General features: G+C 37.5%; 3 protein-coding genes and 1 long non-coding RNA gene across 5 annotated transcripts; 2 read left to right on the forward strand and 2 right to left on the reverse strand.

Moving 5' to 3' along the window:
- Nucleotides 1-13,136: 13,136 nt before the first annotated feature.
- Nucleotides 13,137-385,925, forward strand: LOC150085527 (glutamate receptor 1-like). Its single transcript, XM_090374097.1, has 16 exons — nt 13,137-13,335; nt 82,749-82,901; nt 199,324-199,572; nt 295,851-296,101; nt 298,394-298,558; nt 304,646-304,846; nt 311,521-311,628; nt 312,772-312,882; nt 322,108-322,323; nt 366,289-366,644; nt 373,430-373,628; nt 374,389-374,633; nt 378,518-378,626; nt 379,009-379,146; nt 383,421-383,519; nt 385,223-385,925. The coding sequence occupies exons 1-15, from the start codon at nt 13,248-13,250 to the stop codon at nt 383,514-383,516; spliced, it is 2,685 nt and encodes an 894-aa protein (XP_090230223.1). The 5' UTR covers nt 13,137-13,247; the 3' UTR covers nt 383,517-383,519; nt 385,223-385,925.
- On the reverse strand, nt 378,528-526,080 carry LOC150085528 (uncharacterized). The gene is made up of 3 exons (XR_016546971.1): nt 525,950-526,080; nt 433,922-434,000; nt 378,528-378,649 (listed from the first exon to the last, which is right to left on the reverse strand). It is a non-coding gene; the product is annotated as an uncharacterized LOC150085528 (long non-coding RNA).
- Nucleotides 526,081-526,791: 711 nt separating this feature from the next.
- LOC150085529 (gamma-aminobutyric acid receptor subunit beta-like) lies at nt 526,792-923,896 on the forward strand. 2 transcript variants are annotated; one of them, XM_090374099.1, is made up of 10 exons: nt 526,792-527,311; nt 528,870-528,952; nt 575,233-575,300; nt 604,563-604,789; nt 746,362-746,444; nt 815,474-815,611; nt 834,157-834,629; nt 847,124-847,204; nt 894,504-894,518; nt 920,219-923,896. In XM_090374099.1, the coding sequence occupies exons 1-10, from the start codon at nt 527,211-527,213 to the stop codon at nt 920,480-920,482; spliced, it is 1,533 nt and encodes a 510-aa protein (XP_090230225.1). In that variant the 5' UTR covers nt 526,792-527,210; the 3' UTR covers nt 920,483-923,896. The 2 variants fall into 2 exon arrangements, with proteins under 2 accessions (XP_090230225.1, XP_090230226.1); XM_090374100.1 differs by lacking the exon at nt 847,124-847,204.
- Nucleotides 923,897-990,298: 66,402 nt separating this feature from the next.
- On the reverse strand, nt 990,299-1,044,464 carry LOC150085530 (gamma-aminobutyric acid receptor subunit beta-like). Its single transcript, XM_090373315.1, has 9 exons — nt 1,044,338-1,044,464; nt 1,044,091-1,044,194; nt 1,030,010-1,030,077; nt 1,029,486-1,029,706; nt 1,010,119-1,010,201; nt 1,003,276-1,003,407; nt 997,396-997,548; nt 995,465-995,688; nt 990,299-991,227 (listed from the first exon to the last, which is right to left on the reverse strand). Exons 1-9 carry the CDS (start codon nt 1,044,391-1,044,393, stop codon nt 990,859-990,861), a joined length of 1,410 nt encoding a protein of 469 aa, XP_090229441.1. The 5' UTR covers nt 1,044,394-1,044,464; the 3' UTR covers nt 990,299-990,858.
- Between the last annotated feature and the right edge of the window lie 16,941 nt (nt 1,044,465-1,061,405).

The raw sequence follows: 1,061,405 nt of genomic DNA on the forward strand, positions 1-1,061,405 counted from the left end.
ACATGATTTTTAATAAAAGAATAGTTAGTTCTGTGATAGCTATTCTATACTTATATGTATTAATTAAATCTGAGCTATCTTGAAGTTTGTCGCAGATATCCCTGGAAACCTGAAGATCCACTTCCTGAGAAGGTGTAGGGCTTTCCCGAAATTTTTAGTTTTTTATCTTGCAAACAGATAAACCTGTCTTAGAATGCACTCCGTTTATTGAACATGATACATTTATATCCATAGCTTCTATTCTTTTCGAGCTAATCCAAAAGATCCCCAGTGTTTACCACCCTGTTCCTCTCAGTTCTAATTTGCTTAATTAAAAACTGCTTCTTGTTTTTCGAGCTCCTTCTAGCGGCATCTGGTGTTCATACTCCAATGGCGTTCATCTCCATCAATGTATGAAAACTAAGATGTTCGATTTCCCTTAACTGAATTCTTGTCTCATATTCAAAGGCTACCTCGAAGACTAAGAAAATCCCTTCAAGTATACAACTACCTCCAAGAATATCTCTTCTAGTTGTTGTCAGATTCATTAATGGCAATGTAAACAGAACCGATCATTAAAGAATTGTTATCGCTTTAATAGCTTACAGATGCATCTCACGCTGTTTCTGTATGACTTCGCTGCAATTTGTAGAAATTGCAATCACGAGACTGGTCTACGGCTAATTGCTTTAATCGGCTTTACTACTAGTTTATCTTTTCGCCTATCCGAGTGACATGATCTAATCTCGTACCTGCGTGACGTGATGGTGCAAAGGGTGTAGTGCAAGAGTTGCTAGGCAGGCTCTTCGCAGTTAGGTAATGGGGTATTTTCTTCCTAGAAGGTAAGAACGCTATTACCTTATAATAATAAGCCGGCCTTCCCGCTGTACGTCCTGTTCAGCAAGCTCGCTAATCTCGTGCTGTGTGTTCCCCATAATGCACCGAGTCAATAGCTACACCAGTAAAGGAATTCCAGAACAAGTTAATAATTAATTCCTCTAGAGCAGGTGGAGGAACTGTTTTAATGCACGCTACCATTGTGAAGGTTTCGCAGATCGATAGCTAGGTACGGCGTAGGTCGAAGGGGGCCCGCAGCTAGCACGAGAGGTAGCGGAGATACGTTGGGATGCCTGATTTACTCCACTGTTATCTTGCCGTGCATAGAGAAGCCAAGAAAATAAAGAAAATGGATGGAAGAGAATATGGTGTTTGTAAATAAGGGCTTCAGAATTAATGAACATCCTTGTAAGAGGGTCGAGTTTCCAAAGGAATAACTAAACTAGATTTACTGTAGCTTATATACAGGTGTAAAGCTAACGTTGATAAGTTCTCTGATAATCATGATATGCTGGCTGCTTTTAGTTACGGCAAGCGTTTATCATATTAGCAAGAGATTATTTTCAAGTGACAAAGAGGTGTCGTCAGGCCTGTTGCAAGATAACTCACGTGGTGAGAAACCACACCATGTAGACCAAATCGATGATTTACATTCAGTTATTGACACACTGAAGAATGTCAACTGTTTCTTCGACAAACGGTTTATCATCGACAAACGCAGTTGTACGTGTTTTTCGACAATTAACATTCCAATGTACTGTGCACATGTTTTTGAATTTTTCTTCGTTTAATTTCTTCAGAAATTGAATGACATTTTGATACTCAGGGGTTGATACTCTCTGGCAGAGTGGCTTCCATATTGAAAAGTGACGATCAGCGCCAGTATTGACAATTTTATATCGAAGAAACTATGTATATTATCTTCTAAAAAGTATCGGGTATCCCTATTTTCATAGTCCACTGGACCCTCCCGGATAGAAAAAATGTGATTCATACCGGTATATCAAGAAGGCATATAAGCCACAAAAGTTAGTTGTGTTTCTGGTAGAGCAGCTGATTGATTTCTAGAGGGGTGTTGTTGAAAACCTACATTATTCAACTTAGATTGATTGACGGTGTTCTCATGGAAAAAATGGCGCAACGGTACCACCACCACCAGCAACGCACAGAAGACCACCCAAGCTCATTCCACGTGACCAGAGTGTTCATAATGGACACTATAAGGAATGGATAAGGGTTTAGAAGCTCCACAGCTTCGGTTTTCATGGATTCCAGATGATGCCTGGACAACTTCCGCTACCCTAGTACATTGTGCCAAAAATGAAGTTCGGAGGATGTGAGGTTATGGTGAGAAGCTGTTTCTCATCGTATGGCTTAGGACCTTTGGTGGTAATGCGGGGAACCGTGAACGCGTACGATGCTGCAGTTTTTTTGCTACAGACCATGTTTATTTCAACAGGATAATGCCCCATTTCATACAGCCAATGCTGTCCGTGAATGGTTCATAGACATGAATATACAAATGTTACAATTTCGGTCCAGAATACGGATTTGAACCCTAAGGAGGAAATGGAATGACGGTCGAGGACCAGATCTCGGTAGTTCAACTATCAAGATTTGGTAATTGTTCTGCGAGAGGAATGAAAGATTATACCCACTTCAATCTATTGTTCATTGGTGGTAAGGCCTACCATAGAAGAGGGAAGTGTGTCATAGCAGCCAGATTTGCATGGACACTATTGAACTGAGTAGCAGTGACGTCAGTGTGAAACTCAGGAGTGTACATGTTTAGGGAATTCAATAATCAAGGTATGCGGTTCAAGATGTCTGGCTACGAACGTTAATAAAAATGAAATTTCACTCTGTTTATCAACTCGACTTCCTTTTTTAGCTTTCATTCATTCTGAAATTTATGCAATTTTCAAGTTTTATTCCGAAAATTGTCTGGCCATTTATTATCAACAGCAGTCTTATTTTAATATAGTAACTCACTGGGAAATCGAACACTAAATCGCTTACAATTTTTGGCACAGGAGTTCCTGTTCTGTGCTTAGAAAGATTTCTTAACATTTTATTCCTTTCAGTATTCTCGCATTTCCTTCTAAAGAGCTTAAACACTTTTCCAGAAAAGTGTATTAAAACACTCCGAACAATTCTCTATTATTCGTTCCATCAATTCCCAGCCGTATTAAAATTAAACCTGGTATTTACAGGTTTCACAAAATATTTAATAACGACTCAAGAAGACTGTCGTCGTACTATTCTAGGACGTTAACACGTGAGGTGCACTGCGGAAAAGAGGGGACGTTCACTTCAATCAACTATTGATGGGATTAAACCGATTTTCTGCACGAGGACTTCTAATTAAGATTAAACACTAGTGGTCTCCTTGGCGATGAAGCAAAGGACACTGAATGTGTTTTTGATTCAAAAACAACTGGGTTTCGAAAACAATTTCTCAGTTGTAAATGTATTTAAAGACGATGTATGGTGTGATAGGCTTCACATTTTCTTGTTTCCCTCCAGCATTTAGGAAAGAACCTTAATTAAACCCATGCGTGGAATAAATACTGATGGCGGTTTTAAACCCTCTTCGCCCCCCTCTGTGTTTTTGAACTAAAAGCTTTGAACTAAACTACCAGTTTATTTCTAACACGCAGATAAAAAACATTTATGGAAGAAAATGATCAAACATTGCAGTAACGGGGTCAGGGAATGTAATGTACAGCTAACAAAGATTGATAAATTCATTGAGCGATTTGTAATTTATTATTAATCGTGGTTAACAAGATAATATAATTCTAAAAGTCGTAATTATCTGTTTTTCCAGGAGTAGGTGCCAAATAAAAAACTATTTGGAAAAATTAGAGCTATGGATGACCGAGTTGATAACACTGTCCTTTCTTGCTGATCAGGAAACCAGACATGTTTCACTTCTGTCTTTCCTTCTGGTGAGTTTTTAAATTAATAATTTAATTAACTAAATTATTAATTCATAGATCGTAAGATACACTGAGTGGCCCTTTATTAGATACACCTACCTAATAATGGGTAGGTCGACATTTTGCCTTCAGAGCAACCTGGGTGCACCGTGGCATGGGCTCAACAAAGTGTCGAAAGTGTGCCAGAGGGATGCTGGTCCATGTTGACTCAACTGCTTCCCACAGTTATTGCACAATGGATGGTTGCCGAACTCCACTCCGAAGAGCTCGTTCCACATCATCCCACTTGTGCTCAGTTCAATTGAAATATACTGATCGGAAAGTAAGTTGAGTTAACTTTAATGTTCCTGGAAACCAGTTCTGTACAATTCTGGCATTGTAAATGACTCTGCATTGAGGTATTATTTCACAGTGAACACTCTTCTTTTCCGAATACCTTGCATTGCGAATGCGCATTCGTAGTTTTACAGGTTGCCGACAGATGGCGTCACAACGCACAGAATTAAGAATGTTACTCGTTAATATCGTGTCTCTAGCACTGTTTTACTCAGTCATTTTCATGGGGGGTTGTCATTTGAAATAATCGACCTGTAGCTGTAAGGTTAAGAAAATAGATGCCTCAATGCTGACAGGATAATACCATATGTTCCACAGAATGACCCACAACTGGGTCATTCTGTGGAGCAGCTGTTGCTTGGATAGCCAGCGAGAAATCTTCAATGAAGGTATATAAAAAAATAACATTTTAAAGTTACGGGATACTCGAGCGATAGCTTATGCACCCAAAGACATTTGTTTAGTTGGAGAAAAAAAATACCGAGCGTCCGGGAATAAAAACTTTGTTACCATCGCCCAAGACCGACTAACTCAGGCACAGGTGGATAAGTATATAAAATCTCTTTGCATTATTAATGGAATTCGAACCCAGGTCTTTTCACATGGTGTGGAAGAACGAGGATTATAATCTCAGATGGTACCTTAGTGAAGCTCTTACGAAAGAGTGGATTCCCCGCTGGTCACTCGTTTGGAAAGTCTGGTCTGTTGGATGACTGGAAGAATTTTTTCATTCGGGACTGCATTTGGCCGATCTCAGAGGCGTAGAGCTCTCTCATGAGATATTCCATGAGAGGATCCCTCGCTTTTCACCCATCAAAATGATGGATGAAAAGAAAGGGGCTTACAGACACGATCATGTGAAACTCGCATTTACTCGTACTCATGATTGGTAGCGTACATCGCTCTATTTGGGGGGGGGGTGTCATATAAACAAATGTATTCGATAATGGAAGAATTTGGAAAAGGTTTTATCAGAGTTAAGACCTATTTTGACAAAGGGATTTTATAGAATAGAATCTTTAATTGTAGTATGACCTACATACAATTATTCCCGTCATGGCATGGTGGTGCCAGTGGTTTACGATACATATTTACACATACAGAGATACCCATACATAAGAGATACACGTAAGAAATACACACGTTACATAATATACATCGAGACAATTGTAGGCAAAATCACAGTTATAAATTAGCGAAGATTCCCTTTGTGTATTTTTTTGTTGTTCACTACTATGGGGGTCACCGTCGATCGCTTGTAGTGAGGGCACCATTTGCTTTAGGAGGAATCTGTCGGTAAGCACTAGACGATTATGGTCTGCTAGCAGTTATGCTGAAGACCGGAGATGAGGGGAAGGAATGAGCCAAGAGCAGTAATCCCAGAAATTCGGCTGTGTAATTTTTCTGGTGGCCATCTTAATTGTGAACAACCTTATTTCTCCTACGTATGATCAAAGACCTCGCAGTTGAATGGCATCTGCTAACTGTGTTGTTCTGAGAGCTGGAGAAAGATGGAGTTCGGTGTTGGCCCATTTTGATAGCTAGAATTCGGCAGCAAATATCCTTTTAAGGTTGGATTCGGCAGCCGAGCTCCATATCTCTGAGGCATATAGTACTGTCGAGTAGATATTTGATATGATGTACCATTTTACTAGGTGTGGATCATTCTGTGGAGCAGCTGTTGCTTGGAAATTCAGCGTAGTGAAGTCGTCCTCAAATGTATGAGGTTAATGTGCTCGGTGAAGGATAGCTTGGAGTCGAAAACAACTCCCAGATCTTTGTGCGTTTGAACACTTGGAACTGAGGAGCCATTGAGCACACGCTTCAGCACTGTTGGACTGCCCTTTAGTGAAAAGATATGAGGGTTTATTTGGAGGTTGAATGCGTTGGGATAGTTAGCCATGTCCTATAGTTCCCTGTCGATTTGATGCATGGCTTCGGCTGCCGAGTGGGATGGCGATATCATAATAAACAGCTTGACATCTCCAGCACATGTGATCCAATTGCACTTGTTGGTCGCAAAGGGCACAATGATTGCCGTGAAGAGAACGCCGGACAGGAACCTCCCTTGAGACACACCAGCAGTTACTGTATGTTTATAAACGACAATCAGATGGTGAAGCTTTATTTTGTAAGAACAACGAAGAAGTATTAGTAGATGTTGCTGTAATTTTTGTAAGGCTGGACATTGATTTTTATATTGTTTCCTTAATTTTAACTCCTTGCATACTAAACCGCAGAAATTGTTACGGACAGCAGATTGCAGAAGTTTTACCCACAATAGATTACAACCGTTTTCTGAGATACATCGCATTTTAAAGACTATAAATTTTTGCCCCGAAATCACATAATTATTCCAAAAAAAAATTAACCTCGAATGGAATATAATTCCGATTTTATTTACCAATTTTATTCCATTTCTTTTATCTTATTTAATGCAATCTCCCTATTGTTTGGAAGAATTTAAGCAATAGGAATTTCGAAATTTGAATTCTTATTTCGCTAGCAAACGTGAACAAAGTTTACTAGAGAGAGAGAGAGAGAGCGCGTCTTAATTTTTATTTCGTTCATTTTATTTGTTATCACTGTCTGGTCCAATTCTTTGACAAAACAAACGTATTTTTGTACTGCTCATAAAGCCACCGTTTTAATGACAAGACTACATCGAAAACTCTTTCATGCATGGATTTTATGTTCTCGATATCCAATTCTATCTTGCTTTTGTTAACTGCCTAGTTTATACTAGTTGCAATTGCAAAAAGTGAAAGAGGAAAGTAATTATATAAGGAAAGACAGGCTGATATAATTTAAAATCTGTTGCGTTGGAAATCACTGAAAATATCTACGTATACGAACTACGTTCTTGTTGGCAATGGTCAAACTCATCTACTTTTGGTATACTGTGGATGTTTATGGCAGTTGGAAAGGGCCTCTTCGGTCTGAATTTTAATGAAGTTGGATTTTGAACAGAGCTTAATGGGGGCAGTTGCTTTTTCTGATTATATCCGAAATTAGCTTTTGGTCTATCAAATACCCAACGAACTTTATGGGGCCAATGTCAACATTAACGTTCGTGATCTCCAAACAACACAGATGGCAAAAACGAGAACACCGAGATTGTAACACGTGAATTGCCACGATAACTGCAATATTTAGAACATATTCGCAGCGAGACAGCGGCAGGAGACGAAAAACTTTCCTCGTAACTACCATCTGGTTGTTAGAGAGAAAGGCGTGAACGGGAATTTCCTAAAGCGAACTCACATCGAGGCAGAAGTGTTTGCTTGTGGTTATTACGTTATCGAGGCCGTTATCGGGCAGATCCCAGTCGTTATGATGGGGTCAGAATTGGCCGTGTGAGATCCGTCGGTGACCTCGAACCTGTGCGAAGAGTTTCGCTACGACGCACTGGCGACCTATTAGGGTGAAATGCGTCGGTATTAACAGTGGATGCATAGTAATAAAGTGTCAGAAGGGAGGAGCTTTATGTAGCCACGAGCAAGAGGATGGAAGATGTTATTGATTCCAAACATCCGCCGAGACAACAATTCTACAGAGAGCGGAGCATCTTTGTTGTTAATCCTTGCTTGTTAGCTCTGAAAACACGAGGATGATTGGCAGTGATTAGTAATGCAAATGTAGCCAGTCGCTTAGTTCTTGTTTTTAATTTAAGTTGCACAATGAAAGAAGCAAAATTAAAATCGCTTGTTATTGTTCTGTCTTAACTTTTTTTTGGATTAACATTCCAAGAGACTACGAGACTTATTTTACACGAAAGTTGCCAAAATCTTGAAATACGAGTGTCCTTCATCAGGTTCGTGTTTTGTTAACGGTAGCCCAACACAGCTTTACAATGAATTACTCGAAATAGTTGTTGTAATAGTATACCCTGGAGGAAATCAAGAATCACAACTCCCTTAGCGTCCCAGGAAATCGCTGCCATGGTTTTGCTTATATAGGAACTAACACGAAGTTTCCATGCGAACGATATTTTGTCGTTTAGTGGCTAAATCAAAGTGATGGACTTACGTTTGATCCATGGTGATAACCGTAGATAAAATCTCCAGGAAAGGTCTTCTAGGAATTATTCATTTCTGACGTTGAATTGCTTTCATCAATATAAAAGTCATTCATTAGAAAACCATGAAATTTAGCTTAAAAAGCTTAGAAGAGATTTTAATTCCATAGAAGACAAAATACGATAATTTTGATCGATCTTTTAACTAGCAAAGAAAACGCTACGAATTACCATTAGAAGTTCTTTCTGGCTTGTTGCCACACATTACCATAACTACATACTGGTTACACGGACATTAAGCTCGTTATAATAAAGATTCATTTGTGATTCTTGTTTGCTTTAACTCACTGACCTTCTCCTACTTAAATGTGACGTGTAAAAATGATTAATCTGCACAGGGTACACAATTGGATTATTGGACCGGTGCTGCCTTCGTGAAATCCTATTATCATGCATGAGAAATACCACGCGTTGTCACTTTCACCCTTGAGCCCAGGGGATTTCCAGATTATCGATTAACGGACGTTATACCACGTGGTTAAACTTCATCCCGCACTCATAACGTTGTACATTTAACATTACTTTGATTTAAGTTCCGATTATTAAGGCCACAATGTAGCAACCAGGAAACAGCAACTTTCATCGTGGGAAATATAAAAATCCCACTTTCTTAGCAGAGCGGTCCTTGCACCTTCATACATCATTTTCCAGCTATTTGTCTTCCTTGACACTTTGTGTTCTTTTTCTGTACCGTGTTTAATTTTGACACGCAAGCGTGAGATTTGCCAGACAGCAGACATACATCTTTATCACCAAAATAAAATTCAAATCGAACTTGTATAAACAGGGTGACTTGGAAAAAAAAATAGCAATAAAAATAATCCTGGACGAGGATGAAAAGGGGGGTAGAATAGTAGTTCAAACATGGTTTTGCATTATGGATAATCTATAGAATCTCAAACGTTGGGGGAAAAAAGCTGCGTGCCATCTGTTTAAGGTACGCTCCCTTCCACCGTCCTGGGAACGATGGATGTATTACGGCTGCAGCATCTTTAGTGTCGGCAAAGTCCGGAGAGGATAGCTGGGATTGCGAGTGCATCACGGTGTACGAGATAACGAACGCATATTTTATGCTTGGTTTCAGTTCGAAGTGCCTCGTACCAAATGTTTCTCATGGAGGATTCGGATAATATCCATACAGTACTGTGTGTTATTTGCAGAAACATGCCACTTTCATAACATCGTGCGATTTTCATCTGAAAAAATAACCGAAATCATCTTTTGCTTTAATTAATGTTTAGTTTAATCATTTAAATAGTTATTATTGCATAAAACAATCTATTGAGTGCAATGTTTCTTATTTGACGTATCTCATTTCCCCTCCGAATTCTTGGATAGATCGACAAAGGTTCCATGAAAGACAGCATTTCTAGGAAGCTCTGTTTCGTTTCTCACGATCCCGGGCATTCGTCCACATGCAGCTTAAATTTCCACTTTTCTTCACTTTTTGTAGCAATCTTTGCAGATGTTGTTTCTTTGAAATTTATCTCCTGTTGAGTTATTAATAGCAATAATAATCTCTGGACAGGCTCGTTTGTTTTAAATCATTTCAACTCAAATGCGTCGCATATTAACATTTATTATTATTCTTGTTATTTGGTTTTCGGCATTTTAATGTTTTCTTCAGTTTTCATGCATTTTGATTTCCCGCTTTATAAATCACTCAGATGAACGTTTTAAATAATTGCTAAATTATTTTGGAGTTAAAAGACGTCTCGGACAGGAAGAGAACGCCACATTTCATATAATAAATGTAGGTTTCCAAAGAAACCCAGGGAGTTCAACACATGAAAAACGAAGTTTCTGAAGATATATATTCACTGATAACTGGTTCAAGTAAAGCTATGTCTGGTAGACAATCGATTTCTTCACTGATATCAGTACCATTTATAGAGTATTCGACAAATCAGCTGTGTGATCAAACTAAACAGGTAACTGACCCATTTTTCTATTCGCATTGCTGCCGATAGTTACATCTAGTTTTGGACTAGATGTACGCGATACAGTCATAATCAGTTTAAGAATTGGCCATGTATAAGCGTTCCTTTTACACTGTTAAATTTGAAAGCTAACTAGTTACACCAAAATGTGTCTGTGTTCTTATATATATGGCGCCTCCGTAGCCAGGTGGGAAGGAGCAGCAGTGCATAGCACACGTTTCTTGATTAGACCGGGGTTCAAGCCCGTGATCACCAGATACGGAGGATGCGGAAAGGTCAGGGAATGACCACCGCATATCCCGGAGCAATATGGCCTTAGTTGCTAATGCTCCTAAAAACCAAATAACAAACAGTGTTCTTATATGCTCACTGATTGGCATAAGGGTACTCGATAGAAGAGGGATCCCTGTTGTTCATATGAAGTGATCTGTCTGGCCAGGAGGAGGCGATCACCCCATGACTCAAGTAAATTGTAACAAATACTGCGTGTTTTAAAAAAAACTGGTTAAAAATTCAAGGTAAATTTGAACTTAAATTTCAATTACATATTATCATCATCTTTGTATTGCCCGCTCATAAAAAAACAATCGGGATTCGTCACTGAAGATAGTTGTGTTGAAGACCACTGTTCCTTGATGAAATTTGACAAACAAGGAGAAGGCTCGACTGTGTGCTCCGGATGCTTAGAGTTTTTATGAAATTATCTTTAAACCTGCCAAACATAATGCAACTACATGCGGAAATAACAACTAAAATGTTCAAACCTATAGAAATAAATTGCATCAATAAGATTCATCGGCTTCTACCTTTGTCATAAATAATTTGATTTCCTCTGCCAATAATTAATCCAAATATAAATATTATCTGACGCCAACATAAATTTTAATGAAACGTTTTCTGTGCTTTGAATCCAATTTTGTGTTGGATTATTTAGTCTTAAGGGCCCTCATAGTGGGTATTGCGCTGTCCTTCCACGCCGTATATAAAAGTCCTGGATTCGAATCCTATCTGGATGGAAGGAATTTTCAGTCTCGAATGACGATCATGGTTTATCCCCATCAATTTTTCATTCAGTAAATAAGCAAACTGACCATAGAATGTATGCCGTTTACAAACATTACGATGTCACTTCATAGTATGTTTCCTCTGCGCAAACAAACTACACAAACTAGTTGTAATGTCATTGTTATTTCTGGATTTGTTATACTAGAATTTATACCCACCAAACCTGGTTTATTCAGGGATAATAATGTTAATATGTAGTATATAAATAAAGTCACTTTGGTAATCACCATCTTCCCCACACAGGCCTTAGGCAATGGTAGTACGTTTTTTAACAACCAGAAATTAGGATTTTTCATCCCATAAACAGGCAACGGGAACATATACCATTATTATATATAACTACTGCCAGAGTGTATATTACGATTTATGCAGTTGGATCCAAAATAAATTTGCAGTATAAGTAACAAAATCTATAGTAACCTGACATAGGTTGGGGAGATTTCAATCCATTTTGTTTTATTATGATTATCGCTCAAATTATAAGCACCATCTGTTTAGAATTCATACAATAGTGGTAATAGCAGGGTTTTAGCTGCATCTGAGATGGTCTAAGTCGCAGATGCAGCTAAAATCCTACTATTATATGAATTCTAAACAGATGGTGCTTATAATTTTGAGGGATAACCATAATAAAACAAGATGGATTGAAATCTGCCCTACCTATGTCTGGTTACTATAGATTTGGTTACTTATACTGCAAATTTATTTTGGATCCAATTGCATAAATCGTAATATACAAAATTTATTGTGCATATACCTACACGGACATGATTTCATGACCTCCCTTTCCTTTCTGAAATAGTCTAAGAATCATTATAAATATTTAGACGTCTGTTTGGGATTAGGCGTGTGTGTGTGTGTGTTAACCGCTAATGTTATGAGGAATCGATATATTGTGTCTGTGATTGCGTGTGTTCTTAGATCGTTTTTCTGAAAGAAGACCCCGAGTTTCAGGGGAAAAAAAAGCATGCAACACTCGCCTGAGACCGACTAACTCAGCTAAGTTGTGAAAAAAAGCTCATAAAAATTCTTCGCATTATCGAAGAATTGTATGAAGCAACGAATGTAGGTTCGTAAGAATTGGTACCAACAAACGCTTTTTCTACCCGGATTGAGGAGGAAGGTCATTATAACCACTGCGCTACCGCCAGAGTGTAGATGTAGGAACAAATCATCATTATATTAAGTGATACAACGGTTTTTTTCAGTAATCTGTAATTATGAAAGGATATAGAAACCATACTGTTCCTTGATGATTGTTAATATATCTTTAGAAAATCAGAGGCTTCAAAGCTTGTAGCATTCTTGATTTTTTTCCCACTTTTTTTCATTCAAACGTGCGCTGACGTTTCCATATTGATAGCAGAATTGAGTTGGGAAAGATGGGATGAAGGTATTCGAGATATCGTTGGGTGAAACGATTTAATTAAATAGTCCCACCATGTTTACACGCTTCTAATTTGAAGAGTAAATGTTCAATGAGATTCGGGCAGGTATTTCCTCTCTCGTGCATGTGTTGTGCACATCTGTCGAGCCGTTATCACTTTTCCGCTTGTGGAGACCGTAGTTACCTACCGGTGTGTAGAAGGAGCGCGAGCCGAGCGACAGAAAGAGCAGTAACATCTCCCACACTGTCGGCCTTTCGTTCGCATCCTCCAATGGCGCTTTCGTTCGGCAGCGACGTCTGTAACGGGCCTAAAAGATTCTCGCGGTGTGTTGCTGGGGCTCGTGCGGCGGGGCCAGCACTATAGTGATACCACCATCGGTAAACAAGGATGGTGGAAGCAGACAGTCACTCCATAAATCAAGAATGAGACCTCCCATCAACTTGCGCAACGTTGACAGAAGCTACAACTAGTGACTTTCTGATGAGCATCAATGGAGCATGCGCACAAACCACCATGGTCGCAGATCTCCGGCGGCTTTACTAGAAATTCACAACAGAAATGTCAAGTTAAGGTGGCGGATGCTTTTCGTGGAATTTTCCGTTGGGAGAAGGGAAAAAAAAACCCCATCCCTTTCAGATGAGGTGTCTTGTGTACAAATAGAGCTTCGATATATATCCTTATAATGGAAAGGATGCTTTTAAGGAATGTGCTGTTCCTTGCCTCCTGTATTTTCAGGCTGGCGCACCCCGTACCAGAGAAAATCCCTATTGGTAAGTAGCTTACTCATTAAGCGTAGTCTTTTCTGTTACCCAAGCTTGTAACACCAAGTAGCGTATGTGAGAAGCCAGAGTATCTAAGCGATGCCCGTGTGTATCTCTGCATTTCAAACAAATGCCGGCATAGTCTTCGAACTCGATAGGGCTGTCAAGGAAAGCCACGTGCTTCGGATGGTGTGCTTAACCCAGGTTTGTGAAAGTACGGGCGATAGCTGGGTTGTAGGTCAACTTGATGTATTGACCATTTTGGCTAAACATCGCGTGCTATTTGTTACCATGTCACCGGCGAGGTAGTACTTTATGATACGCTACGAATTTGTGCGTTTTCCGTCAGCCTCTCCGCAACTGGTGTCAACCGGGTCACGCAGCCACATGCGCTTGCTCTAGTTATCTTAGCATCATTCGCATTCGACCGTGATGGACAGCACCGAATTTTAAACGACCACCGAGTTTCTGTTGCAGGAATGTTGCGCATTTGCATTTTATTTCAAATATTTTTGTATTAAGCGGTTCTTATAACATAAAGAGAACATAATTAGAAGTTGTTTCTCCAGAAATTTGCATCCGTGGCGTTTCTTCGTTCAGCAAAGGCGAATATGGGCTGGCACGTCTTACTATTACTAATAGTGCATCATTGTACTAATAAATGGTGTCCATTCATTTTTAAACCCTTCTTTATATACTCGATGCTTTTCAAGAGAAGTGGGTTGGACCAAACTGGGGTTTAACTCATCCGTGTGCCCTTTTATTGGGAAGCATTTGCACTGTATAAGATAGATATTCGTTTCAACCAGCAATATGTTGATTTTAACTTCAAAATAGTTTTTAATATTAAAAAAAAAAACAAGTGAAGAGATTTTTTAATGATACGTTTAATCTACTCCTCCCTAAATACATTTTTCATTTCTCTCTGTGAATTTAATTTCTATATTTTTACTACAGTTTTACGTTTTTAAATAACGAAAGGTTTCATATAATTGAACAAAACTCAGTTACTGTATTTTCTTTTTGGTTGGAAAGATGCACCATTTGTAGCTAATCCTAGTTCTTGCATTAATCACTGAATTAAGCACAATTAAATAGATATAGATATTAAATCAAGCGCGAAAATTAATGGGATAAACAGCACTCAGTATTCACCTGTATACTGCCATCTTCTGTGTTGTCCGAAGAACACAATTGAGGTCCTGTTAGTTCCTCTAGTAATTTTATCCTCTACTTTCTACCAATAGGAACATAATGAATTTATGCTACTATTACTTGAAAGAATCTTTCAATCCCTAATTAATTGTAATACTATCGCTTCTCTCTCGATCGCAGTCAAGTCACTGCGCCTCTGATATCGGTTTTCTAGTCGATTATGGTGATCTGCAAAATTATGTTCTGTAGAGTAATTGAAATTCTGTCATTGTGAATTCAAATGATGCGTAATTTTAGGTAGTATGAAGGAGAAATTGGCTTTGTTACTCCCTCTCTAAATGAATAGGAAACAACAGAAATCTTGACTATTAGTTTCATAACTAATATCGAAGATTTCGAGCTGAATTTGCACGTAACTGGAATAATCTAACATAAATAAAGAAGGCAGTTCTGCATGATTTCTTCTCAAGTTAGAATAGAGTTTGAGTTGGTCTCGTTCTTTTTTTTAGTTTCGTTTCTTTTAAGAATAGCGGATGTTCACTACGTAGAAACGATTGATGTTCTCAAACGAAGTAGATAATATCGTGATTCTTATAAATAACAGAACACGCAGGCACATATGTTGAATGGGAATTGCTTAAATCAGTCTCCAACGAAAAGAAATCAAAGAAGTTCTTTCTCTGACTCATTTATTTGAAGTCCACATAGAAAAATATAAAGAGAAAGTTATGGAGTGGTTCATATAGCAAATGGAACTATCCAGTTAGAAAACAAATTGTAATTTTAAAATAAATTCTTTTAATTTTGAAATCAAAATTTTGCTGACTTCGCCCATTTGGAGGTGAAATATATGATGATGTTAAAAATGGAGGTACCCTGTTGTTCAGAGTATCACCATACACAGAATATCATCTTAATCACTTGTGTAATTCCTTAAAAAGGTCATTTTAATTGCCCTCCATGACAGTGTAGCGACTATTCTTCTTTTGGTAACATTATATTCGAGATCATTGAAAGGACAGAAGTGAATTTTACCTGTTAGAGACAACTCTACACCTACGTCAAAGACTGGCGAAGGAAACCTGGAAGTGTCCAGTTTGGAAGAGGACTGGCGAAGAGTCCAGTCGTCTTCCAAACAATTAGTTTGTTGTTTATTCTGTATAACGATAAACCTTAAGCCTGAAGAAATTGGTCCGTTCTATGGCTTGGGATTGCGGTCTTCTAGCTGCAATGAGCAGGAAAGTTGGGTTCAGAGGTGATCCTGATCCCTAACTTATGTGAAAAGTATCTCTTTTCAGTTTCGGTTGGAAGATGGGGTAGACAGAGGTCAAGATACCAAAGCTTGGCTTGGACATGTGAAATATTGCTGCTTGAGTATCCACCTGAGTCTCCAGAATTTAATTTACCGGTAACCTGTCTGTGAAAATGACAAGAGTGTCTGGTAAAATATCTGTTATTATGCCAAATCAATGGACAGCATTGATCACTGTTTCACTTATTACAGATTGCACCATGGTGAAATTGCGTTTGAGTGGGAATGTTAACTGCCTCGACTTCGCTTGATTAATGCAGAGACCTAATTCAGAAGGTTAGGCCGCCATCCTAGAATTTTTACTGAATCCTGCCATTGATGTCTGAGCTACTGTTACTAGAGCTGATAGTAGTGACAATTTTATATCGTCACAATAATATCACTCTGGGCTGTCACAAATGGAATAAGAATACTGAACATGTTCTTTGCGGATAGCACAAAGGTTATAATCACTGTTTTACAGCTGATGGAAAAGTCCTAAGTTCGAATCCTGTCAATGATGCGAGAAATTTTTATTGCTTTTTTTCACAACTTGCATAGTCGGTGTTAAGTAAGGATAGCATAGCTTTTGTTCCTGGAAACTCTAGTTTATATTCCACCAAACACCAAACCGACTAAAGAATACATACACAATTACAACAAATACGCTGCCATCTCATAGTCTGTTTCATTGTTATTTACACATTCATATATATATAACAGACATTGGATTGATACTGGACAGGACTGGCGGGACTCTGGCTGTAATTTTCCATTTCCAACCCAAAGTCTGATATTTATGTTCTGAAGCAACGTCTGAATGAACCACAGCTCGTCGTCACAAGTGGTGGTACTTCCATTGTAGGTTGGCAATATATTGGACGGATATAGCAGTCAATAAGCCTAGACATCGATGTATGTTACTATGATTTCATAACCATTCCCAAAGGCCTTAAGTTGGGATTCTGTTGATAGGATTTTAACGGTTCCATGTTCTATTTTAACTCTGATGCATTTAGAGACAATGGCTCAGTCTTCTTTAGCTTCTCAAGAGTATGTGGGGGATTAGAGGCGTACGAGATGTTTCATTGATGCATGGAGATGGTTAAGCAGCAAATTTGGGAATTCGTCTCGTGGCTGGATATAGACAATATAAATGTCAACGAAAGGTTTCTTGTTCTTCATGTGATCTAATGGATCGGAGTGATTTGATATTGAATGTTAAAGAGGAAATATTTGATCCATAGAAAAGACTACTGCTCCTGTCCTCTCCCTTTTCTGTTTTCTCTTGTAGTGCGCACCATCTGACACCTCACATATATGTGCTGATTGTTTCCCAGTTGAAGGCTAGCCAAATTTCTGTAATGCAGACAGTTCCATTGTTTTCTACTACATGGGCTACTTGATTTAAAGTTTATTCCCCATGGACCCTGAAATTTGAAAAAGGAACTTGGAACAATATTATTCTCCATATCATCGTAAGCGTTAACATTAGTTCTTATTCGCCTGGTATGCCTCTCCAGTCTTCCGTTGATTGAGATCAATGATTTACAATTCTATCCGTTTCATTCATTCCTATAGGTCCTTTTTCTATAGATTTGTTACCGTCCATATATATTTGATTTTTCCATATAAATTCAAAATGTTTCTGTTACGGGTTCGTTCCTTTTAGAGTGGTTAGACTGTTGGTTGGGCAAGGAAGGTCATCAGCTAGTCAAGATCTGTATTGCTATGGTTGCGGACTCAAAGGCCGTTACTTTGTTCTTTTTGTGAGCGTCATAAAATGGCCTGACGAATGAACATTGGGGGCCATTCAGAGCACGTACATATCCTTTCAAACTGATGAACAAGATTTTCTGAGTAAAGGCTTGACAAGCACCTGTCAGATCCCTGGGAAAAGATTTGGCTTTAAGGCATCCTGCAAAACTAACCGCCGACCAAGAAAAAGAAGACTCGGTGAGTGAAGGAGAATTATTACTCCCAGTCGAGTCTAGACAAGCATGGTACGCTGTATATTATGCTCAGCAGGAGATGCCCTTCTAACACGAACCTGTTGTCTTATATAACTCTCATCATTTGGGGCTGTTCGTTGGACTATAATAATTCAGTTTACACGTGCCGAAATACTTTTGTCTTGAGGTATTTTGAACTGAGCCGGACTGAACAGAAAAGGGATGGAACTTTGGTCTTTAAAATTATTTGTGATTGTTTATATTCCTTCGAATGCAAAGTTCAATGTTGAGTTTAACTGGATGCCTGCACAGGCGATTTTAATATTTAACATTTAGTTTTGAACTAGCTTTACATTCAGAGAGCCTAATACATATATCTTACAAGAGAAAACGAGCATTTTTTATATTCAGTCAGATGATTGGTTCACTGCCAGTCCTTATGTTATCATTGTGCTCAACATTTTAGTTCATCAGTGCTCAGAATCGTGATCAATCAATTTGAAATCTGATAATCTATTTAGTGAGACCTCGCAGAAAATAAATATTTACACCTCGATTCGAGCTTAATTTATAATTCCACTAAAGGCCATTACGTCTGCAGATAGAGATCTTTTTTTCTTGTGATTTTAAGTTTGTTTTGGAAGTAGAAAACAAGGTAGCCGGCCATGTTATTGGGTGATTACAGATAATGGGAAAGAATCTGTTTATATAGAGTATTTCTGTTGAATACGAATCTCAATCTTAATACGGGTACTAAATCTTACCCAAAGATTTAGTAGTAGTACTTGCGAGCAAGCATCTAGGGTGTTAAGATGGAGACTGAAATAAGAAATTCTGCCTTATAAAATTTATCAGTTAGAACAGTTCATAATTGTGGTAGTTTTAAATGGTACTATCATGGTAAATTTTTCAATCATTCCGAATCTCGGCGATAATTTTGCTTAATGAATTAAGTACTGTATAGATGGTTTGTAAGTGATCTAAATTAATCGTGTTTTTACTGGGTTTTCCAGAACGAAATGGTGGTTTCACTTCCAGCGTTTCAGGTTCTTCCATCACCGATGAATTTTAATTCAGACCTTCCCAAGAAGATAACCAGACTCGACCTCACCAGAAAGGAACCTAATTAGATATTAATATAAAAATTTTATCTGTATGCAATACGAATAATAATAAAATATTCGTATTTATACATTTTAAAGCTATGAACACACTACAGATATTATCTCGAGTTTCCCCAGTTGGAGATTCGTGTTTTCCCATATATATGCGAAGTATTCTTCGAGTTATCTGAACAATTTCGAGTTAACGCGAAATTGAAATCGCCCCACTAGCATGATGTTTAAAGAAATTTTTAGTGAAATTTCTTTAAATGAAATTCCTTTTAATGAAAGCAAGTAAGATTAATCCTTCACCATCTAGATTATCTGGTTTTCTGTCATTAGAACGACAACGAAGATTTGTTTGTAAATATATTTTAAATAAAATTCTATTTATCATTGAAATTTAGGATGTTATTTAGACTCTGAAGATTATTTCTATTAAGATTATTTTATTGATAATCTTATTATAAGATTACTTTCTGTTAAAATTATATGAAATTGAAGCTGGGGTAGAATATTTGAGTTTACCAACAGAGGGAAAAGGTAGTGTACCTCTTTACATTTTTGATTTGCGAGTTTATGTATGGAGGACGTTGGAGATTGGAAAGTAAGGAATTAATTCGATAAATTTTGAAAATATGGATATGCATTTAATTTATATCTTATATAAACTTCTCCCACCGTTCATTTCTCTAAATGATGCAAATATCAGAACTGTAACAGTCGGGATGTTAATGAAGTTTACCAGAATCGCCCCACCGAAATGAATTTTTGTGTCTTGAACAACACCACTGTGGATACTTCACCTTGCGGGAAAGACAGTGACATTCCTTAATTTAAAACGTGTAGCTACAGTTAACAGACACCACCACCACTGGTGAAAGAAGAGAATTTTTGAAGAATTTCAATTAAGAGTGATGGCAAAGACGAGCTGGTTATTCATGGCTAACAGCAAAGCATTATAACGGGATTGAAAGTTAAAACAAATTCTCCTATTACTGCTTAAGGCATTCTTAGTTGTAGAATGAGAGAAAACCAGCTCACTGTATTTTTATCTTCGTAGTAATCGAATATATTTGCAAATTATGTCGCGAATTTCACTGTTCGCAGCTGCCACTAGTCTCTTTAAAATAAGACACAAACAGGCTTATCCCCTTCACTTTCCTTTTTACAGTCTGACTATGAAGGAGAGAAGAAATGGCAGCTGTGGTACTAAGCTAATCAAGAGATCAGCAAAGTAGGCTAAACCAGGAGGAAATGAAAGCGGATTGCTTTGTCACCATCTGCACCCAAAGCGCCAAAATACAAGTAAGGCGTTGTGGCAAATTGAGGTGATGAAAACACTCCTTAAGGAAAAACTGTAATTCTTTGTAGTGATGTTAAATTTCGGGCTTTATCAGGGGGAAGAAGGTTCTTTTAGAATAATGGTTTCCTCCTGTTTTTTTTATCAGTTTTTTTTTCTCCTCTTTGCAGTGAAGGTGACAACTAAATATCAAATAAAGTCGAACAACTACACATGATGGTTACGGGTCTGCTGGCAGGTCCGAAACCTTTGGGATTTATGCAAGCTACATGCTTGGTTCCCCATTTTCTTCCATGTCTGTATGTATGAGTCTCTAGATGCGTGGCTACAGACCCGTAAATACGAGAAAGGAGAAAAAAACACTGACAGGGAGTCGCTCGGGACGTTAATGATGATCGCAAGCCCTCGCGGGTACCATAATGGATATAATCGTCGTCCTCCCACACAGGTTAAAAAGGTTCGAATCCCCTCAGTGATGCAAGGAATTTTTATGGACCTTTTTCACAATGTGACTGAGTTAGTCGGTAACAGGCGAAGGTTACACACACACACACACACACACACACACACACAGGGTGATCCAGGAGGAATAATAAATATTTTGGGAGGTTATAGTATCGATTATTCATACATGTGACATGTGTCTAATTCTCAATGGATAGAGAGATACAGCTGTTTGAAACTGGCACGCACAGCTTCCTGAATCATATGTGACCAAGAAGCAGTTATAATCTGACGCTGTTTGGTGTTAGAAGTATTGTTAAGAATGCCGCACATCTTCACATATGGTGTTTGTCCACGGTTTTTGTGGTGGAAGTGCTACTGCTGCTTGTAGAGAACACCGTCTACGTTTTCCTAATGTGTTCCTGTAGTGTTTACACCAAACTGCGTGAGACTGGTACAATTCCCGACGCTCATATTTATTCTGAACGTGCAAATGGACAAAGAATTTTTACGTGTATCGGTGTTCCTCAGACAAGAGTATGGCGAACATTACGGCATTTACCCACCGATTGGAATTTTGTCGGTGGGTAAATGCTAATCGCCGATTAATTCCATTAATACTGTTCAGCGATGAAGCTACTTTCACCCGTGACGGTATCAACAACGCCCGTAACTGTCATAGGTGGTCAGACGAAATCCACATACCACCGTAGAAACAAATTTTCAACATCGCTTCTCTGTGGTGCAGTATCATCGACAATCAGTTGATTGGGCCTGTTGTGTTACAAAATCGTCTTAAAAGGCCCATATCCCTAGAATTCCTGCAAAACGAACTTTCACTACTATTGGTGATGTTCTGTTGGCTACAAGAATTGGTATATACTTTCAGCATGACGGAGCTCCTGCACATTATATCTGGTGATGCAATATCTAAATCGAACTTTCCTTCAACGATGGCTCTGCAGAAGTGGTCCCCTTCATTGCTCACCAACGTCTCCAGACTTCACTCCGTTAGATGTTAGGATATATAGTGTGTTCGTGTCTAACGGCACCAGGGGTTTCTCCCATCTCCTCCTTGCTTTCATTGTAGGTGTAACCACTGTAAAGGCCAGAGATTTAAGTGTATGGATTTTGTAAGTGTAGTGTTATGCCATTTAGCCGCTAGACCCCTGTTGGGGCCCAACGTTGTACACACTATGCCTCGTGGAGGCAGACCAGGTACCCAGTAATTTTCACTCTGGCAGGTCCTGCCACCTAATTTCCTGATATTTCAGTGGTTAGGACCTTAAAAATGTGGAGGAAAACGCTGATTTAGGTAAGGCCGAAAGAGGTTTATATTAATGCGGTTTAATTTTGGACGTTTTTAAATTTTCACATTGAGTGGGGTGTACGCTGACAGTTTAGTCAAAGCCGAGATGAGAGACTGAAGACTGGGGGGGGGGGGTAAAACAGAAGTATGAGAACGATAGAGAAGGCGACCCTAAAAAGTCACTAGGGGTGGCCCAGGCCCCACCAGGAGAAGGGGTAGGCAGGGGAGGGGGAGACAGAAACGCTTGTCTTCCTCCCCCGGCCTAGAGAGGGAGATTTAAAGGGAACTAGGTTAGGCACCTAATTCAAATCACCAGATGGCGCTTGATGGGGTTTGAGTGTGTCAGTTTTTAGTTTCCTTATCTTCCGCGGTGCGTTAATGGAGACTTCTGTCTCCCTCAGTCGAGGCTCCAGTCAGTGATTGAAAGCTGCATCGTGAGTTGTGGGTAGTACTGTACAGTTTTCAAGTTTGTGTTCGTGGACGCGCCCTACGTCGGGTGAACAATTCTTGAGCAAAGTTTGTGAAGGGCAATGTAATCTAAGGCGTTATCAAGGACGTGCTGTTCCCAGTCTTTTGGAAGATAATGGATTTTGGTGAAGAGTCCTCACAGAGCTCACAATCATACATTAAGTGTAAGTGACTCCAGCTTTCCGGGAAACCACAGTGGCATAGAGGGTCATCAATAATGCCTAGTACTTGTAATTTCCCTTTGATAGGCCCATGGCCGGTTAAAAAGAACTTTGACATGGAGGCCAGGGGAGAGGGAGAACCATTTCGGCATTTCCGGATAAACTGTAGTAGTGTCGGGAATGAACTTTCTCGTAATCTCTCCTTTAGCGGAGTTGGTCCATCTGGATTGCCAGGTTTATTGTAGGTAGTGGACTAGGCGTTTTTTCTCTACTTTAGCTGGGTCTATTGTGTAATCCATGAGTGATAATGCTTTGCCCTTAGAGAGGTGGTATAGGTATGTTGAGGGTCTAACGGCTCCTGGAATTTCTTCCATCTCCGCGTATGTTCTATGTATCGAGTGACAGTACCCTGTCAAGGCCAGAGATTTTAAAAGTGTATGGATCATGCGATATGTAGTGTGTTGCGCAGAGAGGTGATATAGCAACCCGCATTCAACAACCTCAAGGTCCTGGGGTAGCACACCGGGCAGAGGCGCCTTCGTAGCCAGGTGGGAAGGAGCAGCAGTGCGTAGCACACGCTTCTTGATTAGACCGGGGTTCGAGCCCGTCACCACCAAATACGGAGGATGCGGAAAGGTCAGCGAATGACCACTGCATATCCCGGAGCAATATGGCCCTAGTTGCTAATGCTCCAAATAACAAACAAACAAACAACACCGGGCAGCACCTGAATGGCGTGGATGTTGACCGTGCATACCGCCCTGGTGATGGCCAGTAGCATTGCTCGTTGTATTGTTTCAAACTTTCTGTAATTGACTGCTGTTATGGCCTTTGTGTACCAAATTCCTGCTGCGTATGTGATTATTGGTATGCAGATGGCTCTGTAGTATATGGAAAGTGTTCGTTTCTTCAATGCCCAATCGCGGCGAGAAACTGTTTACTAGTGCGGTGTAGTTTTCGGATGCTTACCAAAATGTAAGCATCCGAAAGGACTGATGGACTACAGGCCGATCGCCATCAGCTGTGGATTCCTGAAGCTCTTCGAGAAGGTCATTAACCCTGCACTTACAGTACATTGCTTCAACCACAGGCAACCCTACCTCCACACAGTAATCAAAGGTAGGTCTACTCGTACCAACCTGTTTGACACACAAGCGTACAAAGAACCCTGAGCGGCAGAGCGCAACTTGATGTCGTCTTCTTCGATGCAAAAGCAGCATATGACTGTGTCAGTATTGCTCCATTCTGACATATCTTGGAGAACTATTTCTACGTGACTGGTAATGCTCTACAAATTTTACAAGCAATTCCAAAACCCAGACAGCTTCTAGTCAGTCATCAAGACTATCAATACGGGTGCCTGGTCACTAGAGTAGTACCACAGGGAAGGATTCTTTTCCCCTTACTGTTCACTGCAGCCCTTGAACCCTTCCTTGCATCACAGCAGGACTTCGTCTTATGCCGACGACTTTAAATTCTACATAACATCATCAATCCTAATCAAGCAGCTACCATCAATCAACTGTCCAATCAAAAAATACAACTAGAAATGTATCTAGATTCAATCAGTCTAGAACTTAATCATGCTAAATCAGCTCAAATGACATTTACAAAAAAAAATGTAGGATGAGGGCCTCACATTTCAGACCACATTTATTGGGTGAATAAACTGACTTAATAATAATAGTTACGGATCTTTTTACGTATATACGTCAGATGAGGGGTAAATGATAGGTTCTTGTCCAGGATGATTCCTAGATACTTCATTTCGGTGGCAAGCTTGACAGTTCTGCCCTGTATTTTTAGTTGTGGAGGTCTCGGGATATCTAGCGTTCCTTTAAGAAGTATGAACAGGTTTTGTCCGGTGAGATCTGGAGGCTCTGCTCATTAGCCCAATTCTGTATGGTAGCAAGCGCTCATTTCCTATATCTTCAAGCTGTGCTCTGTTATCGGCTTCCGGGGTAAGAACCAGGTCATCTATGTACGCCTGAGTATTGACGTTTGCTTGGTTGGTAGAGAGGAATTCGTCTAGGACGATGTTCGAGATGGATGAATAGCGCAGTATATAAAGAAAAGATGAATACAATAGACGAATTGCTCACTCGCATTTTGGATACTACTGCCCTCATAAAGGAACGCAAAGACTATCTCAGAAGAACAACCCGTCATATTACCACAAGAGTTGCAAAGTGCATTGAGGTTGGCGGTGGGATTTTCGAACTTTTGCTGTGAACTGTAAAAAAAAAAAAATTGTCAATTATTATTTGTATCATTCAGAAAGTCAATAAATACAAACAATAAGTCATTTATCGTTCTTTAATGCCTCTCATAATGGCTTTGTGCACGCCAGTTTCAAACAGCTGTATCTCCGTATCCATTGAGAATTGGACATTCGTTTATATGAACTTTTTTACTCAGAATAATGGATACTATAACCTCCCAAAATATTTACTATTCCTCCTTAATCACCGTGTGTGTGTGTGTGTGTATTTTTTTTATACTGGAATGATCATACTTATTATGTAGAATTCAAACTTGCTTTAATATATTAAACTTGATATACACTATCATTTCGAAAGTATTCAATCGCCAATAATGTTGAAAAAATTAATAACAGATAAGTCCACCTATGACTACATTCAACCTTCATGGAAGATTTTAGATCAGTTCACGCACTTGTAAACAATCCTGTTGATATTGAGATGGCCGATATCAAGTTTTGTAGAGACATCTTTGGGAATGATGGAACGATAGTCGTCAGCTTCGGATCCTATTTTCACTATTGTGTCACTATCGGTCTTCCATCATTTAAAAATTTGGTAGCCTCTTGCAATTCTCTGGAGCAAGCATGCGCGAACAGTCATCGACACTGTCTGACACCCGTACATCATTTTGAACACCTTAATTTCTGCAATTCATACTCGCTGATACATACATACGTTGTTTCCTGGGCACCTTTATTTTTGCTACATATTTGAATACGTCTCATTCTCCTTGTTTAATTTGAATATCCGAATACTTGAGTGGTCAGTTAACCTGTGCTTCGTATAGCCACAGAACACAAAGGTGAGTGAAATGAGTGTAAAAGGGCAAGCAAGAAAGTTTTTAGATTTTTTTTAACCACTCTAAAATATCTGACGAAATTCCTTATTTCTTCTACTGGGTAATTTATTTTTTCCTAAGTCTTAACAAATTGGTCTCTCCCACCCCCACTAATACTTCTGAAACAACCAGAAAGATAGGCTGCTTTGCATTCGAATGGTATAGGACAAAAAGATTAATCTTTAAACTGGTCTTTGTGCCATTAATTTTATATAAAACTCTTGGATTCTTTTAAGTTAATCTTAAATAATGGAATGCAAGTTTACTTCCCAAATTTATTCATCCATCCCGTTTTTCTTTTAGGGCGCTTAAGCCAAAATTGCAAGCATTACAAATATGAATCCCAAAACCTGGAAGATTATCTGTCAGAATCTTTCAAGACTCAAACGTCATATGGCACCACCACCATTACAAGAAAAATTTTCTGAGTAATAAAATGTTTCCTGTCATTTCGATAATAATTTCGGCTAGGTAGGTGGGTGGTGGAGATTTAGAATTATGGAAATTGACAGATTTTAACTATTTCTATATTGGCCAGTGTCTACAAATAATTGATTGACCTCTTGAAAGTTAGATAGAAACGGAAAACAGATATTCATTTTTAGCGAAATTGGAAAGGGAGCAGTTGAAATACAACAGACAATCCAGCATGTCGGTAGCTACAAGGACATAATTTCAAATATGTAAAAAAAGTGACTCAAATGTAGATATGGTAGCTTATTTCATTGTTCAGAAGATGACCAAAGATCTGGACACGAAGATAGGGTATGCCATTGTGGTGCCGAATAATCTTATCGAGAAAACAGGAAAAGAAAGATTTGTTCAGACATTTCAGAAATGATTCTGTAAGAGCGTGGCATTTTTAGAAAACAGTTCCAATTGGTGACGAGCTTTGGACCCTCCACGATGACCGGAAATAAAACGATATAAAGCCTTGAAGATTTCCTAGACGAAAAAAAAAATTGACATTTGCTTTTGTAAACGTTCCCAAACATGGAAAAGACGTTGGGATTTGTGGAAATCAGAAAGAGTCCTTCATGAAGGTGGTCACCTTCACTTAAAGTTAAGCGATAATATACATATCTTACTCTGTTAATCAGATTACCTTTCTAGACTTGGTAAATGCTTACCTACGACATGCCACGATACTGATTATGGCTTTTTGTAGTTTGCCAAGTATCTCGTTTAACACAGAAAACGTTCAGAAGTAAAGCGAGTTACTTTTTATACTCCGACAAGCAAGGGGCAAGAGAAGTTCTCTGTTCACCTGAAGGAGAGAAGAAAAATTCGTCCTATAGATCTTAATTACCGATAACTACGAAGAGTTATTATTAGAAACTGAAGGAATGTACGCTTCATTCCTAGACGAACGTTCATAGCCTAATTTTTGGCTGCGGCCAACTTTACACACGACGGCCATTGATAAAAGTCAGGCCGAATAATTAATGTTTTAATTACCGACGTCTGGTTAGTTTTCTTCTCGTATAACGTCGCCACAAACTATACCAGATAGCAATCTGTCCAGTTCGTGTCGATCGATAGTTTGTAATAATCGCCAGCTTGGAACATGTAATAAATATAAAGAGAGGTTTAATCATGATTGTAGTCCCCAAATAAAAGGCTAATGACTAGTTTGGGCTGATATCATTGCTCATCATCTGGTCTGCTGTCACCTGCTTGAACTGAGTCTTACCAACCTTAAGCACTCTAGTTTATTGTATTAAAAGAATCGGCTAATACTTATTCATTACATAAAATATCTTGCGTAACGTTTATATTCATATTTTCGATGTTACTGTGTACAAAAAAACCCCTGTCATATTAGGGCCGCTGGAAAATGAATTCTTCTGCCAATGTGCAATATAACCATAAATCACGTACCCGAATGTTCTTTCTATTAAAAATATTCGGGTAGGTGATCTATTCAGTCTCTTACCTCAACGTTTCATGATCTGTTCTCCCTCCATCATCTAAGTTTGTCATCCTGAATAGTTTATGGTAGTTCCTTATTAGTTCAAATACAATGCCCACTTAGTTCTGTAGTCATACCCCGGTATGCTGTATTATTTTTACTTGTACTGTATAAGTATGTCATTCCTGCATGTTACTGTGCAGTGTCATCAACTTCCCACAAGTGGTGTTGCAGTAGCAGTCGTTTAACATGGCTGCCTTCACGAATGACCGTCAGAATACAGACATTCGTGGAATGAATGTAGTTGCCAAAGAAGTTGCACATCGACAAGCGAGCTTGGTTCAGTGACAAACTATGTTGTGGTCGACAGCATCAATTTCAAAGCTGCTTATGAATGTTTCTAATAGTCTTCTTTTGAAACACTAAGAATTATATATGAGCATGTGCTTTCCGACTGTCATTCTTGGAGGCAGCCATGTTTGTGATGACAATACCATCAGCATAATATGAAGTTGGAGGATGTGTCTACAGCGTTCAAATAACAATGCTTTAGAATAAAAATAGGCTTTATAAAAATTGTAGAAATCACTTTTATAGTGACCATTATACTCGGTTTAAAGGCAGAGTTGTATATTGGTCATGGGCCTAGCAGTTAAAACAGTGATTATAACAGCGTCATAATCCCTGTCGTGGGTAGAATGCCTGGGTTCGATTCCTGTTGAGAATAAAATAATTTTTTATTAACTCTCCACTTTCCCCCGAAACATGACAGAGTGAGTCTGTCTTTGGCAAGAAACACATGGTTTTCTCTAATTGCTTGGAAGAGAGGGTGAACTTGAATTGATAGACACTACGTCATTAAATCTTCACGGGCTAGATTAAGTAATTTATTATCGAAGTGATACGATTCAAAGGAATTGAATCACTTCAATGCTAAAAACAGTTAAACTATTTATGGCTACGTGATCTGGGAGTGGAGTCCGGGTGAGGAAGACTGAGCCAAGTCTTCCAAAAAAGAGGATTCAACTCCCGGATCATGTTAACAGGGTTGAAGGCGGGAACACTGAGTTCCCGAAAGTTACGTAGCTGTAAATAGTTTGTGTTGATATTGAGGTGGTTCAATTCCTTGTACCATTTCGATAAGAAATGACTTTAACCTACCACGCCAAGTACAATAAAAAAAATAATAATAAATAAAAAGATTTGGATGGGTTAATTTTTATCACTACCTGATTGAGCTGTCTATAGCTGACACAGGATTATATTACTTAGGTTACGAGTGACAGTAAACAGACTTCATCTTGTGGTGATCCGGTTGTCACCTTTTGCTCCCATGTATCCCCTGAGGTTTAAGGGGGGGGGATTATACAATCCTGGAGAGACATGAGGATTTATAAAGGTAAATAAAAATCGTACAATTAAAATGTACACCATATCAAATAATCTATTAAAACTCATATTGGCATCACCTCAATTATAGATGTTCTGTTGCAATGAGTAAACGACATATGGTAAATTATGACGTACATATAGATCTAAAACGTGTAGCAATTGTCGTAATTACATCTAATCAGCACTTGATTTATCCGTAATCACTCCTGAATATTATTTTAGACAGCTGGATTTCGGACGATTATTAAGGGAACATTTAATTTAATATGAAAATTATTTATTATTCTGTATTACGTTCTTGCAATGAATATTTTACAATGCGAATACGTGTCTTCTAGTCCTCTGGAACGGTTTAGTGGTTTCGTCACTTCTCACTCATTTGAAGAAGTCTGGGTTCGAGTCCCATCGATGACTGAAGGAGCTTCTAAACTTCTATTGAGGACATAGCCGATCTTAGGTGGAGGAAGTAGGGGATTTTCTCTGTGAGTTACCCTGGATTTTTCAGCCCGCACGACAAGCAAATCGGCTCGTGAAGACACGCTGCAAAAGACAATATTCATTGGCACAATATAGTCTGTTTCTGATGTTTCTAGAACACAATTGTCTTTTAGTTGGTATACAAACCGAACTAGCAAATTCAAGACTGAGATACTGTTAAACCTATAAAGTCAAGAGTTTGCCTTGAGCTATTCAAAGATAATGCAAATCGTTTTTAGATCCCACTTTCACCATGCTTTGTTTATTATTTCGGTTACGTGGGGAACGTTGAAACAATTAGTTGCAAATGTTAGGTCGAATACCGAATTATTATTATTTGCATTTATATGAAATTGTTTTTCTAGGGTCGCAAAGAGATTTCTGCAGTCATACACAGTCAGAGTTTTGCAGGACACAATTGATTTTATGTCATCTGCATAAAATAAAATCTTTCCAAGCCTTTCACGTAAATAGCAGCATCTCCAACGATGAGTTTTGTGGGATCAGTAAAATATGAATCTCTTTAGAAGTGTTACCACGCGATTGCAATTTAATTTTTAGCAAATTACGAAATCAATCAAATTTAATTGACGAGCCCATGTAAAGAAATCTGTCCAGAAATTTGGAGAAATTCCTTGTGAATTAAAACTATCAAAAAACCACAGAACAATGATGCGAGAAAGTTTTATGGGCCTTTTCCATAGGGTGGTTGAGTTAGTCGGTCTCAGATGCGGGTAGCGTGGTTTTTTTTTTTCTTCTGGAAACTCTGTTTTCGTCCAGCAAACAGCAAACCGACCAGAACATACGCAATTTACAGAAATATTATATATGGCGCAATATGGCATAAGTTGCTGATGCCCCTAAAACCATTCAACAACCTAGAACCATGACTTCTTCTTTTGAACCCTGAAATGATTCCTAGAATTTAAAATTAATTTTGAACGATAATATAAGAATATTCTCTTTTAACGGTTTGTTGAAATTGAATGCTGAACGTGCTGAGATTCTGTTAATGTTAATTTCTGAAATTATATTCCTTCCTTGTATGGTGAAAAAGTAAATCTGATCTGTATTTACATAATTTACATTTATAATTCGATGCGTTATTTTCACAAATGGAATTAATTTCTTCAAAACAATTTTCAAATATGCTGAATAAAAGTTCAGTATATTATTATTAAGGCTTAAGTGAGGTAAATTTTCGAGCTACTAAGTCTGGAAGTATTAACTAATTTGAAAAATGAGAATTATTATTTCTCACTAGACTATCAGTTAATTGAAAATGCATAATTATTTCGGAAGTGAGTTGACAAATGCTTCACTGTTTTTGTTAATATAATTAATATTTTTATGGAAGATGGTATATTCCATACCATCTCTACGAAACAGTTTCCCTGTTTACTTTTTCTTTTTTTTTCATATTACGTATTTTAATTAATAATTACATCAAATTAGGGTATTTAATGAGGATTTATTTACCATATATGTCGGGTATGCAGTTAAAAGAGATATTAGTATAAATGGAATACTTAGTTCTCAACCCAACTTAAATATAAAGTTATAGAACGTTTTTATAGCAATTGACTACGATTCGATTTCTCTGATATGTTGGGTCATCCTGAATCATTTTTAGATCTACAGAAGTTTTGATTTAAAAAAATTAAACATCGTTTTACAATAAGAAAATTGTTGCAGATTGCAACAGGTAGTTCTGAGGAGGTGCAAGCTACTACATGAATACTAGAATAAAAAATCCAACTTCAAAAACACCTAACAAAAACCTAAATAATAAATAAAAAAAAAATTATCAAAAGAAACAAAGGCCTGCATCACCCAGAAAATCACAGTAGTAGGGTATTCAACAAACAGTATTAGTGTAACTACTACCTGGATTCATCCAAGGAAACTTACTTACGGCATCAGTCCTGTGGGCGAATTCAGATACGTACAAATATACACAAATAACAAGGATAGCTTTGGGGATCACAGTGACTTATTCATCAAGGAGGCATTGGCCATGTGAAAACTCCCAAACGCTATGAAACGATGGGTAAAGAAATTATTAATCGGTCCAAACTAGATTTTGAACAGGTTAAGAGTAGAAAACTTTCTTGTCCATATGATAGTCAAACATTTTGGTCTTTTGCCGAAGCTGTTGGCCGCAAATTTTACCCATATGTACTCCCACCTCCGTTAAAACCTAATGGTTCTGCTACCACCTTAGCTAAAGATAAAGCCAACCTGCTAGCGTCCTACTTTGTTGTAACTCTTGTATTGATGAGTTTGATAAAACATCTCCTACAAGTTCCAGCGCATTCCAATACCGACTGTGGTCTTCTTTCAAAAATGTCAGAAGAACTTTGAACAATCTTGATGCCAAGAAAGCTTCAGGTCCTGATGGTATTTTTCCACATGTTCTCAAAGCTTGTGCATTTGTGTCGCCATTTTACTCTTTTTTTTATTTTTTTATTCAACTGGTGTTTTTCCTTCTGCTTGGAAATTTGCTCATATCCAGCCAGTACTTAAAAATAATGACAAATCCCTTCCATCCAATTATCGTGCTATTGCATTTACTTCTACTCTTTTTCAAGAAGTGAAGAAATTCATTAACCACCAACTCCTAAACTGTCTAGAAAACCTTCCCTCTGATCAATTATCCCGAATATGGATTCCGCGGTATCGCTTCACTGGTTATATACAGGTTTATGTTACCCATCTATTAATAAATTCAGTGGAAAAGTTTGAAACTGAACCAGTTGCCTCTAATATTTCAAAGGCTTTTGATCGTATTTGGCATCAAGGTCTTCTAAATAAGCTTCCATCTTATCGATTGCCAACTGTTTTGTAATTGAATATCTAGTTTTTTCTCTGACCGCGTTTTGCAGGTGTTGGTAGACGGCTCTCTGTCTACTGCCTTTTCCACTAAAGCTGGTATTTCCCAAGGTTCAGTTCTTTATCTCACTCGTCCTGATGTGTATTAATGATCTTACTTTATTGACCAGAAATCCTATCCATAGCTGATGATAGACATTGCATTCCGCCTTCCATTTTGAGAAACCATGCCCTACACAAACAGCTTTAATTTCTCGAATATTCACTACCAATTCCTTAAATGCTGATCTTCAAGTAAATCTACAGTGGAACAAAGATAACTTAGTTAAAATCAATCCTTCTAAAACTCAGTCTTATCTTATATCTCACAAAAAGGATTCTTCTGCGCCTATACTTATCTTCGACGAGACTCAGATTTACAGACAAGATCACAAATCTTTATTAGGGATTACCCCTACTTCTAATCTCTCTTGGCATAAGCATATCACAAATATTGCGTCCTCTGCATATAAAAAACTGGGTATTCACTTTCGCTGTTGGCGTTACTTTTCTAATAAACAACTACTGACTCTGTACAAATCTCATATCGGCTCTACCATGGAATATTGTTCCAATTTCTGGGGTGGTGTCCCTATAACCTATCGCTTCTTGGCCTTTAGGCTAAGATCAAAGTGTAGTATCAAAGTGTGTCCCTATAACCTCTCTCAGGCTTTTAGATAAAATTCAGAAGGTAGTTAGGTCATTAATTGACCTATCTCTTACCACGTCTCTATTCGCTGTCTCATAGACGTCTGTTTTTGCTGCATGCCTTTTCTGTTGATGCCTCCATGGGCACCGTTCTTCTTAATTGGCTTCTGTAATTCTCTCTTTTAGAACCCACTCAGAACACGTACCACAACCATCAGCATCCTTTTACTGCCCATCTTCAAACTCACAAAAACAACTTTTTTTCTTCTTCATTTATTCCTTGAACTTCTGTCTTCTGGAACAACCATCCTTCTTGTATTTCCTAACAATTACACTCTACAGAAATTCATGTCTAATGTGTTAACAAGTACATTCTTTCATCCTTCACCCAATGCACGATACTAAGTGCTACATGTTCTAATACCTTTCTTTTTTGGGGACTTCATAAAAAAAAAATAATTCTGTCATTGCTTTGTTGGGCAGAAAAACGATAAAAATAAATTATATTTATAATATAGTCAAGTTTTATTTTATTTTTTTTTTAGATTAAATAATTATTGTTTTTAATTCTAGTATACATAACTATTCATGTTCGTTCATAATGGTTAAGAGGGTAAAGATTATTATTCCTTCTCGTTACAAATTCATCTAACATTTTCAAATAGGTAACAATTTCATTAATTGTTACTAGGAATGATCAAATAACAGTTTATGGGCCTCTTGTATTGAAGAACACACACCAAGATTAAGCAGATTAATTTTTATAATATTATTATTATTTCAGACAGTTTAGTTAAATTTGATGTAGTTTTGTACAGGCGTTCACCGTCTTCAAGGAGGATTGCACAGTTATGGAGGTTTCCTGAACTGTAGAACCTCTAAGACAAGGACTGGTGCAGGTACAATTTGATAATTTGGAAGGTCGTTTTCTCGCTGATATTTTTCACAATCCTAACATCTACGGTCTTCCGTGTTTCAGAGTTGTTTACGTGAAATTGCAAGGATCTTTTTGTGCGCACCACTTCTTAAAAAACTAATGTATGACCTTGACATATTATAGTAATTTCTACATAGCAGAAATGGTGCAATTTGTTAGAATCGAAAGCAGAGGTACGTATTGAAAGAGAGCTATTTTTCCAGTGCTGATATCTTTAGCTGCAACATCTAGTTCCTCTCATTTTTTAACAATTTCTGACAAATATTCTTTTGCAGGTAATTTCACTCATTTCTTTAGAATAGTTTTCGTTATGCTGCAAGTTTTAACACTCATTTAAAACTCATTAAAATTCCATAAACTCTTCTTCTTAATAAACAGTTTTGTGGAAAAACTTCATCTCCAGCGCCTCATTGTTTAATGCTTAATGATCAAACATATTTAAATACAATTACAACAGTGCGAGTTTATCTTCATTACTTATTCATGAACATTTTCTTGCAAAGTAAAACTATTAAACATATATACAAATAATAAATTTGAATACTCAATGAATTTTTTTAAAACTTAGTGCTAAAGTGACTAATCAAACCTCCACAAGAATTAATAATTCAGACTCTATGGATTGCTGGTCACTGTTCTTAATGATAAACGTATCTGTCATTCCGTTTCTGTGGAAATACAAGATGATTGGCTTGATTTGGGGTTAGAGATCTTTATTCTCATCTTATAATTGGAGCAGGATGCTAGGTTGCTGTAATACAATATGGAAGAAGGATCAGGAATAATGTTGTAGTACCCGAATATTCGGATAAACTTATTTCCTAATTATACCGGCTTTAGTATCGTTTGCTTTTCGTTGAGTGTCCTTGTAATGACTCCTTGCGCACGGACAGGCCATCGACGCACCACTTGCTGATGGTCTCGCTGATCTTGAAACAATATTGCATTTAACATGCATTGAATCCTCTCTAAACTACCACTGACAGAGGATTCGTTATTGTTTAACGAATCCTCAAATACACGAAATAGTAACAAATAGCAATAGTTTAAGATGGGAAAACCTTTTTATTATGCTATCTTCGTCTGTTTATAATTCTGTTTTGTTTTTTCTTTTAACATTCCCGCTTTCTTTTTTGATTTTAACTTTGCAAAAGTTTTCTCCATTTCCGCCATAAGTTTTGCATTTTTTAGCCTTTCCACTAACTGAGGGGTGTATTTTCTTCCCCACTCGTCCTACTTACTTTGCCCCTGCACTTTCAGTAAAGAAGGACGAGTATGAATTGTCGAAGGAGCCGAATTTAAATTCTACCCTTCCAAAAACGATGATAGATCGCCACATCATCGTTTTTCATCGGGGTTTTCATCTTTCAGCGGACACTACGGTAGGGCAAGGTTGACCTCGGAGAGAGAGAGAGAGTGTTATTGAAATGAGGGTATCGACTTTTAAAGTTGGCTGCAGAACGTTAAGCAGTTAGCCATTATTTGACTTAGAAGTTTCTGTCGTTGTCTCTTCTTACATATAATATAAAAAGCGCATTGTGTCTGTTAGTTCAAATACCGTCCTCTCAATAGCAGACAGTCAAGTATATTTTGCTTTTATATGTGGAACTTGAAGGGCAAAGCAACCTTTAGATAAAAGTTGGCTGATACTCCCCTCCAGCCCTACTACCAACACAAAATGTGCGTTAAATATTTCCAAGAAGATTGCTAACTACGAACACAGTTCGTAGAATACAGTTATTTAGGTGGTGTTGAAGAACTCTTCAAAATATTTCTCAAGCTTTCTCCTCTCTTTATCAGCCATCCCATTTTTGATAGGTTTCCGTTTTTCTTTTCATCTGTTAATAAATAGTAGCTCGGTATGTTTTTCATAAGCAATATGTCTCGAAAGATGCACGCATGTGCACTTGGAACGATGCCAGTGTTTGGGATAAACATAACAGCAGGTAACTACAGTTTGAAGAATGATGTTGGGTATGCGAGTGCGTATTTCTTTCTGGTTGTTGATTTAGCAGGTTTCTGTTGCAGTAACGATATAATATTTGCAAGATAAGAAGCAGTCTACTTCTGATGTAAAGCAAGTTGATACACGACGGCACCTTGTACCATCGGTTGAGGTAATTTCTTAACTTCCTGTGAGACGGAAGAAAAACTTGGATAAGACATTTTCAATATTCTTCCTTTCCATGGCTCGCCTTCATAGAGGTTTCTTCTCAACTCCCGAGTAGAAAAGTTATGCGAAAAGTTCCTCAAAATGGCAATTTTCCTTTGAGATAACATTTCTTCAAGTAGTACATGTGTAGACTTTTTTGAAATTGTACATCAGCGTGCTTTTAAGGCAGAATATTCTTGCTATATCTACAATTGCTCCGACGTATATGCACTGTAAAGATTATGAAAAAAATGAAGAAAACAACTTTTGTCTCCTGTTACATAAATATGTGGTGTAGTAGAGGATGGATGTATTATTCAGGATCATCCATATGGGGGCGGTATGGTTGCAAACTACGTTAAACAATTAGTATATAAAAGAGGCAGTGGCATCAAAGAAAGAAACGAATGTTGTTAAAAAAAAAGTAAGTGAACATATTTGGAATAAGATGGTGGAAAGCACACTAGCTTGAGGTCATCTCTAGAAAAAGTCACTTTAACTTACATGTCTTCTTTGGGTGGGGGTGGCAAGCGAGAATAGTGTCAGCGAGAAGAGTCAGCCAAAACACAAATAAATAAATAAAATAACAATATGGCTGCTATTAAAATTTCCTCAAGTTGTCGGGCTCAAATACACCAAATATTATTAACTTAGTTTGAATTTATACCACCTCTTGTTTTAATGTCATTTAATACCACGAAAATTCATTCATTTTACTATCCATTTTGGCAGCCCTATAAAAATCAAATATCTATCCTTTAAGCTAACCCTACTTGCAACTCTGTAACCCACATATTCGGGGTCTCTCTCCCCATAAAGACGTCACTTTGCCGAGCCCCTCCAGAATTTTCTTATGCGACGTTTTCATTATTGAGTTCAACTTGATTAGAGCTGAAATTCTTGTTGAGAATTTGCAAGGGTTTTGTGCGACTTCCTTTTATCTCTTAAATCAAATACAACTTGTTTTTCTGCTTGTAAAAATATCCACAGACTTGTGAAAAAAATTCTCGCGAAAATATATCTTTAAATGATTGTAGAGTCTTTCCAAAAGTTTTAAATTCATACTTTCACCAAAAGACATGGTACACTTCAAATCTGCAGATTTTGGCAGTCATCCGAAAATATTTTCAATATCTTCACCAACGTCACCCAAACATTTTCCGTTGCGATATTTAGAAATGTTCCTGACAGCGAGCTTGTTAAAACAGCAGAATTATTTTTCAAAAATGCAGAAATGGACACTTTTACATCTTTTCCAACAGTCCCATTTTTTTGATAATTCTCCCAACCGAAGCTGTTAAGAATGATTATTTTATTTATTTATTTTTTTGCAAATTTTTCCTGGACTTTACAATAGTTTCATGAAGATCAACTGGGCTCTCCAAAGAATGTTGAATTCAAAAAACCAAACAAATTGACGTAGGTCGTGTACATATATGGGCATTTTGACAAGTGCAGTGGAAAAATTCATTTCTTTATAATAATATAGCAATCTCTGCTTTATAACCAGATTATTGGCTCAGTGCTTATTCTAAAAGACGAAAGTTCGAATAAAGATTGCTTGAATAATAAGCCCAAACAGGGAAATTAATAAAGTAAGAACGAGGTCATCTTTAGAACACGTTAAATCCTCTTAAAATATTTTAGCCCTTTCTGTCTGCCTCTCTTGAATTAGAGAACAAAGTAGTATAAATCGACCAGTGCTTTTTTGTATGTATGTTTTGGGAGAATTCAATAAAATTACCCAGCGAAGTCTTGGAACGTGTGATGGTGACAAATAGAATTTCAAAACTCAACAATAGCAAGCGAATACAACAGAACCTTAATGTCAAGTGTCAGCCATCTGTAACGTGACTAGCATTCGTATAATATTCTATGGTGCAGCCATAGAAACTGCTGATTGCTTTTTGTAAATTCTGCGTACACCTCTGCGCTTAATGCAGAATGCCAAACTGTCACTGCAGAAGTTAAGGAAAAGCTATACTTAAAAGGTCGGATTGAAATACAAATCGATCAATTTTTCGTCTCTCTTTGACGTTACTGTCTAAACGGTTTTATGTTTGCGTGAAATGGCCATTAGAGGATCTTATATATTTCCTCAGCTGAAGATAAGCTCAAAGGTCTGCGTTGTTAAGAATAGGTTAGCAAATTCTTAAAGCGACTTTCTCAGAAAATATTAGCAACCAACTTATTTGAGCACGAGAGCAAATCTTTACTTTTCTTGAAAAATATTTTATGTGGCGTAAGCATCTGGTGAACTTCAGACAGTATTGGCTTGGCGCCGGCGTGTTTCCACATTAATCATCCGAAATCACCATGCTGGGGGTGTCTATTACTTTCTACACACTGTCAAAACATTCAATAGGGCTCAGATTGCTGTCAAATCTGTGCTACTGTAATCACACTGTACGTTGAAGTCATTTATCAGCGTTCAGATAACATACAGAAGCTTCGCTCGGCTATTTCCTTCTTTAGAAGTAGCCCAGCATTGAAAAAGAAAGTCAGAAATAAACAATTGTACGCTGCATTCCCACTTGGCTAACAACATGAATCCAGTCAACAATAATGGGTCAGATTTAATGATATCTAGCAGCTCTGGGAGGCGAGCGAATCCAGTTGATTTTTCCTTGCCTCTAAATAATTCCACGCTTGTTCTTTAGCGAGGGGGGTTTCGCTTCATTAACAGTACCGCTGCAGGGTGTCGCACATATCAACACGCGATGTTTGTGTCACTGGTTGGCTTTCCTTAACATATTTCTTCTTTTCTTTTTTTTTGTTTTTAATACAAGCATCTTACACCGGAACTAATTATCATGCTCGACATCAGTCACCGCTTACGTACAAGCAAACAACTGGTATTCAAGACACACCACCGTGCCACGTAGATCTATACACCGCATAGAAATGTAAATGAATTTTTTTTTGATATATCCACCACAGTTTTCAGCTAATTAAAACCACGCTGGCTATCAGAGGACACGATGAATGACGTAATTAAAAACAAACTGAAAATAGCATTTACGCAATTATTAATCATTTCTATTTTAATTATATGAACTTTGTACGATAATAAGTTCAGCAATTAAATTTTAGTTTCGTATCTTTATTATTTTATACGCTTTTTATCTGTTCTATTGCGTCATCTATTTCGAATTCACGCTGTTTGAATTTGGACGTGCGAACATTAATATCTCAATAATCCACTCTGTGTTCCTTCACTGTTGTATTTTCATAGAAATGGCAGCTGTTATTTCTCTGATAGACTTCCTGTTTCATATGGACATTTTATACCATCGTATTTACAGTGTTTGCTGTATACTGACGGACGCTGTTTATATTGCTGCTGTAGGCGGAGGTCACTGACCTGTTGCTCACAGCGTAGCGCCGCTATAAACAGGTAGCAGAGTTAAAAGAACGAAGAGAATATTTCAAACAGCTGGTCGTTTATAATTTGCGAATGTTGATGTAGATTATATTCAGAAGCTGCGCATTGTCGAACTCTTTTGAATATGTTTGGTCCTTTCTGTAATTGCTAAATCCTTGTTGGTTACTGCTGGTTAGAAATTGTGAAATCGTGAATTATTTTACAATGTAGATCTTTAATAATTCTATAAAATTTCAGGATTGTATGATTTTTTTTTACCAAGGACCACGTAACAGTTCATTGCATGATTTATTACATCCATTTTTGTTATTTTAATTTATACTGATTTTCAACACTAGAAGAGAATGTGTAATAGGAGCGTATTTGTATCGATTTTTGTCTTCCTTGAAATTGGAAAAAATAAGAAAGTATTTGGGTATGGACATGTGACAGTTGAATTCCTTCACTTCACATAATACTTCGTTTCGAAAGTTTTTCTTTTGAAGATACGTTATTCTAATGAATATAAAGTGATATGCAGATAAAGAAGAATGATGAGTTGAAGTTCGTGAGTTTTTCCAAATAAAACCCATAACGGGGTCTGTTTTTCGTTCAGGGGATGCTGTTAATAGTGAAAAATCCCACGTGAAACTGTTTCATACGAACATAAAACTAAAAACCTTAAAGACTCTTCTGATATTGAAAATAGGCGATTTTGCTTCTCGTGTGCATCAGATTTGTAGATTATTGCGTGCACTACTGAGTTGCCGTGGATAGTGTCATTGGTCTTTCATACCGTGCGGAAAAGAGCTAAATTTAAATCCTGTTGCTTGGAGGGGGGGGGGGTTCGAATCTACCCTTTCTTTTCTTTTTTTCACATCGTGGCCAACTTGGTCTTTGAGAAAGGATGCATAGTTTTGTCTTCTGGAAACTCCAGTTTTCATTGGGAAAGGAAGAGGAAACAAACCAGAGAAACACCAAATTTTCGGATACAACGCCCGTGATTCACTACTATAACATTTCTCGTGCTGAGGTGAAGCAGTTATGCTAGTTTATTATCCAGACATGGTAATCTGGGACATGCTATAAAAAGAGATTCGGATGTTTGTGTTCAAGGTGTAGTTCTATACGAAGCTGTAACATTCTACAGCAAGTCCCTCCATCAACTCAGCTAACAGATGTTCGACCGTCTTTCATGTACCTTGGACTTGAAGTCTAGTGAATTCCAAGTTTTATTACTGGAAACTGTAAAGTAATTTGCCAATAAATAGGTTACAGAAATATGGCGGTGTCAGAAGCAACCAAAAGATTTTAACTTTCGGAGTACATAAATTTTAAATGGTGGGTATGTAGGATAGGTTGCAAATGACAACGGAAGATTACTTTGAGAAATGTATCTGTGGTCAGTAAGTCAAGAAAAGTTTTCATTCGGCTCAATTCATAATGATAGCTCTCCATACACTGGAAATATTACGTCCTTACCCTCTAGTTGAATTGTAAAAAAAAAAGTTTTAGTGACATTTATTAATGTAGAGATTCTCACTAAAACGGAGGAGCAGAACCCAAATAATTACATATTCGAGATATAGAAAAATAATTAATCTTATTGTTGCTAAGAAAGGTATAGTGTTTTTAGGGTCTAACGGCACCAGGGGTTTCCCCCATCTCCGCGTAATATACATTGTGGTGTGATACAGAACACTGTAGAGGCCAGAGGTTTAAAAGTGTATGGATATTGTAGTGTGTAATGTTTTTTACCGTTGTTCATCTGGTCTTTTAGCCGTTGGGTCTCAAATGAGACCCACCGTTGCCCACACTATACCTCGTGGAGGCAGACCAGGTACACCAGTATTTTAGAAATTTACTATTTACTCTGGCAGGTCCTGCCACCTAATTTCCTGAGATTTCAGTGGCTAGGACCTAAAAAAAAAAAAAAAAAAAGTGGAGGGGGGGGGGAGAAACGCTAGAAATTGGGTCAGACCGAAAGAGAGATAAGTTATACGGGTTATAGTTCATTTTTTATTATTTTTTTATTTTTTAAATTTTTGTGTGGGGCTTGTGTAGTTTTGGCAAGGGTCAAACGCTAGTCGCAAGATAGCTAGAGAGGGAAGGGAGACTGAAGACTGGGGGGTGAAAGACAGAAATATGGAGTCAATAGTGAAGATAACCCCAAAAGTCGGCGGGGCAGGCCCATGCCTCACCAGGTGAAGATAGGGGATGGCAGGGGGAGGGTACAGAGTAACCGTCCCCTGCCAAGGGAAGGGAAAGATATAGGTAGCGTAAAGTACTAAAAATAATTTCACTCATGGCTAATGGTCAGGAGTATTAAATTTATACACGAATGGTAAATGTGATTAATGACGCATACACAATTAAAAAGTAATACACGCTTAAAACAGCACTTATTTATAGATTGTAATTGGAAACTATAACAGTGATTATCGCCCTCAGTGTCATAACAAGGTCATGGTGGTAAAATATAACTAAAACATAAAGCACAAATAGAACAATATTTGCATCGTTATCTAGATTATAATTTAAAAAATATATTGTAATGACTATGGAATGATTCAACATCAGAAAGGTGTTATTCCATCCGGGAATTCTGATATTGAACAAAGTTATTGATTCAAGAGTCATCAGATGATAAACGATTGATTTTCTCAATTACTTAACATAACTTTTAGATGCAGTTTTACAGGACGTTGTATGACTGAATTATTTATAAGGTATTTCTCCAATGTTTTTACCTCGAATTTAGCACGAGGTATTCCGGCTATACTGATGTGATATTCTCAAAGAGCTTAAGACCATATTTCTTTTCAGTGGTCATTCTTTGCAAGCCATTCTAAGTCGCAGGAGTGCCTGTGCTGTTTGGAAGTGCTTGAGAAAGTAAGAAACCATCATATTGTTTCAGACGGTTGTGTTTCAAAATAAGTTTGGTGTTATACCTCAAGGAATGCGATAGGTTGTTCCACTGACAGATATCTCAGATGTTCGGAACGTTTATCGTGTACATGGTCTTTTGGGGCATTCCCTTCCATTTGTTACTAATTGGGACGGGGGTCTCAACTGAAAGTTGAATCATGGTTGCTGGCTGCATGAGTGAGCATGTCATTATTGCAGATTTATTTAAGTTAAGATTTTATTCGAAGTGCTGTATGCATGCGGCAAGTTCACTGTCAAGTTGTTACTGATTGAAGAAGCTATTGCCATTGGATTTGTTGTAGGAGGGATTATGATTAGTAAATTTACATAGGGAGTTTATAATATTTGTAAGTGGCTCTCTAGTGATAGAAAGGATAAGAGAGCTGATTAGTGGGAGCAAGCTCAAAACGTTTGAGGAATGATTTTCTATGAGCAGAGTTGGGTTTAAATCAATCCGACAATGTGGTCCATCCAGTTAGTGGAATTTCAAGAAAATCGGCTACTGCATGGACCACAGTGCCATTTTCTAAACCAAAGGGAATTGAGGAAAATGCGCTGTCTGATAGAATACCTGCTTCTGGATAAAGTAACGTTTCGATATCTCTCTCTATTGCTAACACTTTGTGTTAGTTGAAGATAGTTCTTTTTCTGGAATGCAGGATCTGCCTTGCGCAGTGTCATAGATAGTGCCATTTCCTGTGAATGGCTGCTCATTGTGCAGTCTGTACCATAAATACGAGACCCAACATACCCTAGTTTTCGGAGAAATGCGAACAGTTTATTCGACGCCCACAGAGTAATTAAATGTATCCATCTCATGATGAGATAAACTGCTAGGATTGAGTCTCATCCTTCTATAACGTCCCACGGAATGAACTTGGCTGCCTCTAAGCACTTATTGGGGTTGGGGAATGTCGAAGAATTTAAATCTTTCTCCACGGTGTTAGGTATATTGAAGTTAGGCATAGGCAGTAAGAGGTGTTATAAGTTTATTAAGTGGAAATCTGCTGTACACAAATGGAAACAGTGAAAGGAGCGAAGGTGGAGTTGGTTTCCTGGTCCATAAAGATATAAAAAAAAAAACATTTTGGAATTCAAAAGTACATCACCAAGGGTGCCAAGACTACTACTCAGGATTTCTAAGAGGTACAAGCTAAAGGTTATAATGATTTATGCACCAACATCGAGCCATGATGATGAATAGGTTGAAGAAATGTACACCGAAAGTGAGTCTTCTAGATGAATAGAAAACTCATTACACTATTATTATGGGGGACTTCAATACTGAGGTTGGAAAGAGACAAAACAGCGCAGAAAGGGGAACTATAGGAAATTTTGGAATTGGTGAAAGAAATGAAAAAGGTGAAAGACTTGTGGAATATGCAGAATTTCGAAGAATATCAGTAATGAACACTTTTTTCAAAAAAAAGGGTGAACAGAAAGTGGACATGGAAGAGCCCAAATGGATTAACAACTAATGAAATCGACTTCATCCTCACTAACACAAGATATATCGTGAATGATGTTACTGTCCTGAACAAGGTAAATGTTGGAAGTGCTCACAGAATGGTAAGATGCGCACTTCATATAGATATAAGAAAAGAAAGGAAAAGCGCCTCGACCAAATTCAAGATTGCGTAGATGTGGAAGGTTAAAATTGCTACAGATTGAATCAGTAGCAACAGGTTGGGTGTAGCGCAGTGTAATTTACTAGTTATGCGATCCAGTGCCCTCATCGATGGTAGTGATATCTGACGTAGGAGGGATGTACATTGCTGCTGCTGCATCAACTAAACTGGCACTGAGTTTTATTTTAGCGAGTGCTGCCTCGTAGAATGAGGAGTTACTAGATATGATATCAAGAAATTAATCCCGGTGAGTTTTATGACAATGAATACTCTGCCGGCTCTGGAATTAGATCTTGCTCTTTAGAACGGCGTATATCCAGCAGTGGGAGCACAGGCTAGTGACTCTTGTTCAGGTTCGGACATGTTTTTAGATAGGCATCCGGACATTTTTGGTAGAAAACTCTCAGTGCAGTGTGATATAGCAATTTGGTTAGCTGAGTTATTGATTTTGGGCAATTGGTCAGTTTTGTAGCCTGATGGAAATTATACTCTGAACTCGTAGTGATTAAGAGGCAGGGTTATGACGTATTATATTAAGTTATTAGCAGTTTTCAGTGCAGGAGTGTGATTAAAGCTGTACAATGGTTTGCGACGGACACAACAATTGGGTTGTTTCATAGTCAGTCATTAGTTCGTTTCGATGATGAAAACGGATGAATTTTGTCTCTTCGGATCCATAATATGCTATGATTAGTGTACTAGTTGGCAGATTAATGCGTATGCAAATGTTCTGACGTCTTGATTATTGCATTCCGCTCTAAAAGAAGTATGATTTCCCAGGAACTGTGTGAGCGGGTGATAACCGTTTTGGCCAAAGATTTCTTGTTCTGGACAAGTTGGCAAGCGTTGTCTGGATTCTTTCGGATGTTGTTTGTTCTGTGGATTTTCGGCTAGAGAGAGATTTTGCTTGACATGGAAGTTCCATACGCATGCACAGAATGGGTTACTGGGGGGGGGGGCTGATATTGGAAATAGGTAGGTCGCCTCTTGCGGATTATGCGCAGTTTAGGAGTTTGACATGAGGTCATGACTGGGGCCCACTGATTGCTACATTAGGAAGATGAGGTTCATTTATAAAGTGATTAACCTTTGAGTATTTGGTTAATTAGCTGCTGATGAAGCAGCTAATTAACCAAATAATCAGGATCAGTATTAGTGAAAATTGCTGGATCAATAGATTGGATGGTAAATTGATGGTTGTTGCTGTTGACTGGTTCAGTTAGTTTGGATGACTCTTAATTGTTGAAATATCCATCTTTGATTCGCATACTAGTAAAAAGGTCGTTTAGAGCAGATGCCACTTGATCAGTTAATATGGGTAATAATGCTTTATATCTCGTCTGCAGTAGACATATATTGAGGTCATAAGAGATTATTGGCTCCGTGTTCTCCTGCATGGATGATGTAGCAGATGGCAGTATTTCTGGTAAAGTAATATCAACTTGGATTGCAGCATTGTTTGTGATCTGGGTCTGCTACATAATCAGTTTATCGTTAGCATAAGGTATTTGTGACGAGTGTAGAGATTAAATTATTATATCATCCCAGATTGTTAATGATTTCTATGGATGTTTCTTCACGACCACTGCGAAGATTTTTTGTAGGAAGATCCGTTCGATTTATCTTTATTATTATCGGTAATGACATCCGATGGTATATAGTTATGGGAAAATATTGAAAAATCTATTGCATGTATCACTGGGAATAATTCTATATTGGGAATGTGAGTCAATATTGGGAGCTGGGAAAAAGCCGTGTTTGTATAGCAATTAGTTTCATTTATCTAATGCTACAAAAAGTGTTTTAAGTAAACCAAAAGGAAGGTTCAAGTTCCCTTATTTCATTTCTAACTGTCTGGCTCAAGGACATTACAAGCTTTGTAGTGTCCTTGGTTTGTGGAATTTTATTAGGCTGGACTTTGTCGATTGTTATTAAAAAATATTTCATTAAAGCGTGATCAGTTTTGATATCCCATTTTAATTTTTTCTAGAAAGAAACAGGAACATTGCGTGAAAAGATGTATGCAAATGCCTATGTCCTTTTAGTTATCATTTAAAATTTTTAGAATTACATATTTTTTTCTCTTTACTTCATTAAAACTTTTTCCGTGTGCTCTTTCTATATCCGAACCCGCCACCTATGTACCTCCATCAATCTATTCTATTAATATAATACACTCGGTTTAATTACTTCTAGAAGGCACTTAATAAATTTTCTCTGTTGTTACTTACTAGCCTGTAATTTATTAAAAATACGGGTGATAGTTTACGATAGATGTAGTCAAAGACTTTTCTGCTTCACTTGAACGTTCTGCTTCTTTTAATCAATTAATAATATTTTCAGCTCTGTTGGCTACCTTTCCAATATGCGCATAAAATGTGTCAAATATATTTTTGAGGAAATAGCGTCTAATGAAAGAAGAAGATGAGGAAATACCAACAACAAGAGCCTCAGCTCGCCCAGAATCTTGGTATTGTTTGAGTGAAGAGTGGTATGGCTCTCATATTTTCTGACAACTCGAAACTGTCTGTTAAGCCTAATGTTTTACTCTGTCCATTTGTGTGACTTAGATGGATGGTAATGATAATAATTAAATCTTCTTGAGTAATGTTAGTATGATACCAATTAAATTTAACGGTTCATGATGCCGTGTGGTAACTTTTCTTAAATTGAATCAATTAAATTAAGATGAATTACTAGCGTGTTATGCCTGCCTCTTTTATATGCATGTAATGCTGTGATAGCCTGAAAGGAAATGGAAAAACAAATAAATCCATTCGATATTTGTGCTGTGGAGAAGTATTTTAAAAAAAGGAGGACCACGAAAAGGGAGTAAATAGATCTATGCAGGACAGGCCATGTGAAGTTGTTGCAAATATAATCAAGATGATAATAGAGGGTACTGATAGATACTTATCTGGGCTTAGTTCCTTCATCTAAGCGGAATTTATGGGATGATCATAATCGCTGTGTTGATCACGATGGCACTATTATTCAAGGTGGAAAACTGGTTTTCTGGTTCCCTCGTTTTTGCCCAACTTTCCATCTTCTCTTTAGACTCAATCGTAGACGCTACACGACTTCATAATAATTATTTGTAGCATGACCCGGTCATGTTTATCTGTTTGTTTAATTTAAGTCAAATAAAGTCTTTAGCTTCATTGAATATTAGCATCGAAGTCACGCAATTTTTCATTCCGCTGCTTTATGCGAGATATGTTATTTGCATATTCTATTATTGTTTGTAGGTTGTATTATAATATCATCGCTAATTTTTATCCCTCATGGATAGCACAGTTGGTAGAATCGCCGTCCTCCCCCACACAGGGTGGAAAAGACCCGAGTTCGAGTCTGGCCTATGACGTGAGGGTTTTTATGGGCCTTTTTCAAAGCGTGGCTCAGTTAATCGGTCTCAGGCGAGTGTAGCATGGTTTTTTTTCCCGGAAACTGGGTTTTTCGCGTAGCAAACAGCAAATCGACCTCAGAACACAATTTTTAGACAATGTACAGTATACGGAGCAATATGGCCTTAGTTGCCCGATGCTCCTAAAATCCTACAAAAACAGCACTTAATTTTACGATGTTGTTATTATTCCACATCGGTCTTGGTTTTTAATATCTTACCTTGTGAATGGTGCTATTATCGTTTTCTGCGGATGTGGGTAACACATATACAGGTAGCAGTTTACCGAAGGAATCTTAATGTTGAAAATTTATGCAAATTAATTTCTTTCCAGTTACCTAACGCTTTGCCACTATTTATTCTTTTGTCATCACCTTATATTTCACTCTTTATGGCTATTTTTAAGAAATCTCTATTGCAATAATAATAATAATGATGATATTACAATTTGATACATTGCAATGTTGCCCTTCACGGCCACCAGGCCAGGGGTTAACAGTAATAATACAATATAATAATAAATAGAGAGCATTGATATATCAAACCTAAGGAAATGCATACGTGGACGTGCAGCTCAAAACTCCAAGTATAATACAGTTATTTACAGTGCAATATATAAAGAAGATATTGGCGGAAACAACTAATTTCATATACATATAGTAATACAAACAGGCAACATTCTTTGTACTGAACAGAAGTAGTTAGTTCATCATTACTCACTGTCATACTGAAAAGTTAGTGTGCCATCTTCACATCAGGTGGTTTTGTTGGCTTGCGGCATTAAGACGAGATTCGAGAAGGATCAAGGACAGGGAAGTACAATTCAAGGATACTACGTCCCTGTCAGAAGCGAACTTATTAAAGTCAGCATCGAAGGACTGGGCACATGAAACTAGTTGAAAAGGTGGAGACGGCTGAGATGTGGGCATAGAGTTGGAGTCGCTCTGAGAGACTCTCCATGAGCACAGGTGGCAGAATAATGGTGCCGAAATCTCGCCAACCATCATTTGGATAGTGTTAAGATGTTTCACTCTAATCAGCGTGGGGAGCCTGTGAATTTGAATCAAACTGGCCATTTCAGTTGTCCTTAGCTGTGGAGGAAGTTTGCTTGTTTATGGCCCATTTTAAGAGCCAAAACTCAGCAGAAAAAAGTGGCCTGATTGTGCTAGTGGCAGCTGATGCCCATACCTCTACAGCATATAAAAGTGGAGAGTATACTGTGGTTTTTATATATTTTCTAGTAGTTGTGACTTCATTAATATAATGTAAATGCTGTTTGGCAATCCATTGGAGTCGAGCTGCCAAGGTTGTCTATGTGGTAACTGAAGCAGAGCTTAGAATCAAACACAACCCCTAGATCAGTATGCTTATTGACGATGGGTATAGGAGAATTACACAGAATTGGCTGAATAAAGAAGGCGTTTTCTTTAAAGAGAATATCATAAATTCAGATGTTTCGGGGTTTATTTTTAATCCGAACTGGTTGAGGTAGTTTTGTATTTCCGTGAGTGTATTATTAATTGATCCTGTTATCACGAAAAGATCATCGTATGGAGAAATCGGTGTGAGGAGCTTTATATCATCTGCATAACATAAAGTATCATACTGGACTCAAGTGGAGAGATAAGTGCTGTAAACAAGAGCCCAGATAAGACACCACTCTGGCACTCCTGAAGAGATACTTCGCTCGTATATGTGCCCATGGACAGTAAGCTGGATCATTCTGTTTTGAAGGAGTGACGTGAGGAAATGTAGAGTGTCTCACTTGGTCCGATAGTGGTCTCAAAGTAGCTTCAGCATTGCAGGAACGTTTATAGAGTCAAAAGCTGCTTCAAGATCTACATAGGTGACTGCAAGCGCTGCTTGAGATTCAAACGCAGAGTATAGAGCTAGTGGGTGGCTAAGAAGTTAGTTACAGTGGATCTATGCGAAAGGGAGTGATGGATTTGAGGAGGCTGATGTTGAAGAAGTTTAGTTAGAACTGGGAGAAGTACCTTCTCAAGGAGCTTTAGAAGACTTGAGGCATTGGAGATTGGCCAGTTTTCTCTAGAAGAAAACAAATTTTCACAGTGAAGTGAAATGTGAAAATATATAATGCTTTTGTAAATTATACAGAGAGAGAGAATTTGGTCTTCGGTGTTGCTGATTAGTTTTTCTGTCCAATTGTTTAAGTGTTTTATATTTCCAGATCGTTCTATTAAATTATCTTCCAATTCTGCGTCCCTGCGATTAATACAGTAGTTACGATCGCCCTCCTTCCACACCGTGTGGCCTGTTCGAGTCTCATTGAGTTCGATGCTTTTTGTGCACTCCATTGTCGAATTATAATTGGTCTTGGGTGAGGATTTCATGTTTTTTTTCACCCAAAGGCTGGGATTTTTCATCTCGCAAAGAGTAAATTTATCGTAGAATGTGTCTCATGGCCTTAATTTTCTTAGCGAAAATATGGAGTCTGATGGCAACAAATGGTTGACCGATTAGTCCACTTTTAGCTTTCCATAGTTCATATGAAATACTGTATATGTTAAACGTGTAAAATGTAAACCTATCTAATATATCACGTAACGATTCCTTACGCATCCCTCTAGCAGGTGAATTTTTGGTGAACAATAGAAACTGATTTAATATTTACTGCACAAATACTATTTTAGCATATTAAATAATGACAAGGATGTAATAATTAAAGTTTTAATTGACTTACAAACATTCTTAATCATTAACCTGCTTTTTATTTTCACTTTCTAGACCTAATATACTTACAAAGTCATACGTTTAAGTTCTTATTAATCCAATTTCAACTGACTAATAGTGAATGATTTTGATAGGACTAAAATATGTGGTCTTCCATCCTTTTTCTCTTATCCTATAGGCATCTGTGGAAAACTATTTAATTTTGGGATAAATTCGAGAGAGTTTGGGAAATACACTGGTTTGTAAACTAATTTGACACAACCGCACGAAACTTTTCTGTGTAAGGTCTACACAGAAACTGATGGCATCTAGATATTGCTCTCTCTTACAACTGATCCTCCTTGCGAAACCTTCATATCGTAAAGAGCGCTGCTGTCTCAAGTCATCTGAAAACTTTAATTGCATCCGCTCACTCATAAAAGTAGAATCCACACAGCGATATCAGTAATTGCAAACCTTTTGCACAGAAAGAAGTCCTGGAAAGATTAATGATTGTCAGACTGAGAGAATTTCGAACAAATATTAAATATTTTAATATCATCCATCGGTCTGCGCAGGATTATGCAGTGCTATTGCTGGTTAAAATTTCAGAGGCCCACGTTATTTGCTAAATAAACTTCACGAATTTTATGAATTTATGTACATTTTCTGTTTCCGTCTTATTTTGTCTCTTTCGATAAGTTTCTTAAAATTTGTCTCGGCTATCTTTCCTAATATTAGCAGAAATAAATCTTCGTTATTCAGTGCCTTTGTGATTAAGTTCATCTAGACAATTTCTTTGATTTTTCAAAAGAATTCAGCTACCTTGATTATGTAGGTGTGCACAACAGTCGTAAGCTTCAAGAACTAAATAAATTTTAAAGGCCTTTGGCATTTTTTTGCTAATTTGCTCTGTCTCTAGCATATTTTAACTTTTCATTCACACTGGGCATTAAATTACGCCCATTTCGTAGAAATAGCCACAGAGCTGCAGTAGTGTAACTTTTTTTTTGGACATCTGGACATAGTGCAATTGAGAGTACCAGTCCTGATAGTATTCGAAGGGTTGTACTGCACTATAACTATTTTGAAAACAATGTCTATAAACTGCGTGTACTCTACGGTCGTTTTGCATGTTTTCTGGATGAAAAACCATGTAAACCTTCTCTAAAGACCGAATAACTCGACCCGGTTTAAAAAGAACAAACCATAATTCCTCAGGTTTAGAGTAGTTTCGAACCCATTCTTTTTTCATGCAGCGTGGAAGGCCAGTTTGATTATTAACACTTACAAAAGAGTTTGGCGATTCATTCATTCTGGGTTGAATATTTTTCTTACGGTTTCTTTGAAAACTAAGCTCTTCTGAGGCAAACAACAATGATCAGAAATCCTAAAACGGATTGAATATTTAAACTGGCATCCCGAGAACCATTTTTTTCTGTCCAGTATTCAGGATATAAATATCAAAAAAACTTTTGTCGTTACTATGTAACTGGCAGAGACAGAGAGATGGATCCATAGAATTGTATTTTGTGCAATCGATTCTGTGCATTTGTTACCAGTTAAATCAGACATCAGCGCGATGTTATATCTGCACCAAAGCAGATTTTCAAACTTTCATGTATTTCTGAATAAGTTAGAATGAACGGAAGGAGTGCACGCACAAACTCCCCCTCCATCTCCCCTTGTCTGTATGCATGCAGTTTTTCGGTCTGAATCTTCTATTCTGCTGCATGTCTTGTTTGTTATGAATAAATGTCTTTTTATGATTAATGATGTGGTGCGGGCTTGTAGCATAATACCCGAAGCGAATAAATGATCTTCTTTGGAGCTCTGCTTGACAAACCGTAGCTTTCTACATTTGCTTTTTATAAATTAATTGAACTTTAATAGAAGGCAACCGCACAATGAAACTTTCTCCGGTGTCGTTATTGTTGGATGATCAGGTAATGACCTTCACGCTCTGTTGCTGGCACTTTTGCTTCTGCCTCAATTTATTTCGTTTAAGCTTGGAGTCTTCAAATAAGTAAAGAATGGGCATCCATGTTACGTCGAGCAATATGTCAGCTTGTTTATATAAAGAGCTATTTTTATGTATTTTTTCCCGAAAAGCAAAAAAGTAAAAATATGCAGATGAGATAACCAAATGAGTTAGTCCAAAGTGGAAGATAGGTTGATGGGCAGAATCAGCAGGAAGCGGATTGCAATTCCACACGTAAACTAAACCTCCAATGGTTGTCGGCTACCGAGTAAACGCGGTGCATTTGACAGGCTAACGATTCAATTCCCATGGGTATCAATTAACATCGGAGTTACTACACTAATGAGGGCAGGAAACGTGATAGGTTGTAGAGTTCGCGATAAGAGGGGGGATATCCGGACATCGTGCAATTGAGAGTACCATTCGCGTTCGTGATAGTGGATTCGAAGGGTTATACTGCAAGTGTATTGCACCTTTATGTATACTAACGAGCCACGCGTGTTCCAGGCCACTTTCGAAGGGATATTCTTGCTGTGTGACCTTTTGAGTTGGACCTTGGCTATCTTATGAAATATTCAGTTAGCTAGGTTTATCGGATTTTATGTATTTAAAAAAAAATCCTATTTTCTGAAACTATTGCATACATAGGATATTTATCAGTTTAATACAAAATATTCATCCCTGGAAAGCAATTTTGGTAGAAGAGTGTTTCTTACAGCTTTGCCAGTATGCAATATATCTTTTAAATAATGTCCATAATTAACATTATTTGCTTCTAAACTGATTCCTCTCTCTCAATCATAACACAATATTGTTTCCTGCAGGTGTATCCATCTGTTGGGAAATTAATTGATGCAGCATATTTAGGTTCCTCGAGACTACGATGTACTTCCATGGTGTAGTATCAAATGTGGTATAGAGGCCTGATTTTGATGTCGTGGGAGGATTGTTTAAACGCCGATTCACACTTTTCATCATCCAGTATAAAATGTATTTTTAAGGTCACTGAAGTGATAAATGAAGCTGAGATTCTTGTCCCAGGTCACTCCCAGATCCTTAAGCACCTTGTGGATTTTATTGAGCAAGAGCGGCGATTGTCTCCAGAAACGCATTTTCAGTACTTGTGAATAGTCAAGCGTTAAATTCATATTTCCACAAAATATTGTTAATTAGTACTCGTACTACAGCATAGCAAAATGAAGTTGACAATCTGTATAATTCTCCTAAACTGTCCATCAGATAGCTGATGTTAAAAAGGAACTCAATACATGAAATAAGAATAGCTTATAAATATTACGTTGTGACGAAACTCTGAGAAATGCAGTAAAGTCAAACTTCAGTCCAAATTAGCCATTTGCAATGACTAATTTCCACCATTCATTCTTTTGTAATAAAATGTAGAAACTGTTTCTTAAATCAAATTATATGCATTCGGATTATTTCGGGTTTTTTTTAAATTACTCCCTTTATATAAAATTGTTGAACATTTCGAGTTATAGGAACTGAACTCACGTGTATAATCCTTGTTTCCTTGGATTTATAATTTTTTTTTGTGAATGTTAGACTCAAACTTAAAGTATATGAAAAATGATCAAGCCCCTTTCATTACTGAATGAGTGAGCGTTTATTGAAGATTCTGTTCTCGTTTATATTAACTAACTGTTGAAAGAAACTGTCTTTTTATGCTACAAAGCAGAAAAATCAAAAATGGAAAGAAACGCATTGATCCCTCATGGCCTTTATTCGCTTCGGAAAAATTAAAAAATTGAGAGCGATATTGAGTGTCTAGAAATATTTGATGACTCAGCTGATAAAAATAAGGGCTCGTGCTCTTATTTTTGATAAATAAAATATAAATCAGAGCTCGTGATTTTTACCAAAAGAGCTCGTGCGGTTTTTAGGATAAAATTAAAACATTATGAAACAGATTAAGATATCAAAAAAAAAAATCCAGTTTTTACGGATTATGTTGAAATATTTGTTAAAATATTAACAAATTATTCGAAAGATTTCGAAGGGTCGATAACGACTTACACAAATTTTTGTCGAAATATTTACCTTGAAAAATCTGCAGGAACTTTTTTAGTCACCTAATATTTAATAGGGGAATATATGAACTTTCCCCCACTGCATCATTCTGTATATGTATTGTGGAAATGATCACTAATGTGGCAATTCTAATATGGATTGGAATATTCAAACTCTCACTATTGTAATATCATTTATAACTTTACTCTGTAATGAGAAACCGAATTCTCATATTTAAATTCTCTCTCTCTCTCTCTCTCGCTCTAAAAGAGTTCTGATATAAATCTTATTTTCGATCTTACAAACAAGCGTACCACAATCTGTACTTACGTACATACGGTGAGGGTGAACCTGAAATAATAACTTCGTGATTTATTTAGAATGACAAAGAGAAGATCAAATAACATAGGCTGTTATTAAATGATCGAGAACAAGCCACAGCCTCATTAATATCGAACGGAACATTCGCTTATCAAATGACAAGTGAAAAGACGTTCCTTTTAATGAGGTCTGCCCATGGAAGATACGAAAAGAAAGAGATGAGAGTGCCATCTTACGGATAATTACTGTGCACTCTTGAGTTTTCTTGGCGAATCATAATACATAGGCGTTTTCAGATTAAAGAAATGGATGTTTCAAGAATGATGACTATTTGCTGCGGGGGTAAAAAGACAGAAAAAATGATGCTGAGCGTGGTATCGATTATTTCTTCGGTCGTTCGTTTACCTCCTGCTTTTAATCGTATCAGTGCTCCATCAGACCAAATAATATGCAATGTAACGTTTCAGATCCAAATTTAAAATATGCTTTAATAAACAAATTCGTATTTTAAGTAGGCCGAGAAAGGAGTGGGCCATTATGCTGGACATAATAGCCCAGTCCTTTCTCTTTGACTATGGGCGTGTCACCAGTGACAGGCCCATAGTCAAAGAGCTCTGAGCCTGTCCAAAATGCTGTTGAAGCTGATATTCTGGTCACACGTGTGAGATTCTTGTGCCGAATTTCAAAAACGTATGGATTTTCTTCTTCAACGAAATCTACTGCTTAGATCTCCATTGGTAATACTCACGTGAAAAGGCCCCAAGGCATTAAAAATACTTGGTATACCCAAGGAGACCTTTTAGGTGTGAGGCGACGTAGGCAGTGTGATACAATCAATTGTCTTGCTTATTGGAAGCTTGAAGTTGCCAAGACTCTAGTGTTGCAGTCTTTCCGGTATCCTCTATTACTTATGTTGTGAGCGATGCCTTGTGAGCTTATGACTGGCATCGTAGCAATAGTAAACTTTTAAGAAGCGTTACTGCTTTTTTCGCGAATAATTTTAAATAAATATTCATATTTTTATGAGTCTTTCTTTTAAGCAGATTATATATTTTACTTGTGTAGTAAAAGTAATCTCTTCTGTGCTTGACATCTTCATTTGCATTCATTTTAATTTGTAGACTCATTTTCGTTTCCATCCAGCTATCAGTTTTTTCAATGCTATTCATTAATTACAATGAATATCTATGGGATCTTCGAGGGTATTTGAATAAAATTAGCAAGCGGTCACAGTTCTCTCCCCACCTCTAGTTGTCCATCTACTACAAAAGTCTGAATCTTTAACCTTCGTGGCATTCTGAGTTTCAAAAAAAAAGTTTTACTTCTGCAATTGCCATTGCGTTTTACTTTTACATTATTAGACACTAGAATGATTTGAAATATCTACAATAATACATTACTATACAAGGATCTTCACAAAATACGCTTATTTTGGATGCGTTTATTTTTAAGCTAGTTGAATCGTTACATGTATAACCAAATTTCGTTGTTACTGCGTATGATGATAGAGGCTGTTTAATCTCTGTCTGGCTTTTGTCACTTCTTTGCCAGAAATTTGGATGGAAAATGCGTTCAACTAAGATTCCAAGTATTTCATCCATAAAACACGGAGTTTCCTTCAAGAAAATTTAAGATTTCTGTTTATCAGAAAGGTTTTTCTACTACCGGTGGTTGCAGTATTCTCCAGTTCCTGGCCCTTGTATTTGCTTTCTGATAATATCTGAAAACAACATTGCAGTGATCTATGTATCATTCAGAAATGGAAATTGATGCTGTGATTGAAGAATTCATGAGGACATGTTGGTTACAACAAATGATCTCATATGCAAAGTTTTTGGCGTAATAAGATACTTTATAAAGGTGCAGTTATTTTGAAATACATTCTGTTATACCCAGCCTCTTATTAGGCACTTTAAGCTGGAAACAAATAACAAAGTTTGTCTTTTATAAAGTCGCCGTTGCTGCTTTTACATTCAAAAACCTCTTTGCACTTGAGGTGAATGGAATGCCGTGTCAAAAAGCAAAATAATAATAGAACGAGAATCCAGAGAAGTTTGGTACTCCAGAGGTGGTATGAAAAGCTTTTATTGTGTCAGACCGATATATAAAACACATCTTGGGTGTAACGAGAATACAAATTCTGTTGCGTAGTTTCCAGATTAAATAGTCTGTTTGCGTGAGCAACAAGTCTCCTGGAGACACTGGAAATGAATTCGATAATTCCCCCTTCTGAATAAGTGCGTGCATCGTCACTTCCTGCTGTCTACTTATCACTCGTAAGGCGGAAAAAGGACCACGGTAGTGTGTTGAGAAGGACATGCTATTAAATTTGAACGTGGTTAAAAATGGGATTATGGAATAGATTCGTTTGAATAATTCTGGCCGTCTTGCATGTATGTGTGCGTTCTAAAGATTAGTGTGTTTTGGGTATAAGAGAAATGGTAATGATTTGGATAATATGGATAACGATTCATTAATGCCTCCCACATCAAGCATTTAAAACTTTGCTTGTTACAATTAAAACATATTTGCAGCTCTTTTGATAACTCTCTCTCTACCTCTCTCTCATCTTGTCACTTGTTAGTTCCTCCTTCATTTAGTGATAGCTAATACTGCGTGCCAGCAGCTGGAGTGTTATGAAGCACGCGCCAATATTACGAGGACAGTGGTGGATGAAACAGCTGCTTCGCTGTGCCACACACACATACACTACAGAAAACGCCCTGACTATCGTGATGCGCCAGGTGTCGATGGCACGGCAGGTGAATCGCTAGAAAGGAGATTGGGAGCAGAATAGGCGGGTGATGGGTGAAATTTCCGTTTCACAAGCGTTTATATCCCGCTTTACAGTTTGATAACCACACATATTTTTGCAGAGGATTAGAATGTTACCATTTGATATATATTCCCACCCTGGGGATATACGGTTTTTCTGAGGGTGGGGAGTTGTTTGTTGCGCGGTATCTTTCTTTCTTCGGCTCGTGTTATCCCTTTCAAGTCCAGTCATTCAGCAAGGTATATTGATGAGATTAAAGAAAAATGATTCAGATTATTTTAGGTTTTCTTTAATAATAGCGAGACTTTTAAACAATATGTTCAGTTTTTTTTTAAGATATTTTCCTTTTATGTATTCCCCTATGTATTTGAGAGTTCTTAACATAGCGTTCAATGATTTTTCTGCATGGACTTGGACTGACAGACAAGTAGGAATACAGCAAAATTCTAGGCAGAAACTACCATTTTATTCTTTTAAATTGTGAAATAGAACAATAAACAGGAAATGAACGTGGTGGCTGAATAGGTTAAAATCAAAAGAAAATCCACAGCAAGCGCGGCAAGACCATAAATCAAAAACGGAAGGACCACTAGCTACCTGGACCATTGACATGAGTGAGAGGAACGCTTACAAATAATATTCATTAAAATATGGGGTGAGAAAAAAATTACTTAGTTATAGAAAGGTTATTATTTTTAAATTGATCGTTATAGCAGCTTAAGAATTACTTCAAGTCTATCCTGAAAAATGCGGTTGATTAATATAAACAGACATCCACTGGCAATTTTAGTACCAGTGGTCAGGTTTCACCAGTGCTACGACTAGCTCTTAAAACAATATTGAGATATTTAAGTTAAATATTGAAGTTTAACATTGACAAATGCAGAGTGTGCTGCATGTGGGTAGAAGTAACCCCAGAGGAACGTACCAACTGTGTGCTACTACACTTAAGGTGGTAGAAAATGAAAAAGACCTGAGAGTAATTGTGCAGTCAGCTATGAAGTTTTCTGATCAATGCAAACAGGCTGCAAGAGCAGGTCATGGGGTTTTGTCAGTGATATATAGTTGTATAAGGCAATGGTCAGGCCATGCCTTAAGTACTGCGTACAGGTCTCGAGGCCTCATTTTAGGAAGGATGTAGATTTACTTGAGCGTGTACAGAGAAGGGCAACAAGATTGGTGAGGGGAATGAAGGGATCCTCTTACCAAGAGAGGCTTAAGTGCTGCAAATTGCAGCGGCTGGAGACTAGGCACCTGCGACGTGATCTGATTGAGGTGTGTAAGGCCTTGAATGGGTTGAGCACGCTGATTTCTGATGGGATTCTTCCGCTTGCTTAGATTACGAACCTAAGGGGACATAAATGAAAATTGAAGAAAGACAGTTGTAGAATAGATGTGCGGAAATTTGCCTTTAGTAAGCTGGTGGTAACTGCTGGAACAAACTTCCATCTGATGTTGTGGAAGTTTGATAGCTTAAAAAGTTCAAGGTCGATCTGGACAAATATTTAGAGGGAATGGTTGTGTGAATTTTTTTTGGCTGATTCTACATAAGTTCATACGCTTGCATCACGTACCTCTATTACTATTTACAGACAAATATACACGGATCAATATGGCCTTAGTCTCTAATGCTCATAAAACCCTACAGCAACAACAACACTACGGCGACTTGGAGCTCACTGCTGATTTTAAAAGCAAATAAGAAACGACAAGCGTTATGGAAGATTTTATCGCTCGATTAATTCATATTTGCTAATTTTTTTCCCTTTTAAGTAGCAAAACCTTTTAATACGAACTAATAGGTTTACTACAATGGGTTTAGAAATACTATTAAGTCTATTATTATAATAGATTTAGATAGAAAAAAGACAGCATGGGAAAGTTACAGAGCGGTGGAAAGTACCGAAGCCCACAACAGCTGCAGCTTGATTAGTATTAGTATCACAGATAAGGTTAGGGAGGCCAAGGCTGAGTATGAGAAAGCGCTGACTAAGAGAGAAAACAATGGGGATATGCAGTTTTCACAGAATATGATCAACAGTTGTTATTATTTTTTTCGAAATTAGTTATAACAATGTAAGGTTTAATTTAAAAATAAACACAGTAGAAAGCATTTAGGACTTTGTATTCAGCATTGAAAAATTTGCAGCAAAAGTATTGAAATGATTAATATTAATGACTATACTGAATTTTCATCAAAATATTCTCCACAAGATTTTATCACTGTCTTACACAGACTCGTCATTCTAGCGATTAATTGTATAATAGTGTCTTGATTAAATTATTTCACGTAACCTTTAGGGTTCTCCCTAAATTTTGTGAAGATGGGCCGACTTCACAGCCTGAATGATCCCATAAAAGCCCTATTTGGGTTTGTCAGGAGATTGAGATGGCCACACCATAATTGCAGTATTACTCCTGTTGCTTAGTTGCTAGAAAGTCCCTGCAGAGCTTATTGCTGTGCTTGGGGTAATTGTCTTGTTGTAATATCATTTATTCCATAAGGTCGAAGTCTAGAGGATATTGAATTATATTCAAGAATGTTTTTATAGCCTTCTTTTCTTAAAATTCCTTCAATTCTGATGGCGTTATCCACTTCAGAAAAACACAAGCAACCTCAGATCACGATGGAACCACCACCACCGTGCTTGGCTATAGGTACTAAACAATGTGGCACCATTTTTAATGGTGCCACATTGTTTGAAGGATGAATCCAAATTTAAAATTTGGATTCATCCTTCAATAGTACATTCTTTAATTGTGCAATGTTGATGCCTCTTAGCCAAAGCCCACTGTTTCTTTCGATTTTTTTTTGTTTTTAAATGGGTTTTCGCACCACTACACGACCATGAAATCCTGCTTGTTTAAGAGGAGCTTTTACAGTGAATGTTGATACCGGAGTTTCTGTTCCTATTGAACTCAGCTCGGATTTCAGGTGCAGTAATTGCTGGTTACGTTTACAAATCATTATTATGGTCTTATCTTGTGCTTCCGTTGTTACTCGTGGTCGTCCTGATCATGTTTGTCCTTTAACCTGCCAGTCTTATTGAATCGTTAAATGGTAGTTTGTACTCCTTTAAATAAAACACTTAGTTTTTTTTGCCAACTTCCTAATGAATAACTTTCTTTATACAGAGTTATAATAGCACTTCTGTTTTTCAGCACCCAATTCTTTATTCCTTGCCAAGTTTATCACATAACACACACAACTTACAGACACTCTTTCTGAATGACGGGAGTTCAATTTTATAAGTTACGGCTCTTACTGCTCAATTTAACTTATAGCAAAACACTCTAGAATCATTTAAAATCTTCTATAATATTGAAACAATATTTCCACTTTCTGGAATATTCTAGAATAATCTAAAACGGTCAGGAATATTTTACCATTATTCAGGAGTCTTCGCCTTTCTGGAATATTCTCAAATGTTCTCGGATTTTTGGTAAATATATTTTAAGTTTTTGATTTTTATTTTATAATAGAAAATATTTTAATAAAAACTGGTAAAACAGTGATCCTATTTTAATAAAAATTTTGAAAATTACCAAAATTTTGAAAATTATTTAATAAAAATTTTGAAAAAACCGATACTTTGGGGTTCCCAAAGTATCGGTTCTTGGACCATTGTCGTTTCTGATTCTCATAAAAGACAGCGATGAAGAGCGCGATGTCAAAATTTGCAGACAAGGTAAATATTGGGAGAATCTTTATTGATAAATGCTAAGCGCCATCAGGAAGGAGGCTTCAAGAATGGTCAGAAATGTGGCAGCTATGTTTTAATGCAGCAAAATTCAAGGTATTGCACTTGGGAAATAGCAATTCTAAAATAACTTACACACTTGGTGGATCAAATTAAAAGAAGGAAAGGGACCTAGGAGTTATGATACGGGAAGATATAAAGTTCTCCGAGTAGTGTCAACAGGGGTTCAGGAAAGCCCGTGGTGTCCTATCGAAGATTAATCGAACGTAATCCTGCGGAGAGAGGGAGGTCAATTGTAGGACTGCATTTGGGATACTGTATCCAAATATAGAGACCTTATCTGAAAAATGATATTCAGCTTCTTCAAAGGGTCAAAAGTAGGACAACTTGCATTGTTCAGATCGGCAAAAGGGCGAACGTATGAGGAAAGACTTCGATTATGTGGGTTACAGAGCTTGGAAAGTCAGGCACCTTAGTGGGGATCTGATTGAGGTTTATATGGATCTGAGAATGGTTAGTAAAATGAACAAAGGCTGAATTTTCACTGTAATAAAGAATTCCAGAACTAGGTACGATAAATTAAAATTACAGGAGAAAAGGTATAGACTAGATTGCAGGAAGTTTTCTTTTAGCCAGCGAGTTGTTGGAAAAAGCTGCCTTCGGAGGTAGTCGAGGCTTACAGTTGTAAGTAATTTGGACAGTTTATCTATGTGAGGAAGGAAGGGCATAATTTGTACTTTCTTGTCTAAAGCCTGTAGCTTCCTTGCACTATATGGTTAATACTAATTTATAAGAACTGTTAGGTTTGTTATAAAAATAAATTTATTTTTAATTCCCAACAATCATGTAATAATCTGTAGAATTTGTACTTGAAGAGGTCGGGCTCCAAGTTTCTAAGGTTCCAAGTCTCTAAGTTATTAAAGACTGATAAAGGACATATGCTAAATAGTGATAAAAATGCATGCGTATTTCTTTCGGTAATAATTATTTATACGGAAATGCTCACTGGGGAAACTGTTCCCCCTTACGCTATTCGCATTTTTGCTTCCTTGGATATAACGTTTGTAAACTTTGTAAATCAGATGCATTGCGCTTTTGTGACATCGCATCCTGCGTCTAAAAAAGATCTGGAGTTTTCCTTGACACCAGCTTGCGAACTGTCAATCACTCCCAACTTTTATATAATGCCAACAGAAACTTACAAATTTTACGCATATTCGAAGTTCTAAAGTATTGTGTGTGTGAGAGAGAGAGAATATGCTGAGAATGAGAACGTCAATTCAGAGTATTGTTTTATATCAACATCACGAATCTGTATGCCATGGAACTATTACTTTCTTTTCGATGGTAGGTTTGGTACAGAACCAATAGAAAAACAGGAACAGGCAAACATTGAGTAAGAGAACACACACGCACAGTTGAAGTATTACTCCAACCAGTCTGATTAGAAATCTCTTCTGTTATTTGCTTAACAGAGCGCCCATAGCTTCTGCACACACATCAGAAAGCGCATGGTTAATTCAGAGATGTTTTTCTCCTTTTTACTCTAATGATATTTCTATGTTTTTCTAGGAATCTTCCACCGCTTTCTTTTTTTTTATTTTCATAAAGAAAAAAAATCTAATTTGAGTTGAACACTCCATAATGTTATGGGTTTCTGTTTGAGTAGAAGAGCCAGAGTTCATTTACTTCTTTTAGTGTGTTTAGGTACGTCTTGTTAAAGATTTAGAGCACTTTCAAGCCTTGGAAAGTACTTGTGAGAGAAACACAGATGGAACAGCTGAACAAAATGACCACAATAAATTTATTACTCTCGCCGTCCTTCCTTCCTTCTGATTACCAGACATCACCCTTGTTCGTGATGCTCTATTCGTTCATTCATTGTTCTTAAGATAGTAACTGTGCGAGCGCGGATAAGAAAAGATGAAGATTCGAACGATAAGACAAAGTAGTGAGTAGGAAGATAAAGACAATGCGAATTACAGAATCAGAAATATATAGGAAGAAAAACAAGAGAGAGAAACACTAATGTATTAATCGAGTGTTGTGTAATGATTCTGAATTCACTAGTGCTTTAGTACAACTACAAACAACCTCGCTAGTCTCGGGTGCACATTCAGACGTGTCTGCTATTTGTACGATCAGTTGCAACTGGTCGTACGAATGCCGCGTTGAGGTCAACGTGTGACTGGTTGTTTGATAGATAGCATCCACGCCTTCAGAGCTCATAGGGATGTATCGTGGTGAGCTTTATTTCTTGAAAGATGACGGCTGCAAAAGTCGTTATGATTTATCACCTCCGACTCCCCGCTCTTCACCTGCGGCGACCGTACATGACAGCTTGAAATTAGCTGCCAACCACGCTAGCGGGTTGGGTGTGTCCGAAGTCGCGTGGATACATATCACACACATTTATCGATGCCTATTGGCAATCCAGGAATGGTTTCTATCCCCATTGTTGATCCCACGGAACTAGAAATACGATCATTTTTTTTTGGTTCCCCTTCTTTGGGGTCAGTTGACCCAAAAATTTCAAAGAACTGTTATAAGAAATATCATAACTCTTTCAAGAGTTATAGGATTTACTCGACTAGTAAAATCCAACTGCCCTTCCTCATTGTTCGAAGATCTCTACACTGATAAAGAATAGTTTCATCATACTAGTATAAATTTGTGCAATATTATCTGTAGGATCCTCAGTTATAAACATGCGTATACTGTTGTAATTTCTTTTTATTAACCGTATTCTTGGCTTAAAATATTAGGAAATTGAATGGCAAGTAATTCTTCAGTTAACGGGCAAGTTTTGACAATCTTTCGATGATCGACTTAAGTTCTTGACCTTTTAAGAACTTAAAATTTTCGATCACCTTGGAAAGGGAAAAGAAAGGATGGGGCCATCCATAAATTTACATTTGGCTGCGAATAATCTAAATGATTATCAGGTTATCGGACTTGTTCCAAAATTTACGTTGTTTAGAAAATGCGTACTATAGATTTAACTGAGAATCTACTATACCATTTAGACATTTCTTGTTCTATCTCTCTCTCTCTCCACGATCGTAGAAAGTTTAATGGTTCAAAAACAAGCATTATCACGTAATTTACACAAACTGCAGACGAAGGCAGAGGGCGGCCTTTGGGAAATAAGAATTGATTTCCAGTTTTACACCAAGCTCATCAATCGACTAGACCTGTCTTGGCCAGTTTTAGCAGCATTCAAGGTCGCGAAAACATAAAGAAAGCGTTACAAATTGGAGTGTCACACAAATACTTTTCTACCATTACAGTCCAACTCATTTTGTATCGTATTTTTGTTTTATTTTCGGTAGAACATAAACAATTAAAACATGACCATAACAGTACGCGTAAATGCATTGAACGTATTAATATGTTAACGTTATTAATTTTTAATACGAATGTTCCAAACACACAAATTAGAAAATGAGATATGGCGGTATGCGAGGTAAATTGAATGCAACAGTAATGCGGTTGCTCATTCACATTGATCTGTTGTACCCAATGAACTCTGGCTTGGCACGCTGTGAATAAAATAAATCATCATTATTGCTTGTTAGATAATTATAGTTGGACAAATGAACTAACTACTTCAGTCATTTGACAGTGAAATGTAGTACTTTATCCTTCCCAGTTGTTAGTGAGACACGTTCATTGTTTCTCAGTGAGCAAGGTTGTCTGTTTCTCAGGATTCTCTCAGGGAAAAATTCATACAATCAGGGGCCTCATTAGGGGAAGGAAGGAAGGTAGCGACAGTTCTTCAACATTTGTAGAATTTCCGGGAATTTTGCAGAGCAATTCATTCAACTTTCTGCTGGTTTCAATAGACACTTTTGGTCTGATGCTAAGCAGAGCAAGGTTTATCTTTCAAATGTCTCTTTATGGCTTGTGACTCAGGTCTATTCAAATTTGCCTATGATCTTGAATACTGTCAAGAACTGTAGAAATTGCCTCCGCCGTTTGTGAAGGGTTAATTTTGTTTTACAAAAAAAATCTTTCAAATCAGTAGTCCACCAGGCCCTCAATCAAGATGAGAAAGGAAAATGCACCATAGGCGTCATCCATCTGGCGATTAGATTAGGAGTTCGAGTCATTGTTCTTTCTACGGTCCACTATCAACTCGACGTATTTATTGGAATTAAGAGATCCCATCTATTATCATTTTCATTTGTAACCAAACTTTAGGATCGGAAGTGGGAGAGGACGACAAACAGTGTTTGCATCTATGAATGCTGGTATTCCTAATTGATTACTTTTGATTCAATCGGTACGAGATTTCTTAAGGATTATCTTTAAAAAATTCTGTTTCTTTCTCAGTTAGAGATTGAGCCCAAACCTTTTCTACAAGGTATGAAAGAGTAATGGCTTTATCCAATACGCTACTGACTGTGACATCCTTGAAATATTTTCTTTTGAAATCTAAAAACAATGATTAGTTTTTTTTTTTTTTTTTTTTTTTAATTTTAGCTATATACAAACTCGGCTAAGGTTTCTTCTTTAGAATTACTTCTATATCTCTGCAGCTTTAGTTATTGACGATTTTTTCGATATTCAATAATGGGAGATTGGGATTTATATTTCTTAAGACTCATATTTCAATCGAAAATGTCAGCTGCCATTTATTTAAGCCATTTTATCAGAGGGGGTCAGAAAATCTTAAAACTCTTTTGTTCAATTAATTTCGTATTTCGCTGTAAAACTCCGAATGATCGGCAAAGAATTTTACGTGGATTGAATGAAGGACGACATTTAGCAATTCATTGACGAACGTCAGCAGCAGCAGGGGATCTAAGATCTTCCTCCTTCCCTGCGGTATCCAGCTATTGACTGGACAAACACCAAAGAATTCATTATTAATGACCATTTCTGCCAGATTTGTCAGGAAGACAGAAATCCATTGAAACAAATATTTCATGGAAGTTAGAGGGACGAACTGCATCAAATGCTTTTCTCATATAATGCTTGAAATTCGAAATTCTAACATTTAAACTTGGAGAAATAGCTTTGCTATTAAATTATTTATTTAATAACTCAATTTAATTGAATGGGCATGTTTTATTTATATAACCATGTTTATGCTGTCTGGAAACAATCAGAAAAAAATATATAGTTTTTTTGCTGATTATTTAAAATATTTTGAAAACGTGGAGTCTGATGTGTATCCCAAATATTTTGAAATATTCTGAACCGTATCACTTGACTCAAATTGGAGTTATTTTCGAAGTCAGTGAAATGCACGCAAATGTCCCAAATTGGGAAAAAAACAGTTCACCTATATAATCTCTTAAATATACGTGACGTAATATGTAGCAATGAATTGACAAATTTCTCCATCGACCTTTTTCCATTTCGCTATTTTCTTATATAAATAGCATCCTCAAAGCGACTAACCTTTGTCTCATCCTTTGCGGCTAGCATACCGACTTACTCTTAATTCCCTCGAGATGGAGAAGAACGTTCTCAAGCATTGTTCATCTGTGGAAGAGTTATTCCTTATGGGTGAGTAATGTATGGTTTTTCTCTGGTTTCTGGGCGCATTTGCAAATGCATGAAGTGCCTAGTGTCTTAACCATGTCCATCGGTCTGCATGTAACAGTTTGACTCCCATTAAATTGATTTTAATAAAATTTTACGTCTGGGTTTGACATATCCCCAATTTCATTAAAAGAGAGCTAATAGAAATTCAGTGTTTTTTCGTGAAATCTCAAGTTGTCTGCACATAAATGGTGGTAAGATGTTTGGATGGATATTACTCGACAAGGAGAAGTTAAATCGACATAAAATGTAGAGAATATATTTTGTTTGATCCTGGGAAACTTTTAGTGGAGTTATGATTCTTATCCCCTACCACAATTCCTTCTCCCCTACAGAAACTATGTATAAAGGGAAGTAGGTTTCAGCTGCTACTTCAAAACAAAAAAATTTAATCAACAACAAATTTTAAGCACATGTTTTTTCCTCCTCGGGAAGGTTTCAGGTAGTACAATTCAGACTTCATAGATCCCTTCAGATTACCTCTTCAGGAAAATTCCCATAAATTTCGAACAGTAGCTGCAGTCTTCTGTTTATAATGTTATTAGAAACCTTTTGTTAAATTAGATATCACTAGATTAAGCCATTTTCTTTTCCTACCATAATCCCACTTCCCTGCTACCTGGTGAAGTTTTGGTAAACATTCTTCAGCACAATATAGAATTTCTCGGTAATTGAACGCGCCTGAAATGTAAATCAATGAGTACATTACTTAACTTGGTTTACTTCGCAGTCGAGAATTCATGTGCTATTTCTATGGTTTTAGTTGCCTTGGGGCTCAATGTAAACAGCTTGGGGAACAGCTAAAACTGGCCGAGTATATGTGGAAGCATGTTTAAAATCCTTTGCAGTGCGAAGAGGTCCCGAAAATTTATTTTTGTTTCCTGTATCTGCTTAAGACCAAAGATTAGTGATCACTGGTCTATATATTGAAGTATAAACTTGCCTTCCAGGAAGTTTCATTACTTGGATGCTATCTTTAAATAAGACGTGTTCTAAGTGGATTATTTTCATTATGAGCTATCTTCCATTAATAATAATGTAAAGTACTCCACGATAAACAAATTTATTCTAAAAGCACGATGTTCCAGAATGTTTAAATATAATCAATATCATGGTAATATGATCGGCATCGGTTGTCTTACGTGATCAAGGAACCTGTGTAGGTTCTTGAACATTATTCTCGTATAATAGATTAGTTTATCATAGAGTACGTTGCATTATAATGAAAGACAGCTCTTAATAGCCATAATTAGATCTCGCCTTTAATAATTTATCATTTCTTCTGTCTTTATAGTCGCTGAAGAAGTGGTACAAGAAGTACCACGTAACGTCTGAGAATTACACTCCACGCAGGTTGAAGTGGTCATTATTTCACCAATTTCCAAAATTTAACCGTCATTATAAATAAATGAATGTATTATAACGCACTTAAATTGCTCTGGATATCTTCAGAACATCTTCATACCTGTATACTGAAGATTACGAATTACCACAGTCCTGTGGACAAAAATGCTGTTACTTAACTGAGCTTCTCTTCTCATCAGATTTGACTTTACTTTTTTGATCAACAGTAGCTAGTGCACTACAGAAAGAAACCCAAGACAAACAGGTCTGCCGGGCTCTGACTATTGAATCAAAATTTATAATATATATCTTCAATAAAATCTACAGGAACACAGTGTAGATCCTACTTCCATCTTCTACTAGTTGTCTTGTCACCATTACGTCTGCAACTGGAGAAAATGGTTCCTGGTACACTTGAATTTTAGGCAACTTAATTGACTGCCTTATTTGTCTATTTTTTTTTTTTTTCGTTTGACCTGTAATTTTTCCCAGTGCCAAATATAATGAGAAAGAAACTTTGTCTTTGGTTGCAGAATGTCCCCTTTAGTAAAGATACTTGAGGTCATGGAAACGATACGAAGCATTTGGAAATACTGCTTCTTTCAGTTATAAAGTGTTGAAGCTGATATTAGTCGAAGTAGTTCTACTCGTAACTTTATTATCAGTTGAAATATCTTCAGGCTGGGCGAGCTTTTGGCATCTCTCGAGAAAATGCATCACCTGTGAGATGAATTCGCATGTATCGTTAGGCTGAATAGTTTCTAAATGTATGAATCGGTCTTGAAGCAGACCTGTACTCAATTGGTTCCTTGTAAAATGACTGGCAGTGTTTGCCGAAAGTTAGTTTATTTTGTTATGTCGAAGGTCTTGAATAGTGAATTAAAAGCTTTTAAGAACTTTGAGATCGTATATACTCATCTCAGATAATGAACTTTTTTGCTTTACCAGATCTTGGGTCCCATCGATGATGGGAGGAATTTTTTCACAACGTGGCTGAGCCTTTTTCACAACGTGGCTGAGTTAGTCGGTCTCAGGCGAGGGTAGCATGGTTGTTCGTCCAGCAAAACAGAAAATCGACCTCAAAACACACGAAATTTACAGAAAATATACACAGAGCAATATGGCCTTAGTGCCGATGCTCTTAAAACCCAACGACAACAGTCAGACCTTGAAAATAATTTAAAGGCAGATTTAAAGGCAACTTTTAAAATTGAATGAGTTTTATTTCTTCACATAGGGGTGACAGCATCCAATAAAGTTTTGAAGTAATCAGTTCAAAAAGGAAATCCATATAAAGCGGTTTTCTAGTGTGGGGGGGGGATTTATTGTTTTTATTATATGTAGAAAATCCTAGGCTGAAAGGGGACCCCAATTATATTATATTATGTTATATTTTTTATATCCCCCTTATTTTAACCCCTCCCACTTTAACACCTGACTTGATTGATTTCAGAAAATTCCCAGACTCACGGGGACCCCTAATATATTAAGGTATTCTTCCACTGGACTGGCTGAGTTTAGAAATGACAGACACACACACAAGAATGTAGAATATACAATTTGTTTTTTATTGTCATATTATATATAAGAAAATTACAATAACCTTTAACAGAATACAGTATTTAGTTTGACACTTGTTATTTTACTAATTTTTAAATGTGTATATATCTTGTAATTTACAGTCAACCTTGTTATCAAAAGAACTACTAAATCCTAATACTTATATATATCTACATATATATATATATATATATATATATATATATATATATATATATCACTGTGTCTCTTCATGTTGCTCTACAAAGATTTCAGTAGGTCCGGGCATTTATTACCCCTCACAACGCACAATCTGTCTCTTTGCTCCTTAACAGTCCATGTAAGTCAATAAACCACCATCAGCCAATGAACAGACAAAATATAATTTCATAAGTGCTCGTTTCCCAACTTATTAGGAAATACATATATATTCATTCCAGAATCCTTACTTGCAAACATGTCAACAGTCAACAATATCCAACCAATTTACTTAGTTACCTTTCCGTTCAATTAATCCACTATTTCACAATTAGGGCTAGATGCTCATTTAATTGTTTACCTGTTTAATCATTTTCTACCCCAAATAAGTCATACTCACAGCAATTTAACATTCACAATAATTCAAGGACAAAATTTTTACTTCCTACTACAGATTAACTTACTCTTAAATTGCATTACTCTGATCTCTATACTAAATTAAATTATCACTCCTTAAGTATTACACTCGTTCAAATATATATGAATATATATTTAGTACTTTGACATTCTCTCTTAAAACTTATAGCGTCCTCCTAGAGTCCTTTTTATTATTAAATTAGTTCCCCTTTTTTTACAAATTATATTCTCAGTACTTATTCTAACACTTACGCAATGGTCTGGTATTCCTCCCTGCTCGGTCTCTCTTCCTATCTGCTCGGGGTGAGGACTGGAAAACGAAAGGTTGCTCATCCGGGGAACACAGTAATCTATCCTGGATTCTCTACCGGGTACTGCACGGCTGAAAATAATACCGAATCTTATCTCCTTTCTTCCTCCATCTGCGTTGCGTCCGAGGACTGGGATACCTTCCGGGTCGACTAGTCACTCAACTGCTCAATCGAGAAATTTGCCTCTATGGCGTTTCACCATTCTTCCTCCATTGACTGCATTAACTTCTTCAAGGGAACGATACTTCCGACTCTAGACTTTCACAAAAAAAATTCTTATAATCAATTCTCCCACTACAGCTTCCATCTCCCCAGGACTGCTTCCACCACAAAAACTCCTCTCCGAATGAACCCAGTATCAATTTTTTCTTCCCTTCTCTCCTTTCTCTCAAATTTCCCACCGCTTTCTTACTGGCCAATCGTTGACTTCCACATCCTTTCATTCGTGATCCTATTCGTCTCCCTTCAATTCCGTGGGCGTGCTTTCTTTTTCCTAGTGTGATCGAACTTCCGATAGACTGGAAATTACTGGATATTTCTAGAATTTAAACGTAAGTTCCGGTCAGCTAAGAGAGTTTCAGGCTTTCTTTGTGACCTCACCCCCATATCCATTTCTAGTCGCCCACACCTGCTAGAGGTCGAACCGTGAAATCTATAATAGGGCCACTTCCGCACTCAGTGCCCTTTCTATAGAGTATATGCTCCTGTCTTAAGTGGGATTTGTTTCGGTCCATTATGATTGCTTTTACTGACTCGCTTAAGGAATTTTTCCAACCGAGATTTGGAGTGTTTGGACTAACCTTCGAATTTCAGTGTTTCTTAACAAATGATACTTAACTGAAACTAACTATATTCGCCACAATTAATTCTTCCAATATTTAACAACCTTTATTAAATTATTGTAAGGCTGGGTCCTTACATTGCATCCCTCTCCCCCTAAAATTTATATCCCATATATATAAATTTTATACATGTCCTCAGGCGGATGTGCCTTCTTCCAGGGCCTACTTATTAATTACAATCTATCTCCCCTTCTAAATTTTCTATATACAATTATATACATGTACATTAATTAATTGCATAAATTTTTTTTTTTTTTTTTTTTTTCCACTAAACTATTCCCATCCTATGTTTTCATTAAATACTGCTCCTAAATACATTTGTTGTAGCCTGTTTGTCTCTTTCAACTTGAGGGCCCTTTCCCCATAGGAAGTTTCAGCTCTGTGGTTCCATGGCCATTCGATTCTTTTCGGCTCTGTTGATTCATCTACCAAGTTGTCTTTCTTTTCACCTCCACTTTCTTCCACTTTATTTAACAGTTCGCTGTCTTCACGTTTCTCTTCCCTTCGAGACGTTTTCTTTCCAGATTTTCTATTGACCCTTTCTCTCATTTCCAAAACTCCCACGTGTAGCATCCTTCCACTTTCTCGACACTTTCTCTCATTATTCTTATTAGTTTTGTTGTTCTTCTTCAATTCCCTTAATTCTTCTTGTGCCACCAGAACTTTATTAACAGTGTTTGCCTTACACCCTTCTAATTGTTTCACACTCGTTCCCTTTGAAGATTCCCCTCTCTCTGGCTCATACTGGGCTCTGCCGCCAGCATTTTGCCTTCTGCCTACTTTATTACTCACAGGGGTATCATTATCGAAGTTAATGCAGCCACTCCCCACATCTACCTTGGCTCTTAATTTCTTTAGTAGGTCCGTGCCTAGTATTGCGTCATGTCGACGACTGTTTACTCTATTTGCCACTAAGTATGAATGGGGCACCATGTTTTCACATCCCTGTAATCTTATCTTGTCTCTGACTATATAGTTGGTGTGAATTTCTTCAGCACCTACCCCTTTCACAAGAAATTCGCGGCAACATCTCACATCTCCCTTATTTGACCCTTTGCAGTATCTGATGAGGTAATCCCACATTAATATTGACCTCGAGGCTCCTGTGTCTACAAGAAATTTACCTGGTACCCCTCCTAAGCTTCCCTTTACATATAACAGGTCGTTCCCCCTTCCGTTATCACTTACAGCGCCTAAAGATATGTTTTTTCTTTTGGCTGTGTTTATGTGTAATGCTTGTTCACTCCTCCCAGGGTTTTGCTCCTGGCTGTAGTTACTACCTCCGCGGTATCCCCTTTGGCTATTCCTGTGTGGACAATATCTAGCGAGATGTTCCTTGCCCCCACATATGTAACACCTCCTCTGTCCATTTCGCCTATCTTCTCTGACTTCCCCCTTCCACCCCTCTGTGTTGTTGTACTTGCCTCTTGTGCTCTGCCCTGTTTGTGGTCTTTCGCCCCCCTGCCTATTATTTTCATCTAGTGCATTATTTTTTGTGTTTAATTGCTCTAATAATTTATTTAACTTTATTTCCATTCCCGCTATCTGTTTCTCTAGCCCTTCTAGCTTAATTTCGCCTTCCCTTTCTTTATTACCTTTCGGTTTTGTCCCTTCTCCAGTTGATACTATATTTATGTCCCCTCTTGTTGCCCCCCGACCTTGGAGATCTAGCTTTTCCTCATCAGTGGCTAGTTTCATGGCCTCAGCTAATGAATTGGGTTTTCTCCTAAGGATTTCTCGCTTATATTTATCTCTGACCCCCATCAAAAACTGTCCCATCAGGATTTTGTCAAAGGCACTTTTTTCTTTTTCTGATACTTCAGTATTTAATTTTACTGTTAAAAATCTTTTGTAATAGTCCTCTATGCTTTCGCGATTATTTTGACTGTAATTATTTAATATCCCGATCCCTTCCAGAAACGTGATCTTTGGGGAAAATAACTTCTTTAATATCTTTTCAAAATTATCTAATGTTTCTATTTCCATCCCTTGGGTTTCCTCTAAATACCTAGTCTGGGCCCTGCCTTCCAGTTTGAATTCCGCCATCATGACTATTTCTAGTTCCGTTAATTCTTCCTTTTCCTTAATCATTTTCAGTTTTCTCAGAAAATGTTCCACATTTTCTGATGGTTCCCCTTTAAATACTTTTAAAAATTTGCTTAACTTAATTGGGCCCCTATTATCATTCCCTATACTAACAATTGTTTCTCCTGATGTCTCCTGTCCGTTGATATTTTCCTCCCTTTCTCTATCCCTACTGCTGTTCGCTCTCCTTGTAGCCATGACTTATCTTTCGAGGTGGGGTTTATTCTAATTAACTAGCTATTTTCTATCAATACCTTTCTTATTCTATAACTTAATTCACCTAATTCTAAACACAAGGAAATTCTATTTCAGTACCCACTTTAACTACTTACTTTTTCACTTTTCACTTTCTGGCTCGCCAGCTGAATTTTTTCTATCAGTTTCAGCAACTGGATTACATATATATATACATGTATATATATTTTCCTGTCGTTCTGAACTCAGCCTTCCGTTGTGCAGAATTATCCTGGCTTACGCTCGCCAATTGTGGGGGGGGGGGATTTATTGTTTTTATTATATGTAGAAAATCCTAGGCTGAAAGGGGACCCCAATTATATTATATTATGTTATATTTTTTTATATCCCCCTTATTTTAACCCCTCCCACTTTAACACCTGACTTGATTGATTTCAGAAAATTCCCAGACTCACGGGGACCCCTAATATATTAAGGTATTCTTCCACTGGACTGGCTGAGTTTAGAAATGACAGACACACACACAAGAATGTAGAATATACAATTTGTTTTTTATTGTCATATTATATATAAGAAAATTACAATAACCTTTAACAGAATACAGTATTTAGTTTGACACTTGTTATTTTACTAATTTTTAAATGTGTATATATCTTGTAATTTACAGTCAACCTTGTTATCAAAAGAACTACTAAATCCTAATACTTATATATATCTACATATATATATATATATATATATATATATATATATCACTGTGTCTCTTCATGTTGCTCTACAAAGATTTCAGTAGGTCCGGGCATTTATTACCCCTCACAACGCACAATCTGTCTCTTTGCTCCTTAACAGTCCATGTAAGTCAATAAACCACCATCAGCCAATGAACAGACAAAATATAATTTCATAAGTGCTCGTTTCCCAACTTATTAGGAAATACATATATATTCATTCCAGAATCCTTACTTGCAAACATGTCAACAGTCAACAATATCCAACCAATTTACTTAGTTACCTTTCCGTTCAATTAATCCACTATTTCACAATTAGGGCTAGATGCTCATTTAATTGTTTACCTGTTTAATCATTTTCTACCCCAAATAAGTCATACTCACAGCAATTTAACATTCACAATAATTCAAGGACAAAATTTTTACTTCCTACTACAGATTAACTTACTCTTAAATTGCATTACTCTGATCTCTATACTAAATTAAATTATCACTCCTTAAGTATTACACTCGTTCAAATATATATGAATATATATTTAGTACTTTGACATTCTCTCTTAAAACTTATAGCGTCCTCCTAGAGTCCTTTTTATTATTAAATTAGTTCCCCTTTTTTTACAAATTATATTCTCAGTACTTATTCTAACACTTACGCAATGGTCTGGTATTCCTCCCTGCTCGGTCTCTCTTCCTATCTGCTCGGGGTGAGGACTGGAAAACGAAAGGTTGCTCATCCGGGGAACACAGTAATCTATCCTGGATTCTCTACCGGGTACTGCACGGCTGAAAATAATACCGAATCTTATCTCCTTTCTTCCTCCATCTGCGTTGCGTCCGAGGACTGGGATACCTTCCGGGTCGACTAGTCACTCAACTGCTCAATCGAGAAATTTGCCTCTATGGCGTTTCACCATTCTTCCTCCATTGACTGCATTAACTTCTTCAAGGGAACGATACTTCCGACTCTAGACTTTCACAAAAAAAATTCTTATAATCAATTCTCCCACTACAGCTTCCATCTCCCCAGGACTGCTTCCACCACAAAAACTCCTCTCCGAATGAACCCAGTATCAATTTTTTCTTCCCTTCTCTCCTTTCTCTCAAATTTCCCACCGCTTTCTTACTGGCCAATCGTTGACTTCCACATCCTTTCATTCGTGATCCTATTCGTCTCCCTTCAATTCCGTGGGCGTGCTTTCTTTTTCCTAGTGTGATCGAACTTCCGATAGACTGGAAATTACTGGATATTTCTAGAATTTAAACGTAAGTTCCGGTCAGCTAAGAGAGTTTCAGGCTTTCTTTGTGACCTCACCCCCATATCCATTTCTAGTCGCCCACACCTGCTAGAGGTCGAACCGTGAAATCTATAATAGGGCCACTTCCGCACTCAGTGCCCTTTCTATAGAGTATATGCTCCTGTCTTAAGTGGGATTTGTTTCGGTCCATTATGATTGCTTTTACTGACTCGCTTAAGGAATTTTTCCAACCGAGATTTGGAGTGTTTGGACTAACCTTCGAATTTCAGTGTTTCTTAACAAATGATACTTAACTGAAACTAACTATATTCGCCACAATTAATTCTTCCAATATTTAACAACCTTTATTAAATTATTGTAAGGCTGGGTCCTTACACTAGTACTATTTGGAGCATCTGGGAAGAGAACTGGTAGTGTCCATTTGAAACAGCTCCAATAATTTTTTTATAGACTTTAGTTTGGTCTACGACAAGACTTTTCTCTTGGCTCATTTTCTTTTATATATATATTCGAGTATATATACTGTATGTGCATGTATTCAGTTAGCTAGATGCATACGTAAAAGGTGCTATAGTTGGTACTTAAAACTCTGAACAGTTACTTTCCTCTTGGAGAATCCGTATAAATATTTGCAGCAGAATGGCTAAATGATGTAAGGAAGCAGGCTTTTTTTTCCTACATCTACCACAAAATACAGTGTCATTCATTCTTTCTCCATCGCAAAAAATGTGTTAATCGAAGTCCTCTTTGAAATTTAAGAAATTCTTCGCCTTGGTCACATTGGTCATAGTTTAGTCCAGTAATCTACAACATGCTGTTTTGCAATTCAAACAGATTTTCTTCCTTAGTGTGAAATAACATTGACGCAACTATGTTTAGCCTACTGTGTGTTGTTGCTCATGAAGTAGATCTGCAGAAATTTAGGTTCTTCACTTGGTAATAGTTGCAAACAGCTAACTCGATGTAACTTAAACCCAAGATCTGCACTTCAAATGTGGTTACGTAGTCAGATTATGTGATCTCTTCTTTTCCCTCAATTGCATATCAGTGGCTGGAGTTAACAATGAGCCACTTGCAATTAATGGGTCGGATCTGTACCAATTGTAAGAAATTGCTGACTTTTATTTTGATAGTTTCTTTTTGGCAAGTTGCCTATTTTTAGTAGATGGGAGTCATCATTAACCTGGAAATAAGGTCAATGATAACTCCAATAATGATAACTCGTATTTAAAATAAGCATTTTATTTTAAATACCTGAATAAGCCAATTTGGTAAACAGCGGAAGCCCTATTTGAAACACTGGTATTCCAATGAGCACAACTGCTAGATTTGCTGGTTATCAAATTAACTTTATATAGAAATAAAATTATTATTGTTGTTATATTATTTCTCAGTGACGTGTACTGGTACCAAGTGCGCAAGGTGGTTGTTATGCCTAGTGTTACTCTTGACTATCCTATAAGTGTTTAGGATTGCGACTTTTTGGAGTTCCTTCTGTGTTCTCTGGGAGAACTATTGCTACTAGACTGTTATATATGGTCTTTCACACCATACTGGCGATTGAGACGATTACCAGGATGGTCTTTACTTGTTGCATATGCCACATCTGTATGGTTTCCTTCTTAGGTCCGTCTACTTCCTGATCTTTTCCTCATGGGTTTTTTGGAGATTGCCAGTGTTGGGTACCGCTATGTAAACCATATAGGTAGCCCTTCTTGTCGACAAGGGTTATGTCCAGCTGTTGTGCGAGGTTGTGTTGTCCGTTATTATGTCGGTCCCACCTCGGTTTACCGCCTGGGTTTCGTACTTGTAATACGGTGCACTTTCTTTGATGAACTGGTATTTCCTTGCTAGCTTCTGATGTATTATCGTGTCTACGAGTATACCCCGTCTGTGTGATCACCTCGCATCCTGCGGTGATGGGTTGGATCGTTTCTGAGACCAGGTGGCATCGTCGACATGTCACTCCGAGCTCCTTGGCGATGTATTTTCTATAGTTCCTGTTGTTCATTACCTGGTCATGGATGGTGAGCACAAATCCGTCAGTCTCGGGGAAGAGCGTCCCGCTCGTGAGCCATACATTGGAAGCCATTTTATTTATGTGGTATTGATGGAAGTCATGGCAGTGTTTACCATGGAGTGTCTTCTTTTCCCATCTTTCTAGCTTCGTTTGTTCCTTCTGGGTGGGAATGGACTCCTCGATTAGGTTGAATGGGATATACCACTTGTCTGTCTTCTTTATTGCCTGGTAGAGTGCGGCTGTGTTTTTCTGGAAATAATCCTTCAGGTTAGCTATTACCGTCTTCTGTTGCTCGATGAGGTCTATCAGGCCCCTTTCCCCTTTTTTCCGAGCTATTGACAGTCTCGCCACGGCTGACTTCGGGTGTTGTTAGCGGCTCTTGGTCATCATTGTCCTTCTCATGATATCCTTCAACTTGGTGTTAGACCAGTTTATGATCCCGAAGGAGTATGTTAGCACTGGGACTGCATATGTTTTTATGGCTTTAACTGTGTTCACTCTATTTAGCTTTGCTCTGAATAGGCATCTTGAGTCTCTTATCGCATTTTTCGGGCAGGTAGGCAGGCCTTGATCTTTTGCTCTAACTGCTAAGCCTGCACCATGCCCAAGTAATTGTGGGTCTCTCCCTCTGTCATGGCTTCGATCTCTTTACCGGTCTGCAGCTGGTAGTTTCTGCCGACTAAATTCCCCTGATGCAATCCGCGGGTTTTGCATTTGTCTATACAAAATTCCATCCTGATATCATTGCTGAATTCGTCATCTCATCGAATCCCATCAATGACGTAAGGAATTTTAATGGGTTAATTAACTACATAATTTCGGTGTAGATATATCATACTTTACCCATAAATTTGAACTACGTATGTAATGTAAAGGCATCGTTTTAATTGTATCTCACATTGTGGGTGCCTTCACAACAAGATAGCTGGTATTGCGCTACTTAAGAAATTCAAATTAAGAAAAGAAAGATGTAGAATAGATGTGCGGAAATTTGCCTTTAGCCAGCGGGTGGTTAATTGCTGGAACAAACTTCCATCTGTCGTTGTGGAAGTTGATAGGTTGAATAAATTTAAGGAGGAACTGGACAGGCATTTGGAGGGAAAGGTGTGGATTTTTTTTTTTTTTTTTGGCTGATGCTGCATAAGCTCATACACTTGCTTTCTTGCATCACATGCCACTGCTACTGCTACTTTGAATAAATAACGCTTCTCTAGTAAAGAAGACTACTGTTGTTTATTTTCAGTGAATGCCACCACCCAGACGATCGTTTCGAAGCTAGTTGGATTCATCGTCGGTGGATGGGCAGGTACCCTGGTAATGCAACATGCCAGGTATATATAAAAAAATTATGGGTGGCCCTAATATGTTTTTTTTTTGTTGTTGTTGAGCATGGTATATAGCGGATTTAGTGCTAGTCAGAACCACAGGGGCTCAGGTCATCTCCCTGAAAGATTACTCTCCTGATGGAATCGGCCTGGTTGTGATGTTCTCGAATTTGATGGTGGTACTCTATTCTGCCATGGTGTTGCTTCTAGCATGTTAGTCACTGTCAGATTGACTTTGTAGATCTTCAGCGTCAGTCGAAGGCCTTTCAGTAATCGATATAGGCCGTGTACATGGTTGCGGATCTTGTAGGCTTGCTCTATAACTGTGCCATTGAGCAAACTGTGGCAATGAGCAAAGAACAATTAACAATGGTTAATTGTTCTTTGCTCATTCGCTTGCACCCATTGTACTTTCCGGCTACGATGTTCTGGCTCTCAAGTGACCTGATATCTTCTTGGTTATGCAGCTGGCCAGGATGGTCAGAATCTTGTACATTGTTGGGAGACAGGTGCTCAGTCTGTATTTCGCCTGGTTTCTTGAACCTTGGTCTTTAGCCTTTGGATATGTGATTCCTTGGGTGAGAAATTCTGGGCCACTTATCATTCGGGTGTACTGCTCTGCTAGGTGCTTGTGTGGGCAAGTGAGCTTCTTGTACCAGTACAAGCATGGACGTTATCTGGCTTTTCGCCAGCTGTGGGATTTGCTGATCGACTGTTGTAATTTTTTCTCCCGAATCTCTCATCTCTTGTACGTCCTTGGGTTTCTTCCGTTCTAGTTATATCGAGAGGGCTCGGTTTATATCTCAATTCACTGCCATATGTTGCCACAGAATCGTCTTCAATCGTCTTCTGCTCGGGTGGTCCGTTTCCGTCTTTCCCGTCTTGTCCGATACTCTTTTAGAAGGCTCTTTGGTTTTCATTGAAGGTTCGGTTGTTTATTTTCCTCTGTGAGCTCTCTTTGTATAGCGTAGCCTCTTGCTGAATGCGAGGAGGCTCTGCTTCAGTGTGTCCAAGTATTCTCCTATTCTCTGATTTTTGATCTCTTGTTTACTGTGGACGTGGTCTCTTTCTTGAAGATGCTCTTCACTTTATCAATCAATTTCATACTTCTATTATCCCATTTCTACTGGGTCATTTGACCTCTCTTGATTCTTCTATCTTCTGCTGTCTTCTTTTATGCTGACGATTCCTTGTTTTTTCGTTTCTTCTGCTGCTGGTAACTCGTTTCTTTTCCATTAATCCTAGTGGCTGCTAATGTGTGGATGGCCTCCTGTGTTGTACCGTTGTTGGCGTTGAGGTAATGTGGTATTATCTGCGGAGTGAGGTGGTCTGTGATTAAATGGTTATCAAATTAACTTTAAATAGAAATAAAATTATTATTATATGAAGTTAGATGGCAGCCAATCCTCAAGAGGGCATAAAATAAAGAGAAACTAAACACTAGACGATTATCGCTGATGGTATTTGCCAGAAAGAGTTTTTTTATAACCTTGATGTACAATATTCTGTAGACTTAATATTAAGTCGTTTTTGCTAAAAGCTTCGAATGATAATCGAAAAGGTTAAGGTAAGCGACCCGGTAGTGAAGAACGAAGAGCATTGAATGAGCCCCGGGAACCAGCGGAGTGTGACTTTCTGGCAAGGACTTAACGAGCACCTGCACAAGTGTCGAGGCATACAGAATAAGACTCTGCTATCTCCTTCCTGTTCCGAATTGCAGTTGTTTTGAAAGTTGAGAACAGTGGCTAATTAAGCAAGACCATCTGCTAAGAAGAAAGTGGTATTTGGTAAGAGATAGATGGGATGTCGCGAATTTATTGCTCAATTTGGAAGTTAGGAGGAACTTGCGCAAATAAATATAGGCATCCAAAGAGATATCAAGTCGGAGATGGCGGAGTTTTCAATAAAACAAAATAACGCAGAACAGAAAACGAAGCAAACGCTGATGTCTAATTAAAGCTGAGTTTTGTAGGCAGAGAAAGCCAGATTTCAAACGGAGTGAGGCTTTATGTTAGCCAATCTCAGCGAGTGTGAAGGAAGTCGAGTTCCCTCAGTGAGTTACTGCGGGTTTTTCAGCCTACACAACAAGCAAATTGGTCCATAAAAGTATATTTATATAGGCATAATACAAGATAAACTGGGGCGTTATGACTAACGTGATCGATTAGCCTAAAAATTTACGAACAGCAGGAAACGAAGAGGAATAAAGCAACGAAAAAAAAACAAAACTCCACATTCTTTGCCTGATCATCGCTTGTTCAATTATCGAAAATTATACAAAATTAGTATGGAAACTGGGAGGATATCCTTTAGAGTAAATTAAACGAATTTATTAAAATAACTGGTCTTATTTGCAAATTAACATTTTTCTGATTCTTCGATATCTGGTTCGCATTTGGATCACCCGGCGGCTTTACTCTATTCACAATTTCAAATCTTTGTCAGCACTGGAGCCAGTATTGTACGGTATTGTCCACAGCCACAGTTTTTTTTTGCTTGAGTCCGTCCTGAATCAGTGGCTTAACATAACCTTTTTCGACTAAACGTAAATGGATTCTATTAAAAAAAACACACTTCCATAACCATCGCAACTTGGCCTTTCTCGCATTCAACAAAAAATCTGGAAATTACTCACAGGATTAAGTTTTCCAATCACGGTGAATCGGTGGGTTGAGCTAGACCTGCCAATAATTTGTAGTCGCAAAGATTCACTGGATTGCACCTCATGTTCTAAAGATTAATTCTTTTTATAATTTATGTAAATGATATTGCCAATACATTTGACGAAACCGGAACGATGTTCCAGTGGGCTCCAGTCCATTCCGAACCCTTGCACTTATCTAATTATTGTTCAGAATACAACAGGACTAAGATCTGAACCAAGACCAAACCGTGCTACTTATTTCATATGACACCTTCAACCGTATCGTTATTTGCTATGAGTAAATACGTTAGCATATGATCACGTAACCGGCAAATAGTCCATTTGCCTGCTTACTAAATCTTAATTTTAAAAGGGCTTGCAGGCGGTTGAAAATGTGTATAGTTTCACCCTGTCTAAAAAATAATAAAAGCAATTTATACTCAGGCGAGTCGACTGTCGTACAAGTACTTATCTTATAATTTGCGTATTTCAATTAACACACGAGGCAAAGACCAAAATGAAACCTGATTATGCCCATAGAGGTGATTTAAAGTCCATTTTGTATTCACAACGAGGCAGTAATTATGCATGCTATCGTTCCTATGGTAGGATATTAATTACAGTCATCAGTAAGTAATTCACTAGCTGCTAGAGACCAGCCCTAATATCATTCTAATGTCATTACACGAGCTCTTCTACCTTGTCCGCTCAAAATGTCGTATTAGGATTAACAAGATGAAATACCGCTGCATCAAGACTTCCCGGCTCTTCTCCATCCCCCCCCCCTCCCCCATCTTGAACAAATCCATTACACGCAACAAAGAAGTGTACCGTGAAAAATACCATTAAGAGGCAGTCCCGACAAACGCTGTTGTAATATACTACGTCATGCTTGTCCATGGAAATGATGCAGACATCAGAGATTTGAGAATCCCTTTTGTTTAGACGGGATTAACTTGTTACGTCCATAACGTAAATTCGGATTTACATACGAAGAGAGCTTATTAAATAATCAATGATTAACTCATTAGATATTTATGAATACTTTCAGTAATTATTGTTGTGCGGAAGATTACAATGGAATTTCTGTTTGCAGTCTTCAGCCACGGATTCATTTATCTGAGACCTGGTCTTTCTTCGAAAAATGATTTCTGAAATATAACCAATGGCAGAGTTATTTAAGGAAATCAGCTAAAGGTTCTAATCGTAAAATTCCAATGCTATAAGCTGTAAACTAGTTAAATTAAGCCGACATCATCATCATTACAAAGAGTTATTGGATTGGATGACCGATTCCTGTCATAATCAAGGATGCCCATCTTCTCTCTAAAACGCGATAATTTATAAATTATTTCCAATAAAAAGAATCTACAGTTCATTATTTTGTGCCCTTTTCATCAACCATATAGAAATTTCAAAGAATGACATACAGTTATTAATATTATCGAATTCAATTTACAAATCTTTTATTAATTATTGTATTTTCAGGTGCCATTTTTATATCCGGAACGGAGGAACTACAAACAGCCTTAAAGTACACCTTCCATCTTCACAATACCAACGACACTCAAGCTAGGTTTAAGGTCGAACCCGTTATAGAGGTAATAGACACTGAAGATCCTTTTAAAATAGCAAGAACGTGTAAGTATTGAATGCGACATTTATTCAACCCAATTTTAGAAATTTATGACAGATCTAACAATTGAATTTGATATTCGCTATTCCTCAGGTGTACACTAGTTCTTTTTTACTTCTCAAATATTATTTAATACAGATTTAAAAATAAGTTTTTTTTTTTTTTTCAATGGCTCATCGAGCCTTTTAATGCTTCTTTTCATCTCAAGACCTGAAAAGGTTTATTATTATAATCAGAGCTCCATAAGTATGGTAGTCCAACTTGTGAATATAAAATCCACTTGTCAGAAAAGAACTCCAGCTTTCAAATTACAATCCTTTGTTTAAAGTCGCCTTTTCACGGGGGGGTCTCATTTTCTGAGAGGCTTGTTATCGCTGCGAGACGTGGCTTGCTTTGCGCTAATTTCCACTTCTTGAAACGCAGATCCTTTCACGTAGTATCGGACTAAGCTCAATAAACAGATTACAATTCCAACAAAACGTGTTCCACTTTGCTTGGGTAAATAGACTGACAAAACGGTATTGTGTTCCAAGTAACGTTCTCTTTCGTTGGATAGCCAGGCAAGCGTAAAACTACAAAGGGAATTTACCAGTGATCGTAAATCCACGTGTTCTTTCATGTGTAATTACCAGCGTTTGCAAATAACGTTAACTGATCATTATTGTGCGATGAAAATGCCAAATAGTTTGTCGCTAAATAAGTAGCTTCATTCTGGTCGATTTATAAGTGTGTGATCCGTTGTCCGTTGGTTTACATAATTCGGGTTGGTTATTATAGAAGAATGGACACGAGTGGGTAAACTGCCAGAAAATGACTACTCTCGGTAATTTAATTACTTTGATTTCTTGAAATCCGTCGTGTATATTATAGGAGATTTGTGTAAAATGTCTAGTGTTGTAGATTGGATACATTCCGTGTTTTATTAATTTTAAAAATATATGTATTATGCAAAGAATTCTCTTTAGATAATTTAGGAACTTTTGAGGTCGTCGTCATACGTCAGAACAGTTAATAAAAGTTTTTTTTTTTTTTTTTTTTTTTTAAATTAGATTTAGAGCTGGAATAATTGGGAATGCAGCTTGGCTGAGTCGAAAGTGTTGAGACATAAGAATCGTCTTATTTAGTTAATGATAGGGCGAGCCTTGTTTTGGCGTTATCCTCGGAGTGGGCAATTACCCTTAATGTGGTGGTGATAAGATCAAGGTGCTGTCAGACCCATATTGAAGGCCATTTCGCCGATTAATTTGCACTGCGTATTGTAAAACGTGAGAGTATCGCGTTGTTTTCTGTCTTATATTTCGATATAATTGGAGCCGTTTCCACGTGGTGTGAATGACCTTGGATGTGTTAAAGGAAAGGCGTTTTTTCACGGGAATACAGTCGCAGTGGAATCGCTAAACAAATTTAAATCAAGTTTGCACAAAATTGCATTATGTGGCAAGTTTTCAAGTAGGCGCGGTGCATTTATGGAGATCAAAATGATCTGCTTTGTTGGCGAGAATCTTCTGTTTCGTTTCTCTATTGGCATCTCAGTAGTTTGTGGGGGGGGGTTTGTATTTTTATTTTATATTTATTTTGTTACTATGTCCTCTGTTTAAACAACTCCCCTTTATAGTATATATCCCCTTTATAATATTTCACCCCACAAGCGTATCTGACTTTACTTCTCAGAAAATTCTAAGTTCATAGGGGAGAAACTCTTATACATGTTTAATTCCCATTAGTTAGGCTTGTGTCCAGTACAACAATTAATTACACAAATGTTATACAAAAAAAAAACAAGTTTATTATGCATATTTACAGTTAAATCATAACAAATCTCATTAAGAATAGAATTTCACTGTTTCAACACCAAGGTACTTACAACATATACAGTCTCTTCCTATCTAACAGGCTCCTTTACAGACTTGACCTTTTCTTTTTTTTATCTCACCTTTCTCATTACGCATACACAGGTTAAATAGTTACACTCTTTATATGCTCACCTTATTTCTGCTCCTATTACAACACAATCAAATCATACCTCATAGGTGTCAATAACATTTTTTTTTTCATTAAAGTTAAATATATCATTGATCATATTACTTTTATGTATCATCATAACAACCAATTTATTCTTTAATTCCCTATTCCTCTTTCTTATGTATTTCTTTAACCATTGCCAGTTACAGAACTTTATCACCAAAATACAATATTACATTCAAACACACCTTTAAGGGTTGGCAATGTACATAAATTTTATCTCCACACATTTAATATTTCTATTTTTACTACAATTCCTTCCGTTCACTTTCTCATCTACATTACTATCCTCCTTATTCCAAATTACTGCTTAAACCAACCATAATTGCCTTAGAGTAGAATTTACTCCTATTTGGTTCACCCATCTAATCTTATCTTTATCATTAAATTCCCCAATATCGTATTACAGTCCTTTCATTAGTATTTAACTTACAGTATTTTCAAAATAACTTTCTCTTATCATTGAATTCCCCAAATATCGCTCTACAGTCCTTTCTCTAGCAGTTAACTTACAGTATTCTCAAATTAACTTTCACTTACTTAATTTCTGTGATCAGGTGTCTTCATAAGGGCCTTCTATCCTATCCTTATCCAGAGCTGCTTTCTTCTGCTATCCAGGGCAATATCTTACAGCTTCCAGGGCATTATCATACGGCATTCGCAACTGCTACTCCGCTTTCAGGATCTGCTACTTTTCCTGTCAGGACGGCTACCTTCTGTTCCAGGGTTGTTACTTTGCCTTTCAAGACTATATCAGGATATTATCGCCTTCCTCGGTGGACTGGGTCTTCTAAGGGAATCTTCTTCTCTCATTCTCACTGTTTGCAGAACTTCCTTTAACTACCCCTTTCCCGTTCATCTCCTAATTTCTCACTCACTACATTACTGATAACCCCACTTCGACTTTTTTCGTCGGCTATTTCTTCATCATCTTTCAAGCAACTCTTCCCGACTCACCCTTCCACTGGCACCGCTCAAAAAAAAATCTCCCCTCTCCTTCTCTTCCTTTTTCACTCTCCCTCCTCTTCTGTCCTTATCCATCCACAATTTTCTCCCCGGAGTTTTCCACGCCTCCCCACAGTGTTTTCTTCCAATCACCCTTTCTTTTTCATTTTTTTCTCTTTTCATTTGTTGGAAAGCCTAGTTCAGCCTGCCCCGTAGCACGTGATTCTCTATACCACTTTCTTTACAACCTGTTGACATCCGTTGTGTTCTTTGATGTCGGCCGAATACTTCAAAACAACTCTTTCTGTCTCATAACAGCTTGTCTCTATTGCACTCAAAAAAAAAACCACAAAACGTGACACTGGCTACCATAGCGTCTATTTTTAGAAACTAGTGTGTGTTGTTCAGAATACGTTTCCGGTGTGTGACCCCCTCATAAACCTTAAGTTGTTTTTGTAGCGCCGGACCCCCTGCTGGGTTTGTCATAGTATTCTCCATCAGTTTCCAGTTTTAACAGAAGTAAAGCTAATGGCTCTGTTTTCGTTCCTACTATCTTTTAATTTTTATACCTCCTTCCAGAATAATTCTTATTTCTGAAACTGCATATATTACCCTTTTATCCTATTAACGGCAAGAATCAAAAGAAAACTAACTTTCAAAGTCTTAATAAAAAATATTTTATTTTTGTAAGATTTTCAAATCTTACAAGTTTCAACGCGATTATTATTATTTCGTATGGCAAAAAATGAGGATACATTTGTAACAATGTCAAAAAAAAAATAAATAAATTACAATAAGCCTAAAAACAATATTTACAGAAAAAAATTATAAGTAACATTTGATGAATTAAAATGTAATGTCCAGTTTATTCAGCCACTTAATAGCATCATCAGTAACACTATGTAGATCTTGGATGGAGCCTTCAAATCTCCTCTTTGGGCACTCCGAGATGACATGCTGGATGGTCTGGGGCACGTTGTCACAGTCGCAGAATGGGTTTTCAGTTTTTCCCCACTTATGCAGCCAAAACTTGCATCTTCCGTGATTTGTTCGGATTCTGTTCAGGGATGTCCATTTCGTTCCTACTACCTTTTAATTTTTATACCTTAATATTATAATATTATAATATTATATTTTAATATTAATATTATAACCTTTTAATATTATAACGCGATTATGGAACCACAGTACAAAGGGCATAACACAACGCGCTAGAGTTATTTCAGTACTCCCAAGGGTTAGTGTTAGTAAGGCAAAATGACACAAGGAAGAGGACTTTTGTTCAGCCAAAAATAAAACAATATTCAGACTATTCCTATTACCCCCAACTTAACCATCCATTTCTGCTTTGACCTTAACCAAAATCACTGCCCCTGCCACATTTGGGAGGTAACTCATTACTGAATACTATTTGACAACCGGTAGCCCATAAGATTCCTTATCTCACCTAAGAGAGACAACAGACCTTCCTCGTTCATTTTATTCAAACCTTTCCGCGCTTTAGACGTATTAACCAGATCTTCCCCTTTATATGTCTAGTTGTTACACTTTGCAGTTCACAGTATTCCAAATACGGTCTAAATGTTGTGTTATATATAGAAGGATAATGACGTCCTTCTTCCTATTAGCAAATGTCCTATAAATAACGGATAGGGAGGACACCAGGTGCATTTGTAGATCTCTGTTTACACCACACGAGAAATTTCATATCAGACTGAATCATAACGCCTAAGTCTTTTTTGTCTTGAACAACTTTTAGCTTCTCTTCTTCCTGGCATTATTTCTGATTCCCGAACCTTACAATTAAAATAATTAAACTTTAATTGCCGTTTTTCAGACCATACATGCATCCGATTCAAATCTTTCTGAAGCAATATGGGCTAGCTGAAATTGTAAGCCATCCCTCCTGCTTTCAAATCATCAGTAAACTTTCACAGCTTAACTTGATCAATATCATTTATGAAAATTAGAAATAGAACGGGACCCGTCACCGGGTCCTGAAGGACACCACTTGCAATGTTACACCCTGAAGACTATGCACGTAATAAATGAATTATATGAATAATCCGGAAAGATCACTTTGGACTGGAAAAGTGCTATTATGTACATACGTACATAATAAATGAATACGTACAATCTTCCCCCTCTCCAAGAGCTTTGCTATCCTTTATCATCAATACAATTTTTTAACAAACGTTTCTCGGAGATAATATTACTTTTTGACAGCAATATGATTCTTTAACTCCTCAGCCTTTTGAGCTTGAGTTCGACTGTAAGCAGCGTTCAGAAATATCTGTTCCACTAATTTGTCGTTTCTGCTGGGCTTCCTATAGACCTACCCGCTCTAGAGACTTATTTGATTTACTCTTTTCTTTTTTTGTATTCCCATATGAAAACTCCCTGTTCTCTTTCCTAGTTAATGCTTTCTCGTAAAGAGCATTCTCCCGTCTTACATCAACAGTGGCTTTCTTGCATAATCTCTTAAAATGCTCATAAAAATCGCAATGGTGTAACCCCACGCTTGTTTCTTTTTTCCTAATTAAACCATTACTGCATTGCCATAAATAGGCTTGTGGATTCGAGGATAAATCTCTTAGATATTTTCTGCAGCATATTTTTAACCCACAGCATACAGCAGCCTCTCCGATTAAATAATCCCACCACGTAGTTTTTTTTTTTTTTTAAATAAAACTCGGTTTTCTGGTTGTTTTGATCACTAATCTCTATTGATTCTCTCAAAATCAAGTTTTTTTTGATATAGTTAAGCCCTTGTAAGATGTAGATCTTACAAATTAAAAAAGAAATTTGTTTTTCTAAAATAAATACAGGTAGGGCGATGGAAAGGGAGTATTAAATTAAAGATAGTAAGTAATTAAGATTGGATATTTACTTTTAATGTAAATAAGGTTTAAGTTAGGAGAAACACTGGATTTGGGGATGGGAAAGTTATAGACGTATATATTAAATAAGTTAAATGGAAACAAGTAATTTTGAGTAATATAAAAGAGCAAACAGGTACAGCAGTCAGCACTAAAGGGGTGCCATTTGAGAACAGGCATGAAAAGGTTGCTGACGGCAAGAACAACAGGACCGCGAAAGTGGATTATGATGCATCTCTTTTGATCTAAGCCACCGTTGGAAGGTAAACAGGAAATGGGTGGACGTCCAGTGTTCGCGTAAAAAGAAAACGGCGTCAGGGCGACTGATATTTTGGTAAGTTGGCCATATTTAGAGAGAAAGTGTGAACACAAAAATGAGTTTTGGAGGTTATTTGGCAAACATGAAAGGGCCATACTGCCGTGTGAAAAAAAATAAGAAATTTCTAGAGAAGGGTTGGTTTGTGCGCTAGGGAGACAGCTGGGGTGAGTTGTTTTAGCAAATAGAAAGGAAGAAAAAAATTAAACAGTATGGAGATTGGTTGGAGTTCTTGGGGGGAGACGTTCCAAACTTGAGGAAAAAAGAAAGGTTCGGGGGAGTAATTGAGCATGTGTCCACTCTGTATCTGACTTCTCTGTGGTCTAGGAGAAAGTCTTGAGTTGCAGGTTGAAGTGAAGTAGATTTTTTGGTGGTCAGAGTTCACATTTCGTGGTAGAGAAAAAAAAAAAAAAACGTGAGAGAAAAAAGCCTGGTCCGGCAGTGAAGGCGGTGGTTAAGGTAAATGTGTAAGAAAGAAAGCCTGGTCCGGCATCGGAAGGCAGTGTCCAAGAAATGGAAGAAGGCCCGTCTGCCACGAAGGAAGCCTGAATGCAAGTAAATTGGAAGTAGTGGCCATTTTGGAACGTAAGTCTGTTCCTGTTTTTTTATTGAACCCCGAAATCAAGGACTCATAATCTAGCTCTGTAAATAATTGAGTGATAGTCCTTTAAAAAAAAAGAACATTCCTGTTGTATTATACAAGTTAGTTAGTAAGGTTGAGATAATTTGTTATAAATGTAAATGATTTTGAAATAACGTAAGGGTGGTAAAGGGGATGACTGAGATCATGATTACAGAGTAATTAAGGTAAAATTGGCGATCTATAGTGAATATTATTGAGGGTAATACAGTTATAATTATATTTCATGTGTTAAAGGCTATAAACAAGTGCAATGTACAAAAGGAGTACATTACATTTGTAATGTACAAAAGGAGTAATAAGAACTGAAATGAGTTTGATGTAAGTGATAAAAATTGGTAATGTAAGAGAATGATTGAGTAATCACCGAGGATTCTTAATACAAACTTATGTTAATAATTTGCAAATTGAGAATAATTGATACAGAGAGATAGTGTATTGTAGTATTGTACTGTAGTATGGTTCAAATATATAGAAATTAGTATGCTTGTATATAATTATTTGTTTCTTTTATGTAAATGCTGTATATAATGTTCATTAAAGGTTGTAAATTTTTTTTTTGTAAATAAATGTGCGCCTTTAATGTTCTGCTAACACCTGCCTTACACACCCTAGAATCCAAAATTTTCTGTGAATTGCAGTTAGATTTGTGTAATGTGGGGTGGGTTTGAGACATCAGTAGGATTCAAATTAAATCAAACAAAATAGAACCCCCACACACACCCTTTAGTGAGAACCATGTGCTGGATCTTAGAGAACATTTGTACCATCCCGGACTGGAGTAATCATCTAGTTGTTAAAATACCTGCCATATAGTCTAATTCCGATCCACGTATTCCAGTTTGTAAGATTGTAGGATGACTTCGCCCATGAGGTAATTTCAATTTTCCCGAAGAGATTTTTGGCACACTACTCAGAAGCCTGTGAATGTATCCACACTTTCATCTTCCCACAAGTCATTTCATATCACATCGAGACAACATCCACGTTATCTTATCTGACTCGGGGAATATTCTTGTCGTCGTCAGGCAATTATTGATCAGAAGTGTTACTCCTCCCTGTCTCCCCGAACACACGATATTCGCCGATATGAAATTCTTCATCTCGTATCTCCGAATGGACACGACTCAGCCCAACTACATCAGAATTTGTTTGTCCGGTGAAAAGCGCAAATTCATTTAATTCGTTTACAGTACCCCTGGAACTACTATATAGACAAATTACTTTGCATTCTGGTTAAGTATATCTTGTACGAAACCCTGAAATAACCTTGAAAAGCCACTGAAGGCTGGGGGTACTTCAACCATGTTATTCATATATTTGAATATCTGGTTTAAAACTGAATTTAATAATAAACTATAGTGAATACATAAAATAAATTCCATTAATACTATTCTTTAAGGAGTAATATTAATACGGATATGACCTTTACCTCGTATTTTGAGTTTACCGTTAGTTATCCAGCGTGATGAATTTGGACTCAGTGCTATCCATAATTACCTTACCATTTCTGAATTCCAAATCAGGAAAATTGTCCGTGATCCCTCATGGGTAGCAGAGTCGGTATAATCACCGTCCTCTCCACACAGGGTGGAATCGACCTGAGGTCGAATCCCGTCAATGACGAGAGGAATTTTTATGGGCCTTTTTCACAACGTGGCCGAGATAGTCGGTCTCGAAGGTATGTGAGGGTAGCACGGTTTATTCTCACAGAACTAGGGTTTTTCGTCCAGCAAACAGCAAATCGACCACAGAATACACGTAATTTACAGACATATTGCAGTATATACTTTCTAAGTTGCTGACACGCCAACAACACGAAAATTGTACCACCGTATAACTTTTCTGCCTTACAGGGAAACGTGATTGTCGGATATTCTAAGATACGAAGGCATAGGGAATGATGTTCGTCCAAAGAATGCATTTAACTCTAGCATGTTTTAATAGCATACGGTGTCGAGTTTATTGGTGTTATTGTTAATTTTATGCAGTTTATTCTGGGATTAAATCGACTGAGTATTTAGTGTGGATATGCGAAACGTAAGCGTCTTTATGTAAGGGAGCTTAATAAGCTCTCTTATATAAAGTTAAGGAAAAAACTTTTCCTTACATAAAATTAAGGAAAAATGTTTCCTTCATTTTGATTCATTATCATTTTAAAAGACGAATGTAATTTTTTCTATTTATACTTCTAGATGTCCGCATAGAGCCAGAAGTGTTTACAAGATAGAGTACAAGAACATCATTATGTATGTTACTATTCTTTGCAACTGCGAGGTTCATTCAAACCCTAATCTGTGTTATACAAATACTGTTTCCGGGCTTCAGAAAATGGGTTCTCAGGAAGAGAACCCATTTTCTTCTTTTCCTCAAGGGACAAACATATTCTACTCCATGAGGAAGTGGGCTAAGAAAATTTGGCGATTTTCTGAATATCAATATCGCCAAGACTAGCCTGTTGCATTGGACATTGACGTCACTATTTTTGAATCACTTTAACTGCTGGCCAAGTCAATAGGCCTTCGTGATTTTGTAGTGGTTTCACTACTCAATATTTGTTTGGAGGGAGAGATATAGATTCGAATCACTTCATAAAGGCCTGTTTACTCGAGGCTATATTTAGCCAATCTTAGGCGAAGCGAGTAGGATTTCCCCGTGAGTTATTCTGGGGTTTTCAGCCAGCACAACATGCAAATCGACCTCTAAACACGCTTGCACGCAATTGCAGACATTACACACAATGGCGCTGTATGATCTAAGATGTTGATACTCCTAAAACAGAACAAGAAAAACTCGACAAACCGTCTGAACTGGAGTGTCATAATCACAAGCGAACATATTTTCAGGAGAGAGTCAAACACCACCACGGAAAATGATAACATTACAATGGTACGCCAAGTGTTTACCATAGATACTATTGTGGAAAAGAAAAGGTCTGAACGACCTACAACTATGACAGGAATAAGATACCCTTCGGTCCAAAGAATAATCACTTTTCAAAAGCTTATCGAAACGATGAGGAGAATGCAAGCGATGGTCAATCTTCGATTGGAAACCTTCAAGCTTATCTGTCACCAAGTTTATTTGCTAAAGGAAGTAAAGCAATATCATGGCGAGTGTGCTATTTATCGGAGTGCAGATAACAAAAGCTTTGTTTGATGTACAGGGCGAGCATAAATTTATTACACAAGAACTATGCTGTATCCATTGTAGCGATTGGAGTGCTACCTAGATCGTCCACAGATTGTGCAACTGTACAGTCCAAAAAAACTCTAAGCATTGTCCTCCGTTATGATACAAGGTGCAAGTTTCTATCTAGCATAGTTTAAGTTATAATTTTTCTTAATCAGGGAAAGATTTTATGCTCACCCTGAATAACCTCCCTATTGTGAAGTGAGGGGGGTGTATGATGGTGTGAATGGCAGCATCTTTTCTTCGTTTCTTGTGCCCATATATTTTTTTCACAGATCCGTGAACCAGAACTCGTATTTTGACTATCATGGACTGATTGCTTCTGTAACCGGAAAGTAAAAATTTCCTTGGCCATCTTCCAAGAGGCTACAGTGTATCATTATTCTGCCTGGGTCCGTGAATATCTACATAATGTGTTTCGGTATATGTGTATCAGTCGAAGTTTTGCAACGTTGCGAGGTTTGATCTTTATTGACGACTTCCTAAGGAGATTTGTAAAGAACGTGTCTCAAAGAAACACACCCGACAAGTTGAAAAAGTCTGGTGGTGTTTATGCTAACTTTCTGAACATGTGAGAAGCATCTTTGAATAAGAGTATATCTGCAATACGATATCCCAATCTCATTTCTCTTAGTATGTTTGCCTATTGTATCTGCCTACCCTGTATAACGAAATGCTGACAGTAACGGATTAATGATAAGCGCGATTTTGCTTATTTTATTGATAATAAATCTTAACATTACAAGATCCACTGAAAGAAGATGCAAAAAAAATTAACTAAACATTAATGGACATAAACAGTAATCTCTCTTTAGCGCTATACCATTGAGTTGTTTTTATTAAAATAAATCTTGGCTGACAAATTGACCCGTCTTTTGTATATACGATGCAGGTTGTATTTATTTAAATATATTTTGGTAGATGTTGAATAAGTTCGCCTACTTGCATCATTAATCTATAATAATACTGTTATTACCAATTCTTATTAACTCCAGTTTCGCCTTCCAATCTCAGTATTTGTTTTATAGTTATTTTCCCAGAGCAGTTATTTGCGTGCTAGATATCAATTACAACCTTCTCAGTGTAAAATTCAAACTATTTTATCGTTTGTTTGTTCTATTCAGGATAAGGAAAAACTTTATCTGATCGCGTGATTACAGCGTGTTTATAATATTAGACAATATACATGTTCGCTGCATTTCCAGCAGTTATGTTAACACGGATCTTACTGCAATTTGTTTGCAGGAACATGTTGGAACAACCTAGGTACAATGGTCACCGGAAATTCTGGAACTGATTGAAATATACTGTTTGTATGTAGCCTGTTTTCGTAAATTTTAGGCAGAATGATAACACTGGTCAACCTGTACCTAACTGAGGTGAACAAATGTTTGTGTGCGTGTGGTGATTGTATTCGTGTCCAACATGGTTTATATTAATTGTCATGATCGATTCTCGCCAGTAATGTCAGGAACTTCCAAAGGGTTTTTCATTGAGCAAACGGATCATAGAATACATGAATTGTGTGAGCGCATCAACTGGGTCAGTGTTAAGTTTCAGAGTTTAAAGCTGCAGTAATTCGTAAAATTCTATGCGTGTTTAAATAATATTAATGTTTAATACTTTCACTTGCTGCACTATCCAGTTGATCAAAACTTTCAGCGAATTTGCAGCGATTTCTTTTAAAATTTCAAAAAAGTCTTCTGTCATCGAAGACTGCTGTTGTCTACGAAGGCTCACCATTCAAGCATAAATCAAGATCACCGTTCATCACGTCCTAAACTCAGCAGGAAACTTGACTCCTGCCCGAGGCTAATTACCAGTGAAGGTGTCATCACTTGTAAGCACAGTACTTTTGTCTTTCTATTCTAAGCGCCCTTATTTACGTAGTGACACATCCTGCCTGCCTGAAATATAACAAATGCCAGTCGAAACTGGTATCTGCAATATTTACTTGAAATCAGTCCTAATCTGGATAGCATAGCCTGTAGAAGCGCCTGGAAACAGTTCTTTTTTTGTAGAATTTAGTAATCTCAAATGTCTGATCTCCTCAAATCGCTTGAAATGGAAGTGTATTATTTTCAACAAATCCAAGACTATCGCAGCAAATCTCAATCCTCACGGCATCCCTACTTGACCAGCCCCCCCTCCCCAAACTCTTTTAATCTCCTCATGTCTTCTCCATCCCCCTTCCTCAAGTCACGAATTCCCGGACTTGCCTCAATACTAGTGTTAATCTTACAGATTAACACTAGTATTCAAACGGAGCTCTTCCCCCCCCTTCTGTACTTCTTGCCAGATGATAGAGGTTTCTTTCCCTACACTTGAACAACTCATTAGAAAGATGCACAGTGAGAACACTGAGCTTGAGGAACATATACTTGAGCTTGAGGATGGTCAAGTCCTTACACTTGCTTTTTTCCCTAAAGTTCAATCTTGATAGCCTTGTTTCTTTGTCCCCACTCAGCGCAATCAATTTCGGATTTCTCTTCTCCCCACTTAGAAACTTATCCCTACAAGCAAGTCATCTACTTCTCAATCTCAGCACTGTTTCTCTCAACATACTTTGAACCACACCCCACTGCCCCAAACCAACCCCATTGCAACTTGTCTTCCTCTCCTCCTCATCCTGGCATCTATCTTACACATCACTAAATTTCTACTTTGTCAGACCACATACTTCCTCCCCTTACAATAACTGCTTTCCCTCTCACTCACAAAATCCTCCTAGTTAGCATCCACAAAAATTTTAAAAATAGGAAGCCCAAAGCCAACAACCAAGTTAGCATTATCGTAACTAGCAGTCAGTCTACTCATTTGAAAAGCTCTTACCCAAGGCAATGCAACAAGGAATAACACATGCAGCATTTTTATTAGTCGCCTTGAACCAGAAAATACTAAAAGTAAAATTGGACACGTTAACATAGTTAAATATAACAGGAAAAATCACTAAAAATAAAACCACTCACCCAACATATGCCCCATTCCCGATTGAAATTTCCATCAGAGATATCCAACAATACCTCAGCCCAGAGCTCTGGCCAGCAGGAATGCTTGTCATGCCTTACTATTGCCCCAAGATACTCAGAGTAACAGTTACTTTGGCAGGAATGCCGGAAGATCCTTTATATGCATAGCTACAAATTCACCAGCCAATATAAGAACATCCTGTATCTTCTAATGTGCACCAAAAGGTCAAACCTAATATAGAAGTATCTGCACCAATCTTAAAACCTTCAACCTTTATGTACAAAATTTACGAATCCTTAACATAAATTCTCTACACTCCTGGAATTGCTTGATTGATTCAGACAGTCATATCATCTATCTTATCGAAATTTGAACAAATCCTGAGCTCGAGGATACTCTATTTCTACCCCATCAACTCAACTGCTCTGTTTCTAACATCAATAAGAAGGCTTTCTCCAAATTAACTACTCCTTCTCTCGATCCCGTTGAAGTCACTTGTTGGACCAGTCTACCATTCAACAAATAATCAACTCCCTGTAAGCAAGACACATCTAGCGCAGTCGGCATATCAACCTTTGTTATTAAAGCTGCTAGCTCTTACATCACCGCATTGTTTTTCCTAAAGAGATGCAGCAGTCAAACATACTTGTCTAGAATTTGGAGAACCTACAAAATCATTCCCAAGGCAGGGCACTGACGGGAGACAGCCAACAGATCTATTTTACTTGTTGCCTGGACAATCCCAAAAATAATCGAAAAAAGCTCTCCTTCCATACCTGAACAATCTTATTCACGGATGCAGTTCCACCAATAACCATCTTGGTTCAGCGGGTATGTTCATCATTACTAATCTGGCTGATACACTTCGGATACAATCAACATTTCAAGAAAAAGGCCCAGTGTGACATCCTCTACTCAGATATTAAATCAGAATAATTGCAAGATAAACACTGCAGTAGCCAACTATCTCTTATATAGCTTCAACCACATATTCCTCATGTTCAAATTTAGCTCCAAGCATGTCGCTATATGCGCAGGTATACCTCAAGGAAGAGAAGTTCCATCAACGATTATCTTCGCAGGCTCACTGCAGCCACTACTTCAAATCACACCCAACATCACCTCATACGCTGATAATTGAAAAATCTTTATTACCTTCAGACCCAGTGATGACATACAAAAAATTAATCAGAATGAATTGGTGGTAACGCTCGTCGTGTACTTCCAAACCCTCAACTTAACCATCAACGTAAAGAAATCTTCCGAAATTACTTGCATTTTCCAAAGAAGCCTAAGTCAGTAGATATTCTCATTCAAGGCACTTTAGTACCAAAAGTGAACTCTCACAAAGAGCTGGGCATAATCTTTGATAAAAATCTCCTTTTCCTGCCACCAAGCATATCTGGAGAAAAAACTTCAGAGAGCCAAATGGCTAATCAACCAAGAAACAATTACAATACTCAGCAGAGCAATTATTACCAAGCATGCATAGCGGTGCGTCTACTCGGTCCTCACAGCACAAATATGGTCAGGAGCCTCAAAATCCTCTTGAATACTGGATCTTCAGATGTCTAAACCGGAAATTAGGATTTCCATTCACAATATCAAGACAGCAACTGTATAAAAACCTCAAGCTCAGTCCCTTCCTACTAATAATTCTATTCATAAAAAAGACCAATATATTTCTGCCGTGCAAATTCTTCTCAGAGGTGGTAGTTTATCCCAACATCACGGCCAGAGAACCGTCATGGCCGAACACGCCGACGAGGCGACTGTACATCTCTAAACTGAACAGGCTCCAACAAATGGAGATGCACTTCAACTAATTTATCAAATCAGAATCAATTATCACAATTTGTCTCTAGCAAATTCTAGCGAAAAGAAATATCCGAACTGATCAAAAACGTTGAAGGCTTCACCACCCCAATAAATCCCAGAGAAGTGTCTTTTTTCGGAATTTACTAGAATGGTGAAGCCTTCAGCGTCTTCAAATACAACCAAGAATTGGTGACAAAGTTTTTTCCCCATTTGTAATTAATCTCTTTTTATGGCATTAGTAAATTTTGTTAATTCCGTCCCAATAACCATACTCAAAAGTCCGTGATGGACATTCCTGTATATTTTGGCAATAAATGATTATTTATTTATACAGTTTACAGATACCACACACGTACTAATGCATCGTGGTTACTTATCCCATACAATCAATCGTTCTGGAGAATGCTGCCAAATTAAGGTTGGCAAAGCTCATTTTAGGGCACTTAGAATTAAAGAGATTAAAGATTTATCATTTCTACTTGATACTAATTTAAACTAAAATGGAGTCTCTTAATATGGAATTATGGGTTTGTTATTGAATGTGTTGCAATGGACTTCAATCTTTAGACGCGAACATGTAGTTTCACTTTAGAAGAAAATAAATCCCTGTGGTTTTCAAATGGCTTTTCGGTAAACTATAACCTACCCTCGAGGTAAGATTTTGCAGGAATCAATTCCAACCTAATCTGCCGTATGTTTGTTTACATAGTCTTCTACTTTATTATTCTATAGACAGAAAATATTACTAAAAAGAAAGCCTTCTTTTCGAAGGAAAGGGTCATATTGATTTAGGTAGCCTAAAGCCAGTGTAACCTTTTGTGCTTTGGCGAGTGGTTTCAGTGTTTTCTGACAGCATTTTAGATTCAGAAATACTGAAACCTCTTAAGAGCCTTCCACAATTTTCTCTGAAGTCCGAGAGCCTTGTTATTGAAGTGATAATTGAATATGAATAAGAAAGACGCGAAGCTTCTCTGGAGGCACATCAGATTACTTTTTTCCTTTAGAGAAGGTGAAGTTCTTGGAATCTGCATTAAAAGCTTTTGTATGGTGTAGTGGCGATTGTTCGCACGTTTATGCGAATTCCATTAACAGCAACGAGATTTTTGCCTCTTACTATGATGGATTTCCTAATGCATTATCTCTAAAGTCGATCTCTGTCGAAAGCTTTAGTAAAACACGGGATCTTTGTTTACCCCTTCTTGTCAGGAGATGAAAACACTTCTGTTTATAGCACTAAAGAGAAAGAGAGGCTAGATTTTACTACAGGAGTCTTTTCTTGTTATCTTGTGTTAACTATACTTGAAAACCCGTTGTCGTCTAACCATCAACATTCCACAGAGAACCAGATATTATTAAAATAACGAATATTTTGCTATTTGTCTTACAAAAAAGTTATCATCGGCTTCTTCATTTTTTTAAAGCATGGACTTTGATTTAAATCATCAAATAGCACTTTATTCTGAACTGCTATAAGTGGTAATTTATTGGAAATAAATCAAGAAGTTGATCCAGATTGCTGATGATCCGCTATGTACAATTAACTTTTGGATATTTCAAAACCTTGCCCAAAGTCGATTTGATGAAATATTCTTAAATTCATGCCCACAGAGTTGATAAATTTTAGCTGGAACGTTATGAACCTTGGTGGAAGAAGGGATAAATCTGCTTATCCAGATTAAGTATTAAAGAAGCGCATTAATCATACACGTTCCAGAAAACCCAAAGAAGATTAAAATCACCATTACATCATCAACTTACACTGTTTCCATTTGATGCGAGGTACTCCGGTTAATTTCTTTTATGGAATGTAATCTCAGTTATTAATAGAATTTAACCATCTTATCCTTGGTGTTTATTTAGGCCTCCTTCTTAGTTCATTAGCTGAGGTCAAACATAAACTTATTGATGTTCATCGCTGTTTTGAAATTCCTAATTAAATTTTATTTTTTGCTCCACGAAAAATTATGCAAAAAATCAACACCCAGTTTCCTTTTGAGATGATGGAAAAATCCTTACAATCACCTATCTTCCATTCTTTGTTCTTTTAGGTATCATAAAGAAGATTAACAGGTAAAACGGATAGTAATTAGACAGCTATGTATTGGAATGAGAATTGTTACGTTTAGGGTTTCTTTATAAAGAAACATTAGGTTGAAGCAATAAATTTTAGATTATTTTTAATAGAATTTAAAACAATTCCTTCTATAGAACTTTAGGAATATTTTTGAGTATTGATGTCAGTCAAACTGTGTAAGGGTTGCTGTTAATGGTTGCTGTTAAAAAGAGAGATTGGTAAACAGATATCTATGTCTGGTTATGCGAGAAACGTCCCACCAAAAGGATGGATAGAATTAGTAAGGCAATAGATAAGAGTTTTTCTTTTACAAATTACAGAAGAACGGGATACACTATATGTTTAAAGAACCCTAAACGTTACTATAAATACATAATTTACAAGTGTCGTAGTAAAGAAAATTTGTCCCTCAGGTCATTATTGGTAGCTGGGAGATATCAGATGAGGATGAACAGAAAAAAACCCGTTCCTTAGAGATACAGCATCAAAGGGTCGAGATTGGTGTCTCTCAGGAATATCTGACTGACATGACAACGGTTTCGATCTCTGAAAGATAGATGATAGATACCTTTACACGTTTCTGGATGTTGATAACTTGTCCACTGATTACTTGTGGTTGTCGGCTGTGTTGCTGGTTTAGACGCTTCCAGGATGCATTGTCTGCTTTCATAGCTTTAACCCAGTTAAGCGTTGCGTTTACTATGCTTTTATTTTACCTGGCTTCGTGGCTTTGTCCACCCAAAAAGGAAAAAAGTTGCGTAGAAACACAGGCAGCGGTAGTATTAATGGCAACTATCATTAATCATGCAGGCAGTTACAGAAATGCCAGAAAACAAGCGCACCGACTTCATCAGCAGCAATGTTCACTGAGCGACAATGAGGATGACTTTATAAATGAACAGGCTATAATTAGGTGTCCTCTGTTCGTTATTTAAGAGTGAAAGAACCCCAAAGCGCAGTTTTGCCTGGGGAAATTTTATTGAAAAGTTATAAGCGTATAATTTAATAAATGATTGTACGTGTTTGTTATAAAACAATTTTACGTGGAAGGATGTTCTAAGCAATATTTTTCAAGGGAATTTCTTCGGCCCTCGAGTAGCTAAATAGTTTCAACTCTGTGCATGCAGGGACATGTATATATACTCAATCATTGATTGTTTCGAGCATGCGTTTTGGTTAGTTTGTGGAAACAAGGAATGATAGTGCTGCATTTATTATTATTTGTGTATCGAGTTGTGTGTTTTTGCTTCTCTTGAGAAGAAAAATCCATTTCAAAATATAAAACGACAATTGCTGTGAAGAAATAAGCTGTGAACTTAACAAATTAGTGAACATAGTGTTATTGTTAAGCGGTTCCTGTGGTATCCTCATTAAGCACTGTGTGATACTGCGTAGCTTTGTAATCCACCCCCAAGGTGAGTGAAGCAGCAGGAACCTAAAGGAGGCGAGGATCTTTTAGAAGAGTAGATAGAATGTAGTGCCCCTCAGAGGGCTGAAGGAATAGATAAAGATGAGAAAGTGAGTGTCAGGGTTAGCTGTGAGTGCATTCAACTTGCAGAGAATGATTCCACGCTGTGAGGAAAATATCCCAGCATCCCCGGAAATCCCACTTCTGAACATGCGGGAGTCAGCAAAGGTACTCCATGGTGAGAAGCTTCACGCCATCGGCAAAAGAGAGAAGTAGATCCACCGTACAGTACCATTCCACGCTGGAGAAGTAGTAGTGTCTGAATAACTGCTACAATAGGAAGTTAAGTTCCACGACTGAAACATCCAGGCATAGAGCGCACCCAGATCAGTAAGAGAGAGTTAAGGAGCGTATGTTCTTGGATATGTAAATTCCAATCGGCGAAGCGGGGCGGTCTCCGTCAGTAGATTGATTAACTTAACTTAGCCATCCAAACCTTTGAAAAAAGTCTTTCAATATAACTCCTTGCTTATCAGATATAAGCAAGGAGTTATACTGATAATATTTTAAGGTCAATTTAAATTAGTTCATTCTTGACACAAATGATATGTAGTTTGTTATTAACTATAAACAAATGAAGATTTTCATTTTTTTTTGGAAGATGATAAGCAGAGTTGTTTACTATCCCGCACTAATTATTCTTTGATGGTGGCTGCCTTCCTGACACCATCCGAAGGCTAGTCATGTAAATTGGCCTGGTATAATTTACATGCGTTATCATCTGTGAATTAGTGATGGCTAGTGAGTGAGGTGGTCCGAGTCATCCAGCTGACTGGAGTCATTGATCAGGCGTTAGCCACCTAATTGTCACTCCAGTGATACGACAGCCGTTGTATGTGGTCAGTTACTGGAGTTTCAGATCATCAAATGGAGCTACGTACATCATCTCAATATCCAATATATACGAAAAAATCATTTTATTGTTGCAAACAGTCCAATTTTCAAATAAAATGTTTGTCTCAAACGAGTAGCAGGAGATGGTAGACGGACTACCATTTTCCCTGAAGAAAAATGAGTCAACGAGACATTGTCCGGATTTTTTTCATTTGTTTTGGCCCTTTCAAGTGCAATAAACGTTATGCACTTGAAAAGCAGTTGCCCAGGTTAGGTCAAACGCTCAACGCACCTTTATAATGCGATCGTTGGTAGTTGAAATTCTTATTCCAAAAAGTATTTTTGCCCATTACTAGTCTGAATACAGTGTATAGAATGGCTAACAAGTGACACACGTCTGTTTCTAAAACAAACTTGTGAAGTATTTCACATGACTAAACGCGAGATATTTTCTTATTCCGCATTTTGTGAAAACCACAATTTGTTGGGTATTTAATACTTCCAGCAATATTTGAGTCATCACACACGCACGAGCAACCAAGAAGATTACGCGTCAATCTTAGATGAGGCTGGTGATTAATGGTCGAATTTAACTGCCAACTTAAAAATGATTAAACCGTCAAAATTGCGCTCGAATGATTTTAAGTTATTGAAACCATAATCGGTGTTACGACATGTCTTTTTCTGAAACATCCTAAATTGCTGTACAAGCTTGTATTCCACGCGACATAACCAAACTGAATAGAAAAGACTGCTTCTCTTATGACAAGTCGCTCGTAAACTCAGCAGGTCTTGTTCTACACTATTCGATTCATCAGATACTGTAGCAGATGGCGCTGATGAACGGTTTGAATTGATTCTCTCTCTCTCTCTCTCGTTTGCTCCTTCCTTTCTTTTATGCATCACTGACTTCAGTTATTATTAAAATACGTAGATTCTGAGGAATGACAGGTGGAAAGCTCGATGTAATTTTTGCTAATGAAAATGTATGTGCCCGAAAAGATTGGTTTCCAGTAGCACGGTCTCGGTGGTGATATACAATGTCTTCGGTGTTTCCTCACTCACTCAGTTTCTTTAATTGGAAAATCCATCTGAGACATCGGCGTACGTGGAGAGAGAGCATAGAATGTGTGGAGGCACAACGGAAGACATTAACACCTAATGATAAGGAAAGAATGCGTTGGAAGAGGTAGGGAGGGTTGGCCATATATTAGTTTCTCAGCTTGCTGCAGAACTTTACGCGTAGCTATTGAGAAGGTGGATCGTCAGAGGTGACTGCGGTCCTGACACTTTGCAAACTCGCCAAATATGAAGAGAGTGATGGATCAGGTGGCTTATTTCTCTCGTTTATGGATGGGTAATGATGCGCCTTCGCTTACACATTTCTCAAGGGATGCATCTGGCATAAATCGGTTTATTAATCCAGTCAAGCTCGTACGTGGCTATTTTTATCCAGTTGAACGAACGTTAATGTACGCGTATTTAAATAAATTATCCGTTTCGGTTTATGCTTAAAATGTACGCGTGTAAGAAATGTTTTTCTTTTCTCTTTCTGAAGTATGGGCGCATATGGAATAACGACTGTTTGAACATTTGTTTTTTAATATAAAGTAAACGTGGTCTGTAACGTAAGTCATGGACAATTAAGCGATGTTTAATAGCTTAAATAAATACTACTGTAGCTCTGGAGGTTTTGTTGTATCGTGATGATTTAAGAAAATGGTTTAAAAACTAGCTGGAGTTTACTTTTAGCTTTGCTTCTTCTACTGTCTTAGTTTTTTTTCCGCCAGTCAATGATAAGTCGCACTTAAGGTGTGAAGAAATGGATTTGTAAGATGTAGATCTTACAAATTAAAATAGATATATTTGTTTTGCTAAATTAAATCCAGGTAGGGCAATGGAAAGTGAGAATTGGCATTAATTCCAGAGTATTAATTAAAGAAAGTAAATGTTAAGATTGGATATTTAGTTTTAATGCAAATAAGGCTAAAGTTTGAAGAACGCTGGAATTAGTAAAGGACAGTTTTAGCGTAGGAATTAAAATAGTGGCAAAAAGGTAAAAGTAATTTAAATAATACAGGCGATCAGACAGCGCAATGACTAGAGAAGGGGTGCCATTTGAGAACAGGCGTGAAAGGGTTGCTGAGGGAAAGAACAATAGGACGTGAAACGGGATTATACGAAGCGTCTCTTTTGATCTAAGCCACTGTTAGAAAGTAAACAGGAAATGAGTGTAAAAAGAAAACGGCGTCAGGATGACTGATATTTGGGTGTTTCGATATATTTAGAGAGAAAAGTGTGAAAACGAAAATTAGTGTTTTGGAGGTTACCGGAAAACATAAAAGGGTGACACTACCGTGTGAAAAAAATAAGAAATTTCTAGGGAAGGGTTGGTTGTGCGCTAGGGAGACGGCTGAGCAGAATTTTTTGGCAAATAGGAAGGAATGGAAAATTAAACAGAATATGGGGATTGGTTGGAGTCCTTGGGGGAGGCGTTCCAAACATGAGGGAAAGAGTAAAGTTCGGGAGGAGAAAAAAAGGAGAGAAGTACATTCTGTATCTGATTTCTATGTAGTGTGGTCTAAGGGGAGAAGGTCGTGAGTTGCTTGGTGAAGTAGCGGTAGGCGAGTTTGGTAATGTAGGACTTGTAGAAAAAGCCTGAAGAGTAGCTCAAGAAAGGAACCGCTCATGTGTTCCAGCTCCCACTCGTAGAGAATGAGCCAAGAGTGTACACATGTGCCTATATAGCCTACCTGAGATGGTGCATCCTGTCCTCCACCAAGGAACGCAGAGTGCCCAAGAAATGGAGAGAGCCACATAACTGAAGTAAGCCTGAACGCAAGGAATGTGGATCAGCGGCCATTTTTCGGAACGTAAGCCGTTGTTTTTTATTGAACCCCGAACTCTTGGACTTATAATCTGAACTCCTGTAAGAAATTGATTGATGGTTCATTCTAACGAAGTTAAATTTGAAATAGGCAAGTTAGTTACTAAGGTTGAAACAGTTTGTTATGAAGGTAAATGATTATGAAATAACATAAGAGTGGTAAAGGGGACGACTAAGCTGATAACTAAAGAGTAATTAAGGTAGAATGAGGGATTTATAGTGAATATTACTGATGTAAGAGGATACCAGTTAAAAAAAAATCATTTCATATGTTAAAAGCTAAGAGATCTAAGTGGCTGTCTCGAAATATAGATAGAAACATCTTTCTCTACATCACCTGAGGAAGAGCTTATTAATTACATTTATTAAAAACATCAGTGTTATTCTTTTCACGTAGCTGGGAATAAAAAAATATTTATTTCACACGCTAAGTCAACATTTGCTAATCCAAGCCTATGAATGTTAAAAGTTAACAAGGTATCTTAAAACTTTAGTTTGTGGAGAAAAGCGCCTTACTAAAAGTAAACTTAGAAGGAGAATTTTTAATTCTTTGAGCGAGGCAATCTAAATTTCCGCTTTAAAAATAAAAAAAGGGAGAATACTGTAGTTCGTCTAGAAACAAATAACACCGTTATTTAACCAAGAAGAAGAAAGGAGTGGATTCTCCTTTCTAAAAAGGATACTTACTTATAATAACATTTGTTTGCATTGAATCAAATATCTGCCAGATGATAGCAACTCCCTCTACAGTAAATGATATATTTATGCTGCATTGACCTTTCACAGTCAAGCGGATTACTACAAGTTCTGTTAGATCACCGCGCACCCAAAGTATTCCAATCTGTTTGGGATTACTACCGAAAACATTTCTACACAAACGAACACAGTTGCGTAAATAACTTACAGAATACAGTGTCACAGTAAAGGGAAAGCGATTTAAAATAAACTTCTTTTTGAATAGAAGAACGGTCCTAAGCCGTAATTGCTTCCACGAGCTCTCTAACAAGACTTTACGTAGTCGAGGGAAACCAGTGTCAGTTCTACGTTAAAATTAATGTTTGCGTTCGCTGCTTTGTTTTTCTAGGTTGGCGGCGTCCAAATTTCTCTCTGATTGCATTACGATGTGTTGACAGTACACTGATCTGCCGGATACACACGAATTCGTTGCCTCTATCATTCCGTCATTAACCGATTCTCATCTTTATCTCCGTATCCCCCGTCTGACTTGATATGGTCCCTGATAGGATGCAATTATTAAATTAGGGCAAAAACTGTAATTTAACGGAGCATATTTGCCCGTCATTAGGATAATTAGTGTTATCTCCCTGTGGATAACCGACTAGGAGTCAATTAACTGGAGGTGCGAAGCAGTCTTGGAGCGTGACACTGGTAGGATGGCAGTCACGGGACAAGTTAAGTGGCATCGACCGGCTAAAAGTAGCTTGTGTCACCTCGTTTACAATACAACCACGGAGAAAGAAAGAAAAAAAACCCATTCCTCCTCCTTTACGGTAACTACAGTGAGACAGCCGATTGGCTTGCGAGTGTCCACTGATTGGAAGTCTGGATGAAAATCTGACATGTTCTAGCTATAAATATTAAATACCTTTTTAGCTAGTTATTATATACAATGTGGAAATAGATGAACAAATAAGTTGTTCCGGTTTTGTCTCTTTTAAGAAAGTAACTAATTTAGACGGATTTTATTTTAAAAATTAAACCTTCCATAATTTGTACGTCCAATTTAAATGCCTCCTTCAAAGTAATCGTCTTGGGAGGCTGTGTATTTCATCCACCGATGCTACCATTGATTATAATAGTTGGGAACTCCCCCTTCTGGAATTTATTTCGTTGTCTGTATCCGTTATTTTCAGAATCTTCAGTGGTGGTAAATTTTCGTCCTTTGGAGTTTGATTTGAATTTTTAAAATACCGAATAAAATGGGTAGTCAAGCTGCTTAATTCCATTTTTGTCTAAAACTGTTTCACAGCTAGCAAATCTGTCAGATTGTGCCCTGTATGATGAAGAAGCCAACCACCGCGTCACATTTTCATTCGTTAGGAATGGTAAAGAACATCTCAATCCAGAATTTCTAAATAAGAAGCCGATTGGAAAATTACCTTTCAATTAGAATTCATTTAACTTCTTTGATGTCAAAGAAATATTTATAATAAATAGGATTAAGGGATATGTAGCTTCTTGATGATACGGAACCATATCTGTTCAGCACTTTAAATGCTTGACACAATCTTTATAAAAACTTCTCTCATTTGCAAGTCCCGAAGCAGCCACTTTCAATTCCCGAAGTAGCCACTTTCAGCCCTCGCTGGCGTCACACTGATTTCATCATGTTCTTCCACAAATGGGAAAGGCCAGGGTTCGATTCCTATTAAGAAGAATGAATTTTTGAGCTGTTTTCACATCGTGGCCGAGTTAGGCGGCCTCAGGCCAAACTCTGCTGAATTTTTAATTCAGCAAAACAAGAAAACCAGCCACGGAATATACACGCAATTTACAGGCACAATACAGTGGTGTCTCAGGGCCTTACTTGCTTTGGAGAAAAAAAAAGTCTGTTTATTCAACTAATTTAATTATTTAGACGTTCTTTTAAGTAATCATCTGTCAGAATTTTGCGAAATTCTCACTAGTTTCTGTGGGCTATTTGAATGACCAGCTCATATAGCAACAGTAGCCAGGTGGGCAGGAGCAGCAGTGCGTAGCACATGCTTCTGGATGAGACCGGGGTTCGAGCCCGTCACCACCAAATACGGAGGATGCGGAAAGGTCAGGGAATGACCACCGCATATCCCGGAGCAATATGGCCTTAGTTGCTAATGCTCCTAAAAACCAAAACAACAACAACATATAGCAACATGTATATCTTTCCTAACTTCTTTAAATCATTTTCGCCAACGATAAACTCAAGCTTTTAACATCCCTCCATCCCATAGGATTCTATTAGCAAATCGGGTCTCTCTTGCAGATTTACGTTCACAAAATTTAACGTTAATGCATTGGTCTAAATAGGTATCTGTGAGTTTTATAAGATAGAGCTGCTACTGCAAATGGAAACCGCGCCGATATATTTTTGCTCTGTATCTCCTTCCCCAGGAACTAAATTCAGTCCCACTACTTTACAATCGGATGTCATTAAAACGATTCTAATGAAAGTTATTGTAAGAAATCGGAATGTCACAAGGATGGCAATTTTTCTATTATAATCTAACCGTGAATGCTCGATGGATTATAATAAATTAGTATGAGATAATTGCGCACAAGTCACCTTTGAAATTAAATCCTTAAGAAGGAAATCTCTTAAAGTGAGAAAACAGGATGAATAGTTTTTTTTTTACATACGGTAACATTGTGGAGATGTTTTCAATGGCGGAACGTTAAAAGTAATGAACGCCATCACCAGAGCAGAAGGCAACACGCCAATACACACATAAACATCTAACGCCGAGGTACTGCGTAGCCTCTTCTTTGCGACAGCTTGCAAACTGCCAACGGCTACAAACTTACAAATTGAAAGAACGAGTTGTTTACCTTCCAAGAGCGCTCAACAACACGGCTCCTCCAACTACCTCCGACGTTTGTAGAGGCAAGGTAAAAGACGCGTGTGCCGTATTTAAAAGGTGCTTTTGATATGCAAAGAAATTTCTATTTTAAAGAAGGAATACCTGGGGCGAATACTCCTTAAATGCGCCAAGTTTGGTGGGGATTTTTGTGTTAAAGTTCTCGAAGAGAAAAACGATTTCAACCGAGATGACGACATAAAACAGTTCGTAAATGCACGCACGAGCCAAACACACATGCATACATAGAAACTTATGCTTTTTCTCAGTTGTTTTCATATTTCTTTGTAGGTATCAAGAATCCTTTCCCCCCTCCCCCACGGTGATGCATCTTAAAGTTCTTTGACTTTTGTACAGACCATGAACATCAACATTGACTGAAAACTTTAGAATTCAACTTTGGTGATAGTTTTATTAACGAATTTAAGATATTTCTTTTCTCCTTCTCGGCTCATTTATTACTTATATTTTTAAGGGAACGATAACTTAGCGTGGTTTGGATGTATGTAAATTTTATCTAATCAAAGCTGTAAAAGAGAGAAATAAGTATTCACTAGATTGAAGGGTTGAAATCCTCCGCTGTTTAAGAAGTTGGGGAAAAGTTGTAGCATTTTCGAAGCTTAAAGTAAGAGATATCAGTTGAATGGTTTGGACAGGACAGGAATGCAATCAGACAGAAACTTTGAACAGTTTCCTTCGATGATTTCCAAAGAATGGTGATATGCATCCATTTTTAGCATCTCAGATTTCATCTACCTCTCAGAAGCCTGTTTTGTGATATGGTATAAAAGTCCTGGTATAAAGTTTTTATCACATATTTTGTGGAGGCGCATGTTATTATAAGATCAACTGCCTTCGTGGGTAGCACAGTTGGTAGGATAGCCGTCCTTTCCACACCGGGTGGAAAAGACCTGAGTTTGAGTCCCGTCGATAAACTCTCAGAACGAATTATCATTTCAAGAATGACGATTTTTTCTTTCAAGACATTGGCCTTTTTATGGTACAAATTTTAGTGTTTCGGTTTAAGAACATTTTTCAGTCATAATAAGATTTTTTAAACTTTATTTGACGTGTTTGTAACCTGTCACGACCTTGTACTTGAGTGTGGATCTGTTTGAACAATGACTACAACTGGATTTACCAAGGATAGGAAATGTTCTATGGTCCAGTTCTAATTCACGTGTTATAAATCTTCTTCCCAGTTGGAAAATGCGGATCCTGCTTTAAAATAGTGCTGACTTCTTTATTATTTGTGTCCACTGTTATCCTATTTGAGGTTAAAATCAGAGGTGAAGCTGCAGTTCAATCCAGATTTGAATATATAATGGAGTTTGGTTTGCCGATGATTAACTATTACTAAAGCTCTTATGTATCTACTGTTCTCTTCTTTCCTGTTTGAATTGCTGAACGTCGGCGTCAGGTTATTGTAGCAGATTAAATCTTGTTTGTCTGCGCTCATCGCTACCGCGAAGTTTATCATCAGACTACATCAGATAGTGATGAGCCAAAAACTAGCGTTGGTAACAGATGCCATCGAACATTCTTTTCTCTTCTTTTGACTGTCATTAAGCGTTACACGTTTCATGAGTCAATATGTCTATGCCACATAACGTTGACATGGCGACATCATCCGAAACTTCTCACTGGTCGGGATAAGTCTGTCAGCTACAGCCTTTCATTAGTTTCCTCGCAGGCAGACATTTTTGGCTGATTTGTTATTAAGTGAGTGAGTGAGTGAAAGAAAGAAAAGAAATGTGCGGTTGTATACGTACTAATCAAAACTAATAAACATGCAGTGATAATGTTTAATAAGAGCTTTAACAGAGCAAAGGAGGAGCATTGTTTACTGTGCAAATGACTTCAAATTTAGAGAATGGGTTGACTCAGATTAAGCTTCTTTAGTTTTAATTTTTTTTTTTAAATCTTGATTGCAAATGTAAAAGTAAAAAAGTGTTTACTGTCATGAAATGTGTTCATTTATGTGTTAGACTCATTCTCACTGTAGCTGTTATTACTAGAATTTCTTAACAAATGAATTTCATTTGGCAGCTTATCAAATTTCTTCAAACAGTGTCCAAAAACCTTTAATGCAATGTTTTTCTCCATGATTTGCCAAAGATTATCAACCATCTCTTTGTGTGAAATTGAAAGGAAAGCAATATTTATACTCCACTTTCATTAGAATCATTCTTTACTCTTGGAATTCATCTTATTAGACTTCAAGGATGTCTTGTTCTTGAATCTCTAGCATAACGAACAGCTATTATTTTAATAAACTCAAGTTTTATTAAAATATACATATCTGATAATCACCACTGTGTGTCCCCTTTTAAGAAAGTTGGCACTACGCTTTTGGCCCATGGTTCTTTAGATGGAAATAAGTAAAAGTAAACCCCTCTATTGGGGAGGTGTTACTTATCCAAAGTGCAAGAGTAGACAACTTTTAAAGGGCTTTTAGAAGTATCAGATGTATGATGATACCGGTCTCTGCAAATTTCATTTGCTTATATAATTTAGCTACGTACAAAAGGATGCAGTACTTTTAGTCGTACGTTAGCCATTTCCTAAATGATTGCTTACCATAATGGACTTGCAGTTAATGTCGATAAATATTTCATGGTACCATTTATCAATGTTTCTAAATGTCATTAATTTTAAATATATGATTGATAGAAGAGAAGTGGCGAGAGTTCTAGTTAACGCTCCTAGCTGCTGTCAAGACTATGAAGTTGATATTGTAACAAAAGTAGTATTATGATGTATCATATTACCTGACACAAAGGCATTTTTAGACTTTCTTTGTCCCAAAACAAAGCCATCATTCGGATGACTTATCTATAATTGCGTTGTCATTTCTGTATTGCGATGCTACTGATAAGAAGATCAATAGTTTATATAACATCGAAGATCAAGTTGAATCCTCTGAACTGTTAGCTAAACCGAACTTTCATTGTTCCTTGCATATCTCACGTTGGTCCGCACCATTTCGTATATCGAAATTTTTAATGCAAAAACACATATACTGGCCGAAAATACTTGAGAGAATAAATTCAAATAAAACTGTTGTGGATGATGATGTGTTGCCTTACTGAGTATAAAGATTGCACAGGCTGATCGACTGCAATAATATGAAGAATGGGAGAAAAAGCGTGATCTATCAGACGTTGAAAAATGTCTTATCGTGGTGCACGTTTAGCAGGAGCCACGGTCCAAGAAGCGAAAGACATAACTAGTTTTTTGAAAGCATGCATCTCGTTTTTAATGAATGGAAAGCAAGCGGCCCTTCCACATCTGAAAGGTGTAAATGTGGCAGAAAAACAGTACTTTAAGAGCGAAGCAGTCGTACTCTAAGAAGAACTGTATAGAAAAATAGGGCATCTAGTATTCAGCAAATAAAATCTGAATTCAACCAAGCCGTGAGCTGCCCTATTTCGACCAGTACCATGCGCAGGAGATTGAATAAATTGGATAGTGGAAGTCGCCTGCCTATTTGGAAGCCATTTGGTTCAGAGAAAAACAGAACAATCCGCTTACAGTATTGTCGAGAACGTCGTGATTGGACAGAAGAGTGGAAGAAAGTCATGTGGTCAGACGAATCGCGATGTACTTTGTTTGCGCTGATAGTAGGCAGAGAGTGTGGCGAGAACCGCACGAAACGATGTCCTCTGCTTGCTTTGTTAAGACAACCCAAGCATCTGGAGGTGATATCATAGTATGGGAATGTTTTATTGGAACGGACTAGGTCCGTTCGTAACTTTAACTGTTTTCTGATATACACACACACTAGCGAAAAAAATACGAATCTATATTCAGTGTCGAACCAGGCAGCCTTTATTTCAGCAATAAAGGCTGCCTGGAATGGATTCTATAAGGTGTTTTCAGTGCATTTTGGCCAAATTGTAACCATTCTTTAAGCAAAATATCGATGTAGCTGGGCCAAAGTTGAAGGAAGAGAACTTCGTTGCCAAATTGCTCTCTCGAGCATATCCCACACATTCTCAATAAGATTGAGATCAGTGAATGCGGGGAGAAGAGAATATAGTGGAAATCCCTGTCATATTCTTCGAACCATTCTTGCACGATTTATGGATGACACTGCAAGAGTGTCACAATGAACCGCGCAAGAATGGTTCGAAGAATATGACACGGATTTCCACTATCTTCTCTGCTACCCACATTCACTGATCCACATTGAGAATGTGTGGGATATGCTCGAGAGAGCTATTTGGCAACGAAGTTCTCTTCCTTCAACTTTGGCCCAGTTATGCGATATTTTGCTTAAGAATGGTTACAATTTGGCCAAAATGCACTGAAAGCACCTTATAGAATCCATTTCGCGCCACGCACTGTCTGAAAAAAAAAGGCTGCCTGGTTCGATACTCGTGGGTAGCACAGTTGGTAGGATAGCAGTCCTCCGCACACCGGGTGGAAAAGACCCGAGTTCTAGTCCCGTCAATGACGTTAGCCTTTTTCAGAACGTGGCTGAGTTAATCGATCTCAGACGAGGGTAGATGGTTTTTTCTCCCGGAAACTCGGGTATTTCGTCCAGCATACACGCGTAGTTTACAATCAGTATTACATGGAACAATATGGACTTAGTCGTTGATGCTCCTGAAACGCTATAAGAACAGAGACGCTTTTCCTTTAATTATTCCTTGATTCTTTTAACCGAGCGATATAAACGAAAGACCTTATATGATCTTTATAACACTTCCACGGCATTCTGTAATCACGTGGATCAGAAATATCCCACCTTTGGGTAAAGTTAAATAGCTACTTTTATTTGCTTACGTGTTCTAGAAGAAAAATAAATGTGTAAATCTTCTAAGTCTTCTGAATGCAGTCACATTTTAAAAATCATTTAGTAAAAATAAAATCATCACAAGGCAATATCTTAAATCTTACCCGGAGGTATTGATAAGAAATTGTTCCTTGAAACAACACCTACACCTAACTGAATCTTGGGCATGACAGTTACTATGCGGATAAATTTCTGATTTTAAACCAGAGAAGATTTGAATGCAAATCTTTAATAAAATATAGTGTCAGTCATTTCAAAAATAACTGAATGTATGATATCATCAAATATAAGTCCCATTTTAAATTTATATAGACAAATAAAATTATGCACATATATATGTGGACATTCGTGTGTTTCGCTGGGCATTCGTTTAGCTTCCCCTAATAGAAGTTAAACCTTTGACGAAGAAACCGTGACAGTGGCAGCCATTGTGTTCTTTTTTATTGAGATAATTTTGTTTCCTCGTTTAATCTTCTTTCTGCTGCCATCATTGCCTGTCAGAATGTTTCAGCCCTCTGCTTTTAGAATTCCAGTGCGAATAAACCAAGCATCGTTCGATCTGTCACGACTGTCTTAGTCCCAGTACACCCTAATTAATTAACGACAATTGCGGATGAATTGGAAACGTTCTTTCTTTCATTCGGTAGCAAACTGTTAACTCAGCTGAAATTCTCGTTTGACATGTTAATATGCATTCCCAGCTGGCGAACTGGGTTTCTAAGAGAAAGCTATAAAGTAAAACCAAATCACCTAGACTGTCTCACCATCTCTTTTACATATCATTGAATTGTATAACTTCAATTCCGATGTGCTTTTTTATATTATTGCAGATGCGGAGGATATTCAATGGAATCTCGTCATCTCTTATTAGATTTATTATTGAAGATAGTATGGTATAGTAATTTGTAAATTTTCGTAGTTGGATTCGAATCCAATCGCGCAGCATACCAAATTACTTTAATATAAACCACCATGCTAGGCATTTCATTCGAAAACATGTTCTGAAGGTGACATTAATATATGATTTCCAAGCTGCGATATCTTAATATGAAAGTTGAAAATAGGGACTCAGTTGATCAGTCTTCATGGATCAAGCGCCACACGAAGATATTGAGATAAAGGAGATAAAGAAAGATGTACCAGAATTGTTAACATAAACAGAAGTAGGACACGTGCATTGGGTTTCAAAGAATTTTTATTATACTTCGAACATCATAGACCGAACTTTTACGTCATAAATATAACAGAAATTTAGATTAAACAGTGTGAGATCCCATTATAAGATAAGGAAAACTATATATGTATTTTGTTCTAATTTTTTATTCATAGGAATTGGCAAGCACGCATCCTTAGCATTTTCTATAAATGGAATTAAAGCTTTTAACTCAGTGAAGTACAGTCTGTTGTTGCATAAATCAGTGAAACTTGGTTTTATTTATTAAACGATATTTGTTATTTTTACGTGGTATTATGTGATAGTAACAAATTATGTCAAGAGCAACTACAGTACCTATTTCCAAGCATTTCTAATTGCTCTGTGCTTTTCAACGATTAAATCGGAATTTTATGAGTTGCTTATGTCATCCTCCATCCTCCTTTATCCCAATTTAAGCATTATCTACCGCAAAAGAAATAACATCACCTTAACTGAAGACTTCGTGGTGGTCAGAAAATCTTCCACTTCTTCTAACCTACCAAACGAGAAAAAAAAAACAAAAAATGCCATTGATTTCTTCGGCGAGAACAGAGTTTTCCACCATGTCTAAGTAAACTTTACTGTTAATTGTCCTTTCCACGAAGAAGGAACCGATGCTTTAGTCACACGAGATACCCCACAACGCATTAAGCGTATAGCTATTAGGAACAGGTTGAATCAGAGCAAGAGGATTTTCGGAATTAAAATTCTGAAACAGGCATTAAAAGGCTTCCAAAAAGGTTACAGGACTATAAAATGAATCATCAGAACAAAAAGAAAAAATTAAAGGTGGCGCAGGGAAGATTGTAGTTAACATGAGTGTTGAACTAGTAAAGTTATTTTAAAAATGTTTAGGTATTTGCTGATTCTCCATGGAATATAACAGTTAAGTAACTTCACTATTTTGGAGAGGTCTGGGTTCAAATCACGTTGGAGACTGGAGAAATTTTTAAAGGCCTCTTAAATGAGGGCTGTAGTAGAGGATATTAAACGGACGAAGATGGTGGTTTTTAGCAGCACAACATACATTTCGTAATCTAAATACAGACCTCGAAGAGACATAATACACCAATGATGCGAACTTGTATCTTTAGAACTGATATCTATGGCTTGATTTGTTGATGCTTCAAAAATTCCGAAGTGCAAGTGTCCAATCGGAGGAAGCCTGAACCTACCAGTTTTCCTTGCGCGTATGGTTCTGATGTAACCTTTATTTCTACCCGTGCAACAGTTGTGTATTTTGTAAACGTTTCCATTTGTTTTACGGAGTAGTATCATCTAAGGTCATATAGGGATGCGTAATATGTATTTAGAAATGTGTGTGTTCACTGGGCGATTTGCACGTTATGCAGGCCGAAAAACGCAGAATAACTATGCGGATAAAACCTTCGCACGAGATGAGCTAACTACAGTTGCATCTCAAGAGACCTCTAAAATTTTTGCCAGTTTCTAGCAGGATTCGAGCCCGGATATCTTTAAATGAGTGACGAAACCACAATCAAGGAAGACAACAGATATAACGATAAATTCTTTTTTTTTATAATTGCCATATATTTACGGATATGTGCATTATAAACGTGAACAACTCCAGTTTTTTTTTTTTTGCTCTAAATAAAAAAAAATCCAAGTCAAACTGAGTGTAGCAATAATTTTGTACAATATTGCTGCTAACTCTCCTTGAACAAACTAGAATGATGCTACTCTGTAGAGCACCTGAGTAATGCGGTAAAGCCAACATGTGCACAGGAAGCAGAAAACAGCCCTGCAGTAAAAATTAAAAAAAAAAAAAGAAAAATGAAACGAAAAGGGGTAACACTTAAATTACAGAGCCCCTACAATTTCGCTGACATTGTACGTGATTAACCTTGTCCTTTGAAGCTTTTATGAATTCCATTTTTTCTTTAACCTCACATTAATACATCTTACCAATTTTAATTCTTCTTTTGAATTATGGTATGTTGCTTTTTAACATTCAAACTGACCAAGCTTTATATAAATTTTAGTACTTCATTTGATTTTTATGTGGATGTACACAAAGGTCGTAGCATTTTGATTAATATAACGCTTCTTGAACTATGATGCACCCAAGAGGAATATAAAATTTAAACGTTTGATTTTTAAAACCAGCAAGACATACTCTTAACTGACAAGTCCCAGAAAAACAGTTATGGAATATGATTGGGTAAGTGTGTGTTGATGTGGACATCAATCCTTCAGTAGTCGCTAACAATAGTCAACCATGAATTTTAAATTGTTGCTAATAAACGATAATTGCACTTGAAACTCTGCAACTCGCGCTACCTTTCTATCTTGAGCTAATTTATTGTTTCTGTATGAATCAAGGTCAGCTGCGTTACTGGCCTGGAGGACAGTACGTGACTAACCATGTTACAATTCTACTCTCCATTTTGCAGTCCTTTTATTCTGTCCTTGTTACGATTTCAGTTTTCGCTTAGATTTTTGAGTGCCGGGGCCTCGTTTGCTCTTATTTTATTTGTGTACGCAGATTTTGCCATATAATATTCTAAAAGAAGAGTAAAATAGGGGATTAGCTAAGAGTGAAGCACAATTATTACAGCGGATAAATCGGTGTTTATATACAGTAAATATTTACAGAAATATTCTGTATATTTATTCTAATAAAATAATTTTTAAAAGAAACGTTTCCTCAAAATATATAGTATACATATCATGGAAGCCAATATCTTTATTCTGTGTTTTACGCACATGCAATACTAAGACATAATCTTAGTATTGGACAACATATTATTTCATTAGCACAACCTTCTATAAATAATAATCTACTGATTGATACAATAATCATAATCGATACAAATATTCACTATTTCTATCATCGTTGATAAAATATTCACCAAAGATGCTCGATACAAATATTCTATTAATATTAAACATTAGATGATTATTTATATCCATACTTTTCTTTCAGTAACTTAAAACCAGTTTTATATCTCTGAATAAATCAATACGAAAATTTATTATGAAATTACAAAGCGACGTTTTTATTTGGAGGACAAGAGTCATCCATGCGACTAAAAGTTTTACGAAAGGTCACGCGACTGCTGAAGGGTTGAAATACATTATAACTGTGGATCTGATACTGAGATAAGAGTAGACGACCAGAAAACAACTTTAAAAGAACAAGCACTGCATCAGCTTCCACTTTCATTGCAACATGCATTCCGGTCAGTTATGATGAAGGTGGATATTTGCTTCAGGATGAGAGAAATATCCCCAGAAATCCTTAAGTGCGTAGAAGAGGAGGAAGATGAATTTTCTGTTCACTGATGTATTATACTTTTCGTGCAATGAATTCAGTTTCTATCTGCACACAATTTGGTATATATATATAAATATTTTTTTAAATCTCGAGTCTGAAATATTAAAACATTGAAAACATGAAAATAATGTCGCTGAATATATAAGTTAGTCAAAACATAAAATATTGCCTATTACAATAACTGGGATTCACATACCAAGTTTGTTTCCTGAAATAACGCTTCTTGTTAGATCTCAATAAACTTTGCGATAGTAATCATTTTCTTTTGGAGTTATTGAGTTTCCAATTTCGTTATTAAAGATTCAGCGCAGTTTTCTAGAATATTTTCCCACGAATATGTCAGCGTGGATTTTATTCCTGGCATTCTTTGAGATTTTTAGGAGCACTGCATAGTACAGCACACGATTAATGACCGCCCAGATTCGATCAAATTCATAAAGCTTGAAACAACACCATGCAGTTCTCGAAAAAAATTATTCGCATCAGACAATGTACTACTTTAACACAAATCTTAATTGATGTGGCTTTTAATATAAAGATGCCTAATGTGCCATTCAAATGGGACTTAAAATAGCAAACAGAGGAAATTGTTTTACTCCTTTTCTCTACTGAAGTTTGTTAACTCAATTAAAGAACCATTTATGTTAACTAGAAAAAAACTTATTATATATTGGACCGAAATACTTTTATTAAAGGATTATGTTTGTATTCATATTTTTTAATTTGTATCTGTTATCCGTTATATATGACATTCACACACTTTTCTTAGATTATATGTATTGATGAAGTAAATATACAGTATAAGAGTTCATATTGCCGTGCTTGATTCGAATTTCAGAATTTAGGGGTCGAAAAACACTGCGCTGTATTCTTCGGGTATCTGTTAACTCCACTTTTCATAGTAATCTGTGTAGCTCTCCAATAATAGGGAACGATCAATTTCTAGTTCATCTCTTCGATCGTTTCTTTATTAATTTCTTCAAAGGAACATTAGACTTGAATGGACTGAATAACACTTCAGAAATTATGCGCTTCGGTGCTCGTCTTGTAACAAAATTTATCTGTTCTGCCCTTCCTGGCTTGCTTTGTACAGTTTGTTCAGTAAGCGACAAATTACAGGATGGAGCACGGCGTTTTGGACCCCTCAATATTTGGAGGGGAGTTCGACACATCAGTAATTCAGCAAAATAATTTTTTTAAAAATTATACGGTATTTACTACAAATATTAGATTACATCTTCAGAATTAAATTTGGTACTTCAGTATTCTCGACAGTAATCAGTCTACTAAAATGAGTCTGAATTGTAGAACTTTGGAGAGCTAAATTCAGAAACTTCACACCCACACGCACTTTTACTCAACTCCTGCAGTTTATTGGATTCTCTGGTGTGGTGTTGTAACTAGGAGTACGGGTAGGGCTCACTTCTCTAGAGATGAAATTCCCGGAAGTAATTTGTGCAACGTTACTGATGTGAATTGCAGACGTTTTATTTATTAAACAACTCTTAAGTAATCGGTGCAAGTATTATTAAAATGTTTTTTATATACAATAGTATATAAAAAAAGTAGCGTAGAAAGAGAGAGCAAAATATATTAAATTTCTTTGCACATTCCTTTATTATTTATGTACTCCAATAAATAACATCCATCAGTTTGTTTTTTACGAGCGTGTAAATTTAATTGTATTCATATTCCAAAAGTATCCTGGGATTTGGAAAAAAAATAAGTAAAAAGAAAACGCCTTCGCTCTAGGGAGATCAAAAAAATGCAGAAGATGAATTGAAGCGTTGAGCTTAGCGACTTCCAACGGGGCGTCACCACAGGATGCCTTATTAGTAATTAATTTGTTCTTGCCATTTCAGCAAAATACTTAACATCCTATGATGGTTGTTGGTTGATGGATGTAATTTATAGAGGAGAAATGTTCAATATACTGAAAAAATTGAGAGAAAGATAATGGAGGACGCTGATTTATTTATTTACATACAGACTTCTCATACACGGGGCGCACAGATCCTAAATAATGGTGAGAACGATCAGAGTTAGAATCAATACAAAACTAAATTAAAATATATACAAAATTTAGATTAACAGAACAGAGAGCGGAGAAGATTCTTGTACTTAGATGGATTAAATGTAAAATCAATGTTGTTGTAATTCTTCAGTACCTGAAGAAAACGAAACTGAGGACTACCAAATAAGTGTCCATCTTGGTAGTCTCATCTGATGAGAACAGATGGCCAAGATTCCATCCGCCCTCATCAAATACTGTCAACCATGAGTTCAGAGAGGTCACAGGAGCTGACATTAATACAAGGTCGATATTTAGGGGGATTTATAGTATCGGAATTTACGAAAGAGCTGCAGCGCACAAACCAAACAAAATATCACTGTATATAATGCACAGCGTGGATTTGCTTGGCACACCAAGAAAGTTGAAGCTTACTCGATGTGCACCAAACAACTGCAGTGAGTTGATTCCCACCAATTCACAACTCATTGTAATGTTCTCGAAAAGATTAAAAGCAGAGTTACGGATTGGCGAATAAAAGTACATGGTTTGATAATCTCATGGCTGCGTTTAGGTCAGGTGGATGTCCTTACCAACTGGGAAGCTCGATGATGAAGCTTTCACCGTCTGGGGGTTTTCATATGTTTGTACTACTGATTGTCATTCTTGGAACAGTGAATGCGACGCACTGTGTTAACATTGAGGATAATTCTGCTTTTCCTACACTGTGGCAACAATATGGTGAGTGGCCCTCTTTCATTTAAGCATGACAGTGCATCATATTATACTGCACAATCTTTAATGACTTGGATCGAAGATATGAGCGTACAAAAGCGTCATTATTCTGCTCAGAGCTGCGACCTTAATAAATTTGTACACCCGAGGTGAAGTTGAACATCATCTTCTGGCCAGACCAATACACCGGCAATCAGTAGCTGAACTGAACACTGTGTTGAAGGAAGAATGGACCAAAATGAGGACTGTGTGTAATTGATATCAAAGGTAAATAATGTATTAGTAAAATTTTCTTTGGAACATGCAGGTGTCCGGTTACTTTTTTCAATATTTGGATTAATGTGCGTACACTACCACATTAATCCAAATTAATGTGGTAGTGTACGCACAGGAATATACGCATATTCATTAAAATACGTTTCATTTCAGGCATTTAGGTTACGTGCTTTAAGCGGAATTCCACTTTGACTGACAGCCCATACGTTCGAATTTTGCTTGAATGCACTTAATTCTAACATGAAATCAAGATCGTTTCTGAACCAGAAAATTTGTGATCAAAGTGAGGATTGTGAGTTGTTTTTTTTAATGTCTGTTTTCTTTAGAAAAGACTTTATTTAAATTCGCCCTACTCTCTGTTTACTTTTACTGTTAAAATTTCTCTTCGGTCCTTTCTCTCATTCTGCTTCTGCCCTCTCTTCGTCTGCACATCTTCTTGTATTCATTCATCCGCCCTGTAACTTGGAACGAGATATTTATCTGGCCACTGAAGGTTCACAAGGTAATGAATAACTTCGAACTGGTATACAGAGGTACAGATGCAGTCACGCAACAAGAATACACTCATCAGCCACACTGCAGTAATTTCAAAGGGTGCTCGGTAAAACTATTGTGGAACATCTCGTCGTTCAAACAGCTGTTGGTGCCCCATGCGCTCATTGTTACTGTAGCTCACTAATGCAAACTACTCTACAAAAGCGGGCATGTCACAAAGAAGAGGGACAGATTATATTAAGACTTCTCGGAAGATTATAGTCGTTGAGGAATCGAAGGATAACAACAGTTCAAAGTTTGCTGCCTAAGAATACGTAAAGGTTTACCACAGTTCTCGAGTTAAGTCCATCGCTGAAGTTAATTGGATTTTATGGATACAATTTGCAGAAAAGGACTCTGAGGTGATGATTACAAAACTCATTTTACTTACGAAGTGAAATTTGAATACCAGTGGCTCCAATTGCTCTCGTGAGTTTGGGATACTAAATGAGCTGATATCTGAGGGATAATGTATTGAATGGAAGTATTTAGCTTTCAGTCGTGGATTGTGTATCCTGCAGATTGCAATGCTTTTTGTTTTCTTTTTTAACAGCAAATTAAAATTGTTTTCTTGGTCCTTTTATTGCTGTACTACAGAGAAAAGGTCTGTTGCGTTGCAAAATGTTGAATTTATCCTTTTTTTAATGCTTAGCAGTTTAAATTAATTTTATTTTTTTAGTAAGGATTGTTCTGACATTTCAAATAGGGAATGTTTGTAGCGCTACATTTTTCTCCAGCAACGTGTATTGTATAGATCATGGGTTTATAGATTTTATTATAATTTGAAAATCCTGAAACATATTGCAGTTTCCACTCGATGTTTTCCAACTACAACACGAACGACAGACCATTTATACATAGTGGACGTAGATAAGGACCTGTAGGAGAACTCTATTGGGACACTGCAAAAGGAATTGAAGATTTGTCAGAGGTCCTTTGAGCTCACGCTCAAAGACCTCTGATAAGAACTCAAAGACCTCAAAGAACTCTATTGGGACACTGCAAAAGCAATCGAAAATTTGTCAGAGGTCTTTGAGCTCACGCTCAAAGACCTCTGATCTTAGTAATCGTCGTTTATCAGAGGTCTTTGAGCTCACGCTCAAAGACCTCTGATAAACGACGATTACTAAGTAGCTGTTCAATGCGTTTGATGGGAAATTCATGACAAAAGAATTTTTCTTGTTCTTAAATTCTGTTATCACTTCATTCTAAATAGATTCGTTATAAAATCAAATGCGTGTTTTTTGCATTTGCTTTTACAAATGAATTCTCTCTTCTCTAGCCTATTAAGCCACCCATGAACAAGTCAGCGTGGGGTTTCCTAATAGAAGCACTCTGCGCGTGCGTATTATCTTTCTAATCTGTATGGGGTGCGGTTTACGAAACGCAGCTCTTGGTGATAACAAGTCTTTCTCTCTCTCTTGGCGCAAATGAGAAAGTTCAACATACCATTACTAAAGTACAAGAACTTGGCAACAAATATGTTTGTAGAATAATGCCAATATAATATAGGCATTATTTAAAAACATTTCCTTCCGTTTTGTATTTTATTTTCCTTTTAAATCGAGCGGTTTTTTTTTAAAGTGCACAACTCGTTGTACACAGGATTCTAAAGTGAATTCAAGGTTGAAGACCTCAATAAAGAATCCTCGCTATAAACAGCTATTATTACTACAAGAAATAATGCCCACTTTCCTATTACACACAGTGAGGATAAGAATTTCTTTATTGTAAGAAAATCTCCATCTACCATGAAGTGTAGATGTTGGTTTATTCGTTACTGCCAATGAAAAAGATCACAATAAGGGCAAAGAGAAATAACAAATACATCTTCTTCTGTGGTGTTCAATAGGCCATTTCTTTTCCACAGACGCACGTCTTTTTTATTTGTCTGGAATGCAGAAAAATGAATACAGTCCTAACAGAAAAGTAATCAAGAAGTGGATGTTAACGCACGCCGAGCTGTTTTCTCACCCTTAGTCTCGGAGATGTTTATAGAAAGTTTACATATAAATATGAATATTAAGTATCGGTTGGTTCATAAAAATTCGCGAATTTCATGAATATTTTGCATGTGAAATTTTCTGCTGCAAGCTTCACTTCATGGGCCCTGAAAAACACACAATTTTATGTATTCATCAGTTCCTTGCATTGCATACCATTACCCGCGACGGGTCGCAGGTTATATTTATTGCTATGTAAATAAGAAGGGTTTATTGTCCGAGGAAAAGGGCATTTGGTGTTATTTCAGACTCACCAAGAAGGTACGAGCCACAACCAACTGTATAATTGAAACCTAGATAGCCTTTGGTAAGTATCTGAACATCTTCAGAAAAATCCGGGACTTCTCTTTTATAAAATGGAGTTTTTAAAGAGATTATTCCATCAGAATGTTTTTCATAGAAAAACAATAAGGTAAAATATTTATTATTCATGAAACACTAGTGGAAGATATTAATAAATTTTTCACGATTACCTTTATTATTAAAAGATTTTAGGTGGGACACGTTGGAGGTGCCTTATTTGGACTATACGTACAGTAATAATCAGCGGCGCTCTCGTTGTAAGAAAGTGTTTTAATTCAGAATTCCATTTGCACTTATCGGGCGTGATCGACGAGGGGCTACTTCATAAATATCTCCAAGAAAGAGGGGAGCCTACTTTATCGGAAACTGATTACAAAGATGTAGGCAACAAAGCAGACCTTTTGTTCCTCTTAGAAACAGTGGTTTAGATCAATACTTTGCATTTAATTTCTAAACTCACCCACTCACCAAATTCCGATTTCTACAACCGCCCGCGAAGAATGATTACATAGGATAGAAAATTATATTCCGGCTATTGAAAATATTCTTTTCTGCATTATCAAAAATGCGCGCTGTTTATATTCATAAAAATCCATTTGTAACAATCCAAGTTATTTCTACTTGTATAGAGATTTTTAGAAATGGTTGCGCTAGTAGACGATCGAAACTGGAAGTTGCACATAATTCTACAATTTTCCTCTCTAGTGGAATTATAATCCTACTATATTTCAAATAGAACTAGTTTCTTTAAACGGAAAGCTTTTTCTCATTTAACGTACGAGCTAAAATTTATTTTCATCGATCTATTGATTAAAAATCTATTACCTTAGTGATATTTTTTTCTAGAAAAATATCTTATATTCACCATTAGCACTCCATACAGTTGATTTTGCTCAATGCGTTATTATATTCGAGGGAATTCAATTTATTCCAAGTTTGCGCCATTTCAATGACGTTTTACTAAAACCGGACGTGAATGAAAGCATAAAGTTCTCTTTTAGCAAAATGGGTGATAAATTAACCAGGCACGAGGTATCACCGGTTCATGCTGGTACGTGCGTAGGTTCTGCCAGCCAAGAACCTTACATAAAGAGTGATGATGGCACGCGGTTTAAACACGTAGAGAAAGAAGTAATGCTATCAATATTGTTGCGTGACTGCAGCGACAAAATGGTGTACTCTTGTAATTACCTTTGGATAATCTGCAGTAGCTGATACACTCGCTGTATAAGGTTCACTTTCCTTCCCTCCCCTCCCCTTAGAAGAGCGAGTTAAAATTATCTATTTTTTATGCCGTAATTACAACTTGGGTGCATTATTTAAACATAAATAGTATCATTTATTATATGAGTTTTATCTTCAGCAGTCACTCGATAATTATTGTTTTGCTACCAAAAATAAACCGCTTTTGATAAGTTTTACTTTATTAAAATGAATAAGTTAGCCGAACAAAAGTAGATTTCTCTTTGATGAAGCGTAAATATTTTTTTTTAAGTTCGATGGCGCTAATGGGTTTATATAAGAGTATACACCGTGATAATTATTAAGGGCATTGGGGTCTAGACGCTTACAGATCAGAAAAGTAGATACGCAGCTTGCGATGCTTTTATTATTTTAACATGGTGGCGTTCAGTATCTTCAACGAATCCAATGGACGTCATTGAGTATATACAACTGACATTTCCACCAACAAGGTTTTGTTTTTCCACGAAAATACAACTGACGCAGCCTCAGTTTAAGCCAATTTATGGCGTATTCATTGTGTCGAAAAATTTAGATATTCGCCAGTAAAATAAGACATAAAATTGCCTATTACGGTGGATATTCAATTCTTCGTGCGCCGTATATTTCTTGTTATTTTCTGTCTAAGGTTCTTTTTCGTGTTTCGAGTGGAACAGGATTGTGATGTAATCTTTTTCGACTGTCTTTTGCAGACTTTTTTTTGTATCCCCTTTTGTCCGTTGATCCTTGTTACTGCCAAGAGACTAAATTTCGCGATGTCGCTTGCTTTCTTCCAGGAAGGATTTTTTTTTACTCTCCTTTTCTTGATTTGTCTGGATCATCTGCCTCGTTATTCCAAGGAGCTGCTGTAATGGACGATTTGAATAATATCACAAGTGGAAGGTCGTTCGTTCGTTGGATTTCGAATAGTGAGCGTTCTCTCTGTGTTCTCTTTCGTTTTTATTGTGTGAAAAATAGGTTTATATCTGCTTTATATTAGATTTGCTCACTGCATGTAGTGAAATCTTATTTTGGGAAAGAAAATTGGCCATCTTTCGATGAACCTCTGGATCAGCATGGCCATCTGTTCTAGACAGACAGGGATCCATGTGAACTTCATTGTTTATATGTGTGAACATTATTAATTCAACTGTGGATTCACTTAAATTGGAACTTTTAATGCTTTTGAAGGTTGCACGCAGCAAATGCGGCGCTGAAGTAGGGAAATAAAGTTATATTATTAGTTTGTTATGAACAGAATAAAATATACATGTAGTTGAATATTTGGGGAAGACCATCCTGTTTCTTTTAGGTACTTGAATCGACTGCGGTACCATTTCCTGATAGATTATAGTTAGAGCGTGCCACTTTGGATGTCTGCAGATGGAAAATGGAGATTAAAAAAGAAAGATGCCTTTGCAGAATTTAGTTAAAATCAGTTATTACCATAAAACCAAATTTAGGAATTTATGTAAACAAATGTAGTATCGATGTTATTGTAAGAAGGACGAAGCTAGAAAGTTTACGAAAGAAACGACCATAAAACACCTTCTTAATATTAAGGATTAAGTGAAATGGAAAATAGTCCTTTCCAATGGTGCTTTGCGAAGACAGGTGTATCAAACCAAAAAGCCGATAAACATGAAAAGGAAATGGATAGAACTATTGAGACAACAAATTCGTTTGACCCTGGATACATTGAATTGGAAGGAATCCACCGGGGAACAGTAGATGATCAGGGATGACAAGGTTGAAGGAAACGCTACTCTAATAAGAAAAAAAAGAGTTGAAAGAAAGTTAGAGATGGCCATGAATACTCATATATTCACGCAGATCCTTTACTCTGAATTGGATATGATTTTAGTCATAAGGATTGTTTACTCCGTACTTTTATAGCTGTTTTTGTAAGCTTCTTAGGTTTATTCAAGTTAAGATGACAGAATATTTAACAGCCCCTACCACAATTCAAGAGAGCGTCACATAAGGGAAAACTGGAAACGCGGTTTTCTTTGCCGAAGCCCTCGTGGGTAGCACAGTTGGTAGAATCGCCGTCCTCCCCATACTTGGTGGAAAAGAATTGAGTTCGAGTCCCGTCGATTACGTGAGGAATTTTTATTGACTTTTTCAACAACGTGGATGAGTTGGGACGAGGCGAGGGTAGCATGGTTTTTTTCTCTCGGAAACTGTGATATTTCGTCCAGCAATAGAAAATCGACCACAGAACATACAATTTACAGGTAATGCTCCTAAAACCCAACAACTTTGCTGAAACAAATAAAACCCAGTTAATATGTATACTTTGTCTTCTTGCGGTAGTCATGTACATAGCCCGCCGATGTAGGCTGTCTGCCACACAAAAAGTTTCTTAAAGGTTTTCAATCAGCGATGGAGCTTATGGGATTTCGTCAGAAGTTCAATTTATTAAAATACTGGTAGGTAATTGCTAATACATATCATTATTTTTTCATCTAGTTTGTTGGCTGGCTAATTTTTGGAAGCCGTTAGTGTTGGCTTGATTAGCAAAACCGTCTGAAGGATCATTAAAGTTCTTTGCTATTATTCATTGATTTTTTTTTCACGAAAACAAAAAGTCACATGTCAATAAAAAACAGTTAAAAGAGCAATTAACTTTATGGAAGGAAATAAGAAATGCATTTCTGTGGAACGTACAGCTTAAAACAATCTAAGATTGATTACGACTGTCTACTTCATCCACTAACAGAACCTAATATTAAAAAAAAAAGCCATTGCTCATTTTTTACTCTATATTAAAATCCATGTAAAATGATTTTTATAAAGATTTCCATTTTACTTATAGCCAAGGGGAGAAATTCTAAAATTGTGGAAATCTGAAATTTGTTTTTGATGCAGAAACATCCCATTGGTTTTATTGGAGAGTGAATACTCACTTGGCTAGAAGAGAACTTGGTTAAGGATTTTGAATCATTTGAAATAACTCAATGGATAACTTCACTCGAATTGTATTCGGTATGTACTGCGATTAGTTAAGCCGGGGCGAAGTCACATTAAAGAACTTAAAAGTGACAACAGATTTTCTACGTTGTTTACAATGGCCAGTTGCAATGTTTTTATTAACACCACAATTGCAGAGTTTTCAACGCTTAAATGAAATGAGGCTTTGTTTAAATATTGAGGTTCCGGTTTTAAATTTAAGGTTTGCTCCACTCTAGTCATATATTGTTACTTGCAAGCAATAAAGACGATTAAGTTTGGTCTTGATTACTCTTTCGGCAGTTAAAAAATAAACCCAAAAGACTTAACCTGGTGATTGATGAAATGCAACATCGTTTGTCTGAATCTTGCTTAAATGCCGATATTTGCGAAAGCGATTTGCCAATGGACGTTTATACTGTTGTTAGGGGAAGGGGGGGGGGGAGAGCCCAGAAGAGAGGTAAAATTTTTTTCATCTGAAGCAGTTTCAGAGTGGAATTGGATGATGCAATGAATACGCATGGGCTCCAAGAATTTCAATTACGTTGTGACTAGGCGAATCTCTGAAAGAATCATTGCGTGTAAGATAGCATTTCAGGACCACTTAACTTTTAGCATTAACGATAGTGATAATTTTTTTTTATCCTAACTTTAATTATTAATTCTCTCTCTCTCTCGCTTGCCCTTCGCGATTTGATGTACACAACAGAAATAGCAGAACTGGCTATTGATGGAGAAAGGAAGGGCAATCAGCAGTCATATCTCATTCTGATCAGAGGAATGTTTAAATTTTGTATCTCAGAATAACTTCAACGACTCTCATATTAATATGATATTTTGAGTCAGCTTCATCCTTTGAAGTCAATCCGCAAACCAGTGTTCATAATTAAGAATCACATTGCGTATCGTATTAAATTAATTAATAGGTATTCTAGTAACTATTGTGAGGATAGGCTCGCGACTTAAAGGCTTCACGTGGCACGAAAGAATACAGTGTTATTTAAGTTTCACTATTAACTGTATCTGACGCGAAATGAAGTGGCCCCACACCTTTGCTATGAATGAATTCTCACCTCAAATAGTTGAGCTAGAAATTTACAGTTTTCGGAAAATTTGGAATTAAGTTGTTCTCTCTTCCCTCCCCCCAAAAAAATTAATACTGAAGTTGTATTTAGACCCATCGGAGACATAAGAGTATTGATTGGTTGAAATCCTTTTTTTTTTTTTCAATAGACATTTATGAGAATGGATAAGCTTTGTCTCATTTTGCATAATAATCGGCAAACAGTTCTATTACTTATATATGGTCGAACACTTTTCTAATAACTTTTTAAGTGACTTATAATTATCTTGGGTTTTTTCAGCAATTTTCCCAAATAACGATTGGGAGTGTAACCTTTTTTCCTGTCCCTGTCGACTTTTAACACATCACCCTTATCAAAAAAATTTGAATGATAGCAGTATCTTTTTGAAGAAAATAATTTTGTAAAAAAATATTTTATAATTGGCATAGGTCAAAGTTTTTATCCATCGCTGATATAAAAAAAATAAAAACAATATAACAGAATTCTGTGATCTAAATTTAACTGCAGATACTTGCATATATAGTAATTGTTCAAACAAGATTTCAATGTATACAAAGGAATATTATTCGTGAATGCCCGCAGGATTCAGTGCAGGGTCCCTGTTTTTGGAACCCGGATTCAGTGCTGGACGCGTTCCTGGAGGTAGACACAGGCCAAGTGGACAAGCTTGCCTTTGCAGTTGCTGTTGTTCTCCTGGTAAACAGTAACACCAGAAGAGCCTATGAACAACCATGCAAACATCATCCTGAACCTTCCTCAATACTGAGCAAAAATCCAAGGTTTTGCCCTCGCTAGTCTTTCTCCTAGAAAGCAGTCTTCCCGAGTCGGTGGACGGAAACGCGGGGTTCTACTAGGGTCCCCTGGCACCTAAATGCGGAAGGAACAACAGACCAAAGTAACTCAACTATTTTTGATTATGACTTGTATTTAGCAGACTCTTTGACGCATTGTACAAAAATGTTTAATTTGACACATCATTGGTTTATTACACCAAATTTAATTCCTATTCTGATTTAATGTCAAGATTTTTTCATCCAGAAATCGGATTTTTAATCCCAAAAATTAAACAAGCCTTTGAACACAGTTTACAGATGTGAAAACGTTGATGGCTTGTATCCTTAGAACTAATTGCAAACAATTCGGGACTAGCACGTTTATATTTGACCTTGTATAATGCTCCGATAATCTAATCATAGAAATATACACACTGTTATTTAATTATACTTAACTATTATAAGTAATACATGCATAAATTAAGAATGGACAACGATAAGGGAGAAGGGCACTTAGAAATCTTCAAGTTTAAAATAATCGCTGGAGATAGAAGGATCATTTTGCGATATTCTTATTCTTAGTACTAAGAGGAAGAAAATTAGTTACTTTTGCGAAGGGAGAACGAAGGAATGGGCCAACTTCCTCGCTCAGCAATTTCTATTCCATTAATTATTTTTCTTGCTTGTCGTAATAACTGAAATCAGCGGCATATTATGCCGCCGTGTGCGATACAACTGCGTCCATTACTCGTGTTTATTGTCTCATCAAGACTCGAGAACCTTTTTCCAGAACAACAGAAAATCCATTCTTGATTTTATTAGTACATTCTGTGTGCGCACTCATTAGAGCAGAAAGCTTTGGGCCAAAGCCCTCTGCTTTGCAACCAGAGACAATTATCAGTTGTAATTAAACAGGATAACAGAGTAATTGGATTACAGAAATAACAAAGGACGCTGGAGCGAATGTCCATACCGTAATTACTAATATTACGAAAGGTAATTACCTTCCGTAATATTAGCGTGGCTTAACAGCAGTTGCAGCAAACCTGGATGGAAATCCGAACAGATTCTGCGGACGACCGAAACACCTCATCCACGAGGGACGATAGCGGGTCCATGCAAATATGAAACATCAGGCAGAGATATTATAGCAGATTAGATCTGTTGGCTCGCGTAAATAGAAATCGCTCTAATAGACTCGTCCACTTCATCGCAAACCTCATACGTTACATAATTACTCCCGTAACAGACTCATTACAGCCGATGGGAGGCTGTGATTGCTTTACAATTGGCTACTTTGGCGCCTTGTGCTGCACCTCTTGCTTCAGCGGCGACATCCTCAGATCCGTTTAAACATTTTGCCCTTTACGACGTTACGCAAATCATTCCAGTAGCAATAAACTTCCCGTGCAGGCGTATACAATGTTTTAATCAGCAGAATGTTTTCTTTTTTCCATAATAGGAATAATATTTATCCCCAATTGTAACGTAAAACTCAAGGTATTCGATTCTTCCCAGAATGGTTAGTTTTTCGCTTTATCTATAACCATTCCTATGAAGAGAAAATAGATTTTCAGAAATTGGACCTCTTCAAGAGGACACAGATTTATTTAAGTTTGTTAGGGTTAAATTCAAAGGTATTCAAAAGCGTATTACTTTATACAGTTGTAGAGGTTTTGCAATAGTTCAGCCTGGTCTATTCTTCAGAAAATTGAGCCATCATAGGGTATCAAAGGCTCCAGAAAAATCACTCGAAATAGTTAGCATGTACAGTAGTTCTCCTGAGTGATTTGTGCTGCTGTCATCAGTTTGTTCATTACATCCTCAGCCGAACAAACCAGGCTTGAAGACAAACTGTCTGTCCGACTGAAGGTTTGCATTTAGGTGCTGTGCTTCGAAGCGACACAGTATTAATCTTTCTAAAACTTGCCCAGTACTGGTAACAAGCCTATTTTTCTGTTTGATTGGGATCGTTCTGGATTTTTTAAAATTAATCGGAGGTTTGCCAATTTTCATGAAGTAGGAATGTATCTTTTTGTAGGCAGTTATTGTACAGCTGTAGCAAAAGCTGTGGTAGGCATTTTGCAATGCACTTTACCATCTCTGGCTCTGTTAAGTCATGTCTTGGGCTTTCTTTTCTCTAGTTCTATTGAGTGAAGAGATTAGTTCCTCTATTGTAAATTGTGGTTCTATTTAAATGGGTGCAGTTATCTCATTTTCATTGCATACATTGGTTTATTCAGTGGTGCGAACTTTGTAATTGTTTGGAAAGAGAGACAAAGTTATTAACTGTTCCTTCCCATGTGTAGATTTATTATCTAGTCACTGTGTCCATGGTGTGTACAAGATCACGTTTGAGTAGTTTGTCGGTAACTATGAGGTAAACAACGCCCCAAGGGTCTCCATTACAGGAAGTACCAACAAGGGCCCTCCATGACTCCTTTACTTCAGCCTTATCAGTTGGATGTAAGTACTTCTTAGGGAGTGGTATGCCTTCCTTCGAGCTTCAACCTCTGCTAGTGGCCAGCCAGGTCTAGATCTCTGAAAATGCATTCGCGTTTGGTGAACCATTTCCGGATAGCTGCCAGTTCAGGGCACAACCTTGAACTGATTAGAATCATAATCAGGTCTCAAAACTCGCTAAACTAGTTCTAAAAGCTATCCAAACGACATTCAGAAAGAGAAAAATCAGGATGCAAGCGATCATTATTATTAGGAGAGATTTGTTGAAATGTGGAATTTTAATACGTCTATATTTTTGTTCCAATCAGTAGCCATTGTGACGTCAATTGCATTCCCATGCAACGTAGAACTGTATCTTGCAAGATTTTGTGACTGATTTAGGTTTCTGATTTGTAAGAGGCTATGAACTGCTCGAGATTTCGCCCGTTTTGAGTGCTCGCTCTGATATGCTCCGTGCGGCTACTTAAAAGTGGTGACTGTACCATAAATGTGACCTATATTTGCATATAGGGATGCCAGAATTTTATTTCTAGTTAAGGTTGTTATGGCAGTATGTAAATACTTTAGGAACGAGTCTATATCTTGTCCTGGTTTGCAATATAATGAGATTATGTGAATACTTCCCAGAGGGAAAGTAATTTGGGCACATGTTGATGTTGGCGTACAGACGATACTGGTTACTGTAAAGGTGGTATTTCTTATTGTTAAGGCAGCCCATATAGTATCAGTGGTAGCCGCGATAATGCTGTAAGATTTCGGACAGCCTTGGACCCTATCCCGCATGGGTGCAGGGCTCTTAGATGCAGGCTATGTTTATTTCTTTTTCTTTCATAATTAGTTTGAGCTGGTCTACAATTGCTCGAGCTCTTTGGGCATTGAGCTGTAAGAATTTCACTGCATGGTTATTATACTAATTATTAAGCGTGCCCATAATTTATTTTTTGTTTCAGCTGGTTGACAGCTCATATATACAGGTCATTTTGGGTCTCTAAATGAAAGATTGTATGAGAGCCCAGCAATTTCACAGTTGGCACATTTGACTTTTTGTTTTTTGGTAGTCTTTGTATTCATGGCCCTTACAGCACAGTGGCCACAAGTGCTTTCTTTTTGGGTGCAGGTATGAAATGTATACCCAAATCTCAGACATCTGTAGCAATTAGGTACTGGGAAATGTTCCTGTTTGCCAAAAGTTCTTGGTGACAATTCCGCTATCCAATTACATGTGTGCTTGGACTTTTTTTAGTATTGTATTTTAGTTGTGATTGGACAGCTCTTCCATAGTCAAGTAGCCCTGGAATTTTTTGTCATATATTTCCCCCAACAACTCTTTCTTAGACTTCTTTGGGTCTAAATCAAAGATAATTATGTTAGGCCCTCTGGTTTTGGGTCTGTAAATTGAGTCCCATGTCAGACACCATTGTATTTTGTCTGATTTTGTCAGCTTCTTTGTTAGCTGTTTGTACAGACAAAACCTGCCTGTCTAGTTTTTCCGATTTATTGTATTTTAGCATTTTAAACCGATTTTGCAGCTTGGTTGTAAAGACCTACTTCACCTGAATCAATTTTTTTATGCCTCTGTTGGTGTAACTATGAGAATGTTGTCCTCTTATGCTGCTCGTTCAGGTTTCTTTGTATTATTCAAAGGTTTGTTGGCTTTCAAGACCTGTGCACAGGCCTGATTTTGATTTCTTTGTTTCAATTTCGGTTTCGTTTCCTAATTTGGTAGGCGCCTCCGTAGCCAGGTGGGAAGGAGCAGCAGTGCGTAGCACATGCTTCTTGATTAGACCGGGGTTCGAGCCCGTCACCACCAAATACGGAGGATGTGGAAAGGTCAGGGAATGACCACCGCATATCCCGGAGCAATATGGCCTTAGTTGCTAATGCTCCTAAAACCAAATAACTAACTAACTAACCTAATTTGGTTTTTAGTATTTGATTTTCCAGGTATAGGTCTGTAACTGTTCTCTATAGGATAATCCAGTAACCTACAAAGTCCTTGCCACAGCAGCTGTGATCCTGCCTGTTTGCTTCTCTATTAGTGCCTGTAATTTCAGTCTCACTTGGACTTGTTTTGTCCAGGGCAGAACCAGCTGCCTGGATGGCGGCTGTTATGCCCTCTGTAGTTAGTTCTAGGTTGTCAATTTCCTCGTTTTAAGCGATTCAGTTCGGGGTCTTAGTTTCTTACTTTTTCATTTTGTTAAGGCAGGTTCAGGCTTATTATTTTCATCCCATCATGGTCTATTTTGGTTCTTGTTCGTGCTCTGATAATTTGATTCAGAATCTGCAGTTATTTTCTCTGTAATCCTAATGTTCTGGCTTTTTTACATTTGTAGCCATTTTATTTGATTTTCCAAAAGTTGCTCAATTAAGTCAGGGGACAGTTATGAAGTAGCTGTCTTCGCTTAGATGTACTATCACAGTGGGGGAGGGAATCGTATTTCCCTCCGATATTCTTTCGTGCATAGTCTCGTCAAATATAGAGAAGTATGAATTACATTTATATATGCTGCACGCATTACAGTCAGTTTCATAAGGAACAGGATCAACTACAACTTTAAAATTGAGTCCTAGTGTGATATGGGCATGGAATGAGGTGCAAGCAAGAAACTCTTACACCGCAAAATTGTGCCCAAAACGATGGTTCCATTTTTCCACTTTAAAAGCTTTGAATGCCCAGATCTCAGTAGAGTCGAATAAAAAGATACATAACTGTTCTTACGTGATGTAGCTTACCGGAATGCATCTAAGTGGTCTTCGGAATCCATATTTATCAGACAAAATAGTCTGAAAATGTCGCGAAAACAAACAGCGGTTTCTGATTCCTCTGTCGTCCCGGCTCTTGGGTTTCAGATGTATACGATCAAGCGGAGCTAGCAAGTGTGCAACCGTTCACTTCGGCGTACAATAGTGATCTTCCCCCATTCAAGCATATTCTATTTAATAGAATCACCGGGAAATTTACTTCATCTGCCCATGTGTATTGTGTCTGTTAATTGCGCATGTTCTCTAGTCGATTTGCTTGTTTTGCTGGACGAAAAATTCCGGAACTAGGGGTTTTTCGTCAAGCAAAACCGGGGTCTTTTCCACCCGGGGTGGAGAGCAGGGTGACGTTACCACTGTGCTACCGGTGCAGACCCCATGCAAGCATAGCGACATGGAATCTTGCAAATACACGATGTGGGCTAACTCAATTAGAACAGACTGCTATCTGGCTCTAACAGTCTTGCTGTTTTCTAACAGCAAGACTGAACTCGACGATGTTCTGCCATCGACTGTCTTTTGAGATTTCTGAGGCCACAGGTGAAAACATTTCCAACCGGGCTGTGTTAAGAAGGTTCAATTCAAGTGGACTCTATGCAAGAAAGCCAGTGGTTTGTATCCTATTTACCGCAAACTGCTGCAAAGCTTGTCGAAACTGCTGCCATGAACATTTGACTTGGAACCCTGAAAAATGCAGTACAATTGTGTTTTCTGATGAGTCCCGTTTTTGTCTACAAACAGATTCTTGACGTTATTTCATCTGAAGACAATGTGACAGCATCCCTAGAACATTAGAGAAAGGGACACTTATGGTAGAAGTGTTTTCGTGTGGGCCGGAATAATGATCAACGGCAGCGCCACCCCTCTTTATATTTTTGTTAGAGCTGCGCAGAGGCATCGAGAACAGATCCTCGAACCCTATGTGCGACTTTTTAGGGGGGGGCACGGTTGGCCCAGACATTCATGACAACGCCACTACACACACAGCTGAATTGGTGGAGGAATATCTTGAAACTGACGATATCCAACGACTTCCGTGGCCAGCACCAACAGCAAACTTAAATCCGATCGAGCATGTGTGGGACTCCCTTGGGCGTCCCATTGCATGCCGACGGCCAATTCCACGGTCACTTGGTGAGCTAAGGTTTGCGCTAGTGGAAGAGTGTGATTTGTTATCACAAGATGTTATAGACACCCTTATATCGACCGTAGTTCAAAGCTGTCAGGTTGTTTTTTTAGCCGTTGGAGGGAATCCTAAACCGTACTGATGTTATCTGACCATGTTTTCGAGCATCTTGTATCGACTTCTGTAATGTAACCTTTTTTGGTAATTTTTTATACAACCCCTATAAATGTCCCTTATACATTGACAAAAATCTTTCATTTAATTCTCATTATGTATATGTTGCTAAAAAAATTCAAAAATCAAGATGGCTGATCAAGCAAGAAACAGCGGCGATTCAAGATAGAAAAACAGTCATTAACCATGTTCAGAGATGCATTTTTCCCATTCTGTCTTATGCCTCCGAAATCTGGTCTGGCGCTCCTCAAGTTACCGTAAAAAAATTCCTTTCCCTAGAGTATTGGGTTCTTAGATGGCTGAACAATAAACTTCGTTTTCCCCGTACAATATCCAGGCAACAGCTTTACAAAAACTTAAAAACAAAGCCTCTGCAACAGATGATCAACGAGTCTGGAGTCATGCTTCTTGCTAAGTTAATTACTTCTGCATCCAGTTCACCAAACCTGGCCAACATAATAGCTCCCACCAACAGAGAAAACTCAAGAAACCAACAACAATTCAAATCCAAACTCTCCAGACTAAAACAAATGGACAGGATGTTCCCCAATGCATCCCTTCACCTCATAAATTATCACAACATTGATTGTAAGAGGTTGCTCAACTCTGAAGCCTACAGGAGTCTCATTTCCAAACAAATTATGAGAAATACAAACAGCTGCCTACCTACAACCCAGTAACTACATCCAGAGCCAAATGTGATGTTCTGCAATATATATTTTTGATCATTATAATTCATATCGTTGTTAATGTATATATAGAATATGCTATGTAATTTTATATATATATATTTGTCTCCTTTGTACTGAATTAATGCCCCTAGCCTAGTGCTGTGATGGGCTTGCTGTAGTTGCAATTTATTTATTTATTTATTATCTCCGAAGTTTCTCGCTGTGATACACCATGTTTCCGAAGTTTCTCGCTGTGTACCTTGCTTCATCGCAAGGTACACGAGTTGCACCACATTTTCTGCGTGTTCTGCTAATTTTGTCGATCGTTGTATAAGTAAAACTGTTGCTGGAAATAACCCTCACTATGAGAAGAAAAATAACACAGAAGAAACGTTTGTGGAGCCACAGTGACGATTATGCAATAACAATAATGCGAATTCCGAATTCGCATTATTGTTATTGCTTGTTTATTACCAGCGAACTGATTATGGATTTCCCAATGCGAACGATACAGACAGATTGAACCGAGTTTGTCAGTTGTATCTCTTAAAGTTACATAGTTAAGTTATTCTTCTTTTTTTTTTTTTTTGTAATAAATAACTCAACTTATATACACTGCCCTACCATTTATATCCGGACACTTGCCTTTAGACAAAAAAAAAAAGCTTTTATTGCGTAATTTAATATTTTGTGTTGAAACCTTTTGCTTTTATGATGTCCTTAAATCTTCGCGGCATACTCTCAACCAATCACATTTTTATAAATGTCAGGTGATGTGTTCTTCCACTCGGCCTTTAACGCAGCCACCACTTCGGCCTTGTTCTTTGGGCGATCTCGATGTGTAAGTACCGGACGATCCAGTACATCCCAAAGATGCTCGATAGGGTTCAGATCAGTCCTCTGGGCTGGCCAATCCAACTTTTCCTCACCCATGTCTTCAAACCACTCTGTTACAACCCAAGAAGTATGGCATGGCGCGTTGTCTTACTGATACAGGTAAGGGCCTTCCCCGAAGCATTGCCATACTGCTTGGGTTTTATGGTTTTGTCGATAACGACTAATGGGGCCCAAGCGAAACCATGCAAGGAGCCATATACCATGGTGCTGCCTTCACGAAACTTCATTATTGGGCGGATAGACTCAGGAAGGAACTGCTTCCCTGGAATTCACCACACCCAGGAACGGTCATCAGACTGCTAGAGCGTGAACCTCGACTCGTCTGTCCATAGGACTGTTTTCCACTGCTCTACAGTCCAGGATTCGCGCTGCTTACGCCATGTTAATCGGCGTCTAGCATTTGTTGAGGTAATCAATTCTGTTGAATGTGTCATTCTGCATGCTCACATTTGCAATTATCTGTTCGAAGCCCAGGGTGCATATTTATAGCAGGTTTTGTGACGTGACACATGCATAGGACCTGTTACCCCATCCATGAAGGGATGTCCGGATATTAATGGTAGGGCAGTGTATGCAATGTTTTTGGAATTATGGTACAAAAGATATTACTTTTTGACCAAACCCCATGTATTCTAAAAATAGCGTCTAATATTCAAGAAACCAATGACACTTTACCACGATATCATGGGCTACAGTTACTGTTTGCATATCAGATGTCGACACCCACGAATGAGAACGAAGTTATTCGGAAAAAAAAAAAAAAAAACCGGGATTATCTAAGAAGACATCTTTGTTTCAAGCGATATCATTCAGAACAGTAAGTGCTTATATAACTGGAGAGGCAAAAATGGTTTTGAAAATCGTTAGTATGAATTTCATTTAATGGTTATTAGCGTGTCAATAACTAATGGCACACGAGAGGTAGAAAGGGGGTCAACCCATTAATATTAATACACCAAAGTAGATATCATGCGAGATACGAAATGAACTGCCTAATGGGCCACCCAAATATTAATTATAGTTTCCTAATGATGCTCCTGCACGAAATTTTAACCTCCATTTGCTATACCTACTTATATATACGTACCGTGCACAGAAAATGACTTGCACCTGCTCTGTCTCGCGTCTAAAAATAAGAATGGAATATCCAAACTTCGATTTTAACATAAGAAAAAGAACTGAAAGAAAATAGAGGAATAATTTCTTTATTTAAACACGCAGAGTATCGTGTGGCATCCTCAACTCCTCTTAGCGGCTGTGGTTTAAAGATATTATCACTTTGGAGAAACCTCAAACGATTTTCCTCCATTGCTATTCACAAGAATTGTCCACTTTACAAAGTATCTAAGTTTATACGGGAAGCACTTTTGTCTTCTGTCCCTCTACTTTCGCAGACATCGTGATCGGTGTGCGGAACAGAGGAAATAATTGTCCGACCTGCCTCCGACAGCTTGTTTCTGTCCGCGGTGATCGATGCGGGAGTCACCTTAGCTGTTTCCAGAGGAGAAAAATCGAGCAATTTTACGCAGAATATAACCCTGTTCGAGGAAGTTGACGACAACTTTAACATTCGCAATTTTAGGCCACCCTAGCGTTGCCCAGTGATGGGCGACTGACCCGGAATGTCACAACACAAATTGAGTGTGCGGTGTTTACGGGCGGAAGGAACGCGAAAAGTGGACGTGCTAGAAATTGTACATTAAATGCCAGGAGAAAGTACCCGTCACTTGGAAATGGTGATGCTCTAGTTTCAGGTGTCTAGGCTCTTTGTAGTGCGCGCACCAAGAAAAGGACCAGTCTCAAGTTGGCTGTCTCTTAAGATGGACGTTTAACGGATGAGGAACATTAAACATGCGTCGTTAGAAGAGGAAATAAGTTAAAAGATGGTACAGTTTTCTATTGAAAATGTTTATACGCTTAGTGATTCAACATTGCATATTTAAGGTTCACTAACCGCTATGTCAACATGAAGTAACTAACACTCGCTCAAGTCCAAGGTGGCGTGGTTGATACGCCATCCTGATATCAGCTTGAAAACAGCTCAAGATGAGACGCACGGATTCCCTGTTAATATGAACACATTTTTGGGAGGTTTCACGACTTCTTTATTAAGTAGCAATGTACAAGTTAAAACATTATAAATTTGTAGTTTAGTAATGCTTTTCAATACGGTTCTTGTGAGAGGTTATTGTATAAATCAGATCAGGGAAGATGAGGATCACAGGTAAGATCCATCAGTGGATTAAGAGTTAGTTGGAAGGACAGGAGAGAAAGACTGGTCATAAATGGGTATTCTTCAGAGTGGACTGGAATACACTACCCTTGTAATGGGTATTCTTCAGTCCACTCTGAAGAATACCCATTTATGACCAGTCTCTGTCTCCTGTCCTTCAACTAACTCAATCCACCGATGAATTTGTTGATCAGAGTAACTTGTTGAGTTTGTTTGTCACTTGGTCTCCTCGTCGGATTTTGACTTCCACCGTATCTGTGTTATTTAGAATATTTGGAGAAAGTAACAAACAATGTAGTAATGCTACCTTTCTGATCGATCAATCCTGACATATTTAAATAAACTGTGGCGGCTAGCGCAGTACGCGCTAGCCGCCACAATTTATTTAAATAAGAACGTGTAAGAACATTCACCAAAGAATTCCCATACTTATTTAAAATAAAGGTAGCTTATAATCTGGCTAGATCGCGCTGTCTCTTCAGATTGCATTTCTGGAATCAATTCAGGAATTTTTCATCTTTAATTTTCTGTTAAGTGACTTTGGACCATTTGGAGAAAAAGTGATGGCGTTGCAGTTTTGAATGGTAACAGGATATCTGCAGAATTAGGCTGAAGACTCACCACAACGGGTTGACCAGTGTACTATGCGGGCAATAGGTGGGAGTAAAATTTTAAAGCACTAAAGTAGGAGGGAATTGAGTGGGATGATTGTTTCAGCCCCTTGCGCTACACCAAACCGTCTGTTCATCCGGAAGTAAGTGGTGGTCTAATCCTGTGTTGATTACATGGAATAAGTTAAATGATTGCCGTGATTATAGGGTACAAAGCCCTCCATTAATCTCCTCTTCCGCTGGTACAATTACCGAGCACGTGGAGTTAACAACAGTTGGGTTAAGCTATAAATTATCTGTTTCGTATCGAAAGGAAGAAATCTGTGTGTTTAAGGAGCTCGTTAACAAGTGTTTACAATCCCAAATATAAGTACGCTTTAGTTCATGGAAAGGAGCGGAAAACTTTTAAAATTGGAGTGTATTCCTTCTAAAAAATGTACGTATTTTTCAATCTGTGGTAAAAAAATATTATGAAACGATCCACGTTTGTAGGGAAAGGAACAACAGAAACGGTGCTAAGATGGCAGCAATTCCATTAGGTAGCATAACCAAGTCGTCGCTTGCACGTTTGGGTGTCTCGTCTTATAATTATCGATCTTTAATAGTGCGGAGGAGATGTCACCGGGCGAACTTTTAACATGAATTTTTACTTTAGATGTCAATTTGAATATCTCGCAGTCTGACTTCTTTAAATCTTTTATAGAAGAAACTGTCTCAATGATCCTCCATTTTGTCCTTACAAGGATCGTTGAGCAGTGACTGACAATTCATAAAAATTCGTTCTTTGAGTTATAGTTCAATTTTCCTTTAATGATGTCTACATCTGTGGATGACGATAGTAAAGAGTGGACAAAAGGTTCCAGACGAGGCGGCAGACGGCACATCCCATTGCCAAAGTATGAACCGACGCTGAAGAAGCTCATAAAAGATATCGTTAAACGCGAAGTGCAGTATATTTCCAAATAATTCATTGCTATACTCACTGTAATAAGAACATGACGCAATGTACAGTCAACTGTGGTAGGTTACGATAACATTAAAACTCAGTTAATTTGAAATGGTTAGTGTGTAAAACTCTTTGCCTTCTTTTTTATGTATCTCCCTCAAGAAAGAATGACAAATATTTAAGTCATTTCTCTTTTATCACGCTTCAGAGTATATTTACATTTTCGTGAGTGCAGACTGGACGATGCCAAGCTTTATAAACATAATGCACTGAAATGTGATCAGAAAAATGGCCTGGATACCTCAATCAGATTGTAAACAATTAGGTTAAATTTTATTTATCGAGTCTGCTAGAAATACTAATTTTCTAGACAGTGCAAATGATCTAAAGTATTACCCATAGCTATTTTCTGCAGAGAATAAGGGACGTGAACAAAAATAAAAGGAAAGAGTTGAAGTAGCGGCTGCATTCGACTCTTTGGTCAGAGAGAAACTAAGGGCCTAAACATCTAAAGAAATTTATGGTGTTATGTAAAGCTTGACACATCTAAGTACTTAAATGTCCCCTTCTGAAATGCCAATACGATACATATAATGCTGTTAAATAAAGGATTTACTTCTATGAGATGAAATAGTGCATTAATTGTATTAATTAAACATCATTAATACAATTGACTGACAGTAAAATAAACTTAAAATAGGCCAACTTAGTTCACGCACTTATTAGTGGTATTTATTGGTATTAAAATGGCATCGTAATACAAGAAACTGAACGTATTCTGCATCCACCAATAAAAAAAAAATCATTGTTCCCATCGTCAAAAATATCCATCGAATTCCTCTCTTAATTGTGAAAACTCTACGCCTCGGCCACCCTTATAGGCAGCTTATTCGAACGAACCACAACACACTGCCCGAAGGTAAACTTCATAAGACGAAGTCTAAAGGGTTTTCAGATATCTTAAGATTTTACAGTTGTGTCCTGTGGTTCTTGTGTCACTCACTAGTGAGAATATTCCTCCATCATTCATTTTACTAATCTTCCTCGGGGACCTACACTTCAATCAAATCTGCCCAGTTGATAAGCTCTGCAGACCATATCTTCCACAGGGATAATGCTTAGCACTCTTCACTAATCTGGGCAGTCTTCTTTGCACTTTCACTAAACCTGGAGCCGACCGGGCTAGCCGAGTGGGTAAAGTACCTGCCCGGCAACCCAAGGTCGCGGGTTCGATTCTCGCCTCGGGCTTGGATCAAAGTACTGCAAAAACCTTGGGAGGTGCAATATGGCCATAGAAGCCGATGCGCCAACAACTACCAAATCAAAAAAAAAAAAAAAAAAAAAATCAAAATCACTAAACCTGGATACAATATTCCAGGTGTCATCACTCCATCTTCTTATAGAGATATAATGATTACACTCTCTCTCTCTCTCTGATAAATCAAAGCTAGAACACCATGTGTCCCTCTTGCCACCGGTTTTCACTGTATATCAATCCCCCCCCCTCCATCTAATAAATTACTCCTAGGTTTCCATTCCCTAAGTGCAGTATCTTACCTTTGGTAGCATTAAACTTCAGCTGACATTTTTCAAACCATTTGCAATCTGTTCGAATCCTTTTAATGCGGGATAAGCTGGTTACGATCGTTCTCACCATCCCAATCTTCAAAAAGCATCATTATTTCCTCCGGAAACTGGTTTTTCGTTGCAAACAACAAAACCGACCGAAAAAAACAGGCAATATACTGACGTTTCATAGCTTTACTCGTTTTTGATACTTAATATACACAAACCTAACATCGAATATTAAATTCAGAGGATGAAACCATTACTGCAGCCGGTTAGTAATGGCAATTTAAAATCTTTCCACGTTGTCTTAGAATAAATAATTCTAATCTCTCTCTCCCTCAGTGCCATCAGCAATGATTAAACCCAACTGAAACGAATGTGAAAAAACTTTGAGAGGATAAACTATTCGTACGGCTTTGCGAATGGCGCCGGTACTTGATACAGTCTTCAGGTACCCAGAACCTGTATTGGGTCTCAAAGTTTGAAATTTAAAGTTTGGTTTATATTTGAAATAGCTCTAAATCACTATTCCTTTTGCGTGATGCGCCTCGGCTTCACCTCTCTATCTTTCTATCTATCTCTCATTTTTCTTCCTTCCACCTACCCTATTCTTCCACGTGCAGCGTCTGACATCCTGCCTCGTATAGCCACCCGCTGTTTTCTGCATTCCCTCCTCGTAAGGCGAGAGCCGTAACTGTTCATTTTTCATGAGACGACGGACCACCTAGAGCTGGTGCGAGAAGTGGGTTGGGAATGCTACTGCGGAATAATCTCAGAAGGGATTTTGTTGCCTTGGTAACCACCCCAGGTGGTCGCTGTTCGCTGTCACCATACCATCTGGCACGGTTTCCCTGGGATCTTCAATATGCTTGTTGGTGTGTGTTCCTTTGCACCTTCAACAACCTGAATGATCATTTGTGGAGGTTTATAGCCTGGTAGGTGGCTTAAATTCTATTTCGCGCTGCTAACTGAACATTACGAAGCTGCCGAAGGTAATTGGAAAAGGGCAGGAGTTGGTTAAATTGGAAAAGTAGGAGCTGGTAATATTGAATTACTGCACATAAAATCTATTAAAGTTTCATTATTTTCTGCTGCGCTCATTCTGTAACATTCCAACAAATGTTTTTTTAGGGGGCATTCAAAAGTTTCCAGAAGAGGGCCTGGTATGTCAGAGAAGACTGATGCATTGGAATCAGACAAAGAAACGAATGGTTTTTGTTGAATCTCATTTCTCGAATGTCAGTATTTTACGAGTTGGGAATTTGCGAACGAGAAGGAGCTTACTCCAAGAACATGGAAGCATTTTCTTCGTCAAATGTGGATTTCTTTCGACGGCTGTACTTTGACGCAATATCGTGTTATGTTAAACATTTCTTTGCGTTGGGATTAAGTGAGGAATTTGCACTCTGTGTCAACCAACCTTCATCATTGAAGAAACTCTGGTTTACAGAATTTGTTCACGAATGGCTTGAAAATTTCCATCGCAATTTTTATGTGGTGGATCCTTAAACACTTTTAAAGGGAAATCGACTGAATTCGAAAAGAAATCAATGCATTCAATGGATATCGTTCCATTTGGCTGTTTCTGATTTCTTTTTGTTATACATAATATCAAACTGTTGTTATGAATATAGTGATGCCCAAAAGCTAAGGAATAAAAGGAAAGACGTAAATAATTCAAAGATACTTTTATTAGATTATGATATTTAAAACTTTAGTTAGATTTTCGTTTTAATGTGAATTAATAATGTAAAAGATTGGGAAATTTTTTAAAATAATGCATCAGCGATCGAAAAAGAAAACAAGGTGTGTGATCTCTGTCGATATGGGCGTGACATCGACTCCTCATGCTAAGAATAAGCTTGTTAATTAGTGTTGGAGGTATTAACTCCCATTATTGCATAAAGACTGATGCCCGTTCAGTGAGGTGTGTATGAGATTGGCATCCTGCTCTCCTATGGTATCAGCTGTACTGAATTGAGATTGTTTTGGAATCTAGTTGGCCTTTCCCTTCTTGTTATATTTTTCCTCTGAAGGTATCTGTTCACCAGGAAAGCTCTGCGAGAACATGCATTATCATCCATTAAAAGAAAGTCTGGACTAATTGTTTCTGCAAAAGGTGAACATAAGGATCTAATTTCGATGTTATACAACCATGAAAGTTTCTCGTTTGAAAATATGGTGGTCTGTACGTCGACTGGGTGATTTCAGCCCACGCCATTAAGCAACCAGTTACCTCTAGGCGCCTATTTTTCTACATATTAGAGGGTTGGAATTCTGGCGCTTCGAGAATCCGATTGAAAACTATCTAGAATCATTAGTGAAGAACGGGCGTAAATATATGCACCATGACTCATTGCTGCTGTGTCTAATCGACGTGCTGTGGGCGTTCAAGCAAGTTGCCTGCTAGAAAATCTCTGGCGTGTCGGATTGAGGGCCAGATAACGACCATTTTGTGCGAACATGACACGAACATCGCCTCAGAAAATTAATCAAGAGACATTTAGTGTGTTTTGGAACTGGTGTCAGTCTTCCCTATAACGCTGCAAATCACTTTCAACTTCGGATTAACTTTTTCTTCCTCAATTCTCCCTTCCCACCTCAAAAAGAATCATCGAAATGATGTTTTAGCCACATTTTCACAGTGATGGCTGTTTTTAAATCTGTGGTGACAACTGCTGATGCAAAATATAGATTTCGAAAAACGGGCTGTTTTTATCTGGTTACCTAATTTGCACGTTGGAGTTAAGCCGACCCCCCCCCCCCTTTTTTTTTAAAGAATGGATTGGCTGTATTTATAAATGTATTCGCATTTTTGTATTTTTTTTTTTTAATTTAGTAGCCTCGATGTATATCAAAATTACAATCAACTTTTTTTTCAGAATGTGGCTGAGATGACTTAACAAAAGACAGCGATGTGTGTGTGTGTAGCTAACAAGGTCTTGCACAGTTTCTTTACCCGGCTGTAGCATCATGTCCCTTGACAGGGCCAGAGGGAAAATATTTAATCCTGGTGGCTCACTGGTTGGGGGATTAGTAGTTGATTCTTTTCATACTCTCATAGTGGTGCCTTTAGTTTGGTGTTTGATGTTTTTTTTTAAATATTTTTATCGGTTGATATTGTTCTTCGCTTCGAGAAAGCTGAGTGGCTCTGAAAGAGTAGACGATACCACTACGTTACTCCATTTTGTCAGGCCAAGTACAGTTCGTGGTGTAGTGAGCATCACGTCATCACAATGGCATGTTTTTCCACATAGTTTACCACTTTCCAACGTGAGAATTATCACGGCTAATTAGGGGAAATTCCAGTATAGTTTGTGGTTACGAATATTAATCAGATTATCCCAGTGCATTTGCATTCCAGGAAAGTGTCATAAAAGTATTGCAACTGCATTCACCCATGAGGAATTTCTGATTTGTAAGAGTTATCCTTCGGCTAATTCTTAAAAATCTTATTTCCTGCCAATACCCTAGAAATATTCCGCAAATTAAGCATAAATCCGGATAAACTCTGCGAAGATGAGCCTTACAGAAAGAAAGCCCTAGAGAACTCTTATCAGTTGATGAATCTGTGAAAGACACTTTCATCTCTTAAGCGAATGCTTTTCTGCAAATAATTTGTAAAACTTCAGAGCATTTATATAATTTTTAAAAATTTTATATAGTTTCAACTTTCTGTATATAAGCGAACTCCTTGGTAAATTTCTCGGATCGAGCCCGCATGTGCTCTACACGTAACCCGTTGTACTTGTGGCACCACGCATTTAAGATTGTAAATAACAGACCCTCTTGGCAAATAGCCGTCCCAGGGTGGTCCGCATTTCATGGATAAATAAACAGATAATAATAAAAATGCTTTAAAATCAAGGCTCATAAGGGGTTTATCAGTAAATGGTTAGATAGATTCAGCACACAAGAATACAGAATAATCCATGTCTTAAGCAGGTTCAGTCATGTTTATATAGTATAAAAATTAGCTAAGAAATACCAGTATTTTGAGTTCGAATACATTATTCTTAGGCCAGTTATTGCTTATGAACTTCCTGACAGTTTAGAGCGGTTTAAGCGTTGGATTTGCCATCTCATAAAATTTTATTCGCGATAAAAAAATCCTCCAACGATATCTCTGATTCTGAAAGTTCAATGCCCAAACATTTTAATGCAGAATGGCTGTTTGGCCTCGTTTGAAAATAATAATTGGACCAATTGCCTTTTCGCAATCTGAAAAGGCAAGCTTTTCGAAAGCCTTTACAAATTACAGACGCAGTCAGCCTGTTTAGAAGCTAATGACCCATTTCTGCATATAAGGAAACATACACGACAAATCAATACAGATATGTAATTTTAACTCTTACTAGTTGCCACGTACAGTATAACCAAGAGGCTTCTAATGATAAACTGTTGAATATCGAAATTAACTTGGATGAAGCAGAACTCAGATAATTGGATTGAAATTAGCGTCAAGTCCAATTATTTGAAATTTCAAATACAGATGCAAATTTCAAAAACTTCTAAACAGCCATCTAGCTCCGTTTTTCTTTTCTGAATGCATCATTCATGGACGGAGCTAGATGGCTTGCTAGAAGTTTTTCAGTTCAATAAACAAATCGCATTCTTGAGTGTAAATAGATAGGTGAAACTCTGTATGAACAACGCTGAGAACAACACCTCCACTGGTGATTTTCAGTGAATAGTTCAATGATAATTCAATTTCATATTTGACAAAGATTTACTACAAAATTTACACTCGCTAAATCCTGCTTGCATTTTATAATTCTTTCTTAATTTATGATAACATAAAAGTGCCTGTTTTTGTTGATTAGTATTAGTTGTGGCAAACGATGCAAGAAAGCAAGCTTATACAGTATCAGCAATAAAAAAATACCACTTTCCATCTCACCCATCTACTTCATCCAACAGTTTGTTTACTTCTTCCTTGAATTTATTTAATCTATCAACTTCCACAACAACAGATGGAAGTTTGTTCCAGCAATAAACCGCCCAAACACCAAAGCAGTACATTTCACCCTGACATATTCACATTCGGGCATTCGACTTTTACCTTAAAAACTGGGGAAAGTCAGATACTTCATCGTTTGTCTACCTGCAGTTCTATTCAGCACACCGAGGTGAACTGACTTCTCGCCAGTTTACACCGACGGCTCGAAGTTGGAATCATATGTAGGATCTGCAGCTATCTTTTCAGACACCACTATATCAGAGCAAATTCTCCCTGAATGCAGCATATTTACTGCAGAGCTGCACGCTATTGAGTTAGCCTTGAATCACATTAGTGAATGCCAGTACCAACGGTTCATTTTATATACTGATTCCTTGAGCATCTTACACGCTTCATTATTGGTGAGACCTAATGATCACCCAGTTCTGTCTCAAGTTCAGCAGAAGATCCACTCTCTCCATGAACGTGAATACGATATCCCCTTCTGCTGAATTCCCAACCACATTGGGGTTATGTGAAATGATTTGGCTGACACGGCAATCAAATCAATCAGCAATTCCCACTAATAACTGCTGCCTGTCAGTCCCCTATACAGACTACAGGCAAATAATACGCCAGAAGATACTCTCAATGGCAGGATTCGTGGAATAGACAGACTACAAATAAATTTCATCATATAATGCCTGTAATTGAACCGTGGCAGTCCAGTCTGCGCAGAAATCGTAAAAAGGAAGTTGTTCTTGCCTGTACCCGCATAGGACACAGTCTTCTGACACATTCGTACTTGCTGAGGACTGATGACCTTTCTATGTCTGAGTCCTGAGACATATTTTAATCGAGTCCCCAGATTTTAACGATACGCGGTTTATCGCTTTTAACCATCTGATTGAGCGTTGTATACTCAATAAGATTCTATTAGACAATGACAAGGTATCAGCTGTTTTTACTTTTTTACAACATACTAATTTATATACTTATATATAAAATAAGCTTTCTATTTTTAGAATATATATCGACTTTTTAACATACAGTGGCGAACAAAAAACTGCGGCACTTGGGAATTTTGCAAATAATGTGTTTTGCGCCGCATTGTGGGTGCAGAAATGTTCGAAATTCATTTGTTAGGTGGGACAGATATCTCTGCGAATGAAATCCAATAAAAAGACTCCACCTGATATATCTAATTGCCATAAATATCTTCCCAAAGGGTAAAATGCGTAATTAATGGAAATATGAGAAATCAGGCAAATGGCAATCGTGACAACCAAACATCCATTTTATTTCATTTAAGTGTACAAACTGAAATGACAAGTTAACGTAATAGTATTATGTACTGTAAATCAGCAAAATAAGTCCTCAATATTTTGTTCTTCCTCCTCGAGCTGCAATTACAACCTTGCAACGATCTGGCATAGAGTTAATCAACTTCTGGATATACGGTTGCCCAATTTCGTGGTACCACACCCTTACAATGCTCTCCTGCAGCTGAATCGTACTTGTTGGCTTCTTCTGAGCAATTTTAGACGACATTATGTACCAGCAATTTTCAATAGGACCTTAAGGGAGAAAAACGAGGGAAAACATTGGTGTAAGTATGTTTTGAGACAAGAAGACAAACTCATCATTAAATCTAAATAGCATAAAACTTACCAATTTTGCTGTTGGCAAAGTGCTGAGTCCTGTTGAAAAATGCAGTTTTGGACGTCTGTGTGGTGATCCCTAATAACGGGTTTCAGGCACTCCAAGTTATCAGTGTAGGTTTCTGCATTCACGGTTCCGTTAATAAACTAAATTCGCCCCACCCTTTGCTTGTTATGCATCCCCCAGACCATCTGTCTTGCGGGGAACTTCACAGTCGATGTTATGCAGTCAGGATGATATACCTCCGATTTTCGTCTTCTGACATATTGCTTCCCATGCGAGCCATGCAGGTTGAATTTTAACAAGATTACTTGCTTTGTTTACTTTGAAAACCTCAACGTATCATTTGTTTACCTCAATATGTTGAGGTTAATCTTGTGTATAGTATTAAATTTTTGTATAGTTGTTAAGATACTTTTTTTTTAACAATTTTTGGATAAGAGTCTTTGGCTTGAACTTTGTTGGGCTCTTGGCGTCTCTCTCTTCTGCTGTTGCTGCTTGCTGGTAGACCCTAAAAAGTATTGCTAGTGTGTAAGAGACCAATCCACAAGTTGCACTCACTATCTGGAAAGTTAATTCCGTGTTATCCCCCAAGTGCTAAAACTATGTAAAGAGAGCACATGGCGGCACTTTATAATTGGTTATTAAAGTTATTTGTTGGTTGGTTGTTGTAGGGTTTTAGGCACATCAGAAACTTAGGCAATATTCCGCCCTATATAATTATTGTTTTGACATTTATATGGAACCATTATTCATTTACATGTCAAGACGTAAGCAAGATTAAACATAATGTCTGTAAATTGTGGTCTGTTTGCTGGACGAAAAACCTGAGTTTCCGGGAGAAAACCATACTACTCTCGCCTGAGACCAATTATCTCAACTATGTCGTAAAAAGAGGCCATAAAATTCCTCGCGTCATTGACGCGAGGAATTTTGTGGCTGTATAACTATATACAAACAAACAAACTTTATTTCTAGTAATATACAAAGTGTAATCTTCTGGAGAAATTAATCTCCTTCAGAAACGATAGGATGACCAAATTATAATCCAAGACATTGAAATTGCAACACCATTAAGGAACAGGAATACAGAGGGAATTCTTGAAGTTATGGTAACCGAGGAGTTGAGAAACATTTGATAAAAGTTTCAGACGCTAATGTATGTGTATTTAGTAACATAAAATTATGCTTACAATGGACAGATCAATATGATGTAAATACTCTACGGTTGTTGATACATTGAGCTGTGTGTCTCAGTATTGAGTCGTACAGGTGTCGAATATCCTCCTGCGATATTTCACACAAGCTTCTTGCACCTATTCCCTCAGAACGTCTGTGCTGGCTGCGGATGGCGGTTGTCCTGCTGATAAATGTCATCAAGTATCTCCATAAGAAAGAGAAGATCGACGGGTTCCACAAGCTGCGAGCAGTAAGACGACTGCCATTGACGACACCAATGAGGACCGGCTATCAAAACTGATCGCACACCACAATATCAACAGCGCGTATAGTATAGCATTCAACAAACAATGTCTCCAGGATCACCGCGTTCATCATGTCCTCGCCATACATATGTGGCCGCCGCCACTCGATCAACGGGCCCCAAACAAAAGCGGCATTCATCGCTGAAGACCACTTAACGCTATTCTGTATCCCAGGTGGTCCGTGCGCGGTACCATTCTAGACACTTTTGAAGATGGCAGTGGTCAGGGGAAATCGACGGAATGGCCGTTGTGCACGGTGGTTCCCTTCTACCATTTGGCGTAGAATGGCCCAGCCAGAAGGCTGACGTCACAGCTCGATGAATGGTAGCCACCATGGCTTCAAATCAGTAGGCGGGTAAGACGAGTCTTCCGTTCTATAGTCTTACTCCACTACCCAGTCGACGAATAGTGATACCTACCCGTAGCCACTGTTAAAAACATCTGTGTACTGTGGTATTGTCACGATCAACACATTCTACTACACGACGAAGCGATCATCCAGCCTCTCGATGGCCGATAACCTGCCCTCTGTCGAAGATGCTGATATTGGTGTAGAAAGTGATGTAACGGCACTCTGTTCAATCTCCTTGGAACCTCAGAGAATTTTCCTTGCATTTTCCTTTCTCTGCTTCAGAGAATTCTCATTGCGACTTCAGAGAAGTCGGTTCCTGCGAGAGAGAAGCCCATTAACTGTATATACACGCGTTGCTTTGAACTCTATGATCTCTACGTTCGTTTTTATATCAGCCGAAGCTTCTGCCCGATTGGTCCCATATTTTAATCATTTGTATATCTCGGCGCAAGTCATCCGCATGCTGTTTGCATGCACTTCTGATCATTCCTTCTGGGTGCTGCAATTTCAGTGCCACAGAGTGTCCATGAAATATTAATATATCTAAGCGGAGATGGGAGAAACCCCAGGTGCCGTTAGACACGAACACACTATTAATATATCTGCAGATGAAACTCCCAACGTAATTCTCCTGGACAGTGACGTTTCCTCTATCTGTCTTCCAAATACCAAAGGCAAGATCAGTTCAAACTACCTTTCCTGTAGATAATCTTTGTAACTTCTCTGGTCACTGTTTTGTTCACTAGTTTTACTCAACTGTGTTACGGTTTCACTAATTTATAAAGCAAATCAATTTAAGGATTTTTACATAAAAATTTAAAGTTTATTTGCTTTTTAAAAACCTTTCTTAATAATTTACTTTTTCCATGCAGCTTCACCGAATCAATCACACCTAAGCATATCAATAAATTGTTTTATCAGGCTTAGTTCAGTCTCGACCAAATTCCATTCTTAAATTAATCATTAGACTAACTTCAACAAAATCTGTTAAATATTAATATCCTTTTGTGCTATTTCTAATAGTTCCTGGTAATAATTCCAGTTCTGACATACTTCAGTAATACAAGATATCAGTTATATAAATATGATACACGTTTTATTTCTATCCACAATCTAATACCCGCTGATCTGTGATAAATAAAAGATCTTTGGACTTTGGGAAGTTAAATATATTTCTGCGGTCAGATTCTGGCATCTCTCCCTCTGCTGCATAACAAAAAAAAGTGTTAATTGGGTTTTGTATGGAGCTAACAGCATTGGGCGCCTGTCAAACTAGAGCTGAGACGTTCTCCACAACCAGCGAATATTTGTAGACAGCACGCGTTAATTGCGAGTACTCCTCTACTTATCACTTGGACTTCCTGTGAAAAGTCGCACTCTACTGAAAGTTGCAGTATGCCTCTTTCCTCAAACTTGTCTTTTCCCTATCAAAGGCACCTTGATTGGATTTCTGAAATCCTGACTTTTCATCCCAGTTACCAGGCAGGCAAACCAACCGTCGTCACCAATCTAATAAGTAAAATGATCTCCAATGTGGCGCAAAATGTGGAACGATTTGTGTTAGCTTTAAATAAATAAAAGTTACAACTGCTAGTTGGTCCTTTAGAACAGCCGACTTTGATCTGTCTATCACTCCAAGTCTTCTCTATCGCATTATAAACTTCCATAAGGATTTAGGAGTCGCATTCGTTTAAAGATTCAAGTTCAATGATTATATTATCACTCTCGTATATAGAATGAACTATAATAGACGGAAACAAAAATGGGTTAAATATTAACGATTCAAGAACCAAAAGAAAACACATCCAGATAATAGTCTATCCAACCATCCTTTATACTACAGAATTAGGAATATCACTTAAAAAAAAAAAAAAAACTAATTTTTGTAATGGAATATTGCTTTCTAAAACTGGCTGTCTAACACATTGATAGCGGCCTGATATGAGGACAACGCAGATGGCTAAACGTGTTGAGGTTATAATGAGCCGTCTAGTGGAAACCACGATATCCATCGGAGGTGTAATTTCTCCTCCAAACATTGACGACCTTTGCCTCCGTCATATACTTTTTCCAGACTTAAGAATAGCCCCTGTTCTCCAACTACCAAACAGCTCAAGCTTGTCAATAAATTCATGTCATTTTAGGCATTTCCCATGGTATGGAATTTGACAGCACAAGCTTAATCTCCAAAATAAGCCGCACAAATTCTGGATCTATTTGCTCTTGAACCCGAGGAATAGCGACTTAATACTGCGGACCAAAAACCAATTTCGCCCTTTTCACAGTGGTATTTCTGCAATGTCCATCAAGTTAAAGACCTATCTGTTGCTTGGTGTGTGATGAGTCAAGCGCTACTCAGAGATCGCTTCATCTGCGATACACTTTGAGCATAACGTAAGGTACTGAATTAATAAAATTACAAAACCAAAATGTGTGTACTTGATTTAGTTTTTCCTAATGAAGAAGTATTTTGCCTTTGCTGAACATTAAGTACAGTGATTAAAATAATGATTATTTTATGTATCTATCTATTGGGGGGAACATTCACGGTCCTCACCTTATGATTCAACTGATAAATTTTCTGTGTCCAAGATAAACTCCTCGAATGGATCCCGCTTTGAATTAAATGAAGACATTCAGAGCAACGTGGTGACATTAGAAGAACTTCCAAAAAACGATTTCCAGGCTGTTTACCCGTATGGTCAGAGATGCGCATATAAAGGTAAATTGAAACGCTTATCGTTATACTCAGCTTCAGAAATCATGCAACAATCAGATCCTATTTTGGATTACTTCTGGGGCGACATCAGCTATCCAGTTTGGCATTATGACATAAGCAGCTCTAATATCAACAACAAAAATGCAATTGCTCATCTCCTCCCTCCGTCCCTATTATTTTTCAAAAAGTAAGGATCAGGAGTTAATATCAAGATAAATGCAACTTTTGAAAACACACACCCCCCAGTTTTAATCATAAATCATGAATTTATTCTGTACGAATAAGTGCAGAACATGGTAGCTGTGATTTCGTTATTGAAATATGAATTCGTCGATAACAAGACAGATAAGATGGAAAGTTCATTCAAGGTGGAAACTGTAATACGGTTATGGAGACGCAACTATGATCAACATTCTTCAAGCTGACATTGAAAATGTCTGGGGGTTTTCGTATTTCCTTCTTATTCTGGTTGTGGGGAAAAGCATCCTCTTTAATCTCGTTTTCCACTCTTTTATAGCTACAAATTTTAATCGAATTTCGATTCGCTCACCTGGTTTGTGCGTATTTGATTTGCACTTGTACACAGTTTTATTTATCATTACAGAGAACCACGATGGAGATGAACTAACGTTTAGGGGGCCCCCTTACATAAGACAACACATGTCCACATGATCTTAGTTGATCTTAAGCAATTAGATTTTTAAGTTTGCATTGGATATTTGCTGAGATATCTCCATCTAAATATGTATATTCAAGGTGTCCGTTCATTAGCCCCCCCTCTTGTGCTCTGCCTATAAAGATTACTGTCCAAATAAAATATTCTCCCTTATTATTTGCTTATCAGTTCATCTTCGTCATATTTTCTGAATTTCTTCTTCCATTATTTTAAATGTGAAAAAAATATATTCAAACTGGAGTGAAACAGCTTGTCTTATGCAAAGGGTGCTTCTGTTGCATCGCATACCTATCGTATGATACGGAACATGTCATCATCGTATCATTAACATGAAAGTACAGGCAATGTTAAGTTTGAGGATTATTTCCACTATGTTTTCACGATGGTTGGTTGGTTGGTTTTAGGCACATGATCTTGGCTTATGCTACTCATGATTGGTTGGCTTCATCAGTAACTCAGGCCATATCGAGCTGTATATTAATCTGTCTATAATTTTTATCGGAAACTCGGGTGAAAAACCCGAGTTTCCGATAAAAATTCCGCGACTCATTGACGGGATTCGACTAATTATACCAACTATACTACCAACGAGGGTTTTCATCATGGAAGTAATCCTTAGAGCCCAAGCAAGAACCGTTGTGACAGACAAATGTCCCAAAGCAGTGCGATTTTTTTTATTTATAGCTATAGCACTGAACGAAGTTTTTGTGTTTCTCAGCATTTATCAATGTAGTCTTCGTGGGTAGCGCGCGGTTATAATTGCCATCCTCCTCCTTTCCATATCGGGTAAAAAGTCCGGAGTTTGAATTCAGTCAATGATGAGAGGAATTTTCATAGACTTTTCACCGGGTTGCTGAATTAGACTGTCGGGCGAGGGGCGAAGATTTTTCTCTAGAAAACAGGTTTTTCATCCAACATTACCAACAGAAGGATACATACGAAATCTGTTGACACGTCTTAGTCACGTTGGTGCAGAACACACACACGTAACTTAAGTATACGCGTCCACACGTTACTCCGGGATGATAGCCAGCCCAACTGCAATGGACTGGGGGTTGGTTAGGCAGAGATTAACAGGATAGACTGACCTTCACAGAATTCATTGCAAGAGGACAAGATGATAATTCAGGACTCTTATCTCGGAGAGTAGGAATTCCATCATCATTAATTAGTATCTTCCTTTTTAGCATGATCGTGTGTATTAGTATCACTTCGTAATGAAGTCGGTGAACTTATTAATAATTTATTTATTTTTATAAATTACTATTAAATTATTTAATAGTAATTTATAAGTTTTAATAATTGATATTTTTATTATTATTTTTAATAAATGTTTTAATTTATTTTAAATAAATTATAAAAACCTATTCTTGTTTCTGATCCTTGAGTCAAAATAAATCACAAAACCCTTGAGTTTTCCTTCTACAAAATAAATCATATATGACACCAAAAATTCTCCAGCAGAACCAAGTTTATGATAGTAACCAGAATTTTATGAGTTGATTTTTAAATGAGAAATAGAAGTACAACGGTATCCATCATCATTATTATATAGAGTCATTATAGTCCACCCGATGTTGTGACTACACTTTTTTAATCCATATCTCATACGGATTCTAACCAAGGATCTAAGAGTCAGCGCTTCATAAAATGTGGCATCTTCCCAGTAGTGTCTTGCAATTGCTAAGCTATTATCCTGCCTATGCCGATTTCGTCCAGATGTTTCGTCAAACCTCTTGGGATGGCGTCCAGTGCTCCAGTCACTACTGGGATAACTGTTGCTTTCTTCTCCCAGAGACGCCGGACTTCAGTTTGTAGATCTGATGTTTTGTGATATTCTCTGCTTATTTTTTTATTTCAATTCTGCTGTCTCCCGGGCTTGCCACATCGATCAGTGTTACCTGTTTGCTTTCAACCACAATGGTATCTGTGGCTGAGAGTAAGCAAGTGATATCTGTGGTTGAGGGCCAACTAAGCCATCAGTTATTTCATAAATTCCCTTGAATAGAAAATATATAACAGATCCATTAGCAATCGCGAATCCTTTTGCGAACTATCTTAAATCACTTCAGACTACTTCTGTTAAATGAATATGATGTATTCACATTTCCCTTAAATACGATGATTTTTTTTAGACGGATACAAAAACCGATATATACTGAACAACAAAGAAAGGTTATTCTAAAAGTCCAGATCAAATTTCACACGTATTTTGCTTTAAAATTTAATAGTTTTTAACTTATCCGTTTCAGCGGTATTTATTCCTCTGTTTTTTAAATCTTGTTTTATCTTTCCCATTCATAAATGTAAATATAGGCCGATCACCTTACTAAACTTCCTGGCATTTGTACCATTCATTAATATGGTCATGTCTAGATTACGGTTCTGCATCTACAGCTTTGCTAGACCAAACTCTTTACGTTGGCTTGATCCCGTAGACCACAGTTTTCTTCGTCTTGCATTAGGGGCATACCGAAGATCGCCACTTCAGAGCTTATATGCCGAACAAATGAAACCTCCTTGCATCTATGCAGACAAATTCTTTTAACTAAAAAACAAAACTCAAAGGGCAACCGAAGAACCTCACATGGAATGGACTTTTCTCCCTTAAATAAGAAAACCTTTTATAGAGCTTATCCATCTATAACCCCACACTAACCGGGATACATCTTCGCTCACTGCAGGCTGACTGGAAACTTGATCTTAGTAAGATATAGCCTACTGCCTTTCTTCCAGTCCCACCTTGGACGTATCATATTCCTCTGTGCGACTTTTCATTCATAGCTTGGAGAAAACACATCTTATCCCAACGAAACATACTGCAAATTCCTGTCGAATTCAGAACCCAGCGTGCACAATAGACGCCAATCTATAAGGATGGATCTAAAACTGACACTCGTGTTGGTGCAGCAACATTATTTCCCAACGTTACCATAGCCAAAAAACTCCCTATTGAATTTAGCAGCTATACTGCAGAACTCTGTTCTATCCGCATAGCTTTAATTTTATATTCTCAACAAACATATTGCACAATGTTATTTATACAGATTCCATTAGTACTATCCAAGCTATATGGCAGAATACAAATAATGATAACCCCTTACTCATACAGATTTGGAATACCATGACGAAATTAAATAAGAACGAACAACAAGTTCTTTTATGTTGGATCTCTGGTCACGTTGGAATTGCTGGAAATGAGCGTTCCAACCTAACTGCTACAGACGCTATAGACAAGTCCTTTAGTATGCAGGTCTCAGATTTCAAGCTAATTATAAAGAAGCGATGTCTTGAACAATTTCAACACATCGGACAAAGTCAAGTTGGTACCAAGCTACTCCATATAAAGAAAAAGATCTCAAACCGTGGATATCCAGTATACGTGAGAACAGTCAAGAAGTCCGACTACGAATAGACAACACAAACTTAACACCTCTTTATATGCTTGCAGGCACTGATCCACATGAGTGCACAAACTGCAACACCCAACTCACTGTCCAACATGTACTCATTGATTTCACGAAATACAATAGTGACTATTAAACTGTTTACCTCATTTCCAACGACGAACATCGCCTTCGGTATTGCTGACATCCTAGCAGATACGCCACACGTGGCCAGAATTTTTACTTTTCTCAAACGAATGCGACTCTTCAACCCAGTGGAAACTTTAACGACACTAATACAGATAAAACTATGTACTGTATTTAACATTACCATAGTTAGACGTATTATGACATTATTGCCCCCTGCGCCGTAAAGCCTACAAACAAACATCTTAGTCAGAGCAATACTTTGTTCCCCTCACCAATCTCGCTGCCCTTCTCTGTACATGGCTTTTTTTCCCTCCCGGAAACTCAGTTTTTTGTCCAGCAAACAGAAAATCGACCTCAGAGCACACGCAATTTACAGAATTTGCACGCACGGAGCAGCATGGCCTTAGTTGCCGATGTTCCTAAAACCCAACAACAGCATCTGGTTCCATTGCCATTGCATCATAGTATCCAATCAAATTGGTCAGAGAAGATTTCCCCTTAACAAACCCCATGCTGTCTGAAATATGGACTATTTTTAGTCCATACTTTTACTATTTTGTTAATCACGCGAAATTTATAGATATAATACACATTGAGGTGTCAATATAGTTCTTGGGTGGCCTCAATATGACAATTGTTTTTATTAGTGTGGATTTTAAAATACACAATATTTTAACATTTTTGTTTTCGACATTTTTAAGGCTTATGTTTCCACTAGTAATAATTTTAATACAACATTACAGTAACATTAGTATTAGTTCTCCTGATGGGAGTTTTCCATCCCGTGATGGGTACTGGTACCATGTGCACGGGGTAGTTATGTCCGGCTGTTACTGGTCGAGGACCATTGATTATCCTACGGGTGTTCAGGATTGAGACTTTCTGGAGTTCCTTGTATGTGTTCTCTGGTAGGCTTATTGCTGCTAGGGTTTTACGTAGGTTGTTTGGTTCTATGCCGGTGGTTGAAACGGTGATCGCAAGTCGTTACTTGTTCCATATGCCACATCTACTTGATCTGTCTGTCTTAGGTCTGAGTACTTCTTGATCTTTTCCTCGTAGGTTTTCTGAAGGTTTTCAGTGTTGGGCACCGCTATGTCGATCAGATAGGTAGCGTTTTCCTTTTTGCCGACGAGGGTTATGTCCAGTCTAGGATCGTCTTGTCCGTTTATTTCGTGGTCCCTGTACAACTTGTGAGTTGGGGTCTCTAGTACTGCCCAGGGTCCGGGCTTGTAATACGATACACTTTCTTTGATCAGGTATTTCGTTGCTGGATTCTAATGTATTATTCTGGCGATCTGATCATGTGATGACTCTGTATCCTGCGATGAAGTGTTGGATCGTTTCCGGTGCCAGGTGACTCGTCAACATGAATCATCTGTCAGTCTGTGTCGTTGGCAATGTATTTTCTTTATTATAAACCTTTTCTCCTTTTATGGGATATTTTCCGCCCCGTGCGCGTAGTACTGGTACCAAGTGCATGTGACAGTTGGTTGTGCTCAGTTACTATTATTATTGTTGCTGTTAGTCGAGGAACTCTCTCTTACTGTCCTACAGGTGTTCAGGATTGCAGCTTTCTGGAGTTCCATGTAAAAGTTCTCCGGGAGGCCTATTGTTGCTAGATTCTTATGGAGGCTCTTTGGCACCATGCGGGTGGTTCACACGATGATCGCTATGTTCATTACTTATTCCATATGCTACATACCTTTGACTTCTGTCTTAAGTCTGTGTACTTCCCAACCTTTACCTCTTATGTTTGCTGGAGCAATATGGCCATAGTTGCCGATGTGCCTAAGTAATCCGTAAACCAACAACTCGTTTGTTTTCTGGAAGTTGCTGGTGTTGGGCACAGCTATGTCGATCAGATAGGTAGCCTTTTCCTTCTTGTCGATGAGGGTTTTTTCTGGTCTGTTGTGCGGGATCGTCTTGATCGTCATTTTTGCATGGCCCCAGTATAGTTTTTATACACGTGAGTTCGAATGTGAATGAGTGCTACCTTGTGAGTATTAATATATGATGTTATTTAGGTGTGTGTTTTTTTTCTGGGTGGGAAAATAAGTCCATTTAACCTGCAAAAGAAAAAAAAAAAATCTGATTGCTGTTCACGGTTCTGTACTGATGAGATAAACGTGTTTAAATGGCGAATGAATGAGAATTTCGGTGAATGTTAAACTTGTTGTACCCTGGATTTATAATTATATAAAAAAAATTTTTTTTTTTTCCATCTACCTTGCTGGGTAAGTTTTGTAAATGAGAGTGAATGTCATTGTCACCTGTGTAAACTATGTAGCAACTGAGTAAATGTTGGTGAATAGTTTAAAAAAGTGCTGTCTGGATCAGCGTTTATTAAACGTCTTCGTCAACGAGCCAATATTGAGAAAAGCAGTTAGATAGAAATTGAGTGGGCTGTATATCGGATTAATGCAGTGATATTGCTACCATCCTAGCATGGAAGAATGGTTGGAAAGAGAAGGATATGCTGGTGAATCTTGTTATCGCGACTGTGATGGTTTGGATTTTCACGGTATTTTTCCGATCAACTAATTATTTTCTGCGAACTAATCTACAACTATATGCCCAGTTCTCTTCGCTTTCCCGATACTTGGAATCAGTCACCAAGATTCGGTTAAAAAGAAATATTTGCGCAAATGTTTCTTTCCAATTAATACAAAATGCACAGGACTTTCACAAAACGTCCTGCTCATTTTGTATTTATTGGTTTCCACTGTAGTTAGCCCACAAGTCTTATGATTCTATAAAATTCAACAAAGATGTTCTTCACATTTATTCATAAAATAAAAACGGTCGCGGACTGTACTTTGTGAATCATTGATCTAGGTAGTTGTCATATTTAGGTGGCAACACTTACGTACTGTCCGAATGTGGGAGTGAGAGTTGTGCTATATCTTCTAGTCTGCCCCTAAATATGTTAAAGAAAAAAATCTCTTGTGTAAGTGGAAGCGTGGCGGCTGTGCATTTGGGTTGAGTGCATGAAGTATGTGTTGTTGTAGTTGCTCTTCCCCAAATCTAGACAGCAGTGAGGGCAAACTACAAGGAAGTCCCTCATGCCTTGCTTACGGTATGCCACTTCAAGGTGGCATGAAGTGGGATTAGCTGGTCTGGCCGGTGTGGGATCACAAAATACAATCCCTGCTTCCTCTACCTCCTATCCCAAATTCTTCGCCTGGTGGACCCATCACCACAAACCTTATTACTGATATTGTCATCGCCTCCACAGGGGATGCCTCTCTATCGCTTTACCTTCAAATTTTCAGATGGATGGTCTTCCTATGACCCACTCCCCTTTTACATTCATCCCTTCTTTCTCCAACACTTGAACTATTGCCCATGCGCTCTCTTTCCAATAAAAATTTCCGGATTTTTTTTTTTTTGGCTCCTCTCTAGTAAGCTCACGCACAGACCAATTTCACCTGAGTCTGTACCTGGCTGCACTTCGTGGTGGACAGCCAACTTGGGATCCCCCTAGTGACCCCGCTACTAAATTCCTGAGAAAAACAGACCAACACTACCCAGACTAACATCAAAACTCTCACTATCTCTGAAGTTTTAAGAGTGTGTACTGCGACACCGAGTATACAAACGGGGAGAACACTGGTGCTGCTTGACAATCAGCACTATACATTAGAAGTATCTCGTGCTACAAAATGTCAAGGGTTTGCAACTTTTCTTGACTAGCAATAAAAGTTGAAAGCTAGTAATGTTTCGTGCATTACTTTCATGTGTATTTTATTATCGTGTATACGTAATAAAATCCAGATGTCAGCATTTTTTCCCCAAATGTGATCACTCAGTATATATATACACACACACACACACACACTTTTGAAAAGCATATCATTGGAAAGGAAATTTACTTAATAAATACGCAAATACAGGACGCTAAACTAAAACCTTATTTCTGACCTTCATAACCATCTTCACGGAATTCTGAAACCCATTTAGATTACAACTAACAGAGAGATCGATCACAGAATCCGATAATACCTTCGGGTAAAGTAAACTATTTTTCAATGCATCGCAGAAGAATATTAAACGCAAATGTATCAATTAATTAACTCTTAGAATTTAATTACATGCAATCGACTTTTCAAAAAATATTTACAAGTATTAGTTGTATTACCAAATTAAATCATAAAAAGCGGTAATTTAAATCTTACCCGCAGATATCCAGATCAATTTGCTTGTGTACATTTTTACATCACCTCTCATCCTTACAAAATATTAACACAGAAAGAGATATTTCCAAGTTTAGTTTTCTACTGTTTTAACTTAACCTTTGGGAAAGAACGTATGTAATGTTGTTTTGGCCCCTTCGCAACGAATATGGTAAATCCAGAAGGAAAATGTCTTCTCTTTTTGATTTCCAACCTATATTGACAATTTTGGTACTCTGGGGCCTTCTATAGCCAAACATCCACACACAACAATCTCTTAAACAACCTCTTACTCCATTATTCCTAATCCATTACCCACTAAAGGCTTCAGCCAGCGTAGCAGAAAATCGAGTGCACTGCCTTAATTACATCGAGATGTTGCAAACTCAAGTTTACAGTGCTGTGGTTGTGTACTTTATGAAAGTGTTAGGAAAGCTTTTATTTAAGCTCCTATTATTGCCATTCTATTTCCTTATCTCTGTTTCTTGGTGAACGTACGTTTTCGCTCGATCAATATGCTCGAAAACAATGGAAGTTTCTTCTTTGAGGAAACAGCTTGGAAAGGTTTCCCACACTTTATCTACAGCAAAGATAACACCATCGTTGCTTCCAAACACCGTTTTTATGGTTTCATCTTCATTTTATTGACATTTCTCAATATCCTACTGCACGTTAAAAGAGAGTTACAGACAAATGTGTTTGTCTTGTATTTGCAGTATTGGTTCCGCACAAGCATTTTCTGTGATTAGTATCCCCAGGACCTATTTCTGCTCGATTTTATGTTTCTTTCTGTCCACAGACATTTCTGTCTGCAGTCCAATAATTTAATTTTTTCCCATCTTGTTTTCTTGCGTTTCTATCCTCTTGTTTTCTATCATCTCGTTTAACTGTTCCTTCTTTTAAATAATCTTCAGGTATTTCCAAAGCTTTCGACGACATAGGAAAACCACCCTTATTTTGAATCCTCCTCAAAGGCATTACTACATGTTACTCATTTCAAAGCATATTCGTACCTTGTGTCCTTAGAAACATTTTGGTACCTGTAACTATATTTTTGTAACCATATCCTTGAAATAAACCTAGGTCAGTCAATTTTCATTTCATTTTTCAAATACTTGAAAGTTGCAAGACGTTGTAGTGGGGTTTCAGGAGCATCAGCAGCTAAGTCCATATTGCTCCGTGTATACTGTCTGTAAATTGCGCGTTCTGTGGTCGATTTTCTGTTTGCTGGACGAAAAACAAGAGTTTCCGGGATGAAAAACCATACTATCCTCGTTTGAGGCCGATTAAGTCAACTACGCTGTGAAAAAGGCCCATTAATTCCTTACGTCATCGACAGAACTCAGGTCTTTTCACTCAGTGTGGGAGGGCGGCGATTCTTCTAAGTGGGTTGCCCACGAGGGACAAGACAACTTCTCTGGGCAGAATAGTTAGGGTTTCGATGCTCTCCAGCAGAAATCAGTAGCACCATAAGGGAAGAACGATCCTTTCCTCTTACAGCCTTCTGTATGATAACTTGGCATTTCTTCTAATTATATTAGACCAATCAACTAACATTTGTTACCAGTTAACGTCTGGCAGAAACATTTTACATTACATATTTCTGAGATCAGAAAATTCAAAAATACATCTTTTATCGCTTGCTGTTCGGATCGCTACTTCTTTGAATGACAATGATTTGTTCAGAGTTACTGGATGATGGGTGAGCGTGTGGTCAGCTTCCATTGTATTTGGATAATACGGTAATGGAAGACAATAACAGGAAACAGTGGTAATGGCAAAGAAATGCTTGACCATAAAATAGTATCCAATTTTCGTATATAGTCTGTTTTAAGATGCAAATGTGGACTATAAAGCACGAATAACTCGGCTCCGCTTTGAAAAACTCCCTTACATCGATGTCATTTGATACCGGAATTTTCCAAAAAGGTTTGCTTTTCAATGAAGTTCCAAAATATTTTGGCAAATCGAAAATTTTAATTGAGTTTTCCGAAACAGAATTGTTTTTGGAAATATTCATTATTTCTAAGGAAATCAATTAGCTGCAGTTGGTAGTTTTAAGACTGAAACAGCTTTTACAAAGATTTCATCACTTGAGAAAAACTGAAAGAAATAATCAGACAGATAAATTTTAAGTATGCAATTTAAATATGGATTGATTTTGTTAGCTAAATATGGAAAAATTGAAATAAAACTTCGACGGAGAGCTACATAGATACAAATTTATCGATTTAACAAACAGCAAACAACAGCGAGTTAAAGAAAAGGGGTCACGCAATGTCGAAAATGCAAATTTTTAACATTTGAAAAAGTATGTTGGAAATGGCCATTTCTTCGAAGAAAATTGGTATTAATTCTGTTTCATTAACTTTTGTGAAAACCCCTTTATTCAAACATAAATATCATAAAGACAATGGAAACAGATTAAGTCTTAGGAGTTACTTTTCAATCAAAAAAAGTAAAGGTCGAGCGGAAAATAATGCTCGATAGAAGGGTGTCTATAAGATTCTGTGGCAACATCCCATCCTTCCATCAGCGCAGACCTTAGCCCACCAAGTGACCGAGAAGTTTGCTGCCGGCGTGCAATGCGAAACCCAAGGGCGTCCCACAGATGTTCGATCGGATTTAAGTCTGGTGATCGTACTGTCCCCAACATTCGTTGGATGTCTTCAGTTTAAAGAAGTTCCTCCATCACTCTATGTGCAGTCGCGTAAATTGTGATGAAAATAAAATCTGGGCACTTTTTAGGGATTCCAACCGCACCCGTATCAAAAATATGGAGAGTGCAGCCGTTGAGCATTATTCCGCCTCACAAGCACACCGTCTCCACTTGAAATGTCCCTTTCTCTGATGTTGGATGGATGGTACCGCATTCCTCGTTGGCTCCAGATGAAATAACGTCTAGAATCTGCTTGAGGGCTAAGACGGGACTCACGAGAGAACAGGACTGTACCCCATTTGTCAGGACTCCAAGTTTAATGTCCATGGCACCAGTTTTAAGTTTTTGGTTACCTCGCAGTGTTTTGTTGACCGTTGTCTGGGGGGCACCTATTTTTGGTGGCCCCCCCAGACAACAATCCATCTCCACCAATAATTCTGTGATGATATACAGAAATCTGTAAAATGGGGTTAATGGAGGTACAAAATACTGGCTTCCTTTCGTATAGTGCACTTGAATCGAACGTTCTTAACACAGTCCGCTTGGAAATGTTTCCACCTGTGGCCGTAGCAATCTCAAGAGACGGTTGACGATAGGACATCGTAGAGTTCCGTTTTTGCAGTTAGAACCAGATGGCAGTCTTTTCTGGTTTACGAAGCCCTCGGGCAACCTTTGCCAGCTCTTTTTGTAACAGTTCCTGTCTCCTGACAGGGATTCCATAGGGCTGATAGGACACCTGACTCATTAAGCCAACGTGTCACCTTTGCTTGCGATTCTTGGTTTCAAGTCATCCAAGAACCCTCCATCTCAAAGAATCATCTAAACGATGATGGCTTGCCATCCTGAGTAGCGGAGATGTGGCTATTCCACCGAGCAAGCCAAAAAAGGAATGAAGTGATTTGGTCACAACCCATGTTTTTATAGGCATCAATAATTTACATAATGTGCAGCTCTGTAAGGTGCCCCTTACAGAGCTGCACATTATGATCAATTTACATTGGGCCTTTGGTCAGGCGCAACATCGAACTTTTTAAAAGGATATCCGTGAATAAATAAAGACTGGGAAAATAAAGAGATTTTCGTGAGTCGATTGAGAGGGATTAATGTGGAGGTCAGAAGAAAGAAAGGCTTTTCACCTGATGGGAAATATTGAACAGATAGTTCTTAGAGATTGCTTCTATGACGATCTAGATATTGCTCATATCATTTAATTGCAAGCATAGGAAAACAAAGGAACGTTAAGAATAAGGGCAGAAGACAAACCAACGTTTGGAATCCCAGAGAAAATTGTAAATTGTTCTTTCCAAAATGGTGTAATTTTATTGTACAAGAGTCGGAATAAAGAGAGAAACATCAATGAATATCAGTTGATTTTAAGTTCACTTAAGAGATGAATAAATGAGAAAAGAGATTTAAAAATGACGTCAAAAGTTGAAGCACCATTAATAAGGACCATTTTAATAAAAATCAAATTCGGCTTTCAGATTGAGAGCCTTAGCATTCAGTGGGTTGATGATTGGAGTATCGCCTTCATCCTATAGTGGATATGGGAGAAATGTGCTGGTACAACGTGAGAAATCATCGAAGAAGGGGATAGAAGGTCATATTCTTATTTTATTCAATATAGAGCTACAAACGTGGCTCCTGAACGACACACGCAGACCAGAAGTGTGGTTCTTATTAAGACATGCGTTTTATAGAAGTTATCTAATCAATGCTACTTCTTTATTTTGGCATAATTTATTTTAGTTATCATTTTATTATTCTGTTTATAACGCAAGCTTCAGAAAGAAACTGCAATAAGTCTCTCAACCAATGGGAGAGTGAATGGTCCCCATTTTATAACAGTCCTAGTTGTTCACTTAATGGCTGACGAATACTGCAAACTGGTTGGAACTCTCTTCTCCCATAAGAAGGTTAGGCTTCAATTATATCCATCAATATTTAATTTACGAAAACGGCAAGGGGATGTGACAAAGTTTTCTTCCACTAATCCTATGAAACACTTAAACAATCCTACGTTAAAGGCTACAAATAAGTAAACACAATGGAATGACGCTACCTCACCTGAACCATTTATTCATTTCCCAAGGAGGCTATTCTAAAAGTACAAGTAATGAATATTGTTCTCCTTAACGTTTCTTTTTTTCCCTTTTCCTTCCCCCCGTAGATAAAAGAGAATTTTAAAGAAGTGAGGCGCAACTTTTGCAGAAGGAGACGGTGGAACGGACTTTTGTTACAACAAAAAGCTCGATGATGTCCCTAGAGGCCACTGTGCACGTTCTATAAGAACTGCTTCTTGCTCCCAATCCATTACCTTTCCTTGTAGCAAAGAGAGATAGCTCGTGCACCATGATTCTCAGAGATGACTGCAGGAAAGTCATTAGCTCTACACTACGGCTAAAACCATGTCTGGCGACAAGATGAAAATAAATAGTTCCTTGGTGTCTCCCCTGGGGGAGGAAGAAAACTTTAAGAAATAGGTGAGATAGAAGGCGTAAGTGGTGGGATGCGCTCTTATTGACTCTGATTTTAGGTTACCAACCATTACGGCGGTGTGATTACAATGCACTGTGGATACAGATGGGTTTAGCTGTTTATGCCCATGTGTCCTTGCTGATTTTTCACTTTTCAGCTAATGTGATTATCGGTTTGTTAACATCGTTAATTTTATTCGTTTCTTGCATTTGTGGAAAAGCACTCGTTTTAAAAATAAGTGCACGCAACTTGTCCAGCAAGATGTGGAAAGGTTACACTTGTAATTTCTGTTTGCCCTTGGTTCCTGCTGCTCCTTTTAATTCAAAATTAAAAATGTTAAGAGTAAAGCGTCAATGTATCCGATCCTTCCTCATTCTTCACAAGCGCATTATTGACATCCTAGGATTACTAGATCCTGATGCGAAGCTTTAAACACAGTCATAGAACTAACAGTAACGGTCATCTGTGGTCCGCTCCAAACACCACAGGAAGTGACCACAGCACATCCGCAGAACGAAAATGGGTAACCTTGAATAGGCCTTGTGAGCTGCAGACATGAAGTTCTCTCGTTGAGGCAATTTGATCAGTTTTTGGTGCTCTTTCTGTGCTAGAATTGAATAATAGAGAAGGAATCAGCCAAGATTTGTGTTGTTATTTTTTATCAAAGCATATTTTACTTAGGTGGATTTCTAAGGTGTCGCAGTAGTTGGTTAAAGGGAAACGTATGAAATATATATTAGATTTCGAAATGAACTTCTGTAAATGGCCGACTTGAAATCGTTGTCCCCTCTTCTCTTCCTGCTGCATACGATAAAGTTGTCAATGTTGAGGATAATTAGAGTGCGTCCACGCAGCTTCCTAAGTGTTATAATGTTCCATGTAACAACGAGATGTTTCCACGATGTGTTGTTAAGTTTCCAAAATAGTACCGCCTTGGAGATCGTGAAGGGCTTCCTTGTGGCTCAGCTCAACTATTGTAAGTACCAGTATTCTAGCCCAAGATGGCGTTTTAGATGAGAGAGAAGGGCGAATTACCAAATCACGGATGCTAATATGAATGACAGGTACCAATCTTTGAACATACTGGACCATCAGACTTGATTGACAAAAGCCGGTGAGCTCCTGTTTAATGGCACACATGACAGAGAAATATTTGCTTCTGGCGTAATTGAAGTGAAGGATGAAAGTGAGGTTCTGGTCCCGTGTTAGGCAGAGATCCTTGAGGTAAAAAGCTTTCTCAATTTCGGACCAAATGTAGAAGACGTAAGGTTGTTCTTTATTTTCTTTGCTTTTAATTTTGAAAATTTAAAATGTAATAAACTTCAAGTCTACTTAAACAACAAATTCTAAGTTTTAATTATTTTTTTAAAAACATGTAAAGCAAGCTAGCAAGCATAATTCAAGTACAACTATAGGTCCATACAGCTTTCGGTATCTTGCGAATTTGAATAACTTGAATGTCATGTATTTCACTGGTGGATTTCTTGACCCGCTACTAAAGCGGCATCTTGGACAGTGATCCTAAAACTTCTAGAGAAATCCTCGAACCTGTTCAAAACAGCAGTCATCATTAATTAGCGATTTCTCTCATAAATTCCCTCCACCTTGTATGAAACCTTTCAGTGGCAGTGGCCGATGCGAAGATCGATACATGCTACTCATTCGAAGAGGTTCGGTTCAAATTCATCGGACACCTGAAGAATTCTTAGTCCTCTCTAAGTGTGATCGGCTCGTGAGTCGATCTCATGCAGAAGAAGTAGGATTTTCTGTTTGAATTACTGTATTTATTGGAAAATTAAGATTTTCTGGATGATAAAGTCAGTATAGTTCACAATAGAAAGACACCGAGTGATTACTGAATTCTGGCTACTTACCTAATCCGTACAAACGGTGGCCCAACCGTGTTGGGCATGCTGTTAATTGTAATGCGGCTCCAGGGGTTCCCCCCAAATCCGCGTCAGGCAATGTGATGAATATAAAACTCTGTTCAGATTTATGCATTAGTGAGTGTTCGTGTAGGATTGTGTTGTTCATCCAACCTCAGCCTAAAGGCCTGTGTTTCCACGCAAAAACATCTAGTTTACCATCCAGCGCCACGAGGAGGCGGGTCGGGTAGTAGAGAGTGTAAAGAACTGGCGGGGCGAATCCTGTGATTGCCATGGCTACAGGACAGGGAGAGCCCAGTAAAAAAAAATAAAATTTGAGGGTGGGGGTAGTTGTAAAGACGCCCGCCTGGTTGAAAAGAGGGACAGAAGAAGGTCCCCCGGGGATGGGAGTTGACAGATGGCAATGGGGTTACCCACCAGGTGAATGGGGGAGGGGAGGCCACCCAGGTTTCCTCAACTAAAATTGATCAGGATACAAAAATATTTGTAATGATCGGTAGCAAAGAAGCATTTGAAAATCCGACTTCAATTACAGTCAGTGTTCTTTTGGTTCAACAAGTTTAATTTCTTTAAGCACGCCGTTCGTTGCATTGACACTTACTCACACACACGTATGATTTTTCCTAACCACCGAATTTATTTTACTACTCGACAGACCTTTTCCGGATTCTTCAATGAACATTCTAGAAAGAAGAAAAACAGCTACAGTCATCTTTTTCATATACCGTGCACAGAGCTTAAGATTGATAAAAGTTTTCATTTTAATAGATAAAAATGACACAAACGAATTAATCTCTCGCTATGAGTGATATCTGCTGGCTGCCGTTACTATATGTCGACTTTTGAAGGTTTACTTTGTTGAAGACGGACGCTCATTCTCAATAATTCTAGCCCTCAGAAAGCATTAAACACGCTTGTTGGATCACCAAAAATATATGCCACTTTCTGATTTATAAAGGATACTACATCATTTTGAGACTTTACTCGACTTCCTTGGATGCTACAGACTATAAGTGAGTTTATTTGAGATCTGCCAGCCACAGATGATGTGTGGAAACATAACTAACTTTGATGTTTATTTGCCTGAAAATTGTAAGTATAAAATATTGGGATTTTATGTTCGCGAGAGGATAACTCGAGAGATTCCAGAAAAATTATAGGCAGTATTGTTGTTAGGCTTTAAGAGCATTAGCGACTATGCCATATTTCTCCATGTATACTATTTGTAAATTGCGTGCGTCCTCTGGTCGATTTTCTGGACGAAAAATCCTAGTTTCCGGGAGGAAAAACTATGATACTCTCGCATGAGACCGGTTAACTTAGCCATGTTGCAAAAAAGGACCATAAAAATTACTCACGGTATCGAAGGGACTCGAACTCGAGTGTCTTCCACCCGGTGTGTAGAGAACACCGATATTATAGGCGACTGGGACCACAAGAATGGTAAGGTAAAAGGGAATTCCTTCAAACTAGTAACGGGAGTAATATGACGCCGGTTACTACATATTAAACCAGCGCAATTATGCTGGTTATTGAATCAATCAACACCCCATCGCCATAAAAATAAAATCCGCATGCCTTCATTAAAATATAAAAATGGATTTTGGATTTAGTTTCGCATTTTTTGTTTGAACTCAGTTTTATAATATTTGAATGATCCGATTAGGTGAATACTCCGATAGTTAAACCTTTTGAGGTTGAACCTCGGGAAAGCATTTGGTTTCATAAATTGCTAAATCTCGGATTAATTGGTGAAGTGGTTAAAATGTTCCGCTATCACTGCTGATCTTAACGCTTAAAAATGTCGTTGTTTCTTGAAGGGGTAAGATGATGTGATTGAAGGAATAGGAATAAGATACATGTTAGGGAAAGCAGTTGCTGGAAACATCCGGGGACAAAAATAAAATTTTAGAGCCACTTGTACACGTTTGATAGATAATAAAATAAATTATTTTTCACTTTTATCGTCCTGCTGCTGCTCTCAAGGACTTTTATGGACAAGACTACAGCGTGCAGCTGTTGTAGTGGAGAATGTTTATAACTAAGTATTAATGTTTGTCATTATTGTAAAATTGATTTATCAATAATATTAGTGTTCGTAACCGGAACAGAAATTATAGAAAACTTTGCTATTTAATAATTTTCATCGAGATCCAGACCAAATGTCTGTTCTTTTCTTTTATTTAAGTGTTTTTTTCTGTAAGCTGAGATGGATCTTCATGCGCATCTTTGCACATGATATGTATACCCAAAAGTATCCTTAAACATACAGACAAGAAGCTGTGTACGAGCACTGCATTTTTCAGCGACTCTTTTAAAAGTTTCGAAAGTTTAGATTCTTCTACATAAGCTGATTTACGTTATTTTAGCCGATATATAACACTGTGTTATTTACAGGCACGAAATGCTTGTTATATAGGAGCAGATCTTGGAAAAGAGCTCCGACAGATTTTCAGATGCAGAAGAGAAAGTTGCACTTACCGTGGCATTGCCATTACAGCAATAGGACAATTGGAAGGCTTAGAGCGACAATCTTAAGCCATGCAAACAACGCGACCTTCAAGCTTATTGCGAAGTGAACTCTTGCATCCTACTCCAAGCAGTACATCTTAAAACAATCCATGGTTTACGATGTTCTGAACCTGATCTGTATTAGACTAAAGTTAAACAGATAGATGAAAGAGATACAATTATAAATCTACTGTCGTCGCATGATGGCGTTATTATACTGGTATCTCTTAATTTCGTGGGTGGTTTCATATTAAATTTAGGCTCAAATAAAGACCCAGATTAAGAGCATCAAAGGGAAAAAAAGGTTCAAATTTCGGGAATACTTTAGCCTGGGAGGGAATCTCCTCCGATGGTAGTTCTCTAACGAATCAAGGCTTTATACACCCCTCTGGTATTGGTTTTTAGTAGTGGAGCTTTGCTAGGACGGACATACATTGTCGTTCACTAAAAGAAAGTTTGCGTGAGTTGTTCAGGCCTTATGGCGATATAAAGATCAAGGTCTTCATCTCGACACTTTACTTTACACTCTCCAGAGTCCTGCACATAGAAATCTGTACGGTCATTGAGATTCCAGCCCCCACCATTTTTAAACGTGTCTTTTTTAGCGAGGTTAAGGGGACGGAATCTAGTTTTCCGTTCTCTCCAGAAAAAAAATATACCTCGAGAATCCTCCAATTGAAGGTTATACTGGTCAGTGAAGAACATCACGTTCTGGGTCGACCTTCTGTCGGCACCAATTCAAATAAATGTGATCTTTGGTGTGTAAGGTCAAGGAATACAGAGAAGTCCTAAGCCCAGATGCAGGCCCTCCAGTTTCTCCTGCAAGTTGCCATGCTGTGAATGCTCTATGACATTTCGCAGGTAGGGCCAGGCAACAGTAATCTTGCGTGGAAATGGAAAACGACAAGAAGACTGTTTCCAACACATCTTAAAGAAACAATTCGCGTATTTTGGAACTGGTTCTGGAGCTTACATCGTTGCAAGCCATATTCTGTTAACTGGCCATTTCAGCTTGGGATTGTCCTTTATTCTTCCTAGTGCTCTTCATCTCAAAAATAATCCAATCGGTTTTTACGATATTCTCATAGTGATGGCTATCTTGAAATCGATAGTGCCAGCTATCAGCACGAAATACAAAGGTTGGAAAACGAGCTGTTTCTATCTAGATGTCAGATTTGATGTTGTGACATGTGGATTACAATAAAACAGATTTAATATCTATCGAGAAGGCTCCAGTTGCTTTCGTTTAGAGTACTGGTCGGTAGAATCCAAAATGAAATATTTCTATTCTCTTTTAAAATCAGATCATTAACTGTTTTTGAAATATTTTGTGAAGAAGACTTTCTGTACTGTAATCTGCTGTTTATTAATGTCTAGTAAAATAACTACAAAATTGTGCTCAGCTTCGCGCTGCCTTAGAGTGCTTAAATGAGCCGTGATGGCTGCTATTTCAGAGGTAAGCTATTATATATTATTCAATATTTCATATAATGCCTTCCTGGGTAGCACACACATAATAATAATAATAGTCCTCTCCACACTGGGTGGAAAAGACCTGAGTTCGAATCCCGTCAATGATGCAATGAATATTCATGGGTTTTTTCCACAACGTGGCTGAGTTATTCATTCTCACGCAAGGGTAGCATGGCTTTTTCTTCTGGAAGCTCGGTTTTTGTCCAACAAACAGAAAATCTACCACAGAGCACACGCAATTTACAGACATTACATACGGCGCAATATGGCTGAAGTTGCTGATACGACAAAAAATCCTACAACAGCAAACCAACAAACATTTCTTGTAGTATATAAATATACTATACAAAAATGTTAATAAACTAACGAATTAAATGATGACATTAAAATGTATTCTCTGTCACGTTATTTGGAATGGCCTTGGATGCAGAGTTTTGACTCCTATAAAACAGTTAATTTGGGCAAGGTTTAATTGATTACAAATAACAAATTGGTTAGCTGGTAAGCAGGGAATTTATAGATAAAGAATCGGATTTCTTATAATTCCGACTGCAAATAAACCTTTTGCTTTCATTGATAGCGTTATGTCTGCCCGATGTGGTTGTTGGCCAAAGACCATGTAAGAAGCTGCAACTGTGATCGAACAGTTCTTTGTAGTGAAGCTTACTGTCAGTTAAATTTATTGTACGATGGCGAACTTCTTGTACTAGGTTAGCGTGACTGTAAGTCTTTAAAGAACCATGCTCTTGGTCTCAATAGCATCCCATGATCCCCCGCTTGTACATAAGCCTGGAATAAATGCAGCTGGCGAACCATGGAAATCAATTTAAGAGTTTCTCAAATTTTTATTCGTTCCGACGCCGAGATCTTTGATGTTTCAGACGTGTAAAATTCGGCGTTCTTCAAACGGATAGCTACGGAATGTGCATTTCGATAAATGAATGGTTTGCAGAATATTTGCACATCACAGATAATAAAGACAATAGCTTGGGACATTGTACACATTTTTGTCTTTAGCAAATGGAGATTTCAGAGAATGAATAGATAATGAAAATATAGCTTATTATAAAATCCCACGCCCTCGAGGTAGCACAGTTGGGATAATCATCATCTTCCCCACACCGGGTGGAAAAGACCTGAGCTCGAATCGCATCAGTGACGCGAGGAATTTTTATGGGGCTTTTTCACAACATAATTGAGTTAGTAGGTAGTGAGAGTAACATGAAAACTCTGGTTTTTCCTCCAGGAATAGGAAATCGACCTCAGAACACACGCAATTTGACACAATATATACGGAGCAACATACCCCAGTTGCCGATACTCCAAAACCCAATAACAACCAGCGTAGCATCTCACATAAACTTACCAAGGTTTTGATTTACGTATCTTGTGAAACCTTGACGTCAGTAAGAGACCTGCATCTTTCTTTTTTATACCTATTGAGGAAATAGAGGACTGTTTCCAACCCCCGTCTACAATTCAGTGCATATGAAAGAACAAAGCTAGCAATTTTATATTCTAGATAACTCTTTATGTAGCATAAATTAACTCCAATAATATTGGACCGTGACTTCCATTAGCAAGAGATGTTATCAACTTTCATTTACACGTGACAGCATTTAACTCAAGAAGCACAGGGCTGTGAGATATCTTTCATTCGCACGCAAACTGTTGCAACTTTTTCAAAAGTTGCATAACTTTAATATAGCACGCATCATGTAACAACTTATGTGCTGTTATGTAATTTCCAATCACGCCAACATAGACCAACGGTTTTTCAGACCACGATTATTGTGCATTTCCCAATATTTTAGTCTTCCAGTGTTAAGGTTTTTCAGTTCGAAATTCATTTCCTAAGATCCTAAAGAGAAGTGTAGGATATCGAGCATTCTCATTGTGAGATAATAACTACGAAAGCCCCGGATACAAATAAACAAATAATCGACAGGCGAAGCATAATGCTGTTTATTGTATTCGTAATTCGTATCAGCAGATAGACGGACGTTTCAAGGATTATTGTCTTTTCGTCTAAGAAAGGATAAACACTAAGTGCAGCACTTATCCAGTTATGATGTTTTTATTTTTATGAAACACAGTCAGTCATCTAAAAGTGAACTTTTTGATGATTGGCTGTTATTTTGAGGGTGTCTATGGCAGATAATAACTACGTCCACCGTCCTCCTACAAATTCAAACAATTTTCATTTATAAAGTCTATAAAATAAACACGCCTATAATTGATACGAGAATTGTTTGGGCCGAATTTATAAAATGGAACTATAAAGGGTTTTCTCAGCATTCCTGGAACATAAACTTTTAAAATTAACTCGAATAATGCTTTCTTTAATATTAGGGAAAAGAATTCTTAAACGATTAAGGAAGACTGTCCGATCATGATGGACGGTTAGGTCTGTCTAAAGCGCTTAATAAAAATCTCTGATAAAGTATTTAGAACACCTTGATAGGACAGAGGAAAATCAAGTTTAATATCAATCCAAAGAACCAACCCAGCATAATTAATTAGTTGGCTTCTGCGCATCTCCACATTACTGTTAACCACATGATATCATCATAATTAATCCGGGAGAGGTCAAAAGAAGAAAGAAAACTCAATAAAAATGGTATATATGAAGTTAAATGTTTTTGGTTTTGTACTTTTAATGGCGAATTGTTCTCTAGTATTTGTGCTACTTTGAAAAAGGAAAACGGCAACTTAGTATTCTCCGATGCTGATTCAATCAACCAACAAAGGTTATTTGTTAACCACCGGAACAAAAAAACTTTCCATTGGAAAGAGGAATACATCAATCTTCAATCAAGTAATCCCTACTCAAAGATTTAATCGGCAACTAAAAGTAGGTGAACTATCGGCATTAGAAAATGCCGTTCTCAAGAAGTCAAAATATTTCTGCACATAATGGATGAAATGAGCGTTATTTTATTCTTTGTTTTATGTGGAGCGACATTGGAAATACAGTTCATGAAATGGTATTCGGTATCAGAGCACCAAGAAAGCAATATTTCATTCCAGTAGTTACGGGGAATAATGCGCTTCAATCGATTGTTCCGGTGATTTTAAAAGACACTAAACTCCTCTCAGAAATCTTTACTGACTCGGCAGATGTCATCAGAATGAAAAATGTTATGGTCGTAATTAAGATAGAACGGAAGGTGCCAAAAATCATCCGGGGCATTAATCATTTGCTGAAATGAAATGGAGTATGACGTCACTCTTCAAATTCGTCCGCTTATTACTCGTTTCTGATGTACGCAAAAAAATGTGTGGAAATTGAAAAGCGCCGAATGTTTAGTGCAACTGAGTTTACGATAATTCATCCGTCTTAGTTTTTGTCTGTGTTTATCTGTATTTAGTGTTGTTCTTTCAGTCCCTTTATTGTTGCTTGACTCAGTTAATATTTCGGATGCGTAAAGTTTATCTTTGGATTCAATGGGTTCCAAGATAAATTCATCTTTATTAGTGTATGACTCTGTTCTTTCAAAGCCAGATTAAAATTCATTCATTTCCATAATGGTTTGCATTTATTCAATCCAAATTTAAATCTTTTGGTGCTGCTCGCAACGTACTAAATCATATACAAGCACTGGTCAAAAAATACGACCCTTTTGTATTAAGGCAGCCTCAGACAAAAAGAAATGCGCATAGATACAAAGAAAATTGTGATGTGGTTGATGACGTCTTGTTGGATATAAAGGCTGTTCGACTCCACTAATCTGAAGCCATAATGGGAAAAACACGTGGTCTATCAGACTTTAAAAAAGATCTTATCGTGTGTGCAAGTTTAGCAGGAGCCACGTTTCAAGGAACGAAAGACATAACTGACTTCTCAAAAGAATCCACCTCAAAGGTTTTTAATGACTGGAAAACAAGCAGGTCTACCCCATCTCAAAGGCGTAAATCTTGAAAACTTCAAAAGTGAAGCCGTCGTCATCCAATGTGCAGCAAATAACATGAATTCAACCAATCCCTGAACTGGTCTATTTCAACCCGTACCATGCGCAGGGAATTGAATGAATTGGGTATTGACTGTCGTTTGCCTATTTGGAAGCCACTTGTTTCAGCGAAAATTAGAAAAATCCGCTTGCAGTGGTGCCGATAACGTCATGATTGGACAGTGAAACAACGGAAGAAAGTCGTGTCGGACGAATCACGATAAACTTTGTTTTGTTGACGATGGGCAGAGAGCGTGGCGGGAACTTCACGAAGCGATGGACCCTGTCGTCTCGTTAAGACAACCCAAGTATCTGGAGGTGGTATCATGGTATTGGGAATGTTTTGTTGGCGCGGACTGGGTTCGTTGATACCGTTCATGATCGAATGTCATCCAGACAGTACCTGAAATTTGTATCAGAGCTACTGCACCCTGCAATGTCACGCTTTTATAACGAAGGCGATTGCTAGTTAATGGATGGCAATGCAACAGTGCGTTTTGCCAGAATCGAGCAATAATGGCTCGGAGAACATGACACGGATTTCCGTCATTTTTCCATTCATCTGATCTCAGTCCTGTTGAGAATGTTTGGGATGTGCTAGAGAGAACTATTCGGCAAAGCAATGTCCTCTTCCTTCAAATTCGTCGCAGCTACGCAATAATTTGCTGAAATTTGAATGGTTACAATTGGATCAAAAAGCTCTAAAGCACCTTACAGAATCCATGCTGTACCTCACTCACACTTGCTGTTATTCGAAACAAAGGGGGGCACGATTGGATACTGAGTAAAGGTTTTTTTTTTTTTTTGTCCAACGTATGTATTACGCTCCATAACGATTGGTCAGCATCGAGCAAGCACAATCGTACCAGCTGTGTGTCACGTGCAAAGTTAATACTTGTAAGGTCTATTGCTTACGATTCGTTCGCGTTACTGTTTCCTACACAATATAAAGATTTCCTTCAATGATATCTTAACTGAACCAATTTAGGACAAAAATCAGTATATTTCTCGCTGTTCTTTCGATTCTTGTGTACAGTGGAATTACAGAGAATGCACAGGACTGACAGTGCACCATCCCGTCCTCACAGGGTTCCTTCAAAAAGAACCTTCTCTCTCTCTCTCGGTAATTGAAAAGAGTGAAATAGTCATGAAACCATTAGAACGCTAATCAGAGCCTGCCATGGTCGTATGGTTAGCATGGCTGGCCACAGCTGAGTAAGTTGGAAAATTTGGCCGCCCTTAATTCGGTGTGTCACAATGAATATGTGAACTTTTCTTGCACCATCCCGAGAATATATATATCTACATTACTGCATAATATATAATTTTACATATCTACATTACTGCATAATATATAATTTTACATATCTACAATACTGTAGAGTTATATTATCCAACTACGTCATCATTTCTATAACAGCGATTCCAAAGTCACGAAGCTTGGACAAACCTGTTAACTCTTTCCTAAAAGAAATCAACAGTACAGCACGGAACTTCGGTGTATACTTCGCTGAGATTTTGTGAATTTTTTTCCTTCCTCTTTTTACCGAGGTGAATTCCCAACCTCTGTAAGAGGATTTGGCAAAGCTGCTGCAGTCTTTGTTACCACAGATCAGTTATATGGATGCCACCCAGTCTACTAGAACTTCAACCTCACTTCCTGGTGTCGCTAACTTTGATTGTGTTGCATTTTTATCTTCTCAAATCACGCTGCTGCGTTTCCTTGTACAGCTGAGACACCCACTTTTTGGAAAGTGGGTGAAAACAATTCACTGAGAAATAACCGTGAAATTGAGTGAGTTTTTGGTAATTCATTTTGACATTACTTTAATATACTTGATTCTTACGTGTCTAGATTACTGGTCAGAATATTGGTTCCGGCCTGATTTAGGCGATTTTTAAACATCACCTCTCAAAGTCCATCGGTTATGACTGTGGGATGTACGATTGATAGCGTATAACTTCAAACTAATCAAGATTTGTTGTTTTTATTTCTTAAAGACTGTGTTTGTTGATTCACAGCAGATAAGAAAGATTGTCTTACTGTTTTAAGAAGTAAAAATCATGATATATTTCGACCTGAGTGATGTTGTTCTTTCGCTAAATAACTTAAGTTCTTAAGTTAAATGGCAATAAAGGAATCTGTTTCGCTCCTTACTTGATATTTCTCGCTTTATCATTAATTGTTGCTGCAAATATATCAAAGGCAATTTCATAACAAATCATTATTGGTTTCAAATTTTGCAATAAACCAAAATATGCATTTCTTACTATATTCTTACTGGTTCTGGAACGTTTTCTGTTATCGTAAGTCAATGAATGTATGCAGCTTTAAACAGTTTCTTAAAAGTGCTGTATTTGAGCAAATACGCATTTTTAAAGTTGTTGTCAGGAACAAAATCCGGGAAGCCATTTTGTGCCTTTAGAACGATAGTTGCAGCAGCTTGAATTTCGTCAGCATCTTTGAAGTGACAAACTTTCAACTGCTCTTTCACTTTTATAAAAGAATAAATTGTTTGAAGCTACATCTGCTGAGAAAGGTGGGTGCCCCAATGTTATTCCATGTTTAATGTGGTAATGTTTATCCAAAATAGACCTGTTGCATAGACTTTTCTATAAAACAAGATTCGATCCAATTTCTTTAGTCTTTCTTCTTCGGATCGAATTTCTCCGATTACGAGAACTTCAATGTACAGCGCTTGATCCACAGCACGGCCTTTTCAGCTTCTTCTTAGCTCTTCTGTATTAGAAGTAAAATGGTGATATATTTTTTTTGTGATTAAAAAGAAAAGTTTTTCCTCTTATCTCCTTATGGAATTTCTTGGCTCGAGATGATGCGGGCGGCTTTCATTCTAGCGTGTTTATGTAACTTGTGGATCATACAAAATCAAATCAAGAGTCTCATCTGTGATAATTTTATCTAAAACGCCATCTATCTTCTCTGCACCATCATACACACGTGAAAACCTAAATGAAACACTTCATCTTGCTCACTTGAACTGCAACTTCAAGCCACTCAACTTTTGAACATGCCAGAAGTTGTATATTACCGCCAGATAAGTTTGTCAAACATAATATGACACGCTTCTTCCTTTACCATATCCGGAAGATTAAACATGATATATTTCAGGGAAGATTTCCAATGTACCTTGTAGTTAATATGCTTTTGTATTAGCTTGTTCGAAGCTGTCTTGAATATGAAGGCGTGGTTAAAGAGATATCACTTCCTTGTCCAGGTTGGTGTGGCTGTCAGAACGTTTCAAATACATTCACAAAAACTGATCGATTGACGACAATTATACCACTTGATTTACTTCACATTCATATTTTTCAATATGATTTGCTTCTTCCCACAATTCTCTTCGCATGACGCTCTGCTCTTACGATGAGAATTGAGTTATTCAAATCGTTTTCCGAGCTCCAAGTTAAGTAAGATAAAGTTAGATCCATACACTTGGTATTAGTCACATTGCGCAACTGCTCTATGAAGAGATTAGTGTGCTGATGCTAAGCAGATGGTACTGCTCCTTCACCGCAGAGACGCTTCTTCGTGAATGTCAAAGGTAAAGACCGGTTCACGCTCTGAGTAGAAACAACATCCCTCATTAGTGGAATTAAGCGCAGATAAAGCTACTTAGTTGGCTAAATATACTTTGTTATTCTTGGAACAGAAAAGTTGAGGCCTCAGCACGCTCTTGCTGGGAGTTATCTGGAAGCATTCACCTAACGACGTGATAAGATGGGCAAGAGGTGTTTGCTGCCAAGGGACCTCCAACTTACGCGCTGATCGTACACTTAGGGTGGTTATGAGGCTATTCATGAAGCGCAATAAACTTAACTGCAATTAAAATAATGAAGCGTTGACCACCTGTTCGCGAGCAATTTGCGTGTAAATGAACCCGCACTCCATGTTCTTCAATCGTCTAAAAGCGGAGAAAATTACACCAAAGATTACTGTTGCCATGGTTACTATAATTACTGCGGTTGATAAGGCAATACGGGAAATAATATTAAAATCTCTCGCTGTCTTTCTCTCTGCACACTGTCGATTTTTCTCGCTTTTCTTTTCGTTCTGTGGACTGTTTTTGTCCGTAATTTTAAGTTCATATTCTTATAAATGTACGAAATATTATTATAACTATACCTAATATACATCCTAATCAACTGTTTTGTGGAAAATGACATCACTGCAGTTTGATATTATAAAGCCAACTGGCGGTTCATACTTTAAGCTTCAATAATAACCATAAGCTCGTTGTCCCTCACAGAATGGGTGGGTTTCACGAAATCGTAGGCTCGTTGCCCGACACTTCCATTCACCTAGAGTTTCCCACCACCCTGACATGTTTCAGTATTATTTTGTCTATGTAGAGTTCATCTTGATCAGCTATCAGAGGCCTTCGAAAAAAATAAAGATAAGAAAGACACCAAAAAGAAAAACTTGTCTTTTTTTATGCACAGTACCGATATTATCATATCACTGTCAGATATTTTACTCATTTCCAGATAAAACTGGTAATTAAGATTAAATTACCAGTTTAAATTACCTTGTGATGAGTGATGTTTTTATTATTATAAAAGGCCACTATTTAGAAGTGAAGACAAGAGTGATAATACTCGGTGAGAGCGAATTGTGGAAGTATTTATGATAGTTATCTTATGCATAATTGATAGTTAATAAACTACTGAATTTAGAATCGTAGACCACTGGTTTCATCAAATAATACGCTTGTAATCTTTGGTCAGATGCCTGGTTACAAGGCAATTGAATTTATCTCAGCAGCCTTTGTGAGATTTTCTAACTTTTCGCTCCTCTTCTCCGATACGTATATTCCACATCTTATTTTTCCAACGCTCTCTTTCTCTGCACATCTTCCTGTTGCGTGTGCGTTGTTCATCCTTAGCTGCAGTGAAACTCCGTAATCCCCGTACGTAAACTGTGAAATGCGACCCTTTCTTGCTCCTTGTTTACAATTTCTGCAGCTGCAACTACTAGTTAGGTCCTCTCCAATTACAGGTATGGAATGTTAATGCTGCTCCACAGTCTTACACGAAATATATTTATCGATCGATTTTTACACTGGATGCTGCTTCAGTTCGAGCGAGTCGTCTGGGACTTCGTTTATAACAAAACAGTAAATAGGTTGGAATTTTAGGAAGCACGAAAGTAAAAATACAGCAAATGATGTTCTCCAATTTCCTGCAGTACCGATTTCTTTTAATGATCGTAAATTTGGCATTCCAATTAGTTATTAAATTTGCTTCTCATCTAAAGGCTTCTGTAGAATAAAAGAATAATGGAAGGAAAGCTTGGAGGGATATTTTAAATATTCTGCTTCCTGTTATTATTTGAACTATTATTATTCCGATTTATGGAATGGTATATTTATATTTTGTAGCATATTTTGGTTTATTAAACTGTATTTTTTTTATTCATTGGAATGCTGAAATAATATTACATTTTGCTAATAATTTTATCTTCGGTAGCTATTATTGTTTTTATATATGATACTGGTAAAGTGCCTATAGAAGTTCAAAGAGATTTTAAATTACCATTTCGATATTCAAATACATTTTTGAAACTAAAAATGTTTCCAAAAGCTTTATAAGCGATCTCACAGGTGTGTAGCTGGTAAAGACATTATAAGATTAAAAATTTTATGCATCCTGACACTCTGATATTCACTTCGTTAAGCAATCCAAGTTCCTACAATGAAATCTGTATGAATTTTAATGCCCGTTTGTTGGCACAATCTCCATCAAAATAAGATTGTCAATACAAAACGGGACATTAAAATATAATACGATTTATGTAGGAACTTGGATTGCTTAACCCGAAGTGAATATCAGTGTGTCAGTTATGAAGTTTTTATTTCCAAAAAAGTAGATTTAAAAGGTTTCATAAAGAGAATTGCTATTGACGTGAAACAATTTCTCCCACTGCTGACTTCAATCATTTTCCACGCGAACTGGAATCCAACGCTTTCCACAAAAGTGTTGGGTTCCAATACTCCTTAAGGTGTGAGAAGCTTTATGGACTTCTTTAGACATCGTGGTGGAGCTAGTTGTCCTCGAACAATGACCATACTAGGTTTTTCATTCAGTAGCTCAGTTTAGTCTAATACAATACACTGACACCAAAGGGCCTCATTTGCTTTTCCGTAAACTGAATAACGATGTGAGAATGATTAGTTTGAAAATCTGTTCGAATCTACGAGACATGATGAATTCTCATACACACACCGATTGCGAAAACCGTCGTTCTCCCCTATGTCTAAATACAAACACTAATCGCCAAGGGTCAGCATGATGAGGAGGACTATCTCTAGCAGAGCGTCTTCGATTCCACCTTCTTCAAGAAAACCTTTAAAACTGTAATAACTGAAGAATGGATAAGAGCGTAAGAGTTCTCTGACAGTGTATTTTTAACCGAACCTTATGCTAGGATGGCTACATCCTAGCATAAGGTTCGGTTGCTATGCTAGGATGGCTACATCATTCGAACACCAAAAGATGCAATCCAATTCTTTTCAATATCGAAGAAACTAATTGGAGCTTTTGAGTGAGGGTTGTCGGTTTCACGTAGAAGTGCACGGTGTCTCAAGGTTTCTCCCCTTGTTTTCAGTTTTTAACAAACCAGCCTTGGAAACAAGGAAATTTTAAAATGACTCGACTCTAGGCAAGACAGTACGCCCTGGCTTTTTGATGTCATTAGTGTTGTTGAAAAGATGATAAAAGATATTTTACATCTTCGTATTAAAGGCTGTTGTCCTCACTTTATAAAGTCCATAACTCAAACTGTACAGATCACTAATTAATTTTCATTTGAGTTTGAAGGCATATTTGCATGGAGCTTTCTTCGGTTTACTATTCCAACAAACTGGAGTTTTAAATAACAGTGGACAAAAATTACTGTTAGCTTTATTAGAGAAAGTTCTGGAATCCTTTAAATGCACTTTTTTCCTGCTCGATCCTTTTATTTTTAATTTATCAGGAACCGGTTCAGTTGACAGAGAATCGCCATAGATTCTTAATAAACTAGAAAATGAAATCTCACATAAGCGTAGAACTTAAAAATCGTCAAATTAAATATGTGCGCATTCAATTAATGCGAAAAATGTGCTGCGGAACAAACTTCAAAGCTTCCATAATTTTTTTTTTTTTTTCTTTTTGGTCGTGTCTTCAGACATTCCTCGCAGTTCAGAACCGTAGTTCAGGCGGCATTCTTTATAGTTTAGATCAAGGAAAGAAAGTTTAGTACCGCGAGACAGATAGAATGAGGTTGTAAATAGTTGCTGAAGCAGAAAGAGTTTTCTCTGCTCATATTGGACACGGAATTGCACTGCTGGTATTAAACGAAAAACGAGAAAATTATGATTCATTTCATTAAACTGGAGATTAAGAAAAATTGAAAGTATAGCTAGTGAGAAAATTGATAATTTTTGTCTTGTTTTGGGAACAGTATGTCTGCCTTAGTTTTGTTTGTTTATTCCATTTATTATATTCAAAACAAACCTGTTGAATTCTTTTTAGAGCCAGTGACAAACTGCTATCAAAAATTTGATTTTTTAATCATTTTTTTCTACAAATTCTCTCCGGTTTACGTGGAAGGAATTATTAAAATTTAAAATCATAAAACGGATAAAAACATTGTTAGTTTTACGATTCGATTCAAGCTGCAAGACATCTTGTGAAGTAAACGAAGTGTAAGAACCAGTTCGAGAAATGGAAGGTAGAATTTATGTTGTATTTCACAATTCAAAGTCTATTAGAAAAGATTTCTTATTCTTGAGTATAACAGAGTGCATTCGAAATTGTTTTAAAGGATACAAATACGCTTAATATTTCGTTCAAAGTTCCCTAAACCCTAAATGGATTCGAATTTTCTTTGCACTCAAGTAAAAAGAACATTTTCATATTTTTAGGCACGTTCACATGTATATGCATATGCGCATATTGTCTTCGTCTTGTCTGTCCGTCGATCCGTTCGCAAGTAGCAACTCTACTATTAGTAGACAGATTTTCATAAAATTTTAATACAGTGTTGGTAGTTTTAGACAGTCTGTGCACGATTCGGATGTAGTGCTATGTAAGACTCGTGAACATGGTGTCGCTTGTGAAGTGATACATATATACAGGGTGATATTGACTTAAAGTGTACGGGAGAAGAGTAATAAATATTATACAGTTGCAATTAAAGTAAATAAGATGTTAATCACCTTGTTCTTAACAGCTAACATTTAGCATCATACATTTTAAAATATCTTTCGATAAAGTAAAAGGCGTTTCAAAAATAATTTGTTGCTAAAGATATGAATAATATAAAAGTCAAAAATTAGGTTCACATTTAACGTTCAGTAGTTAGTTTATTTAATCAGTAAATTCCTTTCCTGTGGCATGTTTTTTTCACTTATATATCTCATTTATTTCATTTCCTTCAATTTTTCTGTCCTGGTACACAGTTCTCGAATGGTTTATCTTTGTAGATGCAAATCTCGAAGCCAATATCGTGAACAAACATTATGAAGAACGGGTTTGATGATGTACAACGGATCATTAAAATAGTTCATAAATATATACTTTTCTGTCAGATTTCATGGGACAGTATAGAATTTCGCGATTATGGACAAAACGTGTATTTATTCAAATAAATGAATTGCTCCACCTCTGATCGTAATGACTGCTTCAATTGATCCATGGAAGATTCTACTAATTTTTAGCAGAATCCCGTAGTGCTGTGCTCCATTGTTTCTTTAAAGAATTCGTTGTATGCTAATAAAGGTAGCTGTCTTGGATTTTCCCTAATTCTGCGTTCCATTTAATCCTACAGAGGTTCATTGTATATCTGTAGTCTGGTAGATTTGCGAAATGTAGCATTGTCGTGTTGGAAATCATAAGGGTGGCTTCCATAATATTGCCACTGCAGGGCACACAGATTTGTCCAGAACAGATTTGTAGGACATTGCTCATGCACAGTGATTGAGTCAATCCCAAATAAACATCCTAGACCGTAGCACCTCCTCCTCTCTCTCAACTTTGCAGTTAGGAAAAACATTCCAGGGCTCATACTCAAACACGTCCCTCACACGGATAGAGTGTGCATCATGAATCGTGTTTCAGAGGATCGATTTACATTGATTCTCAGTCCAAGTTCGGTGTGTTTTACGCCATTCCAGTGGACAGTAAGCAAGGCAAACCGAATTAACGGTGTTCAAATTAACGACATGCAGCTCTCAACTTGACATAGAAGAACCTACTGGTTTTCTGGTGGCTATTCCCGACTACCAACAGATTCCCTAAGGTTCGATGACTACACGAGATAAAACAGCTATCTCACTGGCTCGTGTCAATCAGTATTTTACGCCCACTAGGTCGCAAAATACCTGCGCGTTTATCTGGTACCTTAAAGCCACTGCCACTATGGACTTCGATTTCTTCAGCGTGTTGTTAGCTCTTTCCATATGCTCGACGTTTGGCATACACGTTTTAGCGTTAGAACCCGCTGGCTACGCTAGTTATATTGTGCAACTAGGCCATATAAACAAAGCAAGACTTTTGGAAAACCGTTATTTATTTAAGTTCAAAACAACCCACATTTATTTCACGTTGAATAGAATGATGTAACCTTAAAAAAGATTAGACACAGCAACATTTCAGTTATCCGAGATTATGCTTAAAAACAATTTGAAGTTTTTTTCCCTAATTTCACTCAAATAATTGAAACATTTAATCTGAAGAAAAATAACTGTCACATTAATATAATAAAATTATGATTTAAATTATAAAACATTAAAAACAAAACTAAAAGTTCAAAATTGCACAAATTACGGCAAATAAGAAGCTTGTGATATTTAATTATTCATCCTAAGGTTCGATGACTGAATAATTAAATATGAAAAATTTGGACGCATTCTTTGCTTTAGATTTTTATTTGTATAGGTCGATTTAACTTTCTTAAGTAGGAATTTTATCGGTATTATTCGATGAACAGTATAATAAATCCTTTGTACTCGTACGTATTAACATTAATGAGCAAAACGATTGAAAAGCCAAATCGGTACTAGATGGGCTCTATCTGAAGAATATAATGAGAACCAATTTGGTTGTTGGGAATCCCTCGTGGATAGCACAGTTGGGAGGATCGCCGTCCTCCCCACACTGGGTGGAGAAGACTTGAGTTCGAATCCCGTCAATGAAGAGAGGAATTTTTATGGGCCTTTTGCACAACGTGGTTGAGTTAGTCGGTCTCAAGCGAGGGTTGCATGGTTTTTCATCCATCAAACAGAAAATCGATCTCGGAATACTCGCAATTTACACACAGTATAATAAGACAATAAGTGTCCTATGTTGTTGTTGGTAAGATAATACATGTAGAATATTTTGGGACAAACTTTGGATGACCTTTATAGAATTAATAAGTATGCTTATTTAACAAAAAATCCATTCAAAATTAAATACTCACATTCCTAAATGATGGTATTAAGTAAAAATAGTTTAAGATGAAAAATTCGTATTGACTTACAGTAATTGTCGCTGTCCAGAACAAGCTCAAAACAAATAACTTTCAAGGCAGGTTTGCAAGAAATATACAGTAGTTTGTTTTCATGAAAAACAACGAATAAACAAATGTGAGGTTGAGAAAGCCGAATGTAAGAGCGATATACCAGGAGATAAAGTACGTTAGTTAGTTAGTTATTTTGGTTTTTAGGAGCATTAGCAACTAAGGCCATATTGCTCCGGGATATGCGGTGGTCATTCCCTGACCTTTCCGCACCCTCCATATTTGGTGGTGACGGGCTCGAACCCCGGTCTAATCAAGAAGCGTGTGCTACGCACTGCTGCTCCTTCCCACCTGGCTACGGAGGCGCCTGATAAAGTACGAAATACCCAGCTGAAAGAATGATTTTAGCTGAGATTTATGGACAACTGGTTACCTTCGGGGTTTACGACGGCTTTGTTTGTTCTGATGGACCTCGATGACCAACCTTCCGATCACCTGAAGTCGCAGTCCATCAGAAAAACTCAAATTGCTTTTATTGGACGTTTTCTAGATGTACATCGCGACAGCGCTGTCGTCCTGAAAGGAGCGCTGCCACGGAGGTACGCTGTCATAATTCGCCTGCGGGCGAAGAGAAAGGACGCATTATCCATCACTTTTCGAATGTCAAACCAGGCTGTCAATGCTCGCCACCTTCGCCTGTATTTCCGTCCCTAACGTTGCCGCGCGCTTTCACATAGATGGCGTCTATCCTGTTCCTGCAGTGGAATAAAAAAGGGGATGGGGGAAAGCAGTTAGAGAGCTATCTCGGTATGGCATGAATCTCCTACAGGTAAAAATACGAACTTTCTTAATGCGACTTAAAGAACATTCTAACAGTTAGCAACTGGCGTTAGGTTGAGAAATGTTATGATTCCTAAAAAAACTCGATTTGAATAGGTATTCGTAATCGCACTTTACATGCTTGAGTACTCTTTATTGAAGGCTATTAGGCTTAGTACGTAATCCCTAAAGAGGGAAAAAAAACCTTAAGAAAGCAGATGTTATGTCGATTGCTATTATATGGGAAAAAACTGGAGCTTCGATGGAAGAAACGTGGGCTCACTTATAGATCGCCGGGGACTACTTGTGGAGTTAACCAAATACAAGCCATTCGACCTCATCTTAGTGTTCGCATGCATGTTTAATGACAGTACTCTGGAGTGCATGCTACGGCTTCTACTTATAATAGCATTTCTTAAGAGTTCAATATACGGTAATGGGTTCGTTTATGATCGAATCATGGTGCGTAATTCACATAAGCACGCGTCCATGGTGTTTCTGAAATAGTCGGATAAAATGCGATTACGGAATAAATTATTTGAAATATTCATTCTTTTTCCAAATAGTTAACATAACGAGAAGTCTCAAATCTTCAGGTAGTTTGAAGCAGAGAAAGATTTTCTATTCTTAATTTCCCCATTTCTTTTTAGCCTTCATAAAATGTTGCAACCGTTTTAAATATACTTCTTTTTCGTGTTAGAGGGCTGTATGCATAACAAAAACAGCAAAACTTTATCATAGTTTTTGTTATCATGCAAAAATTATGCAATATCGGGTATGGTGTTTGTAGAATGAGGTCAGCACAGTCCTCCACTATTGCGGACATGTTTTCAACAATTTCTTCCGTGACAGCTTCAGTTCTCCCACTCGACTCTTGAATGGTATTTAGATTCCATCAGTAGACACGGTCTCTTCAGCTTCTTTACAGAAACGAAGGTCTTCCAAATGCGGTGGTCGCTTCAAACCCAACCCCAAAGCCTTCTTTAAAGCGATTCAACAATATACGGTTACTGAAATCTTTGTGAAGGAAATCCAGTACTACATCCAATATGTGGTGACGTGTAGTTTTTGAAAAATTGACAAATAAAATCTATCCAAATTTTCTGATCCTCAAAGAACGGTGATGACGTCATTGGAAGAAGCTGTAATCCTTGATGTCTGCAAAGAAGAGAATAATAGACGTTGGAGCACAGGCTTCATTGAAAGAATTTTTACATAACAAATATACCTGAAGAATTCTGCTTCCTTTGGTCGAATAAGCCACCGTGACTTTAATCATTTAAGAAATAAAGATTTAAGACTTTTATATCCTTGATTTTTGGATTGATATCCAGAAATTATATATTCTAAACTTCAAATTTGTAGCATTTGCTCATACGTTCATTGGAGATAGTTGCTTGTTTTTTTTTTTTTACCATCATTAGAACATCATCCTACAGAAATGTAAGCAAATTTGTCTTTACTCTATTGAAAGCAAAATTGAAGAGATTGTTTGAGGGAAAAAATCGTGTTTGATTTATTAGAAAAAAAACCCCGCATTTTAAATCTCATTATGCTCCTTCCGGTCTCTTCTAAAAGCACTTCAGACTGAACGAGTGTCTTAAAGAAATTTGTTTAAGGATATAATTCATTTGATAATGACTTCGTTGAAATACGATAGCTTCTGTCTCTTGCTTAAGACACACTCGAAGATGCTTTTTTCTTTGCTGAATTATGCATCGAAGAAACAAATAGATATTTGAAATATGGGATAAAGATGTAATAATTGGCGTATTAAAAAAACTGGACAGCTGGAAAGCCATTTTTCATATAATTTTGAATTGTCTATTATTCGCAGCTTTTCTTAAGAATTTTTACGAACTCTGTTAGAATAAACAGATTATCCAGAAATAGTTTTACTTTGTATCTAGAGAAAGTGATTTTGTTTTTATTATAATAAGCTAAAGAGATGATTCATATTTCCAGTTTATAAGATACTACATCCCACATCGCACCATGCTTTCATTTAAACAGCTGTCGGATTAAAACTGAGCTAGAAACAATAGGAGATAGAGAAGGGTGACATAATTAACATCGAGAGGATAATATGGTTTGTATCTGATATGCAAATGATGCATTCAGCTTTCACCAGTTTCAATAACGTACATTGATCCATGTTTATTAGTTTATTACAAGCACAGTAGCTCCATTAAATAAACTAGCCTTACATAAACTAACAAGAGGAAAATCTGGAATGAATTTTAATTAAACATTTTGATATTCTCATTCGAAGGATTTAATCTTTTGGGTATTAAAATGTTTCGCAAATACCATTTGTTCTCTTTTAACTGCTCTTTTATAATTGTCTTATTTATGGAACTTAGTTTTAGTTTTCGTGTGTTTTAATTAATACCGATCAATAGTAAGGACAACGAATGGTAAAGGAGCAAACCGGAGGTGTCTTCCTCCTCGAAGTGCAAGACATAGGAATGTTCATTTAGCGAAATGAGATCGAGGGTATTTAATGCCTCCGAGTTCCAGTTTCCAGACAGCGCGTAGACTACACGAGAATCCTGTGGGAGACATTAAACGTCACTACGATAGATACCTTTTGCCGTGTAGGTAGATTGCTTCTGAGGTCGTGACGTTTAGGAAGACAAATATCAAATCTAGTGGGCGCTCACAGTTGAAAGCCGGCAGAAAAACAAACTATTATTCATTGCAGACGAATCCATAGCTGGGCACAAATACAGAGGACTGTTCATTTGTAAAATGAACAAATTCTGAATTTAATATTGGAAAAAATAAGCAACAAAGTCATGCTGCACGCGTGCAAGTCCATCTGGAGATTTCAGTTGATCATGCAATCTGTGCGAACAGATCTTATTTCGGTTCCTCTTCGGGAAGAACAGAAATTAAGCTAATTAAAGGCTGCAACTGATTTAACTGATCTAGTACAGAGATACAAATTTCCACTCTGAATTTTTTTGTTTATTTTTGTGTTGGATTTTCATTTCAAACAAAAACTAGCCTTAGAACATACGCGGTTTACAGACACCTCCTGTTCTGTGGTCCGAGTTCTGGCTGCACTAATACAAGACATCCGGCTTAGTAAATCTGCACATAGTTGTGTACTTTTCAGCGAAACATTAGTTCTCAACACGTGATGGAGCTTATCAAATTGAAATACAGCGATACGTGCTTGGTGAATTGGTATTCGTGAGTCACCATCTTGCGCATTTTTTGACATAGGGTAATAACTATACATTATAGTTACGTGCTATTGCCAAACAGGAAATTCCCCACTTTTATCATTAATAACTAATGCTTGCCAGTTAGAATCCAAAATGATGGAAACTTCAATATTCAGATATACGGTGGAAAATATTAAATATTCAGTTAGTCGACGTCTGGAGATCGTGCAAGCCATATCTATGAATATTTGAACTGTCTGTTAGATCATGATGAAAACATCAGTGAATAATATAGTCTGTTTCAATTTTGTTTCAGGACAGCAGATCAAAATAAAAATTCCTCTTAGAATTGCCTTATTCATGTACCACAGTATTGGTATAGATCGGACTGTCAGTGTTTTTGGTTTTACCTCTCTTTGGTTTCTAAAAAAAATTATATGAAGATGTAACCTTCCTTCTGAAATATCAACAACCTTTTTTTTTTTTGAGATGGAAAAAGAAAAACCAGCTAACGAATGTAAGACAGTCTACCTTGCTGAGGGTTATGTAAGTCATTAAATCTGGCGATAACTAGGCAGTAAGATTCAATGATGCAACTTAAAGACAAGCAAAAAAATGCATTAACTGACAACGTTAATAAACGTAAATGAAAGAGATGAATGAAAAAAAAAAAAAAACAATTTTAACCACAGAAAAGCATTAAAACGAAACTAATTCCCACAGCCAAGCAAAAACTAATCAAAAAGAACCTAAATGATTAAATTTCTTCAAAATCGCCTGAAGCATTGATGAGCCCTTTACGACACTTGCCGTTTTCAGAAAACGGATTCAGTGATTGTGTTCGATGTGTTCAGAATGCTTTTAGAGAATGCGTTTTAAATCAGCTGATGCAGTAATTTTTTTCAAATATACTGCTTGTTCAAATAGTTAAAGTGAACTTATTTCTAGTGCACCACTTCGTATTAGTGGCCTTGTGAAGCATTTCCTCGGGGGGAGGGATTACGATGGCCAATCTTTTTCCTTATTTATAATATACCAAACAAATGTAAAGTTCGCGAGATCAATAAAAGCGAAATGGTCACGCAGTAAGATAAAACAAATAACACAAACCACGTAAAATAAAACAGATAACATTAGATTAATTAAATGACACTGACAGAGGTGAATCATAGTGAGTTATAAAAACATTGGTACCTACAAGAGACAAAATGCTGAAGCTGCGTTTTGAGAATATGAATGCTTGAATAACCTTCGTCGTGGTTAATGTTCAAGTAAAGCTGTAAGAAATTTAATGAAATAAGTTAATTAGCTACCACAGGTTGCAAGTAGGGTAGTTCGCTTAAAAGCTGCCCTTTTGCAAGTCTGTTTGGAAACTGTCCTGAAACCTTTGTTGTGGTGGAGGAGCAGAAATCCAAAAAGTACCACTGTTTGGCTCAGTTAAAGTAGCCCGCACTTGATAAGTTCTGTATAACATTGCCCAAGTTGACGCTTCTCAAACAGATAAATGCGTTAGGCTTCCGGATTTCGACATTAGATTTCTTGCCAAGTTAGAAGAGAATTTGAACAATCAGATAACATCCTACAGAAAGATGAAACATTCTGCTGGCTGTTGAGTTGTCATTTGGCCAAACACATCATGACAGCGCCTAATACAGGTGTTATTCAACCAAGTCATACACACTCTGCAATAACGACAGGTATACAATATCATGTCCCACTGGCCGACGTGTCAAGAATCTCCTTGAATTTGTCGGCTTGTTGTTTCTGACATGATAATTTTCAGTCACCTTCCGTTAACGTGGTCTTCCCGTTAGTTAGCGATAACACCAGCAGGTTTGTGGTTATGGAAATATTTAGAGGTCAGAGCTCAAGGGCCTCCACAAGATTAGCTAAGATTCCACAAGATATGCTTTCATCAGATGTAATCGATGATCAGCCGGTATGTTAGTAGTGGCCAATATGGAAGGACTTCTGGAAAGTTTGAAAAATGTTTTCTGAATGCAATTTTGATATTTATTTGTCCTAATGAATAGTGTTCACGAGAGTAATGCAATGGTTATAAGTCTTATCCTCTCCGCACCGTGCTGAATCAATTCAGCCATGGAATGTATCCATGTTTTAGACTCAGCCTTTGCAAGTTAGGCTGAGTTAGCCAGTCTCAGTAAGTGAGTCTTCTCTTTATGCCTTAAACACATACTAGCTTTAAAATCCAGAATATACTGTACAGAGAATCATATAAATAACGTCCTATTGTCTGAATGTCTGTGTCAACTGTCAGAACGTTCGTTTAGTGGTTGGGTAATTATGCATTTATCACACTCCATTATCGGGAAATAGTTTTAAAATTAGGCCTGCACCATTTCCAAATCGTTCAAACCAAATTTTAAAAAAAGTACCTTTAATATTCGTTTGACAAAGACTGCCCCTACAAGCGACTCTTCAGCTTTTTCATTTTGGACATTTTACTTTATATATTTTCGGTTAATGCGGTTAACTATTTTTAAAGTATAAAAGACAATCACAGACTGACGAGCAAAATAATATTTTCTACAATATTTAATTAAAAGATTTCTAGGCTTGTTTTGAAAAAATACTGCATACTATTCCGTTATTTAGCCGTTACAGCACGCACAATCTTCAAACTCGTGGCCACTTTCCTATAACTATTTTTTCGTATCCTTCGTTTTCAATTGCTCTCTTTGCACTCTGATGCACGCACACCAAAACTGGAGTCTCTGAAAAATTCTGTTGCTTCTTTTAGCTTCCTGAAAAGAATCAACACGCCATAATCTAAAATTTTCCTATAAAGAAACGATTTTTAATTGGACTCTGCTTTTACTACAGACATTAATGAGGTCATTGAGTGAACTACTGGGCGGAAGAGATTTGGAATTCTTCCGAAATATATCTGTAATCAAAGGCCTGGAGATCGGTTCCTTTCGGGACTCGTAACTTTCCCTCGGTGAGTGGTACCAACTGATGGAAGTTAATTTGATTTTCTTCATGGCATGGTACTGCTGACGAAGATTATTTCAATTTTATTATTAAAAATGAATTTATACGAAATACAAAAAGATTTTTGGATGGCTCAATCGATCTTGATTACCAATTAAAGAAGGTTTTAGCCATATAAACGGTATCCAACTTTATCTTCGATTACTGATATGCCCTGACAAAAGAGCATTCATAGGCTTCGTTGCGCTAATGCTGGCAGACATTTTAAAGATTTCTCCTTACATGTTCGTTGATAAAGTGATTATTAACGGTGCCCATTTGTGGCAGCCTCCTGTTGCTGACATTAATGACATATTCTGCTTCAAAAGAGACGCTTACCTTATGAGAGAAGCCATTCCGGTGACAGCGCCACATGTTAGAAGCAGATCTCAAGAACGTTGCTTTTGTTGTTGGGAACATCTAGTTAAGGATTCGTTCGTTGGTGACTTATGGTTGCGTTGGACGCTAAAATATTGCTCGGCCTGCTATCGCACTGGACTGTGAACATTTTGATTCGGTTTTTTTTTTTTTAGTATGAAGAATTACAATGCTAATCCTTAAGCCATTCTATTTCATAATAAATTTTTTTGTTCTTTTACAACAAAGAGATTGTGTTAATGCAGGAAATATTAATTCGCATTACTGATTCATGTAATATTCGATAAAATCGTGGAGAAGTACTACTTCACGCATCAAATGTGAAGTTGAATCATGCAGGAAGTATCAATTTTCGCAACAATACTCAAATTAAATCATTACAGTGTTAATCCATGCAACAATGTGCGCTAAAAATCATGCATGAAGTATTGTTATTTTTCCAAGAGCAACAGACAGATCCTTGTACGCATGCCATGATCATTATCGGGACAAAATAATCCCAAAATCATCCACCGGATAATGTAATCATGCAGTTTACGAAGGTTTTCCGTTAGTAACATAAATTCAATTTAATTAAATTCATTGAGAACAATATATATGAACAGAATATATTAGGTATTTTGCTCTTTTTTTGAACAGATCTCTAATAGCTACCCTTGATTGATACGAATGAATAGGCAATCACTCTTTTTATGTGCTGCTTCTAGAAAGATTGTTAATCTAATATCAGGGTGGTTTTAAGTTTATGGTTTTCTATCGATTCTTATTATATCCAGCGGGAGATGTTGGAAATCTTGAATTCAGAGAAAATTTAACCAATTTCATTCGTTTCGTGTTTCCTTACTAGCTCCTTTATACCCATGAGTTGTCGCGAGGAACCCGTAATCAATGTCAGAATGATGTAGATACCGCCTTTTTAGTTGTTCTCCGGGTCTTAAACGGTACAAATAAATCAAATGCTTCTCAGCTCTCTGGAAGTGTATTACTGCGCAAGCCGGCCATTGATCATCCGTGTTCAACAACACCGGCACAAATATTTCGTTTCCGAGACTGAAATATTTGTTATTCGCATTAAATAATAAATGTATACGAACACCAAGATCGAGGGTATCTCTTAAGAATAGTCGGAATTCTTTCACAAATAGATATTGTGTTACAGGCTTAGAAGAGAAACGGTAAATAGTTCAAACGAACTGGGTAACAGTACCTTACAATTTGGTATAATATACACTCTGCTCGCCTGTGTATGTATGTGGCCAAAAACAAGGAGAAATGGTCGATATTTTTTTGCGATTGTTGGTTAGGTACATCTTGTGCTACTGCCAATCTGATTTCCGTTGCCCCCCACGATGCAGTGATTCATTCATGAAGTACAAATTCAATTTTATTTTCATCTTCGTTCGTACACACAAAGAACAGTTGGTTGAGCCTTTGATTTTTTTTATTTATTTATTTATTTCGAACTCCTTGCCGGCATACACAAAAATCTAAAATGGCTTTGAATAAGAAAGTTTAAAAAAAAAAAAAAAACCTTAGAAACAGTGAAATATAAAAAGAAGAAACGAAAATTCCAATTGTTTTGTATTTAATATGAACTACTACCAATTTCGATTTATCAAAATTGGATTAAAAGCCTTCCGAGGAACGTAGAATACTTTAAGAGATTAAAAAGTCAATAGTTTTTTTCATAAAATGAGTAAGAACTCCTATTTTAAGTTTTAATTATGGGGCAGTTATATAGGCTTAATTATACGCAGTTATAAGTGTATCAGTCTTAGGCTCGTGTTAATCCTTTATAACTCGGTCTATTTTCATATCATGGCTGATTGGATGATCTCAGCTGAGGATGGCATGCATTAATCTATTGGAAACTCGAGTTTTTCATCCAGAAAACAGACAAAACTGAAAAGTATACGTTGTTACAGACACGCACTTCAGCCTCATAGCCTTAGTTGCTGTGGAGTTTAGCGCGCACACACAAATCTTATTTTCCTTTGAGTTTTATTTAACTTTTGCTTTAAAATAATAATCCTATTTGAAAGAAATCGGTCTTCGAGAGCATCTTTCGAAAACAAATCTCTTAAGATACCAACTATATCTTTTGAAAAATTAATAAAGACAAAATAACATAAAAATTCTTCCTGAAAACGAAACAGAATCTCAACTTTTCGTTTTGTAGACTTCGACAAGCGTGAGCACTGTCAGCGTCTCGTTACTTATGAAAACATCATAAATGACGTATATGGGAGGAGAGAGAGAGAGAAAGAGACACGGTGAAAGGAAGGAATATTTTAATCTGGGGACAATATTTTATGTTCCCTGCAGTGTTTCTCTCTCTCGCGTGCGATGGGTAGGGTGTCTGGGTAAGTCGCGCGTTGCAAAAGGTATGCCAATAACTGCTGAATCACTCAAGCGCAGTCATGTCCACTCCGCATGAATGCACGTGCTCGGTGACCTGCGTTTGCCGGAACGCTATCTGACGCCGATGCTAGAGAGCTTATGACGGTGTCATCCCAACTTCATTATTCCGGGATCGCAGGCAATAGTCAGCTGTCACTGATGACGTGGGGGGCCCAGCGGTTAAAACTCTGAACATCATGAAGAGAGAGAGAGAGAGAGAGGGATATAGAAAACGGGCGTTCCAACTTACTCAATAGACGCGAGAATGGGGTGCGGAGGACGAAAGAGAGCTTTTATATGCACATTCCATTCAGATGTTGACTGTCTGAGGTAAACAAGTAGTGATGGCTGCAAAGTCGTGTGACTAATGCGCAAATGGGTGTTTTGGACAGAAAGTGGTTTGCTGCTCACTGGTCTGGTTGCACTGTCCGAAAGGTGGGGGAGAAGTGAAGGGAGGGAGAGTATGAACGAAGCCATTGTGTTATGGTGAGAGTAAATATAGTCGAGCCTCTCTATATGCTAAGAGACTGATTAAAGGAAGGTTTTACTTTTGCGACTAGAAAGGTGTATATCTAATAACATCCCCTAAGAACTCTCCTCGAACTCCAAACCCTTAACTCATCTACATAAAGTTAAATGTAATTCCTAAGAAAGTTGGCTTCACTCGTACATGACTATGGATCATGTGTTCTCTTGGAGTCAACTTCTACAACAAAATGAAATTTCTTTTTCCATTTATTCTGTTCTCGCAAGGGAATTTATCAGTGTTCTACTGGGTTCCTTGACCATTAACATACCATCAAAACCAGCTTTTTTTTTACAGACTGGAAGCATATTATTCTCAAAGATGACGATGGTTCAAAATCGAACGTCCGTTGTGGTCTTTCTCATGATTGAGCAAAATATTAAACTACAGCCCTTCATATGCAATATGAAGAGCTTATTACTTAGTGATTTTCCATCTCCAGTGGTATTACATATGTAATACCACTGGAGATGGAAAATGCCATATGTGACATTGCTGGATGTCAAAGGCCTGAGGGAACCGAGAGCGCACCATTCTACTTTAAGAAGGGCCGATAAATTTAAGAATATTTTAACTTTAAAACTTCTATCGATTTATGGTACTGTATTGAAATAACAAAAACCTTCAGCAATTCTTCTCTTGTCAGTTCGCAATAATAGAATACATTACCAACCATACAATTGCCTATTACATACAAGAAAAGTATAATCTTTCGATGAAACTATCATGTTGTTTATTTTTTTAATAAGATAATTCCTATATTCTTAAAGGTATGTTTACTGCATCCATTGAGTTCACGATAATCTTGTTTTATTTATGATAACTTACATTTATTTGATAATTCACATTTCCGAGTATTGAGTCTTACAGTTTTCTTTCTAGTGTGTAACCAGATGAATCGCGGTATTTTCACCTTAGTGGCTCCTACCAGTGAACCTTCGTACGACACGCTGGCCTCTTACAGCAACACATTCCAGATTCCTTTCTTTAGTCCAGCTTTCCCAGAAGCCAGTACGGATAGACCAGCAAATTTTGGACTCAGTATGAGACCTCATTATCTTCGAGCTATCCTTGATGTCATCAAGCACTATCACTGGAAGGCCATCTACTATCTGTACGACACTGACAACGGTAAGTTTTTATATGTTTTTTTTCTTTATTTTGGATATTTAAAATCAAGAAAATGCTATAGTCCAAGACGGTCTTCAAGGGCCACTGACACATAGACATTGGAATTAAGTGAGCACATGCTTGGATATTTAGAAAAGAGCTACTTAACCTTTTCATATCACTCGCAAATGGTTTTTCTTTTGTTAGCATGAAATGTTGTTGGAAGTCTTGTTAGAGAAACAGAGGACTGATGTTACAGAAAAGAAACAACCCAACATATTCCTGGTATTGTCAAAGCCGTTACAAGACGGTTGACAACATCCTTTTGTTTACTTGGACATTTGCCAAATGCTTAGGTGACCACGTGAACATGAACTTCCTTGGCTGTCTTCAGTCAAGAACTTTCTTTCCATTGTAAGGGCACTTGTTCTAGAATTGTTTAGCCACTTTTCTCTTCTTGGAAGAATTTATTCTTCCGAGAGGGTAAAAAAGAATTTATTGCATCTTTTTTTTTTTACTTCTGTCGGTCTCTATTTAATGCCTTTGTTTGTTGATGACTTGTTGATTTACTTGGGATGACAGCCCTGCCGTTTTATTGCTATTGAGAATCGATAGGGTATTTTTTTCTTTTCACCTACTTGGTTAAACCATTCGCACGTGATATATGTGAATGTTATGCCAAGAGCTTATTTTCTAGGTCGTCAATCATGGAAGTAAAAAAAAAAAAAACAATCTTTTATCACTGTACTGTTTTGATTCGTGTCTTAAACCGGAAAAAATTAAGTTTTAATATACCTCCCTCTTTGTGCTTTTCTCATCAATCAATTCATTTTTTTTTTTTGTTTTTAGATCTTAGATAACGAATACGAAAATCTGGCTGCTTTTTTCACTAAATAGGAATTTAAATTGAGATGTGGAACGCAACCCAAATTCATCCATTAATACTTATGAAGATAGCTTGTTCGCTTAACGTTCTATCGCTTTTAATCTTTAATAATGACGCTTTACAGCATCCAGCGCCACCTAGTAATGGAACATCACTTCTTATGCATTCATATCGGTAGCCAAAAGCAGACAGCAAATCATTTTAATGCTTTCTATTAAGTCAACTTCGTCTTTAAAATATTGCTTTAATCCTCTGATAAACTTCCAGTGTCTCTTTTGCCTCCTGGCTCTAGTGTGCAGCGCTTGCACGTGAAAAGAGTATAGCTAAGGTGCATTCGAGAAAGAGAGAGAGAGAGAGAAGATAAACGCAGAAGGGCAACGTACACAAAGGTAATGGGCGAAGGAGATTTATGTTCTCTTGGCTCTCCCAAGAAAGAATCAAAGCAGGCACATTACAGACCTGTGGTTCTTTATGATGATCCTAAGAGTTAGACAGAGTAACCGTATTTATGACTTTGTTTTATTAGCGTTTAAGGACTGCTGTCTGCCTTATGATCAATATATATAGTACGTTTATGCAGTAAAGTAGACGATTTACACCTTTTGTTAGGAACACGTACTCAAACAACAGGGATTTTCTGTTTGAAATATTCACAATGTAGAGATGTATTTCATATTAATGTCTAGAACGTGCCCTCCATCTTTCATTCATGACTGGCTCCTAGCCGAAGTGCTCGAAACCCTTAATACATATGGTCCTCAATGTTTCTGCCACGAATTTCCTCAGAATAAAAGTTTACTGGGATGGAAGTGGCGAAATACAATTTGGTTTTTCAATAATTTTAAGGGGTTAGTACTTTGAACCTTGGAATTTTTTCCTACCTACTCTTACTACTTATTTCAGATTTATAAAATTCGCCATTAATATGATTATACAAGCTCTGAGGATGGATGTCGTTCCGATTGTTACAGAGCTCATTTGCTTCATTAAGAGATTGAGATAAAACTTTTTCTTAATTTGCTTTTAATACCTCTTAATTATCTTTCTTTCTTATAACTGATTTCCATTCCATATTCTGTTCCTTTTCTGACGAAACATAAGCAGTGAAAGTGTCGAGGATGGATGTTCAAATACGAAATTAAAAAGGTTGTGGGTTACTTTAAAAACTTGCCCAGCTCTGTCTAATATAAAGTTTTTTATACAAATTGTTAAGCACAAAGATAGTTGTGGCCTTTCCAGTTTCTTTTTACAGTATAAAGAATGATGTCTGAAGTCCTTTGGATTGGCCGTGAATAACTTTTCTGGTTACGCTGGCAGCCCTCACCCAAATAGCATTTTGCATTTTCATTTTCTTTAGGGGACAGGAGGTGAGAAATTTTCGCACCACGCAGAATAATGCTTGTATTTGAAGGATTCAAGCTAGAGTCATTTTTTTTTGTTTCATTTATCCATCTGCTCTTAATGTTTTCTCCTATCCTGTATAAAAAAAAGTATAAACTGCAGCCATTATTAATCCACTGCAGGATGGAAGTCTCCTCGACAATTCATGATAAGAGAAATGGCGACCGTATTTAGCAATCAGGAGTCGAACCCCGGTCTACTCAATGAGAGTGTGCTACTGCACTCCTGCTCCTGACCACTCGCCTACGGATACTTCCTTAACCTGAAGAAAATATATAATCATTTTTATGTTCATTTGTCAGTCGTCTTTTCAAAACGTACCTTTAGTTGTTTGATCATTAGATGCCCAATTTCAAGATGCCTTCGTAGATTTGGACAATCTTTAGTTCAAATCCCGCCGGTGAAAGCTTGGGCCTGAATCTCTTGACAAGAAGAACTTTCAAATGGTGCTCAACTAGCAAATATCAGATTTGTAGCAGAAGGTACAGGCTTTATTCTCAGACATTTTCAGTCTCAAAAGTTTGCATCTGGTTCACCATATCGGTTGTTTATGGTCCGGGTTTGCCTTTAGTCTAAATCGAAAACTCCATTTCTTGTACCACTGTAATCCATAAAGCTGCTTTAACGCTATCCCATGATAATTGAATCACTGGAACAGTACTTAGTCATTTTCTTGCACTGAATCCTAAAACGGTAACTGTGATTTTTTAAGTTAAACCGTGTTAATATTTGTTTTTATCAATTGGCAGTGTACTTTTGAATTAAATCATTTTAGCATATTATTCTCGTACTTCATGCAACAAATTTGTATCGCAGTACGCTTCTAGTCACATGATTTGGTGTCATATTGCGATTCGGTAGCCCTACATGCATAAATTTTTATAGCGTGTTTAACTTCGAACTGTGGAGTCTTGTCAAACATAGCTGGGCCTACTTAAACTTCGAAATAAGAATTTCACCAGATAACTTCAACTTCATTTCCCGAAACGACCGTCATTTTTCTTGGATATTTCGGTCTCTTCTTTTTTTTATAGTCTTCTCTCGTGATAATCGGTCATCCATCATGTTCCTTCTACTCACTGTTCCCCAGGAGCTGCTGAAGCCATTCGATTTATAATATCATCATAGCGAAGGCTGAGAAGTGGTAGAGGAAAGTTTCCGCATTTTAACACACACCCACACACACAGTGTGTGTTCCAACCCAGACATCATTATCATTTATTCATTAAGGGCTATATTTTTGTTTTTTTTTTTTTATTTAATAACAGAATTGAACATGGCCATGTGAAGATCAACTTCTAAAACGACTAGACGTGGTGTCCTTCTAGTGTTAAATCCCTTCCATGCGTCGCTTTAAATTGCTGACATCATTCTCGCTTAGAGTCGAGTTCATATAGCTTAGATCCATTCTGTTTGTCAAGCTGACGTCAAGGACTCACGGATGTATTTTAATTACAGCATTTAGCAGGGAGGCACGTCTTGTAACACAGCATCAGAATATATTAGAGTATGTTGAAACTCAGTTACTATGGTATCGCCACGCCATTCCGGTCTTAGTAAATAAACATAAGGATGTCCAAGACAGGTGCGTGAAAGCACCTTCGGGAGTCATCTATTGTATTCGTAATTAAATTATCCTTTTGATATTGTTTGCTCACATGTTTAAGATTTTGTCCATTATTTTTGATTCTTTGTCATCATCTTAAATTAAACTACTCGTACTTAATTTTTAATTTGAAGTAAAGTGCAGATCATTCCCTCTTCCCTTGGCCTACGAATCCATCTACCAAGGTCTTGCGAAATTATTTATATTCGTAGATTTTTGCTATACGCATGCCAGACCACAAAATCCAGTTTTCATCGAATACTAAAATTAGATGACCAATTAGGGGGAAAAAATAAATGATCAAGCAAATGGAGTCCAGGGGATTTGGAATACAATGACTAGACTCCATAGTGAACCGTCTCTGATAAATTTATCAAATATTTCCTTTAATTTAAATGCTATACTTCAGTGACAACAGAAGGGCAATAGCGAATTTGAAATTTTGTTGGCTTACGGGGGGGGGGGCGACCTTTTAATCCGATTAAAGGAGATGCAACTGCAAACACAAAAGTAAAAGAAATTCTCTTTGAAAGACGGTGTTTCAACAAGTAAAAAAAAAAACTCGATTGAGAAAACAAATAATAAAATCAGCAAATTTTATCGCCTGACAGAATAATCCTGTGATGAGTTTTTTTGGTTTTCGTTATTCTGAGTTCATCGTTTGAGAGTTGATGTCCGCGACTGAGAGATGCATTCATTTTGCTTTGATAGTCCTTCTATACATAAGGAAGTAACCCAGAAGAGGCCGACGTTTCTGGATTAGTTCTTATATAAATAAGATGTGCGGAGATTAAAGATTCTTAAGCTTGCCTAAACGACAAAAGAAATTGCTAAGCCTACGTGGGCGTCAAAATTGTAAGCCCATGCAATGGCTGGGAAAGGATCAATTCCAATTCCAGCCAGCAAAAGAAAATAAAGTCAATAAAACACAGTTATTGGCATCGACCCATCTTCTCCAGAAGGGTCAAAGGCTACGCTGAAAGAAGATCGGAGAACAGAACTTGCAGACGACTTTCTTGTTTCCCTGCAGAAAATTGTGAACAATAATAAATGGCGCGGTGATGGTATTCCAGGAAAAGGTAATAGATGAGAAAAGTGATTAATTTCGTCTTGTTTATATTCGACACTAGCGCTTTATCACACTTTGATTTCTTTTAATGAAATGCAAATACAAATTGTCAGCTAACCCTTATAGGTCTACAGCAGTTTTTTTTTGTTGTTTTTTTTTTTTTTTTTTTTTTAAATCGCTGGGTTGCCTCATTACCCCTCCCCCCGGTAGGTGGTATCTCGAGCAATAAGTTACATGGTTGTAATGTACCATAATAATACATTAAAAAAAAGAAAAGAGTAAACCTGTTATTGAGTTAGGGCATCTCATAAAGGATTTTGGTTTGATTCAAAAAGGATCATCAGAAGTAGAAGTCTGAGGAACACTGGTACAGAGGAATTTACAGGAGGTACTTGATGGAAAACATTATTTTGATGGTACTGTCCGCACCATTCTTAAGAGTGGTAAGTAACTGTAAGAGCAAATACACTGATAGGCTTTCATTATCTTCCTGAATGAAGATGTTAAGGGAATTTTTACATCGACTCAAGGACGATGTAGGCTTTGCTTCATTGGTTTGAAATAAGCGCTGTGGTTCTGGTCTTATTAGCAACACGAGCACTGTTACTAGTCAGCTAACAACAGTCTAAATCAATATTTCTACAAGTCATATTGAACCGCAAACGAATTCTGTTCGATATTGGAGTGGTTCTGGTGATTGCACAAATTTCCGATGAGAAGTAATTTTAAAATCCTCACATGCGCAAATAGTATATTGAAATGCCAAGCACAAGATCCACTAATAAACACAGATTCGCAGTTCTCCAAAAGTTATGTCAGCTTCGTAGTTTACAAACTCATGGAAGAATACAATTTGTTCAATTTATCCTCTTGAATTGACAAATTGAGAGACCGCGCACCATGATAGAGTAGTCACGCTATTGTGATTCGCGGTTGTCGCCATTTAAATAACTTTTCAACAGATGAATCATTTTATTTAAAAGAGTGAATCACACCGCTTTTACTCCAGCCATCTTAGACCTACTTTGGCTTTTATTCTTTTATTCTTCCACCGTAGAAATCGGTTCCATGATTATAACGTACTTAAAGTCAATTAAAATAACATTATCATAAATTAACGCTTCAAGTGAAAAGATAGTTGAGTGGCAGTTGCCAATCTGGCCAATGGAGTAGCTGGAGGTTCCACTTGATCTTCATTTTATATTCCACTTGAATATAAAATGTAGTGGGTTCCATTAAAAGTGGGTTCCCATAAGGGAAAGTGTGGTTCCCTTTAGCAGAGAAACTGACAACCATAAGAGTTACAAGCTGCATATTTTGGCTCCTTTTGAGCAGTAGGGCTCTCTTTTTGAGGCAGTTTTCATTCCACGAATTTTCCATAGGAGTCGACATTGTAGACCCGTTTGAGGACAATAATTAGTCTTCAAGTATAGTTTATTACCTGCTTGTTTGGTATTTAGTGAGAGCGTTTTGTCTTTAATACTATTCCTTCCATTTCAACTTTAAAAGACACTTTGCTGTTTTCGAAATAAAATGTGTGATTCGTGAATACTTGTTCATTACTGCAAGAGGCCGCTACCTGAAGAAATTTAATTAGATTTTGTTAGCTACTTCTTCTTTGTCAGGAGCTTTATTAAGAAAGATCCACGCCCTCATTGAAACGAGTTGTTTTCTTCTGAAAAAGAAAAAAAAATCTATATAACAGTAGCTTTTGAAAACGTCTTTCATCTCTCTACCAGATCGCCGTTTTGTTAACAAAAAACATGCTCCGAGAGCACGCTCTTTCCATAATGCTCAACTTTTTTTTATTTGAGAAACTAAAGAAATATTTTTAAAAAATCTAACGCTCATCACTTTCATAAACAATTTTTTACCATGGCAGCAACCGAGGTAAATATAATACACACTTAACAACAGGTTCATAGTTGACTGTGAGATCGCGCACCATGGGCTGTCAAGCACGCCTGCTCATTTCTTCGTTCTTCCATAATAATGTAGGAAGTGGCTCGAAGCAAGAAAGATGCGCGCAACAGAAATTAGTTAACAAATTGTGCGCCGGTTTGCAACGAAGTGATTGTATCCAGAAAGAGTTTTTCATACAGATAAGTTTTTTTATTATATTTTTTTAATTGTTGTGAGAAGAAAAATTAATTGAAATTGTGCGCGTTTGCTATACTTTTATACTTCGTGTATTTTGAAATGCACTGATGCACCACGTTATAATGGATTTTAAGGGAAAGAGAGAGATTTAGGTAAGCTGGTTTGGGAAAAATACAGCTGGGAGCAATTTACCAAAGAAGCATTTATTTCTTTTACAAGCTTACAGAACACAGTAATTTAATATTGCTGCAGAAACAATATCGTTATGTTTAGAGTACGATTTGGGGGCAGATATAGCGAAATATGACATTTGTAGAGGTGGTATCCATGCAGAAGAAATAAATGCTGGGAATAATAGGAATCCTGCGTTATTGTATGTGCTGTAACCAGGGACCTGCTGCAGTTAGGTGATTTATTATTTTAGCTACAACGAGTGGGTTTTTTATCCATTAATTTATTATAAGCTATTTGTTGGTTGTGTGCTTCGAAAAGCAACTTCATATGCTTGTTACAAGAGATTGCCGCGATACCAATAACAACAAAATTCATTCATAAATACTTTCCTTTTCAGTTAAGTTACTAAGCCGGAATAAAATGTTTGTTATACGCTTATAGTTGCATTTCTGTACTGGAAGTTTTATCAAAAGAACCAGACAACCCACGCTTTCAGAAGTCTGCAGTAGCATTGGCTGCCATATAGATGAACGACTTGAACACCTTTTTCTTCGTAGCATTCTTTGGAAAGCTTCTACTTTTTTTCCCAAATCTGAAGGAATCTCATAAAGACGGAATCTTTTGTTTGGCCACATGTCTGCTCTGAACCCGTTGATATCCTTCAATCAAAAATCTATGTAAAAAGAAGGCTCGCTAGGAATAGTGACGGTGGCTTCTCTTTTGAAACAACCGTCAACCAATCAATAATTCGGGGGGCGGACCTTGATGAAACATAAAAGGAAAATTTACAGCTTAAAAATATATGAAAAAAATTTGGGGGAACTGTCACTGCGTTTGTTTAAGTTTGTGGAGAGTTGGAGTTCAAAGTGGACCAAATATGAGAATGATATAGGCATTTCCAAGTCATGAGCTGGACCGGAGCCATGGACCTAAGTACTTATTGGATTAAGAGTCCTTTTCAATCTAACATAACATCAGTGAAGCTCGATTGCGTTTTTTTAATGTTAAATCTATTTTTAACAACTAGTTAGTAATTCAGTTCTTTTTAAATTTCTGAAAGTCTGAGTTGAGGTTGTCCAAACATCCTTAATTTCTTGTCCAGTCATCGATCACGCCTCCGACTTTATGATTTATTGCTGCTATTTTCCGCTCTTGACTAACCAATCTGTTCTGGGCACTCGCAGAATATATTTTAACGTAGACAACCTATTCATTCTCTGGCTTGTGTTTGAAGTGATGCGTAAAACCCTCAGAATGGTTAAACAGAAAGGAAATACTTGAGGTACTTTACAGGATATAATAATAGACATTCCATTTGTTTCTGCGTCATTAAATTGACTGTAGTAGTGATTCTAAAACATTTCCTAATCGTGACTGATATTTCATTTGCTATTTTCTTTTGCTCTGGGCCTGAGAAGTGCTGCCTCCTACCGATACTTCCTAGACCAGAAAATAATGATCCTTTTTGTGGAAGGAGAACTTAGAGCGAGAGATAAAATTTACCTTATTTTGATAGGCTTATTCAGTGGTTAATTTTCCCGAGATAGCCAATTATATGGTTTGACCACTCATTTCAAATTGACTCATAATTTTTCCAACTGCGCTCCATCTAAAATCACAGTTCGTTGTAATTCAACAAAATCTCATGATTGCAGTAATTTCTTTGATCAGATTCAAATGAAATAAGCTTTTCTCTTACGTTTTCGCAATTTCTGGGCGCCTATTTTCTTTCCACTTCGCAGAAAGATCTTACATCCGTGTGGATGGTCTTCAAAAATCGCTTTATTTCGTTTCCATTGCGAACAAAATGTTTATTAGATATTTTGAAAGAACATTCTTTCCGATTGCTTCCATTCTTTAAGATTGCTGGCGTAGTTTGATTATTTTATGGTCTATCATTTAGATCTTTGTTATCGGCATACTGATCTATTTATTTCCTTCAGAAATACTTCGTTTTTGTGCGAAGTATTTCTGAAAAGCGCTGAAAAATTTATCTAGAAAGAGTTGATGAGACATCCATCAGTTCAAGGAAGTGTTGCATTTTTTCCCGAATGTGCTTTTTCGAGAAATATCATTGCTAAAGGGTGATATTATTATTTATGAATTAAATAATTGAAGTTTTCTGAATTCCACAGTCCCGGGATAAATGTTCTAATGCTTGTATTTCTCCACTTACGCGCTTAGTTGAATTTGATTGTGTTAGAAAAATTAACACCGAATTAGCCCTACCTGTTATAGCTATCATTTTGTTAAAACATACAGTACTTAGAGATTAAAATTTACAACATTACAGTTGGATTTGGATTGTCCAAAGTAAGGGAGGAATGACCAGTTCATATAATGGAACGTTCTTGATCTGCTAATTAATTTCAGATAAACGTCCCTCATTTTTATTTTTTATTAATTGGCACTGCTTTCATTTACAGTCCTAAATGTGATTTTTAAACTATACTCCTACCTAAGTTCGTCCACACCTAGTTTTATTCCTATACGCAATTTATACTTTATTGTTTATTAATAAACATTATTTAAAATTTACATCTTAGAAACCTGTAACAGCTTAAATCAATTAAACCTTGTGATCACCACCCCTGCCACCAGGAGGCGAGCTTTCACTGTCTATTTAAGACTATTTTCATCGATGAATATTTCATCAAAATGTATTATACCACAACAGACAATGTTAGTAATACAGGCCCGACTGTTTGTGCCAGGGACGGGCACCAGGGTGCATCAGCTCTGGTGGTGGCTGCTCTCTGGTGGCAGAGAGGCCTGGCAGACGTTGCACATCACACATACACTTACATTTCAGGCCGTAATATGGGATTCTGTGCATACAGAATCTGTGCCTATATAACCACTTTTTCCTGGCTTTCGCATTAGTTCTGCATTCCATCACAGAGGCAGATGTGGGAAACCACAGGTGGCGCTAACCCTAAACACTATTACTACTACTATGTATTGATATAATCAACCTCCAACTGCATCTCTATTTTAACTATTTCTGGTGGTAAACGGTGGTAACTTATTCTCTCCTTATCTGAACTGTCCGATTTGCCTTGCCATATATCACTTAAACAAAACTGCCATACTGTTGCTGACTATTTGATAAGCCTTGATTCCAAAAATTTCTACTGACCAACTTGGCTTTGTTGCAAGTTCTAGATATTTTTTCATCACAACCAAATCTGTGAGCTCTCTTCCACTTTATCCTTGCAAGGCATCATTTAAGATAGTCTGCAGGCTACAGTTACTCGGATAAGAGGAAATCTTTGTGATATCAAATTGCCTTACCATAGCACCGTTTCCCAAGGCGTACGTCATCATGGACAGAAATATTCAGTTGTAAAGCAGATCTAGAGCCTTTCCCTTCACTCTCCAGTGTATTCTTACTAGTTTTTAATCTTGGAATATATTTGTTCATTTTATTTTAATCTCAGTTTTTTCTCTTCCATATATTTCACATTAGTATTTAGCATTACTAGTGCTAAATGTAGTGGTTTTCTATTGTCCGACAATACCATACCCTACTTAGACGCCCTTGTCCGACACAAGGGCACGCGCTCGAAGTCAACTGTCTATCGTAAACCAATGTTTGCTGGCCAATTTACCAACTTCCGGTCAACACACGCGCGCAGCCATCTTCTTGCCACTGCACGAATCTTGTTAACCCGTGCCTGGATCCACTCTAGTTCTGTAGATGAGAGGCGCACCGAGATTGCTAAAGTCAAGGCGGATCTTGCGAGGTGTGGCTATCCCACCAGTACCCTTGACAGATGTGATCTACAGACACATGACTACGTAGCGACCAACAGGAACATCCAAGGTAATGACGCGAGCGCCTTTGTCCCATACTACCCAAACCTATCACAACAGGTTTCTAGGGTCCTAAAATCACATGGGATCAAATGCGTACAACTCCCAGGCAGAAAGTTACGATCCCTCATCCCTAAAGTGAAAATACCGGTTCCCACCTTATTACAATGTGGTCTAGTCTACCGCATCTCTTGCCGTGACTACACTGGCTGCTACAGTGGGGGAAACTGGAAGACTGCTCGGAAAACATCTTTCAGAACACGAAAGAGCCATCCTCTCGGACATAGAACACTTGGCCATTGCCGAACACTTCTGGTCAACCCACCACGACATTCACCCACACCGCGATGTCGTGATTACCGGCGACGTGCCTGGTTGGAGTCTTTGAACATCACATGCTCTAATACCTCCAGTGAACAGGAGCAGTGGATGTCGTGTCCATCCTATCATTAAAGCAACCATTTTGATGAATGAGAAACGTTGGCAACTTTCACATGCGCCACAGGGTTCAACATCCAATAATTAACCATCACATCACGCACTTCATGTACATGACTGGGGTACAAGCCCTCATGTTCCACACTCTTAACTGTCAGTTTGACTGATGAAGGTTAACGAACTAACCGAAAGCTTTTGTATGTATCTGATTTAATATATATGTGTTTTCCATTTAATATTAAACTTGCCATTATTTATTCTGTCTTCATTTCGCTCTGTGTCACGCAAATAATCTACAATGATAATATTAAACATTATGCCTTCATCAATATCATTGATAAATACTGAAAACAACAATGGGCCTAACGCCGAAACCTGGGGACTCTTCTGATAACATTAGTCCACGAAGAGAGTAATGATCATATTGGTCAGAGAAATTTCTCCTTAATAAACCGATGCTGTGATTGTAGTATAATTGCGCGGCCTTGTGTAGATGATCCTGCATTATTTATTTTACCAGTGACTCCGTTATTTTCCTTGGAATAGAAGTTAAACTAACAGGTCTGTAATTATTCGTGTCACCCTTTAACCCCATTTGTCAATTGGGGATAGGTTCGCATATCTCCAGTCCGCGGGGATCTCCCATGAATCCAAGAATCCTCTCATAATTTTGGCTTTCTAGAGTTTAATAAACGTCTGGCATTCCCCTCCCTAAAGAATTCCTCTTGTATGAATATAGATGCAGTGGAAGGAGGGGCACTCTTTCAGCTAACATAATACCGAGATACTTGTCTTTTCAGTATTCGTTTAATCCCAATACCGTTCCGTTATTATATGGAAGGTTCCCTCCGTTAAATAACAATTATATACATGTACAGTTATGTAAGACCATTTCTCACCAAACAATTTCAAGGACCACTTCTATGACGTCCCTTTCAGGGAATTTTCCTCCTTTAGTTTGTCACAAAGCTTCTTTCAATTGGCCAATATTAAACTCTGGTGCATTAGATTTGACAACATGTTCTTTATTTTCTCTTCGTATTTCTCTGCTCATCGATATCATTCTCTGTCATCCTCTTTAAAAATAGTACCCAAAATTGTCATTACTGCATCTCGTAAATCTGTTGCTCAATAGATCTGTAGGCCTCTACCGTATGAAATACAGTATCTTGTTCACCTTATCCATTTGTAATCCGTTAGGATAATACCCAAACCTTTTCTGTAACCTGCACCTTCACCAAGAGGTCGCATTATCATTCTGTATTTTATTAATATATTTTATTTATTTATTGATAAAAATTCTCCTTCAGTCTCTCTGATTAGTCAACTCTTCCGGATCTTTGAAACTTCTCGGCATATATCGCATCAGTTTTTAATTTGATCATCATCGTGATATTTAAAACAACTTTTAAGCGTTTCCTGAGCAATAAAGCTCATTCTTTTCTGACCTCTTACCCCTTTCACAACTTGATAAATCAAATATTTGTCGAATGGCAGAGTTACTGCCCCTGCCATTGGTAGGCGGGTCTCTACTTGAACTAATGTTTATCTCTTTTGCAAAGTTCACTGTTAAGGATCTGAACTGAAGAATTACTATTTTAAACTATTTGCACTATATATACCAATTCTAAATAAATACATAAAATCCTTTTGCATTTTAAGTATCAATAAAACTTGGAATATATATATTGAGCCATAGTAGCTCTTAGTTTCATATTTATTAAATTATATAAAACTGATATAATTTTCTAAGTTCTGAAAAATCGAATGCAGATCCATGCTCGATAGCGTCCCCACCTGTCTAAATAATTCCATTCAGAGATCCCTTTAAATCTTACAGAGCAATATTATGTGTTCCTCCAACTACAGGTTTCCTTTATATAAGGCGAAAAGATCTCAACCTTTTAAATTTTGTTTGTTTTAAGCTTATTTCTGGCCATCGTCTAATTGGCCATCCTCATATCTATCCTGCCAGATCTTTTCCAGTTCTTGTTGAAACCGTTTATACTCTGTTTTCACATAAATTTTAGCGCAGGCGCTTTATACTTCGGGCAGACCCTCACTGCAAACGTTTCCATGGAGTGATTTCTTTTAGTCACGTACTCTAAACTCTTTTTCATGACTATTAAATCTAATGGTTTTGTCCTGAAATGGTCTGCAGAGCGTCATTTGAGACTGTCCTTCAGCCTAGTGTTACGCTTAAAGGGCAGATCAGTATGCAGCTGTAAGATGCTTCCTCGTAACATTCTTTGCTTTCATATCCTGACCACACGGTCATAATCCTTCTATTGCTCATTTAATATTTCATCCGAAACACAATTCCATGCAAGATATTTAAGACTAAGTCTTGTGTTTTACCTGTAGTGACTTTACTTCTCACCTCTGTCTATTTAGTGGACATGACCACTTCTCCGTCAGAAAAGTAACGTTTTATAAGCTTATATAAATTCATTGGGGACAATCAACCTTCCTAACCCTCCTCAGTCCCACCAGAATCGATAATCCACCGAAAGTCAATAAATAATCCTATGGCATACTTTCCTAATGACTGATTTACTTATTTAAAATAGCAAATAAGGCATCCTCAGTCAACCTCCTACTTAAAATCTACATGTCTGGCTGGTGCCACACACTTATCTTCATAAATCGTGTTCAGTTTCTTAACCATCATTCATTCCAGCACTTTAACAAGAACTGACAAAAGCCCTTTACGATGTAGTAGCTATCGAATCTTTATCTTCGCCCTTTGGTATCACTTTAATAAAGCTATCTTTCATTCATCAGAAAAACTGTCTCGTTTAAGTGTCCGAGCTTAATATCAGGGTACACAATGTTGCTCAATCACCAGAGCAGCTACTTCTACCTATGCATGCACGAACACTGTCATGCAACTTCTATTAGCAAGTGGGGAAAGACTACTCCTCCAAATTCTGTCTACCAAATAGTGTGTTGCCTAATATGCCGAATACTCTACTTTTTGACTATCTTCACTGATGGCTCGAGGTCAGATTTATCTGTTCGGTCTGGCGCCATCTTCCCAAATAATATTATATCTGAGAACATGCCCGACGAACGCAGCCTATACTCAGCTGAGTTGTATGCTATTAAATTAGCCTTGGACCACATCCACATTAAAGTCTATATGAACCAAAGATGTATAGTGTATGCAGACTCTTTAAGTATACTACAGGCTTTTTCATAATTCTCATTCATTCTTCACCTGGGCCCAGCAGATGTTACTTTCTCTTTTTGAATGATCTTTTGACGTAGTAGTAGTAATCGAGGCATGTGATGCAAGAAAGCAAGCTTATGTAGCATCGCAGCCCAAAAGAGAAACACATTTCACACATCAATTCCATCTAAACATTTGTCCAGTTCCTCCTTGAATTTATTTAAGCTATCAACTTCCACAACGACAGATGGAAGTTTGTTCCAGCAATTAACAACCCGCTGGCTAAAGGAAAATTTCGGCACATCTATTCTATAACTGTCTTTTCTCAATTTGAATTTATGCCCCTTCAAGTTCGTAATCTGAGCAAGCGGAAGAATTCCATCAAAATTTAGCCTGCTGAACCCATTCAAGGCCTTATACACCTCAATCAGATTACCTTGCAGGTGCCTAGCCTCCAGCCGCCGCAATTTGCAGACTTAAGCCTTTCTTCGTAAGACCACCCTTTCGTTCCCCTCACCAATCTTGTTGCCCTTCTCTGCACTCGCTCAAGCAACTCTACATCCTTCCTAAAATGAGGCCTTCAGACCTGTACGCAGTACTCAAGGCGTAGCCTGACCATTGCCTTATACAGAGGGACAATCACCTCCTTCTCCCTGTTAGTAATATTCCTGCACATCATTGACAATATTCCATGACCTGCTCTGGCAGCCTGTCTGCACTTCTCAGAAAATTTTATATCTGACTGTAGAATTACTCCCAGATTTTTTTATTTTACACCACCCTAAGTGTAGTACCAAACAGTTGGTAAGTTCGTCTGGGGTTACTTCTACCCATAGGCAATACTTTGCATTTGTGAATGTTAAACTTCAGTTACCACTTCTCAGCTCACCTGTCCAAATGTTCTAGATCCTGTTGCTGTAACACACTACCATTACTGTCATTAGCAACCCTACCTTGAAAGACCGAAATGTGTGGCGAACTTAATTTGGAACTATTAAATTTTGACCTGTGGGTATACGCTGACGAGCAGATAGAGAGGGAAAGGAGACTGAAGACTGGGGAGAGAGAAAGACAGAAGAAATGGGATGAATAGAGGAGACGACCCCATTATAAGTCAGTGGGGCTTGCCCATGCCCCACCAGGAGGAAATCTGGGTATGAGGTATGAGGTATATTGAGGGTCTAGCGGCTCCTGGGATTTCTCCCATCTCCGCGAATGTTCTATGTATCGGTGACAGTACCCTGTCAAAGCCAGAGATTTAGAAGTGTGTGGGTCATGAGTAGTATTATATGTTGTGCCCATTGTTTATCCGGCTTATTGGCCGCCAGGCCCCTAATGGGACCAGACGTTGTCCATACCTCGCCACGTGGAGGCTAGCCGGGTGTTACCATTGAGTCAATTGTACTCTGGCAGGTCCTGCCACTTACTTTCCTGGGATTTTAGTGGCTAGGACCTAAAATAAAATTGGAACGACCGCGGTTGATTTTAAATCACTTACATTAAAGCACTAATATGGGGTTTGACGCTGAAAGCCTGTTTCTGAAGTGCCTAAAAGGTTGGGCGAAATTTTTTGGTGTATTTAAATTTGGACGTGTAGGTTGGCGAGTAGGGGAGGAGGCAGGGGGGACAGCCTCTTGCCTCCTCCCCTACCTGAGAACATGCCCGACAGCCTCCTCCCCTACCGCCGAGGGAGGGGGAAAGAAAGATGGGTCCAGCAAGAGCGCCGGCACCGATCGCCATTATGGCTGGCATATGCAGAAAGCTCTGCGGTCTCATTGGGCTGGTTGGAATTCAGCTGAGTAGAAAGTCACTCATGAGGCTGCGTCCCGTCCGGGGGAGGTCCACATATCGGGTGTACACTTTTCGTGGGCTAGGTCCGGTTCGTGTGATCCTCTTATTATGGTTTTTTTTTTTTTCTTTTTCTTCTGAGGCAGTTAGTTGTTGGTTTGTATTGTTTGCTGTCATAGGTTATTCAATACATGGTTGTTGCTGTTGTGGTGGTGGATGCGGGAGAGTCCGCCTTCTTGTGAAGAGGTCTTGCGCATATTGAGTGAAGGCACTATAAGTATCTTTTTCAGTTGGTATCAGATATTCCTGGTCTCGTAGCATTATTTGGGTGGTGGTTATAAATCGGCAGCGGAGATCCTCGTAGAGTGGGCAGTCGTACATTAAGTGCCCCCATGTCTCGCGTAGACCGCAGTGGCATAGGGGGGGGGTCACTCGATCCGAATCCATGGAGTTTTACCTTGATATAGTGACCAAATTCCTTATATCACTGAAATATTAACCGTCCTCTTTTATATGACCTGGTTTTGAAGCATTATCGCCTTAGTTGCTGATGCGCCAATAAAACCGAAAACAATAGAAACAACAACATTGAATATCAATTATCCACTTTCACACAAAAAACTTTACAATTCCAAGGTCTGTTCCATCTGTATCAGAAACCTGATTTATTATCAATTGTATTTCTTCTTTTAAGCCAGCCAGGGTAAATTCTTCCATGTTGTTCTCAGTAAAATATACTACCTTTTAAAAGTATTCTCCTTTGCTCTTCATTTTTTTGTCCTGCACGTCCTTCACGAGTAATTGCTGTAAGATCTCATTAATGGCATCTATGCAGAAATACGTTTCTTATATACTTTCCTCCCATACTGTACATTAGGTTGTATTAATCATCAGCTTATCCATTATAATTTTGTACGGAATAGCCAAGGATCCAAATTACTCTGGAATTCTACAAAATCATGCCATGATTTTCTTTTATCCTTTTTATGAACATCATATACCTCCTCTTAATAGCTATATACCCTTCTTAAGTTCATGTATTGAGGAATGTTTTATATAATCTAGCTCTTGGAAAACATCCGGCTAGGTTACTTCATTCCTCAAATTAGAAATTTCATGGTTCCACCAAAGAACAGAGAACTTAAGTCGCTGACACCGTCTCATGGATCTACAAGAGGCTCTTTGTAAAAATTTCCTCAATATCCGCACTGGTCAACTGCCATTCCAAATAATTTCATCTGCAGGTATTAATTCCCCTCGAAAATTATCTTTTTCACAACGTGGCTGACTAACTCAGCCACGTTGTGAAAAAGGCCCATAAAAATTCCTGGCATCATTGACGGAATTCGAATTCAGATGTTTTCCACGCGGTGTGGGAGTGACTGTGATTCCACCAACTGCGCTACCCACGAGGGATTTATAAAGACAAAATATTGTAAAATCTGAAATGAATTCATATTTCGTGAATTTCACGAAATACTTTGAAGATGCGCTTTATTTTGGCAGATGTACAGATGACAGGGTATTCTTATAGGCCGAGATTTGACAGTGATGTTAAATGTGCGTGCGAACTCTATAATTTAAAAGGTGACTGCGTAGATATCTAGCGTGGTAAAAGCATCTTCTTGTTCGGGTTCTTCGAAGCACTTAAAGCCATTCATCTGTTGCTGTAACATTCACGGGCGCCCATGTTTTTCCCGCATCTCTTCTGAAGAATGTTATAACGATAAAAACAGGGAGCCGGTATACCTGTCCGCCAAAACTTGATTTCTACAGCTATTCCCTTAGATTGTTTACTTTCGTTTAGCCCATCTAACCGTGCTTCGAGTAATGGGGGTTGGATGGAAGGGGAGGGAAACACTGGTTTGGTATCCCAGGTTGCACAATGAAGAATCGCCGTCGAACGTATCCAGGTATTAGAAGCGACATGACCTCTTTCATATTGAAGTTGTTACTTTGGAATGAGTAGCTTCCATTCCTGCAACTCAATCCCCCTTTCCCCCCGCTTCGTATGTGAAACTACGGAGACGAGACGCCAGCGAACATGATACTCTCTGTACGTTGCCTTCAGAAACATTGGAAGGCCTGTATCGATTTTTAATTTCTGACTTTCTTCGCCTCTCTGATGTTTAAAGCGCCCCCAACTATCTCATGCTTGCTCGACCTATTATCTAATCTCCTGCATGGCACTGTGCTAGCTTCCACTCGCGGTCACTATGCTCTGCTATTTTCCGCCGAGAATAGTCGTTGGAAAAACAGAATTGTTTTGAGTTGTTTCCACCATTCTTTCGTCCATTATTGGAGTCTGTTTTACCAATATCAAATCCGTCTAATTCCTTCAGTTGGTTTTGCGAATTTCCGTATTTTTTCGTAATATTCAGTAAACATTTTGGAATGTATGTTATATGACGCAAAATTAGTTAATTTTTTTTTAATAAGTTCTGCATTACATCTGTCCCTTTTCTATACCTTTCTTTCTCTTTATCGAGTTCCAATTTGCTTCTGCGAAGATATTTTTTATCCAGTTTTTCAAAATAGCGATACTTTCTGTCGTTTATTGTCATACTTAAAATGATAAATTTTGCGCATAGAGTTTTTCTGTTGTTGTTTGTATCGGCACGGTTTAATATTTCAATCAATTTATTTCATATTTTTTACGCATCTCTTTGCTGGTTAACGGAATCTCTATCTGGAAAATTACTGCGAAGTATAACAAACAAATCCACTAAAATTACGCTTCTTTGCATAGGCATCCATTATTGCAACGCCATCTGCAGATATAAATTTTTAATCTGTATACCCACGAGTATTTATGTATTTGCTTAATTCATATTACCGGCGCTTTAAGTAATTATTCCATGTTTGTTGGCTTCCTCCCAACGTCCAAAAAATCGATACCGCTTATGTAGTTTTAGTAACAAATTCAAATTACGTGTAGATGGATAATTCTTTATTTTTGAGGCCATAAATTTTAAGTGTTTTTAATGTTTTTAAACCGAGCCACGCAGCATACACATTTTTATTCAGTGTTACCCTTCTGATTCTGTTGTGAAGGTACTGTGGGATCCAATTATTCAACTATTAAAACTGTTTTAAAATCCTCACAGTTATTGTCTCTGCATAACGTTTATATTTAAAATAATTATGCATATGCCTTTTGAATTTAACTCCTTGATAAATTATTGTAATTATTACTGACATTCTCTTCGTATTAATTAAATTTCATCAGTTCTTTAAGTAGAAAGAGTTCAACCTAAGAGTAATTATCTGCTATGATTCATTCGACTTTTATTTCTTAAACTGGATTTTTTCTTTTTCGCTTTCTTAATGTAACTTATTTATTACTTTCTGGATTTTAATAATAATTGAAATATACCGCGTGGTTTATGTTTCTGCTGTAATTAATATAATAAGCAATAGTAGTAATTCAGGATTTATGTATTATTAATCTGATAACAAAAGACAAGCAAAAAACCAACCACTTTTATATGCCAACAGAAAATATTTCATCTGCACATCCGCCATATTGTTCATTTATCCATCCAACCAGCTTATGGCAAGAAAGATAATATCCTGTATGATATGAATAAAAAAAGAAATAACTGTCGGATTCCTGCTGGGCCAATTTTAATGAAAATTGGTCCAACAGGAATTGTTGGGTTTACTGAGTTAGTTTAATGAATGAAATTCGACTTATTCCTCTTCAATGACATCGGCCGTGGATAAATTACACTGCCCTGTCTTCCAGTGGCTTTACTAACAAGCTCTTTTAAGAAAAAGTTGCACGTACGTGTGGAAGCATGGTTGGAGAGTTTCAACTGTAACATTTTTACACATTTGCTCCTCTTCTCTGATTAGTAAAAGTTAATCCACAACTGGTTTAAAGTGTTCAGTTAATTGCTTGCCGAACATCGCTAATGACTCCATAAGCAAACGTCGAGGAGATCAAACTCGCTCTACCTTGTGCACTGCAAACACACATCTCACGATAACAGGGCTTTTCTGCAATGACATTCTAATCAGAAGCAGTCATCCCGACAGAAGAGTCTCCAACACATTCTTGATCTTTGACACGCCCACCAACCCACATTCCATTCCTCTCCTATTTTTGTTTTGGTACCGGTGTGACTTCCGCGCACTTTACGCCCCGGCGGCAGGGACGGAAGGAAAGGAGGAGGTACGTGTCATTAACTCTGGTGTAATGAAGCAGACACGGAGGAAGTGCTTCGGGTTATGTAGTGATAGTTACGATTACTCAGCGCTCGCATATAACAATTTTCATCTTTCTTTCTCTGAAACAGATCGAAATTCATGTGTCAGTTCGTAAAGTGCCATAATCCTGTCAACATAGCACGGATACGTCTTGATGGTACGCAGTAGCTTTGTCCAAGGAAGCTGCATCAACCAAATACGAAATCTTATTAATCCTAGATAATTAATGCATTTGAGTGTTTGTAATTGGACAAATGTCTTTACACCGCTTTATTAAAATCTTCGAGTCTGATTGAGATGAGAGGAAATAGTTGCCTAGCAACCTAATGAAATATTAACAGGAGGAGGCAACTGTATGAAGGTGTACCAATGACTAGTGTGTACGCGAGTGTATATTAATTCGCGATAATGCGATCTGTTGATTATGCAAATACTGCAAAGGCGGTGCTTAGATAGGAGGGTTTTCCAGATATACATTCCATAACGGATCTTGAACATGGGCAGGTGGTGGGTTATAGGTTAGGACGTAGCGAATTGCACTGTCATGAAATGTTGCTTCAAAATTTGACAAGTTTCTCATGATATGCTACAAATTAAAAGAACAACTGTCAGTGCAAGTACGAAGAACACTGCAAGAACTGGTTTCGTCTGCTCATAAATATTTTTGTTACGGTGGCTGGCGCAATGTTGCCATACTGAGGAACTGGCTCCTGGAGAAGGGGAACTTTTCTGGAACGATGAATCTCAAATAAGCCAACCGTTCAGCAGATGGAAGAAACTTAGTGTGACACTAAGCTGGAGTTTTTCAACAGGATCCTCTTCCCAATTCGTAAATTGTTTTACGAATTGGGAAGAGAGTCCTGTTTGGAGAATGTTAATATTACAGTTAGAGTTCATAGAGATTCATCGGATTTTTCGGAATAAATTCCATTTATTGTCTGAAATGAACGTTTTGCATTAAACCGTTATCCTATTTCAAAGATCAGCAGTAATTTTCCACCATGTTTATGTTGTCTTCTCTGGTATCTGCTTTCCATCTCTTTTATATTTTGATGGACTAATTCAGGATTCCATATTTTTTAATAGAGGTCTACTTGGGCTGGCACCTTCAGTTCCTAATGACAAAAATTTATTGACCATATTTTCAATATTGCTTTCAAAATTGGCATCTTTCATGTTCCTTAAGAAGTGAACATTTTTGAAGCAAATCCATGCTTCTTTATCATGTCATCGTTACCCGTAAATTGCCCATTTGAAGGTACCTTCTTATGTCGTCCAATAAAAATGCTTACTTTGGGGGTGCACATAATAAGATTGGAAACTGATTACCAAGTTACTTAAAGAAATTACAATAATTATCTAAAGCTTTGATAAATTGCTTAGTAAACCATAATTTAACAAGAAATGGAGAAGATAGATCTTTTTTTAAGTTCAACAAAATTTCAAGTTCAATAAGGAACAAATACACTGATACATCATGGAGTAAGTCCTAAATTTATTGAAGTCTTATCACATTACTCTTACATTCTGCTGAATGACGTCTTCAGGTCTCTAAACTGAGCTGGGTTACTGGAACAGAAAGAGACAGGTGCAGACATGGAGTCTGTTCATGTATCAGTAACCCAGCTGTTTTGAAAGACCCGAAGATTGATATTCAGCAGACCCTTGAAAACTTGCAAACTACTAACTATAGATTAATCTGATAACATTGGTCTTAAAAACTACTCACGCGGTGTAACAGTATATTTATTTCATTTAACTTCTAATGACTAACTACGTATTGCCCTCTCCCCATTCAGAAAATTTCACGTTCAATACATTTTTTTAGAACATGGTACAAAGCTATTCAAAATATGAGACATGACATTGTACTGTAAACTAACTGCAGACTCAACACTTGTACAATCTTTAATTCCTCACAAAGTAGTCAGTCCAGTTATGTTCTTCGTATTCAACGTTATCAAAAAAAAGTTGAAGGTTTTGTTATGTCTCCTAAGTGACCCAAATGTGTAATTGGAACAGAAGTGTAAACGTTCCTCTTAATAAGGGAGAACATATTTTTGAGTGAGGAATCAATGGACAATCTGCACTCGCATGGTCCATATTATGGAACTTTTGAGGCAGTCATCAATCCAGAAATATTTCTGCAAAAGGAAGTGAATTTTTTTAAGAAATATATGGAATGAACTCCTCCTCAAGAGGACGATACCATTCTTCCCATTGAGACGGAATTTGAACCCAAGTAATTTTCCACAAGATAGGAAGGAAAATAATCATAATTGTGCTACCGAAAGGTAAGGGTAGGCACTTTACATCTTGATTAGAAATACCTACTTGTTGATCACGGCCTCCATTTCAAATATTGCAGCATTACTTAAGAAGTTTACGTAATTATCATCTTCATGGGCGAAGGATATTAGTCCTGCAGGAAGTTGGTCATCCACACTGGAATACTTGCGCTATTGCTTCTTTACTATGTGATGAACTTTAATAGTAGACAATCGTTTGCTTCATCTGACTAGAAAATCTTTCCAACAGATCCATTTGGTGTCAGGCAAGACGGGGAACGAAATCTAAATTCGCGCTTTCACAAGACTCAATTCTGTATCATTGAATACTAGAATTTCCAGTATCACTAACACTTCTTTTGCGGTACACAAAGAATAACATCTCTTTCGCCAGCCCGTTCGAATTCACAGAGTTTCCAGTTATTTTCAACAGTAGTTCCAAGCATTTCAAATACTAGAAAGTTCCAAAATTGTGACTAACTTTCGTTTAGGTGCGTGTCAATGTGTAGTAAGATTTTCTGGGACACCATTTAGCTCTCAGTTTCAATAGAGTTCATCTGTATGTGTTACAACGTATGAAATGGCTCCATAAAGATTAATTTATGTGGATTAGATTGATTGGAAGGATTTACTTCAGAACTGAAAAACTATTCGAGATTGAAAATAATTTGTCTTCATTTATTATGTATAATTATTAAAAATAAGTACAAGTAACTCGCTCTTAATTACTGTACACCGCTTAATGATTTGCCCCGCATTTAACTTTAATTAATAAAAAGTCATAGTGTTGCTTTAAGGTAAACCTAATCTTTTCTAAATTTAATTAACGTATCGGAAAACCAATTTTGTGCATTCTGAAAATGATGTCGCGAATAAGCGTGTAATTATGCAAACCTTTTAGTAATTACTTAATAGCGGGGTTAATTTACTCTATTAGATGATAAAAAGGACATTTTTGAAGTAACTGTCATTTAGAACGTATCGAATAACTGATTTGATGCATTATAGATCATTCTTTGATTTCATTTTTCCCATTTATATAACCAGAAGTATAACCAGAAATCGAAAATTTGGTTTAAGTTAATCTGGAAAATATTAAAAAAAAGAGAGAGAGAAAAAGAAAGGGCCATCATATCATAAAATGCGAGCTGAAACTATTGCTATGTTTAAGGTACATTATAAATGGCGTAATAATGCCCCTTCCACACAAATTGGAAAGAGACCGTTCGATTTATTATTGTTTTTATCATAGTTTGTTCGAGAAATACTTGGTTGAAATGAGACGTTTTTGACCGTTTATTACACTGACGAAAATGAAAATCAATACAAGTAATAGTGTTGAAGAATCGACCAAGCCATGTAGTCAATTTAAACTGTATAAAAAATCAAAGTGGATAGTCAACGATCGGAAAGAATGTTGAGACTAAAGTAGCGCATAAAGATTTAAAGTTTGTGTTTTCTAAAACCAGTTATGTTTGTAATGCACAAATGGTTTAATATATCGAGCATTTATATATGTCGTCTGCTTGCTGGTAAGCATACGCCAACGGTTAAACGACGTCATAAAAGTTATAAAAAGGGCCTAAGTACGATTCGTGAGGAACTGCGCAAAATGAACACAGCAATATAACACTCGCTTTGTCATTTTACAATCTCACGAGACCACGTGGATGGATAATTCAAGATTGAATCCGTTAAAGGTTTTAACGTTCCATAATTGAACTTTTTAACCAACAGTTGATCTGTCGATGACTTTTGTTCGCCTCTTTTTGTGATGCTATGATGATTATGGTAAGTGGTCCACCTGAAGATTCTTAATTCCGTAGATTTAAACAGAATATATGCAGCAGTTTTCCCAAAATGCCTTCCGCATCTCTTGTAGCTTCATGTGTTCAGGGTTTTCTTCGGAGAGAAAGTAACGCCGAAATAACGCAAGGGAAAAAGCTCCGAACCTCCACTTGAGACCGGCTAAGTCAGAGGTACAAAGATACAAAACTTACTATATAGTACTCTCAATTATTAAACTTTTTTCAGGCTTCTCCATTAACTTGGAGGAGAAATGAACTGTTAAATAGCCTCTCAATACGAGCTATATGGAAAAATGTAGAGGAAACTATTTTTAATAGTGCATTTAAGTATTCAGCTCATGGAAATTAAATTTTGCTTCATTCCGGTTGATTGTATATGCCCAAGTTTATAAACTATGTTCCTTCAGTTCCCAACCTTTATACTACTAATTTTCCCTTTGTACAGGCCTGCTTTGTCTGATTTGGACACTCTTTAATAATTAATATTTTACAGACTCAAAATACAGGAGTTCCCCAATTCAGAACTCCATTTATGGTCTACTTGAATAAAAGGTATCACACGAACAAGAGAGAGCATTGTTTAATTTAAATATTAAATATTTCAGAAGCGGCCATTTTTCTTGTCGATTAGCGTTATTAATAAACTGTGATTATTAACATCTGATAAGATGATGTTGTCCTGGTATAGTCCTAATATTCTAAAGCTTTTGTAAATCTACGCATTCAGAAAAATAAATATAAATGCGGGTGATAAATTTACCGCGAGAAGATTTGACTTTGGATGCGCAGCATTAAACAAAATAAACTTGTATGAATAGAAATTTTCTTCGCTAACTTCCTTCACGTTTCTTTCCCTTGACTTTGCGACAGCGAGGACCTAATATTCTCAAGTAAAGAAAGGACTTTGATTATCAGAGGAGATTCTGTTTTGTAATTATTTCCACCGACAATATCCCACCGAGATAATGGGGGAAGGGAGAGTAACACGGTCACCATATACTTTAGAAAGTTCAGTAATTTCTTTGCTTCAGAAAGTGTGCAACAAAAGGCAATTCTAAGACATGACTCGTGAAAAAGCCTTTCTGTAGAACAATTTAAAGGGAGCGTCGGAATTCAACTGCCGTAAAAAGAGGCTCGGAAGAGGTAGTTTAAACGTTCATCAGTAATTTTTTATCTTTCGTAGAGAGAAAGGATGTTCCCTGAGGTTGTATACAACGAGAATAGCTATAAAAAGGAATGAATTATTCGGGGTATGGAAGATGGGAGAAATGGTAGTAACCCCCACCCTAAAGTGTAGGAAACTTCTCCCAGGTTGCGAAGATGCATGACCGTGATAGATCAGCACAATTTCATTTAATTCCCTCTTAACTGCTAAAATGTAAGCGGCTAAATGGAAATTCTTTGGATAAAAGGGATGCTCTTGCGGATGATTTTGATAATAGATCGCAGTCATCAAAGAGCGCGAACAGCTTGTATAAGTAAATGTCCAAGCGGTAGCACAGTAGGTATAATCCCCGGTCTCCCCACATCTGGTGGATAAGGCCCTGGTTCGAATCCTGTTAACGAGGCGAGGAATGTTTATGGTATTTTTTATTCACTCCGTGGCTGAGTTAGTTGGTCTCAGGCGTGGACAGCAAAGTTGTTTTTTCTCCCAAAAATCTGGTTTTTCTTCCAGCAGAACATACAAACCAACCAATGAATACCCAATACGTGGGATGGGCAGATGAGTTCGGCTGTCCTGATAAGACTGGTAGAAATGAAAGAAAAAAAAGTTAAATTATTCAACTTTTTTTCTTTCTGCATATTCATCTTGAACATGCAGAGTAATTTTTTGGACGATATGTGGGACAATAATCATATTCGAAAATTATGGGGTTTTGAAATTCTGTTGCAGTGCAAATGGGTCTCATTAGTTCATAGTATATTATAAAGCTAATTACCAACCTCCAGCCATGAGCTCTAGAGAAAAGTTTACATTTTTGGGAATCAGAGTACCAGTTTCTCTACCATGCAGGTCTTCTGTTGGTACCAGGGCAACGTACGTTAGCACTTGACGAACAGACTTCTCATAGAATGTCACGATTTTATGGGCAACGCTCAAGAAATACGGGACACGGTTCAGTTGTTTTCTGTACCGTGGAGTACCTGATTTGGAGACTTAGTGTAGAGGACCATTTGGTTCTGATGTCACTTTTTGAAACAAATCAATTTTATTATTTCAGTTTTTATCTTTTATTTGCGCATGGTTTAAATATTGCCTTTCCTGGACTTCAGCTCTGTTCATTAAATGAACAGAGCTGGACTTCAGGATTAATTATCACCACCCTCTATTTTAGTAACAAATTATGAACTTCATACAGGGTAAGTTAAAATTAGCTTACATTTTCCATCTATTGTATATTTCGAATGGTGGAACTAATTGTGAAATAAAGAACAAGTTGAATGGATATGCTTAAAATTTTTATTCAGAATGTGGGCGCAGTAACCTTGTAGCTAGCACAGTGGTTACAAACATTGACTCCGTCCATGCCGTATGTAAAGGCTTAAATTCCAACCCCGTTGAGTTAGGAGGACATTTCTATGAAAATTTTCACACCATGGCTGAATTACTTGATCGCTAACGAAAGTTACACTGATTTTCATCCAGCAAAACAGGAAAGCATACCGGACAAAAGAAATAGTTTATAAACGAAGTACTTTGGCGCCTCATATCTTTGATTTATTTAGCACCATAAAAAAATAAAAATAAATAAAATAAAATAATAATAAGATTGATAATGCAACCATTATCAATCCACTGCAGGATGGAAACCTCCTCAACGATTTATGTTGAGGGAAATGGACCATAATCTGCCAAGCTGGTCCAGTGCGGATTGGCAAATCAACCGTCTTTAGCAGTCAAGGGCTTGAACCCCGGTCTACTCAAAGAGTGTGTGCTACTGCATCCCCCGCTCCTAATCAGTCGACTACGGAGGCCGCTCAGGTAATAAAATGATTGAAAAATTGTCTAGTTAGAAGCAGAAATTAACACAAATATGAGAATCAATTCTCGTGTCACTCATCGTGGTTACATAAGGATACTGTGCTCATTCGTTGAGTTCGCTACATAATTCTGTATCCTTCAGAAAATGCTAGTTTATGTTCTATTTGATAGATGGTGCTGTTCATCAATACTGGGTAATCCAGTTCACGTTGCATGCTACAGTAAGTAGTGTCATCTCCCAGAATACTGTAGTCGGTTTGTTACACTTGCCATATCCAAGCGGTGCCCATTTACAGAGAACTATCCGTGTGTGGAGTTTGACTGCCGGTTTCCTGTTACCGTCGGACCTAAATGATTGTTATGGTTACTGCTGATCGTTAATAACGATATTCGGAATTCTGTGGACATATTCAGTCCATCCATCAGTCGATAACTCTTCTCTAAACTTAAATCCCAGTTGGTTAAATGCAGTTTCTGTTATATTTAGTTCTGATGGAGAATGGAAAGCGAACAGGGTTGCCGTTCAAATATTTATGTTAAAGACCGTAGTTTCGATGGCCATAGATAAAACATTTAAAGATCCGTGACTTATCCCGTGTTTAGTAGCAGAAACGCAAGTACGTGAATTATTAATTGCGTTAAATTCAGGATAGCATAAAATATTAAAAGAGAACATTCATTTGTTTGTTTTCTGCTTCATTTTCCATTCAACGCAAAGAAATATGCTGGGTCATTTGTCCAAAGGGTGATTTCTACGGTCTTAAAGGGCCTCTGGCGGTAAAAAAGTCAACTGTTTCACCACAGAACAGCACGTTGGAGTGGATCTCATCTATCAATACGGCACTAGTTAGCGAAGTTATCGTAGGGAAATACCTTAGACCCAGTGGCTGGAGTGATAGATGGCATACCGAGTAGTTATGGTGCTTTGTAAGTGATGTTGTTCTCCTTGGGTGAGATCATCTCTTATTATGTCCATCCATTCTGCCATCTGGGAATTCCTATAGCTACCGTCATAGTTTTTTAATCAAAGGGCCGGATAGCAGGAACAAAAGAAAGGAACTGTCATTTAATATTGATCTTTGGCTTTCACTATTATGATGCTCAAACGAAGAAAGAAAAAAAAATAATAGAAGAAGAGAGAGAAACCACATTAAGGCTTGCAACAAAGCAGTTGTACAATAAAGCTTCGAATGTAGGAACTGAGAAATATTGGATGTTTGTCAGCTTATTGTAAGGTCTTATACAGAATCGCACGTTCAGTTCTAGGGATATTGAATACCGATTCGCGGGGAAATGGAACAGAAAAAAAAAATGCTTGGAAAGAAGAAAGTGGGAACTGAAGAAATTAAGAGATTTTTTGAGGATGTCTACTTGAGAAAAATCGGCACATGCCACTGTACTAAAAGTTTGCTGTCGGTAGTCGCAGTGATCATTTGCTCGCTGCTGCTGAAAGAAAACGTTTAATTATCAGATGGAATGTAGAATAAATAAATTCAGAAAGAAAACTGTAGATGAACCAAGGTTCATCTTAAAATAGACCACGACTCAAATTTCTTGAAACTTCCATTGTAGCTGTTATGTTCTTTTAAATGAAGTCCATATTTTAATTCACCAGAGAGAGAGGATGGGAAAGAAAACAGCTAAAGAGAAGACAAAGGAAAATTAAAAAAAATGATTTTAAATATCTATGGGAATTAGGGACGAACTTAGTAGGAAGATAAGGAGAGAATTTAAAAATTGAAATAAAAATTCAACCTCTTAATTGTCCGTATTTAAATCTCCTTAAAGTATATCAGTATTCTGAAAAACAACGCAAAGATTGCTCCCTTTCTGAAACTTACTTTCAAATTAGAGACAATCAGATATCATCACTTTTTTTTAGAAGCGTAAGTCAATCTTTATCTTATCTTTTTTTCTTTTCCTTGTTCCCGAAGGATACACATCTGTTTTTGAACCACTAGAGGCATTTCTTCACTCTCAAAACCTTCGATCATTTTGTTCATCGTTCAAAGTGTCAAAGAATTGAGCTTTTTTTTTTTCCCCTTTTGCTAATCTCTTGAGGGAATGTTTTGTTCCATATGAAAAGATTTGCATTTTTATAAGTTCGCCAGAATTGCCGGTGTGTTTGCATTAAAAAAGATTTCTTTTATTTCTGGATAATTTTGCAGGCTGCAACAAACCTAAAGGTACATGAACATAAGCGAAAAGTAAAATAAATCGCGTCATTCTACATTCCTTCTGTAAAGGAATTTTATTTAGAAATTATAAACGCCAACAGCAAATCCCGTATAAATCATTAGAAGAGTGATATAACTTTGTTGCTTTTTTAATTAAAAAATATGTCTCGGGGGAATGGAACGCGAATGCACATAATCGCATTTAAGCTAAAATTCGATTACCCATTCAGTTTCCTCCTGTCTGTGGTTTTCGTTATTTTAAAACCATTTTCAGCGACGAAAATTATGATTTGTTAATTATGTGCATATTTTTTAAACCTTTCTTTACTTCGATGCTATGTTTGTGTTCCTACGTAGCTCAAGTTTTCTTCCAAATAAAGAGTTTGCAATTTTTACCAATTAATATATAACATACCTCAACTATTTTGAATTTTATTAAAAATGCAATAATTCTAATCAAATTTATGAGACTAAATAATCTTAATTAAAACACATATGAATCTTGGGGACGTTTTGCGTAATTTTATAATTTTTAGAGAAATTCTAAATGTACTCCAAAAAGAAAGACCGAATTTTATTTATGGATAAGACCAAACGGAGTTTGTCTGATTATTTCCATTTCATGCTTTGAAAATCACAACGTTTGCGACAAACCTCAAGTTAATTAAGAAACTGAGCCTTTTTGTGACCATCTACCAGGAAAGACGTGCTTTCCTGATAATTGCCAACTCCAGCCGACAACTCGATATTATTATGTAAATCTACCATATAAATGAAGATAATATTATTGATGAAAACGATAAAAAGGAGACTAGATCCTTTTTCCTTACGCAATAATCTGTACGGGCGGGTTGTTTGGTTTGTTTTAGGGATTCAGGTCCATCAGCAGCCTAGGCCATATTGCACCAAATGTAATATGTCACTAAACTAACTGTGTTCAAAAGTCGATTTGATCTTTGGTGGACAAAAAACCCGAGTTTCAAGGGGTAAAAAAACAACCTTCGCCCGAAACCGACTCTCAGCCATTCTGTGAAAAAGGCTCATAACAATTCCTCACATCATTGACCGGATTTGAACTTAGGTCTTTTCCACACAGTGTGAGAAGGACGGTGATTACACCAACTGTGAGATCCACGACAGTGCACGGACAGGCAGCACAGACAGTGGTTATAAACACCATTCTCTCTACACCGGGTATGGTTCTAATCCTGTCAATGACGCAAGGAACTTTTATGAGCTTTCTTTCTTTCCATGGTTGAATTAGTTAATCTCAAATGTCGATAAGAAAGGTTGTCCCCCGGTAACTTGGGTTTTTCGTCCAGCAAAATAGGCAAATCGCCAACTGTTGGGATCATATGGGTATGACTGGTGAGTGCCACATGTCTTTGATTTGATATTCGGTGTGCTGTCTTATTGAATGCATTTTCCTGGTCCAGAACAGAAGCATCAGTTATTCTGTCAATGGAGTATACCAGGTGGCAGATGTTCCCCCCCCCCCTTTAGTTGAATAAAAGTGAGCAGACCACGCCTGGATTCACGTTGATTCTTGTTTAATAACATATTCATTAAATTATTATTCGCCAAATAATAATTTGACATTAGTTAATATTATGATTGCTGCATATCTAGGACTCTGAGCTGGCGGGTTTAGACACAAGATATATTGCCGCCTTATGACCTTGGTTATCTTGGCGCGTACTTTAAACAACCAGGTCAAGAACATTTGGAGAAAAATGCATTAAGAGAGGAGGGCGTACGGTGATGAATCTTTCAGAAAAGATTCCTCCTACGCTCTCATGAAAGGAGAACTATTAACAGGAACTTAGGTATTGTCGTGTACTTAAACATTAAAAAAAAGAAAATTAACCAGGATATTTACCATAGAAAAGCAGTCTCTTTTCCCTTCACTTGCATCCATCTTACATCCGAACATTAACATCACTTGTATTTCAAGAAGCAACATACTTAACGCAATGGTGGTAGCTCGGTGATCCACCAATAGGGTCATTATTCTTCAATTTCAATGTTTTTGAATGTTTATGGTCTATTTTCGAACCTAGGCATCGCGTATGTTGAACGTATTCAGTATAACGCAGGGTAAGTGTTCTCTATCTTTAACTTTCCAAAGTATCGGGCATTTAAATCAGTACTTTTTTGCGTGGAAATTTTTATTGCGTGTCACGCAACAGGTGAACGTGGATTCCCTTCTAGAGAAGTAATTTGCATTCTGCGCACAGATCATAATCTGTTAAATCGGTGGATGTTCGCAAGTCTCGTACGCAGGTTCCTGTAGACTGCAGCCGTGACGCTGTAAATATATTTGTTAATGTGCAGTGATAATAATGGCAGATAATTTAAATTAACACATGCCCTTTTTTGGTTAAAATTGAATTGAGTATCACTTTATTTTCAGAGAGATGTAGTATTTCTAGCACGTATTTTGGAGCGGTTGCGCATTTTTAATATCCCTTAAGGTGTCCCTGATTTGAAATGAATAGTTTCATACGTGCATGTATTTTGTTCAGACTGTTTTGCTGTACGATATTTTGATATTCTTAAAAGTGATTTGCTTATAAAATCCCTTTTGCGCGACACTACATATAATGATGGGGTTTTAATCTGAATCACACGTCTATGTTTGTCTACAACAAATGCCGAATAAATAATTTTACGAAAGGTTAATTCTGTTATCCAGTTGTCTTGCGATCCATCCAACCCATGCGGCAGCTGGATAAAGAACAAGTGCAGACCGGAAGGCACCGCTATTAAAGTGATTAGTAGATGATTCGCAATCAGACCGCCACCAATTTTCTGATAGACTGCCGACTGTGTACTCAGGAAGCAGCACTCTCTTATTATTGCGAGTTAAATTCTCCTAACCTCTATAACTGCACGAGGCCTATTCCCACACTCATTGCGTCAGTCTACCTATCAGTTTGGGTCTAAATCAATTTCCAGCGAATTTTATTAAAATTTAAAATTAATATGGACAGATGGACTCCCGGTGGACGGATTTTTATGAAATTTTATATCTAGTTCTTTTAGAAAGTTTTATCAAGCCATCCCAAATTTCATTAATATCGGACAAATAGAATTCTGGAAATATGGAAAAAGAAATTCATAGATTAAATGTAGTTTATTTGAATGCAGTATTTTTTTTAACTTTAAATAGTCTGTGCACACTTCGCATGTCTTGTTATGTAAGACTTATGAAAAGAGACTTAAGACTACAGAGGAATCTTAGTTTATGCAGGTTTTATAATGAATTTCAGTGGGATGCGTTTCAGGCGTACAAAAATGGAGACTTTTTTTCATAAAACAATACAAAACTTTTAATATTTAATTTAACATAAACATTATACGCATGCATTTAAATCATATTTATTCAGTATTAAAATATAATTAAGTAGGAATTACTGACGAGAGGAAAGCGCTAGTTGTGAATCGTCAAGGTCGACTGGATCATATTTTGCTGTCTGAATCAGTTGGGGGCTCTTCAGTTCGTTTTAAAATAAGAAAAAAGAGTTGTTTGTATTACATTGATGCCACCTTTCCTGCAAAACATGGTAGTAAGGCTGTAACAGTGAACTCATTCCTAATCTAATAGAACACTCCGTTCACAGTCAGGATCCACGTCGCCTGACTTCTGCAGGTACCTATCAATCCCAGCCAGAATTTCTAGCGAGTCCTACCTCCTGAGCAATTGCGGTGATTTCATTTGCAATCTGTGACACTTCTTCAAATCCCCTGAAATCTAATGCATACTCGGGCCACACTCCATTCATACAGCCCTCGTGGGTAGCACAGTTCGTAGAATCTTTGTCCTCCCCAAGTTGGGTGGAAAAGACCCAAGTTCGAGTTCTGTCAATGGCGCGAGGACTTTTATGGGCATTTTTCACAACGTGGCTGAGTTAATCGATCTCAGGTGAGGGTAGCATGTTTCCCTCCCGGAAACACGTTGTTTTTTGTCCAGCAAACAGAAAATCGACCACAGAATACACGCAATTTACAGACATATTATATGCGGCGCAATATGGTATTAGTTGCTGATGCCTCTAAAACCCCTCCAACAATCAACCATTCATACAAGTTGATGTGACCTCTTTCCAAGCAGCATCGATGTTGTTGATGCCCTTCGGGATATTATAGGACCTCCAATACTCTTTGACAGACATTGCAGTTGTCCATTTCCAGTAATATCTCCATAAATGTTTGCCGAATGTAGTAGACTTTAAAAATTTCTCTGACGCTTTGGTCCATTGGTTATAAAAATGGAAGTAGCATTTGGCGGCAGATATTCAACATTTACATCTCCACAGTCGTCCTTATCTCTCCAATGTTTGGTGGATTCCTAGGACGTTATTCAACAACTGCAGTGCCTTTGTTGGGTAATTATTGTCGTCACAGTAGCGATGTATCGTTGGATAGAAATTATCTGTATAGTAGTTTGTGAAGATTCCGTGTGCCATCCAAGCCCTTCTGTTTGAATTTCAAATGATTGGCAAATTTGCTTTAATGAGCCTCTAAATCGCCATTTGTGTTTCAGAGTGATAGACGGGCAATAGCTTCAGTTTTGTACTTCATGAAAAATGTCCACCAAGAAGAAGGTTTAAATTCAGAAGCATATTCCTCTTCACGCGAGATGAAAGTTCTGAAGACATCTTCTTTCACTAAACCTCATCCACATTGAAAATAAGATCAGGTGGATACTTACCTCCTTCTACGAGTCGCTTGAAGTGCTCAGAATACGCGAGTTAATTTTATAGTACAAATTTAAGTTCGCTAATTGAAATTTGCGAAATAGGCAGTGCTTGCTATGAAGGTTTTATCACTGCCTTCCTTTTCTTTTATCTCATCAAACAAACTCTTCGCTTTATCACAAATAACACTTTATGTAAGAGGAATGTTTCTTTCATTTAACTCCTAACCTCACAATGAGTGTAATTGTTCCATTTTCCCAATCACAGTACCACGTGAGTATCTAAAAGTTACAGCAGTTTTCCTTCTTGCATTTTCCATTGCCTTTTAAATTTTATCAGCATTTTTCACGATTCTTGTTACAGTGGAGGGGTTGATATGTAGCTCCCTACAAACAGGAAGTTATTGCCCACTCACCATTCTTCTAATAACTTCCATCTTTGAACACAGTATTCAAATCGAGTTTTGTGAAGTTGCAAAACTGTAGAGGTTCATTAAGTGTTCTATAAAGTTAAAGTTTAGTAATTAATTGATAAGATGACCATATTTACTTTTCACTTCGGTTAATCCAAAAAATTAAAAAGAAATAAATTGAGTTTAAGAAAAAAAAAGATAGAATGCGCCTGAAATGCAATACACTGCATACATTACCTAATTTGTAATGTATGTTATCGGATGTTTAGACATTCATTAAGAAAATGTTCAATCGATATCACATTTCAGCGTATGTTTCGTTGGTCCCTGGAAAGATTTTAAGATCAATCAGAGCCTCCCATGGCTACCCCTCAACTGCAGAAATACTTTAATATAAACGAAAATAAATGTCGCTTGTTATTCTAGAACAAAGAGTCAGATCGAGGCTAAATTTTCAACTCCTGTTCTGTTAGGAAAATTTCAGTATGTTTTTGCGTTAATCGACAAGAAAAATGTGAATTGCCACTAAATTTTCAACGTGTATTCTGCCGGCCTTTGGGATGGTTTTCTTTTCGATTTCACAGCAATCCCTCACTCTGTTTCTTTTACAGAAATATTACTATAAATTTGGAACAGGATCTATGATACATTTCAAAATTTGGTGTATTACTTAGAATCTTTGAAACTAATTTTCATGTCGATCGATTCATTTATTCATTTTGTTGTAAATCACGAATTATTCCTATTTGCTAACGCTCTTGAAATGGGCAACACGCATCTGAATCAAATCTAATTTTGTAGCTGCAAAATATTTTTATTATCTTCGAAACCAAGGTTCTTTGATGTAAAAATGCAATTTTAGATATAACGCTTCAGAAGGGACCTTAAATTATGACTACCCATAACGCATTTTTAATACCTGTGTAATATATCGTTACGGTTAATAATTTCCATAATCCACGATCACATTTTGTATTACGGCTTTTCAAACGTGATTACAAAGAAAATTGCCATTAATAATGCTTGCCGTTGGACTTAATATCAGATTTTAGAAGCGAAGTCATGATCAATTTCTCACATAGTAAAAACATTATGAAACACAGAGTTCAGTTCTCATCAACAAGGACTCCTAGCTGTAGCACAGCGTACATAAACACTGTCCTTCCCACACCGATTAAAAAAGACATCAGTTCGAATCCCATCAATGACCCTAGGAAGTTTTATGGGTGGTTTTTTGCAACATGGCTAAATTAGTTGGTCTCATGATTCTCCCTCCCAGAAACTTTGGTTTTTTTTGTCCAGCAACCAGGTTAGACCACAGAACGTCTGCAAATTACAGACATAATATATACGCGCAATATGTCAACAGGAAGAACTTATTCTTAAGTTATGGGCTCTTTTCACGCGCAGACCTCAGTAGTTCTCGAATGACTGTTGCCCCATAAGCTCAGGTTTTTCATCCAGTAGGTTTTTAATGTCTGACAGACTTTAGCAAACAAAAGTTTATTTGGATAAGGGCGAATAATCATCATAGGATTCGTGATTTCATTAAACTTTTCTGCTGAAATAAAATGTCTAATATTAGTTTAATAGATATACTTACGTTAGGAGTTACATAAGCGTACCATTTACTTCATCCCCATCGGGTCAGCTGGCTAGAACTGTGATGTTCCTATTCAAGCGATTTTGACAGTTTCTTCGTGTATTTGAATACGTCATACAGAAATATTTATCTCACTATTTATACTAAAGTTAAACTATTGGGATGCTTTTGAATTATCTATCAAACTTGTTTTTATGTTGCAGAATTTGTTTCAAATGAAAAATGCTTTAGGGCCTCTTTCTAAATCATTTGATATGTTATTGCAACCCACCTATTCATTATTTGGCATCATGGGTTAACTATCCGACCAATATTATTGGTGTTGCAAAGTCACGAGGATTAATGAAAGTGGATGAAAACCCAGAGGAATAAGCTTTGGGTGAGGGCAAACACCTGAAGAAGATGGATAGTTTCCTTTCCACCCTGATTCATTCCAGTTAAAAGCATCATCGGATATAAAAAATAAATAAAAAAACCATAACCGCTATTGGTAGAAATAAAAATGTCCCATTTGTAATCACTCATGTTTCTCTCGAGTTGCGCGAAGTTCGAGTTTAAAAACCAGATGGTTACCATGGAAACAGTATAAGCGGATAGAGGATGTTTAAAGTTCCTCCACGATTGTATTTTTTTTTTTTTTTATTTGTTCGCTTGATTTTCTGATTTATGTACAGTAGTCAGAAATCCATTATATGAAAGGATGGAAATGGAACAGGGTTGACAATGAAATCACAAATATTACTGTTTGCGTGCTGTGAATCTCCTGATATTTTTGTATAATGCTTTTGTTTGAGACCAGTAAGGTCTGGCATTCTCTTAAGAACAAAGAATGCAAACTTTTCTAAAGTTATCCTTTTGCACGCTGATCTTGATGGTATTGTTTCACTCTGATATGTGTATTATTATATGTTTTTACAGCCGAATAGGAACACTGTCGCTTGATTGGAAAAGTCCAATTTCAGTTAATAAACAACTAAGGTTCAATTTTAATTAGTCTCGTCATTAACTATGTTATTATCACTGCTAAATCATCCTTAATGTATAACATCGTCGGACATTTGTTTCTGATTTGGCACATTTTGAGTTGGTATGGGACACATAAGAAATTGATGGAAAGGCTATGAAAATAATCTGCATTTCTTGTTGGTGACGAAGGTGATCAATTACCGCATTTTAATTGACCTTGCTTGGGAAATGCAGTGATCCTCTGATAGCCTTGTGATAGTTCTTAAGGATTTAAACCAATGTCTCCAATGTAGATAAAAATTAGCTTTTATCCGAACGAGCCAAGGAAAATTAATCACGCAGGGACTGATACATCAGGAATTTTAAACCCTAGGTCTGCAGTAGTTTTTGAATATCCCAATGATCATGGATGCAACATTGTCTCTTAGGTAAATAACGCGCTCGTTTATATATATATATATATATATATATAGTGAGTATTTGCTCACTTGAGGAACTAATTACATGTCACCTTCTGATACCTTTCGAATAGTACATAACTTAAACAGATTTGTGGGGGTGAGTTTTTGTTTATTGTGGGGGTGTTGTGTTTTGGGTATTATTGTTTTTCTTGGTTGCCCTAATTTTCTTTATTTTAATTATTATAATTTATCCCCTTTTTATATGTATATCCCCGTAGTCCAATCCTCCCACTTAGCATCTGACTTGTTTGTTCTCAGAAGATTACCTGACTCGTAGGGGACCTTAATTATTTTAAGTATTTCTCCACAGGATTGGCTGAGTTTCGGAATGACAGACTCCAACACATGAATGTAAAATAAAACAATGTTTATTAACATATCATACAGAAATTAGCAATAGTATTTGGTCAAACTATATTTGGCTGGTGACTTGTTAATTCATTAACCTTTATATGTGTAAATATCTTGTTCAAACTCAATTGTTTCATCATCTGATATCCTATTCTAATACACATTATTATTCATTATGACATGGTGTCTCTTCATGTTCTTTACAGGGACTTCAATAGGTCGTGTCATACACATTACATAGATTCTTCCCACTCTTCTCCTGAACAGTCTGTATAATAAACCAACAACTACCAGCCAATGAACTGGCTCACAAAAACCTTCAGAGTTCGTGTCTCAATTTGTGAGAAAATTTCATTTATTCAATCAGACACCCTTTCTGCAATCAGGTCAACAGGAAATATCAATCAATTTAATTTAACATTACCCTTCAGAACAGTTAATCCTCTATACCTTTATATATCACTTATCAATTAGCCCCTACTCAAATCAGAAATACTCTCCACCAATCAACTCATAATAAATTGAAATTTCAACCTTCAATTTCATACATATTATAAAAACCTTTCCCAACTTTAAACAATTCTTAGTTATCTATTATACCCTCTCCTTCCAGCAAGCATTAATATGAGGAGCTTCGCTTCAGATTATAGGCTACGTCCGTCTTAAATACCTAACACTTTTATTCATATATTCATTACTTAAACCTCCCTCCTTAACCATATATGTCTAGTTATCTTAAAGTCCTCTCCTTAATAAATTAAGTACACCTATGTTGGTAAACTCTCTAGCACTTACGTGTTAGGCCTGGAACTTCCCTCTCTGCTCGGCTTCCTTTCATATCGGTCATTCAGGTACTGGAATGCGGGGGCGCTCATTTGGGGACCTCGGTGATTATGGTGCTTCCCTACCGGGTACTGCACGGCTGGAATCAATCAGTGTTGCATACTCTTTACAGGTCAGCATTTCTTCTTCCGTGGATAGAGGGGTTTTCGAGTAGGTCAATGGTTCGACCACTCATTCGACTGGCTTTGCCTATATAATTCTCAGGGTGTGATTCTTCCTTCTTCCTCACTACGGCTTCCATGTTTACAGGTGAACATTCCTACTGGCTGTCGGGATATGCAGAATTTCTATCACTGCTTCCATCTACCTCAGGTCTGCAGCTATCACCCAAACTAGACTGCTGCTCTGCTTTGTATCGTTCTCCAACTCCTTCAAATCATCCTCCAGACCGCTCCGAAAACTTCTTCCGACTCTCACGAAAACTTTTCCAGAATGCCACGAAAACCTTTTCAGAATCTCCCTCTCAAAATTCCCTCTATTTTCTTCCTGGCCAATAGGAGATCTGCACATCCTTTTTCCTGTGTTCTCATTTGTCTCCTCTCCTCTTCCGTGGGCGGGTCTTCTTTATTCTTTGTGCCCCAACTTCCGTGGACCTCGAACATACCAGAACAATCCAGAAAGAGAAGCGGAAGTTCAGGTCAACTGAGAAGCGCCACAGCTCCTCCCGTGACCTCACGCGCGCACACCTGGTGACGTCGCCCACCTCTAATAGCGTTTCACCGTGAAATCTTTAAGAGGGCCAGCTTAAGCACTCTTGGCCCTTACTATGGTGCATCTGCCTCTGTCTTAATGGGGGATTTGTCATGGTATATTACTTTCACTCACTCGTCAAAGAACTTCTATACAAACAAGCTACTACTAAACAGAGAGTGACTGGAAGGTATTTTTGAATTCCAGTGTTTCTTAATCCATGTTGTTTGTACCAGAAAACCACTATTCGTACTACAGTTAAATTCTCATAATATTTAACCATTTTTATTAATTAATGTAAGGACGGGTCCTTACAGATTACTCTTCCATCGGTTGCGTTTTAGAGTGTAATTTAGTAATTGTTGATTAGACTTTATACATTCCATCAAGTTTAAAATGAAATTTGTCTAACCCAGCAAAGTATTGCATTAAAAATACAAAATACTGAAAGTTTACATTTGATTTTTGCAATTGTGGACGGCACTTCCAATTTATTTGCGACCCCGATTTAATCTCTCCATTTCTTCTGAGTTCGTGAGCACTGATAGAGTAGTTCAAACAATGCGCATCATCACCTGTCGCGGATAGAGGACCAAAACGTGTGTCTTGGGTCATCGTCGTGGTCACCATTGTGTAACTACATAGCTCGCGGATATCGAGCGAGTTCGCGCCTAGTAGGTCGTCAGCCGGAATCCAAATTTGCACGTGCAGTTGCTCGAACGGTAAACAAAGGCTGAAGCTACCGTACCTTTCTCTTAATTATCCAGTATGGACGTTGGGATGGACAATAGTTTCCTTTAAAATAACTGGATCTATTCTGTGACTCGGATCGAGACTATTCGGCCGTTTTTGTTGTCCACATTATTTTTGTTTTTTTTTGATAATACTTAGCTGTAATCCATCACCTCACCTCTGTTTATTTTTCTTGTCTACCATTGCGAATTGCAGTTGGGGTTTTTCGATTTATCTTGTATTGCTGTCGAGTTTTATTTTCATCTTAATTTTATTTCCGTTAAATAATAGTTGAATTACAAACTCTTATAGCATAAAGAAAGATGAATATTTGTTAAAGTGTTGAATGCCTTTTTTCATGCAAACTGCTCTCCTAAATCAAAGAGACCACAACTAAAAAAAAAACCAGAGAGAAAGAGAGCTCAAGTGTATTTTCTTATTGACTGTTTCAATAAAGGTGAATAGGACCTTAGCAATTCGATTAAGTGAAACCACTTCTTAATCTACCAACTAAGTATTTTTTTCTTCTTCAATAGTTTCCTGTATTATGAGACTATTTGTTCGTCGTGGGCAATGGTGTGCAAAATTCCCTCGAAAGTGAATGGTAATTTGAACGTTGTAAAAATGAATACATCGAAGGCAATAATTAAGTTTCCATGGTTACATTCATTCGAACTGTACGCTTTGTACGAGAGAGGGGCCGGCGCCGAAGTAACAGAGTTAATGAGCATATCCCATTACTCAGAAAATTCGCGCATTAAAATTAACAAACACCGGGGGATGGGAAAGGAATTGAGATAAAACACAGCGGGACTAATACGGAATGTTTGATGGCGGAAATTATTGGGAAATAAGCACGCAGGGGTTACAAGGCTCGTGGTCTAAACGATGCAGAACAACGACTTCACGGATGCCAAGACTGCGTCTCACAAGAGTTTAGTCAATAAGAATTAATTTTGTTTCATTGCCCGCATCTATTAAAGGAGGGCATTGGGAGCGTGTCCGTGCCACGTGAAGGGCTAATAAAATTCCTACCGACTTTCTCGTACTTTGCCCATAAAATTTAATATACCACTAATGCAATTTTGTTCGGAGTGACGTTAGATCGTGCCAAGTTCCCCGGGGCTAATTAGTGAAACGCTTTCTGCAGCGTTAGTCTTCATTGTAAACAACTTACCACAGAGCTACTTTTAGAATTTCGAGATCCGACGGATTCGTCCGTTGATAATTTCGTTTTTCTTACGTTTTCAATTATAAAGTGCACATTGCGCGAAGGCGGCTTGCCGTGAGTACCAGTCTACTGTGTCTTTCTTGTATTTTCGTCTTTAAAAGAGTCCATCACTTGGTGTTATGTACTGCGAATATCCTTTGCGTGTGTGGAAGTTTAGCCGTTACAGGATTCGAAAATGAAATGAATGTACCAAGGAGGACTTTCGTAGTCTTTTATAGAAACTGTAAATATGAAAATTCTTTCTAAGAGGAAGGAAAATGTCTAGAATAATAAAAATATCAGTAAGATTTTGTTGGCTCTTTGACAGTTGTCATTTTCTTCCGAGCTGGGTGATGATTTTTATCTTGAAAATGGCGAAGTGACCGCAATAAGCGTTATCATACAATATTCTGCCATTACTGTTCAGCCAGAATTTTGTAAAAATACCAAAATAGTTGGGGAAGGAACGTTACGTTGTTTCTTTCCATTAAGAGTATTACTATATTTAATTCCACTCATATACCACGTGAAATTAATAATATAGTTTATTAAGCTATTCGTCTAAACTAATATATATTAAGGTGACGCTTCAGGCATCTTGCCGATACCCGTCATCAGACCATGCTGCTGACAGACAGTATGCACATCAGGTTTCTGGGAGCATCGGCAAGAGGAGTCAGTCAGCAGCATGGTCTGATGATGGGTATCGGTAAGATGCCTGAAACGTCACCTTAAATGTATAGTGGTTTGGGTTATAAGCTCAATAAACTATATTATTAATTTCACGTAGTATTAATTATAGTAATAACCTTAAATACCAGAATGTTATGCCTCAAGTTACTGGACAAACGATGAGATGCTTTATTTCTTCATGCTGGAGCACCGTCACTGTTATTGATCTTATTATGGGCAAAACATGTTTAATCAATGAAACGAGTAACTGTTCGCCAACCTCTGGTAGTGGTATTAATTTCTTCTTCTTCTTCTGGGGTTTTCTGATAGAAAACTGGTGTTACTGTGCCCTAATCCTTTTGTCTAATGTATTCGTGATCTATACTATCGAAAAATGCAGTCTTGGCATTTCCCTAATTCCATGTTTCAGTTTGGCTGCGGTTCACTCAGGCTGTGGTCGGGGCACATGCTCCGACAACAATTCGAGTTCTTTTCTTTTCTCTATTCTCTTCAAACTATGGGATCGCAATCCTTGTTCTGTGGCATGGAGCGCTGGTGTGAAAAGTGTAAGAACCGCCTTCTTATATAATGCATCAATGCTGCATCCTGCACTGAGACCATCAGTGTAGGATGCAGCATTGATGGTGTACCACGCTGTGGCCAGTGGTAATACTTTACACTATCACAGCTTTTCTACTCCCACTTTCACAGTTAGGACAACATAATTAAGCAGTGAGCGTTCTCCAAATATACTCCATACCCAAACACGCCCATCAGACGAGAAGACCATGTAGTGTGACTCTTCGTTCTGCAACACCCGTTTTCGTTGATTTACAGTCCAGGTCCCGTGTGCCTTTTGTTTTTGTAATGAAAATCTTATGGGCTTCATGAACTGTTTCCATGATGTGCAAAAATCTGCATGACGAATTCATCGTTCAGCTTTCTAAGTGCCGTGGAAACAGTTTCCTGTGGCTAGTCGGGAAGTCAAAACTCCGATTCTCCAGGATCTGATGGCGAGGTGTCAACAGTCTTAAAACATATTGGTTCCTGTCAGTAATTTACGCCTGTGTGGTGTGTACCTGAACTGTGGACTTAAGGATTGTTTAATTCCTAAGGAATGACACTTGTAGTCATTTTTTACCATGCGACATCCATCATTCCCCTTCTGAAACTCTGTTAACACTTCTCTTTTGCTTATTTCTGCCTACACGTTTCAAATGAATTCGAGACTAAATGCTGATCACTCGTAGGGAAAATATTTATATACTTCGTAGTCACGATTTAATGCAATCAGAAGGGCAGTCCTTCACTTTGGTAGGATAGTATCTATATACCTATAATATGGATGTATTCTACAAACACACACGACTGTAATGAGGTCACTTACTGGATATAAAAACAGAGCAAAGGATAGGATCATTTGCGACAAACTTTAGTAATTTGTAAATTGATTTGTGAAGAAAATCTAATACAGGGTGAGCATAAAATAACTCCCGTGATGAAGTAATATTTTATAAAGTTTTTATTACCGAAAAGCAAGTTTGGTGTAAAGTACCCGGTTCAAGTGTTCCAAAAGTGGTTGCCTTTATTTTCAATCATTAAGGCTACTCTAAAAGCAATTGCTCATACAGCTGGTTTTACTGATCCAGAGCACTTTGCTCTGCAATAATATGGTGAACTGAATCAATAAAAAATCGTCATAAATCTGCACTCTACACGGTACTTATTTTAACTTAAGCATTGAGGGGTTGTTTGTCCAAACGGGAGATGTGTGAATAAGCCTTCAGAACGCACAAGATAGCCAATTCGAGTTTTTTGCGTAATATTGATAAACAAATATTAGAAAATTTAATCCTACTCACTTGATTCATGGGAGTTATTGATTGAACATATGATCTTCCACGGGCATAAGCTAGATGTTTGCCTCGTGCGTTTTAAAAGCATTTTCTGCAGAATATCCAAGTGTAAGGCAACATCCTGGAACTGGAAATGCCTAAACATCACGTTGAAGCAATTTATTTATTACGGTGATTAGTTTATATGAAATTACAGAATTAAGTCTCAAAGGGAATTTATCTTTCGCTGTCATCCTGTATACACTCCATAATGTTGTCAGTTTATCTTACATTAACGAAAAACATTAACATTGAGTTGAGACAGTATTAGATACCCCAGCCGAAGTTGCAGATGAACTCAACAGTTACTTTGCATCGATATTTACAGAAGATGTAAATGATGTTGAAATTTCACACGTTAATTTAATGAAAAAACGTTCGAGTCTACAGGCTAATAAAGCTCCTGGGGTTGGTGGCATATACCCTATAATCTTAAGGGAGGCGGAAAGTGAGTGCGTTGAACCATTGAGGCGAATTATGAGAGCATCACCGGACTCGGGAGCGATTCCGTTGGATTGGAAAAGTGCCAAGGTATCTTCAAAACATAAGGGCGGTTCGAAGAGGTGAATAGGACCTTAGCAATGCTGATCATTTTTTTTTGATTTTCATAAATGGGAAATTACCGGCCGGTCAGTCAAACTTCAGTAGTAGAGAAAATCATGGAGACAATGATTAAGGCTGAAAATCAGGATCATTTAGATAGAAATGGAATTCTGAAGGATAATCATCATGGTTTTGAAAAGAGAAAATCATGTTTAACTAATCTGATTAGCAATTTTGACAGGGTCACTCAAGAGCTGGACTTAGGGAATAATTTCTATATAGTTTATTTGGATTTCAGCAAACCATTTGACTTTGTCCGTCCCTCATGAGCAGTTACTTTATAAGCTGTAACAGGTTGTAATCACAGGGAAAATCTTTGAATGGCTTCAGGGCAGGAGGCAGAGGGTTGTGATAAATGGTTATTCCTCAGATTGGGTTGATTAGAAGTGGAATTCTCCAAGGATCAGTATTAGGGCCACTGTTGTTTTTGATTTTCATAAATGACACCGATGAAGGGATAGAGGGCGTGATGTTTAAATTTGCAGATGATGTAACGATTGGTAGAGTAATTAATGATCACCGCCAAGCAGAGCTTCTTCAGAAGGATCTAGTTAGACTTCAGGCATGTTCAGAAAAATGGCAGCTATGCTTTAATCCAGCAAAGTGTAAGGTATTGCACCAGGGGAACAGTAACCCTAAAATAACTTATACACTTTTCAAAGTTGAATTAAAGCCGGTAGTGGAGGAAAGGAACTGGGGTGTTATGATACGGTCAGGCATGAAGTTCTCAGAGCATTGTAGACTGGGTTGCAAGGAATAGGATTTGCGCTGGTAGTACGGTGGTATCATCACCGTCCTCCCCACACCCGGTGGGGCTTTTTTCACTCCGTGGCTGAGTTAGTCGGTCTCAGGCGTAGATAGCAAGGTTTTTCCCCCAGAACTGGGATTTTTTCGTCCAGCAAAACAGGCAAATCGACCAGAAAACGCACACAATTTACAGACAAAAAAAAAAAATATATATATATATATATATGGGTAGTAAAATATATATATAGTAGATGTAATCATTTACGGGTGATCCTAATATCATAATTTGGTTGCAAGGAAGGACCATGGTGTCCTATTGATGATTTATCAAACAATTGCTAGTAGAGATAAGGACGCCATAATCCCATTGTATAAGGCTTATGTTAGACCACACTTGGAATACGGTGTTCAAGTATGGAGACCGCACCTAAAGAAAGACATTGTTCTTCTTGAAAGGGTGCAAAGAAGGGTAACTCGCCTGGTGAGATCGATAAAAAGGGCGTCCATATGAGGAAAGACTTCGAATATGTGATTTGCAGAGCTTGGGAACTAGGCACCTTAGAGGAGACTTGATTGAGGTGTTAAAGGCCATGAGAGACGTAAGCAAAATGAATGAAGAAGGACGAAATTTTCACGGTTATAAATGATTCTAGAACTAGGGACCATAATTTCAAGTTACGGGGGGGGGAAGAAGTTTAGATTGGATTTCAGGAAGTTTTATTTTAGCCAGCGAGTTATAAATTACTGGAATAATTGCCTACATGGGTGGTAGAGGCTGACAGTTTGGGGAAATTCAAAGGTCAGCTGGATAATTACCTACGGGTGGGGGGGGAAACGCTTAGGTGTCCATTTCCTTTTCCCTTGTTAATTATTATTATTTTTTAATTTTCTTCCTATTATTATTTTATTTTATTATTAATTTATTATTTTATTTTTATTTTTTTTTTTTTTGGCTGGTGCAGCATAAGCCATAGGCTTCCTTGCACCATGTGGCCATTGCTAATACTAACACTCGAATAATATTGATGCCGAATTTTAGTCGACTTAGATTTTGATAATTGAACGTAACTGAAAATTGAAGGATTTCGCTGATAGGTGTAGCTAATTAGCCAATAGGTTCAGTATTTTCAGACATGTTAAGTACAATCACTAATTACTATCCCTGGCGTTCTTCAGGGAGCTAATCTCGTTTTCCTGTTTCTCATTGCCCTATGTCAATAGCGATGCCAGATGGTATATAGATGAATTTGAATCTTTGAGCTAAACTGTCTTCTACTGATTACAATCAGCCTAAGTCTTAACTCTTTATGATGTTGTTCACAAACTCATCTACTTATTTTGTCTCAATTTTCCATACTTTCTATTGAGAAATGAAAGCAAAATGGAAATTTCTTCAATTACAATTTAAATTGCACCTACGTATAGGATCACAAAACCTTGTAGTTAATTTTAGGCAACAGTATCATTTAAGAACGACATCATCACTTCAATGTACAGTCTTACAGAGCTCATTAAGAAGCACATTGCATAATTAAAGTCGGTCCAAGCTCCTTGCGCTCTGGTTAAAATTTTTCCCATATGGAAATACGCTTTGGCTTAAACCCTTTCGACACGAAATATATTTAATTAAAATTTTACACACGGTGGCGGCTGACTCAGTTGGCTGTCTGTGGAAGATTACAAAATTCTTTTTTTTCCTCGTGAAAATTCGACACAGAATGTGCGGATCCTCATCTGACTTGCCTTTCAGCTTATTTTAAAGAACCACAGATGTAAATATATACATTAAAACCGTACATGCTGTAGACCTTATAGAATGAAGCCTGGAGACCATCTGCTACTTAATTTCCAGATCAGCAACCTAACCTGTCAATCGTAGATATCTCATAAGAAATGCACGTTGTACTCTGTGTTTTAAAATTCTGCCCTAACTTCGGATAGGTTGGCACGCATTCAGCAGTTCATACTTATTGGACTTCTTCCAATCAGTATGCGTACTTCAGGGATTCGTAGAATAATCCTTCTGGAATTTTAACGGTCAAAACTCGTCACATAAATGATAACCGAATTAAAATGATACGTCATATTTTCAACTTCCCTGTTGTCTTCATTTGTCTGTTCCAACTTTACTGCTGGTAATGTCAGAGTGTGAAGATTCCATTTATGGATTTTTACTTCAACTAACCACACATCTCTCCGTGTGATTTCGTATTTGGACTGCGTGTAAAGATACAGTTTGTATCCACTCAAATAATCCTGTATAATACCACAAAAACTAGGTTTCCTTGCTAATTAAGCTTCGTGTTGTTGTTCAGCGTTGCGCATTAAACCACTTGAATGTCATTTTCGATGCTTGGAAGTTAATCCTTTAATCTTTGTGTAAACCAAACGCGTGTGTTGTACATTAGTATTATAATATTTTATTTTAATACTAATTAGGACTTCAAGTAAATTTCCTTTCTCTCTCACTCTCTGCATTTATCGAAAATTTTATACTGGGCTCTAGCAAAACATAAAGCTAATTGAAAGAGAATTTCCATTAAAGCGTATCTCTGCAGTCCTCATAATTATGTCATATAAGCAGGTACGAGGGGCGGTTAATAAGTATTTACCCTTCCCTAGAAATATTTGATTTGAAAGTTGGCAGGAAATTTCATCCTCTTATAAGTTGTCTTTTAGAGCTACGTATTTTTCCAATCTATGGATAGGCTCTTTCACGCTTCTTGATTAGAACTCCTTATACTGATCAGACAACCAGGCTCCTACTTCATTAATTATCCCTTAATCAGTCCGAAATCTGTGGCCCCGTAATGATTTCTTCAATTTAGGGAAGCTGGAGAATAAGGTGGTTACTGCAGATTTTCAAAGCAACGTCTGATTTCAAACCCCAATGTCGGCTAGAATACAAACACCTTTGGGTAGCTTCCTAGGCCTCTTGACTTTGCTAGCCTCTCTTAACTTTCCAAGGTTTACGTAACACTCTCTCGAGTGCTGTTGCTTTTTAGTAGGTAATCTGTAAGGATGATGATACCTTTTAGAGTCCTAGAAACTGACAGCACGAATAGACAAACCCTGCCTTTTTTGGAGGGTTAGTGAAGATTAACTTTATCGTTGTTTGCTCATCTGTTGTTCGTCTGTACCCAGCGTTGGTCCATTGTCATAATTTAATCAAAAATCATAAACATTCTCCCTAAAAAAGCCCCAACAACTTGTGCGGAACATTCTTTCCTGTGGAGCTTTTGAGGAGGTGTCAACAATCTCGGCAGCCATCTCAGACATGTGTAGGAACTCATGCATTATGGTGCAAAGAGATCCATGGCTAATGCTAGCTTCATTTGCTATAAAATTTATAGTCAGACGTCTGTCTTCAAGGACTAACTGTTCCCCTTTAGCCACAATGACAGGACTTGTGGCTGAGATGGGTCTTCCTTCTCTTGGGTCGTCATGCATAATACTTTGTCCACACCTTAACTGTCTTTTTAAGTTTTCACAGCCTCATACGATGGGAAATCCTTCCATATATAGAGACCATCTCCTCGTGGATTTTTGCTTTTCTTCTTGGAAACGAATCTGACTCCAACCTTCTTCAGCGTACTCTCTCTTGCTGTATTTATGGCTCTATTTCATTAACCGGCTGATCTGGGAAAACAAATAAATATACATTAACTTATGTGACTTAAGTGTGTACGTGTATATATATATATAGAAGCTTCACTTCATGGGAGCCTTTTAAAAGGTATTAAAGAAAATTATTAATCGGAATTTAGCGAAAAATAGTTTTGCGGGGCCTCTGTTTTGTTTCTTAACTAACTTAATCATCAACTTAATCATAATGCTGTTATGACAGAGAAAATGTTTGTTTATTTAATATTAATTCTTTCTTTATATTAATACTAACGACGAGGTACGTACGTCATACCTACATTTTAATGGAGCGTATGGTTTCAGACTGTCTTTGCTTGTCTCCAGCTTGTCATATGTTGTCTATTCATTGCCAGGTGAGCAAGCAGCGTGGCTAACAGGGAATGACATAGTTACAGTTCGTCAGGCATGACGACATGCTTGTCTAGCTCTCATGGTCCTTTTATGGACAAAGACAGTGCGGTGCAGACAGCAAACAGAAATATCCGATGACAGTAACAGAACTGCTGCGTCGTACAAATAAAGATGGATGATGGTGGTTTACATCTTATTACGTAATGCAAAGAATTACTGACATGTGCTCTAGAAATTATGCTGTGTGAAAACTACCAGAATTTCTTGATAAACATTCAAGGTTGGTTTTTATTTTCTACAGCTTTCCAATATGTATTCTGTTAATACTGAGATTTGTACATTGTCTTTCGATTATTACTCGAGAATGGACGTGCACGTAGAATAATTCTTTTTTGAAATCCTGAAGAGCGAAGAGCCGTGTTATGTTTTGTTTGTTTAGTCTTTGATTTTTGGAGTAGAAGAAAGAGACACAAAATTGAAGATAGCTTTTCAGAAGTACGGTATTAGCTTGTTTCTAAATAACGGAAGGAATCTCATCAAATTTGAATCGTGAGAGTTTCAAACGCTGTGGAAAACGTTTATGGAGAAAAAGTTACTTCCAACAACAATTTTCGTGTCCCTTAGAGGGAATTTTTTGAGCTATAAATATTTCTTCTGCTTCTATCTTTGAAACGTAGGTACCAAATTTGAATATCAGTTCTTCGGGTGAGTAGGGGGTTTCAGAGAGAGTATGACTTTAAACGTAATCACTCCGTATATTTACAAAGAAACGGCAGACTTAAATAGAATAATGACAGAATAAATGTAAATTAATTATGAAAAAAAGACCTTTCAAGATTTTGCTTAATGGCCCAGAAAAAGGGAAGAGATCCTTAAGTTAATAACTTTTAAGAACTGATAATTAAGTGTCAGTTATGTCTTTGTTTTCAATTTTATCCAAGTTTTTCTTTGATACTCCTTCGCATTTTGTAGTTTATATTAGCCACTGTTTTGAATTTCCCAAGCATTTAGCCTTTCCTGATTCATAGTGCACCTTAAAAATGTTTTTATTCTTTTTAATGTCGAATGGCAGCGTTCGGGCTCTAAAGTAGCCATCGGATTGGTCAAAAGAACTTTTATGAGTTTTGCAAGTTCGCCAAGAACTTCAGCTAGATTATTTTCTGAGATAAATTTCAGCAAGCCAGTTAATTTTCAATAATTGTGTAGATCATGTCTGCTATATAAATTCCGTAAGAAGTTTTTCTCTTTCAATCATGGGATATGCCTCGGTAGTCTCCCGTACCTCTTCCATGGGCATTTTTGTACGAAAAATAAGAGTTCTCCTTGTTAAACAATTTAACAGCAATTAATTGCTTTGTAAAAGAATATCTCTCGCCTATGTCAACACTTATATAGTCACATACTTCCTTCGCTTCAATCATGAGTGTTTTTGAAGGATTTTCACAGTACACTGAATTCCTGATTTTTAGAATGGTATTCTTAAGTTTCCTATATATTCGTGTATTTTAACTGCCTCAATTTCTCGAGATTGCATTTGATTATAAATAACTTCCACGTGAGGCATTATCTGATGGAAAAGTTCTAACCAGAACTCGAATTTTTCATTACTCAAGATGTGCAAAATTCCAGTTGCTTCTGAAATTGTCTTATCTGCGTTTGCTGTCGCTTGTAGTATCTCAATGCACATTTTAAGGATTCAAAATTTTCATAAACGCTGTTCACTGTGCGTATATTGAAGTTCCAATCTTGTAGGGGAAGGACGGGCAAACACGGTTGTCCATATGCTTTCTGAGAACAGAGAGATGCTGTGGTGATCTCGAGAAAAATATTGGTATCGACATGACTTTCGAAAAGAATATTCTTGAATCTCGGGTACTACTTGCTGCATTTCTCATCATCAGATTCAGTTGGTGTGCATAGCAGTGAATAAAACGTACACTTCTTTTATTTTAGCTTGAAACCCCCCTCCCTTTCTTGCCTTTCATCACACTTGCGCCATAAAGTGTCTAGGCAACCAGTTTTGAATATTTACTTCGAGGATTATGTCTAACTGATCTGGAATAGATCACTTAGATATAAGTTAAATATAATTTTTTTCTTATATAGAAATAGAGAGATGTCATATTGCCTGTATTAGTACTTAGCATACTCTCATTCGTTTTTCTAACAGATTTTATTTTCCCTATCTTGTAGTTAATGCCTTCATCATTATTTTCGTCGATTCTGAAATAGTTACAAAGAATTCGGTCACATTTTTGCAAGCGTATGTTTGGTTGTGCGTCCTGCGGTACATTTACGGGGAAACCAGATGTTGAAATGTTTTCCATAAATTACACTATCGATTTTGAATAGTAGTTGTTTAAAATACACTGGTGTTCATCAAAGGAAGCCAAACTGAAGTTTACATAATCTTAGTTCAAACTTCCAGTTCTGAACAAGCGCTGGCAGTGTCAATATTCATTGTATTCACAAAGGCAAGCTGTCATTGTCTTTCAGATGTTTAAACATTCATTTCTAACTTGAGTAGACGTTGAGTTTTATGAATTCTGTAAAGATTTTCTCCAGTATTTTGTGCCTCTTCAAAGAAACACGCAAGAAACTCTTAGTTTTTTTAAAACATTACTGGTTTTCCAATAGGCAATCTTCATATTTCCATTGGGAGTGCCTCTTTCGCCCAGTTCATATGTTAACAAGAAACACATCACATTTTTTGTTAACCCCAGAATGGAAAGTGAGGGGAAAAGTCCGTGAAATATTATCACCACTTATTTCTGATTTACTGATTCTTTTGTGCAAAGTTTTTTTTATTTTTGAGTTTGTTTAATTTGAGATGGAAAATTTTCCAAGCTGCAATCAATGCTGGTTGCAGCTTGGAAAGTTCGTAATGATTTTAATGCCTAACTGGTGTTCATGAACAACGATCGATAAAGCTGGATTTCTTGGCTTGGTTTTGTACTCAATCCAGCGATATATATGAAGTTCAGAGGAATTTAAAAAATTCATTTAAAATGCTTTCTGCCATAAGCATATGAGTCCAGAATAAAAAAGCCTTGGAACCGTTGTCGAAGGGAAATAAATAAAGATCTGGATTTCTCCTGGAGTAATGATCGGAAAGCAAGAAAAATTGTGCGAGAGGCTCAGATATATGTTGTGCACATACCACAGCTTAGGTAATTTTCTTGAGGTAAAATGTTCGCGGCTACTTTTAATTAACAGAAAGGTTTCTCTTGGAAGAACTCGAGCAGTGTAGCGTTTGATTTCTCTTTTTGGCGAGGATGAAGTTTAATGTAATCAATATTTGGTCAAGCGTAACAATTTACAGTGCCTGGCAGAAAAACACACGCACACACAAAAAAGGAAAAATTAAGGAATCTGTTGAGAGAATGGTTACAAAAGGAAAGAACCAGGTGAGAAAAGTGATGAAACCAAGAGCAAAACTTTGGAGAGGGTGCTATCTTTCCAAGCGTCCTTGTTCGTGCATTATAGCCACAGTTGCTGTTGCACCAACAAACTCAACAACTTCCTTGTTCAAAAATCAACGCTCAAGTTTGGGTTTGTTTAGGTACAGATTTACATCAGAAACCGTAGCAGTATAATCATCAAAAAGCATTACTGCTTTTTGATGATTTAATTTAGTAACGAATGTTTTTACAAAGTCAATTGTATTCAAAGATATTTGTGATACAAGAGGATCGAAGAATCCCGATAGAGATGTTCCGTGTTTAGTTTATTTAATCGGCAAATTCCTACTCCTTGAAATGCTTTTCTGTTTTTATTCCCATTTATATCTCTTAGCTCTAATTTTGTCAAAGGAATCGAGAAATAGGTAGGAAAAAAACTGCCTCTGAATTTGAACTGGATTGTCGTTAATTGTTTGATTAAGTTACATCCTTGGGTAGTTGAGGCAGACTGCATGGGCAAATTCAGAAGTCAATTGTATAGTTTCCTACGTGAAGAGATAAACACATTGGTGGTGTACTTTATTTTAATTTTGGAATATTTTTGATAATTTAGGTTGTAGCTCTTCTTGACTTGAAGTTGAGTCGTACCAAACTCCCGCTACTTTTTGAGCGAGTGGAATAGTCAGACTAAATTTATGATGGAAAGATTTGAACATTCTACGCTGCACTGTACGCTCGTAAATTGCGCGAGGCAGACAGGTTTAAATCTGTAGCCATCACCCGAATGCTTGCATCCCAGCATTCGATAGTAGTCTTTCTGGTAAGCTTCAGTAATTCACAGCTAACATATGCGCCATTATTTTTCAGTGGAGAATGTATTAGCTGTTAGAAGCTGATTTAAAAGGCTGTGCTGCAAGCACCAGACCTATCATGTTTCAGTAAATCCAACGGCCTAGTTTCCAATCTTATAGACTTATGGAAGACGTTATTTAGATTACAATTTACAGACTCAATACCCTAGGAGTTTAACTTTGTAATTTCCTTTCACCGAGCTAAATAGGCTAATTGAAGAATCCGAATTTGATGCTATATTTGCTTCTTAATATCGGTATGGTTTTTTTTTTCAGGGGAAGGGCAACAGAATACATTTACTTAAGGGATAAAACAAAGCAATGGAGATTTAACTTAGATGAACATTTGGAAATATTTTGGAGAATTAATAAGAAGGCAAACTTTGATGAAGACTACAACTGGAAGGCTCTCGGCACATGCTCTAATATCTCACAGACTTTGCCCAATCGGAACGCTAAATGCTGGAATAGACAGAGTCCATTTTGTAGGACACCGAGCCTGAATCGTGAACATTTGAATGCATATCAGTCATTTGGCAGCTATTAAATACTGTTCAATCAAGCAGTCGATTACCCCAGCATGTATAACACGCTGAATATCTACGTGTGTGTGCAGCTAATTAAGCTTCATTTGCACGCTACTGTATCGGGTAGCGAGGATGGCTAGAGTTGTAACGTATTCATCTGAATCTAATCATACAAATTAACTGACTGGCCTAGATATTAGTGTGGCAAATGCGCATTGCATTTTTAGGATAATTTTGGGCCACTGTGGTATCCCGCATCGTTTGGGAAACTCGTTAAAATATCGTTTGGAGTTATAACCATCCATACGATGTCATTTTCGAAGTACATTAAACTGGAATTGTCTGCGTCTTTATATTTATAAATTATTTGAACTTAAACATTAAGCACACTTTCTAAGATCGAATTTTTAAATGATTCTACCCATCTTTGGTATGAATTTCTGCACTAATAGGCAAAGAATTATCGTTACCTTAAATCAATTGGAATTTCACTGTACAGTTGTAGTTAGAAATGTCGGATTTTCCATTACACTGGAATGACCTGCCCCAATGGTTTTCAAATTACACCACGGACCAATGGTCAGTGGTCCTCTGAAACAACGGTTACATCATAGTCACAATAATAGAGAACTCATCTGCATTAATATAATATTAATTGCACTATAACCACCCAAACCTCCTGGGTAAGCTTTCTGAATAGACTGTAGTGGCTACAGTCCTCTCTGCAGGATAGTGACCGGTTGAACTACCGATATGGAGCATGTTGATCTGCCCCTCACGCTAAGTTATATTTGTCTTATAGGCATCATTGTTGGGTTCGAATTAAGATTCTGACTCGGGCTGTTCCATCTTTCGTACATTCGTGTCCATGGATAATTCTCAAACAGTACTGGCGATATGGATGTGGTCATCACTCTGTTGAAAAAAAAAACATGAGTCTGAACAAAAGAACTGTCTCAGGAACTGTCCAAACTTTTAAGGTTGGCTTCAGCATTCATGACTCTCCGCATAACCACAGAAGATCCTAGGCCATTCCAGGGAAACAGCTTCACACTATAATCCTCCTAGTTCCTTCGAACATCATTGTTAACACAATGGACTCCGGTAGCAGACATTCTTCAGGCATATTCCACATCTGCACATCTATTCTGATTAGGGTGTAACGAGATGTCTCCATAGAACCCATCTTCACTGCTCTATGAACTAATTAGTGTTCATTGCACAATTCAAGGTGATATTTCTAATTGCCGTTGGTGTTTTACTCATGCGTACTTGCTCTCCAATGAAAACCCAGGCTGTGGAGCTCCGCGCGTATCGCGTTCTTACAGATTTCAATCCCCCCCCATGGTGTCTTGAACTCTTGGTTGATGTATTTCGAGTATGTCTAACAAGACTTCGTACTGTCGTTCCCCGAGTACCCTCTATTCATGTAGAGTGAATTTTCATGGTCTTCCTCTACGTTGCTGGACGATGGTGGTACCTCCATGCATCTGTATGATGATAATATCGTCGACGGATTTGGATGGTTATAGGCTGTCAGCAATATGCCATCTGACAGTATGCCTTCCAGAAATCAGTCAGCTCAGCTCTGCTTGCTATGATGAGAGTAACCAACTTGTATGGTTCATACGACTTCTTTATATACCAGTCGGGGTTGCTTTTTTTATCCGGGAAGGTCCAGTGGACTAAGAAAGTTGTGTTCAGATATTTTATGGAGGACAGTGTACAGTTAATGAATTTAAATGCAAAAATACAATTAAAATGAATGGTTTTGATTTTTAAAGGGGTCTGCTATGAACTCTTAGAATCAAGTATATTCTGGCAAAATAAAAATTAAAGAATTCCATCCGAAAAATTTAGCGAGTGCCACATTATTCATAACAGTGCTAATTTCAAGGATCTGAAGATAAAAAAAAATACACGCGCTCTTCTTCACTCATATTTCGTCTTTTATCCTCGTAGTTCATCGTACCAATAACCAACATTACAAACGTCGCGTTCTCATTACGTTGCTAGGCAACTGTTGGTCCCAATCTCTCGCGCAGAAACTTGAAAATTTTAATATAGCACTGTAGATATTAAGAGAGGCTGACTACGGAGTAGATCTTAACTTTTTTATTTGGATTTTGTAACTAAATTAGAAAAAAAACCGAGGTTTTTCTAATTAAGCTACCTTTTAAATTTGATTTCAGAATGTACTTGACAATGTGTTTGCAGAGTTAATCCTAAGATTCAGTCATTTTAAAATAAAAAGTTTATATAAAAATCTCCTGCAGATATATTTAGTTGTCGAGGTCTATTGCACAGCTGTGAGTCAGAATAGGATGGATACATCTTTGAACTTATATGAATAGTAACATTTTGTTCTTATACGTATTAATAAGCTCTTGATGCATTGAATATGTTTTTTAAAGATCCTTAATCCATGAAAAATGTCTCGTAAAACGTACGTTTTTATCTCTCTTTCTGATTCATATTTTTTGAGAATTAGTTGAGCAGTACGACTATGTTGGGTTGTCCTAGTTTGGTGATAATAGACATTGTTGAGGTGTTTAAAATGTAGATAATAACACAGGACTGAAGCATAGAGATTTTCAGGATTCCTTAAAATAGGCATGGCTTGGCGTTAAATCAAAGATGGCGTATTTAAAGCAGTTGGCTTGGCTTTAAATCAAAGATGGCGTATTGTATATTATTATACTAAGATTTTACATTTCTACCGAACTGCTTCATCAAAGTAACTTGGCGAATTCTGAGTTTAAATTTCTTCCATCTTTCTGTGGATTGAAACGTTCGGAAACAATTGCAGGGATGCGTCAGCCTTGCAAATCTTATTTTGTGAAAAATGATTCCTCGTACTGGCAGCGGATATAAAGCAGATAGCGAAATAAATTCCATAAATGAACCCATTTCGTTGATATGTTCGATCATAGTCATCGAGGGTCAGTTCTGTTTTATTGCGTGTTCGTCTTGGAAAGGTTTCAGCCATTAGAATAAATGCGCGTTCTGCGGAAGTCAATTCGTTGTTCGTAAATTCTCGGCGTGCGGACATTCCTGTCCCTCCTTCAACCGGCGGAGTTCTTGTGCCCGCTATAAATTTAGAATTGCTTTCCAACTAGATAGGCAGAGTGGACTCAGATTGCCTCAATGCAGACGGTGATTCGAGCTACCTTCAGATAAATAACGCCAATAATGGCAACTAACGGTATTCGCTGTGAGGGAGCCTTTTTGACCAATGCCTTGATATATTACTCTCCATTCTGACCGGCCGGATTCACTACATTCTTATCTCAAAGAAAATTGTCGCTAAATGTGGAAGGTGCTGATTACCTGTGACCGGATGATTCGTCGAAATGTCTAGTATTTCACGTAACTTACAAAGATGTCCACATTCTCCTTCTATACTCGCTCTCATGAAATGAAAAAAAGAAATCCAGTATGCCTTTAATCCCAAACGTTATAAGCTGTCTTGAAAGACGCTTTTTTCCAGTAATAGAAAGTTCGATGCTGTCATAAAATTCCTTGACTCAAACGATGAAAATGTTTTATTGCTGGGATGGACAAAAATTCCAGTCTTCCATATTGTATAAAGTGCTGTTCGTATAGTAAAATTATTCACAATATTCGCTTAAGGACAATTTTATATCTAGTACACTACCCAGTCAAGATATTGGGAAATGCAGCAAAGATGACAGTTGAAAGAACAGTCCACTCGTGGCATCTGCTCTTCAGGTCTCCTATATTCTTCGGAAGCTGTTATTGCTTCTGATGAGTCTCTCCAAATGAATTCGGAGGATGTATTAGGTTCAAATCCGAGTACTGTGGGAGCTAAAGAAGACCCTATATGTATTTTTGACTTTAAGTAGCTCATGTGCTCGTCGACTCGCTCCAAAATCTGCACCGATACATGTCACAAACACTGTGGCCCTTAGGATGGTCCCTATGCACGGACACCGACATGAATACCTCTCGTGATTAAAGCATTAATGACACACTGAGCTGTCTACAGTTCCTAGAGGAGGTGCTCACATAGAATGTTCTATTTCCTAGTATTTTGGAGGGCAGTGCATATACACCACTGTTATTTTAATTGAGGACATGAATTGTATCCAGATGGTTCCATCTTATGATTGATTTAAGACATCTTTTCAAAATTCGTTTTATAATCTGACGTTTTAGTAAAAAATCCATCTATCGATCTTGTTTTTAAATATCAATTTCTTTTAGTTGAACATTTTTTTAGCATCTTTCATTTAAAAGCTTTTCTCTGTATATTGGCTCCAATGATATTAGAGCGTATTAGCTCATTTTCCACGGGACCGAAATATATTTAAAATTTAAATGTTACCGCCTGATTAAATAAATAAAAAAATAATAATTTAAAAGTCTCACACGAGTGATCTCGGCCAGTTGCTTTTGTCGTGCACTTAATTGTTTCGAAGTGATACGGACGTTGATGGAAACAGGCTTGCACACACCCGTGCAATAACTTTTAATTATAGTTAGCATTTCGTGTTAACTATGAAAAATCCGAAACTGTTTTATTGTTCCTTTCTGGGCAGACAAGAAAATCATGAGTGCGCGAATTGCGTTTACTGACAGGGTTGACAAAGAATGAAAGAACTTGGCTCCTACATCATTTCACAGTTCGTTAGCAGCCTCTCCATTAGTCAGTTTCCCGTCAAGAGAAACTGACGGTACTTTCTGAGCCTTCCTATTTCCTGACCGAAAAAAAAGGAGTTACTTCCTGCTACATACTTGCAGGAGAAACTACCTTTGAAGTTAAATTGGTTGAATGCCATTCGCTCTTTCCTTTCCACAGTTGAATCTCAAAGTTTGTCTAACAGATCAGAAATAATTAGAGAAGTCTAGTGGCTAATTCGTAGCACGTGGATGCGGTGAATGAAAGAAAAAACTATTTCAAAAAAATAAAAATTAAATTGTGAACACAGACAACTATAGTTATAATTTTGGATGTTCTTTACCACACACCTGTGCAATAAAATGGTCCTATATTTCATTAGTTTTCTTCTCATCTAGCACGCCATGTCTCTTCCATAGGAGTTTAAAAACGCATAACATCAAATTATGAAAATCCATCCAATAGGAACTACTTAATACATGCGGACGGATGGACAGACAAGATAGGACTATAAGTGTGTGTATATGCATAAAGCGCCTATTCTCTTCTCCATATCCATCCGTCCATCCGCATGTATAAACTTGGTTTCCAATGAACGGATTTTCATAAAATTTTATATTTTAGGAAGATTTAATGGGACATCCCAAATTTAATTAAAATTCGACCAATAGAAATCTGACAATTATGTATTTTTCATACATATATTGTAGCTGAAGCATTGGATATTTTGTTTGTTTCTGTGCAATGAATGGGCAATATAGCGCAATCTAGAAATTTTTTGGGTTAGTGCATAAAACTGATTTTTTTTTAATAAGCGCATTTTTTGTTATCCGTTTATTAAATATATAAATAGTGAATTTTTACTATTTGCTTATACTTCTATTAATCACAATAGAAACGTGAACTGCATGTTATATTTCAATTTCTATAAAATCCAGGAAGAAATAAGTAAAGTGCATTACGAAAGTGTTGACCGTTTCTACGATCTGATTTATATGGAGCTATTTAATTTATTAAATAATGTATTGTTAGTTAATCAATAAAAAACTGGCACAAGTTAATTAGTTTACTTTTCGCTTCTCTTAGTCACGAGAACTTGGGTTTTCATCATGAAAAAAAAAGCAAACCAGATCATTATAACACGCAATTATACTAAATCATCACCGGTGAAATTGCCTAGATCTTAATTCTGGAAGAACCAGAGGCATTCATTAACATCTAAAAAGTGCTGCTCTTGAAGGGGCAAAGAAGTGCCCAAATAAATTTATTTTTAGCAAATATTAGAACTAAAAGACAACTAGTGAATTTTAGAAAAATCTTATTTCATCATTTATATATTTTAATAAAATCTTGTTCTCTATAAATATTAAACGTAGCAAACTATTAGGCGTGCCAAAACCGCACCCAGACACGTACGACAATTTTTCTTTTTCTCTCAACCTGTTCTTTTGAAAATATTTCAACGCCATCAAAATACACTATGCCATTTTCTTTCCATCACTGTGAATACCTACATCTTAATCTTCCAAAGAAAATCCCACGCTAGGATATCTATTCTACTCTTTTATAATAAAATCCAAGATACTTTCTAACATATCTTGAGCAATTCACCAAGCTTGGGGCGCAGCAGAGGCATTCAAATTGCGTTCGGAAACCAAACGTAAGAAAAATATCTGAAAGCGGCGTCTTCTGAAAAACAATGTTAGCAAAACGATCAGTATTCATTCAAGGAGAAGAAATTTATTTCTGGGTGGGTTGCGAAAACAATTGATTCCCAGATATTTCTTCGAACAATAAAATTTCACAAAACATTGAACTTACAAAAAACATTGCTTGTCTGTCAGTGTGTCATGTTGACCGCTTAACATATATTGTTTTCGGACTTATATGTCTATTATAAATAATTATGATTTATTCGCGAATTATACAAATTAGTTTTAATGAGAGAGAGAGAAAAAACAGTTAAACATTAGCAGACTGAAATACAGTTGACAGATCATTATTGTAAACAAAGAACAAAAATGGGCCTAAGGGTGAGCCTTGAGGAACATCTCGTTAAACAACGAAGTACTTTCGTTTATTACAAATAAGCAGTGAATCAAGCAGTTCTAGTAAAGGAGTCGTAAATCATAATATAAACGCTTGAAGAGAAGATCGATGTGGACAGAGCCAAATTAATGAAAAATATCAAGAAATAGGGAATCTATTTGATTTCCTTTGTTCAAATTAATTCCCAGGAAATGAGAATCCAGGAGAAGATTTGAAACAGTGAATTTTCTGAAAAAAAAAAAAACATATTGATGATTACTGATAAAGGATGAAGGTAGTACCTAAGATGTAGAGTACGTAGGAGGTCAAAAAGTTTAGCAGTTTTGGTGTGCCGAATATTGGACTTCTCTGAAATGATCTCCGGCTAACATTAATCGATTCAAAATTTTGGAAGGTGATTCAATCAGTGTTGGCCAGAGACCATTTTAGCGAAGTCCAGTGAGTATTCCCAAAGCTTAAGAAGGAATTAATTTCTATAAATAGGTTTTATTAATATCCATAAACTGTGAAATATTTGAAGAGGAATCCTTCAAAATGGAAGTAGCATGAGTCTTAATAAGATTTCATCACTTGAACAATTTGTTGGACAATTATTCCGAGAAAGGAGGAAGAATTCAATCAGCATTTAGTTAACTCAATCCATTGAAAACCTTAAATACTTCAATCAGGTCTCCTTTCAGTATCTAGTGTCCAGACACCGCAATTTGCAGAACCCAAGTCTTTCTTTCTTAAGTTCCTTTTGTTGTTTTTGTTGGTATGTTGTTTCACGGCGCCAAGGCCATATTGTGCCTGGTTCTTAAAACTCAGAACCCTTGGGAATTCCACATTTGGAAACGGTGGGCATTTCTTTCTTAATGTTTTCTTAAATGAGATTACTATTACAAATAAAAGTAACTGTGGCTAGCTGAAGAAACAAAGGCTGTTGAGAAGACGCTGGGAGGGTGTCCTGAAGAGAAATACACGGGACATAATGAATAAACTTGGACTGCGAGTGATCAAAACCGACTGAATGCTTTCGATAATCAGTCGTTTGTGAGTTCATGGAATTTGTGAAGTGAATGAAAGAATTTCAAAACCTATTTATAAAGAACAGACTTCGGATGTAGTTCAATGTATTAACTGCTTTCAGAAAAACGTTTCTATAGGTCATCATTCAGCTCAGAAAATATGGCAACTACTATTGCGAACATATCGTTTTTTAGGTTGAAGGAGCTATCGACAGCATCCCTTTGAATCTTAGCCGAGTTTATAAAATTTATCGGCAGCGGTCATGTTTCTTCGCTATCTGGAAAGTACACAAGTGGCGAGATGTAGCCACTCGAACTGCGGAACCACTTACACGATAAGCCTGACACGATCCGGGAATGAAACGTTGCAGTTGTGGAGTGTATCAGGTGCAGCTGTCTCCTCTTAATGTAGTCGGTAGTGAAATCGAACTAGAAGAAAATTTCTTATCAGATTTTTCCTTTTTTTAATTGACTGATGGCCTAAATGATTATAGAGGGTGTGAAATAACCCACGATAATTTGAAATTGGGGTTTCCTCTGGTATAAAAGTAGCCATCTTTGTTTTCAAATTTTGCACATTGTTAGGCCCGTCAAAAAGGTTTTATATCTCTTAGTGTGATCCATAGAATTCTTTGAGATATCTTCCAGGATCATAAAAGGTTTCTTGGATAAGAGATGACAAGCCATCATTACCTAGACTTATTATGGTGCCTAACAAGCACTGAATGAATACCAGGCTGAAGTTTATTCAAAGAAAACACTGGAGAAACGCAGTTCTTTACGAACTAAATATGACTTGGAGTCGAAGAAACCTGTGTGGAGAGAGAGAGAGAGAGAGAGAGAGAGAGAGAGAGAGAGAGATTTTCAAGGAGTAGGAGAAAGGATTATACTGATACGCACTAGAGATAACGATTGCAGGTCATGGAGATGCTAATGAAGCTAATAGTCTGGATGAGATATTGTGCAGTTCATCCTTGAAGATCATAAATATCTAGGCCTCACCCTCTATCTACCCCGGGAACCCTATCATTAATTGTTGGAAAATAATCTGAGTAATTTTTGCAACATTATTTTCAATATATTTTTAATCCCATCTTACGAGGACCACATAAAACAAATTAATTCCATTTTTTATATCCAAAATTACTGATATTCGTACTCTACACTGAGTTGCAGAACTGGTACTATTAATATATATCAAATCAAATTTGCAATTAAATAACCGTTTATGCAGTATAATGGGTAGAACAATGTTATGGAGGTTGCTAAGCGACTAATATAAGTAGCGGATTACAGTACCGTGAGGCCCAGACAATATATTTGTAAATAACTCAAAAGAACTGAATGAGAATATATATTGTTTTATCAAAAATATTTGAGTATCATATGGTGTATAAAATATTGGCTATGTTTATGATATAGAGGGCGTTATAATAATACATGCGTGAAGAATGAATCTCATTGGATTTCAACCGAAATGGCTAGTGTGAAGAGCTCAACTAGTTCCAATAGTAGTTGGTTGCCGCATTGTTAGACTTGACGTTTGACAGGTTTGGAGTCTTAAGTTCCAAATGATCAATCATACGAAAGTGCAGGACGAAAGGAGAATGCAAAAATTGAATAGTGAAACAGCCGATCCCAATATTTTGGTAGTGTCCTCGAAAAGATAAAAAAATCAAACGTGTTTCCAAAGAAGATCGCTACTACAGCTGCAGCAGAATAACTCAGGAGATCCAGGAGTTTAAAAAGAGCCTTATTGACATGATTAATTTGTTCATTACATTGCATGAGAATCATTTTTATGACGAGTTGCAGCACACAAACGTTGACCACAAAATTCAGTGATTTGCTGTGCTCACAAAAACTGGAGTTGTCTCTTACTGAAAATATTTACAAGGATCAGCCTGATTTCTTTGACTAGTTAAGCCTGATCTCTTTCGAGACATTAACTAGTTAATATGTCTCGAAAGAGGGTGGCGTGTTTTTGTTTGGTTAAGTTAAGGTCATTGATTTTTTTTTTTTTTATTAATTTGCTTCAAATGAGTGGGTATATATATACTCACCCTGGTGAATTTTCATTTTGGACTGTGATTGCGGTCTAGAATTGTTAGAAACATTGCTTCCTATGGTTGGAGGAGTTAATACTCCAGTCGATTTATAACTTCAGAAAGTTTAAGAATTAGAAGAGCCCAAAATCTGATGGTCACCCTGGAAGCGCCACATACATATAGCACCGGCAAGTTTGTATAACATCCTGTAAAATAACATACTTGATATATCGGCTTTTTTGATAAAGCCTTTATAGCTTTTTGCTTAAACTGAAGGATCTACATTACAACCTTTATCCAGATATTCATTTCTCTATAGAAAATTTTTCACTTTGTGTATGAGGTTGATGTAACTGCTTTTCTCGACGGTCATTTCATTAGATCATCTCAGATGGATCATTAGATTAGGAATGAAGATTATAAGTTATTATCACATAACAATATCGTATATAAGAATCCATTTAAATGATAATGAAGTTTATCCGAGGCAGGTGAAGCCTTGTTCCATGAATTTGAACACTGCATTGGATGTTGATCTACAATGCACGATAAACCATCGTCATACTCTAAGAAAAAGACTCGTTATTCGTTGACAAACACTTGTTTTAGATATTCGCTAATCATTGATAGTTAATATCTGCCAGAAGTATAGGAAAACCATTTTTATAATAGCTTTATGTATGCGTCTCCCTTGTTTTTCATTGCCATAATGTCACAAATCATTTTTATGTTATTTCAACATCTGGTTAATTGAATGTATTTAGACAATCCAATGAGCAAATTATTTTATTTAGAAACCCATCATTAATGTCACGAAACTGTTTTAGTTGTATAGGAAAGACTCGAAAACCAGGCCCAGTTGAAAGTCTTTCAGCGTTCGCATGCTAATACACTACCCACAGTGATGTATTAACATAGGACAATTTCTGACAGTGACGAAGAAGATGTACTTTCTTCTTCCATCGGTTTTTCTATACGTAATGGCATTTTATGTCTTTTAAATTGTTATTTTATGCAACGAGGTCATAGTACAATTCTTCTCTAACCCCGACATTTGTTTGCTGCTCCAAAATGTGTTCCGTCATATCTCAGATGTAAAGCACTTCAAACGATATTAATAATGCTCCAACAAAATTCTCCAGTAATGCAAACAAATGCTTCCTGACACGGAATACATTACAGTGCTTCTGAAATAAGCACTAGACACCACACATTCTAATAATAGTCGAATGCCAATTAAAGGAGACAATCTATTCCAAATCCAGAAGTTCCAGTGATTCTAATTACTATTGTTGAACGAAAATGAGCGCAATTTTCATAATTAGGTCGTTATCTTTCAAATGAAATGCTTTGTTTACGTCTTCAAGACTTCTCAGTACTGAATAATTTCTTTTTGTTTCTGAGGAGTTCGCTCTAAGCTACATCACATGAAATGCTCTTATTATCCCGGATAATGGCTGAGAGCAGTAGGTTAACGCATGTTTGCAGAGTTCATGAATCTTATCTTTCAACTAACTCAACCTTTCATTTACGTATTTCGGTGAAGGATTGGTGCTTTCGGTGAGTGAGGGAGAATATTCGAACTGGAAAGGAAATAGCGGATAGACTTGTTCAATGTTAATATGAATAATTGATCCACTTACAGTCAAACGGAAAAAAAATGAAGAAGGTCGACAGATGGAACTAACGAGCTGGTTTAAGAGAACAGATTTTGTATTAATTAGTTTGTTTTTTTATCTTTGTGAGAAATTATTTTTAATTCTGAAATTAACCATTTATTTTCTCTAAAATACTAACTGGTACATGAGAGCAGAATTATTTAGAATTTTCTCCAAGGCGAATAAAGTCAGAAAGTTTCAGGTTTATTTATTTTACCAGATGGGAAACACGAATGTTTTTTTTTTTTATTTAGAGACCATAACTTTCGGACAACTGTTTGAAATCGTGGCCCATTAAACCGGTCTTGTTTGAGGATTGCTGGTTGCCCCACCCTCTGAGATACTCGGTTTTTGAATTGCGAAAATTAACAATTAGAAGAAATAATAAGCACTCCAACTCTGTGCAAATTTGTCTGAACACAAATTCTAGAACAATCAAAGTTAATTTCGCTAATCTACTTATGAATCCAGCAAAAGTCAGAATTGTGTTTTTGCATTATGAATGAGAGAATTCTACAGTCTCATGTTACAGCTAGAGGACTTTCTTATCTTCTTTTTCTTAGAAAAAGAAACCGGACGCCTTTATCTCTTAAGAAGACTCTTCTTTTTGTCAAGATAATTTCAATAAATTAAGATTCAAAAGTTTTGCAATCCTGTGCAGTTAACTATTTTGATTATAAAAGAATGCAACAAATTGCTCACAAAAGATATAACAGCATTAATTAATCCATTGAGAGCATTTATACGAAAATTAATAAAGCTGCTTATACTCGGAGGACAACCTTAAGGCTATGAGGTTTTATGCAATTTTATTTTACAATTTTTTGTGAAATCGGCATGGTAGCTATACCGCGTTACCCCTGTGTATTGCCGTGAAGCGTCATTAACGGTTTCAAAGATTCTTTCTTAGCTGTGGCGCAATATATCATTCCTTTCATGGTTTGTGAGTTTCATTCTGTATATGCCTCTCTCACTTTTCATATCATGAAGCCCCAGGAACCCCTAAGGAGACCTTCATTACGAAGTGCATTGATAATACAATGAGGGACTTCGACACTTTTAAATCCTCGCGTACTTTAAAAGAGTAATCAAATTCTAAATATGTCAGACATTAATGTTGTCATCTAAGCGCTTTCAAGATAAGTGAATTGACAATATCAGCCCTCTGACGAGACATTAAATATACTTAGAAGTGCTTCAGTTTAAAAATGCGTTTTTTACTTAGTGAATAAGTGAAATTATTTTTAAAAGAAATTTTGTCGCTTTGTGCAGTTCGATTAGACGAAACCTTCCTTGAGAAATCAAGGACTCCATATACTTTAAATGGTTATCCCGGAAAACAAGAATTCTATATAAACTACAGTCAGAAATGAAATTGATTTTACAATATCTTTTTCGATTTGTGCAGTTTATTATAGTAGTTTTCTCTGCGCGTTATAACATGCTTTGAAATTTATGATTCAATTTCTCAGACATGCGGAAATACTTCAAAGTCTGCATTGAGAGAATGCCTCCCTCTAAAACTACGGGTAAACTGCCAAAGTAGACTTCATAATGTCAAAATTACGCTCTCCAACCCCACTATTTGGAACATTTATCTTTCCCTTTACATAATATAATATATAGCGATTTTTTATTACCATGACATCTGAACTCAAGTATTGATGTACCTACCCATAATGCGAATGTCTGGTAAATTGAACACATCTTTTATTTTTTGCACGCATTCCAACATTTCGTATTACTGAGAAAGGAATTTTAATATTGTATACAAGTTTTCCATTACATAGCTATATATTTTAATGAACGATGTCTCTTTGGTGACGTTAAGCACCTAATTCCAATGCAGTAATCGCTGAAAGTATTATTTTGATATTCAAGTTTTATTCATTTGTATTTTAAAGATATAATAAATATTAAGAATAATATTTATTAAGAATAATAAATATTAAGAATGTTTTTTTAATTATTGTTGACCATGTATTATTTTGTTTCGAAATTAAATGGAAAAATATTTCTAGCATCTCTCTTTGCCTAGAAATATGGGAACATTCCAAGAATTTCTGGAGCGATGATATTATCCTCAGAAATCTCGAAATTTTGTGCAGAAAGATAAACTTAACTTAATGGACAAGAGTGTCAAAATTCTTGTTAGGAACTATTAATAGGGTGGAGGGGATGTTGATGGATTTTAAAATAACATTATACATTTTGTGAATACTCTGTACGTTCAGTAATAAAAAAATGGTAATTCTCGTGCGAAATGTGCAGCTCTGCATGTGTTGTAAGAATAGAGAATTTCCAAATTTTACAAAACGTATGGAAATATTGGATGGTAGTACTCAGAAATATGTGTTACAGCTGATCAAGGTTAGAATGAAGTGGTACTGAAGAATTGTTTCATGGTGGCTCTTTTGATGACTATGCCTGACGGATAGAAACTGTGTTTTTAGTTTTGCTAAGCTGAAATACATCTTTTCTGATTATAATTAAGTTTCATGGTATAATGCAGACGTGTTGTTAATTATTACTGCAGTTTAATTTAGCTAGTTAAATTATTTTCTCTAGACTTTAATGGATGAACGCATCCCCGGGGGGAACCCCTATTCTCATGCCATAATTTTGTCCTTTGTGAACCCACGAAGTTCTGTTTGTTTTACCACAGAATCCTTTGCTAGATAAAAAGCTCGATTAGAGAAACTTTGAGACTGTTTTTATTTATATATTCAATCTTTCTCTTGAGAGAATTAAGGAGCAGTTAGGAGGGAAAAAGACATCTACGTCTAGATTTGATTACGCATACCTGAAGTAATAAAACTACTAGTTCAACTGCTTTCTTTATATTGGTAATATCCTGATTTACAATGTCAGAAAATCCATTGGAAAAACCCTCCTAAGACGCCGATGGGCTCAAGCCCTACAACAAACAGACACAAACAACATGAACAAGCATCCTTGTGGCACGCTTTGGACACCTGTTAGGTCCATGCCAGGAAGAATCGAAGCTGTTCTGAGAACTAAAGACCTACCGTGTCTCTATAAGGTGGTTCCCCCTGTGGGGGGGGGGGAAATAAATGTTTATACTTATATTTTTTTTATCTTATTTATATTATTATATCTTTTGTAATAAACCCCTCCCCACTTGCGCATCTGACTATTATTTTACAGAAAATTCCAAGTTCAAGGGGAAAGCTCCTTAATGTGTTTAATTCCCTTTGGATAGACTTTTACTCAGAACAACAAAGAAACCACACAAATGTTGTATATACAAATCAGTTTATTAAACATATTTACATGAGCATAATGAAAACCAAATATTAATTGAATTTATACACATGACAACATGATTAGGTCTCACCTACATGTGTATATATATATATCATGTTCATACATTAGTAAAAATCATTTACAAGCTAATATCAATCCCATTCCATTCTAGAAATACTTAATGCTGCCTCAATTAAACAAGAAATATCATAATCCTTTCCATTCCTTCCTACATATACTTAATACTGCATTCTTTAAACACTATTAACAAGGGTTATCAATTCCATTTGCCTTTCATCCTACATATATTTAATACTGCATCAATTAAACAAGAAATATCAATTCTATTCCATTCCTTCTTACCTATATTTGATACTGCATCAATTAAACAAGAAATATCAATTCCATTCCATTCACTCCTTTCATATACTAATAACTCTTTTAGGAAATTTTGTTAATGTTACACCTTCAATACCAATCATTCTTACTCTGAAGATCAATTTGAGTGTCTATACTCGTATCCTCTGATTTATATAATACTTTCTTCTTGCCTAGAGATATAATTGACAGACTTTCTCTAATCAAAGTTAACTTATACAATTGAAATTATCTTTCAAACTAGCGTTTGTCCATTTGGTCATGACAACAACAACGTTAGGTCATTAAACTCTTACTGGACCCTTACATTACAACAGGGCCTACATACAGTAATATAATTATTCCTAATGTCTCTCCTATTCTTCCCTTCCAAAATTTCTTTAATTATACATCATCTAAAACAATACGATTATCATACAAAATTTGTATATCTATCTATTCCCTTTTGTTTAACGTCTTCCAACACTAATTCTTCACTAACCTATCCTTACATTATGTACTTTGTATATTTCTCACATTATCTTTCTTAAATTTCTTTTAATTCATTATCAGTGTCCTTACAGTCCTTTATATATGTATGAGGGTACTAATATAATCTAGCCACTTACTTATTGAACTCGGCGTGACGTTGCCCTATGTCTTTCCGTCTTTCCCGTCAGGTTCTGCTTATCTTTTTCTATCAGGGGCGACGTCTTACTTTTCTCGAAGAATTAGGCACTGGTAATTGTGCTGCGAGGTGGTTCCAGCTCCATTTTATTCGGCCCGCTTGATGCTCCTCTCCTGTTTCGGAATGGCTTTATCTCCTTACTCTTCCTAACACTCAGAAACTCAGGTGCTGCTACACATAATTTCCAAGACGACGTAACCCTCAATTTTTAACTGTTGCTCACTTCTTTTATTTACCCTGACCAAAATCTTAACTGCTGTGTCCGCTGACTATTTCCATTTCTAAAAAAACATCACAAAAACAACCCACACAACCACATAGCTCCACACAGGTCTCTCCTCGTCCTTCTCCTTTTTCCCAACACTAATCTTTACTACAACTCCTCAACTTACTCACACTGACTCACTATCTCATCTTCAACTGGTCAGCACTTGCTCAACTCTGACCGACTAAAACATTTCTCCCCTTCTTCCTCACACCGACAAAATTTTTACTTTTTCTTAGACCATTTTAGTTCACACCGCCAAAACTCAACTTAGTGTCTTAAACCATGTTTTCTCACCCCACAAAAAAATCTCAACTTTTTGTCTCTTCCCACACTTTCACTGCCTTTTTCCTACATCTTAGTGCCGATTTTGTCACGCCCATTTCCTAGTGACTTCACCAATCTAACATTTACTTTCGCTTTCATCTCATTTCATTTGTTGAAAAAAACCCCTTATTCCGCCGGCCCAGTAGCACGTGATTCACAATACCCCTCTCCTTTTTTATTTCTTTGTTGACATCCGTTGAGCTCTTTCATGTAGGCCGAATGTATCAAAACAACTCCTCCTGTGTCATCACAGCTTGTCTCTATAGCACTTCAGAAAAACCACAAAATGTGACACTGCGTCTATTTTTAGAAACTACTGTGTGCGTTTTGCCGAATGCGTTTCCGGTGCGTGACCTCTCATAAACCTAAGTTGATTGTCGCACCGTACCCCCTGCTGGGTATTGCCATAGTATTTTCTGACAGTTCTCAGTTTTAACGGATGTAAAGCTAATTTTTCTGTTTACATTCCTACTACCTTTTAATTTTACAATTCTTAATGAATAATTCTTGTTATTGAAACTGATGCTATTACCATATTATTCTACCAACGGCAAGAATCCAAAAAGGAAAACTGACTTCCAAGGTCTAAAAAAATATTTTATTTTTGTAAGATTTTCAGATCTTACACCCCTAATAAAACGGCTACTGGATGTATATTAAAATGTTTGCCTCTGTTATAAATTCAAAACTTGCCATACAGATGCCTCGTGACGCCAATGAATGTTTTTGGGCATTAGATTACCTCTTATAGAAAAATCATCTGATCGGGAACAGCTTCGAGTGAGTAAAATGTTTTCCCACCAGGGATGTAATGAGTCCTTTATAGACCGTTATTACCAGCGCATCTAATTTAAGAACTTGGACAAGTGAGCGAATAATGAACTGATGCTACAGAATGTTATCTTCACCTCCTAACGTCATTGGCGCCCGCCAAGTAGCGATGTCGACATGTGGTGGTGTATGCAACGAAGCAAACACCATTCCCTCGTTAACCTTGTATCATTAGGCAAATGAGTTTGGCGGTGTTTTTCATGAACTTAAAACACCGAGCGGCCATCATGATTTAGAAGCAGTTAAGAGCCTTGTGGATAGGGATCGTTACCGAATAAATTTGCCGGTTAAAATGTACCCATCTGTTTCTTTAAATATTGGATTTTGGTGGCTGGAACTTTGCTGTATAAGGCATCAACGCCCTCTGTTGTTTAGAAATTTATACTACGATTTTGGTGTTCCTCCTTCACTCTTCTATTTTTTGATTTTCATATTTATAAATGGATGTTTCATTTTATGTTTTTTTGATGGTATTTTAAAAATGTTTGCTGTACGTGTATTACATGAACAGTAAGTTTTCTTAGTGACATGGGCAAGTTAGAAAGACACGCATTGTTGTGCTTTCTTTTAGGAGTATAGTTATCATAGTTTTGTGAAGAGGGTAACAAGCAGATGAGTTGGCAGAATTTGCATATTTTCATCATACACTTAATGCGGGCTTCTCCTCCATCCTATTATATGAAGGCTTCATTATATTTGTGTATTCCTTACCGTTACTCTTGCTTTCAGATAAAAAGTGATGCATCAGAAAGTTTTATCTCTTCTCTGGTATCTTCATCAGAGCAATACTATTTGTCTTTTTTCCAGAATATTACTGAACCCATAGAGGGTCCCAAGGCACCATACTGATGTGGTTACATTCCTGAGTAGATGATCTCAATACTGCTGAGAGCTCTGTTTATGACTGCTTCGCCATCTCCTGGAGACAGGATTGCTTCCGTTAGCTTGCACGTGAATATGCTGGGCCTCCCTACCCCTACCCCCAGTTGTCTGTTCCGTGTGCTACGCAGCGCCGAAAATAATGGTCAGTCGTTTGCGATGTGATGCCTATCCACCCGGCTGGCTGTCATGGGGAATGTCAGAAGAAGACTCTGGGAAGTAGAAATTGCACAAGTTTTTATGGTCACATATCAAACTTCTTATTTTTCCAATCACCTTACATGATCGAAGTTCCAGTTGATGTCGACATCCAGGTTGATCGATTAAGAATGCGGCGAATTTCGAGCTAATAATACTCTGTTTTATTAGCAGTTTATTAAATAGATTGCTGCGCCAAAATGAATAACACGGGTTTCGGTTATTCAGTTTAGAAGAGAAGTGGGACAAGTCTTTGTAGGGAGCATGATAAGTTAGAGCACTTATGTTCCATACACGTCATCTAGCTTCTCTAGTCATAGTTGATATGTACTAGTAATATTATTAAGGCTGGTCTTCGTTAATTCTCCTTCTGAAGAAATTACAATCTGAAATTGTCAGATAATTCTTTTACATTGATTTAATCGCTACCAGAAACTATCTGAACAGATGGTTCAACAATAATATATGGAGTAATATAGCTGAAATTTAGACCACAAAATGAAATGCCTGAATGTCAATGCAGTGAAAAACGTTTTCTGTGCTTCAATTGACCTCGAACAGCCCAAATTGAATCTCGATTAATTCTGAACAGTCCAAAACCTATATGTAGCAGCAAATGAATCTTCACTCGGCCTCAGAAGAAATTTGTTATTACACAAATATTTAACAAAAATGCAAAATCTTCTTCTTTATCCAATCTCGCCATACCTCTTTCAACTCATATAATAATTAATCAATTGATTGTCAGATCAGTTGAGTAATTATTATATGAGTAAGCCGAATGAAAATAGCCGCGCTGGAATTCGATTTCAGGACTTGATGAACAACTAGAGGAAACAGATGTCTACTCTTCCATGATCCACATATACGCTCTGTGATGGCCATTTTCAGTAATTACAGACGGATGCATTGAGCCCGCTCATTTGTCAATCGCCAGTGTTATCAAATATACACAGATGGTTCAAAGCAGTTAAAGCAGTAGTGGTATCTCCTGACTTGTCCATCTTTGTATCTCTAAGGACCAACTCTATGCAATCACGTTAGCCTTAGAAAACAGCAACTTGCTTCTAATTCTCAAACCATAATATATATTGATTCCACGCATGCACCAATTATATCACTAAACAAATTTCCATTCTCTCGCTCCAACATCAAATTAGTAAATCCCCCCCCTCCCTTGAGGAAACAATCCTTTCTTTTCAAGGGGAAATTCCCACCCAATACGTGTACTGTCTTTCAATGCTCACAGTATAGCACTTTCTGTTTGAATCTAGTCATTTCCAATTTGAGAGGACCCAAACCTGAAATTTCTCTTTAACTTGCACGAGGAGTTCTGTTAACTCTATCTCCTCTCTTAGAGGAGGGTCCAAACTTACCAGAATTATTTCTATGCCTGAAGCGAATTCTGCTAAACACATAATTAGCTGTAATATAACATACGACAAGGCGCAATTTGGCCCTGGCAGACCTTGTGCTTTTAAACTCCCATACCATCAACGCCACATCACGTGGTAGGCGCTGTCGGCTCAATATGTTTTCGCTCTTGTCCCTCTCCTTTCCACGGATGCTGTTAGCGATAACGCCTTTTCAGATATCGTTTTATGCGAGGTTCGTGTTCCAGACAGTTATTCGAATGCGCACTTAAAATGCATGGAAGTGCGCCCGTGAGTAGGACAAAATGGGGTGTCCATTTTTCTTTCCGTCGATGTGCTCCAAGCACGTCACTGGGAAACACCGCAGCGACAGAAACTCGTTGTGTGTGTGTGCCTGCCTCTTGGGCACGATATCATGCACAGGGAGCAGTCGACAAACATTTCTGCAGCACGCGCACGCACGCACATCCACTGGGTTTCTGCACAGCGACGACAGGCAGACCTTTGTGCCTTGCTCGTAATCAGCGTCTTTAATCACATTGTCACATTATTTAACGAAACCGTAACAAATTAGACGCTCTGAACTTGACATCTCGGGGTTGGTCGCCGAAGGAGAGGTTGAGCCTCGTGCCGTAGCTTCCATGGTTACGATAAGGACGCAGATAAATATTGCCAGTAATCCCCACGGAATGTACATTGTCACATTGCGAAGAGCAAACGAAGGACCGCGAGATGGCGACTAGCAAAAGCCAAGGATCGATGGCTTCATCGCGCCATTTACTTCGCGGGGGAGTGAGGAGGGAGGGGGGGATTCCTCAGGCGGAGCGCGCGCTTTGAAGAGGCCTTGCCCCGTGCTTCCTATTTCCTCGTCTCTCCCGTGTCGATGCGAATCGAAACACCTTTTCTCTCGCGTTCTGCAGCGAGGATTAAATGTGGCACTTTTATCTCGACATGTATCAACACGGACACGGCCATCAACTCGACAATTAATCCAGCTTGCGTTCTTCACCAATGAATACGAATCGCGTGAAGTGGTTACCCTTAATTTTATTAGAGACAATTTCTCTCTCATCAGATGGAGTGTTTTCCGGACAGTTTAATAATGTCAATAGTCTTTGGTTACCAAAACGCAAATTTTAATGTTTCGTTGTGGAATACAATAAGAAGCTAATTGGTTAGGGATTGGTAACAGCGCACGTGAGGAGAATACTTTACACTTGAGAGGGATTATTAATAACAAGCCATTGCGTTCTCCAGCAAGAAAGAAGAAATTAAAACTGTAGGCAAATAAATTAGGTTGAATATAAAGGAAAAAAAAAACTTATTGGAATTTGCAATGAAAATCTCTAAGAGAAAAGTTATTCCAGAAATTAACGGGTTTTTTTTTACCTTTACCACTCTATTACAAGTTACGATGACAACGAAAAGCTGGAAAAACAGCGATTATACCTGAAGCACGTTTTATGTTATCCAAAAAGGTGATCTCAAAAGTTCAAACTTTCTTGTCCTTCACTGATTTGATAAATTGGTCAATGGCATCCGCTGCCTGTCATCCTTCACTGAAGAGCAGGGATATTCAGTCAAAGGAAGTCAGTTTTTCGCTCATTGTAAAACTGGCAACCTTTATAAAATGCCATAAAATGACCACGGAAAACAAGACATCGAAGGAAATCATTCATAATAGTAGAAAAACCAGGGTAAATTCATTGAAGATCGTTAGGAATTTCGTACTGGACTGTTATTAAACTAATAATGTCCTCACGAGTTACTTTTTCCCTGCTGTGTGAAAAAAAACTTCAATCCGCTTCCGTTCTCTTACTTGAAGTTGAGGAATACTTAGGCAGAACGTGCGGAAGAGTCTCTAAAGGTGAAGTAGATACGAAACCCAGTTTTTCTCTTGAAAAAAAAAAGGTCTGAGAGTTCTATTCTTCTCACAGCTTCTCTAGAATCAGTATAAACTTCAATCGGAGCTGTAATTAGCCGGCCCTTGGCAAGGCGTGTGGGTTTTTTGTCTCCTGCATATAGGAGAACCTTAAGTATACAGTGTACAGATAAATACACTAACACCTCATATCCTTAGTGGCTTCATGCCTCAGAATAGAAGATTGTTTCTTTCACGATACCATTCTTTATTTCGTCCTAGTAAGCATTGCAATAGTCGCTCCCGGAAAGAGTCGGCTGATTAGTTTTGCCAGATCTATTCCTTTGGGAGAAAGTTAGAGGTGGATGTCATCAGGTCTCGTGACCAAACGTCAGATATTTTCTTCCAAAAGCATTGTTTTTTCACCATCTGGAGCAGAAGGCTTAAGAAAAGAAAATGGCTGAGACACGATGGTGCATTAAGAAAAGGTGGGCTTATATTCGTGAATGGAAAATGGGGAAAACACTTTCTTAAAGATAGTTATTAAGAAATTAGGAGTGAAATACGAAGGGTCTCTGTTGCGAATGAAGCAAATATTAGTGGAAGCGATAGCCATGATGTTTAATTCGCTTATAAAGTAGAAAAAATTAGGAGAAGAGAAGCAGCTCAAGAAATAACTGTCTGTACGTTTTTGAGTGATGACAAGAAATTAATTGACCAGTAGTAATGCAGATTTTGTTGTGTAGAATCTTTATCACGGCAAGTTTCCAGATTTTTATAAAGTAAACAGATATTTCGTAGAAAAAAATGGTACTCGTATAAAACAAAATACGTAATATGAAAAAACAAAATATCACAAACAACAAAATAACAACCACGGGAAGGTACAAAATAATGAAGTTGTCTACGAGGAAAGAATTAATAGTCCTATGGAGCACTGCGGCAGATGCAGGTAGTCGAGCTCGAGATTATGGCAGTTATCCATCCACAGCTGGAGTTGGCGCTGAAGCTGGATGCAAAGTGGCAAGTGTTCAATGGTTTACTTCACTCGGTTGTGAAGACGAGTCACCTGGCAAGCTTGTCGAAAGAAGCACATGGCACCTATAAATTCCATTCGTGGCAAAGAGATGGGGGTCACATAGAGTTCTTGGATTCCGTCACGCATCTGATTCGGTAGGAAACGGTTCGATAAGGCAAGTCTGTTGGAATGGAATTCAAAATTGGTGTTGGCTTTGATCGGCATGAACATGTGTCCCATATATTGAGCTCCGATGTAATGCTGGTGACCATTTTAGCAGTGAATGCAAGTTGTAAGATGTAGATCTTACAAATTAAAATAGAAACATTTGTTTTGCTAGAATAAATCCAGGAAGCGCGATGGAAATTGAAAATTAGTATTAATTCCCGAGAATTAATTTAAAGATAGTAAATATTAAGATAGAATATTTAGGTTGAATGTAAAAAAGGTTCAAGTTGGAAGAACACTGGATTTAGTAATGGACAGTTTTAGGTATGGGAATTAAAATAGTGGCTAAATGGAGACAAATTTCGAGTAATGCAGGAGAGCTAACAGGGACAGCAGGATAGTAGAGGATGCCATTTGAGGACAGGTGTGAAAGGGTTGCTGAGGGCAAGAACAATAGGACCGTTAAACGGGATTAAAAGCGTCTCCTTTGATCTAAGCCACCGTTAGGAAGTAAACAGGAAATTAGTGGACATCCAGTGTTCGCGTCTAAAGAAAACTCTGTTAGGGTGGCTGATATTTGGGTTAAGTTCGATATATTTAGCAGAGAAAGTGTGAACACGAAAAATGAGTGCTTTGGAGGTGACCGGGAAACATGAAAAGGTCATCCTGGCGTGTGGTAAAAATAAGATTCTAGAGAAGGGTTGGTTTGTGCGCTAGGGAGACAGCTGGGTTGAGTTGTTTTAGCAAATAGGAAGGAATGAAAAATTAAGCAGAGTATGAGGATTGATTAAGAGTCCTTCGGGGAGGCGTTCCAAACTTGAGGGAAAAAGAAAAGTTCGGGGAGGGGAGTAATTTGAGATAGTGTCGACTCTATCTGACTTTACTGTGGTCTAAAGGTAGAAAGTCGTGAGTTGCGGGCTGAAGTAGATTTTTTGGTGGTAAGAGTTCACATCTCGTGGTAGCAAGATAAAGGGAAAAAATGTGAGAGAAAGAAAGCAAGCCTTTGCGGCATGTGAAGGCGGTGGTTAAGGTAAAGTGAAAGACAGCGGAGGGCAGTGATAATGGCCAGTTGTGCAGATAAGTGAGGCAAGAAGAGAAAGAAAGCCTGGTCCGGCATCGGAAGGCAGTGTGCCCAAAAAATGGGAAAAAGCCTGTCCGCCACTAAGGAAGGTGTGCCCAAGAAATGGAAGAAATCCTGTCCACCACTAAGGAAACCAGAATGCCCAAGAAGTAGAAGAAAGCCTGTCTGCTACGAAGGAACACTGAACGCAAGGGAATTGGAAGTAGCGGCCATTTCGGAACGTAAGTCTCTTCCTATTTTTTTTTATTGAACCCCGAACTCATAATCTAACTCTGTATGAAATTGATTGATAGTTCTTTCTAACGAAAATGATTTAATCCGTTGCGGAACCTGTGAAGTGTTTTCCAAGGTCGACCTGGTGACTAATCATAGCTCACCTGGGGATTATTTTCTTTGGAATCGATGTAAGGAGTGCACCGATCTTAAATTACAATTTAGTGCACTGATAGAACAATTTGAGTCACTGAAAAAATGAGTGTTTGCCCTCGAAAATAATGCATCTAGGAGCTCGTCGGGGACTCAAGACTCCAGCAATCTACTAAGTGATGCACTCCCGATTCGGGCCTCAAAACAGAAAAACCAAGTGCAAACTACTCTGGTTAAAAAGGACTTTGTTTTATTAGGAGGCTCTATTGTCAGGGAAACGGGGAATATTTTTTGTAATAAGGATAGGTAGACTAGAACCAGGGTATGTCTGCCGGGAGCAACTATTAATGATGTCACCAACAGATTGTCAGATTTTAAGGGGGGTAAAGAGAATATTATTATTCATGTGGGGACAAATGACATTAAACGTACACGATCTGACGATTTGTTGGAAAAATACAGGACCATGCTGAGGAAATGTCGCGAGCTAGGCCACAATGTCTGTGTCTGCAATTCTGCCCAGACACGATAGGAGGGATTATATGTTAAAAGCTTTGTGGATTAACTCAAGACTTGAAGGACTCTGCAAGGCTTTAGGGGGAGGGAGGAAAATTTCTATCAGCATGGCCCACACTTGTAGGCAGAAGGAATTTGTTTTGTCGAGACGGGATACACTTAAACAAAGGTGGTGCAAGAGTTTTTGCCAATATTATTGAGGATACATTTGAAGTTTCAGGGAAACTGCTAGTTAGGGGGGATGTAGGTAATACTGACACGCGTTTATTTGATAATATTGGTCAAAGTAACTCTTGCACATACTTCGAGAGTTCTTATCTGCTACCCCAACTAGACGTATTATCTAGATATTCTGGGGGCAGAAACGTTTCAAGAGAGCCGGTAGCTAATGCCAGGGAGAGAGCCTAAAAAACTTCAAGGGCTGTGTTAAGCTTGTTAAATATAAAAGACAGTAAATCTTAATTGTTTATACAGTAACGTTAGAAGTGTCGTCAATAAAATGAGCGAATTCGAACTGCTGGTTAAAACAAGTAACGCGGACATAATAGGGCTTACAGAGACGTGGTGCCACCCGGAAATTGGGGATGATGAGTTTAAGTACGGCTTGTATTTCTATTTAGGAAAGATAGGGTAGATAGAATGGAGGATGGGGTAATGCTTCTTATCAGAAGCAGCCTAAATGCGACGATAGCTTTCCCGGATTCAGACATTTCACATGCTAGTATAGAGTCTGTATGGTGTGAGATAGTTGGAAACAAAGGTATAATGCGAGTAGGAGTAATCTACAGACCAGGTGATTGTGAAGATTAGGACAAAAGCCTCTACATGCAAATGGAATGGGCAAGTAAGCGTCAATGCCTTATTATGGGTGATTTCCCTTTGCCTCTAATTGATTGGAGTAAATGGGAAGGAAACTCGACAGGGGGAACAAAATTTTTAAATCAACTAGATGACTGTTATTTGTATCAACATGTCAGGGAAAGTACTAGAGAAAAGAATATCCTAGGCCTCATCATCACCCATGAATCAGATGACATAACAGAGCTGACCGAAGAGGAACCAGTAGCAGGAAGTGATCACGGAGTTCTACGGTGGATGATGACGAGAGAGGTAGCAGAAGTAAAAGGCAAAGGAATGGGTTTTAATTTCAGAAAAGGAAACTACAATGCTTTAAGGTACTACATGGCCTCTATTAACGGGGTAGATATCGCGCAGAGAACGAATACAATTGAACTGTGGTATGCTTTTAAAAAAACATTAACCACAGACGTATTTTAATGGTAAATACGCCTTGAATGCGTATTTACCATTAAAAAATACTCCACGAGGAGGGTTCCAAGTTGGATGAATAGTGAAATTGCCACATTGCTTGAGCAGAAAAAGGTGGCATACAAAGGTTACAGAGCAATAAAAAGTACTCAAACCTATAACAGCTACAAATGATCTGTAATAGAGCCACAGAAAAGGTTCGTCAGGCAAAGGCAGTTTATGATGAGTACAAAGAATTCTTCACGTATATAAATGCTAAGAAGAGCAGGACAAACCAGATCGGACTCTTACGTAAGGGAAAGGGGATAGCTGCCGTTGTAGATGAACTCAACATTTACTTGGCTTCGATATTTACAGCAGAAAAACCCTGTGTCGATGAGAAATTATGGGAGTGGAGTTGAAAAATATGTAATTAATGATATTGAAATTTCGCAAGATTATTTAATGAAAAAACTTTCGAGCCTACAGGCCAGTAAGGCTCCTGGAGTTGATGGAATATACCCTATAATCTTAAGGGAGGCGGCAAGTGAATGCATCAAACCATTGAAGCTAATTATGCGAGCATCACTAGACTATGGGGAGATTCCGTTGGATTGGAAAAGGGTGGTTCTAAGAGTGAAGTGGGAAATTATTGACCTGTCAGTCTGACTTCAGTGGTAGGAAAAATCATTGAGGCAATGATCAAGTGTGGAATTCAGGATCATTTGGATAGAATTGAAATTCTCAAGGATAATCAACATGGTTTTGTAAAGCGAAAATCTTGTTTAACAAATCTGGTTCGCTATTTTGAAAGGGTCACTCATGAGCTGGATTTAGGGAATAATTTCGACATTGTTTATTTAAATTTCAGCAAAGCTTTTGACTCAGTCCCCCACATGAACGGTTGCTTTATAAGCTGGAACAGGTTGGAATTACTGGGAAAATCCTTAGATGGATAGAAGGATGGCTTCAGGGCAGGAGGCAGAGGTTTGTGATAAATGGCTATTCCTCAGATTGGGTTGATGTAAGAAGTGGGGTTCCCCAAGGATCAGTATTAGGACCACTGTTGTTTTTAATTTTCATAAACGACATCAATGAAGGGATAGAGGGCGTGATGTCTAAATTTGCAGATGATGTAAAGATTGGTAGAGTAGTTAATGATCACTGTCAAGCTGAGCTTCTTCAGAGAGACCTAGATAGACTTCAGGAATGGTCAGGAAAATGGCAGGCTATGCTTTAATCCAACGAAGTGTAACGCATTGTACCTGGGAAACAGTAATCCCAAAATAACTTATTCACTTGGTGGAGTTCAACTAAACCCAGTACTGGAGGAAAGGGACTTGGGTGTTACGATACGGTCAGATATGAAATTCTCTGAGCATTGTAAACAGGTTGCAAGGAAGGCCCATGGTATCCTATCGAACTTTTGCAAGTAGAGATAGGGACGTGATAATCCCATTATATAAGGCTTATGTTAGACCACACATGGAATACTGTGTTCAAGTATGGAGACCGCACCTAAAGAAAGACATCGAGCTTCTTGAAAGGGTGCAAAGACGGGTAACTCACCTGGTGAGATCGGCAAAAGGGCATCCTTATGAAGAAAGACTTCGAATATGTGGGTTGCAGAGTTTGGAAACTAGACACCTTAGAGGAGATTTGATTGAGGTGTTTAAGGCTCTGAGAGGCATCAGTAAAATGAATGAGGACGAAAGTTTCAAGATTATAAATGATGCTAGAACTAGGAGACATAAATTCAAGTTACGGGGGGGGGAAATGTTTAGGTTGGACTGCAGGAAGTTTTATTTTAGCCAGCGAGTTATAAATTACTGGAATAAGTTGCCTTACATGGGTGATAGAGGCTGACAGTTTGGGGAAATTCAAAGGTCATCTGGATAGTACCTTCGGGTCAGGGAAGCGCATAGGATGATAGGTTCAATTTCCTTTTCTTTTATTAATTATTCGGTTTTTTTTTTTTGCTGGTACAGCATGAGGCATAGGCTTTCTTGCATTAGTATTATTTGAATTTTTAGTATTAGTAATGTGGCCATTACTAATACTAAAAATTAAATTTCAATTAGGAAAGTTAGTTAGTAAGGTTGAAATAATTTGTTATGAATGTAAATGATTATGAAATAACGAAAGTGTGGTAAAAGGGTAAATAAAGGGATTATATTTATAGGGGTAGTATAATTATATTTATAGGGATTGTAAGGATATGTTAACCTATATCATTAAATTAGGCCAGGTGCCAACACAAGGTGTAAAGAGAAAGAAATTTTATTGATAGAGAAACCTCATGAGTTAAGAGGGATGACTGCTGGGAGCCATTGCGGTACAAGTAAACACATGGGTTGTGTTAGGGTAGCTAAGAATAGAAACAGGTGCAGGTATACTTGCGTGTACACCAATGCTAGGAGTTTAGTAAATAAATTTGATGAATTTGAGGTATTGCTCAAATCATCAAAGGCAGATATTGTTGGGATATCAGAGACGTGGTGTCACACAGAAATAAGGGATGCAGAACTGGAATTTGGGGAGTACAACGTCTACAGAAAGGATAGGAAGGGGGGAGGGGTTATGCTATTAGTTAAGAAACACATAAAAACCAAGGAAGTGAAGCCAGTCGACATCGCTGGACAGTGCAGTGTTGAGTCAGTTTGGTGTGACATAAGCATTGGGAGCTCAAAATTGAGAGTAGGAGTGTGCTATAGGCCTAATGACTCTGATGAGTATAATAAGAAACTGTACAGGGAAATAGAGTGGGCCAGTAAATAAGAGAGTCTTATAATGGGAGATTTTAATTTCCCAGATATTGACTGGAATTTGGGGCTGGTTACTCACACACTAGCAGGGCTTTTGTGGATTTATTGGATGATTGTTTTCTACATCAGCATGTTCGGGAGGCAACTAGAGGGAGTAATACTCTTGATTTGATTATCAGCAGTGATTCTTCATGCATTAAGAATCTGCAGATAAATGAACCACTAGGTGGCAGTGATCACAGTGTGCTGAAGTGGGATTTACTGAAAGAGGTAACTACCATTAGGGGTAAAGGGAAGGGTTATTGCTTCCGTAAAGGCGACTACGATGGACTGAGACAGTATTTAAATTCTATACAGTGGGACCAACTGATGATGTTACCAACAGCAAATTCAAAATGGGAAGCATTCAAAGAACTTATCGTGGAAGCTACTAGGCTTTACATACCAACTAAAAAATATTGTTCAAGGTTTAGGCCTAAATGGATGTCAGATGAACTAATGAGGCATATGGCAGAGAAGAAAAATGCATGGGATACTTACAAATTAACACATGACACAGAAGCCTATGATAGATACAAGTTGATATGCAACCAAGTTACAAAGGAGGTTAGGCAGGCGAAGGCAGATTACGAGAAATCCTTGGCAAGGGATGCAAAGAAAAACAGCAAAGAGTTCTTTACTTATGTAAACTCTAGAAGGAAGGGGATGAATCAGATTGGTCCACTTGATATCGATGGGTCAACTGTTGATGATCCTGCTCAGGTAGCTAACAAACTAAATGAATATTTTGCATCAGCATTCACACATGAGGAGTTATTTAGCGAGGGGAAAGCCAGAGGTGTATTCAACTCTAGCAGTAAGCTACAGAATCTTGAAATAACTGGGAGTAAAGTGGAGGAGAAACTGTTGAAGATAAACACAAGAAAGGCACCCGGGGTGGATGGGATCTATCCAGTTATATTAAAGGAGGCAGCAAAGGAAGTAAGCAAACCCTTAGCCATAATTATGAGAGCTTCCTTGGACTCAGGGGAGGTACCCATAGACTGGAAATGTGCAAATGTTACCCCAATTCACAAAGGAGGATCGAAGGCTGACACAAGTAATTAAAGACCTGTGAGCTTAACTTCTGTTCCAGGAAAATTAATGGAGGCACTGGTTAAAGAAGCACTGCACGATCATCTAGACAAGACTTCAGTTATAGCTCAGACACAGCATGGTTTTGTTAAGGGGAAGTCTTGCCTGACCAACTTGATTGGATACTATGATGCAGTCACAAAAGAACTGGATGCAGGGAATAACTTTGATATTATATACTTGGATCTTAGAAAGGCTTTTGATACTGTTGCACATGGAAGACTGCTACACAAATTGGAGCAGTGTAACATTGGAGGCAAATTGCTGCTATGGATAAAGGGGTGGTTGAGGGGGAGAAGACAGAGAGTGGTAATCAATGGACACTGCTCATCGTGGACTAATGTTATTAGTGGAGTCCCTCAGGGCTCAGTGTTGGGTCCATTATTGTTTTCTGTATTTATAAATGATATTGATGATGGTATATCAAGCTTAATGTCCAAGTTTGCAGACGATACAAAGGTTGGCAGGGTTGTCAAGGACACTACTGACACTATGCTGCTGCAACAGCATCTGGAAAGGTTGAGCAGATGGGCTGAGAGGTGGCAAATGAAGTTTAACATTGACAAATGTAAAGTACTACACATGGGAAACAGCAACCCCAGAGCAACGTATCAGTTCTGTGGTACTACACTGACAGTGGTAGAGAATGAAAGGGACTTGGGGGTGGTTGTGCAGGCAGATATGAAGTTCTCTGAGCAGTGCAGACGGGCTGCAAGAGTAGCTCATGGAGTATTGTCAATGATATACAGGAATTTTTCCAGCAGGGATAAGGAGGTGATTATTCCATTGTATAAGGCAATGGTCAGGCCACACCTATAGTACTGTATACAGATCTGGAGGCCTCATTTCAAGAAGGATGTAGAGCTGCTGGAACGAGTACAGAGAAGGGCAACGAGATTAGTGAATGGAAAAAAGGGGTGCTCTTACGAAGAAAGGCTTAAGTTTTGCAAATTACTGTCTGGAGACTAGGCACCAGCGAGGTGATCTGATAGAGGTGTATAAGGCTTTGAATGGTTTGAGCATGCTCAATGCTGATGGGATTCTTCCTCTCGCTCAGAAAAATTACCTGAGAGGGCATAAATTCAAATTGAGGAAAGACAGATGTAGGATAGACGTGCGGAAATTTTCCTTTAGCCAGCGGGTGGTTGGTTGGTGGAACAGACTTCCATCCCTTGTGATGGAGGTTGATAGCCTAAATAAGTTTAAGGCTCAGCTGGACAGGTATTTTGAACGAACAGAGGGGTGAAGTGGAAGTGGGTTTTTTTTTTTTTTTTTGGCTGATGCTGCATAAGCTTGCTTTCTTGCATCAAATGCCTCTACTAATGCTAATGACTAAGATGGTAACTAGAGAGTAATTAAGGCAGAATGGGTGATCTATAGTGAATGTTGTTGAGGTAAGAGGATACCAATTGTAATACACTTCATGTGTTAAAGGCTAGAAACAAATATACAAAAAGAGTAATAAGAGCTGAAATGAGTTTACTGATGTAAGTGATAAAAATTGGTAACGGAAGCGAATGATTGAGTAATCATCAAGGATTCATATTAAAAAGATAACTGATACAAACTGATGTTAAAGTTTGTAAATTGAGAAGAGTTGATGAGAGAGAGGTAGTGTAGTATGGTTCAAATATATGGAAATTGGTATGCATGTATATATGTAGATTGTTTTTTTTTTATGTAAATGCTGTGTATTATGTTTATTAAAGGTTTGTAAATAAATGTGTATTTAATGTTCTGCTAATACCCGCTTTTCACACCCTAGAATCTACAATTTTCTGTGAATTGCAGTCAGATTTGTCTCTTTGTGGACTGTTTGAGAGCTCAGTAGGGTTCAAATTCAAATTAAAGCAAAACAAAAGAAACCCCCACTAAGTCTTCTATCTTCTACCAGATTTGGTAGCCTCCTTAGCACCTGTTCTTTTGCCATTGCTGTTGTCTGTTGGGCAGGGGGACGATTTAATTTGTGGGTAGCCAATTTTACCAACCAGTATTCTTCGGCATAAATGCGCTTCACGTTAATGTGGGCACCTTATTAACGTGGTCTCACCCGATGCTGAGATGCCAGCTCCACAGCATTCCAGCCAGGAAGGTGATTATGTATTTGCAAACTAGCACAAGTTCACAGAAGTAAAGGAGGTGGCACCTAGCCAACCACACAATCTGACGGAATTTAGCAAGTATTTTTCCGTGTGATTGTGAAATCGTAACGTAGGATCGAACTCTGTGCCTAAGTCGGTGCGCATGGGCACGTTAAGTACCTGGGATCTCCAATAGTATCCACGTCCTGTGTTGGATTATTTTTCAGTGAGAAAATAATCTGGGTTGATTTTGATGGGTCGATGGAGAGCTTGAAGTATTTGAGATGGTTTTCGAGGTCACTAAGACTTGCACTAATGGTAGCGTTTATATCTGTCACATAACTCCCGAAATTTCCTACCATTGTTTCGCACATAATGGCCTTTAGCTGCTGTTGCACCGTAAACCCACCACCAACAACAACATCAACTATCTGCCATCTTGTCTCCTGATTGTTTCAGGTTAATATCTTTAAATCGTCAGCATAACATATAACGTTGGTTGTGTTCTCAACACACGGATGATGCCTGTGAATAAAATTCATTCCAGAAAGTAGGCCCATCCTCCCTTTGTGGTACCCTTGAGGTAGCGGTTCTTGAGATCCTACGATCGTTAGCCTGGAGGATTGTGGTTCTGTTGCGAAGAAGGACACGGAATCATTATGCACCCATATTTCAGAGGTGTATATACGTAGTTCTGACTTTATCCTAATAGACTATTTTGTTATTCTATATAGGTATCACCTAATGGATTACCCTCGCTGTTCTCCGGAATCGCGGGTAAAAGGCCTAGATTGGAATCCTGTTGATACGCCAAACATTTTATGTGCCTTTTTCCCATTATGGCCAAATTAGTCTCGGGTTAGAGGGCGCGTGATTTTTTTTTTTTTTTTTTTTTTTTTTTTCCCCCCCGAAACCTTGGGTTTTCATTTTACAAAATCGGTAAATTGACCACAGAATACACGAAATTTATGAACGCAATATAATGATGCTTCACGGTCTTAAATTTCCTTTACTTAAATAGCAAGTTTAATAAAGACAATAATTGTAGCCTCATGGAACAGTGCTCCGAAGAGCGCAGTCATCAACCTGTTAGAAGTATCCTTTTTAATTTCCAGGTCTTACTATTTAGAAACGCCGGGTATGTTCTGTAGAAAGCGAGGAGGTTATTCCCAGTTTTATTGCATAGAAATGGAGTCTGATTTAAAAAAAAACGTTGCTAAATATATCCTTAAAGAACATAAATCACGCCGATCTGTAGTTGACATCGAGAGATTGGAGTCAGTTATCCACGCTTCTGTCGAGATGCGCATCTAAAGATGTTTAATAAAGAAACGGATACATTTGGATTACTAGCAAGATCCTACGTAAGATTACTAATAAGGTTTTAAAGATAAGAGGGCTTGTCATAAATGGTCAGTCTTCCGATTTCACCAATGTAACAAGTGGAGTCTCTCATGGTTCGGTGTTGGTTCCTCCTGTTTCTAATTTTCATAAATGATATTGACGAGGGTATATAAGGGAAGCTGTTTAAGTTTGCTGATAACTTGAAGTTGGGAAGAGTGGTGAATCAATTTGAACCAGACCACTTGCTTCAAAAAGACTTGAATCGCTTGCATATGGTCTGAAAAATGGCAATTAAAGTTTAATGCTTCTAAATGTAAAGTTATACATTTGGGAAGCAGAAACCTTGGAGGCACGTACAAGAAAGGGGTGAGGTAAGAGTGGTTCAAGAGGAAAAATCTTAGATATTACCCTTCAGACTGTCATGAAATCTTCTATACATTGTAAAATGGCGGCTAGGAAGACACATGATATCCTGTCCATGATTTATAGAACTTTTGCTAGTAGGGAGGAGAACGTGATTATCATCTATACAAGATGATAATTATACAGAATTTAGAACATTGTGTTCAGGTCTTGGGACAGCACCTAAAAAGAGATATATAGAATTTCTGGATAGGGTTTAGAGAACTAGCGAGTGAAAAATTAATGAGTATTTTACGTAAAGAACTGCTTAGAAGGAGTAGATTGCACAATTTTGACAGCTAGACATCTAACAGATGGGGCGGAATCTGATTGGCGTGTACAATGCTCTGAAAGGGTTGAGAAAAAGTTAATGAGGAAAGTCTATGCTCCATTTCAGGTGTGACAAGACACTATGAACCACAAACATCAAATCTCGTGGCATACCAGAAGCTGGATCTAGCGAATTTTTCACCTATGCGTATGGGTTGTCGAACACGGGAATGATTCCTTCCAGTATGGCAGGGGCAGTAACTCCTGACTGAATTCAAAGCACAATTGATGGTTACCTTTTGGAAAACGATCTTAGAGACTTAGCTTGGTCCGTCGCCAATTCTTTCTACTACAGGGCGAAAAGTATTAATATTATTATGTTTCATTTTATTTTATTGTTGAAGTTAGAAAGGCGTCTAGGGCGATGGGATCTATCTATAAGAAAGGCGCATAGGGCGGATTGAATCTATCAAGTTATATTACGGAAGGAAGCTAAGGAGGTGAGCAAACCCTTAGCCATAATGATGAGAGCATCCCTGGATTAAAGGGCGATCCCCGCGGGCTGGAGATATGCGAATGCATCTCCAATTCACAAAGGGGGATCAAAGGGTGACACGTGTAATTACAGACCTGTTGGTTTAACTTCTGTTCTGATGAAAATAATGGAGTCACTGGTAAAGTAAGTAATGCAGGATCACTTAGACAAGGCCGCAATTATACTTCAGACATAGCATGGATTTGTTAAGAGGAAATCTTGTCACAAAGGAACTGAATGCAAAACATAATTTTGATATCATATACTTAGATTTCAGGAAAGCTTTTGATGGGCATGCACATGGAAGACTGCTGTACAAATTGGAGCAGTGTGGCATTAAGGGAAAGTTGCTAATGAATAAAAGTGTGGTTGAGTGGGAGAAGACAGAGTGGCAATCAATGGACACTGCTCTTCGTGGATTATTGGAGTCCTAGGGTTCGGTGTTGGGCCCATTATTGTTTTCTATATTTATAAATGATATTGATGAAGGTATATCAGGCTTAATGTCCAAGTTTGCAGATGATACAACGGTTGGCAGGGTGTTAATGACAGTAATCAAGGTAGGTTGCTGCAATATGACCTAGAAAAATTAGGCAGATGGGCTTGAGAATGGCAATTGAAGTTTAACATTGATAAATGCAAAGTACTACATAGGTAGCAATAATCTGAGTAACGTATCAACTGTATTTCAGAGTAACGTACCAACTACACTCAGGGTAGTGGAAAATGAAAAATAGCTGGGCTATTCGTGAGGGAGACAAATGGGTCCTCTTAGCAAGAAAGCTTCATCTCTGCAGCTTTCAGCGTTTGGAGATTGGGCATCTGCGTGGTGATCTGATTGAGGTGTTTAAGTCTTTGAATAGGTTCCTCAAGCTCAATGCTGAGCTTGAGGGGAGGGGGGGCATGAGCACGAATTAAATTTGAGGAAGAACAGTTACGGAATAGATGGATGGCGCGTTGTTCATTAAAATTCACGTGTTGTTTTGGAAGTTGATAGTTTAAATAAATTAAAGAAATAACTAGACGAACCATTGGAGGGAATGAATAGGTGAAACAGGAGAATTTTTTTCCTTTGGCTGTTGCTGTTATGCTTGCTTTCTTGCATCATACGCCATTATTAATGCTAACGTTATTATTTTCATTTTATATAAGAAACAAATTTCTTTGTTTCTTATATAAAAAAAAAAGAGAGAAGAGATTAGATTATTCTTCAATGAATAATCTAAAGAAAACTGTTTTAAACAAAGGAGAAAACGATATGTAACATCAAACATTGATTGCGAGAATTATGAAATAGAGGGGGGAAAATACAGAAGAAACAAATTGGTTAATGTACGCAGTGCATTTAAGTTTAGGCATGTTAGAAAATAGTAATAATTCATGATTTAAAACAAAAAAGAGCAAAAAAATCAGTGATTTTGATGCGTCTAAAACCGAAAGCAATATTTTTTTCATCCACTAGGAATAGTTATTACATGCGGACGGACAGCCATCCATTGCGAAGACAGTAGGCGTTTTACGCATGTATCCTAACGTGTCTAAAAGGAGGGGGGAAGGAACCAAAGAGACAGAAGTTGAAATAAATGATGTAAGGTTTTGCACTAACAGTCTGTCGTGGTTCTTTATGAAGCTTGTATATAGAAATGCGTACATTAACTCTTTGAGTATTTTACGATTTCAGTCACTGACGCTTATTTTCTATGCATTAATTAACAACACCCGCATCGCGTCTTTAAACAGGAATTTTCTTTACACTGCCAAAGTGCACGCGGATTTCTGCCAGGCGGCTCCATCTAGTGACTATCCGAGTAATTTTATGGTCGACACTTCAACCGATTATTCTCGCTTTCAGTAACTTGAAGAGTATAAACGCGATGGAGTCTTAGTTGCCAAAGAGATCCGATCAATTTTTATTTCTACAAGAGAGTTGGTTTGTTGAGAAATTTAATTCTTTTGTTTGGGGAGGTACCAAATAGTTAAGAGGGACGAAGAGCGAGTTAAAACTTCGCTTCTGTACAGATTAATTTAGAACCTATCAAATTTCGTGAGTGTTTATTTTTGGGAGGGGGGCATAAAGACATTTTCTTAAGAGATCCGGTCCAGTCTGGTCTCGTTGGGTCCGAAAATTTTGGAGTACTCGAGACTTTTATTTAATTAGTATTTCTTTAGTATTCTTCCATAATATCACATCTGTTTTCAGTATTTTCATTTATCTTATTGTTTTTTTTTTTAATTCTTTGCTTATAGATAAGTTGTTTCCACCCTTGGTTCTCTTTTTATTTATGCTTCTCTTATTTCTTCCAACTCCCTCTGTAATTCTATTTTGTATTAGTCCCAAAATTCTCACCATTAACTATCACTTATTAATTTATCTCTTTAATTTTTCCACATAATTGGATCACTGGCTCTGTAATTAAGATAACATAAACCAACTCTTATATATGCCATTTCCAGTCGCTGTGAATATTATGAAACTACAAAACCCGTTGTTTGTTTTTATCAGACCTCTAAAAACGGGTCGATGAAGTGAAAACTTGGTACATTTTTTTCCTTTTAGCTGCAGCCAATGATGTACGATGCATTTCAATAGAGAAAAGTAATTTAATTTTCACAGGAAGTCCATATTTCACGTACTCGCTTTTTAAACTTAGCACTAACAGAAAACTAATGGAACCTAACTTCCACTTGCGCGCCCCCTTTGGAGAATTATGATTTATAAATAATAAAATAACGCGAGAAACATCGCGCGACCAAGTCGAGGACAACAATAAGCGCATCACATGAGGCGCTGCGCATGACAAAGAGTAAAGTAAACTTGAACTCAACTGGCAATTAAAGTGACTTTCCAAGTGAATTATGAATCTCAGGATTATCACAAATAGTACAAACTACAAATGCCTAGAAAGGAATGAGATTGCTAACCCACCTCGATGAGGATTAGTATTCGATGTGTAAACCATTCTAAATATCAATCTTGATAATGTCATCCGTGTTTGTCAACTCGAAAATTCCTCCACTACATTATAATTGTAAATTAGTATCGCGGACTAATTGAGTTTGCATTATTAGCCCGCTCTCATATAATTGCTTGTGTATTAAAATTCTTATCGAATACCGAGGGATTAAGTTATAGATTTAGAATCCGATTCGGCATCCTAATAATTTAATTATCTCCGAATAGATTAGAACATCTGGAAAATTGTTAAAATATTTGAAAACAGTGTGCTGGTACTGAAGATGTAGAGAAAATTGCTTTTACTTAAATAAGAATGATTTAGAAGGTTTCTACTATTTTATTCCATCTGTTTAAAGGGATGGAGGTATCTGCATTGCCAGTATCGTATTTCGATATGTTGTGAAGGACTCATTAAGCAACTGAAATGACTCTAATCGGATGGTAACTGTTGCTTAAGTTCATTGACCTCCCGTTAAAGTGCGGCTGTAAATGCGAGTATTACACTACCATCAATAAGAGGTTTGCAGTTTGGTGATCTTTGAGGTAAATGATAACTACGGGTTACTTAAATTTTGGTTTCAGAATGAAGGAACCAAGTACAAGCATTTATTACCGTATTTTTTGGACTATAAGACGTGTAGCAATTTTTAAAAGTAAAATCGAGGAAAAATGCTTAACTAAAAATACTTCATAATATATTCTTAGTACAGAGCACATAAAGAAATTTGGAACCCACTCATATAGAGGCAAAATTTTGAATTTTTTGATAAGGACATTACTGGAAAGACCCGGGTTTTTTAGTGTAACCAAAATGGTTCGAATGAAACATCTGAAATTTATTAATGGTACGAGTAGCGGTTAGGAAGTTAATTTTAGCCAATTTTTGAAAAGAGTGCATCGTATATGCTAAAAAATACGGTAGAAAAATGTGCCTCGTATATGCTAAAAAATACGGTATATACAGATTTTTTTATTTAACTTCTTATATTAATCACACGTGGTCGATTAAAGGTTTATAAATATTTTTTAATTGATGGTGAAAGAATCTTAATCTTACCTGCGCTGTTTCAAGGATTTCTGTTCAATGCATAGTTCATTAATCGTATCTGACTTATGTGTGAATAGACCTGCTGTCATCTGACACTGTTATTCTCATTCATGAGGATCGGGTCGATGCTCATTCTAAGCTCGTCATCTAAAAGTTGTTGATTACATTTTAAAAAAAAAACGGATCTCTCTTTTGTGCCTTATTCAGCGTCATTTGTTGTGATGGATATTAATTATTGGGAGTGGTGTGTCGTCAAGAGAGTGACAAAGTTCACGCTTTTAATGTCTCCGAAAACAATTAGCGGTCTTGTGCTTGGGAAAAGAGCGATTGGTAGTCATCTCTTGGGATCAAGTTGCTTTTCATGTACACGGGAAACATTTCGATCCATTTAGACGACATCGGAGTGTAATTACGATGAATAATCCTTTTCGCACTCAGCCTTTCTCAGGGAGAACTTTGTTGTCACTCTCTTATCACAAAGTAATTGACACAGAGAATATTTTTAATATTTCTCTTCACGATTCTTGAAAAATCCAGTTATGCTGATGTACGTAATTGACTTGCCAGATTACGCCTAACGTTTCGTAATAAACCAGGAGACAACTAGATAAATATACGCGCACAAAATATGGAAATTGATAAGAGAATGGATGCTGCTATAAATTGTAACTTTGCTTTAAAGAAATACTTTTATTCTGGACTTATAATGCCATCGTGAATAATAAAGCCGTGGAGAGGTTGTTGTAAAGAGTAGGATAGCGATAAATTCCCATTGCTTACGCAAAGCCTACCGGCTGTGGGTAGGTTCTAAGGCTGGTTTATTTATGGGAGTGAAAGAACAAGACTTTTTCTCTCTGTTCAGCATCTGCATTCATGTGTTCGTTAATAGCCAAATGGTTCACTCCATTTATGTTCAAGCACTGATAGTTGATAATTAAAATGTTTAATTATTTGCGACTACCTTTGCCAGTATTGTACTCTCCTTTGATGGGTCTACCAGCGTGAGGACCACTTGTGCTCGATGCATAGTTATCTCTACAACGAATTTTTGCTTGAATGAAGTATTAGGATTTGAAGAAGGGGGTTGCTCATTAGGTTGCACTCTCAGATGTCGTCAGATGAATAAATATTGCAAGTATCTGGAGCCAATTAGCCGTTCTTATAGACTAAGATGCTAATTATCTACGTTAAGTTTAGCTACACGGAGGATTTTCGAATTGTTTTAATTAAAGGCAATTAATGAAGGATGGTTTTTTTTTTCCATTGATTTTCTTTACCACCTCTTTCCCCTCCCCCAGCTTTTCTCTGTTTGATGGCCTGTCATTTCAGTAGAAGTTATACTCAGAAATTACATGTAGCCAGAAATCTTTCACTTCGTTTTGAGTGCATGCAAATCTTATATGCTGTGAGCAATATTATCAAACAGAATCTGTTGCTGACAAAAACATGGGGTAGCCAAGAAGACGTTCTTATTTTTTTCCATATTTTATAATGTGGTGTACAGGCGTTAGATGAGGTATGTATTAAGCGTTAAAGCAATTAAGACTAGGCGTTAGTATACTGTGTTTGTAATTGCGTGTATTATTCGGTTGGTTTGATGGATGAAAGCCGTTTTGCTGTTGGAGGGGACCATGCAACCCTCCCGTGAGACCGACTAACTCAGCCACGTTGTAAAAATGCACAAATTCTCGGATAACTGACGGGATTCGAACCAGGGCTTTTCTCCATTGTCTTACCCTTGAGGGCCGTGATGTATAGGGTTCTCTTTTCTGTTAAAGTTATCCTCATTGCCGTTTCGAAATTAAGGAGTAATTGTGACGAAAAGGGAGGTATTGTGAGGGTATTCATCCATCGGCTTTACAATTACGAGTGTTAATGCCACTGAGAATTTCCTTTTTAATGTAAAAAGAACTTTGAGTTCCTGTAAGCCTTGGAGAATAACCGTCATAGGAAGAATCGCCCTACAATGTCTCAGATTTCCTGTCAAGAATCCATTCAAATTTATGGGCTGGGGGTTGTGTGTCAAGCGGCGAAGTCGGAGAACTTCATGTTGGCTAAGGAAATGTAAAAAGCAAAATTTGAATAAAAATATTGGAAAGAAAATTTATGTCCACAGCCAGCGATCTTTTTAAAGATGAAGTATGGATTTTTTACATCAGTCTCTTGTCACTACCCGAAGATTTTTTTTTTTGGATGTGGATGACAAGTTAAACGACTGCAAGGTTGGAGCAAGTGGTCTGGAAAGTCTGTTATATTTAGAAAATTTTAAGGAAAAATATTCTTCCTTCCTGATTCGTTTTCATACATGGGATAAAGCCATGAGCTACAGTCAATTCATAAAGCAGCTAGTAGACTGCATTATGAATAAAACTCTGAAGGAGAATATTTATTTGCAAAGATGTCGCCACCGTTATAACTATTTAAACAGTGTGGCTTCCTCATCAAGAATGGCTTCTGAAGACTTTTCACACCGTGAAGATTAAGAAGTAAGTGCGTTTTGTGGATACTAAGGCTAGTAAACTGTTAAATTCAAATGCATTCCAGTTTTTTTTCCTATACAAAGATAATACAATGATATATTTAATTTTTTTTCCTGGAGAGCTTCTTCTTACCAAAACGGACGTCTATACAAGATGTCCTTTTTGGTAAGAAGAAGAAGGAAGAAGAAAGTAAGAATATACTACTGCAAAAACTGAAATATTCTGAGAATATTTCAGTTTTTGCACTAGTCGCTCTCACTGCTATTGATTGTTCACATTGCACTTGATAAGGATAAAGTCTTGATGTTAGACAAGACTTTAATGGAAAAGAAATTTATCCGAAAAAATCTCAGGTTGAGCACCTCCCCAATTAAGATTTTGCAAGGGTGAGCTGGCCAGTTAATTCTTCTTAAGACGTAATCTTCAAAGTGTAATTATAGAAGGTTCGTCAGAAACCGTGATAGCATTTTATTTACATTTTTTTTTAAGGCAGATTTTTTTTCCCTTTCCGAATAAGCTCTGTTAAAGGCGACTTTAACAAGAAGTGGACACTTCAACAGCGAGCACTTACTGTCAAAAAGGGATGCTTAATTGTAGAAGCTTAGCGATACATTTTTAACAAAAGCTTGGAGTAAGAACGGCTCCAGCTTAGAAAACTATATAGAGAAGGGCACCGAAAACTTAGAAATTGGCAGAGTGTAGACTCATAACAATCAGACCGTCCAGGATGGGCAATTGCGATTTTAATTTACGTTTAATCTTCTCCTGGATTTTGATCGACATGGAATTTTGTTGCTGTGTGAATTAGTGTGTTGTGAGTTGGAGTATTAATACAATAACCATGTTCCTTTTTTTACAGGACTCCTGAAACTTCAACATATCTTCCGGTTAACCACGGACACTCACAAGTTAGAGGTAAAGGTGGTGAAGAGAATTAGTAACGCAACGGATGCAAATGATTTTCTTCATAACCTGGAAAGTAAGAACCGGGAAGGGTTGAAATACGTCGTGTTGGACTGTAGTGCGGAAGTAGCGAGGACAGTCATCGTGAATCACGTGAGAGATATCTACATGGGACGCAGGAACTACCATTTCCTCCTCACTAGTCTGGTGAGTATTTATGCGCAATATTAGATTGTTTGTTTCCTTATAGAATCATAGGGGAAAGGCGTAAAGAATATCTTAAATTATCTATTGAAGTATAGCACTGTAAATTTTGTTGACCAACTTCTATTCGATAAGGTCTTCACAAACAATAATATCCTGAGCAGAAATTAAATAATCATGATGACATTGCGCAACGATGAACAGTGTCGTAAACATTAGAGATGTGATAGTTGTCATGGTAACCATCATTCTGTGTCACAGATCTTTCTAGATGATGTAATTCCACTTCTTCGAGAGGCGCACAATTAGGAGGAATCGTTTATTATTATTATTATTTTGTTTTCGCTATAGAACAGTGTACGTAAACCTATACACCAAACATGCTGTTCAATTTTCTTCAGAAATATTTCGTACCAGTGCATTGCTGCGCTTTCCACAAAAAATGGCTGAGTTTTTCACGATCTTCGCATTCATCTGACTGTAATCCCTGTGATTACGTTCTGTAGGGATTTCTAAAAGACTGCCTACTGCAGCAGTTCGTAGACCAAAACTCAAGAATCAATTCAAATAATTTCTTACAAGGGCGGCAGCAGACATCGGATGGTTCCATATTGAAATGTTTTTATACAGGGGAAAACTCCCTAACATGTTGCTTCCCTTGATTATACATACATCATTGTACAGAAGAAATAGAACTATGGTCTCTCGGTTGAAGATCCTTATTTTGCAATTTTTTTTTTGATATTTTGCGCAAAGGGCTAAGCGGACATGTTATTAAGCGTTGAAGATTCAGATTTTGGTAATTCTAAACCAATAACCAGAAGAAGGAATACCCATCTAATATGTTTGTTTATCATTATGCTGTTTTATGGCAAAGTTGCCTGATTTCCCAGCAAACTCTTTGATGGTCCACCTATATTATATTCCAGTGATAAGATACTTCTAAGTTTTAGTTGAAGAAGGTAGCATTTGCTATCCAAAGCTTCGGATGCTTTGTCTGTTTTTATATTTTATTTCATAGTTTGTATTATTTTGTTTATTTTATAACTTTTTGATAATTTTAGTCGTAGTCAATTTATTAGGATGTTCTTTATATTCGAAAAGAGCGAAATTAATGATGAAGAGTTTCAGAAGGTGGTTTTGTTTGTCATGGATTTGGGTTGACGGGCCAAATATGATTACTACAGCCGGTTCTCCACTCTGTTGGACAACTTGTCAACCTATTAAAACTGCACAGATGTCAAAGCGTGAAAATAGTTTAAACTAAGAGCAAAAACTTAGTTTGCGGATATTTTTGAAATGTTTCAGGTCCTGTCAGGTTGTTATATTTCTTATTACTCACCTAGTTCTGCAGTATAATTGCTACACCGTGTATTTTTTCCATGATTATCATCCTTTAGCTGTCACCACCCTATAAAGACAGGCCAGTACACAAAAGTAAACGTAAAATTCGTTGTTTCTTGCAGAAAAACATCCAATATGAAGAAACACAATTTCTTTTTTCTGTTTTTCTTCAGTACATTATCTGAAAGATTTGTCATTTCCACATATTCTGATTTTAATTATCGTTTCAAAGAAAACCATTACTATTAAAGCCTCGAGGGATATAAACAAAATGATATCTGTGATTTTAATATCTTTTTTTCAGATGTATCGGCCTCCCTTTTTTTCTGAATCTTGTCCACAAAATACTGGCACTCATGTATTTTCATAAGTTCTTTCATGCGAGCAAAAACAACGCGGTTATTTGATTATTATCCTTTCTTCTGAGTTTTTTAATGACTTTCGACATCCCTCCTTTGAAAGAAACGTTCACTTTTTTTTTCTCTCTCATTTTTATTATAATCTGACCGGCATAAAAATTTCTGAGTTTTCATCCGATGAATGTTTGCATAGCTGCAGTAACTGGCTGAATATAAACACGCAGGATTGTTTGGAAGTTTCTAATTAAAAAGCAGAATTTTAAGAAATATGTTTATGGAAATTCACGATTAACATAACACATGACGAGGGTGGTGAAAAGCTGTAATTTATTCATGAATTTTAAATCATAAAGGATAAAACTACACGTTTATTTGTTTTTAATTTCATCTAACCGTACATGACAGCAACCAGAAAAAAATATGTACGTTGGCAGTGTCTTGTCCCACTGTAAATGATTCTACTCCCAAATTTGATGGGACCATTTCCGAATTTCTTAAAATTGTGTTGGAACCAATACGCAGTTGTTTAAATTGTTTTTACCTAATTAAGTAGATATCTCTGATGAATTTTTTCGCTTAAATATTTTTATAGGTAATGGATGAACTGTGGAATAGCCAGGTATTAGAATTTGGTGCTATTAATGTCACTGGGTTCAGGATCCTACAACCAACCAGCCCAGACTTCCGCCCGTTTCATGCAATATGGTCACAGCTGGACCCATTTCGATGGCCTGGAGCAGGAACGAAGCATGTGTCAGTGAGTACAACTCTTATTTTTACTCTTTTTGTAGTTAACATTCTTAAACAAAAATAATAATAATTCATGATCGTGGTTTGTTACTAATAAATTCATAAATTTAATTTCATTGTCGTTCTATAATAATTATATGTTCTTCTTGGCAATAAAATTATTTATTTATTTTAATGCCTCGAAATAAGACACCTGCATTTATATACTGACTATCCTACCAAAGTATTCGGATATCCTTTACGAAGCATTAAGGGGAAGGGGGCTTAATCGGATGCTGTATCAGCTGTTCGTTGCTGAGTACGATAGCGACACATTTGAACATTGCATTTGAACATAAGTCAACTATAGACGAGGTAATGAAAAGACAAAAGAAATAGATCTGAATGTGCAAAAATAGGTAGGTAGGCCATAAATTGATGGACAAGAATCACCAATTCCTGAAACAAGTTGTACAAGCGAGCCGTTTGAATCCTTGGAAAACTGTAGGCCAGAGATGTGGATGTCTTTGGAGATACACAATGTTTTAATCGGAGCGGCTGCACATAAGCCTCTCATCACGCAAAGAACGCTGCATATCGTTTAGAGAGATGCATAATCCGTTCCTTTTTGAACAGTGGATGCAGTCTTCAACATCTAGGTTTGGCCAACTAGGTCCAGAAACATCTGATCTGAAGTTAGTAGAGACGAATTAGGCTCCTCCATAAGGCCCCTCTTCCACAGTTGAATTGGCAACCGCGACTGGAGGCAGAGGAATGGACATAAATTCTTTACTTCCACTAGGAACTTGTAAATATCCGTGATGAGTCAACGGTTGGCCTACGCTTTATTTTATCCATTAAATCTTTTGTTTTTCCAAACGTGGTGTCCGAATACTTTTAATAAAGGGAGAATATATGCGTATTTATTTAATTTTTTTTACAATTCTGTGTGCTTTCTGTACCATATTTATTCACTATGCAGAATTTTACTTTTAGAATCATTTTTGCCATTTGGTAAACGGAAGAACTGTGTGTATTCCTTTCCTAGTACTGATCTGATTCTTTGCTAGAACTGTATCAAAGAAATATTGTGTTATTACTTTTAAGTTTATTCTTTATGTATACGAATGCAAGAATAATGCTCTGTTGTGCACATTAACTAACGTACATTGCATTTAATAATAATAATAGGAAAGGACAAGACTATCCAGCCCAACCAATGGAAGTGCTTCCTGTGTAACTGCACTAGTGACCACCCAGGAAGGAAGGAAACGCCAACGCATGAAGTGGGGAATCGAAATGAATACTTTCATCATGCGAATATACTACGAAGTAACAAACCTAGAGACGAATATGACAATGTACAGAACGAGACTACATACCAAGTATTATAATGATTCCAGGATGTTCAGGTCACCGAATAGCAGATCAGAGAAGAACCGTCGTCACTAAGAACAAGATACCTCTCGCAATCTTGGAAAAAATCAAGCAGGACATGGGCGATTAACTGACCAGAACAAAGAATATGGAGAACATGGAACCAGACGAGGAACAGCAAGAAGACATACAACACAGGGCAGCTGAAGTGGAAGCAGATGAGGTCATGACATCTAGAAAAGAAGAGTGGAAGAAAGCCCTAACAGAATTTGTGGGAATTGACTCCACAAAGACTAAGCCATACCGAAACAGAAACCTAATGGAATTCCGTGGCAAATCAGAGTACCTCAATCAGCAAACAATACCACATTACCCCGACAACAACGCTGGAGGCCATCCACACAGCCGTATACTGTGCTGCCGTAACAGCCATTAAGATCAATGGAAGAGAAACGGGAGACAAGAAGAAACAAAAAAAAAAAAAAAAAAAAAAACTCAAGGACCAGCCCGCTTGGGTAAAGAAGGCTTCGATAGAAGAATTATGAATCAAGATAGGCCAATTGACCCAATATCAAAGCGGTAATAGGAGTAAAAATTGATTAGAAAAGTGAAGAGCATTCCAAGAGAAATAACGTCCACAACAAACACGAGACTGAAAATCAGATAATAGGAGAATACTTAGACACGCTAAACGAGAACCGCTTCGCACTCAGCAAGAAACTACGTCGATACAAAGAAAGCTCTCAGGGGGAAAGTCCTCGTAAGTAGCGCAGATCGCTGTCCTCCCCACACCAGGTTGAAAAGACCTGAGTTCGAGTCTTGTCGATGAGGGGAGGAATTTGAAGCTTTCACAACTTGGCCGAGTTAGTCGGTCTCAGTCAAAAGTAGCTCAGTTTTTTTCTTGGGGTTTTCATCCAACAAACAGAATCTACCTCAAAACACACCAAATTTATAGACAATTATACACGGACCAATATAGCCATAGTCGCGCTGATGCTTCTAAAACCCTACTACAAAAATAACAACTCAGAGGAAAATAAACAAGCGTCTTCCCTGCTCCATATTGTGCCCTAGAGTTTTGGGGCAACATATTGAGCAGGTAAGCAAGATATAAACCCCTGGATAGGAATAGAACGGAAGAAAATGGAGGATGTACAGGAGATGACAGAATGGGAGATTCGGGAGAAAGAAGTACAACAGTCGATCAGGAAGTCCCAGTACTGAAGAACTCCAGGAATAGATAACATCCACCACAACTACTGGTACCAGAACTCACCTGCGCGCGCACACAAGAACACAGCAGAGTAGTTCACCGGGTGATAAGTCATCCAGAAACAATCCTGAGTTTCTCACTCAAGGAATCATATGTGTGAAGGCTAAGGACCAAGATACAAGAAACCTGGCGAAATACAGGCAGATTACCTGTCTTCCAACGAGGTACAAAATCCTAACCAGCTACATAACTAAGAAGATATCAGGCCATTTGAAGAGCCAGAACATCATGGCCGAACAGCAGAAGGAATGCAAGTGGGTGAGCAAAAGATGCAAGGAGCAATTAACAATTGATGCCAGAGTTATAGAGCAAGCCTACAAGATGCACTACCACCCGCACATGGCCTACATTGATTATCGCAAGGCTTTAGAGCCGGTTAACAGAGACGCTGAAGATCTACAAAGTCAATCCGATATTGACAAATCGCATAGAAGTAGCCATGGCGAAATGGAGTGCCACTATCAATGGGAGAACATCACAACCATCAGGAGAAGAACTTTTAGGGAAATTCCCTGAGCTCACCGTGGTTCTCGCTAGCACTCAACTCGCTACCAACCATGCTCAATAAGAGCAAGTATGGATATACCCTCAAAGAAGCCAGAAAACTCTGTATACGTTCTCCCACCTGAAGTATACGGATGACATCAAGCTCTGCGAGGCAACTGAGAATCAACTTCAGTAGCCATTCAGGATCACTGATGATTTCCCAACGTGGCTGCGTTAGCCAGTCTCAGGCCAGGGTAGGATGTTTTTTTTTTTCCTCCTGGAAGTTCAGGTTTTTCGTCCAGCAAACAAAAAATCGATCTCAGAACACACGAAATTTACAGACAATATATATGAAGTAATATGGCTTTAGTCGCTGATGCTACTAAGACCCAAGAACAACCCACGGATTGCATGAATGAAAATCAATCAGCCGAAACTACGAGCTGCAGACTGGTAAAGAGATCGAAGGGGAAGAGAACTGCCCCTAACAATCATCCCGCTCAGGGGTGCGCCCTGGGCCAGCAGTAAGATTGGGTTGGGAGCCTGATTTTCAGTTTCAAGTCTGTAGGACAGTCAGTTTCTCGATCAACAGTAACACCGGACATAAGAACCATCCTGTACACTTGGTACCATACACATCACTGGGTGGAACGCCCATCAGGGAGCAATAATATAATAACAACAACAATAATAAAACCATCCAGCATATCATCGCTGATCACTCAGATGCAGTACACTTACAGGCACGTGCAGATAGTCTTCTATTACATCAGAAGCTATGGAAGAAATGCCAGTTGATCAAATAAAGTATACCGTGTTACAAGAATGAACCTCAGGCCGTATTGGAGACCACACAGGCTATAGTGGGACAATGTCATAAGAACGGATGATTGTTGCTCTCCTCTGAACAAACAGATCTTTTGTCTCTAAAATTCCCCCCTCATTTGCAGGGTGGTCCCATCGAATAGTAATCAGTCAGGTTGAAATAAAATCTCTACTTACTTATATAGTCTTACTATATTTATACAGTCTTGAGATAATGTGAAAAAACAGTTAAATATACACCTACATGGTGTTTTTACTTAAAGAAAATTGTTCACCCGCGTGAGAGGAAAGATGTTCCTCATTTTCTCATAAAATTTGGTAATTCCTCAGGAATCACCCTTGAGCTGCTATTTTATGAATTTTTTAACGATTTTTATGGTTGATTTACCCAGGTTCTGGAATGATTCGAAATCATCTTCTCTCGCATATGTAGACAGTATGAAATCATTGATTCAATCATTGACTCGACCGAATCAACGATATTGGAATCATTGATATTGGAAAAATATGCGAATATTTGCATATTTTTCCAATTTAGAAACTTGAGTACAGTACTCGCCTGTTGTCACTGAAACTTAATCTTATTAGCACACTTTAGAAACTTGCACTTTATTAACATGATGTTTAGAGAATTCAGTGATCTCGTATATTTTTCATAAACAGATTCCGTTTTCGCAATTTTACACCATTCACGTACTTTTTAACAACGTGCAGAACTCTTGCTAGATTTCGAAAGTTCATTTATTTGTTCATCGTCTTTAGTTTCTTCCCACTGCAAGTAATGAAACATTACCAGTATTTTTGACCGAGTTTACCCCTGGATCTGTAGATAATCCTAACACACTATCCAAAAATAAACTTCAATTTCCCTTCGCATCCTCCAAGGAACGTAGTCTTAAATACATTTTTTTGAAAGATTTACAAGAATTTTTTCCCTCCACATGAGCCTTGTAATTCCTTTAGTAGTTTCACATTTAATGGTTGTAAGTTAAAATAGTAATCGTCATGCTCTAGTCATGTTTTGATTGCATTTTGCTTACTTGTATTGAAGGTTTTAGAAACATCAGCCATATTGTCTGTAAATTGTGTTCTGAGATCAATTTTCTGTTTGCTGGACGAAAAACTTGAGTTCCAGGAGAAAAGGCCATGCTATCCTCACCTGAGACTGACTAACTTTACCACTTTGTGAAAAAGCCCATAAAAATTCCTCCCAGACATAACTCGAACTGAGGTCTTTTCAGCCAGATTTGGGAAGGACGTTGATCCTACCAACTGTGCCACCCACGAGGTCTATATTGAAGATTAGCGTGTTTTGTGGTACATAAAATCTCCAATATTTCTGACTCTCAACAAAGTAATCAACCAGATTCCTCTTCAGAGCCTTATCCAGCTTGTCTTCAATAACATCTACTGCTATATAAAGTAGGGTTATGTTTTCTAATTATGGCCCAAGTTATAAACACCGTCAGGTGTATAGAACTGTGCATTATACAAGTACTTTATTACTGTTGTAAAATATCTGTATTCTTTTATGCTATGATTGGAACACAAATGGATTAGTTAATTCCCTTACCGTGGCTGGTTAAGCGTTGGATCTGGTCAAGAGAAATCAGCCATAACAAACTGACTGGTTTGTTATGACTGCCATATAGTCCTTACTTATGCGCGTGGGTGGACATTGACTGTGTGAGGCGTGTGTCGAATGCCATCAATTTCCAGCTGATTGCTTCTCTGACCACCAGATCGTAAGACATAATGAATAGCAATAAAAGTGGACACTCTCGTGCAAAATTGCTGATCACCATGAACAGATTACCAGGACTCATTCTTTTATAGTTTACTGCCACAACCGTTAATGCAGTGCAGCAGGTTTTATTCGCAATTATCTCTTTGTTATTTGGTTCCTTAATATTGGGCAGCATCCAAAATATTCAAAGAAAGTTCTACGTGAGCATCGTTTATTATCCGCATCTCATGGTATATTGGCCAATTTGCCGCTGCTCGAGAGCCAAGCACAGTTCTCCGTAATTCAGAATAATCCTATAAATGGGAGCGTTTTTGCTTTAACAAGACACTTGAGAAACCTTTCGAAGAAGTCTTTTCTACTAAACGTTACTAAACTGCTCTTTTTTCCTCCCCTCTTCTTTCCTGCAGGCGGACGCTGCCTTGATGTACGATGTGGCCAAGGTTATTCTCGATTCCTACAGCCGGCTATTAAAGAAGAAACCGGATATCTTTCGCAACAACTTCCGTCGAGGCGAGGTCTACAATAATGGCACCAGGGGAATCGACTGCCGACGAGTCCCGGTGATACCCTGGGAACATGGAGAGCGGATAGCACGCTTCTTCAAGAAGGTCTGGAAACGGTATAACTAGCCTAGGTCACTAATGAATCTCAAGTTTCCTTTCTTGTTTGTTCTTTATTTCTGTAGTAAAGATCAAATTCTCGGTTCCTGTATATCAACAGTACCTTATTGAACGTTTCCAATACAACTGTTGCTCTAAAATTTCGTAGTTACTGTAACAAACTGGCTTTTTATCTCGAGGTAATGTCTCTTCGTCTATATTTAGACGGAAAGTTGAGTTATCGTGAAAAGAAAAAGACAAGAACTTGTTATCAAAATTACTGCACATTTTCTCTTATAATGGCCGCCCGGAGGAATGACTCTATTGGTTGTTTTTATTGCGTTTTGAACTTATCTAGAAAGTGGAATAATATTTATAACTATTGCCCATTACCATCGTGTTATCTACATTAGGGAAGCCATCTCCACGTGAGAAAAACGCGGTTGGTTCTTAAAATTTCATTAAAGTTCTAAGAAAAACGAAATATATTAAGTTTATTTATTTTTTTGGCATGTTTATGACATGCTATACCTACAAAATTAATAAACTCATCTATAAAATTAATGAAAAATATAATTTTAAAGTTCATTCGCCTGTCACGTTTTTGACATGTATATGTCCTGTCCCTTGATGTCAACAATACTTATAAATGCAGAAACTTTTAATATCGACGAGCCTGTATATATTGATCAGCTAAAATATGTTATTAATTTCTTTATCTATTTTTCTCTGGTATCTTTTGTTATCTAATTCTAATTCTATTAATGTTTGCAGTGTTTTTTATTATTACAATTTTTTTCAGACATCAAATATGACTCTAAAGAGTGGTGTTTCAATTTCTCTTTAGAAATGTTTCAAGTATTCTAAAGAGGAATTGAAAGACTTCTTTTTGGATTTGATCAGTAATTTTAGGCTCAACTTTATTTCAGTTAAAAGGTCACTGAAAATTTAAGTATTTTAACAGCACAGGACCTTTATTTCACGGGCAGATGGCTAATTGATGTATGCTTTTTATCTTGTAAAAGTTAAAACAATAAGGTGGCAAATAAGTGCAGATTGTAAGGTACAATCTAAAGAATTGGAAAAAATAATAAATTCTTACATTTAGTTTGGAGGAATCGCAGATGAGCATTGTGCGTTTGTCATCTTCATCACACACGAGATGGAAGGACTTCTTGGGTGTCATTTTGGAGTAATAATAAATGATTGCGTGAAAAGGAATCGTAGAAAAGAACATTTCTCCTTAATCAAATGCAGTAACCCACCTCGATATCTTAGAATGTGTTGGTTTGGATTGGGCAAGGTCTATTCCACAGTGTGTCAATCAATTCCTTACACTTGAGAGGCACAAACCCCATGGGGGAACTTGTCCACTGTACAATTAATGATATACAATGAAACTGGCTAATGTTTCAAGGTAATTAGCCAGCTGGTAACTCTTGGCCATAATAACTCTATTTGGACCGTTATTAATGATGTAGCAGATTCTACCATTTCTAAAAGATATTTTGTAGGGTGTTGCAGATTGAATTCAAACTGCATCCCTCCCAGAAAGTTTTACTTCGCCAGTGGATGGCAACATACCTTTGAAATTTTACATTTGAGACTCCACTTGGATTGTGAGACCAGAACTTTTATTATGGTTGGAGCTCTCTGCTGTCGAATAATGGGGAAGTACATCATTGAAGCATTATCTGACTGGACTAGACTCTGTCTTCTCATTCTGTAAAAGAAAGGCTTTGAATATCTGAACACATATCCAGCGATTTTTCATACTATTTAAAAATACGGTCAAGTTAGAGGTTGTTAGACACGGCTACATAAATCATGACTCGGATAGTGTCAATATCCTTTTAATTTTATGTTCAAAAATAAATATTTCTTGATCGGCAGCCAAAATTGCTCAATTATCCCTAATGATAACATTTTGTTAAAACTTTTTGCCTGTTCTGAATCATTATCAATCACTTATTTCACTGCAGATGAAGGAAAATGTCCAAGTCTAAAATTCCTTAAGTTGTTTGGAGAATGAGCGTATTATGTCAATGACTAATATGTAGCCATTGTAGGAAGCACTCTATGTTCGGCTGATTATCTGAATCATCAATTTGTCGAAGTTTTAAATTGCATCACTCAAATAACTAGCAGTATCAGTGCGATGAATTTTAACTGAGTTCAGGAAGGCAGATGGATGCTTAGGACGTAGGGATGCTTTTTTTAGGAGAATATCTGAACGTTGCATGGTAGTCGGCGCTAGATGGGTCGATTTTCAATCTCAGGAACTGCAATTCTGCTGGGGTTTTACATACGGCTCTCTGGGGTACATCACAATTGGGCCAAGGCCAAATAACGTCCACCAAGCACTGCTCCAGTGGTTGGAAACAGCTTATTGATGCGAGTGGCTAACGAAGCTAGCAAGATTGTGCAGAATGAACCAAGAGCTATAGTCAGTTAAATAACAAGCCCGTGCGACAGTGGTAAAAAAGAGGCATTTTAAATTGCATAACTCGTCGAAGTTAAAAAGGCAAGGCAATAAGGTAAGGTTACAATGGACTCAGAAACCAGTGGAGGATTGGAAAACGTTGCCTAATGTGACGAATCCAAGTTTTTGCTCTTGATACTGATGGGAGGACCACAATATGGTGAAAACACGAATCCGTGGACCCATCCTTCCAGGTATCAAAACTGAAGGCCGGTTGAGGCGGTGTATAGAGTGTGGGGGGCGTTTTCGTGGTGGTCAGGTTTCTTGATACGTGGAGAAACTTTCGGATGTCACAAGTTACCTGGATATTGTTACCGACCAGACACGTCCATTTATTGTTGCAGTATATCCATCTATAAATGGGTTCTTCTTCCAGCGGAATAATGGGCCATGTCATAGGACAGAAAATGTAGAGAATTGGTTCCAGTAATGAGAAAGAATTCAGGTTACTGCGACGGTAGTAACCTGAACTCATTTTCAGTCACAAGACCTCAATCTAATTGAGCACCTGTGGGATGAGGTGAAATGAGACTTGCAACCACCCAGTTTGCAACAATTGAATCAACATGAGCAGCACACTTTTGTCACTTCGTTTAGTTCATGCCACAACAAATTCATTTTAGTCTTAATAGCCAGAAGGTCTTTAGAGGACCGTCTGGCTATTAAGTTAGTATATCTAATAAAGTGGACACTCAGTACGTATATCTGCGCTTTTATCCAATTCGGTTATGTTTCTTCCTATTTAAAATTTTTATTTGGAACAAATATTATAAGCTTCTAGAGAAAATCTTGTATACATTGGCATGAACGGCACCCATAACCATACGTATTTAGCGTAAAGTTTGAATCTAAACAAATCAGCTGATGTTACGTAGTCTCCTTCATTAAAGAAATCCAAGTAGCATTGGGTGTCTGTAATGAAGGGGACTACCGTTCCACGCCTTGTGGAAAAGGCCAGTGATCTCTATACGAGAGAATTTTTTTAGCACCATGATTGAATTAATAGATCTCAGGCAAGGGTTGTATTTTATCTCCTCCTCTCAGAGATTTGGTCTTTTCGTCCAGAACGCCAAACAGTTTACAGAATCAAAATACTAATGCCTCAATTTCCCGGAACAAAAATCTAACAAGAGTTAAGGTCTCCTGTTCTGTAGACTGTTAAAATCTTAATGGACATACTATGCTTTAAAGGAATTGTCTGGTGTGACTGTAGTGAAGAATCGACAAAGTTGTCGCGAGCATCATTTTGGAGTGCTGTCGCCATTCGTGAGGAACAACGTCATCGTGTATATACACACAACCGGCGAGAATATACTCTCATAAGGGAATAATGTTGGGCAATTCTCATATGGAGATAAAGTTTGATGCAGACCCTGGTCCCTGACCTCTTGAACAGCGTTATCATCGTGAATAAGACAAGGCTACAGGGGCATAACTACAAATGCGGGGACCACAGGAAGAGATTTATTAAAGGAACTTTCTGAACTTTATCGTCAGGATCTTTGATTCCGATGGTGACACACCTGTTGTGGTATTTTCTCACCGTTGTACTACGCTTAAGATCCGCTAATCACAGTGCCAAGTCCGTGTATCGGAAATCTTAATTTTCACCAAGATTTAAACCAAAGAACTAGCTTTGATATGTTTGGTATTCAAAGTACTGTTTCCCACGAAATTGTTTGGCATTGATCCAAAATGGAAAATCCATAAGCAAACCTTTACAGAAACATGTACTGTTGATTCCGAGATCGATATCTATTGGGAGTTCTCGAAGCTGTGACGAGCAAAGACTTGGTTGGTCGCTTCTTGTTAAGTATTTGGAAAAACGCCATCTATTCTTGTGCTATCCACCCTCACCTTGCTTTTGATAATTTCTTCTTATATTACAAAAGTAAAATAAATGTGGCGCTAGGATAATCTGGAATATTAATTCAACTACCAAAGTGTATTAAGTTTGCGAATTGCGTGTTTCTCTGGTCGATTTGCTTGTTTTTCTAGACGACAAATCCGAGTTTCCGGGAGGAAAAACCTCACCATCTACGCCTGAGACAAACTGCTCATCCACAGACTGAAAAAAAGCCCATGAAAGTTCGAGTCGCTGACGGAATTCGAACCCTGGACTTTTCAATCCGGTGTGGGGAGGACAGTGGCGATGCCAGTGTGCTGTCCGTACAGACTATTACAAAAAAAAAATATTATATTAGGGTCACCTAGAAAGTCATTTCAACTACCCATGTGCATTGTGTCTGTAAATTGCATGTGTTCTCGGTCGATTTGCCAGCTTTGCTGGCGAAAAACCTCAGCAGTTTTCCAGGGGGAAAAAACCTTTCTATCAACGCCTGAGACCGACTAACTCAGCTACAGAGTGAACATAAAACTATTATAAAAGTAAAAGCAAACCTAAAGAAAAAGCTGTCCAACTCAGTTGGACAGCTTAGACCCTATTTGCGCCTATATAATATCTCTCTAAATATCCGTGTGTTCACTGGTCAATTTGCTATTTTTCTGGATGATAAACCAGAGCTTCTTGGAGAATAAACTATGCTACCATCGCCTGAGACCGACTAATTCGGCCATGTGAAAATTTTCCATCATTAAGAGGATTTGAAGTCAGATCTTCTCCACCTAGTGCATGGAAGGATGGCGATCTGCTACTCTTGAGGGCGTTCAACTCAGTAGAAGGGATGCTGCGATGATGGCACTTAAGGCGATCGCAGAAGGTTTTCAAGAATGCTGTCAGCAATGGCATGCTTGATTTTATATCTGCCAAATTTATGTTTAACTCACATAGTGTAAGGTTTTAGCTTAAATGACCCCTTAGTTTTTTCAGGCGAGATTTTAGGCAATGTTTATTCTTCCATAAAGAAACATAGGCCAGGAAGCATACGCGCCCCTTAAAATGTGCAAGCGTCGATCTATTTTACCATCTGAATGCTTAGGTACAACGTCAGTACTTCATTAGGCCAACTAACAACGCTCTTATTGATTGCTCCATGCACCACGAAAACAGGAAATACGATAAATTTCTCTCCAGTTATTATCAGTGATAACACGTGCACTTCAGGCAACAAGATGCGAATACATTTTGGATCGCGTGAAACTCAAAGAAAAAAAAAAGAACACTTTGTTTCTTATTCTCATGGGATTGGAGAGGACGAGTAGTCACGTTCCTTTTGACATCTTTCTAAGATTCGATATTTTCCAACGCAATGCATATATTCATGTTTTTTTAACGATATTAAGGCACTGCTGGGATAGTTTTATCATATTTTAAACATCCAGCACATCCACCGTGTCCGCCTTTCTCCGATGGTCTACAATAAAATGCATAATCCATGTTCCGAGCGAGGATCCTTCCCCCACCCCCCGTATCTTTAAAGATACTGAAGCGGAGTTTAAGAAACATAGTCGTATCCGTAGAAAACAAGTGTTAAGGATCTGGGGGCGCATTTAAGAGATTGGCAGCGTTGTCAGTGCTCTAGCCGAGATAGTGAGTCGCATCAGCGGAACTACGAGCAACGTGTGCAACTCTTGGGAATTTTGTTATGCGCATTAATAAGTGCACTGACTCGAAGAGAGAAAAGTGGATGGAAAACGTGGATATGTGAAGTCTTGGAGCTTCCTTGAAAGAAATTTCTCCATTTGCAACTCTGATAGGTGTTTGTGTCCTCTGAACGATGATTGTTCTTTTAGCCTTTAAATTATTATTAAAAGACAGGAATGCTTTTTATTCAAGTGAGCATCTGTTTTAAGTGTTCCACAGAATTGTTTGTAATTAAATTGTTGTTTTCTTCGTTTTAAATGATAAACAAAAACTCATAAATATGATTTTAAAAAATTTCAGATCATACCACAAAAAAGTAGTTTTCATCATAAACTATGCCATATTTATTGTATTATAAATTTACTTATAGCAGAGTCCGATCCGATCTCAAATGGTGTTACAATCTTTCGACCGTATTTCTTACGAAGAAAATGTTATAACGAATTTTTCTTTTAATTTATAAAAAAAATTATCTTTAAAAATTAATCTTTAAATTTTTTTAAATATTTCTTAATTAAAAGAAAATCCATAAGCAAAAACACAACTGTTTAACTTTTACAGTATATAAGTTTTTCCTTTTTTTTTTTTTTTTACAAACTGATGTTATTTGAACAAAAATATAATTATATTTTGTATGATTATAATGAACTTCTACAGACAGAAATTCAAGGACTGACTGGCAATATATCTTTTGATGAATTTGGATTTCGGAGCAACTTTACCATCGATGTAGTCGAAATGACAGTGAATAGCGAAATGGTGAAGGTAAGTGATAATAGATGTCGCCACCAGTATGGGCAGTATTTGTGTGTAGTATGGTTGTGTATTGCTTGGCTTAAGGTTATAATCCCTCGAAATGTGAAAAAAAAATAATAATAAAATAAAAAAATAAAATAATAATGATAATGAATTTCTTAAAATATTAGCTTACTTTTTTACTTCACACAAACATCTCTCTTGAATAATTTACGAGTCCATGCATTTAAATAATCGTTTGTTAATTATTTTAGGAACATCAATGTATAATGAACAAATATGATTATCTGGGTTGTAATTATCAAGGTATAAAAATATTTAATCTCTTTGAAATATTGACACTATAATAAAAAATTAGACAGTTGTCATTATGCCATATTTACTCTAGGGGAAAAGCCATTTAGTATAATCTTATGACGCCGTTTATTATTTGCAGAATTAGGAGACGATTTCATTCAGGATATCTTTCAAGATGTTCTGAAAGATAAATGTAATGTATAGGAACAGGATGCAGACTACATAGTGAAAATTGGGTTTAAAACGACTTCGATATTTAAAATCTGTGACCTTATTTGAAGTTTCACACATCAATCTCATGTTATGAAGCGAGTCACCACGGATTGCCTCAGATTGTTCACTTCAAATAAACAGCACTGCTCACTAAACAGTATATACGTTGATATTTATTTGTAATGGATGTCATCTAATCATATATTATCAATGGAGGAGTTGATACCCCGAAATATTTCCACAATATGGGAGATGACAACTGGCGTGTTTCAAAACTCGAGTCACTTTAGAGTAAAGGCTTCAGGCGTACGAAAACTGTATAACATTATCGGACAAAAACTATATAACATTGCCGGACATGCCAAATTCTTCAGAGAAAATCTATGTAGAAAATATTAAACTGAGTTTTCTACAAAATACACTAAGTCGTGATGATACACCAAGTCCTATCTCAATATGAGATCGATGCATTTTATAGCAATCTTAGTTTGCTAAATACGTAATTGAGACTTCTGCTAATTTGTGTATAACAAAGTTTTATAGCGTATACTCGAATCCCCCTTCCCAATTTGCTCGAGTAATTGAATAATGGCGTTTGTTAGTAATTGTTCATTAAAAGAAACAGAAATGATTACCTTGCAGATGGCGGAATGGTCGGATACCCGAGGATTACAACTGTTCCCCCCACGTTACACAAGGGTACATCAGACAACCATCTTCGAGAACAAGACCTATATCGTAACTAGCATCTTGGTAAGTATCCATTAGTTATGCATATACAGTAGTTTTAAATAATTACCTTCATTATTACACCTGAATACCAAAATTATTTCTATACCATTATTAAAGCTAAAGAGGCTCCATGTTTCCTTATCATTAACGCTCGCAAAAACGCCATCTGTTGTCATTTTGCTAAAGTTCTGATTCGTTTTTAACAACACTCGTACTTTTCTTTTACAGTTAACCACAGATAGAAAAACAAAATACAAAACTTGTGTTCTTTTTTCTTCATATGTGTTTGTGCGGTGAAAATAGGTCTTAGATGCGTGCTAGCATTAAATCTGCAATCTGAATTCATAATTCACTTCTGGTGGACTATGCGTGTTAATTATTACACAGGTCAAAAGGAACCACCTCTGTAAATTATCTTTCTCCATTAAACTTTGTGTTCTACATCAAGTTTTGACCCGCTTTTAACTTTTATTTTTCTCCTTTATTTCTTTCCATTTCCTCTCGTTTATTCATTTGGGGCGAGTCCTAGTTAACGACCAAATCGATTTTACGGCTATATAACACAGGCAGCTATGTTGCTTCCTGTGTTGTTATAGACTGATTAAAGAACTTTTGCGCATGCCACTTCAGAAAACAGAATCCCAAAGGGTACATTATACATTTGTACGCAATGTTTTTCTTGCGCTGTCATTCAAGGTCATGTAATAACATTTGTCAGAATTAATAGTGAAATTGTAAGCCTTGCTACACTATTGCAAATTATTAATATTTTGTCGAGTTAAAGATGAATATTCCTGACAATACAGAATAGATTCGAACCGTCCGCTTTTACTTCGAAGGATTCGAATTGAAGATGACTTTGATGAATAGATGCAAAGATGGACAAATTTAGTCCATAAAGAGAAACTGTTAATCTTACAAGGGGGACAGGACGAGGGCCATTTTAGTAACTCTCTGTAAACATAACGTCCTGACTTATGGACGAGTGACGATGGTCAACAGTAAATAGCTTCGACAGCGCAGTCCTGTCTAATGTATCAATGATAAGTCCTCATGGTACTATGAAATGAGTTGTGGTTGGGCAGGAAAGCCATGCTGATGGCTTTGCTGCTCAACCACATCCACACAAGATAAGAACAGAGATATGTCTGTGATCACTAGACTCGCATAAGTCTCCTTTCTATTGAATTGTGTTAATTTATGGAAATATAGTCCCAATTGAGGATATTAGTAAATCGTAAGAAGGGGGGGGGATTCCTTGAAGTTTTTAGAAAGAATGATGGCCATTCCATGAGGGGCCAAAAAAGGTTAATTTTCGAGTACTGTCTAGCCATGACCATTGAGTGAATATCATGAACTACAAAAATGCTTAGAGAACAGAACAGTGCCTCTCGTGATTGAAATTACTCCGAGATAGGAATAGATTTTATGTGCTTTCCACACTTCAGAGAAGAGAGAAGAGATTGTCTGGGGTGAAGGTCATATTGTTTTTCTCACACAGGTTTTTTATCCGAAAAAACAGGCAAATTGACTAAACAACTAACTAACCAACAGAGGGGAACTGAATTCGGGAGATGCTGATTAATTGACAAAGGGGCTTACATGGTTATTCATCATACGAATATGAAATACAGTATGCAATATTAAGATACTGGCTAAAGATTCAGCTGTGTGTTTTGAAAACATTACAAAGTTCGTCAACCAGAACATCGGCCATGGATCTCGCATTGCACGCCTACAGCCAGTTGGTCCTCGGTCAATTGATGAGCTAAGGTCTGTGCTGGTAGAAGAATGATATTTGTTACCATAGAATCTTATAGACATCCTTATATCGAACATGGTTCACCGCTGTCAGGCATGTTTAAACGTTGGAGAGGATCATGCGCCGTATACTCATGCCATGCGACCATATTTTCGAGCATCTTGTATCGACTTCTGTAATGTAACGTTTTTTGGTAATTCTTATACAACCCCCTTATATATACAATGTCCCTTATTCCTGTCCGAAGTTTCTCTCTGTCTCCTCATTTCATTGCTATTGTATGGTACATCACCATACCAAATTTTGTCGCGCTTCATCGCAAGCTGCACGAGTTACCACGTTTTCTACGAGTTCTGTTAATTTTGTTGAGCAGTGTAATTGCCGAAATTAAAATGAATTAGATGTAATATAATCACATTAATTATACAATATAATATTACAATAATTGCGTTAATATAACTAATTACTGAAATCATTGAGTTACAAGGGTATTGGTAAAACAGGAAGGATGTAACTTGTGGTGACCAGTGAGATTAAATCTGGATATAGAGTTACTGGCAAGGGTTATGAAATGGAAGGTTAGAGATTGTGGGAAATAGATTAAGAGCAAGGAGTGGAACCAGCTGAAGAGAGGAAACTAGAATTCTGATGTTTTAGACAAGACGGAAGTTGCTAATTGAGACTTTTATGGAGCGAATAGAATTGCGGTTCTGGTTTAAGGGAGTTGAAACCTGAGCTGGTCATAGTATGGAGACTTCTTGTATGTTTCTATTCTCTGGAAACGATTTTAAATAGTTGAGACTATTATGGTGTAATCTCCTAAAGGCATTAGTTCTCAAAAATTGATTATGCCTTCAACCAGAGTGGTTTGTAGGAGTTTCAAAGTTGACCCAGTGATTGCTGCTTTTAATCTTAGGTAGTAAATAACAGTACCGCATAACTAAACGTTTAATTAGATTTGTGCTATTCTCCTTGTATCCGTGACTGTCGTGAGAATGGCGTCATTTCTCACGGTCAGTGGAATATGAAGGATGTTGAACATTGATGAGGTGCCAGCGTATCCTAAACAGACGTTAACAGTAAACAATTGCAGTAATTATTATTAATTACCGTGATTTCCTGATGTTTCAAAGGGCAGTAACTATTCACTGATTAGATACACAAGCTGTTCAGGTAATCCGTGTATTGACAAAAGGAAGTAATTTATGCTGTAGGTCTATAACTCCAAAACATCCTTAAAGATTCACTATACATAGAGAAACTGCAGGATGCCAGACTACGTTGTGTTAGACTCGCTAATTATTCCTAGAGTAAATTGATGCAGAGATCAAAAGGCTACAAATTATGGCAATCCGTAAGTGCAAATGTCTAGGTGTTCAATTAGTATTTCGGTGAATAATTTAGTCTTATAACCCGGTTCATTTCCTCTTCAAGATCTCAGTTTTCGACAAAACGAAATATCTGAAATTAAAATATCTTATCCTCTTAATAAAACTTCTATCTTGTAATTTTTATTGAACTCGTCGAGTTCTGATTACTTATTAAAGTTTATTTACTTTGATCTCCGAATCTGAAGGTCGTCCAGTGGATCAATGATTTCAAGAAGGGGGCAGTTAACAAAGGTACTTCTGAGTTTGTTGATAAAATAATTTTTTGGCAGTTTTTTCTTTTTCGTAAAATAACTGCGGTATAATTACGTTGAAGACTGACTGATCCGTTGCTTCTAACCAAACTGCGATCGCGTGGGAACTTCAGGAAAGCTGTCAAGAGAAGAAATAAACGGAAACTGGAATAATGAAGATGCTGCCGAGAGTGAACAGGAAAGGAAGAGAAAAAGTGTGGGCATGTTCCATGCGAAGGAGGTCACCAAAGTCGTCTAGCCGAGAGAAATAACCGAGCTGTTGAACGAATGTATTGCTGTGTGAGATAATGAAAGGAAAAAAGGAAGAGACAGTGGTGTGACGAACTTATTGTATCCAAGGCGGAAGATCGTTGATCCGGATGTAGCTTCCATGACCAGGAACGGCTTCCGATCAGAAGACTGCGCTAAAAGAAATACCAGAAAATACGTGTAGCTTTCTGAGCTCTAGAAAATGTGTCCTTTATATACGGGCTTTAATCTTCAAGTAACACTGTGGGAATCTATACAACCCACTGCCATTGTCAAGTGATTTGGCCTTTTTACTTGAGCTTTGTACACTGATAACGAGATGGCATTGTTGATGGTATCCTGGATTTGCACCGTCATTGATTGATTTTAATTGTTTCGCTATAACTGCAGGGGTTTTGTGTGAGCCATGTCAACAGTTTGTGAGAGAATTTCATAATGACTCCAATTTGAGGAATATTAATTTGTTCTTTAGTATATATGAGTTTTTGAAATATTCAAAAGCTCTTCTCATCTTAAAATTCTAAGATATGAGTAAATAATCCTAATGAAGAAAGAGGATATTTTCTTTTAAGCGAACTTTTCATATAGTGGAACTTTTGATTGAAAAATAAGTTTACGAAGTCCATAAACAGACATAACTTTATTAAGATCGTCCTGCAATTTTGAGATTATATATATTTAAATAGCATACGGGCGTGTGTATGAAGTCATTCCACAAATACTTTCGTCCTGGGTTTCCCTCCCATCTTCACACACAACAGATTCTTCTTATCTGGTAGGTCCAAGAGAATCCATTCCACTGTTGTGTTCCACACAATAGCATTTAATGTATTCTAAAATTTGACAAGAGGCATGCACTATTGAGACAGAATAACATTAGCATTAGTAGAGGCATATGATGCAAGAAAGCAAGCTTATTCAGCATCAGCCAAAAAAAAAAAAAAACACACACACCACTCCCATTTCACCCCTCCGTTCGTTCGAAATACCTGTCCAGTTGAGCTTTAAATTTGTTTAGGCTATCAACTTCAACATCAAGTGATGGAAGTCGGTTCCACCAACCAACCACCTACTGGCCAAAGGCAAATTTCCGCACATCTATCCGACATCCGTCCTTCCTCAATTTGAATTTATGCCCTCTGAGCTGATTATTCTGAGCAAGATGAAGAATCCCATTGGCATTGAGCATGCTCAAACCATTCAAAGCCTTATACACCTCTATAAGATCACCTCGCCGGTGCCTAGTCTCCAGACTCTGTAATTTGCAAAACTTAAGCCTTTCTTCGTAAGAGCAACCCTTTGTTCCATTCACTAATCTTGTTGCCCTTCTCTGTACCCGTTCCAGCAGCTCTACATCCTTCTTGAAATGAGGCCTCCAGACCTGTATACAATACTCAAGATGTGGCCTAACCATTGCCTTATACAAGGGAATAATCACCTCCTTATCCCTGCTAGAAAAATTCCTGTATATCATTGACAAGACACCATGAGCTACTCTTGCAGCTCGTCTGCACTGCTCAGAGAACTTCATATCTGCCTGCACAATTACCCCGAGGTCATTTTCATTCTCCACCACTGTCAGTGTAGTACCACAGAGTTGATACGTTGCTCTGGGGTTACTGTTTCCCATATGTAGTACTTTACATTTGTCAATGTTAAACTTCATTTGCCACCTCGAAGCCTATCTGTTCAACCTTTCCAGATCCTGTTGTAGCAGCATAGTGTCAGTAGTGTCCTTAACAACCCTGCCAACCTTTGTGTCATCTGCAAACTTGGACATTAAACTTGATATCCCATCATCAATATCATTCATAAACACCGAAAACAACAACGGACCCAACACTGAACCCTGAGGAACTCCACTAATAACATTAGTCCACGTTGAGCAGTGTCCATTGATTACCACTCTCTGTCTTCTGCCACTCAACCATCCCCTTATCCATAGCAGCAATTTGCCTCCAATGCCACACTGCTCCAATTTGTGCAGCAGTCTTCCATGTGCAACAGTATCAAAAGCCTTTCTAAGATCCAAATATATAATATCAAAGTTATTCCCTGCATCCAGTTCTTTTGTGACTACATCATAGTATCCAATCAAATTGGTCAGGCAAGACCTGCCCTTAACAAAACCGTGCTGCGTCTGAGCTATAACTGAATTCTTGTCTAGATGATCCTGCAGTCGCCGACCGGGTAAAGTACCTGCCCGGCAACCCAAAGGTCGCGGGTTCGATTCCCGCCTCGGGCTTGGATCAAAGTACTGCAAAAACCTTGGGAGGTGTAATATGGCCACAGAAGCCGATGCGCCAACAACTACCAAATCAAAAAAAAAAAAAAAAAAAAGATCCTGCAGTGCTTCTTTAACCAGTGCCTCCATTAATTTACCTGGAACAGAAGTTAAACTTACAGGTCTATAATTACTTGTGTCAGCCTTTGATCCTCCTTTGTGAATTGGGGCTACATTTGCACATCTCCAGTCTATGGGTACCTCCCCTGAGTCCAAAGAAGCTCTCATAATTATGGCTAGGGGTTTGCTTACTTCCTTTGCTGCCTCCTTTAATATAACTGGATAGATCCCATCCACCCCAAGTTCCTTTTTTATGTTTATCCTCAACAATCTCTCCTCCACTTTCCTCTCAGTTATTACAAAATCATCCAGCTCACTGCCAATGTTTACTTTACCTACATCATTCTCCTTCCTGAATAACTCCTCATGCATGAATGTAGATGCAAAATTCTCGTTTAGATTGTTAGCTACCTGAGCAGGATCCTCAACTGTTGAACCATCAATATCCAGTGGACCAATCTGATTCATCCCTTTCCTTCTTGAGTTTAAATATGTAAAGAACTCTTTTCTGTTTTTCTTTGCATCCTTTGCCAAGGATTTTTCGTAGTCTGCCTTTGCCTGCCTAATCTTCTTTGTGACTTGGTTACAGACCAACTTATATCTATCATAGGCTTCCATGTCACCCATTAATTTGTATGTATCCCATGCATTTTTCTTCTCTGCCACATGTCTCATTAGTTCATCTGACATCCATTTTGGCCTAAACCTTGAACAATATTTCTTAGTTGGTATGTAAAGTCTGGTAGCCTCCAAGATTAGTTCCTTGAATGCTTCCCATTTTGAGTTTGCTGTTGGTAACATCGTCAGTTGGTCCCACTGTATAGAATTTAAATACTGTCTCATACCATCATAGTCGCCTTTACGAAAGCAAAAACCCTTCCCTTTACCTCTGATGGTAGTTACCTCCTTGAGTAAATCCCACTTCAACACACTGTGATTACTGCCACCTAGTGGTTCATTTATCTGTAGATTCTTAATGCATGAAGAATCGCTACTGATAATCAGATCAAGAGTATTGCTCCCTCTTGTTGTCTCACGAACATGCTGATGTAGAAAACAATCATCCAATAAATCCACAAAAGCCTTGCTAGTGTGCGAGTGACCAACCCACAAATTCCAGTCAATATCTGGGAAATTAAAATCCCCCATTATAAGACTCTCTGATTTACTGGCCCACTCTATTTCCCTGTACAGTTCCTTATTATACTCATCAGAGTCATTAGGTCTATAGCACACTCCTACTCTCAATTTTGATCTCCCAATGCTTATGTCACACCAAACTGACTCGACACTGCCCTGTCCATCGATGTCGACTGGCTTCACTTCCTTGGTTTTTATGTGTTTCTTAACTAATGGCATAACCCCTCCCCCCTTCCTATCCTGTCTATCCTTTCTGTAGACGTTGTACTCCCCAAATTCCAGTTCTGCATCCCTTATATCTGTGTGACACCACGTCTCTGATATCCCAACAATATCCGCCTTTGATGCTTTGAGCAATACCTCAAATTCATCAAATTTATTTTCCAAACTCCTAGCATTGGTGTACACGCAGGTATACATGCACCTGTTTCTATTCTTAGCTACCCTAACACAACCCATGTGTTTACTTGTACCCCAATGACTCCCAGCAGTCTCTGAAATATCCTGCATCTTGTTTTTCAGGCTTCTGCTCATTTCAATAGAAGCAGTGCAAGAATCACTTCCACCTCTGCCAGTGGCTACTGTTAATCTATTAGTCCTTGTATCCGCCCCAACTAGCAGTTTTCCGACCCACCTAACACTGCCTCGACAGCATCAGCAAAAATTCTTGCACCCTTTCTATTTAAGTGTATCCCATCCCTGTAAAAGCAATCTCTCCTGTTAACAAGTACAGTCCAGGCTGAAAAAAATTCTACCCCTTGAGCCTTGCACAATCCCTCCAGGGCCGAATTGATCGACAAGGCTCTAAAATACTAAAAACTCTAACATACTAAAAGTGATTTCACAAGGGCGAGGAATTTTCCATTCTGAAAGATATCCTTTGAAAATAAATCCGAATGATTCCACCTGTTCAAGTCCGAGTTTATAGAGGATGTACTAGTTATGATCTACTGTTGAAATATACGACTTCGGTATTACTAAGCACCCTAGAAATCAAAATAAATTTATTTACATCTTAGATTCTGTGTAAATAACATGAGCAATGACTTACAAAGTGCAATGTCCAAGAATGAACTCCAATTATTATTATCAATTATAAAATGGATATTAAGAATCGTGGTGCTATCTCTCATAATTAAAACGAGGTTCCGAACGAACAGTAGTTGTTTAACAAAATAGATTGCTTCATTCATCAAAGCTCTTACAACCGACAAAAGCGTATTCAATCGGTCGAATTTATCCCCGATAACATTGGCACATTTTTCCACGAACTCCTCTCGTTCCATTAAACAGAATGAATGGACGAGATTAGCTAACGAATAGAACCATTAGGCAAAACTAAATCATTTGTTAGCCATCCCTGTCCGTAATTAGCAATCTTATCGAATCGGATACCGTAAATCAAGATAGGGCCAATTATTTCGTGAGTTGACTCTGTACTTAGGTAAAAAAAAATCAGGGAGAGATAATAGTCGAAACTATAGCTTGTTAAAATGGACTAAGAGATGCACACTGGCTGGTGATATCTGACTTCTAAGGTGCTCCTTAACAAAGGACCTTCCGCCATCGCTTGATGAACAATTTGAAGTGCCTATTGAGGAAAGAGTCATCGTGAATACAAAAGTCGTCGTCGAAGTATCTTACACTGCCACAAATTCGCTTTCTAACGAGGAAGGGAGAGATAAACAGTAACTTATTGTTTGATTAGCGTGTTTCTGAGTACTCTTAAATGTGCTCCAAGGGACATAGAACTAAATGATGGTAAGATCTAAATAAAATAGGAATTTTACATTTAGACTCAGTTAAAAATAGTAACTCGCTTTCTATGCTGTACCAGAAACCTTCTAGAAGGGAGAAAATTTAGTACTTCGGATATTGAGGTGGCAGAGTTCCTTGAGCGTGGGCTTTACGTGATTCCACAAAACAGGAAAACCGTCATAGAAAGCACATACAACTTAAACACTGACGCCTCATATTCTTAGTTGCTTTAGTGCGAAAATAACGATAAGTGAAAACATTAAAAAAATTTTTTGTTTGAATCTCGTTTAAAGTATAGTGTTGAGTATCAACTGAATTATAATTTTAGATAACTTTTTCTTTTTCTGTCAGGAGGAGCCATATTTAATGTACAAAAAGGCTGAACCTGGGCAGTCACTCGATGGAAATGAGGTGTTCGAAGGCTATTGCAAAGATCTGGCAGACCTTATTGCGGACAATTTGAAATTTAGCTACGTTATGAAGCTGGTGAACGACTCCAATTACGGTGGACAGGATCCGAATTCCCCAGCAGGTTGGAATGGTATGGTTGGAGAATTGATTAGGAAGGTGAGCATTTTACTGTATTTTATTTATTTTACATTTCTTATTCACCGAAGTTGCAACCCAATTTGCAATATAATAAATAAATGTAATTAAAATAGTTGCAGAATGTGCTTTTTTTTTTCTCTATTTTGTAGAGATTTAGTGGGTCCCATAAGTTAGGCTTCAGGTGGATCCAGCTTATGCATTCAAGATGAGTGAGGACAAGTATATTGCATAGCTTAATTGATCAAAGCATCAAGGAACTCTTTGATGTCTTGCGAATAAAGAGTTCAGTATGCTCTTTGATGAAACCAATAAAAAAGTTGTTCATATGATTGGTGTGAACGAAGAAACACTGAATCTTGGTCAATTCACGATTGTCTTCTCTCAGTATCCTGAAATGAATCTTTGTTTTATGGCTCTGAACAGTTCTATCGTACTGATCCCGGTCTTCTTATGCTATGTCCAGAAAGTAAAGTTGAGTCGAGTGTTTGTGTGTTGTCTGTCTCCGTAATGGATGCTCAGGAACTCATCTGATAGGAATGCTATATCTGTGAACGTCGTTACAGATCACGAGCTACAGTAGCAACATCAAAGATGAACTTTTAATATCAATAGGAGGCCGTCATCAGGTGGTGAATGATGAGATCCCTGCCGTCTTACGGAACATCACAGCAAATGGCAGACTGCTTAGATATCATTTGACTCCGAACTTAAATTCATTTATTTTTATAATAATCCTCTCAAGTAAGATTAATAAAGCAATGAAGCCAAGTTGCGCTTGATGCTGTTTATGTTAATCTTTGTACATCTCTGTGTTTTCTTCTTTAAATTTGCTTCAATTGGCAAAGGTCGTTACGTTCAAAGACTCCACGATTTCATTTAAGAAATCATTGTCACTTATTCCTTAAAATATAAAATATTAAGCAAGCTACTTAAAACCAGTTATAGAATTCTTCTGTTACTAGATGCAATAGGGCGACAACTTAAGTCAAAATTTAATTAATGACATTTTAACCTAGTCATGTGATTGAACTTCCCACCTTCACTCGTGTAAAATTCTTAAAATGGATTTCTGTTCAACAAAACACAGGAGGGGGCTCCTATAAACCGACGCCCGTTATTTTTACACTCATTTTCGACTCGCGTGCGATGGCGCCATTGCACCACGCGATAATAGGGCAGCGAAAGCTTTATAACGTATACATTAAAAGTTTTCATCTCCCGCTTGTTATCTGTATACACAAAAATTATTCCTGTTAGCTATTCATCAAGCAGAGCTCTATAAATTACTGTTATTGCGGAGAAAGAAAGCATCACGTGAGAATTTAGGGCCCGGTAAGAACAGGACATCAATGGATCTTTTTTTTCTTTTTCTGGAGAAGACTGGTACGTTGTCATTAGAGGAAGGTAAAAGCATCTTAAAGATTGATCAGACAAGAATAGAGATTGGAAATACGCGTTGCAATCCTTTTCATTTACTCCACACGGCTATGACATTATCATAAACATCTGCATTGATCACCGGCGTGTGCCAATTTATTTTTAACCCTCATTTCCACCCAACTCCTTTCCCTCCCTTCCTCCCTCTCTCTCCACCCAACAAATGCGCGTAACATAATCAGAATAAGATGCGAGAATGGTATTTTCTTATTAAAATCGTGGCTCTTTGACAGAGTCGAGTAAAGCCTGGGATTGCTAATGCTAGAATTGTGAGCCAGTATTAGCCCTTCTCCGTTGTCATGACTTCTGCTGTCACTGCTGGTTCTGGCCATCATTAACCTTCCTCGCTGTGATGAATCTGAAAAGACGCGGATGACGAGCGGAAGTAGGCTATTCCTACTTATCTATTCATTTCCCGAGCAGTCGACAGAGGCCTCACAATACTCAGTGACCTGCCGCCCTGTGACAGCTAGAGAGCAAGCGAGGTAAGTAAATAAAGGTCTAAAACTGGAATCTCGCCGCCCCTTTGCGTTCTATCACATCCAGGAATTCAAAAAGGCCAATTTTAATCGATAAATTAAAAATCGTTAAGCCAGATGAACTAATTCTTCTTCATTTTATACAGTTCCCTTCAGACCCGTTTCAAAGAAGAGCATTCTTTTTTAAGTCACCAAAGGATAGCTACAGATGAATTGAGGGACTTTGTTGAGACCAAGAATCCAGCAATTAAAGCGCAATCAGCGAGACTTAAGTTAACTCGAGTTAGCTTTAGCGTACGTTGTTTAATGAATGTACATTTAAAACATCCCAACGGTTAAAAATACCGCGTGACAGTAACAAGAGAGTTAAAATCGAGTGACTTTCTGTAGCTGCATGCTAATGAGATCACCCACTTTGTCCCAACTTACTGCGTCAGCATAATTTTTGTTATCGATTTCCAATAATCTGTTTTTATCTCTCTGCTAACGTGGCAGGTTTAAAAAAAAGTGTGGGATTGTGGTGGACAGACGCTAAAGAAAAGCTTACATCAGTTAATGAAAATTATTAATCGATTTTCAAACGTGGCAGAGCTTTTGGCTCGAATTGCGTCATTTTCTGGCCGATGGTAGTTTGGTGCTAATTTTTTATCCATTAAGGATTTTAATGGTTTGCGTTCTGATTATGATAGTATATCGCGCTTGGATGGATTATCTTCCTTTTAATGGAGCGGCTGCTATCTTTACTAATATTTTGGACTATCGGAAACTGTTTCCTCCTCCCACCACCTCTATGTTTGAAAACAGATTTTTATACCTTGGAATTGTTTGGAATTGAGTTTTCATTTAATAATTTTCCAGTTGTGAATTTCTTAACTTAAGTTTCTTCGTTTTTCAATTATTTTTCCTGATTTTTTTTTTTCAATTTTCTCATTTTTTATAGTTTTTGTATTTTTATTTTTTAGTTTTCCAATTTCTCCTCTTATGACTTTTTTCTAAATTTCAATTTGACCGATTTTTTTGTATTTTTAATTTCCTTAGTTTTCCAGTTTATTCATGTTTTTTTTTTTTTTCAATGTTTTATTATTTTTTCTTCTAATTTCCCCATGTTTATAATTTATTTTTGTTCCATCTCTGTTCCTAATTTCCTCGTTTTTATAATATTTTTCCTTATTCATTTGTTTTTCCAATTTTTTCTTATTCATTTATTTTTCCAATATTTCCTTATTCATTTGTTTTTCCTTATTCATTTATTTTTCCACTTTTTCCTTATTTATTTTTCCAATTTTTCCTTATTCATTTTCCAATTTTTTCTTATTCCTTTGTTTTTCCAAGTTTTCCTTATTTATTTTTCCAAGTTTTCCTTATTCATTTATTTTTCCAAGTTTTCCTTATTCATTTATTTTCCCAATTTTTCTTTTTATTCTAATTTCCTCATTTTTTATTATTTTATCTTTATTTTCTCCTTTTTTTGTTCCAGTTTCTTCATTTATGATATTTTGTCTTCAGTTTCTTCCAATTTTCTTCTCATTTAATTATTTTTTTCCCGAATTTTCGCACTCATTTTCATTTTCCTCAACTTCCTAATTTCTTAATTTTCCCTATTTCTTCTAAATTTTCCTAATTTTATACCCTTCATTTTTTTTTCAAATTTTTCCATTTATTTTTCACGCTTTCCAATAATTAAAACTGTTTCCAACTATTTATAATCCATTCAAATCGGGCTCACGAGGCGTTTTATATCACTTGTTGAAGATACTTCTGGATGCTCCCGCAATCTCGAATTATATCTGAACTCAGTTAAGGATGTATCCACCTCAAAGAACAACCCTTAGTCTCTAAATGATTAGAAAAATTATCTAACAAAAAACACCCCACAAAGTGCCTTATTCATTGAGCACCCAAACATTAGAAAGCGAGCGTCTTAATTCAAATCTGTTTTCTTACAAGACACTTTACTCGAATGAAGACGCTTTAAATACGATAACCGATCGCGTTCGTCTTCTACGAGAGAAATGCGCGCATATTTATCTGTTCCGCAGATGTCGCCATCCCCCTCAGCAGTGGTCCATCACCGCTTCATTCATTGTGGCTTTAATTGTAGACCGCCCACGGATGGTCGTAGCTAGTTCATTATATCCTCACTCGGTGGCACCTATCAGTTTTCCCCGCAAACTGCTGGCTGGCAACAGGCTAATTAATCACTGAACTTCACTGGGGAGCTTCAACGACCTGACAAGAAAGAATCAAATTAGCTTACAGTCCCTATTGGAGACCGATATCTGGGAAGAGATGGCCAAACAGTGAACGGTTCACCAGGCGAATGAACATCAGTCAGTGTCAGATGAAACGGTCTGTACACATACATTTCAGTGACGTCATCCTTTTCCTTCTAGGTACACTAATCAATTTAAATTGCTCGTCGATGGATCTAAGAACGCGCGAGCTGTGGATGTAAATAGATGCTTTCCTAGAATTCACAGATTGATCATCGCTGGGCGTTTTTTTTTTTGTCTCGATTAAAAGATTTAACGTATTTTTTGGTGAAACAATGCGTTCTTCACTTGATTTGGAATGTACAGATAACAGGGGTTAAAATGAAATCCGTTTCAAAGGGAAGAGATCGCGCCAGTGGAATCCAACCAAAATTACGTTTTCTGTCTAGACGGGGACTGATATTTATTTGAGATCTTAATGTCTGTGTGGTGTCTGTTATCGGAATGAAACACGGAACTTACCCAGTGGAAAATCCCAGTCAGCCCTTCACTTTCTCCATTTGGCACGCACAAGTCGTTACCGACTAACCTGTGGAGACCCCGTGGCGCCATCCTCTGTGTATTTATGTTCATAGTACATCAGATTCGGAAGCGAGCTTGTCGCTCCACGACAAAATGATTGAGGTATTTGTCATTGGGGCGTGGTATTTATACATCATTGTTTCCGTATATGGCGAAATTTTTCTACCATTAACCCTTTGATTATCAACGTTCTTTTCAACCTATCGAACTTGGCCGTTAGTATTTTAATGCGATCTTCTTTATGATGCATAACAGAAAAAACCCGACTTGAATCCCATGATGGAACTTAGTGGATCTGTTGAAGTGGGAATGAGTTAGATAAAATAACTGATGCTCTTATTATTGTTTATATACTAATCAATTATTATAATTTATAAGAGTGATAACAATAAATTGGATAATCAATTATATTAACCGGTGATTAATAAGAGCAGTAATATAATAATGTAGTAATTTATTTGATGTATTTTTTGGGCATTGAATATGTGACTTTTATTTTAAATTTAGATTTGATTACGCGCCACCAGGATGCGTCGACTGGAAGTTATTTTCGGTTGATGTACGAGCATCGGTCAACAGATGGTAGATTTATAAAATATTTTAACAAGCAACTCCATTCCGTAAATTAACTCCCGACTGTCACCTGGATTTTATGTCAAGACAATCAACCCTTTCTAATTTGACATTTTTTTTCTGGTTTTTGTCCTAAACCTCATCGATTAAGGTATGAAGTACTGTTCTTATTTGATATCTACAATGCTTTCGAAAGAGTTAATCATGCTGTACTACTCAACCAATTTCGTTCTTATGGAATCCTCCCACCACTTTCTAATACTCGCATCATCCCATGAATGATGCGAAGAATTTTTATGGGCTTTTTTTCCATAGAATGGCTGAGTTGGTCGTCTTGGGCGAAGGCTGTGTGGTTTTTCCTCCCGGAAACTTGAGGATACTACACCTTGTATACTGTCCAGCAAATTAACCACACCACACTCGTGTAATTGTCTTTGTTTCTGCAATCTATATTAAGTCTACGTATGTTGTGATGTTTTTACCACGAAGAGATCTTTGTTTAATTGATATCTATTTCCAAGTTCCATATGTATAAAAGAGTATTTGGGAGAAGAGTAATAATCATCCTGGCGATTAATTTTATAATAGTGTCTTGATTAACATGTTTCCAAGCGATCTGCAAGGTTTAAAATAATTTTTGTGAATATAGGCAGATTGTATAGTTTAGATGAGCCCATAAAAGCTCTATTGGGTTTAAATCATGCGATTGGGATGGCGACATCATAATGTGCGATACCCACTTCTGTTGTTTAGTTGCTAGAAATTCCCTACACAGCTTAGAGCTGTGTTTCGTGTCAGTGTCTTGTTGTTGTATAACATTACTTCCACCAAGTCGAAGTCCAAAGGATACTGCATTATGTTCAAGAATGGTTTCATAATTTTTTCTTAAAATTCTTTCTATTCTGACGATGTTACACACTCCATGACAACAAAAGAAACCCAAGATCATGATGGAACCACCATCGTATTTGACTGTAGGCAATAAACAATGTGGCACCATGTTTGATTCAGTTGGTCGCTTCACGTAAACTCTACGCTTGGATCCAAAAGTTTTTCAAATTTGGCTTCATCCATGAACAATACGCTTTTCCGCCCTGCAATTGTCCAATGTTAATGCCTGGTAGCCCAAGCCAACTGCTTCTTTTGATTTTCAGGCTATATGTTCTGCTCAAGACCATTTTAGTTCTTTAGTTTTGATAAGAATGTCCTTTTTTGTGTTGGCCACCTAATCCATGTCTTTCTCTTCTTATCCAACAGTCTGATTCCTAATATAATTCCTTCCATTCTTCGCTGTATAGTTCTCAGTTTTGCATTCCTTTGGTGAGTGTCCAAGTTTCCCTTCCATAAGTCATGGTAGGGAGTATACATTGGTTCATTATTTTACGTTTCAGACAAATTGGGATATTGCTCTTCAGTATGTGACTATACAGGGTGTCTCAAAAATTTTGGTACAAACGTTTAGGGGAGATAGGTAACATCTAAAGGAATGTGAATCGCATAGGAACCCATAACAGGAAACGTCACGGGAAAGTAGTAGCAGAGGCACAAGAAGCAGAAATGACACAAGACAGTAATTAGTGGAAAACATTTATTTGACATAATATTAACAATGGAGTACGAGATGGATGCATTTCATGATGTTACGACAGATGCTCGAAGGTTCCACCATGAGACGCGATGCATGTAAAAGTGTAAAGTGTGTTTAGGGTCTAACGGCACCATGGGTTTCCCCCATCTCCGTGTAGTCTACATTGTCGTGTGTTACAGAACACTGTAAAGGCCAGAGATTTAAAAGTGTATGGATATTGTTGGATGTAGTGTCGTGTACCGTTGTTCATCTGGCCATTTAGCCGCTGGACCCCTACTGAGGCCCAACGTTGCCCACACTTAGCCCCGTGGAGGCAAGCCAGGTACACCAGTATTTTTAAATAAGTACTCTGGCAGGTCCTGCCACCTAATTTCCTAGGATTTCAGTGGCTAGAACCCGAAGGAAAAAAAAAAAAAAATGGGGGGGTGCGCTAGAGTTTGGGTCAGGCCAAAGGAGTTTTAAGTTATACAGTGTTGGAATTAAGAATTTTGGGTGTAGGGCTAGGATAATTTTGACATGGGATGAACGCTAGTTGGAAAGCTAGAGGGGGAGGGGAGACTAAAGACTGGGGGGGTGAGAGACAGAAGTATAGGGTCGATAGAGTAGATGACCCCAAAATCAGTGAGGCAAGCCCATGCCACACCAGAAGGAAAGAGGGGGCGGCGGGGAGGAGACAAGGGAACCTTCACCTCCTCCCTGCCAGGCAGGGGAGAAACAGGGCCGTGCAAGGGAGCACGGGTTCAGGATCGCCACATGGCATTGGCAGCAATGCTGCGTGAAGTCATAGTTGGCAGAGTCCGGTCCGAGAAGGTCAAATTCAAGTAGTGCAAACCTGGGACAGACAGGTCCCATCCAGGTGGTGAAGTCATTTCAGTATTGAGTTAACTTGGTGGGAGGCGAAGCCGGTAGATGTTGGTGTTGTTGAGACTGCATTGTAAAGGCACAAATTATTGTGCAGGTTGAAAGTCTTCACGGGGATTTCAGTATGCTGAAGCCAGTAGAGGTCTTGACACATGGCTGATTAGGCCGTTTCATTGTCTGGTTGGGTCTGATTCTGTGGTTGTGGTAGGGTTTTCCGCCTCGTGAAGAGGCCCTGAGCAAAGTTCGAAAAGGCTGTGTAGGTATGGTGGTCTTCCAGGAGATGTTGCTCCTGATCTCTCGGGATGAAATGAATTTGTGTGATGAGAGAAGATCTGAGGTCATCATATAGTAGGCAGTCATGCATCAAGTGGTCCCAGGTTTCCTGGGCACCACAAGTGCAAAGGGGGTTGTCGGAAAGTCCAAGAAGGTTCAGTTTGCTGCGAAAGGCACCATGCCCTGTTAGGAGGTATGTGGTTAGAAGGCCTGGGGAGAACCAGGATGGTGATTTGAGATATATTTTGCATATGTCCGGTATAAATTTGCGGGTGATGGCCCCTTTGGTGGATTCAGATCATCTAGCTTGCCAGATCTGTTGTAAGTAGGTTAGGAGTCTGCTTTTTTCACTGGAATAAGTGTTAGCAGGATCCGTGGTAAAATTAATAAAGGTGGTAGACTTTCCTCTGCTGAGCTGATACAGCATCCCCACATGGGCCACCTCAAGGTCTAGGGGCAGTACACCGGCGAGGACCTGTAGAGCGTGCGTGCTGGAGGTGCAACATGCTCTGGTTATCGTAAGGAGAATTGGCCGTTGAATGATGTTCAGGTTTCTTCGTCCTACCACAGTGGAGGCTTTGGGGAACCATATGCCAGAACCGTAGGTGATAGCTGGTATGAATATAGCTTTATACAGTAAGGCTAGAGTGCGTTTTTTGAGCCCCCAATCTCGGCGGGTCACCCTGGCAACCAGTGCAATGTAGTTTCTTATTTTCTTCTGTAGATAGTTGATGTGGGAGAAATGTTAGTTTGCTGTCGATGATAATGCCTAGGAGTTTCAGCTGAGTAACAAGCTTGATGGTTGTGCCCTGTATCTTGATTTGACGTGGCCTCCGCGGATCAAGATAGCCCTTCAGGAGAATGGATTGGGTTTTTGTGGATGAGATGCTCAGATGGTTTTTCCGGACCCACTCTTGCAGGGTGGTAAGAGCTCTGTTGGCAGATACTTCAAGTTGAGCCCTGGAGTCCCCTGCCAGGATCAAGGAGAGATCATCAGCATATGCCAAGGTCTGGACATCGCCTAAGTCAGTACTGAGAAGCTCGTCAAGTACAGAGTTCCAGAAAAGTGGGCCCAGGACAGAGCCCTGAGGGCAACCTCGGTGGACACGACGTTCCACACTGGAGAAGGGAGCCTGAACCACAATGCTCCTGTTACTGAGATAGCTGGCAATACAGTTGTAAAGATTTCCTGGAAGCTCAGCACGTCTCAGCCGTCCGAGGACGCTAGGCCACCATAAGGTGTCGAACGCCCCAGCAAAGTCGATCGAGATGACGAGGAGGTACTTCTGGGTGCAGTTCCTGGCAGCATTTGTAATGGTCTCCAGTGCATCGACCGTCGACATGCCCGGTTTGAATCCAAATTGATTTCGTGCTGGTAGCTGTTCAGTATTGTAGTGGTTTTCCAGTCTGTCTAAGGAGTTGCTGAAAGACCTTACTCAGCACAGAAAGGAGAGCAATAGGTCTGTAAGAGTCAGGGCGATCGTGCGGTTTAGTTGGATTTTTGAGTATGAGCCGAATGGATGCAGTTTTCCAATCAGTTGGGAACCATCCCTTTAGCAGGCAATAGTTGAAGAGGTTTAGCAGGGTTTCTGGAGCGAATTCGGCAACTTTTTTAATTATTTCGGGCTCGAGCATGTCCAGGCCTGGTGACTTGTTATTTTTCAGTCTCCCAACGGCCATAGAGAGATCCTCGACGTTGAAAGGCTCTTCCACGAGTGTTCAGTTATAGTTGCTATTGTCGAGGCAAAGCTGCTGTTGTTCTGGTGAGTTGTCATCTGGTGGCTGTTTGAAAGAGTGATCAAGTATGTTTGAAATTGAATGCTGCCAGGTGGAGGTCATGTGGCCTTGTGGGGTGATTGTGGAGCGAATAACTTCACCTCTTGACAGTTTATTTGTTGTTACCTTGAACACGACACCCCAGGGGTCAGAGTTACCAACTGTTGATACCAAGTGCTCCCAGGACAGTCTTTTACGCTGCCTGATCATCGCGTTGTAGGCGTTTCGAGTTTCTCTGTACTCCTGCCGGAGGTATTCAATTTCTGCCGGGGAATGCACGCCTCGTTTGGTTTACTTCACGTCTGAGGGCCTGAAGCTCCTCTGACCACCAGGGGACCGCCCCAAGGATGGGATTTTTCCGTTTTATTGCTGTATTTGCAGCGTTCGTAATTATGTCCGTGACCTTGCGCTGATGGGAGTCTGAACTTGCACATTCTCGGTTTGTAAGTGATGCATGCATGATACTGACGTAGCATGGATTGGCGGACACGGTCGAACATACCTGGAGTTTCTTTGACAGTAGCAGCAGGCAGACGAGTCTCGCCACGAGATCCATTTCCGTCTCCACGGGCGATTCATACACGATAGATTTGAGGGGCCTCCACAGAAAGAAATCAAGGCTCGATAAAACAGGTGAGCGTGGGGACCAGGCAACGGGTCCACCACAGTCAATCCATCGACGCCAAAAACGCTTGTTCAAATGGTCACGAACACACCTTCCATAATGGGCAGGCGCCCCGTCATGTTGAAACCAAATGTTGCGTCTCACATTTGCTGGAACAGCGTCAAGTAACCCTAGTAGAACTTGTTCAAGAAAGATCCGATATTTAGCGAAGTTCATATGGGATGGTAACAGGTAGGGGTCGACTAAGCAGTCACCGACCATACCTACCCACACATTTATTGCCAAGCGATGTTGTGCCACAGTTGTGCCGCTCACGAGCATTGTGCTGATTGAATAAGCCTCATCCGTGACCAAAACAGGCTGGAAAATTCAAATCTTGAACACTTTCTTGGAGAAACCACTGCGCAAAAGCCATACGTGCAGGATGATCTTGGGGAAGCAGTAACTGAACCCTTTGGAGATGAAAGGGGTGTAAGGAATCGTCGTGCCAGACACGCTGTACACTGCAACGAGACACTCCTAAGGCAGAGGCAACGGTACGTGTGCTGATAATAAGATTATTCTGGACGGCATTCAACACACTTTCTTCCATGACGGGAGTTCGCGTCGAACGTGGTCTGCCCACACTACTCCTGTTACTTCTAAATGACCCATAATCGCACAAATTTTGATGCACACTCGCAAACAAACGGTTGTCCGGTACACGTCTGTCTGTGAAGCGTTCTCCATAAATTCGTTGAGTGGCTCGTCCATTGCCCTCTGCTAATCCATACACTAGCTGCATGTCTGCCAGCTCCCAGTTCGTATATCGATGCATGCTCTTCGTGCGGCGACTACTGCTTGAATGAGTAAACCAGAAATTTTCCCTCTCGCGAACTGATGAACAGCTCCGTGTACCGACTTATGGTGACGTTTCCGGTTATGGGTTCCTATGCGATTCACATTCCTTTAGATGTAACCTAGCTCCCCTAAACGTTTGTACCAATATTTTTGAGACACCCTGTATTTCCTGAATGCTATCCATCCAAAATTTATTCTTCTCTTGACTTCCAGCCATTTATCATTATTACAGCTAATAACTTGTCCCAGATAAGTATATGACTCCACCTTTTCAATTACTGCTCCTTCAATCATTATTTCCCTTTCCTTGGCATACTTGTTCATCATTTCTTTTGTTTTAGCCATATTTATCTTGAGACTAAAATCCTTACTAACTCTGCATAACTGATTAAAATTTTTCTCTAATTCTTGGGGATCGTGGCCTATGACCACAATGTCATCTGTACTCTCTATTCACATTGACTCCTTTCTGCGACCAGTCTAATCTTCTGAAAGCTTCCTCAAGGGTAGCAGTAAACAGCTTCAGAGATATTGTGTCTCCTTGTCGAACTCCTTTCTCGATTTTAAATTTGCTACTGTCTTTGTCTAGTCTAATAAAGGGAGGTAGCGTTCTCATGTATTTTCTTCAAAATCATAATATATGGGGTATCTATGTCTGAAACATTGCCTTATGCTGTATGGAGTCAAATGCCTTTTCATAATCCACAAATGCCAGGCATAATGGTGTTTTATATTCATTTGCTTTCTCCATTAGCTGTGATATTACGTGAAGGTGATCCATAGTTGAGAATCCTGTCCTAAAGCCAGCTTGCTCTTTCGGTTGATTCTCATCAAGTATTCTTTCTAATCTGTTAGTAATGACCCTTGTGAACAACTTGTAGATATGGGATAACAAGCTAATTGGTCTATAATTTCCAATTTCTGATTTATCTCCTTTCTTATGCAGCAAAACTATGATTGCATTATTACCTTAGGCGTCATGTTTTCTAATGCATTTTGTGAAGAGCCTTGCCAGTTTCTGTATCATGTCTCTTCCTCCCAATTTTAACAGCTCTACAGTAACTTCGTCTTCCCCCGGGGCTTTCTGATTCTTCATTTTCTTCAATGCATGTTCTACGTCATCAGGAAGGATATTGGGTATGTGTTGCTAATTTGTGGCAAATCTTCCCAACTGCTGGCATCATTCACTCGCTCCTAGTATAATTCGTACAGCTCTTACTCGTCGATTTATATTTTAAAACACGCTGCAAAATTTTCCACCACATTCAGTAGTTTCCTGCATATTTCTGGAATATTCTAGAATATTCTTGAAATTTCTTAAATATTATTTAAATGTTTTAGATTTTTATATATAAGAGAAAATATTGTAATAAAAATTGATAGTTTTATTAAATGCGTATAAAGTTTTAATCTTAGTAATTAAATGAAAGGAAGATAACTACTTTAACTAACTCTCCTTCCCCCCTCCATTCCTCAAACAGAAAACGACCTGTCAGAGAAAAATCACTATTTCTAGGAGATATTCTCTTAAGATAACCTCACGTGGGAAAAACAACTACCCTGTTCACATATACAGGGTCATTCACTACCAGTGCGACAAACTTGCAAGAGGTGTAGGGGGCACAAAGACGAATCGGAATCACATATCATTGCAGGGCCCGAAATGCCTTCGTCATGCGATAGAGGACGTTGAACGGGAGGTCGCGTGAACAGCGATCCCGCTAGAAGTCAGCATTTGCGAACCGGCTCCCGAGGCAGTAGGATGGACGAGTATTCAAACGTTGAACTGGCCGACATGCACCTCACGTATGGAGCTGCGGACTGTAACGGGCGCGCCGCTCTGCGCTTGTACCAGGAACGTTTCCCGCACAAGCGTGCTCCTCATCATACGATTTTCGCACGTGTGCACAGAAGGTTACGTGAGACTGGTTGTTTCACGAGAGGTACCATGAATCGAGAGCGAACGACGAGGACGCCAGACAATGAGGAGAATGTCCTACGTCTTGCAAAAGACAGTACGAGTACTCGAGCGATAGGCCAACGATTGGGTATTTCCCAATCCACTGTATGGAGGATACTGTCAACCAACCAAATGAGTTCATACCATCTGCAACGAAACCAATCATTGGAGCCTGCGGATTATCCACTCCGGAGGACTTTTGCTACTTGGTTTCTTCAACAGAAATGGTTCGCAAATGCTGACTTCCAGCAGGATCGCTATTCACATGACCTCCCGTTCAACGTCCTCTACCGCATGATGAAGGCATTTCGGACCCTGCAATGCTATGCGAGTCCGATTCGTCTTTGTGTCCCCTACACCTCCTGCAAGTTTGTCGCACTGGTAGTGAATCACCCTGTATACACGCACGCACAAGGACAGCTTAAGATCTTATATGTAGTACACTGTGCTGCCACTTTATTAGGTACACCTACCTAGTACCATGTTGAGCCTTCAAAACAGCCTGAATTCGTCAAGGCATGGATTGAACAAGATGCTGAAAACGTTGTGCAGGAATGGAGTTCAAACGATGCAGACATGGGTGTGTCACGCAGTTCCTTGAGATTCGACGGAGGTGTAGGCCTGCAGCGAACAGCCCTTTCCAGCTCATCCCAAAGATGTTCAATAGGATTGAGATCCGCGAACTGAGCGAGCCACTACAGCAAAAAAAAGTCATTATCATGTTCTTGGAACCATTCCATGATTCAGGCTTTGTGCACCGGCACATTATCCTGCTGGAAGTAACCATCCGACTGAGGATAAACTGTCAAAATGAACGGATGCATTTGGTCAGCAACGATGTTTAGGTAAGATGTGGCATTCAGACTTTAATCTATGGGTATCAGTGGACCCAACATGTGCCAAGAGAACATTCTCCACACCATAACACTGTCCCCCACCACCTTGCACAGTAGTCGTCAGACATGACGGGTCCATGAATTCATGTCGTTTTCGCCAAATTCTCAGCCCTCCATCAACATGATTCACCAGGAACTTCGACTTGTCAGACCAAGAACTGTTTTCCAATCCTCGATAGTCCAGTGATGGTGTTGTTGTGCCCACAGGAGGTGTGCTCTCTTGTTCTTCATTGATAACAAAGGTATGCGATGTGACTGTTGTAGCCCATGCGCGACTAGTAGTCCGTTGCGATATTTTGTTCTTGCTTGCACAATTCTAGCCATCCTCCTCTGACCTCTCTCATCAACAAGCGATTTTCTTCCACATGAGTTCCGCTGAGAGGATGTTTTCAGTTCGTTACACCATTCTCGATACATCCTTGAAACTGTTGTGCGTGAAAAGTTCAGGAGAACTGCCGTTTCAGAGATGCTTTGTCCAGCACGTCTTGCACCTACTACCATGCCACGTTCGAAGTGATGCCACGTTCCAGTAGATCACTCCTCTTCCCCATTCTTGCTACTGTTTGTACGCTTAACTGATACTAGAAAGTTGTTCTGCTGAATTTATATCCACAACTGTGGTCACGTGACTTGCAACGTTGTGTGACAAACCATTTGTGTGCACAGCAGGGGTGTACTTAATAAAGTGGCAGCGCCGTGTATATAGAGTATGCTGTACCTTATTAGCCTTAAATACAAACAGGTGTGTTGAAAGGAAGCAATAAGCATCTGCGTTTATCGGTGTAATAATAATGGTTAATTTGCAAATTACATAAAAAGAAGTTTGACTCAATAGTACGACAAATGGCCTTTATTTGATACATTGGTAAGCAATGAAGATTTATTATTTTTCAGTCAGCAGTTATAAGAAAATTTGGTGCAAAACCAAGTTTTAAATTCATTCTCTCAGTTCTATAGCTTGACCAGCTACCCATCGTGCCAACTGCTGAAATTGCCAAAGCGAAAACGCTTTGAGTATACACTGTCTTACCCAAATTATTCGGTAAACTTCTGACTGCAGTAAATTGTGTACAATGTACATAAGGGTGGTCAATGGTTAACCAAATTACGTCCCAGGCATTTATGCCGATTAATCAGCGTACAAAAAGAGTTAGAGTTTCAGAGAGAGAAATTTAATCTCATGCTGGGAAAATATCTGAGAGTGCTATTGCCCATAAATTAAACATTACCAAGTTGTCAGCTGGAAGAATATTGAAGAGTTGGAAGTCCAGTCCAAAATGAACTCAAAAAACGACCAGCTAGGCCTAAAATATTGGTGTACCGGTGCCTACGACCTTGAGTTGCTGGATATCTCATCTTCCACCACACCCTAATCTGAGTTTGGAGCGGCCACGGGCAACCTTTCAGAACCACCAACCATCTACCAGAAGTTAGCACGGATTAGTCTTCCACAGCCATTTAAACGGCCAAGGGTGAGTGAGCACGATATTATTTTAGAATAAATACATTTTGTTCCTTACTAAAAGTGCACAGTTCTAGTAGGACAGAGTATCACATACAAGTTTCATGGATTTATTTAAATACGCTAGGATCTTAAACTAACAAAAAGAGTTCCCTAACTGAGGAGGTCGTGTAATTTCTCTTATCAGCATGCCAACCTCCTCGAAATCTCTTGACTAATCATTTCTACCATTCTCTTTAATGTAAGATAAAACTAGCGGTACTGGAAAGTGTGATAATGGGAAACTGGACCTTGAGTTCGGAGTGTATGCTGTGACATTTAACGCACCCTTCCCTAGCTAACACTTTCGGAGCACAACACGCGTCTGTGTCCCTTCTTTATGTGCACTTCTTGTTTCGTTCACAACATGTGAGGACAGCTTCTATAATTATGTACAAGTTCACGTCACGGCTGTCACATCATCGTCCTTAATTACGTGACCATCCACTCCAAGGTGCTAACTGTAACCTGTTCTGACTAATGGATGGATTCGCTTCCTGACAGGAAATGCAGCGCGGAAGAAAGTTAAATGACAGCTGTGCGTCACTCGAGTTTAGAAAAAGCTGTCACTTTGTCCCTGCAAAGGAAGTTAATGAACGTCTTCGGCCTTTTGCAGAAAAGTGATGTCAGAAAGTCGGAGAAATCTCTGGGCACCCCACGTCACCGGTTGCTTTTAAAAGGAAAGAACAGTGGTCCCTCAACTGATGGGTAATCCGTTTTATTTTTCGGGCAACATTTGAATAACTCGCCGCGTGAAGTTGTTTGTAGCCACGTGGACATGTCAGTGTTTGCAGACTGCGGAAAATTAAATCGCAAATAAGACGAAGAAGATAATGAACGCGTTTTAAACTGGCATCGAGTTTAAAGGTGCTTATTTGCCACGAGAACTTAACTCTCATTCTGGACTAGCCAACCCAAAACCGCGCAGTCAACACTTACAAACCGAAATCAATTTAAGGCGCTCTGATATTTTGGCAAGTAGCGTATATTGCCACATTGCTGCAAAAGTCTAATGAAGAGATTAAGGAGGAAATTGAATTATGTAGAATAACTTCGGAAAATTTCTCCTCGTTATTCTGTAGTTTTTCGTTTACAGCAGTTCCTGTGATGGACTAAGGAGATGTGTGTTTCTGGATGCCAAACACAAACGCTAACGAAGATAGTGGCAGGGAATGAACTTGGGGGGAGGGAAGGCGGAAAGAGCGTGAGAAGAACAGCAGGAAGTCCTTTTGTATCAGCGTGACTTCATTATTTTCGGATAGCATGAACGTAGAGCGAGCTTACCGCCCGGCTTGTTTCTGGCGTTTCGTAATCCATTAGTGCGCCATTTGTAGCAAGGCGTTCCTGGAGTTTCCATATTCAGCACTCCATGATGCATGGTTGTGAGTTGCTCCTTTCAAATTTATCACCGTCACTTGTCTACGGTAAATCAGATTATCCCGTAGTGTAATTGGGCACACTGCGAGGATACTGTTGCACTTGGCTTGATGAGATTCCAATCGGATTTGATGCTCCATTCGTCAGCGTCATGGTCTGAATCTGCTGTGGAGTGGGAATAAAAGCGTTTTCGAGGAAATTCACGGAACAAGTAAGATGCTTTCATTTTCCCCTTATTTCTCCAACTCACCTGGTTTTTCCCCACTGCCTCCCTGTTTGTCAGAAATGGCCGCGGTCCACCGAACGCACCTAGACTGACCTTGTCATCCATCTCATTCATTCATCAAATATGGTTTCCTAATACGGATCTGCCCTTGGGCCAATCTCCTAATGGCAGACTTTTTTAAGGCTCTGACCAGCTCAATTACTCGTAGCTGAAATATGGTTGTACTTTGGCTAAGAGTACTAGAATTAACGCGTGTCCTTTAGCACGAGCAAGCACATGCTCTCCCCCTCATTCAGAAACAGTCGAGTGACATCAAAAATACTTAACGAATTGATTTGCCGTCTTTATCGAGTGTTGGCCGATATAAATTACTTAAAATTAACCGAAAGCAGCGAAGCATACCCGTTCAATTTCTTCTACAACACTGTCTATTTTTTACTTACTGGTTGAAGTTAAAGCGCTTGCCATCAGTGGTTTGCAACTTGTCACTTTTTCAAGAGTTCTGAGTCCGAATTTCGTCGGAGATTGGAGGAATTCTTAAAGGTCTTTTCATTTAGGGGCTGTAGTTAGCCGATCTCAGGCGGAAATAATAGACCTTGTCCTGTGAGTTATCGTGTAAATCCAGCCCTCACAATATGCAAATCACCTGTGAACACACCCTTGTACAAAGTGACGCACACATACGAAAAATAAAAACACTTCCCATTTTCATGCACATTAACAGGTGAGTTTGCCAAGAGTAGGACACGACAATGCAAGAGATTTCATTGAATACATGCTGTAATCAAACTTAACCTTTGATTCTTCCTAGAAGAAAAATAAAAACCCCTTAAAAGAATTTTAGAAAAACAGTGTCTTATATAACTTCTCCGAAGCATCATATATTTATATATATATAACCATCTTTAAAAAACAGCAAAAAATAGTGTAATTTAAAAACTGCTTTTTAAATTACACTATTTTAAATTAGTTTAATTAGACAACATAGATAATATTTACTACGTTTTAAAAGTTTATTAAAGTAATTTACGTTTCAGAGGTATGTGCATCTCCATCATCAGTGTGTAAAGTGTAAAGTGTGTTCGTGTCAAACGGCACCAGGGGTTTCCCCCATCTCCGCGTGGTTTTCTTTGTGGGTGTAACAGATCACTGTTAAGGCCAGAGATTTAAAACGTGTATGTGATTTGGAAGTATTGTGTTGTGTATCGTTGTTCCTCTGGCCATTTAGCCGCTAGACCCCTGCTGGGGCCCAACGTTGCCCACATTCAGCCCCGTGGAGGCAGACCAGGTACACCCAGGATAATTATTTACTCTGGCAGGCCCTGCCACCTAATTTCCTGAGATTTCAGTGGCTAGGGCCTAAAAAAAAAAAAAAAAAAAAAAAAAAAAAATAGTAATAATAAATAAAAATAATAATAATAACGCGATTTTAGGGGGTGGTTCGCTAATGAGGTTAAGTTTCGGAATTGATGCACGATTTGGCTGTTATAATTTGGAAGTTTAAGTTTTTGTCGTGTGGGGCGTACACTGTGATGTATAGAGAGAGAGAGTGGGGGAAAGACTGAAGACTGGAGGGGAAAGACAGAAGTATGAGGCCAATAGGGTAGACGACCCCAGATATCAGTGTGGCATGCCCATGCCGCACCAGGAGAAGTAAACGGGGGAGACGGGGGAGGGGACGGTCCCGGCCCCTCCCACCGCCAGGATATGGAGAGAAAGTGGGCCAGACTAGGTGTCCAACCCAGATCGCCAAAAGGCGAGGCAACAGCGTAGCTGCAGTCACAGTCATGGTTTTTGGATGTTCAGTTCAGAGTTGCTTCAGGTGGGTCACAGTCTTGGTTCAGTCTCACTTGTCTCGTGTTCATCTTATGGGATCAGGAAGAGGAGTGATGACTCTGGTCAGTTTGTAGTACTGCTTTGATGTCAATTCAGGTAGTCATATTCGTTGAGAGCATCAGTCCTGGCCATTTGCACCAGGTCATGAATGGAGAGTTATCTTTGTTGGTAATTTCTTCTGATCGGTTGTAGTCATGCGGTATGTTCATGCTGTAGTCTTGAATGTCTCCTCCTTGGTTAGTTTCAATGGAGTTCTTCTATTCAGATGTTTCCATATTGTTGCGGATAGCGATTTCTGTTCTCCTTCTGTTAAAGATGTCCTGGGCGTAGCGGCTGAACGCGGTGTACTCGTCTTCCGAATCCAGGAGGTGATGCTCATTGTCTTTTGGTACAAATTTTATACTGGTGATGAGTACTGATCTTTGTTCCTCATAGCATTCACATTTGTGCATGATATGTTGCCACGTCTCCATATTGCCACAGGTGCAAGTTGGGTCCTCGGTCAGTCCGAATGAATTCAGTTTTGCGTTAAAGGGCCCATGGCCCGTCAGGAGGAAGGTGGTGTTCAGTCCTGGGTAGAACCATTTGGGGGCTTTTGGATAGGTCTTGTCTACGTAGGGTATAAATTTCCGTGTGACTTCACCCTTGGTCGTCTCTTGCCATCTCCTCTGCCAAGTTTCTTTCAGGTGTTCCATGATTTTCTGTTTTTCCATTCGGTGGTTGTTTGTAGGGTCCAGTGTAAAAGTGTCAAACGTGGTCGGTGTTCCCTTTGCCAGGTAGTACATCAACCCACATCTCGCCACCTCCAGGTCCAGAGGGAGAGTTCCCGCCAGGACCTGCAACGCACAGGTACTCACCGTGTTACACGCCCTGGTGATGGTGAGGAGTATTTTTCGCTGTATTGTATCGAGGATTCTTTTATTTACTGCAGTTCTTGCTTTGACGTACCATATTGGGGCTCCATAAGTAATTGCTGGGACGAAAATTGCTTTATAGTAGAGGGATAATGTTCTTTTGTTTAGTCCCCAGTCTCTGCGTGTTACTCTGACTACTAGTGCTGCGTATTTTCTCAGCTTCTCCTTCAGATATAAGAAGTGTTGTTTAAAGGACAGGTTGGAATCTAGGATAATGCCTAGGTATTTCATCTGTTTTGCCAGTTTGATTGTGCTTCCCCTTACTTTTATCTGGGGCGGCCGTCTGATGTTGAGTGTTCCTCTCAGTAGAATTGAGTTCGTTTTGGTCGGGGAAATCTCCAGTGTATGCAGGTTTGCCCAGTCCTGGAGCACTTGCAGTGCATGGTTTGCACGGGCTTCTAACTGTGATCTAGAGCTCGCTGCCACCGTTAGGACGAGATCATCCGCGAAAGCTTGTGCGTTGACATCACCCAAGTCGAGTGCCAGGAATTCATCAAAAACAATGTTCCACAGGAGCGGCCCCAGGACAGATCCCTGCGGGCAGCCCCTGCGGACCGATCTTGTCAGGCTCCGGAACGGTGCCATTACCCTGATTTTTCTATCTGAGAGGTAGGATCTAATGCAATTATATAAATTCATGGGGATTTTTGCCTTGCGGAGTCTGCCCAGGACACTCGGCCACCAGAGGGTGTCGAACGCCCCAGAGAAGTCGACCGCAATTACCAGGAAGTACTTTTCATTACATTGTGCTGCGCTTTCTAGGAGGTTCCGAATTGCTTCAATCGTGGAGAGTCCGGGTTTGAACCCATATTGTCTGGGTGACTCTAGGTCAGCTTCTTTGTAGTGGCTGAGTATTCTTCGATGTAGTATTCTCTCCAGGAGTTTACTTAGTGTTGATAGCAGCGCTATAGGACGGTAAGAGTTTGGTTGTTCAGGTGGTTTAGTTGGGTTTTTCAGGATGAGCTTGAGATGTGCTGTTTTCCAGCTAGTTGGGAAATGGCCCACTCTGAGGCAGCAGTTGAATAGGTGCAGCAGGGGTTCCGGTATGTGCTCCACCGCCCTCTTAACGAGTTCTGGGTCCAAGAGGTCAGGGCCAGGGCATTTCTTGTTGCGCATTTGTGTTGCAGCTTCCTGCAGCTCATCCATGGTAATTGGCGGCTCCATCTGTTGGGTGTTATAGGTCTCGTTTGCCTGTATGATAGCTTGTTGGTCTTCCGTGAGTATATTCGGTGGGTCTTTTATAATGGTGTTCAAAATGTTGGCCACCGAGTCGTCCCATGTTGTGGTTGAGGGTGCGTTGCGGCGTTATAGTTGCTGTGGTTATTTCCCCCCTGGGGAGTTTATTTGTTGTGATCTTGTAGACCACTCCCCAGGGATTCTCATTACCTTTAGTTGAGACCAGTCGTTCCCAGGAGGACTTTTTACTTTTCTTTATACTCTCGGTATAAGTATTTCTCAGTACTGTATATTGGCGGCGCAGGTAAGTGACCTCAGCGGGTGGCCACGACCTCCGTGCTCTCTGATATTCCTTCCTTTTTTGTTGGACTAATCTCCTTTGTCGTTGCAGCTCTGGGGTCCACCAGGGCATGGTCTTGCTCGAAAGCGTTTTTCTTTTTATGGCAACTTCAGCTGCCTTGGTTATGATGTTTGTTATTATTTGTTGCAGTTCGTCTGGGTCCTCTCTTATTTCTTGGCCATACTGTCTGGTTTGCCCAATTCTATCATGTTGGGCTCTACTAATAAGCTGTTCTCGGTAGAGTTCCCAATTGGCTTTGGAGATTGCAAATCTGTTTAGCATCGTCCTTTCTGTTGCGATTCTTGCTGTGGTTCTCTGTATCCGGTAGGTGATGGTACGGTGATCCGACGTGGTCCAAGCATTTTGCACCGTCCAGTCGGTCACGTGGGAATCGATATTTCTTGTGATTAGGGTGATGTCAATGGTCGCCTCCCAAAGTGTATTACAGAAGGTTGGGAGGCAGAAAGGTTGATTTTTAACCGTCAATATTGAGTTAGCCAGGAACTCTTCCAGTCTTTGGCCGTTTCTGGTGCCTTGCCGGTCCGGCGTGGCGCTGTGCCAGACTGGGGATCGGCAGTTGACGTCGGCACCTATTATGATCCTCTGTCCTGCTAGGGTAGTTTGGACATCCTGGAGATATGTAATGGCGAAGTCAATCTCGACGCCAGGTCTGCAGTAGAGAGAGACTGCATATAGGTAGCCGACAGAGCTGATTATATGTGCACATGCTGCCCATGGCGTGCATAACTGTGGGATCTTGGTTACTGTTATTTCTGGGTTGCGGACTATAATTGCTGCCCACGGTGTATTTTCGTCACTCTGTACTATTTTAAACCTGAGCGGGTATCCCCTAACCTTCTTCATGTGAGTGTAGGGCTCTTGAATAAGGATGAGATCAGCATTGTCTTCTTCTGCTTTTAGGCATACTTGGGCGACCACTGCTTTCGCACGTTGCGCATTTATTTGGTGAATTTTTAGCACTCCATCGTTATATTTTTTACGTTGCGTACCCATAATCGGTTCTGAGTTGATATATACACTTGAACTTTTGATATGTCGGACATTTTGGATCTCTTATGGAATGCGTATGATCTAGCCTTAGTAGCTTGCAGTTGACGCATACAGGGTCTTTTGCTTTGTTTGGGCAGCTACTGAAGTTGTGCCCCTTTTCGGAGCAGTGGCCGCAGGTTGGTTCCATTTGATTACATGTGTGTGTCGTGTGCCCATATTTGCAGCACCTAAAACACTTTACTATAGCCACGTGTTCTCTGTACCTGTGGCTACTCCACTCTATATAAATTGATCGCTGTTCCCGAAGGACTTGCCAGGCCTCTGGGGCCAGCTCCACTACCCAGTTACAGTTTCCGCTGCTTCTGGCCCTTGTTTTATACTTGGGCATTACCATTAGCTTTTCATCCCTCTGTGGTAGTCCTCTCTGTAGGTTTTTCCTTTAGATTTCCCCGGTTAGAGTCTCGGGGGTGATGTCTTGGTCCACGTCAAATATTATGACAGATGGCCCTTTTCTTCTTAGGGTTTCCGCAGTAAGGCCCAAGGTTGGGATCTTTGCATTGGACATGATTATTTCCGCTTCTTCCCTGGTCTCCGTTTCTATTACAATCCCTGGGTTTCTTATTTTCCTTATAGCTTTAATTCGGGTAGCTTCGAGGTCTTTCCGCAGGTTTTCCATTACCACCTTCTTTATTTCTTCGCTTGTATGTTCATCTTGTCCTGTTGACTTTAGGATGACTATGTTGGGTGTTGGTAGGAGTGTTCTTCTCGAGGACACTCTTGCAGGTTTGGCAGCAGGTTCATTTATGTTTGCAGTGGTGGTTTTGCTCCTCAGCGCTTCTGAGAAGGTCGGGGCACGCTGTGGCATTTCTCTTGCCCCGCCTTGCAGGTATGCCTCTAATGTGGCGTTTATTTTTTCGTTCTCTATGTGGGTTTTGTACAGGATAGTTTCCAGTTTTGTCCACAGTGAGACAATGTCTGCTCGAATCGTTGTTGTAACTCGATTGTTCTGCTTTGCAAAAATTTCCTCCAGTGCAGACCTGAGTATGAGAATCTGGTCTGGTACTGGGCCCCCTGGTAAGGTGGGGTCTAGGGTTTGCGTTTCTTCAGTCATCTCAGTCAGTTGGTTTTGTTGTTCCAAATTACTTTTGCTCAGGTCAGATTGCGACCTGGTTTCCCGTTCGAATTTCGGGACGCCCGGTTTCTTGTTCCTTTTTTTGAAAGTGGGGTCGGTTTTTGTTCCTCGGTGTCGTCCCTATTGCCATCAATCAGGATGGGTTCTGGTTCTTTTCCGATGTTTTCTTCGGTTTGGTTGGGGTTTTCCGAAGGCATTTCTGGCCAGATCGGAAAATCGGAGTATTCGGATTAGCGGGGTCCTGTTTATATATTCTTGTAGCTGATTTAAAAAGACGAAGTTTGGTGGGTCACACAAGTTCGTGCGTTGTATGGTTGTCACACAATACCCTGGCAACGATTTCAGCTATCCCCAAGGTCAAATCATTTGGGGGGGGGGGAGTCAAGTGTTAAAATGCCCCTAGAGCAGTGGGATTACCTCCGCATGGGGTTTCCTGTGACATCTAAAATATTGAAATAGGCACGTGAGAGAAGATTCCACAACATCATGGAAGTTTATGGCGGGGGGGGAGTCACTAAAAACATTATTCACTGTCTTTTAAAACAGTTGTAAGCACAGCTTGTTAGAGCAGCTTTTGCTCTGGATATATCACAGATCGTGGCACCCTCCCCAGTCAAGTACAAGGTACCAACGTGGCTTCCGCGTTAAAATCGGTGCCTCTCTATATCCCTGCTGCCAGCCACATGGTGACCAGTGTAGGTCTGGCAAACAAAGGAAACAGATAAAAAACGCTGGTAACTTGCAAAATTCCAGTTAAATACTCAAAAGTTCCTCACCTATAGAGTCCACTGTAGTTTATAAATCACTGGACATACTTTTCCTGAAATAAAAGCACTAAGAACTCATAATTTAATCCATAAATCGCAGAGCGCTGTTTCAGCGTGGCAGTAACAACGGCAGCCATATTGGCGATCTCCATCATCAGTGTCTGGTATTAACACTTTGGACAGTATAAACAGTGCTTAGGATTTGACATCACTTGTTCGTGCAACTAACTAATGATGCAGTCCGCGCTGGTAGCAGAGTTGGTTATAATAATCCCCTTCCATCCACCCGGTGGAAGAGGCCCGGGTTCCATCCACCTGGTGGCCCCTTCCACCAGGTGGATGGAAGGGGAAAAGAACCCATGATAGTTCTTCGCGAAGAACTTATGGGCTCTTTACACTCTGTGGCTGAGTAATTCGGACACAGACATGGACAAGTTTTTTTTGACCATGAAACTGGAACGTTCCGTCCAGCAAGCAGGAAAATCGACCCAAACCCACGTGCAATTTATGGACGTTATACGTATGGGCAGATGAATTAATTTTCAGATGGCCCTAACATAACGGTTTTTTTACAGAAGTAAGACACAATTCACCTCGTGTTCTTGTCTCGGAATCTCTTCTTGAACCGATTCTGAGACCAGTCCACTTCCGAGACCACTTCTTGAGTCTGAAGAAGTCTGTTCTGAACTAAAGTCACATGGAGTGACAGGTGTAACAAGAAATTCGTGCGTAGTGATGGGAATCTGGTTCCCACTGGGAATGTCGTCATCCTTACTTTTAGCTCACCAGCGTTTCCTAATTCAGTCACAGCTGAAGGTACCTGCACTGTCCTGTAAGGCCATACCGTGCCTGACCCGTTACGCTGTTTTAAGTGTCAGAAATACTTGCAAATTTCCTATCGTGGTGTCTACATGCGCTCGATATGGCGCAAAGGACCATGAAATCGCTTTTTGTTCAGCTCCCAACCCACGTGTATCAACTTCCAAGGTTGTTATTGAGTTTTTAGGAGCATTAGCGACTGAGGCCATATTGCTCTGTACATACTGTGTATAAATTTCTTGTGTTCTGTAGTCAATTTTCTGTTTGCTGGGCGAAAAAATAGAATTTACGGGAGAAAAACCATGCTACCCATGTCTGATACCCCATAAAAATTCCTCACGTTATCGACGGGACTCGAACTCAGGTCGTTTCCACCTGGTTAGGGATGTTCCAACGATATCACATTGCAGTCACCAATCTCCTAGTCTTTAAACGCGTGCCCAAACACATTGTTTAACGTAGAGACAAACGAATCATAGATTCAGTTTATTAAGTCCATCGTAGCTCAACTTCATTTTTCCGATTTTGCCCCAGATCAAAGGCATGTAGGGAAAATACCCATCACACCCTTCACTGAGCCAGGAATATAAAGGATGCGCTACTGCAGGTTCAAATGAAATAATAATCCTCTTTAAGAAATATTTACTAACATTGCAGCAACGTCTTATTCTCCAGAGTTTCTGCTCCTGAAAAAGAAAGTGAAAAGCGGACTTTAAGATATTAGATCCATAAAATACATCATTAATAATGCGCGAGCTAAATAAATTACTCTGGCTTTCTCAGGCAGATACCGTAGGACAACAGACATCTATTATGAGTTGATTAAACATCTCTTCTCCCCAAAATCGATGAACCACCTCGTTTTCCTATTTAATGGAAACTTCCTTGAAGAGTAGTTTCCAGGCTCAGGAAGCAAGGCAACTCTCTTGCTGTTGCCGTGCCAGAAAAGGATACAAAAGTTTCAACTCACTTGAGTTCTGCTCTGACTAGCTATTTATGAAAAAATCCTCGAAAGAAGTAGTTGCCTTTCATGGTATTTGGAAGCAAATAACATCCTTCGCAGCGAGTAATGTGACTTCCGAAGGAAAAGGTCCACACTGGACATTTAATTCGACTCTACACATCCATCAAAGATGCTTTCCTGAAATTTGAGCACCCGGTCAGCTTTATTTGACACGCAAAAAACAAGAAGACATAAAATGATATGGGGTTAAAACGAAATGACAAATACATATACGATTTAGAGTAGTGGCTATCGTCCTCGCAGTTCATGGGAGGGAGCAGCAAGAGCACTGTCAGGCTCGTTTCCCGTTATGCTCACTAATTAATTCACAGGGGTCTCCAACCGGGATAGCTTCACTTCCGTCTAGACGGTTGCGATGGGTTGCAAGGCTTTGTCAAGAGTTGGTGGCGCCACGTCCACTGTGGTCGCCATATCCTGTATTAGTTAAGGGATTTGGTGATTGGCACAGATGCAGCTGACAGTTCGCGGTCTATGGAGTGTGTTGGGCCGAGTATCTATATCGTCGGTTGACGGCTTTTTTGTTAAGGTCGGCGTCGATGTTCTGGATTCGTTCGAGCTTCTGGTATTTTTTCATCAATGAGAGAGGCAGCTTGGGTATTCCCAGGGCCTGGGCCATTTCAGTTGTATGAACATGGGGTGGTAACTTGTGGTTTTAGGTTACCCATTTGAGGAGTCAATGTTCCGCTGCCCAGATGGGTTTTCTGATCGTAGATGCTGCTGACGCCCAGACTTCAGCTTCATAAAGTAGTGGGGATAGTGTGCATAGTGTTAGGGTCAGGCGCCACCTGTGATTTCTCACATCTGCGCCATATGTACACTGTGAAGAATACAGAACTACTGTAAATGCCAGAAAAGTGTTGTCTGTTGTATATGACATATTGCGTTAGGTTCTGTTGGGTGTCCTGGCATTTGGCCGCAGGGCCCCTGGTGGGACCTCACGTTGCCCGCACACACCGCTAGGAGGTAGCCAGGCTGCCCATTATTCTCTGGCTGGTCTCCGCCAGGGTCGCCTGAGCGTCCTGGACGAAGACCAAGTTAAAAAAAAAAAAAAAAAAAAAAAAAAAAGAAAGAGAAGAGAAGAGAAGGCCTGGGGAACAAGAGGAAGGGGGGTCTGAATGTGAGGAACAAGCTAAAGTGGACAGATAGAGAAGGCAGTCCACCCGAGTAAGGAGAAATAGGGGATGGGTAGAGGGATCAAAAGTCACAGGGGCAGGCGCCACTGTGCGAGTGCCAAAGGCCAAGCACTCTCTGGGAGTCAGCTTTTCAAGGAGTGCCAACCATGATGATGCCAGCATAGTATTTTAATCTTCAGTCTTACTCTTTTATCAGTTTGGGAAAATGCTATCCGACCCCAGTTGTGTTTGCACTTCAAGGTCGTTGTTCTGAGAAGCTCTAAGTTCAGCAAACTTTGCCCGTCTGATGGTAAAGACAGCTTGTGCGTAACTCGTTAAGGCTTTGTATGTCGTTTCAATCTGAAGCAGGTATGTTTCATGATTACGAGGGTTCTCCTGGATTTCAGTTAAAAATTTGAGCCTACAATCATCGTAAGCAGGGCACTCATACATGAGATGCCCCCATGACTCCTCTTCGCCACAGTGGCAGAATGGATTGCTTTCAATTCCCATTGCTGTCAATTTTTGTTGAAAGGGCCCATGTCCTGTGATCAGGAATGTAACTTGCAGACCAGGTGAAAACCAGGAAGGAGACTTCGGGAAAGTCATGTCAATGGATGGGAGAAATCTTCTGGTAATTTCTCCTTTGGGCGTGGTTTCCCATGAAAGATACGTTTTCTTTCTTGTTTCAGGTCATTGGTAAGCTGCAGTTGAAGATTTAACAACTGTGTCGGAATTCCCTTCTTTAATCGATGGTAAAGTCCCCTTTTAATCACCTCAAGATAGAGTGGCAAGCATCCAGTAATAACCTGTAGGGCAGGGGTGCTGACAGTGCGACATGCCCTGCAGATAGATAACATCATGAATCTTTGTATTGAGTCAAGTTTACGCTTGTTCTTTTCCAGGATAGCCTTTGTACACCAAACTGAGGCTCCAAAACACACAATTGGGAGAAATGCCGCTTTATAGATGAGAGACAAAGCTTTATGCTTCAAACCCCAGTCCGCTCTGCTGACTCTTCTTATCATAGCCGTATACTTTCGGATTTTTGTGGATAAGTACTTCAGATGAGAGTGAAAGGTAAGACCGGTGTCAATGTAGATTCCCAGGTATTTGACTTCTGTGTAGAGACGTATAGGGATGTTATTTAACTTCATTGTTGGAGGCCTGCGTATTTGTAGCTTTCCTTTGAGGAGAATCGATTTTGTTTTCTCACCAGAAATTGAGAGGTTGTGGAGTGCTGCCCAGTTTTGGAGCTTTTCTAGAGCTGTATTTGCTTTTGCTTCCAGTGCCGCTCTTGTGTCACCTTGCACCACCAGAACAAGATCATCAGCGAAGGCTAAGGGTCTGGCTCCACCCAGGTCAAACCCCAGGAACTCGTCCAGAACAATGGACCAGAGGAATGGCCCAAGCACAGAGCCCTGGGGGCAACCCCGGTGAACGCATCTTGTCATAGTCTGGTATTTGTTTACAACTTGTAATTTTCTATTGCTGAGATAGGATTTTAGACTATTGTATAGGTTTTTGGACGTGTTTGCCTGCCGAAGCCTCCGAAGGACACTGGGCCACCACAGTCGATCGAAGGCACCAGCAAAGTCCACCATGATGGCTAGAGTATACTTTGAAGTTGTATGTGTGGCCTGGGTAATCAAGTTGTGTATAGCGTCTTCAGTGCTGGAGCCTGTCTTGAATCCAAACTGACATGGTGAGGTGAGTTGCTTATCGGTATAGCAGATGGAAAGGCGATACAGCAGAAGTCGTTCTAGAAGCTTGGCCAAAACGGAGAGCAGTGCAATTGGTCGGTAGGAAGCAGGAAGTTGGGGCGGTTTATCTGGATTTTTCAGGATCAGCTTGAGAGTAGCAGTCTTCCAGGGTACAGGGAAAGTTCCTTCAGCAAGGCACCTGTTGAGGAGGCTCAAGAGTGTGGTGGGATAGACTTCAGCGAATTTCTTAACTACGTCGACTTCGAGTAAGTCAGCACCTGGCGTTTTGCCATCTTTCATTTTAGCCAGAGCCATATTCATCTCTAACATAGTGAAGGGCGGTTCCGTAGCCATTGGCTGATAAGCTTGATTACTGTCGATGAACTGCTGTTGCTCCAGTGACATCGCTGTAAATTCAGTAGGGTAAATGGAATCAAGAATATTGTTTATTGAGTCAGACCAGGTAAAGGTTGAAGAGCCATCCGGTTTGAGAGTTGTACTAAGAACCTCACCTCTAGGCAGCCTATTGGTGACGATGCGGAACACGATGCCCCATGGGTCTTCATTGCCAATAGTAGAGACCAGGGTGTGCCATGATTCCTTCTTACACTTACGAATTTCCTTGGTGTACATGTTTCTAACTACCCGATATGCCTCCCGGGCAGCTTCAACCTCATGTGGGGGAAGATGGGCACGTGCACGTTGGTAAGTTTTCCTGGCTTGTTGTGCCCTCTTTCTTAAGTCCCGAAGGTCTGTATTCCACCAGGAGACAGCATAGCGGTATGGCCTCCTACGCGGAATGGACAGATCACAGGCACTTTTGATGATGGCAGTAATATTGCGTACACAGTGATCTGGCGAGAGTGAAGCCGGTAGAGGAACATCATCCGGTAGCCTTCTGGACAGTTCCACAAAGAAGCGTTGCCAATCCGCTTTTTTGGTGTTATAACGCACAATGTCCTTTGGAATCGATGCGACGCGTTCCACCGAGCGAACAAGGGAGAATGTGATCGCTCTGTGGTCTGAAGTGGTCCAGGACTCCTGGACCGTCCAGCCGGAAAGTTTGTTGGCTAAGTCAGGCGTAGCCATTGTGATATCAATTTCGCTCTCCCAGAGTGGGCCACTGTAAGTGGGTAGATGTCCTGGGCGGTTTAAAATTTGTAAGCCTGATGTGAGGATAAGGTCCTCCAGTCTTGAGCCATTTCCTAGGGCATTCCTATCTGGTGCCTGACTGTGCCAGAGTGGCGAGCGACAGTTTGAGTCCATGCCTATCAGTAGATGCCCACCCGGGAGGAGCTGGAGTGCCATTTCAATCAGAGAGATAGCAGCAGTGATGTCTTCACCTGGATGGCTGTAGAGAGAGAGGATGAACAGTGATCCAAGAGATGTCATGATTTGGGCACAGGCACTGATAGAAGTGCATAGTGGTGTGATCTTGGTTGCTGTGATATCAGGGTTTCTGATGACAATCGCAGCCCATGGTTGGTCATTTGTACAGTGGATAATTTTATATGATGAGGGGTAGCCCATAACCACCCCAGAGCGAACATAGGGCTCCTGGAGCAGGATTAGATCTATTTGTTTTTCCTCAGCCTTTATCTTCAGCTGGTCTGCAACAACTCTTGCTCTCTGTGCATTTAATTGTACAATTCTTATCTCTAGTTGGTAATTGGGAGAAAGAATTCTATCCATAATTTATTCGCATTTGGTAAAGACTCTTTACTTTTAGATAGACAGGGCAGTTGGTATCTCGGATGGAATGTTGGTGTGGAGCCTTTGCAGCCTTGCAATTTGCGCAGCTTGGCGGCTGATCTCTGACAGGACAATCCTTATAGCCGTGTCCCTTTTGGGCACAGTGGCCACATGTGGATTCACGCTGATTGCAAGTATGTGAGGTATGGCCAAAGCGGAGACACCTGTAACATCTGCGGACAGGAATATATTCTTTGAATCTATGGCTGCCCCATCCAATGAATATTCTGTTTTGAGCTCCCAGAATTTGCCATGCTCTGGTTGATAGTTCGATTACCCAGTTTACGTTTGTAGGTGACTTGGTCTTCGTTTTGTATTTCGGAATAATATCATCCACGCTAGCCTCATCTTGCAGGTATATACTTAGATTTTTATTAAAGATCTCGGCTTTGAGCTCCTCTGGTGTTAAGCTCTCGTCCACATCAAAGATCACAACTGAAGGCCCTTTTTTTCTTTGGGGCTTCTGCCCTAAGCCCGAAATTTGTCATGTCGGCATTATTCAGGATGGTTTGTGCCTCCTCCCTGGTGTCTGTTTCTATTAAGACTCCTGGATGCCTGGTCTTTCTAATACTCTTTATTTTTACAGTTTTCATCTGCTCCTTGAAGTTTTTTGTGAGTGCTTCCTTGACCGCTTCACTGGTATCTAAATGTGCGTCTTCCACTGGTTTAACCAAAATAACATGTGATTCAGGCTTTCTTACCGCCTTTCGGTTTTGTACTTTTCCTGGTTGGTTAGGCACATATTGAGCTGCATTCCTCAACGCCTCTGAAAAGGAGTGGGGGCGTTGTTGCATTTGTTTTTCCCCCTCCTGTGTGAGAACTTCGATTTTTGCTTTCAGCCTCTCGTGGTCGACGTGCAATTTTTGGACCACTGTCTCCATTTTACTGAAGATCTCTATCACGTCAGTTCTAATGGCAGCAGTAATTCTACTTGATTGCCTAGCCATGTATTTTTCTAGGGTTCCTCTAACGGCAATAATCTGTTCCACTGGAGTCCCAGTCAACGGGGGTTCCTGACTCTTTTTTCCTTCATGCTCAGTTTCCTGACTCTTTTGTTCTTCATGGTCAGATTCGCTGAATGATTCAGTGGCAGCCTCTTCAGAGACTTCCTTCGTTGTTGGGACGTCTGTAGCAGACCTTCTTCTACCCTTCTCTTTCTTCTTGGCCTTGGTCTTTGTAGGTTTATTCATACCTTCCCCAGTTGCCGGGGCCTCATTCCTTGAGCGGATTGGGTAATCCGTCTGTCCCTTAACTATCAGTTCAACTTCAGCGTCGCTCATGTTGTTTTAGTGGGTATCTGGATTAACGAGAGGAATACGGATAAACGATTTTCTACTCGTAGTAAGTTGAAGCAGAGCTCGTTGTAATTGCCAAAAAACCACAAGTAAGTGGTCAAATAGGGGCTGAACTATTTTTTGGAGGCTGACTTCAATGTTTTAGAAAAATATATTTACATACATTGAAAATAAATGATCAAGTAGGGTAAATTTGTAAGCTCTGTAGATAAATTACCTTATTGTATAGCTTGCCCTTCTTAAGTTCAAACAAGTAAACAACAAACACGGTGCACTATTAGCTACTTTCTATTTCCTGAGAAACAAAAGGCAGAGGTTTGGAGCCTTGTTGCTCGAGGCAGGGATTAGCCTAATTGCGAGTACGTGCAGCAGGGTGGCATTCGCTCTAAGTGCTATGATACACGTGCATCCGGTCACTACTGCTAAAGCATATAATTATGTCTATCTAAAATTATCAAAAGTAAGTTTACCTCAAAAATTCGGGGCCGATAGTTGGAACTTTTGTATAGATGACATCTTTAGCTTTCAGGATATCCGAAATAATCTACACTTGGTTGCATAATTGCACTTGAAATTAAAGGAAATGTAAGAGCACTAAATCACTAGACTGACACACTCACCGCCCGATTGTCAAATGAAAGTAGTGGGGAGTATATAATGGTCCTGACATATTTTGTTCCTGTAACCCTGTCTGAGACGTAATGCAGGTGTTGTTTCGCTCTCCATTTTAGGTGCGCTGCACGACTGATGAGTTTGTCAATGTGCTTGTTGAATCTGAGTTTTATGTCAAAGACAACCCCCAAATCTAAATGATATGGAAACTCCACTGACGTTCGGCGAGATGATTGGTTTTTTTTTTTTTTTTTTTTCTTTCTTCAGGGAGTAGAGCATGCACTTAGACTTCGTTGGGTTAATGTTAAGGCTAAATTGTTTAAGGTAGCCCGCTAGTGCGAGGAGGACACTGTTAATTTCCTCTGTGATCCTAGAGGGGTCTGTGTTTCCTTGGATGGTGGTCAGTATTTTTAAATCAGCCGCATAAGACAATACATCTGGTCTCTGGCTTATGAAAGGGAAGATACTGCAGTAAAGAGGAGACCAGAGAGGACTTTCCCCTTGTGGTACTCCTGTAAATATTTGCTTGGTATAGGTTTTTTTTTTTTTTTTTGAATGATGGAGTATGATAGTAGGGTGTAGAAGGAGTCATGAGACGAAGTGCAATGAATCCCCGCCTATAGAGCAGTGGTCTTCAGACAGTTGTAGGAGGGCAGGTACCTGAACAGCATCAAAAGCTGCTTCGGTGTCGAGGATGTTATGAGCAGTTCTTTTCTCTCAAATGCTGTAAGGATGCTTTGGGTGTTGGCAAGGAGATAGGTCCACCATTACGAAATTGGTAATGAAGAATGAATTTGTGGTGGAGCATCTGGAAGTTGAGTTATTAGATTTGGAAGGAGGGCTCTTTCTAGTAGTTTCAGGAGACATGAGGAATTGGAGATGGATATGAAATGCTTTTCCAATGACGGCATTCTTATTTTCAGGTGTGGCCTTCCTTACCAAATATACATTTCCATTGATGGGGAAGATGGCATTGAATTGAAGCACTGGTCAGCATTACATTGAAGATACTAACAAGGGGCTGGATGATATATGGTCCCAGGCATCTCAACTTGAACTGCGGTGTTCCATCAGCACCCACAGCTGTAGAGGGCGGGGTTGAATTCAAAGTTGTAAAGATTTGGTGCTTTTATATGGTGATAGTTGTCAGAGAGTCATGTTTGTCATGATTGAATATGTGGTCGAGGTTACTGCTGTATGCCTCGACGTCTTCAAATCTGGTTATGAAATCAATCCATCTCTGGGGGTCGAGTTGCTCTGGGAAACTGGTGGTTTCTTCGGTGTATGGTATCTTACCTATTGCTAGCAAACGATCAAACTAGCTCTTGATAGCCTGGGATGGATTTTTTGCTGTTGAAAATCGCTTTTGCCCTTGAAAAGGCTGTTCTGTCATAAATTTCACCAAACTGCTTCCATTGCTTATTGAGTTCCTGCTTTAGTTGAAAGCTGAAGTATAGATGTGGGAACCGCCATGTTCTAGAGTAGGGAGTGATAGTGATTGTCTTTGAAGCAGTGTATTGCGCTACCGTAATAATCCATTGGGTTAACACGTTGACTGCTAGTAGGATTCAAGGACATACGATGGGATGACAGATGCTGCTGTAATGCATCTGGAAACATCCAGATATTTTCGACTATAGATTGTTTCTGGTGTAGGATTGGGAGTTATGTAAATGACAACGATTTCAATGGAAATGGACCTCATTTTTAGCAATGCGTAGAGCGCCTTGTAATCATCTGAGTTACTGGAGATGCTGTTCTCAAGGGTGAGTATGGATTGACTGTAGAATAATGACGTTACTCCTACCCTCCTTGTATATCTGGATGTGAGTACAGAGCCATAGCCGCTTGGAGTCGTAGCTGCAATGTAATGCTCACTGGGTTCTAGCCAGGTCTCGGTGAGGCAAAGCGTATTAAACTGTTTCGATAACAAAATTTTATCCATGGCTTCAATTTTATTCCTTGCACTGCAGATGTTCTGATACAGTAGTGTGACCATCGTTTCTTAGGGATTTTTAATTGTTCGGACTCTCGTCGATTTGTTCTTTCGAGGACAAGCTGTTTCCCTTAATGTGATCCTGGTAGTGATAGGCATCTCAATTTGGTGCATTACGTTTTGACGTTTTATTTCCAGAGGCCCTACAGGGAGGCAACTCGGGTTGGAAGGTGAGCGTGTACTGAAGTAGCAGCTGCCATTTGGATGGATTGATCGCTACTGTGACTAGGCGAGTCAGCTGTCTTTGCTTCTGGGGAAATTTTCGTTTCCCAGCGTGTCATTAAGGCGTGTGGCTATCCTGTAAAAGGGCGTATGATGGTTCCTACTGGTCATATAGATGTACTTTTTACGTTGTGATACCGTTCGCAGTCGCGTTCGAATTTGAAGGAGGCATAGCTCCAGTGCTTGGCTGGGAGTTGTTTCACTGCGACATCGTTGCCACTCATCTCTCAAGGCTGTCGAAATTTGATCAGCCGTGGTCTGAGGGGAGAGTCGAGAGACGTATATTCTGCTTTTCTCCTTTCCCATAGTGCTTACTGTTCGGAGCTGTGAGGCGGTGGATGTTCCTATAGCATAAGATCGGCTTGTTCTTTGTCTGGACGGGGAGCTCTGTTTTGGCTGCTTCTTTTTTGCCGAATGCATTCCAGTTGTCTACTGTGTCGTCACGATCAAGGCCCAGGTCGTAGGCTAGTATTGCAAGAGTGATCTGTTGATTGGCATATTAAGGGTGTTGTCACATTCATTAGAATGAGACCCTGTGGGTTGGGCAGGTGGTATATTCCGTTTGGGCTGATCAATAGATGAGTTGTGGGCTAGTTGCAATTGTGTGGCATCTTTCTGAGCTGCATGAATATGCTGCATGATTGGTGTTTTAGTCAGATTCGACTCGACTAGACTAGACTAGTGAGGATTTCTTTTCCTTCTAACTGGCGATCTGTATGACCGGAAAGGTTTCAAGAGGAAATTTGAATGGTAGTCGGGTGCACAGGTTTATATTGTGACCATTCACTAGGTATGTCCGATGAGGAACGAAGTGTAAGTCATTCGGGGAAGCTGTTGCTGCTCTGAGAAGAATGGGAGCTGGTTATCAGACAGCAGAATTCAATCATTTTCTTTTCAATAATTTGGATTATGGATACTTTAAAGATGTCGAGTATTGCATATAATTGGACTGGCTGCTCGGCGTCTTGTACTGCCAATAGCTGTGGATGTCCGGCGTTTATGGCAGGAACGGGGTTCATAGCCATATCGGTTTACGACTCGACCCATGTTCGACTGGGAATCCTGTGTTGTTGCATCCTTGATATCTCGTAATCTTGTCGTCGACGCTATTCTTCCTTTAGTGGCATCCTTTGAGCTGGCTGATGCATATCTCCCTTTGTGTTGTTTTTATCGTGTGTATCTTGAGGGATAGATAGTACATGGGGTTTTGCGGCGAGTTATTGGGGTACATACGAGAGGGTGGTGGAGGCTCGGTCAGGTGATGCGTTAACTAGAGCAGGCACAGCATTCTTAAAATGACCGCAGGCGTATGCCGCCCGGGAGGCGCTAGTCAGCTTTGAGACTTTTACTTTGCTACATTTTTTCGCAAAGGAACCGTGCGCAGGGACCATTACCCACCACTATAAATAAATAATAAATAAATTTTCATTTATTGCAACTACAGCAAGCCCATCACAGCACTAGGATAGGGGCATAAATTCAGTACAAAGGAGACAAATATATTAAAAAAAATACATAGGATATTCTATATATACATTAACAACGAATATGAATTATATTGATCAAAAATATATATTGCAGAACATCACATTTGGCTCTCGGATGCAGTTACTGGGTTGCAGGCAGGCAGCTGTTTGTATTTCTCATAATTTGTTTGCAAATGAGACTCCTGTAGGCTTCAGAGTTGAGCAACCTCTTACAATCAATGTTGTGATAATTTATGAGGTGAAGGGATGCATTGGGGAACATCCTGTCCATTTGTTTTAGTCTGGAGAGTTTGGATTTGAATTGCTGTTGGTTTCTTGAGTTTTCTCTGTTGGTGGGAGCTATTATGTTGGCTAAGTTTGGTGAATTGGTTGCAGAAGTAATTAACTTTGCAAGAAGCATGACTCCAGACTCCTTGATCATCTGTTGCAGAGGCTTTGTTTTTAAGTTTTTATAAAGCTGTTGCCTGGATATTGTACGGGGAAAACGAAGTTTATTGTTCAGCCATCTAAGAACCCTCTAGGGCAAGGAATTTTTTTACGGTAACTCGAGGAGCGCCAGACCAGATTTCGGAGGCATAAGACAGAATGGGAAAAATGCATCTCTGAACATGGTTTATGACTGTTTTTCTATCTTGAATTGCTGCTGTTTCTTGCTTGATCGGCCATTTCAATAGTGAGAATTAAATGAAAAATTTTTGTCAAAAACAACTCCTAGGTCTTTGTGAGCATATACGTTTGGAACTGAAACATCTGCAATTTTAATTTCTATGTGGTTTGGTTGTTTCTGTAAGGAATAAGTTATTTGAGCAGATTTGTTTGTATTTATAGTCAGATTGAGATTCTTCAGATACTTGATGAATCCGCACGTCTGTAAATTCGCATCATGGCTAACCTTGGAAATGTCATCACAGAATTTGGAAATAATAAACAACTTTAAATCATCGGCATAAGCTAGCAGATTTGTATTTTCTTGTAGAAGTGGTTGTAGAGATGCTGAAAATATAACACTGGAGAGAACACCTCCTTGAGGAATGCTTGTTGTGGTTGTGACGAGAATATTATCAGTATTAGTGGGGAAGATGAGAATTCTGTGATTTCGGCTGTACTGAAGACAGATGAGGAAATAAATAATCAATGAGGAAATAATTTTTCAGTATTTCAATGGGTTTCTAGTGATCAATGTTGTCGAAAACACCTTTGATGTCTAAGTAAAAGACATCGCATTGTGCTTTATCCTGAAACGCAGTTCGGATGCGCACAATGGTATCAGCTAGGCTTGTTGTTGCGGAGCGCCCTGTCTGACCAAAATGCATGTTGACAGGTGCATTAGCGAAGATCGCATCCTGAAGGTGTGGCAGCATGATCTTATCAATAATTTTAGCGATTATTGACGGTACAGCAATTGGACGATAGCTTATATGGTTATTACTACTAGCCTGTTTTGGAATCAGGGTAATTCTAAAAGTCTTCCATAGTCTTGGAAGGAATGGTTGGGAGATGCAACTGGAAATAATATGAACTAAAGAATCAATGATGGATGCACTGGACATCTTAATAATAAAACTAGGGATGCCGTCAGGGCCTTCACTACTATCAATTCGTAATTGGTTAATATTTTTCTGAACTGTATTGTGTATGCCTTTCCGAAAACAGCTCTGGCAGGTTTATTTAGCGTGAGTGGGTGGCATCCTGGAATTTTCTTAAAAAAAAGGTCTTTTCACAGTCTGGCAGTACAGTTGCTGAAAGATTATTTCAGTCTGAGTTACTTTGCTATTCTAAATAAGTATACATCACCTGGTTTATTCAGTTGAGGTGATGCAGCTGAGTTTGTAATATTAGTCACCCAGATGATGATGGTGTGCAGCCATCTTCGAAATGTGAACGCATTTAATAAACCATTTCAAGATGTTGGACTAGTGTGTATTATTTATTTTATTTGAGAAGTTAAGTGCCACGTATATGTGCATACATCCGAAAGGAAACCATTCAGGTAGCAACCCGAGAAGCAATTTGAAAGATAAAAGAAGTAGCAAATAACCCTTAACAATAAATGCAAAAGTTAATGAATCAAATGCGCAGATTGACTGCTTTGAAGTCGTTTATCCTTCTTGATAAATGTTAACACATTCGCTTGTTATACGAAAAGGACAGATGCATTGAATAAAATACGAGAATTTATTTTTAACAAATTTTATAATATATCTGGCTCTCACCATCTACATTATATTCGATATTTTTCTTTTCGTCTTCTCTTGTGCATCTCTTTTCTTTTGGATCTCTGTTTCATAATTTGCATTCGATTTTTATCTCTCTCTCACACACGCACACACGACTGATGACTATCTTTCGGGATACTGACGGCAAAATTAATGGAGTTTTGAAAATTATATCCTGGCCGTCATTACTAGGCAATTAAATATGACTCGATCCTTTAATGATGATGACCAGCTATCCATAATGACACCGCGACTCTTGCCATTAATTTGTCTTACTTTAGGAGCACCACTTTTCCCTTCGAACAGATGATGTATGTATTGGGATAATTGCGCGATATTTAATTTTGGGAATAAAACAGCCGAGTCGTATTTTTATTTACAACTCTGCATTTGTTGTTTTCCTGTTGTGCCATTACTTTTTTTTGTTTTTACTACATTACTTTTTTTGTTTTTTAACTTGTAAAAATGTTAGTTATTAAATTATTCAGAAAGTAACTTCAGAGAAGGACTGGTTTCCCAGTTATTAAGCGGGCGTAAATTTTAAAAATAGATTGTAAATGAAGTTTATAATTTGGGGGATTTATAACTAGAGCCCCAAGAGGATTTGGTAAGAAACCGCTTCAGGATCTAAAAAAATTCCCATTTTAAGTTCTCCCTTGCTAACTTATCACTGAGTTAGTCAGCAGATTCGGATCATGACTCATGAGTTAGTCAGCAGATTAGGATCGTGACCCATGAGTTAGCCTGCAGTTAGGATCGTGACCCCTGCAGATTTGTCTGACTCTGAATTAGCCTGCATATTTGACTGACTCTGAATTAGCCTGTATATTTGACTGACTCATGAGTTAGCCTGTAGATTCGACTAATGACTCACGAATTAGCCTGGGGTTTTGACTCACCAGTTGTCCTTGGGAGAAATTTGCTTATGTTTTCGGATTTTTCATCCCTATGATAGATAACTGACCAATAAATACATGCAATTTATAGACTATGAATTGACGCTTTGTGGCTTTTTATATGCAGTTATAATTTTACGAATAAAGTTAAGTGTTTGTCAGTAATTTGGAATATGTTGTATCTAAAAATGAATATATAAACTCGAAATACCCACCTGTGAATATATAATATGTAATCGAAGTTCTTCATATTGCCAGAATTTTAATGGTACTGACGAAGAATCAAATCGATAAAACATTATCCAAAATTATGTAATTTTTATTGTTTATGATGGTTAGCATCTATAAGTACTGAACAAAGAATGTATTTTGTTTCGCGCTGATGCAGCAAATCGTACATTTTTAATATACGCAGAATTGTTAATCGGGAATTTCTGTAAAATTTAATTGATAACTTTCAAAACCATATAGTTGAGGCGATTCTAACCACTTTACACAACGTAGTTGAGAGTAATTTTAAAATTACTCTTTTAAAATAATTAACCTAATTGTACTTAATTATATTAAGTATTCTGGATTGATTATTTTTAATTATATATCACATAATTGGTAATATTTCTAAAGCTGTAGAGAACGTAAAGGCTCTTATCATTTATCTGTAAATGTTGTTTACATTAAACACATTATATTTCGGTTACTATCCTACAGGTGTTCCTGTATATGGGCTTATTTGCTGTTAGGTTATTATGGAGGCTCTTTGGTACCATGCCGGTGGTTGACAAGATGGTCATTACTTGTTCCATATGCCACATTTATTTCACTTCCTGGGTTTCTGATGTTGGCCACCGCTTTTTCAATCAAGTAGGTCATCACCGTGTGTAATTCAGTCTTGTGACTGGTCAGTTCCTCTGAGTTGTCGCCATCGTTGTCTCTCCTGTGCCGTTTGTTTTAGTTCCTCAAAGTTTTGAAGTCCTGCTTCATCCAGCAACATTCCGATGGTCGTTTTTTGATCTACACTTGGGCGTTTTTCCTCCAACGTCCCCTACATTGGTAGGTAGGTAGCCATTATTATTATTATTTTCTGATAACTGTGTGAGAATATCAGGATTCAATTATAGTCACTAAAAGCATTTTTCCGCATTTTTTACCTAATACTTAGCCGTATTCAGTCATTAACGAAAGGAAGGGGTGGGGGTATGAACGAACGGTAGAAGGACTCCTTAATATAGCATCTTAGTAGAAAAGTTGTTTTAAACTTTTGAAACACGCAAAGCATTTTATTTGTTATTAAATAAAAATGTTTATTTCGGCGTTGCCATGCTTATTCTAATGACGTGCACGAACTCTTTTGGTATGTATTTAGGTAGCTTACTTCATGATCATCTCCAACTTGCTGACACGTTCTTTGCTGTGTTCCGCATTAGGAGAAAGAGAGATGACGTGACATGACGTCTTTCTTTGCTCCAGGCAGTTATTGTAGTAACTAAATGTTAAGCTACGTCCCCTTTCACGTACTTGTCACTTTCCATTTGAGTACCTTTTACACTCACGTGAAGACCTTAATCCCCTGTGGAATTTTCGCAACATCTTTCAAGATCCAATTTCTTGTTCTTAGATTCGCTTTTATTCCCCGAGCTAAGGAGCCTCAGGTTTTATGTTATTTACTCAGCTCAGCTCTAGAGCTCTCATGAAAAATCTTGTTCGAGAGGACTGTCCTTAATAGTGTGTTGGGGAAGGTTTTTCCTTAACCTCCTGTCTGCTTCCGCTCTTTTTCTAGTTATTTGTGTGATCTTCCTCGTTCATATACGTGACATGGAACGAGGAGAAAACTCGGATGTGTGTTTATTACGTTAAAAGAGTATTTTTTCACAGGTATTCTTTTCAGAAGAATGTTTAGGTTCTTCAACGTTCACGTGAAAATATTCGATGCGCGAATGCAAGTTTGAAATAAAAATGAACGAGTATTTGATCCGTTTTAGTACACATCACATGCTTCAAAGCATCTCACAAATTCTCCTTGTAATAATTATTATGATATGGTCATTCTTAGAGTATTTTTTTAGATTTGCGGAACTAAAATAATCAACTTGATGAATCTGTACTAAAAATTATTAATACACATTGTTTTAACCTTATGATCAAAAATCTAATTTTATTAGAAAATATGGTGCCCTTTTCTCTGAAATTTATCCTTGGGAGGAAAACAATTGTTTAACATAGCATCCTGGATTTAGAAGCATCATATAATGATAATGGATCTTTATTTTCGAGGTGCCATTATCTTTTTATTATTGTTAAGGTTTCAACAAGTGTGAGGTTAATATAATAATTATAAGCATTGCCAAGGACCGCAGAGTGATAGACAACACGTCGACGGTGCCACCTTGCTCCAGAAACCATTCAGCACTTCACCATAGTGTGTAGAGTAAACACCCAGACGGAGTACACCCACTGGCGCGACCAGATCATCTTCTAATATATCAGAAGCTAACGAAGAAATACTATTTGAATAAAAGAGATTATATCGTACTACAACTAAGAACCTCAGGCCGTACAAGACACCACTACCTACAATCTGTACTGAGACTTCCTCATCAAAACGGACAAGATGATCTCTCACAACAGGCTGGTTATAATCCTCACTAACAAGAAAAAAAAGAAGACCTACCTGATCGACATAGCAGTGCACAACATCAAAAACTTCCAGAAAACCAACAAGGTAAAGATGAGGAAGAACTCAGACCTTAGGGGGAAGTCAAAGATATGTGGAAGAACTAACGACTGTCCCCATCACCGTGTCAACCGCAGGAATGGAACCAAAGATCCTAGTAGTAATAGGCCTCCGAGAGAACACTTAGATGGAACTCCAGAAAGCCACGATTTTAACACCTATAAGATAGAACAGTGTTCCTTGATCAATAATAACAGTCGGACGTACCATCCCATGCACCTGTCGTTGGATGGAAAAATACCCATAAGGAGAAGAAAGAAGATAATAATAAATTATTTGGTGTGGAAGTTACTGTTGCGTTTTAGTCATAAATAATGTTTCATTTTTCGATTTTTCTGCACTTAGCTTTTGTCTCAAATATACTTTTATTTCGAATTTCTGTGGTTTTTAGTTCTTTATTTGGCTAAGTCGTTATAAATACCAAAGATTGTTGGTAGAAAATGTTATTCTTTATTTCCTGTACGATTTACTCATCATGCAGGTAGTCCTGCATGACTTCACAAAATTTGTTCATGCGTGATTGTATAAGTAGTAAAATTTCTGGGTATAGCCATAGCCACTCCACAAAGGTCCATAATACAAGAATTTCAACTCATTAATGTATTTTTTTTATTCAAACCTATGCAGTTTACCCTATAACTTATACAACTCTCGCATAGCCTAACATTTATTAGTTCTAAATTATTCTGAATTTGCATGTCAACAACTTTCAGCAGTTCCCTTATCGAGGTACTACTCATCACTGGGCTGGTCAAGGTCTGCTGATGGGTGCTAATTAATTGTAGTTGAAAGAACAATCATCCTGAAACGGCTGTCTCGGTAATGTCATGAATTACGAATAAAAAATTAATATGCAGTACTTTTCCCATAGTTAGCAGGGCCATTTATTTATAATGTACGGCTATGGCAACTAGGGGTGATTTGTTTACAGCGAGAGATGTATTGTACCTTTTTTGCTTTTACTTCGTTCCGCGAATATGGTTGTAATTCTTAGTATCTGCATTATGTGTATATACACTGAGTTCGCTTGGCGTCAGAAACTCTTACCTGATACCTCGTGGAGCTGCTTCTTGCCTGTAATACAGCCAGTACACGTCTTGACATTGACTGCACAAGATGTTCCAGGGTGTTCTGTGGTAGTGCTACCCAAGCGTTGCATAACGTGTCCAGTAATGGCCGCACATTATCAGGTCACAGAATTGAGTCCTTTGCCAGTAAGTCCCAAAGATGCTCAGTTGGGTTGGAATCGTTTCAGTTTGACGGCCAGGAGGACGGAAAATTTCATGTTGGAGTTGTCAAGCTTTCCCATCGGCCTGTTGATTAACGGTGATCAGAGGACCCAGGGCATGCCACAAAAACAGTCCCATAACGCCTGCAGCCTGCCCAACGTCAACAGTATATCCAGGTGCCATGGCCTCATGTCGGTTTTGCACTCAAAAACTGATCGTCACGTGTACGAACTACTCATCTTACATCAGCTATTCCTGACTTTGTGCTTTCACCAGCATCACCCAGCAGTCCATTCCCATACAAGGGAGTATAGCTAATGCAAAACCAACTCTTGTATGTGTGTTTTATTTTTTGTGGATATAGTTTAGATTATTTTTGTGGATATAGTTAATTTAATAGTGTTGGGTTGCTTTAGTGATAGATGAATATATATATGATTTTCTATGATATGAAAACAATATATATGAATATATATTGTTTTCCTTGTGTTTTTGTCTCGCTACAGGAGGCTGACATGGCAATTGCTCCATTAACTATCACTTCCGCTCGAGAAAGGGTAATCGACTTCACCAAACCGTTCATGTCTTTAGGCATCAGCATTATGATTAAAAAACCCATGAAGAAGAAACCCGGAGTGTTTTCTTTCATGAATCCTCTATCGAAGGAAATCTGGATGTGTATCATCTTTGCTTATGTAGGGGTTTCCGTAGTGCTCTTTCTCGTCAGCAGGTTTTCTCCCCACGAGTGGAGATATCAGGATACTTTTGGAGGACCAGCGATATCAAATGACTTTTCCCTTTACAACAGCCTGTGGTTCTCTTTAGGAGCTTTCATGCAGCAGGGATGCGACATCTGCCCAAGGTAGGTTTTCATACTGAAGAGAATTGAAATATCCATAATGAATTTGCCATTAATATCCATAATATTAATGGCAGATTCATTTTATAGATTTTCAGCAAAAATTACAAAATAAATTCGATGTTTAATATTGAAAGATATTATTTAAAGTATTAGTTCAACAAATCTAGCCATTCTTCTACAAAATATACTCAGAATATTTCAGAAAGGTTAATCTATAAAGGGATTCGTATTTCGAAGTCTTTGTGGGGGCGGGGGTGCACGATACTATCAATTATTTTCGTCTTGTTGCCATGGAAATGCCCACATCCATTATAAAGACAGATGGTTTACCCTTTAACTTTCTTTGCTAAATAATAATTTTCACTGAAGCTGCTCTCCTACATGAATAGCCAAAGAATATATTTTTTCAGTTTGCATGGCGTATTTACCAAATCCTGTCATCCTTTCTGTTGAAAGCTCCTACTATGTTTATAACCCGTATAATTTATAACGTGTAGTCACTGTGAGTTCCCTGACGACCCACTGAACCTAACCGACTGTCTTCTAGGCAACACCGGTCATTTAGATGAAGATGATAAAGCCAAGAATCCTCAGAAACTGCACACTCAGCCAATGGGTAGAGATGTAGTTGGAATCACCGATCGCTCGTGCGCTCTCACTACATCACTTTTCTAAAGACAGACCAATGCTTTAAAAGACGGAAAGTGCAGTTTGTTTAAATGCCGGGGGATTTGTGTAGTTTTTTTTCTGTCAGCACCTCGCAAAACCCTTGAGCGTTTGTTCCAAAAAAAAAACTTTTTCAGTTGTTTTGTGTATTTACAGCTTGCTGTCTGATTTACGGTGGAAATAGCCTACATTTTTGCAACGTTTAGTGCGTTACGGGTATTGATTCCCAAAAAAAAATTCCCTAAAACAACATCTACCACAGCGTAATTAGCATCGACTTGATTTCAATTTCAATTAACCACTTCATGAACTGACAGATAGCAAGAAATATACTTCAACTTCATTTGGTAAAATAAGAAAACGTTTCTATCTTTCAGATTCCATTGACTTTTTGTCACGTACCATGAATATTATTGGCTAGAGATGTGATTGGCAGCTGTCACTCAACTAACTTAACAGTTCATTAAATACACGCGCCTGCTTCTGATAGCACGAGTTGGTTTTACCATTCTTTTGCCCTGAAGTCTGTTAGAGTTGTTATAACGTATAATCGTAGAACATTGTCTTGCAGTTGAAATAACCACTTTAAATTCTTTATAAGACTACTTTTTATCTGTTTTATATTGGATTATCTCCATTGCAACGAGAATAACTTCGCGTAAGGTCAAATTTAAATTGAACACAATCTCTGACAATTGAGTTAAATGCCACTAGGTTACTAGAATATTTATTTTTATTGCTTTTCGAAGTAGATGGAGCTCTTATTTGATTATTTTCCAAATTTTTATTGTCCTATTGCGTGTTGAGTGGTTAAACACGAGGTTACAGCGGTACATGTGCTTTGGTTGACGATAGTTCAAGCCCTTTGACTGTAAATCCGGTTCTGTTGTATTCCCTCTATCTCTTAAACTCCTGACTCGTTTTTGGCTGTCTGGTGTATAAACATTTTTTTTCTACACCCAGAGAAGGCGCTGATATATAAAATTTCTATGTCCATTGTCTTGCACGCTGATATGGAAATTTCACAGACTTTAGATGATTATAAATTCTTCAGGATGCTATTCCAAGAAAGTTCTCATCTCATATTGGCCAAAAGTTTCTCGACTTCGTTAAAAACAATTCAAAAATATCGAAGTTCTGACGCATCTTACTACTGCGAGAGAAATGTTCCAATAAATATTCATCTGCGCATTGTGGAATAATTGAGCCATCCCTGGTGTAATAACACCTCGGTGTCATTTCTTCCTGTCTCTGTTATTACGCACGGCTTGCCAACTGCATGACAATGTATCAGAAAATGTCCCCAGCAGATACCATCTTCGAGCAGTTGCGCCAAGATTAGTGGCGACCATGAACGATTAATAATTGACTAGACTGTCTCACATGCTTCTTTAAGTATCCAGGGACTCGTGTCTTGGCAGACATAATGCATACACTTAGAATATGCGTGAAACACACCCAGCACTGTCTGTATATTGAAGCAGAAAAATCTATAAAGTGGTATTTTCATCCTATCTTGAATTTAGCCTTTTTTTTCTTTCTTTTTATCCTAGGAACTGTGCGTTCTACCTTGAATAACTCGCGAGGATATTCGTAGAATTTATAAGATGATAACCAGCATATTATATTTCCTGTTTGTTAAGAACAAACAACTTGTTTAGTTCATATGAGAAAATATTTTATATTCACTTATGGATAATTTTAAAAGGATTTGAATTCCTGCTGTCCAAAGGAAGTCTTTTATGATATTCTGTAATATGACCTCATTGTTATTAAAATAGGACTTAAATCGCTTCATTTGCAGTTTCTCTTTGTGCTCGGATGTAATTTATTTCATCAAATCTCAGATTTATATGAATTACTTCTAATTTTCAACGTTTAGTTTGAAAAAGGAACCCATAATTACTAAAAGAGAAACAGAATCATCGTGGATGATTCAGTTTCTTGTTGGCAAACTCAGGTATTACTACATTACAATAAAACAAAATTCAAAAAGTGACACATAGCTTGGATACTTAAGAAATGGGTTCTCGGGTAGTCATGGGCCTGGTCTTTCTAAGTAGTAGGGGACAAGGGTGGTTAGAATTCGCCACTGATCTTCATCGACTAATGTGATAAGCGGGGTACCAGATTGGTTGGTGTTGGGCGCCTTACTGTATGGCAGAGTGGTTAATGACATTAATCAGGGTGTACTACGTCAACGAGACCTGGATAAATTAGGCACAAAGGTCAAATCTGAAACATTATGGTGTTTCATATTCAAACTTTGACATTATAAGGTTAACTGTCAATAATCCCCAGCCCAACAATCAAATTCACACCACATTCTTTTTAATTGACAGCACACCGTACCAATGAACGAACGATGCATTTTATTTGGGCAACTCGCTGTCGCATCCCTTAATATTTCTTATTTCCACGTTTATTAATAATATAATGCCGAAAATTCAATGAACAAAAAAGTGGAAATTCTCTTTTGTCTAGAAAACCCACATAGTTCTGTCGGAGTACGTAGAACTAAAACACGACATTCTATAAATAGGAAATAATAATTATCATTAAAAAAAGTGTTGCAGAAATAGATTATGTTGGAAAATACATGTTGGAATTTGCGTCAATTATCAATCATCTTATGGTGGGTGGGCGAGTGAAAAAATACGCATTTATTTTTAAGTTATCAGTCGCCTATCGCAAATGGAAGTCAGCAGGGTCACCCATAATAATCCGGTATGCTCAGCGCACAGAATTCTTGCATCCTAATATACGACAATTCGGACAGCGCTGTGGAAAACATTTGTGGAATGTTTGAAATGTTTCTCTTTTTTTTTCTCTTTAAATTCGTTGTTTTAATGGATGAAATATCGAACAGAATTCGTCCTTAACATCGCATTACCGTTGGTATCTTGGCAGAACGTGCTTGCACGCGGAATTCTGACTTCCATTTGGACATTTTCGGGCTCTTGTTTTCCCATATAATTACTCGCGTTTCTTGTTAACATTTCCTCAGTCGACTATCCACGTTATTTAATTAATGTCAGAGTACAACTAATTGTCAGACTATTTCTGTTTGCACTCTCTCTCTCTCTGCCCTATTTCTGGTAACGGAGTGGTAGTTTTCGTTTCGGATCGAAATAAGAGGAACAGAATTAGTGGGAGATGGCAATAAACGGTATTTGAGGACGAATTCGTGCTTTGAATAGTCTTTTTATGGATACTTCCAGCGAAAATATAAAGAACGATGTCTGCCTCATCTATCAAGGGGTTTCAGTAATTTAGACAATAGAACTTTCAAATGTATTAATGCAATGAAGATGCATTCGAGAGCTGAATGTCATTCGCCCATTCTCCAAAGAGAATTAATACATTGAACTTAATTTAGACGCATGCGCTTTCTGTCATTAGAGTGCAGGACATTTATTATGAATGTTAAATTCAGTTTAGTTTGGAAATTGTTTTTAAATAAGACTTCGATAAAATATTTCCCATTATCATCCTAGAGATAAGGAGGCCAGTTTGAAACAGCATCTTCCACTTTGATATCTTAATACGTATCTTTGCGAAATACTCGGACATATTATGAATTAACCCCCGCCTTCTTCGATGACAGACTACCCTCCGAGCTACATATTACTCATTATACGAGTGAGGAAATTTTTGTGGAAAGAATGTCTTCATAAATGAGATTGTTGATAGTAACCTGGCAACGGATTGATGATCCTAAGAAATAAGGTCGTATATTTTAGCCTTTTTTTCCCCTTTATACACCAATTAGCTTCCGTTAATTGGAAGCACTGGGTAGAATGTAATTAATTTCCACAACAGTTATCGCGTTTGCATATTATTAAGTGCTCGAGATGAAGGGGGAAAATATTCTGGCTTTGACTCCTGTGGAGCGTCTTCACAAAGGACACAGTCACTTAAATCTACGATTATTTTCCCGGTATGGTGGCTTTTGCTTTTAACGTCCATGTGCACGAGCTAGATATATGAGCTGTGATATACACTGATGAACACAATTAGAGGATCACAATTTTTTGTACAAAGATGAAGACATATGTAACGCAGGAGCTGAGGCCATAAAGTTCCCGGATTGGTGTTTTTGCAGTCATGATCGATGAGTTTGAAAATAAACTGAAGTGATATGTTGTACTTCAACTTTCCTTCAACAGATGATGGTTCAGAGAGTGTCCAGTAGGCTGACAGGTTTGCAAGTAACAATCAGAACAATGTATCAGTTCAAAGACCTCTCGAAATGCGGACAGAGTTGTAAAAGTTCTTGAAACTTTGGCAAGACATGAATTTATCATTCGAAGACTTTATCCAGACTTGTCAAGACAACCCTCGTAGTTTCCTCGACTGCGTTGTCACTGTACGACCCATAGACGAAGAATGCAGTGAACTTCAAAATCATCACCAAGGCCAAAAAGTTTCATTTACAGAAGTCCATAATCAAGAGAAGATGCTGATCATCTTTTCTGACAAATAGGATATGATTCACAAGGAGTTTTTACCTGAAGAGGAGAGAGCCAATGCTTATTCTACTTACAGCTGTTTCAAATACAACTTAATGGCTTTTCTCGGGTAAAGCCACAATTTTGAAAGATAGGCAGCTGGTTCGCGTTGTTGAATGAGAAAGTCTTCGCCCAATTCATATTTGTTGTTAAGATATTTCTGACGAAACAACGCATTGTTACAGATTAACCATCCATCCTACTCTCCAAGGAAAGAATCCGGCATAACCTGGAGCAAAAATCAATTCTATTGGGTACCAGCAGATTCCGTATCACTGGAGCCCAAACCGGTGCTACCAGCAGAAAAAAGTAAATAAATAAAACAAGAAGAGCATTGCTGCAAACTTCTTAAATCTTTGTAGATGGGTGTAGTGTGCAGAGAACACTTAGGTATTTGTTTGTACACTAAAGTAAATGACTTTCCTTGATATTTTATCATTGGACGCCTGGCATAATTTAGTCTTCCCTTAAAGATCATAATTTTTGTTTTTGTCACTGATACTGTAAGCTTATTTTGAGTTGCCCAATCAGATAGTCTGCAGAGAAAATTGTTTGCAGAAGTTTCTAAATCCCTTCTGGAGTTGCCGTGAACAAGAGTCGGCAAGTCATCGACGTAAGCTATTATTTGTATATTTGTCAGAGAATATTTGCAGAGAAGCCGACGCTAAATAACCCTCACCTATGTTTGGCGAAGGACACCGAACTAGAATCATTTCCACTCTGAGAAAAGAACGATGCCATCCACAGCGCCACCCACAAGATCACAGCAAACCGATCATAGAACAAACACAATTTTCAAACGCACTCTGATGCCGAATGTCCTTTTTGCCTTGACGAATAAACAAACAAAAGAATAGCAACGCAAAATGGATACAAAACACTCGTGAACATAAATAAGACAATGACGTATTTAGTCACGTCATTCCGGTCCACTGTAACACAGTTGCCCACTCTGTCTGCAGTTTTTCTTGTTTGATGCTATTTCGAAGTCTCCGTTCTTGGGTTAAAGGCTAATCCCCTAAAGTAAAAAAATAAATAAATAAGCGAGTCCTCCATCAGATTAATGCCTTGATTCTTTTCTCTCTCAACTTCCTGCAGAGGGCGTCAAGTTCACGTCAATCTTGCTCACGATATCCTAGGAGACAAAATATCTGCCAGGTAATTAGATAACTGCCAGACGCTCGTGTGAAAGTTTTTCCTTGTCTGCTGCTTTCAAGCGATGTCAAGCCACCAAAGTCTTTCTTAAGTAATTTAGACAGAGAAATGCGCTGCGGACTCTAATCCTCCGTGGTTCTTTTTTAACCCTCTTGTCGATCCTGTTATATTTAGGACACGTAAAGACGAAAAGCCGTTAGAATAAGGGGACAGAGAGGAAGGGGAAAATATAAGAGGCAGAACTCTCACTTAAGACGTGCCAGAGCGCGAATCTCTTAAATCCTTGTTTGTTAAAAGAAAAGATCGACCGTTTCTTTTTTTTTTAGAATCTCAGGTGCCCGTTCGCCACTAGCGACTAGAAATAATAATTAGGCCGAGATCTCTATGATATTACTTAGATTTAATGGGTCATATATCACGGTATTTACGTTACCCTTGTATTTTGTATTATAGGTCAATCTCCGGACGGATCGTTGGAAGTGTGTGGTGGTTCTTCACTCTCATCATCATATCATCCTACACAGCTAACCTGGCTGCTTTCTTAACGGTAGAGAGGATGGTTACACCGATCAACTCGGCTGATGACCTGGCGAAGCAGACGGAGGTCGAATACGGTACTTTGATGTATTCATCGACGCAAGAATTCTTTAGGGTAGGTAACCTCTGGATGATATTGTCTTTGCAGTTATTTTTATTAGGAACAAAAATCGATTTCAGTTATCCCATTGTTCCAATGTATCCAAATGCTTCATATCGTGAATCTTCTACAGAAATAGTGGCTCCTTGATCTTCTTCAGTCTTTAATAGCAAATATTGCATCGCTAAAATGTTGAATTCAAGAAGATAATTGGATTTAAAAGGAAACATATGTTAGACAGATTAACACCAAAAAGAACAGTGGGGAGATTATTAGCACTGCTTCTTGAGGCGGAATGATCTATTCATCTTCTAATGTTTCTTTTCTATTTTTTTCCTGAAAAATCATAAAATAAAAAAAATCTTGAACAGTTGTTCTGAAAAGATTTTTAGATCCTTGGACCGTTGTCTAATTTAGGCAGTAGCGAATATTTAGGCAGCCGGAACTTGTTGGATGATGTTATATCAAGAGATGATACTTTTAGCATTAAAATATACTCTCCACACGACTACCAACAATCATATACCTCTTTGGAACTCCATTAAGTCCTTACCGGGACTCGTAATGGCCGCTTTTTGACACCTGTGGTGCTATCCTCACGCTAGTTTATTGTTTTTCTTATCGGCACTCTTTCAAATGGCATCGACCACTACTTCTGAAGAAATAGTCGAATAATTTTCAAAGTACAGTGTATTTAGTGAATGACTTTTGTAACCAAAAATACATAAGACGCACACCCGTATAGAAGATTCATTTTTCCCTTTTTCTTTGTTAGCGATCCAAAATTACAGTGTACGCCCGGATGTGGGAGTTCATGAATTCACGGAAGCACGTGTTCGTTTCGTCTTACGAAGAAGGGATCCGTCGAGTGAGGGAATCAAAAGGAAAATACGCCTTCCTTATTGAGTCAACGAAAAATGATTATATCAACGAGAGGCAGCCGTGCGATACCATGAAGGTCGGTCGTAATTTAGATGCTAAAGGTTACGGAGTGGCCACCCCTCTTGGATCTAATCTCAGGTAATAATATGGAATACATTTTTTAACAAATCTGTTGTTGTAGAATAATTTTATGTATAATCTACAAAGTTGGGCCTACGTGTACAGTAAGATCCGGTGTCCCCAGTGTGAAATCTTTCTCCTTGATTGTTCAATTGCAGATGGCGATGCCAATCTAGGCTCCACATGTCATTAGCCGTCGGGGTTGCAGCCTACAGATTCCTCGAAATGAAATGCAGTTCTGAATTGAAGATAATTTTCTTATTTATTGATTGATAGCCGCTGTTTTACAGATTAAATGCATTTTGCGCAGGACCCCTTTTAGCGCTGATCACAGTAAACGTAACTACACATTTTCCTAAATCAAATTCTAGAAATTTTTTTACCGAATTAATTATTCAACTAAATCTCTTCGAGCATTTCCTTTACTAGTAATAAGAACATATTCTTCAAATCGCTAAAAGGAATCTTTGGCTACGTCATTTGGACCGAAGGAAATTTCCCTGCCTTAATGAGGTGCCGCACATACTTAAGGAGTGTACAAAACGAAATTGCTTTCGCAATTTCTTTCACTTAATGGTTTTATCTCCTTTTGCAAATATAAAGCAATCACATCGCAGAGATGTTGGTCCTCGTAAGATATTTCATTACAGGAAACTTGAGTTTTAAAATCCTCTTGCCTAAATCAATAGCCAGTTACAAAAGGTTTCTGTTATTTAATTGTAAAATGCGTTGGAAAGTGTAATTAACTCTTAAAAAATCGGATCCAACGGAAGTGTACCGGGACTGTTGCTCTGCTGGTCCACTATAAATGTAAATTAATGAAATCGGTCCATTATCTAGAAAGACAAAGCTTCGACTTAGGCAAAAAGATTAAGAATTGAGTAATGGCCGACGACAATGTGCGGTCAGAAATGAAATTTCAGCAAAATCTTGCTAATTTGCATTCGCCCATGGGTGATTCAACCAATGAACTGTCAATAACAGTCTTAAAAAGACCTGCCGTTTTTAGATGCAAAAACGAAGTCGTTTATTGCATACTTAAAGACATTTATGGTGGGTGAATGAGCTGGCTGAGAGGGAATTCGTATAAATCACATGTATCCTGTTAAATTATACTCCATGTGCGTATTTTTTGCCTTTTTTCTGTTGTTTTATTAAATATCTCGCCTTCACTTTGAAGTGTTCATAGCAACTAAGTTTCAAAGAGGAAAAGGCAACGGTTTTTTATCCTTCCAAAATGCTTCAGTTGCCCCTCACGTAATGCTACTTTTTAGCTGGTTTTATAAAAACCTGCTATCGAAATTGAGTTTTGGTGTGGCTCTGTATTATTACCTCAGTTTCAGCACTTTTAGCCTCGCAGTGACGTTTCTAACAATGGGATTTAATTAAAGAGAGAAAGAACGTGTTGTTGACTACAAAACTGGAAAATGTGGTCTGCTTCTCATCTGGTTCTAATGGAAGATGGCGGAGCTGTTGTTTGCTTTAATATACTGTTATATCTATCGCTTCTCTTCCCTCCTTCTGAAAGCCTTATTGCTTTTTTTTTTTTCGAGACTACGATCTTATTTTTACCACTATTCAAGAAAAGACAAGGAGTTATTTTTAAAAGTAATCTATGAACCATATTTTTTTGAAATTTCTTTAGTGCATTAGTTAATAACTCAATCCAGTGTTTATGTCAATATTTGCACATTTGATACATTTTTAATCTAATGTGCTGCACACTACCGTTCGTGGTATTAAGTTTAAAGGAGAAATATGAGATATTAGTGAGAGTTAAGGCGAATATTTGGATATTCAGCGAAAACTACCCATGCAGAGCCCTCAACCACTTTCCCTTCGGTGGAGTCTATGAACTTAGTTGATTAAATGAATAAATCTGATGGTACCGAGAATTTCTGCTTCGTGCTAGTGGTGGTGATGGTCACGACAATCAGGTGCTATGGCAACCATCGCAATAAAGAACGTGTTTGTGTTTTTCTCAGTACTTTCCAAACTGAATTTCACCTGCTGTTGTCCCGACTGATGTTTCCATTTTTACTGCACTCTGTGTCACTTGCTATCTAGTTCAATGAGATTCAAGAAGCCATTTCCTTTCTTTTCATATAAAGTTAGGTGCTGCAGACGCAATCAGTCCCATTCTCAAATGTCGTTATTTATCGTTAAGAAAGTTGAGAACCTACTTTGTGCTGATCTTCATGCACCCCAGTTGTGTCCTGGATTTAGTTTGAAGTTTCTCAATAGGGAAGTATTCTCAGTTTTGGTGAGGGATACCCCTTAGATCCGTGTGATCTTTGAATACAGGGATGAAGGTCCTTGACAGCTACCGGTGGGTCTGCTGCAATGCTAGTTTAAGAGAATTAATCTGTTTGTAGTTGGAAAACTCATGAATCATCTCAGACTCCATAACCATGCCATCAAATGCGCTGCGCTAGTTTCGACGTACCCTTCACCTTTAACGCCATATTATATTTTATGCTACCCACACACTATAACCAATGTGCTCTATTGTTCGGTATAACCATTAGTGTATTTTCAATGGTTCTCTGGGACTCGAATCGAAAGAAATAAGCTGGTTGTCGTGGCAAGCATTCCTGTGTATTTCTCAGAGTCAGGTTGGTAAATAACCATATGGAATATAACAAAATAACCTTTATCGTACGAAGAAAGAAACATTAAAAAACCATAGGATACAGTTGTAATAGTGCAACCATATTGCTGATCTTCATTACTCACTTTGAGGGCGGATATTTCTTTGTTAAATTCTATCGATAGTGGTGATGTGTTATGTGGTGATTATACACTCTATATCATTGACGATCTGCTGTTTAAAAAATTCGGTGGAGACCAACAGACTTGAGTAATGGAATGACTTCAGACTAAGTGACTTTAGTCTGAAGATTCTCAATAGGGAAATAATCTCAGTTTTGGTGAGGGATACCCGCTAGATCCATGTGATCTTTGAATACAGGGATGAAGGTCCTTGACAGGTGGGTCTGCTGCAATGCTAGTGTAAGAGAATTAATCTGTTTGTAGTTGGATTAACATGCAACAAAAGTGGAGCCAGCCTGATCTTGGAACAAAAGAATTTTCTTTGTTGTTTTCAAACAGTTATCTTGGGAATTTCTTATTAGTATCCAAGATATTGTCTGTTAGATTGAGATTGATGAACATTGTGTGTTTGTTTCTGGATAAGTCTTAAACGATCGGGATAATATCGAAAGTCATAATGCCGAGATGACTCTTCCTTGCCATATACTAGCTTTCAGGATACGTCTGTCCCTCAGACGAAATTGCACGGCCGTGTGAGTAAGTTGGACTTGGGGAGCAGTATGAGCGTGTTTTGAAATTGGTTATTGGCTTATTAAGAAGTCAAAGGGGACATATCACTTCTCGATGGGAGGGCTATTTGGCATTAGTGTGCTAAAATCGTACTTCTGCCATAGATTAAGGAGCAGAGACCGTGTGTACTGTAGAAATTTTATAATTAGCGTAGATTTGACTGGAAAATAGTGTAGCATTAAATACCTTGGTCAGCTTAATCACTTAGAATTGGTTTAGCTTGATTTAATTAAGCACATAGCCCAGGCAAAATAAGGCAATTAATATAAAGGCACACAATTTTTATTACTGCAACACCTGTGGAATCGGGTACCTTATTTAGTATATTTCTGGCCTTAATTAATGGTTGATTGTGATTGAAATATTTCAGTATAAAGGGCTGCGATGGAAATCACGCTCGCTCAGCTGAATGAGTGAAATGTTGTTGGTGTTTGAAAGATGGACGAAATAAAATACTAAATTCATACTTTTTAAATTTTTATTTTGATACAATAATACAAAAGCACGAATACACATCTAAATCCACCGAATAAAAATATAAATCTGTTTTGAATTTTCAGGGATCAGCTCAATCTTGCAGTTCTGTGGTTGAAGGAGAAGGGGGATTTGGCGAGGTTGGAAAATAAATGGTGGTACGACAGGAGCGAGTGCAGAAACGGAGACAGCAAGGTAAGTGTTGGGATTCCATCTATCTGAAAAACAAAACAAATCAAAGTGGTTAGTAAACGGGATAAAATGCATGGCTCACGAGCCTGACTCCAGCTAGTTCATTCTTATTAAAAGTCCAATTCAAGTGTTATAAATAAATATAAATGTTTTTCAACTAAATCATAAGCATCATTCCAGTTGCTAATGATAATCTTTGCAACTGACAAACAATACCAATTGGATATTTCATTTCTTCCTTTAGTATCTTGTTCAAACTTTCTACCTATACTACGACGAGTACAGTCTAAATATATAATTTCTCATTAGGTTGCCAATATGTTCTTAGCTTCTGTGTATTCGATGGAAAATCGATATTTTTTAAGTATTCACCATTCACTTTCAGGAATCATCGCAGAATGAGCTTACACTGAGCAATGTCGCTGGCTGCTTCTACATCCTTATTGGTGGGCTGGTGTTGGCCATGGTGGTAGCTCTCCTGGAGTTCTGCTATAAGGCTCGACTGGAAGCAACAAGATCAAAAGTAAGTAAAGAAGTAAGCAAGGCACGAACATCCCCCATCCATTCTACAGACTTTTGTTTATACGTTGTAGGACGGGTGGAGTTTGAAGTTTTTTGCCTTCTAGAAAAATAAAGGTCAAAGACTATTAGTGTTTTATTAGTATTAGATAAATTAGCATTTATTTTAATACTGGATAATGAGTTCACGTCTAAGAGTATACCCAGCATAATGATTATCTCCCAATCAGATGGGCAGGTTTGAATTTTTTTTTTTTCTAGAGAGAATTCATGATTTCTTGTCATATTTTTCTCCTTGCTTTTGGAAATTGTTTCATCCGCGATAACGAAATTCTAAAGAAACATATCCTTCATAATTGTGGTGATATAAGCTAGTCTTGATAACTTGTGCAGGTATTCTCTTCAACTTCTATTAACTACTTTTTGGATCCATCTGCCGCGCACCTTCCAGTACCATAGCTTATCCACTAAGGTATGGACTACCAAGCAACTAGCATTCAATTTATCAAAAACTTCAGGCGGGTTAATGCGTCTATCCTGTGAAAATCCATCAAGACGTTGAACTATGTCGATTGATGATGTTTTAACTTACCTGCGAAGCTGTTGTGCATATGGCACAATTGGGAGACCTTTTTGACCAAAAGGTCTCCCAATTGTGCCATATGTATTATTATTATTATTATTATTATTATTAAAATCAGTTTATTTCCCAAGAAACCTTGGGTCACCCCGGGACGGCTCTGTGCCAGAAGGGTGTGAATACAGACTAAGGTGCGAGGAACACAATGTACAATAAACAAGGGTACATTCGTGCTCGACCCGAGACTTTTACAGGGTTAAATAAACAATAATGTACAATATACAGTAATATACATGATTACATGAAAACAGAAAGTCTTTGCCATATACAAATAGGCAAGTTAAAAAAAAAAAAAAAAAAAAAAAGTCTGTCCAGGAGAAGGGGAGTATTATAAGTTCATAATCTGGTAACAGTTCTTGAGGGTTTCCTTCCTGTAGGGCTTGTCCTCACAGAACCTATCAGGGTGGATCCTAAATTTATTGAAGATCCGAAGACAATTGGCTGGAAACATGTTCCTCAGGGAATCAATGTTTGACAGAGTAAGACGTAGAGGGAGACAGGAGTCGGGGTGCTTCCCTCTTGTCCTCCTCGGGCCAGAGATTAATGCGGATACTGATGGAGCATCAATTCGCCTCGTTATAAGCCGTGCAAGCGTGAGAACATTTTTTGTCATGATGATATGTCTCCAAGGAGTGGTGCCTAGATTTGCTTGTAGGATAGATCTGGAGATAGTTAGGGGGTGGCCTACCACCCTGTTCATCCATCTAAGCAACCAGTACTCTAAACTAAGATACTTCTGAAGGTATGAGGCAGGGGCAGATGACCAAATTTCCGAAGCATAGAGAGGAATCGGCGTAATACACCTCAGGATGTGCCGAACAAGCAGCGCTGGCTGATGCACACCAACGAGCTCTTGACGTACTGCCCAAAGAGCAGCGTACGTCTTCTGCCTCATCCTGGCAAAGTGAGACTGAAATGTGAGCCCAACGTCCCAGGTGAGGCCAAGATCAGTATGAGAGGTCACCTTTTGCACCGGTTCCCCACTCACAAAGATTTGGATATCATTTTTGGCTCTCTTCTTGGTTATTGTCAGTTGTGCTGATTTGGAAGGGCTCAGATGCAGCCCTATTGTGGCAAGATAACTTTCCAAGCTCAATATCTGCCTAGAAGCTTGCTGGTTGATATCATGAATCTGATGATTATGGTCTGAGCTCACGTAGAACTTCAGATCGTCGGCATAGGAAACAAAGTTTGGATTCTGAGCAAGGAAAGGCTCCAAAACTGCTGCAAACAGTATAGCTGACAGTACACTTCCTTGTGGGATGCCTCTTGAGACGTCAATAGTTTCTTGAAAGTCATTGTGGGTCACAGACAGATGTCTAGGAAGTAAAATAGACTTCAAAATTTGAAGTAAGGTTTCCGCCAGGCCGAAGTAGTGTTTCAGAATGGTAAAAAGAGCTGGGAGGTGTATTCTGTCATAAGCCGATTTTATGTCGAGGAATATGATATCAATCTGTGATTTGTTGTTAAGGGTGTGCTGAATTCTGAAGAGGGTATCAAGAAGATTGGTAGTTGTCGATCTCCTTTGTAGAACGGTATGGAGGTACTCGGGCCTGTGTGCAAAGCAATGCTGGGCAATTGTTGGCTGAATTACTTTTTCGAAAATTTTGAGTAAAGAACAGCTGATGGATATTGGTCTCAGGTCTTTAGGAGATTTGGGTTTCTTGATCTTTGGAATGGGCTTAACATGGTAAGTTTTCCAAATTGAAGGAACTATTCCAGATTGCAGGATTTGTCTGAAAAGGTGAAGGAGAAGGTCGACTATATATGGGCTGCAAATTTTGATAATAAAGAGTGGGAAACCATCCGGACCTACAGTGGCTTTGTTGGGTAGTTTATTGATGACATCAATTAGGGTCTCTCTAGTTATTTCTATTTCAGACAAGTGTGCCCTAGGTAACCAGTTCTCCTGCGAGAGAAAGGAATCAGAGTCAGGAAAATCTGCCTGCTGTAAGCTGAACTGTGCCCATTCCTGGACAAGCTTTTTGTCAATGGCTAGGTGATGATGATGATTCGAAAGGATCCTTCTACCACTCTTCAACCTATTGAGAACAGCTTGGTTAAGGACCAGCCTTTTTTTTTTTTCAAGAAGCAAGCTCTTTCTTTCTTAAAGATGGAATGGTCTGAGGGAAGTTGAGTTTTCTGCCATTTCCGGTAGGCCTTCTGCTTCTTGATGAAAGCCATCTTAGTTTCCTTATTGAAACCCCGATTCGACCTGTTACCACTCCTGGTGATTCTGGCTGCACCATGTAGTGCAATTAACTTCAGTTGTTCCGACAAGAGCATAATGGCATCCTCCAACGGCTCAGAATAGAGACGCCCCCAGTCAAACCCAATCAAGCATTGGAGAATGATCTCTGGCTTCAGATATTTGGTAGAGAAGGCTATCCTAGGTAATTCAGCAGAGTACTCGTCAGGTAACCCAAGGGAATTGTTCTGTAAGGATAGTTTACATGTAATTGGCGAGTGATCAGATTGGAATCGAATGTACAACCGAGAAAAAGTTTATTTAATGATTCCTCTTATACGAATATTCCCAAGTTTGTCTAAGACTCCTGGCTGCAATAAACGTAATTGAAAGCCAAGTTCGAATATATACCAGTGTAGACTTTTTTTTTTTAATATAAAGCAAAAGGGAATTTGATCAAGCACTGACTGAGATATGCTAATGGCTTCAAATGACAGAACTGCTATTTAATAATTATGATATCGGTTTCAAACAAATTTTACAGTAGCAGCAACTGACAAATAATCCTCAGTTAAAGGTTTTACTGAAATTAGTTGGATACCACATGAGAGCAACCATGTCTTAACCTTTACCTCATTGAATCCGTCGAAATAATTGCATCCCTTAAACCGTACTCAAGAGAATGTATGGAATGAGCCTTAATGCGCGATGAGCCATAGTTTAAATTTCCTTTGTCTTCGCATAAAAACAAATAAACAAAACTCTCATATTAGGACAACCCGAGAACCAACTCATCTGTCCATAAATTGCATGTGTTCTCTGGTCGATTTACCTGTTTTGATGGATAAAATACTAGAGTTTCCAGGGGAAAGGGACCATGCTATCCCCGCCCGAGACCAAATAACTCAGTTATGGAGTGAAAAAAAGTCCATAAAAGTTTCCCCACTTCGTTGAAGGGATTGGTACCTGGGTCTTTTCCACCCAATGTGGGGAGCGTAGACGATCTTCAAATAAGAGTGAAATGTTCTCCTGAACAATGGATGTACCATGATTGAGTTGAGATTTAGCCATCAGTATGAATTCTTAGGCTCAGTTCTGTAGAGAATAAAAGAGACCAGACCAGAAGCACTGAGTCGTGAGCAAATATTTCCAATTTCAATGGATTTACCTAATTAAAATGATTTATTTGAATCTTTTCTAATAATCAGCTAATAGAACTGAAATTTCTTTTGACCATTTTTTGTGTGCCAATGTACCATCAAAACTTTGGTATGTCTCGTAAAGTTTCTTAACGTGTAGGCTACATACGCTCATATTTAGACACTTATTGCTTTTAAATTTTTAAATCAGTGTTTAAGAAACAGTGCTAAATAACCTGAGTATCTTTCATATATTCTTTTTCAAATTTTCTGCAATGTGTGAAATCATATGTTCAACCTTTTTCTTATAGATGACCATCTGTGAAGCTATGAAAGCTAAAGTGCTCATGTCTATCACTGGCGGACCTAATGCAGATCGAGGAAGGGTACGGACAGGCTCTGTATAATTGGTATACACCATTGATAACGTCTTCCTCTTTACTTATTATCTAGGATATAGCAAAATGCTACAGCTGGCACGCTTACAAAAACATCCCTTTAAGGACATTTACAACTAAATCATAAATATCACATATTCTTCCAAAATGTTCGATCAGAAATCACATTAAATCAGTAATGAACTTAGACTATTAATCATTCCGCGTGCTGTCTCTCTCTCATAAGAAATTGTGCAGCTTGTTTTGCGATTTGCAATAATCCAGCATTCAGAGATTAGAAATTTTAAGTTAACTTCGTTGCAGACCCCAGAACAGCTATTAAATTTTTTGATTTATTATGGATTCGTACAATTAATCACGAAATTCTTTTGAAATCGTTTGAAAAAGGATCATTAATATTAGCACTTGCCTGTGTTTTCAGGTTGGAATCTCCTCGTAGTGCTTCTTGAATTCTCTACGATAATAGAACACCTGAAAGCGACTGAATTGGCTGCTAAATTTTGCCACTTAAAGAAACTAACCAGAATCAGCCATACAGCAGTTAAAGCTGTCTTTGTTTATGTTAGTTCCATAGAACATAACCAAAGAAATCGTAGTATAATTTCTTGCATAATTGTAAATCTTAAGGAGTTGATTTTAAATGAACCATTTTTAATCATACCTGATACACCAAGAAATTCTTCGATCATGATATAGTTCGAATAGAATTTAGAATTATAAACTCGTATATTTTTGATACCTAATGTGTATTTTTTTTGGTATTTATATAACAAGTGATTTCAGACCAGTAATATTATTCAACTTCAAGCCAGTGTGTTCATTCCGTGCGTGTTGATTTTAACTGAGTCAAGTACTCAGTAACAATACGAAATTCTACCTTAAGTAAAATCCTAGTTTCTCGTCTAGGGATTTACGTAGTAGAAACCGAGCTGAAAGTTTTCCCACTTTTAAAAGGCCTCGCCAATGTGTATCCATTGCACAGTCTAAAAATCCCTTGAGACCAATGATTGCCGATGTTGCGGTGGATGACACTTTAAATACATGACTTTCCTTGGATTTAAGTGCTCTGTATTGCTGTCTTTCTTAAGTGTGTCTTGAATCTAGGCATTATTCCACATTCTTCTGGGAGAAAGTTCCTGTTTATTCAGTAAATCTCAAGAGGAACCTTAGATGGTGAATAAAAACGTATTAATACCATAAGTTTTTGGTTGAGTGAAATCTTTCAATGGTGCTGTTGCAGTTGTTACATAGTAGTTACAAAGTTGTCGGCTATTTCGATTTGTGGTAATTGAGAGAAGAGTATTAAAATGTCATTTAGGACAGAGATCGACCAGGCTCTGCATTTCATCCAATTATACACATTAAAACTTTGGATCATTAGCGATAGGTAAGTTGAATAGGTGGATTCACTTGGTAATCATGGCAACAACTTCGACCTCTGAAGATACCACTCTGTTTAATTTCGAAATAATGTTCAGAATGTGGTACCAGCCTCCAAGTTGCAGAATTGCTCTGCCACCTTTGTCACACTAAATCATTGTTTAAGCCAAAATTTTTACACGTCGAGCGGGATCATAGTATCTTTGTTTTTGAGCTTCGGTAACTTAGATAAATGCTAAGCAACGCCCAAAGACAAACTTCAGTAAATACTGGCTTGAAGTTTGAGCGCACGAAATTTTAATTATTTTAATTTGTGTTTTTGTCTTTTTTGCTAGTTTTATGTATCTGCTTCTAACCTGATCACCGTGGATGGCCTAGCAGATTTTTTGAATTCAAACCTCCATACTCAAGTTTAACGAGAAGAAAAGAAGAGGACTAATTTCCATTTATTTCCAGAAAGATTTTTTCAGTGGGAGCTGCGTGCTTTTGTATGTGATAATAAAGGACGACGACGCAATAAAGATAATAACTTTTAATTTGTTTTTATGAGAACCAGGAAAGGCCCATCCTTAATTTTGGTTACTGCTTTAGTTTGTGCAGGATTTATTTTTAGGAATATTACATAAGGGAATGTTGACTTCAACTGGCTCTAAACGAGGAATGATAAAGTTATGTGCCAAAATGAGCCAATCTTCCTTTAGTGTTTAATGAACCATAGAAAAGCCACGATTATTAAAGGTATACAGATGTATTTCCTTGTTTTACCAACGCAACCCAACTTTTTAGATATACCTGTGATGTACTTCGAAACATTGAGTTAGTGTAGCAGATAAGTTCCCAATGTATAGAAATAAAGGATCATATTGGTTGCAGGAAACGAATCTTAAAATCTCTGAGGACCTTGGTGTAAGATGACTGGGCCTTAGAAACGGCATGTAAAATGTCGAAGATGAATTTCAAGAGAACTTCAACTTCGGAAGGAAAGAAAGCAGCCCATTAGCTTGCGTCTGCCATCGCCGTAGGTCCGGCTAGTCATTTGAATTCGTTCGAAAATTTGAACAGTATTTTATCTACATGTTGGCTATAGTCTAAGATCGTTCATCGCCCAATACAGAATGGAAAAACATTTCATTGAGAATATGTATGATTATTATCTTACCATTTTTTATATATCCGTGGAGATAAAAGAACTTTCTGTATACTGGCGTGCCATAGAATACTTGTACTGTATGCTTTTTCTTCCACACAAACACACTACCCTGTACAAGTGCCCAATTCATGTCAGCGAGAATTATGAGCAACTAGGAATAGCATAATTATAGTAGCTAAAGGTAAATTTAACGATATTAATTTTGTTAGCAGTTAATTAACTATATTATCTGTAATTGAAGAAGGGTGTCATTTTAAAGTTTACTAATAGTCTAGTATTAATTGTTTGACTCAATTCAGTTCTGAAATATTAGTTTATGTATGGTTGCTTATACATAATGATGAATTCTTTGCTATGAGAAACATTTTGCATTTATGACATAGTGATACGTGTGTACCATCTCGGCGAGGTTGATATTGATAATCGATTCTTTTGCTGCGAAGATAATTGTATATTGTTTTTTGATGATCGATTTTATTAATACATTCTGTCCCAGACAGCGCTTCATTCGGACGATTTAACTTGTGCAAAGTATCTTCATGGAAGGAACCTCAATTAATTCATTGGTTCCTTCAGATATACACAGAAAATACGTGACATCTTTCCACTTAAGGGAACAATGATGGCCATCAAGGTCAATTTAAGTAAAATAACTCAGCGAGCCAGTATTTATCGCATGGCATAATTTTGATCGTAGCAAAGAATTTACTATAAGTAGAATTATTTTCATATAATATCCACACTTAAAATCTTTCTTGAAAATTGAATTTTGGTAATGAAAACATCTGTTAATAGATAAAATAATTATTCATCCATAATTGACAGTAATTGGTCGCTTTATATTGCAGCGAGCTGGATTTCAAGACTTGGTCGTTTGTGCGACTCCCATTACCAAATCTGATTGCTCAATATTTTATAACGAATTACTACCTAACGAACTGTCACATAGGTACAAATTAGAAGAGAGTTTTCTAAGTCGATGTAGTAATTCTAAATTGATCTTCATGGAGTGGTAGGTCCTATATATTCAAGTATCCTGCTGGTCTGGTTCTGTATTCTAAATAGAAACCGCTTTGAGTCCCGTCCTGCGATTAGCAGTCAAATATTTTAAACGGTAATTTAGACAAGTGCCACAGCTCCTTAATAAGTAGGATAATAAGTTTATATTAAACATCCGGAAACCGTTCTTTGTTAGTTTTCAGCTCTCATCTCCTCTACTTCACTTTCTGATAGAATCCTTGAATGGAGATTGTGTGTGGATGGAGTGGTTTGAATCCATACGTGTTAAGAAGTAGTAGAAGAATTTACTATTACTACATTTCATCAAGTGTTGGCTAGTTATTATTTTTCTTATTTAGAATACTACTTGATTAATTCCTAGAAGAGAAAGTTTTTAACACTTAAAATGCTGTTGTAATTTGATTAAAAAAGGAATATTTTTGAAAAGCGCAAGTCTTTCCATTCATCATTTTCTTCCTTCAGAAGAACGACACAGCTGACCACTCCCTATTTCCAGTTTACACAAGGATACACGGAGTCTGTAATTGGATATTTTCAGCGAAAAATATTAAATTGGATAATCATCAGCACATGTTGTTATTTACCGAGCTGTTATAAACACTACGAATAATTTATTTCTTATTTTAGTTCTATAATTACAAGAAAGAAATATTTTAAAGAGATCCGTTTATTTAAGAGAATAAAAATGCGTGCACACAACCATCCGGTACACAATTATTTCAATAGATAGTTACGTTATTTATGTTAAAATTAAGTTATTTAAATTCTGTCAATGGATTTGATTAATTTCTTTCTTACATTATTCGGTTTAGGAAATTTCTTAATTATTAGGGGAGAATAAACAGCTGGGAAAATGATTAATTAGAATTGTTTATTCCATTTTTGAGCTCATATGCGTACTTGGTCTGATTGCTCCCAGTGCAAGAAAGCATCGACAAACACTCATACAAAAGATGGTATGGCCAAAGCTAAACCCAGAATTACGAAGACTATTTTGATAGACTAAAGTAAATGTGCAATTTCAATTTTAAGACTGAAGAAGTATTATTTTTCACATTGTTTAACCCGCTGAGCACGATTCATGTGCCTTGGTTCTTGCCAGCAGTGAAATCTTTAGCTGCGGGCATGGTGCTTTTCTGTGCCACATATCAAGGAGTTGGATGCAGGACACTCAATGAGTGATGTACTCATAACGTCATCCTTAACCAACACCTGTAGATAGCCACCAGCAGTAGATCACTCCTTTCTGTTCGAGGATAATGTTCCGTTGATTTAGCACCACTCTGATAGACGCTGAAGACATCCACCTCTTTTACACTGCACTGTGCCAAAGTAGATTTAGGACTTTAGTGATACTTTGTGTATGTAGATATTATTTATATCTGCCTGGATGACAATTCCAATAAAGTCTTTGTATTCTTCCAAAGGTGGTGAGGAAAGAAATATTTATACTCAGATGAATTCTATCCGTCAGTGACGATGGAACTCGTCTTTAACTGTATATATTTTTCACCTTTTTTCTGCATATGTCATTGCTCATAATATGCTATTGTACAAATAAAAAGAGAAATATATCTAATTTCGGTTACAGTAGTGTATGTATGGCATAGATTAAAACTGTTAGCTGTAAATAATGCAAAGTTTTTTGGTTTGTTGGCTGATTGTTGATTGATTGTTTGGTTTGGTTGAGTGGATGGTTAACTGTTGGTTGTTTGCAATATCTTACCTTCATGGATATCGGCAGAACGTTGGATGAACATTTGGTATCTAAAAGAAGTCTGTCAATTGTTGAATCAATTACTGTTGTTAACTGCATGCATTTTAGATCAAGTTTTTCGTTAATAAAATGTCAATTATATCTTGGGTATTGGTGTAATTATTCGCACAGTATCACAGAACAACAAGATTTTTGAAAGAAGAACTTTATTTCACCTACAACCCATGCTCATCTCTTCCAAATATAATATTCACTTGATTTGATTACTCCATTGCTATGTTTATTTCAATTTTTTGAATAAATCCAGCATTGGAGCAATCATATATAAACAACTTTTTCAACAAAGTATATTTATACTTTGTTCTTTTACTCTGGTATATTTTTTCACAACCCATTTTTGTGTCAAAAGATAAAATCTTTTGCAACAAAAATGGGTTACAAATGAACACCAGCCACAAAAAATGGTTCACCAAAAATTTTACCCAAAATCATAAAAAGATTCGTCTGCAACAAAAATATCTTGCAACAGAACACTCCATAAAAATCTTTTGCAGCAAAAAAAATTCAAAACCGCTGTATAAAAAGGCAAATTAAAAACGGATCCTTCAGAGCTGTTCTCAGAGACAAAGAAATTTGGATTTAGCTTTTTACTGGAAACAACCCACCTCGCTATTGATATACTTTTCAGCTTCGATGTAAGTCAGTGAAGACTAGTTTTCCACTTTTCCATACGACTGATCCTTGCAAACCTAAGTTAACCGCAGTACTCCTTATAGTTATATGGTTAAAATCATGCTACTTTAGGGGGGAATAAAATATTCTAATTGACCTTAATTTTATTAAAAAAAAAAAGCTTATCTCTATACTCTAAACAGGTAATGTTAAAGTTAATTTGTTCATAAATATAAATGACTACAAATTACTATAATCTTACCCTAATTGGAACACATTTCGAATTCTCTTTATCTCTGAATCTTCATCCAAAGTAGGTACGAAACTGCATCCAGTTAGGGCAAGTTTATCTCGTTATTTGAAACTTATTTCTTAGGCATTGTACTATAATTAGAAATCAATAAACTAAAATTTGGTCTGTGCAGCATATGGAGTTTTATAAACTTTAGGTCATTATCTATCGATACAACCTTTCACACAAAACATCCTAAGCTGAAGTAATAGTTTACTTTCTAATTCTTTCAGCAGGGCGAATAACACAGCTTATTTAAATGTTTTTAGATGGTAGATCGAAGTATAAGCATTTCAGTCAGATACACAATAACCATTGACTCATCAAATCCAACATTGTGGTGTACCCCCCAGAATAGTTTGAAAATGTCATTGAAAATATCTAAAAATATGGAAAGATCTTCTTAATGGTCAGAATGTATATTTTTTGTCACCTAAGGGATCCTTGAGTTACCACAATGACGCTCTCCATGGAACTCTTCACTTTTCGTAAATTTGTTTTGCAACAGACAGTAAGCAGAGTAAAAATATAATTTGAGAGAGAGGGATGTGATCTAATAAGCTCGCTTTCCTTTCGGAAGTTGGCCGAAAATACGAGGTGTGGGAATAAAGTTCCCAGACTGGTACTGTTGCGGTCATGTTCAATGAGTTTTAAAATAAACGGAGGTGGTATGGTTGTAGTTCAAAGGTCCTCCAACAGATGGTAGTTCAGAGATTATCCAATAGACTGACAGGTTGAAAGTAACCAGTTTCATTGTTAGTGATAACGTTCTGTGTCGTTGCAATGGAGCAACGAACAAATATCAAATTTTGCGTTAAACTGGGAAAATCTTCAACAGAAGCCGACGAAGTGTTAAAAACTGTTTATGGTGATGAAAACGTTAACTCATACCTGTTTGTTGCAATGGTATAAGCGATTCAAAGACGGATATGAGGATGTTCGCGATTGCCCAAGGTGTGAGCGCCCGTCAACCTCTCGAAATGAGGATAAAGTTGCAAGATTTCTGGTAAATTGTGGCAAGAGTTCGTCTTGTGACAATTAGAATGGTGGCTGATGAGTTGGATATGAATAAGGAAACAATTCGTCAAATTCTACATGAACATTTAGGGAAAAGGAAGGTATGTGCTGTTGTAATATAAAATATGGTATTTGAAAATTTTGTTGACCTACAGTGCTCATTTCCAATAATAGAACTGTGAACACCAATGTCGAATAGTATTCTTTCATTCTGGAAAACAAATAACTTAAGTATGAATACATGCATTTTACAGACACAATGTACTACTTCATTGGATTCTTGATTTCAAAAAATTGATAACACCGATGGTCTTAAAATTGAACATTTCGGTTAACAAATTCTTTTACATTGTGTAGTATTATATGATATTGTGGTCTGGATGGCAATATCTAGTACCATTGTCTGAAATCTTTTATTTTTATGTCTCGTGATTTCTGCAGGGTTCGGTTATTGTCTGTTAGAAAATTCACCTCTGTGTGATTGATCTCTTTTTCTTCTGCATTCCTCCAGAGGAATGAAGTAGTTTAAATATTATTATTATTAAAATCAGTTTATTTCCCAAGAAACCTTGGGTCACCCAGAAATCTTTGCCAGAAGGGTGTGAATATTTACAGACTAAGGTTCGAGGAATACATGTACAATAAACAAGAGTACATGCGTGCTCGACCCGAGAAATTTACAGGATTAAATATACAATTACAGGGAGACAAAAAGTCTTTGTCAAATACAAATAGGCAAATATTAAAAAAAATAGCAGTCAGTCATGTCCAGGAGCAGGTGGAACTCATAGATTCATTATCTGGTAGTAGTTCTTGAAGATTTCCTTCCTGTAGAGCTTGTCTTCACAGAATCTATCAGGGTAGATCCTAAATTTATTGAAGATCCAAAGACATTTGGTTGGAATCATGTTCCTCAGGGAATCAATGCTTGACATCGTAAGACGCAAAGGGGGACAGGAGTGGGGGTGCTCCTCTCTTGCCCTCTTCGGGCCAGAGATTAATGTGAATACCGATGGAGCATCAATTCGCCCAGTTATAAGCCGTGCAAGCTTGAGGACATTTTTTGTCATGATATGTCACCAAGGATTGGTGCCCAGATTTGCTTGTAGGATCGACTTGGAGATAATTATGGGATGGCCTACCATCCTGTTCATCCATCTAAGCAACCAGTACTCTAATCTGAGATACTTGTTAAGGTATAAGGTAGGGGCATATGACCAAATTTCTGATGCAGAGAGAGGGATCAAAGTAATACACCTCAGGATGTTCCGAACAAGCAGCGCTGACTGATGCACACCAACGCTCCTTACGCACTGTCCAAAGAGCCGCGTACGTCTTCTGCCTCATCCTGACAAAGTGAGGCTGAAAAGTGAGCTCAACATCCCAGGTGAGGCCACGTTTTGCACCGGCTCCCCACTAACAAAGATTTGGATATCAATTTTGACTCTCTTCTTGGTTATCGGCAGATCGCTGATTTGGAAGGGCTCAGATGCAGCCCAATTGTGGCAAGATAATTTTCCAAGCTCAATATCTGCCTAGAAGCTTGTTTGATATCATGAATCTGGTTATTATGATCTGAGCTCACGTAGAACTTCAGATCCTCGGCGTAAGAGACAAAGTTAGGAATCTGAGCTAGGAAATGCTCCAAAACTGCTGAAAACAATAGTTGACAGCACGCATTCCTTGCAGAATGCTTCTTGAGACGTCAATGGTTACCTGGAAGTCGTTGTGGGTCACAGACAGGTGTCTAGGAAATAAAATTGACTTCAAAATTTGAAGTAAGGTATCTGCCAGGCCGAAGTAGTGTTTCAGAATGGTAAAAAGTGCTGGAAGATGTATTCTGTCATAAGCCGATTTAATGTCCTGGAATATGATATCAATCTGCGATTTGCTGTTAAGGGTCCGCAATTCTGAAGAGGGTATCAAGAAGATTGGTAGTTGTCGATCTCCTGTGCAGAATGGTATGCAGGTACTCGGGCCTCTGTCCAAAGCAATGCTGGGAAATGGCTGACTGAATTACTTTTTCAAAAATTGAGTAAAGAACAACTGATGGAGATTAGTCGCTGGTCTTTAGGAGATTTGGGTTTCTTTATCTTTGGAATGGGCTTAACATGGTAAGTTCTCCAAATTGAAGGAACTATTCCAGATTGCAGGATTTGTCTGAAGTGAAGGAGAAGATCAACTATACATGTGCTGCAAATTTTGATAACAAAGAGTGGGAAACCATCCGGACCCACAGTAGCTTTGTTGGGTAGTTTATTTATGACATCAATTAGGGTATCTCAAGTTATTTCAATATCAATCAAGTGTGTCCTAGGTAACCAGTCCTGTGAGAGAGAGAGAGAGAGAGAGAGAGAGAGAGGAATCAGGATCAGGAAAATATGCCTGCAGAAAGCTGAACTGTGCCCATTCCTGGAAAAGCTTTTGGTCAATGGCTAGATGATGATGATGCGAAAGAATCCTTCTACCCCTCTTCAACCTGTCCAGACCAGCTTGGTTAAAGAGTTGCCTTTTCTTTTTCAAGAAGCATGCTCTTTCTTTCTTAAAGATGTAAAGGTCTGAGGGTAGTTGGGTTTTCTGCTATTTTCAGTAAGCCTTCTGCTTCCTGATTAAAACCATTTTTGTCCCAATGAACTTGATAGTTCTGTTGTATCGTCGCTAATTAGCAACCACTTTAATTCTGGCATCAATATTCATAGTAACTCACCTCCTGCTACACCAAATTCCACTCAATGCCTTCCATCGACTATTGACACGAGGATTTTAGAAAAAAATTCTAAATAATCTTGATGCCAAGATTATTACGGGTCCTAATAACATTTGTCCATTTTTTTTACTCAAAAATTTGTACTCCGGAGGCAATTTTATGTCGCTAATTTTTATACCCACTTATTCCATTGGTGATTTTCCTTCTACAAGGAAATTTGCTCATATTCAATCAGTTCCTAAACAAGAGTGGAAGATCCTTTCCTTCTAGTTATTGCCCTATTGCATTTACGTCTACTATTCTTTCCAAAGTAATGGATAATTCCGTTAACCGCCAATTCTTATACTGCACTGAAATAATCCATATGATCAGCAATCGCTGTTCTGACGCTGGATTCCGTTCGAATATTCATGGCCAATTCTTTCATGACGGTCTTCAGTAATTCTTTATTTTGGAGAAAGAAACTTATGGCATATATGACAGAGATTTGTGTTTATGTAACCTATTGTGATTATTTGAGTAGGTGTTGGACATTGCACCATCAGCTTTCGATAATTATTCCACATTTATTTCTCATTTCGGACCGGTACTGTTCATGTTCAGACTGATCGAGAAATAACAGTGAGCACGTGGAATTGATAGACAATAAAACTGATATCAATGCCTCTGTGGTTCACTGACCGCATTATCAATTTTGGTGTTGTTGATGTGCTTCTTTCTTGTTAGATATAATACTGTTCACCACAGAATTCCAATATGGCGCACTGCCATATTTATCATCGAAAGTACATTTTTCCATGTCACGTAATTCAACTAAATCAAAGTTATAAATATATTTCTGTTAAGATGCGCGTTTTTATCAGTGGTGACGAATACCTTCAAATTTCGTCACGTATCTCAGATAAAAACGCTGTTGGTTTATTCTGTAAGGAAGACGTGCCATTGCCTCCTTTCCAGCAACTTCCCCAAAGGATAATTCTATACCTTAAATCGGATGAAGTCTAATACTTGAAGGTTATCATACCTGTCAATGTCTCTTCAAGTTTGATAAAAAATATAAGCTGTTATTAGTAATGATATCCCTAAAGAAATGTTAAGTTCGTTGTGTTCCAATATCCTCTCCTATCCAATATATTCTTATCTCCCTGGTGAACAACACGTATACTTATTAAAGAAGATCCTCCTTGGCTTTCTGCTCGGCAAAATGTTTCTGTAAAGAAGCGAAATTTCAAATTCTAAGTGAAATAGTGCAGCCATGTATGGCAACTAAAGATCCATAAGCGTGAACTATCGTTCGCTTCACCTATACAGTTATGAAACTTTTCTTGTTGAATCTATTTCAATAAGTTCATTAATTATTTGGGTTATTTGACAAAGTTAGAAAATGTGACCTTTAGCGATCGTTCTTGAAAGGCAAAGGTTAATACATCTAATTTTGCAAAGCTCTTTTCAAAATAGTCGAGTACATAAGATGATGCAGTCTTCAAATATTACACTGAATGTGACGTTTATCTATTTCTTCAGCGCATCTATACAAGATAAGTTTGTCTCGAGAAGGAGTTGTATAGTTTCTATAATTACCAACCTCAGGTTTTTCATCCTAAAATCAGAAACCGATTACAAGAGAAGACAGTTTACAAAAATCGTATTCAGTGTACCGAATCTACATTCTGGATTTGAATTCGGGCCTCTCCAAAGGAGTGATCAAGAGTAAACTCACCATACTGTCATGGAGGCTGAAAGGCCATCTCAGGTAGCTCAATGGTTATAATTGCTTACTTCTCACACCGGCTAGATAACTTCTGATTTCAGAGCTCGTCAATGAGGCGAGGAACTTTTATTGGCTTTTCCCAACGTGGCTGAGTTAGTCTGTCGCAGGCAAAGGGTTGCATGTTTTCTTCCCGGAAGAAACGTGTCTTTGGTCTAGGGAACCGTTTCACGCAAATACAGATACAATACTGATAGCCTTTCATGCCTTAGCGCTTAATGTACACCTGATCTAATGTCCTGCAGTTTTGGTTGTTGTAGTTAGGTTTTAGGAGCATCAGCGACTAAGGCCATATTGTTCCTTGTATATTGGCTGTAAATTGCGTGTGTTCTGCTATCGATTTTCTGTTTCTGGACGACAAACCATGCTGTCCTCGCTTGAGACCGACTAACTCAGTCATGTTGTGAAAAAGGCCCATAAAAATTCCCCCGTCATCGACGGAACTGGAACTAATGTCTTTTCCAACCGGTGTGGGGATTACGGAGATCTAAACAACTGTGCTACCCACGAGGGCCGCAGTTTTGGTTACTTCTAAAGATGACAATTGAATATGCCAATATTGTGGAACAGATGGTTCACTAGTTAAAATTTCGTTTTAAGATTGAAAGTAGTATTGAAGATCAGTAATCTAATCTAATGCAAGCTATTAGGCAATGACTGCTTCTAGTCCTTGCCTAACATTAGGTTCGCCATCACCAGGCATTTAGCTTATTTATGAATCCCAGTAGTTGCTGATCGTGCTGTCATCTGTTTGACATAAAAATATGCACCTGAAAATAAGTTCGTGTGGCATTTCAAACAAGCCTGTAAAATGTCTTTAGGTAGTTTTTAGACATAGAGTTTATATACAGGAACGTCAGATTTAATATTATTAACTTCCACCACAGAATGGAATGAAATGGGGGCAGTGCTTAAAGCAAAATTCCCCATTACCTTAAGATCGTGTTGACGAAAATACAAAGGAAACCCTAGAATCTTTTCAAGCGGCCACGGGCTTAGTGATCGTATCTGCAACGGATTATGTCCATGATCCTTTCTCTGGCCAAAACGGAGTAGTAGCAAAACATACCAGTATGTTGATTCCCGAAGGACGATATTTTATTCATTCTACAGAAGGAAATCTGACATTTGCGATATAAATCTTCATATATAATTCGCACGAACACATTTAAACAGTTTCTTTTATATAAACGACGAATCTGAGGTAGTCACCTTTATTGCGTGCAGTTTTTAGCTATTCTACGTCATATTTGGAAATTCTACTTGAGTGGATTCGAAGAGAATATACCAAACAACGTTTTGTATCCAGTCAAAAGTTTAAGATCAATTTGCACGTTTTCTGGCAGATTTGCGTTTATCCCACCTTCCTTGCAGTTATTGGTTTTGTGACCATTGCGAAATACAATGCATACTACAGTAGATTTTCACTGCGCGAATGAAAGAAGACACCAGTCTGGCAAAAGATTCAACCAAAGAAAGAAAGATTCAATAAAATTTTTCTTAAGCTGTCAAAGTGAAAATTTCAATAGTAATCAACTAATAGAAATCGATAAAAAATTAGACTACTAAGGGAATAGACTCGTTTGAAACAATAATAGAATAAAAGGTTTAAAAAAATAATAACGCATTCAAAATAATGATTTTAAATATGGATCACAGAAATGAGGATGGGTAAATGAAGCATGTAATCGTGGTCAATACATACACCGTATTTTAATAGGTTACGTCCAAAGAGCAATATACTCGTAGTACCAAAGGAATCTTAGAAGTATGAATTTTAAATTTATAAATATGAAAATGATCTGAATATTCAAATATAAACGAGACGCAGTTGCAATGGCATATAATAAGCACATAATAGTTTCCTTTAAAAGTATCTGGAGATACTAAAAACTAGAAAGTCATATGGTATATTTGTTGTAGAATTGTTATATACATACATTTTTCTGTCATCTCTGGCAAATTCAAATTAATAATAAACTGTCGCAGATTAAAAAAGAGCCACAACTGGGAGAGAATTCTCCTCGGTGTTTCTTTTTCGCACCTAACAGTAAAACATATTCTCATTGAATGTTTCAAACTTTCATCTGTCCGAAAATCCAGCTTTAGCATCCAACTTGCAGGATTCCTTAACCTTATCACATATTTTTGGTAATGAAGCAGATTTGGAGGAACTGTTTCAATATTTAAAGCGCATAAATTTGTATAATAGTATCTAGTCATAATCATGAACTGGTGCAATGTGGCCCAAGAGGTCCCTGAGCCAAAAAACCTCAAATACAACAACCATACCAACATTTGCGAGTGGAAACATTGACCACGTTGGTGTTTTAGCAATCTGCCGTTCCTCCCTACCTCCCCTCGGTGGCAGACGTGCCGCCATGAGAAAGTGTAAATGTGATACTGGAAGGTCGTGGCATGAAGTCCAAAAAAGTGCTTGATCGACTTAGGCAAGCGCCGTGATCGAATTTCGAAAAGGGTATGATTGTCGGGTGAAGGGTCGCAGAACGCCTTAACCACAGCACTCTTCGCGGAGTGCTATGGTTAGGGTGTTCCCAGAGTGGACGAATAGTGGACAGAACAGCAGTTGTTGGGCCAATGAATCCACTCAATCCTCATTGAATAGTCGTGGTAAACATAGATCCCGCTTTGTAAGCGCTACCGTGGTCTTGGAAACACCACTGGTTTCCTTGGGGACGACCAACAGTGTTCCCAAGACCATGATCTAACGAACCTTACCCGTATTTGCCTTTGGAGTGGGCGCCCGGTCAAGGTACCCATGCATACGGCTACCCATCAGCGCACAAAGTTGTTTGCATGTGAACGGTATTATTGGACCATTGACGACCGGAAAAGAAGTTGCCTCTTCCAGTGAATCAATTTTCCTGCTATGCTATGTAGATGGTAGACGGAGAGTACAGCAACAAACTGTGGAGAGGAATAATTCCGATGTCCTGTTCTATCAGAAACAGGCAGGTATCAGCAGTGTTTGGGAATATGGATGTTTTCCTGGGAATCAGTTGGGGCCCTCATACCCCTACTCTGAATACTAAAATCTACCTCTCTATGATGGCTGGTCAGGTACACTCATTCACGGTGACTGTCTTCCCGGTTGGGACAGTTGTGTTCCACTACGATAATGCGCCCTGCCAAGTTGCCAGTATTGTTCGAATGTGGTTCGGCGAACACAAACACCTGGTCCGCCGAATTCGTCCGATAGGACATCTATGGGATTACGTGGATCAACTGGGTCCTCCATCGCTAAACATTGACATTTGCTTATTGGTACTTGGATCCTCCACCTGCCGGCTATCGCAGATCTACAGGACCCTTCCTGTAGATCTGCGATAGCCAGCGGTGGAGGATCCAAAAATAGTGAGTATGTCCTCCTCCACCGGAGGAGGACATACCCACTATTAGATGATTGCTCAAAATGTTTTGACTCGACAGGGTATATATTTATTGGCACAATATTCATTATTGAATATTATTAACTATTATTCGTACAAAATCGATCTTTTTTTCCAATAATGGTAATCGATTTAAAAAAAATAATAATGTTGGAAATTCCTAATCTAGAAAATACTCATATTACAAAATTTTTGATAGATATATAAAAAAAATATCAAGATGGAACAGAATAATAGAATCATGAGTAGTTTCCTAACACACAAGAGTCCTGTTGTGATATAACGCCATTTGAAAGTAAAGGGAAAAAAATTAAAAACTTCTTGAAGTCACCTTCTGTTTATCTCTGAAGGTATGGCCCAGTATTCATCATTAACAAAATCTTAGATGTGGTATACATAAAACATGATTATCGTATCCATCCAATTTATCAACTCCATTACTCAGCGATGCATCACTTTTATCTGAAGCTCTCATCATAGTTGTCATCATCTATGGCCATTCACCCCAGCTAATTTCGTTAATGTCGTCTGGAGAAAGGCCTTCTATTGTCCTAATATTAAACATTAATGGATGTCTAGGAGACATTCTGCAGATGAGAATTTGCTGACAACACCCAGATAGTGGACATGACTTGGTTAAATTTTTAGTTCGACAAGATATAGCAAGAGTTTGAAAACAGAAAAGAGCGAAGTACTAGTTCGTTTCTGATTTTAAGCCACACTAAGTAAATTCCCTGCAACCCATCCCAGTAAACACATCAAACTTTTATACAAACTGTGTTCCTCTACCCAAACAGGAGAAATCTGCAGAACGAAGCAATACCGAAGGAAGGCGTATTAAAATAAGTGGTCTGAAAACCCAGAGACCAGCAAACACGCTAAATTTTTATCCTTCGCGAGAGAAAGTCAATGCCAAATACAAGATAGCCACTCGGAGGTAATGATGTTTCTCCAGCGCAACTGGTGGAAAGATTGATGTCACCCAATAACGCGGTCGTTTATTGGATAAAGTTCGGAGATGGTTCTATTTTTATCGAAGTATTATTTCAGTTTAAAGATGGAAGAGAATTACTGAAAAATTTATAAATAAATGAAAGAATAATAAAAATCTCTGATTATCTGAGAAGTTATTTTTCAGTGATGACTGAACCATTCAATATTAGATGGATGCAGAAAAATAGCCACAGTTATTCTCAAAGATCATCGACACCAGTTCTAATATAGAAAGTCTATAACTAGTCTATAGGACTTATAAAGAAAAGTCTTTTATTTTTAATTTCAAGTCCTGAATTCAAAAAAGTTGTATGAATAAGGAAATATGGACAAAATCAGTTACCGTGTAGTCATCCAATATTTGGGTAAAAAGGCACTCCAAAGGCAATTCATGAGGAAATGCTCATTGAGGGAACATTGGGAGAGGATGTCTTTTCCTATTCCTTGGTTAAAAAGTGGATAGCAGAATTTAAACGAGAGAGGGAGAGCCTAGAAGATGAGCCAGTAACGTCCCTCACTCTAGAAGTTGCTGACGGTGTGCATGATCTAGTGTTTAGTGATCGACAAGTGACAGTTAAGTACATTGCCAGCATCTTGAGAATCTCATCTGAATGTACATACCACATAGTAACAAAGTTTTTCTCGATAAAATTAGTGTCAGAACGATGGCTTCAAAAGTTTTTGACAGGAGATCAAATATGCACAAGTGTTGTCAAATAAAGTGAACATTTTCACAATTTTCAAGCAGATCCAGCAAATTCCCTTGCAAAGTTTGTGACCATGCAGGAGACATCAATCCATCACTTTCATACAGAGATAAAGGGGCAGTTCAAAGAGTAGAAACGCAGCTCGTCTCCCCCACCTGTTCCAAAGAAAGGCATGTAGATTTCTTTTACTGGCAAGGTGATGCGATCGGTTTTTTTGGGCTGTTGATGGAGTGTTACTAGCGAATTACATGTAAAAAGGCCAGACAGTCACAAGAGAATATTAGGCAGACTTTGTGAGACATTTTCGTGAAAATATCAAGCAAAGACAAATGCCGAGAAACTGAGCAATGGAGACTTGTTCCACCAGGACAACGTGCCTGCTCACAAGTCGGTCATTTCCATGGCTGCAATGCATGGGGCAGCTTTGAAATTGTGTCCCATATTCATCAGATCTAGCATCATCGGAGTTTCACCTATTTTCTAATTTCAAAAAATACCTGGCTGACATCCATTTCCCACCGACAACGACGTCATTACTATAATGAATGCATCCCTGGAAGCCCAAGAGAAAACTTTCTTCGCGCCTGGGACGAATGCATTAAAGCACCAGTGTTAAAGGCGTATTGACTCCAAAGAGAACTGTGTTGAAAAAAAAAGATATTATCAGACTCCTGAAATAAATCCTTCATACTCAAACCAAAGACTTTTCAAAGGGGGAAATGAGCTGCGTTTCCACTGTTTAGATTGCTCCTTTGTCTCTTGCTGAAAGTGATGGACCTATGTCTCATCCAAGGTCAAAAACCTTGCTAGGAAATTTGCTTCACCTGCTTGAAAATGACGCAAATGTTCACTTGACTTTACACCTCATGTGTGTTTTTGATCTGCTGTCAACAACTTTGGGACCATTCTGCTGACACATCTATCATAGCGAAAACCTCTGTTATTAAGTGATACACACGTTGAAATGAGATACGCGAGGTGCTGGCAATGTGCCGAACTTTCACTCGTCCTTCACTCATTGCTAGATCATGCACATTGTTAACAACTGGAGTGCTAGACGCGTAGGTCTTCCACAGGATGTGTAATCTTCCAGGCTCTCCCTCCCTCGTTTAAACTATGATGCTTACTTCTTAACCATGGAAATGGAAGGGGCATCCTCTCCTAAAGACAATTCATAAGGATCCATATTCTTATGAATTGTTTTTAGTCTTACTTTCCGTTTTTTTCCCATAAATATCAGATGACTCCACGGCGACTGATTTTGTCCATCTTTCCATGTTTGCACACACTTTTGTTTATTTCAGACCTGCAATTAAAAAATACTTTATTGAAACTGCACAAAACTTGGAGGGTTACTATTTGAAGTGTTATACATTAAATACAGAAATTTTTAACATTGCACAACTATTCTTGTCGAGCCACGAACTTTTCAAAAGTTTCATTGAGCTAATGGCTCAGATAAATTCGACAGAAATTGAAAATTTAAAGTCCTGTGAGTTTTATAGTGCAGGCAGTCTTTGTACGGTTAAAAGGGAGTGAAAATGCATACATTGTGGAGGATTTTCATCCACTAGAAGAGAGAGAAATGAATGTGACTAATCCGAGTCTGGGAAGGTTTCGTAACACGATGGGAACGGGGAATCTGCATTGTAGAGCAGTTACTGCACTCAAGGTCTCTATGTAAATTTTGATCTAGGAGGATTCCGAAAAGCATTGATATGATCTGCGGCACTTCTGGCATTTACAGAGTTTTGTCTACTTTACAAGAGTACTAATGGTACAGTTGTGGGAGATCACCGGTGGCGCTTTACCCCTAAACACCATGCCACTATGTTCCAAAAGAAGAAGGAGTCACTGAGGTGTTAACGCTTTAGATCAACATAAACCTCCCTTCATAACTCTTTCCCCCAAACCAATTTGGTGATTGTGTCAGACAATTCCCGCATTTTGGATAGAGTCTCGGAAATTACCTTTAGAGATAATATAACCCAAATATACTCTTGCACTCAACGATAATGCAAAAACCTAAATAAATGACAAAACATTACTGCGAAATTTGATTAAACGAATATCTCACATTAAGGAAATCTGTCCCGTCTTCGTGCATTCTTAAGAAACATTTTTAATGTTTTTTTTTTTAATAATACACAAAGGCTGGACAGATTTCGAATTGAACAGAATTATGAGAAGGAATTTATTAGCGACTAAAATGGACCGTCGGTGATCCGTGAAAAAACATGCCTTAAGGATAACTGTGATCTATGCAGGTGGCAATGCAGGTGTGACACTAATTAATGGTCTCATTATCCACCTGCTGAGAACAAAATTGTTAATTAGTGCTAGAGGTATCAATTCCTTTTCTTGCGTTACTGCACAGCAAGCTAGGTAAAGTTTCTTGGTAACCATCCTGTCTGGAGCATGCCAGGCATGCTCTATCGGATTGAGTTCTGGGATTATGGCTAGCCGGTTCATACAAGTTACTTTTCCTCTAAAGATATTAGTTCATTAGGAGCTCTTTAAGGACACGCATTATCGTCCATTAAAAGAAGTCCAATTCCACTGCTTCTGCAAAACTTGAAGCGTTGGGTTCAATGATCTCACTTCAATGCCTTATAGCTATGAGGGTTCCTCGCGGCAACGAATGAGATCCGTGTAGCCATTAACATTAATTCCAGCCAACACCATTTCCAAATGTGTCTGTTTGCTCGATATGAGTGGAATGGTTCAGTTTTCGCTTGCAGAATCAATGGAAATTGTTGAAAAAGTGATGAATGTTTGTATTTAATACGTATTTATGTTTTTTTTTTTTTTTGTTTGTTTGTTTGTTTGTAACCTTTTTAGCGCCAGTGCTTATACAAATAAAGCTCTTCTTTTAATAACAGCCCTGTTATTGCTATTTTTTGAATAACCCTCGTAAGTTTGTACGAATCAATCAAGTAACTCCTGTTTCTATCTTCCTTAATGACACTGACGAGAGAACATAGGGAAAGTTGTCATGTTTGCTGATGATTTAAAACGGAAGTTGGTTGATGATTTAAAGATATGAAGGATAGTCGAAGACGCCCGGAACCGGGTCACGTTGCGTCGAAATGAGTTGAGCCTATTTTATTAAAAGATATTGAAAGCAGAGAAAGGACATTTTCCTTTGTAAGATGATGGTGAGATTGCATTTGGAATATTGAGTTCAGGTCTGGAGGGTGCACCTCAAAAACGACAGAGGTGTGGGGAGGACGGCGATTCTACCAACTGTGCTACTCACCAAGGCAACTGAAATGACATATGCGAAATTGGATCCACAGTTTTCTCCAGCAGTTAGCACTGACAGCCCTAGTATGAAATACAATTTTATTAAAGTGCTGACAGCGTTAATTTCTTTAATAGCGATTCGTTACTAAGAACAGCTTGACAAATAAACTGAATTTTCTATTAGATATCGTACTATTTGTTTCAAGAATAGTTTTCAGCAGCAACTTATACAAATGTCTGATATGTATAACACTTTCCTTCGTTTTCTTTTTCTCTCTCTCTCTCTCTCTCTCTCTCTCTCTCTCTCTCTCTCTCTGGCAGAGCCTTCATACTGCAGAATGAGCACTTAAAACAAAATTCGTGTGTTAACGTAATCGAATTTCAGGTGAAGAAAAACCGTAATGCATTTTACAGCTGCCAGCGAATAAGAAACGCGATTCCCAATCTTCCTTATCATTTCTTCCGAAGTAAAATATTACATTCATTGATACATGTGGCTCAATAGAAAAGCTGCTGCAGCGTGTGTTTTAGTAGCTCGAATATTTTGAATGAAAATCTGTCAGACGCTGTTAACAAGGCAAACAAAGTGATGTTGTTTATGCTGGTTCAACTTAACGAACGATGGGCCCTCATTTTAAGAAATGGCCCCTACTAATGACCTTCCTTCAGCGATTTTCTTACTTTTTTTTTTCTCATGCGTCATCGCTGTTTTTCATGTGTCATTGATGTTATCCAGAAGGTTTAAAATACCAGCCAACACCCTGTCAGATGTGGAGTATGCGCAGTCACTGAACTGGGAGATAAATGTGATTGTTGCAGGTTGGAATTCGGCTTTTGGATTGCTATTCTAGAGAAACTTTATTACAGTTTCGGGAAGTATGATGGCCGGGACAATACCCATTAGAGTGCTCAACTGGGGAGTGAAAAACACGCCTTTATATTTGTGACACAATAAAAATTTGCTTGTAAGGAAATTTTTTTAAATGTGGGCCATTCCTGTCTTGTGGCTTTTTTATTTTGCATTTTTAAAGAACTTTGGGAACAATCCTCTTCCAAATTTATTCTGAAATAGACACAGTTCAACGAACAGAAATTAGATTTTAATGGTAATTACATTCAAAATAGTTAAATCATTTTTACTATATTTCAGTTGTTTTTCAAAAAGTGGTTATTCAATGTCTCATCTTAATCTACAGGATTCCCTTAAAGGTTTAGATAGAGTTAAGGATCGTAAATATCACCTCATTCCAAGCGGTTATCCGATAATGATAAAACTATTGCAAACAGCATGAAGAGAAGAGAAGAGAAGAGAAGAGAAGAGAAGAGAAGACCACAATTCCAAATCGACCATTTACAGAAGCATACTTCAAAATCTAAAATGAATCTCATACACGTTTCCCTCCAACACCATCAATTTCTTCAACATCCTAGAATTCGACCTCTTGGCTGATACCTTCTCCATAATTCAATCCTAACATAGAAAGAAGCACCAAAAACTGACTTCATTGTAGCACAAAGAGAAGGCCTGTTCAAGATGAACTCTTCTTGCTATTTATTTTTTGTACGTTAGTTATATTAATTTATTCTTATTATTTTATATTTATTATAAATTCTTATTACGTTTATTTATTTATAGAATAAAGCTTATTAGAGAAATATATAAATAAATAAAGTTATTGGGGCCTATTTCGAATAACAAGAACACTATTGTATTCACTGTAAAATGCCATGCACATTGGTTATAAAAGTCAAAAATAAGGTTTCAGTTAACCGTTCAGTGGCGTGCTTTATTTAATCTGCAAATTTCTTTCGGGTGGCGCATTTTTATTTTATTTATATATCTTATTAATTCCACTCCATTCGAATTTTCCGTAAAAAGAATCAATAATAATTAGGAAAAATACCTACATCTGGGTTTGATCACGTGTACCCGATTATTAAAACATATATGAAACTCTTTTATCTATTAAACTACTGGCTCAACCAATATTGTGCTTATATCATCCTGATTTACAAGTCAATTTGATATTTGCGCAAGCGCATCAGTTACTTAATTTCGTATTTAAAAATTAACTTATTAAATTGTGTTTAATGTAATAAACTAATTCCTGGTTGAGTCTTTTCAAATAATATGATTTATTTTTGTAGCTGAAAAGCTCAGTATCGTGCATAAACATATACTGAAGAACGGTTTAGATAATGTATAATAGATTAAAATAAAGCGCATGCGCACTGAGATACGTGCTACAACTTTCCGATTATTCTCTTGTAGGTCATATTATATACTCGATTACTGCGAACACAAAATTCAATTATAATGATAATGAAATGTATAATATAAGATATTTAATATACATATTAAATGCGCAATAAATTGTAAGTGGCGCTTGTGTAAATAGAAATTGTTAATAAATATATATGTATATATTTTCTAAACTAAATAATTTATTAACAACAAATAATATAAGTTGAAAAATAACGACATTAAATTATAAATTAATAATCACTTTTTAAAAGTCTTAAAAACAAACAAACAGAAATATACCTAATAACTGATTTTATAACTGGAAATAAATATTTCAATAGTTGCGTTTTTATAAGTTTGATTCTTTCAACGTTTTCTAAGTATTCATTCATTTACCAATACAATAAAACTAAAAAAAAAGTTCGAAAATCTGCACTAAATTGAATCACCTAGTGAAACACGTATTGTCCTCTCTAATTTGAATTCTTGGACGCGTTTCCAGTATCAAATGCGCCTCACATTAAATCCCAGAATGACTTCATATTAAATGCCGAATGCTTTGACAATGGAAACGTGATTGGTATCGACAAGGCATCTGTTATTGTCAGTAATTCTAACCAACGTTCCATTTAACTAAACATGTGAGGTGAATGCTCTTCCATTCCAGTAGAGTTCGGTTTCATCCAGTTAACCTGACCGGCACGAAGCTAGCAGTCGCCCAAGATACAGCGCAATACGAGTGGGTGGGTTTCCATGGCAAAATGCTGAAAGGAAAGATGAAAGAGCAGCAAGAGAGGATCAAAGCTCTCTTCTCGGGTTTAGCGAAATTAAGATTGTCGTGCAGGGAGCGAAAATGCACAGCCATTAGGAATGCATATTTTGTGATTTTTTTAAAGCGCTGTCACTTTCTTTATACGTCTAGATAGCTTTTTACCATCCGACATCTGGTCTGTCTTAATGGAAGTATCGAATCTCTGGAGACTGAGGTAGAGTGAACACAATGCAGTCGCGAACTGCAAATGTGACATGTGACATGCGATGCAGTCCATATATTAATCCTCTCTAATCTCGCTCTTTGTCTCTCTCTCTCTCTTTTCAGCCAGCTCCTCCTACATTTCATATCCGATCTCAATGAGCAACTTATTCGAAGGCTGTTAAGCTTTAATATGCAACAAAAGGTTAGTTATTTTAAATTAAAATACGCAAAAATAAGTTTGCAAAGAGGTTAACTCCGTATTATGAGAAGCGGATGTATAATATTTTAATTATAAAGTTCCAAATTGTGTCGATATAGCTGGTAACTTTCGGTTTTACACATCCATTCTTAATATATTAGTAAATATTTAGCGAGATGTTAAAGAATATCAAAGGAAATGGATTGGGAATATTTCCAAGCTCTACTTAACAACTGTGGCCGAATTTATAATTTCATCAATTCTTCATCATTCAGCCTTCAATTTCATTTATGTTGTTTTAGCTATTTAATTTGCCAGCGTTCGAGCTCTATGAATGACGCGAGGAACTTTTATGGGTTTTTTTTTTTCACTCCGTGGCTGAGTTAGTCGGCCACAGAAGTTGATAATAAAGTGTCATTATTAGTCATTCTACAGTAACCGGGCTCCCCTGGGATTTTCGAAACATGATGGCAGTATTTATCCCAATTTTTTTGGGAAAATACTGCCTTTCACGTGTCAAGAGCTAGAAGTTACAAAAGGTGAGTTGAGGCATTGAGTCTGCCGATTTCCAACAGGGGGAGCCATCATAAAATGTCATATTAGCAATGAATCAGTGCATGCTGTTTAAGTGCTACGTTATGTTATGTTATGCGCTAAAATAACTAAGGCTATGAGGTGCCAGTATTATGTGTCTGTGATTGCGTTTTTTTTTCAATTGGTTTGACCTTTACCGAACGAAAAACCAGAGTTTTCGGGAAAAAACCGTGAAACCCTCACCTGAGCCCGACTAATTCAGCCACGTTGCGAAAACAGTCTATAAAAATTCTCCGAGTTTTCTACCTGGTGTGGGAAAACTACTATACCCTAGATCAACGTCGACATGATCTCCAAATGCAAATATCCTGATGCTACTTAACCAGGAAACGTTTGGATAGTCTAGAGAAATTGATGGAAAGAGACCAGAGGGGATCACAAAGATAGCTTGTAGATTCCATCAGTCCTCATTGAATACTGTCAAACAGGAGTTGATGGAAGCCACAAGAATGGATATTAGAATACCTATGGAGTTACCTTATATCGGAATTTATGGAAGACCTATAGTACACAAGCCAAACGTGATGTTCGGCTTGTGTACTATAGCATGAAATTCATAAAGTCGACTTACCCGGTGCACAATCCATCGTAATTGGTCCTGGAACCTTGGAGAATTGTGTTCTGGAGTAACGAATCACGGTATACTGTTTCCCACCCGGTGGCCATTTTGGAAATTCTTGTAAAACGTTAAGAACCATACATTACATTTACATTTATTTACATATATACATAGATACAAACACTTTCTGTTTTCAATCATTTGATTCTGTGCAATAAACTCCTTCCAATTATAAAGCTTCACTTACAAACTATGGAAAGCAATATTTATGAATAAAATAAAACAATTAATTACTTAATTTAAAACGATTCATTTAATTTTTTACGCCATATATAACAAAATGAGACTGTTAATGCACGAAATAGCCAACATAAATAAAGAAATAATTAAGCGAATATGCCTAAACTCACTTTAATACTTAAATTACTTAAGTGAATAATATAAAGTAACTTTAAATGTTCATTTACGAATGCCTAGAATACCACTAGTTATAAATCTATACTGAAGCAAAAATATTACCTAAGTGATGACAGAGAGAGATGATTCGGACCGGCAACCGGAGTTTGTGTACTCAAATTTGTTATTTTAGTCTCGCGATATCTTCAAATGACAATTTTTTTTTGCTTCGATGCGGCTATAAATTATTAAAATATTCATAACATCGACTTTCGGTGTGATTTATGTGATGAAATACTATTAGGCTTACTTGTAGACGATTACCAGATGGAGAGAGAGAGAGAAGGAGGAGAGAAAATGTTATTTATGCGAGACATTGTGTTGCCACATTAAGTCACACAACAGCTTGAGAAGGGAGATTTATAGAACACGGGTCTGACATTTAGTGAAGAGGTAATATTATGGTTATTGCAAAGTTACCATCGCCTGACCGCCCTCTCAACAATAATTTTAAATGTGGCAAAGCGGGATTGTAACCAATATTTCCTAAAAATAAATATACGATGCTCGGTAGAAGTTGGAAAATGTCACACAATATTGCGTTTCCCTCGCTATTTTCTTGTACTTTGAATTATTGTTTCGAACGTATGTGAGCTTCCTTTAGAAAAGCTAACTTTAGAATTTACATATGCATGATGCATGGCATGGGCGAAGTGATATATGCTGTACGGAACACGCTTGCCTATTCATTGCAATGATTTGCGCGTGGTCAGATGACAGTGGCATTTATCGTGAGGTATATAAAAGCCGAATGAACATCCTGAAGAATAGTTTGGAGTACAACGAAGGAATCGATGCTGTAGTTAATCAAACTAGTTTTTACTCTTAATTTTTTATAATTCACGACATTAGGAAATAGTTTGTAAAAGAATACGTAGTATAAAAAAAACCTTGATGTACTTTGTACGCACGAAAGGTTTGATTTTATGCGAAAAAGTCCTCAGTTTGGAAGAGGTTAGCGAAATCCAAGCCAATAGCTTAATTAGCCATTTGACTGTAGCCATTTTTCCAATAATATGATTGCAACAATACAAGTATTTATTATATGACTGCAACAATACAAGTATTTGTTTTATAACTGCAAAAATGCAAGTATTTGTTATACGACTGCAACAATACAAATATTTGTCAACAATTTATTTCGTCTCGCATTTTCGTTGCATTCCATCGTTAGGCGCCGATATAGATATTTTCACATAAAAAGAACTGTCGCTTGAAAAACTATATCGGACACAAGATAATTTTGGCGATGTAACCGCCTTCTGTTTTTCGTATGGACAACTATTATTCTTCGCATGTTTGTGGGGGAAAATAATTAATTAAATAGTTAATAGTTACCTCCAATGGAGCTTAATGGCATTAGGGCAAAGGTTAGTACCTGTTCTAAGGTCTTCCTTTAGTCCCATACGTCAGCCACAGAACACGCGTGAAGTGTAGGGCAAATAATGACTTCTGCTTTATGTCTAATTTAACGTGCGAAGGAGCACTGGCCCGTGTTCGTTGACGCATATGTGCACTGTCAACGTACTCAATTTTTACCGCCTAATATATCGCTTCGGCCGAAAATTTAGGATAAAAATTGTCTGACCACAGTGTTTCCGTTGATTAAGTAGTGGGTTTTGCATGAAGACGTCGTTATTTTTAGCCCATAGCCAGGGTGGAGTAAGGCGGCAGAGCTATTAGCTTTCATCTGACAAGGGAAACGTCATTAATCATAGCAGCGTCTTGGAGGACTGCATCCCTCTCTCCAACTGTCAGCCCTATTACGAACGATGTTATAGCAAATGCAAGCAAACTAAATTATTACGAAGCTCCGATGTTTTTACGCCCTCTGTGCTTGCATTTTTATTGTTTGGTGACTGTCAGGAAACGTAAGGATTAAGGTTCAAGATCGATTTTAGAGGTCGAGTTTCTTAATGCACTGTGAAATGTGTAAAAAGGACACGCTGCTGCTCTCACTGCCAATGGAAGAGCAAACATTTAGCAAATAACAAGGGTTGTCAGAAAAAACTGTTTACTTATTAGTAATTATATAATACTCGTAGTACGGATGAACAATAAAATTATAGCTTATTCACTAAATAAGAAGAATAGAATACTTTTGATTGTCACTGGCACCTGCCTAACGAACTAACCTATCTGTAACAATATCTTGAACTCCTTTTTTTATATTCTGTTAATTGTTAACAGTATCTCGAACTATTTTTTATCTTCTGCTAATTTTAATTGTTAACAGTATCTCGAACTATTTTTTATCTTATGCCAGTTCTAATTGTTAACAGTATCTTGAACTCTATTTTATCGTTTGCCAGTTCTAATTGTTAACAGTATCTTGAACTCTATTTTATGGTTTGCCATTTCTAATTGTTAAGATAACGCGGTGTCTTCTGTTTATTGTAACTTTTATTCAAAAGACTTTTTGGGCGTTTTGTATTGTTATTATTAACGACATTAAGTCGTTTTTTGCAACTAAAGAGGGAGAAAGGGGAAGGTATCATCACGAGGAAGTAATATCTGTAGGAAGGAAAGCAGACACCTCCGATATACCACAAAACACTATCCTGCACTACATTATGGCCCGAAGTTCAACAATACTTTGAAATGTTGGTTGCCATGGAAGCTGTAACAAACGTTGGCTGCATGCGGTCGAAATCGATAAGTATAAAATAATAATTACAGGGTGTAACAGCAAATAGATACCGCACGTGCGTTTATTACCATGCCCAACCATAGTTTATCTCTTCTGTGGTGACGATTGGTTGATAAGACCCCCCCCTTGGTTGTTCCGACATTTTTGACATTTAAATTGCTTTTAATTAAATATTTCTACACAACTGATGGAAAAGAACAATTATTTTAATCAGCCAATGCCTGCTTGTCATCACCTAAAGAACACTGAAGTCGAAGTGCGGCATCCTTAGCAGAAAATGTAACAACCCCCCGCCATTTAGTCTTTCGCCACCTCTCTCTGCTAATGAAGATGACACTCAGAAGTCATTAATCACCGACCCAATTTTATTGCCAGTTAATATGTCTGTTCCCTGACTTCCTTAATGAACGTTTTTAGATTATTTTTATCCTACGATTTTTTAATGTTCCCATTTAAATGTAAATAACGGGTTATGAAGTTCTTCAGACAAAGCAGAACACTGGATTGTACATTAAAAACGTTCAATTTCTTTATTTCAAAGTTGATTGCTTGATTTAAAAACCATTAAAATTTCCTCATAAAGACGCACTTCAAACAGGGATGTGCCACAAGTGACAGATGCTGAAAATCATTTCTCTTTAAGTAGTTTAGAAATGTGGAGAGTTTAGAAAAGTCTTTCAGATAGGCAAAATATACTGTAAACTTTGGAGAAATGTGAGACTTGGCAGTGTCATGTACTGAAAACAACCTGCACAAGAAGGAAATTGATCTATCTGCCAGAGATTGGAATATATTCAAACAGAAGAGCGCCATTATAGTTGCTGTTAGGTGTGTTCATGCGTGTTAACCACCAAAGCAGCTACACCTATGAGGCGTCACTCTACTGTGTCTGTAACTGTGCATATTTTGCGGTTGCTGTTTGCTAGGCCAAAATCCTGATTTCTTGGATGAAAAAAACATGAAACCTTCATCTAAGACCAACGAACTCAGCCATTGTGAAAAACGTCCATGCCAAAAGTCCATGCCAATTGACGGGATTGGAACTCAAGCCTTTTTCAGCCCTATGTGCAGGACATGATTATAAGTTGTCTTGTAACGTACAATTCCAATGTAGTCGAAGGTAGAGGATTCTTTGAACGATCTCAGACGTTGAGAGTTTGCACAAGAGAAGATGCTGTACTTTGCCATTATCTTCTTCGAAACCATTTGTGAATACATCGAGTGTGACGAACAGAGGCACTGTCTCCAACAATGATTATTGAGGGTAGAGTGTATGTAGTCCTTTACGATTGTGAGATGCTCTCTGGAACATTGACCTTATTTGTTTTTATGGCACCTTTTGTTTTCATCCCACACTTAGTGAACTCTACACAATGGTAGCCAGCCTGAAAAATAAATTATATTTTAAAATTCTTATTCTTTCGAAAATCTAAGACTGATTCCTTAAGAGTTTTAAATAGTACGTAGGTTATGTTCCTCCTCCTTAACTCCTTTTGACGTAATGTGGGGCCCAATTTTTTTTGTTTAAAAAAATGGGCCCCTCTTTTCTGTGTTTTGTGATAAGGTAGTTAAGCCACTGATCACTGTGATCCTTTTTCTAATTACAAGAGCACAGATGGGCAACCGGCTATCTGCAATGGGCAATCGCAGTTTTTCTTTAACTGTGCATGAAAATATGCTGTCGACCGACACTAAGTTGATTGAAGAGATTCGATAATGGCAATAACTACACGCATGTTTTCGCTTGATGATCTGCAGGTTTTGCTGGATGAAAAACTGGAATAACTTTTTTTTTTTTTTTTTTTTATGTGAACCCCAAACACGAGAGGTATTAGAACCTATAGTACTTAGAACCGTGCTTGGGTTGGAGGTTGAGAAGACGAAAGAAGATATTTGTTGATATTGGACTTGAACTTCTGTAGATTGTAATTTTCAGGAAATACGTATGAAGGAAGGTTGTTTCAGAAAACGGCAGTTGAATGAATAAATGAGGAAGATGAAAAGTTGGTTCTGTGGGTTTGAAGTTGGACAGTAAATGGATGTTGGCTGGTGGCGGCACGTGTTCGGACTGTTTTGAAAGAGAGAGCGGGAATTATAGAAGCCAATTCAGAAGAACAGTGCCCATGGAAGTATCTGTAGAAGAGGCATGCAGCAGAAACAGTACGTCTATGAGACAGCGAGTGGAGAGACTCTGTTACAGATGACCCATTAATTAACCTAACTGCCCTCTTCTGAATGGAATCTAGAAGCCTGAGAGAGGTTTTGGGGGCACCACCCCAGATGTGGGAACAATATTCCATGGTAGGGCGGATTTTCGATTTTTACAGAGTGAACAGCTGTTTGAAAGAAAAGTAACGCCGAAAGCGAAAGAGAAAACCAAGTTTTTTAGATGCAGAGGAAGCAATATTTGTAATGTGCTTGTGACAAGAGAGATTAGAAGTCAGGGTAATCCCCAAAAGAGATATATCATTTTGCCTAGAAATTGGAGTGTCACCAAAAATAAACATAAGAGCAGAAGAATCCTTTTTGCGAGATATAAGGCAGGACTGAGTTTTAGAAGGATTTAAATCAACTAAGTTGTCTTTGTCCCTCTGGAGAATTACCTGAAGATCGGAATTTAAGGAATTGGTAGCAGATTTTCGAAAAGATGAAACTGATTGAGCAGGACAAGGTTTCTCAAAATGGAAAATTGAATGCAATGTGCTATCATCGGCAAAACTATGGATAGGATTTCCAGTCAATGGAAGAAGGTCATAGATATACAAGAGGAAAAGAGTGGGGGAAAGAACTGAACCTTGGGGGACACAGGCATTAGTGGAGAAGTTAGAAGACAGAGAGCCATCTACCATCACCCTCAGTGAGCGATCAGAGAGAAAACTGGATAACCAATTACTAAAAACAGTTGGCAAACCATAAGATGGAAGCTTGTTTAGAAGACTGACGGAATCCATACTGGCGATCGTTGATCAGACGAAAGGTTTCTAGGTAGTTTAAAAGTTGGCGGTTAATTGATTTCTCCATTACTTTAGAAAGAGTAGAAGTAATTGCAATGGGACGATAATTGGATGGGAGGGATTTGTCACCCTTTTTAGGAACTGGCTAGATATGAGCAAATTTCCAAGCAGAAGGAAAAACGGAAAAACACCTTTGGAATAAGAAAGTGAAAAAAAGGCGGCAAAGAATAGGAGTAAGTTCAGGAGCACAGGTTTTGAGAACAAGTGGAGAAACACCATCAGGACCTGGAGCTTTTTTAGCACCAAGATTCGTCAAAATCTTTCTGATATCCTTTTGACGGAAGACCACAGGAGGCATTGAATGGAGCGTGTTGGGAATGGTGGGAGGTGTTTTACCAAGATCATTAATACATGAGCTGGAAGAAAAATGGGATGCTAGCAGGTCAGCTTTTTCCTTGGCTGAAGTGACAACAGAACCATCTGGTTTTGACAGAGGTGGGAGCAGAGATGGGCAAAATTTGCGGCCGATAGCTTTGGCAAGAGACCAGAATGCTCGGCTACCATTAGGGCAAGAAGCAAGTTTTCTACTCTTAGCCTGTTCAAACTCTAGTTTGGACTGATTAATAACTGCTTTACAATTGTTGCGAGCTTTGGTGTAGGCAGAATATGAAACTGAAGAATTAGAAACAAGCCAATTACGATATGCAACATACTTCTCTTGGACAGCCTTAGCACATTTATTGGAAAACCAAGGTTTAGATAAAGGACGAGACTTTAAAGTGGAGTGTGGGATAAAGGATTCCATTCCTGCAAGAATAATTTCACTGACACGATCTGAGCAAACATTGACATCAGAAGTTTTGAAACAGTAATCGGACCAAGGAAAAGAAGAAAAGAAGTCTCGCAGGTAATCCCATTTTGCATTCTTGTAATGCCAAACAACACGAGGTTGGGAATAGCCATGAGATAAAGGTTCCATTGGAGAAGAGACAATCACCAAGTTGTGATCTGAAGTGCCTAAAGGACCTCTCACTTCGACCGTGTACTTAGAAGAGTTGTTTATGAGAAAAAGATCAAGCATATTGGCTGTATGATTAGGATTGTCCGGTATTCTTATAGGTAAATGAACAATCTGTGCTAGGTCATTAGTAAATGCAAAAGCCTCAGCATCTCGACCTGCTGGGTCGGTGTGACTAGAAAACGGAAGCCAGCTGGAGTTGTGAACATTAAAATCACCAAGGAAAATTACCTCAATGTTAGGAAAGTTGGACTGGAGAAAGTCAAGTTGCAAAAAGAGGAAGTCAAAGAGCTCCAAGTGATTAGTGGAGTTGGGAGAACGGTAGAGACAACAGATGAATTTTACACAATGAGGTAGAGAGATTTTAAGCCAGAGAAGATCAAAGAGAGGAGATTCCAAATTGCCAAGTCTCTGACAGGGAATATCAGAACGGACATATGCACAAGTACCACCTTTGAGGCGAAAGGAATCATACAGCGAATAATTTTGGCATTTGAGATGAGCAGTAGTTGAATCAACCGATAACTGAGATTCTGTCAGAAAAAGTACATGGGGTTTGGCAGACTGCAAGTGGAAATGGACATCGTTGAGGTTAGAATTGAGACCACGTATATTTGTGAAATGAATAAGGAAGTCCTTGGGACGTTTAGATCTTTTCGCAGATAAGCTTGCTCTATTAGTAAAACATTATTTCTTCTACTGTGGGAGGAGCTGCAGCATACAGGAAGATCTGCTACGAAGTATACAGCTCTCTAATTCTTCGATCTTTTTGCGAAAGCCGTCGATCTTTACCAGAATTTTATTCTGGCAAAGATCGATGGAAAATGTCCAAATTTTTCATCTGAAAATTTTGAACATTCCATCTAAGTACAGCGTACAAAATTGTTGTCCCAGATATCAATGAACTAACCATTAACATTCCCCACCCCGATCAGAATTTAGTTACATAGTTCGTTCCCTTTCCACCACCTTGCAATTGCGTGTGTCTGCACTCCAGGTTCTTTCACCAGTGCCAGACGTGTACTTAATTTGAACCTTACTTATTCGTACGCTGCTCTTGTTTCGCATATACTTTGAGAGTGTCATGGACTGTTTCCACCAATACTTCTGTCATCCGTTCAACGATCTCCATTAGGAGATATGATATTATTAGTGATCTACCCACGATTTTTAATTCATGAATTACAAGGCTATTTTACCAGAAATCCTAAACGGAATAAAACACAACCTTCTTCGATCGCGTGCTCGAATTCCCTTAAACCTGCAATATCATAAGAGGGTGAATGAAATATTCAACAATTTTATCCCTTTCGTGTCTCTTCATGCAAAAAGTAACGCAATAAATTGCTAAATAAGAAAACTTTGAGCCAGCGGGAATTTATAGACAATACTTAAACCCACCAAGTGAAAGAATGTATATTGCGTGTAGACTCTCTCTAATCGTTCCACAGTCGGTTAGTGTTTAAGAAAAGATCTGGTAAGGGTGTATTTCCCAAAGATTCTGTTAAATTCACTGCGGCCTTTCACAAACTATTAAAGCGGTCCGAGTTTCCTGTTCCCAGAAGTCGGCTATTGATTTCTTAGGTGTTGTCAAGCAATTTGAATGAGGCGTTTCGCTTCAAGAGTTGCCAAGATTTAATTATAACTCTCTAGATTTTATTCTCAGTGATTGCTGACCATTGAAAGTTTCTAAAACAGAGTTCTAAATATCATTAAAAGTACCTTTAATGATATTTCGAAATCATTACTAAATTTAAAGTGTTTGAAGAGAATTATTTTGTTAAATGGATAACAATACCTTTGATTCCAGAAAATAAAATCGCATATATGATTGTTCTTTTTAACGCAGGGTTTATTCTTCAGTCATTAATGCGAATTTATGTATTTGGGGATCCCTAAGTGAAATCAATGGAATTACAATTTGCATGTATTCAAATGGATGCAAAATTGTAAGGATTTTCCGATGAATTTTTAAAAATATATCATCCCAAAGGTATATAATTAAAAATAAATGCTTTTACCGGCTCAATAAAGTCCTGTTTTATTAATACCAAGTCCTGAAAATATTTCTGCCGTTGCACTAAAGATTGTAATAACAGACCAGCGAAATTCTGACTTTAACACAAAATGAGGAGTCTTTAAAAAAAAAACAAGAAAAACTGCAGATATGTTGTAAAACATCGACTTATTGCTATATTCATAAGTAACGATGGTAACCGCATCCAGTACAAATAGAAGAGCATCTCACCCCACCGAAACATATTAAAGATGACGATGCTGGTCCTTAATGGCTATCATTTGCCATTGCCAATATCGGAGAAGTCCTATACTCCAAATATGATGATTAGAGGTTTCCATGACAACTGTTAGTCACAAGTGCCATCCTTACTTTTTCATTTTGTAGTGTTCGGCGAAACTTAAAAGATTTCTTCTTCTTAATTCCGAATTTTCTAGGAATCCTTCAAACCAAGAGAATAGTTGTCCGATTACATATTAATACGTATGGATTATTATTGTTATATTTTCAGAATTCAGCGGTTAACGTAGTTGCCAATAACCCTCTAAAGAATTGCTGACGAGCATTATCACAGAACAGTAGCGATATGCAAGTTAGTAAGAAGCATTTCATGATTATGTTGGTGATATGAAATATTTATCCCAAGAGCAGTTTTTGTTTAAACGCATTAAGCTACGAATAAAGAAGTTTCTTGCCGTCCTAAGATGCAATAACGATTTCTTCAATGTCGTTATAATCATAAGATGCTACCAAAACAAAATATTTTAACATTACATAAATTCTCTCTCTTTCTCTTCCTCAAGTGGTATAAATTCCTAAACACATTTGTTATGCGCTAAATAATTTGGAAATAATACATCTCCAGATTCCAAGTAACGCAACTCCCTCTGTTCGATTTGGCAAAATTTAACAACGCATTTATGCCGTTTCTATGACAACCACTTCTGTTTATGATCTAATAGTATACAGTACCGTATTCTATATGGCGATCACCCCAACCCTGCCACGGTACTGTCTTATGATTGCTTATAAAACGCACGCGAATTTTCTCCTTAGCAACTTTGAAGCGTTTTCAGAAGGTAAGGGTAGCAATTAACTAGGGATGGTATTGGAACACGTTAAGCCATGCACACGAAAAGTGGATATGTGATTATTAAAACTTTCCAGATGATTGCCCTCAAAATAATGAACGTACTTATATTTGCAATTCGCTGTGCGTTGAATCTTAGAAATTAAACTTCTTTGGGATTCGAAAATTACTTCCATAATGGATTATTATCATACAGTATAGAATTTGCTAAAATGTGCAGGAAAAGTATATCAGTGAAAAAAATTCTAATAACAGATTTGATTATAATTAGTCTAGTACTTGTATTCTGAGAGAAGATCAGTGGAAAGATAGATATATATATTTTTTTTCCCTTCTTTGAATTTGTTCCTTTCTCCGATTATATTTGTACATTAGCATTGCGATATTTCACTCCTGAAAGTAACTTTTAAAGGAATAAATTCAGCGATTAATAATTTGAAATATATATCAAATAATTAGGTTAATGCGATAATTGAAAATTCAAACACCGCAATGTATAATGGGAAAACATCCTTCCATCACCCTTTCCAAACAAGCAGAGATTCACCTAAAACAGCAGGTGCCAACGGACATCCCTCGAATTTTATTATACTCAGAAAAACAGTCACAATTTTATCAGGCAGAACATCGAAACGAAAATTCTCAGGTACTACCTAAGATGTAAAGGATTTAGTTCTTAAACTACCTGGGCTAGAATGGTGAATAAGGAAGTAAAAAATCCCTTCTCTATAGCTTAGTTGGCAAATAATCCTCTTAAACTAAACTGAAAGTGGCAGTATCCTTCCACCATGGGTATCCATTACCAGAAAGGATTAAATTCTCTATCAGCGGTGCTGTTAGAGAATTTGATTTTATCCCCCTCCACCCAACCACCCATCCACCCAAAGAATGCCTGTATAAGTTGTACTTTGCTGTTGAAAAACAGTAATTTGCCTTTTTCGGATCAAATAATTTATATTGATAGCCAGATTCTACTTATTAAACTCTTTAAGTTACTTCAAGATTTTAATATGACAGTCAGGTGCAAACTTTAATAACAGGTGTATAGTAATTACTCAATTTTATTTCTATATTACAGCTTTGAAACTTTGAGCTGTTGATCAAGAAGAATTATGAAATTTAAATATTTAAATGCATTTAAGAACTTAATTGGGAAATTCTTTGACCAATACTGCAATTTTTCCAAGCACATCGATCTCAGCTTATCTTTTATTCAGTTTTGGACATTTTTAAGCGAGACTTGTTCAATTTGTTAATTAATAATACGCTCTCTTTCATTTATTCCATTGGAATTAATTAATATCAAAATTTGTGATATTAGCTAAAGAAAATAAATATTTCGTTTAAATTGGCAACAATAAAATACAATGCACGTATTTCATTTATTTGAGAGAAACTTCTTCACGAGATCTCACAACCGATAGCGCCCTCTTATGGAAAGTTACTAATCAGTATTATAAATATTAATAACTCGAGAAATAATTAAAGAAAATTAATGAAAGAATTCAAGGTGATCTTAAGGGAACCCTTAGGGTTCACAAGAAGTAAGTGTTTGCGATTTACGGTCTGCTGTGGTAATAGTTCAAATCAGACACACACACGGGCATTTTTATTATTATAACTGCATTTTAATAAGTTGAAAAGTCTGTAGTTTCGCTAACTCCAAAGACTTTTAAACTTATTAAAATGTAAGCAAGGCGCTTTTTATATAAAATGTGACTGAAGGTTAAAAAAAGGAACTTTCCCAATGCGAGGCATTCTGACTGAGTATCGTTAAAGAAATATCTCAAATTCGATTTTTTCCTCAAAGAAACAGACTTGTGTGGAATTGCAATAGACAAATACCCAAAGCGGCTAAGTAATACGTATTGTGTGCATACCAATAAACTCTAGCAATCAATAAAGAATTTCCATTAGTCCGATTTTAATGCTGATCTGTCGATCTATTCATCGTTGAAAGAATCTTTCGCATTGCTGTTTCTCACGGCTCTTCCACTATCCTCTCCATTCCCGTGCATCTTGTTAGAATTCAGCTGGTGTTGCGTTATTTTTCAAGCGTAGTTTGTTTTTTTTTTTCTTTCTGTTTTTCGCAATCATTTCTCCTATGATAAGAGCAAGATTTACCGTCCTTTTCTTTTATCCCATTTGTCGATTTTCAAAATACCCTTTTGATACACTTTAGATTGAACGTGGAGTCAGCGAAGAAAATAAAACATTGACAGAAACTTTCCTATGGAATAGTAAACGATAAATCGGATAACAGTGTCTTATTCGCAGTCTCTCGGAGTGCCGGGAGAGGCTGACGAATTGTCCATACGTCGATTGTAATGCTGCGTGAATCGTGAGCGGATGTGAACCATTTTTTTTTTGCGCTAAGATATTTCCCTCTTTGCGCTTGTAAAATATGCCTGTTTTTGTTTCTTATAGATAGTACTTGCTTATTACTTAATGCAGAGTAAGATTGCTACTTATTATTTTTTTTATTTTGCTCAAATTTTAATTTGTACGAATCACTAATTACTGAGAGATGGTAATGGAGTACAATTAAGGACAAAAGGTATTGGTACACTTCGAAAAGTAGTTCAAATTTCAAATAAATTAGAGGGAATAAAATTGTGGGAAAATTAGTTATAGAACACGGTCCTTAACGGTGCTGGAAGAATATTACAGTCCAATACGAATATTAATGCAAACACTGCACAGAAATGGGAAGCAAAGATTTTCTACCATTAGACGAGATCTCCATTGGCCATCCTGTAGTAGGGTTAGTTGGGTAAGTAGAGATGATGACATTAGCAAGATGCGATCCAAGCATTCGTTATATTTATAATTAATACCTCTAAAACAGCTTCATGGAGCAGGAATGAAAGAATAGATTTGACCGAATCTATTGACAGCGCTCTAGGAAGTTTCCACTTCAGTTAGGGAACAATCTCGTTGTCGTTACTCGCTCAGCTTATGACTAGAAGGTTGTTGTTTTTTGGGTATTTTTATTTGTTTTCATGAAGCTTTAAAGTATTCTGTCTGAAAATTGGTTACTTTGTTTCATCGACTCTCCTGATTTGAGGTGGGAAAACCTAAAGTTTTCAGACGATAAAGCAACGCAACTCTCGCTTAAGACCGAATAACTCGGCCACGACGTGAAAACAAAATGTGATTCGATACGCTGTGGAAGAATGTGAGAGCAATCCCTTCCATCTCTTCCTCGCTAGCCACAAACGGGTGATTTGGGGGGTTCCATAGCAGTGACGTGTTCGCGGGCATATAACAGCCATTCCAGACTTTAGCAAAGGCTGCTATATACTTCCCCCTGCGCAAGACGTAACAAATGTTTCACCACATCAATTTTATACTCTCCTAAGGTCCATCAAGTTGATCTGATATTCCGCTTCAGCTATTCTCTGTTCCAGGCGCTGCTCTTTTCGAAATCACAACCGTATCAAATGGGATAATCTGAACGGTTTCTCTTTCTCTTTTGATTTGTTTGACTACTGTTTTAAACGTTCTTAGATAATAAGATCTGCTTCTATTTCATCATTGAAATTATTCTTGCAAGGCTGAAAGCTTTGCTCTTCATCCTAGACTCTCGTCCATTATCCGAATATTGAGTTTTCAATGAATCGTTTAATTCTTTTCAAGAGAAGAGCGAAGCAATACGCTTGCACTAAAATCTCCATTTTCTCTTTCTTTCAATATTAAAACTCCTAACAGTTTGATGCAAGTTATTAATAAATCCAAAATTGGAGCTGGAAACTCCAAAAATATAAAAAAGGAATTGACTCCTTCTACAAACAAGAATGTGGCTTTTCGTGATTAGCCACACAACTTACAAAAAACAACAACTCTGTTGTTGTTTTTGTAGGAGGAAGATGGCTTAGTACAAACACCACAACAGAGTTGTTGTTGTTTTTGTAGGATTTTGGGCGTATCAACGACTAAGGCTATATTACGCTGTACATATTATGTCTGTAAATTGCGTGTGTTCTGTGGTCGATTTTCTGTTTTGCTCGACGAAAAACCTAAATTTTCGGGAGATAAATTAAGCTACCATCGCCTGAGATCAACTAATTCAGCACATTCTGAAAAAGGCCTCGCGTCATCGAGGGAATCGAACTCAGGTCTTTTCCACCCGATGTAGGGAGGACGACGATTCTACCAACTCTGCTACCCAACACGGAAATATGGATGTTACATAAAGGCTACCAATTGGCTTCACCGAATAGCACTGCTACACATTTATGCAAGAAGTATAAAATGCACTCTGATGTAGCATTTTTGCTGTTGGAGAATCACTTCATACAATTTAACGACAACATTCAACCTCAAAGCGTATTCTTATATTTATATAATAAACTATGCTTTGTAAAACGCATGCAATATTTTCGAATTGTTTGTCATTGTAAGATTCAGCGAGAAAGTCAACTTTGCAGTGATTCAATTCCATCTCACATAATATCCTTAAAAGCGCCTTAGGCGCTTATTGAACATCCCTAGCCCATAGCTTATGTGGAAACGCGTGTGAACCAACTTCCATTATCTCTTAGGAGAAAGATGCTTACCACTTACTTATGTAGCCAAACTTGGAAGGCTTCCATTTCATCCTATTTCACCTTACCTTTTCAGAAATTTAAATAAAAGTAATGAAAGCAAGTGTAGAATCAGATTGTAGAAACTAGTACAGAACCGAAATGTCACTCTGGAAAAATCCCCCCCCCCCAAATTGGAAACAATGTAGCCCCAATGGTCTCTATACAAGCCATTTTGGTTTTGCCCAAAGGGGGGAACACTCCCTGGAAACCATGAAATATCCTCTAGCCATATGCAGTTTATAAATCAGCAAATATTCATACTGGTTTAATTTATACTTTACTGACAATTTCAAAACTGATACTACTGTGATGCTGTTGTGGCCTTGCCCTTTTGCACTGTCTGAGCTCCTCATTCACTTGTTTGCAGTGTCCACACTTCGGGCCCCAAGTTGAGCAGTTGGCATTATAACGGTGCGTATCTGATGGAAACCGCACGAAGCTATGCACCCGTCGTGTTGGCAAGGAACTGTTCAGGCAGGTAGACCGTCGGTAATGGTATGGGACGTATTCAACTGGCACACGTTGGGACCTGAGGTACGTCTAAACGCATCTCTGAACGGTCCAGGTTACGTGTCCATCCTTGGAGACCATCTGCATCCCTTCATGGCCATCGTGCACCCACAGGGAAATGGACTCTTCCAGCAGGACAATGCGCCTCCCCACAGAGCCGTGGTGACCGGAACATGGTTCTAAGAGCATTCCGCAGATTTTATCACCATAGAATGGCCTCCCCATTCACCGGACATAAACCCTGTGGAGCATTTTTGGGATGCTGTGGAATGGTGCGTTCCAACTTTGGATCCTCCACCCAGGAATGCGACGGAATTATGGATAGCGGTGCAGCAAGCATGGGTGGAAATACTTATGGACTACTTTCGTGAACTAGTGGGCTCAATGCTTCGCCGTGTGACTGCCCTTATCCGGGCGAAAAGTGGGCCTAACCGTTACTAGGTAGATATCCCATGATTTATGTTCAATCAGTGTTGTTACACAAATTGTTATCAATGATATTAAGAAGAAGTGATCTGAAAATTTATTTAACAGGCGTAGGATAATGCTGAGAAAAAGCTACCAGTTACTATTAGATTTGAATTTGTCCAGACATGATTGTAGGGAGAACATGATGAGAACTTTTTTAATCAATTTGGCTATGTAGAGATTGTTCAAGACTCATAGAATTGAATATTTACGAACGTGGTCTGTGCTTGTTAAAAGAAGCTGTAACAAGCACAGACCGTGTTTTTAAGGGATGAAATACGCTTATATAGAAAGTGCCCTTTCTATATCAAGGGCACTAAAATGTCACTGCGGAAAATATCCCTCCCCCGAAATGGAAACGATCTAGCTCCAATGGTCTTTATACAAACCGTTTTTTTTTTCCCAAAGGGGGAAATTTGTGCCCTTTCTTTGAGCCACGTGTGCTCTTTCTATAGAAAGGACACAAGACTTGCTGATGACATCGAGGCAGTAATAGGTGTGGGCAGAAAACTGTTAATTTGGAGGGGGAAGTACTCAGACTAATATTTTGACGGTAGCTGCAAGAAGGGGAGAAATTAATTCTTGCGCTGCTTCTGTTGGCACATGCAGCAGCCTAAAAAGCAAGACATTGGGGTCTTCATGGGCTAAACAAATATATGGGCTTTGTGAGGATTACTAAGACAAAAACAGATGCATATTAAATACTTGCTGAAACACTAATTCTAGAGGTATAATAAACAAGCTTGAGGAATTTGAAGGACCGTTAAAGTTATCAAATGCGGACATCGTAGGGATGTAGTTGGCATGGTGACACTCAGGCATAAGGCACTCAGAACTGGCTTATGGTGAGTGCAATATCTGCAGAAAGGGCGGCAGGAAGGATGGCAGAAGTTATACTCTTGGTAAGAAGTAGATTCTAAGACACATCGAATCAGCATAAGATTAAAATAGTTTGGTGTGACACAAATTCTGAGAAAGCAAAAATAAGAGTTGGAGTGTGTTATAGGCCAAATAACTGTGACGTGTATAATGAACAACTACACAGACAAATAGAGTGGGCCAGTAAAACAGAATGTCTTATCAAATGGAAATTTTAACTTTCTTGATATTGGCCTAAACTTGCGTATGGCTCACCACATAGTTGTACAAATTGGAGCAGTGTAGCATCTGGGGCACGTTACTGCTGTGGACATGGGGATAGTTGAGTGACAGAAGGTAGAGAATGGTTATTTAATGTGAACTGCTCTTCTTGGACTAATGTGATTAGAGGAACCCCTAGAATAGGGGGGTTCGTCTAGAATCCTAGAATAACATGCTTATTCGGTGGTCCTGCACGCATGGTAGTGGATGCGTGCAGGACCATGCATCCACTCAGCTTACCATAACATCTCTGCTCTACAACAGCCTGGAATATATTTTAGGACAAATCTATAATAATACAGTATAAGCATAAAATTAGGAATATAAAAATATACAGAGAGACAACCTAGAGAATAAAAATAAAATTAGAAGCACAAATTAAAGATATTTCATTCTTTTGGATTGAATTGTGGGGCTCTGCAACAGTTAAAACACTGAAAGCACTATACGTTACAGAACATTAAGTCTTGAAGTGGATGACTTGGAGGAGTCACCTTTTCCAGCAACCTACAATAATATAGCAAAATAATTGGGACTAATGAGATTACTAGAAATTAGTATGCGAGTACGTCTGTACAATCGAAATGGTAAACTGGAAGAATTTCAACGTCTTACACTTGGGTCTTTGTGTGCTGGAGTTGGGGAGACAAATATCCTTCGCTCTACTCCAAAATTTGCTCAAACAAGTGATGATTTGATTTATCGAATTGTTTCCTTTCCATTGTAATGCTTATCCTCGCTGAAAACATAGAAGCTGACTTTAACAAATTTACAATTTGTTTTATACTGTACTCATAGGCAGGTGGCGCAACGGTTCTCAGAGTCATTGGATCGTGTTTCTTTGTGGAATTCGCTTTGTCTCTTTTAATTTAGTGTTATAATTAGCATTATATGATAAAATGTGTGTTATTTAACTCAATGTTTTAGGATACTAAAGGTTTTTGACCATTCTAACAGTATAATAGTGTTTTTATTCTGGATTTTATTTCAACATGTCAAGTTTCGCTTGTGTGACTACGACTTGAATGCTTATCGATGAATACCGAACTGCAATGTGGTGTCCAAATGTCGGTAAGTTTGAGTAATAGTTTTAATTTTGACTTCATTTCATCCAGAGTTTCGTATTCGTTTGTAGTTACCCTGTAATGTTGGAACTTACCTGCTTTAATTTAATACGGAGGCCTTTTAAATTATTAATATGAAGAATGTATTAATATTCCAGCTTTGTAACTTACAGATAGACGTATTTTAACTTGTTTTTATGCAAAACGGGAAGAGATGAATAGTAGCAAAGAGCAAGACAATTTGAAACAAGAAAACAGAACATAATTAGGTATGTGTTTGCATATTGGTTAAAAATACCACCAAGCCAACCTTCTCCCCCTATTTCTACAGACGGGCAGTCTTTGGATGAACCTATTTTATTTACAGGTTTCCTGTTTCTTCATATAATTAACTGAAAGCCATCAGACAGAGGAATGACTGATAGAGGTCACATTTGAAAGTGTGTATAATTTTCTAAAGGACTCAACCTATAGTATAAGTTAAAACAACGCCAGACTTTCATCTTAATATCTGCATAAGCATTGGCTAACCCTCCCCCTCTTCAGAATTTCACATTTAGGTAGACTTTACTCTTTCGTGAGTTACTCTGTCGAAGTATAGAACGAAATTGCATACCTTGTAAGCCGAGGGGGTGCTCATTTGTTGAAGTTGGTGATGGATATTACTTCGTAAATTAACTTAAACATTATCTGTATCCATGTCAAGTGTTAACATGGATGCAGGTACGACTCGCATTTGGCAATTTTTGATCCGTTTCTGCCTGGTGTACACTGCCAATTATTCACCCAAAAGTGCTCTACTTCGGTGCAGATTTGAATACGTAGATTAAATTCGGACAGGAACCGCGGCTTGTTAAAACCATGTGGTGCATTTATTTAAATAAATTAAATACCAAGTTCGTGTAATCAATGAATCAGGAATCATGCTGAGAGAAATTGTAGGCGTTAATGTTTTAAGTCGGTGAAAGTTAATTAATAGAAAAGATCCTGTGCAAAATGCAGTTTCCGTGCAGTTATTCAGTCTTGGCGCACGCTGGATTAATATAGGGGGATATACGTATTTTTTTGGAATATTTTCCAAACTTTAAAACGGAAATTTGAGGACACTGTTAAATAATACACCTTGTTCACAAAGACCTGGCTTTCAGATAGAGTAGCATCTTATTTTACATAATCAATAAATATTATGTTCATATAAAAATGATCTTATACAGTGCCTTGCCAGTAGCATACGAACATCCCCACAAACTTCATCGCCATTCTCATATTTTAACAGATGTCCGTATATTTTTGGTATGACGCTGTAAGTGCGACTTTAGATAAAGAATATGGACTTATTCTGATGGGAAGAAAAAGGACCGTTTTTGCTTGAATTTACGTAAATTATTTGGCAACTGAGAACGGTTTTAAAACTCTATAGAAATGGTAAACTGCAGAGAAGATGGAGTTGAGAAGAAGAGATATCTGAAGCCGACAAAGACAAGAATCCTCGGTATTAGGAAGCCGGGACACTGAAATTTATGGGGATGAAGAATGAAGTCAGTCTCTCCTTTAACGGTGTCATTTCTTTGCTAGAAATCGGATAGGCTGCCATCTCAGTGGGTCAAATCCAAATTATGGTGTGAGCTTTTTCACGGTTAGACCGATGAAAGAAGAATTGGTGCTAGGGTCTCCCAGGCAAGATGTTCACGTAAAGGTTTTTGATTGAATAAAGACATATTTTCACTCTCAGCCACCGGAGATGTAAGAAGCGTGCTATCACAGAACTCGGAAACTTTTCATGCTTCACCGAGTAGTCGGGTTGCATAAAGAACGACTACTGTTAAGGATAGCGAAGGATAAGGATCGGATGAATGAATAGGATAAGGAAATTGTGCGCAATAAAGGATTAAGGAACTTATCTCAGAGACATTCAATATGTTCAGTCAATCAACATCGCTTGGAAATAAACAAAATATTCTTTAAAATAACTGCTGCTGAAACAGCAATTATGTCTGCTGTTAATAATAAATCTTGTTATTATCAACGGGGTACTGACAGCACACCCGTTTATATAAACGCTTGACCAACTTCAGTGACCTTCGCGTGTAGTCCGAATGTAGGGTATCAAACTGTCTGGATTCAGACATGATTATAGTGTGTTAGAGACTGAGGCTTCATCTTAAGGGATACACAGTAATTTGAAAATATTTTGGTGTTATTCTTGCCTACTAATTATGATGACATGAAATTTCATCCCTGGTTCCTCCATGCTTTGAGATTCGGTTGGTGTACACCACAGCAATTCATGGAATCTATTTGATATTAGGATTTCTGAGATGATCAATGATCGTACTATTTTTATTTGAGATGTTATTTGTAGTCCTGAGGCGCTCTCGAGGTCACTTATAGGAGGTCGAATTCTCATCAAGGTCCTTCAGCTTGTTTACTTGAAAAGTTGACCTGACAGTGGCGCCATCTGAGAGAAGCGCGGTTGACACCAGAAGTCGGTTAAATGTTTGATCGCTACACAATTTTTCGTGCCGCCTTTTCTCCACGTGAGATTTGAGAAGCACTTATTAAATTGTTGATGCGTCATTATCAAAACTCTCACTTTGTGGTACTGTTGTTGTTAAATTAATTTATGAAAGAGTTCGTTTCAAATTTTAGTTCAAATTGGGAATGAAATTTCCTGCTGAATTTTCGATATCCAAAATAATTCCACGTGTAGTATCCAATTTCTTTGTATACGTTAACTTTTTTTTATCATCCACTGAATCATCACTTGGATTATAACCGACGCCTCCATCTTATTTTTTCACATCCCATGAGAAATGATTTCGTTCCAGTTTTATTGCATTGGATTTCGGTGGTTGTTGTTATGGTTTCATTAAATGACATTTTTATGTTTCACTCCTTTGGACACATCGATGGAGGGAGAAGTTTATTTACCTTGAGCTATTTAATAATTTTTTTAGTTTCTCATAACCAATGCAAGAGTTGGTTTAATACTGGATTACATGATGTGCAATAGAATCTCGTCAGAGATCGTCCAGGAAGGATGCTGTTCTGTGATTTATTTATGTTTCATCTATTGAGATTGGTTTCTCTGTTTACGATGAAAAAGAGCCATAAAATTAATAATTTAAAGAGGATTTTGCAACTAGATTGCAGGGATCTTTAGGTTTGTAGAATTTCATCTAGTAGTGTTGAATATAAACATAAGGATGGGTGATTTGAGATTTGGTACTCTATACACTAAGGGATGAAAAGGCAGAATAATGAAGACTGAAGGAAGCAGGTTGAGAGAGTATTTTAAAAGGGTGACCGCATCTTATTCAAAATAAATAGCGTAATAATTCTCAGAATATTTCTTTGTTGTGCAACATTGAGATAACTCGTATTGATAACTTCAGAAAATGAGATATCTTGTCTTTTTCCATTGTGTAAAGTCTGTCTTTTTATATCAGTATAAAGTTTATTAAATTTACGATCTGTTATGTTAACCTTTTTTCCTACTGAATTAGTAGAGCTAATATGCATTACCAATTTAAATAATGATTTTTGAGCTGTTTTAATTTATCGTTTTAATAAGAGTTAGTGAAGTTTAAAAATATATTTTAAATGTACATAAGCTTTTAAAATGAATGCTGTCTCATGCGGTTAGAGAAAATTATAGTTACGTAATCAGAGATAGAACTTAACTGCGTGTCTAAAGGTGATCCTTATTCTATTTCAAGTTAGTAATATAATACAGCAGTGAGGGTGGTCTCGTCTATAATTGTATGAATGGGCGGTCTTTGACATAAAGATAACAAAGAATAGGAGAGGACTAATTCGACAAATTCTCACGATAGTGGTAATCAATGGGTGCTGCTCTTCGTGGACTAATGTTATTAGTGGAGTCCCACAGGGTTCGGCGTTGGGCCCATTGTTGTTTTGTATATTTATCAATAATATTGATGAAGCTATGTCAAGCTTAATGTCCTAGGTTATAGATGATACAAAGGTTGGCAGGGTTGTTAATGGCAGTGTGCTACTGTAACAGGATCTAGAAAAGTCGGGCAGATGGGCTGAGAAGTGGCAACTGAAGTTTAACATTGACAAATGCAAAGTATTGCATGTGGGTAGAAGTAACCCCAGAGAGTGCTGTACTATGGAAGAATATTAGATTGCCTTAACTGCAAAATATTCATATCTGAGTACCTGTTTGCAATTCTCATTCCATGGGCGATATACATACCCCTTTGAGTAACATAAATCAGATAGAAATACCCAGCCAACCAACTTCTGCTAGCGATGAGTTTTCTTTACAAGCAGTCGGGAGACTTTTGAAAGTCATGTCAGTCAGTAAACACATTTAAGTAGAAGGATTCTAATCCCATTACATAAGAGTTGCGCTAAATATATCGACAATTGCTATGCCATGATTTGTAACAAAATAATCAGGTGCAACAACGATGTAATTTTTTTTTCGTGGAGTTCTTGATTGCTGTCTTATACAGTGGTGTTTATAATTATTCTTTAATACTTCTTTTAAGACAGTAATAACGGACGACTACTGATAAATTAGAAGGAATATGAAATACTATTTTACGGCCTATGATTCAAACCCTTTTGTGAATTATTTATTGCTGTATTTAGAGCACTTTTGGCCAAATAAGGCATAATACTTCAAATTCATAATACTAATTTTTCATTGGATGAATTTTATGGCTAAGAGGTGTCTCGCTTTCTTCCCATGTCAACGAAAGCCTGCAGAATCCATTTGAAAAACTGTGTAGAAGATATCGAACCGTTTAATTTTGCAGATACGAACTCGGACTTTCCAAAGATATCTGATCCAATGTACCTCTTAAGCAAGAGTCAGCATCATTTCTCACAATATAGACTTCTTTAAAAATAAGCAGTCTTAATATCGGTTTATCACAATTATTATACAAATTTTTCCTCTGTTGTAAACAAAATACGCCAGTTGTAGAATTTATTATAATAAATAGTAGATTGTAATTTGAACTAGACTTAAATCGGGCTAGAAATTCATGAGATTCTGAAAATGGTGTTCTCTAGTTATTCTGTTGCGATCGAATAAAATATGGTTTGTGATCGTCCATTTTCAGTCTCTTGATTTAAAGGATAAATTAATTCCTGTTTTGAAATTTCTAATGATAAAGCTCTTCTTCAGTGCGACCTTTGAAGTCACCGCTGCGTCTTAGCTATCTGAAGCTGTAATATGCGCACCACGATATTTAAAGCCATAATCGAGTAAGGACATTTAAATTGTTCGTTTCATCCCTACAATATAGGAAAGAGCTTCCGTTTTATAGCTTCTCAACAATTTACATACAAAGAATTGCTGTATGAAGTTCCAGAACCCGTTGCTAATCATGAAGCACTACGTCCTTCCAAGTAATGTTCATGAACTAGAAGAATCTTTGCGGACCTAGTTGGGGGACCAATGGCAGCCCTCTTTTACTCGCTTTTAGTTCCATCCCAGAATGATGGTGGATGACGATTCGAAGCTAACAAAACTTTTGTCGGCTTTACTCTCGAGCTGCCTATTGACACTACATCCAAGTCATGACGGATTATGGAATCCGAGCAGTTCATGGCTGCCAGACACACACACGGACGCACGCACCAGCCCTTCACGTGAAAGTGCGAGCCAGGCGCGCGCACACAGAGGAAAGTCATTTCCTTCGAATGCCAACCCCACTCCGGCAGTGAGCGACAAACCTTGGAAGACATTCATCACGTCAACCAATTACAACACCGAAGAAAATAGTGATGGGGGTGCGGGAGCCGACGTCTTGTTGCGGCCGAGACGTGTTTGCCTACAGAGTGCAGCAGTGGCGGCACTAACAAGACGGACGGCTGTTTGCTGTTGTCAGGGCCCATAAAATATGGCGGAAGTGGTGTGTTAGCTGGATGGACTGGTGTGTTTGACAGATAACCTATAAATGGTGTGCGTGTGGCTTACGATCTTCTCTCTCTCTCTCTCGCAGATTGAGGGAGGGAGGGAGAGGATGCACGAGGCCGGAGAGGATGTTTCATCGCACTTGCCATGCAGATTGAAAATTTAATGGCGCCTTTGATTTTGTGTACAGATTTGCTATCTGAGAAAATGTGGAATGTATGCATACGTGGTCATCCATTGCGGCACAGTATATTCACGCTGTATCGCAGCGGGAGGACTCATCTAATCACTTAGTGAATTTTTTTTGTATTCTGGGATTCTGGGAGTTTTATTAAACTCCCCGAGTGTGAAAAACATCAATGTTAAAAACCCTTAAAGATAGAAAACAAAACGCTTGCAAATTAAATATTTGGACACGTCAGTTGTAGCAATTTTAATTCTTGCCTTTTAGGCAGGAGAAGTTTAATCAGCAACCCTTCGGCATTAACAAGTCATGTAATGAGAGTGGGGATAATGATTGAGTGAAAGACATTTACAGAGGTTAAGAACTATCTCTTCTTAAATGATGTGCAATGTACAGTTGTATTATTCCGCACTATCAGATTAGTTCCTGCTTTTTATCACTGATAAATGATACAATTACTTATTCATTTTATAATACAGTCACTTTACAAGTAAGATAGAAATACTTGTAAAAGACTAACGCAACGTTTTGCGATTATAGATACAAAATAGAAATGCGGTTAAAATATCAAAGGGAGTGTTTTTATTACTGACCCATTAAGGTTCGCTTTATCTTCCTCACAATCTTAAGTTGCGAAGAAATTCAAGTGATACCTGTGGGTGGAGAAAGCAGCTTTTAGGTATAGCAGACACAGTAAGAGTAGCTTAATCGGTACTCGGTGGCCTAACTGAAAGGAAAATGCCAAATTCTGTTGCGCAGACAATTTTTATAAATTTTTTCTAGAACATAAATAATAAACACGAATTTTAACAAGTTCCATGCTAGGCGAAGAATATCTGTAAATTGTGGGATGCAAAAGGTTCCATCTTCATTGAATTTTGAAGATTGTTAATATAATTAATATTACAAGCTTAAATATTACAAGATGTTTAACTGACTGTTCATAATATTTATTTAAAAAAGTAGAAGTCAACAGTCCAAAGGTACTGTTCCACTAAAACAATCCAGACCTCAAATATACGCAGTATACCGAAGGATCTGAGATGGGAGGCGATTTTTCCATTGTCGCTCTCTATTTATTTATTTAAAATTTTGAGCAGTGTTCCATTCCAAATATATTTATTTTTCAACTATTGCAAAAACTCTTAAGTATTATGAAGGTAGAAATCGTAGAGAAAACATTGCTAACTGAAACATAATAACTAATCGCGGTGGTATAAGATGAAAGTAAAGGTTTATGTCTGTGTTTGAAAATGAAAACAATTAACACCACGAAAATGTAATTTTCAGTTTTTCAATTTCTAATTATCCCGCAGAAAATCTCTAAAAAAAGTTTCATCTTGAATATCCACTTCAAAGAACGCCGTGAACTTTTAAAGGTAGATTGAGATTGAAACAAAGTAAGAAAAGGATGCTACGTTTATTATCTTCCCTCATCAGAAGTGTGGGCAATGCTAAGATAAAGATTGAAACAAGATAATATACATCACAGCACTAATAGATAAGGGTCTTTTTATGGCGCAAATTTTTAATTAACTTTAGCAGTGTGAAGAGAAAAGCTTAAGTTTCATTAGTGGTAACGAGGCCATTAATAATTATAGAACGGTTACGTCTAGGGAAGTGGGATGCATAAAAAAAGAGACCCTTCACCTCATTACCTGTAACCTATTGATCGCGTAACATTAATGAAGTATGGAGGATTATTAGACTTCACGTAAAAATTTACCTCAAGAATTGCTGGAGAGACAACGGAGATGACTTCACTTACATTTCCAAGTACTTGAACCAGTGCTGGCTTTGATGAGCTGAAAGACAAATTAACTCTAATGAGTGAGACGTCTTCACCTCACAGTTGCTCTAAAACAGTATCCAAGAGGTGAGAATTTCTAAGTGTTGTGTAGTTTATTTTTTATGGGAAGAACACGAAAGACACCAAGGAAAAGAAATATATATATATTTTACATTTTAGAAATTCAAGATATGGAATTTCCTAATTCGATGCTCTCCACTTCGAGTATCAAAATGAGTATTTTTAAATAAAATTCCATTTTATCAGAAAAAAAATCAAATTACAAGGATTAGTTTGTTTTATTTTACAAATTGGGTGTGATCAAAGTGTTCCCGATTACATTAAAAAAGTTCTCATTAAATTAAATTTAGATTCATTTAAAGATAAGAAAGAATATCTTTCTAGAAATGTGATTCCGAATTTCATTAAAATCAGACCAATATAATAACCCGACTCCTAGTGGATATATTTATGGTTAGATCTTTCAGACATATTTGTGACCAATAATATTAATAATTGTTTTCCTACCGTTCTTAGATAACTAACAAAAATTCATTCATGTTTTCAATATTCCCTCTATGGTTGTGCGATCAGTTTGACGGTTACTCTTCCTTCGGAAAGTTGTTTGGACTAGTTGAAATTTCGACATATAAGACCCATCAGAAAATGCTTATAACGATTCTAAATTTCGACCGAGATTTCCTTAATTTAACCACCAAAAATCTCACGTCCATAAGCTGTTCCTTATATTTTATCCTTAATTTATTTTTCGTTCTGAAGAAAAGCAGTTTAAATTAAGTTTATTATTATGAGATAAATGATAAACACACAACTTACAACCTCTGTTAGGAGAAGAAACACGATACAACATACACTAGCAACTTTTTCGCTTGTCGTTGCTACTTCTAAAGGTTTATAGACAAACTTCGTCTACATTCCGCTAAAAAGAACATATAAGAAGTAAAAAACTATAAAATGGAACTGAACAGGCGATGATAAAGAAACGTAAACTTCTGATATTAGATGTGAGCATCGTCAACAGGGCGGCTCCTTAATCTCAAACATTCTCAGTGTCTAGTTTGTACCTTTTGCAAAAATAAAATCTTTTACAGCATAATCTCTACAATCATACATAGTTTCCATAGTGAAGTCAACAGTTGGACACCTGGTGAGGAACACATTGAATATATGACATCTATAATTTTGTAGAGATGGTCACAGCATTTGTCTCATGTAGACTAAGGTCTTAAGCTCATCTTTCTGTTATAGCAAATGGATGGAATCCCTATTTACCATTGATCTTGATCTTCCACGCTATTTCGATCTAACAGGTGATCCCATGTATGCCAATGACAGTACTAAATGCAAAGTCCACCGACTGAATCAGAATGATTTTCGTCTGAAGGGAGTAGCGTTGGTAGTTCTCCACAATTACCTAAATATACAAGGATGTGCAGCCAACATATTAAACCAACATGCGCTGAATATGGGAGAACATGGAATGCTGAGCTGATTCAGTCGGTGGACTTTGCATTTAGTACTGTCATTGGCGTACATGGGATCACCTGTTAGATCGAAATAGCGTGGACGATCAATGGTAAATAGGGATTCTATCCAATAAGCACCGTGTAGATGCAAGTTATTTTAATTAGAAATAACTTGTATCTAAACGAAGAATATGTACGATATACAAGATGCTATATTGACTCTTAAGTATCCCGCTGAACTTCCCACAAAAAAGCCGTAAAAATCAGAAGGAAGAATAGGGATATTGAAATTGAGAGAAGCAGTATATAAGGACTAAATAAAGATGAAGAGAAATGTTCTAAAATCAAAATAGCTAAATTCGCCGAAGAAGAAATGAATGAAAACAATCTTAATTTCTGAAGCGAATAAAATACATAACGAACACAAAATTATCCTAAGAAGGATGAGCAATGAATCAAAGAAAAAACATTGGTCATAATAAGAATTTTAGAATAAAGGAAACTATTATAATTATCAACTGTATTATATTAGTATAGAAAGTGACAATGAATGAGTTGTGACTGACTGTAAGAATTTTGGCTTCCTTTTGTGTTTTGTTCATCAAAATGTAATTAAATAGAAAAGTATGTGTTTTCCCTTCCTCCTAAAATAGATGATTGGATTTTGCAATAATCGAAACTTTTGCGTACCAGGTATTGGAGAAACAGAATATTCGGAAAAGATCTATTGCAAACTAAAATACAATGCTCGAAAGAGATTACAATAAAATGTTGAAGAGAATCCTCAAGAGTCACCAGAAGATGACATTCAGATGCAGTTTTCCATTTTTGGATCCAAGTGGAGTGCAAATTGACTATGGGAAAGTTTCTGATACGCAACACGATGTAGTACAAAATGTTAATGAAGTTTGTCTCGCTGTTCACATCGCTACAATAGATGAATCTATTTTAAATAACTTTAAGACCACTGTTTCGAAAACATTTCGCATCAAAAGCCAAGAGATTGTAAACTTAACTTCGAATCAGTGTTCTTCGACAAACACGTCGTTCAACAATTTTTGAGGAAGTGAGCGCTATCTGAAAAACAAGGTTCTGCTCGGTTCTGATGAAAGGCTCACATGCTGGGGGAAAAAGATCAAAATATCGTCGCCCAGTCATGGACCCCTTATCCGAAATTCTTCGTCTTATGGTTTTGGGAATTCGCTTCAACGTTTAAGTACAGTTGTGTTATTTTATCTAAACACAAAATGCAATGAGGACTTTCAGAATTAGCCTGAAGATGCTAGAAAGTGCAGTTCAAAGTGATACTTATCTCACGCCATTGGAGTAGTTGCAATAAATTCGACATCGGGATCTAAAATGTTCTTTTTTTTTTTTTTTTTTGGTGCATTTAGCTTACACAGTTTTTGCAGTGAAGTTTTTTTTTTTTAATTTTTGTTAAGAGCAACTATACAGATTCACCAGTACAGTAGCTCTTTTGTTTCAAATTGAACGATCATAGATGAATGCGTCCTCATAAACGAACCATTTCTACAAAAGGAAACGCATATTATTACAATTCATTACTTTTAAGAATGAAAACATTAAGGGAATTTAAGAGTCGAAATAGTGTCTGAAAGTTACCCGCAATTTAGCCAGTTTCTTCACCGTATAACATCTCAGTTACACAGAGAAGCTATTGTTGCAGGGGAAAGAAGAAATTCCGTTAGGTACTGTACAATAAAATGAAAATGCAAGGAAACGAACTCATTCTGCACCTGTCAAAAAATAAAGAACAACCCTGTCATTGTTCTCATAGTCAACGGTGCTTTGCACACAGAATGGGAAGCAGCTTCTTGTTTTATTTATTTAGCGAAACAGCTGCTACAGTACGGAGAACAGATAGAAAATGTCAAGAAAATAAATTAACAACATAAATACTAATATTAAATCATAGATATTAAATAATAGAACTTTATGTTCATAAGAAATAAATGGCATTTTACAAATAGTAATAAAAGTATGACTTTGAAAATTAAAATCTATTTTAAAATTTACATTATATTTATAACTGACTCCCCTGCAATTTAACGCGTTTCTTCGCCGTATAACACTTCTTTATGCAGTTAAGCTACTGTTGCAGGGAAATTAGCAAACTCCTTGTTATTAGCAATGGCCACATGATGCAATGAAACCTATGGCTTAGCCTTATGGCATATAATAAAATAATAATAATAAAATTTTTAAAAATAGTTAATAAGAGAAAAGGAAATAGACAACGTATGCGTTTCCCTCCTCTCTTAGGTAATTATCCAGTTGATCTATGAATTTCCCAAAACTGGCAGCGTGAACCACCCATGTAGGTAATTTCAATGTAGATTATTCCAGTAATTTAACTCGCTGGCTAAAATAAAACTTCCTGCAATCCAGTCTAAAATCTCTCCTCCCCGTAACTATTGTCCCTAGTTATGGAAATCATTTATAATCGTGAAAATTCGTCCTCATTCATTTTACTTCTGCCTCTTAGAGCCTTATCAAGTCTCCTCTAAGGTGCCTAGTCTCCAAGCTCCATAATCCCCCCCCCCCCCATATTTGAAGTCTTTCCTCATATGGATGCCGTTTTTCCGATATCACCAGGCGAGTTACCCGTCTTTGGACCCTTTCTTTAAGAGTGATCTCCATACATAAACACAATATTCCAAGTGTTGTCTAACAATAGCTTCATATAATCGGATTATGACGTCCTTATTTCTACTAGTAATCGTTCGATAAAGCATCGATAGGACAAGCGTACATTCCAGGTTAGATTTTAAACTTCACTGTCCCAAGTACCTTTTACAAGAAGCTCTCAGGGCTCTGTACTCATTGCTACACTTTTTATAATTGCAATAAACACTATTGATAAAGCACTGTTTGTAGAGGACTTCAGTATTTGGTGTCATGGAAAAAAACATTAATACTGTTGAGAGACAGTTGCAAATAGTATAGTGTAGTGTATAGTGTGTTCGTGTCTAACGGCACCAGGGGTTTCCCCCATCTCCGCGTTGCTTTCATTGTAGGTGTACCAGTTCACTGGGAAGGCCAGAGATTTAAAAGTGTATGGATTTTGTAAGTGTAGTGTTGTTTATTGTTGTTCTTCTGGCCATTTAGCCGCTAGACCCCTGCTGGGGCCCAACGTTGTCCACACTATGCCTCGTGGAGGCAGGCCAGGTACCCAGTAATTTTAAGTTTTCACTCTGGCAGGTCCTGCCACCTAATTTCCTGAGATTTCAGTGGCAAGGGCCTAAAAAAAAAAATAAAATAAAATAATAATAATAAAAATAATAATAAATAAAAAATAATAATAATAATAAATAAATAAAATAATATAAAAAAATAAAAATAAATAAATAAAATAATTTAATAGTATTGGGAAGTAATCACTGAAAGGTAGGCCGAAAGGGGTTTTCGTATGCATTTGGAATTTTGACAATTTTTTTTTTTTTTTTTTTAATTTTGACATCGTATGGGGCATTCGTTAGTGTTTAGGCAGAGTAGGGGGAAGACTGAAGACAGGGGGGAGTCAGAAATATGGAGCCAATAGGGAAGGCGACCCCAGGTCAAAGTTTTAAATTTAGACTATGTGGGGTTACGCTGTGAAAGTGAACAGAGTAGGGAAGAGACTGAAGGCTAGGGGGAGGAAATAGGAAGTAAGGGGTCGATAGAGGAGGTGACCCCTGTGGTCAGTGGGGCAGGCCCATGTCCCACCAGGAAGAAAAGGAGGGCGAGGAGGGGAAGAGACAGTGAAACCATCTCCTTCCCTCCCCAGGGAAGTGGAAAGAAAGTACCGTGCAAGAGAGCACAGGTATAGCCTGTGGCGTTGGCAGCAGAGCTGCAATGAGGTCAAGTCCATGGTAGGTCTTCTATTTGAGTTCTACTTCTTCTAAAGAGATGTCAACTTCTAGGGTTGTAGGTCATTCCTGGGACAAGTCCTGTATTTGCAGTTCAGGTTGTTGAGGTTGTGCTTGCATCAAGTCTATCATCAAGTTTTTCGGATTTAATCTTCTTTCATTTAAAGAGGAGACAGTTGCAAAGGGTAATAACTAATGTCTGTTCATCGGCACAAACTAATGGCTTTCAACTTTGGCCGCAAAAAACATTGTACATCCATGTTTGCCGCCAACGTAAACTTCACCCAATTCGGAACTACAACTGCATCGCCAACCAACAGCAGTTCATCCCAACGTACGGTTCTTAGGAATCACGTTAGATCATAAACTCACATTTCTAGAGCATATGAAAAGACTAAGAACATCCTGCCAACAAAAACTAAATATCATCCGAATTCTCTCAGCAACAATGGGGAGTTGATAGCCTTACTTTGTTAGAGTTATATAGAGCCTTAATAAGATCGACGCTTGACTACGGAGCACCAATATATAACTCAGCAAGACCTAGTGTCCTTCGCCAGCTTGACCCTATCCATTATAGCGCAATATGCATTGCCTTAGGAGCATATCGCACGACTCCAATACATATTTTATATGCTGAAGCACATGCACCCCTCTCTCTCTCTCTCTCTCTCTCTCTCTCTCTCTCTCTCTCTCTCTCTCTCTCTCTCTCTCTCTCTCTCTCTCTCTCTCTCTCTCAGACAACTAATACTACGCTATGCATATAAAATTAGATCTATACCAGAACATCCAAACTGGCAGATACATCTCATAGCACAGCAGGTTATACCAAACCGCCGTATTGCTAACCGTCCTTTGGGTATGAGAATAAAATACCTCTTAGAACTAAATTTAACTTTAGACATGTGGCGCATACCCTCCAATTCTCTCTTGCTGCTTGGAACATCACTCCACCATCTTGAACGAAATAAATCTATATTACATTGAAAAAAACTTCTTGCAACGATACCATGCAGTAGTGTACCAATTTCCCGATTTAATCATAGTATATACTGATGACCCAAAGAATGATGCCTACGTTCGAATCGCCACAGTTTTTCCAAACATCACATTAGCCTATCAGTTGTCATGCGAGTTCAGTATATTCTCCGCCGAACTAATAGCAATTCAGATTGCACTGAATTGCTTTGATTCCTCTGATATTAACAACAGCATAATTTTCACACATTCTTTACTCTAAATGCACTTAAAGCACTAAAACACACCATGAACATCACCCACCCAGTAGTGAAAGGAATAATCACCTCTTTGGCATTCGTAGAACTTGGGAGAAAAATATACTTCTGCTGGGTCCCAGAACAAATGGAAATTCCTGGGAATGAATTAGCGGACAATGCTGCTAAATCGGCTCACCTAATACCCGACAAAAAGTGGAAAGCAGCTCATCAAGACTAACAATAATCCATGAAAAATGCATGTGCATGCCAAAAGCGGTTATCATAAATATCAACCTAACAGTAAGCTTCGAAGTATCAAGCCAAACCTCAGTTCAATTCGACAACAGGAGTAAATTTTGGCTCATCTACGAATAGGTCACACAAATATCACTCATGGATATCTTTTAAGAGGGGAGATACGCCCCCAGTGTCATCACTGTTACACTGTGCTTTCAGTGAAGCATATTCTTGTCGAATGCACAAAATATACAAGATAATGCCAGAATCTTTACACTCCAGCCGCAACAGAAGAGTCTCTTACACTTACTTCACTTTTGAATAATAAAACAAATGTCCCAAGCAGTTTACCTTTCTAAAAATGATTCATATGTATAACCTCCTTTAGCTAGTTAAAAACTAACTCTCCGGTACTATCTTTTGCGATTATCTCTATCTGACAAGAAATAGCATACATATCTACCATACGTATGGCCATAGTTGCCGATGTGCCTAACAAATCCCCAAACAAACAACCGAAAGGACATCATGGACCATTCTTGAAACCTGCCTACAATGCTCGGATAATTTAATGTCTGACTGTATTGTAACACCCAAGTCCCTTTCCTTCCTCCACTAATGGCTTTAGTTCAACTCCACCAAGTGTATAATACTGAGTCTTGGTTAACTCCACTTCTTATATCAATCCAATCTGAGGAATAACCATTTATCACAACCCTCTACCTTCTGGCCTGAAGCCATACAGCTATCCATCTAAGGATTTTCCCTGTGATGTCAACCTGTTGCAGCTTATAAAGTAACCGCTCATGTGGGACTGAGTCAAATGCTTTGCTGAAATCCAAATAACCAATGTCGAAATTATTCCCTAAATCCAGCTCTTGAGTGACCCTGTCAAAATAGCTAACCAGATTAGTTAAATATGATTTTCCTTTTACAAAACCGTGCTGTGAGTATCCATCACAATTTCTATTTAAATGATCCTGAATTTCCACACTTGGTCACTATCTCCATGATTTTCCCTACTACTGAAGTTAGACTGATCGGCCGCTAATTTCCCACTTCACTTTTAGAACCGCCCTTATGTATTGGAGATACATTGGCACATTTATAATCTAACGGAACCACTTCCGAGTCCAGTGATGCTCTCATAATTAGCCTCAGTGGTTCAATGTATTCACTTGCTGCCTCCCTTAAGATTACAGTGTATATGGCAACAAACCCAGGAGCCTTGCTGGCCTGTAGGCTCGAAAGTTTTTCCATTAAATAAACATGCGAAATTTCACCATCATTAATTACACTTTTTTTTTAAACTTCGCCCATAATTTCTCATTGATGCAAAGTAACTGTTGAGTTCATCTCAACTCGGGTATCCAATACTATTCCACGTCCATTACATAAGGGTCAATCTGGTTTGTACTTCTCTTCTTTGCATTCATATATATGTGAAGAATTCCTTACCCACCCTCTTTGCCAGTGAATGTTTTCTTCTGTGTAGTCCTATCACCTGTGCAACCGATTTTAATGGATTGGACTTTGTAATATATTTCTTCAAGTAGCCATATTACACAAAACTGTCAACATCACTTTGAAAAAGAAAACAAAATATTCGTATATACCGTAGTCAAAAAGTGTTACGATATCTCAAGCAAGATTTGGTGTTATCTTTCATCACTCTCTCTTTAGTGAACTAAAATAAATCTCCTCCCAATGGTTGGCTATGAGTTATAGTGCATTTTATAGGTCTTAGTGGGATAATTCTTTCGAGGAATTAATGAAAGTGGTATCCTTGGCGTGGATGTGTTTCCACAAAGTAGCTTTGCTCCTCTTTCTGGAGAAAATCAGGGATATTCTTCGTCTCTAAAAGTGCCTTTTCATGGTTTCCACCACTCAACTGTCGAGTGACAAATTAGGATCTCCAATTGTGTTTTCATTTGGAAGATTACAGTGATGTTTCTGAAGATAATTGCTCTAAATTCTATTACCACATATCAGCAGAAATACTCCTGATCACGCGAGTCATAAAACATGTTTTTTATAAACATAAAACTCAATTTCTTTGCTAAAACAGAAGCGCCACCTCGACTACAGTGGTACTGGAAGAAGAGAAGAAATGATGGAGAGGTGTAAATTCAAGTAGTTGTGTCTTAGTATTTCACATCCACATATTCTAAAATAGAAAACTAATCAAATTGACCAACAGACTATTACCATTTTCTACCAGATAGTTTCTTTGAACTCGATAAGTTAAATAGAGAAACATTTGCTTTCTTATGGAAAAACTGGTCCATAATTTGCATTTTTTTCTATTAATGCTTTGATATTTCTCTCATATATTCCATATTTCAGTATTTTTCTATTAATTTTATATTATTTTTTTTACTTTCCTTTGCATTTTATTTATCTCCATCATTTTCTTGAACCTCTTAATGCAAATGTTTCTCCTTCTCGATATGAAAAACTAGTCTTCCTGCATTTTAAGTAAAAATTCAAATTTCACAAGTTTATATAATTTCTTTCGTTGATTTCTGTATATTTAATATTTGACTGATTCAAAAACAAACTTTCAATCAAAATAAGATTCTTTTCCAGTGGAAATATATTCTCAAAAGATAGAGATGTCAAGTATCACGTTTGGATATTTTGTCCTCTAAATCTGTACTGGAAAATCCGAATGTGGTATTTAGAAGAAAAAAATAAAAGTTAAAACTGGAACGACAGTTGCACCAGGCGAAATAATTGAAGTTTAAATGCTTCTCCAGCGGAATTAACTTTAAATGATTTTACATCCGAGAAATCGAATTAAGAATGACCTCTGTGTTTCGCTGCTGAGTAGTTGTAACTTTCTAAGTTTTCTAGATATTTGATTTAAGAGCGAAATGATCGCGAAATATCCAAGGAGCAAAAACAGTCATGAATAAGATCGCCTCCCCCCCACGATCTTGACAAGGATCTGTATGAATTCAGTAACAGAGCAATTTACATTCGTGTAATGATTACGGCTTAGCGTCATTACCATAGCTACTGCATCGGTGAGCGAGCAGAAATTAGGTTCGGGGAGCGGGCCATTGGGAAAGAAGGCAAAGAGAAATCTAGCCCAATTATCCACACTTGCCCTTTTCTGTGACAGCTTAATGAGAAACTGCTGTTTTTGAAATGGTGAACTGATTGCGCTCATTTTTGAACGCTAACTTTCTCAAACAGCGATTAATTTTTAATAGCAGGGATCCCTTGAATTGTTCACCAGCAGAGAAGCGAAATATGTGGACGTTACATTTAAGAGTAATTTAGTGTTTTCACCGGTGAAAAATGTTTCGAAATAAATCCGAGAGTTCCCTTCTAATTTATGACGTCAGACTACAAGAGTGCCAACTCCATCTTAGGAAGTTAAACGGAGAGTGATCATTTGCATTTCTTGGTATCGTACATGTCTTAAGAGTTTGACAGGAAACCTTAAGTTAACAAACATTAATTAGATAAACAAGAACATCATTCCAATGAAAATAAGATTATGTACACATCACTCTTGCAGGAGCTATTAGGGGATGAAGAAAATGGGCCAATCAGCTTTGAAACAAATATTTTGGTTGTAAAATAATTTACTAACAAAGCATATGTTTGATGTGAAACTATTTCTAATACATCTGTTCCTAGCAGTTCAGGCAATTTCTATAACTTGTGTTTTGTTTCTGGCAAGGCTAATAAATATTAATCGGTTAAATAATGTACGTGATAATTCAGGCTAAGATGTCACAGATGGCGCATTTAAACTTTTCTATTAATAGAAAGGTTACCAGTGTACCGAAGAAGAGGTTTGGACTACACCATCAATGCACCTTTCATCCATAGCACTGGAATCAATATTAGGTGTTCTATGGCTGCGTGTGACGTGGCTTTGAACCGTACCATACCGATACTTGCCCTGATGTTATTTCCATAAAAAACATATTACAAATTCCCGATGGATTTCTCTGGGTGTGTTCAGTTTGGAAAGTAAATCCGGGATAACACTTGCTCATCGATGATTTTTCTTCGTTCCTATCATGGCTGCTTTATACTCACGCAGACGAAAATGTATACAATTGCAAGTAATGTGGCTCACTTGACCAGTTGTTATTCTCTCTAACAGTATAGTGGTTTCGCCATTGATTTGGAGATATCTGGATTCGAATCGCATCAGAGACTGGAGTATTAAGACTGTGATTTGGTTAGCCGATATCAGGCACAGTTCCTCAGTAAGCACAGCATGTAGATCGGCCCATGAACACTTATCCAGATATAAAAAAGCATAATGCAATATGACCTTAGATTGCAATGCGCTATATAAATAATAATAATAATAATGCTCGCCATTTAAGACTTGGCAATTAACACCAGAAACTAAAGAAAATGCAAAGCGAAAGAACGGAACCCGGAGTAGTAGTAGCATGTGATGCAAGAAAGCAAGTGTATGAGTTTATGCAACATCAGCCATAAAAAATTTCACACTATTCCCTCCAAATGCCTGTCCAGTTCCTCCTTAAATTTATTTAACCTATCAATTTCCACAACGACAGATGGAAGTTTGTTCCAGAAATTAACCACCTGGGCTAAAGGCAAATTCCCACACATCTATTCTACATCTGTCCTTCCTCAATTTCAATTTATGCTCCCTTAGGTTCGTAATCTGAAAAGGTGTAAGAATCCCATCAGAATTCAGCCTGCTCAACCCATTCAAGGCCTTATACACCTCAATCAGATCACCTCGCTGGTGTCTAGTCTGCAGCTGCTGCAATTTGCAGAACTTAAGCCTCTTCTGGTAAGAGGATCCCATCATTCCCCTCACCAACTTTGTTGCTCTTCTCTGTACACGCTCAAGCAAATCTACATCCTTCCTAAAATGAGACCTCCAGACCTACACGCAATACTCCAGGCGTGGCCTGACCATTGCCTTATACAGAGGAACAATCACCTCCTTTCCCCTGCTAGCAAAATTCCTGTATATCATTGACAACATCCCATGATCTGGCCTGGCAGCCTGTCTGCATTTCTCAGAAAACTTCATATCTGACTGCACAATTACTCCCAGGTCTTTTTCATTTTCTACCACATCAAGTGGTACGTTTCTTTGGGGTTACTTCTACCCATATGCAGTACTTTGCATTTGTCAATGTTAAACTTCAGTTTCCACTTCTCAGCCCATCTGCTCAAATTTTCTAGACCCTGTTGCAGTAGCACACTGCCATTGCTGTTATTAACAACCCTGACAACCTTTGTATCATCTGCAAACTTCGACACTAAGCCTGATATACCTTCATCAATATCATTGATAAATATACAAAACAACAGTGGACCCAACCCTGTGGGACTCCACTAATAACATTAGTCCACAAGAGCAGCACCCATTGATTACCACCCTCTGTCTTCTCCCACTCAACCATCCTTTTATCCATTCTAGCAACTTTCCCTTAATACCATTCTGTTGCAATCTGTACAGTAGTCTTCCATGGGCAACAGTGTCAAAAGCTTTCCTGAAATCCAAATATATGATATCAAAATTATTTTTACATCCAGTTCCTTTGTAACCACATCATAATAACCAATCAAATTTGTCAGACAAGACTTTCCCTTAACAAACCCATGCTGTGTCTGAATTATTGCTGCAATCTTGTCTAGATTATCCTGCAATGCATCTTTAACCAGTGACTCCATTATTTTCCACCGAGCAGAAGTTAAACTAACTGGTCTGTAATTACTCGTGTCACCCTTCGATCCCCCTTTGTGAATTGGGGATACATTTGCACATCTCCAGTCCGTGGGGACCTCCCCTGATTCCAAGGTTGCTCTCATAATTATGTCTAAGGGTTTGCTTACAGTCAGATGACACATGTCAACAATGCCACCTGGCCTCAGAAACGACCCAAAACATCATAGCGGGATGCAAGGACCGGACAAAGCCCTTGTCGAAAAGAAGGAAAAGGCTACCTATCTGATTGACACAGCGGTGCCCAACGCTGGCAACCTCCAGAAAACCCATCAGGAGGAAATAAGGAAGTACACGAATCTAAGACTGAAGATGAAAGAGATGTAGCATATGCAACAAGTAAACAGATAAGGGTCAAAATCCAGATTGTGAGTCTCAATATCAGTGGGGGAAGGGGAATGGAATAGTTTTCAACGTGGAATTCCAAGTAATCACATAAGTAGAAAACGAACATAAAATGAATAATGTATGTACATTAAATAGAATATAATACGCGCATTTCCAATAGTACGGATTGTCAGAACATTTTATTAATGATGTTCTAACATAATCTAAGTATTGAAATTCTCTTGTAGAATATAGGTTCTAGGTACATCAGAGTTATGATGCCCGATGTACAAAATATAAATATTTATACCCTAAAGGCACATCTCCAGTCCGAAGAAAAAATATTAGCATACTGTTTGAGGGATTCTTTTGCCACTGGACTGCTTTTGCTATTGTACGCCGATAAATTTGATTTTAGTGAGTAAATGCACGATAGTGGATTTTGTCTGTTTTAGTGTATTCATTTGTAAATTCTAATGTTGTGTGTGGGTGACCCTATTTTCTACCTGAATTATAACAACTACCGCTTCGCCTGACAGGCCTTCAAGAACTGCTGTAGTCTCCGATATCATTCCAAACCAGACCTCTCCAAACGAATTAAAAGTAGTCCAGCTACTGTATTAAAAGTACTTGTAAATTATCGGCAATAGTTAAACCGAATTTCAGGTGAATTACAAGGAATATTACAATTTCTAAACCAAACCACGAAATATCCAAGGATAAACCAAGCTGTATAATTAATTTTTATAACCTTCCTACAACACAACTTAAAAATGCTCCCAACAGAACTGTATTCAATAAATTTGACAGGTGAAGATTGTTCACGTAACTTAGACGCAGAAAAATAGTCTTCGTCTGTCTGACAACGGATGCCCAAATAATCGGAAACTCATCGCAAAATTAGATATCCTAACGGATTTTGAACATTTCATTTCAATGTTTGTGTTTTTTGATTCGCAAGTCGGCTTTTAAGCTCCAAGATAGGGTACACATTTTATTTCATTATTATTAATGATTAGTTTAGTTCTCGGTATCGCAACTTCTCAGCAAAGCTGGAATACTTCACAATTCTCTTCTTTCACTAGATTTTAGTCTTATGTGCGCTATATAACTCTGCCAACACTAAACTAGATTCTGATTTCCACCTCAACACTGCAAAGTATTGTAGTGAAGCAACATTTACAGGGGTTATGTTTAGAAGGAACCAACGAAGTTTATTCACTAATTCGCAAAGATAAAAAGGGATTTGTGTTAATATTTATGGACTGATAAATAATAAACTATTCATTCAATACCTATTGTGGGACCAGTTTATATTATAGAGGGTGTATTACTAACTAATAATGAAGTATTCTTGCCGATATTCAAATCATCAAATTTTTTATAAATAAGTAACATAAATATCAAAACGAGCGAATTAAACTTATTCAGGTTCTACATAAAAAAAAAAGTTCTTAATCAACAGATAACGAGGGTTTTTCCCCCAGTAAAGCTAAGAGAGACGAAGGTGTATGTCTGAATAGTACGTATTGATATTCTTGCCCTCTTAAGCCTAATTTTAAATAGACATTCAAGGACAGCATTTTTCCTCAAGAAGGAACTCACTCTACATTTAATATGCTCTTTTCTAAAACAATGCCAAGACAGCGTATACTAACATTATGAAAGTTTCCAAATTGTTTTGAAGAAAATTCTTTAAAATTGTCCATTTGCTTTTGCAACGTAAAAAGTCGTTAAAATATGAAATGAAGGAAGAAAGAAAAAATGTCTGCGCTCTCAGTTTTCGGCGACTTCAGAGCGAATGCCAGAAATGAATGCACAAATGTCTAAAACAAGAATCAAGCGTAACGGGCAGTGTTAAGAATCTTGCAAGGAAGTGGAAGAACATATACTTTCTGCACTACGATTATTCAAAAAACCTATTTACTCTGCTTAAGGTAAGGTAATTTGAATCTGGTCGATTAGCACACAAAGGTTTTTTAGCTGGCCATTATTTTAATACATTCTGTTGCACGACTTGGGAAGCTAATTTGAGAGGTAATTTCACAGCTTTCTTTTCGTGACTTAGAGAACAAACGATTAGGAATAAAAAAGGAAGAAACGTTGTTTATTTCCTCGCCTTGATTGTTTTCCAACGAGAGATTTACATGGTTGGAAAGATGATACTTTTCTTATCTTGCTTTACAGAAGAATACCTTTTACAAACGAAAAAAAACTTGGCGATCTTCTTGAAGAGAACCACATCCTTGGCTTGGGTTAAAATTTTAACCGAAGACAAACAAAGAGTAACGAAAAATTGTTCAAAAATTAAAAATGAAACATTCATGATTTAACTATATATCGGTATAATTAAAAATGTCGTTTTATTGATACATAATTAATTTTATTTTCATAAATGGAGATATTTCATACCAAGCGATAATTTGACACTTTTATTCTTATAATTGTGATTAGCATCGTTTTCTCTATTAATTTAATATTAATTACCTTTTATTTATAACATTTATAACTTAAAATTCTCCATCAATTTCTGTTTTAATGGAAAACAGAGAAAAGTCCTAAAGAATTATAAAATAAGAAGTTAAATAAAATCAGGGTTGGTGTTGCTCTATTTTAACTCCTCCTGAATTGAACATGTGGGCTTATAGCTTCAAGATTATCAAGAATTGTGGCTTTCTTTCTTGAATCCTCCATTGTATTTTTGTATAAAACAAATACTCTCCCCTTGAAACACCTGGAAGAGCATCTCTGAATTTCTGATCTTTATTAGACAGAAGCGTGGGAACATATCAAGTGGGAAAAAAGAATTCTGAGATATTTTTAATAGAATGGAAAAGACTGGCTGAAATCTGTCTGAAGTTTGTTAATGCACACAACAACTTAAAGGAATATATTTTTGATCCAATCGAGCAATAGAAGATCGAGAAAAGAACATCAGTTAAAATATTTCAAAAGGATTTAAATATCACAGAATTCCCAACTTAGATCTGTTTCCAAGTTCCGGAAACAGCATTTGACAAATTGTATTTGTGCTCGCAATGTCAACATAGTTTATAATTCTGCCATTACCATGCGACTAATGAGATTGTTTCAGTACTCCCAAGTTGTATACGTTTTCTCTGAATTCTATTGGAACCCTGACTTAGGTTAATCTGAAATATTTCTTTTCAATTCATTTATTCAAATGAATTAAGTATTCAAACAACACTTTTTATTCTTGGCTCTATCGGCCTTATATTTTTCCTTCAAATATTATGCAGTAAATAGGTTTTCATCCATAATTTTTGACTTATGAATAAATGTAAACTTGGATAGTTCGTATTTGTTTGGAAAGCTGATTATACTCGTATATATCAAGGTATTTGTTTACTTTAGTTCCTCTACAGGATTAAAAATATAAAGCGATGTTCCTACGAGCGCAGTTCCGTGTTTGCATAGGATGCTATTCTATGTGAATTCATTTATTTGAGCGTGGAAATAGAAATTGCGGAGGGATAGAACAACCATAGTGAATCTGAAATTAAATTTTGATGAAAAACTTAAACATAATTCAAAAATCTTAATCGAATTCAGGACTGTGGTTCTGCCATAGAACAAACTTAGCCCATTCTGTTAGACAAACATACTGAAATAGTTTGTTTATTGTTAGACTTTAATTAGATTAACGTTTATTGGACATTTTAATTTCTACGTATCGAAAAAAAGAATTACATCCTTCAAACAGAGATATTCATTTAAGCGGATTTCTTATATAATTCCAGTTATTTTGAGAGGCATTAAAATATTTGCGTTAAATGCGGGCAGAGCACTCAGTTCATTTATCAGATTTAAGTATTCTTACGAGCGAGAGAGGAATTATTTCAAAATTATGTAACGTCTTATTTAAAATGTCAAATATTTGAGATTATTGAATTTTTACAGCAGACATGCTCTAATTGCAAAGATGCTCGGACTGAAGTTCTTTTTTATTCTTTTCAAAATATGCAAAATCCAGAATGAAAATCCTGGTTTTCGTTCTGGATACTTGGGGCTCTCATAATTCTTTAGACAATTTTGTATCTCTAAGTATATCGATTCTATACGATTGCCCTCGCGTGTATCAATGCGGTTATAATCACCATCCTTCCACACCAAGTGGTAAACGCCTAAATTCGATTTCCGTCAATGACGCGAAGAATTATGGTTTTATTTTTTCACATCGTTGCTGAGTTAGGCTGTCTCAGGAGGGGATTGCATGATTCCCCCCCCCCCGAAAGCTTTCAGTTCTTCAAACAGGAAACCAACGGAAAAATACAAACATTACAGACAATATCCTGATTCCTCACAACCTTAGTTGCTTTGGAACTTAACACATACCTATCCTCTAACCTTTTCTCTCATTAAATGTCCTTAAGCTTATCACAGTTCGGTTTACTAAGCCATCTGTATTTGCCAAGGAGAATTCTAGAGCATTTATCCTCTTAATGTCGTTTTAGTTTTTGCCATTTTGTTTGGTTTCTCTGCTCAACTGATTACTTTACATCTTCCACATGTCATTTATGACTGATGATTCAGTTTGTTCGTTACTACGTTTTACTAGCGTCTTTAGTTTTATTTCTTGTACTTTAAGTTGAAGGCTTGAGGTTTATGTGAAAAATTTTCTCGACCTAGTGTTCAGTTTTTTGGATAACTCATGTAAACAGACTCAAATAAATGTGATTTCTAATACCCGTATTCCTAGTTAAACAAACTTAACTCTTGGACTCTTAAATTCTCTAAGATCCTGAAATTTCATTGTACCGTTCCACACTTCATACACCTTTTTGTTTTCTGTGAATTTGGTTTAAACGCTGCGGAGAACCGTGGCTTAGAGAACTGCTTAGCATTAATCAGCTTTGATACTACTTTGCTAAGCCAGACAGATTAAACCTTTTAGTAATTTGATTGTCTTATAAAGTTCCACATATTTCTTAATATTGCTATGATAACGTCGTCTTCAACTCACTTCCCTGAAGATACTCATTTCAAGTATTGATATTTTTTTGTTCTATTGCCACGTCGCACACAATGTTTTAATAACCACACTTAAAGCTGCTTTAATCTGAAATGAGATTCCTTAGTTTCTACTATTGAAAAAACATGAGAGAGCAGATCTAGCATACCTATTATAGTGTCTCGTTGGGGTTCTTACTTCTTGTCTAAGGTGCAGGAGTGACAGATTCCTTTCGAGTTGGATCATCTCAGCATCTGTACCAGACCCGGGCGTATTAAAGTAACCTTTATCATACATCAAGTAAATTGTATTATATTGTTAACAATCCCAGTTTACAGTTCAATAGAAATAAATTTTAATCTTAATACTTATTGAAGTTCCTCGCGTCATCGCCGTGTTCTCCCTCTGCTTTGGTAAGGCAGTAAATAAGAATTACTCGCAACTTTCGTGGCTTCATATGAAACAGTTGGCGTTCTCAGCTTCACAGTTATTCAAATTACTTTTTCGAATTTACCTTTTCCATAATTTAGAAATGAAATTCATATATTAAATATAATAACTACTGCTTCACCTTCTGCTGAAATTCTAGAATCAGCTGTGCCATTAAATGTATTGTACAAAAGCTTATTTAGATCATCGTTATTGAAAAGACAAGTCTCGTTAAGGCAAATGAAGTCACGATAATTAGCTAGTATCATCGCCTGCAATGTGTATGGTTGATTATATGGACTCCTGACATTTCGTGCAAAAGTATCGATTCGCTTTTGTCCCATTTTTCTTTCTTTTAATTTTAGTTGCTGTGCTGCCTCACCCCTGTTTTGTTTTAAATTCTGTTTCCTGCTCCAGCAGTCTTGTTTTTATTCCTCTTCCTTTCAGAACCTTTTTATACATAACCCCATTCAAAGCTGTTTTGAATTTTGCTAAACAAAATAGAGATTATCCATAATATTTACATCTATCTTTAGTACACTGTTAAGAATATTTTCTTTTAAAATATCGATCTTATTATTAACTTTATTCTACTGAAAGAAAAGTGACTTAGTGAAGCTACGTATTTATTTTAATTTTGAAAACCTGGTTGGCAGACAATACAGTAAACCAGCCTATACGTTAGTTTACAGTTCATGCAAATAGTTTCTTTCCAATTATCTCTTATGCTTCGCTTATTTCTTTGAAAGGATCCAAAGGATATCAGTTCAAATGTAGAGCATTTTTATGTACATGCATCTTAGTAAAGCACTGACATTCGAGACTAATTTTTGCACATCTTAATCTGCCTTTCAGCGTTTTCAGGAGTTTCAGCGTTTACGTGTGGATAGATTTATTTTTAAGTCAGAGTGAAACCTAGCAGATTTGAGAGGTTACGCAAAAAAACATCTTTAAAAGGAGAGTTATCATAATCAATACCATTTGCATTTCATTATAAATATGCACCCCGAGTCTTAAGCAAACAAATGAAAAAAAAAGTGAATTTAAGTAAGTTAAACGAAAAAAATATTCAGGCAGAAGTTGTGGATTACTTAATTCCATAGAAAAATATTATCTTTACATTACTAATCGAACAAAGAAAATATTTGCGTTGTATGAATACAGAAGGGACAAAATATTGTTCGCAGGAACAGCGTGTCAGAGAATGAAACTTTTCAAGAATTGAATAATAAGTCATTCTTCCCTCCTGTATACATAATTCTCTTTGTGTATTATTTTTATCTGTGTAATGTTTTTGATTTTTTTTAAATCTTCAGCTAATCAAATAAGCCGTAATATTTATTTGAGTTTTGGGAGATGGAAAACACTCTACCCGAGATCAAACTTTTCACCTTGCATAGAAGTCTGCACAGCTTAAAGTCAAAATTTAACGCTTGGCTTAATTAACTGACTACATTAATTGAAACTGGTTCTTTCTGGCTGATAATTTAATGAAATTCTCGTTTGTACAACCGTATGTTATCTATCCAATGACGTATTAAAAAAAAGAATAAACCAGGTATATATTTATGCACTTGGATTCCAAGCATTCATTGCTGGCTCCTCTCGATATCCGCATTCAAAAGTATTATCGCAATTCATCTTTAATTGATCTTTAATTAATCTTTAATTCATCTTACATCTAGTTGGAAACATCTTACAAAAACATCGTTTGTAAGATGTTTCCAACTATTGACATCTATCGAAGGCAACATATATAAACGATTAGGTTTATTTAAAGAAATAATTCAATACAGCTAAAGGTGGTAAAAAGAATATATTTTTAAAATTATATTTCCGAGCGTTCTGTTAACGCCACTTGAAGATCTGGTATTTGATGTTAAGAAACTTTTCGGTTGAGATGAGTAGCAAACCTGGAAGTCTCAATTACACACTTTTAGACCCCACCAGAGAGAGAAACCTCAACGTCTTGAGTCACAAACCTTAGATGACAAAGTCTGGTTGCCCTTACGTGGCCCTGCAGAAGACTGCTATGATCCTCTTGGTGTTAATTCTGTGTGAACATAAGTTGCCCATTCCAGGACTCCGTTGACAAAAAGCAGCCATCCAGGAGGACCTCAGTATTATGTTTCAGATTATTTGAATAAGGAATCAGTGCGGACTTGATGGAATTCAGCTCAAGCATGTAGACTTTATAAAAAGGCGCTTATTTCCATATGTGTGCGAGATATATATATGGTGTCTCGACTCTCTTGAGAGATGAAGAAAAATCACAAGCATATACTTCATTCTGTTTAAAAGGAAAGAACTCGGATTGTCGGGTGAGTCTTATCATAAAGCCATCTAATCGTTGTTGGGTTTTTTTTGAGCGAAATCATTGTTGGTCAGATCCTTGAGATTTGGATTACTCTACAAGCCAGATGCAAAAATGTTATCAAACTGGTGCACTTTGATTCGGCAATCTCAAAAACAAAAATTTTATAATTCGCTTCCAACCAATTAACTAGCAATCGAATGGTGGCAGTGCAACTTGCAAAGTAAATATTACGTTGGATAGAAAATACATTGTTTTTAAACAAAAGAAAAGTACAAAGTTCTCTATGGCCTTAATATATATATATATATATAAAATTTTATGATTGGTTATTCAACATATTACTGTATAAATTTCTACTATGTTGGTTGCCTACATATGCCTTTTATGTCTATTTTCCTCAATCACTCTATCGTTTAGCACAAGGATCACTGTTGGCTGTTTTTCCTCTCCAGTAATTGCTATCCATTTCATGAACATAATAAGGCTGGGGAAATTTAATACTGTATCTTGTTGAATCGTTTTCGAGATTGTTAGTCTCAGGTGGAGAGAGAGATTCCAGGAATTTTTCACTCCACTAACAGACAAATGGGTCTTGGCATCCAGCTTACAAACAGAACACCCTGGTTATTCATGACCTCAACACATCTTAATTCTCTCAATTTTTTTATTCTCCTCTCAGTTATTTGAGGTCTTTTCCGCCTCATGCTCTTCATTTATACTGGAAGTTGAAAAAAATTACCTTGCATCCTTTGCTGCTTCGTATTATTGATCACTCTTCTCTTTCTCTCTCTCTCCATCCCCATCCTCTCTCCCTCCATCCCCATCCTCTCTCGTTTCTTCTCTCTCTCCGTAATGTTTTAAAAATACTTAAAACTGCTCCATCTGCTGACTCGTTATCCTCTGTGAAATATCAGGTCTTGCTATTAGAGGGGCCATTTTCTTGTTCATTTTGTCTTGGCGAAGGTATTTTCTTTGAAAAGAATCTCCCACCCTCCCATATCTTTTCCGATAGCTGTCATTAAAGTTGGTTTAATCCGTAGGCCTTCTTGGATAGCAAAACCATCTTGTTATCGATGACGCAATTTTTCCTCTTCGCATTCTCCTCGCAACGTCAAAACAAAAACCCAGTTTCGAATGCAGGTCCAGTTTAGTGACTAATGTTTTTGTCTCGGATGGCGCCAAAAGGGGCAGCTACAGGAAAAGAACTGCAAAGAGCGACAGAGCGGAAGACCGGACATCACGGGTTCTTGAAATCTACGGAGGATACGTTTATCTCCGTAATGGGATCTCGGACGATAGCAGAAAAACACCCGTCAACATGGATACCAATGAAATGTTTCTCTTAACTCTGGCAAGACGCTGCTGGTCACGTGAAGGGACCGAAATGGACCGCACGTGCTGCATTAGGCTGATTTCGATGCATTAAGGAGGACAGTGGCGCCCCCATTTGTAGGTTATCCTCGGCGCCACTCGGGATTTTATAGGGCTGTTAGGAAGTGGCCGAATTTGGAACGTCATATCGGTCAGGTTGTTAGTCTGATTGCTTCCTTCGGCTATAAAACTGGTCAGCACTGCCTCCGAATGGACACACTACGGCAGGAGACACTTTTGGGCACACTTACAGATATAGGGAAGGATTGTGCACTTTCGCAGGCATCGACAGAGAATAAAATTTTTACTCCAAAGAAAGGAGTTCTTAAAATGTTGAGGAATTTTAATATTTAAGAAGCTGTTTTCAGATAGAATATGGTACGAACTAAGAGTTGTCTTAAATAAAGTTATTTCATCTCGTATATGCTTTTTAATGCTTTTGGAATAAATATTGGTTCAATCTTATAATGAAAAAAAAAAAAGCATTAGCAGCATTAAGATAAAAAAACAAGCTTCATACTTAGGAAAATAAATCTTTGACATTTTAAGAGAAGTGGTTTCGATCTTAGAATGAAACTGTGCACTACAGAATTAGAAAAAATAAGTTTCAATCTCAGAGTTTTGAAATAGGTTTCAGATCTTGGAATTTGTTTTAGAAACTTCGAAGGGTTTCATTATTCCAATCATTATCTTAACATGTGAAAAAAAATCGAGGATCTACTCTAATTTCCTACAAGAAAGTTCATAAATTATTGTATATTATACGCGGGAAATCGAAGCAAGTTTAAAAACCCGAAAGGCCCCAAGAACTATTGGAGAGTAATCTTTTTTTTTTTCCAAAATTTACAGTGGTAAAAATTTCCAACTTCTAAAAGTCCCAAAATTTCGAATCTGAAAGTAGTTCAAACGACTACAAATTGCTGCATTCTTTCAATTAAGACCCTCACGTAAGCTCTTAAATTTTTGATCCGCTTAAAAGTTTCCAACTCGGTCTTACACGTTAACAATGCGATGGTGGTTAAAAAGAAGAGCTTCAATGACGCGATCGGATAATGGCCCTTTTGCGTGACTCGTCGACCACCCCTTATCCCTTTAGATCATATATTCCCCATCGCACAGTTTTTGTCCCACTAAACACCTACTACTGGTTTCAGACAGCAGTTCCACACACGCTCACCCACTTCATGGGCATGACACTCTTTGTGATACGTGAAAGGGAAATATTCGCAAGCATTCGATTGACAAAATATCTAATTATCGCTTTTATGTTAAAAGCGATAATTAGAAATTCCAAAGGTTGCAAGAAACAGGATAACTGCTGGAGATATTTTAGTGATTACACGAAAACAAATTATCTAAAACAATCTGCTTTATATAACTTTCGAGAATAATTCCTGATGGAATATTTAGTAAGATGGATTGTGAATGAATTGTGCCTTTGCTATGGTTATCGTCGCTCTGGGAAATATAACCAATCTACATCAGAATTAGTTTCATGAAAGGTTTAAGAATTCGTAAAAATAATTTTTATTTTGATAACCCCTAGTTCTTGTTTCTGCCACCAACAAGAATATACCTGCCTTGTTCATTTTACTGATGTACTTCAGAGCCTTCTATACATCAATTAGGTCTCCTCTTGAGTTATGTTTGCCAAGCTCTACAGTCCGCAACGTTTAAGCCATTTTCATAGCAATATTGCTTAGCAGTTCTCACCAATCTGGTTGTTCTCTTAATCCTTTCTAAAAGTTCTGTCTTTCTTCAAGTGGAGCCTACATAGCTGAGCACAATATTCTAAATGTGGTCATACCATCGTCTTATACAAACAGATGACATATTGCCGAAGGCCTTTTTCGAATGAATCTTTTGTGCAAAGGATCTAGGTAATATTGAAGAAAAATAGCCAAATTATTCTCAAACCACCTTTCTACCTCCGAATCATCAGAAGACTCTGACAGTTTACTTTTAACTCTCCTCTCAATATCATTAAGGATTATGAACACGAAAAGTGGCTTCAATATCCATCCCTGAGAGACTCCATTTCTACATTCGTCTGCCTGAGGAAAGTTCATTTATGTTTGCACTCTGTCTTTTATTCAACTTTTAATTCAATAAAGGATCTTACCAGTAATCTCAATCACTATCGAAGTTGAACTTACTGGTCCACGACGTCTTTCGCAACTGCTTGGTGGATTGGGAATGTATTGCTGTTGATAAAGCCTTAAATCGTCATACTAATGAGTTTGAGACTCATTACTTTTAAATGATATGCAATCGAGATAGCCGAAGTCAGATTTGTGTAACTCTATAATTCGAGTTTGTTTTGTCATCTGTAAATTGACTGTTACTAGGACAAATAAAGAAACTGCTGACAAAATTACTATCACAGAGAGTATTTATGTACGAACTTTACAAAATCCCTTCTATATGATCTCTTGAATATGGATGATCATTGATGAAATAACTGATTAAATTATTTTGTCTAGATTGGTTTTTGCTTCCTTCCTCTCTATAAAATTTTGACTTTAATTTATTTTCCTAACAGAAATCATCCTCTGGTGTTACGTCCCGAGAACGTAGAAGCCAGACGTACAGAAATTACCTGTACAGGTAGAATTTCCTTTAGGATCTCCTTGACTTGTCGGCCAATGTAAGGTGGAAGTGGATTATCTTTGTTCATGAACATAACATTTCCTATTGCTCTTATACATCTGGACAGATAAAAATATATGGTACCGCACATGCCATAATAGTGTATACTTTTAGTCATTGTGCCATTAAATTCTGAAAAACGACTGACTAAAGAATGAAGTGAGCTTACAATAATATGCTAATGTTACTAAAATAGTTTCTAAAAATATTCTAACGAAGAGGAGTTTGATGAGCGTAACCTGGATTTCATTCTAACCAATTGACACAATTTCTTATGCTCCAACCATCTGGCTCAGTGAAGCAGGCATCTGTCAGAGTTGATAAAATTAACCAAACACATAGAAAACGTGATGTAACTCGTGAAACTTGCGATGAAGCGGGAAAAGTTTGTTATGGTAGTGTACCATAGAATAACCACGAAATAAGGAGACAGCGAGAAACTTTGGTCAGGTATAAGAGACATTTATAGGAGTTGTACAAGAATTACCAAACAAAAGTCACAGAAATCGACACAAGATACTAAAAAATATGGTCACGTGACATCAGTACGGCGCATGATCACCTCCAATGGCTAAACAGCCCTGACAGCGGTTGTTTAACCGTTGGAATCATGCTCGATATAAACGTGTCTATAAGATTCTATGGCAACGAATCTCATTCTTCTACTAGCGCATACCTTAGCTCACCAAGTAACCGAGGAGTTGGCTATCGGCGTGCAATGCAACGCCCAAGGTCGTCTCACATGTTCGACTGGATTTCTGTGCTGGCCACAGCAGTCGTTGGGTATCTTCGGTTTCAAGATATTCCTCTACCACTTGCGCAGATGTGTCGCTGCGTTATCGTGCATAAAAAGAAAATCTGGTCCAACCGCACCCCTAAAAAAGTCGCACATAGGGTTGCAGGATCTGTTCTCGGTACCTCTGCGCAATTACTGATGTTGGAGGGATGGAACTGTATTCCCCGTTTTTTTTCAGTTGAAATAACACCTAGATTATGTTTGTAGGCTAAAGGGGGACTCATCAGGGAACAGAACTATACCTGATTTGTCAGAGCTCCAAGTCACATGTTCATGGCACCAGCTTCAACGAGCTGCGGTGGTTTGGGGTTAGTGGGATTCAAACCACTGGCTTCCTTGCGTAGAGTTCTCTTGAATTCCTGTTAACCCCTGGCCTGGTGGCCATGAAGGACATATTGGAATGAATCGATTCGTATTATTATTACAATAAATATTTATATTTTTAAAAAGTCCGATTGGAAATGTTTTCACCAGTGACCGCAGCAGCCTCAAGAGACAATTTATAACAGGACATGGTAGGATACCGTCTTGTTCTTAGATCCAAATAACGCCTGTTCTGGTTGACATATCCTTCAAGCGACCTTGGCCAGCTCTTCTTGTAACGGTTCCTATCTCCTGAAATTGCTTTCATTGTGCCGAGACGGTACTGCGTGACACATTAAGCCAAGGTGCCACCCCGCCTACGACTGGCCGGCTTCAGGTCGTCCAACAGCCCACTATCTCATAGAAGCATCTAAACGACGATGACTTGCCATCCTCAGTACTGGCGATGTGGATATCCCTCTGAGAAAGCAAAAAAAAAAAAAACAAAAAACTGAAATGAAGTGATTCATGTCTATAAAAACACGGTTGCACCGTGTTTTTATTGACATGAATAATTTGCAAAATGTGCGGCTCTGTAAGGTGGTAGATCGATTTATATTGGATACTAGGAATTTGCATGCCAAGATTCCTCCTTATATCAAATATTCGTTGTCGGCTACACTGTTCACAATAAAATATTCATGATAAACATCTTGTTCTATTCATTTTGTCGAGAAGTGTATTATAGCCATTCCTCATCAATTTACAACTTGGTGAAAAACTTGAATGCAAAATCAAGATGAGTTGTGTCGTTATCTGTTTAAAGAGCTTGTACGTCGCTGATCTTGTAAGGAAACATGCTAAGTGTTTTACGAAGAGTTTTCCACGGATACAGTGGCTTTCAGCTGACGATAACCCGGCCCTAGTGACATCCTTTTGATTTTTGCTCTGCTCTTCTCTTCTCTTTGTACACATCGAGATTTGAGTAATGCAGTTTCAGAATTTCAACAACGCTTACTAACTAGCCAAGGGTGTCATACGTTCCAGTGAGCAAGGATTCAGAATCTCTTGATAATTTATGATAATTTTATGCGCGAATTTCTTCTCAGACAATAAGGTTTTCAATTCTTTGGATATACAGAATGATATACTCGATTAATGAGCTCTTTTTTTAAACTATATCAAGTTCAGTACTTAGTATAAACCTTCACAGTGCATTCTACTATACAGTACTATCTAACGGATTGGTGCTATCTAACGGTACTGTCTAAACGAACACTAGGCGTTCATTTGTATCACCACATGTGGGATCCAGAAACCTTAAATCAATCCCAAGAAAGTTAACTTAAAAAAAAAAAAAAAAACTATCGGATTTCCTAAATGAATACGAAAATAAAGTCCTTTTGCAGCTTCGTATTTCCAGAAATTAAACCCGAATAATAGAAAAGTTTCTTGTTTGCTACAACAGCTGATATTAGTTTAAAATGCGCCATTTTGTAATTTCATTTGTATTATAACACCAGAAGTATGGAACACAATTGATGATTTGAGGACAATAATTCCTACATATTAATATGAATATTAATTATTCCATTTTGTATGAACATGCACAGAATGAATTCTAGTTGCCACGAATTAATCTTCACATCTTGTACAAAGGATTAATTGTCGTATTTAATAAATTCCAAAACCAGACTTCACCGCAGAACACTTCTGATGTACAGAGAAGCGACATTTACAGGACAGAGCCATTTGTGGTGTTAGTGAAATAAAAATCCATGGCGCTTAACGAAGGTAAGTCGCCAGAATATGTTCATATTCTGGCGATGAATATTACCTCATCCGAAAAAAAGACATTGAGCCTCTTGAAAGAGTCCAAAATAGGCAATTAGCATGGTAAGATCGGTCAAAGGATGACCATACGAGTAAAGATTTTGTGGGCTACAGAGGTTGGTATCAGGCACACTAGAAGGGAGCTGAATGAGGTTTACTACGGATTGAGAGCCTAGTAAAATGAATGAAGGCGGAATTTTCTTTGTTATAAATTCCAGAGCTACGGTTCATAAATTCACATTGCAGGGGTTTAGATTAGATTGTAGGAAGTTTTATTTTAGGCAGCGAGTCGTTGATTGCTGGAACAGATTACAACGCAGGAAGTTGAGGCTGACAGTTTGAATAAATTCAAAGGTGAACTGAATATTTGCCCCCTAAGGAAGGAAGCAAATAATTCGTATCTACTTATCTATTCATTTTCAGCTTGTGCAGAAAAACATGTCTTCCGTGCACTATATGGCTGATACTAACACTGATTATTATAATAATTGGCGTCGATGGAAATAAATATATCATAAATGTATAGTACATATATTACACAATTTCAGTGTAATCCAGAATCGGTGATTAACGTTTTTAGAATTAATAAGTGAGGAGGAAATTTCAATGTTAGTGTGCTTAATCAAGACCAGCATCTTTCAGACACAAGTCTAGTGTTGATATGCACGGAGATTATATTATAATGATGATCATGTTAACAGTATCAATATGATGATGATACTTGTGAAAGTGTATTAACATTCTGTGGATTTATTTTTCGAAAGGGATATAGCTTAAATTGCAGCAGAATCCTCAAACTTGGGGAAACAATCAGAGCGTATGCTGGAAGTATCAAAGTTCTGAGGTTTAGCTGTAATTGATACATCTTCACTGTGAACGACAGGATGAATAGCTATTAATAGATTGATATATTGCTCATTGAAAAATAACAATCCAATTTTCAATCTTTGGTTACAAATAGAGACCGCACTAAGCACACAAAATGCGAGAGACTCATCTTCCATTAAGCCATAGTAACAGAAGTACTGCGGGACCCATAATTTGCCATAGTCACCAATTCTGATACAAAACAAGGATAACACGCTACCTTGTAAAACTCGATGATTCTTTGTCTCCTATTCTTGATGCAAAATGTCCATTTGCAGCTGCCAATAAACATTTTGCAAAGTACATTTTGTGCTGACCACGATTTAGTCTGATTTATTTTTATTGGGAATTTTAAGATAAGAAATAATCGTAAAATTGATGTTTTAATAAAGTTAATTTGAATCTTTTCTTTCTTCAATGGCGAAATTACCCTAGGAAACGAACCTACTCGTTAACTTAATTATCCCCTGGGACTCTCTAGGAAGTTGGAAACTTCTCAGAATATGGAAATTAAAACAGAAATAATTATAAAAAAACACAAATTGTGTAGGACTTGGAAAATTTTAACAAGTATTCGTTGCCACTCTATTGCTCCCAGCCAGTTGGGAGTTAGAGGCAATAGAAGTGGAGAATAATTAGGAAAATATTTAGCGATGTTCGTTTTATTAGGGTAATTAAAATTCACGCGATTGACTGTTACAAGAAGTGGTTCAATTATCGTTGAAAAGAGAGGTTGGAGAAGATAAGAAAACATTACTGAGAAGATGTAAGGAGTCTGAACATTAACAGATAGGTAGGGACACGCAACACGACATCTATCGATTGTATATGATTGATGAAGTGCTTGGTGAAAAATTAGACATTGATAAAAGAGATAGTGCAAAGACCACCACCACATTATTGTCGCATTCTTGAACAATGTAAGAATTTTGAGCCATAAAAACCTTATAAGAAGATGATATAGCTACCCACGGTAATGCTCTCAACATTTTAAAATTTAAGGATGAAAAGAGAGAATGGAAATAAACAATTGATTGTAGGTGTATCCTACTCGTTAATTGAAGACAGTGTAGAAAAAGTATCATCAAGCTTATAATTATTTTAATTAAAATTTATAAATTCTTAAAATAATCTATTACTATTTTGAGCACGATTTTTTTAAAAATGTCTGTTCCTGACTGATGCAGTTTTTTTAGACAATACTTTTAACTCAGTTTTGACGTCTTTTAATTTTTCACCAAATCAATTTGGATTGGTGGGTGTTACTCAAATTATTGTCAAAATGATTCGCCACAACTTTAGCTGGATAATAGCCAGATTTTTAATGAGGGCAATAACTTTGAAACTAGTATAAAATCGTCCAAAGTTTCCTTGTGTGGTTTTTGAATTTTCCTCACCCAAATGATTTGCGTGTGAGGGTGGCAGCTTGCGAGATGATTAATGATGTTCCTTAGCCACGTGGCCCGAATATGCCCCAGACACTGCCTTAGCGAATCACAGTCAAGATTGTAAAATTCTGAAAGAGTAAAAACTGAACAAAACGTGCTACAACTGCCTAACAGAGAATTCGTCGATTCTCTACAATATGACAATCACCAAGTAAATTGATGGAGTCGGAAAAATAGATTTCAAAATGGCCGCATCCAGTGGACACGTTTCTATTTTGTTTTTATTTCCACAACACAGTACAACTCAATGTTTTGTCGGATAAACATTTCCACGTATGATTAAGGCTCGACCTGTATCTATACAAAAACAGCAGAGCCTTTCCCATAAACAATAAAAACATGTGGTCTGTTAATTACAATTTTCCACTGTTAAGTAGAATAGCAGTTGAACAGAAGCCAAACGACAGAGGAAATTGACTTTTACAACAATGAGTCCGCGTGAGGCTTTCTGCTTATATCTTCGCGTTCTATTGTTGCAATTCTGGCGCACGCGACAACGAACCACGGACTGAAGTTTTAAGAGCAATTTGGAGCAACTGGCATTTTATAGTTCCTGTTGCTGGAGTTAATGGAAAACATGGTTTCTGCGAAACAGGAAACATAACTGCAAACGAATAAAGAACAAGTTTGTGCTTAATTTTACACGCGATCTGTACACACTGCTTATTGCTGTTTCACATTTCAGATGAAAACAGCCGGCTGGGAAACTACCTGTATTTGATGAAGTAGTGCATGATTTGGGGTTTCAGAGATAGTATTTCATTCTTTGTCACGCACCTCACCGTTTTACCACATACTTAGCAAGAATTACCATTGGCATATCATGCAATCTCCCCCCTGCTAATGAGAAACAAATGCTTTCTTACTCACTCCGATCTCTTTAAGTGTTTGATTTTCTCTTTTTAACTCCCTCCCTCCCTCTCTCTTTCTCCCCCCACTAGCTGTTATTGATTAATCATAACGCTACCTACAAAGTTTAAACTTCATGCACAGTATTTAAGTATCAGAAGACCATGAAAATAACGGCAGACGACAATAATCCTGTCGTGACTGTCGTCAATAATTGGAAAATAGCTTCATTATCGTCTGCGAATAGAATTAAATCAAATTACATTGGCTACGATTTTTTTGTGCATTATTTATTTGGTTAAAGATTGACAAGCGACAGTTTTATCGTCTGCCTTCCATTAAACTCGTATTAATGTCAGAAAGGTGCGCTGGCGTATAGTTACGCTATATTTATAAGTCACAGTCGCTGTTAGTGACAGTTCTTGTTCGGTTGAGAGAAAATTATGGGCTTTAAATTTGGAAACATCGGAGGAGATGTAAATTCCAAACGATTTGTTACAATTTAAATCACGAGAATCTTTCTGTTTAACTAATTAAGGGTATAATGTTTCCAGTTATGTTAATTACAGCAATTCTGGCCTGTTTATCATTTCTTAGGATTAAAAGTACACTCAATTTATTAATGTGTGGAAGTAAAGTTAGCAGAACCATAATGATGGCTTAATTGTAGCGGTAATAAATTGAAATACGAGTCAGTAATAAATAGCGCGAAAAGGAAACTCGTAACAAGCTGTCTAATACGTTAAAGGTAGTAATTAACCATGAGGGAACTGAAAATATCCCGTTAGTAACACTAAATGCCAGAAGTTAAATGTTTCGGAGATTCATGGTTTATCTGTTGTGAATACACAGCGGGATAAACAAATTGTAAACTGCTTCTTCATTGGGATGCACGCTCGATTGAAATCACCAAAAGTAGCTAAAGAACAAATTCGTGTTCTCGTGGCTAGCGCGCTGATTATTATAATAAAATCAGAGGCGACTAAGGCTCTGAGGTGTCACATGGTGTGTGCAAACTATGTATTCTATGATCGGTTTCCTGGCGACAGATTCCGGAAGCAGGGTACATTCGCTTTCTCCATTAATCCATCAGTCTTTTGAACATTGAAACCTCATCAGAATCCATCTACTTGTAACCGAATCAGTAAACAAATACTGATAAACCTACGCCCGTTGCTAACGCGGAAGTTGTTCTAGAGTTATTCGATATCCACATCTTTTGCGATGTTCTGTGTGATCATTGTACGGTTTCCTAGCAACAGAAAAGCATCATCAAGCTTCATCAATATATCAAACTTCTATTACGGCCTGCTTTCGCTGATGGCAAACGAATAGACAGCCATAACGTTATGAAACTTATAAAAATAACTCGCCGTCCATAAAAACTGGCCAGTTTCTTTGCTTTTATTTTTTTACGCAGTGTACTAGAAAAATAGCATTTGCTTTTCTCAAGGCGATTACGGCTACCGTAGAAAAATGAAAACATTTTGGTTGTCCTATAGCTTTCTCGATATATTTGTCCCGATACGAGAAAGACAGATAAGAGTACTTATAACAGAGTACCTTAACGTGTATTTACACTTGCAATAACTTAGCAAAACGTTGCTTATTTTTCTTTTACAGCATTCCTCCTCTGCGAAATGAATTGGCTGCTATAAAACAACTCCCGGTAAACAAGAGACCAAAAATCAACTAGCAATTGGAACCTGTAAAAGTTTTACTACTGAACTCTTCTTTGCGGGTTAATATGTTTACTTCTTTTCCTCAATCTTTATAATTTCTGATGATCGCTGTTAAATCTACCTTCCTCTTTCTAAATGTGAGTTCTCATCCGATCGATTTTATATTCTTCCATGATGTACGAGTCTAAATAAAATGGCAGCGACTGGCTTTATTGTATCTTTGCCAATATTCAGCTCGAGAACATTCAGAGAACGTTCAGCTCGAGACAGCAGATCAAGGTTGGCATTTATTTGTTTGCTTCTGTTATTCTTAAATAATAAAACACTGTTGGATTGTTCATAAAAATAGTGAGTTATTTGGCAGAAAAAGAACAGAATTTTCACATTGTTTTTGTTACTGTAATCGAGATCATAATCTTTTACTAGAAAGGGAAAAGTAGCCAGCATTTTTATAATAGGATAATGATGGGTACCGGGAGAAAGACCATTTATGAACAATCTGTTTTTGAATTGATGTAAAATGATGATTTGAATTGAATTTCAAGATAAAATAACACGAATACCTCTTCCCCACAATAAATTTGTTAACAAGGCATTAATAATAAAGGATTATTTTGTGAACTTTTATTTCTATTCTCCATGCATCTCGCGCGACTTTTCCTTTGATCTAATATGCTGTAAGAGCACCTAAAATCATGTGACCCCACGTTTTACTGTTTTATTGTCATGACGCCTAAAGTACTAGGATGTGGTGTTACGAGTAAAACAAATATATTAGGACAACCTGTCCTATTCTCTGGTGTGTCATTTCTGCTAACAGACGCATCAGTCTTCTCTACTTGCCCGACCTGATCGTAAAATCGACTCTGATAAACATTGCGCCAGTTCACTTATCCCGCTGGCCCAGACCGTCATCAAACAGTAGAGTTTCTCGCTAATGTTCACATACGGGACTTAGAGGAAGTCATTTATAAGAAACGAGATCCTTAGCAAACCTTGGGAACGCTAGTCTGTTGTAAGAAAACGGGAGCAAAGTGCACCCTATATTAGAGGAGAAAAATAATTTGTGTCATAAAAAGAGCAAATACAGAAGCCAAACCACTTCACCCGTTGAGCAGAATCTCTTTTGAGGAAATTATTTTAAGCTGCTCAGCTATTTTTGTTTTTTATGTATAAGGGATTGGGGGATGTCCATCAATCTGAGGATAGTTTTAAGGCTGGAGACAGACACTGGTTCAATATAACTTTGCCACTACTGAGGCTTACCTGGATTCTAGACCCCAAAAATCTCCTTTCTGATCACCAATATGGCTTCCGTAAAACAGGTCCACTCTCCATTTACTTGTAAAATTTCAATCCAACATTCGTGACGCCTTTGTCAGGAAACATCTAGCGATGGTCAACCTTGGATATTCATGTAGCATTAAAGATATGCGTTGAGGTGAGGCTACCTCCCTTTAAAAATTCAGAACTTTTTCACATTCAAGAAGAGGATGAGTCGAACCCTATTTGCGATTAGGGTCAACAATATATTGGAAGGTTTTCCAAAAACGGTTGAAGTATACATGTATGCCGACGACCTCATCATATGCTGCCAATCGCCAAGTATGAGTACTATCGAAAGACAGCTACAAATTGCTCTAACCAGAATTCATTCCTGGACCTTACGCAATGGATATTATCAAATCACAGAAATCCACTATCACTAATTTCTGCAAACTTCGGTCACTTCATCCTGATCCAGAGCTAAAGATAAATAACGTGCCAGTTCCTCTTGCTCACACTGTCCGATTTCTTGTCCTGATACTAGATAGGAAACTGAACTTTCAAGCTTATGTGGTCTATCTTCGAACTATCTGTTTGAAGAAGTTGAATATCCTCCGGTGTGTGTCATTCTTGTCATAGGGCGCTGATCGACATACCCTTATCCATCTTTATAGAGCTGTCATCAGGTCTCGTTTGGACTATGGTTCTCCAGTGTATGACTCTGCGAGAAAAAAGTACTTTAGAGCGATTAAACACCATCCAGCACAGTGCTCTGAGAGTTACTCTAATGACTTCCAGAACCTCCCAAGTTCAGAGTCTTTACATCGAAGCCCATGAATCCCCCTAACATCTTCGCAGAAAAACATTACTTCTGCTGTATGGCGCAAAAATTCGCAGTCTTCCCTCTCACCCTAGTTGTAGATGTGTGTATAAAACCGAATGGGAGTCATTTTACAATAGTAAATCAAATGAAAACCGACCTGCTCCACTTAGATTTAAGCAAATGACTCAATCATGGAATATAAAAATCGGGAATATATTTCAGGACATGACACCACCAGATCCACCCTGGACAAATATCTGTGCAATATATGATGACTATTTTCAACAGTGGGGAAAGAAAACCTTATCGCCCTCCAGTATCGCACAGTTACATGCAGTTTACTCCTCATTCACAGGCCAGTGAAATCTACACAGGCGGATCCAAAACCGAGACCCAAGTAGGTGCTGCGGTAATATTCCCGTCATTCACCACTTCTCTTTCATTGCCAGTAGAATGCAGTATCTTCACTGCTGAGCTCTATGCTATAAACTTAGCTCTGGATCACAGTATTGATCCAGAGTTTACATTCTAAATTACTTGCGTCTAATGAGTCAGACACAAACTGAGACATTCTGCTAGATCCCAGGGCATTATGGGATAGCAGGAAATGTAAAAGCAGATCTTGCAGCCCAAACAACCAGATACTTCTATTTTACAGACTTGTCAAGTTCCATATACCGATTTAAAATCCATCATCCTTAAAGCATGTTACAATAACTGGTCAATAATCTGGAGAGCTTATCCAGGGAACAAACTTTACTGAATAAAACCAGATCCAAAGCTGTGGCTGTCCAGTTTCCGGAAAAGCAGATGAGAAGTAATTCTAGGAAGGCTAAGAATTGGGCATACTTGCCTCACACACCTTTATCTATTAATGAATGACAGCGTTCCTCAATGCACATAATGTCATGTGCTACTGATTATTCATCATGTATTAGTGGACTGTCCTCACCTTCTCAATATCCACTTAAACACAATATGTCCCTAACAGCCTATGTGTCGTTGAATCCGAACAGAAGAAGACGACGACGAGATTTTACCTTGGATACCTTCGTGAATATTATTTATGAAAATGATAAATAAGAAGGGACCCAACACTGATCTGCGAGGGACACCACTTGCTATGCTGGTCCACCTTAAAGACTGACCATTTATGATAACTCTCCTTCCTATATTTTAGCCAGCGCCTGCAACCCAGTGTACAATCTTACCAGTAACTCCAACTTCTTCAAATTTAAATAGCAGTATCCTATGAGGGGAAACCCCCCTATATAAACTTTGCAATACTTTGAAAATAATGTTTTGTAAATAAATGCAAGAACTCGAATATGTCTTCATATGTTTAAAGGTTTAATTTGGTATTTTATAATAAATAACTGATACCGATTGCTATTTTATTGAAATATTCCAAACCTGTCTTATTTGATTATGGGCTTTTCTTCCCGAAATTCTGAAATTTAAGGGCAATATGATCTTAGTCGCTGATGCCCCTATTACAACAACGACTGTGTATCTAAAAATTCGTCACGCAAGTGTGGCCAACCTCTGACCCCTTTATTAAAATCTCCAACGCTTTTCATTTAGCAGCGAAGGGTTGAGTGATGGAAGAAAGTTGAAACAGTATTTCGCGTTTAGAAATAAAGTAGAGGTCAAGAGCCCCCTCGTTCTCTTTCAACATGTATCAACGGTTAAGTGAAATGCTTTGTGCCTCGAAGATAAACTCTCAGTTGCTCTGCTTGAAATGCTGGACATCGCTCAAATTTCGTGTAATACTAACAGGAAGCCATTTTTCTGTCGGGTATCCGACATGGATTTATAAGAGAACGAGCCACTTATATATAACCATCGTATTAAATATTAATTGCAGGAAATAATTACCATCGTGCTATTCTGGTTCCACTCTGTCATCTGCGTATTCCTTGAAGTGATCCAGTTTCGTCTGCGCTTAAAATAACACGATAGCATAATGACAGGAAATGAATGGGCCTCCACAACCAGACAAAGCTCGCCTTCCGAGAAATTTAAATGTAATTCGTGTAATTATAGCCAAACAATGTAATTGGACAACAATATAATTGGAGCGCAACAATATACTTTCTGCAGAAGAATATACGGCACGAGAAAATTTGCGTAACAATAGAACTATTATTAAGAGCCTTTTGGAAAGAGTTACAACCGATACATATCAATTAATTGTTACGTTTTGAAACTTAAAGGAAGTCCCGAACTTGTGAGGCCCTGCAGCGGTGAAATAATTTTTTTATACTAATTATATTATTATTTGTAGTAATATTAAGTTCATTATATGAATATTACTGGACAAAGTGTATTAAATTAAATATAGTTTACGATAGCAAAATTGAAAAGAAAATATAGATATAAACAAATTTGAATTGTATTAAATAAAATTATATAATCTTTTATAATGAAAATTGAGAAAGATATGATCTGTAATCCGATTTTTGAATGCAGAATGAATAAAACCTGCTGAAACTTATCGTATGATGTTGACTGATGTGGTGAAGCAAGAGAATTCAAGAGTCGGAGGGTAGTTAGGGGGTGGGTGAATAAATTTAAGAACCGTAATGAAAGTGTTGAGCATTCTCCTCAATCTTCCACACCATGGCACTGTATTCGAGAGGTCGCATTACTATTGAATACAGTGCCATGGCGTGGAAGATTAGGTTCAGTCATCGCATACTCTCGTTGGCGAGTAGATTCACTTTCGAAAAAAAGCGGGTGCTCAATGGATTCTTCAACGTTTAACCCCAAAATTAAAGTAACGACGACTTATTGCATGAAGGACACATTTTACGATATATAGAGATGGATCCGGGAGCACAATTACACACCAGAAAACTAACGAAAGGTCAGATTGGAGCCATACAGGCTAACCTAGGCTGAAGAGAGTCCATATCCAAGTATCACTGTATTGTGATACCATAAAAAGAGTGCTTCTGGAACATTTTCTGGAGAGATGAGAAACATTGAAATGCAAAAATTACGGCGACGTGTTTCTAACCCAATTAAAGCAGACGGTTCGAAAGAAACATCGTGGTTTGCTTTCCACAGATGGACCAGCATCATTACCTGCTCAGTTTGTAGCGTAGTGAATCCAATTCATTAGATGAAGTTTGAATTATTATCTCATCTATATTTTTACCAGACTTGGCTCGATGTGATTATCATCGTTTGGACCACTCGAAAATGGACTAGGAGGATAATAACAGACAATATCAGATATCTAAGCAAACGAGTACTCCATATTTGAGTTTAGACGAAACTGTGACATATTTGAATGAAGAAAACCTTTTATTACACGCAGTTGTTAACTGGGAAGTGTCCCAAATTGAATTAATATTAACAATTAATTGTAAATAATTGCAATGTCATGCAAAGCTAGTTTTTGGGACTATGCCAAGGAGGGATTAGTACTAATTCATCGAGTTGTTCTGGATGGGCCCGTATTGTGCTATCGCAAAGGCTGACGGGAGACAGTTACCACAATTTTTGGAGCAAGCGCATTCAGTAATACTGCAGACAAACGGATCGGATTCTCTTTCATCACAAAAGGCTGTGAATACTTAGGGATCGTGGGAATCCTCATGAGCTTTGTTTGCGTACCACAGGGGGAGTTAATCTATTATGGGAGAAAGCTGGATATCGTTTTCTCTTTCAGAAACTCCAGTTTTTCATCCCGAAAAACAGAAAATTCGAGAACTGAACACTCAGTTTAGAGCAACGATATTCCGACGCCTCGTGGCCTTCAGTCCATGGGCGAAATGCGAAACAGTCCAACCCTTCCAGTGGTTGCTGAATTGATACTTTAGTCCACACAGATGGACTAAAGTATCAAGATTTCAGAGATATTTATCTTGGAGAAGGCGAGTTATTATAGAGGATTGTGTGGGAGAGGTGAAGAACTGGTAAAACCTAAGTCGTTTTTATCTATGTATGTTATGAGATTTCTTATGCATCCGTCTTGTGCGACGTCTTGATTTCAAAGGAATCGATGGTAAGGGATCGTACCTACTGTGCTACTCGCCAGGGTAATGTCAGAAAAGCAAGGTAAAATATTCTAAGTTGTAACTCGGATCAACTGTTGCATCGTGAGGATAACAGCGCATAAGTGCTGCTCATCCACGACTAAGACCATCACACACTCAACAGAAATGCTTTTAAGAAAACATGAAATCTACTTAAAGTCCAGTTTAAGATCTTTTCAGCGAATTTAAAATGCGTCTCATCCTGAAAATTCAACCAGAGCTCCACGGGGAGTCGATTTATATGCATCACACATCGACTGGCTCGCTCGAGTTTTGTTGTTAGGAAAATCACGTGGCACAAGAACGCACGTTCCAAACTCCCCACAGATTAAAGACAAAAAGCAAACAATGCCAGATCTGTGAGGTACAGTTTATCGGGTTATATGCGTCTACCTTCCACCAATGCAAATATCATAAAAACAACATTCTTACAAGGATTAGAAGAATGAGATAGAAATATTAAAGATACAAGATATAGAAATTGTAGGTGATGATTATTATTATGAAGTTATTTTGAATTCGGGCACAATTCAAGATAACTTCTTACTATATTGCGCAGAATACAACGAAAGGTATTAAATGCGCGTTATAAGCGCCAAACTCTGCCATGGTTCTTTCTGATGATACAAAACTCTCTAAAATGGACAGAAATGAGTATACTTCCATGTTTGTGTTCAGTTGTTGCTGACCACTTTGCTACAAGGAAGGCTGCTACCTAGTATTCATCCACTCCACGAGGAAGCCAGCTACAATTGTGCACGTAAGTTTACAGACAACCAGCCTCGAACGGGTTTCTCTTGAATATGACTCAAACATACACTTCCTGGCCACCTTATTAAGACCTTCAGCTAATAGCATGTTGAACCGCCGCTGGCACGAAGCACTGCTCCAACACTGTGGCATGGAGTTTACGATGTGTTGTTCACGAAGAATGTTCAAGTAATAGAACTACCTCAATTCTTGAATGATGTTTGCAGAGGATTGTATTGGCGAACACGCATTTCCATTCCATTCTACAGTTTCTCAAGGCCCCCGGTGCCAAGCGTATTTTGAGACCAAGCGATATTCTTGTGATTTATAGAATGCTCTTGATAAGTGATTGAAGTTATTCCTTTTTAAGTTCCTACATTTCCATCAATAGTCTTTCTTTTAAACCAGTTCTATACTTGAAAGCCACAAGCTAGAGCACAAAAAAGGAAACACACCTTTCTTTATTTTTTCTAGTTCTACTAATCAACTAACACTTCAACCGTTTGGCCTCCGAGTAGCACTGCTCTTCCCCGTGGCGGGGCCGGTAACCTGGGGAAAAGTTATTTTCCAGGGCTAAAAGGAGTAACCATGGATTCAAACGAGTATCCACCTCTAGAGATCTCAAGCTCCAGACCAGATACATCCACTGATGATGACTCCAATCAACTGAAAAGGCTTCGAAGGGAAGCGCGGTGCAACGATATGCCAAATTTTCTCGTAATACATTCCCTCTCCACCCAGCCTGTGGGCAAATTGTCACCATTTGTAATACAGAGCTATTTGGATTCCATTGCTGGAACACCAAAAATGGTTAAACGATTGCAATCCGGAGATCTCCTTATTGAAACAGCCAACTCCAAACATTCCGAGTGGCTGCTCAAAATGGCAGCCCACCGAATGTCGTTGTTCTGCCAGTATCTATTACCCCACACAGCACCTTAAATTCCTCGAATGGAGTCATAACAAAATGGGACCTACTTACAGTATCTGAAGAGGAATTAGTTCAAGAATTGAGTAATCAAAAAGTAATCAGCGCCAAACGCACAATGGCTAAAAAAATGGAAATCTCGTCCGAACTAGATCCATAATTTTAACTTTCAGTACCCCCGATTTGCCATCTTCAGTAAAAGCTGGCTATTTAAACTGCCAAATTCGGGCTTATATTCATAATCCCATTCGTTGTTTTAAGTGCCAAAAATATGGACATTCCCAGCAGGCATATATAGGTGATGCCATTGGTCCTATTTTTGGTTTACCTAGCCTTTTCTAAATCTTACGAAATGTGGTAAACAGATAAGATATTTCAAAAATATAAAATAGAACATAAAGTAACATATCCTGAGGCATGCAGACAAGTTACGTTGACCATGCCCAGTCGTTCTCGTGCATCTCACACTCGAAGCACCCATTCAACAGCAGCTCAAACGGATGTATCAATATCCCCTAGCACATCTCTAGCTAACTGGATTAAAACAACACTATCAAACTCTGGAAAGTACACACCTCAAACTAAAACCAGTGAAGCAACCAAACCTCCAATTAGCATTCCAGCTGGCACTCCAACGGTCTCGCATGACAGTGAAAAATTGAAACCTAAAGACAGCAAGAAAACCACGAACAGTAAGGAAGTAGATGTACCCTCAGATTATGAGGAACTCATACTAGAATTTCATTCGAATGACACTATGGATACTGGACGCCCCACCTTCTCAGAAAAAAGAACGAAAAAATGCTCCTCATACAAAAAACAGTCAGAAGAGCCATCCTCAGTTAAACCAAAATTCCATCATACAATGGAATTGCAGAGGACTAGCCAGTCATTCTGATGACGTAAAGGATTTATTGCTCAATTCATCGCCATTCAATGCGTACAGGAAACTTTCTTGTCACCGTATGTTTCGCCAAAACTTTCAAATTATATCATGTACGGACAAGATAGAATCTCTGAGTCTTCTGCCCGTGGAGGAGTAGTCATTCTTATTAGTTCTAACACACATCCAATTACAAACCACTCTAGAAGCTGTGGCAGTTTGTATTGCAGTTGGTGTTTCAGTTACCCTTGTTTCCATTTATATTCCACCATCAATACCATTTCCCCATTCAGAACTGGACAACCTCATTAAACAACCCCCAACGCCAATTTGTCTTTTAGATGATTTTAATGGCCACCATCAATTATGGGGATCCACTACAATGGACGCAAGGGGTGAATTGATTGAAGAATTTTTGAACAATAACGATCTAAATTTACTAAACTCTGGTTCTTCCTGATATATACACCTACCTACAGGATTTACTTCTGAAATTGACTTATTAATCTGTTCACAGTCCATCTTTCCATTCATGACATGGCCAGTGTTAACCGATCCCTTTAATAGCGATCATTTTCCTATTATTTGCACACATTACAAACAGGGGTAATTCCAAATCCTGATCAATGATCCACTTGGAAGTTTAAAAAGACGAATTGGGACAGCTATTCCGCTCAGATATCTCTAGACAGGCTTTATGTTGAAAAACAGTCGATTGATGATGTAACCACTTACATCACCAATCAGATTCTAACTGCAGCCCATGCTTATATTCCGAAATCCAAACCGTATCGCATTTACCGAAATCACTGGTGGAATGCGTCTTGCTTTCGTGCTTGGAATAATTTACGCAAATATCCTACCACCAGTAACCTAATTACTTATAAAAGACTTAAAGCTAAAGAGACAAATTATACGGAAATCAAAACGTGATACGTGGATTGCTTTTGTCTCAACCATCACAAAAGACACTGACACATGTATCATCTGGAGAAGAATACAGGCCCTAAATGGCAAATTTGAAAACGATAATGCGTTAGCAGAATCGTTTGCCACAATTTCTTCCTCTGCTTCTTATGCATCCTCCTTCCAGTCCATCAAAGAAGATGCAGAACGATACAAAATCAACTTCTCCACGCACCGCTCATTCTCGTACAACCAAACTTTTACATTAACAGAACTCGAAGAATCGTTAAATAGATCATCCAACAGTGCCACAGTCCCAGATGGTATTCATTACATTATGATGAAGCATTTACTTGAGAAGGACCTGTGTACCTTGCTGATTTTATACAATCGGATCTTCTCCGAAAATGCCTATCCTTCTTCCTGGCGGCATTCTTTCATTATCGCGATACCAAAACCAGGCAAAGATCCTTCCCTGGTTCAGAATTATAGACTTATATCTCATACGAGCTGCTTGGGAAAATCTTTCGAAAGGATGGTACGTTCAAGACTCACTTGGATTCTGGAGTCACAGAATCTTCTGCTAGATCATCAGTATGGCTTTCGGAAAAAACAGATCAACCCTAGACGTACTCATCAAGGCCGAATCTCATACCCGTAATGCTTTTCTCAGGAAACAACATCTAGTCATGGTCAACTTAGACCTTGAAAAGGCATTTGACACTATCTGGTGTCACGGTATTATTATGGATCTTTACCATCTGGGACTTAGGGGCCATTTGTCTAAAATAGTTCAAAATTTTCTGCAGTTGGGCTCTTTACAGGTACGATATAAAAACGTACTCTCTGCTTCTCATATTCAGGAAGGAGGAGTCCCGCAGGGATCAATACTTAGTTCAACACTTTTTTTGCACTCCGAGTTAGCAGCATGACAAAAGATCCCAAAAACTGTTGAAACCTACCTGTATGCAGACGACCTTACCATTTCCTGTAAGTATCCAATACCGTCGAACAGTAGCTCCAACTTGCCATAACTAAAATAGAATCCTGGACTTTACGGAATGGTTACCGGCTATCAGAAAAGAAATGTACTGCCACTCACTTTTGCAAGCGTCGGGCCCTCCATCCTGATCCTGAATTGCAAATAAACCATGCTCCAATACCGCGTGTTACCACTGTTAGATTTCTTGGACTGATATTAGATAGCAAGCTTAATTTCCAAGCTCTCATCACTCATTTACGAAATATTTGTCTAAAGCATTTGAATATACTTCGGTCGATCTCATCCATGTCTTGGGGGGTTGATCGGTATACTTCACTACATCTTTACAGAACTTTAATCCGTTCACGCCTAGACTGTGGTTGTCCAGTTTATGACTCTGCCAGAAGCACTACTTTTGCAACGGCTGAATGTCATCCAGCACAGTGTTCTAAGGACTGCGCGCTTGGAGCTTTCAGGACTTCTCCGATCCAAAGTCTTCACATTGAAGCGCATAATCCCCCATTACATCTTCGTAGAAAAGCACTACGGCTCCATTGTGTGCTAAGATTCAGAGTCATCCATCGCACCCCAGTTGGGAGTTTCTTTATAATACTAGATGGGTTTCCTTTTATGAGAGTAAGGCAAATGAGAATCGACCGGCCTCACTCAGGATTAGAGAGCTTGTCCAGAGTTGGGACAGCGACTTAAATGATATTTTTCAGGACACAAGTGCACCTGTTCCTCCTTGGACGTACGTCTCTGCCTCTTGCGATGTGCATCTTCTTTGATGGGGAAAGAACGTCATACCTCCCTGCAATATCAGGCAGTTGCACTCAACTCACTCTACTCTAAACTCGCATGTCTGTAAAATCCATACTGACGGATCAAAAACTGCAGCTACGGTAGGTGCTGCAGCAGTTTTTCCTTCAGTTACAGCCTCACTACTACTAGCCTGCAGCGTCTTCAGCGCTGAATTATTCGCCATAAAGCACTTAGTAAGATTATATAGCTTTCCATATCATCTGCTATAATTTACGCTGACTTCCTAGTACTGTCTCTGCTATAAGAAAGAACTTCTCATCCTACATTGAAACACATTCACTCTCGGCTATTCTCTTGCAGTGTGTTCAATCAGTTTATGCTGGATCCCTGGCCGTTCTGGAATTCCCGGGAAATAAAAGTGCTGACTTTGCCGCTAAACATCCCCAATCGGCTCTCTTACAACATCCTCAGGTTCCATACACTGACTATAAATCTGTCATACGCAAAGCGAGCTGCGATAAATGGTTACAGATCTGGAAAAGTAACACCAGCAATAAACTTTATCAGATAAAGCAAGAACCAAAGCTGTGGCTCTCTGGCTTCCGACGAAACAGACGAGAGGAAGTGGTATTCCTCATAATTGGACACACTCATCATAGTCATCTCTTCCTATTATTGGGAGAAAATCCATCCACCGCAGTGCTCATACTATCAAAGACAACTTACGGTTAGTCATTTTTTGGTTGATTGTCCCTTACATTCAACCATCCGATCACCGACCTTTCAGTCACATCACATTCTACGTTGAATATCTGACACGATGCATCTCATTTTATAGGAAATGAAGGAGCAAATATAGACGAACTTTTGACATATTTAAAATGTATTGGCCTGTACAGGAGGATATAATTTAACATCATACAATATGTTGTCTCTATATAAACTATGAACAGACACAACAGTCCTTGTGTCGTTAAACCCAATAGCAACAACAATTTCTCAAGGGGATTAATATTGAAGGATTTGGTTGGGCAGGTAGATGCTTGAATTCTCCCTCGTATTCAAACCACCCCTTCACATATCTCAAGTGGTGAATGGTTGTATTCATCACGCAAGTATCTCTGTTCGTAGAAATAAACACGCAGTAAATAAACACGCTGTGTAAAAGAACTATTTACATAGTTCTTTTACACAGATTATTGCATGTAGCCCAAACTTTCGTGGCGCCCCTAATAAAGTTCCAGATAGTGTATATACCAAACATAAATAATATTTTATTTCACTAATTTTATGTACAGTATTTCGCAACGTTCAAGTTATTTCAAGTTTTCATTCAAATTGCCCCTGAAATCCAATCCAAATAATTTATCTCCAGTTGATCGTGTTGAAACATTTGATTCATCTTCAACTTCATTGGAGATATAAATCTAAGATTAAAACGAATCTGTTAGAGATCATGGGTTTTCCATAGAGAAAAACCCATGGAAGGAATAAATTGAATGTTTCTTTACTTAAAAAAAACAAACACACACACTGATAGTTGCTATGGAAACGACAAATGATTAGTCATCTGGGCATTCAACTACCGTCAAATTTAGAGCTGTTTTTTTAAATGTACGACGGAATGTAGATGCACTGACTGAAAGCTTGCGAGAGCTTCTTCCCAATCTGTTCTAATGGATGTTTGCAGCAAAGGGCGTCGGCTGTACGTGCGACAGAAAAGTGCACCCAAACATGGCTATAACGAATGTACCTGTCACCTCTTCTACAGTAGTTACCATGCTTTGGACATGTTTCATTTAGACTCATTACAATAATTTCCGCTGACAACACCCGAGTATTTGTCTCACAGCTTATATGGAACTAAAAAAAGTGGTGGGAAATCCCAACAGCTTTGCATTTCTAAAGGGTTTTCTAAAAGATGAGGATTATCTGTCATAAACTTCGAAATAAATAATCTTCAACGAAATTTCTGGATGAAAATCGGTCCTTTTTACCACAAACAAATCTTTGGAAAATGATTGGTTTTCAGATTATTGATTTAATCCAATCAAATTCTTTTTTTCCAAAAAGCCTTTTGGAGAAATAAAACTAATTCAGATGGTTTTGATATTTCTGAATCGCAGCAAGTTTTTTTTTGGAAAATAAATGCCAAATGTCGAAATCATTCAACTTTTTGGTGAAAAACTCTTCCTTCGGATCTTTATTAAAATTCTAAACCTGGAGTGGAGTCGATTTTTGTCCATTTCTAATAATAAAGCAATATTGCGTTATATTTCGAAGAATTTAAAGCAACTGTCAATATTTGGGCAGCGTACTCTTAATTCAAATCCCCCAAGAAAGACCACGAGCACGTCTATTAGATGAGAAATTGTAACATGTTTTGCTGGAAAGCGACACATTTTTCGGAGAATATGTAACTACATTTCTAAATGTCTCCTGCAGCTTGCCAAGTAGCCTCTTGAAATGTGTCACCGACAAGAAAAGCACGCAAAGTACAAGCAAGAAGGAAAAAGAGAAGCGATTTTGACATTTCCAGAGAATAAAAAGTAGTCGACAACAGAGGACTCCACCCTGCCCTTGTGTGAGTGTGAAGAAAGTCCGATGTTATCCATCATATCGATCATGTCACGCTGAAAGTTATTCATGACCGCTGGCATATTTCCAGACAGGACGACAGCTGTTGCCTAGTGTTTCTAGTGACGACTTAACCCTGCTTGGTGAATTCCGATGAAAACATTAAAACGAACAAAGACTCTTAATGGCTAAAAGTTGTCCGAGTATAGATAAAATGTTATTTCTCTCAGCACTCCTGTTTACTTCCACAAAAGACGCCGAATGGGTATTCTAAGAAGCGGTGGTTGGCCAGCGAAAAGCTGCGAATCTTCGGGATGAAAAACAACAGTTTCTGGTAATAATACCTTATGGCATGAGCGTTTATTTCTTATAGGTTGAACATAATGCTGAAAAAGACAAGAAAAATTACATCGATTGATATGAAAAGGAAAGAGAAACCTCAATTGACACTTTGGTTGTTGGCCACCTTAATTTTTAACTCAGAAATTAAAATACAATCGAAGTGGTATTCTATTGACAAATTTTGGAGTAGTTTCTGTTTATTATGACTTTTTTTAATTTTAATTTTCATATCTGCATGTTCTTTTGAATTTTTTCGATTGGAAGGTGGTGTCCATGACGTACTTCGTTTCGTTATTCTTCTTAATGGAGAAGTGTTGCAATAGTAAAAGATTTCTACAATGGATAGAGATGGTTAATTCACAGGCAACAAACGGTGGTTAGGAATGGACTGGGATCACGACTTGTGGTCCTACGAAGTTCGTTAATCGATCCCTAATTGTTTGTGAAATTCATTATCGACAGGAAGTGTATAAAAAAGTTTCTTGTTAAAGTTTGCTGATGATTGAAATTTCACGATATTAAATTTTAAAAGAAAGCAGAAATCGAATTTAAAAAGTAGCGTGGTTCTTAATGCAGATTTTATTGTAATGCATCGCTATGCAAGATAAGAAAGACGACTATAAAAAAGGAAGTAGACTTATACTCCAGAAAATATGCTATTTTAGGATTTTTTTTATAATTTTCATAACTGCGATCTTAATTAGTCTGATAATATCCACGTAAATTACGTTGCAAAAAAGGGCTGAATAAACTTAAAGGAAATTAAGGGCAATTACGTGTATTCTGGTTGCCTTTAATCTTTTTCGGAAAGAACTCACCCCCCACCGAAACTGACTAACTCAGCCATCTCATAAAATGTTCCTTTTAATAAATAAATATCAACGATAACTTTTCCAGAGATTTTACATGCTCACCTTTCAAGGAAATTTTAAAGGTTTCATTGAGTAAACGGGAACCAACGAGACAAAATCAATAGGGCATAATGCATTTTCATTGAAGTATTCCAAACAGCTAACCTAATGGTTTAATTAATTTCGATGCTCTTCATGGGTTTTTCGAAATGTGCGTGGAATAAGTATGGAGATGCATTCCGAAGTAATTTTTTTGCCGAGCCATCCTTCAGAAATAAGAGAGAGGAAGATCGAATTCTGTGTGACAAAAATAAAAAGCTCTAATAGCAGAAGGCATACAAGAAGGCTCTACTGATATCCTTGGTCGTCTATTGATATTCGATGTTACCTAAGCTCGAAATAGCTCGGCCGAGTTAGTCGATTAGTATCGGCCCTCATTATTGAAGCAGATCACGCGCGTATATTCACGAAACAAACCCTAGGAAAAAGTACGGAACCAGCCTATTGAAGCGAGGCGTAGATTTTGTGGAGACCATTTCGCCTATCTTCAAGAGAAATTGTAATTGGCTGTACATCGATCACATTTTGGTGCCAGTACTTCGTTAAGCCTTGGCTTTATCTAAAGAGAGTGGTTGTTAAAGGATCTAGATGGCCTGCAATGCGATGCCCAATGAAATATGTTTTTCCCTGTATATTGGTATTGATTATTTTATTATTTTTTAATTTATTTTAAATATTGGTATTGATGTAGCTCATATATGAGTGAACATTTTCACAAGGAAACACAGGCTACGTTACCTCCAAGTTATAATTTAATCTGAGAGGTGTCTTCGAAAATAATATCCTTTCTTAGTCTAATTTGAAACTTATACATTCTCTAAGCATGTTCTTTAATCACAGATCCCCGAGTAAGGGTAAAATTACAGGCTTGCATATGTATTGCATTAATAAATGATGAATTTATAATCATGGTACAAACTCTTAACGATTAAAATGGCTTCAAATAGTCGACAAATGTTTCAGAAACTTAGAGATGAGTAATAATTATCTTTTAATATTTAAAAACGAGAAGTTAGGTGGAAAAGCACATTATTTCTTGGTATTTTTTATTTATTCAACTTGAAATAGTAATTTAAAGAAACACGAGTCTAAATAAATTGTGTGTATTCAGTGAATCGCAGATTACATCCCCGGAAGAAGGATGAAAGATGAGGCAAACATTTCATTTTCTTAAATTCACTATTGCACATTTTGGTCTGTCTCATTATAAATGCCAGTTCTGTGTGCTTTCTCAAAATATAGCAGTTCACAGTTTTTATCAAATCCTACTGAAAAACAGACAACATCCCTTCTGAACATAGATACAGATTCTCATCTGATCAAGGAATGAACTAATACTATCGAAGATCCATTTAGTAACAGATTTCTCCAAAAACGCATTTGGATATTGCTGTTTGGATTGAGTAATTTACTTATACAAAGAGGCTGGATGATAAAGTCGTGTCTTTATCTATATATGTACTTGAGATAGAATTTAAATTCCTTTACAAAGTATTCTTTGTATAATACTGCCTAAGGGAATTGTTTCCGATAATATTTTGGAGATTTATTTACGCATTTGTCAAGTTTTGTTAGGTGTAGCGATTGTTTTGTCGACTACTGTATATGAAAACAGCTAATATCAGTGAGATCCACAGAAGCATCGAGAGAGAGAGAGAGAGAGAGAGAGATGAAACTCACAAACGCATCAATAACGCGAAGATTTCCAGTAACTTTTCTGAATCACTTTAACCTCAATATTTGGAAGATTCGCTTTCTCTTTCGTCTCTTGTGACCTGCCGGCGTATGGATTTAAAAACTTTACAGTACGTCTCGCATCACCAAACACAACCGAAAACCATTAAGAAAAATCCCACAAGAATGTGGGGTTTTTGATTCATCCTGCAAAAAGATTTAAAGCTATAAATATTTCTGCCTTTGTGTTTCTCGCTGAGGTCATTTGACGAAATTCCAGGGATCTTAGTAAAGACAAGTGAGCCTTTTTCAGCCGCATGAACTCGATGTTAGATGAAGCGGGCGGAACCGGCGTGAAGATGGACAAGATTTAAACAGTTCTCTTATCAAAAACATGCCCAAATGCATAAAGATAAAGAAAAGCGTATAAAAATAGCTATCATTCATCACTAAGCGAAACACAAAAGTGATTTTATTAATAGCATCTTCTCTATATAATGAAATGATAAATAGAACAATAGAGGAACATTTAATAAATCAAACTTTCAAGGCACTCTTATGTATCTGAAGCCAATTTTAATTTTTAAATCAAAGGTACATGATTTCTGAATTGATTTCAACTCATCTGGTTTAAATCTGGATCTGAATCGATTTCGTTTGGAATGTTAAACAAATTAAGGCAATAAAAACTAGATTAGATTGATTACAGAAAACGTTTTGCACAATATATAAACCTTAGACTGATTTCAGTTGATCTGACTTTATATGATTTGAAAGTAAATAACTCCGAAATTTCTTGGAAAAAATTGAAAAGGAAAGGAACATTTCTAACGTTGAGTTATTTTAGAAAAAAAATCATTGAAAAACATAATAAATTCTGGTAATAGTAATACTTCGATTCCTGCATCTTTAGCAAGCTCTAAATATAGGCATGTGACTTCTTAGGTTGTTCTACTGAACGTTCTAAAGAGTTACATTTCTCTTCCGCTCTGTCTACTTCAATATCATCAGATCATTTTACCCTTCATTTCTTTCTCCATCTGTCTCTTCGTCTTATGAGGTCGATAAAGAAAGGTTCATATTTCCTTGTACCGTTTGCTACACGACTTTCATAGAGGATACGTAATGATATAAAATCCAGAGGTAGTTTGTTGCCATAGTGATCATCGAGTAGGAAAGTGGGGGTAGATGAAAAACAAAATCTACAGTTGATCACTAAAACCAATGATCTGTAAACATGGTTTGTTTTCTTTGCAACTCACTTGTAACATTTGGACTTCATTGTCGATTTCTGTAGATGTGATTTGAATTATTGGGCTGATTTGCTATCGGTAGATGTATATCTCAGAAGTGGTTCTTACATAAATGTCCACTGAATGGCTGAAAGGTAAAAAATTGAGTTAAACAATATTACCAGAGTCAAAGCGTCGGAGAAGAAGCTGGCTTATACAGAGGGAGAAGCTCATTCCTTAGATTATGTTCTGTTCGATGAAGATTTTATTTTAAACGTTCAATAATTATCCAGAATAAAATTGTAAGCTTTCACACCCCGCTAATTCATGTAAACCAAATGTATTTTCAATAAATTTTAAGATTTCCTCTAAACAACGTACATCTTACTTACCAGTTCGCTACACTGTTGAAGCAAAGCAGTATATATTTTGGATATATGAAAAAAAAGGAATATAAGAAAAGAAACAGACCCCGCACCCTTAAATTGTACTTCCCTGATCCTTCTCCTTGAACCTCGCCTTAATACCGCAAGCCAGCACTACCATATGACATGAAGATGGCTTACTAACTCATTTTCTATCTATATATTCTTTGTACATTGTGGTGTATATAAATGTATTACACCTTGAGTTTGAGCTGTATTCCTTTTTATTCGTCTACATATAATTTATCAATGTTCTTTCTCTTACATATTGTACTGTTACCCTCTGGCCTTGTGGTTCTGAAGAGCAATATTGTATTATATAAAATTGTATTATTATTATTGCAATAAAGATTTCTTCTTCAAAAGTATTAGCTTCAAAGCTTCGGATAAAATTAATATTCGGAGAAGGAAATATTGATTTATAAAACAGTACAGACTGTTGTATGATCATGAGTACTGTACGATTTAAAACAATTTGGAATTTACAGCAGAGATCGCTCTAAAAATAAATCCCCACACCTTTTATTTTTCCCTTTGATTTTCAGTAAATTGCGTTTTATTAGTGTGCACGTTCAAAATGAACAATAGAACAATCGATGACCTGTTGAATATTTTGTATTTTAAACTCAGATTTTGCAAAATTTCTAGTGGTGCCATCTGTCGGCACATTTTACGTCTATTGTTGTTTCTTCAATTTGGTGACGTATGCTTTTAACATATTTGAATAAAAATAACATTAATATACGATTGAAGTGTCAAATTAACATTTAGTTTAAGGATAGTCGAATATTCTTATATATTATCTTAAAATTTCATATAATGAAATCGAGCGCACAATTGACAGTAGGATTTGACTTCATTCCTGTAACTGAAAGAATAATTTGATATAACACTTATTCCTTCTTTTCATGGTCCTGCTATTAAATGCGATATAACAATAGATCTCATAATATGCTAATTAATATTCATCATCTTAAGACAGGAGCGGTTAATAAGTCTATAGTATTTTCAGTATTGTGGGAGGTTACGTGGATTCAGAAGACTACGAACTTGTTGTCAATAAACTTTAATATCTGAAGAATGCTTTCTGGGGACAGGCGGAGAAGGGATTAGTAAAGAGGGAAACGTTATTTTGTCGAGTTTTAAGTTCAGCGACCAATGGATGTTTTCAGGAGACCGCACACGTTCTAAAACATTTATTAAAAAAGTGGGAGAATTTCTAATGCTGTTTCGACTGAATGTTCATTTTATGAGAAATAAAGTGAGCCAGTTAGGGAGAGTTTATCTGTTATATTGCGGGGTATTACTGCGAATTGTCCCAGTTGTGCCATTCATTCGTAAGGAGCGCCATCATGTTGATGGCCAATTCAATGGTTATTGTCCTCTCATTGATTGCCAAATAGGCATTCATCAGTGCAGTAATTGACAACCTTATTTCAGTAGATTCGACGGATCCTTAGCGTACATTCAGAATGTACGATAACGGTCTAGGCAATGACGAATTTGAACAGCCAACATATAAAGTACTATTCTCAGAAAATCTGTGGATAGGATTCGCGGCCGCCAATGGAAAATGACTAACACTTCGGATTCTATATAAAAAGAAATAGATCTGTTACTGTTTGGTTAACACAGTCATTATCGACTTTGCTCATGGTGCTGGGTCATCTAGGGCCTCCTGTGATTCTTTGTGCTCCTTGGGTGTAATCTGGAGTGTATTCTCGCATCGTGTTCGTGTATATTGTTCCTTTGTGTGGCCCCTTGTGCTAATAGTGGTGTTTCTGTATGGATTTGGTGCTTCAGGAAATATCTGCTCATATTGCTCTTCAAGAAATCACTGTTCACTCTACCCGTGTTTTGGAAAATCTGTTACTTGACACTTGTTTTGGACTTGAGAGCTGATTATGACTGTGTGTAGGAGTAAATTGTAAATATATTGTTGTAAATATAAGGTAGGGTTGTCAAAGTTGGGCTGCGACCGCCTAGTACAATAAAAAATGCCATTATGGATTGAAAAATAAATACTCCATTATTCTTGTAAAGAAAAGATTAATTTGATCTGATAAACAACACTCCTCTTAAGTGGTGTTCAACATGTCTCTCAGTTGCTAAACGGGCATTAATAAAAGCCGGCGCACACAGGATGACAAAAATTGAACCGTTTTTTAACTAATAAAATTAAATTTGGCCTTTATTTTTAGTGCCTACACAGATGGACAAAGAACTACCCGTTTAATATACCCTTGATACCCTTGATATGAGCTCCGCGACTAGCCCTGTATACGTTGATTTGATGATACATTTCTTCTCAGACCTTTATCATTATCTGCGACAGTTCTCACTGCCTCAATGTTTGAGTTTCAGTTCAATAAAGTCTGTTGACAGTGGTAAAACAAATGCCACATCTTACATAGTCCCATAACAAAGAAATCACACAGTTTTAAGTCCAGAGACCCTGAGGGGAAGGAATACAATAGGATCTCTTCGGGTCTTCACTGAAGTAGTGTGCTACTGAGATGTCGCATGCCCACGTGAAAGTGAGTAGATGCATCGTCTTCTTGGAAGATGAAATCAGAGGAATTTTCCTGAAGTTAAGGTGCGTGCCAGTTGTAAATTCATCCATTGATCGTAGTATATTCAATGAAAGAGGAAAGGACCGAGAATCATATTATATAGATTGCCAACAAACACTCTTAATAAGTTCCCTTTCATGCTCGATGAAGATTTCAGTGCCTCTGACCTGATATAATAGCGGTTGACCGTCCAGCTCAAAATAGCTTAGTCACTAAAAACAAGTCAGGGTACTGTGCTATTCTTTTACATTTTCTGCTGAAAGTTACTGTAAAGCTCATTTCATGGCATTTGAGGTATGTTCAATTTACAGCTATATCTGTAACTCTACTTTTGTGGGCTTCATTGAGCGGAGGTAACCCAAGCCCTTGCAGTAGAGCCTTGATTTTGAAATTGCTTAAACCTTGAAAGAGGAAAGGGCCATGAATCATATTATATAATATGATTCATGGTTATTTCCTCTTACATAATAGTTACTGAAGTTTTATTTGAAACTAGATAGCACAGAATTAGTTTTTGCCGTGAGAAAGTCATTTTAATAACATGTTCTCCCGCTATGGAAATGTGACGTAAATTAAATTTCCTGTGAGAATTATAAAAAAGGAAAAATCTCAGAGTTTATTTGTAGCCTGTAATTTGAAAATACATGCATGTATCTTAATATCCGAAGATGTTTCTGTTTAATAAAACATTTCGATTAATCCTTAATACTAAAGGGCTATGGCAGCCTCCTGATCAAGAGACCCCTACTCACAAACTGTACTGAGACTGTGCCATAATAACGAACAAGACTATCCCGCTCAACAGACCAGACATAATCTCATCGACAAGAAGGAAAGGGCTACCTACCTGATTGCCCAACACAAACAACCTCCAGAAACATGCGAGGAAAAGATTAGAAAGTACTCAGACCTAAGACAGGAAACCAAAGAAATATGGAATAAATAACGACCATCAAGATCACTGCGTGAATCATCGAAATGGTGCCAAAGAGCCTCCAAAGAATCTAGACGCATTAGGCCTCCCAGAGAACACGTACAAGGGGAACAGCCGCAATACTTGAACACCTGTAGGATAATCAGAGTTCCTCGACCAATAATAATAGCTGGACATAACAACCACCCCACGCATGTACTACCAGTAACCCTCGCGAGATGTAAAAACACCATAAAGAGAACGAAAGAATCATAATAATACATATTAATTATGCTTCTTAAAAGAAGTATAAAAACACTAACAAAAGAAGAATAAATTTTAAGAAATAAATGTGCATAGTTACTTATTTCTTCAGAACTACATTTAGTTAGTTCAATTCTAGAGACTCCTGTTGCAACTTACAACAGTAGTCAACTATTATACCGATGTTCCGCCTTTCCTGATGCCTCCCTCCTCTATGTAATACTTTGATGAAATCTTTGCTCTTGTTCTTCGCTAGCGTCTCAGATTTTCAGAGAAGCAGTCCAAATATGAGTGTAAGAAAAAGTTTCAAGCTCATATTACAACACAAATCTTTGAATTCGGCCTGCTGTTAACAATATGTTGGTAATTTGATCTTTGTTATTACTAAAGGCTTTCCACGCTTGTTTTCAATAATCTTGATGTTCTTTCAAACTGTTCATCCGGTAAGTTTTATTATTTTAAGATTCACGAAATTTCTTTTGTAAGTTTTACGGCTGAAAAAAGTAAGGAATTTACTAGATATCTACTTGAAAGAGTCCATTTTTATTTTAAGGTTTGTCAAGTCCAATTTTACATGAAGGGTAGAGGTAATAGGACTTTTGTTTTTGGTAATCATGCTGATTGTACATACAAGTGCTTCTTTAGTGAAAGTTAGCTTTTTATTAATTTAAAAAATATATATTGCTGCTACAATAAATCAGTGAACTATTTTGAGAAAAACATGGGATGAACTCTATCTCGCGATTCCTACTCTACTCAAGTTTAACTCGAAATTTAGACATCGGAATGTCCTAGGAATCTTATGGAAGACCGAAATCTCTCACCAAATCGTTAAGTTCACTTTGTGTCCAAAGTTGGGATAGCCACACGTGTAAGGATGAAAATTCATATGATTTCTGTTGCCACCAGATTCATAGCACATATAACCGTATTAAGATTCATTCGTGCCGTTGAAATAAATGCCTCCCATCCGTAAGCAACGAGTCTTTGAGAAAACTAGGAACTTCATTATGAAATTACATTTTCATTTGTATTTTTTCTCTAATAAACTAAAGAGTGATATTTATTATATCGTAGAGCTTGAAAAATATATAAATCCATCACCTTACCCTATTACCCTTGAGATCACTGATTATATCGACAGTCATACCATATTTACGAAAATAATCCGCTTGTAAATACAGAAGGTTGCTAAATACAAGAAGGTAAATTTGTATCAATGCAAAACACTCAGGTTTGTTCCAACCTAACGTTGGAACAAACTAAGAAATAATATAAAAACATTCACAGTATTGTTCATTATGCTTCACGTTAAATGAATATGTTCTCTGATAGAAAATTCGCATTAAATTGATCATTAATTTAATCTGTATATTACATACAATAAGGTTTAATTATCTACCATTTATAGCAAAATAAATCAAATATTGAACTAACTATACTTTGTCAGCAATAATTGTATTTTCCAACGAATTAACCTATTTTTACTTGATTTATGTTGTGTTGTTGTTATGACAACAACTTCGTTACCATAGCAAACACGGTCATATTTTATGATAAAACGAATGTTTCCATTATCCTAGTAACTATTAAAACACGAACTATTGGAAAGGAATATGGACCTTGTATGTATTACATGAATTGGTGTATAATACGCAGTTCGATGCATAAACTTTAATCAAATAATCAATATTACAATGCAATAAACACTCATTATTATTATAAAATAACTTAATTTATATAATTTTTAATTTAAATTATGCTTTAGTTTATATATAAAAACGAGTATCTGAAATTATGAAATTGTTCTCGGTTATAGGAAGAAATGGCAGCATTGTGACCATGATTTAGACAAGAAATCATTCGTAATTCAGAATGGCGAAATAAAAGGGGGTAAAAAATACTAAACGTCACTCCACGTGATTAATGCTGCTTCTAATTTTAGAAATCAAGCTGACTGAAAGAATAAGGGAAAAAAAAAAAGGAATATTTGTCTAGCTGCGTACTCCTGCCATCATACCAGGGAACTGACCATCCGGACTGGCGAGGAAATGAAATATGTTTTCCAGCGAGTTCGGAAGGACGCAGATTTCCGTCACGATTGTGAAAGTTTACAGAAAGAGCAAAGCCCATTTTGGCGTAAAGCAATCAGCTTTTAAGAACCTCCCCCCCCCCCCTTGCACGCCACCGTAGGTGTATAAGACGTGAGTAAAGTGGTCATCAGTCACCAGTAACTCCCCACCCCCACATTTTTTTTTACATCTTCCAATGTTATAAAGTGCGCAGGAGAAAAAGATGTCGTGATAGGGCATGAAAACACGGTCAGTGGTTACCTAAATATAAGGATTTGATTGATCTGTATCGATGAGAGCAACAAACTTCGTGGTGTGACTTTTTCAGATTTTTTTCTAGAGCTAGAAATTACCATTTTTGATTAATCGTCTTCAGAATCACCTTTTTTATTAAGAAATCTCGATGGGGAGTTGACCAACGGTTTGGAATAATGACTTAGAAGGAGTTGAAGGCTGAACGCAGTGGGTGCCAGATTGTAGCAGTACCAAAATACCCATAATTGGATTACTATCCGGATTTTTGATAGAATAGCTTTTTAAACATGCATTCCGACCACACCCCTTCATATTTTCAGTGCAGTCTAGTAGCGAGTCATGTATTACTTTTGAGATTTATATTAATTTGACCTTGCAATTCAATTAAGTCATTACTTTGTAGCAGATATTAAAATACTTGCAGAATTATTATAAAAAGAAATAACTCAAATATAAAAAAACTCCAAAAAGGATTTTTTCCTTTATATCTTTCATTCTCCCATTAAACATTTTTTATTTCATTTCCACACCATTATTTGAAAATGATCATTCAGTTTAATATATAGTTTACAAAATCCTTTCATACTTTCGAGGGGTAACCCGCAGCAAGTCAACGCATCTAGTGTTTCCACTGTGCTTTATGCTATTTATTTCGGTCAGATTTTTAGTGCATCGCATATATGCCACTTTACCATTAATAACCGCACGCACTCCCATTCGTTGATATTCACGTCTACCCAAGCAGCACGTGTCTGATGCAATCATAATTATTCTCGTAGGCCTTTGATGAGTGTATTGAATGTAACATGCCGCGATCGACGGATCTAATAGATTTCAGCGCGAAATGAAAGGTGCCACATAAGAAATTGATCTGTACGTGTCTTTTCAATAGCACTGAAGATTCATAGGTCGTGATTGGTGATATAATCTGAATATGGAATCTGGCTGGTCAGGAACCGTCGCGCAACGACTCAGAAAATTCCGAAGCTGATGGAAAGAGACAGGACTTCCCTACAGAGAATCGTCAGCTCAAAACGCAGGTAGATGTTGCCACAGCACACCTAGTCCCTCACTGTGATAATTGGTGCACGTGGCAGCATCAGTACAGTGCGCAGAATGCTGCATGATATCGGTTACTACGGCCCTGCAACCGTCCACAAGCCAGTAATCGCCCTGACTAATGCCAGACATTTAGGATGGTGTAAGGCCCCCTGTTCAGCGTGTTACACCAGGTATTTGGTCTCATTCGACCAGTACACTCATTTCCAATCCTCCAGTGTCCACAGCATTCGCAGTCGACAATGATCAACGGTGAGGAGAGGAGGGGTGTCTCTTGGGTTGTCTGCTGTGGAATCCCATACTCCTGAGTATGGGGCGCATCGTCATTTTGGATATTGTTTTTGATTCCCCATACTGTATTTCAATGTCAGTTGTTCACAGTGATTTGCAGTTGAGCCCATACAACGCGCTGCACCCTTTATAGTTCTGTCGGCGGGAGGTCGTTTGATCCGTTGTACGCCATTCTTTGTACATCTTAACCATAGTGGGCCGTGAGAAACCGACAAGACGTGCCGTTTCTGATATGGAAGCACCCGGCGCACGAGCTCCCACAATCATGCCGTCTTGAAACTCCATATCTTTACTATAACTGCTAATTTATCACGTCTTGCACCAGCACATGCAAATTACTATTGTTCTAGCGTAGAAAGCTGTTAGACTTTTTATACTGCGAGCTATGCGGCATGGTCCTTATGGATGGGGTGTTCATAATTCAGTGATCACTGAATGTACGTATAAATTAATATAATATCGGTGTGTAGATACACCATAGACAACTCCTAAGAAACTACAAAGTAGTTGTTGTGGGCATCATTTGCTCTTTCTCATATTGTGCTCTGCCTTCACGACGAGTTGCCATGATATTGCACTACCTCGAATAAGTAACGCTTCACTAATAGAGAAGACTATTGTCACTTATTCTAAGTGAGTACCACCACACAGACATGTTTCAAGGCTATTGGCCTATCATCAGTGGGTGGGCATATTGTGTGATTATCTTCGCAACTGGGTCGTCATGTCTGCAATACCAGGGTACCTGCCCACCCACTGATGATAGGCCAATAGCTTTGAAACATGTCTGGGTGGTGGTACTCACTGAGAATAAGCAACAATAGTCTTCTCGATTAGTGAAGCGTTACTTATTCGAGGTAGTGCAATATCATGGCAACTCGTCGTGAAGGCAGAGCACAATATGAGAAAGAGCAAATGATGCCTACAACAACTACTTTGTAGTTTCTTAGGAGTTGTCTATGGTGTATCTACACACCGATATTATATAGATATTAAACTCTTAATGTATTGTGCCTTGTGCATTTAGTTATTTTAAATTTAAGTATAAATTAACAGAACGAATCTAGAGATAACTTAACTTGCTTTTTAGTCATAACAAAAAAAAACCTTATCATACGAATAGTGCAGGCTGTTGGATAATAGAATTGGCACGCACTTGTGTATATGTCACAAGTATGTAAAATTAAATTGCCGTTATAATAGAGAAAAATTAATGACTTCGTTGGATTCAGAACACAAAATACATAGAATAAACAGTTAAATAGAGTAATGAGCGAGAGAAAAAAAGAATTTAATCCTTGAAATACCCGTATCTTTCGAAGAATATTATTCCACACCAGCCTTGCGTCTAAAGAGACAATTGGTTGGCATCAAAGTTTATAATTCATTTTTTTTTAATTGACCGATGCAGGAGGAAACAAATCCAAACCAACAAAGCTTTCTCATTACTTTAAAGATGCATCTACACTGTTGTCATGGTTACTTTGGAGGAAAAAAAATTAGTAAAACTCGAAGCTGATTAGATGGAATGAAGTCCATAATCTCGCTAATTAAACCCAGCAAGCTAATTGAATGGTAATTTACAGGATGGAATTTACCTCCTTTCTCTCGACAGCATCATTCGCTTTCCAATCACCGTAAATGGTAACTGGGGAGTCTTAACACCCCACCTGGGTTTTAAAAAAAGCAGGCTGACATAGGAATACTAATCATTCACGAAGAAACTATAAGTTTAAGTAAATTTAAAATCAAAGAGAATCTTAAAGACGTATATCATCAAAAAGATAAGAGTACACCTTTAAGTATGCATGTACTGGAATCAGATAAATTCCAAATTGATTTAAAGCAAGCAGATTTTTCATTTTCATAAGATAAGTATGTTTGCGAACTCTTGTTATTATGCTCCAATTGATGACATCGCTGTAAAGCTCCATCAACTGTAAACTCAGTAATTTGCACCTCTAGAATTATGCTTTGATCAAAAGAGATTCTGCCGGTGAATTTGTTTGATATTATTTTCTTAAGACCTGACTTAAACACTCATAAAGAATGCTTTTGTCTAGGATATCGTAATAAAAGGTAGACAACTATTAGAATACCTTTTCTATCACTTGTAATCCTCCTTCGGTTTGCAGTACTGATTAAATCTTGTTTTAAAAAATCAGCTTCGTTCATTGAAGAATGAAATGAGAGAGAGATGTACTATAAATAGCTGAAATTGAGTATTATTACTTTAATTGTAAAGGTGGAGAAGAATAATATTTTAAAGTGCAAAAATGTAGAAGTCCAATTTCTTTAATAACCAATCGAAAATCTTTTTTTAATCGCTGCAGTTAATCTGTTTATCTGATTAACATATTAGCAACAAATTCCCCAGTACTAATTACATTTTAGTATTACGTCTTCCGTTATATACACGCATCTGAAGTCACCAACTCTCTCTCTCTCTTAGATAACTATAGCGTTTAATAAGCGTTGGCATGACAACGCAAAATACAGGTCAAACTATTTGGGTATATGCAGATTCTGAATCGATACTGAACTTGCCTTATTCAAGAACACCGGTGAGGTTCAACGTGATGTTATAAGATGCTCTAGGGTTTTCAATTATTGGTTAGCTCTCTGAATAGAAGGAGTTGTCTCTTAAGGCTACTCAGATTATAAAAAAATCAAGAAAAACTATTTAATAGTCGCATGGGAATATGAATTTTCTTTTACGTATTCTGTCACAAGAAGTTGCTCGTTATTCCATTAACGCCAACGTCAGTGATAAGTGGAAAGCGCATTTAGTTCATTGAATGAAAGAATAGCAAAAAAAAAAAAAAAAAAAAACAAACGTAAACGCCTGACAGAATCGCTAACGAATAAAGTATAGCTCTTAGGAAATTGTTTTCTCAATGAGATCATAATTTAATAATGAATTTACGTATCTCGCAGTTCAAAGCGAAGAAATGCAAGTGAGAGACAAGACATCTCTTGGTTCATTAAACAGGAGGGATACAGACATCCTTGACAGCAATTACAGAAAGAATCCTTGACCGAGAAACACGCCCCAACTGAACGACAGTAAACAGTGGCTTTAATTGACATCAGAGTAATACCACGTTCGTTAAGGGATAAAACTGATAAGGTGTCGTGTGTTTTGGCTACCAGGAAATAAAACTGTAAGACTGGGGAAACGTTAGAGACAAAATTTTAGTGAAAGCCATCTTGGACAACTATTTTCAGATCATAACTTATGTGTTTAATTGCTTATTATGGTAAGAGAAGGAGGGTATCTGAAAAGGGTTAGCATGCCTCATTCTCTGTGTACTTCTTCCTACCTAAGGTTGGCACAAATTATATTGCTGGGCAAGTGAAGTCCCTATCTCGGGGACGATGCTACAGATAAGTCTATATACATATAGGAAAAAGCCAATCAAGTGTTACTCCAGCCAATCAATTGATAAGCTGGATTGCAATAGTGGAATATCTTGTAAGATTCTCCAAGGTTGGTACGAATTATATTGCTGGGCAAGCGAAGTCCCTATCTCGGACTTGTTGAGTATCTTGTATGATACTTCACCAATTGGTGAAATATCTTGTAAGCTGGCAGCACCAACTGTGTATCTTTGAAAGATAGCAAAAATTCCAACTGCGAAGATGGAGGTCATCAGCGGTTTTGTAAAAATTTGCAATCATTATTCCTGAAATCGCACAGCTCACCTTACGTTTTCTATATATATCATCAATCCAACGCCTATAGTATTATTCCCAAGATTCAAGTTGATAAATCACCTTTCCCTGGATGGTGGCTTTACTTACCAACTTGCATGAGAGTAACCAAATGGAAATGATTAAAATCACGATCCAAAGGTTTAGAACAATGTTGGTTTCTCTAATTTTCAGTTAAAAATATGTTTCAGTGAATGAAAAGTGAAATAGCGCTGTCTTTTGTTTTATTTCGAGCTTCATGAAGAAGTGTACTCTTATGTAGGATTTGTGAAGTTCTTTTGCTCTTAAGCCAAGCGTACACAGAAGAATGGTGAGACTGATTAACCTTTTTTTAAAATAGTTATATTCAGACTGTCGCTGAAAGCTCATCCGCTTTAAGTAATATCGAGTCATTCTTTTGAAATAATATTATTTAAAATTAAATTTTAAATAAGAAACGCAATATACGCTCTCTCTTTTTTTTCTGGAGAGAACGAAGAAAGTAAATCCTATGCCGAGTTTACAAAGAAAATTGTTTTCTAGTGCTTTGAAATAAAAAAGATGGCGCAGAAAAGAATATAATGTAAGCTTTAGTAATAGAAGCTGGCAGAGATGTTTTGATTTTGCGAGTGGCACAAATAAAGGGAATGCCAAAAGAAAGGGGCAAACAAAATAGGGTAGAATAAAACTCATTCTTACAATTAAACATTTTTTGGACTGTATTTTCTTCAGTGAAAAGAGTGACCTGCAAAACCTACACCAATATATTACTGACATGTGAATTTAATGAATAAGGGCTCTCACTAGTCTTATCCTTAAATGTTCTCAAAATAAATTAACAGAACAATGAAACAATCTTTTCCTAAAAATAAATAAATAAGTCCCTGGAATGTATAAAAAAGAATAATCCTTTCTATAACGGTGAAAATTTCTTGGTGTTTTAAAATGGAAGGTTCTCCTGCATCTTAATTGTTGGCGTGTTTTACATAGCTAATTAGGTGTAATCCCGGGTTAATATTTCCCTCGTTGTCCAGCATATCTCTCACTTTTCGTACTCAATTCCGCCTAATGCGAAAGGGCAAAGCGACTAAATGATGCTGGGATTTAATACCTCACCTTCTCATTCAGAACATCTGTCGCTGCTAAATGCAGCTATGTACGACGGGAGCAGGCGCGTGGTAAGTCCGCATGTTAAAGGACGGGAGAAATATACGTGTTAATCTCGGTGTGCACGAGACACAAAACCCTGCCGGGTATTACGTGAAGTGGATCCTTACAGCTATCTATAACACCACCAAACAAATTCCGCACGTAAACACAAGTTTTAGTGGGATCGCTGAAGTTCGCTGCCTCCCATCAGATATTCAGCTGGGAACGGCTATTCACGGAATAATGTAAAGATCGGATGGCCTTGTTTTTTTTTTATTCCGAAAAAACACGGAGAAAAAAATATTAAAAATGAAGTTTCCTCTAAATGCACGCGTTCATTATACAAAGCTGTGCACATAATGCACGGTTATCCTTCAATGAACTGAATTAATGCATATCAATGAACTAGCGTTATATCAGATATCGATTGAATGGTAAAACTACTGAATTAACAAATCAGCATCACTGTACCAATTCGTTATAGATTTGTGTAAAGTGATTGCTATCAAAGCTTTATTCGACAATTAACACTAACCTATTGTTATCATAATATACATTTAAATGAAAACTAAAAGTATAAAATAATTATTACTTGGGCTTATATTAACAATCACCACTAATTCATTGTTATGAAAGACTTATTCAACAATTAAAGTTAAATGATTGTCATCAAAAGGCTTATGTTAACAATGAGCATTAAATGATTGTTACCAAAAAAAGGTTTATGTTAACAATGAGCATTATTGTTGCCAAAATTATTATCCAATAAACAGTGTTAAATAACTGTTACTAAAGCCTTACTTTTTGTCATAAACATTAATTCATTGTTGAAGAATTCATGATCAATGTTAAACGGTTGCTTACTTTTTCAATAAACATTAATTGATTGTATTGCCATTTTTTTTTCTACTATAACCTTTTCTCACAGTTTACTGTTACAACCCTAAAAGTGTAAGAAACGATCCATGTAATTTATCTGTTACGAAAACGATAGGATTATTAACATTGTGAATCTTAATTATTTAAAGCAAATCAATAATGATTTTTAATTTACTGTTTCGCTGTTATTGTTTCCTCATTATGAGGAAACTGTAATAGCTGTAGTTCGCTATAGCTACAGTAATATGTTGATTTTGTAGTTGGATAATTCCAGTCGGGTTAAAACTAATCAATCAGTTGTAATGATCTAACGATTCTTTCGTGTGTAACAGCAGCATTAAACCATACCATCTGATCGATTTCTTAAGTGTTACCTCAATAATTCAAACTCAGCCAAACGTGCGCGAGAAACACACAGAGGTGAGAAGCTTTGAAGCAATTAATTCTCTTGTTGAGGAGTCAAACATCCTGCAATTAAGTGTAATTAATTTGCAACAACGGAGGCGTGCATGTATTATTGACCTTTTCGTACAAATATCGCCAGCAGTGGGTAGAATGCAAAACTGAAGCACAAAAACCATTGGTGCTAACATGTAATAGGGATCGGACTATTAGATTTTGTTATTTGGCTTGCAGTTGCTATTTCGTAGACTTAAATATGTGGGTAAGATGCAAAAATAATAATAATAATAATAAATAAATAAATAAAATATTACTGATTTTAAGATATCTTTTCAAAGAATCTTAACCAAAGTAAAATAATTTACAAATTCTCATTGTTGTACTGGTGTATAGATAATTATCAGTACACCAACCTTCTACGAATTATAATTCGTACAAGGCTGCTTAGCATATTTTTACTCGATTCGTATTTGTTCCAAATCATGACCTTTATATGACCTTCATCTGAAATGCAACCAGCGATGAACCGGCAGGAATTCAACGTTGATTTTAGTAGTATTTAGTGGAGCTATTTGAGCCGAAATTTCTGGCTAAATAGAATTAACAAAGGACCTGAAGACACACTTAATACAATAATAAAATGTTGTCCACTCAAGAGTACTTAACTTCTTTAATGAAGAATTCCGCTTGCACTTTATTCCAGTGCTCTACCGCGCTATTCCCTCGTGCCCTAATTTTCAGATGGCCATTGCGTGTCCCACTGATGGGTAGGGATTATAAAGTACAGCGGCTAACTGCGATTAAGTACTCCCTTTATCAATCACTTTTATCCACCCCATCACGCATCTCAGAAGAAAACATTTCCAGCAAACACAAGACAATTACAAAAGGCTTTTCTAAACAGTGTTTTATGGGTCATTTGTTTCTAAATTCTTCTGACAGTTCGCAGATAGCAATGTGAGTTTAAATAATCTGGCATTTCTTCAGATTTACAAAGTTTAATCTGGACTTAAAAATTCCTCTGCTGATTTCGTGTGAGAAATGCTTTTTTTTTTCCATTCTAAGATTTGAATACATTATCCTACTAATATGATATATTAAACCGTCATAGTACGGAGTAGCGCTTAAAATATACGGAAGTGGTTGTATTTTAGTGTGGAAAATAAATCTTTAAGTAAAATACAAATCTTTAAGGACGTTGCACGCACATCAGTCAAATCGTTAGCCGTACTTCCCACTTAATGAATTTTGACTTGCTTAGATGAAATATTATGGAGAACAAAATAAGATTTCCACAGAAATTAAATGAAATGGCAGTTTTATGATTTCCAGGATGTGTATAAAATGTATGGTTAAGGAGTTCATCCGCGCAACAAAAAAATAGCCTTAGCTTAAGTGGTCATTTATGAAGATCGGAAATAGCACTTCGCAATTATTTAAGTAAACAGGAATTCTAATTTCTTTACATGGACTTTCATTTTATCAAATCGGCTTTCTGTCTTAAATTTGTTTCCATTATTTTAAATTAAGATTTTTTTTTTTTTTTAATTTGCTCGACGTTTGAATAAACAAAGTTCATCCAGAATTCGGAAATCAATCAGTGGCATTTTTTTATTACAAAGGATAACCGTAGAACAAAATGCCATAATTGAAGTGATACCTTTTTAAACTATAATTTAAATAATCTGAAAAAAAATTACTTATTAAATATTCGAAAGCAACTTTCGGATATTTTGCAATTTGGAATGAAGGATATAAATCTTTAAGATTTGGACAAAAGGCCAGAGAAAGACAGAGATTATAAAAGACAATTCAAAGATCGATTTTTGTACTAAAATATAAAGATACTAAGGTAGATTGCACAAAAGATGAAAGATATAGCACACTTTTTTCTTTTTTTATTGAAATTAATACTGTTTCTTACCTTTCTATAAGCAAAAGCAGGCTAAATCTCACGTAATAAATAAAATTAATATTTATGGAGAGGATTTTATATTCCTGTCACGTGGAATTTCAGAATAAATTTCGATAAAATCTAAAGAACTGCAGACAGTGGCGACCTCTACGTTTTTAATACTGTATATAATTTTTTATATACCTCAAAACAATGTGCACAGTCGAAATAAAAATACAGGTTTCCTTTCCCATTTAATGCATTAATTTGTTGTTGGAAGGATTGAGTAAAAACACCACATATAAATCCAGAATTCTGCCAATAAAATACTACTTCTGACAAACAAATTTGCGGTGTTCAAGTAGTTTTCGCAAAATATTACGTAATTTGAAAGGTTATCGATTTTTAAACAACAGTTTGATAAATAATATTCTGTTGCTGTTGAATTATTAACAAGTGGAGCTGTAAATGTCAAAAAAAAATTCCGAAATGTCAGTTTGTGTAATCTGGAGATAATCTGTAAATCTATTTCTTTTACCAAGTTTCAAAAAAAAACTTCTTTTTATTCGGTATTGTTTTTTTCTTTTTTGTTTTGCTAATTTTGGAGTTTACTTGGTTTCTTGACAGGTGTTATCTAATTTTCTTTCAACTGGGGGTAGTACATGTGGCGGTTACACCATCTGTGATTTCTCCATCATGGCTAATCCAACTGTTTGCGCCGCCAAGTGATTTTGTTGAGATTTCTGCAGCGTTTCCGCTGGGATGAACAACCTTTCTGGCTTTCTTTGAAAAGGCTATTACACGTTACTATCATATTATTAAGGTGGGGCTTGTGCATCGTCATTATCTGGATCTGACACTAAAGAAATCCAGGAAGGCTGTTTCTTCCTTCTATTACCTTATTTTGTGTGTCACGAAATTGAGCTAAAATTACCTACAGGTACACTTTAAAAACACTCCGAATATAGGCTTTGTTGTTTCAGGTAACTGAGTTAATATTTGATAAATAAATAGAAAAGAAAAAACAAGAAACGTTATCAGATGTAGAGCTTAAGACGTGTACAGAATTTTCGCATAAAAGTGAAGTAAACAAGCAGATTGCCTTGTTGTTTATCAAGTTCACTTATCCAGCGCAATGCTTATGATCTCTGTGGATACGGTCTAGGTTCGATTCCTGTCTAAATGGGAGTAATGAAGCGCTGAATATTATGTATTTTTACGTGCACTAATTGGAGGAGTGAATGGACAATTGAATTTTTCGATTATAATTCTATTAATAAATTATAACACGTGGCTAATAATATAACATGATCCATGCAAGCAGGGGGTTACATGTTCAGTTGGTCTCGTGGGTAGCACAGTTGATATAATCACCGTCCTCCCCATACTGAGTTGAACCTAACTGAGTTCGAATCCCGTCAACGAGGAATTTTATGGGTCTATTTCACAAAGGCTGAGTCAGATGGTCTCGGGGGAAGTTTTTCTCCCGGAAACTGGTGTTTATTGTCCAGTAAACAGCCAATCGACCACAGAACGCACGAAATTTACAGACATATTACATACGGTGCAATATAGCGTATAAGTTTCTGATGGGCCTAAAAATCCTACAACAACCAACCATATTTTTATAATTCAGCAAACCATAGCGGCTGCATAGTGAGTATAAATGCTATCCTTCCACGCTATGCGGAAAAAAACTTTAGTGGTTGGAATGGCATATGAACGAGAGGATGTTTTGATGTTCTTTTTCGTAGCGTGTCTGAGTTAATCTGTCTCGGTGAGAGTTCACGATTTCTCCTCGCAGAAACTCAGGGAGGAAAACCCATTAGTCAACAAACAGGCATCTGAACATCTTTGTCTTCCGTGATCGATTTGCTGTTTTCTGGACAAAATCCCTGAGTTTCCGAGAGAAAAAAAACCATGCTACCCCTCTTCAAAGACTGACTAACTCAGCCATGTTGTGAAAAAGACCTATAAAAATTACTCGCATCATTGACAGAATTGGAACTCAGGTCTTTCGCACTCGGTATGGGGAGAACGGAGATATACCAACTCTGCTACCCACGAGGACCACCAGGAAGGCTGCTTCCTAGTACCTGTCCACACCACGAAGAGATACACCACTGCCATACATGTATTGCCCTACCACTAATATAGGACGAAGAATAATCCCCTACTAATGGGAGAACACAAGCAAAACTGTATACTCGATAGCTAACGCCAGAGGTACCAGCACTCCCGCTCCGAAGAGATTGCAAAAAATAAAAATAAAATGTTTAGAAAATAAAAGTAATAAAACACTTATAATAATAAAAGGTATAATAATGAGAAATAATAATAAAAAACCCAAGTCAAAAAGAAGAGGAAAATTGGAGTCAGCTGAGATGTCAGATTCTTTTAGATATTCACTGTTTAGAAGTCAAGTCCAGGAGATTTGTGTCCAAATACGAGCTATTGGAATTGTTATGGTTGAGCTGTACCGAGTTGTATTTTTAGAAGATATAATATTAGCAGTAGCAAGAGTTAGAGATGCTCTTCTGGAGAATATCTGATAGCCAAACTGTTGAAGGATGTGTAATGTGTGCTGATTATCTACAAAACAAATTTCTCTACCAGGAATAAGAGGGTCCAAACATGGACGCAACGAATCACTGTAGATGGGAGAATAATACCACAGATGAACGTCAGGTATGCCAATCAAAGAATGCAAGTAGTTGTATTGGCCACATAATGCTAGAAAGTCGGTTTTTGTTGCGCCAACAGAAAGAAATCACCGCTGTGTTCTCCTTCCTCCTGTGACTCAACTGCCCTTTTAATTTCCCAAAACAATCCGTCACAACTAACTACGGAGGAAACTAATTAGATAAACACACTAGTTATACAAAAACTTTCTAGGACCATCTATAATCCGACCCTATCCTCTCCCTTAGCTTGAGTGCATGTCTCCTGGTTCTGGTATCATTTAAGCCTGTGAATATTAATACAAGTTCCAAAAGAAAAAAATACAAGAAGCACATTCACGATTCCACAGAAGCTTCGGTCCATGATCAGTTTAATAAAATTCGCCACAAACCATGGGAATGCCCGTGCTCTTATGATTTGCATGGTTTAGTGTTCTGGGATTTCTAAGAATATAGGGCCCGAATCTTGTGCTATTTGTATTTGCTACCACCTGTTATCCCTTCCTAACGATTTTTGTGTAATACCTAATGTCGATCCTCTATTGAGTGCTTAGCAAAAGGGTTGAGTAAATGCGTCTCAATGGTTTGGTTATAAATAATTTAAAAATCATTACAATTCTCATAATCTTTCAATTTGTTTCCATGTCCTCTTTATTTTCATTTATTAATATTATTGCTATAATTAATACCACGTGAAATTAATAATATAGTTTATTAAGCTAATCACCTGAATCACTATACAATTTAAAGTGACGTTGCAGGCATCTTACCGATACCCATTATCAGACCATACTGCTGTCAGACTCCTCTTGCCAATGCACACAGAAACCTGAAGTGCACTTCAGCTTTCTGCGAGAATCGGCCAACTAGCTGCACTGCTAGATGGCTGATTACTAGTTGGATAGTTGACAGATCTTCCCATCCAATTATTGTCTCATTGCACTTATGTCTACTCTTTCTAAAGTGATATAGAAATTCGTTAATGGCCATCTTCTATACTATCTAGAAACCTTCCGTCTGATTGATGCACTCGTCAGAAGCACAGTTAATAGAATGTATCTCCACCACGCCGGGTGGAAAAGATCTGAGTTCGAATCCTTTCGATGACGTGAGAAACTTTTATGAGCTTTTTTTTCAAAACGTGGCTGAGTTAGTCGATCTCAGGCGAGGGTAGCATGGATTTTTCTCCGAGAAACTTGGGTATTTTGTCCAGCAAACAGAAAAATCGACCACAGAGAACACGCAATTTACGGACAGTATACACAATAATAAGGCCTTAGTTGCTGATGCTCCTAAAACCCTACTGCAAACAAGAACTGATCGATGATCGCCAATATGGATTCTGTCATTGTCGATCCACTGGTAATATACTGGCTAATATGTTGCCCATCTATGGACAAATTCACTGAAAAGTTTGGTGTATTTCAAGCAGTTGCTCTTAACATTTCACCATTTGCTCGTATTTGGCATAAAGATCTTCTAGATAAGCATCCATCTTATAGTTTGCCGACTGTTTTCTGTGTTCAGTGCCCACATAAACTCTCTATAGCTTCTGGTTTCCATTCAAATGAGGGCAGTTAGGTTAATTAATGAACTATTTCCTTACAAATCTCTCCACTCTGTCTCATAGACATTTTGTTTCTGCTGCATGTCTTTTCTATAGATACTTCCATGGGCATTGTTTTTCTGAATTGGCTTCTATAATTCCTGCTCTCCATCTCTGCCCGAAAAAAAAATTGAGTTTTTTCGCCCAGCAAAACAGACAAATCGACCATAGAACACACGCAATTTACAGACATAAGACACACAGCACGGCAGATGAATTTAATTATTGGGGTGGCCTAAAATATAATAGTATTTAGAAGCAGTTCCATTTGTGTATTATTAATTAAATCTCATCTTTGAATTTTTTGACTGTATGAAGCGAGGTATCCATATCCGCCCACCCTACTTGGACTTACGGATGGATCAAGTTGCCTGACGAATTACAAACTGCAAAGGATGTTCCGTAACGCGTTTTCAGAAAAACAAAAGCAAAACGAAGGAAGTGTGTTAGATAATCCTACATAATTAAAGCTGATAAAAACGCGGATGGCATTATTCCATAAAAAGGAAACGAGGATAAACTGGAATCAGAAGCAAAATGGAAATGATTGGCGACAAAAACTTTAACGAGTTAAGCAGTTTTGATCGATGGAGAGTTGCCTTTGTATTTTTGGCGTTTTCCTGTCGATCATTTACAACCGGCAGATAAATGTCCTAATCCTCTAGATCTGCCAAATGATAGAAGTGATATATCTTCACGAGTCTGGTCGATAGTGAGATATTTCTAGTGAAGGCACTCCAGCTTCCCTTCAGTAAACAAGATTTGCCTCCAGGAAGCAAAAAGAAGCAGTGATTGATCGTGAATTTCACGCCTCATTTTAAGCTGAGTGAATGAAAATAATCCGGGCTTTTGCGTGAGAACAAAGCTGTCACCTTATGAGCCTATCACCATTTGTCTCGTGGCCTGTTGTGGGATTGGAATGGTGAGAGGCGAATGAGTAGATGCAAGAGAGAGAGAGAGAGAGAGCGAGAGCGTGCGAATGATGCACAGCTGAAGAACAATCATGTAAAGTACAGATGTCTAGTCACGCCTCATCGGGCCTCTACCTGTTTACAGATGAATCCTTAAGTGATGTGTGGAATTCGTAGCTAAAATAAGCAACTGGCTGCTTTCCACATCAGGAAACATGTTCTCTTCGGAAGCCAACGATAGCAATTCGAAAGTACTGCTAATCGTTTGCGCATTTGGTAACAGTGAGCGTCGCCAGCCCTTAATTAAAGCAAGATGGAAATTTTTCCCGGCAGAATGTTGCATTCTTTGCAGTCTTCTGTTTGTATATTAGACCTCTTGATGGGATCATAGAGCCCTATTAAATTGTTAATAGTACTCGGGTATCGTGGTGATTACTGGTTGCAGACTAATTTTGAGAGGTATATATCACTGTCTTCTTCATATCCTCTGTACATACTATCCTACCAAAAGTAGTTGGATGCGGGCAATATCAACGAAAGTTGAGTTCTATTAAAGAAATTTTTTGTGACGACCTGTGGCCTGAAGGACCTTTATTTGAAATTTCCAACCAGTTCATGCAATTTTCCACCATTCTTCCTTCGAAGCAGTAGCACTGTTCTCACCCTAATACCACATTTGGGATCTTCCTAAAGATGGGCAGCTGGGATGATGCTGGAACTTTTATTTTATCTAAAAATAGGGGCATAAACGCTTGGCTTTATGGGATAGAGCTTTAACATTCGGTGGCATAAAAGATCCAGCACGGCGGTTTCTCAGTATACGACAGCAATGATGGTTTTTCAGCACTGGTAGCTAACGGTCGTCTGAAACACGAGAAGCAGCACACCCGTAATTCGTCCTACCTCCGGATTTGTTGGGACGATTCGCCGCACTGCTTAGATTTCTCCGGATATTCTCCAAAATCGATCGTCAGATCTGAAAGCTGACTCAGACGAAGCTTTTACCATCGTTCCAAAGTTCACGACTAATGGAAAAGGCACTGCTGTAAACAAAATTCAATGTTTATTGATGCTTTCCAACGAATGCTATAGTTCCCCCATGAAAATCAAGCCTATACGACTCCTTTGATAGTGTACTAACTTATTAGTAGCTTCGTACTTGTGATGTTTAGCTATCGTAACCGTTTGTAGGCGAGCTTTCCTTAATATTTCAGCAAAATTTCTCAGTAGGAGAGGTGATGTAATCAATTCAAACTGAAACAGATCTATATTCACTACAGAACTGACGATCATTAGCCAAGCAGGAAGATTCGTGATTATTAAAGGAAGATTTTAAATAATGACAATCGGAAGGTTAACTTTATTGACGATTAAGTTTCTTTCGCCCAGAACGTAGAGTTCTTCTTTTTTAGAGGACAGATTCTAGGATTCCCAAAAGGTGGAGTCCTTTCTGGCCTCCTGGTCTCAGCCATCCTTATCTCTTTCATGTGTCCCACTGACGATGCTATAAAGTTGCCTTACCTTAATCCCGCCTTCAGCAAATCCAATGGAAATAGCTTCTTCAATCACCGAGAGCTTGACCACTCTTTCAGCTTACTTGTAGATTTTTGGTTAAACCGTAACCTTTCTGAATCTACAATAATGATTTATTCACTCAAACAGTGACCAACAGTAATTCAGCCATCAGTTTGTGGCACTCTCATCCCAGTGGTTACCAGCCATAAGGACCGCGACCAGAATACCTTACACTGGAGAGCGAAACAACACTTACTCCACACCAACGATGCGGCAGCCACAACCAGATATCTATAAACCACAGTTTATCCGGTTATTTTGTACGCTGCTGAAATTTGGGCATCTGCTTCGCCCTCACTTCAGAAATCGGTGTTTGCATGTGAACACTAGGCCCAGAAATGGGCCACAAATGAGCATGAAATGGGCCACACATGGCTGAACAGCTAAAATTAATTGATATCAGACGTCTAATGACTACTGTAAAAATGTACACAGGAGTGAAAAATGCCCCAGAACATCCGAATTTCTTGTCAATGGTCTTACCCCACGCTAAAACTTTGTGATCGTTTCTTACCTGCTCAGAACTTTAAAGAATACTGACATTCCTACGTCTTGGAATTAACCTACATAAAATAACCACCGATTACAAATACCGTCGTAATTCTCCTTAAGTGGATGGCCTCTGTTCAATTGGAATAGCTCCTTCCTAACTTTGTGGCTTAAATTGTGCCAGATTCCTAAATGATTAAATCAGCAAACCACAGCGCTAATTTGCTTTGATCCAAATCCATGGTTTGATTTGATTCATCTTCCCTGCCATTGTTTTCAGTTGTAATTTGCAAGGATGCTCATATTTTTCTCTTTGTATTTTCCTATTTTTGATGCTTTTTCATTTTTGTATAACTATAACGTGGCATGTTGTGTGTAGAGTATTGTGTTGGGTTCTGTTGTTTCTCTGGCTGCTCGGCCGCTGGGACCGTACGTTGCCCGCCACCACCACTGGGAGGTGAACCAGGCTGCCCACCTGGCTGGCCTCTGCAAGGGTCGCCTGAGCTTCTTGGGAGAAGCTACAATAAAAAAACAACAACTTTTTGTTGAAGAGAATTCACAGGGAATTAGAGAAGAGGAGGTCAGACTATGGGGTGGAAGAAAGGTGGACTAATAGTGAAAGACAGTCCACCATGGATTTAGGCGAAGTAGTGGTAGGAAAGGTGATTAAAAGTGCGAACGCCATTTGCCAAGCGCTCTGTGTGTGTTGATCCCCCACCAAGTTGAGTGCCAGCAGTGATCCTGCACCTTAAAGTGGGAGCCAAGTATGTATCCTACGCATTAAGGGTTTTCAGCATAGTATACGTAGCACAGAGTTTCATTTATGGTCTCATATTAGCGAGTTGCTCTACATTATCAACTATGGCTCTCGGCAAAACGCATGGCCACACCGCAGTTTCAGTGAAACGAGAAGGGTCTTTTTATTTATTATTATTTTTTTTTGGCTGATGTTATATAAGCTTGCTCTTACATCATATGCCTCAACTAATGCTAATTCATAATATCATAAAGGGTTTGCTATACCGGTAAATTTTTAAATGAAGATGCAGAGCAGAATTGAGTTACAGAACCTGAGACAAAAACGCACAACAGTTTTAGCAACGGACCACACCAAGACTGATTTGGTTTGACACTTTAAACATGTTTTTAAATGAAACAAGGTAAAATATTCTCAATTAAAATAACTTTATAACGTTCTCCTTAAGTTTTCTTTGAAGAATTTTCAATACTGTCCTCGAAATGTGTGATTTTTATCCGTTCAAGGACAGAAGTCTTTCACTAGAGCATTTGGTACATGGTAGAGTCAAATACAATACTGTAATGTGTATATACTTTGGGATTTACGATGTAACTTTTAAACTGTGTAAGGTCATCCCCTAAATTCGAGTGCCTTGGTGTTAAATTAACATCTATTAAATCTGTGGCTACCAAATTTTATGAATTCTTTTTGTAGTATTGAATCGTTTACTACTGTCATCACATGCCTTTCCTTTCTTCAATTTTGGAGTAATTCTTGAACTTCTCTTTTAGTGGCAGTTTTTGTCAAAATCAGAAATATTAAGAAGATCGCGAAGACTTTATCCTTATCCACCTCGCCATGGTTTGGTTGCGGGAGCTTGTGCTTCACCACCTTGTCCGGAAAAAAGACTTCCTGAATTAAATTTAACCATTAATATTTCCCATAGATGGGTGGCTGACGAAAATGAAGGCAAAAATCGCTTAAATCCATAATAAGCAGTGTACTCTAGAAGCTTGTCTTGAAAATGCCATGATTTATTCATTGAAGGTAATCAGCGCATCAAACAAAATCCAGTGATTATAATCGTATTCAGTCTCTGTCTCTTTACTTCCATGTACTTCTTTCTCCTGTCTACCCTGTGCTATCTAACGTGAAAAAGAACTTCCATACTCGTGTTAGAGCCGGCAACATATGCGGTTTTTTTGCTGTAAGATTACTATTTTTGAAACAGTGTAATGATAAATGAGAAGTGTGTACACAAAGAAATCTCTACAAACTCTGTAAATCGTGAGCTAATAAAGTATTGTGAGTATAGAATTACCATGACAACCACAGAATTTGTTGACACAGTCGGACTGAGACACGTAATATAACCTTCGATGGTAAAATAGTCAACAGGCGCCGTACACTAGCTCAGTGCATGTCCTCATTTAGAACATGACGGCCTGCAGGCGTATATGTTCTAGGAATCAAATAACCTGGCAGGGTTTCGATGTGTAAATAAAAGAAAAAATATCATTTGTGACGTGGGTCAGTGAAAACAGCCTTTAAACAACTTTTGTTTGAAATGGTTCAAGTGTTGGCTTGCGATGCAGTCCTTCAGGTCATCTATTGCCGTGATAAACCGTATTCTTGAGATGCCCACAAACTGGAAGTCTCAATGATTAAGCTTCAAAGAATAAGATGGCTAAGCATTGGTAAAAATCGGGAAAATTATGCGATCATCGTCAAATATGGCTCAAAGAAACTATTTCATCTGCTGAGTGATGTGTGGTGGAGCTCCAATCTGCATAAAGTAGTTGTGTCCAAACATCATCTCTCTTGAAGTACAGTAATCAAACGCTTAAGGAAAATCACAATGTCCACTATCATCATCAGCCATTTTCAATCCACTGCAGGATGAAGGTCTCTACAGCAACTTTCCAATTCCTTCTGTTTTGTGCAATGGACACCCATTTACTACCCATGAACTCGTGAATTTCATCTGTCCATCTCTATTATTGTCTTCCAGGTTTTCTACTAGCTCCTCTTGGATACCATTCTGTTATTTTCGTAGTCCATCTGTCATCATGTCTTCCAGCTATGTGTCCTGCCCAAGTCCATTTTAGTTCTTTAGTTTTGATAAGAATGTCCTTTACTTGAGTTTGCTGCCTAATCCATGTGTTTCTCTTCTTATCTAACAGTCTGATTCCTAATATACACCGATGAGCCAAAACATTGACCAGCGTGTCGTTATGCAGATCGAAGCAACTGCAGGTGAACTACGGCGCGTGCGCGGATCGGGACACGGTAGGGAAAATATCTGATACTGAGCTCCGTTAATCAATGTTACTTTTGTTCTTCAGATTGGAGAGGCAGTGGACTTAAACGAGTTTGACAAAGGCCAAATTGTAATGGCTAGACGACTGGGTCAGAGCATATCCGAAACGGCACGGCTGTTGGGATGCTCACGGTCAGCCGTGGTTAGTACCTACCGAAAGTGATCGAACCGCCGGCGAGGTGTTGGACGACCAGGGCTCATCGATGCTCCAGGTGAGCGGTCTCTCCCGGATGGTACGTGGCAACAGGAGGGAGACTGTGGCACAACTCGCCGGTAATTGGAATGCTGGTGACGGGAGTAATGTGTCACAACATCGAACGTCGAACCCTGCTGAAAATATGACTGCGTAGTCGCAGGCCGCTCCGAGTGCCCATGCTAACTACGGTTCACCGGCGACAGCGCCTACAATGGGCACGCGAGCATCGAAACTGGACCTTGAGTGATTGTAAGAAGGTCGTATGGTCCCATGAATCACCTTTCCTGTTGCACCACGTGGACGGCGGGTGCGTGTGTGTCGTTTACCTGGGGAAATGATGGCACCTGGATGCACCGTGGGACGAAAACAAATGGTGGCGGCGGGTCATGCTTTGGGCAATGTTCTGCTGGGATACGCTTGGTCCAGTCATCCATGTGCTGGGCACTCTGATGTCTACCATCTACCTAATCAAAGACAGGGTCCTAACATACCTAACAAATTCCTCATATTTGACTCCTGGACCAACTTCTTCCCACCGGACATGACACATCTCATCAAGAATAGACCTAACATCGGTCCCTGGACTTGATCTCCCAACTATTTATTATCATGGACTACTGGATGTGACACAGACTCACCGAATGAAGTCCCAGTGACAACACCTAGACTATACCTTCCCGAAAATGACCCATCCACCCTAGCAACACTCATGCTGCTGGGTTTCCACCAAGTTGTCGGCTCCTGCTGATTGGCCATACCTACCCTGCACTTGCGGAATATCTCTCTCTTTTTTTTCTCTCTCTGTTTTTTTGGGGGGGGGTGTTTCGCCCCCCCGCCAACCCACTGTGCTCAGCTTCCTGACGATGTAACTGTCAAGTCTAATGATTTTCCACTTTATCGCAATTGCATGGTTCGCAAACGTGCATTGGTTTTATTGTTTAAAATCTTTACGAATAAAGCGACATATAATGATTAAAGTTTTGAAGGTTATGAAGGTGTGAATGGAAAATTCCAAGGATGAATTTATGAAAATTGAACCTTACCAAATATTTGCTTTTGTCTTCTTCAAAGTACCTCCTTTTTGAGTTCAGCAGGGCGCCATTCACTTCTGCAATTCTGGAATTGCAGAATCGGTTGGAAGCAATTCTAGAATTCGTTTACTGTATGGAAAATTATGCCTCGACATAATCTACTGCACTGTTTCCAAAGACCCAAAATGTGTTTATTTTCTCGACACTTTGATAATTAATAATACAGAGATGTCAAACGGGGAAGAAGGGAAAATGTTTCATCTCAAGGATTCTTTTCTCCTTCAGAAAATACCTTCGCTAATAACTTATTGTAAACCAGAGTATCGTCATGAAGTAACACCCACTTGTCTGGCCACGCTTGGCCCCTTTTCCTTTCATACGCCTCAGAATTTGTAATTAGTATTTCTGATTGGCAGATATTTTTTGGGGAACGAATTCTTGGTAGAAAACACCTGCTTTATCAAAGAAAGCGATAAGCGCAATCTTGAATTTTGATTTACCCACCCTTGCTGGTTTTATGCTGGAGAACTCATTACAGTCCACACTATTTGTTGCTCTGTCTTTTTGTCTCTTTATTATATTGAGATATTCATGATGTGATGAGTTATACTGTGATATTCCTTGTGATGACTTTACCTAGGAAGTATGATTCTGCTTGAATTTCTTCCAAAAGGTTCATGCAAACTTGCCCGTGCCACAATTGCTAGTCACAAATCAAGTTTTTGGCAGCGTATCTTTCCAAGACCTTTTTCGTTTTATGGTTAAAAGTTGACGAACGTTCTCTTTATCCATCCTCAGTACTTCTGATAGTTATTCTTCGATTAGTACCACCAATAAGTCTCCACACTTCAGTTTTTTTATCGCCAGATGGCCAGAATAATAATCGTCATGAACTGTTTCTTCCGAAAATCATTTGTGCAATTGCAAACTCCATATAAACTTCTTTTAACTGTTCAGATCGTTGGGTAGTTTTACTCAATTTAACTAGAAATTGTTTTCCTTAGAAATTTTAGATTTGAAGCAAAACCCACTTTAATTTCATACTGCCTTGAAACCTACGACTATTGTGACAACCAACGTGAAGTGGCAAGTTTATTATTGGTTGTTATTATTCCAAGAAGAGACAAAGGAACTTTATTGCTGTTTGTGACTTACTGTGGATTCTTTGAACTTTCTAGCCACACTTCATATTCGTTGATTAAAACAGGAACTTAAAACTCGACGACATTCGCGATTATTATTGGGGTATATGAAATATTGTACATTCATAGAATTCATCAAATGAAGGATAGAATTGGATAAAAATGGAATCGATTAAAATAATGCGATACAGTTAGAGATCGATCCAAACGAGAGGACTGAGGAAATCAATATGAATAAGGGAAAACGAAATTGTTCCGATGGGATTTCACTTTCCCAAGAAGTTATATTATTCCATGGTAATTTGACATGACCCTGATAAATTTGAATTCTCAAAACGTGCTTTTTCAGAAGTCTAAGAAAAAGAGCTCACGTTTTTAAGATCATATTGAGTTTCTCCAATATAGATCATCCATGGTACCTTCGACGAATAAGATGACATTTTTCCTGGAATTTCAGAATGATTCGCTTAGCTATACACATAAAGTGCATTGGTAAGGATGTTAAAATGTACTAATGACTGGTAATGTTAGAGAAACGGCAGTAATGTAGATATATAAATGCGGTCCCATAAGGTTATTGGAATTCTAATAACTTATCCGGCGATCAGTATGACGCAACACCAAATATTGCACAGTTAAGTCAAATTTCTATTTATGTGCCAGAATTAGTGTATTGCATTGCAGTGTACATGAGAAAGACATGATGCTGAATCTGAAGAATAATAATGGTGTATTTATAAATTGCAGAGAAGGCATAATTCAAATAGCAGAAGACTACTAGAGAGAATTATACAAGGAGCGAAGGAATGATGCCAGCAGATGGGGAAGATGGATCACAAATTAGTAACCCATAACGACATACCCGATATCCTTCCTGATGAGGTATAACATGCATTGAAGAATCAGAAAGCCCCGGGGGAAGATTAAGTTACTGTAGAGTTGTTAAAATTGGGAGAAAGAGACATGGCACAAACTGGCAAGACTCTTCACAAAATACATTAGGAACGGAGTGATACCTAAGGAGTGGAATAATGCAATCATAGTTTTGCTGCATAAGAAAGGAGATAAATCAGAAATTGGAAATTATAGACCAATTAGCTTGTTATCCCACATCTACAAGTTGTTCACAAGGGTCATTACTAACAGATTAGAAAGAATACTTGATGAGAATCAACCGAAAGAGCAAGCTGGCTTTAGGACAGGATTCTCAACTATGGATCACCTTCACGTAATATCACAGTTAATGGAGAAAGCAAATGAATACAAAACACCATTATGCTTGTCATTTGTGGATTATGAAAAGGCATTTGACGCCATACAGCATAAGGCAATGTTTCGGGAACTGAAAAGACAAGACATATATGAGACCACTACCTCCTTTATTAGACGCCAGTAAACCCAAAATCAAATTAAACGTTTATTAGACTAGAAAAAGACAATAGCAAATTTAAAATTGAGAAAGGAGTGCGTCAAGGAGACATCAGTATCTCCTTGAAGCTTTCAGAAGATTTGACTGGTCGCAGAGAGGAGTCAATGTGAATGGAGATTACTTAAACCATTCATAATTTGCAGATGATATTGTGATCATAAGCCGTGATCTCCAAGGATCAGAGTAAAATCTTAATCAGTTATGCACAGTTAGTAAGGATTTCGGATTAAAAATTAATATTTTAATGATGAACAAGTTTACCACAGAAAGGGATATAATCATTGAAGGAGCAGAAATTGAAAAGGTGGATTCATATATTTATCTTGGACAAGTCATGCGCTGTAATAATGATAAATGGCTGGAAGTCAAGAGAAGAATAAATTTCGGATGGATAGCACTCAGGAAATACAGTCACGAACTGAGGAGCAATACGCAGTTTGTCTGAAACGTAAAATAATGAACCAATGTATACTCCCCACCTTGACTTGTGGAAGTGAAACTTGGGTACTCAACAAAAGATTGGAAGAGAAGTTGAAAACTACACTGTGAAGAATGTAACGAATTATATTGGGAATCAGACTGTTGAATAAGAATAGAAAGACATGGATTAGGCAGCAAACACAAGTAAAAGGCATTCTCATCAAAACTAAAGAACTGAAATTGACTTGGGCAGGACACATAGCTCGAAGACATGATGACAGATGGACTAAGAAAATAACAAAATGGTACCCAAGAGGAGCTAGAAGAAAACCTGGAAGACAACAACGGAGAGGGATAGATGAAATTAATGAGTTTGTGGGCAATAAATCGAAGGCCATTGCACAAAACAGAAGGAACTGGAAAGTTGCTAGAGAAGCCTTCATCCTGCAGTGGATTGAAAATGGCTGATAATGATGATTTTGCTGAACATTTTGCGGTTTGATCCACATCTAAATAATGTTTTTAGATTTTTGCTCAGTACTTCTTAGTATTCTCTGAATGCACCGAGTTTCTACTTCTTTTTAATACACTGGTGTCCAAAACTTAAGGACCAGTCAGGTTTTCACCTGTAACTTCTCATAGGAGTGGCGTGGATATGGGAAAAGTATACCAAAGGAATCTCGTGAGGTACAGAAATGAAGGAAACAGCACCGACGCAAAAACAGAAACAAAGCGGTACGAAGAGGCTTTATTCAAAAATGTCAACATTGTACTGGCTGCCATGATAATGAGGTCGTCCTCGGTAGGAGATATGGCCACCCCTAATGTCGATGCAGGCTTTGCACCGCCTGTCCATACTTAGAACAATGTTGTTGATAAGTTCTTGCGGTAACATCGTCTATTCCTCTGTCAGCGCCATCTTCAGCTGGTGAGCATTTTCTGGTGGGTGTGGACGTGCTACTGGCGTCTCCCCAGAGCGTCCCATATGTGTTCGATGGGATTTAGATCGAGGGGAACGGGCAGGCCAATCCATAATAAGAATGTCCTCACTTTCCAAAAGCATATCAACAGCTGCAGTGCGATGGGGTGTGTCATTATCATCCATAAACACGAACTTGGGGACAATGACACCGCGGAACAGACGCACATGGGGAAGGATAACCTCACTACAGTAGCGTGCACCAGTTACAGTACCGCCTTCCAGTATCTGGAGTTGTGTACGTCCATCCAAGATAACGCCTTCCCAGACGAGAACACCTCGACCACCATATCGATCGCTTTCAGTGATGTTTGCGGGGTGATACCGTGTGCCAAGCTCTCGCCAGATTAGCTGACGTCCAGAATCGCTGCTGAGACTGAATCTACCATCATCAGTAAAGATTACCTTACCCCATTGCGCTGCTGTCCAGTCCTTGTGTTCGATGCACCAGTGTAAACCGTGTCTCCGATGACTGGTGTTAAAGCGACACAGCGTACTGGCCGTTGGGCAAACAGTCCACCTTTGTGGAGTCGTGTGGCCACAGTAAACCGCGATATCCTGCGTCCTGTACTCCTGTGCAGCTGGTTTGCAGTGGATCCCGCTGTCTGGTGTCGGTCCATCTTGGCCTGTAGGAGTATATAGCGGTCATTGGGCGTTGTTTTTGGTGGACGACCACTACTTCTCCTTCGAACAGCTGTACCTGTCGTTCTGAGGGCCGACCACGTACGTGAGACGATGCTATGGGCGATACCGAACTCTGCAGCCACAGTCCTCGCATTTCGACCTTCCTCGAGCTTCCCAATTATTCGACCCCGGGTAAAATCATCCAGATGTTGTCTACTGGCCATTTTGTTGTCTGTAGCACGCCGACCGGGCTAGCCGGGTGGGTGCTTGCCTGGCAACTCAAAGGTCGCGGGTTCGAATGCCGCCTTGGGCTTGGATCAGAGTAGAAAATGCAAAAACTTTGGGAGGTGCATTATGGCCACAGAAGCCAATGCGCCTACAAGTAAAATAAAAAAAAAAGTCTGTAGCACTGTATGAAACCAATCGTACGTTTGTAACAGTCGTGCTCACCATTCGGTAATTGCACTTAACTGCTGAACTACTGCTTTTATCTATTTATGTGAGCCCTCTCATCATGATTCAAATTTCTGCATGTGCACCAGCTTTCTACTGAACGGCCACAGTTATGCAAATCGCCACAGGCTGTTTCGTTTGATTTTGTGGTTGTAACCTTTAGAAATAGTGTTGGTCCTTAAGTTTTACACACCGGTGTATTAATAATGGTAGTGGAAAATTATGAAAGGAAGCAAGCTTATACAGCATGAAATGTTGTTTTACGTGCATTGAAACCATTTACTTCACACCAGATGGAAGTTTGTTACAACAATCTGGTACTCTCTAAAGCAAATTTTCGCATATCTATCGCAACCATCCTTTTGAATTTAAATTCAGATACCATTACGTTTGTTGGCCTGGAAAGAGTGAGGATGCCATCAGCATTTATTTGATTCAGTCCATTTAAACACTTAATGAGATCTCGCAAGTGCCTAGCTCGCTAGCGCTGCAATTTGCAGAACAGAAGGCTTTTATGGTTAGAGTATCCTTTTGTTCCCCTGGCTAAACTTGTTTGTCTTCTCTGTACCCATTCGAACAGTAGTAGTGGGGTAGGTGGTAATGCAAATACAGACTCAAACCGTAACTAGCACAAACTGGAAGATGGGACACAGTTCCCATGAATGATATTTCTTAGACCGGACTGGACTCACTGAACGGGTACTCAAGGCCATCTTGGCTCTCAGAACCATGCTCCCTTGCATGGTCCTTTCTTCCCCTTTCCTCCTTGCCGGGGGAGCTGACAGTCTCTTTGTCTCCTCCCCCACTGATCTCTCCTTCCCTCTGGTGGGGCATGGGCCTACCCCAGTGACACCTTGGGGTTACCTACTCTATTGACCCCATATTTCTGTCTGTTTTCCCCAGCCTTCAGTCTCACCCCTCTGCTCCCTTAAAAATTTTCATGACTAGTGTTCAAAGCAACCCCTCGTAATCGTACCCCAAACTCAAAAATTTAATTAACACAATTTTTAGTTACCTCGGCTAACCCTATTTCTTCTCCCCCCCCCCCTTTTTTTTTTTTAGTCCTAGCCGCTGAAATCTCAGGAAATTAAGTGGCAGGACCTGCCAGACTAAATAATTATAATACTGGTGTAGCTGGTCTGCCTCCATGGGGCAGAGTGTGGACAACGTTGGGTCCCATTAGGGGCCCAGCGGCTAAATGACCAGAGGAACAACGGTACACGACACAACACATATACAAAATCCATATACCTTTAAACCTCTGGCATTGACAGTGTTTTGTTTCACACCCACAATATATACTACACGGAGATGGGGGAAACCCCTGGTGCCGTTTGGTACTAAACACTCCACTCTACACCCAATCCAACAGGTCCACATCCATCTGCAAATGAAGCGTGAAGTATACATTTTGGTCCCTGAGGTTGTCGCAGACATTCTCTTAGATATGCCAGACAAGCTGTGCTTGCTACCTGCGAGTCTAAAACGCTGATGGAACTGATATTCCGGTGACACTCAAGTCAAGTGGACTCAATTTCGGCGAAGTCTCCCCGGTCCTCTGCTAGGTGGTAGATGACTCTCATCAACCGATGCAATACCACCACTTTGTTTATTGGAGGCTTGATGTGGTGGAACTCATGTTTAGTCTCCAGAGCTAAGTGCTGGTCAACTCTCCCCGATCTCTTCCATCTTGCAGTATGATTGATGTCTTTTGAGGTTTTGATGAAAACTATGGCGAGACCCAAACTTCCTTAGATTTCGAGGGTACAGTCTAAAATGGTGTTCGCAGGCTGGCCGCTAGTAGTACACCGAAACCGAGTCTGTTGGTAACTCTCTAGGAGACTTTCGGATCAGCTAGTGTATAATCATCTACCTCTACTCTGCCAGATAGTGACCGGAGGGAGTCCGAGTAGTGTGTATGCGGGGGGCATTGTCGAGGCCACCTTATGTCAAGATCTGGGTGTATTCTTACCATGCGTACAGAATGTCTCCTCCTACTTTTTCTTGCTATTAAATACACCATAAATTGTCAAACTAATAGAGCAAACTTATCTGCGAAAAGATCTAAACCTCCCAAACACTTCCTAATTCATTTCACAAATATACATGGTCTCAGTTATAATGTCAATGATATCCATTTCCGCTTACAGTCGGCCAAACCCCATGTACTTTTTCTGCCAGAATCTCAGTTATCAGCTGACTCAACCACTGATCATTTCAGTTACCCAAATTATTCGCTGTATGATTCCTTTCTCCTCAAAGGTGGTACTTGTGCATATTTCCGTTCCAATATTCCCTGTCAGAGACTTGGCAATTTGGAATCTCCTCGTTTCAATCTTCTCTGTCTTAAAATCTCTCTACCTCATTGTGTAAAATTCATCTGTTGTCTCTACCGTTCTCCCAACTCCACTAATCACTTGGAGTTCTTTGACTTCCTCTCTTTGCAACTTGACTTTCTCAAGTCCAACTTTCCTAACAACGAAGTAATTTTCCTTGGTGATTTTAATGTTCACAACTCCAGCTGGCTTCCTTTTTCTAGTCACACCGACCCAGCTGGTCGAGATGCTGAGGCTTTTGCAATTACTAATGACCTTGCACAGATTGTTCATTTACCTACAAGAACACCGGACAATCCTAACCATACAGCCAACACGCTTGATCTTTTTCTCACAAGCAACCCTTCCAAATACGTGTTCAGTGTGAGTGGTCGTTTAGACACCTCAGATCACAACTTGGTGATTGGCTCTTCTCAAATGGAGCCTTTATCTCAAGTCTATTCCCAATTGTTTGGCATTACAAGAATGCAAAATGGGATGAACTGCGAGATTTCTTTTCCTTGGTCGGATTACTGTTTCAAAACTTCTGATGTCAACGTTTGCTCAGATCGTGTCAGTGAAATTATTCTTGTAGGAATGAAATCCTTTATTGCACACTCCACCTCAAAATCTCATCCTTTATCTAAACCTTGGTTTTCCTATAAATGTGCTAAGGCTGTTAAAGAGCAGAATGTTGCATATCGTAATTGGCTTGTTTCCAATTCTTAGTTTCATTTTCTGCCTACACCAGAGCTCCCAACAATTGTAAAGCAGTTATTACTCAGTCCGAACTAGATTTTGAACAGGCTAAAAGTAGAAAACTTGCTTCTTGCCCTAATGGTATTCGAGCATTCTGGTCTCTTGCGAAAAGTACTGGCTGCAACTTTTGCCCATTTCTGCTCCCACCTCTGTCAAAACCAGATGGTTCTGTTGTCATTTCAGCCAAGGATAAAGCTGACCTGCTAGCATCCCATTTTTTTCCAACTCGTGCATTAATGATCTTGTAAAAACACCTCCCACCATTCTCAGCACGCTCCATTCAATGCCTCCTGTGGTCTTCCGTCAAAAGGATTTCAGAAGGATTTTTACGAATCTCAATGTTAAGAAAGCTCCAGGTCCCGATGGTATTCCTCCACTTGTTCTCAAAACCTGTGCTCCTGAACTTACTCCTGTTCTTTGCCACCTTTTCTCACTTTCTTATTCCAAAGGTGTTTTTCCTTCTGCTTGGAAATTTGCTCATATCCAACCAGTTCCTAAAATGGGTGACAAATCTCTCCCATCCAATTATCGTCCCATTGCAATCACTTCTACTCTTTCTAAAGTAATGGAGAAATCAATTAACCGCCAACTCAATTAAACTACTAATGACCTTGCACAGATTCCGTCTAATCAACTATCGCCAGTATGGATTCCGGCAGTGTCGATCCACTGGTGATATTCTGGCTTATGTTACCCATTTATGGACACATTTGTACAGAGTGAACAGCTGTTCACTCTGTACAAATCGCAAATCACTGCAGGTGATGGTAGATGGCTCTCTGTTTTCTAACGTCTCCACTAATGCTGATGTCCCGCAAGGTTCAGTTCTCTCCCCCACTCTTTTCCTCTTGTATAGTAATGACCATCTTCCATTGACTGGAAATCCTATCCATAGTTTTGCCGATGATAGCACATTGCATTTCACTTTCCGCTTTGAGAATCCTCGCCCTGCTCAACTTCTCGAAAATCTGCTACCAATTCCTTAAATGCCGATCTCCAAGTAATTCTCCAACGGGGGGGGGGGGGGTCAAAGACAACTTCATTGATTTCAATCCTTCTAAAACTCAGTCCTGTCTTATATCTCGCAAAATGAAGTCTTATGCTTATCTTATCTCTTTTCGAGATTACTCTGACTTCTAATATCTCTTGGCACAAGCACGTTACAAATATTGCTTCTTCTGCATCTAAAAAACTTGGTTTTCTCTTTCGCTCTCGGCGTTACTTTTCTTCCAAACAGCTGCTCACTCTGTATAAATCGCAAATCCACCCTTCTATGGAATATTGTTCCCACATCTGGTGTGGTTCCCCCAAAACCTCTCTCAGACTTCTAGATTCCATTCAGAAGAGGGAAGTTAAGTTAATTAATGACTCCTCTCTAACAGAGTCTCTCCACCCGCTGTCTCATAGACGTACTGTTTCTGCTGCATGCCTCTTCTACAGATACTTCCATGGGCACTGTTCTTCTGAATTGGCTTCTATAATTCCCGCTCTCTTTCAAAACTGTCCGAACACGTGCAGCTACCAGTCAACATCCATTTACTGTCCAACTTCAAACTCACAGAACCAACTTTTCTTCTTCCTCATTTATCCATTGAACTGCCGTTTTCTGGAACAACCTTCCTTCATACGTATTTCCTGAAAATTACAATCTACAGAAGTTCAAGTCCAGTGTCAACAAATATCTTCTTTCGTCTTCTCAACCTCCAACCCAAGCACGGTACTAAGTACTATAGGTTCTAATACCTCTCGTGTTTGAGATGTTCATAAAAAAAAAATAGTACTCCAGATGTGGCCTAACTGTTGCTTACACAACGGGATAATCACCTCTTTGTCCCTTCTGGAAAAATTCCTGTATATCATTGACAAAACCATTTGAAGCCTGCACTTCTCAGAGAACTTCTTGTCAGACTGTACAATTAACCGTAGGTCTCTTTCCATTCCCCACCAATTTGAGATATTTAAATTTTATAACTGATTTATAGAACGAAAATTGAATTGGATTCCGAATGTTTATATGAAAGTAATGTCGATTTGACTTTTATCATTGCAGCTTACAGAATGGATAATACTTTTGTCTTTGGAACAGATTTTTGTGCCGCAGTGGCTGTATAAATAAATGATGTTTATTACTAGCAAATGTCCATAATGCTGGTTACAATGCATTACTAGTACATACTAATCACGGCAGTGGGTCCAGGAGCGTTACAGAAGCGTCTGAGGACAGATTAAACTTGTTAACGTAAGCTGCTTAGCACCTAACATTATCGTTAGGTGCTAATCAGCTGGTGACTTTAAATCGAAACCCATGGTAATGATTTAAAACATCCTTAAAATAGCTCACCTCTTGAAATTCGACAACTCGAAGCTTTTGAGCTATAATTCTTCACATTTCATCGAAACCAATGCTAATTTGCCATTCTTAAAAACACCAAGGCGCTCAAGGGCGTTGAGAGGATTCCTTTCTAGAGATACGGAAGTCAAATCCAAAGGTTTGACTTGCAAGCACAGTGGTGTTCGAAGGGTGATTATTTTGCGCCTAGCATGGAACAATATAGTATTTAATTCATTATTGATTCTGAACAAAGTTCCAGAGAATTCTGTATTTCTGGACGGTTTTAATCTTAACATTAAATCGTGCTTTTTTCCTCCAATATCACTGCAATGCTTTAGCCAATGGACTTTCATTTAAAGCGTATTATTATAGGCAAACCTTTGCTCAAGCAATCATAGAAATTAAGGAAAGAAGCCAAACTTTTTATGACTTTTGGAGAGCTTCAACAATTCTATGCAATCGAGAACATCGGCGAGGCATGGAAAGAGGTCAAGACGTAAAATCTCAACGATGTGTAGAATTGTGCATGTTCTGACTTTTTGCTTAGTTCACAAGATTCTCAAAGACACTGAAGAGATGATTGCAGCGTTTATTGAGATGGATAAGGATCAATAAAGTAACAACTGCGGATGTTAGTGAAATGCGACCATCCCGTTCAGAAGAACTTACCAATGAAGACCTTCTGCAGTTGGACGAGCAGAATGCTGCTGATTAAGATTTCCAAACCCTTTAAGATACTTACGTTGAGACGTTGGCAAAAATGTTTTGAATGTGGCTTTCAACATTTAAAAGCGGTCATGCGCTTTTACAAAAGCATGATTCTAACCTTATGTGCAATTCCGCAGTCATGGCAACTTCATCACTTACTGTGGAAAAATCTAGAGGAAAAAGAACACAGTTGACCAAACATCACCAAGTCTCACACTTAGACGCTGAATGTCTGCGCTCAACGTATGCCTTATTTGGATAATTTTAAGCTTTTAAATACTTTAAGAAAGACGAAAAGATTTTGAAAATTAATTACCTTTTTTATTTTTATTCGTATGGCAGGGTTCTAAAAATTCTAGCGTATATATATATTTTTTAAAATCTATACTGGAGTATTTTAATTTTATGTGAATTCATTGCATTGTGTTACAATGATGATACTTTCCGTTTTTATTCTTTATTATAGATTTTATTAATAATAAACATAAATACCTTGAATTATGTATGTGAGATTTTTTGTGATTTGGATAGATAAATAAGTACTGTTCTGCACGTAAGATAATTAGTTTAATACAATATTCTGGGTTATTTTAGTGAGAATAACCTAGATAATTGATGTATCTGGTTCTTAGGCAAGAACCTAATTTCAACTTATAACTTTATTGTTATTGGAGAATTTGTCATTAAACGCATAAGCATAAAGTGTTATATCGGATAACCAAGGAGTGCTCTACTATGTAATTTTTAACTTCCAAAAAATAAATAAATGTTCATTAATTCTGTGAAGCAACAACAAAGCAGTATTTTTTTTTATAATAACTATACTGACATCTGTAAACGATATTTAAAGTTTTCTTTAACCCAACAGTGAATTTGAGAATTAACACCAAATTTATATTGCATTCTTATTTAAAAAGATTGCAAATTTAATATTTATTCCCATTTTTTATTTGCTGATATTCTTTCTGAGCAAAGAAACAAACAAACAAACAAACACACCTCTTTTAGTCGTAAATCGCAAAGTTTGGCTATTTCCCAGACTTTATTTTTTTCCAATGTAATAAATCATTTCACTTATGATAATTTTGTTGAAACAAATTTGTATTGGATCCAGCGCTGATTTATAAATTACGAGTTTCACTTCAAAATATTAATCATCAAATTCATACATCGTCCAATTTTCCATGTTTCTATAGCAACACTCCTACAGCTTCATAAGATATTTACTCCTCTGTAGGCTGAAATAAGATATTAATAGGAAAGCGTGATTTTTAGTTATTCGGAGTGGTTAAAGCTTTTCAACATGTATCTTGAAATATTCGACATTAAATAAATAAGCGAAAATTAATTTTCATCGTGGCTACAGTTCAGCCCCAATGAGATTTCATAGAACTTTAACGGATTCTCCAAATAAATATTCTACACGTGGATCCAGAGTAGCACATAAGGAGATCAACTTTCCAGTCATCACAGAATATCAATGCAAAAACAGTCACGAGGTTCGAATCTTGTGAAGACGGGAGAAATTCTGGTCTTGTTTTGCAACTTGGCTGAATTAATGAGTTTCCAGCAAGGGAGCCGCCATCTGGGATTTTTGATCCAACAAAACATCTTTGAATACATACAATTAACAGTCACAATGCAATGACTTCTTAGGCTGAGCCTTCCCAGATAGAACAGTTGATACAATCCCTTCTGTGTTCTTGCAAAACACCTCTTCACTGACAACTAGTGAAACACCTCAAGCAATAACGTGTTCCAGTAACGATGTTTGAAATTCCCATATGCACACGATGGAATTCTTCATTAGTAAATTGTAAAGACAACATTTTCAATCCCATTGACTCTTAATTTCATTTTAATATTTCACTGATCAGATCCATTGCACTGGAAGCTCCACCCATTTTTCTCACAATTTGATCTCGACGTGGCCACTGCAAAATAAAGATGGAACAGAGAAATTTTTCGTGCAGATGTTCTGACAATCCAGTGAAAACTGCGTTAACGAATAGGAATTTTTATTTATTAAAACGAATGCCGGAATTATTTCGTTGGTGCAGTAATACCCATTATAACAATTTTCTATCCTGTATAAGAAATTGTAAAAACGAAGTAAATAAAGAGGATTATTTGTAAACTACAGAACTAAACTTTTGTTAAATGCAGTAAATCCATTAAAAATAAAACAAAACTACAAAACTATGCTTACCTGTTTCTCCTACTACAGATAAATGTTTGTTTCCTCTCATTAGCCTGAGTTCTCTGTGTCAAACTCATCTTCCCCAGGATGTTATTAAACCCGCACTACAAAGGATAAAGGACAAATAAAACGGAAGAGGATGTAACGAACATCCTGAAGTGCAAGTAACCCTCCATTATTAATAACCGACTTCCAAACATGTGACTATCTATACCAGACACGTTTTATTAAAATAAGTTATTGGCATCATACGCTATTACAAAAGGTGTTTTAAAATTTTCACGATTAATATTTAGTTTTCAGAAATATTTCCAATTATCTTACATTATCTAATTTTATTTTATAATATTTATAAGATTTTATATAAATTTATTTAAAAGCTCACAAACACGACTAGAAGTTATTCAGGTATATACAGGAATTTTAAGATTCTTTGGCTATCCCCATAAATTGAGTTGATCAGTAATATGTTGAAGCTATCAACGTAACTTAATGTAGGAACATTTAAGTTATGGTGATGGCATTGTTTGTTAAACGCAAATTTCTGTTCTAAGATAACCAAACCTTAACCCGACATAAAATAGTTCGTTCTTAAAAGAACTAAAAAAAGCTGACAAATTTCAGTAGTCTTTCACCAAAATAATTTTCCAAATTAATTACCTTTACATTACGCAACGTAATTTTTCGCAACATTCGTATAAAAAGTACACACCTATGGCAAACAGCGCCACCTACTCCTCGGGTAACCCTCGAAAAGCGAATGGCATCTGTATATTTGTCCGCGTACAAATAGCTTCCCTTCAATTAACGAGTATTCAACATTGATGCCCAGACAACAGTCCAACTAACGTTAACATTACAAAAGCGAGCTTGCGCGCGAGCATAACATCGCACGCGCATATAAACAGACGCGTGCATGCATTTCCATCATATCCCGTACATCACTCGGCTAATCGATAAAGGTTTCTCCACTGAGGGGGGGATGGAGATTTAAGGGGGGAGAGAGAGTGGAAGAGTTGCAAACTCACGCGCACACACAGTCAGTGAGAGAAACGGTTCTGAGATTTTCCTTGGCGGTGTTTACACACGAACACAACTTACCGCGCTTCGTAAACGCTTAACATATTTCACGAAGGGAGGTTGTGTAGTGATCACCTCACTGAAGACGTCACTGAGCGATCGCAGTGTGTTTGGACCAAAGCCAGAAGCAACAGTTATCTTCTCCTTTTTTTATTTTTTCCCCCTCTCCTCTGTATCTCGTCGCTTGGAGTCCACTTGTCGCTTTCGGATGAAACCACCGTCTGAGTTACGGAACGGGTGGTCAACCAAACGACGAGCCTCCCAAAAAAGAACAAAGTACATCCCGAATTAAAAGCGGATCCACACTGAGATTGGCAAACGTAAATTGCGCGCGATTAAAATAAAAAAATAATAATAATAGCGCGGGAGGGAGGGAGGAAGGAAGTGGGGAGGAGATCACCGAATAGATGGCGCTACGGTAGCCTTTAGTATTTCTCTCCGGAGTCGAATCCCTATTAGTTGCGATTCAAGAAGGGGGTGCGTCAAGCCCCTGCGCAGTGAATCCGATCGATCAGTGTTTGCTGTAGCGAGAGAGGCTTCGCCCGAGCTGACGGTATGTGTGTGGGTAGCTACAGCAGCTCGGACGAAGGAGGCTACAACTCGGCCGAGAGCGTTCACTGATTCTGGGAGGGGATCGATTGGTCTTTCTGGCTGATAGGAGTTCATAGGCCACTGAACCTTTCTTCCTCGGGTAAGGGAGCCTCGAGGAGCACGCAGTTTTGTGAGCTGACCACTTGGAAAACGACCCTTGTGTGTACGAAGAAGACAAACTGGCGGACCAGCGTTCGTCGTGGTGGCGGCCACGAGCTGTTACGATCTGGAGGTGTAGACCGTCTACAGCGGATCTGTGTCGCTCCAGCAGGTTGACTGTTCACCAAGGTGGGCTATGGTAAATGGCGGGAGGGGAGGACGTTCGCGCCTCGCTGATGCTAAGTGTCCTGGTGGCTCTCGCCCCTCTCCTGTGTCATCAAGCCTTTGCTCTCTCACATCACGGGTAAGTTGTTGTTTTTTTGTTCGTCTCGAGCGTTTGCACCCTCCCTTTTGGCAGTTTTGTGAGTGTAGCCATGTTTCTGCGCGAACTGCTCAGAAACAGGTGGTTACCTCGCTGCAGCGCCATACGTTCAATAATGGATGCTAAAACAAGCTCTCCTCTCCATCATACCTGCCTGTTGTGTTTTCGTCGATCGGTTTACTCGTAATTCCACCACAATTTGTACCACCTGCCCCTATTTGTAATCGCTGCATGCGTAGGTTACATATGCGGTTGGTCACCGCCTATTTTTCATTCCTGATTGGCCTTTTTTTTTTTTTTTCTGCCATATGACACCGTGTTTTAGCTGGATCTTGTCGGTTCTGTGCATTCTTTTGACCCTTTGACCTTTCGAACTTTGATCCTTAAGGAATGTTTAAATACCGTGTATATATACGTGAACTAATATCCATCTGTAATATTCATCGAGATCAATTAAGGCAAGTTAATCCATCATTAAAATCCATTTCGTCTACATGCAGCTGTTAATATAAGCAACAGATCTTCGCACGAGCCTATTATTAATATTTACGGTTCACTGTGCGTGTGTGCGTGCGCGCGCACACAACACGTCATGGAATCCAGGTTATGGTTACGTTCCAAGCAGTCTTATTTATAACCTTGTTTGTTATTTAATGCTACAGTATATATAGATAGTTGTATCTTGTCAAATTATCAATGTTTCCCACCCTTAATTAATTATGCAAAATAGTCTTATAATTTTTTCACCAAAAATGTATTAATTTTATAAAAGAATATATACTACAAGTATTCTAAATAGGCATATTTATAAGCCTTTTTATTTTGTGTTTTTATAATTAGTTCTCTCTTTAAGAACACTCGAATTAAATTAACCATTTTTTTTTTCTCCATATGTTTCATAATTGTTTGTACAAAAAGAAATTTCTACCTTATTACTGAAGAATATTCGCACACAGAGTTTCAGACTGTTGTTAAATTTGTGTTTTTTTTTTTTTTTTTTACTTTGCCCTTTGCATATACTGATATTTTTCCCCTCCTAATATATATATATATATATATATATATATTTTTTTTTTTTTTTTTTTTTTTTTTTTAAACATTTGATGAATAATACCAGTAACCGGGCGATCACGATCACCCGGTCGATCGCGAAAAAAATTGCACAAATTATCTGTAAAATTAAAAAAAAGAAAAAAAAAATCATGCTACTCTGAATCTCAAATAAAAGACTAATTTTAAGCTTGAAATTGGAATGTTTTAACTGAAATATCAGTAGATCTGTTGATTGATAAACTTAAACTAGCTAATGCTACAGAAATCATAGCAAATATTGTAATATTGGCCCAATCTACGTTGGCAAATTCAGAATCCTCGATTAGAATACTATATGTTCTGGTTTGAATAACATTTTAAACACATAGTATTTATTTAAATCAATTACTACGTTTCTGATATAATGTACAAATTAATTCCATATTTAATTGTACATCGAAGACTTAGCTGACAGGTAAAATCATAATCTTTCTTTTATTTTTAACAGGAATGAAAAAGCCAACATTACAACTATACTAAATGGTTTCTTTGACAAAGGTTATGACAAGCGTGTTCGCCCTAACTACGGAGGTAAGGATTCATTTTTATTGTTAAATTCTATTAGATGGTGGCATTGCAGAAAAGAGTAGCTAACTGCAGTTATTTCCTTCCGGGGTGTAAAAAGTTGGTTACTGCAGACAAATAGGACATAACTGTTACAATAATGACAATAGATGGGACCCGCGTATGATATTACTTTACTTTGGTGGCACCAGTAGCCTCATATATTGAAAAAAGCGAACAGATAAGCGGAAATGTGATTATATTTTGCACACTGAAGTCAGTTGTAAGGACATTTAGGGCAGTTTTTTAAAAATACGTAAGAAACGTAGATAAAAACAACAAAAACAGAGCGCACAGTTAAGCCTTGAAGTGCAAGAAACGTTAGTTTTTAATATGCGTACGGGTGTAGTATTGCTTCCGAATATATTTGAGAGCTTCTCTCTTAAAAGCGAGACGCCCCAGGATGTATCGGGGTTTTGATAAATGGCCTTTTCCACCATTGTGAGAAATGCTATTCTTTAGAGTGCACTGAGCTGCGCAGAAGGCAACCAAGATGGATCATCAACAGGTCAACTGTGACGCAATGAAAAATAAAATCTGGTAACGTTGTGCAAATCCGAGTCTTTAAAACGAATTTTATTCCTTCGGCAGTTCGTTTTTATTGCTTGGTCTAATTAATGGTGTCAGATTAAAATGGCGCTGCTCGTCTTTCGATTAACAGAAACAAATGAAATGATGAAAAATGAATGTTTATATGCTAAGTAAACCTTAGTATAAGAATAAGTACAATTTAATCCAGTTAACCTAAGGTTACCAGAATTCCTCGCGGATTTTACACTCGAGTCCTAGTTTTTTTGTTATTTAAAAAATCATCTCATCATAAAATGAATTTTAATTAAATATTCTGCGCATTGCACCTTCGGTCAATACAACAGAATAAATAAAAACAATTCGCTGGTTGCATTAAGTAGACTGTATCATCATTATTTGTCGAATTTAAAATCGATGATAGTAGATTATTTGACCAATTTATGAATTTTAAGGAATTTTTTTCTTAGAAAAAAGAAATATGATAATTGGGAAAAACTAATTAGCAATTGGAAGTGGGATAAATAATCAGTGCAAGAGTTCCGAGCTTTTAAAAATTGCTCAATAACATTTTCTATTTTTGCTCATAATGAAAACGTAGAGCGTGTATTTTCGTTAATTAGCAATAAATTGAGGAACATTAGAAATAAAATAGAAACAAATACTGCGAATAGTTTATTGGTTATTTATAATTTCAAAATGGATTGTAAAATATTTTATAATTACTTACTTTGTAATCAAAACTTACTGAAAATGATTGGCATGTAACGATAAATAAATATGTATTGCAATTTTTTAGTAATAAATATAATTTTTAAAATGTCCTCGTTTTTAGAAGTAAAAACGTCCTATTTTTGTCCTAGTTTTTGAATTCTAAATCTGGTAACCCTAAGTTAACCTAAACAAATTCTGATTTTACAATTCAATTAAATTTCCAATACCCACACAAAATCACTCAGAAACAACCTCCTAAATCGATATAAATGATAATGAATACATTGACACTTATTCTCCTTCGATTGGATTATAAATTAATATAAAGTATTTAAGTAAAAAAATAATGGTGTACAGTAGTCTGAATAATACATATATTGAAATGTGAATTTTATAATTTCGGAACAGTTTATGGAAACGCTATAAAGATATTAATAAATACTAATATTAAATTCGGAAATGTTACATACGAATATTTCTTGTATTTCGGGAAGAAAATTAAAAGTTTGTTTATTATCTAAGTAAAGTGACATACAGTTTAAGTTTTACAATTTCACGCACTTGTATGATCATTTAAATATTAATTTTTCGGCATCTGTGGTGAAATTCTAGTTCTTCTTGGAAGAATTAAAGTAAATATGTATATAATTTTCTAAATAACTTTCAAAATCTTACTGGCCGGAATATTAATGATATTTTAAAAGCTTTGAAAATTTCGGTCCTGGGGAATACGTTCAATAAAATGCTATTTTGCCATGCCAGCCAGTGATCACTTGGAATGTGTGGAAGTGTTAATTGTGAACATATGGTTGGTTATATACAATTCACTATCTGATTTCTTCTTCAATTGATATATTGTTCTCAAATAAATTATTCTGTTAATAGATAAACAATACAAAATTGTGTTTTTAAAGTGCAAGGGAATTGTGATTTTTTCCGTGGTGGTGAAGAAAAACATTTAATATGATTTTTTATGGTGTTGATAAACATGCTTCCGATTTATCTCACTATCCTAAGGAGAAATAGTGTAAAAATATTTTTTTAGAAGTAATTGCAAATATATTTTATATTCTATATGAGCATATTACTATTTTGAAAATCTGTGACATAAATCCAGCGTTCAATAAAGAACTTTGTAACTATTGTTAGTTACTACATTTATGGCTTGTGGCTGATAGAATTTTTCCCTCTGCAATTCGCTTAATTACAGTTTCGAAGATTAAAACTCTCCAACTTCTTCATTTAAGTACGGTAACTATTCATTTTCAAGTGTTGTGTTTAAAATCGCCACTTAATAATCACTTATTTTAGCGATTATTCTACCTTTTAATCTCTCGAGACTTTTAAGTTTATTTTTCTCAAAATCATTGAGGTAGAGCCTGCCTCGAAAACCATACCACCTACTTAATAATCCTTATATCTGCTAATGGACATGGATTACCTTTCTGTTCATTGGTTTCCACAGCAAAAGTAATTTCCTTCTTGGCGACTACTCGGTTAGCTTGAAGCTTTCCTAAAGGGTCACCTGAGGTGCTAAAATCCAGTCATATGGAAAATGTAGGATCACTTAAGTTGCTTCTGTTCACTTACCATGTGTGTGTATTATTCACATATACATTCATAACGGAAATGCTAAGGGTTGTTTCCAATTTGATACAGGGATTAATGTCTGTAAAAGTCATCTTAGGTTAAAAGATCTCCAGGGTTAGTAACATTAGCTTAATGATATCGCTTGACTGCCAAGGAGTAGTAGTATTGATTATCGCCAGGGAGACCTCAGTTTCAGAAATATGGATTCAGACTGCAGAATATATTATTATTGAGCTGTTGTCATGACAATCACTTATTTCATAATAATGACATATTTTTGAATGTTGGTGTTATATAAACGCTAAATTTTATTGACGATTTTTTTACTAATTAGGGATAGTATAATAAAGTGGTCGTAAGAATTAACAATCGATTATTATTTTATATCAAATAGCAATTGAATTGAATCAATTATAATGGATTAAGTGTAATAATAATTTTCCTATCACACCATCTCTTACATGACTTTTTTTTTTAACCTAATAGCTAATCAAAGCAATTAGGATAAAGTGTATTTCCTCTCCTTGGGTTTCATTGAAGCCCTAAATCCATGTATAAACGTACAGCAGTACAAAACACACGCTTAGTCGAATCTTAAAAGTCCAAAATATGTCTGCTACTTTCTGAAGTCGGGAAGTTATAAATTTTAATTATATTTATAAGAGCAAGTGGAGTACTAGCTTTTGATTATTAATGATGAAGTCAGCCAAGCAGTTCAGTATCTAACACTGTCGGTGTTTGGACTGGAACACTTCAACATTCGGAGCTTCCGCTACAAGGGATTAGTTACAAGCCTTTTCGTTCAATTTTAGATTATTTAGAATTCCGTTTCCAGATAGTTGTTCTGTTCACTTCTCTTCGATAAATATCACTCCCTATAATAATTTGCAGAGTGAGAAGCAAGCGTTTACATCAACAGCTATTTTTTTTCTGTTCTCTTAGTTCTCGAAAATCACTAACTTCGTCTCTAACCTAAATTTTCTTTTGCCAATTATTAGATTCTGAAGATAACACTTTTAGTATTGTGTAGTTCCTGCCAAGTAATGTCATTTACAAATGCTTCCCAGTTGCACTCTACCAGTAACATGCACTATTCCGCATCCAATAATCTGACATATTAGTGTAACCTTCTCTGACTTCATTTATCGATTTCTTTCAAGTATTTCTCGAATTCCTCTTTATTACATGAACTGCTAATATTTTGAGGTAATTATTTGAGACTACACTATTATATCACGTTAGGCGTGAGTTTATTCAATCAGTCAACAAGACTTGGAAAATATTCGTACCTATTCTAAAATTAATCCTCTCACAATAAATTTAAATGTATGTCTCATTTTATATGTCATGTAACCAAGTGTAAAGATGTCCTCTGCCTTAGTTTGAAGCCTTGATTACCTCTATCGGATCACTGCTCAGGTGCCTGCTTTCGAAACACGAACTTACACAGTTGAAATCTCTCTTGGTAAGCCCACCTCTTTTTGTGTGCTTAACCAATCTATTCGCTCTTATTAGAATAGTTTCCATCAGGTCCACTTCTTTCCTGGAAGTGGACCTGATTTTCCAAGCCTGTATAGAATATTAAAATTGCTGAAAAACTATTGTTTTTTATAATAGTACAAATGTAATCATCTCTTTTTCTATGCAGGCAAAATTCCTGTATATCATTAACGAAACCCCCATGAGTTCGCCTAGCACTCTGTTAAACTTACAGTCGTGTAGTTTCCCATTTTACCTTAAGATTCACTTTTGAGGATAGGGCAGATGTTTGCACCTCTCCAACTGTAGGTAATTCTGACTCCAACGATGCTCTCATTATAATAGTTTAAGATATAATGAAAATTTTGCTGCATCCTTAGTATAACTGGATATATTCCATCAGATCTTAGCGTCCTATTCACTTTTAATTGTAATTTTGAATATAGCCCGTTTTCACTTAAAAGCGTTCAGCTAGTTATTATTTACTAGCTCACACGTGTCCTCAGTTTTATAAAATTCTTCACATATGAATGCGAATGTAAAATATTTGGCAGCTAAGTCAGAGTCACTAACATCATTATCGTAGAAATAGAGAGGACCAACAAGTTTATTCACCTTTGCTTTGATACTAACCTAATCGACGAATTCCTTGTTGCTGACACTTTGCGATTATGATCACTGTGCTCCCCCCCCCCCCCCACGAGGCTGCATAATGGTCATAATCGCTAACCCTCACACCGTTGGTTAAGGGCTGAATTCGAATCCTTCGATGATGTTAGGAATTTTTATGGCCTTTTTTCACAATGTGGCTGAATTAGTCGTTCTAAGATGATGGTTGCATGGTTTTCTCCTAGATACTCGGGTTTTTTTGTCCAGCAGTCAGACCGACCGCAGCATACGCGTAATTACTGACGCCTCATACCCTTAGTTTCTTTGCCGCTTAACACATGCATACCTTGTTATTGTTCTTTGTAGTCTTAACTAAAGTCTACTCATAGTCCACATTAGCATGCTCAGCTCCCTGAGATTTTATTATACACTAATGTAGCGTAGGATTCCGGGATCCTTATAATTGACTATCATTCCGGCATCCTTTATTGTGCCAACAAGATCACCAGTTTTCTTTGTATCCATTTTTGTTAACACCAACTAAAAAGTGCACCATCAACACTCTTTAGTTGGTATTAAAAGGTTATTAGTTTACAAAATAACGTCCTTAAACATTTACTATTTGTTAAAATTACCATTTGGTTCCGCTGAAATAGATTTAATGTCTTGTGTCCATTGCGATCCATAACTAGCGCCCAATTGGTCTGACTAAAGAATCTGTCAAGTGCCTGAATATGATAAATGCCCGTCCAGTGTGAATCTCACAAGAAAACAGCTTTCTTTCCAAATACTCAACGGGACTTCAAACAAAAACAACAAATTTTCATATTTTGGTTTCCCCGAGCCAAAGTTCAATACATCTGCAGTGCATTGTTTCTGTAATATTGTGTATTTTAAGGTAAGATTGCTTGGTTTTTTTTAAGGAAAACTATTGTATCCTCTCCTGAGACCGACTAACTCAGTCACAATGAGAAGAAAAGCTCATAAAAGTTCTTGTCTTTATCTGCATTCGAACTGAGGCGTTTTCCACACGACGTGAATGATGGTGACGATGTGACTTCAGACAAGCTGTACGATTAAATTTCACGAAGATATCGCCTTATTTACCAAAACTTTCAGTCCAGTGGGACGTTTCAAATATTTGTATAATTTATTCTGTTTCAGACTTTCTAACAACAGGAGAGGGTTCCATAGAACCTGTCTTAAGTGCCACATTGATTGAAATCTATCACACAATAGCTTCTTTCAACAGATCCAAATTCCCTACACTTCGATGATTTTAATGCATTATGTGTTACTCACATAATTTGATGGTAAAAGAAAGGCAACAAGAGTTGTAGATGGCGTTAGGCTTCCGAATTTCCACACACAAAAACTGTGCGCGTTCATTTGGGAAAAAAATTTCCATCCAGATTTAGAATATGGAAGGCATATTATTCCGATAAAATCAAGTGTCAAGTTTGTAAGGCTTGTATTAGCTCAACATTTGACCTTTCTAGAGCACATTCGTCAAAATAAACCGATTGAAAAGCATAATCATTTTATGGCTGCTCGCTTACATCAATTGTATTAGATCTTGAAGGGCATTTCTCCATCTCTATCGAACCCTATTCCGATCCAAACTGCAGCATGATTCTACCAGGCAAAATTCCTTCAGATGACATCAGCATACTAATAAGAGTTTATCGTACAATCCCGGTGTCAAGTTTATATGTGGAAGTTAATGAAATAGATTTCCCACTGAGTCACTTCTGCCCCTCCAAATAAAACAAATTTAACCTCACAATTCCCCTTAAGTTACGGTCCCTAAGAGACCATCCAGTATGGCAATCTGTCCTTATGAAAGATATTTACACTAGACGATGAAATGCTAATAAACAATAATCAATTTTTAAAGTATAAACATGGCGGTAAAACAAGTTGTACAATCAAAAATTTTGTATTGCATCTTGGACTTTGTCTTTGTATTTGGGACCTTTCTCTTAAAGAATGGAGAAAGCTGCCCACCGTACCAAGTGTTCTGACTGTACAGCTAAAGGCTGCCTGAATTGGAAGTCCTGACTTTGATGATAGAGCGAATTTTTCAAGAATTGCATTACGCGTACAGCATCCATTGAATGAACTTAAAATGTTATAATGACAGAAATATGGATATCGTTTTTGTTCTAAGTTTTAAAGGCCTTTTTAGGCAGATTTGCAAATGTGTAAGTGCCTGTCAGTTCCAATATATCCGTCCATAAGTAACAACTCAACTCCATGAACGAATTTTCATGAAATTATGTATTTGCTCTTCAAGAGAGCCAAATATAAAGTTTAGCCATTCATGTTAAAATCAGTTGTTTTGATTTTTGCGCCAAGGTAATGAGGACATGGGCGTGTTAAAATCGAATAAATAGATATCTGGCATTTTTAATATACACATCTTCTCGGGATATATTTTTATTTACTTGAGAATAACTCAAATTTTATTTCATAATGTAGTTTCCTGACTCATAACTTAATTTCAAAACCCATTCCTTTAGAATGTTAGATAAAAAAAAATAACTAAAAGTAAAAAAATAATAACTGATTATTCTCTCTAAAAGAAACGGAAATTATACATTACCAAAATATTCTTCGCTGTTCACAATCTTATCTCTTTACAATTGTCCTTTTTACCGTAATTTTGTTTTAATAAACGGAATTTACTATAAAATGCATTGTCATTCTGCTGGATGAGAACAGAAAATACTGACAATTCATGTAGTTTATGGCTGCCTTAATAGCAATATTGAATATCGCTTCATGAATCCATGAACCTTATTTTCCTCCGGCCATCTTTCTTGATTAAAACACTGTGACAGATTGTTTCCTTTTAGAAAGCCGAAAGGCGAGCATCCTTAAATCTTCTGTCGTAACATCAAACAACAGCTCCAGAGCATGAATTACTAATCGATCCTCTAATTCATTGAGTAAATCATTCAATTTTGTCATGGATTTGTTTTTGCTATCTAGATAGCGTTTTAAAGTGACCTTGGGACTGAGTTATCCTTATTAAATACCCTAACCCTTGTTAGAGTTTTCTCTATAGCTTCAACTGCCATGCAATGATACATAAATATTTTATTAGTTTTAATTAGTTATGCTTCTTAATTTTAATATTTGTTTTAATTTAAGAAAAATTCAAACCTACTTTATAATGTCCCAATCTGACTTTCCTCATTTAGACTATTATTTCTTCCTTCATTGGATTAGTGACCCATTTCGAGGAACAAAAAGCTAGTCGTTGTACGCAATATCCCTCCATAACAGAAAATCGACCACAGAACACACAGTTTAACAAACAATACAGAGCCAGTAATTTATCTTTTATCTATCCACAAGCCACCGATTCAATTCAGGCAGCCTTCCCCAAAAAATCTACCACGACAGCTGAAGGCGTGAATCACTAGATTTCCTAATTCGTATTTTAGAAGGTTTTAAATTCCTTTCGAAAGCTGTGTGTATACTGTGGTGCTATTCGCAATTGTAACTCTATAAACATCTTCGAAATAAACGATATTAAATTGCTATATACAGATTCTCCGAATATCTTCTATGCATTAATAAATAATCCGAAAAAACACCAACGCTCCATCCTTTGTCGAATAAAACTACTACTACATGTACTTCTTTTTAAGTTAAAATTTTTAAGTCCGGCTCTTCTGGGGTTTCGTGTAATGGGATGATTAACGGAATGGATATGGCAGATTCATCAGCATAGTCAATTCCATCTTTGGTATCAGTTCTTTCGTTCCATACACTGATTATAAAAGAAGATTCGAAATAATTCCAATTCCATTTGATAGAAAATGACATGAACAGAATACAAATAAGTTTTATCGAATCGAGTCAAAAATAGCTCTGTGGTACACGTGGCTTCATATTAGACGTAGCCAAGTCACTAATTCTTTTCATACTGACAATTAAAAATATTACGTGGTATTTTATGTGATTTGAAGAAGTAAATTCCACTTCGCAAACAAGAGCAGTCTCTGGAGTGTGTAACAGCATCTGCGAGACCGAGCAAAATAATCGGGGCCCTCAACAAAAAAAAAAAAAAAGAAACGCTGTTTGTGTGTGCCTGCATGTTGCGCATTCGGATATCAGCAGCCATTGCTAGCGTATTATCTGGAAGCAGACTTGCTTGATTGAGTTTATTCAGATTTAATATGATAATAGAACACGATTATTTTTCGGCCATTAAATTATGTATCTTTGTTCGTGTAAACAGAATAAAAATCTAATTTAGATTTGCGTTATCATATTTGTCAGATGTTAAAAAACTGCATAGACAGGAGTGACAGAAAAATCGCAACCTCAAAACTAAGATGATACGTAAGTAAATAGATAAAATAATCACATACGAAGATTGCAATTATTTGACACAGTATTATGCAAAATATATGGACGTACTTTGCAACATCATTTGAATAATGCCGGTGGCGTATTTTTTAATTAATGATTCGCTCGGTTTGCTTTCTGCTAGTAGTGGATAAACAACTCTTGAATTAACTTAAACGTAATGCAGTATAATAATTTATCTTTTTATAAAGGACTAGGTTAAAGTTAACTGTTACAAACAGTTTTTCTACTCATTAAATAATTTCTGTGTAAATTTTCTACAGGTAATACGATAGCATTTTCATAACATGGTAATAATTATTTTAAATACGATTAAAACGTTAATTCTGATTTCAAAATGACTTGGTCATACAAATATATTTTTTCCCTTTTAAGATAGACAATTTACCATTGCTATAACAACAAACTTAGACTGTCGATTATCTTGATTAGTGAAGGGTGTCAAACACATTTGCAATTCAGAAAACAAGTTCTCAACGAGATTATAGTACATGTATTCCAAAGAGATGCTTTTAGAATAATTATTTTCTTATTTATCCATTATATTAATCAAATATAACATACTTTACTCAACTCACGAAATCTGATATTCTCTAAAAGCAGATAAATTTCATTGAGCACTAGATTTCAAGTAAATTCTTACGATGATCACGTAGGAAGTGATGACAACACAACATCAGAATTATTCACAAATTATCATCGTCACAACTATGGCCATTCTCATATTTCTAAATCCCTAGAATTACTTGATTAATCCTCGAAGCATGAACGTATTAAATATAATTTGTACGCAAAGTATTATGGCAATCTCCCCATTGAACGTATCCAGGCTGAACCCATTATTCAAAACAAAGAATTAATAATTCATACGTAAGAAACAATAAAAACAAAAGGGTTTATTTCTGCGTTATAACTTTTTTGGTGCATTAGTAATCAGCTGGGGCGTGGTTAACGTGACGCAAGCTAATAACTCAGAAGCATATTAGTTGTCAACCAATCGGGAATGGGACAGATAGACTGTAATATCTGGCCTCTTTCATTTAATAATTTACCACAATAACAAATAAAATTTAGGCAGGAACTATTGCGATGTTCATACAAAATATGTCTTAACAGCTATCTCCTTAACGGGACCCAGCCGATTTTTCGGAAATTCAGCAATTCAATTGTTCTTTGTTCAGGCTTAACCGTCGAGAAACAGGATAACATCATCGCTATTCCTCGTATAATACTGAATACGAGGACGATTTACCTTTTATCCTCAAGTTTTCTTACGGTTGGCTTTCGTTATAATAATCAACAAAAGTCTTGAGCAAACATTCAATAGATTTGGTCTTCGCACAGATCACGATTTCTACTGCAAGCTTAGAAATTCAAACTCAATTGCCCAAAATCTCCCGAAGAACAATTATTATTATCTTCTTTATTTTCTTCTAAGAGACACACCCGCTTACGGCTATTAACCAGGGGTGCACATTCAGATATACAAATATAAGTTATATACATAATTATCCATTTATAATTTATACATATCGTTGTCTTAATAAATTATACAAATTACACATTGTCTAATTAACTATATTATACATATCATTGCCTTATTTTTACATGATAGAAAGATAGCAAAAGCATAATTTGTAATTTTACAAGGAATTAGAAAATGTTCACATCTACAGCACTATTTACAGTGAGATATCAGAAAGACAAGACGTCCAATATAAACATAACAGGAGCAAAAACAGTCCCGACCAGCTCATTCTTCACTTCCTGCATTCTCTTTTGTTTTCATCTGTGGACTTCACTCAACATTTATAGGTGGAGTAATGCATTCTGAAACATTTCAGTCCTGTACTTCTATGTGCAAAGCCTTTCTGGGTCTGCTTGAAGGTCGTTGTACATCTTAATGGTGTTAGAAGGAAAAAAATCGCTGAAGGCTTCCCACTGGGATGGTGTCCTATTCGGCCACCTTTGCGTCATGCGGGGCCGAATCAGCAGGTAGTCAGTTTTCGGCGAATCGAGTCTCCCGGTCAGCAGTTTTGCAAGCGTGAGAATGTTCTTGGTGACAATTATGAGAGACCAAGGCGTGACATCCAAGTTGGCAAACAGAACAGTCCTTGAGATTGTAAATGGCCTCGTAGTGATCCTGTTTAACCATCTCAGCATCTAGTACTCTAAACCTAGGAAAGCCTTGATGGTAGCATCTGGGGCAGAAGACTAAATCTGAGATGCGTAGAGAGGGATGGGGATGACGCATCTTAAAATATATTGTTTAACAAGGTCAGGGTTCCTGATACCTACCAGTTCCTGTCTTGGAGGTCCATAGCGCTGCGTAAGTTTTCTTCTTTACATGTCCGAAATGGGGTGTGAAGTTTAGGTTTTCGTCCCATTTCAGACCAAGATCAATGTGTCCTGACTTTTTTGACCACGCTGCCACTCACGCGTATTGATATGTGATTCTTTATTACCTTGTTGGTGAAACCATTTGTGCTGTCTTGCGTTCAATTATTCGGAGCCCCATGCAATTAAGGTATTCTTGCAGCTCGGCGATTTTGGAGTTTGCTTCGTTGTTGCATTGCGATTCGCAATATTGCTTGCCAAGAACTTTTCAGCAGTGTGTCTACAGAATAATAATAAAAAAAAAAAAATAGGTTATTATACGTTTTTACTCTTAGAATTTATCTTTCGTGTCTCTCATAATTTATAGCAAATTTATAAATTCGAAATGTATTGACATAATAATAAATAAGTTAATATTGTACAATGTTTACACTAAAACGTTGTATAAATAGGGTACATGATACAAACCTAAAACCACTTGCACGTGATAGAGGGTATATTCAAGATTTTATTCACCAACCTGTAATGTGGGCGCTAGAGTGAATGGCAAATAATCGTGATAAAAAAACTGATAAATTGTAAAAAAAAAAAAAAAACAACTATTGTACAAATTGGTGCAGTATGAAATTATGGGAAAATTCCTGCTATGGACAGTTGAGTAGTTTATCAATTTCCACTGCCCTTCGTGGATTGATGTTATTAGTAGAGTCCACCAGAGTTTGCTGAGCACAGTGTCGTTTTCTATATTTATTAATGATATTGACGAAGGCGTATCAGGTTTGATGTCCAAGTTTTCAGATGATACAAAGGTTAGCAGGGTGGTTAATAACAGCAATAATGGTATGCTACTGCAACGAGATCTAGTAAAATTAGGCAGATGGGCTGAGAAATGACAGCTGAAATTTAACATTGACAAATGCAAAGTACGTATTGCACATGGGTTCGAAGAAGTTTTTCGCGAAGTTCAGAGAAATCCATCTGAAGTTACAACTTCGTACAGAAGCAGTCGATTAACGACAAAACCAAGAGGATGGAATTTTGTTGTTGTGGTAAAGTTCGTCATGATTACAGTTTTGTGATTATGATGCAATCTACAGCAGCGCACTTATTTTCAGATTGGTGCATAGAAACTTGAAGATATCCTGAATCGTCTGGAAATTGTGTCAAATTTGTATCGTACGCTGTATTCACAAAATGCTTTAGATTGGTAAAAAAGGTGGTTTGTGGTGGGTCCGGACAAAACCTCCCCAGAACAAAACCCTTTAAATTAAAGTCCGAAGTACAACAACCCTCCTCCCCTTAGTTAAAAAAAAAAAACATAACAAAAGCCACTTTTTTACTGTTTTCAGACTTTAACACCATTATAAAAATTTTAAAGAGGGGATCTTTAGGTGTTTTGATTTGTATATATTGATTACTAAATAAACGAGCTTTTGTAGTGTAAATATTTTATTGATCATTCATAAAGTTCGACGAAATTCAAACAAATGGCGTTTGGATTTTGTAAATCAGTTCACTAGAACTTGAGATATCGTACCGGTTACGAAAAATGCGCCACTCTAATCACACTACTAGTGACTGCTCTGTGCAGACTAGTGGTGGGAGCATGGGAAGCGCCTCTGGCGTAAGACGAGGATGATGTAACTTCCGTGATGCATTTTTCGTGACCGATCAGATTTACTCGGTTGTCCGTGCCCCCAAGTTTTTTTTTTAATTTTTTTGATATTTCACATAAAAAAAAATTAATTGAAAATTAAAATTACTTAAATTTTAATAATGAAGTAATCCTAAAAAATATTATAATCTTTGTTTGCGTTGGTTCAATCTATTTTATCATTGTTTTGTCTACCTGAATAAGCTTCCAAAAGTGACCTTGATGCATTCTGATCACAATTTAGTGAACATGTGACCTACCTTGTATCTTAGCAGCCTGTTAGGGATTAAATCAGAATTAACTTCAGGTCATTTCTGGGGAAGGCAAGTCAAGTGTGCATATAAAACTGCTAGATCTAATCTGAGGCATCAGTTACATTTCAGCCACCATAGTGTTAACGTCTATAGGAATATACTGTTGTTGCAAGCTTTGTAGTGTTTTTAAAAATTGGTTATACTCTGAGCGACTCGAAATATCAGTATCTTCAACCACCATGGACATCACCAAGAATAATAAACGAGGTTCTAAACTATGTGCAAAAGGCTACTTATACACCAAGAGCTCAAACATTACACGAATACGTTGGGAATGTTCTCAGTGGAATGCACTTTCTTGCAAAGTTTGTGATCACACCGATTTGGAGGTGAAGCAACTACTTTCTGTGACTGAACACAGCCACGACTCAGATCTTAATAAGGTTAGCAGCCGAAGTAAAGAACACCATAAAGACAGCTGCTTTGACCAACAGGATCAGACTACACATACTGTTGCAGACGCCATATGTCAACAACCACTTTGAAGTCGGTTGTGCCATTGGTCGAATTGACTCTTTGAAACGTAATGTTCGACGTCTACAGAAAGGAGCAGTGCCAAAGGACCCAAAATCCCAACCAGAATTGAAGCATATCAGTGGTGAATGGAAAATCACAGGGGCTCGAGAATACCAGAATGTTCTCATATTTACATTTAGCCCACAGTACATACCACATGGTTTATGGATCGGACTTTTGTAACAGCTCCAAGACTGTTCCAGCAATCATACATCAACCGGACTCCTCTTGGGCTATCTGCCCAAGAGGAGTCCGGTTGATGTATGATTGTTGGAACAGTCTTGGAGCTAAAGGCGTACATGTGTGAACGCCTTTGTCTTCAAAGTCTCAATCAACCTATGAAGGACTCCTCCGGGCAATTTTGGATAAATGTGAACATCTGGTATCCAATCCAAATCCCAGCACTGTGATGACAGATTTTGAACGTGCAGTGATCAATGCTGTTTCTAGTCCTGGGACCACGTGTGTCATATCGTGGCTCTTTCTACCATTTGATTCAAAGTGCATGGAGAAAGGTGCAAAGTTTAGAACTGAATGCTGGAGTCATGATCGAAAGAAATAGTTTTGTGAACTGTTGGTTGGACTGGCATTTCTACCTATAGACGACGTGGCCAATGGGATGGATTATCTGATGGAGAATATACCTAATGTTGAAGGACTGGAAAGCCTAGTGGACTATTTCAGTAGTACCTATGTGTTCGGCACTTGTCATCGCATCCAGCCACCAGCTCTTCGTGATGGAATACTTCCTCCACTATGCATGAGAATGATTCCCCCAGTTTCCTCCACATTTATGGAATGTCCATCAGACAACCATTTACGAGGAGAACTGCACCAACAATCTATGCGAGAGTTGGAAATTTTCTTTCTGTTGGCTTGTGGGGAATGGCCATCCAACCATCTGGAAGGCCATTGAAAGTATTATAAAGGATCAGGCTCTTATATCAACAGCCCTAATCAAGGATTCCCGTGGTGAGCCTCCAAGAAAACGAGTCAAACGTGCTACAAAGGAGTATCAAAAGCGTATGAAGAACCTGTGTCTGGGCTATGTGAATGACAAGAAGATCTTGGTGGAATTTCAGAATGGTATAAGTCACAGCATCAATTGGAAGTAAAATGTACTTTAAATGAAACTTAACGCTTAATGAGATTTTCAATATTGTGCTTTATTTGTTTGATTTTTCATAGATACGATATGATGTTCCTTTTATGTTCATTTTTATGATTGTGTAAAATTTTTTTCTCCTCTAAAACAGTGAGCTATAAATTTATAGTGCAAGTGTTAATATATGCTACAGTGTAGTATTTTTGCAAATGCAACATATTAGTACGCAGAAATTCTAAAATAATTATATTATTGCTGTTGTATACAGTTAGTCATTATATCCACGTGAAATATATTAAGTGAAAAAGATATTAAAAATTACTATTTCAAGGGGATAATCAACCATTTATTTAAAATATATTTCCTTTATTTTTTTGTTGCATACTGTTTGTCAGGAGATGAGTCGAGATATCCAAAATTAAAAAGGTTGCGTGGCAGCTTCTTATCTTTAAAATAAATGGACTATTTGAGAATATCGTTTGTTTAAAAGTAGTTCAATATCAAGACAACTCGTTGCGATAGTGACTTCAATCCGCTGCGAGAATTTAAAAACATTGCATTTACTAGGCAATTTAAATCCTTCCTGCCATTAAAAGATACACAGATCGAAAAAGTCTCGCGCTTCACAATCAGTATTCAAAATAATCGCATAGAGGGCCGTTTGAATGGGAAAACTGGAACTGATGCAACTGTAAAGTATAGTTTGCAATTAAGAAGATGAATTTCTTTATTTTAACATTTATTCGTAATTGATGTTAAATTTGAATTACAACTCTTAGAACCTATCATTCTTCAGTTGAGTGTGCTACCCCCACCCATCAGTCGATAATTTAAATAACTTGGGAGTACCGTGATCCACATGAAGGACCTTGAATTTAGTAGCATTAAATCTTAATTGCTATTTCCGGTCAGTTGAATAATTTTGTCTTGTTGTAGCAACGTACTCCACCTTCATCAGCAAATTTTGATTTCAAATTTTATAAGGAAAGTGGAAGTGTAATGGTTGAAGCTAAACATAGAAAAGCCGCCTGGAATGGATGGAATCTATCCACTTATATTAAGAGAGGCAGCAAAGGAGGTAAGCAAACCTTTAGCCTTAATTATGAGAGTATCTTTTGGATTCGAGGAAAATCGTTATGGTCTGGAGATATGCGAATCTATCACCAATTCATAAAGGGGGATCAAACGGCAACAGGAGTAATGCAGACCTGTTAACTTAACGTGTGTTTCCAGGGAAATAATGGAGTCATTGGTTAAAGAAGTAATGCACGATCATCTGCACAGGCATGCAGTTATACTGCAGTCACAGCATGGATTTGGCAATTCATTTTATTTGAACACTATGAAGCAGTGACCAAGGAAATGGATGCAAAGAAATAATTTTGAAATCATATACTTGAATTTCAGGAAGACGTTTGATACTGTTGCACATAAAAAGACTGCTACAAACTGGTGAACTGTGGCATTAAGGACAAGTTACTACTATGGATAACGGGATGGTTAAGTGTAAGAAGTGGTTATCATTGGGCACTGTTCTTCGTGGACTAACGTTATTAGTGGAGTACCACGGGTTCGATGCTGGGCCCATTGTTGTTTTCAATGTTTATTGATGAAAATATATCACGTTTAACGTTTAAGTTTGTTACCACCAAGCCAAAGGATGGCTTGGTGGTTACTGAGTGTAATCAGGGTGTGCTTCTGCTGCAAGACCTAAAACATTAGGTCGTTGGGCAGAGAAATGATAATTGAAGTTCAACAGTGACGAATGAAATGACGAATGTATATGGGTAGTAGTATTCCAGAATAACTTATCAACTGTGTGGTGCTACCTCAGGGTAGTGGAAAAAGAAAAACACCTGGAGATAATTGTGCAGCCAGATATGAAATTCTCTAAGCAGTGCAGACATGCTGCCAGGAGAGCTCATGGGGTTTTGTCAATGATATACAGAAACTTTGCTAACAAGGATGAGGAGGTGATTATCCCTTCGTACAAGGCCGTTGTTAGGCCGTATACAGATGTATTAGCCACATGGTGCAAGGTTGCGGGTTCGAACCCCGCCTCGGGCTTGGATCAACGTACTGCAAAAACCTTGGGAGGTGCATTATGGCCACAGAGGCCTAAGCGCCAACAACTACCAAAAATAAAATGGTGCAAGGAAGCCTATGGCTTATGCTGCACCAGCCAAAAAATAAATAAAATAAAATGGTAAGAATAAAATAATAGTAATAAGGAGAAAATAATTAATAAATAAGAGAAAAAGAAATGGACAACCTAAGCGTTTCTCTCCTTCCGCAGGTAATTATCCAGCTGACCTTTGAATTTCCCCAAACTGTCAGCCTCTACCACCCATGTAGGTAACTTATTCCAGTAATTTAAAACTCGCTGTCTAAAATAAAACTTCCTGCAATCCAGTCTAAATATCTCCCCATGCAACTTGAATTTATGGCCCCTACTTCTAGAATCATTTATAATCGTGAAAATTTAGTCCTCATTCATTCATTTTGCTTATGTCTCTCAGAGCCTTAAATACCTAAATCAAATCTCATCTAAAGTGCCTAGTTTCCAAGCTGTGTAACCCTCATATGGAAGCCCTTTTGCCGATCTCACCAGGCGAGTTACCCGTCTTTGCACCCTTTCAAGAAGCTCGATGTCTTTCTTTAGGTGCGGTCTCCACACCTGAACACAGTATTCCATGTGTGGTCTAACAAATAGCGTTATACAATGGGATTATCACGTCCCTATCTCTACTTGCAAAAGTTCGATAGATCATCGATAGGACACCATGGGCCTTCCTTGCAACCTGTCTACAATGCTCAGAGAACTTAGTCTGACCATATCGTAACACCCAGCTCCCTTTCCTCCAGTACTGGGTTTAGTGGAACTCCACCAAGTGAATAAGTTATTTTGGGGTTGCTGTTCCCCAGGTGCAATACTTTATACTTTGCTGGATTGAAGCATAGCTGCCATTTTTCTGACCATTCCTGAAGTATATCTAGGTCATTTTGAAGAAGCTCTGCTTGGCGGCGATGTAAGAGGCCTCGCTTTAGGAAGGATGTAGATCTCCTAGAACGGGTGCAGAGAAGGGAAACAGAATGAAGGTAACAAAAGGGTGCTCTTACCTAGAAAGGCTTCAGTTCTGCAAATTGAATGCTTCCGGAGACTAAGCACCTGCTGGGAAATCTGATTAAGGTGTTTAAGGGCTTGAATGGATTGAGTGAGCTAAATGTTAATGGCATTCTTCCTCTTGTTGAGACTGGCATAAATTCAAGTTGAGGAAGGATGGTTGTGGAGAATAGATTTGCGGAAGTTTGCCTTCACCCAGTGGGTGATTGATTGTTGGAAAAAATGCTTCAATCTGTTGTGTGGAAGTGGGTGGTTTGAATGAATTCGAGGAAGAATTAGATAAATTCTTGGAGGGTATGGATGGGTGAAGTGTGTTGGTTTTTTTTTGACTGATGCTATAGAAGCTTGCTTTCTTTCGTCTTTTCCACCGCTACTATAATAATATCAACAACATTAATGAAATTTAGGAAAAAAATAGTCCCAAACACAAAACCCTGATGGATACTTGTCCATTTGAAGCATCCTATTTATAATTCATTTCTGTTTTCTGCGTACAGTTAACCATTCGTTATCTGCTCGACTGTTCCTTTCAGTATAATTGAATTGATAGCCATCATCTGTCTTCACTTTTAAATTCATTAAATCCTCAATTATTTCCCTGACCAACATGATTTTTGTATTCACTTTTTATGCGTAGATTTATAAAATAATTCTTGAAACTTCGCCTCGCATCACAATTTCTACTATACTAGTTCCTTCCTTACCCATAAATGTGTTATATTACTACAATAAATCGTATTAAGATGTGACACTGATCTCTTGTGTTCCTGCATATAGTACTGTTTGTATAAGCTCGCAGATTCTAGGAAGGTTTGCATAAGCTCATAGACAGTAGGAAATTAAACCGTCAACCTTGTCTATTTGCGTCTCACCAACGGAAAGACAGTTGTAGTTGGAGTACGTGTACAGTTTTCCTGCATATTGTTTGTTTATTTTGTGTTTTGCTCAACATTGTATTGTCAGAATATTTAAACAGAAGTAAAGGTAGTTTCTGAATCACTCTAACAATTTCTGCTCCGTGTGTCTACAGTTTATAACAAACACTTAGAGGAAGAAAATCTGCAGTATTGCTGAATTCGCGTGTTCTTTGTACTTTTACTGCAAGATTGTAATCAGAACAAAACTTGGGTTCCACACATACACTGCCCTACCATTAATATCCGGACACCTGCCTTTAGACAAAAAAAAGAGCTTTTATTGTGCCATTTAATATTTTTTGCGTCCTTCTCCGAAGTTATTTCCTTACTGTTGGAAGTGCGTAATTGTCCAGGATGTCCTTGTATTTCACAGAATTCATGGTTTTGTCGATAACGACTAATGGGCCCAAGCCAAACCATGAAAGGAGCCCAACACCATGACTCTGCCTCCACCAAACTTCATTGATGGGAGGATACAATCGGGAAGCAACTGTTCCCCTGGCAATCGCCACACCCAGGAAGGGCCATCAGACTGGTAGAGTGCGAACCTCGACTCGTCTGTCCATAGGACTGTTTTCCACTGCTCTACAGTCCAGGATTCGCGCTCCTTACACCATTTAATCGGCGTCATTTGTTGAGGTGATCAATTCTGTTGAACTGTTGAGGTAATTCTGCTGAACGTGTCATCTTGCATGCCCACTTTTGCAGTTTTCTGTTCGAAGCCCAGTGTTCATATTTATAGCAGGTTCTGTGACGTGTTGCTTGCATAGGACCTGTTTCCTCATCCATGGAGGGGTGTCCTGATATTTATGGTACGGTAGTGTATGTGTTGCATTACCTTCACCGCAATCTGAGGATGCGACTAATTGGGAAAATTAAAAATGTTCGAAGTGCATAATTGTCCAGGTTGTCCTGTTTTTGCTGTTTCGGTAGTGTGGTGAGAATTGCACAACCGTATTGACAATTGCAATTTCTGCGCAACAAAAATATCGGGGATGTCCAAAATAGCAAGCACAGCATCAAATATCCTAACGCATCATGTGAAATGAGGTGAAGACATGCCGATACCAGATCCCCCAAAATTATGGGATAAAGGAAATAGAGATTGATATAACGATGATTCTTGTGTTGATGACTTTGCTGGACAGTGAATTTTAACAGATTTTGTATACCAGCCAGAAAGTTACAATGCGCTGCACTTAATTAAATAAAAGTTGAATGACCTAGTTCGTGATTTAAACTTATCTAAAGAGCAAACAGAACTTCATGGTTCTAGGTCACAGCCCTGGAATTTTTGATTTTTTTCACAACGTGGCTGAATTAGTCGATCTCAGTTTTTAATCCCAGAAACTCGGGCATGGTTTTTTTCCCAGAAACTTGGGTTTTTCGTCCAGAAAACCGAAAATCGACCACAGAATACACGCGATTTACAGACGCTATACGTGGAGCAACATGACCTTAGTTGCCAATGCTCATAAAATCTAATAACAAGAACAGTAACAAGTTAAGAAGTAGGTACTAAAATTCCAATATATCGAAAACATCACAAATCGTTTTCAAAATATTTCATTGTGAAAGACAGTATTTCCGAAAAGATATTAGTGGTATTTTGAACAATGTGCGCATTGAACACAGTCCTAATTAATGGCGTATATTTATCGATGCTACAAAATTAAGTTTAAAAGAAAATTGGAGCACAATGGAAATGCATTCCCATCGGTCCCTCTGTTTCATGCTTGAAAGAAGCATATGGAAGAATGTCGAAGACCCTGAGTACAATAAAGTACCATGACTTTGCCTGGAATGTCTGGTAATCTTAAAGCAATTGAATTACTCGCTGGTCTTGTGGGACAGTTATGGAACAGATAAACATTTTGCTGCAGTGGGAAAAGTTGGAGGAATTTTTACAAGGGAGAAGTAATATAAAATATATTCCACTGGGTGAACCAAAACAGGTTCTTCTTTCACCTTTCGTTATAAAATTTGGATTCATGAAGAATTCTGTTAAGGCTCTAGATAAAGAAGGTGGATATTCTGCTGCCCAAAGAAAGTATTTAACAAATGCAAAACTGAAAGAAAGAATTTTTATTGGGCTTCAAATAAAGAAGCTCTTTGAAAGAGACGTATTTGAAACAAAACTGCAGGAGACTGAACTAACTTGGTGATCATATAAAGCAGTTGTACATGGAGTTCGTGGAAGAAGGAAAGAAGATAATTATGAGTACCTGGTGTCAACTGTACTACAATGTTATAAAGATATCGACTTCCGAATCTCTTTGAAAGTTCATTTTCTTCACTCCCATTTCAGTGATGAGCAATGGGCACGCTTTCATCAGGATGGAAAGGCAATATGTACCAAGATCGTTGGAACACTACCATGATTGAAGATTGCCCGTTTCTTAAGAGGAAAAACAAAATGAACTGCGAGAAAAACTGAGTGGCAAACATTTATAAGGAAACAGATTGCATTTAGTGCATTATATGTTTCATTAAAGCATTTTAAAATGAATAAGACAGACTCATTGTTATGATTGAATATTGGTTATTATATGATACTTGAAATTGATCGTTCATTAAGTGACTAAATTTTCAGTATATCTTTCGATGGAAACGTAATGTAGAGGCAATAGTAGTATTTTTGGAATGCAGTGATCAGTTTCCTTTAGAATTTGCAACCGTTGCTTTTTTTTTTGGCTATAGCTTCACTAGAAGATTTCTGTCCTTAAAGTATATTCTTCTGCATGTATAGATGTAAAAACTTGCATCTCTGGCCTTAACATTGGCAGTCTACCTAGTAATATTACTGCTTCTCTGGTCGGTTCGTTGTTGCAGAATTTTAGGCGCATCAGCGATTTGATCAATTTGGGCGTATATATTATTTCTGTAAATTGCATATGATCTTCGAGGGCGCTGATTTTCTATACAATTCCTCTCCTTTAAGTGTTCACATATGCAAAGAATTCTTGACTGTCTTTCCCAAAACCTTTTCACAATTTAACTTTGCTTGTTTTATCCCTGAGTAATCTGATTGCAATCTTCTTTATACATTCTATATAGCCCTCATAGGTTATCACAGTTGGTTTAATCACCATCCTTCCCTGACCTGAGTTCGAGTCCCGTCAATGACGTAAAGAAATTTTATGGGTCTTTTTCACAACGTGGCTGAGTTTGTCGGTCTCAGGAGAGGTAAAAAAGTAAACTCCAGCCATTATCAACCCACTGTAGGATGGAAGCCTCCTCACCAATTCATTCTGGGGGAAATGGACCATAATCTGCCACGCTGGTCCACTGCGGGTTAACAGATCTACTGTATTCAGCAGTCAGGGGGCTTGAACCCCGGTCTACTCAAAGAGCGTGTGCTACTGCACTCCCGCTCTTGACCATTCGGCTACGGAGGCCTCTCAGGAGAGGTAGCATGGTTTTTCTCCTGAAAACTCGAGATTTACATCCAGAAAACAGTAAATCGACCACAAGATACACACAATTTACATATATTGTATATTAGGCGTAATAGGCCTAAGTTGCTTATGTGCTTAAAACCCTGCTACACAACGTTCTATATGGAACAGGCTCTGTTGGTGTTCTGTTAATATTTGAGGCGGCTTTCTTTTTCTGATATTGTCGTCAATTCTTTGGTAATTCATTTAAATATATGAAACTCTGTGAAGCATCTAGAATTACTTTTTTTTTGGAATATTTTCTATTTAGTATATATGGTATCTATTGCTATGCATGCCACACAATTATTGCTGCTCCACTGATTTGAATTCAGATGGTGTCTGTCTAAGGCTGATACAATCCCTTTCAACAAATGAAAACTCCTTCCTTCCTAACTTTAATTTCCTTGGATACGTTCCATACCAAACAGTATGGTCACTGCCAGTTAATAACTCATAAACTGGAAAATTTAAATAGCAGAAGAATATTTGGTCATGGTCCAAATAGTGATCCCCTGGTGACTTTCCTAAAAATTTGATTTACAAAGTAGCCATGGAGCCCCAAACTGACAGATTTATATTATATATGTTCTCGTGTTTGTCTGAACTCCGTCGTCTGTTTATTTAATTTTATTCAGTTGAAGTGTGTAACTAATGTATGTTTAGGGTTCACCAATTTCTATACCGATGCTGTGATTTTGTGGTGTTCCAGGAAGCCCTAGTGTGCGTCTTGCTCACCTCTAGTCAATGTGGTCCAAGAACAGCCTGCAACTAGACTAGTGTCTTATCCAAAAGTTCCATTCGATATCTCGATGCAGCCGCAGAGGTGGGACAGACTTCCTCACTAAGAAATTACTCTTTCTAACCTCTGGCTTTCCTCGGCGGTGGGATTCTTTCCTGCCAAACGCAGATGTTACTCTACTCTGCCTCTGCAGGTCCGGTGCTGACGGATAATCCCCATATCATTGTGGGATTTCTGTCGAACCCTGGTTCCGCAGAAATCTCACAATGTCCCGGGATAGACCTGGGTTCCTGGGTCTATCCCGGGGTGGGAAACCGCTAGAATAGTATTAATTACACCTCCCTGCTAAGGCCAGGAATCTTTCTGACACAAACAGAACTACAGTTCTGTCAACCTGGGATTATTCTGATCTCTGAGATTCATAAGTTGGACAGCGCTTACCTCAAACGTTCTATAGGTAGGATTCATTGCCAATGCTGACAGCTGCTTCCTCTGCTATTGCGTGATTTATCGCAGTGGCTGCCTTCCTTTTGTTTAGTTTAATACATCTTGGATAATGAAATGGCTAAAAATAGAGTACTCGTAAATGTATGTTCCTGAGGATTGACAGCGTAATAAGTTGTGTTCCTCAGAACAGTGTTAGGGCCACTTCTGTTTCTCGTCTTCCTTAAGGACATTGAGAAAGATGAGAAACGGAAGTTTCAGAGTTTCTTATGATCAAGGTCGGTTTGGTGGTAAACGTCCAGAACTAGGCGAGTTTGCTATGTTTTTACAGTTCAACAAAGAGTCTGAAAAATGGAAACCAAATTTAATGAAATTATAGTTTGCATTTGGAAAACAGAAATCTGTGAGTTTATTATAAGGGTAGTAGAGTTAAAGGTGATCCAGGACTAAATATTTAGCAGTTATAGTTGAGTCAAAGATGAAATTTTTCATGCAATGCAAGCAAGTGGCTTTGAAGGCATACAGCGTCTTGTGTATGATGCTTTGATCGGCAGCAAACATTGGAACGGTTATTTATTTTTACTGTTTGGTGGCGTGCTTTTCAATATTTCTGTAAATTGTTTTTAAAGCGTCGTTATAACGAAATGATGAATGTTGCAAACCATTATTTCTAGTAGTATTCACGTTTCTTTATCATGAAGTGTTGTTAAGTGAAGTGTCGTTAAGAGACGCATAGCTGTACAGCAAAATCCCTAATTCATGATTCGCTTTACGAGGACTCATTTATCAGTGTGGTAACCGGTTCCACTTCCTTACGATACTATATACAACAAAGATTAAGCATTCATGAAATCAGAATGTCTTATTTCCATTAACCTTTTAATTTTCCAAGCAGTACTATATTTTTATTACACTTAAATATAAAGGAACCTTTAATCATTAGTTTATTACTTATGAATTAATACATTTCCGAATTTTATAAGTTTATATAGTTTATATTAAAATTACAAATAGAACTTATTTGATTTCTTCATAACAGAGAATGCAATTCAATAATTTAATTATTCGTTGATCAACGTAACGGTTGTTAAAAGTTGTCTCCATTTAAAAAAAAAAAATGTTCTGTAAAGAATCAGAACTCGATTTTACAAACTTATTTTTTCTTTTTAATTTTTTTTTTATTTCCAAAGGTGTATACAATTTTCGATTAAAAAAAAATTAAAAGTTAACATAAACAAATTTAAAACTTGAGGTTACAAAGTATATTTTTAATTGAGCTCTTATTAGTAGAAAATAGCGTTATTGTGGTTGTTATTGAAGGTGAGACAATTTGCATTTAACTAGTTTAAATGATTCGCTTTTATTTATGAATTGCATTTATTTGTGGATAAAAGTAATACTGTATACAAAAAGGAGGAACTCATCATAAATGTGCATGCGTGTATTAATTTAAAATTCATCAAAAAAGTTGTTATGCAAAGTTCAGCGCAAGGAGCTGCCCAGGTATTGCACCCCTTTCATAATGCCCCAAAAACGCGTAAAATGCAGCAAATTGCCAAAATAAGTAGAAATGACAAAACAAAGGAAGAAATTTTTCTTCCTTCAAAACAAAGGAAGAAATTTTGTTTTTGGAATTTAAGGAATTCATATTTCAATTCATAAAATTAATAAGAAATATTTTGATTGGTATTACTCTTCGTCTCATTCAAAATTATTGATATTTAAATGATTTGGACATATTTAGTGTTTAATAATGATTTCGTATTGTAGTTACCAATTTATTTATATTTAATTCATTATTGTAGGGTGTGTAACGCGATGAGTTAGCAGAGCATGAAGACGACACAATTTTTTCATAAATCATTAATATTCAACATTAATAATTCTAACTTTTCAACATTCTACATGAATTTTTTCAGATAAATAAATATTTCCATTATATTTGTAAGAGTTGTACTATACTATTATAGTATTTTCCTTCATTTTAACTCTTTTATTTCAAATGTTAAATCGCTCGTATCAACCCGAAGAGTTTAATTATGAAGCCAGAAGGAAGAACCGACTTTCTGACATATTCAATTCATATTGATAGTGAGTGTTCCTGAATATTAGGAAAGATTTCTCACCATCTGTTTTAGACAGAATATTTTTGTTCATATTGGTAGAAATATTTAAGAGCTGACGTTGAGTATTCTACGCATGTGCCCGTATTATTTTTCAATACGTTTGTTTCCACAATGGAAATGGCTTTATTTTCATCTGTAAGTAATATTCTGTTTCTATAATTAGCGCAAATATTGAAAATACATTTTATCTAAATTCGATCGATACATAATGCATTTTCGATATTTATATTTTCATTTTCAGTTGAGTGTTATCGATCAGGTTGGGTTATATCAACCAAATGTTGGCTTTCATATCAGATTTCCCATTTTAACAGAGCCACTTCGAGTATTTTATGTGTGTATTTCATGGGCCCCTCGGTTCTCTATAGCTATGTCTTTTACTACTTCAATTGGAAAAGTATCTTGCGTAGAAATAGTTGTTTTTTTTCTCCCCAAATTTGCAACGTTGGCAATCATTTCGCTGATCGACTTGTTTCTTCAAAAGTATAGTAGACGGTGAATAGCTATACTTTAATTATTACTTTTATTGGATTTTAATGGATGGTTTAATATTCACAATAGACCAAACCCCTATACTACAAATTGCTTAGGTATTGCGTCCCATTCAAAAAAAAGGTGTTACTAGAAGGTTAAGCTTCCATTTATATAAAATATGAGACGCTGCTGTGAGAGGCTATTTCAGAATTTGCTGACAGCCATTGAATAGTAGGTGGTCTCCATTAGTGAATACAAGGTAACTCAGTGCAATGCTTTCTCACCTCCTACTTATGGAAGTTTGTAATCTTCATTTTATCTCGATGTTATCTCCTCTTGTACTATACAGGGATATTGTTCCTATCTAGGTTGGCTGGAGATAAATGATTTTATATATGTAGTCATTTGACATCACATAGGCAAAACGATGCATTTTCTAAAATTATTTTAGTATATTAGTACATTATTAGCAGCGGAAAGTGCAGCAGCAGCAGCAACAAAACAGAAAAAAACTGTCCATCCCAACTAATAATTTAAATAATCCGTAATTTATTCAAATTACCAACTCGCAAAACATAAAACTGAAACATAAAATGAAACTTTATTCCAGCAGTCAATTACCTCTAAATGTATCGCCCTTTATATTTGTCATCCGATAACGAGTAAGGACGTGATCCGAATTTAGTATCCTCAATCCATTTTTAAATCATTGAGCATTTCAATCAAGTCTCCGCGCAGTTGTCTAGTTTTCAAGAGTTAAAACTCGCAGAACTGAATCCTTCCTTGTACATTCCTGACTCTACACCCAGTTCTACATCTTTCCTAAAATGAGGTTTCCAGATGAGATTCCTAAAATGAGATTTTGCAATACTCAATATGTGGCTAACCATTGCCTTATACAACAACATATTCACCTCCTTGTCACTGCTGGCAAAATTTCAGTATATCATTGACGAAACCCCATGAGCTGTCCTAGCAGTCCGTTTGCACTGCTCAGAGAACTTCAGAGGCTTGTACAATTAGTGTTAGGTCTGTTTCGTTCTCCACTACTTTAAGTATGGTGTTAAATAAATATATATAAATACTACTGTAAGTAGTAATCCCTGAATTAATTAGTATGCTATTCCACTGCTATCCATAGCAGTACTTTGCATTTATCGATGTTAAACTTCAACTGCCACTTCTCAGCCCATCTGCTTAGGTTTCTCTTGGTCTTTTGCAGAGAATACTCTGATTCCTGTTATTATCCGCCCTGTTAATTTTTGTATTATCTGAAAACTTAGACATTGAGCTTGATTAGCTTCCATCAATATCTTTAATAAACAGTAAGGGACCCAGCACTGAATTCAGAGGAACTCCACTAAGAACATTAGACCATGAAGAGCACTGGCCATTAATAACTGCTCCGTCTCCTTCAAATCAACCATTCCTATATCCATAGCAGTAACATGCCTTAATGCGACACTGCCCAATTTTGTACAGCAACCTTTCATGTAGAAAGTGTCAAAAGAAGCAAGTGTTACTGAAATCTAAGTATATGATATCAAAATTATTTTTGCATCCAGTTCCTCTGTAACTAATCAGTGCGATTAAAAAAGATCTCTCCTCTACAAAATCCGCACCCCCAGGTGTCTTATTTACTTTAACTTCAGGAATTCATCTTCCATTCTAAGTTACCATAATAATTTAGCTCCCAGTTATTTATAACAACTTAGTATATTTTCTAGTATCCCCATTCCTAAAATCTTCTTCACGCCTGAATGTAGAAGATAAATATTTATTCACTTTTTCAACACCTTGAACATAATCTTCGGTATTTATACCATTCATATTCAGAGTCTATGTATATATATATATATATATATGGTTATTCCTTTTTATATTCTGGTGTTAAAGTTTGCTTCGAAATATGTATATGAAAGAATTCGGATACATTTGAGGGGAGTGGGTGGAGGGGCTAGTATTAAAGTATTTTTCTTGACAAAAATTACTATTTTATATTTCGCAATTTTGTTGGACGTAGGCCCTGCAATTACGAATACTGTACTTGAAATACAGCTATCGGTGATTCTGATGACATACCAGTAATTTCCTAAACTGAATCAAAATCTTAAGAGTTTTTTTTATACTGTTATATTAATATTTTAAAGAAATATACGTTATATTATATTATATTATTACTCAAATTGCATTACTTCTGTGATAAAAATTGAGATATAATTTTATGTAAACAGTAAGTTGAAAAGGAAACCTTTAAGATTATTCTATATTGTTGGGTATGTTTTATTTACTTCCTTCTCAGAAGTAAAAAAACCGTTTTATTTATTTTTTTTATTAGTTTTTTTATGATAACTATTTCTTGATTAAAATTCCACGTGACACGTATTGTCACCGCCAGCCAGTCTGACCTACAAAAGCTGAAGAGAAAGTTCAGCGACTGCGATAATTTTTCGCGTTCACGTACGTTGGGTATGCACTAATGGAGTTTGCTGGATGAGAATTTTTTGCCATATTTCCGAGGTGAAGGACATTTGGAATTTCCGGTTAAAGTTTGCCCTATAAAACGAAAGTTTATAGTCCGTTATGAAATACACCTTTTCCAGTGGATCATCTTTCATACTGAACTCTGATCATTAATTGAATCCAAAATGTTTTATTATTATTAAATTTTGCCCCCTTCATGGGATTTTTACCCTCTCCATGAGGGGCGCTGGTACCAAGTCCATGAAGTGGATGGGTGTTCAGTTACTATTATTACTGTTGGTCGTGGAACTCTCTTAGTAGACAGCGGCTTTCTGGAGTTCCATATAAGTGTTCTCTTGAAACTATTGCTGCTAGGTTTCTATGGAGGCTCTTTGGTACCATGCCGGTCCGTGACACGGTGATTAGGATGGCCATTACTTGTTTCATATGCGACATTTCTTTGACTTCCTGTCTTACGTCTGTGTACTTCCTGATCTTTTTATATGAGGTTTTATGGGGGTTGCTTGTGTTGGATACCACTGTGTCGATCAGGTAGGTAGCCATTTCCTTGTCGATGAAGGGTTATGTCCGGTATGTTGTACAGGATTCTTGTCCATTATTATGGCACGATTCCAGTATAGTTTGTGAGTAGAGGTCTTTAGTGAGGCCTCGAGGGTTGTATTGTAATACAATACGCTTTCTTTGATCAACTGCTATTTTTGCGCTAGCTTCTGATGTATCATCCTAGCTACCTGGTCGTGTCTGAGATTGTACTTCATCTGGGTGATTACTCTTCACCTACAGTGATGTGCTGAATTGTTTCTAGGGGCCAGGTGGCATTGTCGACATGTCATATGTCACTCCAGGCTCCTTACCGATGTATTTTCTCTAGTTCCTGGTGTTTATTACTTGATCTTGGATGGACTCTTCGGTCTCGGGGAAGGGGCTCCCGTTCGTGAGCCATGATTAGAAGCCATCTTGTCGATGTCGTGTTGATCGAAGCCATTGTAGTATCTGCCATGGAGTGTCTTCTTCGACCATCTTTCTGTCTTTGTCTGCATGAGTTGGATCTCTTGTTAAGGTTGAGTGTTGTATGTCGCTCGTCTGTCCTTCTTATGGCTTAGTAGATTGGTGTTTTATTGTTGTTATTATATTATTTCTCCCTAATGGGTCGTCCCATCCCGTGATGGGTACTGATACCAAGTGCACTTGGTGGTTGTCATGTCTGCTGTCACTGTTGATCGAGGAATTCTCCGACTATCCTACAGGTGTTCAGGATTGCCACTTTCTGGAGTTCCTTGTAGGTGTTCTCCGTGGGACCTGTTTCTTCTAGGCTGTTATGTACGATCTTTGGCACCATACCGGCGGTTGACATGATGATCGGGATGGTCGTTACTTGTGCCACCTCCCTTTGATCTCCTGTCTTAGGTCCATGTACTTCCTAATATTTTCCTTGTGGATTTTCTGGCGGTTGCCAGTGTTGCGCACCGTTATGTCGATCAGATGGATAGCCTTTTTTTAAAGGAACTAATTCCTTTAAAATTGATATTTGGGTTGCGATGATACCAAAATCCCTTAACGGTTATACAAGAAGCCATTCTTTCTCTCAAGAGCTAGCACTTGGTGATTGCATAGTGTGTTGTACAGTATTAAAAGCCTTCGTGGGTAGCACAGTTGGTATAATTACCGCCCTCCCGACACCGGGTGTTAAAGACCTGAGTTCGAATCCCGTTGATGGCGTGAGGATTTTTTATGGACTTTTTCACAACGTGGCTGAGTTAGTCGGTCTCGAACGAGTGAACGAGTTTTTTCTCTGGGAAACTCGGGTTTTTCGTCCAGCAAATTTATTGTCAGTTAAGTTTTCAATTTCACTTATTTTAAAAATAGTTTATAGAAAATACTTGCACGTGCATCCAATCTTCCATTCTATTTTACCAAACTTCCATTTTCAATGGAAATTTTTCTTAAAATGCCGTTTCATTTGAACTTCCTTAATTCGCCATACTTGTCTACTTTTTTTTATTTGACAATATTCATCGCGCCTAAAAAATAAAAAAAAAAGGTCTTTATTTCGAAAAATCATATCTACCTTTCTTTCACTCGCTGAATTATTTTTCGGGTGAGCAACCCAATTAAATTATTGTTTCAAAAGCCACCGCGCAAACTTCATTTGTCATTGCCGAGTAAACTTTCTTTTTATCTCTAAAGAGGAGGAGGCGTTTTTGTCGGACAATTATGTGGGCTCTGAACAAACATAAAAAAAAAAGAAACAGAACATATCAAGAAAACAGAAGTCAATTAAAGGTTACTTTGGAGCAGTTTTTATTCAAGCATGTAACTGTGCCCGTTTCTTTTGCAACTATTACCAGCAACAGTGGTTTTTTATATAAATAAATGCAAATCGGTACTTCAATGAACTCATTTTTTTTAACTTTAGATTATCTGTTGCTTTGAATCATGCGGTAGCGCTATGGATGTCTCTACTCTCGTATCGTATGGAAAAAGCGTGGATTGAAATCCCATTACCGATCCAATTGATAAATACTTCTCTTTGGGGATTGGAGTAACTTTTAATTGTTTTTTTCCACGCCACTGCCAGGTTATTCGATCTTGGACAATGACTGAATGGTTTTTCATCCCTTAAACGATAGTGGATTACACGAAATTCATAAGACACCGTTTACTTCGACGAAATTTCTAAACGATCCAAACAAACGAATCTTCTTCTTGACGAATGACTCCAATGATATTGAAAAGATCTTATCTGGAAAATTATGTTCTTTTACTTCGGCGGATTTCTTATAAATGCACGGATTGATATTAACGTGTTAATTAAAATAATAATTTAGTTATGACAAGTAAAATGTGCCAAACTAGCCAAGAGTAAATCGTTATTTTTAATTAGCTTCGTTCACTTCTCTTCTTTTTTTGTATTTATTGATTTTTCCCCTCGTAACACGCCTCCTGATTCTCTTCAGCTTTTGACTGACCCACGATTCTGCCTTAAAATTGAGACCTAGATGCAATCTTGTGATAGTTATAATATTTGTGCGAGAATTAAATATATGGAGTAAATTTACAGACAGATTAAATTAACCTCAATTTTGTTTTTTATCAGAAATCTTTGATTCGCACTTTTTTTATTTGAAAAATAATAGAATTCTTAACAGTTTTAAAGATTTGTAATCAAGATGAAGCCCCTAATGTCTTTATTTGAATCCAATGGATTTTTTGTGGGATTTTATTGTTCGCTGCGTGTACTTTCCACATTCTCCACCTAATTTGAATGATCTGAAAAATGGGATTCGTCGTGCCAACATCTTACAAAACGTGTATTGGTTTTTAAGTATCGTTTGAATATCGCTTAGATTACCAAGATGTCCTTTTGATCATCTCTAAACCAAAAAAAGCTATTGTTTCCTTTGATAGTCATTTTATTTATGCATCACCACAAGGAAGTTGTTTTTTCTGCAAATTTTACCTCAATATCTAATGGTCATGGAATCTCTTAACTCAACGAATTTTAGAGGATTTTAAGTTCATCACAAACCTCCAGAGATAACCCAGAATACCTTACAATATATTTGTAATTTATGCATTTCTTATGTGGATTAGTACTTTCCCAATCTTTCTAAATAGTGCCCTCGCAGCTAACACCCCTAGTTTCGATCACTGACCTTCCAATCTGTGATTTTAGGAATGGGTTAGAATTAGGTGAAGACCGGAGGGATATTATGGACATTTTTTCCCACTGCAACCGAGTAAAACGATTTTAGGTAAGAAATGCATGGTTTCCGAGTTGCTAAAACTCGGATTTTTCATCCACCAATAAATAATAGCAATAGAACATGCGTAAATTACGGAAACATACACTTTAGCCGCATGTCCTTAGCTACGTTGGCGCTATAGCTAAGACAGACACTTTCTATACAGTTCATACACCCTCTTTTATGAAAGTTTGAGGTAACTTAATAAAACTAAGAAGTCCTGCAACCAACAACTTTGTCACAGAGTTCTTCCTTCATATATTGCAAATGTCATGTAAATTATTATCCACAGTTGTTTCTAATTTCTCTCTGAAAATTTGTAGAATTATTTGACAATTAGAACTTTGTATAAACTTGTAATTTTCTTCTGAAGTATCTTGGACCTTCATTTTTTGTTAAGAATAACTCGTCCTTCAAAGGACACTGCTAAGTAACTCTTTTCATAATTCAAAACAAGAGGTTAGACTCGCATCTGAAATACTGTTTCATGGTTTAGCAGTATAGGAATTTATTAACAACCCAGAAAAGTCGTACACAAGAGAAACAGTCTGGATGACTGTCGGTACACGGTTCATAACAACAATTCTCCAGACTGCTAAAAATGTCCTTCTTATGCAACAGAATGTAAACATCTCTAGAAGTCCACGCTAACTGCTCTACAAGGTTAGTGGTACTTTCAGCTGAAATGCGTTCTACTTCCGACATATAAAGCAATAACAGATTTGATGAAATGCAACCTCGATTCCTTCTAAAATCAAAACAAGTTAATGTATGCGGTACGTTACATTGCAAGCGCGTTAGCAAATAGTAATAATTCATGACTTATAAAAAAAGAAAAAACGAGCAAAAAGCAACGACTTTTATGCGCGCACCGAGAACATTTCGTTTCTGAGCATCTGCCGTAATGCCCATTCATTTCTCCAGTCAGCACACCAAAACAAAATAGTATCCAGTGCTTCAGCTACAATATAATGGTATTTGGACAGCTTTCTGATATGTACGAAAAAAATAAATAATAATTGCAAGATATCTAGTCAGGAGAATTTACAATAAATCATGAATGCGATCATTAATCGTATTTGGCAGTCAAGGACTAGAACCACTGTCCACTCAAAGAGCGTGTACTACTGAAATTCTCCATTGACCAATCGGCTATCTTTTTAACAGAGTCACATAAAATTTCATAAAAATACATCTACTAGGAGTTGAGTTATTATATGCCGGCATAGATGGAGGACATGGTGAAGACAGGCTCTTCACCATGTCCTCCAAAAAGTATCCTAAGATGGAAGTAGACCAAAAATGGTCTACTTCCATCTTAGCAAATTTTCGTTATGAGGACATCCTCTTGGGCTTCTTTCCTCATAAAAATGTCTTGGTATTTTAGTTTCGCCCAGTTATTCGATTATTACAAAGTAACCCCTTTTGTGTCTTCAGAATTGGCGATGGGAAAATTAATCGTTTCAAGGTTATCAAGAGGTTCTGATTCGCAGTCTGATCTACGATGATTCCGTAAGGTACTTGCCCGTGTTATCAAGAAAACAGAAAGCACTGATAAACGGGAAATAATTTTGAATAATTGCGATCCTTTAAAGAAGTTTTTACTTTTATGTCTATAATTATTGAGGAAAAGGGTTAATTTTTAGGATTAGTTTCATTTTGACTTTTTAAGAAGTGTCTGCTATGAGAATATTTAAAGTGAGATCTCTATTCTTCTACAGCGCCTCTATGCTAGATTTATTACCAATTGTTTCTGAATATTGCATGTGTTATGTGATCAATTTGCCTGTTTGCTGCAAACAGACAAATTGACTAAAAACAAAAAACAGGAGTCACCTGGAGAAAAAAGGTTCAACCAACCCTCGGCTAAGACGACTAACTCAGCCACTTTGTGAAATTTGTCCAGAAAAATTCCTCGCATCATTGACGAGATTCCAACCCAGGGATCACTCCTGCCTCCACGCAGCGGGACTGGAAAACGTACCCCTCCAGGGCTAAAGGAGCAAGGTTATTAGCAATATAAACATTACTCCCTATGGGGTCAACTTCGAAGGCCCCACATAATCGATCTGAACACACCATAGAAACTACCTCTGATAGAAGACTGATACATACCAATTATTAACATTCATGTTTCCAGCACTCTTGGGTAGCACAGTTAGTAATCACCGTCCTCCATACTCCGAGTGGAAAAGACCGGAGTTCGAATGTCGTCAAGGACGCGAGGAATGCTATAGGCCTTTTTCACCCTGTCGTTAAGTTAGTCGGACTCAGGGGAGAGTAGCACGGGCTTTTCTCCCAGAAACTCTGGTTTTTCATCCAGTAAACAGAAAATTAACCACAGAACACACGCAATTTACAGATTTTATACGGCCAAATATGTCCTAAGTTGTTGATACGCCTAAAACTGTATTTAACAACAACAATTCTCCAGTTAAAGTAGGATACAGCAGTTGTCCAGTAAGAAGGTATATCCTGAATTTCTTGAAGTATTTTGAATGTCATGGTCACTCACAAATGGGCTATCATGGAATTCTTCTCTGATTCCGATGTGTAACAAAGGATCATGAGATGGTCTTGTCCACCTAAAAAAAAGCACGTGTAAACTGTGGAGGAGAACGTCCTACTGTTCTCCTGAGCATGTCCGCAATGTTAGAAAAGAGAAAAAACTTCAGAAACGAAGTCCGTAAAAAATGATCACAGCCAGAGAATGAGAAAACTGAGGAAGACATTTAATAGCAACAGGAAATAATATGCAGCAGTGGTGATAATGATGTGCTCCACTGGAATGCAGACAGACGAGGTGGGGTTCCCTTCCCCAAATGAGCCTTTTAAAGGAACAGTCACCATCAAGCAAACTGTTATTTAGAAAGGAATGAATGTAGAACGTAGACTGATGACTCCCTCTTGGAAATCTTTGTGGAAGATGATGTGGATACTGACCATTCATTCTTTCCAAGGGAAGAAATCCAGATTTGGAAAAAAACTGCCGGCTGCCCAGAAGCCGATTAAGGATCCAATAAATTTTAAAAAAATGTCTCGGTTTCCTCAGTGGAAACATCATTAATAACAGAGGACTTACTATAGAAAGCACGCTTGAAAATAATTATTTCTCTCTCCATGCACCCACCGGTACGTTTTCTCTGATAGATCTGTCTATCAGCTCCACCATCGTTTTCCTGAGTTCATACAGGAAATTACTGATAACCTCCTTGGAAATTACTGTTTCCTGGTGATGTCCACACAAAGACAATCAGGAACCACTTAGCATTGCGGTAGCATACGTTACGAAGAGAATTAAAACATCAACGCTCTGGTGTTCCCCCTATTTCAAAGAAAGGGGGTCTTCGCGGGTGCACAGTACATATAAGCACCGTCCTCTCCACGCAGGGTAGAAATGGCCCAGATTCATATCTCAATGACACGAGGAATTCTTATGGGCGTTTTACACAAGTGGTTGAATTAGCCTGTCTCAGGCGAGGGTAGCATGGCTTTTTTTCCTGAAACCGCGAGATTTTCGTCCAGCGAATAGCAACTCGACCACAGAAAATGCTCAGTTTATAGACTGCATATACGACTCAATATGATCCAAGTCCATGATGCGTTTAAAACCTCACAACAATCCAATTGTTGGATCTTTCAGAAATAGTATGCATTTGAAGGTAAAATTTGAGACCTTTCAAACGTGTCCGTGCTGCAGAGCTGCATCTTTAAACCTCAGAACCGATAGCCACTTGGAAACCTGGCACTGGGTGATATTGTTAACATGAGTCAGAGCATTGTCTTAAAGTTTCGTTAAGACATTGCCCACGACTTTTCCAATAAATCAGTGTCCGATATTTCTTTATGTCACGTTGTAAAGAACATTGCAGTTCACTGTTCCACTTTTCTCAAACGATCAGAAATGCTATTTGCTCCTTGAATTAGCCAAAACCACTTCAGTGTGAATGTTGATTTTTGGCTGGTATCTTTGGCAGTGACTTTTGAACGTCGTTACAGTTTTCTTAAGTCCCATGCATCCCTTCACACCAAAAGTGTTTTTCTTGTGTTTACATCCATAATGAATTTTGAGATGGCTTTCACATCAAGCTAATTCTCGATCGTCTCTACACATGCTCGGGGACGAGCATAGCCTGCTATTTGGTGCAGTGGACCAAGGCTAACAACTGAAACGAACTATAGTACAAGTTTTTCGTTAAAAGGATTCTCAATCTTCTTTGGACAGCTCTTATAGTCCACTACATCTTTATTTGCTGTCAAGTTGTATTACCGTGTTATTTTAGAGACTTATTCCGTTTCGTTGTTGGAATTAAATTACTAAATTACTCTATAGAAAAGTTGGGGCTATCAACTTTAACCATCTAGGCTGGTGTTCCTTATCTTAGAGTTTCTGGTATTAGTTGCTGATTTAGAAGTCTTTAAATCTTTCTAGATGGAGACATAAGATGACTACGTGTAGTAAGAATATGGCCAACTTGTGCGAGAAGTATATCTACAGCAACGCAAACTGAAATTCTTCTGTTAAAGTTCTAGAAAATAAATGGATTTGGTAATGCTTCTTATTTATCTATGTAACTATCTAAGTTGAAACGCTTGTGCGAACCCAAATGAGTTCGTTGAATCTTGAAGCTGCTACTTATAGGTGGTTTCCAACGTTAAGCCTGGCAGCAGCAGTAGTGGCCTCCAATTTGTTTAAAAGGGTGGCAATGTCCCCCTATCATTTCTCTCATTGTCTCGCTCTGACATCTCTAGCCATATTTACTGCTAATCTCGTTACAGAGAGATTAGCTACAAGTGGTGGAGTCATTAAATGGTTTGGACCACGTCACGTGAATTGTAATTATCCACAGTTCGTGGACAGACGTAATAATTAACATTTCCTCATAAGTGAAGGAAATAATAATGTTTTGGAAGCACGCCAATCCTTCAGTTAATTCCAGCAGGTGAACAAAAAAACTAATCGGATGGCTTTGTAGTATTAGAAAATCTCTCGTTAAGTAAACGAAGAATGGCCCAGAGTTGATTAAAAGATAATACATATATTTCTATTAATAGCAAACACAAGCGTGAAATCTTCAGAGGTAATTCTAAATGCACTAAATCGTCTCAAAATTACTAGGACTCTTGTCCAAAGGTAGTTAACGGTGCGAACTGGACGTCTGAAAGTAAGAAACGTGCAGAGAAAGCCCTAGAGACGTTAGTAGTAGTTGGTATCAGTCTGAGTATGTCTTACGGATTTCTGAATTCGTATAGTTTAGATGGGTTCCCCCTCCAGTAATTTTTCATTGCGTGTCTGAGCCTTTCAAAGTCAATAGTGGTCTAATATAGAAAGGTCTATTCTTAAGATAGAGGATGATATTAAGTGTGAATGCCAAAACAGTTGAAAAGTACTGCGGAGTTGGTTGTTTCTGGAGAATGGGGGTGGGGGAGAGTCGAATTACTACAGTGCATGGTTCTGAGATGAGAGCTTCATGGTGTGGGGCTACTTCTTGCGGTTTAGACTGGGACTATTCGTCGAAATGACGAAAACCATCAATGTCGCGCTTTATATAAACATTCTAATCATTTCTTTTGTACTAATACTATTGTTTTCATATTCCAAATGATAATGTTATGCTCAGAATGATAAAGCCAGACCGTTATACACCTATTTGCAGTAAAAGAGAGGTATCGAAATTGGTCTGGCCTGCCCAAAGCACTGATCGGAGTCCAACAGAATACATTTTAATGAGCAGGAATTGGAAAACCCTCTATTATCCTCGTAAACAAAACTTGCGTTTCGAATACTTTGAATTTTGTCGGATTATTTTGCCTCGGGCACCCTTGCTGGCAACTGATTGCAACGTTCCACAAGACACTGCCCGAAACTAAACGTCATAAGGTCTAGTCTGTTTCTTCTTTAAGATTTTATAGTTCTGCTCTCTGGATCCTGTCTCTCACCCGTATGATTATTCATTTTACTAATCCCCTCGAGGCCTTATACGCTTCAATCAACTACTTCAAGATGTCTAGTTGTTAAGCTCTGAAGATCTACAAATTGAGAGCTAACGGCACAAGGGAAATTCTCAGAAATAAAACTGGATTCACAACACGAACTATAATAGTCATAAGAAAAACACGCCTATAACAATTCCCCCATTCACAACCAAGAATTAACCATATGGTATTAAAGAAAATTCATCGTTTATCCACTGTAGTAACTACTAAAGCACTGAGGCGAAGAATTAAAGGGATAAGTAGAATTTGAACATTTTTCTGTTATAATATAATTAACGGTTGAACATTCCTTTTTATTATGTGCTTGAAACAGCTCTGTCCTCGTACTTTAAAAAAAATTCCACATTAAAAAATATTATTCAGTAAATAAAGAGGAAAATTACCAAAATATTCTTTTCGAGAGCAATGCGGGTCACTGCTATATCGTGACTATGGCAATTAATTATGTGTAATGTAGCTGAACATGTGGAGTTTTAAATGGACACGTGCCTTTTGCAAAAAAAGAAAGAAAAAGAAAATGTTGGGTGTTTTGATATGTTCATGAATATGAAACTTACGAAAAAGCATACTTATATATTTATACTCTTCCTTGATGAAGCATATGTTCCCTCATTTTAAAGTTCACATTTCTGCTGAAATTTGGAATCTTCCTTCTGTGTTACTAAACGTGTACCCATTGGTCCATTCCTGCTTTCTGATCAGGTGGCAACGCCCTCAACAGCTGTCAAAGTAGGGTTACCTCACCACATGTAAAAGGCAAAAGTACAGGTTGTTAAAAAGATATAATCGAGTGTGCAACCTTTGGAAACACTTCTGATGGAAAATTATATTTCCCTTTCCCATACCGAGCAACTGGTGGAGAACTTTCTTTAGAGAGAATATTTTACGAATGGATTGACTACAGTAGTATCAAGATCTGAATTCCATGGAACACGTATAGGATTCTCTGGGAAGAAAAACTTTTATTCGTCAAATTTACTCCCTTCCTCGAATCTAACATTATTTATGATCCTGGAAGAGTGGACCTCGGTGTCACCAGGATCCTTGAACGATCATATTTGTTGCACCTCTACCATTTATACCTTAACTTTTGTGAAGCAGTATATTGTCTTAATAGGAGAGCGCTGTTTATTCGAAGTTGTGCAACATGAAGTTAGTTTATTTTGAAAGTATTGCATATGAGCGTGGATACCACCAGAATGACAATGTATCCAATTAGGTTCAGCTTCATTTCAGGGACCCGAATTCATTCTAGACGTGCGGTAAATGAGCTGGTGTCCATTTTATATTGTATTAATTATTTGCTAATTTAGTAGATGAATATTATTGACCTATGCCGATTTTAAAATTAATTTTTCTTCGAGTATTTATTTATTGAATTTTGCCCTGACCACTGCTGGGTCAGATGACAATTATTTTTCTCAAGCTTTTGACTAACATCTTGTGAATTTTATTTCTTTAATGTCAGTAATGCTGACTCCCTTCATAATAGCGTTCAAGAGACCTTTGCAGGATTCTAACCCAGAAGAAATTATTTTTCAATTTAAATAATTTAATTTTATTCAAAGTTGGTGAGCCCTTTGTTATGTTTAAAAGCAATTCGCGATATCTCAAGTGTTTTATAACACTCCCGTGTATATTTTGGGAAAGCCGAAAGCGAATGTTTATAAATCTACGAAGAAATTTACGAATTATCTTCAGTAGGACCTCCATCAGGAATCCATATCGGTATAATTTTGACGAATTTTTAAGAATGCAGCTCTAAAAGGAATAAATGCGGCTGAAAATCAGTTGTTGTGCTTTAGGAGCATTAGCGACAAAGGCCATATTGCTCTGTATATACTGTCTTTAAATTTCGTATGGTCGATTTTCTATTTGCTGGACGAAAAACTCGAATTTCCTGGAGAAAAAACCATGCTACCTTTGCCTGAGACCGAATAACTCAGCATTAACAAGTTTTGTTAATAAGTCCACTAAATTCCACTCTTCCTTTATTTATAAATATCTGAGAGTCCTCATGTATGTTTCTCTAAGTTATTTTTTATGCTTTCCTAGTGTTTAGAGAGGAATTATGAAAGCGCTTGAAACCAAAGACTTCATTGAATATTTTACGGCACAGCAGAAACTCATTAATGTGTATACATAAATAAGCTTCGTGGTAATGTGTATACATTACCATCACTTGCTAACTCAGGGTTTCTTTAAAGGTTTTGACTCAAAGAATTACCTGCTTTGATCATCGGTCACCCGGCAACCTAAAATTAATATTTTCTAAGTGTAAAAGCTGTACTCAACCTTGAAATCCATTATTGCATCTGTTGTTCTTTCTAAATATTGCAGTGCATCCTTGAATTATCGCCAGCAATCGACTCCCACGTTTCATACAGCAGCAGCAGCAGATCTTCCATGGACCGTTTTCTGCGCAGTTAAGGACTTAAAACCGTATTGGTCACATGCCACTACTAATCCCCAAATTGGGATTGGTTCATATCCTTACACCAAACATAACAGACAGCGTTTCTAGAACCTAAGTGCGAGCTGCGCGTGATAATTTGGAAGAGGATGATGACGCTATGTACGTGGTAAAATGTGCGATTAAACTTTCCTATAGTGTGAGGTTTTGCTGCACAAGTTGCATGATCCTTGTTTACCTTTACGTTATAGTAATCGATTTTTCCAATTTGTAGTGTCGTGATTTTGAAATCTGTGTGTTGCGTGAAATCGATCATTTTTGAGTACAAACTTCAAGATTAAAACTGTGAGATCTGCAGTATTCATAATGCTATTTTTATAGGGTTTTAGGCGCTTTACCCTTCCCTTGACACCGACTAACCCAGCTACGTTGTGAAAAATGCCCATAAAAGTTCCTCCTCGCGTTACTGACAGGATTCAAACTCGAGTCTTTTCCACTCGGTGTGGGGAGAACGGTGATTATACCAACTGTGCTACCCACGAAGGTTTTTCATAACGGAATGTTTGAGTCGATTCTATACTTTCACTCTGAGTTAGCTATGTTGTGGTAAACGATTTCTTTTGGCTATAATCATGTATTTAAATGAGGCGCGGGTGTTATCCATCCAGAAATGTGTGAATAATTTGTTTTATTCTGCATAAACTTCCCCTTTTGGTGGAGGTACTAAAAGAAACAACTGCGTAAATTTTGCTATTGATCTGACTTTTTCTTCCCGAATGATATCTAAAATGCACCTTCATTTTTTGTATACGAGAGAGATTTGATTGCTGTGGGGGTGAGGAAAAACCAAAGTGGTTGTAGAACCGCAATTGGTCCTAAAGGCTTCCCAGGGACCAACGAAACATATGCTGAAGGTTTGGTGCTGAATTCCATTCTTCCTTTAGAGTAATGCCAAAACATTAAAACATGCTTCCCGATTTGTCAAACCATTCCAAATTCCATTAAAATCGGATCAATTTGCACTCTACGAACAGCATCCGATAAAATGTTGGATGCATCCCTGACCAAATGATCGCTTTGGCTCTCAAAGGTCACTACCAAGAAGCAATGAAATCCGGAACATGGAAAGCCATGCATAGAATGTCTTAGTCTTATGAACAGAAGTTGAATCCGATGAAAAGTCCAGTGTCTTCCACGTATTGCGAATCTAGCCAGGAGGCTTTACAACCTTTTTTTCTGTCCGGCGATGTCAATTTTGCATACGTTTCAACTCCACGTTCACAAAAATACAGCCCTTTGGCATTTTCATAACTCACACCTCACATGGATGCAAGATTATGACCGCCCTCGTGGATAGCACAGTTAATAGAATCGCCGTCCTCCCCACCGGGTAGAAAAGACCCAAGTTCGAGTCCCGTCGATGACGTGAGGAATTTTTATGGGCCTTTTTCCCAACGTGGATGATTTAGTCGGTCTCAGACGAGGGTAGAATGTTTTTTTTCGTCCAGCAAACAGAAAATCGACAGAACACATTCAATTTACAGAACGGTATACACAGAGCAACATGGCCTTAGTCCCCGATGCTCCTACAACAATAACAACAACAACATTGACTTCTTCCCTAACTTTATTCATACCTCCGGTCTATATCCACAGCCTCTCTACTGTTGTGGACAGCTACTCCGTTTTCTTTGTCGCTCCACTCCATATTAATCTGTTCAATAAACGCAACCCAGTAAAAATTATTTAGGTACGATCTCGCAAAGAACTTACTGAATACTGCAATTAAGAGTTTAAGTTTGTCTGGATATTTCATCGCTGAAACATTAACAGTATTTGCGATAGTCGTGAACTGCCCCATTAGGATAATATAAGTCTAACGAAGAATAGATCTTTGGCTTCGCTAATCCCTTCAGGTTGCTTCTCTGTTTACTTAGTCAGAAGAGTATGCACTTGAGAGACTTTGCGTTCTCTTTTGTTTGGACACGACATAGATCGCGTTCCACATTGTCATAGATCACGATCTGTGAAATTGAGACAAAATGTTGCAACGCATTTCAATTATTTCGAGGTTCCTTGATATCTTTCTTGTAACAATGCCTAACATTAAAGCATTTTGTTCTATGGGTATTGTCTTACGCCCACCATCAGATGTTTTAGAAGTGTCGAGACACGATATTCATGGTCCATTGGTAAACTTTCGCAGTTACTCTTCCTCATAATCCGTGTGAAATAGTTAATGTCTCTCTGGACAAGAATCTATTTGCTGAACATAAATTTTGGTCTAACATCTTGATGAAGTACTGAGGGTATGTAACTCCTATCGCGTGCCCTATGCCCGGTATTACCGAATAGACTTGTACAATAGTCCAACTGTGTGATGATTCTACTCTGCGTGTTAGAAACGTCTGCCATGGCCACAACATAACAACCATGGTAAATTTATTAAATTGAATCTCAAAATATTGAAATTGAAACCATTATACAAACTATATACTTATTCGTCAAAAAATTATAAACCACTTTAAGTGGTTTCAACAGATAATTAAACGCACGGTATGCAAATGCAAGCTGTGGCATGGTATGATCGCAAGTTCCTTGGTATCAGACACACAGAGTTTTCCTGGGCCTTCTTAGTCGATCCGTTCATGGAGGAAAACAAGTGATCTTTCCGATTTTCAGAAAGGTGTTATTGTTGGAGCACGTTTAGCTGGAGCCACATTTGAGAAAAACAGAAATCACCGGTGTATCGAAAGCAATCATCTGAAAATATACAATGAGGGGAAGACGAAAGGAGAATGCAGCTCTACTTCAAGAACGAGACCTTAAGAATTTAAACCGAATTGTGCGCCGCCAGAATAGAAATTGGAGTGTGCAGGAAATGCGTGAAAAAGTCAATTTCGATTCATTGGAAATGAATTCCCATTCATTTCGATTCGGTTGGAAATGAATTCCCATTCATTTCCAACCGAACTACGTGGAGGCAGTTGAAGCATCCGGGATCAGATGGTCGTGTATCTATAAGAAAGTCACATCCTTCTTTAAAAATCAAAAGATTCGACCGGCTTATTACCACTTACTCCAAGACTCAACTCTAGACTAGTGGAAAAGATCAGGTGCTGTGACGAGTCTCGATTTACACCTTTCTGAGCAATGATAAGGTAAAATGTGATGAAAACCTCATGAAGCTATGCATTCAGACTCTCTCTCATATCCACCACTTAAGCAGCTGGAGGTGGTATCATACTACCGGATATTTTCTATTGGTATTTCGTCCTCCAATGAATATCTTTCTGTCGTTTCGAATCAGTTTCATCCTGCAATGCTTCATTTTAAACCCGGAATATGATTATTCAAGACGACGACGCAGCTATCTCCGTGGTAGAATTGTATCCAAATAGTTCAAGGAACAATTTCAAAATTTTAAACGTCCACCCTAGCCGCCTAATTCTTCAGATCTGAACCCAATTGAGAATGTCTAGGATATGCTGGAAAGGGCAGTTCGCTTTTTGTTCACTACCGACTATAATACTGCATCTGACAAATATCCTGATGAAAGAATTGTGAAATCTGGAGCTAGATTCCACCAGTCACCTACAGGAATCCGTCCGATGATTTGTATGGGCTGCAGTTCGGACAATATGTAGTCCTACCAGATATTGAATAAACGTTTTTGGCCAATGAATGTATAATTCTTTTAAAACTATACATGTAGAAAAATATATAAACAAAGAAATTGCAAAATGTGTATTAACCATTTACAATTTTAAAAAGCTTCATAACTGGGTCCGATGAATCCAATGATGGTAAGTGGTCGACATCAGTTTCGTTTTATGCTATGCATTCAGACTCTCTCTGCGATATAATTGTCACAGAGTTCCTTACATCTTTCTACCTTTCAAAACATCTTTTAGATTACATTAATGGACCTAATGCTGGTGTACTCAGATGAAGAGCCCATTTTCCATTTATGATCGTGACCTTTCAACGATTCCGATTAAAGGTCACGACCGTTAGATGAATTGTTAAAGGTTTGCACTTTCATTTTGTTGGTAGTGACTACTGGGAAATTGATTTTTTAAACCTCTGATTACATTTTATTCTGCGGATTTCATTTTAATAGAAATAACTCGTCATTTCTATTACCGGATCTGTTAAAATATTAATCGACAACGGTGAATAATGCAGAAGTTATCAGTGAAATGAAGAGCGAACGTACAGGTGCCTCCAGAATGTCTGAACCAACAAAAAAAAAAAAATTCAACAGCACTGATAATGTAATACTGAACCTCCACTAGTTTTAAAATATGGGTCATCTAGAACGACTCGAGCTTTTGTGTGTAAGCTTAATATTGATCGAAAGGTTTAGATTAAAGTTGAGAAACTATAATCAGACCTCATCGTAATGGGTTTGAACCGACGAGTGACAGAGGTGATGTCAGGGTTCGATTATTTTGCGAGCATATATCCAGGGCAAAAAGATCATTTACGAGCGCATGTTTTGTTGACATTTGCTGATCATAACTGTGATGTTTAGTTTATCCTGGTTGTAATAACGATTTTAATTTTTCACATTATGACGTAGCCTTTGCACGAGTTCTTATCGCGAGTGTTTATCTGAAAAACTATTGGTTGTAGGTTCATGTACAATTCGATGAAGAATATCTACTTTATGGAAGAATATGGTGTTCCTAAATATGTATTAAACTGTTTATAGCTCTGATGTCAATGATTCAAACTTTTCCTAAAATTATTAGTCTATTTTTTCTCTATTATTATTGTTATTTTATTTCTACGTCAGCGGGCAACCCTGTAACAGCTTGGTTCGGCTAGAAGGGTGTACATTATGCAAATTACAGTTGATTACATTGATTGGAATTGCAAGAGATCAAAACAGATTGAAAATACACAACAAAATAAAAATCAGTAAATAAAAACACTACGTGGTTGCTTTATTTTTGTGATCAGTGGATCAGGAAGGCGCTATTTGATTTTATTTAAAAGGGTTATATTTTGAAACCAAACTTACAATTGTAATAATTTTGCTGTTCTACACCTAAATGAAAATAATACTTTCTATTATTCATTGTACAATGTTATTTTGACTCTTTCAGGTCCGCCTGTACTGGTTGGGGTCACCATGTACATATTGAGCATCAGTTCCGTTAACGAGGTGCAAATGGTGAGTCTCTCATTATCAGTTATTCCCCCGTGATTTTGTCTTAATGACTTTGCTACACGAAAAATTGTATTTTGTCCACCAAATTTACTTCTCTTTCATTCGAAAATTATTGCGAAATGTGTTTGGACGAAGGGAGGAGTTGGAAAGGCCATTATAATTAAAAAAAGAGTGAATTATTCAAGAGGTGTAATAATATCGAAGCATTATAGCGTGCATCAAATTCAATTGAATAAAATATCCAGTAGAAAAAAGAATATATATTATTTTTTTATACTTTTATATACGACTTTCCTTTTTTTTTTCCCTAATTATTTTTAGAATTAAGGTAATGCAATTAAGTAATTAAGGTAATATCGTTTAACTCTCATTTTGTTATCAATTATCTGATCTCGTTATATTTTGGTTATTGCAACGATGTAGTTAATTTTAATTATTATTTTAAAGAAAAATTTAAGAAAAATCGAAAAAAAATTGAGACATTTAAAATCTTTTTTTTTTTGAAAAATAAACTTTATACCACTTTTTATCCTCTCTATTCGGTGCACTTAGAGATTATCTCGGTTAACGTCAATATCTTCAGTGGCATACTGTAATTTCTGTGATTGGTTGTAAATCGCTTATATCAACTTCCCTACAAAATCGAAGCAGTTGGACAACTGTTACTGTAATGATAATGACCCCCAAGTGAGTGTGTTGTGGAACCACACAATGGCTCATTAATCTACTTTACTCAGGTCATTTTGGCTGCAATACAAAGACAAAAAAACTTAAGAAAACCTTGATGCGGATAAGACTGAAGGAAGTATATTTCACAGATTTTCAAGTACAGCATTTGTTTAAAAATAAATAATTGAGAAGATCTTAAGATGAAAGGAAGCGTGGTTTAAAGTAAATTCTCTTATCTATGAAGATCGGACTGTAATATATGAAACATGAACCTTTTCGGTGCAAAAAGAGAAAATTCTCTTAAGGAATTAAATAACCGGAACTCGATTATTTTCTAGAATTGTTTCTTCATTGTAATAAAACTGTAGTATGGCAGCATGGTTCTATTGCATTAGCTTTCAACATATTTTCCGAGATTTTTCAAAAGATTGTTTATACTTTTGTAATTAAAGTTTCTCTTGCAATATATACGAGTTTTCTACGGTTTCACAGAGTGTGGCAGTCTGTCGTAATTCTTCGTGTCAAAAGCTTCAGTGTTCAGATCATTTACATAGGTACTATGAAGATCAAGACGTGGGTGATTAGACAAGAGCTAATGCATACAAGGGACTTGGCCCTAATGACACAGAACATCAAAAGATTCCTCTTTCCGATCCCGCTCTGTGCATCTGTTATTTGGTCTTCAAGCACAGCTCAGCAGATTCTATGGGCTCGAATATTGGATCCTAAGGTGGATCAACTGACTAGCTGGACCTGCATTGCAACTTGTGTTAAGCCCTCCGCGCTTTTAAGTTGGGCGGAGGAAAAACCTCGTATTTTAATAAACGGATAATGATAATATCCGATCCGCTTTGAACTTGGTACACCACTCACACGACTGACACAACTCATACTTATCTCTCGACAAACAGAAGTAAGCAGAAAATTAAGGACAATGTTTTTAATATTTCGCCTCGAAGGCAATCATTTTCCGTGTAAACTGCTTAGTTTTTGTTACAGATTCGTGATAAACTTGGAAACTTATTTCTCACATGCTCTGCAAGTGAATAGTGTCTCCTTTAAAGGGTAGCCAGTTGTCGGCTATGCTTTCTGGTTCTCCTTTCTTTCTCTGATGTTAGAAGCAAACCTTTAACGCATTAAAGCTATTCAACACTCTCCTTCCATCATTTCAAGATGTTTACAAGTGATATTTCGGTAAAATTGAGTGATATTTCGGTAAAATTGTTTACTATGATTTGTGGAAAAAGGGGCAGCTGATAAAAAGGATTCGAAGAGTAGTTTCAGATGTGGCTGTTCTTCATGAAACCTTTAGAAAAATCAGAAGGCTTTCGTTACAAAGCCGTTTTAAACATGCTAATACATTTCTCGCATTGTATATTTTGGTTCTGCCTCGAGTCGATTAGATTCAACGGCTATGCTCTTAGCTATTCTATGCTTATTTTGTTAGCTTTGACAAAGATAACATCTCAGGAATTCGATATCTTTGAAAGGTTGTCTAAAATTGCTCCTTACATTCCGGCAAAAAGAATTCTCCACGCGATCTTCACTATAAATCCGGAAGATTGAAAAAAAAATAAGAAAGCGTGTGAATTGAGTAAACTGTTACAGGTCTGTTGTTAGATCACTGTATGCCTGTAACAGGACATCGCAAGAAAAAGTCACTTAATTTATATACACTCATGAACCAAAACATTACGACGTTTTCCTTAAATTCTGTACCCCTGCCTCCATGAGTGGACGCATCCTACAGCACCTAGAAGTGACGTCACCGACTGGCGCCGGTGATGGCATACAGGTAGTGCCTGGCAGTCCGAAGCCCGTGCAATGGGGAAAGGATCTGCCGGAGTTTGAACGAGGAATGATTTGTGGCGCCATAAGGCGGCGGCTACCATCTCGGAAACCGAAGGCATTGTCGGCTGTTCCAGAGCCGCTATAGTTAAGGTGTGTCGTGAATTGTCCAAAGAGGGACACACAACGTGCCGGACGGAAAGATCGCCACTGCTTGACAGAAAGTTAACCGCAGTTGGCATGTTCTATCCGCGACAATAGACGGGCTCACGATACCTCAGTTAACGGTGTACTACAACCAGCCCCACAAAGAAACGTTGTGGAGCACACCATACCCAGTACACTCTTGCGGATAGGTCTGCGGAGTAGGGAACCTTCATATGCCCAGGTTGACCAATCGCCATCGATACTTATGCCTGCATTGGTCACGGAAGCACGGTTCCTGGACATTGGACGACTGGAGAGGAGTCGTCTGGTCTGATGAAGCAAGGTTCCAGCTCCGTCATGCCGATAGACTGGTGTGTATTAGATGGTGAGCAGTTGCAACCAGCTACACAGTTGGACAAAAACAAGCGGCAGCGGTACTATCATGATTTGGGGAATGTTTTCATGGACATCACTGAGTTCCTCATCCCCATTGAATACACCCTCACCACCAGATTCTACCATCTGTATTGTTTCCGGTCAAGTTTTGCACTACATGATGACCACGTTTCCAGATTGCACTTGACGCTTTAAAGAGAATCCCCCATGTCATAAGGTCCACATTTTGCGGCGATGTATCGGGAATCATGTCCAAGCATTTCGTGTGCTCCGCTGGCTTAAATCCCATAAAACATTTGCAGTATGAAGTGGAACACAATCACCAGTCCACACCAGTACCTCGCTCCATTGACGAACTGTGGGACGTCTTTCTGTCCACCTGGTCCAACATACCTGAAGACACATTCCGCGCTCTAGTGGAGTATATGCCACCCCAGGCGGTGCAAGCGGTTATATATGCTGAAATGAGTGAATATTATATTGTTTCTAAGCGAACAGATAGAAATAAAAACTGTTTTATTCCATACATAAAGCGGAATGTAACTTCCATATAGAATTCAACTTCCATTTAAACACATAACCATCGTTATATGTGCATTCTCCTTAAAAATGGGGCACTCTAACTTATGCAATACAGTATAATGATATAAGATGATATGTATTACTTTAACACATAAACAAAAATCAGAGAGATTTGAGACAAATTAGTGCTTTAGGTACCAACTCACTAATACGGAGTATGTCTAGTTGAGCATACATTCGCTGATAGAGGTCACCTACTGGATGATGATAAGCTAGCCAGTAATTGTTGTTACAGCTGTCTTGGCAGTGTATCAGATTTTTAAATGCATGGTGGATCCACCTGTTTAGGTGATTCTATACAATTTAATTTTTCTTTTTTTTATTACCATCTTAGACGGAACAATGGATAACAGCATTAATACGTACACAGGACCAAACTTTAGTGCCCCGTTTTGAACGTTGTTTTCTTCGATCTGTGAAGGAGACTCCACAGATCGAAGAGAAGAAAATTTCCCATGATCGCGTACATAAAGCGCCTCAAATCTGTCAGATTTTGTTTTATGCATTAAAATATTTCCTGCCACCCAATATCATTATGTAACAATATCCGGGACAGTCGAAAACAGCAGTAAAATCGCTAATGGATTGCAAGGGCGCCTCCGTAGCCAGGTGGGCAGGAGCAGCAGTGCGTAGCACACGCCTCTTGATTAGACCGGAGTTCGAGCCCCTGACCACCAAATACTGAGGATGCGGAAAGGTCAAGGAATGACCACAGCATATCCCCGGAGCAATATGGCCTTAGTTGCTAATGCTCCTAAAAACCAAATAACAAACAAACAAACAATGGATTGCAAGTAGTACAATACCCTACTCCCTAACAAAATAAAATGTCGCTTTACCTGAGCTCACGTTAATCAAGAAAAGAGCGGAAGTAACGAGTCCTAGGATGTTTCATAACATCAATAAACCATATTGAGAAGAAAAAGGAACAGAGCACTGAGGCTAAGAAAATCACTAAAATTCTTCGCTTATGTTACTCATCTTTGGATGCAATGTATTGAAAATGTTAATGGAACTGAACCAATCTCTCTCTCTCTCTCTCTCTCTCTCTCTCTCTCTCTCTCTCTCTCTCTCGCCATTTCTAAGGCTTTTGATGGTGATTAGCGTAAAGGATGAAAAAGCAAGCCTCCATCTTATGGTAAACTTTCTCATCTCTCTAATTTGGTTTTTTCTCCCCTATGACTAATCCCTGCTTGTGATGAGAGATGGCTTTTTGTCTTCTACCTTCCCAACCAGTGCTGGAGTTTCACAAGGTTCTGATTCTTAGGGCTATTCTTTTCTTCTCCTGTATATTAATGAGTTTCTTCCATTGACTGAAATCGTACGCATAGTTTTGCTGATAATAGGACATTACATTCCTACTGTCATTTCGGCAAGTCCTGGTTTGAAAAATAAACTACGCTTTCTCGATTAAGACCAAATTACTCCTTATGTACTATGTGTAAATTCCGCGTGCTCTGTGGTAGATTGTTTCCTTGACGAAAAACCCAAATTTCCGGGAGCCATGCTACCCTCTCCTGAAACCGACTAGCTCAACCTGGTTGTGGGAGGACGACGATTCTACCAACTGTTCTACCCACGAGGGCTCTACATTAGGGAGAAGAAATCTTTGTTAACTTCAATCCTAAACCTGGACATCAGTCCTGTCTCATTTCTAGCAATAAAGAGTCTGCTGCTTTCATTCTTCAACTTCAATAATATTCAGATTTCCGGACAAAATCAAATATATCTTTAACCTGACTTCCAACCTTTATGTTGGAAACATTCAACAGCTGTTGACTCTGTAGAGTAGAAAGTCCAGAGATTCTCCTTACCCTGTAATACTTGTTTCCACATCTTCTAACAACTCTTTAAAACTCTTGTACTATCCAGTAGAACAGAGCGGACAGGTAAATCAATAACCCATTGATTACAAGTTCTTTATCAGATGGACCTTTAGTTTCTGCTAAATGTTTGTCCTGAATATTTCCATATGCGCTGTTCTTCAGACTTCATCTAATTCCACTACTCTCTACCAAACCATTCCGAATGTGTGTTTAATCTAATCAGAATCCACTAATTGTTTAATCTCTCATCTAACTAACTTTTTTGTCCTCCTCATAACTACCCCCGTGTGTATTTCCTGAAGACTACAATCAATAGAAGTGACAGATTCTACAGAATTAAAGTTTGTTGGTTGGTTTGGGTTTTATCGGCGCATTAGCAATGAAGGCTATAATGCGCCAAAATCAGGTCATATGAAAGATAATAGTTAAGATTTCAGTGACCTAACGAATTAGGTCACAAATAGAAATATGTAAAAATAGGTGCATTTTAAATTATGGTTTAAGCCGGGTTCCTGTGATAACCTGGAAACTGGGCTATGGTGCATTCGATCCTAGTGATGGTAATCTGCACGACCGGTAGCAGCGTCAGTGGGATGTTCCCTCACCACCTACCAGTCAGACTGCCAACCGACCTTTTGGTATTCGTGTCCAAGAGCTACTCAGAGAGTGTAACATCATGAAACACCAAAGCAAATTCTTCCACCCCGGCATGCTCATACCCCATCATGCGACTTTTCCCTTAAGAAATGGGTAAAGTCTGAGACTACATCATCTGTCTACCTGCAGCTCTATTCAGCACACCGAGCTTGAGCACTCCAATTTCCTTCCGGTTTACACAGACGGCTCGAAGTCAGAATCGTGTGTAGGATCTGTTGTTGTTTTTCCGGACATTATAATATCTCAGCAGATTCTTCCTGAATCGAGCATATACACTGCAGAGCTGCATGCTATAGAGTTAGCCTTGGATCACATTCGAATTTGTCAATGCCAAAGGTCAATAATATAATCTGATTCTTTGAGTGTATTACAGGCTTTATTATCTTTTAGACGTAACTCCCATCCAGTTCTCTGTCTGGTTCAGCAGAAGATACATTCTCTTCATGTACACAAGTTTGATATCCACTTCTGCTGGATTCCTAGCCACATTGGGATAAAGGGAAATGATTTAGCTGACATTGCAGCCAAATCAGCAGCTCCCACTAATAATCTTTGCCTCAGTCCCCTATACAAACTACAGGCAAATAATAAACAACAAAATATATTCCCAATGTTAAGAACTATGGCATAGAGAGAGAGAACAAATAAATTATACCATATAAAGCCTGTAATAGAAACATGGCAGTCCAATCTGTGCAGGAATCGTAACGAGGAAGTTGTTCTTGCTCGACTCCGCATAGGACACAGTCATCTAACACATTCGTTTCTGCTGAAGGCAGATGACCCTCCTATGTGCGAGTCTTGCGACACCATTTTATCAATAAAGGATATTTTAATAAATTGCGTTAATTTTACCCACGTTCCACGCAATATATATTTTACCGCTTTTACTCATCCAACTGGACCTTATACACAGCCAGATTTTATCATACACACATATCAATTTAGATAATTTACTTTTAATCTTATACATCAACGAAGATAAATTCTGGTAACCTTTTTAAAGGTTACCAGAATTTATCTTTGTTGATATTTTAATCTTTTCTTGGCGCAGTATAACCGTAGTCGTTTTTGCGCCAATCAATCAACCTCACCACGTACAAATGCCCTCATATAGGGCACAGAATTCAAGGCAAATGTCAACAAGTATCTTCTGTCTTTTCAGTCTTCAAATCATATATGGTCCGAGAGTTCTGCAAGTTGCAATACGTTCCGAATTTTATGCTAATATAACACTTTAAATAACAAAAACAGAAAATCTGAATAATCGGTTTTCTACCGAAATAACTTATACTCATCAGCCAAAACATTGACTACGTACCTAATAGAGCATTAGCCGCCTTTCACCGACAAGTAAAGTCTTTGCTGTTTTTTTTTTTTTTTTTTTTTGCATCCTTTGTCAAAAATTTCTCGTAATCTGCCTTCGCCTGTTTAACCTCCTTTGTGACCCTGTTATAGACTAGCTTATATCTGCCATAGGCTTCTGTGTTGCCTGATAATTTATACGCATCCCATGCATTTTTATTCTCTCCCACGAGTCTCATTAGTTCAACTGACATCCACTTAGGTCTAAATCTTGAACAGTATTTCTTAGTTGATATGAAAAGCCTAGTAGCTTCTTTGATTAATTCCTTGAATGCTTCCTATTTAGAATTTGCTGTTGGTCCCACTGTATAGAATTTAAAAACTGTCTTAGACCACTGCAGTCACCTTTACGAAAGCAAATACTCCTCCCTTTACCCTCGATGGTAAGTTATATAACAAGTTCCAGTCAATATCCGGAAAGTTAAAATCCCCATTATTAAGACATTCTGATTTACTAGCCCACTCTATTTCTCTGTACAATTGTTCGTTGTACTTATCAGAGTCATTAGGCCTATAACACACTCCTACTCTTATTTTATTTTTTGCTTTCCCAGTGCTTATGTCACACTAAACTGACTCAACATTGCACTGTCCATCCATGTCAACTGGATGCAGTGCCTTAGATTTTTTTGTTTCCTAATTAACAGCCTAACCCCATCCCCTCCCCTTCCTGACCTTCTAGTACACATTGTTCTCCACTGATTCGAATTCTGCCTTCCTTATATCTGTCTGACACAACGTCTCTGATATCCCAGCAATATCCTCCTTTGATATTTTGACTAGCACTTCCAATTCATCAAATTTATTTACTGTACTCCAGCATTGGTGTAAATACAAGTATGCATGCTCCTGTTCTTACTCTTAGTTAACCTAACACAGCCCATGTATTCACTCGTTACCTGTTGACACAAGTTCTGGAAGCTCCAGCATGTTGCTTTCCAGGCTGCTTCTCATTTCAATAGAAGCAGTAAAAAAATCGCATCACGTTCACCTCTGCCTGTGGCTATTTTTAAATCTATTAGTCTCTGTATCCTTCCCCAAGCTAGCAGTTTCCGACACACCTAACACTGTGCCTCGATAGAATCTGCAAATATTCTTGCACACTTTCTATTTAAGTGTATCCAATCCCTGTAGAAGCGAGTATTTCTGTACGCGTCTAAATGAAGTGCGCTTCATCAGAAAGCCAAAAATTTCTGTATAATGTCAAGTTCTCATTCTAAGAGTGCACTGAATTCCGTGGAAAAATTGAACATGCCATTGTTTCGTATTTGCTGTTAGTAGCTTGCTGAACTGAATTTTGTAAGAACATGAAGACAAATCACTTCAGTAAATCTTACTGTGCTATAAGGCGCCCTCCACTGTTGTGAACGTTTCCACCTACTCTTCCTTGGACTTTGCAGCAAGATTTCCCGAGCTGCAACCACCCTCCCTGGTGTTCTTAATAACCGTCGGCCTGCATGACCTTTCCTTTCCTCTAAAACTAATCTGAATACTGTTTGGTTCATTGGTACCACCACTCACGCTGAAGTGCAATTGGTATCTTCTTTGAGCAGAAGCAATTGAATTCCCACTTCTGGAATATTCCTTAAATTCGATGCTCTTCGTCACCATTTCTTCACGTCAGCTGGAATGCGTCTAACATGTCTACCAAATCTTCAAACCGTTATTAGAATTAACGAAATTTCAAAGGAAACGAATAGTACTATTAATAAAAAAGTCATCCTGTATATATTTTATATAATTACATTATTAAAGAATAACGTTGGTATTGGTTAAAAATAGTTATAATATATAGTCACCCTAGGATATAAACATATAATTGATTTATTTTATAATTTAATCTCACTTTTGCATATTCTCTTTATAACCTTTAAACCTGTTTTACGTATAATCTATAAGTAAAATCTAAGTTTGGGATGAACAACTTCGAATAAAGTCAATAGATTGCATAAACGAGATTGTTTACTAGAAATAAATCATAACTTAGTGAAAAGTAGGAAATATTGAAATAGATAAAAGTACAGCAAAAATAAAGTAAGATAAAGGTTTATTAGAAATAAAAGAAAAGCCCAACAGACTATTTCATCTTAATAAAAAGATGGACGTTGTTGCATATATTGTTTAGTATCCCAATACGTAGCACTGTTTATTTGAAGAATCTAGATGAACATTGAAGAGGAGAACATTGTTTATCCATGGATATGACATATCTGTTCTAATAAAATGCTTTATTCTGGGCGTTTAACCATTGTAGAACCAAACATGAAACGAGGGGAAAGCGAATTCCTATTTAGTTGTTCTTCTCTGCAGAAAGTAACTATTCATGACCATATAGTGTTTTCTTTCTCTTGTTATGTGCTTGGAAATATTTTGTTCTTTGTATTTATGATGCCACCTTCTGTTGGTGATTTTTCTTGATGTTCGTTCGCAACTGACTAGCATAGGTTATGGCAGGAGAAACCGAAGAAATTTCTTACCTCTCTCTAAATTTAGTTCTTGATGAGTCTGCTGGTCAACTCTTCTTGCTCGCGATCGAACCTTTTTGTGATGTGTTTGGAAAATCGGATATTTTTAAGACTATTGCTGAAAATTGAAGAAAAAGGAAGTTTAAATACACTTCAATCCATCTAAAATCGACATCAGTCCTGTCTCATTTCTACACATCTTCTGCACTACAAACGCGCGATTTTCTGTCCAAGAAGACTCATCCTAACAAAGTATGAATGCAACTTTCACATTAAATGAAATTAAGTAAAGACAGGGAAGCCTGAATCGTCACTTCTTCAAGATAACAACAGCACGTTGCTGAACTTCAAAAAGAATCGTACAACTGGACAACGGTAAACTCCTTCACCATCGCCCAAACAAAGGTTAATGGATGATTGAATACAGAATGAAAGTAAGGAATAAACTAAACTTCATAATTGTGCCATTCATAAAGGCGTCCTTAAAATATAACTCTGAGATTAGATTCAGGCAGCCCCTTGTGCATTAAAGTCTGTACTTTTCAATTAGAGCCCTTGGTCTTTTTGTTATTTCACTTATTTAATGTTAGACTGCCTTCAAAGTAGTTGGACATGCTAGGGCTCAGCTTTGCCTTTGTAATTGCCATCTACCTATCTGACTTTAATTTGTGTCATCTTTTCCGTTTTAAAATGAAGGCTGTATCCTTGCGTATTGTCCTAATGTTTTATATTTACACAGCAGATTTTTGTAAGTAATGTTTTAGCTTTTATAAAGGCTCTTCGATTATATCAATGTTAGTTACGTTATTCTTTTATTAAGCACTTCGACATACTCCATGAATTGCAAATCATGGGTTGTTTATAAGGATGAAGAAAATGAGAGAGAGAGATTGGAAATTCTGTTATAAATGCTACTTTATGACTGTTTGAGATCGTTATGTGCATATAGTACAAAGTAATTCTTGATATGAAAACAGAGGAAGCCGATCGACACATTATGGTTTCAATACGACAGAGATGCCACTCATGCTGAACTAATATCATCATGAATTTTCTCAGTAAACTTTCTGAAGTTCATATTTCCATCATAGTTGCTACATTCATTATAATGACCTCCTTATCCTTAAAGAACTGCGAAATTATGTCAAAAAGTGGAAACTTTTAGAAACCGTATATATACGTGAGGTTAAAATAAACATGATTTATCTTTAATGTTGCTTGATAGATTGTTTTATCAAGCTGATTAGACCATGTAGAAAACCCTTCGAGACCAGAACAATCTTTGTGAGCTTCTTTACAATGAGTTCGACGATTTCAGGCGAGAGTTGTATGTGTTTGTCTCCTTGTAACTCGACTTCGGCACAAAATCTAAACAGCAACTATGACTTCTTTGCGACATTATAAAATGGTAAATTGATTTTTATCGTCTTATATTGTCGTAATCTGTTTTATTTTCTTGAATAGTCCTTTAAAGATGCTAAAATAGTTTGGCTGATATAAGATCCTCTTAGTGCACTCTTCATAATTCCTACTCTGTTATTTTATCTGTAAATCACGCGTACCCGCGAGAACCTTTTGTAGACTACCCTAATATTCAACACGAAGCCATTTCCTCTTCCTTCATTACAGCGAGCACCATTTTTAGCCGTAATGAATAGAACTGAATTCTCTGCGAAATCTTAATATGAGAGTTAAGAAAATTTGGTAGAAAGAAGTGCAGTTATTTAATGTTAAGAGTTTTCTTTAGGAACAAACCGAAAGAAGTTTTTGATAAGGAGTCACGTGATCTGACTGGAGCTATTTGTTTCTCTGCCAAGTACCATTCACTTTTCTTACAGCGAAAACATAAAAGAGTGCGCATGAGAAAGGGAGAATCAACAGATGAATCCACCACTTGCTACTTCGCGAACCTCCATTGCTTTTCCATCAGCAGATGATAGCAGTTCTTTTGTAAGTTTATCGCATCTTTCATTTTTTCTTGGCTCTTTTTCTTCCTCTTTGAGGACGTGACAGTATTATCCCTGCTGCTGGCACCGTTCCATCTACGAATGCAACTAAAAACGTCCGTAGTGTCTCCTCCCCCCACCATTTTTCCCTTCAGCTGCTGTTTATATTAAGAGAATTTTCAGCAAGATGGTGAAAAGGGAAGAAGGATGGCCCGATCTGGACCACGTGTTGGCTCTTAGATATTTCCTAAAGCGGGAACAAAGAGAAAGGAAACTGATATGCTGCATCCGGAGAAATCAAGATTAATGCACCTCTCAGAATTAGAAACACTTTTGTTATGGTGCTGATGACGTCATGCTAGTAAGTCAATAATAGTGTTATAGGTATTATAGCGATTTAAACATTCTTGGTTATGATTATGAATTAAATGTTATGCTTGGAATAAAAGTAGCTTTCCAGTAAAAATGTAGAAAGTATTTGGAGTTCAATTCTCCCTGTTCTTAACAGAAATAATCAACAACAATTTAATAGATTGAAAGATGGTGTACAATATGTTCCTTAATACCAGATAAAGGAGAGGACAGGTATATGAAAGCGTCTTTAGATATTTATGTATCATAGTTTCGATTAAGATTTAAGAAGGTATTAAATTTGATTGAAGGAAAAAGTTGTAGTTTGTCATCCACTTTGTCTTCGCTAAGATTATGGCCGATTTTTTCTAGATGATTGAAGAATTAAATTTAACTGAAACTATTGTATATCTATTTATTGCAGACGGTATTTTGAATAAACGTATAGATCCTTTGGGTTTATCTACTCAAAGAAGGGTACACGAGCGATGTCCTACGTGTGCAACGTTTGGTCATAGTAACTATTTCTGTTCAGAAATTTTATTAAAAGTGCAGTTTTCTTTGGAAATATTCACGTATAAAGGCGTTTTTATCAGACTGCATTCAAAGAGAACATCTGTAAAATTCACTCAACTCTTTCATGCATTGAGAAATGCCTTTAAGAAGAATATACAACTCTCCAATGGGACAATTGCAGCAGGGAATTTGGCGTACATTTTCGATGTGAAGCCTCTGTTATTTTTATTACTAAATACCAATTGCATACTAAAGTGATAAATAATTGTAGCAGTCTGCTCTTTTTTTCATTTTTCCATTGCTTACCACGATAGCCTTTTTTAAAAGGAGTTTTTGGTATATTGTATGTACCTATCAGGAAAATTATGCAAAAGCGAAGTTTTCTAAGAAAATTTAAAATTAGGCTAGTGATGGAGTTACTAGTTTCTACGAATCATGGGTATAATTGAAGTAATAATCGAATTCACAGAAATAACAAATATGAAATGGTGTAGAAAATTAACTAGAGAAATTTAGGATATCGTTAAACTTACCTGCATTCCAAGTAACTATTCAGAAAGATGATAACAGTTTAGTGGGTTTCTTTAAGAAATTAATAAAAAAATTCAAAAAACAGTCTTAAAACACAAGACCTTTTTTCAGACACTTCTAAATCCGAATCGCTGGATTTTAAATTTATAACTTAAGCATAAAATTTAGGTATTTTGTAATAATTTAGAATTTCTTTGTTTTATAAAACAAAATGGAATCTAAAAAAAAAATGCCAAAGCGTCATAGATGATTTCATACTCCTTCAAATTTATAAAAAAATTCGTTAATTGGATTTTTCTATTCAGCGTATTTCTCGCACTCGGAGAATATTTTAATGAACGCAAGTATAAGTGGCCATTACACCACTTTTAGGTAAACCAGGAAATAATTATATCACTCAGACAATGCAGATTTAAATGACACCATTTACTTCCATTAGCGCAATAAGAAGATCTGTATATAGTTAAGGTGTTCTAGTAGATGGGAGTAGTGTGGATAGAAGCCTGGATATAAAGCGGCCTCACAGGTTAGATGAGAGCAAATGTGGCCTGTTTTTTCTGTTAAAAGTAGTCTTAATATTATATAAGAAAGAACATCTTGAAAAATCCACCTAAAAGCCTCATTTTAGGGCAGAGACTAACCTAATTAGCGTAGCTGACTGACCATAACCATTTCAAGTAGGAAGATGTTCCTCATTTTGCCCATTCACCCGAGAACAAAGAGTTCAAGGAGCAATGGTGTTAGTGATAACAATATAACCATGGTTGCTGTCAAACAAAAGAAAACCAATTAACGGAACTTCATAAAAAAAAGGAAGCTTTCGTCAAGAATAACAAAGGTAAGAGCCAAGGAATATCTTGGCTTGCTCTTATTACAACGGGAAAAATAAGCACAAATTTATATTAGAAACTTGCTGATTCTCCACTTCTAAAAATTTTGCAAGATGTCTACGAAAACTCAAGTGCCGAGTTCTAGAAGCACAGAACAGCACAAAGAAAATTAATTTTAAAAATTCTAAGACGCTATGTCCTTGGATGTTTTTTCCCCTTGTGTGGTAACAATAGATGGAAAATGTGGTGTGTGTTTTTTTTTAAGTCTCCTGCCTGCATGAATACATTTAAAACTAAGATGTGTTTTTGGTTGAAGGAGTAGCTACGGTTAGAAAGGAAAACATCTTTGCTCCTCATGAATTTTCTATAATAATTTGAACTCGATATTTCTTTTGTACGAAGACAGATGATTTTATGATCGACTGATGAAAAGATAGTTTGCTTTTCCCAGAATGTACATTTTCTTGTATTAAATGCTTTTCCGAGTATTTTATATAGTAGAAATCACTGGGATACAAAGTAATATTCTAGTATGAATACACTACCTACCAAAACTTGCTGGCACACTGTTTTATGGTAAATACAAACCGAAAAATTAAATCTAAACACCATGAATAGATTTATAAAATAATAATAATTGTCCTACCACGTGAACAACTCATTATGACCAAGGAATTCATGGCCACCGTCCAAAAAAAAGCAAGCAGTGACAGGATTGGATGGAAGTGAATGACTGATTCATCATTACAACGAATCACAAATTGTATTAGTCTTGTTTCCTGCATTTGGAAAAGACACGAATGAACCAATAATTTATTGGTGTGTTGTATAATATTGTTAATGGATGATCAATAACTACTTGGCTGTAAAATGAGAGAATACTGGTAATTAACAGAGTGCATATGAGCACAGAATGCGAAACTGGATTAGAATTTGTCACTACTTTAGCCATACAAGTCATACAGCTGTCACCAAACCTTTAGAACGTGCACATAATCGAAAATTGATAGTTTTCTCGCTAAAATAACGTAACAGTATCGTAGCAACTTTAAAATATGTAAGAATTCGCTGCATTCGGTCCATTATTGAAATTCTGTAGGAGGTTAGAGAATATATAATTAATAATTTGTAATATTATGAATTATTATTAACTAGCCTCGATGGTCACTGACCAACTGTGTTTGTATTTATAGCTACTATTCCCACGATGCATTGCTTTAATGACGTCAGAGACAGTCCATTATTGAGTAAATGGGTATGGAACCAATACACTCTTATTCGGTGAATAATGGAAACTAAAGCAGTTTATGGTTACCGAATTTTAACGCATTGTACCATATAATTCATTTAAATTTCGGCGAACTATACAGCGCATGCGCTATTTTCTTTTATTTATGCTCTATACGGTCTCCTAGCCATCGATGTGGCTAATTATTCTGCTGAGAAACAGAATATATCAATAGCTACAGGGCAATTCAACTTAACAGTTTCTGTTAAGTAAACAGTCCATCATTGTATAAACAACAGATACAGGATTGGCAAAGAATAGAAACAGGATCAGTTATGGCGATGCATATGGAAAAGTTTGACTGATGGATCAGCGGTGTTTAATAAAGTATCCGAAGAGAATAAAATGACCACCAAATGAGATCCTGTTTCCGTAGTTTGCTTTCCGTTGGCGTAAATAGGTCCCGAGAAGGTTGGAAACAAAACAACACTGGAACTATCTGCTTGCAGCCAATCGTTAAACAGTATGGTGCAAGGTAAATGGGTAGGGAGATGGAACAGTCTTGTGCAGTCACTGAATCGGAAATTCAATAAGCACGCATCGACAAACGGATCTATTGCCTCAGAATATATTCAGATTCTGCACATATCAGCATGTATCCGAGCGCTTAAAGGGTAATTAATTAATTAAATGACGGATTAAAGGGCACTTTCTCCCGAGCAGTAAACTGCGATATTTTATTAGATTGACAGTATGAAACTTTTACAAAAAAAGCAAACCCAAAACCAGTTCTCGAGACTGTAAATTGGCTAAATTTCGCAATTCCTTGTTGAACTTTGGTCCTAAGGGAGATCGCTGATCTAGTTTGCGCTACAAAATCGATACTGCTCTGAAGAGCTACTTAAATGGTACATGTTCACACGTTATCCTGTTCTGATGCATTCACTTTTGAACAGTTTAATTTCTAAGCATTCCCTGCCAGACTTGCATCGACGTTAAATTATTTTTTAGGCCCGAAGAAGAAATTCTACAAAGAATTCCAAAAAGTAGCCCATTGACTTATTATTGGAAATAGATTTTCTTTTTTATGTATAGATTTATATTTTTGATCCAATAAATTAATTTACTTGTATCTATCTCATATGTTTAAGTGTTTTGAATAACCGAGGATAAGTTCATAACTGCTTCCAAGGTACATGAATCCCTCCAGTACGCTGAATTAATAAAACTTATAGGCGATATTTTGAACGTTCTGTGGGCCATTTTTCGGTGGTTTGAGTAATCCACAAGCAGTAGAGCTATTTTGGTTATTTCAAGTAGAGAAGTCTAATATTGTCTAGTCAAGACGTTGCTGAATATAAGATTAATTGAAGCAGATTTATTTTGTGAGAAGCAAGATAGGATTGGGATTTACTTTGTTTAAATGAACTGGACCCCGTTTTTTTGGGGAATTGGCTGGATTGGCATTTAAGCAGATGGTGGTAGATGTTATAGGCGTTTTGTTATGAGATACATTATTTGTCAAAAAGAAAAGGAGAATCTAACGTATTGTTAGAAACACACTGGTGGACAAGTTCGCAGTCCTTCGAATGTCATTTAAAAACCGAAGAAAAAGTGGTGATAGAAAGCATAGGATTATGAGAGGGTTTTTGTGCAAAACCTCAATAACTCTGGTATTATGCACACAATTGAAAATAATAAGAAAATTAACATATATTATGAAATGGTATTCGTGAAAGAAAAATGAATCAAACGTTAAAATAAAATAAATTTCACACTAGGGCCACCTTGGATTGTACATTTATCTTCTCAAGTGTATTTTGTTCGTGAATTGCGTGTGTTCTCTGATTGATTTGCCCGTTTCATGGACGAAACACCCAAGTTTCCGGGGATGGAAACCTTTCTATCAACGTCCGAAACCGACTAACTCAACCACGGAATGAAATAAGCTCATAACAGATATAAAAGGGATTCAATTAATTTCAGATAAACTGGAGGAAAATTTTAAAACCTCTATGGGAATCTTAACTTATGGAAATTTAAACTGTTGGTGAAAAAAAAAGATATATTTGTACACATGGAGATGTACAAAGTTTAAATAAATATATCATAATATTTTTATTAGCAAGTTTGTTATCTGAATAGGACAGAACCGTTATATATAGGAACAATTGCATTCCCATAGTCGAAACTGGCAGGAATGTAGCAATCCATAAGAAGAGGCCTCATCCTATTGATGGATCTCAAGTTGACAATCTTATGTCAAAAAATAACAAAATTTAATGCGGAAATTAGGTTTCCATGAGGATTCGACTAGCAGAAGAGACCATGACTACTTCCTGAATAAAATGCACCACCCTAAATGTACACTTCAATTGCATCACGTAGTTCACTAGCCGAACATTTGGCAGCAGTCTTAGTGTCTAAGTGATTGATCTTGTGGCGTTTCAAGAAACTTGTCAGCTTCTGTTTTACAGAAGTTCTTTTTCCGATTTGAGTGAAACGGACAACCCCCCTCAAAGAGCGAAATCGTAAACAGCAAACAGCGAAGGTATACTGCCACGACTTGTCACTGCATTCGCCTTCTGAGCAGAAGTCACAAAAAAGTAAATGTATGTCGGATTCTGTGTATGAAACGAAGTTGACAATCTGTGAGGACTTCCTTCATTTCTGACATTTCGAACTGCTCACGATGATGAAGCTTCCCACTAATAGAGTAGAACCGAGAAAATTTCAACCGCCGTTTGCAGATATTTTGCTTTTTGTAATGCTTTTCTTTTCCTCATGACTGGGCTCACGATATTAGATTTCTTCGGCTTGTTTATTAAATTTGTTCTTATGATCATCTTTTAATGACTTCTAGAAACACGTTCCTAGTAACTTCTTTCATCCTATTAGTGATTATTATTTCGCTTTAACGTCATCAACGTTATATGCTCTTAATCTATTATCTTAACTATTCATTTCAAGGTTATTTGAAACAGATGTAATTATTTTTGTCCTAGCAATATCCACTTTAACAAAACACAATAATAAACATCACGATTCCAGACTTCCTAACCCGAGAAACTCGGGTTTTTTCATTCGTGAGCAGGCAAATCCGATAAAGAATTTGAAATTGCCAAATTACAAATATGCCATCTTCAAGTACAGAGCACGCCCTTTATTTCATGCAGATCCTCACGTTACCTTGGTGGAGGCGACCTTCATCTCTCAGCAGGCTTTCTTTTAATCTTCCATGCATGTTTTCCATGACGTGGTATCTCCAAAAGAATTAAGACAAATTTCTTCAAGAATTATTTCCTTTCTGATCTTTAGTATTGTGTGAACGCTGAGAGTATACCTTGCTTTTAAGTGTCCTCACAAAAAAAATCTCACGACAGATTTTGGGGACCTTCGAGGGCAAGAAACGTCACCATTCTTACAGATGTTTTGAAAAAGAAGTTGTATGGCTTTCATTGACAGCCTGGTGGTTTGAGACGGAGCCGCGACATCTTGTTGAAACCAACTGGCCTCATTAATTTGAGGAAGGCGAAAATGAGCTTCATCAGACATCCACAGATTGCGAATAAAGCTTTACATGTAAGACTGACAAAGATTTTTACGGTAAGGAGATTGCCAGTTTTTAATTCTTGTAGTGCCTGTAACTCTTAAGGATAGACATTTAAATTCTGGTGCAATATTTGTCGTAGACTTTTACTGGATAAGTTCAACGATAGTGCATGCGAAACGCTTTCGACTCTGTACGAGATTGGCCAGGACAGCTGTGACGTGTAGGAGCGCTTCTTATTATACCCAAAGACTTCTTTTTGATAGCGGAACCGGTTTCTTCAAAATTTGGTACCCATGTTTTAATGGCACGAGCAGAAAGTATAGGACCTTGAAGCTTAAAGTAAAACAGAAGTAAACGTCCAGCGGCCTTGTAACTATCTTTGTTTTCCCCTGTCGGCGGAAGCACATTGAGAACCACTTCACTCCTCCATGATTACTAAATGGCAAGATGTGGACAAGAGCATGTCGGGTGGCGCAATCCTCCCTACCATACCGGTACCCAAAAACCTTATGAAATTTTAAAATTGCTCGTTTTCCTGCCCCCACCCTGTATATACGGCGTAATATTGTCGAAGTCGCTGATGCGCCTAAACCTACAACAATCAGACTTCCTCAGTCTCCTAAACAGGATTTGATCCATCTGGGAAGCCATTGCCATTAAGGTATGCTTTCTTTATCTAAAAGGTGCGGCAACAAAGATCTCGAACTGGACTTTAAAAAGAATACAAAATAAAGAAGCTCAGAATGGTTTTATTTTTATTAAAAGTAATCGCTAACTGAATTTAATGCACTGATTACACAGTTATAAATGTTCCTGAAGAGAGTCATTGAAGGTATACAAAGGTAAGTTTAGTTCGGCGGTTGCGTTTTATTTTTTTAAGTCTTCCACAGCCTGGAATCTCTTTCCTTTGATGGCAGTTTTCACCTTGAGAAAGAGGAAGAAGTCCGCTGGTGCTAGATGGGGAAAGTATGTTGGTTGATTAATCTGTACAGTGCCATGTTGCATCAGAAATGTTTCCCAATAAATACGGAATGGGCGGGACGTTGTCGTGCAACAAGAATCTGCTACTTTTCTCTCGAAAAGAGCTAATTCGGCCTCACAGGGAAATACGCTTCAATAATCTTTGAAGTACCTGTAAAAAGAACGCCGCATTGACTCCCTCCCCTTCAGGTACATATTCCTTGAGAATCGCACCCTGTTTGTCGAAAAATATGTTGAACATAGTCTTGATCCTAGACTTCTGTAAACGAATTCTGGTTTGTTTTGACTTCTGTTTTGAAGTCCACTGCATTCCATGATGCTTTGTGACTGGGTCGTACTGAAACACCCTACACTCATCTCCAGTGACAAAGTAGAATAAATTAGGATTTTATTGACAAGTCTGAATGAAGTTTTCGCATAGTGACACTCTTCGTTGCTTCTGCTCAATCATGAGGCTGTGTAGCACAAAGTGTGCGCAGAATTTCCTTTTCTCTAAATCTTCATGCAGAATTTGGCGGGTCTCCTTATTCAACTCATCAACAATCATTCTGAGGGTCAGAAGACGATTTCTTGCCACAATTTTCCGAACTTTTGCATGTCCTCATTTCGAGAGGTTGAAGGGTTTTAAGGTGCTTTAGTAACTTTGGCCATATTGCGCCGTATGTAATATGTCTGTAGATTGCGCGTGCTCTGTGATCGATTTAATGTTTGATGGACGAAAAACCGAGTTTCTGGGATAAATAACCATGACACCCGCGCCCGAGACAGACTTACTCAGCCACGTTGCGAAAAAGGCCCATAAAAATTCTTCGCGTCATTGAAAATTCGAAATCAGGTCTTTTCCATCTGGTGTGGGAAGGACGGTGATTATACTAACTGTGCTACCAACGAGAGCGGAGGTTGACGCGCCACGTCTTTGGTCATCGCGAACATCCTGACGCCATCTTTGAACGGCTTATACCAAAACACATTGGTACATATTAACATTTAATCACCTTAAACAGTTTTTAACATTTAATGCGTTTCCATTTTAGATTTTCCCAATTTAAAGCAAAATTTGGTGTTCGTTCATTGCAAAATCGTGACACGGAACTTTAACGAAACTGATTATTACACCTGTCAGCCTACTGCACAATCTCTTTGCCACAAACTGTTGGAAGAAAGTTGAATTACAACTTTCGTTTATTTTCAAACTCATCGAACATCACCAACACCACCAGTGTTGGTGATGAAACTTTATTGGCACACCTCGTATATTTGGCTTCTAATGCATTTCTCCTTAAACTCTCCTTGAGACTAATATCACAAGGTTTTCTTGAGGATGCCGCTTATAAACGGCCACTTCTCTTCGTTATTAATTTAATAACGATATTAATTTAATTACTTATCTTTTAGGTTATTTGCTTTATTCCTAATCAATCTTTTTATATAGGCCTTGGAATTATTCAAGGGGAACCCAATTCCTCCACTGTAACTCTTTCATAAAATCAAATATTTTCTTGTCAGAGTTTTCACGTATTTGTGGCACAAAACAACTAAATCTTCATGTAGTCTTCGGAATTTCTTTGATACGAATTAAAAATTCATGGGCATAACCTGCTACGATTTTACAATATCTTCGCTATTTTAATTAAGTTTAAAATTGATCGAATATGCTTTGAAACATAGCGAAGTAAATGCATATTTAAACATAAAAATACGCAGAGTTATTGAATTATACGATCATGCATGCGTGAACTCTTCTGTTATTTTTCCTCTGGCTTATTTTGCAATATCTTAGAGACTAGCAAGCTTTACGCGAACTTGTTTTCTGAGTAGTGTGAAGATAGATGGAGTTCAAACAACAATAGACCATATGGCCAATTTTAATGCACAGAATATTTTATAGTAAAAATCGGTTTAAATTTAGAGCAAATTTGAACAGCATCAGGATATGGCTAATAATATTATGTAAAGAATTATATAACCTAATTTCTCATCGACTTTCGACCATCAGCTTTATCTTCTCTTGTAGATGAGACAATTCTCCGATTATGAAAACTTTCGGTTAGTCTTAAAGCCTGCAGTTTTTATTTTTAATAACAAGGGCTCAGCCAAACTCCAGATAATTAGTCTTGACATAGAACTTAATTTCTTTGGAACTCAGTTAATAACAGTAGCGTATGTACCCATTTGTTTAATAATGTAAAGATACCATGCGAATAAAATCCTCAATAAGAAAAGAAAGAAAGAATGATTACAGACACCGATCTTTCTGTCTCTCAAATTGTGATGCTGTGACTATGAGTTGCCTCGGTATTGCGTTATAAATATACAGCACTCTGTTTCATGAAGTTGCTGCTTATTTGGAATGCAGTGCCACCACATTAACTGCTATTTCGATCATTTTCGATGACTCCTCAGAGGATGCTCACCATCAGTATGGCACTAGACAACCCAGTGTTATTTTATCAGTTGATGGCTGTTGTCTTAAAGCAGTTTAAATTAGAATAAATAAAACCAGCGCACCGAATAGTAGATGGGTATATATTAAGTTCTAATTAAAAGGGTTTTACATCCATGCTGTGAAGGAAAGAACGGAAATTGCACTAAAGTATCCACCTCTCACCTCTTAGGTGGTGTTCTCACTAAACTATCACTGGTGTTTTTAAAGAGAAACATCGGGAATAAAAAGACAACCATTTCCCTTTATAATATTTGATATACCTAAAATACGGATATAAGTTATTCCAGCTAAAATGATTGTCCGTTTAAAACAGTTAATGCTGCTCTTTTAGCTTTCTCTTGTACTCCTAATACGAAACTAAACACTTAATTATCCGTGGGTATAATCTGTGATTAATAAAAGTGTGAATTGGAATTTATTTTAGAAATAATTGGAAGACGATCAGAGAGTCGCTGGTATTGAAAGAAATTAACGAAATTTGAAATGATCACAAATAAGAAGAATAAAAGAGTCAACATTATTTTGTATAGTTGGGAACAACATAGGTATTGTGATTACCATAAAGACATATAGCTGGGAAAAACAAAGTTATATCAACTAATGTTTGGTACCACAGTTCGTATAATCACCGTCCTCCCCATGCAGGGTAGAAAAGACCTGAGTTTGAATCCTATCAATGATCTGAGAAACTTATGGGCCCTTTTCCCAACGTGGTTGAATTAATCGATCTCAGGCGAGGTTAGCGTGGTTTTTTTATCCCGGAATCTCAGGTTTTTTTTGTCCAGTAAATAGAAAATCGACCACAGAACACACTCAATTTACAGGCATATTATATATGGCGGGATATGGTCTAAAACCCTACAAAAACCATCCAACCGACCCACCCGGGAATGTGTAGGTAAGGAAATGATTAAATCCCAAAAGGCTTTGATTTGTGTCTCTTACGCTGGCTCTATGCAAGACGGTCGCGAACTCAGTTCCGCTAAGTAACAAGTCATTGAACCATTCTGTTGTTATTGTTGTAGTAGGGTTTTAGGATCATCAGCGACTAAGGCCATATTTCTCAGTGTATACTGTCTGTAAACTGTGTGTGTCTCCTGTGGTCGAATTTCTGTTTCCTGGACCAAAAAATCCGAGTTTCCCTGGAGAAAAAACAATTCCATCCTCATCTGAGACCAATTAACTCAACTACGTTGTGAAAAAGTCTCATAAGAATTTCTCACGTCATCGCCAGCATCGAACTCGGACTTTTTCAATCCGGTGTGGGGAGGACGGCGATTCTACCAACTGTGCTATCCACGAGGGATTGAACCATTTGCCTTAATTGTAAGTTTTTCAATGCGCTTATTCGCGCTAGAAGTTTAGTAATAAATCTTATTATTGGACTTACAAAATAATTGTAAGTCCCATAAAAGTCCTTCCATAATATTAATTGGATTATGAGAAAGCACTGGCTAAGACAGAAAAGAATGGCAACAAGGTGTTTTACGTGTACATGAATACAAAGAATGAAAAATGAATGAGATCGGACCCTTGTATACTGGTTGTGGGAAAGTCTTATAAAACCCAGTTGATATTGCTGATGAATTGAATACGTACTTCCATCGGGCTTTAATGATGAAAGCTCTTTCATGCTGAGAACAAGGTCTAAGAGTGAGGCTAAGACAACCAGTTATGAAATTAGTGATTTTGAAATTGACTGTTTATTAGAAAAATCTTTGAGCCTAAAGACAAATAAGGCCCTTGAAATTGATAGTGTATACACGTTAATTTTGAGTGAGGCGGCCAGAGAGTGTATTGAACCATTGAGATTAAGATAGAAATGGCATTTTGAAGGACACATGGCTTTATTAGGGGAAAATCAAGTTGAACTGACCTGAGAAGCTGTTTTGATACTCATGAGCTGCGTGTAGAGGGCAATTTTGACTTTCGTTGTTTGGATTTTAGTAAGGCATTTGACTTAGCTTCCTCATGAGAAGCTACTGTATAAGTTGGAACATGTTGGGATTACTAGCAAGATTCTAAGATCGGTGGCAGAAAGCATAGGGTTGCGATTACTGGTTATTCTTAAAATTGGTGCAGTGTCAGAACTGGGTTCCCAAGGATCGGTCTTTGGACCACTGTTGTTTCTGATTTTCCTAAACGATATCAATGAAGAGATAGCGTGATGTCAATTGCAGACGATGTAAATATTGGGAAAGTCGAAATTATCAGTGCCAAGCAGCGCTCCTTCATGGTGACTTGAACAGACTTCAAGAACGGTCAGAAAAGTGGCAGCTATGTTTTAATGCAACAATATGCAAAGTCTTACTTGTGGTAATTAGGAACCCTACAATAATTTATACACTTAGTAAGGTTGAATTAAAAACAGTAGAGGAAGAAAGGGATCCGAGAGTTGCGATACGGGCAGATATTCAATTTTTTGAGCAGTGTGAACAGGCAGCCAGGAAAAGCCTATAATATCCTATCGATGATTTATCAAACGATTTATATCCTGTAGAGATAACATTAGTAGTAGCATATGATGCAAGAAAGCAAGCTTATACAATATCAGCCAGAAAATAAAAAAAGAAAACTTCCCATTTCACCTATCTATTCGCTTCAAAAGTTTGTCCTGTCCAGTTCTTCCTTAAATCTATTTAAGCTATCAACTTCCACAACGACAGATGGAAGTTTGTTGCAGTAATCAACCACCCGCTGGCTAAAAACAAATTACCGCACAACTATTCCGCAACTGTCTTTCCTCAATTTGCATTTATGCTCCCTGAGGTCCGTAATATGGGTAAGGGAAAAAATCCCATCATTGAGCTTGCTCAAACCATAGAAGTCATGGTCCCACTGTATAGGGTAATTGTAAGATCGCAATTGAAATACTGTGCCCAAATATGGAGATGTCATCTGAAAAAAGACACCGAGCTTCTTGAAAGGATCCAAAGGATAACAACTCGCATGACGAGATCGGTAAAAGGACTACCATGAGAGGAAAGACTTCGATTATGTGGATATTACTGCTTGGAAATCAGGCACCCTGAAGGAGACCTGATTTGAGGTTAACAAAATGAATGAGGGTGGAATTTTACAGAGAATGACGTTCAGACTAGATTGTAGGAAGTTTTTCTTTTAGCCTGCGAATTGTCGATTACTGCAACTTCTGCAGTTAGTTAAGGCCGACGGTTTAAAGAAATACAAAGGTCAAATGGACGGCACCTACGTGAGGAGGGAAGCAAATAATTTTCTTACGTACTCGTTACTTTTTTTTTTTGGCCTAATACTAAGAATTTTGAAAAGTCTAGAATACCATTACTATTTTATAATTCAAAACAATTTTTCTTTGAATGACCGATCATAACTGCTTGTTTGGGAACTAATATTCTGTTAGTAGTTAGGGATGCATTGGTAAAAAACTTCGACTAAATAATTATAATCAAATTTTGAGGATTATCCGAAGGAAATAGGACTTTGCAGTAAGCTAAAACTGGAACGAAAATTGTTCTCGGATAGTGTTAACTAATTTCCATTTTTCTCTGTTGCAAAGTACGCTCATTAATACTAAATCTGTATATTTCTTTTTTTTTTAACTTAACAGTCTCCTGTATCCATTACTACCTTCAGATTCATCACGAGCTGATAAGACTGAGTTCGTTTCGTCGGCGTGATCATGATTGAGCTCATTAAAGAGTAGTCTGAGAATGCTCTCATTAACCATCCCCAGGCACATGCTACTGGGTTAAAATACACATTCCCCCTCTATCCCGCCCCCTTTTCTTTACATGACTACATACGTTCAAAGGAAAGGTTTCTTGAACGTTAGCTGTTCTATCCACCGTTATTGTGCAAAAGTAAGCGCAATGAGCTTTGGGAATAAAAAGGAGCCCATTAATGACAGAAAGTATGCAGATGCAGCTGCATTTGAATTCATAATTGCCTGGGTTTTATAACAAGGCCGTTGTAATCTTATGAGTTGAAGAATAACTTGACATTTGAAAATGTCATCGTTTCGCTAATGAATCACACAATTATGACCTACATATAATAACCGTATTGATCGAATAATTGATTCTAAGCTGTTTGAATTTATTGGCAGTAATTTTTATCTGTGCAGCTTTTGCTTCTTTCAGAAATGTATTCGCGAGCGGATGTGCTTTCATTTTTATTTAGGTGAGAGAGAGATTAATATAGGATTTTACGCAGGACATAATCTGGTGTAGATGCAGCTGAATTTTAGGCGAACTTAGATTTATTGCCACCCTTCCCCACCAAGGTTTCTTAAAGATTATACATAACACTTTGCTTGTCTTCATCTCTCGTTTATTTATAATTTGGTTTATTTTGATTACGAATATAACATTACTTTTTCATTTCATCTCCAATTTTAACATAAATACGTGTCAGTAAATACATAATATACACGTTATCGAGCTTTAGTTAATTATAGAAACAAGACAACGCAACCACTTAAAGGAAATCCATAAATCTTCTCAGAATAGCAAATTCATTTGAGTGCAGTTGCTATTAAGGAGATAAGCCAAAGTACTTTGTTTGAATATGAAGATTTGAATGTATTCTTCTTTGGTGATCGCCTCAAGCCACATACCAGGCATATTTACCCATCATAGTTGTTCTCCATCATTTCTCCAAAACCTTCGCTATTGCTTGAATTTCCATATTAAACCATTCCCCACATTTCATTTCTTCCTTCACTCTCGTCATCCAAACTTGGTCGCAAGAAGTAGGCGTGCAAATAACGTAGCTTTAAGGACATTCTCATCCCAGACTACTGCCCTATTCAAAATTTCAACTAACTAATCGTAGTTTCTGCCTTGACCAGCGCAGCATCCACTTGATGTAGAAGAGGGACTCTGGAGAACGAGCGTGCAACCATAACATTCTCAGAACCAAACGAAAACCTAATTTACATGCATTTGAAAGCCAAGATGTGTCTTACATTCGAGATGCCTATCCCCCAACGACGAATGAATAATAATTCCCGAAATGGTGCTGTCTGGGTGGTGGCACCCGAAACTGAGAATAAAAATAGTTTTCTTTGTTGGGGAAGCGTTATTTATTTGGAAGTGCATGACCACACAACCCGTTATCGAAGGATTTCACAATATGAGAAGTTATAACAATGATGCAGTGAAAAGCTTTGCTTTCATTGTGGAATACCCAATAAGTGTTAAGGTTCTTATTTATTTTTAACCAGGGAGCGCTGGGGTAGTCAGAACCATGTGAACTAACTTTCGTCATGGCAATATTTCGCAGTTATTTTCTTAAATAGCAATTATCTTGTCAAAAATCTTTCTTAAAGGTAAGTGAATACTGAAAGAGCCTTTGTATGATTCAAGGCTTTTGAATTAAGCGGCTGCAGTTCTGTGGATGGTATTTCTGTGGTATTTTAATATATTCTGTGGATGGTATGAAATACCATCCACAGAATATATTAAACCTTTATCAAATATAGAATAAACAGTCAACCTCTTGATCGTCATGTGGTTAAAGTTTCGAAAATGTTCTTCAGGAACCTTCTACATGGATTCACAACGACCATCTTTCTCCATTTTCTAGTGTCCATTTGAAGTTTTTTATACAGCTTGGTATAATGTTGCTACAGTAGGTACATTCAAAATTTTGAATGCACTGGGATCAGACTATTGAATCATTATCATTCTTGATGAAACGTTTGCGACCAGGTCACTGAACCACGAGCTGTAATGTCTAATAGCTGTTGGAGATTAAGAACACTGTTGAGATGACGAACTTACAACTTACTGTGATAAATATAGCCAATGCATGTGCAACTAAAGCCCTTATAGAAAACAATAAAATGTAGACAGAATCATGCAATAGTATTCGACCGAAATAGATCAGATAAAAACTCTCTTATAGAAAATGGCATTTTGAGTATTTTTCCATCTTTCCTTTTAGAATAGTTACTCCTAAGGTTAATTTTTCTAAAATAACAAACAAAAGTAAATCCAATCAGCCGACCGCTCTAGAGAAGATTAATTTGATTAAAAAAAAAAAACACTGAACCTCAAATTCTAGCAAAAAGATGATAAAGGAAAGCTGCCTCAAGACGCGACCCTATCTCATTCGCGGAACAGATAACGATTACAGCAAATGATAACAAAAACAATTGTGGGGTCAGTACGTTTAATTGAGAATCTTTATATTACATTACACTTAACTTGGGTGACGAGTGCAATAGTGAGTCCATTTGGTGTTATATAAGCACTGGGGGAAAAATTGAGAGTAGCATTGTGTTATAGGCCTAATGTCAGTTGGTCACTCACACACTAGCAAGACTTTTTCTCCCGGAAACTCGGGTTTTTAATCCAGCAAACAGAAAATCCATCATAAGGCCACACGCAATTTACAGACAATATGCACGGAACAATAGGGTCTTAGTCACTGATGATCCTAAAATCCTACTCCAACAACAGCTACTACTATTATTTGAAAAGGACTGGATTAAATACCAGTCCTTTTCTAATAATATATCCTATATTTAATGTTGTGCCAATGAATTTTTGTTGGTGCGAAAAAAGATCAAAGAACTTTCGATTTTAGAAAATGTGTGTAATAATTTGTATTATCCTTTCTTAAATAAAAATTAATTTGATGTTAATTTAATATGATTAATCCAAGTAAATTTTTATACGTTTTAAATTCTAATTTTATGCTACTATCCGAAATAAAATTCCGGCGATTCTTTTATCCAAATCTGCAGGACACAGATCGTTATAACACTTTCAGTTTCTACAAAAAAAAAGCAAAATGTTTTAGTTTTTCTTTATAACAGTTTAAGGTCAGTAAATAATAAATAAATTTGTAATTCTGAAGCAAGCGAAAATAAATTTAAATTGCATATAAATGCTAAGTGATCCTAATATTCGTACTTCACCCTTAATATTATTATATATATATATCTAATATTGTGGCCATTTTTTTACTCGTTTGCTAAACCTATTTCTCTTCTCTTCAACAGGACTTCACGTTGGATTTCTATTTCCGTCAAGCATGGACAGATGATCGCCTTTCTTTTAAAGCTCAGCCCGGGTTACAAAGCTTAACGGTTGGCGCAGAAGTAGCTGATCTAATCTGGGTGCCAGATACATTCTTTGCTAATGAAAAGACAGCTTATTTTCATCAAGCCACCACACCTAACACTTTCTTGAGGATTTCATCAGAAGGAGAAGTGTTCAGGAGTATGAGGTAATTTTCCTTTTCGCATATCAGCTCTGGGTACACATTGTGGGAAGAATTCAGTGAAATATGGCAAGAGGAATGTTCGAGAAAATGTATTTGAAGGTTAAATTCCAAATTGGGATAAATAATTTGTTCAAATAGTGAGTATAGAATGTTTTTTTATACAATAAACCACTTTTGCTTTTTTATTACCTTGGTAATGATGGAAAGACAGAAGAATAAAGCTAAATCAGCTAGTTTCTTAAGTACTTGATAAAATATCTCAAGACCTTTCAGGATTCCGTACATCAGTATAACTCTATCTGTGGTTTGCAGTCTCTTAAAGAAGAAATGCTGATCAATAAATCGTTAACGAAATCGAATGTAAATCAATCAGTGGTCTTTTGAATTTTTTTTTTAAATCTCAAGTGCTGTAAATCTTTAAGACATGTACTGGAAGTTATATGAATCCTTATGGACATAATGCGTTTTGCTCGATGAATATGACGGATTAATATCTTAAATTTTAATTAAAGGATTATTAAAAGGTAATTTATCAAAGGATTATCTGACTTATTATATGGCAACAACACTTTTTTTTAATATACAGTAATGAAATTACTTCCTCGTAAACTCCTAGGCAACTGTTATTTTGAACCATGGTAGAGGAAGGAAGAAGTCTCTAGAATCACTTTTAAATAAAAGCAAATATCCTAGATTTCAATTAGGGACATCAGGGCCAATTTAAGGGTAGGGATACTAAGGGGAAACGGCAGTGTTGGGGACCCATAATTTAAATATATATTTAGAAAATCGAGGGACATAAAATTGTTTCTAGCTTTGGACCTCGAGAAGGTTTGAACTTGACCCTGGTACATTTAGGATTGACAATCTATAGCGTGAACCTGTCAGCATTTTGGTATATGGAAGAAAAGATGATGCCACATTTTATTTGAAAGTTAATTTCAGTAATCGTCACTTAATCCTTTTCCAACAGATGAGGTTATCGAAAAAATCTATATTTTCGTTCTGAACATTTTTTTTTTTTTTACCTGAGAGAGGCAATGTTGAGATGTACGACTTTTTCAGTAAATGGTTAAATTAATGATAATGCCCAAATGGTATTTTATAACCACAGTATGTATTAATTTCCATGAATAAAATTCAGTGTGTATTTTCATGAAAATTACATTCATTTAATGTTTAATAGCGAATAAAAAAATTGGAAGACAAGAAATAAATTAGGCTGGTGGAGTTTAAGGTTGTAAATTACCTTTTTTCGGTAGTGAAGAAAATATAACGTGTGGTAAGGTGTAGAAAAAAATAGTCAGAAACATACTTTAAGAAAGACGCAAAAATTGTAAGAAAATACAGAATGGCGTATTTTTAATAAAGAAACAAATCAAGTATAAATCTCAAACTAAAGTAATGTGAAATTAATTAATTTAACGTATTCCAACGTTGATACTACTTCTAAATGTAATTAATAGAAATCGATACAGCGCCTGTATTGCTTTGTTACCCACACAGATCATACCCTTCATAAAAGAAATGAATATCTTCAACCTTTTGTCGTAATCTCATAAAATGTTCTGATTTGCTTGCTTTTTTATGTCTGTTTGTTCCTTAGCCTTTGGCCCCCAGTGTAGTACGGTTACGTTGCTGTTTGTTTTATTGCTAAACATCTTTAAAAATATTTTAAAAAAATGATATCTCTAACTGAATCGCTCAGTTAATAGATACCCTTTTTTTTTTCAGATACGCGATTAATGCATTAAAAGTCTTTCACCTTTAATATCCTCGTGTTTATGCTGACTTCAATAAAATAAAAATAAAAAACCACCAATTACAAGAAACAAACTCTTTGATCCGTGACTGTGAGAATTTATTCTGAAAAAAAATCACGACTTTAATTATTAGCAACATCGAGAAATAATCACTCTATTTTTAATCCACTTGTTAGGCAATGTAATTATCACTGGAAAAACACGGTTTAGTATTTGCATCTGCTAAAGATTTTCGTTTCCAGTTCTAATTATGTTTTTCTTCCATTAGAGAGAAATACAGAGCTAAGCTACCTTTCCTAAATTTTAAAGAAAACTTTCTTAAATTTCTCTAGGGATTCCACGGTAATTTTTATAGATATGCAATCATCAGTACAGTTATCGCAATAACATCCTTTTCTCGCAATTGATGATGAACAATTTCGTGCTCCCGGAATTTCCAAGGTAGGCTGATGACAAAATATGTAGACTTTCTTAAGTAATACATACGTGCTCTATTCTTAACTTAGATTCAAGATTTACTATATTTTCCTTTACTTTACTTAGAATTATCCACCCCCCTCATTTTTGAAATTTTTTCGCGTTAAAATTAATTTTGATTTCTTTCTTTTAATTAAGTTTATTATTACTATTTTTAATTTTAGTCTTTAACTACAGTCCAAATGAGAATTTTTTATATTTCTACTAAGATTACACTACATCACACTCGACTACTATGGCCAATTTAGTTTCATAAATGCTGATTTTTGTTTTACGTGAAATAAGATGTTTAATACAATGTTTGAACGGCATGGCATAAATTAATAATAAGATAAACTGCAATCTTGCTATTACACAATCAGAAGACCTAACAGATAACAATTCCTCATGAATTTTCGACTCTTAATAGTAAATAAATAGATTCTAAACGTTACACAACTGAAGTGCTTTCATTTCAAGTATTATGATGGGCTATTCTCTAAAAATAGGTCTATGAAACAAATGATAATGTTAATGCAATGTGGGGATGGAATATCCTAAAAGGAACACAATAATTCATGAAGTATCGATCGAGCTGTTTTGTGAATGCCCCGAAAAAAACTACAAATGATCAATTTAAGGAGGCGGTCTAGACACGGATTGCTGCACACTAATATAGTCTTTCAGCTGCGCATGGTACCTCATGTCACCTGGGGTGGTTTTGTTCTCTCTTTGAGTTCTGTAGTTACTTGCAAAACAATGAAAAGGATTCCTTATAATTTAAGTTCATAGGATGGCATTTAGTTCTTCTAGCATTAAAACAAATTATGTTTAGGGTTTAATACTCGATGAGGTTTAATTCTCGATGACTGAAACTTCTCTCAAAAGAAACAATGACAACACAATAAACGTTGAATATTTGCTAAACATCTCAGCTTTGCGACTAAATTTAAGATCAAATTTTATGATATTTTAAAGTTACTGGTCTTTATACTGTTTATGGATTTAATGAAATATCGTTGTATTAATAAGTAACTATTAATATATATTAATTTATAAAATATTTTAAAAAATATTTTATTTATTAGAATGCATTAAATGCAATTAAGACATTATTAGTTCGACTTAATTCCCTCCAAGTTACGTATGCCCAGCTCCTCTCGATTTTAATTATAGACTATGCCCAATAACAAGTATATAAAAGTATCATACGCAGCACTGAGTTAATCGAGCATAAGTCAGATGGGTTTCATACAACAAAATAAGAAAATCGACAATAGGATACCGTCGATTTATAAACTCAGTATACTGATATCTCATTTTTAGCTGTTTTTGTCTAAACAACCCAAACCCTATAGGAATTGGCGGGATGTGGCTATTTCCAGGCAATAGGAAAGCATTTATCGGGCTCGTATCGAGATTATTCTCCAGAGTTCAATCTCTTTCTGGAAAAAAAAAATCGGAGTTCCATATGACACGAGGGGATTTATCAAGATCATGAATGCAAGAGTTCGAAGAGAAGTAAAATTGTAGTAGGTTTGTCTTTCAAAGTAGTAACAGAACTATTGGGATTTAAAAGAGGTGTGAATAAGGATGGATTGAATTTGTAGCCAGTGGCTTTAGATAAGAGAACAGAAAACATGCCTGCATTTTGGACACGAAGGAAGTTTTGTATGTTTTGGCTTTTCCAATCAATTTTCGTCTTTATTAATTAAAGTTACAATGTTCGTTAGTGCTGGTAAAAATAAGCAGGGGATTTCGACATAAGCTACTTTTGGTATACTTTATTCTTAATTCCAATGGCCTTAGAGAATTGTTTTTAGAAAAAGGACGGCAGTTTCGGGATAATAAGGGATAAAGAATTTAAATTCTACAAGAATAGCTTCGTTGATGGCACTGATTTGAGCCTCATTTGTTATAATGATAGTGACTGAAAATAAGTGATGTTGTGGAAGGAAGTTGGTTGTAGTTAGAGTTAATAGAAGAGACAATATCCGCAGTGTATTCGGACGATTTCTTGATGGACTGGCCTATGTGAAAGTGAATTATTTGTGTAGTGATTGCTATCCTTCTGCAACACGGAAAAAAAAAGGAAGCAAGGCTAGTCGAATATACGAACGTCAAACCCACCAAGTAAAATTGTACGTTTCTGTTTTGGAAGGGTTGATGTGCGATAGTTCCCAAGAAAAAAGAATCAAAAATTTCATCAAGATTTATAGAATTGAGAAAACCAATCACGCTTCAAAAGCATGATTGGGTTTCGACAATAGGATTGGTTTTACAAATTGGTTTCTGGATTGGTGTATCTATCACATTTCCACGGCATGCTATATTCCTTTACGTGCGAGGGTTGTTTGAGTCTATCATAGCAGGGAGTTTGTAGGAAGTTTATAGCCTATCATAGCATGGAGATGCATTTTTGGTTAATACATTTTTTCAACGATTGAAGCTCTTATATGAATACATGAAAAGTTATATTTCATAAATTACATTTGTTTTAATCATCGAAATTCGAGCTTGAATAAAAGATGATGAATATCGAGCCATAATAAAATAACTTTATAAAAAAGGGATTGTCAATAAATAATATTAATGAAGACACTACATCAACATAGTTCATGACATGAACTATGTTGATGGATGATCAGCAAGTAACTATTAGGAAATGGTAGCGACTACAGGCATCTCGATTGAATGGATGCAAAGCATTCTGCCAAATGGATTGGTCATGGCAAAATTTTCTGCATCATAGATCTCCTGCTTTTTGTGACACCCGATCAGAAACGCTTTCGATTCAAAACTTCACATTTTTGCTCATAATCAAACAGAACCTGAAAACCTTCTGGCTAGATATATAACTGTGGAGGAAACACGGCTTCATAACGACCAACCAGAGTCAAAACCAAAATGAAAGCGATGGAGTCTTGCTGATTCACCACCTTCAAAGAAGGCCAAGTTGGTCTAATCAGCCAGAAAGGTCATGGCATTTATCTTGTTGCATTCAAAAGGGTTAATAAGTAGCATATCTTCCAATGGGACAAACAGTAGGCGGATAATTAATTTAACGAGATGCATTCAAGTCAAAGAGGCCAGGAAAGGTGACTAATGGTGTTTTGGTTTTACTATGACAGTGCACCTATTCAGACATCGGCTGTTGTCATGACAGCGATTCATCAGGCTAGCTATGAATTGCTAGCCACTATACTAGCCTAATCTACCCCATATGATTTCCATTTATTCTCGAAACTAAAAACCAACTTGTCTAAAAGGAAATTATGCGGCCACGCACTCCTTTTTTCAGGACTTTCGAGTAAGCAACTACATGGATTCTTGGGATTACGAATCTGGGGCATTGCTGGAAAAGTGTATTGAGTTATAAGAAGACAACATCGAAAAACAGTGCAAAGCCAACATGAGATAATAAATCGTGTGCTAGGCTATAAACTTTTCAAAAAACCGTCCTAAAACAACCAAGCAACTCCTCGGGGCCCTTGAAATCTGCCTTGAGCGTGCTTATTCTAATAAAGTAATGTATTCTTCAGTAATTTCTTCAAGTTCGACTAGTTTAAGATATCCACGCTATGCAAAAAATAGTAACTTGTGCACCCCCAATATGTTCCATTTTTCACGAAATTCAACGATTTTTTTTTTTTTAATAAATATGCAGAATATCCCATTTCTACGTGTGTCAGAAAAGGAATTTATGCTAAAGCCAGTGCTTGGACTGTACAAAACATTAATATTAGACTTAATGAAGAAAGCGTTTACTAGACTCCCTTGTAACCCGAGCAAATCGTAGCTATTACCAAAATTATTTTCCAGAATTCAGTCCCCTGGAGAGCAGGGTCTATTTAATCATCGTTAAAATAATAATAATAAAAAAAAAAGCTTAGAGAATCGAATGTAACGGCGTCTCATTAAAATTTTGGTTCCCGTCCAAGATTTCTTGTGTATCCACCTTGGCTTGTTCTTCCCAGCATACCTCCTTGTCCCACAGCAACAGTACCATTCCAACCACTTAAAATATTGACGAACTTTAAGTGAGTAATGTTTGTTGGTCTGCGTTGCATTTCCGTTACTATAGCGACGGTTAACAGTGTGATAGAAAACTCTAGCATATAGCGAAGTTATACTCTCAATTTCGGAGGTCTATTCATTTTTTATGGTTTAATTGATTTTGTCCTAGATGGAACCTTCCCCCCCCTCCACTTCTCCTGCATCAAACGTAGTAGAACTCGCAGTGCAGAAATATTAAATTTTATATTTAATGCGTTGTACAAAAAGCTGCAACCTTGACGACTCCGAACAACTTTTTTTTTTTTTTTTTTAATCGTTCATGAGCTCGATAAAAATGTCTTATGTTAAGCTCCGCAGTGGACCTTAAGGAATGCCAAGAAGTCTAATAACAAGTCTTGGTGAAGTGTGTAGTTGTAGATAAAAGTCTGGACAATAAAGACTTCGCTTAAATGCCGGTCGATCAATTCTGCGTGAGCAAACCAGTATGCCTGATGGATGGAAAAACAAGGGACTGTTTCATAGAGCTTTGTCAAAAATTAGTAGCAGCCATTTCGGAGATTAATTTCAATATAAATGTGTAATACTTAAAAAATTAACAGTGATTAATATTTTAAAGGACTATTCATAATTTTGTGACATTAGGAGAGAAATATAAAATTTCTCAGTTTGGTTAAATCCATTACGATATTACTTAACAAGTTGGCTATTGAGATGGATTTTTTTTAATGGAAAACGCGACATTAATCACTCCAGACCATGCAAGTCACTGTTAATTTAATAAATATTTGATTATATGTATTGGTCACAGATTGGTGTAATTAGTTAAATGACAATTAAGACTTAATTTATCAAAAGCGTGTTCACTATATTAAGCGTTTAAGGAAAATTTTTCATCGAAATATGCAATGCAGTGAAAAACGCAAATGAGATTCTAAACAAATAAACGACAGATGTATAATAAATATTTTTTATTATCCCTTATACCCGATTAGATATTAAATTATTTTTATTTATATTATTATTATTATTTTGTTTAAATCGGACTTATATGTACACCTAAATCTGATTAAAATAAATTATAAATAAATATTATACTAATTTTTTTTAAATTTAAAAACAAAATTGATTTGTTAATCGAACATATTTTTCCAATTATTTCTCAAGTCTTGATGTGAATAAGCAAATAAATGCAAAACTATACAGGCATAAAAATGCACAAAATTAATTAAAGTTGATTTATAGAAATATAATAAACTTTAGTTCTGGGACAGTATGGATCCTCTTTTCAAGAATCATGTAGACTCGCAATAGAGATGATTACAATGTCTGGTAATATAAATTATGCAATTGCTGTCTTAAGGGGTGAATGAAATTCGCATCCATCTGTATTCATGGCGAATGTAATATTTTGATATTAATATATAGTGGTTTCGACGTGTACGTTTTAATATTTAATTTGGCACCAGGACGGGATCTGTGTTATGGCTTATATAATAACTGAAAGGGCATTCAAGGTAACCAATTTTACTTGAGAGATCCAGTGAATATTTCAGTTTTTCCTTAACTTTAAACTGTGATACCAGATAAGAAATATCATTCTTTTCTTTAGTTTCGCTAAGGTGGGGGTAGCCCTTCAAAACTCTTTTGAGATAAATTAGTTTTCACGGTGTTTTATGGTAGTGGTAGACCTAGAATATATCAGAAGAAATTTAACCATTATAAGACACAGCAAGAAATTTCTCAGAATATTATTTCTTCCTTTAAGCGTTTTTTTTTTCTCCATTCCCTACGTAGCTCTACATTTTAAGTATTTCAAAATGAATAATTCGGATATAAATCCCCAATTTTTCAATATAATGCGCGTAATCGACAGCAAAATAAAATTTAAATACGTTTTTTGTTAAAATTTATTTTAAATAATTTAATTTACATATAATACTTAATTTTACATTATAAATGGATTTTTAGAATAATTCCCTCTTACAACTAGTTTTTCTTTACAATTTTCTTTCTTCAGTAACTTGGCTTCCAGTGAGTATAGTACAAAGGTGGATATTCACAGCTTTTGGCATTATTTCTTCTCAGGACTGAGGTAGTCAGTATAAGATAAGATCGATAAAGTTGTCCTCCGAGTGCTCAAATTGTCTCTATCATTACGAACAAACCACGTTGACACACAGGAACATTTCCTTCAATGTTATGTGTGTTACTGTAGTACAGTTCGCATTATGGTCATGACAGCTTCATTAATCGCTTCCAACATAAACCATTTATCACAGAGTGGAACTTCTGCCTTCGAAAACAAGAAATAATGAGAGTCGTTGGTTAAAGAAAACGGAAGAATCTCCTACTTTTAGTGCCTCAGAGATTAAACATCAGGTGGTCATGAGATGGCGTATTGTCCTGAACGAAGACTATATCCCTATTCCCAGCGTTTGCAGTTCTGAGATAATTATAAAGAATATTTTATTATTATATCAATATTATTTTATTTATAAATGTCATATTTATTACTACATCGTATTTGCCCTAAAATATTTCTAATTTATATTTAAAACATTAATTAATAAATAAAATTCGGTTGGGTATTCTTAAATAAATTGCAATTTTTGCTGAATATAAAAAGAGCATTAGAGATAAACGTACTTTTCTACTCAGCGTTTTGATTTTATCAACGGCTTTTTCCCCCCAGAAGTATAGAACAGTGCGCATTCGTCTCAACCTCAGTTAAAACGTACCCCTTTCAGAATAGATACAGCAAAAAAAAATCTTATTTATAAATACAGAAAAAAACCACAAAAAAACCCATTTCGAATACTCAAACCATAACCAATCTTTTGCTCTCTTCAATAAAGAAATAATTTATTTTGAATAAAAATCGGTATATAAATAAATTAGCATTTATAAATTAGAAAAAAAAAATTAAAATAAAATTTATTTGAAAAGGATTCGATTAAATTTATAATATTTTAAATAATAACATTGATACTCTTTATAAATGAAGAAGAAGTAGGATATGATACTCTGTTCATCGCCTGTTAGGCAACAGGCAGTGGGGATTACTTTTAAAACAGCGTATAACATACAAAGGCAAAGATCTCGGTTCGAATCTCGTCAATGCACGAGATACTTTTATGGGCATTTTTCACAACGGCTGAGTTTGTGGACATAATGTTTTTTGTCAAGCGGCTCCTGTGGTTCCCCACAAATCCGCGTTGAGTACTCTGTGAAGAATGCACAACATTGCAAATCAGTAAGTGTGGGTTATGTGTGAGTAGTGTGTTGTTTGACTGGCCTCTTAGTTACTGGGAGGCTCGATCACCATGGAAGGAGCCTTTCAGCATCAGTCCACCGGCACGAGGAGCCGGGCCAGGAAAGTAGAGGGAATGCCTGACGGGCTCTCTCCCCACTTGCAAAGCAAGAGAGGAGAAAGGCAAGTTAGAGGAACGGAGCGAGTTGGATAGGAAAGATAAGAAAAGGGGAAGGAAGCAAGGGTAGGCAGACCGGAAGGCTACCCCTAGCAGAGGGCCAAACGGCCAGGTGATCTACGCCTGTCAGTTTACCAGCGTCAGCAGAACCCCTTCGATGAGAACTCATCGAGGGTGGTTAAAATCCCGCCTGGGGCGTGTCTCAGGCCAGCAAAACAAAGCTTCCACCAGAGATTCTGCTGACGCCTCTCTGCAGGGGATAATCCCCTTGGTTTATCCCCTGCAGAGAGGCGTCAGCAGAATCTCTGGTGGAAGCTTTGTCAAGAGAAGTTGAAAATCACCCTGTGAAGTCTTCTAGGAGCAGCAGGGAACATGTTGGAGCATTGCAGGAGAAGATGAAGTTACTGTGGATGGACAGGGAAAAATTAGAGACGGCTCTCGAGTGGCCACATAATTCAGACTTGGTGATGTTGATCGCAATGGTGCATCCTGTGGACACAGAATCATTGCTGGGATTGGTATGTCCCTATGACTGACAAGTTATTTAATTTCTGGTGTGACTGGCAGTGGGGAAGCTAGTCGACAGAATGAGCTGTGGTAGTCATAGGTGCCAGTTGGTGGTTGTGAGTGATAGCGGCGTCTGTTGAAGACCGCGGTGGCATAGGTCGAGAATGCTTTATAGGCTTCTTCTGATTCCAACACCCTAGCCTCTGGATGGATTTTCGGTGCATTGAGGGTCAGAAGAAGCTGGTTGTGGAGGTCAAGATAGATCGGACAGGAGTGCATCACGTGGTTCCAGTCCTCTGGCTCTCCACAGATGCAAAAAAGCATCGTCAGCAAGACCAAAGTCGAGAAGACGCCTTTTAAATGATCCATGGCCAGTTAAAAGAAAGGACGTGTAGACATTAGGATAGAACCAGTTGCAACGTCGTTTTTTGAGGAAGGTGACATCCGGAATATAGAGTTTAGTAATTTCACCTGTTGATGAGCTATTCCATCTTGTCTGCCATAGGGAAACCAGTTCACTCCACACACACACACGGGTCATTTGATGTTAGTGTCTGTACGTTTTTTAATGAGTATTTCAACCTCTTTTTTCTTCTTGATGGCATGAGGGAGGCCGAAGTATATGACATGGAGATCTAGAGGTAGGCATCCATTAAGAACTTGTAGTGCAGCGGTTGACGTGGTCCGAAACGCACGAGTCAATTGCAGCATCATAAGCCGCTGGACCTGAAGGATCAGATGTTGCATTCTTACTATCGTCATCCTGTTATACCACACTGCGGTGCCAAATGTGACAATAGGAATAAATACAGCTGTGTAAAGAAGATGTAAAACCCGGCCTTTGAGGCCCCAGTCTTTGCGGGTGAAGCGTGCCAACATGGTAATATAGGCTTTAATTTTATCTTTGATGGAACATAGGTGGGGATTGAAAGTTCCTCGGTCATCCAGTGTAATACCGAGATATTTGACAGAGCGTTGGGTTTTGAGTGATTACCCTTTATAAGGGTTGGTAGGAGAGCTCCTACCAACCCTTATAAAGGGTAATCACTCAGTAGAAGGGTTTTGCTCTTTTCAGTAGACTGAAAGTTTGTTGTTCTCAGTACACTCGGAAAGGGCAGACAGTACTGCACTGGTCCTAGTTTCTATTGTAGCTCTCGTAAGTCTTTCAACGACGATGACAAGTTTGTCTGCATTAGAAGTTTGTGTGGCGATGGGATATATCCTCAGGAGCCAATCATCCAGGATCATATTCCACACTGCTGGATCAAGGATGGAACCTTGGGGATTAGCCTCTGGTAAGTTGCCGGGTGATGGAATGGAACTCAGTTTTGATGGTGAGACGTCGGTTAGAGAAGTAGCTCTTGAGGCAGTTGAACAGATTCTGAGAGAAATCAGTGGCCCTGACCCTCTGTAGGATGACTGGCCACCAAACGGTGTAAAAAGCGCCCTTAAAAGCTATAAAAATTGCAAAGACATAGGTGGTCTCAGAATCTCTTGCAAGTTTCAGAATCGTGGTCAGAACATCAATTGTGGAACAACTCGGCCTGAACCCGAACTGGAGGGGAGCTGCAAGGCCTTTAGCTTCGTATGCAGGCTGGAGGCGAAATAACAGGAGTCTCTCAAACACTTTACCCAGTATTGGTAAAAGTGCTATAGGACGATAGGCTGGTGTCCTGCCAGTGGGATCCTTTGGTAGAGAGGCGCCTCCGTAGCCAGGTAGGAAGGAGCAGCAGTGCGTAGAACACGCTTCTTGATTAGACCGGGGTTCGAGCCTGTCGCCACCAAATACGGAGGATGCGGAAAGGTCAGAGAATGACCACCGCATATTCCCGGAGCAATATGGCCTTAGTTGCTAATGCTCCTAAAAACCAAAAAACAAACAATCCTTTGGTAGAAGTCTCAGGTTTGCAAACTTCCAACGTGATGGAAATATGCCATCTTTCTTTCAGGCAGGTATTGAAAAGCTGAATGAGGATAGCAGGAGCGACAGTCCAAAGACATTTGACGGATTCCCCCTCGATGAGGTCCAGACCAAGAGTCTTGCCATTCTTGATCTTGTTGATGGTCATAGCCACTTCCTCTTCAGTAAAAGGATCTTCAATAGCGGTAGGTTGGAAGTTTTGGTTGTCGGTAGTGACGTGATTATGGAAGTCTGTGTTTAGGGCAGCATCATCTTGGTAAATCAAATCATCCAGAATTTCGTTCATTGTGTTTAGCCAATTTGTTGTCCAGTAGAGCCATTATTGCGTATGAAATTGATGATGTCTGTAGACCTGATTTTGTTCCTCACAAGTATATGCACTAGGCCCCAAAGGCTCCTCTTCCCTTTTGCTTATTCTACCAGTGTGTGCCATGAGTTTTGTTTGGCATGATAAATCATATTGCAATATTCTCTGCGAAGGGCTCTGAATCTTTCTTTGTATTGATCAGCAATGTGGGGAGGCTCAGTTCTGCGTTTACGCTGGTATGCTCTACGTGCACACTTGAGATCATTCCGTAGGTTAATAAGATCCTGCGACCACCAGGGGGCGGACCTTGGACTTTTAGAACATTTCTTCTTCGATGCTTGTGAAGCTTTCAGGAGCAATGATTGAACAAAATCTGTTTCTGGGTACTATTCATGGAGTGATACCTCTTGAGCGCAGAGCGGCTGCAGGTGGCTTCCCGGATGATCTATTCAAAAATGTCCCATTTAGCCGATCTTGTAGAGAACCTGGAAGTATCATGCATGTAGATTTGGCGAGGGGTAACTTGATCAGTAATACAGTATGTGATAAGGTGGTGATCACTGGTGGTCGCATATTCATGCACCTGCCATTGTTGGAGAAAATTGCTGAGAGGAGGAGTTATAAGGGTAACATCCAAGTTGGATTCCTCGGTTCCTGAGGAGTAGGTGGTAGGTTGACCCGGTAGATTAGCGATCTCCAATCTGCGGGCAGCAACAAATTCATCAAGTAAATCACCTCTAGAATCAGTGGTGGCATTGTACCAACTAGTAGAGTGTGCATTGGAGTCGGCTGCGATGATAACATGTGAACCTTCAAGCAGGTCAATAGCCCGTTCCAGGGTGGCAAAATGCGGGTGGATGTCAGTGCTGAACTGAAAGTAGGATGTAAGAACTGAGATACAAAGGCTGAGTTTGTCTGTCTCGCGCGAGGGTAGCATGGTTTTTTATCCTGAAAATTTGTATTTTTTATCCATCAATATGGCCTAAGTTGCTGATGCGCCTAAAAACGTGCAACAACCGACAAAGACAAAACTTAAATAAGAGAATGCCATGCCCATATACAATCACGATATACTGACCTATATGTGCTCTATTTATTTCCAGCGTTAGGAAGCTAAGATCTATTCAGAGACCGCACGCCTGACGGTTTTCACTTAGCCACAAAATAAGCAAAGTATTGTGTCCGAATTTTCAAATTCGAAACTTCTTTTAACTGAGATAAATTTTATATACCCTATTTACATAATCAGTTAACGATTCTTCTTAGATGGCAGTAGTAGAAGGAAAGCACATCTCGTTGAGACCTCCATATTCTTCCATTTTGAAATTTTTCTGTTGACACTTTAATGGAGATTCTTAACATGAAGATGGAACCGGAAAAAAATTGAATCATAGTATTCCATGTTCCTTTCAATTGGTTTCTATGCATGAGATCATCAGTTCCGGTATACACGGCAGTAAAGGGATAAAACTTTTTAAATAAATATATATATATATATATATATATGTTCTTTATTTGAACCTGAGATTCAGAATACGATAATTTTGTTCGTTTGCTATCAAAGTTAGTATAATACAACACGGTTATAAAGTCCTTTCCCATTTTTAAAAACTAAATTCAAAAACTAACTCGTATCGAAAACGGCTTTTTGCATTATAATGTAATGGTTTTAAACAAAATAAAATATATACTTCGAAATTTGACCACGATGGTCGAAGCAAAATGATTAACACAGAAAACTAACACACCAATTATTTTACCAAACTTATTGCCAATTAAATCTCCACGTATCTACCTTGTTTTTTAATATAGTCAAGACGGGATATTGTGTTTTACGGTTGCTCTTCAAATTTTACGCAGTTGAAGGGAAATCTTTAACCCTGTTTATAAAGATATAACCACAACTAAAAGTCTGTTTGAGTTAGTTTGATCTTGCACACCAAAGATATTCAAAATGGCGTCTCATAATTTGTTCTTCCGTGAAGGTTGGACATTATTGTCATATGTAGTGTAGAATCATCTCGCATAAATATGATCGAATTTGTTGTTGTTGCTCCCCATTAATCCTTTCGGTCACTTCTTGTGATGCTGGCGGACAACTTAGGTGTAAAGATCATGGGCTTAGGTGTTCTGGAGCCTTCTTTGAAACGCCTTGTTAGCTGCATAGTCAGCACAAAATGTAAATTTTTTTTACATAACCAATGATGTAGACGTGTTAATATTAAATCTGCACATTGTATCATAAAAGACAAGAACAGGGCGACTTTACCAAGTACGCGATGGGGCCCAAAAAGGTCATGAAATATCACTTCCGGTTATGACAATGTTTCATGGACAGCGTTGATAATAATAATTATTTATTTTATCCCTATTTTATGTTACACTTTTTTGGGATATAACAGCAAAAAGGGAGGGAATACACATAAGCCAATGGTTTTTAGGGATGTTCCCTTAAAAACGATGTGAATAACATTAAAAATATACAGTTCTGAAATTGTACAGGTAATGTTCAACAGAAAAGACAAATAAATTGGAGTTTTTTTTATACATTTCTTTACAAAACACTTCGTAAATCATTACTACTTAAAAGGGCATCGTGAACATTTTTACAATTAAATGATGAGAGAGAAAAAAAATGATGAGATATATGCACAGAAATTTAAGAACTATTTGCCGAATGCTTCCTTTAACATTTGTATATTATTTCCATGTTGTAATCATATTTCCTCTGTGCTTTTAAAGTCCAGGAGTTGAGTGGAAGGTAATTTGAATCAGTTATCACTGGTGATGTCTTCAATTAGTAGTTTCTTGAATCGGTTTAATGAAGTGACATTTCTGATTTTTGCAGGAAGTTTGTTCCAGGTTTTAGTGCTTCTATATTTTATATTTTTCTACCCTATGGATTTTCTAAAGACTGAGCCTTTAGGTTTCCTACATTTCTTAGATTGTACGATATTTCTTCTTCTATGGTTATGAAAAAGATGTGAAGAGAGGGGAAAACTCTGGTGTCAACAAAGACCGCCACGGCTTTCTGTAGCGGTTGATAGATGCTGAGGAGTCTCACTTCCTTGTATCTCGAACTAAGCGATGCGTTCCAGGGAAGCCCCAAAATTGGAGGAACGCATCGATTCAGGATGGAGTTGATTCTCGCAAGGGTTTTCTTGGCTGGTGGTACCCCATGAGATGATTCCATAGGTGAGGTGCGGCTGAATTAAAGAAAGGAATACTAGACTGAGCAAGGCAGAGATTTTGAGTTGAAACTGATTAGGGCCTTTATCTGTGATCAGGATGGAAATATCATCGGCATGCGCTCCTAGGTGAGAAAATGGAAGAAGAGAGAGAAATTCATCGATGTAAAGAACAAATAGGATAGGTCCGAGAAGTGAGTCTTGAAAAACAACAGATGTCGGACATTGACTCATCTGTTCTTACAACAAAAGGCCGATCAACTAAGGTAGTCTTCAAGTAGAAGGTTAATTTCCCCACTCAAGCCAAGATTATTGAGTTTGTTAAGTAGAATATTATGGTTTATGCAATCAAAAGCTTTAGATAAGTCAAGAAACAGTGCTATAGCATAGTGACCCTTGTCAAGACTATCAATGATCCTTGAGCAGAAGTCAAAAGTTGCAAGGTCAGTGGATGATCTTTTTGAGTGATAGGCATACTGTGATTGATGGATGAGCTAATTTAATTCAAGAAAACCCATGAGTCCACTATGAAGATTTTTTTAGAATACTTTTGCAAAAACTGAGAGTAGAGCTATTGGGCAAAAGTTGTTGTAGAGTTACAACTGTTTCCCTTTGGAACAGGGACGATTATTGCTTTTTTTTAATTGAGAAGGGAATTTATCGGATTGAAAAGAGAGATCGAATATATACTTCAGTGGTGTAAGAATTGAGCTAAGGACTTCTTTCAGCACAAAAGGAGATATTTCATCAAAGCCAGGGACTCCCTTTTCTTTCAATTGATATCGTCCTTCTAAAATCTCTTGATCCGAGAAGGGAGCGGGAAAAAAAAGAGTTTCTGATTGAGTACTTGGCAGATTCTCTCATTTCATTGTCTCTGAAGTCAAGTTCGTCTTGAAAAAGGTTATTCACACTTGAAATAAAATGTTTACAGAAGGCAGTAGCTTTTAGCTCGTCATCTGAAATGAGTACCTCGTTTTCAACTACATCTCCAACGTAGCTCCGTGATTTCAGTTTCCTTCCCGGTAATAGCTTGTTCAAAACTGTCCATTTTTTTCTTGCTTGTTATGATACCTGTAAGTATTTTCTTTTCTCTGACCGAATGCAGTCAGTGACTTTGTTTCTGTATGCTATGTATTTAATTTTGTGTCTCGATTCCTGTTGCTCTAGCAATTATTGCAAGGTTGTCTCTTTTCTTTAACATATTACGAATCTTGTTTGAGATGAATGGGCATATTTTCAATCTAGTCCTGGTGGCCTTTTTATTCTCTAGGCTCCTGATATATGACACGTATTTTTCATAGCTGTTTAGGATATGCTTAAAAAAGCAGTTCTTCGCAATTTCAGGATCACTTGTAGCAAGTACTCCATCCCACGTTGGCTGCTGGAAGTCGTGACAAAGCTTATTGAGAGAGAGTCTGGAGTGATAGATTTGAAAGTGTTTGAAGCTCTGCTTCATTTATTTCATTTTCAATTACGAATAATATGGGACGATGATCCGAAATGGTTGTATCAAGTATTGTATACGTGAGATAGCATTCCCCAATTGCGAAGTGAAGTATTGTGGGATTGGCCCATTCTAGTTGGAATACCTCCATCAGTAAGAATAGAGAAACCATTTGAAGTAATGACATCTAGGAAGTCTTGCACATGAGAGGCAGAGCTTTGAAGAATGTTAATATTAAAGTCACCAATCAGTAGAAGGCTTAGAAATTTGCTTGTGAAATGAGATAGAGTATTGTCAAGAGTTACAAGGAAGCTGTTAACTGGAGCTGAGGGTGGTCGGTATAGACACCCGATCACCAAAGAGGCAATGCGGATAAAAGTGAGTTCACAAGCTTGATCAGGCAGATTTGAGATAGGAAAGGCAGAGCATCGCAGATGACTATGAACATAAATAGCAACTCCGCCACCTCTGCAACACCTCTGCAACTTTGAAAAAGAAAGTAGCCTGGAATTTGGATTGAAACATCAAGAGAGAACCAGGTCTCAGTAAAAACCATCAGGTCTGGATGCAGATTCCATGATGTCAGTTGAGCGAGGATATCATCATTATGTTTTACAAGACTGCGTGAATTCAATGTAGACTACAGTAATTGCATCTTTTGATGCTGCAGTAAGGCATACGTTGTTTGGCTTAATCGTTAGCAAATGACAGGGTAGAAAGATGTTTTCACGAGAGTCAAAGTGTCATTCATATTCTGGTAGGCTGAGAGAAATATTTGTAGACATTATTTCCTATTGAGATTCCTGTATATCTGAAAAATGCACGAATTGTCATTCATGCTCATTTGTTTCGATAGCTAAATCACTAGCTGGTATCCTAGGGCCAGGAAGAGGTGGTCGTCCATAGAAAGGCAGAAAGATGGCTTCCACAGGTCAATAGTGGTCCTTCAGTAATTCATTAAAGTCTGTTTGCTGACAGTGAATGTAGAAAGAGCTGTACGACCTGTGTTTAGAAATCATTTTTATTACCATTGCTTCTATCTGCAGTTGAGTTCTGATATGCTCTACTTCTGTATTGTAGAGTTGGGGCTTCATCTTTGTCTCTGTTCTATGGTGGCCCCAAGACTCTCGTACAAATCCACCTAGTATTATAGTCGAACATGTACTCTGAGTATTACAGGTGGCCTGAACATTATATTCAGGTCACCTCACCACCAGGAAGCAGTCAGACCCGGGCAGCTTATTCCCACTGCCAGTCCCAGGCAGGTTTTTATATATAAAATAAGTAAAATAAAATAAAATAAAAATCCTCCTCCTCCACAAGGCCAAATTAAGCCAGAGTGAAAAAAAAGTGTACAGCCTTTATGAACTGTAAGCAACAGAAAAGAGTTCTCTTCTTAAAAACTAATCTTGCAAAAATTTTGTAAGGCCTGAAAGACTTCTTTATTATCTAAACATATGTACTCTTGTCCTCTGACAAGGTGTGACACAACAAGCATTAACTCCCTCCTGTAGTCCTAATATATGTGGTAATCAAACAAAATATGATCCCACGATTCTGGCAGTGCGCATGTACAATTAGGATAAGCTTCTAACCAAAAATAAAACAACTTTTGGTTCAAAGACCCATGCCCCGTAATTAAATATGATGTTTCCATATTTGGATAAAACCATTTCTTATTTTTGACACTGTGATTAAACCTCACATTGGGAATAAATAATCTGGTAACTTCTCCCGTTCAGCTCTGCTCCCAACGATATTGCGAAATCTCTACAAATCGCTTCCTTTTCTTTTTTAACATCATCCGTACAAGTAACATTTATCCCCAGAAAGCTTGTTCTTACCCTTTTTCTCAAGAAATAACAAAACGTATATAAATAGCATATAAAACTAAAGGCAATACCCCTCCAATTACAATCACAAGTTTCTATATTATTCGAGTTAACCGTATTAATAACATTATTGATATGCAGTTTGTCTCTTGACAATTTAAACAAAAGTCCCCAGGGATCTGTATTTACTGTTGTTAGTACAAAATCCCTCCATGCAGCTAACTTATGTTCATATATTTCTTTGTGATATTGTTTCCTTTTAATTCTGTAGTTCTTTAAACACTAATGCATCAGCAGAATCTCTACTTCTACATCTTTGGTATTTTTTCCTAAGGGTAAACTTCCCTTCTTAAAACCATCAAACCATTCGACCACCAAGGCACACATCTCTTATTTTCTCTTTTCCTTTTAGCAACTAACAGTAAAACTCTATACAGAATATTTTGCATATTCAACAGCATTCAAACTGTTTAATTGACTCAAAATATTATCATCAAAAGATATTTCTAAAGAATACTTAAATTTATTTCAGTCAATTCTTTTATACCCAAATCTTACATGATCAAATGCAAAATTACTATCTAAACGGAGATCAGTCAGTAATACATGAAACAATATGGCCCTGTGGTCACTGTTGATGCCACCAAGCACCACATCCCAATGACAAACTCTCCTGCTAAGTTGCTGATTTGCAATGGTAACATCAATATTGGAACTTCCATGTAATTTATCAAATGTGGAGGGTTCCCCTTCTCATTGAGAACACGTAAATTATGGTTTAGAATAAATTCTTCCAGTATCCTACCTCTGTGGTCAACTATGGAACTGTGCCACAGTTTTGACTTGGCATTTGCATCAGTAGCAACCAAAAGATTTCCATAATTGATTCCAGACACTGCAATGTATTCTCAATATCATGAGAGGTGGGGGGCAGTAAATTGAAACTAGATAGAATGATACCACTGGAGTTGATATGTGCACAGAAATAACAATGACATTAATGCTCTTATTTAAAATAACAATTGCTGATTTAGGTTTATCGTTATCTATATACACTGCCCTTGCTGTAATAGGAAGACCAGCCACTTTATATACTCCTCCAAAAGCAACCAATATATAGCTTTTGGAAACACACAATATCTAAATTCATCTCATAGGCCATAACCCTTGCCTCATCCATTACTGACCTACTCCTTTGTGCATTTAATTGCATAATATTTATATAATCATCCTCACTATGAAATCTGAAGACTCCATATTGCTCAATTAAAAACTCACTATCCATTATTAACCTTCATACTTGCTATTTCCAAAGCTCTAATACACTCTGGACAATTATTGTCCCTAACTGAATGATCACAACTTTTACCTTTCCTTTTACAATTGACACACGTAGGACTCTTATCTTTATTAATACAGTCAGAAAACACATGCCATCCTTGGGCACAGTGTCCACATGAAACAGTTTTATGGGAACAGTACTTTGCAGTGTCCAAAACCTAAACATTTAGCTATTACTGCGAATTTTCTAAATTATTTATGTGATGAATAACCAATAAATGATCTATCCCCCCTGAAAAATACTCTTATACATCTGAGGAACAACCCCAATTAATCAATTTGCTTTTATTACCAGTTTTAAACCTAAATGATATTTCCTCCTTCACTTCCTCCTCAATATGTCCATAATCTCTTAAGTTCTTACAATGAAAGTCATTTACAATTTCTTCTTGTGTCATCTCCTTCGGTGCATCATAAATTAATAAACTTGGATTAGTCAATTTAATTCTATCTTGTTTAATCCCCTTTTTTCAGTCAGTGCTTCTGACTCAATAATCTTACCTAAATCCTCCCTGTTGTCTGTTTCAATCAATAAACCTTTATTCCTAATTGTTCTTAAATTCCTTATCTTCACTTTCTTTAAATCCTGTTTTAGAGTTGTAATCACAGCATCCTTTATATCCTGACTGGTTGCAAATTTAGTATCATCCCGAGCTCTCAATATAACAGTGTTATTTTGATGTGGTTTCTTACTTTTCAAACCCCTTTCTTCAATTTCTTCTTTTAATACCTTAGTATTACCCTCATGTTGGGTCAAGAACATTGATGTTTCACCCTATCTGCATAAGTTTTATGATGTTGCTGTTGATTCTCAAGGATCCCATACAGAAATGGTTGACATCTAACTAAATAAAGCAGCTCCTGTCTGCAATTCCTCTACCCTTGCTTTTAGTCTTTCATTATCCATTAGTAATGCTGTCGTAATTACTTCTAAGTCTATCCACTTATCCAACACAAAATTTGAAACTGCCTTTGTTAACCTTGTTACTCTCACTTGTTGTATAATCCACTAATAGTTTTTTAAGCTTAGTAATTAACTCATATATTGAATTTACATCTCCCGGCTTACATTTTTGGTCATGAATTTTACTGATAATGATATCACCCTCTCTCTCTTACATTGGTTCCTGCGCTTCTCCTATTAATATCACTGTAAAAGCTATCTATATCAACCTCCAAATCCCCTTATTGAAAATTTGCCTCATCCATTGACTTAGCTTCTGAGAATATTTGGAGATTTCAGTCCCCTCCCTAATTTCCTCTATTTGCACACCCTGATCACAATAAACTGTTTACTTTTCAACAGGCTGACTAAGACCTGTATTTAGATTAGATCCACTACTCCCAATTGCTCCTGCGTCTGTAAAGCTTCACCACTTGATCCACCTGTGTTAGCTAACTTAGGATTTTTTTCCTTTTAAATACGTTGCACCCATTAACTTCTTATTTTGATCTGAATGTAATTTTGGAACCCTAGAAGGAAGTGGGGGAAAGCACCAATCTCCTCCTCCTTTTCTTTTCTCCCGTCAATGTCGTCCTAGTAAGCTTACTTTCCATTTCCTGTAGCATAATCTGAGAGAGCACAACAAATAAACCATAAGAAACAACCAAACCTAAACTTACTGCTATCTTCACACTGTAACGATCAGTACATTATTTCCAACGATCCCTTACTCTATAATCCAGAATGCACTCAATAATTCGGTATTCAGACCACCAATCAATAAAACGCAATCTTCTAATTCCACCACCACAATTTATTAAACACAGCTCAGCAGAAGCTTAATTGACTTCTTAAGCCTCAATATTAAAGGACAACAGTACAGTAGTTCCAATATGGCCGCCTCTGCTAACAGCTGTTAGCAGAAACCTTAAATTAGTAACTGAAAATTATTAAATTAATTTAACTGGTTAATAAGTAAAACAGGAATACAAGAAACAATAAAACTGTACATGTAACAATCGGCGATAAATGTGGATTTAGTAATCCTAGTATAACTGTACTAACATCACCTTATATGAAAGCTACTTGTACAGCAATGCACGCTCAGCAATTAGAGTTGGGGGGCTTTCTCACAGCAGGGGGGGGGATGTCGACGTCTGGCCTGTGTGATTAAAGGCAGACAGATTCCATTGTCTTCCAATGTGATCTGTCCGCCACCTAGAGGAAATGACATCTTCTAGGAGTGGATTTGCAGTTCGATTGCCATCCTTAGATGTTTTCTGAGACTGACTGGCGACATATACTGGAGAATATGAAGGTTGCTTTACAATAGATGCGTAATTGGCTTCTGCAACAGGAGCAGAGGTTGGCTGGAAAGTAGAATTTTCCATGGGTTTCGTCCAATTGTAGGTAGGACTTAATCTCCGGTCTTCACACAGCTGCTAGTAAACCATAACTGGAAGATTCCTGCCAAAGCAAATGCTGCCCTCACTACAAGCGATCGGCGGTGACCTGGAAGAAGTGGTCAACAATAAAAATAAAAAATACAGGATGGGAATCCTCGTCGAACTGAAAATGTAGAACTGTGCTTTGTTGCCTTCCAATAATCTAGATTTGTAACGTATATGTTTTTCTCATGTGTATCTATTTTGTGTAAATATGTATTGTAAATCCATGGCACCACCATGCCGTGACTGGACTAATTGTTTGTATATCATGCTGCAATTAAAGATTCTATTCTATTAAGGATCTACTGGAGTTTCAAATAAGATCTGTCAAATCCGAAATTTTCTGTAGTAAAATATAATTAAATTCACGCAGTTGCGCGTTTTCCAACCTGATGTTTTTAGTTTCATCAAAAAGAGAGACCATCATGGATTTGTGTGTCCAAGATTTGAAAAATGAGTTTTGTCTGCTCTGATGCCACGTCATGAGGTATGTCCTCGGATAGTTCACTCTGCCGAGTATCCATCGATGATGAGGGACAGTTGAAACACTGAGGTTCACCGTCGGGAGGGTTTGATCCTAAGTTGTTTTCATGTTTCTTCTGCTTTTTTTTTTTTTATTGCCTGTGATTTATACAATGGCCACGAGTCGATCGTGCCTTGTGAGGGTCTCATTCAGGGCAGGGGAAAATTGAATTTTGCTTTGATAAATTGAGCAAGAAGTTTGCTTTGATTTTGGAAAAAGATGTCATGTCGCAGGCAACATTCTCAACAACAGTTGACCATGCCATATTATGCTTCCAGTACCTTTGTAATGCAAATAGCTGTCGGGACAGAAATTTTACTGTCCAAGCATGTAGTTTCCTCTTATTTAACTCTAACTTGGTCAAAAAATCCATACACTAAACACACCGTTGAGCAGAAAAAATTATGACCACCTACCTAATATGATGTTCGTCCTCCACGTGCAGCCAAAACAGCTCGTACCCAGGGAGGCATGGACGCTACAAATTTTCTAAATATGTCTTGTGGCATCTGGTACTAACACGTAACCAGCAGATCCTTTAACTCCTGTATGGTCCGTGGTTCAGACGCCGGAGATTGGAGTTGCTTGATGTCTGGAGAATTTGGAGGCCAGGGCAATACCGCGACGTTTCCTTATGTTCCGCAAACCAGCCTCGAACAATCCAGGCGGTGTGGCATGGTGCATTATCCTGCTGAAAAACGGCACCTTCAGAGAGGAAGACCGTTGCCATGAAAGGATGTACCTGGTCAACAATGATGTATAGGTATATTTGGGTCTAACGGCTCCTGGGATTTCTCCCATCTCCGCGTATCGCGCAAGCCAGAAATTTAAAAGTATATGGGTCATGTGGTACGTAGCATGTTGTACCCTTTGTTCATCCGGTCTGTTAGCCGCCGGGCCCCTAATAGCACCCGATGTTACCATACCGTGCCACGGGGAGGCCGGCCGGGTGCTACCTGTAATATATAGTACTCTGGCTGGTCCTGCCACCTACTTTCCTGGGATTTCAGTGGCTAGGACCTAAAAAAATAATGCTCGCAGTTAGTCATTAGCGTTTGCTAGGATAATTTTGAAGAAGCTTGCGAGGGGCTATACGCTGAAATAATATTTTCTATATGCCTAAAGGGGTTGGGCAAGAAATTTTGATGTAGTTAAATTTTGAAGCGTAGGGTTGAAAGTGTTGTAAAAGTCAACAGTATAGAGGGGTGGGGAGGCTGAAGACTGGAGGGAAGAAAAGGAAGTAAAGGGCCGATAGAAAGATGGCCCGGCGTTGCAGTGGAGCAGGCCCGTGCCCCACAAGAGGGAAGAGATTTGGGAAAGGGGAGGAGGGGTCAAAGACCACCCTTCCCCACGGGAAGGGAAATAAAGCACCGTTCAAGAGACAGTGTACGATGAGTCATATGACCACCTTGGATGTCCTTTAGTCCAGGTGCCAACAAGGCGAGATGAGGTTCTTGTGGTGTCTCTGATTGAGTTGAGTCACAGTTACTGTCACAGTGGAGGACACTCATATGTCCTACCCTCCAGTCTTTATTGGTGTGTTTTCTTTGTCTGTGGTAAGAAAGTCTCTTCCGTGCTTTGGTCCCATCATATCATAGCACTTTGTCGCTTAGAAGGTCACCCTTAACGCACCCGGTGCCTCTCAGTTTGGAAATCTGTTCCTCTTGTCATTCACTTAGGAGGTTAAGAGGGAGACCAACTGCCTTATCTTTATCAATGGGTTTCTTTTCAAAGTAGTATACTACTTTGAAACATGGTCCCTGTTTTGGACCATGTAAGTTGTATAAGATTTGTTGTCACTAAGGTGTACCAAAAAGATCCTGGTTGCCTCACAGGTTCGGTGTCTATTCCAGTTCGGTGTGTAGTTTTTCCTATGTCAGTTCCTGCTCCTGTGCGAAATATCCGGAGTATTTTTCGGGCATTATTTCTGTTGTTCCTTAGAGAGGGGTTTCTCTGAATTTAGTCAGGTCTTAGTTGTGTTTCCGTTACTCTTGACCATTGAGGGATGGCTGTTGTCTCGTGATTAATTGTCCTATTCGTGGATTTGTGAACTTTTGGGATACCTCCACTCAATGGGAGTGGAGGGTCCGTTGTCTTGTGAACAGATTTTGTGCAAAAAGTGTGAAGGCTTTGTAGGTCTTTTCCTCTTGCAGAACGATGCCCTCCTAGTTTCGAAGAAGCGAGCGAATCTTGGTGTTTAGTTGGCATCCGAGGTCCTCGTAGTGGTCATACTCGTAGACCGGGTGCTCCCAGGAGTCCTGTCCATAGGAGCACAGCGGAGTAGCTGAGATTCCGAAGTCATATAGTCTCTTTCTAAATGAGGCATGTCAAGTCAATATATAGGTAAGCCAATACGTGGAGAAAATACAATCCGTATTTTCTCCACGGTTTTGGAGTTTGCTGGGTCTGTGGTGAAGCCTATATGGGGGACTATTTTTCCTTTGAAATGTTGGTACAGCAGCCTCCAGTGCGCAATTTCCAAGTCCACGGGAAAGCATCCCGCCAGGACCTGGAGCGCGTGGGTGCACAGTGCAGCAAGCTCTTGTCGTTATGAGTAATATCGATCGGTGTGCCATCTCCAGTTTTTTCTTGTTGACAGCTGTGCTAGTCTTTATGTACCAGGCCTCAGCTGCATAGACTAGTGCTGGGATAAATAATGCCTTATAGAGGATGCCAAGGGCCCCCTCTTCTTCAGGCCTTAGTCTTTCCTAGTGACTCTGGCCAGTAGGCTTGCATATCTTCTTATTTTTGTTCTCAGGTAGCAGAGATGTGGCATTGAAGTTAAGATTTCTGTTAGGTATAACTCCAAGGTATTTTATTTCTGTTAGCAACTTTATGGTTTTCCCAATTATCTTAATCTGTGGAGGTCTTCTAAGGTCAAGAAATCCTTTGAGAAATATTGAACTTGTTTTATCTGAGAAGACAGTACAGAGATTTGTGCTAGCCCATTTTTGCAGATTGCTAGTGGCCTGGTTTGCTGTGGCCTCCAGTCCTGCCCAGCTGTTAGCCTGCAGCATCAGAACCAGGTCATCCGGATATGCCTGGGTTTTAACATTTGGAATATTCATATTAAGGAACTCGTTAAGGACCAGGTTCCACAGGAGCCTGGTCCTTAACGAACATATTCTGAGGCTGTATGTTCTGAGGCTGCCCTCAGAACATATTTCTGAGGGCAGCCCCTGTGGACCGTCCTAGAAACAGAGGAGTATGGAATGATAACAGTGATTGGCCTGTTTTCAAGGTAGGATTTGAGGCATCGATATAAGTCACCTGGGATATGAGCCTTCTGGAGCCTGTTGAGGCAAGTGAACCGTGATTAGCATGGGCACTCGGAGCGGCCTACGGCTATGCAGCCAAATTTTCAGCAGGGCTTGTCTTGTGCCACATTACTCCCATCACCAGCATTCCAATTACTGGCGAGTTGCGCCACAGTCTCCCTTCTATTGCCACATACCATGATGTTTAAGTAAAGTGTTCATTGTCTAACTCCCCAGGGGTTCCCCCATCTCCATGTTGTGTACTCTGTTTGTGAAACACAGAACACTGTGAAGGCCAGAGAATTTAAAAAGTGTAAGGGTTATGTTGTGTTGTTCCTCTAAACTTCTGACCTGCCTCCTCAGGGCTAAGTGTGTGTAACGAGGGATCCCTAGTGGGATCCCTCGTTGCATACACTTAGCCCCGAGGAGGCAGGTCAGAAGTAAGTACTCTGGCAGGCCCTGCCACCTAATTTCCTAAGATTTCAGCGGCAAGGGCATAAAAAAAAAGCGCATATTCTGTTGGAGTACGGGTGAAGACTGAAGAAAGGGGGGGGAACAGATAGAAGAATGGGGATGATAGGGAAGGCAACCCCAGAAAGGTCAGTGGGGACTGGCCCGACCAGGAGAAAAAGGTGGTGGCAGGGAGGGGGAGGAGACAGAAACCCGCCCCCTCCGACGTCAGAGTGCCCGGCACATGGATGACTGGATCCAGCGTATCGTAGCAGAACATCGCCCAAAGCTTGACACTACCGCCACCGGATTATTTACGTCCCACGGTGCATCCAGGCGCCATCACTTTCCCAGGTAAACGATGCAAACATACCCGGCTGTCCACATGGTGCAACACGAAACATGAATCATCGGACCAGACGACCTTCTTCCAATCACTCAAGGACCAGTTTGATGCTCGCATGACCATTGTAGGCGCTGTCGACGGTGAACCGTGGTTAGCATGGGAACTCGGAGCGGCCTACGGCTACGCAGCCATAATTTCAGTAGGGTTCGATGTACTGTGTGTTTTGACACATTACTCCCTTCACCAGCCTTCCAATTACCGGCTTGTTGCGCCACAGTCGTCCTTCTGTTGCCACGTACCATCTGGGAGAGCCTTCGCTCACCTCGAGCATCAATGAGCCGTAGTCGTCCAATGCCTCGCCGGCAGGCGCATTATAACCATAGTAGCTTATGCGCCATTAAACTCCCATAACAACAAGCCTCGCCGGCAGTTCGTGGGTTCCACCTCCTCGGACCACTTTCGGTAGGTACTAACCACGACTGACTGTGAGCATCCCACCAGCAGTGTCGTTTCAGATATGCTCTGACCCAGTCGTCTGCTCATTACAATTTGGCCTTTGTCAAACTCACTTAAGTCCGCTGCCTTTCCCATCTGAAGAACGAGAGTAACACTGATTATCGGAGCTCAGTATCAGGTGTTTTTTTATACCGTGTTCCGACCAGCGCACACGCTGTAGTTCTCCTGCAGTTACTTCGATTTGCATAACGACTCGCTGGTCATAATAGTAGTAGCAGTGGCATGTGATGCAAGAAAGCAAGTGTAGGAGCTTATGCAGCATCAGCTAAAAAAAAAAAAAAAAAAAAAATCACACCATTCCCTCCAAATGCCTGTCCAGTTCCTCCTTAAATTAATTCAACCTATCAACTTCCACAACGACAAATGGAAGTTTGTTCCAGCAATTAACCACCCGCTGGCTAAAGGCAAATTTCCCCACATATATTCTACATCTGTCTTTTCTTAATTTAAATTTATGCCCCCTTAGGTTCGTGATCTGAACAAGTGGAAGAATCCCATCAGAATTCAGCGTGCTCAACCCATTCAAGGCCTTATATACCTCAATCAGATCACCGCGCAGGTGCCTAGTCTCCAGCCACTGCAATTTGCAGAACTTAAGCCTCTCTTGGTAAGAGGATCCCTTCATTCCCCTCACCAATCTTGTTGCCCTTCTCTGTACACGCTCAAGTAAATCTACATCCTTCCTAAAATGAGGCCTCCAGACCTGTACGCAGTACTCAAGGCGTGGCCTGACCATTGCCTTATACAGAGGGATAATCACCTCCTTTTCCCTGCTAGCAAAATTCCTATATATCATTGACAAAACCCCATGACCTGCCCTGGCAGCCTGTCTGCATTGCTCAGAAAACTTCATATCTGACTGCACAATTACTCCCAGGTCTTTTTCATTTTCTACCACCTTAAATGTTTTGGCTCATCTGTATACATCAGAAGGGGGCTCATCTATATATACGAGAACATCTATATATACGAGAATTTTTATACTTTGCGCTCTAGAAAGCTTTTTGGCAAAGTACGTGGATATTTTTATTCTGGGTGTCTAAGAAACTTTTCCATGTCTATCGGAAAGATCGTGGATAAACACAGTTGTAAGTCCTCCTCTCATTTTCTATTGGACTTCACTCGCTTGAGGAATATTAATATAGATTTAAATTAAATGTTTTAATTTTGCTAAGAATTATGAAAATTATTAATCAAAATGATAATTAGTGCTGCGCTTTAACCCATTGGAACATTCAAGATGGTGTAATTATCAGATGAGACTTGCATTATCCAAGAATTAGGAGAAGCTAATTGACGCGTTAGGAGATAGGGGAGGAGCAATTTCGGCTGTCATTTATACAGAGGTGGTGTATTTGCGATACTGAGGCTGTAATTAAAGCAGAAATATGAAAATATATGCTTCTAGCATAGAGATTAAAATTACACCACGCATCAAAGTATTACCGATAATTCAATTTTATTCTGTGAAGGTCAAACGATTTTGGGAATAATAAAAGCATCATGTGATGCGATGTATGTCAATCACGTATCAGGTGTATTGAACTTTCTAACCCGTTTACTTGGATCTAGCCCACAAAGAATATATTTAAGAACAAGTGCGTGCTATTTACCGATTTTGAAGTTTCTTGTCAGTCACTAATAGCAGTAGTGCTCCTTTCATTCTCGACGTGGCTAATAGTTTAACTACAAAAATGCAGTAGCGTTTATGTGGTTAAACGATTTAGAGAGAAGAATCTTTGCACACGCTGTTCAAACACTGCTCATTATGTGAGCTTTTTACTGCCGAACATTTTCACCATGTTTATTAGTGCTGTGCGTAATTGAAGATTAATCCTGAATTCATTACTGAAGTGGCATGCAAGAGACAGTCCATGGAATTTAAAACATCTTACATGTCCAAAAAGATTCAAATTCCAAGAATCGGCGTGCAAAGTTATTATGGCCTTTCTTGGGGTGATAATAGATGTTATTCACAGAATTTTTGGACAAAGGGACCACATTCAGGTCAGTCTGGTACATTGGTACATAGTACAAGCTTAAAAAAAAAAAGAATCAAATGAGTATTGAAGGCTTGGCAATACAGGAATGTTGCTTGAACACCACAACAGACGACCCCACTGCAGCAGCGCAGCATTGACAAGAATTTCGTCGCAGGGTTTTCAAATTGTTTCGCATCCGCCCTATAGTTCAGATTTGGATCCAGCTGATTTTATTTTCCAAGCTTGAATTTTCAAAGAATATCCGAGGCAACAGAAGAAGTTAAAGCAGCCCTGCAGTGATGGTCACCTCTTAACCGAAGGAATTTTACTTGAATGACATACAAAAAAAAAAAAAAAAAAACCTAAGCGCTGGTCGAAAACTTTGTTTTTTTTATCTCCGCGTATGTTTTCTTCCTTTTGATTTATCTCCATGCCTTCAAAAGTTATTCAAAAATACTAACTTATCATTAATAAATAAATTAAAATTGAAATTAAGTGCGCTGTTATTAAGTCCCTCCAATACGAATAAGTTTGACTAGTAACAAAGTTATTTGTTACTTTGTCTAATGAATATTAAAACTTCATTCAATATGAAATTAATATTTTGAAAAAAAAAAAACTTTTGAAAAACCCATGAGTCTTTAACAGAAGCGACTTTAAACCCCATTCATGATTTTACATAACTTCCCAATAAAAAATGACACATGGATTTAAGTATTATTGTATTTACTTAATTTGCATAAATTCTTAAACAGCTTATGTGCGTATTTTAGCTTGGCGCACACCAGGTGTGCGCCAAGTTAAAAATAAAACTGAACGAACATTTTTCTAAAATCTAATCTCGACTGATTCGAATCAAAATAATTGGTTATTTGCCTAATGATGGACGAAATTATTGAGCACCACAAACCCCAACTAGTACATTCAAAGAATTTTGAAAACTAAGTGGTATTACATAAGAATTTTTTGAATTTGTATTGCATGTACCAAAAAATAGCAAAATTCATGTCCCGTAGTATCCATTGTTCTTATTTTCGGTTAACTTTGTATTTCATGGCACAATTTTACATTTTTACTTTATTGTTTTTGATTAAGGAATAGAAAGATAATTTTATTTATGTAAAATATTCGTCGGCCAGTGATGCACATCATCTCGTTTCTAGCATCTTAAAATAATAATTACAATTAAATCGGTTTATAGATAAACTTGAAATATTTCTTATCCAACTATCTCGAGTCTTTCTTTCTCTCATACGGGAAAGATTTTCTTCAAACGTTTGAATGCCATCCGTACAATTCGCAATTTCTTTACAGGTATTGCACCAAAGTTCATGAATTATATTTCCAACTGCAGTGTTTTGATTAATCCTTACTGCGAGTGTTCTACTGGAGAAAGTATTGTACATACCGAAAATGAATCCGTTCCATGAAAATGATTGATTATATATGTCTACCTATAGAACGTGGAAAATATATCAGATTCTCTCTCTAAATGCCCTCGCTTGCTTCACAGAATTGCGCAACGTGCATTGGAAGGAGATCCTGCAATAGGTTTGATTGATGGAAATATGCCACAGATGTATTCATGATGAGCATTCTGATTGCAAACAAAATAATTTCCTCTCACAGTTTGAATCCAGATATAAAACTTGTTGTTCGTTGTCTGCTGTTATTACGAGTATATGCGTTCTTTTTTCCTCTCTGTTCTAGTACTTTTTAAAGCGTAATTCATAAACAGATGCATCTGTAAAATACCACGTGTAGTATATTATTTATTTTTGATATTGAATACACACATAAACAGCTTAGAGCCTTACAATGCGTACGCGAAGATAACTGAATCAGGTTTATATTCTGTTTCCCCTTAATAAAATTTATGATTAAAACTGAAATCATAAAAAAAACAAAACGGCAAATATACAGCAGCAAACAGTATTAATCCTATCGCATTGTGTAAAAAAAAAATCAGCGAAAATCACCTGTTTAGGTTCTATTTTCCAACTTACCATTCCCAAAATACTCGACCATCATGCAGTTCGCATACTAAAAATACATTTTGTAATTGCTCTTGTAATTTATAATAATACGTTGTGTGTGTTGCGATTGCTGTAGTTCGAAGATTATAAAACTTGGAAACCTGACACTTTCGCACGCAAACTAAGGACACTCTAGTGTGCAGGTCGGCATTATTTTTTTAAGTGCATTAAATTGTTTCTGTAATAATTAAACGCCTTCGTGTTGTTATAGGGGAAAGAGGGCATTATAAAAGTCACTTTACTGGCTTGCGAAAATAAGAAAAAGAAAGCTTTAAGTTCACCTACTAGAAAAATTGTGCTGTTAGTTAATGTCAATGTAATAAATGAATTAGTCCAATTACATAGGATGCAGTAAATATTTTCTCTCAATAAATGAGTCCGTTGTGACAGTACAGTAGTTTAGTCACTTGTTTGGAGAGGCCTAGATTCAAATTTCTTCTGAATAAAAGGAATAATAAAAAAGGTTGCTGCTATATAAATAGCAGCAACTTAATAAGTGAAGTATTATATTTTGTGTTTATGAGATAAAAGTTTTCAAAGTGAACTTGGAAAATGTGTGATATTATTCAACTGCAGTTATACAAATGAAAAAGGAAGCTGTAAATTAAATAAAAGAAAGCATGAATTTGACCGATTACTCATATGCTGGAACAGTAATTCCAAATGGACGAGCGGACAGTCTCCCAAATCTGTCTTTGCGGCTGTTGGTCGCACCAAGATAAACCTTGCCATGCACATACCTTGAAACTCAAGATTGGTACGGTCAGCATCTTTCAACATTATTCAGTGGAACACCATAAACTCATGTGACATCTTGAGAGTGACCGAGCAGATGGTCAAGATGCATTCAATCAAATCATTCCCTGTGATCTGTCATTTCAATTAAACGGCTCCAATTCTCTCGTCGCTTATGTTTTGCCATGATTATTACCAAATTGATTATGGAAAAACTTAGAGACAAACGATGAAATTTAGTGGTCTCAAACTGCAAAACTTGTTTTTCTAATCGCCAACTCTATATTAACTGCTATAGAGCTTGTAATGACAAAAACCTTTTATTAAAATGTTGCATTTTAAGTTTTTAATGCATTTCAGTTTTAATATTCATAACGTTGTCTTGGTCAGTAGCTTGGTGTTAATCTGTGTCATTCAGAGTCGTATCGAGTTGGTAAAATACTGTTAGTTAGTTACTATAAATGTACACGTAATTTTGATTATTGCGACCAAATGAGATTCCAGGTACGAATACTTCAACTAGTAATTTATAATTTTTTCGCGGTTTAAATATATTAAGGAAGATAATATTGATTTAGCTATAACTATACTTTTAATTTTGAAATAATTTATTTTATCTTTTCAAAACGTGACAAGGACGGCTTGCTCTTCTACTATAGAACTTTGTGACCAGCAATAAATGGCCTTACAATTGTGTTTAATAGGCTTGACCACAAGAGTGACTGTGAATGTTAAAAATTCCTCTTGCTTTTTTTTTTTCATTTTGAAAATGTCAAAGCACCGTTAATTTTATTAAACTTTTGAAGTTTAACTTCGTACATTGAAAGGACTTTATACCGAAAGTCTTATTTACCACCGCTTTTTTTTTCCGCTCAAAGAATTGTTATTAGAAAGTACGTTGCCACCTATTCAGGAATCACTAAGTCCATAAATAGGTTACAGCAGTTCCTCACACTTTAAATAAATAGCTGATTAACTATATTGCAATGCCTATTATTTGAAAATAGTGCAATATCAAGGCAACTCCTGATTACGGTAAAGTTTGATCTGCTTAGATCATGACGACTGTTACCATTAATTAGACTGTTTAAATCCTGCTGAAAACAAAAAGAAAGCTGCATTTTTAAAGTTACAAATGAAGAGTAACCGAAAATTTTAAGTATTCCCATTGAGACAATTTATTTCCAATAAAATGTACCCTCTCCATTTTAAAAAATAAGTAGACCACAAGATAAAAACATTTAAAATTGCTCGCATTTGTATGTTCAGAATTAAGTCTTATTAGTATTTGTAATCTTTTCTAATGCTCCAGTCATGCAACTCGCTTTCAAAGTCGTTTGCAGAAAACTATGACGAGATAGCTGTGTTTGATGTTTTTTTTTTTTTTTTTTTTTTTTTTTTTTTTTTTTTCAGTTTTAATTCCTTAGAATTTCTGCACTAATTTCACTTTTTGAGCTAATGAAGGAAAACTTTTAGCCCAGTAACACACGTGATATAACACGCGTTCAGTCACACATAATTGATAAACGCAGGTTTAACTGAAACTAAGGGGGGAAAAAAGCTGCCTCGAAGAATTTAAATGCGGAGACTCATATTCCAAATGCTGGTAACCAATCCAATTTTAGTTTTCCTAAACATATTAGGAGGTACTCACAATTTACTAAAAGGTTATAGGCTACGTTTTGGATCCTTTGTGGGACTCTTCTTTGCAAAAACAGCAATTTATGCTGTTTTAAAAAGAAATTTTACTAACCAAAAAAAAAAAAAGAAAGCTTGGGAAATCTGTACGTAACTTTCAGAATTTAGTGTTTTTTAAAAAAAATCGGTTCAGATTTTTCAACTGTTATACCACATATCATACGTTTATTTTAAATGCACGTATGAGTAGATTCTAGCTGTAAAACGTTTTTTAAAGACGTAGATTAGAGTGCATAGCTGTTCTTATTGAGGATACCGACTGCATTATTGCAAACTTTATTTTCGTTCTTCTTTCTGTGGGAGTCATCTCTGCACTCGACTTTTATATGTGTTTATTGTATCTGATGCCTAATTCTATGAACCTGATGCGTTTGTAATAATATGAAGGTGAGTCAAATGAAACGGAGAATATTTTTCCCAAACTGTTTACCTAATACTTTATTTTTCGAAAAAATAAATCTCTACTTACTTCAGACACTTAGTTCATCCTTGCACCAGATTTCTGAAACGATATTCATAAAATGCTCTTGGTTGTTGACACCGTTGCTTTAGGAAAAATTAATTGACGTACTCCCAGATAATTTTCCAATATTTCAAAAGTTTGAAAATCATTGAATCTAATTAGAGACAGGCCCGTGATATCCAACTTCCTGGTGAGAAAACCCCGATTTTCAGTTTGCTGTATTATTAAAATATTTCCGATTGATGTGAAATAAATGATCAACACAGCGCATGTGGATGATTCTGTCTGCTATTTCCTTAAGTGACAGAGATGAGTTGTGTTTGGATAACTGTTACTCCACTATATCTCTTTACATTTTTGTGAATATGCATTTTTCCGAGCATCAGCACGAACGGAGAGAGAGAGAATAAAAAATAAAAGCAGTTAACTTCGAAAATAACACGTCTAGAAGAGTGTTCTCGTAAATTACGAGATTGTTTAATAAAACAACTGTTTATGAAACATTCTTCAGCTTCGTACTGACTTTAAAAAGAAAACAACTAAGTGGAAATGCTTCTCCACGTCTTCCCTTTTTGTGAGATAAAACGGCAGTCTCTAACAAAACAAAAACGTGAGAAAAATAAACTAATAAAATGCAAGAATAAAAAAAGCAATTTGTATTTACATCACAATAAAACGCAATTTATCAACAAGGAGAAAAAATGAAGACGTTGTTTAAATCCTTTGAATTAGTTTCGAAAACACACCATTCTGCGAAAAGTTTGCTCTTTTAATTTGGTTAGCAACTTTTCATGAGTGAAGATATATTTCTTTAAAAGATCTTCGATAATTTCATTGCCTTAAGCAATGTCATTCGATGTTGTTGTGACCTGATTACCTTCCCTGTGCGTACAGAATGACACACTATTCTATAAGAAGTGCCCTCTAGTGATTAAAAGGTGTAAGTTTACATTGATGCCAGTTTATTTTGTTCGTGTTGATGGACGAACTTTTTGCATTTTATCGCCTCAGCCGTTATCTTTTAGAAATACAATTAAGTGACTCAAGGGTGCGATGAAACTTGCGTGTCTCATTCTGCTTCTTTAATTTGATTTCTTTGAATCCGCTTGGCAATTAAAATACCCAACAGAATGCATGTTAAATGTTAGGTTAAAATGTCCTTTCTATTTTGACTCACCTGCAGCATTTTATTTATTTCCCGGTTTTTTTATTTGTTTGTTTCTATAATTTTTTTTTTTTCTTAATCTTGTTGCAGTTTTCATATTTTATATTATAAACACCGAATAATTTTAGAAAATTGGCAAATTCATGAATTAATAAAATTAATTGGGAAGCAGGAACATTAAACATTTATTTTCTCCTTGTTTATTCTACTGAAAACCTAAGTGAACAGATATACTTCAGAAGCACTCTCGGGTATTTCCAGAATATGTGGAATATTCGTTATGATTCCTACCTTAGTTCCCGAATACTTCTTTTACTGTCTATAGGGGTAACCGCCATGCCTTATTTTATTGCCTGATAAACTCTTAATATCTCGTTACACTTATAGCATTCTCATATTATATTATTATTTAAAGTATATTATTAAAGTGTATAATTAAGAGCTTTATCAATCCAAGTAGCACCACAAACGGTTTATTCTTATCAGTCGGTACAGCTCTAAAATTCTCTTTAAAATTCTCTTTTCCTACTTCGGTACAAACATAAAAGTTCTTATTCGTAATCCTAAGTGGCTACCATTTGGAAGCAACGAAGCTACATAAATACCTATGAACACTTTCTATAATATGCTTTGTTACTATTAGATAAACTGCTACAAGGTGTATAAAGAATTTATAAAATACTACAGTATACCAAGAGCAAAGGCTTTGATCATAATGTAAAATAATACTAATATTATAACTCATAAAGTATTTATATTGATATATATAATTCGATGTTATGGTTTAATGAAACAAATTAAAACAAGATTATCAGCCAGAACAGTCAATTTCAAAATGAAGCACCTATGAGTGCTTGGATGCGGTGGGGTGAAGTTAATAAATACCAACTGCTATGATTTTGAAAGGCTTTACTAGTCCTTTATTTTAGGAATTGAAGATAATTCGTTAATGACTTATATGCTTATATGCTTATCGTGTTATTACTTTCAGCATCCTATAATTTTCTTATTATCTTTATCTATTAATGATTACAATTTGATATTAAACAGTGTTTCATACTTCATATAGAATAGATTTAATTACAGCACCACTATTTAAAATTATATGATCACATTGTGGTTTTAGTGAGTAAAATCCCTGATTGAACTTTTTAAGTGAGCAATGCTCTTTATTTATGCTTTGTCTGTAGTGGTCTGTAACTACGTCTCCAAGACTGCTGATTTCTGTAATTTAAAATACTTTACGCTGTTCTATATATTTGTTAATTTATTAACAGAATGCGTTACATATAGATCTAAAATTATATCTAAAGATCTCGTTGGTATTTTTATCTTTTATAATCTTGATTCCAGTCATTGTAATACGCATTTCCTATTTAATCAATATTATATTCTCTACGTTCGTTTTTTTTTTTCCTTTAGCTTTTTGGCATTATTGTATTACCTTAAAAGTAATCATAACCACTGGCTCTACTACATTATTTTATTACTAATTAACGTTTAACCTCGTAAAAGTTAACTTTTGAATACCATTTTGTGATGGGGGAGGAAATAAAAATAAATAAATAAATTTGAAAATAACGGTCTTATAAATTTGCTTTTTAAACGCTAACAAAATAAAGAAATGATAAATTCAATTTCATATTCCAAATTATTATTTTTATAAAAGTCAAATAATTAATTTTATAAAGATTTTTTTTTATAAACGCAATTTGCATATTAACTTTGTTCACTAATAAGTTTTCGTTTGTGTTTTCTGCACTTATTGTGATGAATGGAACTAATAATGCTAAATAGCTTTTTCTGTGTATTCTTAATGCAATTCATGTCTAGTATTTGCTTTTTTATTGCGAACATGACGTTTACTGTGGATTTTTGGTTAAGTGAAGTAAATGGCTGGACTGCTGTGATTTATGTGACTTTATACAGTTAACATGGGTCGCTTATTTAGTTAACATGAAGTTTTCTCATCAGAAATTCCCAACATGATTGTATTTCATAGATTCATTAAACTTCTTTGCTACCAACTGCTAATTCATCTAAAAAAACTGCATTGGATTATTACTCATAATCGATTCCTCACACTCTGCTCTACATTTACTCCCATTAGGAATTGCAATAGCGGTTACAATCAAGGTTTACCGCAGGGACCAATTACTAATCTTGTTGGAAGCTGACAGAATAAGTAGGGCAAGCGCAAAATACATATGGGAGTTTATCAACCGCAATTTATGTTCCAGGCAAGAAGTAACGATTTAAAACGCATTAGTGGTATTCCAGTGAACTATTCCACCCCCGTCCCTTACGATAACAAAGTGCAAAAATTTAATGGGTGTCCTTTTGCGTTTCGTGTAGCTGGCTGTTCCTTAAATAATTTTCTCTTCAGCAATAGATTTGATGCATGGCTTGTCACCAACAACTTCCAAAAATGCGCAATTCTCTAAGGGATGCGTTGGAAGTTAGAAACTCACGGAGCGGACAGAGAGATTCTGAAAGTGGATAAGAATACAAATGAATTCTTGAGGAGGCGATAAAAGCATCTAAGAAGATATTACGGTCAACGTTATATACACGAATTTCAGGTAATCGAATCTCTGAATAGGGTTGTTCCGTCGACGACGCACTTCGCATGTGTCAGAGAATACACAGATATATTTGGACGTCTATCCAGACAAAGGTTAGAAAACAATCAAATCCAGAATTACGCTTCCTTTTATGATACAGAAAATAATATCTAGTCATTATACGACGTTATGTTTCCAAGAAGGAGCTCTGAGCATCGACGTAGGGGTGAGGGACTGTGTACCCTGTAATTCAATAATGCCCTTTCGCACGAAATAACGATAAGATTCTGTTGGCAAATTGCGCCGAGATAACTGTTCTGAATGTTGATGCCTACATCTGTTTCACAGAGACGATAAAGACTTTCACTGCTCAGGAATGATGAAAAATGTGAAAAGATAACAAGTTAGCAAAGGGCAGATGAAGAGATAAACATGCCACTCAAAATCTGAGGAGAGGAATGTCAATATAAACCAAAAAGATAATTTGTTATGAATGTACCCAACAGCAACTATAAGAACACCTCGAGCTCTTATACAACACCATGATTTCCTCAATATGCGAGTGACTTCCGGTCTGAGCTTCGACTTCTGTGACATTTTTGACACGTTAAAAAAGTATGGTAAATTGATGTAGCGGGCGAAGTCTCCTGTTCAAGCCACTGTACAAAAAAGTTATTAAATGCTTTGGTTGAATTTCCTCGTATACTGTTTTTCGTAGTTTTTTTCTCTTATTCGTGGAAATATTATTACACAATATTAGTTTTCTAGTTGTTATTAATAATTTAAACATCGAGTGATACAATTTTTTGGACTTTCTAATAAATAATTCTTATATAGTAACCATTTCGTAGTTGTTTAACTTGCCTATCAGTAGCCTTATTCGATTTTATTTTCTATATGGTTTCGGAGTCAACCTAGATGAATCGACCCCAAAATATATAAGCTGAATTTCTTTTAACTCGAAGCCCACCCGTTGAGTAGACAGACTTATTTGTATTTTTTTACGGAGCTGAAAAATCACGGAATAACTTATGGGAGAGGGATTCTGACGCTACCTGAAATTCCTCCAAGTTGTTAAGATATTAATACCATATTTCATAGGCATCTCTGAGTTTACTTTAAACCATTTATGGCCCAGCAACAGCACGGTTTCCTAACTGGCATATCCGAATTTATAACCATTGTCTATTGCCGGCAGGCTCGTATTTATCAACCCTTTCCATTACCGACAAATCCATGCAGACCTATCTTGTCCTCTATGACAGTATGTATCTAATTTTCTTGACATGTCTTCGAGTTGATGGGATGTGCACTCAAGAGCATTTCGCAAAGTTCATCTTAACCTTCTTATCACAAAACTCCTCAGTATATGGTATCCAGGATCTACTTCTCCATTGGCTTCGAAGTTCTTTTCTCACGAGTTCACTCCCTCATCAGAAATCAGACGCGCTCTAAACCCTTCATATCAACCAGCGCGGGTCCTGAAGGATCTGCCCTAGAGCCACTATTGTTCAATATAATCATCAGTGACTTCTCAAATATTCCTGCAGGAGCTCAATTTCAAATATCTATTTTTGTCGGTGGTGTCAAGACATATGCCACCATATTTGACTTCTCAAATCAATACCTACTGCATCACACGCTCAACAAACTGAGCCAGTGGGCAAACAGTGCAATTCACATCAGTCCCTTGAAGTGCCAATCTATCTCATTCTCAAACTCAAGAATTCAACCTTACCTTAAACAGCTACTGTTATATTACGGATAAACTATAGGCTGAACAAATTAGAAGGATAAAGTTTCTCCTAACTAACTCGAAGCTATTAAGAGGAACTTCATTCGATATCTTTCCTTCAGAAATCAGCATTTTTATCATACATACCATTATAACTCCAATTACTACTATAGCCTGAAGCAGCACGACGAACAGATCGATATTAAATTACCATTTTTTTTTTTAAATCCGTTAATTTAATACTGATCCGGTATTAGATGGTTCTTATGAATTTCCAGAAATCCTTCAAGATGTCCACACCCAAGTCCCTTATTTTCATCATCTTATTTTTCATAAGAAGCCATCCAAACAGCACCAACAAAAATATAGTCTATTGAACAGGCTTTCTCATCTGTGGCCAACAAAGTCGATATTGACGTATTCGAAATCCTTTGAAATAAAATTAAGACATCAGTAACTTCGTAGCAGTTTTTAGACTGTCAGATGAATAGAACCGACTCGTGTATCAATTATAGTCAGTTATAACAAGGACAGTCAGTCACAAAAAATCCTTGTAAATTGGTTACTCTTAAGTCCACTGCCACGAGCTACCATTATCCTCTTTCGCTATTGATGTCATTACTGATACTCGTATATAGCCATGTATTCTGCCATCCTAAGAATGCTATCATAACACGCTGTGTCCATTTTCTGTCTAGGTTTTCAGGTAAGCTGCTTTTTATTAGAAAGAAGAAAGTTTTCTTTGTAACTGAATAGAATCATCTCAGAGATAAACATCGCTCTCCGCCTTCACAGCGAGTTACCACGGTATTGCACTTCTTCAAATAAAAAGCCTTTCCCTATTGACATAGAGTTACTGTTCATTTATTAAAATACGGAAATTCCTCTCCTTAACGAATAACATTGATATTAAAGTGATCAATACATCGTAATGATATAAAAATGAGTACAGAAGTATACGGAGGGCCATCTGCCTTTGCGACACGTTGCTTTGGTATTGCACTAAATATAAAGTGCACTTTCCTGTGAGAATTGCTGTGTTAGAAGCAACGCAAGACCGAGAAAACTTAGAAGGAAAATTATTGTCCCATTAAAAGAGATCTGTTATGTTTTATTAAAGGTTTTCTTTTCTTTTTTGTTTGTTGAGTTGAACATGGTGGTAGTCACATTAAGATGTAGACACCAATAAAATCTTGAAATAAGTTAGTCTCCATTCAGTGCCTAGTATCTAAGCTAAGTTCAAAATATGCAAAATTATAGACTTACGGATTTGTGAAGCTACTGTTGAATTATCCTGCATGTAATATATTAAATAACAGTCATTACTCGTTGCATTACGCTACACTATTTTCACAATCTGCACTATTGCTTAATTTCTCAGACTTCAAAGGTGCTTCTGAGGGTTGATATTGCAGAACGACATCTGTAAAATTGCTCTGAATGGGCTTTGTGATTACATTTGTTGGCTATCTCAACAACTGTCCCTACATTTCTGGCATTCGCTGCTGTTCATATCTCTCTGTAATACTAATTTGTGTTTACTGAGTGTACGTTTACTTTCTGATTAATCCAACCATGAGTTCCGATGTTTGGAATAAGCTATTATTTTGTTCTTAATAACTGAACATGCGTATTTCTCTTTCAGCGCCCTTTTAACTGTTAATTGACCATGAGACTTAGTAAAAGATCCTTAGAAAACACATCAAACTAAGCAGAAACAGTATTCCTATGCAACGTTTATTTTAGATGCAACACTATTCGCTACTCTCCTAAAGAGATACTGTACGAAATCCTCTCTCAGAAATGAGTAGTCTGTTTTGCATGTGAAAGGCAAGACCTTTACGTAGATGCCTTGGCAAATAATAGCCATACCGAATCAAAGGTCTCAGCGAATCATTAAGGGCAAACTACGGTTTACTAGAGTCTACCGAAGAGCATTTCACTCTATCGAGATTATCCCAAGCCTAAAGCCCAACCTTATGGCCTCTAGAATGTATATAGCATGGTATATTGCGCATTTCAGTCCTTCGTAGGGATTTGATTATTCGTATGTAGGATAATAACTTAGAGAAGCGTTTCCTGCATCAATTGTAACTTAATAAGGGACAGATTCGAATATCTCCACCACTCAAATGTGAATGGTACATTTTCTTTGGTTGGTTCAAGAATTAGTATTTAAGGGCTCTCTAAAGAGGGTCATCGCATTTCAATTAAAATGGAATATTATATATTATTGTTTTATGATGAACAAAATGGTAATTTTATTTGAATGTCTTGAATTCACAATGTTTTTTTTCTATTTTACTGCTAATCTTTCTTTAGAGTTTTCGTTTGAATAAGAAGTATGCCAATTTCTTTAGAAATTGAAGACAGTTGGAAATATTAGTTCTGGTATTGCAGCAAGAAAGAAAAACTCACGTAATATCGCTCATAAAATAAAAATACCGATAATGAAAATCCAGTTTTAAAATCTACTTCATCTGAGTGTTTAACCAATCCCTTTTTAAATTCAAATAAGTTTTACAGTTCTGCAGGATTAGGTGGATGTTTTTTGCCCTAATTGTCAAGGAGCAAAACAAATCTTCTTACATCTAATCTGCAATTAGCCTTTATTAATTTAAATCTCTCTGTATATGCGTCTTCCCCGAAAAAAAGAATGAAGATTTATCCTCACATGATTAGTTCGCTAAACGATTGTAAAGAGATGCATACCGTAGTAAGTTTTATAGATTCATGCTTCCAGACTTAAACTTAGAACTGGAGTTCATTATAAATTCAGACATGTTTTGCCCGGAATCTGAAGAAGGACGCTACGGTTGACAAAGTGGAGTATCGAAAAGTGATAAAGTTCCAGGACATAAAAGCGCAGGAATTTGACGAAAAATTAAAGCTATGCATGAGCAGAATTGTCCATTCTATGACACTGTAAAAAAAAAGTGGAAATGGGAGTTCCAGTGCGGTCGTACGTGTCTTTAAAGTGTCTTTGACGAGCCAAGAGAGGGAAAAAAATCAACATCCACAGACAGTGAGACTTGCAAAGGTTGAGCAGCTGGTGCTGAGTGACAGATGTGTAACAATTCATTTCGTCACAAATGCAGTGGGATTAGTTATGGGTCTGCCCACAGCATTTTACATGACCATCTGCACATGTCTAAGGTCTCTGCATGGTGTGTTTCAAGATTGTGACTCCTTTGAAGAAGCCATGTCGAATGCAATGTTCTCTCCAACTGTTGGATTTGTGTAATGCGGTTGAGAGCTTTTTTGATCGGTTGGTGACAAATGACGAATATATCAGTATGATCCGGAGACTAAAGACGTGTCAAAGCAGTGGAGGCACATCTCCTCCCACCTCCCAAAAAGGCAAAGACCACTTAAATCCTTGAAGAAGGTGAAGTTGTCCGTGTTTTAGGACAGAAAAGGGGTTATCCTGACAGATTACCTACCTCGTTATTTCATACTTACCGGAGAATACTACAGAAAGCTTTTGAAAAGTTACGCGATGCTTTGAGGGTGAAAAGGCGTGGAATGTTAACCAAAGGTGTCCGTCTTCTGTTAGACAATGCACCGGCTCACACGGTCGTTGCCACCACCAAGTTATTTGCCCAGTGCGGCTTCGAACTACTGCAGCATCAGGCGCCTCCGTAGCCAGGTGGGCAGGAGCAGCAGTGCGTAGCACACGCTTCTTGATTAGACCGGGTTTCGAGCCCGTCACCACCAGATACGGAGGATGCGGAAAGGTCAGGAAATGACCACCGCATATCCCGGAGCAATATGGCCTTAATTGCTAATGCTCCTAAAAACCAAATAACAAAACAAAACTGCAGCATCCACCCTATTCTCCTGACCTAGCACCATCAAACTTCTTGTTTCGAGAAATGAAGAAACCATTGCGTGGACGCCGCTTTGATTCGTTTCAAGTGATCAATGAAGTGGATTCAGGCAAAAAGTGAGGACTTCTATGATCAAGGCATTAAACAACTGATCCATAGATGGGAGAAATGTGTGACTATACATGGAGCGTACATAGAAAAGGATTAAAGTTCATGTTACGTTTCACCTTTCTAGGGTTATTATTTCTACGTAAGCGTACGAACCTTTTGATACCCCCTCGTGAAATAAGAACTCGCCTCTCTAAACATATGGAAAATAGTCTTAGAGCTTCACGAGCCGTGTTAGACCTAATCTGAAACTTTTCTGCTAGAAAGAGAACTGAATTTCAAATGTTTTTAAGAGTCCTGTCTATTAAGTCTCTCACCAATTCGTGAAATTATAAGTGTCTTAACTTATTTTGAGAGTGATGTTACTATTTATCAATGAAACTAAATTCAAATGTATTGTGTGTCTATCAACTGAAAAATTTATAGAGTTTTTAATTTTATAATTGCATGTTTATCAGTTCCAGTTTGCGGGATCGGGATTAAGGCACTTAATGTTCTTGTAGCAATATTTAATACTTTTCATCCATTTTATATGAAAATAGAAAGGGAAAAATGTTAAATCCTACAGGGCATCTCTGATAAAACCACACTTTCTCACCTACTGTCAGAACCTTTGACGAAACTTCATGCTAGATTAGGTCATTATCTCTAATTATTTTTAACTAGATTATTTAATTCCTATTTGTCTTTATTAATCTTGGCTTCATCCTCTGCATACCCCCGTGGCTAGAAGTGTACATAAAAATTAACAGACCTCAAGTATTTACAACGTAATAATTAGGTTTAGTTTAACATGCATTTACAAGAAAATATTAAAGTTAAGTTTAAATATGTATTCCCGAAAAAAATTAAGTTTAAACATATATTTAAAATAAAATGTGTAATATCAATTTAAATGGAAATAGTTGCGAAAGAAATAGTCGAGTTTAACATAATAAAAATCAACATAAGATAATAGTTTTTGAAAATAGTCTTTAGTAGAAATTTTAGAGTAGGCAAATATTTGAAACCATTTTCTAGTGTCCCTTTCAAATGGCTACAGCAACTTAAACACTTGGTAGCTCAACGTTTATTTCCTTGGTGTTCTATTAAACAGTTTTGTAGGATTTTCTTCATCTTTGGAATTGCATTTGAACAACTGAGAGATGAGTTTGATTGGTGGTGTTATCCAAGACTATGTAGATCGGTGCTGCGATGAAAGTTCTCCAAGATTTTCTTCCTATATTTCATGTCATCGATTAGCTTCATGGGTTTGTTCAGTTTTGAAGTATTCAGTCCCGTTTCCGAGGCAGATGAGGTTGGTAAGTGAATTATGTACAGAAATTCAGGTTTAATGTCAACAAGTATCTTGTCTTTTCAGTCTTCAACCATGCAAAGTTCTAAGTAATCTAGGTTCTAATACATTTGGTATTTGCAGGGTTTCATAAAAAAGTCGGCCTGTAACTCTGTTTATATCGCTGTCTGAATTTGAGGAAGAATTTCTTTTCTAATTATACGAGTAAGTTCCTATACATTTATATATCGTAGTTCTCGTTTAATATTTCATATTTAATTTCGTTTAACTCTTCTATACAGCTTATATAATGACTGCCCAAGGAATTTTCCGGAATTGTAATGGGGATGTATAATAAATAACTATCTTTGTAAAGGAGTACGTATCACTGATCACGAGTAGTGCGATATTTGCAGTGTGTGTTATAAATCGCCTTGTCAAAAATTTCCTGAGAATACTTAATGAGAAACAGTCTCAGTTATTTTAGCACGGTGTCTGTATTTATTTTAGAGAGATTTCCGTGTGTACATAACGTGCAGTAAGTGAGTTTAAATGTAATATGGGATCGGCTGATTTGCAAAATCATTTTCGAAATTGGTACCACGTTGATTTGGACTAAATATCCACCGCAAAACATCTTTTCAGATTCAACAGCGATTGTGCAGACTCTAAAAGAATACTGTTGTTTCTTTTGCTACACATTGAGCAATTTCTTCTCGACTTTCAGACAGTTATAGAAAAGTGTTCTCATACTTATGGTAAGGTGCCTTATGTTGGCATTCAAATTTTACTTGTTTTTATGATTTATTGCGACTACTCGATCGCGAAATTTTAAAGCTTTATACTAATAATTAGCTGATACATATATGTGTGTATATATATATATGTTTACTGTTTACATATTTCCACAAAATGTTTACTAGAAATCCAAGTAATGTAATTTTTATTACGTATAAACAATGTATATATATAATACACTTATATTTTATTCAGTAGCTAAAATATTATCCAAATTAACAAATTGCGTTTAGCTCTCGTGGTTATGACAGACAAGGAATTTTTGCTCATCGACTTTATGCATGAAATTCCAAACGAGCAGAAATATTAGTCAGTAGAAGTGTGACGTAATGTCTCTCGCTAATTTTAGACAGAGTACTTTATTATAATCACTCGTTATGCATTACTCCAACTGAGCGAATACACGCTCGTGTATTAGCGAAGTTAAGGGTGGCTGAGCAGGGACCAAAAGTCGCCATAGATGGCGACATGTGTTAAGAACATCATTACTATGAGAAGCATAACACCTACCCGGTTTTGCATTCTTTTGGGTGTAGGCTGTAAGGAGTTGTACAGTAACTGTCAACACCTTAATTATATTTAGAAAATTGATTGTGTCTGTTTTAACCAAGATTTATGTCTTTTGTTACAATTGTGGTTTTTATTAGTTGGCCCTAATGGCTAAACCACTTCCTTAACTCGTTGACTAATGTGCAAAATATTAGAGAATACAGTTAATAACAAGAAAATCAACAATGCTCAATGGCCATTTGTTCAGAGGCATTCCTGGTGATGTTAGTTTGTTCCTGGTCACCGCTCACGACACCACTATAAAGGGATACGCGTGTTTCACTTAGATATGCGAGACTTTGGAGTTGTAGAACAGTATAGATGAAGACCCACTGTCTATGCTCGCGCCACGGTGTTGTTTAATATTTGTATCTGCTGTCCACCATTGAAAGTTTTAGTAACTTTATGGGTGTTGCTTTTCGATTTCTGAAAACATCTCAAGAAGTCTTCAGTCCTGATAGTGGAGAATCTTCTTCTTCTGGGCCTACTTGTAGGTTTTTCGGTTTTCCCATTCGACTACTGTGACAGATCTTTGACACAGTCTGCAGCGATACATGTGTAACCTCCGCCGGTGTCCTTAGAAATTGCAATCGGTGCATGGTCAATCATGTCTGTCGCGAACTTGCTGATATCTCCTGTCTTTCCTATAGCATCTAGATTATTTCATTTATATTTTACGGGATTCTCGCAAATAACAAAACTTAAATAAGATTATCTGAAAAACTCAAGTCCTGGGTTCAGTCATTGATATTCAAAGATTGTTTCAGGTATAAGAATGCCATTTTAGGGTAATATTTATTTCAACAATAGGGCGTCTTAAATTCGCGCATCTAATAACATTAGAACAGCCGTGAACTAAAAATAGTCTTCCGCATCTTTAAGAGAAAAAAAATCATCTCAAACTGATTATCACTACAAAAAAAAGTACTTCTTTCTTTAGCTAAAATTAAATTGTTGTGTTGATCACGTACTCCGGCGAAAAACCAAACTTGGTGCATCGAAAACAAAAGTTTACTTTCAGGAAACTTGCAAGAAAAGGGATCATTAAGAAAGCGTAATCCATTTATTTATTTTTTCTAAGTCATGGTGGGTTGCTCTCTGCACCTTCTTAGGACTCTCTTTGTTTCTTTCTTTCTTTGGTCAAGTGAAAACCTTCTTGCAAAGCATTTCCTATTGTAATGTTTGACGATAAAGAGGCTGAACTCCCAATGGTTTCACGTTCTCAATTTGGTCCCTCTTAAATGAATCATCCGTCCGGCAGATGCTGGTTGAAGAGCAGCTTTCATTTTGAAGCCGATATGATGGCGGGCTTTGTATGGGGTAAGACCTTGCAATATAATCTACGTGCGCCTTCTGCAAAGGCAGGCAAGGCACACACATACATTTCTCCTTTCTCACTAGCTCGGGAAGGTTATCATTACGACCCTGGCACGTGCTCTGCACAATTACGTTAAGGAAAGCAATGAGTCGTCTTTTCGGAAATAGAGTGGCATATTTTAAAGTTTTTTTTCTTCTTTTTTTTGCCTTATGAGCTTCGTGACGCGAAATGGCCCGCACTCCTTTCATTCTGTTGAGAAGCATCGAGAGAGGTCGCCAAATTGCCATCAACTAATTTCGGAACGTGAGGTAATTTGTAAACAGCTTCCTTGCGGTAACTAAATATACTGCAAAATGGAACTTCAACACGTTTTAAAGGCCTGAAAAAGTCGAAGTACATCGTATAAGTTGATATGTGCAGAAACATAAAACGTTTTGATTGTGTTTAACTAATGCTGTGGATTTATTGCGGTATACAAAGAGAAATTATTTAGGTAATACCTTCAGATATTTAGCAATACGAATCGTAATATACAGGATGAGTCAAAAGTCAGGGTAGATATTAAAATATTATAGTCTGATGTTATTTCAACTATGATACAGATTTGAGCTTCTTCAATGATAAGTGTTTATTTTATATTGGAATAGTTTTATACTTAGAAAATTTAAAATGAAAATGTACCCTACCTTTAGGCTCACATCGCATAATATATTTATTTGTATATTTATGAGTACAGCGAATTAGGATACCTGGTGGAGAGCTGGTTGTCCAAAAAAGAAAAAAAGTTTCCAAAAAATTTAAAACTTCTATCTCGCTTGCAAACATGCAATTCAGTGTTTCATTTATTGAGGGAGAATATTTATTGCGATTTACATAATTTATTTGATTCATTTATATCAAAGAATTAATTAAAATAATATCGCAAAGTTTTCAAGCAAATAAGTTTACATCTGGATGCTGTTTACTGATCCCTTTGTTTCCAAATATCCGCCATTTTATACCGATTTTTTTTTCTCATGTAGGGACCTTTCTGTTTCTAGCTATATATTCTAAAGAAGGGAAGTTTAAAACAGCTATTCGAGACTGGAATAAAGTTGTCTCCTTCAACAGTTGTTCTTCCTTAAATGAATACTTATGAAGATCTTTTTTTAAATTTTTTTACAAATCTTTCCATTATTTCTTCGCTTTAACTTTTTTGCTCACTCTTTGCTTCAATTTCCCAAAATTTTATCTTCTTGATTGGCTCCTTTTAAAGTAATTCCCTCCTTTAACCGCCTCGTTTCTCCTGACGTCGCTAACATGCCTGTGATATCCCGGTCGGAATTTCTTTTCTCTCCCTACTTCATGCATGACGTATACGAACTCTTACGTGAAACAAAAAGGCTCATCTGGCTAATGGCTGTACGCATTGGTGGATACATAACCGAAGGTAAATCCCTAATAGTTTTCTCCATTAACGGGCATTACAGCTTCTTAAGATTACTTCTAGTACTGGATTTACTCGTGACTACCAGGAGACCAATAACTGTGATGGATCCTCCATAAAAACCTTCATTGTCTGATTACAACAGTGTTGATGGATTCCAGGATGAGACCGAAGGTGTCTGTCTAGGATCAGTTGTAGCACTTTCCTCTTTCCCTCCCGGTATCTAATAACTTTTAACTTAGCACTGTATATTGTTAAGAGCAGGTACTTGAGTAAGAAATTATCATTACACCTCTTCATCAGCGAAATACTCTATTGAAACCCATCCGCATTTTCATTGCTTATTTATGCATCTACAGCATTCATTAACTTTTAATTAGTTCTTCATTAGTCCTCAACCCATCTTTCCAGCGAGCTAAGTTGTAGTCTAACTCTTAAATTCATAACTTATATTAGCTAACAGAAAAATCTTACAATTCACAGGTTTCAAGCTTCCCACCCTTCAACCAATTTTAGGATTCCTTTAGAATTGTCAGACTCTCATGGGCTTTAACAACCTTCAGTTTTATGCTAATGCCACGCTATTTGATTATCCCTGACTGGTATTGCTCTTAAATTTCGGTTTATGAATTAATAATTGGATTTTTGTTTATAATATTCACAATAATTAAGAATTAATATTTAAGATTTACAATAATTAATATAATAGTTAATTTATTATTAATTTTATTTTATACTCTAAAATTATCACTATTTTAATTTAATAGAAAATTAACTAAAGCATCGAATATTTTTATAAATTATTTCATCATTAAATTTTATTTTCTATTGTTGATAAATGAATTCCTGTTATTGCGTAGTTCAAAATAATAATCACACGTTATTAATTATTAATATAATGAACAATAAGCATGATTGTAATTATCTATAAACGTAATTTATAATGATATAAATACAGTTTTTTTCTGTCCCTTTATGGGTGTGTGCACTTCGTGGATGTATTACTATTGTAACTTCTGCTAAAGGGTTTTTTACAACTTTCTATCACACTCCTGAGGTTCAATCATTTCTTGTTCTGTTGCTTATCATTATCGTGGGCGTACATGCATGTTCTGTGATTTTTCTATTTCCCTAAATGTAGTTTTTCGGATGATCTCTGCAAGCACCTTGAAAAAACGCTATCTCATTATAACGTATCTGGCTTGTTTGTTTGTTTGTCTTTACCTTGCGAATCCAAGGAGCTGTTTATGTAATGCAGCTCGTGTCTCTTTCCATCTACATTAGAGACATTTCGTTCTCATTTTGCATTCCGTATCTCCTTTGGGTACCTGAGAGAGAGAAATCAGAAACGTGTTCCATCCGCTGTCTCGCCCGCACACGCTCAGATTGTGCATTACCAATAGAATGCATGAAGCGTAGAAATAATAACGCAATCTTCGTTGTCTTCCATCTATATTTTTCCATTTCTTTTATTAAAAATAAAAGAAATTCAGATTTAAGATCTTCAAAAGTTTCATTAATAAAAAAAAAGCCAGTTAAACCATCGCGTTATTTGCGTTTTCACTGAAGTGGTCTGTTTCGGATTTAAATATTTTTGATCTTATCTTATTTAGACATTTAATGTCTTGATAATCGTATTGAGAAATCATCCTGTTTAACTTTCTGGTTCCTCCGCACAACTATAAAATTATAGCCGACTAAATTGTTAAAAAGGTGGACTTCTCATACGCTCAGTCGATAAATTGAAATAGTCAATAAAATGATCGCTTTAAGTACGTACCGAAATAGCAAACGTTGTATATGGTGATTAAGAAACTTGTGTTGAGCTAGTGGTAAATGGATACGAATGTTGTAAAATGACTTTGCAGATACAGTATATTATTACAATGTGCGTGTTCGTTCAGGGGCCAATTTGCATGTTGTACGTACTGAAAACAACAATTGGGTCCACTATCCCTTTTGAGATCAACTAAACTACAGCTTCGATTAAAGAGGCGATTAAAAAGGTATACCTTTAGTGTCCGACAGGATTTGAAACCAGATATATCCAAAGGAATGGCAAGTGGAGAGCTCACTTTATAGAGAACCAGTTTTCATGCATCTGCCTTTTAAGAATTTCCTCCCACTTAATTTCTTACGGCATTCAACCATAGTCTCTAGTGAAATTACTAGAGCCAGAGCGAAATATTTCTGTACTTAAGACAGTTATTCGAAAGCTCACGCCCACTCTTTCCCAATTGACTATATTATATGCATTTACATTACCAGATCCCTTACCTCTTGCACCCTACTTGACCATCCATCAACGAGATGATAAATTATGGTGACAGGTTAAAACTCATTCATTTTCTATTTCTAGAGAAAAGAACGTCTCACCTGAGTGTATACAAAGTCAAGATGCCATTTTGTGTTCTGTCACATGTACTACACTCAGGGTGGTACAGAATGAAAGAGACCTGGGTCTAATTGTGCAGTCAGATATGAAGTTTTCAGAGCAGTGCAGACAGACTGCCAGAGTAGACTGCCATGAGTTCTTGTCAATGATATTCAGAAACTTTGCTAGTAGGTATAAGGCAATGGCCAGGCCGCGCTTTGAGTACTGCGTACAGATTTGGAGGCCACATTTTAGAAAGGATGTAAAGTTGCTAGAACGAGTACAGAGAAGGGCAACAAGATTTGTGAGGGGAACGAGGGGGGTCCTCTTACGAAGAAAGGCTCAAGTTCTGCAAATTGCAGCGTCTGGATACTTTGCACCTGCGAGGTGATCTGATTGAAGTGTATAAGGCCTTAAATGGTTTGAGCATGCTCAATGCTGATGGCAGTCTTCCTCTTGCTCAGATTACGAACCTGAGGGGGCATAAATCAAAATGGAGGAAAGACAGTTATAGAATAGATGTACGGAAATTTGGCTTTAGCCAGCGGGTGGTTGATTGCTGGTTGATTGCATCTGTCGCTGTGGAAGTTGATAGCTTAAATAAAATAAATTCAAGGACAAACTCTTAGAGCGAATGGATGTGTGAAATGGGAGTTTTCTTTTTTTTGCCTGACGCTATATAAGCTTGCTTTCTTGCATCATATGTCTCTACTAATACTAATGTACCCTTTTTGTTTTCACTTCATTCTGTATCCTGGAATGATCTACACACAATATTATAAGCACGCGTTGTATCCAAAGAAAGAAAATCAGATTTTGTTATCTACAGTTCTTTCCGTAGACTTTAATAAATTCTGGTAATCTGACACCTCCTTTTCCAATATCGCCTTTATATTTATAAATATTGCAATTTCCGCATTTACTTGCGTGGAGCTCATATATTTCCTCTTAGAAACTCAGCACTTCTTCAAAATGTTTCTTTCCACTTTCATCTTCCATTTTACTTGTTTCATCTGAATTATATTTTCTGCTCGTGTATTTTATTAATACATTGTAGCCATTTTCCTTTTCTCTCCCTCCTCTGACCTTCAAAGAGTAATATTTTCTCCTTCCATAACGCCTGATTTGGCAAACATTGGTTTCTAACTTTCCTCCTTTGCTAGTGTTCTTTTTTGAATTAAATTTTGCTTATATTTCGCTTTTCATATTTATCTTTGTATCTTGTTTTGTTTGTGCGATTTAAGTAAAATCCCTTTCCGCTTTACTATTTTCCGTATCTGTTTATTCCCTCATTTACTACCAGCAGTTTCCATTTCTCTCCATATCTTATCCAAAGATAGTTTTTCGTTTAGTTAATTTGTTCCTGACTTCATATCCTGGTGTCCAATTCCATCATTCTATACCTCCAACTGTTCTTAACGTTAGGAATCTTATTCTCATAAAATAAGACTTCTCCTGATTTCACAGTGCAGTTCTGTACTTATTGCATGTTCTTCTTACTAAGATATGAATCAGTTTGATTCTTTCTGACTTCATCATTAGATGTTCAGCGCACTTAAATGGTATGTTTTGTACTTTTCCAAACACGTGGGAGATCAAACGATATATAATAATAATTTTGCATCCTTTGTCAGTGATCGCAAAATTGAGGCGCCCAAGAGGGTTTCAGATGAGTCTTAAGAAGATTCCAGTAAGTAAGAAAATCAATAAACGGATGTGTATTTATTTTTAATAACAGATGCGCAATAAAATATTTCTTTTTTACAATAGGCATGCACCGTCCCAAACCTCTAGAATAACTATTGCTGCAACTATCAGTCCGTATTTTCTTTCTGCACTAAAAGAATTTAGTGAATTTACTGAATCTGAAGAAGGTTTCATTGCAATAGTAAAAACGTTAAGATCATTCCTGGATGAAGTGGTGTCGTCCCCACCCCCTCCCGACCTCTTCAGAATGGTCTATAACACCCTATTATTTTCTACTAAATTCTAACTTTTATTCTAAAAATAGTGATCCTATTTTTCCTCTTGCGCTTCTTCTGGTTTCTCAGATTCGCCCTCTTCCATATTTCATACTTATCCCATTCCCTGTCTGCTATTTGATCGATAGTTTTGAAGAAGGACTTGATAAATTGGATCGATTTTGACGTCACCCTGTTTCTCTACTCATGTGAAACCTGAGACACTGGAATGTGTAAGTCGGTTGTTTGTCAAGAAAGTGACGGTTCTAAGAGAGAGAGAGAGAAAGAAAGAAAGAAATCTCTGTTTCTTACAAGTTCTCAGATGATGCTTCTTACATGATTGTTCTTATACTCGATACTTAAACTGAAAGTTATTCATTCATTGGTTTTCTGTTTGGTTCATGAAATAGTCCATGTGGTTCTGGTATCTCCAATTTCCATCAATCTATTCATAGCCCACTATTAATTTTCGGATCAATAAGGATCTCTACTCAGTTCTGACTCTTTCAACGATGTTTTCTGATAACCATTATCAGAAAACAAGGATTATGTTTATGAACTCGATGAAGAGTTCAATTATGAACTCTTCATCGAGTTCATAAACATAATCCTTGATCGAGTTCAATTATGAACTCGATGAAGAGTTCATAATTGAACTCTTCATCGAGTTCATAAACATAATCCTTGTTCCAAACACAATATTATTGTTATCAATCGTTTCAAATGATGGCAATGCCATTGAGCTGGCCACGGCCCCATGATAAGGGGCTTTGCATTTTTGAGCATCCGAGTCTGAACTACGCCACGGGTAAGTTTACGAGGCTCTCAGATTGCTTTCTGATTTGGATTATGAAGAATAGCCTGTTTATGTCATTGAAGAAGTCCATTCTTTCTGGTTAATAATTCCACAAGAAGGGCACGAAAACACAACTTTAAAGGGTTGTTCTGCTGTGATTTTACTGTTTATACCAATGAATTTAGTATTATTACAATAAGATTAATACGATAAAAATAGCAGACACTAAATTTAAGTTTTCATTTATAGTGCGATGTTTTTTTCCGTGTTGTGAGAATTTTTAAGTGAGAATCTGATTTTTCCAATAAAAATAAAGTGATTCGAATAAATATATTTATGTAAATAATATTTCGTGAATTTCCAGTATCGTTTTTCCATAATCCATTGCCCTACTTTTTTACTTCGAATCCATTGCTTCCAATCAAACTTCCAGGTAAATATTGGAAATCAGGGATCGCAATTTTTGTTTGGAAGCAATTGTGCAGTCAGATATAAAGTTTTCTGAGTAGTGCAGACAGGCTGCCACAGTACGTAACGGGGTTTTGTCAATGATATACAAGAATTTTGCTAGTAGGGAAAAGGAATTGATTATCCCTTTGTATATGGCAGTGGTCAGGCCACACCTTTAGTACTGCATACAGGTCTCGAAGCCTCATTTTAAGCCTCATTAAAATGACGCTTTGTAGCCTCATTAAAATGACGCTACAAAGTCGTCGCAAATTACAATAAAAACGAGACACACTCTGATACCTTATTTTCTTAGTTTCCTTAATGGTTAATGAGTGTATGCGCTGTTTTTTTGTTTCATTATCGCGCATTACACTACAGATATGATCTAAAATTCAATTTTCGAAAGCAGAAAGGGTAAAATGCATTAGAATTCGGTTCTGTATGGGTTAAAAGCTGCTTAAATTAATAATAAATAAACATGGAGTGCTTATCTGCTCAAACGTCATTGAAGATTAACACTGTTGCGATATAAGGTGCTGTTACAGTACAAGACATGATTAACATAATGGCTATTGTATATCAGGTCAGTGCGTGTAGATCTCCAACGAAACAAGCGTATACATGAATAACTGAAGATTGAATAATAAAATAAGTACAAATCGACTTTTTCTCAACTAGTGCGGTCAATAACACTTTAAAAACTCATTTGCATACAGTTTTAGAGTTCCAAGAGCAGCAGCATACGGAAAATGTTAAAACAATACAAATTTTACAATTGCATAATCAGCAGTAGGTGTTTTTAATTTAATTTAAAACGCTTGCCATTGGTGATATAATTTTATACTGTTCCCTCTACCTTTATACTGTATAGGAATTTGGATAATCGTGTCTGTTTATTCTTACTTTGTAGTCCTAAAGCTTTTAATAACCGTCACAAATTTCTAACGTGGCAATTAACTCGGTAGCAGCGTCACGACAGAATGATCGAAAAGTCTCTGTACACCCAAAATACGCTAACGAAATTACTATTAATTACTATAGGTTAGTAGTAATTAATAGTAATTTCATTAGCGATGTAACAGTACTTAATAGTAATTATATAATCATAATTTAATCTGTGTATTGTAGGGGCACAGGGACTTTTCAACCACTCCACGACTGATCCTCAACACACACCGGGAAGAAGCGCAGTCTCTACAACAAGATTTTTTGTTTAAGATAATACGGTTGTGCAGACAAAACTCGTTCGCCAATCCAATCATGAATTTTCTATTAACAGTGTCGCCTTGTGAAAAGGTGAGGATGGTAGGAGACTAGAACAGGCTCTAGGAGACATGTCCTGATATCATTTTAACGAAGTTACCTCGACTGAACAGAAATGTACACTACGTTGCCAGTATATTAGCGAATTAGACATCCAAATAGGAGAATTGTCGAGTTGTTTTGTATCTTAATAGGACATAATGGGACTCGAAGGCACTGCATACTACAGAGTCCAACCTTGTGTCCAGGTGGCGCTAGGCTGTTCAGCATCCCTCAGGGTTCTGTTAACTGATGAATGTGCTAAGTGTTGCTAACCAGACTCTTCTCACCCTCTACGCAGAATGTTATTGTAATCCTCAAGGACTACAATGCCATTGCGAAGAGGTAAAGATTTTCCAGTGGTGGTTTGATCACGACTACGGGCATATGCGGAACCTTCTTGGATTCCGGATAGCTCCTGGATTTGAATTCAACTGTGTGAACCTCTGTGATCATCAGAGAGTGATGGTAACCGCCCATAAATATGGAAAATCTGAGTAGTATGCTCTTGCAGGAACGGCATTCTGTAATATTTCGGTTAGTCACTGTATACAATAACCGTGTTGAAGAAATTGGATAGAAATAGAAATTGTAGATGAAGAGAAAATCTCTATTAAACTTTTAAGTTAGAAGACAGTACAGTAACTGATTTAAAAATGTTCGAGAAAGTACTGCTCCACAATATTTATTTCTGGTCTGTCGACGGTGGAAGAAGCAGTACTTTGTCCTCACAATTCTGCTGTATTGTATGACCTGGAAAACACTCGATATAAATCCAATTGAATAACGTTCCGGTACGTTTTTGAGTACTGTGCCGATCTGAATCCTATTTTAATGGTTTCAGACTTCAGTGCAAAGCGATCCACATTCTATTTCTCAGAAAGCCATTTAAACTTTCTAACACACACACACACACACACATGCACACCATACGTAGCTTTCAAATAGTCAGTTTAATAGAAAAGAAAGTTGTTACTTAGGCCAGATCAATATCTTCATTCTTTCCTGCGGAACATTTGAGCGCAAAATAATACGTTCTTCCCCCCACCTCCTAGTATTCCAGAAATGATATTGTAAGAAAAAGGGGGTTGGGGCGGGCAGGAATGGATCCTATTTCATCTCTCTAAGAAATCGAACGAAATTTCACAAACAGAACCGTGCATTTGCGTTCCCCGGATTTTTTTCCCACAAGCAGTTTTGAAGACGTTTAGCTGCATATTGACTTGTGTGACCACGGTAGCGGTATTTGATGACACGTGAGAACCTCATTGAAGCAGTAACACCGTTCCTTCTCTTCAACAGGCGGTGCTGCTACTACTTCATCAGCGGAAAACAGGAGTAATCGTTTACTGAAACGAAGGATTCTCTCTTCCAATCTACTCCCATGATGCATCGGTTCCCAATATCTGAATACGTCAAGAAGCTGTTTTTTATTGTTCATCTAAAATCGGTTATTTCAGACTGCTGATTAACTTCAAAAAGTGCCTTCCGTTCTTTGCAGTTGTATCGAGATACTTCTATAATTTATCGAAAACATAAAGGACTATTTATATTTTGCAGGAATATTTATTTACTACCAAATGTGTCCAGACGTTATTAAATTTTCTCGTTTATTTATAAACCCAAATTTTAACAAATCTATTAGGCATTAACACGAAGAATTGGAAGGGGGGAAATGTTGTCTGGTGGCGCTGTGCCATTTATTAGTGTTAAACAAAAAAATAAAAATAGCTTTAAACCAGAAACTGTGTTGTATATTGCTGAGAGTTGCCTAGCAACAAATTCCGAATAGGAATAATGTGATACACTGGCTAATCCAATCGAGCTGCAATTTTGAAGAATTATCGATGTTTGTTTGAAATTCAACCATCATCAAAGTTGTCTAATCTCTTCAGGATTACAATGTAATACATTTCGGCAGGTAATGTTGAGTTCTCCAATGTTTCCCGATCTGGAAGTGGACAAAGGACGTTGTTTTGTCCACATCCAGAAGATATTATCTTCCTGTTATTTTTGGAGGACGTTCCAAGTTGATTATTTGCTCAAGGCCTTTTCATCCTACATCTCGTTGTTGATATTGTGCATAAATCTAATTTCGTATGCATAGACACAAACTATTCTACCTTTCGCAGTCATTAAGCGCCACCTAGGAACAGTATTAAATTTCGCACACGAATTCCACCTCACAATACTATCCCATTTTCAGATTCTTTTGTTTAGGAATTCATTCGAAATATTAGCTCAGTTCAAAGCTGTACAAATTTCTGTTCAAGTTAAAACTAAATTTATAAACTTGTTTAAAAGGAACTCCGAGCGAAATCGCACACATTCTTTCACTATTGGACAACTGTATTTCCTTTTCGATGCAATGATTAGTTTAGGGAACTTAATCCTGAATTACCATATGGAAATGAAGCAAACTTGGTAGGTTAGTAGCGTGTCTGGGAAATAGTTATCACTTCAATGAAGGTGATATTTTACATCCTCCAAAGTTACAGTTTGGAGACTGTAAAGTTTGGCTAGAGAAATCTCTATGAACATTATTAGAGATGTTTTTTGGCTTCTCTGACTGACAGCAGTAAAAATGCGCATGTGAGGCACTTTTCCTTGACGGTCTTTGATGTTTGGGTAAGTTTGAAAGAGGGAGGAGAAGATCGCACGTCTTCGCTGATTTTGATCATCGAAGGAGTGTAACAAGGGCCAGATATTTCTCTAAGAAGATGCTGCCAAACTCCATAAAAAAGCACATCGATTCTGAGTTTTAATAACGTCACTAGAAACCAAGCTACTTTTGAATAAAATGGAACTCATATGAAATATATAAAACTAACATATTATTAATGATAATATTCTGTAGTACCATCTGTATTCTCGAAACCCTGAAGGAATAGCTAACGAAGCGCTGATATGAAGACTGCACCATCTGAAAAATGGACATTTCAAGGAGTCATAAGAAATATAATTTAAAAGGAGAGATTTAAGAAGACAGATTGGAGTTTTAAAATTGAAAAGAGGGCCAAAGGGAAGATCCACAAGGATTTGTAGGAAACTATATGGAATAATTTTTCAGGTATGGGTTTAAGAAGGATAATACCATATTAATTTAATGCAGTCTAACATAACACAGAATAACCAAATTCGGAATAATTTCTTCTCTTTATTATTCAAGGAACATGTAATCTTTTTGAACAAGATTCCTGAAAGAAAGATTTCAAGTTTATTGATTTCATTTCTGCCTTGCAACACACTATTTATTGAGTGTTTTAATCGTAATGAAAGATATGTTATTAAGTATTTAATCTCTTAGTGCGACAGAAATTCTAATTTAGGGTTTCCCTTCTGGAAAATCGATTGCATCCATTCTCCGATGTTTCCAAATAACGTAGGTTGAACTCTTTCTCCATTGATAAAATTGTCAAATAGATGTCAATGCACATCATAAGCTGGCTGAAACCTTCGTAAGTTTATTAATAGTAAAGTGAACAGTTCGTGGAAGTCAAAAGAGATGAATTGGTTGCGTAAAGTTGAACAACCGCCCTGCGACCTGAGTTCATTACATATATGAAAATGTAGTTTGCGCAAATTCGAATAGATCTGCTATTGATTATTATATATAATTCGTTAGAGTATTTGGTAATGGAATAATATTTTTTAATCCTTCAAATTCTTTTGTAAGTTTGCATTGATCTACAAATCATCTTAATCATCATGCGCCAAAAGTGGCGCATGATGATTAAGGTGAACGTTTATTTTAACTTTTATTTTAATTTCTGTCGGTTTTAATATTTAAGAAATACAAAGTTCAGTGAACTTGGAATTTAATTTTAAATTGGTGATTAGTGTTTTCTAAATATTAAATGCATGCTAAAGACTATATACCAATCCGCGGAAACTGATGACTCCTCCAAGGTTGAAATTTTGGACGGGAGGCCTAGCAGTGCCATCCGTGAAATAAGATTATTCACTCGGAATACAAATGTAGGATTAACTTTGAATTTCTTTAAAGTTCTTCACATAGACAGAAAAAAATGCTATCCATTGAAAGATCAATGCTTCTCGCTATCACTTAAGCCTGCAAAACCACCTCTACTCCAGCCCTGAAAGTCCTCTCAAGAACTCTACCCATAGATCTTGGTATCCGCTTTCATGGATTATACTATCGTATTTGAATAAATATTCCCTTACAGTTTCTAGACATAATCATAAATAATAATAGAGATCCAAAGGTAGAGAAAAGGAAAAAGATGCTGGTATAAGCTTCTTGTTATGTGGCAAGAGCGCTGGTCTCTTTCTATCAATGGTGATGTTACTAGATCTTTGTTTCCTAAAGTTCATCATACCATGAAGTAAACAGGAAATGGTTTCTAAAAATACTTACCTTTCATACCTCCTGACTGGACAAGACTCTTTCAAAGCCAAAATCTTCAGCTACGATATCTCCGGCACTGAGCAATGCCTCTTGGTGGTCGGGCCCACGTGCTCTATTTTTGTTAGACATACAATAACTTTAGGCTCCCTTAAGTTTTGCTATCAAAGCCTTCTCTAGAAGGGAGATCCTTCATTTTGGTATCCCTACAGTAACCACAGCCAGTTAACGAATCTCCTGAATTTGCTTGCTGCATCCCAATCTTTCGCCTCTGATTCCAGTGACTGATCTTGAAGACTTCGTCCTAGATGATACCTCCTTCTTCTCCTCCAATTTTGGGAGGATGGCTTCCTGTCTCTTTGGTGATAACTTTGTTAGACCTGACCAGTTTAGCTCTAGAGAAAAGGGACTTTTTTTCTTAATTTTTATATATATATTAGATATACTGACTCTTTGAGTGAGACGCTTTTCTTCAATGATGCTAGGTTGTTTATTTATTTTGTCCGTCTGTCTTCGGACTGGGCAGTTCGCGTTTGTTCTAGCCCTCCTCCTCGTGGCAGAGACAGCTAACGGGAAGTAACTTTCCAGGTGATCTTTGCTTTCTGGAAACTACGTGACCGAGTGCAACAAACCACCAGCACCCACGAATATGCCCTTACACACACACTTGGCCTTTGACAGTGTTTCTGTTAAACCTCACATAGGAACGCAGAGGAGTTGAACTTTTGTTTAGGAACCGCCCTACATAAGATACTTCATACGTCTCTGATACATAAAAAAACTGGTAAAGCAGTTGAATAAAATGTTTACACAAGAAAAGGATAAAAAAGTATGGTTATTACACGCAGAGAAATCTAATGTTGTTTATAGATATCGCATTATTAAAAGTAAACAGAAGCGAAGCAAAATCTTGTATGATGTAAGAACGATTCCACTTTACTAGTTCTGAATCAGATAAGGTTATCACAAGCCAGTGGAGAATAGCCTGGAGTTGCTGACCTGATGGCTTAGTAAAAATGACATTTTAAGTGTTCTAGTTTTGCGCACTACCAGGTTGTGAAAGATGGAGTAATGCAGTGTGCTGTCATTAGCAAAACTATGATAAGGAAAGTACTTGATGCATAAGGAATATGTGTGTTAGCTTTATAATTCATGTTGCTTAAGAAATGGGAAGATACAATAGGCTATTACATCTGAAGTGAGTGGCAATGTAAACTGCAATCCAAGCTAAATGTTATTTTAGTAGAAAGAACGCTAATAATTCAGCGTTGGAAAAGTTCACGGCTAAGCGATCTCTGAGAGTTGCTTTATTAATTTAGAGTAGACTACAACGTTAATGTGTATATTTATAAACTTCTGCGCCGTTCTCTATTGACCCACCACTCCACTGAATGGGAGGTTCCAGTTGTCTCCGTGTAAGACTCTTTTAATGTGTGTTCATAGATTGATTTGCATATTATTCTGTCCGAAAAGATAACTGGACTAATTCTCAATGCCTGTGATCACTGAACTCAACACCGATTGAAGATACCCTTGAAATTCCTCCATTCTGATAGAGGACTGTAATCAACCATTGATAAATAGCGAGTCTACTATGCTTCTTTAATTAATTATTGTAAAAAAAAAAAAGCCTCATGTAAATCAAAATTGCGATATCTGAAGCTCAGATTAAAAATTAAACAAACGAGCCAACAGAATCTTTCAGTCTTAAAATAGAGGCCACAGAAAAATTATTAGACAATCATCTTATTGATATAAATTGCTCGAGAGAAGGGAAAATGATTATTCAACCTCTCTAATAAATAGCTGTTAATTCATTAGGGGCAGAATCATCGGACATAGATGGTGGGAAAATCGATATTAAGCTTCCACGTAAGTAACCCATAAAATATCCTTAAGGAAACATATTTCGTAATCCACGTGGATGTGGGGCACAGGAAGTGAGAGATTACGGAAGATTGAATTTAAAGATAAATTATTCCGTCAGTTTTAATGGTTCATACAATAAAAGTGAACGTGTGTGTGTAGTAAGAAAAGAAACGATCTCTTCTCTCTCTCTCTCCACTGTAGCTCCATTCATTATTTATGCGTTTGAAATAGCTTTCAGATCAACATGCTTGGCCGTACTAATTAGATTTTCCGCACATTTGCTCAGGTGTAACAACGTGAATGTGGTTAATTTTGTGGAATAAATATCAATTAAGTTAAAAAATCCTCGTTCCTCTAATGACTGCACCTTATGGCTCGTATCTGAGAACAACCCCGTCATCAGCAACATCCTTCATTCTCATTATTAAAGTGATGTAAAATTGTCCGCGTAGAATCCATTGTGAATGCCTTCTGCTTGCTCCTGCTTGCCTCTTATCTGCATGCTAATGGTGTAGAGGCAATGGCTAAAAGAGTGTTTATTGTTATTCCCGGTTGTCATGGTTACGGCCCTTTCCGCGCGCGCGAGTGTGTGTGTGGAGTCTCGATACGTTACTTCTATTATCGTTGGTTCCCCCTATTTATGATTCCTTCTTCGAAAGAACCCACCCCGGTGTATTTCGCACCGAGCGCGGTCTCAGATGGATTTGCTGTTGCTAAAAATATTACTGTTTACAGGTTTGACGTATGACCTTTAACCTAGAAAGCTGCTTGTGCAGGAGGCAAGATATGTTAACGTTCCCCAGAGAAGAGCAATACGGGTAATATGAATTACTGTAGCAATGTTGTTGCTTTAGAAAAAAACAAAAAAAGCACAGCTATTGGTGACTATCAAATAACTTTGGTATCCATAAATCTTTGCGTGCATATGTGCAGATTACTCTTCAGTACGTGATGTATCTAAAGTCCCTGGAACATTACTGGGGTACGTGTTAACCTGTTTTAACGAACAATCCTAGAAGAACTGTGATAGATATGAAAACTGGCTGAAAAGGTTAAAGTTCATTGATCACGAAGATCGGGCACCATTTCGATGAAGTACATTGGATTTGCGCAGCTAGGTTTAAAGAACCCGCACGTATATAGGTACCGTGTAAGAAGTATCAGATGCATTGAAATGAAAATTGCCAATACCTTACATTTGTAAGTTTTACTGTATGGAGGTAACTAAAAATGTATATATGATGCACATAATAACAAGGTGTATTTAATTTTACAACACGTAACTATAAAACTGATTGCTTTTAATGATTCTGTTTTCGTTTCCTCACTTTATCAATGAATTTTATCATTAATTTTTAACCCAGGGTTGAATGGACGAAAGATTGCTGTTCCAGTTCATTATGCGCATCAGTAATGTCATGTATGGGCTTTAAATTGGCTTCTGTTTTATTATCCCGAAGAGTGTTCAATTTTTTGAAATTCTCCATTCCGAACTTTGGTTTAAACACAATTTATTTACATAAATCACTTCAGTGAACTACTGTACAGCTTTTTGGTATTGAGAGAATCGTTTGAATTAAAAAATGCAAGGAAATATAAAACGACTTTATGCAAGAAAGAAAACAATAACACCTTATCATCTACAACATACCATAAATACATATTTTCTCCACATATGATGATCATATAACCTGAAGTCTACAACTTACTTATTATGCATATAATAAGTAACTTAGAATAATAGAGAATAACTTAGAGAGAATCGTTTGAATTAAAAAATGCAAGGAAATATTAAACCACTTTATGCAAGAAAGAAAGCAATAACACCTTATCATCTACAACATACCATAAATACATATTTTCTCCACATATGATGATCATATAACCTGAAGTCTACAACTTACTTATTATGCATATAATAAGTAACTTAACCACGCCGATAGGTATTGATCTACCAGAAACAACGATTTAGCCAAGCGATAAAGTTGTTTGTTTGTGTTTAATTTTTACTCAAGTTCTTTGGGAAAAATAAACAGGATGGGGCATGCGAACAAAGTTGAGCATTTGTCCATCCTAAACGAATGCACGACATCCCTCAAGGTAGCGTGCATATGTTTAGGGAGGAGGATGATGAGGCCTCAGATGTGGTTCACTTTACACTTTTATGTTAAATAAAAAGAGTTCTAATCGAAGTAATGTCATGTATAAGATGTTTCTTAGGGCCTTGGATGTGATTTCGGCCATCTGCTGTTATCTGTGCACGGGCGCGAGAGGAAATAGTTAGCAGGAACATTTAAAGAGTGTCTTTAGCGCGCGTGCAAATGCTTATTTACCTACATCTCCAAACTGATGACGTTCGTGATGTAAACAATATGGAGAAGAAACAGCATCTTTGTGTTATCATAGTTGTGGTGCACGAGATGCATTCATATTCGTGCTGGCTCCACGCATTCGTGATTTTTAGGTCGTTGTCTACAGCGTACCTTTAAACTTAGTGATGTATTTCTAACGGTTGAACTTTTCTTCCTTATGCATATACACAAACGTTTCTACACCTTAAAATGCGTTCAATTAAAGACTAGCTATTCTTACCATCGTTTCTGCTCATTAAGACATTTCTTTTCGGAATATTTTAAGGCGTCAGTTTTATAAATAAGAGGGTTTGCGGTGAAAAGAAGATAATTTCATCTTTTTTTTGTTTTTCCTTCCACCCAAATTAAATTGAAAGATTATTTAAAATATTGAATAAAACTTAAAAATATAGACATTCTGCTGATTTGAAATTCTGTACATTTGAAGATCTGAAATGGATATTCTGTTCACTACATTCTCAAAAAAGCACTGAGGATAAAATGTCATTTGTCTGCCATAGATCTTATATAAACAACTATTTAAAAACTCAATAGTAAAACATTTATTACAAAATTGATCATCAGTTTTCTAGTACAAATGGTAACACGATCCGATCACCTGTAAAGCGAATTTCTTTTCTATTAGTTTCTTTAATCTAAAAACCTTTTATTTTAAGACTCGCGAAGTGAGTTTATTCGTGAAACATAAACATTTTTTCACTTTAAAGTTGGCTTTTTCCATCGACTCGCGCTTCATTATTTTTACACGCCCGTGTCACGAAGCAGGATTTATGGAGTTACCATGACAACTGCCGTTAGAAATCCTTGGAGGTAATGCGAATATATTTTTACGCGCTAGAATTGAGTGGTGGAAACAGTAATTTGTTTCACGCGTTTTGTTTATCATATTTTACAGATATCGTGTAACCGTACTGAAGTTTTCTTTTCTGTACTTTTGTGCCTTTTCGTATTGTTTTTCGAATTACGTAATAAAGGTTGTGTTAATGTGTGCTGCTTTTGTACGCTGGCGCAAGAGAAACGCCATTTGTTTTGCTTTTATTCCTTTTAAATCTAAGCAACAACGGACGATGCTGAGAAAAGGAACGCGAACAATTTTTGACCAGTCCAGCTGAAAAGTGTTTAATTTACCAAATATTTGAAATGCTGGAAAGTAGCCGACTGCCATACAGTTAGAGAGTTCGGAACATCGCTTGTTTGAATCTGCACGACGCCCCATAAACACGTGTTCCTTTGTTAGTGGTGTATGACGAATGCATTTATCCGCCCTGTTTTCCTATATGATATTTATCCAAAATTCAACATCAAATTCAAGAAAAATAAGACAAAAAATGTAAAATCTCCTCTTAAACCTAAAAATAAGTCTGGTAAGAGTTTTAAATTGGAATAAACTACATAAGGTCGTATTTTCCTTGAAACAGAGAAGAATCATATCTAATTTAATACTTTTAAGAACCCAACAGCCCCGAGGTGTTTTCTCTTGCATTTTCTATTCCCGGCGCAGAGATGATGAATAGAGATAATTTGTGCACGTATTGCTTTCATTCATCAAAGTGACAAAGAGTGTAATTGAATACAGTCGAAGCAAGACGGGCCCAGCATATATTAAGTCTGCCATAATTTCCTCCTCCTAACAAACTTTCCTTAATTGCTAAGGGATAAACTAGCTATTTAATGGGGGAGGAGCCAGATTTACCTTCCCGTCAACGTCTGAATAAGTCAAGAGGGTGAGAGTTAGTTTCCACACCTGGGACCGAAATGGGGGGGGGGCAGAAGTTTGATTTGAATACGGAATAATCTAATATGAAAGGGCTGCTTCAACATAAGAGCTTTGCTTCTTAATTAAACCTCTCTCACTGGGGCCATCCTCACTCATTTCGCGAGTTTAATTATATTGCCAAGAACGCAGTCCAGTTCGTTACACAAATGTGTCAACCCTTTATAGTCTTTCGATCGCTTAATCCCGACAGACTACTTTTTTCATTTTTTTATGGTTTTGAAATCAGTAATCCCTGTTAAACTATCCTGGCAAAAGATATTTTTCTCTATTCCCACTCGCTAAAGTCTGAATGGATAATTTATTACCCGGATTAGAAAATTTATTACATAATTTATTACCTAGTTAATTAAAGGTGGGCTAAACTCGCTTGTGTTAATTATTAACTGCTTAATCTTTTTTAGAACACTTATTTACTGTCCGTGGATAAAAGGATATATTCACAATTAGAATTTTAGTAGGAAGTCAAAGGAATGAACGTTGCTTTGAACTTAATCCCACTGGGAAACGTAATACAAAAGTTGAAACTTTAAGGTTTTGGATTAAATAGTAAAGTAGAAAGTTTTCATTTTCGTATCGTGCGATATATGATGGAATTTGAAAAGCGAAAAATAATCTAAATATAGGAAATAGCTCCTAATTTTAATTAAGTCGGGTCTGCAGTATTCAGTGAAAACCTTACTTGTATAATGAATTAGAAAACAAATAAAGTTTAACTGGATAAGAACCAGTTAATTTGTATTAGTTTATCGTGCCTTTAATCCCAGCTGATTTTAGTTTTAATTCACCAGGGAAATGCTGATGACGTATGGGCTTTTTTTTAAATATAAGTTAGCCTGGCTATTTTTATTAAATCATTTTGGAACTTGAACTGTTCTAAAATGGCTACAAAAAAAAAACAATTGGACTGAATACGATTTTTTTATTTAACGGCTGTATATTATTTATATTATTAGTGTATGAGACTTAAGACGTACCTGTTAAGATTTATGAAAAGCTAACGTTTAAAAAAATACTGAATTATAAAAAAAATAACTTACTTCTGTTTATTATTTTCAAAAACGAGCCGGTCTTATAAATAAGAATTATAATTCGATTTCAGAGCCAGTACGTTTAACTGGCTGACTTCGTTAAGCTATTATTGTTAATATATTCGTATAAAGATAGGGCATTTGAATATATTTTGAACTGCTTTTTAATCCCTTTATTCGTCACAAAATGTTCGTGTTGGAGTCTGAAGAGTCGAGCTATGTTTTGAAAAAATAAATAAAAGAGTAAACTCCATTGTAAATTGGTGTGTTTAATCTAGAATTATTGAAGAACTCGTTTACATAAATGTTTGAAGAACTCGTTCTCAATAAGTCGCGCTATAATCATGTTATACAGATTGGAATAGTGTTACCTTTTTGTGCGAAACATTTATGCACATATACAATAAGAATTCTGGATTTAAGAGATTATAAAGCTGTTTCATGTGCAGCCTGTCTAATGAAGATCATTTTGTTAAAAACAAAAAATTGCTTTAAGAGGAAACGAATGATGTCTGAAGGATATAAAGCATTTTGTACTGTTAATGCATAATGTACTGCTTTCCCCAGTAAATATCCCCTACCTTAAGGGCTTAAGCGCAGTAAATTTTTAAGGTTAAGAGCTTGGATACAAAAGATAACTGATTTATTGTAGAATTCGATAATAAAGAGAAGGCTGCGAAATTTCCAATTAGTTGGAATTCTTTCAGTTGATAAAGACCTTTCTTTCCTTAACGTGTCTATTAATTAAGGGAATGTGCTAAACTTTAGCGAAAAAGGTAATAGTTTTTACCATTTAGAAATTTATAATTCGATATCCTGGGGGCTCTCTTCTTAATACATATCTTGTTATTCTCTTACTGAGTTTCAAAAGACAAGGCTGTTGAAGAGCGAGTAATAATTACCTTTAAGAGCTCTTGTTTCCTTCTCTATTAAACTTTGTTTTGTGTGGTTTCGCCCATTTCCACAGCGAAAATGTCAAATTTCGTTGCTTTCGGCTTGCAAAATTATCACCATCTACTCGCACTAGAATGGTCAATAAACGAACACTGAATGAAATCTTTTTGAAGACTTAATTGCATTGTTCAATGTGAATATCAAGGTGATGAATGGAATTCGGACAGTGGCCTGGAAACGTAAATATTTGTTCTTACGAAAAGGGGTTGTTACGAAAATCTTCGAACTTCTTTGAAGTATTTTAGTGGTAAAATTTATTACATTAATCTTTAATGCGTGGCATAGATTAATGGGAATGATAAATATTTGGAAGAAGTACATACATTATGGAACCGGAGGCATTTAATTTTTGATTGTAAATGCTGTACAAGCTTTCTTTGCACTTTTTCACTTTGAATACTAATGCTAGCTTTGAATTTGCAGTCGCTAATCTCTACACAAATATTGACGATGTCCGTGAATCTGTGCTAAGCGTTAACACTTAGATTATTGTAATAAATTTTACAACTAAAATACTTAAAGAAGTCCAGAGTTAATTTATTTTAAGAAATAATCAACTGGAAAAAAAATCATAATATTAAATATGATGCCAGATTTTGTTACAGGAAACTAATTTCATAGTCTAGATCAGAATGGAAGTTTGGAAGCGATGTATTCAAGGGCAGAACAATGGATAGCATTAGCATAGGGGGCAACCAAATGAAAAGTCTTCATCCAGAGTCTTTTGCGCATTCTTTAATATATAAATTACTCGCTTATTCATTTATTAAGCATGCGCAGTATATCATTCTTTTTGTTTTGTTCATTCTGTTCAGCTTTTCTTAATCTATCATCTTTTACTCTTTGTGTTTTCTTTTTTTTTTTTTCGCGCTAATATTTTTTCTAATTTTCTTTCTTTCTTTCATTTACCGTGTTCATCAACTTTGTTTAGCTTTTGCTATACTCTTATTCTTTCTTACTTTCCCAAGTGTATTCGTTTTTTTTCCTCCTTTTTTTCCTATCCATACGCGTGTCATTATTTTATGTTAACATGTACCATTTTCATCGGCACACATTCGTGACGCTGATGCTACCACCCTTAGCAACGTAGGGCCGATGTCACCCTGACGACTCATCAGCAAGACACGCACACTGTGTTCACCGATGCGAATCGTAGAGCATGACCTTTCGTAGAACAGTATTTACTTTGCAAAAAGAAAGGGGGGGAGGAGAAGAACATAGCAACGGTCTAACGATAGGGATCTCCAGATAGTTAGGAAATCTTTAGCAACCACTACAGAAGAGAAATAAGAAGACAGGTGCAGCAATTTGATAGTACAGCTAAGAGACATTGTAACTCGTCTCTTGGTGAACATTTATCTCTTTAATAAATCCTAAAGTAAACACCGAAATGTGATAGAAAGGAAAGACAGCAGAAAATAGCCTTCGTATGTTAAAAAAAAGCGCTTTGGGTTTGGAAAATATATTAATTTTTAATGATTCGGCGCTGCTGCTTTATGCAGTTTGTTTAAATGTTCAAAATACATTTTAAATGCGTACTTGTAGATGTTAAGACAAATCGGACTCCTGAGAAGCTTTCGAAGTGACAGTATCTTAAAGGAGATTAAATATCACTGTGATAAGCAAAATGGATGTAGGGGAAGAGGGACATAACTGTTCCTTAATAATATGAATTAAATAATTTGATTTTCCCCTTCTCTGTTTCAAATTACGTTTAAATCATTAATTGTATTTTAAGACCTATTAACCTTTTGCAGAAGCATTCAAGTATTGATTATGATACAGAAAAAAGTATTTCGTAGGATATATTTACCTGATTAGTCTTGTGGGAAGGTAAATGAGTAGAATAAAATGTCAGGGGTCATATCATATGGCTACATAGAGTTATTCGGCGCGATTTTTGTGGTATTCTTGCTTTCACTTTGAAAACTTTGTAAAGTTTTCATCTGTTGAAACATTCCAGGGAAAATCGTTTATGTTGTGGTCTTTAGAATTATCGTTAAATTACTTTCTTAACAACGGGCAGCATTACTTCATTTGTCAACATATTTTAAGGTAGATGTAAGCTCTAAAACGAGGGAATTGAAAAAATAGAGGCTAAGAGAGAGGCTTCGATACAACAAAAATGCAAATAAGATACAGTATTTACATTTCAAGTGTGTGTATCGGGTGTTTTCCAGCTCTTCCTTTAGCATCCACTGAAATAGAACCACAAACTTTTGTGGGGGAGGGGTGAATAATGAAAAATTTGCGCCATCGGCAGCCCACACTTAAAATGCAGCGGGAGAATTTGGGTATTGCAAGAGACGCGAAGTGGGACGAGGAATATCTCCTGGCGTTTCAAGATAGAGGTGCTTCTCATTCTCCTTAAAATATCTCTCAATGTGCGCACATGCAGATAGCAAAAGTAATGCTGAAGGTACATTTAATAACGCGTAGATAAAATAGCTTATTGAAGTAAAGTTTTGCAGTTATGAGAAAATCCCAATGCTCATCTCAAGCTGATAATTTGTTTAGGAAATGCATTTAAATATTAAGGGGAGGGGTAGGGTCCTTCTGATGTCTGGCGTGAGTAGAAACATTTCTATCTCATACATATGTCGAATCTCTCTCTCGACATATCTTTCCTTTCCCCCCTTCCTATCTTTCCTTCCATTTCTTCAGTGTTCTTTCTTTGCTCTTATCTCTTTCACTCATATCTTTCCGTAACCCATCTGTATTTCTACTTTTCTTTTGTCTCTGTTTCCAATTCGTTTACATGTACTGTTTCTTTCTTTCTTTCATTCATCTGCCTCCAACTCTATTCTCTCTTTCTCCCCTTGTCTTACAATAAATATTTCAGTTTTCCATATTATGTTATAAAATTCCTCCACTGTGTTATTGAACATAAATTTATTCCACCGGGAGAAATCATACTAAAAACGTAGCCTGAGGTTTGTTTTTATCTTTACTGCAATAAACCCCAAGCAAAGCAACAACTCATGTCATTGGTACCTACACTTCAATATAGATATTGAAAAGAAATTTTTTTTATCAACTATCCAGTAATTATGGTTTCTGATTTGGTATTAAAATTACCCAGAAGACAAAAAACTATAAAATGATACATGAAAAGTGTTCTGGAAAGATCAATGATCTTTGTAAACAGGATCATTCAACCTATATGTACATACACTGAGCGGTCGCTTTATTAGGTATCCCCATTATCATCAAGAAATCGACTACTCCTAAGTAATTTTGAAAGCGATACGACTGTAGGTGCCAGACGTTAAGTCAAATGATTCATGATTCACAGGAGGGCCTGTTGAATGTACAGAAGTGGATTCACGATAACTTGCTTAATAAACTGCCTTCAGACCAAATTGACACTGATTAAATTTCCTTAATAAGCATTAAAGACATAGATACCATTTCTTCTCATAACAATCTGTGTCTTTGGTTAGACAATACCTTAAGCTGGTCAAAGCATATACAACACTTGGTCAATAAGTTCAAATTTAAAGTATATTTATTTTATAATTTCAGCGAGAAAGTGACAATTTTGGTTCCATACTTCTGACGAGTGACCATAGTTGGTCAATCTATTCGGTTATTAATCATGCGGTCAATATTTTTAGACTAACACTAATAAACCTCGTTTGCATGTATTAGAATATTTTAATTTGATTAAAGTTATCCTTGGAAAGTACCTATTATAACCTGGAAAGAGGAAATGTACTATTAAAATTAAAAATTCTGCTTCCTTCACAGAAACAAAAACTTTATTTATAAAACACAGAAATACACTATCAGAGATCTAGCAAATTCCACTTATAGGTTTTGCATAACCCTCCTCTTCGAAGTCTGAAGCATCAGATGGTACTAAATAAATACGGTGCCAAACAAGGCCTGTGGGAATACACGTAGAGCTTATAAATAACAGAATTCTCGAAAAATTTATCGCAATAAAAGCATCATGCACAGTCGGATTTTTCCAAAATCAAAGCAGTAAATGGTTTTCCATAAAGAAACTGAATGAACATTTTCTCTTTGGATTGGAAATACAGTATAAGTCAATTCATCGCTCAGAAACCATTTGGATAGGTCCTAACTAAGAGAAGGAGACTTAGTAAGTTCATGTCAATCGGGAAAGCCCTCAAGCGAGATAGCTTTCCTTTTTTTTTTATCAGAAAAAAACTTTTGGATCAGTATTTCTTCAATTATTACCAAGGGCAGGGACACAAGATTCATATGGAGGAAACTTCAAACACTTAACAGCGAATATGGACGGTCTCCAACTTTGATGCTAAATGAGAAAGGACCAGAGTTGCCCTCCAAGTCAGATATAGTGAATGCTTTAGCCGAATCATTTGCCAATATATTGGCAGAATCTTCTTACAACCCAATATATTTTTTAAAAATTAAGTCCTGTAAAGAACGACAGTTAATTTCTCTGCTGTAGTTCCACTTTGTATAACCAGCCATTACATGAGTAAAACATCTAGAATCTCTAAATAAAACATCGAATAATTATGCTCAACCACATGGAGTCTACTACATAAAGTTAAAATCATTGAAGTACATTGTTAGAATTCCATAATCGGATCTTTTTTATAAAATACTTCCCAGACCTTGGCATCGCTTAGATCTTCGCTCGTCCTTTAGATCTTCCTTTCCACTTGATTATTAGACTGATTTCATCTGTTTAAATAAAGTCTTGGAAAAAATAGTTCATAGGCTGCTCACATGGTTCCTGGTAACTAAAAATTACTAAACGGCAATCAATATAAGTTTCGGAAGAATCGATCTAAATTAAACGTAATGATCAAAGTAGAAGCAAATATTCTCAGTACTTTTATAAGGAGACAACATCTGCTATGTTTATATAGATATTGAAAAGCTTTTAATAACCCATGGAGATATGGGGTCCGCTAAGATTTTCATTCTTTTGGTTTGAGAGGCTAGTTACTCCAATTTATACAAAACTTCCCATGTAACAGAATGCATCAAGTTATCAAAACCATTTATCCAAATAGTTTTTTCAGGAAGAGGCCATCTCGCGGGGCTCTATTCTCCGTGCGCATGATTTGTTATAAGAATTACGAATATGATATGGGACATTCCAAAGACAGCTCAACCGTATATGTACGCCGATGGCTTTTGTCAGTAAATCCGTCTCTCTCTCTCTCTCTCTCTCTCTCTCTCTCTCTCTCTCTCTCTCTCTCTCTCTCTCTCTCTCTCTCTCTCTCTCTCTCTCTCTCTCTCTCTCTTCCCCCATCTAACTCATCTGTTTTTTTTATGAGAGAAAACCCTCAGCGTTTCCACCAATTCCAACTAACATTGAAACATATCCTATTGAATGTGAGCAAAAATATCCTTTGAAATATTTTTGGTAATAATGCAAATCGATCCTTCAGGGACCCCAATCATGACGTTACACCAACCTGAAGAATATCCATTAATCGCAACCCTCTACCTTGTGGCCCACCAGCCACAAGGTAGAGGTTACCGTATAAGCTTCAACAGGGTGAGATCAGTGGTAAGATTCTAAGATGGATTTCTGGGTGGCTGGCGGGCCACAAGGTAGAGGGTTGCGATTAATGGATATTCTTCAGGTTGGTGTAACGTCATGATTGGGGTCCCTAAAGGATCGGTTCTTGGACCACTGTTGTTTCTCATTTTTATAAATGACATCGACGAAGGGATAGAACACGTGATGTCAAAATTTGCAGATGACGTGAAGATTGGCTGAGTTGTTAATGATTAGTGCGCAAGCAGCGCTCCTTCAGGATGACTTGAACATACTTCAAAGATGGTCAGAGAAGTGTCAGCTATGCTTTAATGCTGCTAAATGGTGTTACACTTGGGGAATAGCAACGCACAAATATATTATACACTTGGTGGGGTTGAATTAAAAAGAGTGAAGGAGGAAAAGGATCTGGGATTTACAATACGGGTAGATATTAAGTTTTCTGAACATTGTAAACAGGCAGCCAGGAAAGGCCATGGTGTCTTATCGGTGATTTATCTAACGCTATCCTGTAGAAATAGGGAGGTCAAAATCCTACTGTATAAGGCAATTGTAAGACCACATTCAAGTATGGAGATCTCATCTGAAAAAAAGATATCGAGCTTCTTGAAAAAGATTCAAAGACGGGTAACTGGAATGAGGGACGACTGTATGAGGAAAGACTCCGATTATGTGGACTACAGAGCATGGCAACCAGGCACCTCACAGGTGACCTGATTGAGGTTTATAAGACTCTGAGAGCGATTAGTAAAATGAATAAAGGTGGAATTCTCACTGTTCTAAAGAATTCCAGAATTAGGGATCATAAATTCAAATTACAGGAGTTGAAATTTAGATTAGATTGTAGGAAGTATTCTTTTAGCCAGCGAGTCGTTGATAGCTGGAACAAGTTGCCCTCACAGGTAGTTGAGGCTGACAGTTTGAATAAATTCGAGATCAACTGGATACTTTGTGAAGTGGGAAGCATATAATTTGTGTTTTCTTATCTACTTTTTTTTTTCTTTGCCAGCGCAACAATAGCGTGTGGCATCCTTGCACTATATGGCGAATACTATTACTATTTGTCATTAAGAGAAAGCATTTCTCCAATAGTGAATTGAAAATGTCTGAATATTAAGAGAAACAAGATTACTTATTAACCTTTTGGATTTATTTACAACTGAAATCTACAGAGAATGTAAAAGTTAAAATTTCGATAAAGGCAGCATAATAGAGACTGAGAGGATGAGAATATTACGTATTTTGTGATATCACGTATAATCGAACAAGTGGAACTTTGATCGTCTCCTACAAGGTTGGATGCCCAACTTAATCGATTTTTTTATAATATCTCTCCGTGTGCCTTTTAAATCACTGTATTATCCATTAAAGGTACTTTTTTTCTATTAATATCCACAATATATACAACTTCGGCTTGTATACTACGTTGAAGTAATAAAACAGAGTGAGCTGCAAACATGATTGAGATAAACATAAAGAATGGAAATTTGGATTATCGAATTTGAAAATTTAAATCCCTGTGGATGTTAAGAGAGCAATAGATGATATTTCAACAACGTCCTCGTCTTATACATTTACTGGAATGACAAAAATAGAAAAGTAGCAGTTGGGGACTAATCCTTTAATGAAATGAAGAAAATCCTTTAATGATGGATTTTTCTTATAATTTTTGATTTCGGACTTATTCTACAACCAAAATTGAATTTTTGTTTTGTTTATTAATGCAGCATGAGCTTTTAAACATTATTATCCAGCTTAAATAATAATAATAATAATAACAGTTTTGTTACTGTTAACAATAATAATAATAATAATAATAAATCAATGGAAGTTATGAAATACATTTCGCACAAATTAAAACTTAATAATTTAAGCATATTGTTATATGCGCGTAATGCACCATTTGTATCTAATTTATTTTTCATAAAATTTAAGGAAAGAAAGAAAAAAAAAGTGGAACACAAAGAAAATATTAATTGCATAGACCTCTCTGCTTGCAAAAGTTAGCTTAACCAAATTCGAGTTTTGCTGCACGAGTAGTTTATCTGACACTTTTACGCATGCGCATGACTCAAAGTCATTGCGCATGACTCTTAAAGTTATTACTGCCAATTGTTTGACACGCAGAACATCAAAATAAAGCATCTTCTCTATTACAGAGATATAACAGCAATCGAAGGCTTAAAATAATAATTTTGATTGCTGGATTACCATCAAAATAATTCAGTCTTAGTAGTATCACAGTAAATTATTCCTTCGAGCTACAAAATAAAAAAAAAAAAAAAAGAGTCGCACAATAAATGATTTTGTATTGCGATAAAATGACAGTTTAAGAAACTTCTGTACAAGGTATTAAAGTATTTCTTTCTCTAACTATTTTAAACGAAGCAATAAAAATAGCGACTCTTAAATACCGTGGCCAGCAAATATTGAAATTAAGATAAGCGTGCAGATCAACAACATATTTCTAATATTCGCAGAGCGCTGCCAGTGCACATCTGTAGCATTCAGTTGTTGCACGGTAACCATAGAAACTGCACGGAAAATAATTAGCCCGTCTTCGAGGATTCGCTGGTAAACATTCATGGTGAGCTCACCAACATCGATCTATTGTGTCTCCGAGCTGTGCTGGGCTTTACAGTGAGGTAGAATTTTTGCGTTGACACCGTATAACTTAACTCGCTGAAAGAACGCATGGTGGAAATGAAGAGAACGGGGTTTATTTTTCTCTCTCTCTTTCGCTCGCGGCCATAACGCATAATTTGGTAGTGTCGTGATTAATTTTTGGTCTCGGCTCTTATAATACCACGAGAACAAATGTCAGCTCCGGAGGCAAAGGAATTATATCGTAACACGATTTTTTAATTAGAATTGTGAGAAAGCCAGTTAAGCCTAACTGGCTGACTTTTCTTACAGCGAAAGAAAACGCGAAGATTTATTGGGAAAATTAACGTGTAAATGAGTGTCTGATATATTCCCGATGTTAATATATAATCCCCGACATTTTATGGTGATATTTCGTTTACAGACATTGGTCGGATAAGTAGCAGTGACTTATGATACTCATAACCTTTAGAAGTGTCATAGATGCTGTAACTGTTTCGGGTGGAGGTTTTAGAACAAACTTTTACTGCAGTACGCTGCTCAATCCACAGACACGTCGTGGCTATAATCGAAAGCCACGATACAACGGACTGTTTTAAGCACTTGAAAATGAAGGAAAACTGCCACTCATCAGCTTCTAAACATGTCGGAACTTGCATTCTGATATATGTCGCTCTGCCAAAATATTAGAAACCGAGCGTCAGTATCTTGCAAGACCTTAGCATCCTGAATTCGACGTAGCATGCATTCAACTAGTGTTCGAAAGGCATCTAGGGTAACGTGAAGCCATTCCTGTAGCAGTAATTCCTCTAGTTTCTCCAGTGGTAAGGGTAGAGATCACCTTGTTCACATAAGACTTTAATGCGTTCAACACATTTTCAACATGGGTCATACCTTGAAATTAGGGAAGGCTGGAGAAAACTTGACTGACTTTCCTGTCGTGTTTCTCTAGCTATTCACAAAGAGATCCACAGCGAAATGGAGAGTCCGTTACCTTTAAAACTGATCATTTTTCCGAGTGAAAATTAAACATATAGCAGGTGTATGGGTGGCCTGACAGATTTCCTAAATATGGTAAAGCTTTTTGTTGTATTTTTGGCATGTCAAATCAATGCCACTGATTCCGAACAATTATTAAATCTTCCTCGGCTTGTAGACGTGATGAACCTATTATGTCATGTGGTTGCTTCCACTCTCAAGGCCTGCAGCCCATACGAAATGATAACTGGGGTTTCATCAGACTGAAACGCCCATTTCTATTCCTCCAAAATAGTTAAACTGCATGGAATCAAACATCACTGGAGCTTCTTTTATTTTTGGCTGAAATTAATGGTTCACAGAGAGTAATGGTTGCCAAATCCCAAATTTAGCGAATCTCTACGTATTTATTGAGCAGATGAGTTAATTCTGGCCTTCGAATCCCCTAATTAGACATTCGGAGGCCAGGATTAACTTGGGAGAAATTGGGGTTGTAGCTAGTTAACTTTAGGCAGAAGAAGTAGGGTTTCTACGTGAGTTATTTCAGATTTTCCAGGCCGCGAAACGTGGAAATTGCGCAGATCGCATATTGAGAAGTGAATACACATGGTAGAAATCGATATACATGTACACTTCTACAGATATAATAAACAGAGTGCAATGAGGGCTCAGATGCTAATGCGTTATATAAACAAGAGCCTCACTTCCTCCAGAAGTGGATGTCCCGTGTTACGACCACTCCTTATACTGCAACCTAGAACAATCTTGTGATTTTCACAGCGCTCTCTCTCTCTCTTAGTCTGTTTCTCGCGCATCAGCGATAAGTACTTAGTGGAAGGTTATCTCACGCATTTTGCTCATTTCGATGAAGATTTTAAGTTGTTGACTATGATGACGTTATTTAGGACATGGTTTATGCGACCGTATCATGCGATTTCCGGATTTGAATATACTTAAGTCTCGTTAGTCCAAATTGGGTAATGTTTCTGATAGATCGACAAGATAAGCCATTTCTGTAACTTTTTGAATTATTATTATTATTATTATTAATATCAATTTATTTCTGAAGAAATGTCCTTTTACAGCTATGCAGCTAGAGGACATGAGTTATATACAGAGAAAAAACATAAAATACAGACATATGCATTGCATACAGAGCCAGATACAATATACGGCCTTAAACAGCCACTGGTGAAGATACAAAAACATAAAGTTATAACAAGTACAAAAACATAAAGTTACAACAAATAAAAGTGCATCCGGATACATCGAAGCGTGGATATTGCGGTATCACAGAGAGTCCACCTAGAGCATGACTAAGGCATACATGTCTGCAAGAATGGAAGAACTGTAGGTTCTGTCCTTGCAAAGTTTCTCAGCGTCTATGGCTAATCTGTTAAATATTTGGAAGGAGTTGTGTGGAAACATGTTGTCCAAGGAGGACATGCTACGCAGCTTCGATCTGTATGGGAAGGTGTTGGACTGGCATCTTCTCCTGTCGGACGGTCTGGCGATGATATCCCAAATATCGGGTGACCTCAGTTTTCCGGATAGAAGCTGAGAGAGGGTAAGAAGGTTCCTAGAGATGATGTGATACCTCCAAGGAAGCGTATTAAGATTGGTGACCAGAACAGATTTTGAGATTGTAGGTGTTAGCCCGGCAACCCTATTTAGCCATTTCAAGATCCAGAATTCCAGGGAGAGGAACCTGGCTTGGTATGATGAGGGTGCTGAGGACCATATAGTCGAGGCATATAATGGAATTGGGAAAATACAACGAAGAATGTATTTGATGATAAGGTCCGGGTTATGGAAGTTGGAGATCTCTTGTTTTACTGCCCATAAAGCCGAATATGTTTTCGTTCGAGTGGCATTAAAGTGAGGCAAGAAGGTGAGGTCTTTGTCCCAGATGATACCCAAATCTTTATGTTGGGTGACTTTTTTAACTGGAGAATTCGCAATAATGATGTCCACATCGTTGGTATTTTTCTTCTTGGTGATAGAGAGTTGTGCAGTTTTCTCTTTATTAATGGAGAGCCCAATCGCATGAAGGTAGTTTTCCAGTTCATGTAGCTGTCGGTTGGAGCTCACAGTAATAGACTGGAGAGACTGGGGGCATTTTGTGATGACGAAGAACTTAATATCATCTGCGTAGGTGGTAAAATTAGTACGGTTTGATAGGAAGGGTTCTAAAGATGCGGCGAAGAGGGCGGCAGAGAGAACGCCCCCTTGGGGGAGCCCTCTGGAGCAGAGAATGTGGTGATTATGGTTTTGATTTCTGATCCATAGGATCCTGGACTGAAGGAGTTTCCTAAGGAGAACTAAGATGTTGCCAGAGATTTTGAAATAGTTGCACAGTATGGTACATAATGCATGGGTGGACAGATTGTCAAAGGCCGCCTTAATGTCGAGAAACACAATATCCAGTTGCTCTTTGTTGCTTAAGGTACTTTCAATTCTGAACAGTGTGTCCAAGAGGTTGGTGATCGTGGAACGTCCAGGTAGTACACTATGGAGGTATGGAGGTTTGTGGCCGAACATGTGATGGATGAGAGCAGGAAGTATGGCTTTTTCCAAGATTTTGAGAAAAGTGCATCCTACAGAAATTGGTCTGTAGTCATTAGGCAATTTTGGGTTAGACTTTTTTGGAACTGGAGAAACATAATATGTGTTCCAGATAGCAGGGTAAACTCCTGTTACGAGGACGGAATTGAATGCATCAAGCAAGAGATCAATGATATATACACTGCACAGTTTAACCATGAAAATAGGGAATCCATCCGAGCCAGTGGTAGACTTGTTGGGAAGACTGTTGATGACCTCAGTAAGGCGTTCCTTTGTGATGGCTATTTTATCCAGTGATGTCTGGTTAGCTGGTGGATTAACCCGAATAAAGGGGTTTGGGGCAGATAGGGGCTTAGTTGCGAGCGAGTTAGCCCATGCAAGGAAGGTGTCAGTGGACATGGGGGACTGTTGATTCTTGTTGGTGAAGATTCATTCGCGTAAGAAAATTAACAATATGACGCTGTTTCTGTGTACAGCAATTAACTGTAACTGAATAGTAACGATAATCAGACTCCAGAGGCCTACTGAGTAGTGATGGTGAGTATTTCCTCTGGACTCTCCGGTTTTTAGCCACATAATGATTAGCCAAACGATAATTGCGCCTATTACTATCGTACGTTATGTTAGACCTGGAATAGGAATTGCAAAAATTGCATATATTTTTTTGTTTGAAGTATGCACTATTTGAATTCCTTGTTATTTCCTATAAACTATTTATCCATTGTGCCCTTAATTTTATTCATTATTAATACTTTTCATATTTATAAACTAACGTAACCACCGATTTTACAAAATATGATACTGCTGCTGACTGCATGCATTGAAAATTGCTGAAAAGCCTACCTGAATTTCACAAAGACGTTCTTCAAAAGATTACTGCTATCGCTTAAAACCCTGGGGAATTCAGTTGTTTTATTTATATCTTGATATAAATATTATTTTAATATTTATATCGAGAATGTTGAATGTTCATCCCAGTGGTGGCTTTTTTCATTGAAATCATGTATCCATATTGATTATCTGGAGCCTTTTGTTTACCCTTTAATGGAGAACACACCATTATTTGGATTTACTGTTTTCTTTTCTTGTAAGACTGCATTGCCACTCTATTATCATGTATATAGCCGGAATATCTTTTGCAAGTTAACTTTCCAAAATGACTTTAAATTTATTAGAATACAATGGAAAGCTTTGTTAGCAGAGTCGTTGTGTTTCATGAAAATTGCGCATAATTGCATTCATAGCTAAGCTTAATTATAATTAAGAATTTTTAAAAATGCTTCTTCTATTAGGAAGATTAGATTGACGGAAACAGACGTCTGACTTGTTTTTCTCTTAAAATGATTCGCTTTCCTCACTTATCAGACACATCACAAATAAAATATTTAATAAATAACCTAATATATATAATATTAGTTATTATTTTTATGGTTTTTCAACTAGCTAGCCGTTCTGAAACTTCAGTAAACTGAGCTATAAATAAAATTAAGACTTCTAACTGAAAGATGATGCAGGTGTCAAGATGGATAAATGGAAACTGATTCGTTTTCTGGTTTCATTGAAGATGTTCGTACGTTAAAGTGCCAAGAGAGATTATGCCCTAACTTTAAACATTTCTATTGGTTGTTGGTTCAGTTTTGTGAAGTTCGCCCTTCTTTCTGTTCCTCTGCATCACTGGTAATTATTGATGCTTTCATCAGCATCAAAGATGTCGATCACGTCATACAAACAGCAGTACTCTAAGATGGTTTTGAAAGTTAGTTGAGATAATAGAACTAGTTAGATTAATGGTGTCCAAAACTTATGACAACGCTTGTTCTATTAGTAAGATTGGCCATTAATGAGGGCAGACGTCTGACTTCTTGTCTCGATGTTATTGTAAATGATTCGCTTAGCTCGCTTACCAGACACATCACAGAAAGTTTTGTCTTCGTTCAGTTTATTTCAGTTTCTCTTACTCACCTTTTCTTAAGATAATGACACAAGATGTTCGATTAATGTTTTACTAATCGTATTATGTAGATGGATTCAGCGGCATTGTTGCCAAACTTTTCATTGGTTATCTCACCGAATCAGCCAAGTGGTGACTATTATACAGAATACCTGATGTCATTTGGGTTATATTCGACTTATTTATGTGAAAAAATCTTATTTTGAAATATTTTTTCTTGAATTAATGAACATTTTAGTGTATAAAATAATTACTTTCATTATTTTTACTGCATTAAAACAGTTTAAAATACATTTGAAACGACAAGCTTAAGCAATACACCTTTTCTGCAACTAAAATGGAATTAATGTTTTTCATCCAGTTTGGTTTTCGTGTATTGTGAATACACTTAATTATTGATCGTGATTGGAACTGAATTCGTTTTTATTTTATTCCTCATGAGAATTTGGTTTTTAGAATACCATCCATTTGTATCTTTCTCGTAAATGATTTCAATTGCGCGTTGTTTCTATCTTATGTATATGTTTATCTTCTCTAAGAAAATGCGTATAAAGTAATGCGATAGTTTTCGTTATTTCTTCCCTATAAAATTTTACAAACTTTTCCCTATAATATTTTACAAATTATAATGTTTGATTTTACAAACATTTTTATATAAATTTTTAAGAAAAGGAAATGCGATTCTTCTTAAATAAATATAGTTTATTGAAGTAAGATTTAAAATAAGATACTTATGCAAAACACGATTGGTACAATTAGCCTCCAAACCATCCCAACAACTAATTAAAATTGGTTACGATTCGATTTTAGTATCAAAATCAGTTTTAAGGAGTAGATTTTCGGGTTTTGGAGAATTTCTAAAACTTATCCATGGATAAGTTTTAGAAATTCTTTGGTCTTTAGAAATATACTTCGGTCTTCCATGCATGGAAGACCAAAGTTATCTCAATGGGGAACACTATGTAGATCTGGTATCGAAGTTTTAAAGCCTGTTAAATTTCCTTCTTTCTAAGAAATAGATGCTAGTTAAAGAGAGGCATATTGATTAAATTATATTCAGTGGTTAATTTGATAATCACATGCTTGGTTTTCTTTTCTTTTTTTCCACTCCCTCTCAGACATTCAATTTTTATTTCATCAATATATATATCTTTAGTCATATCTTGCGAATGGTTTTCTGTAAAATACAATTAATTATTATCATTTTATTTAAATGAAATGATCGTAGTAGTGTTCGCAACAGAACGATTTTTGCCTTTATTATGAGTTGCCTTGGTAATGCACTACTTATCAACAAATTGCGCAACCCAAAGATTAATGTCATATGTTTAAAATTGTGCAGGCTGTTCAAATTGTGGTTGCCACAAAAACGTAAGGAAAAGTTCTCTTATTTCTCACAATATTGATTTCTGCACAAACATACTCTTTTATTATTATTTTTACCTTTAATTTAGATGCAGATGTTTCGCCAAGTAATATTTTATAAACAGGAAGAATATATTTTACTTAGCTCTTCCTTACTATCGATTATATTTCAGTTTAATTAATCCTGCAATGAGACGTATTCATCGCACAGATTAAAAACAAATAAGCAAACAAAAAAATAGATTACACTGTCTGGCATCCTTTGCATATAGCATAACTCTCTGTGGTTCGTTTACGTCAATATCTTTGGGATAAAATTCACTGCCAGACACATTTGTAATGGAGGTATTGTCGAAGTTAGAGCGCTTTCTTTTATGCCAAAGAAAAGTCAGGAGTCAATTGGAGACACATCCTGCTCTTGCAGTGCGAATGCACTCAGTGACAATCGGCTTATAACAGCTGCTGCCGCATCACTTTTACCGGCGATGAGATTGTGCTGGTCCAGAAAAGTGACTGTCTGGAAAGCGATGCGTCTCTGGTGTTTTTTTGTGGATATCAAATTTCACCTGCCATTTCCTCACATGGGATTCCATTAATGGCTGGTTCCTGTCAATAGTTAACGAAATAAAGGTGTAGAAAAAAATTCCCAACGATTTGCTCCTGCAAAAATTCACTTAAACAAATTTCATGTTTATTTGGTAGTTTTTGTGGTTGGGCAAAGAATTAGTAGTCTTTCTTTGGCCTTCTCTGGTCTATAAGTGATGCAGTAGTTGGCCAAATACAGTTAATAACGCATATCTTATGCCTAAAACAATGATAAACACAACTCAACTCCTTTAGTAGAATTTATAGAGATTATTACTGAACTCAGTAAATGGGTGTAATTCCAAAGCGGTAAACAAAATGGTCAAATTTCATTTCGTTTAAAAATAGTTTATTATTTTATTTTTAATGCAAAATTGTTTTATAGTATTTTATTATTTAATTTGTATTTTTATTTGTTGTTTGTCATCTAGCTAGATAATACGCAAACTCGCAAACTGTTCAGTAACCGATTGTCATACATTTCAATTCCGATTGATATTTTTTGGCTATGGAATAATTTCATAATTATTCCACGTTATTCCAACAAAAAAGTTATTGTGGTTATTGTCACAGGTCTTCGCGTTCTGTTCTTATATATTTATGTACACATTCTTTTAATGCTGATATCAAATAATTTACAATATTCCACTATCTTTAAATAAATTTCTTTCCTGTCTTGCATTTAGCTTCCATATTTAATGATATAATTTCTGAGGTATTTAAAATTGTTCAGTTGATTAAGCATTGTGTTTCTTTTCCATAAACCCGTTTTAATATTGCTATATTTAAGTGGTTTGGTTTAGCAATACGTAAAATCTCAAAGTATACGTAAAATATATATAAATCCGAGCCTGGGACTAGCTTCTTGTATTTTACATTTGAGAATTGTTCCCTTAATGCGTTTTCGATTTGCGCAGTTAGATGCACAATCTATCGAGTTATCCAATTTACTGTTTAAGAATATTATTCGATTTTTTTTTAGATTTTCCTGTATACAAATATTATTGTAAAGTCTGTACTAAATCTCTTCTGTGCAGAATTCAAAATTTCATCCCTTTACCTATTCGAACACTTGAGATATCCAGGATTATATCATTAGAATGCATATCTGTAAGTCTTATTTCGGCACAAAGTACCAATCTAAATACAGCCCTGTTTGTGTATAACGAGATATTAGTAGGGTTGTTTACGTTGTAATGGCTTCTGCACTTGAGAGTTATAACGCCTAGGAAATTAGTAAGTGCAGATGTAAGTCCTCCTTTATGCTTACATATGTATTGAAGTATCAGAGCCCACCAGCAATTTACTATTCCAGCTCATAAGTGATCCTGATTGATTCGTAATGAATATTATAACTATAAAGCGTCGCTTTGTAATGTATTGTGAACTCAACACACACGTCTTTAGTTAGTCCTAACTAGCAGTACACAAATGTCACATTATAACTAATGCATGGTGGATGACAGCTTTGGTACAGTTATTGCAATTTATTAGGGCCCTGCTTGCAGTCAACAGAAAGGGTTTGGTAAGGCGAGGGTTTTCTATTTGCCCAACCAATCACATACCCATTTTAACATCACTGGGAGGACAATATTAATTATTACTGGTTCAACAAAGTGCTGAAAATAAAAAAAAAAAAAAAAGCTCAGGATTGTTTACTGTTTTTAAACGAAAGGTGTGTGTGAGTGAGAGGTGGGGGTTATGCACGCACATCCGTGCGCGCGCACACACAATACCGCACTAGAAATATTTCTGTTGCTACGGTTTCCTTGATGTATTAGAGGCTAAGAGCTTTGATAGTGATTCTGGCCATCACAATATAGTGCTGGTGGTAGATGGATTCCCTACAAACAGCTGTCTCACGCGAAAGACCAATCTACCGTAACGGTTTCAGAAAACTTTTGATACTTTTGAACATCGTGTCATCTATGAAGAATTGTTTTTTTTTTTTTTCTTCCGAACTAGCCTAACTTGTCTCGCGAATCCAAGTATACGTTTTTCATGCATTATCTATCTTCAGATACCCATAGATTAAAATAATCTTAGACGAACTATTTTAATTTCAGGTGGTTTTTATTTAAAACTAAAACGTAAAACAGTTTCATAAATAATCGAAGTTTGCCCTATAGCACGAAATGAAGAGCGATATGAAATTACTTGGTCTGTTTTTCCTTAGTTCAAATTTTATCTTTACTTCATAGTTCTAAGATAAATCTTTCGGTGATTGCATTGTACTGAAGTTCGCAGCTCAGAGGTTTCATCTTTCTTTCTATTTTTCACAGTTATCGTATAATTCTCCTAAACTTTCAAATTTAAGAACATTATACCATAAACCAAATTATATTTTATTATTAAATACTTTTTAGCATCGTTAAGTCTGATTTAGAACATAGCCGAATATTTGTTACGAGCTTTGATCTATTAAGAAACTAATAATAATATTTTGTGAAATAACTTTCAATATTTTAAAATTGCTACATAATGCTTGAAGTAATTTTCATTAAACGAAGACGAAGTTTAAAGGGTTTAATTAAAATATCTAATTTGTATAACTATTATACTACTGCCCTGAAATAATAATAATAAAAAATAACTGATTATTATTAGATTAAAAGCAACCTTCAATGCGTTTAAATTTAATAAATAATATCCACTTTGGTTTATAGACGGCGCCACTTATGCGACTAACCAGAGTTTAAACAAAAACTCACATGCATGCATTCACATACAAGTGGGGTTCATATACTCGTTAATTTAACGAGTATATGAACACATATTACAACATCTTGTTTCTTAGGATTACTTAAGTAGTCATAGTAAAGAACTTAATTCAAATAAAGCATAAAAAAACCTTTCTATTTACGCTTTTTAAACATGGAATAAAAAGTATTAATTATGTCATTGTAATTCACGAGGAAAACTCATGACTCCTTCACTGCTTGTTTGAATTTAGGATGAATTATTAGTTAAATAGGAATGTTGCCGATTGTATATAACCTAAACTTCTTTTGTTGAATTTTTTTTTAGCGAAATGTATATATGTGTAATGATCATTCGTACATATTTTAACACTTGAGTTAGGAATGATATTTTTATGCAGTTTTTTAGACAATAAATAAACTCTTCATCCTCTATAGACGTCAAGGAAAAATTACAAAGAGAGAGAGAGAGAGAGAGATCGACCAACCAGTGCTATTTAGTATGTTTCTAAATTTATCCTTGCAATAGAAAATTCATCAAGATCCCTGCCACTAAGAAATGTTGAGAAGTGACACAAAGTAAATATGACTGCTGGAACCAACATACTAAGGAAGACACTTTCCACCGTACGACATCCATTACCATGGCAACCAGACGTACTGGATGCGGTACAGTAATGGAAGTATTGAAGTTTTCTGTAAGTTTCTCCTTCGGAATGTCCTCCCTCAGAGGTCATAAGCAGAATGTGGCCTCACTGGTGACTGGAATAAGGTTGAGTTCCCGTGTTTTTATACTTTTTTTTTGGCTCTCACCTGTCATATTTTATTTCTGTATAAAAGTCGTACAAATAGTTCCAATGGACATTATATTTGCTGACGTTTTTAAAATGTTTCATTAGGAATAAGCTTGACAAGAGATTTATAGATATATTATATCTAGTTTTGTTCTGCCCACCCCTCCCCAGCTGAAGATTAGTTTTAAATTCTCTTTTATCTATATATATATATATATATATATATATATATATATATATATATAAAAACTTATTTAAAATTATTCTATTAGATACTACTGAATTCTTACTTCCACAAAATATGTGCGTATGACTGTATTTTTCCCTATAAATGTGAATTGTACTCCAAGCATAAATTAAAGTTGGCCTGTATATAAATAATCAGCAATCAATGCTGATTAAGAATCCTTTAAAAACTTATAGTGAACTATATTCTATGGGCCAATGCAGTTGCTAGAGCAATTATGGATTACGACCATAATATGTATAAAATATTTTGTATAATATTGAAGATAATAATATAGAAGGTAATTCAAGAAGACAATACCAAGCTCGATTTAAAGAAACACAAGGGATATAAATATATATTTTAAAAAAATATACATATATATATATATATATATATATATATATATATATACACAGTATACATAAAACTTATCGTTGTCTACCCACAATCTAGATGACTTCAACTGGGGATACCCACCCAGACTGAAGGCAAAAAACGACAAGGAGTTCTCTGTTTTTGTAATGATCAATATCTGCTAAGATATATAAAAAATCCAGAGATTAAGTAATTTGAATCTAAACAAATTAAAGGTAGTTAAAATTTTTTGAATCAAAAGGAAGATATTATAAATGTAAGCATATATTGAACATCGTTGATCCGACAGAGAACGTAATTTATACACGTGGTGACCCTTATGTGATGGATTGCTTCTATTTGCAATTAAAACACAACCTGTTCAGCGAACATAAGTAATATGTTCCCTATCGCTTACATAGAGCCATATACATTATGTACATAGGATACACTTTGCTTTCTTGGTGTCTTACTGCTTAGAAAACTTGTACCCACCGGTCTGCATATTATAGGGTATCATTTATTTTGTTTTATTTTATATTATCTTATCTTATTTTTTTTTATTTTATTTTATGTTATTTTATCTTATCTTATTTTATAATCACACTGTATATACTTAAGTTCACGCTAAGGTGACATGCAAATTCAGCTCAGGGTCCTACTATAGGAACGGGTTTGTGATCCTGAACTACAACTTATATCTTGTATTGTCTTTAAGCTGTCCTACACTCTTTGTTCTTATTTCTCCGAAATTATTGGTAATCCGAGGATGTAGGAGAAACTATTTCTTATTTATACTACTATATTTTCGCCTTTATGGAGTTCAGGTTCTATTATTCCTACTCTATTAGTTTTCATTTTTACTAGCTGCATGTTTCTCTTTGCGTTAACTTAACTTTAATTAATTAATTAGTTATTTATTTTTACCATATCCATCACATAGGGGTCACCACATATATACTCACTAGAGGGATTATTATTTCATAACGACTAGTTGTTACATTATGTCCTAAATATGGTAGATATGCTTTATACTTTACATTTATTCTTATTTTAATAATTAAATTACGTTCTCTGTCGGGTCAACGATGTTCAATATATGCTTACATTTATAATATCTTCCTTTTGATTCAAAAAAATTTAACTACCTTTAAATTGGTTTAGATTCAAATTACTTAATCTCTGGATTTTTTATATTTTATATATCTTAGCAGATATTGATCATTACAGAAACAGAGAACTCCTTGTCGTTTTTTGCCTTCAGTTTGGGTGGTTGGCCCCTGTTGAAGTCATCTAGATTTGTGGGTAGACAACGATAAGTTTTATATATATATATATTTTTTTAAATATATTTATATCCCTTGCGTTTCTTTAAATCCAGCTTGGTATTGTCTGCTTGAAATACCTTCTATATTATTATCTTCAATATTATACAAAATATTATATATATATATATATATATATATATATATATATATATATATATATATATATATATATATATATAAATAAGAGTATCATTCATTATACAATATGTATCTTTGGTAGTGGACAGAGAATTCTTTCTATAAAAATCATGCAAAACCACTGCTCGATATCCAGCAAAAACCATTTAAAATCACCAACGTAAATCTCATTAATAATATCCATTGATTTTACCCAAAAAAGTATGATTTTAACTTTACAACACTGTTTCAAAAGATGTTGCAAAATTCTTCTATTTCTTGAAACCATGGAGGAGAATTGTCCATCCTATTATTTTCTAAAATCCACAATTATTATCTCTTCCATGAAAAAGGTTGTCAAAGGCTGTTTCACTCTAAACCGTGGTGACCTCGAGATTAATAATTCATTGCATAACCCCAATCACAGATGACGCTGATTTCATAGCAGACTCCCTCATAGTAGGTCATTAGAAATACCATATAAATTAAATCATCATCAGTAATTCAGTCTTGTGATTGATCTGATGAGCTGCCACCATCTTTGTCTCTCCTGTGCTGTTTGTTTTAGATTCTCAAAGTTTTTAAAGTCCTACTTCATTCAGCAACGTAACGATGAACGTCTTCTTCTGTGTAATCAAGGACAATAAATTAAATATAAATCCTTAATTACACATGGTTGGATATCAAAAATTCAATCCGTTAGTAGATGCTAAAAAAGAAAAAAAAAAAGCTTTTCCATATAGCGTGGGTATGCGACAAGAAACTTAAGTTTATATCAAAAAGAATTCCTAAGAACGAGCCTCATTTACAGAGAGACAGGGACGGAAGAGCCAGTAGAGAAATTTGACGAACCCACTTGATACGCCAAAGAAAAAAAGAATATATGGATTTTGACCAATCGTTAGAAAGACCAAAGAAATTGAATAAAAGCGTAGATTGCTTCATTTTAGAATGGCTTTTGATTCCATTTATAAATCACAAGTGTTAGAGGCCTACAAAATACCATATCACCAGTATATGAAAATAATAATAATAATGATCTAAGTTTCGCTTAAAATATGGAATGCAAATTGCTGAACACCACAATGGGTCCCTGTTAGATACAGTGAAATTCTCACCATAGCATTGCGAAATATCCAGACATTCTTTGAGAAAATTCTCGAATCGGGCGAATAGAATGAATTTAACCCAGCAGGTGTTTGCTAGTCCCGCATCCATTGCTTACCAAGTAGAATGTTTACTTATGTAAATTATGTAGTGAAATGCAACTCAACCATAATGTATTTCAACTCAAAAGTAATGTATTGCGTTAATATGGTACTATGACCTTTGCTCTTTACCCAAGTGGTTTCCTGAATATTTCAGTCTTTATCTGCTTCTTTGCAGTACGTGAAAACTTCTCGGAAACCCATTCTCACCTCCCCCGTCCCCTCAATGTACCCTGGAATTGTTTACAGTCATCAATATCGCAAAATGCATTAAATGACAACATCTCTATTCCTCTAGCATCCTCCGCACAACCATCAGTAGATTCCAATCGGGAAATCAAATTAAGAATTTGTTTCCTTCCTCTCATTTTGTCGCCGTCATTCGCGTTTAATTTCGACGAATCCCCCCCTCTCCTCCCCTCCCCTCCAACGCTTTCTGGTACCGAAAAGTTTTCGCTACTCTCCTCTTTTCTACTGTGTTTCACACTTTGTCTTTCCTTCAGGAAATTGCTTATCAGAATTGCAAATTCTTTTGTCCGTTCTCATTACTGAAGCAGAACTCCTTATTCCCGCTTACCGCTGCCATTTTGGGATTCTTTTAATTCCCCCCCCCTCTTCTTTCTTCCTCCATAACTTCATTATTTACCGCCAAGGACACGTTTGACCACCGTTGTGCCGGTCCTGTCTACAGTTCTCGGCGTGTAATATTCGTGTTTGAGATAAAACGGGTCGCGTCACAAAATTACGTGACACTGACGGCCTCCTTTTCATCCCTTAAACTACCGAAACGATCGTCGGTTGGAGACCGGCGGATGACGGTTTTCATGCGGCAACTCAGCCGTGCAATTACGTGTAGCAGGTTGTAACTCGGCGCTGGTAATTGTCAGCAATATAGAGAAGGGAGCGCCTCTGTATATAACAAAAATATTAGTATACTCGACTGCAAAAAAGTATGCGCACTTGGCAGCGAAACAGAGCCGTTTCCGTAGCAACCACAACGACCATTGTTAAATGAGTGAGCTCATTGGCATGTGGACCCGGATGAGAATAATTTTTCCCTTCTGTTGCAAAACCTAAAAGGCATGGAAAACATTTTTCTTGTTAATTATTTATTTAAATAAGGAAGTATGGAAGCCATACAATACGAAAGCAAGGAATTAAAAATTAGTCTAACTTTAATTATAATTTGAAAAGCATCCTTAATAACGTCAAATTTTTAAACTGTAGGCTTACGTTTATCTAAATTATAAGGTGAAAATGGAGGCCAATCTAAATACTTGGTCACGTGGTTTCAGAAATATAGCTTGGACATTGTTCACCGAACTGTGCTCTCTCTGCTTCGAGCTCAAATAATCGATTAGTAGTGGAAGGAAAACAAATTATATCTCGGATCGTTAGTGTTTAAATATAGTCAAATCCAAAAGCGTACTGGAAAAAACAAATAAAAGCGAATAGTTTTCAAAATGGAAATTCATTTGTTATTTATCAGTATAAATCGCTAAACCTGTACTGGACTATTGTGGAACTTTCGCTCTTTTATAAAGTTCCAATTTCCATACAATACACTTCCGTTATATAGAAATGTTAACGTACTTTGACTGCTAATGATTTCTGTACCTGTTGAGAAGTGCCACCAATAGAGCTCGATGTTGAACATTTAAGTATACGCAGCAACTTGGATGGCTAGTTTCGATTTAAGGAACTCTACAGGTGAAGAATGGCACGTTGTACGTTTTTGTAAAAGACTAGGTGCGCAATAATAAGCAGGGTGGTTCACCCTAAAATTTCAACAGCCTGCTGAGATGTGTTATTTCTACGCCGAAGGCATATTACATAGGGTATTTCAAAACACATTCAAGTTAGTGCAATTGCATCATTTCAGTACATAGCCAACTACTTAAATAGTTATAAATTGGCATCATTAAGTATATCTCATATCGTGAATATACTTCACAACAAGTTGCCATGATATTGCACTACCTCGAATAAGTAACGCTTCACCATAGGAGAAGACTTAATCTCAGAGGATACCATCACCCATACGGCACCGTTTCAGAGTTTATTGGCTTCTCATCAGTGGGTGGGCAGGTACCCTGGTGTTGCAATGATGACAACCCAGTTGAGAAGTATAAATCCACAATATGAGAGATGTCCGATGGTGTGGAGTAATTTAGATTACGATATAGTTTAGGGCTAAAAGCCTCAGATTATGTAGAGTTTAACTAATGTACAAATTACTGCATTAGTTACTCTTTACATAACCTGAGACTTCTTTTAGCCCTAAACTATATCGTAATCATCATAAATATTTAATTAATATCCCCTATTTATAGTTGAAATATTACTCATTTTTTCCCTCTTTGATTATTTTTTGGATAAAATATGGCGTTAATTATTGAACCAAAAAAAGGAATAACACCTATAAATGCAAAGCGTAAACAACATGGCTGCTGGACGTTTATTAATTTGAATGATACAAAACAATTTAAAGTGGTGTGTGCATCTTAGATTGCGTGTCAAATTTAAAAACAGTGGAGACGTGAATTTGCCATAAACCTCCATCACGAAGGACAATTTGAAGGATTCGTGATAAATTTAAGGGGTAAGGTTTTGTGCAAGCAAATATCTTGGAGACCCTGCTCATCAACGTGTCTGGGGGGAGGGGGGATTTTGATATGGAATTTCAACAATTTTCGCGATCACCGCGCAAATCTGCTTGTGAGATTGAAATTAGGAGAGTACGAGTAAATCATTTTCAAAATCTAATGTGTTAAGATTTGCTCCACGATATTAATGAAGATTATCCCGATCACCGAATTGAGTTTTGCGAAGAGTTGAAACGAAGATGAACGAGAATTCAAGATTTTTGGACCAAACTGTTTTAGACGAAGCAACGTTCAAACTCAATGGCGCTTTTTACCTGCATAATTGTGAGTATTAGTTCCGATAATCTTAACTACACGCACATTGGGGGGCATAATATTCATGTAGAGAAGGCAGTGGATTTACCAGCAGTTAATCTGGTGTAGTGTCTCATCCAGAGGAATTGGGAGTGACACTTACTTGTGACATGGACAGTAGGATACCAGAAAAACTTCAACAATTACTTCATAATTGCATTCCTCTCTAGATGGTCCTGCATTTAGTCAACAAAGAAGTAAAGTAATGCAAGACCATCTGGACAGGCATGCAATTGTAGTGTAGTCACAGCATGGATTTGTTAAGGGGCGGACTTGTGTAACCAATGAGAATGGATAATTGGTGCAGTTGACCAAGGAACTGGATGCAAAAAAAAAATGATTTTGATATCATATTTCAAATATGATATCAAAATTATGGATTTCGGGAAGGCTTGCTGACTGTTGCACATAAAAGACTACTGTACAAACTGGATCAATCTGCTATTATGAGCAGGGTACTGCAGTGGATATAGGGATGGTTCGGTGGAGAAGACTGTGGTTATTAATGGGCACTGCTCTTCGTGGAATAATGTTATCGGTGGAATCCCCAGGGTTCAGTGCTGGGCCCATTGTTATTTTCAATATTTATTAATGATATTGATAAAGTCATACCATGCCTATGTCTAAATTTTCCGTTGATTAAAATGTTGACAGGGTGATTAATGACAGTGATCAGGGCGAGATACTGCAACAAGATCTAACGTAGGTCGACGGGCTGAGAAATGGCAAATGAAATTTTGCAAGGCACTCCATATGGGTAGCTGTAATCCCAGAATAACTTATCAACTACACTCAGGGTAGTGGAAAATGAAAAAGACCTGGGGGTAATTCTGTAGTCGAAATTCTCTGAGCAGTGCAGACAGGTTGCCAGCTCATGGGGTTTATATCAATAATATACAAAAACATTGATTTCAGAGATAAGGAGGTGATTATTCCTCTGTACAAGGCCATGGTTAGGCCACATCTTTCGTACTGTATACATTGTCTGGAGGCTTCACTTTAGAAAGGATATTGATCTGCTGGAATGGGTGCAGAAAAGGGCAACAATTCTTGTAAAGGGAACAAAAAGGTGTTCTTACCAAGAAGTACGGCTTCAGTACTGTAAATTGCAGCGTCTGGAGACTGGCCACCCGAGGGGAGATCTGACTGAGTTGTTTAGGGTATTGAATGAGTTGAGTAAGCTAAATGTTGATGGAATTCTTCCTCTTGCTGAGACTACACACACACATGAGGGGGGCATAACTTTAAGTTGAGGAAGGATGGTTGCAGGATAGATGTGCGGAAATTTGCTTTCAGCCAGCGGGTGGCTGATTGTTGGAAAAGGTTTCCATCTGTTGTTGTGGAAGTGGGTGGTTGAATAAATTTAAGGAAGAACTAGACAATTTCTTGGATGGTATGAATGGATGAAATGTGAGGGTTTTTTTTTTTTTTGGCTGATGCTATATAAGCATGCTTTCTTGCATCGTTTGCAACTACTACTACTAATTAAAGGATTAACTTAAAAATTGTGTGAAGCTTTTCCAGCCTGTACATTGGGGAATGTTTTTCATTCTGTTATTCACCTCTATAAACACTGCCTAAATTGTGGATAATTTGAACATCTGCTCTAGTTCGCCATGTGCCATAAACTATTCCTTTTGTACATATCTAATAATAATAGTTCCTGAGAGAAGTAATTATTTTTATTTATTTCGTAAAATGTGAGCATCTTTTTTGAGACATCCTGCAAAGAGTATTGTGAAAGTAACATACCTGTCCTGATCATGCAAAACTTGACTTCACTTGACAATAAATTGTTTCAGCTTCTACCTATTGGTACAGATAGACAGCCAGTGAATGGGACCAATTCATAAGACAACTGAGTCTCATTTTCACTCAAATGTAACCACTAATGACTGGTCAAAATGACAAATACAAACGTATAAATAATTTATTAAATTTCAGAATGAAATACATTTTTTTCTATTTTATTAAATACTATGTTGTTGATGCGTTCTTCTAAATATGAATTTAAGATATATTTTTTAAAACACAGAAAATTACTGAATAAGTTAAAAAAGCATCGATTATTAGACTGAGAATTGGACCTTGTCGTACGACTGCCAGATCTACAATTTATTAATTTCGAGTGAATTAAAACCATCTCTGTTTTCTTTATTCATCGCTATTTGGAATCTATTTTCAAACTTTAGATTCCACGTTTTTTGATGGCTATTTCTTTCTTCCTTGTCTATTCATCCTTGGAGATCTTGAACTGGAGTATGTGTTGGAAGAATGTATTTCTAGGGTGTGGAGGAACGTTGTAATTGACATCGAAAATTAAAAGGAGGAGATTCTCTTCATTTATTTGGTCGAAAATTAAAATGTTTGAAGGCGACAGGAATGGTGACCGTAAACAGGTTTTTTTTTTTTTTTTGCGACTCACCAAAATTTGAGATTCTTTTGTCTTAGTCGACGCTGAACTAAGTCAGGAATGCAGGCATCTCTGAATCCCGTACCTCGAGCTGTCCAATTTCACTCAGAACTCTTAACCTTTGTCCAAGAGTTTTATTCTGCCTTTAAGAATTTTCTTGTCCTTCTCATTTGCTTTATCGAAGTGCACATTGATTATTTATAATCTGTAATTATCATCATCTCCGATTTTGTTTAGCAAATTTCTTAGACAACTTCTGGGAATATTGGAAGAATTTTTATGAGTACCATAAATATTTTATTGGCAAAGTTAAAACTCAAAACACACCAACGTAAAGTTCAGGCTTCTTTATTGATTTTAGGTTCCTTAACTTCATATAAAGTAATCTTAAAGACTGGCTAATTAATTAATAGTATTAATTCTTAATAAACGCTGCTTTGCTGTTCTTATAAAATACTTTTATTTAATAAATTCTTAATAAACACTTCTTAAACGTTAATGCTTTTTCCCAACTGTATTTCAGTCGGTGGTATAAAGCGTTAACTTTCAATCTCTTTGAATATAAGAATACACCATTTTGTTTTCTGTGTTCAACCAATTATGGTGTCCTTTGTTCTCAAATTTATGACGTCGAGAGATACAAAACTACACTGGAAAACTAAAGCAATTTGACTGTACTTTGAATGTTCTGAATTCCCCTTATTACTGCCATCAGTAGGTTACCATTTCAGACAAATCGAAATATAAAGATTGTTTCTACCAATCCAAAAAAAATATCTTTAAGAAAAAAGTTTACTTCTACAGCCCGTTTTATTATTTTATTTTTATAATTTATTTGGAAAAGAAGTTCATTCCAATCTATCCGAAGATGTTTTGATAAATACGCACTGCGTTGTAATACTCCAGAGAATTATCCTTCAAAAGAAGACTGGCAACCATATTGCTTAAACACGAATAACTATAGAATTAGAGGAGCTTATTTATTTCAACTGCAACTGAGGGTTACAAAAACTGGCTTCTCTATGACAAGATTAATGTACCTTTTCTCTTACGCTTGTCTTTGATTACACATTGCATTACCCTGAATAAAATAAAATGGATATGAAATTTCAATGTTTTTTTTTTTTGATTTGTTTAGGAAAGAAGTAGCGAAAATATCTCCGAGGAGTTTTGTAGATTTATTAAGAGTTTAAAATAAACACGCTATCTATCTTTCTATAATATCACTGGACTTGTCGCGCGTTGAAAATAATTACTTTCAGTTACATTACACCCAGTTCTGTTTAATCGACTCCAGAGTTAGCTTCTTTTCTTCAAACACCGCTTCTAAGAGTCAGTAGAAGTTGATACGTTATTTGCTTGTCGTCTAGGATAGTTTCGACTGGTTGTCTGAAGACGAGTGAAAATTCGCAGGATTAGAACTGCCAAATGTGAAAACTTAACTTTAAAATATAATTATGCCCACCAGTACACATATAAAAGGCCATTCCAAAAAAAGAACATGCATTCGTTTCAATTTCTGAACTAGGTTTGTTTCATTATTAAACTTCAGATCCTTCAGTATTTATTGAGGGCCATATTTCTTTATCTCCAATACGAATCGATACTTCATGATTCACTACCATTTTTGTAGAATTGATTATCAATATTTCATCGGGCTTCAATATTTTTTGCAGCGAGTTTGAAATCTAGGACCGGCCCTAGTTGTGATTATTGTCATCATCCTCAATAAATATTAAGCCACTTTTGATCGTGTATGCAAATGTACACGTTATAATTTCAATAATTATAATAGTTATAATTAATATAGTTAAGAGTTTAGTTATAGCTTTTTATAATTATAATGGTTAGTTAAATTTATAATTTCTTATAACTGTTAAATCTCGTTATTTGAAATACTTTGCCGACCACGTTCCTTTAATAGTGTAAACTGGAAGGTTCAAAGTCTGAACTATAAAGGGGAGAAGTATCTGGCCTATAAAGGGGGGAAGTATCTGAACTATAAAGGGGGGAAGTATACTTTTCAGACATGACACTGGATATTGATTAAGATAGTTTTACTGGACTCGTTATAGATACTGGTTATTCCTCTCCTCCTGATGACTTCACCACAGCCCCTTTTCACCTCTAAGTTTCTCAATAAGCCGATAACAAAAAAAAAAAAAATCACGTTTTATACTTAAATTACTATTATTTTAAATTAATGCTGCTAGGGAGTCTCTGCTGAAGGTTTGTGATAACGTTTCTCAAGATCACAGCAGTGAAAAAGTAATGCGTTATCAAGGAGACTTGAGCTTGCCTCGGATTGACTCGAGGACAAACTGTTAAATTGTAACAGCACCCTTAAGATGAGCCTTGGGTTTGTTGAACACAATGCAAAAAAAAGTAATGGTTTTATAAATGCATGCTGAAAGCAATATCATTAATTAGAATCGAAATGGAAAGCGTACGCGTTTGTGATATTTGTAGGGATATCATCAAGCAGAAGACGAGTTAAGGAATTGCAATTTTGAGCTACAGAAGCATGCTAATTTTAAAAATAGGACATCAGGCTAAAATCATAGGTGAAACGAGACCGTTAACGCATTGATGAAAAAGAATCATAGTATATTTAAAATATCATTCAATAATTAAAAAAAAAGAGAGATTGGTACATTGTTTAACTGAAGCCATAGAGACACCGATTCTAATAGTGATCAACAGTTCAATAGAGTTAGTAACGGACAAGAAGAGCAACTGCTGATAAACGATAAGGAGATCGAATGTGAAATGGTACATTGGATACTTGGAATAAGTCCTCCCATGGTATAATGGTTTAGCCACTTGTCACTGGTTTAAAAAGTTCCTGGTACGATTTCGACAATTGGAGAGAGTCAAAGATTTAGTTAGCCGATCTCAAGCAGGATTTGGATTTTCCCTTCTTAGTTATGGGTTTTCAGCCCGCACAACAAGCAAATAGAACTCTGAACAGTCACAATACACACTGGTACAATTTGGTCTAAGTCGCTGATGCACCCAAACCCAACAACAGCTTGGAACATTAGAAAGGAATCATCTGGAGTGACTAATTGCAAGACACGTTGTTTGTATCTAACAGCAAGCCTAGATTGGGACACAAGTCGGCTGTCCCCATAATGGAATTTGGTAAGTCTGGTCGTAGTTTGAAGTGCAGTCCATTGAATAGGATGGACCCTCTGGTTGTACTCATTGGAAATGGTCAATTAATAACATAGCACTTTAAATGATGAGTTAATTTTAAACCTCGCCCAGTTAAAGTGCATAACAGAGCAGAAAAAAGATAACAAAGATTGTATAAAGCATAAAAATAAATGAATAAATAAATAGAAATAATTATAATAAAAGAAATTATTTCCACGTGTAACGCAAAGCAAGCGCTAACAATAAGGAAAGATTTATGAACTCTTATTTAAAGCAAAAGTATTTTAAAATTTCAAAATATTTAAACTGTTTTTAAGGCTGTTTGAGAGCCAAAACTGAATTAATTTCAGATAATTAACGTGGGAATTAATCTCTCTCCTCTAATGAGCTAAAAAGGGCTGCGTCTTGTCTCATTTGCTCTAAACATTCAAATGAATCCCTAAAGAGTACGATGGTTGGTAAATTCGCTATCCGTTGAATATTTCTCGTCAGAATAATAAAACCTAAATTATATTTAAATGTTTTAGCGTTAAAATTTCTCTGTTGCATCCCTGACATTTTTCCGAGTTGAAGAATAAAAATTAAACGGGATCAAAGGGTTAACGTTTATACCAAATTCCCCAAATGTCGTCATCCATAAAATAATTTTGAAACATTTAATATTCCACGCAAATGGGATTACAAAAAACTTCCAAAAGTGTAAAAGAAATATTCAACTGAAGTAATCTAAGAAGTGGAATAAATATTCTAAGACCCAAACGCATTTTAATATAACCAGTTTTCCAATTAACGTAGTTCAAAGAGCAAAGCGAGCATAAATGCAAAAAAAAATATTTTAGAAAGAAGAGACTACACAATAGGGTGGTGCAGCACGTTTTTCTTTTGTTCAGAAGGACTCTAAAATTGCTGTTTGTTCACGGTGAAATATGATCTTGGATATCTCGTTTTGTTCTACTCCGAAACTCTTGTGTGCTGCAGAACACAAGGGATTTTATTACGCCAGTAAAAGTCATACCTGTTCGCTGCGCATCGAGATCAATACCTTGATGCTCGTGTAAATTGTTTCCACAGTTGGAAATTAAATCCCCGGCCGATAAACGCAATCAATTAGTCCGTAATGCGCAATTGGACTGTAATTTCAAATATCACGTTCTCTGTTTCTGACAGAGAAATTAAATGCGAGATACCTTTGTTTCTGACAGAATAATTTCCTAGCATGAAAATCTCTGAATAAACCATCACCGATGTTGCAGCATCAGCGTGTGTTCCAATATTTATTTTGTAATTGTATAGGCAGATTCCTGCGAAGTAGGAAAATTTCCATTTGAAACAGCTCGCTGAACATAAAGATTTCCATCTTGAGTTTCTGCAGAGAAACCATATTACAATAACAAAAGAAAAGGGGGAGGGGAGGGATGATTTGTGTTTGTACAATTGCAGCGCCATTCCTATATGTCGTAAGATAAGATTAAAGGCGTCGTATATCGCTTAAGGTGAAATGAGCAACTCGGGACTTTTGTACTATTTCATTTTCTTAGCAATACAGCAGTTTAATAATGTCGCGTAGATCATCTAGAGATATTCCTCTGTAATTTCATGGCGTGATTTTCAGATTACAATTGTTTGAAAGGCAATATTTGTTACCAGAGAGAGAGAAAGAAAGAAAGGGAGAAAGCTAAAATGTAAAACAAGGTTCTGACCGGGCGAGAAAGAGAGAAAAGAATTGTAGAAGCAAAGAAGGTATGGGAGAAACAGAGATAATAATGGATAGTAAAAGAGAGGGAGGGGCTGATAAATGAAAATAAGCTTAGGAGCAAAGGTGGTTCGTTTTACTGCGTTTAATTCAAATTATAGGAGATTAAATTACTGTATTAAGGACACAGAGATAAAATCGTTTATCTGAAAACCGTTCGTGGCTGATAAAAGGAATTGTAGCACCACTGTCAGTACTTGTATTAAGTTGAGTTGTAGCCAATGACCTTGATCTAGATTTGGACACAGTTTATTAATCTAATGACCAGTTTTTATTCTTTTTTTTTTTTTAAGGAAAGATAAGAGAAATTTTTGAAATAATGCAAATCGTACTGTCGTTGAAAATATAGATTCCTAATAAATTAACGCGAGCTATTCAAAAATAAAACACTACTTCGGGCGTCTGAATATAAATTATGTCCACCACAGATGGACATAGTGTACATTCAGGCGCCTGAATATAAGGTGAATACTCTCGGTTTAGTGAATGGTGTTCACAGTGATGGGAACATCCAGTATCTTAAAGCTCAGTGTGATACAGTTTCTTATAGCGGCAAATATGTTCCTTTTTTGTGTATGGGAAACAGCTGTGTCACGAGCCAAAGTATATGCAGTGGAAACATGTCATCGTCAATTCCGAAGAAATTGAAGATTTTCTGTAACATTATTGAGATTATACTTATGCTGTTTTTAACTAGAATCCAGTGCTGTGCCATTTAATGTGATAGAGTGGTACAGACACGATGATTGGATAGTTAAACCTCGGTCAAGATGATCTGCGAAATGCCATTAGGAACGAAAGGTCTTGAGGTTTTACTTGTAATTTTATAACATAACAGTGAGCAGCCATTATGTAAATCCTCTGACACAGATAATAAGTGCTCGGCCATCCATTATAACTTGATAGCCCGTTCCTTTCTTGTCGTTCGATTTGCTGAGGGTGAAATTTTCGTTAAAATTCTGTTATTGTGAAACTCAGTAGTCTTTCTTCTAGAATAGATCAGTATTTTGTTCACTGGAGTTGATTTCAGTTACACCTGTCTTCATTTACTCTTGCACCAAAAGAACCTTCCAGAATGTAATCTGAATTCAGGACTTAGACAAATAGTCACTCTCCTGTGCTATTTGAGGACCAACACCCCATAATATTAAGCAACGAAACGCTATATTCCAGTTTATTCTTGAATTGTCTCCCCATTTACGTAGTGTGTAATACAGATTGATTCTATTCTACACTAAAATTCGCAAAGTTAATTCTGTATATCCGTCCATCCCACATTAAAACTACGCACACTGTGTTAGATTGTAAGCAGGATATCAGAGCGTATGATACATAAACCTAAGTAGCATCAACCAATGATTAACGTAGGTTGGCCAAAAGCCATCAGGTCCTCTTATTTTTTTATTTTTTTTTTTTTTCAGTGAGCCATATTAAGATTTCCTGGTACAATGTTCGCTGATGACCTTAACAGCAGCTGTCGAATGACAGGCTATGCTGCCCACCAATTCGCTGTTCTTAATCAGGTGCTCCTTACGACTATTTTATCTTCCGAAGCCACTGTATGACTTTCAGAACTAGAACTTATACAATATCTTGGGAAAATGGAACGTGTAAGAGGGGGGGAGATTTTCACTGTGTCTAAAGGGTTGCAAGACAGAAATATGCGGGTTATGTATGGTGATTATGGTTGTGATACGTTAATAAATGTTTGGACAGTTTTGGGCGGGTTGAATGTGCAGTAAGGTGCAGAATAATCAAATTCAGTGAAAAGTCACAATGCTAAAAGGTCGCATCTTGTTAATTTGTTGTTTTCACTTTCATTACTGCAGTGTGAGAAGATTCTGTAGTTTACATATTTCCCAGCATACATCTGTTTGTTGCAGAGAGCTTAGGTTGATTTAAAGTACATCCAACGAGAGATATTAGCTTTCCCTTCCAACTGCAAGTGTATATTGGGATGGACCTGGTTGGAGTGCATCCAATTGCCTCCTTCAATAATTGATAATTCTTTGATACATCTCAATGGGTTTCTTCTGAAGTTCTAGAAGACATGTATTGTTTGAAAAATCATGAACGCCTTCTGATAACCCGTCTGATTGACGATTACAGATGGGATGCCTTTTTCTCTAAACAGCAGTAGCTATCCGAATTTACTTCCTCTGAGAAGAACAAATATTTTACTCTCACCCAAAAAACAGATGGAAAAGACAAACCTAATTTTCTCCCCATTGTCAATTTCATTCTCTGTCCAAACACGTCCGTTGCTACAACTCTGCCTGGGGAGAATATTTTGTTTTGTTTATTTAACCTTTTCAGAATTCTGTTGTTTAAGCTATTCATTGTAATAAATTCGTAGTTCTGGTTAAAATTAACCTTCAAAACACATGATTTTCATTTTATCATAGGTGAAGTATCGAATCAAAGTGACAGAACCGATGAGGAGTGGTATATAATATTTGAATGCGTTGGATAAACTTCCGATACAAAATATGGTTAATAACGATTTTCTTTCTAAATATTGATTTTAGAATTCAAACAGCACTTTTCACAGTTGTAAAGCCACCTTTAACTTGTATCCTTTTTTAAATCTGCAAATGTAATATGTGAACACATCTTTGTGTATAATGCGCTTAGTTTGAAATCGTTATGGAATTAAAATGCACAGGATTAAGTAATAATAATTTAAATTGGGAATTAAAATATCGAAATAGCCAGGGGATGGTCACCGTGTTTGCTAGAGTCCGATTTTGATGGTAGTTTGACAGATTGCGAAGAAGAATGTTTGTGATGAAAATGGACAAGAGGAGGCTGAGAGATCAGATTAGAAAAGATGTGGAAACAAAGGAAGAGATGGAGAGATCAGATTAGAGATGTGGAAACAAAGGAAGAGATCAGATTAGAGATGTGGAAACAAAGGACGAGATGGAGAGATCAGATTAGAGAAGATGTGGAAACAAAGGAAGAGATGGAGAGATCAGATTAGAGAAGGTGTGAAAACAAAGGAAGAGATGGAGAGATCAGATTAGAGAAAATGTGGAAATAAAGGAAGAGATGGAGAGTTCAGATTAGAGAAGATGTGGAAACAAAGGAAGAGATGGAGAGATCAGATCAGATTAGAGAAGATGTGGAAACAAAGGGAATTGAGTGGGAGAGAATGATAGAAGACAAGATTTGGGAAGACAAAAAGATGGAAGGCTTTGACTCACCTGACTTAACCTCAGATTGGAGCAGCGATGAAGATGATGATTTTTAAACGTGATTCTGTTACTAGATTTCGGTTGGGAATCCGGAGGCATCGTGAATTCCTACAGAAATCTAAGATGGAAGAATTTTAGGAAGTAAGAACGTAAAATATGAAGAAAGAGAACACAAATGAGGCAGAATGATGATAAAGAGAACAGCATTTTAATTATTAATTTTCACTGATACTAGGTAGAGGGATGCAGAAGTAAGTAGAATATACTTATTCGCTGATTGATGTCTTAGATGAAGAATTTAATTGGTTAATGAAATATTCACAGCTAATGCGCAAATTTAAGTTTCATTATTGTTGTCATTTTCCATCCGATAGAGAGAAAAAGCGATTAGCGTGCTTTCTCAGGTAGAGCGTCATGTGATGGAGCGAACCCTTTCTGCGTTGAATGCCCGTGTCACGACCGAAGGAGGGATATCGCTAAAAAGGAGAAACAAAACAGATGGAGTTGCTTTTCAGATTTGCAGATTCGTCGTCCAGTGTGCTTTGACACGAGTGCAACTTCAGCAACATCGGTATCGATCGGTGAGAAAGGCACACAAACAACCCACGTGCTGACACTGGAGATTTATCTTTCGTCGTGCCAGTCACATTCGTTTCCCCGGCCATAAGTCGGTTTCGTCCCGTCACGCTTAAACGTGTGCGGAAAATAGAAAATACTCCTGTCTCTAGCAGTCTCAGAATTCTCGCTCGGCTTAATATAAAAATAAGGAGGAAGTTGGAAGATGATTGGAAAAAAGAACTAACAATGGGCCTGCGCCTTCGATGGGTGCAGCCAGGCATTAAACGTTTACATAAATTTCTCGCACCCTCTAGAAGAACACTAAAATTGTGAAATATTGACCATAAACTTTTTTTCTATTTTATTCTTTTAATCCGGGAGCTCCTGTTTTATTTTACGATAACGCATCTAGAAGCTGTCTTATAGAAATTAGTTGATCTACAAAAAGTGCCGAGCTTACAACAGTCACGATTATTTTACTCATCTCCCCCAGACAGCTGTTCAAATTGAATTTATTATTATATCCATTGGAAAACACTTAAAACAGATCCGTGTTCTAATTTTTTATTCTTCATTCAATCTATAATGAGTTTATTTTCTGAAAATTGTTTGCTGCACGCGAACTTAACAGAAACCGATCGAGTAAAGATTGGAAACGTTTTTTGCGACGTCAGTATATTCTGGCAGAAACTCCCTATTTTAAATAGTACATTGTTTTTTTTCCAATTCGACTTATTACAAGACATCTGCACGCTTTTGTCTTTTTATGTAAAGAAATTAGACACAGTAGTATTTCTTTATTTCAGTTGTTAATGACATTCGTAGCCCGATCTTTTTAATTCACTTCACCATCGTAATCATGTTTCAAAATTCATTTAACAGTGGGCAGCAAACGTACTTTGATCCCTCAGTAGATGAGCAGCTATTTCCAAATAAAAATGGATGCCAATTCACCCAATACATGGCCAATTATGTTGTCTTAAAGCTAATGGAACCATTATTGAATCTAGGTAGAAATGTAACCACTGGAAATTATTCTACCAGTTTTAAATTGGCAAAAAAATTAGTCCAAAAAAAAACTACTATAGTGGGAACCGTGAATCGTGCTCGTAAAGAAGCTCCAATGACCATAAAAAGGCAGAATTATATTCCAATTCAGTTTTCAAAGTTGATGATTGCACGCTGAAGAATTGTCAGGTCGAAGCAAATAACTGACTGAAGTGATTTCCAACGTTTTGGAGAGTTTCTCATAACTACAGTCAATAAGGGGGCTATCAATAATGTATCATCACAGAAATTGTTCATGCAGCTGTAAATACAATTCCATAAATATCTACATAGTGTGTCCATCATTTCAAAAACCATAGCAAAAGGTATTCAGTCTTTTTCTCAGAACAAAGCGTGGGGGATTCTATCTTGCCCAGTCGACCAGCACTAAGACGACCTTCACATCCAGAAGAATTAATACACTTCATTGATCCTGTAATATAATAGATGAACTACAATAGATGCAATACAAAAGGAAAATTTGATTCTGCAAGTTTGGAGCTAGACAGTGATTGGATGCTGATTGAGTGCGTCACGTTTTCGTGCGATTTGGAACAGAGCAGTAGACTTACTCCAGCAGAACTATGGATATGATTTTCAGTTAATGGAAGTTCATTAATAAAAAGAAAGAAAGAAGTGGAAAAAAATAACTGAATCTTGGGAAATACCAGCATTAGTTGAGAAATTAGAAGACATAGAACCATCCATCACCGCAGGTAGTGAGCAGTCGGAGGGAAAAATACGTAACAAATTCCGAAAACACACAGAAATCCTTAAGATGGGAACTGTTTTATAAGGTCTTTATGCCAAGCCCGATTAGAAGTCTTCAAAATGTCAAAAGAAACTGATTGTGTGCTACCAAGTATTTCCATCGAATTTGTCCAAGCATGAATAACATAAGCTAATATATCACCACTGGATCGAAACTAACCGAATCCATATTGACGATCGATGATTGGCCGGGAAGTTTTGAGAAGTTTAAGAATTGGCGGTTGATGGATTACTCCATTAGTTTGGAAAGAGCAGACGGTGCAATGGAATGATAATTGACAGGAAGGCGTAATTCACTTTTCTAGGAACTTGGCTAGATGTGAGAAAATTAATACACAAGAAAAACACTAATAACATGAGGAAATGTAAAACGACACAAAAGAGTAGCGCAGGTTTTGAAAACAAGCAAAGAAATGACATCTCGATCTAAAGCTAGCTTGGCATCAAAGTTCAGAATTCTCCTGATAGTTTTTATCGGAAGACCACAAGAAATATTAATTGGAGTATGTTTTGTATGGTAGGCAGTTTATCAGGTGATTTTTCAAGATCGATAATAGAAGAGTTAGAAGAAAATTCGGATGCTGCACTAATTGCCCTCCTTTTTAGCCTGAGGATATTCTAGAACCATACCATTGGCAAAAGTTGTGATCAGTACCATTGGCAATGGATCAGGAAGTTCAACTTTCATTTGGAAGACAGTTCGTTGCCCTTAGCCTGTTCATATCAAGTTTGGATTGATTAATAACAATTTTACAGTTGTTGTGGGTCTTTGTTGTAGGTAGAAAATGAAGATGGCATTCGATTTAAGCCAATTGTGATAGGCTAAATACTTTGAACAGCGTTAGCGCATTTTTTTGGAAACACCAAGGTTTAGATAAAGACCGAGATTTTAGGGTGGAATGCAGAATAAATGATTTCAATTTTTCAAGGATAATTTCACTGACACTATCTGAGCAAGTATTAGGATCGATCAAAAGAAAGAGATCTCGCAGATCTCCTTTCTATTGGTCGGATTGCGGTTTCACATTCTTGGTCGAATTACGTCCCATTTTACATTCTTGTAATGAAAAACTACATGAAACTGATAATGACCATGAGAGACACCTCATTGAAGAAGAGATCATCACGAAGTTGTGATCCAAGGTGCTTAGAGGACCAGTGACATTTGACTATGTACATTTAAGGGTTGTTAGCCTCAGTATATAAATCGGCTTTGTGTAGGTATAAATACACATCCTTCAGATTGGAACAGACCATATATGTTCTTGAAATGAATTAGGAAGTATTTAGGAGATTTAGGTGTTTTCGTAGATAACAAGATTATACCCAACTCCTTGACATGACGTGGCTTCAGCAATGCCGCCGGCATAGACTCTACACGGACTTCTTCCCCGTTATTAGTTAGCTGATAAGAGGCAGCGAGATTATGCACTAGTTGATCCGGATGCCCTCTAGAGAGTTATCAGTAGGTGGGCTGACTAGCGGCTGCTTTATAGGAACTATTTTAACGCTGTATTCTCAAAATCTAAGGAAAATTGGATCCTGCCATGATATCTATCCAAATCTCAAAGGAATCTCTCATGCACCATGATGGAAGAGATTGCGGAAGCATTGATCTGGATTCTAAACATTGGTTCCACCACTTCATGCCTCTAATAAGCAAAGTGGTAATTTTGCATCTGGTGGTAAGAGGCATCTCGTTAGTGACGATCTAGCAGGAAGAGGAAGCGATTATTCATAGCCCAAGGAAATATCTAAGACGATTTTAACATGCAAATTGCAACAGTCTCTGACAGCCAGTGACAAAGGCGACTCGCCTTTTCTGATTCTTTTCATCAACATTTAGAAAACAGCGTCATGCATTAATAAGGATCCATACCGATTATGTGTTTGTGTGAATAAAGAACACATCTTGCTGAAGAAACCAAACTCAGCAGTGTTAGTGCAATGCATCAAAAAACATGGGCATTCAAAAGTCTTCTCTTTTCTCGAAGACCTTGTATATTTTCATTTTTATACTACAGCACTTAACCTTAATTGAATCGTAGTTACCGATAATCAAGGAACACCAATTCCTTTGACCATAAAACTGTTTTTATCCATTACACACTCTCGTAGTATTTTGTTGTTGTATTGGAGTGAAATTTGAAAAATATGAAGCATATTTGAAACCGGAATTAGTAATGATAAGAACACTGTTGAATAACATGAACAATAACTGAACATTATATACAGTTACTAAACATTCAGTAAAAACTACAAATGTACTTCGCTGCTTGCCACAGCCAACATCTTCCAACAGATTTGCTTCTGCTCTTATCGGAAACAGCTTAGCCTAACCCTCAAAAATTGGATACAAATGGGAAAATGTGTGTTCTGTTGTATGACAGGGTTTAAAAGCTTGGATTTCCCTTCGATAACACCTGGATTTAGACTGGTGGTCAATTTAAAGTTCAAATAACAAAATACAATAGTTTGCAAAGTATATCAGTTAAATTTAATAAGGAATAAGTGAATAATCTTTATTGTGCTGCAATTTTCCATTATGCCCAGAGATTTTATATTGCTGCTGCTATTACCTTCAATTTGCGTTACATATAAAGTGAAGATTACACCCGACATCTAGGCAACAACAACTGATTCCAGTGATTGTTAATGGGTATATTCAAGAGCCTTGTTGGGATTAAAGACCGCTCTTCCACGAGAGCAGCTCGAGACTCATGTAAGATTATGGGAAAGTTGGCAATTGCAAATTTGACAGACAAGAGCATTCCATATGGACTCATTTGGATTCAAATCTGTGGTCTTGGTGGCAGCTCAATTCGGAAAATATTCCTGCTCTAAAGAAAGTTCTCCAATAGTTTCGTTCTAAGGGGAAGTTCATTAATTTCCTCTAGAAGGAAATGGTTACTTATTGGAATGGTAAAATCTGGAGGAATTCTTAAAGGTGTCTGAAGTAGTTCTGTCTTTGCCTGAGATCCAATAACTTAGACTCGGAGCGGGAAAAAAGCAATTAAAGTTCCTCGCTTCATTGATGGGATTCGAATTCGGGTGTGTTCCACTCCAAATAGGGAGGAGTGTCACTGTGAAGAAGTAAAATTTGCTACAGCCACATGAGGGTGAGTATCGTGAATTGTGTTGTTCATTTGGCCACGTCGTTACTGGAAGGCCCGCCCATTTCTAGGAATGAGATATTCCAGCCTCCATTCACGGCACAAGGAGCCAGGCTAGATCAGTAGAAGAATGTCTGTCGGTTTCCTTCCCCCTCCCCTCAGCAGAACAAGGAAGGAAATGTTCCGTGAGAAGAAATGAAGAGGATGGGGATACTAAAGAATAAGACAAGATTTAAACCACCGGAAGAGAATCACAAAGACGAGCAGGAGGTCAAGAAACCACTATTAGGGATCAACTTAATAGAGGACGACATGAGGACAGCAGAAAGTCAATAAAGCAAAGAGGTAGAGGAGACAAAGAAATGGCTGTAAGGTCGCCAGAGAGAAACGGCCTATTCCGCAAGGGGAAAGAGCAGGCTTCCGGAAAGGATCTGGGCCTAGGTATTCCACATCAGAGAGGAGGTAGCAAATGCAAACTCCTATCTCAAAGGGTTTGCCAAGCCGCTGGACGAGGCGATTTCAGTGGAGAAATCCTGCGCTAGAAGGCAGGTGCAAGCAGAAATAGATGAGATCCTGTCCCAATGGAGTTAACAAAAGGGAATTGCTAAAAAACCATGTCAGAAGGTGGGAGTCTGTCCAGGCAATCATCATTTATTAAGAAAGGCTATATGTGGAAGAATTTCCTTGTGATATCACCTTTGAAGTTCACGGACCAGAGTTTGGAGACTTCCTGCAGCAGCCTTTTCTTCTCCAGGGCGATTTAGACACACTTCAGTGATTGATGTGATACCAAGAAAATTGTTGGGATTATTGCTGCTGGTGGTGCCAGTCAGGAGGCGGCAGAAAGCTATATACCGATCCAAGGGCAGATTACCTGAAGTGCTGGTATAGAAGTTCTGCATTGAACGGAGAAAGTAAAAAAAAACACTGAATTTGTTTAAGTTTGTTGGCAAAGGTTACTCTTTTCATCCTATGGTACCGTGCAGAGTGCAATAACTGTTGGAAGAAAGACTGAAATACATTAGTTTGACAGTCCTGCGTTTATAGCCACCATCAGTCCTAGTCACACGGGCTAGCACGGTTGTATATCTTTTGACTTTTCCCTTTACGTATTCTAGATGGAGAGGGAAAGAATATTTGTATTTGAAAAAGGAATGCATTTTAAGGGATGTACATTGAAGCCGAATGGTAAGAGGTCTGCAGATCTTGAGGTTGCCTTTAATCAAAAGCATCTGGGTTTTTGAAGAGACGGCAATTTTTGAATCTCTGCCCAGTCAGTAAGTGCATTCAGGACACAGTTAACCTGCGCCTCCAGGGCGCCCTGGGCAGGACCTTCTACGAGGAAGACGAGACATCTGCGTAGAAGAACATGGTAGTCTGGACAAAACTGTTAGAAAGCCACTCATAGAAACACCATATTTCACATGGCCGGGTCTAAGATGGATCTTCGGGGGCAGCCTCTTGAGGTTGGTCTAGTTATCCTGTGAAAGGCAAATTAGACTTTATGAATATATCTATCCAAAATGTGCCTATTCAAATATTTGAATAGGCACATTTTGGCCTCAGTTGCCCTTGTGACGCTAAACCTCTACACCATAATCATCACCTGTGAAAGGGCGCCTTGATGGTAAATTTCCTCTCGGTAAAGTAACTGATGATACTATTGTAGACTTTTGGAGAGTAGCCCACCTGCCTAACCCGCCTGATGTCACTGGGCTACCAGACAGAGTCCAACACGGCCTTAAAATCGGTAAATATGGCAAGAGGATGTATTTTGAGTGGGGTCCTTTCTAATCCTCCAATTTCAGAAGTGCATCCATGGCAAAAAAAAAAAAAAAACAAAAACAATATTATATTAGGGTCACCGGGTAAGTTATTACATATACCCATTGTATCTTTAAATTGCGTGTGTTCTCTGGAACACACGCAATTTACAGATTTGCCTGTTTTGCTGGACGAAAAACCCCCTGTTGCTTGGGAAGAACTTTGCTACCCCTACGTCTCAGACCGACTAACTCAGCCACGGAGTTAAAAATAGCCCATAAAAGTTCTTCGCAACATCGACGGCATTCGAAGCCGGGCCTTTTCCACCCGGTGTGAGGAGGACTGTGACGATACCACTGTGCTACCCATGCAGATTCCGTGGTGGAACAGCCAGATTTTAAACCATACTGGTTGGAGACTAACAGTTTTTTATCCTGATAGTTGTACAATATACGTTGTGTTTTGTGGAAGGCGTCATCGGTGGTTTCCCATATCTGTGCTATAGTATTTTATGAAGGAGTACAGAACCTCTATAAACGCCAGAAAAAGTATAATGTCTAGTTCGTAAAAAATGGTGTTATGTTCTGTTATTGAGTCTCTGGCTACTTGGTCGCAGAGCCCCTAGTGGGACCCTGAGTTGCCCGCCATCACCGCTGGTAGGTGAGCCAGGCTTCCCGCCATCATCTGGATTGGACTACAGAGACATTGTGCAAACATAACGCGCAATAAGCCATATGAACTGGTGCACAATGACTGAAGTAGTCGATGTGCCAATAAACGAGTCTGACTGAATCTTTGAATACGATGAAACTGAGCAATTGCTCTTAAATCCAATTGCATGTTCATGAGGCCATTGAAATTGAGTCATTCTCTGCAATGAAGTGAGTAGCACACACATTAGGGTAATCCTGCATGCAAACCATCACCCTCAGCCTACGGGACATAGTTCCACCCGTGGAGATATATCCTCCCTGGAGCAGCTGCAAACACGGAAGAGAGTGGCTGTGCCATCATCTGCAAGGTAGACCAGATATCGACCGTCTGCTGATGCGACCTTTGGTTGGCCTTTTGTACAACTCTTGAGAATACTTCTGTATCATGAAAATGATCCCGCAATCGGGATTCACGTTGTTTGGACATTCAGAACCCTAACTTTAACCTCCTGTGATTGGCTCGTTTACATTCTGCTGACCATCTCAACTGTAACGAATAACTCATACGTCTGTGTCACTGAGCCACAGAATGAATGATACTCAGGATCGAACTTGAGCGGCTTAGGATCAAACAGATCTATTTAAAACACGCCTGTGTATGCTTATTTGACTTTCCATAATTTTAATTATCGTATGTGAGCATCAGTTTGATTCAGACAGTACAAATTTGATGATATCTTAATTAAAATGGATTTAAATGATCGCAACCTCATAATTTTCCCATTTTTATTTGTACATACAAAGAAAATTTTAACGCTGTAAGAAAGTAAATATAATAACTATAAGAACGTAAGTTCTTATAGAGATTTATCTGGTCTAGTTTGTCGCAGAACATCCACTCCTACTTGAAGAATTTCGAATCCTAAATATTTGATTTAGAATCATAAAGACATGATCTTCAAAGACTCCAATATTTTTTATACACTCGTATATTGGATTTTTGTTTGAATTTTTAAACACTTTATGAAAGAAGACAACAGAAAACCTATTGGATCAGGGGTGCAAACAGTCAAAAAAGATAAGCGTGGTTATAAATCGAGGGAAGGTGATCCTTGGTGATGTATTCTGATATTTATTATCTATTAGTGAATCGCAAGAGAAAAGAAAAAGGGATGTGCGCAAGAAAGAATCTTGTGCAGAGTTTTGCATAACGAATGAAACAAGTGATTCTAATACTTTTTGTGTCTTCGTAAATCATTCACTTTGATGGTGGTTTAGAGAACACCAGTCAGGAAAAAGAAGAAGAAGCGGGTACACTCTGCCGGTTATCGGTTTTGCCAGCAGGATATTACGTTTCTATAGCAATTCCCGGAGTGGAACCAAGCTCACTCGTTTAGACTACATCGAAGCTGCTCACTACATCCTTTAAACAGCATCCTGAAGACTAGAATGGCTTCTTGGAACAACGTAATGGAGTTATAGGGTTCGCCTTTTCTTGCTGAATGGGACCGTGCGGGCTTTTGCTACCTCTACTAATGCAGGCGTTCGGTGCCTCTACGGATGACGGAAATGTCAGTTGTTACTCAATTTACGAGCACTGGCGGAAGGATACTAGGGTGTTTACTTTCGTGACGTGCAAATGGATTCTGCAACGCTGCTGGGGAGTAATTGGGAGGTATAAACGAACTATAATCTCTACTGTTTGTCTATATCAGCGAGGAAATGGATGAAATTCTCGCTTCTGTTATTCGGTTTTATTATGATTTGCAATCAGAGATCCGAGTAGCGACTTCAATTGAGAATGCACATCATACGGCACTTCGCTTCTTCGTACTGAAGGCTTCTGTGGCCCTGGAGAAGGCTAAGGGTGGCGGTTGGTTTTCGTGCCAATGCATACCACACTAGAACCAACTAAGGTGCATGCATTTTATGGTCAGCTTGTCTGTTTTTCTTGAAGAAGAAGAACCCCAGTTTCCGGAATGAAGTCCATTCATCCCTCGCCCGAGACCCACTTATTTATTTATTGAACTTGGCGGTTCCAGCCAGCTTTCCTGGCAACCCCACGACCTATATATAATACCGTTCAAATATAAAATCACTGAGGTGTGGAGCCGGATCAGGGATCGCCGTCTGCGTACTGTTAATCCTCCCCTCCACAAACAAAGAAGCGTTTATGTTCTAACATGTACATTCCTGATAAGTCTGCTAGCTTCATTAAGTCACTGCATCGCAAGGGGATGCTTTGAGATCAATAGTTAGTATCATACAGGAGGAGGAAAGAGTAGTCCAGCGTGAACCATCGCATCACAAATAGATCGATTAACTCAGCGATGATGTGCAGAAGAACATAAGTTCCTTCGTGTAGACGGGACTCGAACCAATGCCTTTGCGAAATGTAAAAGGACAACCATCGTAACCATTGGTCCACCTACCAGGCGAGAAAGCTGAAGGTGAAATGATTTCAGAAGTTTCTTTTGACGTGTATTTAATTATCCAGGTGGTGTTTTGGTATTGAGTATGGACGAGAATGAGTTGTATGCGGTTGGGAGATTAAGATTCAACTGCGAATCTCGTTCTTACATTCAATATATTTTCGAATGTGTTTTTTATGTTTCCTAAGTCTAACTCTCATTCGAATACAAATGCGATATTAGAACATTTGAAATTTAAACTGGAAAATTGAATTAGGTAAGAATTTGAGGATTTGCAAACTTGCAGTTTACAAGTGTTACCCTTCAAATTGGGCTAATAGTATGTAATGCTGTTATTTATGATATGATTTTATTAAGTGACATCGACGAAGGGTACAAAAGATAATGTCAAAATTTGCAGATAACGAAAGATTGGTAGAATAGTTAATTATTAGGACCAAGTAGCGTTTGTTCGGGACTACTTAGTTTGCGATCAGAAAAATGGCAGCTATGTTTTAATTGCAGCAAATTGCGAGAGCTTGCGCTTAGGGAACAGCAACCTCAAAATAACTTACACACTTCAGTTGACTTAAAAACAATAGAGGAAGAAAGACATTTGGCAGTTATGACACGGTCAGACTTTGAAGTTTTCAAAGCAGTATAGGTATTTATTGTACATTTTCTTGTAGAAATATAGAGATCATAATTCAACTATATACGGCACTTGGAATACTGCGTTCAAGTGTGAAGACTACAATTAAAAAGTCATCAAAATTATTTCGGGAGGGGGTAAGAAAGACATCGTCTGCAAAAGGGAGTCAGTATGTGGAAAGATATAGAATGCTTGAGCTGCAGAGCACCTTATAGGGGGGGGGGGACTTGGCTCAGGTGTGTAAGGCTCTGGGAGCTGAAAGTAAAATGATTGAGTGCGAAATTTTCACTATGATTTCAGAACTAGGGGACATAAATTCAAATTACTGGAGAAACTGAAAAGCAGAGATTTTTCTTTTAGCCAGCGACGTGTTGGCTACTGGAATAAGTTGCCTGCGTAGTGGTTGAGGCTGATAGATTGGAGAGATCCAAGAGAAGCGGTCATAGTTTTATGACCATATATGAAGGAGGAAAGGATGGTCAACAATTCGATCCCTGCAATGTTACTTGAAAAAGGCATTGATTAGTTGCATATGTTGTCCGAAAAATGGAAAATAAAGTTTAATGCTTCGAAACGTAAAGTTATGAAGGTAGGAGCACAAATGCTTGGAGGCACATATAAGCTAAGGGGAGAGAGAGAGAGAGAGAGAGAGAGACGAGCTTAAAGTGGTTCAAAACGAAAAGTCTTAAGTGTTGCTGTTCTATCTGAACTGAAATTTTCAGTGCAGTGCAAACAGGCGGCTAGGTGTCCTGTCCATGATTTATAGAACTTTTACTAGTAAGGAGAAGGACGTCATTATCCCTGTATATAAGCAGGGTTATATCGCATTTGGGATATTGTATCCATCTGGAGACCACACCATAGATCTTCCGGAGTGGATTCATAGATGGACCACCAGCAGATTAGTGATGAGGGCAGATCGATGCTAATTTGAAGAAATGCTTAGAAGATATGGATTATAAAGTTTGAGAAGTGGAGAGATCTGATTGAGGCGTGTATAGCGCTGAAGTAGTTGGGCAATGCCTATTCTCCCTAGAAGCAGAGATAAGAATCAGGAGGCACACATTTAAATTGAAAACAATTGGATTGTTACCTCTCAGTAATGGGAATAGTACGAATATTCTGTTTTGCTGTATTATTATTATTTTTTTTTTTGGTTGGTTCATGCAGAAGAAGTCTGCTTCCTTCCATCATTTATTTACTAATACTATAAATTATTTTAAGGCATTGTATTCCAAAGTTATACAAGAGTGTACTTTTTATTATGAATATGACGTCTTAAATAAATAATCTCTAATTCGTAATAAAGAACGTTCACTGCATTTATAAGAAAATATAAATGCGAGTTAACTAGAGGTGGCACAACTTGAACAATAGCATCTGGACAATAGTTATTTAAAAGTTAGTTAAACAGTAAGATGTGGACAATAGCTGTTGAACAGTAAGATGTGGACAATAATTGTTGAACAGTTAGTTTAACAATAAGATGCGGACAATAGCTGTTGAACAGTAAGATGTGGACAATAATTGTTGAACAGTTAGTTTAACAATAAGATGCGGACAATAGCTGTTGAACAGTAAGATGCGGACAATAGCTGTTGAACAGTTAGTTTAACAATAAGATGTGGACAATAGTTGTTGAACAGTAAGATGGGGACAATAGTTGTTGAACAGTAAGATGTGGACAGTAGTAGTTTAAACGTTAGTTGAACAATTTTACATGTAAATTGAGCAATAATGTGTGCAAACAATGAACGCAACAAAAATGAAGCCAGCATACACTACATTTAAGCAAATAACGAAAACACCATCTTTATAAGATAATCAAGCCGACCGGGCTAGCCGAGTGGGTAAAGTACCTGCCCGGCAACTCAAAGGTCGCGGGTTCGATTCCCGCCTCGGGCTTGGATCAAAGTACTGCAAAAACCTTGGGAGGTGCAATATGGCCACAGAAGCCGATGCGCCAACAACTACCAAATCAAAAAAAAAAAAAAAAAAAAAAAATAAGATAATCAGGATACGGTTTACCCTTTGAACAAATTCCACATTTTCCCAGATGGGAAAAAAAACCAATGATTAACTTGTAATTGCTGAAAACCTGAAGTGCTGTATTTTGTGTTCGAACAACACAAAGTAACTCATCCAATCATCAAGTAGCAACCTACAGCTACTCATTTCATCGCTTCCTAATCATGTCACTTCAATCGGTAGATGTTCGATCTGGTGTTCGTTCCCCTAAATCATTAAATAATGTCAGTGCCGTAATCAGCTTTGTCAACAACGAAAGCTTGGAACGAAGGCACTAGGGGTTAAGACGAGGATTGAACTCTGGATTGTCATGGGAAAACTTCGCCGCTCTCTCGCTGCCGAAAGAGGAACAGGTCGCACTTCCTCGAGAGCATCGTAGTTAATCATTTTATGAAGTCCGTGTTCTTTAAAGCACTAAAAAGATAATGCTGCGAGGAGTGTAGATGGTTCATGTTTGACGGTGACAAACTGGCGGAATTTTATTAATGCACGGCGCCTTTCTTCAGATGCTCGTTTTGTTCCAATACGGAATTTAATGAATAGAAGGCTCCTTTGTTTTTCTTCTTCTTGCACACTAACACTAAGTGGCATTAAAAGAGAACAGATGTTACCTTAAATTAAAAAAGTAACGGAAACGAGTCAAGATGGATTCCTATCCAACCATGCTGTTGTTTAAAATAATTTTATTAAGATTATTATTCTTTTGTGAGTAATGCAACCAGTATATTTCGCTGAGTTTTCATTGGCTCTTCTAAAGACTGGTGGTTGAAAAGGTTTTTTCCTTTCCATACGTTGGAATTGGGTGTATGCGCAAAGAAATTCAATAACCGTGATTTGTTACCATGACTGCAGTTTGTTTGTTTATGTGGTATCCAATGCTGCACACTAAATACACTCAGTGATTTCATTGCATAGTTTATCTGCGTGTCTGTATATTTTCTACATTGATTTCTTATTATTTGTTCTGCCAGATCCGTTATTGCTTTTTTTCCTTAATTTAAAATGTCTCTTAGCCACGAGTCAAAAGATTTCTTTGGATTGCTTATAAGGAAACTACTCGCGGTCGTTTCCATACTACCCTAATGTTCTCTGCCATAAAATATTCCTCTCAACCAGTTCGTTTCAATTTGTAAAACTAATTCTTATTTGTTTGCTTATTTTTGATTCAATGGTTCCATTAGTGTTCCTAGAAAATTTGATTCACCCGGTGATTTTACCTCCATTTCTGTCTCGCAATTAGACTTTAGCATTACTTAGTAATATTGTTTGAGACTGTATAACCTTTTAGATGTGTAGCTTTATTTTTTTTAAATGATTGCTGTTGTTTATATAATATTGGATGCTTCTGTTACATTGGAGATTCTACTCTCTTGGTGACCAAATTAATGTGAACTGAAGTTAAATACATTTAATCCAAGCCTTTCTTTCTATCACTATTTCAGTTTCGATTTTGAATGAAGAAACAGAAACTGAAGCACCTTAAAATAATCGAAATAATGTAATCCTCTATGAACTAATTTCTTTAGAACTATCACATGCCAGTTAACTTGATTTCTTCAGATTTAGACAACGTTCTACTGAGATTTGAGCCAGAAGTAATAAAGGGAAAGGGTAGATTTTGAGCAGCAAAGGAACTCTTGGAACTTCAACTCGGAATATACTCGTACAGTACGGGTCGTAGGTTGATCTACGATGGTGTGATAAATGAATATTCTGAGAAAATATGATGACAATCAATCCATCAATTTCCATTGACCACGAAGTAGGTAAACTTCCTTTAGAACTGGTCATCTTGCCCCTTCTACTTGAGCCCACGATACAGTGCATTTCCTTCATTGCTTCCATTTTGTTACTACTAATACCATTCCAGAATTAAGGTTTTCCTTGGAGAATTCTAAAGTGGGTCAAACAAAATTAGTTAAGAGATATTAAGTAGCTGTTATGTAAGTGCCTGGAGAAATGATGCAGTATCAAGGGATGGACTGATTTAGTATTTGCCCCAAGATACATAAAGCCAGGGGCATCGATATAGGGCTGACAGGGCTTAGTTGTCACAATCTGTACTACATACCAGTATGTGGCGCTCACTTGTGGTGCGAAGTGTTGAGAGTTTATACTTTATCTGTTCAATTAACATAAACATATATTTTTCATAATTTGCCAGAGATAAGATAATAATCCAATCGTGTATCCAAATCTATTTGCCTGTTTAGTGGAATAAAAATAGTTTCAGGGTGAAAACCAGGCTGAGACCGACTAACGAGGTCACGTTGTGAACAAAGCTTAAAATTGCTCGAACCTTGGCGTTTTTCATCCGATGATTATGTTCACTGAGATACCCGCTAGAGCTTAGTACGTTTTTCTCTTATTAGTTCAGTTATGGAATTCCAACAATTATCCTTAATATTCGTCTCTATGTATTCAATGAGTGGCACTTTGGTTGTAATTTTCTTATAAGCAGTTACACAGTTTTGTATAATGAGATATAATCTAACTTGTGGAAAGACAACGTCTTTCATCTATTAGGGGATAAAGAGGGTATCTGTAGTAAGCGAAGACAAAACTGGTCGAGAGTAAAAGCCCTGAAATCTTTTGATTAACTTAAGAGTATAAATTTGCCTTAATGGGAGAAACAGTCAAAGGTTACCTGCTCAGTGAATTCTTCACTTTTAATATTTCTTCCAAGATTATCGAACCTTTTCAAAAGGTTCTTTTGAGAGGGCTTCTGCGTTTAATGAGATGAACTTTCATCTCTCTCTCTCCTCCCCCTTGAAAGGAGCGGCGTCGAGACCTCATTTGATTTTGTCCGCAAAAGGTTTAGATGACTCATTTAATCGGGCTGATAATTTTGTGCGTGAAGATTATGACAAGCTAACTTAAAGAAGTGGATGGGATTCTCTCCTTTTCGGCTTTCTTGAGATATTCAGTCATCGTGATGAAGTGATCGGCGTTTGATTGAAAAGCTCTGTTGAGTATCATGTGGTGGGAATAATGTTTCCATAAATTGAGAAACTCTGATCACTAAATGCAATCCATCCCAATTTATTGACAAGAACTGCTTGTAAATTTAAACAAGTTCCAATGAATGAAATACATTCATCTAAGCCTTATGGATAGTTTCGATTCCGAGATGCCTAAGACCAGGTAATAAAGATACATGGATATTATATTATAATAATCAGTAATTGCTCTAAATTGGGTTGTTACAACTTTAGAGATCAGTGTTATATTTTTTTTACAATGGTGCGATGCTAATTAAATTTTAAAAAGTGCAATTAGTTAAATTTTATTAGTTAAAATATTCACCTCTGCCTTTACCAGATAGCGTCCAGCATTTTTTGTTTTTAAATAACGTAAATTCGTTAGCCGAATTGTTACTTCACGTTGACATGCTGTTTGTTACATGAAAGATCGTGCCGTTGGATTTAAAGCACCATCTTCACTCCCATATCCAATATTCAACCCTTTCCTTTCTGGTGAACTCAGCAGGGCTGCATTTGCTGTTCTCATGGGTAGCACAGTTAGTATAATCACCGTTCTTCCCCACACCGGGTGGAAAAAGCCAGAGTTTTAATCCCATCAATGACGCGAGGAATCTTTACGGACTTTGTACGCAATGTGGCCTTGTTGTTCGGTCTCAGGAGAGGGCAATATGGTTTTTCGACCACAGGCTTATATACTGCGCAACATGGACTCAGTCTTTGATGCCTAAAACCCTGTATCACCTGCACCTGGTATTACCATTTATTATGGAATTATAATCATTTTGATGGGTGTTGAATTCTAAGTATTAAGTTACTTATGCATTTCTTTTCCTAAAATATTTCATAATCTTTTTCTTGAAACCTTGTAAAATATTTTTTCTGTATTTGAAATTTACAAACGAATTTCATTTAGAAAATGTCTTAAATCCAACATTTAATGTATATTTTATTTATTTCGCTAAAAAACAATTCTGTAATTCTACCACTGTTATCTCAGCTTATTTTTAAATTCTTCAATGATTTTGAATTTTCTTTACTGATCAGGCTCGTATTAACTGTCCTTTCAGTACTTTCCCTAACTTTACTCATAGACCTATAAATATTTCTCTCATAATTATTAGTAATTCTGATCCTCAGTTCTTTGGCGCTTTCAACGAAACCAAGTTTATGAGAGTTGGTGTTCATTTAAATACCGATCTCCAAAAGTTGTGCACAAACAACTAAGAGTTTTCTTCTCCTCACCCACCACTCTGTATGAAATGGACGAGTCGTTCAGTATTTGGAATAATGCATCAATCATTACTGAAGCTGAATCAGCCGATTTCTTTGACCTATAAATATATATGGAGTTAATAACGCCATGTGATTTTTATACCCGAATTGTATGTTTTTTTTCTAACCTGTTTTTCTTTTATGTTGGCACTTGTATGAAGGACAGTATCAACTTAGATGCGCCGATCGTTAATAAACGAACTAAATGATGGATCACTTTTTCGTGCATTTTGATAAAAGTCCTGAGAATCTCTTGAAAAAAGTCCATACATTTCGGCAATCATTGCAGTTAAAAGTTTATTTTATTCATCTGTGAATCCATCGAAGAATCCATCGTGGAAAACCATAAATTCTGATACACTTCTACTCAGAATAAAATTCCCACATTTTTCAATTACTCTACCATTTTTCTATGACTTCTGATAATTTCTCCATCGGTTTTGGAGTTAATGATGAAAATCATTTTAATGTTCGTATTTATTATACACAGGGCTATATAAAATATATCCCTGTGCGTATAATGATTGTAATTGAATTCTAAGCTGAACAGAATGTTTGAAGAATGAAACGTCCAGGATATCTTATCACTGGGGATTGGCTATATCTCTTGTTGGGACCGACAGATTATTACTCCTAGTGAAATTCCTGCACTTGATGGGATTTGAGTCCAGGCGTTTTTGATAAGTGGTAATTGCAACCACTGTACCTCCGTGAGTGAAAATACATCCCATCATCTTCGGATCCAAATAATAATAGTTTATTTATTCCATTAAGTGATAAAATATCAGATAAACAACAACAAAAAGGGAAGGATAACACATAAGCCTGATCTTATTAACGCGTGTTCTTTGAGATAAGGAGATGATGGAGTTTTACACATTTTCAAAGTTAAATTCATCTCGCTCATGTCTAAATACTGCATTTATTTCTTTCAGTTCTCTTCTTCCCATTGAAATTAATCGCATGTACTAAAATCGTAAAGGATTGTGTCTCAATCCAATTGCTCTCCACCATGTACTAAAAATCAGAATCATGTCCCTTCTCCCAATTCCCTGCATAAATTTATTCCTTTTGTGTAATCAAGTTTCCTTGATTATGGGATGGGCTTCCAGCGCTCATCTTTTTCAACTTTGAAGCACTCAAACCCATTCTGCCACAAAAGACAACGTTCCACAAGGGATCAGCATCGTGAAGAAACACGAAGATAAACACTAATAAATAGATATTTTCAAACAAACACGGTTTTCCGTTTCCGGCAGTCTTTCTGGTTTCTGCCTCTTTAAACCATATTCTCCGAAGACCTGTTGATTTATATATTTACGCTATTACAAACAAGCACGCACCAGTGCAACCGAAGCAATGAAATTACCTAGATGTGGAGTATAATGATATGTGCCTTGGTTTTCGTTGACATGATGATGATATTGTTTTGCGTATATTAAGATCCATAAATTAGATCCAGTCCCAGTGTGGCTATCAGGACTGTTTACGGCCCATGTGATAAATGGAGTCAAATAAAGAGAGTTGGTTATTTTGTTATTACTGTTAATGGCTAGACACGCCTTAATGTGAGTCCGGAGAATACTTGCACAACTATGTCACATAAACGAGGGAGTTAGAAGATATTTAACGCGCAAATAGTTCTCCCTTCGGTATTAGCGATCAATTTTTCAAGCCTTCAGCAATATTTAAAATTGTAATGCTGGGTATCCAGCACTCGTAATGGTTCGGCAGTTTGGACGAGAATTTTCAAATTATTTTCTAATTAGCGTATTTGGATATTCTGAGGACCTCGAATTTCTCGGATATTGATCACAAAATTGGAACGAAATCCTGTGGATGTTTTCGTGCTTCTGAAAATCAAATAATAACTATTTCGAAACTTTAAAATGAATGGTACCGTGGCCGCCAATGTCCTCATCGTGTCATTAGATAGCTTTTTCCATTAATACCAACTATACCATTACTAGAATAAAGGATCACTATATTCTAGTGATGCCTCCTTATCGGGGCTGATGGTTACAATGCTTTCTTCCGTTTTAGAAGTGTCTGAGATAAATTCCCATTAGAAGTCTTGGGCGATTTATTTCGACTATAATAACAATAATTTTAAAAGTCTATTCAAGCAATAACGGAATTAGTGTCAAGCTAAAGTGCAAAGTTTTTTTCTCCTCCTTGGGAAGATCGTAGTTTTCATTGGGCAACGGGCAAGCCCTGCTGGAACTTTTGGCCTTGATTGTATTTAAATTTGTCCGATACCACCCAACCCATATACCTATACATAAATCTGGCTGATTCATACAAATATATCCACAACTACGTTAATATCACTAATAGTTAAGTTTTATTTTATGAAAATGGGTAATCTGTTCTTGTTGAATGAGATAAAAAAAAAGGTTCCTCTTCCAGAAGATATTAGTTTTGTTTTATTTTGATGTCGATTTTAGGAAAACAATCTATAAATAAAAACGTTTGCATCTCCACTATCATTTTAATTGTTTTTCTGATTGATTCAACCGCTTTCTGACTCAAAATATATAATGTTGGTCATAGTTTACTTTATTCTCACATTTTTTCACTGTTCTAAGGATCAATGAAAACTCACACCCGAAGATGGGAGTATACCAATTCGATAAAACCATGGCACCTGGCCTCACGTTGCCTGGACCCACTCTTGGCGTTCATCAGGCAGGAGGCAGTGATGTTATGGTTTGGAGAACGTCTTCGTATAATGACCTGGGCCTTTTCAGCACCGTTAATCTACCGCTCTGTGGAACGCCTACCTTTCTATCATCGCCGACCAAATACTGTCCTTTGTGAAGACCAGTTAGCAACTTTGGCTGCTCAACTCAACCGATCTACTAAATGACATGTTTGGGACCTACTGAAAAAGGACTTTCGATGCTACCTCCATCCACTAGAAAATGTGCGCGCATTACTGAACACATTGTTCAACGCATTCCATGCGTTGAACAATGTGTTCAGTAATGTGTTCAGTTCTATGCCAAGAAGTGTACGGGCTTATTACTGGTAAAAGGTGGTTCCACGAGGTATTAGGTAGGTGCTGCTATACTGCTCGACAAAATTAACAGAACACGTAAAAACCGTGGTGTAACTCGTGCAGCTTGCGATAAAGCGTGGCGAAATTTGGTATGGTGGTGTTCCTTAGAATAACGAAGAAATGATGAGGTAGCGAGAAACTTCCAACAGGTATAAGGGATATTTATAGGGGTTGTATAAGAATTACCGAAAAGGTCACATTACAGATGTCGATACAAGAAATATGGTTGCAAACATCAATACAGCGTATGATCCCCTCCAATGACTAAACAGGATCAACAGCGGTGAACCATGCTCGATATAAGGGTGTCTATAAGGCAACAAATCCTATTCTTCCAACAAAGCAGACCTTAGCTCATCAAGTGACTAAGGGGTTGATTGTCGGCGAGCAATGCAACGCCCAAGGGCGTTCCACACATGTTCTTTCGGATTTTGAATTGTCAAATTAATAGAACAAACTTATCTGCCAAAATATTTAAACTTCCCAAACACTTCTGGCATATTTTACAAATATGCATAGTCTCATTTCTAATCTCAGTTGATATTCATTTCCTCTTACAATCTGCCAAACACCATGTACTTTTCCTTATGAAATTCCAGTTATCAGTTGATTCAATCACTGTTCATCTCAGTTGTCAGAATTATTCGCGTATGATTCCTTTCGCTTCAATGGTGGCACTCGTGCATATGTCCACTCTGATATTCCCTGTCAAAGCCTTAGTAATTAGAAATATCCTCTTTTCTATCTTCTCTGGATTAAAATCTCCCTGCCACATTCTGTCAAATTTATCCATTGCCTCTACCGTTCTCCCAATTCCACTAAGCACTTGAAACTCTTTGACTTCCTCTCTTTGAAACTTGACTTTCTCCAGTCCAACTTTCCTAACAGTGAGGTAATTTTAATGTTATGAAATTATGGATTTTAATGTTCATTAATTTTAATAAAAATATAAATTAGCAACTCCATCTAGTTTCCATTTTCTAGTCATTTTGACCAGGTGGTCGATATGATGAGGATTTTGCAATTACTAATGACCTCGCACAGATTGTTCATTTACCTACCAGAATATCAGACAGTACTTAACCACGCAGCCAACACGCTTGACCTTTTTCTCACAAACAACCCTTCTAAGCACACAGTCGAGGTGAGTGGTCCTCTAGGCACCTCAGATCACAACTTCGTGAAGGCCTCTTCTCCAATGGAGTCTTTCTCTTGTGGTCATTCTTAACCTCGTGTTTTTTTTTGGCATTACAAAAATGCAAAATGAGATGATCTACGAAATTTCTTTTCCTTGGTCAGATTACTGTTTCAAATCTTCTGATGTCAACGTTTGCTCAGGCCGTGTCAGTGAATTTGTTCTTGTAGGGATGGAATCTTTATTCCACACAATCCACATTAAAATCTCGTCCTTTATCTAAACATTGGCTTTTCCAATAATTATGCTAAGGCTGTTCAAGGTAAGAAGGTTGCATATCGCAATTGGCTTGTATTCAAATGTCATGGTTCATTTTCTGCCTACACTAAAGCTCGCAACGATTGTAAAGCAGTTTTTAATTAGTCAAAACTAGATTTCGAACAGGCTAAGAGTATAAAACGTACTTCTTGTTCAAATGTTAATCGAACATTCTGGTCTCTTGCTAAAGCTATTTCCCGCAACTTTTGCTTATCTCTATCCCGTTTAATAGGTTTTTTTCACTCCATAGCTGAGTTAGTCGGTCTCACGCGTACACAGCATGAGAAGGATTTGTCATCCTTTTTAGGAACTGGCGGGATATAAGAAAATTTCCAAGCAGAAGAACAAACACCTTAGGAATAAGAAACATAAAAAAAGCGACACAGAACAGGAGTAAGTCAGGAGCACAACTTTTGAGAACAGGTATAAAAATACCATCAGGAAAAACTACTCCGGAACCTGGGGTTTTTCGTCCAGCAAAGCAGGCAAATCGACCAGAAAACACATGCAATTTACAGACCAAACATCCATGGGTAGTTGAATTAACATTCTGAGTAACCCAAATAAATAATTAGTTAAATAGTTTATCCCACCTCTGTCAAAGCCAGATGGTTCTAAGGCCACTTCAGCCACAGATAAAGCTGACCTACTAGCATCATACTTTTCTTCGAACCGTGTATTGTTAAACTTTAAACCACCTCCTACAATTCAGTGCACCCCATTCAATGCCTTCTGTGGTCTTCCGTCAAGTGTATATCAGAAGGAATTTGAAATTTTTCTATGCTAAGGAAGCTCAAGGTCCTGATGGTATTTCTATACCTACTCTCAAAAGTTGTGCTCCTGACTTACTCCTGTTCTGTGTCGCTTTTTTATGTTTCTTATTCCAAAGGTGTTTTTCCTCCTGCTTGGAAATTTGCTCATATCCCGCCAGTTTCTAAAGAGGATGACAAATCCCTCTCATCTAATTATCATCCCATTGAAATTACTTCTACTCTTTCTAAAGTAATGGAGAAATCAATTAACCGCCAACTCTTAAACTACCTAGAAATCTTCCATCTGATCAATGATATCCAGAATGGATTCCGCCATTATAGATCCACCGGTGATATTCTGGCTTATTCTACTCATCTGGGGACAAATTCAATTGAAACATTTGTGAAACTCAAGCAGTTGCTTTTGATATTTCAAAGGCTTTCATTAGTGTTTGGAAGCTTCCAACCATACGATGGAAGCTTCAAAATAAGCTTCCATCGTATGGTTTTCTGATCATATCATCGTATGCTTATTTGGCCTCACACGAGAACACTGCCTCCATCGTAAGTGTCCCTTTCTTTGATGTTGGAGGGAGGGTACCGCATTGCTCGCTGTCTCCAGCTGAAATAACGTCTAGAATCTGTTGCTAGGCTAATCTGTTGTAGTTTCGGATTAATGGAATACAAACCACTGGATTCCTTGTGTCGACTCCACGTGAATCACTGTTTATCCCGGCCTGGTGGCTGTGAAGAGCAATATTGTGATGTAATGATTCGTATATGATTCCAATAAAGATTTCTCTTCTTAACGCAGTCCGATTGGAAATGTTTTCACCTGTGGTCGCAGCAACCTCAAGAGACAATTGATGACCGGACATTGTACTGTACTATTCTTTCTTGCTATTGGAGCCAGATGGCCATTTTTTCTGGTTGACGTAGCCCTCGGGTGACCTTGACTCTTCTTGTAATGGTTTCTGACTCCTGAAAATGCTTCCATAGTGCCGGGCCGACACTGCGTGACACATCAAGCCAACGTGCCAGGTCCACCTGCGACTGCCCAGCTTCAAGTCGTACCAAAGGCCCACCATCTCAAAGAATCATCTAAACGACGATGACTTGCCATCCTGAGTACTGAAGATGTCGCTGCCTTACTGAGTAAGCCAAAAAACGGGAATGAATTGAATGCGACCTGTGTTTCCATAGAAGCGAATAATTTGCATAATCTGCAGCTCTGTAAGGTGGTAGATCGATTTCTATTGGATTGGATTCTCGGAATATGCATGCTAGGATGCCTCTTATATCAAATATTTACCTTCGGTGACACTGTTCGCAATAAAATATTCATGAAAAACATTTTGTCGAGAAGTGTAATACAAAGCCAACTCCGTGCAAATCAACATTTCTCAATTAGTAACCCTTTTTTTTTCTTTGCTTTCTTGCAAAAGAGAACTGGACTCTCTTCTTTGCCTAGTAAAAGATATTTCAAGATGTTAATCAACGCTTATTGCTCTCACACAAAAAATCACTGATGGGACTTGCATCTCAAACAGGTGTATCTTATTTACTTACACACAGTGCTGTTAAAAAACGTTAGGCGTTCTCCGTCCTAGTCATATTCGTCTAATTCACGAACCTAAAGAACTTGATAAAGAAGAAAGATTAGATGATTGTCACAGGATTCACTCCTTCATTAATTCGAATCGAGCTGACGTTTTGCACTGTGTTCTTCCTTGATGAAGCGTGGTTTCGTCAGGAATCGAAACACCAGAAGGAAGGGACGTGGCTCATTATAACCATAGTTATTTTTGCGCCATAAAAATCCAAACCAAAAGGAGAGCGAACAGACCACGAAATTGCGGAGATGGGAGAAATCCCAGGTGCCGTCCGACACGAACATACAGACCACGAAAATGGAAGTTCACACCAAAAAGTCCACACTAATCCGGAAGATTCAAAGTCTAAAAATACAGTACAGCAGCAAGATACTGGCACAGGTGGTGATAAAATTGAATCAACAAATCCAGAAAATACTGAAAACATTAGCCCCTCCCAGACAACAGGGGTTCAAAGCACGTCTTTCACCGATACCTTAGATCTTGAAGCTTCTTTGGATCCAACTATTGTACACGCCACAGTTATAAAAATAAAGAAGGCGTTCGGTTTTATGTCAGCAGATACCAGTATGGTTACGAAAACTGCATCAAACGTCATTCACAGCCTCTGGGCTGACATGGAGGCACTAACAACATCTCTAATAATAGATAATGAGAGGCTAAAGGCCAAGACGACCAGCATGGAATGTCGTGCAGATCTTTTTGATCAACATATACTCTCCCCAGGAGGTTCCCATGGAGGAAATCAATCGTTGATGAAAAAGACTTTTGCAAAGGCTGCAAAATTAATTGGGGCCGACTTGATCCTGAGCGATCCCATCCATTGGAGAAAGGTAATTCCGGAAGACGGGGCGAAAAGCCTAGAGAACTATCAACAGAAATATCAAATGAACCAAGGATGGTGGCCCAGCCAGAGCCTGCCAAAACCCCCTGGATTTCTCGACCTGGTTGATCCACGCAATATACTAATCCTAAGACCCACTGCTGACTCAGTGAAACAGTCCAGCCAAGACATTAGGAGTGCGGTGACAAACACACTCAAAACCGAGTATAAAGAAATGAAAGTTAAGAACATCAGACTCCTCCGGAACAAGGGTTTGTTAGTAGAAACTACAAATTCATCTGATGCCACCAAAATCTGTACCTTTCCTGCACTCAAGAATGCAGGACTTTCAATAGAAAAGCCCAAAATGTCAAACCCAATAATTTTAGTCTATGGAGTTCCAAAAGATTATAGTAAGGCAGATATCTTGGACGACCTGTATCATAAAAATTTAAAAGATTATTCCTTCTCACAACAGGAGGTAAATGAGGGTACAACGTTCAGGTTCAACTCTGGTTCTGGCAACAGTATTACTAACTGGGTGATTGGATTCAATCCTCAACTTCTCCACTGTTTACTTCAAAATGATCGAATATACTTAGGCCTTACATCGCATAAGTTCAGAAAATTCACCGTAGTTAACAAATGTTTCGGGTGCCTGGCCTACGGGCACTCTGCACAAAATTGCTCTCATAAAACCGTGTCATGTAGTCACTGTGCCAATGGGGGTCATATCTTCGCAGAGTACCCCAACAGAGAAGAATCACCAAAAATGCATACACTGAAACGCAAGAACAAGAACTTCAATCACTCAGTCAGGGATGAGAAGTGCCCCGAGTTTTTAAAAGCGATGGAATTAGCAAATAAGCGTATCGTTGATGTATAATACAACTACAAGTAGAAATAACTTTGGGTACTCTGAAAACACAGACACAATTAGAATTTTACAGATAAACGCACAGCGCTCTTGAGCCGCAGCTGAAGAGATCAGAAACGTAGCCATAGAACATAATTATGACATTGTCTGTCTACAGGAACCATATTATTCATCCCAAGTAGGTGAAACAGCGCATAAAATCATGGGCTACCCCAATTCCACTAGAATCATAGCAACCTGTGATCCTCCACTCAAAACTGCAATTGTTGTGTTTAATAACGAACTTGTTATTACTGCGATTACAGGAGAATGCTACCTGTACTGTGTCCTCTAGTTCCATCTCTTTCTACCTAACTTCACTATACTGTCCCCCCTCAGAAGATGTGCATTATTAGCATTGCATCTACTGGACAGATCTGTGATAAATTTGCAAATAATAACTTGGTGGTGGCGGCGGAGGACCTGAACGCCAAATCGACGTTCTGGAACAGTGGCTTCACTGATCCTCTGGGAGCTCAATTTGAAGATTTGGCGTTCAGGTCCTCTGCCGCCAAAAATGTACAAAATAAACCATTTACTTTCTCCACTACCAACGGAGAATCAAACATTGAGGATGGAAGACGAAACCGGGACATGAAACCCTCCTTGGTGAACAGCAATCACAGGGCTATCACGTTCAATATATCAAAGAACTCCCAACACAATGACTTGACTGTCCATGACTTAAGAAGATACCGTGTGGATAAAGTCAACTGGAAAGAATTCGAGGATTATCTGTGTACGGTATTTAATAGGGAGGATGCTGAAGCATTAAACCAACTATCGGCTTCAGAATATGTAGACGCTGTTCAACAACATCTATATATAGCTATGTCAAACTCAACTAAAAGGAAACATATAAGAAAGCCTTCAGTGCCATGGTGGAACGCTCAGCTTTCTGATTTGAGGCTTCAAACTCAACAAGCCAGACGCTTATATCAGCGTAGTAGACATCTTTCTAACGAGGACGTTGAAAGGCTGAAAAACAGGTATAGAGAGAGAGAAGAAAATTGTTCCATCGAGCCATATCTGAAAGTAAGAGGACCTGCTGGCAAAACTTGGTCAAGGATGTTGGGAATACCAACCCCTGGGGGATCATATATAAAATAATGAGGAATAAACTGATAAGTGGAGATATCTATCAGACTGTAATTGGTAATAACCTAGAAACAACAGACTGGCACTCTACTGTTGGAACGATCGTTGATAATTTGTTTCTAAAGGATCTATCTCGCTGTGATACTCCAGAACAGGCAGAGATCAGGAGGAAAAACCAGAATTATGTTGGATCTACCGATGTTTGCCTTTTTATTACTCTAGTGGAACTAGGAGTGCCCTGGCATTGACTTGCTAAAGAATTTGGTAATTGGAAAAAATTTTTAAACTGGTTCCCAATATCTTACTAAATAAATGCTTCCTCGAGGAAGCATTTATTAATTTATAAAATAATTTATATAATTTATATTTTTTTATTTATATAATTTATATTTTTTTATTTATATAATTTATATAATTATATAATTTATATTTATATAAATTATAATTTATATAATTTATAAAACAATAAATGCTTCCTCGAGGGACTTTTTCCCAAACCCTGGAAACTAGCTCTACTGAAAATTTTATATAAACCTGGAAAAGTCAAAACAAACCCAAGGGCGTACAGACCAATATCCCTCCTGGCCAACTTAGGGAAACTTTTTGAGAGATTAATTTCTCCCAGAATTGGAACCATGTTATCGGACCAGCAATTGTGCTCAGACCATCAACACGGATTCAAAAAGGGTCACTCGACCGAAGACGCTATAATCTCTCTTCTGAAATACATCCAGGATTCTCACAGCAAGTATGTTTTGGTTGGTGTTCGTGGACTTCGAGAGCGCTTTCGACTCCCTCTGGTGGGAGAGCGCCCTCGGGTCGCCTACGTTCAGCCATGTGTGATAATCATATCTACCAAATTATGAGATCATACTTTCAAGACAGACAGATCAAGGTTTGTGCCAAACACCTGACTTACAGCACGACTGCTTCCAGAGGGTGCCCGCAGGGCTAAGTCCTGGGGCCTCTCCTCTGGAATGCAGTCTTAGACTAATGGCTGACAAAGGAAAATAGAGATTGTCTAAAAATTGGAATGTCGAGAACAATCTTGGAACAAAAGATCCAAACAATATTGGATGATTTATCCAACTGGACCAATCTAAATAAGCTCGATTTCCCCTAAAAAAACTAATTTCATGGTTTTTCGAAAGCAATTCATTTATGGCAGATCTCCCAGAGTTATTCTAAATGACTCACAAATCCCCTACGTATCCAGCACCAAGTACATGGGACTTACAATCGATGACAAACTAAACTTTCATACTCACGTCTCCAAAATTTCTGAGAAAATTAAAAACTTCATGGCTGGAATTGCATGGATTTCCAGAAAAGAATGGGGCCTCAGCAAAAAGACATTGTCTTTATACTATAAGACTATCTTCCTACCGATTGCTGCATACGCAGTAGGTGTTTGGTTTTGTAGGATCTCAAAAACTAAGACTAGGACTAAACTTCTCTCATTACAGCGTTCGGTGTTGCTCACTCTTCTTCAAGCTCCTAGGACGGTGTCGAATAATGCTCTACACGTTCTAGCAGGAACCCTGCCTCTGGATCTTTATATCTCGTACAGGGGTATGATCAACAATCTCAAAAAAGGAATTTCTGTAAATATTTTTAACATTGTAACAGACCCTACGAACAGAATAAAAGAGGAAAAACGAAGGCTCTGGAAGGAACTCACTGCTGTTTGGCAGCAAAGATGGGCTCAAAGTGAACATGGTGAGGTTACACGAAGATACATTTCAAATGTTGAATTCGCATCATTATCCACAGTCTCAAAATGGTTTGTGCCTAGCATGACTACATCATATTTAATGACTGGCCACGGATCGCTCAGGGCTACACTTTTTTAAAGGGACCTTGAGCCTGACCCTTTCTGTCACTGCGGTGCATCTGAGACATGGCAGCACGTTCTCTTTGAATGTAATGATTATTTGAATGAAAGACAGGTACTGCTGAGTAAAATAAATAATCTCTCAGAAAATAATGTCCATTTGCCCATCAAAACATTCAAACAAACCATAAAACACAGGCGATTTACAGGCGCGTTATACTGACTTATTTCGCTTACACCCCTGCACCCTTTTGGCACATTGCCGTCCCAGGGTTACCCACGGTTTCTTGTGGTTAATAAACTGATCTACTTATAAACAACACGACCCTGCTATAGACCAAGTTTAACATTCAACTTCTCTGTTATACTTTCGTAGTAATTTCTATATTCGTACAATTTTTAGTTGTTGCATTTATCCTTTCTTTCTCTCGAATATTCATTCTTGGTTCTTAGATGGCCAGTGTAGAACATCCTGTAGCAGATCTGTCAAAGTCTACAGAACAGAGTACATTACGTCTGATATTCTCGAAGTGTTCTCTCCTCTTCTTTATAAACAGCGTGTCTCGTTTTGTCTGTTACTCTAAAAACCAAAATGAGCTCTGTCACTGCTTAATTTCCAGCCTCTATTTCTTTTATGATATGAGTATAAGCAACACTTCTGACTTGAAAAGAAAAAAAAAAAGGTTAATTTAAAAATCTTGTAAACGAAATCACTTTCAAAATGCGTTTCCGCTTCGACAGAGTTCCACGCGATAAATATACCTGTTAATTTGTTATGAAGGCAGGTTTCCGTGACAAACTAAGATGTTTATATTTGATGCAATACAGTACATCACCTTGTTCCTAATAGGGGAGAAAGGCAGTTTTTATCAGGTGCCATGTAATGGTTAATTGGAGGGAACACTCTTATTACATTAGCTGAACATTCTTGTCACTTAAGTTATGATGTGTTTTGAGCCAAATTCAATTATGGGAAGACATTTTGCCATTGTTGGCGGATTCCTTGCACTTCCTTCACACTATATTAAGCACAAATGAATTTTAAAAAAATAACGCTGACGACACGAGCAATAAGAGCGTCAATTAAGATCATTCTCAGTTCTCAGAAAGTCTTTTTAACTTCTCGAAAATCCAGGTAAATTATAATGCAATAAACTGCTTGCAAAATGTTCAAAAATATTAAATCTAAAAATGCAATAAACACCACCAAACCAATTATTGATTCTATGAATTGTTTGAAAAGTATTTTTATCCATTTTGTACGTTCTGTTTGAGTTTTCTATTAAATAACGCCTAAAAAAATAAGCACAACATAATTTCAGAATATCCACAAAAAATATGGGCCCAACACATTAAATTGGTGAGCTTCATATTTTGGAATGGTGAGACAGCCGCCTTTGGAAAGCTTTCTCAGTTGAAGCCAGTTTCCTCCGACACTGTTGGTTCCATCGCTGTGCATTCACTTTCATAAAGAATGGTTATTCAGTCTGTGGTACTCTTCTTGACACACCCCATCTACTTCCTGTACAAGCACTGTTACGTGCTTCAGTAGCCTAATGGATGATGGTTTTGCAACCTTGAAAATGGTGCTCTGAGCAGCATGACCAACTATTTGGAGATCTTTATTTTCAAAATACAGGTCTTTCTTGTCGATATTCAACCGCCTTTCACTCATACGATGTTCTAGGCGGACTTGGGAGTTTCAGAAGCAATGAAATCCTGACATCGATGTTATATTTTTGAGACGAATAAAACTTATATCCATAAAGGTAAATGAAAAACTGTTCACCAATGTTTAATGCCTCATCTAAGATGTAATTTTGTAATGCAGAACTTGGCTGGGATCGTTATTACAGGATATCTACTCTTATTAATGGCCAATGTTAAATGTTATTTTAAACTTAATTGGATCCCCAGCGTTTGGGACAACAAAAGATACCCATAAACTATACATTGGCCAATCAGCATGTGAGATGGTCCAAGGGAGGGCGAGGCGAATTCCAGGTTAAGACTTTTATTTGATGGACATTTCAAAGAAGCAGCCAACAATATAAAATATAACGTACGTATATGTTAAAATTAAGTAACCATTAAAATGACATTCCAATCCAGTCCAGAGGGCCGTTATAGCAAATTATAACGGCCCTCTGGACTGGAATAATTAAATTATACTGGAGCAAATTTAGCATTTACGCATGCATAAATGTTAACATTCGCTTACTGGCTACTTTGAACTAAGCTACATAATATACGAACGATACGCTCAAAAGTATATTGGCACCTCTTGGATATTTATAATAGATGAAATTGAGAAAGGCTATGGAAATGGACTTGATGGAACTAGCAAAGAGGGACACGCTCATGTTTGAGATAAATTATAAATAAAGATGTGGATAGAGAGCTTGATTTAAGATGAACAAAAAAAAATTAAGAGGGATGATCTGGGCAACACGCTCTTTTCTTAATTTACATACAAAACAGAGGAATTCTTATGTGACATGCTCAGAACTACAGACTATATAATTAGTTATATACTCATAAGACAAAACATTATGATCACCTACCTGATAGTGTTTTGGGTGCCTTTCGCTGTCGTAACCACTTGCATTCGGCGTGGCATTGACTCTACGAGATCCCAGGTCACCTGGACCAGCTGGATAGAAGGATATCCAGCTGGTCCTGGAAGGATATCCAACAAAGCGAGGCACTGGCTTCAATTGGCGAATGCTGCGTCCCACCGCATCCCACAGATGTTAAATGGGATTGATATCGGGGGAATTTGGCAGCCAGCGAAGAATATGAACCTCGTACCATTCCTGCACGATATAGGCCCAATTCATGTTTTGGCTCATGAATATGTAAGCAGATTTTACAAGGTAAATACACTACATCATATAAAGTCATAGGTCATACAATCTTATATTATAATAAGCTAATTCTGGTCAGATCAGAATTATTAAATATATAATCGAGGATGTAAGAGGGTGCTATGATCGATTTAGGATAAAATGCTTCGACATTTGTGTTGCTGGATCTTGAATAAATTGGAGTTAATGTTTTTAATCCTTACATTTAATAGTGTATTTAATCTAAGTAATCATTCGTTAATCCGATTTTCGCTGCATTAAATTACTTCAAGTACAATATATTCTTTCTTAAAATAATTTTGATAAAATTTCGCGAGATTGTTTAAGTCTAGAGATATCCAGCGCGCTCTTGCATTAAGCTGTACAGAGTTGAAACGAATTACACTTCGCGCTTCTGTACTTGTCAATGTTTGTATGCGTCTCAACGTTACCTTACTGACCCTTCGCAGATATATAAAGCGCATAATTCTATGCGATTATTATCTGCGAAGCTTCCGATACCTACACTGTGCTGCCACTTTATTAGGTGCACCCCTGCTGTGCAAACAAATGGTTTGTCCCACAACGTTGCAAGTCACATGACCAACTCTCATCACAGGTTACTTCCAGCAGGATAATGCGCCGGTGCACAAAGCCTGAATCACTATGGAATAGTTCCAGGAACATGACAATGACTTTTCTTTGCTGTAGTGGCCCGTTCAGTCCGCGGATCTCAATCCTATTGAACATCTTTGGGATGAGCTGAAAAGGGCTGTTCACTGCAGGCCTAGACCTCCATCGAATCTCAAAGAACTGCTTGACACACTCATGTCTGCATGGTACTCCATTCCTGCACAATATTTTCAGCATCTTGTTCAATCCATGCCTGGACGAATTCAAGCTGTTTTTGAGGGCTAAAGGTGGCTCAACACGCTACTAGGGAGGTGTACCTAATAAAGTGGCAGCATGTGTATATTGATTAAAACTTTTTTTCAAAACCGAATCCACGTTACCTTCTCTTTTGCAACAACCTTTGAATAAGATCTTCGCTACGACACGTATTAAGCGCATAGCATTATACATTATATTCAGTTTATATAAAATTGTCACAGGCAGCGAAGCGGTGGAAACAGAATTTAAAACAGTCGAGATAAATTCAATTAGATTCGCACGCAACAAATGCATAGTTTTGGAAACAGCCTCTAAGTCGGATTTAATTAGTATCTCTACATCTGCTTCCTTGTCCTCTGCCCGAAAGTCTACGAGGGTTCCCAATTAAGGTAACCCTTCCGTATTGATCTATGGCGTGCTAAAGATCTAAATAAGAAGGACATAGTATAAGAATTATATAATAAAAATCTAGTTGACTATGGCTTTACAATGGAGGAAATTAAGAAAGAAACCTCGTTCAGCTTTACAACTAACTCAAGGTCTTTGTCAAAGGTTCATTGGGTAATCGGCTTTTCCCCACAAATTTACAGGCTTATTTCTTCAGTGGATAGAATATTTCTTGCGTGTAGCTCGCATAGACTGTTTACAATAGTTACTAAGTATTTTTTTTTTTTTTTTTTTGCATTTGGGACACAGGCACACAACACAATGCTGTACCCATAGCTACCCATCCTGTGGAAATTGCACTCGTAGTGGTCATGTATATGCAGATGCCATTAGAAAGACGAGCCTCCTGCTGCATAAATTGCAAGAGCCGTAAACGAGACTTGTCATGAATACAATAGAGATCTAGAGATTGTACAATTAAGGACTGATGAATGAGATAATACGTGACTACAAATATCCAAAGATTTTGCGTGCCCCGGAACTCGTAAGACAATAGACCAACTATGGATAAATTGTCTTTTACCAGTTATTAACCTGCAGATGAATAAATCTCTGAACTTAGCCTGTTCCAACTGAATGTTCAGCGGTCATGATTGGTGACCGATGAAGTTTGAAAGATAATGATGTGATATAATAGCGTTCCAAGAACTCTACCATTTCTGCGGTAGCGGTAAATAACTGGTACCCTATTTGTTTTAGGGTTATTCAGCCAGAATATGCTGAACCACGTACGACCTTCATGGTCAAATCCCAAATTGGACGCGGGTAAGATAATTAGTCTTACCAATCAGCATGCTCTTTGCATACGTGTGCTACTCCTTATGGCTCTTACTTTTTTATTTCACTGTACTGCCCACCAACTTCCGACATTACACTTCATCTTGGCTATCTTGATCAAATTATTTCTCTGGTAGGTGCTGCCAAGTTTATTATGATCTCAGATGCTAATGTCAAATCGTCTTTGGCACTCCGACCATACTGATTACAAGGGTTCACTCATAAGACTTTCTCCTTTCACATAAGCTGACTGTTATAAATTATCCCTTCTCACCTTACAGTTTTAGCTCTCTAAATAAAATATAGACTACACTGTTTCTTCAACTGTTAAAAACTGGAAAATAAATACCAACACTTGCTCAAGTGACCATCGTGCGTTCACCTTCTCTGTGACTTGCTCCGTACAAACATATAATCCTCCATTATGGGACCTTAAAAGATTTTCTGTGCGACAAATCATATGGAACCGATTTGATTACTCAAACACTGACTCCCCACTTGAAACTATAAGCTTCATCCATCAATTTGCATCCTTCTGAATTAGCTTGCTATGTTAATTATGCTCTCTCTCTCTGTCGTGCCTGTAATAAAGCAGGCAGAAAGAAAATTCAGTCTTCCCATCCCACGCTCTGGTGGAACCAGGAACTCACTTTGTTTCTTCAGCAAGTGCATCGTGCCAGGCATACTTACCAACGACATCGTTGGACCTGGCCACCTCCTGACATCGAAAGGCTGAAAACAGAATATTAGGTTCTCAAAAGACTACGTCAAGACTGTCGCCACCTGTAAAATCAAATCTTGCTGAACTTGGTTACTTTTTACTAGCATTCGGGAGCAAAAAATTTGATTCATTCTTCCAGGAACAAATTCTATTTTTCTGCTATTTATCGTTCGTAACCCGCAAACGGTACCGAAAATATCACCTGGAAGGACGCCATTAACACTACCTTGGATATCCTGCCTCCTTCTGATCGTTCAGAGGATGACTTGACTATTTATCAACAAATAAAACAGCTCAACCACTCTTACACTACTGCTTCTGAATCTCAACCACATACACAACTGGAGGTGGAATTAATAACTCTGGTTGTCCAGGCCTAGGCTTTTAGGAAGGTTTCTTTAGTAAGCAATTCCACAAGCTCCGTCAAATGATTCTTCCAACTCTATTCAACAACTCTCTCGATGAAAGTACTTTTCCTGTAATCTGGAAGACTGCTCTTAAATTAAATCCTAAACCTTCCAACATCCCGAGTTTCAAATCCTTTCGTTTTACTGCTCTATTATCGCATTTGACCAAAATTGATTTGTATCAGATAATCAATATGGTTTACGATCTAGACGAGGTACTGAAAAACCACTCGTTGAATTCTTTTCTTGAGTTCATTCTTCAAAGTCTAAGTACGTTCTTGCTATTTTTGCTCATTTCTCTGCGGCCTTTGATCTGTTCAGGTGGTGTAGTCTGTTTGCACGCTTAAGTGTTGCTGATTGCCTTCTTTCTCTTTATAACCTTCTAAAAAGTTATTTTGAAAATCGTACAGTATCTATTATTCCTGAGTCCAACTCCGGCCCCCGCTGTGTCACTAGGGTCTTCCATCAGAGCGCTGTTCTTGGACCACTCGTCAGGAACATCGTTATTCACGAACAGCTCCTTAAAACGTTTCCTTCTACTTTCACATTGGCTTGCACGGAGGATCTCACTCTGCTGATGCAGGGTAATTCCCTTCCCTCTCTTGAAACTACTGCCAATTTACTCATGTTAGACCTCTCTCTCTCAATGGTCCACCATACATAAGTTATCCGTATCCTCCACAAAAACTAAGATAATGCTGATTAAAGGTTCGTTTAATATTTCACGCCCGCCTGCTGTAAAACTTCGAATCAAATCATTGTCCATGGTTTCTTCTTCAAAATGTCTTGGTCTGATTGTTAATAGTAAACTTACATTCCTAAACACTTGGAACGTCTTTCAGAGATAGTTAAAAAATACTTCCTTACTTCTACGTCTCTTCAAACAGACTGGGTATATATTCTATACCACTGTCATCAATATCTAGATCTTCAACAGAACCCTCTCTCCACTGTCTCTGAAAATGAGTCGGACTACCTGAGCACCAGAGAAATTTTCCAGTCCCTGCGAGAATTTGCTCGCTTGGTACACAGTCCTGCAGTGTACCAAAAGCGGAGTTGAACTGACGTTCAGGTGCTACCATATATGTCATATAGTTCTAAAGAATATTATTTCATAGTAGACGTATGCAAATAAATATTCTTATTTTGAGACTTTTAAGTCCAGAAAGCAGAGAAACTTTAAACGAACTGTGATACCAAATCGATAACATTTTTATGGTATTGTGTTCTCTCAACCATTTGACTTTTCCTTTCTTCAGTAATTTTTTTTTTACAATTCTTTCAATACGTTTGCTTTTATCAAACTAAAACCAAAGGTAAAAACAAAAACATAATCGTCACGGAATGAACTATGATCGGGTCTCTTGAGAATGTACTTGGAATCAATGAAGGAGCAGGAAAAGGGGGTTGAGCAATTATGTTGGCTTGTATTTGAAAACCGATCTTCGTACCTCGTTATTTGAGGCACCTACCGCACTGATAATGTCTTTTGGTAATTCTTTACTTTTCACTTGTCTTTGCCTCATCACTTTTTAAAACACTTTGGGTTGAGGAGGAGGGGGGGATCTTCGAAAGGGAGTAAAGCCTTTGCGGCAAATTGCATCGCTAAAGGCAAAAATGGCAGAAGGATAGAAAGAGAGAGCGCGCGCCTTCTTTTCACAATACATCATTAGTCAGAAAGGCTCTATAGAAAATCCACGGCTGGCATATAAGAAAAAAAAGGGGTGATACTAATGACTGAAGGAGGGATTGTCACCTACGTTCAGCGTCTCTTGTTTAGATGTAACCTGAGGCTTGTTATATAGTCCCGTTTTTTTTTTGTTCACCTCCTCAGTAGCCAGTTTCGGGGTGCATGAAACAGTAAAGAAACGAGGGGTTGTGACACATGCCAGAAATAATAAAAAAATCATCAAAAAACACGATAAGCTTGGAAGAGGGCAGCTTTGGTGTTGATCTTTCGCTTCACATCAATTCTTGTTAAAATAGGATAGCTTATTTCTGTTCTTTTGTGCTTTGCACAAGGACATATGTCTAATTCTGTTCCTTTATACCTCGGGATAGCTAAGCTCTTTCAAAATAGATCTTTAGTTATGTTTATATACTTAATTAATAAAGAATGTCGGGGTTTTTTTTGGAAAACTCGTATTCACCAATTAAAAATCATAAATCAGGTTAACAGAAATACTAATCGTGTGCTTTCAAGTGATCTATAAGTATATTTTACTTCCCTTTTTTAAATATTTTTATAATTTTCTTCCGAATTAATATATATTATGTTGAAAATCCTTTATTATTGCAGGTTAACAGTAACCAATAGTTGTCCAATGGATCTACGATATTTTCCAATGGATCGGCAAGCGTGCACTGTTGAGATCGAAAGTTGTAAGTATTTTTTATCAAATCTTTCTTCGAATTTATGTCTGAAAAACAAAGGTTTTAATAGATATTAAAATGGGAGAGACAAAGAATCATATAATCTGATTATCTGAAATTACAAAGTTGTCTTCATCTAGCAGTATATCGTAATAAGAGATTACTATTTTATGAACTTAGATTCAAAATTATTAAACAACGGAAATACAAAGCGAAGGTATTTCCGTTATAATTTCTACGTTGACTCTCCTTGCCTTCGTTTTTTAGGAATTGGTATCGCGATTGCATTCCTTGGCAATGCATCATGGAAAATACCGAGGCAGAAAGTCGATTTTTTATTATCTATGTTTTTTCTTTTATTATTAAGGTCGTAGATCTGTTGATGATTGAAATCTCTCAAGGCACTCCACCTACCGATTTCACTATTTTTAGTTTAATAATTCTTGATTTAATAATAAAGCAGACCACGTCCATCTTGGAAAGGAATTTGCATCGGCTGTTGAAAATCGATAATTTTTAACATTTATTTAAATCACGTCTGTGTTCGATATCGAGTTATCCAAAGGGATGTTTCTAAGTTTTCGTCATTAGAACTGTCAAGAAAAATACTAATTACAACATTAAAGACAGCTGGCTTAATCTGTTTGTCTGAGGTTGCAAAATCGACCATGTACACTGTGTTTATTATTCAAAGGATGATTTCAATGTACAGATTCTCACTCGTGAGCAATGTATGCGGCCACTTAACAACAGCTGTTCTCTTATAGGACACAAACGAAGAACTTTTAACTACATACTGCAGCGACACCTACACTTTACTGTTTTGTTCGGCAGGTCATGAAGATACCATTTAAGGTAATTCAAATGCTTGCCACATATAAGAATATCGGTTCTAGATTACTTAATATAAACTGCCCAAAACAATTAGAGAGAGACATCTGGAGATCGAATCAGTCCACATAAAATCGATGTTGTTGTTGGCGGGTTGTTTGCCAATCCCTGCTGTATAATCCGGCTTTACTTAACTCGTAAATAACACATTGAAGTGGACAAGGTCGAATTTCACCAGAGCTGATTTGGTCCGTACCCAACAAAGGAGTCAGTGCAGGTCAATTCCACACGATTGCTGTTTGGAGATTCCCACGAGTCCCAATATGAATGAGTGTCTTTATACCATGGACAATAAACACAACCGAATGTCAAGATATATGCATATTATGTCTTTCATTCTTCTTTCTATTAATTCTATCGGCTTTGAGAAGGTAGAATTGAGATCATATACCGGTCTGACAGAATCAGTGGTATGGATTTTTTTCCAACTCTTCAGAGATATTAATTTTTATTTTATAAAGAATCTTTTAAGGTTGTTTCGTCCGGCCAATCAAATTAGCCTCTAATACACCAAGATGAGATGTATCCGAAATACCAGGAGAACGCTCAATTATTTTACTTTATTAATAAAAGATAACAAAATATATTTCAGAGCCCAAATGTGTTGCTTATGAATGTTCCGAGCAATGATGATAGTTTTTGTACGTGAATCTTCGCCAACTTCGTGTTACTTGCGTAATGGGAGGAGAGTTTGGCGTCATTTCCTCGCACGCGGTGTATTTATTACATACCTCATCACCCCACACAAGTACGTGGTTTCCATACTAATCGTCAATATCGGAGAGCGACGAGTTTGGGTGAGAGTGGAGATAAAAATATAACGCTTTCACGTAATTTTGCGCAACCTTAGTTTTCTGGTTCTATTATGTTTATTAAATGTATAAATTATAATATTTCATTCAGTGGTAATCCATTAAAATGTGTACATTTAATAATAGCTGTGCACAAACTGAGTCAACAGCTAACTGAAAATTTAGCTCGCTTTCGAAATAAAATTTCCTGGATCGCTTTATAGAAATGGCGATTCTGACTTTAGTGGCAGATGTTGACTTAGAGATGAGCATAAACCTCCCACGTGTACAGCATATCTAATACTTCTGCACAACATAATTCACGTTTTCCTTCTGCTCTTATTTCAGTTCATAAATTGTGACGCTAATGGACTAAATTTATCTGCCAAAATAAAAGACATAAGACATTTCCTATAAACTTTGGAATTCATTTCAGAAATACGTTGGCTAAATGTTATTTCAAGGAGTCCCAATTAATTATTTTTCCAATAAAATCTAACTGTTCGTTTCTAAACAGCCACATATCCCATTTGATCTAATTATTATTAAAACATGCGTAACTTCTCAGATGTTCACTGCCCTATCTTTGAGTTTCGGCCCTCCAGGGTAGCACAGTTGGTAGGATCATTGACTTCCCAACATCGGGTGAAAAAGACCTGAGTTCAAGTCTTCGAGGCGAGAGTAGCATGGTTAGTTTTTTTCTCTCCCGGAAACTCGGGTTTTTCTTCCACCAAACAGAAAATCGACCACAGAACACACGCCATTTACTGACAATATACCCGGATAAATATGGCCTTAGTCACTGATGCTCCTAAAACCCTACAACAACAACTTTAAATTTCGATGTTCCAATCCTTCCACGATGGAAGAAGATAATTCGGTTCTTTTCTACTTCCATCAAAACACAAAGGAGTTGATATATATAATCTTTATTGCATACAAAAGGATATATACAATGTACCCTTCACAGCAGCAATTCCAGGAGCTTTACATTGGCTTGGTGGACAAAGACCTTGGGGAATGAGGCCCTACATTGAGATTCGGATTCATTCCTCCAGAGCGAACAACAGAATAAGTTTCAGTTAAATTATTTACAATATATTACAATACCAATACTTGCTCATCTTAAATGTTCAGTTTCTAGTCAAGAATACATTTCTGTACTTCATATCCAATATAAATAAGTTTTAATCAGTTTACAACCCATCCGTGGTACCATTCTGACAACTCTTTTGGAGACTCAACAAAAGTGTAAGTTTTAAAAAAACCAACTTCCAGATTAATTTGCGTGTAAGCCCACCTAAACTATAACAGCCTTCAGTATTTCTTAACTGTACTGCTCAGAATTTACTCATCAAAAGTTATTTTACTACACTGCTTATATTCACATCGTACGCATACGATATCGACTTCTCAATATACATGAACGTCCCGTTATGAATTAATCCTAATTATCTTCCGCCATGACCTCAGAACAGACATGACAGATTGTTGCTGTCGATGTCTCGTGTTGCCGATATCGTACTGTCAGGACACTGTTTTCCGTAAAACTAGGGAAGAAGGTCATTAATTTTCCTGATTAATTAAATTGCATAGGTGTTTGTACACAGCGTTAACCCAGCAGTAGAAAGCACAATGCTTACTGAATTGTACTAATTCAAGTGGGACATGGACATCAGTCTCTGCCTTGTTTACCACACTAGCGCACATATTTACTGCGATAGGTGTTACATCCTGTGCACAAACATCTTTCATTTAAATCTGTCAGAAATGGATTCTTTCATGTTCTATCACAATAAATCTAATTTTCATAATGAACCATACTTGAAAGAAAAGTTGATAATAAGCAGCAGAAAAATTTCGTATGCAAGTCAGGTCTTCCTACTGGATAGTTCTAGGATGCATTCTAGTTGCATAGATTCTGTTAGTAACGGGAAACATCGGGAAATCTTTTTAATGCTTCTAAATGTAAGGTTTTGAACAGAAATTCAGGAGATATTTATAAACTGGAGGGGATGAAGTGGTTTAGGACGAATAACCCTTAGAAATTTAAGACTCAGTGTAATGAGTCGGGTAAGAAAATACATGATTTCCTTTTTGGTTTAAAGGATCCTTGGAAATGGAGAGTCCTCGTGGGTAGCGGAGTTGGTATAATCAACAGCCTCCCCACACCGTGTGGAAAAGACCCGAGTTCGAATCCCATCAATGACGTGAGGATTTTTTATAGGTCCTTGTCTTTTTCACAACACCGAGTTAGGTGAGAGTAGTATTTTTCTCCCGGAAACTCTGGCTTTGCGTCCAGCAAATAGCAAATCGACCATAGAACACGCAATTTACAATCATATTATATACAGCGTAATATGGCCTAAGTTGCTGATGCGCCCAAACCTCTACAACTAACCAGCAAGATGGGGAAAAGGATGTCACTGTTCCTTTATATAAGACGATGGCGAGACCTTATTTAGAACAGTATGTTGGACTCTGGAGGCCTCACATGAAAAAGGACATGCGGTTTCTAGGGAGGATTCAAAGGCCAGCAACCAGACTGGTGACAGGCTAATCGATATCCATATAAAGAACGGCTTAGACAGTGCGGATAGCAAAGCTTGACAACTAGACATCTTGGGTTGTGAAGCTCATTTGATATGCATAAGGCGTTGGAAGAATCTGTACATAAACGAAGGAGGAATATTTTCACTGGTTGGAAAGAAACTAATCGGGGGTGATTAATATAAAATCATAGAAGATAACATAATCCTAGTTCTCATGAAGTTTGTCTAGCAGCGTGCTGTAAAACAAGGAAATAATTTTCTGCCACGATAGCCGAGATGGAGAGTTTGGTAAAATCCAAAACGGAATTGGGCAGTCACTTTTGGAGATAGGAAAATGCTGCGCGATTGGAGATTTTATTTATTAATTTTTATGGAAGATACAGAAAAAATCCTCATCCTTGCATTATTTGTCCATAATAATACTAACTTGGATAACTTCTGCCTAACTAAGATGCACCTGGCTTTCATTGACTTGAAAATTTGCCAATCAAACAATGTCTTTGAGTCTCGTTGGTTGGCTCATGATCCTGGAAGCAACACTGACAGTTAAAATATACGTTTAATATTCGTCGTTTATCGTGAATGATGGTAGTTAACCATGTTTAAATCAATAGTCGTATGCATAGTAATCCAACCTTCTGTTAAATAACCATTATTATATATTGGATATTCGTTTTCCCCCCCACTAAATCTAATATTTGACAGACTGCGGTCTACCATTTATCTATCATTACCACAACCCAGCCAGTGACAAGCAAAAGGACAGTCGTTTTGATTGGCAACTTCCAGCGAAAGATGTGTGAATTTTCTTATAAGGCTCTGGCTGCACAGGTCACCGAAATTTTCAGAATCTTATGTTAGACGTAGCTTTTATGGACGCTGTCTTGGGTTGGGTTTACGCTTGGCTTTTTTATACTGACGCTTACCCGTGAACTGATCTGTTTTTGAAGTGTCCGTGGCTCGACTTGTAGCAAGGCGAAAATTCACGGTCCATAAGTCTGTAGTTCTTTTCGTTTCCATAGTAACGGAATAAGCATTCGTATAGAAACTGGTTTCAGCTTTTCTCCTCATGGAAGGGAAGTTGAATCACCACAGCATCGTTTGAAAGCCTGTGTCCTCAGATATGAAGTATACTTGGTGTCTTGATAATTACCATGGCTGTTTTTTGCACGCTTTAATTTGGCATATTCCAAAAACCTGTTAGCGGATCTCAAGTGAAATAGAGACCTTGAAGTCTGCGTTTTTCTCTCTTTCACAAGCGTAATAGCGATTGTCTGCTTTTCATATCTCTCATTCCCATGTCAGCAGACCTAGAAGCCCTCGCGAATACCAGCTAATGCATTTAAATCTCTAATAATGAAGATGTAACCGCCTTTATAGGTTATTTGTCTTGCAATAAGGAGACATAATTCGACTCTTCACTTTTCGTGTCTAAGAGAACATATTTCAGAGTTCCCTGTGCGGCCCTACTCCACTCTAACTTAATTGATTTTATTTTATAACATGTCATTCTTTTGTAGTCGGTTATATGAAGTGAAACTTAAGAGTGCTTTTTATATTGTTATGCGTCAGCTTTATAAAGACTTTTCTTTGTGGTTCATATTGAGTTTCAGTGAGCTGTAAATTAAAAAAAAAAAAAAAAAAATCTAATTACCTTTAAAACTGTCGAGTTGGTACACGAGGAAATTAATACGGAAATTAAATGAATTATTAAGTAATTAATTTAAAGTGATAACACATGCCGTTGAGAAAACTCCATGATTATAAATCTATATATGAAGTCGGCCATTAAAAATAATACATTAAATGATGCGTGCCTCGATGTGTCTGTTTTAAACAATAAAATATAATAACAGGTTGAAAATAACGAATTCTTAACAGCCATTTTGAATAACATTTTTCCTTGGGATCTCTCGTATTCAGTGCAAGAGGATTAATATTCATAAAAAAAAAACTATTTACCCTTTCGAATAGACAAAATCGTGATTAATTTTCGACAAGAACCCTCGTGACATCTGCTCTTCAGCAGCAGCTGTTCGATGTTGTAACTAAGCTGAAGCCAAAAATAGAACGCGCGCACACACACTCACATACGCTTGCGTCACGTGAGTAGAACGAGCAGCACTGTCTTTGCATTTGGACAAGCATAAAGCCAAACTGTTTACTTCACAGAGGAATTTGTAGCTTTTAATGAGTAGTTTTATGCGCTATTACGTCCCTTTTCTATTTCGTAACCCTTAAATTATGCAGGACATCTACATTATATGAAAGCGTATTTACTGAAGATTTATAAAACTAGAAATGAAAAGGCTTAGAGCTATTTGGTTTATCCATCGATTTAGTTAGTAAAATTTCTTCGCGTTATGTAATTCACTGGTTAAAAGTTGCTCAATGTTGGATTCCGTTTTTAATTGCATAACAGTGAATCCAACTTGGCACTAAGAGAGAGATGTTTTAAGTTGGTAGACTTCGCTGTGTGTAGGTGATATTTTCTACTGGCAAAGAACCAAAAAGAACCGAATTGCGCACAAAAAACCGAACAGAAATTATTTTTATTTATTAATTTTATTATCAGATGATATAAATACATTTAACCAATTATGTGGCTGCACTGCGTCTAAATTTAATCAACTGGATGATTTATCATCACGTTTTTCTTTTATGCCTACCCATAGATGGGTTGACCTAGCCAAAAAGTCTCTGTTTCGTTACTTATATAAAGAACTCGGCCATTCCCTCTCCCCCCCCCTCTGCAGTTTCTCTATTCCCATTATAGACTCTGTTACCTTCAGGTATTCCAGTGTAGGCTCCTCACTTTCTTCCTTTACTGATAAGTTGGAGTACAGTTACAAATGGGCGCCGATTTACTGCACTTTCCTTATTACTGGGGTGGAATACAGATGTTGGATTCGTGGGTTCTACGGAAGCATTTATCTCTACGTCAAAGTCTATGTGGGTTTGTCTTACGATGGGCAGTGCCTAAGAGAAAAAAAGAACAAACAAGAAATATACAGTATGGGTACTTTTCTGGGTGTGGTATGTTTCTCTGTAGGCAAAGAAAATTGAGGGGGGGGGAGAAGAAGAAAGAATAAAAGCGCAGAGAGAGAGAGTGTGTAATGATGATTAGAATCACAAATAACTTTTGAGATATCCCTTAACGTTTGCAGATTGCTTATGGTCTGAGAAAAGAAATACAGAATATGGTGTTTATTTTCACAAACTGACTTATTCTTGGGAAATTCACCTTTAGAAGCAAGAGCAGGAACCAGCCACGACCCTTCAGCTTAGTAAGGCAGTTTTATCAATTTCGGCTGTTTCTGGAATCTTACACTTTTCATGATCATACATCTTATAGTTCTTTAAAAATAGCGCCATACTTCAGAATAAATGGGAAAAGAAACTTTAGTTTGTAGAATTTATCTGAGCCGAGGCACCTTATACTTTGTGTCACCACCTACAGACAGGAATGGACTACAACTCCCCTTCTGAAAGATAGTGGCTGCTTTACTTGCAACCCGCGTGGGGAAATTGAGTTTGACTCTAGTAAACGAACAAACAAACAGATCCAGCTTAGAATGCACTCAGATGGACTACAGTGTGTTCAATTGTATCAGAGACTTGTGGCGCTCCGAATATATCTCTCAATACTGAAAGATATAATTGGGATCCTTAAATTTACTTATCTGTGGGAAGCAACTTAAATTTCTTTCATACGCATTATATAATTCAAACTGACAGAACCTTCAGCGTGATCAATCACTTTTCCATCAATCTCTGGAGAAATGGAGCAGAAGATGAAATGATGCAAACCTTAGCTTTTCGAAATCACACTATAGGATTCCAATAACTGATTATCCTATAGCACCCTAGTGATATTCATCAATATTCTACCGTATCTTTTTCTTTTTTTTTTTCTTTAAACGGAAGCGCCGACAACTATTGAGTTTTCTAGATTATGCGAAACCATGTCATACGATACATGGACACAAAATTAATTAATACATGAATGTAGCCCAGATACCGGTTTTTGTTTATTCTTCGATGGTTGCATAGCTTATAATATTACCCTCAACTTCTAAGATTAAGACATATGTCAGCAAAGATGAAAAGTTAGAAGGATTTTACTTCTGATAGACCATTTTATCAATCCTTCTTGGTCCACCCATCTTTGTGGAGGAGAGTGGATATCCAAATAATTGCGAACTTGAATCAAGAAGGCTAAAAAGGGTCTAAATTAATATAAATATTATTAGAATAATATATATTTAGCTTATATGTATATACACGAGAGAAATATTCTTCATTAACGTATCTAGTTGGTGCATCAATAAGCTAATTAATACATCTCCTTTGTGAGTTTAAGCAAAATTCGTCTTGGAAACTTCAATCAAATCCTTTACGAGTATCCATCTCACAAATGGCATATAATATGCTAATACCGATAGCAGAGGAAGTGTTTCGCTGTATTGCTTTGTTTGGAAGATTTCCATACCGGTGTTATTGAGATTATGGTAATTAATCAAGCGATTGTTTGACCCCATCCATTACGTGGAGATCATTTGTTGCAGGTAGAGTTAAGTAATCCGAATGTCATTTGTTTCCATTTATTGTGATCGCGGTAGGAACAGACTGGTTGTTTTGAAATCATTCGTTATACTGAGAGTGTGGTAGGAAGCAGCGGGTAGGTTAATAAGTCGGACATTGTTATCACCAGGTCGCCATCAATATCTAAATGTAAGTGATGCATGGTCCTTTGTACGCGTTCAAAAATATCCTCCTCCTTGTTGTGCTATCTACCATCATTGCGTGTTTCGCAGCAGTCAGCTACTTTGCATCGTGTTCTTTAAAACAAGGCTTGCCTGTTTAATTATGTAAGCACGACGCGCAAGAGAGCTAGGACATTGTGATAATCGCTAGGTCAGGTGACCTTTGTTTACTGCACTACAAGAAGATCGCAGAAAAAGAACCCCTATAAAAGTATTTTCAACGACATTGCTTCAGATTAGGGGAGATCCATAACGTTCTTCCACAGCATCAACTGTTATATATCATATTAAGAGGACTATTTTTAATTCACCTGAATTCTTCAAGAAACTTTCATAATTAGTGAACGCAGACAAGAGGACATTCTGAAGTAACTCATTGAGAATTAGATGGCAAGCGCTGGGCATCTACGCATAATGAAATAGCTGCATGTGAGTGAGGCATTATCCGCTAAATACTTTCATTAAAATGTTGGAAATTACATTCTTTCCGATATTTCTGATCAAAGTTCCAGTGATGCTTAACTCCTCGTATTTTGACAGTACCGCATGAACGATTGTTGTGTGCACTGAGTGGCGGCTTTATTAGGTACATTTATCCTTTTCATGTCTAATTCAGTAACAGCGTGGTTTCCTTGTGCCACACGATATAAAGCAGGTGGATAGATAAGTAGGGATGGCATTTGCACAGTTGAGTGCGGTTGGAAACACCCCGTTGATGCGAGAAGCTAACTGAAGCTGATGAGATTTGTGCAGGGTAAGAGAAAAGCTACAAATGCCAACACTGTGGAGGATTGAAGGAAACAGCATGATTTGACGAACGCAGTTCCCATTGGCTCACTTTAATAGGAAATCCAGAAAGTGATATGGCGAAAGCAGCATGAGTTCAGTGTCTGCATATTGGGTATCATGGGTCCCAAAACGCATATTGTGTTGCGTATTAGGACCCAATTGATACTTTTATTTTTTTTATTTTATTTTATTAATAAAAAGATACACAACAGGTAGCCATTAACAGTGTATCTGAGATCAGATCAATAAACATAATAACAATAATGTGAAATCCTACAGGACGATAAACATTGATATAGATTCAAACAATAAAAGCATATGTACAAAAGAGGATTGTATTAAGTTAAGTTACCGGTAAAACAAGTAATAATTAATCCGTTAGAGAATAGAAAAATAATATAACAAATAATAAACTACAATAATTAGATGTGAGCTAGTCACTTTGCAGTTTAAGTGAAGAGGCAAACTTGTGGATGGAGTTCATCAGTGATTGGGAGTTGTCAAAGAAGTCAATGCGAGAGTCATTTGCTGATTTGCTGATTCTGTTCAGTGGACTGAACTTCATTAAGTCCGTGTTGGCAGAGTCAAGGCGAAACGGTGTAAGGTTCCTGACTTGTCTACAGGGAGCATTGAAGTTTATTTTACTCAGGATATCAGATGCTTCATAAATTCCAGTGATTACTTTGGCTACGAGGGCGATGTCAGCAGTAACTCTTCTAGTGCACAGAGGCCTTAGATGAAAGTAATCACACAGCGATTCATAATACACTGAGTGATAGAATAGAGGATTGCGGTACGTAAGGTAACGGATAAAGTTTTTTTGGACTGCTTCAATTTTGTTAGTTAAAGTCTTTGTGTGAGGATTCCAGATGGGTGAACTGAATTCAAGGATTGGCAGAACAATAGTTTTATAAAGGATAACCGCATATCTGTAGTTTTTGAACTTGTATGTGTTCCGTTTGATGAATCCCAGTGTTTTGAATGCTTTGCTGGTGATTTTAAGGACATGGGCATCGAATTTAGCACTGCTGGAAAAGAGAATCCCTAAGTCGTTAACTTGGTCACACCTTTCGATGATCACAGAGTTAATACTATACTCCGTATTCATTAGTTGTGGAGATCTGCAAGATGAGAAAGAGATAACTTTGCACTTCGAGGGGTTAGCAGACAAGCCATTCAGAGATAGCCACAGAGAGAATTTATTGAGAGCACATTGAAGTTGTTGAGAATCGGTAGTCTCCTTCACTGCTGAGTAGATCTTAAGATCATCTGCATAGAGAGCAACTTGAACATTGGAAATACCAATTAAGGAAGAGCAGTTACTTGTGCAGGTTTCACCACTGACCCAGCAAATAATAGAAACGCTGAAAAGATGAGACTTAATGAACATCTAACAGACACCTGGCAAGAAAGATGGCAGACATCAACTAAAGGCGCTGTCACCAAAAGATTCCTCCCTGATGTCAGGGCCTTCTACCCCCTCACACCTGTCTGGTTTTCACCAGGACTCTATGCTACCTACCTCCTCACTGGACATGGCTCCTTCCAGAAAAAACTACATGACTTCAGAATTTCAGACTCACCCCGCTGCCACTGTGGAGAGGATCAGACGTGGGAGCACCTTGCCCACAGCTGTGAAATCTACGAGGACTTCAGGAGGATCCTAATAACAAAACTACGCTTCAACTACCAAAATCAAGAACACCTCACCCTACAGAATGAAGAAACTTACCGAGCTCTGACTCAATTTGCAATGGACTTATTTACCAGGCAGAAAGCACTACCACCACCTTAGTATCCGAATCAATAGGTCATAACAACCATGACTGCCAATTGTTGCTATTCATCATTGAGCCATGAATGCTAATGCCTTGGACCAACTTGCACAAGACTTGACCAGCAGTGCAATCAAAGACAGGGTCCACACATACTTTGACAAATTCCTCATCATTGATTCCTGGACAAACTTTTCTCGACCAGACGTGACACATCTCATCAAGAAGAGGCCTAGCATCGATCCCTGGACTTGACCATTAATCTTGGACTCCCGGTTTTGACCACCCCCACTGTTCGTTCTGATGGACTACTGGACCAGCCTTCAGTCTGGATGCGACAAAGACTCACCAAATGGAGTCCCAATGACGGCACCTGAACTAGACCTTACTGAACATGACCCATCCACCATAGCAGCACTCACACTGCTGGATTTCCAGCAAGTTGTCGGCTGCAACTGACTGGCCGTGCTAGCTGTACCTACCCTGAACTTGCGGGGTATATCTCTCTCTCATTTTTTTTTTTTTTTTTTTTTTTCCGGCTTTCTTCTGTTTCCTGCCATCCGTTCTTTACTCCCCCCCCCCCCTATTTTTCTCTTACAGAATGATTTTTTTTTTTTTTTTTTTTTATTTATTATTATTATTTTTTATTTTTATTTATTTTTTTTTGTGTGGGGAAGTGGTTTTCGTCCACCCGCCACCCCACTCTTCTCTCTGGTGAGGCGTTGGGCATGCCACACTGTCATCAGGGGCCATCTTCTATATTGGCCCCTTTCTTCTGTTTCCTACCCTCCAGTCTTTTTGCCTTCCTCCCTTACTTTTCTCTTGCACAACGTTTTTTTTTTTTTTTTTTTTTTTTTTTTTTTTAAGTTTATATATATATATATATATTTGTGTGTGGGTGTGTGTGTATATATATTTTTATATACACACACACTCATGCCCCCACAGGTCTAAATCTAAAAACATCAAAATTACTGCCCGACCTATTTGGCCCTAGAACAAGTTATCAGCGAACAACCCTACGCTCTGTTAAAATTACAACCGTTGCTCAAGAAACAGCGATCATCTCATTCTTAAATCTGGTCCTAGCCACTGAAATCCCAGGAAAGTAGGTGGCAGGACCCGCCAGAGTACTCTAGCTACAGTGGTACACCCGGTCAGCCTCCCCGTGGCATGGTGTGGTAACGTCGGGTCCCACTAGGGGCTCGGCGGCTAATAGACCGGAGGAACAAAGGGCACAACACAATACACAGCACATGACCCCCACACACTTCAAATCTCTGGCCCCGATACAATGTACACCCGCGGAGATGGGAGAAATCCCAGGAGCCGTTAGACACTAACATACCTTATACCTTATACCAATTGAGCAACATTTGGATGCCTCTGGTTATCTGTAAATTGTCTCTTACCAGGGGCATCCTTTCATGGTTGCAGTGCAACCATCTACGAATGAGTTCTTCCAACAAATGGGCCATGTCCCAAAGGCAGAATTTACAGAACTGGTTCCAGGAACATGCGAGTGAATTCAGCACACAGCGGCGGCCCTGCCCCCTCAAAAGTGACCATATCTCAATTACAATTAAGCACTTGTGGGAAGAAGTGTAACGATTTCTTCTTCGCAGTAGAAATCGTCAGCTATCAAATTTACAACCATTGTGGGAAGCAGTTGAGTTATGGACCAGCGTCTCTGTAGCACGCGCTCCATGACTGCGTTAGTTCATTCCACGACGAATCTAGGTTGTTCCGAGGACTAAAGAGTATTAGACACACTACCTACTCGCTCTTTGGTAGCGTGCCTAATACTTTGGCCACTGTGTAAATTGGAGCAGTGTGGGCTTTGCAGAAAGTTGTTATTGTGGATAAAGGGATAGTTGAGTGGAGACTACATAGTAGCTATAAAGAGTTGCACGGACGGTTGAGCGAGGCTCAAAACGTTTCAGTGCTTAAGTCGTCCTTTACAGTTTCTAATATTTATTAATGTCATTGACTTCGGTATTGATCTTTAATGCCTATGTTTATTATACAACGATGGGCATGGTATTTAACTACAGTAGTCGTGGTATGTTGTTTCAGCATGACACAGATGGATATGCAAGGTTTTGCCCTTGTGTAGCAATAAACCTAGTATACGAAATTTGAGTAGCAACAAACTTGAGGTAATTGGTAATGAATACTCACCTAGAAATTTGTGATACAACTAAGTATTTTTCACTCTATGAGGTACACCTGTCTAATAGCAAACATATCCCTTTTATCCTTAAGAGGTGTCGAAAGGATGCAACAGGGATGCTGGCTCATGTTGCCTCAATTGCTTTAGACAGTTGTTGCAAATTGAATGGTGGTTGATCTCTACTTCGACAAGCTCGTTCTACCTCATCCTACAAGTGCTAAGTTGGATTGAGATTTGAAGAGGGAAGACACCGCAGAAGGTCGTATTCACTCACGTTCCTGGAACCAATTTGGCCTTAGTTGCCCTTGTGCCAATAAACTTCCATTTAAACCAACCAACCAACCTGGAACCACTTCTGTACAATTATAGCCTTGAGACATGGCTCCTTATCCAATTGGCAGTACGCAGTTGCAGATCTATACTGCACTGTGCCCATGTGGAGATGAGCCTGGTGACATCTGTATTACCCTGGTATCACGGGCCCAATGTACATAATGAAAACACTTCCCGGCCCATTACATCACGACCACCAGTCTGCGTTGTTCACACTTGGTAGAATGAGTCCATGGAATTTCATTCTGTTTTCGAGAAATTAGGAAAATTTAGCCAAAATTACAACCATGAAATACTAGTATATGGTCTAAAAGATGATAGAAAGTCATCTTAGATAGGTTGAGAATCAGACTTATATTATCCATTCACACCTACTTAGAGGCTGAATGTAACAGTATCATACTGAAAAAAACGTCCTACATTTTATGCTTATTGCCCAAAGTTTAAAAGAGAACGTCAAATAACCTTCAAAAATACATAACAGCCTTGCACTACAAACGGCTCTAGATCGGAATAATATCACCAATGCGTTCATTATCCAAACCTGATAGATTTTTCTGACCAAATATGAGAATTGAATTAGAGCAGGGTAGAATAGCTTAAATGAATGAACTATGAAACGAAATTATCCGTTTTCATTCAAATCTACCGAATACTGAAACAGTATAATTCTCAACTAATTTAATCATAACCACATATTAGGATAATTTTAGCCATAGTTGTTCTTGCTTCCAAAGTCTACAAACATGCTGTTTTCGCCATATTATGGTCCTTCCTTCTGCCTGCCATTCATTAGACCTTGAAACTTTTTTTTTTGAATCCTCTGCTGCGCAGTTTTAATTTTCCAGTCCAGTGTAAGAGTGCCTATTCCTTTTTTTCCCTGATAAAAGTTGAACCATATTTGCTCATCGGCTGCGATGCCCCATCCGTGAAAAGGTAAGACGATCTATGGTTACCACTATTACACTGCCTTATTATTTGACTGATTGTAACTTTTCGGCCGCTCTGCACAAGTCTTGTCAGCTTCTGATCACCTTTGGGTTTCACGCCAGGCTCGTTACACCCATGTCTTACGTGAATAATGCTGGATGAACAAGATGGGGCCTTGATAGTAGAAAAACAGTTCAATTATTTTGTTCTCTATTGAACAAAACAGTGGTCAGACTTTATCATTAGCATTATCACTGCATACACTTGGAAATCTCATTAACAGGACCTGTACCATCTTGGATACCCATCTCTTGATTGGTGTCATCATATTGTATATCCTGACGACACTAACAAAATAGTAAGACGGAAGAAAGAAACAGTCTGTCAACTTCAGAACAAATCGACTACCACCAATAAGTATTAATTGGAGCATGATGCTGGTTACCGCAATAATTATGCAATATCTTCTGGGATTCAAACCCTCAATGCAGTTTTAGCCAATGTGTTTGATTGTAAACTCCGATGACATAAAGCATTGTATGGAGAGGAAGGGGTCACAACGCTGTCTTACATCCATATTTTAAGACCATGGTGATGTTAACTTTGTGATTCGAATGTGGAATAAGCTTTTTTTGGGCATAAAAACCTAACATAAGATTGATTTTCCTTAGTAGTACACTAAAAAAAAAGGATGAATGTTAACATAAAGCATGTGACAAAATTTGTTTTTGTTTTATGACACAAGAACGCTTAATAGGTTTAATGCGGGAAGGACTTTTTAAACTTCTTTCATCGATAACTCTGTAAATGGCTGGGAAATGTTTCTCTAACACCCTAGAGTCCATTGTTCTGGATTTATTATAAGAAAACATTAAAATCTTAGATACCTTTTAATGACTTAACTTTCCCGATCATTTTTATTTGTTCATTCGGTTATTTCCTCGAAATTTTTGTGTTCGACTGCCAGTAGCAGCTGTGTTTAGTAATTAGGGATTTATTCTTTCGCTTTTTCTATTCCCTTATTTAATCCGGCCATCGTCGTAGATTTCGTGTAAGGGTGAATACGTTAAAGAGAAGCAAGAACATTCATGTGGTAAAAGGCACAGTCAATGATGTCGCGTGGATCGATATCTTGGATAAACTGTGGTATCAACAGCTAATGAGGATGTCATTAATGGAGCTAACACACCTTTCCAAGTCCCGACACACAGAACAAAGAAAATGAAAGATGTGTGTGGAAATTAGGGTGTTTTAACATTGCCGAAAAACACACTTTACATTGGCGAAAGAAAGGTTAGCATAGTCTCGTGCAGTGTAAGAGAGTAAATAGAAACATCAAGTACATGATAACAGCTCTTAAGAACATTTTCACTTAAGAAAAATGAATTTATTTATTTATTTAATACAGTGTTCGCCTTCGATGGTAAGTTTTGATAGGAGAGTGGTCGTGTACTCTTAGGATGCTCGTACTTATCACACAATATCTTGTACATTTGACTTTCCATTACTTCATAATCTTTAGATATTTTTAATTAACGTGGTTCTTATGTCGCTGTTTTAATAACGGGCACTCGCCAATATTAGGGACATTTAGGCTCACTGGAATCTTCATAGGGATTATACGTTTCTAAATCACTTCATTGCGTATTTTGAATAGCCATTTTCACTGAGACCCTTGTTAATATTGTTCCTGTTAAAGATTTAAAGATTCACAGATGAGAAATCTCTTGATCTCAATGCAATTTCTTCTTAATCTCCTAAAAGTAAACCCGTCCTTCCACACCTGGAAAACGTCAGATCCTTCCAGATTCACAGACCAATTTAGCATGATGTGCAGAAAAGTGTACAAAGAAAGGTGTACAAATGAGTGAAAAGGTTTAGAAGTGGCAGGAAAAATGTGGTTGACGATGGCCGTTGAGGACATGCGAAAATTTCAAAAAAAAAAAAGACATTGCAGTTTCTATTCTGGGAAGGTTAGATGTTACCTACAGGTCTGCGTATTCGATCATACATTATACATTCAAATATCACAAAGTTTACGCAAGCTAGGTGTCCTCTCAATCTCCCCCCCCCCCCCGAAGAAGAGTCCTCTCAATCTTCCCACGATAAACGATTGGAGATTTACAATTCTTGCAGTGATATCCCTTTGAAACAGATGCCCTCCTACAACAAATCGTTACTAGAAAAAGTGACAATTGCTACGACAAAGCAGGCTGCAAAGCATGGAAAAGAAACGCACATCATTTCCAAAAACAAAACTAAAAAGTTCCTTTTTTTCAGACAAATAATGTTAACGTTGTTTTGGGATTTAACGGGCCTGTTCTAAACCATTATCAGCAATGTGTAGGGACTGCCAATAGTGCAAGATATTGTGCTATTGGCAGTCCCTACTGGAAAAGAAACTTAAATCTGTTATTCGTGATAAACGCAGAGGGTTTACTTCCAAAAGGTTTGCAGCAGAGTGGCAATACTCAATCTTATTCAGACGCTGGCATCATTGACATATTTCAAAATTTTCATTTGAAACTTCTCCCTTAACCACCATACAGTCTGTATCTCGCCTCTTTAGACCATCACTCTTTTTCTCTCTGAAAAAAAAAAAGCATTATGTGGACGTTAATTTTTAAATTATGGCGAATTTAACGAAACCGTGAAAACAATTTAAAGAGTGGTTCACAGACAATCGAAAACATTTTTCTTAGGTGACACTGAGGAGATTTTTAACCAATATTAGAAGTGTGGAGAAGAGAGGAGACTCTGAAAAGCAATATTAAACGTTTTTCATAATTTCCTTTTCTTTATTTAATAAAAAAAATAAAGTTCCTTTACTTTTTTATTAACCCTCCTACATGCATCAATCTACTTGGAGTTGTACTCAATTATATCATAATTATGAGTTCCTAAATGAAGTATTGTTCAAAATACTATGTGATGAGTAAGCTATCTCAGTCAGCATGATCTGTGGTTGTCATTGGCAAAGATAATAAACTGATATTTTATTCATTCTAATGGAACCTAGAAACCACCAATGGAGACCCATTTTAAAATGGCTCTATTTTAGATCAGACTGTAGAGTACTGGGATTATATAACAGTTTCTTGAAGGGAAAGAGATTTGCTTAGAGTACGAACGTCTAAGCTGAATAAATGCTTCATTTGGCGTCCATCTGAAGTTTGTTTCTTGTTTGTGATTATGGATTCCCATTAGCCGATTGGACTGTTTGGACTTTGCGTTTATTCTTCGATCACGTTGGCTGAGAACGTATCGCAACTGTATTTCTAACGGTATTATAATGTTCGTGAGAGTAAAGTGGTGGATTAATGTATGATTTTAACCGTGTTGAGAGTGAAATAGGAGAAAACGACCTTCACCCACTTTTGTGACAAAATCGAAAATCGATAAACAGAAAGTAGCGAGTTTGGCCATTAAGCGAGTGAAAAACAGTTTCATATTTACTTATTAAGCACATGGATAGAGGTAGGTATACGTCTATCAGAAGTGCTTATAAAGAAAAACTCAGCGAACACGCATGTGTAATGAAGTTGGTTGTTCTGTCACTCGAAATAAGGGGATAAGATGGAATGAGGGGGTTGGTCTCCTCCTCCCCAATGTTTCACCCAACCTGTTGATCAACTTTTTAAACTCTCCATCACCTGATAGTGTTTGGATGTGAAATGGACCATTTTATTGATGATTATTTATATAAAAATCGGATTAAAATCAAAAGAAAATTCACAGTAATATCCGCCATTATTATACCTTTTATTTTAGCATTATATAGTGTTATTATTTGGATATTTTTGTTCTCCTAAACTGTTTTATTATTATATTTTCTATTATTTATGTTATTAATTTAAATTAGCGGTTCTTGGTCATTTTAATTCCCATATTAGACCTTTTTTATTGATGCTACTTTTTATTTTTATTATTGGGACCAGTGTCACTTATTTCCACAGTCTTACGAGATACTGCGACTTTAGCTGTGATGTGACGTGTCAGGGACCACGCAGAAAATTGTCATTTTACCGTACGTTTTGACAAATGCCATATTTTACGGACTGCTACTTATTTTCATAGGTATTGACTATTCCATCCCACATTTTCTATTGCGCGTACTTCATTGATGTATGCACAGTCTGATTCCATGTACTCCACAGAACTAGTTCATATCCAGTGTCACAGACAGAGAACTTCAGCCATGTAATATGATTTCGATTGCTTTTCATTCTCTGTCTAGGCGGTTGTCTGATATTCCTACAGACTGTAATCATTAAGGCCAAAGGCGTCTCTACTATTCTGGCGCTCTTTTGACAAGATGGGAGGAACCGAATTTATTCAATCTTATAAAAAGGCTAGGAGTGAAATTTTGGGAGGAGTACTCTTTCAGAATGTCATTCTCAGACTAAGCTTTGGCCTCTGTATGAGTATAACCTGAATTTAAACACAAATATTCTCTCCAAAGCACGGGGAAGATGTTTAAAAAATCCAAATCCTCTCCACGAGATGTTTCCTGGATCAGTAAATTGCGTACGTTTGAAAGTCTGTTCGGTCTGGTGTTGGGAAAAGTTTGGTTTACTTTCTTATTTAGTCTTGTTCAGTATAATAAAGACTTTTTCTTTTAGAAATCTTTGCTAAAAAAGAAGAATATTTCAGTGTGTATAGATGTGAAGGAATCTGAGTGTCTCAATTTGAGATAACCCATTTATTTTGCTTTAATTGATTTCGATTGGTGTATGCAATATGTTTAATGCAATATGTTCAATCAATAACTTTCAATGCAATAACTTTCTTGGAAGCTGTTTGATCTATTGTTCCTGTTGCTGCATAGAGCAAGGGTTTTGTTGTTGTTTGGTTTTTAGGAGCATTAGCAACTAAGGCCATATTGCTCCGGTGCGGTGGTCATTCCCTGACCTTTCCGCATCCTCCGTATTTGGTGGTGACGGGCTCGAACCCCGGTCTAATCAAGAAGCGTGTGCTACGCACTGCTGCTCCTTCCCACCTGGCTACGGAGGCGCCAAAGCAAGGGTGACAAAGCAGTGGCACCCATACCAAAATATACTGATCCTGTGTCACAGATACAGTTTATAAGAGTAATATAAAGAATAAGTGCTTTATATTTGGATCGAATTTGTTTTGTGGTTAGTCAAGTCTGTCAGCCACAACTAGTGGAGAAATCTTTCTATATTTTAACTGTGAACGACACGTCGATTCTGACGAGCCATTACTGGTTTAATTATTACTGATATGATAGTTATTAGTCTTAATGCTGAAATTAATGTTGATATTAGTATGACTAAACGATGCAAAGAAGTGGACTTTTGCAGCATTAGTCAAAAATATCTCCAATTATTCATAAATTTCTGGTCACCAAAAATGACTATTCAATTCCTCTTTGAAGTTTACCAAGATATCTTTTATCAAACTTCTTTCCAAACTACCAAGCTATTTTTTTATCAAACTTATTTCTTACTTCCTTTGTGAATGGGAAGAATGGACATTAGAACTTCTCCAGGCTAAGAAGCTCATCCCGGCGTCTGGTCAGTTTCCTTTGATATAGAAAACGCGTATGGCACGGCTTAGAGATTTGTCTTAAACGTCACCTTGCTTTCTATTAAAATATCCTTTCAAAACGCTCATTCTAATTTCATGTAGGGTTCCCTCTCTTGACCTTTTTGCCAAGAGGAAGGAATTACCCCAAGGATCTGTTCTAAATGTAGTCAAAGTTAATTTTATTATTAAGCAACTTTCTCCAACCATGAATGGTGCACCATTTACAATAATGACTTCAGTATTTTTACGTCATCATGCAATGTGATGGTCATTGAACAGCAATTGCAGTAAGTCATCGATCAACTCATGGGGTGGGAGGCCATCCCATGTAGACATGGGATGACCTCCCACATTCGAGCCACGATGATGAAATCTCTGCAACACTCAATAGACTGCCAATCGTGTCTATGGTATTGGCATACAAGAACTACTCAGAGATCTTAATATGATGGTAGGCAATATTGCCGAATCACCAAGACAATCACTTCCACCTTGAGTACCATAATGCAACTTGGCTGTTAAAAATTGAGAGAAACCTCACACATCACCTTCTGTCTACCTGAAAAGCTGCCCAGCCTATCGAGATAAACACTCTGACTTCTTGCTATCTTTACAGATGTTTTGATGTCGAAGATAACTATATCGAAGAAGATTTCCAATTAATGCAGTATGAACAGCAGGGTTGTATGCTATCAAGTTAGCCTTGGACCACATTAAAATCCAAAATTACCAAAGGTGTACACAAACTGTAAGTGCATTATAGGCTTTATAAATCTTAAGGTATAATCCTCATCCCGTTCTCGGATTCAGCAGGTATTGCATTCTCTTTCAGAATCTTCATCATTTGATATCCGCTTCTGCTGGATCCCAAGCCACATTCGGATCAGGGGTAATGAAGTAGCAGATAATGCAGCAAGGTCAGCACGACCCCCAGAACAGTTGCAGCTTGTTAGTCCCCAGTACAGACTACAGACAGCTTGTTAGTCTCCAGTACAATATAAATTACTTTCCCAATGGCAACAATCAGGACACGGACAGGTCAAGAACAAGTTACATCAGATAAAAACTGTAACCAAACACTTTTCAGACTAGTATACGCAGGAACCGTAGAGAGAGCGAGAGAGACATTGTTAGTACTTGTCCCTGCTTAGGACAAAATCATCTTACGCACTCTTTTCTGCTCAGGTCCGACGACTTCCTTTGCGTGAAAACTTCGACACCATTTTAACGATTCTCATATTTTTCGGAGTGCCCTCCTCGTTTTACTAATGATTGTGATTTATCTTTTACTGATTTTACCAGTTTGACTGAGCCCAGTATTATCCGACAATGACCATGTGTCAACTGCGTTTAGCTATTTTAAACCATTAAACGTATTTATCACAATTTAACTTATGCCTTTTATACTTATTTGTATTTATTAACTTTATATACCTTCGTGTTTTATTTTTATCTTTACACATTTCGTAAACACCGATTGACATAGTGACCTACTACTACTATAGTTACTGAAATCCTTCCCTCCTTTTGTAGGCTTCCTTTTTATGACTTGGTTTTTGGCGCATTATAGCCTCAGTTCCTGATGCGTCAATAAAATCCTAAGGAGCCTAACGATCTCATTAACAAGTCCAATGGAATAATAATAAGCCCGTTGGAGGGATGCATGCGAATATATTCAAATGCAGTCTTCTTCAGTATAACAGAATATATATGGCGTCCGTCCCTGTAACCTTACGTGACCTCAGCATTAGGTAACCAGCAATTATAAAAATTATCACCGTTAGTTAATCATAAAATTTACCTCACAGGAGTCTGAAAGTTTAAACAGTAAATCCCTTATTTGATCGGTTTCAGCAGATGACTAATACAAGCCCAGGTATGTATTGTATTGGCCATCCGTAGTACTCGACCCCACCGTAATGTGCTCTTCTTTTCAAACTATAGAATGCTGTCCGATAGAACTCCTCATTTCGGAAAATGCCATAATTCATACTATTTCTGTTTGCTATAAAAAGTACCAATTATAAAATTTTAAGGACCGTATGATCTGTATGTATAAACAACCCTTGAATACTAGTGTCGGCTTTATTAAAATTAACTGAATTTGCACCTGTGAGTACAGAGAGAATACTCGCTAATTTATAAGGAAAACATGGTCACAGCATGATCTCTAAACCCTGTAAATGTATCTTACCTGCAATGCACACGTGTAATACATGAATACAACTTAACAGCAGATTTAGTTGAGTTGAATGTTAGCAACTATTGTATATAAACAATATACTATAAATAAATATACTATATGCTATATATATATATATACTATAATATAAATATACTATATGCTATATATACAGTATATAACAAAGCTGATAAGAAACCAATTTCTCCATTTTATGCATCCATCCATTGTGATTCAAACACGCTGACTTGAAACTAAAAGTCAGCGTTTAAATTTGGTAAATGCCTGACGAGCTGTTCTGTTGTTAGATAAAGAATATTGTATACGTAATGGGTATGATGAGCTGCAAATCTACAAAGGATTTTAAATTCCCGAAGATAAGAGACAGCCAAGTCATAGTGACGTTATAGAGCCGAGAGATTAGTTTCTCTAAGCTGCGTAGATCTTGTAATTAAAATTACAGTGAAATTTTGAAGCGATTAATGTCTTTGGCTATAGGATTAGCATTGCACAAATATTTGTGAAATAATGCAGATGATTATTCTGTTAGTGGAACGTGGATAAGGATTACGAACTCAGATTAATTGCCTTGTTTAAAATATGAACTCGTTCGAACGTTAGGAAAGGTGACGCTTACCGTGTTTAATAGGAGAAGCAGCTGATCTTTTCCACAGCACGCCTGTGAAAGAGATATCTCGCAAATTATTAAGCTATCTCAACAAATTGTGGCTTCTCTATGACTCGTATAGTAAAACCTTGGATAGTCTTTATGATAAAAAGTAATTCGTCATAGCAGTTCGATAACGCAAAGGTTGCGAAAATCTAATATTTGCATGCGTTCATGTTGGAGGGTAAAAGTTTTCACTTCTGTGGATGGAGTGAAAAGTATTTGAAAAATTAACATTGACAGAAAGTGGACGAAATGCCTAACCCTTGATGTTTGCCTTTCTTAAATTGTATTTCTCTGAAATATAAAGTAAATCGCAAATCTGCCATGACAGCTTAGCTGTTCTAAGGAATTTCTTACCAAACAGGGGTAGGTAAAAAACAGCAAACACCGTTAGAGACAGGATGGATAACTTTTTTTTTCTGCTCACAACATTTCGCTGCTCATCTGAAAATCAAAAAACCTTTGAACATCACTTTTCAGCATTTTCGACTCCATATTTTACTGGCGATATGCTTCTTTACCCATAATTCATAGGATGATTTCTGATGTAATGAAATGTGTCGGAAAACTCCTGGAAAGCGTGATTACTGACCATGCTGATAGGTTAGCAGACCTTCTGTAAATCTCTAAATGCATTTTGTGTTTTTCTTTCCTTCCAACAGCTGGTCTCGATACCACCGGATTTTGTTGTTGAGTAGAAACTAGTGTTTTATGTTCTCAAGGTAATGTTTATTTGCCGACAAAGATTTCTTTTTTGCGAGAAAGAAAAACCACAAAGGAAACAGTTAAGAACACTTCAGGGGATCTAACAGTGCAGTACAAAACAATTCTTCGGATAAATATGCTCTTGAGGTATTCTATTTAGTTTCTGTTTTAGGTATTATATTATTCTTAAATTATATTAATAAGAATGATATTGAGGAAGCCATATCGTTAAAGCTTTAAAACGTGTTTTCTTAAGAAGACTTTTCTTGAAATGGGATCATTGTTCAATTTCATAAATTGTTAAATCTTTCACTATTAATGGACCGATTGGTCATAAAACGAGAACATATTGAAAACTGCAAGTGTAGCGACAACCCAGAAAATTAATAAAATTAATTAATTAATACTTAGAGGGGTGGTTTTTGTAGCAGAAACATCGAGAATCTAACTATTAAAATGAAAGATAATCTTTTAAATTATAATTGTCTATGTATCTATTTGTCTTTCAACCAAAAATGTAATATACAGCCCTATATTTGCAAGAAGTTGAATATTTGATGGAGATGTTAGCTCGCTGTTTTCGTTAAATTCAAATTCCAGAGATAACTAAAACATCTTCAGATACAGAAATGATGGTTAGTTTTAGCAGAAAAAGGTACACGTATTCTGGGATAAATGGGAGTTGTGTTGTTTGCTGTGTTTTAGTTTCTCGAAGGGCGCTTCTCGACAGAATTTCCAGTTCATTGACTGCCAGAAGGACTGATTTTAGCTAGTTTTCTTTAAGTATTTTCTAACTAATAGTCTCCATGAGTTCCCTGAGCCACTGCCAACTTTTGACTTCAAAAAGGCTTTAGTTGAAGTTCACTGCTCTTGACAACCAAGTTTTACTTGAACTCTGCCCAAATAGATAAGGCCGATCCACTCGTGGTTCGGTATAAGGTTTGCTCTGACAGCTTCAAAATAGCAGCTCAAGAGACGTTCCATTCATTGTAGTGACATCAAAAAAAAATTATCAGCCAGGTCTGAGGAGCTCCTTGTTAGTTTTTGCTGTCAGTCACAGATCACTGAATGAATAGATCACAGCTTTATAGAAATAAGTTTAACTCAGCGATTCGGTTTCCATATGCCATATGTAAAGCACATGGAAATAGCAGCACTCGTGGAGATACACCAGTGCACGTCTAGGCATGGTATGGATTTAGTTTCTGTGCGGTATAAGAGACGATTCTTAAGTATATTCCAATGGAAACACGACCACAAAATACAAATCTAAATCGAAAATATTTTAAACAGTGCACTATGCGATGGAATTTGATACTTTCTTTTCAGATATACAAATACGGATTAAACTAGCCCATCTGAATCCCACCATACTAATTATTTTCTTTCCTCCCTATCACTATAGCTAGGTGATATCACTATAGCTTCTTCCATCCCTATCTTTTTAATAATAATGTAACGAAATCATTCTCATTCATGCATAGTATGTGTGTTCATAAATCACTGCTTGTTCGTATTAATATCTAAAAATTAAATTCCTGGGATTTTCCGACTGGAAAATGTTTCTCAATAAATCCAATCACGGTCTACAACTGTAATGTAACTTTTATTTCTATTATTTTTCACCGGGTGGAAGCAAGTAGTAGCTAACTTAACGCTCTCAATGTTTTTCTGAGCTTTCTGACGATTAATCTTTGATAAGACATTTGACACTGCTTTCAAGTTCTCGCCTTGATTAATGGTAACTTGACTGTTAACGGTTTCTTGAAGCAGCAGGGTCTAGTAGGTAAAGCGCCCTAAGCCGAAGTGCATTTTCGATATGGAGCTGATCATGTCATATCTGTGGGGAAAAGTCCAACTTTTTGGTTTATGGTTTGATTATGTTATTTAATTTTGAGGAATCCAGATTGAGCACTCCTTTTCCAAGGTGGGTCTGCTTCTACTTAAAATATACCACGTTGAATACTGCTAATAGTGTTAAAGTGAATATAATGTAGTCATTGTAATGAATTAGAGTTTTGATAGTGGAATCTTCCTTCTCGTCACTCAAGAGATTAACGAAATTCATTTTAGAAGTCCACCTCTGAACTCTAAAAACAAACATCAATATATTTAAGCAAACATCAACAATTTTGAATGAGTATGTGGGCTGTACCTAGGATCTTTACAGTTCAGGTAGGCAGAGACTGTCTAAATAAACCACCTTAAGCTTTTTGAACTGATTTTTGTGGGGTTTTTTTTGATCAAAATCACAATTACTCTTCTACCAAAGGAGCTTATTCTGCTAATCTTGTTATTCATGATCCTTTTAGGTAACTGAGCTATGGGAGTCTGTTGTGGCGAAAAGTTTCGATATGTCAAAAACACACCACCTGATATAAGCTGCTTAACTTATTGACAAATCAATAGACTATTCACCATAAGATCGGAAAGTCTGCTAAAGTTTTACCATAGCATTACATCCAGTTTATTGTTAAAATTGTCCATGCGGTTAGCTCAGTTACGATTACTGTTGTACCAAACCATGTGGAAATACCATGGATCTGAGTCCCGTTTCGACAGTAGGAACTTTTAGTTGTTTTTCACACCATGGTCCCTTTAGTCGGTCTTATGCGACGAGGATAGCAGGTTGTTTTTTCATCCAGTTAGGCATCAAAATAACCATAGAACACACTGAATTTTCATCCAAAATATAGTGATGCTCCAATAAACAAAATACTATCAAACGGCCACTATAAATTCATTTTAAAGCCGTGCTATTGAAATGTAAGAAATTTCGAGTCTCTGTATGAAAACCATCACAAACTCAGTGGCATCAATTATACCGCATGAGAGAAGAGATGGATAAAATGTTTATAACTAATTTATCAACATCTTCTGTGTAGTCTTATCTGTACACGAGATAAATCAGTATTTAATAATATTTATCCCAATTAGCAAACCCTATGTTGGAAATCTGTATGCGGAGTGCTTCTTCTACCACTTAACTATATAATTCATGTGCCAATTAGACTGTTCCATCCAATTTAATTCTGCTTTTTTTACAATAGAAATTTTCAGTTAACTTATAATTTTAATATTTACCCTGAAAGGTCGATCTTGCCTTGAAAGTAAGAATTCCCCAGCCTGGAAACGCTTCTTTAGTTCCTCTTCAATTTCTCAATAGTTTTTTCAGGAGCGTTTTTCTCTCAGGAAAAAATAAATACCTTTCAGAATGGTATCTCCTTTTATCTTTTAAATATGTAGCAGTTCATTTTCACAAGATCATAGAATTCAATGATAGCGAGGTATCATCATTCCAGTGCAGTTTTTCTCTATCTACGTAATTATTCTTTATTATTGGTTTAGAACTTTCATTCCACATTAAGAACTTGTTTTAGAATTAATATCTAACATCATAACTGAGAAGCATAACTTTTTGGAATGAGTAATCTCGTATTTGGCACGTGAGAGTTCGCTTTAAATTAGTGATGAAAAGGGTTATACCAGAAACAACTGCAGGTTTGTTTAAAAATAAATCACTTCGATTGGTTTATGCATTTAGTTTGTCTCGAGATTATTAAAGACATCGGAATCCTTTTATCAAACTGAAATTTAAAATTAAATCTAGGAAAAAGAGAATCTCTTTGGAATAAGAAAGTCTCCTTGCAAAAACAAAGATTACTCTAAGATGGTGTGACCTTTGTATGCATTTCTTGCAACAGCTGCAAGCAAAATGCTCCAATGTTTGCACGGTCTTCTAGTTGTGATGTATGGCTGACGAAAAACCGCTCCAAGGAACTCAAAACTCGGTCAGAAGTGGAATGCTGTTTTCGTGATTGGGATAAATGAGAAAGGTGATGGGTTGTGCTGTGCTGGGGCAGCTTGTTTAGCGAAGTTATTTTCAAGTACTTTTGTCACGAAACCTCTCTCTTTCTCTGCAATAAAAATGCGGGTTGGAGATAAATAATACTTCAAACAAACGCGGATGATTATGCACTTGTTCAACAGGAATTTATGAATAATTCTGTGAAAATGAATTAGTGAACGAACTCATAATTCTAATCTGCAATTATTCCGTTCTACGAAAATGATGTTACAAAAAGGTATGTGCAAATGGATGATAACACGCGAAAAGGCGGTACATTTCTCAGCTCAGTAGAAAACCGTAAAGTATCTTTGAAGAAAATTGAAAACAAAAGTAATATTGAACTCTTTCCCCTATTTTTATTGTCACCCTTGAGATGGTGAACATTCATGCATAGATTTAATCTTTTGCTTGATGAAAGCATCAGGCGCATCTATGTCCAAGAATTAAGCGACAAATCTAATTTTATATAATTGCATATTGATTTAAAAATAAAAAGTCGTTGATCAGATTGAAAAATGTCTTTAATGGCCTGAAAACTTTCGACATTGCTTAACTCAAATGAAGTTGAGAAAATCCTGGCAAACACAAGTTATCTTATTAGCGACAACTTGCTTTTGAGAACAAAGTGGAGAGACCAGGGTGTGCTTTAATTAGCGCAGTATTCCTGCTTCGATAATGCAGGAATTTGTCAGTAGCACAGTATGTAGATTATTCTACTGCTGATTGTAACTAAGGACGGACCGACCTTGTGAACCTTCAATTAACTGGGATCATACGAGGAGAGTTCAATTGATTATCTATCAACCTATGAAGGAAATGAGATAGATAGAGGCAAAAATCTGTTTTTATTTTTGAATGTAACCCCCCTGAACCCGTAACAATTCTGGAGATGAAAGTTTCAGGAACCCTTCCATAAAGCTATAAGTTCTCACAACACCGTACTCTAAATTGCTTCTGCACAGAGATCAGAAATCTGGAGACCCACCTTGCACTGACCTTAGTCATTCCCAAATGTTCATGGATGATGGGATGGTTATAAATTTCCTCAGATATGTCACGTTCCCTAGAGATTTGAGACAACTATAAACGCCTGTCATTGAGGACAAGGGTTTCCATAGCTTGACGCATTTCTGAAGTGGTCGCTGTCACAGGCCTTTCTGGACGTGGATCATCTCCGATGGACTCTCTCTATCCCACTTGAATTGTTTCGACCAGAATTTCACCTAGTACTCTTAAGATGCACTGTTGCCATACACGGCCAACATCTTTTCATGAAATTCTTTGGCCCATTTCCTTCTTTTGATGAAAAATTTGATGACTGAACGATGCTTCAATTTCAGCAAATCCATAATTTGATACAGGTGTCTTCCTTCTTTCTGTTACAGCAGCGCAACCAAAAACATAGTGGATCAAAATTAGTATGATTCAAGTTGAGATATGTAGGAACATGATAAATCACGAATCATTGGAATATAACTATGGGAAGTAACTTAGGTAGATAGTTTATTGAACGCCCCTCTTACCATCAATGTTATTGGTTTATTGGTCTTGTGTATTATATGGTCGGTTTTCCTGTTCTGCTAAATTCAAGCTTTCAACTTTGTAATGTTAGTCCACAAATTTTCATAGTAGTAATAGAACAGAATTTCTCAGTACTCGATGAGAGGTCTTGAGAAATAAGAGATTGTGCCTATTGTACAGATTCTACTTGCAACCATCTGCGATGTACATTCGTAATATGTACGCAGAAATTGGATTAGTACTCTCGGATGGTGGTAAGCTAATCTAACTACAGAATTAGAAGATGGTGTGCGCAAGGCTCGTTAGATTTTTAGAAGGATAAATTAATATCATATTTCGAGTGATGTTGAGGAAATTTTCAGCAACCCAAGTTTATGGCGATAAGTGAAATCCCCAGCTGATGAGTATAAAGCAATTAACTTTTTCAAAGGATGTGACCTTTAGTTCTTTCAAAAAAAAATTGTTATCAGTTGAATGTATTCTGGACAATTTTCAACCTTCAAAAGGCTTGCAGTAAGACAGAATTTGTTAAACGAGTTCACTTATCTTGACCCTCTCAATTCATCGGATTTGGCACCAGCTAAAACGATGCCTATCAAAGATGGTGATATGATTCTTATTCATGCAAACTCGAAGTTTTCAACCCTCTCCTACCAATATCAAATTGACCACTAATCAGATGTAAGAATATTATAATTTTCTGTTAACTATCAGTGTTAAATTGTCACTGAAGATTAATGTCAACATAACCTTTTGAAGCCTCATGGCTTTAGTTTCCTCGACGTGTATTCTGAACAGTTCTCTCCCCTACGACTTTCTTTCTTTCTTATATTTAAAATCCGCAATGGTGAATAAAAATATTCCATAACGCAAAATTTCAAAGACGCAGCATCTTTGATTAAAAAAATTAGCCAGGAAGATGGAAATCTTGAAGATGGAAATACGTTCCTTGATTAAAAAGGTTTATTATAAAATTAGTCTAATTTCTTATGGTCGCACCTTGTAGGATAACTTGAATTTCTCTAATGAAAAGGCACACACGCTTAAATTAAGTGTATGAGCGTGCTTATTGAACATTTTTGTAAGGGTAAGGAAAATAAAAGATGGTTAATCAAGAAAGACATTACTGTGACGTGAGTTGTGTAGAATGTAATCTGATAGCTATCTTATTTATGCGAAGGGGCTAGAGGAAAAAACATAGTGTGTAAAAATATATTAAGGTCAAATATCATTACCTATTAGAGAAAATACATCACTCCAGGACACACGATGGAGGATTATTAAGTCTAGAAAATATTGTCGTAACCTCTCTTCCTAAGCATTTCCTGTTCCTTGAATGCATAAAGCGCTTTATCTGTCTGCCTTTTATCCTAGATATAATGTATCTTACCCTATTTATATTGATACATAGCAGAGATGTCTTGTGCTCAGGAAATTACTGCGATAAAAGATGACATCATTTAACTTACTCAAGGTCAACCTTTAGAAATCTTAATATTCCACAAAGAGTAAGCACCAGATACATTTTTTTGCAAAGACCATTGATTTTACTAAAGTACGTCTATGTTATATAAATAGATGAACGATATTCTGCCAACAGAAGTGAAATCATAAAAATAAATCCGGCTTCAGAGTTCCTCTTTGATCGTGAAGTCTGTATTAATTGTCAGTATTAATATATCGCTGGAAGCTGACATCTAGGTCTTTCGGCCATTAATGATATTCTAAACCATATAAACAAACCATTCTTTCAAAATGGTAGCTGTCAAAGATCCCTCTCTTGGCAGCTAAAATAGTTAATTCTATCTAATAATTTTAAAATGATAAAAAGGAAGTTAGTTGTAGGGTCCCAACTATTGTAATTTAATTCTCACAGCAGAACCAACTCAGCTTGAACCAATATGCTTTGACATTGCACTACTTTTAAACGAATGACTTCATCGAAAGGATATGCCATTTATTTAAAAGTAAGATATTGATTTTAGGGTGTATATAATCATAACTCCAAAGGTCTGTGATAGATAATATCATACAGCGCAAAGTTAGTAAAAAGATGCCCAACCTCACCGTGCTATTACAGCTTATTGCTGGACTCGCTTCCCTCATCATAATGAAGACGATCTCTCATAGAAAGGATGACAGTTCTTTGATTTAACAGTGGTAAAGTTCTTCGATGTTGGTAATCATATGGTATATGTTGCCTATGCTGTAAACCTAGGTCTATGTATCGCGGTTGGCAGACTAGTTATAATCACCGTCGTGATCGTTCCAGGTGTACAAGGCTTGGGTTTGAATACAGTGTACACTCTGTGAATTGCGTGGGTTCTGTGGTAGATTTTCTGTTTTGCTTGACGAAAAACCAGTTTCCGGGAGAAAAACCATGCAAACCTCGCCTTAAACCGACTAATTCAGCCACGCTGTGAAAAGGGCCCATAAAAATTCATCACTCCATCGATGGGACTCGGACTTGGGTCTTTTACACCCGGTGCGAGGAGGACAACGATTGAATCTGGTATGGACTTTGGCGCATCATGGCCTAAGTTGGCTATGCGCAATAAAAATCAGATCAAATCAAAATAGAATCTCGTTGGTTTCAAAGGAGGATTGAGTGTTTATTCCTGCCGAAAACTGGGAATTTTTCACACAGTATACTGAAGCATCATAACCTTAGTTGCTTTAGCGCTTAACACGCGTGATCAAAGCTTAACTCGTAAGCAGCTTGTATAACACACTCCCAAAAGAAGATCCTGGATAGTCTTCTTCGCGCAGGTTATAATTATACAGAAAATAATACCGATTATGCTTTATTATATTATTTGTTCGAAACTGTAATAATATGGATAAATTACATAAGTCTACACTACTAGTACATACGCATTAAAATATATGGGCCCTTTTATTTAGCGTGCTTTGCCGCCCAAGTACTAAAGACACTCTTATTTTTATTTATTTTTTTTAATAAACATTGCTGAGCTCACAAATTAAATGGAAACTTCCTTCTATATAAATCTTCATAACCATCCACTTTGGTTTGTATTTTATTTGTTTTATTCCTTCTGTATATATAATAAAGATTCACTTACATTACCGTGTTATAAATTATCTACTTCTTCAACCCTACCCATCAGCATTTGTAGTAAAACTGCATTGAGCAGGAAGTCCACTAGATGGAGATCCAGAGAGAAAATGTAGATGATACCCAATGGAAAAGTAAAATGGAAAGCCCAAGCAGTATACTGCTTTTTGAGAAAGTAATTCGGGAGAAGATAAACACACTAAATGAACACCGTGTGTTGGAAAATGAGGCGAATTGAGAGTCATGGGATAGTCGGTTATTTAAAAGATTTCTGAATGAAGAATAAATTGGGAATAGTAAAAGAAGAAATCTGAAGAGAAGTGTATATGAATAAAGTAAGACGTATCCGGAGAATTAAGCTAGTGAACAATAGATTGTAGTCGCTGTTGATGAATGTCCAGTGTCTTCAAGGAAGTCTTAAAATATCAAGATCCCGTTTTATTCGATGCCGTTCAGAAGAACAAAAGATCTTATCAAAGCGACATATCTCTCTTTGTTTATCAAAGAATACTCGAGTTGAATCCTAAAAGATGCATTCATAAATGATGTATTTTTAAAAGTTCGTGCTAAAATTGATTATTCTAAGAAAAGGATAAAATGAAACAGGTTTCTAACAATATTTCTGTGGCAGATATTTCTCTTCAACTCTTTCAGATTTGAAGGACGCGATCCATCGGAAGGTATTCAACATTCCATCAGAAATCTTGAAGGCAGCTGTGAAGAACGATGACCAGACATGATTACGTATTAGTAAATAATCATAGAAAATGGTACTGATGACCCCAAAGATGAGCTCATAACCGTGAGCTCTAATAAAATACGTTTCTCAACTTTTCATAGATATTTTCCAGAAGTTATTGCACTCCGAAAAACCTGTTATATATGAATTGGCTCAAAACTTCCACTGCTGGATTCATAGAAACAAATATACAATACTTACAGAGGGGGCTATGAGCGACTTATTTCCTTTAAAGTAGTCTTCTTCTTCTTCGTCTACACAGGACTGCCAGTATTGCTGATCAGAGTGGTTCAGAAAAGTACTGGAATGCTCGCTTAGCAATGATCGTTTCATTGCCCTTTAATATCTGGGTGGAAAAAGTCTGATAGAGGCAGACCCGGTGAATGAGAAGCGTGTGATAAAGCACTATTTTGTTTTTCTGCTAAAAAGCCTTTCGAAAGCACAAATTCCCAAAACTGGGAGCAGGGTGAACTGTACGGATGCGTAGTTCATCTACTAACATCCGTAGAGCAATATAATGGCACATTACAAAATCTCACGCATCCTTCCAGCATTTCCGACGTTGCGTGATGTGCCAACTTGGCCTCATCATGTAACGTGTTCCTCTGTCTCCCTTCGCATCAGGAATAGCTATAACTCTCTGGTTGCCAAATGATGCGTTATTTCAGCGGTGTTCATGAACAGATTAACGAAATCCCTCTGCTTCCATTAGCAGAGGCCAGCTGAATGGTAGCTAGAGCAGCTGACGTTCTTAATCCCATCGTCCTGCATTGCCTAGTAAGAGCACGTTGGACTGGGAAATTGGTAAGGCCTGGATCTTATCATTTAAGGATCTCATTTAGGGATTCAATAGGTGGGGGTTTATAAGCGCACAGCGACCAAATACGGTTAGATAGGTGAGAAAGATTGCTCTCCATAGATGGACCTACCCCTGCTCTAGAAGAGAAAAGGCATGGCATAACCGCTGGTGCGGCCTTCACATAGTCTCGGTGGATAAGTGGGCATTGCTAATCAGTGCCTTGCTGAACTGATACTTCATTGTGAAAAGGGCTGGTGGAATATTTTTTGCCAAGCCCTGCATTTACCATTGAAGTGGGGTTTAACAAAACTTCCGCGGGGAAGAACACGCATGCTCTGGCTAAGGTAATTTGTCATTTTACCATTTGCTATTCGAAAGAAATGTCGAGTGCATTATCGCGCGGTTTTCGGTTTTCTATATTACAGTTAGGACAGTGGCTGTTCGGCCTAAGTCCCTTCCAAAGAGTTTAACTCCCCAACTTTCTGGTGATGAGCCGTCTCCTCCGGCACTGCTGGGAGGCCTCTGTAGTTCAAGTTTGCTGCTCTTGAGCAGAAACAGTAGATTTTTCACCTGGGAGGTTTCTTTTTTCCCCCTACAAAAGTTAGTCTGTAGTTTCAATGATTATCAACTGTGAGAATCCCGATCTCTCTGCTGACTTGCTTCTGTGGCTGGATCCCTATATTGTGGGAGGTCTGACAGTCTAGACTGGAGATATAGATTAATTTTTTGATGCCCCGTTGACTGGCCGAGGCGTGAAGAATGTTATCGTTTCCCTTCCTAAATATCATACGCTACTTATTCTATCAAAAAGCTCCTGTTACAAAATATATTTTTTATCTACAAGAACCTTAATTACTATTAAACAAGTTACTTGTATTAATTGTGACCCTTGAGGATAGCATAAAAAAGCGGTTTCCACACTGCTCTTCCACACCATATGGAAGATCAAAATGTATTTATTTATTTATATGCAAAAACAGTACCAAACATTGCTTTCTTATCCTGAAGATTCCATCGTTCTCAACTGAGGTCTAAAGTTCTGGTTCCTCTTTGATCGCATTCTTTTATTATCGGTGAAATTCAACATTATCCGTGTCATATTTAAAATGTAGGTCTAAATTAAACTCGTCATTCTGTGTGCAATTACTATAGGTATGTTATTCAATAATTACCATCTTTCTATCGGTGCTGTACGTGCTATCTTAAAACATGATTAATTAATTGTATTACTTGGTATACCATATTTGGCTCTTTCTCTTAAGTGACCATCTGTTATGTGTCACATCAGTATTTCGATAAATTTTAAGTGATGATTCTTAATGAACTATCAGTCCGTATCTTTCTGTATAAGACAAAAATCTCTGTTTTGAACAAGAATCCGTCTTCATCATTAGTCATCTCATTTCTGTTGTAATGGACTTGCAAGCTTTGTATATTAACTTCACTCAAAATTTACACTCTAATTAATCATCACTTTACAGTATAAGATCTCTAGAATAAGTCTATTAATATTCCTCTTCCATTAATGTAACACTCGGATTCCTTATCGAGTTTAGCCATAACAAAAGACTTTCCACTTTAATAGTTACCATTCATAACATTACTCCATATATGGGATCGAAGATTTACTATTAATTATGCACGTGGTAAACCAGATCGGCCATGCTTATATGGTTCTTGTCTTGTTAACTCACAGATGTTTATTAACATGACATTTGGTTTACCGAGCGACGAATTCGCTGTAATATTTTATCAGTGTTCTTCAGAATGTCTTCGATTTGTGGAATATGCGTCTCTAACCAAACTTTCTGAATACTTGAGTCGACGTCAGAGAGACACCTCAGTCGTTATCATTCTAGAGGAAATAAACAGAATGTTATATAGATCAAGTGTGGAAGATCTTTTATTCGCTATTATTTAGTCTGCAACATCGACATTTGCTTTTCTCAAATCGTGCCGAAAACATGTTTTTTTTTACCATTTATAAAAATGCATTTCCAAAATCTAAGATTCTGTTGAACTTTTAATTCTAAAAATTGAAGGACGGTTTTTGTGTGCTGCTTCTCAGGATATGAAAGAACAATATTTTTACTTGCAGAAGAGAGAAGAACCAGGTAGTTCTTCTCTCTTCAAGGTTCTTCAAGTGGACAGATTTCCTTGGAATTTAGTATAAGGATCAAAACGGAAATTGATGCAACTCTTTGAGATGCATCAAGTTCCGTTTTTAATCTACATCTCCTGTGATGCAACTCCTGCCATTTCTTGTGAAATGGCAGGAGTTGCAGTTGAAATGAAGTTGCATCTCACTGTGGTGCAACAAAAAATCAACATTCGAATCTCCTTTAGTTGCACTAACTTTTGTTTCCTTGTGATGAGACATGTTACATAATCTTGAGATGCATCTGTGGAACATCGTTGGGACTCAGCAGGTTCTTCCCTTGCATTTACTTGTGCAGAACGATCGGCAAGTACGATCATGGCCTGTTTATGCTCAGTATTGACGGGTCACCCGCTGGCTGTTTTTGCAGAATCAAGCTTTGTTTTAATATTTGCCTCTTTGCGAAGTAATTACTACTATATCCTTGTGTGGCAAGAAAATTGCATCTTCTTGAGGTGTACCAGAACTCAACGTTTGCATCTCCTTGCGATGTAATAACCCTCATTTCTTTGTGACGATATCTACTGAGTATTTGATGCATCAAAATGAGATTTCGGGAACTCCCTTGGGACGCATCAGGTTCTTCTCTAGTGCGGAAAGGTCGGCACGTAGATAGACTTCTCTTATGCCGAGGTTGTCTGTCTGCTGACTGTGCTTTAGTGTGTGTGTGTGTTCAGCTCTTCCTGGGATTAAGTGTGTTTCACAGTAGTGGAAATAGGTCACCATTACTGGCCCAGTTCCACGCGCCAGGGATGATGACCAACTAATGCCTTTTGCATAGTTGTTTTCCATCAGCATTCAAAGATGCCTATATCATCCGTATATATAAAAATAAAACTAATCCTACCAACCATCGACCCATTAGTTCACTTAAAACAATTTTTGTAACCCTACTCTATAAATATCTCAGTTCCTATCTTCATTATCCTGAACCATCAGCATGTTTTTCTTCCCAGAAAGTCCGATGTGGCACATCTCACCTTGTTCTCTCATTTCCTGCAAACTACTTTGGACAATGGAAGCTGATTCCATATTCCTTGATATTTCGCATGAATTTAACTCTGTTCTCATCCATATTCTTCTCTTCAAGCTTGCATATTTTCCTCTTTGATCCCCCCCCCTTACTGTATTAGATTTGATTCCTTGCTTGACAATCGTGAACTATCTATCTCTAATAACTGAAGGTATTTCGAATTCGTTCACTGTTTCACAAGGTGACATTCAAGGCTCACCCTTAAATCCACCTTTGTTTATATTTAACATTAATGATCTGTAAACTATTTCAGTCTGCTAACGAGTCGTGAAAACTTTATACAGATGATCTTATACTTTATAAAGTTATTCTGTTCTTCAACTGACAGCGCTGAACTTCAGTCCAGGCTTGATGACATCTCACTGTGTCTCAACAAAAATATCTTGTTTCCTAAACTCATTAAAATATAAAGTATATCGCTAGAACGTGCAGTTTGACCCTTAGTCTCCACTGATTATTATATTGGAAATTCTGTGACATTCAGTACTTAGGTGGCGTATTCATATCTGTTTTCCTTCATCAATTGTCTAATACTATCAATACCTTTTTAAAACGAATTTCTGTTTCTTCTCCAGAATGACCTACTCATGGTCGGTGTATGAAATACAGAAAATAAGAAAGAACATCACCATATTTAGCGGTAACGTGAGCTCGAAGCATGGTCGAGTATTGGCACGCATTGGCACGAGGAAAATTCTATCATTCTTAACGAATGAAGCATGGACAACTTACTGATCATTAATATGAGGCAGCAATTTTTGTGTCCTTGTGATGAGGACCCTTGTCGGCCAGGATCTTTTGTTGTGAGGTGTTGATAAAAGCTCTCTGTCTCATCATTGTAAAAAATGTCTTACAGATCGAAGGAGCATAATACGCCCATCTTTTCTTTTGAATGGATTAACTACTTGAGACAAAGAACTTTTAAATCCTTCTGACTATTAAAATTACTAAAGAAAATATACGGAATTAAATTAATATTTATAATAGTTTAATAAGTGGTAAATAAGTTAAAAATGAAAATTTGTCAGCGGTCATCAAACTTTGCGTATATTACCGAATAATAAGTACATTTGAAATGATTCCAACTGGAATGTTTTTGCTTTATTATTATCATCTGATATTTGATGGGAATTAATAAAAGATCCATTAATGAGCGATGCAGGTAATTTTGAAGTACATTATGAGGCGTTAAGGAGCTTTAACAAAATATCCGATTGAGCTTTACATTAATGGAAATTCGTGTAGTCGCTAATCTGCTTAGCGAATAAAAAACGAAATTATTAATTAGGAATATTTATTTTTAGCTTTTAGCAGTTATTTTGCAATTCTGGCAGAACTTTGAATAGCTTTGTTGATGTTAATCTAAAGACATCATTTAGAAGAGATATGTAAGAAATCGTATTTGACTTGTTTTCACAATGGAAGGGACATTTTGGTACTGCATATATCAATGCTTTCACCAATTAACTCCATGGTACCGCGTTAAAGGAATTGTTGCAACCTGCAACAGGTAATGCTGAAGAATTGCCATGCTTCAATCAAGTGAAAACAAAAATGAAACTATCAAGGTGGAATACGTTATCCATTCCTCTTTTATTACCTCTTGAATTGCTCCTTTCGATGTTTCTTTGATCTACAAAATGTTATTAAATTCCCCTCCCAACGGGTTCTCGAAACCAAAAGAAATCACCAAGGCCCTAGAGATTACACAGCATCCTTGGCACAAATTTTTCGGTAACCTTGATGGATCAGTTTTTTTGTCAAAAGGCATTGGAAGGTACCATAGGCAAGTCTCATTTCTTTCACTAAGTCATGGACAGCAACGCCTGTTCTGGAAAATTAACTCGCAATCTCATGCAACATCTTCATTTGATCTATTACCAACTCAGCGTGCATACTGAGTGGCCATGGATTAATGGATGGCCTGAACGTTCCTCATCTTTGAGGGATTAGTTCAGTTTCGAATTTCGTAAAGCATTCAAACGTTTGAGCCTACTGCTTCTGCAAACGCTGCCTCAAACATTTGTCAACTTAAGTTGGTTTTTCAAGATTAGATTTGCGACAGAAATTGATGCAATCTCGGTGGTCTTTTATATCTATTATTCAAGTAAATAAAATACAAATCATGACGGTGTCCAATACAATCTTACTCACAGGAGTGTAAAACACTATTTATTTCAACAAAATTGTGTAAAATAATGATTCAGTGACAAAATTCCTGTAGGGGATCTTCAGCCTTGTAAAATCGCTTTAACGTTCCAAACTGGAAATTCTAAAGATGCTGGATAAAGAAGATCCAATCTCTATTTTTGTATTCTCCTATAAAGAGATCCTGTACAAAAGCCTCGAGCATAACGCAAATGCAGAAATCTTTCCACAAAAATAAAGATTTAATCAGCTAAAGAACATTATGGATTTGGCCCTAAATTTTTCTATTTGTGCTGCTCACAAACCTTGTTTGCAATTTCTTGGCATTTACTTTGATTTTTTTGCCTCTTTCACACTCCACGAATAATGCCCATCTGTTCCTCTTTGCTTCAAAAACATAATATTAAAAAAATTAAATAAAAACAACTTTACCTAATTATAATGTCGATCTTAAAGAGAAGCAAAAGCAACGAACCATATCATCATTGTTAGAATGCATGTGCAAATTTCCCACGAGAAAAATATTCATAACGCAAAGATTTCCCAACTGTGAACTTGAGATGCGCTTTTCATCTTCAAATACAAAGGATTTCTATAGCTTTCTTTAGAAAAAAAAAAAACCCTTGTATACCGCGATAACACGTATGTAATGAAATACAAAGCACTTTGCAACAACGGATGAAGTAAAACAGTGATTCTTTTTTCTATCTTTAACATATAAAGGGGTTGACAAAATAATGGAAACTCCTTCTCTAATGCATCCAGAGCAACTGCATCGAAAGCGATATCACCAATTTCAGAAAAACAAAATCTGATCGGAAGAACTGGGGCAGAAAATCAAAACTGATTGAAAGAGACCGCCAGATAATGAAGAGGACTGAAGCCCAAAAACATAAAACTATTGCATCAAACTTAACTGCAGAACTTAATGTAAGTCTCAGCAGTTCAGTTTCTAGAAAACAGTTCGGCGAGAACTTCATAAAGATAAAATTTAAGGGAGGGCCACTATTGCCCTGCAATGGTGCAAAGACCAAAAAGAACTGGACACTTGATGATTGGAAACATGTAATATTTTCAGACGAATCACCATTAACATCAGAGATTTTACGTTTGGTGAACGTCAAAAGAATTGAATCATCCGTGACGTTTGTGTCAACCGTCAAACGAAGAGGACCAACAATGGTTTGAGTAACGATCTTGGTATTCGTTAGGCACTATCATCACTCTGAACGAGCGAATTACTCTCACTGATTATCTTGCTTTTCTGAGAGTCCAGGTTCAGCCCATGGTGCAAACAGTTTCCGACGAATCGCTGTACATGTCAGAACAGGATAAATTTGTTCCACAGCAATACTTAAGTTCAATAGAGAGTTGGCAGGGGTCCTTGAAGATCAGAGAACCCTTACCGCCACCAAATGTCGAGATATAGGAGGCAATGCTTTCTGGATCCATGGCTCTATTTGTTCTTCCTCAGACTTTTTATACGTCCATCATACAGTTTAACAATCTAACACTACTGTCACTGTTCACAGCACTACTGTAAATGGATATATCCGTTCCTGTCACACACGAAAATTATCTGTAGTTAAGCAGCTGCGTATCCATTCTCTAATTTTGTAAAGGAAGTGTACTTAGAAAACTAGCTAGAAGAGAAATCGAATTTTTCAAAATTCGAAACTACGGTACCTTCGACTATCAAAACTTCCGACTGCCCTCTTCTTGCCGCCCTTGAAATATTCTGTTGAATCTTACGTCCCTCCCCAAAACCCCCTGAGAATTATTCCCAAACTTTAACTGACCGGTATTCCAATAGTTACCACGATGAAGTTTTGCTACAAGGGAACGCTATTATCGGATTGGGAACAGGTTTGTGATGTGTGTGTGTGTGCACCTGAAAGAAGAGTGCTTTGCGCGCTCGTGCCAGATTTATCGCATTCAGTTGTAGACACAAGTCGAAGTTCCGACTATCGCAATTAGCAGCAACCAACTGGCGTTGTGATCAAGTGTTAATGTTTGACTGTCATAATGAACACTAACTCGACAATTACAGTAATTAGCAGATACGGCAGCCACACTAAAGTGTAACCCGTCAGCTTTAATTAACCGCTGTCACATGTAACCCTCGAGTGTCACACGTGGTCGTGCCTAACACATATCAATACTTACAGATGGATGTTTTGGCGTCCAGCATAAAAATGAAAACCAGGCATTTAGGGATTAAGCCGGAATGGACTTTTCAATTGTTTAATCACATTGCTTAATTATTTTATGGGTTTTTTTTGGTAAATCATTGAAGCCAAACGACTCAAGACGATCGAAATGAATTTGACCTTCCTCAAAGACTTCTTAAGTCGAATTAGTCATTTTATGGATTTTAATCAGTAATGAAAGGTAAATTTGTTAGATCTTTTAAGCACTGTGATTTTTAGTCTCCTTTACAGAAATTCAATTGCCCTTCTGTTATTTAGGTTGCTGGAAATCTATAAAAAAAAAAAAAATAGCAGTTTTGGACAAGTCCAATACAATTATAAAATTGATTACTCCAAGAATGGAAGCCGAAATTAGGGTTATTGTGACTTTGACAGTGAGTACTGATTAAAATATATAAATGTGCTTCAAAAGCCTTTTTCACAATAGCGACTGTCACTCTGATGAATACGTTTTGTAAATGACTTTGAAACGTAAACGTATACAGACTTTTGCTTAATTTCTAACAATGTTTAATTTACATTTTAATCAGAAATGATTGCATTATATAGTTCTACACAGAAACTAGACAAGAGATATAAAAGAAAGGATTAAAAACAAAGCAATATGTTCACGAAATGAATTAATCTTTCTCCTCGACCTCTCGCGCAGTCTCTTATTTTTGTTAAGATGTTTCCTTATTGGAATTGAAAGCGCCTTAAATACTACTTCGTCTCATCCTCACTATTTCTTTCTGCCTACCTATAAAGAGGGTTTTAAATGTTAAGAGCTTTGTCCCGAATTCAGATACACCAAGTTTACCCTTGTACAGAAGGTTTTTCACAGTTTCGTAGCCCAAAGGGTTTGTACAATGCCGATTACTTATGTATTACCACTGGAGCAGAATTTGCGTGGATGATTATGAGCATTTTTATACCAGTGACCGAGGGAAACATACCGTAGTGCTCCTTCGACAGCATAAGCACTCTTTTATAGCTTCGTTTCTTCCCCATCATGCTCTCTGCACCGAGCTTGTTTCTTATTCGCGCCTTGAGCTTACTCTGTCAGGTCGACGAACAGAATGGCGAAACCTCATCGCCTGTGTTTACTGACAGATGCGTTCGTCGTGCTGTCGGGCAAACACTGTTGCTAAGGCACCACTCTTAACGCCATAGCAACCGTTTGTTTGGTGCAATAACGTTTGATGACGTCGGCAGGAAACAGGTCCTTTGGGAGGCAGCTAACGGAATGGCGAATTTCTCCTTGTGGAGAGTTGTAAACTTTGATGCTCGTGTTGAACTAAGACCGACATGGTTGGGCGAGATTTAGCTACGGAAGTAATTCCGTATATACATAGAAAGCACCCAGTTCTGTCTCTCCCTCTCTCTTGTCCTTCCCTCAGGAGTTCAGATGCAGTATTTTGTCTCTTGTTCGGCTTTTCAGCAGAGCTTCTTAAACCTTAACTTAGAATCACACTAAAAGGGGGAAAAAAAGTCAAATTTATTCAGTAAGTACTCAATATTGTATCTTAAACCTCTCTGAAATACTTTTTCAGAAATCTTCCTTTATTTCCACCGCAGTGCGTCTTTCACAGATGCAAATCTGGCCGAATTAGCGTAAGATCTTTTATATTTAGAACCAGATTCAGAACATAGAGCTGAAGTTTTAACCTCAACTATTCAGCGCTTTCCACAAAGACCCTTCTACTAACTGAATTCAGTGAAACGTTCTTTAGTACAACAACAACAAGGAGGCTAATTAACAAAAATCTCCATAATTGCAGTTAAAACAATCTACATCAGCATTAATATGGGATCCAATAACTTGTGGTTTAACCAATTTTATATTATTGAACTCTGTATATCTTTGAAGGATATTAAATATTATTAACAAAATTGTAAATATTATAAACAAAGTGAAGTAGGAAACACATACAAATCGGACAAATAGACTTCACCATAAATTGTACAGTGATGAATAAATTATATTGCGATTTCCTTTCTCATTGTTTCCAAAGCATGATAAATGATAATTGCGGGCCACTTTGAACGATCATATCTCTTGAACAGAGGAACCGACCCACATTAAACCAGCGGTATAATGATGCCCAGATGATAGGCATTGTGTGTCCATGGAAACACATTTTGAGTTGCCTAAAATACACACCAGAGCGGCGCCACCAGACGTAAGACAGATGACGACAGGGACTATGACAATAAAACACACGCTCCATCAACAGACAGTCTTTTGTACCGTATGGTCATGCGCGACCAAACTCGTTGGTTTTGGCAGGTCGTATTGAGTTGCACTCTGCGATCTGTGAAATGCGCCTGACTTTTACATTGTAGTTACTCGTGAGGGATACAAGCAGACGACTAACGGTTAACAACACCTTTCTGGGAATGAAGACCATTTGCCATTCCATGAACAGGTCAATATCCAAACCACTTAACATCACAATCGAAACGGCAGCATAGACATCCCCATACTTGAGGGAAATTTGCCATTGGAGGATCTCTGTTTCAGCACAACGTTTCCCTAGAGCGGGCAACGCCCGCTCTAGGTCATAACAAAACGAAACTAGAAAAACTCAAAGATTCTTCTCATATCAATTTTTGACAGAAGCTCATTAACTTGATATTAATTATCATAGATATCCGAAGCACTGGAAATACAAGGAAGTGTCGCGATATGTTTTTCCCCTTGACTATGTTCTACATGCCCCAGGAGGCGAGATTTGGAACACATATTACTCCTCTCTGTAGTCGCTACCCAAAGCGACACATTTCACAATTATTTTCCGACTCTTCCTTGTGGAATTTTGTAAAAGGTCTCATTTTGCTCTCGAAACCATGATTTTGTCGCAGAAATTACCACTGTATTGTCAGAAAAATGGTTTCCACACAAAAATGACTTCGGCTTGAGGGGAATGAGGCAGGTGTTGCATTACTAAGTCCAAATTTCCAGGCAAGATCAGTGTGGACAGTAATGTGGACTAGTGCGCTATTATGAATCTGAGAATTCAACGTCGCCTTTCCTTAATTTCCGCATGTAATTGCTTTAATAAGTTGATATAGTAATGCGCATTGATGGTGGTACCCTTCTCCATGTAGTCTGTGAGAATAATGCCCATCTGATCCCAGTAAACGGGCAGGAGCACCTTTCCTACAGATGGTTGTATTTTGGCCTTTTTGAGAGTTTGCGATAATGGATGTTTCAATTGCTTTGACACCTATTTTGTTTGTGCGTCAAAGTGATGTATATCCACAATTTATCCATAGTCTCCATTCAGGTCAAAACACAGGATTTTTCGACCCGAATCGCCGTGTCCGATGAATTCAGCAGAGAAGACCTGTTTTTTTTCTTTCTGAAGACATGTGAGCAAGCAAGGAATCCATCGTACCGAGACCTTATTCATATTCAAATCATTGTGAATTATGCTCTCTACTGATCCATAACTTATTCTAGTCTCAGAAACTATTTGTTTAATTGTTAGTCCGCGGCCATTGAGGATCAGCGGTTCAATTTTCCCCAAGAATGCAGCAGTGCGAGATGTGGTGGCCGCCCACACCTTTCCTCATCGTGGACGCTCCCGAGGCCGCACTTGAATTGTCTCCATATGTTTTGCAACGTCATATGATGGAGAGATATCTCCATACACCATAGACATCTCTTCATGAAGTTAGTCATTGGCTGTTTGCCTTGAAAAAACTGCAATTCGATATAGATCGATATTCAACTTTATCCATGATATCACTATGTCGCACATTCAGCTCTGTTTAAAAAGAAACATAACAGTTACAGCAATAAAACTTCTGGCATATATTACTAGACAAACAAGCAATACAGTCAGAAAACATAACGTTCATAGAATACACCAACTCTTAAAAAGGCCAGAAATCCATCTTCAGGAATGCGCTCCTCTCAATTTTCTGGGATAAGATGGGCATTATTCTCACAGATTACATAGCGAAGGGTACAACCATCAATGCTCATTATCAGGGTAAAAACTTTTTGATGTCCCATTTTGATTCCAGAAAAATAACTTGTTTTCAAGAGCTGCCAAATTCTAATTTCTTAATTTTGTTCTTTATTAAATGGAAATTTATTCAGATACATTTTCATTTTAGATAATGAGAACTTGCAAATACTGTACATGGATTCTTCTCAAGTATATGCTTCTGTCTAGAAATGAAAGCTTAATTTATTCGTCGAATAGAATTGAATAGAAACGAAAACGCTGATTCATCCTAAAACCAATAACAACACGAATAGAGAGCTTAATTCTTGAATATATGGCTTGGCTTTTTCATGGAGCAAAAATGCCGAAACCCTTAAGATTAAGCATTATAGAAGAGTTCCAGCAGATTCTACAAGAGTGCAATTTGCAACAGACCAAGGATCTCTACTGAGTTTTTTTTTTAGAAAATGGTAGCACTGCGTCATGAGGTCAACATAATGATTTTACCCCATCCCCCCTACTAAACGCATTGTCGTTTTTACCTTTTTGTGTTATATAGCTCTAGGGAACGTTCTTTAATCACATGAATGTTTTTGCCTTATTGTTTTTGTAATAAAAACGAAAACCAAGTACATATTTGGAGAATATCTTCTCGGATGTTAGTGGTTTGAAAACAAAAATTAATTTTAACTCTGATGAAAAAAAAAACAAACTCTAAGGATACTTAGAACAAGCAATTTTAAACACCTTTGGGATATATACAGCGATAACACATTATCAGGTGGCCCACAGCCAAAATATTCGACTACTTTAATTTACACAGAGTCTGCCGTATGGAGCTTATTTTTGCGATCAAAATTCGTGAAAGAACTTGCTGTAACTAAGCTGAGATCTCCACCATCTCCTTCAAAACGATCCATCCCAAGGCAAAATTAATTTTTTGTTTGTTTTTTGTACCCATTAGAGTGTTACTATTGAGAAAGCCACTCCCTTGGCCCCGAAGGTGAAGATACATACTGTAAAGGTCCCTCAGAAAAGGCGAAATTTGCGCTCTGAAGAGATATGCTAATGTCCATTACAAGAGTCTTTAAATTAAAAACAAAATTCCGCTTCGTTTTATTCTCCCGAAGACCCAAAATGTTTGCCCCATGTGGTCTTAACGGTTTATAGAGAAACAAGCGCAACTTTGATTAATGTTAAGACTTATTAGGGTCGCTAAAGAATCACTGGAGTACTAATAATATGAAACAATACATCTTTCGAAACTATATAACAAGAGAAAATGGTGGAACCTTATTAAAGCAACTCAAGTGAGAATCTCTTTCTAATTATCCTATTCAAATTATGTGGTCTTAATCATGTACTTCATTAATGAAGCTCAGAGCCATGGATCGAAGGTTAAAATACCTACGGAATCTTTAGAGAACAACACTGTACTTGTATTTGGAGTTCTTATGAATGAATCGGTTTATTTTCCTACGAAAGGACCCCCCCCCCCAAAAAAAAGCATACATGTTTCGAGGGCATGCTTCTATTTGTAAATTAATTTACAAAACGGAGCTGTTTTCTAAATACTAATTTATATACAGTATTAGATTATAAATTAACGTATTCTTTCGTGTTGAAGACGATAAGATCTGATAGCCACTTGATGAATCATTTGTGAAAAGACTGGAGAAATGGAAGACACGTAGAAATTCAAACGGAGTGTTGGAATTTGCACGCTTCGAGAGGCATTACCAGAGGACTGTGGTTTATACATTGTCAGTTCTCTTCTCAATATTTGACTTTTTTTATCAAGAGATTCATCCAAATACATTCATAATTTGTTGATAATACTTAAGAGGTTAACATAATGGAGATAAGAAATATTGGTGATGGTCGCTGTGGTGGGGACAATGGTTTACTTGGTTTCTCAGAGGATTCCTTGAACAAGATTGGTGGCTATGTACAAACATTTTGATGTAATTTGAAGCCTCCGAGATGTAGAGTTTTTAGGTTTCATCCATCTCTAGATCCCATCTTCTAGAATTATTTAATTAGTGGTCCGTGAAAAGATTTTCATTGGAAAGCGGTTGCCCCAAGAAACTTTTACAGTTTGGTCTAAACAGTTATTACAATTCTGTATTATTAAATTTAAAATCTTCGATTTTATGCGTTTTGAAAATATAACAATTTCTTCTTTTAACAACTTTTCTAACCTCATCTCTGAAAATCGTATAAATATATATTATAATTGCAATCGTCCTCGAAGTCTTTGGAGAGGTTCCAAGTGCCCATTTATCACAGTAACTGAATATTCCTTCCTGAATATTGTTTTCTGGAGTGTACTGAGGTGTGAATTTGGAGCTTGATGATCAGACTTCGTAGTCTTAGACAGGATAGATATATCTATTTAACTAACAACTCAGAATGATTAAACCCGACGAGCCTTATTGACCACAGAGTAGCATAATGTTTTGAAAGTGGTCACTAAAGGTGAATCTCTCCTCGCATGAGACCCAAGTCTGGGTGGGAAGATACCTGGTTAACCCTTTTGTTTTTCACCAACTTGAATCTCATTTCAAACCTACTTTTTGTAAAGGTCATCTGGGAATCCTTTGCTTAATTTAGTTGTGCGATCTCTTCCAAAATTTGGGAGAAAATATCATCAGTGACCTGGTTAACAGATTGAGAAACCTTTCGATCATCCCAAATCACAAAGTGCTTCAGATCATTAGCATATTTGGTTCCTGATGCTTGTCACAGACATTCTTCCAGTTATGACAGTTAGAGCTTGCTACATAGTTGAAATTCTTTCTGAAGGTGACCGGCCTCAAAAAGAAGTTTTGTATCTTGCAATGTGCTAGTTATAAGCTGCCCTCATTATCTTCCTTGGGTGGATGCCACATTTCCCCAAACTATTCCTGGATATTCATTGTACCTGTTGGTTATTTGACTAGATCAGTGGTTACAGATATTCATTGAATTTTGAATATTTGTAGCCATAAGGAAAACTTCGTGTTTAATGTGCGTGTTTGAGTTCGAACTGTTCTGATCTTAAAGGATCAGAAATAGATGAATTAGGTGAAGGGCGTGCCTTAATTAAAAACAAAAAAGAAATCTTAACTGAGGTGCTCGGACTAGATACGAATTCTTCTCTTACTTAATTTATATCATTTAGCCAAGCTGTAGCTGTCAGTTTTTAGTAACCCATAATCTTTCACTTTTAAAAGTCGCTACATGTTATTGATCAAATTTGCGACATTTTCATGTAACTTTTACTTTCTTTCCTTCCTCCATACAAGGACACTTTCAAAGCGATAATAACATGATCCTATTAAAGAAATCTCGCTTATGCTTCTTCAACCGTTAACATGTTTAATCATTTTCATGTACGATGAAAACCATAAACAGGGCACAAAGAAAAATCAATATATTTATCACGAGCAGGCTCTTTATGCTTCGAAGAACCTGCTCGAAATTTAATGTATTTAGGGAAAAAAGCGAAAGAAAATTACAAAAAAAATTCCAAATGCAAATCGCTGAGATGAAATAAAGTATTATTCACATGACGCAGGAAGTACGGGGCAAGTTCCCTCCCCCCTTCTTTTTTTTATTATTAATTTCCCTACCTTTTGCTTTGCTACCAGTTTCCTGACACTCCATTAGCACAGATTAACGGTGTTGGTAGCGGTCATGTGACCTCTCCACGTTTGAGAACCTTTTAGCCCGAAGTAAAATTTTGCGTCAGATAAAATGCCATGGAATTTTAAACAGTAAATGACTTCAGATTATTATAATATGTAATGTAATGCGGCTGAATATAATTATATTCCACCGGTTTAAGGTTGGTCCGTTTCCAGAATTGCTTCGATCAAATGAAACAATCCATCCATGTTAAGGAATTCTACTATTAGTAAATTTTGCGAATAATGCGCATAAATGAAACATGAAAAGATGCGCAGAATGTACAAATCGATGTTTTGGGCGCATGAATTTCTCTTATTAAAAATAAATAAAGAAAGAAAAACAAGCGTAAACCAAAACAATGTAATTGAAATAATATTGCATAAATATTGTTATTTTGAATAAAACTCTTTAATTAGAATAAAAAAATATCATGATACGCTGTACACAATTGGTATATTTTAATGAATAAATAATATTTTTTCCTATCCAGATGACTCATTGATTTTGACCATTGGAATTGATCTCACATGAATTTGCAATGAAAAAACTATTCATCATAACAACCAGTCTTCGGAATTTTTTTTTCTTTTTTTTCTTCGATTTTCGCACTTCCAAATAAAGGTTACTCAAGACTTCAGGTAAAGGTGACATTGTATCTTCAGTTGCTGTCATATTTTTACAAAACCGGATTCATCTAAGTGTTGTGCCAACACATGTACCTGAAGTACTTCAGTCCATGCAACTGATTTTGGCAGCTGTCACTGCTTGTTACTGTGTGGAAGCAAAACGTGACTAGAATCTTCGGCGTCTGTTCGTTACCCTCTCTCGCGCGTGAAGTGGACACTTGGCATTTGCTCGTGAAGGTAGTTAGGTACCTTCACGTCAGGTGCCCGGAAGATTCTATGAGCTTTCGATCGTCCGCGCGTGCTGCTTCTCTCGTTCATCGCGTTGTGTGTTGTTCTCTAGTCTCGCAAAAAGAAAAAAAAAAGAAGAAAACATTATTTTATTTTGTTCCCTCTTCGAGTTAGTGTGTATCTGAGAGCCCAGACTTCTGAAATTTTCTGTTTCGCATTAGTATGGCCCTCTAGCGGATTTTTTTATTATCACTGTCTATTGTATACTGTTTCACCGGAAACGCATCCAACATCTTAGAGAGAGAACTTTGGAACATTTTCGGTGCACGTTTCTGTAGGAGATAAATTGATATCTCTCGTGCTTTTTCCAATGACGTACCTCATTGGGGATAGATCAAAACGTTGGAAATTAATTGGTTTGCCCAGTGACATTTCCTTCTTTGAAAAAATGATGGAAACTTCAAAAATTGAAACACGATAGTGGTGTTTCGATTTAAAAGAAAGGAAAGAAGAATAAAGCAGACGCAAGCTACAGATTTTTGATTTTTTGTTTTAGAGCTAAAAAATAATGTCGATTTACTCTCTTGCGTCCAGGCTTATTTATTTAGAATTCCAGAAACAACAGAAGGATTATATTTCGTGGATTTTACATGGGCAAGGCGCAGCCTTGATAAACTAGCGTGGCTATTTCTCTAGATATGAGTAATACTACACACGTGAGCCATTTCCATACGAGTTTCAGGATTCATATGATATTTCAAAAATTCGATAATTTCTTGGCTTTCTCGCTGCTGTTCCTTCCATTTCGCATTTCCAGCTTATGCGCCAAGACCACCAAGGTGGAAAACAATTTATAGAACTCAAAGTAAACCAGATACGAACTTTACGTTTGGTGCTGCGCAGTCTCTCTTGATATTTTTGACGAATTATTTGTTTAATTTTACTTTCCATGAAACTGTATTGATTGGAATAAATAAATTTTATAAATATTTGTGTCCTGCGCCCCAATAATTCATTGGGGACGAACAAAAGGGAATGAACTTTCAATTTATGCGTTCAAAATGTATAAGGAAGAAATAATATTAAAAAAATGCAGGGAAAAATAAAATAAGAATTATTTTACATCCATAAAATGCAGAACCGCAATCATTAGTGAATTAAAAAAAAAAAACTGGTGTTTTTTTTTTATTACTGCAAAAACCGCTGCTGTTGGAAAAACACCAGAAAGCGAGAGGGATGGAAAGAAAGTTCACTTACCACAGATGATACGCATTGGTATTCTGTTCAGAACCAATTTCGGATGCCGAAGGAACAAGCAGAAAGAACAGCACCATGTGAATGCTAAGAGGTTTGACTACTGAATATCTTTTGTCAAACGTGAGGAGCCAAAAGTTTTATATTAGATATTCTAATATCTTAAATGTAACCGTAATATGCATCTCAAGCGTCATACATTTTATATCGAGAGGTTATTTGTGGTTTGTTACGTGAGCAGATTCACCAGATGCTTTAAAAATTGTACGATTTCATCTGTGTGGTGTTTAGTTTATTTTCCCTAAGTCGGGATCACCCCTGTGATAGCTGATGGTCTAGAAAGGTGCAGGCAGGTTGCAAATAATGCATGTGACACGTAATATACAGAGTAAGAGAGAAAATTATATAAAGTACGAAAAATGGAAACGTTCAATGGCGTTATTGGATGGTTTGATGTCCTAGGAAACGTATAGGATGATCTTGCATATTATTCTACACAATTCAGCACTTTTAACAGCATATATAAGTGCTCAATTTTAATTTGTAAAATGCTTACTAGGTGAAGTTTCAATTTTTAGAGATTCTATCATTCAGAGATTCAACAACCGATACGTTTTGCAAGGCGTGCTCTCCGAAAAGTTTATCCTCGCAGTATTTATCAGAATAGATACTTAAGTTGTTGAAAATTTCCAGAATATTAGCAGAACTTATTCCTCAGAGAATTCAGGTTTATAAGGTTCGGCCAAAGAGGGAGGCATAAGTCAAGTTGATCTTTCTCCACTTCTTTGGACCAGAAATTAGACGTTAAGATGGAGCATCTATTTGGGCCTTTTTGAGCCCTGCTAGGGTGAGGATAGTCCTTGTGACAATCTGAGATTTTCAAGGAACGATACCCAGATTTTCTTGGAAGATTGATCTGGCGTTAGTGAAGGCTACCCACTACCGTTCATCCATCTTAGTATCCTATATCCTTTCATCCAACTCAAGGAAATAAAGCAGCCTTATGACGCATGGTATTTATAAACACGAGATATTTAAAGCTAATGAGACTGAGCTGCCGTTTCGCTAATTCAAGAAAATAAATACTTAATGATCAACAAAAATGTACCTCTGGCTGGGATGGAAGTGAATGAAACGGGGTTGTAAAATATTCTGCTGTTGGGATAAATGCATTTCCAGCTAAATGATGCAGTAATATTTTTTAAAAAATATTATGCCTCAGATACTGGACTCTAATCTGTCGCATATGTTTAATCCAATTCAATCTCATTTCCATCATAATGTTATTGTCAAGGAATTTTGTTTCATTTCCGCACCTGTATTACTGACGTGAATGGAGAATTTTTTTTTAGCTGAACTAATTTAACGTGCCACTCTTCAAGCTACCAGTTCTCTTAAATAATAAGAAAACATGAATTCTGTCGTTGTGAAATTTCTTCTTTGACCAGTCCAGAAATGTTAACTCTAACCATTGCAGAGAACATCTTTAAGCTTAATAAAGTTTTCGGGAAAGGAAGGGAGTGTCGAAAGAAAGATACGAGGCTCAAGCGAAGACATCAATAAATCAAAAACAGGAAGCGGCGCATTTCTATAAACCAACCACCTTCCAAGTAATTCTTAACCAATAAAGTTCGTACTGAGAACCTATCCTTCCTCTATCTGTCAATATCTTGATTAATATGCCAATAAAAAGCCATTTTCTTCGGTACAATACAAATTTAGGCTCAGTAGAGAGTGGGAATAAGATTAATGGTGGTCACAGCGGGACTAATCGCTACTCCCATAATGCATCAAGCCGGATACAGATGGATGCGTTTCACTGACTGCCCACATCAATATATGAAATAATGCAGTTATTTCCCATTGGGCAATTCTTGATTATCGGCTATTCTCATCTACTGCTTCTTCACATCTCGCTTGAAGTTGCTACCGATAAAAGGAGTTGACTGGCAAAAGAGATTCTGAACTCTTGTCGTTGCTTTCTTCGTCTGTGCTTCCGTATTTTTGTTAACATAGGCTGCTAATGGGGCATTAAATCTTATTTCTTATTTCTGTTATAATATTAAAACCATCCTATTTGTAAAATCCCGAGTCACTTTCTAAACTGGCCAGAGTCGTCAGTTTTTTATTGCACTGGCGTAGCTCAACCTGTAGGCTCTTTCAATAAGATCTTTAGCAGACATTCTTCTCGAGTCTCTTTATTTGTTATTCCCTCAAAACCTAGGTTCGCATATTTTGACTTTCCTTTGGAATATTCTGCTACAGTACTTAATAATCCGCAGCTACTTATTTAAGGACCATTCCCCCTTTGATACGAAGGCCGTACCAAGAGTAAGCCTAATACTTGGTGCCTAATATGCCTAATGTAAGCCTAATACACACACACACCTCAGTTTTTTAATCGCTAACATGGTCCATGCACTGAACGCATTTTCATCAGCGTTGTGCTGCAGTCCAGCTTCCTGAACTTCAAGAAGGTCCTGTCTTGTCCGACTGTTCAGTATTACTTTGACGTCATCTGTGTCATTAAGTCATTGGCCATGAATTCGTTTAACGCAATAAATGGAATTGTGAAATCTTGTGCTCTAGACTGTGCAGCATAATTGCCCTGCCCATCGTGGTAAAATTAGCGTTTAAGGTGAAAAGATTTTCTTGTTGTAATAAGATCGAATAAATACCTTTTTACGATTTTAGATGGACAATCTCCAAAGCATCTTGAATGTAGAAATCTAGAATTCGCTGTTGGCTGAACGCGCGCCCAGAAATCAAGAGCATTTTTGTTATAACCTGATGCATAAATCGTGTGGAAATTTAAGCTTCTTCGACGCCGGTTGGAGTCAAACTCCATTGACTCTTTCTCTCTCTCTGCTGCTTGCTTCCTCCAAAATTGCATTTCTTCATTCATTTTACGTTATTGCTGACAGAAATTCTCTTCAGTCTACACTTTGGTCAGCTTCTTATGGATTCCAATAACGAACACTTCCCTCCTTCCAAGAAATTCAAAAGCTGTTCCTTGTTTTTGATTCATATCCATGGTCTATAAATCTCGATAGAGAAATACACATTATAAGGCCCCGAGTACCAAGCGATCTTTCTAGTGCGATTATCTAGCGTTTTTCCTAGGGCGAGTACTAGTGCTTTCTTAAACCCTCCACCGCTCGCATCGTTACTGCTGACCGCTCGCGAAGTTACTGCTTCCCTCGCTGAGCAACGTTACTGCTAACCCCGCTTGCAACGTTACTGCTATCGCTAGCAACGTACTGCTCTTATTCTTCTGATCGCTTGTTCACTGGTTGGCACCGCTCCTGCCTCCACGTAGCGGGGTCGGTAACCTGGGAGAAGAATCACCCTCTCCTGGAGCTAAAAGGAGCAAGCATGGATTTGAATAATTTTTCCGCCATTAGAACCTTCAATCTCAAGATCGGAAATGTCTGATGTCAATGACACTAATCAACCGAAAAGAATTCGAAGAGAAATGCAGTGCAATGAGATGCCAAACTTTCTGGTGATCCACTCTCTCTCCAATCAGCCTGTAGGCAAGTTATCACCATTTGTTATCCAGAGATATTTGGAATCCATTGCTGGAACACCAAAATGGTTAAACGTCTACAATCAGGAGACCTCCTGATAGAAACAGCATCGTCAAAACATTCTGAGTGGCTGCTCAAAACTAACAACTTTTGGTGGCTGCCAGTATCTGTCACCCCTCATAATACCTTAAATTCGTCCAAAGGTGTCATCACAGAATGGAACCTAATTACAGTGTCTGAAGAAGAATTAGTTAAAGAATTGAGCAATCAAAAGGTAATCAGCGCCAAACGTATAATGACTAAGAAAGATGGAAATCTTGTTCCAACTCGATCCATAGTCTTAACTTTCAACACCCCAGAACTGCCATCATCAGTAAAAGCTGGCTATTTAAATTGCAGAATTCGGCCTTATATCCCTAATCCCATTCGTTGTTTTAAATGCCAGAAATATGGACACTCCCAGCAGGCATGTAGTGGTGATGCCATATGTCCTATGTGTAGTTCCAAGGAGCATACTCAAGCAGATTGCACAGCCTCTACTCCCGTTTTCCCGAACTGTAAAGAAAGTCATCCAGCCTTTTCAAAATCATGTGAAATGTAGAAAACAGGAAAAAAAATATAAAACAGAACATAAAGTGACATACCATGAGGCACCCAGACAAGTTATGTTAACAATGCCCAGCCGTTCTTATGCATCTCACACTAGAAGCTCTCACTCAACACAGCTCAAACTGACGTATTTGATACCACCCAACACATCTATAGCTAACTGGGTTAAAACTACATTAGCAAACTCTGGAAAAAACACACCTCAAGCTAAAACCAGTGAAGCGACCAACACTCCAATTAGCATCCCGACCGATAATGCAAAAGTTTTGCTTGACAGTGAACAATTGAAAACCACTAAAGAAAGCAAGAAAACTGAATTTCCCACCAAGAGCATTGAAGTCGATGTTCATTCAGAAATTGAGGAACCCATACTTGAACTCCATGCAAATGACACAATGGATATTGGACGCCCCACCTTCCCAAAAAAGGATCGGAAAAAAATGCTCCTCATTCAAAAAACAGTCAGATGAATCATCCTCAACAAAACCTAAATGATGCACACCGTTTTACAATGGAATTGCAGAGGCTTTCGTTGCAGCGCAGATGATATAAAATATCTAATTAACCAGTTTTCTCCAGGAAACTTACCTAATAATGCAAATGTCTCCTTCGATAAAGAACTACTGCCTTTATCGAAGAGTTCGTAATACAGCTAATGCTGCCCATGGCGATGTGGCAGTCCGCATAAATTCAAAAATCCCAACTAAACTTATCCCTCTTCAGACTCAATTAGAAGCTGTTGCTGTTCGTATAACTCTCCATATTGCCATAACGCTTGTCTCAATATACTTACCGCCAAACCATGCTTACTCTTTAAAAGACCTGGAAGGCCTCATCATATAGATTCCTCCACCTTTCTGTATATTAGGAGATTTTAATAGACATTACCCCTTATGGGGCGCTCCAAAATTAGATAAACGGGGTAGAAAGACTTCTAGAGGCCCAATACCTCACCATACTCAATAGCGGTGCACACATCCACGTACAACTCCCAAATGGACACACCTCAGCAATTGATCTCTCAATTAGTTCTCCAGTACTGGTCCCGACTATAGAGCGGTACGTACTAAAAGAACCCCTGGGTAGTGACCATTTCTCAATTGTTTGTAACCTGCTCACTACAAAACCACCATTAGACCAGCCCTGCAGGAACTGGAAATTCTCTAAAGCCAATTGGGCCAAATTTCAGTCTGTAATCACTCTGGACAAAAACACTGTTCAACTACAGCCCATAGATAAAGTTACTGATTATATCACATCCTGTCTTTTAGTTGCCGCTAAATACTCAATTCCATTATCTAATCCCCCAACCAGACGGCACTTCAACTACTGGTGGAATGAAGAGTGCACAAAAGCGAAGAAGGAAAAAAACAAGGCATTTAATTTATTCTGTCTATCTCCAACCACACCCAATCTAATTAACTATCAGAAGCTAAGGGCGAAAGCGCGTTTCATTCAAAGGAAAGCCAAGAAAGATTCATGGACTCAATTCGCATCTACTATCAATAGAAAAACCGACTCTCGATTAATATGGAAAAAAATTAGGCAGCTTTCTGGGAAGTTTCCAACCATCCCTTCCCCAATTATTTCTTAGAATGGGCAAGAATTCTCTTCTCCTCTAGATATTGCAAATTCCTTGGCCAAAACCTTTGTCCAAGTCTCAGCTGCTTCAAATTACACTCCAGAATTCCAGAATATTAAGACCACCACTGAACAGAGATCCATGAACTTTCGAACCTCACAATCACTTCCATACAATCAGCCTCTTCAATATTGTGAACTTTTACAGGCCATTAAAACAACACGAAACAGTACCCCTGGGCCAGATGACATATATTATGCCATGCTGCAGCATCTCGATGAAAAAAAACTTACAACTGTTGCTACTCGTTTTTATTCGGATCTTCCTGGAAAATGTTTTTCCAACCTCCTGGCACCATGCTACAGATTTAGCCTTTTCGAAGCCTGGAAAAGATCCCTCCAATCCTTATAGTTACAGGCCAATCTCTTTGTCAAATTGCCTTGGTAAAATTCTCGAAAACATGATCTACAGTCGACTCATTTGGATCATTGAAACTCAACATCTACTGAGTAATTGTCAACATGGCTTTCGCCAAAACAGGTTATTCTTAGATCTGATAATCAAAGCTGAATCCAAAATTCGCAATGCCTTTGTAAAAAACGAACACCGTGTTATGGTCTCTATAGATATAGAGAAGGCATTTGATACCACCTGGCGGTATGGCATTCTCAGTGACCTTCATACTCTTGGTCTACGTGGCAACCTGCCCATGTTTATTAAGAACTTCCTCCAAGGCCGCACTTTCCAGGTTCGATATCAAAACTTCCTTTCTACTATCTTCGCACAGGAAGAAGGAGTTCCCCAAAGGTCAGGACTGAGTGCAACCCTATTTGCCCTTAGAATGGATTCCATTACAAAAGAACTCCCAAATACTTTGCAGCCATATCTTTACACTGATGATGCACAGTGGACAGAGCTATGGCATAAACAAACAAATAATAAACTCTTCCAATTGAAACAAGATCCAAAATTTTGGCACTCGAGCATTCAGACAGTTCGGCGAGAAGAAGTGGTACTCGCACGGATTAGAATAGGACATACTCATCTAACTCACGTCCATCTACTCACAGGCGATGACCCTCAGTGTTCACACTGCTCGGAACATCTAACAGTCAAACATATTTTGATTGACTTTGCACATTATCAACAACATCGAACTTCAGGATTCATTAAATCATATCATTGGAGAGAAGGCAAATATTAGTGAACTTTATTGTTTTTTGAAAGAAATTGGAATTTATGAACGAATATAAATAGTGTCTGAACTGAAAAGGAATTGAGCTGGCTTCATATTAATTATTATTTATAACATTCCTATGAATAGACGCACTATAGCCACAGCAGCTTGTGCACCATTAAACCCCCATACCACACAAAACACACACATTATAAGAAAGACGGTTTACTTTTTAAATACACAAATATTTACAAAAAAAATAAAAATAAAATAATCATAAAATAATATTTTGCAGATATTATATTCCATCGCCTCATGGCCTTAGCTGCCTCTGTTGATTTTATGTAGCGTAAATAACATTAACCGTAAATTGGCCTAACATAGCCCAGTGGTCAGCGCGGGATTATAGTAGCACACGCACTTGGGTTTACCACGGTTCGAGCTCGCGTGACTGCTAAATACGATAATGGTTATCTTGTCAAAATTATTAATTGTGCACGCATCTGACCAGTGGTTACGTCCGAGTATAAGCAGGAGTTTGAATTAGTTCACAAATTAATAGAAAGGATGGATTACTTAACAAGGTCTTTTTATCTAAAATCTCAATAAAAACATCTTATATCTAAAGAAATTCGAGGTTTTTCCATCACTCGTACTTTCACAGCAGCAGTTCTGTCTCAATTCGGAACCTTAGCTTGCTGTATCGCAGAAATTCTAGAGAAGAAGCGATATTTTTTCTTTTGTTTTGGAAGCACGCTATGATACATTATTAAAAGGCAATGTTTTTGGAGATGGTGGGTGGAAAAGTAATGTTTTAAAGCACCGCAGCCTTCTCCAAGAAAACGAAAACCGGGTTTGAGCTATGGAATTAAGAGGCCGCCCTGTTTTTTATTTTATTTTTCTTTCTTTCTTTCTTTCTTTCTCAAAACAGTACTGCGGTGTGTGGTCGTGCTCTGTAGCAAAGCATAAAGGATGCATCCACTCAAAATAATTAAAACAGTGGGAGAAAATATAAATATTTGAAAGAAAATGCTCTAGAATAAAATATGTTGATTATTCGAAAACATGTGGAATATCTTCAGGTCACATGATCGACATGTTGCCCAAATTGTATTTCAGAAGAAAACCACTGTCGCCGTTCATGACACCCCTCCAAACAAACGTTTACTCATTTCGAACAATGGAAGACGTAGAGTATAAAATAGCTATGAAGGCGTATTAGTCTTCGCTCCTTGCATGCGGTTGTAGCTGATATCTCTGCCTCCTTAAAATTGAAAGTATCCGTGGTGTTGAAGTATTTAGGGTCTAGAAGCACCAGGGGCTTCCCTCACCTCCGCGTTGTATGCATTCTTTGTGACACACAGTACTTTGTGGAGGCCAGAGATTTCAAAAAGTATATGGATTTTGTTTTGTAGTGTAGTGTCGTGGTATTTTGTATCTCTGACCATTTAGCCGTTGGGACTCTATTGGGACCCATTGTTATTACACTTTTCAAATTTTTATTCAGTACTCTGGCAGGCCCTGCCACCTAGTTTCCAGAGAAACCAGTATTTAAGCAGTATTGCCTTTAACAGGAAGCAGATTATCAGTCCCATTTGCAGAGTACCTTCTTTCAGCCTACCCTGTGTTATTCGGTGTCAACAACACGCTTGTTGGACACTAGAGGGCTGGAAATAAGTGTCCTAGTTGGATGAAACTAAATATCTGGCGCAACATGCCAACAGACGCATTAATGTTTGACAAAAAGCAACATGAGTCCATGGATCCATCGTGCACAGTGCCCACTATCCAGGAAGGTGGCGGTGGTTGTTTAATATGGAGCATTTTGCTGGCAAGAACTAGGACTCCTGGTGCGTATGGACCAACTTTTCACTGGTTAGGTAGAAACCATATTCACCCTCCCACGTTGATTTTTCCTGGAGAAAAACGGGATCTTCCAAGAAGACAATGCACGGTTCATTGAGCGTGCACGAGTGGTTCGAGGAACACAGTGAAGATATCACCCGTCTTGACTGTCCTCTGAATTCGCCTGACCTCAGTCCGAATGAACACCGGTGGGATGTTTTGCAACTTCCAGTTGCAAAACATCCCACCCTCATCTATTCCTTCACTGTGGAAAGTCTTGCAGGCAGCATGGCTGCAGATCCTCATGAATGTCTTCAAATATCTAGTGGAGTCAATGTCTAGGCGAATAGCGGCTTTTATCCGTTCGAACGGTGGCCCAACACGGTATTTGGTAGGTGGTCATAATTCATTGATCATTCCGTGTATGAAAGACTTTTTTTCAGATTTGAAAATTAAATAAAAGAACGTTCTGCGCACCTTAATGCCGATAATTTAATTTCTTACATTTTTGTCAAAAATAAGGAAAATTTCTTTAAAATATTCCTCCTCGAGCCACTCCAAACGCGATGCTTGGGAGATTTGAATGTTGCGGCGTTTAAATTAGTACGTGGCATTTTTTATTCCTAAATGCGGGTTGCGAAAGTGGCTCGTGAGAGTACAAGAGGGGGGAAATGTAAGAGCGTGAAAAGTAGATGAATAACTGTGTAAAGAGAAACGAACGTAGGTGTTGAGATGATGTAAGAAACAAAGTGCGTGTTCCACTTAAAATAATTAACTGTAGTGACGTTCTTGTTGTGTTACTTTCTCTCTCTTTCCGGTCTCTCGTTGTTCCAAGCTAGGAAACAATTACCGTGTCTTGAATTCTTCGAATTATAAGAATGCTAGGTACTGTGACTGCCCGAAGCTTCCTTTTACAGACTACAAATGTTGGTATGTTTATTTTTAACGCGAGCGATATTTCTAAGGCTACAATGCGTGTTACATATTCGCTGACAACTTTATTAAAACAGAATTGCAACCTTCTGTGACACAACTCTGCATTTTATCATCTTTAGCTGGAGGATCTTATTCTTAGGATTCGCTCTCGGTGTTTTCGTACTTTCTATTAAAGACACGAGATCAAGAAGTCCTCGGATTCTTGTTAGCGCTTCATTGGAGAAGGGAGTCAGTCCCTCATAAATACATTTAACATTTGATTTGGCGTCTTCTTGCTTTTTGATTCTAGCTTCTGCAGTTCTCTCCATTTTTCCCTCTTAATATTTAGCGTTTCGTTTTCTCTTTTAGACCAGTGGTGAAATTAGAATCCCTGAAGTATTTGTTGTGTGGCCCAATTACCAATGAAAATGGTTTGAGCAGAAACCATTTTCATTGGTAATGGTTTCTGATCAATCCATTTTCGTTGGAAATGGTTTCTACTCAAACTATTACCATTTTCATGGATATTGATGAGAATAAATACGTTAATGGTTAGCGAAGTTAGGCATACGTAGATCCACAAAGCAGATCCATGTTTATGGAAGTTTCAGGCATTGCATGTTAACAAGCCTTTTTATCACTAGCAATGTCTAAGCACGAATCCATTTAATTATAGAACATGAGGAATTTTATTTCATGGTCTTTGTTTTACTGTATCTTCAATGTCAAATACAGAACTTTCTGCGCATATTGGAAGGCCTGAATTCGATTCCTGTAGGAACGACAAGAACCTCTAATAAGACCTTTTTATGTGATGGCCAAGTCGGTCTCACAGGTGGGGTTTAAAGGTTTTTTTCTTGGTCGTAGTTGGCTCATTGCTCAACAAATTCCAATGAACCCTTTGTCTCCACAGTTCTTTTGTTTTTTTTTTGATAAAAACTGGCAGTGTTTACTAGTCATAATATTCGTCTAGCATTCATAACGAGGTATAGTAGCAATAAGTTCGTAATATATTTGCAGCTGGCGTCAGAATCATATTTTGCTGTTCCACTTCAGTTCTAGTTATCATATACAGATCCCCAGAGACATCTGAGAATAAATTACGGACAGAAAGAAAGAAGATAAAAATATATGTATAATTTAGTAGGGTATTTCGCTCCTCAAAATTCCTATTGTTTTTTCTTGGACCATTTCGTTAGGTTAACAATTTTTCATAAAGAAATAAAGCCAATTACTGACTAGAAGAAAACATTTACTTTTCATTTATAATAAAAGAAATACTTTGCAATATCTTGAAGAGTTTTGTACGTCGCCGCATCCAATTTCCATGCCATGATAATAAAATAATACTATTATGTATTCAGAACGTTATCGTAAAACTTTCTTCTGAAAAAGGGAAATAAAAAAACGTATAGGTAGAGATAGGATTATGAGCACAAGGAGTTGAGAAGAATGTATGAAAAGACAAGAAGCAACACGCAGAAAGAGTGAATAAATTAATAAATAAATAGAAAGTGGAGTTAGAGGAAAAGCTCGTCGGCAGATTATTTCTAGGCGGATCAGTTCGTGGACTGCTTGACATCTTTTTAGTTTTGCTATCGCACAAACTATTTTGGACAGGAGGAAATAGCCTTCAGAACACACGCAAATTTCGACAGACTTAATGCAGAGATCTTAGGTTTGTTTTGAACATCGACAATAGGTAATTTTTAACTTTGTATTATTGTATGAGATACAAGAAAGCTAGTTCAGAAACATTTATGGACTCGAAGAGAAAAATCGAAGCGAACCCAAGACAAAGAATCCTCGAAGAGGATTGGGTTCTTTTCAATTAGCAATTAATTGGACAAAACAGAAGATTCTTGAATACGAACCATTCTTAAGGATTACGTGCTGACCGTTTCTATTTGAACTAGCTATTTAGTTTTAAACTGATTTTCAAACAGTTATGAGTCATCTGTATTTTAAGTTTGATTCTAATAATTAGGAGTTTGCAATTACTAAAAGGAATCAACAGAAAGAGGATTCTTGACATTCTCCTTGAGTTGTGTTGAAAACGATCAAGCGCTGGTTAGAGATCAGTTTAAATACGCTGTCTTTCTCTTTGACTGATTCCAGAACAATCAAATAACGTAGAACAAAGATAAATAAACAAGTCTATTTTATTTCTTTTGAAAACCTTGGGTAGAAAACTTGGTTCTGGTCGGCTTTCATTCAAATAGCTAAATCTACATCTTCAGGCAATCTCCCATGGAATTCTTTGCATTTGTTATACACCGATGCATTCTCGCACATAAGCTTTCGATATAAATCCTTCAGCTACGCACTTCCTGAGATCCTGATTCGTCGAGAAATTCCATGATTGAAGAGGCTATGATTGTGGGAAGTTTACTGCATGAAACAAGAAAATATAACCACATTTCTTTGTTGTCACGCATTCTTTATAAGCCCCTTTATAAGGGTACCTTCACATGTTTCTGTTTCACTTGTGATTTGAAAAATGCTGTTTATTTATCACAAGAACAATTCGACACATTCTTTATATTTCTTATTCTCATATTTAAATTTCCAGTGCTAAGAGATGTGAATATTTATGTTCTTTAATATTTTGGTTTTCATATAATTACAGTGGATCATTTTGATGTATCGCGTTATACAATAATTGGTTGCACTAATTATTAATACAACTAATAGCTGTGTGCCTTAATATGTCTTATGAAATAGGTTAAACTGCAGCTTGTTTACATTCTGAATGTAGGTACGTTAAATATCACTTTGATACGTTAACATTTTATGTGGAACATGAAACTAGTTTAGCAGTCGGCTACAGCTGACTGGGGTTAATCTTTCCGAAGATATTTTGGTCTTCCTAGTTAAGAAAGACAGGCGAAAGGGGTGCGAAGGCGACAGCTGTGCAGAAATGTGTACTCGTGTGCATATATGTAAGAAGCTTCTTTGCGTTTATGAAGTCTCTAAGTGTACACACGTTATCACTCAACTGACACCCCGGTTATAATGGAAAGTCCGTTAAAGTTACATTTCGAAAGGATATAAATGATGGTTCACCAAAATAGCAGCTAGTTGGTAGAGGGGAAATGTTAATCTGATCAATCTATAAGGCGTATCGATCGCATTTCACTGTCTATCGTACGATGCGAAGTAATTTATCAAGGTCCAAGAATGTATGCTTTATTTCTACTCTTCGTTTTATCTTACATGCGCTGAACGAAGTGGGGGGGGATATTGATTCTTATCAGTGCGTCATTTTCGTAATAAATAGCTTGTCAAAGTTTCTGGTAGGGGTTTGTCCTCCACCAGTCGGTTTTAATGTTAGCCATGATAAATAAATGTAAACTCGATTGTTACTCTCTGGCTGCTGGCATCAATTCTGCCACTCGATGTTGTCCATCATGGAGTAAGTGATGGATGGATGTATAACGTTTGTTTCGAAAACTGTCGCAGATTAGTACATACTATATTTCGCTAAAATTACCATAATTCAACGCTAGGCATCATAGGCGACCTGTTTTTCTATAGGAGAAGCGGGTGAATGACTTCCATCTGTTTGATTTGATTGACATGCCATGGCGAAGAGGGTCTTCAGGATTGGAACTTTTTGCTGATAAAATCCAGTTGAAGTCCATTCAGTTTAACTACTTTTTTCGTATATTTTTGGTGTTATATTTTTTTATTATCTTGAGAAAAAATCGAAGTCTTACTTACAGCAATCTTCGTACTCCATAATAGTTTCGCAAGTTTGGTACGCGTCGCTGGACAAGGTTCAAATTAATGTTTTCTTAACTTCTCATTATTCAGCTTTTAACTGTACATGCAGTTGTGGTTAGCCATCCGTTGTTTATGATGTACATAAAGTTTATACGAAAGTATACTTTTGCATTGTTTTTAACAAGTGGTAAAGTGATTCACTTATGAAGATACTTTTCGGTCTATTACCTTGGACGAGGCAAAATAAATGCTGTTGTTAACAAGTTTCGAAGGAACATAATATTTTTTCCTTTCCTAATCGTAATTAGGCAGTCCCTAATTCTGAAGAGATGGAGAAGAAATGTTATCAAGAGTGAAATGCAATTATCTTTGGCAAATTAAACAGTTAACTGCGTTGTACCTAAACATACTCGAAACTACCAGAATCTAAGAGCAGTGACATACTTATAATCTCCTCTTTCATTAATGTCTCGTGCGTATCTGGCTCCTTCTGTTTAAGGAATAAAAACGCTCAGATGAAGAGAAAATTAAGGTGGAAGTAAATGAGATTCGTCGCAAGTGTGAATTAATAGCGAGTATCTTCAGGGAACAATTAATCAAGCTTTGTAAATTCATCCGGTCACTAGCAGAAAGATTAATGCTAATGCCTCTTCCCACTGCTTAAAATCAAAGTCTTGCTACTGGTCTATAGAGAGAAAGAGAGAGAGAGAGTTTGCCCATCCACAGAATTACTGAATGATAAAGTTTATGTAACAAAGATAATGACATCTTATTAAATTACCCGGTTATTATTATAATTGGTGGTGAAAGTTCAAAGTAAACTTTACCGGATAGAAGAAGTACAAAAGTGGTGATTTATAAAAATTGCGATATTAAATTTGCAGTGGGAAGTGCAAAAAAGAAATGTTTCCTTATTAATCGTTGCTATTGTTCGGGTCTCCACATTGCTTGAATGATTATTGTAACACCTCCGAAATGTTTAATTATTCTCACAGTTAATTCATTTCAATTTCATGTACGATTATGGTGTGTATTAATAACACGAAAAAAAATCACTCTTAAGGCCTTGTTTTGAATACATGAAAGTGATGAAAATATTTACTCTTAAGGCAAAAGACTTGTTTTGAATACATTAAATTGGTTTCGACTTAAAAATACTAATTTAAATTGAAATACAAGCTTTAAATGTTTAATTTAAAGCTTGTACTTCGAAAATAGCTGAAATCGCCTTTTTTTTCTCAAATTACCATCTTTGTTTGATGAAATTAGATTTAAACTTTAAAATTAACCTCGTTTTTATATCTTATAAATTATTATCCTTAGAAAAATTTCATCGTGCTTTTAATTATAAAGAATTTCACGTGAAACGTAAGCACACATAATATCGAATTAAATAAATTAATTATAGATATGCATAAAAAGTTGAAAATCACGAAAGTTTAAATTACAAAAGTGTTCCAATTTTTATTTTGTATATAAATGAGTTCTTGCATAGTTCAAATTGAAGGATATTAACCAATAAATATTTTGCTTCTACACAGTGAAGTGTATCCTCACTCTTCTGTAAACGTATTTATTTAAACATTTTATTATTTAAACCTTATGGTAACTAATATAGCGAACATCATGCTTGAATTTCTAAACTGTCTTATCATCTCATGCGCTCAAAGAATCCGTTTAAGATAAAAGGGTAGAAGAGCAGCTAAATAAATAACAGTCGAAAATTTGAACAGTTATGATCAGACGTCATAGGATGTTGACGGTTAACGGACAGTAGAGAATTCTTTGAAAATTGGAATGTTAAGAGAAAATTACCTGTCCAACAAAAACGAATCATAAATTATAGTTACAGAAAGGAAAGGAACACCAGTAGGAGGTGTAGATGATATGACATATAGAGTTTTTACCACATAATTATATCCCTTTGAATTATTGCGGCAGGAAGAGGATGAACATAGGAGGAGAGGAACGTAGGAGAGAGAAACGTTGGAAAACGCAATTTATTATTGAGCTGTAGTCATTTTTGCTGTGATTCCTTTTATTTGCAGTTTAGTACCGTTAGGAATTCGTATTATTAATTCTTATACGATTTCATATGTTCTCTTCCCATTTCAATTTCCCCACTCTGGCACATATTGCGCTGTTGCTATTTAAGAGTAAAGTTTTACATTGTTTCAGTACTTGTTCTTCGTGGATTTCTTCGTGAACCCTTGTACTTTACGAAGAAATCCATTTTAACAAGCTAATATAGAACCTCTACAAAGTTCGTATGGAACAACTCTTTAAGCAGATTCAAATGTTAATGCATTGCCACTGTTCAAAACAATACATCCAAGTTAATATCTTTGTTGTCATTTGTATCAGTTTGTGGCCGATTCCTTCACCAAACTCCGAAATTCAACACGAAAACACTTCTTTGGTTGCAGTACTCAGATCTTGTCCATCCTTTAGTTGAGCTTTCTGCCGGATTATGCAAGGAGCCACAAACTAGTAACCACTTATAACGGTTATCCATTTGAAAAAAGTGTGGGTTTGATACTCATCATCAGACCGGAGTAGGGCATTCCTGATCATTCGCTAACCATTAACAGTAAAAGGTCATCCCTTGGAACTGATATGGTCAGAGCTGAAGTTGGGTGTATTAATTCTGTTTCCAGCATCACCGTTATTAATTTCCTCGTTGTGTCATTTACTCCAAACCCTACTAAGAATTCCTCCAACTGTTCCAATTCGCCATATTGCAACATCATCTTGATTAGTGACACTACAGACGATCAAGCCACTTACATAAGATACATTATAGGTGATCTGCCTCTCTTAAGTCATCTGTTAGCAGACAATCAAGGATTGTCTCTTAGAGCTTTGGGGAATGATCATCGTAATTATTATGTGTTCTAATAATTTTCATGTATTAGTGGTTGATTTTTCTCTATATTGAAGCTTAAATAGTGTGAACATTTACAGTTCTTTACACCCACTAAAGTTTTGCAGATTGGTTTATAAATTGCAGTATCGTTAAGATATATATTTTTTTAAAAAGTATTATATATTCTCTGTGAGTTCCCATTGTTGGATTAAGATGGAAAATTGCGTTAGTTTTTTTAAGTCTTGGTATATTTGGCTTATATGATGAATGACAAGGGTGCAGACGCAGTAGACAAGTTCGTAATCAATTTAATACCTTGCTGCAGGTTCTCGTAGGATATTATTTGATACGACGTCCTCGGATAAAAGAAGGAAAAAAAAAATTAAATAATGTTTCTTGCACTTTAGACCAGGTAACACACAGACCCACGGTGCTTCCAAGCGTAATTGCAATCTAAAACTTCAGGTTGCTTGCCGCAGCCAAGAAGTGATCATTTATCTTTCCACTAAAAGCCTAAAAGTCATTATATCACCTATCTTTCGAGATTAGATGGCTGTCTAGAGCAGATCAAATAGAATTTCCTTTAATACTTAATGAAATTCGTTAGCAGATGCCGCTATAAAATGTGATACAAGCGACAGAAGTCATATTTCAAAGTACTCACTCATAATTGCTGTCAGCTACAGACACACCTCATTTACCCACTTTTGAAGAAAAAAAAAACTTTCCGAAATTCTCCGGCATGTTCCAGTGTGTTTTGGCTGCACGTAACGTATTTATTCGAGTCTCAATTATACGAATAATCGACCGTGTAAACACCCATCACGGGTCCAAATAATTATCGTACATATTGGAATTTATTGGCAGCGCTTACCTCAGGTAATCTGTCTTTCTGGGATAGTTGCTCGGAATCTGCTTGCTGACCGTGTTAATAGTAATTAGATCGTGTTCCTTCTTTTACGGTTGTTGAACAATAGTCCTTCGTAATCAGGGAACACATCGCAGAAGGATGGTTAAACAAGCTTCGTTTGTTGTATGCGGACAATGGCCAAGTGGATACGATTACTTATACCTTTGTCTCTCTGAGTGGTAACTTATTATTTTTCTATCGATTATTATTTTTCTCCTCCTGTTTTAAGCGTTCCCTACAGTGGTAGGTCTTCGATATTAAATGCAGGAGAACGCAATTTCGATTTTTTTCCCTTCCAGTATGCCCAATTGTTAAATGTAAATGGCAAATCGGTGGGCAACTAATTTATATTTATAATCGTAATGGTGGGTTATGTTTCGATCGATCAATGGCCCAACATAATTCCACTTTAATGAAAATTAATTTTATTTACTGTTAATTTTTGTTTCTGTAAGAGATGAAATGGTGAACATATTTGCTTACTGCTTCTAACAATTTTGTAAATCTTTTCTTTTTCAGTTGGATATCCAATGAAAGATATCCGTTACAAATGGGCAGAAGGAGAGACGTCGGTGGGAATGTCCCATGACGTCGAGCTACCCCAGTTCAAAGTACTTGGACACCGACAGCGGTCAAAGGAGGTGCCCCTTTCCACAGGTAAATTTCTTTCGGTCTTTTTAGGCTTAAATTAAAACTTGTTTACTTAAATTCAAACTACCGTCAACGATCTTGGCTTGAAGCACTACATATAATCGCAACAGAGGTGTGCGCATGCACCCAGTTATCTGGTATTTCACTTACCTTGAAGATCCATGGGATTTAGCTCAGGACTGTTTCGTACCAGGCCAAATCCACACTAATCCTAAAACTAGATGCCCACAGATCTGATTTTTGAAACAAATGCTCGTTATTATCTGCTCGTTAGAGTTGATTAAATTGCTTTGTGGCTTCGGGTTATTCCATATCGTTTAGGTATTACTCTAGCCTCCGTTGAAGTTGTGTCAAATTATCGACGGTGTACCTTTCAGTGAATAAGTTTCGCTAGAAAGAGGGGGAGGGTATAAAGTACACTTCACTTGCAATCACTGCTACATGGAATTGTGTTGGCACTATCGATAGATACTTCCTGGAATGCTGCTGAATTTCCATCTCCTTTACAGTTCACGCTGAATAGAGTATAAGCCACAGATTATTATAAAGTAAAAAGACTGCATAGAGAAAGAAGTGGTACGTTATATCGTGACTTTGAGTGTAGTTGGTCCCATATCGCGGTAATATTTCTCGCTCCATATAATAGAGAAGCTACATATGACCATAAATGGAGTTATCTAAAGCCTGTTATGATCATCTTTGTTTCCATGTCGAAACAATAAGCTTGAAAGATTACAGCCAATTTCTCTTAGTTCTAAGAAAGACTACACAGAGGTTCAAAGAGGATGCTTAGAATTTGTTATAAAGGGAGGAGAAAAAGGTTATTGTAAATTGCGTTTTTATTACAGGATCGTAAAATTTTCGCTGAAACAAAAGCGGGAGTTGCCACTCTACCGAACTGATAGAAAACGTTTCATTATGAGAATTATATAAATTAGATGGAGAATTTGTGCGCGTGTAAAACCGAAGGAAACTGATCCCTCATTTAAAAAAAAGTAAACGTATTCCTGCAAAGCAGTATGGTAATATGGAGTAATCGAATTTGGATTTACTACTTTTTTTGCTCATTTTATTTCAAGAATCATCACGACCGTGAGCAAAGAGCATAAAAAATTTACGTTTCAAATAATGTGTGAATAACAATTCATACGCACTCTATTCTCAAAAGTGTGTAGGAATGTTTCTTCAGATTTAGAATGAGGTATCGGCTTATCTTAACAGTCGTGACTCTTCCCAGAACACTTCCGGCCAACTCACACTATTCAAAAACTAATTTTGTTTCACATCAAAACAGTCCTCAGCTATGCATCTGAAAAAGGTACAGTATGAGTGAGTGTTAGTCGTGCATTATCTGGCATTTCACTTACCTTGAAGATCCATGGGATTTAGCTCAGGACTGTTTCGTACCAGGCCAAATCCACACTAATCCTAAAACTAGATGCCCACAGATCTGATTTTTGTGACTTTGGGCGTCGTCCTGGTGAAGCTCAAGTTCCCCCCGAATTACCGCTGTTGCAATGTAGGGAATGGTTGTGAAGATTCCAATGGCAAGCATCCTAAACACACACACACACACACACGTCAACTCGTTGAAAATTTCCTACTAAGACGAATTCCAACAGTAAGTAACGTTAAAGAACCATATTTTTCAGTATCCATAAACGGTGGGTTTTTTTAATTATTTATTAAAGGCGGTCCCAGCCAACTTTCTTGGCAACCCCCACCATCTATTGCAATACTGTACAAGTAATTTCTAGCATAACAAATACTACCACTAGTTGATTATCATATCATTCCTGGCATATGGAGATAGCCAGGAATCGTCTACCACCTTACTGATAACTCATGCACTGCATCAATACAGAATCCCCAATTTGGAGGATATGCCAGTTCATTAGTTCATATATCAATGAAACAGCTATCTTGCAGTAAAATTGATCATGAGTCTGCTGGTCTTGATTAGAGTATAAGTCTTTCTCAAGGGGAAATATTTAACTGCGTCACCTCACCACAGAAAGTCGCCTTTGCATTCGCTACATAAAATCACAATCAGAATAAGTCGATAACTTTGTAACCACAACATATGCAGCTGATGTACCCATCACATAGCAATGGTGAAGTCAAGAATAGCATTGCTCAGGAAATGGAACACAATCCATATACAAGTCTATGCGGTAATGGAATTATCAGAGGATAAAGCATTCTTTCATTAATTACAGAAGAATACGCAGCTAAATAGCAAATCAGTCGAGACAACGTCTTCAAGAAGCAAAGCAACTATTCAACCATCGCCATTAAACCCCTAGGGCCAAAAGGAGCCATCATGGATGCAAAACGTTATCCACCTTTAGAGCCTTCAAGTTCAAGACAAGAAACTTCTAAGTTATTATAACTTAGAAGTCACTGACCATGACTCTATTCAACCTAAAAGGCTTCGAAGAGAAGCAGAGTGCCAGAAGATACTTTTCTTTATCCATCCAACCTGTGGACAAGTTATCACCATTCGAAATTCAAAAATATTTTGAATCTATTGCTCGATCACCAAAATGGACCTAATTCAAACAGCCACCTCGAAACATTCTGAGAGTTTGTTAAAAACAACAACATTTGGTGAGTTGACTGTATCAGTTACTCCCCACAAAACCTTAAATTCATCAAAAGGTATCATCAGCGAGTCGGACTTAATTACAGTCTCCGTAGAAGAACTACTCCAGGAACTCAACAGTCAAAAAGTAATAAATGTGAAATGGATTATGACTGAAAAAGATCTATATCTCGCCCAAACTAGATCCATCATTTTGACATTTAGCACTCCAGACTTACCAACCTCAATTAAACGTGGATATTTAAATTGTCGGATTAGACCTCACTTTTTGAATCCCGTTAGTTGCTTTAAATGTCAGAAATACGGCCATTCTCAGAAGGCTTGTCGAGGTGACCCCATATGTTCCATCTGCTGATCTAAACAGCGCATTGCCCAGTCACAAACGCTGTTTGTCCAAACTGCAAAGGACCACCCAACCTTTCCCAAAACTTGTGAACTATGGATACCAGGAAAGAAAATTCAAAAATACGAAATGGGAAATAAAGTCACGTTTCCTGAGGCATGTAGGCAAGTTGTGTTTTCATTTATTTATTTACAAAAATACATAAAGAGAAACACACTCTGTTTACAATCATTCGAACCTGTGTAGGAAACTCCAGCAGAAAATGAAGCTTCTCTTACAAAATTTTAAAACGCAACAAAACTCTCAAAGACTCAAAAATAAAAGAAATGAGTGTATGCACACTCAATGACATTTATGTATGTGTGTATGTATGTGGCTTGTTTGTAGCGGCTCCAGGACCTGGGTCCATCTCCGCAATTTGTCTGTCTTGACTACCGAATCTCTATAATCAGGGCCTGAAATGTGAGCTGCCAGCACCTGAGAAATTGCTGCCTGTTGCCCGTCCCAGGGCACGTGGAGCCGAGGATACATAATCTACTGTCTGCGCCTTAGTACTGCGTTAAAATCCCGCATCCATTGGAGGTAGTGCAATACCATTGGATGCCAGCGATCCCGTACTCAGGATGCCCAGTCCTGAGTACCAGCAGAAAGAAAATAATAATAAAAATAAATTAATTAATGATAAATAAATAAAATAATAATAATAATAATAAAAACACTAGTTGTTGACATCTCTAAACAACCTCAGAGATCAAAAGAATTCAAGTCCAGGATGACTGGTAGGTGACACAAGGAACGGCTCAGCAAGAGCTTGTTGAATTATCCAGTGTGGTGAAGCATCTGCATTCTTCTGCTGAAGACGTCGTTGATGAAGATTTGAAGGGCTTGAAAGTTATTCTCATTTTCAATTAAGTCTTTAAGATTGACTTCTGAGATGTTCTGAACCTTATTTTTAAGTGTTGTCCGTTGTTCTTCGTAGTTGAGTCAGGACAATAGGATGTGGTTCCATGTTTCTCTTCCCCACAGGAGCAATCACGATTTGTCGCCTGTCCGAATTGGAGCAGTTTCGCTTTAAGAGGGCCATGTCCTGTTAGGATGTAGGATGTGCTCATGGATGGGTAGAACCAATTACAATGCGTCTTATTCATGTCAAAGGTGACATACGGGATAAAAAGTCTGGTGGGACCTCTCCAGTGGGATTTTCATCCCATCTAACCTGCCAAAGCGAGAGGAGTTTATTCCATAGCATTATTTTTTCTTGTTTGATATTTGTAGCAGGATTGCAGTCTATTCCAAGGAGTGAGGTTGGTAGGCCTTTTTTGTGATTGTTGATGCAGCCTCTATATGCTATATATAGATTCAAAGGAAGGGCCACTGGTAGAATCTGCAGTGCATTAGTTGAGGTTGTTCTTAGTATTCGGTGTTTCGCAAGCAGCATGGTTCTTTGCATGGAAAGGAGTTTGGCCCGGATTTTACAGTATGGATGCAGATGAGTCTTTAGATAATGAGGAATCCCATTTTAGAACTCCATGCAAATGGCACAATGGATTCTGGACGCCCCTTTTTCCTGAAAAAAGACAAAACAAGACAGACATATATGCTCCACTTTCCAAAAACAGTCAGACCAACCTCCCACAACTAAACCAAAATAATGTCTAATATCATAGAGTGGAACTGCAGAGAAATAAGCAGAAATTCTGACGATTTAAGAGATTTGCCAAAATTTACAAATTGCCCATTATATAGAATAAACAGATCTCAGAGCCACCTGCCCGCGAAGTAGCTATACTTTTGAAATCAAATATACCATCCAGGCACATTCAGTTACAAACTAGTCTAGAAGCCGTTGCATCAAGTATATCAATTGACATATCAATTATGCTAGTCGCCATGTATATTCAACCCTCTTAACCCGTTTCCAATACAGAACTGGATAATCTTATTGCGCAATTCCCCTCTCCAATCTACCTTTTTGGTGATTTCAATGGCCACCATCCATTATGCCACCCTATAATGGATGGTGGCCATTGAAATCACAAAAAAGTGGGTGCAGAAAGGATAGGAGTCCTTTCTGCACCCACTTACAAATAATTAACAAACAGAATTAACGTAAATAAATAAATCGAATTCATCATTTAACACTAATCAAATGACAGAGTGAATGAATTAAAAGGTAATGAAGAAAACATGGGGTGATCATGAGCATTGAAACTGAAGAAAAGAAACTAAAGTTATGTTCTTGGTTAAGAAGCATAGGATCTAAGGCAAAGCACCCGGTTTATATGGGTGACCAGTAAAATGTTGGTTAAATTTGATGTGACATAAGCACTGGGAAAACAAAAATGAGAGTATGAGTGTGCTATATGCCTAATGACTGTGATGAGCATAACAAACAACTGCACATAAGAGTGGGCCAGTAAATCAATGTATTGTAATGAGGAATTTTAAGTTTCCTGATATTGATTGGAACTTGTGGGTTGATCACCCAGTTTGTGGATTTATTATACGATTATTTCCTTCATCAGAATGTTAAGGAAGCAACGAGAGGACACAATAAGTTTCAACTGATAATCAGTAATGACTCTTCATGTGTTAAGAATCTCCAAGGGTCACAGTGGCCTTAGAGAGTTTTTAAATTCTTTTCAGTGACACCAACTTATAATAGGCATCGTTTATATCGTTACAAACCTATTGCATCCGTTACTTTTCTGGATTTATTCACAATGCGCTTCTTAGTTCATTAATAATAAGCAGTCCTCACTGTTGAGGCAAGACTCAATTGAAATAGACCAATGAGGCTTACTAGTTGCATGATGGGAGCATATATGCTGGAAAACAAAGTGCAAAGATTTAGTAATGTTCCTTTGAAAACTGTATTTTGTCATCACCTACTACAAAAATGTTTTATGACTAATCAGGGATGTATATCTAACATCATCGCGTATTTCGAACTAGCTTCCAAAATGAGACCACCTCTTGGTTTTCATGGAAATTAGTGAGAATTGTTAAGTGGTGACTCACTGCATCAATACCAATTCACAGAAGTAATACAAAAGTTTAGTTCTATCCTTCCGTTCTTTCACTGTTTCAAATTATTATGCTCAGATTTTTGCCTCCGCTTGTTCTTAGTAAAATAGGGCTTTCCATTTCTACAATCATGATGGCATGCTGCTCAATAAGTACAGACCTCTGTCGAGACTGTTTCGTTTGAAGTCTTGCGAAGTGAATTGCAACAGCCAGCGCTCTCCTTTGGGGTCCTCTCTCGGTGGCCGTCTGCTGGAGACGATAATTCACAACTGTGCAGCTTGCCCGCAGGGTAGCCAGCATTTGCAGGAAGCATATTGAACGATGAGGATAGCAATGTTGCTTGGGGTCAAAACACTCTCTTGATACAAACAGCTAAGGTCATTTGTTGTATGTTGTAATAGATACTTTGTAGCCTATAGAGTCTCTTGTCTCTCCATTAAGTGATGCCTCTCTTCTCTAGGATTGGATTCCAGACTGAAACTTTTGCTTAAGCTTTGTACTGTTTCGACCAGAGATTCTAAAACACTTTCATGCCTAAACCCTTCTAAATTTTCATTTCACGTTTTTAACAATATTTAACCTCATAATTCCTGTCCATAAGGCCTCAACAAATTTACGGAACACTTCTTAGATATACGAGAACAGACCCGTATATTGGCTACTGGAAAGTCTTTAATTCAGTCATTCATTAACTGCCTGAATTCTCTAGTAGCTAGGGCTAGATATCTTGACGGTTTATGAAGATTTCCCATAGGAAGAGCATTGAGGATGAAACAGTAATTAGTTCCATTGAAAATCTAGTGTAGTGTTACGTGAAGTAAGTCATGTAGTCTACTTCAATACTCGACATCTTTTAAATGTTATACGGAGTAATATGGATCTATCTTGAAATAAAATTTCTACCCATAAGGATAAAACATTGGCTTGCCCTTATGACCTCTCAGTACTTTTCTCTTTGATTCACCAATTTGATTCGGCACAATACGCTTTTTGTACAAACATATAAATTAAAATGGCTGTTGTGGTGTCACTCGAACCATTAAAGAAATAGATCATTAAAGAATACTGTTCAACATGACTATGACCAATATTAGTTGGCTTAGTCTGACTTTTGGTTCATACTTGCATGCCAGAGAAATCCTAAGCTACCAAAGTGAAGGTGTTCTTCTTGAGATGCGCCTTCTTGCGACAAGATTAGAATGACATCCGTTATTTTTTCATGTTTTAAGAAGCTTAGAGTAAGATTCTCAGTTCTACATATAAGTTATTATATTAATTATTTATATATTTTTTTAACATCTGAGATTTTCCGTTTTTGTTTTCTGAGAACATCATCATTTGTACTCAGAAAACAAAAACTAAACAGAAATGTTTTCCAACTGATTTTAGCTGTTGGGTAAAGAATATATGCGAGAAATTCATAACGGAGTTTATCAAGAGTATAATAGTTGTTTTTTTTTTTAAATCTAGTCTTCCTGTATAATTAATATGGTGCGATTATAAGGGGAAGGAGATATCATGGAAAAATAGATCAGCCGACCATTTTAGTTAAGCACATTTATCCTTCGCATCACATTTTTCTTCAAATGGGTGTATTCTATGGTCTATCTGTTTGCTGGATGGAAACCTCAAATTTATCTAGGAGTGATGAATTGGATGACCACAGAATTCTCTTCCAAAACCGATTAACTCTGCACAGTCTGATATATAAATAAAGAGATCTTCATAAAAGGATCCGCCTTAAGAACTCCCTGACAGTATCTTTAAACTTAGACAACCAAGGGAATTCGATCTTGGCCCTTTTTTTACACGACACGGTTAATTGGTAACTGCGTTATCTTTATTCATTAGCATTAGTAGAGACACATGATGCAAAAAAGTAAGCCTATACAGCATCAGCCAAAATAAAAAAAAATAATAAAAATAAATAAAAAAAACCATCCCATTTCGCTGATCCATTCGTTCCAAATGTTTGTCCAGTTCTTCCTTGAACTTATTTAAGCTATCAACTTCCACAACAACAGATGGAAGTCTGTTCCACCAATCAACTACCCGCTGGCTAGAGGCAAACTTCCGCGTATCTATTCTACAACTGTCTTTCCTCAGTTTGAATCTATGTCCTCTCAGGTTTATAATCTGAGTAAGAGGAAAAATCCCATCAGCACCCAGCCTGCCCAATCCATTCAAGGCCTTATACACCTCAATCAGATCGCCTCTCAGGTGCCTAGACTCTAGAAGCTGCAATTTGCAGATTTAAGCCTTTCTTCATAAAAGTACCCCTTTGTTCTCTTCACCAGTCTTGTTGCCCTTCTCTGTAATCGTTCTAGCAACTTTACACCCTTCCTAAAATGGGCCTTCCAGACCTGTACGCGGTATTCAAGGTGTGGCCTGACCATTTTATTATGCAAAGGGAGGGTAATCACCTCCTTAGCCCTGCTCGCAAAATTCCTGTATATCATTGACAAGACCCCATGACCTACTCTAGCAGCCTGTCTGCACTGCTCAGAAAATTTTATATCTGACTGCACAATTACCCCAAGGTCTCTTTCATTCTCCACTACCCTGAGTGTAACACCACTCAGTTGGTACATTTCTCTGGGGTTACTGTTACCCATATGCAGTACTTTGCACTTGTCAGTGTTAAACTTCAGTTGCTACTTCTCAGCCCATCTATCCAATTTTTCCAAATCCTGTTGCAATAGCATGCTGTCATTACTGTTATTAACAACCCTGCCAACCTTTGTATCATCTGCAGACTTGGACATTAAGCCTGATATACCTTCATCAATATCATTGATAAATACACAAAACAACAATGGGCCCAACACCGAACCCTGAGGGACACCACTGATAACATTAGTCCAAGAAGAGCAGCACCCATTGATTACCACCCTCTGTCTTCTCCCACTCAACCATCCTTTTATCCATTCTAGCAACTTGCTCTTAATGCCATACTGCTCTAATTTGTACAGTAGTCTTCCGCGTGCTACAGTATCAAATGCTTTCCTGAAATCCAAGTGTATGATATCAAAATTATTTTTGACATTCAGTTCCTTTGTGACCACATCATAGTATCCAATCAAATTGATCAGACAAGACTTCCCCTTGACAAACCCATGCTGTGTCTGAATTATTACTGCTGTCTTGTCTAGAGATCCTGCAATGCTTCTTTAACCAGTGACTCCATTATTTTCCCTCGACGTGGGCACCTGTACGTGGTGAGCGGACCTCCCAGTGATGCTGCTGGTCTTCCAGATTAGCATCACTGGGATCTAACGCCCATGCCTTGGTTCCAGGGTTACATCTTTGGAATCCGGTGTGTGCAGCCGTGCGCTGCGACCCGTGGAATTCGGAAAGGGGGATCCTGGTGGTTGAGAGGCCTAGCCTTAATACACCACTTTGGCCTCTACTTAGACAAGACGGGTGGTCCCGGACCGGCCCGACTGGGATCAATCAGCGGGTGGTTCTTACTGCTAGGGTCAACTGCGTTCCAATAAATCTCCCTCCCTTTGGTCCTGGGACGGGATCAAGGCTTATTGGAAACGTGGGTATGGTGCTCCTAAGTGAACTTGGCGTCCCATTCGTGTACGCAGTACCTGCTACTTCACGAGTGGGCTTCCCCTCGTAGGGCTCCATGGTGGGTGAGGTACTTAGGGCATCGGAAATTTTTATTTTACTCCTATGAGTATTATAAATTCAATTTCTTCTGGGGCCCCAACAAGGCCCCTACATAATCGTGATGATGATGCAGAAAACACCTCTGTAAAAAGAGCCAGAACTGAGGATACACCACCATCAGTGACACCGCTCTTCCTCATTCTGCATTCGACCGGAGAGCAGTCAATTGGGAAGATGTCGCCCTTCTTTATCCAAAAAGGATTAGAAGGGTTGGCAGGATCACCCAAATCCGTAAAACGACTGCGTTCTGGCGACCTTTTGGTCGAAGTTTCCAGCACCAAACAAGCGGCAAAAATCTTGAACTCTACATCCATAGGGGGAATAGCTATCACCATAAGCCCCCACAAAACTCTGAATTCTTCACGAGGTGTTATATCAGAGTGGGACCTTCTTCATGTCTCCGAAGAAGAAAGCTGCTCTGAATTGAAAGACCAAGGAGTGACAGCTGTCAAGAGAATATCGATACGAGAGGATGGGAATCTCGTCCCTACCTGAGTTCTTATCCTCACGTTCAACACCCCACGGCCTCCAAGTTCCATCAAGGCAAGCTATCTAAACTGCCCAGTGAGGATTTATATCCCAACCTCACTGTGATGTTTTTGATGCCAAAAATACGGCCACTCACAAACATCTTGTCATGGTAACCCTGCCTGTGCTCGATGTGGTTTTAAAGACCACGAGAGCAAGGAATGTTCAGCTTCAAAACCGATCTGTGTCAATTGCCAAGGAGAGCACCCCGCCTACTCTAGAGCATGCCAGAGGTGGAAGGATGAAAAAGAAATCCAAAAACTGAAAACAGAGCTGAATATCTCCTACCCAGAGGCCAGAAAACGTATCCAACCAATAAATAGCAGGAAACCTTCATATGCCCAGAAGGTTTCTGCTAAGTGCACTGTCGGTACACAAACTGAGATGACTATACCACCAAGAGAGTCATTCACTCCGATTGCACGCTATTTATTGAGTTCACAAAAGCCCACCAAAAAAACACAATCAGCTTCCACTCCTATATTCGTACCTCCCATTGCTCCACCACTACCAAAACCAAGTGGTAAAGAAAAGCCAAAAAGTTCAGAAGAGTCACCCGTGATACCAGAAACAATGGATGTAGAGAATAAGGAGGTACCGGATGAATCAGTCTTGGAACTCTTTGCGGAGGAAGAAATGGAGACGGGACAGCGTCCATTCTTCCCCAAAAAAGATAAATCCAAGACTGACAAAAGTAAGCCCTCAGCACCTCGAAAGCCACCTGATGGATCCACCAAGCCAAAATAATGGCTAAATTCCTACAATGGAATTGTCGTGGATTCCGGCGAAATGCTGATGACATCAAGGCCCTCCTGCAACAGCACGAGCCAGTTTGCTTTTGCCTGCAGGCGACTTATCTAAAGGCAAATGATGATCCCACCATGCATAACATCACAATTTTTCGTAAAGATAGAATTGCGGATGGTTCTGCTCATGGAGGAGTGGCTATCCTTGTGGGCAACCAGACCCCAGTTCAGCTCTTGCTAGTTAAAACCAGCATAGAGGCTGTTGCAATTCGCCTTACAGTGGGATTTTTATTAACCGTGTGCTCTATTTATTTGCCACCTGGGACTGACATCTCCCAGGAAGACGATGATCTCGTAACGCAGTTGCCTCCCCCTTTCTTACTTCCCGGGGATTTTAATGGACATAACACCCTGTGGGGTAGTGCTAACTTCAATGGAAGGGGACGACTCATAGAGCGTATGCTAAATGACAATGACCTTTCCCTTGTAAATACTGGAACAAACACCTTCTTCCACATGCCTACCTGTACGTTTTCTGCCATTGATCTCTCTATCTGCTCCCCTTCTCTACTCCCTTCACTCACTTGGGAAGGAGAGGAGAACCCATACGGAAGTGATCACTTCCCTGTGATAACCTCGTTACACAGTGGGAGACCGTGTCTTCCTTTCAGGTTACCACGGTGGAAGACTGATCAGGTTGACCGGACTGCCTTCCAACATCAGGCAAATTTTGACCTCAGTACCATCAGTCAGGAGCCTAGCAATGATGCAGTAACGTACATCACAGAAATTATTGTCCAAGCAGAATGCTGTTCCAAAAACATCTGCCCGGTTTCCATTATTTCCCAAACCATGGTGGAATTCACAATGCACAGCAGCAAAAATGGCTCAAAACAAAGCATGGGGGATATTCCGCCGATGTTCTACCACGACCAACCTTAACCTTTAAACGCGCACGAGCCAAAGCACGCTACATCCGCCGTCAGAGTCAAAAGGAATCTTGGATCCGTTTTACTTCATCAATTACTCAGTCCACTAGTACTAAGTTGATCTGGGATAAAATCCGGAAATGAAGGAAAAATATACATTCCACACTATTCAATCCTAGATTATAATGGATGCACTATTGCAGATCCAAGTGCAATAGCCAATTCTCTTGGGGAAACATTCTCTAATATCTCTGCGACATCTTCCTATTCCCCAGAGTTCCTGGTCCTGAAACATAAAATCGAAAAAAGCCACTTAATTAAGTCTACGAGCGTCTATCCCTACAACGGGTTATTCACTATACAGGAACTGAAAAGAGTTCTCATTCATTCCAAGGCAAGTGCTGTTGGACCAGATAGCATCCATTATGAATTGATTAAGCATCTTTCACCAAAATCTATGGATCATCTGCTCCTTGTATATAATAGAATCTTTATTGAAGGGCAGTTTCCGGGTTCCTGGCGCTAGGCAATCGTTCTTGCCTTTGCTAAGCCAGAAAATGATTCAAAATTCACTACAAATTATCGTTCTATTGCTCTGACCAGCTGTTTCTGCAAAATCCTGGAGAGAATGGTTAATTTTCGTTTAATATGGTATTTAGAATCAAATGACTTTCTCTCCAACATCCATTGCGAAAGAACCGGTCCATTTTGGACCATCTTATTAGACTGGAAGCATCCATCCGGGATGCTTTCCTAAAATGTGAACATTTGGTCTCTGTGCTCTTTGACATGGAGAAAGCGTATGACAAAACTTGGAGATTTGGCATCTTAAAAGATTTTTAAAGCCTTGGTCTTAGAGGGCATCTCCCCATTTTTATTAAAAACATTTTAGCCAATCGATCTTTCCAAGTTTGTGTGGGATCCTCACTCTCTCGTTCCTTTAGCCAAGAGGAGGGAGTACCACAAGGATCAGTTTTAAGTGTCACGCTTTTCGCCATCAAAGTAAATTCCATCACAGAATAACATCCTCCAGCTGCAAACAGTGCCCTCTATTTTGATGACTTTAGCATATTTTGTCAGTCATGCAACATTAGGGTTATTGAAAGACAACTGCAAAAAGCCATTGATCGCCTAAATTCTTGGGCACTGTCTGATGGATTCAGGTTCTCGCCGCAGAAGACCGTTTTGTACACTTTTGTCGTAAGCGTAATCTTCATCCTGAACCTGAATTAAGGCTCGGACAAAATGCTATTCCAGTAGCGGCGGACACAAAATTCTTGGGACTCGTATTTGATAAAAAGCTGACCTTTCTGGATCACATCCGTCAACTCCGCACAAAGTGCACAAGAGGCCTGAATATTCTGCCCTCTCCCTCCTCTACATCTTGGGGTGCAGACCAATGCACACTACTACTCATTTACCGTGCTCTTGTACGATCCAGACTAGATTACGGGTCCCTGGTATACAATTCGGCCAGAGACAGTGTATTTCGATGGCTAGATCCTGTCCCTCATCAGCCTCTCCGCATCGCTATTGGAGCATATCGAACATCTCCTGTCCAGAGCTTATACGTTGAAGAAAATGAACCACCGTTATCGCTCTGACGCAAGCAGTTGTCTCTAAAGTATGCTCTAAAACTGAAATCCCTGCCAGACCATCCTACGTGGCCATTCGTTTTTGAGCCACGATGGGGAAATTTGTGCAACATCCGTAAGACTGCCAATCGTCCTTTTGGTATTCGTCTCCAAGAGCTACTCAAAGAACTTAATATCAAGGTAGACAAGGTTGCCCAAACACCAAAGCAACCCCTTCCACCCTGGCATGCTCATGTTCCAGCATGTGACTTGTCCCTTAAAAATTGGGGAAAGTCGGAATCATATGTAGGATCTGCTACTGCTTTCCCGGACACCAACATATCACAGCAGATTCTCCCCGAATGCAGCATATTTACTGCAGAGCTGCACGCTATAGAGTAAGCCTTGGATCACATTAGTAAATGCCAATACCAACGGTTCATTTTATATTCCGACTCTCTCAGCGTGTTACAGGCTTTAATAACTGTGAGATATAATTCTCGTCCAGTTCTGTCTTGCATTCAGCAGAAGATTCACTTTCTCCATGAACGTGAATATGATATCCGTTTCTGCTGGATTCCCAGCCATATTGGGATTAGGGGAAATGATTTGGCTGACACCGCAGCCAAATCAGCAAGTCCCAATAATAATCGCTGCCTGTCAGTCCCCTATACAGACTACAGGCAAATAATACACCAAAAGATATACTCCCAATGGAAAGATTCGTGGAACAGACAGACTACGAATAAATTATATTGTATAAAGCCTGTAATTGAACCGTGGCAGTCTAGTCTGAGCAGGAATCGTAAGGAGGAAGTTGTTCTTGCCCGGACTCGCATAGGACATAGTCATTTGACTCATTCGTATTTGCTGTGGGCTGATGATCCTCCTATGTGTGAGTCCTGTGGCACAATTTTATCAATCAGACACATTTTAATTGACTGTCCAGATTTTAGCAATATCCGTTCCACCGCTTTTAATCATCTGACTGAGCCATATCCACTCAGTCAGTTTTTATCCGACAATGACAATGTGTTTGCTGTTTTTAGCTTTTTGAAATCAGTAAAAAATCTACCTTATTATTGCTACTTGTTTATTGATATTTGTCTTTTGCAGTTTATACTTGTTTTTATACCTTGACTTAGTGACCTAATTCATTAGGTCACTGAAAGTTTTGGCGCATTATAGCCTTAGTTGCTAATGCGCCAATAAAACCCAACCAGCCAAACTAACAGGTCTGTAATTACTTGTGTCGCCCTTTGATCCCCTTTGTGAACTGGAGATACATCTGTAATATCTCCAGTCCGTGGGGACTTCCCCCGAGTCCAAGGATGCTCTCATAATTATGGCTAAGGGTTTGTTTACTTTCTTTGCCACCTCCTTTAATATAACTGGATAGATCCCATCTACCCCACATGACTTCCTTATGTTTAACTTCAACAATTTCTCCTGCGGTTTGTTCTAAGTTATTACAAAATCATTTAACTCTCTGTTAGAGTTTGATAAACATCTGGCCTTCTCCTCCTCGGATGGAGGAGAGGGCCAGATGTTTATCGGAGAATCGTGAGGACATCAAATGAAAGCATCTGTGGTTCACGTATTGTTCATCTAATGAAGATCTACTTCGTTAACTGATCTTTAACAACACTGGAATGAAGTTTTTCATCATATATGTCGATAAATGGATCTGTGGATCTGTAGCAACAGATCCATGAATCACAAAAAAAAAAAAAAACCCAGAAAAATCAGATTATATTAAGGCTTTTCGTGAAGGGTAAATAAAGATGAAGGGTAAATCCACCCTAATTGCGTTGTTTTTAACGGGTAATTTGCTTCGAAGAAACCCCTTCAAGAGCTGTTGTTTGCGTGATTCTGGTTGTTAATGATGGTATCGACGCTATTACTTTCTGTCGGCGTTGGTACCACCAAAGGGGAAAGGCCTATCCCGAATAACTTCTTTATGTTACTGTCGAGAGACTTCATATTCGTGGCCAACTATCGGTCACTGGCAGTAGACAGAGTGAAAATTTCATATTTTGCAATATCCCTTTCTATCATTAATCACCACCATATTGTCACGCTGGAGCACGGCATCTGAGACTCCATGATTTACGATGGACGATGAATGGCATTTCCACTTTAATAAATAATATACGGACGCCGTATGAAACAGAAGCCACACCCCCTAGCGTTCATATTGTGTGCGGAAAGGTGAAACCAAGAAACACCATTAAATTATTTTCTCTCTCTGGAAGTTTGAGTTTTGTTAAGTTCCTCGAATAACTTCGTAATAGAGTGGGAGAGTTGGCTTTAAAAAGAGTTTATTGAAGGTACCTGCTGATTGTGTCGTGTTATGGCATAATATAATTAAGTATTGTTAAAATAAGATCTCTCAATTCTGCTAATACAGCTGAGTTTTTAGAACACTTCACAACTTTGGAACACGCCCTTCCGTTTAGAGTTTCTGTTTAGATTTGTCCGGTACCTTATTTCTGTCTCATGAAGGAAGAGTGCGAGGAATCACGTGGGCCATTGGGTAATCTAATGGGAGGGGCAAGGTCCCAGATCTCGAGGTTTCAAACGAATGTTATTTGGAACCTACAAAAAATTAAAATGCATTGGAGGAATATCTATTAATCACGCTGAGGATTGATTCTGTTCTCCTAATAATCTTATCCTTATACCTTGAAGGTTAAAAATGTTAAGAATACAAATTGCATTTATATTCTTAACATTTTTGTGATATTTAAATTGTTAGGATTAAAAATTTAAGTTTGGGCTATATTCTTATTTTAGTCCTGTGTGATCTGATGATGGGATCCGGCAAGCATCCTGAAACGTCACCTTTGTTATAAGTTTAGGAATTAGATCGAAGCACTTAATTAATAAAATAATTTTGCATTATCCGCGTGGTAAAAGAATGGTTCATTTCAAAAATTAATTTTTACTTTTCTTTTCTCATAAATACCATGGGTCTTCCTAAGTGTCCACGATGTCTTAAAAATAATTAAGAATCCGTTGCTTAAAAAGATGAACTTATGAAATTATATGACTGCCTGGTAACTGTGGTTGGTTGATGAATTGGTCAACGCAAAAATAAGGGCTTTTAACCGTAAAGAGCTTGCTTGTTGTTCCTCCCCCTTTCCCCCGAATATCTAACCCTTCCAGAGGTTTATTTAATAAGCTTGCATTTCTAGCTGTTGCAAGGTACGATTTGATAAGTACAAAAAATTAATTTTCTTTTTTCTCCTCTTAATTAATAATTATCTCTCTAGAAATGGAATCTGGTGCATGAGTATGATTCTGCCTTTATAAGAAAGCAAAGAAGATACAAGGTGCACGTGAAGTAAGATGTGGGTATGAGATAATTAAGTATTCGCTATCTAATGCATTTTGATTACGCAATATTTTAAGCCCGGTGGCGGCTGGGATAATATTTGCAGGTTTTTCCACCGATATTTGCATCCATTAAGTATAGGTTGAAGTAATAAATTGCATAAAACATAATTGAACTGTCTGCTTATTAATATGCGCATTTTATTAACTAATCCGTGTATAAGAGGAACAGCTCAGAGAGTTAGTCTTTAGAATTGAATAAACGCAACTTCGTGCTCAAACTTTTATCTCTCTTCTAGTTCACTGAAATATTTATGTATATTTTAGTGAAGTCGAATAGAATTAGAACATCTTCCACTCACTCTGTGAAATTATTGACCTCTCTGCGTCCATGGTTAGCATCAACCAAATGACTGTGTTGTAGTCATCAAAATAATGTAGAGTTTAACATATCGATTCATCAGTACTGAATTTTAACTATTTTGTTTGTTTTTTCTTTCTCCACGGATGTTCTACCTCATCAAGCTTACGAAATACACTGTCGTTGTTGACTCGTTTCCTTGGTGACAAAATGCAGTTGAATGCAAATAACAGAACGTCATATATGTTCGTTAGTAGCGAGTTCTCTAAGCAACGATCGATACCTCAAGATAGAATGCACGTACCGAAATAGAACCACAAGCTTTCAAAAACAAAAGATAAATAAATAAGAAATGAACAAACAAATATATAAAATAAAACAGACTGACGTCAAAAAGGGTCCTGTCATTTCTTAAGAAAAGAATGAAGAACATTTCGTTTTTAAAATGTTCACAACACCTAGAAGAAATGTTCTAGAACATTCTGCAATAATAGTAGAGTTTATAATAGAGTATCGGATATCTCATACAGTTTATAATTGAATGAATTCATAAATCAAATTGAATATATAAATATTGATGCATTAAATCCTTTTTCATCATCCCACGCCCTTTTGACTCTTTCCCGTGTGCCTTACGCTCTAAAGAAACTCGTCGGGACTCTCATCAACGCCGATATTGTATCAGGAAACTGCAAGGAAGTTGAATATCACCCAGAGGATCGGATATCTATCCTGGGAGTGATTAAGATTCCATCAAGGTGTGTATGTGAGAAAGGAAGAGAGCGAAAAGGTCAGAGGTTGAAACTTGGGTCAACAACCTTAACAATACGTTCCGCATCCGTGAGTGTGACTGTCAGCGAAGATACATTGAGCAAACGTTTCCCTCAAGGAACACTAAATAAAACATATCTATCATCGATGAATTAGCCATTTTAGTTTAATTTTTATCTATAGAAACCTTGTTGACAGTTCACCATCATTGAATATGAATAGCAGTGGCGAATTATACACTAATTTCAACTGAGAATGAATTCCAACTGACAAAAAGTAATGGATTAACTCTCCTTAACCTATTTTGTAATTGTATTTCTTGCGCTACCTAACGGTGTTAAATTTATGAGCTGGTATTTGGGGACTAGGTTAGGAATATTGACAAATTCGTGAATGTATTCCTTCGCCATATTTGTGGTGTGTGGGTGGACTGGCGTATTGCGACAAATAGCCTACTCTAAAATTCTATGAATACATTAAAATGTGAAGTTTATTATTTATGTACATTTTCTTCTCTTATTCTTTCCTCAAATTACCCTCTGAGTATTGATTTTGCAATGCTTAAAGAGTGGTGAATTTTTATAAGCAGTTTTATAAATGAATTGCACTATTCTGACAAGAATCTTAAATTTATTTTCTTTGTCCATTTTCAGGAAACTACTCCCGTCTCATCTGTGAGATACAATTCGTCCGCAGCATGGGATATTATCTAATTCAGATCTACATCCCAGCTGGTCTCATAGTCATCATCTCTTGGGTGTCCTTTTGGCTGCATCGCAATGCCACCCCTGCCAGGGTTGCTCTGGGCGTCACAACAGTACTGACCATGACTACACTCATGTCCAGCACCAATTCCGCCTTACCAAAGATCTCCTACATCAAGAGTATTGATGTTTACTTGGGAACATGTTTCGTCATGGTGTTTGCTTCACTCTTGGAATACGCCACAGTTGGCTACCTTGGCAAACGCATCGCCATGCGAAAAACTCGCACCCAGCTGATCGCCAAAATGGCCGCGCAGCACAGAGAGAGGTGTTCAGCCCACGCACATGCCGCTGCTGCCGAAGGGCCAGGGGAAGCCGTCCTGCTAGCGGGCAATGCAGAGGTTCCTCTCATGAAAACAGCGGTAAGTAAGAATTTAAGTTTGGTCATTTATTTAGGGAAGAAATAAAAGCAGTGTGTAGTTGCTTCAGGGGTATATAAAGTACGCGAAAACAAAACCTGGAGAATTTTTTTAAGGATTTTGCCCCAACTGGAATCCTGTAGATTTAATATAAATACACGAAGTTCATAGAAGAATTAATGAACAAAACTTAACATTCCGTTTACAAAAAATGCTCAACACTAAAAGTTATTTGTACAAAGACTAAGAATTATATTGGACTTTAAGGAGCCCTGTTACGACAATAACTCAACTGGAATTTTTAGCATTACAAATAAATAACCTTTTATCGAGAAGAACACTTCAAATTATTAGTAATGAGCTCCCATTCACCCTGATTGATATTAATAGTTATCCCTCTCGTCTATGATGAGCTCTCTCTCTAACCGCTGATTCAATGAACCAATGATTAACTTCAGCTTAATTTGTATGCTCGTGTGATTATTAACTACAAAATTACATGTAGCGAAACACCCACTGTGTTTAATGAACATATATTTTGTGTAGCATTCAGAGAATTAATTTTACTTAAACAAAAAACTTTACCTATACTATATACTAAGATAAATGTACTAAATCCAGTCCAATCCAGTGAATAGACAAAAACATAGTCACTAAAATGAACGATTTTACGACTACATAAAACCGCATTGTCATCTCCATAATCAATACATTCTAGAAATAGAATGTAACCTAATCAGGCTATCAGTATTAAGACACTGGATGTGGTGTACTAGCAGAAATTTGTATAATTTGAGCATGTACTGTACATCATCACGTTAAGATCATATCTCAAATGATTTACTAAATTATCTTCAGTGGTTAAACACGCTTCAGTTTTATATTATAGACCGTAATTCATATTTAATTGATTATTGTGTGGGATTATGTGCGCGCTTAGATGCCTCCCCAGTGCGTAGAAGTTTGACAAAATTATGCATTGCCGTATCTAACCTGTCAAATAAACTCCCGCCTGATAAGAACATACCAAAATATATCCATGTACGTGCACCAGATCTATCCTTCCAAGAACACTCCATAATCTACACCTCCATCTTTCTAGAGGTTCCAACTCAAGCTTAGAATGTGCCTCCAATGCTGGCCCATCATACCCAACTTCTGAGTAACACTTTTCTAATAGCTAATTTGAAGCTCCCTTATTCATAAACAAGTAGTTTTCAATTCTTCCATTAAGGAAACACTGTGTGAAAAATGTTTTGCACATCCATGGAAATCTCTCTCTCTCTCTCTCTCTCTCTCTCTCTCTCTCTCTCTCTCTCTCTCTCTCTCTCTCTCTCTCTGCAATGACTCCAATAAACCAATATGAGCATAATTGGTCTCTTTGAAATAGCTGTTGGCCAATGGCTATTTCAGAGAATCCATAATCAAGAGATGATCCTCCACGGGTACACCACTGTTACGCAGCATTGCAAATAAAACATATACTTGATGTGCCTTGTACAATAATGCCAGACACTTTCATTCAATTGTCTTCCTTCCCGAATCTAAAAAGAACATTTGTCAGTTTCCTATATCGTAGATGAAGACTTGCATTTCTTAGAATAATTCGCTTTCTTAAACAGATAGTTAATATTTCCTAGTTAATATTTCCTATTAAGACCCAAGCAATTTGCTTATATTTATATATATGTATTATGTCTGCAGAAGTGTGTGTGTGTGTGGGTGGGTGTGCTCACGGTCCAATTTGCATGTTGTTTGGATTAAAAAAACCAGGAATAACTTACGGGGAAAAACAGTACTTCCTCCTCCCCAGCTCGATTGACTACAACACCGACTGAAGAGGAATTCATAAAGTCGTCGAAGGCAATTGAATCCAAACCAAGGGTAGACTGCACAGTATAGTGCCGACTACGCTGTACTTTCTGAAAAACGGCTGCTTACATAGATCTATGACTTAAGTAAAATCATCCTTTTAAAATGCAGCGACTTCCAAAGTGTCAAAAATCATCCAATTATTTACCTACCCATCGACTTTGCTTTTGGAAATACCCCAACAAGTCAGATAGAAACATTTTCAGGTGCAAAATCTAAAAATTCCTCGTTTCTGTTATGACCCTCCATTCGTTTGAATTACTGAGGAGTAACCGTGACCTTAAGGCCTGCGCAGCCGAGTGGTCAGGAGCGCGAGTGGAGTAGCACGCGCTCTTTGAGGAGACCGTAGTGCACTGACCTGGCCTGCATCCTCTGTAAACTTTAAACGAGTCTAGGCTTTTGAAACTCCTTGAAAAACTACTGTAATATCTAACCACTCACTTCAAAGAAATTTGGCAACAACAGTAAATTGATTATAAATTATTTATGTACCTTTTCAAAAAGTTTCGGCGTGGTCAGCATTGTGCTCTACTCCAGTTTTACTGGGACAATTGTTGCATCAAAGGGGACGTTTGGATCTTTAATAAATTCTTCCATTACAAACAGATCATTGTTCCTCATCACTGGAAATCTATAACGAGCAGATGAATTCATGCATTTCTTAACCATATCTGATCTCTTGAACCATTTATTTTTCAATTGTCCCAAAGGCAAAAAGTTATAAGCTTTTTGATTATGTGGTCCGCTTTTTGCTCAGTATAAATATGATAGAGCTATAGTTAAGGTGATGTTGAAGAGACAATATAGCTATATTGTCGCTTCAACATCATCTTAACTACATTTGATAGCTATCCAGAGAACCAGCCTATACCCATAGCTGTTGTAAACCTCTTTCTCTCCTCCAGTATGACCTCGATGAACAATGGCAACTAAACGATTTTATGTGAACACAACTATGATCAACATAGGAGGTGTGATCAAAAATTCACTGATTTTGTTATTAGCTGTTGGAAGCTTTGCAAAGCTGCTGCTTGAAGTTCCCTTTCATTACTGCTATTTTTGATGGATCATTGAAATACTATGAAATCTCAGTTCTTTGCCTGAAATTTATTCATCTGGTTAAGCGCCAAAGTAGCTAAGGCTCTAAGACTTCAGTATATTATCTCTGTAAATGCGCATTTTCTTCCGTCGCATATGCTTACTGGATGAAAAACCATGAAAGTCCTCGTCTGAGACCCACTAACTGAGCTACGTTGTTAAAAAGTCCAGAAAATTCCTAGCAACATTGACGTGATTAGAACTCAAGGGCTTTCCACACTTTGTGAGACAAATGTGAGCATAGCACTGACCCCCCCCCCCGCAAGCAAGGGCTCCATTTCGAGAATAAGACGAAAATCGCAGGAATCTAGATATTGATATGTAGAATACAAATGGGGAAAGACCACAGTCATGTTTGACACACAAACATGTCAAAATTGTCACACATTTAGAATGGTGGGAGCAGTAACCAAAATCAGAGGAATTTTTTGTAGTGCATTATCTACTACCCACTGAAGACTTTGTATAAATAGTTTCACAATCTGGCTGAATGAAACCAATTTTTGATTTACGATACACTCCATGTATAAAAAGTACGATTAAATTGCTCTTGACAGTCGATTTAACTTGCTCACTCTGGTCTGAATCGAGAGTTCCTAGCCAAGAGCATCATTTCTATGATCTCACTCCAACCCCCCCCCCCCCCCAACGGTGTGTCCTTCTGATCTTGTTCCCCTGTGATTTTGTTCGAAACTAAAATTCACACCGAAAGAGCAGAGGTTTCTTGCGTTTCCTTTGCTCCATGAAAAATCGCAAGTTTCCCTGAGGAAGGTGGGGTAGGGTCTAGAATCAAGAGATATGAACCCAAAAATGCTTCGAACGCTGACAGAATTTGCTGTTTGCAGGAAAAAAATCCTGATTTTCCGGGGATAAAACCCATGCTACCCTCGCGTGAAACAGACAAACTCAGTCACGATGTGAAAAAGACCTATAAAAGTTCTTCGCGTCATTGACGGGAATCGAAATGAGGTCGTTTTCACCCGGTATTGGGAGGATGGTGATTACACTAAACTGTGGTACCCATGTTCGCTGCTAAAGAGTACTGTAATGAATTCGATGCATTATAAACAACGATTGTAATTGCAAATTCGCGCCGCAAAAAAACAAAACTACGAGTACTTTTGATTGTAAACATATGCGAACTATTTTTTCACTGTGATTAAGATGTGAAACTTAAATAACAATCAGTCTGATGTTTAGGCGATGTGGATGGGAGTTCATCCCTCGACATCTTGAGGGCCGAATTAGCTTTTCTTCAAACCAAAGAGTGGCATTACATATTAGCTAAATGTTCATGATACATTAAAACTATATCAACCCTCTCCTTGTCATATCCTTAAGTGGTATCATTGGCCTGCCATATTCGCAAAGAGAAGCTTACTCCTTTAACCTAATGTCACATTATCTCAGACCTGAAAGGAAAAAAACAATCTTTTTTTTTCTCTCAGGTCTGGGATAATCTAACAATGATGATGACCCTCCAGCCTCTAAGCTACTCACAGCATACTGAAACTAATGTTAACTTATCTCTATTAGCATGTTTGGGTTGGTAAAATGTAACAGAAAACATGTATAGTTTGCTTTTCATTGAAAACGATTAAAATAAATTCCATAAAGTGACTCGGAAACTTTTTTAAAGTCTCAAGCTGCTCATGTGTATCTTTGACTCTTCTAATTAAATATATATTATGTATTAAATGTAATCTTTCTCTTTCGTGCCATTGGGTACTGATCGACACTAAACCCTTGATCTTTACAGATTTCTGATCGGGTCCCTCATAGACTGTGGGATTTTTTTCCAGTTTTAATCATGCTTTACAGGGTGTTCCCCAATTACAATTTACTACATCCAGAAATAGACAAAATTGTAATACAAACGTTTTAAATATTTACAACATAAAACTCCAAAACTCTAAAAAGCTGAATAAATGCAATTCTATAAAATAAAATTAGCAATTACTGAATGATTAGATTTCTGAAAGCACATTTGTAAAATTTTAAATATTTAAAGTCAATTAAAATGCAAAATTACAGAAATGTTATCTAAGGATGAATGGATGGATTTACAAAGAATAAAGATGGATAAAATGATTCAAATCTAAAATATCTAAGTGTAATAGGCCATTTATTGGACATGGCGACCATAATCCGTACATACATTCACCATGAATGTTTTCAAAGATCTATTTGCATATTCTTCCACAACAGAAATGTCTTTTTTCGGCTTATTTTGCCTCCTTTGAGTCTATTTTTGATGGCCCTGATTTGTTTCTCATCTTCGTCCTCATATAGATCTTGTCGTAGAGCCACCGACATGATGTCATGTTCAGGATTCATCTTTGCAACTTCATTAAAGATCTTCGGACAGGCATTACTTCTTCGGTTTACGAAACTGTCTCCAACTATTTCCTTCAGCCGTTCAATTAATGGGATTTCATCACTGCTTAAATTTACAAGGTTAGTCTTTTAACGAGATCATCAAGGCTGAAGTTTTTAATGGCTAGTGCCGGCTGTAACTCGTTTCGAAGCTTTGTTCACCAGTCTGATAGTTTACATCCATAAATATTTTTGATTTTCTTTATTATTACTTTTTCAACTATACAGTTTTACTGGAACAAATTTTACGCAAATGATATTCCTAATTCTAACAACGTCTTCATCTGAAGAGTACTTACTGTTCTAAATAAGTTTGATTCCAATGTTGTTTAAACTCGGATTTTCCAGTTACTCGTACAATCTGCCTCTCCATTTCTATAGAATTTATGATTGCATTAATGGAAAAAACTAGTCTCTTCTTTGGACATGTTTCCACCATTTAATTATTGTCTTTATTTATATTTTTTCTTGGTAATTTTCAAACAGAATTCTATCTTATTGTCATAGAAAATACCACTTCGACTGTATGGCATCCGGAAGTTTGAATTTATCGATGAATCGCTTTAACCAATGGGTTTATTTATTTAGACTATAATTATTGATGCTTTCGCACTATACTTATACCAATGGGTTTATTCAATCCCAAAATAACATGATGAAAGCGCTCAGATGTTAATTTTTCGGATTGAAGTCATTTAATCTAAGAACAAATTGTTTTAAATTATATTACTTTATCTTTTAATACAAATATGATACCCTTTTTTAGGGTGCCATGAAATGAGCCCTCGTGGCTAGCGCAGTGAATACGATTGCTCTCCTTAAATACATGGATGAGGCCTGAGCTCGATTTTCAAAGCGGTAAGAGCTTTTATAGCCTTACATCAATAATATGGCCGAAGTAATCTGCCTCTGGAGGAATGGCATGGTTGTTCTCACGAAAATTCTGGGTTGCCATTATTCAGACTAGGAACCGATCATATAATACACGTGATTTACAGAAACCAAAAAGTCCTCCGGTTGTATTTTTAAAAAAAGTTAATCCCTTTGAGACTTAACATGGCGATTCTCGAAATTTTACCACTGCTGTAAATAGTCCTTGGGTCCTTTTTTGTTGATTCCTTTTAGCACGTCTTGCATCTTTTCATGGATCTCCAAAAGGTGACAAAGTCGTCTCTTTTCAGTGTAAATTTTACTTTGAAGAACAAGTAGAAATTGCAGGCAGGTAGAGCTGAAAAATATAGAGGATAAGGATTCACAGAGACGTTATTCTTCACACGAAATATATGTACATTGGACTAAATGACAGCAAATAGCTCGAATATTAAAAAAACAAAGTTTTTAACATCGATAAGATCGTGCATTAAAGAATTTATTCTACTCCAACAAACTAGCAATCGGAAAATTTTCATTTATTGAATTCAATAATGTTATTTGAAAATGGATCTTTTTCGATTAAAACTATTTTACTCTTTGTGGTTACTATATTATTATATCGAGTTACAGCGATGGTAATTTTATAAGTAATCTAATATGAGTTGTGAACGTAATAATATTCATTCGTAGAATACTATTTAAAAAATTAATTTAAATTTTACAAAAAGCGTGGTATTTAAACTCGTATATTTGGTATCTAGATGAACAATAGATAAGTCAAAATTGATACCTTGTTAATGGAATGCCCCATGACATTTAATTGAAGACAAAAATGGCTTGAAATCATGAGAACTGTGTTCGGGGATAAAAATAATCATCTGATAAACGATTTTTATTGAAATTAGGAATTTAAATAAAATGAATAAGAAATAATTATTTATTTTCAGTGTTCAGCGCTATATTTTAATAGTCTGCCCTACATATCGCATCATAATATATATTTGTAAATATTTCTTAAACATGATCAAGCAACTTTCATTTCTTACTATTTCTAATATCGAGATAATATTTCATACTGTAAATATTTTTGAATATTAATGGGAAGTTAAACTTTAGCTACTTTATCAATCCACTCATTAGATAAAATATGCCGCAAGTTAGATTTATTGTTAGCATATTATGCGGGATAAAAAATTACATTAGCAAGGGTACGTGATTCAAGAAAGCAAGCTTATATAGCATCAAGCAAAAAATATATATATATATATATATATAAAATAATAAAAAAACACACCCTTCTCATTTCACCCATTCACTCGCTCCAAATGTTTCTTCAGTCAGTTCTGCCTTGAATCTGTTTAAGCTATCAACTTCTACAACGACAGAAGGCAATCAACCACCCGCTGGCTAAAGGCAAACTTCCGCACATTTATCCTACAACTGTCTTTCGTCAATTTGAATTTATGCCCTCTCAGGCGATTATTCTGAGCAAAAGGAAGAGTCCCATCAGCATTGAGCATGCTCAAATCATTCAAGGCTTTATACACCTCAATCATATCACCTCGCAGGGGCCTAGTCTCCAGACACTGTAATTTGCAACACTTAAGCCTTTCTTCGTAAGAGCAACCCTTTGTTCCATTCACTAATCTTGTGGCCCTTCTCTGTACTCGTTCCAGCAGCATCCTTCTTGAAATAAGGCCTCCAGACCTGTATACAGTACTCAAGGTGTGGCCTGACCCATTGCCTTATACAAGGGGATAATCATCTCATTATCCCTGCTAGAAAAATTCCTGTATATCATTGACAAGACACCATGAGCTACTCTTGCAGACCATCTGCACTGCTTAGAAAACTTCATATCTGCCTGCACAGCACAATTACCCCCAGCTCCTTTTCATTCTCTACCACTGTCAGTGTAGTACCACACAGTTGATACGTTACTCTGGGGTTACTGCTTCCCATGTGCAGCACTTTATATTTGTCAATGTTAAACTTCATTTGCCACCTCTCAGCCCATCTGCTCAACTTTTATAGATCCTGTTGCAGCAGTGTACTGTCATTAGTGTCGTTAACAACCCTGCCGACCTTTGTATCGTCTGAAAACTTGGACATTAAGCCTGATATACCATCATAAATATCATTAATGAATACAGAAAACAACAATGGACCCAACACTGAACCCTGGGGAACTCCACTAATAACATTAGTCCACGAATAGCAGTGTACATTGATTACCACTCTCTGTCTTCTCCCACTGAACCATCCCTTTATCCATAGCAGAAATGCCACACTGCTTTTCTAAGATCGAAATATATGATATCAAAATTATTCTTTGCATCTAATTCCTTTGTGACAACATCATGGTATCCAATCAGATTGGTCAAACAAGACTTGTCGTTAACAAACCCATGCTGTGTCCGAGCTATAACTGAAGTCTTGTCTAGATGATCCTGCAATGCTTCTTTAACTAGTGCCTCCATTAATTTCCCTGGAACAGAAGTTAAACTAACAGGTCTGTAATTACCTGCGTCTCCCTTTGATTCTCCTCGAATTTCCCCCAAAAATTAAATTCTCGAACTATCCGCCAGTGATATAAATTGTGATGAAATTTTTATTGAAAAACATCTAAATTGCCACCGAATTGTACATGCTAACGAAATCCATGATAATGGACTTCTTATGGATCATTTGATCAAGCTTAGCAGGAAAAAGTCAATTTCTGATATCAGTAATATTAAAGGGACATTTCAGCTAAGTTAAAACACATGGGTGGTAGATTATATACTAATGGACTGTATGACATAGTCCCTATGTGCGAATTTGCAAAATTCCAGAAGAAAAAATGGAAAATTGGAGAAGGAAGATCATCGAAGTTGTTATTCAAGAAATGGAGATAAGAGCAATGCAAACTCATTTTATATGGGTCTGCGCTAGCTGATGCAGTGTAATAGCTGTTGCCCCCAAAACATTAGATGCACAGGTAGTGAGAAACACTCTCTCGGCCCTTCCAGTAGTCCGGATACATATCTTTATTCTTCGATGCGCTGTTCAAAACCAAACATAACCTGATTCTCTAAAAACACGAATTACTTTTGCGCCGCAATCTTGGCACCTATTGCAGCGATATTAAATCAGGATGAAGCAACGTATATATGGGGCTGCTTGAAGAGTAAGTTAACAGATGATTTTGCGAAAATATATTAAATCACATAACAATGAAATGACGCGAATGAAGGCATATTCGTGAGCTGCTTATTGACACAGTCACGCATCACATTGTGGTCCTCGTCCCAATTCACAATCATGTGCTGGATCAGTTGCTGATCTTCCATAAAAACATTTGTCCAGCCAGATTCCAAAAGAATACAGACGATACGAAGGTTGGCAGGACGAGTAATGACAGAATGCTTCTGTAACAATATCTAGAATAATTGGGCACTTAGGCTGAGAAATGGCAACTGAGGTTTAACATTGACAAATACGTAGCCGAGTGGTCACGCACACGCTCTTTGAGCTGACCGGGGTTCAAGCCCGTGACTGCTAAATACAATTAACATATGTATTGATTGATTTATTGTAAAATCCACTGACCTCGTGGTCGTGCCGGAGTATAAACAAGAAATGCAAAGTACTGCATGTGAGTAGCAGCAATCCTAGATTACTGCTGTGGAAAAAGAACTTGGGAGTAATTATGCAGTCACATAGGAAGTTCTCTGAGCAGTGCAGACTGACCGCCAGGACAGCACATGTGATTTTGTCTATAATGAACATGAATGTTGCTAGCAGGGATAAGGAGGTGTTGTCCCTTTGTATAAAGCAGTTTTCAGGCCACACCTTGAGTACTCCCTTAAGGTCTGGAGGCCTTATTTTAGGAAGGATGTAGAGCTGGTGGAACGAGTACGGATAAGGGCAACAAGATTGGTGAGAGGAACAATAGGGTGCTCTTACCAAGGAAGGTTTCACTTCTGCAAATTGCAGCATCTGGAGATTAGGCACCTGCGAGGTGATCTGATTGAGGTGTTTAAGGCTTTGAATGGATTGAGCAAGCTCAGTGCTGATGAAATTCTTCCTTTTGCTCAGACTACTCATACGAGGGGGCATAAATTCATGGCGGGGAAGAATGATTGCAGAACAGGTATGCGGAAGTTTTCCTTTAGCCAACAGATGGTTGATTTCTGGAACAAACTTCCGTTTGATGTTGTGCAAGTGGAGATCCTGAATGACAGACTGAGAGAACTAGACAAACTGTTGGAGGAGATGGATAAGTGAAATGGGAAGTTTTTTTTTTTTTGGCTGATGCTCTATAAGCTTGCTCTCTTGCGTCTTTTTCCACTACTAATATTAATACTTTACAGCAGAATAATCACATCACATCACATCGGCCCTTAATCACATCAAAGACACTAACAATGATGCATGATATATACCAATTCATCGAGCGTGTTACAGACTATTAATATTGAGGTATATCCGCATCTATACCTACCAGGTTTCAGCAGATTCTTTATTCGATCTGTGAATGTTATAACATTAGTTGCTATTACATCAATTAAACACAAACGAAACCAAACTGCTGTATGAATTAGAATTTTTTTAAATCCCTTCTTCTGGACCTTAAGCCACGTTGGGATCGAAGAAATGATCTTACTGATATTGCTACCAAGTCAATACTTCTATCGAAAACATGTTGTCTGTCAGTCCCATATATACGGTACACGGAAATACTAAGTAACAAACTATACTCCCAATTGCAAGATGTTCGGATCCGTACTGGACGCAGACACGTTCTTTTCTGCTGAGAATTGATCACCCATGTATGTGTGATAACCCCGAATCCATGTTAACCATTCATCGTGTCTGCGTGGGTAACACAGTGGCATCGTCATCGTCCATTCCACACCAGGTGGAAAAGACCCTGGTTTGAATTCGGTTAATGACGCGAAGAACTTTTATAGCCTTTTTTCGCCTAGTTTAATTTGTTTCCCTCATTTATACCTTGGAGGAGTGTTTGTGTTTCCTTTCAACAAGATACGGACCACTGGATACGTAAAGGTCGAGGCACAAATATTCTCGATCGCAAGATAATTTTATTTTTGTATTTTCAACGAGGATCAGTTAGCCGTTCATTGAAAGTTTAGGTAGTATCTTCTGAAGATTTTGTTTTCCACTCCGTAAACAGACAAAGACTTTGAGCACGTCGATTTACAAACACGACACTGTATTTGCTTTTCCAGATGATTATTTCGTTTCTAAATAATGCTACTTAACTCAGTCTCTTCTTCATGGAAATATAATGGTTTTGTCTACTTTTCGCTCGTCTGAAGAGGGCTTGATTCGATTCCTGTCTGTGACCGGAGGAATTTGTAAAGTCCTCTTCAATCGAATCGGTAGTTTGCCGATCTTTGATGGCATAAATAGGTTTTGTCTCTGTCTGTGAGTTATTGCGAGTTTTTCATCCCGCACAACATTCAGATCGGCATGTAAAACAAACACTTGTATAGACATAAAAGCAGAATGAGGTCTAATTCGCTGAATCTCCTAAAACGCAACACATCATCAACGTACAGTGATTACTAAAAGTATTGGGAAAGTAATCATAATCACATTTTATGTACAGTACTAGTAAATTGTTGGTAATGTAACTGCCGGGCAATGCCATAGCATAAACGACTCTTCAGAAGGTAGAGATGGAGGGTAGAATTGGGTACACTCCGCCTTTGCCTTTGAAGCGTCTAGTTTGAGGCCTATTGAACAACCACGTTTGCCATACACACACACAGCCACTGGGAAAATGAAAGCCAACATCACCCAGTAAATATTTCACTGTAGATAACAAGACAGTTTGTTTCATTTCAATTGATCACTTCAGGAGAAATATCTGTATCAATGAATCGAATTATAGAATGTATTATTATTTTAAATAAAATTGCAGTTGATTTGTAATTGTTTGTATCTAGTGAACGCGTTAAGAAAATAAAAATTGACTGTTATCGTCTATACATACACATATGTTGTACAAATAAACTGAAAGAAAAAGTTGGGCACTCTGGGAAATGGAAACAAAATCACTTTCACCAATATATTCCTACAACGAGAAAACTTGCAATTAGTTCCATGATACACATACACTGTTACCTTAATTCGTATCGAAACACATATAGTCAATATCACATCCACTACTTACCAAAATGAATTTAATAATAAAGCCAATAACATGACCATCCACTAAAGTTCTCCTTTCCTAGTTTAGTCTTCAAGGTTCCCTCTATACTTCGCAGGTTACTGAGTTGAACGAACTGGGACACATAAGCAGGATTTGGTGTGGAGGAACAACGGCAGGGGGTAGAAGATATAATGAGGTATGTACTGGATGTGATACTGAATGTATGACAGTAGACTAGTTGTTTGCATTTTGTTTTTCCCCCTTATACCCCTGTTTCTTTCGAGATTTGAATTTTTTGGAATGCTTGCTTTGCATTTTAGAGAACTTCTGTGTCATTTGGCCAATTTAGAATTCGTAGATTTCCATTTTTGAAGTTGTTTTTGTATGTTTTTAAATGTATTATTTAATTTATGGTATGCGTAGATTCTCCCTTTCCATTTTCTAGGTGTATTCTGTTTCTCATTTTCATATATGCATGTCTAAAGTATGTGGTTGTGTTGTTTGAAGAAGTTTCTAGCTGCTCTGCTTAAAAATTAAAAACTTTAATAATTCGAAGATATTTAAAATATTACTTGATCTCTATGAATCTTGGGATGCATCCAAATTGTAACCACAATTTACTATTTGCCTGGACAACCAGGTAAATCTATAGATGAATCAAAATTTTTCCTTTTAAGAGATGAAGAGTTCATCCCTTTTTGACTTTTAATTTTTTTTTCCTTTTTAAAGAGAAAAAAATCTATTTTAAACAGCTCAAAGAGAATTCGAACAGAATGGTGAAACAAAAAACTCTACCTCACCGTTCTCTTTGAAATGTAGAATTCGAAATTGATCATTGGAAAAAGATTTTCAAGTAATATGTTCCTGACGAATCAGTGGTGTTTTACACCCATCGTGATGATATTTTTATCCAAGTGTAATATGTTGGAAATTGTAGTTTTTATCACAGTAGTGCTTAAAATGCATTGTTATTCTTTATAATTATCAGTAATTTAGCTATTTAGTATTTTTATGCGAAGAAATTATAAAGCACTCAATTTTTAATGATTATTATGATTGTGTTACTTGCCCATAATGGAAGTCCACGTTTATGTCTCATTCTTGTTAGAATATGGTATAATAGTGCTTTTCTAACCTGATAGTTAATTACTGAAAATCTGAAAGAGCTACAGAAATAATTTCACATAATTTTATGGTTTTTTATATTCTGTTATTTTATTTAATTCATCAAATCTTCATTTCGCACTTCTCTCTTCGTTTATTTCGCACGTAATCAAATAATAAATATTAATAACATTTATTAATAATAAATACTTTATAATGAATATGTAATAAAATTTGAAGGATATTTTAAATAGGGTTTTGCCTTGTAAATATTAAATAACTAATTATACGATGTTGCTAATTAATTAATTCATTAAATAATAATAATAGTAATATATAAAAGTATTTTACAGACATAAATATGTATACAAACGAAAGTCGCATTAATTAAACCCTAAAATTTGGTACACTGAGGAGAGATACATAAATTACACATAAAAGTTCGACTCAATACTTTAATTGGTAGTCAAAATGCGAACCACTGCATGACCTTGACTAAACTCCAGGGGACGTGGAAAGGGACTTGCCTAATCCCTATTCCGAAGTCTATGTTTTCATTAGCACAGTTTCAAATAGAATAATTTTTAAGCACTGATGCAAATAGAGTAACTTAAACTAGTTTCAGACATATGATATGTTAATATAATATATAATACTAATAATTTAATATAATTTTTCCTTTGTTAAGAGAGATATTCTTATCTTAATGTAGTATACTTTGAGCGAGTTTTGATAGGATCTTTTTCAATTTGTAATTAGTCCTTGGGAATTATTAAAATCGAATGCTTGCTTCTGATATTAGTAAAGGTTCAACTTCAATTGTACACAGAATATCACTTTTGATACCAGTTCGAAAAGTTTCATAATAAGACGTGTGGAATATTTAAATGCAATCGATTTTAATGTTTGAATTATATATTTGTATTACGCTTGTTAAATTTATAGAGAAAAATCCATTTTTCTCAGCATTTTCTAAATCAAGTAGCCACAACTGCTGACATTTTGGAATACGGTATTTTATTATTTTGGTTGTCAACTATTCATACATGCTTATGCTAGTCTAAGAATCAAATCAGAAAACCTGGCACAACGCTATTTTTCAGTTATAGAGCATAAACCCGGAATCTGTGTGGATTGAAGGTCCCGGTTGCATGAATTTGCTGGTTCATGAGTGTTACTTGTATTAGTCGGCTACACTATATAATGAAATTATTATAATCACCATTTCAGCTTATGTTCATCAACGCTATTCCACCTTTGATTAAAAATCATATATTTGCATTTTTGACCACTTGGCCCTTCCCGCTGACTGATAAATCAACCTTTGCTGGGGCGGTTATTGCCTCTACCACGAGGAGGTGGGACTCTACTATCTAGCTTACATTCCTCCTTAAAAATAGTACATTTTCCTCACATAAAATTTAAACTCGTAAACAAAAGTGCTATCTACATTTTTTTTTTTTTTTTTTTTTTTATGAAACTCCCAAACACCAGAGTATTAGAACCTATGTTACTTAATACCGTGCTCGGGTTAGAGGTTGAGAACACGAAAGACATCGGAAAAACTATGGATAGTATTTCCAGTCAATGGAAGATCATTAATATACAAGAGGAAAATAGTGGGGGAAAGAACTGAACCTTGGGGGACACCAGCATTAGTGGAGTAGTTAGAAGACAGTGAGCCATCTAACATCACCCTCTGTGAGCGATCAGAGAGAAAACTGGATAACCAATTACAAAAAACAGTTGGAAAACCATAAGATGGAAGCTTGTTTAGAAGACCTTTAGGCCAAACACGATCGAAAGCCTTTGAGATGTCAAGAGCAACTGCTTGTGTTTCCCCCAAACTTTTCCATTGAATTTTTCCATAGATGGGTAATATAAGCCAGAACATCGCCAGTGGATCGACACTGACGGAATCCATACTGGCGATCGTTGATCAGACGGAAGGTTTCTAGGTAGTTTAAGAGTTGGCAGTTAATTGATTTCTCCATTACTTTAGAAAGAGTAGAAGTAATTGCAATGGGACGATAATTGGATGGGAGGGATTTGTCACCCTTGCACAGATTGTAAATGAACAATCTGTGCAAGGTCATTAGTAATTGCAAAAGAATCAGCATCTCGACCAGCTGGGTCGGTGTGACAAGAAAACGGAAGCCAGCTTGAGTTGTGAACATTAAAATCACCAAGGAAAATTACCTCACTGTTAGGAAAGTTGGACTGGAGAAAGTCAAGTTGCAAAGAGAGGAAGTCAAAGAGCTGCAAGTGATTAGTGGAGTTTGGAGAATGGTAGAGACAGCAGATGAATTTCTCACAATGGGGTAGAGAGATTTTAAACCAGAGAAGATCGAAAGGAGGAGATTCCAAATTACTAAGTCTCTGACAGGGAATATCGGAACGAACGTATGCACAAGTACCACCATTGAGGCGAAAGGAATCATACAGCAAATAATTTGGGCAACTTAGATGAGCAGTAGTTGGATCAACCGATAACTGAGCTTCTGTCAAAAAAAGTACATGGGGTTTGGCAGACTGCAAATGGAAATGGACATCGTTGAGATTAGAATTGAGACCACGTATATTTGTGAAATGAATTAGGAAGTGCTTGGGAGGTTTAGATCTTTTCGCAGATAAGCTTACGCTATCAGTTTGACAATTCATGGTGTATTCAATAGTAAGTAAAAGTGGGGGGAATGCTGTATGAAGTAATGAAATTTTTGGATTGTAAGAATATACCCAGACCCTTGATATAACGTGGCCTCGACAATGCTCCCCGCATACACACTACTCGGACTCCCTCCAGGTACTATCTGGCAGAGTAGAGGTAGCAAGATTATACACTAACTGATCCAGAAGCCTCCTAGAGAGTTACCAATAGGTTCGGTCCGGTGTACTAACTAGTGGCTGGCCTGCGAACACCGTTTTAGAGCTGTACCCTCGAAATGTAAGGAAGATTGGATCTTGCCCTGATGTTCATCATAACCTTAAAAGTCATCGGTCATACTGCATGATGGAAGAGATAGTGAAGGGTTGACCGGAACTTAGCTCCGGAGACTAAACATGGGTTCCACCACTTCAAGCCTCCAATAAGCAAAGCGGTGGTATTTGACCGGTTGATCAGAGTCATCTACCACCTAGTATTGTCTGGTAACACAGAGGGACGGCATTCCTCCATGTGGTATGGGCGCCACATCTCTACCTCTGCTTACATTGTTCACACCTGGGTGGTCATCCACAGTGTGCTTGTACACAGAGGTTATACCCAGGATTACTAACAGTCCCACCATCGTGAAGGTGCAAGCAGAGGATTTGGCTGTCACAGACCGTCCGGACTTGGCCAAAATTGGGTCCACTTGACTTGAATATCACCCGAATATCAGTTCCATCAGCGTTTTAGACTCCCAGGTAGCAAGTACAGCTTGTCTGGCGTATCTGAGAGAATCTCTGTGATGACAACCTCAAGGACCACATATACTCAGTGAATATTTACAATTAAAAGCATTTTGTATACGCTATGTACAACAAAATATCTCAAACTAGTACATTTACATTTCTTGTTATAAAAACATTATTTACAAATTTCATAAAATCACGATATACCTCTCCTGCTTCAAAGAGCCTCGACAGCTCCCTTTCTTCTAATATTCCAGGTTGACTGAACAGCTGATTTCCGTGCATAGCATATCGAGGACATTTCAGTATTATATGAACTGGAGTCTCAGGCTCCCCACACTGACATAAAGGGTCTTGCTCAAGATGTAACTCGTACATTCTCTGTTTTAAGCCATGCCCTGTGAGGATCATATATTGATACATCACCAATGCAGGCCATTTCTTATTCCATCTCATTGTGAATGCATCTGGTACAAAAAGATATGTAATTCTTCCAGCCTCCGTACCTCTCCAGCGGCTCTGCAATATTTCTTCTATTTATTTTTGCAACCTGATCTTTTCCTCTTTTAAATCCCGCCTACTATATATCCTCGCAATGCGTGGACACGATCCAATTCCATAGATCTCCGTAGGACAGTTTTATCTTATTTAAATAGGCCAGGAAACTCTTTACAACTTCCAAGTCAATCGGAATCTACTGAAAGCAACTGAAAAACCTTATTGGAAGCGGTACGGCATACTCTTGTTACTCCCAGTAGGGCCACCATCAGATGCCTTCTAATGTGTGCGTTGTATGGCTAAGCCCCACTTCCATATAGTGCAAAGGGGATAAATAGACATCCGTACAAGGCAATTACTTTTTCTCTTACATATTTGGAAATGGGCACAACGCTCAGGCTTTCGTCCAGCATGGTTCCTAAGTATTTATCTTCTGTTTTATAGCTCACCACGGATCCTCTAGTCACTACGGAGGGTACCTACTTGGGCTCCGTCTGCCTTTAAGCAACATATATGTCGTCTTTGTGGGTGATATTGTAAGATGCAGATCTTACAAATTAAAATAGAAATATTTGTTTTGCTAAAATAAATCAACGAAGGGCGATGGAAAGTAAGAATTCGCATTAATGCCAGAGTATTAAGTTAAAGATAGCAAGTATTAAGATTGGACATTTAGTTTTAATGTAAATAAGGTTAAAGTCTGAAGAAAGACTGGATTTGGGGAGGGGAAAATTATACACTGTTATAGACTAGATTTGGGGATGGGAAAGTTATAGAAAGTACTGTTAAATAGCAGCTAAATGGAAACAAGTAATTTCGAGTAATATAGAGAGCAAACAGGGACAGCACTAGGGCAAGGGGTACCATTTGAGAACAGGCGTGAAAGGGTTGCTGAGGGCAAGAACAATAGGACCGTGAAACCGGATTACGAAGCGTCTCTTTTGATCTAAGCCACCGTTAGAAAGTAAACAGGAAATGAGTAGACATCCAGTGTTCGCGTCAAAAGAAAACTGCGTCAGGCTGACTGAAGTTTGGATAAGTTGGCCATATTTAGCAGAGAAAGTGTGAACACGAAAATGAGGGTTTTGGAGGTTACCGGCAAACATGAAATGGCCATACTGCCGTGTGAAAAAAAATAAGAAATTTCTACAGCAGGGTTGGTTTGTGCGTTAGAGGGACAGCTGGGGTTAGACGTTTAACAAATTGGAAGGAATGAAAAATTAAGCAGAGTATGGGGATTGGTTGCAGTCCTTGGGGGAGGCGTTCCAAACTGGGATGAAAGAGTCAAGTTCGGGGGAGTAATTAAGGTTAATGTAAATAAGGTTAAAGTTTGAAGAAAGACTGGATTTGGACCGGACTTCTCTGTGGTCTAAGAGGAGAAAGTCGTGAATTGTGAGTTGAAGTAGAAGTAGGTTTTTTGGTGGTCAGAGTTCATATCTCGTGATAACAAGATGAAAAAAAGGGGGGGGCTGGAGAAATGGATAGTGAGGCATAGAGGATGCGAGTAACTGTGGACTGAAAGTGATGATGGTTTTTGGAGGTATGGAAGAGTGGAAACATGTACGTTGAAAGTTGTGCAGAAAAGTGAGCCAAGAAGAGGAACAAAGCCTGGTCCGGCGTCGGAAGGCAGTGGTAATGGCCAGTTGTGCAGATATGTGAGCCAAGAAAAGAAAGTCCGTCCTCCACCAAGGAAAACCGGAGTGCCCAGAAGTGAACGCATGTCCGTCAGCCTTGAAGGAAGCAGAGTGCCCAAGGAAGGGAAAGAAAGCCTGAACGCAAGGAAATCGGAAGTAGCGGCTATTTCAGATCGTAAGTCTGTTCCTGTTTTTTTTTTTCTCTAATTCCGAACTCAATTCCTTACAGAACCCTAGCTCTGTAAGGAATTGAGCGATAGTACTTTTAAAAGGAAACATTCATGTTGTATTAGGCAAGTTATTTACTAAGGTTCAGATAATTTGTTATGAATGTAAGTGATTATGAAATAACGAAAGTGTGGTTCAGGTGTAAACAAAGAGAAAGTGATAGTATAAAGGAATTAGTAAAGAAATTATATTTATAAGGGTAGTACTGTAAGGATATGTGAAATGCTGTAATATTTAAATTCAGTTTCACACATTTTTATCTTAAGTCTAAAATACTTCTTTGTACATTTCCTTTCACTAAAAAAAGTATCGCCAATGGTGCGTTCGTTTATAACGTAAATTGTTCGGGGGCCAAGATCATACTCCTGCATACATTGCCATTTTCACGATTTTTGATGTCCTCTACAAATATTCGGATTCTACTTCAAAATTAATATAACACATCTGTCTACGTTTTCCCCCAACCTTCTCATATTTTTCTATGCCATAACCGATGGACAGGATATGGAAAATTCGTTATAATTACATCTACTCAAATAACCGATACTTCAATGGCAGCAGGTGGTCAAAAAATAACAGATTTCAATATCTCTCATGGTCTCTTTTGATGTAAATCAAACAATAAATACAATATTTTACAACTTTATCAAAATGTTTGTTTAACATAATTGTTGCCTCGATAAACAACGCTGCTTTTTTCCTAATAATTTCGGTAATGTTTAATTATTTAATGCGCTCTCTTTGCTACTTAGTAGATTGTCATTTTAGGAGCAAACGCTTAAAATGCCAAATGTCTTCACCGTTTCCGTCCGTCCGTCCACATGTAAAAACTGACTCCGAGTGGATGAATTTTAATAAGATCTTATATTTGAGTCCTTTAGAAAGATTCGTCGACCCATCCCAAGTGAAAGACAACTACAGTGTGCAATTTACAACGTCAGTCATTGGGCCCAGAAAAACGGGTTTAGAATATCAAAACAAAAAACAGTCTGCGTACATTTCTGTAGGAAACGAAATTTACACCCTGAACCTGAACTAATATTGCAAGGTAACACAATACCAGTTAAACAAAGTGTAAAATTTCTTGGGCTTATTCTAGACAACAAGTTGACCTTTGTAGAACATATAAAAGAACTACGAATAAAATGTATGAAACAACTTAATATTCTTAAAGTCTTAACAACAGCATTTTGGGAGGCAGACCGTTATACCCTGCTCAATTTGTATAAAGCACTAGTAAGGTCAAAAATAGATTATGGAGCACCGGTTTACGCATCATCAAGAAAGAGCGCTCTCAAATGGCTAGATCCGATTCACCATAGTGCAGTACGAATATCAACAGAAGCTTTCCGCACATTCTCTATACAGAGGCTAATGAATCACCACTGTTCCTGAGGAGACAACAGTTGTCACTGATGTATGCTTACAGGATAAGACCCATAAGAGAACATCCGACTTGGACAATTTTATTCTCTGTAAAATGGGAAAACATATATAGGAACCGCAAAAGAGCAAACCAACCTCTAGGCATCAGACTACAGGAGCTACTGATAATACATGATCTCAAAATGGATAACGTTGCAAACCAAGAAGGACATATAGATCCACCATGGATAAACCTTACCACAGCTTATGAACTCCTCACACAAAACTGGAATAAAAATACTTTATCAGACAGCAACTTTCAACAACTGCATGCATCACATAGAATGCAATATCCCAATCACATACCAATATATACAGACGGATCTAAATCAGAGAACGACGTAGGAGCGTCAGCAGTATTCCCAGATGTTACATTGCCAGGCCAACTCCCAAAAGAATGCAGTGTCTACACTGCAGAATTAGTAGTAGTTCAGATAGTCCTGGAGCATTTCAGAACCACCTACCACTTGAGAACAGTAATATACTGTGATTCATTAAGTGAAATCCAAGCCATACAAAACACAAGCAATATAACCCATCCAGTACTCTGGCAAATTAAACAGATACTAACAGGCTTCGCAAATAAAAAACAAGAGATACTTTCCTGCTGGATACCAGGACACAAAGGGATAAAAGGAAATGAAGAAGCGGATAGAATTGCAAAATCAACCACTAACCTTCAAGAACAATATTTCTCAGTTCCACATAAGGACTACAAACCAATCATTAAAAATCGCTGTCTAACCCAATGGCAAGAACTCTGGCAAAAACAAACATGGAATAAATTATATGAAATAAAACCAAAAGTTGAGCACTGGAAAACGAGCATAAGGAAATCAAGGAGAGAAGTTGTTCTGACCAGATTGTGGATAGGACATACGCATTTCACAAATGGTTATCTATTACGTGCAGAAGAACCCCAAGATGCCAAGTATGCAATACTATCCAAACAGTTAAACATATACTTATAGAATGCCCAACATTTGAAAATGATCGACACCGAATTTTTTCATCATTATATAAAGGAAACCAAAACATCACCCTTAAAGATCTTTTAGATGACAAGGAACACGTGACAGATATTTTTAGATTCATACAAACAATCAACATATACCATCTGCTGTAAATAATAATATAATACCACAGAAACAGTTGACCTTTTATATTCGAACAAGATTTATATAAAGAGAACATTGTATAACAAATGAACTGGCGCACTATGATCTCCGTTGTCAATGCGCCAATAAACACCAAAGCAACAACAACAGCCATCCCAAGTTTCTTTAAAATTGAACCAATAGAAGTTCAGCAATTTCTTTTTCGTAAAATTGCGAGATTTTTCTATACATATATGGTAAATGGAAATATATTTCGGATGTTCGACCATTACTCGAAGGGAAAACGTCAAAATCAACAGGATGTATCTTGCAGGGGGGGTTAGGATCAATTATGATTTGACGTCCCTTCCTCCGGGAGATTTTCCTTATTCCAGTATTACTCGAGAACAAGAAGTCAAGTCAGATAGATACCAAATTTTCAGCGTGTGTTTTGTTCGACCCTGTGATAAAGTTCCGGATGCAACTGAGGTTCTGTACCTCGTAGAAACATTGCGATGAGTTTGGGTGAGCAGGTCAGATCCTCTTCAAAATTTCAGGACTCTTTTTGGAGTGCTATTCTGAACTTTTGCACTAAGTTTCATATCAGTAGTTTATGCATATCCCTGTCGATCCGGAAAAAAAAAAAGAAACAATAGCTGATGCATAGTTCTCTCCTCACCGCCACCAAACCTGTGATCAGAACATGGTGAGGTTTTGTAAACACTTTTTGAGTACAGTATAAAAGGGTTTCAGTCATTTTATATGATAATCTAACGTCTCTGAAGTGTAATGTACATTGCCCAACTTGTTTAGTATATAATTTATCATTTGTGCAAGAGTTTTCCAGATGAATTGAACAGGATATCAGGGCTTTTACTGCATACACTGTTTTTTTTTTTTTAATCTATTTGTCATAGCTTATTATTGATTACTCAAAATCAATCAATTATTTAACTTATTAGCCATATTTTATAGTGTGTTCCTATACCCAAGGATGGGAATCATTCAAATAAGATCTTTTATCCTTTAACGTTAAAGTTTAAAAATCTATAATAATATAAAGTAAATGATTTAAAATTAAATAATAATGAATGATTAATATTTTTGGTATCTTTTTATAAAGGAACTTGGCAAAACATTCATGTATATTGAAAAAATCTATTTTCATTAAAATGTATGCATTTCTATGCTTTAAATCACCTGTAGTTCGTCTGATTGTGTTAAAATTTACTCTTGAGCGTTCATAGATTTAAGGGATATTGTGAATGACCTTGAATTTCAGAGATAAAATTGACAAGAAGAGATTGGATTACCTTATTTTTTAAGAAAATTACCTCCGATCTCCTTACCTTTCGATTAGGATGAAATTGGGGAGAATTATGACCATTAAAAACTTATTAAAATACTTTCCTCTATGTCATTTCATTTTAATAAGTTTTTAATCCTCGCGACTTTTTTCAATTGAATTTCATCCTACTCGAGACGTAAGCAGTTGGCAGGGCAAGTTCTGTAAACATAAGGTAATCCAGTTCTGTTTTTGGCACATCAGAAACTTAGGGAGTTAGTAATGGCCAAGTTTCCGGGAAGAAAAACCATACTACCCTCGCCTGAGACCGATTAACTCGGTCACGTTGTGCAAAAGACCCATAAAACTTCCCATGTTATCGATGGATTCGGACTTGGGTCTTTTCCACCCATTATGGGTGGTGATTATACCGACTGTTTTGACAAGAGGGCGCCAACGTCCTAAACCTTACCCATACCTAGGATGGTGTAGGAATGAGAGCTGCAAATCACAGGGTCCTCAGAAACCTCTCTTAGCTTGCATCAGCCTTTTACAAGAATGGAAATTAGTACCTCCCATAATTCCCATCCAAGAATGGGAATTAATAACTTCCAGTGCCTCATTCCCAGCATGAGGAGATGATGTTACGCTTGCATTGCTACCCACGGAGATCTCGTTTTTAATAGGAACGTTTCCATTCATTCTTACCATACCATTTCTGGTCAATGATGAACTCATTTGTAATTCACTACTTTTAGATTTTGAAATTTGTCCAGTCTTTGTGCATTATTCAGAAACATTAAAATGAATTAACTCATCACTAGCTTAGCAGTGGGATTTCTGTTGCAGTGATGGCAATAATTATCTATTGCTTTGCTCCATGCAATAAACATTTTAACTGACATTGTTCACTGGACCAGCTTTTCCTTCTTTAGAGGGCCCAGTGGCATAAATATCAGTCTGTTGGTATTTACAACCAATTAATATTTTCACAATAAAGAAGAGTGGCAGGGAGTCAGGAGATTCCTTGCCTGTACCTTTCTCCAATCCACTGAACTTCCAGCGAGTATACTCGAATGCCCTTCAGACTCTGAATAAGCCATACGACACGCAAAATTTCAAACTTTTCCCCTTCACAAAATTTAAGTAAAATACAGTATCACAACAGCACTTTTCAAAACATTTCTGGTGACTTCGAGGTTACCATTTTAATAATTTCGTCGTCGATGTAGTTCGTTAAAGCGAGGCTTTGATGTATACAAGGATCAGGTGGAACTGATATTAGAACTTGATTAATTTATAATCCTCAGAATGTCGAATTTAAAATTTTCAATGCATCAGCTTAGGCTCTGCATACTCCTGATTATGTCTGTACGGTTGATGTCGATAAAATTTTATTCGTGAATGAAAATTAAATGAATAATGATTTTATATATAAGAATATAACGTTTTAAAGGTTTATTTTTTCTCTTATCTGCAAAATATTAACAACTTTATATACAAAATAAAACGTTTCCTTCTTGTCACGTCTATTGCCAGATTTTGTTTATGCACTGACTGGACAAAGAAATATCCCAATACAGATTAATGAATTAGGAAAAGTATTAGCATATTTGTAAGCGCGCTCTCCCCACAGTTTAAATTGAAACGAGGATCGTTTCCACCTATCACTATTCGTAATCAAAGGCAACGTTGAATTTGCACTTCAGTTGATATACTTAATACCGTCAGTGAGGTGTAGAAATATTTTACCGGATTAGTTAAATAATGAATCATCCAAAATTGGGCTTACAATCGTTAGGCAATATAAAAAAAACTGTGTATAGATGATAAAAACAAAAGTCGACCTGATTTTCTGCACAATTTTTGGTGTATAATTTGAAAGAAGTTCATTCATCGCAGTCATTTCTATAATGAAACATCTTTAATAATAATAATTCAGAATTTCTATCATCTACAGCCATCGTCTAACTGAAATTTATTTGGACCTTCCTAGGTGGTAACCACGAATGTCCAAATGATGACAAGCACAGCCAAGACATGGGAAATGCAACTGGCCTTCCGACCCAGACAGACTTGCTAAAGGAATTCGCCCTGGTTACGTACTATTTTAAATCTTCTGGAGACCACTTATGAATTAGGAAGACTGAAGACAGGATACATTTGAAGGGAAGAGGTACAAGAATATTTGCTGATGCAGTTGAAGTAGGGTTAGGTTATGTTTTCAGTAATGGTTAAAAGCAAGGGTAGAGTGGTTGATTAGAATATTGCATTGGTTCAAATTGGAACATATACCTATTTGGAAATCAATAGGGAAAGTACAAAGCCAGCTGGAGATTCTTATAAAACTAATGAAGCGAGAACTGGAACTGACTACAAGGCCTTAAGACGGAAAACTAAGGTAGAATTAATGCACAGTTGTGTGGAGAGAGAGAGGTCTAATTCACTGGGAAATTTCTGGAGAATATCAGAAACCAGGTGTAATTCTAATATATTGGATGCAGAATTTGAATATCAGGTGTACAGAGATATGACAAGAACGAGACGAGGGGTGAAGTTTCTTATTGCCAAGCATATACATTCAAGATGATGATATCTTGATATTTTGAGCCACTTTGTGGCATAAGAATTGCAAAAACCAAGAGATAAGGGTATATTTATAGACGGACAGTATAATGAGCATATTTACAGAGAAACAGCCTGAACCAATCGATCATAATTGACTGAATTTCTGTGGGATAGTCACTCGCCTATTAATAGGTAATTTCGTGGATTTTTCGGATGATTTATTTTTATATCAGCATGTTAGAGATTCCACAAGGGAAAGAAATGTATCTGATTATCTTTAAAGATTCATCGGATATTAAGAATGTCCAGAATAGATCTATAAGATTGATATCCCATCCAGGAAAGATTATGATGTTGTTGTTGTTGGTTAAAGATATAATACAAGATCATCTGGCCAGGAATGAAATTATACTTGGTAAAGCAGCATAACTTTGTTCAAAGGCGATGGTGCTCGACTAGTCTGATTAGCTACTATGAGGTTATCATAGAGGAACTGAACGCGAAGAATGATTTTGATTCAGAAGGATCTAGAAAAGCGATTGGGACGCACTGAAAAATCGCAGCTAATAACACTGCAAAATTTAAATGCCTTGCTTCTAGTTAGCAGTAATTATTAAATAACGTACTGTTTTTGATAAAACAAAACTCAGGGTGGTTATAACGAAAAGGACGTGGAAATAATTATACAGTCTGATATGAATTATACGAATTTCTCTGAACTGTGAAGTGAGGTTGCTAGGACAGGTCATGCATTCTGTTAGAGATATGTATGAAGTTTGCTTAAAATAAAGAAGTGATTTTAAGCCATTATAAAAGAAATAATTACGTTATATAGGACCTCGCAGTAGTACAGTGGATATGATCATTGTCTTCATTACACTCGGTTGAAAATGCTGGGGTTAGACTCCTATCAGTGATTCGAGGAATTTTTGTGGGCTGTTTTATGACATGGTTGAGTAATTGTCGGGCGAGGGTTGCATGTTTCTTTTTCTCCAGGAAATCCGGCCTTTTGATCTAACAAACAGGAAAATCTTCCAGAGAATGCACGAAAATTATATACATAATATACTGCTGCTACAGTTTTTTTTGGAGTTTAGCATCCACACTCGCAATCTGTGCAAAGAAAAGTTGTAAAACGTCGGATTTATGTATGGTAAATTTTAAAAAAGATTGGACACCCTGAAGGTCAGAGGTTGTAACGAACAGAATGTGCTATTTTATCGCTGAGCATTACTCGATTGAGAATTGTATTATATTGAATTGTATCATGAAAGATTGGCCAAATACAGGAACGCATTTATAAATCTTCAATTCTTAGAGGGCCTCTACAGAGTGAACAAAAGAAATTTTTCAAATGATGTTTGAAATAATATGAGGGCATTCTTAAAAATGGTGTGCTCAGTGATTAAAAAAAAAACATGCACACAGTTAATTTCAAAAGACAATCTAATTAATTCGACTCTGGCCAAAGAAGGGAAACAAATTGAGAATTAAGTGGTCATTGAAAACTGGCTGAGAATTGAATTGATTATTGAAAATTGGTTCCGTTAAACGAATTGGTTTACCAGCCCGTTCGAGTTCGGGATTCCCATTAAAAGCCGTGGTACTCTTAATAATGTAAGAAGAGTCGATGCAGATGGAATGGAAAAGAAAAGGAGACTTGAAAAGTCCTAACGATATCTTATCGAAAGAAAAAGATAAAGCAAGCAAATGATCCAGAAAGAAATATCAAAAAGGGCAAAAAATTTGATCCAGAAAAGAAAATGTTTCTTGATTGTCAATGGTAAGCTAAAGCACTTGCGGGACAGGACACTTTTACTACAACGGATGAACAGAAAGTTGACATTTAGGAGAAACAAAAATGCCCAAGGTGGAAAGAAATGGTTTCGTTTAATCATAGTCACATTTGGATCAGGGAAGCCAGAGGCATCCGTAAATCCCTGATATGAACGACTTATCGGTTAAAGATCCTTCCTATTCCAAATGGATTCTGTTAATGTATTTTTCATTCGCTCAAAAACATTTTTCCTTTTACAGGTACGATATTTAACCCCCACCCCCCCTCCTCCTACCGACGGCACGTGTTGAATTTGATATGTTCCCGATTACATCGATGTTTGAATGCGGCGGAGAGATAGGAGGGAAGGTGGGGAGTGCAATGTAAGGGGTGGGGTGATTGACGAGAAGCGCAAAATGAAGCACGTATTATGACAGTCACTGGTTTTGTACCAAGCCTGATAAATCAGGACGGGTGACAGCGAGCGGCAACAAGACGAGAAGGCGTGCACTTCTGCGGCCGCGATCGATGCCGTCAGATTCTGGGTGATAGGCAGCGGGACTAGGATCTTGGGACTGTGTGGAGCAGGGGAATATCAATCTCTCGAGCTGTAGCCGAGCGCGCATTACAAATACGGCTTCAGTGATTCCGAGTAACTTGTTCGACTGTGCCGATCTAACACAAATGGAAGAAAGACAGACAAGATGAGATAGAAAAGCAATTCACACAGAATGCGACGACTTTTCCTTCTTAACCCGGCCCATTTTTTACTGGTTCTTGCTTTTTACGTTTTATTTGCATTCACAAGTAATGCATATGATTGATGCACACACGTCCAAAATAGTACTCGTATTTATCCATTGCCTCGTGGGTAGCTATTGTGGGAATAATTCACTTATATTAATAACCCACGAAGTGGCGAAAATGTTTCTCTGTACACTGATCTGTAGTCGAGAAAGTTTTTAGTTTTTCTCTGACTATTGGCAGTTTGTCTGAACGTTGTTGGATTTCGGAATCTTGTGTTACGACCATCTTCAGTTGTTGGATATTATAGTTTAGACTGTTGGACTTTATACTGGTAGACCAGACCTTAAAAAGGTCATCCAAATTCGTTGATAACCAGTGTCAAATATAGCTCCAGTAGGCTTGCATGAGCCACCGATTATTCATTACGAGCCCCTTTCTTTTTTGCAATCCAATTGCCCACTTTTTTGATGGTCATCCAGAAACTTAGGAAGACTGAAGACATCATTTCTTAACCTGTTAACCCATCTTCTCACCAACTGTACCCTCTTATTAGAAGTTCATGAGAAAATCGTAAACTGTTATAGGCTCCTCTTCTTCCATTGCCAATGATTCGGTCAGTTCTTAGCCTGAAACTGAATTGAAATCATTACTTTTAGGATTACTCCATTAAATTAAAAATCAGAATTAAATTAGTTTAGATTTAAATTTTCTTTGAATTAAAATTTAAGGCTAATAAATTAAACTGCACAGCATGTTTGCGAGCAGAAAACAAATCTAAAATTAATCGGATTAGACTCTGAAGTTAGAGATTCATAACAGTATAAACAGCAATACATTTTAGCTTTGGAATACATCATAATTGAAACATTCGTACGCGTGTGAAAATATTTCATTGTCAGCTACTGTCAGTAATTGATTTGTCAACGATTGATGTAGCCTGTAACTGCTCGAATTTCATTTCAACATCACATTGAATTGCTACTTCCATACACTCAATGTTTTCTGTTCTGGACTACCGAACTTTGGATAAATGAACTCTCTGAAAGTCTTTTATGCGAACAATTGATTCATTTTGAACGAGTAACAATAAATTATTCCAACGGCAAAGTCACTATCGACATCTGTTTGATAATCTGCTCCATTTCTGAATTTATTTTATAATTCAGGCACTGGGAGTGCCGCAGAGTAACAGAATTACTTTCACAGGAAGAAAATGGGTTTTTAGCTAGCTCCCCATACCTCCATTCCATTCAGTTTTAGTTAAAATCATCACAGTAATTAAAATAGTCACTTGCACATGTGGTGCCATCTAGTTGTAAGAAACCCAATTAGTTCAAAATTTAGAAAAAGAATAATTTTCAGGAAACTTCCACGAATGGATTCATGTAGTGAAATACTTAGCTTTCAACAAAATTTAATATTAAAATCATCTAGTAATTTTACTGGGTGGATAATTCTGGAATTGTGTAGAGCATACAACCCGCATTTCATGAACTATTTCTGTCTCGTATTTTATTTGTGTAACCTTTTATCTCCGATAAACATTTGGCCCATTAAACTCTTCGCGTGTTTTTCTTGATAACCAGAAAATAAATAAGGCGGAAACAAAAGTGTGATATTTTATGAGCAAAATATAAATATATATTTTTTTAATCCAGACGAATTACTCCTTTTAACGGAGATATTAAAACAATTAGATGTTGGTACTGTAAACAAAGCAGACGACTTTGCTAATTAAAACAATTGACGTTAGGTTTATGTGCAGAGAAACTTTAAACAATCGTCTAACAATGAAACGTTTAAAAGAACTGACTAGAACATTTTAAACAATTAAGCTCTAGAAGAATTGAATACAATCGCGTGCTGAACATTGTGCAGAGTATTTTTACAGCAAAAATTACAGCCAGGACCACAATGAAATCACTTTTTATATTTTTTTCTGAGTATAATAACAGACAGATTAACAGTAACTACTCAAGTTGAAATAATACAACAGCTTTGTAAATTCCACTGAAAACTTAACTTTTCCAGCCATTAAAAAACAAATCTTATCCTATCTGAAATACTTTACATGGTGTTATTAAAATAGCACATCTCAGTGGAAGAGTTTATAACGCAGGCATTAAAAAAGATTTAAATTAGGTGGAGAAAAAGAAATAATTTTTAGAAAATTCGATAAACTGTGGGGTGCACCCCTCATATGTCTTCTGAAGAACAGAAGACATATGGGAGGATATTTCAGCAACCTTTATCGAGTTAAATTGTCATACATAGGGTCAGGTTTGATGTGCATTCCCAGTTCACGCTGCGTAATTGTTCAATGTTCCGTAATAAATGATCTTTCTTAGAATTGTGCGCCTTGTTTGTATGTACAATCGCTAGATTATTCGCCTTATTCGCTAAATTGGATGATTTCTCGAGCAAGCAATTATCCCAACTACAGCTTTTGGGCTTGCAAATATCGCCACGCGGTGTTGTGGGTGTCGAGAGTATGACAGACATTGGCACAGTTCGCACGGAACTATTTGAACATTAATCTCATATTGCGAAGCTTATTCGTAGGTCTCTTATGACAACACGTGCAGGTTTGATGGGAAGATTTGTTCAAAACTAATTACTGTTCCTTCTCGGATAATGATGGGATAAAGAATTGTTGCGAAGTAATGACTGTGGATTACGAGAAGCTACACGAATCTCATGAACTTTAAAGTGCCGTTCACAAACACTTGATCTAATGACATTGTCAGAAAGTGAAATGCTACATTCTGCTAGAGCTTGTTAACACTTGATATATATCTCTAGTCCTAGTGCTATAAAGCAATACGTTACTTTTATTACAGATTCTGACACTCCGATTTTACTTACCCTGGATAAAACTTTAGTGAAACTTAATAATGTTAGTTTTTTGTCGTAAAATGCTAAAAAACTTCTTTGGACCTCTTCTTAATTCTACTTCGATTTTTTTAGACATTTACTCTTTTATCCACGTTGTTGTGGTTAGTACCTCATCCCGTTATGCGCATATCGTTTTTAAATATCCACCCCATATCTTCTGTTCATTTAAGATATGCATATACTGTCGAAAATATTATAAATAATGCTCAATTTGATGTTAGTACGTGGGGCATTCTCACCTGCAAACAGTAAATGGCCGGGTTCGAATCCCATGAACGACAAATATAAATTCCATTTAATACGAAGAACGTTTTTCCTGTTGTTGGTTGATTTTGAACCAAAACAACTAAACTTATGAGGCTTTGGTGTACTTTATCTACAAATTGCGTGTGTTGTATGGTTGGTTCGCATTTTTCGGGATGAAAGTCCTAATACCTGGGGAAAACTGCAGCTCTCTCCTGAGAGTGGCTAACTAGGCCACAGTGTAAAGAAAAACAAACAATCCTCCCGTCTAGACATTCTAGAAAACAGTCCAAGCCTCTTACACATGGTGTAAGAGGCTTGGACTGTTTTCTAGAATAAAACAAATTAATATTTTCTTTGTATCATCACATATGCAATCAAAGATTTAGGCTGCCGATTACTTGTTCTGGTCTTGCGTTGAATTAATCTCTGTCTTCAGTGATCACCTATGATGACTCCTATTCTTTACAGAAGCTGTTTAGAGAAATATTTATTAGGTGCCACTTTTTAACGTGTACAGTCACTCTTTTTGTATGATTCTCATTGGTAATTGATTCCACAAGAGGAGAGTACATAAGTGCAGTATAATCGCCAAAAATATTTATGCACTTGTCTCGTGGCTCTATAAAGTTCTGGATATCAGTTTCCATCGTAACCAGTGACGTACATAATTCTCAACCTCCGCAGAAAAACGTTTAGTAAGAAGCTGTTATTTAGGTGTGCCAGACAAATGAAAATCTCTAGGGGGAGATCAAAGCTGTAGGGAGGATGATCAGTGTGTTACTGTCACCAATCATTGGGTATATTCGACTGCACGCGCTGTATGCATTCCTGCTTTGGCATGTAATAGCAATAGTCTACATCTCGATAGCACAGGCCGTTTTCTGCGAATTGATTCACTGAGTTCTTTCCGAAGTGTACATTACGATGCGACATTGAAGTATTTCCTAGCTTTTGAAAAAAATGTACAAGAAGAAGAACGCCATGATTCTTCCACAAAACAGACATTATTACCTTCCCTGCTGACGTCATAACCTTAAAAGTTCGTTGGGATGAACCAGTATGCTTCCGTTGCATTGACGCAAGTTTGGATTCCATCTGAAATTAGTGGAACAACGATTTTCTTTCTGTATAAATGTTTTTGTTGATGTTGGCGAAATACAAATGGCACATTTTTCTTGCTTTCTTCTTTCTTTTCCTTACTTTGCGGCTTATTTACTCATCCTTCCTCGTACTTATTCTAAAATTTCTTAATTCTAGTTTTTATCAAGTGATGTAATTTTTAGAATTCCTCATAAATCATGTTTAAGTTTATTATAATCTTCACTAATCATACTTTAGAGCAGCGATTTTCAACCTTTTTCACATTGACACGACACACTGAGCAAGGTGCTGAAACTGTCTTGTCAAGGCACACCATCAGTTTTTTAAGGAGAGATTTTATCATTAAAAAAGCGTATTAAGATTGCGTTTAAAAGTTCAATAGCTAAAATTCTAATCATTGTGTTTTTAAATAATATTGATCTGGATTTCAAAAGATTAATTTTTAAAATGAATGTTCATATTTGTTATTATTCCAATTATTGAAATAAGATATCATCGAAAAAGATGCCATTTATATAAAAATATCAGTGGGAAACCTGTGGTTGGTGATGTCTCTTGTCCGAGGTGGGATGGTTGATAAACATACTCTCAAGTCCTCCTCCAATGTTTGAAGCCGCGACCTGTTCTTGCTCTTCATCGTGTTCATAGCAGGAAAGCCAGCCTCACACATAGAATAAAACAAATTAATGTAGAGAAAGGAATGAGTGCTTCAATCGCCTTTTTGTGCTAATGGGGTACTCCTGTCGGAGAGACAACCAGAATGAGGCCAAATCTGTTTATGAGTGCTTTAGTTTCCGTCTTCTGTCGTTTCTTATTTCCGTCAGCTCATCGTCTTCTGCAACAGTTAATTCTACTGATTCCAACGCACTTAACACAAACGGATCTCTTATCCAGTCCAAGGAAGATACATCAAGTGACGAGAATACTTTTCAATGTTTTTACTCAGCAGTGACACACTTTGTAGAATTAAATCGACAAGATTTTATCCATTCTGCAACTTTTTGTGAGCTCAAACATTTCAACTTTGTTCTCTTTTTTGATTCTGGCTCCCCACAATGTTAATTTTTCCTTAAAAGAGTTAATTTTGTCAGTACAAGTAAGAATATTTTCATTCTTTCCCTGCATACTCTTATTAAGAGTGTTCAAGGCTTGGGAAATGTCAGCTAGGAAAGAAACTTTATTGCATCAGTTCTCATCACTAAGCAGGTCAGTCAGCTCAGACTCTTCAGACGTAAAAAAAATTATAAGCTCTTCCCTCGGTTCATAGAACCTTGAAATTATCCACCCTCGCGATCCCACTTCCGTGTGCAGTAGGAGTTGTGTGTGAGCAGCTTCCATGGCAGAACACAGTGCTGACAACCTCGATTTTAATGGTCTACTTTTGATGTAGTTGACCATTTTGATCGTCTCATCCAGTACTTTTTGGAGCTCAGGTACTACTGATTTTGAAATGAGGGCCTTTCTGTGCAGAAAACAGTGTAAAAACAATTCCTAGGTTCGTTTGCTTGGCCAGTGCGACGAATCCGTTCAGACTTCCCGACATAGAGGGAACACCATCCGTGCAGATGCTGATGCATGATTTCCATGACAAATCGTGAGAATTGAAATAACTGTGGACAACATCAAGGATGTCTTGGCCTTTTGTTGTTTCTGGAAGTGGTTTGCAAAATCAAAATTGTTCAATGATGTCTCCATTACAAACAAGCCTGCTGAATGCTAGCAGTTGAGCTTTACCAGTGATGTCAGTTGACCCGTCCAACTGTATGGCAAAAAAATCGGCTTCTTTAATGCTAGCTATCACTTGTGACTCAACGTCTTGAGACATGTCTTGTATACGCCGATTAATAGTGTTATCAGACATAGAGATTTTCAAAATCTCTTTTTCATATTCCTCGCCAAACATAATATTTACAATTATACTACATCATACTGGTGAAATTACTGACTCAGCAATTGTATGTGATTTCATCTTTTTTGCCACGAATTCGGCAACGGCATAGCTTGCTTCTTGAGCTTTGTCAGAAATAGTTGTGATTTTGGTCCATTGTTCAGCCTGGCGTGTTTGATCAGCTATAAGCCTTTTAAAATATTCAGTTGGTTTCTCGCATAAATGTGAGTGCTTTTTGTGAAGGTGTCTTTTCAGTTTACTTGGAACCATAGCTTTTCTACCTTCCCCCAAACTCAGCTGCACAACTGCGGATTCTTAGCTGCACACCGGTTGAAAATCGCTGCTTTAGAGGCTTCGTACCTATGGAGTAATTTTAAGAGTTCATTTTATATATATTTAAGTACAGTAATTTTAAAAATAAACATAGGCAAATTATTAAACTCTTCGATAAATCTGTTTTCCATTAATTTTGACCTTTTAGATTTTACTCATAAAATGCCATTATTTTGTTTTTGTTTTTAGATGACATTCAACATCAAATCCATAAACAATAGAATGCAGTCGAAATATTATTAGATGTAAACCGAAACAGGTTTCGTAATAATTCCTTTATCATAAGTACCCAACATATGTATTAGCTCATTATTCAGTATAATTTACTTTCCACCGCAGAAGCAACAAATTTAAATAAAAATTAAAGCCGAAGATAAAAGGAATCTTTGACGTCATCACTAATAATTTCCGCTAAGATATTTTTAGTGTTTAATCTAGGACTAGTTATTTTTGTACATTCTAATAATATTCTTATTAATGCAATTCACAAAAGGTTTTTTTTTTACGTTTATCAAATATCCTTTCGTGATACAAACATGCTGTAATTCCAAGTTGTATTTTCTCTGCTTTAGCAGGAGATTTAATATAAATTTAGGACCAATATATATGGTCCTAAAACTTATTAAAATTAGTTTCTGAATCCATTTTGTTTACAAATTACGAATAAATTTATATTAGAACAAAACTTTATTCTACCATAAGTTTCTTAAATAAATTGACGTAAATTTCTTTGTATTTCTTTTTTAAGATTTTATTTCACATTTTTATGGACATTTTTCACAACATTTTTCACTCCTCTTAACATTCCGAGTCCTGATTTTCAGGATATTTTTCTACCTTATCAATGCTTTGCTCGTTTCTCTTTTTCCAATTGTATTAAACGTTCAAGTAAACATAGTTGCATTGAATATCTTATCAACTTTTTGCAAGATAATTTAATGATGGTTCTGCTGTATCATCATTAGTCAATCTATGTATGAAACTACTTAATTTATCCCCATCTAGTATGGGTCGTCAGTATTCAACCTCTGGGCACTGTATCTTCTTGGTCGTCTAATGGCCCCTTATTGTTTATTCAGAGCCATCTCTAATTCCAGAAAGGGTCTTCTCTATTTGCCATCTGCGGTGCAATATGGTCTAAGTCGCTGATGTGCCTAAAAACCTTACAGTAATAGTAACTGCCATGTGAAGGTAATCCTTAATAATTAAGGATCCCACTGGGGATTTGTGGGAAACTACAGGACCCGCCTAACAAATACACCATCACCACTATCCCTAGAGTTGCATAATTTATGATAATGAATTCCTTTATTTCTCTAGCAACTGATATTCGTTTAAGTAAATGGTTCCAGTCAGTCTGAAATTAGCAATGATGGAAGTGATTCATTAAGATATTATGTTTCTGAATATCACAATTTTTCGCGCATTATGGCCACACTACAGCCAAGCTTGAATTTGTTATGTTTGAAATTGTTGCAGTTCCGCTTAAAAGCATGAACCATAACGGCGACTCACGAAGGAGGCGCGGATGAGGTCATACGTCCGATTGCAATATGATTTAGAGATAGTGAAATGGTGGGTTTATAGTGCACGGAGAGGAAATACAAGTCATGTGACTCATCATCCTACAGTTCAGTCGCGTAACTCTCTGAACTAGGTAATTTTCAGGCAAAATATTCCTAATAATATTTGCATCGTTAATTAATATGAAGTCACGCACATCATACAAGGCGTATACCCATTGCTGTCAGCCTGCCAACAACGACATGCCAGTTGAAAATCATGCACCAAATATCTTCAATAGTTAATCGCTTAAAGAAAATACTGAAGATGCATTTCAATCAATTTCTTAAGCAGAGGAATTTTTATGTTAGACTAGAATTGAGTTCGATTCTTGCACGACTTATCGTGAAATTCAGCTAAAGAGTGGGATACTTACGGCATTTGCTAAAAGATTTATCTCCGAATCAAATTTTCCTTTAAAGGAAATTGGCTGAAAAACGTCTATTGAAGGAATGTTATTCAACCTCCTCCTCCCCCTTCCCTTTCCATCCAGGCTGTACTTGTTGGTTTTCTCTTCTATGGCGATGCTGCTGGATCTTTCTCTATTGGCTCTCTGTAGTCGTTCGGTTTATTTATCTTTCCTCGAGGGAATCAGATTGTGGTGTAGAAAGAAACCTTGCTATCATACTATATACAGCATCCGGTAGGATATTTCCTATTGAAGTCGTTTAGCAGCGGCCCTCTGGTAAAGATGTATTTGAAAGCCTTTATCCGAGGAAACTGTTATGTAGCCGACCTTTAAAGCAGAACACGGATCTTGTCTTGGTGAGCCTCTTTTGACTCGTTTATCGATGTTTGTTTTAAATCCTCATTCGGAACTGCACTGTAAAGATATGACGATTGATAAAAGAACCTTTTAAAACAACAATAAAACCTAATGCCACCACCACAAGCTTTTCTTAAAGTGCCTTACTCTAAAAGCGATTTTATTTTAATAGATTTAAAATGATTTCATTTTAATAGCTTCCCCTAAAAGAAAAAGAGCCGGAATGGGAAATGTAATGTGCATTTCCTGGAGATTGCTTCTTTAATTATTAAAGTGCTTTAGAGTGATTTATTTTCTGTTTATCTTTCTATTCTTTTTTGTATCAGTTTTGATCCGAATCAGGGCAAACTGAAGATAACTGTTTTTTTTAAATTTCTAGAGTACGCTAGACGATTTATTTATGTCCGATTGTATTGGGATTCTCTCTGTATTCTCTAAATTTTCAAATAATTCTCAGAGCTCGTCTTATTTCTATAGTTTTGATATTTTAAGTGCAACGTGTGTTTGCTCCCCATCTTCCTCAAAGTTTTAAATTCTTTGTTCTTTCCGTCGAATTTTGAAGATTTTTTTTTTTTAGTTTTCGGTATTCTCTAAAGAATTTAATGCATTTAGCGATGTCAAAAAATTATTATCCATTTGAAGGGTGCTGGCTTATTAATTATCAACTTAATTAACTGCTAAGAGTTTTCTTATTTTTACGAGGTATATTGTTTTTTTTTTTTTTTTTTAGATTTAACGGCTGTGCCGTTCGAGAACTTGACTGGTTCCTAATTAGACAATTTAATGTCACCAATAAGTCTATGTTACTAATTATCACTAATTCATACAAGCCAAACATTGAAAAATGCTCTGAAAGAAAGTCATCTCTTCTATTACCTCGAACGATGGAGGGGATATGATTTCTTTGAATGCAGCTTCCACTATATCTAACCTATGTAGGACTGCTTATTTTCAATGGAAGCCAAGTTCGCTTTTTCAGAAAATCAAAGCAAATGAGCCGATCTTAAAAGGAAGCCATAAATACCTTAGGCAGCGAAATAATCTCCTCTTCCATCTGTTCTATTTTTATACAATAAACATCGTCATATTAGAATCGACCAATATTTGTTATTCACCAAAAAATCTTCCCATGGAAGACTTCCAGTACTCTTTGGGTACTGAAGGAATGTCATCAGGAATGCTTCGATTATTTCTTTATGCTGATAAGAAGTATTTTTAGGGGAAGTCACGAATATTTTCTTTATGAATAGGGGAAAATATGTCGTTCACGCGAGCTATCCGTTTGTCGTCATACCATGGCAAAACATGAGGATCAGTTTCTCAGCATTTTGTATTGATATAGCGAAGGAATCAGGGTAGGTACTTATAAATAGTTTATTTTTAGTGGCGGACTCCTTTAGAGAGTAGTCAATATGTCATTTAGAGCCAAGGAATTCTTCTACATGACAGATGTAAGCTTTTAAAGAAAACATTAATCGATTGCGTTCATTTGAATCATCTAATCCCAAGATGGATCCGACAAATAATTCACATTCTTTAATGACATTCAAGCTTTTCAGCTGTTAAAAGTATTTGAGCACACATACACATCTTGGGGAAGAATAAATGGAACCAAATGTAAAATCAGATAGAAAATCTTAACTGCTTGAAAAGGGAAAAATTTTAGGCTGTTTGTTCTCGACGAAGATAAAATATTACAAACTGTTTAGTCTAACTCCATACCATCATCTTAAAGGCATATGGAACTCGTGAAAAATCATTACCAATGGAGAAAATATCTGGGAAGAGGTGGAGATATTCTCAAGAAAGTATCCTATATTTAAATCTTCCAGAAGTAACCATCAATCGTTTAAGTCCACTATTCTGGGACACTTTTATGCATTCTTTAGTCTGACAAACATATTTATTGCCTAAACATAACTACTGTTTTTTTCTTTTGCGCTTTCTTGCGCATTACTTCATATATTGTACACTACACTCCCTTGCTGGAGAGAAGAATGGACTTCACGCCTCAGGCATAAAAGTAGAACTGGGGTTTTCACTAAGCACGTATTCTTTTGTTATGGCCTGTTTAGACACCTTTGTTTCAGGAGAAGCACCACAGTAAAAGAAATTTATCCACACCGGTCGTAAACTTGTCATTTCCTCTTTCTTCTACTGCTATTTTTTATCTCATTCAGCCTATTATAAAGGCCGGAATGGTAAAAGGGCAACAACCTTTTCAAAAAAACAACAAAAAAAAAGTTACGCTACATCTCCTCTCTTTATTAGTGCACACAGAAACTGTCTGAGGAAATAAATTCGATTTACTCCGTGCGTGCAACTGTTTAACTGCTAATAAAATAGCACGTTTTATAAAGATCAAAATATTAAACGAAGCTCTTTGAAGACGAAATTTTCCCAGTTATACCATTGCCCGAAGCAAATATTGTAAGCTTGGCATAAACAGGAGGTTATACTCGATGCTGATCACTGTATATAATCGAAGTTATTATTTTATTTCTTTTGTGAGGTGTGTAACGGATTTCTTTATAGTTGTAAGAAGTATTTTTGAATGTTTAAGACGTGTGTAGTTTTGATTCTATCGATTGCGAGATTCTAAGAAATGAAACGAAGAAAAAGGCTGTCATAATTCGAATAAAGCCAACTCTTAAAAAACAGTATTTGTAGGAATGTAATTTGAATTTATAGATAAAATGATCAGCGTTATAAACAAAGATATGCATTTATTGGTTTTCTTAGAACAGTCAGTCATTAAGTTTACTCCACTCCTTCTTTCCGCATCTTTTCGAAAGCAGTCTTCAGTTGAGATTGTGTCGACCACTGTGGCTTGGGTTCATTTCCAGTCTTAGTACGAGGAACCCTTATAAGTTTCCCCATTTATCCTTTACGTAGGAAGAATCGTTTTCAAGTTCGTTTTTGTGGCTTGAAATAATAGAAACTAAATGGTAAAGAAGGCAGGGAGAATATTTGAAGAAAATTGAATAAGTTTTATAACTATCCAAGAGATAGAGAAGGGTATACACCACCATCTAAAAAGTATCCAGACACTACTGTTTTCATAGTCCATTGGACCTTCCCGGAAAAAGAACTGAGGCAGAGCGGTATATAAGGAAAGCGCATGATCCACTTAATTGTTCTCGTCATGCCATGTGGTTCAGAGCTGTGTCTTTTCGAGAGGGGTGTTACTGTCGGTTTTCACATTGCTGGTTTGTAGATATGTGCAATTTCTAAAGGCCAACACCATTTAATGCTGACTGTCAATGATGTTATCGTGAAATTGAAGCATGAGGATACCGCCACCGACCAGCAACCCACAGAAATCCCATGAAAGCCTCGGAAGGGTAGACAATATCCCCCCATCCCACCTCTATGGAAAACATCATCTAAAAGTTTAAGGCGTTAAGAGACCATTGTGTATAGCATAATTGGTAGAATCAGCGTCCTTCTCACACTAAGTGGAAAAGAACTGACTTAGAGTTCCGTCGATGTCTTGAGGAATTTTTATAGGTCTTTTTCACAACGTGACTGAGTTGTTCTGTCTCAGGCGAGGGTAGTATGGTTTTTTCCTCCGCGATATTGCAACTCGGAGCAATATGGCCTTAGTTTCTGATGCTCCTAAAACCCTACAAACACAACATGGCGTCAAGAGGTTGTGGTCCATGCGAATACTCCACCTACTAAGCCACACAGCCTCAGTGTTCATGGGAGAGCGGAGTCGCATAAGCAAACATTACCAACTACAATCATGGACATGTGTTTTTGTAATGGGCTACTCCTAAAACGACTGTTCAACTCCGTCTCGTATCCCTGTGAAGAAAAATATTACTACAAATGGGCCATCCTGCATCGGTAGATCAAATTCTCTGCCGGAGGAATGGAAGACTATACCTATTGCAGTCTGCCGTTCGTTGCGGTTGTCTATTTAGGTGGATGAAGTGCGTCATAGCAGGCAATGAGACCGACACGTTGTTGAAGTGAATGGGAGTGATGTCGATGTGTAATGGACTTGTGTCCGGGTACTTTATGAGAGGTAATATACTGTAAGCGGCTGACAAGAGGACTGGTAAGTTAGCGAGCGTTTTAAAGAAGCCTTTGAATGCAAGTACGCCGAAGGAAAAGTAGGACCCATAATCATTGTTATTGTCCATTATGAAGGGAATAAAGAAAGCATGCTTCTGAAACCCACAGTTCGTAAAGGATGATAGAGAATATTTTATTTTGAGGTGACTAAACAAAACACATTAATCACCACGGTAACTGAGGGATCAAGATAATGCGCATACAAGGACTAAACTAAATAAACCACCTACAAGTTAAATGGATTACAATTACTGGAGCGAGCGTATCCTGAAAACACAATTTGTGAATTCCAGTTAGATAAATTTCAAGGATTTAGCCGAAATTAAATCCTCTTTGATATTTGTAAATTCCATGGAAATTTTCTCCTGCAAGAGCCAATGCCATAAGGAAGGAGAGTATGATAAGCACAAAGAAACTGAGAGAGAGAGAGAGGGATCTACAAAACAATTGTAAAATGATTAAATACACGTTAGTGCTATTCAGGTAGCGTAAGAATCAGTTATGCAGTTTTGAGTGTGGGGACACAACAGAACTGTGAGCTTCAGTGGAGAGAGAGAGATTCAAGTCTTTAAGGCATTTCATGTCTGTCACTTAAGCGTGACTTCTTTAAATAAAGTGCTATGAATTTTTAGAAATAATTTATATGCTTGCAGCAGCCATCCTTGCTAGATTCCATGTACACTAACTTAGTGTAAGGCATTATGGTTTGTTTGGTTGACGTTGGTGCTTTCCATTGTTTTCAAGTGCTCTTGTGAAGTATATAATACTCTCTAAAAGCCAAATAAAAGTGTTGTGTGTAGTATGTGAGTAGTATTACGTTGAGTTCTGTTGTTGTGTTCTGTCTTTTGGAGGCAGGGCTCCTGGTGGATCCCCACGTTGCCCGTACACACTGCTAGGCGGTAAGCCAGGCTGCCCATTATTCTCTGCCAGGGTCGTCTGAGCTTCCTGGACGGACACCAAATTAAAAAAAAAAAAAAGAGAGGGAGGGAAGGGCGAGAAAGAGCAAAAGTGAAGGGATGTAGATGAAGTCACCCCCCCTAATTATCGGTGGACGTTGCTAGGTGTGCTTGCCTGTTGGCGTTGGAGTGGTCTTAAATCACTGGATCCTACCCAATTCGAGGACTGGGTTAGCAGCATCCTACTAAGGGTATACCTGAGTTAATTGGTCAGCTGAAATCAGAAGGTTAATTACGGTATGAAGGTCAGTCCAAGGAAATACTTCAAGACGCTTTAAGTCCTAGTTAGGGGTTATAGTAATGTCACCATTGGTAGAGCTGTGTCCGGTTTAAGTCAAGTCCAGGTTCAGTTGGGCAAGACGTTTAGGTGAGGATGCCTAGTTTGATCCTCAGGTGGGGAGAAAGGTGCAGAGGGAGACATTAGTCACGGCCAGGTAGAGTGTGATTTTTTATGGCCACTATTATTTTCTGAGGGCGAAAAGCTTCTGAGCGAAGTTTATAAAAACTTGGTAGTACTGTTGGTCTGTTATGAAAAGGTGCATTGTATCTTGTGGAAAGTTGTGTATATCTGTGATTAGTTGGCTACGAAGGTCGTCGTAGCGAAAGCAGATGTAGACTAGATGATGCCTGTCTTCTATCCGGCCTCAGTGGCAGTAGGTATCTGTAGTAATTCCCAGAGTTGTTAGTTCTTGGGTGATAGGACCATGACCTGTTAATAGGAGGGTGGTGTATAGATCCCAAGAGAACCAATGCCTTATAGCCTTAGTTACCCTGCCGAAAACAGCGATGACAACCGCCCTCATGGTAGCACAGTTGGTAGGATTGCCATCCTCCCCACACCGGATGAAAAAAAAACCTGAGTTCGAGTCCCGTCGATGAAGGGAAGAATTTTATGGGCGTTTTTCACAACTTGGCTGAATTAGTCGGTCTCAGGTGAAGGCAGCATGGTTTTTCTACCGGAAACTCTAGTTTTTCGTCCAGCAGACAGAAAAAAAATTAGCCTCAGAATATAAACGCAATTTACAGACAATATACATGGAGCAATATGGCCATAGTTGCTGATGCTCCTAAAACCCTACTACTACAACAACAGCGACGACGACCAAAACCTTTTCCTTTACTATTGGATCTTCCATGTTCCTGTACTGGGCAGATTTTGGCTGTCAGATACTTGCAGCTCTGATGATGACACTTGATAATGACGATACCTTTTTACTTTAGGAACTTCCTTACTTCCAGCCATTTTCCGACAAACCAGTTGGAATAATACTTCAACTCCAAACTCCTCATTGAACTTTCTTGTTTTAGTCTTCCGGGACAGCACAGTGGCTTTGTTATTTTTCGTTCATTTGGAGTTGTCTGAGTTCAAATCTTGAGCCAACTTTGAGGAATTCTTAAAATCAGCTGCTTTCATCTTCAGGTGATTTCAGACAGAGAGTAGCGTTTCCCCCTTTATTTATTCTAAGATTTTCATCTCGCACAACACGAAAATTTGCAAATGAACACACACACACACTTATAGAAATAAAAGGACATGTAAAATGGACCAAAATGCTATGGTCGGCCTAACAAAAACTTAATTCATTTTATTCAATCTACTTCTGCTGTCTATAATCCTCTTTTAAGTGTATTTCTTAAAATTATAACGCACAGAAATTTCAAGTCCACTGTGAACAAGTTAATTTTGACTTCTGAGCCCAGTTTTAATATTTATATTAAAGATAGCAGCCTATTACAGATTTCAACAACCTGTGATATTTGTGCTGTCCATAAAAAAAGAGAGATTATATTTATGTGAATTTAATTTTCATCATTTTATTCACCTTTCATTCCTCTCCTTCCTATTACGCATTTTGTTAAGCCACTGTATTTGCGAAGTTGAATGAGCAAAGAAGTCCAAAGGTAGTCAAACTTCTTAAGTACACAATCACAACCAGAGTAAATAATTACGGTAGGGTTAGTTAGCTAGAAAGGTACGATCTACTACTGTGGATGTGTTAAGAACATACATGCAGAGAGAGAGAGAGAGAGAGAGAGAGATAATTAAGCCTGTTGTCTATTCCATCACATGGACATGGCGCCCGTTATCACTTGGTCAAGATTTATTCATAATATGTAAAGTAAATAAGATCTCCCTAATTGAATTATAAGCATCAGTGCGTCTTCATAACTGCTTCTCTTAAAAGTGGGAAATAAGATTGCCAGTTTCTTTTGGGTTATGTAATTGTAGATAACGATTTTGTTTCTTTCTTTAAAGACTTTTCAACTAAGGTGTTTTAAGTTGTTGATCTAATAAACGAATCGTTCTGTAAAATTTCACCAGTCTGATGAAATTTAAGCAACTTTATTCTGTATGCTGAAACGGGATGTCTTTTTCACACAGAATATATTACCCAAGTCACAAGTAATGGACCTTCTAGAAAGGAATACATTTATACGAAAGTCGCAGCATGGATTTGTTAAGGGCAATATTGTTTGAGCAATCTGAATCGATACTGTGGTGCAGTAATAGAGGAATTGGATGCAGAAAAATAATTTTGACACTGCTCTACATAAAAGACTGCTGCACAAATTGAAGTGGTGTTGGTAGTAGGGACAAGTTACTGCTATAGATTGTCGAGTGGTAGGAGACAGAGATTGGTTATCAGTAAGAGCTGCCCTTCTTGGACGAATGTCGTTAGTGGAGTCAAGGTTTATTGTTGGGCCCATTGTGTCAATATTTATTAACAATATCAATAAAGGAATATGAGGATTAAAGTCTTTATGGTTAATGACTGAAAAAACCAGAAACAAAATCTAAAAAATTTCGGCAGATGGGCTGAGAAATGAAGTTGAACATGAATGAATTCAAGCAACAGCATATGGGTAGCGGTAATAACATACTGAATGCGCGATACCGTACTTCAAGATAATGGAGAAAGAAAAAGACCTGGGGTAAATTATGCAGTCAGACATGAAATTCTCTGACCATTGCAGACGGGCTGCCAGCACATGTCATGATGTCATGGGGGGTTTTTTTAATGGCATTCCGGAATTTAGCCAGCAGATACTTCTTATATCAAAGTTCCATCTTCTGATTATAGATTTGTTATAAGAACAACATGTCTAGGCCAATGGGATGCCAGTATAGCAGGCCCAAACAAATAATGAGCTCATGCAAAATAAAAACTTGTTTCTGAAACATATTACTATCAGTATAAAAAGAAAAGAGGAAGTGAATCTTATTCTCCATAGACTTTACTAATCTTCAAAGGGACAAGCATGCAACCTTTAAATTCACATAATCTTTACAGGAACCTTTAACAATAAAACAAAGTTGCTTCTTGTCCAAATGGTAGCCAAGCATTCTGTTCTCTTGCCAAAGCTGCACCTTTTGCCCATCTGTTCCTATCTCTGTCAAAACCAGATGGTTCTAATGCCACTTCAGCCAAAGATAAAGCTGACCTGCTATCATCTTACTTTTCTTCCAATTTGTGTATTGATGATCATGGTAAGCCACTTCCTACCTTTCCCAGGCCCTTGTTGGTAGCAAAGTTGATAGGATCACCGTACTCCCGGCAGGGTGGAAAAGACCCGAGTTCGAATCCCGTCGATGACGGTAGGAATTTTTATGGGAATTTTTCACAACGTGGTTGAGTTACTCGGTCTCAGGCGTGGGTAGCATGGTTTTTCTCCCTGAAACTCGGGTTTTTCGTCCAGCAAATAGAAGAGTGAGCTCAAAAAGCATGCAATTTATACAATAACAACATGACCTTAGTTGCCGATGCTGTTAACACCCAACAACATAACCAATCCCAGTACACTGCATTCAGTGCCTTCTGTCGTCTTCCATTTTCTGACAGAATCCTAGTTATCGGTTGATTCAATCACTGCTCATCACAGTTGTCCGAATTATTCACTGTATAATTCCTTTCGCTTCAAACGTGGTACTTGTGCATATTTCGTTCTGATATTCCCTGTCAGGGACTTAGTAATTTGAAATCTCCTCTTTTCGATCTTCTCTGGCTTAATCTCTCTACCACATTCCAGAAATTCATCTGTTGCTTCTATTGTTCTCTTGAACACTTTGATTTCCTGTCTTTGAAACTTGATTTTCTCCAGTCCAACTTTCCTAAGAGTGTGGTAATCTTCCTTGGTGATTTTAATGTTCACAACTCCAGCTGGCTTCCGTTTTCTAGTCACACAGACCCAGCTGGTCGAGAAGCTGAGGATTTTGCAATTAATAATTCCCTCGCACAGATTGTCCATTTACCTACCAGAATACCAGACAGTCCTATTCACGCAGCTAACACTCTTGATCATTTCCTCACAAACAGCGCTTATAAGTACACGGTTGAGGTGAGTGTTCCTCTAAACACCTCAGATCACAACTTGATGATAGTCTCTTCTCCAATGGAGACTTTCTGTCGTGGCCATTCTCAACCTCGTGTTTTTTAGCATTACAAGAATGAAAAATTGGATTAATTAATTTCTCCTTTCCCCGGTCGGATTACTTTTCAAATCTGATGTCAAAGTCTGTTCAGATAGTGTCGGTGAAATTATTCTTATATGGATGAAAGTCTTTATTCCACACTCCATCTTAAAATCTATTCCATTTTCTAAACCTTGGTTTTCCAATAAATGTGACAAGTCTCTTCAGGAGAAGAAAGTTGCATATCGTAACTGGCTTGTATCCAAATCTCCAGGTTCATTTTCTGCCTACATAAAAGCTCCTAACAATTGTAAAGCTGTTTTTAATCTGTCCAAACTAGATTTCGAAGAGCGTAAGAGTAGAAAACTTGCTTCTTGTCCAAATGGTAGTCGAGCATTCTGGTCTCTTGCCAAAGCTATTAATCACAACGTTTGCCCATCACTGTTCCCAACTCTGTCAAACTCAGATAGTTCGATTACCACTTAAGTCAAAGACAAAGCTGATCTACTACCATCCTACTTTTCTTCAAACTCGTGTATTGATAATCTTGGTAAGTCATGTCCTACCATTTCTAGTACACTACATTAAATGCCTCCTATCTTCTTCTGTCAGAAGGATTTTGAACAATCTTGATGCTAAAAACTCGAAATTCTGATGATATTTCTCCACCTTTTCTCAGAACGTGTGATCCTGAACTTACTCCTTTCCTGTGTCGCCTTTTTTCACTCTCTTAGTTCAAACGCGTTTTCCTTTCTGCTTGGAAAATTCCTCATATTTAGTCAGTCCTGAAAAGTGTGGCAAATCACTCCCATCCAATTATCGTCCCATTGTACTTTCTTTTACTCTTTCTAAAGTAATGTAGAAATCAATTAACCGCCAGTTCGTAAACTATCTAGGTTCTAGATTCTAGAACCTTCCATCTGCTCAACGATCGGTAGTATAGATACCGTTAGTGCTGATCCACTGGTAATATCTGACTTACGTTACCCATCCATGGGGAAATTCAATAGAAAGGTTTGGTGAAACTCAAGTAGTTTCTCATGAAATTTCCACAGAAGTTCAAATCTAATGTTAACTAGTATCTTCTTTCATCTTCTCAACCTCCAACCCATGCACCGTACTAAGTACTATAGATTCTAATACCTCTCGTGTTTAGGGCTTTCATAAAAAAATTAGACTATTCTAACCTTATTGAATTCTTTTTAACTTTCTAAACGGAGAATCAGCCTGTATACACAGTTCAAACTATGAATTCTACACCCAGAAATCTTCACATTCAACCATCAATGTTTTTAAAGATCGCTAAAAGTCCCAATATGACCACTGCAGCCATTGTGCTATAAAACACTCAAATAACAACACGTCATGGTAAGATTTACTCATTGAAAAATAGAGAAAAACAGTGTTCTGATCAGGTGCCAAGTGATTAACGATCCTTGATCAAAATCAGAAGCGCACTTCATAAGAAATACGCACAGTCTGCATGCGTGCACGGTGTATTTCTTATGTTAATTTACTTAAGGCAAAAAACTAGAGAAAAAAAATGCCTAAGTTAGTTAAAGGAATAAAAGGAAAAGGCGGCTTATTTATAAAAATATAATTTTGCAAATTTATTCATGTTTCTAAGAGACTGAATACAATAAACAAAGTGAGAAAAGGTGCTTAATTTCTTCCATAAAAAGGACTTTAAAAGAATTATTTCTCCAGCAGTACGTCTAAAAGAATACTCCGAATTTGCGCAGTTGTATTTCACAAATTTGCATTCAACTCATTAGAAAGATCCATGGAATTAAAATATGAAGGAAGCACAAGACATTTCTTAAAATTTCACGTATCATATTTGTGTTGCTAAAGAAGTTTATTAAGTTTTGAACGATGTACTGCTAGTGATGAATATTTAATAAATTCAATGAAAATAAAAGTGCGCCATGAGAAAAAGGAAACCATTTTTGTGTCTGCGACGAAACGCTTCTAATATATCGAAGTTGTTTTATCACCAGTGAGTTAATACGAGAGAGGGAACTTATAAATTGTCCTTGTACTCCATAAACTCAAGAAAGCATTCGACTCTACAAGTGCAAACTAAGAAGAAACCATTTAGTTCGCGAGGCTGTCATCAATAGGAGGGAAATAGAAAAGGGAGGGTGGAGAGAAGTATAGATGTATTCATTTCTACGCTCTCTTATCGATCCAAAGACTGTTATTTGCAGAAATTCCACCAGGAGACTTGACGAAGTCGAGCGAGGTCACACATCAAAGCTGGAATGTTCAAGTAACTAAGAAAAATTCCACAGGAAGGCGAGTACGTTTAGGAAATTACTAGACGCTTGATGAGAAAGGCAGGTCTTTCCACTGCAAAAGTACTTCAAATCTCAAACATTCATTAAGTACTCTGGGTACAGAAAGATAGAAGTAAATGCGCCGTGAGTAGGAATACCATTGTTAAAACACCAGCAACGACTCTCAGAATGGAAAAGGGGGAAGTTTTATCCAGCGCAGAATTCATTACCAACTATCTTAGTAATTTGGAATATATTCTGCCCCAGTTGTTATATGTAAATGACTTCAGAAATAGAAAACTTTCTTTATGTACGGATGTGTCTGTGCATGGGTTATTGGTTAGAACATTATTTCTTGGTTTAGCGGAAATTATGAATGAAATTATTGAAAAAAAAACTGTAGTTTTACAATTAGTTTCTTCGGAAAAATTAGTGGGATTATCTTCGCTTTTTAGGTAGGGCCAACTTATCCCAACTCAAGGCGACAGTTAAATTTTTAATCCTATAAATAAACAGAATTTGGGAAACGCAGCATTTAGAAACCAAGTCAATCTTTTAAGAGCAATATTTCTTTTAATTCATTCATAGTTAAGAAGATTCAACAAAATCCGATAATTTCCACCAGCAAACTCCAGGTGTTAAGTATAATGAAAGATGCTCAGATTGTGACTTTTCTTATCCTCTTCGGTGGTCTTTCTATAAGTTACGCAGTAACCTAAATAAAACACAAATGTCCATCCAGAGAGTGAAAGTAATTATTTTTCTTTCTATGGGCGAAAACTGCAAGGAAATTGTTGCTGGAAACTAGTTCTACACCAAATGAATCATCGGCAACTTAAGTGGCTCCGACACGATGGAGGAGTTCTTGGATGCTCTCTTTCGTAACAAGCTCCCGTCAAATACCATTAACCACGATATATATCAGAGGGAATTAGACGTAAACACAAGAACCCGGATACGACAACACTGCACAAATTGCAACATTAACATACAGACATGCCGGTTGTCACATAAACATCTCTTAGGTATTACAAGACAGATTTCAGAAGATACACCTTTCGTTCTCTCGCGCAGTAACACTTTAAATTGCACTTCTGGAGAGAAACTGTGAATAGGACAACAGGTAGGCTGTCAACTTTTCTTTTTTTCAAGAAGGGACACTGAGAACAGAAACTATTCCTACATAACGCCCAGATTGTATCCGATAGTGCAGACAGCTGATTTCTTTTTAAAAATGTGCAGGGATTTACATTTTAAGCATCATCTGTCGGTTTGTATTAGTGTTATTGAAAAGTCTGCAGAGAAGTTCCTGGTGTTAATTCTTCAATATATTGAGGGGCTTAAGAGATTAAGTTAAATTCGTTTTTAAAAGGATTAAGCATTCTTTTTTAAACTGAGTTGATGCAAAGTGATTTCGGCATTCAGTGTCTGGGGGAAATAAAGAGTATCAAGAAACTGGTTCATTCTATTCATTTTAGAATCCGAGATTAACTTTTAGGACAAGTTGATTCCTGCGATGCTAGTATGAATGTCTCGGAAAGTGCATCTCGTAACTCCTTGCAAAGAATATTCCAGGATTTGAAAGAAATTGATTTATGAAATGAAAACAACTCTTGTTGATTAATGAAAACCAAAGAATCGATTAAAAGCGATGACTCAAATAGCAAATTTTCTTTATTTTCAGAAATTATATATTCAAACTTCTTTATTATCAGTGAGAAACTAGAAAAAGGAAAGAAAATAAATCATTAGAAAAAAGAAAAACCCAAAGAGAAAAATAAAGCTGAATTAAAAGATTCTGATGAGATTGAGAAGCGAGAAAAGCTAAATTATATGAGGGTGTAAACACTCATTTACCTAGGCCTGAAGTAGCCGAGTGGTCAAGGCAAGGGTGTAGTAGCATACGCTCTTTGAGGGGACCGTGGTTCAAGTCCATGACAGCGAAATACAATTAACAATTGTATTCATAATTTATTGTAGACTCCTCTGAACTGGTGGTTCTCCCAGAGTATGAACAAGAACATCATTTATCCGATGAAGTTTAAATCCATCGAAACGAATATTTTCACTTCATATAATTTGAAGAGGACAATTTGCAATTGAAACAGAAATTTCTGCTGCATGGAATCTAGTGATAATCTCACTTATAAATCAAAATTATATTTTCCAGAGCAAATGCGCTGAAAAACAGAGTTCTTTTCGTAACAAACTTCTTTATAAGGAATTCGACTTTAATCTAAGGGGAGAGAGTCAGTAGCTGCTAGTACGTGTCACCGCAGAATAAGAAGGGTGATAGATTGTCTTGTGTGCATTCTGAGAAAAACATTGTCTCCGTTTCTATGGCAACGAAGTGGGTTGTAATATCGGTGGCTTTATGGTGATCTTCAAGCGCAGTGGGAAGCGTGAGAAATGGATGCTCAATCAGATCGCGCACGCTGAACGGGTTGGAGGAAAGGTCGGCTCAGCAGCGACAACCTCATCAAGCAACCTAACTAACAGCAGGTTTTTGGCTCCGTACGTCCCCACCGAAGAACTGACTGCTAAGAAAGGTAACTTATGTACCGTAACGTACCGTGTCTAAATAGCTCGAAATCTCAAAGTACCTTTTCATCGAATTCGTTCTATTTAAATAAGAAGAAAATTCGGTGAGGAGGTTTATTTTAAACTTTAATACAAAAAGCATGCACGACAGCTGCTTGAGATTTAAATGGTCTATACTTAGTATTACTTTTAGCTTCGCTTGGGAACGTCTCCTGCTGATCAAAGAGATTCCAACCCAAACCAGTTGAAAAGAGTCACAAGGTTCGCAAGTTTAAAGAACAGTATAGAGTTCAAATATTCATTAAAATAGCAACCGAATAGCAGAATAGCGCAAAATTGAAGGTTTATTTTTTAAATTAAAGAATAAAACTTAAATTAAAATTTAAAAAACTCATCTTCATAGAAAATTTAACAGTCTTATGTACAATTGACCGAATGATGAACAAGAAGTATTGGATTTGAGAGAAGGTAGTTGAAGGGATGGGTGGACAACACTTTCCTTCTTTTTGTGTCTCGACAATTTCTAGACATTGTGTACAGTGGGGAAATGTGAAAATTTAAAAGAAAGCTTAAGATGTATTTCAGGATTTCCATCTCGTAAAATGCTGCATCGTCGGATGTAACTGATAATCTTCGCTGTGTAACAACAATGACTATTTACCATTATGTTACTCTCCAGAGGGGCCTAGGGGACAGTCAGTACCAAGAAAACGTCGGAAACAAAAATAAAATCACAAAAGATTAAACCAGAGAATCCCAAGAGGACACCAACAATCGAAAAATCTTCAGCCTCCGGAGAAAAGGAAGAGGCGAATGTCTGTAGGAAGAAAGAGGCCCTTTTAATGCTGTCCGAAGGGGAAAAGAAGTCTCTCTCTACAGCTAACATGCCGATCGATATTTAGGAAAACTCTGTTGCTCCTTTATCTCGACGGTATTTTGTCTTACTTGTTGGACTTAAGTCGGTCTTTCGACTTGAAGAAAAGAAAAGAGTTAAAAGGACTCATCTCCAAAAAAACCAGACCAGCATCATACATAAATAATTTCCTCTCCATAGCATGAGATGTTTGAATAGGCTAAGCATTTTATTTTATCATTAATATATTGCCGTTGTGTTCCAGTGGTAGGAGACTGTATATTTATAATTAATGCTATTTAGGAGGCGATTCATCTTTTAAGGTCGTGTCTTGTTTAGAATCACTGGAACTCTGCTATTAACGAATTATAGTGCATGTGTATTTCGCAAATGGAAGTCAAATGACTTTTTTCTAAAAAAATATATTAGTTTAAGCAGTTTTCAAAAGATTTTACTGAAAAGATGAAAAAATAAAATCTACAAGAATATGCTTATGTGAAAAGCAAGACATTAAGAAAAATATCAACTTATACCCCGAAAAAAAGGAACATTTCTCCATGAACAACAAAAGATTAAATTAGTAAAATTTACAAATTATAAACAGGAACCAAAAAGATGATGTTCGTAAATTGGAATTTCAAAAGGCGATGCGCCAAATTCCAAATCATTTATCTTTTCGCTTTAATGAACTGCAAATGTCATTTTTCCTCCCAGCGTACCCCATTGCAGATTATTAGTATGAAGACATTGGGATGGATAACATTCGGACAATATAGTCTCATACTGAAAAGCAATATTCTAATTTGTCTGAAGCGTAAAATAATGAACCAATGTATACTCCCCACCATGACTTATGGAAGTGAAACTTGGGCACTCACCAAAAGAATGGAAGAGAAGCTGAAAACTACATAGCGAATAATGGAATGAATTATATTAGGAATCAGACTCTTGGATAAGAAGAGAAACACTTGGATTAGGCAGCAAACTCAAGCAAAGGACATTCTTATCAAAACTAAAGAACTGAAATGGAATTGGGCAGGCCACATAGCTCGAAGACAGATGGACTAAGAAAATAACAGAATGGTACCCAAGAGAAGCTAAAAGAAAACCCGGAAGACAACAACGGAGATGGATAGATGACATTCAAGATTTGGTTGGTAGTAAATGGATGGCCATTGCACAAAACAGAAGGAACTGGAGAGTTGCTGGAGAGGCCTTCAATCTGCAGTGGATTGAAAATGGCTGATGAAGACAGCGTCATAGCATAACGCAATCGTAATACAGATACATTTAATTTATTAAGGTGTACTGAAACTTCAAAATTATTGTAATCATGGCCTTCACTCTATTGTACCTCGTGGCAACTTAAGTTTGAAAAACGCGGAGTAGAAATGTAGCCTTCGATGCCCAGTAACCAAAATTAAACTGAAAAATAACACAAACATAAATAATAATAATACAATATAATAAAATATTTATTTCCTATAATAATTTTTAGGCTTCAAAGAATTTGTTAAGGAGTCGCTAGCTTCTTGTCAACAAGGTTTAATTGTTCTAGTGAATTGAAATAAACCTCTTATACAAAATAATCCTTCTCCTCTAAAGGGGGTAAAGAAAGGCATAAGCATCTTGATTCCACCTTCTTATTAAAAACAAACATGTTGTGAAAAGTGTAAGTATTTTTAATGTTATTAAGTTTCCTTAAATACAGCGTTAATAACATAAGAAAGTGTACCTAAAATCATATTTGTTCAGCTGTATGGGATATTCTAGCACAGGTATTTTTTATGATCTAAAAGTATGTTATCGAAATAGTTGTATTATGTGTAGAAGGTGTGCAATCTTTTATTACTAAAGTTCAACTTTAATTTCAGTTTTTGAGAGATACATAAGTTTAAACTTGAAGTACTGGGCTTTTCAAGTTGGGATCATTGATCAAGTGCTTTAAATATTCTATTCAGAATATTTAAAGCACTTTTTCAGTTTGCTTCGAATGTTAAAATAGGTATAAGAAGAATTTCATTTTGATCTCTCTATAATTGATTAAATCAAACCTAACCGATCAAATGAGTGGTCAGTCGTTCAAGTTCAGATATTTATGTCGAGATTATTGTTCTCTTTTCGTCCAAGAGCAGGGATTATCTTTTAACAACTGCAATCAACTGTGGCTATGGAAACAATTACAAGTTTATTATCATGCCTCCAAGATAATAAACTTGTAATTTTTTCTTCTCTTCAAAAACCTCTTAGAGTCATAATTGATGTCAAAGTTCTGGACTTGAGCTTAAAGCCCTCTAAATGAGGAAAATTGTTAGTCCATGATAGCGCCTTTTGGCCCTTGGGTTTAACTCTGCCATCCAGATCACCGGCCCTGCCACGGGGACAGGAGCAGTGCTGGTTGGTGGCCATCCATAGAGATTAGTACAGTTAGTAAGATTAATTAAAAATTGAACAAAAAGATATTTTCCTTTTTCTAGAATCTCTTGTTCTGGATTTTAAAAAGTAACAAAAAATGCTGTGTAAAAAACGTTTGGCACCCGAGAAGTAAAAGTACAGCACTCAATGATTGTATTTTTTTATTATTGGTATTAAATATAAGATCTATAAACTTCCCTCCATTAAGGTGGTTGGTACTAAAGGACCAATTCTTCTCCTACTCGAAGAAGAAATGGTCCTTTAGTACCAACCACTTTAATATTAAAATTTCTCAACTCTTGAGTGCTCAAGCTAACATCAGTATGCTTATTTTGAAAAAAACTTTTTAAAATTATTGCTGTAGTCTATAGAATTTCTATAGGCAGATTAAAGTCATTGACTAGCCATTCCTCGACGCATTTCCATCCCTTACAATTCTATCCCTTCTCATCAACAAACTGTTGCTCTAAGAAACACTGCTTAGCTAAACTGTCTGTACTACGAATCACGAGGGTTAAAGGTATATGGAATGAGAGAAATACAATAGCTAGTCTATTATAAATCGCTATAACAGTTACAAAATTTTAAGGAACAGAATAAATAAATAGATTTTTAAGATAGCAAATAAGAATCTTTCTGTATTTAGCTAACTTTTGCCTGCGCAGTGTTCCTTGCACATGATCATAAATAGATTCCTTCAATTTTTACTGTGCAACTCAGTATGGGAAAAATTTTTTTCAGTTAAGTTCAGCAAACACTGATATCTTTTTTTTTTTAACGAACTCATGCGTTACTTTGGACCTCTCATTGAAAATTTTAAAAATGAAATATCTATAGGACTTGATGGAATCAAGTCGTATAGATATTTCTGTACAGGAAATTAAAAGCAGTAAGATAACCTTTTCTCTTTTACTTGTTGAACTTATATCAAGATTGTTACCATTATCATACCCTACAGGCCCCGAGTGCCAAGCGATTTTTCCTAAGCGATATACAATATGGTGATCTTTCTGAGTGATTTCGTTCTGTTTTCTTTCAGTGCTTTTCTCATTCTCAGTTCTTTGTAAGTGGTTCTGTACTTAACAGATCTTGAGTTAGAACCCAGAAGGAAAATCACCTTTCTTTCCCTTGTATATTTATTAATTTTTACAATAACAAACTAACTACTCCAGCCGTTTGGTCACTAGGTGACACCGCTCTTGCCTCCAAGTGGGGGCGGAGGAAAAGCTCTCGCTCCCAGGGCTAAAAGGAACAACAATGGACTGTGATGCATGTCCTCCACTAGAGCCGACAGGCTCTCAACTTGCTGAGTCCCACAGAATGGAAGACAATCTCAGTCTTTCGAAAAGAACGAAAAAGGACTCTAACAAATCAGAACCACCAGCTTTTCTGATAAAGCATTCGTTATCGACTCAGCCGATAAGCAAACTCTCTCCCTTTGTCATAGAGATAAATAATAAATAATAAATTTTCTGTTTATACTCCGGGACGACCAAACGGTCAGAGGAGTTCACAAGATAGACAGAATACAAGAAACAGCACCGTATTCAGCAGTCACGGGCTTGAACCCCGGTCACTCAAGGCACGTGTACTTATGCACCCGCGCGCCTGACCACTAGGCTACGGCGAGATGTGTCTCGAGAATGCAGCAGGTAGACCAAAAATGGTGAAACGGCTCCAGTCAGGAGATCTTTTAATTGAGATCACACAAGCGAGGCATTCTGAATTATTATTAAAAATGTCATCTATTAGAGGAATCTCAATCAAGGTCACACCACATAACACATTAAACTCCTCAAAAGGAGTGATAAGTGAGTGGGATTTATTGATCGCACTGAAGAGGAGATAGTCATGGAATTACAAGAACAGAAAGTAACTCAAGCAAGAAGAACTATGACACGGAAAGATGACAAGCTTGTTCCAACACGTAATATTATATTGACCTTTAGTACACAATATTTGCCGATCTCAATTAAAGCAGGCTACCTACACTGCCGTATCGGACCATACATTCCAAACCCTTTAAGATGTTTCAAGTGCCAAAAGTTTTGTCACTCCCAAACAACATGCAGAGGCGAAACTACTTGTCCTAACTGCGGGTCAAAAAATCGTTCACAAACAGTGTACTGCAAAGGCTCCGGAATGTCCAAATTGGAAGAGTGACCATCCAGCATGCTCAAAATCATGCAACCTCTGGAAAATTGAAAAAAGAATACAAAAGTATAAGATCGAGAATAAGGTCACATATCAAGAAACAAGAAAGCAAATAAAGCCAACAATCCCAAAACGCACGTACTCTTCCGTTACACAAAAGTGGCAAGCTGTTTCAACCCAAACTACGGTATCAATTCCGCCGAATACATCCATTGGAATGGGCACGATCTGTGCTATCAATACATCAACCAACCTACCACCAGAATAACCGAAACACCAGCAACCTCCAGAAAACCTCAGGAACTACACAGACCTAAGACAGGAAGTTAAAAAATGTGGCATATGGAACAAGTAACGATCATTCCGATCACCATGTGCTATAGAGCCTGCATAAGAACTTAACGGTAATAGGCCTCTCGGAGAACATCTACAAGGAACTCCAGAAAGCCGCGGTCCCGAACACTTATAGGATAGTCAGAGAGTTCTTCGACCAATGATAGTAACCGGATTTAACAACAACTCCACCCACCTGGTACCAGTACCCTTCGCGTGATGGAAAAACCTATAAGGAGAAGAAACAGATTAATAATAAACCACAATTTGTACCTTATTAACACTGACACAATGGATTTGATGATCTGTATTAAAATTTTTGGTTTAGATCAGGCCTGAGAGGACACCTTTCACTCCGGCAAAGCAATATACAACTAAATACTTTTTTAAATGTCTTATATGCGTCCTGCATGTGATGCATTTAAAAAGAATGCAAGCAATATGGCGTGCCATTAAAAGGAAAAGAAAATAATTAATTAACGGACAAAATTAACTCTAAAATTGGTTTATTACTAAGTTTAGTTAGCTTTGCTATTAATATAAACAAATTTCATTACATCTAATACTTGGATTTATCCCTTAAGTATTATAACAAACACTTTGCCTACGTCTGTATTTCGTACAGTTTCATCGATGTAACTAATGTATAATCGAAAGCGGGTATTTGACCATTAAGCTAATTGAAATCTATTCCCATTCTACCATAGTCTGGGACCAGATCCAATAAACAATTTGATTCATAAACACCTTTAGGAAATAAACGTTTTCAGAAAAGTTACCTAAACTAAGAGACTCGTCCATCCCATCTGTCTTAATGGTACTCCGGAGACTCCATTAACACGCAAAACTATATTTATGTTTGTGGAAACTGTATAGGAACTCACATTTTTCAACGTTAATGACAAATGCGGAACTTTTCCTAACATCCAACTTTGTTCTGTTTGGAAATCTTGTTGAGAATGATCGTAAATACGTAATTTTAGCTCAATACCTTCAATGCGGTTCTAATATTTGATTCATCACAAGGTTTAAATTCATTAATTCACGATCAATTCAATTTGATTTCCATTGTGAAAAAATGTTGGGAATAATTTTTCCAGATCACACCATCTGTTTTCAGGAAGCCTTCGATTTAAAATTAATTTTAGTGTAAGTCTTCTGCAGTCATTAATAGGAACCTGGAACTTCAAACGTCAAATTATTTCTCTGAGTAACTTTTCAATGCACGCAATCAACTTCTTTTGGATAGTTTTGTTCATTAAATTTTACCATTAACGTACTTTTACTTGTTCCTAATTGTGCACTTCCTTCTTTATTCACGCATGCATCTTCAAGAATTTTAGAGAGGGGAGTGGGAAGGGAATTGTAAATTACTTACGATTCGTCGAACATGGTGAATTATCCGTTAGTCATTTCGTTGATCGAAACTAAGTGAAAAACTACAAAGAGACTTCCCTTTGATCATAAAGCAATACAGTTAATTGCATAAATACAATGTTAATTGCTCGAACAAGTAGAAACTAAATATTTTGTGGACTTAAATAGAATCAAAAATATTCGTGTTGAAATATACATCAGAATTAAAGGCATTTGTTTCTAATTTTAGCCTTAAAGTTGTCATTTTAACCAATTATTTCCTGATTTAATTATTGCTGAGTTCTCATGAGTCTTGCATAACGGAGCCTATAAAATATTTTTGAGTAATCCATCGAAGACTTCCGGCAATATAATATAAGAGATTGTTACCTTAGAATTTCCAAACTGCCCTTTCCATGGCAATACAACTGATGGTATGGTGTTCTGCAGCTAGATTTTGATAATGTATATCTTTGTGTGAGTACCTTGGCGCCAACCACACTGGTATGGCTTTCTTCAGTATTATATTACATTTAAGAGTAATAAGTGTTGATCAATTTGTTTTATTTGCTAAACTACCGGATTTCAAAGAACAATTTCTTCTGGATCAAAAGGTTAAGCTACAGTTCTATAAAAGGGGTCCATGGGTTTTTGGACCAAGCTCAAATGTTTACGAAAAATGGCTTGCTGATCATTGGTTGTGTATCATGACAAATGAAATAAGCAAAGGCACCTGTTCACATCGCCCTATTTGTGCAACGAGTTCCAGCCAATAATAACAAACATTGCCTTAGTCTTCCTGTCCGTGTACACCAAAGTTGCTCTTCTGCCAGTAGCTCTCAAACAACAACAAATCTTCACACTGTTCAGAACTAGATCTTTGTGATTTCCTTTTTTCCGAAAATAAAACTTAAACTCGAAGACCTCCATTTGAGTTAAAGTTTTGGAGACACCTTAGAGATTTGAAAAAGTCGAAAGAGGCTACAATTTCTGGGCAGTCCGTGTCACTTTTCAAGGGGAGCAGCTTTGAAGGAATACCTAGCTTTCTATCCAGTTCTAGTATCACAACCCTCTTCTGCTAGGTACAAAAAAGAATGTTGCATTATTCAAGTAGATGCTTAGTACAGGTGACGTCATTAGCGCTTCTTTGTGTGTAATTATTTTAATCATTTTTCTTCTATTTTTTTTTTAAAGCCTTGTCTTACAAAACTTACCAAAATAGCATTGGATATGTTGAAAGTTATCAATTCTCCATCATACACGCACAAAAAATGCTTACTTCAGCGATTACTGTTATCACGATATAAGCCACATTTTGCTAACCTAAGACTTATAAAACTTTTATTTGATGGTGTATGTATGTGTGCACATAATGTCAGGGGAATATAAGCGTTGTAACATTAATAAATAGTGATAGAATTTAGTGGAAGAGATTGTAATCCTGAGAATTAATGTATGTTTTTTTCATTGCTATAATTCATATGCATCTTTGATGTTCCAGAATCATTTGTAATAATTTTTCTTTTTCTTCCCATTTTTTTGCCTTTTTTTTTTGTCTACCTGCAGCCGTTTAACGCCAGGGTAAGTCATTCTTCTCTCAGTTATTATTTTTGCAGTAATCCTTCTTACGTATTAAGCAGCAAAATTTTTATTAGTACGTTGATTAATAGTTACGTAAAAGATTATAAGAAAAAAAATAACTGTAGGAACTTGCAGTTTTCTTTGAGTTCAGACAGAGTTTTTAATTCTGTTCACCTTCTAATTAAAAAACTTTTGTGACCCGCTAAAACAAGCTGACACATCATTTTATTCATTACAAGATCTCTCATAGTTTTTGCAATTTTCTGATCCGTCGAAATACTTGGAAAACTAAGTTATAAAAGATTAACGCTATTAATAGCGTAGAAATTTTCAATGCCCCTGTTTGTACAATGGACTAAATATCCCGATTTTTATGATTTTAATTCTTCGTACAGAAAAGCGATTACTGGAGAATTTCATACTTTCAGAATATTGCGAACATTATTTATTTAATTATGAATATTTTCCAACTTAAGCAATCAGAATTTTTTTTCCCAACATAATACGTTGTGGCAACAATCACAACTTTTTCCTGCATGAAGTATAATTAAAATACGCAGTGGCAACAATCATTTCTCTTAATTGTTAAATTAAAATGTAAAACTGGTCATTGTTTGAAAATTATGATATTTAACAATAATGTGGCATCTGGGCAGCAAATTGTTATATACTGCATTCTAGATTTTGGTGGCAAATATCTGAAAAGTACAGTAAATAAAACAAATCATTCGTCTGGCAAACACCGTGTCTTTAAGGGCCTTTAGGGCAACATATCTTATTCAAGATTGCTTTGTCAACTTACCGATGGGAACTTTGACTGCATTTTATTGAGCACGTGAGAGCAAGAAACCTGTCGTTAGTCTTGGCGGCATTAAGGCGGGAGGCAGCGAAGTGAAACGTATGCCAAGCAGTAACGCCATTTATGTCCTTGTTGTCAGGCAACCGATAGGATTTTGATGGAATTCCTGCTGGAATTGTTCGGTGCTTCGTATAGAAGGGGTGGGTTTGGGGAATGTACTTTTCTCAGTAATCATAAACTGCTCGTTATAGCGATTATCATCATTGCAATCTCCTCCCTGTTTCCTGGAAAGCTACTAGTTAGACTCGGAACACTTGCAACATCTTTGGTTATTACATCATTATTGCTAACTTGATTACTTACCTCAGGCACTTTATTACTTGAACAAATACGATTTCTTTTACCGACGCTTCGTTTTCGTGTTTTTATAAGAGAAATAATGTATTTCAAAACAAGCTAATACATTTGACTGTAAATTAACTGAATCTCCTTATGTAATTTTAATAGTATCCTTGCAAGAACACCAACTTTTCAGCAATCAGTGAACCTGTAAAGTGCCTTTTAAAATTCATTACTCTGTCCCGCGACACGGGCAAAAATCTTCATATCTCCAGCAAAGAGAAGACAGTGCTCATGACTCTTACTGCAGATGCACATTCTGGAAGTTTTATCACAGATTTAACCGCGCTGCTACTGTTGGCCAAGTAATTAGTAATCCAGTTAAGGGCAACCAACAAGTGCCCCATTCTCATCAGTACGTAGAATATATATATAAGCCAAAGGCACTTGAGAATACCATATAGATGACTTCAGTTTGATCTACCTCGTCATACTTCTCGGGAAAGGGAAAAGGTTTTGCATTAGAAAAAAAAACTTATTGAGATCATTCATGTTGCTGATTACAGAGAAGGCACTCGGCATATCATGTGAGATTCTTATGTCCCATACAGTCAGAGGTCTTTGACTATATGGGTCATATAACGTTTTCCAAGCCTTGGGTTACCTTTCTTTAAAGATGGACAGCATTGGTTTTAATGGCTTGGCGAACTCACTGAAACTGTTTGGGCATAATTGTAGGAATTCCATCAACTCAAATAGCTTTGTTGGTGTCTAGATTGCCAATGGTGTCTGGATAAATCTGATGCGATGTGCTGATGTGACTTTGAAGCAGTGAGGCTTGGATTTTTTTAGAAGATAGTCATGTTATTATAGATTTCTTTAAGTTTATCTTTATTGTTATTGGAAAACAACGCCTTAACCAGTAACCACCAAGTAAATGCCCAAACTCTATTTAAACAAATAGTCTAAGTAGCTTCAAGCTTCATAAAATAAGTTCAAACACATTAATAATAGCAGGATTTCGAACTTAATCATTTTCAGTCCCTTTTCATTATACGTTAAAGCCTTTTGCTCGTAAAGCGAAACGATCTAAGGCCCATCTACAAGTAGTGTTTATTATAGGTAAAAGATTTTTGTTATATTAAAAATCTTTAATAATATATATTAATGATTTTTCATCCGCTCCTCATAAAAAGAATAATATACTATTTTATATCTATTAAACAATATTGTTTTTATCCTTTTGACTTAATAAAATTAATTATTAGTACAATTAGTTTACTAATTTTGTTCTCTGACATCAACAGATCCCTTGTTTACTCGCAACATATGTATATAACAGAGTTGTTATCCAACAAAAAATATCACTTTCAGATTTATGGGAATTTGAATATTTGAAACATAACCGTCTCTGTTTGAAGATCTTAAAAAAGACAGACGTTCGTAATAAATTGTATCCCGCATCCATTTTAGTTGAAACCTCGAACATTCCAGAAATAGTCGTTTTCCTCCATAATAACCTTTTAAAATTCTGATACATTTGATGGAGTCGATATTATAATTCTTATTGTGTTCACGAAAAGGGGAAAAGAGAGTGAAATTGTAATCTGTCTTCGCTTAGTGCGTTGATTCTTCTTCGCTGTAACGTTTCTGTCAAGAAGAAAAAGTTTACTCAATGGGACTCCATTTCGAGTAATGCTTTGATAGCTTTCATTTCAAATGCGGGTGGCCCCGGTATGATTTACATCATCACATACTTAATGTTATTGTCTGTCTTCGCTTTGATTTCCCTCTAATAGAGGTACACTCCTCTCGGTCTCTGTACGTGTATGCATATCGTTTGAGGAACAGTTGGAGTGGAATTTTCCACGGATACATTAATCTAAGTGCTCTTCCGTGTTCTTTAATTTTTCAATGTGTTTACCTTCCGTTTCACGTTCCAAGAATATGATTCATCAAACGACGACGACTTTTAAATGTTCTTCTCGAAGCCCAAACGAATCAATGAGAAATGATGTAAAATTAAAGAAATATTTTATGGTTATGTACGCCAAGAGATTTATAATCTTTTTCTCATAGCAGAACTTTGCTTTTGAAAAAAAACTTTTAGGTGGCCACATTCTTTGAATAATTAAACTGTGTCACGGCCATAGTTTTATTCAAATGCATTATACTGTCAAATACATCCCCCCCTTTCACTTCAATAACATATGTAGCGATACTGTAGTACTATGAATCGGTGGATGAACTCCAAAAATCGTGGTGATTGTTTCATCCACACATTTAAAATTGCCACTTCAGTAGCATCCCAGTTTCTTTGTTCACATCCATGTAATGCATTTTGTCTGTAGAAGTATGTGTTCAAGGGCCCTACTCCCATTGTCTGGGAGTAGGGCCTGTGAATTACACACCCCATTGAGAAAGTCTAGAAATTTTTACACGGGAATTTTTCGACAGGAATCGAACACGCACTTCTTCAAACGAGATGTATCCTACAGACTAAACTGCTATGATAGATAGTTATTGGACTAAGAAGTGACCAAAAATGTCACTCATTTTTCAAGCTTGTATTTTGAAATATTAGGTATGAGCGATTATCCGTCGGTGCAGCTCAAGTGACATTGAGTCAGTTGATGTCCAGTCAGTGTAAAGTGCGAGTGGATAAAATAGTGAAAGGATGGTCCAATTACTATTATACGAGCACATCTACTTTATGAGGGTAAACTGGACAAGGGTGTAACATAAGCAACACGTAAGATGCGGAGAAAATACGGTGAGCGAAATTGCCACCTAAAAACAATTTAAAAAACTGAAATCGGGTAGTGAGTCGCTTGATGATGCACACTGTAAACAGACGACTGCCGGCCATTGATGACGATGAATCATAGCTCGCTGTTGAGTCGGATTCAAATCAAACGTGCCGGGTCTTGCAGAAAGATTCAATTTCAGTAACGAAACTATTCATTTGCATGAATAGTTTCGTTATTTGCAAATTTAATGTAGGATAACAAATAAGAATGTATCTTTAGAGAATTGATGTCATGAGGAGTCCACTAGCCTCCTTACTCAACTGGAATAAACTAATGCTAACAAGAAGGTAAATATGAACTGTAGGTTACCGTCGATTAAAATCAGTTTTATAATTTTATACCTTTTTTTCATATTTTTTCCAAATATGCCTTTGGAACAATAAGCAAAGTTCAGAAAGCAAAATCACCTTCCTTTCTTCTTATTTTATTATTCAGGTATCATCATCATGAACTTGGTCCGGCTTAGGTCTTTTAGGACCTGTTCCGTTGTAGCTCTTGGAGGTGGTCTTGATCTCGCCATCGTTGTCTTGGTCGACCAACATCTCTCTTGCCTGTAGGTTTGTAGTTAAAGGCTAATTTTGGGATCCGGTCTGGGTTCATTCTTTCTATGTGGCTGATCCATTTTTCCTGATACCGTTTTATGTCATTTACTATGTTATCTACTTTTTATTTCTCGCGGATATCTAAATTTCTTTGGTGGTCTAGTCTTGTAAAGCCTAATAATGGTCTTAAAAGTCTCATTTGTACTGCTTCTAGTTTGTGTGCATCTTTCTTATTTATGATCGAAGTCTCACAGCTGTAGAAGAGGGCTGGTTTCGAAGTGATTTTGTGCAGTCGTAATTTTGTTTCAGTTGTCATTTGTTTTCCGAAGTGGCGTTTAATCGTTCCATTCATTTTATTATATTTTTGTAGTTTAGTGTGGATGTCTTTCCCTTCATTTGATATTAAATTTCCCAAATAGGTGAAGTCAGATATTTGTTCTATTATTTTATCATCAATAACAATTTTGACTCTTTGTATGTTTTTTCCACATAATCCCATTGATTTTGTTTTTGAGGTGGAGATTTTCATCTCGTACTTTTTACCTATTTTATTAAGTTCATGTGCTGCTATCTGTAGTTCATTTTCGGATTTTGCAATTATGACTTGATCATCAGCATATAATATAGTTTTGATTTTATTCCTGTTGTTCAACTGTATTCCGTTGTTAATTGTTTGTTTCCATTCTTTAAGAATTTTATTGATGTAGATATTAAATAAATTTGGTGATAGTCCACATCCTTGTTTGACTCCTTTATTGGTGTTAATTAGATCTGATAGTTGGCCATTAGAATATTTTGTACAGACGTTTGAGTTTTTATATAGGCTTTGCATTGCTTTCCGGAGTTGGGTTGGGATATTTTCTTCACGTAGAATCTGCCAAAGTTTTTCTCGGTTTACATTAACCAACTAATTTTCCACTTGACATCATCTGATGATACTACTCCCACCTCCTCGTGGCGCATCGGTAATCAGGGTGGAACAAATGACTGTCAGGGCCAAAAGGAGCGAAAAATGATTTAAAAATATCCGCCAGTAGAGTTGCAGAGCTATTAATAATGACATTCATAAAGGGTTCACAATTTCTTTAAACTACCCCCTCAAAAAAATTAAAAATCAATTTGAAAAAAAAACAGGATTCTACAACTACTGATATTACACTATCTAACAACTTGGTCTGTGAGCAGACCCTCTCCATGTATTATACAGAAATGTTTTTAAAATACATCAGAGCCAAAAAGAGTGAAACTACTCCAATCACTGATAACGAGAACTTACCCTAGACATTCTAAGCAGCTACTAAAGCTTCCTTCCTTAAATTTAATTCACGTTAGAACCATTTCACATGCCACTCTGAATTCCAAAGGAAGAAATTACCTAGGAGTTACAAGATCAGAAAGTAGAACACAAAGATCAAGCAAAAATCATGGCACCAAAACGTGGTAGCAACCTCCCAACGTGAAACATCGTTTTAGTCTTTAGTACACCAATTTCGTTAGTCTCAGTCAAAGCAGGCTATTTAAATTGTCGTGTCCATCCATAAATTTCAGATTTCATAAGGTGTCAGATATTCAGTGATTCAAAGTGTCCATTCTAAAAACCATACACAAACTGATTGCGTTGTAGTGCCTTCACAACATTCCAGTTGTAAGTGATCATCTAGGCCTTTTTATTATCATTTCAACTTTGAAAGCGAGGGGGAAAAAATCAAAATTTTGAGATCCAAAATAAAGCAACCTACCAAGGATTGAGAAATCCTTGGTAGGTTGCTTTGTTTTCAAAACGAACCAAAGAATACACACCAGAAATATGAGAGTTGTGCTTTTACCAATGGGACTTTCTAATATTTCTAACTTTCAAATATTTTGCTATATTTGGACTCCAAATATGATCTAATTTCAGAAGCGATGCCTTTTCCCTCCTCTTCATGGTTAAGGAGAGAGAGAGAGAGAGATAAATCTGAATTTTCAGGGTCTGTGATACTTGTCTCTTAGAGATATAAAGGAAAATTTTATTACAAGTTCTTCTTAAAGTTATTAATTAGAACATCGAGAAAATTTCGTTGTGGCATATTGGCTCGCTCATGAGGAACTTGAATCTCTTCGGACACGACGATAGTACGAAACTTCCAGTAGATGACAAGTTTATACGCCTTTTTTGCTATGCTTGCTTAATTACTTTTTTTTCTCTACCGACCCTCTTAATTATTGTGTAGATGAGGTATACTCACGCTTGTAGAATAAACACATCAGCAATAAGACGTCAAGCAACCGGAAATAGCCCAATCCTTTAATCAAATTACAAGCTCAAATAGATAAACAACTCACCCGAAATAATTGTTTAGTTAGCGACTACTTTCATGTTTACCCTCCTCTTTTCTTTTCTTTCTTTCAGCCTGTGAAACATCTTATAAGTAGAAATATTCCGACAATATTTAAGTAATTAAAAAAAACAATGTAGATTAAATTCCACTTGCAGGTTAGCTTCTTAATTTGTTCACTAAAGTTAGTAGACAAAGGAAGGATAATTGAAATAGAAAACCACGATTTTATTGTACAATTAGCTCGTATTTGGTGCAGTTATTTCTCTTTTTTTTCTTTCTATGCTGACTGTCTCGATTAATAAGTTTTAAGATGACTTCTCATTAATCCCAGGCGGTACTAATTTCTTAGTTATTATTAGCCTTTGCTTTTGACAAAAAAAGTCCTCGTAATAGCAGTATTTTATGGAAAAGAAACCATTAATAGCTTCAGCGGCACTTGGCCATTATTCCAAAGATAATTATTTTGGTTGAAAATTATACAAGGGTCGTCCAAATGAAACACTATTTTTATAAAACCGGTATGAAAATAGAGGGATCAATGCACATTGACGACAATAGCATGTCATTGACATGATATTGGTGTGAAGAGAGTGAACCACCAATGAAATATTTATTGTTCAACCCATCACGGGGTTGAACATCTTGAAGACTGAATCGAAATGGGCAATGAGACGTAATGGTCCTTTTCCGACATGAGTGAACAACGAAAGCATCCCAATCACCTCCCACAAAAGAGAGTGGAGCCATACCCAGCAGAAGGAACGTGAGTTAACTTTCTGTTTTTATTGAAAAGGGTCACTAATGGTAACTTGGTCGTCGCGTGGTGCCGCATTCAATATTCATTACTCCAGAAATGCAACAGAACAGTTATTCTACATACAATATAAGCCATAAAAGCAAATCAACTGGGTGTTTTATGTGTGGCGCAGTGTTATTCTACACGAAACCTTATATCCAGGTTTACATATCCTACAGCTCAAAATTGTCGCCCTGTGATTACCACATCCCCCTAGAAAAACAACTCAAAACTCATTCTCATTCACTCAAAACTTGCTTTCATTTGAAGGATGAGAGAATGGGATCACCACATATTGGTCTCACCACCAGCTACTGGAGGACTACTTCGAGGACTTGTCGCCTAGTGACACATTGGGAATGATGTCTTCATGGCGTAGATTCTTTTAACGAAGTTAACTATTCTATTTCGGAGATCTGTATTCGCGATTTAAAAAAAAATACGAAGATGCACATGTCATTATATGATATAATATTTTTTTTAAACTGGAGAATGCCAATGAGATGATTTTACGATAACTGAATGAGACTAGAAAAGAAATTATTGCGATTAAAAGCGAACAAGGCATTAGTAACTGATGGAATGTATCCAATTATATCTAAGGAATCAGCAGATGTCACCTTATAGTGAGTGCATCCTGAAGTTCAGGAGAACTTCCTGTAGATTGGACATGCAAATGTTTTTCTATTCATAAAAGCGACTCAAAGGATAAAATAAGCAACTCTACGTCGCTGTTTGACGTCTGTCGCAAAGAAAGGAACTGGAGTCTTTAATTAAGGATGCAATGCAGACCTTTCAGAGGACAAAGGCAATCATAAGGTGGCTTTGTTAAGGAGTGGTAATGAGTGGCTAGTCTTATTATTAACTATAACATCACTTACTATTTTTCCTATGGATTGGTGAGGCGTTTAATAACTTAGTTTGTTGATGAGTAATAATTCAAAGTTGGACAGAATGGTTCATGAAGTTAATCAAGGTATGGTTCAAGAATTCTCAGATAAACTATTTGGATGAGTTGAGAAATACTGGAATTTGTAGGATTTTGTAACCGTCCTGGGTGGTATAGTGCTTGGACATCAATCATAGTTCTGTGGAGATTGTAGGTTTATTTCAATTCATAGAAAGATTAGAAAAATAGATTAAATGAAGTTAGGGAAGGTGATATTGGTTTTGCTCATTATTTTTTGTAAGCCTACTTCCTTGCATCATTTTGCAAATACTAATGGTATAAAATAGTATAACTATACATAGCTTTCATTTTATTTCCTTTAAATTGTGAGTGAGAAAGTTTTGAAGCTTGGATTTAATTCAACACATTAAAATTTACTAGAATCACTTAATTTCTCTTTAAAGGATAGAAAACATATTTCTTGTTCGGTGTAATCATTGTAGTTTATAATACATATATAATAATTTATAACAGTCGATGATGTAATCTATTTAACAGTAATTATGAGAGTAAATCATTTATTGCGATAATTAAATTATTATTAATTTATTTATTGTGCTAACGTTTGCGTGTATGCAAAAACACACCATGCACGTTGTAGTTTGCAGAACCATCTAATGTACGCTGCAATACCTGAGTTATTTTCTTGCGAATCCAGTCTTAAATTTTATCTACTGTCATAGACTTCAACAACTGAAATTATCTATTTATTGCGCTGGTGAACGCCATAAGAAATTCAAGATCCATTGGGATTAATGATGTACGCCCTTAAACAAAACCGTCACGAAAATCTGCAATCAGAGAGACAGAATAGCTCATGAAAGGCTGATGTGATGACCTAAAATATTACACGATGAGGATATTATAATAAAAGAGACTGGTACGATCTTTAGATAAAACACAGTCCCCATTAAGAAGATAACGCTGAAGATGATAAAATAATAAAATATAAGTGTTTGCTAACTATTCTGTATAGGCTTCTGATATCTGCGACTTACAGATGTCTCAATATATATATACCTCAAGCGATGGTGCCCAAGTGATCTTTTATGCGATATATATAGAGTACTCTTTCTCAGTGGATTAGTTATATTTATTTTCCAGTGTCTTTTTCACCTGTTTTTTCTCAAGTGGTTCTTTACTTAAAAGGCTTCAAGTAGGAATCCAGAAAGGAAATTCACCTTTCTTTCCTTATATATATATATATATATATATATATATATATATACACACACACACCATATTAACCTAACTAACCTTCTCAACCGTTTTGGTCATGGTAGAACCGCTCCTGCCTCCCAGTGGCGGGGCCGGTAACGTGGGAGAAGGAAATCACTCCCCCAGAGCTAAAAGGAGCAACGATAGACATAAATAAATAGACTTGTCACTTACCGGTCTCACCATCCAGATCTCTCAAACAGAGATGACATAAATGCATCTAACGCAAAAAGGCAGAAATGAGAAGGAACTGAAAAGACTTCTCTTTTTCTAATATTATTCTTTGACTGACCATCCTTTCAGAATTAAGAATGGGGAGAGTAAGCTCCCCCATTCTTGATTCAGAAATGTCTTGAAAATGTGGCGGTCCCTCCAAAATCCAGACAGTAAAACATATATTAATATGCTGTCCTAATTATGCAAAAGAACTCAAACAAGCCTTCAAAGATGTTTATAGAATACATCACACCATTACCTTAGATGATTTCTTGAATGATAGGGATGAATTTACAGATGTTTTCAGCTTCCTTACTGATATTAATTTATACCGCCTCCTCTAAGGAAATAAACACAAACAACAGTCTAACCCAATAAAGTATGAATCCGGCTTAAAGGAACAACTCACATTCAAAGTAAATACCTGTGAAACGCGTCATACCATATGAACTGGCGCATTATAACCAACGTAGGCCATGCACCATTAAACCCTAACACAACCAACCAAGCCGTCCAAAAATGGATCGAATATTAAAATCTGGAGACCTTCTAGTGTAGATGAGTGAGCATAAGCACTCAGAAAGACTTTTGGTGGAATTCCCACAAAGGTTACCCGATATGCCACGCCGAACTCCTCTAAAAGGATAATAGCAGAGTGGGATCTTCTTAATGTACCTGAGGAAGAGATCGTTTAGGAACTAAGCGATCAAAATGTAATAAATACTAAAAGGATTGTCATTAAGAAAGATGGAATACTTACTCCTACTCAGATAGTCATTCTTACATTTAAAACACCAATTCTACCATTACTGTTAAAGCTAGATATTTAAGGTGCAAAATTTGACTTTATATTCCATACCCAGTCCGGTATTTTAAATGCCAAAACTTTGGACACTCGAAACCCTGCTACACCTATACTGGGTTGTTAATTAGATCTCGACTGGACTATGGGTCTTCTGTATATGCCTCAACTAGGGAAAGTGTATTGAAATGGCTTGACATTATACATCATAATGCCCTCCGAATTGCACTAGGAGCTTTTCGTACATCGCCAGTTCATAGTCTCCATACAAAGAACACGAACCACTTCTATTCCTTCGTCGGCGTGCTCTGCTATTAAGCTATGCAGCTAAAATCAGAAGTTGCCCACATCATCCTGTATGGCATAATGTGTATCAAAACTCAGCTCACAGTAAAACACCTGATCACTGAATGTCCATTATATTTGAGAGAATGACAAATAGCTTTCCCTTCACATCTATGTTCCTCTAATCAACTTACTTTACAGCAGATCCTCGTAGACCGATGAAATATTTATGACCTGAAAATGATAAACAAATATCATCCGATATGAATCCATCTGTTTAATATACCCAACCTGTACCAACTAAGATTGTAATAGTGTTTATGGTAAAGCGCCACCTGTGGTCTCTCACAGTGGCGCACTAGAACTTTATTTGGCGAGTTATGGCCTTATTAACCCTTACACAATAAATCAAACAAACAAAAACAACCATATGTAGTTCCGAGATCGGACTGTCGCGCTAATGCTTACAACTCAGAGGCAGAGGGTTGTGATAAATGGCTATTCCTCAGATTGGGTTGATGTAAGAAGTGGGGTTCCCCAAGGATCAGTATTAGGACCACTGTTGTTTTTAATTTTCATAAACGACATCGATGAAGGGATAGAGGGCGTGATGTCTAAATTTGCAGATGATGTTAAAATTGGTAGAGTAGTTAATGATCACTGTCAAGCTGAGCTTCTTCAGAGAGACCTAGATAGACTTCAGGAATGGGCAGAAAAATGGCAGCTATGCTTTAATCCAACAAAGTGTAAGGTATTACACCTGGGAAACAGTAATCCCAAAATAACTTATTCACTTGGTGGAGTTCAATTAAACCCAGTACTGGAGGAAAGGGACTTGGGTGTTACGATACGGTCAGACATGAAATTCTCTGAGCATTGTAAACAGGTTGCAAGGAAGGCCCATGGTGTCCTATCGAACTTTTGCAAGTAGAGATAGGGACGTGATAATCCCATTATATAAGACTTTTGTTAGACCACACTTGGAATACTATGTTCAAGTATGGAGACCGCACCTAAAGAAAGACATCGAGCTTCTTGAAAGGGTGCAAAGTCGGGTAACTCGCCTGGTGAGATGGGCAAAAGGGCGTCCTTATGGAGAAAGACTTCGAATATGTGGGTTGCAGAGTTTAGAAACTAGACACCTTAGAGGAGATTTGATTGAGGTGTTTAAGGCTGTGAGAGGCATCAGTAAAATGAATGAGGACGAAATTTTCAAGATTATAAATGATGCTAGAACTAGGGAACATAAATTCAAGTTACGGGGGGGAAATGTTTAGATTGGACTGCAGGAAGTTTTATTTTAGCCAGCGAGCTATAAATTACTGGAATAAGTTGCCTTCATGGGTGGTAGAGGCCGACAGTTTGGGGAAATTCAAAGGTCATCTGGATAGTACCTTCTGGTCAGGGAAGCGCATAGGATGATAGGTTTAATTTCCTTTTTTTTATTAATTATTATTATCTATTTATTTATTTATTTATTTTTGTTTTTATCATTGTTTTGTTCGGATATATTTTTTTTGGCTATTGCAGCATAAGCCATAGGCTTTCTTGCACCATGCGGCCGTTACTAATACTAACTGTCCTATATATTAAAATACGAATGCTAAGTAAGCGCACTTATCAGTTTACCGAAATGGTTTTAAAAAAATGTCCATTATGCTAAGTTTTTGTTTATAACACAATGGACAAGCATGCATCAAGAAGAAAGTTAAGAACTTCATTTTTATGGCAGTCACAAACAGTGTTCAGTTAACAACGGGCATTGCAGTTGCGTGTAGAAGATTCTAGCTTGTAATGTGCGTGTATGTGATCCGTGCAATACCACGGAGCAACGACCTTATATATTTAAACACAAATCGGTTTTTTAAGCACTGAGACTTGTATCTTTTTATTGACATCTGCAGAACAGATTATCTCTAACTTTTGGTACTCTTTTATAAATGCCCCTCTTCTGGAGCATTTATAAAAGAGTCTACCAAAAGTTAGAGATAATCTATTACAAGTCTGCCAAAAGTTAAAGATAATCTATTAACGAGTCTGCCATAGGTTAGAGATAATCTATATTGTTAAGCCATGCATAACAATGATCTTAACCCTTAAACTGGTCGTGGAGGGGAGTACGCGGCTTTACTCGCTTCATTTTCGCTGTGCTTGAAATGCCGGTTTCGAATTCACTGAATTAAACTAAAGAATGGCCTTTTAAAGCGGCGATAAGTTAGTTAGTTTCAAAAGGATGTACAGGGCTTCTCCCTGAGATGCACATCTGTTTTCGTGTCTTAAACACAAAATATACTAATAACTAGTGGCCCAAGTTGTTTTGGTGTCATTGTAATAACCTGTTCTAGCTTTTAAACTTAAGTGTCTCCTATTTAAGAATTGTAATTTAGAGACTTTAAAGGCCAATTCTTGAATTAAGAGTTATTTCTAAGTTTAAGAATTGCGTCACTAGCAGTCATTGCCTTAAGAGAGAAGTAGCATAGCTTAATACAATGTGAGCCTTTCTTCAGCTTAAATACTCAGTCTAAGATGAAATAAAACAATACATACTGAAACAAAACTTAACAGTTTCAAACAGTAAGGTAACTCTTGGAGGTGTGGCGGATATAAATAAAGGTCGGCATTCTCTGGAGACATTATTTAAAATATTAATGCTTTGCATTAGCCAGTAAGTCACTCGACTTCTATCCTCTCTTGCTTTGCATACTTTACCCTTTCAAATCCATCCACTTCTTGGCGACTTGTTTAAATAGCCCCAAGATTTAAATTCTATTCCACGTGTTCATCAGGCCAACCTGGTACGTGACTCGGGCTTGAAACAGCCTCGGCGATTATCTACACAGACTTTCTTCTCTCCGAGGGCATATGCTAATATAATACACAGCAACCGGCATGCGCAAATAACTTAGACCTTCGCTCTCTTTCACAACACAGGCGAAATAAAATTAGTATTCGGGTAACGTGATTGGAAGTGGAATTTCATCTTCCAAGGTCCCCCCCCCCAACACCTCTTTCTTATCTGTGGCTGACGATCCATGCCATCTCGCCTTCTCTCGTCTTAACACTACGGTACAATTAGTTTTCCGTCTCACTTTTATGCATAGCTTTCTCCCTTTTTCTATCTCGCCTCCAGGAATGAAACTTTGCAGCATTTAGTAAAAACTTCTGCCTTCTTTCGACTATTATCTGCCATCCTTCGAATGAATCATCTGTCTTTCTCACAGGAAACGTTCTGATTGCGTTTATGTTCTGAGGAAAATGTATTCAAATTATCTTGGCATCGACCACATTTCTCTTTATGCTTCAGCCGGGTCATTCTAACTAATGATCTCAACCCTTATGATGCCGTGTCCTTGTTTAAGTACTCGAGTTCGGACACACAGAATAGTTGGCAGAATCTGGTAAAGTACCAAGTCTAAGATTGTCTGTTTCTCAAAACAAATTTATCTTTAAAAGAAAAAGCGTGGTTCTTTGAAATAATATATTCAACTACGGTCATTCCAAGCATCTGCATTGATGCACCCTCTCACCTGACCATACCACTGCGGTCCTCCTTTATTTGTAAATTAGATTTGCAATATATTGCGTGAGTTTGTTATGTTTTAAATTGCCATTATTCACTCACTTTAATTTGATTTTTTGCTTATCTACAAAGACAACAAAATTACTAATTAATACTGGCACTAAGTGTTAAATTTAAGACATGTCCAATTGGTGAACATCTGTTTATTATGAAGCATCTCTAATTATCAACAGCTTAGTATATTCTCATTGATAAATTAGTATTGCAACCATGGAATACATTTTCAAGAATTTCGTATATTAATAAAGAATTTGCTATTTTAAATGCTTATTTATTTAGTTCTAAAATTACTGAAAATAGTTAATAATTAATTATTCATAAATGGTCATTTGAAAAATTAAATTTATAAGTTTTTTAAACAGAATTAAGGAACTTATTTCAAGCGTCAAGTTTCAATAATCAATCAGAAGATCTCTGGAGGTGTTAGAGAACTATTGTTTGCCACTGGATGCAGAAGTTTATTTAAGAAAATCGTTTTGAGCAGAACAACATATATATGTGGCTTTGGTCACACCCACTCAAGTTCGTCGAACTCAAATACGTGGAAAATAATTACGCCCAATGAATTCCAGAATGTTCCACAAAAGTCTGAAAGCGTTAAAGACTAAAACATTCAAATTTATTTTCTTTGTTAGGCAGTAACTCCAGTACGGTGAACTTATAACTGTGTAGGAGTATACTGTATTTCCTTGGAGATTCAAAATTTATTCGAGAGAGAGCATTAACCTGTTATCTTTCTGACAGGTTAACGCCCTTGGCTTAATTTAGTTCAGATGCAGTAATAGGATTCAATACATTTCGACATCATTTTGTTACAGATTTTATGATAACAACCAGGATACAAAGTGACGTGGCTAGAAAGAGATCCCTATAGAATTATTGGCCAATTTGTTATTCCAAAACTGTTGCGCATTTTAATGGAGAATCGTGATGAGGATAAAACATTGCAAAGTCATCAGCTCAGAGAATGTAGTCTAAGATCAGATATATTCATGTATTACTCTTTTACAACGATATATTAAATTATGATAATTTAGATCTTCATCTGGTGGTTGTCAAGAATTCTTAGCTGAAGTGGTCAGAGTGTATGAGCAAAAATACGAGATGTGGGACTGTTTATTGTTTTGAAATGTTCAAGCTCATCTTATGAAGAAGTAAAAGGAACCTTTGGTTTCTTACGATTTTAGAAATAACTAAAACACCCTGAATGGATATTTAAACTCATACGAAAATGTGTTTTGCGTGTGTGGATTCTTTCTATGCCCTCCTTAAAAATGAATGGCGATTTTGGCTCTTACTTATACTGTCATTTCCATCATATTCTAGATAGTTTTCAGTTAAGTCCGCCAGTAAAACAAGACATCGCAGTTCCAAATACCGACATTCCTTTAAGCAAGCTTTACCCGGGTCCCGTAAATGGGCAGAATACTTTGAGTTTTCGTAGGTCGTAACCGAAATGGAGCGTAGCATCATTTGCAACGAGTATCACGAGTTCAAGATACACACCTTTTCGCTCTTATCAATAAAAGATTCTGTTTCCTAATTAATATTCGCAGTGGTGTGTTACGTTAAAGGGAGATGACTCAACTATATATGGAAACTTAAAGCAGGGGCTCGTGGAAGTGGAGGAGATGAAATAATGGGGAGAAATAATGCGTCAGAGGAAATAACTAACTAACGCATCTCTGAACTTAAATATTCGTTCAATTAGCTAAGGAACGAAGTGAGGTCTTAAGGAGAAATCCCAAGTTGTATCCCAAAGTGATGTGGTTTGATGTATACTTTCATCTTCCTTTCCACTCCAATTTTCTCTTCATTACACCTCAGGGAAGAATCTGCTGGATGTTGTTGCTAAGAGATGACTTCATTAGGCTTACGAAAGAATTATATATAATTGTTATAAATAAACCTACCATGGGTTGCTGTGTAGAGGAAGCGTGGAATGTACTACGTTTCATCCTTTACATGGTATGATATAGTTAATTGGTTTAGGTGGTGGAAAAATTCCAGGAGTTTCTCAAACTATTGGACTAAGAGGATAAAGTATTCAATTAATAGGTGCAGGGCTATTTATATATTTCCCTTAATATAAAGGGAGCTAATTCGACAAGGAGTACACTAAATATGAATTGATGATTTAGATGTGATAAAATTGTTAATACTCAGTTTGTTATTTCAGCCTCTCTGAAAAGTATCGAATATGTTCATTATTAACTCCAAGAAGTGTGATACAGTATTTGGAATATTTATAAAATCGCGCCATCACCATCATATATCTAAATGCAATATACTGTAGAGTAGACTGCTAAACATAAGTTATGTTATCCTAAAGTTCCATCTGCAGATGGAACATTGATTGCTGATTAAGTGTAAGAAACTGGTTCACTATTCTGGCGAAAATCGAGATATTATGGAGACTCTTATTACAGTGTAGTTAATACGTAAACATCGTAAGTAACCTGTTAAAGTAAATTAACTCTCCCCCTCTATCTTTCACACACATATTTCTACTTCAATTTCCTTCATCGTTTTCTACCTCCATCTTTTTTTATCTTCATCTTTCCGCATTCTCTTTTTGTTTACTCCATTTTTTTCTTATTCTCCCTAAATCTTTTCTAGATTTCTCGTTCGCTATTTTCTCCCTCTTTCTTCAAGAGCATATTCGTTACCTGTTTCTTCCTTAGCCGTTGTTCAATGCTTGTCGCCGTAACCAGCGTCGCTTTCTCTCCACTTGCATTCATCGAAGCATCCTCCTCAAGCGATGTTTATTATTAACTGTCCGACGTTGTCCTAAGGAGTGTACATCGCTTGCTCGCTTTCTAAGGCATTCGTTGCTACCACGTTGGAAATTTGTTTCCGTGCCTGCCATGCTGCCGAGTAGTTCGCTGTGCGATCCTCGAGCGTTGGTCGACGAAGCATGACACCAGAAGAGAAAGGAAGAAAATCTAAGTTTACTAACTGCTTCGTATGTTTTCCACACCCGCAGGTGCTAACCAACCTGCACGACAGCCTCTATTCTTAATTGCCCTTCTTTCAAACCTCGAAGAAATGTCAAAGGTTAAAAAAGAAAACGTCTATAGAAGAGGCTTAATGACATCCTCTGTAGTTGTTAGACACAACAAAATGGCGACTAATATAGGGCACGCCGGGAAAGGATGCTATAATAGTTTCTTTTAAGAAAAGCCGCTGAGTGACATTTGTTAAAGGATGGCGTGGCGTAGAGAGTTATTATCGTATCTTTAGATAGCTGAATAAGGAGATATTTTGGGGTACGTTTCCCAGTATTTATTTTGTGTCTAGTTTCTGGGATTCATTATAAATGTGCGTATTTTTGCGCAATATATTTCTCTGGACATTTATTACAAATTCAACATCAGACCGTTATTTAGTGCTTAAGCGAACATATGGGGTGCCTACCATTAGTTGAGAATCCCGCTGATAAATTTGTATAAGAGTCCATTGTTTGTAGTAATTTATACTGCGCTTAGATCAGGTACCTGAGGGACTCTACAGAGAACAATGATTGCTATAGAAGTTTTGTTCTTTGATGATGCGACATCCCAATTTTCTTGGCGAACCCGCTTGGCGCAAATGGAGATCGAAGAATCCATATGTTGTCCAGGAAGTCGTGGGCCTGTGGTGTGTATTATTGTCATGGAGAACTAAGATGGTATTTTTCGCTGATACAAAAATCAAGCGGATGTGCATTCTTATTTTTAAAAACGTGGTGCCTTCTTCATGAAGAAATCACAGAGAAGACAATAACATGAAGAAGAAATCCCGCCCTACAATCACATAGAAGATAATGACTCCACCTCACTTTCACTGGTCTGTGGTTGTACTAATTTATTTTGGTCTCGTTAACTGATGGACTTTCATCGTTATTATTATCTTTGCTATCAATGTTTTGTCTGTTTCTGTGTGAACGGCCACCTCCCCATCACATATCCTTCCGTGCATGATATTTTAACTTTCGCTTTGATTGAGAAATCACAGATGATTCCATGTACTTCGTTACAGTATAGCAAGTGGGCGTGGGTAATAGCAGCACAGATTAATGACACCCATTTTAATTATTAAAGTGTTGCATAAATTTGAACAGTGGCTAACAGACCTGAGTTTGTTTCATTTTAACAAACCCATTAGATTATTAATTTTGCCAACCGCCGCCTTTTCCCTATAAAATAATCCTTCTTTGACAACCTTACACAGTCTGTAATAGTTATCAAATAACATCTGTCACCAACTGTCCCTCTACTCTTTTAATACAATTAAATTTCGGTGTATTCTCTTTAGCCTGTTTTGTGCGATATCTATTAGAACTGTTCTAATGTACATTAATTATTATCACCACTTCAGGATAATAATCATCGTGGTAGTAATTGACTTTAGCAATATTTGGAGTTTATATTAATGATATTAAAATCTCATTGCGTCATCTCAGTGATAAGTATCATTGCAAGTCCATTTTTATAGACAACAGTAGTGATATGATGTAATATAAAATGTAACCTCGTGCTAACATTTCCTAATACAGTAAGTTTCAGTAAAATATATCCATCATCATCATTCTACTCTTCCGTTTGGCATGGGTTGAGTCCCTATTTAGATATCGTCCTCCATTGTTGTCGATCTCTTGAATTTTGCATCATTTGTTGATAACTCTGAAAGCCTGTGTTTTCCTTTAGGCATTGGAGCCATTCTCTTTTGGGTCTTCCTATTAATAAATATATATTCATATCAATTTTCCATCATATTTACAATCTCCCCATTCGTATGTTCTCGTGTTGATATCCTAAATAACTCTGCGTAGCTTTCCATTCAGGTAAATAACCTCTGTTTCTGATAACACCCTCTGAAATCCCTTTTTATTGGAAATTCAGAGCGTTAACAAAATATCCACGCAGAAGACTAGATGATTATTATCAATAACGTGAAATTATAACTTCAGAAAATACAGAATGGAAAAGCCAATTTCGTACTAAATATATCATCCGATTTTCGTAGTGTTCTGCACTAGAAAGAAAATATGAAAATTATATATCTGTTAACACCTCTGAATGATGTGATGAAAAATCGATGGGACGTTTCTCGCTTGATGACAGTATTTCTTACGTTTTCTGTCGTAATATCAGTAAATGCATGCTAAGCTTGCATTTTTTTTTGTCATCATTCGATATCTGACTGGTGTCTCGTGTTTACTTTACTCTTTGCCTGTATGATGTTCGCTGAAATCATGTGATGTTTGCCAAGGAAGGGTGTGTAGAGAGGAGAAAAAATGGAGACAGAAAGAGACCGAGAGTAATCACTCAGATGAGTAGGCTTACCATTACTTCGATTCAAACATGAATGCAATATTTATTCCAGCATTTTTATTGCTAAAGGTGTATTCGGTGTACTGAAAGAACTCTGAACTTCTTTGTATATTTTGTCACAAACAGATCTCCTTTTAAGTTTTAGTTAAATTATAAATATAACGAAAGAGATCATCAAAATTAAAAGTTAAGCGTTTAATAAATGTATTTTTGAAAGTTTATCTGTGAAACTATCGTATGAAAGTATAATCTTTGCCTTATTTAACTTTTACTCTATTTCTTTATTTTTTTTTAATCGCACGTTTTCCTTTTATATCGTGCAATTCATTGAGCCGAGACTCCTATAAAATCTTTTATTTTAACACCACTTTTCATAAATATGATAAAACATAAATGAATTTAGCTGAATTAAAAGCGTATTTATTTAATTAATTTTCTTCTTACTATGTTTTTATGAGGTAATTATCAGCTCATCTAGAAGCGTTAGTTTAAATCTGTATCTCGAGCGTTCCGAAAGAATATACCGTTATTATTTTAGTGTAAGTTTTATTTCTAACTAAAGTCAACAGAGATTAGATTAGAATAATGCAAACGCACTGTTTAAATATTAGTATTAGAAGTAGCAAATGATGCAAGAAAGCAAGCTTGTAGAGCATTAACCAAAAATAAAAAACTACCAACCTCACCCGTCCATCCCGTCCAAGAATTCCTCTAGTTCTTTCTTGAATTTATTCAAACTTCCACAACAACAGTGGAAGTTTGTTCCAACAATCAACCACTCGCTGGCTGAAGGAAAACTCCCGCACATCTATCCTGCAACCATCCTTCCTCAATTTGAATTTATGCCTCTTATGTGCATCGAATGCCATCAACATTGAGCTAATTCAATCCATTCATGCTCTTTAGCTGACATTTTGTAGTAATTTCAGAGGATCCTCCAGTGAAAGTGCACAATTTCTTCAACAAGCAGGATTCGTCGATGGTAGAAACAAGAAATAGAATTCCACAAATTCTGGCAAAACTAGCACGGACATGTGCTAGTAGGAAAAGGAAAAATTCGATGTTTGATTTAGCTTTAGCCTCGATCTCAGAGGAGCTGTCACTTTCATCATAATGCACGCTCATAGAAAAGCAGGTGCATATGATGGAAAAGTCGATGTGCATCCATGGAGAATTACATCAAAGTGTTTGAAGATGTAAATTGTTTGATCTCCAACTTTACTGAATTAAAACCAGAATTTATCTCCTAACTGTGGACAGTGGAGTAAAGCTATTTGTCAGTAGAATCTCCAATGTAGCATGAATTAAAAGGCGATTTTTATTTCCGACATTCATGCATAAGTAGGTATTTTTGTATACGATACCATAACATCAGCAAATTCCATAAAGGATGGTGCAACAGAAAATAGTCTCTGGTCATAAGAGGCCGAAATAGATCACTAATACCAGCTTCAAGAAACTATGGGGGTCTAGAATTCGGGGTACTGAAATGGACCAACTTGTGGTCTCACCAGATCTACACGACATCCAAATCTGCACTGTGCTCCAACCTGCAATACACGTCCACAGACCCCATGTACGAAAAATAAGGAAGGAATTCCTTCATCTAAGCATGAACATCTAGAACATGGTTGGTTGGCGTTTGCTTGATGACACCTCTGCAGTACCTCCTCGTTGTGCTCAAGGATACAGAGTTTCAATAGAAACTTCCCAAATGTGACTTTGAACACTCTCAACTCGCTCAACATATACATTGATCTATGGTCTATTGACAACTCATATCGAGATGACACCTTTGGGCTATCTATGGTATGTAAAGGACTGGTGTGCAAGTGCCGGTCCTAGTACGCTAATGTCATTTTATGGTATGCTTAATTTGTAGTCTTGCGTTTTAATTAAGCTTAATTCTCTATTCTGATATTTTGTTTTTAATGGTTACTTTGTACCCGAACTTTGTATTTCTGTGTTTGGTCACTTGCACGGTTAATGTTTTGTAAGATTCCTCTGATTATCTGCGCATTGAATCACAAATGTATACCACTTAACTTATTTAAGAATTTTATTATTTTATCATTATCTATAATAAGTCACCCAATCAGATGCTCGATGTGGGACATGAAATGGTGAATATTAGCATAAAATATTGCATCGTGGAACAACTCTGCTGTCACATGTTATAGTGATACGAAGGTATTCTCTCTCTCTCTCTCTCTCTTGAGAAATGTTTTTCGCCTGCAGTTTGACGAGTCAGCCGATGTAGTTCAAGTATTGCCATTGTCTTCTTCAAATATGCGGCTAAAGTGAAGGCAGAAAAAGATCTCTTATTTTCCAGTACTCTTTCACTCGAGTACCATCACAAGTGTTTTGCACTTCTTGACATCACTCGAAAGAAAATCGCATTCGTTGCTCTGTTCGCTTGTGTGCGGATAGAATTCGATCAGTGACTGGAGGGCTGGACAGAGTCGAGTACAGAGCTACATTCTGAGTAAGAAGAACGAAGAGAAATATTAGAAAAAAAAAAGTTACCGGGAGAATTTCGAAGAACGATATTGACATTTGATATTGAAATTTCGATATTGGCGGTTCCACGAAGTCTTTTTAATGGCAAAAGTTCAATGACGATTTTGACCCAAAGTTCAGTGAATGTTGTAATATAGATTGTAATCTGACGGGTGATTAAACTAGCGGCCGGTCCATTGAAAAATTGACTTCAAACAGTTCATGTATTAGTGGAGGTAAAATCTTGTTGGAGAGACATTGTAATTAGGAAAAAAAACCTTTCAAATCATGAGAGATACTAAATACATAGCTAACTGTTAAATATTAAGTCGTTGAAATAAACAACAGAGAACTAAATATTAGTTAACTTTTTGAAAAATGCATCATTAGGAGGGCTGAAATATAAATGTGTCCTTAATTGGATTTGCAGCAATTTCCATTTACACCTCTTATTCGACATAAGCATTTCTCGAGTGAGTGAAACACTGAGGTGGTTTGTGCCGTATAAAAATTCCAGAGAGAGAGAGAGAAAGAGAAAGAAAGATAATTTTCCTCTAAAGCATTCTGAAATCTATCATTTATTAAAACACATACTCAGCTTGACTTCAACCATTGGGAAGAGTGAAGAATCGCTTTCATTTTTCCAGTTGGTTTACAGAACCAATAAGAAGAAACCTGGGGGAAAATATTAAATTTCCTTTGTAAGCAAGAAGGGAAAAATATTCTATATATATATATATATATATATATATATATATACGCGAATTGGAGAAAACATAAACGACGATTATATGTCCCATTTCTTTACGAGGGTTAAAGTTTCATCCTAAACATCCCTGGTGGTTTATACAGACTGGAAGAAACGTTGAGTTAGAGTAGAAGAAAGAACTTAGGAACAGCTTCCTGGATTATGTATCAGATGTCACTGCGAAGGGCACTATCAAGAAAACATCCTTCTCCAAGCCGTTGTCATGGAGACCCTCCCACGTACCTACCTTTGCTTGTGGCGTTGCTTGAGTGTAGAGCACTGCTAGGGATATTTGGTGAGCTTCGTCAAGACATGAGTGAAGACAGCGAAGAGACGGAAAAGTCTCGTTTGGGTATCCTTCCCTATTTAAGGTTTGGGAGTATGTGAGTTGTAAGGACATTAGGATGCGTCTAGCAGAAGCTGAAGTCGTCAGTATAAACTACGAAAAGTTTTTTCTTCCTTCAGTAAAAAAAATATAAAAAAAGTTATTTTTTCTGACTTCTTCTTTTGGTTTGGACTTTGACTTTAGAGATAGCAAGGAGTTGGAATGAAAGTGAGTTTTTGAATTAAAAATCAAAAGTGACTCCCAGTTCAACGGAGAAAATCAATATTTAAATGTGAACATAAAATTATAATCCTTGGATAATATACTGCTTTTCTCAATATGATTCTTAAGGAAACGCTATTCACGGTCAGCAGAATTCATCAGAAAAATATAATATATATTAGAACGTAATACGCATTGCAGTACCGCTGACAGACGTGTATATATTGAAAAGTAACATGTTACGTTTCAATATATACACTTCTGTCAGCGGTACTGCAATGCGTCGATTCCTATTCAAATTAGGAAATAGGTGAGGGTTTGATGGTGCTATATCTGATGAATACGTGGGATGGTTCAAGATTTCAAAGCCATGGCAATGACCGGCTTGAGAACATGCGCTTTGTTATGGTGGAACAAGATCCCTTTGAGTTTTCCCTCCGCGTTTGTCTTTGATGTTTTCGTGGAACCGTGCTTCACAGCGTCTGTGTAACATGCCCCTTTGAGTATCTGAAAGTAATCCATTAGCAACATTCCCTCAGCATTCTAAAAAGCTGATGTCATCGCCTTGCCAAAAAGGAATCAATTGGATTTCTTTGGATGGAGAAAAGAGCTATGATTCCACTGATTGGACTGCTTTGTTTCTGGCTGAAAGTGATGGACCCACGTCTCATACATGGTCACAAACCTTGCAAGGAAATTTGCTAGATCTGCTTTAAAATGATCCAATTCCTCACTTGATTTGACAACTCTTGTGTGTTTTTGATCTGCTGTCAACAACTTTGGGACTCATCGTACTGATATATTTTTCATCTCGAAAACCTCTGTTATTATATGGTTTAAACGTTCAGATGAGATGCCCAAGACGCTGGCAATACCGACCTGTCACTCGCCGATCACTTATAACCAGATCATGCACACTGTCAACAACTTCCTAAGTGATGGACGTTGCAGATCTTCCACAGTGTGGGTCATCTTCCAGTCTCTCTTACCCTCGTTTAAATTCTGCTTCCCACTTCTTACCCTATGTAATAAGAAGGACATCCTCCTCAACGTTTAACCGTATCCTCATGACTTACTTTTTGAGTTGGTCCCTTTTATCCCAAATATTAAATGACTGCACGGTGACTGATTTGATTCATTTTTCCTCATTCATACATTTTTGAATTCAGGACCACTTATAATTAAAAAAAAAGATCTTATTGAAGCTGCATGGAAATTAGTAGGTTACTATTTAAAGTGTTATACATGAGTATAGAAAATTTTAATACTTTACCACTACCTTTACCTTTCATACTCAGTGAATAAACTTTTCAAATCCCGGTATGCAAATTATAGACAACACACTGAAATTTCATGGTATGAACTGTCTGGGGGAATTTCATGAACAGCGCCAATCCACTCGTGTGTATATAAATTTTGTGCAGTAAATTCATGAAATGCGAGTGACTTCATTGAGTTGGATGTTGAGAGGTTAAACTGACTTTGAACTAAAACTGTCGAAAAAGTATCAATGTTCTACAGTAATGAAAGATTTAATATTTCCCTTATCTTCTTGAAGGCGTTATTGATAAAGAACACCATTCTCCAATGGCTCTATATGTAGATAAGGAATCAATAGATTGCATCTGCAATAAAATAATCTGTTTGCTTCTACTTATAGTGTAATAAGTGGTTTTTGTATTAAAGATTAATTTCAGATTCGGCATTGTACAAGATACCATAAATTTACAGCTAACTTTTAACTACACTGTCTTAGGTAGCTGCTTGGCGACAATGAATGGGTAACAACGCTTTGCAGTTCATATGTCGCGAACTTCAAAGTGGAAAATATAAAGATGAAAGAGGGATAATTTATTTAAGGCTCTTTCGCGATGGTAGTATATTTTCCTATTTTCCATTAAACCTTTACTAATTCACTCTTTTCACTCTTTCAGGAGGTGAGGTTGAAAATGGTTGACCCAAAGAACTTCCACAAGACGTCAACCCTTGAAAACACAATCAACGGTAATCCAGACCTTGAGGCTGCCTTCTGCAGAAACACCAATAAACTGTTCGGAGTGAGCCCAAGCGACATTGACAAATACTCAAGGGTTGTATTCCCAGTGTGCTTCGTATGTTTCAATCTTATGTACTGGATCATCTACCTGCATATCAGCGACGTACTTGAAGAGGAAATAGTGCCCATCGGTAGCAAGTGACCGCTGGCCAGCGCCGTCTGGCGACCAAAGCCTTTATGGCAACATTTCCTGTCACGTCTACTAACCACTTTCTGACCCGTTCGGCACGCTCAAATCACATTTGCATCTCTTGAGTTAAGTTTTTCTAACACAAGAGACTCCATTGAAGGTGATTTTAGTTTTGGTACTTATACACAGACGTCGCTACTGACATAGAACTGGAAGAATCGTTCTTTTTTCTTTTCTTTTTATTTTTAGATTTTATTTTCTTCTGGCGACATCGTCTCATCTCTCTCTTTCTCTTTCACCGGATTCGAACACGTAACCAAACACATCTTTTCACCTCAGATCGCCGTCGCTGCTGCCTCTCGACACAACTATTATAAAAAGCCTTACGCTTAAAAAAAACTGTTCTACGTGTGTCCTTTTGTGCTGCACGAGATTTACAACGTTCGGAAAGAAGGGCGGGTATACCAGAAACCCCCGTAGCACCTCTAAACGGCAAAGATCTCAAAACTTGTACAGATAACTCCCCTTCCCACACAACTTCACCCCGGTTCTCTTCTTTCCCAACCCTCCCCTCCCTTCCCTCCCCTCCCCTCAAGTAGACCACTAAATATCGTTGAGTTTTATGTGTATTTGTGTATCATCGAGATCAAATGCCTAGGTGATAAACGGGGATGTATATATATTCTTTGTTCGTGTCTGCTGTCGTGCACCTTCTACGCCTTCATCATACATATAACCTTTCCTCTTTAAATATTTATTTTCTTATTATTTTTTTAACGTACACATAAGCCAAGTCTTCTTGGTGCGGTTTAGAATCTCAGAGACTGAGATTCGTAACTTCCATAGCGCAACGTACCTGATGTTTAAGTCACCAGGAGGCGCTGATTTGCCACTTGTGGCTCCTCGATGTTTTTAGTTCGTCTGATTTGTTTTTTAATCCCATTTTCCAGTGCACCATCTTTGCGTAGTTTCTCTAACATTGTGATGTGAGAAAAAAATATATATACTGGCCACTTTTCTGAGTTTTAATACGTGAGATGTGTGTACCCCTCTTCCACACCCTTCCCCAAAAAATAATCACTTTATGCTTATCGTTATTTTAGACCATCGTGATAGCCATTTTTCATATAAAAAAAAAACGAAATTATCTGCGTTATTTCATAAATTCCCACAGTCATTTACACACGAGATCAGAAGAAGAAGAAATGAAATATCTTATCCTGTTCAAGTGCACCTTAGATTGTAGGGCCACTTTTCACTAACTAACACACGGACAGATTCATCACTCCTTACTAAGAACTGCATAAAAATGAACTCAATCAACACGCTTTATCATTTAGGTAATAGCTGAGGCACTGAAAAGAAGATTAGGTTAGATCAATAAACAACCAGCCTTGGAGAATTTTTTGTATTTCAAAGTAGATATTCACTGGTTGAAAATCCTTTTTGTAAACCAATAGTGACAAGTATTTGTTCTTAACTAATCGTTAGATGTCCTGATGATATCACAACCGCCTTATTCTCTCTCTCTCTCTCTATCTCACTCTCTCTTTCTATCTCTCTCGCTCTCTTTCTCTATCTATATATCTATCTATCTATCTCTGTACAGCTGCTTTATGAAAAAAAAAACAAAGAAAAAAGAGACAATGAAACAGAGGCAATATTTAAATATATAGGAGGAAAAATCTATTTAAACCAACGAGCTTATTTTGCTGGTTGTGTCAGAAAGAGGGGAAACCGACGAGTCTGGCAGGCAGACAGTTAATGGATATGTTTGGAAGTAGAAAAACATTTTTTTGAAATTAATTATTCGTTATTTATACACACGTACACTCCTATACACAAAATAAATAAATCGATATTATTGGCAGTTACTTTATAAGCCGAATACCCAGATGGAAACTGTATTAGTGGTATGCCTTGATGAACATTATTCAACTTTTGCATACTGCTTAATTAAGTTCATTATTTGGTAGCACAAAGAAAGTTTCGCATTATGGACTTCCTTAGGAATGAACTCAGAGTAGACTGTGTCTATGAATTATACAAGTATTAGCATGACTCATGGTTTGTTGTAGATTCTACGAGTAATTGAGTACCATTCAATAGCGAGTTCCTTTGTTTGGCTCCACTCAGTCGCGAGCTCAGTATTTAGTCATAGCATACTCCGCTTTGACATACTTTGCCATTCAGTCTCCAATACCATTGTACAGTCATAGCATACTCTGTGCAGAAATATCATAGATTCGCGTGCCCCATTGGTTGGTCATAGCAGAGTTTGTATATGAATTTATCATGAACTCAAGAGTTCGGTTGTTTGGAGCCATGCAGAATCGAACTCCATTGTTTGGACATAGAAGAATCCATCTAATGATTACCAATGCAAACAGTGCAATGGAAGAATTTTATAATTCGTCAGTTTGATAAGTATCTTTTGGCAAATGTAATATTACTACTCACTTGTTATTTTGTACATTGTATGCGTGATGTGGTGATGCATTTAGGAAGGTAATTGTACGAGAAACAAAGTGATTATGAGTATGCGTAGCTCAGTGACATAGGCATGTAAATAAGGTGTTCTTACATGTCGTCCTGTTTAGCACTCAAAGCTTTTATAGCACCGACTTCGTTGTCAACAAAATGTCTGGCAGACCTCGTTGTTCCAGGTGTATTGTGTGGAAGGAATTGTGATATACTTTCTATATGACACGAATGAAATAAATCGAAAAAAAATTATTAATACTTTACCAAATCTCTCTTAACTTGATTGCCTTGTACACAGGACGGCAAAAAAACAACTTAAATGCATATATACACGCATATATATGTTTGGACGCATATATATACACACCATATGTGCACTGTGTAATGAATTAACCTACAGGTTTTTAGACAGCTGTGAAGTTTGTAGTCTGTATATCCTTGTGTGTGTAATCATTCATGAGTTATGTTTTTCGTTCTATAATTTAATACATGAGTTGTCATTTGTTCTACTAACTGGGTGATCGTAGGCCTGACTGAAATTTCTATATTTCGAGGATAATATAAGCACACTTATACACACATACTTAAAGAGAGAGCTTTCATCTCTAAAGAAAAAAAAAAAGAAAAAAACTCGGACCAGTTTCAGCACGTGATTCTTTTTTGTTTTCTTTTGGCTGGTGACATTACGAGCCCCTAATGTCACGGTGCCAACCCAGTCTACGACCTTAGCTAGTGAACAGAACTTGGTTTTTGATTGCGAGAGGGTTATATAAATATATATGTGTGTATATATGTATATATATACATATACACATATGTATATTAAATAAATTTTCTGTGGTTAGGCTTCAGCGTGTCACCATTCAGTATGTAAGAAACACACAAGTGGTTTTGTATCATTCTGCTTGGCTGCTTATAATAAAACGGTATTCTCAATAAGAATGGGTGGTTCTCTTGTAATTTATTTCACCTTACAATTAAAGACCACAATTTCATTTTCAGATTCTAAATTACGCTAACAGGAGAGACAGATATTCAAGGTAGTTTTTCTTTTTATTCGAGACACTTCAAAATAACTCAGATATGTAGAATACATAAATTTGTATACGAGTGGTTTCACCACATATTCTTATGTGATGCGTTTATGGTCTACATGTTTTCATAGAACATACATGAAATGATGAAATCATTTTTCTTCTCCTCTTAAGAATGTGTTTTGTAACTGGACGTAAGTTGTAACTGGACGTAAGTTGCACACCACAATTGTAACTGGACGTAAGTTGCACACCACACTAAGCAATTAGCGACTAGAGAGATCTCATTAGTAGTTCCCGTACTTCACAAGGCGCTGCATATCGCTTAGGATATTTCCTGCTTCCCCAGGAACCTCTGTTCTATCTTCGGAAGGAAGGATATTACTACCGAGCTATTCAGCCAAGACAAAATCTGTGGCCATTATTCTGTTATAGGAACTATTGCATACACCAGAATGGGACAACCCCCCTACAGAATTCCCCCAAAGAACAATCGACCAGTAGGCATACACCTTTAAGAACTACTTCCTCAAAGACATCTGAAGTAACAGACTAGCTCTTTCCCCCAACCTCTCCGGAGTCATCTTGGAACAAACTTTTCCAACTTGTTACTTTTACTGAATGGAAAATACTCTCCCTCAGCAAAATTCTCAACAGTTCAACAGCTTACGCAACCTGGTTTGCTAACTGAAATCAAATAATATAGATAGCGCAAAAATTGATTATAAAAATTTCAGCAGCAGCAGATAGTCGAAGGGTAGGAGTCAAAGCGAGCATGAAGGTTGGATGGAAGGACGAGGAAAAAAAGGTGTCCTCTAGAGGGAGACAGGGAAGGAATGAAAGGTTGGACATCCCTGGGCCAGGAAGCCCACCCAGGGACAGTAAAAGTTGAAGGCCAAAGAACCCCACAAAGAGGAGTGCCATCTGGCATCCCACACCCGAAGCTGTAATCGGCACCTGACCCACCCTATGGTGTATAGTTATTTCACACCCGAAAGTGTCTGTGAAAAAAAAAATCCTACCCTTGTGATGGTTTGCAAGGTAGGTTGTTCTTACTGAGACATGGGAAGGATGTATCATCCCGCAATCTAGGGGAAGTGTAAGAGAAGATACTACCCCAAGTGGGGTTTGCAGGTGCGATATCCCACTAATTGGTCTTGTCCTCAACGATGGACGTTCTGGATAACAGCAAATGATGTTCTAGTAGGTTGTATTTGATTTTGGCGCCCCATTTCACTCAATTTGTTCTCTGAAACTGGATAAACTCCATGCAGAAATCTCGGATTTCCTATAGTGTAGCGAAGGAAACAAGTAACAATTCAAATCTGATCCATCTGCATGGCGTGTATCTAGTTTTAGAGAACAAATTGAGTGAAATGCAGTCAACATGAATTGGACCTTTTAGAACATCATTTACAGTTAACTAGAACTCCGTTGAGGGCAAGAACAATTCGTTTCATTTCTACTACGTAACTGGCATCGGGCTTCGCTGCCAGCTACGTAGTAGAAGGCAGGCTGCACAACATTTCTAAAGGCTGCCAGCAAACATTTGAACGCCCAGAAAAATTTATTACTCTTGCAATGAAGCCAGAGTGGATTCACACGTTCTTATATTGTAAATAAATAAAATAATTTTCTAAAAAAAATTATGGCACCGGTTACTTTTGGTTATATAATGTACATATATTTTGATAACGGCCTCCGTAGCCGCGTGGTCAATAGCAAGAGTGAAATAGCATACGCTCTTTGAGTAGACCATGGTTCAAGCTCCTGACTGCTAAATACGATCTAATTGCCAACCTGCACTGGACCAGATAGCCGATTATGGTCCCTTCCCTCAACATGACTTGCTGAGGAGGCCTCCATCCTGCAGTGGATTGACAATAACTGCTGATTTATATTTTGATAATAAATAAAATAAATCGATTTTGTAACCAGAAGCAGGTATATAATTCATCACAGCCGAGTCACTGAAGATTCAGTAATGAAACCATACAATATTATAAAGTAAAATTACAGTCCATACATTTGCTACTAATTATACATTAAATCACTTGTTTATTATAATAAAAGAATGAATGTTATTCACTCATCCTTACATCTTACAAATTACATCTTCTGTCATCTTGCAATCGATCTTACAATCAAACTTCTTAATCGCCTTATGGACAGCTTCCAAGACTCAGGCGGGGTCTAGGTCTTGGAATACCAAATAAACAGTATCAAGAACATCACCGCCTGCTGGAAGTTACCGGATGTATTTTGTTATGTAGTCAGATAGTACTCAGAAGCATAAATAAAGAATAAAATAGAAATTAAAAACTTGGTACACGAATAGTTAAAATTCTAACTGTGGGTGTTAGTGGGAAAAAAAGTGGTTGTCACGTAGCCGTTAGCGAGCACGTCGAGCACTCAATTTTTATACTTCCTATTCGTCTTGGGGAGATCTGCGTTGGGTTGGTGGGTGACTATCCGAAAGGGTGAGCCCATTGCGATGTTCCAGAAGAGTTTATCTTTGAAAAAAAGGTCAGGGAATGACCACCGCATATCCCCAGAGCCATATGGCCTTAGTTGCTGATGCTCCCAAAAAATATAATAAAATAAAATAACAAATAACCCGAAGGTGTGGAATAACTGCGATGCACTGTTCAGCAGCCATCCTGCCTGCAAGGCTTTCCACAGTGTCTGAAGAGATGACGGTTGCGTGTTTATACGCCTCGCTTCCCTTTCCAAAACATCCCGCAGGTCTTCAATTGGAATTAGGTCTGAAGAATTTGGAGGCCAGTTAAGATGGTTGATATCTTCACTGTGTGCTTCTGTCCGGAAAAAAATGCAAATTGGCAGGGTGCACATGGTCTCCTAAGACCTGCCGGTAGTCCTCCCAGGGAAACCTGAGTCCATATGCACCAGAGGTCCTAATTCTTGTCAGAAAAACATGCCTGATATTAAGGAACCACTGCCATCTGCCTGGATAGTGAGCACAATGGACTCATGTTGCTTGAGCCACACACGAAGGCGTCTGCCAGCGTGCTGTAACAGGTATTTGGACTCATCCGACCAGCATACTGGTTTTCAGTCGTCCAGCGTGTTGTTGACACCACAGAATTCGCCGTGGATTATCATTTGTTCATAACAGTTAAATTGATACGCGTATTACACTTTACATTTCAAAATCATTTAGCCAAATGCAGGCTGCACAATGAAATTCCGGGCGTGTGACTCTGTAACATAGCTCTCTTCTAGATACCAGTAATTACGAGTTCCTAATGCTATAATTAACAAAAACCCATAATAATAATAATTTGTGGTACTTGCACTTCAGTGCTTCTGATATGCAAATTTTCAGAAACGTCAAAAATCTGAAATTTATCGTATTGAATCTCAAATAATCTTTTCAAAAATCACATTATGTTTAATAGTCTTTCACATTTGTTCAGACGTTGTTAATCTTTGCTGTTGCAACTATTCAAGTCATAAACTTTAAACTATGTTTGGCATGTGGTGATATGTTGCAATGATGACATTTTTGGGCACAGAAGTTACTTCTAAATGCGGAGTAATCCAAATTTTTAACAGAACACAATGTGAATATAGAACAGCAATTAATCTGCGGTTGCTGATATCTATTATATTAAACGTGGACAAATATAAATTAAAATTAAGACCACATAAGAATAATTACCGAGTATAAATATAAGTATATTGCCAAAACTATCCGGATACTCCTGGGATTTGTTAACAGTGAACCATGTCTGCTATCTTCGTATCAGGGATAGGAGGTAAAGCAACTCTGTCTTACGTTACAGGTAAGCAGATCGAGTCATTGGGGTTAGCTACTTCCAACAGTGAGTTCTCATAGCATATCAAATTGTCAATTTCTATTTTCCTATTATTGCAACAAAACTTCAAACCCTAGATCAACGGTGGCTGACGTAATCAATAAACGAAAAAAAAAAAAAGTCATGGTGCTTGTATAAACTTAAAACATTTGGTTATGCCCCAGAACGGAAAGAGACCAGAGGGTGTCAGCCCTCCAGTCTCCCGTAAATTTCTGCAGCGCATTACATCCTATCAAGTCACAGTAACTCATATTAGTACAAGAATGGTGCAAGGAAAGTTGCAGCAACACTTATCACCTTGACTGGTACTCAATCCATCATAACGGGTCGTGGGTGTAACTTTGAAAACAAGTGTAATAATAATAATAAATATTAATAATATTAATCGACATCATCATCTATCTGTCTCCACAGATGGATGATGATGTCGAAGAGAAATAATAATCATACTGCATCGAATGTGGTGCAGAATCGAGTCACTCGCATTCAGGCCTTAGGCAGAGGGATCAGTTTGAAAAGCCAGAGACTGTCTCCCGAGGAAGACAGTAGAGCAAGTGGCGCTGTCCCCATATGGCTACGACAAGGGAAGGGCAAAACCATCCAGCCCAACCAACATGAAGTACTTCTTGCGCAACTGCGCTAGTGACCACCCAGGGAGGATGAAAACGCCACCACATGAAGTGGAGCATCGAAATGAATACGTTCACCATGCGAACATACTACGAAATAACCAAGCTAGAGACCGATATGACAATGTACAAGCTGAAACTGCATACCAAGTGGTTGGAACGATTCGGGGATATTCAGATCACCGAGCACGAATAGCGAACCAGAGAAGGCCCATCGTTACGAAGAAACTGATAGCTCCTGCAATCTTGGAAAAATCAAGTAGGACACGAGTGATAAACTACAAAAAGAACAAAGAATATGGACAACATGGAACCAGAGAAGGAAGAGAAAGAAGGAGTACAACTCAAAACAGCTGAAGTAGAAAAAGACGAGGTCATGATATTCAGAATAGAAGACGAGTGGAAGAAGGGGCCCAGAAGTGAAATATGGACACCACAAAAGACCCACATCATACCGAAGCAGAGACCCAATAGAATCCTGTGGAGAGTCACAGACCACCTCAATCTGCAGCAATACCACATTACCTCGACAACAACAGTGCAACACTGGAGGCCATCCACACAGCCGTATAATGCGTTGCCATAGCAGCCACTAGGATTAATGGAAGAGAAATGAGAGACCAACAACAGAAGAAACGAAAAAACAAGGAACCGCCAGCTTGGTAAAGAAGACTTGAACAGAAGATAGAAGAACTAAGAGTCAAGATATGCCAACTGATCTAATACTATCAGAGTAATAGGAGTAAGAAACTGATTGGAAAAGTGAAGAGCACCATCAAGAGAGAGAATGCCGACAGCAGACACGAGACTAGAAATCAGAAAATACTTAGACTCACTAAAGCAGAGCTTCCTCGCACTCTTGCTGAGTGCGAGGAAGCTCTGCTTTAGCGTGTATATTTGTCTCTTTTTATGGGACAGGCTCTGCTGTGTCCGATACAAAGAGAGCTCCCAAAGGAAAATAAATAACCGAATCTTTGATGACAACCAAAGAGCCTTTTACAGTCGTATCGGACAAGACGGAAACGTAATCAGAGCAGAAGGCGATCGAGGAGTTCTAGGGCAACATATGCAGTGAAGTAAGACACAACAGCTGAGCCCAACTGGATAGAACTAGAAAGGAAGAAAGCCAAGGACGTACAATAAAGGGAGATTTGGAAGGAAGAAGTAAAACAGCCTATCAGGAACTCCGACAACTGGCGAACCCTAGAAATAAAGTCCACAGCTACTGGCAGAAGAAGCTCACTTGCACACACAAGCACTTAGCAGAGCAGTTCACCAGAATTATAATGCGTAGATAGCAAGGTTTTCCCCCCAGCAAAACAGAAAAATCAGCCATAGAACACACGCAATTAACAGACATAAGGAACACACACAGCTCGGCAGATGAATTTTATTATTCGCGCGGCCTAAAAATAACAGTTTTTTTTTTTTTTTTTTAATAATAATGCACCCAGAGACAGTCCCAGAGTTTCTTACTCAAGAAATCACATATCTGAAGACTAAAGGCCAAGATACAAGAAACCCACAAAAATGCAGGCCGATCACTTGTCTCCCAACGATGTATAAGATCCTGACCAGCTGCATAGCCAAGAAGATATCACACACCACTAGAAGAGCTAGAACATCATGGCCAAACAGCAGATGAGCAAATTATGCAAGGAGCAATTAACCATTGATGCCACAGTTATAGAGAAAGCGTACACGAAGCGCCGCAACCTCTACCGGGCCTATATCGATTACCGCAAGGCCTTCGACTCGATAGCCGGCTAGTAAGAGATACTGAAACTCTACAAAGTCAGTCAATCAGACAGTGGCAAACTTCCCAGAAGAAACCGTGGCCAAATGGAGTACCACCACCAAGGTCGAGAAGACAACAACAAGACCTCCCCATCAGGAGAGAAATCTGTCAGCGTGATGACCTGAGCCCACTATGGTTCTGTCTAGCACTCAATCCGCTATCCACCATGATCAACAATAGCAAGCATGGTTGTAACCAAAAGAAGGAAGAAAAAACCTGTACACCGTCTCCTACCTGATGTACATATATGACAACAAGCTTTAGGCGTCAACCGAGAAGCAACTCCAGCAACCGCTCCAGATTACCGAAGAATTCAGCAATGCTATCAGGATAGAATTCGTTCTAGACAAATGCAAGACCCACGGATTGCATCAAAGGAAATTAGTCAGCCGAGACTGGTAAAGAGATCTAAGCCATAACAGAGGTAGAGACCTACAAATACCTCGGAATGATGCAGGCACAGCAGTTAGAGCACAAGAAGATCATGGCCTGCCTGACCGAAAAATACCATCAGAGACGCAAAGAAATACTGAACAGAGGGAAAAAAGCGAAAGTCATAAACACCGATGCAGTCCCAATGCTAACATCTCCTTCGGGGTCATAGATTGGACTAACACCGAGTTGGATGATCCCACGAGAAAGACAAGGAGGAACAATGGTGACCAAAAGCTGCCAACACTACCCAAAGTCGTGAAGAGACTGACAGTAGCTCGGAAAGAAGCAGGAAGGGTACTGATAGACCTCATCGAGCAAAAGAAGACAGCGATAGCTAACCTGAAGGATTACTTAAAAAAAAAAAAAAAGTAGAAATCTACTGGACCATAAGGAAGATAGACAAGCGGCATACCCCACTCAACCGAAGTGAGGAGTCCCTTCCAGAGGACAAACGAAGCTAAAAAGATTGGCAAAAAAAGACGCTCCATTGTAGACACTACATGATCTCCATCATCACCACAAAAATAAAATAGCTTTCAATGGATGGTTCACGAGAGGGACGCTCTTCTCCGAAACTGAAGGATTCATGCTCGCCATCCAAGACCAGGTAATAAACACCAGGAACTAAAGAAAATACATCGCCAAAGAGCCCGGAGTGTCAGATGACACATGCCGACGATACCAAATGTCCTCAGAAACGATTCAGCACATCGCCGCAGGATGCAAGGTGATGATTGTCCAGATGGAGTACACTCGCAGACACGACCAGTTCACGAGGACAAGATATTAGAAGATAGCGAGAAAATACCAGTTGATCAAAGAAAGTGTACCTTTTTACAAGTACAAACGCCAGGCCGTACTAGAGATCCCAACTCACAAGCTGTAATGGGACAGCGTCTGCGCGGTAGCACAGTAGTATCGTCACCGTCCTCCACACACACCGGATGGAAAACGCTCGGGTTCGAATCTCGTCAATAACGCAAGGAACTTTAATGGGATTTTTTTCATTCCGTGGCTGAGGTAGTTGGTCTCCGGCATCGATAGCAATGTTTTCCCCTCAGACTCTGGGTTTTTCGTCCAGCAAAACAGGCAAATCGACCAGAGGGCACACGCAATTTACAGACACAAATATGGGTTTGTGTAATGAATTACGAGTGACACTAATATACGAGAGGGGTTTCCGAAAAGTAAGGTAACACATTTGTTTTCCTTAATAATGGTTAAAGGGAATGAGATGAAACGCGATGGACATATAGACCCGTTAACAACTTTCAAAAAGACCACCAGTGCAGTGTTGCGGTACTGTCGTCTCACAGCAGATTCCAGTTACAAAATGCCGGCTACTGTCCGAGTGTGGTCGAAAATAGGTGTTCGTGAAGTTATTCGCTTTTTGCAAGCAAAAAGGTCTTCACCAAGTGACATTCGCCGTGAACTGGTTGCTGTGTATGGGGAAAAGGTGATGACAAAGAAGCAGGTGTGCTTTTGGTGCAATGAATTTAAAGCGGGCCATGTTGACATTGAAGATCGACATCGGGCGGGCAGGCCTTCATCGAGCAAGACAGAAGACAACATTTCGCGCATTAAGGGCATCGTCCTTGAAAACAGGCGAGTGAAATTGCACAAATTGTGAACGTGAGTAAGTTGACTGTTCACGAAATTGTTCACAATGTTCTTGGCTTTCGAAAGATGGACTGCGGCTGGGTGCCCTGACAATTGTCAGAGGAGGACAGCGCAAAACGCATGGAGAACCTGTTGCGATACAGCGACGAAGGAGAGGATTTTCTCGCTCGCATAGTAACAGCAGACGAAACGTGGGTTCATCACTTTACTCCAGAGAGCAAACAAGACTCCGTGACCTGGAAACATCCACACTCTCCTGTGCACGAAAAATTAAAAACTGTTCCCAGTGTCCGAAAAGTCATAGCCACAATGTCCTGGGATCGCCAAGGCGTTCTATTGGTGGATTTCTTGCCGAAGGGAGGAACAATCAATGCACAGCTGTACTGTGCAACGTTGGAAAAAGTGAAAGCCAACATTCGACGCAAACGACCAAGCGGCGTGATTTTGTTACAAGACAACGCAACTCCACACACTACCCGCACCACTCGTGCGTGATTGGTTGCGCCGTAATCGTTGGGAAACTCTGTTATACCCCCCCCCCTCTACAGCCAAGACAGCGCCTTCAGGCTCCATTTGTTCGACTCCCTGAAAAAAACACCTTTCAGGAAAGCATTTCATCACGGATGAGGAAGTTCATCAGGCGGTGCGATGTTGGTTACTGCGTGTGGGCACGGACTTCTTCAGTACTGGTATTGATAAACTGATCCATCGTTGGGACAAGTGCATCAATAAAACTGGAGACTTTGTGGAGAAGTAATGCATCTTCACTTATTTCTTGGTGTGTAATTTCAACTTCGTATTATTAAACATCATCGAGAGAAAAAATGTGTTACCTTACTTTTCGGAAACCCCTTGTAATAATAATAATTTGTACTGGGACAGTGCCATAATAACAGACAAAACAAACCTGCACAACAGGCCGGACAAACCCTTCTCGACAAGGAGGGAGAGGCTACCTATCTGATTGACATAACGGTACCCAGCACTAGCAACCTCTAGAAAACCCACGAGGAAAAGATCAGAAAGTACAGAAACCTAAGGCAGTAAATCAAAGGAATGTGGCATATGCAACAAATAACGACAATCCCGATCATCGTGCCAACTTACGCTACGGAAAGACCCTACATAACAACAGCCTGGCAACAACAGATCTCCCAGAGAACACCTGCAAGGAATTCCAGAAAGTCGCAATCCTGAACACATATAGGATAGTCAGAAAGTTCCTCGACCAATAGTAACACCAGACATAACCACCCTGTGCACTTGGTAAAAGTACTTGTCATGGAATGGAACCCCCAATTAGGAAGAAATAATATAACAACAACAAAAATAATAAATATTAAATATTAATTTATTTCATACAGCAGAAATCTCGACCCCATCTGGCAGGCTAGATAGGTGTATCATATCGTTTGTCATATCATCGATATATAACAATATACCTTTACAGGGTGTTTTTCAAAGGATCAGCTAAACTTTGGGATGATGTATAATAACTCACACTCATTAAAACCTAAAATAAATCAAGGGAAACCCTAATCAATCCTCCTGAGATCAACTAATCCCAGCCTCAATTGAAGGTGCCTTCAGAAATCCTCCAGCCTCTGGCAGGATTCAAACCCAGACCCTACCAAAAGAGGGACAATTAGTGAAGCCACTATAATGTTATGGAGGTTAGGCGGTTCTGTCTCTGCCCCACTGAAGCTGTACATAATGAGATGTGGACACAATCTTGCCACTCATCAGACCCGTCTCCCATCATCCAAGGTCCAGTGCCGATGGTCTTTTGCCCAGTTGAGGCGTAGAGTTCTGTGTTGTGGTGTTAGCAATGCACACTGATGAAATCAGATTAGATAATTTTAGTGTTTCGAAATTAATTCGCTACATTTACATTAAATCACCGTTATTTAATCCATTTCCATATGAAAGAAAATTAACCCCAACAAGAATATCTTTTCATAAAATACAGAGCTATTTAAGAAACGCTTCTAACTCACTCTGACATTTCCCTCCATTCTGCTTACACCAATATCTATTATGACACACGAGACCATCTTTTGTATCAGGAAATTTCAGATGCTTCCGTGACATTTAATTTTCTCATTAGTTGCTACAAGTATTTAGATGTGACAATTAAAAAGGTCAAGAAAATTAAAAGAAATTCAAATCCAGCGTATAACTCATTGGACACAGAACTGTTTTCTACTTAGTGCCACCCGATAGCAACTTATCAAGAAAGCGCATCGAAGAAACATTAAACATTCAAAGAGTCATTAATATGCTAATGTACGTACACCGTTCTCATATGTCAGCTAACATCAGTAGCAGTAATACAAACAGAGTTAATAAAGTTAACACATTCGATTGTCAAAGTTTCAACTTTAACGAATCCATAACGAACCAAAAAAATCAATGGTTAATATACAATGAGAGAAAAAACCAGCAGGGCGTGCAAGTATCACAAGTATTAGCAGTTGCAGTAACGTGTTCACGCAAAACTGTACAACAAGAACAGCTCCCTAGCTGAGGAAATGAGAAATCAGTGCAAAATATATGGAGGGAAACGCTTGGAAGTTGTGGACCTCAGACTGGTGAAGTTTGTTCGTACTTATAATTGGCCACGCCAGTACAAATAACACTTTAGTATAATCGTGGACTGAAGTTGCCATTATCTCAGACATAATACTCTTGGCCTTGTCCAGTCTAAACTACAGTAGCAGAAGGTCCATTCCTGCACCACTTCTCTCTGTGCACAACAGAACAGAATGGCTATAGTGGACCACGAATCGGTGGAATTTGATATTGGAAGACTGGAAGCTGGTCGAAAACTTGGTGAAGACATTCCAGTAAAGTGAGAGTAGCGTTGTGGTATAACGTATGATTTCATGCGAGACCATTTGAAGGTACATTTGGATTACTTCCCGGTGAAGAAAACGTATATTTTGTGGCCAAGGATTCCGTTTTCAGTTTCCATTTTGAGTAAATAAAACATGTCAGTGATAGTCGCTGTAAAATTTTAATATTTGTAACAGTCTTGTCAGAAACAGACACTATTTTGGTCTGTTCACAACCTTCATAACTAATTTTGTACAAACGTGTGTGCAGAATTTTCTAGGATTTCTTTGAGACCAGCCGAAATCGTGGAGATATCTGAAGGTTGCAGAACTGGATCCATAATGCATTTTTGTTGTTTATAAATTTATATTTACTAAAGTAAAGAGACTAATAATTTACTATGGAGCCTAATTCATTATGGTTGCGAACCAAGTGTATCCTAATCTCCATATCAGGGAATGGAGTCCACTTTAAGGTGAATCGATGGCATTCTTGAGGGATTGATTATACTTTTTCGGGCGATATTCCTTATGAATTATCCATTGAGTGTACATATATACATATATGATGATGCGTCCAAATACCCCTTCCACTGAAGTATTCACGTGATGAGATGCGTAGTCATAAACATCAGTCGATGACAAATCATAGGCATCATCCATTACCTAAGAACTCTTGAAGGGGGAGGGAACCGAAATGAAGAATTCCCTGGCAGTCAGTCGCGTGGTTTATTACACTACTTATAGATTCTGGAAATTAAAACGTATGCTATCTGCAGCTTCTTTTGTGCCCGCTTACTTGAACATCGAATATTAAAGCCATTCCCGTTGTCAGTTCAAAGCAATATTAATGAATGGAATGAATTAACAGCAATGGAAGAATTAACGAGGGAATGAGGAATAATGTCTAGAAATTAACTTCCCTTTGTTTCTAAGTCTTGGATTTTTATTCGTTTATGACGTCAAAGAATACCTAAGTGTTACATCTTTGCGGTTGGCTTTCAAGAAAACCAAACCATCCTGTTGTCAAGGCAACCTGTTGTTTGCCTTGATAAAGAAGTAGGGTGAACACCCACATTAAAATACTTGAAGTAAGTTTATCTCCGGGTGGTTTAAACTTGTTCGTCTGTCAGCTGTAAGTGCCTTTGGTGTCCACCCAAGAAGATTGTCTTCGTCGGTTTATCTCGGGGAGTCTTCTCACGCTACGATGAAGCTTTGGTATTCTCTGAACACTCAAGTGAGCCACTTACTTCAAGTGCTTTCTGCTTCCAGTTATCATCTTTAAAAGCCGGTGCCTACAGTGAATGGAAGCTGGAAATAAATCTTCCAGAATTATTGTGAGGGATGAAGTTTAGAGTTTAAAGGTTTATCTACCCTTGACAAAAGAGGTATGGGTTAGTTAAATAGTCCCCAAATGCACTTCTGTGGAGGGTCCGTCAGGGCGAAGGAAGAATCGTATGATAAGGCTCCTATCTCCGAGCCTTGTTGCTCTAAAACGGGGGCAGGCTGGGGAGAATGGAAAAGGTAAGAAGGCTCTTTCCTCCTGCGGTATGTAGAAAACAGCATTAAGTTGAATGCATAAACTTAGCTGAAATACATTTAAAATCAATAAAACGTTTTATTTTTACTTCGGTTTGCCGCATCTTTTCTTGGTTAAGATGCACCACGCAAATGGAACAACAGAACTCGAGGCCAACCAAAGTCCTAATGGTACTGTTAATCTTTCATTGTGTTTGTTTTGTTAATGAATTATGTTAAATATATGCCCCAGTTGTACAATAATTTTCGCCCTGTTTAATTGGTTTCTTCCTTATCAAATGTAAAATTATGTGTACTCTGATATTTATGTTATATAATTATTTACTTTTTACGCTTCGTATTAGGAAGTGTCAAGTATTACAACACCTAGTGTATGAGCCGATATTTATGGTGATACCAGGGCAAATAGGGAGAAGCAAATCAGAAAGTAAAATCTGCAATGTTTCATTGTCAAAAGTTTTTCCGAAACAGAAAAGAAATTATAACCAAGAGATGTATTGTCTGTTTCTCAACATAATCGCTGCGAACCTTCGTATATTTATCCCACTTTTGATGAGATTTTCGAAACCTTTTTGCAGAACTGTTCAACTCTGTAACGTCTGTCGCACTGCTGATGTAACCTCAGAAGAGGAGTGATGTGTAACCAGGACTCAACACCTGTATACATGTGATACAGAAATTCTCTCTGAGGTTTCCATAGAGGTTTGGTTCACGTGTACCATTGTATGATGTTCCAAATGTATGATGTTCCAAACTGTACCATTAAAAGCATTAAGTATTTGGCTAATGGCTTTAATGGCACGTTCTTACTTCAGCAACATTAGCAGCACTTATTGGTGTTCATGAGTGAAAAAGACTGTTGTTCTTCCTTCGTTTACAGACATTGATGCTTGACCATACAACGCCATATATCCTTTGTCGATTTCTTCAGTTTCTTGCATTTATCCCATAAGAAACGGATTACTATTGGGATGTTCATATCACTCCACTTCATATCTGAAAGGAAATCAGTCATATCAGTTTCATCTAATTTGTCACAAAACATTCTATTTACGTTATAAGTTACATTTATTCTCATCTTGCTTTGTAGAATCTCTTTAGAAAGAAAGATTTTAAGTTTCATTTCACTGGATACAAGTCTTGTCCAGATGTAAATAGTTTTTATGGTCTAAACTAACATTGGGGTAGAGTTAATCGCTCTCAGGCTAGGGTTGCATGGTTCCTGATCCCGGAAACTGAGTTTTCATCTACAAAAACAGACAAACCGACTATAAATCGACCCACAATTTACAGACAATACACCAACCTCTGATGATCTTAGTTGACATGGAATAAAATTAAAACGTTTCACCCTTGGAAGAGGTTTAAGTTTCGCGTCCAAGCTAAGATCGAAAGATTCTTGTGTTTACTTTTACCAGACAGTACACCACCCTTGATGACTTTCGTTTACTTGGCATAAAATTAAAACACATTGCTGTTGAAAAAAGTCGAAGTTTGGAGTCCCAGCTAAGATCGGGAGAATTCTTGTTTACCCACTAGCAGCTGTAGTTTTCTTCTCTCTAAAAAGCATATTTGGTTTTCCCCACACTTTTTCTGCTTCTAAAATTAAGCTACGAAGTTTAACTTTAGAAGCAACAAAATCCTATTATAACCCATCTTAGATTTCTTTATTAGTGTGCGTCTCACAATTTCGTCTATATGTTTATAGGATTTAAGCCTTCAAAATTTCGAAAGAGCCACGTGAGTATCACGATGGATTAACATAATTTTAATTTGTTTTAATTCAACACAGAAATATCGATTACCCACTGAAATTACATCTTATATCTGAAGTAAGGAGTTTAGGATAAATGTGGAGGACAGAAGTGTAACGTATTTATTTGACATTCATCTCGGGTTAATATCCAACATCATTAAATATGCATTTTCAACCCTTCCTCCTAGATGGTAGAAGTCTACTTAAAAATGCAAACAGTTCTATTTAAATGAATAACAAGTATAATATTGAAGGTAATAAAAATAGATTATCATACATCTTTTTAATTTATTTTGCAAAATATACTTTTAGATAATCTTTTTGCCTTTTAAAAACCAATTAAATCTGCTTGATATATTTCTTACCACATCATCTCAAACAGTTCGACACCAGTTTTGAGTATCGATTGCCAGATATCCTCTCATCGGCATATAAAAATTTATTCTCTTTTGATTTAGTTTGCTAGTTGTCTCTTTGTCTCTCCCGGTAAATTTCTGTAGTAATATAAACCTATCTTCCCTCTTAGGAATGGAACCAGTAGTTAAATTTCCGCGCTCTCCTTTTTATAGATACTCTGTGACGTTGAAATTGCAGCGCCCTGAAGACAGGAACACAGAGAGGAGACTTAGAGTAATGATGGCCAACAGGTTGAAGAACACATGATAAAAGTTGCAGACGCTAATGTGTGGTGGGCACATTTAATGACACAAAATGATGTTCAATGGACAGATCAATATGATTTAAATCCACCATTCTTACAGACACATTGACCTAAACGTCTCGTCTATGTCTTACAGGTGTCAAACAGCCTCCTACGGTATTTTCCGTGGCGTATACTGGCTGCGGTGGCTCTGTAGATGGCGTGCAATAATCATGATCCACACGTGTTCGACGGTGGAGAAATCCGCAGACCTGGCTGGCCACCCAGTACGTTGACACTACTAAGACACTCAGAGGAAGCCCTGTGGCATGTGTTCTGGCGTTATTGCGCTAATAAATGCCGTCAGGTACCACAGTAAGAAAGGCGAAACCGACGGGTTTCACAATCTCAGTGACAGATACGAGCAGTTAGCTTCCCGAAACTCCAACGACGACCGACTATCAAAAATGATTTCTATCCACGCCATAGCACCAACAGGGGACGCATATGACTTTCAACAGTGGCCCTAGGTTCATTGTGTTCACCACTTCGTCTATGCAGCCATTATCGGGCCCCAAGCAGAAGTGGAATTCATCGCTGAAGACCACTTGACGGCATTCTATATTCCAATCGTTGGGAGAAGGGGACCGGTATGCACTGCAACCCCATTCTTCCAATGATTCGACGGGTGATGGCGATGACAGTCAGCTGTTTCACAACTCAATGAATGATAGCCAGCATGGCTGTAGGTGCAGTATAAACCAGTCTACGGATACGACAATCCTCCCATTCTTTAGTTTTCCGTCATGTTCCACTACCCATTGGACGAGAAGTCCTACCTTCCTACAGCCCCTGTTGCTTACATCTGTGCACTGTGGTATTGTCTCGGCTCACACTAGATTACGAAACGACTATCCAGACTGTTGAAGGCTAATAATCTATCATCTGTTGGAGTCCTTGAATTGCTGATATCGTTGTCACACGTGACGTCTTGGCATTCTTTACAATCTCCTTGCACTCTGAAGTCGGACCCTGCGAGACAGAACCCTGCTAACTGAATTACATACGCATTGTTTTGAACTCCAAGATCTCTACGTTCGTTTTTATGTCAACCAAACCTCCCGATTGGCCCCCTATATTTTAGTCATTTGCATACCTTAGCGCAACTTATCCACCTGATGATTTGAGTGCATTATGGACCATTCCGTCTGGGTGCTGCAATTTCACTGTCACATTTTGCAATAACTAGATATTTTGAACATTAAATATTAATGTATTCTGTCAACATTTCGGTATAGAAAAAATTTGATTCAATTCAAAAAGAAACTATTTTGCTTGATCTTTGAGAAAAATTCGTATTGACATCAAAATTGCATACCCTGTGTCCATATAGGAAAATGAAAGATGGGAATTCAAAACATTATATCTTTACGAGTGTGTTCACGGGCGATTTGTAGAGCTGAAAAAACCAGAATAACTCATGAGTGAAACCTTACTCCCTCCACCTGAGATGGACTAAACGCCACTATTTGCAAAAGTGTTTAAGAATTCGCCCAGTCTACGAAGGGACTGCAATCCCGATCTCTCCAAACAAGTGGAAAGTAAAGATTCCCCCAATCTGACAAGTAGGACTTAGTGTGGTGGGTCTCTTCTGTCTTGCATTCGTTCAACTTACAGATTCTATGATTTGATTTTGAGCAATTGATGTTTCTATGTATTGTTATAGAATAATATACAGAATCAAAGCTATCATTAGATTACATCGGATTCATTGAAATAAAAAACAGATCTTTCCCTCCCTGAATCAATAGGTACCATAACTAACAAAGAAAGAAGCTTATATTTAATTAAGTTAACTATTATCGCGAAGATGTTGCTTGAAATTGTCAATTAAAAATCCTTATGAAAATTATCCATTAAATTATCTGTCAAAAAACATCCATTAAAATTTTCTATCAAAAGCATCCATTAAAAACGCATCGAAGAGAAATGAAAATTATCTATTAAAATTGCCACTAAATCATAAAAAAAAATTCATTAAAACTATTTATCAAAAGTGGCCATTGAAAATTATTCTATAACCATTAAAATATCTTTAAAACATAAGAAGGGCAAAAAAACTTCAATACTCATTCAGAAATATGATATTATTCCTACAGCTTTTTCACCACACAAGAATCCCAAACTTGCTACTCAAAACATCAAATAATCAGAACAACTACCTTTCGGAAAACTTTTAAAGTATACGAATCATTTATTTCACAACATACACACAGAGGGACGTACGAACATGTAATTAAGCCCGTGTTTACAAGGAAGCGCTGCTTTAGACTAATTGGAAAAAATAATTGAATAAAGTAGTGAGATCATTAAAGTTTATGTCCGAACTAGCCACGACACTCTACATTACACGCGTCTTTCGACAGAAATAGCGCGGACAACAGGAAGAGAACACGTTAACCTTTGTCATTATTATGTAGTACGTATCCGTACTCGACCAGACTGTTTCATGAGTTTTATAAGTTATCGTAGTGCAGTCTCGTTCTCACCCTAACACTCACACTAGGTAATAGAGCAACATCTAATTACCACCAATTGGCAGATATATATACCAGCTACCTCGCTCCGCAATGGCTTCGGGAAAGATTTAGATGGGTCGCTAACAAAGCCGTATTTGCATGAGGTGACTGTTTAATACCATGATGGAAGTATGGCAATAATATCCCTGGTTCTGGTGCCGTGTCGGCTTTGGGTTTAATAGCTGCCATATATTCGTTACCACCAAGGTCTCGCTCGTTGTAGGGGTTCCTCTTCATTTCGTGTGACCACTGATTTGTGAATATAACCTTTCTGCTCAAATACAAAAGACATGCCATGTTAGTCGTAAATTTGGAGAGTTATCCTAAGTTTTCCCTCCTTGTTTTCCTATTTAATTTATATTTGCTATTCACGAATCTTTATAGAATATCATAAAGCAGTAAGAAAGAAATTACTTCCTTTAGTATTCATCGATAATATTGATAAATTTATATCTCATTTGTGAGGGACTTTTAAAAGGTACAATTTAAAAAGATCCTATTTATCATCCATACGAATATTTACTAATATTAGTTATGAAGATTGATGATTGGTTGGTTTGCATTTTAATGGAGTATCATCAGCGAAGGCCATAAAGCGCCAGACTCAATGGGAAATAAGACACATCAAAAGAGTACCAAAAGGATCGAATATAACTGATAATTTATGCCTTTTTCATGATAGTTTACAAAAAAACAGTAATTTTGTTGTTTAAACTCTCCGATTTCTGGCTAGTACGATTGTAAAAAGATGGGATAACACGGGGAAAACCTTGAGTACAGAAGGAGTGACCGTCTTTGTGGTTTACTTGTTTATTCCTTTCACAATGTATATGACGAGATTAAAATGACTTTCCATGATGGATTTAAATTTACATCAGCTAAGTATCAGTCCAAAATATTCAAATTTTCCATAAGATGAGCTTATATACACGAAAGTCTGGGTGAGCGATTAGATAAATATTAGTTCATGAATTTATTTGAACATCAAGTTTAGCTAATTGCAGTAACAGGGATGTTGCATTATTTCTGGATATTTCAGAGAAACGGTTTAAAATATCATGAGGCAAGCACTGCTGCTATATCCGTATAAGATAAGATCAAATCTGTACAGTCAATAACTCGGAATGATAATGCGACTGATTTTGTTAATATTTCTTTATCAAGATTAGATGGAAACTCAAACTGGCAAGCTAATGTACTGTAGACAGATCAGACTCATTTCTACCTTCACAACACAGTCAACTTCTGATAAATTTGCCACTTGCGAAAGGACAACCCTCCATTGCAGAAATTGCACAAAATTGATGGAAATTTTACTTTATAATTTTGATTTTAAGTTGATATTTTACTGGTCTATATTTTTTTCAGAAAGTTAATATTGGAGTAATTGGAGAAAAATATGCTAGCATGTTTTCACGCATTCTTTTTCCCGAGTTAGGTGGACGAGGCGTCTTTTACAGAGCTATATTCAAGCACGATGGAACACCACCTCATTTCTATCGAAGCGTAACTAGTCTTCTGAAGTATGCATTCAGCAATAATCTTATTGGTCGGAGTTTTGATATTAAATGCCTTCCACGAAACACTGTTTAAATTCCTGCTGACTACGAAGCTTCTTCAAAGATGGTGTTTACAAAATACAGCCTTGAATTTATTAGAACCGAAACATACAACTAGAAGACAGGTTTTAGTATTGATCCAGAGCGCTTTAATAACTCTATGACTAAATTTGTTTCTCGACTAGTCATAATAACAGAAGGCAATGAAAGATAGTCATATCAAATAGTTGAATTGAGGCTATGAATAGTTTGTTCCAGATAGATTTTGCAGTAATTATATACAAAATTCTTCTAAGGTAATAAATAGTAATTTTTAAAATTCGATATGTGGAAGGTTATTTTATTTAATATCAAAAAGCATTATTGAGCATAAACTAAATTCAAGAAAAGTGAACCAATATTGGTGCAGTCATACTGAACCTCACCATCGTTTGATTTTTTTCATTATTTGTTTATACATCATATAAATGTAAATAAATTGTTTTATTGATTTATTTAATAGTTATGACATTTTCTGCATGCTGTGCAATGTCTATAATACATGACATTGTTTTGTTTAGAATACTGCCAAAACAGCTGCATGACATCGGTGAAATATACCCGTAGTTTTCTAACATACTACACCAGATCCCACCATTAACTATATCAGCGTCTTTAAATCTTTCTAAAAAAAATTAAGAGCGACAGATAACATCCATCAATTAGTATTAAGTTACTGTCTGGAAATTAGTCCATCAGCGTACACACATGCACTTCCCATTCAGCAGTAAAGTATACATTAAAAACGTCTCACTGTACGCTGATATAATCTTCCAGTGAGATTGGGTTTTTCCCTTAAAGTGATAGTGTCTAATGTATAAATCAATCGGTGTTGCTAATGAACTTATAACAAGATCGGACTTTAATCATGTTAATTGCTATGGATTATGTCTCAGATTTCTATCTTATTTTCTTCAGAAAGATCTAATTAAGATATTCGTTTGATAATGCTCGCTGTGTTTTAGAAGTTATTATGTAAATTACTGTAGAAACAAACTAGAAAACTGATAGATATTTAGCATTTCCGAAAAGCTGACTTCACTGCTCAGCAGAGTAGTACTGCAGGAAAGCGACATTCACAGGGGGATACGTTGCTAACTTATTTAATATAAAAATTTTTAAAAAAGAACCACTTTCGTACGAATAAGAGTAAAGATTTGATTCAGTCACTATCAGAAATTAAACCACGTAGATTCAACCAAATGGGATTCAACAATGTATGAGCGCAGACCAGCTAATTTGGCAAAGAAGAAAGCTATGATTCTGAAAGATGTTCAAAAATTTGCAACATACTTTTGAAGAAAGTTGAGAATTAGGACTTTACCTCTTTGGTAAAAGATACAAGATATCAATAATATCCTCCTAGAATGCAAAGAGATGTATTATTATCCGTAAGGACTAATATTAGTGACAATTTAACTGAATTTGTGAACTTTAGGAGTGTGTTTTATAAAGTCAAAATAAGGTCGCTTATCAAGTTATTTTTTATTGAAATAATCAATGGGCACCATAAGTGATCAGCCAGAACTTTCCTTTATGTCTACATCAAAGAACATTTTTGAAATGTCCTATTTGAGCAGCAATGTATGTCTCAGAGCGCCTTCTTATAGACTGTCGACCACGTTTGAATTTCTCGGGCGACGCTTTAAGGCCGTTTGGCTTTAAGTGTCGTCTATAATAAGAAATCCAATGTATTTCAACCAGAAGAGTGTCAAAGAGTGTGAAGCTCATGTAGCAATTCGGCCTTTACCAGTCCACGACAGGAAAATGGACCAATCTGGTAGTCACCAATGATACGAGCCCAAAACTTTCATGCAAAATCCCATCAGTGACGCTAGTGATTTTTATGATCTTTATTATATGGTGGTTGAGCAAATCTGTTTCAGAAGAAGATGGCATGGTGTTTTTTTTTCTTCTTCTCTCCAGACTCAGTATTTTTGTCCACCAAACAGAAAACCGAAGAATACAAGGAATTTTACAGACACAACATATTTATGCCTCACAACCTTCATTTCTTTGGCATATAACGCTTGTCTAGAGGAAATTGACAAAGGGTGATTTTTCATTATTTTTCCTGTTGTGAATAGTTATTAATTTTTGAAAAGTAGACAATAGAGAAAAGAAGGTTCAATCCACGACTGAGGACACCATTGACGAAATACGACTCGTGGATGAAGACCATCTTCGGAGAAGACCTGCATTCACTGAAATTGATATGTGTAGAATCGCTGTCCATATCATTTCAATACAGTTGAATGCACAACACCTATTACTGCTGCTACATTTCTCTTCCTTTTTCCTTGATATTCCTTGATGGCGTCCTCCACAGGTTCCTCTAATGCAGTAATCGGACAGTTGTGGTTCCTACTCAATCAGCAGTAATAGGGAAAAGGATCCTCTATCTCCATGATGCCGATGGAGAGCTGCAAACGTATCCTTGCTGGGCAAGTGCAAAGTACAAAGTGTGTTAGTTGTCTGACGGCACCAGGGGTTTCCCCATATCCGCGTTGTATATTCTGTTTGTGTAACACAGAACTCTGTGAAGGCCAGAGATTTAAAAACTCTGTGGGGAGTGGAAGGATGTGTAGTGTTGTCTACCGTTGTTCTTCTGACCATTTAGCCGTTAGGCCCCTGATGGGACCCATCGTTACCGCACTTGGCCCCAGGGAGCAGGTTAGGAGCCCAGTAGATTTTATTTCGTACTCTGGCAAGCCCTGCTACCAGAAAGTAAGTGAGGTATGCCCATGGCTCCCCAGGCGGAAGAAGGGGGCGGCAGGGGGAAGGAGTAGGGACCTGCCTCCTCCCCCGGCTGGGGAGGAGAGTAAAAGAAAACCAGGCTAGGGTGCTAGTGCTCGGTTTGATTGCCAATGTGGCTTGTGGCAGAGAAGCCGCTGGTGTCTCCAATGTCTGGGTTTGGAGTCTTGCGTTTGGAGTCAGGTTCTGGTTGATCTTGCCTGCAGATTCAGTTGCAGATATCAGCCCGATGGAACTTGGATGAAGGAAGTGAATTTCAGTTCAATTGAGCTTCAATGAGGTTGGCGGTTGATGCTACTGGAGAGGGGGGCCCAGAATCTATCTCAAGTTATTGGTCTTGGTGGTTTAATAGGCTCCTTAATGTTCTTCGTCTGTTGAAGACATCCTGTGCAAAAGTGGTGAAGTATTTGTAATTATCATGGTATGAATTAGTATATGTTCTTGGTAATTTGGCAAATTTGTAATCTTTGTGATCAGAATAGATCTCAAGTCTTCATAGTCAGGACAGTCATGCGTTATATGGTGCCAAGATTCGTCATTGCCACAGCGGCAGTGTGGGTTATCTGTGATGCCCAGAGACGTTAATTTTTCTTGTATCGACCCGTGGCCTGTAAGGAGGTACTTTATGTACAGGCCAGGGAAAAACCAGCTTGGTGCTTTTGGGAACCCGAACGTTACTTCAGGGATGAATTTCTTTGTAATTGATCGCTTAGTGGGTGTCGTCCATCTGTCCTACCAGACCTGCTGCAGGTGAGCAAGAAGGCGCCTTTTCTCTGTCTTGCGATTGATTGCTGGGGTGGTGGTGAATCCAATGGGCGTAGTGGAGATTCCATTGGACAGATGATACAATACAACATGCCACATCTAATTATTTCACGGTCTAGAGGGAGGACTCCAGCGAGGAGTTGGAGAGCAGGAGTGCTCACCGTGCAGCAGGCTCTGGTGATGATAAGTAGTATTGCTCTTTGAATGGTGGCTAATTTCTTCTTATTTGTGACAATAGTTACACGGTGATAACAGACCCCTGCAGCATATGAGATGGCTGAAATAAATACTGCTTTGTAAAACAGGGCTAGGGTACGTCGGTTTAAACCCCAGTCCCTGCGGGTGGCCTTTGCCACCAATGCTGTGTAATTTCTTATCTTCTTTTGGATATACTGTAAGTGTGGGAGGAAGGACAGATTTGAGTCCAGAATTACACCAAGGTGCTTAACCTGGGTGTGGTTCTTGATGGTTGTGCCATTTATCTTAATCTGCGGTGGTCTGGTTGAACTTAGGTTCCCTTTCGGGGGGGGTGCTGGAGGTTTTCTCAGCCGAGATTCTCAGGGTCAGGTTGTGCTGGGTAGCCCACTCCTGTACGGAAAGGATCATGTCGTCTGCATAGGCTTGGGACTTAACATGCCCAACGTCTTGCTTTAGGAACTCATCCAGGACCATGTTCCAGAAAGTTGGTCCTAGGACCGAGCCCTGTGGGCATCCCCTGTAGATCTTTCTGATCACCCTGGAGTAGGAATTTTCTACACTGACAGATCTGTCAAATAGATAGCTTTTAATGCAGGAGTAGAGATTTTGAGGAATCTGTGCTTTTCTGTTCGACTCACTTTGGTGGCCGAGCTTCCTTGGCCGGCACAGGCCAAGGAAGCTCGGCCACCAAAGTGAGTCGAATGCCCCGGCGAAGTCGACTGCAATTACAAGCAAGTATTTTAAGTGTGGATTGAGCAGATGTTATCAAGTTATTTAATGCGTCTACTGTCGAGCGCCCCTGATGGAATCCATATTGGTTGTTGGCCTGTAGGTTTTGTGTTTGTATAATACTTGTGAATTCTGAAGAAGATGAGTCTCTCAAAGAATTTGCTGAGAACAGTTAGGAGGGCGATTAGTCTGCATGATGTTGGCTGTTGTCGCGGTTTATCCGGATTCTTGAGGAGAAATCGAAGATTAGCTGTCTTCCAATCAAGTGGAAAGGATCCTTTTTCCAGACAGTGGTTGAAAAGGTTCTGCAGTAAGTATGGCTTGTAGTCTCCTACTCTTCTGACAATCTCGGGCTCCAGACAGTCAGGACCTGGGCATTTCCTGTCCTTGAGTTTCAATACTGCTCAATGAAATTCCTCCAGGTCGAAGGGCTCTTCAGTTTCCTGCGTAGTGTAGCAATCATTGGAGCACACAATTGGGCTTAAATTGGTTCGAGGTCAGAGATTGGTGGCTGGAAAATGGTATTGAGTATATTATTAATTGACTGCTCCCAGGTAGTGGTTATTGTGCCTTGTGGTGTGAGAGTGGTTGTCAGAACCTCTCCCCTGGGGAATTTATTGGTGGTAATTTTATATACCCCCCCCAAGGGTCGGCATTCCCAGTCGATGCCACCAGATGCTCCCAAGATGTCCTTTTCCTTTGGCGGATTAGAGCCGTATAGGTATTCCTGGCTATTCTGTATTGTTGTCTCAAGATCTCCACCTCTGGCTGCGGCCATGATCTCCTTGCTCTTTGGAAAGCTTTCATTTTACTATTTACCTCTCTGCGGAGGCGCTGCAGCTGTGGGGACCACCAGAAAACAGTCGTCTAGGGAGTGGATTTTCTCGTTTGAAGGTTGTGGTACAGGCGTTTGTAATGACCCTGGTAACTGTTCTAAGAAAAAAAAATGTTCTTGTTTATACTCCGGCACGACCACCGGGTCAGTAGAGTTTACAATAAATCAATCAATACAAATTGTTAATCGTATTTAGCAGTCACAGGCTCAAATCCCGGTCCACTCAAAGAGAGTGTGCTACCGCACTCGCGCTCCTGACCACTCGGCTACGTCCTCTAATGCACTTCTGAATCCAGCAAGTTACCAGTCCCACACCGGGAGTTGCATGACAGAGATGTCCAGAGCTGCTATGAAGTTTTCCAAATTAGCATTTTCTTTTTTAAATCTGTTCAGTGTGAGTTTGGGATTCAATGGTAATTGTTGGATTCTAGACATTTGGAAGGTTATGGCCCGAAGTCGTCCAAGTCTCCTGGACAGCCATCTGTATGCTAGCCAGGCTAATATCAATATTTGATTCCCAAAGAGTGGATGCGAATGTTGTCAAATTGTATGGCCTATTTAATATGATAAGCTGTGAATTGGAGATAAACTCTTCCAATCGCTGCCCATTGCGGGTGTCACTATGGTCATCATACCCCGCAAACCAAGGCAGGAGAGCGGCAGTTTACATCCGCCTCCACTATCATTTTCTCATTGGGAAAGAGGGCCGCTATGTTTTCCAGATAGTTTATTGTTGGTAGAATATCCTCTCCGGGTCTGTTATATATAGAAACCACACAAAAGGTTCCAAGGGGGCCTATGACATGTAAGCACACTGCCCAGGATGTGCAGAAACTTGATATTTTGGTGTTGGTGAGTTCTGGGTTCCTGACTACAATTGCCGCCAAAGCAGTTTCATTATCTGCTTGGATTATTTTGTATGCAAGTGGGTAACTCCGCATCTGCTTGGCATGGATATAAGGTTCTTGAAGGATCATGTTGTCGATATTTTCCTCATTTGCAATTACTTTTAGCTGGTCTGGAACTGCCTTGGCCCGCTGCGCATTACGTTGGATGAATTTCTCTGTTGGTTGTTGAACTGTTTACGACATAGGCCCATAATCGGTTCTACTTTGTTGTGCTCGCTTTGCGCTTAGGTAAACTGGACAACGGTTGCCTCTTATTGAGTGATTATGAGGAAGTTTTGAGCTTTTTCTGTTTGCGCATACAGGTTCGCTGGTTTTGTTGGGGCAGTCCTTATATTGATGTCCCTTCTAGGCACAGTGCCCACAGGTTGACTCCGCCTGAGTGTAGGTGTGTGTGGTGTGGCCAAACCTGCAGAAATTGAAACACTTTGGGACACCCAAGTGTTCTTTAAAACGATGGCTGTCTCAGTCTATATATATTTTGTCTTGATTTTTGATTGTGTTCCAAGCTGGGGGGGGGGTTAACTCCACCGCCCAGTTGACATTATTACCTGACTTAGACTTTTTATAAAATTTTGGCTTAATAAGTTCTTCTGGGGACCGAGTCAGGGTGAGACGCTTGCAGGTTACGGTAGTATAGTTCCTCGGTGAATTTTTGTAGGTGTGGAGTTCTTGCTGGCATCAAATATGATTACGGAGAGGCATTTTTTGTTCGGTTGTTCTGCAGTAAGGCCAAGTGTCGAAATGTCAGGATTTTTTATGATGCCTTCTTTTTCTTTTGATGTTTCAGTTTCGATCAGTACCCCAACATTTCGGGTCTTCCTGGTTGATTTAATTCTTGTAGTTTTAAAGTACTCCTTCAGTTTATTGACGACTGTATTCTTGACTTTCTCGCCAGGTTTAATTTCTTGGTTGTCAATAGGTTTTAGAATATCTAAATTTGGGGTTTTTAGTAGAGTTTTTCTTTTGGTTGTTGGACCAGAGGCCTCATTACTCGGCTTGGTAGCCGTCAGCGTATCTGCGAACGAACTAGGATGCTACTGCATTTGATTTCCACGTACCTCCATATAAGGCTCTAATTTGGCTGCAGCCTTCTCGCATTCGATGTGCGTATTCAGCAATAATCTTTGACCAGATGGTAATTATCTTTCTTCTCAGGGCTGTAGTTATGTGGTTACCGGAGTGAGTCAGTCATAAGGTCTTCCAGTTCCCATCGGAAATTTTTGACCCGGTCCATGATAGGGTCATCAGGGAGTGTTAGATCCAGCTCCATAGCATTGTCTTAAGGTGCATTTGGTTGCTCTTGAATCTCTGTAGGGTCGATGTTTCTTGCAGTCTCAATTTCTTGCTTTCTGAAACCTTCTGGATTATCGGTTTCGCTTAATCGTGGCTCCTCAACAGACGAGTCCACAGGAGTGAGAAAGATTAAGTAACTTGTTGTGCTGTTGTTTCTCTCTCTCTCTCTCTCTCTCTGCATTGTTTTTCCCAGCACTTGGGACGCTGCTTTTGCACTGGCTGTAGACGTATCTAGCTCGAGCTATGGGCACTAATCTTTTGAATCGATCTTCCAGAACAGCACTTCCCCAGGGTTCTTTTTCAGGGGCCATTGCAAATCAGAAAATTTTAATATTTTTTTTCCGTCGCAATCGCAAGTTTGTGTGGTTGCACGACCGGACATAATAATTATTAAAGAGGTAGAACTTGACAACGAACAGAATGTTTAAATAGCACTTCTGTTGTGGCATAAGGCTTCTGCATTTTTTTTTATATATAATTACTGAAAATTCTATATAGTTTCTAAAGTTCCTTATTTCTGAAGTGTTCGACTTCCAGGCAATAAAATCACTTCGATGAGGACGTAGTTTGTCATTCAGTTAAATTTAGCATAGCATGATTTTCCCTTCTTTTAAGTACCCCAGCGGGTAGTCGTTCTCCACTGCAGAGAGAAAACGTAAACAGACCACCTGCAGGTTGACCTGATTAAGGAAAGGTAGTGATCTCTAAGATGCTGGTCAGCATGACCTTGTACTGGATAGCATTTCGCTGGCTATGATGCGGTGAAGGGTTTGGCTGAACAAAACAAGATATGCAATTCAAGTTTTTAAATTGAAAATAAAGTTGTTTACCTGATCATTTAGTAGGAACAATTGGCCTCGGGAACAAGCACCCAGAAACTGAGTCGCTGGATACCAAAAACTTGACAAGTTGTTGAGATGAACCCCTTAAACCATTCATTGAACAGGAGCATAAAAACATGCGACCGCACAAAGAAAATACCAGCGGCAGCCCCCCTCCCCCATTCCTGCTGGACATAGACGTTGTGGTAAAGTTTCTCAGTAGAGACTCCAAGCTTCCCTGCTTTTTCCGTTCTCCCGTCCTTAATTGAAATCAACATCTGCCATTTTAGTATTAGATTACTGATTATTCATGGTCAAGGCAAAACAAAGGTGTCTGCAAGTGAATGCTGATCCATGCAACTTCAGGAGAGCTGATAATAGGACAACCTACGATCAACTCCACTCACCCAGGATCAACTCATTTGATTGACTCCACGTCGAATATATGCATCATCCAGATGGAGTAGATAATTTCGTTCCAAAATTTACATGCATGTATAATGACTTCAGATATGCAAATGATTTAAAGTTACCTAAAATATTAATTATTTACAGATATACTGCTTACCTTTAATCTCTATGAAAAAAGTAAACAAGCTATAACTCAGTAGGGAAGCATTACTGGACCAGAGTCCGTAGGAAATTTTGCATCTGGACCCTCAATGGAACACACTACCAAAGTCTAACAAAGCCTTTCAAAAATATCATGTATGGTTAGAGCTTTGTCAAACAATCTTCTGGTATTTTTATTAGTATATGTTTTATATGAGATGCGGTAAGGAATCTCTGAGAGGTGCTCTATATCCTGCAGAGTTTATTCAGGCATTGTTTTTATTCCTAGACACAAATTACTCACAGGAGACAGCACATCGTCATTTTATAAACATGGATAACAATGTAATTTTATAACTAAATTTGATTTAATAAAAGTTATCAGGGAATAATATTCTAGAACAATACCTACGAAACTCTTATAAATTATTTTATAAATGTCGAAGGAATGAAATTTGGCTTTAACTATTAAATGAATACGGTTCCTTGATACCGAATATGAATGAAATTTAAATAAAATTGCAGAGTATATTAATATGCAAAAATTATAGTAGGTGACCCAAATTCAGGAAATGGAAACTTTTGTTAATTACACGTGACACAGAAAAAACAAGATGTCGTATTGTTGCCACTGGAAAATTTCGTGATCTATTAGGTGTATTATGCCTATAAATTGTGAGTTTTCTGGCCGGTTAGCCCATTTTGCTGGACGAAGCACCCGAGTTTCTGGGAGAGGGAAGGACATTGCTGTCCTCGACTGAGACCGCCTAACTCAGCCACTGACTGAATATAGACTATAAAAGTACTTTTGTCTTACTGAAGAGATTCGAACCGATGTGATGTAGAGTGAGAACCGAGGTTCGCACTCTACCAGTCTGATGGCCGTTCCTGGATGTGGAACGGCCATCAGAATTCCAGGGGAACAGTTCCTTCTCTGATTGTATCCTCCCAACAATGAAGTTTGGTGGGGGAAGTGTCATGGTTTAGCTTGGGCCCATTAGTCATCGACAAAACCATGAATGCTATGCGATACAGGACAGCCTGGACAATTATGCACTTCCAACATTATGGCAATACTTCGGAGAAGACCCATATCTGTATCAACAAGACAACGCGCCATGCCATACTGCTCGGGTCGTAACATAGTGGTTTGAGGACATGGGTGGGGAAAAGTTGGATTGGCCAGCCCAGAGTTCTGATCTGAACTCTATCGAGTATCTTTGGGATGTATTGGATCGTCGGTTATGTGCACGTCGAGATCGCCCAAAGAACAAGGCCAGACTGATGGCTGCGTTAAAGGCCGAGTGGAGGAACACATCACCTGACATTTATAAAAAGCTGATTGAGAGTATGCCGCGAAGATTGAAGGCTGACCGTCATAAAAGCAAAAGGTTTCAGCACAAAATATTAAATGACACAATAAAAGCTCTTTTTTTGTCTAAAGGCAGGTGTCCGAATATTAATAGTAGGGCAGTGTATATTGATTTTGCGATTAAGTTGTGATTTACTTTTATTATTACTCTGCTTTTATTTAGCAATGGATTCCAATCTCTGCCCTTACACACTGTGTTGAAACTTCAAGCCTTTTCTTGAGAGAAGGATCTGTGCTACTGGGTACAAATCGGTCTCGAATGAGGACTGCATTGTTTTTAACTTGAAAATTCGAATTTTTATCCCGCAATTTGAGGTAAAAATAAACTAACACCTCACATCTCTGGTTACTTCTACGGAGAATTCAATACAATCTGTTAACCAATCTATACCTATTTGTTGTCTCTCGTAACTCCTAGAAAATAGAGGTCTACTATCATTCTTGTTTTTGGCAAATCAATTAGCCTCATTTTCTTGTAGTGATGAATCCAAAATTTCAGTTAACAATACAAATTAAATAGATAAACTTATACAGATACCTTTAATGTATCGAGAATGCAGTTATTTATGTGGAGTTACATTTCCAATTTCGTCTGGATTCTACTTCTAAATATTATGGTAGCGTGTCATTATTACACGTGGTCTTTCTCGCAAAATAATAAAAAAGTAAATAATCTTAAATAGTTTTAAACTTGCTGTTTTCAAGTTTGTCCTTCAGACAAAGGAAATTCCAAGAAATTTACTGCCTACAAAGATACAGATAACGTTTTATGGATCTACCCATAAAAGAAGCCGAAAAACAAGGATTCAGACAAGCACATAGTACCAAAGGTTAGAAAAGACCATTAACCTTCTTCGTCCAAGTGACTACGATATTTAGTAGCTGCCAGTTATCCAAAGGTCGTTGCTATAGTGACTAAGCCGAAGGGATAAGAATAACATCCAGTGACGTGCAAAATTTAGTAGTTAGTTTAACGATATCAGTGGTGCTTCTAAGTTGTTACAGCTGTCACCACGATTGAAGTTCAACTGTCGTTTCACTAAACAGGACATATACACCGAAAAGGGCTTCACTCGGCCAATAGAAGCAACGGACTAGTTCACACTGGAACTGCTTTTTGCTGTTTTTTGTACTTCGCAAGATGCCATGGATCATCCGTTAACTATTGTGCTTCCATTCCTAGCTTAATTTGCCTTCTATTCTCTCTTCAGTTTCAAATTATCTTCGCAGATAGCCCCCTCCCTGTTTATCTACTTCTGAAAATAGACCAGTATTTATACAAATTCTAATAAATCGAGGAATTTATAGCACACATTTTGTTTCGAATAGGAATTTCAATATCAATATTTCTGTTTGGTTTGATTAGCACGTTTTCGTATTCATTTATGAATATCAAGATACAACTACAATTACATAAATAAGTGTAAATAGATACATACTTTAGGCAAAAAACAAGAAGAAAATTGTGATCTAGAGATTAAAACCAAAGAGAAAAATTTACATTCATGAGCCGAAGTAGTATAATCATCTACCTAATAGCGTGGTTGGTCGCCTTTTGTAATAACCGCTTGTACTTGGCATGATATGAACTCCACAAGACCGTGGAAAGTATCCTGAACCAACTGGACAGAAGAACGTGCTGAAGTTAGGCAGTGGAGCGAGATACTGGCGTACAATGGCGAATGCTGCGTTCTATCAGATCTCACAAATCTTTGATGGTATTGATGTCGAGGGAATTTGGTCGCTAGGAGAGCACACGGCATGCTGGGGCATAATCTTCGGGCCATTCCTACTCAATGCCGGCCTAGTGACATTCAGCGTTGTCTTTTTTGAAAGAGTCCAGTGCTATTTGGTTACACGGACATCATATAGGTCAAACCTGGTCCGAAACAACGACCCAGTGATGTCCATGATAACATCCCCCAAACCATGATACCAACGCTGCGGGCCTGTTTTCGTCCAACGGTGCAGTCTAGTTGCAGGTGTTTACCTGCTTGCCATGGAATACACCCGTCCATCGACATGATGGAGCTGGAACCTTGATTTATCAGACCAAGCGACTCTTTTCCAGGAGTCCAACGTCTAGGAACGGTGCTCCCAAGCACACCGCAGGCAGAGGTGTCGATATCCGTTGGTCTACATTGGCACATGAACAGGTGCCCATGTTGACCAACAGACTTCGCCTACTCTTTGGCTTATCTGCAAGAGCGTCCACTGGGTAGTGTGGTCGGAAACGTTTCTTTGTGTGGCCTGTTCGTAGTCTGCCGTTAACTGAAGGATCGTGAGCCATCTGTTGTCCCAGACAGCACCTGCCAACCGTCGTTCAGCTAAAATGTCAATCAATGGTGATTACTCTGTCTCGGCACGTTGGGTGGTTTATGTCCTCTTCGAACTTCGAACAGCCGACAACGCCTGTGGCTGCTGAGATGCTAGCTTCGCCTTTCTAGCGTAGCAAATCATTCCTTGTTCAAACTGTTTCAAATCTCTACGTGTCGATGTCCCTCATCAGATCGTTACCTTTCTTTACTGCACGGGTAAGTCACTATATTTGCTCCGCATGTTTGTGACGTCACTCCTGTTGCTGTGGGATGTATAATGGATATAATCATCCTTCTCCCACACTGGGTCCTCGTAGGTAGCACAGTTTGTAAGATTGCCATCCTCCCCACATCGACAACTCTGATGCACTGTCTTCATAAAGTATTTATACTAAACTCATGGAGACAGGGGTGATCATAATGTTTTTATTCTTGAATGTACCTTTATTCAGAGAATCGTCGTTCGTGTATGTTGTAAATAAGCCATTATCAGATCACTTTAAAATTTTCTTCAGCAGATTTAATCTGATTTAGGACGCCCACCGTAGTAAAGCCAACCAGATTTTTAAAAGGCAGCCGATGTGTTTCAACGCAGTTTTAAACTTCTTGGGACAAATCTTCAATTGTGGTTGTTGATTTCAACGATTGCGCTATAAAGAGTTCTTCAGCAATGTAAATTCATCTTTGATATATCAAAAATTCTTGATAGGCCTCATATCAGCAATTTCATCTAAAGTCAACGAGTGAAAGTTCAAGCTCAGAATCATTTTTATCCAGCTGAATAGTTAAGATTCCATTAACATCTGCAATTTGACGTGTAATCATTCTTTTTTTTGACCACAAAAATGCTTTGAAAGAGTATTTTATTGATGAAACAGGGAACATCGACACAATATTATTTTATGGTGAAATCGTTCAAATTTTTATCGGATCATGTGATGTCAATAAATCGTCTTATCCGTTTATATTAGGCAGTGTTTTCACTGTATTCTCCACCTATGTATATACGCAAACAGGTTGCATGCATGTAAAATCTCTAAGCTTTTATACTTATATAGATAGATAAATATTAAAGCATTTTCCGATAGTATAAGATATTGTAATTTCATCCCGGGATAACTTCTGAATCAGCGCACGAATGTACAATCTCTCATTTCTCTTTATATTTCTATGGTTATACAATTGGTTGGAAGTTGGTGTGTTGACGTTGCATACAAACACGAAAATGTATAAAGTTGTTCGGCTAATACGTTATTGGAACCAATCCAGTAACTCAGTCCCAGCTATATATGCAAGACTCCCGTGTGTTTATACAATGGATATAATCATCCTTCTCCCACACCGGCTCCTCGTAGGTAGCACAGTTTGTAAGATTGCCATCCTCCCGACATCGACAACTCTTATGCACTGTCTTCATAAAGTATTTATACTATTCCTTCTTACTAAAAATCATTAGCTGTCTACTCAACTTTTACAACACACTGGACCTATCCAAAGGCATTCGTGTCAGCAGAAATTTTCGCCTTTTAAACACCTGATTGGCGAACATTTGAAGCGCATTTAGATTAAAGGGAGTTTCAATAAGTTTAGTCTCTTGACCTGGAGAAATTGTTCCCACAATAGTTTCGAATTCCGTCCTGATGTACAAATATTGTGGACAGTCATGCAAAACATGGCTCCAACCCTCGGCCTCTCCAAAAAAAAAAAACAGAGAGGTGTATTGCTCTCCTTATACAGTTTATCATTTAACGAACCATGCCCTGTACAAATATAAGCGCTGAACATTCCCATAGAGAACCACTTATTTGTCCTTATGTCCATTAAATAAGAAACCCGAGAAATAAATTTCTTAGTCACTAATCGCTTCATCAGCAATACTCCCCCCAAGGTCGACGTGACGGCTGTTGCAGAAAATGGCACCACCTAGTGTCGCTCCGAATAACTACCACCAACCACTGAATGCAAAAGCCGAACCTAAAGAGGTCCACCTCCATAGCTGGATGAACATGTGAAATAGGAGTAGTGAACATGCTGCTTCGAGTGTGGCGCAGGATAAAGTCACTCGCCTTCAGTCCTTGGGCGAAGGAATCAGAAAGTCGAAGACAGTTTCCCGTGGACGAAATGCAGCAAATGACGCTCTCTCCAGTATTGCTACCACAATTGAAGGGCAAGACCATCCAGCCCAACCAGCCGGAAGTGCTTCCTGCGGAACTGCGCTAGTGACCATCCAGGAAGGAAGAAGCCGACGCATTAAATGGAGCATCGAAATGAATAAGTTAATCATGCAAGCGTACTACTAAATAACGAAGCCAGAGACTGACATGGCAATGTACAGGACGAACTCAGAGAAAATGGTTGGAACAGTTCCTGACCGTTCAGAACAGCGTACTGCAGACCAGAAACGGAACATCGTCAAGAAGAACCTGCTAGCTCCTGCAATCTTGGAAGAAATCAAGCAGGTTGTGAGAGACCAACTACAATGAACTGATAAATGCGGACACAACCGAACCAGAACTGGAGGAGTAACACCAAGTACAAAAACTACATCCCAGATCAGCCGGGGGGGAAAGACGAGGTTATTGTTATTGTTATTTTTGGTTTTTAGGAGCATTAGCAACTAAGGCCATATTGCTCCGAGAATATGCGGTGATCATTCCCTTGACCTTTCCGCATCCTCCGTATTTGGTGGTGACGGGCTCGAACCCCGGTCTAATCAAGAAGCGTGTGCTACGCACTGCTGCTCCTTCCCACCTGGCTACGGAGGCGCCGAAAGACGAGGTCACGTTATCGTGGACAGAAGAGCGGAAGAAGGCCCTAGCAGAATTCGAGGGAATTGACCTCACAAAGGCCCACACCATGCCAAAGCAGAGACCCAACTGAATCCTGTTTCGTCACATACCGCCTCAATTGGCAAATAGTACGACAACAAAATAACACTAATACTCCATCCGCACAGCCATTTATTGCGCCGCTGTGGAAATCATCAGAATAAACGGAAGGGACACCAAAGACCAACAAAAAACAAAACGCAAAGACAAAGAGACACCAGCTTGGGAAAGAAGGCTACAGCAAAAGATAGAAGAGGTGGGTGAAGATAGGCCAACTGCTCCAATATCAACGCCGTAACAAAAGTAAGAAACTGATAAGAAAGGTGAAGCTTGTCCTCAAGAAAGACAACATCCACAGAAACCAAATTATTTATTAGGATCACCCGTAATTGATTACATCTACCCAGTGTTATGCCTCTGTAAATGATTTGCTTCTTTTATTGGACAAAAAACACCAAATTTCCTGGAGGTGGGGAACCTTGCTATCTACGCCTGAGACCGACCAACTCAGCCATGGAGTGAAAAAAACCCATTAAAGTTCCTCGCGCATTGACGGGATTCGAACGAACCCGGGCCTTTTTCACCTGGTGTGGAGAGGACCGTGACGATACCACTGTGCTATCCGTGCAGAGACAACATCCACAGCACACACGAGACCTATAATCAGTGGATCAAAGAATACCTTCATACCCTCAAGCAAACACTACTGGCACGTAACAAGAGATTTGCCATTACAGGGAGAGGGCCCAGAGGACTACAGAAAATTTGATGAAAACCAGAGACCCTTCTACAGAAAAATCGGACAGGAGAATGAAGGCAATGGACTCCCTCAACCAGAAGGAACTCCAACGGTTCCTTCTGATTGAGAAGTCCGTTGCCTCGAGGAACTCATAGATTGCCCCAGAACTCGAGGAATTCTGTTGTGTCCGGTTACAATAATAATGGTAACTGGACACAACATTGGAATACAATTGGATTATAATGACTGGCCTGCAAGAGCTCTCTCTCTTAACTCCAAACCGTTGAAAGATTTCTTTTTATACAAATTTACAAAATTATTTAACCCTGTGTGTTTTCACTCGAAGTTCGTGGTGTAAATCTGTTAGGGGGCGCTCTGTTGCGCGTGGAACAGTACTCAGTATTTTTCTAGTAATAACGGAAAGTGAATTAATGAAGTTTAACGTTATATCAGTGAAGTGTAATATTATATTAGTGAAGTGTTATGTTATATCAGTGAATTAGTGAAGTGTAATGTATTTGGTGCCAGTGGTTGTTTAATGAAATCAGCGTGTCTTTCGAGATGGAGCAACTGATATCCAGGGAAGGCTGGTGAGCAAGGTTTCAGAAGTGGTAGCGATACTGAAACTGCTTAAGAGGTGAGTGTAGAAATTTAGCGTATTTAAGGAAACGTATCATGATAGTTCTCTAGTACTTGTACATTCTGAACAACTCCATCTTGATTTAATAAAAAAAATAAATTTTTCTGAACAAAAGCGCTGCATGATCAGATTGCTGGGATAAATAGCATCTTCTTTGACTACTGCAGAAAATAAGTCGAGGAAATTAATTTGTGAATAACTACGGGAACCATATATTGTAAAATTGCGTGGAACTCGTGTCAGAAATACTCCTTAAAATTTCCGAAAAACATTTCAGCATAAAATAAATATAAGTACGTGGCATTGTCTCAAAACAATAACCTTTATGAAACCAAATAACGTTGAGAACAGGCCACCCCCCCTTACTCGTTGGCCCAAACTGCAGCGTCACCGATTGTCTGAAAAGCGATTAATGTCAAGACTTATTTTAGGTTATTTTATTATGCATAGAAAAGAATTTTGGCTAAATTTTAAGATTTTACCAGGATTAATTAAATGTATACGTTTAATTCAGAATATTTGGATTAATTAGTTAATCCAATATCCTGAATAATCGCAGTGGGAATTATGCAGCATAATAATGTTATTTCACCCCTCACACACACACACACACTGTCCCACGCGCCCTATTTTACGCTTGTGTTATGTGAATCTGCTTAACTGGCTTTTATACGTTGCTGCCCAAAGCAATTCAGTATTTTCTGTTTTATAAATATAACCTAAGTTTATTCTAGTTAAAAAAAAACTTGGAGTTAATTTGTGTATTTCTAAAGATGGATGGGAAGATAATTATTCATTTAAAACTGAAGAAATGTTTCTTCTTAAATACACAATGACCATTTTATTCGGGGCATTCCCCAATCACATCCAAGAAATCGATTCGGCATCACAAACATTGTCCTTGAGTCCTTGGTGGTACCAAGGGGCTGTGCGCGTTTACGAACACTATTCAGCGAAAGAATGGACCAAAAGCCCGAATTAAGCGGCTTTGAACACGACACTCAGCACTAGACTTGCTGGTGTATTCACGCACAATGGCGTCTAGAGTGTACCGGGAGTCGTCGAACAACCAACCAATGGCAGTTCTGGGACAGAATTCTTGTGAGTAGCTTACAGCAGATGAAAAGAATACGGCAAACTAAACAGACGAGTCATTATCAGTCACATGACAGCGCAGTACACTATTGGGGTGCAAAGGGATGCATTGAATCCATAATATGTCGGACCCCCACGGATGGATTATAGCAAGAGATGATCTCACCGGATTTCGCTCTTCTCTGCCGATAACGGGTGTAGAAACGCCAAAACTGGACAAGGATGAGTAAAAAAATAATGGTCGCTTTTTTCAAGAAATCTCTATTTCAGTTGTTCCTTGTTGACAGTAGCGTGAGTCAATTCATCATGGCAGGTATCAGTATCGAAGGATGGCGGCTGAAATACGAGGGTGTGAGTAGTGTTTTAGTGGCACACATTAAGTCCTCTAATACCAATGGTTCTACGTCTGAATGCCTCGGCCTACTTGAACGTTTTGCCAGTTGTAGGTTCTTTGTACTCACAGCTGAATAATGCGCCATGTCGCAAGGCACAGATCAATTGGAATTATTATTATAACAGCTACAAAACAGCAATCAAACGTGCGTGAGGGTGCAGCTACAAAGCATTATTACACAGCTTCAAAGCAGAATCTTGGAGTATACATTTCCAAAGTAAAGAGAGAAGTAAATGTACATAAGAAGACTAGTGAATTGAAATGTACAGATAAAAATAAAACTAAATAAATAAATGTAGGACTCATCCGTCCTATTTAAGCGAACAGGTAGGAGTAAGGCAGAGCACTGGTATTTCTTCACGCACATTACACAATCAGAGTCTTAGAACTTGCAAGAAGAGTCCATTTTAAGGGCAGGTAACGGATGAGGTTAGCAATTTCAGTTGCCTCTTGAAGTGTCCGGGGGTGTCAAATATCTCCACATTTGCTTTGTTCATTGATCTTGCAGTCCTGTTGTAGAAGTTGTTGTATCCATAATTTGTTCTCGCATAGGATGGTTTCAGTAGTGGATGGTTTCTTAACGCTCTTTTCGGTGCGTTGAAGTTTATTTTTGAGACGAGATGAGGGCAATTCAGGGTACCATTTAACAGCTGGTTAAGAAGGAGTAAGTCGGCTTTATCTCTTCTTTTTTCCAGCGTTTCGAGTCCAAAGAATACACACCACTCTTGGTAGGATTTCTCATTGTATTCAAGGCCACTTTTAAAGCAAACGTACTGGATTGTTCTTTTTTGAATATTTTCAATTTCTAATTTTTGGTAAGCAACATGTGGGGACCAGACCTGTGAGGCAAATTCTAGGGCTAGCCTAGATTTTGTAGATTTTGTAGAAAAAGACGAAAAGTGCCAATTGATTGAAGTCTCGGTTAATTCTTTTCAGGAAACCTAGATTTTTGCTAGCTGCCTTCACAATGTTTCCTTTCCTTTGATGCCCATTCCTTTGATGTTCTTTCCTTTGATGTCCATTCCATGGACATCAAAGGAAAATCATTCTTTAATAAAGATACCTAAATTTTTGGCTGTACTAACTTTTTTGATTGCCTTGTTGTTGATACAATAAGAAAAATTAAGTTTGTTTTTCTTGTGTGCATTAGCAAAGCTCATCAGCTCACACTTATTTTCATTGACTGCCATTTTGTTCTTCTTCAGCCACTGAATAACTCGTTGAAGAGCTTCGTTTAGGATGATGCAGTCATTGGTACTGCGAATTGCTTTATAGATTTTTATGCCTTCTGCAAATACGTTGATTTTGATTTGGTAGTCTCCAAGGGTACTTGGCAGGTCGGTGATGTAGATAAGAAAGTTCCAAGGGCATGATGGTTGCTTTACCAAAAATAAATATTAGAATTAACGGCTCGCAAGAGTATGCGTATTGTACACTGGTGTGCAAAACTTAAGGACCAACACTATTTCAAAGGTTACCGAAAGAGTAGGAGTAAAATATTTACAAACTATACAAATATTTACAAAATACTAAACTATTTACAAATATACAAATTATATCGGGTTCTTCCTTCATCAGCTGACATTACAATGGAACATCAAATGATGCCGTGCGTTATCATGTATTACAGAGTGAAGCATGTACACGAGGTTGGTGAACGTTATGGAAGCAATTGTCTTTCAATGGAAAACAATTATTTACCTGCGCATTTGTAGTGACATATTTTCCCCTCCTCTTATCGCATTGGCTCGAACAAATATCACTAGGAGGAAAACTTTTTAATGTGTAGAGTTATTAAATGAATCAATTTATTAGTATTTATCCAAGCATATTTTTATCCAATCCAAAATGGTCCCATCCCATGGGCGGTACATATCAATATTGAACAGTCAGTGCTTTTGCACCATGTTTCGTTCGTACTGAACTGTTCAATTCTATAATTGGAATCGTTTTAATTATCTCATATTGTGAATACCTTCACATCGAATTGCCGAGATATTGCACTGCTTTGAATAAGTAACGCTTCACCTAAGGAGAAGACTAATGTTACTTATTATTGGCTGATACCACCACCCAGACGGCACCATTTCGAAGCTTGTTGTCTTACTCATCGGTGAGTGGGCAGACCTGTTGTCAGAAAACAGTATACAGACGCATTGAGAACCATAATTGGTTATTTTCGTTAACAGAAAAAGCAACCTCTAGTATAAATTATCTAGTAGCAATTACAGTAGGGAAAAGTATCCCATTTTTCCTCTTCCTTTTTTGTCACTGTCAATATTTAAATGAATGAATTTATATGACTCATAAAATTCTGTTTTGTTTAGGAATAAGATAATATAATCCTCTGTGTGCAAAGCGTATAAATGGGATACGGTCCAATGTCGACCAAAGAATATCAATTTACAGACATAATATATACAGCGCAACATGGTCTAAGTCGCTGAGGCGTCCAAAATGCCATAACAACAACCATCGAGGCATGATCTGAATTGCCCTGTAAGGCTCTACATCCATAACACGTTGCGTTGTTTTAGATGACAAAAATATGGTCACTCTCAGATGACATGTCGTGGTTCTCCTGCTAATGTTCGTTTGGAGGAAAGGAACACGGCAGCATTGCTTGAATTGTGGCGGTGAACATCCCTCATATTCAGTGGGACGCCGAAGGTGGAAAGACGAAAAATAAATACAGGAAATCAAGACGGAAGAAATATTCCACACGCGGAAGCAAAGAAGCAGGTTACGCAAGTAAATAACAGAAAATCTTAAGCTCAAGTGGTTTTGAAAATGTATTCAGCGTCAACACAAACTGATTTATCTGCCCCACCACGGCAGTCTTTTATCTTACATGTCTGCCATCTGTTGATGCAAGTTCGTGGAGAAATAGCAGTCGCTAATCCCATTTCGATACCATCAAAGATAGAAACATCTACCGGTAAACTTTTTCTCACTGCCATCCAGCCTGTTATTAGTAGAATACAAGATGCAATGGATGTAAACCAAAACACGAAGATACCAATGATTCTACCTTGGCTCTTTATCTTGGAGAAATGGATACTGGACGCCCCCTCTCTTTCCAATAACACCGAGTTGAAATCAAAGCGGGCAAATGCTTCATTTCGGAAGCCACCCAAAGGATCCACTAAACCCAAATAATAATGACTAAATTCTTACAATGGAATTATCGTTGATTCCCACGAAATATACAGGATGTCATATTGCCCCTGTATAAACATGAACTTGTTTTCTTCTGTTTTCAGGAAGTGTATCTAAAAATGTGCGGGATGACCTAGCCATTAGAGGAGTCACAATCTTTACGGGCAACCATACATCATTCAGCTTCCTCCATCAGCTAGCCTTAGTTGCTGGTGCGCCAATAAAACTCAACCAATCAATCAATCAATCCTCCATCAGTAAATTGTGTTATTTATGCGGATGAGTTTAGTATTTTTAGTCACTCAATAGTAGTTGTTCAATGCAGTAGTTCAATAGCGGTTGTTCAATGACGTAATGACAGTTATTGAATGATAGCTGCAATTAGCTACTGACCACCTTAGTTCCTAGGCTTTGGCCAATCGGTTTAATTTTTCAAATCAGAAGACCGTTTTCATACACCTTTTTCGCAAGTCGAGTCCTCATCCTAATTCTGAACTCGGGCTTGCACAAAATACATTCGATGTGGTAACAGAAACTAAATTTTTTAGGACTCATCTTTGATAAAGTTGACGAATCAGTCAGCTCAGGAAAAAATGTGTAAGGGATTGAAATATGCTCAGTGCTATCTCCTCCGATATACTGGTCAATACACATTTTGTAATATGAACATGTCTTACTAATTCTTCTGTATTTTTCTTTACGAAGTCAAAAATGCAAACAAAATTTCTGTGTCACATTTTATTTAAAAACAAATTTATACCATGTTAAAACATTTTCAAATCTTCCATGAAACTCCATACTTGTAGCATATTGCTGTTCAAACAAGTTCAGACTTGAACTAATATTGCTCCATAACCGACAACAGGCCACTCCACTTCAGCGGAGTGGTCTGTTGTGTACCAGATGTCACTTGGTTAAGTTCATTATTGTTCGTGACCTTTTTCTTCAAGTATTACCTATGCTTTTAAATGTTTCTGTGCATTAAAAACCTAAACTGTCTGTCTCAATATGTATCAATCATCCTAATAGCCTGGTTAAATTGATTTTCACCTTTGTGTGCTAATTGCAGTTCCTATGATTTGGAGGGAGATGAAGGACCATTCTACAGATATTTTTGTTTATAAACATTACAGGGATTACCGCGAAATCTAAACATACTGTGAAATATCCTGTTTCATAAAGTGAAGAATTGACTTTACCGAAACCAGCAAAACCTTTCAATTTATATGAAGAAGATAAACCAGATGAGTTTGATGGTGAGACGCAGAATGACCACTGAAAAGCATGTTAATAATCCCACCCTATAAGGTGACATATTCATCCTCGAGACCACACTTGATATCTCAAGAGGAACTAAATGATCTTCTTCGTGATTTTAACTTATCCCAATTTCAAGCTAAACTTTGTTTCTAGGTTGAAAGGATGGATCTCCTGAAAAAAGACATCAAAATATGTTATTTTCCTAAACGTCAGCAAACATTTATACATTTATTTTCTCAAAAAAGGTGATTTTGTTTACTGCGGTGATGTGAATTCTCTAAAAGCTACCCTAAGACACCTGCAGAATCCAGCTGAATGGCGGTTATTCATCGATTCCTCAAAAGGGAGCTTGAAACCATGAACACTTACAATATTAAGCAAGAAAAGCAGATTCTGTCTAGCAAATTGAACCAAATCTGCACGATAAACTGACTCCACCCATCACAAATAAGTTTATACTAGAAATAGCAGTTGTCTATCCCAAGCCTCCAGTATGGTTCTCCCCTGGTCTGCCCACCACCTTCCAATTAACAGGACATGATCCCAACACCCGAAAACTAACATCTCTCTGGGCATTACTGTTTTGCGGCCAGAAAGAAGGTTGGCATCATCTAGTCTACATCTGCCCTCGCTACGAGGACTTTAGTCAACTAATAACAAATATACACGACTTTCCACGAGATAGAGAGCACCTTTTCATAACAGACCAAAAGTACTACCAAGCTTTTGCCAACTTCGTTTAGAAGCTTTTCACCCTCAGAAGAATAATAATGACCATAGAAAACCACACTACTCCTGACCGTGACTGTTTCCCGCTGCACCTTTCTCCTGAGTTTTAAACTGGGCATCCTCACCTAAAACTCTTGCCAACGGAACCTGGACTTGGCTTAAACCGGACACTACTCTGCCAATGGTGATTTTATTATTATCCCTAACTAGTACTTAAAGCATCTTGAAATGTTTCCCTGGAGTGACCTTCATACCAGAATTGACCTTCTGTTTCCACCTATATGGACTGCTAACCCTAGAACATCCAGGGTTTGATCCCCTTGCTAACCCAGCCACATCGCTTGGTAGGATTTCACCTGACCACAATAACCGGGTTATACTCTGGGTAGGATGCTGCTAACCCAGTCCTTGGATTTGGTAGGATCCAGTGGTTTAAGACGCTTCCAATCCCAACAGGAGACCACACCCAGCACCCTCTCTGTGTGACCCAAATCTGTAGCCAAGTTCAATGGACTTAGCCAGGGCAGCAACATACAGTCATGCACACAAAAACATGCACGTATTCATATACTGTCTGCTGATACCATGCAATCTAGACTGCCACGCATATTACTATTGGACCTTGAGGAGAGATTTTCCATAGGCGAAATACAACACGACATCATCAGGAGCTACATTGTAAGCAGAGATTCACCGCAGTCCAGTCTGAGGCAAATTCTGGAAGCAATCTTGTCTGCAAGGGCTAGTATCCCCGCCTGCGGAGTGCATGATCTGTGGTTTGAGGCGATTCTGAGGGCTAAATGAAGTGCTAGTTGCTATTAGGTCAGTGTACTTAATAAACTGGCCACTCGGTGTATGAACAATGGTGTAAAATTGTTTTTAATGTATAAGATAAGCGGTGGCGTCCAATGAAATTTCAAAACATGGTGATTCATTATCGTAAATTTCCCAAATTTTAACCGAAATTTGATAAACACAAAGATATTCTGAAGATTTACCTATCAGTAGAATAAGTAATTTTTAGAGACGACACTCTTATATTAAAACTTCAATTAATTGTTTGTTACGCCTTTTATAAAATGCCTTTTTTTATTACGACAAAATTAAGATATCTTGCTAATGTCGCCTCAGCAACTAACACTTCTTGAACCATCGATAAAGGATCTTGACTCAACTAGTAAATTATTTCTTTGTATTCTTATTTGTCTAACGGGATTAATTCTGGACCATTTAACCGTTTCAGTGCAAAAATAATATAAATCGCTTAACAGAAAAATGTATAATGATTGAAATGACTACTCGCACGGTTTTGTTCTTAACTGGCCATGCTCCTTTCAAAATATGACATCGCAGCTTCTAATTAGCACACCTGACGATGCGCAAAGAAAAATTAAAGCATTTTAAAAGGACAGATGTCTCTCTTAATCTTTCGCCACAATGGACAACTTAATGGATTCATTTGAGTCTCTAATGTATTGTTACGTCAACTTCAGAAAGCCAGCTTTGTCAATATTTATAGTAGCAATTAAAGACAACACTAATTCTCAATACGTTTAATTTATTAATAGCAATAGGATTAAGACAGATGGAAATGATCGTCTGTGGCAGAGTATTACAGAGTGGCGGTTGCGCAACAGCCTCTTCATCACCAGGATTGCTTAACCAACCTCTCGAATCCGATACAGAACATCAGTATTGTGTAACTCTTATTAAATACCCCTAATACAATTAAAAGTATTTTCCTTTTTTAATAAATGTAACTGTACTTAAAATGGTAAATGCATCTCGAACCAAACCTAATCAGCTTAAATAATCAAAGGGCCATTCACCGATAATACACCTTAATTACGCTTTTAAAAGATTTCTTTATGTCCAAAGTAGAACATTCGTGTACAAAGAGAAAACTTACGAGTATCTATATACGTTTGATTTTTTGGGATATAAAACGAAATAATTTTTGAGACATTTCTTTTAGCTGGGATTATATTGATTGATAATAGTTGACAGTTCTGAGGATCACTTTCGTATCAGTAAGATACATCTTTTTAATAACTGTAATGGATGATTTAAAACTGTTGATGAATGATTCTTGGAAAAGAATCAATCAATAGGAATCAATAAATTGCAGCTTTCGAGTGCTTTGGAATTCATGGAGTTTAATTACATCTTATTGGACGAGTCTTTAAGGCGAAGAACGCTCTTCCTAATTGATTTCAACGCGCAGGTCAGAATTGGTAAAAGTTGGGAAACAATTATCATTTGTTAGAGGCGAACACTGAGTATTAAGAAACTGCGACTCTAGAAACACCCGCTTGGATCCTGACTTTTAAGTCTAGTAAATTTATTGAGAGTGGCGGTTTCAAAATGGCATCTTTTACAAATACCTAAACCCTCGAAACTAATAGAGCGGTTAGGATCGCTGTCCTCCCACAACGTAGAGATAAGGACTAGGTTCAAACTTACTTTAGGATATATTCGCTCAAACTAGCTGAACTTAAGTATTTAGGTATCAGACATTGCGTTAATTTTTGTCTTGAACTACAAAAAAAAAGTTATGCAGATTTATACAGTTTTTAAGTGGTCAACTAGTTCAGAATCATCTCTTACTCTTATGCTATTTCTGAAATCTTTAGGGTTTTTTTTTTTGTTTCGATTTGGAAGACTCATCTTCAAACGCAAGCGATCATGAACTAAGTTTGTTGTAAATTAAATCAGCCACCGTTTGGATGTTTTCCTTTTAGGTGAGTGAGGTGGCCACTTGTTTAGAAATTGCACGTATGAGCTGTGCATTGGGAAGCAGGTTGCGATTGCGGTGGTCCGGTACCATGCAGGAAACTCGTGTGTCTACAACTTCGTTGTCGAAGGTGTGGAATAACACAGTACGTGAAAGGATGGTACGTGCAATCGTCACGGGACGTAACACTGGACCACGACGCTGAAAGTCTCAAAATAAAAGTCCCATGATTAAATTATCCGTTAAACCGCGCCACAACGTGTCAAGGTTGAAAAGACAGTTAATGGAAAACATGGGGAGGTGGCAAAACGGCTGCTACGCTAATACTTTATATATCTTCACATGCAACGTACATTCAACTGGGACACTGAATTACAATGCCATATTCGTACTGCTTCTGAATCCTTTGTTCTGCGTGTACTCCTTCGACGCTTACAATGCACTACTACCACTTTTGTAGAACCGTAAAATTCGTGGACCTTCGTCTTAAAAGGCATGATTGTCATTAATGATAACTTTTATCAATTTGAATACCATCCACCCGTTTCTTAGGTAAATAGATAACTTAGCATATGGGAACTTTAATTATGACTGCCCTGTATAATTTTCAATCCTTTTGTTAAACTCTTCTGCTTGATAGAAAATCAGTTTGTTTCGAGACGCTGTGGGATTGATTCATATTTAAGAGATTTTTTTTCTTCAATAGCGATATTATTTTACTTTTACAGCTTCCAGAGGTGTAAAAAATCATTTTCACATTAATAGAAACGATGTTCACACATCAGGAAACTTCAAGAAACGGAACTCTAGAAGTGGCCATCTACAGGTCCGTTTCTAGAGTATTTGAGCGGTAGGTTCGCTTTTGAGGGTAATATTAGATTTATTTGAATATAATGAGCACCACACCAGCTAATTATTATATTGTACCTGTTAATTAATTGTGTTTTTCGGTTTCATGTTTGAGGGATGAAAAACTTAAACTTCGAGGAGATGGGTAAAAAAAAAAAAACCTTAGCTCGTGGTCTACTACATCACTTGGCCATTCTACTAACTTATCCCCCCTTATCTTGAGGGAATCGAAGCGAACTATTCCGATATCGGCTTTTAGTAACCGATCCAACTTGAATTTTAAAGGCCAGGTCGATGTCTGTCTTCACTAATGGCTCAAAATCAGAATCATCTGTGGGATCCGCTGCAGTCTTCCCAGGTGGTCCGATGTATGAGAAAATTCCCCGCGAGTACAGTATATACACTGCAGGGTTGTATGCTATAGAGCTAGGTATGGACCACATTAAAACCAATAATTATCAAAGGTATATGGTTTACACAGATTCTTTAAGTGCATTACAGGCTTTATCTATGATGAGATATAATGCCCATCCAGTCCTGTCCAGGGTTCAACAGAAACTACATTCAGCATCCTATTCTGCTGGATCCCGAGCCAACAGAATCATTAGGATCAGAGGTAATGATCTGACAGACGCTGCTGCCAGATCAGCACAATCCCAGACGAACTCCCAATGGTAACAATCAATCATGGTAAGGATAGGTCACTAAAAAGTTGTATCAGTTCAAGCATTTAATTCAAAAGTGGCAGGCTAGTCTGCGCCAGAACAGTAAAGAGGAAATTGTTCTTGCTCACCTGCGCATAAGATATAGTTGTCTTTGTGAGGACTACAACACTATTTTAACTGAATATCCACGTTTTAGACATGAACGAGCCATCTGACTGGGCCCTATACACTCAGTCTCACAAACGTACAGTAAACTCTCGTTATAACACCCCTACTTATAGCACTATCCCACTTTTAACGCTTTTTCCTTCTCGTCACAGTCAATCCTAAGAAGCATCACGCAGTTTTTAATGACTGCAGCGTTCCGGTTTAAACGTTTTCCCGCTTATATCGCTTTTTAGGTCCAAAGAAGGAATAAAGATATAACTCTACTGGTTTTTGACTTCGGGAAAGAGGTGCAGTAATTAATACAGTAATTAATGTATTTTGTGCGCGCTTGTATTCTACATGGCATCGGTAAATTTCATTAATGACAGCATTATGTTAATACTACACTTACCACTTTGATAAATACAATGTTCAATAAAGACATCCCTTGATGAATGCTTTGTATCCTTGTTCTTTCATTATCGAATCAGGGCAAACATAAATATTAAGCTTTATAACTACTTATAAACTTTGTAAGTGAAGCCGGGACAAAGATATCAAAGAATAACTTTCCCTGTTAGTTCTTTAATCCATTACGATGAAGCGGTTGTTGTTTTTTCAACAGAATTTTTGAAGGAAACTTTCTTCAGACGTTAATCTTTAAATTTCAACCCTCAAAATTGTAATAGTTACGTTACCGACTTTTAAAATATGAGTCAGTTGACACTTGAAACATTAGGTGGTACACAGTCGTATGTTGTCCCACCTAATTGGATAATTAAAATAACATTAACCTCCAGACATAATGCCTTAGCTGTTCGTCTATTACGGTCTCGTGTTAATGTCTGGGTAATTAAGGCCCACAAGACATTGGTTACACGATTCTAGTGACTATTTAATGTACAAATGCATTCTCTGTAACAGGACAATATCTCGTGGAAATCCCGCAACTGAATAACCCCCGATGATGAGATAAAAGTGATGTTTTATTGCGATAGGAAGATCCCATTCACCCACCAGGTAATGAGGCGAACTCCAATGAGATTGTAATAACCACTAATAAATAGACTTCCAAAAGAGATATTTTCGTTTTGAAAGTGTCGAAATAAATTTGGTATTCGTGACAGCGCTGTTCAGAGTATGGTCTCACTGAAAATGCTTCATCAATTATACTAATTAATGAGAATACCTGAAGATTATTCGGTTAAAGAATTCAATAAATTTCTCATAAGAAGCCGCCTTTTATCTTTTGATAATATGCAGGCTATTTCAAGAAGTACTTGGTGCAGAAAAATTCAAACTTAGCATTTGCACAGCGGACTACATAAATCCTCTGAAAATTAAAAATAAAGCATTAATTTTATTAATTCCCAGTACAAGTACGAAGGTTCTATCAGAATATTTGTGCAGTACTGTCCTCTATGGAATATGGCACTTTTGATGAAGCACTTGAATGTCGAAAACAGGGCCGCAGGATGGTACTAATATAGACTTGACTCATCAAGTATCTTCAATGGTTATCGGAGCTATATGATAATATAGGCGATGGATCGCATGGTAAGCGAGAATCATCACTTTGGTATTGTGTTGGCTTTCATGATATGGGGTCCCCTAATGAGGAATGATTGACCTCTACCTCATTATCTCCGTAGAGGTTAATGTCTCTGTTACTAGCTCTGAACTGAAAGCCGTGTCAATAAAGACTAAGTAGTGATATTCATAGAATTATCGGCAATTTTCTTATACCAAAGTATAAGGTGGAAGAAAGACAAGAAGCAATGGACGACGAGAGTGCAAGGATTTCTTCACTTGTCTGTTGTTGATGATATTTAACAGCTGGTGGGGTCAAGGATCTATCCATATCTGTTGAATTATTAAGTATCGAGAAGGATACCCCGGTTTTTTCGCATCAGAAACTCGGAATTTTCATCCAGAAAATGGAATACATGCAATTTGCGGACATAATATCCTGACACTTAACTTTAATTGGGTTAGCGCAAAATAGCAGGGCATTACTTCAAAACAGGGACATTTAAAAGTGCTCAGAGTGATTTCTGTAAGTAGTTCCGATGCCTAGAGGCATTATCAAAATCAGCAATACAGAAGCTTGTGAAAATGTTCAGGAAGACTGAGAAGGTTATGTATTGAGCTATGGCATTATAGCCAAAGTAGCTTATGCACCATCAACCGCTCCCCCCCCCATATTGAGCTATGTTCGCACATCGGCTGTTATAACTAAGGAACGTTTAGCACGTTTTAGCGCAGAGCAATGTGTCCGCGGAAGTCCCTATAGAGGTTTGAACAACAGCGTGTAATCATACAATAGTTTTCTTGCAGCGTGAAGAAATTAAAACTCTTACCATACAAAGTGCAGGTCATGCAGAAATTTTTCGATCAATACCGTCGTTGGTTTGCTGAAAAAAGGAATATGATGCAAAATGTGAAATATGCACCTTTTGCACATTAGACAACTTTCTGCATGTTGGACAACTTTCTTCTCCGATGACTTTCACTTGACTGGGTATGCAAACTCTCAGAATATTTGTCTGTGGGATACGGAATATCCCCGTGCAACACAAAACTACTGTACTTCCTTGTAACGATTGGAATGTGGGTGGCAGTAACCAACTGTAGAATTGTTGGCTCAAATTTTTCACGGGAAACAACCTCTCACCGGTATTTTGACATATTCCTGGTGACATCTCACTGAGGAGGAATTTGTTAAAGCGCGGTTTCAGCATGATAATGCAACAAGTCACACTTCGCGTACATCTGTGATCGAGCTATCTCTCTCTCTCTCTTCAGGAGATGGCATAATTTCAAAAGAAACGTGACCACCACGCTTGACAGATTTGTCGCCATTAGACTTCTTTTTGTGGTACTGTGTCAAAGATAATGCCTACCACAGTAATCCACGCACTCTGTAAGAACCGAAAAGCATCATATCCAAAATAATTTCCAAAGTCCATGCCAATATACTGCTGGAAATTTTTATCTAAATTTTTTTCGTGGTCCCCCAGAACTGAGAAGAAGCATGTTCACGTTTTTTTCTTGCTCAGTTATAGTGTGACCACGATGGTGAACATTGTGGTAAATTAAGTAATGTCATAAACTGACAGATGTAATTTTCTCGTCTCTACCCTACTCCCTCTGCCTAAGGTCGACTAACTGGAGCTCCGATTTAAGATACCTTCAAGAATTCCTCCAGTCTCTTATGATTAGAACTGAAACCTTTCCAAACGCGTTAAAAGTGGCGAAACCACTATACCGTCACAGAGGACGCAATGGATGCTCTGTGTACCGTATACCATCATTCTAGATAGATGCATCGTAATGGTTGTACAGAGATGTTTGTCTTCAGAAGCACATACGGGTTCTAGAAATTAGATATAACGCATGGTATATAATATAAACCAGCGAATACAATGCTTGAGTAGCACAATATCTGTATGTGCAGCAGCAGACATTTCTTAAGGATGTCCCTACTGTATTTTGAAACTTTCAAAATACAGTAGGGACATCCTTATAGCTAATTAAACGCCAGATATATTCGCATATGGTTCGAGGAACATTATAGCTCAAAGGGAAATCTGATATCGCCTTTGCAGTCATCACTTATGAACTCTAAGGATTATTTGGAGGATTCTCATGAACATGATATCTAAGGGAATGAAACTTCAGCTAACCATAAGTGGTCGATGCAGACGTTGATGATATAACGTCTGTTCTGAAAACTTCTTGAGACTTCCTGAATATGTCACAAGGAAAACAGGCAAAAAATGTGTAAACGACGCATAAATGGAGAATAAATGCTTTAAAATATTTTTGAAGTTATCGCAGATCAATTATAAACGAGAGGTTGCTTATTAGAAATAAAACGGATGCCCTCTCGTTGACATTTAATCAAATATTTCCTTTATTTATCTAAATTGTTTTCACGCTTCTTTTGCAATGTTTTGGTTTCAACCCCTTTCCATGAAACACACGTATTATCCTAATACAACTCCTTACTTTGAATAAATATTCGTGTAATTCTGAGAATCACAGAAAATCTCTAACACGATTTGACTGTAAGGTCCTGACAGTGAATTATACGGACATTATGAATAGCCCAAATTAGTTGAATTCTAATCCACAGTAGCCTCACTTTGTTTTACAAAAGTTTTTGTTTCTGCTCGACACTCCCACACACGCAAGTCTTTCATTTTAAACACACACACATTCACACAGGATTACTGCCCGGCTGGAGTTATCTATTGCCATTCTGTGAAGAATTTCTTAGAAAACTTCATTGTGTTCGCCGATGTCTTCACGCAATTTTCGTTCCCATGGAGACCTGTGTGTTGGCATTACCAAAAACGTCAAACAGTAGCGTATAAATCATGCTCTTTACATCAACTGATAGAACTTCTATATTTGGAAAGCATAGACTACTACGTGACTCGCTTACCTGCACACAAACAATCCAGTGGCCATTGTACGTCTCTGGCTAGTAGGAAGTGTATTTGTACCGTTGTGTGTACGGCTTAAGCCTCTCCTGTGCAACGGCAGATTGATAAATTGGGATTATACGATGACACGCAATACCTATTTGTTATACCTCGGGTTATTCCGTTGTTACATTTGCTACTCCGGCCATACGAGCAGGACCTAAAGGCGTTTATTCTGCTAATTTCAATGTCAATAACATTGTATGTAGTTTGATTAATTGTGTGTCATAGGCTGCAGCAATCAGTTTCGTGTGACTTTGTTCAGTAGGTGCAGCGATTTGTAAGGATTATGCGTGTTTTTGTTTCTTTGCGCCAAAGCTAAGGTCATAAAGCATTGATAGTATCGTCAATAATGGGATCACCTAAAAACGAAGTGTATTATATATTTTTTTCTATAAAACCCGGTTTAGGGGAGAGGGAAACCGCTCTCAAGGACAGCTAACTGGCCACTTTGTGAAAAAAATAAAATTTTAAACAGTAAATAATTGATCCCGCATTGGAATTCAAATCCAGTCCTTTCCCGTACGAGGTGGAAGAATAATCATTGTAACCACAGTGCTACATACGATGGTACAATTTGAGAAAATTTGGGTGTTAATCCAATTGATGGCCATCCTCCTACGCAGGGTAGAATAGGCCCCAATACGAATTTCATCAATGGCACGAGGAATTTCTATGATTTTTTCGCAACGTGTTTGAGTTGATATCGGGGGAGGGCTGCATGGTTTTATATCCTTGAAACTCTGGTTTTTCGTCGAGCAAACAAGCAGTCAAACCACCGAAGAAAGCGCACAGTTACAGACATGATGCACTGACACCTCATGGTCTTGACTGTTTTTGCATTACATTCATCGCCACCATATTAATAGCTAATGTAATATCGTAACAACCCAGATAGTCTTAACATCGAAAGCTTTGGTAATACAATGTATATAAGAGATGGTGCTTGTAACTTGCAACCATCATAATTCAGTCAACATGGCGGTAGATGAAATTTAATGATATTCACAGATGAGTGGTTCAAATCCACCTGTTCAAGAAGAAATAGTTCAGTTTTGTCTCTCTCTTTTCAAAAGATTCTGCTTGTTATTAAAAATCATCCTGTTTAGTGTTCGTATTAATAGACTCCAATTGTACTTAGCGCTTTCTATTTCAAATTTCTTTTACAATAGTTCCTCATTTTATTATACCAGTTTTACAATAGGTTTTTAGTCCTTGTGACTTATTCATTTTGTTTCTCGAAATTATTCCGATATTTATTTATTATACTGTATTTATATGAAAATATAAAGATCAATATGTATTGATATATTGCTCTTGACGGTTAACACATAAACAAGAGAAATCAGTACGTATTTAATATCACCATATAATTATTGTTAAAGGGGAAAAATAAGCTTTCTGATATTTGCAATTTAAAGAATTAAACCAGGAAATAACAATGGAAAGGTTGTGGTGCCATCTATTGGTAGAAAGTTTAACTATATTTGGAATATATTATTTAATTAAAGTTTGAATTATTATAATGATAATTATGGATAACAGCATGTAGAAATTCTGTTCCTTTAACTGTGAGTATTCATTAATGTAGCATTTAATATGTCTACTTTTGGGAGTTTTAATTCGCATTTTATAAAACTAAACTCGTTTCAAACAAAACATTCGGTATTTTGCGTATATTATTAAAGTTCACATTTGTTTAACTGTAGACTGTGTTGTTAAGACCCTAGTTAATGGAATATTTGACTGCGTTAAAAATGAATGATGTTAAATTTGTTATTATATTTTATTTAAAAAAAATTGGGACAGTTTTATGGAATTTCTTAGCACAAATGAATTTGTGATATTTTAAAACCAAATACATCATTCTAAGTTATTTTTCTTGAGACCTTAATGATTTGTTAAATATTACTATAAATACGTTCGTGTAAATTTCTAATTATCTTTCTACAGCTGTTAAGATAATTAGAAATTTACAAACATGTTTATAGCACCATATTATATATCTATTATCCAATATCAATATATAGTTTTTTTTAATTATTATTTTTTTAATCCATGCATGCGTTTTCACTGAATACAAGTAATTCTCTGATGCAGCATACTGTGAATTGTGCTGCCATCTCTTGATAACATTGAAATTTATTATTTTACCAAAGACTCTTGTCATTGGCAGAGAATTCTACAGTCTTAAGGGATTCAAACCTACACCTCTCAAGATAAATAGTGATTGTGAACCATTAACACACTCTTAAGGAAGCGATTACACTTAAGGAACCACCTTTTCTTAGAGCTTATATTAAATTAAACTTATACTATACTCGTATGCATAAAAAATCAAGAATATTATTGTTCTGTTATCTTCTTATAAATAAAATTTTAAAATGAATCTTGGTTTTATTCTTAATTTTTAAGCAGATAATTATCAAGATATATTTTTTTTAAATAAATGCAAAAAAAAAAAAAAAAAAAATGCGAGGACCATGGGGTGGAAAAGACCTGAGTTCGAGTCCCGTCGATAAATGGAGGAATATTTATGGGCCTTTTTCACAACGTGGCTGAGTTAGTCGATCTCAGATGATGGTAGGTTGGCATAATCATTGTAATCCCCGGAAGTGGAAATAACCTGGATTCGAACCCCCGTCAATGACGTGACGAATGTTTACGGGCCTCTTTTGGCATCGTGGCTGAGTTAGTCAGTTTCAGGCTGGGTAGCATGATTTTTCCCTCCCGGAAAGTTTGGGATGCGCCTACAACTCGTTTGAGTGAAAGAGACGATTTTGGAACCCCTCGTTCAGAAGACTAGAGGTAGGGTAATGATAGGCGATAGATGAGGACTGTAGTCTGGTATTGCAGAACTGCAAACTTGTACTGCTGTAGCTGAATCTTTGTGTCAAGAATGTGGTGAAGCTTTGCGTTGTTGTGGAGTAAGTTAAGTTGCTTTATCGCTCTCCCTTTACGACCTTTATTGTCTTTCTGTAGCAAAGCGTTGGTTGTAGCACTGTGGGGGCAACCAACTTAACACGTTATTGAAGAATCCATTTGATGATTTGGACCAGAGAGCTTCCATTGCTTTTTATTTGTTTGGTTTTTGGTTCATAGTTCGAAACCCGTTCAGACGTTAGAATTTTTATGGTGTTTGGGCTATTTCATACTGTGATCGATTAATTGGTATTAAACAAAAGAGTTGCGGGATTTTCCATAGAAATTCGATTATTTTTTATTTTTTTTTATTTCAAAAACAGGCAAGGAATGCTTTATCGAGTTGACAAGCGAATACAAATTCACAGATAGAACATACTGATAATACATCTGTTAATTTTGCATATTCTTTAGCCGATTTACCTTATTTAAAGATCAAAAACTAAGAGAACAAACTTTGGCACTCTCACTCGAGACGGACGGCATGGGACCAGGGCAACAAATACAATCATTAGATCTGCATAGAAGCTACTCTCGTTCAATCTTTTCACATTTTTCCACAGACATTCCTGTGGAGAAAGCCCTCGTGTGTAGCACAATTGTTAGGATCACCGTCCTCCCCACACTGGGTGGAAAAGACCAAAGTTCGAATCCCGTCGATGACAGGAGGAATTTTTATGGGTCTTTTTCACAACTTGGCTGAGTTAGCTAGTCTCAGGCGAAGGTAGCATGGTTTTTTCTCCCGGAAGCTAGGGTGTTTCGGCTAGCAAACAGAAAATCCACCATAGAACCTACGCAATTTACAGGTAGTATACACGAAGCAACATGGCCTTAGTTGCCGATACTCCTAAAACCCAACTGCAACAACAACAACTTTGGCGAAATGGAAGTCAAACCTATTCAAAATAGTATTAACATGAGTCCTTGTCGGTTTTTGTCTTAGGTCTACATGTACCAAGTCTTCTGGTTACTGAGTCTGACTCTTAGAGCCTTTGCCAACAGACAATCACACGATCACCATTGACCCATCTTGCTACGTTTGTTTGAAACTGACTGGCCCCAAGACTTCTTCTCCAGTGCAAACATTCATTCAGTCAAGTTGCACAGTCCTCGGGTATTATTCAAACATTTGCGTCCCGGGGAGAACTGCTTGCTCACTGGACCAGGAATACACTTAATTTTTTGTCCACTCTCTTACAGAGTGAGCTTTCTGAATAAGCTACCTCGCAATGAAATCAGCCCACTTTAATTGCCACGCAGTATGTGAAATAATCGCAATTTTTTGGGTATGTAATGATCTGGTCATATGTCTATGGTCTCGAAATTATGATGTTTTAAGTTTTTGGAACAGAGGTAGTTGCAAATGAGAAAAATACATTTATTTTAATACATTTATAAAGACAATTACATAATTTTGGTTACAAAAACTTCAGCCTAATCATCTTCAGAAGATATAAGCTTATTTTATAGAAGGTACACAACTAAGTTGCTGACTAAGTTCCCATACGTGTCCGTAGTTAAATTAGTATTACAGAACAAAGATTTTAAATTTTAAACTTCATTCTCATATTGTGAAGATATGGCTAATGGGAGCAGAAACAGGCGTGGTGTTTTTCGCTGTGATAAGCAAAAAATTGTGAGGACTGAACTGGTCAACAGTGAGAACACTAACCGGCCAGCCAAGAGACATTGTTCCAACAGAGAGTTATTGACGAAGTTATTCCCTTCATGAAAGACGCCACCCTCTCTTATGAAAATTCAGACCACAGAAAAAGAAGAATTTGCTTGAAAAGAAGACGTAGAAGTCGTTGACTAATTGCAGCTGACGAAGCACAATGTATAAAGAGTAACATACCACATAAAGAAAGTTTAAATAGAATTCATTTTTTTGCATAATTAAGGGAACCGCTGATCACAGGCTATAATCAATGGTTTAAAATATACTTTTCTTGGACGGGATGATCTTGCACTGCGAGTTAGAGGGAAAACCGAGACAACTGTTGTTTGTCTCGGAATTCTTCTAAAGCCTCAGTACTAGTACACTGATAGACAAAATTAACAGAATACGTATAAAATGTGGTGTAACTCATGCAGCTTGCGATGGAGAGAGACAAAATTTGATAAGGTGGTGTGCCATAGAATAACATTGAAATGAGGAAATAGCGAATAACTTCGGACAGGTATAAGGGACATTTATAGTGATTGTATAAGAATTACCAAAAAAAGATCACACTGTACAAGTCGATACCAGATGCTCGAAAATATGATCGCACAGCTAAACAGGCCTGACAGCGGTGAACCGTGCTCAATATGAGGGTTTCTATAAGATATTCTGTGGTAAAAAATCCCAGTCCACCAGCGCAGACCTTAGCTCACCAAGTGACCAAGGAGTTGGTTGTTGGCATGCAATGCGACGCCCAGTGGCGTCTCATACACGCTGTGGGACGCCACTGCGTGCTGGCCACGGCACTCGTTGGATATCTTCAGTTACAATGTTCCTGTCTCTTCAAACTGCTTCCACAATGCCGACTACACTGTCACATTAAGCCAACGTAGCACTTTCGCCCTCTGCTACCGGATTCAAGTTTTCGAACGGCCCACCATCTCAAAAATCATCTAAACGGCGATGACTTGTCATCCTGAGTACTGGAGATGTGGCTATCCTACTGATCAATCCACAAAATGGGGATGAAGTGATGAAGTTTTTAGAGGCATGAATAATTTGCATAATGTGCGGCTCTGTAAGGTGGTAGATCGATTTCTATTGGATACTCTTAATTTGTATGGCAGGTGTCTGTTATATCAAATATTCACCTTCGGTGACACTGTTCACAATAAAATATTCATGAAAAACATTTTCTTCTGTTAATTTTGTAGAGCAGTGTAGTTGTTGATATATTAAGAGGGAATTGTACATACAGAATATACAGTTGCATTCCTTTAAATTGCTAACAAGTCGAAATCAATATGTATAAAAAATTAATATTCAAATGATTGATGTATTTCATATAGGAATCCCCTTACTCGTGAGCTTGATGTCAGTATCGAATCTGAATGCTCTGACTATTGCGGTAAGTTGGAACTGAATAATGTATTCAGTACAACGTCGATTCGTGTGATGAATACTCCAAAAAAAAATTACACTTGTTCCTTCTTTTGGGCAAAGGGAGGTGCTCATAGTTACCTATTTAGATATTGAGCAGCATTTAGGGCCTTTCAGTGCTGATTCTTTAGAATCATCTGTAATATAATTATCTTGTTCCGAGAGATTACCTAATCTTTCTCTCCTCTCTATTTCAGAATCAAACGGTTCGGCAATAGGATGAAGGTAAAATATTTATAAGCTCAATAACTGTTAGTGTATGTCCGAAAATTATTTTCTTTATCATTGTTCCCTGAAGTCACTGCATCCTTCATTCTGAAGAGCTATGATCTCTTCGATTATGCATACTATTTAAATTCTCATCCTATCATTTTCAAAGCCGGTTCTACCCTGCTTTCAATAAGTGCAAATCTCAAAAAATTGGTTCTTACCTCGAGCAAATTGAATGGTTACTTTCGATTTTGTAAGGATGACTCGAAATTATCAATTCTGCAACTTTGAAATTTATGATCTTCCCTGTCAGGCCCTTGACACCACTATTTTTCCAGACATAGGCAACACTGATTTCAAATGTCTCAACCCATACAAATAACTCAACTGCAATTTCAAAATCATCCTGTCAACCTTATCTCGCTTATAGTGAGTCTTCATTGAATTGCCTACAGTTGCTTCATAAAATACATCGGAACCGTCTTCAACCCGCCTGTTCTGTGCGGATCCAACTGAAATAGGTCTCTCTCTTCGCTCTGAAAGTTTGGCTACTTTAAGTGGGTCAATTTGGATCCACTCCAAAACCGAACGCCATCCATAGCTTCTTTACTTGAAATTCATACTCTTCGTCACTGAATTCCATGTCTTGGTTGAGTTAATCTCCACGCCCTCACCATAGAGCAATCGTTACAAGTGCATTTCTCCCGCTACACTGCGAGAATCCAAATTTTAGGTTTTCACTATTCTTGACCTCTTGTTACTCTAATACTTAACATGTTCTGTTATTTAAAACGTCTTAGGCGGGCACCTAAGTCGGCTCTATTACTCAAGTGAAGACACAACCAGTATCGTTTCGTCGCCTGCCTCAATCGACCTCTGATGGCTCCGAACCTAGTGTCGCCTGCTTGAGCGATGAATGATTAACTGCACATCGCTCAATCCCAACGTCCATCTTCCGAGCTCAACTCGTACGATTAGAACTGCGTTCCCATGCATTAGCAGCATCCCGAAGTTCTTCATATGCTAGTCCATAAAAGTCCTGTGTGACAACATTTTTTACGGACTCCAATATCAGGGCTGTAAGAAAGACTCTTGCTTGCTAAAGACCGCTGATCTTCCGATCTAATAGATGCAGTGGACTAGTATACCATAGTGATGGTGGCTTAAAAGTAATCGTCATTGGCTTTTGGTATTTTAATGCTACTTACTAATTGGAAGTACTTTACTGTAGGTGACGTAATTTTATTTATTTATTTGAAATGATGCATACTTACAGGACTTAAACATTTGAACAACCCGCATGCAAAAATACAATAGGAATTAATATATATGAAAAACAGTTACTTTAACACGCCAAGAGTTAGCTTCCCGAACGAATTTTTTTGGAGCAAAAATATCAATCTTTTGAGAATTAATTAGTTTCACAACGTGTAATACTGCACTGGTAGATGAATAACTCTTCTGTGAAGAGGAAGAGAGAATGCGTATTGATGCCGGAATTGCTCGGAGGAACGGTCCAAGAAATAAGAGTTAAGAAGAGCGGGAGAGTTAATAAAACTGTGGACTAAATTACGAAAAAGGACTGAAGGTCATGCTGTAAATTAAGAGAAATCAAACGAAACTTATTGCATAGAGCGTTGTAATCTCTACGATGGAACACGATGTTTTTCTGTAAAAAAAAAAAGGAAACGGATAAATTTGCTTTCAATATGTTTGAATAGGTCCGCAAGGTATTTTTGGGACTGAGACCAAATAATTCCACAATAGTCAGGGACAAATAAAATGTGTTTCTTGAAAAGGATCACTGTAGCAGCCTCCAAGGCCCAAGTAGTGGGTTTAACGAGACCAAATAACCGAGAAGTTTTGAGAACAATGTTATTTATACCAGTCGTTGGATGAAGATAACGACGCATAGCACCATGATCTATGTAGTGATCAAAAACTCCATCTCTTCCTGATCAACATATGATAATTCAGTAATTTTAAACATTTAAGCTGACGTCTGGGAAAAACTCGTCTTAACTTGCACTTACTCGTATTTAAAGACGTATTGTTTTCATTGTGCCAAGTTCTCGTGGGTAGCATAGCGTAGTTGGTATAATCGCCGTCCTCCCCACACCGGGTGGAAAAGACCCGAGTTCGAGTCACATCGATTACGTGAGGAAGAATTTTTATGAGTCTTTTTCACAACATGCCTGAGTTAGTCTCAGGCGAAGGTGGCATGGCTTTTTTACAGGCAGTATGCACAAAGCAATAGGGCCTTAGTTGATGATGCTCCTAAGAACCGCACTACTACACTGAGCCAACATGAGATGGATTCGAGACAAGCCTGAAAAATATGAGCAGTGCAGATTGACTTTAAGGTCATCATCACTGAAAGTTTGGAGTGTTTATTGTGAGGTCATTGAAATATATGATGTAAAGTAGAGTGCCCTGTAGCACTCTGCAAGAGTAAAAAAAAACAGTGAAGGATGAAGCTTCTTCGGGAACGACCTTTGCTGACCTGATGTTTAAAAATTTAATCCTACGGTCAAGTAAACGTGGTAACAGTCCATAAGATAGTAACGTGAAACGGTTAACAGAGTAAAAGCTTTGGCAATGTCTAAGAATAGACAATCATCTATGGCCCTTATCCAGGTAGTTCACACAAGTTAATTGTGGAAAGAAGGCCAAATTGGAGCAGGTTGATCTACGGGGCATAAAACCGAATTGGAATTCATGAATGGATGTATGCACAAAAATTCTTGAAGGTTTCAGAGATCGTAGTTAAAATTCTAATAATCGAGATGGGTCGGCAATTACAGGGATCAGATTTATCTCCAATATATATATATATATTTTTTTTTTAAATAGGAATTAAGTGTAAACTTCTGAAAGCATTAGGATAAACATCAGAGAAATTGCAAAAATTGAACAAAATAGTAAAAATAGGCACTAGAATTGTTGGAAATTTTTTAAACAGTATGACGTAGCTCATCAGGTCCTGCGACGATTTGGTCTTTATCCTTAGAAATAATACTTAAAATATCATCGGTGTGAAGTTAAAATGAGCTCAGATAATCCTGGATGTTAATTATCGACTGCGAATAGTGGTCATGAAAGGTGTCACAATTCGGGGAAGAAACTGAGAAAAATTGTACGAAAAGATCCAGGTTTTCAGTAGGAGAAGAAAAGCTAGAATAACACTCGTTGAAAGAGAGCAGATATACATTTCAACGCAGTTAACCTTTGGATAGACCCCCAGAAAGGGTTTTCAAAGGTCGATGTAAAGTCCATGTTGGAGTAAAGCAGATTCGATGGATCTGAGATATTGATACTGAGAATTGGTTAGTATTTTTAACCTCTCCTCTGGTATCCTGAAGAGCCGCATACAACGACTGAGTACGATTCTTAACAAAACGCTATGTAAGAGATTCTTGAAATGGATTATAGTTTTAAGCCTATTAGGCATCCAATGGAGAAAGCCTTTCCCCTTTGAGTTAAATTTTAAAGGAGCAAATAACTGAATCCCATCATATAGCTCATCTTAAAAATAATCAATGTGACAATCAATTGAGCTGAAATGGGATATGTTTCGACAGTCAGAATCAAAGAAAAATCTGATCAAAGATGTCCGATCTGACGATTTGAAACAGCGCAACGGTTTTATTAAAACAGTGTAATCGGTATAATATGAAACTAATCCAGTACGATTGGAATATGGTTACATGACTTAACCACATCTTCCTGTGATGCACTGAGGACAATCGGAATATTTGTAAAAACTAAGTCAGGATGAGAACGATTCTGGTGAGGAACGAGCGAATCTCAATTTTTTCTTAGCCAAATATTGCAAAACTGAATAGCAGTTGACTTAGGCTGCTGTACAGAATCAAAAGCACTGGAAATATTAAAATTACCAATAATAATGGGGCCCTCGTGGGTAGCACAGTTGGTATTATTACCGTCCTCCCTACATCTTATGGAAAAGACCGGAGTTCGAATCACACAATGAAAAAAGTAATTTTTATTGGTCTTTTTCACAACTTGGCTGAGTTATTCGGTCTCAGGCGAGGGTAGCATAGTTCCCCCCCCCACTCGAAAATTCAAGTTTTTTGTCCAGCAAAAGCAAATCGACCACAAATTCCTCGTCAATGGTTGAAGGCTTGAGTCTGCTGTTGAATATTTTCGCTTGAGCAGAAACTGCTTGGACTTTGAAATACTGCCAGTACCCAGAACGTAATCACGAGACAAAATGGAATTCTCCATCGAAGGCGACTTCTTATTGGTGGTAACGGTAGAAATACGAGATTGAGGACTGTCTGAATGCTGAGATAGACTTTTGGTGGAGTGACCAAGGGTCATTATTTCCGAGAGAGAGAGAGAGAGAGAGAGAGTATAAAGTCTTAGAAGCATTCTTGAAGGCGAGCAGCATAGAAAGATATTTAGATGTCTAGTTTTGATGGTTTGGTTACTTGAGAATGTTCTCTGTTGGTGGATAATGAAAGCATGATACTGGCTCTTTATACGCAGAAAACGATTAATGATGAAAATTATCGCTTTACTGTCATTCCATATTGTTAAATAGGACGTAGGTTATTTTTTTCTCCACACTATATCTAATTTAATTTTTCATTCCACAATAACACATAAGCACTCGCAGTTATTAGTGATTATGATAGCCGGCCCAATTTGAAGAAGATCTCGGTTCAAATCTCGTTTTGATGGGAAGAACATTTGGACAGCAAGACCAAATACTCCATTACAGGAAGAACGTGGCGGAATATTTGGAGCTTGGCGAAGGTTGTGTGGCCTAATTTCCCAGAAACTTAGTTTTTACGTCCAGAAAGCAGGAAATCAACCCAGAAAACACGCAATCTCAGACATCTTAGCCTTAGCCGATTTCGTGCTTGCTACACACCTACACATTTATTTAAGGTATTCAACTTCCTGTAAACCATATGATCGCATGGTACTGAGGCAAGTCTTAATTGCCATATTATCATAATATGACAATGAAATATATAAATTTAAATATACAGCATAATTTACTAACCCATAACCCTAATAATCCCTTGTGGAGAAATCCTGGACCTATGGTTGTGACAGGCGTATTTCAATACAATAGTCTATTCTATCCGTGGTAAAAACCATGGTAACTGAACAATGTCACTGGGTACAGAGTGAGACATTTTTAAATAAGTGGTGGATTAAAGTACCATGGTGGCAACAATAGTGGTTCAATAGCGGTATAGTATATGGTGGAAGGGCAGACTTTGCTGACTTTTGTTGCATCAGCAAAAATTAAATAAATAATATAAAATACACAGTTTCCCTCCTAACTTAGATATCTTTTGAATTTCCCCAAACTGTAACCCTCAAGTACCATGAAAGCAACTTAATCCAGTAAATCGTAGTTCTTAAGGGCAAAAGCCTCACTCTAAAATTTTCAGATTAATGTATAATTAGTGTTTTGCATCATGTGTCACACACTTTAGTACATTCACGTCCAAGAACCATTCCCAACAGTATGAATGGCATTAACCTGTTGAAACAAACATGGTTCTGTACAAAAGAACCGCCAATCGGGAGGAGCATGTAATTGTCCAAAATGTTATGGAAAGCGTCAGAATTCATAGTTAACCGCATAACCGCCAAAGGTCGTAGGCGCCATACTTTCAGAAACAGTCGCATACCATAACCCTACCAGTTTCGAACTTCATTATGGGCGCAATGTACTCCGACAGCAGACATTCGCCAAGCATCCTCCACATCTACCCATCTGATCGGAATAGGGTGTAGTAAAATTCATTACTCAATAGAATAGATTTCCGTTGCTCTGTGGACCATTTGGTTTATGTAGTGTGTTCGTACAGACCTCAAACCCTGTCGTCGCTGTAAATCCCACTGCTACCAGAGGGTCCTCGCGTACTCTCCGGTGGCATGGAATGAGCTTCTAGGGTCATCCTCTGTGTTGGTGGTCGGTTGTTGCACCGTCACGTTTCCATTTTATGATAACATCGCCGACGGTCGACTTTGGATGATGTAAGTTGCCAGAATTGCATGAATCAATGAGTCAGCAATATTACATTCAACAATAACACCCCTCTCGAAATCAGTCAGTTCTAAACATACCATGACAAGAATAACTAAATTTTGTGGCTCATGCGCTTTCATTTTATACCTCTCTGAGTCACTTTTTCAGGAAGATGCAATAGACTACAACGATGGGGTTGTCCAGATATATTTGGGGGAGGGTAACTAGTTTAAAATGGTAAATATAATTTGCCTGTAAGACATCGCTAAAGAACATCTTGTACTGTGAACTCCTTCGCAACAAGTTGCTGTACTCTAATATCTCGAATAGCAACGTTTCCCCAAAAGGAGTCTAGAGGGAAACTCGTTGTGAAGAAGTTCAAAGTATGAGATGATCTTTGATGATACCACGCATGAAAATTACATTTGCGTTAATAATTTTGCCCATTTACTAAATTGATGAAAGGTATTAACTTATTGCAGCAATTAACAATTCGTTTGTTAAGAAAAGACCTCCTACAATTCATTCTAAATCTCTTTCCCCTTAATTTTTTTTCTCTTTTCAGTATTATTTTAATTTTGATAAGTCTATGTTCTTATTCATAATGAAAAATACCTAGTTTAAGTGAATATATACTCGTTTTCGTGTGTGTATGTGTACATGGGTAATTTAAAATATACACAGAACATTCCAGAATTGCAACATTTTTATTCATTTCTTAACTTTCCGAAACAAATTCCCTTACACTCAAATAATGCCCCCATTTTTCTATTTCCTTGGATAATTACAGCATATTTTTTTTTTCAAATGTTCGCGAGTTGTATCAACAGTATAGCTTTTACTATGCTTCCCTTTACACAATAACAGATATATCGTTTAAGTCTATCAAAAATAGGTCCATATCTCATATAATTTTTTGCTATATAGGACTCAGTAGACTTTATTTGAACAACTTTGGTCCATAATTCCTTGGTCCTTTAGGTTTTCTTAAAATTTATAGATATTAAAATCAAGGAATAAATTTATATATTAAGTGAATAACATCTACGCTAAAATCTTCTCCCAATATGGAACAAATTAATCATTGATCTTTCTAGAATTCTATAAACAGAACGTTGGATAAGCTGTATTGCTTTTTGGTAAATCCTGGTGAACTTATGTAGGGTGTTAGGCCACTATGATTGCCTGACCTTCATCCACTGCACTGATTTCTTTGGTTGGAAGCACCAAAACCAAAAGTAATCAATGCGCCAAAGCCCCAGACAACCATCCATCCTTTATCTCTCTCCTTTTTTCTTTTCGCTGAGCAGTCCAGTTTATTCTTCTATTAATAGTGTCACCATTCGCCATTCTTCCACTTCGTGGAGGTGCGAATTTCCTAACACCCTGCATTATGTTCAAGACAGAACTTCTAGTGCTCAGTCATATTGAGTCAAGGTATATCTATAAGATGTTCTTAACAACTAATTAACATAAAATTAATTCATAACATTTTTCAAGTCAGAAGGCATGTGCAATATTTATGCGTATGATGACATATTAGTTAAATTTTATCTTAAACTGAACACTCATTACTTATTCATGCATATGCGATGACATTCGGATTGATTTAAGTTCCTTGAGACCGAAAACGCAATTCCAAAATGAAATTAGATACGAAAATGTGATTTAATGATAATGAAGACATCTAATAGAAGAATCAAAGCTAAGTTCCTCGGATACTAAAGCATTATGAAATGTACTAATAGAAAATTATAATGCGGTAATTCATAGCGCACTTTTATGCCCATGCAGTTTAGGACAAATACCTCCAAAAGACGTCATCGATTAGCCAAAGTGCGTGCCACTGATGTGAAAAGATGTACATAGGAATAAAGCTGACAACAACACAGTTAAGAAAGATTGTAGCTGGACCTAGATGGTTCCATTGTGTCCGAGTGCTAGTGGGCATTTCTCGGCAGTGTTAATGGGTTCTCTGCATTGGTGGACTGGTTTATGAAACGTACTCTAACTACCAACACTATACAGCATATGAATCATAACAGCAATGATGTCACAGTCTATTAGCTAATGTCTGATATTCATTTTTCTATTGATATAACTGGTGCTTATAGGGCAAAAAGTTTCAAAAACACTGGATGTTACTTGTATTACACATCGAGCAAAGGCCACACACACAGATAATTTTTGGGTGCACATAGAGGAATGAAGTAATATTTATGAACCTTAAAGGAATACAAATGGGTATATATTTGGCTTGTTTATCGTACAGATCAACAAGGCCAAAATTGGTGTATCGCACGCTATTAATTTTTAAATACATTTATCCAAATAAACCTGACAAATTTTGAAAATAAATATACATATGTCGAGAATATGTAATTGTGTTTTATGCTTTCATAAAAATGCTTTCATATTATTCACAGAATTCGATGATATTCAACATTTCAGTACATTAATTACACATTCACCCAAGAACCATTCTTTTAAATCTTTGAAAATAACCTTTTGTCTTCATTCTTGTTTTGAATAATAGTTCGTTTTACAAATAGACGGCTGGGAATATTTTTTTATCTTAAACGATATAGTGAAGAGCTCAATTCTTATCGCAGAAATCTTTCCCAACGAGTTTTTTAAATAATTCTGTACACTTATTGTAAATAAGTCTGCACTCTCATTTGTCTTTGTAAAATAACAAATATAGTCAGATGTACGTGAACACGAACTTGTAGTACACATATCCTTGCAAGACGTTGGCAATGAGAAGAAGTAATAGTCTGTGTCAGGCCGCACTTAACTTGTTGTACCTTACAAGGAATAATGTTCAGAAATTGGCTGTCTTCGCTTTCTTACCTATGTATCCTACACGAAATATCTCATGGATACCTATAATTTGTGATGACATACCGTTATTGTCAGAAGAAACCCGTAATCCTTATCTTTTGCTAGATTGACTACCAGAGCCACTCAGGAGAAAGTTTCATAGTTGAATTTACTCCCCTCTCTGGTGTTCTAGAATGTCTTTGAGAATGACTGGGATATTGTGGAGGATGCTCTCCAAAAATACTCGTTCTCCTTCTAGAGTACATAAAACGACCAGTAGATGGCATTGAATATTAAATAGGACACTGGAAACACCAAGCGAGAGTATTTATCTATTTTGTTCACGTCTTTGATCTTTGGCATGGATGCTTTGATGGCATTAGCACCCCTTTTGATGCTCTGTAACACTTTAGGTTTGCGACCGAACTCGGCTCTCGGTCGTCTTCCAAATCCTCCGACGACCCTTGGTGAGTAGGGGATGCGGTGAGTTGGGTTACTCATGCGAAATGAAGGGGGGAAAATTGCCTCGTTGTCCGCAGCCGCATTACCAAAGGATTTATGACGTTTTCGTAGACAGGGAATGGGAGACATTCGAACATCTTGAAGTTCAATGATTTCTTCATTCTACCAAAAGACATCACAATAAGATTAATAAAGATAAGAGTAAAACAAACAATTTTGCATAATTTTATCAGTTAATTAATAACAGCTTAAATATCTCCATCTTGAAATACACTGAGAGCTCAGATATGTCCACATATTCAACTAATCATGTGATCAACTTTAGTCACGGTTGGTAATGTGACGTTTATTTATTACAATATTTATCATGGTGTATAGTGTTAAAAACATTTTATTATTCTGGATGGATAGCGTCCACGAATTATGTTCTAATTTTAAGTTCCGAGGCTTTAGTGATTAGAATAGAATTTGTAAATAGAGTAGTTCGATGTATATAAAATATACGTCGAATATTAGCATTTATAAGGAAAGAAATAGTATCGGTTAGAAGCTAATTATTTATTTTTATTATTTCTTTATCATTTTGTTTTTTTCCTACATTAATAACTATATCAATTAATATTAATCATTTTACCATTAATTAATTATAAATGGATAAATGAGTACAAAATTAAATTCAAAAAACACTGCATAAATTATTATTGATCCATTTCTGTTCTGCAGTCACTGAGGAATAATATTTTAAATTTTTTGGCCCAGAAACATGCACAGGAAATTTATTTTTCACGCCATTTATGACTGAACTGAACACCCGATGATATTAGGAATGGGGGCAAGGATATTTTTACAGGGAAAGGTTCTTTAACTTAGTTAGTAAACAAGAGAATCTATTTGGTGATTTGATAAAGGTATTTAGGACTTAGAGAAAAGTTAAATAACCTCAACAGCGAGGCATTGGCATACCTTGTCTGTAAATTGTGTGTACTCTTTGGTTGGTTTAATGTTTATGGGATGATTTTTCTGTTCTTTTTCTCGAGTGCTTTAATTTTAAACAGAGAAGGAATTTAATAGTAGAGTTGATAACTATTTCGCTACAGGAACAAACTCGCACCTAATTTGGTGAAGACAACGCGTAAGTAAGTTGAAAGAGGGGGACTGGATAAACAGTTGGAACAAATACACACGATTGAGGAATAATACTCACTTTTATGCAGGATTATATTAACTTTAATATATTAACACGAAGGCAGACCCTCCAGGCTGGAAAGTATCAAGCATGCTACTGGAGAAGAGTGACGACCTGTCTTTAGTAATGTGGATACGGATGACGCAATTCAATTAAAGCCTTCGAAGGCCTGTTTGCTGAGGCAGCCCATGATGGAGGGAACAGTCTGCGCTGTACAAAAACATATAAGATTGACACATGGAATGTTCGGAGTTTGAATTATGGAAAGATGGATATCATTAAGAGCGAAATGGTTAGGACCAAGATTGACATCCTTGGTCTTGGTGAAATAAATTGGACGGGAAATGACTACTTTCAGTCAGACGACTTTACAGTGTACTACTCTGGGAATGAAAAATCAGGAGACATGGTGTGGCATTTTTAGTGAACAGGAGAACTTTCAGATCAATTGATAGTTATAGGTCAGTAAGTGACAGAGTAATGGCCATCTGCATTAATGGAAAACTGCTTAAAGTCACATTTCTTCAAGCCGATGCAACTGAAGATGAAATTGAACAGTTTTATGTCGAAGTTCAGAATGCACTGAGTCAAACACCAGAAAAAACCAAAAAGACATCGTATATGTTCTTGGAGACTTAAATGCGAGAATAGTAGACAGAGATGAAGATGGGGTCGTTGGCAGATTTGGTGTAGGGGATAGGAAAGAAGCAGGAAACCGTCTAGTGCAGTTCTGTCAAGAAAATCGATTAAGGATCACAAACACATCATTTATCCAAACTAAGCGTTTGGATAAATGATGTGTTTGTATATATATAGACATCCCCAAATAGGTTGCACGACAATCAAATTGACTACATCATGTGCAGTCAGAGATGGAAGAGCTGTGTTATTTTTCAGTGAAAACGTTACCTGGTGCAGACTGCGGCTCTGACCACGAACTCTTAGTAGCCAAAGTCAGGTTCAAATTCTATAACATTAAAACGAAGGCTGCACCGCTGAAATATGATACAAATAAAATTTCACCATTGTACGCTGTCGAGATAAAAAAAAAAACAGATTCTACGTGTTTCACTACATTGATGGGCAATGAGACATACTGTGGGAGGAAATAAGAAACATCGTCACTAAAAAAGCACATCGATACATCCCATACAAAACATGTGCAAAATCGAGTAAGTGCTGTCAGAAGAAACCATCCAAATTGCTGGAGATAGAGACGAGTCGAGACAAGAAGGCTTACTGCAGAGCTCCAAAAGGCAACCTGAAAAGATTAGGAAAAATACTGGAAGAGACGAATGTTGTGAAGAAAAGGGGCACACGAGAGATCTCTTCGTACAAATAAAGAAGGTCCGTACACCCTTCACTGCTTGTAAAGGTTCGATAAAAGACAAAGATCGAAATGAACTGAATGGCCAACAAGGAATTAAGAAACGATGACAGCAATACACGGAAGAACTACGCAAATAGAAGCAAACATCAACAGATCGCAGCGAAAGGGCGGGATGAACTAGAACCGGATATTTTAGAGGAAGAGGTAGTATGGGCGCTGCAACAACTACCAAGAAGAAATGCCTCTGGAATTGATGGAATACCAACAGAAATGTTAATGCTTTTGCCAATTACATTTATCACAGATTTGTGCCGAAAGATCTGGAAAAGCAATATGGACTGGAAGAAATCAATGTTTATTCCAATCCCGAAGAAGGGAGACGCTGGAACTACCGTATAATACCATTGATATCACACGCAAGCAACATACATTCTATTGAAAATCATTCAAGCACGATTGCATAGAATCATAGAAACAGAGTTTCCTGATGTTCAAGCTGGTTTCCACAAAGGAAGAGGCACTCGTGATCATATCGCAAACATCCGTTGGATCACGGAAAAAGTCCGTGAATTTCAGAAAGATGTATACATGAGCTTCATCGACTATATCAAAGCATTTTATTGTGTTGAACACGAAAAAATTGTAGAATTCTTTGATAGAATTGGGGGTACCGGCACACTTGGTTGAGCTAATAAGATCATTGTATACCAACTAAGAAGCAACTGTCCCAATAACATTTGGAGATACAGACTGGTTTTAAATCGAAAAAGGTGTGCAACAGGGCTGTATCTTATCTCCATTTTAATTTTTATACTGAATCAGTTATGAGTAAATTGTACTTAAATGAGTCAGAAATTGGAGTGAAAATTGGCGACAGAAACATCAATAATTTAAGATATGCAGATGAATACAACTCTGCAAGCAAAAAATGATGAAGATCTAACACAATTGACTTTAATGGTTAAAGATTAGAGCGAAAAAGCGGGACTGCAGCTTAACATCAAGAAAACAAAAATTATGACAACAGCCGGGACTGGAGAAGTTAAAATTAACAATGAAAATGTCAAATCTGTTCAGGAATGAAAGCAGATAGAAGAAAAATTTAAATTTTTTAAGCTCTGGTGCTGGAGAAAGCTCCTTCGCATACCATGGACAGCGAAAGTAACGAACAGAGAGGTTTTGGATCTCATCAAGCCAGAAACATCATTGGAAGACAAAATTACCAAGCTAGGATTGACCTATTTCGGTCACGTAATGTGATCCAATTCATTGGAAAAATCGACAATTCTAGGAAAGGTCAGTGGAACAAGAAGAAGAGTTCTGCAAAGAACACGCTGGCTCAACACCATCAAGAGCGACACTGGCATGTTCATGAAGGACTTGAAAGAAGGTGTTGAAGACAGCATGGAGGCAGCTCACCCATAAAGTCTCCGAAAGTTGGCTGCGACAGAGCGAATGAAAACAACAACGTATTAACTTGAGACAACATGTGATTTGCTTCCTTGCATCAATTTACTGAATGTAGAACTCGTAATAACATAATAAATCCATTTCTTCGATTGGCTCTCTACTATGCTCACTGCGAATACAAAATGAATGACTCAGGCATCCGGGCTGGATAAATACAGTTTTCTTTTTATTTGACGACCAGATCGGTCAATTCTATACATGTTCCTTTTATATTTATTTATAACTCCAGCTTCGCAACACGTACAAGACTACTCGGAGCCTTTGGTGGCACCATCTATGAACATTTCTCGAAGTTTTATTTTTGTTATCGATTTCTTGAAATTTCCTTTTTAGCATTCTACTCTATACCTTGCAACATTTTTCTCTAGTTAGAAAATAAATCACTTTAATATATGTAACGAAACAGCACTTACTAGATAAACACCGTCTGCTTTATTCTCCTTTGTTTTTTTCGCTTTTTTTTTCGCCCTCGCTCCCCAGTAGGTGTAGTTAACAGCGGCATATTCCAGAAGAGCAGCAAACACGAACACGAAACACATTACTAGATAGATGTCTATAGCTTTTACGTACGAAATTCGAGGGAGTGATGATCGAACCCCAGTGCTTATGGTTGTCATGGTAAGAACTGTGGTAATTCCTGCCAAAGAAAGATTTCTATTTAATATTATTCGACTGAATTTAAATACACCGCATTCATAATGTCATATTTTATAAGTAGATTTATAAAGATAATAAGTTTTAGGTTGGTACACCACAATGAGACCAAAATATGATATTTACTTTATATATAAGATGACTGATATCAAGTGACTTATAGCAGTTCTAATTTATTGTGTACTCTAAGTGGACAATTTTAATTGGTTTCTATTTAAGTTTTAATTTGAATATGGCATCATGCACGAAGGTGGAGCTAACAGGTGTTATACCGTTTTTAGTACCTGAATGTGACAAACGAACCATGGGGAGCACCACTTCTAAAACCAAACGAACTAGCATGGTCATGACGAAGTTCTCATGCACGTCATCACGACGTGGTCATGATAAAGTCCACGAGAAAGATTGTGTTCCAAATAAATTGTCCACTAAATGCACATTCCTTCATTTCTAATATTTATTTCATAACAAAATTATACATACACAGTAGATTAAAGTCCTTGCGGATTTTTAGGATAAATTTAAATTAACTTTAAAAAAATAATTCTTTAAAAATGCTCTGGGTTTCCTGTGACTTTAGGCCAGAGGATATAGTTTGATCACTTAGAAAAGGAAATTTATAACCTTTGAAGTGTTGTCGGTTTTGAGTTTATGTGAAACTCATTTGTTCAGTTTGTAAACTTTTTCCCATTGATTCAAACGAAAATGAATGGTTTCAACCAGTACTTAACATTTAAAATACTGTATTAACTAAATTGATAAATGATTCGCCAAACGCAATTTCCTTAACTGGGATTTCTATGCACCCCTCTTAGAAATCCAAAGAAGAAAAGGAAACCTCAGAATGTGGCTGTGTGCATTTAGCACCATGGTTTACATTTCTTAAATTTCGGGGTTTGATTTCCATTTTGCCAAGCGTAATATTGGACAGGGTGACTATTTAAAAAAGTTTATTTCTTATTATACTTCATATAAGAATAATGATAAGAATTACTTTTGTTCGCGTCCTCTCTTATTGGATTGACTTGTATCGTTTTTAAGTAATTTTGACCTTGGACTCTGATCATGGTTTGTAAAACTCTGGGTACGTAACTCTCAGAAAAATCCTACTCCTTCTTTCTGGATCTATTAAGTGAGCAACCTCGATTGAAAAGGCCTTTAAAATTACTCCAGTCTCCAAAGATATTTGAACTCAGAGCCCTCCAAACGAATGAAAATTCACGAACCGACCGTGACTGTAAGTTACATGTATTCTGTGGTTACTTTGTGATTGTATTGTATGATAAGTTTGTGATTACAAACTTATCATACAATACAAGCAACGTCCATCACAATACCATGACACCTCAAGGTCTTTGTTGCCCTGACGCAATTCAATCTTAACGATCAGATAGGATAATACAATATTATTAAAAGTTTATCTTTACTTTCTAGCATCTGTTAATTACCAGTTTTTTCTTATAAGCCTAAGTTGAGATTATTAATTTAATAAATAGTATAATATATACGTTTGTTCGATATCTTATAAGGTAACTGCATCAAATAAGAACATCTTAATGTAATATATCACCTCCCAAAACTGTTCCGAGTTGAATTTACATTTAATTCGAAATTTATTATAATTAAACTTTGTCCATTTGTATCATCTCCAGATAAAGTATTAAGAAACAGCATGCTGGGTTAGACTTACCCAATGCAACTCTAGCAGATGTAGCCTCGTGGTTAATCCAAAAGGAAACCCAAGAAAGCATGACTATCAGAATGGACGGGAGATAGGTTTGAAAAATAAAATATCCGATGTTCCTCTTCAGTTCGAAACTTAGAGACAATCTTTGGTACGTCCCTGAGGAGAAAAAGATGGTCATAGCGTTAAAATAATTTCGTGTTTTAAGTTATATTTAAAAAATCTGATGCTGGACGTAATGTAAACTTGGATTTCCTAACATTTGAAATTAAATATTCGTAAGTTAATATTTTGATAAAAAGTGGATAACTTCAAATGAAAGGCAAAATATTAAATTACTCACTTCCTTTTTAAACTGTTATTATTCTAAGGATTAAATCTAATGGTTGTTGTAATTGTTAATATCTAAATTTGTACTCACATTCTGAGGTTCACTAGGTCCTATTAAAAAAAGATATCGAGCTTCTTGGAATGGTCCAGAGAAAGAAAATTCGTATGGTGAGACTGGACGAAAAGGCGCAGTATGAGGAAAGACTTCGATAATGTGAGCTACAGAGCTTGGTAATCAGACATCTTAGAGGGGACCTGATTGACATTTATAAAGCCCTCAGAGGGGGTAATAAAATGAGTGAATATAGAATTTTCACTGTTGTAAAGAATTCAGTTTTGTGGAAAATTTGTTCAGGTGGCAAACTACGTGAACAAATGTTCATCAGAACCATCACTGGAGAGATTACAGAGTCCCTTGACTGTTGATTGCAAAAGTTATTGCAAGATAAACGCAATATTTAAGCTGATCCAATTATTGCAACGCCTGCATTTGAAACGATCCCCCTTTTATTAATTACGATTATAACCACGGAAGTTCAGCGAACTCAGTAGAGGATAAGTGTTTGCTCCAGAATGTAAGTTCTGACATGTTGTCTGGTAGTTGCAGAGTGGCCTTAAGTGCGCAAATCGGTTTTTGAGCTGCATAATGTAAGATTTGAAGACTGGACAACCTTTTTTGTTATATTCTAGTACACAGCGCTAATACTTCACGTGGATATAAGTGCTGTTGTAGAAAAGAAATATCAGAGGTATAAAGAGACAGGCTTTTAAAGAAAGCTGCAATTTTCAAGTGGCACAGGCGCATTAATGAAAGTCGAAGATCTATCGCTGATGGTTTGCGACCCGGAAAACCGAAGACATCACTCCAAAGGGAATTGCAAAGGCCCCAGAGAATGGAGAATCAAAATCCGTCAGCTTAGCAGCAGAAAGTCAATCTCATATTACTGGGAACACGCGATTATTAGAGAGCATCTTAAAACGTTCTCTGTTTACAGGAGGAAAAACAAACGAGAGTTTCAGAGAATAAAACTGATTATTCCCCATCTTAAATTTATCTCCCTATTTAGTCTGTTCATTCGGATGTTGATATTATACTTCAAAAAATAATAGTTGCACTTGACAATTTAGACCAAATTTTGAAAAGAAGCGGACGTTTTCGGCATCAGTCAAAAATAAAATAACATATGCGGAATTAGTATTACTATTAGCCTTATAGTGTAAGGTGTTTGCTGCACCTGCCAGAAAAAAGTACATAAGAAAATGCAAATTATGCACTGCCCTCCTCATCTAGGTAATATCCAGTTTACCCTTCAACTTCTTCAAACTAGCTGGCTAAAAGAAAACTTTCTGCAATCTAGTCTAACCCTCCTCTCCTCTAATTTGAATTTGATTCCTACATCTGGAATTCTTTATAACAGTAAAAATTCCGCCTTCATTCATTTTACTAATCCCTCTATGAGCCTTGTAAATCTACATCAGGTCCTTCGAAGGTGCCTGGTTTTCAAGCACTGTAGCCCACATAATCAGAGTTGGACGGTCGCCCTTTTTCCGATCTCAGAATGCAAGTTGCCCGTATTTTGACTATTTCAAGAAGCTCAATGTCTTTTTTTTTTTTTTCAGATGAGGTCTCCGTAATTGGACAGAATATTCCAAATGCGGTCATACAATTGCCTGATATGCTGGGATTATAATCTCCATATCTCTACAGGATATTGTTCGATATAGAACAGCATTTCTATATCGAATATGCTGTTCTGTATCTATAGAATATGCTGTTCTATAGTATTAGTATTAGTATTAGTATTAGTAACGGCCGCATGGTGCAAGAAAGCCTATGGCTTATGCTGCACCAGCCAAAAAAAAAAAAAAATAAAAATAAAAATAAAAAATAATAAAAAAAAATATAAATCCGAACAAAACAATGATAAAAACAAAAAAAAAAAAAAAAAAAAATAAATAAATAATAATAATTAATAAAATAAAAAATAAATAAAAAGGAAATTAAACCTATCATCCTATGTGCTTCCCTTACCCGAAAGTACTATCCAGATGACCTTTGAATTTCCCCAAACTGTCGGCCTCTACCACCCATGAAGGCAACTTATTCCAGTAATTTATAACTCGCTGGCTAAAATAGAACTTCCTGCAATCCAATCTAAACATTTCCCCCCGTAACTTGAATTTATGTCCCCTAGTTCTAGCATCATTTGTAATCTTGAAAATTTTGTCCTCATTCATTTTACTGATGCCTCTCAGAGCCTTAAACACCTCAATCAAATCTCCTCTAAGGTGTCTAGTTTCCAAACTCTGCAACCCACATATTCGAAGTCTTTCTTCATAAGGACGCCCTTTTGCCGATCTCACCAAGCGAGTTACCCTTCTTTGCACCCTTTCAAGAAGCTCGATGTCTTTCTTCAGGTGCGGTCTCCATACTTGAACACAGTATTCCAAGTGTGGTCTAACATAAGCCTTATATAATGGGATTATCACGTCCCTATCTCTACTTGCAAAAGTTCGATAGATCATTGATAGGACACCATGGGCCTTCCTTGCAACCTGTTTACAATGCTCAGAGAATTTCATGTCTGACCGTATCGTAACACCCAAGTCCCTTTCCTCCAGTACTGGCTTTAGTTGAACTCCACCAAGTGAATAAGTTATTTTGGGATTACTGTTTCCCAGGTGTAATACCTTACACTTTGTTGGATTAAAGCACAGCTGCCATTTTTCTGACCATTCCTGAAGTCTATCTAGGTCTCTCTGAAGAAGCTCAGCTTGACAGTGATCATTAACTACTCTACCAATTTTAACATCATCTGCAAATTTGGACATCACGCCCTCTATCCCTTCATCAATGTCGTTTATGAAAATTAAAAACAACAGTGGTCCTAATACTGATCCTTGGGGAACCCCACTTCTTACATCAACCCAATCTGAGGAATAGCCATTTATCACAACCCTCTGCCTCCTGCCCTGAAGCCATCCTTCTATCCATCTAAGGATTTTCCCAGTGATTCCAACCTGTTCCAGCTTATAAAGCAACCGCTCATGTGGGACTGAGTCAAAAGCTTTGCTGAAATCTAAATAAACAATGTCGAAATTATTCCCTAAATCCAGCTCGTGAGTGACCCTTTCGAAATAGCGAACCAGATTTGTTAAACATGATTTTCCCTTTACGAAACCATGCTGAGTATCCTTGAGAATTTCAATTCGATCCAAATGATCCTGAATTCCACCCTTGATCATTGCCTCCATGATTTTCCCTACTACTGAAGTCAGACTGACAGGTCGATAATTTCCAACTTCACTTTTAGAGCCACCCTTATGTATGGGAGATACATTTGCACTTTTCCAATCCAAGGGAATCTCCCCAGAGTCTAATGATGCTCGCATAATTAGCCTCAATGGTTCAATGCACTCGCTTGCCGCCTCTCTTAAGATTATAGGGTATATTCCATCAACTCCAGGAGCCTTACTGGTCTGTAGGCTCGAAAGTTTTTTCATTAAATAATCTTGCGAAATTTCAATATCATTAATTACATATTTTTTAACTTCGCTCCCACAATTTCCCTTTGCCACAAAAGGCTTTTCATTTGTAAATATCGATGCAAAATAACTGTTGAGTTCATCTGCAACGGCAGCTGGTGTATTTATTACTATCCCCTTTCCCTTACATAAAGGTCCGATCTGGTTTGTCCTGCTCTTCTTGGCATTTATATATGTGAAGAATTCTTTATCCCCCCTCTTTGCTCTGTTTGCTAGTGATTTCTCATAAACTGCCTTTGCCTGTCGAACCTTTTCTGTGGCTCTATTACACATCACCTTGTAGCTGTTATAGGCTTCAGTACTTTTTATTGCTCTGTAACTTTTCCATGCCACCTTTTTCTGCTCAAGTAATGTGGCAACTTCACTATTCATCCAACTTGGAACCCTTCTCGTGGAGTATTTTTTTAATGGTATATACGCATTCAAGGCATCTGTGATTAATGTTTTAAAAGCGTACCACAGTTCAATTGTATTCATTCTCTGCGCGATATCTACCCAGTTAATAGAGGCCATGTAGTACCTTAAGGCATCGTAATTTCCTTTTCTGAAATTAAAACCCATTCCTTTGCCTTTTACTTCTGCTTCCTCTCTCGTCATCATCCACCGTAGAACTCCGTGATCACTTCCTGCTACTGGTTCCTCTAATGTCAGCCCTGTTATGTCATCTGATTCATGTGTGATGATGAGGTCTAGGATATTCTTTTCTCTAGTACTTTCCCTGACATGTTGATACAAATAACAGTCATCTAGTTGATTTAAAAATTTTATAGGATATAGAACAGCAGAGACTTCCTTGGCCTCTTGTATACACTACTCAGAAAACTTCATATCTGCTTGTATCGTAACTCACAGATCCCTTTCTTCCTCTACTCTTCTTAATTCAATCCCCCCACCGAAAGTTTATAAATTATTTTGGGGAATTTTGTGCATTTTGCTGCATTAAAACATAACCGCCACTTTTCTGACCATTCTTGAAGCCTGTTCGTCATCCTGAAGAAGATATCCATACTGTCCCACTTCCAAAAGGTGGCCATCATCATTAACTCAGATTCAGTGCCTGTGCCACGTTAGGAGACGACTTATTCTAGTGGTCGACAAACCACTGCCCATTGGCGAACTTCATAAGATCCAGTCTTCTGCTATTCCCTGAGGTTTTATACTTGTGCCCTGCTTCTTTTCTCAACTATGAAGGAGAACAGACCTTGTTCATTCATTTTAGTCAAATCCTTCACAGTATACACCTCAGTGTACAGTATACACCTCAATCATATCTCCCCTTAGATTTCCAGTTGTCAAACTTTGCAGTCCGTACCTTCAAAGCCGTCCTTGGTAGGTGCATCGATTTGTGCTCATCACTAATCTGGCCGCCCTTCTCCAAAATCTCTCCAGAATATCTCCATATTTTTTCAAGTGTGGTGTCCAGACCTGAATACAATTTTACAAATTCGGTCTGACCATCGTTTTGTGTCGAAGAAAGATTGTCCTTCTCCCAACTAAAAAAAATCCAATACATCATGATTGGGACATCGTGCTCCTTCCTAACAGTCAATTTTGACTGCATTGAAAATTCCATGTCAGATCGAATCGTAACACCTAAGACTTTTTCTTCTTCCCCCACTTATCTCTTCTACTTCTAGTTTATACGTGACTCTAGGAGTTCTGTTCTCAAAACGCATAGCCTTACATTTAGAAGCGTTAAGCTTTAGTTGCCACTTTTCAGACCATTATATGCAACCCATCCAAGTTTTTTTGAAATAGAATGGCCTGGCTCGAATTTTTAACCATCCATCTTTTCGATGTGCAATTCTTGCACTAGGGCACAATTACTGAAAGTGGTGAGCATTCAAACAAAAAAACTCTGTTATTTGATGGAGGTACGATCAAATTAAACCAAGCGTTAGGAGGAACAATTACAGACAAGAGAAAAGATTTAATATCGCTCCCTTCTTAATAACCAATGATTCGATAAAATTCGGAACTAATTCAAATGTTATGAGACTTTCCACTTACCTGTTGCTAATTTTTCTTTTCGATCTGTTGTTTCATAACGCACGATGGAAAATTGTGGTAATTCTGCCTCTTCTACACCGACCACAGGAGTTTCTGTCCAATACATGACTACATCGGAGACTGTATATCCATCTGTCAAGAAGAAAATTCCTCATTGAATGTCCCCAACATTCAACTATCAGAAAATCAAGCTTTAGCCCTCTATCCAAATTGCACTGACCCTTAATCTTATTACATATTATTGGCAATGATGCAAATTTCGAGGAACTGTTTAATTATTTGAAACACATAAATCTGTATAATAGTCTGTGATCACAATAACACGTGAAATTAGTGATAAGCAAATCATGAACAGGCATGGACAATATGGCCCAAGAGCCCCTTGTGCCAAAAAAAAAGATTTATGATTACAAGGATTACAAAATACATCTCATTAGAAAAATACAGTAAACCCTTGATTTAATGGACTAATATGGGGGACCGTTAATGCCGAAAGTCCGTTAAATCGAATGTAACCTTGGGGTGGGTATTTATTATTGTTCTTAATATAAAAAAGCTTTAATACAATATCTTGTGAGGAAAACAATTTGGCCTTTGATTTACGGATATCAGAAACAGTTCTTTTTTTACGCCGTAAATTTCACAAACACGTGCTACTGAGACTCCTTGTTCTAATTTCTCAGTTAGCTCAAATTTCTGTGCCACATTTAAGTTCATACGCTTTCTTTTAACTCCTCTAACACTTGATGCCATTTTAAATTGTAAGGATTGCCAAAATTATTTAATAAATAAAGTCACAATTCAGTCTGTGAACAGCCTGACCGCACGATAGCTTAAGGCAGACTGAGACCAAAACAAAGCGAGTCGGTAGACCTGCAGTTTAGCGTCCCGAGTCGCATTCAGATCGCAAGTCATTTATTTATTTATTTTTTAATAAATAAATAAAAATTGAAAATGCAAAGGCAGGCAAAGGGGATTCAGTCAAGTGAGAGGGGAATAGACAGAAGTTTTGGGAATGTATATAGAGGCATCCCCAAAGAAACAATGAAAATAAATCCATCAGGCGAGTGGGGTGCAGGGATTGGGATTGGGTAAAAGAAGTCAGTGTAGATCATCAAGAGGCCAGTAGTCTCTGTCGTGGTGAGTCGAGTTGAGGATTTCCTTTGAAGGGAATTGCCCAGGTCTTGATGTTTTCAAAGTCCAAATCGCTTGATGTGATAATCCAAATTGTCGCTTCTCAACTTAGTTATTAGTTTTAAGTATCAATCCGTGTCTTGTTTCGCGTGTGAAGGACAGTCAAGTCCTTTAGTTCCAATCAGTTAATGTAGTTCCAATCAAGTTTAAATCAGGTAATGTCACAGTCCGATTGATTGATCTTGCCTGCGGGTTTAGTGTTGTAGACATCAGCCTTATGGAACTTGGATGCAAGTAGTGATTGATGTTGACAGTGAGTCAACATTAAAATCCTACTCAACTCAAGTTAAAAGTACCAGAAATCTAAGTAGCACTTGGAAATGAAAGGCAATTTATCGAACCGGACAGGCAGTTAATAGCATCATTTAGAAAAGAGGAAGGTTTCATAAGAAAATGAAGTAATAAGCTACGAAGAAGGCTTATCTGAGCCACCTCTTGAAGTATGTTAGGGCATTATTTGAGAAAAAAAGTTGAATCGACACCACTAGAAACTGTGCTATAAATTTTAGGAAACAGATGTTTCTGCTGTTTCAAGTTTGCGTTCGCGTTCTGTTTTTACTAAGAAAATTCAATACTCGCTAAGATAAACCAAATATCGAACAATTATCTGTCGATAATTTCAAGGTTTACAGAAAAATCTATTTTAAATTCATTATATAAATTCGCCTTATTCGTGTATAATACTAAGCAGGCATTAAGCAACAATATCAATTCTTTTTGTTTTTGTCATACTGAATAGTATGACACAAGTGAAATCAGATACAGAAGTGCTTGAAAATCTTACATAACTGATAATAATGAAAAGGAGTAGTAGTTTCTTTGCCGCCTTTTTTCACTGTCTTATTCCAAAGGTGTTTTTCCTTCTGCTTGGAAATTTGCTCATATCTAGCCGGTTCGTAAAAAAGGGTGACAAATCCCTCCCATCCGATTATCGTCCCATTGTGATTACTTCTACTCTTTCTAAAGTAATGGAGAAATCAATTAACCGAAACTCTTAAACTACTTAGAAAATGCAAATTACAGTGTCTGGAAACTAGGCACCAGCGGGGTGATCTGATAGAGGTGTACAAAGCCTTGAATGGTTTGAGCATGCTCAATGCTGATGGGATTCTTCCTCTAGCTCAGAAAAATCACCTGAGAGGCATAAATTCAAATTGAGGAAAGACAGATGTAGGATAGATGTGCGGAAATTTGCCTTTAGCCAGCGGGTGGTTGGTGGGTGGAACAGACTTCCATCCCTTGTCGTGGAAGTTGATAGCCTAAATAAGTTTAAGGCTCAGCTGGACAGGTATTTCGAACGAACAGAGGGGTGAAGTGGAAGTGGTTATTTTTATTTATTTATGTTACTTTTTTTTTTTTTTTTTTTTTTTTGGCTGATGCTGCATAAGCTTGCTTTCTTGCATCAAATGCCTCTACTAATGCTAATGCTAATACTTAGAAACCTTCCGTCTGATCAACGATTGCCAGTATGGATTCCGTCAGTGTCGATCCACTGATATTCTGGCTTATGTTACCCATTTATGGACTAATTCAATGGAAATGTTCGGTAAAACACAAGTAGTTGCTCTTGACATCTCAAAGGCTTTCGATCGTGTTTGGCATAAAGATCTTCTAAACAAGCTTCCATCTTATGGTTCGCCAACTGTTTTTTGTAATTGGGTATCCAGTTTTCTCTCTGATCGCTCACTGAGGGTGATGGTAGATGGTTCTCTGTCTTCTAACTTCTCCACTAATGCCGGTGTCCCCCAAGGTTCAGTTCTTTCCCCCACTCTTTTCCTCTTGTATATTAATGACCTTCTTCCATTCACTGGAAATCCAATCCATAGTTCTGCCGATGATAGCACATCGAATTCCACTTTCCATTTTGAGAAACCTTGTCCTGCTAAATCAGCTTCAACTTCTCGAAAATCTGCTACCAATTCCTTAAATGCCGATCTTCAGGTAATTCTCCAGTGGAGCAAAGACAACTTAGTTGATTTCAACCCTTCTAAAACTCAGTCTTGTCTTATATCTCTCAGAAAGGATTCTTATGCTTATCTTTAGTGACACTCCGATTTCTAGGCAAAATGATATATCTCTTTTGGGGATTACCCTGACTACTTCTAATATCTCTTGGCACTAGCACATTACAAATATTGCTTCCTCTGCATCTAAAAAACTTGGTTTTCTCTTTCGCTCTCGGCGTTACGTTTCTTCCAAACAGCTGCTCACTCTGTATAAATCGCAAATCCGCCCTGCCATGGAACATTGTTCCCACATCTGGGGTGGTGTCCCCAAAACCTCTCTCAGGCTTCTAGATTCCATTCAGAAGAGGGCAGTTAGGTTAATTAATGACTCATCTCTAACAGTCTCTCCACTCTCTGTCTCATAGATGTACTGTTTCTGCTGCATGCCTCTTCTGCAGATACTTCCATGGGCACTGTTCTTCTGAATTGGCTTCTCTAATTCCCGCTCTCTCTTTCAAAACAGTCCGAACACGTGCTGCCACCAGCCAACATCCATTTACTGTCCAACTTCAAACTCACAGAACCAACTTTTCATCTTCCTCGTTTATTCATTCAACTGCAGTTTTCTGGAACAACCTTCCTTCATACATATTTCTTGAAAATTACAATCTACAGAAGTTCAAGTCCAATGTCAACAAATATGTTCTTTCGTCTTCTCAACCTCCAACCCAAGCACGGTACTAAGTACTATGGGTTCTAATACCTCTCGTGTTTGGGGTTTACATAAAAAAATGTAGAGAAAACATTCAAGCAGTATATGCGTGCAATTGCAGTTCAATAGAAGAAATGTCAGAGCGCTTTCATTGAAACTAATGTGATTCAGATGTGTTCAGCTGCTGTGCGAGATAACTAGGTATCTGTCAGAGCAGCTGAACACTGCCGTGCTTAAAGCTGAACTACAGATTCATTACATACACAAGACGTTTCATAATATGTGAGTCGTGTTTTTAAGATCGATTGAGAACCCGAAAACAATGAAAAAAAACTTTTTATAAGCATGTGTAAAGTTCTGAACGGTTATGTTATGGCTGATTGAATTAAAAGAAAAATGTCTTTGGTGTTTTCAGTGGTAAATGAACAAAATTTCCGTTTATTGTTTGTCTTGTTGTGCCAGACCAGGAGAGATTGCAAATTCACTGTGACTGCGTACATATTGAATCATAATTAAATTCTCAGCGCCACGGTTCAAAATAGGCCACGCATTTTTCTTGACAGCTTATGAGCTGAAACACAACCTTCTTAGTTGTTGGGGTAAACGCTCATGACAACGGCCAGACCGATTATTATAATAAATAAGTGAAGGCATACCTAATAAAACTTTATTCATACTAGATACATGAATCTAAGCCTAAATTTGCTTCTATGATCTAAGCCTAACGAACCTGAAGGCCTGCTGGGATACGCCTTCGAGAATTGGTACATAAATGGAAAATTGATCTCAACAAAATTGAGGAAAATGCAAATATGCCTTTACCCCCGTGAGACAGACATGAGCTAGATAGTAATCTATACTTTACTCAGTGGTCAAAAATACCATTTCTTCATATAACATCCAGAAGCTACATGCTAATCACGCTTCAGAACACACTCATAATCTATGCGCATGGTTCTAAATCCCAGTCACATGTAGGTGCAGCAGCTGCATTCCCATCACATGTAGTCCCAAAATCCCTTCCAGTTAACTATAGCGTACTCTCTGCAAATTTATATGCTATCCAGCTTGCATTAAACGAAATACGTTAGCGATCGTCACTGCCTGCATTAATAAACTGGTGTGCAAAATTTGAAGACCAGTCAGGTTTTCACCTGTTGCTTCTCATAGGAGTGACCTGGATATGGGAAAAACATACCAAAGGAACCTCGTGAGGTACAGAAATGATGAAGGAAACAACACCGACACAACGGAAACAAAACGGTACAGAGGGACTTTATTCAATAATGGCAACATAGCACTGGCTGCCATGATACAGATGCATCACTGCCAAAGATGGAACAAAGGGAAGAGGCGGTCCTCAGTAGGAGATATAGCCACCCTTAATGTCGATGCAGGCTTTGTATCGCCTGTCCATACTTAGAACAATGTTGTTGATAAGTTCTTGCGGTAAGATCGTCCATTATTCTGTCAGCGCCATCTTCAGCTGGTGAACATTTTCTGGTAAGCGTAGACGTGCCGCTAGGCGTCTCCCCAGAGCGTCCCATATGTGTTCGATGGGATTTAGATCAATGAAGCGGGCAGGCCAATCCATACGAACAATGTTCTCACTTTCCAAAAGCATATCAACAGCTGCAGTGCGATGGGGTTTGGCGTTATCATCCATAAACACGAACTCGGGGTCAATGGCACCTCGGAACAGACGCACATGGGGAAGGATTACCTCAATACAATAGCGTGCACCTGTTACAGTGCGCCTTCCAGTATCTGGAGTTCTGTACGTCCATCCAAGGTAACGCCTCCCCAGACGAGAACACCTCGACCGCCATATCGATCCCGTTTAGTGATGTTTGCAGGTGTGCCAACCTCTCGCCAGATTAGCTGACTTCGAGAATCGCTGCTGAGACTGAATCTACTCTCATCAGTAAAGATTACCTTAAGTATACATTTGGTAGTTGTAACCTTTAGATTAGTGTTGGTCCTTAAGTTTTGCACACCAGTGTATATTCTGATTTGTTCAGTGCCATTTTAGCCATATATGATAAAAATGCTTCTTATCACCCCTCCTACAGGAAATTGGCATTCTAATCAAAAAATACTCTGAAATAACTCCTTCGATCCCAGGACACTCTGGAACAGCAGGCAATGACAAAGCGAATAATGCAGCTCAGTCAGCATCACAACTACCAAACAAACCAGTTTTTTTGGTAGTTGTAATGAAATTCCAGTTTTCTACGCTTCCAGAGTTTGTAATCATCAGAATGCACCTACCCTTCAACAGATTTTAGGTAACTCTGCAAATCTAGAGGAACTGTTTAATTTGATTCAGCGAATCTAACGAAACGTCAGTGAACATTAAGAAAAAAATCTAGAATAACACATTTTGGCCTTTATTCCCCTTGTGTCGTAAAACCCTTAAGCAACAACAGCTTATTATTATTATTCTTTACCACCGAAAACGCCATAGCCATTTTTTTTTAAAATTCAAACTGCCAATTGATTCTTATCCATTCAGAATCATAAGCCTGTTTAAGTGAACTCTTCATTGTTTTCAGGTCTTGAATCTATCCTGAAAAATACGGTCCACATATTATGAAACGCCCTGTAAATATTCATGAGAATACATATAGGGGGTTTCATATTTGGTTTTATTACGACGTCAGATACAGAGTAAGATTAGCAGGGTAACTATTAACGTAACTAATGAGAAAAATTCAACTTTAACGAAACGATTATTAAGTATCCGTATGCATATGTGTCTTGAAGTTTTTCTAGAAATAAGCTGTCCACACTTTTAAGTAGCAAATATGCAAAAAGTGACTGCCAGCCAAACTTTTACTACTACAAAAAAATGGGCATATTTGGTAGAATACGCAACTACTTCGCAACTATCTTTCTTCTGTTCGGTTGTTTTTTGATTCTCAGCATTATGTGTGTTAATAATTGTTCGTACAGAAAAAAAAACTTTTAAACTGAAACAAAAGTACTTACAGCTTTCGATTTCCACCGTGCAGTTTTGAGAATCTAGAGGATAATAGTGAAGATCCATCATACATGCCAATGTGGTAGTGAACCTAGAAACAGAAAATATTATATATACGTTGTTAAAACCCCTGCTTATAATGAATATCCTTTTATGATAAGATTAATACAACAGGCTCGAGCGAAGAGAAGTAAATATTAAAAAAGGCGTACGTATTTGCATCCTGCAAATGGTGTTAAATAGTATTTATAGTTTGACTTAATGAACATCGTGTATGCGTGTAATAAAAATGAATTTAATTATTAGTATTAGTATTAGTAACGGCCGTATGGTGCAAGAAAGCCTATGGCTTATGCTGCACCAGCCAAAAAAAAAAAAAAAAATCCGAACAAAACAATGATAAAAACAAAAATTAAATAAATAATAATAATTAATAAATAAATAAAAATAATAAAATGAAATTAAAAATTAAATAAAAAGGAAATTAAACCTATCATCCTATGCGCTTCCCTTACCCGAAAGTACTATCCAGATGACCTTTGAATTTCCCCAAACTATCGGCCTCTACCACCCATGAAGGCAACTTATTCCAGTAATTTATAACTCGCTGGCTAAAATAAAACTTCCTGCAGTCCAATCTAAACATTTCCCCGCGTAACTTGAATTTATGTCCCCTAGTTCTAGCATCATTTATAATCTTGAAAATTTTGTCCTCATTCATTTTACTGATGCCTCTCAGAGCCTTAAACACCTCAATCAAATCTCCCCTAAGGTGTCTAGTTTCCAAACTCTGCAACCCACATATTCGAAGTCTTTCTTCATACGGACGCCCTTTTGCCGATCTCACCAGGCGAGTTACCCTTCTTTGCACCCTTTCAAGAAGCTCGATGTCTTTCTTTAGGTGCGGTCTCCATACTTGAACACAGTATTCCAAGTGTGGTCTAACAAAAGCCTTATATAATGGGATTATCACGTCCCTATCTCTACTTGCAAAAGTTCGATAGATCATCGATAGGACACCATGGGCCTTCCTTGCAACCTGTTTACAATGCTCAGAGAATTTCATGTCTGACCGTATCGTAACACCCAAGTCCCTTTCCTCCAGTACTGGGTTTAGTTGAACTCCACCAAGTGAATAAGTTATTTTGGGATTACTGTTTCCCAGGTGTAATACCTTACACTTTGTTGGATTAAAGCACAGCTGCCATTTTTCTGACCATTCTTGAAGTCTATCTAGGTCTCTCTGAAGAAGCTCAGCTTGACAGTGATCATTAACTACTCTACCAATTTTAACATCATCTGCAAATTTAGACACCACGCCCTCTATCCCTTCATCAATGTCGTTTATGAAAATTAAAAACAACAGTGGTCCTAATACTGATCCTTGGGGAACCCCACTTCTTACATCAACCCAATCTGAGGAATAGCCATTTATCACAACCCTCTGCCTCCTGCCCTGAAGCCATCCTTCTATCCATCTAAGGATTTTTCCAGTGATTCCAACCTGTTCCAGCTTATAAAGCAACCGCTCATGTGGGACTGAGTCAAAAGCTTTGCTGAAATCTAAATAAACAATGTCGAAATTATTCCCTAAATCCAGCTCGTGAGTGACCCTTTCGAAATAGCGAACCAGATTTGTTAAACATGATTTTCCCTTTACAAAACCATGCTGAGTATCCTTGAGAATTTCAATTCGATCCAAATGATCCTGAATTCCACCCTTGATCAATGCCTCCATGATTTTCCCTACTACTGAAGTCAGACTGACAGGTCGATAATTTCCCACTTCACTTTTAGAGCCACCCTTATGTATGGGAGATACATTTGCACTTTTCCAATCCAAGGGAATCTCCCCAGAGTCTAGTGATGCTCGCATAACCAGCCTCAGTGGTTCAATGCACTCGCTTGCCGCCTCTCTCAAGATTATAGGGTATATTCCATCAACTCCAGGAGCCTTACTAGTCTGTAGGCTTGAAAGTTTTTTCATTAAATAATCTTGCGAAATTTCAATATCATTAATTACATATTTTTTAACTTCGCTCCCACAATTTCCCATTGCCACAAAAGGCTTTTCATTTGTAAATATCAATGCAAAATAACTGTTGAGTTCATCTGCAACGGCAGCTGGTGTATTTATTACTATCCCCTTTCCCTTACATAAAGGTCCGATCTGGTTTGTCCTGCTCTTCTTGGCATTTATATATGTGAAGAATTCTTTATCCCCCCTCTTTGCTCTGTTTGTTAGTGATTTCTCATAAACTGCCTTTGCCTGTCGAACCTTTTCTGTGGCTCTATTACACATCACCTTGTAGCTGTTATAGGCTTCAGTACTTTTTATTGCTCTCTAACCTTTCCATGCCACCTTTTTCTGCTCAAGTAATGTGGCAACTTCACTATTCATCCAACTTGGAACCCTTCTCGTGGAGTATTTTTTTAATGGTATATACGCATTCAAGGCATCGGTGATTAATGTTTTAAAAGCGTACCACAGTTCAAATGTATTCATTCTCTGCGCGATATCTACCCAGTTAATAGAGGCCATGTAGTACCTTAAGGCATCGTAATTTCCTTTTCTGAAATTAAAACCCATTCCTTTGCCTTTTACTTCTGCTACCTCTCTCGTCATCATCCACCGTAGAACTCCGTGATCACTTCCTGCTACTGGTTCCTCTACTGTCAGCCCTGTTATGTCATCTGATTCATGTGTGATGATGAGGTCTAGGATATTCTTTTCTCTAGTACTTTCCCTGACATGTTGATACAAATAACAGTCATCTAGTTGATTTAAAAATTTTGTTCCCCATGTCGAGTTTCCTTCCCATTTACTCCAATCAATTAGAGGCAAATTGAAATCACCCATAATAAGGCATTGACGCTTACTTGCCCATTCCATTTGCATGTAGAGGCTTTTGTCATAGTCTTCACAATCACCTGGTCTGTAGATTACGCCTACTCGCATTGTACCTTTGTTTCCAACTATCTCACACCATACAGACTCTATACTAGCATGTGAAATGTCTGAATCTGGGAAAGCTATCGTCGCACTCAGGCTGCTTCTGATAAGAAGCATTACCCCACCACCCCTTCTATCTACTCTATCCTTCCTAAATACATTATACAAGCCGTACTGAAACTCATCATCCCCAATTTCCGGGTGGCACCACGTCTCCGTAAGCCCTATTATGTCCGCGTTACTTGTTTTAACCAGCAGTTCGAATTCGCTCATTTTATTGACGACACTTCTAACGTTACTGTATAAACAATTAAGATTTACTGTTCTTGTATATTTAACAACCCTAACACAACCCTTGAAGTTTTTTAGGCTCTCTTCCCTGATATTAGCTACCTGCTCACGTGAAACGTCTTTGCCCCCAGAACATCTAGATAATACGTCCAGTTGGGGTAACAGATAAGAACTCTTAAGGTATGTGCAAGAGTTACATTGACCAATATTATCAGATAAACGCGTGTCAGTATTACCCACATCCCCCCTAACTAGCAGTTTCCCTGAGCCTTTAAGGTATCCTCAATAATACTGGCAAAAACTTTTGCACCACCTAATTATTAAAGTGTTAATGTCTTTCGAAAGAATGAATATATGCCATTATCTTTCAATATCTCGTGCTGACAAATTTGTGAAGTTATCATTCGGTTAAGTAAACCTACCTTGGGGATCATGTCATTTTTCATTTGAAGTTTTAAGTTAACTTTATTAATTATATTCTGTTTTTATAGCAGAAAAATAATCTTTGTTCGCAATAAAAAAGTTAAGATAACATACGAGAAAATGAAAACATTAAAAGATACGGATTTAATACTGCTTTATGACATTATAGGTGCAAATTATTTTTGTGAGTGTCCTTTGAAATTTGCCAACTGGAAACCATTTTTATTTATTTAGTTAATATTGAAAAATAAGTTTAAAAATTCAAAGTAATGTTCTGTTATTCATGTGGAAAAGTCTGTTCTTTAAATTTACATTAAATTTAATATGCAAGTATATTGTAATGGAACAAAATTAGCATTAGCATTAGTAGAGGCATATGATGCAAGAAAAGCAAGCTTATTCAGCATCAGCCAAAAAAAAAAAAAAAAAAAAAAACCCTTTCCCATTTCACCCCTCCGTTCGTTCGAAATACCTGTCCAGTTGAGCTTTAAATTTGTTTAGGCTATCAACTTCAACAACAAGTGATGGAAGTCGGTTCCACCAACCAACCACCCGCTGGCCAAAGGCAAATTTCCGCACATCTATCCGACATCCGTCCTTCCTCAATTTGAATTTATGCCCTCTGAGGTGATTATTCTGAGAAAGATGAAGAATCCCATTGGCATTGAGCATGCTCAAACCATTCAAAGCCTTATACACCTCTATCAGATCACCTCGCCGGTGCCTAGTCTCCAGACTCTGTAATTTGCAAAACTTAAGCCTTTCTTCGTAAGAGCAACCCTTTGTTCCATTTACTAATCTTGTTGCCCTTCTCTGTACCCGTTCCAGCAGCTCTACATCCTTCTTGAAATGAGGCCTCCAGACCTGTATACAGTACTCAAGATGTGGCCTAACCATTGCCTTATACAAGGGAATAATCACCTCCTTATCCCTGCTAGAAAAATTCCTGTATATCATTGACAAGACACCATGAGCTACTCTTGCAGCTCGTCTGCACTGCTCAGAGAACCTCATATCTGCCTGCACAATTACCCCCAGGTCCTTTTCATTCTCCACCACTGTCAGTGTAGTACCGCAGAGTTGATACATTGCTCTGGGGTTACTGTTACCCATATGTAGTACTTTACATTTGTCAATGTTAAACTTCATTTGCCACCTCTCAGCCCATCTGTTCAACCTTTCCAGATCCTGTTGCAGCAGCATAGCGTCAGTAGTGTCCTTAACGACCCTGCCAACCTTTGTATCATCTGCAAACTTAGACATTAAACTTGATATCCCATCATCAATATCATTCATAAACACCGAAAACAACAATGGACCCAACACTGAACCTTGAGGAACTCCACTAATAACATTAGTCCACGTTGAGCAGTGTCCATTGATTACCACTCTCTGTCTTCTGCCACTCAACCATCCCCTTATCCACAGCAGCAATTTGCCTCCAATGCCACACTGCTCCAATTTGTGCAGCAGTCTTCCATGTGCAACAGTATCAAAAGCCTTTCTAAGATCCAAGTATATAATATCAAAGTTATTCCCTGCATCCAGTTCTTTTGTGACTACATCATAGTATCCAATCAAATTGGTCAGGCAAGACCTGCCCTTAACAAAACCATGCTGCGTCTGAGCTATAAATATAGGCAATAATAAAAGAATCTTGAATTGCTGTTATATTTTAAACAACTTTTGACGTTGTTATTAAATTGTATTTGAGATGAAAATACGTTATTTTAAAGTCTAGGTGTATATTTTAAAATGCTGTTATATAAAAAGTCAGTTTGACTTTCAAAGGAACAAAGGGTGTAATTCAGGACTTCAACCGAATAGTTTAAATTTATTTTCAGATCGGATGCATAAATCTCCCCGTTATTTAGTTTGTTGAAAAATTTAAGGTCAAACCCCACTCCCTTTCGACAAGAAACCACTTCTTATAGAGATATTTAAAATAAATATTCTAAACAACTGCCTTGATAGTTCATCTATTTGATATTTAGCATGAGTAGACAGAGAGCTATTTGTATATTCACGGATCTAGAGTACAAAAATCTCATAAATATTGAGCAAAATTAAAAAAAGAGACATGAATATCTTTAAAACATCTCAAGATTATTAAACCTCCCAACTTTAGGAACCTCAAACTAGACTTTGAATTTGAATTATTTTCTTAATTAGCTTTGGATTATTTTCGCATTCCTCGGGTTATATTAATAACTATTTAATATTAATTGTTTAATTAATATTAATTGTTTATGCCTCGAATATTAATCAAGTTTTCAATATGATTAAACATAAATTTCAAATCTAATTAAAATGAATTTAATATTCTATAAATTGGTTTGAAAAAGAATGAATTTTCTGAACTTCCCATTCGGCTGTCAAGATGTATCTTGGATTTTTCTGTTAACATTTATTCTAAACGGAAATATAACGCGACTTATTTCTAAAGGTCAATGGTTGTTGTAGCATAGTAGGTCATAAATCATGTCGGGACACCACTACTCTTGTGTCCTTGACCGCGTGCCGAGAAACAGACAGGTGAATTAATGGAATGAACGGTAATGATAGATCCCCGTGTTGGCAGAAATTCCTCTCTCCTTCCTTTACTTAATCGTAATATGTGATACGACGACCATCTGCAGATTTGATTTTTTTTAATCGGAAGTGACGCACCGAACGATGCAGTATTACGCTTTAACACGTAATTATCAAATTAGCATTCCTAAGAATGCAAATGAAACTGTCAAATTTACCTTCTGTACTAAAAAAATAGAAAATAAATGAGTTAAACGTGTATCTATTTTTATAAATAGGTGAAGGATTTTTCTGCTTTTTTTTTCTATCATGTCTTCCTCATTCCAAGCTGGATATCAGTAAAATTGGTTGATACACTTTATTATGGACATAAAATTTCAACAAAGAATTCAGCCACGAGGACTAATATCCTCTTGCAGATGGAGCAGACAAAATGCTGTCAGTATAAAAAAGCCAGAGGCTTTTGTTGCACTTGCATTAGCTAAAAGAAAAAATTAATAATAATACCGTTGTTTCCCTCTTCCTGTAAATACGTTTCATCCTAAATAATCTATCCTTGAATTTCCCCAAGCCTTCGATCTGAACTATCCATATAGCAACTTATTGCAATGATTAACATCTCATTGTCTGAAGAGAAACTTTCTACAATTCACCTCCCCCACCTTAGTAAGAATTTATCCCATCTGGCTTTAGTGTCATTTACTATGAGGAAATTTTCGCCTTAATTCATTCTGCTACTCCCTCCCTCGCAGAGCCATATGAACCTCAATCATATTCCATCTAAAGTTACTAGTTGCCAAGCGCTGTCGCCCACATAATCGAAGTCTCTCTTCATGTGGACACCATCGATTTTAGCGAATTCCCGTTTGCCCGCCTTTGAACCCTTTCAACAACCTTGATGTCTTTTTTTTTAGATATGGCCTCCATACCTGGACATAGTATTCCAATTGAGGTCAACAATTTACTTAAACATTGAATTAATGCCTTCCTATATCAACAAAAACTAATCAATTAATCATCGACCACCGTCATGGTCTTTCCTTGTCCATTGCATCAATAGTATTAAGATAAGACAATAATATTAAGATTAACAATAACAATACCAAATTGGCTACTCTACATTACTTCTATTCCTGCTTTATTTGGATGGATTACTCTTTTAAACTTCTTTATTTCCTCAATTATTCCTGAGGAACTTTTAGGACACCACCACCGAATTCCATTAGGAACGGACATATACATTCATTTCTCGCCTCTCTTTAAAGGCATCCTTTATTTAAACCTTTGGTTTTCGCAGATTTGCTATGATTATACACCGATGAGCCAAAACATTATGACCAGCGAGCCGTATTCAAATCGAAGCAACTGCAGGTGAACTACGGCGGTTGCGCTGGTTGGGACACGGTATAAAAACACCTGATACTGAGCTTCGTTAATCAGTGTTGCTCTTGTTCTACAGACGGGAGAAGGCAGCGGACTTAAGCGAGCTTAACAAAGGCCAAATTGAAATGGCCAGATGACTGGGTCAGAGCATATCCGAAACGGCACGGCTGGTGGGATGCTCACGGTCATCCGTGGTTAATACCTACCGAAAGTGGTCCGAGGAGGGAAAACTCACGAACCGCCAGCGAGATGTTGGACGAGCACGGCTCATCGATGCTCGAGGTGAGCGAGGCTTTCCCAGATGGTACGTGGCAACAGAAGGGAGACTTTTGCGAAACTCGCCGGTAATTGGAATGCTGGTGACGGGAGTAATGTGTCACAACACAAAGTACAGCCAACCCTGCTGAAAATGGGGCTGCATAGCCGCAGGACGCTCCGACTGCCCATGCTAACCACGGTTCACCGGCGGCAGCGCCTACAATTGGCATGAGAGCATCGAAACTGGACCTTGAGTGATTGGAAGAAGGTCCATCCATGTTCTGTGCACTCTGGCGTCTACCACCTACCTAAACATCATTGCTGACCAGGTACACCCTTTCAAGGGAACGGTCTTGCCCTCTGGCGGAGCCATCTTTCAGCACAATAATGCGCCATGTCACACCGCCCGGATTCTTCGAGACTTATTCGTGGAACATGAGGAAGACTTCCAGGTATTGCCCTGGCTTCCAAATTCCCCAGACATCAATCCCATCGATCATCTGTGGTTTGTGTTTGAACAGCAACTCCGATCTGCGGCGTCTCAACGACGGACTTTACAGGGGTTAAAGGATCTGCCGGTTACGTGTTGTTACCAGATACCACAAGACACATTTAGAAATCTTGTAGCCTCCATGCCTCGCCGGGTACGAGCTGTTTTGGCTGCACGTGGAGGACCAACATTATATTAGGTAGGTGGTCATAATGTTTTGGCTCATCGGTGTACAATATAAGAATAAAACATCTGGCACATGGCTTGCATAGAAATTAAGTTTCACTCTTTGCCTACATTAAAGCTCACAATATTTGCAGACAAATTTAAATAAATCCTGTCTTGGTTTGAAAGAGGCCAAGAGTATAACTGGAACTGTTAATTTTGCCAACAATAGTCGTATTATCTAGTGCATTGCTGAAGAAATTAGCCGAAAGTTTTTCTAGCATATCCCACTCTGTGCTTCCTTTGATTTTCACCAAAAAGAACATGTTTATGCAGATGAGAATTCTGAAATCTGCGCTACAGAAAACCAGCTCATCTGTTCCCTTTTTCACACTGATTTATCAAAAGACTGGTTTTTCTAAGGACAGGATACGCTTGAATGAAATATGTGCAGGAATATATTCTGGCACTATTGAGACAGAGTTAAATTTTTAAAAAACTGTCAGCCGTTGGATTCAGTGGTGCGTTTAAGCATAAGCAAACTAAAGGGGGCACGTAGAGCCCCAATATTTGGGAAGACGCCAAAAGTTAGCTTTCTTCAGCTCTTAGAATTCCCACGTCGCTATAAAAGCTTGCTCAAAGTTGAAAAAGCATAAATAAATTAATAGAATATCATCTGAAGTATGATTGCTTATAAACAGAGGTAGATTATATTTCTTATACTGCCTAGAACTTCTAAGTCAATAGAAGAGGTAAATGTCCTAGTGGATGTTGGTAAAACGCTAACAAACAAGATCTGGAATTGTTTGTAAGGTCAGGGGACTGTGAGAAGTAGGGGATTACTTTACAATTTTCAAAGAGTGCTAACGGTGATATATCATCCAACTAGAAAATTCCTGGATAAATCACAGCCATAAACAACAACATAATTGTGATTAAAATAGATATATAAAACAGACTTACAGTTTATATGAAATGGTAGTAAAGTACTTCATAAATTGAGTGGATTCGATGGTCTTTTAAGTCAACAAATGCGGAATATCAGAAATAGATCATTCTGACAGAACTGATGCAAGATTTGGGTATGGTAAATGTAACAGGTACAGGAAGGAGAGCTATTACAGAAGGAAAGGAGGGGTTCTTTTAATTTTTCAAGCATACACGTTCAAGATGAGCATATAGAGTCAGTGTAGTGTGATAATTGGGTTGGGAAAACAAAAATGAAAGTAGGATTTTGTTACAGATCAGATTATTGTAGAGCATAATTATGAGCTTTATTATTGGTGAATTTCATTTTCCAAAAAGTAAGTGAAACGTAAGTAGGCCACTCACCTATTAAGAGAACATTTCTGGAATTTTTGAATGACTATTTTCTCTATCAGTGTGTTAGAGATGCCACAAAAGAAATAAGTATTACTGATCTGGTTATCTGTAAGGATTCTTCAGTTATTAAGAATCTTTAAATAAAGAACCTACAGGCGAGCAGATCATTGTGTATTAAGGGGATGTTTATTTAAAGAAGTAATTACTGTCAAAAGGAAGTGCAAAAGACTTTTTGTTGTTGTTTTAGTAAGGCGTTGCAGTGGTCTTGAACATCTAAGTTCTTTCGAGTTGGATTAAATAATAATTTTAGCATGCAGGAGTGATAAATGGGTGATTTCCAAAGACTTACTGAGCTCTTTGAAATATTTTTTATACGGACATAAGGATTTTGCTCAGAAATCTGTAGATGTATGGAATATCATAAATTATCGGAAGTCCCTGGATCCTACAATAAATACAAAATAATCTGTAATAAAGTTACTCATGGGATTTGTCATATTAAGGTGATTGTGAAAAGCGCAGTTTTGCATCTGGGAAGCATTAACAGTAGAGTAACATGCTTCTGGGTAGAAATAAATTCAAGATAGTTGGTAAAAAAAGGAAGTTCGCTGAAACAGTACAAACAGCTGCTGGGATGTCCCATGGGGTTCTGTCCATGACATACAGGAACTATGTCAGTAGAGACAAAGATATGATAAATTTCATTATACAGAAGAAATGGTTAGGTCACAAGTTTTTTTGGGGGGAGCCGGAAGCGAATTTTCTCAATTGTGTAACATCCAAAGTTCCTCTAAATGAATTACAAATAGTCTTAATATAAGAATAGTCGCATAAATAGGAGTGGAATAATGCCCTGTAGATGAGTACACATGCAGTGTACTTTCAGGTCCATGTAAATTGTCCCTGGAACAAAGATACCTTGGCAACCCTAATTATTTATGGGCCATTTCATACAATTTCCAGCGTATTTTTATATCCAATCTCTATATATATTTAAAGTAGTGAGAATCATTCATAAGAATGAAAACAGCTTCCATTTTAACTTGATTTAGTTCAAATAGAAAACCTTTTACCCTCTATTTCAGCTCTAAATTTGTAGTTTTTATATAGGGGAGATTGTATTAAGAATATATATCATGGAAGTTAAATGTTCTAAGAAGGCGACAAACTTGTTTTACAAGATCTGGTGATTTAATCTCCTTTATGGAGCTGTCAATTTCTGAAACGCATATTTGGGAAATTTCAATTAAAATTTTAGTGTCTTATTATTAATTCAAATGGTTCACATTAGGAACCAGTCTCAATTTTTGAGTTTAAACTTGCAATTTCGCTGTAACTTATCTAAATAAATATTAACAAATCTAGAGCAGAAACGTTTGCCCATTTATCACGAAAAACAAAATACAATGAGTCGATTGCAAATGATATTAAGAGCATATGGATGGTGGGGGAGTTCGCACTATGTACAGAGAAATTTTGAAAGTTAGGGGAAATAAAGATTTTAATTTAAAAAGCTTTTTCCGATATTATATCAACATTTTTATTTTTAGGATGAGTATTCTTTAAAATACCCTGTATGAATGGTACTTATACAGGGTAATTTTTTTTTATTGATCAGAAAAGCATAAATTATTGTTTATAAACAGAAATTAACCCTTGAACTACATTTAGAAGTGTTGGAAAAATCATGACACAACATGTTAAATGTGTCTTCCATGTTTATCAACAATGCGTTGTAGTCAGAGTAAAGTATGTGAAGAACACGTTCCAACGTTTCCTCTGACAGAAAAAAATTCATATTCAATCGTTTTCTTCAGAACAGGGATAGTTCTTCTAAAACACTGTCTTTGAGATAACCTGGATTTAACTCAGACTGTCTTTGAGATAACCTGTGTTTAACTGGGTTTAAATCACATGGGTTTAACTCAGCGACATTGCAGGCCACGTCAGTCCTTGTTATACATCTCAGGTTAGTGGTTAGAGACCACATTGTTATTAAAAATTTCATCCAGAAACGCCAAGATAACTCCTGCAGTAGGGGCCCTGCATCATCCTGTTGAAATTAGTCAACATCAACGCCATAGCCATACATAATAAGAAAGTACAATTGTTCCTAATGATATTGAGGTAGATGGCACTTTGTTTCCATCGACAAAGACTGACAAAAGTGACAAATGCAGAGGGTGAGCACCACACACTGACCCTCTGTGCGCGTAATAGATTGCCAATAGTAACCTTTTTGATTCTCCACAGTTCAAAACCTTGCATTTTGTTTATTCGCATACTCGTCTAAATAAAAAGGGGACTTCGTCAGAAAACCAAACTTTGCTTACAATGTAGGTTCTCGCTCTAAGAGTGCATTGAAGCCAGTGGCTTCAATGAGCCACTGGCTTCAATGCTGGTTTCGTATTTCGTCACCAGGTGGAGAGGTATTCTCTATTACCAGCAAAATCTCCAAACCTTTGACACTTAAGAAATTGAAGAGAAAATAATTAGTATGATGAATAAAGCTGTCCCTATATATTTAGTTCATAACTATTTTAAAATTACAACTCAGCACAAGTGAAACAAAAACAATTTAGAAACATCGAAGTTCCATATTTAAGGAAAGGTTCAAACTCGTTCGCTTGACTACAACTACACTTCCCACCATGATTGATGAGAGACCAAATTCATCTTTTCGCCGGATCACAGAAGATGGCAACCCTAATTCGTTACCGTAATAGCATCCTGACAGTTTCGTAAGTTTATCGTATCGTGTAATATGCCAAAATTATCTCGAAAGCCTTCACCGAAGCGGCACCTACCGGTATATACGTAACACTGTTTTACCATCAACTAAATGTACCTTTCTTGCAGACACGAAAAGTTTAAGCTACCAAAAACTATTAGTTCCGCATTCGGTAGCAGAGGGCGCTTCATAAAGGTTAATAAAAGGTACACGCTTTGACCACATGGTTTAGAAAGGCAGCATAACAGGAACAAAAAAGGTAGTTAATATTCAAACATCGTTAGAGAGCATACACTTCCCCGTGAATAATTTAACCTTTCATGCAATATTCAAATCTGGTAATTATCTACTTCATTATCGAAAAATGAAGGACGGAACTTGGGTTTCTTTAAAGAGTTATTATACTCGTGTTTAGAGAATATTTCTAACCTTCAGGGCCTTCCGGACTGTTCTTTGCTTTCACACGCTACGGAACTCGGTACCATAAAACTTAAATGACAAAGCAGTAGCTAATAACATGTAGGTAGCTAGGCCTATTAACATCTGTTCACCTCATTTTTTTTCCCAGTGGCTTCCTGATGTGGTAACTTCCTCGGTGAAGGTATATTGTCATGACTATACAAATGGAGACTGGAAAAGGTCCCATAGATCTTTGGGTGTAATGTATTGTATATGATCACGAAAGCGAGAGAAACCAAGGATTTTTGTGCTATTTATAACATTTTATAACGTTATGGTCAAAAATGAATACCGTCTCTCAGGAAGGGTCTTTGGATTTAAGCAACCTCGTTTTGAACATGCAACTACCTTTCCTCACTTACGCAATGGCATTGCATTTATGACGTCATTGATCAAACCCATATTTGATTTATTTCAGTAGCTACACTGATATTATTTGACTTAACTACGAAGAATTTAATATCACTCTCCAACACATAAATGTATATTTGCAATGCAGGATACAAAGAACTAGAAAATATAACATTTTATCCTTTAAAAATACTTCACAAGAATATATCAGAGTACAGGCTTTTTGTATTCATTTTACAATAACCATCACTTAACTTTCTTCTTCATAACTTTCTTCTATGAAAGTTTATTGCGCTAGATGTGACCAGAAAGTTTCAAGACTGGCTTGCCCGTGTTCTACTGGTCTATCTTTAAAAGGAAAATAATATTTAATTTAATATTGTTAAGCAGACTTATATCCACGCTAAGGTGTCCAAGGAAATATAACTATCCACCTAATTCACATCGGATGGTGGGGATATAGTATATCATTACTGCAATATTCTGACATAATTGGATCCGTCCCAATCATATAAAAATTAGTCACTTATGAGAAAAAGGGGTAGTGCAACCTTTTGCTATTATTATTAAAGTATCCGTGCATCCATGGTTGGGGAGTCCTTAAACATTGGAGAGAGACATTTGCACAATGTCTCTCCAATCTTTGGAGAGAAATTGTGCAAATGTCTCTCCAATTCAAAGAGAATCAAAGGGTGAAATAAATAATTGCAGACTTTGTAAGCTTGACTTCTGCTTCAGGAAAAAACAGTGGAGTCAGTGGTTAAAGAAATACTGTTGGATTGTCTTGACAGGAACGGAGTTATGACGAAATCACAACACGGATTAGTTAAGAAGATTCTTGTCTGACGAATCTGATTAGCTACTATGACGCAGTCTCAAAGGAACTGGATGAAAAAAAATAGTGTCATATATATTTCAGTAAAGCTTTCGACACTGCTCCACGTGAAAGACACGTATAAATTGAAACAGAGTGGAATTAGGGAAAAGTTATTGCTGTGGACAAAGGGATGGTCAAGCATTAGAAGCCACATGGCCGCTATTAATGGGCATTGCTCTTTTTTAACTAACATTGTTAGTGAAGTTCTTCAAGAACTGCACTAATAATATTAGTCCTTGAAGGGTTCAGTGATGGGTCCTTTACTGTTTTTAATATTTCTTAACGATATTGAGGAAGGTATAGCAAGTTTAATGTTTAAGTTTGCTGATGGCACAATGATTGGCAGGGTGGGTAATGACAGTAATCAAGATATGCTACTCAAACGATACACGTATAATTACAGCTGAAAAGTGAAAATTTCCGTTTAACATTGATAAATTAAAGGTGCCCCATATGGGTAGCATTAATTTAGCCACATACTGTTGCTGCATATAGGTCTGGAAGCTTCAGTTTAGGAAGATATGGATCTGCTGGAATGGGCGCAGAGAAGGACAAGCGGTTGGATGAAGTGATTATCCAGAACAATGCTGAAGGTATATTTATTCCATTCTGCTTAAAAGACTTGAATAAAAATCCAGTCTTTTATATTAGCTTGATTGTGTACTAATGTTTCGCTGAGTGCAAAGTTTACACATGAGGATTTGGTTACTGTTTAACTGATTACTCCACTTTACATGGTTTTCGATGTTTTTAAACTAATAGCTGTTTTTAACTCAGTTTTTTACACTCATTTCAGAAATGTTATTCGTTTTTTTTTTTTTTTCTCTATCACGTGCCAATTTTTCATAAATCATTTAAGTTGATATGATGAGATGTATTAAGTTAGGAGTAAATGCTGGGAAGAATTTGTAGACGAAATCTTCATACATTGGCAACACTGCCTTCAGTCATTTGTCCCTTGACCCGCAGTGCTTATCAGTGTGAGCTCAGTTTATTTTTTGAAGTTATCGTCCCAAACTTGTGCTGAAAAGTGAGTAAAATATCTTCATGCAAGTGTTTGAACAATCCGAACTTATTTTGTTATATTTGTGGAAGCTGTGTAGTCCTCAAGCAAAGACAAGATATTACAGAATTTGTAAAAACTGTGAATTGTGCTCATTTTTGAGTGAAACTCGGGAACCAATATAAACCATGGGCTCCGTATAAAGTTTTACACAATCTCAATGCTTCAAAACAGAATCTGTGTTGTAGCATCGATTGTGGGAAATGGTAAAAGAAGGCTATGCTGTTTGCTAGTCCCATGAATTTGCAGGTGTCCTGCAAACCACTGTGATTACTTTTGCTTAGTTAATATAGAGAGGGATACGATGTAAAGAGTAAGAAGGACATTGTGTATCCTAAGCACAGTGGTATCGTCACCTTCCTCCCCACACCGGGTGGAAAACACCCGGGTTCGGATCCCGACGATGATACGAGGAACTTTAATGGGTCTTTTTCGCTCCGTGACTGAGTTAGTCGGTCTCAGGCGTAGATAGCAAGGTTTACCCCCAAGAAACTGGGTTTTTTTCGTTCAACAAAACAGACAAATCGTCCAGAGAACACACGCAATTTACAAACATAATACATACTCGGATATATGTAAGAAATTACTGGTGGCCCTAATACAATATATTTTTTTCTTTTTAATATTCCATCTGCCATTAGACTAGTGCCTTCTTGAGTATCACAGTTGGTAGAATCGTTGTCTTCCCCACACCGGATGGAAAAGACCTAAGTTCGAGATCCGTCGATGACGAGAGGGAATTTTATGCAACTTTTTCGCAACGTGGCTGAGCTAGTCTGTCTCAGATGAGGTATTTTCTCTGGGAAAACTCGAGTTTTTTGTCCAGCAAACAGAAAATCGACCACAGAACATACGCAATTTACAGACAGAAGAAGCAATATAGTCATAGTTGCCGATGCTCCGAATAAACCCAACAACAAGATTAGACCAGTCCCACATGGAGATAACCTGCCGATTCCAAGTCCTCCACTTATATTGGAGAGTATAGCAGCAGAGAGTGCTGAAAGTAGAGATTCTGAAGAGGAACCTGAAGTCTACATGCATGGAGACAGAGTCCAGCCTTTAACTGTTTTCACAGTATGAACTCAATGATCATTTGGTGATAGATTTAAATTTACCAAATGAATCTGCCGAACTCTTTGGTTCTAGACGTAAGTAAAAAAACCTTCTAGCATATAGGACGTTTTTCTCATGATATAGACAAAGAGAATGAGAACTTCTTCCCTACTTTTCTGGGGACGATTATATTTTATTTATTATTTATGTATTATTTTTGCTGTAATATAAATGATTTATTGAACTATTTAGGACTTTGTTACAATTCTACGCAGTGGAGACATTATTTATTGATCAAAGAGGAGTTTCACAGTGTATTTCTCCACAATGGAAATAAATATGGGTCAATTTCAGAGGCTCAATCTGTGCATTTGAAAGAAACATGTGAGAACTTGAAGTTGTTGACAAATATTAAGTATGAAGGACATGGTTGGTTGGTTGGTCTGTGCTGACTTTTTGTCTGTGCTGATTGCTGTCCAAGCACTGATGTGCTTATTTTGACAGCAATCTGTCTACATAAAAATGCCTTGCTTTTTGTCTGAGTGGGACAGACGGATAAGGAGTATGCACTGGATGTCAAGGTCTGGCCAAAGAGGAGAAGTTTGTTACCGGATCAAATAACATAGTTCAAAAACCACTGGCAGACCCCAAAACTGCCCTCCTTCCACCCTTCCTCATCAAACTATGTTTATGAAAGTTTTACCTCAGGAAGATTCCTGCTTCAACTACCTTTGCACTAAATTCCCATCTATCACCCAAGAAAAGCTAAAACAAGGTATTTTTTTGGACTTCAAATTCGGAAACCGATGTGGCACCGAGATTTTGGGGAAACTATGAATAAAATAAAAACGCAGGCATGAATTAACTTCAGATTTGTTGTTGCGAACTTCTTAGAGATTAAGAAGGATCCCTATTACAAGAATATAGTTGAAAATATGTTGGCAAACCTCAAGAAGCTGGGCTGCAACATGAGTGTCAAGGTACATGTTTTACTCTCCCACATAGACTACTACTTCCCAGGAAGTTTAGGAAGTGCTAGTGAAGAACAGTGTAAGAGTTTCACCAGACATTAAGGACAGGGAGATGAGGTACCAGGGGAGGTGGAATGTCAGCACGATAGTTGACTAATGCTGGATGCTGAAGGGGAACTGTAAAGTAGACGGACCTGGAAGGAAATGAAAGAAATGAAAATTTGGCCCATCGTAGATCAATTTTTAAAATGAAAGGTGAGTGTTTCGTGGATTTTTTTAATACACTGCCCTTGTAGTTTTTTAAACATGTATTTAAATATAAGACTCTGGTAAAAGTAGCATTTTGTTATAACTTCGATACAAAAATGCTGCCAAAATTAATAAAAATTTGTGAAAAATCAAATTTCCTTTCATGCTTTTTGAAGAAACCTAACGTGATGGAGACAAACGGAAGTGTCGTTGAATTCAATATTATAATTTCATTCAGAAACAGAAAACACTGGAGAATTTTTTTTTCCAAAATGGAGAGTGATGGTATCTAAATCTCTGTAATCAGTGTTTTGGAAACAATGAGGGGAAGCATTTCGACAGGTCAACAGCCAAGATTGAAACCGTTTTAGAGCCATGCAGATGACGAAATATTGTCATCTGCATGTCTATAAAATGTTTCTTCGATGTAATTTGATATTACTCATCGATTTCTCTGTCCATACATGATTTTATGTTGCATGCCAATATTTTGTGAGTAAAACTGGTTTCCTTGCCTCTTGGTAAGTCACTTTGTATCACTTCATCCTATACTTTTGCGTTTTCTTTCCCGTTTTGGAAATTTCAGACTTTTTAATAAGCTGTATAGTTGCCCTTACAGTTTAGAAAAATAGGAATTTGTGCTACATTTCTATGCTGCACAGTCTATCCGTGTGCGTGTTCCTTGAACCGATAATTAGGGCAACATGTCCTCTGCGAATAGTCTGAGAAAACCAAAATTTTGGTCATACTCAAATTTGAAGCGCATAATAGGATTAGGAATATAATATTGTATAAGATATCCAGCTTTGATTGCTGATGGGAGTGTTTGCTTAGCAAATATCAAGGTACGAGTACCTACACTGCTTGTAGGTAATCAAGAATGGTTGCGATATCGTACCTACAAGCAGTATGGGTACGAGATCGCCACTATCCTTGATTTTAATTCTCTCCGCTTGTATAACTCTCTGTTTTTGTAGTTCTTTGCCTAGTTCTTCTTCAGAGACGTGCAAGAAGTTCCATTCAGACAGGACATTTTAGAGGTATTTAGTGTGTCTTGTGGCGTGGCTATGACAGAATATTTGTAAAGTTCGAAAGTTTCAGTATGGCTTCTGAGTCTGCAATTCATTCTATAAGTAGCGCTCCAGAACGGAGCCTTTTCCTGCATTTTAGATAATCTAGCAGTATATTCAAAATGGGCATTTCTGGATATTAAATGTAGAAAATGCACTTATTGATTGACTTGTTTGAGAATGGATGACTAGAAAGAGAGGTGGTTCATTTTGGTATACAGATTTCTGTTCTTTGACTGTTGGAATGAGATGCATCAAAGTTTAGTTTGGTGTACTATAACGGAAGAAAGTCCGGATTTGTTTTTACCATCTGGATTTCCAATCTCGCCAAAAGGGAGGTTGGAGCCACGCCAGGTGACCAAGCGGTTGATAAAGTTAGACCTAGTATAGTTGGTTAGTAAATAAATAATATACCGAGAAAAGAAAGGTGAATTTCCTGGTAAATATCCTTAGTTAAAAGGCTTACTTGAAGCCTTTTAAGTGCAGAACCACTTGAAGCTGAGTATTTTGTATTTCGTTTTCTAATGACAACTTCAAATAGCAAACAAACATCGCCTGGACACTATCATTTTGGTGCTATTGACCAATATTGTCATTTAAAGTTTCCAGATAATGTTTGTCTCGCGATACATTACTTTAAAGGACATTTATACGTTCAGAAATTAAAATAAAGAAAAAAAATCGAAGAGAGTGAATAATTTAATTAATGATATTAACGGTATGCACTTACCTCATGCCATATGCTATTGAGCCATCAGACCGAAGACGCACCATTTTATTCTTTTCGGTAACTTCGTGTAGGAAGGAATTCTTATCATTGGCAAAGAAAGTGTCTGGGACCCAAATTTTTTCGGCAAAATCACCAGAAAGAGTTAACTCGTAATTATCAGTGCTGAAGATTAATCTTTCGTCTTTCCAGTATTGGTTAAGGTATAAAGTTAAGGTGTAGTCCTACACAAGAAATGAACAGTGAATTATATGCTGATAGCGATTGAGATAAAAGTATAATTTGATAATTGTAAGGTAATTAATATCGTTTAATTTGTCCTTAAAAAAACTCGCAGCATCGCTATATTTGTAGTCTATAGATAAGACATACAAAATAAATGGATTAGATGTACACAATGCATTAAGGATAATAACGTTATTTAGCTTTATTTAATAAAGCTAAATAACGTTATTTAGCTTTATTTAATAAAGCTAAATAACTGTTTTATTTAATAATAATTGATAGAACTAGAGAATATTACTTACCATATTCACTTCAGAGATGCTGTCAAAGCTGGCAATGGCAAGATCCATACCAATACGTAAAGGAGGACCTGGTCGGTAGAACAATGTACATGAAGTACATACATAGGTTCCCATAAAGAACAAAATTTTAGTTAATTCTGTTAAATTAGGGACGATATGCGATTATTCAAAACACATGATATTAATATGAAGAAAGATAGTTACACCACGTGCAAATGTTACATTTATTTTAAACGGTTACAAAAAAACTAAACCATACAATATAACTACTTAAATAATCAAGAAAGCTTGATAAAATAGATCACCAAACATTATTTTCTTCCCATTCAGTAAAATGTTTATACGTAAATGCGTTACGAGGAACAATATTTGAAGGAATGGACATTATGCATGGCAATTTTAAGAAGTGACCGTGGTGGTTGTAAAAGCTTAGTTAAAATAAAGAAAATAAACAAACTTTCAGAGGCGAAATTACAAACTCTGCTCCCAAAATTGTTCACGTACCAACGTCTGGATGGATGTTGAGATGGGCAGCTACGTTTGCCAAACAGCAAACATTGCTGATCATTTCATGAAAAGGGCACAATAAAACGACTGTTTTTACGCACCTTAAAACTTACCTGGATGTAATATCCTCAATGTTAACATGACCTATGTGTACACGGCCCTGACTTCAAATTTTTTAAAACTAGTCGATTATTCTTTTATTGAAAGTATTCCAATGAAGTGCTGCAGTACTTTTCTCGGCATTTTGTTAGCATTGCTTAAAAGAAAAAGAAAGGTTGGTACCATTCTTTAAAAAAAAGAATGTGATCAAATAACGCAAAACCCAAAAGGTGGAGGCGTGTATTAAGCGCCAAAGCCAAACGTATGATGCGTCACTATACTGTCTGTAATAACCTCAATTTTTCGGTTGGTTTGCTGTTTGTTAGACAAAATCCGACTTTCTAGAAGATAAAATAGGTCACCCTCGCCAGAGACCGAGTAACTCGGCCAAGTTTGAATAAAACTGGCAGAGTTGGTCTGTCTAGGCTTTTTATATTTTCGTAATAACCTCGTCCTTTTCCATTCTCAGTAGTTTTAAAGTTGTGGAAATATCTTGTTTTTTTTGCAATTTCTTAACATCATTCCAATGTGGAAATAATATTTTCTTTGACCATGCACTGACAGAAAGCGAAATCAAAGTCCTACACGAAAACGACTCTGCAAATAACAACTCGGTAGTGGTACACAGATTGCGCAGTAGGCTGGTAGGTTGCAAGGCACAACCAGTTTCGTTAGTAGAGTTAACCTTCCACGTCAAGATTTTTCGATGGAGCAATGAACGAATATCAACTAAATAAATAAATAAAATAAAAATAGGCAACACATGCCTATTAAATATTAAAAACTGTTTATGATGGTGAAACGTTAAATCGTGTTGTTGAGTGGTATAAGCAGTTCAAAGACGGACATGAAGATGTTTGCGATGACCCAAAAAGTGTGACCCGTCAACCTCTCGAAATGAGAACAGAGTTGCAAAATTTCGGGGGAATTGTGACAAGATATCGTCGTGTGACCTTCAGAATGATGGCTGATGAGTTGAATATGAACAAGGAATCTATTCGTCAAATTCTGCATGAATATTTAAGAAAAGGAAGGTCTGTGCAATATTTGTGCCTCATGGATGAGCAGAAACAACGAAGAGTGTCATCATGCAAAGATTTCGCCCAGACCTGTGAAGACAATCCTAACTTCCTCCATCGTATTGCCATTGTACAAGAATATTGGGTGTTTCAGTACTACGCACAGAAGAAGCAACAGAACATGCAGTGGGCTTCCAAATCATCACCAAGGATCCAAAGTTTTCGTTTACATAAGTCCAGGATCAAGACGATGCTAATCATGTTTTTCGACAAATGCAGTATGATTCTCAAAGAATTTCTACCTGAAGGGGGGAGAGAGTCGATGCGACCTTCTATATATAGATACTTCAAAGACTTGAATCACATTTCCCAGTTGAGGCCATGATTTAGAAAGAAAGGTAGCTGGTCCTCTTTTCACAACAGTGCCCCCGCACATTTCGCATTTGTTTTGAAGATATTTCGGACAAAGCATGGCGTTATACACATCAACTATTCAGCCTACTCTCCCGGCCCATCACCAGCAGACTTCTTCCTCTTTTCCAAGGTGAATACAGCCCTAAAGGAGAGAGATTTCAGTAGGTTAAGTACATAAAGAAAAATGTAAGCGCCAAACTGAATATCACCTCTTTGGACGCCTTCGCTGGCACTTTTCAAAAACTTTTAGAAAGATGTAATAAGTGTATTCAATCTGGTGGTAATTACTTTGAATAAAAATGAAACCATTTTAAGCTCCCCCAATTTGGGTTCTTTTTATTGCACAAATCCGGGAACGTTATTTCCATACGTCAACTCGTGAAGGTATTCACAATATGAGATATAACTTAAAACGATGACGTTTTGCTAACATTCTGTTAATTCGATTTGGCTATGTATTATTGATGCTTTCGCACTATACTTATACATAGTCTAGACTTTTCCATAGCTTGAGGCTTACGCCCTAAACGCTTTATAATTCCATACGTCATTTGTTTCTTTTCTTTATGTTACAAGATGCTGTCCACCTTTTTTTGATATTAGATAACTAAACCAAAATGACAACCCTACTTGAAACGTGGACAAATAATGAAATGCTATTTCTGCATGGACAAATCCCATAGAAATTCATCAGAAGTTGAGCTTTGTATAATCGAACAATTAAGTCAAAGAAACTTGTTTCTTTGACTTAACTGTTCTTGAAGATCATAAGAGGAGGTGTGTGAGCAAGATTTTACTGGTTAGTACGATATGCACCAACTATTGACAATGCACCAACTATTGACAATGCACCAACATATTCGAAAGATGTGCTTCTAGTGCAATTTGAATATCTCCCCCTGTGGAGCCATAAAAATATCAACATTCGTTTTTATAGTCAGTCCTTTCCATCTCTAAATGCAATGACTATGTAATATTTTAAGAGATACAAGGCACGGTTTTATCACATAACTGTAGAATTTTTAACATCAAATTTGATTTGCGAAATGGTAATCGTGCACACGTGGTAGAAACCAATGTATAAAAGCCAAAGAGAATAACTAAAACCAATATGTAATATTGATACTCTTGTTTCAGGAACACAAACTTGATGTCAACATTTTAGAAAAGGGAAGTTTTGTTATAATTAAAATACGCGAAAAAAAAATAAAGCTGGTGGTGTCATTTTACGCTAGCAATAATTTGAATTGTTCTTATCATTTTATGTCCAAATTAGACTAAAATACAACGCCGATATACAATTCAGTCCCAGTCTCCCTACCTATAGAATTCCTTACTTTCACTGGTTCATTTCCGTTAGTCCAACAAGAGCTCTTTCCAACCTTCCATCGGTATTTCATTACCTCACTTTCTGCCCAAAGTTGGCAAAGTGCTTTGGTTCAATAATCGACATTCGAATGAATGCTGAGTTTGCACTGAGAAACGCTTTTACAAAAGACGTATCTCATAACGGGTGAGAGAAAGTTTTAAGATAGTTTTCTTTCATACACAAAACTGTGAGCAGCAGATAACAGTTTTGATTTTAAATGTCTCGTTAATGATCTCATTTTGCCTTTTCCGGTAATATCGATGGTCTAATGACGAGTGAAACATTTCGCTGCTCACCGAACTTGCAACTGAAATCAATAACCACAAAATGTTCCCAAACTCTGAATTGAAATTTGCGATTTTTTTCACGATATTTCGGAAGTTATTATTATTGAGATGAAAGCCATATTGATCGTCACAATGAATTCTTCTCCAGGAACACCTTGATATGGATGCGGACTAAGATACTGTTATACATGTTAGTACGAGGGCGTGTGTAATCTTCTTCTAAAAATTCGAAATGATGGATTAAAATAAAATTACACGTGCCATCCTAAATGTGGATCAGACATCCCTCGGAGAGATTCAAGCGCGCATGCATGATAAGAACCATGCTTCAGTAAGTGGCAATGTCGCTAGAACAAGATTCGAACAAAATAAATAAAAAATATAACCGAGAATAAATTCTAAATTTAAGATAAACTATGCAAATTGCGTACAACTAAATCTCAAATTTACACGAAGTATTAAAATAGTAACTTTAAAAATCGTATCTTTCAACGATTCCTTGTTATAAAATTTGAATTTAATTTTATAACAAGGAATCGTTGAAACAGGAAATTAAATCTTCAGAAAAGTTACACTTTGTCTTCGTAATTGAAGAATGCGAAAATGTAATTTAATAAAATAAAATGATTAACTCTTCTAATGAGCTGCTAACCCAGGTTTAGAATTTTTCGGGTGTTGTAATGAATTTATAAACGTGTACTAAACAGGGAATCGGAATACGTTATGGTCGAATTTTTGGCCTGTGGCTTAAAGCAACAGTAAAAATTTTGCATCATAGGCATCTTTCTTCCGAGGTGTACCAACTGGGGTTTTTGGCTGCCTTTGCCTTTGCCTCGTTAGCCTCCTACCATTTTAATTACCGATAACTGAAGTTATTGATAAATCTATTAATATGTGCCGTTAGGTCAATGGTATCATTTTTCCATACTGATTCATTTGAAAAGCCATTAACCTCTTTAATCTTGAAATGGCTTTGTACTTTGCTCATCTGGTATACAGTGTTTTTTTTTTTCAAATTGAAAAAGATTTCGCCCTTCAAAAAATACCAAATATTTTTAAGAAATACAGACCATGTGAACTGAAGATTTTTGTTGTTTTCAGGCTCCACTCGATTCATTAAAAAAATTTTAGAAGTTTGAATCGTGATAACTTTTAACAACGTGAGCCTTCATGATTACCAATGACGTCCATTCAATTTAATGCATAATTTCATCACTGCAAGCTTATAGCATCGAACTGATCAATCATAACTGGCAGTGATGTATCTGGAAAGGAGAATTTTGAGCTGAAAACAGCATTTTAAGATTCGTCTGGTTGTGTACTTCGATATAGCCAATGATGCCACTGCATTGTGAATAAAAAAATAGTGAATTCAGTGGGTTAAGTTCACTTTTGTATCGTTATAAATGCTTACTGTGAATGGCAAAATCGTGTCAGACACTAGCAGAATCGCCCAACATGAAACCAGATATTCATGCCTTCTGTAATCGATTAAAATTCTCTATGGATTAATCACACGTACAGTTTCCGAATTAAATTCTTTACATGAATATCTGAGAGAGTGACATCAGTTTTGGCATTAACTATTTTCCTTAAAAAAATCAAAGATTTACAATGGACACTTGATGGAAGATGGAGGAAAAGGAGTTTAATAACCAATAAAGTTTTCATTAAAAATATTCGTCCCGAGGTTACAAACCGGGGTTTGCTCGATAAGGCTACCCCAGTTTGTAACCTCGGGATGAATTTAAGAGTAATTTTAAACATTTAAAATTCTCACATTAACAATTCCAAAAGGGTTGATCGAAAAACTTACTTTTAGATAAGATTTGGTAAATATCATATGGAAGACATGAAAATTGTGGAGGGAAGGGAGGGAAAGAAAGAGTATCGAGCTAGGAAGGAAAGACGTTTTTCATATCGAAAAATCTACAACGTTAAAATCATTTGATTTGAGTCTCTCTGGCATACCAGCATGCAGTTTTCCACATATCTGAAGATATTCTTCAGCGCGCATGAAGGAATTTAATTTCTTAGATTCCTATAGGAACTTCGAGTATCGAGAGAACAATTACAGGTTTCTGTCTCCACATTATATTTAATTTTTCCTTCTCAGTATCAACATGAGTACAGAAAAAGAGCACTGCACCACTCTTCTTAATAAGTACTTATTATCTGATTACCACATAAACATTCTTTCATTTTCAACAAGATCGTATTATTTAGCCCTTGTTTGCAATAAAATTAAGAAACCTTATAAGCATAACTTAATTTTATGGGCTTTGTTTCATGTTAATCCTTATTTCTGAGTTGTGACGGCTTTTAACACATTATAATTTAATTTCATTGAAGAAAATGCATTCAAACATCCTCTCAGCTTCAATTTCAGACAGTTGAAAACCTAAATTGAACTGGCCGAGAAATAGGTCAAGTATTTAACCTATTTCTCAGTCAGTTCAATGTTCATCGTAACTTGTTCATTTGTATGAACATTGTTCATACAAATGTTCATTGTAATCCAGAAATATTTAGGCATTTAGAACGCCTCCACCCCTACATTACAGAGAGAGAGACTTTCTTTTAATGACAACAGAGGAGATAATCTATAATTCCAAATAATAGCAGAGACTAGAAATTCTTCAGGAAGATAGAATGAAGCAATTGAAGATGTCCGAAAAAGAGAAAATGGCTTGGGAAGAGGCAGATGTAGCAGACAAAAGGATTTCTATTTTTAAAGTGTTCTGCACTCTAGTAACTAGCACAGTGGTTAGGATAGCTATCCTTCCACACCGTGTGAAAAAGGAGTTGAGTTTTTATCACGTTCTAGAAGGGAGGAAGGAACATTTGAAATTTTTTATTTGGCCAAGTTAGTTGGTCTTCGTTTCATCAACGAAAACGAAAAACAAAACGATCTGTGAATGGTAGAAATGCGAAATGATATCAAGATACTGTGTGCTTCATGGATTATGAAAAAGCATTTGCCAATGTATAAGTCAAACTCATAATACAATGCTTAAGGAAAATGAGAATAAATGGAAGAGGTATTAGGATTATTTCTGATCTCTACTGGAATCGAAGTGCTGCCATATGAATGGAAAACGCAACCTCAGCTAAATTCAGTGAAGAAAATAAAGTCGGACAAAGATGCGTAGTGTCATCGGTCGGAAATGACATTGACAGAGATTGAAAGGATGAAGAGGAATAAATATAAATAGTACCTTCTTGCGTGCAAATGATGTTGCATTATTGCTGGCAACGAACAATTATAGAAAATGAGGAATACTCTAAATCGGAAAGGAATGGCAGTCAGGTTGTCCTTATAAATGTTAACAAAAGCATAGCAGAAGAAAACACAAGACACGAATTATTATATACGGGGAAGAAAACTGACAAATAAAACAGTTTCAATGCTTAAGATTACTCGTAACAGAAGATGGAGGAAGCAAGAAGAGCTAAGCCATTATTTTACAATATATTGAGCACAAGGGAACTTAAACAAATTAAGTAGATGGATCAAATAAATGCTTCATTTGGACCTCGTTAATCCGTGGGGCTGGGATATACATAGTAAGAAAAATATTCTGTTGTAGGCTTTTAGGAGCATCAGAGACTAAGCCCATATTTGTCGTGTTATTGTCTGTGAATTATGCGTTCTGTGATCGATTTTATGTTTGCTGGACGAAAAAAACCATGCTACCCTCGCCTGAGACTGACTAACTCAGCCATGTTGTGAAAAAGGCCCATTAAATCTCTATCTTGGGAGTTTTTTCTTGAGTTACCTATAGAACAAAGCTTAAAACCACATGGACACAGATACAGATTCTATACAAAGGAGTGCTTTCAAGGTGATGACAAATAGAAAAAAAAGAAGCCTTGTTAAAAATTATGAACATTGAAATCTGAACTGATGAAGGAACAAAATAAAATTGAGCGAAAAGCAGGAATTAATTGTGATAGAATTGAACAAAAGTTCTCGTACTTGTGGCATGTAATAAGAGAATATAACTGCGCACAAAACAGAATAAAAAGGGAGAAAGATGATGACCAACACAATATGCAGATTTTAAAAAATGCGAAAATTGGTTAAATATATATTAAAATAAACTTATAAGAAGAGCCTGTAAGAGAGGGAAGAGTAAGGAATCTTGGAGGTCAATTTCCTAAACGAAAATGAGCACCTAATAATGATGACTTTTGGAAGAAACCCCTGGAATAATTTTTTAATTATTATTTGTGTACACTTGTTTTAAAGAATAAAATTTTATACTACACAAAACTAGTCTGACTGATCATTCCAAAGGAGCAAGTGTATTGCGTATGAACATTACAAATCCATCCTGATTTTTGTTCTTTTTGAGCATGCCTTGGATGCAGTAGAAAGACATTTCACCTTATTTCCACATGGGCCCATCCGTGGCAGTTTATTTGGCACACTACATCGCCATCTGCCTCGTTTAGAGATTAGAGTAAGGGTAATATTATATGAGAAGCAAACGGTTTCAGAGAATACACCGAGATGTTATTTGACGCGTATTCTACTCATGACTACACCTGTAATACATCCTTCCTCCAGGACATAATGGAAATTACATTTTATATACAGGTTTTAGAAAATCGGAGTTTATCTACCACTTGGTATTTTAGAATTTACTCTCACGTGCATAGATGGTATATCGTGAAGATCTGAAAGCGTTTACTTCTCTTTGAATCGCCGTGTACGTTTTCTCAAAATAAGCAGAAAGTCTAAAACCGTACTGCGTTTTTTTATTTTTCTTACTGTTAATCATTCGATTCTTTCCATATTTAATGCACGAAATATAATATGACAATGCCGATGATATAAAGTATTTTGTTGTCCCTAAGAGCTTTTGTGTCCGACGTCAATATGCGTGCCAACTCCAGTCATACTTATTTACAATCCAATTACATTCATACTTATCTAAAATAGTTTTATGGATAAACTCTGACAAGTCAGCACAACTGGCCATTACTAATAAGAAGATAAAGAATCGAATGCAATTATTTATTAATGGAGCACAGGTTAAGAAAGTCAGCTTGTACACTGACCTCGGAGTGGTGCGGTAGTAGGGCCTCACCTTTCAAAGGCACCTTCAAAACATCAGAAAGCAAAATGTTTTTTTTTTTTTTCTGATGTTTCAGTGATGATTCAGATTCGTAACTAACAACCAGTGACTCAATACATCCAAAAATCTAACCTTCCCGTTTCCTTATATGCTTCAAGAATTTGGTCCTCTGCCCCCAAATACCTATTTAGGTATTTCTCGGTCTAGTGTACCATGTGCTCCGGTGGTTGAATAGATTGCCGGGAAGTCCTTTATGATATCAAAAGGCATATTATATGCAAACTTCAACGTAGCCTCGTGGATTCAAATGGTCACCTTACGTAACATCGACGTTCTTGCACAACTTCTGACTGGGAGATTGGATATCCATCAAATTGAGAACCTTGTTTTGGTCAAGCCACGTCCTGAAGCCAGGCTTAACTCTCCCCATAGTCTTCGTAGTGTTCTCCCTAACACAGAGGGATTAAGGCGGCTGTTCCCTACTAATACTCTGGAAGTTTTTAGAGATCTCAAAATCGTCCCGAATAGGTACTGCCAAGACAAAACCTACAGGAATCTAATTGCATCTGAAATGTATACCAAACTACAAAATTTAATGAGGAATCAGGAACAAAAAGTAATTATAAGAATACGCTAAAAGGCCTATAAACTCTGAGTGAATCTGTATAGAACATTGATAAAGGCACTTAAGGTGTCTTAAAAGACAGGAAATACTCTGAAACAGATTTATTTTGTGATTCAATTAACAGTATAAATGATTGTTTCCATGGGCCCAATAAATGAGCTCAATAATTTTCAATTATTGAGCTCATTTATTTATTTTTTTTATTATTTTATGTTACTACCTGATAAGGTTTATTGATGGATGCATGGGCCACCCTTCTTAGATAATTTCTGTACAAGGGTGTTTGATCAACGGGTAATAATAATGAAAGCCATTAAAGACGTGTATGTTTTTTTTTTTTAACTTTTAAGAAGCGTAGTGGTGAATGCTATTTTAATTTTTAAAATAATTTATGATTAAAAAAATAAATAAATAATGGTACAAGTTTAACACAAAGGAACTGAACAATATAATATACCTTTAAATTAATTTCTGCGACACTGTATATATTTGCAATGGAGGTTTGCTTAACCACCGTTTATAATACTTGGAACATCAAGTATCCATTCTCTTCTGCTATCTTTTGGGAAATATCGACATAATATAAAGGACAGCTCCATCTCCTATCGGATTTCTCAATACCCGTAGGCTTTGTGTTTTATTATATTTCTATAAGTAGGGTTATTTCTGGGAGAGCGAAGAGTCCAAGCAATTGGGCCTTCTCTATCAATCAGGACTTCGGAACGTTTGTAGCGAGGGGTTCGACTTTTTGCTATAAAAAAACGACCTTCAAGTTGAGAAACCCAACCAGGTCAAGCATCATAAATTATGCTTTTATATCTTCCTGTCGTTTCTAATATATATTTATTTATTTATATTCTCTAGGCCATATTTAGCGCAGAACGAGTTCTTTCCCTTATTTATTTTAAGCTGTGCAATTTCCTTTAAATCTTATATTGCTTCTGCTTATTTTGTGAGCAAAAAATTCTCCAGCGGAAGACTATTAAGAATTTATTAGCCTTTTTAATGAATAGGAACGAAATTTGTGTACGAAAGCATACGACGCCTCTATGTCCTACCCTTTTTTCTTAGCCTCATCACCAAGTACCTCATTCCATTTCTTTCATTAACTGGCACGAACGTCATCCTTTATCAGTTGAAATTTTGCCCGTCAGTAATTTACAATGATTGCAAATCTATTGATGCTTCAAAGGTTGATTGATGTTCCATGTGTGGGTAGTGTGCCTAAAGTTCGGATTACATCTAAATATTATTTAGACGATTTCTGCAATCATTCTCAAAAGAATTTAAACGGAGTTGGAATTGGATAATTAACGAAGTATTGTACATGGTTGCTAACGTATTCTAAGAAGACCTTATTACTGTTGGAGTAATGACAAAAAAAGTTACCATTTTGATGTGAAGTATGTCGTAGTAATTGGCATTCCGTTTAACAAATAATATTCATTAACAGTTATATAAAACTTCACTAGAGGTTGAGTTTGAGCAAAAGCAAACTAGGCCATAAAGCATGCTTGCTTTCAACTAGCGTTTTGAAATCTTGTTTTGTTTAAGTGGTAAAAATGCAAATTTTCTGCCGAAAAGAGTTTTTCTTATAAACCCTACTTATAATATCTTTTATTTCTTTTTTCCTACTGGTACTATAAACCTTGCCTCGACATGTCTTTGTCGAATAGATATTTACTTTCTAGCTGAAGTATCGGTACTTAACTGAATGCAACTACTTGCGGTGTAGGCCTCGCAGCTAGTTCCAAGGAAATTTCTGTTCTCTCAAATTTTCTAATATATAGGTTGTTAAATAAAAACTGGATAAAGACAAGGAAATCTTCATAACTCTCAAAGCACACGTTTCAATAAGGGATGTTGGTATCAGAGAGGCGGTTGTTACTCAAAGCTCTATAGTCCAAACAGTCCATGTCTTTTGACCAAGTTAAACTTCTTGGTCAAAATACATGGACCCTTGGGATAGAGAGCCTCAGTAAATGTATCTCGAAGGAACGCTGATCGTTTTTGGCACCATGCCGAGCAAAATCGACTAATTACTATTTAAATATCGGATGAGACGTTACAGGCTCATGGCCATCCAAAAAACTGTTTTGATCCGATTTCTTACGCTAGTTGTGCAAAGATATTCTCATTTCCCTAAAACCTTTTTTCCTAAGCCAGTAGATTTCGGATAATTTGTTTAGTTTTGCAACGAAAATTTGGATTAAAGTGCTTTTCTGATTTTGAAACTCATGCTGGACTGTGTTTGTACTTTTTCTAATATCCGTGGTCTTATGAGAAGACACAACTGTTGCTCAGTTCACATGATGTCGAGACTTTCTCCATTTTTTATTGGAACATATTATAATATTCGCTTTAATACGAACTTGGTTCCTTTCAGAAATGGACGAATTTTAAACTTTCATGTCCACTCCTTTAACTGAATGAATATCTAAAAATTTAAATCCATGTGACATTAAAAACCAACCAATAGTGAGACTTTTCTATATAATTGGTTGAATACCGTTCATAAAACTGAAACTAATTCAGTTTATTGAATTAACTGAATTTGAAAATTAGGCACTGGGACACATTCAGTAATTTATGATATAGAGGTGAACCTATTACCCATCTTTACGAAATTTACTTAGAAAAATAGAAACTAAGTGCGCAAATATTTATAGATAATCCAGTATTACAATAAGAAGGCAAGTTTTGATGTATCTAAATTGTATATCAGGAAAATAATCAAGAAATTACACAAAATTCTGTTGATAATATTCTTTCATCTTGGTCAGAAGATGATCTCCGTAGAAATTGATAACACTCCCACTCGAAACCCATTTCAATGAGTATCCGCAAAATATTCTCTATGTACAAGTCCAACGATGATAGTTGTATTAATATATGCCGCAGTTCATAACGTGATGAAGCTTTATACTTATTGTAGTGGCACTTAACCACGAAACTGGCTTTAATACATGTTAGAGTGGTCCATGGTTCAAGCCTGCATGACTGCGAAATACGGTTAACGATTGTAATCATTGTCGAAATGATTAATTGTAAACTCCTCTATCGATCATGCCGAAGTATAAACAGAGCATTTTTTAGATAGACTGCAATATCCCAGCTCACCCCCAGTATATGACACTTTTACCATTTTTCTCACCAGATCCATCTTTGGTAGTCCTGGTGTCATATTTCATTATTATACAACGTTCACTCCATTCCTACGCTCGTTGTATTTTCTTTGTAATAACAAATAACTGAGCATTATTCTCCTATCTTCAACATTCCCTCATTGCATCATTCGTAGTCTTATATTTGCGTATTATGTAGACTTTCTCAAATCCAGAATACGCCTTCCATAGTTTGAATCTGTTCCAACGAACCAGTCAGTTCATTCTTTCTCTCACATACAAACGGTCGTCTGTGCAACCTTCTCATTATAAAAGCCTGAACATACACCCCTTCATGTTTATGCACATAAACCTATTCATATATAGCCATAAAATCTTCTCTTTTATATTCCTCTCATCCATTCAATTCTACAATACTCCTTTCAATCTCTTATAAAGAGAATCCCCAAAAATATGAATAACAGTAAAGTATAAGCAACGTATCAGTTAGTATTAGCAAATCATCAGCTTGTTAGTTGCTATTTTCCACAATTTCCCCATTAACTTTATATTAAGAATTTCGTTCTAAGCTCCTCTCTAAGAAGTAACCCTGAAATATTTAAAACTTCAGCTTGTTTCAAATCTAAGCTATTTCCAAGAAGTTTATCTATTGATGAAGATTAATGGACATATTGCTGATCTAAAAAATATTGTTAAATATTAACAATAATCAATAAGGTAATTTTTTCCATAAGCGTACTTTCTGGACAAATATAAGCTGCACTTATTGGAAAATTTTACAATTTTATGCGACGAACCAAAATTTTAAAATAATTCATTAAATTCCAAGAATATTTGAACCCTGAATATATAAATAATTCCAATTAGAATTCCTATTAAACTAGCATAACATCGGAGCGTTATATTTAATGTAAACTAAGATAAATAAACCAGGTCATAATTGACCACAAAGGTTGGGTAATTGTTAGTCATTCTGGTTGTTGTTGCCAAAATGATGTTGCATCATAGACAACGTATTTAATAATTCATTGTCTAGACAGGGCGGAGAAATGGTATTTTGTCAATAGAAATAAATAGTCCAATAATAAAACGTTAAAGGTATGCACCAGCCATAAAAACAAAACAGATGCGTAATTTAACCATATACGAACAGGTATGGATGTTCCATCTATTTACATTAAACTCCATGAGCACATAATAAATTCGATAAACTTCCTATTGTTTTGACCTACATAAATGGCCTTAAAACGCTTCCATATTACCAAAGACTTCTTTTTTTTTCTGCGTGTGTAATAGCGATAGTGGATACATTCCTGCGCTTGCTGCTTGGTGTACCGGTGTCTCCATATTGGAGTCGACATCGATCGGTTCCTGCTGCCGATAACAACTCGGCTAAAAGGTAGCGTCTAATTTGCCACTAGCAGCGACCTTGGTTATAATTCATACAGATATTTTATGACGTGTTTTTCTTGTTTAATTCATAAATAGATCTTTTTTTTTTACCCAATGGAAACAAACGTTGTATACAGTAACTCAAAAAATAAATTCTTACCTCCAAAATTTGGACGAAGTCGAATATCATATCCATCTAAAATATTCTTGAGGATTTCGGTAACATTATCTAGTTGGTCCCTGAACTTGGGAGTGTGACATAACCTGCAAGTGAAGAAATCGGTGAGGAAAAGCAACCCTACGTGCATTAGCTATAATAGCGATGCTAACATAAATGGACACCGTTGACTCACGGACGTCAACGACTACACTCACAAACACACAGACAGGGGAATGTCGATACTTACCCAGGTACTACGATAGCGAGAACGTACAGGAATGAGAACACAGCGTTTGATAGCATTTCTGATTTCTCTTTGCCGAAGCGTCAAGATTCTCAACTGGTGCCACATCCTCCGGAAATTCCTCGTTTAGGAAAAGAAGAAACTGTAATTCTGAGCGATACGCATGCTCAGAATGACGTCATATTCCACTAGCAGTTCTGTCCCACATTTACGGAAAAGGTAGCAGGCTAGAAATTTATCGGTTGTTTGAAACAGGTGAAAATAGCGAAGAGTGGGAAGTAGGACATTTGGAATTATTGATGGTGAATATCGAAATGGTCCAAATGGGGATAAAAGCTGTAAGATGCGAAAATTAAAATTATTTTGTAATTCTGGCGTCTTAAACGTTGCTGGACAACGAATGTAAATTTATTCCGGTTTTAAAATAGTTAAAACTGCGATGTTAATGGACATGCATGAAACTTATCAAAAATTGAATGAATTTTAAAGCTGTATTTTTGTTTCAGTTTTAGAAAATTAAGGAGCTGGAAGAGAGAATTATGATTAAGGTTCTGGAGAAATTGAGTCGATTTGGGAAATGGATTCCTGGTGATCAGATTGTTGGTGATCATATTTGTTGAAAAATAGAACTGTCAAGATTATCATTTGGATAAAAAATAAACTCACAAAAATTTCCTAATTTATTTAACAAATACACGTGGTTTTAGATTTAATCTCAATTAAGACAAATCAATTTCAAAATATAATCATTTTAAATATATCATTTGTGTGCTCTAATAATCACATGTCTGTTCTAATAATTGCTGCCTGATCCATGGTTCTCAAAATGAGAACCATGGATTAGGCAGCAATTTTTGCTCAAAATCTTCTTTTCCCATTCATTCCACTTGCCATCTTTATCGCTCTTAAAGTACTCCAAACCAGTGAAAACGTTTTGACTTTCAGCAGCATATTTTCTTAAGAGCAGAGTCATCATTTTTCTTGGTGACTTTAATGTTTAAACTCCAACTGTAGTAGTCTGAAGGTTTCCTGTTACTTTCTACTCACTTGAGTGCAGATCAATCCACAATTGAAGAAGGGCTTAGGTGTGGACTGAAAAGTTTCGCAAATAGACATCTAAGGTTAAATCTTACTGAGGTTTGTTTATAAGGCGCTGAAGGGCTGAGTAAAATGAAAGAGGAGTCTGTTGTCCCTCGCAAATGAGACAAGGACCAGAGAGAAGAAATATAATATCTCAGGGAATGTATCTCATGAAATTCACATATGGGTAAGGGGGTTGTCGTACAATGAAATAAGCTGCCTTCTAACGTGGCAGAGTCAGTGAGCATAAATTCAGAAAGGAATTGGATAGTTACATTGTAAGAATTGAAATAGTAATTGATATCTATTTTTTTGTTTTTACATTTGCCAAAAACTCATGGAATTACGGGCAGCTTAAGGGGTTTTGGTGGGATCACATCAATTGGGTGTATTGCAATTCTGTGATTGAGAGAATTTGGCGAAAGACAGTATGGTGTATAATATTTCGATGTATGTGACATCCATGAAGATGTATATGGCATCCATTAAATCCATGAAAAGGTCTTGGGAAATCAAGAGAAATTTTGATCATTTTAATGCTGCTCCAGAGCAGTGCAATAGTATCCGGGTGCCCGGTTAGTTTTGTGGCCCCCAGGATTTCTATTTGTTCGATTTTAATAAAATTTAGGAGGTCTGTTAAAAGTTTGTATTTTGGGTCTTGAAGATTCACTAAATTGCCATAGCCATCAATTTCTTTACACCAAATTGTCATATACAGAGAAATATCATTCACCAAATTGTCTCGTACACCTAATTGTGGCACAACGAATTATGATGCACCGATTTTGGGGTGAACCCGGCGAATTTCGCGGATCCACGAAAGATTACAGTTCTAAAAATTGCAGTGGTTGGAAACCAGGCACTTGTGACGGGGCCTGATTGAAGTGTTTAACGTTTTAAATGAATTGAGTAAAGTAAATTATGATGGTATCCGTACTATTTCTCGGACAATACGCATACAGAACATGCCTGCAAATTTGCTTTCCACCAGAGAATAGTCTGTTGGAACAAGCTACTGCTTGGTGTTGTGGAGTGGAAGAGCGTAGTTTGAATCGATTTAAGGAAGAACTAGACAAACTAATGGAGGGGGATGAACAGGCCAGGTGGGCAGTTTTTTTTTTTTTTTTGTTTTACCCCTGATGCTGCAAATGATGTAAGGAATCTTGCTTCCTTACATCATTTTCCGCTACTTATACTACTTCTTTCAAAATCACATTTTGGTGTTAGCTCCTCCTCTAAATATCTCTTGGTGTTTTCTTCAGGTTTTTTTGTGTAAATGTCTTTTATTTGTATTTGTGTTATTTTCTAATGTAGTGCTGGGAAGCAGATGCAGCAAACATTACCAAACAAATCAATCTGCTGCTTATCACAGAAAAAAACATTGATCACTTTAGCTGGACGCTTTTCTAATTCATCCTCACAGTAATCCAGACAAATAGTTAGCCAATCTGTAGAGGAGGAAGTAGCCCCCCCCCACTGTTAGCAATCGATGCGCCAAATATCCTTCAAATAGCACTAATAATCCAACTAAACTTCTGTTTCTCCGTGGCCATCTTGGAAAACTTTGTTCACAAACAATTCTTAATTGGCTACTTAAATGTCATAGCCCATTTCCAAATTTTAATTATCGCTAATCCTCCTCAATGGCTTGATGGTGTTCACCAACTCAGTTACGACTGTCATTTATTTGCACGCGGTTACAATCGTTAACGCTCCGTGGCATCGACCTACAGATAGGTTGGTTTAATTACGACTGAGTCAACCGAAAAAGTTCTGTTAATTTTTCTAATCATTCAAATGTTCACACATTATTTTCATTCGTGCACTGACTTTTGCATTTGTTAAAAAGTGAAAGTTGAATCTAGTTAAAAGAAAAATTGTGGTCTGTAACATATAAAAAAAAACGGTATCTATGTCGTAATATGAATTTTAGAACACGTTTTAGTTTCATAAAATAAAATTCTATATTAATTAATTATTTTCAAACTTTTTTTCAGTTAAAATTTAAGAAGCATTCGATTTATTTATTATATATGTTTATTATTCTTTTACCGGTGTATATATGGATTTTATATTCTCTTTCTTTAGCTTCCATAATAAATTTATACACTTCTTTGCCATTAATATCCTAACACCTGCATATCTACAAATAATCTTTATTTACAAGATAACTGATAATATCTGCTGAAATCTTGAGCTTTTACATGACCACCTCTAATCCCGTGGAACACTCGCCATCAGCTTTTTGTAAAATTCCCCCAATATTTTCTGTCATTCGGCCTTCAAAACGGCGACCAGTTCAGCTGTTTTTCGGGCAGTCACTCCTCACATGCACTCGACGATCCAATTGACCCCAAAGGCTCTTTATAGGATTGAGATCGGCACTCTGGACTGGCCAGTCCAACTTTTAGAAGCCCATGTCCACCTGTTCGTCACAGCGCGAGCAGTATGACATGGAGCATCGTCCTGATTATACAGGCATGGGCCTTTCCCGACGTGTTGTCATAACGATCCGGGCCAAACCATGATAAACTGCCCCAACTTCGCACTGCCTCTGCTAAACTTTATTGCCAGGAAGATACAGTCCAGCAGGTATCTTTCTCCCGAAATTCGCCACACCTAGGCGCACGATCGTCAGACTTTTAGACCATGTACTCTGACTCGTCCCTCCAAAGTATAACTTTCTGTTAGTCTATGATCCCAGAAAGGCGGGCCTTACACCATAATGGACAGCGTCCAGCATTAGTCGGGGTGATTAGTAGATTGCGATGAAACAAGACAGAATATAGTATGGGTGCAACATAGAATATTTATGAAATGAGGAAACAGCGAGGAACTTCGGACAGATATAATGGACATTTATAGGGGTTATTTAAGAATTATCAAAAAGGTCACATTACACAAATCGGCAAAAGATGCTCGAAAATATGGTCAGGCCTGATAAAAGATGCTCGAAAATATGGTCAGGCCTAAACAGGCCTGATAGTGGCGAACTATGTGCTCGATATAAGGATGCCTATAAAATTCTGTGGTAACAAATCCCATTCTTCCACCAGTGCAGACCTTAGCTCACTAAGTGACAGATCAGTTCGCTGTCGGCTTGGGCAATGCAATGCCCAAGGGCGTCCCACAAATGTTCGATCAAATTTAAATCTGATATCGTGCTGGCCACGGCAGTCGTTGGATATCTTCAGTTTCAATAATAATAATAATTTATTTATCCCTATTTTATGTTACACTTTTTTTGGGAGATAAGGGAGGGAGAACACATTAGCCAATGACTTTTTAAGGGGTGTTCCCTTAAAAAATGATGAATATACAAATATACAATTGAAATATGTACATTTCTGAAATTGTACAGGTAGTATTCAAGAGGAAAGACATAAATAAATTGGAGTGTTTTGTACATTTCCTTCCAAAAAACTTCGAAAAGCATCACTACTTATAAGATATAATTGTGAACGTTTTTACAATTAAATGAGGAGAGAAAAGAAAAATGATGAGATACATGCGCAGAAATTTACAAACTATTTGCCAACTGCTTCCTTTAACATTTGTACATTATTTCCATGTTGGTGTTTTTAAAATGCACCAACAATCTATCTAGAGGCTAGGGTATTGGAATCAGAAGAAGCATACAAAGCATTTTCAACATATGCCACGGCGGTCTTCAACAGACACCGTTATCACTCACAACCTCCAATTGGTACACCTGTGACTACCGCAGCTGGCTCTGTCGACTAGCTTCCCCATACCAAAAATTAAATAACTTGTCAACCATAAGGATATACCAATCCCAGTAATGAGTCTGTGCTCCCCAAGGTGCACCATTGCAATTACATCACCAAGTCTCTGTTATGTGACCACTCAAGAGCCGTCTCTAGCTTTGCCCTGTCCATCCACAGTAACTTCATCTTCTCCTGCAATGCTCCAACGTGTTCTCTGCTGCTCCTAGAAGACTTCACCGGTGATGCTCAACTTCTCTTGACAAGGCTTCCACCACAGATTCTTGCCGACGCCGACCTTTTCCTCTTCAGGGGATAAACCAAGGGGATTCCTGCCTTCACCTCTTCTCCTTGAAGTTCCTTTGCTGACGACGCCTCTCCATCGGCGTGGGATTAGATGCTCTCGGGCTCTTTTTCTGGTCTGGGACACTCCCCACGTGGAATTTTAACCACCCTAGACGAGTCCTCATCGAAGGGGCTCTGCTGACGCCGGTCAACTGACAGGCGTGTGATCAGCTGGCCGTTTGGTCCTCTGCTGGGGGTAGTCTTACGCTCTGCCTACCCCTGCCTTCCCATTTTCTTATCTCTCCTATCCAACTTGCGCCATTCCTCTAACTTTGCCTCTCTCCCCTCTCGATTTGAAAGTGGGGAAAGAGCCCTTCAGGCTTTCTTTTTAACTTCCTGGCCCGGCTCCTCGTACCAATGGACGGATGCTGGAAAATTCCTTCCATGGTGATCGAGCCTCCCAGTAACTAAGAGGCCAGTCGAACAACACACTACTCACACATAACCCACACTGACATACATCACAGAGTACTCAACGCGGATTTGTGGGGAACCACAGCAACCGCTTGACAAAAACACTATGTCCACTATCTTCAATTTTAAGATATTCCTCCACCACTTGAGCTCTATTTGCAGTGCAGCATTCGTGCATGAAAATAAAATGTGCGCATCCCTAAAAATTCGCACATAGGATTCGAGGATCTGTTCTCGTTCTCGATAACTTGTGCATTTACAGTACCCTATCAAAAACACGAAGAGGGGCGAAGCCTTTAATTGTTATTCCGCCCTCACCGTAAGTGTCCCTTTCTCTGATGTTGGGAGGATGGTACTGCATTCCTCGTTGTCTCCAGATGAAACAACGTTTAGATTTTTTTTTTTTTTTTTTTTTGCTAAAACAGTTCTAATCAGCGAACAGAATTGTACCCCATTTGTTAGGGCTCAAAGTAACATTTGTGGTATCAGTTTCGATAAGTTCTGCTGTGATTTGGGGTTAGTGGGATACAAACCACTGGCTTCCTTACGTAGAGTCCACTTGAATTAAGCCATAACACAGTCCAGTTTGAGATAAAAGAAGATCCAAAGCTATGACTCTCTGGCTTCCGACGAAACAGACGAGAGGAAGTGGTACTGGCAAGACAGAATTGGACACACTCATCATACTCATCTCTTCCTATTATCGGGAGAAGACCCGATGATAGGAAGCGTGCTCAACCTGTCAGACGCAACTTACGGTCCGTCATTTTCTAGTTGATTGTCCCTTACATTCAACCATCAGATCAAACACTTTCCGGTCTCTCTTGACGTTGAACATATCATATAATTTATCTAATTTCTTAGGAAATGAAGCCAATATTGAAGAACTTTTCATGTATTTAAAACATACTGGCCTGTACAGGAGCATACAATTTAACATCTCTAATGATATGCCTATAAATGAACAGACACATTATGGCCTCACTAGCCCTTGTGTCGTTAACCCCAATTCCAACAACAACACAGTCCAGTCGGAAATGTTTTCACCTGTGGCAGCAGCAACTTCAAGAGACAGTTGATGACAGGATATCATAGGGTTCCTTCTTGCTGTTCTGGTTAACGTAGCCCTCGAGCAACCTTGACCAGCATTTCTTGTAATGGTTTTTATCTCTTGAAACTGCTTCCACAGTGCCGAGACGACACTGCGTAACGCCTTAAGCCAACGTCCCACCTGATGCTGCCCGGATTCAAGTCGTCCAGCAGCTCGGCACCTCAAACGAGCATCTAAACCACGATGACTTGTCATCTTGAGTACTGAAGATGTGGCTATCCAACTGAGCATGCCAAGAAACGGGAATGAAGAGATGTGGTCACAACCCGTGTTTTTATAGGCATGAATAATTTGCACAATGTGTGGCTCTGTAAGGTGGCAGATGGAGTTTCTTGGATACTCGTAATTTACATGCCAGGATGCCTATTATATCAAATATTTGGTCTATGTGGATACTATACTGACCTTTTGTTTGTGACCCTCCATTTTGAGAAAAATCTCCATTTTTGTATAATCCGCTGCGTATCTTTCACGTAATTACCACCCTTTTTGTGCTTTTCAATCTTTTTTTGCAAATATTCCATAAGCATGCGCCGGAGATCTCTTTTCTGCTACGTATGTTTTATTATTAAATAAATTATTTATTCCTTATATATCCGTTCTATGCAAGAACCTTCTCCATATGCATTTTCACTCACGATGGATATGAGTCACTTTGAGAGGTGATCTAAGTGCAGTAATTATTCCCATAACCCTCTCTCTCTTTCATTCCATCGATATTAGCGAAATTACATTATTTTGATGAGGCATTCATTTGCGTGTAATGATTGATGTGCGTAAGAAATTAATTAAATTATTGGCAAGAAAAAACAACCTTAAATTTCTTATGACACTCTTTGTGATGCTAGGACCCAATGCTTCGCCTTCCAGAAGAATATTCTTTATAAAACGCTTCGCATTAGCTATAAAATGAAACGCTGAAAGGCCCGAAGAGGAGTAGAGTAAACAGAATAGCAAAATGATCGAAAAGTATCCATAAGGATTGCTGGAACTTCGCTTTGCTGTCGTGTTAGGCTGCGATGCTGCTTATGTAATATTGATTTAGGAGAGATCGAGCTCAATTGTAATGATTCCAAGTGACTGCGAGTTTTTAAATCATGAAATGAGGACAAAAAACAGACTATATAAGCTTTAGAGAGAGAGAGAGAGAGAGAGAGAGAGAGAGAGAGAGAGAGAGAGAGAGAGAGAGATGATATTGCCAAGTTTGATGTGTTTCTTTTGAATGGACTGGAAATCAAAATGCGCTTGTGTCCATCGAACAAACCCTAAAATTTGATTCAAAATATTAGGTAAAATGTTACAATTAAAGTGAATTTATTAAATATTTGATTATTAAATTTTACATTAAAATATATCTCCATTATTGGCTAAAATGTGTTTTAAATTCACGTATAATCATAATTTACATTACAAAGAAAATCAAATGTTTAAAAAATTAAACGCCTCAACAAATTAAAGAGTATAAATATAATAATTATGAAAAAGAGTCTATCACATAATATTCACATTATTCCACGGCTTCGGTAAAGTCTTAAGACAAGGGCAGGCAAGGAAATGACAGACTTATTCTAATCTTAACATAAAAAATGTTTCATCTTTAAAGAATTGTAATCTTTTTACGTTGTAACACTGTAATAGACCGGATTCGAACAGATCTCTTTAAAATTCTAATTGATCCTATGAAGTTACTTACTGCAGTTCTTTCCCCTGGAATTTTTAGTTGAATATTTGATTACTTTTGACACTCTTTGACCCTTCTGTATTCGCAACATTATTAGTCACATGTCTTCTAATTTAAATTAGAATTTTGCGTTCAAGGATTTCTTTTTAGGCACGTTAGCACATATATGCATCCCATCTTTTTCCCATCTCTGCTCCCACCTCTGTCAAAACCAGATGGTTCTGTTGTCACTTCAGCCACGGATAAAGCTGACCTGCTAGCATCCCATTTTTCTTCCAACTCCTGTACCAATGATCTTGGTAAAACACCTCCCCCCATTCCCAACACTCTCCATTCAATGTCTCCTGTGGTCTTCCGTAAAAAGGATGTCAGAAGGATTTTCACGAATCTTGATGCTAAGAAAGCTCCAGGTTCTGATGGTATTTCTCCACTAGTTCTCAAAACGTGTGCTCCTGAACTTACTCCTGTTCTTTGCCGCCTTTTTTTCACTTTCTTATTCCAAAGGTATTTTACCTTCTGCTTGGAAATTTGCTCATATCCAGCCGGTTCCTAAAAAGGGTGACAAATCCCTCTCATAAAATTATTGTCCCATTGCAATTAATTCTACTCTTTCTAAAGTAATGGAGAAATCAATTAACCGCCAACTCTTAAACTACCTAAAAACCTTCTGTCTGATCAACGATTGCATTAGCTGGATTCCGTCAGTGTCGATCCACTGGTGATATTCTGGCTTATGTTACCCATTTATGGACAAATTCAATGGAAAAGTTCGGGGAAACACAAGCGATTGCTCTTGACATCTCAAAGGCTTTCGCTAGCAATTTGGCATAAAGGTCTCATAAACAAGCTTCCATCTTATGGTTTGCTAACTGTTTTTTGCAATTAGTTATCCAGTTTTCTCTCTGATCGCTTACTGAGGGTGATGGTAGATGGCTCTCTGTCTTCTAACTTCTCCACTAATGCTGGTGTCCCCCAAGGTTCAGTTCTTTCCCCCACTCTTTTCCGCTTGTATATTAATGATCTTCTTCCATTGACTGGAAATACTATCCATAGTTTTGCCGATGGCAGCACGTTGCATTCCACTTTCCATTTTGAGAAACCTTGCCCTGCTCAATCAACTTCAAATTCTCGAATATCTGCTACCAATTCCTTAAATGCCGATCTCCAGGTAATTCTCCAGTGGGGCAATGACAACTTAGTTGATTTCAATCCATCTAAAACTCAGTCTTGTCCTATATCTCGCAAAAATAATCCTTCTGCTCCTATGCTTATCTTTGTTGACACTCTGATTTCTAGGCAAAATGATATAACTCTTTTGGGGATTACTCTGACTTCTAATCTCTCTTGGCACAAGGACATTACAAATATTGCTTCCTCTGCATCTAAAAAACTTTGTTTTCTCTTTCGCTCTCGGCATTACTTTTCTTCCAAACAGCTGTTCACTCTGTATAAATCGCAAATCCGTCCTACGATGGAGTATTGTTCCCACATCTCGGGTGGTGCCACCAAAACCTCTCTCAGGCTTCTTGATTCCATTCAGAAGAGGGCAGTTAGGTTAATTAATGATTCATCTCTAACAGAGTCTCTCCACTCGCTGTCTCATAGACGTACTGTTTCTGCTGCATGCCTCTTCTACAGATACTTCCATGGGCACTGTTCTTCTGAATTGGCTTCTATAATTCCCGCTCTCTCTTTGAAAACAGTCCGAACACGTGCAGCCACCAGCCGACATCCATTTACTGTCCAACTTTAAACTAACAGAACCAACTTTTCATCTTCCTCATTTATTCTTTCAACTGCTGTTTCCTGGAACAACCTTCCTTCACGCGTATTTCCTGAAAATTACAATCTACAGAAGTTCAAGTCCAATGTCAACAAATATCTTCTTTTGTCTTCTCAACCTCCAATCCAAGCACGGTACTAAGTACTATAGGTTCTAATACCTCTCGTGTTTGGAGTTTTCATAAAAAAGAAAGAAATTAAGATCTTGGTTTCCAGCACGTTTATATTTTAGCACTACAAAAATATAACTGTTGTTAATTTTTCTTTTGAAAATCAGTTGATTGATTATTCAGATAGTTTATGAAACATCTGATTCATTTGATTGTTGTTCAAATAGTTTAGGAAACGTCTGATTCATTTGTGATTGTTCAAACAGTTTACGTACATGCCATTAGCATTAATGAGAAACATTCACAAAATCTCTTTTTTTGTGTCTCATCTAGCGGGATAGTGGACATTAAATCCAATACTGTCAGCATCAATATCTTTGCCTCAATCTTCGGTATTATTTAGTTCTAGTGGCGAAAAAAGCCAGCATAGGCCCTAGAATAGATAGCCTCCATGGGGGAGTGGTTCCACCCGCAATTTCTTTTCTGTTACTTGTAGCGGTGTCCGAGTGTCTACTGGTCCAGTAAAATGGCATCAAGTCAATTTTCGCTTAAATTACATAGACTACTGACCAACAGTTGATCTCAAATCGCAGAAACTATGAACTGTTTGTAAAATAAGAAGATGCAGAGAACTACATCCCTGTAGGTGTCAGTACCAATCATGGGCATCAGTTTCAAATATAAAGGACTGTTATCTTCTAAGCGACGACTGAAGGGTTGAGATACTCTATTCATTTCCCATGGTCTTGCAGCTAGCTTCGGAGTTCGAAGCGCTTTAAGAATCCTCATCAGACATCTACTATTTCCAAGTTACTGTCTTTACCGACAGTTTGGTTCAAAGTAACGCGAGAATATATTGGACGAGTCATTTGCCTTAACTTCTTTTAAATATTTACTAGAGTTATTAATATATAAAATACTTGGCATCCTATATGCTGATGCTATAGATAACGTGGAATCCATAATATGGGATAAATCAAAATTATTGCGAAAACATTCTATAAACTTGATTCATGAATTCGCACAACTGCGTACCCTTGGAGGATGGTGGGATGTAATCGGAGCTCTGAATAGAGACCTGCCTAGGATATATTTGCGTTATACGAGTAGTATCCCAGTGTGCTTTATCGATCTTTCAACAAGGTGCTTAAACTGTGCAAAGTTAACAATTTTAAATTATTACCATCGGTTCTGTATCAGCGTATTCTGAGTTATATTAAACATTCGCGCGCATAAAAAAATAAATTTCGGAGATAAAACAGCTGATGAAATAACGAGAATTATTCAGTAGAGAGGAAACTGTGTGCCAGTTTGCCAATTTTTCAGCAAGAACGTTTGCTTGTGTTTTAACATGACCATTAAAAGAGATGTTAACAAATTGTCCTCTTTAGGAGGAATGTTAATGCCGATGAGTATTATTATTAAATATTAGCGTTATTATATTTTACTATAGTCCGCAGAGTAAAAGAAAAAAAGCAGGAACTTCTCTCAAAGTGATCTTAATTCTTCCAATCATAACTAGTTTCACCTTTTCAAATATCTCCCTGTATGTTGTTTTGAAGTTACTTCAGGCAAGAATTATCTCAGCACCTCGATTAACATTGGAGAGCATCCTAAGATCCACCTTTTCTGTCAATACTATGGCTGATAACATGCGTGTTCCTGTTTAGGAGCTCCCAGAAATATTAAATATCAAGGAATATATTTCGATGCAGTGAAAATCCTGTTTAGTATCCTTCTTTGGAGAAAGTTTTATACATTAAATCAAGGTTAAAATACTGTGAAATATATTGTGGAAACTTTAAAAAGAGAGAATGAAAATATATAAGCATTTATTTGCATTTCAGGCACGGTCAATTATGAAAAACTTCTTGACTGCACTAAAGAGATGATCACTAAAACATGATATTCAAATAATAGGCATCAGTGACCCGGACTTTGTGTAGTAGTAGTACTTCTTAAAGTGGAAAGAGTGCACAGGGGAAAGGGATTAATCTCTCAACAGAAAATCTGATACGAGTATCGCTAAAATATTCTAAATAAATGCTGTGAACAAAATTTTCCTTATCAACTAATCAAGTGACTTGGGTATACAAAAAGAGTTCTTCATTGCCAAACACCTGAAACATAGATCCATTATAGTTGTAGTAGTAAGGTTTTAGGTGCATCAGCGACTCAGAACATATTGCTCCATATACAGTATATTGTGTGCTGAGGTCCATTTTCGTTTTGCTGGATGAAAAATACTTTCTGGGAGGAAAAACCGTGTTACCTACACCTGAGACCGACGAACTAGGCCACGTTGTGAAAAAGTCCCATAATTCCTCTCGTCATCGATGGAACTCGAACTGAGTCCCATTAATGGATATTAATGTCCATACGAGCTTTTCATTATGAGTTGTCCTATTTCTCGCTTAAAGATATCCTTAAATTTCCATAGACTAATAATATCTTCAGTACTATTTAAGCTATCAAAAAAAAAACATTTTTTTTTTCAACCCTACATTATTTTGTTAATCAAAGTACATATAACATCATGCTTTATAGAATTGGTATTAAAGACTATTCGCCAAATTTTGAAAAAAGGAGTAAAAAATATCATTTTAATTAAATTAGTTTCGCATACCAAAGATATTCTCTATTTTGCATGTCATCTGGCATTACTTAAGAAGTGTTTTCCGAATATAATTATACTTTAATTATTACTGCATACACTGGTAACGACAATATTTGGATAAAACTAATATTTAATGGTACTCAGATATTAAAGGTTTTATCCAATCAAAGAATCATAAATTAAAACAAAATAATTTCTCATTATATGCTTCTGTTTGCACTAAATATTAATCCCTTAAAAATAGTTCATGAGTTCATAATGCATTTTGTGGAATGAAATTCTTAAGGCAATCTTGAAATTAATGTGTTCATAATCAATGATATTGCCGATATTGCTTCAGGAAACCTACTTGTTCACTTTCTTGTGGTTAATTAATCAGTTCATTTAATATGCATTCACTATCGGCTACTCAAACAAATTTTCGGGACTGAGGAAGAATGACATTCGATTATAGCAACTACGTATAATTAAAGGACAGAGTTGGGAGTAGCACCAACACAATAAGACTGTCATCTACGAGCACGTCTTACAAAACCACACTTGAAAACGCCTGGTTTGCAGAGACATTTGCATAGCCGAAAGACATTTACATAGCCCTAAACATTATAAATGGACGTATAACGCAAAATTTGCTTCCTGTGTTCGGCCGATCTCACGACTTTCCCCAATTTCATGTTTTCCTTCAGGCATCTGGATACAAATTAAATTTCAGGGACAAATTCTCTGAAATGTTCCTGCGACACAAGCAAGCAAACAAATCGCTTACTGTATTTCAATTTTGTATTGTCTCATAGGGTTGATTGCCAGCTGCCGTGGGCTCCGTTGGGCTAGTGAGAGCAGCAATTTTGGATGGTTTGTCGAATCCTTTAAGATAATAGTTACGTGTGATAAACAGCTGATCTTGGTTAACGAGGTCGCTGTAAATTATATAACACGCGCATCCTTAAATGATTAGCTGAATATCGCTTAGGAAAATCCACGTTCATAAGAATCATAGAATGTGAAAAAAAAGTTACCTTTTAATGTAAAGGGATGAATTTTCCTATTACGAAATACGTGATTTATAATATTAAATACTACAAGTTTATAGAAAACTGCTGCTCCATGCTGAAGTGACAATACACAATATGAACCCCTCTCTACGAAAATCTGTGGTGCTATTCAACGGTTGGTCATCGTACGTTCTGAGTGTTAACTTACTCAAAACACGCTCAGATTGGCTGTTTCATGCTAGAATAGGAACGAAATAAACCACTGCATGAGATAGAAGTCAGTCCCTGTTCTGTTCATAATATTTAAAGATTTCAGAGTGCGTCACATCTCTCTCTCTCTGTTTCTGTGTGTGCCAAAAAGAACTGGATTCAGTCCCAGTCGTTGACCGCATTTGAAAAATACTAGTTTGCTCTTTCTCTCTGTCGAGAGCAATTTCTAAGGGAATTTTAAAAACCTGGTGGAGTTATTCAGTCACAAGTGAAGGTTTAATGGTTCTATTCTACCAAAAACTTGGATTTTTTTTTCATGCCGCAAAAGAGAAAACTGATCACGAACTACACAATTTACAGAAACGACGTACTGATGCTTCATGACATTAATTGCTTCTGTGCAAATTACAAACAACTCATTTCCAATAGGGAATATTCTCTATTTGTTATTTTCATGTTGACTGACTGCTTTTAGTCCAAAAGAAAAAGTTTAAAGTTTTAAACATAAATGAAAAAGAACATTGAGTTAGTTCTGATATGATTCGAATAGATATATTTATGAAATGGCTTCATCACTCACTTTGTGAGGTCCTCCATGACGATATAGTGGTTTCACCACTTGAATTAGCTAACTACGATCATGAAGTTGTAGTTTTCTGGCCTCTGGTGGAGATGTAGGGCTTTCAGCCAGCAAAACTTGCAAATCAGCCCGTGAATACGCTCACACTTATGCATAGTACGATGCCCCAAGATGGCCTAAGACGCTGATAAAAGCAACTACTGTAAAAGTAAGTGAACATCACTTTGTAAACGCGTCCGAAGTCTGTTCGGTGTCATCGACGCAGATGGAAATTTTTCACACAAGAGGGACTTTGTTGTGATTTTAGTTGCAACAAACTCACTCAATTCATGGGTTGTCTTTCACTGCACCCATCATACGTTGCAGGCTTTGGAAAAGGAAAAAATATCTTTATGACCATCTGAGACCTTCGTCCTCTACCAAATAACTTAACTCCAATGAAAAGTGTATACTCGAAAGGCAACTATTATAGTGGCAGTGAAAGGATCCAGGAAATGCAAAGTTTCCCTAAAGGCAGGAGTATCATGAAAATTATTTTGTAAAGCGTTATGAAAAGAGCTTATTCTTGAAAATGTTCTCCCTGTATCTCGATGAGGGGTCGATTTTTCATTAGCATCTAATGAATCGATTTAATTATATAAAAGTGTGGTCTAATCTACGTAGGAGCAAATATATCTAAATTATTACTTACAGTTTTGACATTTCAGAATATACAATAATGGACTGTTTATTTTCCTCATTTTTATATTCTGAAGAAGGAAGTATTCTAGAGCTGAAAAAGAACTTTTATGAGAATTGTAAGGTTTCATATAAGTGGATTCTTCAGCCGTAACTTAAACTCCTTTAAATCCATACCAGAAGACACATCACTCGAATACGTCTAGAGCACTTCACAAGCAGAGAACATCAATAACGAATTCAAGTGTAATATTGTAACAAAATGTCAGGCCAAGAGTTCTTTTCTAATATCTGTGAAGACTAGTGTAGCTTAATATAAAAGGACAGTCTGTGATTGTCCTGCTTTCTTTTTATGTGTTTTTCCAGTAATATCAAATTTCTAAGTCAGATGAAAGGCAATCACAAAAGTTCTCCGAAAGGTATTTAAACTTGGATTGACTGTGTTCCAATGTAATTTGGAAAGCTCACAATTGTCTTTCCTGGGAAGTCACCAAGAGTCCCCTCTCGTTCCCCCATATACACTAATATCTTTTAATAATTCATTGAAATTTCAGAGTTAAATATTCACTGATGTAATTTCTATGCAATATGAATAAGTCATTTAAAACGAATATTGGCATATTGATGAAGTCTTAAAAGGTTAGTCGGAAGTGTGAAGAGTTTAAAAATACGTGATGTGATTATTCCATTAAAAATCCCAAGGTGGATATCCCAAGCTGTTTCGCACTATATATAGGAAAGATCTGGGTTCGTCCGAATTAGAGAAATAGATTCTGCATGGATAGAAGGAACTTTCATGGGTGTTTCGTTACATTCTGATCGAATAATTATTTGGTAAAATCCAACTCAATTTAACTTACCATTGTTTTCTCTTCAAGAAAAGAACCAGGTTTTCATCCCAGAAAGTGAAAAAACTGGCTATACAATACACGCAACTTACAGACATATGTTGGTACCACATGTCTTTATTTGCCTCAGCGCAGCCCTCGTTGGTTGGCACACTTGGCATGAACACCCACCGAGTTCGAATCACGTCAATAACGCGATGAAGTTTATGGGCCTTTTCACAAAGTGGCAGAGTTAGTGAGTCTCAGATGAGGATAACTCGTTTTTTTTCTCCCGGAAGCTCAAGTTTTCCGTCCAGCAAACAGTAAATCAACCACAAAACACAGTTTGCTGATGCGCCTAAAACCCTACAACAAATCAACCAACCACCCTCAGCGTAAACGCTAAACAACATAATTACATATATAAGTTAACTTAGTTATCTAATTTTTCTTCTAAGATGACATTAAGTAATTTAGAAACTGCATGAAATTCGTTTTTTCATTGTGCTAATAAAGCCATACAAACCACTATCAAACAGACAACACTAAATTTAACTTCGGTTGCTGTTCTAGTTTATTTCTGAATCCTATCATCGAGTCAGTCTTGGGGCTGTGAAAACACTGCAACACTTACATCTTCAGCCCCAATACTGGCCCTGAAGAAACGTTCTTCAAATTCCAGAAACGTAAGCAAGATAAATTTTATTGTTATATGCGTTGTATAGTGGTTTGTATCACAAGTTTATTTCCTCTAATAAAAACACAAGTGCACTTGTTTTCCTAAATAAAATCAAGTATTACAAACTGACAAGTCGTATAAACCGAAATATGTTTATACGTTGCCTTTTATAGGACCAGTGCGATAACATGATTTTAGTATGGAAGCGCTTGGTTTGTTCTGGCTACCAGTGTCAGTTGT

This window comes from Mastigoproctus giganteus, chromosome 5 (genome assembly GCF_048544385.1).
Source record: "Mastigoproctus giganteus isolate SK-2022 chromosome 5, ASM4854438v1, whole genome shotgun sequence".
NCBI lineage: Eukaryota > Metazoa > Arthropoda > Arachnida > Uropygi > Thelyphonidae > Mastigoproctus > Mastigoproctus giganteus.

What these genes read in the sequence shown, in the direction of transcription:
- LOC150085527 (XM_090374097.1), top strand. Translation starts at nt 13,248, where the DNA reads ATGGAAAGGATGCTTTTAAGGAATGTGCTGTTCCTTGCCTCCTGTATT. An exon ending in ACCAGAGAAAATCCCTATTG is followed by an intron (nt 13,336 to 82,748) that starts GTAAGTAGCTTA and finishes TTGTATTTTCAG; the next exon opens with GTGCCATTTTTATATCCGGA. An exon ending in GCAGAAACGGAGACAGCAAG is followed by an intron (nt 378,627 to 379,008) that starts GTAAGTGTTGGG and finishes ATTCACTTTCAG; the next exon opens with GAATCATCGCAGAATGAGCT.
- LOC150085529 (XM_090374099.1), top strand. Translation starts at nt 527,211, where the DNA reads ATGGCGGGAGGGGAGGACGTTCGCGCCTCGCTGATGCTAAGTGTCCTG. An exon ending in TTTGCTCTCTCACATCACGG is followed by an intron (nt 527,312 to 528,869) that starts GTAAGTTGTTGT and finishes TATTTTTAACAG; the next exon opens with GAATGAAAAAGCCAACATTA. An exon ending in CCGTTAACGAGGTGCAAATG is followed by an intron (nt 575,301 to 604,562) that starts GTGAGTCTCTCA and finishes TCTCTTCAACAG; the next exon opens with GACTTCACGTTGGATTTCTA.
- LOC150085530 (XM_090373315.1), bottom strand. Translation starts at nt 1,044,393, where the DNA reads ATGCTATCAAACGCTGTGTTCTCATTCCTGTACGTTCTCGCTATCGTA. An exon ending in CACGGTGGAAATCGAAAGCT is followed by an intron (nt 1,003,408 to 1,010,118) that starts GTAAGTACTTTT and finishes TCTTCTTGACAG; the next exon opens with ATGGATATACAGTCTCCGAT. An exon ending in ATCTGCTAGAGTTGCATTGG is followed by an intron (nt 995,689 to 997,395) that starts GTAAGTCTAACC and finishes TTTCTTTGGCAG; the next exon opens with GAATTACCACAGTTCTTACC.